Source organism: Typopeltis vanoorti, chromosome 16, assembly GCF_054136105.1.
Source record: "Typopeltis vanoorti isolate ZY-2024b chromosome 16, IOZ_Tvanoo_1.0, whole genome shotgun sequence".
Classification (NCBI taxonomy): Eukaryota; Metazoa; Arthropoda; class Arachnida; order Uropygi; family Thelyphonidae; genus Typopeltis; species Typopeltis vanoorti.
This window is the reverse complement of record NC_143564.1, coordinates 12,698,741-13,852,173: the sequence shown is the minus strand read 5'-3', so window position 1 is coordinate 13,852,173 and position 1,153,433 is coordinate 12,698,741. Positions and strand designations below refer to the sequence as shown.

At 35.9% G+C, this 1,153,433-nt stretch overlaps 5 protein-coding genes and 1 pseudogene across 14 annotated transcripts; 4 read left to right on the top strand and 2 right to left on the bottom strand.

Moving 5' to 3' along the window:
- The first annotated feature begins 21,405 nt into the window (after positions 1-21,405).
- LOC150097856 (uncharacterized) lies at positions 21,406-217,262 on the top strand. The gene is made up of 9 exons (XM_090406611.1): positions 21,406-21,523; positions 109,236-109,294; positions 112,203-112,304; positions 123,957-124,047; positions 146,434-146,536; positions 157,017-157,637; positions 174,295-174,349; positions 199,541-199,658; positions 217,207-217,262. Exons 1-9 carry the CDS (start codon positions 21,406-21,408, stop codon positions 217,260-217,262), a joined length of 1,323 nt encoding a protein of 440 aa, XP_090262737.1.
- A 1,415-nt stretch (positions 217,263-218,677) lies between these two features.
- Positions 218,678-408,511, top strand: LOC150097855 (inositol 1,4,5-triphosphate receptor associated 2-like). The gene is made up of 8 exons (XM_090406610.1): positions 218,678-218,836; positions 270,768-270,973; positions 297,750-297,780; positions 305,694-305,834; positions 328,137-328,268; positions 340,615-340,824; positions 400,574-400,752; positions 407,985-408,511. The coding sequence occupies exons 1-8, from the start codon at positions 218,678-218,680 to the stop codon at positions 408,184-408,186; spliced, it is 1,260 nt and encodes a 419-aa protein (XP_090262736.1). The 3' UTR covers positions 408,187-408,511.
- Positions 408,512-427,999: 19,488 nt separating this feature from the next.
- On the bottom strand, positions 428,000-630,107 carry LOC150097854 (T-complex protein 11-like protein 1). 2 transcript variants are annotated; one of them, XM_090406253.1, is made up of 11 exons: positions 629,750-630,107; positions 619,746-619,956; positions 605,332-605,464; positions 595,307-595,427; positions 579,763-579,983; positions 563,337-563,473; positions 538,663-538,847; positions 488,562-488,746; positions 465,561-465,733; positions 442,657-442,728; positions 428,000-428,120 (listed from the first exon to the last, which is right to left on the bottom strand). In XM_090406253.1, exons 2-11 carry the CDS (start codon positions 619,945-619,947, stop codon positions 428,068-428,070), a joined length of 1,482 nt encoding a protein of 493 aa, XP_090262379.1. In that variant the 5' UTR covers positions 619,948-619,956; positions 629,750-630,107; the 3' UTR covers positions 428,000-428,067. The 2 variants fall into 2 exon arrangements, with proteins under 2 accessions (XP_090262379.1, XP_090262377.1); XM_090406251.1 differs by lacking the exon at positions 428,000-428,120 and having other exon boundaries at positions 442,471-442,728.
- Positions 630,108-657,029: 26,922 nt separating this feature from the next.
- fmt (phosphatase 6 regulatory subunit 1-like protein fmt) lies at positions 657,030-1,107,981 on the top strand. Of its 4 annotated transcripts, none has more exons than XM_090406310.1 (24): positions 657,030-657,089; positions 672,062-672,129; positions 701,153-701,232; positions 703,226-703,312; positions 715,337-715,523; positions 727,415-727,552; positions 734,220-734,398; positions 749,714-749,827; positions 783,913-784,141; positions 791,848-792,000; positions 801,776-801,904; positions 818,980-819,044; positions 819,148-819,266; positions 841,402-841,487; positions 865,849-865,941; positions 886,850-886,947; positions 902,864-902,921; positions 926,938-927,068; positions 944,393-944,496; positions 980,156-980,315; positions 1,014,923-1,014,993; positions 1,048,917-1,049,007; positions 1,062,526-1,062,648; positions 1,106,466-1,107,981. In XM_090406310.1, the coding sequence occupies exons 2-24, from the start codon at positions 672,070-672,072 to the stop codon at positions 1,106,524-1,106,526; spliced, it is 2,616 nt and encodes an 871-aa protein (XP_090262436.1). In that variant the 5' UTR covers positions 657,030-657,089; positions 672,062-672,069; the 3' UTR covers positions 1,106,527-1,107,981. The 4 variants fall into 4 exon arrangements, with proteins under 4 accessions (XP_090262436.1, XP_090262434.1, XP_090262437.1 ...); XM_090406308.1 differs by lacking the exon at positions 657,030-657,089 and adding an exon at positions 657,322-657,456; XM_090406309.1 differs by lacking the exon at positions 657,030-657,089 and adding an exon at positions 657,647-657,713.
- LOC150097853 (U2 spliceosomal RNA) lies at positions 790,885-790,990 on the top strand (annotated as a pseudogene).
- On the bottom strand, positions 1,044,387-1,143,366 carry LOC150097851 (uncharacterized). 6 transcript variants are annotated; one of them, XM_090406314.1, is made up of 5 exons: positions 1,143,254-1,143,366; positions 1,135,807-1,135,940; positions 1,119,621-1,119,710; positions 1,116,969-1,117,072; positions 1,044,387-1,044,482 (listed from the first exon to the last, which is right to left on the bottom strand). In XM_090406314.1, the coding sequence occupies exons 2-5, from the start codon at positions 1,135,928-1,135,930 to the stop codon at positions 1,044,471-1,044,473; spliced, it is 330 nt and encodes a 109-aa protein (XP_090262440.1). In that variant the 5' UTR covers positions 1,135,931-1,135,940; positions 1,143,254-1,143,366; the 3' UTR covers positions 1,044,387-1,044,470. The 6 variants fall into 6 exon arrangements, 5 of the variants coding, with proteins under 5 accessions (XP_090262440.1, XP_090262438.1, XP_090262441.1 ...); XM_090406312.1 differs by lacking the exon at positions 1,044,387-1,044,482 and adding an exon at positions 1,115,658-1,116,643; XM_090406315.1 differs by lacking the exons at positions 1,044,387-1,044,482; positions 1,119,621-1,119,710 and adding an exon at positions 1,115,658-1,116,643.
- Between the last annotated feature and the right edge of the window lie 10,067 nt (positions 1,143,367-1,153,433).

Below are 1,153,433 nucleotides of genomic sequence, written 5' to 3'. Positions count from 1 at the left end.
GATAATGGTATTATTTTCTCCCAAATTTTAGGGAACACAGAGTTGTATGGTATATATTCATACATTTCTTACCATTTTCTATTCTTGTCCCTGGATATGCTTTATTACAAAAATAATTAGACTGATGATAAATGTTTTTGCTATTCACATTCATTTTTTAAAAATTTATAATTATTAAAAAATGGTTTTCATAATTTAGTTTATGCTTAAGCACTGTTAAATTGGCTGATCTCTGTGTGTGTGTGTGTGTGATATGATGTGAATTGATTGAAAATTATATATGACTTGGTCATGGTTAAATATTGAAACTCTTGGAAAGTACTTACTGAACTGTTCACCTTTTCTTTTTTCAAGTGATAGATAAATCTTCAGTTTTTCATAAAAACTGAATAAATATATACATAATAGTTAAACTTTTTAAGTTGAAGTGATCTCCACAATGACATCAGCCATTTCTAATCATAATTAGAACAAAATATTCATTTCAGCTTTTTAAAGATAATGAGAATTAGAATTTAAGATTATAACAATTTAGGCATGACATGAAGGTTTTAAGTTATTTTCTATTGTACAAATCAATTTTGCCAAAGGTCATTGCATTCTTTTTATTATACCTGTTGTTGTGTTTTCTTAGACAGGAAAGAGGTGCACAAAGAATATGATAAAGACAATTATACCTCATGACTCAATTTCCTTCTGGATTTTTCTGTAATTTGTTAGGCTAAATTGATCTTTCTTATTCACCTATAACTCAGTGAGACAACATTTAAAGAAATATTAAAATATAGCATTAGCAACAGAATACAAAACAAACTAATTTTTTTTTTTTTTAATTTTTTTAAAACTAATTTTTGTCCTTGGGGGAGACCACACTCCTACCAGGTGCATTCCCCGGGTGGCGGATGGGGGAAACCCAAATGGGTTGCTCTGAATAAAGAATAAAGAGCCATGGACCAAAGGATGCAGCAGAGGCATGGAAAACTGGCTACATTATTATGCCAGTAACTTTCATGAGCAGGAGAAGTCTACAAACCGAGAGAGTGCTACTGCGTACGGGACAACCGACGTGCCTACTCGAAGACCACATAGAGTAGGTGAGAAATCAGCAATGTGGTCAGCCAAGGATGTAAAACATGTAGCCACCCTCAACATAAGATCACTATACCGACCTGGAAAATTACAATTAGTCCAGGAAAATTTAAAAAGACTGAAATGGAGTATTTTAGGTTTATCAGAGACACATTGGTGTGGTGATGGATTTGGATTTACCAGAAGGAAGACTGTACTTCTCAGGAAGAAAAGATAACATACACAGAGAAGGAGTTGCATTATTAATTGAAAAGAAACTTACACACACTCAGTAATTGAAATAAACCCAGTGTCTCTTAGAATAATCACAGCCAAACTTAAAGCAAAAGAAAAAGGTCAAACAATTAAAATAATCCAAATATATGCACCAGACAGTAACCATTCAGAGGAAGAAATAGAAAATTTCTATGAACTACAACAGGAAATAGATAATTCTGAAAATAGAGAACTCATGATAGTGATGGGAGATTTTAATGCTAAAATAGGACAGTTCACAGCAGACAAAAAAGATGTGATGGGGAAATTTGGATACGGAGAGCTTAACGACAGAGGAGAACAATTACTCCACTTCTGTAAAGCAAATGATCTAATGATTACAAACACATTGTTCTATCAACGCCCTAATAATAAATATACATGGACATCCCTAGATGGTAACATAAAGAACTGCATAGACTATATCATCATAAACAAACAATGGAAAAGATCAGTAAATAATGTACGAACATTAAGAAGTTTTGATTTTGACACTGACCACGAAATATTAACTGTCAAAGTGAAGATAAAATTCAACAGGAAAAACAATATCAGAAAAGAAGAAAACATCAACCTATCAAAACTAAAAGATTGCTCAAGCAGAAGTCGATTTTTAGAACAGATGTGCTTGAAATTAAAACCCTCCATCTTCCAGAAAATACTGGGAAGAAGGAAAAGAAACAGTGTTATCAATTGCAAAAGACACTCTAGGTTCCAAACCCAAAATAAACAAACAGTGGATAACCCAAGAAATCATAGCTACCATAGAAGAGAAAAGAGAGGCCAAGATACTTGTAAACCAACAAAACAATGAAGAGAATAGAGAAAAATACAGAGCACTAAAAAATAAAGTTGATAACCTATGCAAAAAAGCCAAAGAAAAATGGCTAGAAGAAAAAGCTAAGAAATGCCAAGAAACATACCAACAAAACAACCTAAAAGTCTTCCATGATACTGTAAGAGAAATTACAAAGGAATTCTTAGCAAAAGCAGTAACAATGATAAACAACAAGATGACTGAAACCGGGAATATTGACTATATAAGAAAAATCTGGTCAAACCATTTTAAGACTATCTTCCACCAAGGAAACAAAACTACAATGCCAACAATAGAAGAAAATAATGATCACCCAAAAATTTTACAAGAAGAAGTTAGATACGCAATAAAACAGATGAAAAACAACAAAGCACCAGGCATTGATACTATCCCTACTGAACTGTGGTCATATGGAGGTAGCATATCAATAGAATATTTAACACCCCTGTTCAATAAAATACTACAAACAGGAGAGATGGAAAATCTCTCCAGTTCCCCAGATGACTGGAGAACTGGAAAGATCATCCCAGTATACAAATAAGGAGACAAAAGAGACTGCAGAAATTACAGACCAATCAATTTACTCCCTCACACCTATAAAATATTCATAAGAATTATACAAAATAGATTAAAAAAAACACCTAGGAAGAAATGATAGTCATAGAACAAGCTGGTTTCCGAGGAAACTATTCAACAATAGACCAAATTTTCACATTGCACCAACTAGCAGAGCTCAGCTGGGAAGACCATAAAGAACTATATTGTTGTTTTGTGGATTTTAAACAAGCTTTCGATAACATCAACAGAGCAATCCTTCTTAAAATTCTACTAGAAAAAGCAATAGACAAATATATAATACAGTTTCTGATAAAATATTACTCTAAGATAAATGCAATAATTTAAAAAGGACACACTCACAACAGAACCCATAGAGATCAAAAAGGAGTAATGCAAGGATGCCCATTCAACATATATCTAGAAGAAGTTGTAAAGAAGGCAATAGACAATGAGCCTGGAATCACTGTCAATGGTTTAAACATAAATAATATCAAATATGCAGATGATCTCATCCTTCTTGCAAGAACCCCCAAATGAACTACAAAAGTTGATCAACAAGCTAAACGAAACCTGTAAAACATATGACATGACAATAAATATATAAAAGACAAAAGTGATGAAAATAGGGAGGAACAGAACTACCATCTCAGCCACCCTAAACAGAGAACAAATAGAACAAGTAGACAACTTCATATACCTTGGATCAAAACTAACAGAAACAATAGATGAACTCAAAACAATGAAACACAGAATAGCGATAGGATGGCCCACCATGGGAAAATTGCAAAAAATCTGGAAAACAAACAAGATATCTAAGCAAGCCAAAATCAAATTATATGAAGCAATAATTATACCAACAGTCATCTATGGAGCAGAAGCGTGGACAATTAAAAAAAGAGAGGAGAAAAAACTGCTGGCATTTGAAATGAAATGCTTAAGAAATATAAATAGAACAAGTTGGATAGAAAAGAAAACAAACATCACAGTCAGACAAGAACTATTGTATAAAAAGACAATAATAGAAAAAATTAGAAAACAACAACTGAGATGATTTGGACACACTGTACGCATGGACGCAGACAGACTTCCTAACGTCCTAATCAATACTTTTCCAACTGAAAAAAGAAGACCCGGAAGACCAAGAATTACCTGGATGAAATTAATAAAGAACATCTCAGGATGCAGAACATATAAGGAACTTTTTCGAACAGCAAGGAATAGAGAAGACTGGAAGATCCTGCTCAAGAGAAGACTCAACCCGTCTTAGACAGAAGAGAAGAAGAATTTTTGTCAACCTCCAGAACAAAGATTCAGAAAAACTACAACCTCTATTGATCATATATATATATATATATATATATTATTAAAAAGACAAACAAATGCAAAAACCTTTGTCTTGCATTTCTTGATTTTGAAAAGGCATTTGATTCAGTCTCAACATTAGGTATTTTAGTTAATCAAATAATTGAAATAACTTATGTTGATATATTGAGTCATATATATAAAAATTTAGCTGCCTCTATAAAATGATGAATAAATATGAAATTTCCTACAAAAAAAAAGGGAGTTAGATAGTGATATATCATTTTACCTAAATTATTTATAGCAACCCTAGAAGAAATTACTAATGATAAAGAATTAAAGCAAGAATATAATTCAAGTTAAGGGATATTACATCCCATATTGTTTCATAGCCGAATAAGAAACTGAAAAAGTTTTCATGCCAAATATAGTGTTTCTTATTCGGCTATGAAATAATATGGCATATAATATCCCTTAACTTAAATAATTTCGTGTCGCCGAATTGAAGCCTTCATATAATTAGCAAGAATATAATTTATTTGCATCTTTAATTTATAGTATAACCAAGTGAAATATTTTCAACATCTATTTCTGATCTAGAATATTTTAATAATAAGGTGATACACCATTTTACTATTTGTATATTGGAAATATAATATTTCCGCATTACTTCAACCTTGGTATTACTTCTGGGTCTGGCACCCACTGATGGCATTGAATAATGTAGGTCTTTGAGTTTGCTTGTTTCCCAGGAAGTAGAGAGGTTATGATTGATTTTTGGCTGTCACTAAGTGGACCTGTTGCTGAGCTTCCAGTCCTGGAGTGATTGTGGTCAGGAGTGTTGAGTTTAGTAGTTAGCGATGCTGTAAGAATGCAGAGAGGGAAAGTGAAAGAGATGATTATTTTGGCTGGCAGATCCTTTAGGGTAATCTTGTAGATCACTTAGAATTTTTGGAGAGTTATCTTTGCAATTTAACATAATGAAGGTTGAAACTGTTCTAGTGGCCTCTCCCATACTGTATATTAGCATTATACATGACCAAAAGAGGGTATGCTTTGCATTATGGGATACTAAGACAATTGATGTGAAATTATTATTACTACCCCAAGACCATGGGGTAGTAATCAGACCCCATGGAGTCAAAGACTCATCTAGGAGGTTCTTTTGTCATACACACCACTCATCATACTGCCCCTTAAACACACTCAAATTCTCTGCAGATACCACGCTCTCGGGCAAGGCATTCCGATCATTCACAACTCTGCATGCATAAAACCTGCTTCTCACTCCCCTGCTTACACCCTCCTTATACTACTTCCAGAGATCATATTCCTCATACTCAACATTCCAGAGAACAGAAACTACCTTAGTAAGTCATCTCTGGACCCTTTCCAACATCTCTTCGTCCTTTTGAAAACCAGGTGACCAAATCTGTGCACAGAAGTCCACTTGTGGCCTAATCAAAGCCTTATACAATAGAACAAGTATCTCCTTACTTCTACAAGTCGGTGTCCTCCGCATCATTCCCAGAATTCTTTGTGTTGTCCTCACAGTTTTGGCAATGTATCCCCTAAATTTCAGATCCTTATCCACTATCACCCCAAGATCTCTTATTTCCTCTGCCTCCGGCAATATATCTTTGTTTTCCAGATTTTAAAACCTTACATTTTGCAACATTGAACTCATATCCCCATTTCTATGCCCATTCACTCAATTTATTCAAGTCTTCTTGTAAGGCCACAACATCTCCTCTGCTCTTCATAATTCATCCCCAACTTTGCATCGTATGCAAACAACTGAATATCCCCATCCAACTCTTTTCCCAATATCATTTAACATACAGGTTAAACAGCAATGGCCCTAAAATAGACCCCCGAGCCACACCACTAGTGACTTTCCTCTTCCAGGATATTTCTCCCCCATAAACAACTTGCTGATACCTACCAGATAGTCTGTCTCCAATCCACTGCACACTATATATTATATTATATAATTATATTATTAGCCTCTATATACAAGTAGCCCAGTTGTGAAGATACTTCATGTGCAAATTTGTTTACTTATACATGGATAAAGGATTAAACCTAGAATATAATTTATTGGCATCTTTAATTCTACTGTCACTCTGTTATAAAATGCGAGTAAATTACTAAGACAGGATCTATCTAACTTTTACAAAACCATGCTACCCGCTGTAGAGTGTCGTATTCCTATCCACTCATTCATGAATTTTACCTTTAACCAACTTATCCAATATTTTAACCACCACTCGTGAGATACTAATTGGTCTGTAATTTACTTCTTCTCTCTTAGAGCCAATTTTATGTAATGAAACTCTTACCCTCTTTCACTTTGAAACCTTTCTAGAGTTGAGACTTCTAGATGTGGCTCCCACTTCATTAGAGTAACTTGTAGTTTTCTTGCACATTCCTGTAGCCCATGGGCCAGCATGCTATCCAGTCCCAATGCTGTATTCACATTGATATTAATCAATATGCTGAGCACTTATTAAGTTGGGATGAACTATGAGTTAAAATACCTCAGTTCTCACAATCAGCAAGTGTAAAATCTCCACCTGGATGATACATCTTTGCAGAGTGATCACTTAGTAACTGAACTGTGTCTTTTACTTCTGTCATTTTCATGCTATCGATATTGAATTTACTTTGGCCTGCTTAGCTAATTTTCTATTATATTATGATTTTGTCTTCCTTGCTATGCTAGTCAACTTTCTTGCCTGTACTTTTTATTACTCATTAGCATGCTGAACACCTTTTTATATTCATTTCACAATGTTTTTTCCCAACTCCTGCTTTATATTGTTACTCATATACAAACCTTGACCACTTCCCATTTATAATGACATTCTTTCTTTCTAGCTTCTTACACCATGGCACTGAATTCTGCCTCTGAAATTTGTCATAATCACCACCTTTGTAGGTCCACATAACTCTTTTTGTGACTGAGAATTACACACACACACACACACACATATATACTTTTTGGAGGCTATTATTAAATTTTTTCCATATCTTCCTATGTGCCCATTGATTTATACAACAATCAACAATATGTTTTGTTTTATTGGCATCTACCTTATCCCAGATAGATAGCCTTAGCAGAGAGGAAGATATAGCTACAGGGATTCAGTGTAATTATATTGTAATTTCATGGAGGTGACAGTGATTGAATTCTCTCCTTTCTGAAAATACATATCAAGCATGAGATAGAGACCAGCAGGGCAAGATATATTGGTTGCTGCTATGAGCATAGGTTGCAAAAGAAGGAATTGAAGAAATCGACCTAATTCTGCTTCCATTTTCCTTTCAGTGAAAATCTCTTACTCAGTGACTTCAGTTTCCACAACTGTAATTCCTTTTTTAGACTGCAATAATCCAGTAGATGGAACTCCAGTGATCACACAGAAATGGTTCTCTTTTTGTTAATTGACTCCTACCTACAAAAGGTTACTGGAAACCTATTTGACATTTGTACTGTGAATGGGGTTGGATTTTTTATTTCTTCATTATCATCATCAAATTCCTGCCATGTACCCTCAAGGGGTGTACAGGATATGACAGTACTACATGAAAAAATTACATCATTACTAACTTCCTATCTACAATTTTCCTCCAAATCAGTCTGTTACTTGTCAAGACTCCAACATTATCAGATCTTATATTTCTATCGTCTAAGGCACTTTGTACTGTATCAATCCACCTATATCTTGGTCTTCCTCTGGGTTGTTTTGCTGCCAACCTGGCAGAGAACACTTGTTTTGCTAATCTTTCTTCGCCCATTCTGTTTAAGTGACCATACCACCTGAGATTAGCTCTGCTAACGCATTCCTGGATGCTGACAATGTCAAGTTTTTTCCTAATATCTTCATTTTTAATATGATATTGCCATTGATGCCATCTGTTCACGCCTCTAATCTTTCTCAGGACTCTCATATCTGCGGTCTCTAGTCTTTGGTCAAGTGTTTTACTTCTGACCCAGCTCTCAGATCCATAAGTTAAAACTGGTTTGAACACTGTCTTGTATACAGCTAATTTAGTGTTCCGACTAATTTCTCTTTAATTCCATATGAATTTATTCAATTGACTTCCCACCATACCAGCTTTGCTGATTCTGTTGTCTATTTCTATATTTAATTTACCATCTTCAGTAAAAATCGTGCCTAAGTAACTGAAGCGTTTTACTTGTTCCACAAGTTCTCCATTCACAACACAGTTGACATTTTCAATGATTCTGCCTATTTTCATTGTCTTTGTCTTTTTATTGCTAACCTTCATACCATATTGATTACAACAGTTATTCAATTTAGTCAGAGAATCTTGCAGACTTGTAGCGGATTTATTTAGAAGTATAACATGATCCGCATAAAGCAGAGAGCTGACATTAACATCTCCAATTTTGATATCAGGTTTAATACCACTTTCCTTCATAATGTGATCCATATAGATAATGAATAACAGAGGGGATAATGTACATCCTTGTCTCACACCAGATTTAACATTAAACCATCTTCCTGTACTTCCTTCAATTCTAACTGCTGACTTACAACTCAAATAAAGACTAAGTATTGCTTGATATAATGTCCCATTGACACCATATAGCTGTAGCGTATTGAATAGCTTCTCTCTTGGCACCTTGTCATATGCCTTTTCCAAATCGACAAAACTTAAATACAGATCTTTGTTATATTCCCATGCTTTCTCGACTATTTGTCATAAAGTGAAAATCTGATCCTGACAGCCTCTATTTGGCCTGAATTCAGCTTGTTCTTCACCAAGCTTTTCTTCCACAATTCTTCTCAACCGTTTCTCAATTATACTTGCATAGATCTTGCCAGGAACACTCAGTAGGGAAATACCTCTGTAATTCCCACATTCAGTTTTATTTCCCTTTTTTTATATGGGTACTATGAGAGCTCTACTTCAATCATCGGGAATTCGTCCCTCTGTCCAAACTTTCTGAATTATGCAGTGCAGCCATTGTAAGACTTTCATACCACCATACTTCAGCATTTCTGGTCGAATATCATCTACTCCTGCTGCCTTTCCACATTTCAAGCCTTTGATGGCTTTTTCTACTTCAAGTATGGATATGTATTCCTGACTGCATGCCTGGTCAGTGTTTTTTACCACTGTGCTATCACTGTTTGTTTCATTTAGCAATTTTTCGAAGTAATTACTCCATACTTCAAGGATATCCTTTTCTCCCATTTTCATGTCACCTTTATCATCCCTAACTCCTTTTACAGCATTCTTCCCTCCATTTCTAAGCTTCTTCAACAAGCTCAAGAATATTTTCCCACCTTCTTGATATTTATTTTCTATATTCTTGCCAACATTCTCCCATGACTTTTGTTTAGCTAGTTTTACACACTGTTTAGCTTTCTTACATTTGTCTCTGTATTCTGTAAGAGTAAAAGCTGACTTATTTGCCAGGAACTTTTGATATGCTTTCTTCTTTTCCTTCACTGCCTATTTAACTTCCTGTGTCCACCACGGAGTTCTGATTTTTCTATCCTTGCACACAACCTCACTACATGCCTCTGTGGCTGAATCAATCAGGGTTTTCTTCAAGGCTTGCCACTGAATCTCCAAGATTTGGTTCCTGTTCTCAAACTCTCATTTTTTCTTCAATGATCTTTGTGTATTTTTGTTTACAGTTCACATCTGAGAGCTGCTCAACTTTTATTCGCTTTAAAACTTTCTTACATGTTATTCTTTTCAATATGAAATTCAATTTTATCCTGCTCAAGACTAAAGAGTGATCACTTCCAATTTCAAATCCTCTGTACACTCTGGTGTCCTGCACCAGGGAGAAAACATCACTATCAACAATAACATAGTCAATGAGACTTTTCTTATTCCTAGCCTCTTCTCTCCATGTGAATTTGTGCACATTTTTATGTCGGAACAGGGTGTTAGTAATAACCAGTCCATGTCCTGAGCAGAAATCCAACAGATATTTGCCATTATTATTAGCTTTGCTGCTTTCTCCAGATTTTCCCAAAATATTTTTGTATGTCTCACAATCATTTCCTACTCTGCTATTTAGATCCCCAACAAGGACCAACTTTTCCTTTTTCATTGTGTCAGTTGCTTTTTCTAAAGCGTCAAAAAATTCCTCCACTTCTACCTTAGTAGAACCTTCTGTGGGGCCATAGGCACAAATAAGTCTCATTGTCCAGTTCCCCATTCTCATATTTGCCCACATGACTACTTGAGACCGACTGCCATTCAAGAAGATTAGCCTCGTATTTTGTGTTGAATACTAAGGCTACTTCTTCTTTTCTTTGATTGTCATTGCCTGAATATAACATTTTGTATTTATTGCTCAGCAAGATCTCACCAGTTTTTGTCTTTTTTGTTTCAGTCACCTCTATTATGTCGATCTGGTACTTATCTAATTCCTTGGCTAGCTCCATTTCTTTGCCATTCAGGCTTCTTACGTTGATAGTACTGATCTTTAACTCTGGTGATGTTGAGTTGGGGTTTTTTTCAGATTTGTTCCAGTAGCTGACTTTTCACTGTTCGCCCTGGTTCCCTAGCGAAAACAACGGGGGCCTTGTTTAACCGAGCGACGCCCCAGCCGGCATGAAATTTTGTCATGTTGTACCATCATTTTTTTATTTTGGTTTCACCAATAAGAATACAATTTGGTCGGCTAAATCCCAGATTGCGAGTCCATCCTCGTTCGTTATGTATCAAAGTAGATATCCAACAGGGTGCACCACGAGAAGGTGAGGATTGGACATTAGGTCAGAAGCCCTGGTCGGTTCTCCGCATTCCTTTAAAGGCTATGTGGAGGTCTCCTCTCAGTTATACAGCTTTGACCCTTAAACACCCCTTTTTTTATTTCTTTATTAATTTAATTATCTTTTGCATTTTTAATTATTAAATTGCATTTTGCAATTTAATTATTTTTTTTTGCGTGTGCACACACACACACACACACACACACACACACACACACACACACACACACATATGTATGATGAGTCATTGACTTGGTTGAAACATATATTGTGAAATGAGCAGATTTTTAGAAGTGGAGTGAACAAAGTTCTGATATTGTATTTTTTTAGAACCTGGGCTAATTTTTGTGAAACTGAACTTATGTAAGGAATAGATATATTGCCTTTAAATGTATTTATTTCTTCTATGTGATGACTAGGAGGATCTGCTCCTTAATAAGCCACCTAAAACCATGTCATCATCATCTTAAATTTCCTGGTGTGTACAAAATTTGGTGTGATTGTGATATTCCTTATTTTGGCCAGACAGACAAATCTATTGAATTATGCATGGAGGAACACATGAGGGACATTACTTAAAAGAGACAGCGAGCTATCAAGCCATATCCTTTTCTCGGCTAATCCTAATGATGAAACCCCAAGTCATACAGTCCACTGGGGCTGGGACAGATCTACTAACATCTTTCGTTGCCATGATGAATTGGAGAGAAAAATCGTAGAACCTAGGGAAATCATCTTCAACCCTGAACATCTAAATAATAACTTGAGCTACAACCTTCTAGATAGTCATTCAGCTGTAAATGTACTGGCGTTCATGTGATGCTGCAAGCATGCACTCTCCTAGCAATGCAACAAACGAAAGAACAGCTTTAAATACAACTACAATGTTTTCATGCTAATTATGTATAGAGACTCTCTATGTTGTTCATATTTTTTTAAACCTTCAGTGTTTAATGTTTTTTCTTTTATAATGTCACCTGATGAAGGCTGTTACAAGCCGAAACTAGTCGTGTTTTACTATTAAACCCCCTTTTACCTAACTCTCAGTTTGTCATTCAACTCATTTCACAATATATATATATATATATATATATATATATATATATATTCATATTTATATTTATATATATTGACTAGAACCGAGACTAGAATAACAATTAAATTTATTCAAAACGCAACATGTTTCATCGGATTGTCCGACTTCTTCAGGCGTGGGAGCATAGAAAGCAAATAAACACTATAAGAAACATCGTATCACTATAAAAACGACTATTATAAAATTCAGTTAGCTTTGAACTGTAGCTACAGTCGTGTTGAAGTTCTATTGTTAGGCAGCTACATGCATCTGATTTCATGAGTGTGCCAATGTCAGATAGCAGAGCTGAAAGAGTCCGGTAGATTATAACTAAGGTTATTATTTACGTGATGAGGGTCCATATCATTTTCCTTAGACTCGACTATGCGGCGCTCCACCTCTTCACAGCATATATGAAGGTTTGAAGTTGTTGTCCAGTTTCTGTTGATGGCCTTCATCATTTGTGTTTACTGAAAACAGTACATGGCTTCACAGGGCACTTGCTCTAGTTCTTTTGTAGGCAATGTCCCTGTGGTGTTCTTCCAGACATAGGAGGATGGATTTTTCAGTTTGGCCATAGTATTGCTTCCTGCAGCCACACGTGATTTTGTACACTCCTGGAAATTGTAGATGGTTGTGAGCTTGTTTGTATTTGCTTAAAATCGATCTTAATTTAGGAAGAGTAGAGAAGCAGGTTTTTATGTTGAACTTTTGTAAAATTCTTCTTAATTTCGTGGAAACTGAGCTGATGTATGGTAAGGAGATATAACCTTTGGGGTTGTTTTGATGGCGACGGTATAGATACTTATTAATAGTTTTCGACGAGTACCCATTACTTGTGAAGGTTCTATGTAGATGTTATAGTTCATTTTTTAGCTCTTCATCATCTGACAGTATAGATATGGCACGATGTGCTAGAGTTGAGATGATACTCACTTTCTATGCAGGATAGTGATGTGAGGACGCATGCAGGTATCTATTTGTGTGAGTAGATTTTCTAAAGATTGAGATTTTAATAGAATCAGATGTCTTAGTAAGTCTTACGTCCAGGAAGGGAAGAGATCCATTTTCTTCAACCTCCATTGTTAGTTTGATGAATTGGTGGAAGTTGTTTAAATGATTTAAAAAAGATTGAAGGTTATTGGTGCCATGTTCCCAGATAAGAAATATGATCAACAAATCTCAGCCAAATTTTTGGTTTAAGACTAGCTGAGGAGATTGCCTTTTGTTTGAAATCTTCAAAAAAGATGTTAGCTAATATAGGAGACAGGGGGCTGTCCATTGCCAATCCCTTTTTGTTTGTAGACTTTTTTCTCATATTGAAAGTAGCCAGAGTGAACGCAATGTGATAGCAAGGAAAACATCTTTTTTTTTTTAAATCTTGTTCTTTAAAATATCGAGAACCTCTTGAGTTGGAATGTTTGTAAAGAGAGCCACCACGTCAAAGCTCACCGTGATATCTGAAGGGTGGAGTTTTAAATTTTTGATTTTCGAGATGAAATTGTTGAATTTTTTATGTATGAAGAAGAATTTTCTGTAAAACCTTTTAAAGATGAAGCCAGAAACTTAGATAAGCTGTAGGTAGGCGAGTCAATACTATCTACAATTGGTCTCATTGGGCAGTTTTCCTTGTGTATCTTGGGATTCCGAGTTAATACTACAAATCGTTATATATATATATATATATATATATATATATGTATTGTGATTGTTTATTTTTACTTGGTAGAAAATAATATTATTAATTAGTTTAAATGACTGATACCGAGAGATAAAGAGGTGACATGGTTTATTTAAAAAAGATACTACTGGTTTACTATTTCATTGAATGGATCAACTTCTTCAGGTATCACAATCAAAGAAATATACAAAAAATAACAGAGACTTAAAAATTGCATTAATAGTACTAGCACAAAAGATAGTAGTACATTTTGAAAACAGTAATGCGAGCTTGAGTTCCAAATAAAAGTTGACTACGTGCTGTCACGAGTATGCCAGTATTGAACAGAGGCAATGTGTGCATCAGAGAGATTGAAACTTAGTCTGTTATTGATATGGGAAGAATCCAAGGAAATTTCTCTAGATTTGATAATCTTTCTTTCAAGTTCATCATAGCACACGTGGATATTAGAAGTTTGTGTCCGGTCCACAATGTGTTGGCGGCCTTCATCTGAGTTAACAGAAAAAATAATGTGGCTAGAGATAGCGCTGGCTCTAGTCCTGTTGTAGGAAATATCTCTATGGTATTCTTCCATATGTAGAAGGATAGATTTAGCAGTTTGGCCGTAGTATGGCTTTCCACAATCACATAAAATCTTGTAGACTCCTGGAAACTGAGTGGAAAGATCTTTCTCTTTAGGTTTACTAAGTATATATATATATATATATATATATATTTATATATTTATATACTTAGTAAACCTAAAGTATATATACTTAGTAAACCTATATATATACTTGCCTACCATAATGCCAGTTAATTCTAATAGATCAAACAGATCTATTATATAAGGATCCCTTCCTTACTATTAGTTGAATTCTAAATGTATTTGTAGATGTCTGAATAATTCAGATCACACAAGCTAGTATTGATTTCTTCTCCCATGGAGCACTCCATTCTCAGTCTAGTCTAGTGTAGTGTAGAATTATATGAATAAAAGCAGGATAATATTGGCAATTTCTGTTATTCATTTCCGTGATTAAATTGATTTCATTTGAAATATTTGCACTGAATCTGTTACTGAAATAGTTCTAACACGTATTCTCATTTCTGCTTGAAATCCTCATTCATTATCAAATCCTTAACCATTCTTTTTTCTCAGTTATTTTGAACTTATCTAAGGCTTCTTAATTCACTTATAACTATACCTCTTCTTCAATCCATTCACAGAGGATTCATTAGTCTTGCCAGCAGCTCATTTCATTCACTCAGCATGCACCATCATAAAAACCCAGTCCTCATACTACTCCCAACCATACTCTTACTCAGCTTTCATGTGATGACTTTTTGTTCTGTCTCCACCTGCCATGTAGTCATCATCCTTGCATCGTGTGGTTAAATCGGTTTGTCTGCTGAGTTTAAATCCCTTCTAGGATGCAAGGAATCTTTTTTTATGAATTTTTCAGCTGAAGGTTAATTTGGTCAGAGTACAGGAGTGGTAGGAATTTTCATCTTAGAAACTCCAGCTTTCTTCTAGCAAAATCGGCAATCTTCCAGAGAACACACACAGTCAGACACTATTAACATACATAATATACTGGCCTAATAGCCTTCATTGTTTATCACATTCTTTATCTATACTTATAATTAATATTCGATTGGTCTGATGTTTCTTGTTTTCCCAATTGTAAACTTTCTCCATACCCATTGTTTAGAAATGTAGGTGATCATATCACACCTGCTTTAACAAAAAAACCATGGTCTCTTCTGCAGAGAGTTATATCTCTGGCTACTCATTGCTTCATATAGATCTTAACCAATTTCTCCTATGATGGATTGTCAAAATATAGTATCCCTGGAGTGATGGATGAAGGTATTGAAAAAAGAGAGGAGACAACAATTGATTTTAAGTTTAAACTGTGAACTATGTTCTAGAACAGAGGTTGGCAACGCAGTGCCCGCAGGCACCATCGCACCCACAGCGAATTTTTAGTGCACCCTCAGAGAAATTATTGTAAACTGCCTTGGGGCTCGCAGCTGTAATTTTGTAGTGTAGATCGCAGTATATCTGAGAGATACATTCATTACTGGTATGTGCTAAAATGCAAGAAAACATAAAGAAAAAACACTGCAAATATATGATATATATTAAGTGAATATTGAATCCAACATTATTTCATAGCTGAATATAGAAAATACAAGAGTTTTGTGCCGAATATATAGAAACTAAAAGTTTTGTTGGATGCAAGCATAAGTAGTGCCTTATGGGCAACTGGTAGTAAAGGTGAAGCAAGCTCCAGACCTCTTTCCTTAGTATTTTCCATAAATGTAAAGCACATCTTGTAGAGGTCAGCAACCTTTTTAATATGATGAGTGCAATATAAAATGACTGACATTTTTTCTCTCATTTCAGGCTTAGAAATTCTATGATTAGTTGTTTTTAAGAAAAATGAGATTTCAAATTTTAACATTCTTTTATTTACCTCGCTCTTACAACATATTTTTGTCACATATGAGTGAATATAAAATACCAGAAAAAATGAATACAAAAAGAATATTCATGTTAACAATCAGCATGTATCTGTCAGATCACATGCAAGCACCTTGCTTTATTAATCATAATGGCAAATGTATTTTTTTATCATGTTTGATAAATGAAATTACAAGAGTTTTGTGCTGAATATATAGAAACTAAAAGTTTTGGCAGATGCAAGCATAACTAGTGCCTTATGGGCAACTGGTAGTAAAGGTGGAGCAAGCTCCAGACCTCTTTCCTTAGTATTTTCCATAAATGTAAAGCACATCTTGCAGAGGTCAGCAACCTTTTTAATACGAAGAGTTCAATATAAAATGACTGACATTTCAGGCTTAGAAATTCTATGGTTAGTTGTTTTTAAGAAAAATTAGATTTCAAATTTTAACATTCTTTTATTTACCTTGCTCTAAACGAATCCAAGAACATCAGTCCTCCATTCATCACAACAAACCTGAAAAATCTGGATTGGCTCAGCACCGGATTGAAACTAACCACAACATCCTTTGGTCAAAAACTCGCCTCTTACATAGATCCCGTTATAAATTTGAAAGTTTATTCAAAGAAAGCATAGAAGCCTTAATCCATCGTCCTAACCTGAATCGGAATGACTGTATATCTATATCAAAAATCTGGGAAAGTCTAATCAGGATAACTCATTAATTCATATTAATTTTATGTTATTTAATATTATTAATTAATATCTTTATTTCAATCATGTCTGCTTAAAATAATCCCTTTAATACTTAGTGATATAACATCATGCAGCTTGTTCTATTTTTAAATGATTTATTGTTAGTATTCCACCTTGTATTTTTTTTTTTTAAACTGTTCTTGTAGTGCCACTGAAGATGGGCTGCTATTTCCGACCGAAATATTTGATTAATTAAATATCTTTCTTGTGTTTATGTGCTTATATTATTCAGTCTTTATGTCACAAGTAGCCTTAAAACATCAAATTTTAATCCTTCATGGGGAAAATGCCACCAAAATAACTGGTAAATTAGGAAAACCTTCAGTTATACAAGGTAGGTTATGAGCAAAGATCAATTTTTTAAAAAAATGCTGCGACAACAAGATTATTCCCAATTTCGCTAAGATTAAAGAAACTATAAAATCTCCTGGAGCTCATAATATTTACCGGAACACCAGTTTATCGTTAATCCATAACCAACTTAAAGCTGCTAAACGTGATCTTGCTATTCACAGTCATCATATTTTTGATCTTCGCACCTATATTTCCACAAACTTGGATCCACATCTTTCACACATAGTTCTAAATGTGGCTAAACGTTATACTCAATGAGCATATAATAAACTAAGTCAACATCTAAACTGAAAATATGAAGCTCTTTCTTCTAAACAATTCAAGCCCTTCAAAACTCCAGATAATTGGATTGTCAATATATCCGGACGTCCTCTAACTGATAGCGAAACCCTCATCCTGTCAAAAGGACATGATTTTTTTATTGTTCCTAATAAGATACCATATCTAGATTTCCTAGTTAACATTGAATGGAATATCAGTCATCTAACTAGTGATAAAGTTAATGCTCTTTGCCTAGAAGTCGCTTCTTCTCTACTTAAGGCCAAACTTCTTCCTTCCAACATATCTCTTTCTGAAATGAAATCTTTACAGTCCTTGAGAAAAAACAATCACCTCATTATCACCAAAGCTGACAAGGGGAAAGCAACAGTAGTTATGGACTCAGCAAATTACAGAAGAAAACTTTCTCTTTTACTTTGAGATCGCTCCACATATCAAGAACTTGATTATAATCCAACCAACAGACAACTAAAGAAATTAAATTCTCTCTTAGATGAGATAGAGACACAATTGAAAGACTTAAAACTCATTTTGCAAGACCTCTTAGATTTTATGGTCTTCCTAAAAACATAAGATTGACTTTCCTCTTCATCCAATAGTAGATTGTATTGATTCTCCTACTTACTGTATAGCCAAATATCTGGCTAAATTATTGAAATCTCACATAATCAACTCTAGTTTCTTTCTGAAAAACTCCTCAGATTTCTTAGAAAAATTGAAAAATGCCTCATTGCAACCTACAGATCTATGGAGGGCTTTGATATAGAATCTTTATATACAAATGTACTTCTGAAGGAGACTTTAAAATTACTTGCTGACATCTTTCCAGAAGACATTATAAAACTATTCAATTTTGTAATACACTCTGGATATTTCTTATGTCAAAACAAATTTTACAGCAAAGTAGAAGGAATGGCCATGGGAAGTCCTCTCTCTCCTGCTTTAGCCAACTTTTATTTGAAACATTTAGAAAAAGTCCTCTTCTCATCTATTTTCCCTCACCCATCCTTTTGGGTAAGATATATAGATGACATCTTTACTTTATGGCCGCACAACAAAGACTCCTTACCGTCATTTTTAAACAGTATCAATTCCTTACATCGTCGTATAAAGTTTAATATGGAAATGGAAGAAAACAACCAGTTATCTTTTTAAGATGTTCTCCTCATCCGGTCACCTTCAAATACTCTTACAACTACAGTTTACAGGAAACCAATGTTCACAGGTCGTTATATTCTTAAAGAATCAGCCCATCATCCTTGTCAAAAAACAAGAATCATAAAATGTCTAATCAGAAGAGCCCAAACTAATTGTTCTACTTCTAATTTTCTACAGAAAGAACTTTCTACTATCTAACAACACATAAAACTCGATGGCTTTTCCGAAAAGAGTACTCAACATCTTCTCGATTCTTATAATCCACCACAAAACAAGAAAGATTCAATACGTCGAGTTCCAATTCCATACATCTCCGGGATTTCAGAACCTATCGCAAGAATTCTGAAGAAATATGAGTTAACAGCTACGTATTCACCTATTCACAAATTAACTTCCCATTTTCCTTCTCATAAAGACAAACTCTCAACTATGTCTCTTCCTGGAGTTTATCAAATTCTCTGCAACTGTGATCTCTCCTATTTTGGACAAACTGGATGTTCTCTTGAAAAATGAATCCAAGAACATCAATCCTACATTCATCACAACAAACCTGAAAAATCTGGATTGGCTCAGCACCGGATTGAAACTAACCACAACATCCTTTGGTCAAAAACTCGCCTCTTACATAGATCCCGTTATAAATTTGAAAGTTTATTCAAAGAAAGCATAGAAGCCTTACTCCATCGTCCTAACCTGAATCGGAATGACTGTATATCTATATCAAAAATCTGGGAAAGTCTAATCAGGATAACTCATTAATTCATATTAATTTTATGTTATTTAATATTATTAATTAATATCTTTATTTCAATCATGTCTCTGTTTAAAATAATCCCTTTAATACTTAGTGGTATAATATTACACGGCTTGTTCTATTTTTAAATGATCTATTGTTAGTATTCCACCTTGTATTTTTTTTTTTTAAACTTTTCTTGTAGTGCCACTGAAGATGGTCTGCTATTTCCAGACCGAAATATTTGGTTAATTAAATATCTTTCTTGTGTTTATGTGCTTATATTATTCAGTCTTTATGTCACAAGTATCCTTAAAACATCAAACTTATATTATTCATTTGTTTATTATGCAATAATAGTGTGGCTATTTCTGAAAAAAGTAACATAGAAAGACATTTCAAAACCATTCATGCCAATTGTAATTTTAAGTTTAATTATTTAAATCAGGAGGAGTCGGCAACACAGCACCCGCGGCATCATGGTGTAGGCAGTATTGCGCCCTTCATATTAAAAAGGTTGACGACTACCGTTCTAGAATACCAGAATGGCATGTTTTTTAAGCCACTTCAATCCTACGTATTAGAAAGATGGTGTTCTCATACATCTCCGTGAAAATCATTTTATGCCTAAAGACTCCATAAAGATCTGTTCCATATTGGGATTGAAACTCATAGTCTGTAGTTAGGAAGAAAGTGACACTGTTCATTTAGTTTGTAATTAGTTATATTTGTCCTACACATAGCTGCTACTGAATTAGAAACTTTTATGCAGATGTATTAAGATAATAAGGGAGATGTAATAACTTTATTGTAGTAACCAGTGGTGCTATGTGCGATTTAGGTTGGGCTGTCATGTGGCTTATGCAACCCACACTACAAAATTCACATCAATTTGATAGGATTGCATTTTTATTGATGTATGAAAGTTTTAAGAGTGCATAGTGCATCAGTGCTTATCGTAATTGGTCCAATGCAATTTATTGTGGGAAAACTTTGAATACTTTAATTTATCAACTAATATAATTTTAAATATGGAAAGCATAAAGGTCAAATGACCAATAGCTATGTGTCACATACACCGTTTATGTGAGAAGCACAAAGAGTTTACGCTTCGTGGTGAGATTAGATTATCATTGGAAAATACTAGAGTTCATAGTTAAGAATTTATGGAGACACAACACGTGTTGTGTCTCCGTAAATTCTTAAATATGAATGCTGACAACCATGTAACCTTTAAAGAAAGAAATACTAGAGTTATTTTTCTATATTGAACCAAAGAAAGCCTGAAATAACTCATTTTACTTACTTATTTATACATGTTTCATCCTCCTTCAGCTATAATCATACAATCCATGAACGCTCTGTCAGAAAACAGGCCATTCAGTACATTGGCAATATTGTTTCCCATTGTAAATATGGGCAAAAAAATTATTTATAGAAAATTCTAAATATATATTAAAAACTTGTCTATATTGGTGTCCTAAATAAGTCAGTTCGCACTTCATGCATGCAAAACAGAGGAAACTCAGAAAACAAAAACAGCGACAAATGACAACGTTCAATTGGATTGCTTTACACAATAACCAATCACAACCACTAACGACTTCTGGGTGCTCATTTTAGTAGGGAAGATGTTGTAAGGCCACAATATCTTTCCTACACTTCATGGTTCGTCCCAACTTTGCATCATCTGCAAACTACGAGGGTGGTCTCAGTGCACACCCTACCTCACCTTCTGGACATTTAAAACCACTGGAATGCTAAGAATTTGACACACTGCACCATCAGCACATCTGGTTAAAGGGCTCAATGGTGTCCGTATTTATAACCTTACACCGGGGCTGATATATCTCCTTTTCATGAGCATTACTGTATTGTGTTTAACTTTAGGAATCACACAAAACCATTAGAGAAGTCTTTAACAGGAATAAATGCAAAAATATAATATTCGTGAAATTGCTATTCTGTGGGTGTTTGCACACCTAGGACACATTGAATATACACCCCTGGTAGTAACTGTAGCAGAAGATGCAATAAGGGAAAGAACTGCATTACTTGTCTTAAAAATAAGGAGATCAAGTATGAAAGAAATGAAATGATGAAAATATGTGAAGACTTTTATATCAAGATGTATGAAGATATCTATCTTAGACCCTCTGAAAATGAAGAAACTGAGATGATACCAGAAATAATGGTGGAAGAAGTGGAGAAAGTAATTGCAGAAATGAAATTTAACAAAAGCCCAGGTAATGATGGAATATTGACTAAACATCTAAAGGCAGGAGAAGGACATTACAGAAGCAACTGAATTTGTTATTTAATGACATTATCAAACAAGGAAAAAACCTTGAACAGTGAAAAAATGCAATTATGGTACCAATCCACAAAAAAGGCAATAATGAAGAAATAAGTAATTACAGACAAAGAAGCCTATTATCACAAGTATATAAACGGTTTTCAAAAATATTGCTAAATACATTAATGATAAAGTTGGATGAAGCTCAACCAGTAGAGCATGCTGGTTTTTTAGAAAAATATTTTTACAATAGACATTATTCATACTACAAGGGTAGTATGAGCAGTTATTATTATCCAAGACCCCATGGAGTCAAAGACTCATCTGGGAGGTCCTTTTATCATACACACAGCTCATCATACCTTGCTTTAAACACACTCAAATTCTCTGTAGAACCACACTCTCAGGCAAGGCATTCCAATCATTCACAACTCTGCATGAAAAAAACCTACTTCTCACTCCCCTACTCACACCCTCTTTATACAGTTTCCAGGGATTGTCTCTGGTTCTCCCCTGATCTCCCACTGTTTTTTGTAGAAACTCTTCAGCATTGATCCTATAACAGCCCCTTACTAACTCCATCTTATGCCATCATATCTCTCCTATTCCTCCTGTCCACCAGACTGCAAGTTGAATCTTCTCAATGTTTCCTCATACTCGACATTCCAGAGGTTAAAAACTACCTTAGTGAGTTGCCTCTAGCCCCTTTTCCAGCATCTCTTCATCCTTCTAAAAACCAGGTGACCAAATCTGGGCACAATAGTCCATGTGTGGCCTAATCAAAGCCTTATACAATGGAACAAGAATCTCCCTACTTCTACAAGTCAGTGTCCTCTTTATCATTCCCAGAAGCCTTTGTGTTGTCTTCACAATTTTGGCTGTGTCCCCTAAATTTCAGATTTTTATCCACTACCACCCCCAGATCTCCTATTTCCTCTACCTCTGACCTCACTCTATCCTCACCAAGTATAAATTCTGCATCCCATTTTTGTTTTCCAAATTTTAAAATCTTACATTTTGCAACATTGAACTCACATCCCCATTCCTGTGCCAATCACTCAATTTATTCAAGTCTTCTTGTGAGGCCACAAAATCTTCCCTACTCTTCATGGTTCATCCCAACATTGCATCATCTGCAAACAACTGAATATCTCCATCCAAATCTTCACATGTATCATTAATATACAAGTTAAACAGCAATGGCCCCAAAACAGATCCCTGAGACACACCACTAGTAACTTTCCTTTTCCTGGATATCACTCCCCCATGCACAACTTGTTGATACCTATCAGATAGGAAGTCTCCAATCCAGTGCACCAATCTAATATCCAACCTCATCTGCTCTAGTTTGACCATCAACTTATCATGCGGTAATCTATCAAAAGCCTTTGCAAAATTTAAGTATATTACTGTGTATCCTTTTCCTCTGTCCATCCATGGAAGCAGTCACCTTACTGTAATAAGTAAGTAGATTACTAAAACATGACCTCCCTTTAGCAAATCTATGCTGTATATCAAAGATAATACCATTGTTGTCAACCTAATTCTGGATCCTAGTTCTCACCAGCTTCTCCAACAACCTAACTACAACACCTGACACACAGATAGGCCTATAGTTTGATGCTTGCGTTCTATCGCCTCCTTTATGGAATGGCACAGTGTTGCCCTCCTTCCACTCTTTAGGAACTTGACTCAGTGCAAGACTCGTATTAGAAAAATATGTCAAGGCAGATGTCAATTCCCTGGCACATTCCTTCAGAATACGTGGTGATATATTATCAAGTCCCACAGCCTTATTTACATCTAGTTTGCTCAACTTCCCATACACCTCTTGTTCACATACAGTCAGTCTCTCCTCCCCATCATCAACTGCTCTCAATCTCTCCATGAAGTCACATTCACAAGATTGAAAGACCTTTATGAACTGCTGATTAAGTATCTCCACCACACCTTCTGCAAAAGCTGTCTTTATACCATGTTCTCCAATCAGTGTCATCCTTCCATAATCATTCTTTCTTTTTCTGGCTACATATCGAAAGAACTCCTTAGGATTCTTTTTTGGCTTCATTAGCTAACTGCTGTTCATACCTCACTTTTAGCTACCCTCACCAACCAACTCACCCGCCTTGCCTGGTCTTTGTAGTCCTCATGGAATTGGTTATTTCCAATTCTCTTATGCTACCTCCATAATGCCCTTTTTCTCTGTATTGCATGCTTAATCTCTTTATTCATCCATTTCACACCTATCTTGTTTAACCTTCTCACCCTTGGAATACATTTAGACATTGCATGTACTAGATAGTTTTTGAAAATCTCCCAAGCTGCATTGATCTCTTTTCCAGCTAACTCCTCATTCCATGCAATGCCTGCAAGCTGTCTCCTGAGCTCTTCATAATCACTCCCCCACCCTTGTAGTTCCACGTATACTCTTTTCTTACAGAGTGACCATGAGGTGTTACACCCGGTAACATCTCATGGTCACTCTCACCAATTGGTGGGTCATTTGATACCTAATTTATAATTACATCCTCTGATGAGATGACCAAATTCAAGACCCTCAATCCTTTTGTCCCCTCTGTTACATACCATTTGAGATAGTTATCCCTCAAAAACTCAAGAAACTTATTTTCTATACTTCCATTTGCTATCTCATAATTCTAGTCTATATTGCCATAATTAAAAATTGCCCATAATGATCACTCTTTTCTTATTTGCTTGGCTAATTTGATTATACATTTCATAGCCACTACCATCCACATTACGTGGTCTATAACAACATCCAACCAAGTATTTCATTCCATTCACCTCTATCTCACACCATACTGCCTCAAAACCACTGGCACTATTTCGTTCTTGCATCTCTACTTTGTATGGACATAACTCTTTCTCTATCATCAATAGCACTCCCCCCTTCCTATTTATCCCTTCTATCCTCACGAAACACATCATACCCTTCCATCTCTATTCCTGTGGATGTCGTCCTCATCTAACCATGTCTCATTTATTCCAACAATTTTTGGGTGAACAGACTCAGTTAATGCAACCATTTCATCTGCCTTGTTTCTTACATTTCTAGCATTTGTATACACACACAACAGCTCATTCCTGGAACTACAGCTAATTCCACTGATACCACTCATTCGATGTGATCTCTCCATGCTTGACTGGGGCCATTTCCCTTTCTGCTTATTCATTTCAGAACCCTCTTCGATTCCAATTGTTTCCTCTTGATCCCAGGTCATCCCATTCCTTTCCTGTCTACACATGCTTTCACATCCTCTTGGTGCATCCATCTTTCTCACGTTATGTACCCCTGTCCACCCTGAGCCTGCCCGTTTCCCTGTTCATCTTGCATACCCATTCCCTCATTTTCCGTACTCCTGCCACTCACTTCCTCATTCATAACCACTTGTTCAGTTTCTCCTGTTACTCTTATGCTCTTCCACATCACTTCCTACTTGATCTGATTCATTCTCTGTACTCACTTCTCTATCTTCCAGCAGCATTCTCTCCATGTGACTCACACCATAACCACTCAAATGCAGTCCATCGTTCCCATACAGTTCACTTCATCCTTCAAACTCATTCCACACAGTAACAAATTGTACTCCCTTCTCCTCACACATTTCAGCTAACTTATCATTCATAATCCTTGCTCTCTGCCTCATCTCACCACAGTCATACCTAAGCAACACGCTTACTACCCTTCCTCTCACACTATTCTCTTTTATCCGTCTAAGCAGCCACCTGATATCCATTCTGACATGCTCTTTGTCCTCTGTCAAGTCATTCATACCTATTAAAGCCATCAACTACTTTGCTTGCTCCCTCCTCATATCCAATGCCTCAATCACTCTACTCATTTTACCACCTGGAAAACATACCTTGTGCATCCTCTCATCCAGCACACCTTTAATAGTGGAATCGCTATACAACGCCACTCGCTTGTCTTTCGTTAACTCTTTCATACTTACTCTATTTGTTTTAATCATTTTCACCCGAATTTTCTTAATTTCACTCTGCATCCATTTCATCTCTTGCCTCATCCAACCCAATTCGACTTTCGAATCTCGCGTCACATTCTCTCTATCATTCAATATTTCTAATTTTCGAACTCTTGACTCCCTCTTCACACTTTCACTCTCATTCATCCTTTTGAGTTTCCATACTTTCGGTCCATGCATCCAAGTTTTGCTATCATTCATTCTTTCAATTTTTCCCACTTTCAAACCTTGCTTCACACTATTTCTGGATTCATTCGTTCTTTCGATTTTTCCAACTTTCGAACATTTCCACATGCTATTTCCAGTTTCTTTCATTCTCTCAATTTTGTTGCTTTCTGCCACATTCACCTTGTGTTTGTTCTTTGTACCAGCCATTATGATTTTCAAATCACTCATCTTCTTTTTCAATGATTTTTTTAACAGTTTTTTGCCTTTCAAACCATGCTTCGCTTTCAAACAAGGCCTCATTCTTCCCACAACATTCTCACTACTAGCACTTTCTGTCATCAAATTCATGTTAACACTGATCAAATCCTCGTTTAACTCGCACTTCACACATACCCTCCTTCCATCAGCCTTAAATGTTTACAAATCATCTATGTAATCAAAAGAATATATGTAGCACACCTCGCACTTCACGAAATGACTGAAGTCCAAGTTAAAGTTATGTAATGACCAAGCTTCCACCAACTTTCCTCTGCTGGTTACTACTCTAAGGTCTAATAACAACGAACTTGTAATTAAGTTTGGGCAAAATATCCCACACACTAATAATACTAATAACGCACAACTTTAATAGCAGCTGTTACTCAAACAATCACTCATATGCAATTAATTATTTCAAGAATAACTTATTTGGAGCTCATCTTACACACTACTCTTAGGCAATGAGTTGCCTCTCGGCCTAACAATGAAAAAACGAATTTATAATTTCAAAATTATTTTTCTTTTTCAACATAATCTCCCGTAAGATTAATACATTTATTCCAGCGATGCTCCAGTGCCATTATCCTGTCCCTGTAGTTGTTCTCAGTACGATCTGCAAAATACCCTCTACAGCTGCAGTCACCTAGAGATAGAACTCAGAAGGAGCCAAATCTAGAGTGCAGGGTGGATGTTCCAACAATTCATAGTGCAGATCCCTTAATTTTTCCAATTGCCAAAACACCTTTTTGGACAGGTGCATTGTCCTCATGAAAGATAATTTCTTTCTTCTGCAAACCAGGTCTTTTCTCACAAATTTTTTCATCTAGTTTGGTTAAAACAGCAGAATAATATTCCCCAGTTATTGTTTTACCCTTTTCAAGATAATTAATAAACAAAATGCCTTTAGCATCCCAAAACACCAATGCCAATACCTTTCCTGCTGATGGAACCAACTTTGTCTTCTTTGGCGCTGAACAACCCTCTTCTGTCCATCCACTGTTTTGACTGCTGTTTGGATTCTGGTGTGTAATGGTGAATCCAGTTCTCATCCATAGTAATAAATCAACACACAAAATCGCTTTTATTCTTGTTAAAACGCTTCAAGCACTGTTCAGAGATTTTCATGCAAGTGTTTTTTGATCTGCTGTGAGCAAGCGCGGCACCCATCTTGCGCAAAGCTTTTTCATATGCAATTCTTCATTCAAAATATATCCTACACGTTTTTTTGAAATGCCTATAGTCTCAGCAATTTCACACACTTTGACTTGCCAGTCATCCAATACCATATCGTGCACTTGATCAATGATTTATGGTGTTGTTACACTTTTTGGACATCCTTCATGTGGATCATCAAGGCTGGTACGGCCATGTTTAAACTCGGCCACCCATTTCTTAATTGTCAAAAATGAAGGAGAAGAGTGCCCATAAACGTTTATGAACTTCGAATGAATTTCTTTTGGCATAAACCTTCTTTTACAAAGTATTTTATAATTGCATGAAATTTATCCATTTCAAGGGATACAGACAGCTGTATAAAACAAACTACTTCATAGAATAACTTGCAGTTTCACATGGATGCTTATGACAGATGTACTAACTTAGAAAAAATAATCTTGCCGATAGTGTTACCATCTGTGGTCGAGAACTTTTCAGACCACCCTCGTATAAACTAGTTAATTGAAATTAATACCAAATAGACCTTCATCTTTTGACTCCATATTTAAATATGAATTGATAGAAGCCTTGGAAAAACAGAATACAGTCATACCCCGACTTACGCGAATCTGGAGTTACGCGGTTTCTTATATGTACATATTCCCGTCCCGCTTCACGCCTCACCACTAGTCGTATCTTTCAGGCGCCGGCCGCATTCGCCAATGTCGCACGTGCTGTGAACAAGCACTGACGTGTTTCACGCAGTCTCCATTCATACACGATTTTTATAGTCTACAAACCTTGCGATTGTTTAATATTATGTTCTTAATAAAAATTTTATCACATAAAAAATAATGTCATCTAAAAGAAGCAAGTCCGATTCTTCTACAGCTAGCAAGAAAAGAAAAGCATTGACTTTGGGAACAAAACTCAACATTATTAAGGATTTTGAAGGCAGAATGAAAATTTGTGAGCTAGCAAAGAAGTTCTATCTACAGGAATCCACAGTAATAACAATCATAAAAGAAAGATTTACAGATTTTGGAGGACATAGATTCTAACGAGGAACGAATTGTAGCCGCAAGGCAAGGAATAAAAAAATCATTAGCTTGCTATGAAGAAATTTTGCGTCACAAGAAAAGACATTATGCCATCAGATGAATCTATTAGATTTTATGAAACCATCGACATTGAAATAACTTTCTTTTTTTATGTACGAAAAACTACAATTATGATTATATTTCTTAAAAAATATAGGTGTTTTTGTAAAGCTTTGGTCCCAATTGTATGTTTGTATATATAAATTGCAAAATTATACCCCAAGTTACGCGAATTCGACTTACATGCTTTTTGTTGGTCCCACCTATCACCTAACTTTGGGGTTTTACTGTATAGTAAAGAAATATATTAGGCTAATAAATAAACCATATGAAAAGCAACAGCAACAACGAAACTAGAAAACACAGGAAAACCATTCCGAATACAGATAGTAATAAGACGGAGATTCACTTTCACCCAGGCTATTCAGTGCAACATTGGAAGAAATATTTAAAAAACTAAATTGGGAAGCAAAAGAAATTAATATAAATGGGAAGAAGCACTTCAATCATCGTAAGATTTGCCAATGACATAGTACTCATTGCAAAGAGTGAAGAACTACAATGTATGACAAATGAACTGTGGTGGGAAAGCATAAAAATGGGACTTAAAATGAATATTGGAAAAAGCAAAGTATATGACAAAATAATATGAAGAGAACAAAATAACTTCTTCTTCTTCTGCAGCAGCAGCTTCTCCCACTTAAGTGGGGTCACTGTTGATGATGAGTCTCCTCCACATCCTCCTGTCTTGGGCTGTCACCACATCCAAGTTCTTTATCCTCAGCTCCCTCCATCTCTTCTTTGGCCGCCCACACTTCCTCCTTCCTTGCACATCCATCTGCATGACCCTTCTTCCCACATATTCGTTCTCCCTCCTCATCACATGACCAAACCATCTCAACCTTGCTTCCTGTATCTTCGCTCCTAAGTTCATAAATTTCACTGCTCCCCTCACATAGAACACAATTCTATGTGTTCTATAGAATAATTTCACAAAGAGAACAAAATAACTAGGCAGAAAAGAGCTAGATCAAGTAGATGAATATGTGATATTTACCTTGGATAAACAGTAAGTTTTAAAGAAAGACAAAATAAAAAAATCAACAGAAGAATCATTCAAGGTAATAGAGCCTTTAAAGAACATATAATAGGAGAACTACCTTTGTGTTTAAAAAGGAAAATATTCAACAACTGTGTGACACCAATGTTTACATATGGTAGTGAAACATGGAGCATAACAGAGAAACAATGTTAAGATCTGAGGATAGCACAGAGAAAATTGAAAAGAAGAATGCTGAAAATTACTAAATAGGATAAATTTAAGAATGAAGAAATAAGAAAACAAACAGGAGAATGAGATATGATAGAAGTGATAAAAAATGAAATGGAGATATGCTGGTCATATAGGAGGAATGAGATACGAAAGGTGGACAAGATTAATAATGGAATGGCAACTAAGAGAGGGGGAAAAGGAAGAGGGGGATAGCAGAGAAAAAGATGGAAAGATGATATCCAGATATGGAGGGGAGTGAAAGGGTGGCCAGAGACAAAAGAGGAGAAAAAATGGAAGAGGTTGGGAGAGACTTATGTCCTGCAGTGGATGAAAAAAGGGTAAGAAGAAGGTGCTGATGTACATTAACATCACTTGTGCAGCATATATGCAAAATATTTGGTCACATGCATCACCACATGTTCTAAGCAACTATTTAAGAATGTTGTTGGTTAGTTATCATTAATAGTGTTGACCACAATGGGAAAAACAAAAGATCTTTTGGAGTTCAATCAAGGCTTATTCTGTGTGCTTGTCTAGCTGGAGCCATGATCTTGAAAACAGCAGAGCTCATGGATTTCTCAGAAAGGTGAGAGATCCTGGGTGTTTATTCAGTGGAAAAACAATCCACGCTGCTTGTCTAAGAGGCATAACTGTGGTGCTGAGACAGTCTGTCATCAATGCTGTCATCCGAGAAAGCGGAGCTTCCTGTGTGCAGCAATGGACCAAAGCATTTAATGAAGGCTGTTCCTCTCACTGAACTATGTGCAGGAAGTTGAAGAGGATTGGTATTGGAAGTTGCATGCCTATATGAAAACCACTGATTTCTGCAAAGAATGGGAAAGTTCATCTCCAGTGGTTTCAGGAACACCAAAAGACTGGAAGAAAGTCATGTTATCTGACAAGTCACAGTACTCCTTGTTTTGTACAGATGGTAGGCAGAGAGTTTTGGCAGGAACCCCATGAAGCAGTGCTTTGAAAATACAACTCGAAGTTCTAAAGGTAATGTAATAGGATAGGTTATCTTCTGTTGGTACAGAATGAGGTACACGGATGGGCAGGTGTCCTCCAAGGAATATCTGAATATTGTTGCTGATCAAGTCCACCCTGCAATGTTTACTTTTTATCAAGCAGGTAATGGTTGTTTAATGGACCACAGTGATTCTCTCTGTTGCACAAGACTTGTTTAGCAGTGGTTCAGTGAGCACAATAGACTTTTGCCTTCTTCCCTGGCCACCACAAAGCCTGGATCTGAACCCCATTGAGAATGTATGGGATATGTTAGAAAAACAGATCTGGGAGCAAAGTCCTCTTCTGCCAAATCTGAGTCAGTTAAAGGACTATCTGGTGAATATGTGGTATGTTGTAGATATAGTATTATTAGTAGTATAATAATACTATATCTACTATACTATATTTGATATTGTAATGCAGTATTAAATAAAAATTTCTAATTTAGAGGTTGGTATACGTGTAGAAATCTCATCCAGCTTTAGGACTTGTCCCCAGTTGATGAGAGTAACCATGTCGTACTGACTTGGAGGAAGGAAGGAAGAGGGGTCATTAATGTATCGGAGATCATCGTCGTCATCATATGTTATGCTTTCACATTTTACCACGTAAGCTTCTGTAACCGATAATCCTGCATAATAGGTTGGTTGCTCCTTATTCCCAGTAGTATCCCATGTCTGTCAAAGTGTGTGTTCACGGGGGCCTGTTTGCCTGCTTTGTGGGAGAAAAACCCCAGGATAAACTGGGGGAAAACTCCTGCTGTCCACACCCAAGACTGGCTAACTTGGCTATGGCTGAGGAGTATCAGAGATACATAAGAAAAAATTGTTGACAGCAATGGCAGATTGTGCCTATGTTTACCTCAAGGGAAGAAGATAAAACAATTTACAGTCAAATGGATGACAAGAGAAATAAAAGTGGAATTGCAGGAAAAAAAAATAGATTATGGAAGACACACAAAGAGAAAGAGAGATATGGAACAATCGCATGAGGAATATAGGTCTAAATATAGGAATAAAGTGACTAGTATTGTAAGGAGAGAAAAATTAGAATATGAGAGGAGACTGGCATTACAAAGTTTGCATGCCTATCAGCCACAAACTTTGTTGCTTACACTTGGATAAAGGATTAAACTAAATTTATTATAGTCTAACCAAGTGATATAAACTTCCAACACCTTTTGGTAACTCGTATAGGTAAATATGACTTCTCCACTTCTGGGTCTGGCTCCTACTGACGAGACCTCAGTAAAGGTCGAAACCGGTTGGAAGCTTGGGTGATGAATGGCAATGCTGTCACCCAGGGCCTGAGTGTGTGTGTAGGGGGGGGGGGGGAGATAATGAATGGCAATTCTGTAGCCTGTGAATTTAACTGGGGCACGGCTGTTGCTGTTACCCCTCACATGTGTAAATGAGCGGCTCTGCTGGGTGGTGGGGGAGCTTGCCACGGTGTAGAGCCAACCGGTTTTCACAGTTCTTCTCAGTGGCAGGCTCACCCTGCCACTGAGAAGAACTCAATGTTATTGAGGGGAACAATGCTGAGTTTCTGAATTTTTGATCCTGCAGATCGCTCATTATTGGGTGATCCGAGGGATCTCACGAGTTTTTGGATAGGTTACCCTGCACTTAAACAGGGAAACCAGTCTGGATAGTGGCCCTTCCCTTAATGCATAGCATTATACATGTCTGCAAGGAGATGTGCTTTGCATTATGGAAGACACTGAGACAACGAGTGACGAGAGCTTGGTCCACCTTTATCACAAGTTGCCTTAGTCCTGAAGATATTTCAGGTGCAAACTTTGTTTGCTTACACTTGTATAAAGGATTAAACTAGATTTATTATACTATAGACCTGTTTGTATTGCTTCTGTAATTGTTAAAATTTTGGAGAAATTAGTAAGATATCATATACAGAACTGGGCAGGTGAAGGCAATATCATTTATGTAGAGGCATTTGACAGGGTGCCACATGACAAGTTGATTTTTAAGTTGCAATATATGAATTTGAATCTGGTTAGAGGATTAGTGATTGGCTGTCTGATAGATAGTTGTATATCTGGGAGTATTACGAAATAGGATGGTTACAAATAGAGTTTCATATAGTTTGGTACTGTGACATTACTGTTCAATCTTTGTCAATGATACTGTCACCAGACTCTTTGATACTCCTGCATGTCTATTAATCTTAATCTTTTAAGTCAAAACCACATAATCACTCTCTTCAGCTGGGGGGGAAGATGGGGGAGGGGCATAGATACCGTTTCAGTTATAATCAGTCCCTCAATAATTCCAGGAATTACACTATCTTACTACTACATGTAGTTTCTTCTCCCAATTTATACTGCTGTAGTTAAAATTTCCCATAACAATCATTCTTTTTGCACTCAAAGGTCTTCTTCTTCTTTTTCTTCTTAACATTGATATTAGGCCAAGTGGCCTGTTCCAGTCTCATGCCATCTCTTTCTTGGTCTTCTGATTCTTCTTTTTCCCTAAATTTTATATCTGTATAATATTTTCAGTAGTCTGCTGACACTCATCAAGCTCAACTGCCTAAACATCTCCTGCTCTTCACCTTCTATACTCCCTGGTTTATAGCAACACTTCAATAAATATTTCTATCATGTCGAAAAATGCTATGCCCTACTACTACATTCTTGTCTGTATATCATCTTCCATTAACCATGTCTTGGAGATCCCAATAATCTTTTAATAGCCTTATGCTATCAGCATCACTAATTCATCTCCCCTTTATTCTGGATACTCTTGGCATTAGTATAAAGAATCAAGGCAGTGTCACTATTTCTATATCTATCATTATCCTCTCCTCACTCAACTGGATTCAGCATTACATGATCTGTTCTTCCCTTCTCCCCAAGAGGCCATCTCTGCTACCATCCACCCCTGATAATTCTAATTTTCCTGTATTGACACAATGACTTGTTCAGAGATCAACATTCTCTCCAGATGCCTATGTCCTTCTTCATTCAAATGCAAGCATCTCTTGTGTACGGTTCCTTTCTGTCCACAAATGCCCTCCAATGATCTGTGTAATACAAGTCTCTCTTTCAACACATTCTGGCTATTATACTATTATTACTATTATTATGTGACACCTCCAGGGAGTTCAAAGACTCATTGAGAGAGAGTGTGCCAACAGCATCGAACGATTGATTCCCTTCCAACCACTAACCGCTATCATTATTGATGCTCTTCTCTATAGCTCTGCATTATCATACCTAGGCAAAATACTATCTTCCCTCTCTGTCTTTTCGTACACCCTCAAGCATGAGCCTCAAATCTTTTGCCATCCGATTCATACTGCCTCTCAAGCTGTTCATGCCACCATCACAATCATCTCATCCATCTTTTCACCTAACTTAATTGCCATAGTCACACTCTCTGTCATTCCTCTAGGCAAGCACTCCTCTGGCAGTCTTATCTTGTACATCCCAGATCACACCTTTTATCACTCTGTTTCTTTCTTGCTCTACATCCCTCTCTCTCTCTTAACACTTTCTTTCTTTGTTCCCCCACTTACCATTCATCCTCTCATTTCTCCCTTACCCTAGTTCCAGTATTGTCTCTCCTTTCTTTTTACTGGTTCTGGTATTCTGGTTCTCCTATTCTCTCTTCCCTTTGATCATTCCCATAACTCTTTGTCTCTCTTTCACTCCTACTCTGATTCACTTTACATCTAATCTTGTCTTTCACACTTCTCAACTTATTCATGATACATTCCACTTCTTCGTTCAGTGCATTTATCTCTCTTTGCAAGCTACCTACTCTTGCTCAACATTCGTCCTCCCAGTTAATACCATCTTCAAAAACCTCAATGTTTCAAATCCACTATAATGCCTACTTTTATTTTTTCATTCACATTCCTCTTGTTTTCCTCATCTTCGATCAAGCTACTCATCTCTCTCTCTCTCTCGTCACTATTCATGTAATGCTGCAGAGGTACGTTATTCTCATTTCAAAAATACGAAGTTCTTCCCATTTTCTACAGACATGCACTTTCTGATCTCTCACTTGCCACATTTCTAACTACCAGGATGTGTATATGCCCCAAGCATTGCATACCACAAAATCCTGTAGTATACCACGTAAAATATAATCCTTATAGTCCTCAAACTGTGCTGAGGCTGCCACCATTATTTAAACACTTCACAAAGAATACTAAAAACTATACTGAAATATTATATCATCATCATCAAATTCCTGACATGTATCCTCAAGGGGTGTACAGGATATGATAGTACTACATGAAAAATTGTAGATAGGAAGTTAGTCATTACTAACTTCCTATCTACAATTTTCCTCCAAATTAGTCTGTTACTTGTCAAGACTCCAACATTATCAGATCGTATATTTCTATCGTCTAAGGCACTTTGTACTGTATCAATCCACGTATATCTTGGTTTTCCTCTGGATCGTTTTCCTGGCAACCTGGCAGAGAACACTTGTTTTGCTAATCTTTCCTCGCCCATTCTGTTTAAGTGACCTGAGATTAGCTCTGCTAACACATTCCTGGATGCTAACAATGTCTAGTTCTTTCCTAATATCCTCGTTTTTAATATGATATTGCTACTGATGCCATCTGTTCATAACTCTGATCTTTCTCAGGACTCTCATATCTGTGGTCTCTAGTCTTTGGTCAAGTGTTTTACTTCTGACCCAGCTCTCAGATCCATAAGTTAAAACTGGTTTGAACACTGCCTTGTATACAGCTAATTTAGTGTTCCGACTAATTTCTCTCTTATTCCATATGAATTTATTCAATTGACTTCCTACCACACTAGCTTTGTTGATTCTGTTCTCTATTTCCATATTTAATTTACCATCTTCACTAAAAATTTGCCTAAGTAGCTGAAATGTTTTACTTGTTCCACAGGTTCTCAATTCACAACACAGTTGACATTTTCAACGATTCTACATATTTTCATTGTCTTTGTCTTTTTATTGCTGACCTTCATACCATATCGATTACAACAGTTACTCAATTTAGTCAGGGAATCTTGCAAACTTGTAGAGGATTTATTTAAAAGTATAACATCGTCTGCATAAAGCAAAGAGCTGACATTAACATCTCCAATTTTGATATCATGTTTTATACTACTTTCCTTCATAATGTGATCCATATAGATAATGAATAACAGAGGGGATAATGTACATCCTTGTCTCACACCAGATTTAACATTAAACCATCTTCCTGTACTTCCTTCAATTCTAACTGCTGACTTACAACTCAAATAAAGACTAAGTATGTATTGCTTGATATAATGCCCCATTGACACCATATAACTGCTGCGTATTGAATAGCTTCTCTCTTGGCACCTTGTCATATGCCTTTTCCAACTCGACAAAACTTAAATACAGATCTTTGTTATATTCCCATGCTTTCTCAACTAATTGTCGTAAAGTGAAGATCTGATCCTGACAGCCTCTATTTGGCCTGAATCCAGCTTGTTCTTCACCAAGCTTTTCTTCCACAATTCTTCTCAACCATTACTCAAGTATAGTTGCATAAATTTTACCAGCAACACTCAGTAAAGAAATACCTCTATAATTCTCACATTCAGGTTTATTTCTCTTTTTATATATGGGTACTATGAGAGCTCTACTCCAATCATCCAGAATTTGTGCCTTCTGAACTATGCAGTGCAGCCACTGTAAGACTTTTATACCTCCATACTTCAGCATTTCTAGTCGAATATCATCTACTCCTGCTGCCTTTCAACATTTCAAGCCTTTGATGGCTTTTTCTGCTTCAAGTATGGATATGTATTCCTGACTGTATGCCTGTTGAGTGTTTTTTACCACTGTTCTATCACTGCTTGTTTCATTTAGCAATTTTTCGAAGTAATTACTCCATACTTCAAGGATATCTTTTTCTCCTGTTTTCATGTCACCTTTATCATCTCTAATTCCTTTTACAGCATTCTTCCCTCCATTTCTAAGTTTCTTCAACAACCTCCAGAATATTTTGCCACCTTCTTGATATTTATTTTCTATGTTCTTGCCAAAGTCCTCCCATGACTTTTGTTTAGCTAGTTTTACACAGTGTTTAGCTTTCTTACATTTGTCTCTGTATTCTATAAGAGCACAAGCTGACTTATTTACTAGGAACTTTTGATATGCTTTCTTCTTTTCCTTCACTGCCTATTTAACTTCCTGTGTCCACCATGGAGTTCTGATTTTTCTATCCTTGCACACAACCTCACTACATGCCTCTCTGGCTGAATCAATCAGGGTTTTCTTCAAGGCTTGCCACTGAATCTCCAAGATTTGGTTTCTGTTCTCAAACTGTCATTTTTTCTTCAACGATCTTTGTGTATTTTTGTTTACAGTTCACATCTGAGAGCTGCTCAACTTTTATGCGCTTTAAAACTTTCTTACATGTTATTCTTCTTAATATGAAATTCAATTTTATCCTGCTCAAGACCAAATAGTGATCACTTCCAGTTTCAGATCCTCTGTACACTCTGGTGTCTTACACCAGGGAGAAAACATCACTATCAACTATAACATAGTCAATGAGACTTTTCTCATTCCTTGCATCTTCTCTCCATGCAAATTTGTGCACATTTTTATGTTGGAACATTGTGTTAGTAATAACCAGTCCATGTCCTGAGCAGAAATCCAACAGGTTTTTGCCATTATTATTAGCTTTGCTCTTTTCTCCAAATTTTCCCAATATATTTTTGTATGTCTGACAATCATTTCCTACTCTGCTATTTAGATCCCCTCAAGGACCAACTTTTCCTTTTTCATTGTGTCAGTTGCTTTCTCTAAAGCATCAAAAAATTCCTCCACTTCTACCTTAGTAGAACCTTCTGTGGGACCATAGGCACAAATAAGTCTCATTGTCCAATTCCCTATTCTGATATTTGCCCACATCACTCTACTTGAGACTGCCTGCCATTCAAGAAGATTAGTCTCATATTTTGTGTTGAATACTGTGGCTAATCCTTCTTTTCCTTGATTGTCATTGCCTGAGTATAGCATTTTGTATTTATTGCTCAGAAAGATCTCACCAGTTTTTGTCTTTTTTGTTTCAGTCACCCCTATTGTGCCCATCTGGTACTCATGAAATTCCTCAACTAGCTCCATTTCTTTGCCATTTGGGCTTCTTATGTTGATAGTACCAATCTTTAACTCTGGTGATATTGAGTTGGGGTGTGCTTTCAGATTTGTTCCAGTAGCTGACTTTTCGCTGTTCGTCCTGGTTCTCTGTCAAAAACAATGGGGACCTTGTTTAACCGGGCAACACCCCAGCTGGCATGAAATTTTGTCATGTTGTACCATCATTATACATTGTATCTATCTTAGATTACCTGTAATTTGAAGTAAAACTCTAATAAATAATAGCAAAAAACTTTTTTCACTGCTAACTTGTGACACATCTGACTATAATCTTGCCCTTTGTAAGACATCATTATAGTCCAACAGACTATAATGATGTTTCAGCCAATTAAATGTTGACTGAAACGTTTAACTCAATGATTATCATACATTTATTTACAACCTGAAGATGTCTAAGGACATCTAGCTAGGATTACAAATACCAAGACCATCTCAGCATGACATTATACACAAAAGTTTATATTTGCGTGCCTGCAAACTTCTCCAAAAGTGTTAGCTTCACCAACCATTAAACAAAAATATTAAATTTACTCTTTGTGTTTAATCACTTTGAGAAATACCAAAGTTATCTGAGACAGTTTTTTTAGAGATGAAGTGACCTTTTCATATAAGTAGTTAAGGGAAGGGGTGAGAGAAAAATAAAAGAAAGAAAGAAACACTCTTCTTCAGAGTTTTTCATAACTATAGTTGACCATAAATAGCAATGAATAACAATATTCTTACATTGTAGAAGTCATACATGATCACGAAGGCTTCTGTTTTTATCAGCCCCTTTATAGTATAATGAAAAACTTTTCTTTGGGAAAGATGTTTATGGCCATTTTTCTGGAAGAGTTGTTTAGGGACACTTCATGAGGAAGGCTTTTCCAGATGATAGAGGTGGATGGAATAAAAGAGGAATAGGAGAAGCAGTTGTACTAAGAAAGGTTATCGGACATCCCTTTTCAGTATAAGTTGCTGCTTTTGTTTTAATTAGCCCAACGAAAAGTGGAAGAATGAGTTACAAGTGCTGTGAATCAGTTCCTGTGGAAGTACTTGTAGAAAAAACACAGAGCTAAATAATGTATTTGTGAGATAGAAGTTGAAGTGAGTTAATCAGGAACGAAGTTATCTTATCTTTCAACTGAATTACTCTCCTTTGAACAGTAGCAAGAATTTTTAAGGAGGTTTTAGGCCCACTACGCCAAACACATGAACAGTATTCTAAGTATTGGTAAAACTGGAATTTGTATAGAGTTAGTAACTAGATGGATAAAAAATAACATCTTCAGTGATTCCATGTAAAGAACCTGCTCCTCATTCCCCTCCTTATACAGTTTCCAAGGATGGCCTCTTGTTCTATCCCTTCTCCCATTCTATGAAAAATCTCTTCCATGTCAACCTGATAACAACCCCTGACTAACTTATATTTCTAAATCATATTCCCCCTCCTCCTATTCATAAGACTTTCCAATTTACATTCTCTCAATCTCTCCTCATACTCCACATTTCAGAGGCCATTGATCACCTTTGTTAATCTTCTCTGGACCTTTTCTAAAATATCCTCATCACCATAAAAACCCAGTGACCAAATCTGTGCACAATAATCCATGTAAGGACTGATTAAGGCTTTATACAATGGTATTACAACCTCTTTATTTCTGCATGTTGGGTCCTCTGCATCCACCATTATCCAATGTGATGTCTTCAAAACTTGTGCAATGTTGCCCCTGAATTTCAGGTCCTTGTCCACCACCACTCTCAGATCTCTCATCTTCTCTACCTCCTTTTAAGTTTCCCCACCATGTGTATACTTTGCATCCTTTGGCTGCTTACTAATTTTCAAAACCTTACACTTTGCAACATTGAACTGATAGTTCCACTTACCTGCCCATTCATGCAATTTATTCTCTTCCTAGAATACCATAACACCTGCTTGACTCTGCATTGCTCTCCCCAATTTTTCATCATCTGCAAACAGCTGCATATCACCAGTTAAACTGATCTCAATATTATTAATATGCAAATTGATCAAGAATGGTTCCAAAACTGATCCCTGTAGCATACTACTAGTGACCTTCCTCTTTCAGGATACTTAGACCACCATATACAACTTTCTGGTATCAGAAAGACAGTCAATGATCCAAATCAGACGTCTGTTATTCAATCCCATCCATTTCAATTTATTGAACAGCTTGTCGTGTGGCAGTCTATCAAAAGGTTTCTCCAAAATCTGAGTATACCATTGTATATGCATCTTCCTTGTCTAAGACATTTGTCATCTTGTTATAGTACATAAGTAAGTTAGTAAAACATAATCTCCTTTAACAAACCCATGCTTACAACCACATAGAATATTGCTGTTATCAGTTCATTTATGTATCCTAGTTCTCACAATCTCTCTCTCTCTCTCTGTAGTACTTTGTAACAACTCCCAGATATAAAGATTGGCCTATAATTTGTAGCCACAGCCTTATCACCAACTTTATGCAGTGGAACAATTTTGCCTTCTTTCTATTCTCTTAGAATGAACCTGTACTGTTGTAAGAATGTTATTTAACAGGCATGTACTGTCAATTCACTGGAATATTACCTTAAGGATGCATGGTGTATGTTATGACATCCTGTCACCTTATTGATATCACCTTATTGAATGATTGTTATGGGAGATTTTAACTACAGTAGTATAAACTGGGGAAAGGAAGGTGCACGTAGCAATAAGGGAATGGAATTTCTAGAATTCTGGAGGGACAAATGACTTAGGCAACATTTAATAGATAGAACGAGAGGTTCAAGAGTTTTGGATTTGGTTATAGCATCAGAAGAGTTGACAATAACTGAGATGACATCTCTCCCACCAGTTGGAGAGAGTGACCATATGGTTTTGACTTGAAAAATGGATTGACATGCAGGAGTATCAAAGAGATGGGAACGTATGGGGAATTATAAGGCAGGTAATTATAATAGTCTTAGATGTCAACTTGGGGAAGTTTCATGGATGGAGGAATTGGAAGGCCGGGATATTAGTGCGTGGGAAATTATGAAAGAATATTTGTTAACAGCAATGGTAAGTTGTATACCACAAGTGAACAAGAGGACACAATTTTGAGTAAAGTGGATGACAAACAATATTAAACAGGAATTGCATGCAAAAAAGACGCTGTGGAAGAGATATAAAGAGACAGGAGAAGAGAAGATGCATGAAGAGTATAAGACACAGGCCAGAAAAGTGACTAGTATGGTAAGAAAGACAAAACTGGAATATGAGAGGAGATTAGCCCTAAGATCCAAAGAAAATCCTAGGGAATTTTTTAGCTATGTGGCCAGTAGGAGGAGAAATGACTGTGGAAGAATATTGTGGGATAAAAATGGGAATAGAGTGACTGATGCAGAGGACATAGTGCAGTTGTTCAATGAACACTTTATTGGAGCATTTCATCTTGGAGGAGTCAGTTTTAATGCTAGAGGGATAGGGCAGGTTCAAGGTTTAAAGGTACAGGAGGAGAGTGTGTTTCAAATACTGAGTACTCTGGATGTCAGTAAAGCTGGGGGACTGGATGGTATTTCGCCATGAGTTTTGAGAGAATGTGCTAGGAAACTGACAGTGCCTTTGACCTGGCTTTTCAATGAAAGTCTGGCTGCTGGAAAGGTGCCCATGGAATAGAAGTAATGTAAGATAGTGCCATTGCATAAGGGTGGTAGCAGACTGGAAGTGTCTAATTATAGACCAGTTTGTGTGTCATCAGTAGTTAGTAAGATCTTGGAGAAGGTCTCCAAGATCTTAGGATCAAAGTAGTGAAGGACCGTATATACCATTGGGCAGATGAGGGTAACATTATCTGTGAGAGTCAACATGGATTTGTGAAGAAGTGCTCTTGTTTTAGCAATATGCTAGCCTTTTATGATAAAGTTACAAGAGCATTAGACGAGGGAAAGGCATATACTGCCATTTTCTTAGACTTAGCGAAGGCATTTGACAGGGTGCCACATAATAAGCTGATATTTAAGTTGCAGCACATGGGTCTGGATGTCAGATTGGTCAACTGGATTCAGGATTTGTTTTCCGATAGGTATCGGAGAGTTGTGTATGGTGGGGCAGTTTCAAGGAAGCAGAGGGTTACAAGTGGGGTTGCACAGGGCTCAGTACTAGGACCTATATTGTTTAACCTTTATATCGGTGACATTGCCGGTGGATTGCAAGGGGATATTCAGTTGTTTGCAGATGATGCGAAGCTGCGAAGGATTATTAGTAATAGTGCAGATGCGGCAGCCCTGCAAGAGGATTTGAATAAGCTAGAATAATGGGCAAATGAATGGGGTGTCAGTTTAATGCGAGAGTTCTGGGGTTGATGATTGATAGAAAAATGAAATTTAGGCGACATATTGCAAAGGTAACACAGAGAATTGCTGCAATAATGAGAAGGTCACTGACCTGCAGAGATAAAACAGTTATCATTCCGTTGTATAAGACTCTGATCAGACCACACTTGGACTATTGTTTTCAGATTGGATCCCCAGGATTTGAAGGGGATAAATTAACTGTGGAAAGGGTACAAAGGCAGATAACAAAGATGGTTTCAGGACCGTACAATGATAGTTATGAGGATTGGCTGAGGGAATGTGGACTGCAGAGTTTGGTGGATAGAAGAAGGAGAGGTGATATGATTGAGACTTTTAAACTGTTGAGAGGTGGTTACAGGGTTGACACTGGGGAGTTCTTTCGCTTGGTTGAACAGCGGGAAGGAGTGATGACAAGAGGCCATCCCTGGAAGTTACTAAAGGAAACTGTGAGCAAGAAGGTGAGGAGTGGTTTCTTTGCGTGGAGGGTGATTGAGCCGTGGAATGCATTGCCTGATGGAGTGGTGAGGGTGAGAACGGTCAATGAGTTTAAGAAGTGGTATGATAGACTTTGTGTTTCTTAGGGGGAACCTTCCCTCGATGAGTCTTGACAGACTTTATGTTCATAGGAAGGACCTCCCACGATGAATCTTTTGACTCCATGGAGGCCTGAATAATCATAATAAAAAAATAATAATAATAATAATCAAGTTGACATATTTCGTCACTGCTCACTCACAGTTTAGTCATCCTGTCCTATGTCCTGTACACTTGAGTTTCTCATGATTTTACCCTGATCAGTAGGAAACACCCTTAGAAATTTATCGCTGTGTATCCACCAATACCTTCTGCAGCAGTTACCATTCTAACATTTTGATCCATTAAGATACTCTCGTCATAATTATTCTTCTTTCTCCTTGCCACATATCTAAAAAGTTCTCTAGGATTTTTCTTTGCCTGATTTGCTAATTTCTGCTCTTACATGTACTTTATATTCTTCATGTAACAGCATTACCATTATTCATATTGTACTGCCTGCACAAGTGTTTTTTTATTTCCAGATTTCATGCTTACACCCTTCATTCATCCATTTTACACTTACCTTATTCAGCCTCTTTTGATCTTCTTGACATTCACTCTTTTGACATTCACACATTGATTCTGTTATCTATTTCTTTATTTCCCAAGCATCATTTATTTTCTTACCACTCAACTCCTCATTCCATGCCAACCTGTCTCTTAAGCTTGTTATACTGATCACCCTTTTACTTTCACACATATTTTTTCTTCACAGAAATCTGCATATGGCCAGCCATAACCCAGGTGATCACTTCATGTTCACTCTCACCAACTGGAGGAAAGTGCAAAAACTCACTCACAACTACATCCTCTGTTGAAATGATGAGATCCAAAACTCTCAATCCTTTGTGTCTGTCTTTACATACTGCCTGAGACAGTTGCCTTGCCTTATTGAAGGATGGTATCGAGATCATTGTTTTAAGAGCAATGTTTGCAGGTGACCTTAAAGTTTGGGCTGTCTGAATACTGCTTAGTTTGTCAAATGAGTATGGTGAATGGAGTGTGCTCTCATCATCACAACTGTTGATAGGATTAGTGCTGACTGAGAATAAGTCATTTATGTATAGGAGAAAGAAGATAGGTGGTAGACCAAAGCCTTGAGGCACCCGTGCATTGTGGCAGGCTTGGGTAGTTCTCTATAATATAATAACTCACTTTCTTTGTTTCTTTGGTTATCCATGATAACACAGTTGAATGAACAGAAAGAAAGCTCGATACACAGAGAATGGCAAGTAGATTGAAGGATGGCAGTTTGCTTATCGAGCCTCAATGGCAAACACAATCAAAGGCCCTACAAATGCAAGACTTTAATCATTTCACAGATCAGCATAGGTTATGGTTGGGAAGAAAGGATTTCTCAAGGTATGTAATTGCTTGTTCTAGGAAGAACTCTGGAACATCTCCAGTGCATTAGTATGATTTTTTTTTATTTCCTGAACTACATATTTTTTCTTTTACTTCATTAAAAGTATTAATAAATGACAAATGTATGATTTGCTTTAATAATTGTCTTGTCATAGTAAACCATTGCCCTTATCCAACTGACTGAGCTAAATAAGGGATATGATATGATATTGCTGTACTTTGCTAAACATTTGATAGAATACTACAAATAAAGGATTTTCTATAAACTGTAGTGGCAGTGGTGTGAGGGGAAATAAGCTAATGGCATACATAAAAGGCTTATTTACTGACAGGCATCACAAAGTAGAGAATGGAAGGGACAGAATCAAAGATTGTGAGTCACCAGTAGAATACTGGAAGACTATGTTCTTGGCCCATTTCTTGTTTAGTTTATATATTAATATTATTAGGGCATATTTCTTTGTTTGCTAATACTATATTTGATAGAGTGTGATATTCATTGGATTTTACAAAATAGTGAACCATTATAACAGTTACTCACTATAATATACTACTCACCATATGTTTGCTATAGTGAGAGTCGATTGTATTATAGCATGAAATCCTTGTAAGAGGATTTTAGATGCTTTGAGCAAATAATAATGGGTGACAGTTAGTTCATTGTCATTAAATGGAATAGTAAACATTTTAGGCTGAAGAGATTCTAGACTTACATATATTAGTGGGATTTTGCTTCCAGAAACTAATGAGGCTATGAATCTTGTAGCAATGGCAGGCAAGAATTAAAAAATGATCCAGAGCTTGTATGATTTCTTCTAGATTTCCATGTTTAGAACTGGTTTCCACAGAATGAAAAAGTAATGGAAATGGTACTACAATGAGTAATCAAAATCACATCAGTACTGTAAATGTTTGGTATGAGCACAAATTAAAGGAATGTCAGCTAAATATCTTAGTGAGGAATAGCTGCTATGATATAAGCATACAGGCTAGTAAAATTATTCTTTGGGATGGATGTGTAGGTAAAATCTTTCACTGCATGCTAGAAAGAAAAGGAGATGAGAACACAGGTCATTCCTGGAAGCTGAAGAAGAAAAATGTAACTAGCAAGGTAGTATGCGAGCCATATTTTCTCCTGATGGTCATTATGGGAAATGATTTCTTAGCAGAAGTAGTGAGTACATTAGCTGTGAATAATTCTGGGTGGTCTACTTACTTCACACAGTATTTTCTATAATGTACTCATTGGGTGCAACAAGTTTATGTATCTATCTATATACATATATTAACCTCATGGTTATAAATGTACATTCCAGCCAGTTGGTATGGAATGGTTTCTAATACTAGCTGAAGATTGGCTAGAGTCCTGACTTATGCTGGATCTTATATATTAGGTAGGCTGAATGCATGCCATCCAGATCCTTAGAATTTTCATGCCATCTTTGTTGTTGATATTTGGGTGGTTTATCAGGATTTCACAGGCTTCCTTAATTTTCCTTTCATACCAGGTTTTTGTATGGTGTAAAGAGAGGGTGCTTTTCCGTTTGATTGTAGTGTAGTTTGTTGTCTATATATAGCTATATGCTCCAGAAGATGACCTTGACATGAAGGTTGAAACGTCGAATGTAGATTTTAGTTATATTAAACTAAAGTTTTTATTCAAACATGGTAGTTGCCTCCATAGTTAACAAAATTATCCTCAGTTGGACATCATAAATGTCATCAGACATTAATAGAGAAGTGTCATATTAAATGAGATGTTATTTAAATTCTTATATGTGAGTTTATCTATTTCTTGCTGTAGTAGAATTTGCCAAAGTCATACCAGAATTTGGGAAAAGACTGCTGTCCTTAGAGAGCAAAGGGGGGGGGCTTACAAGGAGAAACTGCTTGAGACACACTGTTTAGACATTTTAGAATTTTCTTTTCAAATGCCTAAAGTTGAGTATATTGCATTGTAATACATTTAAAATACATCATTCCCAATGTATAGTATGTATAACTTATAATAGATTTTATACTTCTTCTTTTGGTAGAATTCATATGAGTAGGTTTTTGTTGTTGTTTGTATTGTTATTATATGTTTCTGATTGAGTCTATTCTGAGAAATCATGTACATTTTAAGATTGTATAATTTAATTTGTTCTGTGATTTTGTAAAATATTTCACTGATATAAATTTTTCATTATTTGTTATTGTTGTCTGTTGGTATTTTATATGCATAAATACTTTATTTCTGCTAAACATATTCCTTAAGTACTTACAAGATATGATTACTCTAATAATTTGTGTTGCCTTTCAATATAAGCAAATATGTGCAAATCTCAGTTGGACAGTTTCAGTGGAAAATGAATTATAAAATTGATAAACTGCATCTCTGCTACAAAAACAATGTATTCTGAATCATTCTTTACCAAGAATGGGAAGCTGTGTATCACAGTGCTCTCGTCAAAATATCCAGCATCAAGCTGTCAGGTTGGATTGTATATTGATTTATATATTAATATTAATATAATACTTACACATATACTGTATAGTAATTTCTCAATCACTGTATCCAATTACAGTGGGAAATTATTTGCTGGTTGGTTATTTAAATTTAAAAAATTGAAATTGTTTCCAAATGTACTTGTATGGGTAGCACGCCAACCAGGTTTTCAGATTATTTGATGACTTGAGGAATGATAGATTACTGTTTGCATGCATGTGTGTGTGTGTGCATATACACTGCTGAAGTAAGTACTGGACACTGACTTCTCTTCCATATTACAGTGAAACATCATACCGAAGATTGATGCACTGAAGACTTTCTGCATCTTCTGTCAAGTGCCGGTGAGTGTACATAACTGGATGAATTCTGCCTATATACAGTCACTGACAATGGGTGATGACAGGAATACAGGCAGAGTTCATCCAGCTATGTACACTCACTGGCACTTGACAGAAGACTTCAAAAACAGTAATATCAGTAGCCTTTTCACTCATGACAGTGTTAACACTGGTGCCCACAATAAATTGTATGCTCCATTGTCAGCCAATGGAAATATGATGTTGCTTCCTCAGGAAGCTAACACTGTGGGACTGTAGGGTACTCAAACAGGTGGTATGGAAATCTCGACACTCCAATATGAAAATGATGAAATAGGGGTACAGAGAATCTACAACAGTGCATGTGTCTGTAGTAGGACTCTTTAATGTAGTCCTACTATAGCAGTATCATCTTGATATCTACAGAGGGGCAGTTGCAGTCACCCACAGTAATCAGCAATTCAGACCAACACCACTGTAAAGAACATCATTATTATTTATGATCAAGAAATAAACTGTTTGACTTTATTAAAACACACATACACAAAATTAAGTTTGTGTCCATTTAGATAGTTTTGGCTGGTGCATTCTCTTTCTTAAGATATTCATGGTCCATCTCATGATGGTAATTATCTTGTTGGCTTTCTCATGTAGCCAACAGTTACAGTAGCAGTATCAACGATGCTTCTAGGAAGTTAACAACCAAAGTATCATTATTTGCTGTAAAACACGTTATGTGAAGAAGATAATGTTGCTTCATGTTATTCATTAATATTCATGTTGTTTCATTAATCTTTCTAAGCAAGCCTTATTTAATTATAAATACATCAGCTGAAATTATCTCAGTATACTGATAATATAGTTTAACTTTCATGAATCCCTATTTATTTGCAAAATGTTATTAGCCTATAATACAATTTGCACTAATGGCAGAGGATTGGAATAAGAAATGCATTTGGAAGAATGTCAGTAAGTTGTGCCCTTAGATTGGAAAAGGCCTGATTTTGATTCTCGTCATGATGAGAGGAATCTTTATATGGGCTTTTTCAGATGAAGTTGAGTTAGCTGATCTCATATAGAGGTAGCAGGATATTTTCCTTCTGGAAACTCAAATTTTTCATCCCAAATACAGACAAATTGACCTTGAGAACACACAATTTACAAACAAAAAAAAATACTGATAGTGGGGGCTGTGGGCAGTAGATGATGGTAGTGGCAGTTTGATATGGTTAGCGGATTAAGTGGTGGAGACACAGAGTTGCAGGTGCCGTCCCTTGATGAGTCTTTGGACTCTTTGAAGTGTCACGTAATATAATATAATGAATTAGACAAGTGACAAATAGAAGAGATGATATTATTCAAGCCACTAATACAGAATTCCATTATTATTATTATCCTAACTTCCCAATGGAGTCACAGACTGATTTGGAGGTCCTTTTTGTCATACACACAACTCATCATACCAATGCAATTGTATTATAGGCTAATAACATGCCTTAAACACTATGTCGCTGAATTGAAGCCTTTGGCTCTTCATATAATTAGTAATTTATTAGGACACCTTCTTGGCAATTCTCATAGAAGGGATGTAAGTTCTGTTCGCTACAAACTTGGCATTAACTAGGTCTACTTACTCACTGATGAGACCTCGATAAAGGTTGAAACTGGTCTGGGTAGTGACCTCTCGTAACGTAGAACAGTAATACAGCTCCTAGGAGCTAAGTTTACATTATGGGTAAATACCAAGAATAGTGATCGGAGCTTGCTCCACCCTTGCTATGAGTTGCCTCAGCTTGCACTACCAAATGGGTCAGGTGCTGCACTATCCAGATATTTGTTTACGCTTCGAATCGCCGAACTTTATATAGTTTCTATATTCGGCATGAAACTCTTTGAGTTTCTTATTCGGCTAAGAAACAATATGGGATGTAATATCCCTTAACTTAAATAAATGCCTTAAACACATTCAAATTCTGAGCAAATGCCATTCTCTTAGCATTGCATTCCAATCATTCAAAACTCTCCATGCAAAAAAACCTGCTTCTCACTCTCTTGCTCAGGCCCTCCTTATACAGCTTTCAGGATGACCTCTTGATCTGCATCACCATTTTATGAAAATCCTCTTCAATGGTAATCCTATAACAACCCCTTACCAACTTCTCTATCATATCATCCCTCTTTCAACTATCCACTATGCTCTGCAAATTGCATCATCTCAAACTTTCTGCATCTTTAACATTCCAGAGATCAGAAACTATTTTGTTAATCGCCTCTGGACCATCATCAACATCTCTTCATCCTTTTGAAAACCATGTGACCAAATCTGTGCACCATAGTCCATGTATCCTAATTGGAGCCTTATACAATGGAACCAGAATCTCCATACTTCTATAAGTCAGTGTCCTCTACATTATTGTCAGATTTCATTGTGTTCTCCTCACAATTTTGGTAATATGTACTCTAAATTTCAGCTCGTTATCCACCATCACTCCACTAGCTCTTATTTCCTCCACCTTCAACAATATATTCCCACCAAGAGTAAATTCTACATCCTATCTTTGTTTTTCAAATTTTAAAACCTTATATTCCACAGTAGTGAAATGGTATCCCCACTCCTGTGCCTGTTTCACTCAGTCTATTCAAGTCTTCTCGTAAGGCCATAACACCTAATCTACTTCCAACTTTTTATCATCTGCAAACAACTGTATATTGCCATTCAAATCTTCACCAGTATCATTTGCATACAGGTTAAACATCAGTGGCACTAAAACAGACCCTTGAGGCACACCACTAGCGATTTTCTCTTCTGGGATATTGCTCCCCCATACACAGCTTATACCTATCAGACAGCTAATTATCAATCTAATGAACCAGTCTTATATCCAACCCCATCCACCCTAGTTTGACTATCAACTTATCATGCAATAATAATCAAACAAAATCCTTTGCAAAGTCTAAGTATACTACTGTGTTTTCATCTCTCATATCCAATGTTGCAGTCACTTTATTGTAATAAGTAAGTAGATTAGTTGTAATAAGTTGGAGATTGGTGTCGTGGCTAGCAGGTGAAAAGACATACTGTCTGAGAGCTCCTGAAAGATTTGTGATTTTTGTTGATTTATTAAGTGTTTTCTTATATTTAATTGTGTATTTTAGTATATTATTGTAGTTTTATTATGGTAATTATTGTACAAAAGCGTTTTATAACATAATTTCAGAAAAATTATTAGTTTTTAATTCTCTTAAAAATGATGCCAAAAACTTGCCGTAACAAGGCAGTGACTAAAGCTAAATTTACTACTGAGGAGAGCGTTTGTCCTAACCAAAAACACTGCTGCAGTGATGACACTACTTTAACTGAGGATATGCTGACATTAGAAAGAGCTCAGTTAAAAGAAATTATTAGGAAATCCACCAGGGAATTGGAAAACGTGGAAAAACGTTTGTTTAAACTTCGACAGGATAAGAAAAAGCATGGGAACAAGAACAGGCAGGAAAATACTGAACTTCGTAACCAAATATTAATAATAACAAGGTAAGTCAGTTGATATCTACGAAAAGTGAGGTAATATGGTATGGTGACTCACTTGACGACGAAGTCACCACTTCTACTTTCCCGGGAACGAAAATAAAAAATATGACAAACGCAATTGGAAACCAAAAAACGAAATGTAAAAGAAATGGTAATGTTGATAGGTATTAACAATTTAAGTGGAGAAAACATAGTATGAGAGAAGATATGAAATGTCTGTTGGAAGAAGCGAGAAAGAAATGTGAGAGAGTAAAATTGTAGGATTGCCAGCCAGATATGAGAGTACTGAGTTAAGAAGGAGGGCGATGACAGCAAATGATTTCATGGTCAGGCTATGTAGAAGATATGGATGTGAGTTTTTAGATATGTGGGGTGTGTTTCATGACAGAAAAGATTTGTATAAGAAATGATGGCCTGCACTTGAATTCATTTGGCATCAGAGGCCTGGAGAAATTACTTCTTGGTATCAGACTTAAAGCAGAGAGTCATGGAAACTAGATAACCAAAGGAGGAATGGGAAAAATATGTTTGAAAGTTCAGCTATGGTATACAAACGTGATAAAGATATAAATGCCTTTGAACATGGTTATGTATGGTGAAGAAGTGGAAAAATATGCTTTGGGTTCAGACCTTTTAAGTTTGTCTGGGCAGTGAAAAGAGAAAATTCTAGAACAAGACCAAATAGATTGCATATCTAAGTATAAGAATAGTCTAGGTCGTAATTTATTATTTCTATATACAAATGCCAGGAGCATTAGAATCAAAGGGGTTGAGTTTGTTGCTTTATTGAATACGATGTGGCCTAAAATATTTGGCTTTTGTGAAACCTAGCTATCAGAATCAGATATGGTAAGTGGGATCAAGTGTAACGGATATACTATTTTAGGAATGACAGAAGAGATAGGAGAGGAGGAGGAGTGCTAATAATAATATCAGATGACTTAAGTCCAGTTAGGGTATAAATAAAAGAAAACAATGATGGTAACAATGTCCCATGTAGCGATGAGTTTGAGTCTATTTGGTGTGAAGTGGAGTTTAACAGAATGAAAAAATATGGTGGAGGGTTGCTAGAGACCTGGCAGCTCAGTTGTAGGGGACGAAGAAATGCATCGCCAATTTAGCCTTATGGGTGCCAAGCGAGTGATCATTATGGGTGAGTTTAATTTTCTAAACATTAATTGGGTAGAAGAGAAATCTCATGATCACAAAGAACAGGAATTTGTTGAATTGTTGAGGGATAACTTTCTGAAGGAGCATGTGAAAGAAGGAACTCGAGGTGAAAGAGTGTTGGATTTGCTCATAGCATCCGAAGGGATCTCTGTCAAGAATATAGTTATTTTACTACCAATTGGTGACGGTGATCATGCTGATCTTTCTTCCGAAGTATCTACTTATATTGAAGCCCGAATAAAACAGGCTACATGCTGAACTACAAAGCTGGAAATTATCATCGACGTAGAAGAGTACTGTCTTTGGTCCCATAGTATTAGTTACTGAATGGAAAAATGCCAGCAATGCATGGGAATCTTTGAAAAAGTGCTTGATTGAGACAGTATCTGAATGTATCCCTATTGTACGAAGTAGAAATAGGTTGGGTGTGAAATGGATGTGCAGACTTATTAAGCTAGAAAGCCACAAGACGAAGATGATGTGGAAAGAGAATCATGAGAATAAGAGTGAGAGGAGTTATGAAATATATAAAGCTCAGGCCAGGAAAATAACGAGTATTGTGAGAAAAGCTAAAACGGAGTATGAAAAGAAGTTGGCCATGCAAGCTAAAGGCAATCCAAAAGAATTTTATCATTATGCCATAAGCAAAAGAAAGAATGCATGTTGAAGAATAACTTTATTGAATGCAGTTCGTACACAAGTGTCAGAAGCTAAGAAGATTGATCAGTTAATGAGTGCTCACTTTGCTAAGATATATCAACCAGGTGTATGTAGTGCTACTGCTACATTAGACGAAGAGCTAGAGTTTAATGAAAATGAAGTTGAAAAACTTTTGCATAACCTGGATAAGAATTTGTCAATAGCGAGAGATGGAATATCTTCCCGTTCGTTAAAGGAATGTTAAGCTGAAATGGCTAGGACTTCACACATTTGTATAACTTGAGTTTCAGCCCAGGAATGATACCACAGGAATGGAAGGAATGTAATATACTTCAATTGCACATGGGTGGTGCAAAAACTGATGTGTCTAATTACCGACCTATTAGTATTTCTGGAGTGGTAGTGAAGATTTTAGAGAAGTTAGTAAGAACTCTCATACAGAAATGGGTAGACAATCATTCTATACCCTGCAGGGAACAGCATTGATTTACAAAAATGGTCATGTTTTAGCAATTTACTCATATTTTATAACAATGTTACGGCCGAGTTGGATAAAGGGAATGGATACGCTATGATAATGTTGGATTTTTCTGAGGCATTTGATAGGATACCACCTGAGAGGCTGTTGCATAAACTGGAGAATATGGGATTGGAACATAACCTATTGACTTGGATCAGGGGATGGTTGATAGACAGATATCAAAAAGTGGTATCAGCAGGTGTAAATCTGCAAAATTTAAGGTAACCAGTGGTGTACCTCAGGGTCCTTGGGCCATTAATGTTCAATCTATACATTAATGACTTCAAGTAGAGTCTATCATTGGATTTGCAATTGTTTGCTGATGATGCAAAGATAGGCAGGGCAATCAAGGATGCTACTGATATTCAGCAATTACAAATTGATTTGAATAGACTGGAAATCTGCGCAAACGAAAATGGCTGCCAGTTTAATGTTAGTAAATGTAAACTTATGCAGTTTGGCGTGGTTAGAGTTCCAGCGGAATATTATATTAACGGGGTTATGCTACAAGAAACTGAAGAGGCAAGGGATCTTGGTGTATTGCTGGATTAGAATTTAAAGTTCAAAGGTCACATACCAAAAGTCGCAAATACAACTCAGAAGATAATTTCTATGCTGAAGCGATCCATGACATGTAAGGATAAGGAAATAATTTTGCCTGTTTCTAAGGCTTTGATAAGACCACACTTGGATTACTATGTGCAGATTTGGTCTCTCTGGTTCCAAGGGGATAAGGAAGCTGTGGAAATGGTGCAAAGACGAGTTACAAAGATTATATCCGGATTATGGGATTTAGATTATGAGGACATGAGGACAGATTGCGAGTATGTGGATTACAGACTCTGGTTAAGAGGAGAAAGAGGGTTGATATTATAGAGGTCTATAAACTTTAGAATGAGTGTTATAGCATTTCAAATGATGAAAGTTTTCTTTATATGGAAGGCAGGGAGAGAACACAAGGCATCCATGGAAGTTAAGGGTTGTTATCATTCAAGAAAGGGGTAAAAGCTAGGTTTTTCTTTCAGAGTGCAGTGAGTGAGTGGAATAATTTGCCCTAAGGGGTAGTGAGTGCATCTAGTGTAAATGAATTTAAGGGAAGGTATGATAGCTGGGTTGGGTAATTTACAGCCTCCCTCGATGAGTCCTTGACTCCCTGGAGGTCTCAGATAAAAATAATAATAATTACTAAAACATGACCTCCCTTTAGCAAATCCGTGCTGTGTTGTCAATCCAATTCTGGATCCTGATTCTCATGCCTTTCCAACACTTTAATTACATCACCTGATACACAGATTGGCCTATAATTTGATGCTTTAATTTTGTCACCTCCTTTATTCTTTAGTAACTTGACACTATGTATGACTTATATTAAACAAATATACTAGGGCAAATGTTAATTCCCTGGCACATTCTTTCAAAGTGATATATCTTATAGTGATATATCATCAGTTTCTGCAGCCTTATTAATATCAGGTGTCTTTAATTTCCTATATACCTCTTCCTCACTCACAGGCAGTCTCTCCTCCTCATCATACACTACTCTAAAAATCTCCATTATATCACATTCACAAGAATGTAAGCCCGTAATGAACTGCTCATTAAATAGCTCAACTATATCCTCTGCAGCACTTGCCATCCTAGCATATATATATATATATATATATACAGGGTGTTCGGGATAAATTTGACATATTTATAATTAATTATATTTTTCCGTAAGTTACATGTATTAACACACACTTCTCTTTATTTAAAAGTTTGGACCCTTCTTCATTCATATACAAGATGTCAGAAAGGATGGATAGCTGGAACCCACCTGAATCATGGAAGAGAATAACTTGTATCATGATGATTCGTGCCCGCCATCAAAATAAGGATATTACGACTGCTGCCCAATGCTCCCTGAATACAGTAAAAACAATCAGGCATGAACTAGAGACTTGCAATGGTGACTATGAGGATGTAGCAAGAAGAAAGATCCCTAGCAGACGATCTGATTGCGTTCGTACAGCAGAATTCCTCGCAAATCTGCAGGAACAGGTGTTGAAGAACCCTGGCATTGGAATTCGGGCTTTGTTCGTGGAGTTGCTAACTGTAGTCAAGCCCTGGATAACAAGGGTAGCCAATGGTAGGCCGTATGTATGGCAGCAGGATTCGGCCCCTTGCCACACCTCTGGGAAAAGTCAAAAATGGTTGTCTGAAAATTTCTACGACTTCACCAGTCCAAATGTTTGGCCTCCAAACTCCCCAGGCCTTAACCCCATGGATTATTTTGTATGGGGCGCAGTTGAAAAAGACACCAATCGCACTTCCAGTAATACAAAAGCCCAGTTAATGGATAAAATTAAAACAGTTTTTGCGGCCCTTCCCAAGGAGACTGTAGCATCAGCTTGTTCGAGGTTCCGAAGCAGAATTGAAGCTGTGATCGATGCTAATGGTGGTTATTTTGAGTAAATCTTGTTGATAGTATTGTAATTAACTCTGCCTGTAATGTTTTTTTGTCAGTTCATTAAATTTAATAGATACAAAGAAGATTTTCTTTTTCCTTACGAAACTGTCAAATTTATCCCGAACACCCTGTATATATATATATATATATATATTTTTTTTTTTTTTTTGCTTTAGTAGCTGACTGCTGCTCATATTGAACTTTTGCTACCCTTAATGAATAAGTCATCCTACTTGATGTTCTTCTTTGTATTCATGATGAAATTGATTATTACCACTCATCTTATATTGCCTCCATAATGCCTTTTTTTCTCTGTATTACATGCTTAATCTCTACATTCATCCATTTCATACCTACCTAATTTAACTTTCTGAATATAACTAGACATTGCTTCTACTAGATAGTTCTTGAATATCTTTAATCAAATGAAAAAAACCAAAGCAACTTTAATCTCCTTTCCACCTAAACTCCTCATTTCTTGCTACAGCTGCAAGCTTTTTCCAGATCCTCTCATAATCACTAGTCTTGTAGATCCACATATACCCTTTCCTCCCAGAAATCTTCACATAGTTAACAACCACCCACTTAATCACTTGATGGTTACTCTCACCAACTGCAATGAGAGTTGAACGCCTAATTTATAATAGCATCCTCTGATGAGATGATCAAATCCAAACCCTCAATCCTCATGTGCCCTCTGTTATTTAAAGGCTGAAGTGGTTATCCCTCAAAATCTCAAGAAACTAATTTTCTTTACTAATTGTTGCTATCTTGATAACCCACTCTATCTCGCCTTAATCAAAATCTCTCATTACAATCAAACTTTTCTGACTTGCTTATCTAATTTGCTTATACATTTCCTGGTCACTACCCTCCACATTACCAGGTCTATATCAACATCAAATGTAGTATTTCGTTCTGTTCACTTTTGTCTCACACCATACTGACTCAAAACTACTGCCACAATTTTCCCCTTACATCCTCTATGTCATATGAGCATAACTATTTTTCCTCTCATCAAAGCATGCCACTTAACTTTTTACCCTTTCTGTCTTCACAAAATACATCATATCCTTCCCTTTCTATTCCTGTCATGATATCTACCCCATTCAGTTATGTATCACTTATTCCAACAATTTTTGAGTTATCGAATTCAATCAGTTCAACCATTCTCATGTTTCTGATGTTCTAGTATTTGTATACAAACATAACAGCTCATTCCTGGATGTATAACAAGTTTCACGGATACCACTTGTTATACATGACTCCTACATAATTTTCTCTAGGCATTTCTTTTTTCCTTCAAATCCAACTGTTTGCCTACATCCCAAGTTACTCCTTCCTCTTTTATCTACAGATGCATTTATATCCTCTCGGTGCATCAACTTTTCTCACACTGTTGTACCTTGTCCACCTGAGTCTCTCATTTCCCTGTTTACCTTGCACATTTGTTCTCATTTTCTACACTCATGTACCCATTTCTTCATTTTTAAGCAACACTTCAATCTCTGCTTCCTTACTCTCCTGCTCTTTTGCATTGCTTCATACTTGCTCAGATACATTCTCTGCACTCATTCCCCTCCCTTCCAATTTTCTTTTGAAGTAATTTGAAGAGACTGCTCTTCAAATGACTCGCACCAAAACCATTCAAATGCATTCCACCACTCTTATACAGTTCAATTCTTCTTTTAAACTCATTCCACACATTAACAAACTGCACTCCTTTCTCTTTACACATTTCTGTTAGTATATCATAATTCTTGCTCTCTACCTCACCTCATCACTATCATACCGGCAACACACTAACTACCTTTCCTATCACACTAGTATATTTTATCCTTCTCAACAACCTCCTGATATCTAATCTTACATTCTCCTTGTTCCTAATCAAGTCATTTGTTCCTACTATCAATTCCTTTGCTCATTTACTCCTCAAATCCGAGGCCTCATTCCCTCTATTTTCATTTTACCTCCTGAAAACAAACCATGTGCATCTACTCGTTTAATAAACATCTAATAAATCGAATCACCTTACAATACTGCTTGCAGGTCTTCATTACCTTTTTCATATGACATCATTTGTTTTTGTCTTCTTCACTCTTCTCTATATATTTCCAGTTCTCTGCATTTCACTCTGTATCTGCTTCATCTTCACCAACTCAGCTTTCAATTCTTGATTCCTTTTTTTCGTTATCATTCCCTCTTGCTATTTTATCCCCAATTTCACACAGTTGTTTGCTGGTAACCCACTCACCACATTACCTTTAATTGCATTCTGTTTTTCAACATCATTATTGCCAGCTTTATTGTCAATCGAACTTTTTTCTTTGTAATCACTTCCACACACTCTGAACGTTTGAATATTTTCAACTTCCATGTCAGTTACATCTTCAAGTTCCATACTTTGTATTTAAACTTATATATAATCGCTGTAGTATCACTTTCTTTTTGACTCATTTGATCATAGCTAGAGCTGGCATTGAAGTTTTACGACCAGATGCCCTTCCTGACATCAACCATTGCCATTTATCCAGGCTTGGGACCGGCACCTATTGGGGCTAGCTTGCTCCCTTCGGTGGCTGCATAAGGTGAAATGACATAGCAAGATTGGAAAGAGTCATCCCTATCCCTCGAATACTCTATTAGCATTGGGGGTAAGGAGCAAGAAGAGAAGAAAGAAGGGAAGGACCAGTCTACAGATAATATAACAGATGTATATTACATGAAGTAAGGAGAAAAAGCGAGAAGCCAAGAGAGTGTTGCACAGGCAAAGGCCATGGCATATCAAGACCTTTATGATCAATTAGAAACAAAGGAAGGACAGAGAAAGCTTTATCAATTCTCAAAATGTAAAAATAAGGCATCAAAGGACGTCATACATGTGAGGCAGATCAAAGACTCTAGAGGAAGGGTATTATGGAGGGATGTGGATATAAGAAACAGATGGAAAATATACTTTGAAAGGCTTTTGAATGAAGAAAATGCAAGGACTCACAGGGAAGATGGGGAGCCTTATGAGGGGATAGTGCAGAACATTAGTAGAGTGGAAGTGAAGGAGACCATAAAGAGGATGAAGAATGGAAAATCCGTGGGCCCTGACAGGATCCCAGTGGAGGCATGAAAGGCACTGGGGGAAGAGAGAATTGACCTGCTGTGGGACCTGTTAATAAAAGTTTGTCAACAGGAAAATATACCCGAGGAATGGAGGGAAAGTACTCTTGTCCCCATCTACAAGAGTAAAGGGGATGCACAAGACTGTAAGAATTATAGAGGAATAAAGTTGATGTCCCATACAATGAAAATCCTAGAGAAGGTTCTTGATGGAAGACTGAGGAAGGAGGTGGAGATTGCAAAGGAGCGATTTGGCTTCATTCCTGGTTTATCGAAGACAGATGCTATCTTTGGGTTATGGCAAATGATGGAAAAGTTTCAAGAGAAGCAATGGGAGTACATTGCCTGCAGGACTTCTGTTGTCACTGGAATGGATTCAGATGGTTCTGTTTTAAAGATTACTTAGCATTGTTGTCTTTATAAGATGCTGAGATTGCTTGTATGATTTTTGAGGATAGACCGTTGAAGCTGAGTATTTTAAAATTGCTTCCCTATTAATGGAGTCAAAGGCTTTTTTGAAGTCTGTAAAGGTTAAAATGAGTGGTAAGTTTTTATCATGTGAACCTTCTATGATTCTTCTGATGTAATGTATCTCTTCTACTGTACATCATTTTTTTAGAAATCCAGCTTGGGTTTTTCTTAAAAGTGGTGTTAAGTAAGGTTCTATTCTATTGAGTATTGTAGATATGTACATGGCTTATAAATTATTTATCCCAAATGCATAACTTTACATTTCTCGATATTAAACTGACAACCATTAACTTTTGCCCATACTTATAGCCTAGTTAATTCGTCCTGCAAGCTCACAACACAGTAAGTTGCGAGTTGGGTAACCTTTAACGTTGATTACAGCCTTACAATGCCTTCCCATGGAGTGAACCAAGTTTTTAGTTCTGCAGCTGTTATAATGTGAAACCAAGATTGAATTATTGCTTCTATTAATTGGATTTTATTGGTGGGTTGCTTCTGACTAACAAGTTTCTTTAGTCGGCTCCATAGATTTTCGATTGGGTTAAGCTCTGGGCTATTCCCAGGCCATTCTACCAGTGGAATATGATTATCTTGAAACCACTTTTTGCACACAGCAGCAACATGACATGGAGCTGAATCCTGTTGAAATATAAATGCTTCATTATCTTGGAAAAGATCATGTGCGGAAGGCTTCAGTTTGGGCTCAAGTATTTCATTTATGTATTTTGGGGCATTTATATTCCCATTAATCATGCAAATTCTGCCCACACCTTTTAATGTCATACAACCCCAGATCATAACAATAAGTGGGTGTTTCATGGTAAGTGTAATCAGTGGTGAGTTATGGAAATTTTAACAAAGGAATTGCATCGTCAAGCAATTTATCGTTAATTTATCTTACATAAGAAAAACATTTTTTAATTATCAAAATATAATAAGAATAAAATCTTTTATAATCGCACATATGAAATAGTCCACATCTTTTATAAACAAAATAAATTTCTTTTGTTACGATAGAAGTTTTTATGATGACAAACAATCTATAAATAATAAATAAATATTATCTAAACATGATAATATTGAAGTACGTTATATTTCTCTTTTGTTTTTATACTTCAAGTGATAATCAACGGTACCAATCAAGGGGCGTTTTTTTATAGTCCTGTTTTTTTATATGCGATTACTAAAAGTGAATTCTTATTTGTAAAATGGTAGTAACAGTAACTATAATATTTTATTTAATAAAATCACTTTGTTAGGTTACCATATGAGTTTTTCACTTAATATATTTAAAAAAATTGTTTTTTTTTTTTTTTTGAATAACCAAGAAGAACAAGGGGTTTGCAAATTTGAGAAAAATTTAACAAAGTGCTCGGGCGAGACCCTTATAGCTCACCACTGGATGTAATGCAATCAGGATGCAAATCTTCTCCGATTCTTCTCCTTACGTATTTTATGCCATCACTACCAAACAGGAAGATTTTGATCTCATCACCCCAAATAACACTGTCCCATTGTTCCGCTGTCCAGATAACATGGGTTTTAGCCCAGTTTAATCTTTTCAAACCTTTGTTTGAGAGATAAAAATGGCTTTTTTTCATGGAATTCCAGCATTTAGACCAAATTCCTGCAGTCTGCACCAAACAGTCCTTGCACTCAACTTGACATTGTATTGCGCCATTTCATCTTGTATACACCCAGATGATTTCTACTGTCACGTAGGCACAGTCTCTCAATTCTTCTATCATCACTTGCTGTTGTGCACCTTTTCCTGCCTTTACCAGTCTGGTTTTAAGTGACTGAGTCTCCTTATACCTCTTCAAAAATTTAGAAATGCCACATTTTGTTAAGTTTCCACCAATTTTTCTTCTAATTTCTTCATAACCGTAGCCTTGTTCACTTAATAGTAGTGTTTTTACATCGCTTTCTGGATGACCAGTCAACTCTTTGCATCATTTCTTTAATTTTATTATATTTTACAAGCTCACTAAATGAAAGAACACAAAAAAAACCCAACCAACTTGATAGCAATCACATAACACACTGACAAATGTCCTCCTCTCAGCTTCAATACATGACATCAATAGCTGAATCCTACTGTGACCTTATTGGCTCTTTGCCAAAACAAGATGACACCTGATTGCTCTCTAAACACTCATGCTCATTGGCTACATTCAAATGAAGGAAAGCTACTTCATATCAACCCAAGCAAGTTGTGCTTCGTTTTTCTTTATTTGGCTATAACTTTTCATAGAATACAGCTAATTGAACAAACTTTGTTGCATTACATTCTTGACTAAATTAATTATCTTTCCATTGATATATAATTTTATGGTATTACACCAAAAAAAAAGGTGGTGTTATGAGCCATCAAACCTCAAAAATACACTTTTTCCAAAAGGTTTCCACAATTTTGGCTACCAATGTAGATAAACAACCAAAAGGCTAATTGAAACTAAAGCGCAATGTTGACTGATACCCAGGTAGTTAACTCCATCTGAGTTAACTGCTTTGAGTTGGCCTTCTCTGCCTGGGATTTCTCTCCCTACAATTGACTATAAGATCCTCGTTATTCAGTGTGGTCTTACAGAACAATTTAAAAAACCTCTCACAGCAAGAATATACAGAATTTTATCTCCACCTGGTGAATATTGCATAATGTGGGTGGTCTACACCATCATCATAAATTTGATGTCTCCTAGAATGCTTCTTTCGAAATACAAAAATCGTCTGACTGAACAATAATATTTCCACAGTACAATATTATAAAGCATTTGGATGTCATATTGCTGGTTTTCAAATTCATGTTTCTTTCTAACCTTCCATAAATGGTATTTTAATTCATTAATTATAAAAATCAAAATTCTCTTCCCATTGCTGACAGGTGGTGGATATTGCAAAAAATAACCTATTCTGTTGTAAGTAATGAAATGCCCAATACAATACATTTTCAGTCACCTGTCATCTTTGACATCTGTTACCAATTAGTAGCAGATGTCACAGATTAGATCTCCGATGTTGAAGTACCTCCATTTGATGATGTTGACTGGAAGGCAGTCATATGTAATTCTCCTAGCAAGATCCCTCCTGTTAGGGGTATCCTTGGAACTTCCACAAATTGTGAAACAAAGTATTGTTGTCAGTAGCCAACAGTGGAATTTCACAGCAAAAGAGATTAAGGATTTCTTTATATCAAATTTTACTTTTTCTTAATAGAAACAATGTCATTGCCAAAGTGTTTTAGCAGTCTTAAAGTTAAGCACAAAGTGTTGTAGCATTCAGGAACAATCTCAGCTTTTGGACCTTTATAATCATTAACTCCAATGATTAGTCTGCAGTGTTTTATGGATTTTTGAAACTGTATTACTTAAATAGCAGAATTTTAAAACTGAAAGCCCAAATCCTCCACGCCTCTTTGATAGTTGAAGAAATTGCTTTTTAACTTCTTGGTATCGGCTGAATCAAAAAAATTGCACATGCTTACTATATAATTTTTTTTTTATGTTGTGCCCATACATATAGGGATGAAGAAGAAGGAAAAGAAACTTTTTCTGTTTGTTTCTAGGTGTACTGTGAAGGGATGTCGAGAAGCAGCTGCACATCTTCAAACAAACTTAGTGCTGAGTGGAGGAATTATTGATGTTATTTCAGATGAGCATTTCCCATTGAACTATTTGTAGAATATACATACTGCAGAACCAAACATCTGTGCGAAAGTGGGGGTGAGAGTTGGTAAGAGATGAGGCATTAATAAGTCTGATTGCTCTCCTCTCTATTAAGTCGAGCATTTTGAGAGCACTTTTATGGGCGTCACCCCACATGTGGGAGCAGTATTCAATAGCTGGGCAGATTTGTGATTTGTATAATGTTAACAGCTGTTTAGGGGTGAAGTACCGTCTTGAGCGAAAGAGAAATCCTAGTTTTTTTGAAGCTGTGGATGCAATGGTTGTGATGTGTTTATGCCAGGACAGGTTTGATGTGAAGGTAATTCCAAGAATAGAAATCTCGAAATGTCTGGAAATTTGGATATCATCATAAAAGATACTGAGAAAAAAATGGTTCTTTTTTATGAGAAATAGGACAGAACTGGCTTTTATTTGCATTGAAATTGATGAGGTTATCCAAATCCTATTCCAGTGGAGTAATTGTTTTTCTTCAGCTTCTGTGATATCTGTAATATTTATTATTATTATTATTATTATTATTCAGGCCTCCAAGGAGTCAAAAGACTCGTCGAGGGAGGTCCTTCCTAAGACATAAAGTCTGTCAAGACTCATCAAGGGGAGGCCCCCCCCCCTGAGAAACACAAAGTCTATCATACCACTCTTTAAACTCACTGACCATTCTTGCTCCCACCACTCCATCAGGCAATTCATTCCATGGCTCAACCACCCTCCACACAAAGAAACCACTCCTTACCCTCTTGCTCACAGTTTCTTTTCGTAACTTCCAGGGATGGCCTCTTGTCATCACTCCTTCCCGCTATTCAACCAAGTGAAAGAACTCCCCAGTGTCAACCCTGTAACCACCTCTCAACAGTTTAAAAGTCAATCATATCACCTCTCCTCCTTCTATCCGCCAAACTCTGCAGTCCACATTCTCTCAGCCGATCCTCATAACTATCCTTGTACAGTCCTAAAACCATCTTTGTCATCCGTCTTTGTATCCTTTCCACAGTTAATTTATCCTCTTCAAATCCTGGGGACCAAATCTGAGAACAATAGTCCAAGTGTGGTCTGATCAGAGACTTATACAATGGAATGATAACCCTCTTATCTCTGCAGGTCAGTGTCCTTCTCATAATAGCAGCAATCCTCTGTGTTACCTTCACCACCTTTGCAATATGTCCCCTAAACTTCAGGTTTCTATCAATCATCAACCCCAGATCTCTTGTCTCCCCTACTTCCTCCAGTATAACTCTTCCCATAGAGTATGCAGCATCCCATCGATGTTTCCCAAACCTCAAGACCTTACATTTTGCTGCATTAAACTGATACGCCCATTCATTTGCCCATCTATCTAGCTTATTTAAATCCTCTTGCAGGGCTACCACATCTGCACTATTACTAATAATCCTTCCCAGCTTCGCATCATCTGCAAACAACTGAATATCCCCCTGCAATCCACTGGCTATGTCATTGATATAAAGGTTAAACAATATAGGTCCTAGTACTGAACCCTGAGGGACCCCACTTGTAACCCTCTGCCTCCTGGAAACTGCTCCACCATACACAACTCTCTGATACCTATCAGACAGCCAATCCTGAATCCAGTTGACCAATCTGACATCCAGACCCATGTGCTGCAATTTAAATATCAGCTTATCATGTGGCACCCTGTCAGATGCCTTCGCCAAGTCTAAGAAAATTGCAGTATGTGCCTTTCCCTCATCTAATGTTCTTGAAACTTTATTATAAAAGGCTAGCATATTGCTAAAACAAGAGCTTCCTTTCACAAATCCATGTTGATTCTCACAGATAACATTACCCTCATATGCCCAATGTTGTATACGGTCCCTCACTACTTTCTTCAAGATCTTAACAACTACTGATGACACACAGACTGGCCTATAATTAGACACTTCCAGTCTGTTACCACCCTTATGCAATGGCACTATCTTACCTTCCTTCCATTCCCTGGGCACCTTTGCCAAAGCCAGACTTTCATTGAAAAGCCACGTTAAAGGCACTGTCAATTCCCTAGCACGTTCTCTCAAAACTCGTGGTGAAATACCATCCAGTCCCGCAGCTTTACTGACATCCAGAGTACTCAGTATCTGAAACACACTCTCCTCCTGTACCTCCAGACCTCGAACCAGTCTTATCCCTCTAGCATTAAAACTGACTCCTCTAGGATGAAATACTCCAATAAATTGTTCATTGAACAATTCCACTATGTCCTCTGCATCAGTCACTCTATTCCCATTTTTATCCCACAATATCATTCTTCCACAGTTATTTCTCCTCCTACTGGCCACATAGCTAAAAAATTCCCTAGGATTTTCTTTGGATCTTAGGGCTAATCTCCTCTCATATTTCAGTTTTGTCTTTCTTACCATACTAGTCACTTTTCTGGCCTGTGTCTTATACTCTTCATGCATCTTCTCTTCTCCTGTCTCTTTATATCTCTTCCACAGCGTCTTTTTTGCATGCAATTCCTGTTTAATATTGTTTGTCATCCACTTTACTCCAAATTGCGTCCTCTTCTTCACTCGTGGTATACAACTTACCATTGCTGATAACAAATATTCTTTCACAATTTCCCACGCACTAGTGATATCCCGGCCTTCCAATTCCTGCCTCCATGAAACTTACTGAAGTTGACGTCTAAGACTATTATAATCACCTGCCTTATAATTCCACATAAGTTCCCGTCTCTTTGATACTCCTGCATGTCTATTCATTTTCCAAGTCAACACCATATGGTCACTCTCTCCAACTGGTGGGAGAGACATCAACTCAGTTATTATCAACTCTTCTGATGCTATAACCAAATCCAAAACTTTTGAACCTCTTGTTCCCTCTGTTACATGTTGCCTCAGACATTTGTCCCTCAAGAATTCTAGAAATTCCATTCCCCTATTGCTACATGCATCTTCCTCTCTCCAATTTATACTACTGAAGTTAAAATCTCCCATAACAATCATTCTTCTTGCTGTCTAAACATCTCCTGGTCCCCATCCTCTGTGCTCCTGGGTCTGTAGCAACACCCCACTAAATATCCTGTCTTGCCTACCTCTACCTCACACCATACGCTCTCAAAATCATTTGTTTCACTTCCTTCCAAATTCTCCACTCTTAGAGGACATAGGTCATCACTTATCATAAGCAGTACCCCACCACCACGCTTTCCCCTCCTATCCTGACGAAAAATGCTATACCCAGCAACTTCTATTCCTGTTGTTATATCCCCTTCTGTCAACCACGTCTCAGTGATCCCAATAATTTTTGGCCAGGCTGATGCTACCTGCGCCACCAATTTCTCTCCCTTATTCCGGATACTCCTGGCATTAGTATAAAGCATATAAATGCCATTGTTTCTATACCCAGCATTATCCCTTCTAGACTCCACTGGGCTCAGTGTTACCTGACATTGTCTCCCTTCTCCCAAGTATCCATTCCCACAAGAGGCCACCCCTGCTATCATCCTCCCTGGGTCACACTGACTCGTTCAGAACAGCAATCTCTCCAGATGCGTGCGTCCTTCCTCATTCAAATGTAAATAGTCTCTCGCATACAATTCCTCTCTTTCCTCAAACGCACTCCAAGCATCCACATATACCAGTCCTCTCTTGTCACACATTCTCGCTATTATGCCATTCAATATCACCGCTCTTCTGCTCAGTTCATCATTATCATACCTAGGCAACACGCACACTATTTTTCCTCTCTCTGTCTTCTTCCGTACAGTCTCGAGCAAAAATCTCATATCTCTCGCTGCCCGACTTCCATTACCACTCAAGTCATTCGTTCCTACCATCACAATCATCTCATCCACCCTTTCACCTCTCTTAATTGCCATAGCCACCCTTTCTATTGTTGCTACTTTCAAACACTCCTCACGCATCCTATCTTGAACACCACGGATCATTGAGTCGCCATACATTATACCTCTTACCATTCCCTCACTCCTATTGTTTCCATTCTCTCCTCTTCTTTCATTCCCATACCTCTCTCTTCTACTGTTTCCATTCTCTCCTCTTCTAGCACTCCCATACATCTCTCTCATTCCCTCTCTCCTACTGTTTCCATTTTCTCCACTTCTAGAAATTTCATATCCCTCTCTCATTCTGTCTGTCCTACTACTGTTTCCATCCTCTCGTCTTCTAGCATTCCCATACCTCTCTCTCTCATTCCATCTCTCCTACCGTTTTTATTCTCTCCTCTTCTAGCACTTCCATATCTCTCTCTCTCATTCAATCTCTCCTACTGTTTCCATCCTCTCGTCTGCTAGCATTCCCATACCTCTCTCTCATTCCCTCTCTTCTACTGTTTCCATTCTCTCCTCTTCTAGCACCCCCATACCTCTCACTCATACTCCCTAAATTCTCTCTCTCTCCTACTCTGATTCGCCTTGCATTTATCTCTTCCATTCTCCTAATCTTATCTTTCATACTTCTGCTCTCATTCACAAGACATTCTACCTCCTCTTTCGACTCATCTATCTCCCTCTGCAGGTCAGTCACTCTTAATCTAAATTCACTCTCCCAAACAAAACAATCTCCTAAACTTTCACAATCACTCACACCTTCCACACTATCAACTATTATTTTCTCATTCTCTCCTATCACACTACTTGTCTTCCTACATTCATTCCCCGTTCCTGGAGCAACAAAGTCGGATATCAATATATCTAATGTACTTATTTCCTCCAACCGCCTGCATTTTGCGCACATACGCTCTCCACTCTCTTTAACAAGCCACATATGTAATTCCCGAGACACATTCATGCCGCAAGTACTGCATGCCACAAAGTCCCTTATGATATTGCTAATAATTGAGTTCTTAAATGGCGGAGGACTTGGCGTTACGCCACTTGCGACTTCTGCTGAATCCACCAACATTCCTTACTGCCGAGTAGCATAATCTTTATTAATTATTCAATTAATAAATAAGAGGGGGGAAAAGTACAAAATGTGAACATTTAAGTACTAAATATAATTAAATAAAATGAAATATAACTAAATACAGTAACTTAGCTTCGTTTTGTCTTCCACCGTTACGCCTTCGATTCTGATGGTACCAAAATATATTATATCGCGACAGCAACTGACTTCCAAAAAACAACCAATGAAGTACACTCGTATTCAGAGAAACAATTTAGCACTCAAAAAAATGTACAACTGATGTTGTACATTTTTTTGAGTGCTAAATTGTTTCATCAGAAAAGATTATGGTTTTCAGTACCATGGCTTTAGAAGAAAAGGAAAGTGGCCTTATTTTCCAGTCTTCTTACATTTATAGATTCTTGTATATAAGTTCTTGGACTGGTAATATTGGGTGAGTGGAGAACGGAATTCCAAGTATAATGAGGGGGGTTCTCTCTTAGGGGTTAGTCCAAAAGAATGCCTCCAACTTCCCACTTTCCAAAAACTTTTAATTTTGTCTTGTCTGCATTGGTAGTTAATCCATTGATCTTGCTGAATTTTTCCAAAATACGAAAAAATATATATGTGGAATCATTATCCTTCAAAGTTTCCACTACATCATCAGCATATGCTAATACTTTATTTTCCTTCATAGTTGAAGGAACTGCTATTCTTCGCATAGCATGTGTATTGTCGACTTCTTGTCAGAAAGATTCAAGAACCAATGCAAAGAGCAGTGGACCAAGAGGGCAACCTTCTTTACTACTTCTTCTTCTGCAGCTTCTCCCACTTAAGTAGGGTCACTGTTGATAATGAGTCTCCTCCACACCTTCTTGTCTTGGGCTGTCATCACATCCATATTCTTCATCCTCAAGTCCTCTTCTACCAGCTCCCTCCATCTCTTCTTTGGCCACCCACGCTTCCGCCTTCCTTGCACATCCATCTGCATGACCCTTCTTCCCACATATTCGTCCTCCCTCCTTATCACATGACCAAACCATCTCAACCTTGCCTCCTGTATTTTTGCTCCTAAGTTCGTAACTTTCACTGTTCCCCTGACATAGTCATTTCTCAGACGATCCATTCTGGTCACACTGCACATCCACCTAAGCATTCTCATCTCTGCTACTTCCATCCTGCTGATGTTATTTTTCCTCAGGACCACAGTTTCTATAGCATACGTCATAGCTGGCCTCACTACTGTCATATAGATTTTGCCTTTCAGATTGATCGGCACCCTCTTATCACATAACACTCCAGCCATCTCCCTCCAGTTCCTCCAACCTGCTTGTATCCTGCATCCCACTTCCTTCTCAGCTCTTCCATCTTCTTCCACTGTTGAACCTATGTATCTAAAGTCTCTCACCTTCCGGATTACATTTCCTTCCAGCTCCAGATCTGTCTCCTGTCCGCTGCCCACTGTGCAACACATATACTCTGTCTTACTTCTGCTCAGTTTCATACCTCTCTCTTCCAGTACTTTTCTCCATCTTTCCAGTTTAGTTCCCGCTTCTCTTGAAAATGCACACAGCAAGATGTCATCTGCATACAGCATTGTCCAAGGCACATCTTCTCTCACCTCCTCTGTTACCACCTCCATCACAATATTAAATAGAAACGGACTTAATGCTGACCCTTGATGCAAGCCAACTGTTACTTGAAAACTTTCTGTCTGTCCCAGACAGGTCCGAACACTCGTCTTCACATTTCTGTACATTTCCCGCACCAACCTGACATATTTCTCCAACACCTTCTTCTCCCTCAGACACCTCTAGAATTCTTGCCTTGGCACTCTATCATATGCTTTCTCCAGATCAATAAATGCCAGATGTAGCTCCCTTTGTTTCTCTCGATACTTTTCCATCATCTGCCATAACCCAAAGATAGCATCTGTTGTTGATCTACCAAGCATGAAGCGAAATTGTTCCTTTGCAATCTCCACCTCCTTCCTCAATCTACCATCAAGAACCCTTTCTAGGATTTTCATTGTGTGGGACATCAACTTTATTCCTCTGTAATTTTTACAGTCTTGTGCATTCCCTTTACCCTTGTAGATGGGGACAAGAGTTCTTTCCCTCCATTCCTCGGGTATATTTTACTGTTGGCAAACTTTCATGAACAGCTCCCACAGCAGGTCAATTCCCTCTTCCTCCAGTGCCTTCCATGCCTCCACTGGAATTCTGTCGGGGCCCCACCGATTTTCCATCCTCTTCATGGCCTTGGTCACTTCCACTCTACTGATGTTCTGCACCATCGCCTCAGAAGGCTGCCCATCTTCTCTGTGAGTCCTTGCATTTTCCTCATTCAAATGTCCCTCAAAGTATATTTTCCATCTGTTTCTTATGTCCACATTCCATAATACTCTTTCTTCAGCGTCTTTGATCTGCCTCATATGTAAGATGTCCTTTGCTGCTTTATTTCTACATTTTGCTAGTTGGTAAATTTTTCTCTGTCCTTCCTTTGTTTCTAATTGATCATACAGATCTTGATATGCCATGGCTTTCGCCTGTAACCTTCTTTACTATTTTTGAATTTTCACTGGGTCTGACAGGAACCCATTAACTAGGAGGCGGGTAGTTGAAATTGCATAGGCTCTTTGGATAACAGATAGCAGCTTTTTACCTACACCAATTTGCTGGAGGATGGGGAATAGAAAAGGATGCCAGATATTATCAAATGCTTGAGTAAGGTCTATTGATAGCACTGCCATTGACTGCTTTTTCATGTTAACTAGGCGGATTAGAGATTATGTAGCAGAGATATATTAAATTCTACTGCTCGACCTGGTACTCCATACACCTGTGTGCTTTTAATTATGTATCTAATTCCCACTTTGAGCCTGTTATTGATACATCATCAAAAAAAATCTTGTAGTCAGTATTAGATAGCGAAATAGGTCTCCATCTACTGATTAAGGTGTGATCTCTATTAGGTTTTGGAATGAGGACAGTATGGCTTGCTACAGATTCACTTGGTATGTGTCCTGATGAGAGAAAGGAATTGAGTAGTATAACTAGAATTGAAAGAATAAAATTCCGGGCTTCATGATAATGTTCTATTCCTAGACCATCAGTTCCTGTGGATTTTCTTGTCTGGCATTCTTTATAGGTATGGTAATTTCAGATGCTGTAATGGGTCTGTCAAGCCCATCTTGGATATGAACAGGAAAGCCATTAATGTTCCAATAGTTATAATTTCCAACAGTATACTATTGTCTTCAAACAGATTTTTGTAGTGTTTTTGAAAGGAATCAAGGATGTCTTGAGTGGTGGACATGTCTTCTCCAAAGAAAGCAAAGAAAGGACTATCAATCAAATCTGTAGTAACAGATTTGATTGATAGTCCTTTCTTTGCTTTCTTTGCAATATCCGTAGTGAATTATCTATTGAAGAAGGCAGCTGAAGGGCTATCTGCTAGGTGCTGCTGTGGTCTTATCTTAAAATTTCTTTCTTCTACTTGTTTCTATCCACTTCTATCTCTATGTTAATGTTTCTAATGATATTGCTATATTCTATACCATTGTGTTGGTTTGTTACGAACCAGCTTCTCTCTTTATATGGGTCTTTCAACTTTTTCCTTTTGAGGAAAGCCTGTTCCTTTCCCCATTCTATCATATTCTCTTTTACTGCTTGTTTGAATTTTAACCACATATCCCAATTCCAGGTAACATTATTCTAATTGAACTAAGGATCTTGGAAAATTAGAGATAGATACTGAAAGTTTTTCTGCTTTGTTATAAATATATAAATTAAAGATGCCAAGAAATTATATTCTTGGTTTAATCATTTATCCAAGTGTAAGCAAACAAAGTTTGCATGTTACTATCCTTAGTATTCCATAATGCAAAGAACATATCCTTACAGACATGTATAATGCTATGCACTATGGGAAGTAACATGATTAGTAAAGAAGTCTTGATTTTAAACACTCAAGTAGAAAAGCATCGGGCCTTTATGTATGGAATGTTTTATATCTGGCACTTGGAAGAGATATTACAATCCTGATCTAAGGTTTCCATTCTGCAATAATGAAAAGTATTTAAATTGAGTGAAACCTTAGGCAGATCCAAGAACAACCTGAAGTTACACCAAACGTGATTGTCACGATATACATAGATCTTGAAATATGAATAATGCAATAATGAAAAGTATTTAAGTTGAGTGAAACATCAGGAAGATCCAAGAACAACCTGAAGTTACACCAAATGTGATTGTCATGATATACATAGATCTTGAAATATGAATGATAAAAAGCTGAGAAAAATTTTTAAAAGAGTATCTAATATACAAACTTATTAGTTATCCCTTTCCTAACCATAATTTGCCTAATTCTAGTAGCTAGGCTTATATGTTGGTAACACATGACTATTAAATTATTTCAGGAATTTACAAAGCATACTGGAATATAAATTAAAAGAAACTTTAATAAATACTTCCTATATTTTGGCAATGTCATATTGCCATCTTCATGGGAACATACAACTATGACACGTGCGTACTGGCACTACAAAAAGCAAATGAAGCAGAAGAGAGAAAACTAACGCTTTTCCTAGAGTCCTAAAGATGCCCCCTAGCAGGTTACATTGGGCTGTCTTGGCTGTTGGGCTGAAGTTCTCAAGATGCAAGCTTCTCAAATTTGCGGCAGTTTCATTCACCCAAATTTGTTGAGGTTTGGAAAGTTTTTTTAGAGCTGAGGCTGATTCTATGAACAATCTTTCGTATTTAACTTTGCTGCAGTGTAATAGTGTGGCTTTCTTCCAACATATTCTGTGACGAGTATCCAGAGCATTGTCTGCAAGCCCAGAGTGGCTGTATTGGTGAAACAGGATGTAGTCTTTGTGTTCTGATATCCTGACATGCCTGTTGCTGATTGCTGTCCTGCCTGTTTGGCTAAAATAGGACAGTTTACAGCTGCAAGGGATCTGGTGTACTCCAGGTAGGAGTATAGCAAGTTCTATTATTGCATCCATTCTGTTTTCTGCTGGCTCGATTAAATTTTTGCTTTGAACTGACTCTGGCCATATATTTTTCCAACAGGCATTTAACATTGTCGGTTTTATTTCTTTGATGGATGAAGTTATGAGATTAATACAGTCCAAAATTGTAAAAAGTTTCCATTCCTCCATGACTTCGATAGATTCGTCATTGACTTTATTCAAAACCCATTGCAACAATTTTCTGATGTAATTAGTTTTAAATGTAGCTATAATTGCCTGATCTAATGGTTGAAGTAATGAACTTGTTTTTGGTGGTAAGAAAATTATTTTGACATTTGGGTGATTTAAATCTTTCGGATGGCTGGATGCATTATCCAACATCAGTAGAACTTTAAAGTCTAGATTTTTCTGCTTTAAGTAGTTTTCCACACTTGTTACAAAACAGTTTAGAAACCATTTTTCAAATAAATCTGTAGTTACCCAAGCTTTCTTATTTGCCGTCCAATATACCGGTAAAGCACTCTTATTTAGGTTTTACACTGCACAAGGATTGAGGGATTTATAAACTAGCATGGGTTTTACAATGTGATTGCCTGAAGCATTACTGCACATAAGTAATGTTACATGGTCTTTTGATACTTTAAAACCTGGTGCAACTGTTTCATTTTTTGAAATAAATGTTCTCTTGGGCATTTTTTTCCAGCAATGGCTCATCTCGTCAGCATTAAAAACATGATGTGTTGTATATCCACTCTGTTCAATAATTTTTTTCAATTCCTTTGGATAAGTTTTGGCAGCTTCATTATCAGCTGACATGCTTTCCATTTGTATTTTTATGTTTGTAATGAAAAGCATTTTTTAAAATGGCTGAACCAACTTGGCTAGCAGCAAAGTCATGGTTAATAGCAGATTCTCCATTTTCTTTTAAGTGGTTGTAAATTTTTAAAACTTTATGTTTAATAACATTAGTGTCCAATCCATTTTTTTGAGTAGTCATCAACCTAAATACTAAGAGCTTTTGCCATTTTTTCAAGTATTGGTGCTCTGGGACGAGCTGTCATATTTGCGGAGATAGAACAACCTGTAGCAACAGAAGCTCTAATTTTCTGTTCATTTTTCTGTATGGTCTGGATTGTTACTTTATTTAAATCCAAGGTTTTTGCAACCTATGATACTTTTTCCTCCTTTTTAAGATGATCCAAAATCTGTATTTTTAATTCTAACGATTTGAAATGTCTTTCATCTCGTTAGAATTAAAGAGGTACTTTTTTACTTTCAGCAGACATTGTTCAGGGCTACAAATTAATTCACACAAAAGAAATATTTAACACTTCTTTAAAAAAGGTTCAATAATACATACAAAGAAGAAAACAGTGAAAGTCTTAAAATATGTTTAATGCTGCATGAACAAAATGAATTTAAAATTTTAATAACTTCTAAAATTCTGTATGCAAATCTGACATGACATACACACTCGAATGAAAAATATCGATTGAGATGGTGCTTGCTCTTATAAGCTCTCATCATGTCCCGTATTGTAAGTGGCTTCCCCAATTCTCGAACCGTGTTGTAGGAATGCTGTGTTATACTGGGGTTACCTGTATTTAATTTATTGTTCTAAGTATTGTGATCACTGCTTGAAAGAATTATTTACTACATTTGTATTCTTATAAATGTTTTTTTGTTACTCAATTTAAAATCATTTCTAAGATAAATATACTGTTTAAAAATTATTGTAATGTACAGGATAATATGAAAAGCTGAATTACAAGAATTGCTTTATGATTTCTTGGGCAGTTTTTTCTTAATAGAAATTTAATGGATTGTAACAACCATTAATTGTAAAAAATGTTTAGACTATTGTGAACTTTTGTTGCAACACATTTTACTGTATATATGTGCATTATAAAATGAATAGTTTGGAAATTATCTATTTTTCATGATGTTAGGTTATATCTGTATTTGTACTAATTCGTTTTTATAAGTGCTTTAGTATACAAAGGAATGAATAAGGACTGCCAATTAAAAAATATGGTAGTTCTGGCCTTTTTTTGTAAATGCGAAAAAATTTCTACAGAAATATTATTAAATACAATTACTAAAATAACATTTTACCTTTTTTTTTTTTTTTTTTTTTCCAGAATCACAGCCAAAGAAGAAAAGCCTGAAAAAACAGGTGTTTTTTTTTTCTCTGTTTATGTTATTAATTGTTGTTGTTTTGTGTGTGTCTTTTTGAATTAGTACATTTACATCTGTTAGAAATAACTGATCCACAAACTTATCATGTAGATTTTAGTCTTTGTGAACTTTGCAAAATTTTTTTAAGTGTTTCATTCCAAATTATCACCCCAGTCCAGCAGCTTAGTTAATGTCACAAACTGATCAGACAAAAGTTACCAGTTTGAATGATCTTTTTAATGTAAAGAAGATTACGATGAGTTAATTCTTAAAGTGGAAAAGTTAGTGTTTCAGGCTGGAAAATATTTTAAAAAATCAATCAAGCAATGACTACAGTACAATAAATAAATAGTGACTGGCAAATATCTAAAACTAAATTGCACAAACAAGATGTAGGTGAAAAATTAAAGCATTATTATTCAGGACTTCTAAGGAGTTGTAAGACTCATCACAGTAAGTCCATCTTAGACAACACAAGGACTGTCATAGTCCTTGTGTTGTTTAAGATGGACTTACTTTATGATATCATTTTATCATAAAATGATATCAAGTCATGATATCATAAAAGAGAAAATCATCCCTCTTTTATCTCTGTTGCTGAACATCCCTGTCCTCATCTGCTTCTTAGTATAGCTTCACTACTAGTACACCTCCGCTAGTAGAGCATGCAGCCCGCCATCACTGGATCATAGATTTCAGAACCTTATGTTTAATTACATTTTCCCATTTATTCATCCATCAGTGCAGCCTATCCAAATCCTCCTGAAGAACTACAATGTTGTCACTGTTATTAATAATCCTTCCATTCTTCTCATCTGCAAACAGCTTATTATCCCCTCTTCAATCCAGTCATAATTATTATTATTATTATTATTATTACGGGCAACTCCAGGGAGTCATTTGACTCATCGAGGGAGGCCCCAAATCATATTCATCACAACTATTTGACATTCATACAGAATCTATCATACCTCGCCTTAAACTCATTCACTGTCACAGCATCCACTACAGACTCAGGGAGCGCATTCCACTCATTCACTACTCTAAAAGTAAAGAACCCAGCTCTAACACCTTTACTAACCACACTTTTGCCCAGTTTCCATGGATGTCCCCTAGTCCTCCCACAACCAGCCCTGTTCTCAAAAATATCTTCTGAATTAATTTTATAGAAACCCTTCAGTAATTTGAATGTCTCAATCATATCTCCCCTCCTCCGCCTATCAACCAATTTTTGCAACCCACAAATCCTCAACCTGTTCTCATACAGTTCATTCCACAGACCTGCTATCATCTTGGTCACTCGCTTCTGGATCCTCTCCACCTCCTCCCCATCAAGAAGAAACCTAGGTGACCAAATCTGAGCACAGTAGTCTAGATGGGGTCTTATCAAGGCTCGATAGAGAGGAACAATAACCTGTTTGTCTCTGCTTGTCAACGTATTCTTCAGCAACCAAGTGATTTGATGAGCTGTTTTGGTCACTTTTGCAATGTGTCCCCTAAATTTCAATTCCTTATCCACCAACACTCCTAAATCTCGTGCCTCATCAATTTCCTGGAGCAGGGTTCCACCAATGCAGTACACTGCCGCCAATCTTTTCACCCCAAAATGCATAACCTTACATTTTGCCACATTAAACTGACATCCATTCTCCTTAGCCCAGACCTCCAATCTATCCAAATCATCCTGCAAAATTTTGACGTCATCTGCATTCACTATTGCCCTACCGAACTTCGCATCATCCGCAAACAAATGAATTGTTCCTCTCAGATCATTTCCTATATCATTTATGAACAAATTAAACAGCAGTGGTCCAAGAACAGATCCTTGTGGCACACCACTAGTCACAGGCCGTCTTGTGGACTCTACTCCCGAGTAAACCACTCTCTGATATCTCTCCGTCAACCACCCTCCTATCCATCTCACCAACCCTATGTCCATTCCCATATGCTGCAATTTACTCATTAGAATTCCATGTGGAATCCTGTCAAAGGCCTTGGCAAGGTCCAGTAGAATCACCGTAAACCCATTACCCTTATCCAGTTCAGCCGTCACTGTGTTATAATACGTGAGCAAGTTACTGAGGCATGACCTACCCTTCACAAAACCATGCTGTCCCCGATACAGTATCCCATTTTCTTCTATCCAATCTTGTATTTTCCTCTTGACTATTTTCTCTAAGACCTTGACAATGATTCCTGATATGCTAATCGGTCGGTAATTTACAACAGCAGTCTTGGAACCACCTTTATGCAGTGGAACTATTTTCCCCTCTTTCCACCCGCTCGGGACTAACCCAGACCCGAGACTCAAATTAAACAAAATGGTCAAGGGTACTGACAATTCTTTAGCTGCTTCTCGTACAACACAAGCTGGTATACCATCCAATCCCACAGATGTATTGACATTGAGGTTATGCAATAGACTACTCACCTCCACTTCATTAACCACAATTCCCGTATAATCTACTGGTTTATTCGTTTCTGCAATGTCACCACCTGGATGATATACTTTTGCAAAGTGCTCACTCAGTAACTCAACTATCTCAACTGATTCAGTTACCTCCCTACCATCGGCATTCTTTAAAATCAATCTGCCATGTACATTTTTCCTTTTACTTGCTACATATCTAAAAAACTGTTTAGGATTCTCTTTAGCCTGCATGGCCAATGTTCTTTCGTAATCCTTTTTTGCTTTTCTTACCACACTCTTCACCCTTCTGGCCTGCGCTTTATACCGTTCATGTGTCTGCCGGTCACCCTTATCCTTAAATTCCCTCCATAGTTGTTTCTTTTTTTGCAACTCAAGCTTAATGGTGTTATTCATCCATTTAACCCCTACTTGATTTATTATTCGGACTCTAGGTATACAGTCAGCCATTGCTTCATGCAAGCACTTCTTAACTACCTCCCATGCACTATCAACTTCTAGTCCTTGCAGTTGTACATGCCATGGCACTGAACCAATCAAACTCCTAAGCTTGTCATACTTTCCCGCCCGATAATTCCACATGTACCCTGTCTTAATTGAAAATTCTACACCTTTAGCCACCTCCCAAGTTAAGACCCTATGATCACTCTCACCAATTGGTGGCAATGTGGTCATATTTGTTACAGCCAAATCCTCAGATGTAATTACTAGGTCAAGCACTCTCTGACCCCTAGTATTTTCCATTACATGCTGTCGCAGATAGTTATCCCTTAATAACCGCATAAAATCCAGTTCCTTCCTCCCGTGTGTCCTCTCTTCACTCCAATCAATGCGACCATAGTTGAAATCTCCCATAATAATCACCCTCCTTCCACCCATTTCTTCTGTTTGCTTGTGCATACTGTCACCACCATCTTTTCCATCACCTGGTCTATAGCAGCACCCAATTGTATATTTAGTTCTGCTAGCCACAATGTCACACCAAATGGCCTCAAATGTGCTCTTTTCTCTATCCTGCAATTCAACTTCTATTCTCCTTGGCTGGAGCTCATCAGCTATAATCAACAATACTCCTCCCCCCATTTTATTCTCTCTGTCATTCCTGAACACACTATACCCATCACATTCAATCCCACTAGTTATATCATCTACAGTCAGCCATGTTTCACTAATACCTATAACCTTTGGTCTGGAAGTGCCAACCATGGCCAAAAACTCTTCCTTCTTGTTCCTAATACTCCTAGTATTAGTGTACATGAATTTAAGACCCCCGTTAGCCCCAACCCTACCTTGATACCTTATATTAATATCACTGACATAAAGATTAAACACAAAGGTTCCTATATTGGGCTATACTGTGACCACTGTTGTCCTTGCTACTACATCACTATCCAAAACTTACTTATGTCTATCAGCTAGTTTCCATTCCATTTCACTAACCTGATATCTAATTGGCAAGTACTGCAACTTAAATATCAATTTATCATATGACATGTAAAATGGCTTTGCAAAATCCAAAAAATGGCAGTATATGCCTTTCTGTAATCAACATTACTTTATTATAAAAGGCAAGCAGATTAAACAATAATGCCATTTAACAAATATACAAAATATTATTATTATCATTACGGGCAACTCCAGAGAGTCCTTAAACTCATCAAGGGAAGCCCTAAACATCATGTCAAGAACTATCCAACATTTGCAAAGAATCTATCATACTTTGCTTTGAGCTCATTCACAATCATGGCACTCACAACAGACTCTGGCAATGTATTCCACTCATTCATTACTCTCCAAGCAAAAAACTTAGTTCTAACACATTTGCTAATTACACTCATACCAACACAACTCCCACCAACACAGCAGTTCTGAAAAATTTCCTCTGAATTAATCTTGTAAAAACCACTCAGTAATTTGTATGTCACAATCATAACCCCTTTTCCACCTATCAACCAGTTTCTGTAACCCACAAATCTTCAACCTGTTGTAAGGTTCATTCCACAGACCCGCTACCATCTTGGTCACTCACTTCTGGATCCTCTCCACGAGCTCCTCATCACCAACAAACCCTGGTGTGCATATCTGTGTGCAGTAGTCAAGATGGGATCTTATCAATGCTCGATGAAGTGGAACAATAACCTGCTTGTCTCTGCTCGTTAAAGTATTCTTCCGTAACCAAGTGATCTGATCAGCTGCTTTAGCCACTTTTGCTATGTGCCCCCTAAACTTTAACTCCCTATCCACTAACACTCCCAAGTCTCTGGCTTTGTCAGTTTCCTGGAGTACAGTTCCACCAATATGGTATACAGCTGGTAACCTTTTCACCCCAAAATGCATAACCTTACACTTTGCCACATTAAACTAACATCCTTTGTCCAGTCTGCCAATCTATCCAAATCATCCTGCAAAATTTTGATATCATCTGTATTAACTATTGCTCTACCCAACTTTGCATCATCGGCAAATAACTGAACAGTTCCTCTCAGAGCCTTTCCTATATCGTTAATGAACAAATTAAACAGTAGCAGTCCAAGAATGGAATCCTGCGGCACAACACTAGTCACAGGCCTTCTTTTGAACTCTATTCCTTGATAAACTACTCTTAGATATCTCTCCATCGACCCTGCTATCCATCTCACCTGCCCTATATCCATGCCCATGTGCTGCAGTTTACTGATTAGAATTCCATGTGGTATCCTGTCAAAGGCCTTTGCCAAGTCCTACAGTATCACTGTAAACTCCCTCAGGACTAACCCATTATCTTTATCTAACTCTGCTGTCACTATATTATAAAACGTGAGCACGTTACTTTGGCATGACCTACCCTTCACAAAATCAGTCAAACTATACAATATCCCGTTGAAAGTTTATTTTTCACTTGGTTAGAGTATAATAAAATTAGTTTAATCCTTTATCCAAGTGTGAGCAAACAAAGTTTGCACCTGAAAGTATCTTCAGGACTGGGGTAAGGTGGTACAACACCAGGGCTACTCGTTGCAAAGGTGGAGAAAGCTACCAACACTCCTATCTCAGTATCTCCCATAATGCAAAACACATCTCCTTGCAGATATGTCTAATGTTATGCATTAAGGGAAGGGCCACTACCCAGACTAGTTTCGACCTTTATTGAGGTCTCTTTAGTGGGAGCCAGGCCCAAGTGGAGATACCAGGCAGAAGCATTAGCAGGTCATCTCTACCTATAGGAGTTGCCAAATGGTGTGCCATCCTTTTTTTAATAAATTACTCTGGATTTAGAGAAAGATGTTGAAAGTTTATTTTTCACTTGGTTAGAGTATAATAAAATTAGTTTAATCCTTTATCCAAGTGTGAGCAAACAAAGTTTGCACCTGAAAGTATCTTCAGGAAATCCAGAGTAATTTATTAAAAAAAGGGTGGCACACCATTTGGCAACTCCTATAGGTAGCGATGACCTGCTAATGCTTCCGCCTGGTATCTCCACTTGGGCCTGGCTCCCACTGAAGAGACCTCAATAAAGGTCGAAACTAGTCTGGGTAGTGGCCCTTCCCTTAATGCATAACATTAGACATATCTGCAAGGAGATGTGTTTTGCATTATGGGAGATACTGAGATAGGAATGTTGGTAGCTTTCTCCACCTTTGCAACGAGTTGTCCTGGTGTTGTACCACCTTACCCCAGTCCTGAAGATATTTTCAGGTGCAAACTTTGTTTGCTCACACTTGGATAAAGGATTAAACTAATTTTATCATACAATATCCCATTTCCATCTATCGATTCCTGTATTTTGTTCTTGACCAACTTCACCAATACTTTGACAACAACTCTTGATATGCTGATTGGCCAGTAATTCATTATATCAGTCTTGGAGCCTTCTTTATGCAATGGAGCTGTTTTCCCCTCTTTCCACTCCCTCAGGACTAACCCAGAGCTGAGACTTAGATTAAACAATATGGTCAAGGGCACTGAGAATTCTCTCACCACTTCACGTAACTCGAGCTGGTATATCCAATCCCACAGCTGTATTCACATTAAGGTTCTATAATATGCTGTGCACCTCCATTTCATTTACCTCAGTTCTCATAAGCCTTTGGCTCTCTCATTCCTGCAATGTCACCACCTGGATGATATACCTTACCTTTCCTATCCTCTTTGCTCCTTGCACAGCATAGGGCATTGACCTGGATGATATACTCTTGCAAATTGTTCCCTTAGTAATTATACTATTTCAACTGATTTAGTTACCTCCCTACACTCTGCATTTCTTAAAATCATTCTGCCATATACATACTTTCTTTTACTTGTAGCATATCAAAAGAACTGTTTGGGATTAGAAATGCTTTAGCCTGTATTTGTAACTTTCTTTCATAATTTACTTTTGCCTTTCTTACCACACTAGTTAACCTCCTGGCCTGTACTTTGTACTGTTCATGTGCCTGCAGGTCACCTTTCTCCTTAAATTCCCTCCACAATTGTTTCTTTTTTTGCAGCTCCTAGCTTGATGATGATGATGATATTCATCCAGTTTTGCATGCAATGGCACTGATCCAAGCAGTCTCCTAAGCTTGTAATACTTACTAGCCCTGTAATTGCACATGTACCCTGTCTTAACTGAAAATTTCACACATTTGGCCACCTTCCAGTCAAGACCATATGATCACTCTCACCAGTTGGTGCCAACATGATCATATTTGTTATAGATAAATTCTCAGATGCAGTTACTAGATCGAACACTCTCAAATCCCTAGTGTATTCCATTGCATGCTGTCTCAGGTAATTATCTCTTAGTAACTGAATAAAATCCATTTCCTCCTTCCTCCAATGTGTCCTCTCTTCCTTCAAATCTATTTTCCCATAGTTGAAATCCCCCATAATAATTTCCTGTAATCCATGCAGTGAGTCTATTTGTCAATGCATACACTCTCTATCTTCTTTTCATCCCCTGGTCTATAGCAGCATCCAACTGAATATTTTGTTCTGCTGGCCTCAATCTCACACCAGATAGCCTCAAGTGTGCTATTATCACTGTCATGCAGTTGAATGTCTACTCTCTTTGGTTACAGTTCATCAGCTGTCATCAGTAACACTCCTCCCACCATTCTATCCCACATTTTATCCCACAACCTATATCATCTTCTGTTAGCTGTGTCTCACCAATGCCAATAACTGATGGAAATTTTTTCACTTGGTTATGCTACCAATTATATATTTGGTTTAATCCTTTATCCAAGTGTAAGCAAACAAAGTTTGCGGCTGAAGTATTTTCAGGACTGGGGCAATTCGTGGTAAAGGTGGGGCAAGTTCTGATCACTTGCCTTAGTATCTCCCATAATTCAAAACATATCTCTTTGCACACATGTATAATGCTATGGATTAAGGGAAGGGCCACTACCCTGACCGGTTTCGACCTTTATTGAGGTCTCTATTTTGGCACCTGGTATATGGTAATATGACTTCTGCATTACTTCCACCTTAGTATCACCATCTCTGGGTCTGGCTCCCACTGATGGGACCTCAATAAATGCTGAAACCGGTCTGGGTAGTGGCCCTTCCCTTAATGCATAGCATTATACATGTCCGAAAGGAGATGTGCTTTGCATTATGGGAGATACTAAGGCAAGCAAGGGAACAAAACTTACTCCACCTTTACCACGAGTTGCCCCAGTCCTGAAAATACTTCAGGCATACACTTGGATAAAGGATTAAATTAAAATATATAATTGGTAGCATAACCAAGTGAAAAAACTTCCATCAACTATCTCTAATACAGAGAATTTTAATAATAAGGTGTTGACACCTTTTGGCAACTGGTATATGGACTTCTGCATTACTTCCACCTTAGTATCACCACCTCTGGTTCTGGCTCCCACTGAAGAGATCTTGGGTTTTGGCAAGATAAGTATACTTTGGTTTTCTTTTGTTTGTTTTTCATTTTAATTTATTTTACTGGTGCTAGTGTTGGTTTTGTCCCCACTAGCACTGCTTTTTTTTTTTTAATAAATATTAGGATTGCTGGTAGTGCAGTTAGTATCTGCATAATGGGATTACTTTTAGTGGTATCACGGTCGCCATTTATATAGTAGCTCAAACAAACATTTGCTGGTGGTGTAGAATTTATTCTAGTCTTATGACTGAAAGTTTTTTTTCCAATTAAATGCAGAGGTTATAGTCTTTTTCTCACTTGAGATAATGGTACCAATTCCTCCAAGGGTGTGAACTATAGGAATTGAAATTCCCAGATGTGAAGAAGCGAGATGGGTAACGTAACTAATGTTTTAAAAGAGATAGTTGGCGCAAACAAGATTTATTCTTTCACTCCTCACGGTGGAGGGAAATATTTAATTGTAGTCAAAGATGGGGAAACAAGGGACAAACTGTTACAGGGTTTTACTTTTGAAGGCAGCACAGTCATTCCTGTAATGGTTGGGAGTCAGGTAAAAACAGTAAAAATCGAAAGATTTCTGATGGAATATATAGAGAATAGTAATGAAATTCTTATACAGACATTTTCGAAATGGGGTAAGATTAGTAATATACGAAAGAGTTTGTCAAGTGAAGATCCAAATTGGTTTTCTGGTGATGTCACCTTCACAATGGATGCGAAGACGACCGTACCAAATTTTGTCGACATCGGTACAACCTGAGTTATGTTAAACTATCCCAGAGTACAACGTCAATGCTTGTGTTGTGGTTCATGTGATCACTTAGGTTTTAACTGTCCCAAATCTAAATGTTTTAACTTCATGGAGATCGGACATATCGCTAATCAGTGCCTCAAACCCTGTCAGAAATGTGAAGGTTCTGAACACCGCGTTAACACTTGTCCTTTTAGAACTTTCGCAGAAAGAATGGGAGTGCCTGTAGAACCATATATATCAGAGAGACATAATGAAGAGTTCCCGGATCTTTCAATTCAGTCTAGTAAAGATGGCGCTTTTAAGCAAACTACACTTGGTAAAATTACAAAAAGTGCTTGACCAAATCAGTTAGAAATTAGCCCCAAAATTCCAGATCTGCATGAGCAACTTTTCCAGTCAAATACTGATGGAAAATCAGTTGAAATTACCAATAATGAACCTAAAATAACAACTGAACAGGTACACAATGAAATGCAAAAACATTCAACTCTTCTACAAGGAGAGACTGGAGAAGAAACAGAAAAGCAAGTGCGACATCTGAAAGAACTTGATATGCAGACAAGATCATCAAAAAGGAAAGACAAATTAATAAGAAAAATTGAAGATAAACAAAAAAAATTGAAAAAAAAGAACTACAACTAAAAGAAAAAGAAGTAATAAAAAATGTAAAGATGAAGAAGGCTGTGGATCATCAAATGAAAACTCTTCAGGCTCAGAAGAGTTTATGGATTATGAAGAACCAACTCATGCTAATAAAGAGAAAGCAAGAGATACAATTAAAGAAAATATAATAAAGTTTGCTGATTCAAAGTTTTCTCAGTACAGTTATCATCATCATGAAAAGAAAATAACTAGCTTCCAAATCAAAAATGATAGCCATGAAATTGAAGTAATGGAAACCAACTGGAAAAAACTGGAAAACAGTTTACAAGAAGCAGGTTACACAATTGCTTCTTCACAAATTGAAGACCTCATCTGGTGCATCCAAAATTTAGAAGTTAAAGACTTACCAGTGACACTTCAATAATCATAGCATCTCCTTTCTGCATTACCTCATTAAATGTACGAGGATTCCATAGGAAAATTAAACAAGAAACTATATGGAAACTTATGCTATGCCATAATATCAGGTTTTTGTTTCTCCAAAAAACATACTTGTGCAGATATAAAAAGTTTAACAAATAGATATCCACTTCTTTCTTATTGGAGCTTTGGAAGATTTAACGGGGCTTGAGTAGGAGTTCTTATTCTTGCCCCACCTCCTTGGGTCATTTTGTAATATCCAAAGGGATGCAGAAGGGAGAATATTGACAATAGAGTGGAAATACTGTGAATGTGTAATAACGTTTATAAATGTTTATGCTCCATCCAATGGAACAGTTAGACAAAAATTCTTCCAGGAATTGGAACCATATTTATATGGTGCCCACTACATCATAGCAGTTGGAGACTGGAATTGTATTGAAAACCCCACTTAGACAAAATAGGAGGACATCCCAGGAATGGGTAAAAAAAAGGAGGGGGGGGGGATATGCAGTTAAAAACATGTCTTGACAATGCTCAACTAGTAGACATATGGAGGATTCGCAATCCTAATCTCCAGGCATACACATGAATCAAGGTATTGATCGAATTTATATTTATTCTTCCCTTATAAATAGAATAATTCAGATAAAACATCTTGACATCAACATGTCAGATCGTAATCCAGTTATACTTAAATTCCACTGCATGGAAAAAGTAGAGATCTCTTCTGGACCATGGAGACTTCCACCAAATTTCCCATTGATCTTTTCAACTAAATTCCAGACCCTTTGTTTAAATTGAAATAATGTTACCTGGAATTGGGATATGTGGTTAAAATTCAAACAAGCAGTAAAGCAAAATATGATAGAATGGGGAAAGGAACAGGCTTTTTTCAAAAGGAAAAAGTTGAAAGATCTGTATAAAGAGAGAATCTGGTTTGTAACAAACCAACGCAATGGTATAGATTGTAGCAACATTATTAGAAACATTAACATAGATATAGAACTGGAAAGGCAAAAAGTAGAAGAAAGAAATTTTAAGATAAGAATACAACAGCACTTAGCAGATAGCCCTTCAGCTGCATTCTTCAATAGACAATTTAAAAATTCGCCAAGAAAGGACTATCACTCAAATCTGTGTTGATGGAGAAGACCACTAAGGACATCCTTGACTTCTTTCAAAAACACTACAAGAATCTGTTTGAAGACAATAGTACTGTTGGAAATTATAACTTTTGGAACATTAATTGCTTTTCTGTTCATATCCAAGATGGGCTTGACAGACCCATTACAGCATCTGAAGTGACCACAACCTATAAATAATGCCAGACAAGAAAATCCCCAGGTCCTGATGGTCTAGGAATAGAACTTTATCGTGAAGCCTGGGATTTTATTTTTACCATTCTAGTTACACTATTTAATTCCTTTCTCTCATCAGGACACATACCAAGTGAATTTTTAGCAAGCCATACTGTCCTCATTCCAAAACCTAATAGAGATCACACCTTAATCAGCAGCTGGAGACCTATTTCGCTATCTAATACTGACTACAAGATATTTTTCTGATGATGTATCAATAACAGGTTCAAAGTGGGAATGAAATATATAATTAAAAACACACAAGTGTATGGAGTACCAGGTCGAGCAGTAGAATTTAATCTGTTTCTACTACGTGATCTAGTCTGCTTAGTTAACACAAAAAAGCAGTCGACAGCAGTACTATCAGTAGACCTTACTCAAGCATTTGATAATGTCTGGCATCCTTTATATTCCACATCCTCCAGCAAATTGGTGTAGGTAAAAAAATGCTATCTGTTATCTAAGGAGCCTATGCGAATTCAACCACCCACCTCCTAGTTAATGGGTTCTGTCAGACCCAGTAAAAATTCAAGAAGGAGTCCAGCAAGGTTACCCTCTCAGTCCACTGCTCTTTGCATTGGTTCTTGAACCTTTCTTACAACAAGTCAACAATACACATGCTGTGTGAGGAATAACAGTTCCTTCAACTAAAAAGAAAAATAAGGTATTGTCATATGCCGATGATGTAGTTGGAACTTTGATGGATAATCATTCCATGTATATATTTTTTGGTATTTTGGAAAAATTCAGCAAAAGCAGCAGATTAGTTATTAATGCAGACAAGACAAAATTAAAGGTTTATGGAAAGTGGGATCATGGAGGTATTTCTTTTGGACTAATCCCAAAGACAGAACTTTTCATTATACTTGGAATTCCCTTCTCCACTTATCCAATATTACCAGTCCAAGAACTTATATACACCAACTTGGAAATGTTAGAAGACTGGAAAATAGGGCCGCTCTCTTTTTCTTCCAAAACCATAGTACTCAAAACCATAATGTTTCCTGCTCATTTGTACATAATAAATATTAGAGATGTCACAGAAGCTGAAGAAAAGCAATTATATAGTAAACCTGTGCAATTTTTTTGGTCTAGCCAATACCAAGAAGTTCACAAGGAATTTCTTTAACTATCAATGAAGCATGGAGGATTTAAAATTCTGCTATTTTAGCAATACAGCTTCAGAAATCTATAAAATATTGCAAACTAATCACTCATGTGCAGACCTTCTCTGGTACTACTTAGTTTTCATCTTCCCCTGTTTGAAGTTAATGATTATAAAGGTCCAAAAGCTGAGATTGTTCCTGAATATTACAATACTCTGTGCTTAACTCTGCTAAAGACTGCTTAAGACTCCCAAAACACTCTGGAATTGACAATCTTTGCATTAAAAAATGTAAAATTTGGTATATAAAGAAATCTTTGATCTCTTTTGCTGCAAAGTTCCACAGTTGGGTACTGACAACAGTATTTTGTTTCATAACTTGATGAAGGTCCAAGGATTACCCTAACAGGAAGGATCTTGCTTGGAGAATTGCATATGGTCGCCTTCCAGTCAATGCCATCAAATGGGGGTACTTTAACACCGGAGATCCAATCTGTGACATCTGTTACTAATTGGAAACAGTAGAACATGCATTCTATAGCTGCCCTCTTGCTCTGCGTATTTGGAACAGATTATGTAATGTGTTGGGCATGCTACTATTTACAACAGAACAGGTTATTTTTTTACAATACCACCACCTGTCAGCAATGGGAAGAGAATTTTTATTTTTATAATTAATGAATTAAAATACCATTTATGGAAGGTTAGAAAAAACATAGATTTGAAAACCAGCAATATGACATCTAAATGCTTTATAATATTATATTGTGAAAGTTTTATTGTTCAGTCAGATGATTTTTGTACTTAGAAGCATTCCAGGAGATATTAAATTTTTGACTGAGTGGTGTAGACCACCCACATTATACAATATTCACCAGGTGGAGATAAAATTCTGTCTATTTTTGCTATTAGAGATTTTTAAATAGTTCCATCCTTAATTCAATGTAGTCTTATAGTCAATTTCAGGGATGACTGGAGAGCAATCCCAGGCAGAGAAGAACTCAAGGCGGGGCTAACCACCTCGGTAACAGTCATCTTTGCGCTTTAGTTTCAATTGGTTTTTTGGTTGTTCATCTATATGAGATTGGTGAAAAAGGAAAACTGATAGCCTTTGGCTATATCAAGATATAAAAGAGTTGAGGCCTTTTCTCTCTCTCTCTCATTCTATCTATCTGCCTTTTTTTCTCCTAATACTATCAGGCTCTCTTGCACCGCTATACTAACTTCTCTAGGCCTATGATGAGCAAACAACCCTTTACTTTTTCGCCTCAATAAAGGTTGAATACCAGTCTAGGTAGTGGCCCTTCCCTTAATGCATAGCATTATATACATGTCCGCAAGGAGATGTGCTTTGCATTATGTGAGATGCTAAGGCAAGTGATCAGAACTTACCCCATCTTTACCATGAGTTGCCCAGTCCTGAAAATACTTCAGGTGCAAACTTTGTTTGCTTACACTTGGATAAAGGATTAAACCAAATATATAATTAATGTCAATAGCCTTTGGCCATAATGAGGCAACCAATGCCATAAATTCTTCCTGCTCCTGGCATTAGTGTACATAAAATGCAAAAGCCTCTTAGGCCCACCACCATCCTGACACTTTATACTGACTATCCCATTCTGGTTTGTTACTAGTGGTACTAACATAGGCATATTATACACATTCTTAGACTCAACTGCCTCAGTGATGTCTGCATATCCACTCAACAGCCCCCCCCCCCCAAAGCTCTAGTTTCCCTGATTCTGCACGTCCACTTTCGCTTTATTCAGCAACACTTTTTCCAGTTTCCGAACACCAAATCCATTCAACTATCCTTCCTGTATTCCTGTCAGTACATCCTCTTCTGTAAACCGCATTTCACTTATTACAGTAATGAGCTGAGGCTATCATTACAACGAGTTTATTTACTTTATCACTGATACTCTTGGCATTTTAATAAAAATATAAAATAATAAAATAAATGCATCATCAGTATTTCTATACCTATTAATATTCCCACCAGACTCCATTTTCCCATCATCCAAGCAACTCTCCCACAAGCGACCACCCTTGCTACCATCCACCTAGGCAACTCTAGTTTTTTCCCTGCCCTAACACAATCACTTGCTCAGAAAAAAACAATCTCTCCAGATAAGCCTTACACCCTTCCTTGTCCAAATGCAGTCCATCTCCCATACTGTCCTATTTTATCTTCAAATGCACTTCAAGCATCCACATATTCTATCTTTCTTTGAATTATCACTGTCATGTCATTATTGTTGCTCTTTTCTTCAATTCTGTATTATGATATCTGTGCAATGCAATCACCGACTTTCTTCCCACATTTTTTCAATAATCACTATCATTTCATCCATATTCTGACCTTGCTTTATTGCCACTCCAGAGTGCACTCTTCTATCACTCTTATACATACCACAGATCATTGCTTCATCATCACTTCCCTAGCAGATCCATTAATGTTTTGCTCACCTGCATCTCTTTTATTCCCTTACTTTCTCTCACTTAACTGTATTCCTCTCATCTTTCTTGACTTTCCTTTATTTCTTCTGATTCCCTGATTCTCCTGTTGTCTCTCTCTTATTATCTCCCTTTCTTTCATTCCCATAACTTTTTGGCACTTCTACTCTTGTTAGATTCGCAATTAGCTTTTTAAGTATCATCATTCTCCCTTCATGTTCCTCAACTTATTTTTCATACCTTTCTTTTCCTTTCTTAGTACCTTACTCTCCAATCATTCTATGTAGATTCTGCAGTTACACTGCCTAACACTGAGTCCATTGCTGTCTCACACTCACCTTCTTTCTCCTTGATCATGTTATTCATCTCTCTCTCTCTCTCTCTCTGCTGACACTTACACATTTCTTTCGCACCATGTACAATCTGTGAAACTTAAGATACTGATATCGAAGTTACCTAACTCTTACCATTGCCTACATTTCACGTAAACATGCACTCTCCCAGCTCTTATCTGCCTAATTTTTAACAGAATGGAAGCATACATGCTGCAGGCCATAACATGCCACAAAATCTTATATGATATTGCACAAAATGTAATCTTTAAATAGTAGTGGAGATTTCCAACTGCTTGATTCAAAGTATTTCAATTTAAACTTTTAATGTACTGAGTTGGAAGCATGTGGATGAAAGATGATCGTGCTATCACCCACTTGATCCTAAAAGAGCTCAGTCGACACCTGCTGACACATTTCAATTAAAACTTCCCTTAGGTTTTTTTAGTTATAGAAAAGTTATTTATAGAACAGACCTTCAATTATCTGCGACATTGTGGTGACAAAAAATATAAAAATAAAAAAATACTCAAAATTAAAAAAAAAAAAAAAAAAAAGTGCCATGTACTGCATAAAGATCTTTTGCATACCCTCAAGGGTACACATACCACACTTTGGAAAACACTGTCCTAGATGAAACACTTGACTTCCTCTATCAAAGATGGCTTTAGCCTGCCTGGTTGGCCGAGTAGTTAGCTTATCTGCTCTCCAGCCAAAAGACTGCAGGTTCAAATCCCACCATGGGCATTGATGTTTGTGATTGTCTGTGAAAATACTAGTGGTGGTGGTCAGCAATAGATGGCATTAGTGTAGATGATGAAGATAGTTGCAGTTCATTGTAGTTAGTGGAGACCAGAGAGTTGTAGAGCAGGTGACTTCCATTGAGGAGTCTTTGGACTCCCTGGATGTATCATGTAATAATAAAGGCTTTCAAGTATTGTCCACCTATTTGACTTGGTTATTCACTCTGGCTGCTTTATATGCTTTCTCCAACACTTGCGTACTACTTCGTGAATGACTTGAACAATGGATACCGTTATTGATACTGAACAGGAGTTATTAACTAAGATCAACAGGTTTCGCCTTTGCATCCATTTCACTCTTGAGGCAGAAGAGGTTAATTGGATTGCCTTTTTAGATCTCCTTCAGCTTTGCCAATCAGATATTAGCCTTTATTTCTCTGTTTTTTAGAAAGAAAATCCATACTGGACTTTACATTCATGCTCTTTCACATCATCATCATGCTTTTCAAAAATCTGCTATCATTAAGACTGGTACATTGAGCTCATCCTCTCTCTCTCGCTCTGCTCTACTGAAAAATTATTCTCTCTAAGTGTTATGTTAACAAAATCATTGATAGTTATGTTTCCTTGATGGAATGTGACATGATAGACCAATCATGTCACCATTCTTTATGTTAAAGGTGTCTCTGAAGGTATAGCCAAACTACTGAGATCTGTTGGCCTACAACGGTCGTTTAACCCAATTTATAAGATTTCTACTTTTCTGGGGCTCTGCAAAAGATAAAGCAAAAGTTATCTTTTGCCTTTGGCCACCCTGGAGCCTATGAAATTTCTTGCCATTGTGGGTCATCATATTTTGAAAAACTAGTAATTGGCATCTGTAGATCATAATGAACATCTAGACAACATTAAATTCATTGAGCCTGAACAAACTCCCTCTCCAACAAATATATAATCCTTTGTAAGAAGATTAAGGTTTACATAAAAGTAATTATTTAAAGGAAAGAAAGTTGTGAAACCTTGCTATATCATTTGAATTCTAAACAAAGTGATGGACTGAAATTATCTCTTCTATTGGAAATGGTACTTCTCCTCACATCTTCCTCCCTTTTTGTTTTCAATTAATTAATGGTCTTTTGTTTGGTTTAAGTCCTTGTCACTTTATATTGTGTCAGACAATTTTATTGTTAAATCTTCCAGTTTCTGTTCTGTTTGTTTTTAGTTGGAAGTTGTACTGAATATGCTCTTGACAGTGGGGGGGGGGATTATTTACTTTCAAATACAATGATTTTATACAGTTTAAATCTTACTACTCCAGATGAAAAAATAAAGTGGAATACAACAATTATATATAGATTAACTTAATCTGTGATAATTCTTTATTGTACCAAGAACCTGTGCTCCAAAATTAATTTCTGACTTGTATCACCTTTAAAAGGTGTCCTGCTTTATTATTATTATCCTAAGACCCCCATGGAGTCAAAGACTCATCTAGGAGATTCCTTTGTCATCACACAGCTCATCATACCATGCATTAAACACTGGACTTATTCAAATTCTCTGCAGATGCCATACTCTCAGACAGTGCATTCCAATCATTGACAAACTCTCCATGCAAAAAATCTGTTTCTCACTCCCTTGCTCATACCCTCCTTATACAGCTTCCAGGGATGACCTCTTCTCCCCCAATCTTCCTCTGTTTTATTAAAAACATCTTCAACATTGATCCTATAACAATCCCTTACCAACTTCTATGTCTCTATCATATGACCCCTATTCCTCCTATCCACTACACTCTGTAAATTGCACTTCTCAACCTGTCTTCATATTCAACATTCCAGAAATCAGAAACTACTCTAGTCACTCACCTGTAGACCTTTTCCAACATCTCTTCATTCTTCTACCTCTTATTGCAATTTCTGACCAGCTTCAACAGTGCCTTTATAACTACTCCAAAGATATGAATTAGTCTATAATAGATTCATCCGTTTTAGCACTACTTTTTCTATACACAAGTACAATTTACAATACCTTCCAGGTATTGTAAATTGTACTTGTGTTGAAACACAAACTGATATGTTAGAGGTAATGTTAATTCTCCTACCAGACCCATATTGATATCCCATCCTAACCATTCTTGTTTGCATCAAACATTTTCAGTATCATTAATATCTCTACTTCAACCACTGCTATCTTTTTTTGTCTAGTTCCACCTTAACTTACACAGAACTGCTGGGTCTGTCTAGAATGTGTACCTTACTAAAGAGATTATTTAATACAGCTGATATTTTCTGTGCATTTGACTCCTTTTTACAATCTCTATTCACTAAATTATCCTTCCATGGTCATTCTGCCTTTCACTCTTGCCACACAGCAAAATAACTCTCTCTCTCTCTCTCTCTCTCTTTCTCTGATTTTGACTTCCTCACTACGACTAATCCTAGCCTATTGTTTATACTGTTCCTACTTGTGTGTCTACTTATCACTCTTTTCCTGATACTTGTACATTTACTTTTTATATAATGCTTGAGTTATTCGTCCATTTAACTTCCCTGTAATTTATTCTCCTAACTCTCAGGATACAGTCAGGTATGGTTTCCTTCAAACACCCCCTTGATCACTTTCCATGTACTACCAGGTAGTTTTTAACTTTATTATAATAATTTGCTTAATAGTTCCACACGTACAGAGTGGCCTATAAGTCATGAAGGGATTTAAACATTTAATTTTTTTTTATTTATTAATTATTTTTATTCTTTTTTTGTTATAATGAAATAGAGAATTTGAAGTTTTTTTTTTTCCTTTTTATTAATTATGGACTCATGTTATAAATGATTATTTTAATTTCCCAACATTTCGACCTTCGTATTAAGGTCATCATCTGGAGTATATACAGAGACAAGCTAAATTACATTTCACATAGTATGATAAAGAGACAATGATTTGATCAACAGTTATTCTACTGACCTGACCTCTAGTGAAAATAAAATTACAATAAATAAATAAATGAAATAAAATAAATTAAAAACAGCAAAGCTATATTCTATTTAAGACAACATTGGAGCAACGTTCTTTTATATAGGTAGTTTTGCATCATCAGCAAATAGCTGTATGTCACTTGTCAAATCCTTCCCAATATCATTGATGCATAGATCGAATAACAGTGGGCCAAGCACTGATCCCTGTGATACACCACTGGTTACCTTAAATCTTGCAGACTCACATCCCTCATCTACCACTTTTTTATATCTGACAATCAGCCATCCTCTTATTCATACTAATATTCTATAATCCAAACCCATATTCTCCAATTTATGCAACAGTCTGCCATGCCATATTCTGCAAAAACCTTAGCAAAATCCAAAAGTATCATGGTGTAGTATCATGTAGTTCAATGTTAACATTGTTATAGAATGTAAGCAAGTTGCTAAAACATGATCTTTCTTTAGTAAACCCATATTACTCACTGCAAAGTACAGATTCACTGTCAACCCATTTCTGAATGCAAGCCCTAACCAATTTTTCCAAAATCTTCACCAACAATCTTAAGATACTAATTGCTTAATAGTTGGATACATCGGTCTTTGCACCACCCTTGTGCAATGGAATTAACAAAAATTCTTTCCATTCCTGCAGAATCTTTCTTGTTCTGAGACTCATATTAAACAGCCTGGTCAAAGGAATTGCCAGTTCAGCTGAACACTCTTTTAGCACACGTGCTGATATCCATCAGTCCCTATTGCTGAAAGTATCTTCAGGACTGGGGTAAGGTGGTACAACACTGGGCAACTCATTGCAAAGGTGGAGCAAGCTAACATCACTCCTATCTCAGTATCTCCCATAATGCAAAACACATCTCCTTGCAGATATGTCTAATGTTATTTTGGGGGTGGGGTAGTGGCCCTTCCCTTAATGCATAACATTAGACATATCCACAAGGAGATGTGTTTTGCATTATGGGAGATACTGAGATAGGAGTAATGTTAGCTTGCTCCACCTTTGCAACGAGTTGCTTGGTGTTGTTCCACCTTATCCCAGTCCTGAAGATACTTTCAGGCACAAACTTTGTTTGCTCACACTAGGATAAAGGATTAAACTAAATTTATCTTATTCTGTTTGTGCAGCAGCTCTAACACCTCATCCTCATACACCTGAGTTTCTTCATCCAGTGAAGAAACTCAGGTGTATGAGGACGAGGTGTTAGAGCTGTTTTAGTAGTGAGCTCAGTGTCATGTACATCAGGTTGATAGCGTTTAACAAAATGGGCACTCATTAGTTGAACAACCTCTTCTGCTTCTATAACCCTCACTCCACCTGCATTTAGAAGAGTTATTCTTTCATATTCATTCTTTCTTTTACTTGCAGCATATCGATAGAATTCTTGTGGGATGGCTTTAGCACTCAAAGCGAGTTTCTTTTCATACTCAGACTTTGCTTTCTGTACAACAGTTGTGACTAATCTAGCCTGCTGCTTATAATTTTCATAATGCACATCATCCTTATGTACACAGTATTCCTTCTACATCATTCTTTTCTTTTGAATCTCTTGCTTAATAAGATTACACGTCCACTTGACTCCTACCCTATTTATTCTTTGAACTCTCTGGACACACTCTGATATCGCATCATTTAAGTGTTGTTTAAATGCTTCCCATACACTGTCTTCCCATCCATCAACCGATCCCATTCCACTGAACTGAGTATACTCCTCAGTTGGTCATAATTTCCTGCTTTGTACTTCAGCATGTAACTTTTTTTGAATGGAACATTCATAAACTTAGTCACTTCCCAAGTGAGTATCGCATGATCACTGTCACCAACCAGAGGCAGAATAGATACATATTTAACTGAAATGCCCTCTGACACTATAATCAAATCTAACACTCTTTGACCTTGAGTTCCTTCTGTCACATGCTGCTTGAGGAAGTTGTCCTGCAACAGCTCAATAGCATTTTCATTCTTTAATTATCCAATAAATATGTGGATAATTAAAGTCTCCCATTATGATTACTCTTTTCGCACTCATCTTGTCTATTTGAGGGTGCATTTCTTCACCATTAACAACCGATCCACCAGGTCTGTGACAACGCCCCACTATGTAATTGATCTTATTAAATTCCACCTCACACCAGATAACTTCAAAAACTCACTGCCACTTGAAATACTGTTAGTACTATAATCATAGGTCTCAACTCTAACTGGATCCAAATTATCCGATATCATTAGTAGCACTTCCCCCTCCTCTACCCTCTATGTCCTTCCTAAAAATAGGGTACCCTTTACACTCAATACCAGTTAGTATGTCTGATTCTGATAGCAGGTCTCACTAATTCCTACAGTCTGAGGTCCCAGTATATTGACTAAGGCAACAAACTCTACTGCTTTGTTTCTGATACTCTTAGCATTTGTGTACAGACATAATAATCTACCTGCATGTTCTTTTGTATACTCCTCTTTTCTGCAGTCTGCATGACACAGTTGGACAACTTGCAGATCTGTTTTCTTCTCTAGTGCCTTATACATGTAGAATCTTTATGAATGTTTGATGGGTCCAAACTGGACGAACACAAAGTCGAAATTGTTCTCTCCTCATCTATATTTCCATGACAGAGCCCATTCCCATCATTAACAGTTATATAACATCGCTCTTATACTCACATTCTCACCATTCCTCCCTTTATAATTTAGTTTCCTTGACTGTCTGTGTTAGGTCTCATACCAGTTATTAGTTTTCCTAGACTCCTGATACTATCTCTCATATGAGGAATGCAGCAGAGAGGTGCAAAATAGGACATGGTGGAGACACATGGTAGTCAATCTCCTGGAGGGAGAAGACACCTGACAGGACAGGAGACTCCCGATACCAAATTTGGCCTACACATTCAGGTGTGGGTCATCCCTATTATACAAATCTATTCTTCCCATTAAAATTCCTTTCCAGTAAAAATGCTCACAAACAATTTTCTGTGGCAGTAATTGGAATCCAATTGACACCATCCAATCTAAAAAATGGTCATTGGGTTGCTGCAGCCGTCTTTCTATGATCCTCGTGTTGCAAGAATGATGAAAGGTAATAAAGTCATCGACATAGAGAGCTCTACTTGTCGAGAGGAAGTTGGTGTATTATTGAGTTTTAAGAAATAATGTGAGAATACAGAATTTATGATACTCCCTCTTCTTGGAGAATGATTGAGAGATTTGATCTCGCATTAGAGTAAAACTTTAGTTAAACCAAAATAAACGCACAATGTTTCAACCTTCCCGTTAAGATCATCATCTGTAGTATATTTGTATATGTGTGTGTGTGTATACTCCAGATGATAACCTTAATGTGAAGGTCGAAATGTCGAGTTTATTTTGGTTTATATTAAACTAAAGTTTTACTCAAACGTGGTAGTTTACATAATTTTCATAATGTAATCTCCACTGGGATTTCATGATGTCTCCATATATCCCATCTATCCACAAGGATGGCAACTTCTCCATGGGCAGGTCATCTCCTCTCCTGTCCTTTCAAGTGATAGAGATATATCACAGTGTAGGATTCTCACCAAGTTTCAAACATCTCTTGCAGAAAGAAACACATCAGATTATATTTCTGTAAGAGGACCTTGATATCATCCATATTTTGGGGAATTCTGTGACCTTCCTATTATAGCAATTTGTTGGTTATTTATGTTTGGTGGATTTGTAAGGATATGCATTTATCAGTTTTTGATTTTTCCCTTTGTGGGGAATTTTGAATGGTCGGTATCCATCTCTTTCTGCTTTGGAGAGATATCCAAGACATCATCCATTTCTACTCCATCCAGGGTACTTGGTATTTATATTGTTTTATTTTCCTCTGCAGACAACACAGGTATCTATCCCATCTGTTAATGGATCTGGAGGCATATCTTTTATTCTTTGGTGGGGGTACTTGATCCATTATTTTTTGAACAAGGAGATTTAGATGTAATGGAACTCTTTTAGTGTATCTTCAGGAGTGAGGTCAAATTCATCTTTTTCTCTAATTCACTCTGTGGAGATTGCATATAATCACACTGATCAAGGATAATGAAATTGTGAGAAGGTTGGACAGACATACAAGTTGGTTTATGTTCTCTTCAACACTTTCTTTACTGTTGCCTTTTCAGCGTAAGGGTTTTCTACTAGATGTTGTAATGTTGTACTTTCTCCTTGCCCTCCTCACCTTCTGATACAGTATGTTGTACTCAGTCTTGATCCGTTACATCCTCCTATTTTTATCAGGAGTAAGTCAGATAATCTCCTCACAATTGGTGTACTCGAGTGTTTTGCACTTTATTCTCGTGTCCATTCTGCCACATTGAGCCCAGATAACAGACATCACTATCACAACCATGCTCATCGCAATACGGACATGGTTGAAATTTTAACATTTGAGGCATTCAACAGGGGGCTCTGTTAGGTTCTATATCTTAGAGCCTAACAGAGCAATTAAGATACCCTGCTTTCACTGATGTTGAGGATTTAGGGATGTTAAATGTAAGCATGATATTCCTGGCTGGGACTAGAATTAGAATACCATTTCTAATGTAGGAAATGGTATCTCATTTTAATCCTTTCTTTTAGAGTTGCACGAAATGGTATCTGCTTATGGACATTGCTTTTTGGTCCTTTAACTACGAGATCTACTCTTTAGGAATGTTGATGAACTCCCACTCTGATATTCCTTCTGAAGAAAAGTTCAGAGGTTTGTGGAAGTTTACCATGATTGGTATTTCCCTAAGTGATGTTTGCATGAAGGAGTTGCTCCAAATATTTATTTGAGGATTTTCTACAGTTGCCTCCTGAATGGAGTTTTTTTTTTTTTTTTTTTTTTTTTTTTTTGCTGATTTGGAGCAATATGTTCACCTTCCTGAGTTATCAGAAAGATGGTATATTTGTATATCTCTCTAATGTCTTTTGCTGTTTGTTTTTGCTATTAGATGATGTGCAAATGTTTTCTGAGCTTGGCTGAGGACACTGATAAATTTAAGGATGAAATACTCGTTCTCAGATGTAGGAAGAATTCAGTGCTAGGGCTCTCCCCTACCACTGAAATGACAACTAACCAGCAAGTAATGACTGTACTCAGAAGTAAAATGACAGGGATAATCTGGAAACCATACTGGCACCACAGCTAGCCTTGGGTCCTGTTCCTCAACCATGGAGAAGGAGATTTACTGGAGCACCATTTACTGTTTGCAGACAAGCCAACTAGCCAGTTGATGTTTGCCAGGCCATCCAGGATCATCTAAATTGTCAAAGCAGAAGCCAAGGTAATATGTCTTTCCAGATGTCCACAGGTTCATGCACTGCATAGCAAACACAGTGGCATGATGTTGGATCCAGTGATAGTGTATGGAAATTAAAACAGTTAAAAAAGACTCAAGAGAAGTAGTTTGAAGAATATGGGAAGGAAAAAAAAAGTAGACATAGATGAAAAAGGACTATTTTCATCAGTGAATTGTCTCTTCCACAAACAGGTTTCGCACATGGAGGGGTACTATAAGTCATCGAACTTACTTGTAGAGGATAAATACATACATATATAAAAAAGGAGTTTCTGAACCATCTGAACAATCAAAACTCAAGAATACAATTTTACCTTGGAATTGGAAGTTAATGTTTCTCTCCTGTTCTTGGATGTAAAACTTACTTATGTCAGAAAAACTGAAGATATCTATTTAAAGAAAACCCACACATACCAACAGATGGCTTCATTTCTACTTTGGGTAAATGTGCTTACTCCCTCCTCAGTGAAGAAGAGATCACTAGAGAACTACAGTTTCTTCTTACAGCCTTTCAGAAAAATGGCTAACCTAAACAGACAGTTCATAAGCTAGTTTTTAATCTACCTGCTCACCATACTGAAGATAGTACTGATGTAATAGGCTTTATATCTCTACTGTATATCAGCTCCATTTCACTAAAGTAAAATTCTCAAGAAATTTAAAATCCACACTTCTTTTACTCCTCTTTCCAAACTTCGTTCCTTACCCAGTACACCTGAACTGAAACATGATAGCCAAAGTATCCAGGAGTGTGTCATCTTTGGTTTAACTGCAATGTGACCTATTTTGGTCAAACAGAGAAATCCATTGAGTTGTGTATGGAAGAACATATGGGAGACATTATATATGGCAGAACTAGAGCCAGCACATTATCTAATCATGTTCTTAATTCTGCTTGCCATAACAAGGAAGACTCTGTCATTTATCCAGTAATCTGGAACAAATCAGAAAACATTTTTAGATTCTACGATAAACTAGAGAGAAAAATTGTGGAATCAATAGAAATTGTCCTCAATCCAATCCATCTTAATACTAACTTTAGCTATAACCTATCTGATTGTTTACTCTTCAGCTATCCAAGTTTGGTGTACATGAGATCATGCAGGCATAATCCCAAAACTACATTGCATTCTTGATGCAATAGTAGTCTTGGCTTCAAATATCAGCAAGATGCTTTTAAGTTAATTTTTAACTGCCTCTTGTAATGCATATATATTTTTTGCATTTCTCTTTTCATGTTATGCACCCGATGAAGTCTTCAAAGAAAAGGAAGCTAATTGTGTGCTCAAATAATAAATAGTATTCTTTTCTATTTTGATATCTCTCAGCTTCTAGTCATTAAATTTTTTAATCATGTCATATCTTAAATCTTGATAAGGTTTATCTTTTGTTTGATTTAGGGATTGTAATATGCTTGTATAAAATATAGATGAAAATAAGAAAATGTCCTGTTGAAGTTGATGAGAATCATTTTTTTCTCTATTTCTCTAGATAAGGAAGACAATCAGTTAAATCCAGTGAAGTCATCAGAGCCACAGGTACCAGTACAGTTTTTTGATTTCTTTAACAATTGTATGATGCCTATTTGCCATGCAAGTTCTATATTCCTGTTTTAAATATTAAAGCAATCAACATTTAAAACACATCAGAATATAATCTGCAAAACAAACATAATTTGTACTGCAGTTAAATACTGCAGTACTCCCTCCTCTATACAGACATACGAATGATTTTTATCATTATTATTAGCAAACCTCTATAGAGTCTGTAGACTCATTGTAGGAGATCTCACTCAACAAGCAGTATCTGTCATATCGAACTCGTTCACACTCTTTGTATTCATAACAGTGTATCGTGAATAACAAGTAGTATTATGAATGATACTACTCATCGGCTGTTATTCATGCAAAAAAACATATTTCTCACATGTACATGACTCCATAGGGCATTCCTGAAGACATCACGATGCTTGCCTTTCAGTTGAAGAGACCTGAGTTTGAATACCATACCTGAAGATGGATTAACTATCTCATAAGGATGTAGAAGGATTTTACTCCCAGAAAGTTTACTTTTTTATACTATAAATTAATAGGCAAATCACCCAGAGAACACACAATTAATAAAATTAGTTCACTGGCTTCTTAGCTGGTAAATCCAGCTAAGAAGCCAGTGAACTATGTGGACTTCTATACGTGCATATGGCTGTTTGGTGTTGAGCCAGTGACAAAATTTTGGAAGGATCCAGAGGATAGTGAATAAGGGTAGTACAGTCATCCCTCGACTTACGTCAGTTCGAGTTACCTCTGTTCAAAGATACGCCCGTTATCCCATAATGGAATAAATAACATTTTTGACTATACTTTTGAACAAGACGCAAGCGAGCGTAAAGTAAAAAGGTTTTTATTTAGTGACAATGCATGCAACAATGCAGTTGCAATAGCGCATTCAGCAGCAACCACTCTCAGGCAGTTGGCACATGGCTTCAACAGTTACTCTGTTGATTTTGTGTTTGAAAAATAGGTTATTTGTGTATTTATCATTAAATATTTCGTGATATTTTGTGCTACATGGCCATTACACACCCCATTCAATTAAAAAAAACCTAGTGAAGAATCACATAAAAAGAGGCGAGCAGTTGATCTTGAAACGAAGCTGCAAGTTCAACGATAGTGACGAAGCAACAATAAGGTCCTATCGTTGATTAGAAAAGGTACTTCTATCATGCATAGAGGACCTGAACCAAAAGTGCATACCTCTTAGCACTATGACCATAACTGCTAAGGCAAAGTGCACACCTAAAAAAGACCAAACTTCAATTGATAATAATAAATTTCGTTTAATCCTTTATCCACGTGTGTGCAAACAAAGTTTGCACCTGAAAGTATCTTCAGGACTGGGGTAAAGTGGTACAACACTGGGCGACTCCTTGCAAAGGTGGAGCAAGCTACCAACACTCCTATCTCAGTATCTCCCATAATGCAAAACACATCTCCTTGTGGATATGCATTAAGGGAAGGGCCACTACCCAGACTAGTTTCAACCTTTATCGAGGTCTCTTCAGTGGGAGCCAGGCCCAAGTGGAGATACCAAGGCAGAAGCATTAGCAAGGTCATCTCCTCCTATAGGAGCTGCCAAACGGTGTGCTACCTTTTTAGTAAATTACTCTGGATTTAGAGAAAGATGTTGAAAGTTTATTTTTCACTTGGTCAGACTATAATAAATTTAGTTTAATCCTTTATCCACGTGTGTGCAAACAAAGTTTGCGCTTGAAAGTATCTTCAGGACTGGGGTAAATGGTACAACACCTGGCGACTCCTTGCAAAGGTGGAGGAAGCTACCAGCTCTCATAGGAGGAGATGACCTTACTAATGCTTCTGCCATGGTATCTCCACTTGGGCCTGGCTACCAACATTCCTGAGATAGGAGTGTTGGTCGCTTGCTCCACCTTTGCAAGGAGTCGCCCGGTGTTGTACCACTTTACCCCAGTCCTGAAGATACTTTCAGGCACAAACTTTGTTTGCACACACTTGGATAAAGGATTAAACTAAATTTATTATAGTCTGACCAAGTGAAAAATAAACTTACAACATCATTCAATTGATAATATGAAATCATCACACATATTGCACAAAACTACATCTATATGGCAAGTCAGGGCTAGCAAACCATGCTATGGATATTCTTTCATATAGAATTAAATGGAAGAAAACAAATGTGCTGCATAGAAGTCACTATAGGTCTGACAGACTATTTTTTAGCATCATCAAGTCTTCAACAAGTATGTTGAAGACTTGAATGCTTATACAGCATCAGCCTGACTCCTCCAAAATAACTTCATTTTTTATCAAGGCCCTTAGGGCACCTTGCTACGACATTAGTTCCATTTCAGTAACAATTTGAATTGTTTCTGAAACCAGTTAATCAAATGCTCTGTGTTTACCTTAGTGTGTGTGCTGTGGTGATGCTGGTTAGGAAACCAGTGAAATATTAGTAAGTTCAATAATTTTTTTTTTATCTTGTTTATACCATGAAGCATTGTTAAAAATGTCCATCATCAATAAACATTAAGCCTTGAAAGATAGGACTATACAACAATATTTATTGTTGTATTGTCAAGAGCTGCAAGAAGGATAGACGGATAGCATCTCATAGGTATAAATGCAAATAATATAATGTTATTGAAAATAAAAAAATAAATAAATAATAAATATTTACAGTTATTAAGAATCAAAATCTCTTAAACTTTTGATTTGGTTGATTGTGATTCATTTTATCTTTAATATGCTATAATTCTTGTCTTAGAAAATGCTCCAAAGAGCTGATCAAATGCATTCTGTAAGGGAGCTTTTGAAATGATGCATGCAACCATGAAGAATATATCTTCCAGTGAAAGTAGATTTCCTAGAAGAGAAAGATCATTCGTTTTTTGCATTACAAGTGTATCAAGGAATGGAAGGATTCAATTATTTTCTTTTGTAAAGTTTAACTAAAATATATATCTAGTTCCTCAGTAGAATATGGACAAACACATATTCAACATAGCAAAATCAAATGGAGCAAGAAGTGATAATAGTAAAAAGATTCTTCAAAGTGTTCCATGATTTGCTTGTTTGTATTTTCACGAGAAGTAACCTGAATGAACTGTAAAGAAAAATAAATATAGGATGTCACTGGAAAGGCTCTAGAAAGTAACTAAAATGTTAACTCATAACTGCAATAGTGGATGTTTTTAAATTTAAACACAAAATCTAAAGTATAAATAGTGATTGATTGACTGCATGATTTTCCTGTTAATGTACTGTAGATAGGATAGTCAATGCATTGGGCACATTCCACTTGGTGCTGGAATGGTCATTGTTGTTTATGTATTTTTGGGATTCCATATATCCTAAATGCTCTTGCATGAAAAATCCTTAACCTCCTGTTGAGGTGGGATTATCAAGCAAGTGATAGAGGTGAGTCACTCTGATTTGGGATCTCTCATGATGGGTTTATAGGTAGAATGATCCCTAGAAGAGGTAAAATCTGACTGTTATGTTGTATACATCAAAGGCATCTCAGAACATGCTCTAGAATTCTAAAAATGCAGGCCAGTGAACAAGATCTCTTTTATACTTCCTTCCATATTAAAGCTAAGACTCTTCTTATCAGGTTTCTTGTTTCTGCAGTCTTTCCTATTTTGACCTCAACAATTGTACTATAAGCATCTGACATTTGGAAATATGCAGATTAAGGATAGTGAAGATATGTTTGCACTATCCTGTGAAGTCTAGTGTTGCAGACCATGGAGTTTCCACTAGCCACAGGATCCTTAGGGGATCCTGTGGCTAGTGGAAACAGGGAAGTGACATGCCAGCTGGGAAGTGACATGCCAGCTGCATTAATTCAGCATGATTCCTAATCAGGGGGTTCTGCTTATCCTAAGGGATAGATGGTTAAAGCAGAATAGCATTGTTTGGAAAATAAAACCAAAATTATTCATATTGTATCTTACAAATTTGAGAGATTTTAAGAGTCCTTTGTAATCAACCTAATTTGAACTGCAGTAATGGTTTAAATATTTCAAAATTTTGTAAACTGGTAACTTTGAACTGATGATGATAATCTTTTGATTTGATTAGTTTTTTTTAAATATATTATTATTATTTTATAATAATAATAATAATGAAGAACATGACATAATCGCAAACTATAGAAACTCTGTAGATCTCCATTTCTGATGAAATCAGAGTTTGCTGATTGAGATGGTGATGGCTTGGACATGTAGAAAGAATGGGTGAAGAGAGAATGGCTAAACAAGCATTCAAGATGAGACTTGATAAAAAGTGACCAAGGGAAATACTGCAGCAGAACTAGGAAAATAACATCCAAAAATACTTTGCTAAGACAGGGATCCTGGAATAATGTGAAAGAGCTCAAGACAGAAAGGAATGTAAGAAGTTGGGACTTGCAGCAGAGAACTTGAAGTTCAGAAAGCTAAGGAATAAGAAATGATAACAAAAAGAAATCGTCATCATCAACAATTTCCTGATAATTTACCATCAGGGATGTACAGGCTACTAAGACAGTACTATATGATTAATTTCACATAATTACCAATCCTCTATCAACAATTTTCCTCCAAAGTATGTTAGCACTCCAATAGTGCCATATCTAATATTTCACTCTTCTAAGGCACTTCTGGTTGAATCAATTCACCTGGATCTCGATCTTTTTCTTGGTCTTTTTCCTGCCATCTTAGCAGCAGGCAGCTGCTTTCCTAACCTTTCCTTTCCCATTCTGTTTAAGTGACTAAACTACTGAGAATAGCTCTACTCACACATTCTTAAATGCTAACAATTTCGCGATCCTTCGTAATATCTTCATTTGTAATATGATTCTGCCATTGGCCATCTGTTTGCTTCTCTAATCTTTCTCAGAACTGATATCTTTGGTCTCTAGCCTTTGATCAAGTGCTTTATTTCTAACCCATTTCTCAGATAACTTAAAACTTGTTGAACACTTTTGTATGCTGCTAGTTTAGTGATTTGGCTAACATTCTACACTCTGTTATTCCATATAAAACTTTGATTATTATTATTATTACACTCTCCATGGAGTTGATAGACTCATAGTGGGAGGTTCATTCAACTGACAACATATTTATCATATAGAATCTTAAAATCCTTAACACTGTCTGTATGTGGGATGTAAAAAACCTGAGTTTCTGGGTGAAAAAATCCTGCTACTGGCATATGAGATTGGCTAACTCATCTTCAGTTGAAAAAACCCATATAAGATTACGAGAATCAAACCCAGGTTTTTTCAATCAAAGGGTGCAATCTGCTGTTCTTTCAGTTGCACTATGGAAGCTACAATATATAGTAATATATAATTCTATATTCATTTTAGATGAAAACATACCAAAAAATCTCGAAACTGCTTATCACATATATTGATGCACCCTAGAGTGCACAGTAGGTGCAAAAATGTGTTAAATGAAAAATATGTTACCTGTATATGCTTATAGACTACTTTTTCTGTAAATGTTTTTAAACTTTTGACTGTTTTTCTGGAATAGAAAATGTTGCCGCTTCTCTTTATGAAACTTACCGTATATATTATCGCGTATAATGGGAAAAATTTATGGTAAAAATATACTACTTAAAGTTAGGGGTTCACATTATATGCAAATCCTAAAAAATATAACATCTTATTAGACTTGCACACACAATATATACTACCTAATGCCTATGCAACCAAATCTACTTGACCCACTCGCATTCAGCGACTGAGCGCGCATCGTATCTGCGCATGCGCTCTCCGTCGCCAAATGATAGAGCACAGTTAGGTATATCAGTTTAACCACAGTTCATTTTAAATGTTATTCGTTAAACAAACCTAGCCTGAAAATGAGCCAACAGAAACGTAAACATTCATCTTTTGAAGCAGGATTTAAATTGCATGTTGTGCAGTTTGCAGAAGAACATAATAACAGTGTTGCTATGAGAGAATTTGGTGTAGCAGAGAGTAATATTAGATTTTGGCATAAGCAAAAAGACAGTCTTGAAAAAATCTCCAAAACGAAACGTGCCCATCATGGAGATGTAGCATCCTTTCCAGAACTCAAAGAAGAGCTAAATGAATGGATTTTGATCCAACAACAAGATGGCATTATAGTAACAAGAAATGCAATTCGTTTTCGAGCTCTACAACTCGAGAATAGTAAATTCAAGGATACACCAGGTATTTCATCTTTTCTTGCCTCACCTGGGTGGTGCAACAGATTTATGGAACGCAAAGCATTAACATTACGACACCGAACAAAAATTGCGCAGAAGTTACCAAAGCAGCTTGAAAAAAAAGTGCAGTCCTTCCATAAATTTATCATAAAATTACGGAAGTGTGATGGATATAAACTTTCCCAAATTGGCAATATGGATGAGACGCCCATGTACTTTGATATGCCTGGAAATCGAACAGTAAACTCAGTTGGTGAAAACGGTGTCTTCATAAAAACAATGGGACATGAAAAAACGCATTTTACCGTGGTTCTAGCATGCATGGCAGATGGAACCAAATTAAAGCCAACAGTGATATTTAAAAGGAAGAAAATTCCGAAGCATATGAAATTTCCACCAGGTGTAATTGTTTGCACCAATCAGAAAGGTTGGATGGATGAAGAAGGTGTACAATTGTGGCTGGATCAAGTATAGAACATACATCCAGGTAGCTTGTTACGTCAACAAAGCATGCTAGTCTGGGATATGTTCCAGGCACATTTAACAGAGGCAAACAAAGAGAAAGCATGTGAGCTACGTACAGACATAGCAGTCATACCGGGTGGTCTAACTTCCATTTTGCAGCTGCTTGATGTCAGCTTGAATAAGCCATTTAAAGATCACTTACGTGAAAAATGGAGAGAATGCATGTCATCTGGTTTGGTGAAGATGACAAAGGGTGGGAATTTTCAGAAGCCTGAGATCACCCTAGTCACCAGCTGGGTTAAAAAAGCATGGGATTCGATACCATCTGAAATGATTCAATGCTCATTTCTTAAATGTGGAATAAGTAATTCAATGGATGGATCCAAAGATCACGTCATATACGAAAGTGAGGATGATGCACAACAAATTGGAGAGCATGAAGACGATGACGACAACTGCTACACTGATGACGCAATCCCTACAGATGAATTTATAAATGAAATGTTTGACGACTCAAAAGATGAAGAAGAATTTAAAGGATTTTGACATTTTGTTTTAAAATAAATATTTATTTCGTTAATTCGTATTGTATTTTGACATTTTGTTTTAAAATAAATATTTCTTTCGTTAATTCGTATTGTATTATTTATAATGTTATGGAACAAGATTAACAGATCGCATTATATGTGGACATGGCATTTTAGGGCTAGTTTTCAAACAAAATTTCTAGTTTGCATTATATGGATCGCATTATACGTGATAATATACAGTAATTCTGCTTGCTTACAATGTATGTTATATTTGATGAGAAATTGTATTCTTGTTTTAATCATATACCCAAGCTTAAGCATAAATGTGAGAAGTAACTTCATGATTAGTCTACTTGTGAGTAGAGGCTATTGACTTCATCAGTTGTCTTAGTATTTCATAATACAAAACATTACTGGACATAAAGTAATTATAATATCAAATATAATATACTTAATCCTGCTTGTCTAGAAAAATTTATTTTCTCATAGTGGATTAAAATTATCTTCCCTTTTCCAGCCAAGTGGCACATGACAAAATATTCAATCACAACATGTTCTGCATTTAAGTCTTCATAAAAACAGGTGCATATTGTTGTACTGACTAAATGTGACTTCAACCTAAAGAGCATTTAAATTTAAATCTCTTCTTTGCCTATATTGTGATTCATTTTTGTGGAAGATGAAGCCAGTCCTGATCCTCCTGTTACAGTACTCTTTCTGAACTCTAAAACTCCAGTGTTATGCTTGCATTACTACAGCACATTCCTAAAACAAGATATTTATAACAGAATGGATGGGTTTAAATTTTATATAGTCTATTATTACATCTCCAGTAATATCTTTGAATATCACATGTGATGATAATGAAAAATCTCTTAGAAAAGTTATAGCTGTTTTTAAAAATCCAAAAAGTCTCCATAATTTGATTTTAAACAAATTATGGAGACTACAACCATGTTAGAAACAATTACTGTAACTTCCTGACGTTTTGACTTTCATATTAAGGTCATTATCTGGGGTACACATACACACTCACTCACTCACACACACACACACACACACACACACACACACACACACACACACACACACACACACAGAGGCAAGCTATATTACATTTCAAACAGTATGCTAAAGAGATAATGATTTGATCAGCCGTTATTCTACTGTCCTAACCTCTAGTGATGGAAAAAAACTGCATCAAATATATATTCTGTTTATAACATCATCAGAGAACAACTTCATATAGATAGTTTTATTACAGCAAAAATGGTGTCCTAATTTAACATGAGAGCATTGTTATATTAGAGTTAAGATCCTGGATTACTTACAATCCTATTTATAATTAACTCTTAGACAAAAAGATTATGTGGTAGAATGTGTGCTTTCTATATTCTTGGGATTTTTAATTCATCATTAATGTTAAGATTAGAGTGGTTGATAAAAATTTCACAGATCTCCTTAAATGTACATTTATACCATGCTTTTGTGTGATGTAAACAACATGTGCCTTTCCATTCAATTCTATGTAGAGTATTCAGGTCATAATTATAAAAGCTTGATTTACCGTAATTATTAAATTTAATATGCCTTTAATATTTAATTTTATTTTCCTTTTTTGGGATAGAAATTGTGTGTCTTGTTTCACCTATATAGGACTAATTACAGGTGCAATGAATACAGTATACTCCAGGGTAGTATTTCTGTAGTATTCTGTTTATTTTATCTGATATCCCTTTAATATATGGAATGATTATAGTTTTATTGTAATCTAGTTTATTTTGTTTTTAAGGGGGTCTTGAGAATAATTTTGTTGATATTACAGCCAAAACTGTAGCCATTTTTAGGAAGGTATTGCTGATAACTTTTAATTCATCTTTAAATGCTTGTTCACTGGAGCAAATCTTCGAAGCCCTGTTTTTAGTGTGTTATTGACACCTAATTTTTGTGTTGGGTAGTGGTAAGAGTTTATATTGGCCAGTATGTGTAGGCTTCCAGTAAACAGTGAAAGAATAACTGCCAGAAAGAAGATGTATGTCAAGTATATATAGAAAAGGGAGTGTGCTCTGACTTGATTGTTGTAAATCAATCTCAATTGTGAATTCTATGCCTTTGTGTTGTTTGTTTAGCTGGCTGAGGAAAGTATCTAATGTCTGGTTGCCATAGGACCAGATAGTGAAAACATTGTCAATGTATCTCTGCCAAACTTTGGGTTTTCAAGTAAAGACATCCAGAGCATGTTGCTCAAACGTTTCCATATAAAAGTTAGCAATATAATGGTAAGCCCATGGCTGCGCCTTCTTTTTGTATGTAGAAAGTGTTTTACCAAACAAAATAGCCAGAGCATAGTACATGTGCAAAGAGTGCCATGATATTGGGTGGGAATTTGTCCTGTAAAAGAAGAATTTTGTCATTAATTAAGACATTTGTGAAAAGAGCAGAGATTAAAGGAAAGGATATGGATAAATTGGTTTTTCCAGTTTAGACCACAGCTCTGTCTGTCTTTCAATTACCTCAAACCTTTAAATTTTAGTCAAATAAGTATAGCAGTACTTTTCATAACACAGTTTCAAACAGTACATTGTAATTAGTATAAATTGCATTATAGTACACTTAAAATTTTGATAGAAAAGCAATTATACTGAATATATTTTACATTAATACAAAGGTAACATGTTTTTGGAATTGCAAAAAAAACAAAAAATAAATAAATAAAATAAAAATAAAAGCATTATCAAATGTTCTGCATTTCTGAGCATTACTAAAGGTTCTGAAATATTCATAATTTTGCTTTCAAGTATCTAGTCACAATACAGGATGGCAGCATTAGTGACATGGAGACTTGATAAACCTTTTTATGTTCAACTTATTATCCCTTTTTATATAATTATGAGTGAGAAAAGGAAAGGAGTTGAAGAACCTAAAAAATGTAAATGGTTCACAATGAAAGAAAAAACTTAAAATTGTAAATTGTCATAAATTGTTCATTTCATCAAATAATAACTCTTAAAGATCTGTCCAATCAGTTTTTTTGACAAATGTAATACTTCAAAGTTCATTACACTGAAAGCCAACATATTAATATTCCCCCAAAGCAGTTTCAGTTAGTACTAATATTTTTGACAAACATTAACCACACTATTTGAGTTAGTGTTATATATTTATTTATTCTTATGTTTGATATACTGGTGTCCAAAATCTAAGGATGAACTACATTTTTCCCTGTGTATGAAAAAATTTCATGTCTACAGCCAAATGTGGACATAAATTTATTGCCAGCATGCTAATAAATTACATTACACAAAAAATGTGTTATAAATTTTGTACAAATTAAATTGCAATACAATTTTGGCAAAAGTTACAAATTTCAACATAGTTAAGGAATTAATGTACAGTGCTTACAGAAAACTATGGAATATGTCCCCCCCAAAAAAAACTGAACTGTGATGCAGCTCTTTTATCATACCATGCTTAGCACCAAGTGATTCAGGAGTTCTTGAGACATACAGGCCCACTCCTCCTTTAGAGCAAGGATCAGTCCTTGTGTGTTTTTTTGGAGGAGAATTTCAAGCAGTAATGCATCTCTCTATTGTACCCCAAATGACGTCTATAGGGTTGAGATTTGGGGAGTGTCCAAAGTGAGGATACTTCTGGAGACCTCAGTCTCCAGAAGTATCCTCACTGCTATCCTCAGTCTACAGAAGTATCTACACTGTTAGTGCACAATGTGGTGTGGCATTGACATCCATAAAAAATGAATTCTTTGCCTACAGCATCATGGAACAATTAAACATGATTTTGAAGAACTTCATTGCAATATCATTCACCAGTCATAGTCCTTTTTTTCAGCTTGTAGCTCAGTGCATCCCTTAAGCATAATGCCTCCCCACACAATGACCCCATCTCCAGCATATCTATTCCTTTCAAAAACATACTTGTGATGTTCGGTAGAAGGACTAAAATGACTCTCATCTGTAAAGAGTATATTACTCCATTGGTATATCTAGTTTTTATGGATATAACACCACTGAAAATGTGCTGTACAATGAGCTGTGGATAAAGGCGTGCAGAATACGGGCTAGGGCATATAGGCCTATTGGTCACAGACGTCTTGCCACAGTTTGTGGCAAGATATCTGCATACCTGTGCTTGAATGGAGCAGACTTGTTAGCTGACCTGCTGTGTTGCATCAATTTAAGTTTTGCTGTTATAACCAAAATTCTGTTTTCATTCTCCATGGTAGAGCAAGAGTGACCTCTTAGCAAATGTCTGGAACACATAGCATTGGTTTGAAATTTGCTGTTCAGAGCCTGTATAAAATGCTATGTGAGATTTCACACTCTCATGTAATATCAGTAATTCTGCAACCTTCAAGTTTTCATGTAATTCTTCTCCACATGAAATCATCTAGGTGATATCTTTAAGACATTACAAGACATCCAAGTTTGCAACTTTATACTTCACAAAAAGAGTTTCCTTCAAACAATTTGTTTGCTGAGTGCAGCCTTTTGACTTTTATCCTATTGAGTGTTTTCACGTAATCCCCTTTGCATGCAATTTGAAAATTTGAATCTGTACCTACTTTCTACTTGAAATCATCAGTTACACAAATCGTCACAAGCTGATTCATCTGAATTTACTGTAGTAATCTTCAAAAATAGTGTTTGTCCTTAGGTTTTGGACACCATTGTATAAAGCCTTATGGCATTTTCATTAAACATTTAGATTTTCTTATGTCTCTTTGTGTTACCTCCTTAAGCTATTATATTTATCGCATAATGATGTGCGGGAGCAGATCTCAGTAGAGCTGCAAACCATAAAGGCACAGTTGGCCAAAAATGAAGCCTTATTAGGATATTTGGTGAGTAAAACATTTTGCATACTGCATATAGAATATGTGTTGGATTTTTTCATACTCTGGTAGTGTACCGTTAAGATTAATGCAGTGAACATTAATTTAATCCACCCATGAATCATGTTATGTTTAGTATTGGGTCTCCTGAAAGGAAATTTAGTGTATACACACTAAATTTCCTTTCAGGAGACCCAATTGAAAGGAAAGGAAGTTTGAAAGGAAAATCGTGGAGTCCAGGGAAATCCTCCTTAATCCTGAACATTTGAACAGCAATTTGAGTTACAACATCCCTGATAGCCATGCTGCAGTTGTTCAATACTGGCATTCACGAGAACTTGCAAGCTCACATTCAACAAACAATAGTGCGTTAGATAGAACAACTTGTAAAATACAACGTTTCTATGTCAATTATGTATTGCATTTTTTGCCTGTAATTCTTAGTTTTTTTGTAATTTCAATTTTTATTACTGTGTTCTACCTTTAGTGGATACCTGAAGAAGGCTGAAACTAGTTGTGTCATTTTCATTAAAACTTCATATTTTATCTCGGTTTAAGTCATTAAATATTTATTCTTTAATATATATATATATATATATATATTTTTTTTTTTTTTTGGTAGTAATCTTTTTTTGTTTCACCACTTCAAAAAAAAAAAAAATACCTCCTGATCATTCTTAACCTGTAGTAGTGTTAATATCTTATTAACAACTATGTACTGTGAAGTTATCACCAAATTAAAAATCCTAAAACCTTCATTCACATGCTACTTAAGATATTTATCTCTCAGAAATTAATCAAACTCACTCTCCTTGTTCTTGTAAACTACCTCCTTCTTCTATTCTACATTCCTTTAATTAAAGTCTCCCATTAGGATCACCTTCTTTTTACATCTACAACTAGTTTACCTAAACATTTCACAATTATTCTCTTCCTTCCCTGGTCTATAAAGCATATCAATACTTGCCTGTTAATTTCAACTTCACACCACACAGATTTGAAATCTTCGCATGTACCATCAATTTCCACACTTTGTGGGCACAATTCCTCTGCAATCATTAGCAGTTATACCCCCCCCCCCTCATCTTTTTATCTTCTTATTCTTTGAGAAAATTGTATATCCTTCCATTTCTTTTCTCAACATCATATTATCCTCAGAGAATCAAGTTTCACTTATACTGATTATCTTTATGCATACTGACTCAATTAATGCAAAAAACTCAGTTATCTTATTTACTACAATAAAGAGCCAAAAGATGTCACTTTGGCAATGCAAAATTATCTAAATTAAGAGGATATTAAATCCAACATCATTTCAGAGCCGAATACAGAAACTATAAAAGTTTCGTGCGAAAATTGACCAGAGAGCTAGCAGAATACAATGCCGCTGCCATACAAGTTGCCCTAGCCAAACTGTGCAGGTGATGATGACTGCTGTGAGCATCCATATATTCGCCTCCTTGGCTGCTTCAAACTGATTGGTTTTTGAGGAGCGGATGCAAAAAAACTCTCAGTACTAAGGAATTCGAAGCATTGGAGAGGTGTATTTTCCATAAGTGAACTCTCGGTCAGAGCGTAAAGTATTTGCTAAAATAAAGAGCCAAAAGGCTTCACTTTGGTGATGCAAAATTATCTAAATTAAGTGAATATTAAATCCAACATCATTTCAAAGCTGAATACAGAAACTATAAAAGTTTTGTGTAGAAACTATAAAAGTTTTGTGCGAAAATTGACCAGAGAGCTAGTGAGAGTAGACCGCTAGCTCTTTGGTTCTACACCTCTCGGAAAATACACCTCTCCAACGCTTCGCGTTTCTTAGTACTGAGAGTTTTTGCTCTCTAGGTTCCTGCCTAGTCTCTGTAAATTTTCACACGAAACTTTTATAGTTTCTGTATTCGGCTTTGATATGATATTGGATTTAATATCCACTTAATTTAGATAATTTTGCATCACTGCGTGATGCAAAATTATCTAAATTAAGTTAAATTAAATTAAGGCTCTTTATTTTAGTAAATACTTTATGCACTGACCAAGTTCACTTACGGAAAATATACCTCTCCAACACTTCGAGTTCCTTAGTACTGAAAGTTTTTGCTCTCTTGGGTTTCTGCCCAAGAGAATATTTTGAGTCTCTGGGGTGGGTGTTTTCTGGCATGGCCCGTGTGGGGCTTTGTTGGTGGATGATTTTCCTTGCAATCTGAGCAGTTCTGCTTGGTGGTAGGGTGAGCCTGTCACTGAGTGAACCAATGTTGAGTTGGACGATCTTTCTGTCACTCGTAGGGAGTGGTCTTGGGGATCGCCTAATTTTTAGAGAGACCTTTACTTAAACAGTGTCTCTGATGAAAACCAATGAGTTTGAAATACCTGTCAGGCTAGTGAAACCTTACATGAACCAATAGAAGGTGAATATATGGATGCTCACAGCGATCGTCGTCACCTGTACGGTTCAGCTAGGGCAACTCGTAGTATGGCAGTGGTGTATTCCCACTAGCTATCTGGTCAATTTTCGCATGAAACCTTTTATAGTTTCTGTATTTGGCTTTGAAATGATGTTGGATTTAATATTCACTTAATTTAGGTCAGTTCTCTTATTTTGAATACTCCTTGCATTTGTATACAAACATAATAATCCCCGTGACTTTGAGGCCATTCTACCAACATCAACATTTTCTACTCCATCTACTATACCACATCTCTCTTTTCAATGTGACTACTCCCATTTCCCTGATTCTGACTCTGAGCCATTCATACCTATCTCATCTTCACGTCTATGAATTCCATCACCTTGTATTGCTGTAATTACATCTTCAACATTCTATTAATCTTCTTGCCATATAACCCATTTGCTGTGTTATCCTGCTTCAAAAGTAACCTTTGATCATTAGCTACACTAACTTCTTGAATTCTGTGCCTTTTCAGCAAACAGTACCCTTTCTAAATCCTCAACACCAAACCCATTCAAATGTAGTCCATCAACTTTAAACCATTCCAACTCCTTCAGATTCACAAACTGAACTCTCTTTGCATCGCTCAACTCAGCCATCTTGCTATTCATTATCTCTGCTCCCCTTCTCAACTGACTATTTTCGTATCTGGACAACACACTAACAACCTTTCCGACAACACCATTATCTTTTAACTCCTGCAACAACTTCCTCAGTTTTATCAACATTCCTTTTTTTTTTTTTTTTACCAACCAAGTCATTTGTGCCCAACTATCACTAATTTGGGTGGTTGCTCTTTCCTTCTCTGCAAAGCATCAGTTATTTGTTTCATTATTCTACCAGAAAAGCATATTTTGTGTACTTTATTATTCATCACACATCTTATGAATGATTCCCCATTCAGTGATATACAATTATCCTTGGACTCTTTCTTTGTATTGCTAACTTTCTCATTCACATCAGCCAGTCTCTGCTTTTGATATTTAATCTTATCTTCCTGATGCTTCATGTCACTTTTAATTTTCGTCAATTCCTGCCTAAGCTCTTTCACTCTGTTCCCTTTGTTATTATGACCAACACTTCCATGTGATTTTTGTTTGCTGCTCCCATTTCAAAACATTCTAACCTATCAATAGACTTTTCACATACATTAACGCGGTCCTTCTTTTCATTCACTCTAAGCTGAAGCAGTAGGAACAAACATCAAAATGACAAATAAACAAAATTCCAACAAACACTCCTGAAGAACATTGTATCCATCATGAAAAAATTGAAGTACCTGTCAGCCATCAAGTATACGAAAAAATACCACAGTATACACTATTTTACAACACTTTTCTTTGCACAGTTCAAATATACTGCTATGTTCAGTCGCATCTCTTGCGCCACCTCCAAAATAATTATTGAACGTTTTATTATTATTATTATTATTCAGGACTCCCACAGAGTCACAAGTCTCATTGTGAGAAGCCCGTCTTAGCCAAAATGGTTTATCATACAACTCCTTTTCTCCACCTCATTACCTTCTCAGGTATTGTCAGGCAGTGAATTCCATGATCCTACTGATCTCCATAAAACACTGTTGACTTTCATGCTGACCACTTACTTTCACAGCTTCTATGGAGAGTGTTTTATTCCTTGTTCTACCATATGAAAATTCCCCCATATCAATCCAGTAATTAACTCAGTCATATCATCGCTATGTTTTGTCTGCTATTCACCAAACTTTTCAGGCTTATAACCAACATTCTGCAGTTCTGATATCAGTTTTGCTGTCTGTCTCCTTTGTGGTCTGTCATAAAGTTATTTCATCCCTTTCAAATCACTGTGATCACATCTGAACCCAGTAATACACATATGGTGTGAACAGAGCTTTATGCATTGGATGTATTGCAGAGATTGAGAAAACAACCCTGTTTCAGTAGGCAATCTCCCATTGAGAGATTTCAAATTTCAAGACCATACATTTAGTTCATTTAAAATTAGTCCACCTCATCTTTCTGGCTTCTTCAATTACTGAAGAACAGACATTGGCACCCTTGAACTTCACATCATCTGTAAACATTTTCTGCCCTCTTTTATTTCTCTCTCTCTCTCTCTCTCACACATACACACACACACAAAAAAAAAAAAAAAAAAAAACAGCACTAATGCAACATCACTTGAAGTCATAGTTGACTTTTGAGCATCATTTTTCTCATCCAACTCTGCATAGATGACCAATGAAAAATCTCTGCTAACTATACTTGGAACATTGCACAACATGTCTCCTTCACCTTCTGCCCAAAAGACATCAGAAGAATTTTGAACAACCTGGATGAAAGGCATCTGGTACTGATAATATTCCAACAGTTGTGCTTGAGAGATGTATACCTGAATGAACATATTTTCTTTATCATCACTACACTATATTTATACTAAACTACCATGGAAGTAAGGACATATTTCAGCTTATTTCAAAAAAAGGAGAGAAGTATCTGCCGTCAAGTTGGTGACCCATTGCATTTACCTCTCCTCATTGCTGCCTAAAGTAATGGAGAAGGTTATCAGCATTAGATTTCAAAACTTGGAGAACTGTCAACTAATTAGTGACTACCAATATGGATGCCACCAGTCAAGATCTATTGCAAATTTCACCTACATCATGGCACATATAATGGTTTCTTCAAACCATTTCATGGTTTATGGAATGGTTTTGCTCTGTTTTGGCAGCATTGAAGATGATAATGTTACCCAAACCTCATTGCAATTGGAATGCAATGTACTGTCATCAGCAAAACTGTGTACTGGATTGGCAGACAGCTAGAGTAGATTGTTTATGTATAGAAGGAAGAGCATGGACAAAAGAACAGAGCCTTGTGGGATGCCAGCATTAGTTGTACAGATAGAAGATAAAGAGACATCCACCATCACTTAAAGTGTCCTGCTAGAAAGCTGGCTACCCAATTACAGAAGTCATGGGGGGCCAACTTAATTATGAGAGTTTTGTTAATAGATCTTTGTGCCAAACTTAGTCTAAATCCTTGGAGATATCAAGGGCAACCACTTGAGAATCACCAAACCTTTCCATGATGTTTGTATAGAGATGGGTGATATAGGTTAGTAGATCCTCTGTTGATCAACAACAACAGAATCCATGCTGTCAGTCATTTATTAGATGTGAATCTTCAAGGTTGCACAGGAGTTGGTAGTTGATGGTTCTTTTCATTATTTTAGAAAGAATTGAGGTTAGAGAAATTGGATGGCAGTTTGAAGGTAAAGAGGTTCACCCTTCTTAGGAATAAGTTGTATATAGACTACTTTCTGGACTGCAGGATAATTAGCAGTAGAATAAGAAAGGGTGAAAAGATGGCATAAAGTGAGGATCAACTCTTTGGCACAGACCTTAGAATGATTGGAGGAACGCTATCAGGACCAGGAGACATTTTTACATCCAGTTTGTTTTTTCTCTATCTGGCAAAAGGTCAAATGCAGTGTTGAGTTTTTGGAATGGTTGATATATGTTTACCATAATCAGCTATTCAACAATTGGAGAAGTAGGAAGCCTGAAGGTTGACTTTTTCTGTGGGTGATGATGCAATAGTATTACCTGGGTGTAATAGTAGTGGGAGTAGTAGTGTTGGGCAGAATTTATGGCTAATAGCTTTGGCTGCCATATGGGCAGGATGCAAGCTTCCTGCTTTTAGCTTTCTCAAAATCAGTTTTTGAAGTGATGATAATTTTCTTGCATTTGTTCTAGGCTTTGGTGTAGACAGTATAGAAAGATGGAATTTCATTATTATTATTCTTACATATGTTTCAAGATGCATATTATTGACACCTTCCACAATGAGTCCAAGGACTCATTGTGGGAGGCACTCTACTCCACTCTGCTAGATACATCTCACCGTCTCTCCCACTACTTGTTTGGTCAAGTACACAATGGCACTACTACTGTCAACACCATCTACTGCCTAGCACCATCAACAACAGTATTTTTTATCTGTAAACTGTGTGTTATGGCCCATTTGCCTGTATGTGGGAGAAAAAAACCAGCTACTCCCATATGAGATTGGATAACTCACTTTCAATTGAAAAAAGCCCATATAAAGATTCCTCTCATGATGAGAATCAAATGTGGGTCTTTTCCAATTGAAGGGCGCAGTGTTCTGTTGTGCTTCCAATTCTGCTATGGAGGCCTGGATGCAAGCACTTGAGGTATGTCTGTCTTGTACAGCCTTGTCACACCTGTGGGGGAACCAAGGCTTAGATAATGGATGAAAATTTAGGGTAGAGTGGGGAATATATGTTTGTGAGTGGTTGTGTATGTGTTGCTCCATGGGGGAATAGAACTGCAGTACTTTGTGGTCTGAGCTGTTATTTTGTTTGCCAAGTCTGAATTTACCAAAAATATCTTCTTCCTCTTCATTTCCAACAACTGCATTTCAGACTTCCATCAAGATTAAGTTTTCTTGAAGATTTACTGTCATCAGTACTTCTTTAGTCTGCTCATATACTTCTTCTATTTCCTTGTCATGGTATCCTGTTGTTGACTTGTATTGATTCTGTATCCCTAAATGCTTTTAATATTTCATTTTAAAAATGTATGGAATTTACAACCGTGTTAAAAAAACTTTTTTATTATCCTGACGTTTCGATCTTCACATCAAGATCATCATCCAGAGCATACATCATATATAAAATATACAATATACAAAACAAGCTGAGTTACATTATTAACTGTAAGCTAAAGAAACAATGATTTGATCACATGTTATTCTACTGGCATGACCTCTAGTGGGGAAAAAAATTACATTAAGCTATATTCTATTTATGATGACATGAATAAACATTCTTTCAGATAGTTTTCTTTCAGAAACAATGATGTCCTATTTACAATTCTTATTTTTGCTTTTAAGATACTGGATTTTCTACAGTCCTGTTTATAGTTGTTCTTAGTGAGGAACATTCTATGGGTCGAATATATACCTTCCATATGTTTGGGATTTTTAGACCATCATTATTGTTCAGATTGGGGTGGTTGATAATAATATCACATGCTTCCTTAAATTTCTGTTAATACCATGTTTTAGTGCGATGTAGACAGCTGCCAGAAAGAACCTAGCTGCTACACAAAAACCAGCTACTAAAAGAAAAAACTGAACTTTCAAGCTATGTAAACGAAGATGTCTGGATGATCCTAGAAAAGATTACAGATAACACAGCAAACCACATCCTCCAAACGAAGAAAGGAAACCTAATTTCCAAATTCCAAAGACTAAGAGAACGACAAAACCAGCCACCATATTCAAAGTTCACCACAGTGAACAACAACAACCAACCAGAAGCAAGAAACAACAGGAGCCACCAATCACCCACAGGTATCGATAACATAGTCAACCTATCTAACCACGCTCTAAACAAACACGAAATCTCTATACTTAACAAAGGTTTAAATTTTGCTATAGCACCGAAATCGATAAACAAACGTGAATTTATGTGTAATATTGAAAGAGGACTAAGATTCATCCTTAATAACATAGCAGACAAAATACATTTAGAAACTGCCAACATTTTAAATCATAACAAAACAATAACAAGCAACATTACTAAACACGAATTAACAGCGATAAAATCACTTAAAACAAATTCGAACATAGTAATAACCAGAACCGATAAAGGAAATGCCACCGCTATGTTAAACCGTACCACTTATGTAGAAAAAATGAATCTACTGGTCTCTGACAATAACACATACAAATTAGTTAACTACAACCCAACCAACAGAAATAAAAACAAAACAGAGAAACTACTTAAGTCAATTACCACTTGGCCCGAAGATTCGGTCAAAAATCTATTTCCTCACTACGCGTGCTCCCCAATAATTTATGGGCTACCGAAAATTCACAAAGAAAACACACCGTTAAGACCTATAGTTGAAGGAATTGATAACCTGACGTATCACTTAGCCAAAAAATTAGTGGCAACACTCAAGGAGTTGGTAGGTCATTCCCCCTCCTATATCAAAATCACACAACACTTCATAAACACCATCAAAGACATTACATTAGAAAAAGATGATTTATTAGTCAGTTTTGACGTCTCTGCCCTCTTCACGAATGTCCCAATCAATGACACAATCCTTCTCCTACAGAACAAATTCCCTCCAGATATCACGGTGCTATTTGTGCATGTATTACGGTCGGGTTATTTTGTATGGCAAAACGCCTTCTACTTACAAAAAGAAGGCACAGCCATGGGCTCGCCATTATCCCCCCCCCATCCCATTGCTAACTTTTACATGGAACATTTTGAGCAACTTGCCTTAGGTTCCTCCTCTCTAAAACCCAAAGTCTGGCTTAGATAAATTGACGATGTTTTCGCAATCTGGTCCCATGGCTGCCAGACATTAGATACATTCCTTAGCCACCTATACAAACAACACAAACACATACAATTGAAATTGAAAAACAAGTGTATCCAGAAACTTCCATTTCTGGATACACTTGTCACACGTCTTCCCTCTGGCAATCTTTGCTTCACTGTTTACTGGAAACCGACACGTACGGGACAATATATGCACATAAACTACTACCACCACCCAACACAAAAACTAGATGTCATCAGCATGCTAAAAAACAGGGCTCAGACGATCTGTTCCAATGACCAGGCACTGAAAGACGAATATAAAATTATCATTAATACTTTACAAAAAAAACAGATATTGCCAAAACACTATTAACAAAATTCTCTACAAAACCTCAATAAAAAACAAAGACAAAGCAGACTACAGTAAAACTATAACCATTCCCTACATTAAAGGAACATCAGACAAAATAAACAGAGTACTACGAAAATACAACTTCAAAGCCATCTTTATACCTCCTGCAAAATTAAAAAGCTTACTCAACTCATCCAAAGACCCACTAGCCCACCCTGGACTATACCATATTTATTGTACTTGCAACATACCATATATAGGAGAAACAGGATGCACAATTCCTATCAGACAAAAAGAACATAAACGACACATTAAATATAATAGTTATGGTGAAGCTGGCCTTTCTGACCATGCCCTGAGTTCCTTACACAGAATTGACTGGAAAAGCACTAGCGGTCTATATCGCACTAAAACATGGTATGAACGGAAATTTAAAGAAGCATGTGTTGAAAGTGGCCCTTCCCTTAATGCATAACATTAGACATATCCGCAAGGAGATGTGTTTTGCATTATAGGAGATACTGAGACAGGAGTGTTGGTAGCTTGCTCCACCTTTGCAACGAGTTGCCCTGGTGTTGGTACCACCTTACCCCAGTCCTGAAGATACTTTCAGGCGCAAACTTTGTTTGCTCACACTTGGATAAAGGATTAAACTAAATTTATTATAGAAGCATGTGAGATCATTATCAACCAATCCCAAACCCAATCTGAACAATAATGATGGTCTAAAAATCCCCAAACAGGACTGTAGAAAATCCAATATCTTAAAAGCAAAAATAAGAATTGTAAATAGGACATCATTGTTTCTGAAAGAATGTTTATTCCTGTCACCGTAAATAGAATTTAGCTTGATGTAATTTTTTTTTTTTCACTAGCTGTCATGCCAGTAGAATAACATGTGATCAGATCATTGTTTCTTTAGCTTACAGTTAATAACATAACTCAGCTTGTCTTGTATATTGATGTATGCTCCAGATGATCTTCATGTGAAGATCGAAACGTCGGGATAATAAAAAAGTTTTTTTAACATGGTTGCAAATTCCATAAATTTTTAAAATGAATGCTGATCACTGTGTAATTCTAAAAGAAAAGCTTTTAAACTTTATGTTCCAATTTCTTATTTGCAAGGGATCCAACAACTGTTATTTCATTTGGGAAACCCAAACAGATTATTCTGTAATCTCTGCTCCAGAAATCTTAATTGTTTTGCCATCTTACCTCACTTACTAGAAGAATTATTGTGCATTGTTTCAGATAGATAGATATATAGATATAGCAGAATAATTCACAGGATAATGGGTTGAAGAGGAAGGAGAGATTAAACTGTGCTGAAGTCACGTGAGTCAGGAAGTGAAAAGATTATTTGATATAGCAGGTAGCAAATGGATAGAATGCATTGCTGCATGGATGGTGAACTCTCTGAATGTTTTTGAAACAATGTATGATAATCATGACCTGTGTGTTTAACTTCATGTGATTAGTCTTAAGATTTCATGGAGGCTTAAAAATAATACTAATACTAATCAAATTTTAAAAAAAAAAAAGTTTTGGTGTAGAGTAGGAATTCTCAACCTATGGTACGCATACCACTGGTGGTACGTGAGCCACTGCCTTACTGGTACATCTAATATCTTGAATTAAGTATAGTGGTATGCCACTGGAAAAGGTTGAGAGCCCCTGGTGTAGAGTATATCTTATTAATAGAGTTACTAATGTCTGCTTGTGTATTCCAATTTCTGAAAAACTAATAAATGAAAAGTGGCTGTTAATGAGATTATAATGTATTGTATTTTAACCTCAAAATTAAACAGATTAATACATAATGAACTTATAGTTTGCTAAAATCTGAAATGTAGAGTTACATATGCCAGTAATTGCTCTGTTAGATGTACTTATTTTATATGCTTTTATGTTTCTTTTTTCTGTGAATATTTTAAATATTGATAGTATAATAAATGAGTCACCGCTCATAAAACATGTTCAGTGAATGATTAGGATGTGATCACACCAATCGCACTCTAATTGGTTCTTTTTTCACATGGCATGACTTTCTGCAGCAGTTTTATTACACACATTTTTGTAATTTTAGGGAGTTAATTATAAAAAAAAACAGCAGAATCCAAAAGTTAAAAAAAAAATTGATAGTTTTTTCAAAGCAGGTTAGTTACCTAAACCAAGCACCTCAACATCTAACTTTAACTTCACATTAACTTATCTAAAAGTGTGTGTAAAACAATTTTTTTGTTATTACAGTGCTAATATTGATAAAATTGCAGTATAATGTTACAGATGTTTTTATTTTAAAAAAATTTGTGATTTACAGACTTTCCATTTAACAGACACCCCTTAGTCCCTATTAGTCTGTTAACTCAAGGGTTTACTGTATAGTTAAAATGTTGATTTAATATATATTTTTCTGAAGCAATTTCTATAATTATTATTTTAAATATATTAAAAAATGCAAAATTAATGAATGTTTTTTAGCTAACCAAATGTATTTCATTATCTTCTTTATAGAAAGAAGAAAACTATAAATTACCTTTAAAGAAAACTTTTCACTCTTCTCATAAACATCAAAGTTGGGAATTTTTGGATGCAGAAAACAAAGGTAGGCATTGCCTGTATTTAGGAGTTTGGATGAATGTGTGTAATATTAGGGAATTTTGGCAGAAAACTGTTTGAGTAAAAGTCTTCAATCAGATCCATTTTCATGGATCTGATTGAGGACCAGTTAAAGAGCTATTGCTGTTTGAGATTTTAAAAAATTATTATTATTGTATGGGCACTTCCATGGAATCCGAAGACTCATCATGGAAGACCCAAACACTCCACACAATCTGTCATACCTTTCCTTGAACCGAGTAACAGACAAAGCACTCACAGCTGACCCTGACAACCCATTCCACTCATTCACAATTCTCCAAGCTAAAAATGCAGGGGATTATCAAATTAATGAAAACACCTACAAATTTTTTGGAGAATTTTTTTATTAAGAAGCTGTAGACCCTCAGGCTGTTAGAACACCATGAATTCAACATGGAATAGATTGATACAAGTTAGGTACATAAGATAATGGAATTTGAACCCATTCTTCCTGCAAAATATGTCCCAACTGTACAAGTGATGTTGCAAGCAGAAAATGTGATCAAACCTTGGAGAACCAATTGGAGACAATGTCTTGTCCGTTTACATACTTTGTCAAGATGTTCAATACTGTGGCTCATGATACACCTATGATTTCTACCATTTTGGTTACAGCAGCTCCTTCAAGCTGCACTCAATGAGCATACCTTTTTGGAGGTCAATGAGGTCTGACATTTTGCACACTAACTGCACAACAACAACAATCACAGAGACAACATCATTGGCAATGTGACACTGCCGTATGATATTGACTATCAGCAGTACCATAGGCAATAGTGAATTAGCTGTTGTGCAGTTAATGTGCATAATATCAGACAGCAGTGACCTCCAAAAAGGTATGCTCATTGGAGTACAGCATGCAGGAGCTGCTGTAACCAAAACAGCAGAAACCATAGGTGTATCATGAGCCACAGTATTGAATGTCATAACAACATGTGGAAACAGACAAGACATTGTCTCCAATTGATTCTCCAAGGTTTGATCATATTTTGCAGGTAGAACGGTCCTAAATTCCATTATCTTATGTGCATGACGTGTATCAGTCTATTCCACGTCTAATTCAGGGTGTTCTAACAGCCTGAGGTGCGCTGACAACTTATTAATAAAAAAATAATAATAATAAAATTCTCCAAAAAATTTGCAAGTGTTTCCATTATTTTGATAACCTCCTGTATAGACCTCACACCCCTACTAACCACACCTTTATTCAACTTTCAGGGATGACATCTTGTTCTGGCCCCTCTAGCCAAATGCTGAAATATTTCCCCTGTATCAATCCTATAAAATCCTTTAAGAATTTAAATGTTTCTATCATATCCATATCCTAAAAAGATAGAAACATTCTATCAAATGTTTCTATCTTTTTCTCATACCAATCAACTTCTGCAATCCATACACCTCCAATCTGTCTTCATAGGGAACATTGCACAGTCTACTACTCACTTGGTTGCTTGCCTCTGAATCTTCTCCACTACTTCCTGATTTCCAAGAAACCCAAGAATCCAGACTTGGGCACTAATCCAGATGTGGATGTATCAAGGCCTTATCAAGTGGAATAACAACTTCCTTATCTCTACTTGTTGGTGTGGTCTTCAATTGCCAAGTAATCTTATTGGCTACATTGTTAACCTTAGCAATATATCCTCTAAACTTTAACTCTCTGCCTACTACCACCATCCAAAATCTCTAGCCTCATCCGTTTCCTGAAGTACAGTTCCATCAATGTGAACACAGCTTGTAATCTGTTTATTCCAAATTGCATAATTTTACATTTCTGCACATTAAACTGATACCCATTATCTTTTGTCCATACTGACAGCCTATTTAAATTGTCCTGAAATCTCTCCACATCTCCTTTATTAACTAATACTCTACCTAATTTCAAATCATTAGCGAACAACTGAATATTTCCTTTCAAATTATTTTTTATATCATTTAGAAATTAAAAAGTAGTGGTCCCAGCACTAAACCTTGCGCAGACGACTAGTGACCTGTTTTCTGCATTGATTCTGCCCCTCCATATACCACTTTTTGACATCTGTCCAAAGCCACCTTCTTATCTAGATAACCAGTGTCATGACCATCCCCATTTTTTCTAATTTGCATAACAGAGTTCAGTGTGGCATTTTGTCAAATGCCTTTGCAAAATTTTCCAGAAAAATCATCATGTGGCCATTTTCTTTATCCAACTCAGCTGTTATCTATCCTATATATATATATAAAATGATAAGCTTTTTATGTCACGTTTTTTGAAACGTTTTGAAACTCAGGGGCTACCCTGAGTGTCGAGTCTTCACAAAGAACCAGCCTACCAGTCCGCAACTCGGGGGATTGGGCGCTAGGAGGCAGAACCCCCTTTCGAGTCATCAGAATTCAAGGCTTGGGGAGTTGGGTGCTGGGGGGGGGGGGGCGGCTTTCGAGTCATCAGAATTCAAGGGAAATCGGCCTACCACTCCAGAACTCGGGTGGTTAGGTGTTAGGGGGGCAACCCCCTACCCCCTTTTGAGTCTTCAAAATTTGAATCGTCAGAATTCAAGGAGAACCAGCCTACCATTCCTTGTGTAGAGGCTTAAGTGCTGTGAGGACATTATGTTGGAGGTTTAATGGATTTTTTACAACACTCAAAAAGAATTAAAATAGAATTTAATACTTCCTATATTTCGTCCTAGTCACTAGGACATCTACGGGGATTACAAAGACAATTAATGTAACATGCACACAAAAACTTACAATACTAAGCCCAACCACGTGGGTGACAATAAAGTCCTATCTAGGTGGAGCGCCCTCTAAGGGCAGTTGTAGGTGGCCTGGAATGTAAGGTGGGACCTCTGGTGATGACTGTTTCCCAAATCTTCGGAAGCTTAATGCAACCGTATTTGTTAAGATTTGGTTGGTTTTTGAGAGCTGCTGCTGCTTCTAAGAAAAGTCTCTCTTTCTTGAATTTGCTGTGGTGGAGCATGGTGGTTTTCTTCCATGATACTCTGTGGGTAGTGTCCAAAACATGGTCAGCCAAGCCTGAATGGCCATAGTTGTGTTTAACGATATACGACTTGTGTTCCTCTAGGCAGATGGATGCTGATCTGCCTGTCTGTCCAAAGTACGCAAGCTTACAGGAACAGGGTACTTTGTAAACTCCAGGCAGAGAGAGAGGAGGGAGCTGATCTTTCGTAGAACGGATAAGGGTAGCCAGTTTGCGGTAGGGCTTATATGCTGTGTGTAGGTTATACTTTTTTAGTATCTTGGCTATTTTTTCCGAAGTGCCACGGATGTAGGGTATGGTGATGGCATTTTTAAATTCTTGTTGACGAGAGGGACGGGGAATGGGGGAGGAATTGATTATTTTTTTGATGCTGTGTTCGCTGTAGCCATTGGAGAGGAAAGTTCTGTGTATGTGGTTAAGCTCAGTAGCGAGGGCGGTTCCACTGGAACAAAGATTGTGTGCTCTCTTGGTAAGGGTTTTAATGATGCCATATTGTTGTGAGGGGTGGTGGTGGGAGAGTTTGTGAATGTATCTGCCTGTGTGTGTGGGTTTTCTGTATACAGTGAAGGCAAGTGTATCATTAGGCAGGCGCGTGACTAAGGTGTCTAGGAAGGGTAAACAATTGTTCTTTTCCTTTTCCATAGTAAACTGGATTCTTGGATGTAGGCTATTGAGATGACCAAGGAAGGAATCTAATGTGTCTGGGCCATGAGGCCAAATAGAGAACACATCATCTACATATCTTAGCCAGATAGAAGGTTTGAGTGGGGCTGAGTCTATGGCTCGTTTTTCGAAATCTTCCATATAGAAATTGGCAAGGGGGGGGTGAGAGGGGGGAGCCCATGGCGGTTCCCTCTATCTGCTTGTAGATTTTGTTATTCCAAGCGAAATACCCAGAGTTGATGGCAAAGGAAAAGAGATCTAAGAAGTCAGAGGGAAAAACGTTTTCTAAGAGAGATAAAGTGTCAGTTAAGGGGATATTGGTAAACAAGGAGGAGATATCAAAGCTTACTAATATGTCTGTATTATTCAAGGTTAAACTTTCTGTGAGGGCTTTAAAGTGGGTCGAGTTTTTTATATAGGAAGCTGAATTTCCGGTAAGGGGGGACAGAGAGTTGGCCAGCTGTTTAGACAGTCTGTAACAAGGTGCATTGGTGCACCTTGCTAGCCATTCCTCTCCAATGGCTACAGCGAACACAGCATCAAAAAAATAATCAATTCCTCCCCCATTCCCCGTCCCTCTCGTCAACAAGAATTTAAAAATGCCATCACCATACCCTACATCCGTGGCACTTCGGAAAAAATAGCCAAGATACTAAAAAAGTATAACCTACACACAGCATATAAGCCCCACCGCAAACTGGCTACCCTTATCCGTTCTACGAAAGATCAGCTCCCTCCTCTCTCTCTGCCTGGAGTTTACAAAGTACCCTGTTCCTGTAAGCTTGCGTACTTTGGACAGACAGGCAGATCAGCATCCATCCGCCTAGAGGAACACAAGTCGTATATCGTTAAACACAACTATGGCCATTCAGGCTTGGCTGACCATGTTTTGGACACTACCCACAGAGTATCATGGAAGAAAACCACCATGCTCCACCACAGCAAATTCAAGAAAGAGAGACTTTTCTTAGAAGCAGCAGCAGCTCTCAAAAACCAACCAAATCTTAACAAATACGGTTGCATTAAGCTTCCGAAGATTTGGGAAACAGTCATCACCAGAGGTCCCACCTTACATTCCAGGCCACCTACAACTGCCCTTAGACGGCGCTCCACCTAGATAGGACTTTATTGTCACCCACGTGGTTGGGCTTAGTATTGTAAGTTTTTGTGTGCATGTTACATTAATTGTCTTTGTAATCCCCGTAGATGTCCTAGTGACTAGGACGAAATATAGGAAGTATTAAATTCTATTTTAATTCTTTTTGAGTGTTGTAAAAAATCCATTAAACCTCCAACATAAAGCCTACCATTCCAGAACACAGGGGTTGGGCACTGTAGGCACCAGGAGGGGGTTTTATTCTATTATTAAATATATTTAATAATAGAATAAAATATTAAATATTATTAATAATAGAACTAACCCAGGGCGGGGGGTTAGTTCTATTATTAAAAGTTAGTTATTCACCTCTGTTCCCACATCAGCCTCTGTTACAGCAGTAACCTCACTGTTAGGTTCAATGGCCTGTCACTGCCAAGTAATTTGGCATATTTGAAATTTGATTAATGCTCTGAAAGAGAAGGTAATCCTATCTGCATAGTATAATTTAGACAGCATTTGTGTGTGTGTGTGTTCTTTTAGCTGGTTTACCTGTTATACAAGATGAAAAACTAGTTTCTTGGAGGAAAACAATTCCACCTCCTTCATTTGAAAAACCTCTGAATGTTTTTCACATCATAGACAGGTTTAAAACTCAGGTCTTTCCAATCAAAGGGCATATACATTCCTAACTGAGATACAGAGGTACTCATAGCTTTTCATTTTTGAGAAAATGACAACGTACACTAGAATATTAATTCAAAAACGTTAATCAATATTGTACTATATTCTGGCAATGTTACATTGCCATCATCGGGGATCACAAAAAAAAAAAAAATATATATATATATATATATAAATACATGCGTGTGTGTGTATGCAGCCAAAAGAATTTGAAGCTCTGCAGTAGATTAAAAGCACAACAGAATAATAATTACCAAAGCTGATAAGGGAAATGTTGCTGTTGTTTTAAATCAGTCAGATTAATTCAGGTAAGCTTGCTTCTTTACTTCTAGATTGTTTTATCTATCTCCCTATAGACTATGATTCCATCATTGCACAAATCAGAACATAGTCTTCTTAAAAAGGCTACCTCTTAACCTGTGGAAGTTACAAACAGACTAAATTTTTATAACTCTACAGCTCTGGATACATCTAAACTAATCCTGTGGCTTCCTCTTTGAGAGGCATACAGCTGATGAACCTGGATATATATGAATATATGGATTACCAAAAATCCATAAACATGTGCCATTATGCCATTGTAGGATAGCATTGATTCACCAACATACAAATTAGCCAAACATTTAGCCAAAGTGCTCATACAATATACTGACAATACACCTTCACACATCAAAAATTCAGCCCACTTTAAAGCTAGTATAGAAATCCTCACACTCCAACGCATGGATATAATGGTCAGTTTTGATATCTCCTCCTTATTCATCTAAGCCATATTTCCTCCTGACATCATAGCCCTATTTCAGTTCACCATGAACTCAGGCTATTTCGTTTGGCAAGGAAAATTCTACAGGAACAGCTATGGGTGCTCCACACTTGGCCAACTTCTTTATGGAGACTTTTGAAGAAAAAGCCATAAATTCTGTCCTACATAAACCCACTTCTGGCTGTCTACCCACCTGGATACACTCCACGATTTCTTAACACACACACACACATAACACACATAAACAATCAACACCTGGATCCATATCTTGGAAAAGGAAAACAACAACAGTCTCCCATTCCTAGATACTCTGATTACACGCCAGCCTGATGGACCCCTGGCATTCTCCATATTTAGAAAACCTACACGTATAGGTAGATAAGTTCACCGGCAGTCATCCCCCTTCCCACTAATATGGGATTATAAAAACCCATATTATAATTATAACAGGGATTATAATTATAATATGGGTTTTTTTTAAATTATTAATTTTAATTATAAAAAGGTAATTATAAAAATTATAATTATAAAATTTAATTATAAAAAGGTAATTATAAAAATTATAATTATAAAATTTAATTATAAAAAGGTAATTATAAAAATTATAATTATAAAATTTAATTATAAAAAGGTAATTATAAAAGGGATTATAACAGGTCAAAATTAATCAGTTTGGATAATAGTGCCCTAACTACTGAACTTGACCATATCCTCAACACTTTCTTCTTAGCCAATGGCTACAATCCCCACAAAAAAATATTAAACCATGTAACCCCAACTCCCCTCCCCTTTCAAAGCAGAGATTACTCCAAGTCTATAACCATTCTATATATATGGGGCATATCCAAAAAATTAACAAAAATTCTAAAGAAATACAACCTGACAACTAATTATAGACCAAATAAGAAATAGGTATCTCTTATTTACCAACCACATTCCCTACACCCACCAGGAGTATACCTGGTCTCTTGAAGTTGCAAGCTGTTCCACTATGGCCAAACAGGCAGGACAGCCAATATTAGGATATCCGAACACAAGGACTACATCTCATTCCACCAATTCAGCCACTCAGGACTAGATAACCATGCTTTAGACACCCACCAGAGGAGTGTAAGAAGGCCACTCTATTACACCACAACAAATACAAGTATGAAAGACTATTCATTGAATCTGCCTCAGTTCTGAAAAACTTTACAAATCTCAACAAATTTGAGTGCTTGAGACTGCCCTAAATTTGGGAAGCATACACTTCAAGATTGTCAGCCCAACAGCCAATACAACCAAATTTAGCCCACTGGGGGGCACCATTTTAGGACTCTAGGCCCGATTTCCGTTGCTTTTATTCAGCCTCATTTTCTCATTGTTAATGCCTGCTTGCACATATCATTGTTTTTGTGATCACTGATGATTGCAATATAACATCTCTATCCTACTCAGATGGCTCCATTGCATCATCACATACAGAAAAGGCGATCTCCTGGTTTCACACTTTGCTTCCAATTCACGCATATTTGGTAAAGGCAAATGTCCCCCAACCATTCCAGTTGCCCACTATATCCTTTTGCCAGAAAGAGATCTGCAAAATACTGTCCAAAAAAGACACAAAAAAAGTCTTCCTGCCCTGATGGCATTCCTCCAATTGTCTTGAAGGTTTGCGCACTACAACTATCTCCCATCCTATGTCGCTTATATATACTGTCTTACTCCACTGGTATCTATTCCACAGCCTGGAAATTGGCCTATGTTCAACCCATTCCCAAGAAGGGTGACAAGTCACTGCTGTCCAACTACCACCCCATCTCATTCACCTCAGTCCTGTCTAAATTAATGGAAAAAATCATCAATTTCTAATTCCTAAACTTGAAGTTACCCGTCTAATAAATGACTGCCAGTATGGATTCCATTGCTGCCGATCATCAGGGGATCTGCTTGCATATGTCACCTATCTCTGGACGAATGCCATGGAGAAGTTTGGCAAATCTCAAGCGGTTGGACTTGATATCTCCAAGGCATTTGACCAGGTCTGGCCCAAGGGCTTACTAAGCAAGCTGCCATTGTTTGGTCTATCTCAAGACCTCTGTAGTTGGATTGCCAGCTTTCTGTCTGGACACACTATGTGTGGTGGTGGAAGGCTCCTTATCCTCTCACCAACCCCCTTTTCCTACTATATATCAGTGACTTACTTCAGCTTACCTCCAACCCAACACACGGTTTTGCAGACGACAGCACATTGCACTCCTCCCTTTCTTTTGATAAACCTTACTCCACACAACTCACCTCAACCTAGTCAATTTCAATACAAATAAAACCCAGTACTGTCTCATTTCTCATAAAAAAACAACCATTTTCTCCCAGTATTATTTTTGACAACACCCAAATTTCCAGACAATCTGAGATTTCTCATCATCATCAAATTCCTGCCATGTACCCTCAAGGGGTGTACAGGATATGACAGTACTACATGAAAAAATTACATCATTACTAACTTCCTATCTACAATTTTCCTCCAAATCAGTCTGTTACATGTCAAGACTGCAACATTATCAGATCTTATATTTCTATCGTCTAAGGCACTTTGTACCGTATCAATCCACCTATATCTTGGTCTTCCTCTGGGTCGTTTTCCTGCCAACCTGGCAGAGAACACTTGTTTTGCTAATCTTTCCTCTCCCATTCTATTTAAGTGACCATACCACCTGAGATTAGCTCTGCTAACACATTCCTGGATGCTGAAAATGTCAAGTTCGTTCCTAATATTCTCGTTTTTAATATGATATTGCCATTGATGCCATCTGTTCACGCCTCTAATCTTTCTCAGCAGCACTCTCATATCTGCGGTCTCTAGTCTTTGGTCAAGTGTTTTACTTCTGACCCAGCTCTCAGATCCATAAGTTAAAACTGGTTTGAACACTGTCTTGTATACAGCTAATTTAGTGTTCCGACTAATTTCTTTCTTATTCCATATGAATTTATTCAATTGACTTCCCACCATACCAGCATTGCTGATTCTGTTGTCTATTTCTATATTTAATTTACCATCTTCAGTAAAAATCGTGCCTAAGTAGCTGAAATGTTTTACTTGTTCCACAGGTTCTCCATTCACAACACAGTTGACATTTTCAATTCATTCTGCCTATTTTCATTGTCTTTGTCTTTTTATTGCTGACCTTCATACCATATCTATTACAACAGCTATTCAATTTAGTCAGAGAATCTTGCAGACTTGTAGCGGATTTATTTAGAAGTATAACATCATCCGCATAAAGCAAAGAGCTGACATTAACATCTCCAATTTTGATATCAGGTTTAATACTACATTCCTTCATAATGTGATCCTTATAGATAATGAATAACAGTGGGGATAATGTACATCCTTGTCTCACACCAGATTTAACATTAAACCATGTACTTCTGTACCATGTACCATGTAATCCTGTACTTCCTTCAATTCTAACTGCTGACTTACAACTCAAATAAAGACTAAGTATTGCTTGATATAATGCCCCATTGACACCATATAACTGCTGTGTATTGAATAGCTTCTCTCTTGGCACCTTGTCGTATGCCTTTTCCAACTCGACAAAACTTAAATACAGATCTTTGTTATATTCCCATGCTTTCTCAACTATTTGTCGTAAAGTGAAGATCTGATCCTGACAGCCTCTATTTGGCCTGAATCCAGCTTGTTCTTCACCAAGCTTTTCTTCCACAATTCTTCTCAACCGTTTCTCAAGTATACTTGCATAGATCTTGCCAGGAACACTCAGTAGGGAAATACCTCTGTAATTCTCACATTCAGTTTTATTTCCCTTTTTATATATGGGTACTATGAGAGCTCTACTCCAATCATCGGGAATTCGTCCCTCTGTCCAGGCTTTCTGAACTATGTAGTGCAGCCACTGTAAGACTCTTATACCACCATACTTCAGCATTTCTGGTCGAATATCATCTACTCCTGCTGCCTTTCCACATTTCAAGCCTTTGATGGCTTTTTCTACTTCAAGTATGGATATGTATTCCTGACTGCATGCCTGGTCAGTGTTTTTTATCACTGTGCTGTCATCACTGCTTGTTTCATTTAGCAGTTTTTCAAAGTAATTACTCCATACTTCAAGGATATCTTTTTTCTCCTGTTTTCATGTCACCTTTATCATCTCTAATTCCTTTTACAGCACTCTTTCCTCCATTCCTAAGCTTCTTCAACAACCTCCAGAATATTTTGCCACCTTCTTGATATTTATTTTCTATATTCTTGCCAAAGTCCTCCCATGACTTTTGTTTAGCTAGTTTTACATAGTGTTTAGCTTTCTGACATTTGTCTCTGTATTCTGTAAGAGTAAAAGCTGACTTATTTGCCAGGAACTTTTGATATGCTTTCTTCTTTTCCTTCACTGCCTCTTTAACTTCCTGTGTCCACCAGGGAGTTCTGATTTTTTTATCCTTGCACACAACCTCACCACATGCCTCTCTGGCAGAATCAATCAATGTTTTCTTCAGAGTTTGCCACTGAATCTCCAAGGTTTGATTCCTGTTCTCAAACGCTTTCATTTTCTTTTCAATAATCTTTGTGTATTTTAGTCTACAGTTAACATCTGAGAGCTGCTCAACTTTTATTCGCTTTAAAACTTTCTTACATGTTATTCTTTTCAATATGAAATTCAATTTTATCCTGCTCAAGACTAAATAGTGATCACTTCCAATTTCAAATCCTCTGTACACTCTGGCATCCTGCACCATGGAGAAAACATCACTATCAACAATAACATAGTCAATGAGACTTTTCTTATTCCTAGCCTCTTCTCTCCATGTGAATTTGTGCACATTTTTATGTTGGAACATGGTGTTAGTAATAACCAGTCCATGTCCTGAGCACAAATCCAACAGATATTTGCCATTATTATTAGCTTTGCTCTTTTCTCCAAATTTTCCCAAAATATTTTTGTATGTCTCACAATCATTTCCTACTCTGCTATTTAGATCCCCAACAAGGACCAACTTTTCCTTTTTCATTGTGTCAGTTGCTTTTTCTAAAGCGTCAAAAAATTCCTCCACTTCTACCTTAGTAGAACCTTCTGTGGGACCATAGGCACAAATAAGTCTCATTGTCCAGTTCCCCATTCTCATATTTGCCCACATTACTCTACTTGAGACTGACTGCCATTCAAGAAGATTAGCCTCCTATTTTGTGTTGAATACTATGGCTACTCCTTCTTTTCCTTGATTGTCATTGCCTGAATATAACATTTTGTAATAATTGCTCAGAAAGATCTCACCAGTTTTGGTCTTTTTTGTTTCAGTCACCCCTATTATGTCAATCTGGTACTTATCTAATTCCTTAGCTAGCTCCATTTCTTTGCCATTCAGGCTTCTTACGTTGATAGTTCCGATCTTTAACTCTGGTGATGTTGAGTTGGGGTTTGTTTTCTGAGATTTCTCTATTCTTAGAATTACCCTGACATCAAGCCTCTCCTGGCATAAACACATAATAACCATTGCATCCTCAGCTTCTAGAAAACTAGGATTTCTCTTTTGCTCAAGACATTATTTCAACCCTGAACAGCTGTTAACCTTATATAAATCACAAATCCTCCCAACCATCGAATATTGCTCCCACATATGGGGTGGGGACCCCAAAAGCTCCCTCAAAATGCTCGACTCAATACAGAGGAGAGCAATCAAACTTATTAATGACCCATCTCTTACCATCTCACTCCTCCCACTTTCACACAGACAATTGTTGTCTGCACTATGTGTTTTCTACAAATATTTCCATGGAAAATGTTCATCCAAAATAGCATCAATAATTCCCCCACTTAGTACTAAGCTCGTTGGAACACTGCAACTGCTGCTCAACATCCCTACACAGTGCACCTTGAAACCCACAGAACAAGTTTCTTCTCCTCCTCTTTCATCCTCGCAACTGCAATACTGTGGAACAGTCTTCCCCTTGATTTGTTCCCTAAGGAATACAATATACAGTCATTCAAATCCAATGTGAACAAGTACCCTCTTTCCCAACCTATACACGGTACTAATATACTAGAGGTCGATCTACCAACCGCTCGTCTATGGACTCAACATAAAAAAAAAATATAAATAACATTGCTGAAATACAGGAAGGTATTGATTAAAGTTTTTTAATTAATATTCTAGTATACATTGAAATTTCCTGAAAAATTAAAAGCTATGTAGAACCAACGTATAAGCTCATCTACAAGAACTGAGGTTCTCATTTTGAGAATATACAATCATGTTTAGTCAATTCTCAAAATTACCATTCTAGGCATCAATACACAATGGAAATTATCTCTGTATGGTAGTGTAGGTCATTGTGTTCTTGTTATGATCTTAATGAAATGACGACAGCACAAGAAATGAAATGAATTAAACAGACATTTTAATAATTCCAATAATTCATCTCTTTTGCAAGTTATACAATATAAATATTGTAACAGTGCACACAGAAAATAAGTGGAGATTGGAATGAAAGCGAGAAGGCCTTAGAGAGGTGCTCTCTTTGGGTACAGGCATTCATAACTGTTAGGTGAGAGGTCTAAGAATTATTGTTTCCCATACTTGGGAATTTTCACACAGCCATATTTATTGAGGTTCATTGGATTTTTTTAGATGTGCTGATTCTATCAAAAGTCTTTTATGGTTGTATTCAATGTAGTAAAGCATTCTGTTTTTATATTCTATGCAGGGTGTTTAAGGTATAGTCTGTTAAACCTGACTGACCATAATTATAGTGGCAGATACTTCCAGTCTAGTATATACATGAAACTGAGAGAGGAGGAAAATTTTTTGATTACACTATTTTTAATGTAGTGTAATCTGTAACCTCCTTTCCACAGTGCTGTATGTTGACAGGAGCTGTGGAAAGGAGGGAGGGAAAAGTATTTTATTAATTATATTAATATTGCAGTTATTAGATATGAAGGTAGGTGCTGAAATATTCTAATGTCATGTTTTAGTGATCTATCTACTTATTGCAATAAGGTGACAGCAGCATTGGACATGGGAGATGGATACACAGTAGCATTACTCTTTTGCAAAGGCTTTTGATAAGTTGATAGTCAAACTAGAGCAGATGGGGGTTGGATATTAGATTAATGCATTGAATTGGAGATTGGCTTTATGATAGGTATCAACAGGTTGTGTATGGGAGAGCAATATCCCAGAAGAGGGAAGTCACTAGTGGTGTGCTGCCTCAGCAGTCTGTTTTAGGGACATTGCTGTTTAACCTGTATCTTAATGATATTGGAGAAGATTAATGAATGGGGATATACAGTTGATTGAAGAGGATGCAAAGTTGGGACGAACTATGAGGAGTAGAGCAGATGTTGTGCTTTATAAGAAGACTTAAATAGATGGAGTGAATGGGCATGGGAGTTGGGAGCCAGTTCAATGTTTAAATTTTTGGTTTTAAAATTTGGAAAACACAGATGGGATGTAGAATTTACTGTTGGTGGGGATATATTGGAGGTGGAGGAAATAAAATATCTTAGGATGATGGTGGTGGATAAGGATCTAAAATTTAATTGTTAGGACAACACAACAAATAGTGGATATGATGTGGAGGAGGACACTGACCTGTAGAAGTAAGGAGATTCTGGATATTGTGTAATGGGTTAGTAAAGATATTAGGAGTTGATTTTTTTGCTTGGAGGGTGTTGAATGGGTAGAATAGGTTGCCAGAGGTTGTTTTGAGTGCTTCATTAGTGAATGAGTTTATGGAGAGGTTTGATAGGGATTGTGAATGAAAGATGTGTATTGATATGTCATCAAATCTTATAGTCTTATTGACATCAAGGTTATTTATGTCCTCAAATACATCCTACTTACTCACAATTAAGCTATCCTCTCCTGTGCCGTCTACACTTAAGTTCCTCATGATTCCACCCTTATAGTAGAATGAAGCACCCTTATTAATTGATCACTGAATACCTCAACAATGTCTTCTATAGCAGTTACCATTCTACCATTTTCATCCATTAAGATCATCTTACCATTCTACTTGCCACATATCTAAAAAAAAAAAAAAACTCTCTACATTTTTTTTTCACCTGTTTTGCAATTTCTGTTCATACTTCACTTTTGTTGTTCTTTATAGTTTTCTTGTAACTGATTACCATTATTCAACTTGTACTGCCTCCAGAGTGCTTTCTTCTTCCAAATTTCACACTCAAGCCCCTCATGTATGCATTTTACACTTTCCTTATTCAACCATTTAACCTTTCAAATATATATTGATGCTGTTATGTATTTCTTTGTCAGTTCCCAAGCAACATTTATTTCCTTACTGCTCAACCCCTCATTCCATGCTATAGCTCCAAGCTGTCTCTTAAGCTTGTCATAATCACAGGCCTTGTACTTTCATATATATCCTTTCCTTATAGAAGTCCGCATATGGCTAGTCATAACCCAAGTGATCAATTGAACAACTGGAGGAAAGTGTGAAACCTCAATCACAATTACATCTTCTGATGAAATGAACAGATTTAAAACTTTCAATCCTCGCGTGTCCTCCTTTACATGCTACCCGAGATAGTTATCTCTCAAAAACTCAAGAAATTCGTTTTCCTTATTCCCAAATGCTATCTTTTCATTCCAGTCTGTACCACCACAATTAAAATCACCTATGATAATTACCTTTCCTTTGCTCACTCATCCAAGTTATTTATACATTTCTTCATCACCACTCTTAACATTCCCTGACCTATAACAAAATCCATCTAAATATATCACCACACTGCCTCATAACCATTGCCACTATTTATCTCTTTCATGTCTACCTACCTTATGTGGACATAATTCCCTTGCTATCATCAGCAGCACTTCCCCTCTCTTCTTGTTCTTACTATCCTCATGGAAAGAAATGTGTCCTTCCATTTCTATTCCTGTTAGGATTTCATCTTAATTCAACCATATTTCACTTATTCTACTGATTTATTTTTGAGATTGATAAACTCAATCAGTGATGCCATTTCTTCTCCCTTATGTCTGATGCTTCTGGCATTTGTAAACAAACACAGCAGTTCATTTTTAGGTCTATAACTAGTCCTATCCAAGTCACTCCCTGCCAACCTGCCCAATCACATTTTGTGATTAGGCAAGGGCAGGTGCGGTGGTGATAAATTTTATCACTGCTCACCATCACATATATCTGCTCAGTCTCAAATTCCCCACCCACTCTATTCCATTTCTATGCTGATAATCTACATCCATACATACATTCACTGCTACTTCTAGCATCTGATCTCCCTATACCATGTCTTCCTGTCCACCTGGACCCCCCCATTTCCCTGTTCCTCTTGCATTCCCTTTCTCTCTTCATTTCTCACACACTACTACTACTACTACTGTGTGATCTTTCACTTCATCTCTTACTTTGACCTCTTGCTTGCATCACAAACTGCACTTCCATCTAGCAACACTTTCTCCAGTGCACTCATTCAAAAGCCATTCAAATGCAATCATGACGCTTGTATAATTCCATTCTTCCCTCAAACACATGCTACACATCCACAAACTGTATTCCCATCTCCTTACACAGCTCCACTAGCATGCCAGTCATAATTCTGGCTCTCTGCCTAAACTCATCATTGTCATACCTTGGCAACACACTGACAACCTTTCACACTATACTGTTATCTTTCACTTTTTTCAATTGCCTCGTAATATTCACCCTTACATTCTCCTTATGTCCAGTTAAATCATTTTTCCCACAACCACCAGTAATTCTCTTGTTTATTTCCTCCGCATGTCTAAAGCCTGAATTGTCTTGCTCATTTTCCCTCCTGGATAACAGACCTTATGGACTCTCATTATCTAATCCTCTAGCAGTGGGATCTCCTTACACTGTTATCCTGGAAGCACTCGTCACCTTTTTTTACTCCTTTGTCTTTCATTATATTCTTTTGCACATTTTCATTAGTTCTCCTAAATGTCTAATAACACTCTGCATATTCCTCATTTCATTTTTAATTTTCAATAACCGTTTCATCAAATCTTGCATTCTAACAATTTCAATCTCTGTCACTCCCGTAGTCTTGCTCCCAACCAAACTTCACCTTACTTCAGTTTCCTCATTTATACTTCCTTTTTTCCCCTTATCACTACTAACTTTTGCTTCTACATTCTTGCATTCTTTCACTCCATCAGTTTCACTAGCTTTTGTTCCATTTCCGATTCTTTCATTTATGCCATATTTTATTTCTTCAGTCTGTTTTGCATTCATTAACTCATAGTCCAATAAAATATTGCATTTCCTACAAATCCATACTGTCTCTCATCTCCTGTTTATTCTCTTGTATTGAATTCATTTACACTACTTGTACTCAATGTTCTCCAAAGGCAAGCAATTCGAATCACATAGCACTCTTTGAGAGAAAAAAATAGCTCTCTAACCACTTTCTTGACTCGATTCATTTTCAATTTCTTTGCATGCCCTCATGTTCTGTCTCTATTTTCTCTCTCTCTCTCTCTCTCTCCATATTATCCATTTGTGTACTTTCAGAAGTTGGTAGGTCACTATTAGATTATTATCATTATTATAGAGGTATCTCCATAAAGTCAAAACACTGACTGCAGGAGATCCACGCTAACCATTATTCACACATAATACCTATCATACCTCTCATTAAACTTATTCACTGTGTTGGGACACTGACAACTACCTCTGGCAATCAATTGCACTCATTCACTACTCTCCAAGCAAAGATCCTATTCTCCACACCCTTGTTAACCACATTCTTACACATTTTCCAGGGGTAACACCTTTTTTCTATTCCAACTTCTGTACTTTTCAATACAGGAGTTGGGAGCACATAGGGATTATTTTACATACCTTTCACCAGCTTGATCGCTCATCTCCAAGAAACCCAGGTAACTGAATCGTAGCCTTATAAAGAGAAATAATAACTTATCTATCTTTTTTGTTAGCTGTATTTTTTCAGCATTCATGAAATCCTTTGAGATATTTTGCCAACTTTTGCAGTATGTCCTCTGAACTTTAAACCCTTACCTATCTACCATTACTCTCAAGATCACTAGCCTCACAATTTCCTGTAACAGTACTATCAGTATAATACAGAGTATGCAATCTTTACATCCTGAAGTGCATAAGCTTAAATTTGGGAACATTAAATTGATAACCATTGTCCTTTACCCACACTGTCAATTTATATAAATTATTCTGCAGAATATCAACATCACCTTTATCAACTATTGCAATCCCCGGTTTTTCATCATCAGAAAACAACTGAATATCCTTCCCATAAATGCCAGCCTGGTTGGCTGAGTGGTTAGAATATCCACTGTCCATCCAAAAGACTGCAGGTTCGAATCCTATCGTGGGCATGGTTGTTTGTGATTGTCTGGAAATACTAGTGGTGGTGATCGGCAGTAGATGGTGTAGTTGCGGTTAGTTGATTGAGTGGTGGAGATGGAGAGTTGTGGAGTGAGTGCCCTCCCTCACTGATTCTTTGGACTCCCTGGAGGTGTGACATAATAATAAATAATAATAATAAATCTCTGCTATATCATTAAAATAAAAATTAAAGAGTACTGGTCCTAGTACAGAGTGCTGGAGCACTCCACTGTTAGCCATCTCCATCCTTGCCAGCGCCGGCCTCATATACATTCCCATTTCTTCAACATACATGTTTTTTTATTTTTTTTTTTTTTTCATATGATGATACAATGGCCTTGAATCCTTTTACAGGGAGGTATAGCACCATCCCAGCTTCCCCCCACCCTCCATTTTTATCTAGGCTCAGGACCGGCATAGCCAACAAATCAGGCCTATGGCTGGGTCTTAAGTATTCCTGACTGTAATCCATGTGTGTGTGTTCATGGGGCCGATTTGCTTGTTCAGGGGGCGAAAAAAACCCAAATTTCCAAGTGACCCCCCCCCCTACACACCTCTGCATGAGACTAGTTAATTCAGCTTTCATTGAAAGAGACCAGATAAAGGTTCCTCACATCATAGATGGAGATCGAACCCAAGTCTTTCTAACCAAAGGGCTTCATTTATACCGACTGAGCTACAGAGGCTCTTAATATATATGTAATAGTTTTCCATGGGGTATTCTGTTAGATGGCTTTGCAAAGGCTGGTAATATCATAGTATACCATTTCCTTTATCCAAATCTACTGTCATCTTATTATAAAATCTGAATCAATTACTAAGGTAGGACCCACCTTTCACAAATCCATGCCACCCTCTGTAACATATCATATTCCTCTTTGCCCATTCCTGAATTTTACCTTTAACCAACTTTTCAGATACACCACTCGAGAGATACTAATTGGTCTATAATTTGCTACTTCTTTCATGGAGCAATCTTTATGTAGTGGAAATATCTTATCCTCTTTCCACTACCTTAGAACCTTGCCAGAGCTGAGACTTAGATTAAACAACTTCATCAGGGACACTGCAATTTCTCTTCCACATTCTCATAGCATGCAACCTGACATACCATCCAGTCACACTGCTGTCCTCTCATCGATATTTTCAATATATTGAGTACCTCCAGTTCACCTACCTCAGCCTCTGTCACATCAGTAACTGTGAGGTGTTTTCTCCACCTGAATGATATACCCTTGCAAAGGTATTGATGGTGCTATACTTAGAAAGTGGATGAAATTTGATAGGAGTGACAGTAGACTGAAGTTTAGAGGGCATGTTGCAAGTGGTCATACCAGATTTCATCACCTGGTTTTCATTGTGATGTGAAAACATGGGAGAGAGTCTAGAGACAAGTGTCTAAGACAATATTAGGACTCCAGAATGTTGGCTATGGAGAGAGGTTGAAGGAATGTGGACTACAGTGTTTATTGGTTAGGAGGAAAAGAGGTGATATAATAGAGACATTTAAGTTTTTGAAAGGATTTTATTGAATTGAACCAGAGGGCATTATAAAAAAGAGTAGAAGGCAGGAGAGAAAGAACCAGAGGCCATCACGAGAAGTTATATAAAAATGTGGCGAAGAAGGGTGTGAGGAGTAGATTTTTTACATGGAGAATTGTCAGTGAATGGAATGCGTTACTGGAATTGTGGAGAGTGTTATGGATTTTAAGATTCAGTATGATAAATGTAAATGGAGTGTGTAATAATAATTCTTTTTCTCACTTGTTATATAGCAAAAAAAAAACCTCTTTTGGATTCACTTTGGCCTGCTCTTAGCTTTCTCTCAATCTGATTTAGCCTTGCTTACCATACTAATTACTTTTTGCCTGCGCTTTGTATTGCTCATGAGCATGCTGATTCCTTTTTTGTTCATATTCCTTTCACAATGCTTTTTTGCAGTTTCTGCTTTATATCACTATAATCCACCTAATCCCTTCTCGGTTTATCCTCCTGATTCTAGGTATGCGGTCCAATACTGCCTCTCTCAAACATCCCTTACCACCTGCTTTGCAGTCTCACATAAACTCTTTCTTAACTGAGAGAATTCCACATGTTGAGCAACCTCCCAGAAAAAGACTTGCATGGTCACTTTCCTTATTTGGAGGTACCATTTGATAACAGCATCAGAAGACCTACCTATAACTACTGATGCTGTTATCAAATTGAACATGCTCAAACCCCTGCCAACTGCATTACATGCTGTTTCAGATAATTACATGTTAATAAGAATACGAATTCCATTTCTATTTCCATCTTGCCATGTAGCCTTTCCTCCTTCCAGTCTATATATACATAGTTGAAGTCTCTCATGATAATTACTCTGCCAGTGCATGGCATCTGTACCCTCAGGTTTATAACAGCAGCCTACAATATATTTTGCCCCATTGATCTCTGTCTCACACCAGACAGCCCTGAATGAATCATCTCCCCTCAGATATACAATCCTCCTTAATATCTGTTTTTGATGGTTGAGGTTCTTCTGCTGTTACTAATAATATCCCTCTCCTGTTTCCTATATCACCTCTAAAACTACTATATTCCTTACACTCTATCCTTCACTGATGCCAAAAATATTTGGCCAAGTCAAGCTGACAAATGTCAAAAACTGTTTTCCTTTATTTCTGATACTTCGGTATTCATGTACATGCATTTCCACATCCCCTTAGGCCCACAGTTTCCCTTGCTTAATGTCATTTCCAACCCATTCAGTTTCAAAACGTGGTTAACTGCCTAGCTGTTCAACTTCATTTTTACTTCTCACTCATTTATTCCATGGATAGCCATTTCTGCACTCACTCTTTTGTCTCAGGGGTGGCCAGACACATGCTTGATTGCATCCCCCTAATATTTTTAGTTTCCTTAATTTTGCATTTCCAAACTCTCACTCTCACTGAACAACAATTTCTTCAAACACTAACTCCGAAAATATTCAAATGCACTCTATCAGGCATATACAAGTCTTTTCACCCATCAGTTTCACTCCACACATCTATAAACGCACACCATTCCTCCTACGCAATCCTCTCATTTACTCATTAGAATCATGGCTCATCTCCTTTTCAGTTCTGACATATGATACCAAGGCAGCAGAATCACATTCTTTACTTTCTTACTATTCATATTTGCTTCTTTTAACATCTCCTTCATATCGTATCATCGTATATTTCTCACCTTTCCAGTCATTTGTGCCTGCCAAAACAATAAACTATTTCACTGCTTCCTTCTGCAAACTATCACCTAAACTAAAATCCTTGATCTTTGCACCTGGGAAATATGCTTTTGTCGCTTTCTCATTAAGTACACCTTTTATTAGTTAAAGATGCCAAAAAATTATTTTCTTCATTGAATCCTTTATCCGGTTGCTTGGGAAGTTTCTTCATGAAATAATCTTTAACTTATAGTTTAACCAAGTGAAAAAACTTTCTGCACCTCCTACCATTGAATTCCCATACAATACTCTTTACTGCCAGTTTCAAGTTTATTCCAGTTGCAAGGGATCTGCATAAAGGAGGCCATGAGCAGAGTTCCATAGTGGTTAATAAAACCTTTGCTATTCATCCATGATGTTAATGATATTATTAATGGACCTCAGGGAGTATGAAATTGTTTGCAGTGATGATGTGAAGCTGTGGAGAGTTATTAGTAATGGTGTCAATGTTGTGGCTCTTCAGCAGCATTTGAATAAACTGGATAGGTGAGTAAATGAATGGGGATTTGGTTTAATTCAACTAGATGTCTTGAAATTTGGGATCCTTTACTTCCTAAATTATAGTTTAGGAAGTTAAATCAGGTATGGAATTTTTGAGCAATGGTTAGATAGAAATTTGAAGTTCAGGGGACATATTATGGCGACGAAGGCACAGAGGATTGCTACAGAACTGGGGAGGACATTCATAAGCAGAGTGGTAGCTCCATTGTAAAGTCCTGGTCAGTCTATATCTAGATTACATGAAGAGTTTTATACTAGTCTTCAGGATATGAAAAGGGAAGGGGGAATGAAGTAACTTTGAGAAGGGTATGCAAAGGCAGATAACAAAATTGAAATCAGGACTGTGAGATTGGTTATGTAATCAAGATATATTAAGGGCATGCAAATTGCAGAGTTTGGTGGATAGCAGATGAAGTAGTGATATAATTGAGATTTTTAAACTGTTGAATTGACCCTGGTGAGATATTTCATATGGTAGAAATAAGTAGAAGGGATATGAGACCACTCCTTGAAGTTGCGAGAGGAAATGGTGAGTGAGAAAGTGTGAAGGAGCATTTTTTTTGCATGAAGAGTGGTCAGACAGTGGAATGTATTCCTGAGAGGTCATGGGAGTAACAGTGAACAAATGTTGAGTAGTATAGAAGGCTTCAACTTTTCTAAAGACCTACTGTAATGAGTGCTATTGACTCAGGAGCCCGAATAATAATGATAATGGTATATTTTTTCCAGTTTAGACCGTTTCTTATTGGCAAAAATTAGACAAAAATAATTTGAAGTGATAATAATTCTTCCTTGGCCATGATGTAATTTAATGAAGTTTAGTATTTAGGCCACTTAAACTGTTCCATCTTCAATTCTTATTATGATAATAAGTGTCGCTTTACAAAAATTACATTGTGAAATGTACCTTTCTTCTGCAGTTATATATATTCTTCCTATACACACATATGCTTTAATTTATAGTTATTCAGTAATTTATTTAGTTACTTTACTATTTATTATTTATTATACTTTATTAGTATTGTTTATTTTTCTTACTTTAGTTGATGAGCCACCTCATTTGTTTCATCAAGATAGTGGCCTTTTGTCTAAACAAAGCAGTTTGGAAAGACAAGCTTCAACATGTAATCCAAGTCAAACAACTAGGTACAGTTAATAATAGTGATACTTGCTGTTATATGGTAATAATTATTACTAGTAATAATAATAATAATGTGCATCTACTGTTTCATAATCCTTCATAGCACAGGCTTGCATTATTTTATGGTTTAAAGAAAGTATTATGAACATGGAAATAACATTAGTTTTTCTCTATTCAAATAGAAGTTCTTCATTGAAATATTATAGATTCTTTTATGTATTTAATCAAAATTTCTAATCTGTTTTTATTTCTATTCAACAAACTTATGAGCCATGTGTTATCAAAATACCTTGCATGTTTGCAGTGGAAAAACATTGTAGACTTAACAAGAAGTAAAAACCATCATTGTCATGATGAGTATATTAGTGGAGAAAAACATACCTAGGATATAAAAGTCTAAATACTAGATACTGTTCAACAGAGAGTAGCCAGATTGATTAACACCTGCTGTTTTATTGATTTGTTTCATCCATTATGGATGCTGAGTTACAAACTCATTAAAACCTTAGAACTCTAGACACCCTCTCCCAGGATATATGGACTACCAAAAATTCATAAACAGAATGTGCCATTATGTCCCATTATGGATGGCATTGATTCACCCACACACAAACTAGCCAAAGTGCTCACACAATATACTAGCAACACCCCTTCAAAGATAAAAAAAACTCAGCCCACTTTAAAGCCAGTATAGAAAATCTCACACTCCAATGTCCCACTCATAGATACCTTAGACCACATCCAAGCCATATTTCCTCCCAATATCTCAGTCCTATTTCAATTTACCATGAACTCAGGCTATTTTGTTTGGCAAGGAAAATTCTGCAAACAGATAGAGCCATGAGTCCTCCACTCTCACCACCCTTGTCCGACTTCTTTATGGAAACCATTGAAGAAAAAGCTTTAAACTCTGCCCCCAAAAAAACCTGCTGCCTAGCTATGCTACGTGGATGATGTGTACTCTATTTGGCCACATGCCCTGAATACACTCCACAATTTCTTAACACACCTAAACAATCAACACCCCCAGGATCCAGTTTACCTTGGAAAAGGAAAAATATCCTTAACACTTTCTTAGCCAATGGCTACAACTCCCAAAAAAATAATAAAACCATGTAACAGCATATCTCCCCCCTCCCCTTTCATAGCAGAGATTACTCAAAATCTATCACCATTCCATATATCCAGAGCACATCCAAAAATTTAACAAAATTCTAAGGAAATATAACCCTACAACCAGTTTCAGACCACATAAAAAATTGGCATCTCTTATCTGCTCTACCAAAGACCGGCCACATCCACTAGAACTACCAGGTCCCTTGCAGTTGTAAACTGTCCTACTACAGCCAAACAGGCAGGACAGCCAATATCAGGATATCTGAACACAAGGACTACATCTGGTTTCACAAGTACAGCCACTCAGGACTTGCTGACCATGCTTTGGATATCCACCACAGAATATCACTGGAAGAAGGCCACTCTATTACACCACAGCAAATACAAGTATGAAAGACTATTCATTGGATCTGCCTCAGCTCTCAAGAACTTTCTAAATCTTAACAAATTTAGGTGCACGAGACTGCCCTAAAATTGGGAAGCATACATTTTAAGATCATCAGCCCAACAGGCATGACAACCCGCTTTAGCCCGCTAGGATTCTAATGGGATTTTTAGCATTTTAGGATTCTAGGCCCGACTTCTGTTGCCTTTATTTAGCCTCATTTAGTCATGATTCTGGTAGTAAGACTTATACGTTGGTTAGACATAACTGGTAATTAGTTTACGGAAATAACAACGCATATAAAGTATATTAATTAAAGGTAACTTTAATGAATAACTTCTATATTTCGGCAATGTCACATTGCCATCTTGTGGAGTAGGCTACTGTTGTCAATATTTCCTGCCCACTATAATCTAAAGACTTGCAAAAACATAAATAAATAAATAAACAAATAAAAATAACTAAACTTGCTTCTAATTCTTTTTTCTTATTTCACAGAAGAATAGAGTAACAAATGATAGTGGTGTGAGGCAAGATAATTAAAGTGTTTCAGAGAATGTGGAAAGAGTGAATAATATGGCACAAAATATGAGTGAGAGTATGAAAGAAGTGAAACATGATTGTAGATGATAAAGATGTCATCTCACCATCCACATGATTGTGGATGATGAGATGATAGTGAGGAGTGAATTAGCAAGGAGACTCAAAATGAGCTAGTGCATCTGGGGAAATGATTGTCGTGTGATACATCAGATGAAAGAATGAAAGAAAAAGTGAATGAGAAAAGTATGAAAGTGTGAGAGAGACTAGGAGCCTCCTTACCCCAATCACTCACACTTTTATTGTATTCTATGGAGATTTAATTATAAGAAGTGTGCTTAATGAAAAGTGATGAAAGCTTGTTTCCTAGGTGTGAAGGTCAAGGCTGTTAGTGAAGCTTTTAGTTTGCAGAAGGGAAAACTGAAAGAATTGATTGTTTTGATTTGCAAAAATTATTTGAGAAATATGAAATGAGAGAAGATATGAAAGAGCTGCTGATAGAAGCAAAAAAAGAATGCTGGCTTGGTATGACAGGACTGAATTGAGAAAAAAAGGCCATGATTGCTTATAAGGGAAAGAGAAGATTATTGTGCATAAAGAATTGTGTGCTGTTTATAGATTTATGGAGTGAATTTGTTGTTCACTAAGAGGATAGAAGTGCAAAATCGGGGAAACAAGAATTATTGGGGGGGGGGGTAGTCAAGTGGAAGTTCAGCCACCCCTGAGACAAATGAGTGCATTTATAGGAGCGATTATCCTGTCAAGTGTCATCTCCATTCAGGTTTGCTATCATGGATCTCTATCCATTTCTTTCTTGGGTTACTCGCTTTGCTCTGTGCATAGTGTAAGCCCAGTCAGTCCTTTATATTTTAGAACCATGTGTCTTGCTGTCTTCCTTTCTTTTGCTCGTTTTAAATTCTTCCCTCTAATAAATCTTTTTGAAGACTTTCATGCCTCTCAATATGACCTCTATATGATTTTTTTCTTTTCTGTATGTTCTTTATTAGCACTAATTTTAGTTCATGTCTCCAAAACCTTTTCATTTCTCTTCTTCTGAATCCATGAGAACTTCATTGCTCTTCTGTATGTCCAAATCTCAAAAGCATAAATTCTTTTATTGTCTTCCTTGTTTATTATTGGTGTTTGGGTTCCATAGAGAAAAGTAGTCCAAATGAAGCTTTTAATCATTCTTAATCTAGTTTTTTTTTTTTTTGCTTATTTCGCTTTTGCTTGATGTTCCATGTTCTCCATTATGTTAAAGGTTGATTTTGTAATTTCTGTTCCTCTCCTAATTTCTTTCTTGTGCACCTCTCTGGGGGGGGGGGGGTGGGGGGGGGGGGGGGTGGGGGGGGGGGGGGGTGGGGGGGGGGGGGGGTGGGGGGGGGGGGGGGTGGGGGGGGGGGGGGGTGGGGGGGGGGGGGGGTGGGGGGGGGGGGGGGTGGGGGGGGGGGGGGGTGGGGGGGGGGGGGGGTGGGGGGGGGGGGGGGTGGGGGGGGGGGGGGGTGGGGGGGGGGGGGGGTGGGGGGGGGGGGGGGTGGGGGGGGGGGGGGGTGGGGGGGGGGGGGGGTGGGGGGGGGGGGGGGTGGGGGGGGGGGGGGGTGGGGGGGGGGGGGGGTGGGGGGGGGGGGGGGTGGGGGGGGGGGGGGGTGGGGGGGGGGGGGGGTGGGGGGGGGGGGGGGTGGGGGGGGGGGGGGGTGGGGGGGGGGGGGGGTGGGGGGGGGGGGGGGTGGGGGGGGGGGGGGGTGGGGGGGGGGGGGGGTGGGGGGGGGGGGGGGTGGGGGGGGGGGGGGGTGGGGGGGGGGGGGGGTGGGGGATTTACCTATTGATTAATGCCATAGTGCCATATGAACAAGCCAGGTGCAGAGACTCGCAGCTGTTGCAACCAAGTACTTGCCCTTACTGCACATATAGAAGCTGGTTTCTAAACGATGTCAAATGCAATAGACATAGATCTGTCTATTGCATTTGACATCATTTGGATGAATATACTGAAATTTGCAACTGTAATACAAGACCCAAAGATGATTGAGATTCTAAAGCACATGACATCAATGCTCAAATTTAAAGTTCAACTGAATGGTAAAAAAAAATAGCCCCTTTAAAGTACTAAAAAATGGACTACCACAGGACTCTGTGCTAGCTCTGCTATTCTTTAATTTATACATTACTGACATGCCACAAATCTCCTCTCAAAAGTTCGCATATGCAGACAATTTAGTGCTAGCTACTCAGACTTAACACCTGAAAGAGGCCAAGACTGTGCTCAGTTCTGACCTTGAAGTTCTGTAAAACTATTACACCAAATGCCATCTTTACCTTATTAAAACACATAAGGAATAGAACAACGTAGTTAAGGATATAAATTAAATTAAACTTTAATAAATATTTTCCGATATTTCAGCAACGTCATGTTGCCATCTTCTAAAGGAACTTACAAAAAAGTTATGTGCACGTAGGCACTACAACACAGAAACTGGGAATGAAGAGATGAAGCTATTGTTCTCCTAACAGTCCTGATGGTGCCCTCTAGCGGGCTAAGTAGGTGTTCTTGGCCATTGGGCTGAAGGTCTGCTGATGTAGGCCTCCCAAATTTGGGGCAGTCGCATACAACCAAATTTGTTGAGGTTTGGAGAATTTCTTAGGGCTGAGGCTGATTCCATAAAGAGTCTTTCAAATTTGTATTTGCTACGGTGTATCACTGTAGCTTTCTTCATCTGTATTCTGTGGCGTGTATCCAGAGCATGGTCCGCAAGCCCAGAATGACTGTATTTGTGAAAATGGATGTAGTCCTTGTGTTCCGAAATTCTGATATTCGCTGTCCTGCCTGTTTGGCCAAAGTAAGACAGTTTACAACTGCAAGGGACCAGGTAGGTCTAGGAGAAGTGGTTGGTCTTTAGTGGAGCGGATAAGGGATGCCAATTTTCTGTAAGGTTTGTAACAGGAGGTCAGGTCATGTTTTTTTAAGATTTTGGTAATCTTTTCCGAGGTGCCTCGGATGTAGGGAATGGTGATGGATTTAGAGTAATCCTTGTTGTGGGGGGGGGGGGATCTGTGGTTTGTAGGTTCTAATATTTTTTGGATTTTTTTGGGGGGGGGTAGCCATTGGCTGAGAAAGTGTTGAGGATGTGATTTAGTTCAGTGTTTAGGGCCAAGTCGTTTGAACAGATTAGTTTAGCCCTGTTGTATAGTGTTTTCACTACTCCATATTGTTGTGAGGGGGGGGGGGGATTGTTGGTGAATGTATCTGCCTGTATGGGTGGGTTTTCTGTAAACTGAGAAAACCAAGGATCCATTAGGCTGGCGGGTGACTAGTGTGTCTAGGAAAGGGAGGCTGTTGTTTTCCTCTTTTTCCAGAGTGAATTTGATTCTGGGGTGTTGGTTGTTTAAGTGTGTTAAGAAGGAGAGAAGTGTTTCAGAGCTATGTGGCCAAATAGCGAACACATCATCAACATAGTGAAGCCATATGGTTGGTTTTTGTGGGGCAGAGGCTAAGGCTTTTTCTTCAAAGGTCTCCATAAAGAAATTGGCCAAGGGTGGGGAGAGTGGTGAACCCATGGCTGTCCCCTCTATTTGTTTGTAGAATTTTCCCTGCCAAACGAAATAGCCTGAGTTCATTGTGAACTGAAATAAGGCTGAGATATTGGGAAAAAATTTAGCTTGGATTAGCTCTAAAGTTTCCTTGAGTGGGACATTTGTAAATAAAGAGGAGACATCAACGCTGACCATTATGTCAGTATGTTGGAGTGTAAGGTTTTCTATGCTGGCTTTGAAATGGGCTGAGTTTTTTATGTAACACAAAATCACACATAAAAAACTAGTTATAGCTTATAAAATTGCTTGGTATCTTTAACATAATATTTATCCAAGGTAAAAAACTTTCTACATATATATATATATATATATATACTAAAATGAAGAATTCACCTTGGATGAATGGCTTATGGGAAAATGAAAGACATATTCAGAAGTGACATCCTTATGAGTCTAAAAAGGAAAGCTTTTGACCAGTGCATACTTCCTGTCCAAACATACAGAGGAGAAACATGGACTTTAACAGAAGCTCTAAACAAAACGATGAGAATAACACAACATTGCATGGTGAGAGGTATGCTAAAAATAACATTAAGAGAAAGGAAGACAAATACCTGGATAAGATCTCAAACAGGTGTTATGGATATTGTAAAATACATTGAACAGGCTAAGTGGAAATGGACTAGCCATATTGCCAGATGCAGTGACGAGAGATGGACTAGAAAAGCAACAGTGGAGACCAATGGATGGAGCAAGACAAAGAGGAAGACTGAGAAGAAGGTGGAGGGATGAACTGGAACAAATTGCAGGAATGAGATGGATGGGAGAGGCAGAAAACCGAGTGGTCTGGAAAACCATGGGCAAGACCTTCATCCAGCAGTGGACAGAACCAAAAAGTTGAAGAAGAAGAAGATATATATTCACTTTTCTATTTTTATCTTTCTGTTTGCACAAACCCAACCTATATGAAATGCACGTAAGTATTTGAAAAGTTGGTTAAAGATCAAATCCAGCTGTAAGAGGATAGGAGCACAATATTCTCTAGTGGGTAGCATGGTTTATAAAAGGTAATTCCTGCCTTAGTAAATTACTCACATTTTATAATAGAGTGACAGCAGAATTTGCGAAGGGAAATGGCTACACCATTACACCATGATACTGTTGGGCTTTGCAGAGGCATTTGACAGAATACTGCATGAAAAATGGGAAAACTCTTACAAAACTTGGAGCAAATGGTAAGAATGAATATGAAGCTAGTAGCATTGATTGGGAGACACTCCATGATGTCTGTCAGCTAAATTGATATGTGGCTGACAGACACTATAGAGTAGTATGTTTCCAAATGTAAGCTTATGCACTTCGGGTTGAAAATATTTCATACTATGTATGAAACATTAAAACATTGCTGATGATAGATAAATTACAGCCAAAAAGAATATGAGATAGAAAGGAAGGTGGCTGCTCATTTGAAGCAGTCTATTGTGAGATTAAAGCCAATAATACAAAATATACAGTTGGTTGTTGCTATTGGTCAAGGGGGGGGGGCTCCACTGATGATCTTGAAGACATGCATTGTCATAGCACAATGAGTGCAGGTTGAGTATTTATTATGGGGGGGGGGGGGGCTCGACTATTGAGATATAGACTGGAAGGAAGAAAAATCGCATGGCAGGAAGGAAATGGAATTTACTTTTACCACAAAGGTGACCTTCATGGTAAAGAATGCAAAATCAGATTACGAGAAGAATCTAGTCAAGTAGACCAAAGGGAATCCCAAAGAATTCTTTCTTTGTGTGGCAAATAAGAGAAAGAATGGCTGTATAAGATTAACCTTCATGAGTGATGATGGCCACGAGTGACAGAAGCACATAAAGTAGTTTTTATTGTATGATCACTTTCCAAGGGTATATCATTGAAGCGAGGTTACTACTGTAACATATGTGACACTGATATGGGAACAGAGGTGGATGAATTGGAGGTTCTTAGGCTATTGCAGAATTTCAAAGTAAATACAGCTGTGAAATTAAATGGGATATCAGCTCATGTTTTGCAAGAATGCACAAGGAAACTGGCAATACTTCTAACTGTAGGCTCTTTAACTCTCAGCTGTGTTAGAGTTCCAAGGAGTGGAAAGAGGACAAAATAATTCCCTTGCATAAAGGAGGTTCTAAGATTGCAGTAACAAATTATAGACCAATCAGTATCTCAGCCATAGTGTTTTGTAAAAGTACTGGAAAAATTGGTCAAAAAGAGAATTCAAGAATGGGTGGATAAAAATATGATACTTTAAGTGGCAACATGGCTTGGTCATGCCTTAATAATTTACTAACTTTTTACAATAGAGTGACAGCTGGGGTGGATAAAGGAATTGGCTACATGATGATTCTGCAGAATTTTGCAAAAGCATTTGACAGATTTATTTATTTAGCGTATGACTCACACATGAAAAGTTACATTACATTAATCCTTAATATACCATATTTGCCGGCTTATAAGACACACACACACCCTTTTTTGTACACATTTTTTAGGGAAAAAACTTTATCACTGAATATTCTAAATGAATTTACAGTATTTCAAATATAAAGTAATAAGTTGGTCTGCTTTCAACAAATGCCCACTCTAACTAGGAAAGAGTACCCACCTTTTATTCTTCTTCGTCAAAACCCAGAAATTCATCTCCAGAGCTAAATGAATAGACACTTGAAACCTCTTCTAAATCGGAATCAGTCCTAATACAACACTATTGTCCTCTGTACCATTCAGTGCATTACTAATGCCACACTTCTTAAATGATTTAACCACTGTCTCAGTTTCACAGCATCCCATGAAGCTTTGACCCACTCACAAACTTGCAAAATTCCAGGTCTCTTCCTTCTTCCTGATGGCGTAACCTCAAAATCTGAAGACTGCATCCAGCAGTCTTCTGGATGCAGTTTCACTTCTCCATCATAAATCTCTTAAATGGTTTATTAATACAGATATCTAAAGATTGAAGCTGACTAGTTAGACCTCCTGGAATTACAGCTAACTGAGTTTTCAATTCCTTGAGTTTATTTTTAACATCTTCTGTTCTGTGAGAATGAAACTGATCCCATACTAGCAGGGCAGGCTTCTTCAATTAATTCTGCCAGAGCGCCTAGACCAAATGTAATTTATCCTTAACTGGAATACATAACATACTAGAAAGTACTTTAAAACTACTCAAAGCTCTTTTAATGAAGCAATTCTTATAACCATTAGATAGAAAGGAAGAAGTTATATATTGCAGTTCTTTCTGTAAAAGATCGTCTGAAGAACAAAAGGAGTGTGCCCGATCCTATCCCTTATGTACAAGGCATTAGTGAACGTATAGCAAAAGTTTTAAAACCACTGAATATTTTTGTTGCCTTTCGACCATTTAGAAAAATCTCCACCTTTTTCACTTCTCGTATGGACAAGCTTCCACACCTTAATTATCCAGGTGTCTACCAGATTCCGTACTCTTGTGGATTATCTTATTTCGGACAAACAGGAAGATCTGCCTCTATTCGGCTAGAAGAACGCCAATCTTATATTGAATACTTTAAACCCGAAAAGTCTGGACTTGCAGAATATGCCATCTTCACTAGACATAGAGTTCAGTGTAGAAAGACAAGAGTCCTTCATAAAAGTCGGTTCCTCATCGAACACCTTTATAATGAAACATGTGAAACTTTACTTCATTCTGCTAACTTAAACAGATCCGACGGCTTATGCCTATCCCCTTTATGGAAGATAGTACTTTATAAATCAGCTAATCTTTACTAACTTTTTATTGTATACATTTTTTTTTTTTTTTTAGGAAATTTATTGACCTTTTTAGTTATCTTACACCAGCTACTTAGGTGGTGCTTTTTGGAATTGTCAGTTATTGTTTAATTTGAGCTTAGTGAGCTTAGAATGTACTGAAAATGCCTGTGACACACGAGTGAAAATTATACTATTAAATAATCTTTGTATGTGAGTTTTCCATTATTCATTTTGTATCGAGCTTTTTTGCATGGAAAGATAATGAATGATTAAATTGCGTTGCTTGAGAGTGTGGGGTCTACAGAGAATTTAAATGATCTATTTGTCTTTGATATTCTTACCATTTTCTTTCCATAACATTTGTATAGCTGCAACTTTTGCACATAGCTTAGCTGGCCTACATTTTTTTTTTTTTCTGTACTGTCTCAGGAAATCTAACAACTTAATTGCTAAGGAACTTACTGTATGTTTTCTCTATTCCATGACTGCTTCTTTAGCTTGTATCTCTCACAGAATTCTGATTTCTGTATCCTTGCAAACAACTTCACCAACATGCCTCCCTAGTTCGATGTTTTCTTCAGAGTTTGCCACTAAGACTCCAAGGTTTGTTTTTTGTTTTCCAACTCATTATTTCCTGAATAGTATTCGTATAGTTGAGTCTCTAGTTCACCACTGAAATCTGCTTAATTTTAATTCTGTCTTTAATTCTAATTTTAACTTAAGATTCTTCTCCCACCCATTCTGCCAAATTCATTAAATTCATCTCTCATCAATATAAAATTTTGATCACACAATAAATGTATTAAGCTTTAGTGTATATGGCGAATGTCTTTAGGTGATAGATATATTTATGATGTATCTATATAGATATAGATACATCATTGCTGCCACCTTACTTATTATAATCCTGAAGTAGCTTGAAAAAAAAAAAAGTCCCGTGTTGATTTCTAGAGCAGGATTTATGCAAGTATTATCTAACTCTTATAAAAGTGCAATAATATGCTTCTTATTTTCAGGGCTATGTTTTAATGTCCTAACTGATAATTTTCAGAACCATATGTATAGTTATAGTTATGATCAGAAATATTTATGCATGTTGTGTTACATATTTGCTAATTCACACTAATTAATTGTTTTTCTAGGAGTAACAGCAGCTCAACAGATAGTCAAAAGACAACTCCTCTGCATAAATTACACCTTGCTCAGTCTTGTCCTGATCTTCAGAATGAATCTTCTGCAGTAACTCGTGCTACACAAACAGATCCTATTAGTGGCTTTAGCAAATTAATGTGTGATAATCAAAATGAAAAAGTTCTGTCTTCACTAATTGCAAAATCACATATGTGTGGTCTTATAAAATCCAGTACTATTAGCAATGACAATGCATTTCTTGTTGGAAGTGCCTGTGGAAATTCGTCTTTTATTGAAAAGAACACATTCTTAAAAGTACCTAATCCCCAGAAATTTTCTTGTTATGATAGACCAGAATCTCCAGTTTCACCAAGTTTTTCACGAAATCGTAGTTTCAGTTTTGTGACTGCTATAAAACAAGGAAATCCTAATTTGATTGAAATTGCAGAATCTCATAGTGCATCACATGGACTAAAGTTGAGCAGTACTTTTTCTGAAAGTGGTGGATATCTTATGGCCGAAAGTGTTTCATATTCATCTCACTTTCCTGAAATAAATAACTTACTCTCTCTTGATCACAATACATCAGTCTTCATGAAACAGATTGAGAATGAAAAACATTCTACCAATAAGTAAGATTTTTTAATTTATTTTAAGTTTATAAACTTTATATTATAAATGTTTACATTATTATTATTTCCAAACTTTCATAGTATACAAAACTGTGCCTTAAAGTCATTCACTATTTCTACACTTTCCACACTCTCAGACATATTCATCCAGAACTCCCACCTTCCTTTACCACTTATACCAAATTGCAAAACAACTACAAGAAAACTCTCAATGCATTGAAAACCAATTTTGCAAGTAATTGGTTTTGGATGTTTGATATGTTGAATAGTATGCAGCATTTATTATACTGTCATGTGTACAATAAGAATTTATTAACAAAAATAAATTATTACACTTAACATTTTGATCCCCAGCAGGGTGTCCAGTAAACTGTGAAATTCTCTAACTTCTAAGATAGACTTGCTATATAGTCACAAAAAATAATAAAGAGATTAAAATTGAGTTGAATATGACTCTTAAAATAGTAAATCAATTTAATAATCTAGAGTTCAGAATTAGTTGAAGAGCCATATTTTCAAATTAAAGATACCAAAAAATTATATACTTGTTTAATCCTTTATCCAAGTGTAAGCAAACGAAGTTTGTACCTGAAGTATTTTCAGAACTGGGACCACCTGGTAAAGGTGGTATGACATCACATCACTTACCTTGGTATCCCATAATGCAAAGCACATCTCCTTGTGGACATGTATAATGCTATGCATTATGGGACGGGCCACTGCCCAGACTAGTTACAATCTTTATTGATGTCTCATCAGTGGGACCCAGAGGTGATACTAAGGTTTAAGTAATGTAGAAGTCATATTTTTATATAAAGTTGCCAAAATATGTCACACCTTATTATTAAAATACTCTGGATTAGAGATAGGTAGTTGTTGAAAGTTTTTCCACTCGGTTATACTATAAATTAAAGATACCAAGAAATTATATACTTGGTTTAATCCTTTATCCAAGTGCAAGCAAACAAAGTTTGCACCTGATGTATTTTCAGGACTGGGGCAACTTGTGGTAAAGGTGGTATGACTTCACAGCCTTGGTATCCCATAATACAAAGTACATCTCCTTGCGGACATGTATAATGCTATGCATTATGGGAGGGGTCACTACCCAGACTGGTTTCCATCTTTATTGAGGTCTCATCAGTGGGACCCAGATCCACACCTCAATAAAGGTCGAAACCAGTCTGGGTAGTGATCCTCCCATAATGCATAGCATTATACATGTCCCCAAGGAGATGTATAATGCTTTGAATTATTGGGATACCAAGGCAAGTGATGTGAAGTCAATACAACCTTTACCACGAGTTGTCGCAGTCATGAAAATACATCAGGCACAAACTTTGTTTGCTTAAACTTCGATAAAGGATTAAACCAAGTGGGAAAAACTTTCAAAAACAACCATATTTTCAGTGGTTAGGGTCCAGGATATGTTCATGATGTTAAAACCTAGAGTTCTAGTTTTGTCAATGAATAAGAAGGAAATTGGGTCGTAAGTTGTGATCTTGGTAGAGAAGACTTTAGTGCTCAATTTCAGTGAATATTATTAACAAGCTGAACTGTCAGGAACAACGTTATTCCTGAATAACCTATTAATTAGCTGACGTATACAGTTAAAGATTACTTGTTATCCTGTTGCCATATCTTAGTTGAGTATATTGGACCTTACTTGAGTTGTCATGATGCAGTAGTTGAAGGATGAGATCAGACAGAAGCTTCCCACATTCTTGATATCACGAGGCCATCATTTATTTAGGTTTGGAAAACTGATAATGTTTTCCATTATCAGTTTGGTCTCACCAACTTTCTTAAACTTTTTTTTTTTTTCATGGCAAAATTTACCAGAATTTGGTGTGGTGGGAAGGATTTCTGGATTTCTTGTTAATCAGTCCTGTTTTTAGTATAAATGGCATAGTCTTGTAAGAGTTAATTTACTTGAGTGTAGGTTTGTAAAATTTTTGAATTCTTGCCTTACTAAGTTCCTGTTTTGCTGGTGGGGAATGAAATAGGTTCAACAGATTTTGTACCCACTTGAATGGGCTAATGGAGTAGAGGAAGATCTTCAGAACTGAAGAAGTTTCTTGGTTTTGAGAGAGGAGACTTGACTATGAGATTGTACTTTCTTAGTATTATTTTTATTTATTTTTTTGTTTATGTTGAGCCCATACACAGGAGGTTGGTTGGTCAACCTATAGTACATTAGTACCATGTATGGGTAGTGGGTTGGGAAAGGAGGAATTTGTTTACATTTGATTTGAATGACTTTAAATTGTATTCCTTGGGAAACACAGCAAGTGGGAGACTGTTCCACAGTGCAGCAGTTGCAGGGATGAAGGAAGAGGAAAAGAAACTTGTTTGTTTGTTTCTAGGTGTACTGTGTAGGGATGTTGTACAGCAGCTGCACATATTCCAATGTGCTTAGCACTGAGTGGAGGAATTATTGATGTTATTTCAGATGAGCATTTCCCATGGAAATATTTGTAGAATATACATACTGCAGAGACCATGCATCTGTATGAAAGTGGGGGGGAGAGAGAGAGTGTAAGGGATGAATCATTGTTAAGTCTAATTGCTCTCCTCTGTATTGAGTCGAGCATTTTGAGAGAGCTCTTGGGGGGGGGGTGCCACCCCATATGTGGGAGCAGTATTCAATAGCTATTGTCAAACTAATGTCAGTATTTCTTTTTGGCTAAATTGTTATGTAGGATTCTGTTGAATAGTGAATGCATTATATTCATTATTAATGAAGGTTGATTAGATGGACAAGATCTTCATTTATTTAAAGGTGCTAATTATACCCAGTTTGTGTATGTAGTGACAGAGTTTGCAATATCTGTATTGTTCTCTCTCTCTCTCTCGTGTGTGTTCATTTTAAAATACATGGGAAAAGAAAGAAAATCTAAAATAGAACACCTGTAATCATATTGTTGAGGAAAGGAAGAGAACCTTCTATATATGCTGTTTGTTTTCAAGTGGCTGAAGAAAATATCAATAGTTTGAATATCATATGTCAGGGTGATGAATACATTGTCTACATATGTGAAGCATACTTTGATTTTAAAAGGGTGGAGTGTAGAGCTGCTTGTTCAGAATACACTATGTAAAAATTTCCTGTATGGGAAGAAAGTAGAACACTCATAGCTTCATCTTTCTTCTGTAAGTAAAAATTACTTTTCCATACAAATTACCTGATTGTAGGATATGTGAGAAAAAAGTAGTAATATTTGGTGGGAGCCAGATATTCTACTACAGTAGAGTAAAATTATTCTGTAGTAGAATAATTTTTTTTGATGGGGAACATTAGTGAACCGGATAATGATTTCACTACTGCCCAAGATATTCTCTGCATTGAATGTGAGCTCTTTGTTAATTAATTAGAAAATTAAATTAAGTCCGTGTTAATTACATGCCATGCATTCTTAATGTGTGTGGGGAAAGGGGGAAACCATTGCCTGTTAGACTGTAGGTGCTAATTGTATCATCGTCATCATAACACTAAATACAGATATAGACATTATGATCTGTTCTTGACTCATTTTTAATTTCATGACACTTTTGAGGTGTATGGGGCCTATTCTTCTTTGTTTATATTTTATTATTTAGTATATACAGGTAACACTCGTATAATGCAGTACTTATACAACGCGGTTTAGATATAACGTGGTCTACAAATTGTAGTAACCCTTGTTCAACGCGGCTTCGATATAATGCGGTCTACAATTTCTAGTGACCCTTTATTTTATTTTTTCATATATTTTTCACCACGGGACTTAAAAATCAAATTTTATCTTCGTTAAATTTGTGTCTGCCTATATCGCCAACTTGTTATAAGTATCGAATTTAGTTTTATTGTATCCCTGAATAAGGTACTGTACAGAGGTTTTTGCAGTCTGTGTAATTCTCAACAAATAGTGAAACCTCTCACAGAAACTATGCTGTAGACTCAAGCAAAACCATGTGTTGCACTGAAACAGAGTATCTAACTAAAACTATTGTCCAATTATGAAATAAGTGTTTGTTTTATTGCATTTGAAATTCTCGATGTCATTATGACAGATCATAAAGGCTAACTTAAAATAAAATTCTACCAAGAATCGAAACATGCCATATAATGAGTGTGTGAGTTCACTTGGCACCTCAAATGCAAACAAGCCATAAAATTCAACCAAGGGTTGAAACTTTTGTGAGAGTTGAGCCAGTCAGTAAAGAGAAGTTCCGTCGTGACGATAAATGACACCCTGTTGTGAATGTGTTAAAACTAATAGTGAATGTTGTTATGACAGTTTCAGATGTTATGGAATTCGACTGAAGAGAATTATCATTTCATCTCAACACTTGTCAGTTGCCTTTGTCTTTGGGTGGTGTGATCTTTTGTTAATACCGCACCAATCATATGCACATCTTTATAGCTGCTCTCATTTTAAAATTTTATGGAATTTACAACTGTGTTAAAAAACTTTTTTATTATCCCGACGTTTCGATCTTCACATCAAGATCATCATCTGGAGCGTACATAAGTATACAGAACAAGCTGAGTTACATCACTAACTGTAAGCTAGAGAAATAATGATTTGATCACATGTTATTCTACTGGTGTGACCTCTGGTGGGAAAAAAAAATAATAATAATAAAAATAAAATAAATATAAATAAATAAAAAAAAATAAAAATAAAATAAAATAAAAAATTTTTTACATCAAGCTAAATTCTATTTTTACAATAACAGGAATAAACATTCTTTTAGATGGTTTTCTTTCAGAAACAATCTGTGTCCTATTTTTAGTATTACAATTCTTTTTTTTGATTTACAATACTGGATTTTCTACAGTCCTGTTTATAGTTGTTCTTGGTGAGGAAGGTCGAACATATACCTTCCATATGTTTGGGATTTTTAAACCATCATTGTTGTTCAGATTGGGGTGGTTGCTAATAATCTCGCAGGTTCCTTGAATTTCCGTTCATACCATGTTCTAGTGTGATGTAGACAGCTGGTGGTTTCCAGTCAATTCTGTGTAAGGTATTCAGGGCATGATCAGAAAGGCCAGCTTCACCATAATTATTATATAGAATAGTAGAATAACATGTGATCAAATCATTGTTTCTCTAGCTTACAGTTAATGATATAACTCAGCTTGTTCTATATACTTATATACGCTCCACATGATGATCTTGATGTGAAGATCGAAACGTCGGGATAATAAAAAAGTTTTTTAACACGGTTGTAAATTCCATAAAATTTTAAAATGAATGCTGATCACCGTGTAACCCTAAAAGAAAGGATTATAACTGCTCTCTTGTGTAAAACAAAATTCAGTTTGTACGTTTTGTAATAATTTAAAAAAAGTTGAATAATTTATAAGCATATAAAAGAATATCACCTGTAAATCATTGACGTGCCAGCAAAATTCTCAGACGTGCACCTCTGGCATGAGTGCCATATGTTCGCCATCTAGGGTTTACTGTATAAAGTGTTCATTGTTGAAAATTGTCTTCGTTTTCTGCCATGAATTACCTGAATTAAATAAAAATACAGTATTGTTTTTGTTGGATATGTCATTATTGTTTATATAATTTAAAAAAACAAAAACAAAAAATCGATTTCAGAACCTAACCCTACTTTTTCTATGTGATCTAAGTCTCGCATAATGCGATTTATATAACTCGCCATTTCTATGGAACATAACATCCGCATTATACGAGGGTTACCTGTAGTTTATTGTCTGCACAGTTAGCCTAGTGACTGTGCGCTTCGCAATCATATGCCTGGGGAAGGAGTGTCCTTGGTTCGGTTCCTGTCGGTGACATGAGGAACTCAAGGATCTTCATCAGCCATAGCCAAGTTAGGCACGGCTGTAGAGTTTTCCTCCAGTTTAGCTGGGGGTTTTACATCCTGCAAGTAGGCAAACGGGCCCCGTGAACACACACGGACTACAGTCATGAATACCTCCAATAGGGATGCAGCAGAGGAGTGGCGTACCCGCTGCATTATTTCGCTGTGACTGCTCATTAGCAGGAGACCCAACCTGTCTGTGATAGATATAGTTTATTATTTAGAGTGGTGAGAGGTGTGACATGGAGACTTGATGATCCATAGTATGCGAGATGCCTAAGGTGTGTGGAGAAATGATAGAAAATGTGACTGTCGCAATTAAGTGGGGTGAAAGGATGGATGAGAGGATTGTGATGGTGGGCATGAATGACTTGAGAGGCAGTGTGAATTGGGTGGCTAGAGATCTGAAATTCATGCTTGAGGTTGTACAAAAGAAAAAGCAGAGAGGAAAGCTTGCGTGTGTTATGCAGGTATGATAATGACAAGCTGAGTAGAAGAGCATTAATAATGAATAGCATGATAGCCAGAATGTGTCAAAAGAGAGGCTTGGAATATGTAGATGACTGGAGGGCATTTGAGGAAAGAAAAAACTGTATCCGAGAGACTGTTTGCATTTGAATGAGAAAGGATGTAGGCATCTGAAGAGATTTCTGTTCTATAGGAGTTGCCAAAAGGTGTGCCACCTTTTGGCAACTCCTATAGGTTAAGATGACCTCGCTATTGCTTCTGCCTGGTATCTCCACTTCTGGGCCTGGCTCCCACTGAAGAGACCAATAAAGGTCGAAACTAGTCTGGGTAGTGGCCCTTCCCTTAATACATAACATTATACATATCTGCAAGGAGATGTGTTTTGCATTATGGGAGATACTGAGATAGGAGTGATAGTAGCTTGATCCACCTTTGCTATGAGTTTCCCGGTGTTGTACTACCTTATCCCAGTTTTGAAGATATTTTCAGGCACAAACTTTGTTTGCTCACACTTGGATAAAGGATTAAACTAAATTTATTATAGAGAAATTAGCTGTATAACAGACAGTGTTCAAACCAATTTTAACTTATGGATTTTGAGAGCTGGATCAGAAGTAAAACACTTGACCAAAGATTAGAGACCACAGATACGAGAGATTAGGGGCATGAACGGATGGCATCAATGGCAATATCATATTAAAAATGCGGATATTAGGAAAGCACTTGACATTGTCAGCAACCAGGTATAGCTAATTTAGCAAAACAAGTGTTCTCTGCTAGGTTGGCAGGAAAAAGACCCAGAGGAAGACCAAGATATAGGTGGATTGATACAGTAAAAAGTGTCTTAGAAGGCAGAAATATGAGATCTGATAATATCGGAGTTTTGACGGGTAACAGACTGATTTGGAAGAAAATTGTAGATAGGAAGTTAATAATGTAAATTTTTCACATAGTACTATCATATCCTGTACACCCCCTTGAGGCTATGTACCAGGAATTTGATGATGATGATGCTCAATTATCCAAATTTAAGAACCCAGCCATGCTGAGTGAAAAATTGGCATGCCAGTCCCAAACCCGGTTAAATGGGGAGGGTTGAGCACAGAGATAGCAACGCAGTCTCAGAAAAAAAAAAATTGCTATGCAAACTGAAACCTTCTAAAATGTAATACCAGACGAAGAAAATAGAATACAACCTGCCACAAACATGAGGCACCTCTGTTAAAGCCCTTCTGGGGAATCAGAAGTGCAGAAGAAAGTGACAGACACCTTATCAAAACATAAACTTAGATTAGGATGTTGGGATGTTAGAACCATGTTTGAAACTGGGAAAACATACCAAGTCTCGAGTGTTCTAGAAATTAAGTGAAACGAGATGGATAGGAACTGGAAAAATCAAATTAAACTTAATCGTTACTTAATCTACTCTGCGAACCAAAATACGAATGACCACATAAAGGGAATTGCATTAATGATGACAAAGGAAGCTCACAGTGAACTAATGGAGTGGAACCCAATATCTAAAAGAATACTAAATTCTAATAAATTTTAAATAAGCTTTAAAGCTGGCAAGCAGAATATTACAATAACTGCATTATATGCACTAACCGCTATCCAGGAAGAAAAGGATAATTTCTGTAACATTCTACAGAGAAGTATAGAAACAACAAATAAAAAAGATATGCAACTTATAATTGGAGACTTTAACGCTAAGGTCGGAAATGATAATATTAATAAAAGAAACTGTTATGAGAAAGCATGCAGAAGGAGAAATAAATGAAAATGGAGAGTTATAGACTTTTGTATGTTTTCAACCAGCTTGTAATAGGAGGGAGTCTCTTCCAACATAAAAAAAAAAATACATAAGTGGACATGGATAGCACCAGATAAGAAGACAAAGAATCTAATAGACCATATATACTTATAACAAAGAATTGGAGGAAATCACTCCTGGATGTTAGAGTTAAAAAAGAAGCCGGGGCATATTCAGATCACTTTCTCCTAACAGATATAATAAAAGTAAAAATAAAAATTAAAAGTAAATATTTAAAAATAAACAAACAATGAACAATAGGAAGAGGTTTAGAACTGAAAAACTCAAAAACAAAGAGATTAGAAATAAATTTACAACAACTCTACAGGATAAATGGGATAAACTTGAAAAAAGAGGCGATAACGTAGAAGAAAAATGGACAAAGATTAAAAACATACTAATAAGCAAATCAAAAAAATATTGGCATTTCAAACTAATACAGACAAAGAATGGATATCAGAAAACAGTAAATTAAAAATAGAGGAGAGAGATAGAATAAAAGAAAAACTATTACAGACTGGCAAAGATGTTGAACAAGAACAAGCAGAAAGATATAGAACAATTAATAAAGAAATAAAAAGAAGTGCAAGAAATGATAAAAGAAAATACATAGAGAATCTAGCACAAGAGGCAGAGGATGCTGCATATACAAATGATTCTAGAAAGCTGTATGATATAACAAGGAAATTAAGTGGAAAAAGAAATAAATGGATAGTTCCTATATACTATTATCCATAAAGTAAAGAAGGAAAACTATTATTAAATGAAAAAGAAATAGATGGGTTGAATTCTTCTCAGAGAAATTTCAAGAAACAACTGATAGCAACCAGAGCCTAGAATTAAATGAACAAAATGCATCATTGGATATAAATTTGAACAAAATAACAAAAATAGACATTACAAAAGCAATACTCAAATCAAAACAGGTAAAGCACAAGGATCAGATAACATACTAGGCGATATACTAAAAGCATATCCAAAACTTATACCAGAGATATTATATCACTTACTAAATGAGATATGGCAGAAAGAAGAGTGGCCTAAGGAATGTAATACTGGATTACTGGTTAGATTACCCAAAAAATTCCCTTTCCCAAATGTTGAAAGGTTCGATGTGTGAAAATTAATGATACACAGATGCTATTAGGCGTTCTGGGTCTGATCTTTTCAACATATTCACGAATATTATTCTCCTCAGAATATTTCTACTATAAAATATTTATTCATGAAAAATGCTTAGAAAACTAAAATGACAAATTTCAGAACTTCTCGCAGAACATTAGTATTCTGCAGAACACAGTTTAAGAAAAACTGGACTAGGTGATGAGGAAAGTATCTCATGGAAATACAGGATTACAATGGTTACTTCAAAACTAACTGATCTAGATTTTGTAGATGATATCTGCTTACTTTCACAGAAGCACCAACATATAGAACATAAAACAACAACACTTGTAGAAACAGCCAAAAAAGTTGGTCTTAGGATAGATAAAGATAAAACAATGTTGATGGAAATAAATGCAAAGCTGAATAAACAAATAATAGAAGAAACCACTTAAAGAAGTAGAACAATTCATATACCTTGGTTCAATAGTATCAATAAAAGGAGGAACTACTGAAGATATAAATAGAAGGAAACAGCTGGCTTATTCTACTTTCAACCAACTTAGAAATATTTGGAAAAACAAGAATTTGTCTATAAAAACTAAAATGAGAATATTTAACTCAAATGTAAAGGCAGTACTAATGTATGAATCAGAAACTTGGATGTTAAACAAAAAGATAGTTAACAGTGCCCAGGTCTTCCTAAACAAGTATTTAAGAAATGATACTGGGAATATATTGGCCAAAACAAATATCAAACGAAGAACTATGGCAGAGAACAAACCAGAAACCCATGTTGCAACAGATACGTGAAAAGAAATGGAGATCGTTGGGGCATGTGTTGAGGAAAAAAGATAAAATAATAGTAAAACAGGCTCTAGATTGGAACCCAGGGTAAAAGAAGACAGGTAAGCAAGAGAAACATCGGAAAAGAACAATACTGAAAGAAATAGCAAATATTAATAAAAACTGGAACTAAATAAAAGCAGAAGCAAAAAACAGAGTCCGGTAGAAAATGGTGGTGGAAGATCTATGCTCCCAGATGGAGTGAAGTAATGTAAGTATCCAAATTTAAGCAAACAAAGTTTGCACATGATATGATATATAACCAGGTGAAAAAACTTTCAACTGGCTTTAATCCAGAGTATTTTAATAATAAAGTGCTTCACTTTTTCACTACTTGTATATGGAAAATATGACTTCTGCATTACTTCAACCTTGGTATCCCTTCTGGATGTGGCTCTTACTGGTGAGGCCTCTATAAAGATCAAAGTCCACCTGGATAGTGACCCTTCCCTTAAAGCGTAGCATTATAAACACCCAAAAGGATATGTGCTTTGCATTATGAGATATTAAGGCAATTAATGTGAAGTCATTATCCTCTGTGTACAAGCAGCTGAGTTGTGAAGATATTCATGCAAAAACTTTGTTTCCTTAAACTTGGATAATGAATTAAACAAGAATATAACTTCTTGGTATCTTGAATGTAATTATTACATGAGATTTGTTTATATGGTTTGTTCTTTCATAAGCAAACTTATCACTGAAGAAACCAAACTTATAGAGTTCCATGATGAGTAATTATGGTATTGTTGCATTTCTATTAGTTACTATAGCTTCAGAGAATGCATTCTGCAAAGAATGCATTTCAGAACATAATCAATGCATCACTTTTTGAAAAGAAGTTATCAGCTGAATACAGAATACAGTGAATAAAGAGTTATACAGGTGAACAAGAGGCCATTCAAGTTGTGTGAGATAATGGTCATTGCCTGGTGTGAGACTCCTGTCCTGCCTAATGCAGGCATTAAGTGTCTGAAGCAGAATCTCTGGATTATCAAACCTGACTGTAATATAAGTTTTCAATTTTTCATCTGTAGGACTGGCATTAAAAAATTAGAGGATACGAAATAGATATTTTATATGGACTGAAGTGGTTTGAGTTTAATAAATTTTCAGAGGACATAAGTGAAGAAACAGTAATTGAATTTAAGATACAGCATAGTAATATTTAGACTAGACATTTACCTTTTACATCCATGGAAGTAAATGTCCAATACAAATGTCATGATTTTAGATTTATTATTTGAATATAACAATAGTTATTTGAAAATTTGACTCTTGGCCCCTGTGTAGCTTTAAATTGGACTTGTGAAAAGAAAAAGAGCACTCTTTTATTTTATTTGTGAGAGATTTTTATTGTTTACACAACAAAACATTTTATTGTGTAAACAATAAAATGTTTTATTGTTACAGAATCCTGGGTCCTGGGGATGAAATTTGAGAACAATAGTCCAAGTGTGGTCTGATCAGGGTCTTATACAACAGAATGATAACTCTTTTATCTCTGCAAGTCGGCGTTCTTCTCAGTATCGCAGCAATCATCTGGGTTACCTTCACCACCTTTGCAGTATGCTCCCTGAATTTCAGTTTTCTAACAATCATCACCTCTAGATCTCTTGTCTCCCCTACTTCTCCAGTACAGCTCCTCCAATCAAGTATGCAGCCTCCCGTCAATGGATCCCAAACTTCAAGACTTTACATTTGCTGCATTAAACCGACAACCCCCATTCATTTGCCCATCTGTCTAGTTTATTCAAATCCTCTTGCAGGGTTGCCACATATCATGGATTAAGAAATTGGGTTGAAGGAGATCAGTCCTTTTTGGGCCTTTCTAAAGAACTATTTGACAAAGGCAATATCTAAATGCATTCCAAGGATCATGAGTTAAATAAGGTAGGTGTGAAATCAATGTGTTGAAGAGATTACTGCATACCTAATCATGTATGTAGGTATACAGTCTGGAAGAAAGCATTATGAAAGCAGCAGAAGTTAAGTGGTAATGATCAGTTGCATGAAGAATACAAAGAAGGCAAAGAGGGTGAAGGATTTACTCATTTGGTACAGATGGCAAAAGTGCATTATGAGCAGTCAGTTAATGAGACCAAAAAAAAAAAAGGAAGAAGTTCTTTAATGTTATTAGCAGAATAAAAATGATTATGGAGGGATGATATTGATTGGGAGAAATAGTGACAAGAGGAATCTTTATATGAGTTATTTCAATTTAAAGTGGGTAGCCGATCTCATTCTTCTGGAAACTCGGGTTTTTAATCCCATATACAGTCAAATCAGCTTGCAAACACATGCAATTTTTACAGACCAAAAATATCAGTGGTGGTAGTGGGCAGTAGATTGTGTTGTGTGTAGATGATGATGCTGGTAGTAGTGATTCTGTGTAGTTAGTGGATTAAATGGTGGAAACGGAGAGTTGTAGAGTGTGCTCCCTCGATGAATCCTTAGACTCCTTAAACAGTTCATAAAAGTATTTCCTCCTCATGAATGGCATCATGCAGAAGGGTAGAGGAGGGAGTAATGGAGAATAAGTAGAAGATATATGGGAAAATAAGTAAATATGATGTATGGCTCTAGGACTTGATGATATATCACTGTGTGTTTTGAGTGAATGTTCCAGGGCATGAACAACAGCCTTTACATGCTTGTTTAACATTAGTCTTAATTGTCCTTTGGAACTTTGTGCAGAAGAATGGAAAGAGGAGAAAATTGTTTCATTTCATAAGGGAGGTGATAAGACTAAGGCTTAAATTATAAGCCAATCTGTTTGTCTGGAGTTGTGATTAAAATGTTGAAGAGTGATAGTCAAGATGATTGAGAATTGAATTGACAGCAGCAGCATCCTCTATGCTAGACAGCATGCATTTGCTAAAGGGAAAATCATGTTTTAGCAACCTACTTACTTATGCCAAGATGGCAAATGTATTGGAAAAAAGAGAGATGCATATATTTAGATTTTCCAAAGGTCTTTGATAGATTGCCATATGACAAGCTGATAATTAAATTAGAATGGATGGAGTTAGATAGTAAATCACTGTGCTGGATTATGATTGGTTATCTGATAGGTATTAGCAAGTTCTGTGTGGCAGCACAACATCCCAAAAGAGGAAAATCAAGTGTTCCCCAAGGATCTGTTTTGGAGGTGTTGCTGTTTAACTTGTATGTTAATGATATTGAATGATGTGCTGTTGTTCATAGGTGAAGCAAAGTGAGAAGAGCTATGAAGGAAGTAGATTTTTGTGGCTTTTCAACAACACTGTGAATGACAAGTGAATAGAGTACAAGGTGTAAGGTTTTAAAATTTTGCAAGTAAAGTTGCAATGCAAAGAGTACAAGTGGTGGTGATATCTTAGAGGAAATGGAGGAGATAAAACAGACTACTTGGAGTGATGGTGGATAAGGACCTAAAATTTCAGGAACACATTGCTAAAATTGTGAGGACAACAATGGGTTATGATAATGAAGCAGAGGACACTGACATGTCCATTGTAGAAAATCTTGATATGGGTTATTGTGCATGGATTTGCATGCTTGGTTTTCAGAAGGATGAAGGGTTCTTGAAAAATGGTTTCTAGCTTCTGGAATGTTGCATATGAAGAAAGATTATTGAGGAAGTGTAATTTGATTCTAGTGGATGGGTGGAAGATGAGGAAATGATATGATAAATTAGCTAAAAGGGGTTATTATCACTTACTGTGAATGAGGTTTTTCAAAGAATGGGGGGGAGTGGATGGAAGAACAAGAATCATTCTCTGAAAGCTGTATAAGAATGGTGTGAGCAACAGTATGTTTTTTGTTTGGAGAGTAATAAGTATGAGTGAGCAGATTGCATTGCCTGAGAGAATAGTGAGTGCAAAAACAGAGAATGTGTTTAAGGCATGATACGATGAGCTAGGCATATGCAGTTGGACCTCCCATGGAGAGTCGTTTGACTCCATGGAGAGCTGATGGTAATGATAAGACACAGTTTAATTAATTTATTTTATGTGACACTCACTCACAAAAGGCTGTAAACCAATAGTACATTATTTTCGTGGGTGGGTAACATTTTTTTTCCTCTATTTTAATTAATTTTATATATTTTTTGTATTTTTATTTATTTATTTACATAATTCAGAAACTCTTCTCTAGAGTTCAAATGTGGAACTTTTTCAGGCTACTGCAGGTGTCCAATTAATGGGATGGTAGTCTCACATTGAGCAGTGAAATTCATCTCCTACCTGAAAACTCATTACAAAACATTCATGTCCACAGTAGTATTCAAACTCGCATCCAGTTGGTTGGACAGCAGATATGCAGATATTCTAACCACTCAGCAATCCAGGATGGTGGTCTGCTGTTAACTAGAGATCTGATAGCAAATTTGAGAAGGATTATGGAAAGAACAAGATAATTTCAGAAGGAAATATTCATCTGTTTTATCGATTATGAGAATGTTTTTGATTGTGTGGATCACAACAGACTGTGGAATGTGATGAGAGCTGCCTAATAGCCAAGAAGCTTTAGTAAATAACAGTCTTTGGAGAAAGAGATGTTGTTTGAATGGGAAAAGGGATGTGGCAGGATTGTATTCTGTTGCCCTATCTTTTTAATATTTATAGTGAATATATTATGGGAATGACAAATTTAAGCCAACTTATGTTATGAAAATTAATTTACATTGCCTTATAAGTTCAGATTTAGGAGTATATATGGAGGGATACGAGAATGGCCAACTTAAAGAACCAGCAGGAATTAAGATTTGTGGTAGAAAAATAAATAATTTAAGATACACATATGATACAACCCTCATAGTATAAACTAAGGAAGATCTGAAGCAGTTGATTTTGTTGGTCGAGAAGGAAAGGAAAAAAGCCAAACTTGATTTAAACATCAACAAAACAAAAGTGATAGCTTCTGTAAATTTGGATGAATTTAAGATTAAGATAAAATAGAAGTGGGTGAAAGTTATGATTTACTGGGGTCCAGAATAAGAACTGTTGGTCAATATAAAGATGAATGAGATGAGATGAGAAAAGGCCGAGTGAGATGAAGAACCTTTGTTCACAAGATCACCAAGAGTTGGAAATGACTGGATGGCACATCATAACAACAACAAATGCAAAAAAAAAAAAAAAAAAAAAAAAGAATTATAGCCAAGGAGAAAAGCTATGTTAAACCTTGCAAACATTATAAAAGATAGAGATCTTACGAACTTTAGAATTTCCAAAGCAATGGTATTTCAAGAAGTGATGTATGAATGTGAAAGCTGCATTATTTAGAAGAAAGACAGAAAGTGAATTGGTTAATTTGAATTATGGGTGTACAGGAGACTATTAAGAATCCCTGGACTGTAAGAATGACTAATAAGGTTTTAGAGAGTATAAAGACAGAATGTTCCTTGGAGGCAATACTAAACAAAATTTAATGTACTTGGGGCATATTATGCTAGCAGATGAATGATTGGAAAAGGCAGTTATGTTGGGAAAGATTGAGGGCTTGAGAAGCAGAGGAAGACTGTAAAACATTTGGATGAACAACATAAAGGAACTTGCCAACTTACAGTTGTTGAAAGAAAAGACAAGGCCGAGTGAGATGAAGAACCTTTGTTCACAAGATCACCAAGAGTTGGAAATGACTGGATGGCACATCATAACAACAACAAATGCAAAAAAAAAAAAAAAAAAAAAACGTTATATTAGATATGCTATCTCACTATTCATTTCCCAAGTTAAATTACACTGATTCAATGAACTTGTCCTCTCTTAGCAAGAAAAAAAAATTATCTGTTCTGGAAATGCATTAATAAAGAGTACTATAGTTAAAGGTGATCCTTTTCAGGACCTCTCTCCCAGCAAAGACCTATAGAGTCTACTGTATTTGATATCTCAATCTTGAAAGAATATTTTTCAGTTATAAGTACTCCTTTAGCAACTGGTGTCATTTGCTGTTATGATTGAAGCGGTATGTATAATTTCATACACAAATCTTTCCATATGTTACCTTGGTTATATATTAGTGTATATTAAGGGAGAGCTGAAATCTCTCTTATATAAACAGAATTTTATGGTTGTTGAAAGTTTTTTTACTTGGAACCATAAACAAGCTACCAATAAATTATATTATTGGTTTAATCCTTTATCCAAGTGTTGACAAAGTTTGCGTGTGAAGTATCTTTACAATTTGACTACTTGTATATAGAAGCTAATGACTTAACATCAGTTGACTCAGTATCTCATGATGCAAAGCACATCACCTTATGGAAATGTATAATGCTAAGCATTACGGGTAGTTGACCCTTTCCATAATACTTTGCATTATACATCTCCGAAAGGTGTGTGTGTGTGTGTGAGGGGGGGGGTGCTTTGCATTATGGGATACTAAGGCAATTGATGTGAAGCCATTAGCCTCTGTACACAAGTAGCCCAGTTATGAAGATACTTCACACCCAAACTTTGTTTGCTTACACTTAGATAAAGGACGAAACTAAGAATATAATTTCTTGGCATCTTTAATTTTAGAATTTTGAGATTTTTTTTTATTGTATAGCTATTTAGCATGTTTGGTCAGCACGATAAAAACACTAGTTCATATATATGTCAAATTTATTTTTAGGAATATTTTCAGAGTTGGAGAAAATGTGAAGGGTACTGTTTTTCCCCACAGAAAGGTGAGTTTGACTTCACATTAGTTTACTTACTTCAATAGCTATGCTTTAGAGTATTTAGAGAAAGAAAAGGACATTTTGCTCACATGGCTATTTCAGAATCACGGCATTTACAGTTTCAGGACATGAGATTTGCATCTCACATGGTCTCTTCTTTTTAATGCAAATACTGTTATTTTTGTTATAAAAGAAATTATTGATGTTTTCTCCCTGGTGCAGGACACCAGAGTCTACAGAGGATTTGAAATTGGAAGTGATATTCTATTTAGTCTTGAGCAGGATAAAATTGAATTTCATATTGAAAAGAATAACATGTAAGGAAGTTTTAAAGTGAATAAAAGTTGAGCAACTCTCAGATCTGAACTGTAAACTAAAATACACAAAGATTATTGAAGAAAAAATGAAAGAGTCTGAGAACAGGAACCAAACCTTGGAGATTCACTGGCAAGCCTTGAAGAAAACCCTGATTGATTCAGCTAGAGAGGCATGTGGTGAGATTGTCTGCAAGGATAGAAAAATCAGAACCCCCCATGGTGGACACAGGAAGTTAAAGAGGTAGTGAAGGAAAAAGAAGAAAGCATATCAAAAGTTCCTGGCAAATAAGTCAGCTTGTGCTCTTAGAGAATACAGAGACAAATGTAAGAAAGCTAAACACTATGTAAAACTAGCTAAACAAAAGTCATGGGAGGACTTTGGCAAGAACATAGAAAATAAATATCAAGAAGATGGCAAAATATTTTGGAGGTTGTTGAAGAAGCTTAGAAATGGAGGAAAGAGTGCTATAAAAGGAGTCAGAGATGATAAAGGTGATATGAAAACAGGAGAAAAAGATATCCTTGAAGTATGGAGTAATTACTTCGAAAAATTGCTAAATGAAACAAGCAGTGATAGCACAGTGGTGAAAAACACTAAACAGGCATACAGTCAGGAATACATATCCATACTTGAAGTAGAAAAAGCCATCAAAGGCTTGAAATGTTGAAAGGCAGCAGGAGTAGATGATATTCAACCAGAAATGCTGAAGTATGGTGGTATAAAAGTCCTACAGTAGCTGCACTGCATAGTTCAGAAGGTCTGGACAGATTTCTGATGATTGGAGTAGAGCTCATACTACCCATATATTAAAAAGGGAAATAAAACTGAATGTGAGAATTACAGAGGTATTTCCCTACTGAATGTTCCTGGTAAGATTTATGCAGGTATACTTGAGAAACAGTTGAGAAGAATTGTGGAAGAAAAGCTTGGTGAAGAACAAGCAGGATTCATGCCAAATAGAGGCTGTCAGGATCAGATCTTCACTTTACAACAAATAGTTGAGAAATCATGAGAATATAACAAAGCTCTGTATTTAAGTTTTGTCGATCTGGAAAAGGCATATGACAAGGTGCCAAGAGAAAAGCTATTCAAAACGCTACAGTTATATGGTGTCAATGGAGCATTATATCAACAGACGCTACAAGTCTGCAAGATTCCCTGACTAAATTGAATAACTGTTGTAATAGATATGGTGTGAAGGTCAGGAATAAACAGACAGAGACGATGAAAATAGGCAGAATCAATGAAAATGTCAACTGCATTGTGAACGGAAAACCTGCGGAACAAGTAAAACATTTCAGCTATTTAGGCACGATTTTTAGTGAAGATGGTAAATTAAATATGGAAATAGACAACAGACTCAACAAAACTGGTATGGTAGGAAGTCAATTGAATAAATTCATATGGAATAAGAGAGAAATTAGTCGGAACACTAAATCAGCTGTATACAAGACAGTGTTCAAACCAGTTTTAACTTATGGAGCTGAGAGTTGGGTCAGAAGTAAAATACTTGACCAGAGATTAGAGATCGCAGATATGAGAGTTCTGAGAAAGATTAGAGGCGTGAACAGATGGCATCAATGGCAACATCATATTAAAAAAGGATATTAGGAAAGAACTTGACATTGTCCGCATCCAGGAATGCATTAGTAAACAGAATGGGCAAGGAAAGATAGCAAAAACAAGTGTTCTCTGCCAGGTTGGCAGGAAAACGACTCAGAGTAAGTCCAAGATATAGGTGGATTGATATGGTACAAAGTGCCTTAGATGATAGAAATATAATATCTAATAATGTTGGAGTCTTGACAAGTAACAGACTGATTTGGAGGAAAATTGTAGATAGGAAGTTAGTGATGATGTAAATTTTTCATGTAGTACTATCTTATCCTGTACACCCTTTAGGGTACATGGCAGGAATTTGATGATGATGGTTATGATGAAGAAATTATTGTTACATTGAATGAAACAATTGTATACCTAGCATTAATTGTTGCTTAAATAGATGAAGCTACATTGAAATTTTTTGCTTTTTTATTAGAATAAAAAAAATTACAAATCTTTCTTCTTACATACTGTTCTTATTTCCATTCATATCAAGTATTACTTTTCTTCTTAAACAATATTCATAGCAGTGTTTGTGTGTTAATTAAACATGTTTCTTAACTGTTATTTTTGAGGAAATTACAACATATACTGAATATTAATTTGGATAACTTTAATTAATACTTCCAACATTTTGGCAAAGTCAAATTTTCATCATCGGGGAACTCAGAACAATGATATGTGCACACAGGCACTAACGTTAGGTGTATGAGGCTGAAGAATGGCAACAAGTCCTAAATAATGCTCCCCAGTGGGCTAAATTGGATGGTCTTTGCTGTTGAGATTTGGAAAGTTTCTGACGGCTGAGACAATCCAGGAATAGCTTCTCATATTTGTATTTGCTGTGGTGGAGTAGAGTTGCCTTCTTCCAGCATATAATGTGATGAGTGTTCAAAGCATAGTAAGCAACTTCAGAGTGGTCATAATGTAGAACCAGATGGAGACCATGTTCAGAAATTCTGATATTTGCTGTCCTGCCTGTTTGGTTGTATTAGGACCAGCTTGCAATGGCAGGGAACCTGGTAATTTGGCTTGTCTTTGTGGGAGCAGTAAGGAATGCCAATTTCACTATGTGGTAATTGGTTGTAAGGCTGTATTTCTTTAGCATATTTGTTAATTTTAAGATGTGTCCTAGATATATGGAATGGTGATAAATTTTGTTTAGTCTTTGTTCCTTAGTGGGGGAAGGGGGGTTGCAATTATGGGATTTTAATATTTTTCAGATTTGGTGGAATTGTAGGCAAGTAGATACTTTGTTTATAAGTTTGTATGCTGTTCTGATTCTGTGTTGTTTCAGGAGGAAACCCAGTTTATCTGTTGTACATTTAATGTAAGGTAAAGATATGGTGAATGTGTACTCTCGTTTGTGTGTGTGTGTGGGGGGGGGGTCTTCTTTTTAAAGAGTTGGGCAAGGTTTATTTTGTTGTATCCATTTGTTAGAATGATGTGCACGAATGATAAATTAATTTTAACATTCCAGTTTCTACCATAGCAACTGCTACTTAAATATTATTATTATTATTATATCCTCCGTGGAGTCCGCACACTCATTGTGGGAGGCTCATTCAACTGACAACATATAGAATCTTAAAATCCTTAGCACTCCTTGCATTAATAACACATTCTGGTAATGCATTCCATTCACTGACAATTCTCCATGTAAAAAATCTACCCTCACATACCTCTTCACCACACCTTTAATAATCGACATCTCTTCAACTTCTCTCCATTGCCAGCATTCCAAAGTCCTGATAGTCTTAGTCATTTTCCTCTGGACCCTCTCCAATGTCTCCACATCACATTGACAACCAGGTGATCTGATTTTAGTACAATAGTCCAAGTGTGGTCTGACCAGTGCTTTATACAGTGGCACAACCATTTCTTTATCCTTACGTGTTGAGTACTTATTATCATAGCAGGACTACGACATGCAGCCTTTTCAACACTAGCAATATGCCCTCTAAGCTTCTAATCTCATCAACTTCCTGTGGTATGGCACCACCAATATATTATTATTGTTCGTGACACCTTCAAGGAGTCCGAAGACTCGTCGCGGGAGGACACCCACTGTACAACTCCCCATACCGAACTTCTGCTACCAATCATCTACACCAACGCCATCTACCATCCACAACCACAGCTAGTATTTTTTGTCTGTAAATTGCGTGTGTTCTGAAGGGCCGATTTGTCTGTATGCAGGATGAAAAGCCCAAGTTTCCTGGAGGAAAAACCCTGCTACCTCCGTATGAGATCAGCGAACTCACCTTCAATTGAAAAAGTCCATATAAACATTCCTCCCATCATGACGGGAATCGAACTTAGGCCTTTTCTAATTGAATGGTGCAACATACCGTTGTTCTTCAAATTGCACTACACAGGTGCTTGTATAGAACACAGACTTACATATCTGCACTCCAAAATGCAACACCTTGCACTTATTAATATTAAAATTATAATCCAACTCCGTTGTCCGAGTAAAAAGTTCTTTCAAATCTTCCTGAAGGGAATAACATCAGTAGTGCTACTTATAATTCTTCCCAACTTTGTATCATCAGCAAACAGCTACAGATCCCCAGTCAGTCCACATGATATATTGTTTACAAACCACTTAAATATCAGGGGGCTCAATAAAAGAACCCTGAGGCATGCCACTGGACACTCCTTTGTTGTGATACTGCTCAATCATAGACAATCTGCTGGTATCATTCAGACAGCCAATCTCTGATCTCTAACCAATATACTATCTATTTCCATCCTCTGCAGCGTGTACACCGACTTATCAAGTGGTAAACTACCAAATGCTTTTGCTAAGTCTCCAAGAATATCATGTGTATGCTTCTCCTTTATTTAAACACTTGTAACCTTATCATAAAATGCAAGTAAGTTGCTAAGACAGGACCTACCCTTTACAAATCCATGCTAACCATCATAAAGAATGCGTGTCCATTAAACCAATCTTGTATTCTATTTCTTACCAATCTCTCCAACACCTTGACCACAACTGCAGTTATACAGACTGGTCTATAGTTGGAGACTGTCCTAGAACCATGCTTGTAGAGTCGTACTATTTTGCCTCTTTTCACTCCTTAGGAACCCTATCCACTGCAAGACTTTCATTAAATAAATGTATTTAATGAAATTTATTAAATAAATAAATTGGCTGCCTGAATGATACTAAATCAAGGACATAGCCAATTGTGGTGCACTTTCCTTAACATTACATGGTGATTTCATCCATTTTCACAGCCTTATTAATATCTAACCCAACCAACATCTGATTGTTGTTTGGGTTAGATATTCGCTGGTTAGATATTAGTATGATATACGTTGATAAATTGCTCATTCAATAATTCAACTATATCCTTTGCAGCTATTATTCTGCTGCCATGACTATCCACCAGTGTTAATCTGTCATAATTATTCTTTTTCTTTCTTGCCGGATGGCTCAGTCGGTAGAGCATTAGGCTTTGCCAGCCTGGCTGGCCGAGTGGTTAGCGTATCTACTCTCCAGCCAAATGGCTGCAGGTTCGAATCCCGCCATGGGCATGGATGTTTGTGATTGTCTGTGGAAACAGTAGTGATGGTGGTCGGCGGTAGATGCCGTTGGTGTAGTTGCGGTCAGTTGGTGGATTGTCTCCACCACTCAGGTGGAGACAAAGTTGTAGAGCAGGTGCCCTCCCTCGATGAGTCTTTGGACTCCCTAGAGATGTCAAATAATAATAATAATAATATAGCAGAAAAATTACCTTGAGTTAACCTTGGCCTGACCGGCCAGTCCATGTTTGTCACATTTCTAGCCTGCACTTTATACTCTTCATGAATCCAGTCACCACCAACTGTCTTGTACCTCCTACATAACATTTTCTTTTCCGGCACAGGTTGCTTAATTTCACTGTTCATCCATTTCACTCCTACTCTATTTACTCGCTTAACCCTTGATATGCAGTTATACATTGCTTTTGCCAGATACATCTTTTTCGCTCAGTTCATCTACCCAAAATACTGGTGCTGCCTGACTATGGAGCTTCCTATAATCACCTCTTTTATACTTGCAGTAACCTTTTCTTGTTTCATCACTTCCCAGACAAGTACCTTATGATCACTCACCAACTTGTGGCAGTGTCAACACCTCTTTACCAACTACATCTTGGGAAGTTATCACCAAATCCAAAACATTAAAGCCTCTGGTTGCTTCAGTCACATGCTGCTTAAGATATTATCTCTCAGAAATTCCACAAACTTACTCTCCTTGTTCCCATACACTATCCCCCTCCTTTCATTGAATATTCCAGTAATTGAAGTCTCCCATCACGATCACCTTCTTTTTACCTGCCCAGCTAATTTGTCTAAATATTTCATACTCAGTATTCTCTGTATTCCCTGGCTTATAACAGCATCCTATCAGATATACTAACTTGTTTATTTCAACTTCACACCACACAGATTCAAAATTTGTGCATTCACTATCAACTTTCATACTTTGTGGACACAATTCCTCTGCAGTCATCAACAGCACTCTTCCTCCTCTTTCTACATTTCCATCCTTCTGGAAAATTATATATCCTTCTATTTCTGACATCATGTCTTCCTCAGACAACCAAGTTTCACTTATTCCAGTTATCTTTGGAAGTTCTGACTCAATCAATGCAACAAAATTAGCTCTTGTTTCGTTTGTGTATGAACATAACAATCCCTGCATGTTTGAGGGCATTTTACCACCACCAACATTCTCTATTTTGGCTGCTATACCACATCTCTCTCTCTCTCTTTGGTCTACCACTCCCGTTTTCCTGATCCTGGGTCTGATTTCCATTCCCACCTGTCTCATCTTCACCTTTATGCATTCCATCATCTTGTGCTATCCTGCTTCACAAATAGACTATGATCATTTACTACATTAACTTCTTGATTATGTGACTCTAAGAAAACAATATGCATTCTAAATGCCCATTCTAAATGCCATTCAAATGTAATCTCTCAGCTTTAAACAATTTTAAGTTCCCTTCAAATGCGCTCCACGGGTTTACAAATTGTGAACCCCCTTTCCCTTACACCAGTGCTTCCCAAACTTCTGGATGTCAGGGCCCCCTTTGCAAAAATTAAAATATTTCATGGCTCCCCTCTGAAAAAAATTGTAATTGAGAGATATATTATTATAATATTTATTGTATTTATATTCAATACAAAACATACACAGCGAATATTGCAAATATCAAATGCATATATTACATTTTTTGCCTCTTACCATTTGGTTTTGAAGACGATGCAGGCTGTTCTGGTAAAATATGAAATACTGTCCTTTTTTTTTTGAGTCTGTTTCTGCTTCTTCTGATTGTTTGCAAGATTTTATTTTTATTTTTTTAACGTAGAATAGATCAAATAATATCACCACTTACCGATACTGGCACACCACAGACTAACAACATGAAATTAGTGAATATTACCTGTATATGGGAATCCCCAGACCAGGAACATTTTTCTCTTTTGTGACTCTTCTCCGTTTACGGTAATTAAGCCTAATGCGAAATAGACAGCAAAGGCAGGTTATTAAAACGTGCATATGATTGGTACGGTATTAACAAAAGATCATGCAACCAAAAGATAAAAGCTTAGCTGACAATTGAGTTGAAATGCTGACTCTCTTCAACCGAATTCCATATGTGAAACTGCCATAATATTCATTATATATATATATATTACTTAGTTTTAACACTTTTACGAATTTTAACACGTTCAGTTGAATTTTATTGCTGCCTTGGGAAATCGAACTCTCACACATCTTATTAATAACAATAGTTTTTAGTTAGATACTGTGTTTGCCCATGCAACATATGGTTTTGTTTTAGTCTATACAGCATAGTTTCTGTATGAGGGGACATGTGATTCATTAATTAGTGTGTTTTCCTAGTTGTCTCTAATTGCACTATTTGTTGAGAAATATATTACACAGACTCCTCATACCTTATTCACTGGCATAATAAAAGTACTTGTTTTTATTGCCTCTGCAGTATAGTAGCTGTTAGGGAGGGCGTGTTGTTTACCACTGCAAGCGAGTTACTCTCTCCCCACATGAACTTGTTTAAGCTTTTTTTCATGTGTGAAGTATATGCGAAACTTTTATTGGTAACAGAAAACTAGCTTGGATGACAGTTATAATATAAAACGAGTTTTGATATGTATATAAAGTCAATATCAACAGTCCCTGATTACGAACGCGTGATGAAAGGGACAGGAAGATTTGGAGCATCCCTGGAGAGCATTTGAAGTAAATGCAATTAACCACTGCTTTGAAATGAAACATATGAATAAGCAATATTTACTAATATTCATCAAGCGCTGAAATACGCAGGAAGCAAAGTTTTTGAATCAACACCAATGCGTGAATTTTTCCATTAAAATATAAATAATAACAAAAAAAAGAAATAATAAAAGTTAAATACGTTTCTTTTAAAATAAAAAAAATCTACTTAGTCTTAAAACATTTTAAATTTGTTTTCATTATTTCATGGCCCCCCCCTCAACAAAACCTATGGCCCCCAAGGGGACCGTAGCCCACAGTTTGGGAAGCGCTGCCTTACACAACTCAGCCATCTTACTTTTCATTATTTCTGCTCTCCTCCTCTATTCACTGTTATCATATCTGTGCAACATGCCTACAACTTTCCCAACAACACTATTCTTCTTTACCTGCTGCAACAACTTCGTCAAGTTTCTATCAACATTCTTCTTCTCCCCAATTCAATCATTTTGTACCCACAACTACCACTAATTTTGATGCCTGGTATTTCCTTTTCTGCAATGCATCAGTTATTTGCTTTATTGTTCCACCAGGAAAGCATGTTTTGTGTACTTTATTAGAAATCACACCTCTAATGATTGAGTCCCCATACACTGATATACAACTATCCTTTGATTCTTTCTTTATAACATTAACTTCCTCCTCCTCCTTATCATCAGGCAATCCCTTCTTTAATATCCTCTTCTAGATGTTTCGTTTCTCTTTTCTAAGTTTTACGGTCCCAATGTTTGCTCTCATTTCTAATTGCTCTAATCCAAGGTTTCTCAAACTTTTTCTACGACGGAACACTTCACAAATCCTGAAATGTTCACAGAACACCTTGGTTATTTTGTAATGTATTAATTAATAATTGGTAATTTAGCTTATTTTATTGTTAATCGGTAATTATTAATGATTGATAATAATTAATTAATTGAACATTGATTAAACCATCATTAAATTAATTTGTGCTGATTTCCATTGACATATCCCATTCTGATCACAAAAAATTTATAATATTATTATAAGTACTTACGAGTGAATGCAGACTTTTTCTCCTGTGTGCTGGTTTTGTAGGGTAGGTAAATATAAATAAAATAAATGAGTAAATCTAAGCGTTTAAGAAAAAACAATAATTTATTGTCAAATGTTAATTAGTAAAATCAAAACACATAAAAATAGTAAAACACGTATATTGCGAATTAAGTTCTTAATGACTACGATGTTTTTAGGTCTTTGAATTACAAATTCTTTTGATATCAGGCACAATATTAGAAAGTTGAATTCTCATATTTGGTGTAGCATCAAGTCTGTTCCTGGACTTTGATTTGGTTGCAGCATAATATGAAAATCCTGCCTCGCATAAATATGTCGTTGTAAAAGGAAGTAAAACAAGAATAGCTAGTTTTGACACGCTGTGGTACTCTTCTGTTAAATTTGTCCAGATATCATTTATTGGCAGTTCCTTGTATTTTTATTTTAAATCAGAGTCACTAATTAAGTCGATTAGATTTTCATAGTCACTTGCACTGAAGCCCTGGCTTAGCTGTCACTGTAAATGGATTCAGAACCCAGGAATTCCAAAATCCTCACTGGATTTTGGAAAATATTGCAAAAGGGTTGATTGCAAGTCATGCAGGTGTTCTAAAATTACGTTAGATACATCTTCATTTACTTTAGAAGTTATTTCAGCCAAAAATTCATGCAAGGTGGGAAAACAATCAAAATTAATCTCTTCAACTGTAGAAATACAGAATTGCAACTTCCTATCAAAAGATGCAATTTTATCTCTTGTATTGAAAATTGTAATATTCTTTCATTGTAATGATAAGTTAATTTCATTGCACTTTGTAAAAATATCTGCCAGATACGCAAGACTCATCAACCATGAAGAATTTCTTAATAATTCAATAAAATTTTGTCCTAAATTATGTGACATCAAGAAGACCATTAACTCACTATGAAGTTGAAAAAACCTTAATAATGCTTTTCCTCTGGATAGCCATCTCACTTCAGTATGTAATAAAAGCGCGTTATGTGCACTACCCATTTCATTGCACAAAATTTTAAATAATCTGGATTGAAGTGGTCGAGATTTTACATAGTTGATCATTTTTATGGCTTCATCCAAACACGTATCTTGCAAATAGCTTGTAGCTATTTGCAAGATACGTGTTACAACTCCTTCATCTTTCCTACCATTGCTTGAGCACCATCTGTACAAATATCAACACACTTTTCCCAACTGATTTCCTGTTTTGTAATATAATTATTAATACAGTTGAATATATCTTCTCCGGTAGTTTTTTCTTGTAGATATTCGCACACGAGTAAATCTTCTTCAATACTTTTATCAAATATGTAATGAACAAACACTAGTAATACAGCGAGTCCTGCAACATCTGTAGATTCATCCATTCGCAATGAATATTCACTGCAAAGTCTAAGTCGATGAATTAGCTCTTTCTCTATGTCAGCAGAAAGATCTTTGATGCGGCATGAAACACTATCATTTGATAATTGTACTGCATCTATTTTTTTAGCAACCTGCTCGTTTAACATGCAACTTTTACACAAGGCTTAAATAACATCTCACCAATTGTATGAGCTTCACCATGAAGTGCAATGCGGTAACTCATATGAAAGGACGCCTCTGTTGCATTTTCAGTTGTAGCAGTTGTAGCCATTTGAAGTTGATTTTTCTAGCGAGTCACATCATCTCTTAAAAAATTCATATATTTTCCTTTGTAATCAGTGTGTTTCATTTCGAAGTGCCTATGAAGTTTAGCTGGAGACAAAGAACTGTTTACTAGTATTTTATTACATAAAACACACATTGCATCAGGAGCATGTGTATTGCCAATACACGTAAATCCATAATTTAAATAACTTTCATGGTACTTCCGTTTTGATCTGTTCTTAGATGACTCTTGTTCTTTAATATTAGCTTTTGAAGAAACCACAGTTGCAATTTCATATCTTCTCCAATCATACAAGTAGATGTATCGGCAGAAGTACTTGCTCCTCTTACGTTAAAGTTCCTGTCTTTAAACAAGACTCCATGGGTACTTTTTCAATAATATTCAAATTCCAATATTTGTCAGAGCTATAATAACAAATAGAATTGTGTTGTAAAGGTAACTTTAGTATGAAAAATGATAAGATTATAAATAAGAAGTGTCGAATAATATAAAAGTAAATGAATAATGCAAAATAGTAAAAAAAAGACTGCAACACACAAAAGTAAATATGAATTGTAGCAATACTTGTAAGAAAAGTACTAAACCGTGTCAAATAATGTAAAAGCAATTGTTATAAGAATGATTTGATAAAATGTTCAGTAACAAAAATTAAACAGTTCGAAATAAATCAGATATTAATTATAAAATTAGTTAAAAGAGTAAGAAGAATTCTTTTTTTAAAAGCCACCTCGCCTACTCCCTATATACGGGAATAAAAAGGTTGTTAGCTGATTTTTTTTTGTGAGGGCCCAGTCCCAACAAATTTACTTGTAAATACCTTTCCAAAATTTTTTAAAGTCCATACATTAACATAAGTATTAATAATTAATTATGCTATAATCATAAAGAGTATTAGTACACTTATGTATACGGTGTGGCATGTTGACAAATATAAATTACATTTAAATTAGTTATCAATCACTGGACTAATGAAATCTTGTAGCATATCGTAGTTTCTTCAGGCAAACATCATTAAATTAATTTGTGCTAATTTTCATTGACATATCCCATTCTGATCACCAAATATATTTATAATATTATAAGTACTTACGAGAGCATGCAGACTTTTTCTCCTGTGTGCTGGTAATTTTCCCCTCCTTTTGTGCATCCTTTTGTAGATCTTTGTAGGCTTGAGGTGGATGACTTGCTATCTGTTCCATCACAAACGCCTTCAATAAGAGATTTCTGAATACCAAAATTAAACAAAGTGCCTTGTCTCTTATTCATATTAGATTTTAACTCTGTATTCCTATTACTTTTAAAAAAATCACGGCACTCCGGTTTCAGAACAAGCACTTACACATTGCAATACGAACTTGCGAAGAAAGTATTCAGTACTAATAGATTTGAGAACCAGATACAGACTATCTTGATCTTCAATTTCTTTATATTCCTTGATGATTGGTCACTGACATTTGCAACGCAGATGTTATTTCATTCAGTTTTTAGAACACGCTGCCTTGTTATAATCGGCTTGCAGGCAATTTTTATGATTGGTCATAAACGGCGGTATTCTCTTTCCCGATTGTTGAAAGATTTCGATGTGTGAAAATTAACGATACTTCATGAATATTTCCATGTTTAAAAATATGCTGCTTGGTCACTGACATTTGCTACACAGATGTCATTTCCTTCAGTTTTGAGAATGGAGGATTTGACACCAATTGTTGTAATGGGCTTGCAGGCAATTTTTATGACCCGTCATAAACAGTGTCATTCCCTTTCCCAAATGTTGAAAGGTTTCGATGTGTGAAAATTAACAATACACAGATATTATTAGGTGTTCTGGGTCTGAGCTTTTCGATTAATCCAAGAATATTATTCTCCTCAGAATATTTTTACTATAAAATATTTATTCATGAAAAATGCTCAGAAAACTAAAATGACAAATTCCAGAACTTCTCGCGGAACACCTATTCACCTTCCACGGAACACTAGTGTTCTGCGGAACACAGTTTGAGAAACCCTGCTCTAATCTATCAACACAGCTTTCACATATGTTAATGCTTTACTTCTTCTCTTTTACCCAAACTGTCCACAAATCTTTGACATTTTTCGGTGCATACATATAGCAATTTTCACAATGAATCCACTGCGAAAAATCCAAGGCAGTGCCAGATTTTCATACAGAAGCCTTCTGTGCTGCTCACATTTCTTTATGGACACCATTTTCAGAAGCAGAAGTAGGATGAACAAGCACGTAGCAACAAACAATATAACAACAAAAAATTTCAACAACAACAACACCATAGCCACCACTGAAAGACACTTTTATCCTAACTAAAAAAATGTAGCACAATTTATGATAAAAAGCCACACTATACACTAATTAAAAACTTTTCTTTAGCACAGCTCAAATCTGCTGCTATGTTCACTGTTATTAACTATTGTTCTCACCAGCTTTGCATCATCCAGATATTTTATCTCAAGTCGTTCAGTTTAATATGAAATACCTGTTTCATTCTATTATATAACTTGGGATTTTTGCTACCCAGTGTGTGCTGCGAAACAGCTTTTTTCTTCTCTGTTGTTTTCAACTTTGCTTATACGTTCTTTTAACTGATTTGAAAACTTCTCCCAGTTTGACCTACATACACCTTTTAGCAAGAGCAAGGAATCTTGCATACCTCAGGATGTTTGTAGAATAGAACGTTTTCTTATAATGACTAAACATACATTTAACCACAGTAATAAGATTTTTAATAAATAAATATTTCGTTCTAAGTATCATAGGATATCTTCAGTACAGTTAATTCAAACAATACTAGGAATTACATACAGTCAGGGTGCATGCTTACGATAGAATCCCTCTATGCATGCAGTAGCTTGTTATTGAATGACATTAAAATATATCTGGGGAAAAAAATACATTAAAATGAGATAACATATAAAATTATTTTGCACAATTTAGGATGACAATTTTCCAGATTTTGGAGATAGTAAGAACGTCATTATGGTTCAAATTAGGTCTGTGACATAGGGCTTCAGCACTTTCTTTATATAAACATTCATGTTTATATGAAAATATATGTAGAAGTTTGGTTTTCTTCCAATGGATCTTATGGTTTGGGTTTTCAATTCCATGTTGTACGAGGCCAGATTTCTGTGGTTTGATGAGACGGTTATGGTCTTGATGTTCTGAAATGCTTTTAATGGATCTACCTGTCTGTCCATATTAGGACAATTTACAGGAGCATGGGACCTCATACAACACACCAAGTAGCATAAGAGGTGAGAGTTTGTCTTTAGGAGAAGATAACCAATTGTGGATTTGGTTGATTGGTTTGTAGGTAGCAGCCAATGCTACTATGGACAGACAGGTAGATCCATTAATAAACACATTTCGGAACATCAAGATCATATCCGTCTTGTCAAACTGCAGAAATCTGGCCTCGCACAACCTGGAATTGAAAACCCAAACCATGGGATCCATTGGAAGAAAACCAAACTTCTACATAGATCTTCATGTAAACATGAACGTTTATATAAAGAAAGTGCTGAAGCTCTACATCACAGACATAATTTGAACCGTAATGACATTCTTTTACAATCCCTAAAGTCCAGGAAATTGTCATCCTAAATTGTGTAAAATAATTTTATATGTTATCTCATTTTAATGTTTTTTTTGTTTTTTTTTTTCAGATATATTTTAATGTAATTCTATAACACACTACTGCACACATAGAGGAATTCCATTATAAGCATGCCCCCCTTACTTACTTACTTAATCTTCTTCATTCCACCTGGGAGCATAGGTCTTCCATCACCATTTTCCACTGGACTCTGTTTTTTGCTTCTGCTTTTATTTGTTTCCGGTTTTTATTAATATTTGCTATTTCTTTCAGTATTGTTCTTTTCCATGTTTCTCTTGACCTTCCTCGTCTTCTTTTACCCTGTGGGTTCCAATCTAGAGCCTGTTTTACAATTATTTTATCTTCTTTCCTCAACACATGCCCGAACCATCTCCATTTCCTTTCGCGTATCTGTTGCAATGTGGGTTTCTGGTTTGTTCTCTACCATAGTTCTTCATTTGATATTTGTTTTGGCCAATATATTCCCAGTATCATTCTTAAACACTTATTTAGGAAGACCTGGGCACTGTTAACTATCTTTTTGTTTAACATCCAAGTTTCTGATCCATACATTAGTATTGCCTTTACATTTGAGTTAAATATTCTCATTTTAGATTTTATAGACACATTCTTGTTTTTCCAAATACTTCTAAGTTGGTTGAAAGTTGAATAAGCCATGTGTTTCCTTCTATTTATATCTTGAGTAGTGCCTCCTTTTATTGATACTATTGAACCAAGGTATATGAATTGTTCTACTTCTTTAAGCGGTGTTTCTTCTATTATTTGTTTATTTAGCTTTGCATTTATTTCCATCAACATTGTTTTATCTTTATCTCTCCTAAGACCAACTTTTTTGGCTATTTCTACAAGTGTTGTTGTTTTATGTTCTATGTTGGTGCTTCTGTGAAAGTAAGCAGATATCATCTGCAAAATCTAGATCGTGGAGTTAGTTTTGAAGTAACCATTGTAATCCTGTATTTCCATGAGATACTTTTCTCATCACCCAGTCTACTACAATTAAAAATATAGTATGGGAGAGTATACAATCTTGCCTTACTCCTGTCTTTGTTTTAAATGGTTCTGAGAGGATATTTCCATGTATTACTTTAATTTCAAAATCTTCATACTTTTTTTTTAATTATTCTTATTATTTTTTCTGGGGGTCCATAATTTCTAATAATTTCCATAGGGAAAATCTGTTTATACCGTCAAAAGCTTGTTCAAAATCAATAAAATTTAAATATAAGCTTGCTTATATTTAAATTTTATTGATTTTGAACAAGCATTTTGAACAACCATTCCAATGATTGTTCTATGATAATTCGTAAAGTATCAATGTGGTCGGTGCATGATCTATTGGCCCTAAATCCTGCCTGTTCTGGTCTTAGTTGTTTTTCTATTTCTATTTTGATTTGTTCTAGTATTATCCTTGCTAGTATTTTACTTATAACACTCAGCAATGTTATACCTTTCCAATTTTTGCATTCAGACGGGTTCCCTTTTTTGGGTAATCTAACCAGTAATCCAGTATTCCATTCCTTAGGCCACTCTTCTTTCTGTCATATCTCATTTAGTAATGGATATAATATCTCTGGTATAAGTTTTGGATATACTTTTAGTATATTGCCTAGTATGTTATCTGATCCTTGTGCTTTACCTGTTTTGATTTGAGTTATTGCTTTTGTAATTTCTATTTTTGTTATTTCATTCAAATTTATATCCAATAATGCATTTTGCTCATTTAATTCTAGGCTCTGGTTGCTATCAGTTGTTTCTTGAAATTTCTCTGAGAAGAATTCAACCCATCTATTTCTTTTTCATTTAATAATAGTTTTCCTTCTTTACTTTATGGATAATAGTATATAGGAACTATCCATTTATTTCTTTTTCCACTTAATTTCCTTGTTATATCATACAGCTTTCTAGAATCATTTCTTGCACTTCTTTTTATTTCTTTATTAATTGTTCTATATCTTTCTGCTTGTTCTTGTTCAACATCTTTGCCAGTCTGTAATAGTTTTTCTTTTATTCTCTCTCTCTCCTCTATTTTTAATTTACTGTTTTCTGATATCCATTCTTTGTCTAAGTTCAAAGCATTAGTTCGAAATGCCAATATTTTTTCTGATTTGCTTATTAGTATGTTTTTAATCTTTATCCATTTTTCTTCTATGTTATCGCCTCTTTTTTCAAATTTATCCCATTTATCCTGTAGAGTTTTTATAAATTTATTTCTAATCTTTTTTGTTTGTGAATTTTTCAATTCTAAACCTCTTCCTATTGTGCACAGTTTATTTATTTTTAAATATTTTTACTTTCAGCACCTTCGTAGTGCAATTGGAAGAACGACAGTACATTGCACCTTTTGATTGGAATAGGCCTAAGTCTATTCCTCTCGTCGCGACGGGAGGAATCTTTATCTGGACGATTTCAATCGAAGGTGAGTTAGCTGATCTCATACGGAGATAGCAGGGTTTTTCTCCCGGAAACTCGGGTTTTTCATCCCACATACAGACAAATCGGCCCTTAAGAACACACGCAATTTACAGACAAAAAATACTAATTGTGGTGGTGATGGAGGTAGGTTGTAGATGGCGTTGATGGAGATGATTCGTAGTAGAGGCTCAGTGTAGTGGTTGAGACAGTTGTAGGTGTCCTCCCACGATGAGTCCTCGGACTCCTTGGAGGTATCAGGAATAATAAATTCATGGCAGCTGTTAGGAGAAAGTGATCTGAATATGCCTCTGCTTCTCTTTTAACTCTGACTCCCAGGAGTGATTTTCTCCAATTTCTTGATATAAGTACATGGTCTATTTGGTTCTTTGGCTTTCTAACTTTCTATCCATGTCCACTTGTGTATTTTTTTATGTTGGAAGAGACTCCCTCCTATTACAATCTGATTGAACATACAAAAGTCTATAATTAACTCTCCATTTTCATTTATTTCTCCTTCTGCATACTTTCCCATAACAGTTTCTTTATTAGTATTATCATTTCCAACCTTAGCATTAAAGTCTCCAATTATAAGTTGCATATCTTTTTTATTTGTTGTTTCTATACTTCTCTGTAGCATGTTATAAAAATTATCCTTTTTCCTTTTCTTTCTGGATAGCACCCTTTGCTGTTGCATATATAGCAGTTATTGTGATGTTCTGCTTGCCGGCATTAAATCTAGTGTTTTGTGTTTTTTCAGATATTGGGTTCCGCTCCATTAGTGCACCATGAGCTTTCTTTGTCATCATTAGTGCAACTCCCTTTGTGTGGTCATTCATATTTTGGTTCCCAGAGTAGATTAAGTAGTGACCAGAGTTTAATTTGATTTTTCCAGTTCCTATCCATCTCGTTTTGCTTAATCCCATTATTTCTAGTATGTCTTTTACTAGAACTCTTGAGACTTGGTATGTCTTCCCAGTTTCGAACATGGTTCTAACATTCCAATATCCCAGGTCTAAGCTTGTCTTTTGGTAAGGTGTCTGTCACTTTCTTCTGCACCACTGCTTCTCTAGAAGGGCTTTCACAGAGGTGCCTCGTGTTCGTAGCAGTTCGTGTTCTATTTTCTTCATCCGGTATCACGTTCGTTTTGGAAGGTTTCAGTTTGCATAGCAAAGATTTTTTTCTGAGACTGGGTTGCTAGCCCTGCACTCAACCCTCCCCATTTATCCAGGCTTTGGACCAGCATGTCAAGTTTTCCTATGTCCTATGATATTTAGGACGAAATATTTACTTATTAAAAATCGTATTGCTGTGGTTACGTGTGTGTATGTTTAGTCATGAATGCTCCACAGGTTTCATTATACAACAAAGTTTTCTTATGATACCTATTTTTGTTGGCAGTGATGGAAACAAACCTAATCTACACACAAAACAATCTATAGATTCTTTTTGTGTGTAGATTGGGATTGTTTAGGTATTATCCGATCCTTAAAAAACAGAGCTTTAAATATATTCAAAAATAATGAAATTAAAAGAATTTCAAATCCTATTTGATTAGATTCTTCTAAATTGTCTATTTTAAAAATAAGTTACTAAAGAAGATTTTATTTTCTGATGACCTGTCCTGTATTAACCTGGAAATTAATTATGAGGCAGAGTCTCCTTACCATAAGTTAGCAGCACATCAAGAAAAATAGCCCAATTAATAAATCCATCAACATCAGAATAACTTAATGGTTTAGAGTACAAGGACATCCATAAATAAAATTACTTCACCTACAAATTATTAAGATGGACAATATTTAACCATTTATCAAGTTACAAAGTTTCCCATGTTCCTTTAAAGATAATATTACATTCTACAAACATCCTGGGGTACGCAATATTCCTTATTGCAGAAAGGTGTATTATTATTATTATTATTACATTGCACATCCAGGGAGTCCGACACTCATCGAGGGAGGAGATCTACTCTACAACTGTTATCTCACTACTCCACCAACCTTCATCATCTAACACCAATGCCGCCTACCACCACTAGTACTTTCACAGACAATCACAAACATCCATGCCCAAGGCAGGATTCAAACCCACAGCCTTTTGGCTGGAGAGCGGATATACTGGCCACTCAGCTGACCGGGCTGGCATGTTTTAGGTTATACTGATAGAAGTATGTAGGTCAAACTGGTAGAAGTTTTGAAATCAATTAGAAAAAAAAAATTAGACATTGGAAATGAATCCCAGACTAAAAGCAAACAAACAAACGTCTGTTTTCTTTGTCAGTTGTCCTTTCTAATGAAAATCCTCTGCTTCTTCACTTCAAGAACCTTCTTTGAAACCATTGACCAATTACCCATTTTGAAATCTACACTGTTATCGTGCACCATTTGTTTGATGTGTAATGATACAAATTTCTTGACCTGTTTCAAGCTGGCCTGAGTTGGTAAGCCTTAGATGGAGATAACAGGGATTTTCTCCCAATTGTTCAGCTTTTTCCACTTCCAAGAAAGAAACAACCTACTGTCACTGGGAAAACATGAAATTGGTAGCCCTGATGCAGATACCTCATTGCTTTGAAATGAGTTCTAAAGAACTCTGTTGCAGGAGAACACCAAATTATATAAATTTTGAGATGTTGTCTGTGGTATAGAGTTACATATAATATTGGTTTGTTTCAGGGAACAATAATGATCATAGTATGCTATCATTCTTGTCACTTTTATGTTCATCTGAAGAAATTAAGATATATACTGGTGTCCAAAACGCAATTTCTGAAGATTACAACTGAAAATTCAGATGAATCTGCACATGGCATTTTGTATAGCAAAGGCATTTGACAGGGTGCCACATGATAAGCTGATATTCAATTTGTAGCACATGGGTCTGGATGTCAGATTGGTCAACTGGAATCAGGATTGGCTGTCCAATAGGTATCAGAGAGTTGTGTATGGTGGAGCAATATCAAAGAGGCAGAAGGTTACAAGGGGATTTCACAGGGCTCAGTACTGGGACCTATGTTGTTTAACCTTTATATCAATGACATTGTCTGTGGATTGCAAGGGGATATTCAGTTGTTTGCAGATGATGTGAAGCTGGGAAGGGTTATTAGTAATAGTGCAGATGTGGTAGTCCTGCAAGAGGATTTGAATAAGCTAGACAGATGGGCAAATGAATGGGGTTTGTCGGGTTTAATGCAGCAAAATGTAAGGTCTTGAGGTTTGGGACACATCGATGGGACGCTGCATACTCTGTTGGAGGAGCTATACTGGAAGAAGTAGGGGAGACAAGAGATCTGAGGTTGACGATTGATAGAAATCTGAAATTCAAGGGACACATTGCAAAGGTGGTGAAGGTAACACAGAAGATTGCTGCAATAATGAGAAGGACACTGACCTGCAGAGATAAAAGGGTTATTCCATTGTATAAGACTCTGATCTGACCACACTTAGATTATTGTTCTCAGATCTGGTCCCCAGGATTTGAAGGGGATAAATTAACTGTGGAAAGGATACGAAGGCGGATAACAAAGATGGTGTCAGGACTGTACAATGTTAGTTATGAGAATCGCCTAAGGGAGTGTGGACTGCAGAGTTTGGTGGATAGAAGAAGGAGAGGTGATATGATTGAGACTTCGAAACTTTTGAGAGATGGTTACAGGGTTGACACTGGGGAGTTCTTTCACTTGGTTGAACAGCAGGAAGGAGTCATAACAAGGAGCCATCCCTGGAAGTTACAAAAGGAAACTGTGAGAAAGAGGGTGAGGAGTGGTTTCTTTGCATGGAGGGTGGTTGAACCATGGAATGCATTGCCTGATAGAGTGGTGAGAGCGAGAACGGTCAATTCGTTTAAGGAGTTGTATGATAGACTTTGTGTTTCATAGAGGGACCTCCCTCGATGAGTCTTGATAGACTTATGTTTTCTTAGAAAGGACCTCCCACGATGAGTCTTTTTGAAGGCCTGAATAATAATAATAATAATTGATGATTTCAAGTAGAAAGCAGGTATGTAATTAAAATTTCGAATTGCACACATAGGGGTCACATGGTAGCACTCAACAGGATAAAAGGCAAAAGGCTGCACTACGTGAATTGTGTTTGAAGAAATAAAGTTGTAAACATGGATGTCTTGTAATGTCTCAAAGACATCATCTAGGTGATTTCACTGGAAAGAATTATTGGAAAGCTTGAAGAAGGCAACAGAAATTCTGATATTTCCAGAGAATTTAGACTCTCACATAATATTTTATCTAGGCTCATGGCATCGATTCAAACTAATGGAATATGTTCCAGACATTTGATAAGAGGCCTTTCTCACTCTACCACAGAGCATGAAGACAGATTTTTGGTTATAACAGCAAAACGTAATTGATGCACCACAGCAAATCAGCTTGCAAGTCAGCTCCATTCCAGTCGTAGTAATCAGATATCTCAACAAACTGTGGAAAGAAGTCTGCAACAAATAGACTATACACCTGAAATTCTGTAGTCTGCATCCATTTATCCACAGCTAATTGTAGAGCATATTTTCAGTTGTGCTGTATCCATAAAAATTGGACAAAAGACCAATGGGCTAATGTTCTCTTTACAGATTCAATTCTAGAAGACACTTGATCTTCCGTGAAAGTGGTATGCTTACCATCATGAGACTGTTCTTGAAGGTGATAGATATTGTGCTGGGATGATGTTGTGGTTAGTATTATGCTTAATTGTTGGACTGAGCTACAAGTGCTGGAAAAAGGGACTATCACTGGTGAATGAAGTTCTTCAGCATCATGTATGATTGTTCCGTGATACTCTGGCAAACAATTAATCTTTATGGATGATAATGCCGCACAACATCATACATGAGCAATGGAAATACTTCTGAAGACTTGATCGAATTGAGTGACAGCATACTCCCTAGATCTGAACCCGATGGAACATGTTTGAGACTCAATAGGGAGATGCATTATTGTTTGAAATTCCCCTTCAGAAAACAAACAAGATCTTATCCTTGCTTTTTAAGAAGAAATGGGCCAATTTGCTTCAAGAACTCCTGAATTGCTTGGTTCTAAGCATGGTGCAACATTGTTAGAGCTATAAGCTGAATTGCAGTTCAGAGTGGACATATTTCATGCTGTGAATGTCTCACTGCATACTTTGCTGTAAGCACTGTACATTAATTCCTTAACTGGGTTCATCATAAAAATTTTGGAAACAACCACCGTGTTAGAGTAAAACTTAAGTTTAATATAAACTAAAATAATCACTCGACATTTTGACTCACATTAAGGTCATCATCTGGAGTATACACATATATACAAAGAAACAAGCTGCACTGCAATGATTGTAGATGATGTGGTATGCTAAAGCTACATTGATTTCGTCAACTGTTGGGCTGACCGCTGATGAAAAAAAAAAAAATTACCTTACTACATCAATGCTAGAGTCCTGTTATTATTATTATTATCCATTTCGTTACAAAAATAAATTAAGCTAGAGAGCAAAATGTTCACACAGAGTTACTTATATAAGTATACATATAAATTAAAACAAAACAGTATGGATGGTGGCTATTAAAACTGAAATAATTGCTTAGAGTCCTAAAGAACTAAGTGGGCTGAATGTGTGCCATCCAAATTCTTGGGATTTTTATATTATTAAGTTTAGGATGGTTAATCAAAATTTCATTTTTTTACACCAGAGGTCAGGCCAATAGTTTTAATGGCTGCGCAAGTCAATCTAACTTTAGCATACCATTTAGACTCTAGTGCAGCTTGTTTCTTTGTATATACGAGGGTAGTCTGAAAAATTCTCGGCTTCGACCAGAGATGGCAACACCATTGGCAAGATTTCCTTTTTCTAAGTTGGTACATCTGTCATAAGCATCCATGTGAAATTGCAAGTAATTCGATCAAGTAGTTTGTTTTATATGGCTGTCTAAAGCAAAAATGTTGTCTGTATCCCTTGAAATGGATAAAATTGAGTATTGTGCGGTTATAAAATTCTTTATAAAAAAAGATTTAACACCTTCTCCTTCGTTTTCGACAATTAAGAAATGGGCTGCCGAGTTTAAACATGGCCATACCAGTCTTGAAGATGATCCATGTGAAGGATGTTCAAAAAGTGTAACAACACCAGAAATCATTGATCAAGTGCACAATATGGTATTGGATGACTGGCGAGTCAAGGTGCGTTAAATTGCTGAGACTATAGGCATTTCAAAAGAACGTGTAGGATATATTTTACATGAAGAATTGCAAATGAGAAAGCTTTGCACAAGATGGGTGTCGTGCTTGCTCACAGCAGATCAAAAACACACTCGCATGAAAATCTCTGAACAGTGTTTGCAGCATTTTAATAAGAATAAAACTGATTTTGTGCATCACTTTATTACTATGGTTGAGACTTGGATTCACCATTACACACCAGAATCCAAACAGCAGTCAAAACAGTGGACAGAAGCCGGTTGTTCAGCAGGAAAGATCGTGGCATTGGTGTTTTGGAATGCTAGAGGCATTTTGTTTATTAATTATCTTGAAAAGGTAAAACAATAACCGGGGAATATTATTCTGATCTTTTAACCAGACTAGATGAACAAATTCATGAGAAAAGATACGGTTTGCAGAAGGGAAAAAATCATCTTTCATCAGGACACTGCACCTGCCCACAAAGGTGTTTTGTCGGCAATGGGAAAATTAAGTGATCTGCACTGTGAATTGTTGGAATATCCACCCTATTCCCCAGATTTGGCTTCCTCTGACTTCTATCTCTTCCAAAAACTAAAAATCTTCCTCGCTGATCAGCATTTTTCTTCGGATCAAGAGGTGATCGCAGCTGTAGAGGGGTATTTTGCATATCTTACTGAGAACTACTACAGGGACGGGATAATGGTGCTGGAACATCACTGGAATAAATGTATTACTCTTAAAGGAGATTATGTTGAAAAATAAAAATAATGTTGAAATTATAAATTCGTTTTTTCATTGTTAGGCCAAGAACTTTTCAGACCTCCCTCGTATATGTATACCAAAGATGATGACCTTAATGTGAAGGTCGAAACTTTTAGTGATTGTTTTGGTTTATATTAAACTGGTTTTACTCTAACATGGTAGTTGTTTCTATAATTTTTATGATGAATTCTGATCACTGTGTAATCATGAAGGAATTCTTAGGAAATGTGTAACTTTTGCCAGAAATGTATTGCAATTTAATTTGTATGAAATTTATAATACTTTTTTTGTGTAATATAACTTATTAGTATGCTGGCAATAAATTTATGTCCACAGTTGACTGTGATCACAAATTTTTTCATATACAGATAAAAATGTAGTTCATCCCTTAACACCAGTGCACTAAGGTATGTTAATAAGCATATATCATAAAATTGGCTCAGATGTTCCAAAACATTTTCAGCTATTACTTCTGTCTCTTCTATGATATTGTAAAATCATCAGTTTAATAAACTGATCATATCATACAGTATTCATTCCTCATAGCAGTTGCTGTTGCTGGCTTTTAAAAATGTTTGTGGGAATTACAGAATAGCAGACACTCTTCAGTTTTCTTTTCACTACTCTCACAAATTATCCATTGCTCTCCTCACTATTAATAAAACTGTCAGAAGGGGTGAAAAATATATGTATTATATACTGGTATTTCGGCAGCATCTCTGCTATAAAAATCTCCATGGCTCCAATGATTTCTTATTGATAATGCAAAATAGTGCCTTTAGAAAATCTATGAGAAGGAAACAACATATATGTTTTTTTAAAAAGTAGCTTGTATAAAAAAAAAGCTGCTGCTTGCTGACAATAGCTTTGAAGTCGTTAGTTTCAACCTCCCCCCCTCTTGTTTTGTTCATCTTCCTCTGTTCTTTGGTACTGTGTTCATCACACTTTTCCGTCAACCTAAGAATAAAACTCCAGTTGTTCATGTAGCATAACAAGACATCCTTCTCTTGAACCATTTACCTACCTACACACTCAGCACTCACATGCTATAGATATTATAACCTCCTGTGTTTGTGTGGATGAAGATTGATAGAAATAAATAAAATAAAATTGTTTTAGCATGATCTAAAACAGGTAACTAACGAGAAAAACACCATAAATATTCAAGAAATTGCTTTGAGAATATATGCCATATAGGAATGCAAAGTAGTGGTGTGTGTATATATATATATAATTAACAATACTATTTTATTTAAGTTTTTTTATAATGTAATTTTTTTGTTTTATGCTGCTTTATGATAAAGAATAATACCAAGATTTATATAGGAAAAGATTCTGAAGAGACAGAACAGCAATGATGTTAGCATTGAAGATAAAATTCAGGCTTCATGCAAACAGTCTCACAATTTGAAAGCCATTCACGGGTCAGAAAGTGCACAATCAGGTATTAAATCATTATATATATATGTGCCGATCATCTTTTACTCGGTTGTTATACATTTCAAAAAATAGATTTAATGACTCCAAGACCGAGATAACATATAAAGATTTTAATGATAAATACTACTAGTTTTAACAATTAAGAAATTAAGAAATTTCTTAATTGTTTTTTCAGAGTATCCATTTTGTTTAAAAATAAGAGTGAGGTGATTCATTTCTTTTTGTAGTTCATCTTGTTCATTTAAGAGAGAACGTGCTCTGTGTCCTAAGGTAGATATAATTCCAAGTTTTTGTGGTGGAAAATGATGAGAAAGATTATGCAGATATCTATTGGTATGCGTAGGTTTTCTGTACATAGAGATTTTTAATCTTTCAGAGCATCGTGTAAGCATAACATCCAAAAAAGGTAAAGAGTTATTATTTTCTATATCAGCAATAAATTTTATATTAGGATGTTGGATGTTTAGATGACGAAGAAAATCTGTGAGAGCTGTGTGCCCGTGATTCCAAATAATGAATATATCTACCTTAGGACACAGAGCACGTTCTCTCTTAAATGAACAAGATGAACTACAAAAAGAAATGAATCACCTCACTCTTATTTTTAAACAAAATGGATACTCTGAAAAAACAATTAAGAAATTTCTTCTGAACCCTCCTAAGCAGTGCACAACAGAGACTATTAATTTTAAAGGTAGCATCTCCATTCCATACATTAGCACAGTCTCTAAGAAAATAGCTAAAGTCCTTAAAAAATATAATATCAGGACCTTCTTCACCACACTTCCAAAAATCCGCTCTCTAATCAGCCATCCAAAACCTACTCATCACAACCTTAAGTACCCTGGAGTATATAAATTGTGGTGTGATTGCAATATCCCATACTTTGGTCAAACTAACAAATCTATTGAACAACGCATAGAAGAGCATAAGAGAGACATCTCATACAAAAGATCTCATGCAACTGCGTTATCCAGTCATGCTCTTTTTTCAAATAACCCTAATGATGACCAACAAAGCCACTCTGTATGCTGGAATAGATCAGAAAATATTTTTCGCTGTGAAGATGAGTTTGAAAGGAAAATCGTAGAATCAAGGGAAATCCTACTGAACCCAGTCCACTTAAATAATAATTTAAGTTATAACATCCCAGATAGCCATGCTGCAGTTATTCAATATTGGCGTTCACGTGAACTTGCACGCACAATTGCAACAAACAATGGCACGCCAGTTGGAACAACTTGAAAAATGCAACGTTTTTATGTATCGATTATGTGAGGCAATTTGTACCTGTAATTTCCAGTTTGTTTAAATAATTCAATGTTTATTAGTATTCCTTTCCTTTATAAATACCTGAAGAAGGCTGCTGTATGCCGAAACTAGTAGTATTTATCATTAAAATCTTTATATGTTATCTCGGTCTTGGAGTCATTAAATCTATTTTTTGAAATATATATATATATATATATGTGTGTGTGTGTGTGTGTGTGTGTGTAATGAGAAAGATTTTTTTTTAGTTTTGAAAATATTCATTTCTCTATTTCAATTACTTTGCATTTCAGAAAAAAAAAAAATTACCTTCATGGACCTGTGTTTCACTCAGGATTTCTCCATGAGTGCAGATCACAAATCTTCTCTCTCTCTCTCTTCATGTTATACTCATAGATTTCACTAGTGGATCTTCCCATCTTGTAAGTGGTCTTCCTGGTTTTCTCTTTATTCTTGGTTGCCAGTTGAGTATTCTGTATGTCCATCTTTTATCCTTGAGTCTGGCTATGTGACCTGCCCATCTCATCTTGCTTTTGTATACTGCAGTTACCACATCTTTTATGCCTGATCTCTTTCTTAGTTCCGTGTTTCTAACATGTTCCATTTTGCTGATGTTACAAATCCTACGTTCTATTGCAGGCTGAGTTATTCTGAGAGTCTCTTCTTCTTTTCTTGTTGTGTTCCATGTTTCTGATCCATATGTGAATGATGGAAGAATGTCACTATTAAATAATTTTGCCTTTGCAGAGATGTCAAGATTTCGATCAGTGTTTCTTTTAGTCTGTTTGATAGCCATGCAGCTTTCTTTCTTTTTGCTAGTTCTTCAGATAAATCGTTACTCATTTTTATTGTTTGTCTTAAGTAATTGTAAGAGTCAACTTGTTCTACAGGGTGGTTCAAAATTCCATGTACAAACTTTGAGGGGAGGTAGAGAACATCAAATTCAACCATATTCACATAGGAAAGCATGACCGGAAACGCCACCCGAAAATGATAGGTTCACCAGCACTACAGGTGAGCAATTGGGGCTTCCTCATTCAAGCTTTTGATGTTGTACGAAGAACGTGTCGTTTTACGAATGCAGAGATGGCAGACATGCACCTCGTTTATGGGCTAGCTGACGGTAATGGACGGGTCGCTGTACGAATGTATCGTGAAAGGTACCCAAACAGACATGTACTACATCACCAAATGTTTGTGCATTTGAATCTGAATTTGTGTGACTATGGATCATTCAGGGATCGCAGGCATGATAGTGGGTGGCCACATTCGATGCAAAATCCTGCCATGGAAGAGGAGGTGTTGCATGCCATGGACAATAATCCAGAGACAAGCACACATGCCATTGCCTCTTCTATAGGAGTATCTTGATCCAGTGTATTGCGTGTTTTGCACTCTGAGTCCTTACATCCATTTCATATGCAATGGGTCCAGTTACTGATGGCTGAAGATTATCCTCGACGTGTGGAATTTGCACAGTGGTTTCTGCAGAAAAGTGCCGTAGACCCAGATTTTCCAACTTGTATTTTGTTCATGGATGAAGCTTCATTTACCCGTGACGGGGTCTTCAATCACCACAATGCTCATGTGTGGGCCCATGAGAACCCACACGCTGTGCGATCACATGCTGCACAACAACGCTTCACCATTTATGTATGGGCAGGTATCGTCACTGACTGTTTAGTTGGCCCATACCTGTTACCACCCCAACTGGACTCCCAGAAGTATCCGACCTTTCTGGAAGAAATTCTGCCAGATTTACTGAACAATGTTCCAATGACTGTGCATTGGCAGATGTGGTTCCAACACGACAGGGCTCCAGTCCATTTTAGCATTTCAGTGTATCAGTAATTGGACAGGTCCTTTGGGGCCTGATGAATTGGGCATGGTGGACCCATCTCATGGCCCCACGCTCACCTGATTTATGGAGCATTAATTTCTTTCTGTGGGGACCCTTAAAGCCATGGTGTATGAAACGCCTGTTGCCTCTGACATGGACCTCGAGGCAAGAATCGGCATCGGCGCTGCTAATATCCGGGAAACTCCAGGTATTTTTGAAAATATACGGCAACCAATGCATCGTCGGTGTCAAGCATGCTTCACTGCTAATGGTCGTAACTTTGAGCACCTGATGTGAAACCATATTATGTATCCAACTACTATTCAGTTACGCCTAATAAAGTTTTTTACACTACTTATTGCCTTGTTTTATTTCTGTATCTTTGTGTGTCTGTTAGTACCTTGCAGTGGCATTTCCTGTCATGCTTTTCTATGTGAATATGATTGATTTTGATGTTCTCTACCTACCCTCAAAGTTTGTACGTGGAATTTTGAACCGCACTGTATAGGAATGTTGTTAATAATAGGTGACTGTCTTGTGTAGATGTTTTTGATCCATTTTGTTTTTTCTAGATTAATTTCTAAGCCTATCTTACTGCTGTTTGTGTATTTTTTTTCACCCATTTCTTTTAGATCTTTTGGATTGTGGGATATCAGTACTAGATCATCGGCAAACATAAGGATTTGTAGTTTTTCAGCATCTATGCTTATTCCTCCATTTAGGTCTATGTTTTTTCAGAGTGTATTCTAAAGTGCTGGTAAATAGATTAGGGGAGATCACATCGCGTTGGCAGACCTCTCTCTTTATATCTATATTTATTGGTTGATCAAATATGGTTATTTGTGTGGTCTGATTTTTGTTAATTTCTTTTATCATGTGGATGTAAGTTGGGTCCATGTTTATTTCCAGTAAGGCACAGATGACTGCATTGTGTTCTATGGTATGAAATGCTTTTGTTAAAATCAACAAAGAAGAAACAGAGGGATTCGGTATTCTGTGCATTTTCCTGTTAGTTGTGAAATGACCTGGATATGATCTATTGTGAAGCCTCTTCTGAATCCTGTCTGCTCTCTACTGGAGTTGTCTTCTAGAGTGTTTTGGATTCTGTTCAGTATTACTCTGTTCATGATTTTATATATGTGAAAGAGTAGACAGATTGGACAGTAATTTTTTATGTCTTCCTTGTTCCCTTTTTTGAATTGAAGTATTTTGAGGTCTTCCATTCCTTTGGGATATTTTGAAAATAATTAGTCCACCTTTTTGGATTTCTTCAGCCTTAACATAATCAAGTCCTGATGTTTTACCTTTATTCATTTTCTTAAGGGTGTGTTCTATTTCTTCTGGAAGTACATCTGGTATATTGTTTAGTTTTGGAATGATAGGTTCTGAAACTTGGCACTTAGTTGTATAAAGATCTTTATAAAAATTCTGCACAATTTCTTCTTTCCTTTTTCTATTAGTATGTTTTTCTCCATTTTGATCCTGTAAAGCAGATGGAATTGACTGTTTAAAATTTAATTCTTTCTCTATTTTTTTCAGACTGGTTTTTGCCTGCACTGCTTCTCTTAGTTTTTGTAGCCCGAAAGCTTTGTAGTCTTCTGGAATTCTTTTCCTTAGTAACTTACAGATAATTTTGTATTCTAGAAAATTTTCTTCAGATTTCTTCAGTTCTTTTCTCTTTTCAGTAGTTCTATAGTTTGAGGTGAGAGTCATTCTCTTTTCTTTAGTTTCACGGAAATTTCTGATTTTTTTCTTGCACTCGTTGAATTATTGAATTTATTTATTTATTATTATGCTTCACTACGTGTTATTCCTGCTTCCTATGCAGGATCCGCATGTTACTTAGATGCTACTACATGTTAGTACCGCTCCCAACCGACCTGTCGCCTGGTCTGCCGCTGGGGGGGGGATATGTTTTTTGGCTGTAGAGGCGTATGTTCACGGGCCAGTTTGCCTGCTTGCGGGATGAAGAATGCCAGATAAACTGGCAGAAAAAACCCTACTGCCCATGCCCAAGACCAGCTAACTTGGCTATGCCTGAGGAAGATCCTAAAATTCCTTACATCTTTGACCGGAATCGAACCCGGGACACTCCTTTCCCAGGCATATGGTTGCGAGGTGCAAAGCCACTAGGCTAACCGCATGGACTCATTGAATTTATTATTAAAATCAATATAATCATCATTTATGTAACAGTTCTTAATAGTCCATTTGGTCTCCTCTATGTACTTCCTGAACTTGTGGTAGTCTATTTGTTTGGGTTGTCTTTTGTGGGTTGATGTTGCCCTGATGTGTTGTTCTTTTTTGTGGTCTATTCTTATAATGGCTCTGAGGAGTCTGTGGTCAGAATCTGTGTTGAAGTATGTTTCCCCTATTGTGCCACCATTTTGTACCAGTTTTTTACAGTCTGTTAAAATGTAGTCAATTTCATTTTTTGTGTCTCCATTCGATGATTGCCAAATCCATCTTCTTCCTGGGTGTTTGTTGAAAAAAGTTCATGATAAAGAGTTGTTCAGCTGCAGCAAATTCAGCTAATCTCTCTCCTCTTCTATTTTTTTTCTCCTAGGACATGTGGTCCTATAAACTTTTCGTTTTCTTTTCCACATCCTATAATAATAATTAAATAAAAATAAGGTAGTAGTGATGAAAAAGAAGACAAAAAACTAGCAATGTAGGAATATCATTATTAATAATAATGATGGAATTGTGATGGAATCAAAGACTCATCACGAGAGGGCTTCCATCACACACATACACACAGTGCTCATCATACTATGAGTTGAATTCATTCACTGTCTCAACACTCACCACATTTCCAAGCAGTCATTCCAACCACCCACAAACTCTTCATGCAAGTTACCTACTCTTCACCCCCTCCTTCTACATCTTCTAGGGATGTCATCTTGTTCTTCCCCTGTCTCCATCTGTTCAATAAAAAAATCTGATCCATATTAATCTGGAATTTAACCCCTTACCAACTCATATGTTTTGAACATGCTGCCCCCCCCCCCTCCACTCTTCCTTATATCCACTAGACTCAGCAATTCCGTAAACTAATTACCAGTTAGACTCAGCAATCTGTCTTCATACTTGACATTCCAGACATCAGAAACCAACTTAGTTAATCACCTCTGAACATGTTTTGCATCTTTTTATTCTCTTGAAAACCCAGAGAATAAATCTGTCTTCATACTCAATATTTCATTAGTTAATCATCTTATTTCAGCATCTCTTTATCCTTTTCTTCAAATTAACATAAATAAACACAAGGGATGAGTAATGCTATTTATTTAAAGCTATGTATTTAGCCTGAATATTACAGGCCATCATCAGTAGCGATTTATTTATTTATTTACGCATATGGCTTTGTGAAACTGGCAAGTGAAATGTACAATCACAATATCCAGAAACAAATGATGATATTTTAACATGTAAAAGTTCATTACATACAAGGCACAAGCTGCTTTCCAAGTCTTCCTTTTTTAAAAAAAAAGCAAAAGAAATTACAACTACAGATCAATGTCCAGTCTGGAAAGCCAATCCAAGGCCTCATCCATCATCTTGTGGATGTCCTGTAGGCCACCACCATGAAATTGGCACCTTGGACAGTCGTACACAATATGAGTAATCGTCTGACCCAATGGAAAACAATCACAATAAGGGTGGTCTAACAGCCCTTATTTATGTAGTAGGTATCCACATCTGCCCTGGTTAGTTCTGATCCTGTTGATTGATGACCAAATCTTCCTAGAAAGAGCAAAATCAGGCTGCAGAGCACAAGGGTTCTTCTACCAGGAAGCCGTTTGTTGGGAGATTGTTGGACCAGTATTCTCTCCACATGTCAGGTGTTGATGACAGGGCAGCTGAAGAGAAGTTCATCCATGGACCAGAGTGGCTTTCTAGATTTTAGGCAAAGACCAGGTGGATTTATGAGAGTCTGGTGCAGGGGCAGGAGTGGGTTGCTCATTGCTTTATCAAATTCTTTAATCGAGGCTTGTCTTCTCCATATGTTTGATGGAGCAATGTTAGATAGGACAGGCAGCCAGGAGAGAGAAAGAGAGGCTTCTCACTGTCCCACTAATTGTGCACATGGTAAAGTTTAGCTGGGTGTCTATAATGTTAGTGTGTGCACTTCTCTTCCAGACAGGGGCACAATATTCTGCTGCAGAGAATGAGAGGGCTAGTGCAGATGACCGTAGGACTTCTGCGCCACAACCCCAGGTTGTTCCAGCAAGCCTTGAAATGATGTTGTTTCTCATTTTAATTTTGTTGGATAAGTTGATGATGTGCCTTTTATAAGTTAGGCTTCTGTCCAGGCTCACTCCAAGGTATTTCAGGTGAGGCTCGTGTTGTACCATTTTTCCACAGAAAGAAAGAAAGGTTGAGGTGTCGATTCGCCTCAGCATTGTTCAGGTGAAATACTGTGGACACAGTTTTTGTTGGATTTGGCTTCAAGTACCACTGCTTAAAGTACTCTTCCAGGACGTTCAGGTCTGTGTTCAAGGTTGATTCCGGGTTGGCAAAGGATGTAGATTCATGTAGGATCACTAGGACATCAGCGTACATATACTTGCTTGAGCTGGTATGTGGTAAGTCATACATAGATGTTAAAAAGTAAAGGGGATAACACAGAGCCCTGTGGGAGACCATTGTGAAGGAATCTGGGCCTGCTCTTTTTTCTGCCAATATAGACCCAGATCTTTCTGTTGGAGAGAATGGATTCAAAAAGCTGGAAAGTTTTTTGCACCTTATTCTATTTCCTAGCTTTAGGAAGAGGCCCCTGATCCAGACTGTCATAAGCTGAAGTTAAGTCAATGAAAGCAGCTCTAGATTTCAGTTTCTTCTGGAAGCCTGCTTCAATCTGTGTTGTCAGAGCCAGGACCTGGTCACAGCAACTTCTTCCTGTCCTGAAGCCAGCTTGTTCAATTGGGAGTGCTCTTTTGGTAATTGGTGAAATTCTTTTAAGGAGAATTCTTTCAAAGAGCTTAAAGGTGGAGCAAAGCAAGGAGATAGGTCATAGATTTTTCACATAATTTGGATCTTTCCCTGGTTTGGACATAGCAATTATTTTGGCTTCCTGCCACAGATTTGGTAGTTTACCAGTCATTATAATTTCTGAGAAAAAGGCAGCCAGCCATGTTTGGCCTTGTTGACCAGGATGTTTTAGAAACTCAGGGAGGATACCCATCCACTCTTGCAGCCTTGCCATTCTTGGTGAGTTTTAAGGCTACCTGTACCTCTTCCCGAGATTCTGGATGTACAAGTTCAGGAAGTTCTTGTCTCTTCTTCAGGACCCAGCTCTATACAAGATATGTCCCAGCTTTATCAGGAAAAATTGCTTAGCAATTTTTCCTGATAAAGCTGGGACATATCTTGGAGGTTTTCAATAAATGATTAGCCATTTGATCAGGAGTTATCTCTGTTGTTTTGTTTATTGTCGGTTCTGCCCCACCTAATTTTCTAAGAAGTGACCAGCTTTTCTGGCTAGATGTGGTGAAATCGAGTTCATGAATGGTTGAGATCCATCTTTCCTTTCTGTTTTTATCCAGGGTTGCTATGAGCTCCTTAGCAACAGTTAGGTGTTCAGTTTCCTCGTATTTGGCTAAACATTCTTCAGTTTCTCTACTCCGGCATGGGATATATATTGTTTTCTGTGGCCTCTAGGAATAGAGGCTTTGGCTGCAGTTTTGATTAATTTAACAATTCTAGGATAGCAATTTGGAGTGGGTGGAATTTCTCTAATGGTTTGCTTGATTTGTTTCTGAAATGCATTCCAGTTGGACCTGCGAAGGTTCCATCTAACGATTGGTGTTCCACTGATGACTGGGATCGATGTGCCTGTCTCTATTAATGTAGGACAATGTTGACTATTAAGGAATCTGTTGAGGATGGTTCTGGTTGTTGGCAGAGGGTGGTCTTCAGAGTCTTTAGTGACTATGCACAGATCTGGGGGTGTAGGTTCTGTTCCATCTGGCTGAGTGGAGAGTGTCCTCCTGCTCGGCATTGTAAATCAAATACAGGTTATATGTATCCATCCAGTTAATTAGATTATCATCATCCTGGTTGTTAGCCCCACATGGTGTGATAGGAGTTGAAGTCACCAACATAGATAGCAGGATGAGGTGGTGGCTGATCCATCTGATCAGGCCAGGATTGCGATGGTTGGTTTGTAGACCTTGCAGAAGATGGTATTTTGAACTTTAATACCTATGGAGTATTCTGTATTAAGTACATGTTGGGTTATGTCCTTGAGGCCAGGCCGGATGTAGGTTGCCAGGCCATGCTTGGGATGGCCGTTATGAGACATGAGAATTAGACCTGGGATCTTTAGTCTATTGAGGCTGTGTCAGGCACATGAGTTTCCTCCAGAGCCAAGACATCAATTACTTTGTCTTTGGCTATTTTGACGATGACTCCTGCTTTGGATTTAGATAGTCCTTCTATGTTTAGGGAACATATCTTGAGAAAGTGTTGTTTAGGGGACTGTAACTTATTTTTTGAAGCTTTCCCTCCTCCCAAACAAGCAACGCAATCCTTGTTATTCCTGGGGACAGTCGAGCCAGCTTGGAGCTTTTTAAGTTTTGTATTTATCATAGTTGTTGTAAGTGGTCCAGGAGGCTTGGCACCTTTGGATGGTTTGTTTGAGACATTAGCAATAGTAGTTAATTACAAAGTAGAATGTGAACAATGAATTGACCTGAAAAAGATGTGCATGATGTTATACATAAAGCAGTGCAATGGTATAACTGATAAATTGCATAAATTAGATAAATTTATGCAATTAGATAAATATTTCCTTGTCAACATTTAAATAGCTAATGAATTAAAGATAATTCATTAGCTATTTAAAAAAAATTATTGACGTGTAATTAAAATAAGATTTTCCCATGTCTTAGATAGAGACAAGCAGTTGTTCCGATTTTAGTTCAGATGGTAAGGCCTCAGCACTGTCTTTAAACAAGCATTCAAATTTATGCTGATATTGATGAAGTAAGCGTGTTTCAGCCCATAGGATGTTGTGCTAATGTAACATTGGCATTCTTGTATTCTCTTTTCTATAGAGCATCCAGTTTGTCCAAAGTAAGAATGATGACAGTCAACAAGGAACTTGATAAACATCAGGGAGAGCTAGAGGAGGCCGTTTATCTTTTGAAGATGGAAACCATGCTGATAATTTGTTGATAACCACTAAATTATATATCTTAAGAATTCTGGAAATGGGTTTCAAGATGCCAGACATGTAAGGAATTGGAACCAAACGTGCTATTTCATGCTTATTTGAGCTAGGATTATGGGAATTAAAAAGCTTTTGCATGGTCCTTTCTGAAAAGCCGTTGAGTTTCATATTTTATATTTAAGAGTTCCTGCTGTAATAATTGAGGTGTAGGATATGAGCACATCTCAATAAAGTTTTTATACTTCCTGTCTTCTGTAATGGTTTTTGAGCTGATTACTGTTGAATGTACTGTCCATTGAAAGTAGGCTTTCGATAAATGGAAGTAATTAATTCACCCGATGGTGATGGAGTACAACATCTTAAAAAGGACCATTTGTTGTCTTTTTCCATTTCCATGTTAAATTTAATTCATGGATATAGATTGTTTATATTAGATAAATAAAAAATAGATAATATGTTTTCATTATGGGTTCAGATAGCAAAAACGTCATCTATATAATGAACCCAAAACAAAGGCTGAAGGCGCATGGACGAGAAAAGGATGTCTTCTAGATGTTCTAAATAAAAGTTAGCAAGTGTGAGGGAGAGTGGACCTCCTGTTGTGGTTCCTTCAACTTGACTGTAAAACTGATTCTGAAAAATAAAATATCCAGAGTACATAACAAAGTTGAATTATGTCCTGTGGAAATGCTTCTGAAAATGGATGTAGTGTATCCTCAAGAGGAATATTTTTCAAGAGAGAGATTCTATATCACAACAAACCATTATATTAGTGAGTTGTAGGGAAACATTTTTTTTTTTTTTTTTACTTTATCTAGAAATTCAAAATTTTTATAAATGAGTGGGAGCTGTCAATCTGAACTTTCAATAGGTGTGCTAAAAATTTGGCTATTCAGTAAGTAGGTGAATTTTTGCAGTTTATGACTGGATGAAGAGAAATGTCTCACTTATGTATCTTATGTAAACCATAAAATTAGGTAGTAAATATCTCAGAATGCCCAGTAACCAAAAGTGACACCCTTATTCTTTCAAAGGGACACAATTTCTCCATAGTTCCTAAAAGGATATCTTACTATATTTCCTTGACAACATTGAATGGAACTTATTCACTCTATTTGGTAAGAATGCTAATAAGCTTCATTTGGTAATTTCATCCTATTGAAGTGAAACCTTTCATCAGCTGAAATGAAAGCATTACAACCTTTAAGATACAACAGTCATCTCATCATTACTAAGTTCGACAAATGGAATGCAACTGTTGTTATGGATTATATAAGAAAAGTCAGTCTTTTATTACAGAATCAATCAATGGACCTAGAATTGGATTACAATCCCACTAACAGACAACTCAGAAAACTGAACTCTTTACTAGATGAAGTTGTAACTCTCAATTGAGACACAATTGAGACACCATAGGAAAACTTAGAACTATGGTTAGTTCTAAGTTCTATGGTTTAGCCATAGAACTAAGTTCTATGGCTAAACCATAGAACTAAGAGGTTCTAGCAATATACATAAAGACATTCCTCTTCATCCAACAGTTCCTTGTGACTGTCATCATTCTTACTTTGGATAAACTGGATGCTTTGTAGAAAAGAGAATACAAGAACAACAGTCTTTTATAGGCAACAATAAATCTGAAAAATCTGGCATGGTACAACATGGAATAGATACAGACTGCAACATCCTATGTTGTAATACACACTTACTTCATTAATATTGGTATAAATTTGAATATTGTTTAAAGAAAGCATTGATCCCTTATTTCACCATCTATACTTAATTCAGGAAGACTGCCTCTCTCTGTCTAAGATATAGGAAAGTCTTATTTTAATCACATATCAATATCTTTTTTTTTAAATAACTAATTATTATTTATGTGGGCACTCCATGGTGTCAAAAGATTCATTGCGGTAGACCCTACCCTATCTATTAATATGCAATACCTGTCATACATCTTCATAAACCTATTCACTATTGGGGTACTCACAACCACCTCTGGCAACCCATTCCACTCGTTCACCACTCTTCAAGAAAAGAACCTAGTCTGCACACTCTTAAGACAGCTTCTAAGTGTGACCCCTTGTTTTCCCCCCACTCCCCTTGTATTGAAATATTACTTCTGATTCAATCTTATATGTCCCTTTAGTAAATCCCCTTTCCTCTACCCGCAAGCTAAACTCTGCAACCCACAGAGATGTCATCAGCTTGGTCACTTGTCTCTGAATCCTCTCCACTACCTCTCGATCCCCCAAAAAACACAGGTGACCAAATCTGTGCACAGTAGTCAACAAAAAGCCAAATCATAGCCTTATAAAGAGAGATAATAACTTTCATGTGCTCTTCAGCATCCAAGTAATCCTCTGAGCTATTTTACCAACTCTTAGAATATGTCCTCTGAATTTCAAATCTCTATCCACCATCATCCCCAGATCCCTAGCCTCATAAATTTTCTGTAAACTAGTACTATCAATATGATAAGAAGTGAATAATCTTTTCATCCCGAAATGCATTACTTTGAGGCGAATGACCAAGTACAGGATCTAGTCTCTCGAGCAAAAATATTGAATAAGGTAGTCAATTCAGGAAGTAAAGGTGGATGGAGGCCTAAAGGGATGCTGCAATTTCTATATTCTAATGCCAGAAGGATTATCAGCAACAAAAGGCAGGAGTTTTTGGCACTGGTTAGTGCAACCTTACCACAAGTTATAGGCATTAGTGACACTTTGTTAACAGCAGATGATGTAGTTACAGATATAAAATATGAAGGGTTTAGTATTTTCAGGGAAGATAAATAAGATAGGATGGGAGAGGGGTACTGATGATGATAGTGGATGAATTACTGCCAAAAAGCAGCAGTTTGGTATGAGATCAAAGCCGGTAAGACAAAATATACAGCTGGTCGTTGCTATAGACCAAGCAGTTCCATGTATGGTCCTGGAAGACCTGCATCAGCAAATTAGTAAAATGAGTACAGGTTGAGGGATTGTTATAGGGACTTCAACTTTGGAGATATAGATTGGAATGAAGAAAGATCACATGGCAGGAAGAAATGGAATTTATACACTTACTGTGAGATAATTACTTGAGGCAACATGAAATGAAGGGAACTAGGGGATTGAGAGTATTGGAATTGGTCATAGGATCAGAACAGCTATCCATAACCAATGTGGCCACATTGCCTCTGATTGGCAAAGGTGACCATGCAGTCTTGACATGGGAGATTATAAAACATGTGAAATATTCTGTCAAGAGCAGGTATATGTGAAACTATAAGGCAAGTGATTATGATGCACTAAGGAGGAAGCTTGAATTTGTGCATTGGCATAAAACTCTGTGAAGGAAGGATGTTAGTGGTGCACGGGATATAGATAGATAGAAAGGTCATCTAGACAAAGCAGTATTAAATAGCATACCTAAGGTAAGGAGGGTGCATCAAGTAGGAGTTAGATGGATGAGTAATATCATTAGGCAGGAGATACAGAAGAAGAAAATGCTGTGGAGGGTACATTAGGAGAAAGGTGACCAGAAAACTCCCAAACAGTACAATGATCAGGATGATAATGAATGATGATGGTCACGAGGTGACAGAATCTTATAAAATATTTGAGTTACTGAGTGACCACTTTGCAAGGATATATCATCCAAGTGGTCACTTAGCAACTCAACTATTTTATATGAATCTGTCACCTCGTGACCATCATCACTCATTAAGTTTAATCTTACATGGTCATTCTTCCTCTACTTGCAACATAATGAAAGAACTCTTTGGGATTTTCTTTGGCCTGCTCAGCTAGATTGTGAGGTTACTTGTTTAACATATGTGACAGACACTAATGTAGAAACAGAGGTCAATGAATTGGAGGTTCTTAGGATATTGCAAAATCTCAGTGAAAATACAACTGCGGGTTTAGATGGAATATTAGTTTGGGTTTTGTGAGAATGCACAAGGGAACTTGCAATACTTCTAACTAGGCACTTTGTCTCAGCTGTGGTAGAGTTCCAAGGGAGTTGAATGAGGACATAATAATAATTCCCTTGCATAAGGGAGGTTCTGAGACCTCAGTACCAAATTATAGATCAATCAGTATATCAGACTTGGTGTGAAAGTACTGGAAAAATTGGTCTAAAACAGAACTCAAGAATGGGTGGAAAGAAATATACTGTATGAGGGTTGACATGGCTTTGTGAAGGATAAGTCATGCTTTAGTAATTTACTAACTTTTTATAATAGAGTAACATGATAATTCTCCTTAGCATGCGGAGAATTGCATGCGGGTGGCAAAGGGTCTTTGCCACCCGCATGCAATTTCTATCTAAGCGCCTCCTGTAACGATCTGGGCGTGTGGTTCTTTCACGTTAATAAAAATTTAAATTATTTGAAATTTCTTAAATAATTGACAGAACAGCCACACGTTGGTTCGCTAAATGTAATGAACCAGGGATGTTGACTAGGCAGGATAATCGTTAAAAACTTGAATATTCAAAAAATTCTCAAAAGTTAAAGCAAATTTTGATAAAGCCACTTCACTTTAATCGTTGAATATAATGATACAGGGATTATAGCCTTCTCACCGACCCAAATTGCTAACAAAATTAAAATGAATTTTAATTAAAGTTAAAATTTATTTGAACTAAAGTTTAAAAATTCTTGCATTTTACAAGTTGCTAAATTCTTAGTAACTTGTAAAACTTTTTTAATAATTTTTATAAGTGGAACTATCTTTTAGGAAAATAAAAGAAACTCAAGATAGATGAGAAAATAAGAAAATAATTCAGAAATAATTAGAAGATTTAATGTATTCAAAAAAGAACATCTTTACAGAATAACAGAAAATAAATTAAATTACATAAATATACTTGAAATTTTTTATTAAAATTTTAGGGTTTTTGATTTCATGTTCACAAAATTAGAAATAACTGGTCTTGACGTCTAATTCCGCACATATATCATTTTCAATAGCTATTAACACCAAACTAACAAGCCTTTTTTGTGACATACTTGTTCTTAAGTGGGTTTTAATCAATTTCAACTTGGAAAAGGAACGTTCACCGCTCGTTACACTAACAGGTAAGGTTAATAGTATTCTTAAAGCAATTGAAAAGTTAGGGAAAGATAAATTATTGGATACAATAAAATTCAAGAATATCGAAAGAGTTTTGAATATTTAAATTATCCTTCCTAAAAATATCCCGGAAAGCACATAACTTGTCACATAGTTCTATTGCATTTACGTCTTTATTGTCGTCATCCTTCAAGAGAATCTCTATAAACGGCACAATTTTTTCATAAATCTTCATTATTAATTTGTAGTAATCTAAACAAGAAATTGAAATTATTATTATATAATTTTAGTTGTTCAAAACGTTCTATTAACGAACACATTGCAATGTCTAGAAGTGTATAAAACACATTCACTGTAAATTTATCTTCTGGCGATTGTGACGTTTCGTCATGATGCTCGTAGTCAAATTGTCATGTCTTCTGTTGTCGTCGAACTTCTGTACCAGTTTTAAATTCTTGTTCTCCATCCACCTCTTCACTCAGTTATTTTGCCGTTTTTAGAACTTCTTTAAAATTTGTATCTGATCAGTACTCTTGTAAGAATATTTTTAAGTTTTCAATAGATTCTAAAGCAAGTGTAATGTTCATATTTTTGTCTTGAAGCATTTTACTCACAGGGTTTATTCTGTTAAGTAAATCATGCCAAGTTATAAGAGAGCAAATAAATTTGTAATCCTTTATTTTAGCAAAAAATTTTTATTATTTATATTTTCAAAAAAGTGCATCGTAAATTTCTCCTAACTGATATCGTAGAGGGCGGATTGCATTAATTTTACTTTCCCATCGCGTTTCTGATGGTTGTTTCAATGTTAATTTTTTTATGAACTTTAAAAGGATTGCCCAACGTTTGTAAGAGAATGAAAAGAAATTGTATATTTCTTGAATAATTGCAAAACCTAAAATGTTTTCCCTGATCTTGACAATTCCTTTGTCACAGGAAACAAAGCGAATAATAATGGTCATTTGTTCTGTTTTACTTGCATCAGGTGTGCAGTCTAAAATTATGGAATAATATTTAGATTTTCGAATCGATAATAAAATTGTATTCCCGATTGCATTACTTAAAGTTTCCAATATTTCATTTTGACTGTCTTGACTCAAATAGTGTACTCTATTGTTTCATTGTAGGGCCCTTTCAACATGATTTTCCATAATGGATCAAACTTCACGAACAGTTCAACTAAATTTAAAAAATTGCCGTTATTCCTTTCATATAATTTATCAGATGATCCGCAAAAAGCTAAATTTTGGCTACCAAGGAATTTTATAATTTCAATCAAGCGTTCTAAAACACTCGTGCAATGTTTCTTTTCCATTTCATACATGCTTTGAGTCTGGCAATCAATAGTAGTTTTGTTTTTTAAATTTTTATCAAGTTCCTTCCATTTTAAGAAATTTTCATGCGAGTTAAACCAGTCTCATGTCTATGCAAAGTTGTACTTACATTTCTCCAATCGTTATAACCTTCTATAAGACTACTTGATTCAGTAGATGCGAAAAGTTTGCAACAAAAGCAAAAAAAAAGAATTTAAAGTTTTGGAATAAATGAGTCATGTTCTTGGCACGAGCTCCATGTTTTCCATTTTTCTATTATAATACATGTCACCAAATTTACGACCATATGTATCTCTGGGATATATTATATTTTTCTTTTGAACAGGCCCCATTTCAATTAAAACAACTCATAATTTTTCATCAATATTTCCCTATTCACCTGGATCTTCTAAATTTACAGAGACTAACAATGTGTTAGTTTTGTGGTCAACTACAACTAAATCTTTTCCTAACTGTTTTTTGCTTAAATCATGCATCTTGTTATCTTGTTCAATAGTTGCAATAGTACTTTCATGTAAACTGGATGATGTGCATGGTTCTTCAACTCTGATTTCTGATGTATCGAGTTGGTTACAATCTGCATCAGAATATTTTAATATTTTAACAAATTTATTAAGAGCCCATTATTCCAGTTCGTTTCTTAATATCTACTTCTTTCCCAGCATGACGCTTTTTAATATTTGATTCCATTTCTATTTTATACCCACAAGAAATTATTACACGACACAGAGATGAAATAATAGTCCACACTGTGCTACTGTCAGTAGCCTACTGAGATGTGTACCATATGACTGGTTAACTAGCAACAAATGTTTTGTACGAAAATTCATTTCTGCGCATAAAAACCGTTCACTGTTTCACTTTAGATAGACACAACATTTTGCAAGCAAGCATTTTGCCTGCTCTCGCTGCAAAATTGTAAACAGCTGGCTGATCAAAGAGGCGGCAATATACAATTTTTTTTTAATTTTTATTTGGTGTATCCGGCCTTATTTATTTTATTATTGATCATTCTAAGAATTTTTTGTTTTTATGATAAAAATTTTGTTTCTTAAAAATGAACTTATGAACTGTGCCTTGGCGGCGGTGCTCCCTCATAGCGGCGCCCACATGCTCTGCATGCCCACTTCTGCCGGCCCTGTGCAAAGGCATTTGACAAAATACCGCGTGGAACTCTTTTACACAAATTAAAACAAATCGAGATGGATATGACACTGTTATGGGGATATGATGTGGCTGCTGGACAGATATCAAAAATGATATGTGGACAAGTAGAATCAAGGCAAAAACTGACTAGTGGTGTACCACAAGTCCCTTGCTGGGACCACTACTGTTTAATTTGTTCATGAATGATATAGGACAGGGGTGGGGAACCCTTGGCATGCCAACGACTGTTTTCCTGCACACAACCCAGACCTCACCTTAAAAATAATTAAATAAATAAATACACATCCAATATCTTCTGATAGGTTTTCATTGCATCATACATGAGGAGACTTTATGTGCAAAAGCTGGCCTAAAGGAACTTCAAGAAGTGATGCAAACAGTGACCAAGGTTGTTAATTACATTTCTGCACTTGCTTTGATTAAAAGACAATGCCAGTATCTATTGAATGTGGTGGATTTGGTGTACAAAGGACTAATAATGTACAACAATGTTCATTGGCTTAGTCGAGGTCTTGTTATGAAACGATTTGTTGAATACCTGGATGAGATAAAACTTTTTTTTGACTAATCAACAAATGTCTTATAAAGAAATGTATATGACTGTAGATTTGTAAACTGATGTTTTTTTTGCAGATTTTTGCAAACATTTAAATGACTTGAACCTTAAACTACAGGGCTCTGGTAATACTCTTGATATTATATTTGATGACATGAAGCCATTTGAAATGAAACTAGGAGTTTTTAAGAGGGATATAGACATTGAGAGATTCTCATACACATTAGTTTCCCCTTCTCTTTAATGTTAACGGCGATTTCACAAAAAAGTTCAAATAATGTTACACACACAAAGTTTCTGCATGTTCGAAAACTTCTCTTAATCAAATAGGTTAGGATAAACTGGGTGGAATTTTGAGGGGAAAATTATATTCATGTAACCTTGGTGCAGATGTGTGATTTGAATCTTAGGATCTGCCTGTAAATGAAATTTAAGAAAAGTTGAAATACCTACTTGAGTTTTGATTTTGATTGTTACTGATACAGCAAGAATGAATATAATTTTCCCCTCTTTTATTTTATAAAAAATAAAATAAAAAAAGCAGCAGGTTACTGATTCAATTTCTTTTAATTATTTTTAATATTATCTGTTTTCTTTTCTTTCTCATTCTATATATGTATGGATATTTATATTTAAAATCTCATTGCTTTCCCTTACCCTTATATACCTGTTATCCAGAAAGAAGAGAAAATTCTTTATCTGTGTCAAGTAATCATCTCATCAAAAACCTTATTAATGAAGAGAATACTGACAAAGCCATCCAGGATCTGGGGGTATACATATATATTATCTTATTCAAATATTTCAAATTCAGTCTTTAATTTATATTAAATTGCTATTTTATTTTGATTTTCCCAAGAGTCTATTGCGCTGTTTTGCTTTATATAGATCAGTCTGTAGTAGGAAGGTTGTGTTATCAAAACAGGCTACGTAATCATAAGAATTTTTTTTTGTTTATATGTTCCAGTTGATATGATACAGTGCTCTATAAATATTTTCAATTTTTACTTAGTAGCTGTGTGACTTAGATCAAAATCGTGAATGTTTCAGCTTTTGGCTTACACACTTGAATACCTCAATAATGTAAGATCACAAAAACTAAAAAAAGCTGTATATTCACTTTTTATTAATAAATTAAAATTCCTCAGCTAGAACTGCTGCTTAAATATGTTTATTAAATAACTTAAGGAATTTACAACGTACAAAGGATATAAATTAAACTTTAATCTATATTTCCAATATTTCGGCAGTGTCATGTTGCCATCTTCACAGGAACTTAAAATAAAGACACGTGCATGCAGGCACTACACACAGTAAATGAGGACGAAGCAGGAAGCAATTGTTTCTCCTAAAAGTCCTGATGGTGTCCCCCTAGCCGGCTATGTAGGTATTCTTGGTCGTTGGGCTGAAGGTCTTCTGATGTAAGTCTCCCAAATTTGGGACAGTCTCATGCAAACAAATTTGTTGAGGTTTGGCACGTTTCTTATGGTTGAGGCTGATTCCATGAATAGCTTTTCAAATTTGAATTTACTACAGTGTATTACCGTGGCTTTCTTCCACCATATTCTGTGGCGTGTATCCAGAGCATGGTCTGCAAGACCAGAGTGGCTGTACTGGTTAAACCGGATGTAGTCCTTGTGTTCTGAAATTCTGATATTTGCTGTCCTGCCTGTTTGGCCAAAGTAGGACAGCTTACAACTGCAAGGCACCTGGTACACACCAGGTAGGTCTAGGGAAAGTGGTTGGGATTTAGTAAGCTGTCCTACTTTGGCCAAACAGGCAGGACAGCAAATATCAGAATTTCAGAACACAAGGACTACATCCGGTTTAACCAGTACAGCCACTCTGGTCTTGCAGACCATGCTCTGGATACATGCCACAGAATATGGTGGAAGAAAGCCACAGTAATACACTGTAGTAAATTCAAATTTGAAAGGCTATTCATGGAATCAGCCTCAACCCTAAGAAACGTGCCAAACCTCAACAAATTTGGTTGCATGAGACTGTCCCAAATTTGGGAGACTTACATCAGAAGACCTTCAGCCCAATGGCCAAGAATTCCTACATAGCTCGCTAGGGGGCACCATTAGGACTTTTAGGAGAAACAATAGCTTCCTGCTTCATCCTCATTTACTGTGTGTAGTGCCTGCATGTACGTGTCTTTATTTTAAGTTCCTGTGAAGATGGCAACATGACGTTGCCGAAATATTGGAAATATAGATTAAAGTTTAATTTAATTTATATCCTCTGTATGTTGTAAATTCCTTAAGTTATTTAATAAGCATGTTTAACCAACATCTAAGCCTTTCTACGAGAATTGCTGCTTAAATATAATATAACAATGTTTTCTTTTATTTGAGAGGGAGGGCGGTGATAGCTAATGAATCAATATGCAGGTTGCCAAAAGGAATAATGTACAGTTTGTGAACTTATTGCCTGAGTGTCATGGATAGAAAAATATGTACAATGCTGATAGACTGCACTTAAATGAATTCAGAGTTAGGTGCCTAGAGAGGGCTTTATTCACTGAGAGTGTGGAAGTGCAAAGTCAGGAAAACTAAAGAAATTAGGGTGAATGCAGGAGAATTTATGTGAAGCTAATGAGTGTGTGAATGAAACAAAAAATGCAGAATCTAGATTCTCGTGCAACAATATAGAATTGGGTAGTAAATCCAGGATGTAAAGGTGGTTGGAACCTAAGGGAATGATACACTTTCTATATACTAATGCCAGAAGCATCAAAAACAAGACAGAGGAGTTTCTGGCATTGGGTAGTGCAACTTTGCCAAAAATTACAGGCATAGTGAGTGCCTGTAATTTTTGGCTACCAGCAGATGACGTACGACATGGATAAAATATGATAGATGTATTATTATCAGGGAGGATTGAGTAAACAAGAAATAGAGGGGAGGATACTGCTGATGAGGGCAACTTGAGTAATTATTATGGGGGACTTCAACTTTGGAGACATGAATGGGAAAGATTAGATGGCAGGAAGGAAATGGAATTTATACACTTACTGAGATATAATTACTTGAAGCAGAATGTGATGGAGGGGACTTGGGATATGAGAGTGTTGGAGCTTGTTATAGGATCAGAAGACCTGTCCAGGGGTCATGTGAGGGTATCCCTCTATAATTTCTAAATTTGTTTGTTGTTGTTCTTCAGCTATCATCAGAAATACCCCACCTCTTGTTCTGTTCCCTCTATCCTACCTAAAAATACATTACTCTTTACATTTTATCCATGTAATTATATCATTTTTCTGTCAACCAGTTCTCACTGATGCTTATAAATTTTGGTCAAGTCAAGGACCAGTGCCAAAAATTCCTGTCCCTTATTTCTATTACTTCTGGAATTCTTGTAAGTGCATTTGAACATACTCTTGGACCCACCTATCTTTGAGTAACATTACCTACCCATTCAAATTGTATTCAGTATTGCATAATCATTTCTGTACACACTCATTTATTCCAGGGTTGGCTAGACATGCTTGATTGCATCTAATCGATTATCTCTAGTTTCCCTGGTTTTGCACTTTCAAATTCTAAATAAATGACACTTTCTCCAAAAACATCTTAACTCCCAAACTATTCAAATATAGTCCATTAGACGTATATAATATATAGTGTCATGAGTTGAACGTAATGATGGATTTGAGCTGTGCTAACAAAAAGTGTTTTTAATTAGTGTATAGTGTGGCTTTTTATTGCAAATTGTGCTGCATTTTTTCAGTTTGGATAGAAGTGTCCTTCAGTGGTGGTGTTGAAATTTTTTTTTGTATATATTGTGTTTTGCTACTTGTTTGTTCATACTTCTTATGCCACTGAAAATGGCATCCATAAAGAAACACAGAAGGCTTCTGTATGAAAATCTGGCACTGCCTTGGCTTTTTTGCAGTAGATGCGTTATGAAAATTGCTATATGTATGTACCGAAAAATGTGAAGGATTTGTGGACTATTTGGGTAAACGAGAAGGAAAGTGTTAACATATGTATATGAAAAGTATGTTGATAGATTAGAGCAATTAGAAATGAGAGCAAGCATTGGGACCATAATAGAAGAGCTTAGAGAGGAGTTAGTGAAAACGAAAAGCAAAATGAAATATCTGAAAGTGGATATTAAACATCTAAGGAAGAGACTGACTGATGATAATGAGAAGGAGGAAGTTAGTATTATGAAGAAAAGAGTCAAAGGATAATTGTATGGGGACTTGATCATTAGAGGTATAATTACAAATAAAGTGCACAAAACATGCTTTCCTGGTGGAACAATAAAGCAAATAACTGATGCATTGCAGAAAAGGAAAGACCAGGTCAAAATTAGTGGTAGTCGTGGGCAGAAATTACTTAGTTGGGGAAAAAAAGAATGTTGATAGAGACTTTGGGAAGTTGTTGCAGCAGGTAAAGAATAATGATGTTGTTGGAAAAGTCGTTACCATGTTGCCCAGATATCAGAATAGTGTATTGAGAAGGAGAGCAGAGATAATAAATACTAAGATGGCTTTCAATTGGATTCCATTTGTAAATATGTGGAGTGAATTTGAAGGGAAGTTAGAATCGTTTTAAATCAGATGGATTACATTTGAATGGGTTTGGTATTGGGCATGTAGGAAGAATATTGTTTTCTTAGCAGTCACAGAGTCAAGAAGTTAATGTAGTAAATGGATTGTATGACAATAAGAAGATGGATAAAAGGGTGAAGATGTCGTTGCAGCAGCACAGGATGACAGAATGCATAAAGGTGAGAATGAGATGGGTAGGAAAGGAAATCAAAGTCAGGATCAGGGAAACTGGAGTTGTCAGATTGAAAAAAGAGAGTAGTGTGGTATAGCAGCTAGAATAGAGAATATTGGTGCTAATAGAATGGCCTCAAACTCACAGGGATTGTTATGTTTGTACACAAATGTAAGGAGTATACAAAACAAGAGAGCTGAGTTTCTTGCACTAATTGAGTCAGTATGCCCAAAGATAATTGTAATAAGTGAAACTTGGTTGTCTGAGGAGGATGCGATGTTGGGAATAGAAATAGGAGGATATATAATTTTCCAGAAGGATAGAAATGTGAAAAGAGGAAGGGGAGTGCTGTTAATGATAGCAGAGGAATTGTGTCTGCAAAGTGTGGAAGTTGATAGTACATGCACAGATTTTGAATCTGTGTGGCGTGAAATTGAAATAAACAGGTTGGTGTATCTAACAGATAGCTATTATAGGCCAGGGAATGCAGAGAACAGTGATTGTGAAATATTCAAGCAAATTAGTTGGGCATGAAAAAAAATATGATCCTGATGGGAGACTTTAATGAGAGGAATATAGAATGGAAGGAGGTGATAGTGTATGGGAACAAGAACAGCTAATGTGTTGAATTGCTGAGGAATAAATATCTCAAGTAGCATGTGACAGAAGCAATTAGAGGCTTTAATGATTTGAATTTGGTGATAACTATACAAGATGTAGTTGTAAATGAGGTATTGACACTGCTGCCAGTTGGTGAGAGTGATAATGAGGTACTTGTTTGAGAAGTGATGAACCAAGAAGATGGTTACTACCAAAAATGATATATGTTGATATGAAGATTTTGAATCTGTGTGGCATGAAATTGAAATAAACAGGTTGGTGTATCTAACAGATAGCTATTATAGGCCAGGGAATGCAGAGAACAGTGATTGTGAAATATTCAAGCAAATTAGTTGGGCATGAAAAAAAATATGATCCTGATGGGAGACTTTAATGAGAGGAATATAGAATGGAAGGAGGTGATAGTGTATGGGAACAAGAACAGCTAATGTGTTGAATTGCTGAGGAATAAATATCTCAAGTAGCATGTGACAGAAGCAATTAGAGGCTTTAATGATTTGAATTTGGTGATATATTCAAGCAAATTAGTTGGGCATGAAAAAAAATATGAATTTTTTTTCAAAAATATGATACATGAATTTGAAATATTCAAGCAAATTAGTTGGGCATGAAAAAAAATATGATCCTGATGGGAGACTTTAATGAGAGGAATATAGAATGGAAGGAGGTGATAGTGTATGGGAACAAGAACAGCTAATGTGTTGAATTGCTGAGGAATAAATATCTCAAGTAGCATGTGACAGAAGCAATTAGAGGCTTTAATGATTTGAATTTGGTGATAACTATACAAGATGTAGTTGTAAATGAGGTATTGACACTGCTGCCAGTTGGTGAGAGTGATAATGAGGTACTTGTTTGAGAAGTGATGAACCAAGAAGATGGTTACTACCAAAAATGGATATATGTTGATGTATAAAGCAGATGATTATAGGAAGCTCTGTAATCAGTTATCATCAGACATTGGTAGGTGAACTGAGTAAAATCAAGCAAGCTGTGCTGGAAAAGAAAATGTTAATGAGCAGGTACAAGACAATTGGTGGTGATTGGAAACATGAAGAGTATAAAGAGCAGCCTAGAAAGGTGACAAGTATGGTAAAGAAAAAAAAAAAAGTGCAGTATGAGAGGAGATTGGCTGGTCAGGCCAAGGTTAACTCAACAGTATGTTTCTGTTATATGGCAAGCAAGAGAAAGAATAATTGTAGCAGGTTGACACTGGTGGATAGTCGTGGCAGCAGAATAACATTTGTGAAAGATATAGTGGAATTATTGAACAAGCACTTTATCAGTGTATATCATACTGATATAAATGATGTAGTGCAATATGTAGAAGAGAGGCAAGTATTAGGAAAATTGGAAGTGAAAGAATCAGAGGTGTAGCATATGTTGGTTGGGTTAGATGTTAATACAGCTGTAGAAATGGATGACATATTATTATTATTATTAACACCTCCAGGGAGTCCAAAGACTCATCGAGGGAGGGCACCTACTCTACAGCTCTGTCTCCACCACTCAATCCACCAACTACAACGAAGCACAACTACCATCACCATCTACCACCCATCATCACCACCACCAGTATTTTCACAGACAATCACAAACATCCATGCCCATGGCAGGATTCAAACCCGCAGCCTTTTGGCTGGAGAGCGGATATACTGACCACTCGGCCAACCAGGCCGTCATATCACCACAATGTGCACTGCAATTGGCTATGCAATGCACATTCCTGAACAATGGCAAAATAGTACCACTCCATAAACATGACTCTAGGACAGAAGTCTAAAACTACAGACGAGTCTGCATAACTGCAGTTGTGGTCAAAGTGTTGGAGAGATTGGTAAGGCATAGAATACAGCCAGGATTGGGTTGATGGATAGAGCATTCTTTATGATGGTCAGCATGAATTTGTAACTTGTCAATGCCATTTTAGTAATTAATTTGCATTTTATAATAATAAGGTGATGATGATGTGGTTAGATAAGGGAGAATCATATACAGTGATATTCTTTGACTTTGAAAGTGTTTGATAGATTTTTTATTTTAACAGCCTATTTTTCTACCCACTGCAGGGTGAAGGCCCCTCCCATTGTGGGAGATTTGAGTCTACTACTCCCATGGTGATCCAGTCCATATTGGGAGAAGACAATCACAAACATCCATACCTACATGAGATTTGAACCCGCAACCTCTTGGCTGGAAAGCGGATATGCTAACCACTCGGCCAACCAGGCTGGTGTTTGATAGATTACCATATTATAAATAGGTGTGCAAGCTGCATAGGATGGGAATAGATAGTATATTGGTTTAGATGGATTGGAAATTGCCTTTCTAAACGATACTAGCAGGTTGTGAATGATGGAGCGATGTCTGTAAAAAGGCAGGTAACCAGTGGGGTTTCCCAGTGTTCTGTTCTTGGGCCCCTGCTGTTTATCTTTTTTGTAAACAATATACCATGTGGACTGACTGGGGATCTTTAGTTGTTTGCTGATGATGTGAAGTTGAGAAGAATTATGAGTAACACTGCTGATATTAATTCCCTTCAGGAAAAGTTTAATAGACTTTTTACTTGGACAAGGGAATGGGGTCATAGTTTTAATATCAATAAGTGCAAGGTGTTGCATTTTGGAGTGCAGAAATATCAAAGGTGCTGTACTGCAGGAAGTGGATGAGATTAGAGATTTGGGGGTGATAATTGACAGGAGACTGAAGTGTGGAGGACATATTGCTAGTGTTTCAAAGGCTGCACATTGTGGTGCTGCTATGATAAGAGGTACTCTAAGATATAGGGATAAGGAAGTGGTTGTGCCACTGTGTGCAGCACTGGTGAGACCATCCTTTGATTATTGTGCACAGATTTATCACCTGGTTTTCACTGTGATGTGGAAACATTGGAGAAGGTTTGGAGATGAGTGGCTTAGACAATATCAGGATTTTGGAATGCTGGGTATGGAGAGAGGTGAGGTTGAAAAAATGTGGATTGCACAGTTTAGTGGATAGGAGGAAAAGAGGTGATATGATAGAGACTTTTAAGTTAATGAGAGAACTTTATCAGATTCATCGAGGTGAGATTATAAAAAGAGTAGACGGTGAGAGGGGAAGATCCAGAGATCATCCCTGGAAGTTATGTAAAAGTGTGGTGAAAGCAGGTAAGGAGTAGATTTTTTATATGGGGAATTGTCAGTGAATGGAACACATTACCAGAATGCATTGCTAATGCAAGGAGAGTTAAGGAGTTTAAGATTCTATATGATAAATATGTTGTCAGTTAAATGACCCTCCCACAATGAATCCTCTGACTCCATAGAGGATGTAATAATAATAATAAGTCCTTTTGTCCATAAAATTCACTCATTACATCTATAAACTGCACACTATTCCTTATTCATAATCTTTTCATTGACTCGTTAACAATCATGGCTCTTCTCAACTGAGAAGTGTCACCTGAGATTACCAGAGCTAATCTCAGGTGGTATGGTCACTTAAACAGAATGGGAAAGGAAAGATTAGCAAAACAAGTGTTGGAGAGATCTGATAATGTTGGAGTCTTGACGGGTAATAGATCGATTTGGAGGAAAATTGTAGATACGAAGTTAGTGATGATGTAAATTTTTCATGTAGTACTATCATATCTTGTACACCCCTTTAGAGTACATGTCAGGAATTTGATGATGATGATGAATCCCTTATATTTCTTGTATCTCTGAACCGAACATATTGGTAGAATTTTGAAGAAGTAGCACTTTATTCCCATATATATGCCTATCAACAAAATTTCTCATCTATTACCATCTACAAAAGACAAACTATCATTATCTGGTGTTTACCAGATACCTTGTGAATGTAATCTGACATACTTTGGACAGACAGGCCGTTCTGTGGAAAAAAGAATTAATGAACATCAGTATTATACTGAATACATGAAACTTCAAAAGTCTGGTCTGGCACAACATAGTATTGACACTAAATGCAGTATCTGGTGGGATTAAGCTCATCATCTCCATAGAAGCAGTTTTAAATATGAATACTTTTTCAAAGAAAGTTGCGAAGCCCTTTTACATCGGCCAAATCTGAATCAGAACAATTGCTTCTCTCTCCCAAAAGTTTACAGGTACCTTTAATGATTAGAGATTTTTATGGTAATTCCAAGTGGATTGAGATGGAAGCAGGATATCATCATGATGACCTCAAGCCATTTCACCTTTTCATAGTATTCCATTTTTTTTTTGTTTAATCAATTTTATTGATTGTTTACCCTTTTACCTGAAACACTGCATAAGCCACCCATTTTATCAGGTAAAAGTTTCAAGTGTTCTCTGCCAGGTTGGCAGGAAAAAGCCCCAGAGGAAGACCAAGATATATGTGTATTGATACAGTAAAAAGTCCCTGCCTCACTGGAGATCTCTCTCTTAATAATAATAATATTGATATTTTCTTTATATTTAAATATTGTGCACAAGAAATAAAAAACAATGTCATTTTTTACACTATATTTCTTACACTTCAAGTTTCTGTTCTAAATAACATAGTTGTCTCACTTAAATTAGTAAATATTGATTACCAAATTGATTATTGAGTAGTAATGTGTCACTAATAGAATTTCGCCAAACAGATTTGCATGTGCAGTTATCTGTTCTTGTATGTGAATAAGGAAAGATGGAGATTTTTATGAATAACTAATTACATGATAACTACGGTAATTAACTTTAATGAAATGAAAGTACAGAAATTTCGTACTGAAAGTAACAGTACATTATTAGTGTGTAGAAACAAGCAAATCAAAGTAATGGGAATAGAAGGTACATACAACAATCCCAATTAAAAACAGTTGCACATGCTAGAAATTAATATATTAATAAATAATATTAAAACTTATTTTGATGGTTACATAAAATGAGAATCGTCCAAACTTTTGGGAGAGAAAGGCAATCATTCTGATTCAGATTTGGCTGATGTAAAAGGGCTTTGCAACTTTCTTTGAAAAAGCATTCATATTTAAAACTGCTTCCATGAAGAAGATGAGCTTCATCAATCCAGATACTGTTAATTAATTATTTATAAAATGTCTTTTATAAAAATTAATTATAATTTTTATAAAAGACATAAATGGTGAGTATTAGTTAGGACTTACCTAAATTGAGAAAGTTTAATGCCAATGTAGTTAAAGATTTATGTGGCTTGCTAAACCAGATTTATCAGCCACTTTAAGTGAGTATCATTATTATTTCTTTATACTTTATAAGCATTCTTTATACAATCTTTCCAGAAGGAAAAAACTTTTGTGCAGGACTTTAGTGTAATGAGATTGGATAACAGACTAGTGAATTGGATCACTGACTGGCTGTCAGATAGGTATTAGAAATTTGTACTTAGCAGTGCAGTGTCCCGAAGGAGGAGGGTCATTAGTGGTGTGCCGCAGGGATCTGTGTTTTGGCTGTTGTTGTTCAATTTGTATATTAATGATATTGGAATTGGTTTAACTAGATATGCAGATGTTTGCAGTTGATGCAAAATTGGGGAGAGCAATGCATAGTCAAGCAGATCTTATGACCTTACAGGAGGACTTTAATTGATTGTATGAATGAGCAGGTAAATGGAAGTATCAGTTCAATATTGCAAAGTGTAAAATTTTAAAATTTGGTGAGCAGCAATGGGATGCTAAACATGCACTTGGTGGGGAAACTTTAAGGCAGGTATAGGAAATGAGAGATCTGGGAATAGTGGTGGACATGGACCTGAAATTTAGGGTGCCACAAGCAAGCTGTGAAGTTGTCACTTCGGATAATGGAAATGATGCAGAGAACCCTGACATACAGAAATGAAGAGGTTATGATTCCTTTATATATGTCCTCCTATGGATTATCGTGCACAGATTTTGTCACTGAGTTTTCATAGTGATTAGGATATATTACAAAGGGTCTAGAGAAGATTCACCAAGGTGATCAGTGGTATTTGGAATGTGGAGCATGAAAACAGATTGAAAGAATGTAAATTGCAAAGAGAGATATGATTGAGACATATAAGTTGGTCAGCAGTTGTTATCAGGTTGGCATAGAAGAAATTTTTCATAGAATCGGAGAGGGTAGAACCTGGAAGCTGTGTAAGAGGTGTGTGTGTGTGTGTGTGCAGAGGAATGATGAGAAATTTCTTTGCATGAAAGTAGTTGGTGAGAGGAATGCATTGCCTGAATATGTTGTGAATGTAGACACATTGAATCAGTTTAGCACGGTTGGATGATCTTTCTGTGTGATAGTGTGTATCTCTCTCTCGATGAGTCTCTTACCCTATGGAGGTCAGATGTTAACATAAATAATAACTCCACTGCATTCTGTGTTTTGTAGAGAGGGTGTACCTCACTAAATCAGATTTATCGAGCTCTTTATGTGAAATATATTCTTGATGTTCTTCAAAATGAATTTGTGTGGAATGGCCAATTTGTCCATAATAACATAGGTGGCAAGAACATTTGATCCTGCCCAGATGAGAGTGGAAGATTGTCTTTAAGAGAGAGATGAGGAAGGCATTAAATTTATTATCTGGATGGAAAGGGACTTTTAGGTTAGTCTGGTGAAGAAATCTTATTATATTTTTTTTTCTTCATATGAAAGACAAATCCTAGAAACTACTTTTTGAGGAGAATTAAGATGAAGCTCATAATTATTGATTATTTTATTGATAAATGTTGTCTTATCACCATTAGAGATGAGAGTAGCTCTGATACAGTTCATTGTTTGGAAAAAAATTAGTGGAAAACAAATTTTATGAGCTCTGTCAACTGAAGTTTTAACTACACCATATTTCTGACAGGGGTGATGATGTGAGTTAGCTTTAATGTATTTGCCTGTATGAGTTGGTTTTCTGTATACAGGTAACTGTGAACTGCCATTAGGTTGACACAAAATGAGTATATTGAGAAAAGGAAGACGGTTGTTATCTTTTACTTCTAATGTAAATTTGTTTCTTGGGTTTACTGAATTAATTTTCTCAAGAAATTCATGGAAATTGGAAGAAAAGTTCCATACTACAAAAACATCATCAACATATCTGTACCAAATTGATGGCTTAGGTGAACAAACTTGGAGAATATGTTGTTCAAAATGTTCCATCAAGTAATTTTATAGAGTAGGGAGAACCAATAGCTGTTCCTTGTTATCTGCTATATAATTTGGTTTGACAACTGAAGTATCCTGAATTAATGACAAAATCAAATAATTTTACAATATCAAATGGAAAATCATTATGTTGCAATTCAGTTGTATCTGTGAGAGGTATGTTTCTGAAAAGTGAGACACATGACAACTTATTACAAGATCTGTGGAGTGTATGTATGGTCTTGAAATCTATTGAATTGTTAATAAAAGATGCAGAGCTTCCTCTCAGACTTCATGGTCTTATTAAATTACATAAAGAAAATGTTCCATAGGACTCTAGTGAAATGCACAGGTTGTCCAACTTATAAATTCTCAAAATATCTATCTAATCTTCTCAATGCTTTTACAGTTTCTATGATTTTCTATGATAAAGCTTCTATGATTTTTCTTCCTAATGTTAAAGGACTATCAGATAAAATAGCAAGACTTCTTCACCAGATTGACCTTCAAGTCTCTGTTTCTCTCTCTCTTATCCAGAAGTTTGCAGAACCCCTTATTCTTGCAGCCTGTGTTATTATGGACAACCTGTTCGTTCCACACAAATTGGTCTTGAAGAACGTCAAGAATATCTCTCATTATGAGAGACATGTTGCTTGTTGAGTGTGCCCCCACAATGAGTCTGTTGACCCTGGAGGTTACCAAAATAATAATAATAATAATATATTTCACTTAAAGAGGTCAATAAATCTGGTTTAGCGAGTCATATTAAACTTTAACCACATTGGCATTAAGCTTTCTCAATTTAGGAAAGCTTTCCTAACTAATACTCTCCATTCATTTGTTTCTTAAAAATTGTAATTAATTATTTAAATTTAAAATATTTTATTCATTATTTTTTTTTATTATTATTATAGTGAATATAATATCACATGCTTTCAATTTAGCTGTTATTCATTTTTGTGTTTATCTCTTCTTACTGTAGTGTATTGAAAATAGCTGTGAAACATAACCAAAAATTCTACAGAAATTAATAATACATTTATGTGACTTTCATATTTATTATTATAATTAATAATAAACATTTTAATTAATTAATATTAAGTAACAAAAACAATATAATACATAAAATTCTCTGTAGAAAATTTTTATACAAACAACAAGCAGAACTCACAAGCACTTAGTTCAACTAGTTTCTGTCATTAGTCTCTCATGGCTGGTTTGGCATGAGAGACTAATGACAAAAACTAGTTGAACTTTGGGCAGATCATCACACAGGAATTGTATAGACGAAAAGTGCTCAGCTCAGGTTGTTCTTACTCAATAGTTAACAGATTATTCTTGAATGTTTCTGAGTACACAATTTGCAGTTTGGTTCTCAGATAAAATGAAAATGGGTAAATACCTGGTTCCATATGGTCAGATCTGTGCAGGGGAAAAAACAAACAAACAAAGGACTCAATATAATCCTGGTATATATAAGAATGATATATTATTATTATTGCACAGACACCTCCATGAAGTCCTAAGACTCATCATGGAAGACCCAAACACAATATCCATTAGACCTCTCTTGAAACCATTAACTGACAAAGTACTCTCAACTGACTCAGGCAACCCATTCCATTCATTCACCACTCTCCAAGTGAAAAATCTAGTCCTCATGCCCTTAGTTTGACCTCTTGTCCTGCCCCCTCTAGCCAAGTGCTGAATTCCCATACATTTCCCCTGCATCAATCCTATAAAATCATTTAAGTAACTTAAATGTTTCTATCATATCTCCCCTTTTTTTGCCTATCAAAAAAAATTTAAACCACGCTCCCTTCTGTTCACACATTTCTGCTAACATATCATTCATGATTCTTGCTCTCTGCCTCATCTCATTAACATCATACCTGGGCAACATGCTGACTACATTTTCTATCACATTCTTATCTTTTATCCTTTTCAACAACTTCCTGATATCCAGTCTTACATTTTCCTTTTTCCAAGTCAAGTTATTTATCCCTACTACTATCACTACCAACTCCTTTGCTTTTTACTCCTCATATCCAATGCCTCAAACACTCTATTCATTTTACCTCCAGGAACACAAACCTTGTGCATCTTCTTGTTTACCACACCTCTAATAATTGAATTCCCATACAGTGCCTCTTGTGGGTCTTTCATTAACTTTTTCATACTGACATCATTTGTTTTCATTTTGTTCACTCTTCCATACATATCTACAATTCTATTCATTTCACTTTGCATCCACCTCATCTCTTGCCTCTCTTTCACCAACTCAGCTTTCAAACCTTGCGTCCTTTTTTTCTCCTGTGTCCAAGGAAAGACACACTCACTGTCTTTCCTTGGATACATTTCTGCTGCACTATGCCTAACATCAACCTCAAATCTCATGCTACTTCTCAGATTATTCATCTGTGCAGTTAATGGCCATCAATCCTGCTCATCTTTTATCCTTTTTGTCTACATACACATTCAAATCCTCATGGATCATCAACCTTTGTCACACTCTGACAAAACTTACCATTAACTGCACTCTTTTTCAACACATTATTGCCCACCTTATCATTAATTTCATTCTGTTTTTTAACATTATTTAACTTTATTGTCATTTGACCTTTTTGTGCACTGTTATTTCCACAGACTCTCTGAACATTTGCACAATCTTGAACTGCCATGTTATTTACAATGCAATGTTCCCAATTCATATGTAAACTGTTTGAACTCATATTTAAGCAAGCCTCATGGTCCATCAGAATATTGCATTTTCAATATACCCACACTCATTCTTTTATTTTATACATCATCTCTACATAATTAACCTCAACATCTTCCCATGCATATATATTACATTCACGGCACTGTACCATTTTTGAGAAAATGCAGCAGCTACTTTGTATGTCCTTCATGCAGGCCTACACGATGATTTGTTTTTCACTGCCATGTTGTATCGTTGTGCTCACAAAAACAGTGAATTTACCAATTCACTGTTTATATTACCTAAGCAAATTATCCACTACTGCATTCCACACTCAAATATCTCACAATAATAAATAATCTACAATTTAGACAATATCAGCAAAGATTTAAATATAAAATTTACTTATCTTGTTGCAGCCCACCAATTTTTATTAATTAATTTTTAATTTTGAAGAAAGGAGACAGTACAAATCCATAGATATATAGAGAGGAATAAATCTGCTTTGCACAACATTAAAACTTTGCTCAGAATTAATTGAAAATATAATAAATTATTTGATTGATTTATCTGATGAGTAACAAGAATTTATAAAAAGTATTATACCACTCCTTAAAATCATCCACAGTCTGCACGTTCACCACCCTCTCTGGCAATGCATTCCATGCTCATACTACTCTCCATTCCATGCAAAAGTTTTTTGCATGGAATGGAGGGAAATTGAAAAGCAACACGCCTCTGCTTAGTTTCTCGAACCGATTTTCCTTCAGTACCTCCTTCAATTCCTTCAGAGCTGCTGTAACAGTTTCACCTTTATTGAGGTAAGGTAAGGATTACACCATCCATATCCTAAAAGACAATGACAAGAACTTTCCCTGCTGACTGATTGGTTCGAAATTTCTTTGGCCATGGAGAACCTTTGTGTCTCCACTCCATTGACTGTTGTTTGTTCTCTGGGCCATAGTGACGAAGCCATGTTTCATCAACGGTTAGAATATGAGCTAAAAAATTTCACGAGGATGAAATGTTCTTTTAACATCTCAACTATACCCGCCTCAGTGGATATCATTCACTGCAACCAGTAATCGTTGCAGTGAATGATATCTAGCATATTTAGGTATGCCACTCTCGTAATCGTCTCCTCATGGAAAAAATGACTCAACAATGCGATCATGCATGATCGCATTGTTGAGCCATATTTTTGAACCAACTCGAAAATTCCAAAACAGAAAAATCAACTTTAAGAAACATCTCATCTCTGGAAAATGGAAGACTATAAAAAAAAAGGCCTCCATCCTAAACTTATTTTCTACAAAACTGCAGAAACCGAGAAGAGAAAAATTCTACAGCTCATTTAATGAAACTGCTGAAAAGGACTTCAGCATCTTACATTTATCAAGGATGTCAAGCACCTTTATCAGGACGTTTAACCTGAAGGTGAGTTAGCCTGTCTCATACGAGGATGGAAGGTTTTTCCTCTCTGAAACTTGGTTTTTTTCTTGCCAAAAAACAACAAAAAACATTGGAAAAACATGCAGGAATTTAAGGCCAGTTGCTTCTTCCTTAATTCAAAACAACTCAACCCAATTCCAATTTCCTTTAGCACTGTGTTTTCTAACTGTGATCTGCCGACCACTAGCATCCTTCAAAAGTCGAATAAGACTTCCAACCGCTGCTTATCTAAATATAACACCAGATGAGTATGCTTCTAAAAGGTTTACCGGTTTGTTTTTTAAGACTCTTTATTCATCATTCCTTATTTTATTATTTTCCTTTCCTAGAGAATATTTTAACCTTTTATTTATTTTTTAACGAACTGCACCGATCACCTCCTCAAAAGTATTTTTACCTTGGGTATAAATATGTTAAAGATACCAAGCAATTTTAAACCTGATTTTACTCCATTTCCCAAGTAAGCAAACAGACTAAAAGTCAAGTTTGCGCCTGCAATTGATGCAAGTCTAACTGATCCCACAGGTAGTGCAGGACCAGGGCAACTCGTGGCAAAGGTGGAACAAGCTCCGATCACTAATCTTAATATTTACCCTTAATGCCAAAACACATCTCCAAGAAGGGGATGTATGATGTTTTTTATTAAAGGCAAGGGGCCACTACCCAGACCGGTTTCGACCTTTATTGAGGTCTCGTCAGTGGGAGCTAGGCTTAGAAATACCAAGATTTAGTAATACAGAGCTTGTATTTCGCCTGGGAAATGGAGTAAAACCAGGTTTAAAATTGCTTGGTATCTTTAACATATTTATACCCAAGGTAAAAATACTTTCTACATTTATATCTCCTCCAGAGATTTTTATTTAATAAGGTTAAAACACCTTATGGTAACTTGTTTTGGCGAAATACTTACAAGCTCTGTATTACTAAATCTTGGTATTTCTAAGCCTAGCTCCCACTGACGAGACCTCAATAAAGGTCGAAACCGGTCTGGGTAGTGGCCCCTTGCCTTTAATACAAAACATCATACATCCCCTTCTTGGAGATGTGTTTTGGCATTAAGGGTAAATAAATATTAAGATTAGTGATCGGAGCTTGTTCCACCTTTGCCACGAGTTGCCCTGGTCCTGCACTACCTGTGAGATCAGTTAGACTTGCATCAATTGCAGGCGCAAACTTGACTTTTAGTCTGTTTGCTTACTTGGGAAATGGAGTAAAACCAGGTTTAAAATTGCTTGGTATCTTTAACACACCTCCTCAAAACTCAGAAATATACCCACACATATACTCTTCAGTATTCTTAGCCTATTCCTCCCCTTATTAACTGCAATTACTTGCTTTTGAGGTTATTCCGGAGATAAGTGCATGTGGCACTCCTGTCGTTGAGGAATAACAGAAACAGGAGTAAATAAGCGAAACTTGATTGAAAAATCTTCAGGAATGAATTTTTTTCGAGTTTTCCAATATTTTTACTCTGAATTCCTGTATATTTTATTATTATATTGTGAAAAATATTTACATCAAAGAATCAATTTATTATTATTAGTAGTAGTAGTTGTAATATTAATGATTAATACTATTTTCCCTCATCCTCCTCAATATAATGATTGTTGGTATAGCAATGCTGCTTTACTAAGGAATAATTACAGAACAATATCAATTCTTATTGTTTTTCTTGTCTGATTTGCCTATTTCCAGGAGGAAAAGCCTGGTCATCTCAGTATTAGGCCTACTAACTTACGTTCAGTAAATTTATTTATTTGTTACATTTATTAATGAAAAAATTTTATTTGGATTCCGTATTTGAAACTTTTACAAAAAAATGTCGAACCCTTCCAGTTTTCAGTTCAGCTATATTCGGGGCTACAAAGAATAGTGTCGAAATTATGTATACAATAACTCGCAGACTTAACAGAATTCGCAGAAGTTTTCAGAACAAGAAGCCGAATGCACGGTTCAGTTTTAGTTCGTAATGGATCACTTGTATCATGACATTTCCGTAAAGAAGTTCCTAAATGATATTAGCAATTTCGCTCTGGCTGGATGAAATTTAATGAAATTTTTAATTTCAATCGACTAGACTTATTGTGACAAAATTTGGTAGAACGAATTTCTTAGCTTATTCCTCCCCTTATTAACTGTAATTACATGTTTTTGAGGTTATTCGGGAGATAAGTGCATGTGGTACTCCTGTCTTCTCTACAGATAAATCGCTAACTGTACAATGAAGCAGGATGTACACTTGCATTGAATGCTCTAAAATGCAAGAAAATAATTATTATGTTTCAATGACCACTTAAATATGTTGTCTGTATCATGAGTAATGTTCCGCATTGTTACTGAAGATTTTTAAACAATACTTTGCAAGAAAAATGACTTTTCGATGAATTATGAAAGAATTCATCGAAAAATTTTCGATCAATTGTTTTTTCGATGAATTGCATTTTCGACGAATTGCACATTCGATGAATTGTCATTCAAGGAATTGGTCATTCGATGAATTGCCTTTTCGGCAATTCGATAAATTGCCGAACGACAATTTAACAAATTGCCATTCGTTAAATTGTCATTCGGCGAATTGCTTTTTCGATGAATTGCTGTTCGATGAATTGCATTTCGATTAACTGTTTTTCGATGAATTTGCCTGTAACCAAATGTTGAGCAAATGTTGGTAGCTTGCAGAGAGATGTGCTAATATGGATCAGGAACAAGTTGAGAAATGTGAAAATGAGATTATATGACTGGAAACAACAAATGTGAAAAGTGAATCAGAGTAGGAGTGTGTGTGAGAGAGAGAGAGATGTGGAATTGAAAGCATTCGAGAGAATAGGAGAATCAGTAAAAGAGAGGATGTGAGAAAGTTGAGGCACTGTTGGAACCAGGTATGGAGAGATAATAGGACGACAGGTAAGTGGGGAGAACAAAGAAAGAAAGAAAGAAAGTGTTAGAGAAGAGAGAGAGAGAGTGAGGGTTGCAGGTGAGCAAGAAAGAAACAGAGTGGTAAAAGGTGTGATGTATAGAGACTCGATGATACATAGTGTGACTGCAGCAATTAAGTGAGGTGAAAGGATGGATGAGATGATTGTGATGGTAAGCACAAACAACTTAAGAGGTAGTGTGAATAGGATGGCAAGAAGTTCATGCTTGAGGTTGGATGGAAGAAGACTAAGAGAGAGGAAAGACACTGAGTGTGTTGCCCAGGTATGAGAATGCTGAGTTGCAGAGAAGAGCATCATGCTGAATAGTATAATAGCTAGAATGTATCAGAAAGGCTTGGATTACATAGATGCTTGAAGGACATTTGTGGACAAAAAGGAACTGTATAGGAGAAACGGCTTGCATTTTAATGCGGATGGGTGTAGGCATCTGGAGAGAATGTTGTTATCTCAAAAAGTCAGTGTGTCAATGCAGGGAAACTACAATTATTAGGTTGGATGGTAGCAGGGGCAGCCTCTTGTGGGAATAGGGCTTGGAAGAAGTGGGGAAGAAACATCAGGTAATGCTGAATCCAGTGGAGTCTGGATGGAATAATGATAGATATAGAAACAGTGACGATGCCTCGATTATTTATACTAATGCCAGGAGTATCTAGAATAAAGGAGATGAATTGGTGGCACTGATAGCATCAGCTTGTCCAAATTTATTGGGATCTCTCAGACATAGTTAACAGAAGATGATATACTGACATAAATAGAAGTAGTAGGGTATAGCATTTTCAAGGATAGGAAGGGCAATGCAGTAGTGGAGTACAGTTTATGATAAGTGATGAGTTATGTCCTCTCAAAGTGGACGATTTTTTCATAAATTGGGAAGAGAAAAATGCATGTAGTAGTAGTAGTAAGGGAATGGAATTTCTGGAATTCTTGAGGGACAAAGGTCTTAGACAACATGTAGTTGAAAGGAACATGAGTTGCAAGTCTTAGATTTGGTCAGAGCATCAGAAGATCTGTTTATAACTAAGATGGCATCTCTGCCCCCAGTTGAAGAGAGTGACCATGTGATTTTGACTTGAAATATGAATAGACATGCAGGAGTATCAAAGAGAAAGAAATGTATGTGAAATTATAAGGCAGGTGATTATAATAGTCACATAGATATCAGCTTGGAGCAGTTTCATAGATGGACGAATTGGAAGAGTGAGATATCATCTGTGCTTAGGAACTTGTGAAGGAATATTTATTTGCAGCAATAGCAAGTTGTATACCATGAGTGAAGAATATAATACGATTTGGTGTATAGTGGTGGATGACAAACAATTTCAAATGGGAAGTGCAGGTAAAAAAGAGGTTATGGAAGAGATATGAGAAGATGGGTGGAGAGCAGATTCATGAAGAATATAAGACTCAGGGCAGGAGAGTGACTAGTATGGTAAGGAAGGCAAAACTACAGTATGAGAATAGTTTGGTCCTGAGATGCAAAGAAAATCCTAAGGAATTTTTTCGTTATGTGGCCAGTAGAAGGAGAAATAATTGTGGAAGAATGACATTGTTGGATAAAAATGGGAAGAGTATGACAACTGATACAAAGGGCATAGTGGAGGTGTTCAATGAGCATTTTATTGAGGTATTACATCCTGGAGAAGTAGGTTTTATTACAAAAGGGGTTAGGGCAGGAAGTGCAAGAAGAGAGTGTATTTCAAATACTGAGTACTCTGGATGTTAATAAAGCAGTGTGACTGGATGGGATTTTGCCACTGGTTTTACGAGAGAGTGTACTAAAGAACTGCCAGTTCCCAAGGAGCAGAAGGAGGTGTCAACTGATGCCACCAATGTTTGTTTTGTCAATAGTTCATACAATTTTGGAAAAATTAGTGAGGGATTATTTACAGCATTGGGCAGATGGTAATGTTATCTGTGAGATTTGTTAAAGGGTGCTCTTGTTATAGTAACATGATTGCCTTTTATAAAAAAAAAGAGTGGCAAGAGTGGTTGATGAGGGAAAGGTATTTGGCAGGGTACCACATGATAAGCTGATATTTAAGTTGCAGCACATGGGTTTAGATTTCAGGTTAGTGAACTGGACTTGGGATTGGCTATCTGATAAGTATTAGACTTGTGTATGGGGGAGTAGTATCAAGTAAGCCGAAGGTTACAAGTATGTCCCACTGGGCTCTGTTGTTTAACTTGTATTGTGTAACCTTTATTATCAATGACATTGTCAATGTATTGCAGTTGGATATTCAGTTGTTTGCAGATGATGTGAAGCTGGAATGGGTTATTAGTAATAGTGCAGATGTGGTAGCCCTGCAAGAGGATTTGAATATAAATAAAAAAATCTTGATTTAATCCTTTATCCAAGTGTAAGCAAATAAAAATGTGCACATGAAGTAACATCAACTTAGCTACTTGTATATAGATGCTAATGACCTCACTTTAACTGCCTTAGTATCCTATAGTGCAATGCACATATCCTTATGGACATATATAATGCTATGTATTATGGGAAGGGCCCACTGCCTGCATTTCATGCACAGATACACATTACTGTCTTGCACCTGCCACATTCTTAAACAGTGGGTGTTGTGTATATACTGTATGTATAGCAAGCTACAAATTTATTGACTACATTACTTAATAACATATTTAAAAGGTTGGGGACTAGTACTAGAACTGGTAGCCAACATGTCTCCATGTGTAGCAATTATATTCAACAATACTGTGATCCTAACTATATATTTGTGTATAATCATGCAATTATACAAAAAAAAAAAAAATCATCAATTCAGATAGTGCACACTTAAAAACCAATACTGTCATGAAATTAAGACAGTAATATCTTTCCTTACTACTAATACTTATCTTTTTTTAACAGCTTGCATCACTTGTTTCATCTGTCTTTGTGTGCTAACAGCACCCTCCATTTAGGGCAGGATGAAAGAATAGAGAAGTTAACAAAATGGAAAAGTATGGAATGCAAATTAAAAATGAAAAATTAAGAATAATCGAATATTATTATTATTATTATTATTATTATTATGGGTGACTCCAAGGAGTCCTTAGACTCATAGAGGGAGGCCCTAAACATCATATCACAACTATTCGACATTCACACAGTATCTATCATACTTTGCCTTGAACTCATTCACTGTCATAGCACCCACAACAGACTCTGACAGCTTATTCCACTCATTCACCACTCTAAAAGTAAAAAACCCAGCTCTAACACCCTTACTAACCACGCTCTTGCCCAGCTTTCATGGATGGTCCCTAGTCCTCCCACCACCAGTCCTGTTCTCAAAAATATCCTCTGAATTAATCCTATAGAAACCCTTCAGTAATTTGAATGTCTCAATCACATCTCCCCTTTTTCGCCTATCGACCACAAATCTTCAACCTGTTTTCATAAGGTTCATTCCATAGACCTGCTATCATCTTATCATCTTGGTCACTCGCCTCTGGATCCTCTCAGCCTCCTCCCCATCAAGAAGAAACCTAGGTGATCATATCTGGGCACAGTAATCAAGATGGGGTCTTATCAAGAATCGATACAGAGGAACAATAACTTGCTTATCTCTGCTCATCAAAGTATTCTTTAGCATCCAAGTGATTTGATGAGCTGATTTAGCCACTTTTGCAATGTGCCCCCTAAACATAAACTCCTTATCCACCAGCATTCCCAAGTCCCTGGCCTCATCAATCTCCTGGAGTAGTTCCACCAATGTGATATACTGCTGCTAATCTTTTCACCCCAAAATGCATAACTTTACATTTTGCCACATTAAATTGACATCCATTCTCCTTAGCCCATACCTCTAATCTGTCTACATACTACATACTACAACATGGTAGAACTTCCTGATGTCCTTGACATAGCGATACCAGACAAGTGTTTCTTGTAGAGAGGCTTATACTGGTTCAACATGATAATTAATACTTAAGGAATTGACAGCGTACACTAGAAATATAAATTAAATCAACTTTAATATATACTTTCCGATATTTCGGCAACGTCATGTTGCCATTTTCATGGAAACTTAAGATAAAAACACGTGTACACAAGTACTACATAACAGCAAATGAGAAACGAAGCGAGGAAGCTACCGTTTTCCTAAAGCTTGATGGTGCCCCCTGGTGGGCTATATTAGGTATTCTTGGCCTTTGGGCTGAAGTTCTTCTGATGTATGTTTCCCAATTTGGGGCAGTCTCATGCATCCAAATTTGTTGAGGTTTGGCATGTTTCTAAGGGCTGAGGCTGATTCCATGAATAGTCTTTCATATTTGAACTTGCTGCGGTGTATTACTGTGGCTTTCTTCCACCTTATTCTGTGGCGAGTATCCAGAGATGGTCTGCAAGCCCAGAATCAAGTTTACCTTGGAAAAAGAGGAAAACAATAGCCTCCCCTTCCTAGACACAAACTAGTCACCTGCCAACCTGATGGTACCTTGGTTTTCTCAGTTTTTAGAAAACCCACCCATACAGGGATACATTCACCAACAATTTCCCCCCCCCCCTTACAACAATATGGAGTTATTAAGACACTATTCAACAGGGCTAAACTAATCTGTTCAAATGACCAAGCCCTAACCACTGAACTAAATCACATCCTTAACACTTTCTCAGCCAATGGCTACCCCCCCCCACCCCCAAAAAAAATCCAAAAAATACTAAAACCAGATATCCACAACCCACCTTCTCCCTTTCACAAAAAATCTCAATCCATCACCATTTCCTACATCCAAGGCACCTCAGAAAAAATCAACAAAATCCTAAAAAAAACATGACTTTACCACTTGTTACGGATCATATAGAAAATTGGCATCCCTTATTCGCTCCACTAAAGACCAACAGCTTCCCTTAGACCTACCTGGTGTATACCAGGTCCCTTGCAGCTGTAAATTGTCCTACTTTGGCTAAACAGGCAGGACAGCAAATATCAGAATCTCAGAACACAAGGCCTACATTCGATTTCACCAGTACAGCCACTCTGGGCTTGCAGACCATGCTCTGGATACTCACCACAGAATAAGGTGGAAGAAAGCCACAGTAATACACTGCAGCTAGTTCAAATATGAAAGACTATTCATAGAATCAGCCTCAGCCCTTAGGAACATGCCAACCTCAACAAATTTGGGAAACATACATCAGAAGAACTTCAGCCGAATGGTCAAGAACACCTAATATGACCCACCAGAGGGCACCATCAGGACTTTAGAAAAATGGTATCTTCCTTGCTTCGTTTCTCATTTGCTGTTATGTAGTACTTGTGTGCACGTGTCTTTATCTTATGTTCCCATGGAGATAGCAATGTGACTTTGCCAAAATATTGGAAAGTATATATTAAAGTTGATTTAATTTATATTTCTAGTGTACACTATCAATTCCTTAAGTATTAATTACCAGGTAGGTGTGTTGGATGACCTCAGCTTTGATCAGAGCCCAGTTTTACTCCAACTGGGCCTACAGCACAATCCCAGATGAGTCCAATCCATCAGTTGGGCAAACTAATGACTGCTCTGCATGAATCCATTGGCCCTGTTCTAATCATTCACTCAAAGGAAAAAATGAGTGACTTAATTTTGAACCTCGAAAACCATATAACAAGTGCATTAACAGCTGCCACCATCTATGTACCACACACAAACTTCAACTGACTTCTGGGCAAGAGGAAAAATTTTGTACATTAAAAGAACAGAGCTAGGTACTAATACCACAAAATACTGGCCCTAAGACACTTACACTCATTCAACAAGGGCTATGAAGAAAGTTTTATATATGCTTCAAAATTCTTGAAATCTACAGTGAGAGACAAAATGTCAATCCTTAAATGCAGAGGACCAAATGCTTTGGAAAATGATCAAAGCTCTAAATACAGACCATAAACTCCTCCCATCAATCCTCAGTTAACATGGTCTGGTTTACCGCAATACACAGACATGCTGCAGTTTTTGCCAATAGCCTAGACAAGCAGTGGAATCCAAATTTATCTATGCAGATCTAGACTTCATTAGTAAAGACATTTGGTTATGTACTGTTGAAAGTTTATTTTTCACTAGGTTAGACTATGGTAAATTTAGTTTAATCCTTTATAAAGATATTTTCAGGTGCATACTTTGTTTGCTCTCACTGGGATAAAGGATTAAACTAAATTTATCATGGTTATGTACTGTGTTAAAATGCACAGACTAGAAAACACTATTCAATAGGACCCCCCCTTCCCCAGCTGAGGTACATAAAATCATCACCAAACTTAAGAACAGGAAGGCACCAGAACCTGGGATTTCCAAGAAAATTGTGAAATGTCTTCTGCATAAAGCCATAATGCCATTGTTGCTACTCTTAATGTAATATTAAGATATCACTGCTTTTCAGCATGATGAAAATTAGCTAACATGATCTTAATCTCAAATCCAGGAAAACAGCATACTTCCCCATCACTCAATCAGTTTCTCTCCTGTCTAGGAAAAATAGCCAAGAGGATAATATTAATTTAGATTCCAGGAACATAACTCCATTTAATAACAAGTTCTCAGAGTTGTGGAAAACATCAACATAGGAAAGTAGCACACAGAGCCAATCTTTCTGCACTTTTCAGAAGAATTTGACAAAATGTGGTACAGTGGACTTCTTTTTAAACTCCTGTAGGCCAAATTCCTGCTAGGAATGTTCATATTTACCAAATCATACCTTATCAATTGCAAATTCCAAGGGAAAGCTGCAGGAAATCAGATCATCTGAATGAAAATCACAACCTGTGCCTTCCCCCTCACCCCAGGGCTCCCTGTTATTTCCTCTGCTTTTCACCATTTATATGGCTGCCACCATCTCCCTACAAGCAGATGATACTACAATAATGGATACACTCATCTTACCTAGATTAGCAATGAAAAACTGTAAAATGCAATCTCAAAACTGGAACAGTGGCTCAAAAAAGAGCAAATTCAGACAAGAGCATCACTGTGCTTTTCACAAGATGAGTATCCTTTGGGGACAGAATGGTAATGTTTGACACCTTTATTCATTCCATGGCAACCAATAGTCAAATATTTAGGGATACAACTAGATACAGGACTAGATCACACCTAATGTTGATCATGTCTGCTCAAAAGCAAATCAGGCAATAAGACATCTATACCTATTACTCACCCTACATAGCAAAGGCTAAGCATGGAACTTAAACTGCTTCTATTCAAGCTGCTGATCAGGCCAGTTGACAAATGACTCACTCATATAGAGTTACACAGTGGATTCAAACATTAACAAACTACAATTAACCTAAAACAAATGTTTATGAATGGTGTTTAACACACCATAGTTTGAAAGAAATGTACAAATTCACCAAGCAGCTGGGATTCCTAAGATCAAATCTTTTTATGGGAAAGGGCTGCAAAATTCTTTGCAAATATCACCACCCACCTTAACCCATTAATCCATCAAATGGATTAGTGAGTATGATTCTGAAAAAACACAAACATCCCCAAACCATACTGAACAGGTAATTTTTTTAAACATTGTCAGAAGCCCAAAGTGGGAAAGCCAAAGGCACAATAATATACCAAGTTTATTCTAGTCTACTACCTAGATCCATGTTCTTCAACCTGTGGTCTACGGACTGACACCGGTCCGCCAAAAATTTCTCCATCTCTCAGAAACAATGCTCCAGCCATGTATATCAAATTTTCTAACCTCTAAACAGCGGCAGATGTCACGCTAGCTAAAAATTGTAATTTTATAACATCGGATTTAATAAATAAAATACTCTCTACATTGGTTTATATTTCTGTCTTAGCCATCAGCCAGTCTGCAAAATACAGGGTGTTCGGGATAAATTTGACATATTTATAATTAATTATATTTTTCCGTAAGTTACATGTATTAACACACACTTCTCTTCATTTAAAAGTTTGGACCCTTCTTCATTCATATACAAGATGTCAGAAAGGATGGATAGCTGGAACCCACCTGAATCATGGAAGAGAATAACTTGTATCATGATGATTCGTGCCCGCCATCAAAATAAGGATATTACGACTGCTGCCCAATGCTCCCTGAATACAGTAAAAACAATCAGGCATGAACTAGAGACTTGCAATGGTGACTACGAGGATGTAGCAAGAAGAAAGATCCCTAGCAGACGATCTGATTGCGTTCGTACAGCAGAATTCCTCGCAAATCTGCAGGAACAGGTGTTGAAGAACCCTGGCATTGGAATTCGGGCTTTGTTCGTGGAGTTGCTAACTGTAGTCAAGCCCTGGATAACAAGGGTAGCCAATGGTAGGCCGTATGTATGGCAGCAGGATTCGGCCCCTTGCCACACCTCTGGGAAAGGTCAAAAATGGTTGTCTGAAAATTTCTACGACTTCACCAGTCCAAATGTTTGGCCTCCAAACTCCCCAGACCTTAACCCCATGGATTATTTTGTATGGGGCGCAGTTGAAAAAGACACCAATCGCACTTCCAGTAATACAAAAGCCCAGTTAATGGATAAAATTAAAACAGTTTTTGCGGCCCTTCCCAGGGAGACTGTAGCATCAGCTTGTTCGAGGTTCCGAAGCAGAATTGAAGCTGTGATCGATGCTAATGGTGGTTATTTTGAGTAAATCTTGTTGATAGTATTGTAATTAACTCTGCCTGTAATTTTTTTTTGTCAATTCATTAAATTTAATAGATACAAAGAAGATTTTCTTTTTCCTTACGAAACTGTCAAATTTATCCCGAACACCCTGTATTTCTCATATTTTCCTTGGTCCGCTATACCAGTCTATATAGTCTAGGTCAGCGTTCTTCAATGCTGACCTAGACTATGACAGACTATGGTAGACTTCTTGTTGTTATGTGCCATCCAGTCATTTTATTCTCTTGGTTAACTTGTACACAAAGATGCTCCATCCCACTTGGCCTCTTGTTCTTTCTTTCCTCAATTGTAGGTTCAAGTTGGTAAGTTCTTTTGTGTTGTTCATCCAGCTCTTTTGTGGTCTTCCTCTTCTTCTCATTCCCTCAATCTTCCCCAACATAACTGTCTTTCCCAATGATTTATCAGCTTGTATAATATGTCCAAAGTACATCAACTTCTGTTTAGTGATCATCACCTCCAAGGAGCATTCTGTCTTTATACTCTCTAAAATCTTCTTATTGCTCATTCTTGCAGTCCATGGGATTCTTAATAATCCAGTTTTCGCATCCATGCATCACTACTGGATCACCATTTCTTTGACAGTTCTAACTTGTAGCCTTACTCACATCTCTGCCTTTCATAATTTTTGTCAGGTTTTAACATAGCTTTTTTTTTCCTCCATGACTATCCTTCTTTTAATTTCATCTTCACATTTACCATTATTTCTGATTTTGGACTCCAATAAATCATAACTTTCAACCATTTCTATTTTATCTCCCTCTATTATAAATTCATTTAAATTGCCAGAAGCCATAACTTTGTTTTGTTCATATTTAAATTAATCCCAGCTTTGTTACTTTCCCTCTTAACCAATAGAATCAACCGCTCCAGATCTTCCTTAGTTTCTGCTGTGAGGGTTATATTGTCTGTGTATCTTAAATTATTTATTTTTCTGCCACCAATCTCAATTCCAGCTGAATATTTGTCTAAATTAGCCATTCTCATAATATATTCACTATAAATATTAAAAAGATAGGGTGACAGTATAGAACCCTGCCACACCCCTTTTTCCAGTCAAACACTGATTCTCCAAAGACTATTTACTAAAGCTTCTTGGTTTTCACACTGCTCTCTTATCAAGAGAATTAGATGTTTAGATATTCCCATTGATCTCATTACAATCCACAGTCTGTTGTGATCCATGTAATCAAAAGCATTCTTATAATCAATAAAACAGATGAATGACTACTTCCTTCTGAATTCTCTTATTCTTTCATAATCTATCTCAGTTTGCTATTTGGTCTACTTCTCCTAGAACTTGCCTGTTCTTGTGGTATTTCTCTATTCATATATGACTCCAGCCTTTGGTGGATCACTTTCAGCATAACTTTATTTGCATGCCAATTAAAGTGATGACTCTATAATTCTCACAATCTCTGTTTGTTTGTTTTTTTAATTGAAACGAATACTGATGTTTCCTAATCTGTAGACCAATATATTTTCTTCCAAACCTGTTGACAAATTTCAGTCAATATCTTTACAGCTGGGGATATGTAGTTCACTATTCAATATATCCCCAGCTGCTCTCAATAATTGCACTGACACTCTATCAGCTCTAGGAGCTTTTCCTTTTGGCAGTTGTTCCATTGCTGGTATCACTTCACTTTCATTATCATGGGTTCCTCAATGAATTCTCTCCTGTCAAATTCTCCTTCAATATTGTTATCGTTCTTGTCAAATCTTCTCGTACTCTTTCCCATCTTTGTTTTACTGCTTCTTCTTCCATCAGACATTTTCCTGAATTACTTTTTACAACTTCTAATCTAGGAATAAACTTCTCTAACATCATTTATTTTCCTAAACAGATCTCTTGTTCTACACATAATATTGCTTTCCTGAATTTCCTTGCAACTTTTGTTTATATGTTTTTCCTTATCTTGTCTAACCTTTCTTTGTTTCTCTGAACTTTCATTTTTCTTCCTTTCTCTGCTATTCTTCTTTTGACAATCATTTACAATCTTTCTTTCTTCTTGCTTTATTTAGTCTTCTTTGCTGCTTCTCGGACTGTACATTTAGTTTTTTTCCCATGGGTCGTCTAATTCTCTTCCTGTCTTCTCCAAACTTTTTAATTTCCTTCTGACTTCTACTTTAAATGCTTCATTTACATGATATGAATGAAATCTGATACTGTCCTTTTGTTCCTTCTTAGCCTTTAATTTCAATTTAACTTCAGCTATCAATAATTCATGATCTGTCCCACAGTCTGCACCAGGTAGTGTTTTTGTTAATTGGATAGCACTTCTCCACATTCTACTTGCAACAATATAATCTATCCGATTTCTTTATTTTTCATTGTCAAAAGCAAGGGTTTGCAATAAAGCAATAATGGTAGACTATGACAAACAAATATCTCAGGAAAAATATCACAAAAAACTGTGTCAAAAGGGTAAAGGTTATTTATTTTTTAAACTTACTGCCAACAGCCCACAAAGGGTGAGCCAAGTGCCCAATAATCACCGTTAAACCAACAGCTTCTTGCAGGTCTGACAAAGGTATAAGGAACATTTCATGCCAGAACTGTTATCATTTAACCCTAATCTCTTTGTAGCTATTCAAGCTTCCACTAATGAGATCTTGTTAAAGCTCAAAACTAGTCTAGGTATTGGCCCTTCCCATAATGCATAACAGTATACACATCGGAAAGGAAGCATGATTTGTATTAATGGTTACTGAGGTAATTGATGTGGTCAGCAACCTATATATATAAGTAGACTAGTCATGAAGATACTTCACACTCAAACTTTGTTTCCTTATACTTGGATAAAGATTAAAGCAAATATGTCAAGTATAATATTTTAAGAAGAAATCTGTTGAAATTTTTCTCAAAGAATTGGAGGTTGTAACTGGTATGGAACACACTTCATGAGGAAGGCTGTTCCCAATGACAGTGATGAATGGAATAAATGAGAAACAGGTGAAGCAAGATTTTTATTTTTGCAGTTGAACTGAAAAAGGATATTGGACACATTTTACCAGGCCCAGCAATAATAAAAACAAACAGAGAAATGAATGATTGCTAATAGGGTTTTTCAGATCCTAGTACCCAGTTTGAACTCACTCAGTCTTTAAATTTTTAGTATGCTAATAGTAAAAAAAAATTCTTCAATTTTTTTAAACATCTGCTTCTTGCTTACCTTTATCAATAATGCACTGTTTTATCATTATATTTACAAATCAATAGGTGATATTATTATTATTCTTCAGGCCTCCATGGAATCAAAAGACTCATCATGGGGAGGTCCTTTCTAGAAACAAGTCTATCAAGACTCATCGAGGGAGTTCACTCCTAGGAAACACAAAGTCTATCATACCACTCTCTAAATGCATTGACCGTTCACACCCTCACCACTCCATCAGGCAATTCATTCCATGGTTCAACCACCCTCCATGCAAAGAAAACACTCCTCACCCTCTTTCTCACAGTTTCCTTTCGTAACTTCCAGGAATGGGCCCCTTGTCATGCCTCCTTCCCACTGTTCAACCAAGCAAAAGAACTCCCCAGTGTCAACCCTGTAACCACCTCTCAACAGTTTAAAAGTCTCAATCATATCACCTCTCCTTCTTCTATCCACCAAACTCTGCAGTCCACACTCCCTCAGCCGATCCTCATAACTAACATTGTACAGTCCTGACACCATCTTTGTTATCTGCCTTTGTACCCTTTCCACAGTTAATTTATCCCCTTCAAATCCTGGTGACCAGATCTGAGAACAATAGTCTAAGTGTGGTCTGATCAGAGTCTTATACAACGGAATGATAACCATTTTATCTCTGCAGGTCAGTGTCCTTCTCATTATTGCAGCAATCCTCTGTGTTATCTTTGCAATATGTCCCCTAAATTTCATGTTTCTATCAATCATCAAGCCCAGATCTCTTGTCTCTCCTATTTTCTCCAGTTTAACTCCTCCCATAGAGTATGCAGCATCCCATCAATGTGTCCCAAACCTCAAGATCTTACATTTTGCTGCACTAAACCCGACAACCCCCATTCATTTGCCCATCTATCTAGCTTATTCAAATCCTCTTGCAGGGCTACCACATCTGCACTATTACTAATAACCCTTCCCAGCTTCGCATCATCTGCAAACCACTGAATTACCCTTGCAATCCACGGATAATGTCATTGATATAAAGGTTAAACAATATAGGTCCCAGTACTGAGCCCTGTGGAACCCCACTTGTAACCTCCTGCCTCTTTGATATTGCTCCACCATACACCACTCTCTGATACCTGTTGGACAGCCAATCCTGAATCCAGTTGACTAATCTGACATCCAGACCCATGAGCTGCAACTTGAATATCAGCTTATTATGTGGCACCCTGTCAAGGGTGCCAAATGTTTTCCATTTATGCCGAGATGTTTTCCAAATCTATATATCGAATATAGATTTGGAAAACATCTCATTTCACTTAATATTTTCACATGTCCATGATTTCCTCAGGACAGTTAATAAAATTAACATAATTTAAGGAATCTAAAATAAGAAAGAATGCTTAGTTGGCACCACTAAACAAACTAAATGTGTGGGCTCATTAGTTTGTTCTTTTGCATGACTGAAATACTTCTGAAGTGGTGTTAACAGAAGTAGAATTATCAGCAATAAATTTTACTCAGAGCTCCCACTGGCTACCAAGCATATGTCCCCTAGGTGGCAGATAGGAGGAAAACTGACTACCATCAATGGGATATCAGGGCAACTCTGAATATATTGAATAAAGAGCTGTGGATCATATTTTCACATGGGACTGGTGATCCCATGTGAAAATATTGCCATTCACCAATATGCAGTGGGCCAGTGTGGTGATAGCTATCAGACAGCCAATCCCTTCAATCCAGTTGACTAACCGGACAACTAAACCCATGTGCTGCAACTTAAATATCAGCTTATCATGTGGCACCCTGTCAAATGCTTTGCAAAATTCAAGAAAATGGCAGAATTTGCCTTTTCCCCTTATCAACTGCTCTTGTCACTTTATTATAAAAAGCAGTCATATTACTAAAGCGAGAGCACCCCTTAACAAATCCATGTTGACTCTCACAGATAACATTACCCTCATCTGCCCAATGCTGTATATGGTCCCTCACTAATTATCTAAGATCTTAACAACTACTGATGAAACACAAACTGGCCTATAGTTAGACACATCCAGTCTGCTATTGCATAAGGGCGGTAAGGAATATTGCATAAGGTACCCAAGGAATCGAAGGAAAGTAAGATAGTGGTACCTTTCCCGTAGCCAGACTTTCATTGAAAAGCCAGGTCAACGGCGATATCAGTTCTTTAGCACATTCTCTCAAAAATCTCTCAGTTGCCTAGGTATGATAGTGACAAGCTGAGCAGAAGAGCGGTGATATTGAATGGCATAATAGCGAGAATGTGTCAGAAGAGAGGATTGGAATATGTGGATGCTTGGAGTGCATCTGAGAGTGCATTTGAGAACAGAGAGGAATTGTATGTGAGAGACCATTTGCATTTGAATGAGGAAGGACGTAGGCATCTGGAGAGATTGCTGTTCTGAACAAGTCAGTGTGTCCCAGTGTGGATGGTAGCAGGGGTGGCCTCTTGTGGGAATGAGTACTTGCTAGAAGGGGGACGACATCAGGTAACGCTGAGCCCAGTGGATTCTAGAGGGGATAATGCTGGGAATAGAAACAGTGGCATTTTTATGCTTTATAATAATGCCAGGAGTATTCAGAATAAGGGAGAGGAATTGGTGGCACTGATAGCATCAGCCTGGCCAAAGATTATCGAGATCACCGAGACGTGATTGACAGAAGAGGATATAATAACAGGAATACAGGTTGCCGGGTACAGCATTTTTCTGCAGGATAGGAAGGGAAAGCGTGATGGTGGAGTACTGCTTATGATAAGTGATAAGCTATGCCCTCTAAGAGTGGAGACTTTGGATGGCTATGACGCTAATGATTTTGAAAGTATATGGTGTGAGGTGGAAGTGGGCAAGACAGAATATTTAGTGGGGTGTTGCTACAGACTAAGGAGCACAGAGGGTCGGGACCAGGAGATGTTGAGACAGTTGAGCATGGCAAGCGCAAGAATGATTGTTATGAGAGATTTTAACTATAGCATTATAAATTGGGGAGAGGAAGATGCATGTAGCAATAAGGGAATGGAATTTTCAGAATTCTTAAGGGACTAATCTTAGGCAACATGTAACAGAGGGAACAAGAGGTTCAAGAGTTTTGGATTTGGTTATAGCATCAAAAGAGTTGATAATAACTGAGATGACATCTCTCCCACCAGTTGGAGAGAGTGACCATATGGTTTTGACTTGGAAAATGAATAGACATGCAGGAGTATTAAAGAGACGGGAACATATATGGAATTATAAAGCAGGTGATTATAATAGTCTTAGATGTCAACTTGGAGAGGTTTCGTGGAGGGAGGAATTGGAAGGCCAGGATATCATTAGTGCTTGGGAAATTGCAAGGGAATATTTGTTAGCAGCAATGGTAAGCTGTATTCCACGAGTGAAGAAGAGGATGCAATTTGGAGTAAAGTGGATGACAAACAATATTAAACAGGAACTGCATGCAAAAAAGAGGCTATGGAAGAGATATAAGGAGACAGTTGAAGATGCATGAAGAATATAAGACACAGGCCAGGAGAGTGACTAGTATGGTAAGGAAGGTGAATCTGGAATATGAGATAAGATTGGCCCTTATCCAAGGAAAATCCTACGGAATTTTTTAGCTATGTGGCCTGTAGGAGGAGAAATGACTGTGGAAGAATGCCATCGTGGGATAAAAATGGAAATAGAGTGACCTATGCAAAGGACATAGTGGAATTGTTCAATGAACACTTTATTGGAGTATTTCATCCTGGAGGAGTCAATTTGAATACTAGAGGGGATAGGGCAGGTTCGAGGTTTAGAAGTGCAAGAGGACAGTGTGTTCCAAGTACTATGTAGTCTAGATGTCAGTAAAGCTGCAGGACTGGATGGTATTTCACCATGAGTTTTGAGAGAATGTGCTAAGCAACTGACAGTGCATTTGACCTAGTTTTTTGATGAAAGTCTGGATACGGGATAGGTGCCCATGGAATGGAAGAAAGGTAAAATAGAGCATTTGCATAAGGCGGTAGCAGACTGGAAGTGTCTAGTTATAAGCCAATTTGTGTGTCATCAGTAGTTAGTAAGATCTTGGAGAAAGTAGTGAGGGACCGTATACAGCATTGTGCAAATTAGGGTGATGTTATCTATGAGAGTCAACATGGATTTGTGAAGGGGCGCTCGTTTTAGCAATATGCTAGTCTTTTATGATAAAGTTACAAGAGCATTAGATGAGAGAAAGGCATATACTACCATTTTCGACTTAGCAAAGGCATTTGTCAGGGTGCTACATGATAAGCTGATATTCAAATTGCAGCACATGGGTCTGGATGTGAGATTGGTCAACTGGATTCAGTATTGGCTGTCCGATAGGTATCAGAGAGTTGTGTGTGATGGAGCAATATCAAAGAGGCAGAAGGTTACAAGTGGGGTTCCACAGAGCTCAGTACTGGGATCTATATTGTTTAACCTTTATATCAATGACATTGTCCGTGGATTGCAAGGGGATATTCAGTTGTTTGCAGATGATGCAAAGCTGGGAAGGGTTATTAGTAATAGTGCAGATGTGGTAACCCTGCAAGAGGATTTGAATAAGCTAGATAGATGGGCAAATGAATGGAGGTTGTCGGGTTTAATGCAGCAAAATGTAAGATCTTGAGGTTTGGGACACATCGATGGGATGCTGCATACTCTATGGGAGGAGTTATACTGGAGAAAGTAGGGGAGACAAGAGATCTGGGGTTGACGATTGATAGAAACCTGAAATTTAGGGGACATATTGCAAAGATAGTGAAGGTAACACAGAGGATTGCTGCAATAATGAGAAGGACACTGACCTGCAGAGATAAAATGGTTATCATTCCATTGTATAAGACTCTGATCAGACCACACTTACACTATTGTTCTCAGATCTGGTCACCAGGATTTGAAGGGGATAAATTAACTGTGGAAGGGGTACAAAGGCAGATAACAAAGATGGTGTCGGGACTGTACAATGTTAGTTACGAGGTTCGGCTGAGGGAGTGTGGACTGCAGAGTTTGGCAGATAGAAGAAGGAGGGGTGATATGATTGAGACTTTTAAACTGTTGAGAGGTGGTTACAGGGTTGACACTGGAGAGTTCTTTCGCTTGGTTGAATAGCAGGAAGGAGTCATGAGAAGGGGCCATCCCTGGAAGTTAGGAAAGGGAAACTGTGAGAAAGAGGGTGAGGAGTGGTTTCTTTGCATGAAGGGTGGTTGAACCATGGAATGCATTGCCTGGTGGAGTGGTGAGAGCAAAAATGGTCAATGCATTTAAGGAGTGGTATGATAGACTTTGTGTTTACTAGGAGGGATCTCCCTTGATCAGTCTTGATAGACTTGTTTCTTAGAAAGGCCCTCCCATGATGAGTCTTTTGACTCCATTGAGGCCTGAATAATAATAATAATAATAATAATAAAAACCACTGGCGAAATTCCATCCAGTCCCACTGCTTTATTGATGTCCAGAGTACCCAGTATTTGAAACACACTCTCCTCTTTCACGTCTTAAACCTCGAACCTGTTTAATTAATGGCCTACCCTTTCCCTCTAGTACAGGGTGGCCATTAATTAACTTTCCCTCTTTAGAGGTATCTGTAGCTAAAACTAATACATACACTGAATAAGACGATATTTTATATTGAGACTTTCAAAGGCATGGGCAGATGAATTCCGTGAAAAAAAGATTTTGTACCAAAAGTCGTGGATAGGGGAAATTTTGGTGCTGGCAGTGCCAAAAGCAGTCACATATTTGCAGTAAATGCAGGTAAAAAGGATTATGTAAATTTTACTGTGTGTACGTGGCAGCAGTACCACCAATTCCACTTAAAAAGTGATTGGGAACTTTCAGGCAGTTATTTGAATGACTAATGAATTGTGGTCAATATGCATCCTACTTTGCCTCAGCATGCTTTACTTGTTAAAGTGTTTTACCTTAAACAGTGCAATGCTGTAGCGGCCCTTCGAAAATTTAGAAGGCTTCATAACCTACGTACAGATCCTATGTCAGCTGTAGCACTGAGAGCTATGATTAAGAAGTTTGAAGAAACTGGATCACTAGGAGTTTGACCTGGAATAGGGCAGAAAGCAGTGCAATAAGAGACAGTAATAGACGTTGCTACTGTGGTGGTCAATGACACAGGGTCCAGTACGGGTCCAAGTGCCCGTGCCATAGCTCGCCAAATTGATATGGCTTATGGTAGTCTTGAAAATCTTACGGAAAATGCTTCACTTCTATCCGTATAAGTTCACTACTGTGCAAGCACTAACTACCACAGATTATGATAAGCGCATGATCTTCGCGCTAACATTTCTTGCCCGAATGGAGGACGGCAATGACTGTACTTGGAGAATATTGTAGGGTGATAAGGCTCATTTTTATCTGAATGGGTCGGTCAACACTCACAACTGCAGAATTTGGGCATCTGAACATTCTCAAGCTATCCAGCAAGTACCACTGCATTCTCCAAAAGTAACTATGTGGTGTGGCTTCACAGCCGATTTCATAATAGGACCATACTTTTTTAAGCGTATTATCCCTACAAGTCCTGTAACCTGCTGCATTACTGGAGAGATTTATCGACGAATGCTGGAATTTGTCATTCCTGCATTGCAGCAAAGAGAGTGTTTGGACTCCATAATTTTTATGCAGGATGGAGTACGGGCACACATTGAACGTTCAGTGCAGCACCTTTTACGCCAGCATTTCAGTAACGAGAGGGTTATCAGTCATTTCTTTCCGACAGCATGGCCGCCTCGATCCCTGGACATCACTCCATGTGACTTTTGGCTGTGGGGGTATTCAAAATCCGTTGTGTATATTGGTGGCATTCCCAACTTGCATGTCTTGAAAGAGAATATAAAACTGGCTGTTATGAACATCCAATCCGACTCCTTGTGCTCAGCTGTAGAGCAAGTCGCACACCAAATGCTATTTGTTGTACACAAGAAATGTCAGCACATTAAAAATCGTGTATGTTGTCCAGGGGACCCTGATTCTGATGAATAAAACATTATTTCCTGTGAGTTCAATCACTACATTAATTTCTGTCTCTCTCACAATTTGCTGTTTTAGTTTAATTATTCTTATTATCATTGTAACGCACCACATATACAGCTGGAATGTGTGATGCAGCTGTCACTTACACTGTCGAAATGTTATTATTCCATTTTATCTGCCTTTAATATAATTATCTGCTTGTTTTTGGCTACGTGAGTGCCAAAATTTCCCCTATCAGTGACTTTTGGTACTAAATCTTTTTTCTCAGAAATCATCTCCCCATGCCTTCAAAAGTCTCGATATAGAAGTTGATCTCATTCTGTTTATTGGTTTTAGCTACATATGCCATTGAACATCTGTTCATTGAACAACTCCACCTATGACCTCTGCATCAGTCACTCTATTCCCATTTTTATTCTACAATGTCATTCTTTCACAATCATTTCTCCTCCTACTGGCAACATAGCTAAGAAATTCCCTAGGATTTTCTTTGGATCTTAGTGTCAATCTCTTCTCATAATCCAGTTTTGTCTTCCTTACCATATTAGTCGCTCTCCTGGTCTGAGTCTTATATTCTTCATGCATCTGTTTTTCACCTCTCTCCTTATTTCTCTTCCATAACCTCTTTTTCACCTTCAGTTCCTGTTTGATATTGTTTGTCATCCACTTTACTCCAAATTGCATCCTCTTCTTCACTCGTGGAATACAGCTTACTATTACTGCTAACAAATATTCCTTCATAATTTCCCAAGCACTAATGATATCCCGGCCTTCCCATTCCGCCCTCCATGGAACTGCCTCGAGTCGATATCTAAGACTGTTATAATAACCTGCCTTATAATTCCACATACATTCCCTTTTCTTTGACACTCCTGCATGTCTATTCATCTTCCAAGTCAAAACCACATGGTCACTCTCTCCAACTGGGAGGAGAGATGTCATCTCAGTTATTATCAGCTCTTCTGATGCTATGACCAAATATAAAACTCTTGACCCTCTTATTACCTCTATTACATGTTGCCTAAGACATCTGTCCCTCAAGAATTCCAGAAATTTTATTCCCTTATTTCTACATACATTTCCTCTTCCCAACTTATACTTCTGTAGTTAAAATCTCCCATAACAATCATTCTTCTTGCACTTGCCAAGCTCAACTGCCTAAACATCTCGTGCTCCCTGGCTTGTAGCAACATCCCACTAAACATCCTGTTTTTCCCACCTCTACCTCACATCATATGCTTTCAAAACCATTAGCGTTACTGCCTTCCATATCCTCCACTCTTAGAGGACATAAGTTAGAATTTATCATAAGCAGTATGCTCCAATACTGTGTTTTCCGTTCCTACCCTGCTGAAAAATGCTGTAACCTGCAACTTCTGTTCCTGTTATTATATCATTTTCTGTTAAGAACGTATCGGTGATTCCAATAATCTTTGGCCAGGCTGATGCTATCAGCTTCACCAATTCATCTCCTTTATTCCGAATACTCTTGGTATTAGTATAAAGCATAAAAATGTCATTCCCACAAGAGGCCACCCCTGCTACCATCCAACCTGGAAATTCTAGTTTCCCTGCATTGATACACTGACTCGTTCAGAAAACAGCACTCTCTCCAGATGTCTACGTCCTTTCTCATTCAAATGCAAGCAGTCTCTCGCATTCAGTTCAAATTCTGTCCTCAATGCTCTCCAAGCATCCACATATTCCAGTTCTCTCTTTTGACACATTCTGGCTATTATGCTCTTCATTATTACTGCTCTTCTGCTCAGCTCATCATTATCATACCTGCATAACACACACAATCTTTCCTCGTTGCGTTTTCTTTTGTACAGCCTCAAGCTTGAATCTCAGATTTCTCGCCACTCGATTTACACTGCCTCTCAAGTCATTCGTGCCCATCACATCCACCCTTTCACCCTGCTTAATTGTCATAGTCACACTTTCTATCATTCCTCCAGGCAGACACTTCTCTGGCATCCTATCTTGCACACATGGATCATCGAGTCTCCATACATCATACCTCTTACCACTCTGTTCCTTGATTGCTCACCTGAATCCCTCAATCTCTCTCTCCTCTAACCCTTTCTCTCTGTGTTACCCTGCTTACCTACTGTCCTTGTATCACTCTATCCCTGGTTCCAGTACTCCCTTGCATTCTTCTTATTCCCTCTCTCCTCTTCTATCATTCCCATAATGCTCTCTTATTCTCTCTCTTCTACTGTTTCTATTTTCTCCTGTTTTATCATTCCCATAACTCTCTCTCATTTGTTGCCTTCTAATGTTTCTATTCCATCATTCTCATAACTCTCTCTCTCACTCCTACTCTGATTCGCCTTGCATTCATCTCTTCCATTCTTCTAATCTCATCTTTCATACTTCTCATCTCATTCCCGAGACATTCCACCTCCTCTTTCAGCTTATCTATCTCTCTACAAGTTAGCCACTCTTGCCCACCATTCATCCTCCCAATCAAGACAATCTCCGAAAAATTCACAATCATTCAAGCCTTCCACACTCCCCACTCTTGTTTTTCATTCATATTCCGCTCGTTATTCCCCCCCCCCCTCTATCACACTACTCGTCTCTGTAGGTTGAGATTCTCCCACCCCTGGCGCAGCAAGGCCGGTTATTGTAATATCTAACTCACTAAGTTCCTCCCATTGCCTACAAATTGCACATATATGCATTCCTCCTTCTCTCACCCGCTACATATCCAACTGCCGGGACGACTACTTACCACAAGCACTGCATGCCACAAAATCTTGTAGTATGTTATGCAAAATAGAGTCCTTAAATGGGGGAGGACTTGGTGACACGCCATTTGTAATTGGAGCTGCGGCTGCCACCATCATACAAATAGTGCCAAAGAACTACTACAACTAAATGCTAAATACTAAATGCTCTACTATACTATGTTATACACCCTACTGTAAGCTAATTTACTTACATGATATATAAATATAAACTATATTTAACTATACTAAATAAGTAAATAACGAAAACTTATCTTCTCCTCTTCCACTCCAGATGCGTCCAACTCTGAACTCACCTTCTCAGTAACCCAAAAATAACACAATATAAACAACTAAAAAAGCAGCGCCACTTGTATTACTGCAAAAAATGTAGCATAACTCACGACAGAAGTCACACTATACACTGCTTAAAAACACTTTTTTTTAAATCCACTGCCATGTTCTTCACTATTCACTATTATTTACTGTTAATTAACTAACATTAATTAATATTAACTATTATTAATTCTGACTGATTGTCCCACTGAGTCAGATTTAGTTCACTTTCTGGAGAAAATAAATTCTTTGTACTACTTCTGTACCAAGTTTATTATTGAATGTGAATCCAATAACCATCTGCCCTTTGTGGATTCTTTAATAATTTGAAATCATACAGGTCATCTTGAATTTTCAGTTTATCAGAAACCAACGTTCACTGGCAGATACATTTACTTTTCCTCCTCCCATCATTCATCACAGAAGATAGATATTATCAAAAATCTTATATATAGAGCTCATATGATCTGCTCTTCAGATCCTCTTTTGTTAGATGAATTGAATAAAATAAAAAGCAATCAGGTGTCTAATGGATACAATGAATCTACCATTCAAAAATTATTGATAATTATCATCCATCTATCAGACTGCAATCCAGTGTTAAAAGGATTTCAATACCATACTTTAAAGGAACCTCAGAACAAATAGCATTGATTCTTCACAAATTCAGTCTATACACTTCCTTCAAACCAGCTTGGAAACTGTCTCTCTTCTTTCTTCATTTCACACATTTTGCTTTGACTAGAATCCAAGAATGTCGAGACTTCTTTCTCATCCATCAGATGACCAGTTGAGTCCTCTGTGAACAAATCTTTGCCATCTGGTTCTGGCCATTTATGTCATGTCCCTGAAGCTCAATAATTGTCTCCTTTCCTTCCAAGAGTATGGCCAAGTTCTGTTTGGTCTGCCTCTCAGTTGTCTTCCTCCAATAATTCCATTCAAGACTATAGTTGTTAATCTTTGAAAGGGCATTCTCTTGAGGTGTCCAAATTATCTTAATTGCTATTTAAGAATTATAAGCTATGATATCTTCTCTGTAGTTTAATTCATGATTGACTTGTTCATTTGTTTTATGTTCTGACCAGTGAGTCTTATTTATTTTTCTTAAGCATTATATTTTGAATGCTCTGATTGTCTGTATTTCTTTCTGACTAAGTGTCCAAGTCTTGGCTCCATATGTTGCTGTAGGTATAATAATGGTTTAATAGAGTTTAGTAGAGTTCTAGTTTGAGGCTTTTTGAAATGCTGATATTTTTCCATATTTTGTTTAATTTATTCATGTTAGAACATCCTTTGTTAAGTGTGCATTTTATTGTTTCTCTGTTTTCGAGGTTGTGAGTAATGAGACTGCCAAGATATGACAATTGCTTCACTTGTTCAAGTATATGATTTTCTAAATTTATTGAATTTTTTTCCTCTTTTCATTGTTTTTGTTTTGCTTAGATTGATTTTCATTCCAAAAGTTTTGCACTCTTCATTTAAAATTTTTTATTGTTTTGTCCAGTTGTTTAGATTCTGCAAGAGTAATAATATCATCTGTATATTTAATGTGGTCAATATTCATAGCATTTCTGACACCTTTTTTCTACTTCGTTTTTGTTTTATTAAATTTGACAGTTTCTTTCGTATCTTTATAACAATTTTCTGGTAGTAAGACTTATACGTTGGTTAGACATAACTCGTAATTAGTTTACGGAATTAACAATGCATATAAAGTATATTAATTAAAGGTAACGTTAATGAATAACTTCTATATTTCGGCAATGTCACATTGCCATCTTCAGGAACATAAAGATATGGTATGTGCACTCAGGAACTAACACAAAGCAAATGAGGAAGAAAGCAAGAAACTAATATTGTTCCTAAAGTCCTAATGGTGCCCTCTTGTGGGCTAATTTGGTAGTCTTGGCAGTTGGGCTGAAGTTCTCATAATGAAAGTCTCCCAAATTTGGGGCAGTTTCATGCACCCAAATTTGTTGAGGTTAGGAACGTTTTTTAGAGCTGCTGAAGATTCTTTGAATAATCTTTCGTATTTAAACTTGCTGCGATGAATTATTTTTGTTTTCTTCCAACGAATTTTATGGTGGGTATCCAAGGCATGGTCTGCCAGCCCAGAGCAGCTGTACTGGTGAAACTGGATGTAGTCTTGGTGTTCTGAAATCCTGATATTTGTTGTTCTGCCTGTTTGGCCAAAGTAGGACAATTTGCAGCTGCAAGGGACCTGGTATACACCAGGTAGGTCTAGGGGAAGTAGTTGGTCTTTGGTAGAGCGGATAAGGGATGCCAACTTTTTATATGGTCTGTAACAGGAAGTAAGGTCATATTTTTTGAGGATATTGGTTATTTTCTCAAAGGTGCCCTGGATGTAGGGGATGCTGATAGACTTGGTGTAATCTTTATTGTGGAGGGGGGGAGGGGGTTGTGGTTTACAGGTTTTAGTATTTTTTGGGGTTATAGCCATTGGCTAAGAAAGTGTTTTGAGGATGTGGTTTAGTTCAATAGTCAGGGCCTTGTCATCTGAGCAGATTAATTTTGCCCTGTTATATAGTGTTTTTATCACCCCATATTGTTGTGAGGGGGGGGGGGGGATTGCTGGTGAATGTATCTGTCAGTGTGGGTGGGTTTTCTGTAAACAGAGAAAACCAAAGATCCATCAAGCTGGCGGGTGATTAAAGTGTCTAGGAAGGGGACGGTGTTGTTTTCCTCTTTTTCTAAGGTGAACTGGACTCTGGGGTGTTGGTTGTTTAAGTGTGCTAGGAAGGAGTGGAGTGTGTCTGAGCCATGTGGCCAAATAGCAAACACATCATCCACATAACGATGCCAAATAGTGGGTTTTTGTGGGGTGGAGGCTTTCTCTTCAAATGTCTCCATAAGGAAATTGGCCAAGGGTGGGGAAAGTGGTGAACCCATGGCTGTCCCCTCTTTAATTTTAACTATAAATTATTTATTTGCATTCCATTGCTGCATAGTGTACTGTTCCAGAAATTTTGACATGAATAATAGAAACAGCTATGGAAATTTAAACATGGAAATACAGTAAAGATTAAAAGAGAATTCAGTATCTGGAAAAATGTTTCCTCATGAAACATATTTTCTTCAAGGCATTATAGATGTATTTTTACATCAATAATCAAAGGATATTTCTATAAATGTCTTTCATTAATTTACAGGAAAGTCAGCTACTGATGTGTAGTTGTGAAAGTCATTTCTTTTTCCATGTTTGTAGATAGTGTAACTATCGTGGTTTTTAGTTGTTTGGGAATAGCACCAGAGTCAAATATCATGTTTACAAATTTTTGAGGTACAGGATTTAGTTGTTCAAAATGTGTTAGGAGGTCTGCGGTTCTGATTTTGTCAATTCCTTGACTCGTCTTTTGCTTTAATTGTGAGAGAGAGAGAGCATCTTTTGGTTCCAATCTGGATACAGGAGGAATGGTTTGCTGTTGAACTTCATAGTTTTGTGTAAGGCCTAATAGGAACCAACACCCCAGAGTCCAGTTCACCTTAGAAAAAGAGGAAAACAACACCCTCCCCTTCCTAGACACTTTAATCACCTGCCAGCTTTTCTAGACACTTTAATCACCCGCCAGCTTGATGGATCTTTGGTTTTCTCTGTTTACAGAAAACCCACCCACACTGGCAGATACATTCACCAGCAATCCCCCCCCCCTCACAACAATATGGGGTGATAAAAACACTATATAACAGGGCAAAATTAATCTGCTCAGATGACAAGGCCCTGACTATTGAACTAAACCACATCCTCAAAACACTTTCTTAGCCAATGGCTATAACCCCAAAAAATACTAAAACCTGTAAACCACAACCCCCTCCCCCCCTCCACAATAAAGATTACACCAAGTCTATCACCATCCCCTACATCCAGGGAACCTCTGAGAAAATAACCACTATCCTCAAAAAATATGACCGTACTTCCTGTTACAGACCATATAAAAAGTTGGCATCCCTTATCCGCTCTACCAAAGACCAACCACTTCCCCTAGACCTACCTGGTGTATACCAGGTCCCTTGCAGCTGCAAATTGTCCTACTTTGGCCAAACAGGCAGAACAACAAATATCAGGATTTCAGAACACCAAGACTACATCTGGTTTCACCAGTACAGCCGCTCTGGGCTGGCAGACCATGCCTTGGATACCCACCATAAAATCCGTTGGAAGAAAACAAAAATAATTCATCGCAGCAAGTTTAAATACGAAAGATTATTCAAAGAATCTTCAGCAGCTCTAAAAAACATTCCTAACCTCAACAAATTTGGGTGCATGAAACTGTCCCAAATTTGGGAGACTTTCATTATGAGAACTTCAGCCCAACTGCCAAGACTACCAAATTAGCCCACAAGAGGGCACCATTAGGACTTTAGGAACAATATTAGTTTCTTGCTTTCTTCCTCATTTGCTTTGTGTTAGTTCCTGAGTGCACATACCATATCTTTATGTTCCTGAAGATGGCAATGTGACATTGCCGAAATATAGAAGTTATTCATTAAAGTTACTTTTAATTAATATACTTTATATGCGTTGTTAATTCCGTAAACTAATTACCAGTTATTTATAACAATTTGTAATAAAGGTTTGAAGTTTCTGAATCTATTGTCTTTTCCTTTAGTGTTACATGGTGATCAACATTCATTTTACACAAATTATAGACTCTACAACAGTGTTATAAATAATTATTTTAATTTCCCGATGTTTCAACCTTCATATGAGGGTCAACATCACACACACACATATATATTTATATATATATTATACAGATACAAGCTAAATTACATTTCACATAGTATGCTGAAGAGACAATGATTTGATCAGTGGTTATTCTGCTGGCCTGACCTCTAATGAAAATAAAATAAAATTACAATAAATAAATGAAATAAAATTAATTAACTACATCAAAGCTATATTTTATTTATTTGCTGGGTTGTTTTTTCTGTTTTGTTGGCATAATATATTAGTTATTAGTTAATAATGACAGCAAAAACCAGGCAAAACAACATGACAACCAAAACAAACTTCCCAACACAAAAAATTATCAAACTGCCATACATCCAGAACACATACAAAGCCTACAAATACATTTTCAAGCACATTGACTATAAGCTGGTGTTCCCACAAATCAAAAATTGGCACCACTTCTAAAACCTACAAAATCTCGCACACACCACAACATTGGTTACAAATTTCCCCACCAAAAAGACTGTAATGTGACCTACACAGGTTCTATTATCAGGTCTTTATGGGCAAGACTACAAGAACACTTCCGTGACTGTAACATCCCTATTACAGAACATTTAAACAATAAAAAACGCAACAACAAAAAGAAAAACAGGATACAAAGGATAAAAACAAGATATAAACGCCTCTGTAGCACAATTGAAAGAACGACGGTACATTGCGCCCTTCGATTGGAATAGGATTAAGTTCGATTCTCGTCGCGACGGAAGGAATCTTTATCTGGATGATTTCAATCGAAGGTGAGTTAGCCGATCTCATACGGAAATTGCAGGGTTTTTTCTCCTGGAAACTCGGGTTTTTCATCTCATATACAGACAAATTGGCCCTTCAGAACACACGCAATTTACAGATTAAAAATGCTAGTTGTGGTGGTGGGGGAGGTGGGTGGTAGATGGCGTTGACAGAGATGATTCATAGTAGAGATTTGGTGTAGTGATTGAGACAGTTGTAGGTGTCCTCCTGCGATGAGTCTTCGGACTCCTTGGAGGTATCAGGAATAATAATAATAATAATAATAATAATACAAAGTACAGGAAAAACTGAAATAGCAGTCCATGCCCTTGAACAAAAACATACCCAGCAAATCGACAAAGCCGTAATATTAGACATACAAGACAACAAAACAGTGCTTAGAATATTGGAAACAATAGCCATAAAATGTGACGCAAACTCGATAAACTCCACCGACCACCTGCATAATCTCTGATAGTGGGAAGCTCCATAACATAAAAATTAGGTCAAGACTCCAACCAGTAGGAGACAACACAAAGACAGAAACATCTAGCCGACATGACATAGACTCCACTTCCCCCACGAGTTCCGAAGACAACGCCTGTTGAAATGGCTCACACCCTGTTACTCCCATCCCAACTTTTCCCCTTAAATCTCTCCTCTTCCCCGAAAGAAATTTCTATCTTCAGATCCTTCTCTCACACCCCTCCTCCCTAACACACTCTACCCACCCTTAATAATATTATACATATAAAAAAACCCAAGTTTTTTTCAAATAATTCTCCCACATTATAGTTCGCCCACCATTTCTAGATCCCTTCTTGGCTTTGTGCCAAGAATAGTCGATTCATGCTGAAGGGGAGAAAGAAATGAAGGATGTACGAATTGGTCGCCAACATGTGAAATCACGTGCTTTCTTGTCTGTCGCTGTACTAGTACTAGCTTGATTTTTGTTGTTCTCTTTTTGCATTATTTTTTTTATTATTAATTTGTATGATGGATCCAGTACAGTCAACAAGTTCTATTGTTACACGTTTTGGTAGCTCTTGCAAAAGAATATTGAATAATGTGCTGACATTCTGCGAAAAAGAATCGTCAGAAGGCCGTCTTCTTGTTCCCCTTTCTCAAGTCATTAAACGTGCAAAGGCGGGCGTATCGGGGTCGACTGATAAAAGAATTTGTAGGGAATCAAAAGGTGAAGGTAAGCCAAAATTTAAATCTGCTAAAAAAAAAGCGCCAGAGAAAGAAAACCATCGAAACCGTAGCTTTGAATGATTTTGATGTAGACGTTATAAGAAGAGCTATTCACGAATTTTACGTGGTCGAGAAAAGAGTGCCAACTGTTCCGAAATTGATTCCTGTGCTTAAAGAAAAGATTAATTTTCCTTGGAAAAGAGAAACTTTAAGGAAAATACTTCATGAAATCAGATTTTGTTTTAAAAAGTCTCAGAATAAAAGGAAACTTATCATGGAGCGAAGTGACATTGTTTTATGTAGAACGCAGTATTTGCACGTATTAACACTCTACGTACATTTTTCCAACTGTTATACAAGCAAAATAGTTACACTTTAAAAACAGCAATGTTCGTAAAAGAAAAGCTAAATTTTCCGACCTGTAATAATAAACAAACTCAGTTTGTTTATTATTACATCCCAGAAGACAGACTGATTACCCTATTATTGGAATGGATTCTCCTTTTTCTGACATGCGCAGTAGTTTCGAGGGACCTCAAATCGGTGGGCGAACTATACTTTACCTCCACTTTCCAAAAAACTCCCTTCCTTTAACAGCAGATAAAGGCACATCGCTGGGATAAGAAAACAGAAAACAACATCCAAAAAAAGGTATGTCCAAATTTTCCTCCTATATTATTCTTCATATATTAGTTTTATAACACTTCAGTAATGTCCTAAATTTTGGGTAAAGAGCTAATGACATTGTAAAAAAAAGGGACATTCCCAAACGAAAGTAGGCTATATTAGCCATTAAAATAATAGTTTATTTTAGACGAGTAACATGGGAATTTTCACAGAAATAATACCTATAATCAGGGGCACGCCAGCCATATGTGCAATGTGTGCGATGCACACAGGCACCAGGATAGTAAAGGCACCAAAGAGGAGGAAATACTTTTAAAAAAAACGTTTTTTAAAGTGATTTTTTTATTGGAGGGGGTGGGGGATAGAGGCGCCAACTAAAATTTTGCACACAGGCACCGTATACTACTAGCGCACGCCTGCCTATAATTTCATGCCTGAGTTCTATCACCTCCCTTATGAAGTGGCGCAATCTTGCTCTCCTTCCATTCCTTTGGAACTTGACCCAGTGCAAGACTCATATTAAAAAAATATGTCATGGCAGATGTCATTTACCTAGCACGTTCCTTCAGAATGCATGGTGATATATTATCAAGTCCCACAGCCTTATTAACATCAAGTTTGATCAATTCCCCATACAACTGCTATGAATCTCTCCATGAAGTCGCATTCAAAAGAATGAAAGACCTTTATGAACTGCTCATTAAGTATCTCCACTATATCTTCCACAGTAGTTGTCCTTATACCATTTTCTCCAATCAATGTCATTTTCCATAATAATTCTTTTTTTTTTTTTTTTTTTTGCTGGCTACATATTGAAAGAACTCCCACTCCCTAGGACTTTTTTTTTTTAGCTTCATTAGCTAACTGCTGCTCATACTTTACTTTTGCTACCCTTACCAACCAAGTCACCCTCCTTGCATGGTCTTTGTAATCCTCATAGAATTGGTTATTACTGCTTCACTTATGCTTCCTCTGTAATGCCTTTTTTCCGAACTTTCGAACCTTGCATCACACTTTCGTTGTCATTCATTTTTTTGAATTTTCGAACTTTTGAACCTTGCATCATACACGCTCATTTACAGGCAAAACACTCAAGCAGGAAATTGATGGCTGCTATGTCACCATATTTCCACAGTTCACTAGGAAGTTCATCATAACCAGGTGATGTAGATAAGTTCATTTGGTTTATTGCATTCAAAATTTTTTGTTTTATTGTGAATGGTGCTCTTTCTCTTTCTATCTCTTCATTTGTATTTTTCCAGTTTTCTTCCCTCTGGAAAAGCATCTGGTAATATTCTTTCCAAATTTTTTTAATCTCTTGAATCATTCCAGTTTCAATATTGCTTTTATCTTTCATTTTTAGTGGTCTGTTTTAGGGCAATTTTGTTAATTCTTTTATAAATTTGTGTACAGTCTTGCTATCATTCTTTTTGCTTCTTCACACATTTTTGCTTTTTCTTCTAACGAAGCATTTTTAATAGATCTACAGATTCTATTTATTTTGTTTTCCTGTCTTTTATAATGTTGCTTATCTTCCTCTGTATTTTCTCTGTTCAGAGTATTTTTTGCAGCCCTTCTAATGTTTTCAAAATTTCTGTAATTATCCACTCATTGTTTGCTCTAATTGTTGTATGCATCAGCATTTACCAAAACTGTTCTGCTCATTTTTCATGTATTTTCTACATTGTCAGTGGTTATTTTCTTTAAGTCTGCTTCTATTATGTTTCTGTAGTTATATCTTTCAGTTTTTTTTATATTAATAATGTTGCTTTGGTTCTATGGTTTGCTATTTTTAAATATAAACTTAATTTTTGCAACTAGTAATCTCATCAAGAGTATATTACATTTTTGGAATCTGGCAAGTCTGGCCTTGCTTCTCATGTTATTGATGCTAGGCACAGAGCTCTTTGGAACAGACAAAGATTCTTCATTGCAGCAGGTTTTCAGATTTGAGAAAAATGTGAAACACTACAAAAGCATTGAGATCTTTACCACTTGGACTTTCTAACAACTTCTTAGTTTTGGTAAGTGAGTACTATTAATTGTTCATGATGTTTTTTGTTAATTATTATTTTTTATGGCCAAGCTACAAAATTTCTTCATTACAGGATCCTCAAGTTAGACAACAATATCAAAAATGCACAAACTTAAAAACAGAAACCACACATGAATTAAGTGACATAGAAGATGAATGGGAAAATTTGAAACAAATTCTCACAAAACAAAAGCCTGTCTAGCTCAGTGGATGTGGCATTTGCACACCACTGCGGTTGGCCGCACGAAGGAAGACTTGGTTTCGAGTCTAGTCGGCAACTAGAAGAAATTTTTCTAAGCCTTTTTTTGACCGGTTCCCGAGTTAGTCGATCTCTGGCACAGGCAAGCAGGTTTTTCCTCCCGTAAACTCGGGTTTTTCGTCCCATAAACTTAAGAAAATCGACCGTAGAACCCACATTATTTCAGACATTAAATACATTGTGTTAGGGACCATGAGATGGTGGCGCATTTGAGCTGTCTCTCTTCACTGTGTACCACTTAATTAGTGATAGCCTTGGGCCATCTATCTCTGATTGGTACCAGTGGAGATTGAACTGCCCACTCAGTCTCCAAAAGTTAGATAGGGCTAAATGGCCTTGCCTACTCCCCATATATGGGAATAAAAAGGCATTAGCTGATTTTTTTTTTTTTTTACTTTAAAATTATTAATAGAAAAGAGAAGAGAATTTCAAAAAGAAACACAAGTGGCCTTTATTGATTATGAAAAAGCCTTTGACAAAATTAGTAGACAAAAATTGTTTAAAATATTAACCGATTTGAACATACCAAACCAACTTTTACAATCTATTCAAGAAATATATACAGGAAATAAAATAGTAGTTAAATTAGAACACATCTCAGGATGGAAAGATATATCAAGAGGAGTACGACAAGGATGTACCCTCTCACTTCTGCTTTTCAATACATATTAAATGAAATATTAACAATCTGGAAACAGCATAACCCATTTGGTATACAAATGACCCTGCAAATGAAGATAGATACACTACTATTTGCAGATGATCAAATAGTATTAGCTACATCAGAAGATGACTTACAAAGATCATTAAAATCATTAAATGATATCTCAAAGCAATATAATATGACAATATCGAAAGGAAAAACAAAAATAATGGCATTCAAAGGAGAAAACCCAATAAGAAGTAAAATAGTGATAGATAATAAAATACTAGAACAAGTAAACACTTTCAGATACTTGGGATGTGATCTATCATGCGAAGAAGAAAAAGACATATTCACTAAAATATCAAACTTTGTCAAAGTAAATGGCATAATAAATAGTATATTTAAGCCATCCCTAGTACAAAAACACACTAGAATCAGACTATGTAATGTCTTGTCAAAACCAACTGTACTATATGGAAGCGAAACATGGACCATGAAAAGGAAAGATGAAAAATGAATTCAAACAGCAGAAATGAAGTTCCTCAGAAAAACAGCTGGATATAACAAGTGGGACCACAAAACAAATGAAGAAATCTTACAATCCCTGAAAATAAAACTAATTAATTACTACATAAGACAGTATAAACAAAAATGGCTAGAATATTTAAATCGAATGGATTTAAATATTCTAGCCATTTGATTTAAAAATTTAAATCAAAAGCAGACTACCAAAAATATTATACAGATACAAAATAAGTGGAAAAAGAAGAATCAGAAGACCAAGAAAGAGATGGCATGAGACCGGAACAGGCCACTTGGCCTAAATTCCATGTTAGGAAGAAGAAGAGAAGATTATTTTTTATCTACACAACTTTTGTAACTGTTCCTTTGAACTCTAATAGTGTAATCATATCACCTCAACTGTGACCGAGACATGAGATAGTAGTCACATGCTTCATGAATCATTCTTATTATTCATGTTTTGAATTTAGTTATAAAATTCTATATATTTGACATGTATAAGTCATCAAAGATTCTATAAATATAATTTCTTGTCAAGTTTAATATATTTTATTGCTGTTTTCATTTTATAGGTTAAAAAAGAAACTATAATCGAAAACCAAGACTGTTCCCCTAATCAACAAATTATAAAAACTGAGGATTCTAAAGAAAGCAATACAGTAACAAGTACTGTAAATAAAGAAATCCCGTCTGATGTGTCAGAAGCAATATGTGCATATCCTGGCATACCTGATGCTATTCTTGAAAAATTAGGAATTCTTGAAAATTCATCATTTAGGTAACTATTTTAATATATGATTATATATTATATTATTAAATTCTATTTCAAACCTGTATTTAACTCTAGATTTAGATTTTTAAATATTTTAAAAAATACCCGATATTTAAATTAAAATTCACTTAATATATTATTTTTGATAGTGGGAGAGAGATGTGTGAAACACTTGACCAAAAAAAAAGTGATAAAATTTCTATGAGAAAATCTTTCCTTTATTAGTGTATTAATTGAAAATAAACTGCTTATGAAGAATTTTGGTTTATTACAGAATATCTATGCCATCATAAATCTGTATTTTTTTCTGAATAATGCTGCACAATAAGAAATAATGTGAGTTTGGTGACACAGTATCTCATTGCACTTTGAAAACAAATAGAACACCTGCACTATGTGTCATATGTGGTAAGCAGTGGTGAAGGTGATTGGACAAGGGCAGGTGTTGTGGGGAAATCAAAACCAATAAGTATCTTGTGTGGGACTGGTTATAGACTAAAAGTGAACTGCTGTGTTTATATACAAATGCCAGAAGTATCACAAATAAGGGGGATGAAATATTTTTACTAATTGAGTTTATTCACCAAAAAACACCAGAATGAGTTAAATATACTTGAATGAAGATAATATCCTAACGGGAATAGAAATGGAAGGACATTGCTTTCCTTGAGGATAGAAAGGACAAGAAGAGAGGGAGAGTGCTGATGATAGCAGGAGCATTATGGGGGGAGTCTGAAAGGTTCTGATAAACACTTAGAACAAAATGATATTAAAACAATTGTTATAACCACAAGAAAGAACATACTAGTAGCAGACTTGTGAAAGTAACTTATGTTCTTATATTCGCATATGTTCTTTCTTGTAGTTATATATCAGCTGTTTTAATATCATTTTTGTTCTAGGTGTTTATCAGAACTTTCCAACCCCCTGCCCTTGTATATCCACATAAGGTAGACATGAAAGAAGACAATAATGGAAATGGTTATGAGCCATATTTAGTTGGGTTTTGCTATAGGCTAGCAAATGTGGATTGTGGTGGTATTGACGAAATGTATAATCAACTTTGGTTAGTGAACAAAGAAAAGGTAATTATTAAGAGCAATTTTAATTATGGCAGTGTAGATTGAAATGAAGGGATAACATTTGGGAATAAGGAAAATCAATTTCTCGAGTTCTTGAGAGATAACTATCTCAGGTAGCATGTAAAGGACGTTGCATGAGGATTGAGAGTTTTAGATCTGATCATTTCATCAGAGGATGTAATTGTGAGTGGGATTTTGCACTTTAATCCAGTTGGGGAGAGTCATCATGAAGTGAACACCTGGGTTGTGGCTAGCCATATACATTATGGGGGGGGGGGGGGGGCAGGTAGTAGATCTACTAAGACTTCTATGAAGAAAGGATATATGTGGAATTATAAGACTGGTGATTATGACAAGCTGAGGAGACAGCTTGGAGCTATAGCATGGAAAGAGGAGTCGAGCAGTAAGGAAATAAATGCTGCTTGAGAACTGACAAAGAAATACATAACAGTCAATGTGTGAATGTATTCCAAATGCCAAAAGACTGAATAAGGTAGGTGTAAAATGGATGGATGAAGAACTTAAGCATGAAATCTGGATACTGGTAATAATAAGTTACATGAAGAGTATAAAGAACAAGTTAGGAGAGTGACTCAGTTAGTAAGGAAAACAAAAGTGCAGTATGAGCAGAAATTGGCAAATCGGGTAAAGAAAAACCTTAGATATGTGGGAAGTAGAAGGAAGAATGCTTATGGTAAGATGATGTTAATGGATGAAAATGATAGAATGATAACTGCTGCAGAAGACATTGTTAAACTATTCAGTGATCAATTTAGAATGGTCTTCATCCTGATCAGGTGGAATCATGAGGAATTTAAGTGTAGAGGAAATAGGAGAGGATGGCTAAATTGTGATTGAGCAGGAGGGATTTGAGGAAATAAATAACTTTGATATCAATAAGGTGATAGGATTTGATGACATATCAACACTCATCTTAAGGGAATGTTCCAGGGAATTGGCAGTAGCATTGGCATGCCTGTTTAATAAGAGTCCTACAACAGCACAGGTTCCAAGGGAGAGGAAAGAAAGTAAAATTGTTCCATTGCATAAAGGTGGTGATATGACTGTGGCTTCAAATTATAGGCCAATCTGTATATGTGGAGTTATGTTGAAGTACTGGAGAGAGAGAGAGAGAGAGAGATTGTGAGAAGTAGGATACAGAAATAGGTTGATAACAGCAGTATTCTCTGTGGTTATCAGCATGGGTTTGTTAAAACTAGATCATGTTTTACTACTTATGTACTACAATGAGGTGACAAATGTCTTGGATGAGGAAGATGCATATAGAGTATATACTTAGATTTTGAAAAAGCTTTTGAGAGACTGCCACACAACAAGGTGTTAAAGAAATTGAAATAGATAGGATTGAATAGCAGATTTCTCAGTTGTATCAGTGACTGTCTGTCAGATCGATATCAAAAGTTGTTCATGGGGGGGGGGGGGGGGCATTATCCCAAAAGAGGAAGGTCACTAGTGGTGTGCTGCAAGGTCAAGTTTTGAGAAAATTGTTGTTCAATTTGTATATTACTGATATTGGGGTGGGTTTAACTAGTGATATGCAGCTGTTTGCAGATGACGGGAAAATTGGAGAGAGCAATGCAGAGTCAAGCGGATGTTATGGCCCTACAGGAAGACTTGAATAGATTGCATAAATGGGCAGGTAAGTGGAACTGTCAGTTCAGTGTCGCAAAGTGTTATGTTTTGAGATTTGGCAAGCAATGATGGGATACAAAGTATACACTGGGTGGGGAAACTTTAAAGGAAGTAGAGGAGATGAGAGATCTAGTAGTGATGGTGGATATGTACCCGAGGGGCCACATTGCACAAGTTGTGAAGACGTCACATAGGATAATGGTAATGATGCAGAGCACCCTGACATGCAGAAATAGGAGGTTATGGTGCCATTGTAAAAGGCCTTGATCAAGTCTCATATGGATGTGCACAGAATTGGTCACCATGTTTTCATGGTGATGAGAATATGTTGGAAAGGGTCCAGAGAAGATTCACAAAAGTGGTCAGTGGTCTTTGAAATTTGGAGTATGAGGACAGATAGAAAGAATGTAAGTTACAAAGCCTTGTGTATAGGAGGAAGAGATAGGGGGGAATATGATAGAGACATATAAGCTAGTCAGGGGTTGTTATCAGGTTGACATGGAAAAGATTTTTCATAGAATGGGAAAGGGTGGTAGAACAAGAGGCTATCGCTGGAATCTGTATAAAGAGGGTGTGAACAGAGGAGTGAGGAGAAGTTTCTTTGCATGGAGAGTGGTTTGTGAGTGGAATGCATTACTTGAGTGTGTTGTGAATGTAGACACATTGAGTCAGTGTAAAGAATGGTTGGATGAGTATTGTGTGCAATAGTATGTACCTCACACAATGAGTCTCTGACTCCATGGAGGTCAGATGTTAATAATCATTTGATATGGTGACTCTATCATAAAACATGCTGTTGATGAGCAGGTTATAACATCAATTTTTCAGGAGCTAAAATTAAAAATATAGCACTTGCAATTCAAAAACAGAATTTAAAAGTAAATGAAATGGTATTTGTTGTAGGTATTAACGACTTAACTAGTGATAAGTTCAGTACGAAAGAGGACATGAAAGGGTTGTTAGAAGAGTGAGAAACTGAAAATATTAAGTATCTTACCTCGATATGATAAAAATGAATTAAGAAGAAGGACTGTGATGGCAAACGATTCAATGGGTAGGCTGTGGAAGGAATGGATTCAAGTTTTTGGATGTGTGGAGTGAGTTTGAGAGAAGATTAGATTTGTATAAGAGGGACTGCCTACACCTTAATGCATTTGGTGTCAGGAGTCTTGAAAAACTAATAACTGGTATGAGACCTAACAGAGAAAATCAGGGAAACTAAATTATAATGGAAGGAATGGTGAGAATATGAGTGTAATAGCAACAATGTTATATAATTGTGCTAATGACAGGAATGGGCATTATCATGGAAATGATTACAAGAAGAGAACAATTTCGATTTTGTGTTTGTCCAGGTCTCACTAATGCCCACAGTCCGAGGTCATAACATACTGACCAAGGCAACGAACTCTACCACTTTGTTTCTGATACACCTCACATTTATATGTGGATATAATAAACTACCTGCATGTTCCTTTGTATATGCTTGTCTGCAGTCTACATGACACAGTTGAACAACTTGCGTATCTCTAATCTTCTCTAGTGCCTTATGCATGTAGACATTTTTGCACATGTTTGATGGGTCTGAACTGAACACCACTAACCTGTATCAAGTGTAAAGGGAACAGTATTTTTAGGAAGGGTAGACAGGATTGGAGAATAGGGAGCATGCTGCTAATGATATTGGATGACTTGAATCCAGTTAGTGTTGAGAACAATGATTGTAGTACTAGTAACAGTATTTTATGTGGCAGTGAATTTAAAGTCATCTGGTGGGAGGTGGAATCTAACAAGATAACAAGATCAATTGTAGTCAGGTGTTGTTACAGACCTGGTGGATTAGTTGCTAGTCATGAAGAAATTCACCACCAAATAGAGATGATTGGCATGAAAAGAGTAATCATAAAGGGAGACTTAATTACCCAAATATTGATTGGGTGGCAGTAAAATTTCATGAGAAGTATGAAACTCAATTTATTGAGCTGTTGCATGACAACTTTCTCAAGCAGCATGTGACAGAAGAAACTCGAGGTCAAAGAGTTTTAGATTTGATTATAATGTTAGAGAGTATTTCAGTTAAAGACGTAACTATTCTGCCTCCAGTTGGTGACGGTGATCAAGTTCTATTCAGAAAAGGTTTGCATGCCAAACTACAAAGCAGGAAATTATGACCAACTGAGTGTATACCGAGTTCAGCAGAATGGTTTCGGTTGAGAAGAACATCAACAGTGTATGGGAAGTATTTAAAAAATACTTGAATGATGCAGTATCAAAATATCCTGCAAATCAGTCTATCAAAATGTGTCCCAAGAGCTCGAAGAATAAATAGAGTAGGAGTCAAATAGATGTATAATCTTATTAAGCAAGATATTCATAAGGAAAATGTGATGTGGAAGGAATACTGTCTGCATAAGGATAATGTCAATTATGAAAATTATAAGCAGCAGGCTAGAATAGTCACAACTGCTGTTTGGAAACTAAAGACAACCCTTAAGAATTTTGTCGATATGCCTGAATATGAAAGAATAACTCTTCTGAATGCAGATTGTGTGAGGGTGACAGATGCAGAAGAGATTGCTCAATTAATGAGCATGCATTTTGCTAAAAGCTATCAATCAGGTGTATGCAACAATAACCTCACTGCTATATAATATAATATAACCTTGACCAGGCTATATAATTTCAGTCTCAGACCAGGGAAGATTCTGCAAGAATCAAAAGAATTTATGGTAATCACATTGCATTAGGGTGGTGCAAAGACCGATGTATCCAACTATCAACCAATAAGTATCAGTATCTCAGAAGTGCTGGTGAAGATTTTGTAAAAATGGGTTAGGTTGCATTCAGAAATGGGTTGACAGTGAATCTCGGGTTTACTAAGGGAAGGTCATGTTTTAGCAACTGCTCACATTCTATAATAATGTTACCACTGAACTAGACAAAGGAAGGATATGCCATGATACTTGTGGATTTTGCAAAGGCTTTTGACAGAATACAGCATGGAAGACTGTTGCATAAATTGAAGAATATGGGTTTGGATTGTAAAATTAACTCGGTTAAGAGAATGACTGACTGACAGATATAAAAAAGTGGTATAAGGGTATATGAGTCTGCAAGATTTAAGGTAACTAGTGGTGTGTTGGTGTGTCATAAGGATCAGTCCTTGGTCCACTGTCATTCACTCTGAACATTAGTGATCTTGGGAAGGATTTGACAGGCAACATATAGCTATTTTCCAATGATGCAAAGATAGGTAGGGTAATCAGGAATGCTGCTGATATGCAGTGCTTGCAGAATGATTTGAGCAGGCTGGAATTGTGGTGACAGGAAAATGGATATCAGATTAATGTCATCATCAAATCATCAAATTCCTGACATGTACCCTCAAGGGGTGTACAGGATATGATATGATAGTACTACATGAAAAATTTACACCATTACTAACTTCCTATCTACAATTTTCCTGCAAATCAGTCTATTACTTCGTATTTGTTAAATTAGGGACACAAAACACGTGTTGAAAAGATTATTTTACTGATTAATAATAAAATAATAACTTTACGTTTCGACCCCTGTATTGAGGTCATCTTCAGAAGGATACATTCAGAAGTATAAGAACAAGCTACATGCTGTTGCACTCTATACTAGTAAATTACATCTACGTTGTTAACTAATCTTTGTTCTTAGCCAGCCCTCTAGTGGAAAAAAAAATAAAATAATAATAATAATTAAAAAATAAAAATAAAATAATAATAATAAATAAATAAATAAAAATAATAAATAAAATAAAATAAAATAAAAACTACAATAAACTCTGCTAAAGTCCTCACGTACTAGGATTCTTCTGGATTTGTACAGTACAGGTTGTTATTGAATGTTCAAAGGGAAAAAAAAAAAAAAAAACACTTCACTAGGTCTTGTATTGAGATTTTTCTTCGTGGTTGCTATGAAGGTTGTAGATGGGTCCTCCACATTCTTGGAATTGTTACACCATCATTTTTATTCAGATTCGGATCATGTTTGAGCATTTCACATGCTTCCTTGAATTTCCGCTCGAACCAGGTTTTGGTGCAGTGTAAGGACTCGGTACCTTTCCAGTCAATTCTGTGGTATGTTTGGAGTGCATGGTCAGAAAGGCCGGTTTTTCCAAAATGGAGGTATTTTATGTGACGTTTGTGTTCATCCTTTCTGATTGGGATGGTTCGCCCTGTTTCCCCTATGTATGGCATGTTACATGTGCAATCTATTTTGTAAACACCTGGGTGGGCTAAGTGTGGAAGAGGATCCTTGGAAGAACTGAGTAGGTGTCTTAATTTTGTCGGGGATTTAAAGGTGGTTTTGATGTTGTATTTGTGTAGTGTTCTGTCTGTTTTTTCTGAAATGCCTCTAACATATGGTATAGCAATAGCATTCTTGAAATCTTTTTTGTTATTAGTGGTATCTTTGTGGAGGATCTTGTGATCAAGATCTTTCCTAATATCCTCATTTTTAATCATCAATGGCAATATCATATTAAAAACAAGGATATTAGGAAAGAACTTGACATTGTCGGCATCCAGGAATGCTAACGCATTCCTGGATGCCGACAATGTCAAGAACACAGATATGAGTGTCCTGAGAAAGATTAGAGGCACGAACAGATGGTCTCTAGTCTTTGGTCAAGTGTTTTACTTCTGACCCAGCTCTCAGATCCATAAGTTAAAACTGGTTTGAACACTGTGTATGCAGCTAATTTAGTGTTGCAACTAATTTCTCTCTTATTCCATATGAATTTATTCAATTGACTTCCTACCATACCAGCTTTGTTGATTCTGTTGTCTATTTCCATATTTAATTTACCATCTTCACTAAAAATCGTGCCTAAGTAGCTGAAATGTTTTACTTGTTCCACAGGTTCCACGTTCACAACACAGTTGACAATTTCAAAAATTCTACCTATTTTCATTGTCTTTGTGTTTTTAATGCAGACCTTCATACCATATCTGTTACAACAGTTATTCAGTTTAGTCAGGGAATCTTGCAAACTTGTAGTGGATTTATTTAGAAGTATAACATCGTCCACATAAAGCAGAGAGCTGACATTAACATCTCCTATTCTGATATCATGATTAATACCACTTTCCTTCATAATGTGATCCATATAGATAATGAATAACAGAGGGGATAATGTACATCCTTGTCTCACACCAGATTTAACATTAAACCCATCTTCCTGTATTCCTTCAATTCTAACTGCTGACTTACAACTCAAATAAAGACTAAGTATTGCTTGATATTATGCCCCATTGACACCATATAACTGCAGTGTATTGAATAGCTTCTCTCTTGGCATCTTGTCATATGCCTTTTATTTCTTCTCAACCGTTTCTCAAGTATACTGCTCTCGATCGACAAAACTTAAATACAGATTTTGTTATATTCCGATGCTTTCTCGACTATTTGTCGTAAAGTGAAGATCTGATCCTGACAGCCTCTATTTGGCCTGAATCCAGCTTGTTCTTCACCAAGCTTTTCTTCCACAATTCTTCTCAACCGTTTCTCAAGTATACTTGCATAGATCTTACCAGGAACACTCAGTAGGGAAATACCTCTGTAACTCTCATATTCAGTTTTATTTCCCTTTTTATATATGGGTACTATGAGAGCTCTACTCCAATTATTGGGAATTTGTCCCTCTGTCCAGGCTTTCTGAACTATGCAATGCAGCCACTGCAAGACTTTTATACCACCATACTTCAGCATTTCTGGTCGAATATCATCTACTCCTGCTGCCTTTCCACATTTCAAGCCTTTGATGGCTTTTTCTTCTTCAAGTATGGATATGTATTCATGACTGTATGCCTGTTGAGTGTTTTTTACCACTGTGCTATCACTGCTTGTTTGATTTAGAATTTCTCAAAGTAATTACTCCATACTTCAAGGATATCTTTTTCTCCTGTTTTCATGTCACCTTTATCATCTCTAATTCCTTTTACAGCATTCTTCCCTCCATTTCTAAGTTTCTTCAACAACCTCCAGAATATTTTGCCACCTTCTTGATATTTATTTTCTATGTTCTTGCCAAAGTTCTCCCATGACTTTTGTTTAGCTAGTTTTACACAGTGTTTCGCTTTCTTACATTTGTCTCTGTATTCTCTAAGAGCAGAAGCTGACTTATTTGCCAGGAACTTTTGATATGATTTCTTCTTTTCCTTCACTGCCTCTGTAACTTCTGGTGTCCACCATGGAGGCCTGATTTTTCTATCCTTACAGACAACCTCACCACATGCCTCTCTGGCTGAATCAATCAGGGTTTTCTTCAAGGCTTGCCACTGAATCTCCAAGGTTTGGTTCCTGTTCTTAAACTCTTTCACTTTTTCTTCAATAATCTTTGTGTATTTTAGTCAACAGTCCATATCTGAAAGCTGCTCAACTTTTATTCGCTTTGAAACTTTCTTACATGTTATTCATTTCAATATGAAATTCAATTTTATCCTGCTCAAGACTAAATAGTGATCACTTCCAATTTCATATCATCTGTACACTCTGGTGTCCTGCACCAGGGAGAAAACATCACTATCAACAATAACATAGTCAGTGAGACTTTTCTTATTCCTTGCCTCTTCTCTCCATGTGAATTTGTGCACATTTTTATGTTGGAACGTGGTGTTAGTAATAACCAGTCCATGTCCTGAGCAGAAATCCAACAGGTATTTGCCATTATTATTAGCTTTGCTCTTTTCTCCAAATTTTCCCAAAATATTTTTGTTTGTCTCACAATCATTTCCTACTCCTATTCAGATCCTCAACAAGGACCAACTTTTCCTTTTTCATTGTGTCAATGATTTCTCTAAAGCATCAAAAAATTCCTCCACTTCTACCTTAGTAGAACCTTCTGTGGGACCATAGGCATAAATAAGTCTCATTGTTCAGTTCCCCATTCTCATATTTGTCCACATCACTCTACTTGAGACAGCCTGCCATTCAAGAAGATTAGCCTCGTATTTTGTGTTGAATACTATGGCTACTCCTTCTTTTCCTTGATTGTCATTGCCTGAGTATAACATTTTGTATTTATTGCTCAGAAAGATCTCACCAGTTTTTGTCTTTTTTGTTTCAGTCACCCCTATGATGTCGATCTAGTACTTATCTAATTCCTCAGCTAACTCGATTTCTTTGCCATTCATTCTTCTTATGTTGATAGTACCGATCTTTAACTCTGGTGATGTTGAGTTGGGGGTGTGTTTTCAGATTTGTTCCAGTAGCTGACTTTTCGCTGTTCTCCCTGGTTCCCTGGCAAAAACAACCTGGGCCTTGTTTAACTGGGCGATGCCCCAGCTGGCATGAAATTTTGTCACATTGTACAATCATCAGATTAATGTCAGTAAATGCGAACCATGCAGTTTGGTGTGATTAGATATCCAGTGTCGTATTATATTGGTGGGGTTATGCTAGAAGAAACTGATCAGGCCAGGGGTCTTGGAGTGTTAGTAGATAGGAAGTTGAAGTTCAGTGGCCATGTAGCAGTGATTACGAATACAACTCAGATAATTGCAATGCTGAAATGAACTTTAACATGTAAAGAAAAGGATGCCATTTTTCCTATTTACAAGACCTTGATAAAACCTCATTTGGACTCTTGTACATGTGCAGGTATGGTTTCCTGGTTTCTGTTATGATTCTGATATAGTGGAGTGAGTGCAAAGAATAGTGTTAAAAATGATATCAGGATTGTGGAATACTGATTAGGAAGACAGATTAAGAATTTGCAGACTGCAGACACTAGGAAACATGAGAAAGAGGGAGTTGTTATTGAGACTTACAAACTTCTGAAATGGTCATACAGGATTTCAGTTGATGGAATTTTTCATTTTATGGAGGGTGGTGAAAAGACCAGAGGACATCTTTGGAAACGGAGAATGAATGACGCTAAGAAGGGGATAAGGGCTGGATTTTTCTTTAATAGTGTGGTACGTGATTAGAATGGATTGCCATTGGATGTGGTATGTGAAAGCAGTGTGAATGAATTCAAGAATAATATGATAGCTGGTGCATGTAGTATGTGGCCTTCCTCGTTGAGTCCCTGACTCCCTAGAAGTCTCTCTTAATAATAATAATAACAATTGCTTTACTTATTTTATAAAAACGATAAAGCAAAGTAATAGATTTTGAATACCGTCAGTGAAATCTTACGTTATTTATAATTCAGTTCAAATAGCAAAAAGGGAAGGAGAAGTAAAATTAGAAATTTTCAAAATTATCATACATTTTGAATCAGTCTGTATAGAAAGTTTCACATATTTTCACCATATCTACAGTGGTTAAACACCGTATATTATAGGAATATGCATCCCACAAAAAAAAAGTAAAATATATATATATATATATATATATATATATATATATATCATCTTTTGCAGTTTCAAGCAGTAGGCAAATAAGTTCTTGCTGAAATATTGTTGACTATAAATTTTTGATATTAAAAAAAAATGTCTCACAGTCGCAATGCAAGTGATGCAATTTAACATCATTTGTTGTTCATAAAAACAGAAATGCTCATGTCTAAAACTGGAGTATTTTCCAGTGGGAGAAAACAAAATTTCATATTTTCAATAAATATTATTTTAAAAAATTATAAATATTTATCATAATGATTTTGAATGCAAGTATTTGAAAACTACTTGAAAATAATTTCTGCAACATTGTCATTAAAATGAAAGAACATAAGTTGTCTTCTTGTTCCATTGCACTAATATGAAGAACAATAGGCAGCAAATTTACTATTACTTAAGTAAATTCATGGCTGTTCTATCTTTGATTATTTCAGGATTAATTATTTATTTTTACATACGTGAAATTCGTTTTTATTTTTGGTAAAAGACATAATAAATAAATTTTGCAGCAAAAAGTTCAAATGTAAAATGCGCCGTACTCCTGGAAGTGGATGAGATTAGTGATTTGGGAGTGATGGTTGACAGTAAACTGAAGTTTAGAGGGCATATTGCTAGTGTTGCAAAGGCAGCACATCGTAATGCTGCTATTATAAGAAGTACTCTAACATATAGGGATAAGGAAGTGATTGTGCCACTGTATAACACACTGGTCAGATGACACTTGGACTATTGTGTTCAGATCTGGTCACCTGGTTTTCAATGTAATGTGGAAACATTGGAGATTGTCCAGAGGCGAGTGACTAAGACAATGTCAGAACTTTGGAATGCTGGCTGGAGAGAGCTTGAAGAGATGTGGACTACAAAGTTTGTTGGATAATAGAAAGAGAGGTGATATAATAGAAACATTAAAGCTAGTGAGAGGATTTTATAAGATTATTCCAGAGGAGATATTATAAAAAGAATAGAAGGTGAGAGAGAAAGAACCACCAGAGGTCATCCCTGGAAGTTATGTAAAGGTGTGGTGTAGAGAGTGTGAGGAGTAGATTTTTTACATGGAGAATTGTCAGTAAATGGAACACATTACCAGAATATGTTGTTAATGAAAGGAGTGTTAAGAATTTTAAGATTCTATATGATAAATATGTTGTTAGTTGAATGAACCTTCCTCGATGAGTCTGTTGATTCCATGGATGGTGTAGTAATAATAATAATTATAATAAAGGGTTTTCTCCACAAACTGTGCTAGCCTTCAAATCACTCTAACCCAGTGGCGTATTTAGGTATAGGCTGTATAGGCCCGGGCCTAGAGCGGCAAATTTTGAGGGACGGCGGAAATTTCTGGGTTCTCGTTTTTGTAATTATATTTATATTACAAATTTACGATATAAATAGGTTATGCGTGTAAATCAACATGTTCATTAAATATGTGGGGGGGCGGCACTCTCTACGGGTCCCTAGGCCCGCAGAAAGTGCCGCCTGCATACACAGAAAGTGGCGTATTTAGGGAAATACCTAAATACGCCACTGCTCTAACCTCAATGAGTAACCCAAAGGTTGTTATAACTAATTACATTCTATTTATCTCACAGTCTTATAGACACAGGCTCTCAAATAATCGACATGCACCTACCAAAGACCTGAGAACCAAGAATATGGGTTCACTCTTAAAAATATGCCAATTAAATATAGAAGGCATAAGTAGGGCTAAATGTGAAGTTCTTACTAAGATTCTGAACTACCACCAAATAGATGTAGTCGTAATACAAGAAACTCATACTAAGGACGAACTAGATTTACTAACAAGAGGGAAAATAGATATAATGTGATTAATAGTATAAACCATCCCAAATATAGTATGGCAACATATATAAAAAATATTTCAAATTATAAGATCTGTGAACCAAGTATCAGTAAGGACATATATAGTGTATCCATTATAATATCTGGTTAAAATATAACCAACCTGTATAAGCCTCCTTTAGTTAAATGGCCTGATCAAGTACTCTCCCAGCAACACCATCCAAGCATAATCTTGGGAGATTTTAATAACCATCACTTCCTTTGGGGCTATAGAGAGGATGACCTAAACTTCACTTTCTTAGCTAATTGAATGGAAAATCAGAACCTCTATATGATTTTTGATGCAAAAGATAAACCGAGTTTTCACTCTAGATGGGAAAGAGGATATAATCATGATTTGTGTTTCTGTACTGTGGACGATAATGGTGGCCACATCCCCATTTCTAGGAAAGTATTAGGTAATTTCCCAAATAGCCAACATTGACCCATAATCTGTAAAGTAGGCCTAAATATCACAATCATAAGAACAATATTAAAACCTAGGTGGAATTTTCTTAAAGCAGATTGGGAATCCTTTAACCTGGCATTAGTAAGGTGGGGATGTTACAGACCCCCAAACATATAGAAAGAAATAACTGTGACACGGCCACCTTACTAACGCTGGGTTAAGAAACAGGTTGATGCTGTTATAAGATTCATAAAGCCTGCTGTAAACAACTCCAATAAATTTGTCGGCATTATTATTGATGCTACCAAATGAACTATTCCAAGAGGTTTTAGGAGAGATTATATTCCAGGCTGGAATAGTGACAGTGAAAGTTGTACAAAGAATTCTCTATTAATAATAACCCCACAGTAGCCACTGAGCTACTGAAGTCTCTCATTAATGAAATGAAATGTGTTAATCTGTACAAAGAATTCTCTATTAATAATAACCCCACAGTAGCCACTGAGCTACTGAAGTCTCTCATTAATGAAATGAAATGTGTTAATCTGTACAAAGAATTCTCTATTAATAATAACCCCACAGCAGCCACTGAGCTACTGAAGTCACTCGTTAATACTAGGAAAGACAAAGGATCAAGACAATGAACAATTTTGATTTTACTCATTCCAGCTGAAAAGCTTGGTCCCTGATTAGGAAGCTTGACCCTAATACAAGGACTTCTGGTAAACTGCTTATCATAGACCCAAGATACATTGCAAAGCATGTGGTTTCAATGACTAAATGACCTCAAGATAAAGTAGCCGCGATAGAGGTGAAACAAAAACAAAAAAAAAACTTAAAACAGATCTTCCATCATCATCTCAGGCTTTTACTTCCCAGGAACTTATCCAGGCAATAAGTTCATTGAGGACCGGGAAGGCGGCTGGACTCGATAACATCTATCCTGAATTCATCAAGAACTGCGGTCCAAAAATTATTAAATGCTTTATTGCTATGTATAATAATATTCTAGACTCTGGTGTGCTCCCATCAATTTTTAAAAGATCTAAAATCATTGCTGTCTTAAAACCTGGCAAAGATCCCACAATTGCTTCCAACTATCGACCTATCGCCTTGCTAAGCATCTGTCTGAATCTTCTGGAAAGAATGATATATAACAGAATCTCCACAAATATACACAATAGAACTCCTCAGGAACAGGCTGGCTTCAAACCTGACAAATCTTGACAATCTTCATAGAAAATGGCTTTGAAAAACAATCGAAAACAATAGCGGTATTTTTGGACCTCTGCTGCCTATGACACAGTGTGGAGAGAGGGTCTCATTTTAAAATTCTTTGAAATTGTCCCATCACCAAAACTAACTAACCTACTTAACCAAATACTAGCAGACAGATGAATTCAAGTATCTCTCAATGAATCCATAAGTAAATTCTTTAAGATTAAAAATGGCCTACTTCAGGGGTCAGTTCTCACCCCATTGCTTTTTAACTTATATATTAGTGATCCCAGTGACGATATCAAGGAAATTCATGTATGCTGATGATATTGCTATTGCAATTCAACATTCCACATTTCAAAAAGCTGAAAACATCTTAACTGAAGATCTGGCTGCTTGATAAATATTTTAGACAATGCCGACTACAACCCAACCTGAACAAAACTGAAGTCGCATCCTTCCATTTAAGTAATATCCAGGCTAACTATATCCCAAAAGTTTACTTGAAATAAACTAGTGAAATTTAACAATCATGCAAAATACTTAGGAGTTACCCTAGACAGAAGTTTGACATTTAAATTTCATCTATGAAATATCGCTGAAAAATTAAAAACTCGTAATAATATAATGCATAAACTTGCTGGTACTTCTTGGGGTGCTGATGCCAACACACTGTGCACTACTGCACAGTCTTTAGTCTATTCTACAGCACAATATTGCACTCCCATGTGGTTGAACCATGCACATACTTCTCTTGTCGATGTCCAGCTGAATCAAACTATGAGGATAATCTCTGGTGCTCTAAGATCTACTCCTGGCTACTGGCTCCCAACTCTCAGCAATATAGCCCCTTCCTTGCTTTGCGGGACCCAAGCCTTAAGCAAATTATGGACAAAAAAAATTGGAAACAATTCCTTGTCTATCCACCAAGATATTTCCTTCCATACCTCACAAAGACTGGATCTCCAATCTTCAAATTCCTATTTCAAATCCAACATCTCATCTGGAGGACTTCAATCTCCCTAGACATCTATGGACCACTATAAATTGGGTCAGAAAAGGACATGGGAGATGTAAACATCTCCTGCATAAATGGAAATGGTCTGATACCCCAAACTGTGAATGCGAAGCAGGATTCAGACTATTAACCAGACTGTGCTTGAGTGCCCTATCTGCTCATTCTCAGGTGCTAAAGAGGACTTTTTTAAACTGACCCTGAATCCCTGGAGTGAATCTGGAATTTAAGGATTAATCTCTGATTCTTAATTTTAATTATTTTAACTTATTGTGCCCCTTTTAATATAATTTTTACAATTGTTTTTATGCTGTTTTTATGTAATATGTGTGTAATATCTTGAGACCTGTACATCATACACTAAATAAATAATCTCACAGTGGTTCTGCCAGACTAAATCTTCACCAATTAGATAAAGAATTAAACCAAGAATATAATTTCTTGGCATCTTTAATTTATTGTATGTAAATTATATATCATGCGGAATGATTTTGGATCTTGCCGATGCAAAGTAGGTATGAATTAGAAGTAGCATTGCTGCTGTTAATTCCCTTCAGGAAGATCGGAATAGACTTTTGGCTTGGACAAAGGAGTGGGGTGTTGTAGTTTTAATACTAACAAGTGTAAGGTGTTGCATTTTGAAGTGCAGAAATATAAGGTTGTATACTAGATTGACAGTGCTGTACTGAAGGACATGGATTAGATTTGATATCTGGGAGTAATAGCTGAAAGTAGATTGAAGTTTAGAGGGTATATTGCAAGTGTTGCAAACAGGGCTGGCGTTACCATTTAGGCAAACTAGGCAACCGCCTGGGACACAAGCCATGAAGGGGCACAAAACTTCAAGCTATTCTTTATTCATACTTTACTAAAATATCAAAATATCAGGAGAATTCTTGTTGCACTAAGAATTCTCCTGACACTTCCAGTTTCAGTAGCAAGTGGAGAATGTAGTTTCTCAAGGTTAAAACTTGTTAAAACATACTTGCGCTCAACAATGTCGGAAAACAGGTTAACAGATTTAGCAACAATTTCAATCGAACATGAGCTAGCTTCTACACTAGATTTAAAGGAAATGGTAGAAAATTTTGCAAAATTGAAGGCAAGAAAAATTAAAATTTGATTTTCATATATTATACATGTTGTATATTACTTTGTATATTATTAATAAAGTATGCCAAAATAATTTTTATTTTTTATATTTAAAATTTCATTTTAAAAAATATCCAACTTGTGAAATAAGGGGCACACTTGTAAACTTTGCCTAGGGCATAAAATAGCCTGGCACTGACAGTGGTTGCAAAGACTGTTCAACATAGTGCTGCTCTGATAAAAAGTACACTAACATGTGGGGATAAGGAATTGATTGTGCCACTTTATAAAGCATTGTGATGTGGAAACATTGGTGAGGGTCCAGATCCAAGTGTTAAAGACAATATTAGGGATCTGGAATACTGGCTGTGAAGAGAGGTTGAAGGGATATGGATTGCAGAGCTTGTTGGATAGGAGAAAACTAGGTGATATGATAGAGATGTTTAAGTTTGTGAGGCATTTTATCAGATTAATCCAGAGGGGATTTTAAAAAGAGCAGAAGGAGAGAAGGGATGAACCAGTGGTTACTGCTGGTAATTATGTAAGAATGTGGTGAAGAGGAGTATGAGGAATGGATGTTTTACATTGAGAATTGTGCATGATTCAAATGCATTACCTGAATATGTTATAGTCTGACCACATAAGCTAGAGCTCACTTTGGCAGACTGCCAAGAAGAGTCAATTCATGTTGAAGGGAAGAAAGAAATAAGGCGATGTACGAATTGGTCACAACACGCGAAATTATGTGCTTTACACGTAAAATTTTCCAACTGTTATACAAGCAAAATAATTACCACTTTAAAAACGACAATGATCATAAAAGAGAACTTAATTTTCCGACGTGTAATAATAAACAACAGTCATCCCACAATATGGACTGATTACCCTATTATCAGAATGGATTCTCCTTCTTTTGACATGCGCAGAAGTGTCGAAAGGTCTCGTATCTGTGGGCGTACTATATTAATGCAGGGACTGTTAAAGATTTTAAGATTTATTTCCTTCATGGTTACACAGTGATCAGAATTCATCATAAAAATTATTGGAACAACTACCATGTTATAGTAAAACTTCAGTTTAATATAAACCAAAATAAAAACTTGACGTTTCAACCTTAACATCAAGATCATCATCTGGAGTGTGTACATATATACAAAGAAACAAGCTGCACTACAATCTATATGGTATGATAAAGTTACATTGATCTTGTCAACCTATTTCAATGAGGCCTAACCTCTGGTGAAAAAAGAACACCTTGCTATATCAGTGTCCTGTTATTATTATTATCTATTGGTTCCAAAAATAAATTAAGCTATAGAGCAACATGTTAATACAAAATTAATCATATAAGTATATATATAATTTAATGTATGTTGTAATGGATATATACATTACAACAAAACGATATGGACAGTGGCCAAGAAAAGCTGAAATAATTGCTTAGAGTCCTAAACTGAGTTTGCCGGTTGCTGGAAAACTTGAAAAACTAAGTGGACAGAATGTGTGCCATCCAAATTCTTGGGATTTTTATGCCACCATTATTGTTAAGATTAGAATGGCTAATTAAAATTTCACAGGCTTCTTTAAATTTCCATTCATACCAAGTTTTTCTATTATGTAAAGAACGTGTACTTTTCCGATCAATTTGATATAGGGTGTTAAGCGCATGATTAGAGAGGCCTTCTTCACCAAATTTATTAAATTTAATGTGTCATTTGTGATCTGTTTTACAGATAGGGATTGTATGTCCAGTCTCGCCATTGTAAAGTAATTTACAGGTGCAATAGATACCATAAACTCCAGGGAGCTAATTTGAAGAGGTGATCCTTAGATGAGTTAAATATGCTTTTTAATTTTATAGGTAGTTTAAAAGTGGCATTAGGTGATTAAGATAATGGTGTAGAATTCTATTTATTTTTTCTGATAACCCTTTAATGTTTTAATGTATTGGATAGTTAATCTATTGGATAAATACAGTTTTACTGTATTTTTTGATGTTTTATGAAGAACTTTATTGATAGTATTTTTACTATAGCTATTATTTATAAATGTATTGCAAATAATTTGTAATTCTTGTTTAACAGCTGGTTCATTAGAGCAAATTGTTATAGCTCTGTTTCTGAGGGTGTTAATTGTTTATCGTATCTATTATACCTGTAACTTACCTTACATTCGTGAGACCGGACATACACCCTCTGTCCTAAAAGAAACCGAACTTTTGATACAAAATAAAACAGGCCAATTATAATTATTCAAATCATTTATTTCAATCAATATACTCTCACTCAGCTTCGATACAGCATTTGGCACAGTCAATTAATTTGTTAAATGAGTTTTTTATATCGGTTTTTGGGATGCTGTTCAGGGTCGTGGTTACTGCCGCTTGAACGTTTTCAGTGGTGTATTGCTTTCCTTTCATCAGCAAATGAAGTCGGGGGAAGAGAAAGAATTCACAAGGTGCTAAATCAGGCGAGTGATCCAACACACAAACTTGGTTTTTGCTCAAAAACTGTCTCACAATGTTCGAACGATGAGCTGGTGCATTATCGTGCAAAAGTGACCAGCTGCCTGCATCACGATTTTCATGCCATACGCGACGAATTCTCGCTATTAATCACTTCAAAACTTTGAGATAAAACTCACCATTGACCGTTTGGCCAGGCCAGATGAAATCTTTGTGGATAATGCCCTTGGAATCATAGAAACAAATCAGCATTGTCTTTACTTTTGACTTCTCCAAGCGACTTTTTTTTTTGGATGTCCTTCTGGCAGTCTACTCAGCACTCTGGTGCTTTGTTTCGGACTCATACTCAAAACACCATGTTTTGTCACCAGTAACGATCATTTCAAGGAAGTTTGAACTCAAATCGTGAATTCAATTTATGAAGGCCCAAACTCTCGGTCAAAATGTTGCACAGTTGATTTTGGAATCCCCAATTCATCTTCAATCAATCTCACGGACAATTTTGGGTTTATTTTGATGAAATCATGCACTTTTTGAATGTTAACTTCACTCAGTACAGTTTTTGGACTGCCCAGCATTTCATCGTCCTGCGTCTCACGACCACTTTGAAATCGCTTAAACCACTTGTAAACTTGAGTACGGGATAAGCATTCATCACCGTATGCTTTTTGAAGCATTTGATGCGTTTAAGTAAAACTTTTACCAAATTTAACACAAAAGTCAATCGCAGCTCTCTGTTTGAAACTCATTTTCCAACCGTTCATCAAAACACGCTGTCACTCATGGCACTGTTATTTGGCTTCTAATGAATCAAATGTCATAAACAATTGACACAACACTAATGAAGGTTGTCACTTTCAACAAAGTTCAGTTTCTTTTTGGACAGAGGGTGTACAATCCCTATCCATTAAAAAAAAAAAAAACCAGAAACGACACAAATTGATCAATTCTGGTGAATAAGGCCTCTCAGATCACAATTTTAACACCCTACACAAATTGATTAGAAAAATGCATGTTCTTTACATCATACAAAAACTTGGTATTAACAGAAATTTAAAGAAGCCTGTTAAATTTTATTATTATTATTATTATTATTACGTGACACCTACAAGGAGTCCAAAGACTCATCGAGGGAGGGCATTCCACTCCACAACTCCTCTCCATCTCCACCACTGAATCCACTAACTACAGCGAACCTCAACTGCTTTCATCATCATCTACACCTACACCATCTGCTGCCCACCACCACTAGTATTTTCACAGACAATCACAAACATCCATGCCTATGGCAAGATCTGATCCTGCAGCCTTTTGGCTGGAGAGCAGATATGCTAACCACTAGGCTGGCATTTTAATTAACCATTCTAATCTTAATAATGGTGGCATAAAAATCCCAAGAATTTGATGACACACGTTCATCCCACTTAGTTCTTCAAGTTTTCCAGCAAACCCTGACTTTAGGACTCTAAACGATTACATATAGACCACCATTCATACTGTTTTGTTGTGATTTATATGTATACTTAGATGAGTAACTTTGTGTGAACATATTACTCTCCAGATAGATAATAATAATAACAGGACTCTAGCATTGACAAGGACTTGACATCACCATCACCCCTTAAAAACTTTCCTCTAATAGATTATATCACACAAAAAATGTATTATAAATTTTGTACAAATTAAATTGCAATATGTTTTTTGGCAAACTTTACATATTTCTTAAGGACTTAGTTAATGAATTAATTTACAGTGCTTAGAGAAACTATGCAGAGAGACATTTCAGTATGGAATATGTCCATCCCATACTTCACTGCAGCTCTCACAACATCGTACCATGCTTAGCACCAAGTGATTCAGGAATTCTTGAGACAAATTGGCCCACTCTTCCTTCAGGGCGAGGATAAGGCCTTGTTTGTTTTCTGGAGGGGAATTTCAAGAAGCAATTCATATCCCTATTTTACTCATATGTGTTCTATGAGATTGAGATCTGGGAAGTGTGCTGCTGGCCACTTGATTTGATTAATATCCTCAGTCTCCAAAAGTATCTCTACTGCTTGTATATAATGTGGTAATGGCCTTGTCATTCATAAAAATGAAATCTTCACTGACTGCACCATGGAACAATTGAACATGATGTTAAAGAACTTCATTGCAATATTGTTCACCAGTCATAGTTCCTTTTTCTAGTACATATAGCTTGGTGCATCCATTAAGCATAATGCCTCCCCACACCATGACTTTAGTTTTTAACAGTATTAATAACATCAAACAATTTAATCAAAACATGTTTAATTAACTGCTTATATTTCACTGAATTTCAAATCAGCATCACCAGAGCACAACACACTTTTACACCCGACAGTAAGTAAAACAATAAAATTGCAGTGTACAAAAGATCTAAAGTCCTATTTATGGTGCCCTCTAATGTTGAAAAAAAAAAAAAAAAAATCATTACAGCTATGTGGGAGTTGCTCTTAGGATGACAGTCTCCCAAATGTTTGGCAAATGAATGCAACCATACTTGTTCAGGTTAGGAGAATTCTTCAAAGCCATTGCTGACTCAAAAATTAATCTTTCGGATCTGTAACAACTCCTAAATAGTACATTTGTTTTCTTCCATCTAATCCTGTATGAAGGAGTATCCAAAGCATGGTCTGCAAGTCCTGACTTGCCATAGTAATAGTAGCGAACGTATTTTTTATGTTCTTCCAGGCAGATTAACTGATCTTTTTGTTTGTCCATAGTAGGACAAGTGACACAGAACGTCATACACTCCTGGGTGTGCTAAAGGGTGAAGTTTATCCTTAGGCGAGCAGATGCTGTTAAAAACTTAAGTCATGAATAACCGTCAACACATAAGCTTATCTGTTAGATTAGCACTGTCATATCTATCTTCAAGAACATTCTTGCAATGTTCAGCAGTACCAATTACATGCCAGATTAAGTTTTAGAATCAGAGAAAAGACTAAAACCACTCTCACCTGTAAAGAGTATCTTATGTCATTGGTGTCTTGTCCAATTTTTATGGGTACAACACCACTGAAAACATGCTCTACAATGAGCCATGTATAAAAGGATGGATGCAGACTACAGGGCCTACTTGTCACAGACATCTGGTCACAGTTTGTCAAGATATCTGTGCTTGAATGGAGCCGACTTGCAAGCTGACCTGCCTTGGTGTATTGATTGTTTTGTTCTTATAACCAAAAATTTGTCTTCATGCTCCATGGTAGAGCGAGGGAAACCTCTTATCAAACATCGGGAACACATTTCATTGGTTTGAAATGCTGCCTAGAGCCTGGATACAACACTATGCGAGATTCTAAACTTTCTGGCGATACCAGCCTTCTTCAAGCTTTCCAGTAATTTTTTGCCATATGAAATTATGTAGGTGATGTGTTTGAGATATTACAAGCCATCCAAGTTCACAACTTTATTCCTTCATGAAAACAGCTTCCTTCAAACAAAATTCGCTTAGCACAGCCTTTTGTTTTATCCTGTTGAGTGTTACCATGTGACCTCTTCGCATGCAATTTGAAAATTTGAATGTGTACCTGCCTCTTACTTGAACACATCAGTTATATAAATTGCTACAAACCAATTCATCATAATATGCTGTTGTAACCTTTAGAAATATTGTTCACCCTTCAGTTTTGAATATGAGTGTATAATTAGACCATAATGTTCTACATCATGTATGTGTTTGCATGTGTCCTTGTTGAATAAACTGGTTTCTGTTCTTGTTGTTTAATTTGAATGTTATACTGAAGATGTACTTGATACTAGGCCAAAAATTTTATACTAATAAAAATATATATGTAAGTTAAATCCGTTCTTTGCTTAATTATTTCACTTTGTACTGTATTCATTCCATTAAATTATATTATGTATATCTCTATGGTTTGGCACAAAGGCCTATTGAGTTAGCTTCCCGCATGTGGTCTGGGTTAACAGCTTTCTCTTTGTATGCATGTTGCATGTAATAGTGGAGGAAATATTTATCATCAAACTTGGCAATTAATGTTGGTGTTTCACAAGATCTGTTCTACCACCTGCCATCTTCACACACACACACACACACACACACACACACACACACACACACACACACACACACACACACACACACACACACACACACAACTTATAATTCAGCACTGTTGTGCAATGGTACTATTTTGACTTCCTTTCACTATTTTTGGGATCCTTTCTTTTCAAAGAGTTTAACAGTGAGGCAAGTGCACACTCAAATGTTTTGCATATTTCCAAAACATTCATTTTATTACTCAGATCTCAGATCCTTGCTGAAATGGGTAGAAAGACTTCTGTGTTGGTAGTTTTTGTTACGTTTTTGATATAATCCATGATGAGTCTGTTGACTCCATGGAGATTACCAAATAATAATAATAACAGTTTTAATTTGCAACACTTGGGTTGTGAATTAAAACTAATATATAAAACTATTATATAAAACCTTCAGCAGACTCTTGCTAATAGTTATCCTGCTTAGCATCTCATTATACCTCTTCCCTATTCCATTCTAGTGCCTGTGTTGTATTTGTTCAGTGAGCTTTGCATAGCATTGTTCTTGATATAATGTTGGAGGTTTAATGGATTTTTTACAACACTCAGAAAGGATTAAAAAGAATTTAATACTTCCTATATTTCGTCCTAGTCACTAGGACATCTACAGGGATTACAAAAATAACTAATGTAACATAACACAAATATCATACAATACTAAGCCCAACCACGTGGGTGACACTAAAGTCCTATCTAGGCGGAGCGCCCTCTAATGGCGGTTGCAGGTGGCCTGGAATATAAAGTAGGATCTCTGGTGATGAGTGTTTCCCAAATTTTCGGAAGCTTAATGCAACCGTATTTATTAAGATTTGGTTGATTTCTAAGAGCTGCTGCTGCTTCTAAGAATAGTCTCTCTTTCTTGAATTTGCTGTGATGGAGCATGGTGGTTTTCTTCCATGATACTCTGTGGGTGGTGTCCAAGACATGGTCAGCCAAGCCTGAATGACCATAGTTGTGTTTACAGATGTAAGACTTGTGTTCCTCTAAGCGGATGGATGCTGATCTGCCTGTCTGTCCAAAGTACGCCAGCTTACAGGAACAGGGTACTTTGTAAACTCCAGGCAGAGAGAGAGGAGGGAGCTGATCTTTTGTAGAATGGATAAGGGTAGCAAGTTTGCAGTGGAGTTTATATGCTGTGTGTAGGTTGTACTTTTTTAGAATCTTGGCTATTTTTTCGGATGTGCCATGGATGTAGGGTATGGTGATGGCATTTTTAAATTCTTGTTGACGAGAAGGACCGGGAATGGGAGAGGAAGTAATTATTTTTTTGATACTGTGATTGCTGTAGCCATTGGAGAGGAAAGTGTTGTGTATGTAGTTAAGCTCAGTAGCGAGGGCGGTTCCACTGGAACAAAGATTGTGGGCTCTCTTGGTGAGAGTTTTAATAATGCCATATTGTTGAGAGGGGTGGTGGCCTGGAATATAAAGTAGGATCTCTGGTGATGAGTGTTTCCCAAATTTTCGGAAGCTTAATGCAACCGTATTTATTAAGATTTGGTTGATTTCTAAGAGCTGCTGCTGCTTCTAAGAATAGTCTCTCTTTCTTGAATTTGCTGTGATGGAGCATGGTGGTTTTCTTCCATGATACTCTGTGGGTGGTGTCCAAGACATGGTCAGCCAAGCCTGAATGACCATAGTTGTGTTTACAGATGTAAGACTTGTGTTCCTCTAAGCGGATGGATGCTGATCTGCCTGTCTGTCCAAAGTACGCCAGCTTACAGGAACAGGGTACTTTGTAAACTCCAGGCAGAGAGAGAGGAGGGAGCTGATCTTTTGTAGAATGGATAAGGGTAGCAAGTTTGCGGTGGAGTTTATATGCTGTGTGTAGGTTGTACTTTTTTAGAATCTTGGCTATTTTTTCGGATGTGCCATGGATGTAGGGTATGGTGATGGCATTTTTAAATTCTTGTTGACGAGAAGGACCGGGAATGGGAGAGGAAGTAATTATTTTTTTGATACTGTGATTGCTGTAGCCATTGGAGAGGAAAGTGTTGTGTATGTAGTTAAGCTCAGTAGCGAGGGCGGTTCCACTGGAACAAAGATTGTGGGCTCTCTTGGTGAGAGTTTTAATAATGCCATATTGTTGAGAGGGGTGGTGGTGTGAGAGTTTGTGAATGTATCTGCCTGTGTGTGTGGGTTTTCTGTATACAGTGAAGGCAAGTGTATCATTAGGCAGGCATGTGACTAAGGTGTCTAGGAAGGGTAAACAATTGTTCTTTTCCTTTTCCATAGTAAACTGGATTCTTGGATGTAGGCTATTGAGATGACTGAGGAAGGAGTCTAATGTGTCTGGGCCATGAGGCCAAATAGAGAACACATCATCTACATATCTTAGCCAGATAGAAGGTTTGAGTGGGGCTGAGTCTATGGCTCGTTTTTCAAAATCTTCCATATAGAAAGTGGCAAGGGGGGAAACCCATGGCAGTTCCCGCTATCTGCTTGTAGATTTTGTTCTTCCAAGAAAAATACCCAGAGTTAATGGCAAAGGAAAAGAGATCTAAGATGTCAGAAGGGAAAACTTTTTGTAAGAAAGATAAGGTCAGTTAAGGGAATATTAGTAAACAAAGAGGAGATATCAAAGCTTACCAATATGTCTGCTTTATTCAAGGTTAAATTTTCTATGAGGGCTTTAAAGTGGGTCGAATTTTTTATATAGGAAGTGGACCTTCCAGTGAGGGGATCAGAGAGTTGGCCAGCTGTTTAGACAGTCTGTAGCAAGGTGCATTGGTGGCATCTACTATAGGTCTGAGTGGGGAATTGGGTTTGTGGATTTTTGGTAAGCCATAAATTCGGGGGGGGGGAGCGGAAAGGTTTAAGTTTTTTCGTGATGTCAGGGGGCCAGGAAGATACTTTTTTAAGTAAGATTTTTTAACTTGTGTTTTTGTGGGGTCGTGCGGGATGTAGGTAGCGCGATCGTGGAAGATAATATTCATTTTGCGATTGTATTCGCTGGTATTAAGAATGACTGTGGCATTACCCTTATCCACTCTGGTGATGACGATACTTTTTTCTTTCCGTAATTTCAGGAGAGCTGTGCGTTGAGCATACGATAAATTACTTTTTGGAGGCGAAGAATGAGCAAGGATGTTGGCTACGTCAAGTCTGATGTTCTGATGAAGTATTAAATTCTTTTTAATCCTTTCTGAGTGTTGTAAAAAATCCATTAAACCTCCAACATGATGTCTTCACAGCACTTAAGCCTCTATACACGAATTGTTCTTGATAATGTGAAATGTCTTGACATAGTGCTCATTAAATAATTGCACTACATCCTCTGCAATGGTCATTTTCTAATCAAAAACAAAATATATGCTTTTCTAATGTTACATGTTGCAAATGGTTAGAAGAAAATTGAAAAAAATTGCAATGAAAATACTTTATGACATTACGTTATTTGAGGTATAAAAAAATTTCTTCCTCCCTCCTCACCATGCCCTAATTTCATATTTTTGAAAGATTTCTACTCCTGACTGTGATATTTTTTAAAGAATGATTCCTCCTGAATTAAATTAAATCTGTACAAAATAGTTTTATTTACTTCATATTTTCTAGGGTTGAAAGTCTCAGCGAGCAGGAAATTAAGGTTAGTACCAGATCGTATTTTTGTATATTCTTATCTTAAATAAACTAAGGATTACCTTGTCTGTTAAGGGAGCTGTCATAAATTAGAGAGCACACAATTAGCCTTACTCCTTTTAAATGTGTAAGCAGCTGTTAAATGATAACATTTTTGATTTAGCCAGTTTAAATTATTATTATTATTATTATGTGACACCTCCAGTGAGTCCAAAGACTTTTCGAGGGAGGGCATCTACTCTACAGTTCTCTGTCTCCACCACTCAATCCATCAACTACAACAAACCGCAACTACCATCATCTACACTACACTAGCACCATCTACTGCCCACCACCACCACTAGTTTTTTACAGACAATCACAAACATCCATGCCCATGGTGGGATTCAAACCTACAAAATTACTGAAGTACAACAATGATTAGATGTAATAAATTAAGGAATGATCCAGTCACAAAACTAGCAATTCACAGTTTATGAAGACTATTTCAAATAGGATATAAAATTCAACATTGATCCACTCAGGGTTAAATGCCAATATTATGACTGATCTTTAGTTAGAAGGAGTTAGCACTGTTTAAAGAAGTTGAGGGAATGGAAGTCAGTTTGGCTTGCTTAGGTGAGTGATTGGTGTATCTGCTGTCCAACCAAAAAAGACTGTGGCTTAAAATCCCACTGTGGACATAATTTGTGATTGTTTTAGATAAGAATTGTATTCCTTTGTTTTGTCTGGTCTCTGTGTTTCTGGTTTAAGTAAAAAATATATTTATCCTCATTATCACTTTCCTGAAATGTACCTTCAAAGGATATGCTGGATACTATGAAGATATAACATGAAAGTTCACATTATTATTATTATTATAGGGTATCTCCATGGACTCAAAAGACTCATTTCAGGAGACTCGCACTAACCATTATTCACACAATAACTATCATTCCTCTTCTTAAACTTATTCACTATTGGGGCATTCACAACTACCTCTGGCAATTTCTTTCACTCATTCACCACTTTCCAAGCAAAAAGCCTAGTCTGCACCTCCTTACTAACCATTTTCTTACACAACTTCCTGGGATGACCGCTTGTTCTCTTCCATCATGTAATTAAAAATTTTCTTTTGTTCAATCATATAAAATCCCTTTAGCAATTTATATTTTCTATCATGCCCCCTCTCTCTCAACTAAATTCTGAAAATCACATGCCTTCAATCTATCCTCATCATATAAAGCATTCCACAAATCTTTCACCAGCTTAGTCATTCATCGCTAACAAATTTCATCACCCCAAGAAAATCAAAATGAGACCAAATCTGCGCACACTAGTCAGGATGTGGCCAAATCATAGCCTTATAAAGAGGAACAATAACCTTCTCTGTCTTTACTTGTTAGTAAAGATAGGGAATGACTGTCAGCTATTTTGCCAACTTTTGTAATATAACCTCTGACATGTTGGTGCATGTGTTCTTTCCTCAACACATGCACCAACATCTCCTTTATCCAGTTCCACTGTCACTTAGAAAATGTGAATAAATTATAAAGTCATGACATACCTTTTGCAAATCCTTGCCACCCTACTTCTGTCTTTGAGTCGCTTCATGTAATGAAACTGTCTTACCCTCTTTGCACTTCCTTGGAACCTTACCAAAGGTGAGACTTAAACAACTTTGGCAGGGGTACTGAAAGTTCTCTTGCACATTCTCGCAGCACTATAGCTAAAATGCTCTTCAGTTCAACTGATATATTCATGTTGATAGTTTTCAATATGCTGAGCACCTCCAGTTTGTCTACTTCAGTTCTGACATCACTCTCTGCCATATCAGTAATTGCAAAGTCTCCACCTTGCAAAGTGTTTGGCCGACCAGACACTTTGCAAGGTGGAGACTTTGCAAAGTGTTTTTGGGTATATGCAAGCAGGCCAGCCTGCTTGCATATACCCAAAGTACATTAACTTCTGTTTAATGATAAGTGCATCAAAGGAGCATTCTCTATTTATTTTGTTTTCGTGGGTGTGAGCAACATGAATGTTGCCCTCACCCACAAAAGGTTATTTGCAAACCTATAGTACCGTTGGTATGCTAAGGATTTTTATTTCTATTTTTTTTTATCAATTTTATATATAGTATGTCCCATAGTTCCTAGATATTTCAATAATTCATAAAAATTAGAAAAAATGGTATATTAGAGTGCAGGTTGCATGAAAGTGAATCGCAAGGAGGGGGATTTTTTTTTGCCGGGGATAAAAAATTTACTTCAAATTTTCACCGATAGAGGGCACTGTACCACATACATCATTTGCAAATACATGCAAATGAGAGTTCTATAAAACGCAGGGTGTACTTGTGAATTCCCAGTCATTGGGGCAAACAAAATTATTTTTGTGAAAAGAAAAATTTGTTGCTGTGATGCTTACTTTGGTGGATAAGATATTGTTAGTGAAATTGTCTTATGTAAGTGGGGGAATCGGAATTCCCAGTCATTGGAATGAACAGAATTGTTTTTGTGATAAGACAAATTTGTTGCTGTAATGCTTACTTTGGTGGATAAGATATTGTTGGTGTAGTTGTCTTACGTAAGTGGGGAATTGGTAGCAGAGGTTTTATGAAAGTTTCGAACGCAGAAAAGAATGAAGAAAGGTCAAGGTCCTATCACTCCTGCCAGAATGTAGTCTCTAATATGACATTTCGAGAAAACTGGAAATTTTTCAGATCACCCACGAACATGCAGACCAGTATTATCCAAAGCCCGTACCAGCATTGTTGTATTGCAAATGAATGCCTTAGCAGCACAATCAACAAGCAGTGTAAGCAGTGCACTTAAAGCTGCAAGAATCGCTGGCATACCAAAAATGTCACTATTCTGCATCCTTCATGGTGTGTAATCATCACACCACCAAAGTAAGCATCACAGCAACAAATTTTTCTTTTCACAAAAACAGTTCTGTTCACCCCAATGACTGGGAATTTGCATGCATTCATTACGAGCTGTCAGCAGTACACCCTATGTTTTATAGAACTCTCATTTGCACTTATTTGCAATTGATGCGTGTGGTACAGCACCCTCTATCAGTGAAAATTTGTTTCTCTCTGCCAAAAAAAAAAATCCTCCTCCTTGTGATTCACTTTCGTGAAACCACACTCTAATATACCAATTTTTCTAATTTTTATGAATTATTGAAATATCTAGGAACTTATGGGACACCCTGTATATATTATTTGCACTTTTTTTTTTTTGTATGGAAGCATTGCTCTAGAGATGAAACATGGAACTTTTCAAGCCACTTCAGGTCTCCAATAAGTGGGTTGGTAGTCTCACACCAGATGTTGAGACTACCAATTCATCTCACACCTAAAGATAATCACAATCATCTCTTCCCATTGTGGGATTCGAACCCACACTCAGTTGGTTGGAGAGTTGGTATGCTAGCCACTTGGCCAACCATGCTGGTTTTATTTTCTTTTTTAAACCTTCTTATTAGTCATTCTTGCAGTCCATGGAATTTTTAAAAGTCTCTGCCATGTCCATCATTCAAATGAATCAATTCATTTTCTGTCTTTCATCTCAGTAAGGCAGTTTTTTTCATCCATACATCATATCTAGAAATACCATTGATAATTTTGACATTTCTAATTTTCATAACTCTACTGACATCTCTGCCTTTCATAATGTCAAGTTTAACATAGCTTTTTTCCCCATGGCTATCCTTTTAATTTCATCTGCACAATGACCATCATTTATTATTCTAAACCCTAATAAATCATTACTTTTAACCACTTCTATTTTTTCTCCTTCAATCTTAAATTCATCCAAATTGCCAGAAGCCATCACTTTTGTTTTGCTAATGTTCAAATCAAGTCTGGCTGGTTTTTTGCTTTCACTCTTAACCACCAGAATTAACTGCCCTTGATCTTCCTTAGTTCTACTATGAGGATTTTATTCGCTATGTATATTAAATTATTTATTTTTCTGTCACCAATCTTAATTCCTACTAGGTCTTTGTGTAAGTTGGCCATTCTCATATCCCTCCATATAAATTGCATATATACTCCTAAATATGACCTATAGACCAATGTAAATTAATTTTATTACAAATGGTAATGAGTATGAAAAGCATTGCATATCTCCACCTCTATTTCATTCTCCACCTGTATTATTCTCCTTCCCCATGTGTCTTATTAAGCACTTTTAAGCCTTTAACTCATATTCTCTCCATAAGGAAAGGGGAGGGGGGTATATCATAAATCTTATATCCTTTATGCCATACCCTTTATCAGGTCACACAGATTGAAACTGAGGAGCCCATTTAAATGTGTTATTTAAAAAAATAAAAAATAAAAAAAACCTCTAGATCCACATCAGCATTTTATTATGTGAGCATCTCATTGGAGTCTATAGAATCATTGCAATAAGTCCACACGAACTCTATTCGCAAAACACTATAATAACTCTTCTTGAACTTATTTATATACAGTTTCTGATGACATACTCTGGCAATCTTTTCTGTTCATTCACCACTCTTTACAAGTGAAACATCTAACCCTGACATCCTTACTTACCACGCTCTTAGTTCACCCTGAGTCCAGTACTGAAAAATTTCTATGCATGAATCCTATACAACCCTTTTAGTAATTTATACATTTTACCATATCTTCTTTTCTGAGACTATCATTCAACTTATGCAACTCAGAAATATTCAATCCATCTTGCATAGCGTATTCCACAGACAACTTATCATCTTGTTCACTCACCTCTTGATCCTCTCCCTCACTTTCTCATCCCAAGTGATGTGGTCTATGCACAGTGGCTACATGAAAGAGGTTTTTTTATTTAAGTGAGAATGCCTTTATACTATTAAGTGTTTACTAGTTCAATTAAACCCTTGATTTCATATTATTATTATTCAGGCCTCCATGGAGTCAAAATACTCATCGTGGGAGGTCCTTTCTAAGAAACACAAGTCTATCAAGACTCATCAAGGGAGGTCCCTCCTAGTAAACACAAAGTCTATCATACCACTCCTTAAATGCATTGACCATTCTTGCTCTCACCACTCCAACAGGCAGTGCATTCCATGGTTCAACCACCCTTCATGCAAAGAAACCACTCCTCACCCTCTTTCTCACAGTTTCCTTTCCTAACTTCCAGGGATGGCCCCTTCTCATGACTCCTTCCTGCTATTCAACCAAGCGAAAGAACTCCCCAGTGTCAACCCTGTAACCACCTCTCAACAGTTTAAAAGTCTCAATCATATCACCCCTCCTTCTTATATCCACCAAACTCTGCAGTCCACACTCTCTCAGCCGAACCTCATAACTAACATTGTACAGTCCCGACACCATCTTTGTTATCCGCCTTTGTACCCTTTCCACAGTTAATTTATCCCCTTCAAATCCTGGTGACCAGATCTGAGAACAATAGTGTAAGTGTGGTCTGATCAGAGTCTTATACAATGGAATGATAACCATTTTATCTCTGCAGGTCAGTGTCCTTCTCATTATTGCAGCAATTCTCTGTGTTACCTTCACTATCTTTGCAATATGTCCCCTAAATTTCAGGTTTCTATCAATCGTCAACCCCAGATCTCTTGTCTCCCCTACTTCCTCCAGTATAGCTCCTCCCATAGAGTATGCAGCATCCCATCGATGTGTCCCAAACCTCAAGATCTTACATTTTGCTGCATTAAACCCGACCACCCCCATTCATTTGCCCATCTATCTAGCTTATTCAAATCCTCTTGCAGGGCTACCACATCTGCACTATTACTAATAACCCTTCCCAGCTTTGCATCATCTGCAAACAACTGAATATCCCCTTGCAATCCACAGACAATGTCATTGATATAAAGGTTAAACAATATAGGTCCCAGTACTGAGCCCTGTGGAATCCCACTTGTAACCTTCTGCCAATTTGATATTGCTCCACCATACACGACTCTCTGATACCTATCGGACAGCCAATCCTGAATCCAGTTGACCAATCTGACATCGAGACCTAGGTGCTGCAACTTGAATATCTGCTTATCATGTGGCACCCTGTCAAATGCTTTTGCTAAGTCTAGGAAAATGGCAGTATATGCCTTTTCCTCATCTAATGCACTTGTAACTTTATCATAAAAGGCTAGCATATTGCTAAAACAAGAGCGTCCCTTTACAAATCCATGTTGACTCTCACTGATAACATTACCCTCATTTGCCCAATGCTGTATATACATCACTAACTACTGATGACACACAAACTGGCCTATAATTAGACACTTCCAGTCTGCTACCCCCCTTATGCAATTGCACTATCTTACCTTCCTTCCATTCCATGGGCACCTTTCCTGCAGCCAGACTTTCATTGAAAAGCCAGGTCAAGGGCACTGTCAGTTCCTTAGCACATTCTCTCAAAACTAGTGGTGAAATACCATCCAGTCCCACAGCTTTACTAACATCCAGAGTACTCAATATGTGGAATACACTCTCCTCCTGCACCTCTAAACCTCAAACCTGCTCTATTCTTCTAGTATTCAAATTTACTCTTCCAGGATGAAATGCTCCAATAAAGTGTTCATTGAACAATTCCACTATGTCCTCTGCATCAGTCAGTCATTTCTCCTCCTACTGGCCACATAGCTAAAAAATTCCCTAGGATTTTCCTTGGATCTAAGGGCCAATCTTTTCTCATATTCCAGTTTTGCTTTCCTTACCATACTAGTCACTCTTCTGGCCTGTGTCTTATATTCCTCATGCATCTTCTCTTCACCTGTCTCCTTATATCTCTTCTAGCCTCTTTTTTGCATGTAGCCCCTGTTTAATATTGTTTGTCATCCACCTTACTCCAAATTATGTCCTCTTCTTCACTTGTGGAATACAGCTTACGATTGCTGCTAACAAATATTCCTTCACAATTTCCCAAGCTCTAATGATATCTTGGCCTTCCAATTCCTCCCTCCATGAAACGTCCCCTAGTTGACGTCTAAAACTATTATAATCACCTGCTTTATAATTCCACATACGTTTCCATCTCTTTGATACTCCTACATGTCTATTCATTTTCCAAGTCAAAACCATATGGTCACTCTATCCAACTGTTATTATCAGATCTTCGGATGCTACAACCAAATCCAAAACTCTTGAACCTCATGTTCCCTCTGTTACATATTGCCTAAGACATTTGTCCCTTAAGAATTCTAGAAATTCCATTCCCTTATTACTACATGCATCTTCCTCTCCCCAATCTGTACTGCCGTAGTTAAAATCTTCCATAACAATCGTTCTTCTTGCACTTGCTATGCTCAACTGTCTCAACATCTCCTGGTCACCACCCTCTGTGCTCCTTGGTCTGTAGCAACACCCCACTAAATATCCTGTCTTGCCCACCTCCACCTCACACCATATACTTTCAAAATCATTAGTGTCACAGCCTTCCAAAGCCTCCACTCTTAGAGGACATAGGTCGTCACTTATCATAAGCAGTACACCACCACCATGCTTTCCTTCCTATCCTGCCGAAAAATGCTGTACCCAGCAACTTCTATTCCTGTTATTATATCCTCTTCTGTCAACCACATCTCTGTGATCCCAATAATCTTTGGCCAGGCTTAGAGGAATTGGTAGCACTGATGCTATGCCACCAATTCCTCTCCCTTATTCTGAATACTCCTGGCATTGGTATTATTATTTTATATTGTGCTTGTGTGCATGCACACATGCAATCACACATACACACACACAAACAGTGATCTCTTAATGTTATCTAATCTTCAAATGATTGAAACTTTAATTAATTTATTCTTAAATGCATTATTTGTACACCAACCCTTAAGTTACCTTACTAGAAAATTGATTTCCCACTGTGATTGGATGATTGAGGAAATACTGTACATGTAGCATTAATTCAGTGTTTCTGTCTTTGTTTTTATTCTTTCATGTTAATCAATCCTTAGGGAAAATTCAACATAATATCTGTGGCCTTTAAAGCAGATAAATCAACTTTAATGAGACGGATAGAAATATATCAAGCTCAAAGAGATAAGGCAGAAAAAAACGTTGATGATGAATTGAAATCTTTGAAAGAATCAGTTTCTGTAAGTATCCATCTACTTATAAATTAATGAATTTTTTTTTTTTCTTTAGTGCTAATTTAAAAGATGAATGACATATTGTAGAACAGTGGCATCACAGAGTTAAAACAAAAAGTAAGAAAACAATGCTGAATTAATGATTAAGAATAATCAACAAAAATTGAGGATTGGATCTAAATCATGACTGTCATCATACTGTTTTTTTTTTTAATACTCAAAAATAAATTTTGTTAAAATTACTCTTAAAAAATATATCGGTTTTTTTTTCCCATCTATTGTTAATTTTGCTATTTGCTTGTAAGTGCAACAATTTTTCTTATGTCATGTGTATACCTTATATGTTATAAAAATTATATCCTACTTGCATTCATCAGAAGATAGCATAATAAATGAAACAATTTAAATAGGACAGAAAAAATAAAAGAGAAGAGCAGATCATTACTGATGATCTCAAAGTTGTGTCAGGGACAAGGAAGCAATATTGATAGTAGAGGGGAAGCTGTTTGTAAGGTTGAAGCAAGCGGAAATTTTAATGTGTAGTGGTGTTGATATATGCTGCAAAAAAAAAGAGGTAATTCTGAAATGCACTATTCTGCATCTCTCTCTCTCTGGTGTCAGATTGATTCAGAATAAAACTTCTTTACACAACATGATGTGGAGGAAACAGATTGGGCATGAGTGTTGTATTTAATATAACATCTCATATAGTGATAACAGAAGTCATGATGTCACCAGTTGAAGAATGATTGTCTGTGAATGTGAGAATTTTAAGTAAATGTGATGTTAAAAGTCTGCAAGACTGGATGAGATGTTGCCAAGTATAGTAAGGAAATGGGCCAAGCAGGTAATAGTGCCCTTTAGTTAATCATTCACAATGAGCCTAGCAAACTCATGCTGAAGTCACACCTTCTTTTGGTCACACTTCCCTGAAGAAAGTGTGAACTGAATAGTTTGATGAAGGAAAAATGTCATTGCATCCGAGGGAGAATACAATTCAACAGTAACAGCTGTAGGCCAGTTTGTATATCAGATGTTGTGGTGAAGGTGTTGGATAGGCTGGTTATAGATACAATGTAATATAAAATTAGATTGATCCAATTAGGAATCTTTCCATAGAACAGCATGGATTTGCTAAGGAGATCCTGTTTGAGTTCAGTAATCTAATTGCATTATATAATAGCATGATAACTGTACGACAGAGGAGAAACCTATATAATTATTCTTTTAGGTTTTGCAAAAACCATTTGACAAAATACCACATGGCAAATTAATGTTCAGTTGGAGGGGAAGGATGATTAGTCATTTGGCAATCTAGATTCAGGGATGGTTGACTAATAAAAGCCAACATGTTTGCTCTCATGGAACAGTGTATTGAGAGAGAAAGAAGGGTGATGTGACATTAAGTTCTGGAACTGCTGTTTAATTTATATTGATATTTTTATGATACAACTCAGGGTGTGAGAGAAGATCCTCAGTTGTTTGCAGATAATACAAACAATTATCTTTTTCAACTGAAGGTGAGTTAACTGACCTCATATCCAGAGGTAGTAAGGTTTTCTTCCAGAATTTTTATTTTATTTTTATTAGCTTGTAAATCAGCCAAGAGAACACATGCAATTTACAGACAAAAATACTATTCTGTTGTAGATGGTAGTGGTGTAGTGTGTAGATGGTAGTAGTACCATTGTGTGTAGATGGGAGATTAAGTAGTTGAGATAGTTGTGTGGAGTTGAGCACCCTCCCATGATAAGTCCTTTGATTCCTTGGAGGCATCATGTAATAATGATAATGTTAAATTGGGGAAAGTAATAATGGCAGAAAGCTCTGGTCTGATGTTGCAGCAAGAGTATTTGAACAGTTTGGTACTTTGGATTTATGCCACTTCAGTATTCCCAAAGGTAAAATTCTGTACCTTGGCCAATAAATATGAGATTAGGTACTGTATGGTTTAAAATGAGTTATGATAGGTTGGTATGGTATGTAAAGAATGTTGGCCTCCTACAGGTGAATCTTGTGACTCTGTGGAGGTCTGCAAATAATACTATTAATCAGAAAACAATTTTGCTGAAAAAAAAAAAAACAGTGTAGGTATGTTATAGGCATAGAATGCCATCCACAATTCATTTGAATTTCAGTTCGAGACCCTCCCTCAAGTTGGATATTTGGTAACTTTGTTGAAAGGTGGTTAGACCCACAGCTTATATACCACAAGATTTTGTTTTCTCTGTGAAAGCACATAACAGTATCAATCATTTGTAGCATGTATGTGCAGATGAATGTGGAGGATGTGCTTGAATAGAGATTGAAAAAGGAAATTAAAAATGGAAAATAAAATTGATTTGAAAAAAGTGTGATATTTTAATGGATTGTGAGGTATTAGGTGTGATTAGTGAACAAAGAGTGAATGTTAGACAAAGAGCAGAAGGCTTTGAGGAGAATGGGATTGTGTATGGTATTAGAAAGATGAGAAATATAAAATATGAGCCAAGAATATGCTTGTAAGTACTAAAGGAACAAAAGGAAGTGTGATTGTGGGAATGCAACAGCACATGGGAAACAACGGAGTGCACAAATGACAGTGCAAAATCAAGAACAATTTCCAGTATAAAAGAGAGAAAATATAATTGCTGGGATGAAAGACTTGAAGAATGAGATTATCAAGATGAGAAACATGATTGGAATTTAATGAGGTTGGAAGATGAATGGTGTGATTGATACTTTGAATATGAGAAGTGAACAAGCAAGAGAGAGAGAGAGAGAGAGAGGGAGGGAGTTAGTGGCAGTTCTGGGATTAAATGATTTGCTTAGTTGTACAAAGAATATGAGAACAGATATCTGGAGATTATTGAGTAAACAAATGAGTGTGGTAAGGAAGGGTAGTTAGTGTGTTGCTGAAGTATGCCAGTGATAATCCCAGACCATGAGCAGAAATCACTAGTGGAGCTGTGTGAGAATAAAGAAATGTAGTTTGTTAATGTGTAGGATTCAGTTGAGGGATGGATGAATTGTATAAAAGTGATAGCTTGCATTTAAATAGATTTGGTGTGAATCAACTAGAGAAACTGTTGTTTTGAAGGGAGTGTAATAAGTAACATGAGTGAGAGATCAGAGGAACTAAGAGGTGATTTGAAAGATCAGGAGAGTAGAATTTTAGCAAGAAGTGTCAGTAGCATTTTATTCTCAAGTTAATAGAGAAAATTAGGTAAGTGGTAGAGCAAGTAAATCAGAAGAATTTTTTTTGATATGTAGTAAGTAAGAGGAAGAATGATTATGGATGACGAGGATGATTATAGAGCCTAAGCTTTAATCATTGCTGGTGGTAGAAAAGTGACAGAAGCAGAAGAAATAGTTGAGTTACTAAGTGATCACTTCACAAGGATGTATCATCTAGGTAAAGAAAGATGTTCAGTTGTCAATGTAACAAAGGCTGATGTGAGAACTAAGGTGGATAAACTAGAGGTGCTCAGCATGTTGTGTTCTTTGTGTTAATTTAAAAAAGATCTGGACCAGTATCGCAGGAGTGGTTGTTAAAGTATTGACAAAGTTGATTAAAATAAAAGTAAAATCTAAGAATGTGCAGATAGGAACATGCTATTGTATGGTGGGCAGCATAGTTATGTAAAAGATAGGTCCTGCCTTAATAATCTATACACATTTTATAATAAAGTAACAGTGAAATTCAATAAAGAAAATGGATATTACTGGACTTTGCTAAGGCATATGACAGAATACTATATGGAAATCTCTTATGTAAGTTGAAGGAAAGAAATGGGATTGGATATGAATCTGGCAGCATGAATAAGAGGATGGCTGACAGACAGATACCAGAGAATAGTATATGATGGAATGGAATCTAGGAGAATGAGGGTGACTACTATTTACTCGAAAATAACTCGCGCTTTTTTCCCAAAAATTATAAAGTTAAAAATTCATGGTGCAAGATATATATATATATATATACGGGAATGGGGTGCTTAAGGGTCAAAGCTGTATAACTGAGAGGAGACCTCCACATAGCCTTTAAAGGAATGTGGAGAACCGACCAGGGCTTCTGACCTAATGTCCAATCCTCACCTTCTCGTAGTGCACCCTGTTGGGTATCTACTTTGATACTGAACGAACGAGGATGGGCTGACAATTTGGGATTTAGCCGACCAAATTGTATTCTTATTGGTTAAACCAAAATAAAAAATGATGGTACAACATGACAAAATTTCATGCCGGCTGGGGCGTCGCCCGGTTAAACAAGGCCCCCGTTGTTTTCGCCAGGGAACCAGGGCGAACAGCGAAAAGTCAGCTACTGGAACAAATCTGAAAACAAACCCCAACTCAACATCACCAGAGTTAAAGATCGGTACTATCAACGTAAGAAGCCTGAATGGCAAAGAAATGGAGCTAGCTGAGGAATTAGATAAGTACCAGATCGACATAATAGGGGTGACTGAAACAAAAAAGACCAAAACTGGTGAGATCTTTCTGAGCAATAAATACAAAATGTTATATTCAGGCAATAACAATCAAGGAAAAGAAGGAGTAGCCATAGTATTCAACACAAAATACGAGGCTAATCTTCTTGAATGGCAGTCAGTCTCAAGTAGAGTAATGTGGGCAAATATGAGAATGGGGAACTGGACAATGAGACTTATCTGTGCCTATGGTCCCACAGAAGGTTCTACTAAGGTAGAAGTTGAGGAATTTTTTGAGGCTTTAGAAAAAGCAACTGACACAATGAAAAAGGAAAAGTTGGTCCTTGTTGGGGATCTAAATAGTAGAGTAGGAAATGATTGTGAGACATACAAAAATATTTTGGGAAAATTTGGAGAAAAGAGCAAAGCTAATAATAATGGCAAATATCTGTTGGATTTCTGCTCAGGACATGGACTGGTTATTACTAACACCATGTTCCAACATAAAAATGTGCACAAATTCACATGGAGAGAAGAGGCTAGGAATAAGAAAAGTCTCATTGACTATGTTATTGTTGATAGTGATGTTTTCTCCCTGGTGCAGGACACCAGAGTGTACAGAGGATTTGAAATTGGAAGTGATCACTATTTAGTCTTGAGCAGGATAAAATTGAATTTCATATTGAAAAGAATAACATGTAAGAAAGTTTTAAAGCGAATAAAAGTTGAGCAGCTCTCAGATGTAAACTGTAGACTAAAATACAGAAATATTATTGAAAAGAAAATGAAAGAGTTTGAGAACAGGAATCAAACCTTGGAGATTCAGTGGCAAACTCTGAAGGAAACATTGATTGATTCTGCCAGAGAGGCATGTGGTGAGGTTGTGTGCAAAGATAAAAAAATCAGAACTCCCTGGTGGACACAGGAAGTTAAAGAGGCAGTGAAGGAAAAGAAGAAAGCATATCAAAAGTTCCTGGCAAATAAGTCAGCTTTTACTCTTACAGAATACAGAGACAAATGTAAGAAAGCTAAACAGTGTGTAAAACTAGCTAAACAAAAGTCATGGGAGGACTTTGGCAAGAATATAGAAAATAAATATCAAGAAGGTGGCAAAATATTCTGGAGGTTGTTGAAGAAGCTTAGGAATGGAGGAAAGAGTGCTGTAAAAGGAATTAGTGATGATAAAGGTGAAATGAAAACAGGAGAAAAAGATATCCTTGAAGTATGGAGTAATTACTTTGAAAAACTGCTAAATGAAACAAGCAGTGATGACAGCACAGTGGTAAAAAACACTGACCAGGCATGCAGTCAGGAATACATATCCATACTTGAAGTAGAAAAAGCCATCAAAGGCTTGAAATGTGGAAAGGCAGCAGGAGTAGATAATATTCGACCAGAAATGCTGAAGTATGGTGGTATAAGAGTCTTACAGTGGCTGCACTGCATAGTTCAGAAAGCCTGGACAGAGGGACGAATTCCCGATGATTGGAGTAGAGCTCTCATAGTACCCATATATAAAAAGGGAAATAAAACTGAATGTGAGAATTACAGAGGTATTTCCCTACTGAGTGTTCCTGGCAAGATCTATGCAAGTATACTTGAGAAACGGTTGAGAAGAATTGTGGAAGAAAAGCTTGGTGAAGAACAAGCTGGATTCAGGCCAAATAGAGGCTGTCAGGATCAGATCTTCACTTTACGACAAATAGTCGAGAAAGCATGGGAATATAACAAAGATCTGTATTTAAGTTTTGTCGATTTGGAAAAGGCATATGACAAGGTGCCAAGAGAGAAGCTATTCAATACGCTGCAGTTATATGGTGTCAATGGGGCATTATATCAAGCAATACTTAGTCTTTATTTGAGTTGTGAGTCAGCAGTTAGAATTGAAGGAAGTACAGGAAGATGGTTTAATGTTAAATCTGGTGTGAGACAAGGATGTACATTATCCCCTCTGTTATTCATTATCTATATGGATCACATTATGAAGGAATGTGGTATTAAACCTGATATCAAAATTGGAGATGTTAATGTCAGCTCTTTGCTTTATGCGGATGATGTTATACTTCTAAATAAATCCGCTACAAGTCTGCAAGATTCTCTGACTAAATTGAATAGCTGTTGTAATAGATATGGTATGAAGGTCAGCAATAAAAAGACAAAGACAATGAAAATAGGCAGAATCATTGAAAATGTCAACTGTGTTGTGAATGGAGAACCTGTGGAACAAGTAAAACATTTCAGCTACTTAGGCACAATTTTTACTGAAGATGGTAAACTAAATATAGAAATAGACAACAGAATCAGCAAAGCTGGTATCGTGGGAAGTCAATTGAATAAATTCATATGGAATAAGAAAGAAATTAGTCAGAACACTAAATTAGCTGTATACAAGACTGTGTTCAAACCAATTTTAACTTATGGATCTGAGAGCTGGGTCAGAAGTAAAACACTTGACGAAAGACTAGAGACCGCAGATATGAGAGTCCTGAGAAAGATTAGAGGCGTGAACAGATGGCATCAATGGCAATATCATATTAAAAATGAGGATATTAGGAAAGAACTTGACATTGTCAGCATCCAGGAATGCGTTAGCAGAGCTAATCTCAGATGGTATGGTCACTTAAATAGAATGGGAGAGGAAAGATTAGCAAAACAAGTGTTCTCTGCCAGGTTGGCAGGAAAACGACCCAGAGGAAGACCAAGATATAGGTGGATTGATACGGTACAAAGTGCCTTAGACGATAGAAATATAAGATCTGATAATGTTGGAGTCTTGACAAGTAACAGACTGATTTGGAGGAAAATTGTAGATAGGAAGTTAGTAATGATGTAATTTTTTCATGTAGTACTGTCATATCCTGTACACCCCCTTGAGGGTACATGGCAGGAATTTGATGATGATGATGATGATGATGATATACGGGAATTTTCTGAAACTAAAATTTTTCAGGAAAAATTTAAATTCAGATTTATAATTAAATCCTCAGTATTCATTATAATTTTTAATTGCTCACATTATTTATAAAATGAATGCATTTAAATTTTAATTATGGACATTATTTACGCATTCAGCCACCTCACTTTCATCGCACAATATATGTGAATCTTTAGCAAAAATGCTTCTGTAATTAAATTAAAACAAATGTTTTTATTATTGCTTGTCCTTTTATCATTTTAGAATCATAAGATCACTGTGATTTAAAAAAAAAAACCCTGAAAATGGGTATGACTTACCAAGAATATACTAATTCTGGTATTGCATATGATTGGTGTGCAGCATTAACAAAAGCTTGCACAACTCAACAATAAAGGCAAGCTGATGATTGTTGAGTTAAAATGCTGATTCTCTTCAGCCGAATTCCAAAATATCTGAAATTGCCATAACAACATTCACTATTTATTTCTTAACGTTTTAAACTTTTTTTCATGTGCGAGGTATATACAAAACTTCTTTTTTCTTAAAGTAAAGATAGGGGTGCGAGATATACGAGGGCGAGTTATATTTGAGTAAATATGGTAGTGGAGTGCCTCAGAATTCTGTACTTGGGCCAATACTCTTTAATTTGTGTATGATACAGAGAATTATTTAAATTGGAAATATTCATTTGTTTTCTAATGATGCAAAACTTTGAAGAGTAGTGGTCAATAAAGGTGATTTAGACATCCTCTAGGATGATTTAAATAAATTGGTATTGTGGACAAAGGATAATGGTTGTCAATTTATCGTTGCAAAATGTCAAGTTATGCACTTTGGGATGAAAAGATTTAGACTGTATATTAAATTGATGGTGCTGGATATTGCAGGAAATTGTTGAGGCTAGGGATTTGGTGGTGATGGTGGATGTTAAGAGTTTAAGTTCAGATGGCATATTGCAAAATTAGCAAAATGGCTGAAAGTATTCTTAGATAGTGAAGAACACATTGACAAGTAAAGAAAGTGAGCTTATTATCCCTCTTTAGCTGCATTCAGCTGCATCTTGATTACTGTACACAGATTTGGTCACTTGGGTTTCTTGATGATTCGGATTTGATGGAAAGGATTCAAAGATGAGTGACCAAGATGGTGACAGATCTGTGGATTGTTCCCTGTGAGGATAGATTGAAGGTTTTGGGATTGTAGAGTTCAGTTGGAAGGTAGAAGAGAGAGGACATGATAGAACATAAGTTTCTAAAGTGGTTCAGTACAGTGGTTTTATAACAATCACAATCAATAAATTAATTACTTAAAGATTTTCAATTAATTGCCAAGAATATATTCATATATTCCTCTAATAAAGGCAGTTACCAAGAATGCATTAAGTTAAAAATTTGTGTGGTTGAATTCAAAGCAAGATTCTGCTTACATTCTAATAACGTTATCAAAAGTGCATCCATTCTTAGAAATAATTTTGCTTGAATGATCCAACCTGATGGATTCCCAACTCACATGCCCATTACTCCCACTATTCAATGTTTATGAAAAGACAAGGTGCACATTTACAAAGTGATTTTTTTTTTTCATCGTTATCTATTTATTGAACTTCTCAATCTACAATGTATGAAAGTGGTTCCATAAGTTTCTGGCCTGACTAACTTTTAGAGGTGATAGAAAGAAAACAACTGTGTTACTTTTAACGTCTTTGAATTAACATTTCTGTGCCCTTGAAAAAAAAAATGTACATTTGTCTGCAAAATGGCCTAAAACTGCATCTTTCACCAATTGCTCATCTGCAAATTTTCTTCCTCAAAGGTCTTTCTTCATTTCCAGAAGAGGTAGTAGTCACTGGATGCTAGATCCGAGCTGTAGGTTGGGTGTCAATCTCCTGAAAGCCACAGTCCTTCACTGCAGCCTTTGCAACAATAACTATATGAACTGGAGCATTTTCGTTAAGCAGGCAAACACCATGACCCCTCGTCTCTTCTTCTTTATGGTGGTGTGCAGTTTGCGCAGGAATGAAGCATAATATTCTGCATTCATGACGGTATTCCTTTCCTTGAAGTCAATCAACAGAATTCCCCGGCAATCCCAAAAGATTGTTACCATGATCTTCTTGGTGGACTGAGTGATCTTGGCTTTTCTCAGCAGTGCTTCGCCTGGTTTGCACCACTCCATGGATTCCTTTTTGGAAAGATCATAATAATGGAGCACAGTTTCATCCCTGGTGACAATAGATTCCAGCACTTCTTTCTAATACCCTTGGCAAAGTTCTAAAAACTTACGTGAAGAGGCCACATGATGCTCCTTCTGAATTGAAGAGAGAAGTCGGGGCACCATCTTGCACTAACCTTCATTCATCATGTGAAGCTTCTCGTGAATGATGTGATGTAAAAGACAGTTGTTATTGAAAGTCCCAACCTTGATTTCTTTGAGCTTCAGCTGTTTGTCATTGAGCAAATCCTCCTCAATCATCACTTCCATAGGCCGACCATCACAAGGATCATCCTCGATGCTTTCTCTTCTGGGCGAAACTGTTTAGACCATTCCTTCACAGTAGAGTATGAAGGAGTGGCTTCCCCATAAACACCATCTAATCGCTGTTTGATAGAACTTGGAGAAAGCCCTTCTTTGTTGAAAAACTTTATCGCAATGCGCTACTCAATTTTTAACATTACAGCCACTTAGTGTGCCACGTCAAACGAGTGCCTTCAACTGAGTTACGCAGGTATAGAGTTGAACTAGTATATTAAGCTCCCCCATAGATGGTGCTATCTGCCACACACAGAATTTTAAAATTGGCATGAATTTTGTATGTCAGACCAGAAAGTTTTAGAACCTACCTCATATATAAACTTCTTCTACCTGACTGGCCAAGTCCCACTTCCTCAGCCACCCATCCTCAGGGATTTCAACTCACACAGTTCATTATGAGTATACAATAATGATGACAATCCAGGCCTGTAACTGACAGACTGACGTTACCAATGGCCTCCACCTTTTCTGTGACAACAAGCAACCTGGAAAATTGGGATCAGAGACAACCCTTTATCATCACTGACACTGAAGAAACTTTTCTCACTAGAACTACTTCCTTTTTTCTCCATAACCAGCACATATCCTGCCTAATTACTGTATGACTTATTATAATACCCAGAATAAATAGCTTCCCAATACCCTGATGGAATCGCAGGAAAGCAAACTGGCCAAAATTCACAGAATTCATTGAAAACAACATTAACATAATTCCACTTACAATTTAAATCTATGAAAGATTTAATTCACTAAACTCCTTAGCATATGGCAAAAGACACATCCCAGAAGATACTGAGAAAGGCCTATTCACCATGCTAGTCAGCTGAAAGTAGAATTCTTCTTGCAGAATATGAATTAAAGAACCTTAACCTTCTAAACACTGTATTTGCCCTTAAGGTCCTTGGATGATGATAGAAGGTCTTGCTGACATGAAGAAAAGAACAACCTCAACTTTAGCAGATCAAGCGATCATGCTTGGTTGCTACTCCATCGACTGGTAGGCATTCACACTCCAAACAGAACTAAAAGAAAAGTAAACCCAAAACAATATTCTAAATATCTTACCACAGAAAGCTAAACCCAAAATTCCTACGGATACCAAAATAAGAGCTCCATTGTCTTGACAAAAAAGTTCTGTTATTATGTCCTACGTCTACAACAAACTCCAATCCAGTAACTTTAGATAAAATTGATGCAGCCTCAAACTAACTAAAACAGGAAAGCTCCTGACATTGATGTGGTCCTTCCAGAATTTCCTATTCATCTTGGCCTACTAAGAGCAAAATCCTGGCTATCTAATTTTATCTCTTTAGTAAGAAATGAAACAACTCCCAACTTTGGCATGAATCAAAGATAATAAATAGCTTTGCCAAAAACCCATGTTGACTGAGGATTCTACTGCCTTATAGCATTGCTCTGCACTCCATACAGACTTTTTGATAGGATTATCCTCTCTAGGATTTCTCCAAAAATAGAAGCCATCTTTATGTAAATGAAGGTTTCTGTGGGTAAGCAGTTCTGGAGATGGTTTTCTGTATTGAGACCACATGTTTATTAAACCATAAAAAATTAAAGAATAAAAAACACGACAAGTTTCGTTCACCATAAGACTTACATTATCAGGGATAATGGTGTATAAAAGTTTAACACAACAACCAAAGACTAATTGATAATTAATAGTCCATTAGATGTTTTTTTTTTTGACTTCATAACTATTCATTAATTGAGAACCCGAATACATAATGATACATTCGTTACTGCATGCTTGTTGGAACAATGCTAGTTGTTGCCACATTCTGTAACACACGTGAGCCACAGAACGTGGCAACAACTAGCATTGTTCCAACAAGCATGCAATAACGAATGTATCATTATGTATTCGGGTTCTCAATTAATGAATAGTTATGAAGTCAAAAAAACATCTAATGGACTATTAATTATCAATTAAGCTTTGGTTGTTGTGTTAAACTTTTATACACCATTACCCCTGATAATGTAAGTCTTATGGTGAATGAAACTTGTCGGGTTTTTTATTCTTTTATTTTTTATGGTTTAATAAACATGTGGTCTCAATACTGAAAACTATCTCCAGAAGCCATCTTACCCAATGAACGACTAGGTTTAGATCTGGCAAAAGCTGCTGTGACCAGGTCCTGGCCCTCACAACCCACGTAGAAACTGGATATCAAAAAGAGTTTTAAAACAGGTACTGCTTTCATAGACGTAACATCAGCTTACGACACTGAAGGAAGAAAGGCTTATTGTATAAAGCAGCCAAAATAATCAACTGCCAAAAAACTCTAAAACATCTTGAACAAATGCTCTTTCCAATAAGATATTAAAGGTTCATTTGAATTCATAAAAAAGCAAAAAACACACATTCTACATTGCTGCAAGGATCTGACCTTTCCCAGTTCTTTTCCACATGTACACAAGCGACATCCCTCCAGTAGCCAGGTAGAAAGTTTATCTATACTGATGATATAGCAATCACCGCCTTCCAAGGTCTTAAGGAAACACTAAGCAAACATCTGAGCTCAGATGTTTGCTTACATCTGAGCTCATTGCAAAACTGAAAGCTGGAGACTATCCACTTAATCCAGCAAAAAACTGCTGTGTCAGCTTTCCATCTAAATAACCATGAGGTTCATAGAGAACTTTTTTATTATTATTATTATTATTATTATTATTATTATGTGGCACCTCCAGGAAGTCCAAAGACTCATCGAGGGAGAGTGTGCCAACAGCATTGAACGATTGTTCCCCTTCCAACTACTAACGCTGCGCTCTTGCTCAACTTGCTTAACTTTTTATGAGCCATTAGTAGCAGAGGCTCTACCAATCAACCAACCTTTGAACTAAAAACAAACTTCTGCACTACGACTCTAATACCTGAAAGTAACCATTCTACTTTGGTGTTGCACTTGAATGTAGGCTCACTGACAACATTTGGAAAAAACTAAGTTAAATATATCTTCCAAGAACAACATTGTAGACAAGTACCTGATCACAGATCCAACTGTCAAACCTACAGGATTCACTCTACCGCAACACCACTGGAAACCTAAACAAAATTAAGACTAGAAAAGGTCACTATGCCCACATTACGATCTGTGGAGAATTTCACAGTCTTCCTTTTGTGTGTGTTGCACTGTCAAGACTATGTATCATATCACTGATGGTTGTCCCACACACACACACACACGCTCTTCCCTGGAGGCCTCAGGAACTGGCATTTACTCTAAGCTGGTGTCATCGATTGGTAAACAGAACTGTCAATCTATGTATAGCTTTGTTCATTAATTTCTTGTTTTTTATTTTTATTTATTTTTTACCCAAATGCTAAGTAATAAATAAATAGTAATTCTAATCTTTAAAGAGGATACCTTTAAAGATGCGGCATAACTATAAACAACAAATTATATGATAATCACAGTAATTAACTTTAATGAAAGTTATTTTCAGTATGAAATATCTGTACTTTCATTAAAGTTAATTACTGTTGATATCATGTAATTTGTTGTTTAAATAAATAGTAACAATGGAAGCCGAATGATTTAGATGAACACACAGCAACTTATGTTTTCTGTTTACCTATTAGCAAAGCACAGTGTGGCAAAGAAATTTGTACTCTAAATTTTATGTATCATAGACTATGTATCATATCACTGATGGTTGTCCCACACACACACACACGCTCTTCCCTGGAGGCCTCAGGAACTGGCATTTACTCTAAGCTGGTGTCATCGATTGGTAAACAGAACTGTCAATCTATGTATAGCTTTGTTCATTAATTTCTTGTTTTTTATTTTTATTTATTTTTTACCCAAATGCTAAGTAATAAATAAATAGTAATTCTAATCTTTAAAGAGGATACCTTTAAAGATGCGGCATAACTATAAACAACAAATTATATGATAATCACAGTAATTAACTTTAATGAAAGTTATTTTCAGTATGAAATATCTGTACTTTCATTAAAGTTAATTACTGTTGATATCATGTAATTTGTTGTTTAAATAAATAGTAACAATGGAAGCCGAATGATTTAGATGAACACACAGCAACTTATGTTTTCTGTTTACCTATTAGCAAAGCACAGTGTGGCAAAGAAATTTGTACTCTAAATTTTAGATCACTATCCACCATCACATCAGATCTCTTGTTTTCTCCACTTCCTCCAGTTTATCCCCATTAAGTGTATGCTCTAAAATCCCATCTTTGCTATCCAAATTTTAAAATCTTATACGATGCAACATTGAACTAGTCACCCTACTCCTGTACTCATTCACTCAAATTTTTCAAGTCCTCTTGTAAAGCCCGACATCTGCTCTACTTAAATCATCTCCAAACAACTCAATATCCCAATTCAAACATTTCCCAATATCATTAACATTCAAATTAAACAGCAATGACCATCAAAGAAATGAACATTTGCATTCATCCATTTCACCTACCAACCATTGAGGCATACCACTAATGACATTCTTCTGGAATATTGCTTTCCCATACACTTGCAGATGCCTATCAGAGAGCCAATCTCCAATATAATATCCATCTCCATCCATTCTGTCTATTCTATCAACTTATCATGTGGCAATCTATCAAAGCCTTTGTTAAATATAAGTACAGTCATACCCCGAAGTTACGTGGTAGGTGGGACCAATAAAATGCGTATAAGTCAAATTCTCGTAACTTGGGGTTTAATTTTGCATGTAATTTATATATACACATACAAAATATTAGTTAATTGGGACCAAAGATTTACAAAACACCTATATTTTTTAAGAAATATAATCAAAGTTTTTTTCGATGTTGATGGTTTCATAAAATCTAATAGATTCGTCTGATGGCATAATGTCTTTTTCTTGTCACGCAAAATTTCTTCATAGCAAGCTAATGATTTTTTTATTCTTTGCCTTGGGACTACAATTCATTCCTCGTTAGAATCTATGTCCTCCAAAATCTGCAAACCTTTCTTTTATGATTGTTCTTACTGTGGATTCCTGTAGATCAAACGTCTTTGCTAGCTCACAAATTTTCATTCCACCTTCAAAATCCTTAATAATGTTCAGTTTTGTTTCCATAGTCAATGTTTTTCTTTTTTTGGTAGCTGTAGAAGAAATCGGACTTGCTTCTTTTGGACGACATTATTATTTTTTATGTGATAAAATTTTTATCAAGAACATAACATTAAACAATCGCAAGGTTTGTAGACTATAAAAATTGTGTATGAATGGAGACCGCGCAGAACACGTCAGTGCTTATTCACAGCATGTGCAACATTGGCGAATGCGGGTGGCACCAGAAAGATATGACTAGTGGTAAGGCATGAAGCGGGATGGGAATATGTACATATAAGGAACTGCGTAACTCCGGATTTGCGTAAGTCGGGGATGACTGTATACCATGTGTATCCATCTCCCTTGTCCAATGCATGTGTCCCCTTATTGAAATAAGTAAGCAGATTACTAAAACAACCTTCATTTAGAAATCCATGCTATCCATCAGAGAGAGAGAATGCCACTTTTTTCAACCCAGTTCTAGACTCTGATTCTGACTAATCTCTCCAAAAATTAACCGCAACACCTGACATACAGATTGGACTATAATTTGAAGCTTCGGTTCTGTCACTTCCATTATGAATGGTTACACTCTTGCCCTCCTTCCACTCTTTTACAACTTAACCCAGTGTAATACTTATATTAAACAAGTATGCCAAGGCAGATGGCATCTCCCTACCACATTCCCTCGAAACACATGATGATATATCAAGTCATACAGCCTCATGGAATTGATTTTTACTGCTTATCTTATGTTAGCTTCATAATGCCTTCTACCTCTGTAGTGCATGCTTAATCCCTGCATTCATCCATTTCACCTAACTTATTTAACCTTCTGATCCTTGGAATGTATTTATTTCTACTAGATAATTCTTGAATATCACCCAAGCAGCATTGATCTCCTCTCCACCCATTGCCTTATTCCATACTACAACTGCAGCTGTCTTCTGAGCTTCTCATAAAGACCAGCCTTGTAGTTCCCCATATACCCTTTCTTCGCATAGCTGGCAACCACCCATGTAATCACTTCATGGTCACTCTCACTAACTGGAGTGAGATTTGACACCTCATTTATAATGACATCCTCTAATGAGATGATTAGATACAAGATCAGATTATTGGAAGCTGAAGGGTCCAATAACCAGAGAGATTGAGCCATTGAGAACAAAGAAATTAGATTGAGGTCAGAGTTCTGTCTTTGGTTAGTCGTCATTTTGTATAATAGAAACTGTAATGTCTTGTATATGAAGATTTACGATACACATCAAGAGTAACACTACTTTCTGGCTGTTTAGTGATGAGAACATCAATGAAAAGGAGTTTTCTATCTTTCTCAAGCTCTAGTGTATATTTGAAGAGTTAAACTTTTAAGAGTTAGAGAATGTAGACATTGTTTGTAGGCTTAGGAGGCCATGTTTCCAAATGAGGACAGTGTAGTCCATATATCTCTACCATAGTTCTGGTTTTATACTTGTTTCTGTTAGGAAAGTCTTTTCAAAATCCTCCATAAAAAAATCAGCTGCAGTAGGAGAGAGAGAGATGTTACCCATTGCAAGTCCAAAATCCGGCCTGGTTGGCTGAGTGGTTAGCTTATCTGCTCTCCAGCCAAAAGGCTGCAGATTTGAATCCTGCCGTGGGCATGGATGTTTGTCTGTGAAAATACTAGTGGTGGTGATCGGTGGTAGATGACTTTGGTGTAGATGATGAAGGTAGTTTCAGTTGGTGGGGACAGAGAGTTGTACAGTAGGTACCCTCCCTCGATGAGTCTTTGGACTCCCTGGAGGTGCTATGTAATAATAATAATAATAAAATTTTTGTTTATAGAACACAATGTTCCACCGAAAAGAAGAACTGGAAATTAGATAATGTTCAGATAAGTCAGTAACAGATGGTGGGAAAAGGTCCCTTAATATTTGATCAACAGCAGGAAAATCAGTGAAGACGGATATGCTGTCAAGACCTCCAAAGGTGTCAGTTCATTATGTCTAAACTGGATAGTTTTTGCACAAAATGAGAAGAATTTTTGATGTAAGATTCTGATATCCTTATGCATTGTCCTAATAGAGTTATCTAGATGCTAAGATAAGGTGTAGGTAGGAGAGTTTTATGTCATATACTATAAGTCTAAACAGGACATTAGGCTTGTGAATTTTTGTATCCTGTAAAGTTTTCGTGGAATTGAATTTAATGACTTGAGCTTTTGTAGCAATTCTACAACTCATGAGAAAATTTAGTTTTCTCATGAGTTGATGAAGTAGGGTCATAATCCAGAACAGAGTAGGTAAACGAGTTCAAAACACTGTTGTATTCCTTTTATCAGCTCTTAAGATTATGATATTTTTCTAGGTGATAGTAAAGCTATCCTTTCTGAGACAGAAATATTAGATCTTGGGGTAGATGGAGAAAAGAGCAGTGCAATGGTTTTAAGTCTAATAATATTGGCAGTTATTGGCAATTATTCATATTATTGATATGAATAATTTTGAGCATGGCATAAAATATCACCTTTTAGAACAAATTCTACAAATTCTAGAGTTAAAGTGTAATAAAAACCTTTGATAAGAATAGATTTCTTTGCACGTGATAAGCGATATTCTGACAGATTTAATAAGACTTTATCTGAAGGTAGAGACAGCTCTCTGTCTGAGGTCTGAGTAATGAATCAAATTTCCTCTTTATTCTTCTACTGGCAAAAGAAATTAAAAAAATATTGATAAGAGCTGTGGACCGTATTGCTGATATTGTTCCCAGAAAATGTATCATCTCGTTAATTAAAACAAAATATAATTCAAGACATAGAGAATGAATCTAATTTTTGATCTCATACCTTCTACAGCAAATACCAGTGAAGCTTTTCGATTAGTATGTCTTGCTTTAACTAACATCACTCATTCCTTAATACACACAAACACACAAATTACATTATTGTCTCTATATCTTTTAAGAAATATTAACCAGCTTATCAGCAAGGCCTTTTTGTATTTAGATTTTCTTAATGGCAGACTTCTTCATATTTTAATAAAAGAAAGCTTTATGACTAAAAACAATACCTAGAAAACAATAATTTATTAATCACTACCTAAATAAATAAATTACACCAACCAGTTTCACCACCTAAAAGAGAACTAGTGACGTCTTCAGGGCTAGACACATCAAAACAAATATAAACACAAAGGATACAAAGTTGATTACATGCTAAAAAAACTGTTACACAGATAGACAAGTTCATGCTAGACAGTAAACACTAAAAGATATGGTATGCATTACCTGTCTGCAGTTAGTGACAGAAGGTGATTAGCAAAATTGAAATCTCTAATGCTGAAAGATTTAATGAGAGATTGCCATATATCACTTAGTGTCAGTCCTTGATTTTTATTCAATGATCCTTGCAAATGGATGACTGCAACAGATCCCTTTGGAAGTCTGGAATGGTTGGCCGAGTGGTTAGCGTATCCACTCTCCAGCCAAAAGGCTGTGGGTTCGAATTCTGCTGTGGGCATGGATGTTTGTGATTGCCTGCGAAAATACTAGTGATGGTGGTGGATGGTAGATTGGTGTAGTTGGTGGAGACAGAGAGCTGTACTAGTAGGTGCCCTCCCTCGATGAGTCTTTGGACTCCTTGGAGGAAATAATAAAAGTTCTCTTCTAATTAAAGCATAGATGAAAGGTTCCAATCAACTGGATCGTTAGAAGTATGGCTGGCTAAACCAGATCTGTCTTTTCTTTTGTGATCAACATCTGCAGTATTTGTTCCCATTGCTTATTCCAAAAAAAAAAAAAATATTTGATAGGAGTTTATTGTCAACCCTTCAGCTCCTAATAACCAGAAATTCAAATACAGACACTCCATTATAGTACCATATTTGAAGTTTATCAGTTAAAATAGCATCTCTTTTCAAAGATCGATCACAACATCAGATTAACTTTTAAACCAATTCAAACTCTTCATAACCTTCCAAACTCTTCTAAAGCTAGCACACCTTTCCATAAATGCAGATATTTAGTTCTGTTGCATGCATTTGCTAAAAATATTTTATTATTATTATTATTACACCCTCCATGGATTCATCAAACTCATCATGGGAGGTTCATTCAACTGACAACATATTTATCACATAGAATCTTAAAGTCCTTAACACACTCCTTGCATTAACAACACATTCTGGTAATGCATTCTATTCACTGACAATTCTCCATGTAAAAAATCTACTCCTCATACCCTTCTTCACCACACTTTTAAATAACTTCCATGAATGACCTCTGGTTCTTCCCCTCTCACCTTCTACTCTTTTTATAATCCTCTCACTAACTTAAACATCTCTATCATGTCACCTCTCTTCCTCCTATCCACCAAACTCTGCAATTCACATCTCTTCAACTCTCTCCATAGCAGCATTCCAAACTCCTGATATTGTCAGAGTCACTCATCTCTGGACGCTCTCCAATATCTCCACATCACATTGAAAACCAGGTGACCGATCTGAGCACAGTAGTCCAAGTGTAGTCTGACGAGTGCTTTATACAGTGGACAACCACTTCCTTATCCTTACGTTAGAGTACTTCCTATCATAGCAGCACTACAATGTGCAACCTTTGCAACACTAGCAACATGCTCTCAAAACTTCAGTCTGCTATCAACCCTCACTCCCAAATCTCTATTTCATTCACTTCCTGCAGTATGGCACCATAGATATAGTACACAGCCTTATATTTCTGCATTCCAAAATGTAACACTTGCCCTTATTGTTATTAAAACTACAACTCCACCCTTTTGTCCAAGTAAAGAGTCTATTCAAATCTTCCTAAAGGGATTCAGCATCTGCAGTTCTACTTATAATTCTTCCCAATTTTGCATCATCAGCAAATAACTGAAGATCCCCAGTCAGTCCACCTGATATATCGTTTACAAACAAGTTAAACAGCAGGGACCCAAGAACAGAACCCTGAGGCAAGCCACTGGTTACCCTTTTTTTTTGAGACACTGCTCCATCAGAAAGTAAATCTCTGATGTAACCAATATATTGTTTATTCCCATCCTCTGCAGCATGTACACCAACTTATTGTGTGGTAAGCTTTCAAACGCTTTCACAAAGTCTAAGAATATCGCTGTATATGATTCTCCCTTATCTAACACACTTGTCACCTTATCATAAAATGCAAGAAATTACTGAAACAGAACCTACCCTTTACAGATCCATGCTGACCATCATAAAGAATGCCATGTCCATCAACCCAATTCTGTATGCTATTCCTTACCAATCTCTCCAACACCTTGACCACAACTGCAGTTATACAGACTATCCTATTGTTGAAGACTTCTGTCTTAGTATATTTCCATGGTAAATGTTCATGTGAACTACCAGTTAATAATTCCACCACTCTACTAAACCCATTGTAAAAGCAAGTAGTTGCTATAAGTTTTCCAAGTGCTTTTCATTGAGATATTGTCTGTCTTTTGACTTCTTATTCTTAAGTATTTGTAGCAGTTCACTTGTTCCATTTCTTTATTTCAGTAACTCCACTTAACCATTCAACATAACTTGGTATTTTTTTGAGGTGTAGCTTTGAGGTAGCAATTTTGCTAGCTGGATACAGTCTGGAGAAGTTCATCTGGACTTGAAGTAAAGATAATTATGTCATCTGCAAAGCTTTTTTGTAGCTCCCAATCACAAAAAATTTATTTGTAAACCTGTAGTACATTCATACCATGGGTAGACCAAGGATTTTTTTCTATTTTTATTGTCGACAAGAACCAAATTTAGGTTCCACAGAACTTGAAAATAAGGAGGAGGACAGTAACATGTAGCAAGGTTACAGTTTCAAGTAAACATTCAAGAATAGCTGTCATGTGTAGATTTGCTTGTTTTGTTTTTGAGAGTAATGAAGGTATTTTGGAAAGAGCAACTGAGGCGAAGTTGTTTTAAGGTTGATGGTTGGACAACTCAGAACATCAAAAATAGCTGACCCCACTTTATGTTTTTTCAACGTAAAGAAGATAACTGACTGACTGAGATCACACTAATTAAAATTAAAATCGAAAAGATGTGTACTCTTTTCGGAGTACACAACATCTTTTTGATTCTTACAATCCAACACAAAACAGCAAAGATTCAATACATCGAGTTCCAATTCCTTACATTTCCGGGATTTCAGAACCAATTTCAAGAATTCTGAAGAAATATGATATAACAGCCACTTATATACCTATTAACAAATTATCCACCCATTTTCCTTCTTCTAAAGATAAACGCTCAACTATGCCTCTACCTAGTGTGTATCACGTTCCATGTAACTGTAATCTTTCCTACTTTGGACAAACTGGACGCTCTATAGAAAAAAGAATTCAAGAGCATCAATCATCCATTCAACACAACAAACCCGAGAAATCTGGATTAGCTCAGCACGGAATAGAAACAAGCCACAACATCCTTTGGTCCAAGACTCTCCTCCTACACAGATGTTGCTATAAATTTGAACGTTTATTTAAAGAAAGTATGGAGGCCTTACTTCAGTGTCCTAACTTGAATCGTAGTGACTGTATATCTGTATCAAGAATTTGGGAAAGTTTAATCAGGATAACACATTGATTTTTTTTTTTAAATATTAGTCTGATGTTATTTAAGATTATTCATATAATAATCTGTAATATTCAGACTGAAATATTTGGCAAATTAAATAATATTCTTGTGTAAACGTGTATATATTTTATAATTCTGTTAATATTTGCCTCACTGTTCATTTATTGTCAGTTTAGTTTAAAATTATTTACAGTGCAGTACTATGTCCTCAAAAAAGGAAAAGTAAATTTGAAACATTAACATTATAAAAGCATGAAATTTTTTATCCTTTAGTAATCTGGAATGAAATACATGGAATTTGCTTCAAGTTTCACATCCCATCCTGTTCTATGATAAGCATCATCTTAAAGAAAGCACAAAAAAGTTTATATTATATGAATATTATATTATATTATAAAGTTCAAACACATTTGGAGGAATATAATCCCATATTGGCTGATTTGCTTGTATGTGGGATGAAAAACCAAAGTTTCTGGGAGAATAAACCCTGCTCCCTCCATATGAGATTAGCTAAATCACCTTCAATTGAAAAAACCATGTAAAGATTCCTTTCATCACAACAAGAATTGAACTTTCCCAATCAGAGGGCAGAATGCCTTGTTGTTCTTTCAGTTGCACAATGTAGGCAGTAGGCCATACCTGTACTGTGCACAGCTGTCAACTGTACTTTTGTAGCATATTGACACATCTCTTTTAACTGATTTGATTGACTTTTATGAGCCTTAAGAGTAGTAATGCATGTGAAACATATAATTTTTGTTTTGTAATCGTCGTTTGCTCACTTTTTTGAGATATTGCTTTTTTCATAGAACCTGGAATTCATATGTACAGATTCTGATATTCAAAATTTAATAACAAAAGTCCAGAATCAAGTAGATATAATTGAGCAACTAATGTCTCGCATGTCAGGTCGTGCAGAACTGTATGGTGCTGTCAAACAGGTAAGCCTCTTTTCATTATTTTTTATTTTTATTTATTTTTTACATAAAGTCCTTCAATTGGAGTTTATATTCCTATGGCTTGTAGTTTTCATAACTATGAAATCAATACTGGCAAAAAAAAAAAAAATTAATAAATCAATTACTAGTTTTACACAACTATATTATGTACTTCAGATTAATATAATAAAACACAAGTATAAAAGAGGTATTATTAAGATATTCTTTATTCATTATCATCATCACTGTTATCCTCTCCTGGGAAATACTCTCAGAAGGTGAACAAAATGTAATGATAATCCAACACAATGAAGATCTCATTATTGGTTTCCTAATCAACCATTTTCTTCCAGATTGTTCTGATATTTGCTGTCTTTAATTAGAACAGTTCTTACTGTTTTCAGTACTGAAGCAGCATTAACTATGTGCAGTATCCTACTGTGACATGGAGGTAGAGGTTTGTAAATATCTTAACTTAGTAGACTGTGTTTGTTGCTTGGGGTTATACCACCACCCTGGTTATTGAAATCCGAAATGTCCTGATAAAAGGCCTGAAAGGCTTGAAAAAAGTGAGATCAAAGGAATCAAATTATCCAACCCAGGATACTAGCATCATGTAGGTTTTTTCTGTCATTTTTATATGTGTTTTGCAAAATGTGGAAATACCTTATCAGATTTATTCTGTCCATTTAGTCAAGTGTTGCTACAGACCCAGGAGCACAGAGGATGTGGACCAGGAGATGTTTAGACAGCTAAGTTTGGCAAGTGCAAGAAGAATGATTGTTATGTGAGATTTTAATTACAGTAGTATAAATTGGAGAGAGGAAGATGCATGTAGCAATAGGGGAATGGAATTTCTAGAATTCTGGAGGGACAAATGTCTTAGGCAACATGTAACAGAGGGAACAAGAGGTTCAAAAGTTTTGGATTTGGTTATAGCATCAGAAGAGTTGATAATAACTGAGATGACATCTCTCCCACCAGTTGGAGAGAGTGACCATATGGTTTTGACTTGGAAAATGAATAGACATGCAGGAGTATCAAAGAGACGGGAACTTATGTGGAATTATAATGCAGGTGATTATAATAGTCTTAGACGTCAACTTCGGGAAGTTTCATGGAGGGAGGAATTGGAAGGCCGGGATATCATTAGTGCATGAGAAATTGTGAAAGAATATTTGTTAGCAGCAATGGTAAGTTGTATACCACGAGTGAAGAAGGGGACACAATTTGGATTAAAATGGATGACAAACAACATTAAACAGGAATTGCATGTGAAAAAGAGGCTATGGAAGAGATATAAGGAGACAGGTGAAGAGAGGATGCATGAAGAATATAAGAAACAGGCCAGAAGAGTGACTAGTATGGTAAGGAAAGCGAAACTGGAATATCAGAGGAGATTGGCCATAAGATCCAAAGAAAATCCTAAGGAATTTTTTAGCTATGTGGCCAGTAGGAGGCAAAAAATGACTGTGGAAGAATGATATTGTGGGATAAAAATGGGAATAGAGTGACTGATGCAGAGGACATAGTGGAATTGTTCAATGAACACTTTATTGGAGTATTTCATCCTAGAGGAGTCAGTTTTAATGCTAGAGTGATAGGGCAGGTTCAGAGGTACAGGAGGAGAGTGTGTTTCAGATACTGTGTACTCTGGATGTCAGTAAAGCTTTGGGACTGGATGGTATTTCACCACGAGTTTTGAGAGAATGTGCTAGGGAACTAACAGTTCCTTTAACCTGGCTTTTCAGTGAAAGTCTGGCTTCGGCAAAGGTGCCCAGGGAATGGAAGGGAGGTATGATAGTGCCATTGCAAAAGGGTGGTAACAGACTGGCCTATAATTAGACGCTGTCATCAGTAGTTGTTAAGATCTTGGAGAAAGTAGTGAGGGACCGTATACAGCATTGGGCAGATGAGGGTAATGTTATCTGTGATAGTCAACATGGATTTGTGAAAGGGCGCTCTTGTTTTAGCAATATGCTAGGCTTTTATAATAAAGTTACAAGAACATTAGATGAGGGAAAGGCATATACTGCAATTTTCTTAGACTTAGCAAAGGCATTTGACAGGGTGCCACATGATAAGCTGATATTTAGGTTGCAGCACATAGGTCTGGATGTCAGATTGGTCAACTGGATTCAGGATTGGCTGTCTGATGGGTATCAGAGAGTTGTGTATAGTGGAGCAGTTTCAAGGAGGCAGAGGGTTACAAGTGGGGTCCCACAGGGCTCAGTACTAGTACCTATATTGTTTAACCTTTATATCAATGACGTTGCCAGTGGATTTCAAGGGCATATTCAGTTGTTTGCGGATGATGCGAAGCTGGTAAGGATTATTAGTAATAGTGCAGATGTGGTAGCCCTGCAAGAGAATTTGAATAAGCTTGATAGATGGGCAAATGAATGGGGGTGTCAGTTTAATGCAGCAAAGTGTAGGGTCTTGAGGTTTGGGAAACATCGATGGGATGCTGCATACTCTATAGGAGGAGTTACTGGGGGAAGTAGGGGAGACGAGATCTGGTGTTGATTTTTGATGGAGACCTGAAGTTTAGGGGACATATTGCAGAGGTGGAAAGGGTGGCGCTGAGGATTGCTGCAATTGTGAGGGGGACACTGACCTGCGGAGATAAGAGGGTTATCGTTCCTTTGTATAAGTTTCTGATCGGACCACGCTTGGGTTTGGTCCCCAGGATTTGAGGGGGATAGATTAGCTGTGAAAAGGATGCAAAGACGGATGACAAAGATGGTTTCAGGACTGTACAAGGATAGTTATGAGGATCGCCCGGGGGAGTGTGGACTGCAGAGTTTGGTGGATGGAAGAGGGAAAGGTGATGTGATTGAGACTTTTAAACTGTTGAGAGGTGGTTGTGGGGTTGACACTGGGGAGTTCTTTTGCTTGGTCAAACAGCAGGAGGGAGTGATGACAAGAGGCCATCCCTGGAAGTTACGAAAGGAAACTGTGAGCAAGAGGGTGAGGAGTGGTTTCTTTGCATTGGAGGGTGGTTGAACCGCGGAATGCATTGCCTGATGGAGTGGTGGGGGCGGTCAATGAGTTTGGGGAGTGGTATGATAGACTTTGTGTTGGGGGGACCTCCCCTCGATGAGTCTTGACAGACTTTATGTTCTTAGGAAGGACCTCCCATGGTGAGTCTTTTGACTCCATGGAGGCCTGAATAATAATAATAATAAATCCATGCACAGGTTATTCCTGAACTCTCTGTAGAGAATTTTATTATAGTTCAGAGTGTAGAATCTGAAAAGTTTCCTACTCATTTCACTTTTTGTTTCATTCACATCATTTTTAGGGGTAAAATTATAAATAGCAGTAACTCGGCTCTGGATAATAGAATGAATAAAGTTTGGTATTTGTTTTGGTTTTAGTCAGATCATTTTAATTGCCAAAATTTGGTAAAACTTTTTGAACTGGTTGTAATTATTTAGTGGATAGAATTTAATGAACTTTGGTATTTATGCTCTTGTATGTTATTTGCTATCCATTATAAGTAATTAGTAGCGATGTTTCAAACACTCCTTTGTCACCAAAATGAATGCATTTCAGTCTGTGGCCAGCAACAAATTATCTACTGCAACAAAGAGCAGTGATAATCCATTGCCACCAACAATAGCCACCCACCTTGGCTCAGCAGGGATTGGTCAGTGGTCTCATGAAGCTCCAAGACACAGAAAAGATACCAGTCACAGCCCTGCCCAAAGCAATGGATATTAATTTTTATGGCAATATTGTAGCAAACAGCTCAGTGCAAATTTCTCCTCCTTGAGTGACTATTGCATGTACAAATAATGCACTTGCACCAGCATGGAACCACATTTCCCCAGACAATGGAGTAGTCATTTTTGTAATCAAAAATACTCTGCTAGAGCATTATTTAGATAAAGTGGTGCAACATATCTTATTCTCCCAAAATGATTCACATTTCAAGAGTTACTGGAACTAGGCAAATGTACTTCAACAACACATCTTAGTCCAAGACTAATCTATACACATTAGTATATTCCATTTGCCTCTGCTCATTATGGTAACAGTTTCATATGCTCCATTAGAAATAAGCCATCAAATGCTCTGTGGGTTAGTATTCAAATGTGGCACACTGACAGGCAAAATTCCACCATTACATGTCTCTACCACCACACCTGAGTTTCCCACATGAAAAGCTTTAGAAGACAAACAAGCTTTGATACACTTCTTTAAAAACACAAATGGCTTCATACCAAAATAATAAATGCAGAAATAAACAGAGCAGCTTAGTCCTTTCACATTACTATTGCTGCTAATATTTCTACTGCCACAAACTTGGCTATATAAGTAAATTGTTATTATTAATTTGTGACACCTCCAAGGACTCATCGTGGGAGGGCACTGAACTCTACTCTGTTACACACATCTTACCTACTACTTAACTACTTAATTTTTCACCTACACATAATGACACTAACATTGCCATGCCCATATATTCTCAAGAATGAGAAACCACAATAATGGCAAATTGGGGGGGGGGGGCATGAGATATTTTTTATTAAACAACAAACCTCTGAAGTGCAAAACATACTACCAAATACTGAGGATTCGGAATCAATTACCACTGATGAAATTTTGCCTGTGGTGGAAGAATACAACTTCTAAAAGCAACCCAGGAGAAATAGAAGTTCCAAACAGGAACAAGAAACAGAATGCACAAGGAATGCAGAAAAACAGTTATACAAACAGCCAAAACTGAACCATTGCAGCTGTATGAGAAAATGTCTCCTGCAGGTATGGGATCCTTCCCAGTAGCCTTCAGAGGGCAGAGAGGGGGGGGGGGTAATATCAAGCTTCCCAAGTTCTAAGTTGATGAAGAGGAAATAGAAAATGTAGGTCTTCCTCACTCAGAAGAATCACTAACAGCTGCATAACTTTAGATCTTCCTTAAAAAGAGTTTGAAACTCATCACATGACATCACTGGTCTTATCACTCAGCTAGAAGAACTGAGAAACCTTATAGCAGGAAAAAGGAAGAAAAACCATTAACCTAAAAATAAAAAAGAATACATTACTTGATCAAGAGACTTGAATTACAGCAGCAGCATAATCATCCATGACACAAATTGAGTATATATACCAAAATAACCCAGCATACTATGGATGTCCTAATAACCTTTTTAACATTAAATACTAGAGGTTTTGCTACACCACTTGTCCAAAACCAACTTGTCTTACATATCCTGGAACAATGCCCAGAAATAGTTATGCTAGAGGAAACTAACATACATACATACAAAAGCTCCATCCAGAGCCTTCAAATCAACTTGCTATGTTACTTAGTGCTGCTAAAAGTCTGAATGTTGAGATCTGTACAGAGGGTTCACATTGGGATACTTCCAATACTGATATTCAGGAGAAGAGTGAACATGACTCGAGTAACCAGGCCTTGTTGCTTGCTTGAGGTGCAACCAAAAAAACACAGCACAGAATTTCCACCATTAATTAAGAGGAAAAGAGGAAGACCCCCAGAGTAGATATCGTTGTAGTTCTAACACTAAAGGCATGAAGACCAGTGTGTCATCAAAAATAAATGAATTATACACACCAGAAGATACCAACAGGCCAATAAAGTCATTCACAAGTGAAGCATGGAACCTCATATATACCAGGTAGTAGCATAGGTGAAAGTTGGTCTTTAGGCGAGGGTAACAAGTTTTGGATCTGTTTGATGGGTTTGTAGGTGGCAGCAAGATTATATTTCTTCATAATTTTCGAGAGCCATTCAGAGATGCCTTTGATATAAGGTATGGGAATCCTATGGGGTTGTTCTTGTCTAGGTTGAATTGCAGAGAAATTGCTGATGATTTTTTGAGCTGTTTTGAGATTATAATCATTTGCAGTGGCTGTGTTTTTGATTATTTCCAATTCTTGTTTTAGAGAATCCTCGGAGGAGCATAATCTGTGTGCTCTGGTTACCAATGATTTAATGATGCCAAATTTTTGAGAGGGATGATGAGTTGAAGTATTGTGAATGTAGCGGCCTGAAAATGTCAGTTTGCGATTGACAGAGGTGGAAATGGAATGTCTTCTTTTCTTTGGATGTGTAAATCCAGAAAGGGATGCCTTGTTGGGGATTCTCTTTCTAATGTAAATGTGATGCGAGGATGAAGAAGGTTGATTTTTTCTAAAAACTGCAGTAGCTCTTGTTCAGAATGACTCCAGACTGCAAAGAGATCATCGACATATCGAAGCCAGAGTTTTGGTTTTTTTCTTCTAGATGTTCTATAAACAGATCTGCCAAGTTGTGTGACAAGGGAGACCCCATTGCTGTTGTCCCTCCTCTTGCTTGTAGATTTTTCCTTTCCATGTGAAGTAACCAGAAGTGATAACAAATTTGAACAGTTCAACAATGTCTGATGGAAATTTTTGATTTAATAGGTCTCCAGTTTCTTTATGGGGGATATTGGTGAAGAGAGAGACGATGTTGAAGCTAATTAGCATGTCTGTTGTCAGCAGTTTGATGTCTTTTATTTTGGTGTGAAAATCTGTGGAGTTTTTTATTGAAGAGGTTGACTGGCCTATGTGGGGACAGAGAAGGTTTGATAAAAATTTTGATAACTTATAAGTTGGGCTGCTAATTGAATCAATGACAGGTCTGAATGGGACGTTGTTTTTCTAAAAACTTGGGTGAACCGTATATTCTTGGAGGTCTAAAAAAAACTCAAAACATGGTATGTTTTGAGTTTTTTTTAAGTTTCTTCATCTAACGACGTTGCTTTATCGAGTAGCTTGTTCGGTTTCTTTAGCTGTCTTTTTTTTTGTAGGATCATAGTCCAGTTTTGCATAAGTATTTCAGTCTCAGAGTAGTAGATTCATTCTCCGGTCATTTGAAGTATTAAGAACCACTGTAGTATTTCCTTTGTCGGCTCTGGTGATGATGATGTTTTTATTAATATTAGCCTACAGAAAAAATACCTGAACCTGTTAAATCGATCTAAGAAAAATATCAATAAATTACCAACCGAAAAATGGGTGGTTAACTTGTTCAACCACTCACTAACAGAAGATGAATTAATTGTTCTAGCAAGAGGCCATAAATTTGCCATTCCCCCTAAATGTCTCCCATATCTAGATTTCATACACAACATTGAAAGAAACATCAAGCACCTCCCCAGTATTGAAGCCAACAAACTTCGTTTTGAAATAGCAAAAATAATTTTTGATACCAAACCTTCAAACCAACAAAGGAAATACTACAGTAAATAGAGATATTTCTACTGCAGTAGAAATACAGTAGAAATATCTCTATTTACTGTTTGGTTAGTGGTTGAGGTATGGTGGCCAGACCAAAGCTTTTTTTTTGTTTGTTTTATGCTCAATATCTCCAGCATGGTCTTTCTTTCTTTCTTACTTCAAATCCCAGACTTGTCTGCCCTCTATAGGCCAGACCACATGGGCATGGTATTCTATATACCCCCAGGTGTTTGTAAAAGGGAACAGTTTCAGTTGGCTTGAAAGTCACTGTGAAAGGAGAAGCAATCCTAATGAAAAGATTGCCAACGTATGGAATGGCAATCGAATATCTGTACTGAATGTTCTGGTTATGGAGATAGGGGATGGTTTGAAAATAAAATCTTTTGAACTGTTTTTTTAGAATAACCATTAAAAATAAATAAATTGGAGAGGACCTGATGTTCCATCTTAAGTTGGTATTCATTTTGTAAAATTATACATAATATGTTTTTGACAGTGTAGGTAGATGATACATAGCTTTTGGGTAGGATGGTGAAGGAATGAAGCATGAAAATAATGTCCTGTGTGAGTAGGCTTACAATACACCTCCAGTGGGGGGGGGGATACCATTATCTGATTTTTTAATGATGAGGACATGCAAAAATGGGAGTGTGGTGAACTTTTCTAGTTCTAATGTAAAATTAATTGTAGGTTTAAAAGAATTAAGAGAATGAAGAAATACTTGTAGACTTGGGAGATCATTGTTACCAAATAATGATGACATCATTGACATATCTCTACCAGATGCCTGATTTTCAGAGTAGTTTGAAGTAGGAAATCCTTTTCAAAACAGCCAGGAGTATAGAGAATACCTTTCTCATGCAGTATGGACTCCACAGGGCTGACAAAGCCTTGGATTTGAAGTGAGAAAGAAAGAACATGTTGCGGATGTTAAGCATAAAAAAAAAAAAAAAAAGTACTAAGAGAAATCTCCAGGGAATCAGGGACTCATCAAGAGATACCACATACTGCAAGCACCAGCGATCATACTTGTTCTTGAATTCATTCACACTGCTTGCACAAAATGTCAATCCATTCCAATCATGCACTACTCTGTGAGAGAAAAATCTAGATCTTCCCCTCCCTTCTTAGCAGCATTCATTCTCAGCTTCCAAGGATGCCTTCTTATTCCTTTCCTCACTCTTCATAAAATGAACAGTTTCACAACTGAAATCCTGTACGACCCTTTCAGAAGTCTCAATCATATCACTCCTTTTTCTCCTATTTCCTAGTATCTGTAGTGTCCAGGACATAGATGATACATAGATATGTAATTCTTACTCTACATTTCAAAGACTAGAAACTACTTCGGTCAATTTGCCTGTGAATCCTTTCCAATATCTCTTCATCCTTTTGAAAACCAGGTGGCCACAGCAGTTTATATGTGGCCTAATCAAGGCCTTATCCAATGGAACCAGCGTCTCTTTACTTCTACAAGTCAGTGTCATCCACATCGTTTGCAGAATTCATTGTGTTTCCCTCAAAATTTTTGCAGTTTGTCCTCTAAATTTTAGATTCTTATGCACCATCACCCCCAAGATCTCTTATTTCCTCCACCTCCAACAATATATCTCCACCACAAGTAAATTCTACATTCCATCTTTGTTTTTCCAAATTTTAAAACTTGACATTTTCAACATTGGATTGGCATCCCCTCCTGTGCTCATTCAGTCAGTTTAAAGTCTTGTTGTAAGGCCACAACATCTGCTCTTCTCATCACAGTTTTTTAAACTTTGTGTCGTCTGCAAAAAACTGAATATTCCTATATTTTCCCCAATATAATTAACATACAGGTTGAACAGCAATAGCTCTAAAACATATCTCTGAGGCACATCACTAGTGACTTTTCTCTTCTGGGATATTACCTCCCCCCCCTTGCCATATACACAGCTTATTTGTTGATCAGACAGCCAATCTCCAATCTAATGGACTAGTCTAATATCCAACCCCATCTACTCTAGTTTGACTATCAACTTATCATGTGATAATCTATCAAAGCCTTTGCAAAATCTAAGTATACGACTACGTATCCATCTCCCTTATCCAACATCCACTCTCGTTACAGATCATTGAATCTTTTCAGACACTCTCAGTGGAATGTGTTTGGCCTCTCAATACAGGATTTGTTCTAGAGGGTGGCACACAGGCAAGTTCTCTGCAAAGCGAAGCAAATACAATGAATATAACTCAGATGATACTGCCTTCTCAATTTGTACATGAGTACAAACAATCAGCCACTTATTTAACTTTTGTCCACTGCAAAATGTATCTGATGGTGTATCCACATGGAGATACACCATCTTGAACTACAGAAGAAATCATGTTCTGATAGTGCTCTCCAACAATCATTCAAACTGACAATATTTATAATAAACAAAATACCACATTTGGAGAATGTGTAAATATAGAGCAATAAACCTGGAAGCGAAACTATAACCTTTTACAGACCACTGTCTAAATTCCTTCCATTAGAATAAATCATTCTGGAGGAGGAGAGGTTAAAAGTTCTCCAACCTTATTCATTTCTTGTACTCTCTAGTTTAAGTAATGTTAGCATCAAAATGTGTTGGGTGCTGTCTTTTATTTATCTTTCGTATTTTTTTTACATCTAATTAGCACCTGGAGAAGTTGTTTTTCCAATATGAGTTATGCAGTATTAGTAAAAGAGGGGAAAATCTTATGTACATCAAGGCAGAACAGCCTCAAGAGGAGCCCTACCCAGGTATAGGCACACTTCTTTCTGTCATCTCGTGATTAGCTCCAGATGGTCAAGGTCAGGGTTCATCTGCTCCAAAAAAATAATAAAAATAATCATAATAATTCTAATAATCAACCTATAACTTGGAAACTGAAGTCTTGACTTAGAAGCCAGTGATCTATTGAACAAACTGATGAGCCTCATTAAAGGTCAAAATTTTTAGTGACTTTTCCCATACCTGCCTGGTTGACCGAGTGGTTAGCGTATTCGCTCTCCAGCCAAAAGACTGTGGGTTCGAATCCCACCATGAGCATGGATGTTTGTGATTGTCTGTGAAAATACTAGTAGTTGTGGCGGGCAGTAGATGACATTAGTGATTAGAGTAGGTGCCCTCCCTCGATGAGTCTTTGGACTCCCTGGAGGTGTCACGTAATAATAATAATAATGTATGACAATATACTCAAACAAAAGGAAGTGAACCGTACACAATGGGATATTAAAGCAATTTGATATGCTTGATATAATTTGAAGATACTTTACCTGCAAACTTCTGTTTGCTTACACCTGGGTAAAGAATTAAAACAAGGATGTAATTTCTTATCAGATATAACTTAACTTACTTATTGTTAGATCTTGAATGATGGCTCTATCAAGAATAGAACTGCTCCATTCAAGATTTAACAAGAGAACAATATCAAGCAAAAGCACACTTGTACTCTTGGCAAAGCAGACATAATATGTAAAGATGCAGATATTAACTTTGCTTAAAAAAGCGATGAGTAGGCATTCATGGAAGGCGCAAGAAATTCGCATTCCCCGAAAAAAGCAATGCGCATACAACAAGGAAGTGACGTCACTAGATGACAGCAAATGGGAGAACGTCGTAGACAAGTTTGGAGTGCTGAAAGAGGGCGCTAGAATGGGGTTTAAAACGGATTCACATTGTTGAGAGAGACTACTTTTAGCTTCCTTTTACATTTTCTCCTGGTTCCTGTGGTGTTCCCCGGTCGCATGTGCCCTCCCCATTGGTCTCCTGTCGAAGTTCCTGAGCGTATCAGCATGCCTGATATCCCACAAGACGTGTGAAGACGGCAAAAGTGGCAACGTGGTTCCCGTTGCTGAGTGACGCAAGTCAAAGAAAGTATAGCACGAGATGGTGGCAGTGTTCTAATTTTAGACCATCAGTGTGGTTCTAACTGATAAGAAAGCAGCAAAGGATTCCTTTGAAGGTAAATCATGTTAGAAACGGCAACGTGAAAAGTTCGTAAGCCCAGAAGAAACTGATGGCGAATTTGGGATGAGCACATGACTCCCACATGGTGGCTATCAATCGTACAGAGGGACAATCTATAACAAAGAACAGACGGAAGGATCGAGAAATCATCTAACAAGGTGGTAATGTACAAATCTTCCTCTTTATGTGTTATCTATTGGTGACGAAGGTGTAAATAAAGTGGACAGAGTTTACAAAAGAAGAGAGAGAGATTTTAGATTTTTGAGACAATTTCCTGTGTTATGTTAATCGAATTGGACTGGTAGTCTACGTTCATAAGTTGTCTAGACCAAGTTTAATGTGTATGGGTCGTTAGTAGCAGTAATCTAGTTTAATACTGACATCCATGTTTGTGATATAGATGAACATAAGATTCTGGTAAGTGTGTTTGAATAGCCTGTCTGTTTGATTATTATTACCCTGCTTTACTTGTATTTTAGTATTAACCTTGATTTGCTTGATTATATGTGTTTTTTAAATTGTAAAGTTCTTAGATAAATAATAAATGTGTTTTCCCATGTATACCTGAGTTTGTCTGAGTAAGAGATTGAATTTTACCACTCACAAAAATAGCGAATCTATGTTTACAGGAAAAGGGGGATTTATGATTTGTCAAGGCCATGACTGTATACCGAGACCTCAATCTACCTAACTGCTTAATCTATATAAGGTATTACTTGAATTCTGGGAAAGTTTCTTCAGATAAGAATTTCTATCCTAGAGTTCTGGCTGGTGCAGCATTAACAAATAAATTTCGTCAGCGCTCGAAGAGAGAAACGGCCCCAGAAAGTCGGTTTAGAAGCCAAATCTCAGTAGGCACAAGGAGAACGATAGAGGTAAAAATATATAAGGAAACAACGACGTAACATTATGTATTGGGTAAATGCACATATCTTTATCTGTGTATTGTTCTCTTATGATGGAAGAGTGACTTAGGCAAAATATATAAAATAATGAATAATCATAATTATTATTATAATGCATATTGTCATCTCTAAAAATAACAGTATGATGAATAATTAAGACAACTGTGTGTATATATTTTCTGCTTGAATATATCTTATCTCTATGTATTATATGTATTTATATATAATTTAATTGTTTAGGAAAACAGGTTAAATAGTGTTCTTGAAGTAATGTTGCTTTATGCGGAAAACTTAAAGAAGAAGTTTGAGAAAGAACATACTGAATTAGAGGAAGCACACGAGTTATTAGCTGAGACTTCTGTACTTCAGAAAAGCAAAGACAGTATCATGAATGATGATTTAAAGATGTCCTTAAAACCAGTAAATGATATTTGTGGATCAACTAAATCTGTAAGTAGTCTCCAACATGTGCATATTATGTGGTATTTAAAACAGAGACATCAGTTAAAGATATAAAGCTTATGTTCATCTACAGGTATTTCAAATTAAAGCACCCCCTATTCAGAGCAATATAGAGAGAACCAGGAAACAAAATACCTTCAAACTTGGTGAGTACCCTAACCAGATCATGTTGAAGAGATTTTGACAATTTAAAAATAAAATTGTTCAAAAATGAACAATTGAGGAAATGTGATGATGTGAGCGAGAAAAGATAGTGAATTTTCCATACCATGTGACCATAAGATAGTATAAACGAAGAAATGAGACTGACTCTATAGTCATTTAATGTGTAATGGGTGTTTCTTTGCCTGAACCTGCCTTGCTTGTAAAGTTCTTTTGTAGGAATGGGGAAATTTCTGTGGTAGTAGCACTTTGCAAGTACAGACACCTAAAGACTTTGCGAAAAGGCCCAGTGACACAAAATGTGATGTGAAGCATGGTTTGTTGATTTGCAGAGACAGGCAGTTTTTGAGAGTCCAACCAGGGAAGAGAGTGTAAATCTGAAATTTTGCAAATGACTGAAGATATTGCAGCTGCACTTATTGAGCAGTCAAATGAGAATGCTGTAGGTTCATGTAGTGCAAATGTCATAGCAAGACAATTAGATTTGCCATACATAATGATATCGAGAACTTTGCATAAAGCATTGTAGCGCTACCCATATAATCTCTATCACAGCCAAAAGTTGCAAATGAGAGATGGTAGTGTCCAAGAAACTTTTACGTTGTATTTCTGGCACATGTGGAGGTGGACAAGGATTGACCTTGGAACATCTTATGGAGTAATAAAGTGCATTTTCATGTTTGTGGAACAATAAACACTGAAAACTGCCCCATCTTGGCTATGGAGAATCCTTGTGCATTTCAACATGTTCCTTTACATTTGATAAAGGGCTCTGTATGGACAAGATTTATAATCAAGTTCATTATTAGACCATTTTTCTTCAAAGAAATCGTTCAAACTGGTCCTGTGACCTCCTCAGCCATCGCTGTGCATTATCAGGACATGTTAAACAGTTTATTCATCACACAACTGCTGCAAAAATGTTGCCTGAACACAGCAGTTTTGATGCAAGATGGAACACCTTCCCACATAGGATGTGAAGTTCAACAATTATTGCATTAACATTTCACAGAGGATAGAGTAATTATTCACTCATTTTTTTATCCTATGAATGGCCAGTGTTTGCCAGATCTTAATCCCTGTGACTTTTGGCTTTGGGCTTAGCTCAAAAGCATGGTATATTGGGGAAAAGTTCTTCACCTGGTAAATTTAAAAAGATGAAATCACACATCATATGTGAAACCTTTTGACAGATCATCTGTAGACAATGCTGTATGGCAGTACCAGCTATTGGTTCTGTACAAAGTCTAACACATTGAACCTCACCTTCACTGATCACACAGATCTTTCTGGATAGCTCCTTGTATGTCATTACTGTGTGATGTGTTTTTTGTATCATATTATTTTATGAAATGAGCAAAATAAACATCATCAAATACTTTATTTGTCATTGACTCAGAATCATTTCACAAACACATACCATCAGGGTTCATGTTAATGCAATTTTTTCAAATTCACAGTGTCATTTGCCCCCATTGATCATTTATGAACTAACTTTTTGATTGTCAGTCTCTTCCCTGTGATCTCGTCAGGGTAACCCACCAAGTTTGAAGGTATTTCGTCTACTGGTTCTCTCTACAGATTACTCTGAATAGGGATATTGAATTTGAAGCACCTTGTATGTAAAGATGCACTAAGAACTAAATATATTTGGCAAGTAGGATTTGAGTAGTCACACCTACCACTAAAAACTACATTTTACACAATAAACTTTCAGATGTTGGTCTAGTTAAATTATTCATCTAGTGGTGTGCTGACAGTGTACTATTAATGTTTAATAACAAGTGATTATAATAAATGTTCTGTTTTGCAGTTTGCAGAATTGTTTATTTATATTCTTTTCTTTTAAGCTTACACGGTGATCCAAATGCATTTTTGAAAATTATGGAGACAACTACTGTGTTTGAATAAAAACTTTAGTTTCTTCTTATTATTATTGTGCTATCGTCTATCGAAGGTCAGCGACCATCTTGGCGAACAAACTGCGGTCTTGTGCTAATCTGAGCAGTTGTGCACTGCTCTTTCCTGTCCACATCTTGATGTTGTCAAACCATGATATTCTTTTTCTTCCTCTAGTTCCTTTGCCATCAATTCTTCCTACCAAAATAGTTTGTAGAAGTTAGTATTTGCTGTTTCTCATGATGTGGCCAAGATATGATGTTTTTCGTTTCTTGATTATTTGTACAAGATGTTTAGCTTTGCCAATGGATTTTAAGACCTCTTCATTGGTAATTTTTTCTGTCCATGATATCTTTAGCATTCTTCTGTATAGCCACATCTCAAAGGCTTCAATTTTCTTGATGGTTGTCGCCTTCAATGTCCATGTTTCAACTCCATAGAGCAGAATAGACCACACGTAACATTTCAGCATTTGGCATCTGACTTCCATGTTTAGGTCTTTATTGCAGAATAGTGTTCTGATTTTCATGAAGGACTGCCGTGCAACTTCAATCCTTGTCTTTATATCTATTTCTGGATCCCACCGTTCATTAAGCCAACAACCAAGATATTTATATCTTGACACTTGATCAATATTTTTCCCATTGAGTGTCAGTTTCATTGATGAGGCTGGATGTTTGCTGATGATCATGTATTTTGTCTTGTTGATGTTTATATTTATTCCCATTCTTTGGCTTTCTATGTATACTCTGTCAATGAGTTTTTGGAGATCCATAATGTTATCTGCAATTAGCACGGTGTCATCTGCATATCGTAGGTTGTTAACAATCTTTCCATTTATTGTGATTCCCTCTGGGCATTCTTCCAATGCTTTTTTAAAGATTACCTCTGCGTATATGTTGAACAGGAGTGGTGAGAGCACACATCCTTGTCTCACTCCTCTTTTGATGTTAATATCACTGGTGGTAATGTTGTCTAATTGAATGGTAGCTGACTGATTCCAATACAGATTTGTTATTAGTCTTATGTCTTGTTCGTCTAGCTTTATTTGTTGAAGGACTTGTATTAAGTTAGTGTGTCTGACTTTGTCAAATGCTTTTTCAAAATCTATGAAACACATAAAGACAGATTTCTGTTTTTCTATGCATTTTTGTATCAATATTTGGGTATAGAAAAGGGCCTCTCTAGTACCAAAACCATTCCGAAAGCCGAATTGTGTTTCACTTAGAGTTTCTTCACTTTTTCTATAAATGCGATTCTGAATTACTTTCAAAAATATTTTTAATGTTTGGCTCATTAGACTAATAAGTCGGAAGTCACCACAGGAATTCGCTTTGGGTTAGTGATAAATGTAGATTTGAGCCAATCTGATGGAAATTCATCACTTTCATATATTTCATTAAATAGTTTTTCAAGAAGTTTGATGTTATCTGGTTTTATTAATTTTAAAAATTCTGTTTGCACACCATCTGGTCCGCTGGCTTTTCCTGTTTTACTTGTTTGTATAGCATTCTCTATTTCGCATTTCATGATTGCTGGTCCTTGAATGTTATCTTTTAAATTTATAGGCTTCTGTCTAGTATCATTGAAAAGTTCTGTTACATATTTTATCCAAATCTGTGCTTTATTCTCTTTTTCTAGAACTGTTTTTCCATTTTCGTCTCTTAGAAACACTATTTGCTTTTTCCTCAGTTTTCCGGAAATTTCGTTGATTTTCTTATATAGATTGAAATTATCATGTTTCTTCTGAAGCAGTTCAATTTCAGTACATAAATTTTTCATCCAATTTTCCTTGGCTTCTTTTATTTTTTTCTTGATGATGTTATGTGTTTCTGTATACCTGGCTAGGTCTTTGTTTTTGTACATTCTTCTTGTATCAATAAGAGAAAGAATCTCATCTGTCATCCATTCCTGTTGTTTTATATTATTCACATAACCTACTTCTTCAATACTTGTTGTTACGATGGCATTCTTTAAGCTATTCCAAAGAGATTCCACACTTTTATTTTCTTCTATGTTAATCTGTTGTAATCGCAGGTTAAGCTGTGTCTTGGCACTTTTATTTATGTTTGGGTCTTTCAGTTTTTCTACATCAATTTTCTTTTTCTTCTTTTGTGATTTTTTAGCTGATTTTAATCTAAGACGTACTTCTGCAACTATGGGATTGTGGTCTGATGAGATATCTGCTCCAGGATAAGTCTTTGCACTCTTTATACTACTGTGGAATCTTTTATTTATCAGTATATAATTAATTTGATTTCGGACAATGTTTTGTTGGTTATCTTGAGGCAATTTCCAAGTGTACAGTCTTCTGGGTGGAAGTTTAAACCAGGTATTTGCTATTGTTAGATCTTCTTCCTGACAGAACTGGACTAGGTGATCTCCTCTGTCATTTCTAGTGCCTAAGCCATGTTCACCAACAATTTTTTCCATCCCCTCTTCCTACTTTTGCATTGAAGTCACCCATCACTATGTTTATATCATGTTTCTTTGTTAGGTTTTTAATCTCTTTTAGGTGTTCATAAAACTCTTCAACATCTTCTTCACTTTTGTCAGCTGTGGGTGCATAAGCTTGGATGATATTTATGTTAACGGGGTTTCCCTTAAGTTGTAACAGCATTATCCTTTCAGAAAATGGAATCCAATTTAGTACTGATTTATTGATTGCTTCATCTACTATTACAGCTACATTTTTCTTTTCTTTTAAGCTTACACGGTGATCCGAATGCATTTTTGAAAATTATGGAGACAACTACTGTGTTTGAATAAAAACTTTAGTTTCTTCTTATTATTATTGTGCTATCTTCTATCGAAGGTCAGCAACCATCTTGGCGAACAAACTGCGGTCTTGTGCTAATTTGAGGTCACCCATCACTATGTTTATATCATGTTTCTTTGTTAGATTTTTAATCTCTTTTAGGTGTTCATAAAACTCTTCAACATCTTCTTCACTTTTGTCAGCTGTGGGTGCATAAGCATAAGCTGTGGGTGCATTAAACTAAAGTTATATTAAACTTTAGTTTAATATAACTAAAATCTACATTCAATGTTTCAACCTTTATGTCAAAGTCATCTTCTGGAGCATATAACTATACACAGAAAACAAGCTGCACTACAATCAAGCTGGTTTGTTAAAGACACTGACCAACCGCTACAACAATTGTTGGCCTGACCTCTGGTGGAAGAAGAAGGGAAAAAATTAATTTAAAAAAATAATAAATAAAAATAAAAAAATAAATAATTATACATCAACGCTAGAGTCCTATTATAGGTGTTATCTATTGGTTGTAGAAATACATTGGGCACAACAAGTATCTATCTATATACATATATTAACATCATGTACATTCCAGCCAGTTGATATGGAATGGTTTCTAATACTAGCTGTAGATTGGCTAGAGTCGTGATGTATGCTGGATCTTATATATTAGGTAGGCTGAATGTGTGCCATCCAGATCCTTGGAATTTTCATGCCATCTTTGTTGTTGATATTTGGGTGGTTTATCAGGATTTTGCAGGCTTCCTTAAATTTCCTTTCGTACCAGAACAAGAACTAAAAAGCATCAGCCGACACATTCATAAATAATGGCTATAACAAAAAGACTATTAATAAAATACTCCATAAAACAACAACAAAAACAAATCTAGATTACAGTAAAACCACAGCCATCCCATACATTAAAGGGTTATTGGAAAAAATCAACAGAACCTACAACATTATAACCTCAATGCCACCTTTAAACTACCCACTAAACTTAAAACCATATTCAACTCCTCTAAGGATCCTCTCCTCCCATTAGCACATCCTGGAGTCTAACGCATCAGCTGCACCAGTAACTTACCGTACATTGGTGAAACAGGACAGACAATCCCTATACGCAAGAAAGAACACATTAAATATAACCATTATGGTGAAGCAGGCCTCTTAGACCACGCCTTACACCAAATCAACTGGAAAAGCACCTGCTCTTTACTCCGCACAAAAACCTGGTACGAAAGGAAATTTAAGGAAGCCTGCAAAATCCTGATAAACCACCCAAATATCAACAACAAAGATGGCATGTAAATTACAGGAATCTGGATGGCACACATTCAGCCTACCTAATATATAAGATCCAGCATAAGTCAGGACTCTAGCCAATCTACAGTTAGTATTAGAAACCATTCCATACCAATCTTTTCTTTTAGGCTTACACGGTGATTCGAATGCATTTTTGAAAATTATGGAGACCACTACCATGTTTGAATAAAAACTTTAGTTTAATATAACTAAAATCTACATTCGGCGTTTCGACATTTATGTCAAGGTCATCTTCTGGAGCATACAACTATACACAGGAAACAAGCTATACTACAATCAAACTGGTTTGTTAAAGACACTGACCAACCGCTACAACAATTGTTGGCCTGACCTCTGGTGGAAAAAATAAAATAAAATAAAATTAAAAATTAAAAAATTATACATCAACGCTAGAGTCCTATTATTAGTGTTGTCTACTATATACATATATTAACATCATTCCAGCCAGTTGGTATGGGATGGTTTCTATTACTAGCTAAGGATTGGCTAGAGTACTGACTTATGTTGGATCTTTCATATTAGGTCAGCTGAAAGTGTGCCATCCAGATCCTTGGAATTTTCATGCCATCTTTGTTGTTGATGTTTGGGTGGTTTATCAGGATTTCGCAGGATTCCTTAAATTTCCTTTCATACCAGGTTTTTGTGCGGTGTAAGGAGCAGGTTCTTTTCCAGTTGATTAGGTGTAAGTTGTTGAGTGCGTGGTCTGAGAGGCCTGTTTCACCATAATGATTATATTTAATGTGTCTAATGTGTTCTTTCTTGCATATAGGGATTGTTCCATTCTGTTTCACCAATGTACGGTAAGTTACAGGTGCAGCAGATGCAATAGATTCCAGGATGTGCTAATGGGAGGAGAGGATCCTTAAAGGAGTTGAATATAGTTTTAAGTTTAGTGGGTGGTTTAAAGGTGGCATTGAGGTTATAATGTTGTAGGATTCTGTTGATTTTTTCCGATAACCCTTTAATGTATGGGATGGCTATGGTTTTATTGTAATCTAGATTCGTTTTTGTTGTAGTTTTATAGTAATTTTAATAAAATACTCTATAAAACTACAACAAAAACGTACATTGGTGAAACAGGACGGACAATCCCTATACGCAAGAAAGAACACATTAGACACATTAAATATAACCATTATGGTGAAGCAGGCCTCTCAGGCCAAGCACTCAACACCTTACACCAAATAAACTGGAAAAGCACCTGCTCCTTACACCGCACAAAAACCTGGTACGAAAGGAAATTTAAGGAATCCTGCGAAATCCTGATAAACCACCCAAATATCAACAACAAAGATGGCATGAAAATTCCAAGGATCTGGATGGCACACATTCAGCCGACCTAATATGAAAGATCCAACATAAGTCAGGACTCTAGCCAATCCTTAGCTAGTAATAGAAACCATCCCATACCAACTGGCTGGAATGATGTTAATATATGTATATAGTAGACAACACTAATAATAGGACTCTGGCATTGATGTATAATTTTTTAATTTTTTATTTTATTTTATTTTATTTTTTCCACCAGAGGTCAGGCCAACAATTGTTGTAGCGGTTGGTCAGTGTCTTTAACAAACCAGTTTGATTGTAGTATAGTTTGTTTCCTGTGTATAGTTGTATGCTCCAGAAGATGACCTTGACATAAAGGTCAAAACTCCGAATGTAGATTTTAGTTATATTAAACTAAAGTTTTTATTCAAACACGGTAGTTGTCTCCATAATTTTCAAAAATGCATTCCATACCAACTGGCTGGAATGTACATGATGTTAATATATGTATATAGATAGATACTTGTTGTATCTATCTATATACATATATTTGTGCCCACTGTATTTCTACAACCAATAGATAACACCAATAATGGGACTCTAGCGTTGATGTATAATTTTTTATCTTTTTATTTATTTATTTATTTATTTATTTATTTATAATTATTTTTTTTTCTTCCACCAGAGGTCAGGCCAACAATTGTTGTAGCAGTTGGTCAGTGTCTTTAACAAACCAGTTTAATTGTAGTGTAGCTTGTTTTCTGTGTATAGTTGTATGCTCCAGACGATGACCTTGACATAAAGGTCAAAACGTCGAATGTAGATTTTAGTTTAATATAACTAAAATTTTCAAAAATGTGTTTATTTATATTTTTGCCTAATTTGGATACCCTTTTTTAGATTCTGAACATTTCAAATGGTTTCAAGCCACATGAAATTCATCTCTTGCCTAATGACAGTCACAACTATCCATGCCCACTGTGGAATTGAAATCTATGGCCTGTTGGTTGGAGAATAGGTATGCTAACAACATTGCCAACCAGGATGTGACTTAGGCTGTCATTAAAATTTCAAGTTACATACGAGGATGGTCTGAAAGGTTCTCAGCCTAACAATGAAAAAAATAAATTTATAGTTTCAAAATTATTTTTATTTTTCAACATAATCTCTCTTAAGACTAATACATTTATTCCAGCAATGCTCCAGTGCCATTATCCCATCCCTGTAGTGGTTCTCAGTAAGATCTGCAAAATACCCTTCTACAGCTGCAATCACCTCTTGATTCGAAGAAAAATGCTAACCATCAAGGAAGAGTTTTAGTTTTGGGAAGAGTTAGAAGTCAAAGGGAGCCAAATCTGAGAAATAGGGTTGATGTTCCAACTATTCATAGTCCAGATCCCTTAATTTTCCCATTGCCAACATACCTTTGTGGGCAGGTGCATTGTCCTCATGAAAGATGATTTTTTTTCTTCTGCCAACTGAGCCTTTTCTCACGAATTTTTTCATCTGGTCTGGTTAAAAAGGCAGAATAATATTCCCACAGTTATTGTTTTACCCTTTTCAAGATAATTAATAAACAAAATACCTTTAACATCCCAAAACAACGATGCCATGACCTTTCCTGCTGGTGGAACCAACTTTGTCTTCTTTGGCACTGAACAACCGGCTTCTACCTACTGTTTTGACTGCTGTTTGGATTCTGGTGCATAATGGTGAATCCAAGTCTCATCCATAGTAATAAATCGATGCACAAAATCAGTTTTATTCTTGTTAAAACACTCCAAGCACTGTTCAGCGATTTTCATGCGAGTGCGTTTTTGATCTGTTGTGAGAAAGCATGGCACCCATCTTGCACAAAGCTTTTTCATTTGCAGTTCTTCATGCAAAATATATCCTACACGTTCTTTTGAAATGCCTATAGTCTCAGAATTTCACTCACTTTGACTTGCCAGTCATCCAAAACCATATTGTGCCAGTCATCCAATACTAAATGTGTAACAACAACATTCTGGTGTTGCTACTTTTTGGACGTCCTTCATGTGGATCATCTTCAAGGCTGGTACTACCACGTTTAAACTCAGCAGCCCATTTCTTAATTGTCAAAAATAAAGGATGTGACTTAGGCTGTCATTAAAATTCCAGTTAATGATAATTCTCATAAACTTTTATGAACTTCGAATGAATTTCTTTTGCCATTAAACCTTCTTTTACGAAGAATTTTATAACTGCACGATATTCAATTTTATCCATTTCAAGGGATACAGACAACACTTTTGCTTCAGACAGCTGTATAAAACAAACTACTTCATAGAATGACTTGCAATTTCACATGAATGCTTATGACAGATGTACCAACTTAGAAAAAAAAAATTTTGCCAATAGTGTTGCAATCTACGGTTGACGCTGAGAACTTTTCAGGCCACCCTCGTATTGTATGTAGTTGATTCCCACAACAGCAAACTCATAGAAAAAACATAGGTACAATTTACTATAATTGATATTTTGTATAGTGAATTTCTTTTAAACCACATGCTGCTTTAAGCAATTATTTCTTTAGCAAGTGTATAAATTCTGTTTTCTTCCTTCCAGTTTATATCTCCATAATTGAAATCCCCATAATAATCACTCAACCTGTACATATTTGTACTAATTTGGCGATGCATGTTCCAGATGATCTGTGGAACTCCCTGGTCTATAGCAACAACCAACCATATATTTTGTCTTACTGGCCTTAATCTCACACCAGATTGCTTCGAATGAACAGCCACCCTCCTGCCCGTCTCCTATTCTTTTTTGGTTGCACTTCATCTGCTATCATCAGCAATACCCCTTCCCCTATCCTATTTTATTTATCTTCCCTGAAAATACTAAACCCTTTACATTCAATCCCTGTAACTACATCATTTGCTGTTAGCCAAGTTCTCACTAATGCCTATAACTTTTGGCAGGGTTGCACTAATGATGCAACTAATGCCAGAAGATTTTTCCTAATCTTCTGGCATTAGTATATAGAAACTGCAGCATCCCTTTAGTCCACCACCCACCTTTACTTTCTGAATTGACTACCCTATTCACTATTTTTGCTTGAGAGACTAGATTCCTCACTTGGTCATTCTCACACTCACTTGCTTTATGAGTGTCTTCACACAAACTCACTTGCTTCCACCCTAATTGCTTAAGTTTCCCTGAATTTGCACTTCAGTATGTTTGGTGTATAAAGCTCTCTCCAGACACCTAACACCAAAACCATTCAGATGCAGTCCATTAGCATTGTACAAATCCTTCTTTCCATCAAACAGAGATCACAGATCCACAAATTCTACATCATTCCTTTTGCACAATCTATGTATGAGTCTTCATTGGCTATCAATGTCCTCCTCCTCAGTTCATCTCTAACATAGCGTGGTAGGAGACCTATTATCTTTACCTGCTTGCTCTTCAGTTTTGCTTCATTTAACAACTCCTTTACATCCGCCCTCATAGAATACTACTTGCCTCTCAAATCATTTGTACCAACCAAGAACAACAAAGGAAATGATTATTTCCTTTGACTTACCTTTTTGCATCCGGATGGCATGGCTAATATCATAATTTTTGCACCCAAGAAACACAGTTTTGTCAGGTACTTCCCTGATCACTGAGTCTCCATACATACTTTTCTCCTTAACTTTTTCTTGATTGTTGGGTTAGTGTTCATTATTCTTTCAGATCACCTGCTTTCTTTTTTCAGCCCTGCTTAACTTGCCGCTTCTGCAATTTTTCAATTTTGTGCCTTTGCCCTATGAATAATAACATTTAAGCATGCTATTTCTTTATTAATATCCATTTAATGGATATTAATAAAATTAATAACAATTAATAACATAATTTTTCATCTTACCATCAGTATTTGTTGCGTTCTCATCACCTAACAGACACGCACTTTTGAAACACTTAATACATTACATACTCTCTCTCTCTCTCTCTCTCCAATTTCCATTTCCTTCCTCATATTCTTTAATTTTCTCAATAAATACATTTCACACATGCTGCACTAAATAAAATCCCCCATATTCAAATCGCTGGAGAAAGTGGTCTTTGCCTGGAGGGGGGTTGAACCATGGAATGCATTGCCTGATGGAGTGGTGAGAGCGAGAACAGTCTGAGTTTAAGGAGTGGTATGATAGACTTTGTTTTTCTTAGGAAAGACCTCCCACGATGAGTCTTTTGACTCCATGGAGGCCTGAATAATAATAATAATTGCCATCATTGTTCGTTGCATTGGTGCCATGCTGAAAATATCACAATAAAAATGTTATAAAGATACTAAATACTCTGAAAACATGAAAATCTACACTACCACACTAATAATAATATATATTTGTATTACTTATATTAGCTCTCTATAGAGTTATATGAGTGATTTCCACTGAGTTACAGTGGAAATCACTCATTTCTCACTCACATACACACACATACTGATCATCAAATCAAGCCCATTAGACTCATTCACCATTACTGCACGCCATTACACTGGTATTAGGTGCATTCCACTCTCCAACTTCTCTCTTTGAAAAGAACCTTCCATTCACGCCCTTGCTTATACTTCTTATACAGTTTCCAGGAATAGTCTCTAATGCTGAATGTTGTGAAGGCAAGGTATGATAGTTATTGTGGTATGTGACAGTTCGACCTTCCACAATGAGTCTCTCAACTCCATGGAGGCTTGAAAGAAATACAAATACTATATATTCCTATCCCATTCATGTGCTATCCCATTCATGGTAGTCAACCTCTTATCCAAGGGGTTGACTACCATGATGCAACTCATGGTTAACAACATGTAGCAAGGACTCTACCTCTTCCACATATTGTTGTAAGTATTCGGTATTCATAGCTGTAAATTGGTGTGTGTTCATGGGACTGATTTGTCTGTTCTGTGGGACGAAAAACTCAGGTTTCCAGGTTGAAAAATGATATGGTAGAATATGGAGGAATTGAATCTAGGAGAGGCTAGGTGACTGGTGATATACACAGCAGGGCTCTATACTTGGGCTAATGCTGTTTAATTTTTACATTATTAATGATATAGGAAGTGATTTAAGGTGAAACATCCAGCTGTAGTCAATGAAGATGATATAGAAATACTGCAGGATGATTTACATAGACTGGTAGCATGGACAATGGATAAGGTTAATTGGATATTGAAGAACAGACTAACAAGGAGGGGTGCAGAGATTATTATTCCTCTTCACCATCTACTCATCCCTAAGGAATCTAGATCTGGGCACCTGAATTCCTTGAGGGATAGCAGATGGTAGAGAGGATTTAGAAACAGATGACTAAGATGTTCAGGACAGATTGAAGTTCTGTTGGATACAAAGGCTTACTAGTTAGGCAGAAGAGAGGATATAACAGAAATACATATGTTAATAAACAGGTTTTAATAGGTTGTAATGATGATGTTTTTCATGGCAGAATGTGAGAACAATAAATAATTATCATCAATTTCCTGATATTCAGGCTACTATGACAATAGATTAACTTTACATTATTATTAATCTCCTATCAACAATTTTCCTCCAAATTAGTCTGTTACTCCTCAGCTCTCTACTATGGTCATATCTAACATTTCATACTTCTAAAGCACTTCTGACTGAATTAATCCACCTAGACCTTGGTCTTCCTCTGGCTCTCTTTCCTGCCATCTTAGCATCAAACACCTGTTTTGCTAAATCTTTCCTCACCTATTCTACTTAAGTGGCCCACCTAAGTTAAGGTCTGCTCACACATTCTCGAACGTCAGCAATGTCAAGTTCCTTTCTAATATCTTTATTTTTAATATGATTCTGCCATTAATGCCATATATTCACTTGCATAAGTTTTTTTCAGAACTCTCATATCTGTGGTCTCTAGTGTTTGATAATTTCCAAAGGTGATTTCTTGTTCTTGATCAAAAAAAAAAAAAAAATCAACTTTGGAAATTATACAAGAGTGTGTTTAATGAGTGAGTACTAGAATTTTTGTTTGGAGGTTTGGTGGGTAGGATGAACTGCCAAAGGCAGTTATGAGTGCTTTGACAGGAGAGGTATGATGGGTATTTTTCAAGGAGAGGTATGATAGGTATTTTGTGAATAATGGTTAGTATGGGCCTCCCAAGATGAGTCTTGACTCTCTGTAGATGCCCAAGAAAATAATAATAATAATTGCTATCTCATCTGATTCATATGAAGAAGCCAGTCATATGAATGATCATGAGGTAATCACCTGAGTTGTGAGTAGCCATATGAGGACATAATTATTATTCTGATCGTCTTCTTGACTTCCATGGAGTCACAAGATCTCATCATAGAAGGTCATCATTAGTCAATACAAAGTCTATTGCACCACTCCTTAAACTCATCAACCATTTGCATTTTCATCACTCTCTCTCAGGCAATGTATTCCAGACAGACTTTTGCCACTCTTAATGCAAAAAAAATTACTGCTTACCCTTTTAATCACTTCTTCTTTTGTAACTTCCAGGGCCCCTTGTCCTTGTTCCTTTCCCTTGTTCTGTCTGTAGCTTGTAATTCCTCACTGCTTTGGGTAAAGGTGAAAGACATTCACAGACATCCATGCCCTAGGTGGGATTCGAACCTGCAGCCTCTTGGCTGGAGAGTAGATACACTAACCACTCGGCCAACCAGACCGGCTCCCATGTTCTACCATGTGAAAAATCTTCTTGATGTTAATATGATAATAACCCAACTGGATCTACTTCTCCCATGGTGACTCGCTCCATACATATTTGTCTGGATGAATGTATCATCCATGCCCTAGGTGGGATTCGAACCTGCAGCCTCTTGGCTGGAGAGTAGATACGCTAACCACTTGGCCAACCAGACCGGCTCCCATGTTCTACCATGTGAAAAATCTTCTTGATGTTAATATGATAATAACCCAACTGGATCTACTTCTCCCATGGTGACTTGCTCCATACATATTTGTCTGGATGAATGTATCATCCATGCCCTAGGTGGGATTCGAACCTGCATTAACACTGAGGAGATTTTCATATGGTAGAACAGGGAAAGGAACAAGGACAAGGGGGCCATCCCTGGAAGTTTTTGCCAGAAGAGTGGTGAATGTGCAGACTGTGGATGAGCTTAAGAAGTGGTATGACACTTTGTGTTGACCTCCTACGATGAGTCTTGTGAGTCCATGGAGGTCTGAAAAATAATAATAATAATGGCATAACTTAGGTTCACAAAAAAGCCAAGTTACTTTGCCATTGAGCCTGATATGTATAGAGAAGGTAGGAGATATGGTTACGTTATGTGTGTGTGTGTGTGTCTAAAAGATGACAATTTAAAATTCATCCATGTTATCAGAAACTGATTAGAGTAATTCAACTATGAAGGTTGGTATACAAAAAAACACAATATATGGTGAAGTTGTATGTTAAAGCCTTTGCAGCATTGCAATTTTACTGCAACAAGCCTTTAATAATAATAGAAAATGCTATCATGTTGTGATTAACCTGAAGATGCCATAAATCCCTTGAGAGACAAAACATTTCATATTTCAATATTCCAGCATTCATTAAGTAAGATGGTGGTCATATGTTGAATGATGAACATCATTTACTACCTGTCATCTATCATACTCCTCAACCAGCTAATGGTTTGAATCCCACCAATTTAACAGTTATTATGGATGTTTTTGTAATGTCTTTAGGTGGGTGATAAATTACCTGATGTTAGACCACTACGACAATGTTTACTGATCCCAAAGTGGCTTGAAAAGTTTCATGTGTGATCTCTACAGCATTGGAAAAGATGACCTAACCTGAAGTCCCATTCATGCTGTTCCATGAACTATAGGCTATCTGCCTTTTGTGGGTCAGACTCACATAAAAAAAAAAGAAAGAAAGAAAATTAGAATATGGCATCAATCCATCATTACATTCTAAACTATTTTGTCCTTACTATTAACATATACTATATATTTACATTAATCATATATTAACATTTTTATGTTTGATGTGTTTGATTTTGTAAAACAAAGTCAAAACAAGGTACATAATATAGAATAAAAAGAGAATAAGGTATAATTTAAGTCAAGCTTAGTCAGTACAAAATTTTATAAACTTGAAACATACCATATCACTGGTCTGATTGGCAAGTGGATAGCATCAGGATTACAAGTGGATTGCTAGCCTTGTTGGCTGAGAAGTTAACATACCTGCTGTCCAACCAACAGGCTGCAAGTTCCAATCTTGTCATAGCAAGTAGAAGGAAGAATGATCATGGATAAGATAATGTTAATGGATGAAAGTGTTAGAATGGTAACTGATGCAGAAGACATTGTTAAACTATTCAGTGATCAATTTAGAAGGGTTTCATCCTGATCAGGGTGGAATCGTGAGGAACTTAAGTGTAGAGGAAATAGGAGAGGATGGCTTAATTGTGAATGAGCAGAAGTATTTGAGGAAATAAAGAAACTTGATGTCAATAAGGCAATAGAATTTGATGATATATCACCACACATCTTAAGGGAATGTTCCAGGGGATTAGCAGTAGTTGGCATGCCTGTTTAATAAAAGTCTTGCAACAGCACAGGAGATTCCAAGGGAGTGGAAGGAAGGTAAAATTGTTTTGCTGCATAAGGGTGGTGATAAGGCTGTAGCGTCAAATTATAGGCCAATCTGCATATCTGGGGTTGTGAAGGTACTGGAGAGATTGGTGAGAGGTAGGATTCAGAAATTGGTTGATAACAGCAGTATTCTCTGTGGTTATCAGGATGGGTTTGTTAAGAGGAGATCATGTTTCACTAATTCACTTGTATACTCTAACAAGGTGACAAATATCTTGAGCCATTGTTGTTCAATTTGTATACTAATGATATTGGGTTGTGTTTAACTAGTGATATGCAGCTGTTTGCAGATGATGAAAAACTGGGGAGAGCAATGCAGAGTCAAGCAGATGTTATGGCCTTACACGAGGACTTGAAGAGATTGCATGAATGGGCAGGTAACTGGAACTGTCAGTTCAATGTTGCTAAGTGTTATGTTTTGAGATTTGGTAAGCAACAATGGGATGCAAAATATACACTTGGTGGGGAAACTTTAAAGAAAGTAGAGGAGATGAGAGGACTTGATTTCAGGACAAGGACCTGAAATTCAGGGGTCACATTGCACAAGTTGTGAAGACCTCACATCAGATAATGGCAATAATGCGGAGGACCCTGACATGCAGAAATAGAGGGGTTATGATGCTGTTATATAAGGCCTTGATCAGGCCTCATATGGATTATTGTGCACAGATTTGGTTGCCGGTTTTTGTGGTGAGAAGAATATTTTGAAAAGGGTCCAGAGAAGATTCGCAAAGGTGGTCAGTGGTCTTTGGAATGTGGAGTATGAGGACAGATTGAGAAAATGTAAGTTGCAGAGCCTCGTGATTAGGAGGAGGAAGGGGGGAGATATGATTGAGAAATATAAGCTAGTCAGGGGTTGTTATTGCGTTGACATGGAGGAGATTTTTCATAGAATAGGAGAGGGGGGCTAGGACAAGAGGCCATTGCTGGAAACTGTATAAGGAGGGCATAAGGAGTAGGTTCTTTGCATGGAGAATGGTTGGTGAGTGAAATGCATTGCCTGAGTGTGTTGTGAATGTAGACACATTGAATCAGTTTAAAGCATGAACATTGTGTGCAATAGTGTGCACCTCCCATGATGAGTTTCTGACTCCAGGGAGATCAGATGTTAATAATAATACCTCTATGATATCTGTCATATTTTGCCTAGAAATCATTCACCAACAAAGCACATGACACTGGCAGTCTGTTTTCACTCACTCACTCAGGGCCGGTTTTAGACTGTTAGATGCCTGCGTGCTAGAGATAATTGGCCACACTTGAGGGTAAGGCTACACTAGTGTTTTTTTTCAAACATGTACAGCAGTGAATGGAACATATGCAAGAATTTGGCGTTGAGTCTTCCTCCTGGCACAGTTCTGAATGAAATTCAAACTTTTCATTTGATTTTTCACATTCCACTTACTGCTCTTACTGTCTGGAAAAGGTTCTGAAGTGATTGATGTTGTTCAGTTATCTTCATCTAACTTTACACATTTCAGTATGGATCCTCGTAATTTTTTCTTTTCCTTATCACTTTCATTCTTTCTTTTGCGATAAAAAAACACCAGGCAGATTTAGTTTTCCTATCCAACATATCTAAATATATAATAAAAAACATTAATAATAATGGTAATAATAATAATAAGCGCAAATTATTTTTTCTCTTTTTGAATGAATAAATGTTGTAATGACCCAAACTCACTTAAGCATTTCTGTACAGATTCCGAAAAAACTCCGATCTGTCTGTCTGTCAGGTCCATCTGAAAGATGGTGGTATATTTTATAACAGGTACCAGAAAAAAAAAAAAAAATTGTAATTCCATTTTGCTACTAGTATTTTTAGTAGCAAAAAACTAGGAAAAACTATGGTTCGCTTGAATGAACATTCCTTGTTGACTGAGGTTTTTAAAGAGATAGAGAATGAAACCCAAAGAAGATATTTCGATGTTAGCACCGCAATAAATTTTAACAATATTACGTTCCTATTTCATTGCCAATATTTTAAAATTAACTATAGACTATATCATATTTATTCCATCGGCCGCCCTAGAGATTTGGCTGCCTACATGCACGCACACCCTGCACACCTATTAGAACTGGCCCTGCACTCACTACTCTCCAACCAAAAAATCTAATCTACACTCCCTTACTAATCACACTCTTGCTCAATTTCTATGGATAACCTCTAGTTTTCATCACATTATTCATGTACTGAAATATTTTATCCACAACAATCCTGTAAATCCCCTAAGCAACTTATATATCTCTGTCATATCCCCTCCCCTTATCTGCTGATCAACCAGCTTCTGGAACCCACAAATCTTCAATCTCTCTTTACATGGAGCATCACGCAGTCCTGCTGCCATCTTAGTTACTGTTCTCTGAATCTGCTCCATCTCATCTACATCTCCAAGAAACCCAGTCGACCAAATCCATGTGCAATAATCCAGATGAGGCCTTACTAAAAAACCTTATAAAGACTTTAAGTGGAATAATAATAATAACCTTCTTATCTCTGCATGTCAAGGTTATCCAGGTGATCCAATAACCAGATAAACCTATGAGCTGTTTTAGCCACTTTTGCAATATGCCCTCTGAATTTCAACTCTCTATCCACCAATACTCCCAAATCCCTAGCTTCATCAAGTTCATGGAGTACAATCCCATCAATATGTTACATAAATGGTAATTTTCTTGCTCCAAAATGCATTACCTTACACTTTGCCACATTAAATTGATATCCATTCTTCTTTGCCCCATACTGCTAGTCTGTTTAAATCTTCCTATAAGATATCAATATCATCCTTATTGACTATTGCTCTACTTAATTTTGCATCATCTGCAAACAACTGAACATTTCCCTTGATCATTTCCTATATGTTAATAAACAAACTAAATAGTAGTAACCCATTTGCAGAGTCCTTTGACATGCTACTAGTCACACGCCTTCTACAGGACTGTGTACATTCTTGTAAAAGGCCTGTGATGATCTACCCTTCACAAAGCCATTCTTCCCCCTATATAATAAATTTAGTTTAATCCTTTATCCAAGTGTGAGCAAACAAAGTTTGCACCTGAAAGTATCTTCAGGACTGGGGTAAGGTGGTACAACACTAGGGCACTCCTTGCAAAGGTGGAGCAAGACACCAACACTCCTATCTCAGTATCTCCCATAATGCAAAACACATCTCCTTGCGGCTATGTCTAATGTTATGCATTAAGGGACGGGCCACAACCCAGACTAGTTTCGACCTTTATTGAGGTAGAATGGGATTTCATGTCTCTCATCATTGGCCTTTGGAGAATAAAGCGTGCTAAGGGTCAGCAGACAGTAAGAAAGGAGTATGGTGTAAGATAGAGTAGGATAGTAGGAGGTAAAAGAGGCCTCAGTCAACCTGTTTAGCCGTATTAGGCTAATTGGTCTGTAACACATAATCTCCATTTATCTGTTCAGAAAAAAAAAAGGTTAAACATAGACTTTTGTCTAGGTTTCGCATATGATTTTATCCAAATTAATAATTTACTTAGAGGATCTTTTTGTGTTACTAAATATAATATCCTTATTTGTATTCCGGGTAATTAAATTTTACTGCTGTTATTGAGAAACTGAGGACTTATGGTCCGGGCTAAATATATGAATTGATCATAGAGGTCGAACTTAAGGGCTGGAGAGAAAAAATTAAAAAAAAAAGGATTTTTTTTTTTTTTTTTTTTGAATACATTTAAAATATAAATTTTATTATTTAAATTTAAAAAAATTAAAATAATAAAATAACAGGACTTAAGGTCTGGTGAGTTGAAATGAATAGGGACTTATAGACGTGGTACCATTGGGACTTAGAATGGGGTAGAGACTGGCCCGGGAGATGCCGCTTGCGAGGAGCGGCACCGCCTCACTGTAAGCTTTCGCAGCCCGGGTTCTCAGCTCTACCCCCTTATTTGGAGTAAAAGAAACCATGCCAGTGAAAGCTTTGTGGCTAGGGAAGACAGAGTGGTTATTCTTTTTCCTAGGGGGGGGGGGGTTTGTGGGTTCTAAAGAGATATACAGTGCTTGATGCGTCCCTGTATAAGAAAGCATATTGTCTGTGGTTTGCAGTATTGATTCACAAATTTAAAATCTCCTAGTAAGTGCCTTTCTTGTGCAAGAAATTTGGGTAGGTAGAAAAAGAAACCTTTCCTTATTCTTGCATACATTAAATTTGCGTCTCGTACCTGGGATTTTTTCCGTACCTTCCAAATGTGATATTTTAACGCGTTGATTAGGAAGATAGCGAACTTTTGGGTTTTTTGGACTGGTGGGGGGAATTGTAGCCGTACGACCTCTTCTACTGTCAGCATGGGGATTCCCAATGCTGTGCTGAGTCTCTGCCAGATGCTTTGGGCTGGTGGGCAAAAATAAAAGAAATGGTCCACTGTTTCCACGTCCCGGTAGACATCGCAGAAGGGGTTGCACGGGCTAGGTACATACCGTGATTTCACCTGTTTCACCGGGAGCTGCCCATAGGCTATTCTCCAGGCTAGATCTCGATGAAAAGGCTGTCCCCAGCTGTTTTTGATATTTCTGAAGAGAATTTCATTATTTGTCCTGAGATTGGGTGTATCACGCCTGGAAAATTGGAAGAAATCCCAGTATACTGCTTTGGGTTTGTGTGTGAGAATTGCTATTCCTCTGTCTCTGAGTGTTGTGATCGATTTAACTAATGTACGGTTCCACTTGGGCACCCCCCCCCCTTGAGCGGGGTCCAGCATAGTCCGTGATCCCAAAGAGGGGGAGGAAAAGTCCTATAAAGTATCTAATTAGCAGGCCAGAAATGTGGTTGGAGTTTAAGGCCTTCCGTACGGTTTTGAACGTGTTTGCTTGTAGCAAGCTTTTGTGATCGGGCAGAGCGCAACCCCCTTCTTCCTGTTTGAGTTGTAGGTATTCTTTCTTTACTTCGTGTTTTCTCCCATTCCAGAAGAAATCAATGAGTTCTTTTGATAATTTATTTTCTTGTGACAGTGTGATGCCTGTGATGTTGACAGTGTGCATCAGCATTGGGATGACGATTGTTCTTATTACTGTCGCTCTGCCATAAAAGGAGAAAAAGGTTGGTTTGAACAGCCTTATCCTGTCCCTGCTTGTCTCCTGCAATTATTGGATTGGTAGTGCTAGGGTGTCTGAAAAAGGCACGCCTAGTATTGTTAGGGGCTGTGTCTGTAGCGTTAAACCGTAGGGAAGTCCAGTGCTATGGAAATTTCCAAAACTTTTGATTTTAGTTTTTTGTGCGTTAACGCGAAGACCACTGACTATGCTGAACTTTTGCAGCATGTGCAGATAGATATAGATGGACTCAGAATCTCTGAGTGTGGCCACTACATCGTCTGCATATGCTACTATTTTGCATTATCTGGAGACTTGGGCAGTGGAATACCATTAATTGCGGGGTGTGTTATCAATTCTTTTGATTAGGGGTTCTAATACTAGGGAGAAGAGGAGGGGACTTAGCGGGCAGCCTTGCCTAACCCCTCTCTTTATGCAGATTGATTCTGTCAGAAACCCATTAATAGATAGTTGGGTCGTGGCTTCCGCGTACATGTTTTTAATTGTACGCCGAAGTCTCAGGCCCACGCCTGTTTTTTGGAGGATGTTCTGCAAGTACCTGTTGTTGACGCTGTCAAACGCTTTCTCCAGGTCGGTGGAGAGAAATGCCAGGGGGTATTTTTTTTCCTTAGCCAGTCTGATCAAGTCTCTTAACAAGAAGAGATTGAGTTCCATAAATCTACCAGGGATCCCGTCGACCTGTGAGCTTGTTATTATATTTTTGATACTGCCCTTAAGGCCTGTGCAGATAATTTTTGCAAAGATCTTATAGTCTAAATTGGTTAAGGAGATTGGACATCAGTTATTCGACAAAGTCCGATCTCGGTCTTTCTTGGGGATAAATATGGTATAGCTCTTAACGAATTCCTCAGGGATGTTTCCCGAAGTGAGGAATTCGTTAAAGATGTTTATTAATGCTGCCACTGCAAATTCCAAGATAGATCTATAGAATTCTATCCCCAGTCCGTCTGGCCCTGGGGTCTTCTTTGTTTTCATCGTTTTGCACGTAGCCTTTATTTCGGCTGCAGTTATCGGCCTGTCATGCAGGGCACTAAGATGATCGGGAAAACGTGTTGCGTCCCACTCACTGAGGTCATCTGTGCCCTTCTGGTCAGAGAAGATGCCGATATACTGCTGATGAAAGTGACGGAGTATTTCGTGGGTTGAGTGTAGAATCTGGCCCTTCTCTTCGATCTGGTAAATCGTTTTCTCGTCATTAGCCGCCACCCATTATTGCTTGTAGAATGCGGCGGAAGGTGTTTCCAAATTCTGAGATAGAGTCTCATTTGAAAATCGAGGTCCTTGACTCTACTCTGCCGCTCGTGCTGCAGCTCTATTTCTACTTGCCTGATAAGATGTCCACAGGGAACTCTGCTCCGTTCGTTTGTCCAGTACCAGCTGAGTTCCCTGTAGAGATCCCTCAGCCATTTGCGTTGTTGGTAGGCCCTTTCGTGCCCGCATTTTTGGAACAGTTTCCTAGCCTGCCACTTGAAGCTCGGTCAGTTTTCCCAGTCCCAGTTGGTGTTTGTCCATCTGTCACAGAGGTTCTGTAGCTGGTCGCTGAAAAGACTGGGAAAGGTGGGAGGAAGCCTCCAAGGACCTCTGGCTGTTTCCATAACCTCTGGGAGCGTGATTTTGAGTATGACCATTTTATGGTCGGTTGTCATGTTGTGCACTGAGGTGTGATATATCCTCTGAACATATTGTTCCAAGTTTTGGGACACGTACACCCTGTCTAGTCTTGTTGCTATCTGGCCGCAGCACCACGTAGTTTCTGCTTTGGAGGGGTTATTCCGCCTCCAGATATCGACGAGATCAAAATTTATACAGCATCGTTTTAAAGCGTCAATGCCACCAGTTCTGGTGTTTGCATTCCCACCAAATTTTGTCTAGACGTGTGTCTTCCACACAGTTCCAGTCTCCTGCAACTATTAGGTGTTCTGCTCCCAGGAGATAGTTTTCAAGGGCAGAGAAGAGACCAATTCTGTGGTATGGATTGTTCGGGGCGTAAACTGCAGCAAGTCGGATGGTACGGCCACCGTACTTCCAGTCCACCGTTACTATGCATCCTGTGGCGTCTTTTTGGATGTTGAAGAACCCCCCGCGATTGGGGGGCGAATTAGTATCCCCACCCCTCGCGAGTGAGCGTCCCCGAAGCACCAGTAGCTGGTGACCGGATAGCTTCTTGAGACGTTCTCCATGTCCCAGTGCTTATAGAAATGGGTTTCTTGTATCAGGAGGATATTGATTTTGTGTGTTAACATTAACCTCCAGACAGCGCTTTGCACAAAGGGGTTGCATAGTCCGTTAGTGTTTAAGGTTGTGATTTTAACTTCCATGTTGGTGTTAGTATGAGGGGGGGGCATTATCTGTTGGTTGTTCTATGCAGGCCAGTTCTGGTTCCTCGTCGGTGCTGGTTGCACATTCAGCACCCGAGTCAATGACGAGCCTGTTTGGGGAGTCCCTCTCCCCTTCGTCTTCAGAGTCCATTTCGTGGACTTCTGGTTCTGCCGGTTGATCCCTTACTGGGGGTAGGCTCTCTAGCATTGTTACATCATTGTTGAGGGGCTTTGTGCCTATTGTTTGACGTCGACCTGTAGTGTGGATATACTCTGTCTCGTTCTCCGATGACATCAGGCTGCTTTGTTTCGCTTTTTTCTTTTCTTTTGATTCCGTTTCTCTTGTGCACTTTGTTGGGGCGCTGGGTGTGACTTCTTCCTCTTTCCTGCGTGTTTCATGGTTTGCCACCTTGATGCTGGCGATGTTGTCCTGCGTGTGGCGGCTTGCCTTGGGTATCTTTTGGGTTTTTGTGGAGGTTGTGTTTTCCGTTGATGCTCCCTTTTCAGCCTGTTGGCAGAGCTCCGGAAAATCGCTCCTTGATACTGTCTCAGGCTTCCCGATGGGTGTAGCCCCAATCGGTGTTATGGTCCCTCCAATTGCTTCTGAGAGTGTCCTGTTTGGACATGTGTCCACTTTGTGGGTCAGATCCCCACACTTCAGACAAGGTTCTGTACAGCGTTCTATTTTATGTTTTCATGCTTTGCAATTTCTGCATTGTATTCGAGGGCAATCTGCCCCAAGGTGTTCCTCCGAGTTACATCTAAAGCACCTTCTTTTCACACCCGGGTAGTTGATCATTACCCTCGTTCCCCCGAAAAAACGAAGTTGGGGACTTCTTTTTTCATTTCAATCTCGACGTCTCCTGTTTTCCATCCTTTATAGTCTGCGTGCTCAATTGCTTTAATCTCGTGAATTTTCCCCCATTGACTAAAGAATTTCTTGACTTCAGGTTCGTTCTCTAGGTATTCTAGTGGAAACCTGGTTATTTTTAGCGTTTTGCGTAGGCTCCTTACTAGAAACGGTCTGATTGTTTGTCCACAACAAATGAAATCCTCTAATAATTTCTTTTTTGTTTGTTCGTTTTTGACCACTATTTGAAATCTATTGTTCCCGTAAGGTATAAAACCGTATATATTTTCAGCCCCTACTGTCTCGATTGGAGCTCTCGCTAACATCCGCTGATCTACAGGCTTCGTGCGCTCGATACTGAGCGTCCTAGTTCTAGGCAAAAAATGCGACATGGTTACAGAAATTCCTGACTATTGGCTGTAGAAATGGGATGTAAGGGAGGGCAAAATTGAGGAACGTTGGGCGTTCCTCGCTGCAAACAAAGCGATACCAGAATAGACGGATAAAACAGGCAATAAAAAGAAAAAAGGTCTTACCAAAGCTGGGGTACTACTGTGGAATCTGAACATGGAGCTCTCTTTTCAGGCCGTTGAAACTGGATCTTCTTGAGAGGTAGACGTCCGCCTTTGGCCGGAGCTTTCTCGGGGGTCCTTGGGAACTGTCGCTGGAATCCGCTGCGTTCTGCCGATGTCGATATTGAGGTCTCTTCAGTGGGAGCCAGGCCCAAGTGGAGATACCAGGCAGAGGCATTAGCAGGTCATCTCTACCTATAGGAGTTGCCAAATGGTGTGCCACCCTTTTTTAATGAATTACTCTGGATTTAGAGAAAGATGTTGAAAGTTTATTTTTCACTTGGTTAGAGTATAATAAATTTAGTTTAATCCTTTATCCAAGTGTGAGCAAACAAAGTTTGCGCTTGCTCCACATTTGCAAGGAGTGCCCTAGTGTTGTACCACCTTACTCCAGTCCTGAAGATACTTTCAAGCGCAAACTTTGTTTGCTCACACTTGGTACTCCCATAATACAAAACACATCTCCTTGCGGATATGTCTAATGTTATGCATTAAGTGAAAAATAAACTTTCAACATCTTTCTCTAAATCCAGAGTAATTCATTAAAAAAGGATGGCACACCATTTGGCAACTCCTATAGGTATAGATGACCTGCTAATGCTTCTGCCTGGTATCTCCACTTGGGCCTGGCTCCCACTGAAGAGACCTCAATAAAGGTCGAAACTAGTCTGGGTTGTGGCCCTTCCCTTAATGCATAATATTAGACATATCCGCAAGGAGATGTGTTTTGCATTATGGGAGATACTGAGATAGGAGTGTTGGTAGCTTGCTCCACCTTTGCAAGGAGTGCCCTGGTGTTGTACCACCTTACCCCAGTCCTGAAGATACTTTCAGGAGCAAACTTTGTTTGCTCACACTTGGATAAAGGATTAAACTAAATTTATTATACTCTAACCGAGTGAAAAATAAACTTTCAGCTTCCCCCTATATAATATCCCATTTCTATCTACCCACCGAATTCTGTCTTTAACCAACTTCTCCAATAATTTGACCACGACTCCTGAAACGCTAATTAGTCTCTAATTAGCTACATTGGTCTTGGAACCACCTCTATGCAGTGGAACTGTTTTTACCTCCAAATGTTTATAGACCTCTGTCATATCCCCTCTTTTTCCTGTTATGGAGAAAGAGGGGATATGACAGAGTCTGTAATTCACATACTCACAATCTGTCATCATAATCCAGATATAATCTTTGTAATTCTTCTTTGCACCCTTTCCATAGCTTCTTTATCCACTTAGAATCTGGGAGACCAAATCTGTGCACACTAATCCAGGTGAGGTCTTATCAAAGTCTTATAAAGAGGCAAAATGATTTCCTTATGATGTTAATGTTTGCTTCAACATTGCAATGGTCCTCTGAGTTGTATTTGCAACTTTTGCTATGTGATTTTTGTTTCATATTCCTATCCGCCAATATGCCAAGATCCCGTGCCTCCTCAGTTTGTTATAGCATAATCCCGCTAATATAATGTGATGCTTGGACTTTAATCATGCCAAAATGAATAACTTTACTTTAAACTGATAGCCATGGTTGTTTGCCCAAATTTCCAGCCTATTCAAATCATTTTGGAAGTGCTGAATATCAGTAGCATTCTTGATTGCCCTGCCTATCTTTGCACCATTGGCAAACAATTACACATCTCCTGTTAGATCCTTCCTAATGTCATTAATGTATAGACTGAACAATAATTGCCTAAAGACTGAATCCTGAGGTGCACCACTGGGCAGCTTAAATTTGGCAGATTCACACCCACCATGTATCATTTTTTGATATCTGTCTGTCAACCATCTACTGATCCATGTCAAGAGTTTATACTTCATTCCCATATTCTCCAGTTTATGCAACAGCCTTTTGTGTGGTATCCTATCAAATGCCTTAGAAAAATCCGACATTATCATGGTGTATCCATTCCCTTTATCCAGTTCAGCCATAGCATTGGCATAAAATATGAGCAAATTGCTAAGACATGACCTTCCTTTAGTAAACCCATGCTGCTCCTTGTAGAGTGTAGCTTGTTTGTCTACCCATTTCTGTATGCAATTTCTTACCAACTTCTCTAACATCTTGATTACCACACCAGAGATACTGATAGGTTAGTAGTTGGACATATCGGTTTTTGCACCACCCTTGTACAATGGAACTATCATTCATTCCTTCCATTCTTGTGATATCATTTCTGAGCTGAGACTCAAGTTATGCAAACATGTGAAAGGCCTTGCCATTTCAGCTGAACATTCCTTTAGCAAACAGGCTGATATTCCATCGGTCCCTATTGATCAATTCTTCTCGTAACTCTTAATACCATGAGGAGGTATGACTTTCTGATCAATGATTCCTTCTGATTCCACTTGCTTAATGCTGTAACTCATCCATTTACAGCATGGCAAACAGGTATTGGTTAGTGGAGATCAGTGGCAGCTCATGGTTTGCAATCGTGAAGGTGCTGCAACTTTCAAAATATACATACCCACTGTAAGTACAATGTATACATGTTTGGATAAAATATCAAAATTATTGTAAAAATAAAAATAAAAAATTAAACATGAAAAAATGTTGTTTATTATCGCTAAAATTATAGTTTGGTATAATTCAAAATTACTTAAAAATAAAATATATTCTTGTTTTGTTTCATGAAAAAATATTGTTTATTATCGATAAAATTATACAGTATAGTACAATTCAAAATTACTTAAATTACTATAACAAATGTTGTCTTTAATTGTAATGTCCAAATATTTAAAGAGACGGAGTAAACACGATAAGCACTATGAACACTCTACTACTGGTGCAAACTGCATATAAACAACAGTGGACCTGTGCGATGGACAGTGACACATTACACTAATAACTCGCATCTCATTATGACGTGCATATGCTTGTGCGCATAGCAATATGACACTGTGGAAAACACAGCGCCGCTAGCGTCCTTCACCTTCCTAAGTGCTACAAGATGGATTTTTATTATTTTTTTTTACAAAATAAGAGAATTGTATAGGGATTGTTGATGATAAAATTAAATATCACAAGCAAATATAAATAAATTACTAAATATATTTATATATCGAGAAAAATTGGGGGTGCTGCAGTTCCACAGTACCTATGCACGAGCCGCCCCTGGTGGAGATATTTAGGTCGCTGCTATTCAGCAGGAGATTCTTTGTTGATTTTCAAGGAAAAAAGAGCAGATTGCATATCCAGAAAAATGGTCTACCTCGCTATCTTCCCTCCTCTTCAATATATATACTAATGCCCAACCTATAAACCCACAGTCAAGAACCTTCATATATGCAGATGACTGGGTAATAGCTTATCAAGCAAAATCCTTTGATGACATTGAGAAGCAGCTCATACAAGCGCTAGAAACCCTTACAGTTTACTATAAAGAAAACCAACTGAAACCAAATCCCAGTAAAACCCAAATGTGCATTTTCCATCTCAATAATAGGGAGGCAAGGAGAGAGTTGAATATAGAATGGAATGGTGTGAAGCTGGTCAATTATCCAAATCCAACTTATCTAGGTGTTACACTAGATAGGACCCTAAATTATAAGCAACACATACAGAAGATAGCAGCTAAAACTCAAACACGTAATAATATTCTGTGCCAGTTAACATCATCTCGGTGGAGTGCAAATCCACAAGTACTGCGCACCTCTGCACTGCCACTCTTCATTTCGACAACCGAGTATGGTAGCCCTGTTTGGGAAAGATCATCACATATCAAAATTATTGATAAGGTTCTTAATGAAACATGTCAGCACATTATCGGCTGCCTTAAGCCTACAAAAATTAACCATCTATACTCACTGTCTGGTATTGCATCTCTCATCAGAAGGACTACACAGAGTAGATATGAGCAGAAACAATAACTAAATGATGAACGGCATCCTTTGTATGGACATGTTGCAGTACATAAGAGGCTAAGATCAAGGAAAAGTTTTATTCACTCAGTGGAACCATTGGTTGATTCCATAAAAGCTACAAGGTCAACAATATGGCAAGAACAATCTCCATAGGCTCTGAACTTAAACAAATCTCTTTCTTCTGGCTTACATCTTGACTTGCAAAGATGGAAGACATTAAATACACTTCATTCCAGAATGGGCAGATCAAAGCAGAATATGGCCAGATGGGGCTACACAGACAATGACAGCTGCTCATGTGGTGAAACACAAACTATGGATCATCTTCTGCAATGCTGCTTAATTTGCATTAATAATATATGTACCCAAGAGGATTTAATGCAGTATAATGAAACAGCTTTAAAGTATATTAGTCACTGGATGAGTGAAATTTGACATTTTATGTTTTTGCTTAATATTTTATGCAAGTGGAAATTTTGTCTTTTAATGTATACTTTTAATCCCTATTTTTTAATGTCTATTTCTTTCTTATTTAAATTAAACGTATACATCTCTTTAAATGTATACGTTTAATCATTTATATGTATGCTCTTACATTTTCTGTAGTTCACACATGAAATAAATAAATAAATAAACTAACATCTTTTCCCCGAAGTACAGGTATACCTCGGTTAATGTTACCTCTGGTATTGAAGCCTCAATATAACGAAGTCTGCAATTTCAAACCCCATTTTACATAAAAATATTAAAATTTTAAGGTCAATGCCCGGCAGTCGTCCAATTGGGGAACGACGCCAACTCGTCACATACTCCCAAGCTGTCAGTGTGTCTATTTTAACAGTTTCACATTAATTTACTCATTGCTTACACTTCGTATGGTGTGTTTCAGTGTGGTGCATTGCAATAAATGACATATGTTCTCTGATAGCATTATTGTAGATTTTGTAAATATTAATTGATATTTTGTTTTTCTACCCATTTAGTTAAAATATCAGAATCAAGGAAAAAGAAAAGCAATTTCTTTAGAAACTAAATTAAATATTGTAACGTGTTGAAAGGAGTGAAAGAAAATCCAACGTGGCACATTCTTTAGGATTAGGGCAATCAACTTTAACAATACTTGCATCCTCTTCATTAATCGAGGTATACCTGTATATCCTCCCATGGTACTGCTCCAAGCAATTTTCTAAGTTTTTCAATCAGAAAAAATAAAACACTCTACTCAGAATTTTACATATGTTACAGCAGCAAAATTAACTAGCTTAAAGGAGTCCAATTTTATCAAAAATGGAGAAAATGTTAAGTTTGTGGATAAATGACATGTCGCAATGTCATATGCCTTTAACTCAAATGGTTATTCAAGAAAAAGCATTATTTTTGTTTAATCACCTGAAATCTAAACAAACTGAAGAAATGCGGAAAATTTTGTGACTTTTCATAGTTGGTTTTTTATAAATTTAAAAAATGGGCCAGAATTCATAGTGAAAAATTATCAGGAGAAGCTGCGAATAAGTTTCCAGAAAAACTAAGAGAAATAATGAATATCAAAAATTTTCACCAAATTTGGTGTTCAATGTTGACGAAAGCAGTTTGTTCTGGAAACGGCTACCGTCAAAAAGCTTCATTTCTATTGAAGAAAAATCAGCAGTTGGGTTGAAAGCAGCCAAAGACCGTTTAACATTACTCTTTGAATCAAATGCCTCTGGCAATTTTAAATTAAAATTGTTATCAGTTTACCATTTGGAAAATCCAAGGGTGTTAAAAGGTAACATAAAAACAAATTTACGTGTAATATGGAAAGCTAATAGAAAAGTGCAGATTACCAAGGAGTTATTTACTGATTGGTTTGTTAACCATTTTTGTCCAGAAGTGAAACGGTATTTCCAAAGAAATAATTTTGAAGAAAAAGTTCTTTTGTTGTTGGACAATGCTCTGGGACATCCTACTGATCTTATCGCGTTAGACACATGCATTTCTGTCAAAGTTGTCTTTCTTCCAGCAAAGACAACTTCCCGGATTCAACTGATGGATCAGGGAGTATTAGCAACATTTAAAGCTTATTATCTGCATGGTGAATTAAGCAATTTAATTGAACTAGAAGATAAAGAGCAAATGTTAATTAAAACCTTTTGGAAAAACTACACCATTAAAGATGCAATTGAAAATATTAATAGTGCTCTTGGAAAGAAGTCACTCAGAAATCCTTAAATGGAGTTTGGTGCAAATTATGACCAGAAGTTGTACTAGAAGAAGAAAATAACATTCAAGAGATTAGAAATGAAGTTATCCAGATGTCTCAATCAATAGGTTTCGAAAATGTCGACGAAGAGGATGTAAGAAATTTATTAAATGCAGAAGATTATGGTTTTTCAGTGGAAGATTTAGAAAAACTTGTTAGCAATGAAGCAAAAGAAAATGAAAACGAAATTAACGAAGTTCCTACCGAAAAAGTGTCATCAACCAAAGATTTAAAAAGGTGCTTGAATGATATTGAAAACGTTTTACATTTTTTCAGTGAAAATGATCCTGATTGAGGAAGAAGTGTTATTGTTAAGCGATCAGTGTTAAATGCAATAAATCCATATAGGCAATTGTTAAATGAAAGAGAAAAAAAGCATAAACAGTCAACTTTAGATTCATATTTTAAAATGTCATGATTTTATCTTTGTTTGGTATGTAATATTGACTTTTTATTTAATAAAGCTTTTCTTTTTTCAAAAAAAAAGTCTTTCATTTTCTTTACGTACGAAGGTATTCCTATTATGGCCGTTGTATTTTTACCCCTGAGAATGAAGTTATTTCGTGGAACGTATCCTCTCCGTTAATCGAAGAGGATGCATTCCATGGTATATAATATATATACTGTATATATCCTCCCATGGTACTGCTCCAAGCAATTTTCTAAGTTTTTCATAGTTCCTAGCTTTGTAATTCCACATCAAACCCTTTTCTACTGAAAATTCCACATACTTAGCCATCTCCCAGTTCAAAACTGGATTTCCTTATCCATACTATTGTATGGATACTTGTAAACACGTGGTAGATGAACTTCATTGCATGCGGCAAGACCTTGCTTTCATTGTGCGATGTGTTTTTTTTAAAAAAATAGTTTTTTAATCTCTAGAGGAGCAGTTTGAGGTTATTTAATCCTGAGTCCATCTGTGGTATGTGTGATAGGTTAGGACATCTCATGAGTCGGATTATCATTAAAAATATGTAATAAAAATTCTAGAGGAAAAAGTTCTGCACATGAAGTACAAGTTTAGAGTATAAGCACAAGTTTGTTTATCACATGTTCTGCTTTGTAACCTTAAACCATAGAAGTATTGCAGTATTATGTTAAACAATAAATACTTTCTACTGAAATGACTGGTTTGTGATCTTCATTTTAATTTTTATTAGTAAAATCACATTATCTAAAATTTTTTGTTCTTGAATGCATAACCACATTTATTTTATAATTCTTTTTAAAGTGAAATTATAAAAACAAGAAAGAAGGTTGACCATAATAGAGATTTGAATTTTTTTTTTCATTCCCATGCTAGCATATGCAAAATCCCAGGATTGTTATAAGCTGAAGTAAGTATATATGTGTTACATGCTGTTATTATTATTACTTTATTCACATAATTGATATACACTCAAAACAAAATCTCATTCAAACAACAATTTGACTGGTTGATACAGAGCAATTAAGATCTTACCCAAGAATCTAAGAATAGTATGTAAAGTAGTATGTACTTGTCCATATGTAAAATATGGACAAGTAATACCGTTTTTAGTAGATCATATGTGTTGACTTTGTTGATGTTTAATTCTTGTAAATAGTTGGATAGCTTTTTGAAATTGCACTGATGACATTGGGATGACTATTAAATGTTGAAAAGGGTCCAGAGGCAATTGACCAAAATAGTTTCCGATCTCTGGAATGTGGAATATGATGCATTGAAATGATGCAAATTGCAGTCTAGTAAATAGGAAGAAGCGGGGGGGGGGATATGATAGAGATGTATAAGTTAGTAAGGGGTTGTTATAGGATCAACGTTGGAGAGATTCTACAGAAAACAGTGGGAGATCAGGGGAAAACCAGAGGTCATCTCTGGAAACTGTATAAAGAGAGTGTGAGCAGGGGAGTGAGAAGCAGGTTTTTGCATGCAGAGTTGTGAATGATTGGAATGCCCTGCCTTAGAGTGTGGTGTCTGCAGAGAATTTGAGTGTGTTTAAAGTCTGCCATGATGAGCTATGTGTATGATAAAAGGACTCTTGGAGTAATAATAATAATAAGAAGAATTTGATGCTTGAATTCTGTCACCTCCTTTATGAAGCTCTATAATCTTGCCTTCCTTCTACTCTAGAACTTGATCCAATGTAGGACTCATTAAACAAATATGTCAAGACAGATTCTTTTTCCTAATGGCTTGTTTTGATAATCTTTCTGTTTTCATTCCTTAAATGTGTTCCATCCATTTATGTTTATATATTTTTTAATTTTTTCTATTACTGGTTCTTGTTTTAATTCTTTCATAATTTCTTCATTTCTTTTGTGATCAAATAGGGTATACTTTGCACTTTTTCTCAAAAACTTCATTTCTGTTGTTATTAATCTTTGTTTGTTTTATTGTCCAGATTTTGCTTCCATACATTAAGACTGGTAAGGCTAATGTATTGTATACTTTTAGTCTGGTTTGTTTTTGAACTAACTTTGGTTTAAATATAGAGTTAATTACACCTGTTATTTTTAATTATTGTGCAATTTTTACATTTATATCTTTTTCATTTTCATATGTGATCATACATCCTAGGTAGTTAAATGAATTCACCTGTTCTAAGATCTTGTTATCTATTACTATTTTAGTTCTTGCTGGTTCTTGTCCTTTAAAGGCCATAGTTTTTGATTTTTCTGTTGATATTATCATACCATAATCTTTGGCTATCTCATTTAGATCTAAAATAGCTTTCTGTAAGTTATCTTCAGAATTTGTAATTATTATTTGGTTGTCGGCAAAAAGGAGGGTGTTTAAGTTCATTGTAGGAGAAAGTTTAATTCCTTGATGTATATTATTATTTCATTTAAGTAAATATTAAAAAGAGTTGCTGAGAGGGGGACATCCCTGTTGGACCCCTTGGTTTATCTCTCTCGTATACGACAGCTCGTGATTTAATCTTATTTGTATTTGATTATTTTCATATATACTTGTGATAGCTTTTAGGATATTATTTGGTATTTGTCTTTCTTTTAATATGTTAAATAATGTGTTTCTTTTAACTTTGTCGAATGCTTTTTCAATAAATGCAATGTGTGTTTCAAAATTGTATTCTCTATTATTAATTTTAGGCAATAAGGCCGGGTCTATACATGATCGTCCTTTTCTAAATCCATTCTGTACTTTTGGAATATTTCATTAGTTTGCTATTTAAGATTCTGCTATATATTTTGTAACAGGAATTTAGTATAATGATACCTCTGTAGTTTTTAGGGTCATCTCTATTACCTTATTTAAAGATAGGAATCGCAATTGCTTTTTTCCATTCTATTGTGGGGATAACAGTTGAATAAATTTTATTTAAAAATAATAAGAGTCTTTCTTTGAATCTTATTCCTGCGTATTTATATAGTTCTGAACCTAGCTTATCTTTTCCAGGTGATTTTCCATTTCTTGTTTCTTTCAGGCTGATTTCTAATTCTTCTTTAGTTATTTCCTTTTCATTTTTGTTAATTGTTTGCCAGTTGTCTTTTTTAAAATATTTGTCTGTTCACAATTCTGTGTAGTAATTTAGAAATTCTTCTAATTTCAATTCGGTGTTTAATTTTATGTTTTCTTTAGTATCTGCATTTAAGTGTTTCAAAATCTTATATACATTGGGTCTTATTTTATATAAATCATGTTCTGAATTAGAGACAAATTTGTTCCATGATTCTCTATGTCTTTTTCTAACTTCTCTTTTAGCTATGGCTTTTATTCTTTTATATTCTATTTCATCTTCTAATCTTTTACTGGTTAACCATTTGTGATAGGCTTCTTTTTTCTTTTTGATTATTTCTTTGGTTGTATCATACCAGATCTTCGGTTTTTTCTTTTTATTGAATTTTTTGGTCTTTCCTAAGCTTTCATTTGCTGTTGCATTTAGTATCATTTTTATATTAAGCCATTGTATTTCTATTTCTTCATTTTGTTTTATTTTATCTAGATATTAATTAATTCTTTGTTCATATAGCCATTGTACATTGGTGTCATTCAATAGTCTAGTTTTATAAACAAATGTTTAAATTTTTCTTTCTGTTCTTGTTACTTGTAGCCATTTAGGTGGTAATCTTAATTTTATTTTAACAAGGAAGTGGTCACTGCTTATTTCATATCCTCTGTGAACTCTAACATCTAGTGAAAATTTTGATGTCTTTTCATTTAATATAAAATAATCTAATATTGATTTCCATCCTCCTGCTGCCAAAGTATATATATGTATGTCTTTATGTTTATAGAAGGAATTCATTATTTTTAGGTTATTATAAACTACAAAGTCAATCAATTTTTTACCATTCTTGTTTAGAGTATGTTCACCATGTATTCCTATATTATTATTAATTTTCGTGTTTCTAATACTTGCATTTAAGTCTCCTGCTAAAATTACATAATCGTATTTATTTATTTTATTATATATGTTTTGTAGCTGATTATAAAAATCAGTATTATCCTGTTCTCTTCCTTCTTTTTTAATAAATTACTCTAAATCCAGAGTAATTTATTAAAAAAGGGTGGCACACCATTTGACAAATCCTATAGGTAGAGATGACCTGCTAATGCTTCTGCCTGGTATCTCCACTTGGGCCTGGCTCCCACTGAAGAGACCTCAATAAAGGTTGAAACTAGTCTGGGTTGTGGCCCTTCCCTTAATGCATAATATTAGACATATCCGCAAGGAGATGTGTTTTGCATTATGGGAGATACTGAGATAGGAGTGTTGGTAGCTTGCTCCACCTTTGCAAGGAGTGCCCTGATGTTGTACCACCTTACCCCAGTCCTGAAGATACTTTCAGGCGCAAACGTTGTTTGCTCACACTTGGATAAAGGATTAAACTAATTTTATTAAACCAATTATTGTTAAATAGCCTCTATCTATTTTTATTCTGGCTTCTATTATTCTTTCATTCCATAATTTATAATGTTTTAACTGTTTGAAAATGAGTTATGAATCCAAATCATGACTCCTGTTTTTGTGCTCTTTGGCTGTCGACTCCACTGTATATCACATTAAAATTTTTAGTTCTCATAGTTCCTTTTAATTTCAGTGATTACTAATATTTTAAAATTTCTTTCCTTTAATAATTGGTCTAATTCTATTTCTTTATATGCTATTCCTCTTACATTCCAGTTTGCTATGTGTATTATATTTTGTCTTTTTCATTTTTGTTTTACCTTTTCCATTCCAGGGTCGTTTCTCATAGATTCAATTTAATTATCTTTTTCTGTCAGCTTACAAGTAGAATTATGTTCTCCATGTTAGGGGACTAGCTGATGATGGAATAGTTCAGTGGTAGGGCTGCTACCTTAAGGCTTCTGAACTAGCCTTCTTCTAAATTTAAACCCATAGGAGGAATAGGGTATATTGAAGGGGGAAAGAGTAGATTATAGAAGAATTATAGTAAGGTTTATAGAGAGGGCATAGTTGTAAGGTAAGAAATGAAAAGACTCCATGGCCCTTGAGTACTCTAATAGCATGAGGTTCATAAAATAAGAGGAGTTGGCTGATAAGGCCTTATAGGAAAGATTAAAGTAAGTAGATCTTCCTCAAAGTAGAGGAAGAAGAGAATAGATCCAGCTAGGGGTCCATGCGAGTGCCACTTCCTTTACAATCAAGATGATTGCCCCTTATGACCCTGTTGGTCCACGAGTCCTTATTCAGTATATTCGGACCACCCCACCATACACACACACACACGTACACACAGACACACATGGTGGGCTCCCCTATCTGCCACCCAGGGGACATGCTCTCTATGGGTTACAGGGTCCCCCCGAGAGGATAGGATTTAATAATAATAATAATAATATTTAATCCTGTTAAATCTTTTTAGGAACTTGTACATTTCTATCATATCTCCTCTCAAGTAATGCATCAGATATGTCACTTATCACCTGGCCAAACTTTGTTAATACAAAGTTTGTATTAACAGATAGAAAGTTAGCATATAATCAAATGCCTGGTTAGGAAATCTGGCTTTGAATCATGTCTTGATGATGCAGAGAATTTTCAGTGGGCTTTTTTAACTGAAGGTGAGTTAACCAGTTCAAATATAGTAGTGCAGGGTTTTTCCTCCAAAAACATGGGTTTTTTTTGCCCTGTAAAACAGGCAAATTGATCAGAACAATACAGACGATTAATAGACATAAATACACTGACCTTATAGCCTTAGTTGCTTTGGCCATAAATCCAAAACAGCAAACACATTATTGGATAGCATCCTCCATTCTCAGTGTCATTAATATACAAGTTAAACAGCAGTGCTCCCTGTAATATCCCACTATGTTTTTTTTGCCTCAGCTCCTCCCACATTATTCACCTGATACCTGCTAGTCAGTTAGCCACTTTCTTATCCACATCACAAACTTGTTTTGCATATCCATCCCTTCAGGTTTGTATAATAACCTCCCAATGGAATCTTATCAAATGTCTTTGCAAAATCCAGAAATAAGGGGGATAGTATTTCCATTCTCCCTTATTTCTGGATTTCCTTAAAAATTTTCTTACCTCACTTTACAGCCTTCATTTGCAGCCTTTACCCACTCCCCTAACTCTGACAATCGTGCTGCCCTTTTTGACTGCCTATCACTAAATTTGATTTCTTACAACTTAATTACCCAAATTGTGAGATTATCCTATATTTTGGGGACTTTAATATCCATAACATAAACTGGCTCTCCTACTCCAACTTCACAGATCAAACTGGAAGGGAGTTGAATCATTTGCCATCAGTCATAACCTAACACAAATAGTTAATCTACCAACCAGAATACCAGATAATCCTCATTATTCTTCCAACAATCCAAACTTTTTCTTAACCAGCTTTCCTTCCAATTACACTATGGATGTCTGCAGATGTACCCTTTGGCAATTCTGACCACATTCTTATTCAAGTCTCTTCTACAGTTCATCCTCCTCCCAGCCAGTTGCAGCCTCAAATCCTATGGCACTATATTTGTGCTGACTGGGATGCCCTTCAGAATTTTTATGCCTCTTTTTGATGGTCAGATTACGTTTCTTTCTCTTAATCCAAACATCTGTACTGAATTAATACCTGAAATAATCCTCACTAGAATGAGAGCCTTCATTCCCCACTTCAATACATACCTTGAACCTATATCTAAGCCCCGATTCTTAAAAAAAAAAAGTGCCTCTACAGTCTGTGATAAAAATGCAGTTTATGTTCAGTGGCTTAAATTAAAAACTCCAGCTTCTCATTCAGCTTACACAATAGCCTGAAACAAGTGTAAAAAAAGTTATCAATGATTCCAAAGCAGACATTGCATTTCATAAGAATGAAGTGCAATAAACTTGCCTCCTACTCAACTGGCAGTCAAGCCTTCTAGTCCATTGCTAAGGTATTGGATATACCTTCTGGCCTTCTCCGTACCCACCTCTTGCTTCCTGATGGTACCATCTCACCAAAGGAAAAAGCAGACCTCTTGGCATCATCTTTTTCCTCCAACTCCTGCCTGGATGACCAAAAAAATCACCTCCTGCACTACCACAAACTGCCAAAAGGACATCAGGAAAACTCTGATTATTGATACTAATAAGGTTCCTGGGTCCTGATGTTATTCCTCTATTTGTGCTTCAAAATTGATATTCATCCTGTATTGTCTATATCTGGCCTGTACCCCAAAAAAAAGGGAGATAAAAGTCAGCCATCTAACTATCAACCCATTGCTCTCACCTCAGTACTTTCAAAAGTGATGAAGAAGGTTATCAACAACCAGCTTCTTCATTACCTGAAGATGCCACAGTTAATTAGTAATCACTAATAGAGTCCATCATTCTCATTCTACAGCTGACCTTCTAGCTATTCTCAGTCACTTTTGGATCCATGTTATTGCTCTTGATATTTCTAAGGCATTGAACAGCATCTGGCACTAAGGTCTCCTGAACAAGTTGCCATCTTATGGCCTCCCTCCTGAACTATGTGATTGGATGGACAGCTTCTTCACTGGTTGCTCATTGCATGTCATGGCCGATGGCTTCCTCTCATCTGATTTTGCCATTAATGCTGGAGTATTCCCAAGGTTCTGTACCCATGCTCTTCCTCCTTGACATCAATGACCTCCCTTCTCTGACACCAAATTCTATTGATAGCTCCACCAATAACAGCACTCTTCCTGTTCCTCATTCAAGAAACCCTGTAGTACTCTAATGTTAGACACCTCAAGATCTTCCATAACCAGTGATTTAAGCACTGACCCCACCCCCTCAACATCCTCAAATGGGGTAAAGACAACTTAGTAAATTCCTATGCCAATAAAACTCAAGGTTACTTTTTTTACCTGCAAGAAAAATCCTACCTCATCCAATCCTGTTTTTGATATAATGTTCCAGTTTCCTTTCAAGATTATCTTTCTCTTCTTGGGTTGAGTGTCACATCCAGTTCATCATAGACACATACAAAGCCTCCTTAGTCCCTAAAAAGCTTGCTGTGCTTTTCTGTTCTAAACATTACTTCCTCTCAACTCCTAACACTTTATAAGTCTCAGATCTGACCAACGTTGGAGTATTGTTCCCACATTTTGGGTGAAGCACCCAAGACCTCCCTAAGAATTCTTGATGATATTCAAAAGAGAGCAATCCACTTAATAATAGATGACCCTTCCCTCACAGATTCCCTTCAGTCACTTTATCATAGGCGTTCTATTTCTGCACTGTGCCTTTTCTGTAGGTAGTTTTATGGGCATTGCTCCTATGAATTGACTTCTACCATTCCTCCACTGGCTAACACCATATGCTGTCCAGTTCCAGACATACTGAACTAACTTCTCATCATCTTCCTTCATTCCATCCTACTCCAGAGATAAAGAATGATCTATAATTAGCTCCATTAGATCTAGCTTCACCTTTGCATATATTGTCCTCCTTTCACTCATTAGGAATTGTACTGATGGTGAAATTCAAAGAGCAGCTAGGCATTGCCAGTTCTCTTGCACATTACTTTATCATTTTATTAATATCCCATCCAATCCCATTTCTGTGTTTATATCAAGCAAACACTGCCGCATGCGGTATCTTATCTCTGTGTCACCCATTTTTATCTTTTTATCTAATTTTACATCATCCACAGAGCTCTGGGCTGTCTGCAATGCCTGTGATTACTTAATAACTTGGCTATTTCCTGTGCAATTCAACAATCCTACCATATGTATTCACTAAAATGTATTCAACAGTCACTTCTTTCTTTTTAACAGAAGAACTTACTTTCTTTGATTTGTGGTCTTTTTTTTTTACCCAGCTTCTTTATTTGTCCTTCTTCACCATAGCTGTGACTCTCTCTCCTGGTATATTCTTCACACCACTGATGTGCTGAGTTATCATGTTCCCAGTATTTGTTCCACATTTTCATTTTATGTAGCTCTTGCTTTAAAGTTTTCTTTATCCATTTAAGTCCTTTGTGATTTATTCTCCTCACTCTGGGAATGCAGGCTGTTACAGCTTTCTTCAGATATCATCTTGACCATTTCATAATATACTGCTGATTCATCTTATATGCAGTTTCTCAGGCACAGCTGCAGACTGCCTTCTCAGTTTATTGTAATCACCTACTTTATACTTCCATACATACTCCCCTTTTAAAGAAAACTCCCATATGATTTGTCACCTTCAAATTGCATAATCATTTTCTTCAAATAACTTATCTCATTTCCAAACAGATTCTCAGATATTCTTGCAACTTCCAAAATATACTACTTATAGAAGTCATCGGTAATTCTATAAATTTTCTTTCCCTTCTTCTTGCATTTCAATATTCCATAGTTGAAGTCATCCATAAATGATAATCCTTCTTTGTATCCATAAGGTTAGGCAGCATTTAGATATGTATTTTGACCTATTAATCTCATGCTCTCACTTCCATTCCCAAATCTCTACTCCATTTGTTAAAGGTGGGTCATCTTAGTAAAGCAAGACATGCCTATAACAAAGCTACACTAATTAACTAATTCCTCTGTAGAGGAATTAGTTACTTTTGGCCTAGTTCCAACCTTATATAATGGAATTGCCTTACCCTTCTTTCTCTCTTTAGTAATTCTGCTCATGTTGAGATTCAAGATAAATAACCAACTCAGGGTCACTGCTAATTCTCTTGCACATTCTCCTTCACTCCCTTGTATATATTTCATCTAGTTTCACTTCAGCATCCAAATAGCTAATGGATTTGTGTGGGGATGTATAGCATGCAAAAATATTACTTAGCGATTTCTAAAGCACCTGATACTATTCTACTCATTGCAACTAAGATTATTCTTCCATCTTTTTTTAAAATTTATTTGTTTATTATTATTTTTTATACTTGCAGCATAGTGAAAAATTCTCTTAAATTACTGTGTCAATAAATCTGCTTTTTATGCTTTAGTTCCTCATCATGGCTGTCAATCTTTGAGCCTGATTTTTATACTCCTCCTGAACTTGGTTGTCACCCTTTTCCCCTATAAAGCATCATATTCCTGTTCTTCCTGAATTTCACTTTTATGAACTTTTCCAGTACTTTAACCACCATTCCAGAGATGCTAATTGGTCTATTTTTGCTACTTCTGTCTTGGAGCTATCTTTATTTAATGGAACCATCTTATCCTCTTTTCACTTCCTTGGAACCTTGCAAGAGCTTAGATTAAACAACTTCTTGAGAGGCACTGTTAGTTCACTTGCACATTTTCGTAGCACATGAGCTGACATACCATCCATGCCTGCTGCTTCATTCACACTGATATTTTTCAATATACTGAGTACCTCCAGTTCTTCTACCTCAATTCTCACATCATTCTCTGCCATGTCAGTAACTGAGTCATACCTGGATTATGTAAAATTGCAAAGTGATCACTTAGTAACTGAAAAATTTCTTCTGCATTTGTCGCTTTCCTACCATCTTCTTCTTCTTCTCTCTTTCATCATCTATGTGGATGATGACGAGGCCGAATGAACTCTTTCCACTTCTGTCTGTCCCTGGAGAGTCCAAACAATTCTGTCCAGTTTGGTGTCACTTGTTGTGATTGGTTTTCAGGTCTTCTTTTATTTTGTTTGTCCATCTAATTTTGGGCCACCCTTTGGATCTTTTACCTTCCATCGTTGTATTCAGAGCTATAGCTGGTAGTCTTTCTGTTCCCATTCTGGTCACGTGACCAAACCATTGCAGTCTTCTTTCTTGGATTTTGTCTATTATTGTTATTTCTTGTTTTAGTCATTTCCTTATGTCTTTGTTTCTTAGTCTATCCAGCAGAGATACTCCAAATAATCTTCTTAGCCAACCCATTTCAGTAGTTAATAATTTTTTCTCTTCAGCCTTTTTGAGATTCCAGCATTCACTTCCATAGAGGAGTACTGGGAAGACCATTTTCATAGATTCTTACTTTTGTTACTTGTTTGATGTCTCTTGACTTCCATATTTTATTAAGTCGTCCAAAAGTTTGGGATGCTTGACTGATTCGTCTGTTTATATCTTTTGTAATTTCACCATTGTACTCAATAACTCCTCCAAGGTAGGTGAAGTTTTCTACCTGCTCTAGATTCTTACTATCAATTTCAATTTTCAGATTGGTGCTTCTTTTTCCTATTTACATAATCTTTGTTTTGTCTATATGTATGTTTAATCCAAATTTTATACATTCTTCCTTTATTTTATCAGAAATTCGATGTAGATTTTCTTCTTGCAAGTAATGCAGTGTTGTCTGCAAATTTAAGAGCCTGTGTAGCTCAGTAGAAGTGGCGTTTGCACTCTACAACGCTTGACCACACGACGAAAGGCGTTCGAATCTAGTCGCTGACTAGAGGAACTTTTTCTAAGCCTTTTCTCGATCGGTTCCAGAGTTAGTCGATCTCTGGCACAGGCTAGCGGGTTTTTCCTCCCATAAACTCAAGAAAATCAGCCGTCGAACCCACACTATTTTCAGACATTAAATATATTGTGTTAGGGACCATCAGATGACAGCACTTACTAGCCACCTTCTTCACTGCGTGCCGATTAATTAGTGATAGCCTTGGGCCAGCTATCTCTGATTGGCTACTAGTGGAGATTGAACTGCCCACTCAGTCTCCAAAAGTTAGATAGGGCTTCAAAACGGCCTCACCTACTCCCTATATGGGAACAAAAAGGTGTTAGCTGATTTTTTTTACATTTTTCCCATATATTTTGATTCCGGAGTCTTCATTTTTTAAGGCCTTACTGGTTGCTTTTTCCCATGTAAGATTGAACAGGTCTGGTGACAGATTGCATCCCTGTCTTACTCTGCTCTCTGTGTGGAACCAGTTGGGTAAGGTGTCCTCCATTTGTAATGCACTTTCAGATTTCTTGTACAGATTCTTTATTATTCTTATAGTTTTGTTGGGAATTCCAAATTCTTCCATAGTTCTCTTCTACGGATTGAATCAAATTCCTGATGAAAGTCTATGAAATTTATGTAGTACTCTAGTGTCTTTTCCTACCATCAGCACTGAGTAAAGTTATCTTTCCATAATCATTCTTTCTCTTACTTGCTATGTAGTGAAAAAATTCTTTTAGATTTGCTTTGGATCATTTAACTCATCACTCAGTGACTAGCCCACCCTACTATATAGCAGACCACCCATATCTGATGGAAAAGCACCCACTGGAGAGACCTGAACAAGGACTCAGTCCATCATTGGTTGATGGACTGAGTCCTTGACTCTTTATCCCTTCATCTGGATTTTAGTTTGTGGGTGATGAGATTGTGTGTAATTTACCCGCTCATTGTGAGCATTGAGGCTGTATCAGCTTTCTCTTACGATGGAGGATTTTGGTTTTTTATGTTTGAAATGATCTGAGGGTTTGTAGTCCACTGCTTGTTGAATTAGCTGATTATCCATGATTGTGAAGAATTTCTCTGCAATGCCTGTCATGTAGGTCTTAATATCTGGAAGATTGGCTTCTTGATGTAACTGGATGTTTCTGATGAACCATGGGGCATTAAATGCCATTCTTAGGCATTTATTCTGTATTATCTGAAGTCTGTTGATGTTGCTTTTAGTTGTGTGACTCCAGGTTGGAGAGGCATAAGTTAGTTGTGGTCTGATTACCGATTTGTAAAGGAGAATTTTGTTGCTTATGCTTAGGAAGCAGTTCCTATTCAAAAGTGGATTTGGGTGATTATCGGGTGACTATAGCTGTGCTGTGGTCTGACTTGCTTTAGTGGCGACACTATCTATATGTGACTGGAAGTTTAGACGTCTATCAAGATGAACTCCCAGATATTTGGTAGAATTGTGCCAAGGGATGATTTTACCAAACATTTGTATGCTTGTATTCGGTTCTGCTTTATGTCTGGTGAAAAGTACTACAAAGCTTTTGTTTGAATTGATTGCGATACACCATTTGGTGTACCAATCCTCCAATTCATTGATTGCTCTCTGCAGCTTGATTGTGGCCAGGTGTGGACGGAGGGATCTGGCTATAATGATTGTGTCATCGGTATATAGAGCGGTGATAGATGGGGACAGTTTGGGGAGATCTGCCATGTATATGGAGAAGAGTAGGGGAGATAGCAGAGAGCCTTGAGGGACTCCGGCCGTGATTCTCCTCTCTGTGGATCTGATACCTTTGAGTTTTATTTTAAATTTTCTGTTATTTAGATATGATTTGATAAGTAAAGAAATCCAATGTCAGCATAATGTATTTTTCGTAAGTGAACTCTCGGTGAGTATGTAAAAGTAATTAATAAAGAAAAAGCCATACAGCTTAATTTCAGTGACGTAAATTGCATAGAAATAGTGGATATTAAAGATCCAACATTATTTCAAAGTTGAATATTTGTAGAAACAAAGAAAGTTTCATAAATTTTACCTGAGAGCTTATGAGAATACAGCCCTCAGCATTGGAGTTGCCTTAGCTTACGCTTCTTAAAAGAACATGACCGCTGCCCAAGTGTCTGTATATTAGGCTTTATTTAATACATGTGATAAGGTTTCAGTGACCTGACAGCTGTTTTGAACCGGTTGATTCTCTTCAGAGATGAGAAACTTTATGAACCTTTCATAGTTTCTACAAACATTCGACTTTGAAATAATGCTGGTTCTTTAATATCCACTATTTCTATGTAATTTACATCACTGAACTGAAACCATATGAATTCTTATTAATTACTTTTATGCACTGACCAAGAGTTCACTTACGAAAAATATATTTCTCTGATATCGGATTTCTTTAGCACTGAATGGGAGTTTTTTTTCTCTTGAGGTTTCTGCCTGGTCTCTGAAGAGAACCAACCAGTTCAAAACAGCTTTTAAACAAGTGAAACATTATCAAATACACCAATAAAAGATGAATGTATGGACACTTAAGTAGCAGTTGTGTTCTTTTAATTAGTGCAAGCTAAGGTAACTCTGATGCCAAGAAGTTTTAAAAAGAATTAAAGTCAAGCAACTTTTAGAGGCTGTGAGATCCTAGTGGCAAATTCTGAAGATAACACTGGTTCAGCCAAGGAAGCATGTGGCAGAGTTGTTTGTAAAAAAAAAAATAATAATAAAAATAAAAAAAAAAATAATAATAAAAATAATAATACTGCAAGGCTCAAGAAGTGAGAGAAAGTGAAAAGCAGCTATGCTATATAAAGTTCTTGGGGAAGTAAGTCAGCATATGACCTCAGAAAATACAGATGTTATGAAGGTTTCAAAATGTTCTCTGGCTTTTGAAAAAATATCAGAAATAGAATCACAGGTACTGTAAAGTCATATAGAGAACAGTTTCTGTAGGAAGCAAAGAAATTGAAATTGCAGATGTTTTCCACATAGAATGATAACTGGTGGCTAATGAAAACCGAAAGAAAGTTGTGTAGTTAAAGAATTTTTTCATGTTGTTTGAGTTGTAATCTAAACACTATATTGGTGCTCACATAGTTAAGTAATTGATTTGGTGTATATTATATTTGTGTTTTTTTTTTTGTAAATTAAAGATTTTTATTTTGATTATGAAGTGTTTGAAGACTCATTCTCTTAATGGGTTAAATGAGCTTCAAAAGGTTCATTTAGAAGATAAGTTACATATGAGATATCCTGGGATATGAACCTGTGTTCAATGCTAATTAGGAGTGAGTTTTCTTTTTATTTTAAAATTAAGGTTTCAATTGTGGCGATAGTGGTTCTACTGAAATGAGTGTTTGCCAGGAAAGAGTTAAGAGTAGCATGTTCAAGGGAAAGGAAGCATGAAGGGGCAATGGACTGGAGATATGGAAACTTTGAAGGCGGTGTTGACTTTGTCATTGATCCTGTGTGAGAATAGGATGCTTGGAAAGGGAGATAGAGGTACTGAGAAAAGAAGTGGAAAGTATGAAAAATGGGTTGATTCATGTGTGAAGGGAGAATTAGAAGACTTGAAAGGGCTGATTGATGTGAGAAGAACAAGAAGTGGGAGAGAAAGTTGTGGGAATGAGAGGAGGGCGAATGGACAAATGGGAGAAAAAGAAGGATGAAAGAAATTTAACAGAGTACAGATACAAAGAATACAGAGATGGAAAGAAAGCAGATTATGTGTGAGAGAGCAAGGAAGGAGACTGTTGGAGGAAAGAGAGTGAGTGATGCAAGTAAGCAAGGAAAAAATAGATCTGGTATGCACAACAGAATGTTAAAGAAATGCTTGCCTGGGGGGGGGGGGGATGACATAGATGATACTTATAGTTGGCACAAATGATCTGAGAGATAGCATGAATTCAGTGGCAAGAAATTTGAGATTAATGTTAGGATATGTGCAGCAGAAAAGTATGAGAGGATAAGATAGCATTGTCAAGATATGTTAATACAGAATTAAGGAGGAGAGCAGCAGTAATGAATGACATGATAAGAGAATATATTACAAGGGAGATCTGGAATATGTAGATGCTTGGAGTGAATTTAAGGATAAAAGAGAGCTGTATACAAGAGAGGGACTGTCTTTGAACATGGAAGGGCACAGGCTTCTGGAGGGATTGTTGTTCTCTGGGCAAGTGAAAGTGTTAGAACAGAGAAACTAGAGTTGCCAGGGTAGATGGTAGTAGGGGTGGCCTCTTGAGAGAATTATCACTTGGGAGATGGGAGAATGTATGGTATATTGCAGAGTCAAATGTAATCTACAGTAAATAATAATAGGCATAGAAATGCTGATAATGCATTGATGTTTCTGTACACAAATGCCACTGATAGCCTCAGCAAGTCCACAGATTAATAGGATCATTGAAACATGGTTCACAGAAGATGATCCTGACAGTTATAGAAGTATAGCATATTTCAGCAGGATAGTAAGGACAAACAGGATGGTGGAGTGTTGCTTATGATAACTGATGAGTTATGCTCCCTCAGAGTGGAGAATTTGGAGGGAAGTGACATAATAGTTTTGAAAGTTTATAGTGTAAGATGGGTGTTACAAGATATTTAGTATGATGTTGCTAGAGCCCAGGGATCTATATAATGTAGCAAGTGATTATTATGAAAGATTTTAAATTAGGCAGAAGAAATAGCATACATACAGTTGTAAGGGAATGGAATTTCTGTAATTCTTAAGGACAAATGTCTCAGGCAACATAAGTAGAAGAAACACAAGGGGATCAAGAGTTTTGGATTTTGTCCTTGCATAAGAGAATCTGACTGTATCTTAGCATCAGACCCCCCCCCCATTGAAGAGAATGACCATGGCATGGTTTCTCTATCCCAAACTTTTGGGATAGAGAAACAATCATTCCTATTCAGGTTTGGTCAATGTGAAAGGACTTTGCAACTTTCTTTGAAAAGGTATTCATATTTAAAGCTGCTTCTATGGAGAAGATCTGGAGACTTAACAGACATCCAAAAGTATCAAGGAGGAAGGAATTTATATGGAATTATAAGAGGCAACTATAATAATAATAGAAATCAACTTGGGTTCAAGTTCCATGGATGGAAGAATTGCAATAGAGAGATATCAGCAGCGCATGGAGACTAGTGAAGAAATATTTATCAACAGTAACTATAAAAATAAAGTTTTTTAATTATCACTTTATTTGAGCATTTCATCCTGGAAAAGCAGATTTTATTTAGAAATGCACAAGGAGAATATGTTTCAAATATGAAGTATGCTGAAAGTCATAAAATAGTGGGACTACTTTATGAACAGGACCATTGACTTGACTGTTGTGTGAAAGTCTGGCTACTGGGAAAGTGTGCCCTATGAGTGGAAAGAAGATGAGATAGTCACCCATTGTACAAAGGGCGGTGCAATGAACCTGCATTGTACCTGGTTAATGCATGTGTCATATTATACATCAGTTTATATTTCTTCTGTAGTTGTTAAGATTCTGGAGAAATTATTGACAGATCATATACATAATTGGGCAGATGAGGGTAATATTATCTGTTAGGATCAATTCTTGTTTCTTCATTCTTGAAGACATTCTTCTTTCATCTTTAAAGGTACCTGTGGTATAACTATAAACAACAAATTACACAATAACCACAGTAATTAACTTTAATGAAATGAAAGTTCAGTTATTTCATACTGAAAATAACAGTACATCATCAGTGCGTAGAAACAAGCAAATCAAAGAAGCAGGAATACAAGGTACACACAACAATCAGTTTACCAATTAAAATGGTTGCTGCATGCTAAAAATTAATATATTAAAACTATTTTTTATGTTTACACAAAATGAGAATCTCCCAAACTTTTGGGATAGAGAAACAATCGTACCTATTCAAGTTTGGTCGATGTAAAGGGTTTCGCAGCTTTCTTTGAAAAGGCGTTCATATTTAAAACTGCTTCTATGGAGAAGACAAGCTTCATCCCCCCAGATACTGTGTTTAGTGTCAATACTATGTTTTACCAGACCAGACTTTTGAGGTTTCATGTATTTAATATAATATTGATATTCATTAATTCTTTTTTCCACAGAATGGCCTGTCTTCCCAAAGTATGTCAAATTATATTCACAAGGTATCTGGTAAACATCAGCTAATGATAGAGGTGGCAGTTTGTCTTTTGTAGATGGTAACAGATGAGAAATTTTATTGATAGGAAAATATGTGGGTGATACTTCTTTAAAATTCTACCAATAGGTTCAGAAATACCAGAAATATAAGTTATTGGAACCCTGCAGCCTGTTGAAGAATCCTTAGGTGTTGGAACATAGGAGTCAATTATCTGCTGGATTTGATGAGGGTTGTAACCATTAAATCCCATTAAAGTTTCAATAGTGAGAAGTTCTTGTTGTAAGCTTGAGGGAGAGGAGCATACTTTATGTTATCAAGTCTTTAATTAATAGAACACATAATATATGCTTCTTTGATTTGCTTAAAACTTTCTCAATTTTGGGAAGTTATATAAACCAATACTCACCATTCATGTGTTCCGTAAGTGTAATTAAATAATGTTTATAATATAAAACTAATTAACTAAATCAATTTATTGTAATTAATTTGGAATATCTATTAATGAAGATGGAACTATTTTCCTACAGCTGATATTGCACATAATATCATGCTTTCAATTAAATTGTTCTTTTTTGAGTTTTCCTATAACTGTGTTGACAATGGCTATGAAACTTAGTAGAAAATTTTACAATAAAAATATTAAATGTAAGGTTTCTGGTATTAATATTTTATAATGAATTCTTCCACTTGCATCTCAAATTTTCAATGAAGAAGAAAATTTTAAAGCTTTATATATGATATAATGAATTTACTTGGCTTAATTTATTAATAATGGAACACATGTAGACCACAGTAATAACTTTAATTAAATAAAAGGTACAAATATTTCGTACTGAAAGTAACAGTACATCCTCAGTGTAGAACAATAGTTAAAGAAATGGAATACAAAGTAAAGAACAGTCGGTGGATCACTAATTAAATTGTTGCCGCATGCCAGAAGATTATTACTAAAATATTATTAAATAATTCTTTAAAGATAATTATCCAGTGGGATAAAGCTTGTCTTCTTTACAGATGTAGGTTTAAATATGAATGCCTTTTTAAAGAAAGTTGCAAAGCCCTCTTACATCAGCCGAATTTAAATCGAAATGACTGTCTCTCTCTCTCTCTCTCTCCCAAAAGTTTGGGAGACTCTTATTTTATATAACCATCAATGAAATAATTATCTTTAAAGAATTATTTAATAATATTATAGTAATTAATCTTCTGGCACATGGCAACAATTTAATTGGTGATCCACCGACTGTTCTTTACTTTGTATTCCATTCCTTTAACTCAGTGTTTCTCAAACTTCAGATAGCCGTGTACCCCTTCTTAAATTTTCATTATTACCAAGTACCCCCTAATTAATTAATTAAAAAAAATAAATTCATTAATTTAAAATAAATTAATTAAAATTAATACATTAATTTAAAATATTAATTAAAATTAAATATCTATTTTATTTGAATTTATATGTTCATGTAAACAAAAAATATGATTTATTTTTAAATTTTGGTTCTCTAGAGATGTCAGATGACACACTCATCAATTTCATTTGATCCAGATGCAATATCAACATTTTCTTGTTGCTTACAGCTACTTGTATTTGCTATATTGCTCTCTTTTGGGGGTTTTATAAATCCAATCTTTAACCAATGATCCACACGTAAGAATTTGAAAGCTAAAAAAAATACTGTATTTACTCAAATATAACTAACTTTTTTCCCAAAATTAAAGCTAAAAAATCGGGTTGCGAGATATGTGTGGGAATATTTGGAAACTAAAGTTTTCAGAAAAACTGAAAATGGTGCGACTTACCAAGAAGCTCCTACTCGCTATCACTGCTTTTGGCATCGAGAACACTTTCTTTGTGTGCATCGTCAAAGTCATCTACCCCAAATAACGTCATCTTCTTTCCCATTATTTCAAGCAAAAATTACCAGTAATTTACAAGATTTTAGATACGTAGAGCAGCGAAGAACTGCATATGATTGGTGTGGTCTTAACAAAAGATCGCATGAACCAAAGACAAATTAGCATTTCAACAGTTGAGTTGAAATGCTAATTCCCTTCAACCAAATTCCATAATATCTGAAACACATTCATTATATATTTCTTAGTTTTAACACATTAACGACAGGGGTGGTGTCAAGCAAAACCATATGTTTTTACCGGCAACATATGGTTTTGCTTGGTCTATATAACAGCTTCTGTTGAAGAGGGGATGTGATTCATTAGTCAGTGCCATTTTATCCTGGTTGTCTCTAATTGCACTGTTTGTTGAAAAATATAATGACTCCTTTAATTATGCGTAGCCAAAAATTGCCACGTACCCCTGGGGGTACACGTACAACACTTTGAGAAACACTGCTTTAACTGTTGTTCTACACTGAGGATGTACTGTTACTTTCAGTATGAAATATTTGCACCTTTTATTTAATTAAAGTTATTACTGTGGTCTATATGTGTTCCATTGTTAATTATTATGCCACAGGTACCTCTAGAGATTTCGCTTAATCTACTTAAAATCAAGATCATCCAAAATATATGCTCCTACCTCATCCCACACTGATGAAGAGATAGAAACATTTTATGACCCACTGCAGCACACTCCAGACAAAAAAAGAAATAGCAATCAAAACTTTACTATAGTAATGGGTGATATTGATGCCAAAGTAGGTCATCCCATTCACCAAATAGACATAATAGAACCATATGTATATGGTACAAGCAGCAACTCAGGAATGGCAAAGTCCAAATGGAGAAATAAAAAATGAAATAGATTATATACTGTGTAATAATAAAGAAATAGTTCAAGATATCTCAGTATTAAATCAAGTAAAAACAGGAAGTGACCACCGACTGGTGAGAGCCAAAATTAAAATAAACCTCAAATTGGAAAGAATAAAATGGCTAAACAACAAAAAATCAAGAAGTTTTGACTTAAAACCTATTGAAAACAAGAAGAAAGAATACGAAGAAAAACTCAGTCAAAAACTAGACTTAATAAATATATTTGAAGAAGAAGACATAAATAAAATAAGCAGAAATCTAATGGAAGTAATAATCTCAACAGCCAATGAATTCAAAAACAACAAACAACAAAAAGACCATAAAGTTTCAGAGGAAACCCTACAACTACTAAAAAAGGAAAAAAGGTGAGAAATGAAATAAGATCTTATAAGACTAAAAAAATAAAAGAAACAATTGAAAAAAATAAAAATATGAAAATACTAAGAAAACATTTATCAGTTGGCAAAAGTCAAATAACTGCAAATGAAGATAAGAATGGAACTACCATAAGGAACCAAGAACAAATCCTAAGCAAGCTAGAAGAATTTTATAAAGAACTCTATAGTGATCCTTCAGTAGATAAATCAAATATAAATAACTCTTCTCCATCGCATATAGAATTCATCCTTCCATTCACTTCAGATGAAAAAAAACAAGCATTAAAGCAAATGAAAAATTTGAAAACGTCCTGGTGAAGACCTAATTCACATAGAATTAATTAAATGGGAAGGAATCAATATAATTCACCATGTCACAAACTTACTAAATCTATGCCTAGAAGAGAGGAAAATACCAGAAAACTGGAAAAATGCTACTTCGATACTGTTATTTAAAAAAGGAGGCAAAGAACTATAGATCAATTAGTATTCTCTCCAATCTGTACAAAATTCTCACAAAAGTAATAACAAACAGGTTAACCCTCTTCTAGACTCAAATCAACCAGTAGAACAAGCAGGATTCCGTAAAGGCTTTAACATAATTGATCATATTCATGCAGTAAAACAAATAAGAGAAAAAGCAGAAGAAAACCACTTGCCTCTCTGTTTAGCCTTCATTGATTATGAAAAAGCATTTGATTCCATCAAAACTAATGCAATAATCAAAGCACTCCAGAATCAGAGAGTTCCTGGAGAATATATGGACCTCTTCCAGGCAACATACCACACTGCAACAGCAACAATCCAACTTCACACAAGTAGCAATAAAATATCAGTTGAAAAAGGTATCCGACAAGGAGACTTTCTATCACCAAAAATCTTTACAGCAGTCCTTCAAGAAATATTTAATAATATAAACTGGACAAACCTTGGTATAAAAATTAATAACAGAAACTTAACACACCTAAGAAAGCAGAAGAAAACCACTTGCCTCTCTGTTTAGCCTTCATTGATTATGAAAAAGCATTTGATTCCATCAAAACTAATGCAATAATCAAAGCACTCCAGAATCAGGGAGTTCCTGGAGAATATATGGACCTCTTCCAGGCAACATACCACACTGCAACAGCAACAATCCAACTTCACACAAGTAGCAATAAAATATCAGTTGAAAAAGGTATCCGACAAGGAGACTTTCTATCACCAAAAATCTTTACAGCAGTCCTTCAAGAAATATTTAATAATATAAACTGGACAAACCTTGGTATAAAAATTAATAACAGAAACTTAACACACCTAAGATATGCAGATGATATAATTTTTGCAAACACTCCAGAAGACCTAAATATAATGATAGAAGACCTATATCATGAAAGCAGAAAAGTCGGTCTAAAGATAAACAGAGAAAAAACTAAAATCATGTTTAATCATTTTGTAACACCAAAAAACATAATAATAGAAAACAATTTCTTGGAAAGAGTCTCTTCAACTTGCCTGGGGTGCATTCAGAAATTGAAAAGCATTTTTCAAAACAATGATGTCCCACTCTGTTTAAAAAGGAAGACATTTAACCAGTGTATACTTCCAGTCATCATATATGGTTGTGAAACTTGGTCGCTAACAAAAGCACTAGCAAATAAACTAACAACAACTCAAAGAAAAATGGAGAGGTTGATGCTAGGCATCACATTAAAAGATAAGAAGCGAAACTCCTGGATAAGAAGCCAGGCTCACATCACTGGCATCATTCTTCACCATAAGCGACTAAAATGGAAATGGGCCAGACATCTATCCAGAAGAGAAGATGAGTGATGGACCACCATACTAACGAACTGGATTCCAAAAGAAGGGAAACGAGGCCAAGGACGTCCTAAAAGAAGGTGGAGTGATGAACTGTCAAAATTTGTTGGGAACAATTGGTCAATCATTGCCAAGAACAGAGAAAAGTGGGAAAAACTGGAGGAGGCCTTCGTCCAGCAGTGGACAGAAAATTGCTGAAAAGAAAAAGAAGGAAGAAGAATCTACTTCAAATATTCACATATTTGAAGTAGATTTAATTTTATTATTTATATAGCTATTTAGCCTATTTTTGTAGTAGTAGATTTAATGAATGGAATTTTTTTTTTTATTTAATCATAGTGCACAACTTGCTTCATCTTTTTAGAAGACTTTTGGGTCTTCTATCTAATAATCAGAATGATTACAACTGAAGTTAATGTTCAGATTGGGGATGATTTCGTTGGATTCCACAATTCTTCTCTCAAGTTTGTCAAAGCATCTGAAGATGTTCTCTGATTCGTTACAGATGACTGGTTGATAGAATTTTTATCATTAGGGTCAGTAGATGTAAGGATGCAGTTAGACAATTTTCCTGCTCTAGTTCTGCCATATATGATGTCTCACATATGCTCTTCCAGATGTAATTCAGTGGATATTGCAGTTGCACCAAAGATAATAAATGGCAGGATATTTTAAGCTGTTATGTTTTTGTTTAGGTATACTGAGTAAGGAATGGAGTTTGGGCAGAGGAGTGAAGGAAGTCTGAATTTTAAATTTTTTGAGAACTTTAGCCAATCTAAGAGAAACAGAGCTGATATATATGTAGAGATATGTAACCTTTTATATCATTCCTAACTTCAATACAATGAGGTGGATTAAATAGTAGGTTTCTAACTGTCTGTTTAGAATAACCATTTTTCTGAAAGGTTATAAGAAGAAACTCTAGTTCTTTGTTGATATCCTCTTTTTCACAGAGAAGGGACAAGCATGTTTACCTAATGTAGAGTAATGCCAAGTTTTTGAGTGGATAATGGGATTGTGCGTGAAGATATCTATTGGTGTGAGTGGGTTTCTATAAATGGAGATTTTTAATTTTTCAGATACATGAGTGAATTTGACATCTAGGAACAGGAGAGAACCATCAACTTCTAATTCTCTGAAGTAAATTGTATTTTCAGGTGCTGATTGTGAGATTTTCAATTTTGACTGTACTGCATTAGTGTAACTGCTGTTGCTATAAAAAGTGTGTGTGTGTGTGTGTGTGTGCGCGTGCACGCAGGTGATCAAGGAGAAAGAGGTACTACAGATATATTTCTTAAAGACTTGGAGGTTGCATTCAGGGGGGGGACAATATGGGGGGAGATGTACCAAAGAATAATCATAAAGTTTCCATACTGGTATCTTCGGTATACTACTTTTGCCACCAGGAGTGCTGTTGCTGATTTTATTTAAAAATGGCTTCAGTACAGGAAAAAGCCCAATGTGTTCTGTGGCTAGCAGAAACATAATCTCCAGTTACAGTGCAGCGAATGTTTAGGGCACAGTATGGAAAGAACCCACCTGATGTCAAGCTCATTAAGTTATGGAAGACAAAGTTTTTAGAAACAGGTTCAGTTCATAAGGGTACAAGCAGTGGCAGACCATCGGTTTCCGAGGAGACAGTTGAGGCAGTTCAAACTGTCTTCACCCGGTCACCACAGAAGTCAATCAGAAGCGCTTCACTAGAACTTCAGATGCCAAGGAATACAGTCCACAAAGTGGTATACAAACGTTTGAAATTGTTTGCGTACATAGTCCAAATTGTCCAGGAGATAAAGCCAGATGATCGTCCGAGGCGTGAAGAATTTGCTAACCTCATTTTGAACCTCATCGATGAGGATAATGATTTTTTGCAGCATGTTTGTTTCTCTGATTAGGCAACATTTCACGTGAATGGAGTAGTCAACAGACACAATGTAGGGATCTGAAAACTCACATGCCATAAGAGAACACATTCGAGCTAGTCCAGAACTCAATGTGTGGTTTGAACTAATGCATGATCGAGTGATTGGCCCTTTCTTCTTTCTTGAAAAAGAAATTAATGGAAATGTGTACTTAGACATGCTCAATAATTATGTCATTCCCTAGCTATAGGAGATGCAACCAAATGTTATCTTTCACAGGACGGAGCTCCCTCTCATTGTTCTCGTGATGTTCGCAATCGTCTTAATCGAGAATTCCCGATCACTGGATTGGCAGAGATGGTCCAATCCCGAGGTCACTGGACATTACACCCCTAGACTTTTTTCTTTGGAGATATGTTAAGGATCTTTTTTATGAAACGCCAGTTCCAGACCTTGTGACCGGGTAAAGGCAGTTTGAACTGCCTCAACTGTCTCCTCGGAAACCGATGGTCTGCCACTGCTTGTACCCTTATGAACTGAACCTGTTTCTAAAAACTTTGTCTTCCATGACTTAATAAGCTTGACATCAGGTGGATTCTTTCCATACTATGCCCTAAACATTCGCTGCACTGTAACTGGAGATTTTGTTTCTGTTAGCCACAGAACACATTGAGCATTTCCTGTACTGAAGCCATTTTTAAAGAAAATCCACAGCTGCACTCCTGGTGGCAAAAACAGTATACTGAAGATACCAGTATGGAAACTTTGAGTGCCCAAGTTTACCTGCAAAAATTTATTCAGTTAGTTTCATTGTTAAAATATTATAGCCAGTTGAAATCAGGGTAATAATTTGTGGACACCCTGTATTTCCAGAAATATATGTATACTATGAAATATGTATACTAAAATATTAATTATGAAAACTTTAATTAATACTTTCCTATATTGCTAGTGAGGTTGAAGAAAGACAACCAAAGTTGGGTGTAGAGTTCTAAATGGTGCCCCCCCACCCATAGTGGGCTAAATTGGGTAATCTTGGTTGTTGGGCTGAAGATCGGAGAATTACAGTTTTCCAAATTTGGGACAGTCTCGTAAACCCAAATTTGTTGAGGTTTGGAAAGTTTTTCAGGGCTGAGGTGGATTCAAGGAATAATCTTTCATACTTGTACTTGCTACAGTGTAATAGAGTTGCCTTTTTCCAGCATATCCTGTTTTGGGCATCCAAAGCTTGGTCAGCAAGTCCTAAGTGTATGTATTGGGAAGTGGATGTGGTCCTTGTGTTCAGAAATATTGGTTGTCTTGTCCATTTGGCAGTAATAGGATAGTTTGCAACTGCAAGGGAACTGGTAGGTCTAGGGAATATGGCTGGTCTTCAGTGGGGCAGATAACAGATGCCAATTTTTTATGTGGTCTGTATGTGATTGTAAGGTTGTATTTCTTTAGGATTTTTGCCTTTTTGGATGTGCCCCAGATATATGAAATGGGGATAGATCGTGAGTAATCTCTGCTCTTGAGGGGAAGGGGAGGGGTTTGCTGTTACAGGGTTTTAATATTGTTTGGATTTTATGGGGATTGTAGCCATTGGCTAAGAAAATGTTAAGAATATGATCAAGTTCATTAGGTAGGGCACTGTTATCAAGGAGATTGATAAGCAGAACCGATTAATTTTGCTCTGTTATATAGGGTTTTTATAATCCCATAACGTTGGGAGTGGTGGTGGGGGGGGGTGACTGCTGCTGAAAGTATCTACCTGTATGAGTAGGTTTTCTGTATGAGTAGGTTTTATTTGTTACCTCCCTGGAGGTAACAAATAAAAATAATAATGGGCAGAGTTTAAGGCTTTTTCTTTAAAGGTCTCTGTGAAGAAGTTGGCCAGGGGTGGCAAAAGTAGAGAACCAATGTCTGTCTTCTCTATCTGTTTGTAGAATTTTCCTTGCAAAACAAAATAGCCTGAGTTCATGGTGAACTGAAACAGGGCTGAGATATTGGGAGTAAATATGGATTGGATGAGGTCTAAGTTATCTTTTAGTGAGATATTAGTGAATAAATTGACATAATGGTCAGATATCAAAATTGACCATTATGTCAATTTATTGGAGTGGGCGGTTTTTAATGGAAGGTATGTTGTCAGTATATTGTGTGAGCACTTTAGCTAAATGTTTGGCTAATTTGTATGTGGGTGAAACAATGCCATCCACAATGGGATGTAATGACACATTTTGTTTATGGATTTTCAGTAGTCCATATATTGGGGGGGGGGGTCCTAGAATAGTAAGGTTTTTAATTCGTTTATGACTTCCACAGGCCAGGAAATAACCTTTTTAAGGAGCCTATGAAGTGTTCTGACTTGTATGCTGGTGGGATCATAGTTTATAGGATGGGGTAGAATGGTCTAGAAGTAAGGAGGCAAGCTTACCTGTGTAATCCAATTGGTTTAAAACCACAGTGGCATTTCCCCTATCAATGTCATTTGCCCAGTGTTAGTGCGAGCATGCACATATCAGTTTTTTGTGATCCCTGATGATGGCAATGGAATATTGCCAAAATATAGGAAAGTAGTAATTAAAGTTTTTGTAATTAATATTTTAGTATATAATATTTCCAAAAATAATTATGAGTAACCAATGTATAAGCCTATCTACCAGAGTTCCAAAAAATAGAAGTGAATGGAAGATGAGAAGTTTGTTCAATATGCTTGGAGTTAGCCAGGGACTGCTCTAGTCCAGTGGAGGAAAGGCAGTGGCCAATTCATATGAGCAATGTCCATTAACATACCCATAAAATAGGCACAGTACAGAAACAATGCACCTATAGGAAAGTAGGGTGAGAGTAGAGTTATCTGTTAAGCAGATTATCCTCTTCTGAATATGATAAAGAATTCTTAAAGAGGTCTTGGGTGTACCACCCCAAATGTGGGAACAATATTCCAAGATTGGTTGGATCTGAGACATAAAGTGCTAGAAGTTGAAAGAAAAAAAAAAAGGAGTAATATTGAATAGAAAAGAAAACCAAGTTTTTTAGAGGCTGAGGACGCTATGTATTAAAATGCTTGTCCCAGGATAAATTGGATATGGCAATCAACCTAAGAGGAGGAAAGCTAATTTTTAATGGAAAATGGAACATTATCAGTAACATCATTAACAGCAAGAGGGATTGAGGTAGGATCTTTCTTGCAGGTAATAAGACAGACCTGAGTTTTTATGCCATTGAACTTTACCTCATTTGAGTATGTTGAGATCATTGTTTAAATCATTGGTTATGAAAGATCTTGAGGCTTCTATCACTTGAGCACTGTAGGGTTTCTTAAATGAGGAAGAGGAATGAAGAGTACTGTCGTCATCAAAGCTGTAACTAAGATTTGAAGTCAGAAAGAGAAGATTGTTAATGTAAAGGAGGAAGAGAATGGATGAGAGTACAGAATTCTGGAGCACTCCAGCATTGATGAAGAAATCTGATGATAAGAAGTTGTCAATCCAATCACAGAGCAATAAGATGGTAGCTCATTCAGAAGGTCTTGATGCCAGACATAACTGAATGAATGTGCCTTTGAAATATCAAGAGCGACATGGGTTTCTCCAAATTTTTCAGTGGTCTATGTCCAAAGGTGGGTGAGATTAGGTAGTTCAGCTGTACAGTGAGAAAGACAGAATCCATATTGTGATCACTAATTAACTGACTACTCTCCAAGTAGTGAAGATGCTCATTGTTGATAAACTTCTCTATCACTTTTGAAAGTACTGAGGTGAGAGCAGTGGGACGATAGTTATATGGCTGACTTTTGTCTCTCTCTTTTTGCTACAGGTTGGATGAAGGCTTCATGCTAGTAGAATATGATATCTTATATAGCGATTAGTATAAAGATTAATCAGGGTTTATCTGATGTCCTTCTGGCAAAAGTTCAGAGGAGGCCTGCAGTGGGCAGATTGTGGTAGGTTTGCATTAGCCTGGATGTAAGTGAAAGCAAGAGCATAAATTGTCTGAAGCATCACATTATATTCATGCTGTATCTACTGTTATGTCATTATTAGTCTCTCAGTAACACATTCATTTTTTTGTAACATTTTTTAGGATTGTCCAGTTAGCTTTATAAAATTCCCAGTGAACAAAGGTAACATACTCCAGAGAGACATCTATTCTTATAGACAAGGTGATTTCAGAATTTCAGATTCATTACTTCTGATTAGTAGCAGTGAACAGCAGATTCATAGCAGGCAAACACAAAATAAAAGATCTCAGAAATGTTTTGGGTAAGTTGTTCCTGATATTCACATTAAAAAATAAAATAAAAATATTTAGTATTAGAATCACATTCAAACATAATGATCATTGCTATTCTCTTTTGTTTGTGTTCATTCAAAAAGTTATGATGAATGCATGTAATTCACATATTAATTATATATATTTAATATATTGAGAACTGCAAAACTCCAACTACTAAACTGCGAAACATTGCCCTTCATTTAGCTGAAATGTAAAAATTTTAGCAAAAGGCACAATGTGTTATCAGTATGAAGCAAGCAGGTCACGTGAAAAATATTTGCTTGGGACAATAGTTCCCACGATTGTGCCAATCTCCTTTGCATTTTCATTCACGAATGAGCAGTCATACTTTAATGATATATGAAAGTAGTTCCATGATTCTCAAATAAACTAATTGATACAAGTTCTTTCAAAACCATAACATTTCAGAAAATTATTAATTTATAACAGCAATATAATTTTTTCTTTTAAAAAATTCTGTCTTTACAAAATGTTTTCTTTTTTTTTTTTTTTACAAACAGCATCGTGTTTAATCAATGAGTTCCAAATCTAGAAAACACAAAGTTGAGGATGACAATTCATCAGTTTAATGAAAGACGGACATGCGACTATTTTTTTACTTGCATAAAAGACAATGCCATTTGCTTCATATGTTATGAATGCATGTAATTCACACAGATATCTTCTGTTCTCAACGAATATAACATCAAGAGTTATTATAAAACTAAACATTCTTCAAAATTTGACAGTTGCGCAAAGACAAAGTGAATCAACTGCAAAAAATCTTAAACGACAGCAAAATGTATTTAGAGCTGCTTCATTAACTGCAGATATTGCAGTTCATGCAAGCTACATTGTTCATCAAATTTTGGCAAAAAGAATGAAATCATTCTCTGATGGAGAAATAGTAAAAGAATGCTTACCAGCAGTAGCAGATGTCGCTTTCCCTGATAAAAAGACATTATTTCAAAAATCAGCTTGTCACGATTTACAATCGCAGGAAGGATTGACGTTCTTTCCCAAAGTATTGAGGAAATTTTGCAGGGACATATTTCTAAGTTAGAATGAATTTCTTTGGCTCTGGATGAAAGTTGTGATATTAATAATACATTACAACTTGCTGCCTTTTTTAGAAAAACAGATTCTAGTTTTAACATCATCAAAGAATTTGCATCTTTAGTTCCATTGAAAGTTACTACTACTACCAGAAAAGATATATATATATATATATAACTGAAAACTGTTCTTGATCAATAAATATCCCAATAGAAAAGATCGTTGGTATAGCACCACCACCCAACACAAAAACTAGGTGTCATTAATAATCTAAAAAACAGATCTGTTCCAATGAACAAGCACTGAAAGATGAATTTAAAGCTATCAGGAATATCTTCCTAAAAAATGGATACAGCCAAAATACTATCAACAAAATTCTTCACAAGACCTCACTTAAAAACAAAAATAAACTAGACTACAATAAAACTGTAACCATTCCATAGATTAAAGGGATATCAGATAAAATAAACAGAATACTACAGAAATACTACCTTAAAGCCAGTTTAAACCCTTTAAACTGCCTGCAAAATTAAAGAACTTACTCAACTCATTCAAGGATCCACTTCCTCTGCTAGCCCACCCTGGAGTACACCGTATTCATTGCACCTGTAATTTGCCCTATATAGGGGAAACAGGATGCACAATTCCTATCAGAAAAAAGGAACATAAATGGCACATTAGATTTAATAACTATGGTCAAGCCAGCCTTTCTGATCATGCCTTGAATACTTTACATAGAATTGACTGGAAAAACATCTATTGTTCACATCAGGGGTCAGTAGGCCGCATGCGGCCCAAACGTGCATTTTTGGCAGCCCATAAAAGTTTGACCATACTTACATGGCATGTGGCCCGTATGTTGAATTATTTAAATAATACATTTTATAATATGAATAATAAATTAAAAATAATTTTATACCTATACTTCATGATATCACCTGTGCAACTTGGAAATACAAACAAAAGGAAACTTTTGTTGGCATTATTGAAGATTTACAAATGGAAGTTTCAATGAGATTTGTTGATTTTCACAAAAATAGCATCGAAATGCGATTATTTTTGAACACTTTTAATGTCGACATTGATGATGTACCAAACCAACTACAGATGGAAGTTTGGAATTACACCACACAAGCCTTAAAGTACAAGCCATTAGGGAAAAGAAAACCAGGATGTCCTCTTAAACGATTCAACAATGACTTCTAAAGCCAGAACAGGCCATGCTAGGCCTAAATCCTTGATACGCATGATGATGACCACAATGAAATATTAAAGAACGCATTTTCGTTAGAAAATATCCAAAAATTTTATCGATGCTTACCAAAAAAATTGAAATATTAATCAGTTTCGCAAAGAAGATGATAGTAGCATTTGGAAGCACATACATTTGTGAATAAGCATTTTCTGCCGTGACTTTTAGAAAAAATAAATTTTCTTCTCGACCTGACTGATGAACTTTGCATGCTTCGATTCAAATTTGCACCTCAGGTTGTAAAGTGGATATAGATTAATTTGGCTAAGGGGAAACAATCACAAAAGTCACATTAAGCAAGGAGACACACATATTGTGATGCATAAACTATATTACTTTGTTTTTATGTGATAATAGTTTTTCATTTTCATGCTTGTTTCATATCTGGTACTTTAAATATTTCTGTGTTTTTTAAAATTGATAATTTAAGTATTTTTTCACTCACTATTTTTGCTTAATTAAACGCTTGCGGCCCGATTATTAAAAATAAAAGTTGAATGTGGCCCGAAGATCTAAAAAGGCTGCTGATCCCTGGTTTACATCACACCAAAATGTGTTATGAACGTAAATTTAAGAAGGCCTTGAAATTCTTATCAACTACCCTAATCTTAACAATAATGATGGTTTAAAAATCCCAAGAATATGGAAGGCACATATTCTACCCACATAACCTTTCTCCCTGAGTTAGTTATAAATAGGACTATAGGTAATCCAAGATCTTATATCTAATATAACAATTCTCATGTTAAATCGGGACATCACTTTTGCTGTAATAAAACTATCTATGTGGAAAATTTTTTTCTCTGATGTTGTCATAAACAGAATATAGCTTTGATGTATTTATTTTATTTTTATTTTTTCACTGGAGGTCAGGCCAGTAGAATTGATCAAATCATTGTCTCTTTAGCATACTATGTGAAATGTAATATAGCTTGTCTCTGTATATATGTGTATACTCCAGGTGATGACCTTAATATAAAGGTCTAAACGTCGGGAAATTAAAATAGTTATTTCTAACACAGTTGTAGTCTCCATAATTTGTCTGAAATGAATGCTGATCACCATGTAACACTAAAGGAAAAGAAAAATATTAAATCAGTTCTGCTTTATGCATCAGAAACATGGACAGCAACAAAAGCAATTGAGAAAAATTTTGCAAAGCATTGTATATAGATGTTTAAGAAGAAGAATTCTACAAATAAAATGACCAGAAAAGATATCCAATGAAGAATTATGGCAAAAAAAACTTAACAAAAACCAGTAATGTATGACATCAGTCAGAGAAAATGGAGATGAATATGGATAGGGCATGTACTAAGAAAACCTGAAAAAGACAAAGTCAGTAAGCATTAGAGTGGAATTTGCAAGGAAAGAGGAAGAGAGGTAGACCAAGAGGAGTAGAAGAAGAGCCCAGACAGATTGGAAAGTGCTGGACACAGGTGAAGAGAGAAGCACAAAACAGAGTCAGATGGAGATCTGTGGCCAAGCGCTATGCTTCCAGTGGAGCAAAGAGGAATAAGTAAGTAAAGATTTTTTAGGATTGCAGGGAATTGCTTCAGCACTTGCCTAGTGGGGGCAGAACAAGAGGGCATCCCTGGAAGGTGGGTAACAGTGTGCACAAGGGCTAGATTTTTCACTTGGAGAGTGATGAATGCTTTGTCTGTTAATCATTTCAGTTAGAGGTATGATGGGCATTGTGTTGATAGTTTGGGTCTCCCACGATGAGTCTTAGGACTGCCTGTGCAATAATAATAATAGTCTTCCCATGATTTCTGTTTAGCTACTTTTACGGGTTTTGGTTTTCTTACATTTTTTTTCTATATTTTTGCATGGCACTTGCTGATTTACTTGCTCAGAGCTTTTGCTGTTCTTCTTCTTTTCCTCCTCTTCATTCTATGTGATTCCACCATGAAGTTCAGATTTTTCTATCCTTGTAAGCAACCTCAGCACATGCCTCCCTCATCATGAATCAGTGTTTTCTTCAGAGTTTGTATTGAGTCTTCAGCGGCAGAAACTTCTTTTCAGACACTTTCATTGTTTCTCTAATATTTGTGAATTTGTTTCTACACTTTGCCTCTGAAGGCTACTCAGTTTCAGAGTACAGTAAACTAGTAACTGGTCCTTTCATACATACTTTTCTTTATAATGTGATATTTATTTTTATCCTTTTAAAAACAAAATGTTGATCCATAGGAATTTGTGTACATCTTTTATCTTGGAATATGCTATTAGTAATGACTAGTCAATATTCTGTATAGAAATCCAGAAGACATTTACACCATTATTGTTGATTTTGCCCTTTTCTCTCCTGTATTCCAAGGAAACAATATTCTAAGATTGGGCAGATTTGGGATTTATATGTGGTAGTTGAATGGAAAAGGACATGAAATGTTTTGTAGACTGAGATAACTATGGATATGGTGTTTGTGCCAGAAAAAGTATGAACACATAACATCCATATGTATTATTCTTCCAAGAATAAAAATATGATCATGTCTGGAGATCTGGATATTATCAGATTTCTTGCGAGAAATATGACAGGACTATGTTTTGGTAACACTGAAGTTCACAAGAGTTATCCATATCCCATGAATAGTGACTGGGAGATCAGAGTTTAAAATATTGCTTATGAAAGATCTTGAAGCAATCTTAGAATAAATGTGTGCAACATGGTATGCAAAAGGAATATAGTATATGGTCACACAAGACTATGGAGTGCACAAGGTCATCATTTATATACAAGCAGAAGAAAAGGTGGTTGAAAGTATACAACCCTGCCAATTTCCTTGGAAAAATCCAAGGAGTGAATCCATCCATCATGAACATAAAAAAAAAATAAATAAATAAAATGAACTACCAAGCAGAGAAAAAAACTGGTAACTTGATTTTAAAATATGAAAGACAGATCATAAGGTGATATGGCATGCAGACATCTGTGCCAGAATGCTCTGCAAATATCAACAGCAGCCAGTTGTTATTCCAATCCTTTCCATAGCCTTGACACTTCAGTAAGTGCAGTTGAAAAGAGAACAGAACAGTGCCCTGAATTCTGTCAAAAAAGACCAGAGTTCATTTCGCATCATGATGAGAGGAATCTTTATACAGACATTTTCAACTGAAGGCAAATTAGATGACAAGGATGTTTCTCCCAGAAACTCAAATGTCTTCTGATTTTCCAGTACAATTGTACAAAGACAGTACAAATGGTTGATTGTATGGTATACACAGGGTTTTGTGTGTAGAGCATCCTCCTGTGATAAGTCCTTTAACTCCTTGAAGTCTTGAAGGGTATCAAAATAATAATTATTATAAATTTATAATAAATAATAATGTTTCTGGTGGGTTGTGTGATATCTAGGATATCTGATGTGAATCAAGTGGGCTTGGTATAATGGAAATTAATTGGCCACAGAATCTGTTCCAAACTTGAAAGAGAAGAATGAAAATAAGAAATGGACCGTGTTTTTTGGAAGTTATAAATTTACCATACTGATGTGTGTGTGTGTGTGTGTGTGTGTGTGTGTGTGTGTGTGTGTGTGTGTGTGTGTGTGTGTGTGTGAGAGAGAGAAAGAGGACGGGAGAAGCAGGAAAGAGCAGAAGTTGTGTTGATAATAAGCTGTGAATGTGGAAGCGAGGTTGGTTGGTTATTGTCATGTCATCCAGATAGAGAGAGAAAATCCAACTAGAAAAAATTTTTAATGGTCATAAATAATACAGCAATTAATGAACCTACTAGTTTTTCCACTGAATCTTGTGGCTTCTTCTGGGTAAATATATAAAAATAAATGTAACGTTGACAAACATTCACTAAAACATTACTAAACAAAGCTATGTAGGAACCATTACAATATAAATCATAGAAACACACAGAATGTAGGAGATGGCATGAATTACATATGGTTCAGCATTGTTTGCAGATGGTTAAATGAAAAATTGAAGTCTGACATATGAAAAGATCTGATGAGCAATTTCCAAATATCACACAGGATCATTCCTTGGTTCCTATTAAACATACTATGTGAAAAGATGACCATAATGAATTGTTTTATGTTGCGAGCAATGAAGTTGTCTTCTAGATAAGGCATAGAGCTTTTATTCCATTCAGTGTTGTGGTGTGTGTGAGAAAAATGATAAGCTAAGTGTGAGTTGTCTTCTCTGTTGTTGATTTCTCCAATATGTTCTTTCTGTCTTGTTTCAAAACTTCTTGAAGCCTGCCTATGTATGAAAGGCCACAAAAGCATGGAATTTTGTATACTCTAGCAACAACAGGAAAGACAACTGAAGCTTGACTTATGATTTTTCCCACACACATAAAAAAAATTCTGCTGTGGTCATCCTTGGTAAAATCTTTCTGACCAAACTTTGAGATCAAATATGATGGTAATATCATATCCGATCTTATATTATCTATTGACTGGCCTGATGAACTGCTTTACTGCTTTTTAACCTTTTAATGGGGGGGGGGATGATTCTGTGTCCTTACATTATGTTTGCATGCACTTGAATTGAATGTTGCCACTATCTCAATGTGCCTACAGGAGGACAGGACAGAAATCATTCTGGAGCCCAGATTTCAGGACTAGTAAGCAAAATGGTGATTGAAGGTATTTGTCACCAAAAATGCATATTTTTAAATATGCATTTTTTGGTCACAAAATTTTTATGCCACCAAGAAAAATTTTGGTAGCATACTCACTAGGGTCCCATTTAGGGGAAACAGCTGCACTACAAGAGTGTAAGGTTGATATGGGTTGAAGAGAATGTGTTGTATAGCACCAACCATATTATGATGTTTGTATAATTTGTAAAATTACAAATAATGTAACTGGACTAATTGATTTTCTTATTGTAGATTAATGACTAATGTCAGTCTTGTTCTAAATAATCATATGTAATTAATTTATTTTACAGGCTGCAGGTAGTTGAAGTAGTGAAAAAGTCATGGCCAATATGCCTCATACTATTGTTTTATCTATTCCTAAATAGAATAAATGTTAACTTTAATGAGTGCAAATTTCATAAAAGTGAATCCATTTTATATTCATTAATGAACTGTCTACCCGAAATTTTTAATCAAGTTATTGAAGTGAAGTATAGCAATAAGTCATTTTAATGTTTTATATACCCATCAAGCAGTAAACAATAATTCAAAAATGCACTTCTGATGCCTTTACTTTAAATATTTCATCTTCTCCACTGCTACTAATCTGAGTGTCATTTTCTTCCATTATTCTTGTTATATCTGAATTGTTACAGGACTCTGTGATATGTACATTTATAGAATTAGTAATAATATATCAATCAGTATTTATATGTATTTTATGTAAGTTTTTGTATTAATGTTATTTCAGTTTAAAATTTATGTATGTAGCAGTGTTCTCACGAATTAAATCTCTATTCTTAAGAGAAAAGAAATAAAAACTAGGATCAAAGAATAATGCATTATCTTTTATATTTTTTTTTATATTTTATACATACTTTATTTTGTATGATTTTGTTAATATTTTAAACTACGCTTTTTATAACCAGGAAGAGAACATAAAGAACTTTTTTTTTCAGTTATTTTCAATTATTGCCATATCTCAGTCCTATCTAAAGTAATAGAGAGAACCATCAATTCCCAACAACTACATTACCTCAAAGGCACCCAGTTAATAAATGACCACCAGTATGGATTCTGTTGCTGCCGATCAACAGATCTACTCACATATGCCAGGTCGGCATATGTGAGTAGATCTGTTAGTAGGAGGGCAAGAGTGCACCATTAGGACTTTAGGAACAGAATTAGTTCATTACTTTCTTCCTCATTTGCTTTGTTAGTTCCTTAGTGCACATACCATATCTTTATGTTCCCGAAGATGGCAATGTGACATTGCCCAAATATAGAAGTGATTCATTAAAGTATCTTTAATTAATATACTTCATATGCGTTGTTAATTCCGTAAATTAATTACCAGTTATGTCTAACCAACGTATAAGTCTTACTACTAGAATCTAGATCTGTTAGTGTATCTGTTCCAAGCCGTTAGCGTATCCACTCTCCAGCCAAAAGGCTGCGGGTTCAAATCCCACCGTGGGCATGGATGTCTGTGGAGATACTAGTTGTGGTGGTAGGTGGTAGATGGCATTGGTGGATTGAGTGGTGGAGATAGAGAGATGTAGAGTAGGTGTCCTCTGTTACGTCACTGTTTCCTTATATATTTTTACCTCTTTCGTTCTCCTTGTGCCTACTGAGATCTGGCTTCTTAACTGACTTTCTGGGGCCGTTTCTCTCTTCGAGCTCTGACGAAATTTATTTGTTAATGCTGCACCAGCCAGAACTCTAGGATAGAAATTCTTATCTGAAGAAACTTTCCCAGAATTAAAGTAATACCTTATATAGATTAAGTAGTTAGGTAGATTGAGTTCTCGGTATACAGTCATGGCCTTGACAATCTTAAATTCCTCTTTTTTTCTCTAAACATAAGTTCGATATTTTCGTGAGTGGTAAAATTCAATTTCTTACTCAGACAAATGCAGGTATACATGGGAAAACACATTTATTATTTATCTAAGAACATTACAATTTAAACAACACATATAATCAAGCAAATCAAGGTTAATACTAAAATACAAGTAAAACAGGGTAATAATGATCAAACTGGTATCCGAGAGATACCAAAAGGAAACCTGGAAGACTAGCCTTAAGGCGGGAAGACCCAATGATTAAGAAAGTTGGAAAAAAATGGAGAAGAAAAGCTCAAGACAAGAATAGATGGACTCTTTACGACCTGCAGTCATGGAGAAATCCTGACTGAAACCACAGGTCCATCAAGGTAATGATCAAACAGATAGGCTATTCAAACATACTCGTGAGAATCTTATGTTCATCTATATCACAAACATGGATGTCGGTATTAAAGTAGATTACTGCTACTAATGACCCATTCACATTAAACTTTGCCTATACAACTTATGAACGTAGACTACCAGTCCAATTCGACTAACATAACACAGGAAACTGTCTCAAAATTCTCTCTTTCTTCATTTCTAAACTCTGTCCATTTTACACCTTTGTCACCAATAGATAACACATAAAAAAGAAGATTTGTACATTACTACCTTTTTAGATGATTTCTTGATCCTTCTGTCTGTTCTTTGTTATAGATTGTCTCTCTGTACGATGGATTTCCACCACGTGGGAGTCACGTGGTCGTCCTGAATTCGCCACTTGTTTCTTCTGGGCTTATGAACTTTTTTGCCTTGCCGCTTCTAACACGATTTACCTTCAAAGGAATCCTTTGCTGCTTTCTCATCAGTTAGAACCACACCGATGGTCTAAAACTCGAACACTGCCGTCATCTCGTGCTATATTTTCTTCGACGTGCATCGCTCAGCAACGGGAAATACGCTGCCGCTTTGCCGTCTTCACACGTCTTGTCAGGTATAAGGCATGCTGATCCGCTTGGGAACTTCGAGCAGGAGACCCACGGGGAGGGCACACATGACCGGGGAACACCACAGGAACCACGAGAAAAAATGTAAAAAGAATCAAAAAGTTCTCTCTCTCAACAATGTGAAATCCGTTGTAAACCCCATTATAGCGCCCTCTTTCCATACTCCAAACTTGTCTACGACACTCTTCCATTTCTGTCACCGAGTGATGTCACTTCCTTGCTGTACGCGCATTGCTTTTTTCAGGGAATGCGAGTTTCTTGCGCCTGCCGCGAATGCCTACTCATCGCTTGTTACGTCATCTTTGGTGGTCAAACTGCAACCTTTGAACTTTCGTTCTCACAAATGATACACGACTTTATACATGACATAGTTGAACATCAATTTTTTTTGACAAATTAAGTTACCATCTATTTTAGACAATAACCTTAAACATAGTACAATTTAATATTTATTTCCTCCTTTGATTTCATTTTAATTTACGATTCAACCTCTTCTTTTATATTTTAATTCCTTTTTAACAAAATTAATATCTGCATCTTCACATATTATGTCTGTTTTGCCAAGAGTACAAGTGTGCTTTTGCTTGATATTGTTATCTTGTTAAATCTTAAATGAAACAGTTCTATTCTTGATAGAGCCATCATTCAAGATATAACACCTCCCTTGATGAATCTTTTGGACTCCCTGGAGGTGTCACATAATAATAATAATAATATTTCACCCATCTCCAGACAAATATCATGGAGAAGTTTGGTGAATCTCAAATGGTTGCACTTGATATCTCCAGAATTTTTGACCGTATCTGGCACAAATGCTTACTAAGCAAACTCCCATCATTTGGTCTGTCTGGAAACACACACTCGTGTGATGGTAGATGGTTCCTTATCCTCTCGCAATTCAACTAATGCCAGTGTTCCACAAGGGTCTGCTCTTTCACCAACCCTCTTCCTTCTATATATATATATACATATCAATGACCTTCTTCAGTTGACCTCCAACCCAATACACAGTTTTACAGATGACAGCACATTGCACTCCTCCCTTTCATTTGATAAACCTTACTCCACACAATTCACCTCAACCTACAGAACATCAACTGCCACTGCCCTCAATTCGGATCTCCAAGCCATCCAATGGGGTTCAGATAACCTTGTCAATTTCAATGCTCTTAAAACCCAGTTCTGTCTTATTTCTCACACAAAAAAAAAACACATTTTCTCCTAATATTATTTTTGACAACACTCAAATTTCCAGACAAGATGAGATTTCTCTTCTTGTAATCATCCTGACATTAAACCTCTCTTGGAATAAAAACACATCACAACCATTGCATCCTCAGCTGCTAAAAAACTAGGATTTCTCTTTTGCTTGAGACATTACTTCACTTCTGAACAGCTGTTAACATAATTCAAATCACAAATCTGCTCAGCTATTGAATACTACTCTCACATTTGTAGTGGGGGGGGGCCCCTAAGAGCTTCTTCAAAATGCTTGACTCAATACAGAGGATGCCAAATAGATTGATTAATAACCCATCTCTTACCAACTTACTCCTCCCACTTTTGCACAGGCATTTAGTTTTTGCAATATGTATATTCTATACATATTTCCATGGCAAATGTTCATTTAAAATAGCATCAATAATTTCTCCACTCAGTACTATGTCTGTTGGAACACGTGTAACTGCTGCCCAATATCCCTTCACAGTACACCTTGAAACCCACTGAAAGTTTCTTGTCCCTCCTCCTCCATTTCTGCTACTGTGCTGTATTTTGTAACAGTCTTTCCCCCAATGTGTTTCCCAAGGAATACAATATACAGGCTTTTAAATCAAATGTAAATTAATTTCTCCTTTCCCAACCAGTACCCATGCATGGTACTAATATACTGTAGGTTGATTAACCAACCTTTTGTGTATGGGTGCAACATTTAAAAAAAAAAAAAAAAAAAGGCATCAGTGGCAGAATCATATTAAAAATTATGTTAGAAAGGAACTTGACATTGTTAGCATTCAAGCATGTGTAAATAGAGCTAATCTAAGGTGGTGGTATGGCCATTTAAACAGAACAGGTGTTTGATACAAGATGGCTGGAAAGAGATCCAGAGAAAGACCAAGGTCTAGGAGGATTGATTCAGTCAAAAGTACCTTAGAAGCAAGAAATATTAGACATGATAATATTGGAATGCTGATAAGTAATGGGAGATTAATAATGATGTAAATTTAATCGTGTAGTTCTGTCATAGTAGCCTGAACACCACTTAAGGGTACATAGTGGGAAATTGATGTTTTCTGATGCAGGTTGGAACAAGTGAGAGTTATATTATCTCACTTGTTCCAACAGACAAGTGATAGATAATACAAATGACTTATTATACAAATGATTATCCTAGAAGATAATACAAAGTCATTCTTATTATCTTCTAGGAGATTTTAATATTGAGTCAATGTATGGGACTGGGATCTAGAACCGAGCATGCTGATAAGTAATGGGAGATTAAAAAATAGAAAGGACTGCCTGAAAGAAAAATAACAGTTGATAATGAATTGTATTTTTTTTCTTATGGTCTTTAGCCATTGCTGATCATTGTGCCCTCTTTAACATGTTCGCTGCCAACTACGACTATACTCGTAGTTGGTAAACCAGCTACGAGTATACTCATAGGACGCTTACCGCTGGCAACGAGATTACTATAGTGACCTTGAAGAAGTAAAAATGTTTGGCTTGTGGAGCTAGCATCAAAACTGTGTATTCTCATAGACGGTATATGCTCTGCACAAGCCAACTACGAGTATACTCGTATGATGCTTACCGCCAGCAACGAGATTACTGTACTGACCTTGAAGAAACAAAATTGCTTGGCATAGGGGAACAGACTATGCTGAAGTAGCGTGGCAGCGAACGTGTTAAAATAGAAGTTCATACTGAAGTGATTACAGTGGAGCAGACAGAATGCACCTTATGAAGAAGGAAAGATCTTGAGAGTCCCAAGCTTTTGGGATAGATGATTTAATAATTTTGTGGATTTAATAATAGTATACTATTTAACATAGAACACAGCTTCCTTGTATAGAAGTACAGTTTACAGACTTTTGTAAGATATTTGTGTCATGGATTGTCATTCAGAAGATTATTAGTTTGGCAACCTCAATGGAGTCAATAGATTCATTGTAGGAGGCCCACTCAACCAGCAACATGTCTATCATAAGGAGCTTTGAAGTTATTTACACTACTTGCAATCACAATGCACTCAGGCAATACATTCCATTCACTAACAATTCTCCACATAAAAACTACTTCTCACACCACATTTTTATATAACTTGCAGGGATGGCCTCTCGTTCTTCCCATCTTAACATCCACTCTTTTTATAATTTCTCATATTAATCTGATAGAATCCCTTAACTAATTTGAAGGTCTATCATATCTCCTCTTTTCCTCCTATCCACATTCCCTCAAACGCTCTTCATAACCAACTGAGTCCTGATATTGATATCACTTTGGTCAATCGTCTTTGGATCCTCTCTAATGTTTCCAAATCACAATGAAAACTAGGTGATCAAATCTGATCAAAATAGTTCATATGTGGTATGACCAATGCCTTGTATAGAGGTACCACTACCTCCTTATCCCTACGTGCCAATGTACTTTTTTATCATAGCAGCAATACGATGTGCATTCTTTGAAACACTTGTGATGTGCCTTCAGAACCTCAGTCCACACTGGCTACATTACTGCAAGACCCAAATCTCATCCACTTCCTGAAATACAGCTCCATCAATACAGTACATAGCCTTATATCTCTGTATCCCAAAGTGTAACACCTTGGATTTATTAATATTAAAGCTGCAACCCCACTCATTTGTCCAAGCTAAGATTCTATTCAAATCTTCCTGTATAGAATTTATATCACTACTCCTGATAATTGTACTTAACTTTGCATCATCGACAAACATTTGAAGATCACCAGTCAATCCACATGAAATATCATTAACAAATAAGTTAATCAGTAGGGACCCAAGAACAGAACCCTGAGGCATGCCACTAGTCTCCTTCCGTTTCTGAGAGACTGATATCATTCAGAAAACTAATCTTCAATACATGTAATCAATCTTTTATCCAATTCCATTTTCTGCAGCTTATACACCAGTCTGACATGTTGTAATCTATCAAATGCCATGGCATAGTCCAAGAAAATCAATGTTATGTGAATCTCTCTCTCTCTCTTATCCAACACATATATCACCTTATCATAAAATGCAAGCAGATTGCTGAAATAAGATCAGCCTTTCACCAACCCATACAAACCACCATAGAGAATCTTATGTCCATCAATCCAATCCTGTATTCTATTTCTACCAATTTTTCCAAAACTGTAGATATATAGATGGGTCTATAATCGGAAATTTCCATTCTCAAACCATGCTTGTGGAAAGGTATTATTTTGCCCTTTTTTCCCACTCCTTCATAAATAACTAAGTCAAGGCATAGCCTCTTTTGCACATTCTTTAAAAATTCATGGCGATATGTCATCCATTTCCACAGTCTTCTTAACATCTAACCCAAGCAACATTAGATGTATCTCTTATTCTTTCACTTTTAATTCTCCTGATCCTTGCCTCCCTTCTACATGTTGCACAGCATCATTCACACCACTATGATATACACTGATGAAGTGTTCTTTAAATAATTTCACTGTATCATTTCAAGGCACGGTATGATGGGCTGTGTGTGTGTGTGTGTGTGATAAAAGGACCTCCCAGATGAGTATTTGACTCCATGGGAGGTCCTTTTATCTTGGGGTAATAATAATAATAATAATTTGTTATTGTTACTCTGCTATCATAATCCCCAGTGTCAACCTGCCATAATTATTTTTCCTCTTTCTTGCCAAATAGCAGAAAAATTCCCTTGGATCAGCTTTAAACTGACTGGCCAATTCCCCCCCCCCCTCATATTCTACTTTTTCTTTTTTAACCATGCTTGTCACTTTTCTGGCTTGCAGTTTGTATTCTTCATGCATCTGTTCACTGCAAATTGTCTTGTACTTCCTCCATTTCAACATCTTTTGTAACACTGCTTGCTTCATTTCACTGTTCATCCATCTCACTCCTACTGTATCTTATGTGCTTAACTCTTGGTATGCAGTTATGCATTGCTTGTGTTAGATACTGCCTTATCATTTCCCATGTACTGTCTACATCTTTTCTACACATTTTATCAATCCATTGTATTGATATTAGTTGACTATTGAGCTTCTCATAATCACCCACCTTATATTTCCGCATGTAGACTTTCTTGATAACAACTTTTTCCTGTTTGATTACCTTTCGTATCAATACCTCATGATCGCTTTTGCCAACAGGTGGTGTTGATACCTCAATTCACAGCCACATCATATGAGGATATCACCAAATTGAACACCAATAAACTTCATGTTGCTTCCATCACATGCAGCTTTAGATAGTTATTCTACAGAAACTCAACAAATTTATTCTCCTTGTTACCATATACTATCTCATCTTTCCAATCTGCATTCCTATAATTAAAATCTCCCATTGGGATCATCTTTTTACTTAGCCAACTAATTTGTTCTAATCATTTCAAAGCTTTCAACATTCCCTGGACTATAACAGCATCCTATTAGATATACTCTTCTGTTGATCTTAACTTCACACCAGACAGCTTCAAAATCTTCGCACGTACTATTATTTTCCACTTCCATGCTTGAAGAACACAATTTCTCTGCTATTATTAACAATACTCCCCCTCATCTCTTCACTTTCTTTTCCTTTGGGAAAATTCTACATCCTACCATTTCAAGTCCTGACAGTATATCATCCTCAGTCGACAAAGTTCACTTATGGCAATCAATAAATGCTACAAACTCAGCCCCTTTATTTCTAATATTGTGCACATTAGTATACAAGCATAACAATTCTCCACTCTTTGAGGCCATCCCATCAACGCAATCATTCTGTACTCTCTTTGTTATAGTATGTCTCTTTGTTCTGACCATCCCCATTTCACTGATCTCAAGTGAATTTTCATTCACATTCTTATATGAATCCCACTGTTTTGCACTGCATCACTCTGTCTTCCTATAATCATTTCCTCACCTTTTGTTTCCATCCTCTTCCTGTACTTCCACAACCTGCTCAACCTCTCTCTGTCTTTTAATGGTACTGATTTCATGAGTCCTATGTACTCTTAGTAAATAACAATCACTCCAAATGATCAACACCAAACCCATTCAAATGCATTTCATCAGCTTTAAACCATTCTAACTTCCCTTCGAATTCATTCCATACATTTACAAATTAAACATCCCTGCCTGACACAATTCAGCCATCTTGTCATTCAGTATCATTGCTCTCCTTCTTAGTTCACTACTGTCATATCTAGGCAATAAATGAATCACTTTTCCAGTGACACTATTATCCTTCACCTCCTGTAACAACTTCTTCAAATCCCTTTCCACATTTTTTTTCTAACTATCCAAGTCATTTGTGCCCACCACTAACATTACACTAATTGTGATGCCTTTCTTTCCCTCTATGAAAAGCATCTGATATTTGTTTTATTTACCACCAGAAAACGTCTTATGAACCTTATTTTTTACCATACCTTTAATGACTGAATCAACATATAAAGTAACCCTATCATCTTCAGATCTTGCTTCTTCCTCGTCAGTTACATCAGTTATTTTATGTTAACATTTTTCGAGCACCCAAACCTTTCTTTACACCTCTCACATACTATAATAAGTTCCTTTTTATCATTTAATCTAACATCCCATAAATTTTAACCTTTTTGGACACATGCATAAAACAGTTGTTGCATCGTATCAACCACGGAAAAACTACATCTCCTAGTTGAGACCTTCTGATGAATAGGTTGAACAACGTAGCTCCAATGAATAATACCCAGGAAATACTACTACCCGCCTTAAATCTGCTAGATTCACATCCACTATATACCACTTTCTGATACCTATTTGTCATCCACCCACTTATCCAAGTCAGTAATTTATATTCTAATTCAATATTCCCCAGTTTATGCAACAGCCTTTCATGTGGTATCCCATCAGATGCCTTAGCAAAGTCAAACAGTATCATTATTATTATTACTACCCCAAGCCCTCATGGAATCAAAGACTCATCTGGGAGGTCCTTTTATCACACACACACACACACACACAGCTCATCATACCGTGTTTTAAACACATTCAGACTCTTTGCAGACACCACATTCTCAAGCAAGGCATTCCAATCATTCACAAATCTGCACAAAAAAAACTTGCCTCTCACTCCCCTACTCACACCCTCTTTATACAGTTTCCAGGGATGACCTCTGGTTCTCCCTGATATCCCACTATTCTCTGTAAAACTTCTCCAGCACTGATCCTATAACAACCCCTTACCAACTTGTAGGTCTCTATCATATCTCCCCTCTTCCTCCTGTCCACCAGACTCTGCAAATGACATCTTCTCAATCTTTCCTCATACTCAACATTCCAGAAGTCAGAAACTACCTTAGTCAGTCTCCTTTGGACCCTTTCCAACATCTCTTCATCCTTATGAAAACCCAGTGACCAAATCTGGGCACAATAGTCCATCTGTGGCCTAATCAAAGCATTATACAACAGAATAAGAATCTCCCTACTTCTACACATCAGTGTCCTCCCAATCATTCCCAGAAGCCTTTGTGTTGTCTTCACAATTCTGGCGATGTGTCCCCTAAATTTTAGATCCTTATCCACTATCACCCCCAGATCTCTTATTTCCTCTACTTCCAACAATATATTCTCACCAAGCATAAATTCTGCATCCCATCTTTGTTTTCCAAATTTTAAAACCTTACATTTTGCAATATTGAATTCACATCCCCATTTCCATGCCCAATCACTCGATCTATTCAAGTCTTCCTGTAAGGCCACAACATCTCTGTAAAACTTCATGGTTCATCCCAACATTGCATCATCTGCAAACAACTGAATATCTCCATCCAAATCTTCACATATATCATTAATATGCAAGTTAAACAGTAACGGACCTAAAACAGACCCTTGAGGCACTCCACTAGTGACTTTCCTTTTCCTGGATATCGCTCCCCCATACACAACTTGTTGATACCTATCAGATAGCCAGTCTCCAATCCAATGCATCAATCTAATATCCAACCCCATCTGCTCTAGTTTGACTGTCAACCTATCATGAGGTACTCTACTCTATCAAAAGCCTTTGCGAAATCCAAGTATATTACTGTGTATCCTTTTCCTCTGTCCAAGGAAGCAGTCACTTTATTGTAATAAGTAAGTAGATTACTAAAACATGACCTCCCTTTAGCAAATCCATGCTGTCCATCAAAGATAATACCATTGTTATCAACCCAATTCTGGATCCTAGTTCTCACAAGCTTCTCCAACAACTTAATCACAACACCTGACACACAGATAGGCCTATAGTTTGATGCTTGAGTTCGATCACCTCCTTTATGAAGTGGCACAATCTTGCCTTCCTTCCTTCCACTCCTTAGGAACTTGACCGAGTGCAAGACTCATATTAAAAAAAATATGTCAAGGCAGGTGTCAACTCCCTGGCACATTCTTTCAGAATACATGGTGATATTTTATCAAGTCCCACAGCCTTATTAACATCTAGTTTGCTCAACTCCCCATACACCTCCTGCTCATTTACAGGCAGTTTCTTCCACCCATCATCAACTGCTCTCAATCCCTCCATGAAGTCACATTCACAAGATTGAAAGATCTTTTTGAACTGTTCATTAAGTATCTCCACCACACATTCTGCATCAGCTGTCTTTATACCATTTTCTCCAATCATTGTCATCCTTCCATAATTATTTTTTCTTTTGCTGGCTACATATCGAAAGAATTCCTTAGGATTCTTTTTGGCTTCATTAGCCAACTGCTGTTCATACCTCTCTTTAGCTACCCTCGCCAACCAAGTCACCCTCCTTGCTTGGTCTTTCTAGACTCATGGAATTGGTTATTTCCACTTCTCTTATGCTGCCTCCACAATGCCCTTTTTCTCTGTATCGCATGCTTAATCTCTTTATTCATCCATCTCACACTCACCCTTGGAATACATTTAGACATTGCATCTACTAAACAGTTTTTGAAAATCCCCCAAGCTGCATTAATCTCTTTTCCAGCTAACTCCTCATTCCATGTTACACAATCACAATATACCACGTATCACAATGTATCTAATCCCTTTATCCAACTCAGCCATAATATTATTATAAAATATGAGCAACTTATTAAAATTTGACCTCCCATTAGTAAACTCATGCTGTTATTTGAAAAGTATAGATTCTCTGTCAAACCTATTTCTGTATGCAAGTTCTTACCAACTCTCTCTAAAATCTTCACCACCACTCCAGAGATACTGACAGGTCAGAAGTTACACATACAGTTTTTGCACCAACCTTGTACAGCAGGGCCCTACCATATATTTTTTCCATTCCAGTGGAATCTTTCTAGATCTGGGGCCGGCCTGGTTGGTGAGTGGTTAGCATATCTGCTCTAATGCAAAGAGACTATGGGTTTGAATTGTACATCATCACAATCATCATGCATATCAAGGATTTAGGCCTAGCATGGCCTGTTCCAGTTAGACATCATCATTGAATCGTTTAAGAGGACGTCCTGGTTTCCTTTTTACTTTAAGGCTTGTTTTGGTAATCTTTCTGTTTTCATTCTTTGAACGTATTCTATCCATTTATGTTTATATATTTTTTAATTTTTTCTATTACTGGTTCTTGATTTAATTCTTTCATAATTTCTTCTTTTCTTTTGTGATCAAATAGGGTATACTTTGCAGTTTTTCTCATAAACTTCATTTCTGCTGCTGTTAATCTTTGTCTTTTTTTTATTGTCTAGATTTTGCTTCCATACATTAAGACTGGTAGAGCTAATGTATTGTATACTTTCAGTCTGGTTTGTTTTTGAACTAGGTTTGGTTTAAATATAGAGTTAATTACACCTGTTATTTTTAAATATTTTGCTTTTATGTTTATATCTTTTTAATTTTCATATGTGATCATACATCCTAGGTAGTTAAATGAATTCACCTGTTCTAAGATCTTGTTATCTATTACTATTTTAGTTCTTGCTGGATCTTGTCCTTTCAAGGCCATAGCTTTTGATTTTTCTGTTGATATTATCATACCATAATCTTTGGATATCTCATTTAGATCTAAAATAGCTTTCTGTAAGTTATCTTCAGAATTTGTAATTATTATTTGGTCATCGGCAAAGAGGAGAGTGTTTACGTTTACTGTAGGAGAAAGTTTAATTCCTTGATGTAAATTTTTATTCCATTTTATTATTATTTCATTTAAGTAGATATTAAAAAGAGTTGCTGAGAGGGGACATCCCTGTCGGACCCCTTGGTTTATCTCTCTCATATATGATAGCTAGTGATTTAATCTTATTTGTTATTTGACTTTCTTTTAATATGTTAAATAATATGTTTCTTTTAACTTTGTCAAATGCTTTTTCAAAGTCAATAAATGCAATATGTGTTTCTAAATTGTATTCTCTTCTTTTCTCTGTTATTAATTTTAGGCAAAAGGCTGGGTCTATACATGATTGTCCTTTTCTAAATCCATTCTGTACTTCTAAGATAAAGTTTTCAGAATATTTCATTAGTTTGCTATTCTGCTATAAAGATTCTGCTATATATTTTGTAACAGGAATTTAGTATACTGATACCTCTAGTTTTTAGCGTGATCTCTATTAACTTTTTTAAAGATGGGAATCACAATTCCTTTTTTTCCATTCTATTGGGGGGAATACCAGTTGAATAAATTTTATTTAAAAATAATAAGTCTTTCTTTGTATCTTATTCCTGCGTATTTATATAGTTCTGAACCTAGCTTATCTTCTCCAGGTGATTTTCCATTTCTTGTTTCTTTCAGGCCGATTTCTAATTCTTATTTAGTTATTTCCTTTTCATTTTTGTTAATTGTTTGCCAGTTGTCTTTTTTAAAATATTTGTCTGTTCACAATTCTGTGTAGTAATTTAGAAATTCTTCTAATTTCAATTCAATGTTTAATTTTATGTTTTCTTTAGTATCTGCATTTAAGTGTTTCAAAATCTTATATACATTGGGTCTTATTTTATATAAATCATGTTCTGAATTAGAGACAAATTTGTTCCATGATTCTCTATGTCTTTTTCTAACTTCTCTTTTAGCTATGGCTTTTATTCTTTTATATTCTATTTCATCTTCTAATCTTTTACTGATTAACCATTTGTGATAGGCATCTTTTTTCTTTTTGATTATTTCTTTGGTTGTATCATACCAGATCTTCGGTTTTTTCTTTTTATTGAATTTTTTGGTCTTTCCTAAGCTTTCATTTGCTGCTGCATTTAGTATCATTTTTATATTAAGTCATTGTATTTCTGTTTCTTCATTTTGTTTTATTTTATCTAGATATTGGTTAATTCTTTGTTCATATAGCCATTGTACATTTGTGTCATTCAATAGTCTAGTTTTATAAACAAATGTTTAAATTTTTCTTACTGTTCTTGTTACTTGTAGCCATTTAGGTGGTAATCTTAATTTTATTTTAACAAGGAAGTGGTCACTGCTTATTTCATATCCTCTGTGAACTCTAACATCTAGTGAAAATTTTGATGTCTTTTCATTTAATATAAAGTAATCTAATATTGATTTCCATCCTCTTGCTGCCCAAGTATATTTATGTATGTCTTTATGTTTATAGAAGGAATTCATTATTTTTAGGTTATTATAAACTACAAAGTCGATCAATTTTTTTACCATTCCTGTTTAGAGTATGTTCTCCATGTATTCCTATATTAGTATTGATTTTCGTGTTTCCAATTCTTGCATTTAAGTCTCCTGCTAAAATTACATAATCATTTTTATTTATTTTATTATATATGTTTTGTAGCTGATTATAAAAATCAGTATTATCCTGTTCTCTTCCTTCTTCTGGGGCATATAAACCAATTATTGTTAAATAGCCTCTATCTATTTTTATTCTGGCTTCTATTATTCTTTCATTCCATAATTTATAATGTTTTAACTGTTTTGAAAGGGAGTTATGAATTCAAATCATGACTCCTGCTTGTGCTCTTTGGTCTCTGTCAACTCCACTGTATATCAAATTAAAATTTTCAGTTTTCATAGTTCCTTTTAATTTCAGTGATTACTGCTATTTTGAAATTTCTTTCCTTTATTAATTGGTCTAATTCTATTTCTTTATATGCTGTTCCTCTTACATTCCAGTTTGCTATGTGTATCATATTTTGTCTTTTCCATTTTTGTTTTACCTTTTCCATTCCAGGGTCGTGTCCCATAGATTCAATCCAATTATCTTTTTCTGTCAGCTTACAAGTAGGATTATGTTCTCCATGTCAGGGGACTAGCCTGACGATGGAATAGTTCAGTGGTAGGGCTGCTACTTTAAGGCTTCTGAACTAGCCATCTTCCGAATTTAAGCCCATAGGAGGAATAGGGTATATTGAAGGGGGGGGGGGGTAGATTATAGAAGAATTATAGTAAAGATTATAGAGAGCATAGTTGTAAGGCCAGAAATGAAAAGATCCATGGCCCTCGAGTACTCTAATAGCATAAGGGTCATAAAATAAGGAGAGTTGGCTGATAAGGCCTTATAGGAAAGATTAAAGTAAGTGGATCTTCCTCAAATTAGAAGAAGGAGAGGATAGATCCAGCTAGGGGTCTATGGGAGTGCCACTTCCCTTACAATCAAGATGATTGGCCCTGTTGGTCCATGAGTCCTTATTCGAACCACCCCACCACACACACACACACACACACACACACACACGCGCGCGCATGGTGGGCTCCCCTATCCACCACCCAGAGGATGCGCTCTCTAGGGGTTACAGGTTCCCCCAAGAGTTTGAACTATACAAGTTATACAAACATGTGAAGGTTTTTGACATGTTTGTATAACTTGTGCTTTGTTCTTATGGGTTTTTGGTGCCATTTTAATATAACTTAAATTTAATAATATATATACATTTATATTGCTAAATGCGATAAATATAAATCCACTAAAAACTACAGCAATGTGTTAAAAAATACACCATTTAATTCATGAAACTGGGAATACTTCATGAAGGCTCTGTCCACATTCTACTGGATATACAGAATCTATTGTTTATCCAACCTTCAAAACAAAGACCCCCAATTATCCAACTACAGTAGAATCTCTCTTAACTGGTAACAATGGGACTTTGCTGATTGTGGATACGAGATTTTGCGGGATAATTGAACATATATTTCGAGAATTTACCTGTTCGTGTTTTGTGATGCTATTTGTAGAAATTGAATTGCAGCATGCGAAGTTCGTTGGTCATGTTTTTCGATCTGCCGGCATTATTAAATAAATAACATCAAAAATCGTGTGGATTTTTTAAAATTTAATACATACACATAATTTTATATTTCACAAAATCAAATTTAAACAGCATTTAAAAATTAAAATACATATTATCATAGGAAAGTTGTTGTGAATTTCTTAGTGTAACGACATATCATAACTTCGAATGTCTGCCTGATGACAAGATTGTCGCCCGAGCTTTAAAAATTCACTAAAGTCACAGCACGTGAAGTTTCATAACATCATGTGCTGACATAGATGAACATTGCTTGGCAAATCTTGCCAGAATGCAAGCCCATTGCATATTTTTCTATCTCATAGGCTTAAATTTTGGGTTTAAATTGAGACCTTTGAAAGTGCCGTTGTTTTGGTATTGCTGGTTAATTGGGTGCCAGTTACAAAAGATTTTACTGTATTATGCATGGCAACCTACTTCTCTAGAGCACCATGTGATAGTATATAAATTATCCAACCTGGCCATTCTGATAATTGAAGGGTTGGATAAACGGTGGAATACCATACTATTATTGGATGTCTGTTTATTAGCCATTCTCTCATCCATATCACCAGCTTCATATCTAATTTTGATTGATATAACAAATTCTGGTGGTATCCAGTAGAATGAATGCCCTTGTAACATCCAGCAGCAGCATCATGTAGTCATTCCATTTATCCATCCCTACTATTCATCCAACAGCGAAGATTGACATCTGACAGGCAAGCCTTCATCAAGCAAGAGAAAACATATCGTGCATTGTTTTTGAAGACAAGTGAGTGAACTCGAGTAAGTCTACCACTTACAAAATTGTTCTCAATGTCCCTGGCTTTCGAAAGGTGTGCTTCTGCTGGGTGCCCCAACAATTGTCAGAGGAGCACAAGGCAACACTCATGAGGATGTGTCTGGAGAATCTGTTGCAATACAGTAAAAGGCAATGATTTTTCAGTCACTCAGTTACAGGAGACGGAACATGGGTTCATTGCTTTATCCCAGAGAGCAAACAAGACTCCATGACCTGGAAACATCCACAATCTCCTGTGCACAAAAAATTCAAACCTGTTCCCACTGTCTGAAAAAGTTATGACCACAATATTTTGGGATCGCAAAGGTGTTCTGTTGGTGGACTTCTTGCCAAAGGGAGGAACAATCATTGCAGAACTTTGTTGTTGGACAAACTGAAAGCCACCATTCGACGTAAACGATCATGACTCCTGACAAGCAGCATGATTTTGGTGCATGACAATGCTACTTCACACACCACGAGTGGTGTGTGTGCAGTATGTGTGGAGGTTAGTCACTAATGTTGAGTGAGTGGCCTGGCTTGCAATCAGCATTCCTCATTCTAGTTGAGTCAGGGCTCTGTGCAGGCCAGTCAAATTCTACGACACTCATCTCAATGAACTATTCTGCACAGACGTCACTTTGTGGAGGGGGATTGTCTTGTTGATATGAAAGGAGGCATTCACTAAACTGTTGCCATAAAGTTGGAAGCACAGAATTGTCTAGAATGTCATTATAGGCTGCAGAATTAAGATTCCCCATCACTGGAAGTAGACCTGTTCTACTTCCAATGATGGGAGCCTGGCCCAAATCATGAAAATCAGCCCTAACCCATGATACCTCCTCCACCAAACTTCACAGTTGGCAAAATCCAGACTCGTCCCTCGGACTGCCAGATAGTGAAGTATGATTCATCACTCCAGAGAATGTGTTTCCATTACTCCTGAGTCCAACTGTGGCAAGCTTTATACCACTCCAAATGATGCTTGACATTGCCCTTGCTGTGATGTTAGACTTGTGTGCAGCCATGGAAACCCATATTCTTCAGCTCACAATGATTGTGATGTTGGAATTACTTCCACAAGAATTTTGAAACTCAGTAGTGAGTGTTTCAACCATGGAGTACAGACGTTTTTTTTTTGCACCATCAGCAGTCCAGCTCTATGATTTTATTTCCACTTCACGATAATATCACTTACAGTTGAATGGGACAGCTGCACCAGGGCAGAAATTTCCTGAACTGAGTTATTGCAAAGATTGCATTCTATGATAGTACCATGTCAAAAGTCACCAAACTCTTCAGAATTATTGATGTTTGTCTGTGAATATTGCAAGACTGTACTTCCATTATCATACCTGTATAACCCAGGATTATGATGTATATAGCTATATTCATAATGTATCTCTCATTGTCCCAGACACATTGATATGTTTTTAGTGCATTGAAACAGCTAGCATCCAAAATCACTTCACTATAAAAAAAAAATAAATAAAAATAAAAAAGAATCTTATAACTCTCCTGTTCCTAAATACTATGCTATCAAATGGTGCACTATAATTTGCTGTACAGAGAAAGCCAATGTATGCTGGAAAAGCTTATACAAGGGGGATGGGGGTTTGGAAAGTTCTGATAAACACCCAGAATAAAAATGATATTAAAGCAACTGATATAACAACAAGAAACAACATACTAGTAGTAGAGTTATGAAGGTAACTTATTTTGTTCTAGGTCTTTATCAGACTTTCCTACCCCCTCCATGCATAAGCAAAAAGAAAAACCCTCTAGTTACAAGAGTAAACAATCATGGGGGGGGGGGGGGGTAAAACTAATGTATCTAGATTTTCTGTGAAACACTAGCTGGAAGCTGAGGTTCTCTGCCTAGGATCACTTAAGATCAATGCTTCACACTTTACATCTTCCAGCACCCTGCTCCACCATCATAAAACATTGCAACTAATTCATGATGGACATTCTGCTTCCTGTGTGGATATTACACCATTATTATGACATCAGCACATTTATGAAGTTTGTTGGCAACTTCACAGAGATTTCAATTTTTTTTCTTCAAGAATGGAACCTAATTAGTCCCAGGCAAAATAATTCTGTGTTTAGAAGGACAAAGGAACAAAAAACTTAGGCCTCTTCTTGATCCCAAGAAAATATTTCTGATATTATTATATCTGATACTTCATTAAAGCATTGGAAACAAATGAAGGATTGCCAAAAATTCCTGGAGCTAAACTTAAAGGAATGTTGGACCTCAAATTAGAGATATAACATGAAGAATTCAAAAAGTCTCATTAAAATCGAACTAAAAACCTCAGAACTTTTCTGAGATATTGTTAAAGGAGTTTGTTTGAGTTAATATTAAAGTTGGAAATTATATAGAACCAGTTGGATTTATAAATGGGACAAGGATGTCACCAAGAGTTGAAAGAAGATTCATTATACTTATTCTCACCATTACTGACAATAAGTATATCATTGATATTTGTATTGATGACCTGCTGGTGAAAATGATGCAGAAGTGCTTTTTATTAAATGAAATTTGGGTGTTGAGTTTTTGGCATATTTTTATTTTATGGAATTTTGTATTGCAAAAAATGCATCAATGTTTCATGACCTAGATGTTAGTGAAATGAATGTGGAAGTGCTTTTTATTGGATGAAATGTTGGTGTTATTTTGGCTTTTTTCTGCAATTTTTGTTATACAAGTGAATAATACACAGCAAAAAGTAATACTAAATATTATGTTGTAAAAAATATCCTACAATTATTGTTCAAGTGGTAATAGAGATTAATTGTTTAAAAAAAAAAAAAAGACTTCGGAATAAAGAACAGAATATGGTATTAGACTAGAAGGAACTGTGCAGTGTGTATAACCAAGGGCCCTAGCCATATTGATTATTATAAAAAGATGGTGATAGTCACTAAAAAATTAAATTACTATCTATAGGGACACATACAAACAGAATATAACAGACAATCTGTAACATTTAGAGTAATATCCTACGATATGTGTTTAAAATAAAAGTCAACATTAGTCCCATGAAGTAGTCTCTCAGTTCTTTTCTAAAATCACAGTGTTGTCCATAGTCATGAAGGGGATTTAAACATCTAATAACTTTAATTTATTAATTATTTTTATTTTTTGTTATAATGAAATACAGAATCTGGAGATTTTTTTTTATTAGTTAAGAAAAACCACACCATATAAATGTCTTCCATTTTCAACTTCACAAAGATGGGCTCTTTCTATGGTATGTTCCATGACAGCTGTTAATGTTTCTGGCTGCAGCACCACTAATTTCTGCACAAATATTCTCCTTCAGCTGTTAGATTGTCAGGGGGCTTGATTACATACACCTTTTCCTTCAGGTAAGGTAACCGCATAGGAAGAAGTCAGGAGCCATCAGATCTAGAGAATCTAATGGCCAAATAATTGCAGATCTTCATGAAATTTGCTTAGAATAATCAAATGCTGATTTTCCAAATAAAATTGCACAATAAACAAAATCAAGAAATTAATAATTGAAAAAAAAAGTTATTTACATTTTAAACTCCTTTGTGACATACGGTCCACCCTGTATATTCTGATGTTACAGACTATTTTATTAGATAGTTTATTGTAGCTACTTGTTGCTAAGTTCACAAAAGATCTGTGAAAAATTTCTTTGTTTGCCTTGGGAACTACCAGCAAATTCTAGCCACAAGATAAATATTTTATTTATTTATCTTCTTATATCTGACCCACACACAAAAGATCTAGGGCATACCAGTGGTGTAGGTGGGGGGGACAAGATTAGAAGAAATGAGGTGATAAATTAATGAATAATATAAAAATATATGTACAAAGTTATAAGAAGATAAATGAGTAAATAAAATGTATATACAAAAGTTAGTATCTGCAATGCAGAATCTGGATATAAACAAATATCTTTGAATAAATTAATATTTTGTAAAAATTTAAAAATGTCATACAATTTGTCCAAACCTGATAACATCTGCTTCAGTGTATAGGACTTGGCCAGATAACTAAAAATGTCATATCTCTCTCGTGTGAAGTGTGAGCACTTCACACGAGAGAGAAACCAGAATATGACTAATGGTAAGACTGTCTTGTATTTCTCACACATAGGAAGGTCATCAGCCTACCTATGTAAATAAGAATGTGACATGACTGCAACCTATGCAGAGCCTAGCAAGAACAACTTCCTCTCTTCTGGTCCTACGTTGACTAGACTGCCCATGCTTAATCTTGTGTAATTTGTTCATCAGTTTCCTACCACTGGACAATTAATTTTGATTATATGACTTGTGTATAGTCGGTATAAGGGACCGTCAAACTGTATGAAAAACTGAGCTGATCTAGCTAGCTGCATCTGCAATGTCATTTCTCTTAATTCCCATGTGGCTGGGAATCCAACACAAATGAACATCAAAATTAAGGATCTCACCAAACATTGGATATAGAATATGCATCATAGAGGAGATATCCTGTAAAGAAATCAAAGACTCTGTATAAATTATACATTTTGGGTAGAAGTTTCTTTGATATGCACAAGTGTGAACTGAATAGCATGCAACTTTGCTGCATAGTTACTGCAGTCGAGTGGGATCTGGTTAGAGATTGTAATCCGATTTTGAACCATCAGCATAGATGGAAAAGAAATCAGAGTGGACTGTTCTGTGTGCATTGAACAATCGAAGGTAGAAACAGATGATGGTGTATGAGATGTCTGTAGTTGACTAAGTGAAAAGTCGAGAGGCATATTGATCGTTTTGGCAGTTAAATGACTCTTCAATGGTGAAAATCTTATCTATGAAGAGTATATCTCTGTGTCTGTTGTTCACATACTCCCAGAGAAGTGCATTTTAATTTTATCACCCTCTGCATTTGTGGTTGTGGTGTTAGGAAATGTTCAGTAGAATAACAATAGGCTTTCAACCCCAGGTCATCAGTACACATGACATCGTTCAGTGCAAAAAGTTCATCTCTTGCAAAATCACTTTCTGCATTCTCACAGAATTACAGCAGAGACATGCCTTCACAGTCCTCACAAGCTATTGTGTCCTAATCCAAAATGGTCGACCTGGTCTTTGGCAGTCAGATACGTCTTCGGTATTAGAATGATACCGATTAACGAGTTAATAGTCCAATACACAAACATCCTACTGATCCTGAGTGTTTTTAGTGTGTTGAAAATAACAAGTCGCTGCATTCAATCTTGTGAAATGCTGTTACAGCTAAACAGTTCTCATAATCTCCTCACTATATGTTATCCTGTAGAACTAGACAACTCTTCCTCTATTGATAAACATGTGAATGTCGGCTGCACACAGTGCCACTAATGGAACTGGGCTTGTGCAGTTCTGTGGGCAGCACAGGGTATATGTGGATATTGTAACAGTATTTATGGCAAGACTGTGTACATGCATAATTATGTTTTGTTGCATTCATGAACTAATATCTTGAACAGAAGAAATAAAAAATAAATCATTAATGTTGAATAATCCAGTATAAAAAGATATCATTACATTTTCAGAAACTATTTATTTTCAAATTGAGTAAAGTATATAATTTCACAGAAAAAAAAAAATTCAGTAATTAATGAATAAATTAATCTCTAGTTCAGTGATTCCCAAGAGTTCATATCATATCCTGATTGGTTAGCCAAAATATTTCTTCAACAATAGTACACCCCAAAAGTTCTCTTGCTATTAGTAATCGTCAGTTGTCATTACAATTATCAGCACTACTCTAGAGCATCAGTTCCCAACCGGTGGTATGCGTACCCACGAGAGTACACATTATTGACTTTAGACGTTATTAGTTCAGTTATTGACTGAGTATAAGTAAGTGTGTTACATTAAGATAGGCACTGAACAAAAGTGTCAGTATTTAAAATCAAGGGGTACAATTTATAGAAATAGGTTTAAAAGGGGTAAAAGTGGAAAAAGGTTGGGAACCACTACTCTAGAGGATAAATAACACCATCATCCACCAATATTTCTGGAGACCAAACACATTTTAGAGGCCAAAATGTGTTTGGTCTCCAAAACACATTTCTGCAGCATACTGCCATTAAGTAAGAGAACCAAGTACTGTAGCAGCAGAGAAATATTTGCTTTTATTAATTAAATAATTCTACTAATTATAAAACAAAGTTCTGCAATATAAGTCAGACATGACTTATACTATCTAGATGCTTAAAAAAAGCGTGTAATAAACATATTCTATTTTTATTAATGACTGACATACGTACAGAAAAATAAATTTATTAAACCAATTATCTTTCTTCTTACAAAGACATCAATAGAGAAGATCAGATGACAACCTTCAAGACATGAGTGATGTATTATGTGCTTACTTGCTCATGTCTTGCTCACAGCTAAGTAAACAGGAGAATCAACTATGAGAGTTCAGAAGGAAACATTGCTTTTGTAATTCAAATACAAGGTTATGTAACTTATTCATTATTACAAATAAATAAAGAAAAATTATGAACAGTTAATAGCAATTCTTTTAGAAGTGGATAGATATATACCAGTGAATCCAGAAAAGGTAAATGCCTAATCCTTGAAGAGAAGAACTTAGAGAAAGGTATGCAATCAGAGTGATTAAGATTTGGAAGATGTCATGAAGTTATACATATTTCAAGAAACAGATGATTCAGTTCAAACAGGCTGGAGTGAAGAATCTTGGTTTGATTCTAGTGTCAATTGGCATGGTAAGCAAGGCCAGATTTAAAATAGAATATTATTACAGTAACCTCCATGGAGTCAATACACTCATCATGGGAGGCACTCAACCAGCAACATGTCTATCATAATAACTTATACTAACTCACAACTCAAACTTAATTCTAATATTTATTGAACATGCACTTATCTATCAAAATAACATATTTACATATTATTTATCCATTAAAATACAAATGTCTGTTGCAGGAAGCTGTTCTAATATTTTAATGAACAGAAATATATGTGGACATTTTGAAGAAAACAATAAACACAGCATACAACAAACTGTTTATTATAATTTTGCTTAAACAATCAAGCACATCTCTTCACTATGAATAAATGAACACTGGTGCAAGCAAACATAACAGAAAAATTAAACAATGTAAATGTAAAGTTGAAATTCTGAACAGTATTATTAGGGAAATTAGCAATGTATATTACATATTAATTAGAAAAAAAAAAAAAGCTTTGAAATAATACTTCCAAAATTTAAGCAAAATCAAATTGTCATCTTCAAAGGAAGAAAGAAACTGATATGTGCACGCAGCACTATATAAGGTAATTATGATTAAAGCAGAAACAACAAAGATTTTCATAAAAAGCAATTCTAATGAAAAGGAGCTGTAGATCACTGAACTAAAATGATAGCCTCAATTTAAATTCTGTTAAGTCTTTGACTCTGAGCTTGATAAAGGATATAGAATATAGCTTCACTGATAATACATCTCTCTGCTAAATGATACCTGTTAAGTGTGTATATGATTTTAAATAGTTTTTCAATTTTTTTTTTAAACTCTTGAATACAATAAATGGAAAGAAATGTCAAAATGCTGAGCTGCTCATACTATTTTAATAAATAAATAATTATTCAATAATCATAGAAGATATAAGTCAATTTTTTTTGACTGAACACAAGTCTTATGTTAAATACCATGAGCTCTGGACTTGCAGAGCATAGAGACAAGGTTGGACCCTCTGCCTCTTGGCAACATTACAGAGAAGAAGAAGAGAAAGAAACTCAGGAACGTAAGATGGATACTATGAAAACAGCTCTATGACGAAGATACCTTAAATCCTCTAGGGTGGGTATCTTCTGATTCTTCACGTCTAAAAACCAAGAATCTTCTCTTAAGGCTTGCAACTTGGAATGTATGGACCTTATATGAAGCTGGGAAGTTAAATACTTCCTCATACAATGACTTTAAAAAGAAACATGAAACTTAACTGTCTATTTAAAAATCTGATGATCTATGCCCATACCTTTTGTAGGAGATAGTACTTTTTAAATCCGCTAATCTTTCCTAAATATATATTTATATTTTAAAAATAAGTTAGGAAATTTACTGACCTTTTTAGTTATCTTATATAGAATTATCTGTTAATGCTTAATTGCTATTTTGTGATCTTGTACTGACAATGCCCATGATACTTAGGCAAAAATTCTACACTAATAAAGTATTTTACGTGAGTTTTCATCCAAAAAGATGAATCCTCACCAACTTATGTGTCACAATTGTATCTCCTCCCTTTCTATTTACAAGGCTTTGCAACTTGCATTCCCTCATATTTCACATTCCATATTATTCAAATTTAGTCAGGAAATCATGTAGACTTGTACTGGATTTATTCAAAAGAATAACATCTGAAAGAAAACAGCTAAGACTAACATCACCAATTTTGATATCAGATTTAATAATGTGCACCCTTGTCACATAACTGATGTTACCTCAACCCATTTTCCTGTACCGCTCCTTCAAGTCTAGCTGCTGATTTACAGCTTAAATAGAGATTATGTATTGCTCAATATGTCCCATTTATACCTTATAATTATAGCAAATTGAAGAGCTTTCCTCTTAACACCTTGTCATATTCCTTTTCCAGATTTACAAAACTTAAATACAAATCCTTGTTATATTCTCAAATACGAGGCTAATCTTCTTGAATGGCAGGCAGTCGCAAGTAGAGTAATGTGGGAAAATATGAGAATGGGGAACTGGACAATGAGACTTATTTGTGCCTATGGTCCCACAGAAGGTTCTACTAAGGTAGAAGTGGAGGAATTTTTTGACGCTTTAGAAAAAGCAACTGACACAATGAAAAAGGAAAAGTTGGTCCTTGTTGGGGATCTAAATAGCAGAGTAGGAAATGATTGTGAGACATACAAAAATATTTTGGGAAAATTTGGAGAAAAGAGCAAAGCTAATAATAATGGCAAATATCTGTTGGATTTGTGCTCAGGACATGGACTGGTTATTACTAACACCATGTTCCAACATAAAAATGTGCACAAATTCACATGGAGAGAAGAGACAAGGAATAAGAAAAGTCTCATTGACTATGTTATTGTTGATAGTGATGTTTTCTCCCTGGTGCAGGACACCAGAGTGTACAGAGGATTTGAAACTGGAAGTGATCACTAATTAGTCTTGAGCAGGATAAAATTGAATTTCATATTGAAAAGAATAACATGTAAGAAAGTTTTAAAGCGAATAAAAGTTGAGCATCTCTCAGATGTGAACTGTAGACTAAAATACACGCAGATTATTGAAGAAAAAATGAAAGAGTTTGAGAACAGGAACCAAACCTTGGAGATTCAGTAGCAAGCCTTGAAGAAAACCCTGATTGATTCATCTAGAGATATGGTGAAGTTGTCTGCAAGGATAGAAAAATTAGAACTTCATGGTGGACACAGGAAGTTAAAGAAGCAGTGAAGGAAAAGAAGAAAGCATATCAAAAGTTCCTGGCAAATAAGTCAGCTTGTGCTCTAAGAGAATACAGAGACATGTAAGAAAACTAAACAGTGTGTAAAACTAGCTAAACAAAAGTTATGGGAGGACTTTGGCAAGAACATAGAAAATAAATATCAAGAAGGTGGCAAAATATTCTGGAGGTTTGAAGAAGCTTAGAAATGGAGAAAAGAGCGCTGTAAAGAAGTTAGAGATAAAGGTGACATGAAAACGGGAGAAAAAGATATCCTTGAAGTATGGAGTAATTACTTTGAAAAACTGCTAAATGAAACAAGCAGTGATGACAGCACAGTGATAAAAAAATACTGACCAGGCATGCAGTCAGGAATACATATCCATACTTGAAGTAGAAAAAGGCAGCAGGAGTAGATGATATTCGACCAGAAATGATGAAGTATGGTGGTATAAAAGTCTTACAGTGGCTGCACTGCATAGTTCAGAATGCCTGGACAGAGGGACAAATTCCTGATGATTGGAGTAGAGCTCTCATAGTACCCATATAAAAAGGGAAATAAAACTGAATATGAGAATTACAGAGGTATTTCCCTAATGAGTGTTCCTGGTAAGATATATGCAAGTATACTTGAGAAACGGTTGAGAAGAATTGTAGAAGAAAAGCATGGTGAAGAACAAGCTGGATTCAGGATCAGATCTTCACTTTACGACAAATAGTGGAGAAATCATGGGAATATAACAAAGATCTGTATTTAAGTTTTGTCGATTTGGAAAAGGCATATGACAAGGTGCCAAGAGAGAAGCTATTCAATACGCTACAGTTATATGGTGTTAATGGGGCATTATATCAAGCAATATTTAGTCTTTATTTGAGTTGTAAGTCAGCAGTTAGAATTGAAGTACAGGAAGATGGTTTAATGTTAAATCTGTTGTGAGACAAGGATGTACATTATCCCCTCTGTTATTCATTATCTATACGGATCACATTATGAAAGAAAGTGGTATTAAACATGATATCAAAATTGGAGATGTTAATGACAGCTCTTTGCTTTATGCGGATGATGTTATACTTCTAAATAAATCCGCTACAAGTTTGCAAGATTCCCTGACTAAATTTAATAACTGTTGTAAAAACGAAAGACGAGGACAATTAAAATAGGTAGAATTTTTTGAAAATGTCAACTGTGTTGTAAATGGAGAACCTATGGAACAAGTAAAACATTTCAGCTACTTAGGCATGATTTTTTAGTGAAGATGGTAAATTAAATATAGAAATAGATAACAGAATCAGCAAAGCTGGTATGGTAGGAAGTCAATTGAATAAGAGAGAAATTAGTTGTAACACTAAATTAGCTGTATACAAGACAGTGTTGAAACCAGTTTTAACTTATGGATCTGAGAGCTGGGTCACAGGTAAAACACTTGACCAAAGACTAGAGACCGCAAATATGAGAGTCCTGAGAAAGATTAGAGGCATGAACAGATGGCATAAATGGCAGTATCATATTAAAAAATGAGGATATTAGGAAAGAACTTGACATTGTCAACATTCAGGAAGCGTTAGCAGAGCTAATCTCAGGTCGTATGTTCACTTAAACAGAATGGGCGAGGAAAGATTAGTAAAACAAGTGTTCTCTGCCAAGTTGGCAGCAAAACGACCCAGAGGAAGACCAAGATATAGGTGGATTGATACGGTACAAAGTGCCTTGGATGATAGAAATATAAGATCTGATAATGTTTGAAGCTTGACAAGTAACAGACTGATTTGCAGGAAAATTGTAGATAGGAAGTTAGTAATGATGTAAATTTTTCATGTAGTACTATCATATCCTGTACACCCTTTGAGGGTACATGGCAGGAATTTGATGATGATGTTATATTCTCAAGATTTCTCAGTTATTTGTCTTAAAGTGAAAATCTGATCCTGACAACCTATATTTGGGGTGAATCCAGTTTGTTCTTCACCAAGCTTCCCTTCCACAATTTTTCTTAGTCATTTCTCAAGTATACTTTCATAAATCTTACCAGGAACACTCACTACAGAAATATTTCTGTAATTCTCATATTCAGTTTTATTTTCCTTTTTGTATATGGGTACTATGAGAGCTCTACTCCAATCATCTGGAATTTGTCACTCTGTCAAGACATTTTTAACTATGCAGTGCACCACTGTAAGACCTTTATACCTCCATACTTGAACATTTTCGGTCGAATATCATCTACTCCAGTTGCCTTTCCACATTTCAGGTTTTTGATTACTTTTTCTACTTCAAGTATGGATGTGTATTCCTGAATGCATTCCTGTTCGGAGTTTTCTACTATCAATAGGTGATCCACCAAATGTTTATTACTTGTATTCCATTCCAATAATTCTTTGTGACACTGAAGATGTACTATTAGTTTTAGTATAAAATATCTGTACCTTATTAATTAAAAGTTATTACTGTGGTCTTACGTGTTCCTTTAATAATTGATATTGTCTACCATTCAAGAAGATTATCCTCATATTTAGTGTTGAATACAATGGCTACTTCCTCTTTTCCTCTGATTGTTATTGTCTGAATATAACATTTTGTATTTGTCACTTAGAAAGATCTCACCTGTTTTTGTCTTCTTTGTTTCAGTCACAGCTATTATGTCGATCTGGTACTTATTAAATTTTTCTGCTAATTTCTTTTCTATTGATGCTTCTTATGTTAATAGTACCAATCTCAAACTCTGTTGATGTTGAGTTGGGATGTATTCTGGGATTTGTTCCATAGCTGACATTTTGCTGTGCATGCTGGTTCCTTGTTTAGCCAGGCAATGCCCTAGAAGGTGAAAATCTGTCATGTTGTACCATTATTTTACATTGTAGTTAAAGCCAATAAGGATACAGTTTATTCGGCTAAATCCCAAATTGCCAGCCCATCCTTGTTTGTCCAGTATCCAGGTAGATACCAGTGCCATCATGTGCCCATTTAGGTTGAATGTGCTATCATGTCAATTTGACCATATGATTGCATTTTTAAAGATGTATGAAAGTTTTAAAGCGTGCATAACATATCATGCTAATCTTAATTGGTCTAATGCAATTAATTGTCGGATAGCTTTTGAATACTTTAATTTATCGATTAATATAATTTTGAATATGGAAAACACAAAGGTTAAATGAACAATATGCTTCATGCACACTGTTCATGTGAGAAGCACAAAGGATTATGATTTGTGGTGAGATTAGATTATCACTGGCAAATACTAGAGTGAGACACAGATAATTCGAATTTTGATATGGTTTTAAATACAGCCATATAATATGGCTGTATTTAAAATCAGAAACTGGAAAAAGTAATCACTTCGAAAATTATTATTTTTCCAGACTGAAATAATTCATTTTACACAAGTTCCAACCTCCTTCGACTATAATCATACCGAGCTCTGGCAAGAAAATGAGTCATTCACCCAACACTGTTTCCCATTGTAAATTTGGGCAAAAAAGTTATAAATTATTTATAGAAAATTACTTGTCTATATCAGAGTCCTAAACACATCAGTTCACTTCACAATGCAAAACAGATGAAACTCAGAAAACAAAAACAGCAACTCATGACAAATGACAACGTTCAATTGAATTAATTGACACAATAACCAATCATAGCCACTGATTTCTGGATTCTGTTGTCTCAGTGCACACCCTGCCTTGCCTTCTGCATGGTTTAAAACTGCTGGAATGCTAAGAATTTGACCCACTGTGCCATCTGTATGTCTGTTCAAAGCTGATTGTATTTGTGACGACACACCCAGGCTATTAACGAAAATGCGATGCAATGTTTACACGTCCTCTTTTACAAGTGTTTACAAGTGTCCTCTTCATGAAGCAGTAGTATATTATGTTTACTTTTAAAAATTACAATAAGCCAGAAAACAAATAGGGGGAGTCTTTAGCAGGAATGAATGCACAAATATAATATTGGTGATAGTGTTTTTCTGTGGGCTTGCACCGCACACCCTGAATATACGCTCCTGGTAGATACCTAATAGGACGCACCACAAGAAGGTAAGGATTGGACATTCCCTCCCAGTTGTACAGCTTTGATCCTTAAGCACCCCTAGAGGAATGCAATATAAAGTGCATGTCATTACTTGAGATACCAAAATCCATCAAAAACTAAAATGTAAAAATTTGGGAATGGTTGATAGTGATATACAGTTGTTTAGAGAGGACCAAGTTGGGAAGAATTATAAGGAGTTAAACATATGTTGTACCCTTCCAAGTGGAAATGAACAAATTGCTGAATGAGTGGGGACCACCAGTTTAATGTAGCAAAATATATGATTTTAAAATTCAGTAAGAGTGTTGGGGATATTTTAAAGGAAATGGAGGAGATGAAAGATCAGGGAGTGATGGTGGATAGGGACCTAAAATTTTGGGGACATTTTGCTAAAATATTAAGGACACTTATTAGAAATTAACCTTTGAAGCTTGCAATATTTGTGAAAAACTGGCTGATTCTACACCTGTTTTTCCTGAATTTTTGGATTGTAGTTAGATCGAAGACAATCATTTATCACACAATGCAGAAAATATAGGACATTTTTTTTTTAATTTGCACATAACAGTGACATACTGTATATACAATTTAGGCTGTACAACTTACATTTTTTAGAATGTGCAGTATTCAAGGCACTTGTGTATAAGCTCAGCTTCTTTGCTAATGCTATCACCTTTCCTTTTGCTGTGTGTGTCTCCAGTAGTTTGGCCTGCATAGTTACTGTAGTTTTGTACTTTCTCCCCTCTCCCATACACATCCAGATGGAAATCATAAGAAATAAAATTGACTTTATCTAAAACATATTATTGCATATGTTGATTATTTCTCCAGAGATGCTACTTCAAAAAGTGCACAAATATAGGGATATTCGGATGGAGGAGCTTGGGATCAAGTATCTCCCCCCCCCAAAAAAAAAAAAATCACAGCTCAGCCAAAAATTATGTCTTTTGGCTGGAAAAACCTGGGTTTGAATCTTTGTCTAGAATGCAAAGTGCCTTCTTATTGGCTTTTCAATTGAAGGAAGATTCTTTGCATCCTAAATACATAGTGTTATGTCTGTCAACTGTGCATGTTTTCCAGGCAAGTTTTTTGCCTGTTTGTGGGATGAAAAACCAGTTTCTAGGAAGGACAAACCCTCCTACCTCCATAGGAAATGGACTAACATGGATTTTTTATCTCACAAACAGGCAAAAAAAATCTGCCGCATTAACTTCCCTATCAGAGCATTATTTATATGAAGCCAAGTTACTTCTCCATGATAAGCCATCAAGCCTAACATGTAATACGAAGTTGATGAGAAATTCATATAAAATGATAAAATATAAACGGCAGGATGAAAATTCAAATTGTTACTTAAATACTGAAGCTATTAGTTATGTAATAGAAAGTGTTATTTCTCAATACATTAAACCTTCTATTGAAAAATAAAAATTAGTTGTGCTCTCAGACAACTACTATACATGCTGTCTGAGAAGTAGCCTTATATTAATTTTATGATGGTACTTAAAATTGCTGGAATGGTCTGTTGTAGACGATTTTTAGATCGTTCTTTTCTTGTAAATGTCTTCACTAAGGAAGTGACAGGAAGTCAGTTATTTACAAGAAAAAAACGTTTTTGGCTATCATTTTCCAGATTCCTAGTTTCAACTTGGATTTTTCATACTGATTATGTTAAACAATTAAATGCTATTGCCAATTTTCAAATTGGGTAGTTCTGAAAGTTTTACTTTTATAAAACAATTTTTGTGTTATACAGCACCTTGGAATATACTTTATCATTTATATATACATATATAAAAGCATGAAATGCTGTCTCAAGGGTCTCGGAATGGATGAAAAAGTGGGCTTAATGCTAACTAGCATGATAAGGAAACCAAAATCAGATTATAAGAGAAAATTAGCAAAGCAGGCCAAAGGAAATCCAAAAGAGTTCATTTCCTACAGGATAAGAAAGAGGACAAGTGATTATGAAAGTGTGACTTTAGTGGGAAGTGACAGAAGCAAATGGAATAGTTGTTGAGTGATCACCTTGCAAGAGTATACTATAAAATAAAGATTTATTGTTACATAGACCATATATTTACAACGAACTTAAGCTCTTACAAATTGCCTGCCGGTTTTGCTAGTAACTGACCAGCTTTCTTAAGGCTTGCATAGTACAAAAAAAGAGGTAAATACAAAAAAGGTTTCAAAATACAAAGAACTGTTAGTACCTGTTAGGTAGCTAGGGTGACCCGTTCGTGTGACATAACTACTCAGCATCATGAACACACGTTACATGCAAACGCGTAATATGATTATTTGCATACTGTAGCTCTGTTGAACTGAGGGAGTTAATTAGATTTTTCCAGGTATCGTTCAGAATGGCCCCTTGATTTCTATTTAGGTTACTTCCCGTACGTAGTACAACTGCCGCTTCTTTAAATACTCGTATTTAAAGTATTTAAAGAAGCGGCAGTTGTACTATGTACGGGAAGTAACCTAAATAGAAATCAAGGGGCCATTCTGAACGATACCTGGAAAAATCTAATTAACTCCCTCAGTTCAACAGAGCTACAGTATGCAAATAATCATATTACGCGTTTGCATGTAACGCGTGTTCATGATGCTGAGTAGTTATGTCACACGAACGGGTCACCCTAGCTACCTAACAGGTACTAACGGTTCTTTGTATTTTGAAACCTTTTTTGCATTTACCTCTTTTTTGTACTATGCAAGCCTTGAGAAAGCTGGTCAGTTACTAGCGAAACCAGTAGGCAATTTGTAAGAGCTTAAGTACGTTGTAAATATATGGTCTATGTAACAATAAATCTTTATTTTGTAATACTTTATGACCAAAACATGTACAATTTAAAGAGTATACTATCTAGGTGAAGATACTGTAGCAATGCAATGCAATAGGAACTGATGAAAGAAGAGAAATGAAACAGAGGTGAGATGATATTTTTATGTTAAATGCAAATCTCAATACAAATATAGCCATGGCCGGTAGATTACAAGAATACCCATCTCCATGTTCTTTAATTTAAGTCTTAGCTGTGGTCAGTTCCGAAGGGAGGGAAAGATGACAAAATGATTTGTATAAAAGATGCTCTAAGACAGAGATAGAAAACTGACCAACTAGTATCTCAGGAATGGCAATTAAGATATTAAAGGCTTCACTATAGCCACCACATCTGAATACAGTGCACAAATTTCATTAGCTGTGGAGATGATCAAGATAATGATAGGTTCATATGGAATATGCTCACTATGAGTAAAGACAACCAGTTTTGCCTCCATGCAGCCACAACCTTTTTTCTAGGTATGCTACATGGAGATGACCCCCCCCCTTTTTTTTTTCCAATATAGCCTGCATCCTGAAGCTTATTGTCATTCTTAACCAAGATCAACAGTCTACATCCCTGAAATCACATTTACTATGGAAAAGGAAGGAAAAATTAGCTTCTCTGGACGTTCTCACGTTCTCCATTTGTTGTGCTAACATCTAATAAAAATAAATTTTTATTTTTAATAAAATAAAATAATCAAAATTTGGTCTTATCCTTAGTAATTGTAAACAATAATTTATTATTATTTTTTAAATTTTATTTATTTATTTTTGTATATGTATAAATTTCATATCTGCTGTACATGGTTCATTTTTCCTTATGACATCCATTATCGTTTATTCTATCTTTTGCACTGAAGATGATTTAGATTGAAATATTGATTATTCAGATTAGTACTTTCCTGTATCTATTGTGTATTTCAGGCCTCTTAAGACCTTTGAACTGCAGACATTTTATTGAGTTTAAAATAAAATTAGATGGAAATGATTTCACCTCACTTATTTCAAAAATTGTAAAACACAGTAAACAGCTGAATAATTAAATCTAATCAGATGAAAATCCTGCAAGCTGGAATGACAAGACTAAACAGACAAGCTCATAATGAAGGAATACAATAATACCTAGCAGTAGGACATGTTGCCAGCTACACACACGTGCTGTGACCAGTCTTCAATCTTTTGAGTAGCACTTCCTACATACTCATAATTCAGCTGTTTGTAATGCCCATTAATGAATGGCATTACAAAATGAATCAATTATTCCCATTCTAATTTTCTGTCTAAAAATAAGTTTAAAATGACACATATAATAATAGTGTAACATTGAAATTAAATTGGTTGTATTACAAAAGACCTACCTACTGACAGCTGTAATGAAGATTAATATTCAATAATTGCTCTTTTAATGAAGTACCAAGTAACCATTTTAAAATTCTTTTTACAACTTTATATATATTCTATAAATATAAATAAGTGCCCAAATTCACATTTATTAGATATAACTAAAAGGCTTAGTCTCATCATCATCATTATGTTCATGTCGTAATGTATTAATTATGTCAGCATAATACTCTCCAAACACAGCTCGGTTATGTCCAGTTAAACGCATAAATTGTCCTGTAGCATGAATTAATTCTTTCTGAAGAGCAGACAGACCTGGGGGTATCTTCATAGAATTGTTTGTAGGAGCAGCAGCTGCTTCTTCAATAAACTTCAGAATACGGCCTTCTGTAAAGGAATATTATTTTGAATTTTTAAAAAAAACAAAAAATCAATTTAGTAAAGTAAACTATACCAATCAAGAATATAAACAGAAAATTTTTAATGGGAGAGATTTGTTTCAGTTTAAAACATAGTCATATTATTACAACATTACTTTTTTTAATCACTATAATCTAACTGTTCTTCAAAAGAAAAATAACTAAAATTAAAATAAACTTAACTTTGTAACAAAAGCCAAGTATGATTCAAGTCTGCTGTTAAGCTTCAATGATCAACTGCAGAATAAGTTTGATTCTTTAGTGCATGCACACTTGCATCTAATAGTAGCATTTTCATTTTTTTTTTTGTATGCAAAAAGGTTAGCATAACTAAGTTATGAAATTTTCAATTTCATACTTCTGCAATTCAAACTCAATGAAATAATCAATTATGCTGTCTGAAATACGGGAGGATTCACAAAGCTTTCTACAAACTCTCTTAAAAATAGTGATAACTAATATTTTTGTGGTTTACCAAATCTTCATTTAATTTCCATTATGGAGACCATATGTTTCTAAACATAAATAGATTTATTAAAATAAACAATATAACCCAACAAGTCTTACAAGTGTCAGACTTACGAGACTCTCATCAGGAGTACAGACTTGTATTTAAAAAAAAAAAAAGACTAGAAAAAAATTAATTACATATAACAGATGTTACTATGCATTATGTAACAGCTGTTATATGTAATAACACTAAAAAAATAAAAGAAACAATTGAAAATAATACAAATATGAAAGTACTAAGAAAACATTTATCAGTTGGCAAAAGTCAAATAACTGCAATAAAAGATAACAATGGAACTACAATAAGGAACCAAGAACAAATCCTAAGCAGGCTAGAAGAATTCTATAGCGATCCTTCTATAGATAAATCAAATATAAATAACTCTTCTCCATCGCATATGGAATTCATTCCTCCATTCACTTCAGATGAAATAAAACAAGCATTAAAACAAATGAAAAATGGAAAATGTCCTGGTGAATACTTAAATCACATAGAATTAATTCAATGCAGAGGAAACAATATAATTCACCATGTCACAAACTTACTAAATCTATGCCTAGAAGAGGGGAAGATACCAGAAAATTGGAAAAATGCTACTCTGATACTGTTATTTAAAAAGGGGGACAAAGAAGTAAAGAACTATAGACCAATTAGTCTTCTTCTTTCACTACGCATTATTCCCGCTTCCTATGCAGGATCCACGTGTTACTTAGATGTGACTTCTTGTTAGTACCACTCCAAACTGACCTGTCACCTAGTCTGCTGCTGGGGGGGGGGGAGGGGATATATTTTTTTTGGCTGTAGAAGCGTATGTTCACGGGTTCATTTTTCATTTTTCCACAAGCAGTGAAAAATTAACATTTTTCATGGCTTGCAGAATGAAAAATGCCAGATAAACTGGTGGAAAAAACCCTACTGCCCGCACCCAAGACCGGCTAACTTGGCTATGCCTGAGGAAGATCCTCAAGTTCCTCATGTCTTCGATGGGAATTGAACCTGGGACACTCCTTCCCCAGGCATATGGTTGTGAAGCGCAAAGCCACTAGGCTAACTGCAGAGAAAACTATAGACCAATTAGTATTCTCTCTTAATTTGTACAAAATTCTCACAAAACTAATAACAAACAGGTTAACACCTCTTCTATACTCAAACCATCCAGTAGAACAAGCATAATTCCATAAAGGCTTTAACACAATTGATCATATTCATGCAGTAAAACAAATAAAAGAAAACCAATTGCCCCTGTTTAGCCTTCACTGATTATGAAAAAGCATTTGATACCATCAAAACTAATGCAATAATCAAAGCACTCCAGAATCAGGGAGTTCCTGGAGAATATATGAACCTCCTACAGGCAATATACCACACTGCAACAGCAACAATCCAACTTCACACGAGTAACAATAAAATATCAATTGAAAAAGGTGTCTGACAAGGAGACTCTCTATCACCAAAAATCTTTACAGCAGTCCTTCAAGAAATATTTAATAATATAAACTGGACAAACCTTGGTATAAAAATTAATAACAGAAACTTAACACACCTAAGATTTGCAGATGATATAATTTTTGCAAACACTCCAGAAGACCTTAATATAATGATAGAAGACCTATATCATGAAAGTAGAAAAGTCGGTCTAAAGATAAACAGAGAACAAACTAAAATCATGTTTAATCATTTTGTAACACCAAAAAAACATAATAATAGAAAACAATTTCTTGGAAAGAGTCTCTTCATATGCATACTTAGGTCATCTCATTGATCTAAACTGTGGACTCCGAACGGAAATAAATTGGAGAGTTCAACTTGCCTGAGGATCATTCAGAAAATTGAAAAGCATTTTTCAAAACAATGATGTCCCACTCTGTTTAAAAAGGAAGACATTTAACCAGTGTTTACTTCCAGTCATCTCATATGGTTGTGAAACTTGGTCACTAACAAAAGCGCTAGCAAATAAATTAACAACTCAAAGAAAAATGGAGAGGTTGATGCTAGGCATCACATTAAAAGATAAAAAGTGAAACACCTGGATAAAAAGCCAGACTCTCATCATTGACATCGTTCTTCACCAAAAGCGACTAAAATGAAAATGGGCTGGACATCTATCCAGAAGCGAAGATGAGTGATGGACCACCATACTAACGAACTGGATTCCTAAAGAAGGGAAACAAGGCCAAAGACGTCCTAAAAGAAGGTGGAGTGATGAATTGTAAAATTTTGTCGGGGAAAATTGGTCAACCATTGCCAAGAACAGAGAAAGTTGGAAAGAACTGGAGGAGACCTTCGTCCAGCAGTGGACAGAAAATGACTGAAAAGAAGAAGAGAAGAACAGATGTTATTAGAACTTGAAGAAACTAGTACATATAAAACAGAGTGATAAAAAAAAACATTGTATTAGCTAATGTGCAAGCAGTCAAATAATGCTAATTGTTGCTGTCATGTTCTGTGAAATTAAGCATGTCACATCCCAATTCCACAGTTGTTAGAACTTGATGAATACAGACCAAACTTGGTGTAGGATTCAACTTTTGTTTTTGTTAAGCTGCATTGGGGGTACAGAGCATTTCTGAGAACTCTTTAAATTTTCTTACAAACAACTGTGATCAATATACACAATTTCTGTTTTTTTTGCCAAACTACATGGTGGCCTGTATTTGTTTTGACGAAGGCTAATTCTGATCTGTGCTTTCTTTTTTTCTCAACATTCTTTACATATTCAGACATGCATATCTCTCCAGACTATTCCATCTGGCCTACACAACAAACGAAACAAGAGCAATGAATTTTGTATAATCCTGGGTTTTTTTTTATGGAAGGATGTGGTGGCTTTGGTAGATGCAAAAACCATGAAATCTTATACATTAGGAAAGAAGCCACTTTATTACAACTTTGTCTGTAACAATCTTCACATAAGGTAATTAAATTTCTGAAAGCTTGTTTATTTGAAGGAGCTATCAGGGGCATATCCAGAATTTTGTTCATCATCTTCAGTTCGTACTATTACAGGAGGAAGTATGACGAACGTAATGCAGTTCTTCTTTATGTTTTTCTGACATACAGGAAATATGTAGGCTCTGTCCATAATGTTTTATCATTTTTATCTTTTGTAATGGATGGTGGTGTGAAGTACCATATAAGACTCCTCCAGTTGTAGTTGGTTTTCTGTATAATGAAAAGATCAATCTTGTTTCTTCCTCAAACACTTCGAGAAGGATACCAGGGAACAGTAATTTTCTGTGATCCTCTTAGAGCACAGAAAACTACTGTTCCCTGATATCCAGTTCAATAGTGAATTTTATATTTGGGTGCAAGCTGTTTGGAATAATCTTTAAACTGCTTTAAGTCTTCTGAAATCTCATCAATATATCGCAACCAAGTTTTTGGTTTTTTATGGTATTTTTCAATAGCATTCTTTTTCAAAGTTTTCCCATAGAGATATTTGCTAGGATTGGCAATGGGAAGAGAGAAACCATGGCAAGGTTTTTTCCTGGTTTTTTCAAATATTTATCCTGAAATGAAGAACATGTTTTCTATGCAGTATTTGAGCAGCAACTAACATTGTTTGAATGCTTCGACATTAGTTAATATGCTTATTTTTTATTTATTTTTGATCATTCTATTTATATGTATTAGTTTACTAAAGTTCTTATAACATCTGTCATTAATTTTTTCTAATATAAGTCTTGTCCCCTGATAATGTAAGTACAACTATTTACGAAACATACTGGTTATATTAATTAGATTTATTTTAATAAATCTATTTATGTTTAGAAACATGCCATCTCCATAACAGAAATTAAATGAATATTTGCTAAAGCACAGAAATATTCATCATCATCTAGAAACTCACATTGAGTCTTTATGGTCTAAAGTGAGAAAGTTACAGGAATTATGCATCAACAACAGAACTTTATCAATATATTACTTCTCTAGTTCAAAGTAGGGTTAATGACAGTATACAAAAGTTCACTGATTAACTTTTCTAGTGCAATGTAGAGATAATGATATTATAAATTATACATTTTTTGTCGTTTTATAATAGAAATACAATTTTATTAATACAGACCAGTATTTTACAATAAAAACATTTATTCAAAACCTACCAGTTTCGCCAGCAAACTGTCTGGCTTTTTCAAGGCATTACGGAGATATGTCATTGTATAGATACAATGACAACTCCAGACAAGAAGAATCCCACCGTCAGCACATTTCTACTGTAGTGATACCTTTCATCAAGTCAATTTCTTATCAAATAGCAAGAATACTAAGAGCCCACAACATCAGAGTGGTCTTCAAACCAACCACCAACATCAGATAAGTTTTAGGATCTCCAAAAGATAAAGTTCCGTTCTACAAATATCCAGGAGTATATTACATTCCCTGCTCCTGTGGTCTTGCCTACATCGGACAAACTTCACGAAGTTTAGAAATTAGACAAAAAGAACATGTTGGTGACGTAAACCACAACAGAAGCATCTCTTCCGGCTTAGCACATCATTTCTGCACGTATACCCACACGATAGATTGGCAAAAACAGCTCCATGCCATATCTCGATGACGACTACAGACATCGTGTATTTAAGGAAGCCACAATAGTACTAATAACCGGCGGAAACCTCAACAGAAATCAGGGTGTAATTCTAAACAGTTCGTGGAAAAACTTGATTCTTCTCTTTCAATCAATCTGAACTACAGCTAGCCAGTAATCACATTACAAGTCTACAACAAACATGCATGCGTGATAATGAATAAGAAAAATAAGTCATCTCTGTCACGCGAAACGTGTAACCATAGATACTAGTTTGGTTTACAACGTTTTTTTATGTTCCTTTTAATTTGCATTTACTAACTTTCATATCTCCGTAATGCCTTGAAAAAGCCAGACAGTTTGCTGGCGAAACTGGTAGGTTTTGAATAAATGTTTTTATTGTAAAATACTGGTCTGTATTAATAAAATTGTATTTCTATAATGATATTATACCAAAGTTCACTAGGCTTAAATAGACATTCCATTCAGCCAAAGCAGAAAAGATCTATAAGAGAACAGAAATGGTACTTTTTTAAAGAAAGGATCATAGCCACTAGATCAAAACTTTCAAAAACTGATCAGGATACGTTCCATGCACGTGGAACTAGCAATGTTGCTACCAGTAAATTTATGCGAAACTGTAGATGCACTTGCATTCAATAAAACTTTTTTTTTTTTTCAATAGAAAGAAATATATATATATATATATATTTTTTTTTTTAATTCAGCAGGAAAAAGAAAAACACACAAACATCTAGACATTCAACGATCATAATTAATCCATCTTCTAAAAGTTTATCTTGTACAGAAAATAAGAAGTTTTACCTTATCTCCAGAGAATATCCCAAAAGTGGACATCATAGCACACATAGAGAAGGGATTATGCCATCTTCCAAGATCCTTATCTGAATTCCAACTTCAGCTATGTTGCTCAGACCTAAATTACTACTGATAAATATCCCCAAATCAGAATTAAGGGCTCTCAAAGAAATATGATGCAACAAAAACATTGTGATAACACTGGCCAACAAAAAAAAATTTTTTTTCTGCTGATTATGATCTAACACTTGTTTTTTTACTAATTTGGGTGCACTGATTTCAAATATCAAACCCATTTTTCTCTATCACATCAGGTTTTTCCTCTATGGCATTTTCTTTTTGCTAATTTGTAAGTTTTTGATAGTTTTAAGGAGGCAGTACTATTTAGAGGGTCAAAAAATCGATTTTTTAATATTATTTTCTGAAAGTATGTACTTTTAAAAATCTGTTCCTAACTTTTTATCAAGAAATTCGAAAAATTCCTGAAGATATAGCCTATTATTCAAAGAGGTGCACAGATCAGAATCGGAGCGCTTACCGCTCTCGCTTGTTAGTAAACGAATAAATGCGTAAGAACCTGCAACAGCATGTACTGGCGCTTTGAATGCGAGAGAGGACGATAACCGACCTAATACAGTTAGGTGATGAAAAGTAGGCGATGACAACTGCCTAAAACAAATGAATGCTATATGCATCATAGCAGAAAAAGAACGATCGAAATCAGTCAATCGTTAATCGATCGTGAAAGTATGATGAGCGCTTATAAATGTTTCAATAAAGTCACTGTTTTTTTTTTGTCTTGTTAATTGCATGTTAGTCGGCAGTGAAGAAAATACATCATGTCTACTACTCGAAATTGTGTCAATAGTGTAGATTCCTTCTGCTACATTTGTGGCAGCTTTACTGTTCCCAGTCAAAGGACAAATATCACTGATTTCATTAAGAAAGTATACTTACTTTGCATACTTTGACGTAAAAATTGCAGATCAGGACAAGTCATGGGTTCCAAATAAAGTGTGCAAGTCATGTGTAGAAAATTTACGACAGTGGAGCAAGGGAAAATGCCAAAAATTAGCTTTTGGCATTCCAATGATTTGGCATGAACCGAAAAATCACGTAGATGACTGCTATTTTTGTTTAATTCAGACTTCTGGTTATAATAAAAAGAATAAGAAAAAAATTGTGTGTCCAAATCTCGACTCAGCAATTCGGCCAGTTGCTCATTCCAATGAAATTGCCATGCCAATTTATAAAGGACTTCCTTTACTTGAGAACGAGCATGATCGGGATATGCCAGATGTTCTTGAGGAGCAAGACCCAGATGTTGATTTAGACAATGAAAATTTAATTTCTAGTTCTGGACCACAACGTTTTACTCGAGCAGAATTGAATGACTTAGTAAGAGATTTGGGCCTATCAAAGGAATCATCGGAATTGATAGCTTCAAGATTAAATGAAAAAAACTTACTGGAGCAAGATACGAAGATAACTTTTTATCGTAGCAGGGAAAGTAATCTTGTACAATATTTTAAACACGAGTGTGGGTTTATTTACTGTAACAATGTGTCAGGCTTACTTACTGAAATGAGTGTTGTACAATATCATCCAAATGAGTGGCATTTATTTATCGACAGTTCAAGCAGATGTCTTAAGTGTGTCTTACTACACAATGGGAATGTATATGGCTCAATTCCTATTGGCTATTCAGTCCACTTAAAGGAAACATATGAGGACATTAAAAAAGTTCTGAAGTTATTAAAATATACAGAACATAACTGGATCATCTGTGTGGATCTTAAAATGGTGAACTTTTTACTTGGCTTTCAAAGAGGATATACAAAGTTTCCGTGTTTTCTATGCTTCTGGGATAGTCGAGCTAGAAACCAACACTGGAGTCAGAAATATTGGCCTCTTAGAATATCCTTAAATGTTGGAGAACAGAATGTTATAAATAAACCTTTAATCGACAGAGAAAAAATCATTATTCCACCTCTACATATCAAACTAGATCTTATGAAGTAGTATGTTAAAGCTTTAGATTTACAAGGTGACTGTTTCCAATACATATGCGAAAAATTTCCACGACTTAGTTATGAAAAAATTAAAGCCGGTGTATTTGATGGACCGCAAATTAGAACTTTAATGAGAGACCCAAATTTCATCAACTCTATGAACGAAATTGAGAAAGAGGCCTGGACTTCGTTTACGATGGTTGCGAATAATTTTCTTGGAAACAAAAAAGCGTGCAATTACAAATATCTAGTGGAAACAATGCTTGAAATTTTCCAGTGCCTAGGTTGCAACATGAGCATAAAGCTTCATTTCCTATACAGTCATCTTGATAGATTTCCCAAGAATTTAGGTGCTGGAAGCGATGAACAAGGTGAAAGATTTCGTCAAGACTTAAAAACTATGGAAGATCGGTACCAAGGAAATTGGGATTCTCACATGATGGCCGACTACTTGGAGTATTCAAAGGGATTGCCAAAACAGAACACACAGCAGAAATTGCTACAAACAAAAATTTATTCCCTGAAACTCATGTATAAGTAAAATTGTTATGTTTTTATAAATATTTTTGTAATTTTTAATGAATATTGTTAAGTAGTTATGCATCTAATTATCAGCCTCTCTCGCATTCAAAGCGCCCGTGCGTGCCGTTGCAGGTTCTTACGCATTTATTTGTTTACTAACAAGCGAGAGCGCTCCGATTCTGATCTGCACGCCGCTTTGAATAATAGGCTATATCTTCGGGAATTTTTCGAATTTCTTGATAAAAAGTTAGGAACAGATTTTTAAAAGTACATACTTTCAGAAAATAATATTAAAAAATCGATTTTTTTGATCCTCTAAATAGTACTGCCTCCTTAAAACTATCAAAAACTTACAAATTAGCAAAAAGAAAATGCCATAGAGGAAAAACCTGACGTGATAGAGAAAAATGGGTTTGATATTTGACAAGTTTCATATAAAAGTCAGCAAAAATTGTGTTGGACTGTGTAATCAAAGCAGAAACAGGAAATGCAACAGTAGTGATGATGAACATGTCAACGCTCTTTCAGCATCGCAGTTATCCTTTGAGTTGTCTTTACACTCTTTGCTATGTGGCTTCTGAATTTCAATTTCCTATCTACTAAAACTTCAAGACCCCTAGCACGATCAGTTTCTTCTAGCACAATACTACAAACATAATATGCTAATAGCTATAACAACAGTTAAAGTTAAGCCTTACATCTGATCATATATATATATATAAAGGATATCCTTATTAATGCAGCCATGTTGATCTAGTTAACAAGCTGCTTTTTCATATCCCATTTCTGCTAGAGACTATCTAGAGAGAGAAAGAAGATTCCTGTTTTTATTTGAACATGGTGTCACTCAAAATAAAAGGTGCTCATGTAGTGTTTGAACAGCTCCAGTAACTCAAAAGAATTTTTGGATTACTAACTCTACAAGCACTACTTCCAAATATTTTTTTTTATATAGAAAAGAGCTCAGAAACTACATACTCATACCAGAAAAGTTATTCACGCTTGCCATGCAGCCCTCTAGTGCTAATTATATATTTTTGAAACATGCTGAGATTTTAATCTGTTAAAGTATATGGACAATGCGCACTTTTAATATGTTGGCTAAATATCTTGCAAACACACCTTTTTTATGTGAATCTCACTGATAAGAGATTTCAAACTTATAGAACATTAGTACCATGGGTATGCAAAAATAATTTTAATTTCTTATTATAGAGGTCAAACTTAGAAATGGTTTCACACTAGAAAAGGAAATTCATCTGCTACTAAACGTACACAAGTGAATCAATTTCATCACATTGCAATATAACATGCTGTGTTTGTGTACCTTAAACAGTGGATCAGTAGGTGTTTCAATGTTAATTGATCAATTAATTCTTCAAGCTAGATAAATAATATAAGGCAGTACAAAGCCATTAACACCATAGATCACGAAGTTGGAATGAGTACCCATTAAAAATCTAGGAAAAAACAAAAATATTGTGATAGTTGATGAAAGCAATATAAAGTATACAGCAGCAGAAGTAGTGAACATGAAAACATATCCAGTTGAAAGATTACAACCTATGAAGTCTTACATCTGATCATATACATAAAGGATATCCTGAAGATTTTAATCATCATCATGTGTCGTGTCATCTCCTGTGCAGGAGGTTGACTACCATGGTGTGACAAATAGTTGACTATGGTGTAAGGAATGTTGTGAGGACCCTATCTCTTCCACATTGTTATAGTATTCATGGCTGTAAATCGTGTGTGTTCACAGAGCTGGTTTGCCTGTTCTGAGGGACAAAAACCCAAGTTTCCGGGCAAAAAAAAAAAAAACCCTCTACTTCCATACGAGACCAGCTAACTTACCTTTAGTTGAAAGAGACCAGTTAAAGGTTCCTCAAAGGCTGTAAATCGTGTGTGTTCACAGAGCTGGTTTGCCTGTTCTGAGGGACAAAAAAACCCAAGTTTCCGGGCAAAAAAAAAAAAACCTGCTTCCGTATGAGACCAGCTAACTTACCTTTAGTTGAAAGAGACCAGATAAAGTCCTCACGTCATGGATGGGAATCGAACCCAGGTCTTTCCAACCAAAGGGCTTTGTCTATGCCAGCTAAGCTATGGAGGCTCGAAGAAGATTTTAACATGATTCCTCTATTTTTCTATTCCAGCATTTTAAAAATTTCTTCCATGGCTGCAGCAAATAATTTACGCTAAATGGAATCTCTCCCTGTCTATCTCCCTTTTTATAGGAAATTTGATTTTGATTTTTGATTTTATAGATGCAATTGAGTTTTATGTACATGACTTCGACATTTTTTTTTCAATTCCTTGATTTTTTAGGACTTCTAAAATAACTAACTTTGAGATTGAATCAGATGCCTTTTCAAAATTAATAAATGCTAAACCTAAGAATTTTTGGTATTCATTTGTTGTTTTAGTGATTTTTCTTATAAAATATATATATATAATCGTAGTGCTTATTTTTTTATTATTTTTTTTTACTTTTTATTTTTTTGAATCCTACTTATTCTGGAGATTTGCAAAAATATAATTTGTTTTTCATTCTGTTGAAAGGAGGCTGACTGGGGCAGCAATTTTTAATATCTTCTCTGTCTCCTTTTTTAAAAACTATAACAAAAATTAGAATAATTGTACAACTATAACGTTATTCCAACTCTGGTTTTCTCTTCTGTCTTAAGCATGATGTATAAATTTTACTTAGCACAGTCATGACTGGTTCGCCACCTGCTTTTGAAACTTCCATCGGTATCTCATCTTCGTCTGGTGCCTTTCTGCTACTCAGCTTCTCGTTGTATACTGAACTTCTTTGAAAACATCAAGGCATAATTCTTCATCTTCTGTGTGAAGTATTACATTTTTGTTTTCACACTGATTTAAGTTTTGGGAGTCATCATATAATTTGACATAGAAAGATTTTATTCTTTTTATGATCTGTTCTTTGTTTTTAATTAGTACTGCATTATCATCTTCAAGGGCCATTTTATTTATGGTCAACTCTCTTATCACTCCTTTTAGACTCATAATGTTTTCTATCATAATTCTAATTTTCCTTGTTCTGAAGTTTCTAATTTCTTGTCATCCTTTTCCTTATTGTTTTACATACCTCAGAGTATTGTATTCTACTTGTTTGTAATCTTATTATTGCCTTGTGTTGGATACTGCCTTATGAATTTCCATGCACTGTCAACATCTTTTCTGCACAGCTTGTCTACCCAACATACTGATGCTAGTTGACTACAGAGCTTCCCACAATCACCCACTTTATAATTCCACATTTTAATTTTCTAATTTATAATTCCACTTTATAATTCTCCATGGAGTCAAAAGACACATTGTGAGGAGACTCACACTAAATATTATTCACACAATACTTATTCACTGTTCCTTAAACTTATTCATTGCTGGGACACTCACAACTACCTCTGGCAATCCATTCCACTCATTCACCACTCTCCAAGCAAAGAATCTAGTCCGCATAAACTTACTAACCACACTCTTACACAACTTACAGGGGTGATCCCTTGTTCTCACCCTACTACTCATGTACTGAAAAATTCTTTTGTGTCAATCATATAAAATCTCTTTACTAACGCATAAGTTTCTATCATTCCCCCCCCCCTCTCCTCTGCCTGTCATCCAAACTGTGCAAACCTACATATCCTCAATTTATCCTCCTAGAGAGCATGCCACAGACCTGTCACCAACTTGGTCACTCATCTCTGAATCCTCCCCACCACCTCCTGAACTTTACATTTAACCAACTTTTCCAATACTTTAAGCACCACTCCAAAGATACCGACTCGTCTGTAATTTGCTAACATAATGTATAGATGTTGTTCAAGAGCACATCTCTTTAGCATAACTTGGGGGGTGGGGGGGAGGGCTTCCATCAAGACCAGAAGCCTTGTTGGTATCCAGATTTTTTCAAGATTCTTCTTCTGACTTTCTTGAACATGCAGTGCAATGTTCCAGGTAGAGAAAGAGGTGGTTCATCTTGGTCATTGGAGTCAGGTAAGAAGAATGACATCAGGAGATCAGCTTCATCATCAACAAATTCCTGATATATATACCCTCAAGAGGTGTACAGGATGTGATAGTACTACATGAAAAATTTACATCATTACTAACTTAATATTTACAATTTATCTCAAAATCAATCTGTTACCTGTCAACACTCCAATATTATCAGGTCTTATATTTCTGTTTCTAAGGCACTTTTTACTGTATCAGTCCACCTATATGGTCTTCCTCTGGGTCTTTTTCCTGACAACCTGTCAGAAAACACTTGTTTTGCTAACCTTTCCCTCCCATTCTGCTTAAGTGACCATACCACCTGAGAATAGCTCAGCTAATGCATTCCTGGATGCTGACAATATCAAATTCTTTCCTAATATGCTCGTTTTTAATATGATATTAAAAACTATTCATGCCCCTAATCTTTCTCAGGACTCTCATATCTGCTGTCTCTAGTCTTTGGTCAAGTGTTTTACTTCTAACCCAGCTCTCAAATCCATAAGTTAAAGTTTGTTTGAACACTGTCTTGTATACATCTAATTTAGTGTTTTGACTAATTTCTCTCTTATTCCATAAAAATTTATTCAGTTGACTTCCTAGCATACCAGCTTTGTTGATTCTGTTGTTCTATTTCCATATTTAACTTACCATCTTTGCTAAAAATCGTGCCAAAATGTTTTACTTGTTCTATAGGTTCTCCATTCACAATGCATTTGATATTTTCAATGTTTCTGTTTATTTTCATTGTCTTTGTTTTAATGCTGACCTTCATACCATATCTATTACAACAGTTATTAAATTTAGTCAGGGAATCTTGCAAACTTGTAGCGGATTTATTTAGAAGTATAACATCATCAGCATAAAGCAAAGAGCCTGAGATTAACACCTCCAATTTTGATATATCAGGTTTAATACCACTTTCCTTCATAATGTGATCCATATAGATAATGAATAACAGAGGGGATAATGTACATCCTTGTCTGACACCAGATTTAACATTAAACCACCTTCCTCTACTTCCTTCAATTCTAACTGTTGACTTACAATTCAAATAAAGACTAAGTATTGCTTGATATAATGCTCCATTAACACTGTATAACTGTAGCGTTTTGAACAGCTTCTCTCTTGCACCTTGTCATATGCCTTTTTTCTTAAATACAGATCTTTGTCATATTCCCATGATTTCTCAACTATTTGTCGTAACATGAAAATCTGATCCTGACAGCTCCATTTGGCCTGAATCCAGCTTGTTCTTCACCGAGCTTCTCGTCCACAATCCTTCTCAACTGTTTCTCAAGTATACTGGCATAAATCTTATCAGGAACACTCAGTAGAGAAATACTTCTGAAATTCTCACATTCAGTTTTATTTCCCTTTTTATATATGGGTACTATGAGAGCTCTACTCCAATCATCTGGAATTCGTTCCTCTGTCCAAGCCTTCTGAACTATGCAGTGTAGCCACTGTAAGACTTTTATACCTCCATACTTGACTTTTCTGGTTGAATATCATCTACTCCTGTTGCCTTTCCACATTTCAGGCTTTTGATGGCTTTTTCTACTCAAGTATGGATATGTATTCTTGAGATCAGCTTTATCTTCTTTATTTGCAATACTACCATTTAGGTGACAAAATTGACAGAAGGTATGAATGCCACTGACACATATGGTGAGTTTTTTATGGTTGAATATCATCTACTCCTGTTGCCTTTCCACATTTCAGGCTTTTGATGGCTTTTTCTACTCAAGTATGGATATGTATTCTTGAGATCAGCTTTATCTTCTTTATTTGCAATACTACCATTTAGGTGACAAAATTGACAGAAGGTATGAATGCCACTGACACATATGGTGAGTTTTTTACTTTTAGCACTTTCAAAGTCTGACTTAGCCATGTTAAAAATGGACTTGCAAATGCTTTAGGTGTAGGCTGTGAATCAGTTTTGTCTCAAGTCACAATATGCTGTTTTTGTTTCATGGACCATCCAAGGCACAATTTTTGGAAAACCATGAAGTAAGGAACAAAGGCCTTTATTCTAACCTGAATAACTGGACATCTTCTGTAACAAGACAAGTATCTAGATATGGAGAATGGAAACAATAGTCTAAACACAGAAAGACGAGTACAAATTTTCAGAAATCTTTCCACTTGGCACTGTGGTAATGTCAAAGTAGTTGTTTGCAGTCTTCCAACCCAAACATATGCACCGAACATATCACCAAAATAATCCCCACTGGCATGAAAACATATATTCCCCACACTTCTAGGAACTGCCATTCGCTATCTGAACCCTGGTTCTCCAAAAGATGTGCCAAGGCTGTACAAATGAAAAATCAGGCATATCACAGCTGGCTCAAATTAAGAACTCCATCCTCCTTCAGTGCCTATACCGAAGCCCAAAACAAATGCAAAAAAAATTATCAATGATTCCAAAACAGAATTTGAACGGGTAAAAAAGGCAAAAAAGCTAGGACAGGCTGCAAGGAAACTTGCAGCCTGTCCTAGCGGCAGCCATGCCTTTTGGTCTCTTGCCAAAGCAATTGGTCACAACTTTTGCCCTACGTTTTGCCCTACACTACTCCCACCCCTATCATACCCAGGTGGCTCAATATCTCCTGGCTTCACACTTTGCACGCATAACTGACAATGGCAAATGCCCTCCAGTCATTCCAACTGCTCAACATACAATGTCCCCTGTATCCTTTTGCCAGAAAGAGATTATAAACCTGTTGTCATAATTAGACACAAAAAACCTCCTGGACCTGATGGCATTCCTCCAATTGTCCTGAAGGTCTGTGCAGCAGAACTGACTCTCATCCTATGCCATCTGTACACACTCTCTTACTCCACTGGTATGTATCCCAAAGCCTGGAAACTGGCCTATATTCAACCCATTGCCAAAAAAAGGTGACAAATCACTGCCATCTAACTACCACCCTATCACCTCAATCCTATCTAAAGTGATGGAGAAAACCATCAATTATCAATTCCTACTCTACCTCGACAGTACCCAGCTATTAAGCAACCACCAGTATGGATTCTGTCAATTCCGATCAACAGGTGATTTGCTCTCATATATCACCCATCTCTGGACATATGCCATGGAAAAATTTGGCAAATCCCAAGTAGTTGCACTTGATATCTCTAAAACCTCTGACCAGGTCTGGCACAAAGGCTTACTGAGCAAACTTCCATCATTTGGACTGTCTCAGGACCTGCAGATGGCTCCCAATCCTCCCACCATCCAACTAATGCTGGGTTCCCACAAGATTCAGTTCTCTCACCGACCCTCTTCCTTCTGTACATCAGTCAACTGACCTGCTTCAGTTGACCTCCAACCCAATACACAGTTTTGCAGATGACAGCACATTGCACTCCTCCCTTTCATTTCATAAACCTTACCCTACACAACTCACTTCAATCCACAGAACATCAACCCCAACTTCCCTTAATTCGGACCTCCAAGACATCCTCCGATGGGGCTCAGATAACCTTGTTAACTTCAAAACTAGTAAAACCCAGTTCTGTCTTATTTCCCACAAACAAGAACCATTTTCCCCCCAGAATTATTTTTGATAACACTCAAATTCCTAGACAAGATGAAATCTCTCTTCTTGGAATTACCATGACATCTGGCCTTTCCTGGAATAAACACATCACGACCATTGCATCCTCAGCTTCCAAAAAACTAGGCTTTCTCTTTCACTCAAGACATTACTTCACTTCAAGACAGCTGTTAACCTTATACAAATCACAAATCCACCCAGCTATCGAATACTGTTCTCACATTATAAGGGCTCCTAAAAGCTCCCTCAAAATGCTTGACTCGATACAGAGGAGAGCAACTAGACTGATAAATGATCCATCTCTTACCAACTCACTCCCCCACTTTCACATAGATGTTTAGTCTCTGCAATTTGTATATTTTATAAATATTTTCATGGAAAATGCTCATCTGAAACAGCATCAATAATTCCTCCACTCTGTACTAAAGCCATTGGAACATGTACAGCAACCGCCCAACATCCCTTCGCAGTGCACCTTGAAACCCACAGAACAAGTTTTTTTTCCTCCTCCTTCATCCCTGCTACTGCTGAACTGTGGAACAGTCTCCCCCCGATGTACCGTATTTGCCGGCGTATAAGACGCACAGGCATATAGGATGCACCCTCTTTTTTGTGCACACTTTTTAGGAAAAAAAACTTTATCACTGAATATTATAATGAATTTACAGTATTTCAAATATAAAGTAATAAGTAGGTCTACTTTCAACAAATACCTAATCTAACTAGGAAAGAGTACCCGCCTTTTAATCATCAAAACCCAGAAATTCATCTCCAGAGCTAAATGAAGAGACACTTGAAACCTCTTCTAAATCAGAATCTGAGTCCTCATACAACAAATTTTCCTCTGTACCATCCAGTGCATTACTAATTCCACACTTCTGCATCCAGCTGTTCCACTTCTCCTTCATAAATCCCTTAAATGGTTTATTAATACAGACATCTAAAGGTTGAAGCTGACTAGTTAGACCTCCTGCAATTACAACTGACTGTGTTTTCAATTCTTTGAGTTTATTTGTAACATCATCTGTTCTGTGAGAACGAAACTGATCCCATACTAGCATGGCAAGCCTCTTCAACAGTCCACCAGGTCACCTAGACCAAATTTTATCTATCCATAACTTCATTCCTCCTCCATCCATCCAGCCTTTTATGTGAACATGTACAAACACTCTTTTAAGTAGTTTTTCTTTGGGTAGCGTCTTCCTTTTAAAAATCAATAGTGGCGGCAATTTTGTCCCATCAGCACAGCAGGATAAAACAACTGTGTACTGAGTTTTTTCGTGCTCCGAAGTTTTAACAGTAACACTTTTAGTGCCCTTTGAATCTACAGTTTTGTTTGAAGGCACATCAAAAGTCAGCGGAACCTCGTCCGTGTTTCCTATTTGGCAAGTTCTAAATTTTCTCGTTTCCTTGCGTTAATGACGAATCAATGAAATTCAATCATTTTTTCTTCATATTCAGCAGGCATCTTTTGTGATATTTTTGTTTTAGTCCGCATACATAGCTGGTTTCTCTTCATGAATCTTCAACACCATGATGTTGATACAGTAAAGTTAGCGATCCCTCTGTTAGTGGCTATCGCTTTCGCTTGATGAATAATCATTTTTGTAGACACTGAAAGGCCCGCTTTTCTGTGGTCTAAAATCCAAGTATTCAGTTCTGCCTCAAGTTCTGGCCATTTTGCAGTTCCACTTCATAGGTTATATTTACAGTGAGTTGCTTTTTTTAAATCCTCTTCCAGATTCCACCAAGTTCTTATCATTTTCTCAGTTGGGGGGTGGTCTGAAATGCCTCTCTGCAGCCCTGTTTCCATGTTCTTTAGCATATGCAAACACACGTAGCTTGTATGCAATATTGTAACAATGCCGACGTTTTTCAGCCATAATTTGCCAAGAAATTTAGAGAAAATTTAACGGCAGAAATTTATCACCATTTACAACTGCGAAAACAATTGGAAAGTTTAAACGAACAGGACATAGCTGTGATCTTCGATGACAGTGCATGTGCATCCGCTGAACTCTACGTCAATGTTTCTCAAAGTGTGGTAAGTTTACCCCTGGGGGTACATGAAAGGTATTCAGGGATCCGTGGCAATTTTCGGCTATGCATCATTAACACATAGAATAAAATTCAATGTATCCATGAAGTTCGAGATCGTAAAACACAGAGACATCTGCAGGCTGTGCAATATGTTTCTCCACAAACAGTGCAATTAGAGACAACTGGGATAAAAACGGCACTAACTAATGAATCGCATGTCCCCCTCCCACAGAAAATGCTGTATGACTCAAGCAAAACCATATGTTGCCAGTGGTTTTGTTTGAGTGAACGTGTTAAAACAAAGAAATATATAGTGATGTGTTTCAGATATTATATAAGGAATTCGGTTGAAGAGAATTAGCATTTCAACTCAACTATCGGCTTGTCTTTGTCATTTAGTAGCATGATCTTTTGTTAATACTGCACCAATCATATGAATGCGGATGTCTGAAGTTTGAGAAACACTGCTGTACGTAACTGGAATGCTCTCACACACACACACACACTGCAAGGAAGCAATAAAGAAATCGCGTAACTCGGAACAGAGAAAATTTCCACAAATGAAAATAATAAAAAACTGAGTATCGACATATAAGACGTACCCTGTTTTTCAGACCTATTTTCAAAGGAAAAAAGTGCGCAGTTTCACAGGCTGGCCTACTGTACCTTTCAAGATGGAGGCAGTTCTGGATTTCCATAATGTTTAGCATAATCTTCATGGATACTGCTTATACACATTGGTGGATTGGGGGGAACTGCTAATATGTTGCAATCTAGCTAATATATTGCCTAGATTAAACGCAAGTGTGTTGAACATAAAAGTAATCTGTAAAGCGGATTTTGATCTCTGCTACTGGACATACCATATTTTTCGGTGTATAAGATGCTCCTATGTATAAGACGCATCCAAGAAATTTAATACAATTTTCTGGAAAAAAACCTAAACTTTAAAGTATGATTTTAAAAAAAATGGATAAAATAATAGGTAATTTTTAATGTGTACGAATCATTTTTATTGAAATGGCAATGCCATTTTGCCGATTTTCTTGCACCCATTTCAAAACTTCGGTCTCTAGTTCTGGCCACTTCGCAATTTTTCCACGTTCCACACCCTTTTCATTATGCAAATTGTACAAAATCTCCTTCTGACCACACCAAGTTCTAATCATTTTTTCTGTAGGCGGAGGTCCAAAATGTCTTTCAGCTTCCCTATTCCCATGTTCTTCCGCATATTTTACAACCTGCAATTTGTAACTTGAAGTATATGAATGTTGCCTGTTTTTTTTTTCATCACTAAAATCTACGGGGAAATATCAAACTGAAACACAAAATATCTCAACACGTCAACTCAATACTGATAAACATCGGTAACTGATTACTCGGATAAGATATTATGAAACTTGAATAGGGACTCCCCGTTCTTAGCCAATGACGCGCTAGAAGTCACGTGAAGGTCACGCATCAATTTGATTGCACCATTACTGCCTACAAAGATCTTGGAACATAAAAGGGACTGCGTATAACTTTGAAAAGAGGAAACAATCTTTACCTTCATTATATAAGACGCACCCTATTTTTAAGATGAATTTTTAAGGTAAAAAAGTGCATCTTATACACCAGAAAATACGGTATATACTTGGAATGATCACAACTATATTCTCTCGGTAAAGAGGCAAGGCATGGTATCCTATCAAAATCTGTTTACAGAGTAGTTGGTTTTCAGCAGGCACTTGTCAATGGAGCTATGCTTTAAAACTTAAAATTATAATGTTAGTTCCCAATTTTATAAGTTAATGTGTTCCTAGGCATGCACTTATAAAGTGAAAACTCAAAGTAGGAATCTATTTCTCATAGTTGTAATATTAAGAAACAGGGATTACATTCCTAACAAAATCAACCATAGTAATGCTAAATAAAGGTCAACAAAAAAAGTTTAGGCTTAAACAATGATTTATTTATTCCAAAAAAAAAAAAAAGAAAACATAGCCTTGATCAAGCAAATCATAAGTTATTTTTCTTTATTCTTTAAAACTATATAGACAGAATGGCTTAGATAATATTTCACACAAGATCTTCAATGGTCATTCCAGCCTCATATTTTATTTCCAGTATTATACCTATTTGGTGTTTCACCAGCTTCCTCTCCAGTTCACTGTAGGTCATGGTGGATGGGTTCCTCTCAATGGACCTGTAGTACATAGATCACAAGACTATGCTCTACACACTTCATTCTATATGTCAATGATCTTGCTACAGTCAATCCTTTTCACAGTTTTGCTGATAACAGTACTTGCCATTCCTCTTCTTCATTTACAGAAAACCGTGTAGTGATCAGGTGATTCAGGCTTCAGGATCTTCTGTATACAATGCCTTAAACATTGCCTTACTTGCTATTCTGAAATAGGATGACAATGGTGGGTAATACCTCCAAAATGCTATCCTGTCTCATTTCCCAGAAGAAAGACCATGCTGCACTCTCCCTCACTTTTGAAGATATTCTGCTTGCCAAGTAGGATATGTTTTTGCTTTGTGGGTTGACTTTCATATTTAGCTTATCCTGGAACAAGCACATCATATCCATAGTCTCTTCAGGCTCCACAAAGGTTCTTCTCTTCTGCTCAACTCATGACACTTTATAAACCTTAAATCTTCCCAACCTTAGATTTTTTCTCACATTTGGGGTGGTGCACCTAAAACCTCCCTTGGATGTTTGATTGTATTCAGAAGATTTTACTTTTCAGCTATTTACTTAATAAATGACACCCCCACTCTCTCTCTCAATGACACCCCCTTTAATTGCTTTCCCATAAATGCTCAGTTGCTACATTATACCTTTTCTATAAGCATCTCCATGAATGCTGTTCTAATGAACTACCATCCTCCACTTTCCTCTAAGCATGTATGAACACAAGTGGCTACTGCTCAATACTCATATACTTTGTCTAGCCATAAATACTGTTACAACTTGAACAGCACGTAAACCTTTAATTTATCAGTAAATCATTTATATCTTTCAGCACATACAAACCACATGCATATAGCAGTACTCAATGTTCAAAATGTCTCCTTTTACATGACCAAAGTCTGTGAGGCCACATATCGATGGTAGCACACAAAAACCAATGGAAATGCTGCCACCACTCATTATAAATCCACCTTCAGGCTGGAAAAGCTGGGTGTCATTTCTTGCAGGCTACTCTCTCAAGCCAACCACAATTTAAAGTCCAATGGATTCAGATCAGGACTTTCAGATGGTCAATCAGATGGTGATACGTGGTCAGGCACATTCACCTCCAACCACTGTTGTGTGGTCCTTGCCTTGTGTGCAGGGGTGAGTCCTGTACAAAGGTCCATTGCCTATGGTGGAACAAGGGGGGCCATACAACAGGTTCCAGCATGGTGTCTTGATACATGACAGAGGTTTGATCCCTTTCTTGCAGAAATGCAACATGGATACCCCCCTCCCCGCCATCACTGACATGGGGTGATGCTCTCTGTATCCTGGGTGCTATGGCACATGCTGTACGACCATCCAGAGCATATACCCAATTGTTTTGGCAGTTAAACAACTCTTCAATGGTAAAAATCTTCTCATCTGTGTAGAGTATATCTCTGTGTCTATTATTTGTATACTGCTGGAGAAGTGCCTTTGATTTTATCACCCTCTGTGTTGTGGTTGTAGTGTTAGGAAGTGTCCAGTAGAACAATGATAGGCTCTCACCCCCAGGTCATCAGTACATATGACATCATTCTCTGTGCAAAGTTCATCTCTCACAAAATCACTTTCTTCATTCTCACAGGATTACGGCAGAGACATGCCGTAATCCTGTGTCCCTTCATCCTTCAGAGCCCTCAGAAGCTATTGCATCCTAACCCAGCATGGTCGATCTGTTCTTTGGCAGTCAGATACGTGTTCAGTATCATTATAACGGTTAATAGTTCAATACACAAACATCCTACTGATCCTGAGTATTTTACTGTGTTGAAAATAACAGATGGCTGCATTTGAACCTTGTGAAGTGCTATTATAGCTACATGATTCTTATAATCTCCCCACTGCATGTTAACCAGTACAGATAGACAACTCACTCTCTCTTCCTCTCTCTTTCTACTGATAAACATGCAAATTTGGTTGCATACAGCTCTACTAATGGAACTGGGCTCTCACAATTTTGGGGCAGCACGGGGGGGGGGGGTGAAGAAATTGTAATAGTATTCATGGCAAGACTGTGTACAGTTCAGCTCCAACTCACTGAACCAACTTTTCATCCTCCTCTTTCATTCCATATACTTCCTTGAAAAAGTCTTCCCCATTTGCTCTTTATGAAACACACCAGAAAACCTTCCCCCCCCTCCCTCCCCAGCCAATTGCTGATTTATAGCACTGTTGAGTCAATAGATCTTGAGATCCCTCATATATGGGACCGATATTAAAAAAACTAGTACTTATCCAATATGACCCACAGTTAGTGAGGCATCGGATTCTACATTTATAACAAGTGTTATGTAAAAACAAGTTTGCTTAATACAGCTTGTTTCATCTCATATGCGTTATCATTACTTTTCATACTACAGATCCTTTAAATTGGATAATAAATGCTCATCTTCCAAATCAAAATATAAAATACAGTAATATGTTAACTACTCATTATCATCTTACAGCTTACAGATTTTAAGAAGAGTACATTTTTGAACAGATTTTACATATAACAATTTTTTAAAATTAAGTAAATTTTCTTCAATCTTCAAATTGCTTTTTTACTATATATATTTACTTACTAATGAGTTTTCGTACACTTTGTTCTGGAGAAGCAATTTCTTTAACCTGTCTCTGAAGAATTTCTTGTTTTGTTTCCTCCAGAACAGGATAATCATGTTTCTGTAGGCATTCTTTTACTTCAAGTACAATCTGTAATCCCACATTTTCTAAACTGTTCTGCAATTCAGACACACTAACACAGAATATAAAAAAAAGTTTTAGGATCATTCATATATTATGCGACAAAAAATAAATAAAATAAATAAATAAAAATAAAATAAAATAACAAATATACAGTATAAAACAATAGGCCTGTATAGCCCTGTGGAAGTGCTGTTTGTGCCAAGTGCACTAGACTGCCAGAAGAAAGCTGTTCTCAGTTCAAATCTAGTTACCAACTAGAGGAACTTTTTCTAACCCTTTCCCTGACCAGTTCCCAAGTTAATCATCAGGCATGGGCAAGCAAGTGATTTTCTCCCAGAAACTTGGATTTTTCATCCCATAAACTCCAGAAAATCAACCATAGAACTCACACTATTTCAGATAAATAATATACTATGTTAGGGACCATGAGACGGTGGCACTTGTCTGCCTCTCTTCATTGGATGCCATTTATGATAATCTTCAAGTAGCTATTGCTGACTGGCAACTGGTAAGATAGGGATAAAATAATCTTGCCTACTCCTTATAGGGAATAAAAGTCACTATATATATATATATATATATAAATTAGTTTAAATGACTGATACCGAGAGATAAAGAGGTGACATGGTTTATTTAAAAAGATACTACTAGTTTACTAGTTTCATTGAATGGATCAACTTCTTCAGGTATCACAATCAAAGAAATATACAAAAAATAACAGAGACTTAAAAATTGCATTAACAGTACTAGTACAAAAGACAGTAGTAGTACATTTTGAAAACAGTAATGCAAGCTTGAGTTCCAAATAAAAGTTGACTACGTGCTGCCACGAGTGCACCAGTATTGAACAGAGGCAATGTGTGCATCAGAGAGATTGAAACTTAGATTCTTCCCATATCAACAACAGCCTAAGGTAATTTCTCTAGATTCGACAATCTTTCTTTCAAGTTCATCGTAGCACAAGTGGATATAAGAAGTTTGTGTCCAGTCCACAATGTATTGGTGGCCTTTATCTAAGTTAACAGAAAAACGAACGTGGCTAGAGAGAGTGCTGGCTCTAGTCCTGTTGTAGGAAATATCTCTACGGTGTTCTTCCATGCGTAAAAGGATGGATTTAGCAGTCTGGCCATACTGTGGCTTTCCAAATCACATAAAATCTTGTAGACTCCTGGAAACTGAGTGGGAAGATGTTTCTCTTTAGACTTACTAAGTATGGAGCAAAGTTTTGGGAGCATAGTGAAGTAAATTCTGAAGTTAAATTTCTTGAGAATTTTAGCCAGTTTTAGTTCATCATAATACACATATCCATGTGTGCTATGATGAACTTGAAAAAAAGACTGTCGAATCTAGAGAAATTACCTTAGATTCTTTCCATATCAACAACAGCCTAAGTTTCAATCTCTCTGATGCACACATTGCCTCTGTTCAATATTGGCGAACTCGTGACAGCACGTAGTCAACTTTTATTTGGAACTCAAGCTCGCATTACTGTTTTCAAAATGTACTACTGTCTTTTGTACTAGTACTGTTAATGCAATTTTTAAGTCTCTGTTATTTTTTGTATATTTCTTTGATTGTGATACCTGAAGAAGTTGACCCAGTCAACGAAACTAGTAAACTAGTAGTATCTTTTTAAATAAACCATGTCACCTCTTTATCTCTCAGTATCAGTCATTTAAACTAATTTATAATATTTTCTACTGAGTAAAAATGAACAATCACAATATATATATATATTATATATATATATATATATATATATATATATAAATAAATAACAAGATACGTGTATGTATGTATTGATATGTGTGTGCATGCATGGGGTAATTTTAGATTATTTTCAAATGTGTCTATAAATTAAATACACCCATACCTCGTTATATGGCCAAGATACGTTCATGAAAAGTCAGCCGCAAAGCGAAGTGCTGTATAACGAATCATTTATTTCCATATAAAGCCATATAAATTCGGTAAGATACATTCCAATTTTATAAAAAAATAGAAAATCATTGGGTTTCTGGTTGAAAATGCTTTTTTTTTTTCATTTAAAATATCGTTTACATTAGTTATTAATAAAAACAAAAATATAATTCTATAATACGTACTAATATAATAAAATGAAATAAAACACAAATAACAAATGAACAGGTTTTTTTTTTTTTAATTTTCGAATCAGTCTGATGACGAATTGCATGACATCATTTTGTTAATGTCACCATCTGTTGTTGTCTGAGGACCCAGTTTAAAAAATTTGTCCAACGTTTGTTGTATTGCGTCCCTTTTCTTTTCTTTTTGCAATTCTTTGTAGCAGTTAATAACTGTGTTAATGCTGCAAGAAACTTTGGCGCTGTGTTCTTCATTAGGATCGTTTTGAAGTAGGATGTTTATTCTTTGTTCAAAATGAGTAAGCGCATTCGATAAATCCTTTGAGGTTAATTGTTGGCAAACAACTGGCTCTTGTTGTTCCTCATCACATGTACGAATTATGTGCTATGCAAAGATTGCGCAACTTCAAGACAATGCAAGTAGCGTTCCTGTGCAGAGTGGTGCGGCTGGCCTAGAACACATGACAAAAGATGTACACAGGGAATTTCCCGACTTTTTGGAATTTTTTATATTAAAAAATTGTAGGCCGTAAATCAAAACTTAGCCATAATTACACAAGGCCGTTATAGCAAAACACCATATAAAGAGGGGCTGTATAGAGAGGTATGAGTGTATTTAGTTTAATCCTTTATCCAAGTGTAAGCAAACAAATTTTGTGCCTGAAGTATCTTCAGGACGGGGCAACTCATGGTAAAGGTGGACTAAGTTCACATCACTTTCCTTAGTACCCCTTCTCATGATGCATAGTATACATGTCTGCAAGGAGATGTGCTTTGCATGATGGGATACCAAGGAGAGTGATGTGAACTTAGTCCACCTTTGAAATGAGTTTCCCCAGTCCTCAAGATACTTCAAGCGCAAACTTTGTTTGCTTACACTTTGATAAAGGATTAAATTAAATATATAATTTATAGTCTAATCAAGTGAAAAAAACTTCCAACATCTTTCTCTAATCCAGAGTAATTTAATAATAAGGTGTGACACCTTTTGGCAACTGGCATATGGAAATATAAGTTCTGCATTGCTTCAACCTTGGTATCACCTCTGGGTCTGGCTCCCAATGAAGAGACCTCAATAAAGGTCGAACCGGTCTGGGTAGTGACCCTTCCCATAATGCATAGCATTATACATATCTGCAAGGAGATGTGTTTTGCATTATGGGATACTAAGGAAAGTGATGTGAACTTAGTCCACCTTTGCCTCGAGTTGCCCCAGTCCTGAAGATACTTTAGGCACAAACTTTGTTTGCTTACACTTGGATAAAGGATTAAACCTAAATATATAATTTATAGTCTAACCAAGTGAAAAAATCTTCCAACATCTTTCTCTATTTCAAATGTGTCCTTTGTTATGTATTTTTCTTAATGTTATGCTAAGTCTAACAACTTACTTAATGAAGCATACTGACAAAATGTGATCAAATGGAAATCATGCTCAAGTATTTACTCTCACAATATTCAAGTTCACAATATAATAATGTCCACAGTACACATCTCAAATATTCAACTTACAAGCTTGGTATAAGCCCTACTTTTTTTTTTTTTTTTTTTTTAGCTTTTTAAATCAACATTAAGGAGATTTAAAAGTATGAGAATTATATTACATCTTGAGAGAGTGACAGATATTTCAACAGAAATATTCAGCTAATTGCTTATGATGCAAAACTGGGTAGAGTAATAGGTAATCAAGGCAATGCATACAGCTTGCAGAATGATTTAAATAGACTAATAGTATGAGCAAAGGATAATGGATGCCAGTTTATTGGGAAAAGTATGCAAAGTATGCATTCTGGAATGAAAAGATTGCAAGCTGCTAGAGTGACAGAAATGTACTCCAGGAATTGACAAAACTACAAAATTTGGGGTGTTGGTGATGGACAGGGAATGAAAGTTCAGAAGAACATTGAAAAAGTGGCTAAGCTGCTCATGGGATTACTTAGTTATTGAAGAACATACTAATAAGTAGAGATAAGGAAGTTATCAGTAATTATAAGACTTTGATACTGACATAATCTAGACTGCTATGTACAGTTCTGATTACCTGAGTTTAGTGGGGATCAGGAAGTGATAGAGAGGATCCAGAAGTAAGTGACCAAGATAGTCTTGGTCACTTACACTGGCAGTAGCACTGGCATACCTTACAACAGGTGTAGCTTCAAATTATAGGCTAATCTGTATATCTGAAGTTGTGGTGAAGGTACTAGAGAGAGAGAGAGAGAGATTGGTGAGAAGTAGTATACAGAAATCGGTTGATAACAGCAGTATTCTCTGTGGTTATTAGCATGGGGTTTGTTAAAGGAAGATGTTTTACTAACTTACTTATGTATTATACCATGGATAGGGGAGATGTATACACAGTGGTGTACTTGGATTTTGCAAAAGCTTTTGATAGACTGCCAAAAGACAAACTGTTAAATAAATTGAAATACAGTGGTACCTACTGTTCCGCTCGACATACAAACTTTTTTCATATCCCATTTTGACCTCTAGATACGAACCTAGACTCGAGATACAAACCGTGATGCTTTTCTTTTCAAGTATACTTGAATTTTTGCAAAAGCTTTTGATAGACAGCCACACGACAAACTGTTAAATAAATTGAAATACATTGAAATACAAATAAATTGAACTGTGATGCTTTTCTTTTCAAATGAACTAAAGCCTGTTTTGCATTATACTTTTTTTTAACTTTTTGCCCTAGTACTAGAAACAGGCTTAATGCAGAGCACAGCACCAGCATATATGTGTGCACGTTTAGCTGAGCGTGCGCTGAACCATCTCTAGTGTAACGACTGTTGTTACTGTGTCATATTTCAGATAAATACAATGAACGCTGCACATATTTGCTTTTTGTGTATCTATTTTGATATTTGTGTAAACAAACAATACACTTCGTAAAGATTTTTTTAGGTTTTTATTTATTATGTGTACTGTATGTATTTCTTTTTATAAGTGACGTTTTATTGTAGCTTCACATTTATTTTCTGAATAATCTACCAGATAAGTCATTTCACTGATCAGCATATTATTTTCAACATAGGGCCAAAGAAAACTAAGAAAGAAAGAAGAAGAAAATCACAATATAAATTAAGAAAGAGATTGTGGAAAAATATTATTATTATTATTATTATTATTATTATTATTATTACGGGTATCTCCATGGAGTCAGTAGACTCATCGCGGGAGACCCAAACTAGCAAAACAATATCTGTCATATCTCTTCTTGAATTCATTTACAGACGAAGAGCTCACAACTAAGTCAGGCAATGAATTCCACTCATTCACCACCCTCCAGGCAAAAAACCTTGTTCTGACACCTTTGTTAACCACACTCTTCTTTAATTTCCAGAGATGACCTCTTGTTCTTCCATCACTATCACACAGCTGAAACATTTCCCCTGCATCAATCCTATAAAAACCTTTTAGTAATTTGAATGTTTCTATCATATCCCCTCTTCTTCGCCTATCAACCAATCTCTGCAATCCACAAGCTCTCAATCTATCAATGTAGGGAGCATTTTTTATATCACTCACCAACTTGGTCACTCTTCTCTGAACCCTCTCCACAGCCTCCTCATCTCCAAGGAATCCAGGTGACCAGACCTGAGCACAGTAATCCAAATGTGGAAGTATCAATGCTTTATAAAGGGGAATAATAACCTCTTTATCTCTGGATGTCAGTGTGTTCCTCAACAACCAAGTAATCTTATGTGCAATCTTGGACACCTTAGCAATGTGTCCTCTGAACTTCATCTCCCTATCTACCAATACCCCTAAGTCCCTAGCCTCATCAATCTCTTGGAGTACCTTTCCATCGATGTAGTACACAGCTGGTAATCTTTTAATCCCAAAATGCATGACTTTACACTTTTCCACATTGAACTGACATCCATTTTCTTTTGCCCATTTTACCAGCTTATTTAAATCCTCCTGCAAACTTTCAACATCAGCTTGATTTTTTATTGCACTACACAACTTTGCATCATCAGCAAACAATTGAATATCTCCCTTTAAGCCATTTCCTATATCATTTATATACAAATTAAACAACATTGGCCCAAGCACAGAGCCCTGAGGCACACCACTGGTCACCTGCCTCATTCTGGACTCGGCTCCTCCATACACCACCTTCTGGTATCTCTCCCTGAGCCATTCTCCTATCCATATCACCAATTTATTATCCATTCCCATCTGCTCCAATTTGAGTAACAGTGTTCTATGGGGTATCCTGTCAAAAGCCTTAGCAAAATCCAGTAGTACCAATCTGTGTAGCCAGTTCCTTTGTCCAACTCAGATGTTATTCTATTATGAATAGTTAATAGATTGCTAAGGCAGGATCTACCTTTAACAAAACCATGTTGGCCTCTATAGAGTATCATATCCTGATCCACCCATTCTTGAATTTTGTCTTTAACCAACTTTTCCAATACTTTTACCACTACTCCTGAGATGGTGATTGGTCTGTAATTCAATATACCGCAGTTTTAGAGCCACCCTTATGCAAAGGAACCACTTTGCCTAACTTCCACTCCCTAGGGACCATACCAGAGTTCAAACTTAAATTAAATATCCAGGTAAGAGGGGGTTGACAATTCATTTGCACATTCACGCAACACCCGAGCTGATATTCCATCTAAGCCTACCGCAGTGTTTGCATTTAAGTTTTGCAATATATTTAATACCTCTGATTCTTTAGCTTCAATTCTCACATTAGGTATTGCTATAGGTATAGAGATATCCTCACTTGGGTGATAGACTTTTGAAAAGTGATCACTCAGTAACTCGACTATTACATCTGATTTTGTCACCTCAATACCATCAGCACCCACTAAGGTTATCCTTCCGAAGTCATTCTTCCTCTTACTTGCCACATAGCGGAAGAACTCTTTGGGATTACCCTTGATCTCTTTGGCTAAGGTCTTCTCATAATCTGATTTAGCTTTTCTTACTATGCTGGTAACCTTCCTAGCTTGAGCCTTGTACTGCTCATGGGTGTCCTGATCGCCTTTCTCCTTGTAAATTCTCCATAACATTTTCTTTTTTTGCAGTTCAAGCTTGATATTACTGCTCATCCATCTAATGCCTGCCTTGTTTGACCTCCTGACCATGGGGACACAATCTGATATTGCTTTCCTCAGATACCCGCTGATTTTATCCCAAGCACTGCTAACATCTTTTCCTTGCAATATGTTCTGCCATGGGATGGCAGAACATATTGCAAAAAAAAATATGAGAAAGGAGTCGGGCAAAATGATCTGTGCAAGCAGTAGAACTTGTCCAAATCTACCATTGCTACAATTGTCTAGAAAGCAGATTTTCATAAGGAACTGGATGTGGCCAAAGGAGTATCCATCATGTCACCTCAAAGAAATAAAGTTATGGAAGAAATAGAAACTTTACTCATCTGGATTAATGACATGCAACTGAAAGGAAATGGTGTATCTCAAAACATGATCTGTTTACAAGCTCAAACTATTTACAAAGATCTTTCACAGACCATGCCATCCACTAGCAGTAGCAAAGACATTGGTGAAAAGTTTAAAGCTAGCAAAGGATGGTTTGAGAAATTCAAGAATAGAACCGGTATCCATAGTGTTGTTAGACATGGAGAAGGTGCTAGTGCTGACAAAAAAGCCACTGAAAGGTTCGTGAAGGAATTTCAGAAACTGATGGAGAAGGTTACAGACCAGAACAAGTTTTCAACTGTGATGAAACTGGGCTTTTCTGGAAGAAAATGTCTAAGAGAACATTCATCACTAAGGATGAAATGGCATTGCCAGGACACAAGCCAATGAAAGACAGAACTAACTTTGCTTTTTTTGTGCCAATGCTAGTGGTGACCTGAAGATAAAACTTCTGTTGGTTTACCACTCAGAAAATCCTAGTCTTTAAAAAGCAGAAAGTTAACAGGCACAAACTCAGCATTAGGTTGAGAGGTAACAGCAGAGCCTGGGTAACTGGGCAATCCTTCTGTGAGTGGATGACAGAGGTATTTGTTCCCACAGTGAAATGGTATCTACAAGAAAAGGGTCTACCTGAGAGGGTTCTTCTTATAATGGACAATGCTCCAGCACATGCACCAGTTGGAAGAAGATTTGGATGAAGAGTTTAATTTCATCAAAATTAAGTTCTTGCCTCCTAATACCACACCACTCCTACAACCAATGGATCAATATGTTATTTCCAACTTCAAAAAGCTTTATACCAAAGCTCTTCTCCAAAGATGTTTCGAAGTTATCACTGACACAGAATTAACCCTCAGGGAATTCTGGAAGAATCACTTCAATACTCAAGGTGGTGACATTGCAGGAATGAAAGAACCAACAGCTTATACGGGAATTGTGGTGAATGAAGTGGAGGTGAATAGTCTATTACAAAACCTCAATGTCAATACATCTGTGGGATTGGATGCTATACCAGCTCATGTCGTACATGAAGCAGCTAAAGAACTGTCAGTGCCCTTGACCATTTTGTTTAATTTGAATCAGTCCCAAGGGGGTGGAAAGAGGGGAAAATAGTTCCACTGCATAAAGGAGGTTCCAAGACTGCTGTTGTAAATTACCAAACCGATCAGCATATCAGGAATCGTTGTCAAGATCTTGGAGAAAATAGTCAAGAGGAAAATACAGGATTGGATAGATGAAAATGGGATAATGTATGGGGGGGACAGCATGGTTTTGTGAAGGGTAGATCATGCCTCAGTAACTTGCTCACGTTTTATAACACAATGACGGCTGAACTAGATAAGGGAAATGGGTTTACAGTGATTCTACTGGACCTTGCTAAGGCCTTTGACAGGATACCACATGGAATTCTAATTAATAAACTTCAGCATATGGGGATGGATATAGGGTTGGTGAGATGGATAGGAGGGTGGTTTATTCAGGAGCAGAGTCCAAAAGACAGCCTGTGACTAGTGGTGTGCCACAGGGTTCTGTTCTTGGACCACTACTGTTCAATTTGTTCATTAACGATATAGGAAAGGATCTGAGAGGAACTGTTCACTTGTTTGCTGATGATGATGCAAAGTTGGGTAGAACAATTGCGAGTGCACAGGATGTCAAAATTTTGCAGGGTGATTTGGATAGTTTGAAGGACTGGCTAAGGAGAATGGATGTCAATTTAATGTGGCAAAATGTAAGGTTATGCATTTTTGGGTGAAAAGATTAGCAACAGTATATCACATTGGTGGAACTGTACTCCAGGAGATTGACGAGGCCAGGAATTTGGGAGTGTTGGTAGATAGGGAGTTGAAGTTTAAGGGGCACATTGCAAAAGTGGCTAAAATAGCTCATCAAATCACTTGGTTACTGAAAATTACTTTAACAAGCAGAGACAAACAGGTTATTGTTCCTCTGTATCTAGCCTTGATAAGACCCCATCTAGACTGCTGTGCCCAGATATGGGCACCAGGGTTTCTTCCTGATGGGGAGGAGGTAGAGAGGATCCAGAGACGAGTAACCAAGATGATAGCAGTCTATGGAATGAACCTTATGAGAACAGGCTGAAGATTTGTGGGTTGCAGAAATTGGTTGATAGGCAGAAAAGGGGTGATATGATTGAGACATTCAAATTACTGAATGGTTTTTATAAGATTAATTCAGAAGATATTTTTGAGAATAGGACTGGTGGTGGGAGGACTAGGGGCAATACATGGAAGCTGGGCAAGAGCGTGGTTAGCAAGGGTGTTAGAGCTAGGTTTTTTACTTGGAGAGTGGTGAATGAGTGGAATAAGCTGCCAGAGTCTGTTGTGGGTGCCTTGACTGTAAATGTGTTCAAGGCGAAGTATGATAGATACTGTGTGAATGTCAAATAGTTGTTCTTGACATGATGTTAGGGCCTCCCTCGATGAGTCTATGGACTCCTTGGAGTTGCCCGTAATAATAATAATAATATTCTTCATTGTTTGCTTCTTATTAGTCAGGCATGGGAAGATGTTTCTGTGAGATCTCTAAAATCAGCCTGGAAGAAGTTATGGCCCAACTGTCTCAGAGGAACTGCATTGGAAGGACCTGAAAGCGAAATTGACATTGTAGATACAGTTGTCTCCCTGGGCAAGACCATGCATTTGGAAGCTGATGAAGCAGACATAGAGGAGCACAACATTGAGCTGACCACTGAAGAGCTACAGGAGTTAAGAAGAAAGCAGGAAAAAGAAAGGGATAAGGAGGAAAAGCAAATGTCTTCAGAGGACGAAAAAGAAGTAATGTAAAAAGAAGCACTGGGATGAATTGCAAGAATAGATTAACATATTTGCTGCCACACTCCTCGGGCATAGTTTTTACCGCACGCCAGGCACTTTTACTTTTTCATTCGTAGTTGGCTTGTGAGGCTCATATACCAACTACGAATATACTCGTAGTTGGAAGCACACATGTTAACAAGTGGCATCCAATTCAAGGTGTTGTTTCTAGAGCCACCAATATCTTCAATGACAATGTCATTAATCACTTTACAAGGGGTGTTAAGGAAATGACAGATTCAGTCAACATTGGATAGGTTTTTGAAACCTCTCTCACCTAAGAGTCAAAAAGAAGCAAACGATGACAACAAATCGAAAACTCCTGAACCACCAAACCCACAAGAAAATTGATTTTTTTTTTACAATTTAATGGAAGATGATTTTCATGCTAATCATGTAAAACCAAAGATTTCAGAAATAAAAATTAATATGTAATGGCATACAAAATGCATATTTATAGTGTAAAAATGCTCCTTCTCCATTTCTTTGCATTTTCTTCATTTAGTTGAGAATATTTTTTTATATTTTTTGGATTTTTTTTTCAATTTTTGAATCTGGGAACAGATTAATTGATTTCCCATAAGATATAATGGAAAATTGGATTTATATATTCCATTATATAATAACACATACTTTTCGAGATACGAACAGAAGTCAGGAACGAATTAAGTTCGTAAGTCGAAGTACCACTGTAGATGGGATTGGATAACAGAGTTCTGTGTTGAGAGTTTATTTTCCACTTGGTTTGACTATAATAAATTTAGTTTAATCCTTTATCCAAGTGTAAGCAAACAAAGCTTGTGCCTGAAGTATCTTCAGGACTGAGGCAAGACGTAGTAAAGGTGGACCAAACTCTCATCACTCCTTGTCTCATTATCTCCCATAATGCAAAACACATCTCCTTGCAGACATGTATAACGCTATGCATTAAGGGAAGGGCCACTACCCAGACCAGTTTCAACCTTTATTGAGGTCTTGTCAGTGGGAGCCAGACCCAGAAGTGTTGCATTATGGTAGATACTGAGACAAGGAGTGATAAGGGCTTGGTCCACCTTTACTACGAGTTGCCTCAGTCCTGAAGATAATTCAGGCGCAAACTTTGTTTGCTTACACTTGAATAAAGGATTAAACTAAATTTATTACAGTCTAATCAAGTGGAAAATAAACTCCCAACATCTTTCTCTAAATCCAGAGTAATTTAATAATAAGGTGATACACCTTTTGGCAACTCGTATAAGTAAATATGACCTCTCCATTGCTTCTGCCTTAGTATCACCACTTCTGGGTCTGGCTCCCACTGAAGAGACCTCAATAAAGGTTGAAACCGGTCTGGGTAGTGGCCCTTCCCTTAATGCATAACATTATACATGTCTGCAAGCAGATGTGTTTTGCATTATGGGAGATACTGAAAGTATCTTCAGGACTCGGGTAGGGTAGTACAACACCGTTGAAGAGACCTCAATAAAGGTCGAAACTAGTCTGGGTAGTGGCCCTTCCCTTAATGCATAACATTATACATATCTGCAAGGAGATGTGTTTTGCATTATGGGAGATACTGAGATAGCAGTGCTGTTATCTTGCTCCACCTTTGCAACGAGTTTCCCGGTGTTGTACCACCTTACCCCAGTCCTGAGGATACTTTCAGGTGCAAACTTTGTTTGCTCACACTTGGATAAAGGATTAAACTAAATTTATTATAGTCTAACAAAGTAAAAAATAAACTTTCAACATCTTTCTCTAAATCCAGAGTAATTTAATAGAACAGTGGCACACTGTTTGGCAACTCCTATAGGTAGAGATGACCTTGCTAATGCTTCTGCCTGGTATCTCCACTTGGGCCTGGCTCCCACTGAAGAGACCTCAATAAACATCGAAACTAATCTGGGTAGTGGCCCTTCACTTAATGCATAACATTATACATATCTGCAAGGAGATGTGTTTTGCATTATGGGAGATACTGAGATAGGAGTGATGTTAGCTTGCTCCACCTTTGCAACGAGTTTCCCGGTGTTGTACCACCTTACCCCAGTCCTGAGGATACTTTCAGGTGCAAACTTTGTTTGCTCACACTTGGATAAAGGATTAAACTAAATTTATTATAGTCTAACAAAGTAAAAAATAAACTTTCAACATCTTTCTCTAAATCCAGAGTAATTTAATAGAACGGTGGCACACTGTTTGGCAACTCCTATAGGTAGAGATGACCTTGCTAATGCTTCTGCCTGGTATCTCCACTTGGGCCTGGCTCCCACTGAAGAGACCTCAATAAACGTCGAAACTAATCTGGGTAGTGGCCCTTCCCTTAATGCATAACATTATACATATCTGCAAGGAGATGTGTTTTGCATTATGGGAGATACTGAGATAGGAGTGATGTTAGCTTGCTCCACCTTTGCAATGAGTTGCCCAGTGTTGTACCAGCTTACCCCAGTCCTGAAGATACTTTCAAGCGCAAACTTTGTTTGCTCACACTTGGATAAAGGATTAAACTAAATTTATTATAGTCTAACCAAGTGAAAAATAAACTTTCAACTCCTTTACTACAAGTTGCCTCAGTCCTGAAGATACTTCAGGTGCAAACTTTGTTTGCTTACACTTGGATAAAGGATTAAACTAAATTTATTAGACTTCTGTGTTTGATCAGTGACCTGGCTATCAGATAGGTATCAGAAAGTTGTATATGAGAGTGCAGTATCCCAAAAGAGGGTCACTAGTGGTGTACCACAGAGGGGTCAGGTTTTGGATCATTGTTGTTCAATTTGTATGTTAATGATATTGGGATGGGTTTAACTAGTGATATGCAGCTGTTTGCAGATGATTCAAAATTAGCGAGAGCAATGCAGAATCAAGGACTGCTTGACTCTGCATTGCTCTCCCCAAATCAAGTTAAGGAGGGATGTGGATATAAGAAACAGATGGAGAATACACTTTGAAGGGCTTATGAATGAGGAAAATGCGAGGACTTGCGGAGAAGATGGGCAGCCTTATGATGGGATGGTGCAGAACATCAGAAGAGTGGAGATCAAGCAGGCCATAAAGAGGATGAAGAATGAAAATCAGTGGGCCCAACAGGATCCGAGTGGAGGCATGGAAGATACTGGGGGAAGAGGGAATTGACCTGCTGTGGGACCTGTTCATAAAAGTTTGCCAACAGGAAAATATACCCAAGGAGTGGAAAGAAAGAAAGTACTCTTGTCCCCATCTACAAGATTAAAGGGGATGCACAAGACTGTAAGAATTACAAAGGAATAAAGTTGATGTCCCACACAATGAAAATCCTAGAAAGAATTCTTGATGGGAGACTGAGAAAGGAGGTGGAGATCGCAAAGGAGTTATTTCGCTTCGTGCCTGGTCGATTGATGAGATGCTATCTTTATTACAGCAGATGATGGAAAAGTTTTGCGAGAAACGATGGGAGCTACATCTGGTGTTTATTGATCTGGAGAAAGCATACGATAGAGTGCAAAGGCAAGAAGGAGATGTCTGGAGGTGTCTGAAGGAGAAGAAGGTACTGGAGAAATATGTCAGATTGGAGCAGGAGATGTACAGAAATGTGAAGACAAGAGTTCGAACCTGCCTCGGAGAGACAAAGTTTTCAAGTGACAGCTGGCTTACATCAAGGGTCAGCATTAAGTCCATTCCTGTGATGTAAATGGTGAGGGAAGAGATGAGAGAAGATGCACCTTGGACAATGTTGTATGTGGACGACATCGTGATGTGTGCAGAATCAAGAGAATAGGTGGCAGCTAAACTGGAAAACTGGAGGAAAGTACTGGAAGAGAGAGATGAGACTGAGCAGAAGTAAAACAGAGTATATGCATTGCAAAGTGGATGGCAGCCAGGAGACAGATCTGGAGCTGGAAGGAATGTCATCAGGAAGGTTAGGGACTTCTGATACCTAAGTGAAAGAGGATAGAAAGGCTGAGAAGGAAGTGGGATTCAGGATACAAACTAGATGGAGGAAATGGAGAGAAACGGCTGGAATGCTATGCAATAAGAGGGTGCCGATCAATCTAAAAAGCAAAATCTACAGGACAGTAGTGAGACCAGCTATGATGTATGCTATGGAAACTATGGCCCTGAGGAAAAATAACATCAGCAGGATGGAGGTAGCAGAGATGAGAATGCTTAGGTGGATGTGCGGTATGACCAAGAAAGGATCATCTAAGAAATGACTATGTAAGGGGAACAATGAAAGTTACGAACTTAGGAGCGAAGGTACAGAGGCAAGGTTGAGATGGTTTGGTCATATGAAGAGGAGGAGGATGAATACATGGGAAGAAAGGTCATGCAGATGGATGTGCAGGGGAGGAGGAAGTGTGGGTGGCCAAAGAAGAGATAGAGGGAGATGGTGGAGGAGGACTTGAGCATGAAGAAGTTGGATATGGTTACAGCCCAAGACTGGAGGAGACTCACTAAAAACAGCAACCCTACTTAAGTGAGACAAGCTGCAGAAGAAGAAGAATGCAGAATCAAGTAGATGTTATGGCCTTACATGAGGACTTGAATAGACTGCATGAATGGACAGGCAGTGGAACTATCAATTCAATGTTGCAAAGTGTAAGCTTTTGAGATTCGGTAAACAATGATGGGATACAACGTATACACTTGGTGAGGAAACTTTAAAGGAGATAGAGGAGATGAGCGATCTAGGAGTGATGGTAGACAAGGACCTGAAATTGACGGGCCACGTGCACAAGTTGTTAAGACATCACATCAGATAATGGCAATGATGCGGAGGATCCTAACATGCAGAAATGGAGAGGTTATGATGCTGTAAAATTTTAGGATTTTTATGTTGTACTTTAAAAGTTTGTACTTGTATATTCAATACTTCTTCTCATGCTTATTTACTTATTTAACTCACATATTTAACTTAACAGTTATAACTCCATTGTTGTTGTTGTAATCTCATTATGTAATCTTGTTGCTTGAAAAGACTAATACCTATATTCCTTTCAGTCTATCAATTTAACCCCCCCCTCTCAAGGTTGTGACTATGCTATTTCATGTGTTAGTATTTTAGAAATTAGGAATTGCCTCTGGCAGGAGCCAATTCCTTTGTCTAAAATGGCTGGCTTTTTCTCGTATTGATTTCTGAAAATTTATTTGTATTTTACAACTGCGCCATCAGAAATCATGTAGAGGAATTGTATATCTTTCCAATACATGCAAGAAAGCGCCCAGCACAACACGGAAATATCTCTAAAATTTATCTCTAAGTCAAGCAACGTTTAAATCTACTGTTCATCAGTCGTGGCTACTATTACTCTGAAGGTCACACAGGTTCTGTCTTTTTATGAGAAGTGCATTGGTCAGGCAGAATCATGCAAGTTATTTGACAAACAAAACAATTTATTCTTGCTAAATCAAAGTACATAAACAAAAAGTTTGCACTATACATACTAAATTAATCCAACTCAAATTCACTAATCAAAATTGACATGGAAAAAAACATAAAATTCACGTGTCTGGTTCTCTGCTAGATTACTTAACATTTCTTTCTTTAGCCTAATTACTAATGCAATTAAATGCGCTCGCATATAAGTCAGACACAGGAGCAGACTTGTACATACTTTACATTAATTTAACTCAAACGATATATCTTATTAGGCTTAACTAAAACTTTCACATACTATTCCTTCTTCAATATATAACATTATCTGGTTCCTCATAACTCTGCAAAGCTACTTCACAATTATTTTCAACAATTCGGCTTTCCGTCTTTGCTACTGTTCTTTATACTAACAAACAAAAAATTTCAACAATCTTTGCCAGTAATTTCACACCTAGGAAAGTTCTATACAAAAATCTTACTTGTTACTTTGTCATCCAGTTCATTGCACAAGATCCTTGAGATCGTTGACACCTTCTTCTACTTTCCAGTAAATTTCACACACGGGCACTTTTTACAACATCGATGACACACAAGGAAGTCGCCAAGGAATTTAGCAGTGGGAGCTCTGGAGTATTCCATCACTGCTATTACGAAACTTCTATCATCATCAGGCATCGGCTGGTGGGATGTGGGTCCCTCGTCCTTGGAATGGTAGGACACACTGGAAACTCCTCACAGCGAGAGCAGGAAAGGAAAACTGGAACTGGAAAGCCTAGCCTCCGAAAGGCTCACGCCAAGAAAATCCTAACGCTGAAATCGTTGTACCGAAAAACTCTTTTCCTGCGATTTGTCCCCCTTTTATTCTGCTCTCCCGACCTTGGAACTCTCACAGATTTAATCACCTGGATTTTCTTGAAGGGGTCTTCTCAGCCACCTGCCGGTCAAGTCGGGAAACCCCGTACTTCACTGACTTTCGCAAGTTGCGATCACCTCAGGTCTTACATACTAATCCCGTCTGAGTTAATTCTTTGTCTGTACAATTTCTTATTACAATTTATTCTAACTTTTTTTTAGGCTTATTACAGAAAAATTGAGTTAAGTATTAATCAAAATACAAGTATATTAAATTAATTTCATTTCCCAAGTAAAATCGGTATAGAAGAAATTTTATTCTAAAATCTTTCTAAACAAGATTTTACAATGCCAAGGAAATGTTGGAAAGGGTCCAGAGAAGATTCACAAAGGTGATCAGTGGTCTTTAGAATGTGGAGTACGAGGACAGATTGAGGGAAAGTAAGTTGCAAAGCCTCGTGAATGGGAGGAAGAGAGGGGAGGGATATGATTGAGACATAAGCTAGTCAGGGATTGTTGTCAGGTTGGCATGGAAGAGATTTTTCATAGAATGGGAGGGGGGGGGGGTAGAAGAAGCCACTGTTGGAAATTGTATAAAGAGGGTGTGAGCAGTGAGGAGCAGGTTCTTTGCATGGAGAGTGGTTGGTGAGTGGAATGCATTGCCTGAACGTGTTGTGAATGTAGACACAATGAATCGGTTTAACACAAGGTGGGATGAGCATCGTGTGCAATAGTGTGTACCTCTAAGATGAGTCTCTGACTCCATGGAGGTCAGAATACCGTAAAAAGAATCATAGATGATAAAGGTGACTGGAAAACTAAAATATAATACGAGGGCTGTTCAATAAGTAATAAGACTAATTTTACTGTCACGAAACCACTCATCACAAAATTAATTTCTGTGCAATAAAGAAATGTTGCTGTCTGTATTAACAAAAGAGGTTGATAGATGGCATATACGGGCTGATGTGCCAGTGTGTCAGGTGACTAAACGCAAGCTTGTTTCGGCACGCCAACGAGCCGCGACCAGTCGTCGAAATGGAAGCGTCCTTGGAACAGCATTATGCGATTAAATTTTGTGTGCGTTTGCAAAAATCGGCATCGGACACTTTTAACATGATACGCGAAGCTTTCCACGATGAAGCAATGTCGAGGGCAAGTGTTTTTCACTGGCATAAAACTTTTAAGGAAGGAAGGCAAAATGTGGAAGATCTTGAACGTGAGGGAAGACCTTCAACGTCCATCACAGAGACAATGACAACACAGCAGCGATTATCATCAAGGAGGATCGTAGAATTACAGAACGCCAGCTGCATGTTGTCCTGAATATTTCTGTGGGAAGTGTTCACTCAATCATGGCTGAACATTTGGGACTGAAACGTGTTTGCACCCGATGGATTCCCAAACTCTTGACATGGGAGCAAATGTAGCATCGAGTGGATGTGCACACAGAATGGAAAGAAAGACTGGAACAAGAAGGCGACAACTTCTTAAAACGCATCATTACAGCAGATGAAGCTTAGTTGTATCACTATGACCCTACAATGAAACAACAAAGCAGTGAATGGAAGCATCCATCTTCGCCTACCCCCAAGAAAGCAAAAACTGTAAAATTGGCTGGTAAAGTTATGACCATAATGTTTTTTGACTACGAAGGCATTGTTTACCAATACGCTGCAGAACCCGGGAATACTGTAAACGGCTCATACTATGCGGATGTTTTACGGACAATGGTACAGCACGTCAAAAGCGTCCATTGCTGAAGAATGGCTTCTTATTGCACCACGATAATGCAAGGCCACATATTGCTGGTTGTGTAGTGGACATGTTGCAGAAGAACAACATAGACCTACCACACCCTCCATACAGTCCTGATCTCGCACCGTGCGATTTCTGGCTGTTTCCTCAGCTCAAGAAACCACTAAGAGGCTGCCATTTCGAAAGCAACAAAGCATGTGTAAAAGCTGCGGAGGCGGTTTTGAAAGAACTCTCAAAAAACGGACTTTCACATGTGTTTAAGAAGTGGATGCAACGTTGGGACAAATGCATTGCGTCTCACGGTAGTTACTTCGAAAAAGACCATGTAAATGATGGCGATTAAAGGTAACCTGTTTTCTGTGTAAATATAGTCTTATAACTTATTGAACAGCCTCCGTATATCTAGATGTTTGTAGTTCTCCTCCTCTTATGTATATTAGGCCTAGTGGCCCGTTACGTGTGTGTCAGGCCATGCCTAACACACACGTAACACACACTGTTACGATTTGAAGATGTTTGAAGTAATTACTTGGAAAGATCTAAGTGAAACAATAACTGACAGAATAGTGGACAGAAAATACTGAAAAGAAATGCAAACCAGAGTGTATAAATATTTGAGGTAATAAAACCATCAAAATCCTGAAATGTGGAAAAGCAGCTAGTGTAGATACATTTTACAAGAATGCTCAGATATGACAAAATAAAAGTTTTATGGTGACTCCACAATTCAGAAGACTAGGCCCAAAGAACAAATTCTGTATAACTGGAGTGGATCCACATAGCACCTATCTATAAAAAAAAAGGGAAATAAAACTGAATGTGAGGATTAAATTACTGAGTATTTGAGGTAAGATTTATGCAAGCATACTTGAGAAGAGACTAAGAAAAACTTTGGAAGAAACTTGGAAAAGAACAAAGCAGGAGGATTTAGGTCCATATTTTCACCAGATCTTCACTTAAAAAAAAAAAAATCTTAGCCAATTTTGAAGTATGCTCATATAAATTAGAACATGCAGTATGAAAATCTCTCTATATTCTGACATCCAGTTATTACGTTTTGTCATCATCATGGTATTTATCTTCAATATTCTTACCCAAGTCTTCTGACATGGTTTTGCTACTTTTACATATGCACCTTTCTTTTTTTCTTTTTTTTGCTCCATACACTCTATATTATAATTCAGATTCCTCATAATAATGACGCCTGTTCATAACACGGGATACCTCTGCTATTATCAATAGGTTTCATTTATACCAGCAATTCATTCCATCCCAACTACCCCTGTTATTCATAAACTAACTAATTTTAACCCAGTCCCTTCTCATCATCATTGTTATCTTTTCTATAAAAAAAAAAAAAGATGGGTGAGAGCAGTGGTCGCCAAAGGGGTCGATATGACATTGTCAGGGGTCGACAGAAATATATAAGACATCATTGTATGGGTAATATTTAATTCAGTTAACTTGGATTACCTCCATGACAAATGACATGGAGGTAATGACAACGCAATTAAGAGTTAATCGTGGGATCAGTACCTCCATCTTACAGATCCATGAATAGGACCTGTAAGATGGAGTAAGGTTATGAAAATAGTTACTGAGGCCAATCAAGTAGGCCAAAATGACGTATTTACCAATAAACGGATGTTGGTGGTTCCTGCCAGCCGGCACAATGGGAGCGAGATTGCAACACGTGCGTGGCTCTTATTTACTGATACTTACAAGTATTCGATCCCAGTCTCATTTTTGCGCATCGACATATAAGTGAGCATTAATGTTCTAAAATTCATCAACATACATATTATAATTCAATCGTTATTCATTCATGAACTAAACTTCTCTGAGCAGTGCTGGTAGTAATAGCAGTGATATTAATACCAGTAGTTTATTAATATCACTAGTAATACCAGTGATATTACAAGTGATAGTAATAGTAGTAGTAATAGTAATATAATAATATATACTATATTATACATACAATAAACACTGTAACTATAAAATAAACAATCTAAAAACTCACATAAGCGTCCTTTTTTGCTCGTCCTATTATAATTACGTAATAGTAAAATATAGGGGGGGTCGATAAAAAGTCAAGAAACTCCTGAAGGGGTTGACGGGCAAATAACTTTGGCAACCCCTGGGTGAGAGAGTGATGATCCCAGATCCATTATTCTCCTTGCATCTCAGACCATCTCATAATTATTTTCCCCATTCTTGTTCACAAACTCACTACTGTTTCCAGCATCTATCTTCCTTGCAATGTTGCTACCTATTTATACTTTCCTGTCTATTTTCTGCTCTTATTCTCTTCTCTTACTCCTCCCAATGGACCCACAGTTCCTGCTTCACAGAAGGAACATTTGTTAAAGATAATGATACTCTTGAAAAATCACGAAGAAAAGAAAAATAAAAGGAATTAAATTAATGCTATGAATGTTTTGTATGAAGGTTATGGTCTAGTGTTAAATTGTGATAGATTGTGATTTTAGGAATTCCAATCTTATCAGGATTTAACATACATAACCCAATGAAAAGGAAAATAAATATATGTGTTTGTCTCTAGGTATTATAATATTGCTTTGTAAATATGTTAAATGTTTCAAATTTAAGAAAATAGGGTAGTTATCTAGTATTTCAACAAAAGACCACTCACTAGTTTGTAAATAACAGTGGAAATGTAAATATTTAATATTTGTTAGAGCCATAAGTATTAGGAGTTATTGAATGACTTCCACAAATTTCAAAAGGGGATGTAAATCCAAAGATCACGAAGCAGTAATGTGAGGGATGCAGTTTCCTCGGGCAATCTCGTACCGACGACGCTCGAGAAGGGTAGCGGAGAAAAGTGGACACTGTGACGTCGACCCACGTGAAAGCACTAGGTGGACATCGCAGAGTGCAAGAATTGCCGGGGACCGAGGCGAAATAAAAGGGTCAAGTTCCGCTCACACGAGGCTTTTTGTTCCTGATCTCCTGGTGTTTGTCTCTCGGTGTCGTGAACTGGAGAAGGGTTGCAGCGCCTCCACTCCGGAGGTTTTGATCGACAAAACCTCCGGAGTGGAGGTTTTGTCGATCAAAAATCGACAAAAACTCGGCAGAAACTCGGAGTCCGTAGTCCCGTGGAGTGAGTATAGGCCCAGAAAGCCAGAGAGGAACCTATGGAAATTTCGGTCAAGGAGAAACAGATTCCTGAAGATCGATTAATGTGATGAACGTTCAAGATAGATAAGTAGACTTTATTAAATTTGTTAGCTATGGATGAAAGGATTTGTGTTGCATTGTGATTCAGAGGAAAGAACATTAATAGTATTATAAAGAACTGAACTGTAGTGATCTTGAGATAAATAATGTAAATTTATGTCTCCTTATGGAATCGAATTATATTATGTATTTAAAGAGTGTTATGATAAAGTTCAGAGTAAAAAGTGATATTAATAACAAATTGTAAAAGACATTGATGCTATCTAGAGTGGCTTGGTTGTAACTGGATTGGAAAAATTATTGCTGTGAATATCATACCTAGTTAGACTGTTTGTTTGCTGATAAGATTTCTATTGCTAATATAAAAATAATCAGTTTGAGTGTTTTAATGTTAACCTAATTGTCAGGAACTCTCTCAGAATGAGAACTAAACTAACATGTACTGTATATATATATATATATATATATATATATATATATATATATATATATATATATATAATTATAGTGTTCAATAAATCTTGCTTTTGAATCCAATTAAGACTATCTGTAATTTGGAATCCGATGCACCTCTTATAAAACTTGATACGAACGTAGCCGGGAAATTAAAAAGAAGAGATTTTGGCCACGTCTGCAAGGTCAAGGTATCACTTAAGTACAATCTAGAGATTGCCTCTTGATTGATATAGTTTATTTAATCTAAAAGCCCTAAGTGATGCAGCAATAAAAATAAATTTCTTAGTGCTTTAGGAGAGGTTGATCTCAGATACTCTGATATTGGCTTGACCCTGAGGCAATTCCATTGTTATTCAGAGGTATCACGTGATACCTGAGAAAGAGTCTTACGAGTATTTGTATGATAGACTAAAAGGTACATATATTAGAAGGAAGTCGACACAACACTAGTCCTGGAATCACATTTGCATGTATGACAAGCAAATGTGATTCCAAACGTTTTCAAAATGCACTTTCAGTTGAATCTCATCAACAGAGTATGTTTCAATTCTTTCATTTAGTACAGAGGTGACTAAATTAATTTTTCCATTAATAAAGATATTGGAACTAGCCTGGGAAGATGAGATAGAACTAATTAGACTTAATAATAAATACTGTTGTGTTTTTCTTTACAGTTTTAATAGAAATTTCAGAGAACAAAAATTCCATGCATAGAATGATTACTGATTTGTGTTTTCTACTCCAAGCAATAATCCAAATTAGCAACTTCTTCACAAGAATTGATTTCTTTGATCATCGATAGTTTAAAAAGTCGGTAATACCTGACTTATATACCTGATTAAATGTAAAAAAAAAAAGCAAGCAAAACAAAATTATACTGCTTGTGCAGTGCAAAATCTTGTAAGTATCAGAAATAATTACATACCTCCATTTTGGAGCTTCATTCAGAAGTACAATTACATGTTCTTTTAAAGTTTCTTTAAATTTGCTTATGCTGTATAATGCTTCTCCAACAACACTATATGTAACAAGCAAAACACTTGCTACAATTGTTAGAAGAGTAAGTTGATCCCTCACAAGAAGGTATCTAGCTTTATCCATGACTAGGGTCTAAAAAAATATATAATGAAAGTAAAATTCAGCCACTCCTCTTGGTACACTCAGAATTAAACACATTGTAAAAGTAATCAAAATCAAAACACATTGTAAAAGTAATCAAAATCATAATGTGCTGGTTGACATATGAATAATGAATTATAAGTAGAGTTATAAAAAAAAAATGGAAAGAAAAATTTCACAAGTTTGTGCCATTGTCATATAACTGAAAGGCATTCTGTATCATGATATGTTGATAAATACAGTAGCAAACAAATTAATCTGAACACTTGCAATTTAAACAAAAATTTAAGTTTCCAAGAAAATAAGGGAAGCATACGGCCAACCACATTATCCTCGAGACAGTTGGAAGATTTAAAAAAAAATACTTCGATACTCTAAAAGGTAGAAGAGGAGGACTAAGAAAGAGAAATAAAGAAGAAAATAAGTAAAAAAATTAAACTCCAACTTTACCTAATAATTTATACATGCAATTCTACTCTTAACAAGTTTATTAATTCGCTTAGGCAAGGACTATACCAATGTACAACACATTTCTTATTTCTGCATCTAGAAACCATTCTTTTATAATGGATTGTATTAAGTTATCCTTTGAATCACAATTTAATTTTCCAAGTTCTCTTTTTCACTATTTGGTTAATGTCAGCAGAGTTACCTGGCCACTGAAGCAATTGGATGTGAATTTTGAGGAACTCTTTCACTTTTTTTGAAGTGTTGCATGGAGCAAGATCCTGTTAGAAGATGAGTTCTTTGTCTTTCTGGATCTGGAACCACTCTTTTCTCCAATATTTTTATGTATTGGTCACTTGTCATAATACTGTCAAGAGGCACAAGTGATCCTGGACCGTCATGTGAAAAACAACCCCGAACATCTTTTAGCTGGGTGTTTAGGAGCTTGTTGAAGGTTAATGGGAGAAGTCTTTTCAGTCGATGATTTGCAGACATTGGGTACTCGCTCTCCTTGGATAAAGAAATGATTCTCATCTGAGAATATGACCTTCTTCCACTTCTCAACAGTTCTGTCTTCTCAACATTTCTGCCTGCTGGAGCCTCTTTTTCTGCATAGCCTTCATCAACAGTTATTTCTTTTTTGGTCTGTGGGCAGTCTTCCTTGCTTTCAACAATCTTCTACAGACTGTCATATCAAAAACAGTAACCCCACCAGCTACCAAGTCTCTATTTAAGTCTACAGCAGACAGTCTTGTATTCATTTTGCTTTTCCTGACTAGTAAATGATCTTGAATAAGTGTAATTTTCCTTTTTCACCCATATTTCCTTATTCTTTCAGCAGAAAAGGCACTGTTCTGCCTAAACCTCTTTAAAATCACATTAACAGTACTCAAATCAGCACATACTCATTGGCAATTTGCCTTTTAAAGTCATGGATGTGTGCTGAGAGAGAGAGAGAGTGAGTACAAGTTTTTGAACACTTTCTTGGAGATGTATCCATTTTATAGCTACACAAAATGAATAAAACACTACAAATGTCAACTTGTTTACATACTATTAAAACCAAAACCAAAAATAGTAAATCCAAACCAAACCAAAATTACTGTGAAATGAAACAAAAGCCAAACCAAAATCATAAACTTGACAAAAATTTGGCTTGTTCAGATTAATTTGTTTGCTACTGTAGATACAAGTATAGTAAATTTATTAGCATTAATGTTTAAATCCTGGGGGAGACCTGACTCCTACCAGGCGCCTCCCTCGGGTGGCAGATGAGGGAAACCCCAATGGGTTGCTCTGAATAAAGAATAAGGAGTCGTGGACCAAAGGATGCAGCAGAGGAGTGGCAAGCCAGCTGCATTATTCTGCCATTCAACCCTATGAATCAGGAGTCTCCACTGTGTCAAGAGAATGTTACTGCGTCCAAGGAAACCGACGCGACTGATCCTGGATCACAGGGAGCAGTCAAGAAGTTTAGTATGTGGTCAGCCAATAGAATTTCACATCTCTTAACGTTAAATATAAGGACACTGTTAAAACCTGGGAAAATAAATTTGATGGAAAAAGAACTTGCTAGGATTAAATGGGACATATTAGGTTTGGCTGAAACCCATTGGACAGGAAAAGGAGTTATAAATCTAAATTCAGGAAAACTATTCTACTCGGGCAGAGAGGACAATATACATAGAGGAGTCGCCATTTTAGCGAATAATAGTCTACAAAATGCAGTCATGGCCATAGAACCACATGGCCCAAGAATGATCGCTATCAGATTAAAAGGTAAAGAAAAAAAAATGTTCACTTTACGATTATTCAAATCTACGCTCCAAACCAGTCACATGAAGATGAAGAAATCAATACCTTTTATGATAAGTTGCAAGATCTAATAGACAAGACCAATAAGAAAGATATATTAATAGTGATGGGAGATTTTAATGCCAAAATTGGGAAGTTCACCGCAGGCATGGAGGATGTTATTGGCAGGTTCGAAGTTGATAACAGAAATGAAAGAGGTGAAAGAATTTTAGAATTTTGTAAAGCAAATAATCTATTTATCTGTAACACCCTTTTTTTCCATAGACCTTCCCGCAAATACACATGGACTTCACTAGATGGTACAACAAAGAACTGTATTGATTACATTCTAATCAAATGCAATTGGAAATCATCAGTGCAAAATGTTAGAACTTTAAAAACTCCAGACTTTGACACTGACCATGAACTGCTAGCAGCAAAAATTAAACTAAAATTCAAGTATCGTAAATTACGAGCTTCTATCAACAAAGTGGACCTGTCAAAACTGAAAGAGAAATCTATGCAAAATAATTATCAGACACTAATAGGAAATGAGTTTAGAAGATTATCCTATGACAATATAGAAAATACATGGAATCAAGGTAAAAAAATTGTTACAAGTACTGCAAGAAACATACTTGGTACAACATCAAGACCAAATCATGAATGGATAATTCCTGAAATTCTAAATACTTTAGAAGAAAAAAGAACAGCAAAGCATATATTAAATATAAAAAATACAGAAGAAAATAAACAACATTATAAGAATCTTAAAAACAAAATTGATAAAATGTGCATATCTGCCAAAAATAACTGGTTGGAGGAAAAAGCAAAACTCTGTGAAGAAGCTAATAAAAGAAGTGATAATAAAACGGTATACAAAATTATTAAAGAATTAACTAAGATCTATAAAGATAAACCATTAGCAATGAAAGATAAAAACAATCTAGAAACTGGGTCAATACAAAATATTAAAATAATTTGGAAGGACTACTATCAAACATTATTTCAAAAAGAACAGGAGGAGGAAAATATAACAGAAAAGATGATATATGAAAAGGCACAACCCATAACCTCAGCAGAAATTATAAATGCAATAAACCAAATGAAACTTTCAAAAGCTACAGTTAAGATGAAATATCTATAGAACGATGGAAATATGGTGGCAAGGAAGCCATTAATTTCTTAATGAATTTATTTAATCAAATTCTTTATACTGGAGTAATTCCAACTGACTGGAAAACAGGAATTATTATACCAATTCACAAAAAAAGGAGACAAAAGAATATGTGAAAATTACAGACCCATAACACTCTTAAGTCATAGTTATAAACTATTCGTTCGAATTATACAAAAGAGAACACAGGTGCTTACAGAACAAATCATAGAGGAAAACCAAGCAGGATTCAGGCCACACAGATAACTATAGACCATATCTTCACCATTAATAATATAGCAGAAAAATATTGGGAATACAACATGACCATATACTGTTGTTTTATAGATTTTAAGCAAGCCTTTGATTCAGTTAATAGAAACAAATTGATTACTATCCTAAAAAACACAAAAATGGATTCTGATATTTTAACATTTATTATAAATTATTATGGAGACACCAAAGCTTTTGTTAAAACAAACAACATTAAAACCGAGAATTTCAGAGTCGAGAAAGGTGTAATGCAGGGATGCCCTCTCTCACCTCAACTCTTTATCCTCTTCCTAGAAGAAGTCTGTAAAACCATAGCCGATGAACCAGGTGTAAAAATCAATGGTACCAACATTAATCACATAAAATACGCAGATGATATAATTATTTTAGCAGATTCTAAACCACAGCTAGAAAAAACTATTAATATTTTAAATGACTCTTGTAAAACTTATGGTATGAAAATAAACTTAAAATTTTCTTCTTCTCTACCTATCTTCATAAAACAAAAATAATGAAGATAGGTAGAGAAGAAGAAAATATTTCTATAAATCTTGAAAATCACCTGGTGGAACAAGTTAATAAATATGTTTATCTTGGCAGTCTTATATCTAGTAACATCAACAATATGGAAACAGTAAAACACAGGCTAAACTTAGGTTGGACCAACATGAATAAAATAAACAAAATATGGAAAAATAAAAAAATCCCAATGAGTCTAAAATTGTTGAGAGTTTATTTTTCACTTGGTTAGACTGTAATCAGTTTAGTTTAATCCTTCATCCAAGTGTGAGCAAACAAAGCTTGCGCCTGAAAGTATCTTCAGGACTGGAGTAAGGTAGTACAACACAGGGCAACTTGTTGCAAACGTGGAGAAAGCTCTTTCATCACTAATATTTCAGTATCTCCCATAATGCAAAGCACATCTCCTTGCAGATGTGTGTAATGCTATGTATTAAGGCAAGGGCCACTACCCATACCAGTTTCGACCTTTATTGAGGTCTCGTCAGTGGGAGCCAGGCCCAGTTGTGGAGACACAAAGGCAGAAGCAATGAGAGGTCATCCTAACCTATAGGAGTTGCCAAGGGTGTACAACATTATTATTAAATTACTCTGAATTCAGAGAAAGATGTTGAGAGTTAATTTTTCACTTGGTTAGACTATAATAAGTTTAGTTTAATCCTTTATCCAAGTGTGAGCAAACAAAGTTTGCACCTGAAAGTATCTTCAGGACTGGAGTAAGGTAGTACAACACCGGGCAACTCGTTGCAAACATGGAGAAAGCTCTCATCACTCCTATCTCAGTATCTCCCATAATGCAAAGCACATCTCCTATCAAAGCAACTGGGCCTGACTCCCACTGACGAGACCTTAATAAAGGTCCAAACTGGTATAGGTAGTGGCCCCTGCCTTAATGCATAGCATTATACATATCCGCAAGGAGATGTGTTTTGCATTATGGGAGATACTGAGATAAGAGTGATGAGAGAGCTTTCTCCAACTTTGCAATGAGTTGCCTGGTGTTGTACTACCTTACTCCAGTCCTGAAGATACTTTCAGGCACAAACTCTGTTTGCTCACACTTGGATAAAGGATTAAACTAAACTTATTATAGTCTAACCAAGTGAAAAATAAACTCTCAACATCTTTCTCTGAATCCGGAGTAATTTAACAATAAGGTTGTACACCATTGGCAACTCCTATAGGTTAGGATGACCCCTCATTGCTTCTTCCTTTATGTCTCCATAACTGGGCCTGGCTCCCACTGACGAGACCTCAATAAAGGTCGAAACCGGTATGGGTAGTGGCCCTTGCCTTAATGCATAGTATTATACATATCCACAAGGAGATGTGCTTTGCATTATGGGAGATACTGAGATAGGAGTGATGAGAGAGCTTTCTCCACCCGGTGTTGTACTACCTTACTCCAGTCCTGAAGATACTTTCAGGTGCAAACTTTGTTTGCTCACACTTGGATAAAGGATTAAACTAAATTTATATTAGAGTCTAAAATTAAAATTATATAAAACAATTATTATCCCAATGGCTACTTATGCTTCAGAAGCCTGGAGATTAACTCAACAACCACTCAAGAAACTTCAAGCATTTGAAATGTCTCTGATATGATAGAAATGATATGATAGATATGAGAAATGCCTCAGAAAAATTAATAACACCCACTGGATGCAACACAAGACTAATGATCAAGTCAGAACAGATTTAGACTTCCCAGATAATATAACAGACACAATCATTAAGTATCAACTGAGATGGTTTGGTCATATTCAGAGAACAGCCCCCTCATAGACTCCCATATTTAGCTCTGAATGGATATATCGGAAGAAAAAGACCTAGAGGCAGACCAAGAAGTACTTGGATAAAATTGCTGAAAGAACATTCACATCTACCCAGCTATAGAGTCATGATTGAGATGGCTAAAGATCGCGATAAGTGGAGAACCTTTCTTCTTAGTGGACTCAACCCGTTACCAATCGGATGAGATGAGATGAGATGAGATGAGATGAATGTTTAAATTAACTCTTTGATAGATGTAAGTATATATGGATTTTGTAGGTGCTCTCAAACAGGTATGTTGCAGCATAGTAACATTATCTGGGCACTCATTTTCCAATTCATATTGCCATGTGATCATCTCTGCTGACCAGAAAATGATAGACTAGTATCTTCCACCTTATTGTCAGGAAACTAGTTGCAAAAATGATCAGTTTATAGCATGAGTCAGAACATGCATGATCAAATATCATGGGAATACAAAAACACATACATATGGAGAGTGAATACAGATCCAAGATTAAATGGTTAATTAGCTATAGGTTTTCAAATTTTAGAATATGAAGTTTTCTGTGGAATTTGCAATTCACATTTATAACATGCTCTCAAAAACAGTATGCACAAAATATGTCCCCTCCCAAAAAAAAAAAATAAATAAATAATAATAAATAAATAAATAAATATTTTTAATCAAATATCAAGTGAGAAGTCATCAAAATCCAAATGATCAAAAAAAAACCCATGCAATATCATTTAAGCAAAAATGCAATTCAGAACAGTAGCAAAGCAAAAAGGCAATTAGATCAATTTTTACACACTTCTTACAGCTTCACAGATACAGTAAGAAGCACTTTAGAAGCTCAAAAAATGAGATCTGATAACAATGAAGTCTGGACATATAAGATACCAATCTGGGGAGGCTGTTGATAGAAAGATAATAATAACGTTAACTTAATTATGCACTACTATCATAGCATCCTGTACAGTACTCGAGAGTACAAATCAGGAATTTGGTGATGATAACTTTAGAACATTACCTCAGGGACAAAGAAAATCTCAAAGATACAACTGAGTGATGCCATACCAGAAATCAATATAGAAGTACAGTTTTCTCTCTGCCTAGTCCACACATGCAGTAATTTTACTGCCCTGATTTTTTGTGTTTAAAATTCATAAATTTACTTACAAGTTTAAAATATATGAATTTTTATATATGTATATATTTTCATGCTGCTCTTTATGATGTGTATCAAATCCTGATCAAGTCTCCTTCATCAATAGGTTACTGGGTTGACTACAACTCTTCTGAATAAAAAAAAGTATTGATTTTTATTTAAATAACAAAACCTATAGTTTTAATTAGAACAGAAATAAAATAACACAAGAAATTATAAAAACTTCAAATATTCATCAATCATTTTTCTCCACTACTGAAACTAAAGTTTGAAACATTTCATATACACTATACAATTTAAAAATCAAAATTTTTTACAAGGCGGTGATGATGATGCTACAATTTCCCACAAATGTACTTTTATATGCATTACAGTATGATGAAATCAACTTTTTTGTAATTGCTGATTTATAAATTTATAAACGCAATCTACTGCTCATATAAAATTCAATTTGACTATGAATTCTGATTATGAAAAAAAAAACTATTGATAATTCTGCATTTTTGGAAATTATGGAGACAACTACCGTGTTTGAATAAAAACTTTAGTTTACTATTACTAAAATTTTACAATTCGATGTTTCGACCTTTATGTTAAGGTCATCTTCTGGAGCGTACAAATATACACAGGAAACAAGCTATACCACAATCATACTGGTTCGTTAAAGACACTGACTAACCGCTACCACAATTGTTGGCCTGACCTCTGGTGGGAGAAAAAAAAAAAAAATTATACATCAGCGCTAAAGTCCTATTATTTGTGTTGTCTACTATATACATATATTAACATTATATTAACATCATTCCAGCTAGTTGGAGTGGAATGGTTTCTAATAATGGCAGATTGGCTAGAGTCCTGACTTGTGTTGAATCTTTCAAATTAGGTTGGCTGAATGTGTGCCATCCAGATCCTTGGAAATTTCATACCATCTTTGTTGTTGATATTTGGGTGGTTTATCAGGATTTCGCAGGATTCTTTAAATTTTCTTTCGTACCATGTTTTTGTACGGTGTAAGGAGCAGGTGCTTTTCCAGTTGATTTGGTGTAAGGTGTTGAGTGCGTGGTCTGAGAGGCCTGCTTCACCATAATGGTTATATTTAATGTGTCTAATGTGTTCTTTTTTGCATATAGGGATTGTCCGTCCTGTTTCACCAATGTACGGTAAGTTACAGGTGCAGCGGATGCAATAGACTCCAGGATGTGCTAATGGGAGGAGAGGGTCCTTAGAGGAGCTGAATATAGTTTTAAGTTTAGTGGGTGGTTTAAAGGTGGCATTAAGGTTATAATGTTGTAGGATTCTGTTGATTTTTTCTGATAACCCTTTAATGTATGGGATGGCTATGGTTTTACTGTAGTCTAGATTCGTTTTTGTTGTGGTTTTATAGAGTATTTTATTGACAGTATTTTTGTTATAGCCATTGTTTATGAATGTGTCACTAATGATTTTTAGTTCTTGTTTCAGGGCCTGCTGGTTAGAGCAAATAGTTGTGGCTCTGTTTTTAAGGGTGTTTATGACTCCATATTTTTGTGCTGGGTGGTGATATGAATTCGCATGTATGTATTGGCCCGTGTGTGTAGGTTTTCGGTAGACCGTGAAGGATAGATTGCCTGAAGGAAGACGTGTAAGTAGTGTGTCTAGGAACGGGAGCGAATTTTGGTTTTCGATTTCGATGGTAAATTGTATGCGTTCGTGTTGTTTGTTTAGGTGGCTGAGGAATGTGTTTAGCGTTTGTCGACCGTGCGGCCAGATTGTCGGTCGAAGCGTGGCGGAATCAAGAGCCCTTTGCTCAAAGGTTTCCATGTAGAAGTTCGCGATTGGGGGGGATAATGGTGAGCCCATGGCCGTACCTTCCTTTTGTAGGTAGAATTTGTTTTGCCACACGAAGTAACCGGACTTTAGTACGTGGGCAAAGAGGGCCGTAATGTCGGGCGGAAATTTGTTTTGTAGTAGGAGAATTGTGTCATTGATGGGGACATTAGTGAAAAGGGCAGAAACGTCAAAACTGACTAATAAGTCATCTTTGTCGAGTGTTATGTTTTTGATTATGTTTATAAAGTGTTGTGTGTTTTTTACGTAGGAGGGGGAATGTCCTACCAACTCCTTGAGTGTTGCCGCTAATTTCTTGGCTAGGTGGTAATTGGGACTGTCTATTCCTTCCACTATTGGTCGAAGGGGCACATTTTGTTTGTGTATTTTCGGAACCCCATATATTCTGGGGGGGCGGGCGTAGTGGGGTTTGAGTTTTTTAACTGTGTCTGGTGGCCAAGAAGTGACAGACTTTAATAGTTTTTCTGTTTTGTCCTTTATCCTCTTTGTTGGGTTATAATTCACCATTTTATATGTGTTGTTATCGGCTACTAGTTGGTTCATTTGCAGTATGTATGTTGACCTGTCAAGGACAACAGTGGCACTGCCTTTATCAGCTTTCGTTATTATTATGTTTTGTTTGGCTTTTAACGATTTGATTGCTGCTAATTCTGTTTTAGTCAGGTTATTCTGTATGGTTTTCTTGGTATTTAGGACATTACTGGTTTCTAGTCGTATTTTGTCTGCTATGTTGTTAGGTAGGGATCTGATGCCTCTTTCAATGTGGTAGATAAAATCTAATTTGTTTACCTTTTTAGGCGCTATTGCGTAGTTCAGTCCTTTATTCAGCAGCGTGAGTTCGCCTTTGTTCAGGGTGTGGCTTGATAAGTTGATCACATGGTTCTTGCTTGTCGGTGGTTGGTCGCTCCTTGTCTCCGTTTTTTGTTCATTGTTGTTTCTCGGGGAGGAAGTCCTCTGATTGGCCGCCATATTTTGCCGTTGTTTCAACCAGTGGAATTTTTTCTCGAGTTTTTCTTTGTTCTTTTCCAGGGTATGCTTGGATCTATGACCGCACAGAAAAAGCAATGCTTAGGGAACAGATCCAAACAGCCCGCCGAAACCTAGCTACAACACAAAATCTAGTTTCTGAATTACAATTAGAACTATCGAACTATGTCAACCAAGACATTCTACAAACACTTGAAAGAATTACTGACAATTCAGCCAAGCATATCCTGGAAAAGAACAAAGAAAAACTCGAGAAAAAATTCCACTGGTTGAAACAACGGCAAAATATAGCGGCCAATCAGAGGACTTCCTCCCCGAGAAACAACAATGAACAAAAAACAAGGGAGACAAGGAGCGACCAACCACCGACAAGCAAGAACCATGTGATCAACTTATCAAGCCACACCCTGAACAACGGCGAACTCACGCTGCTGAATAAAGGACTGAACTACGCAATAGCGCCTAAAAAGGTAAACAAATTAGATTTTATCTACCACATTGAAAGAGGCATCAGATCCCTACCTAACAACATAGCAGACAAAATACGACTAGAAACCAGTAATGTCCTAAATACCAAGAAAACCATACAGAATAACCTGACTAAAACAGAATTAGCAGCAATCAAATAGTTAAAAGCCAAACAAAACATAATAATAACGAAAGCTGATAAAGGCAGTGCCACTGTTGTCCTTGACAGGTCAACATACATACTGCAAATGAACCAACTAGTAGCCGATAACAACACATATAAAATGGTGAATTATAACCCAACAAAGAGGATAAAGGACAAAACAGAAAAACTATTAAAGTCCGTCACTTCTTGGCCACCAGACACAGTTAAAAAACTCAAACCCCACTACGCCCGCCCCCCCAGAATATATGGGGTTCCGAAAATACACAAACAAAATGTGCCCCTTCGACCAATAGTGGAAGGAATAGACAGTCCCAATTACCACCTAGCCAAGAAATTAGCGGCAACACTCAAGGAGTTGGTAGGACATTCCCCCTCCTACGTAAAAAACACACAACACTTTATAAACATAATCAAAAACATAACACTCGACAAAGACGACTTATTAGTCAGTTTTGACGTTTCTGCCCTTTTCACTAATGTCCCCATCAATGACACAATTCTCCTACTACAAAACAAATTTCCGCCCGACATTACAGCCTTCTTTGCCCACGTACTAAAGTCCGGTTACTTCGTGTGGCAAAACAAATTCTACCTACAAAAGGAAGGTACGGCCATGGGCTCACCATTATCCCCCCCCAATCGCAAACTTCTACATGGAAACCTTTGAGCAAAGGGCTCTTGATTCCGCCACGCTTCGACCGACAATCTGGCTCAGATACGTGGACGACGTGTTCGCGATCTGGCCGCACGGTCGACAAACGCTAAACACATTCCTCAGCCACCTAAACAAACAACACGAACGCATACAATTTACCATCGAAATCGAAAACCAAAATTCGCTCCCGTTCCTAGACACACTAGTTACACGTCTTCCTTCAGGCAATCTATCCTTCACGGTCTACCGAAAACCTACACACACGGGCCAATACATACATGCGAATTCATATCACCACCCAGCACAAAAATATGGAGTCATAAACACCCTTAAAAACAGAGCCACAACTATTTGCTCTAACCAGCAGGCCCTGAAACAAGAACTAAAAATCATTAGTGACACATTCATAAACAATGGCTATAACAAAAATACTGTCAATAAAATACTCTATAAAACCACAACAAAAACGAATCTAGACTACAGTAAAACCATAGCCATCCCATACATTAAAGGGTTATCAGAAAAAATCAACAGAATACTACAACATTATAACCTTAATGCCACCTTTAAACCACCCACTAAACTTAAAACTATATTCAGCTCCTCTAAGGACCCTCTCCTCCCATTAGCACATCCTGGAGTCTATTGCATCCGCTGCACCTGTAACTTACCGTACATTGGTGAAACAGGACGGACAATCCCTATACGCAAAAAAGAACACATTAGACACATTAAATATAACCATTATGGTGAAGCAGGCCTCTCAGACCACGCACTCAACACCTTACACCAAATCAACTGGAAAAGCACCTGCTCCTTACACCGTACAAAAACATGGTACGAAAGAAAATTTAAAGAATCCTGCGAAATCCTGATAAACCACCCAAATATCAACAACAAAGATGGTATGAAAATTCCAAGGATCTGGATGGCACACATTCAGCCAACCTAATTTGAAAGATTCAACACAAGTCAGGACTCTAGCCAATCTGCCATTATTAGAAACCATTCCACTCCAACTAGCTGGAATGATGTTAATATAATGTTAATATGTGTATATAGTAGACAACACAAATAATAGGACTTTAGCGCTGATGTATAATTTTTTTTTTTTTTTTCTCCCACCAGAGGTCAGGCCAACAATTGTGGTAGCGGTTAGTCAGTGTCTTTAACGAACCAGTATGATTGTGGTATAGCTTGTTTCCTGTGTATATTTGTACTCTCCAGAAAATGACCTTAACATAAAGGTCGAAACGTCGAATTGTAAAATTTTAGTAATAGTAAACTAAAGTTTTTATTCAAACACGGTAGTTGTCTCCATAATTTCCAAAAATGCATTCGGATCACCGTGCAAGCCTAAAAGAAAGGATATTGATAATTCTGTTTCATTTTTCCCTTCCATTCAATTTTGTTTTTATATATTAATCCCATACATGAGAGGTCAAGGGATCTACAGGACAGAGGTGGACAGAATAAAAGAAGATGAATAGAAGCAGGTTTGGTGTGTTTGCAGTTGCACAATAAAGGGCTTTTGTATTAACAGGTGCAAAAGAAAGTGGAGGAAGATGGTTGCTAATTCACTGGAGCAGAGACCATGAAAGTACCTGTAGTACAGACACAGTACTGAAACACTGCAAGACACAGGTTGAAGTGAGTCTGTAAGAGAGGGATCATCTAGAGCCTAACTGCACACATCAGGATGGCATCAAGGATTTTAAGGGAAGCTTTACATGCAATATCACAAACATGTGAGCAGTATTCTAAACATGGATGGGTTTGAGATTTGTATATAGTGAAGAGTTATTCAGGTAAAACAGGCTCTTGAATGAAAAGAGAATGACAAGTTTCTTGGATGCTGAAGAGGCTACTGATATGATGAGTTTATGCCAGTAAATACAGGACATAAACGTCAGTCTAAACAAAGAGATCTGATCTTGTCTGGTGAGTTCTGTATTACTGAGGGCAAGAGTAGGTGAGCTGGGATCACTTTTGCATGAGAAAAGGCAAGACTGTGTTTGGGTGACACTGAACATAACAAGGTTGTCCCTGCCCCACTGGAGATAGTACGTAGATCACTGTTTAAGGCACTAGTTGTAGATGATCTTGTAGCCTGGGATTTCAGTGTACTGCATGGTTTGTCCAATGAGTAGGATGAGCGGAGAGCACTACTATCTGCAAAGCTGTGGATGGGATTAATGGTTATTGTGAGCAGGTCATTTATGTACAGGAGAAAGAGATTAGGTGATAGGACAGAGCCTTGAAGAACTCCAACAGTGGTGGTGAAGCTGGAAGAGAGAAAGCCATCTACCATGACTTGCCCAGACCAACCAGAGAGAAAGCTAGACAGCTACACAATTATAGAGGGTGGTAGGGAGACTGAAGGATAGCAATTTGTTTAGTAGGCCTTGATGCCACATATGGTCGAAAGCTTTGGAAATGTCAAGGAAGACAGCGCAAGTTTCTCTGAACCTTTCCATGGTACATGTCCAGTGGTGGCTGATGTAAGCTAAAAAGTAAACTGTGAATCTTGAATGGTGGAATTGATACTGGTGGTTGCTGATTAATTCATGAGCCTCTAAGTAGTGGAGGAGTTGGCTATTGATGACTTTCACCAATATTTTGGAGAAGACAGTGGTGATGGCAATTAGTCACTAGTTTGACAGTATACTTCTATTGCCCTTTTTTTGGAATAAGAGGGATATGAGATTGCTTCCATGTATCAAGATAAGTACCAGATATGTATAATAAATTATAGAGATGATGCTGGATGGGTGTTAACTCTGGAGCACAATGTTTGAGTACAACTGGGAAGATACTATCAGGACCAGAAGATCTTTATTATCAAAGTTATTTAGTAGTTTTGTAATGAGATCTTGTTGAAAAACTATAGTAGGCATATGTGGTGCTTGAAATCTGGTATGGTAGGAGGTGATTTCCGTTGGTCATCTATGCAGGAGTTTGAGGACAGAGTGATTTCAGAAGGTCAGCTTTATCTTTGGTGAAATAATAGTGATGCCATCAGGATGAGACAGAGGTGGAAGTGCAGAAGATACATCCAATAGCTTTAGCACGCAACCACAAAGCATGGCTAACATTGGGATAATATTCTGCTGGTGGCCTTTTATGAAATCAGATTTAGATCCACTGATGACTCATTTGCATATTGTTGCATGCTTTGATAGATAGAGTATGTAGCTGGAGTTCTTGATGTGAGCCAAATGGAATAAGCTGAATTTTTTTCTTTGACATATTTTCAGTTGAACCAGAGCTGCATTCATACCAGTGAGAATAATTTCTGTGACTCATTCACAGCAGGTGTTAGGGTCAGGTAAGTGGAAGCAATAGTCAAACCAAGGAAAGGAAGAGTGAAATTCTAGAGGTCATTCCAATTAGCTCCTTTGTAATGCCAGAGGATGCAAGGTCAGGAGTGGATGGAGGAGGGACATTCTGTGGGAGAGAAGACTTGTACAAGATTGTGATCTGAGGAAGAATAAAAAAATACAATAAGCAGTAAACATGAACTATTACAAATTTTCTTGTTCTTCTTAACCTAAAAGAAGCCACAAGCATATGTGGAGAAACTAGTCGTAACTATCTATATTATCATGACATAAATCAAGTGTTCGTTATCATTTGTCACAGCATTTTTTTGGTCAAAAAATCTACACACTCATCAGAGAGATTATCAATTAATTAGATTTCTCTCGTATATATAGCATCAAACAATTTAGAGAGGTTCTGGGTGCATCACCCCCCAGATGTGACTGTATTTCATGGTTCAACGGATTTGGGATTTATACAGGGTTAGAAGTTATAGAGGTTGTAGAGGTGAGATGCCTTGAGCAGAAAATTGAAAGTTATACCAAGTTTCCTGGAGGCTGAAGAATCCATGACAGATATTTTTTGACAGAAAAAGGCTAGAGGAGTAAATCAATCCAAGAAGAGAAATTTGATGGTGTCTGGAGCACTGATTATTATCAAAAGGAAGAAAGCAAACAAAATGATGCAGGATCTTTCCTGTGAGAAATTAGGCAGCAATGGATTTTGGTAACAGTGAAGTTCACCTAGTTACCTTTATCCCACTGGTCATCTATGATATCAGACTTTAGGATATTATATAGCATTTTGAGGCAGGCCTCTGATGATTGAACACTACAAGATTTGTCAAATGAGGAAGAGATAGCATGTACTATCATCAGCAAAGCTACACACAGAATTTCAAGCCATGTAGAGGTTTAATAGAATAAAAACAGCATAAGAAATGGTGTTTAATTCATTTCTTATGCTGTTTTCATTCTATGTACTATGCACAGTAGAGTCAAGTCTATCTAGATTACAAAGAGTGATCTCTAGATATCAATACAAAGTCTAAGGTGTAACTTGGAACACTTAATAATTATTGTTTCCATATTTTGGGAAGTTTTTTTTTTTTCCTATGTTCACTGGGCATCTACAGATGCCGTATGGTCACTCCGATGCTCGATGATGTTCCACACCAGGCCTTGCCATGTAGTCCTGTTTGCTTTTCTGGCAGCCTCAACTCTCTGAAGATCAGTCACTCCACACATGCCATCCATCCATCTCATTGATGGTCTACCCCTGCCTCTTTTTCCAGGAACTTTACCTTCTATTACTGTTCTAAGAAGTCCTCCTTCCATCCTTTCTATGTGTCCAAAATATTTTAATTTTCTTCTGTCAATATCCTTAAGGAGCCTTAAAGCTCTACTGATCTTTTCTAACATCCATTAGTATGCCTTTCAGTATATGATATCCTCAACAGCCTTAATATCTCAAAAGCAGATATCCGTTTTTTATCTGACTTCTTTAGGTTCCAAGTCTCACATCCATAAGTCACTGTTTGGAAAAACAACTGCATCCAAAATCCTCAACTTTGTTCCCATGGAGATTCCATCCTTCCAGATTTTAGACGGGTCTCTGACTGTTGTTTTAGCCATTCCTAACCTTTTTCTGACATCTTCTGAACAGCAATTCTTCACATTAATAATGGATCTCAGGTACTCAAACTTGTCGACTTCCTCAATTCTTTCTCCATTAAGGTACGCTTGTTTCTCAAGAGCTTCTCTGTTTGTTTTTCCTTTGAGAACCATGATCTTTGTCTTGCTAGGATTGAGTTGGGAAGTTTAACATAACCATATTTATTTAAATTAGGTTAGATTTTAAGGACAGCTGCAGATTCTTAAAAAAAAATTTTTTTTTTAAATAATAAAAAAAAAAACTCATATTGAACTTGCTATTGTTGTTTTTTCCCATTTGATTCTGTGGTCTAAGGTGTGCAAGACCTGATTTTCTACAGTCATGACTGCAGATGTATTGCTTAAGATCTAAGTGTCCGCTGGCTGATCTTCCAGTATACCCATACAGGCAAACTTGCAAGAATGACAAATTTTATATACAACTGAAACTAAGAGAGAGAGAGAAAGAGAGAGAGGGAGAGAGAGAGAGAGAGACAGGAAGGAGATAATTCTTTAGGTGAATGGATAAAGGTAACTGGTTTCAAGTGTTGTCTGAAGACAGTGTAGATTGTTTTTTTTTTTAAATTCTAGCTATTTTTTCTCAGATTCTTCAGTATGTAGAAAAGTATTTTTGCAAATTCTATTGGTACTGTAGCCATTAGGTAAAAAGATAGGCAAGCTAAGCTGTGAGGGATGCCTCACTGGAACAGATACTAATGGCCCCAATTAGCCAGAGTATTAATAATACCATATTCTGGGAGGAGAGTGAATGATGGATAGTTTGCAATATCTGTCCATAAGAAAGGTTACCATCTGGAAGATGCATTAAAGTATCTAAAAGGCTAGACATGGTAAAACAGATTCCTGGATGTTAATTGTCGATGTGAAGGAGGAAAGTGGCTAATGTGTCTAGGCCAAGAGGTCAAATTGAAAACATATCTTCGACTTATCTTAATGGAAGACTTATGTCTTCTATCTAGCTATATCTAGATAAATTGCATGATTTTCAAAACTCTAGTTCAAAACTGATGAGCAAAGGTGAGAGGAGAAAACTCACTGCAGTACCCTGTATTTGTTTGCGTATTTTGTTCTTTGAAGATATTTGGTTGGAAAAGCCTTGGTTCAAATCATGTTTGGGATACACAGAACCTTTATCAGGGCTTTTCAACTGAAGGTGAGTTAACTATCTCATGTGTGACAGAGTTTTTCCCTCCAGGAAACTTGGGGTTTTTCATCCCACAAAACAGGCAAACTAGCCATTAGAACACACACAATTAACAGACATAAGATACCAGTCATATTATCTGAGATGCTTTGGTCGTAAATCCAAAATAACATAACAAATAACATCTTCCAAGAGAAGTAGCCTGCATGGATGAAAAAAAGAGTAGAGATCTGTGATGTCAAGCAGAAAATATTCTTTAAAGTGCTGTCATACAAGCAGACATCTGTGAAGAGGAAAGTAATGTTAGAGCTGACCACAAAATCAGAATTATTTAAAATGAAATGTTTAGATTAATGTTTTAAAAATGTGTATAATTTTTAATGTATGAAAACATTTGCCAATGAGAGGAAAGTATGATATTTTGCTATTTGGAAATTCTGTGGGGGTGGGGGAGTTTCAGTAGCACTACTGTGGGTCTGAGAGGTTTGTGAATTTTTGGTAATACATATATCTGGGGTGAGGGAACTAAAGGTAATTTCAGGAGGCAAAGAAATAACTTTTTGGGGGGGTAATCCTCTTGGGAGACAGAACCTTTATCAGGACCTTTATTGTTTTAATTTGAGAGTTGCTAAGATCATAATCTAAAGGAATATAAATACGGTGATATCTGAGTATAATATCATTTTCCAGTTATATTCCCTGGTGTTGAAGGCTACAGGAGCATTACATATGTACATTCTAGTGATGACTATTTGTCTTTCCATAGACTCCTGAGAGCACAGAGTCAGCTGGAAGATAAAAGTACTTTTGGAGAAGAAGCTCATGGTGGGATGTCTGGAGCCAGATGCAGATGCTACATTCTGTGTGTGTAACATAAAATCTAATGACAGTACTTACCTAGTGCTACATCAAAAGTTGTAGCTAAGATTAAGGATGCTGATGGCTGCTTCATTTAGCCTCAGTGACGGTTAACAACAATGTGAAGAAACAGAACTTGAGGGTGGGATCTTGTATTAGAAAGATATATTTCATATTTTTCAAAATTCTCTTTATGTGTGAAAGCATCACAAATCTCCAAGAGGATGGTCAAACACTGGGAGATTGAAAAATGGCTGCAACTTCAGACTGTAGAGAGCTAATGGTTGTGTTAGTAGGAGCAGGACTAGCAGCTATCTGTTCCCATAACATAGCAAAGATTGTGTCCTTGTAGATGTGGAGAGCTTTTTTTGACTGAGACATGATTTTAAACTTAATGCGGGCTGATAACATTCTTGTAATCTACTTTTTTTTTTTAAAGATTACAATTTGTATGCTGCTTTGATCTCACCATGAATAATCAATAACAAGTGATTAGACACTTGTCACAGCTCATGTTAAATATTCAACAAAATTAAAACAGAACAAGGAGTGAATTAAACAACACAAATTGAGGCATTTTTTTTTTGCCAAGACATGATTTTGAACTTAATGCAGGCTGTAATATTCTTGTACTCTACGTTTTTTAAGGACAGATAGCCAATTTAACTGCCTACATAGTCAAAGTTTCCACTTACTGTATTGCACTGCTTTGTGTGCTTTGATCTTACAATGAATAATCAATAATCAGATCACAACTCATATTAGATATTAACAGAATGAAAACAGAACAAGGAGTGAATTAAACAACACATCAATGTTACCAATATTTTGTTTCTGTTACAAAGACATTTTCAGGAATACTGTGTAAATTTTATCAAACAGGCATGCAACACAAAGCAAAATGGAACTTTAGTTAACTAACTTTGAGAGTAAAAAAGAGTAAGAATGCCTCTGTGGAATATATGCACTAACAGGCACATATTCATTCTCCCAGCAATATGATTAATACTCTTACAGAGTCATCAATCTCTGTACCAGTACACAACACCTCACATCTGAACATAACCATACAATACATCATCTCTTCTTATCTAATGGCTATATTTCCAACAGAATTAGCATAACACTTAATCCTTCCTCCAATTCTCATTCTTTACATATATAATAATGCAATTGCTATTCCCAGATGTCTGGATATGTCAGGGAAAAAAAAAGAAAGAAAAAGAAAAAAACAGAATCTCTGCACTAGCTTCAAACCCCAGATCTGCCCTTATCCATTCCCCCTAAGAAACCAACTCTTTCCTCTCTAAGTTCATGGATCCAGGAGAGGATTCCTTGTTCCAGCAAGTTAACAGGAGCAAGAGCTACTAACTACGGATAGATTGTATTAAAGGAAGTTTCACAGCTTACGCATGTAACAAAAATTAATATAGAATTTATTCAAAAGTTCCAATATATTTCATCCAATGTTATGTGGACATATGCACTACTGACAATAGGCATTGACCGTGTGTTTAGCGTCAGTAGCATGACAAGTAAGGTCAGACTTGTTGGATTCCAAAAATATAGTCTTCATGTTCTTCAATTCTAATCAAAGTAGAATGGCCAGTATGTCCAAAGTGGGAAAGATGATATGAGCAGGGTACTTGATAGACACCTAGTAAGGAAAACAGGTAATAATTTATCCTTTGTTGATGGTAGAAAGGAAGACAGTTTCCGAGCTGGTTTGAAGGAAACATATAAATTGAATTTAAAAGAATCCTTGCTATTTGTTCTGAGGTTCCTTTAACGTAGGGAATACACATGTTGGAAGTTTATCCACTTGGTTATACTATTAATTAAAGATGCCAAAAAATTATATTTTGGTTTAATCCTTTATCCAAGAGTAAGCAAACAAAGTTTGCGCGTGAAGTGACCTCACAACCAGGCAACTCGTATATAAAGATTAACGACTTCGCATCACTTGCTTTAGTATCTCATAATGCAAAGCACATATCCTTATGGACACGTATAATGCTATGCATCATTGGAGGGGTTGGGGTCACTACCCAGACTGATTTCGAACCTATTAGTATAGGGGTGCAAGAGAGCCTGACAGTATTAGGAGAGAGAAAGAAAAGGCCTCAGTTTCTTTTATATCATCATACAGTCAAAGACTCAGTTTTCCTTTTTCACCAATCTTATATAGATGGACCAAAAGACCAATTGAAAAAAAAGCGCAAAAATGACTGATACACATGTTAGAAGTTTATTTTTCACTTGGTTAGAGTATAATAAATTTAGTTTAATCCTTTATCCAAGTGTGAGCAAACAAAGTTTGCACCTGAAAGTATCTTCAGGACTGGGGTAAGGTGGTACAACACCAGGGCTACTCGTTGCAAAGGTGGAGCAAGCTACCAACACACCTGTCTCAGTATCTCCTATAATGCAAAACACATCTCCTTATGGATATGTCTAATGTTATGCATTAAGGGAACGGCCACTACCCAGACTAGTTTCGACCTTTATTGAGGTCTCTTCAGTGGGAGCCAGGCCCAAGTTGAGATACCAGGCAGAAGCATTAGCAGGTCATCTATACCTATAGGAGTTGCCAAATGGTGTGCCACCCTTTGGTAGCTTGCTCCACCTTTGCAACGAGTTGCCCTGGTGTTGTACCACCTTACCCCAGACCTGAAGATACATTCAGGCGCAAACTTTGTTTGCTCACACTTGGATAAAGGATTAAACTAAATTTATTATACTCTAACCAATTGAAAAATAAACTTTCAACATCTTTCTCTAAATCCAGAGTTGTTTATTAAAAAAGGGTGGCACACCATTTGGCAACTCCTATAGGTATAGATGACCTGCTAAAGCGTCTGCCTGGTATCTCAACTTGGGCCTGGCTCCCACTGAAGAGACCTCAATAAAGGTCGAAACTAGTCTGGGTAGTGGCCGTTCTCTTTAACTATAATTAAATATTTCCCTCTGCCATATGGGGTGAAAGAATAAATGTTGTTTGAATAAAAATTGTTTCCCTTGTTTCCACATCTTTAACTACAATTAAATATTTCCCTCTGCCATACGGGGGTGAAAGAATAAATCTTGTTAGCACCAAGTATCTCTTTTAAAACCTTAGTCACACATCTCGCTTTGTCACATCCAGGAATTTCAATTCCTAGAGTTTGCACCCTTGGAGGAATTGGTACCATTATCTCAGTTAAGGAAAAGGACTAAAACCTCTACACTGATTGTAAGAGAGGGAAAAAAAACTTTCAGTCATAAGACTGAGAATTAAATAATCCCATGATATAGAAAAATTCCACACCATCAGCAAATGATCTGTTTGAGCTACTACTATAAAATGGATGCCATGATCCCACCAAAAGTATTCCCATAATGCAGATATTAACTGCATTACCAACAATCTTAATATTTATTTAATAAAAAGAAGAAACCAGTGCTAGTGAGGGAGAAACCAACATTAGCACCAGTAAAACAAAATCAAAGTGAAAAAAACAAAAGAAAACCAAAGTACTCATCATGCTGAAATCCAAAAAGTCATCAGTGGAAGTCAACTTTATTGAAGTCTCATCAATGGGAGCCAGACCCAGAGGCGGCACCAAGGTTGAAGTAATGCAGATGTCATATTTCCATATGCAAGTAGCCAAAAGGTGTCCATCTTATTTCTAAAATACTCTGGATTAGAGACAGATGTTGGAAGTTCCCCCCCCCCTTGGTTATACTATAAATTAAATATGCCAAGAAAATATATTCTTGGCTTAATCCTATATAGTGTAAGCAAACAAAGTTTGCATGTGAAATAACTTCACGACTGGGCAACTTGTACATAGAGGCTAATGATTTAACATCACTTGCCTTATTGATAGCAAATGATTTCATGCACAGGCTGTGTTAAAGAAATGCATGTGAGTTTTTTGATGTGTGGAGTGAGTTTGATGGTAGAAAAGACTTCTATAAGAGGAATGGCCTGCACTTGAATTCATCTGGCATCAGGAGCCTGGAAAAATAATTATTGGGATGAGACCTAATGCAGAGTCAGGGAAACTAGATTATCAAGGGAGGAATGGAAAAATGTGAGTGAAAGTTCAGCTATGGTATGCACACGTGATAAAGATATGTATGTTGTGAAGGGGTGGAAAAATATGCTTTGGATTCTGATGTTTTGAGTATGTCTCAGAAGGGAAAAGAGAAAATTGTATACCAAGACCAAATAGATTGCATATCTAATTATATCAATAGGCTAAGTGGTAACTTTTGTCCATACACAAATGTCAGGAGCATCAGAAACAAAGGAGTTCAGTATGTTGCTTTATTGAATATGATGTCACCTAAGATTGTTGGCATTATTATTATTATTATTATTCCTGATACCTCCAAGGAGTCCGAAGATTCATCGCGGGAGGACATCTTCAACTGTCTCTACACCTTACCTCTACTACGAATCAACGCCATCTACCGCCCACCTCCAACACCACCACCAGGTTTCACATTAGTGAAACTTGGCTATCAGAATCAGATATCGTAACTGGGATTGAGTGTAATGGGTATACTATTTTTAGAAATGACAGCAGAGATAAGAGAGGAAGAGTGTTACTAATGATATCAGATGCCTAAGGTCCAGTTAGGTTAGAAACACAAGAAAACAATAATGGTAACAATGTCCCATGTAGCAATCAGTTTGAGTTTATCTGGTGTGAAATGGAGAATAACAGAATGAAATATATGGTGGGGTGTTGCTACAGAACTGATGATTAAGCTGCAGGTAACGAAGAAATGCACTGCCAATTTAGCCTTACAGGTACAAAATGAGTGATCATTATGGGTGACTTTAATTTTCCAAACATTGATCGAGTAGATGAGAAATCTCATGATAAAAAAAGAAGAGGAATTTATTGAATTGTTGCGAGACAACTTTCTCAAGCAGTATGTGAAAAGAAGGAACTCAAGGTCAAAGAGTGTTGGATTTGCTCATAGCATTCAGAAGGGGGTCTCTCTGTTAAGAATATGACTATTTTGCCACCAGCTGGTGACAGTGATCATGCTGTGCTTTCTTGGGAAGTATTTAATTGTATTGATGATCCAATTAAAACAGGTTACATGCTGAACTACAAAACTGGAAATTATGATCAACTTAGGAGAATACTATCTTTGGTCCCATGGTATCAGTTACTGAATGGGAAAATATCAGCAATGCAAAGTGCTTAAATGAGGCGGTATCTGAATGCATCCCTAGTGTTCGAAGAATAAATAAGTTGGGAGTGAAATGGATGTGCAACCTTATTAAGCAAGAGATCCACAAGAAGATGATGATGTGGAAAGAGTATCATGAGAATAAGAGTGAGAGGTATTATTAAATATATAAAGCTCAAGCCAGAAAAGTAATCGGAGTATGAAAAGAAATTGGCCATGCAAGCTAAAGGCAATCCAAATTGTTACACTATGATAATATTGGATTTTTCTAAGGCATTTGACAGGATACTGCAATTCCTCATGGGCTCACTTTAGTGAGTACAGGCATGGCAAACCTGAGGTATCTGATGCTAGACCATGCCTTACTTCATGTAATATACATCTGTTATGTTATCTGTAGACTGGTCCTCTACCCTTCTTTCTTTTCTTCTTGCTCCTTATCCCCAATGCTATTAAAGTATTTGAGGGCTAGGGGTGAATCCATCCTATCTTGCTATATCATTTCGCCTATTGCAGCCACCGAAGGGGGCAAGCTAGCCCCAATAGGTGCCAGTCCCAAGCCCGGATAAATGGAGAGGGTTGACGTCAGGAAGGGCACCGGTCATAAAACTTCACTGCCAGTTCTAGATATGATTAAATGAGTCGAAAGAAAGTGATACAAGGTCTAGGGCATACACCTTAAGCAATGTGCAGCCACATCGCCCTACAGCTGCAAGAAGTGGACGAGGGCTACTGCATCAAGGGTAGGTGCAGTTAAAGAAGCGAGCCCAGCAAGTAGAGAGAATTTTGCGAGTGGGAGCATTGAATGTTGGAAGCAAGACTGGAGGGGGAAGAGAAGTGGCAGACATGATAAGGAAGAGGAAGTTGGTCATTTTATGTGTGCAGGAGGCAAGGTGGAAGGGGGAAAAGGCGAAGGAACTAAGAGACGGGTAAAAATTGTTCTACTCTGGAGCGAATAAAGAGGGAAGAAATGGTGTCGGAATTGTGCTGTGTGGCAGAATGAAGGGTGAAGTACTGGAAGTGGGTAGGAGAAACAACAGGATCATGCGAATGAAACTGGGTCTTGGAGAAGAGCAACTAGTCGTCTCATGTGTTGCTCTTCTCCATGTGTTGTTTCTTCTGCTATATGCCCCACAAGTTGGCTGTATAGCAGAAGAGCAAGATGAATTCTGGAATGTGCTAGATGAAGAAATGAGGGAACTGGAAGAAAACAAGATGGTGATTATTGGAGGAGACTTGAATGGACACATAGGGAGACAGAATAGGGACTGTGAAAGGGTGCATGGTGGCCATGGAGTGAAAATGATGAACCAAGAAGGAGAGAGGATTTTGGACATTGCAGTAACTTTTGATCTGGCAATTGTGAACTCCTTTTTCTGTAAGAAGGAAGAACATTTGATAACATTTAGAAGTGGAACAATAGTTCACAAATTGACTACATTTTGACTAGAAGAAAACATTTTAAGGCAGTAACAAATTGTAAAGTGATCCCAACAGATCAAGTGGCACAGCAACACCGGCTACTGTGCACAGACTTGGAAATAAAGTCAAAGATAAGAACCTTTGGAAGCCATGGGAGGAAGAAAATTAAGTGGTTTCACTTAAAAGAAGAGAGCGTGAAGAACCGTTTTAGGGAGGTGTTGGAGAGGATTTTGGATGGACTAGAAAGTGTACAAGACTGGTGGAGATATAATTCAAAAGTAATTCTAAGCTATACAATTGAGGTGCTTGGTGAAACATCCGGAAAGATTAGAGAGCAGAATCAGGGTTGGTGGTGGAATAATAATGTACAAGAAGCAGTGACGGCAAAGAGGAAGGCAAAGCAGAAGTGGGACGAGTCAAGAGTGGAAGAGGACAGAGAGGAATACAGAGAGAAAAAGCGAGAAGCCAAGAGAGTTGTTGCACAGGCGAAGGCCATGGCATATCAAGACCTTTATGATCAATTAGAAACAAAGGATGGACAGAGAAAGATTTATCGATTGGCAAAATGTAGAAATAAGGCATCAAAGGACATCGTACATGTGAGGCAGATCAAAGACTCTGGGGGAAGAGTATTAAGGAGGGATGTGGATATAAGAAACAGATGGAGAACATACTTTGAAGGGCTCTTGAATTACGAAAATGCAAGGACTCACAGAGAGGTTGGGGAGCCTTATGCGGGGATAGTGCAGAACATTAGTAGAGTGGAAGTGAAGGAAGCCATAAAGAGGATGAAGAATGGAAAATCGGTGGGCCCTGACAGGATCCCAGTCGAGGCATGGAAGGCGCTGGGGGGGAGAGGGAATTGACCTGCTGTGGGAGGTCAATTCCCTCTTCCTGTTGACAAACTTAATAAAAGTTTGTTAACAGGAAAATATACCTGATGAATGCAGGGAAAGTACTCTTATCCCCATCTACAAGAGTAAAAAGGATGCACAAGACTGTAAGAATTACAGAGGAATAAAGTTGTTGTCCCACACAATGAAAATCCTAGAGAGTGATCTTGATGGAAGACTGGGAAGGAGGTGAAGATTGCAAAGGAGCAATTAGGCTTCATGCCTGGTCGATCGACAACAGATGCTATCTTTAGGTTACGACAGATGATGGAAAAGTTTCGAGAGAAGTAACGGGAGCTACATCTGGTATTTAATGATCAGGAGAAAGCGTATGATAGAATGCCAAGGCGAGAAGTATGGAGGTGTCTGAGGGAGAAGAAGGTACCAGAGAAATATGTCAGGTTGGCACAGATGTACAGAAATGTGATGACAAGAGTTCGAACCTGCCTGGGAGAGACAGAAAGTTTTCCATTGACAGTTGGCTTGCATCAAGGGTCAGCATTAAGTCCGTTCCTGTTTAATATATTGTGATGGAGGAAAGTACTGGAAGAGAGAGTTATGAGACTGAGCAGAAGTAAGACTGAGTATGTGTTGCAAAGTGGATGGCAGCCAGGAGACAGATCTGGAGCTGGAAGGAAGTGTCATCAGGAAGGTCAGTGATTTTAGATACTTAGGTTCACCATCCTCTTTCATTATTGAACCTAAGTATCTAAAATCACTGACCTGAGAAGGAAGTGGGATGCAGGATACAAGCAGGATGGAGGAAATGGAGAGGGATGGCTGGAGTGCTATGCAATAAGAGGGTGCCAATCAATCTAAAAGGCAAAATCTACAGGACAGTACTGAGACCAGCTATGACGTATGCTATGGAAACTGTGGCCCTAAGGAAAAATAACATCAGCAGAATGGAGGTAGCGGAAATCAGAATGCTTAAGAAGAAGAAAAAGAAGATTTGATAGGATATAGTTCGCCCACCGATTTGAGGTCCCTCGACACTTCTGCGCATGTCAGAAAAAGGAGAATCCATTCCGATAATAGGGTAATCAGTCTGTCTTCTGGGATGTAATAATAAACAAACTGAGTTTGTTTATTAGTACATGTCGGAAAATTTAGCTTTTCTTTTACGAACGTTGCTGTTTTTAAAGTGTAACTATTTTGCTTGTATAACAGTTGGAATGTACGTAGAGTGTTAATACGTGCATATACTGCGTTCTACATAAAACAATGTCACTTCGCTCCATGATAAGTTTCCTTTTATTCTGGGACTTTTTAAAACAAAATCCGATTTCATGAAGTATTTTCCTTAAAGTTTCTCTTTTCCAAGGAAAATTAATTTTTTCTTTAAGCACAGGAATCAATTTCAGAACAGTTGGCACTCTTTTCTCGACCACGTAAAATTCGTGAATAGCTCTTCTTATAACGTCTACATCAAAATCATTCAAAGCTACGGTTTCGATGGTTTTCTTTCTCTGGCGCTTTTTTTAGGAGATTTAAATTTTGGCTTACCTTCACCTTTTGATTCCCTACGAATTCTTTTATCAGTCGACCCCGATACGCCCGCCCTTGCACGTTTAATGACTTGAGAAAGGAGAACAAGAAGACGGCCTTCTGACGATTATTTTTCACAGAATGTCAGCACATTATTCAATATTCTTTTGCAAGAGCTACTGAAACGTGTAACAATAGAACTTGTGGACTGTACTGGATCCATCATACAAATTAATAATAAAAAAATAATCCAAAAAGAGAACAACAAAAATCAAGCTAGTACTAGTACAGCGACAGACAAGAAAGCACGTGATTTCGCTGTTGGCGACCAATTCGTACATCCTTCATTTCTTTCTCCCCTTCAGCATGAATCGATCGACTGTTCTTGGCACCAAGCCAAGAAGGGATATAGAAATGGTGGGCGAACTATACTACATGAAAGGCTATTGCATAAACTGGAGAAAATGGGATTGAAATATGAACTCTTGATTTGGATCAGGGAATGGTTGACAGACATAAATATAAAAAAGTGGTATACAGTGGGTGTGAATCTGCCTGATTTAAGGTGACAAGTGGTGTATTCCTCAGGGTTCAGTCCTTGGGCCATTATTGTTCAAGCTATACATTAATGACATCATATAAGGTCTAACATCAGATGTGCAATTGTTTCCTGATGATGCAAAGATAGGCAAGGAAATTGGAGATGCTACTGATATTCAGCACTTACAAAATTATTTGAATAGGATGGAAATTTGGGCAAACGAAAAAATGGCTGCAGTTTAATGTTAGTAAGGGTAAAGTTATGCACTTTGGAATAATTAGATTTCCAGCAGCATATTATATTAGTAGAGTTATGCCACAAGAAACTGAGGAGGCAGAGGATCTTGGCATATTGGTGGATAGGAATTTGAAGTTCAAAGGTCACATAGAAAAAGTTGCAAATACATCTCCGAGAAAAATTGCAATGTTGAAGTGAACCTTGACATGTAAGAATAAGGAAGTCAATTTGCTTCTTCATAAAGCTTTGTGAATAATCCAGGTGTGGTCTTCTTCATAAGACCACACCTGGATTATTGTACCACATATTTGGTCTCCTGGATTCCAAGGGGATAAAAAAAAGCTGTGGAAAAGGTGCAAAGAAGAGTTACAGAGATTATATCTGGATTATGGGATTTACATTATGAGGACAGATTGTGAGTATGTGGATTGCAGACTATGGTTAACAGGAGAAAGAGGGGGTGATATGATAGAGGTCTATAAACTTCGAATGGGTATTATAAAATAGCATCTGATGATTTTTTTATTATATGGAAGGTGGAGAGAGAACATGGAGCATTCATGGAAGTTAAGTTTGATTAAAGTCAAGAAAGGGGTAAGAGCTAGGTTTTTCTCTCACAGAGCAGTGAGTGAATGAAATAGTTTGCCTTTAAGGATAGCGAGTGCCTCTACTATGAATGAATTTAAGGGAAGGTAAGAGAGCAGGTTCGGGTGATTTATAGCTTCCTTTGATGAATTCTTGACTCCCTGGAGGGCTCAGATAATTTTTTTTTATATTTTTTTTTTATCATCATCAAATTCCTGCCATACCCTCAAGGGGGTGTACAGGATATGATAGTACTACACGAAAAATTTACATCATTACTAACTTCCTATCTACAATTTTCCTCCAAATCAGTCTGTTACATGTCAAGACTCCAATATTATCAGATCATCATCATCATAAAATTCCTGACATGTACCCTCAAGGGGTGTACAGGATTTGATAGTACTACATGAAAAATTTACATCATTACTAACTTCCTATCTGCAATTTTCCTTCAAATCAGTCTATTACTTATCAAGACTCCAATATTATCATTATCAGATCTTATATTTCTATCGTCTAAGGCACATTGTACCATATCAATCCACTTATATCTTGGTCTTCTTCTGGTTCGTTTTCCTGCCAACCTAGAAGAGAAAACTTGTTTTGCTAATCTTTCCTCGCACATTCTGTTTAAGTGACCATACCACCTGAGGTTAGCGCTGCTAATGCATTCCTGGATGCCAACAATGTCAGGTTCTTTCCAAATATCCTCGTTTTTAATATGATATTGCCATTGATGCCATCTGTTCACGCCTCTAATCTTTCTCAGGACTCTCATATCTGCTGTCTCTAGTCTTTGGTCAAGTGTTTTCCTTCTGACCCAGCTCTCAGATCTGTAAGATAAAACTGGTTTGAACACTGTCTTGTATACAGCTAATTTAGTATTCCGATTAATTTCTCTCTTATTCCATATGAATTTATTCAATTGACTTCCTACCATACCAGCTTTGTTGATTCTGTTGTCTATTTCCATATTTAATTTACCATCTTCACTAAAAATCGTGCCTAAGTAGCTGAAATGTTTTACTTCTTCCACAGGTTCCCCATTCATAACACAATTGACATTTTCAACAATTCTACCTATTTTCATTGTCTTTGTCTTTTTAATGCTGACCTTCATATCATATCTATTACAACAGTTATTCAATTTAGTCAGGGACTCTTGCAAACTTGTAGCGGATTTATTTAGAAGTATAACATCGTCTGCATAAAGCAAAGAGCTGACATTAACATCTCCAATTCCGATATCATATTAATACCACTTTCCTTCATAATGTGATCCATATAGATAATGAATAACAGAGGGGATAATGTACATCCTTGTCTCACACCAGATTTTACATTAAACCATCTTCCTGTACTTCCTTCAATTCTAACTGCTGACTTATAACTCAAATCAAGACTAAGTATTGCTTGATATAATGCCCCATTGTCACCATATAACTGTCGCGTATTGAATAGCTTCTTTCTTGGCACCTTGTCATATGCCTTTTCCAGATCGACAAAACTTAAATACAGATCTTTGTTATATTTCCATGCTTTCTCAACTATTTGTCGTAAAGTGAAGATCTGATCCTGACAGCCTCTATTTGGCCTGAATCCAGCATATTCTTCACCAAGCTTTTCTTCCACATTTCTTCTCAACAGTTTCTCAAGTATACTTGCATAGATCTTGCCAGGAACACACAGTAGGGATATACCTCTAATTCTCACATTCAGTTTTATTTCCCTTTTTATATATGGGTACTATTAGAGCTCTATTCCAATCATCAGGAATTCATCCTTCTCTCCAGGCTTTCTGAACTGTGTAGTGCAGCCACTGTAAGACTTTTATACCACCATACTTCAGCATTCTTGGTCGAATATCATCTACTCCTGCTGCCTTTCCACATTTCAAGCCTTTGATGGCTTTTTCTACTTCAAGTATAAATATGTATTCCTGACTGTATGCCTGTTGAGTGTTTATTACCACTGTGCTATCACTGCTTGTTTCATTTAGCAATTTTTCAAAGTAATTACTCCATACTTCAAGGATATCTTTTTCAAGGATAGCTTCTTCAACAACCTCCAGAATATCTTACCACCTTCTTGATATTTATTTTCTATGTTCTTACCAAGGTCCTCCCATGACTTTTGTTTAGCTAGTTTTACATAGTGTTTAGCTTTCTTACATTTGTCTCTGTATTCTCTAAGAGCACAAGCTGACTTATTTGCCAGGAACTTTTGATATGCTTTCTTCTTTTCCTTCACTGCCTCTTTAACTTCCTGTGTCCACCATGGAGTTCTGATTTTCTTGCAGACAACCTCACCACATGCCTCTCTGGCTGAACCAATCAAAGTTTTCTTCAAGGCTTGCCATTGAATCTCCAAGGTGTGGTTCCTGTTCTCAAACTCTTTCGTGTTTTCTTCAATAATCTTTGTGTATGTAAAGCTAAACGGCTATTTTTTTTTTTCTGGCAAAGTTAATTAAATTAAGGGGATAAAAATCCCTTATTATTTTACAGCCAGTATGCGAAACTCTAAGATCGAAAACTATGATCTAAGAGTTTCATGCCGAAGAACTATCGGCGAATCCAAGTGTAAGTGACTACTTGGTAGTACAAAACTAAGGCAACTCGAAGTAAAGTTGGAGCAAGCTCCCTCACTATCCTTGATATTTTCTCATAATGCAAAAACACGGCTCCTAGGAGATGTAATACTGTCAATACATTATGTGGAGAGGTCACTACCCAAACCGGTTTCAACCTAGACCTCAAAAAAAAAGGTTAAAACCGGTCTGGATAGTGACCTCTCCTCATAATGTAATGACAGTATTATATCTCTTAGGAGCTGTGTTTTTATATTATAAGAAAATATCAAGGATAGTGAGGGAGCTTGCTCCACCTTTACTTCGAGTTGCCTTGGTGTTGTACTACCAAGTGGTCACTTACGCTTGGATTCGCTGATAGTTCTTCGGCAAGAAACTCCTAGATCGTAGTTTTCGATCTTAAAGTTTTGCATACTGGATGTAAAATAATAAGGGATTTTTATCCCCTTAATTAAACCTTTGTGTATTTTAGTCTACAGATCACATCTGAGAGCTGCTCGACTTTTATTCGCTTTAAAACTTTCTTACATGTTATTCTTTTCAATACAAAATTCAATTTTATTCTGCTCAAGACTAAATAGTGATCGCTTCTAATTTCAAATCCTCTGTACACTCTGGTGTCCTGCACCAGGGAGAAAATATCACTATCAACAATAACATAGTCGATGAGACTTTTCTTATTCCTTGCCTCTTCTCTCCATGTGAATTTGTGCACATTTTTATGTTGAAACATGGTGTTAGTGATAACCAGTCCATGTCCTGAGCAAATATCCAACAGGTATTTGCCATTATTATTAGCTTTGCTCTTTTCTCCAAATTTTCCCAAAATATTTTTGTATGTCTGACAATCATTTCCTACTCTGCTATTGGGATCCCCAACAAGGACCAACTTTTCATTTTTCATTGTGTCAGTTGCTTTCTCTAAAGCCTCAAAAATTCCTCCACTTCTACCTTAGTAGAACCTTCTGTGGGACCATAGGCACAAATAAGTCTCATTGTCCAGTTCCCCATTCTGATATTTGCCCACATCACTCTACTTGGGACTGCCTGCCGTTCAAGAAGTTAGCCTCGTATTTTGTGTTGGATACTATGGCTCCTCCTCCTTTTTCTTGATTGTCATTTTATGAATATAACATTTTGTATTTATTGTTCAGAAAGATCTCACCAGTTTTTGTCTTTTTTGTTTCAGTCACCTCCTATTATGCTGATCTGGTACTTATCTAATTCATCAGCTAGCTCCATTTCTTTGCCATTCAGGCTTCTTATGTTGATAGTACCGATCTTTAACTCTGGTGATGTTGAGTTGGTTTGTGCTTTCAGATTTGTTCCAGTAGCTGACTTTTCGCTGTCGCCCTGGTTCCCTGGCGAAAACAACAGGGGCCTTGTTTAATCGGGTGACGCCCCAGCTGGCATGAAATTTTGTCATGTTGTACCATCATTTTCTATATTGGTTTAAGCCAATGAGAATACAATTTGGTCGGCTAAATCCCAAATTGCCAGACCATCCTCTTTCGTTCAGTATCCAGGTAGATACCCAACAGGGTGCACGACGAGAAGGTGAGGAATGGACATTAGGTCAGAAGCCCTGGTCGGTTCTCCACATTCCTTTAAAGGCTATGTGGAGGTCTCCTCTCAGTTATACAGCTTCTTTGACCCTTAAGCACCCCGTTAGCAGATCTTATATTTCTATCATCTGAGGCACTTTGTACAGTATCAATCCACCTATAACTCGGTCTTCCTCTGGGTTGTTTTCCTGACAACCTGGCAGAGAACACTTGTTTTGCTAATCTTTCCTGGCTCATTCTTTTTAAGTGACCATAACACCTGAGATTAGCTCTGCTAACGCATTCCTGGATGCTGACAATGTCAAGTTCTTTCCTATATAATCGTTTTTAATATGATATTGCCATTGATGCCATCTGTTCACACCTCTAATCTTTCGCAGGACGCTCATAACTGCAGTCTCTAGTCTTTGGTCAAGTGTTTTACTTCTGACCCAGCTCTCAGATCCATAAGTTAAAACTGTATACATGTCTTGTATACAGCTAATTCTTATTCATATGGAATAAGAATTTATTCAATTGACTTCCTATCATACCAGCATTGTTGATTCTGTTGTCTATTTCCATATTTAATTTACCATCTTCACTAAAAATCGTGCCTAAGTAGCTGAAATGTTTTACTTGTTCCAGAGGTTCTCCTGTCACAAAGCAGTTGACATTTTCAATGATTCTGCGTATTGTCTTTGTCTTTTTATTGCTGACCTTCATACCATATCTATTACAACAATTATTCAATTTGGTCAGGGAATCTTGCAGACCTGTAGTGGATTTATTTAGAAGTATAACATTGTCTGCATAAAGCAAAGAGCTGACATTAACGTCTCCAATTTTGATATTTTGATACCATGAATAGATAACGAATAACAGAGGTGATAACATACATCCTTGTCTGACACCAGATTTAACATTAAACCATCCTCCTGTACTTCCTTCAATTCTAACTCCTGACTTACAACTCAAATAAAGATTGAGTATTACTTGAAAAAAAATAATTTTTCTTTATTGATCTCAAAAATATTTACATATATACAATTATCACCTTAAGTGACAATGCAATGTTATTTTTCAAAGTACTGCAGCTAAATGCTGCAAATAATGGTTTATTTTTCACATTAGATTTCTATAAAAGAAACAGAAAAAATCAATAATTTTTTTTTTTATTAAAAGGTGATTATATATGATGTTTATAAAATATATTGTTCCAATTTTTTTTAACAATGAATTTCAAACAAATTGTTCTCTTTTTTTTTTTTTTATAATGTATTAATAATAATTACTATAGATTATATAAATTAAAGATACCAAGAAATTATATGAATATGGATAAAGGATTAAACCAAATCCTTTATCCAAGTGTTCGCAAACAAGTTTGCACCTGAACTATTTTCAGGACTGGGGACTCGTATAAAGAAACTAATGACTTCACATCTCTTGCCTTAGTATCCCATAATGCAAAGCACATCTCCTTGCAGACATCTATAGTCCAACGCATTATCGGAAGATTCACTACCCAGACCAGTTTTGACCTTTATTAAGGTCTCATCAGTGGGAGCAAGACACAGAAGTGATAACTCTGAAAGCTGATGAGACTTCAAATTAACATAGCCAAATATGATATCAGATTTAATACAACTTTCTCTCATAATGTGATCCACATAGATAATGAATAATAGTGGAAATAATGTGCACCCTTGATTAACATCAAACCATCTTCCTGTACTTCCTTCAATTCTAACTGGTGACTTACTGTTTAAATAGAGACTATGTATTGCTCAATATGTCCCATTTGTGACATACAACTGTTGCATTTTGCAGCTGTTAAGAGCTTTCCTCTTAACAGCTACAAAACTTAAATACAAATCTTTGTTATATTCTGAAGATTTCTCAACTATTTGTCTTAAAGTGAAAATCTGATCCTTACAACCTTATTTGGACAGCTTGTTCTTCACCAACATTCCCTTCCACATTTTTCCTTAGCTGTTTCTCAAGTATACTTGCATAAATCTTACCAGGAACACTCAGGATGGAAATACTTCTGTAATTCTCATATTCAGTTTCATTCCAACCCCCTCTTTTTTTATAGATGGGTAAAATAAGAGCTCCACTGCAATGATCTGGAATTCAAACCTCTGACCAGGCCTTCTGATTTTTCAATAGCTTCCAGAATATTTTTCCACCTTCTGAATATTTATTTCCTATATTCTTACCAAAATCTTCTCATGACTGTTTTGTTTAGCTAGTTGTACACAGTCCTTTGCTTTCTTGCATTTTTCTCGGTATTCTCTAAGAACCCAAGCTGACTTACTTGCAAGGAAATTTTTATATGATTTCTTTCTTTCCTTGACTATCTCTTTAACTTCTTGAGTCCACCATAGAGTTCTGATTTTTATCCATACAGAAAACCTCACCACATGCCCCTCTCTGGTTGAATAAATTAATGTTTTCTTCAGGATTTTCCACCGAATCTCCAAGGTTTTGTTCTTTTTTTTTAAACTCTTTCATTTTTTCTTTAATGATGCTTGTGTATTTCAGTCTATAGTTCACCTCTCAAAGATTTTATCCTGCTCAAGACCAAATAGTGATCACTTCCTATTTCAAATCCTCTATATACTCTTGTGTTCTGAACCAGTGAGAAAACATCACTATCAACTATAACATAGTCAATGAGACTTTTCTTATTCCTTGCCTCTTCTCTCCATGTGAATTTGTGCACATTTTTATGTTGGAAAATTGTGTTAGTAATAACCAGTCCATTTCCTAAGCAGAAATCCAACAGGTATTTGCCATTATTATTAGTTTTGCTCTTTTCTCCAAATTTTCCCAAAAGATTTCTATGCATTTGGTAATCATTTCTCACTCTACTGTTCTCTGATCACCACCAAGAACCAACTATTCCTTTTTCATTATATCAACTGTCTTCTCTAATGCCTCAAAAAAATTCCACCATTCCTTCCTCAGTTGAACCATCTGTGTGATCATAGGTGCAGATAACTCTCATTATCCAGTTCCTCTTTCTGATATTTGCCCAGATCACTCTACTTCATATTGCCTGCCACTCAAGAAGATTATCCTCATACTTATTGTTGAATACTATAGCTAGTCCTTCTTTTCCTTGATTGTTTATATAATAATTATGCAATTCTAGTGTTCTGTAATCTTTCTAAACTTACACAGATGAGATTTTCTATAACTATGTAACTAACTAATAAGCTAAAAAAAAAAAAAAATACAATTTATTTAGAAGTATAACATCATCCTAGGGGGTGCTTAAGGGTCAAAGCTGTATAACTGAGAGGAGACCTCCACATAGCCTTTAAAGGAATGCGGAGAACCGACCAGGGCTTCTGACCTAATGTCCAATCCTCACCTTCTCGTGGTGCACCCTGTTGGGTATCTACTTTGATACTGAATGAACGAGGATGGGCTGGCAATTTGGGATTTAGCCGACCAAATTGTATTCTTATTGGTTATACCAAAATAAAAAATGATGGTACAACATGACAAAATTTCATGCCGGCTGGGGCGTCGCCCGGTTAAACAAGGCCCCCGTTGTTTTTGCCAGGGAACCAGGGCGAACAGCGAAAAGTCAGCTACTGGAACAAATCTGAAAACAAACCCCAACTCAACATCACCAGAGTTAAAGATCGGTACTATCAACGTAAGAAGCCTGAATGGCAAAGAAATGGAGCTAGCTGAGGAATTAGATAAGTACCAGATCGACATAATAGGGGTGACTGAAACAAAAAAGACCAAAACTGGTGAGATCTTTCTGAGCAATAAATACAAAATGTTATATTCAGGCAATGACAATCATGGAAAAGAAGGAGTAGCCATAGTATTCAACACAAAATACGAGGCTAATCTTCTTGAATGGCAGTCAGTCTCAAGTAGAGTAATGTGGGCAAATATGAGAATGGGGAACTGGACAATGAGACTTATTTGTGCCTATGGTCCCACAGAAGGTTCTACTAAGGTAGAAGTGGAGGAATTTTTTGAAGCTTTAGAAAAAGCAACTGACACAATGAAAAATGAAAAGTTGGTCCTTGTTGGGGATCTAAATAGTAGAGTAGGAAATGATTGTGAGACATACAAAAATATTTTGGGAAAATTTGGAGAAAAGAGCAAAGCTAATAATAATGGCAAATACCTGTTGGATTTCTGCTCAGGACATGGACTGGTTATTACTAACACCATGTTCCAACATAAAAATGTGCACAAATTCACATGGAGAGAAGTGGCAAGGAATAAGAAAAGTTTGACTCATTGACTATGTTATTGTTGATAGTGATGTTTTCTCCCTAGTGCAGGACACCAGAGTGTACAGAGGATTTGAAATTGGAAGTGATCACTATTTAGTCTTGAGCAGGATAAAATTGAATTTCATATTGAAAAGAATAACATGTAAGAAAGTTTTAAAGCGAATAAAAGTTGAGCAGTTCTCAGATGTGAACTGTAGACTAAAATACCCAAAGATTATTGAAGAAAAAATGAAAGAGTTTGAGAACAGGAATCAAACCTTGGAGATTCAGTGGCAAACTCTGAAGGAAACATTGATTGATTCTGCCAGAGAGGCATGTGGTGAGGTTGTGTGCAAGGATAAAAAAATCAGAACTCCCTGGTGGACACAGGAAGTTAAAGAGGCAGTGAAGGAAAAGAAGAAAGCATATCAAAAGTTCCTGGCAAATAAGTCAGCTTTTACTCTTACAGAATACAGAGACAAATGTAAGAAAGCTAAACAGTGTGTAAAACTAGCTAAACAAAAGTCATGGGAGGACTTTGGCAAGAATATAGAAAATAAATATCAAGAAGGTGGCAAAATATTCTGGAGGTTGTTGAAGAAGCTTAGGAATGGAGGAAAGAGTGCTGTAAAAGGAATTAGAGATGATAAAGGTGAAATGAAAACAGGAGAAAAAGATATCCTTGAAGTATGGAGTAATTACTTTGAAAAACTGCTAAATGAAACAAGCAGTGATGACAGCACAGTGATAAAAAACACTGACCAGGCATACAGTCAGGAATACATATCCATACTTGAAGTAGAAAAAGCCATCGAAGGCTTGAAATGTGGAAAGGCAGCAGGTGTAGATGATATTCGACCAGAAATGCTGAAGTATGGTGGTATAAGAGTCTTACAGTGGCTGCACTGCATAGTTCAGAAAGCCTGGACAGAGGGACGAATTCCCGATGATTGGAGTAGAGCTCTCATAGTACCCATATATAAAAAGGGAAATAAAACTGCATGTGAGAATTACAGAGGTATTTCCCTACTGAGTGTTCCTGGCAAGATCTATGCAAGTATACTTGAGAAACGGTTGAGAAGAATTGTGGAAGAAAAGCTTGGTGAAGAACAAGCTGGATTCAGGCCAAATAGAGGCTGTCAGGATCAGATCTTCACTTTACGACAAATAGTCGAGAAAGCATGGGAATATAACAAAGATCTGTATTTAAGTTTTGTCGATTTGGAAAAGGCATATGACAAGGTGCCAAGAGAGAAGCTATTCAATACGCTGCAGTTATATGGTGTCAATGGGGCATTATATCAAGCAATACTTAGTCTTTATTTGAGTTGTGAGTCAGCAGTTAGAATTGAAGGAAGTACAGGAAGATGGTTTAATGTTAAATCTGGTGTGAGACAAGGATGTACATTATCCCCTCTGTTATTCATTATCTATATGGATCACATTATGAAGGAATGTGGTATTAAACCTGATGTCAAAATTGGAGATGTTAATGTCAGCTCTTTGCTTTATGCGGATGATGTTATACTTCTAAATAAATCCGCTACAAGTCTGCAAGATTCTCTGACTAAATTGAATACCATATCTATTATGGTATGAAGGTCAGCAATAAAAAGACAAAGACAATGAAAATAGGCAGAATCATTGAAAATGTCAACTGTGTTGTGAATGGAGAACCTGTGGAACAAGTAAAACATTTCAGCTACTTAGGCACAATTTTTACTGAAGATGGTAAACTAAATATAGAAATAGACAACAGAATCAGCAGAGCTGGTATCGTGGGAAGTCAATTGAATAAATTCATATGGAATAAGAAAGAAATTAGTCGGAACACTAAATTAGCTGTATACAAGACTGTGTTCAAACCAATTTTAACTTATGGATCTGAGAGCTGGGTCAGAAGTAAAACACTTGACCAAAGACTAGAGACTGCAGATATGAGAGTCCTGAGAAAGATTAGAGGCGTGAACAGATGGCATCAATGGCAATATCATATTAAAAATGAGGATATTAGGAAAGAACTTGACATTGTCAGCATCCAGGAATGCGTTAGCAGAGCTAATCTCAGATGGTATGGTCACTTAAATAGAATGGGAGAGGAAAGATTAGCAAAACAAGTGTTCTCTGCCAGGTTGGCAGGAAAACGACCCAGAGGAAGACCAAGATATAGGTGGATTGATATGGTACAAAGTGCCTTAGACGATAGAAATATAAGATCTGATAATGTTGGAGTCTTGACAAGTAACAGACTGATTTGGAGGAAAATTGTAGATAGGAAGTTAGTGATGATGTAATTTTTTCATGTAGTACTGTCATATCCTGTACACCCCTTGAGGGTACATGGCAGGAATTTGATGATGATGATGACATCATCCTATAACATCACAAAGCAAAGAGCTGAGATTAGCATCCCAGATTTTGATATCATATTTAATACCATTTTCCTTCATAATGTGATCCATATAGATAATGAATAACAGAAGGAATAATGTACATCCTTGTCTGACAACGGATTTAACATTAAACCATCTTTCTGTACTTCCTTCAATTCTAACTGCTGACTTACAACTCAAATAAAGACTAAGTATTTTTTTATGTAATGCCCCATTGACACCATAGAACTGTAGTATTTTGAAAAGCTTCTCACTCTTGGCACCTTGTCACATGCCTTTTTCAGATCTACAAAACTTAAATACAGATCTTTGTTACATTCCTATGATTTGTCAACTATTTGTCATAAAGTGAAGCTCTGATCCTGACAGCCTCTATTTCGCCTGAATCCAGCTTGTTCTTCACCAAGCTTTTCTTCCACAATTGTTCTCAGCCGTTTCTCGAATATACTTGCATAAATTTTACCAGGAACACTCAGTATAAAATCGCATCTCTAATTTTCACATTCGGTGTCATTTCCCTTTTTATATGTGGCTACTATGAGAGCTCTACTCCAATCATCTGGAATTCGTCCCTCTGTCCAGAACTTCTGAACTATGCAGTGCAGCCACTGTAAGACTTTTATACCTCCATACTTCAGCATTTCTGGTCGAATATCATCTACTCCTGTTGCCTTTCCACATTTCAAGTGTTTGATGGCTTTTTCTACTTCAAGTATGGATATATATTTCTGATTTTATGCTTAGTCATTGTTTTTTCACCACTGTGCTATCACTACTTGTTTCATTTAGCAATTTTTCAAAGTAATTGCTCCATACATCAAGAATATCTTTTTCTTCAGTTTTCAAGTCACCTTTATCATCTCTAATTCCTTTTACAACACTCTTTCCTCTATTTCTGAGATTTTTCAAAAGCGTCCAGAATATTTTGCCTCTTTCTGATATTTAATTTCTATATTCTTGCCAAAGTCTTTTCATGAATTTTGTTGAGCTAATTTTACACAGTGTTTAGCTTTCTCACATTTGTCTCTGTATTCATTAAGAGCACAAGCTGACTTATTTGCTAGGAACGTTTGATATGTTTTCTTCTTTTCCCTCACTGCCTCTTTAACCTCCTGTGTCCACCATGGAGTTCTGATTTTTCTATCCTTGCAGACAACCTCAATACATGCCTCTCTGGCTGAATCAATCAATGTTTTCTTCAGAGTTTACCACTGAATTTCCAACATTTGGTTCCTGTTCTCAAACTCTTTCATTTTTTCTTGAATAATGTTTGTGTATTTTAGTCTACAGTTCACCTCTGAGAGCCGCTCAACTTTTATTTGCTTTAAAACTCTTACATGTTCTTCTTGTCAATATGGAATTCAATTTTATCCTGCTCAAGAACAAATGGTGATCACTTCCAATTTCAAATCCTCTGTACACTCTGGTGTCCTGCAACATGGAAAAAACATCACTATCAACAATAACATAGTCGATGAGACTTTTCTTATTCCTTGCCTTTTCTCTACATGTGAATTTGTGCATATTTTTACGTTGGAACATTGCGTTAGTAATAACCAGTCCATGTCTTGAGCAGAAATCCAACAGATATTTGTCATTATTATTAGTTCTGCTCTTTTCTCCAAATTTTACCAAAATATTTTTGTATGTCTGAAAATCATTTCCTACTCCACTATTTGGATACCCAACAAGGACCGACTTTTCATTTTTCATTTTGTCAGTTGATTTCTCTAAAGCCTCAAAACGATAACATTCTGTGGGACCATAGGCACAAATAAGTCTCATTGTCCAGTTCCCCATTCTGATATTTGCCCACATCACTCTACTTGATATGGCCTACCATTCAAGAAGATTAGCCTTGAATTTAGTATTGAATACTATGGCTACTCCTTCTTTTCCTTGATTGTTATTGCCTGAATATAATATTCTGTATTTATTGTTCAGAAAGATCTCACCAGTTTTTGTCTTTTTTGTTTCAGTCATCCCTATTATATGTCAATCTGGTACTTATCCAATTCCTCGGCTAGCTCCATTTCTTTGCCATTCAGGTTTCTTATGTTGATAGTACCGATCCTGAACTCTGGTGATGTTGAGTTGGGGTGTGTTTTCAGATTTGTTCCAGTAGCTGACTTTTTGCTGTTCACCCTGGTTATCTGGCAAAAATAATGGGGGCATTGTTTAACCGGGCGATGCCTCAACTGGCATGAAATTCTGTCATATTGTACCATCATTTTATTATTATTATTATAATTATTATTATTATTCGTGACACCTCCAAGGAGTCCGAAGACTCATCGCGGGAGGACACCCATTGTACAACTCTCCATCTCCACCACTACACCGGACTTCTACTACCAATCCTCTATATCAGTGTCATCTACTTCCCACCAGCACAGCTTAGTATTTTTTATCTGTAAATTGCGGTGTTCTGAAGGGGGCCGATTTGTCTGTATGTGGGATGAAAAACCCGAGTTTCCATGAAAAAAACCCTGCTACCTCCGTATGAGATCGGTTAACTCACCTTCAATTGAAAAAATCCATATAAAGATTCCTCCCATCATGATGAGAATTGAACCTAGGCCTGTTCCTAATCGAATGCCACAATGTACCGTCGTTCTTCCAATTGCACTATGGAGGCACTACTTTTTAACTAAATGTTATGCTAATAATAAATGACAACTAATGCCAATAAGATTATCACATTTTCTCCCACCATTTATGTTACAATAAGAGGCTTCAGAAGTAATGCTTAAAAGAAAGGTATAACCAAACTACAGTTTGGTTACCTTTCTTTTTAGTTAAGATGAATGAACCTAATTTTTACATGAATTCTTTTTTTTCCACTTTTTTTTGTATTTTCCTTTAACAAGAAAAATACAAAAATAAATGAAAATTAAAGTTTGAATTAATTTAATTTTAATTTCAATAAATTAAATAATTTAAAATAAAGTAATAATAAATGTCCCAAAAGTCACTGCATATTTTGGTGAAATAGAATAAATTTCAAACAAATGCATTAATGGAGTGACTAATTTTATTTGTGATTTAAGCCAATAAGAATACAATTTGGTCGGCTAAATCCCAAATTGCCAGCCCATCCTCGTTCTTTCAGTATCCAGATAGATACCTAACATGAAACACCACGAGAAGGTGAGGATTGGACATTAGGTCAGAAGGCCCGGTCGGTTCTCCACATTCCTTTAAAGGCATGTGGAGGTCTCCTCTGGTTTATACAGCTCTGATCCTTAAGCATCCCATCCCTTCATGGAGGTCTGTTAATAATAATATCTTTTCTACAGATATTCTAGAGGCTATGTTCAACCCACCATTTCTGCTACTTAACCCCCAGTTACACACTGCACCACTATCTACCATACACACAACAGCATCTACTGCCTACTAAGAATATTTTTGTCTTTAGGTTGCATGTGTACTCTGGCTAATCTGCCTATATACCAGATGAAAAACCCAAGTTTCCAGTAGGAAGAAACCCTGCTTCCTCCAAAATGAGAGACTATCTCATCGTCAACCATGAAGACATTTTAATATAATACAGTACCAATTTATTTAGAAAGGAGCCTTTTAGGCTCTTTTCTTCAACACATATCAGAAAAAAAAATAACAAAATTAATTCAAGTAATACATAATGCACTTGAATTCATTTGGCATCAGAAGCCTGGAGAAATTATTTCTTGATATGAGACATAATGCAGAGAGTCAGGGAAACTAGATCATCAAGGGAGGAATAAGGAAAATGTGTGTGAAAGTTCAACAATGGTATACAAACGAGATAAAGATATGAATGCCTTTGAACATAGTTATATATGTGGCAAAGGAGTGGAAAAATATGCTTTGGGTTCAGACCTTTTAAGTATGTCTAGGGAGAGAAAAGAGAAAATTCTAGAACAAGACCAAATACATTGCATATCTAATTATAAGAATAGGCTGGGTGTAATTTATTATGTCTATACACAAATGCTAAGAGCATTAGAAACAAAGGGGTTAAGTTTGCTGCTTTATTGAATATGATGTGGCCTATGATTGTTGGCATTAGTGAAACCTGGCTATCAGAATCAGATATGATAAGTGGGATTGAGTGTAATGGATATACTATTTTTAGGAATGACAGAAGAGATAGGAGAGGAGGAGGAGGAGTGCTACTAATGATATCAGATGACTTAAGTCCATTTAGGGTAGAAATACAAGAAAACAATGAGGGTAGCAATGTTCCATGTAGCGATGAGTTTGAGTCTATTTGGTGTGAAGTGGAGGTTAACAGAATGAAATATATGGTGGGGTGTTGCTACAGACCTGGCAGCTCAGTTGTAGGAGACGAGAAATGCATCACCAATTTAGCCTTATGGGTACCAAGCGAATAATCATTATGGGTGACTTTAATTTTCCAAACATTGATTGGGTAGAAGAGAAATCTCGTGATCAGAAAGAAATTTATTGAATTGTTGTGAGATAACTTTCTCAAGCAGCATGTGAAAGAAGGAACTCGAGGTCAAAGAGTGTTGGATTTGCTCATAGCATCAGAAGGGATCTCTGTTAAGAATATGGCTATTTTACCACCAATTGGTGACAGTGATCATGCTGTTCTTTCTTGGGAAGTATCTACTTGTATTGAAGCTCTGATTAAATCAGGCTACATGCTAAATTACAAAGCTGGAAATTATGAATCAACTTAGAAGAATACTATCTTTGGTCCCATGATATTAGTTACTGAATGGAAAAAATGTCAGCAATGCATGGTAATCTTTGAAAAAGTGCTTGAATGAGGCGGTATCTGAATGTATCCCTAGTGTTTGAAGAATAAATAGGTTGGGAGTGAAATGGACGTGCAGCCTTATTAAGCAAGAGATCCACAAGAAGAAGTTGATGTGGAAAGAATATCGTGAGAATAAGAGTGAGAGGAATTATGAAATATATAAAGCTCAGGCCAGAAAAGTAACGAGTATTGTGAGAAAAGCTAAAATGGAGTACGAAAAGAAATTGGCCATGCAAGTTAAAGGCAATCCAAAAGAATTTTATCATTATGTCTCAAGCAAAAGAAAGATTGAATGTGGAAGAATAATTTTATTGAATGCAAATGGTACACGAGTGTCAGAAGCTAAGGAGATTGTTCAGTTAATGAGTACTCACTTTGCTAAGATATATCAACCAGGTGTATGTAGCATGATGCAACTGCTATGTTAGATGAAGAGTTACGGGTTCATGAAAATGAGGTTGAAGAGCTCTTGCATAACCTGGATCAAAATTTGTCAATAGAAACAGATGGAATATCTGCCTGTTTGTTAAAGGAATGTTCAGCTGAACTGGCTAGGCCTTTCACACATTTGTATAACTTGACTCTCAGGTGCTTAAGGGTCAAAGCTGTATAATTGAGAGGAGACCTCAACATAGCCTTTAAAGGAATGCGGAGAACCGACCAGGGCTTCTGACCTAATGTCCAATCCTCACCTTCTCGTGGTCCACCCTGTTGGGTATCTACCTGGATATTGAACGAACGAGGATGAGCTGGCAATTTGGGATTTACCCAACCAAATTGTATTCTTATTGGCTTAAACCAATATAGAAAATGATGGTACAACATGACAAAATTTCATGCCAGCTGGGGCGTCACCCGATTAAACAAGGCCCATGTTGTTTTTGCCAGGGAACCAGGGCGACAGCGAAAAGTCAGCTACTGGAACAAATCTGAAAGCACAAAACAACTTAACATCACCATAGTTAAAGATCGGTACTATCAACATAAGAAACCTGAATGGCAAAGAAATGGAGCTAGCTGATGAATTAGATAAGTACCAGATCAACATAATAGGGGTGACTGAAACAAAAAAGACAAAAACTGGTGAGATCTTTCTGAACAATAAATACAAAATGTTATATTCAGGAAATGACAATCAAGATAAAGAAGGAGAAGCCATAGTATTCAACACAAAATACGAGGCTAATCTTCTTGAATGGCAGTCAGTCTCAAGTAGAGTGATGTGGACAAATATAAGAATGGGGAACTGAACAATGAGACTTATTTGTGCCTATGGTCCCAAAGAAGGTTCTACTAAGGTAGAAGTGGAGGAATTTTGTGAGGCTCTAGAGAAAGCTACTGACACAATGAAAAATGAAAAGTTGGTCCTTGTTGGGGATCTAAATAGCAGAGTAGGAAATGATTGTCAGACATACAAAAATATTTTGGGAAAATTTGGAGAAAAGAGCAAAGCTAATAATAATGGCAAATACTTGTTGGATATCTGCTCAGGACATGGACTGGTTATTACTAACACCATTTTTCAACATAAAAATGTGCACAAATTCACATGGAGAGAAGAGGCAAGGAATAAGAAAAGTTTGACTCATTGACTATGTTATTGTTGATAGTGATGTTTTCTCCTTGGTGAAGGACACCAGAGTGTACAGAGGATTTGAAATTGGAAGTGATCACTATTTAGTCTTGAGCAGGATAAAATTGAATTTCATATTGAAATGAATAACATGTAAGAAAGTCTTAAAGCAAATAAAAGTTGAGCAGCTCTCAGATGTGAACTGTAGACTAAAATACACAAAAATTATTGAAGAAAAAATGAAAGAGTTTGAGAACAGGAACCAAATTTTGGAGATTCAGTGTCAAGCCTTGAAGAAAACCCTGATTGATTCAGCCAGAGAGGCATGTGGTGAGATTGTCTGCAAGGATAGAAAAATCAGAACTCCATGGTGGACACAGGAAGTTAAAGAGGCAGTGAAGGAAAAGAAGAAAGCATAACAAAAGTTCCTGGCAAATAAGTCAACTTTTGTTCTTAGAGAATACAGACACAAATGTGAGAAAGTGAAACAATGTATAAAACTAGCTAAATAAAAGTCATGGGAGGACTTTGGCAAGAACATAGAAAATAAATATCAAGAAGATGGCAAAATATTTTGGAGGTTGTTGAAGAAGCTTAGAAATGGAGGAAAGAGTGCAGTAAAAGGAGTTAGGATGATAAAGGTTACATGAAAATTGAAGAAAAAGATATCTTTGAAGTATGGAGTAATTACTTTGAAAAATTGCTAAATGAAACAAGCAGTGATAGCACAGTGGTAATAAACACTCAACAGTCATACAGTCAGGAATACATATTTATACTTGAAGTAGAAAAAGCCATTAAAGGCTTGAAATGTGGAAAGGCAGCAGGAATAGATGATATTCGACCAGAAATGGTGAAGTATGGTAATATAAAAGTCTTACACTGAACAGTTCAGAAAGCCTGGAGAGAAGGACGAATTCCCGATGATTGGAATAGAGCTCTAATAGTACCCATATATAAAAAGGGAAATAAAACTGAATGTGAGAATTACAGAGGTATTTCCATACTGAGTATTCCTAGCAAGATCTATGCAAGTATACTTGAGAAACGGTTGAGAAGAATTGTGGAAGAAAAGCTTGGTGAAAAACAAGCTGGATTCAGGCCAAATAGAGGCTGTCAGGATCAGATCTTCACTTTACGACAAATAGTTGAGAAAGCATGGGAATATAACAAAGATCTGTATTTAAGTTTTGTCGATCTGGAAAAGGCATATGACAAGGTGCCAAGAGAGAAGCTATTCAATACACTACAGTTATATGGTGTCAATGGGACATTATATCAAGCAATACTTAGTCTTTATTTGAGTTGTAAGTCAGCAGTTAGAATTGAAGGAAGTACAGGAAGATGGTTTAATGTTAAATCTGGTGTCAGACAAGGATGTACATTATCCCCTCTGTTATTCATTATCTATATGGATCACATTATGAAGGAAAGTGGTATTAAACATGATATCAGAATTGGAGATGTTAATGTCAGCTCTTTGCTTTATGCGGATGATGTTATACTTCTAAATAAATCCGCTACAAGTTTGCAAGATTCTCTGACTAAATTGAATATCATATCTATTATGGTATGAAGGTCAGCAATAAAAAGACAAAGACAATGAAAATAAGCATATGACAAGGTGCCAAGAGAGAAGCTATTCAATACACTACAGTTATATGGTGTCAATGGGACATTATATCAAGCAATACTTAGTCTTTATTTGAGTTGTAAGTCAGCAGTTAGAATTGAAGGAAGTACAGGAAGATGGTTTAATGTTAAATCTGGTGTGAGACAAGGATGTACATTATCCCCTCTGTTATTCATTATCTATATGGATCACATTATGAAGGAAAGTGGTATTAAACATGATATCAGAATTGGAGATGTTAATGTCAGCTCTTTGCTTTATGCGGATGATGTTATACTTCTAAATAAATCCGCTACAAGTTTGCAAGATTCTCTGACTAAATTGAATACCATATCTATTATGGTATGAAGGTCAGCAATAAAAAGACAAAGACAACGAAAATAAGCAGAATCTTTGAAAATGTCAACTGTGTTGTGAATGGAGAACCTGTAGAACAAGTAAAACATTTCAGCTACTTAGGCACGATTTTTAGTGAAGATGGTAAATTAAATATGGAAATAGACAACAGAATCAGCAAAGCTGGTATGGTCGGAAATCAACTGAATAAATTCATATGGAATAAAAGAGAAATTAGTTGTAACACTAAATTAGCTGTATACAAGACAGTGTTCAAACCAGTTTTAACTTATGGATCTGAGAGCTGGGTCACAGGTAAAACACTTGACCAAAGACTAGAGACCGCAAATATTAGAGTCCTGAGAAAGATTAGAGGCATGAACAGATGGCATAAATGGCAGTATCATATTAAAAACGAGAATATTAGGAAAGAACTTGACATTGTCAACATTCAGGAATGCGTTAGCAGAGCTAATCTCAGGTCGTATGTTCACTTAAACAGAATGGGCGAGGAAAGATTAGTAAAACAAGTGTTCTCTGCCAGGTTGGCAGCAAAACGACCCAGAGGAAGACCAAGATATAGGTGCATTGATACAGTACAAAGTGCCTTGGATGATAGAAATATAAGATCTGATAATGTTGGAGGCTTGACAAGTAACAGACTGATTTGGAGGAAAATTGTAGATAGGAAGTTAGTAATGATGTAAATTTTTCATGTATTACTATCATATCCTGTACACCCCTTGAGAATTTGATGATGATGAGTCTCAGCTCAGGAATGATACCACAGGAATGGAAGGAATGTATGATAGTTCCATTTCACAAGGGTGGTGCAAAAACTGATGTGTCTAACTACTAACCTATTAGTATCTCTGTAATGGTAGTGAAGATTTCAGAGAAGTTGGTAAGAACTTGCATACAGAAATGGGTAGACAAGCATTCTATAGTATGCAGGGAACAGCATGGGTTTACTAAAGGAAGGTCATGTTTTAGCAATTTGCTCATATTTTATAACATTGGTATGGCCGAGTTGGATAAAGGGAATGGATACACTATGATAATGTTGGATTTTTGTAAGGCATTTGATAGGATACCACACGATAGGCTGTTGTGTAAACTGGGGAATATGGGACTAAAACATAACCTATTGACTTGGATCAGGGAATGATTGACAGACAGATATCAAAAAGTGGTATACAGTGGGTGTAAATCTGCCAGAATTAAGGTAACTAGTGGTGTACCTCTGGGTTCAGTCATTGGGCCATTATTGTTCAATCTGTACATTAATGACATCAAGCAGGATCTATCATCAGATCTGCAATTGTTTGCTGATGATGTGAAGATAGGCAGGGCAATCAGGGATGCTACTGATATTCAGAAATTACAAAATGATTTGAATAGACTGGAAATCTGGGCAAACGAAAATGGCTATCAGTTTAATGTTAGTAAGTGTAAAGTTATGCACTTTGAAGTGATTAGAGTTCCATTGGCATATTATATTAGCGTGGTTATGCTACAAGAAACTGAAGAGGCAAGGGATCTTGGTGTATTGATGGATAAGAATTTAAAGTTCAAAGGTCACGTAGCAAAAGTTGCAAATACAACTCAGAGGATAATTGCTATGTTGAAGCGAACCTTGACATATAAGGATAAAGAAGTAATTTTGCCTCTTTATAAGGCCTTGATAAGACCACACTTGGGTTACTGTGCACAGATTTGGTCTCCCGGGTTCCAAGGGGGATAAAGAAGCTGTGGAAAGGGTGCAAAGAAGAGTTATAAAAATTATATCCAGATTATGGGATTTAGATTATGAGGACAGATTGCGAGTACATGGATTACAGACTCTTGTTAACAGGAGAAAGAGGGGTGATATGATAGAGGTCTATAAACTTTTGAATGTGTGTTATAGCATTTCAGCTGATGAAATTTTTCGTTATGTGGAAGGCAGAGAGAGAGAGAACACGGTGGCATCCATGGAATGTTAAGGTTGTTCTCAGTCAAGAAAGGGTTAAAAGCTAGGTTTTTCTCCCAGAGAGCAGTGAGTGGGTGGAATAATTTGCTGTTACGGGTAGTGAGTGCATCTAGTGTGAATGAATTTAAGGGACGGTATGAGCTGGGTTGGGTAATTTACAGCCTCCCTCGATGAGTCCTTGACTCCCTGGAGGTCTTAGATAATAATAATAATAATAATAATAATAATAATAATAAAAATTAAATACCTCTGGGAAAACTGTAGATTCATCCCACTCAAGTACATTAATATAAGCTTTTATCAGCACATTTGAAAAAGAAAGTAGAGGAGAATTTACTTCTGCATCCGATGAAAGACTGCTGTTCACACCATCATAACTGTGCTTGAGCCACTGCCTTGTTAAATCCAATCCATCCATTTGTGGTGATAATTCTACACATTTTACAAACTGCCATCAATCGAAAGTTTATGCCGACTTTTTAAGTAAAAGTTATGCTAATCATAAATGACAACTAATGCCAATAAGATTATCACATTTTCTCTCACCATTTATGTTACAATAAGAGACTTCAGAAGTAATGCTTAAAAGAAAGGTAACCAAACTACAGTTCGGTTACCTTTCTTTTTAGTTAAGATGAATGAACCTAATTTTTATATGAATTCTTTTTTTCCACTGTTTTTTGTATTTGCCTTTAACAAGAAAAAGACAAAAATGAATGAAAATTAAAATTTTAATTTAAATTTAAATTTCAATAAATTAAATAATTTAAAATAAAGTCATAATAAATGTACCAAAAGCCACAGCATAAATTTTGGTGAAATACAATAAATTTCAAAAATGCATTAATGGTGTGACTATATGTATATTTTTATATAAAACACAATAAATTTAGAACTACATCTGTATATAACAAAGAGAGATTACACCAGTCAAGGACAGAACAAGAAATCACTGAAACTGGATCCATTTGCCAAGTCTTTGAAAAGGATCAGAAATTATTAGTTAGGAATGCATTCTTGGTGAAAACATACCCAAACAACAATTTGGGTATGTTCACTATGCACACACACTGCTGTGTGTGTGTGCATAGTGAACAAGAAATCACTGAAACCGGATCCATTTGCCAAGTCTTTGAAAAGGATCAGAAATTATTCGTTAGGAATGCATTCTTGGTGAAAACATACCCAAACAACAATTTGGGTATGTTCACTATGCACACACACACACACACACACACACACACTGCTGCTCACCTTGAATAATGTTCTTCGTATAAGTCATTTTTATTATTGTTATTATTATGGACACATCTATGGAGTTCATAGACTCCACAGAAATGTCTATAATAATAACAAGGAGGACCACTAACCTTCTGGAAACCAAATACTAACGCACTCACAAATGACTGGCAACCCATTCTACTCAGTAACCACTCTCCAAACAAAAAATCTAGCTCTCACTCCCTTGCTAACTAAACTCTTTCTTAATTTCCAGGAATGATCCCTAGTTATATACTTAAAAGTTTTATTACAAAACAATCTTTAAATAACTGTTGCAGAATGTGTGGTGGAGATACTTAATGAGCAGTTCATAAAGATCTTTCAATCTTGTGAATGTGACTTCATGGAGAGATTAAGAGCAGTTGATGATGGGGAGGAGAGACTGACTGTAAGTGAGCAAGAGGTGTTTGGGGAGTTGAGTAAACTAGATGTAAATAAGGCTGTGGGACTTGATAATATATCACCGCGTATTCTGAAGGAATGTGCCAGAGAGTTGACACCTGCCTTGACATATTTTTTTAATACGAGTCTTGCACTTGGTCAAGTCCCTAAAGAGTGGAAGGAGGGCAAGATTGTGCCACTTCATAAAGGAGGTGATCGAACTCAAGCATCAAATTATAGGCCTATCTGTGTGTCGGGTGTTGTGGTTAAGTTGTTGGAGAAGCTTGTGAGAGCTAGAATCCAGAGTTGGGTTGACAACAATGGTATAATCTTTGATGGACAGCATGGATTTGCTAAAGGGAGGTCGTGTTTTAGTAATCTACTTACTTATTACAATAAAGTGACTGCTTCCTTGGACAGAGGAGAAGGATACACAGTAATATACTTGGATTTCGCAAAAGCTTTTGATAGAGTGCCTCATGATAAGTTGACAGTCAAACTAGAGCAGATGGGGTTGGATATTAGATTAGTGCATTGGATTGGAGACTGGCTATCTGATAGGTATCAACAAGTTGTGTATGGGGGTGCAATATCCAGGAAAAGGAAAGTCACTAGTGGAGTGCCTCAGGGATCTGTTTTAGGGCCATTACTATTTAACTTGTATATTAATGATATTGGCGAAGATTTGGATGGAGATATTCAGTTGTTTGCAGATGATGCAAAGTTGGGAAGAACCATAAAGAGTAGTGAAGATGTTGTGGCCTTGCAAGAAGACTTGAATAAATTGAGTGATTGGGCAAGCAAATGGGGGTGTGAGTTCAATGTTGCAAAATGTAAGGTTTTAAAATTTGGAAAACAAAGATGGGATGCAGAATTTATGCTTGGTAAGAATATATTGTTGGAAGTAGAGGAAATAAGAGATCTGGGAGTGATAGTGGATAAGGATCTAAAATTTAGGGGTCACATCGCCAAAATTGTGAAGACAACACAAAGACTTCTGGGAATGATGAGGAGGACACTGACGTGTAGAAGTAGGGAGATTCTTGTTCCATTGTATAAGGCTTTGATTAGGCCACACATGGACTATTGTGCCCAGATTTGGTCACCTGGTTTTCAGAAGGATGAGGAGATGTTGGAAAGGGTCCAAAGGCGACTGACTAAGGTAGTTTCTGACCTCTGGAATGTCGAGTATGAGGAAAGATTGAAAAGATGTAATTTGCAGAGACTAGTGGAGAGAAGGAAGAGGGGAGATATGATAGAGACCTACAAGTTGGTAAGGGGTTGCTATAGGATCAATGGTGGAGAGGTTCTACAGCGAATAGTGGGAGATCAGGGGAGAACCAGAGGTCATCCCTGGAAACTGTATAAAGAGGGTGTGAGTAGGGGAGTGAGAGGCAGGTTTTTTTCGTGCAGAGTTGTGAATGATTGGAATGCCTTGCCTGAGAGTGTGGTGTCTGCAAGGAGTTTGAATGTGTTTAAGACCCGGTATGATGAGATGTGTGTGAGATAAAAGGACCTCCTAGATGAGTCTTTGACTCCATGAGGTCTTGTTTAATAATAATAATAATAATAATAATAACTAATCCACAAATCCTAAATCTATCCTCATAATGAGCATCCCACAGACCTGCCACCATCTTGGTCACCCGCCGCTGGATCTTTTCCATCTCTACTACCATCTCTGAGGAACCAAAGTAACCAAATCTGTCCACAATAGTCAAGAGGACTGTATCAATGCCTTATAAAGAGATATGATAACTTCCTTATCTTTGCTTGTTAGTGTACTCTTCAATAACCAAGTAATTCTATGAGTTATTTTAGTGACTTCTGCAATATGACCTCTGAACTTTAACTCACAGTCCACTAGCACTCCCAAATCCCTAGCCTCAGTAATTTCTTGCAGTTCAGTTCCATCAAATGTGGTATACAGCTGATAATCTTTTCATTCCAAAATGCATAACCTTATGCACTTTGCCATATTAAAATGACAGCCATTCTTCTTTGCCCATACTGTTAGTCTATACAAGTCATCCTGCAAGATCTTCACACCATCATTATTTGCTCTATTCACTTTTACCTCCTCCTCCTATCCTTCTCGTCCATCCTAGAATGGATTTGAGTCCCCTCCTAATGAAGGGTTAATGCCGTATTAATGCAGCCAGTTGTTCACGGGGCCGGTTTGCCTGCTTGTGGGATGAAAAACCCAAGATATACTGGAGGGAAAACCCTGATGTCCATGCCCATGACCAGCTAACTTGGCTATGGCTGAGGAAGATGCTTAAGCTCCTCACGTCATTAATGGGAATCAAACGTAGGACACTCCTTTCCCAGGCATATGGTTGCAAAGCACGTAGTCACTAGGCTAACTGCGTGGACCCAGTTTTACCACATTAACAAATAACCGAATATTTTCCCTCAGATCATATCCTATATTGTTAACATACAAGTCCATATCCTATACTGTTAACATACAAGTTAAATAGCAGTGGCCTGAGCACACAGCCCTGTAGCACATTGCTAGTCACACACCTTCTCCTGGACTCGACCCCTCCATAAACTACTCTGTGATGTCTATCCATTAGCCACCCTTTTATCCACCTCACCAGCTTCATATTCAAGCCCATTTGCTTCAGTTTATGTAACAAAATTCTGTGCAGTATCCTGTCAAAGGTATGACTTACCATTCACAAAACCATGCTACATAAAGTATCCAATGGCTATCCACCATTCTGAATCTCTTTTAACCAACTTCCCCAATGCCTTGGTTGACCACACCTGAGATGTTGATTATTCAATAACTTGTTACTTGAAGTCGACTTTATGCAACAAAATTATTTTGTCCTCTTTCCATTCCCTTGGAACTCTCCCAGAGCTCAGACTTAAACAATATGATCAAAAGCACCCCAGTACCAGAGCACATTCTCATAATATGCAAACAGATATCCAATCTAATCCCATATCTGTATTTATATCAAGGTTCTGTAAGATCAGTACTCCTCTGCTTCATCTAAATCTGTTCGATATCAGCCCTTGTCACATATGTTACTGCAACATCTCCACCAGGATGATACATCTTTGCAAAGTGATCACTCAGTAATTCAACTACTTCATCTGCTTTGATCACCTCCTTACCACCAGTATTCATCAAAATTAGTCTACCATGGTCATTCTTCATTTTACTTGCTACATACTGAAAGAACTCCTTGGATTACCTTCGGCTTGCTCCGTTAAATTCATCTTATACTCTTTTTTTTTTGCCTTCCTTACTATACTAGTCACTCTTCTGACGTGCACTTGAAACTGTTCATGAAACTGCTGATCGCCTTTCTCTTTAAATGTCCTCCACAAGGCTTTCTTTTTTAGCAACTCAAGCTCAATGATGTTACTCATCCACTTAATTCCTACTTTATTTATTATCCTGACACAAGGTATGTATTCTGCTATTCCCTCCTTTAAACACTCCTTGACCATTTCCCATGCTAACATCCTTCCCCTGCAGTATGTCATTCCATGGCAATTCTCCAAGCAGTCTCCTGACTTTGAATAATTACCAGCTCTGTAATTCCACATATAACCCTTCTTTAGTGAAAAATCTACACAATAAGCCACTGGTGGCAAAGTAGCTACCTTTTGTTACAAACAGATTCTTTAATGTAATCACAAGATCCAGCAACTCAATCCTCTAGTTGCATCCAACATATGCTGTCTTAAATAATTGTTCCTTAAAAGCTGCATAAATTTCATTTCCTTTCTCCCACGTGACCTTTTCTCCTTTCAATCTATGTCTCCATAGTTGAAGTCCAACAATCTGTCCTCTACTCAGTGAATTTATTTGCTGATCCATATCCATCACATCATCCTTTACATTACTTGGGCTATAACAGCAACCAACTATATGCTGTCATGTTAGCCTCTATCTCCCAAGCAATGGCCTCAAATGTACTGCTTTCCATTTCACTGATTGACTGCAGTTTATCAGCAATCATCAGTAATACCCCCTCCATGCTTGTTTTCTCTGTTTGCCCTGGTCCATAAGAGTAGAGAGAGAGAGCAAACAAGCCTTCAGGAAGAAGCTGAGTGTTTATTAATATGGTGAGTTAAATCAGTAATCTGATGTGATTCATTCATAGATTGAGTTTCATACATGCTCCAAGTTAAGCCTAATTAGCATGTGCTTCACGATTAGCATTGCACTGCCAATAAAGACATAATAATATATAAATAAGAAATCAGTTGTATTTTTCTAATTACTATTGGTTAACTTTAAAAAAGAAATTATCATTTAATTATAAAAATAGGAGCTTGGTAAATGTGTTTAAAAGCAATAATCATCATATTAATATAGCAACTGTTTTGGAATTTCTACCTTGAATTGCTGTTTGGAATGATCGATTTTATAGTTTATGATTTGTATTTAAGAAGAGCTGCTCATCATATATTTAAATGAATCTTTGACATTTAATAATAATCTAAAAGATGGAAAACCGCAAGATTGTTTTAAGTGGAATGGTTACTGAACCCATATATTAGCAGCATTCTGTCGGTTATTTGCAAATGAAGTCCTAGTGGATGTGACATTATCATGTGAGGAATTGAGCTTAAAGAGTCAAAAATGGTGCTATCGGCATGTAGTCTTGTCTTTCAGAATTAACTTATTGAACAATCTTGTAAACATAATACTGTTATCAACAATGACATGACATCACTGATCTGAAAGCAATTATAGACTTCGTGAACAGTGACTGTTATTCACTCGACTTCTGCTCACGGCATGGACTAGTCATTACTAACGCTATATTTCAACATAAAAATTTGCACAAGATCACTTGGAATGAACATGAGAAATAAGGAAAGCCTCATTAATTACATCATAGTTGATAATGATATCATCATGCTGGTTAAAGATACAAGAATCAACAGAGGATTTGAAATTGGAAGGAGGATAAACTAAGCAGGATAAAAATGGATATCACAATGAAAACAAGAGTGTCAAAGAAAGTTTTAAAAAATAATTAAAGTTGAGCAACTTTTAGAGGTAAATTGTAGAATTGACAATACAAACATTATTGAAAAAAAAATAAAACAAAAAAGAAAACAAGAACCAAACCTTGGAGTCTTAGTGGCAAAATCTGAAGAAGACATTGATTGATTCAGCTAGGGAAGTATGTGGTGAAGTTATCTGCAAGGATAGAAAAATAAGAACACCATGGTGGACACAAGAAGTTAAAGAAACAGTCCTGGAAAAGAAGAAAGCATATCAAAAGTTCCTGGCAAATAAATCAGCAGATGCCCTAAAAGAATAAAGAGAAAAATGTAAGAGAGCTCAGCTATGTGTAAAAGTAGCTAAACAAAAGTCATGCAAAGACTTTGGTAAGGGTATAGAAAATAAATATAAAGAAAGTGGCAAAATGTCTGAAGGCTATTGAAGAAGTTTAGCAATGGAGGAAAGAATGCTGTAAAAGAAATCAAAGATGATAACGATGACATGAAAACTGAAGATAAAGATATCCTAAATGTCTAGAGTAATTACTTTGAAAGATTGTTAAATGAACCAAACAATGACAGAACCATAGTTGAAAATTTTCAAGAGGAATGCAAAGAGGAGTACATATCAATACTTGAGATAGAAAAAGCTGTCAAAAACTTGAAATGTGGAAAGGCAGCTGGAGTAGATAATATTCGACCAGAAATGCCTAGGTATGGAGGTATAAAGGTTTTGCAGCATATACACTGTATAATTCAGAGGGAATGGACAGAAGTTAGAATTCCCAATGATTGGAGTAGAGCTGTCAGAATACCAAGCTATAAAAAAAAAGGGGCATAAAGCTGAATGTGACAATTACAGAGGAATTTCTCTACTCTGCGTAAGATTTATACAATGAAAAGAAATTGAGAAAGATTGTGGAAGAGAAACTTGGAGAACAACATGCTGGGTTCAGGACAAACAGAGGTTGTCAAGATCAGATTTTCACTTTAAGGCAAGCAGTTGAGAAATTGTGGGAATATGATAAGGATCTGTACTACTGCAGATATGAAAAAGGCATATGACAAGGTGCCCGGAGAAAAGCTTTTCAAAACAGTATAATTATGTGGGGTGAATGGAACATTATACAGAACAATACACAGTCTTTATTTAAGTTGTCAGCCAGCAGTCAGAATTCAAGGAAATACATGAAGATGGGTTTGATGTAAATTCAGAGGTAAAACCAGAATGCACATCATCTCCACTCTTATTAATCATCTATATGGATATCACATTATGAAAGAAAGTGGCATTAGGCCTGATATTAGAATTGGAAATGTCGAACTCAGCTCTTTGCTTTATGATGATGTACTCATAAACACATCTAGTGCAAGTCTCCAGGATTCTTTATCTAAATTGAATAATAGCTGTAACAAATTTGGCATGAAAATCAGCAATAAAAAGTAGACCAAAACTATAAAAATAGGCAGGAGCATAGAAAATTTCAGGTACATTCTGAATAGAGATCCTATAGAACAAGTGAAATATTTCAACTATTTAGGCACAATTTTTGTAAAGATGGCAAATTAAATCTGGATATATATATATATATATATATATATATATTCTTATTATTATCAGGGAGTCAGGAACTCATTGAGGGAGGCTATAAATCATCCCAACCAGCTCATGCCTTCCCTTAAATTCATTCACACTAGATGAACTCACAACCCTTAAAGGCAAACCATTTCACTCACTCACTGCTCTGTGAGAGAAAAACCTAGCTCTTACCCCTTTCTTGACTGTAAACAAACTTAACTTCCATGAATGCCCACCATGTTCTCTCCCCACCTTCCATATAATGAAAAATATTATCACACACTATTTTATAATACCCATTCAAAGTTTATAGACCTCTATCATATCACCCCTCTTCCTCCTGTTAACCACAGTCTGAAATCCACATACAATCTGTCCTCATAATCTAAATCCCATAATCCAGATATAATCTCTGTAACTCTTCTTTGCACCCTTTCCACAACTTTTTTTTATCCCCTTGGAATCTAGCAGACCAAATATGTGGCACAATAATCCAGGTGTGGTCTTATCAAAACTTTATAAAGAAGCAAAATGACTTCCTTATTCTTACATGTCAAGGTTCACTTCAACATTGCAATTATCCTCTGAGTTGTATTTGCAACTTTTGCTATGTGACCTTTGAACTTCAAATTCCTATCTACCAATATGCCAAGATCCCTTGCCTCCTCAATTCTTGTAGCATAACCCCACTAATATAATATGCTGCAGGAAATCTAATTATTCCAAAGTGCATAACTTTACCCTTACTAACATTAAACTGCAGTCATTTTCATTTGCCCAAATTTCCAGTCTATTCAAATCATTTTATAATTGCTAAATATCAGTAGCATCCCTGTTGCCCTGCCTATCTTCGCATCATCGGCAAACAATTGCACATCTGATGTTAGATCCTGTCTGATGTCATTAATGTATACTTGAACAATAATGGCCCAAGGATTGAACCCTGAGGTACACCACTGGTCATCTTAAATCTGGCAGATTCACACCCACTGTATACCACTTTTTGATATCTGTATGTCAAACATCCCCTAATCCAAGTCAAGAGTTTGTATTCTAATCCCATACCATATTCTGTAGTTTATGCAACAGTCTTTCATGTGGTATGCTATCCAATGCCTTAGAAAAACCCAACATTATCATAGTGTATCCATTCCTTTATCCAACTCAGCCATACCACTGTTATAAAATATGAGCAAATTGCTAAAACATGGAACTATCATACATTCTTTCCATTCCTGTAGTATCATTCCTGAGCTGAGACTCAAGTTATACAAACATGTGAAAGGCTAGCCAATTCAGCTGAATATCCCTTTAGAAAATGGGCTGATATTCCATCTGTCCCTATTGACAAATTATTATCCAGGTTATGCAACAGCTCTTCAACCTCATTTTTTTCATGAACCTCTAACTCCATCCAATGTAGCAGTAGTACTGTGCACCATGTTACATACACCTGGTTGATGTATCTTAGAAAAGTGAGCACTCATTAATTGAACAATCTCATTAGCTTCTGACAACACTAGCGTACCATCTGTATTCTACAAAGTTATTCTTTCACATTGTCATTCTTTTTCTTATAGCATAATGATAAAATTATTTTGGATAATCACTTTTTCAAAGATTCCCATGCCTTTAGAATGCATGAACAATTTTTTTTCATATTCCTATTTAGCTTTCTGCACAATATTCATTACTTTTCTGGCTTGAGCTTTATATATTTCATAACTTCTCTCACTCTTATTCTCATGATATTCTTTCAACATCATATTTTTCTTGTGGATATCTTGCTTAATAAGGTTGCACATCCATTTTGCTCCCAACCTATTTATTCTTCAAACACCAGGGATACATTCAGATACTACCTCTTTTAAGCACTTTTTCAAAGATTACTATACATTGCTGACAATTTTCCCATTCAGTAACTGATACTATGGGACCAAAGGTAGTATTCTCCTAAGATGATCATAATTTTCAGCTTTGTAGTTCAACATGTAACCTATTCTAATTGGAGCATCAATACAATTAGCTACTTCCCAAGAAAGCAAAGTATAATCACTGTCACCAACTGGTGGTAAAATAACCATATTCTTAACAGAGACCCCTTCTGATGCTATGAGCAAATCCAACACTCTCTTTGACCTAGAGTTCCTTCTTTCACATGCTACTGAGGTCAAAGAGTGTTGCTTTATCCAAGTTCCTTCTTTCAGATGCTACTTGAGAAAGTAGTCTCACAACAATTCAATAAATTCCTCTTCTTTCTTATCATGAGATTTCTCATCTACCCAATTAATGTTTGGAAAATAAAGCCACCCATAATGATCACTCATTTGGTAGCCATCATTGGTGATGCATTTCTTCATCCTCTGCAACTGAGTCGCCAGGTCTAACACCCACTATATATTTCATTTTGTTAGCTTCCACTTCACATCAGATAGACTCAAACTATCACTACATGGAACATTGTTTTCTTGTATTTTTACCCTAACTGAACTTAAGTCATCTGATATCATTAGTAGTACTCTTTCTCCACTCCTATCTCTTCTATCATTTCTTAAAATAGTATGCCCATTACACTCAATCCCAGTTACCATATCTGATTTAGATAGCCAGGTTTCACTAATGCCAATAGTCTTAGGTCATATCATATTCAATAAAGCAACAGAATATTCATATAGACAACAAAATAAGCAAAGCTGGTATGGTGGGCACCAAGCTGAATAAATTTATATGGAATAAGAAAGAAATTAGCCAAAACACCAAACTAGCAGTATGCAAGAGAGTGTTCAAACCAGTTTTAAGAGAGTTCTGAAGAAAAATTACAGTGAGCCAATGGCATCAATGGCAGAATCATACTACAAATAAAGACATTAGAAAGGAACTTGACACTATTAGCATTCAAGAATTGTAAGCAGAGCTAATCTAAGGTAGTTTGGCCACTTAAACAGAATGGGTAAGGAAAAGTTAGCAAAACAGGTGTTTGATGCCAAGATGACAGGAAAGAATCCTAGAGAAAGAGCAAGGTTTAGGTGGATTGATTCAGTCAGAAATGCCTTAGAAGCAAGAAATGTTAGATATGACAATATTGGAGTGCTCACAAGTAAAAATTTATTTGGAGGAAAAATTTTGATAGGAGATTAATAATAATGTAAATTTAATCATGTAGTGTCATAGTCACCTGAACACCCCTTGGAGGTACATATCAGGAAATTGATGATGATAATGTACAGTGGTGAAGTGAACATTTCAAAAAGCTAGCTTCCTGCACTGAAGAAGATATCACACAGATGAACAATGGGATGATTCAGATATTACACAACAGAAGTAATTCAGCAGATTTTAAGGGGGCATTGCCTCTTTGTAGAATGCATCAGTAAAGGTTATTAGCACCAGTGATGATTGCAGAAGAACTGCAACTGGGTATGAATACAAAATGTCAACTAGTGCCACCTAGGTTGATGGAACAGGTGACATCAACAGAAAATGTGCTGGTATATTCTGATGATCCATCTCAATGTCATATGTTTACTCCAGTTGCATATCAGCTATCAATTTCTGGTATTGTTAGGTTATTTGATGCTCAATCTCACCATACAGCATCAGAGCCTAGTGTCGATAATCAAGCATTAGTTTTTTGTTCTACAGTTATATCCCACAGGACTCAGTACAAGTTATTAAACCAGGTGCCCTGGTATCATTTGAAGAACTTCCCATATCACTTGTTGCTTGTTCTTCACATCAAATTAAAAATACTCAGTCTTATCAATGCTGGATCAGGCTACACATGCTCTCATCTTCAGGAAGAATGTGATCTTAGCTTTGGGGCACAGGCCTTGCCGTTTGCTGGAATAAAACAAAAACAAAAACAACATGGGGAAGAGTTGCTCCCGTTAAGAAGACAGAAAAGAGGAAGGCCTAAGAAAATATTTCCTTGTGACTCAAAAGGTAAATGTATAAAGGAAGAGGTGAAGACAAGACCCATAGACCTAATCACCACAGAGGTACTTCAGGATATTGAGGAGGCAGTGCTGATCACAAGAGAAAGAAGATCAAAGTTCTCTCTGCTTACTTCTCCATTACCTTAAGTATCCCCTCCTAATTCATGTATAAACACTGGTGTAACACAGAAATCATTTTCCAATGTTAGGTGTTGTGTAATGTTGGAAGGATCACGATCCAGAGAAGACACAGTAACTGATATAGAATTACCTCTATTATCACAGATGATGACAACAGATAATGTATCTTCTGATAGAATGCATTCAAGTATCACTTTAAATCTACATAATAAACAGCCCAGTCTTACCACTGATGAATCAATTTACATTCCAACATTCCACCTCATTTCCAAGTATAAAGGCTAAGTGAAGATAGTCAAGGTTTAGTTCATTGCTCTAACAACTTGAGTTTTCTACATCCACTCAGATTATTCATAATACTTTTGATAGTCATCTGCATCTTGATAATAATAATACTAGTTCCATGATGTATGAAAATACACCTGGGGTGCCTATTATCATTGAGTCAGAAATTCTTAAAGTGTCTTCTAGGGAGTTTCCTTCTGTGGATCCAGACATGAAAGCAGAGATAGTGATGATGAGGCAAGAGATTAAGTGTATACATGTTGAAATGAAGATAATTGCAGATATGTATGGAAGGATGAAGAATGAAAGGAAAGGTGGTCATTTGAAAGTGGTAATCAATGATTCAAGAGTAACCGTGTATGGAGATTCAGTTATTAGAGGTATAGTGAATGAGAAGATGCATAGATTTGTTTTCCTGGAGGCAGAATGGGTAGAGTGATTGAGACATTGGACAGGAGGAATAACAGAGCAAAAAGGGTTGGTGGTAGTAGTAGTAGGGATAAATGATTTGGATGGGGAACAAGAAGAATATCAGATATCAGACTGGATATAAGGAGGTTGTTGAGGAGAGTAAAGGATAACAGTGTGGTAGGAAAGGTAGTCAGTGTGTTGCTCAGGCATGACAGTGATGAGTTGAGGCAAAATTCATGAATGCTATATTAGCATAGCTATGTGAGAAGAAAGGTGCATTTTGTGAATCTGTAGGATGAACAGAACTGTATAAGGAAGACGGATTACATTTAAATGGCTTTGGTGTGAATCAGCTTCAGAGATTGTTGCTGGAAGGAAGGTGATGTGAAAGAGCAAGGAAAGAGTAAGAAAGCTTGTAAAGGGAGAAGTGAGTAGCAACAGTGAAGAAGATGAGAAGGTAGGAATGCAACAACGACATAGGAAATAGGGATATTCAGTGTGGACAGAGGATCACTGTATGAAAAACATGGTTGGTGGATTCAAAAGTAAATGTGTGAGTGGGCAAGAGAGGACAGAGATGGCCTAGGATGAGAGGGGAGCATTTGGGTTTGGGAAGAGTAGGATTGGTAGTTATATAGAAAAAGAGACGAAGGAGGGTATTGAGGAGACACATCTTCAAAGTGGTGTAAATAGAACTTGTTATAATGTCAGAAATAGTCTATTACGTTTTTACACCGAAGTGAGAAGTATCTGAAATAAGGGAAGTAAAATTGTTACATTGACCAGGTATATTTGCCCATAAATCATCAGAATAAGTGAAACTTAGTTTGATGATTTATTTATTTATTTAGAATATTTATTTAGAATTTAGTTGAATAAGGATGATATCCAAACAGGAATAGAGATGGAGGATTATGATATTTTTCATGAAGACAAGCAGAGAAAAAAGGGAGGAGGAGGAGGAGTGCTGCTAATGGTAGCAGAGGAGTTATGCCCATTTAAAGTAGAGATACAAGTGGCAAACAATGGGAGTAGTTTTGAGCAGGGGCAGCTCATGCATAGGCACTGCAGAACTGCAGCATCCCCAATTCTTCTTGATATATAAATATATTTATTAATTTATTTATATTTGCTTGTAATATTTAATTTTATCATCAACAATCCTATACAATTCTCTTATTTTGTATAAAAAATAATAAAAATCCATCTTAGGAGGGCGAAGGACACTAGCAGCACTGTGTTTACCACAGTGTCAAATTGTTACGTGCTCAAGCATATGCACATCATAGTGAGATGCAAGCTATTAGCGTAATGCGGCACTGTCCGTCATGCAGTTCCACTGTTATTTATATGCAGTTTGTGCCAATGGTAGTGTTCGTAGTGCTTATCGTGTTTACTCCGTCTAAATAATCTTTAAATATTTGGACATTACAATTAAAGACATAACATTTGTTATAGTTTTTATTTTAGAAGATTATTGGGGTTATCATAATGGATTTTATTTTTAAGTAATTTTGAATTATACCAAACTGTATAATTTTATCGATAATAAACAATATTTTTTCATGTTTATTTTTTTTTTTAATTTTTACCATAATTTTGATATTACACTGTACTTACAGTGTGCATGTATATTTTGAAAGTTACAGCACCCCCATGATTTCAAGCCACAAGCCGCCACTGGTTTTGAGGCACAGTATTGTGTGAGATAGAGGTGGACAGGATGAAATATTTAGCTGGATATTGCTGTAGACTTAGTAATATGGAAAGCAGTGAAAAGGAAATGTACTGGCAAATTTGCCTGGTAAATAAGAAAAGATTGCTCATTATGGGTGATTTCAATTATGATAATATAGATTGGAATTAAGAGATGGTGGCTAGGTGCAAAGAGAAGGAATTTTTGAGAGACAACTACCTAAGGCAGTATGCAATAGAGGATACAACAGAGGGGATCAAGGGTCTTGGATCTGATCTTGAAGACTTGACACCCCATTTATAACATCATCATCTCATCAGATGACGATGATATTATAAATGGGGTGTCAAGTCTTCCACCAGTTGGTGAGAGTGATAATGTGATCACTTGGAGGGTGGCTAACCATGTGAAGACTTCTGTTAGAAAAGGATATATATGGAATTATAAGGCTGGTGATTATGAGAAGCTTAGGAGAGAGCTTGCAGCAATAACATGAAATGAGGAACTGGATGGAAAGGATATCAATGCTGCTTGGACCTTACCCAAGAACTATCTAGTGGAGGCAATATCAAAGCACAGGTGTGAAATAGATGAATGAAGAGGTAAGGCGTGCAATCCAGAAGAAGAATGCATTTGGAAACAGCATATGATGAGTGGTAATAACCAGTTGCATGAAGTATATAAAGAGCAGGTGACAGATGCCTCTCTCACTTGGCAAGGATGGCCAAAGGGCATTATGAGCGATGGTTAGCTCACAAGGCTAAAAAGAATCCCAAAGTTTTTTCAATATGTACCCAATAGAATAATTATGGAAAGATGATACTAGTTATTGAAAATGGTAGAATGACAACAACTGCAGAGGATACAGTCGAGATGTTTAATAAGCATTTTGTACAGATATTTAATTCTTGTGAATATGATACCATGTAGAGGAATACAGTGGGAAGAATGGAGGTAGAGGTACTCATGTTGAGCAAACAGGAGGTATATGAGAAATCTAGTAAACTTGAGGTTAATAAGGTCAAAGAGCTTGACAATATATCACCACGTGTTTTGAAGGAATGTTACAGAGTTAACAACACTTTTGACATACCTTTTTAGCATGATCTTGCACTGGACCAAGTTTCAAAGGAGTAGAAAGAGAGTAAAGATGTTGATTCATAAAGGAGGCGATAAGATTAAACTTCAAATTATAGATCAATCTGTGTGTCTGGAGTTGTCGTTAAAGTATTGGAGAAGTTAGTCAGGACCAAGACTGGGTTGATAACAGCAGCATTCATTTTAATGCTGTGAGGCATATAAGAGATATACTAGTGGTGGTAGTGGTCGGCGGTCGATGCCATTTGGTGTAGTTGCGGTCAGTTGGTGGATTGAGTGGCGGAGACAGAGCTGTAGAGCATGTGACCTCCCTTAATGAGTCTTCGGACTCCTGGAAGTATCAAATAATAATCATCATCATGCGTATCAAGGATTTAGGCCTAGCATGGCCTGTTCTGGCCTTAGAAGTCATCGTTGAATCGTTTAAGAGGACGTCCTGGTTTTCTTTTTCCTAATGGCTTGTACTTTAAGGCTTGTTTTGGTAATCTTTCTGTTTTCATTCTTCAAACGTGTTCCATCCATTTATGTTTATATTTTTTTAATTTTTTCTATTACTGGTTCTTGGTTTAATACTTTCATAATTTCTTCGTTTCTTTTGTGATCAAATAGGGTATACTTTGCAATTTTTCCTCATAAACTTCATTTCTGCTGTTGTTAATCTTTGTTTTATTGTCCAGATTTCGCTTCCATACATTAAGACTGGTAGGGCTGGTATATTGTATACTTTTAGTCTGGTTTGTTTTTGAACTAGGTTTGGTTTAAATATAGAGTTAATTACACCTGTTATTTTTAAATATTTTGCAATTTTTATGTTTATATCTTTTTAATTTTCATATGTGATCATACATCCTAGGTAGTTAAATGAATTCACTTGTTCTAAGATCTTATTATCTATTACTATTTTAGTTCTTGCTGGATCTTGTCCTTTAAAGGCCATAGTTTTTGATTTTTCTGTTGATATTATCATACCATAATCTTTGGATATCTCATTTAGATCTAAAATAGCATTCTGTAAGTTATCTTCAGAATTTGTAATTATTATTTGGTCGTCAGCAAAGAGGAGTGTTTAAGTTTACTCTAGGAGAAAGTTTAATTCCTTGATGTAAATTTTTATTCTATTTTATTATTATTTCATTTAAGTAGATAATAAAAAGAGTTGCTGAGAGGAGACATCCCTGTCGGACCCCTTGGTTTATCTCTCTCGTATATGATAGCTCGTGATTTAATCTTATTTGTATTATTTTGTTAAATAACAATAATAATAATAACAACAAGGTGACCAATGCATTTGATAAAGGTGATGCATACACAGTGGCATATTTAGTTGTGAAGACCTTTGATAGACTACCATATGATAAGCTGATGATTAAATTGGAAAGCATGGAATTGGATAGTAGGTATGTTGGTATAAGGGATTGCTGTCTGATAGGCATCAGCAAGTTGTGTATGGAGGAGCGATATGCCAGAGGAGGAAAGTTACTAGTGGCCCTAAAAGTACCCCAAGGGTCTTTTAGGGCCAATGCTGTTCAACTTGTATGTTAATGATATTGGGAGGGGTCTGAATAGTGATATTCAGTTTGCAGATGATGCAAAGTTGAGGAGAACAATCAGAAATGAAGCCCATGTTGTGGAGGACTTCAATATGCTAGTTATATGGATAAGTAATTGGGGTTGCCAGTTCAATGTTTCAAGGTGTAAATTTTTAAATTTGTGAAGCAAAGATGGAATGCAGAGAATACAATTGGTGGCAATATCTTGGAGGAAGTGGTGGAGATAAGGGATCTGGGAGTGATTGTGAATAATGACCTAAAATTTCAGGAAAAAATTGCTAGAATCATGAAGACAGGACAATGGATTATGGCAATGAAGCAGAGGACACTAATGTGGAGAAGACAGGATGTTATGGTTTCACTATATAAGGCTTTGATTAGGCCATAATATATGGACCATTGTGCACAAATTTGGTCACCTGGTTTTCAAAAGGATGAGGAGATATTGGAAAAGGTCCAGAGATGATTGACTAAGGTGGTTTCTGATGACTGGAATGTCTCATATGAAGACAGGTGGAGGAAATGTATATTGCAGAGACTGGTGGATATGAGGACTAGAGTATGACTGAGACATATAATTTATGAAGGGGTTGTTACCAGATTAATGTAGCTGATGTTTTACACAGAATGGAAAAGAACAAACAGAAAACAAGAGGCCATTTGTGGAAGCTGTATAAAGAGGATGTGAACAAGGGGATGAGGAGCAGATTTTTTGAATGCAGAGTTGGAAGTGATTGGAATACATTGATTGAGTGTTATGAATGCAGAGATAGTGAATATATTTAAGGCATGGAATGATAAACTGTGTAGGTAATAGTGGGACCTCCCATGATGAGTTACTGGATTCCATGGAGGTCTGATGATAATAATAATAATAATAATAATAATAATAATTCTCCAGAAGAAATTGGTAGCTTTTCTCATGAAAAACTGAAGGTATACTAAGGTAAAAACTGGGTATTTTACATCCAGAAAGTAGCAGGATGTATTTTATGCTACATGCACCAAAAAATCTGCTAAGTCAAAGTCATATTTGAATTGGCCTATCATCTGTAATGAGACTTGTCTCATCAATGATGAACAGAAATGTCTTTTCAAATGAGAAAAGTATTCCTCTATAGTAGTCCTGAAACTACTATAAATTTGGGCAGAACTTAATAACTTAATCACTAGTTTGTTAAATGAGAAATTCCCTATATTAACGTTTGCAATTCAACTGCATTAACTATGTATCTCTATGAGGTCATAAAACTCACTGAAGGAGGTTCACTCACCCAGTGCCTAGCATTTTTTCTTTAAATTCATTCAGCATTAATGCAATCAATCATAACTTTGAGCAAAATATTTATATATTCAACTGCATAATATTAATAACAATACAAAATACTACTTCTCTAATGATACAGAAATGGTGATCAATTGATAGCAATCTTCTCCTCATGGTGTTACCTCTCCTTTTAATGACGTATAGCTGTTATGGCACAAAGCCAGCAAATACTGCTCTGTCCTATTTTGTTCTTAAAACATCATTTACATGCTTATTTCATTTAACTGTATATTTGATGGAAGGATGCCTACTTAGCACAGAAGCATTACACCACATCCATATATTTACCATCTTAAAACTAAACATTACATATAATATTAATCTTCTTCTTCTTCCTTTCCAGGCTTATAGGCCAAGTGGCCTGTTCCGGACTCAATTCCATCTTTTTAAGGGTCTTCCTCTGCATCGAGTACCTTTTGGGTGGTAATTTATAATTTGTTTAGGTATTCTGCTTCTATTCATTCTTAGTATGTGTTCTTTCCATTTTTCTCTATAGCAAATCAGTTTCATTTAGGGAGGTTGTAATTCCAAGTTTTTTTCTGATTTTGCTGCTTTTCATTTTGTCCATTATTGTGACTCCTTCAGTTCTGTGCAGAAATTTCATTTTGGATGATTCAATTCTTCTTTCATCTGCTTTTTTTATTGTCCATATCTCACTGCCATAAAGTAAGGTTGGTTTAGCAACTGTATTGTAGATTCTTATTCATGTGTGTTTTTGTACATAATTGGGTTTAAAAATTTTATTAATAATGCCTGTTACTTTTAAAAAGTTTGATATCGTTGGTTCTATATCAGCTTCATTTTCATATGACATTGTGCAACCTAAATATTTGAATGTATTTAATTGCTCTATTATTTTGTTGTTTATTACTATTTTGCTTCTTATTGGATTAGCACCTTTGAAGGCCATGACTTTTGTTTTGTCTGTTGATATGAATAGACATGCAGGAGTATCAAAGAGACGGGAACTTATGTGGAATTATAAGGCAGGTGATTATAATAGTCTTAGACGTCAACTTCGGGAAGTTTCATGGAGGGAGGAATTGGAAGGCAGGGATATCACCAGTGCGTGGGAAATTGTGAAAGAATATTTGTTATCAGCAATGTTAAGTTGTATACCACGAGTGAAGAAGAGGGCGCAATTTGGAGTAAAGTGGATGACAAACAATATTAAACAGGAATTGCATGCGAAAAAGAGGCTATGGAAGAGATATAAGGAGACAGGTGAAGAGATGCATGAGGAATATAAGACACAGGCCAGAAGAGTGACTCGTGTGGTAAGGAAAGCAAAACTGGAATATGAGAGGAGATTGGCCCTAAGATCCAAAGAAAATCCTAGGGAATTTTTTAGCTATGTGGCCAGTAGGAGGAGAAATGACTGTGGAAGAATGATATTGTGGGATAAAAATGGGAATAGAGTGACTGATGCAGAGGACATAGTGGAATTGTTCAATGAACACTTTATTGGAGTATTTCATCCTAGAGGAGTCAGTTTTAATGCTAGAGGGACAGGACTGGTACAAGGTCTGGAGGTACAGGAGGAGAGTGTGTTTCAGATACTGAGTACTCTGGATGTCAGTAAAGCTGTGGGACTGGATGGTATTTCGCCACGAGTTTTGAGAGAATGTGCTAGGGAATTGGCAATACCTTTAACGTGGCTTTTCAATGAAAGTCTGGCTTTGGCAAAGGTGCCCAGGGAATGGAAGGAAGGTAAGATAGTGCCATTGCATAAGGGTGGTAACAGACTGGAAGTGTCTAATTATAGGCCAGTCTGTGTGTCATCAGTAGTTGTTAAGATCTTGGAGAAAGTAGTGAGGGACCGTGTACAGCATTGGGCAGATGAGGGTAATGTTATCTGTGAGAATCAACATGGATTTGTGAAAGGACGCTCTTGTTTTAGCAATATGCTAGCCTTTTATAATAAAGTTACAAGAGCATTAGATGAGGGAAAGGCATATACTGCAATTTTCTTAGACTTGGCGAAGGCATTTGACAGGGTGCCACATGATAAGCTGATATTTAAGTTGCAGCACATGGGTCTGGATGTCAGATTGGTCAACTGGATTCAGGATTGGCTGTCTGATAGGTATCAGAGAGTTGTGTATGGTGGAGCAGTTTCCAGGAGGCAGAGGGTTACAAGTGGGGTCCCACAGGGCTCAGTACTAGGACCTATATTGTTTAACCTTTATATCAATGCCATAGCCAGTGGATTGCAGGGGGATATTCAGTTGTTTGCGGATGATGCGAAGCTTGGAAGCATTATTAGTAATAGTGCAGATGTGGTAGCCCTGCAAGAGGATTTAAATAAGCTAGATAGGTGGGCAAATGAATGGGGGTGTCAGTTTAATGCAGCAAAATGTAAGGTCTTGAGGTTTGGGAAACATCGATGGGATGCTGCATACTCTATGGGAGGAGTTATACTGGAGGAAGTAGGGGAGACAAGAGATCTGGGGTTGATGATTGATAGAAACCTGAAGTTTAGGGGACATATTGCAAAGGTGGTGAAGGTAACACAGAGGATTGCTGCTATTATGAGAAGGACACTGACCTGCAGAGATAAGAGGGTTATCATTCCGTTGTATAAGTCTCTGATCAGACCACACTTGGACTATTGTTCTCAGATTTGGTCCCCAGGATTTGAAGGGGATAAATTAACTGTGGAAAGGATACAAAGACGGATGACAAAGATGGTTTCAGGACTGTACAAGGATAGTTATGAGGATCGGCTGAGAGAATGTGGACTGCAGAGTTTGGTGGATAGAAGAAGGAGAGGTGATATGATTGAGACTTTTAAACTGTTGAGAGGTGGTTACAGGGTTGACACTGGGGAGTTCTTTCGCTTGGTTGATCAGCGGGAAGGAGTGATGACAAGAGGCCATCCCTGGAAGTTACGAAAGGAAACTGTGAGCAAGAGGGTAAGGAGTGGTTTCTTTGTGTGGAGGGTGGTTGAGCCGTGGAATGCATTGCCTGATGGAGTGGTGGGAGCGAGAATGGTCAGTGGGTTTAAGGAGTGGTATGATAAACTTTGTGTTTCTCAGGGGGGGACCTCCCCTCGATGAGTCTTGACAGACTTTATGTCTTAGAAAGGACCTCCCTCGATGAGTCTTTTGACCCCTTGGAGGCCTGAATAATAATAATAATAATAATAATAATATTTCCATACCATATGTTTTTATCAGATTATTTAGACTGCATAATGATTTTTGTAGTTCATCTTCATTATTTCCAAGGATTATTTGGTCATCAGCAAAAAGAAGAGTAGCTAATCTGGTGTTACGGTTTATCTTGAATCCTCCTTCATTAGTTATCTTCCATTCTTTTATGATTTTATCTATGTATATATTAAATAAAACCAGTGAGAGAGGGCAACCCTGACGTACTCCTCGATTTATTGGTTTCCAGCTTAATGTTGAATTATTGTACTTCACAGATATTATATTATCTTGATATATATTATATAAGGCTCTAAAGAATTGGTTTGGTATTTCATATTCTTCTAGGATTTCCCATAGTTTTTTCCTGATAATTTTATCAAATGCTTTGGTGTAATCTATAAAAGCTATGTGTGTTTCTATGTTCATTTCTCTGTGTTTTTCAATTAATAATTTTAACGTAAATGCATAGTCTATGCAAGACCTGCCTTTTCTGAATCCATTTTGCTCTTCTATTAATTTTAGGTCTACTATACGTTTAAGTTTACATGCTAAGATTTTTGCATATACTTTATAACAGGTACTAAGTAAGCTGATTCCACGATAATTGTTACAATCAGATTTGTGTCCTTTTTTGTAGATGGGAATAACTATTGCTTTGGTCCAATCTTGTGGGCATTTTCCTTCTTTCCAGATCATATTATAAAAGTTAAGTAACCTGAGTGAGAATTCAAGTCCTGCATATTTGATAAGTTCCAAGTTTATATTGTCTTCTCCTGGAGCCTTTCCTGTTTTTGCTTTGGTTGATGCTTCTGTTAATTCTACTAGAGTGATGTTTTCCAAGTTATCAGAGATGTTTACAAAGGGTAGTTTTCTGTTTTGAATGTTTTCATCATACCATAGATCTTGATATGATGAAAACATTCAAAACAGTAATTTTGCCATGTTTCTATTTTAATGGTATTAATATCTGCTTTTTGTCTGGTTTCATTGCTTAGATCTTTGAGGATTTTATATGCATTAGGTCTTTTGAGTGTACAGCCTCTCTCTAATTTTGTTACAAAATTGTTCCATCTGTTTCTGTTTATTCTCCTGCATGCTGCTTTTGCTTTTTTTCTGTTGTATTCGATTTTTGATTCTATTGTTTTTAGGTTGAGTCAGTTTTTATATGCTTTTTTCTTTTCTTCAATAATGCATTTAATTTCATCATCCCAGTCCCTAAGGCCTCTCTTTCTTTTCCACTTTTTCTTTGTTCCTAAACTTTCTTTTGCAGCTTTTGTCATTATGGTTTTTAGGTTTGACCATTCTTCTTCTATGTTCTGATTTTGTTTTATACTTGTCATCCAGTTCTTTATTCTTTTTTGGTACAAGTCTTTAATACTACTGTCATCCAAAAGTCTAACTTTGAAAGATTCAAAATTTCTACTTTCCTTGTGCTTTTTTGTTGTTTTCCATCTTGGTCCCCATTTTATTTTTCCAATTAAAAGGTAAAGATCCTCTGTATACTCTTGTATCTATTATCATTTCTGACATTTCGATATTGCTGATTATGTAATCAATAATGCTTCTTGTGTCTCTTGCTTCCCAGGTGTATCTGTGGATGTCTTTATGTTTGAAGAAGGTGTTCATTATTTTAAGGTTATTGCTTATAGTAAAATCTCTTAATCTATTTCCATTTCTATTACAGTTAAGTTCTCTGATAGGTCCTATGTTTGGTTTATATGGTTTATTGCCAATTCTTGCATTGAGATCTCCTATTACCAAAATGTGATCCTTAGGATTGGTCTTATTTAATATGTTCTGCATTAATATATATATAATATTAATAATATATATATAAGATACACCTGCACACGTACACAAAATAATGTATTAACATTTTCAAACAAAGACAGAGAATATAACTCAAATTTAATGCAAGAAAATCTGAAAGAGGAAAAAAAATTAGATTAACCACTTATAGTATTAAAAGTTTATCAAATGCAGTCACAGTCCTCAACTTACATTGTAGGCATACTTATGGAAACCATTCCATTAGCATGTTTACCAAACATCACCTCATTCCTATAACTCATGGACAAACTAATTACTACCTTCAAGACATTTATTTAAGAAATTCTTTGCTTAGGCTCTTACTACTACTTAGGGTGAGAAACCCCTCAAAGACTTTGGAAAGGAATATAATATCTTGCAATGTACACAAATGTATATGAAGTATGAAGTGAGGTAATAGCAAAGTGTGTGAAGGGTGTTTGGAAGAAGCTGCTAAAAATACATGTTCATACATTCACAGGATTCAACAAAGACAAGCCTTACAAGAGACTGGTGATCAGATAATACTGCCAGATAAACAGCTGCAGTTTGAGGTTGATGATGTACAGTAGTAAGTGGAAGGCATGGAAGAACAGCTATAAAATAAAGACCTTACAGAGCTAGATGCACAGTAAGTTGCAGAAAAAAAAAAAAAAAGAGAGAAAAAGCATAAGAACAGAAAGAAGAAGTCAACCCCCCCCCCTCCAAAAAAAAAAAAAAAGAAAAAAGTTGACACTAAAAAAATTGACAGATACACTCTGTTAATAAGGCAATTCAGTTGTTTGAGGAAATGGATTCCAACAAGGAATATTTAGCAAAAGAAACAGAATGAATGATGTGATCCACAATTGCTAGCCATAAAGAAATTTATCTGGAAAAGAAAAGGTAAACTGTGCCGTTGGGCATAATGTACATATTTTTAAAGAAATCCAATGCTACTGTTACTTCACTCCCAAAGATGGGCCTAAACTTTCTACAAATTATGCATGTGGCAAACCATCATCAGATGTTTTGTTGCAATTCCTGAATTTCTGATGAATCATCCAATTAATAAAACAAAGCAAGTGCTTTGAAGAATTACTGTCTTGCTCCATGTGTTTCTGACTGATTAATTTAATGGTAAAGTGCAGAAAAGCAGTGTACACTAAATGCTTCATTATTTATTACAGTACAGTACAGTACTCATGACTTTTTCGATACGCAACAGGATCACTGGAATTGGAATCCCATAGTAAGTAAAGGACTGACTGCAATTTAAAAACTGCTGCAATTAATTTACTAAAAACTTACTGGATTGGTTTTCTAAAAATTCTTGAAATTTTGTCCGTTCATATTCAATGGAATGATGTTGTATATAAGGACGGAACTGCTGGATGGTGAAATTAACTAAATCCAATTTCATAAGGCTTAGTGTTTCCAAAATTCCTCTGTCAATAAAATAAAAAAAAAATTTGCCACATAAATAACTAACCTCCTTAAATAGAGATGAAGAGAAATATATAAAAATAAATATGGATCTCAGATAAACTTAAAATGATTGATTGATTCATCTAAATTTTAAGAGACATTGACATGATAATTAAAGAGTTAAAAAAAACTATACGGGGTATTACTTAAGGAAATTAACAACATATAATATATATTAATTAGAAAAAACTTTTAATTACTTCTTCCAAAGTAAAATTGCCTTCATCATGGAACAATGAAGAAATGGATATTTGTATGCAGGCACTACATAGGTTATGTATGACTGATGCAAAAACAATAAAGGTAAGTTTCAAGTCCTAAATAGAGTCCTTTAGTGAGCTGGCATGGGTGTTCTTGGCTGTTGGAATAAAGTCCTAAGGATGAGGGATTTCCAGATTTGAGGCATTGATTATTAAAAAATTATGGAAACAACTACTGAAGTAAAACTTCAGTGTAATATAAACCAAAATAATCACCCAATGTTTCAACCTTCATATTGAGGTCATCATCTGGACAAAGTACAAATGTACAAAGAAACAAGCTATGTTATTATCTATGTAGTATGCTAAAGTCACACTAAGTTGGTCAACTGTTACTTTATTTTTAATGGTATTGATGAGAACACAGACTTATAAGAAAACAATTACTCTTTATTAATTTATTACTGATATTTCACTGGTATTATATCCAGCATCTTCAGAGAGTCTTTGTGTTGCAAGGCAACACAAAGACTAAAGTCCTAATTAGGCGCCATCTATGTTGGAAAAAAAAAAATAGTTGGTCAACTGTTAACGTTACTGGCCTTACCGCAGGTGAAAAAATCATTAAGAGATATATTAAGCTAGAGAGCAATGTGCTCTCACATAATTACTCACAGATAAATTAGAACAAAACAGTATTGTTGGTGGCCAATAAGGGCTGAAATTATTGCTTACAGTTGGAGAACTTTATGGGCTGAATGTGAGCAACTGAATTTTTATGCCACCATTACTATTTAGATTAGGATGGTTGATCAAAGTAGTGTGACTTTAGCAACCTATGTGGATTGTAACATAGCTTTATTCTTTGTATATACGTGTATACACCAGATGATGACCTTCATATGAAGAGTGAAATGCCGGGTAATTATTTCAGTTTATATTAAACTGGAGTTTTACTATAACACAGTAGTAGCTCACAAATTTTTTCAATAATGAATACTGATCAGTGTGTAATTATGAAAAAAAAAAAGAAACCAGATTTGAGAGTTTCATACAATCAAATTCATTGAGGCTCGGATAGTTCCTTAAGGCTGAGACACATTCCAGGAAAGCCGCTCTCATATTTGAATTTGCTCCTGTGGAGTAGAGTGGCCTTTTTCCATTGTATCTTGTGATGGATATCTAAGGCATGGTCAGCAAGCACCAAGTGGCTATGAAGGTGAAACTGGATGTAGTCTTTGTGTTTGTTGATTCTGATGTTGGCTGTCCTGCCTGTTTGGCCATAACAGGTCAGCTTACAATTGCAATGGAACCTGACAAACACATGGTAGGTCTAGGGACTGTGGCTGGTCTTTAGGGAGAGTGAATAAGGGATTCCAATTTTTTTATATGGGCTGTAAGCAGTTACAAGGTTGTATCTTTTTAGGATTTTTCTCTGTTTTTCAGATGTGCCTCAGATATACTGGATGGTAATAGATTTTTGGTGTAGTCTGTTCTGGAGGAAGAGAGGAAGAAAGGAAGAGTTGTTTTGGGGATTTTAATATTCTTTATATTTGGTGGGGGATTGTAACCATCGGCTAAGAAGGGGCTGTGGATGTGTTCAAGTTCAGCGGCAAGGCATTATTGTGTAGAGCTAATCAATTTTGTCCTATTGAACAGAGTTTCAATAAACCCATATTGTTGGAGAGGAGGAAGGAAGGACCTTTAGTGAATGAATATGCCTATGGGTTTCTGTAAACTGAGAATGCCAAGGATACCTCCCTCATCGAGGGAGGGCACCTGTAGGTGCCCTCCCTCGATGAGGGAGGTATCCTCGATGAGTCCTTGGGGAGGGCACCTGTAGGTGCCCTCCCCAAGGACTCATCGAGGGCACCTCCCTCGATGAGTCCTTGGATTCCCTGGAGATGTCACGTAATAATAATAATAATCCCTCAGGGATTATTATTACATTAAATTTTTTATAGTTTGCTATTTGCTGGCCTGGTTGGCCAAGTGCTTAGTGTAACCATTCTCCAATCGATAGGCCATGAGTTCGAAATCCACAGTGGAAATGGATGTTTGTGATTGAGGGAGAGTGCCTTTAGGTGGGAGTGAATATCATCGCCAGGTGTGAGACCACCCCCTGCTTATTGGAGGGCATAAAAAAGTTCCATGTGTGGTCTCTAAGTAGGTTTCTGGACTATGTAAAAAAAAATTAAAAATACCAAAAAAAATATATGAAAGTGATAAAAATAAAAATAAATCATTAGCTCACCCACAGTACAAATGTGCTATATGTTTGTAAATAACCTTTGTGGGTGGGAGCAACATAAAAAAAAAAGGCTGACATGTAATTAAGGTATTAAGGAAGGGGAGATTTTTTTTCCCAAGTTGAATTTGAATCTTGATGTGCTGGTTATTAAGATGTCTAGGAAAGTGTTAAGAGCCTCAAAGTCATCTGGCCAAATGGAGAACACATTATCAGCACAGTGTAGCCAAATTGTAGATCTGTGTGGGACAAAGGTTAAGGCTTTATCTTCAAAGGTTTCCATGAAGCAGTTTGCTGGGGGATAAGAAAGTGGACATCCCATGGCTGTCCCCTCTATTTGTTTGGAGAATTTTCTATGCAAATGAAACAGCCTGAGTTCATGGTGAACTTAAAGAAGGTTGAGATATTGGGAGGAAATAAACTGTTCTTTGATAAGGTCTACGGTGTCTTTCAGAGGAACATCAGCGAATAGAGCAGATACATCAAAACTGACCCATTATGTCAGGGCATGGTGTTGGAGTGTTAGGTTTTCTATACTGGCCTAAAAGTGGGCAGAACTTGTGATGTGTAAAAAGGTGTTGTAATTTGCCATGTATATTTTGGGTAAAAAATTTGACTCAAGTGTTTGGGTAGTTTGTGTGTAGATTTTAGGCAGGCCCATATATCTAGGGGTCTGGAATTGTATGGGTTAAGTTTATTTGCAATTTCCACAGGCCAGGTGGTAACCTTTTTAAAAAGCCTGTAGAGGGCTGTGATGTGTGTGTTGGTAGGATCATAGTCCAAAGGGTGGTAAGTGGAGTGATCTTTAAACAGAGAGGTAAGTTTGTGTGCATGTGTGTGTGTGTGTGTAATCATAGTGAATAAGAACTTACAGTGGCATTTCCCTTAGGAATTTTGCATTCTGTTTCACCTATACAGGGCAAATTACAAGTGCAATGAATATAGCATACTCCACCCATACAGTATACTGCACATGTAAGTTGCTCTATAGAAGTGAAACAGGACACACAATTCCTATCCAAAAAAAAAGGAACATAAACGGCACATCAAATTTAAAAACTATGGTAAATCTGGCACTAAAGGAAGAGAAGAAAGCATATCGAAAGTTTCAGGCTAATAAGTCAGCTTGAACTCTTAGAGAATACAGAGACAAATGTAACACAGGTAAACACTATGTAAAACTAGCTAAACAAAAGTCATGGGAAGATTTTGGCAAGAAGATAGAAAATAATATCAGGTAGGCGGCAAAATATTCTGGGGGCTGTTGAAAAAGCTCAGAAATGGAAGAAACATTGCTGTAAAAGGAATTAGAGATGAACAGGAACATCAGAACAAATAGCATGGATTCTTTGCAAATTCAATCTATATACTTCCTTCAAACCAGCTCAGAAACTGTCTTTCTTCCTTCGACTCGGGTGACCCTGTAACCCCAAGAGAGAGAGAGAACATCCCCTGGGTGGCGGATAGGGGAGCCCACCATGTGTGTGTGTGCACGCGCGTGTGTGTGTATATGGTGGGGTGGTCCAAATATACTGAATAAGGACTAGTAAAGCAACAGGGCAATAAGGGGCAATCATCTTGATTGTAAGGGAAGCAGCACTCCCAAGGACCCCAAGCTGGATCTATCCTCTCCTTCTTCTAATATGAGGAAGATCCACTTACTTTAATCTTTCCTATAAGGCCTTATCAGCCAACTCTTCTTATTTTATGATCCTTATGCTATTAGAGTACTCGAGGGCCATGGAGTATTTTCATTCATGGCCATACAACTATGACCTCTCTATAAACCTTACTATAATTCTTTTATAATCTACTCTTTCCCCCCCTTCAATATACCCCTTCCTCCTATGGGTTTAAATTCAGAAGAAGACTAGTTCAGAAATCTTAAGGTAGCAGCCCTACCACTGAACTATTCCATCATCAGGCTAGTCCCCTGACATGGAGAACATAATTCTGCTTGTAAGCTGACAGAAAATGATAATCGGATTGAATCTATGAGAAATGACCCTGGAATGGAAAAGGTAAAACATAAATGGAAACGACAAAATATAATACACATAGCAAACTGGAATGTAAGAGGAATAGCATATAAAGAAATAGAATTAGACCAATTATCATCATCATCATCAAATTCCTGCCATGTACCCTCAAGGGGTGTACAGGATATGATAGTACTACATGAAAAAATTACATCATTACTAACTTCCTATCTACAATTTTCCTCCAAATCAGTCTGTTACTTGTCAAGACGCCAACATTACCAGATCTTATATTTCTATCGTCTAAGGCACTTTGTACCGTATCAATCCACCTATATCTTGGTCTTCCTCTGGGTCGTTTTCCTGCCAACCTGGCAGAGAACACTTGTTTTGCTAATCTTTTCTCTCCCATTCTATTTAAGTGACCATACCACCTGAGATTAGCTCTACTAATGCATTCCTGGATGCTGACAATATCAAGTTCTTTCCTAATATCCTCGTTTTTAATATGATATTACCATTGATGCCATCTATTCACGCCTCTAATCTTTCTCAGGACTCTCATATCTGCAGTCTCCAGTCTTTGGTCAAGTGCTTTACTTCTGACCCAGCTCTCAGATCCATAAGTTAAAACTGGTTTGAACAATGTCTTGTATACAGCTAATTTAGTGTTCCGATTAATTTCTCTCTTATTCCATATGAATTTATTCAATTGACTTCCCACCATACCAGCTTTGCTGATTCTGTTGTCTATTTCTATATTAATTTACCATCTTCAGTAAAAATCGTGCCTAAGTAGCTGAAATGTTTTACTTGTTCCACAGGTTCTCCATTCACAACACAGTTGACATTTTCAATGATTCTGCCTATTTTCATTGTCTTTGTCTTTTTATTGCTGACCTTCATACCATATCTATTAAAACAGTTATTCAATTTAATCAGAGAATCTTGCAGACTTGTAGCAGATTTATTTAGAAGTATAACATCATCCGCATAAAGCAAAGAGCTGACATTAACATCTCCAATTCTGATATCATGTTTAATACCACTTTCCTTCATAATGTGATCCATATAGATAATGAATAACAGAGGGGATAATGTACATCCTTGTCTCACACCAGATTTAACATTAAACCATCTTCCTGTATTTCCTTCAATTCTAACTGCTGACTTACAACTCAAATAAAGACTAAGTATTGCTTGATATTATGCCCCATTGACACCATATAACTGCAGCGTATTGAATAGCTTCTCTCTTGGCACCTTGTCATATGCCTTTTCCAAATTGACAAAACTTAAGTACAGATCTTTGTTATATTCCCATGCTTTCTCGACAATTTGTCGTAAAGTGAAGATCTGATCCTGACAGCCTCTATTTGGCTTGAATCCACCAAGCTTGTTCTTCACCAAGCTTTTCTTCCACAATTCTTCTCAACCGTTTCTCAAGTATACTTGCATAGATCTTGCCAGGAACACTCAGTAGGGAAATAAATCTGTAATTCTCACATTCAGTTTTATTTCCCTTTTTATATATGGGTACTATGAGAGCTCTACTCCAATCATCGGGAATTCGTTCATAAGACTTTTATACCATCATACTTCAGCATTTCTGGTCGAATATCATCTACTCCTGCCATTCCACATTTCAAGCCTTTGATGGCTTTTTCTACTTCAAGTATGGAAAAGTATTCCTGACTGCATGCCTGGTCAGTGTTTTTTACCACTGTGCTGTCATCACTGCTTGTTTCATTTAGCAGTTTTTCAAAGTAATTACTCCATACTTCAAGGATATCTTTTTCTTCTGTTTTCATGTCACCTTTATCATCTCTAACTCCTTTTACAGCACTCTTTCCTCCATTCCTAAGCTTCTTCAACAACCTCCAGAATATTTTGCCACCTTCTTGATATTTATTTTCAATATTCTTGCCAAAGTCCTCCCATGACTTTTGTTTAGCTAGTTTTACACAGTGTTTAGTATTCTTGCATTTGTCTCTATATTCTCTAAGAGCACAAGCTGACTTATTTGACAGGAACTTTTGATATGCTTTCTTCTTTTCCTTCACTGCCTCTTTAACGTCCTGTGTCCACCAGGGAGTTCTGATTTTTTTATCCTTGCAGACAACCTCACCACATGCACTCATGGTAGAATCAGTCAATGTTTTCTTCAGAGTTTGCCACTGAATCTCCAAGGTTTGATTCCTGTTCTCAAACTCTTTCATTTTTTCTTCAATAATCTTTGTGTATTTTAGTCTACAGTTCACATCTGAGAGCTGCTCAACTTTTATTCGCTTTAAAACTTTCTTACATGTTATTCTTTTCAATATGAAATTCAATTTTATCCTCCTCAAGACTAAATAGTGATCACTTCCAATTTCAAATCCTCTGTACACTCTGGTGTCCTGCACCAGGGAGAAAAACATCACTATCAACAATAACATAGTCAATAAGACTTTTCTTATTCCTTGCCTCTTTTCTCCATGTGAATTTGTGCACATTTTTATGTTGGAACATGGTGTTAGTAATAACCAGTCCATGTCCTGAGCAGAAATCCAACAGGTATTTGCCATTATTATTAGCTTTGCTCTTTTCTCCAAATTTTCCCAAAATATTTTTGTATGTCTGACAATCATTTCCTACTCTACTATTCAGGTACCCAACAAGGACCGGCTTTTCCTTTTTCATTGTGTCAGTTGCTTTTTCTAAAGAATCAAAAAATTCCTCCACTTCTACCTTAGTAGAACCTTCTGTGGGACCATAGGCACAAATAAGTCTCATTGTCCAGTTCCCCATTCTCATATTTGCCCACATCACTCTACTCGAGACTGCCTGCCATTCAAGAAGATTAGCCTCATATTTTGTGTTGAATACTATGGCTACTCCTTATTTTCCTTGATTGTCATTGCCTGAATATAACATTTTGTATGTATTGCTCAGAAATATCTCACCAGTTTTTGTCTTTTTTGTTTCAGTCACCCCTATTATGTCGCTCTGGTACTTACCTAATTCCTCAGCTAGCTCCATTTCTTTGCCATTCAGGCTTCTAATGTTGATAGTACCGATCTTTAACTTTGGTGATGTTGAGTTGGGGTGTGTTTTCAGATTTGTTCCAGTAGCTGAGTTTTCACTGTTTGCCCTGGTTCCCTGGCGAAAACAACGTGCCCTTGTTTAACTGGGCAATGCCCGCATGAAATTTTGTCATGTTGTACCATCATTTTTTATTTTTTTTTTTAATTTTTAATTTTGTTTTTTTTTTAACCAATAAGAATACAATTTGGTCGGCCCCAAATTGCCAGCCCATCCTTGTTCGTTCAGTATCCTGATAGATACCAACAGGGTACACCACGAGAAGGTGAGGATTGGACATTAAGTCAGAAGCCCTGGTCGGTTCTCCGCATTCCTTTAGAGGTTATGTGGAGGTCTCCTCTCAGTTATACAGCTTTGACCCTTAAGCACCCCAAACTACTTCATCTCACACCAGACTACTTCAAATGAACAGCTATCCTGCTGCCTCTTCTCCTATTCTTTTTGGCTGCAATTTATCTGCTAATCATCAGCAGTACCCCTCCTGCCATCCTATCTTCCCTGAAAATGCTAAACTTTTCACATGCTATCCCTGTAACATCATCTGCTGTTAGCCAAGCCTCACTAATGCCTATAACGTTTGGCAAAGTGCACTAATCAATGCCAAAAACTGATTCCTCTTGTTACTGATAGTTCTGGTATTAGTATATAGAAACTGCAGTATCCCTTTAGATCCTCAACCACATTCACTTCCTGAATTTACTATCCTATTCAATATTTTAGCTTGATAGACTAGATTCTCCATTTGTTGGTCATTCTCACATTCACTTGCTTCATGGGTGCCTTCACACACACACACACATTCATCTGCATCTATCCTAATTGCTTAAGTTTTCCTGAATATGCACTTCAGCATGCTCAGTAAACAAAGCTCTCTCTACACCTAACACCAAAACTATTCAGATGCAGTACGTCAGCTTTATATAAATCCTTTTTTACATCAAACACATGCGATAGGTTTACAAACTCTACATCATTCCTTCTGCACACCTGTGTATTGATTCGTTTGCTATCAGTGCCCTCCTTTTCAATTCACCTCTATCTTAGCATGGCATGAGACAATATTTACTTTCTCGCTCTTCATATTTGCTTTGCCTAACAACTCCTTCGCATCTGCCCTCACTCATTACCTCTATCATTAGTGCCAACCTTTTGTGCCAGGGGAAACATGATTTTGTTCTACTTTCCAATTATTAAATGAAAGAAATTTTAAAATAGTAGTAATCACTGAAACAAAAAAGAAATTAAAAGGAACTATGAGAACCAAAAATTTTAATGTGATATACAGTGGAGTCGACAGAGACCAAAGAGCACAAGCAGGAGTCATGATTTGGATTCATAACTCCCTTTCAAAACAGTTAAAACATTATAAATTATGGAATGAAAGAATAATAGAAGCTAGAATAAAAATAGATAGAGGCTATTTAACAATAATTGGTTTATATGCCCCAGAAGAAGGAAGAGAACAGGATAATATTGATTTTTATAATCAGCTACAAAACATATATAATAAAATAAATAAAAATGATTACATAAGTTTAGCAGGAGACTTAAATGCAAGAATTGGAAACACGAAAATCAATAATAATATAGGAATACATGGAGAACATACTCTAAACAGGAATGGTAAAAAATTGATCGACTTTGTAGTTTATAATAACCTAAAAATAATGAATTCCTTCTATAAACATAAAGACATACATAAATATACTTGGTGTTAGATCCTAAATGGGCGATTTTTTGAGAAATTATTTATTCAGAATCTAACATAAGAATTTGGCTAACTCAGATAGTACCTGGTTGACAGCACACAGTTCTGAATTTTGTTGTAAAGGAATTTTTGTAATAACATGTAAAACGCACTAGAAAAATCTTGTAGTTGAAAGTTAAACTGAAGGATTATAGGATTAATGAATTTTGTTAAGGAAATTGTAGTATAATCTTGTCCCATTAAGCTGTCTTAAACTTAATAAGTCACCAAAGAAGTTAAGAGTATAAGTGCAAAGGTCGAGTTACATATGTTTGTATCGGCCATAATGCCGCCAGCTAGAACGTACGAGGAATATGACATAAGCGGGATTCCTGGAATACAGCACCTAACGGCAGCTAGGACTTGGAGGATCACTTTAGGGGCATGAAGACGAAGGGTCATATGGGAAAGAATGGACAAAATATAAGCAAATGCGCGCGATAATGCGGGGCTTTTTTCTGGTTGTTCCCGACTTCACTTCGAGGATTCCTGACTAGCGGACGGAGTAGGAACGAGAGAGAGGGATGTCCCACTCAAGTAGGAGCAGAAAATGCACTGTATCGAGGCAGTGAGAAGTTCGAGTCCAGGAAGAATGTAAAATGGACGGCATAGTCGTAAGCCTATTGCGGAAGCAACCGATCAAAGGAGGACCCGAAACTACACGTGACCGTTAACAGACCTTCGAAAGAAAAAGATTGGGTAACGTAGAGACCTTTACTGTATGTTTGAATGAGACAGAATTTAGTGTTAGATCATATTAAGTGGACAATTCATAGTGGACTACAATAAAGATTTTGAATTGAGATAGAGTAATTCTGATAAACAAAGGAATGTCAAGAGTGAAACTTTAGTTGCATGTAACTGAGATTATATGTGAATTTGAAATTTTGTAGATGATTTATATCAGAATAGTAACAGGTTGTGAGATGTAATTTAATGTAGCATGAAATAAGAGTTTGATTTTTGAGTAACATAATTAGCTAGTTTTAATGATTTATAGTTTGTGCATGGTTAGCAACTTGATCTGTGAGTGTTTTGTAAAATTAGCATTGAGTAACTAACTTAGCAAGAGATTTTGAAAAGCATCGTATCATATTCCAATTATAGCTGTAAAGTATAATTTGTTCAAATAAATATGTTTTGTTGTATATGCCTGATTGGTGCTTGATACGAGAATTCAAATTACCACTTGCAAAAATTTAGAACCATAGCAGGAGGGAATTTAATGAGAGCATCAGAGTAAAATAGATTATTGGCCACGACTGAAATTAGAACCAGTACTATTTAGTGTGTATTAGAATGAATGCCAATTAACCTATGAATATTCCCTGAATTTTGAATAAGCTCATATTATAGGACTCTGGCTGGCGCAGCAATAAAAAATAAATTTGCCAGTGTCCGAAAAGGAAGCATTCTTAGGTGGAGTTAAAGTAAGGCATTCTTAGGGAAGTATATTAGTATATTATATATCAATAACGAAAGTATAAAGTAAAAAGAAGATATAACATTGGGCAACAAGAGGATGGAAATCAATATTAGATTACTTTATATTAAATGAAAAGACATCAAAATTTTCACTAGATGTTAGAGTTCACAGAGGATATGAAATAAGCAGTGACCACTTCCTTGTTAAAATAAAATAAAGATTACCACCTAAATGGCTACAAGTAACAAGAACAGAAAGAAAAATTTAAACATTTGTTTATAAAAGTAGACTATTGAATGACACAAATGTATAATGGCTATATGAACAAAGAATTAACCAATATCTAGATAAAATAAAACAAAATGAAGAAATAGAAATAAAATGGCTTAATATAAAAATGATACTAAATGCAGCAGCAAATGAAAGCTTAGGAAAGACCAAAAAATTCAATAAAAAGAAAAAACTGAAGATCTGGGATAATACAATCAAAGAAATAATCAGAAAGAAAAAAGAAGCCTATCACAAATGGTTATTTTTATATTCTATTTCATCTTCTAAAAGATTAGAAGATGAAATAGAATATGAAAGAATAAGCGCCATAGCTGAAAGTCAGAAAAAGACAGAGAATCATGGAACAAATTTGTTTCTAATTTAGAACATGATTTATATAAAATAAGACCCAATGTATATCAGATTTTGAAACACTTAAATGCAGATACCAAAGAAAACATAAAATTAAACACTGAATTGAAATTAGAAGAATTTCTAAATTATACACAGAATTGTGGACAGACAAATATTTTAAAAATGACAACTGGCAAACAATTAATGAAAATGAAAAAGGAAATAACTAAAGAAGAATCAGAAATCAGCCTGAAAGAAACAAGAAACAGAAAATCACCTGGAGAAGATATGCTAGGTTCAGAACTATATAAATATGCAGAAACAAGATTCAAAAAAAGACTCTTATTATTTTTAAATAAAATTTATTCAACTGGTATCCCCCCCCCCAATAGAATGGAAAAAAGCAATTGTGATTCTTATTTTTCAAAAAAGGTAATAGAGACGACCCTAAAAACTATAGAGGTATCAGTATACAAAATTCCTGTTACAAAATATATAGCAGAATCTTAAATAGCAAACTAATGAAATATTCCGAAAACTTTATTTTAGAAGTACAGAATGGATTTAGAAAAGGACGACCCTGCCTTTTGCCTAAAATTAATAATAGAAAAAAAAAGAGAATACAATTCAGAAACACATATTGCATTTATTGACTTTGAAAAAGCATTTGACAGTTAAAAGAAACATATTATTTAACATATTAAAAGAAAGACAAATACCAAATAATATCCTAAAAGCTACCACAAGGATATATGAAAATAATCAAATACAAATAAGATTAAATCACGAGCTATCATATACGAGAGAGATAAACCAAGGGGTCCGACAGGGATGTCCCCTCTCAGCAACTCTTTTTAATATCTACTTAAATGAAATAATAATAAAATGGAATAAAAATTTACATCAAGGAATTAAACTTTCTCCTACAGTAAATGTAAACACTCTCCTCTTTGCCGATGACCAAATAATAATTACAAATTCTGAAGATAACTTACAGAAAGCTATTTTAGATCTAAATGAGATATCCAAAGATTATGGTATGATAATATCAACAGAAAAATCAAAAACTATGGCCTTTAAAGGACAAGATCCAGCAAGAACTAAAATAGTAATAGATAACAAGATCTTAGAACAGGTGAATTCATTTAACTGCCTAGGATGTATGATCACATATGAAAATTAAAAAGATATAAACGTAAAAATTGCAAAATATTTAAAAATAACAGGTGTAATTAACTCTATATTTAAACCAAACCTAGTTCAAAAACAAACCAGACTAAAAGTATACAATACATTAGCCCTACCAGTCTTAATGTATGGAAGGAAATCTGGACAATAAAACAAAAAGTCAAACAAAGATTAAGAACAGCACAAATGAAGTTTATAGGAAAAACTGCAAAGTATACCCTATTTGATCACAAAAGAAACAAAGAAATTATGAAAGAATTAAACCAAGAACCAGTAATAGAAAAAATTAAAAAATATAAACATAAAGGATGGAACACGTTCAAAGAATGAAAACAGAAAGATTACCAAAACAAGCCTTAAAGTAGAAGTCATTTGGAAAAAGAAAACCACGATGTCCTCTTAAACGATTCAAGATGACTTCTAATGCCGGAACAGACCATGCTAGGCCTAAATCATTGATACGCATGATGATGATGATGACTTAATTAGAATCGAAGAACATCAAGACAATATTACATTTTTGGAATTTGACACGTATGGCCTTGCTTCTCACACTATTGACACTAAGAGCAGTGTTCTTTGGAACCAAACAAAGATTCTTCATTCCTGCATATTCAAATTTCATTGTGTTTTCCTTGACACATGAAGTGCTATGAAATCATCCAAATCTATACCTTTTTGCATTCAGACTGCATCTAATATCTAAGTTTTGGGAAGTGATCACTATTAACTGTTTATAATTTTATTATTATTATTATTATTATTATTATTCAGGCTTTCATGGAGTCAAAAGACTCATCATGGGAGGTCCTTCCTAAGAAACACAAAGTCTATCAAGACTCATCGAGGGGAGGTTCCCCCCCCCCCACAAGAAACACAAAGTCTATCATACCACTCCTTGAACTCATTGACCGTTCTCACTCTCACCACTCCATCAGGCAATGCATTCCATGGTTCAACCACCCTCCATGCAAAGAAACCACTCCTCGCCCTCTTGCTCACAGTTTCCTTTCGTAACTTCCAGGGATGGCCTCTTGTCATCACTCCTTCCGGCTGTTCAACCAAGCAAAAGAACTTCCTAGTGTCACCCCTGTAATCACCTCTCAACAGTTTAAAAGTCTCAATCATATCACCTCTACTTCTTCTATCCACCAAACTCTGCCTGAAACTATCTTTGTTATCCACCTCCCTTTCCACAGTTAATTCATTCCCTTCAAATCCTACTTTAAATTCTTTTTTGTCTACACAACTTGTACAATTGTTCCTTTGAACTCTAATAGTGTAATCACATACTTCAGCTGTGACTGAAACACGAGCTGTAAATTAAAGGTACCAAGAAATTATATACTTGGTTTAATCCTTTATCCAAGTGTAAGCAAACAAAGTTTGCGCCTGAAGTATTTTCATTGTGAGAAGGGTCCCCTTTCCATAATGCATAGCATTATACATGTCTATAAGGATATGTGCTTTGCATTATGGGATACTAAGGGAAGTGATGTGAAGTCATTAGCCTCTATATACGAGTTGCCCTAATCCTGAAAATACTTCAGGTATAAACTTTGTTTGCTTACACTTGGGTAAAGGATTAAACCAAGTATATAATTTCTTGGTACCTTTAATTTATAGTATAACTAAGTGGAAAAACTTGAAACACAAGTTGGTATATGCACACTTTATGACTCTTTATCGTGATTCACGTTCTGAATGTAGTAACAGCCTGTCTCCCTGATCATGTCCACCTAACAGTGGATAAAATATATTAAAGTTTTTGAATAAAATTCTATATTTTTTTGTTACATGTGTAAGCGGTAAAAGTTGTTTAAAGTTTTTTTTCAGACAACAATTATTTGTTTTCTTTATACTCAATAAAATAACAATTTCTTTTGTATCAATTCCCATAATTTCTTTTATTTTTTTACAATTGCTTTTGTTCTAGTTCTAGTAATTTTCTTTGTTCTGTTTCCTGCAATTTTCTATATTACATTTTTTTTGCGATTTCTTTTATCACTCACAATTTGTTTTCTGTGATTTCTTTTGTTTCATGGGAATGGAATGCACAGTTGTTAGTATTTTATTTTAAATTCACTATAGTGAACCTTGTATTATAACAAACTATGTCTCTAGTCCCTAGGGATTCAGTACAGAGATTATCTACTGCATACAGTGTCATACAAATAAATAATAACTTAACACAATAACCACAGTAATTAACTTTAATGAAATAAAGGTACAAAAATTTCGTACTGAAATTAACAGTACATCATCAGTGTAGAACAAACAGCTAAAAGGAATGGAATACAAAGTACAGGACAGTCGGAGGATAACAATTAAAAATTGTTGCCACATGTTAGAAATTAATATTAATAAAATATTATTAAATAATTCTTTAAAACTATTTCTTTGATGGTTACATAAGATAAGAATCTCACAAAAATTGGGGGGGATCATTTCAATTCAGATTTGGCAATGTAAAAGGGCTCCAAACTTTTGGGAGATTCTTATCTTATGTAACCATCAAAGAAATAGTTTTTAAGAATTAGCACGTGGTAACAATTTTTAATTGGTAATCCACCGACTGTTCTGTACTTTGTATTCCATTCCTTTTAGCTGCTTGTTCTACACTGATGATGTACTGTTAATTTCAGTATGAAATATTTGTACCTTTATTTCATTAAAGTTAATTACTGTGGTTATTGTGTTAAGTTATTATTTATAATTATGCCATGGGTACCTTTAAAGATTAGTGTCATACAAGTTACGTCCTGCAATGTAGGCTCCAGGTAAGCAAGAATTGGACTTTTCCAATTCTTGAAGATTCTATCAGTGTTATCTTTGTGGGATTAATTATTATACCACAGGATGAGGCAAACATAATAAATCATATAAGAGAATTCATCAGTTACTTTTGGAAAGTATAGCATTTCTAAGAAGTATAATCCTTTGTAAGAACTATTTTCTAGATTTCTCTGTGTGAAGCACACTTCTTACATGCTTCTCCGTATAAAGCATATAAATTACACTTTTGTCCTTGCATTCTTTACAGAACACAAGCATTTCACTAAGATATGTTACAATATTTCACTGAATTAAAGCCTTGTTCTTAACATCAAGACATAGATCCGTCAGGAAGTTATAGTCAAGAAATTATTATGATTATTATGTGATACCTCCAAGGAGTCTAAGAACTCATCATTACAAGGCATGTCAATCCACACAACTCACTGTCTACACTACTCAATCTTCTATCGACATACAATGCCATTATTCATTATTCATCTATGTATAATGTCATCTAACGCACACTAATTTTTTTTTCTCTGTAAACTGTGTGTTCACTAGTTGATTTGCCCATATGCTGTACAATAAGGAACCTGTTGATGTGTTTCTTGGAGAAATGAAGGTTAGTCCTTATGGAAAAATGATTAAGTTTTCTGCTGTGCTGACAAGAGGCCATCCCTAGAAGATACAAAAGGAAAACTGTGAGCATGAGGGTGAGGAGTGGTTTCTTTGCATGGAGGGTGGTTGAACCATAGAATGCATTTGCCTGATGGAGTGGTGAGAGCAAGAACGGTCAATGAGTTTAAGGAGTGGTGAGAGCAAGAACGGTCAATGAGTTTAAGGAGTGGTATGATAGACTTTGTGTTTCTTGGGGGGGGAGGGACCTCCCCTCGATGTGTGAAAAGTATAACATCCATTTTAATACAGTCAATATAAGACAATGCAGATAAACACAGTAAACAAAAATAATCTTACTTAAACAAAAGAACAACATCTGTGATTTCCTTTAGCTCTGTGATTTTCTGGTCTCTTATGGGAGCACATGTTCTACTCATGACAGAAAGTATAAATTGAGCATAATGTTGAAAATCTAAGGCATTATGTTCAGCTTGCTGGCGTATTAAATCAATATCTAATACTTCGCAAATGTGAGTGCGAAGCCGTGTATTGTGAGGCAACAGAAGTGAAATGAGATTCTGAAACAAAATATAAAATAAAAATGTTTAAAAATGTATATTAATGATGATAATTGCTACAAAGTGATTGATAAATATAGTAAATACAGCATTCTTCAGTTCATTAAGTAACTCTAATGTATAATACTTTACAGGACACACTGTTATTTTGAGATCACTAAATGTCATTTTACAAGAAAACGTGAAATAATAACTTGCAATATTTTTGATTACCTCCAAAATGTAGTTACATTTTTTTTTCTTAAGGGGTGCTTAAGGGTCAGTGGTGCTTAAGGGTCAAAGCTGTATAACTGAGAGGAGACCTCCACATAGCCTTTAAAGGAATGCGGAGAACCGACCAGGGCTTCTGACCTAATGTCCAATCCTCACCTTCTCGTGGTGCACCCTGTTGGGTATCTACTTTGATACTGAACGAACGAGGATGGGCTGGCAATTTGGGATTTAGCCGACCAAATTGTATTCTTATTGGTTAAACCAAAATAAAAAATGATGGTAAACATGACAAAATTTCATGCCGGCTGGGGCGTCGCCCGGTTAAACAAGGCCCCCGTTGTTTTCGCCAGGGAACCAGGGCGAACAGCGAAAAGTCAGCTACTGGAACAAATCTGAAAACAAACCCCAACTCAACATCACCAGAGTTAAAGATCGGTACTATCAATGTAAGAAGCCTGAATGGCAAAGAAATGGAGCTAGCTGAGGAATTAGATAAGTACCAGATCGACATAATAGGGGTGACTGAAACAAAAAAGACCAAAACTGGTGAGATCTTTCTGAGCAATAAATACAAAATGTTATATTCAGGCAATCACAATCAAGGAAAAGAAGGAGTAGCCATAGTATTCAACACAAAATACGAGGCTAATCTTCTTGAATGGCAGTCAGTCTCAAGTAGAGTAATGTGGGCAAATATGAGAATGGGGAACTGGACAATGAGACTTATTTGTGCCTATGGTCCCACAGAAGGTTCTACTAAGGTAGAAGTGGAGGAATTTTTTGAGGCTTTAGAAAAAGCAACTGACACAATGAAAAAGGAAAAGTTGGTCCTTGTTGGGGATCTAAATAGTAGAGTAGGAAATGATTGTGAGACATACAAAAATATTTTGGGAAAATTTGGAGAAAAGAGCAAAGCTAATAATAATGGCAAATATCTGTTGGATTTCTGCTCAGGACATGGACTGGTTATTACTAACACCATGTTCCAACATAAAAATGTGCACAAATTCACATGGAGAGAAGAGGCTAGGAATAAGAAAAGTCTCATTGACTATGTTATTGTTGATAGTGATGTTTTCTCCCTGGTGCAGGACACCAGAGTGTACAGAGGATTTGAAATTGGAAGTGATCACTATTTAGTCTTGAGCAGGATAAAATTGAATTTCATATTGAAAAGAATAACATGTAAGAAAGTTTTAAAGCGAATAAAAGTTGAGCAGCTCTCAGATGTGAACTGTAGACTGAAATACAGAAATATTATTGAAAAGAAAATGAAAGAGTTTGAGAACAGGAATCAAGCCTTGGAGATTCAGTGGCAAACTCTGAAGGAAACATTGATTGATTCTGCCAGAGAGGCATGTGGTGAGGTTGTGTGCAAGGATAAAAAAAATCAGAACTCCCTGGTGGACACAGGAAGTTAAAGAGGCAGTGAAGGAAAAGAAGAAAGCATATCAAAAGTTCCTGGCAAATAAGTCAGCTTTTACTCTTACAGAATACAGAGACAAATGTAAGAAAGCTAAACAGTGTGTAAAACTAGCTAAACAAAAGTCATGGGAGGACTTTGGCAAGAATATAGAAAATAAATATCAAGAAGGTGGCAAAATATTCTGGAGGTTGTTGAAGAAGCTTAGGAATGGAGGAAAGAGTGCTGTAAAAGGAATTAGAGATGATAAAGGTGAAATGAAAACAGGAGAAAAAGATATCCTTGAAGTATGGAGTAATTACTTTGAAAAACTGCTAAATGAAACAAGTAGTGATGACAGCACAGTGATAAAAAACACTGACCAGGCATGCAGTCAGGAATACATATCCATACTTGAAGTAGAAAAAGCCATCAAAGGCTTGAAATGTGGAAAGGCAGCAGGAGTAGATGATATTCGACCAGAAATGCTGAAGTATGGTGGTATAAGAGTCTTACAGTGGCTGCACTGCATAGTTCAGAAAGCCTGGACAGAGGGACGAATTCCCGATGATTGGAGTAGAGCTCTCATAGTACCCATATATAAAAAGGGAAATAAAACTGAATGTGAGAATTACAGAGGTATTTCCCTACTGAGTGTTCCTGGCAAGATCTATGCAAGTATACTTGAGAAACGGTTGAGAAGAATTGTGGAAGAAAAGCTTGGTGAAGAACAAGCTGGATTCAGGCCAAATAGAGGCTGTCAGGATCAGATCTTCACTTTACGACAAATAGTCGAGAAAGCATGGGAATATAACAAAGATCTGTATTTAAGTTTTGTCGATTTGGAAAAGGCATATGACAAGGTGCCAAGAGAGAAGCTATTCAATACGCTGCAGTTATATGGTGTCAATGGGGCATTATATCAAGCAATACTTAGTCTTTATTTGAGTTGTGAGTCAGCAGTTAGAATTGAAGGAAGTACAGGAAGATGGTTTAATGTTAAATCTGGTGTGAGACAAGGATGTACATTATCCCCTCTGTTATTCATTATCTATATGGATCACATTATGAAGGAATGTGGTATTAAACCTGATATCAAAATTGGAGATGTTAATGTCAGCTCTTTGCTTTATGCGGATGATGTTATACTTCTAAATAAATCTGCTACAAGTCTGCAAGATTCTCTGACTAAATTGAATAGCTGTTGTAATAGATATGGTATGAAGGTCAGCAATAAAAAGACAAAGACAATGAAAATAGGCAGAATCATTGAAAATGTCAACTGTGTTGTGAATGGAGAACCGGTGGAACAAGTAAAACATTTCAGCTACTTAGGCACAATTTTTACTGAAGATGGTAAACTAAATATAGAAATAGACAACAGAATCAGCAAAGCTGGTATCGTGGGAAGTCAATTGAATAAATTTATATGGAATAAGAAAGAAATTAGTCGGAACACTAAATTAGCTGTATACAAGACTGTGTTCAAACCAATTTTAACTTATGGATCTGAGAGCTGGGTCAGAAGTAAAACACTTGACCAAAGACTAGAGACCGCAGATATGAGAGTCCTGAGAAAGATTAGAGGCGTGAACAGATGGCATCAATGGCAATATCATATTAAAAATGAGGATATTAGGAAAGAACTTGACATTGTAAGCATCCAGGAATGCGTTAGCAGAGCTAATCTCAGATGGTATGGTCACTTAAATAGAATGGGAGAGGAAAGATTAGTAAAACAAGTGTTCTCTGCCAGGTTGGCAGCAAAACGACCCAGAGGAAGACCAAGATATAGGTGCATTGATACAGTACAAAGTGCCTTGGATGATAGAAATATAAGATCTGATAATGTTGGAGTCTTGACAAGTAACAGACTGATTTGGAGGAAAATTGTAGATAGGAAGTTAGTGATGATGTAATTTTTTCATGTAGTACTGTCATATCCTGTACACCCCTTGAGGGTACATGGCAGGAATTTGATGATGATGATGATGATTTTTTTTTCTTCACTGACCCCCAATCTAAAGCAAGAGGAAATGAATTATACATAACTGTCTTTTCTATGGAGTCTCACAAAGCTCAGCCAGTACTGATGATGACTACTGGTTAGCAAGGGCTGGGTTCAAATCCCATCTGTGATTATTTGAGAACCTTAAAATGGACTTGAACTAGAGATGTGTTAGTCAGTCTCATACAAAAGTGGCAAGAGTTTTCATCTTGAGGGATGAAAAACTCAGGTTTTTCGTTCCTCAAGACAGACAAACTTGTCAAGAAATACACACAATTGACAAACATATTAGACTACAGATAGGATTAATCACCTTACCATAGCATGTCATGGCAAGCCAGGACTGTGTGAGGCCACCAAGCCTGAATTTTATATTAAGTGGAAGATGATGATGTATTTTCTAAATACATTATCTTCAGTTGCTATTTTAATGTAAAATTAAAAATATAAAGAATTAGAACTGGGTATGTTTCATTCATTTGTTGTTGATTATAACTACTTTCATAAACTACAACTAATTTCTACTGTAATTTGGAACTTAGGCATAAAGAATGCTAAAAGTACCAGTTTGATTCACCCAGTCTGTAGAACTTCAGTTTTTTAACTTACAGGATGTAAGTTTGAATCCTAATGCAAACACAAATGTTTGTGAATACCATCATATGGCAAATGAATCTCATCACTTAATTGAGACATCCATCACTCTGCTAATTGGAGACCAGAAGTGACTAAAAAATTCAATTTCATCTCTAGAGCAGAGTTTCCAGATTTTCCAGAATTCTTAGTTCAATCATGGTATTGAAGCATGATAGGTTTAAAACCTTTTAAGAATGGTATACATATAAAAAAATAAAATAAATAAAAAAGTAAAAAAAAAAAAAAAGCAAAAACTAATAAAATTCCCAAGACAATCTGGCAAAAGGAAAATCAACATCAAGTAGTGCAAATATTATTATTATTATTTGACACCTCCAGGGAGTCATCGAAGGAAGGCACTTGCATTACAAACTCTCTCTCCACCACTCAATCCAGCAACTAACTGCAACTATACCAACACCATCTACCGTCGACCACCACCACTAGTATTTCCACAGGCAATCACAAACATCCATGTCCACAGCGGGTTTGAATCCCACTGTGGGTCTTTTGGCTGGAGAGTAGATATGCTAACCACTCAGTCAGCCAGGCTGCCAATATAAATATATTATAAAGGCCACAAAAATCAAAATTCATCATCATATATAACAAATTAGCAACATTTATTGGTATAACAAATATTACTGTCATAAAATATTTTGACAATAACATCTTGCATAACAGAGTATTTCATGATAATTTCTGATCAACAACATTTTTTCCATATTGCTCTATTATTTGTCGGGTGAGGAGCACTTAGTTTTGATCTTTCTTCACAGCACTTAAGCCTCAACACACAGCTTCTAAAGACCTCCCACCTACCTCCCTGATGCATTCATATATGGAAAAAGCAGGATTTTTCATTTCACAAAGCAGGCACATAAACTGGAGGCCATACACAATTAACAGACAACAGGTAAGCCACATACAAGCATTACTAACTTCTAGGTCTTGTTTCAAACTTGTGTTGCTAATCTTTCATTCACCATTCTGTTTAAATGACTATACCATTTTAGATTAGCTCTACTTATGCATTCTTGAATATTAATAATGTTACATTCTTTTCTGACATCTTAATTTTTAATACAGACTAAACATTAGCACCATTTGTTAACTCCCTTAATTTTCCTATGAACACACCAGCACTAAATCCTGTTCATCTTCACTTTTTTTTTTTTTTTTTTTGCTGTTGTTAAGGTTTAAATAAACTGTTGGTGCTAAGTAATATAGATGCAAATAGAACTAATCAAAGGTGCTTACAAGGCAATAAATTGAGGTATACATTCTGTGGAATATGTCAAAACACATATTCTGTAGCTAGTTTGTCTGTTTTGCAGGATGAAAAACCTGAATTTCATCTTGCTTTTCATTAAGCACAAAATATTGTCACTAATATATGAAGACATCATACTGTCCTTCAATTATTAACTTCACAGTTCCTCGTTGGAAAGTAGCTGAAGATGCACATAGAAATTTTACCAAGATTAAAGAACTCAACATAGTGTGTTTTGTTTTCCTTTCTAGCTTCCTTGCCTACTATTTTGATGCCATTCTCTTTACCCAGAAACAGTTATTCTAAAAACTCAAAACTAATGCACATGATCATTACCGAGATTCAAAGCAAAACAAAAGTGACACATGGCTGCCATTACTTCAGAGCTTGCACATTGTAACAGCATATAGTACAAGAAAACTACTATAAACAAACATACAATAATATACATGCAATGTTATGTCTATGTAAATCCCTAAGCATTACAACATACAGTAAACAAGTTTACTAGTTAAATACAGGTAACCCTCACATAACACAGATGTTAGGTTCTGCGTTATATAACGTGTTATATAAATTGCATTATGCGAAACTCAGATCACAAAGAAAAAGTAGGGTTATGTTCTGAAATCTTTTTTTTTTAATTAAATAAACAACGACATATCCAACAAAAATATATTTTTATTTAATTCAAGTAATTCATGTAAGTTAAGAAAACAAATAAACTATGAAACAAATGCATTGTATAAAAGCATAAAAATTACAAATTGTAAATAAACTTCATTGCACATAATGCATAAATGTTTTAGAAAAAATAAAATAGTGCATATTTTAATCTTTCATAGCATGAGAATTTGAGGATCGGTTAATAAACATTGGTTTTGTCATGTAATCACCTGATGCATTACTACCAAACAGCAGGGTAATTCTATCTTTGGAAACTTTGAATACAGGAGCTGATCTTCCATTTTTCGAAATATAGGTACGTTTTTGCATTTTTTTTCCAATATAACCTGGATTCATCCACATTGAACACCTGGTTCACACTATAAATGTTTATAAACTTTGAGAGCTTTTTGTTTAATGAGATTTCCATCCAAAGGAATTTTCTTTTGAGGTGCAACTTCTAACCAAATCATTAGAGATTTCTCCATTTTTTCCATTAGAATATCGTGTACACGAGCAATGAGCTTTGCACTTATCGTTGATCCAGTAATAAACACTTTTTCAGATTTTATGTTCATTTTGTTTGATTGCTTGAATTGTTGATTCATTTAAATTCAAAGTCCTTGCAACAACTCCTGGTTTTTCTCCATTTTTTGACCAATCCAAGATTTTAATTTTTTTCTTCGAGAGAGATTAATTTTCTTTTCAATGTTGGTTTCCCCCTTTCATTGCAGTTTGTGGCCATTACTATAAAAATAATTTTTTTTAACATAAAAAAGCATTACATATTGTACGTAACTCACCAGAAAATAAAGTGCTCAGCTTGAGATTAACACATTTATGATTTTTAATGGGCTTTCCTACCAGAAAACGAAGACAATTTTCAACAATAAACACTTTATACGGTAAACAATTGATGAACATGCATGCTAAAGGGTATTTCCCCTAATATAAATTTGCTACTTATAACTACATGCGGCATATGGGCAGACAAATTTAACGAAGATAAAATTTGATTTTTAAGTTGTGAGGTGAAAAACATATGAAAAGATAAAAGGTTTACTACAATTTGTAGACCGTGTTTTTATCGAAACCGCGTTGTATAAGTACCGCACTGAACAAGGGTTACTACAATTTGTAGACCGCATTGTATAAGTACTGCATTATATGAGGGATACCTGTACATTTTAGTTTCGTTTTGTTATGCTACCACTTAACCACATGTAGTTCCAATAAAACTAAGCATACAATTTCATTATTAAATGTGAACAAATACATATATATTTTTTTAAAGATTACTTTAGCATATAACAAAATAAACCCATTTTATGAAATTTTCAATCATTACATATACTGTAAAAAGACTAACATAAGAAGCAAAACAATTATGTGCAAATTTTACAAAACCACATTCCCATAGAATTTCTTCATATGGAGAGCATGCACTATTGAAATAGAGGGATTTTTATTTCCCAAGTTAGAATCACAGCCTTCAAGCTTCAATAAATCTATAAACAAATGCCATTCATTATTATCATGTTTTCTCATGAGCATTTCCATTAATCTGCTAGCATCATTGCAAAACACAGTCACTGCCATTCAGAGGGGAAAAAAAATTCTAAATTTTGCTGATGTTTTTGAAATGAAGTCACGTCCATTTTTGAGAAGGTTCCACTCTTTCAAAATAGATCTTAAAATTTGAGCTTGTATTTTGTAAGATCTGTCCCAATATTATTCAACTCTGCTTGCATTATCATGGACAGCAGGGTTTCTATCCAGTTTATCTGGGGTTTTTTCCTCCCACAAGCAGCCAAACCGGCCCCATGAACACACGCAGCTGCAGCCATAGAATATACCGGGAGGTATAGGGCTAGTCACTTTATCCTCAGGACGGGTAAGACTTAGGACTTAAGATAGCCTTGCAACAGGCCAGCAGGCCTAACACATAGAAGGGAGAAGAAGTCATGCTTGCATTATCAAATGAGGTGGTCACATAGCAGCTGAAAATTTCAATCCCACTCACAAAAACTTGGTTCCATGGTACTACACTTCGAGTAGAGTTAACCTCTTACTAAGTCCATGAGAGCAAATAAAAATGAAAATAAAAAAATAAAGTATATTCAATAACTGAGATCAATCAAGATAAATGATCTGAAATAAAAAAATGTGAAATTGTAAAGCCATGGAACCTTAAAGTGCAATGATCAACTTTCCTTAACCTCCCTACTGGCTAGCACGTATATACTATACATCCAGCAAAACCTGGATATGATGCATAAAATCTGTTGGAAGAACATGGATAAGAAATGTAAATTCTCATATCCATTAGAAGGTGTGATAATCCCTCATGCTGAGAAGAACACTTAACTAGATTAACTTGCATTCAGAGCTATGTCTCTATGCATATAGCAAGAAACACAGTTCCTTGCTTGTTGTAATAGATTTAACGGTATTCATATGAACACAGATGGATAAGAAAATAACTATTTATTAACTTAAAAGCTAATATTTTGCTGGTATTATATCCAGCATCTTCAGAGTACACAATACAAAGTTTGTTACAAATGCAAGACAACCACAATCCGGTGTAACAGTGGGGCTAGTATAAGTAATTGCAATGTGCAACACAAGACTAAAGTCCTAATAGGGCACCATCTAGGTTAAATATTAGCTTTTAAGTTAATAAATAGTTATTTTCTTATCCATCTGTGTTCATATCAATACCGTTAAATCTATTACAACATGTCTGACGAACACATAAGCCTATCCACAGTTCCTTGCTGTATGTTGGATAACTGGAATCTTAGTTATATTAGATGGAATAAGTACCTACAAATTATTTTTATTTTATTTTTTCTACTTCTTTTGTAATATAATTGTAGTTTTTAATGCCAGGACAAAATAAGAGATCCTTTCATACCTTTATTCATTAAATATTGTACCACTTTGGAAAATCAATGTGATCATCAATTTTTTGTGCTAATTGTGTTTAATCCCTAAGTCGACAACACATTTAATTTGTTCTTGAAGAACTTGATTCAAGATAATTATTTGTCAAACAATTATTTTATAATTTAATTAAAACGCAGATCTTTCAAAAAATAATAATAAAAAAAACAGCCCCATATGTTCCAAAATGAAGCATTATTTATTTTTTATTTTTAATTCATATTCATGGTTCAAAGAATACAGGTTGTGTGAAGATCTGTACTTTTATGATTTTGTTTCTAGAGAACTATACAAAAATCTTTAATCATATCATGAAACGAATAATCTATATAACGTAATCTACAGTTCTTGCACTTTAACTTTTTGGGTTTCCCAGAATCACTCACTACAAATTAAAATAAACAGTTATGAAGTGAATTGTTATGTATATGTTTTCAGTTAGTTTAGATATCATTTGGCAATTTTGAAGTAGCAATACTTTTGCTGTAGTTTATCATTCAAAATATGTATATTACAGGTGTCAAAAGTGAATTCCAAATTTCTGCACAATAGAATTATTATTAGTAGTAGTAGTATTTTACTAAAAGTAGGATAAAGGGACTCTTTTAATGTACATAGCAATTTATACCAAAAAAAAAAAAAAATGAGTTATCATAATGTATTCTATAATAACAGTATAGTGATAATAACAATACTTATAATATTCTATTATTCTCGTTGACTAAGGAAGAGCGAATGAAAGTTCACTCTTCCTGAGAAGATTAACTATTACTGTTATTATCAAATTTCATTTCTAACGGAAAATAATGAAAACCATTTACTATTAGAACCTAGACTTTTCAGAGGAATTTCAAAATCCTAATGAGTATCTTCAACAGCAGATACTCATTAGGATTTTTTATTTTTTGAAACATTCTGTGTAACATAATCCTGCCTAATGCAACTGGTTTTTTTTTCAAATTTGCCTATTATAAGACTGTTTTTAGTAAATAAGAGTACAGTTTGCAGATTGTGAAACTTTGATTTTTAAATTTTCATAGCAGAGTGGGCTACAAATGACAAATTTTGAAAGTAACACTATGCTAATAATATTTTTATTAGAAAATAGCAAAGTAAAACAATCATGTTGTTATGGCATATTCAAAGAGAAAAAAATATTCTGCATAAACAGAAGAAATTATTTCATGCTGTTTAGCTTCCTTCTTTCCTTCCTCTTTTTAAGGACAGAAAAATAACATAACTTTCATATCTAACTTACATGACATAAAGATAAGAGAGAGACTTTTTAAGTACAGACAATAACAGGTAATCTATTTGTAAAAAATACAATCATGTGATGATTGTAATTCCCTAAACAACTGAATGCTGGGACTCTGAAAGAAAAGAAAGTAGTAGTTGGAATAATCAAATGGCAAATAAATAGTATAGATAAGAAAATAATTATTTCATTTCATTTCTCGACAGATGAAATGAAGTTAGAAATTTCGGATACTGAAATGTGAAATTACACACTGTGAAAAGTATGAAATACAAAATTATAAAAAAGTGGATATTTATAATTCAGTTACTGTGAGCTGACAAGTGGGGGGGGGCTGATTAGAATACTTCAAAACAAACAAAAAATTTAAATCAATTCCTCATAAGACATATTGTAAATAATTTTACCATATATTTTAAAATGGTTTAGAAACTGAATTATTATTAGTGAAATAAGCACTCTACAAATAACTGTCAATTTTTAGGGAAAGTCAACATATACTGTTATATTAATTAAAAAACTTTAATTAATACTTCCTATATTTTGGTAATGTTACATTACCATCTTCAGGGAACATAAAATTAATGATATGTGCATGCAGGCACTAACACTGAACAAATATGGCTGAAGACAACAAATGAAGTCGGTCCTAGAGTCCTAAAAGGTGCCACCTAGCAGGCTAAATTGGGTAGTAGTCTTGGCTGTTGGGCTGATGTTCTAAGAATGCGAGCTTCCCATATTTGGGGCAATCTCATGCATCAAAATTTGTTGAGGTTTGGGGAGTTTTTTAGAGCTGAGGCTGATTCCAGGAATAATCTCTCATATTTATACTTGCTGCGGTGTAGTAAGGTAGTTTTCTTCCAGCATATTTTGGCAGGTGTCCAAAGCATGGTCAGCAAGTTGTTGTTGTTGTTGTTCAGTTGTTGTCTTCAGCCATATTTGTTCAGTGTTAGTGCCTGCATGCACATATCATTAATTTTATGTTCCCTGAAGATGGTAATGTAACATTACCGTAATATTAATATAACAGTATACGTTGGCTTTCCCTAAAAATTGACAGTTATGTATCACCAACATATAAGTTTATCTACAAGAATTACAATACTCTACAAATAATAACAACAGCAACAACAATAATAATAATCTACTTTGTTTTTCAACTGCAAAGTCATATGAAATGCTACTGAATATAAATTTGTGATGTTTTAAAAATTAGCCTCAAAATAAGAATATAATGCAATTTAATATAATTCTCTCAGAAAAGTAGAAAGAGTTGTTCACAAACAACAACAGTGAATCTAAATCTGTAAGCATAATTGACATGACATGCATATTTCCATATATCAGAAAAGTGCAAGAAAAAAAAAGAATGTTCAAACCATATTTATTTCAATAAATGTTGCTTGACAGGATCTTTTTCTTCAGAATATTTGAAAATCATTTTTTAACACTAGCTTTGGAAATCAGAGTGAAAATAATTTCCACAATATTTTCAGTAATACATCTCAAAACGTGAATGAATATCTTGGAAACAATCAAAATGTTCTCCTTGGAATTTCCCAATAGAGGAAATTCTAGGTAAAACAGTTCACTCTCTTCAAGTCAAGAGGTCACAAATGTTTCCACTCCACTACAGTTAAGTTAATGTCATACTCATAATTTCCAATGTTCAGTTGGCAAAAATAGCAAGAAAATAATCCTGTGCACTTTCTTTTCAAAAACAATCGATAACATTATAGCATTTTGTTGTTCAAAACCTTGATGAAAAAGAGAATACGACATATTATTCTTATTATTATTTGGTACTTTCTTGTAGTACAAAAAAAAAAAAAAAAAAAAAAAAATCACTGCGCATTTGAAAAATACATTTAGTGCTAGTTTAGACAGATAGCATTTTTGAAGGAGCTATAGTTTTACTACTATTTTACACTAAAATGTATGAGCGTGTTCCACAAGTGAATTTATATTTGTAGCAACTGTCTTGCGAACAGTTTTGAAAATAAATTATCTGACATATTTGCAGGTTAAATGGGTAGGTAAACACCCACCCACCCCAAAAAAAAGTTGAGCCCTTATGTAAAATATATGCACCTTTTTTTTAAAAAAAAAAATTAAATGCTCTGTTTCCAAGAAAACTGTATCAGTATATAATTTTTTAATAATAAAAGTGAAACTGATTATCATAAATGAGGAAATAATTATTTTAACATGAATACTGTATCAGCCTGTAAAAGAAATATCTATTTCTGTTTATAATGTCTGCTAATCAACTGAAAACAAAACAGATTGCTGGTGCATTCTGACCTGCTGCTTGAGGGCTTTCTGGTGTGACCTACAGAGGTGTTCTAACTTGTCTTTCTCAATAGCAGTGAGAGTACCCTAAACTTTTAGCCTTTTCCTCCAGCTGAGGAGATTACTATGTAGTATTTCTAAGACAGCTTATCTCAGAAATGGCAACTAAGCACTAAGCAGCAGTAACACTACTGAACTTTCTTTTTTTTTTTTGTGGCATACATATAACGAGTGTTTATATGGTGAAAAATGCAGCATAGTATGTATAAAATTTAGAATAATGTCAGCAAACAGCTCAACAACTGATTATAGAGTATGAAGAAATAGTCTGGAATAAGAAGTACTTGCTTCAACAGATGCAACAATATTATTGCCTTATTTCTTTTGTCAAAACAGTAAAATAAAGTAATAGATTTTGAATACTGTCTGTGGTATTATAATTCAGTTCCAGGAGTGGAGAGGGAAGGGGGGGGGGTACATTTGAAACTCTTCTAAATGAGCATAAATTTTGAACTGGTCCATACAAGACATCTTTCATCTATTTTCATCACATCTACAATGGTTAAGTAATGGATATTATAGAAATGTGCACCAAAAAAAAAAAAAAAAAAATGGTCTGTTGCAATTTTAAGTGAAAGGAGAAGGTGAATGAGTTCATGCTGAAATATTATTAGATATTGTATGCCTACAGTTCACAGAACCCAGTCTGGAAGATTGCCAAGAATAGCCAATTCATGCTGAAGGTGAAAAATAAATAAAGGATGTATGAAATGGTCACCAACACATGAAACCATGTGCTTTATATGTTACATTTTGCAACTGTGATACAAGCAAAATAGTTATCGCTTTAAAAACTACAATGTTCATAAAAGAAAAGTAAATTTTCCAACATGTAATAATAAACAATTCATCCCACAAGATGGATTACCCTATTATCAGAATAGATTCTCCTTCTTCTGACATGCACAAGTGTCGAAGGGTCTCGCATCTGTGGATGTACAGTATACATTTTTGCAATTAAAGTTTCACAAACCAAAAGCAAATAAAGCAATTAACATTTTCTGTTGTTAATAACAATAGAAAAATTCATTTCTAAAACTGATGTGTTATGATCCATATAATAGTATTTTGCAAGGAAAGAAAACAAAAGTTTGATATTTATTTTAATAAATGATATTTTAAAAAACATAAATATTTAACGTAATGATTTGCAATGCAAGCATTTGAAAATTGTGCGAAAATAATTTCTGCAATATTGTCAGTAAAATGAAGAATATAAACTGTCTAGTTCTGCTGCACTGATTTGAAGAATAAGACAGCAAAATTACTACTGCTAAATAAATTCATTGCAAAGGCTGATCTGTGGTCATTTCAGGATTGATTATTTTTACGCATGTGAAATTGCACAGATTTGGTCTCGTGGGTTCCAAGAGTATACAGCAGCTGTAGAAGGATGCAAAGAAGAGTTTTACAAAGATTATACTAGATTATGGGATTTATATTATAATGAAGTTTGTGCATATATAGATTACAAACTCTGGTTAATAAGGGAAAGAGGGGTGATTATGATAGAGGTCTATAAACTTATGAATGGGTGTTATAGGATAACGTCTGATGAAATTTTTCGTTATATGGAAGGTGGGGAGAGATTATTGATTTTTACACGTGAAATTGCACAGATTTGGTCTCCTGGGTTCCAAGAGTATAAAGCAGCTGTAGAAGGATGCAAAGAAGAGTTTTACAAAGATTATACTAGATTATGGGATTTAGATTATAATGAAGTTTGTGCATATGTGGATTACAAACTCTGGTTAATAACAGAAAGAGGGGTGATTATGATAGAGGTCTATAAACTTCTGAATGGGTGTTATAGGATATCGTCTGATGAAATTTTTCATTATATGGAAGGTGGGGAAAGAACATGGAAGTTGTTTGTCCACAGTCAAGAAAGGGGTAAGATTTAGGTTTTTCTCTCACAGAGCAGTGAGTGAGTGTAATATTTTGCCTTAGGGGTAATGAATGTATCTAGTGTGAATGAATTTAAGGAAAAGTATGACAGCTGGTTTGGGTGATTTATGGCCTCTTTCAATGAGTTCTTGACTCCATGGAAGTCTCAGATAATAATATATTTTTTTTTTTTTAATAGTAATAGTAATTTATTGATTGCTAAAATATTTACACATACAATAGATATCTTGAGTGACATTGCAACTTATAATTTTACAGAATTCAGCTCTAAGTGCTACATTTTCTACATTGATTTCAACTAAAAATTTTTAATAGTATTTTTTCCCTCTATATTATGTATTTACAACACATGTTCTTCTAATGTTAACAATGAAGATTATTTGGAATTTTTTGTATAATAATTTTTTTTTGTTTGTTCATATAAATTTTTAATTATAAGAATAATTTATTACATTATTTTTTCGTGTTACATAAGGGTATTATTTTAATGATATTATCACATAATAATCAGTATCTTCTTTGGCTATAAGGACTACGTGTGGTTGAGAATTTTTTTTTTTTTTTAAATAAATAATAATAATATATACTATAAAAATGAAAGCCAAAAATCTCATCTCACAATTATGTAAGATTTTTGGCTAAGAAAAATATTCCTTACCTCTTTAATTTCATTCAGTAAGATCATAGCATTATCATACACAGGAGGCTCTGCACTAAGTTGCTCTTGTAAGATATCCCAAAATGCTTTATATGCAATACCTCTGATCTGATGCTCTATGCTAATAAAAAATAAAATAACTTTTATTATGTATGTGCACATACACTCATAAAAATTACAGAAGAGGAGAGAAGTTGAATTCTATGAAATACTGGAGCTAATTCTAAAAAAAATTCCATAAAATAATATAATTGTGCTGTCAGATTTCAATGCAAAAATTGGAAAGAAATAGATGTGCACTACAGCAATTACCACCATAACAAAATGATGTGCTATAACAAACAAGGGAAAAGTACTTTCTTTTAAGGTTACATGGTGGTCAGAATTCATAGTGAAGAACTTGTGGAGACAGAAATACACATGAATTACTTTACTTATAAAGAAAAGTAATCATATCACCTGAGATTAGCTCTGCTAATGCATTTCTGGATGCTGACAATGTCAAGTTATTTCCTAATATCCTCATTTTTAATATGATATTGCCATTGATGCCATCTGTTCATGCCTCTAATCTTTCTCAGGACTCTCATATCCACAGTCTCTAGTCTTCGGTCAAGTGTTTTACTTCTGACCCAGCTCTCAGATCCATAAGTTAAAACTGGTTTGAACACTGTGTTGTATACAGTTAATTTAGCATTACAACTAATTTCTCTCTTATTCCATATGAATTTATTCAATTGACTTCCTACCATACCAGCTTTTTTGATTCTGTTGTCTATTTCCACATTTAATTTACCATCTTCAGCAAAAATCGTGCCTAAGTAGCTGAAATGTTTTACTTGTTCCACAGGTTCTCTGTTCACAATGCAGTTGACATTTTCAATGATTCTGCCTATTTTCATTGTCTTTTTATTGCTGACCTTCATACCATATCTACTACAACAGTTATTCAATTTAGTCAGAGAATCTTGCAGTGGATTTATTTAAAAGTATAACATCATCTGCATAAAGCAAAGAGCTGACATTAGCATCTCCAATTTTGATATCATGTTTAACCCTTTCTGACCTGAATTTTTTTTTTTCCAAGTGAAAAAAAATTTTTTTTCTATTTATTTTGTATTTAGGTCTAAAAAAGCAAGAGTATCAATTATTATGATGAAAAATGCATTTCAGGATAGGAATTCTCATGTACTGATTCCATATGGAATCATTATATTCTGGTAGCAAATATTCAACTTCTGATCTTATACTCTATATTCCAATATATGCATATTATTCTACTAAGTCATAAAAACTGATATTGGTAAGATTTATATGTATAATACATACCTGTTATTATATTAAAGAAATGGAACTACGACATGCGATCCCAATTGGAATCATTCGCCACGTAATATGGGCAGAAAGGATTAATACCACTTTCCTTCATAATGTGATCCACATAGATAATGAATAACAAAGGGGATAATGTACATCCTTGTCTCACACCAGATTTAACATTAAACCATCTTCCTGTACTTCCAATTCTAACTGCTGACTTACAACTTAAATAAAGACTAAGTATTGCTTGATATAATGTCCCATTGACACCATATAACTGTAGCCTATTGAATAGCTTCTCTCTTGACACCTTGTCATATGCCTTTTCCAGATTAACAAAACTTAAATACAGATCTTTGTTATATTCGAATGATTTCTCAACTATTTGTCATAAAATGACGATCCGATCCTGACAGCCTCTATCTGGCCTGAATTCAGCTTGTTCTTCAAGCTTTTCTTCCACAATTCTTCTCAACCATTTCTGGAGTATACTTGCAGAAATCTTACCAGGAATACTCAGTAGGGAAATACCTCTGTAATTCTCACATTCAGTTTTATTTCCCTTTTTATATATGGTTACTATAAGAGCTCTACTCCAATCATCAGGAATCCGTCCTTCTGTCCAGGCATTCTGAACTATGCAGTGCAGTCACTGTAAGACTTTTATTCCACCATACTTCAGCATTTCTGGTCAAATATCATCTACACCTGCTGCCTTTCCACATTTCAAGCCCTTGATGGCTTTTCTACTTCAAGTATGGATATTTATTCCTGACTGTATTCTTGTTGAGTGTTTTTTACCACTTTGCTCTCACTGCTTGTTTCATTTAACAATTTTTCAAAGTAATTAGTCCATACTTCAAGGATATCTTTTCTCCATTTTCATGACACCTTTATCATCTCTCATTCCTTTTACAGCACTCTTTCCTCCATTTCTAAACTTCTTCAACAACCTCCGGAATATTTATTTTCGATACTCTTGCAAAAGTCCTCCCGTGACTTTTGTTTAGCTAGTTTTACACACTGTTTAGCTTTCTTACATTTGTCTCTATATTCTCTAAGAGCACAAGCTGACTTATTTGCCAGAAACTTTTGATATGTTTTCATCTTTTCCTTCACTGCCTCTTTAACTTCCTGTGTCCACCATGGAGTTCTGATTTTTCTATCCTTGCAGACAACCTCACCACATGCCTCTCTGGCTGAAACAATCAGTTTTCTTCAAGGCTTGCTACTGAATCTCCAAGGTTTGGTTCCTGTTCTCAAAATCTTTCATTTTTTCTTCAATAATCTTTGTGTATTTCAGTCTACAGTTCACATCTGAGAGCTGCTCAACTTTTATTCACTTTAAAACTTTCTTACATGTTATTCTTTTCAATATGAAATTCAATTTTATCCTGCTCAAGACTAAATAGTGATCACTTCCAATTTCAAATCCTCTGTACACTCTGATGTCCTGCACCAGGGAGAAAACATCACTATCAACAATAACATAGTCATGAGACTTTTCTTATTCCTTGCCTCTTCTCTACATGTGAATTTGTGCACGTTTTTATGTTGGAACATGGTGTTAGTAATAACCAGTCCATGTCCTGAGCAGAAATCCAACAAGTATTTGCCATTATTATTAGCTTTGCTCTTTTCTCCAAATTTTCCCAAAATATTTTTGTATGTCTGACAATCATTTTCTACTCTGCTATTTAGATCCCCAACAAGGACCAACTTTTCATTTTTCATTGTGTCAGTTGCTTTCTCTAACGCCTCAAAAAATTCCTTCACTTCTACCTTAGTAGAACCTTCTGTGGGACCATAGGCACAAATAAGTCTCATTGTCCAGTCCCCATTCTGATATTTGTCCACATCACTCCACTTGAGACTGCCTGCCATTCAAGAAGATTAGCCTCATATTTAGTGTTGAATTTTATTTCAACATTTTCAAATCCTTGTTTCATTTAACAATTTTTCAAATGGGTACTCATTCTTTTCCTTGATTGTCATTGCCTGAATATAACATTTTGTATTTATTGCTAAGATCTCACCAGTTTTTGTCTTTTTTTGTTTCAGTCACCCCTATCATGTTGATCTGGTACTTATCTAATTCCTCAGCTAGTTTAATTTCTTTGCCATTCAGGCTTCTTAGGTTGATAGTAATGATCTTTAACTCTGGTGATGTTGAGTTGGGGTGCGTTTTCAGATTTGCCTTAATATTGCATTTATATAGTGTTCGGTGTATTTTTTCTGATATGCCCCTAATATATGGTATGCCTATGGCATTTTTGTAATATTTTATGCTTTTAATGGTATTTTTTGTCAAGGATCTTGTAAACGTTTTTTTTATTGTAGCCATTTTTTTATAAACATTTGGGTAATAAGTTCATATTCTCTGTTCAGTACATGCTCACTGGTGCAAATTGCTAGGGTTGTATGTTTTAGGGTGCTGATGACCCCTAGTTTTGTGTTGGATGGTGGTATGAATTTTTATGTATGTATTGGCCCTGTGTGTGTGTGTGTGCAGTAGACAGTGAAAGAAAGGCAGTCTGAGGGAAGATGTGTGACAAGTGTGTGTCTAGAAAAGGAAGAGAGTTATTGTTTTCAATCTTGATGGTAAATTGGATACGTTTGTGTTGTTTGTTCAAGTGGCTAAGCAATGTATTTGATGTTTTGGAGCCATGGGGCCAAATGGCTAAAATATCATCAAACATATCTGACCCAGACTCTGGGCTTCAGTCTTACTGAATCTAGAGCTCATTGCTCGAAGTCTTCCATGTAAAAGTTAGCTATAGGGAGCAAAGTGGTGAGCCCATGGCTCTACCTTCTTTATGTAGGTAAAAATTATTTTGCCACACGAAATACCCAGAGCGAAGCAGGTGGGCAAAGAGGACTGTGATATTTTTACAGAATATCACAAATTAATATTTGTGATATTCTGTATGAGAAGAATAGTATCACTGATCAGGACATTAGTGAAAAGGGCAATTACGTCAAAGCTGACTAATAAATCTTCATTGTTGAGTGTCATGTTTCTAATTTTGTTTATGAAATGTTGTATATTTTTTCCATAGGAGGGGGGAATGACCTACCAACTCCTTGAGTGTAGCTGCTAGTTTCTTGGCTAAGTGATAATTTGGGCTGTTGATTCCTTCAACTATTGGTCATAGTGGTGTGCTTGTTTTGTGTATTTTAGGCAGGTCACAAATTCTGGGAATGCGGGCATAATGCAGTATTAGCTTTTTAATTGTTTCCTCCGGCTACGTGATCACTAACTTGATGAATTCTACTGTTTTCTTTTTGATGTGGTTTGCAGGTTGTAGTTAACCATTTGGTATGTGCTGTGGTCAGATACCAATTACTTCATTTTTTCAAGCTATGCTATCTAATCAAGGACGACAGTAGTATTGCCTTTATCTGCTTTGGCAATAATGATGTCATGGTTATTTCTTAAAACAGCTAATTTTTCTGCTTTGATTAAATTGAAACTCAGCTATGTATTGGAATTTAGAATGTAGGAGTCTGCGCAGTTAGCCTAGTGGCTATGCGCTTCGCAACGATATGCCTGGGGAAGGAGTGTCCTAGGTTTGATTCCCGTCGATGATGTGAGGAGCTTAAGGATCTTCCTCAGCCATAGCCAAGTTAGTCGGTCTTGGGCAGCAGGGTTCCCCCCACCCAGTTTATCTGGGGTTTTTCCTCCCGCAAGCAGGCAAACCGGCCCCGTGAACACACACAGATTACAGTCATGAATATCACCCTTAAGGGATGCAGCAGAGGAGTGGTGAACCGGCTGCATTAATACACCAGTAACCCCCTGATTAGGATGGGATGGGACTCAACCTGTCCTAGGATGGACGAGAAGGATAGGATAGGATAGTATGTAGGATGTTTCCATCTGTATTTTATCAGCTATATTGGAAGGGGGGGGTAGACCTGAAGGAAGTTTTTTTTTTCACCAGAGGTCAGGCTAGGATAAACATTTAACAGAGCATTTAGATTTATCTTACTTTTGTGTAGTGTCATGTAGCTTGTGTCCCATACATGTGTGTTTTCCTGATGATGACTTCGATACAAAGTTCGAAATGCTGTGTATTATTTTCTTAATTACAATAAATTAATTAATCCAACATGTTTTTGTCTCCTTAAGTTCTTCACTATGAATATCGAAAAACGTACTGGCCTAAGTCACATAAAAGCAATGGCATTTTAAGCTCACTATCCCAATCAGTAAAAACTCAAAACCTTCACATGCTGAATTTCCTGGCAATGATATCACAATCAGTAGACAAAGGAAATGATGAGAAATTGTATGTTTGCAACAGAACAATGTTTATGTATGACCAAGGCTTGAAAAAGTTTGTGCTAACACACCATTCAGGCAAATATCTCACTCATTAGACATTAGTTTGGGCGTATTCTATCATGGTTGCTTAATATATCATAGTCATGTGCTGATTCCTGGATCTGGTCAATTTTAAGCTTCTATATGCTGTAATTAATTTTAACCCTGTATATCCAGTGTTGATTGAAGAAGATATGTTAAGTACTTATGTATTAGTGTATTTGTGAAGTCAGTTATGATTTCGAGAATGTAATCACGCTGTACCACCACCACCACCGCTGATGATGTAAGTCTTACGACGTATGAAACTTGTTGAGTTTTAATTGCTTTTTTTTTTTTTTTTATTAAGCTCCTTATTTATATTATAATGTGATTTCAATAAAAACTTCCCACTGAAGCAAAGTTTGTTGGAGAAAAGATGAAGGAATGATATGACTGAGACATTTAAACTGTTGAGAGATATTTACAGAACTGAAACTGGGAGATTGTTCATATGATAGAACAAGGTGGAGGAACAAGGACAAAGAGCGGGACATCCCAGAAAGTTGAAAAGGGAAGCGATAAGTAAGTGGGTGTGAAAGGCTATTTTGCATGGAAAATAATTGGGCCATAGAATGTGGTTCTTGATAGAGTGATGAAAGTGCAGACAGCAAATGGGTTTAATGAATGGTATGAATGAGTTTGTGTTATCTCAAATGAATTTTCCACAACAAATCCTGTGACTCCATGTCTGCAATGAATAATAATAATAATTTTTCAAAGTAATTACTCCAGACGTCTGAAATATCTTTATCTTCAGTTTTTATTTTATCATCTCTGATCACTTTTACAGTACGCTTTCCTTCATATGCAAGCAATTTCAATAGCCTCCAGAACATTTCGTCACCTTCATGATATCTTCTGCATCATTACCAATCTTTCAATGTCTTTTGTTTAACAACTTTTATACATTGCTTTCTTACATTTTACTCTGTACTCTCTCTCAGAACTCATCACTTGCTGAGAACTTCTGTAACACTTTCTCCTTTTCTATAACTGTCTCTTTAACTTCCTTGAGTTCTGGACATTAGATCACAAGCCTCAGTTGATTCTACTAGACATCTTCTCAGTTATCTGGCTTTGCTTAAGCAATTCTGATCATTATTAGTGATTAATTTTACAATATTAGTAAGAAATGAGAATTTCTTCATTTGTACTTTTTTCTTTAGAAAAGGCAAACCTTTTGACTTTTTATATATACTACAAATATAATGATTATTTTTGTATATAATAAACTTTGTAAATAATGAGGAGAGCTATCTGCAATACCAAATAGCATCCAAAGTAAAAATTCAGTTGAATATATATATATATATATATATATATATATATAAACAATCTTAACTTAGTTATATTGGTTAGAAATATTTAACAAGATTAATATGCAAAACTGGAAAGGTTTGAGGCAGTAATTCTTATTTATGTCATCGTCATCAAATTCCAGCCATGTACCCTCAAGGGGCATACAGGATTCTTATTTATCTTAGGCTGACAAATCAGCACTTCACATTTTTCTTTATACAACTGGGTCTCTTAAAAAATGGCTTTTATATAACACTAAGTTTTTTTTTTCAGCGAACCTTGAGTGAAAGAATAGTATAATGCACAAGACTGATCCATGTAATCCTGCATTCTTCTAAATTCTTCTATGGTTAGGTGGGAAGATCTGTGATCGTATGCTTAGAAAAATATCAGGATTACATAAAATTCAGGGAGTCACGGGAAAAAAAAGAAAAAAAAAACAGCACATCATACTATGTCTTCCACATTTTTATAATTAAATAATCATCATCATAACACTAATTACGGGTATAGGCCATATTGGTCTGTTCTGGTCTCATTATCCGTCCAATATCTTTTTTTGAGGTCTATCCTGTCTTCTCTTTCCAATAATTAAATAATCAACAATAAAAATAATTTTCAGTTATTAGAACTCTGAATTCACTGGTTTTGTTTTGAGTATGAAAATTAGTAATTCTAAGAATATTACAAATAACAAAACTCAAAATTTTGTTACTTATTTATTTTTTATGATTTAAGAATGCCTAATGCAATAAGATAATTTGGTTAATTCATTATAAACACTATATCATATACATAAATACAGTATAAAGACTAACATCTCTTAGTATTGATACATATGAGACAGTTTTTAGACTATAGTTAACTCTCACTACAGCCCCAACCAAAGCTCCATAGGTACAATAAAGAAAATTCACTATAGCAAGCTATTCCCTACAAAACTATTGCTATAGTGAGAGTCAACTGTATTACCACATTTTGCATGACCTCCTCACACTAGGATAAGACTGAGCTCTAATTTGATCTCTCCAGGATAGTTCTAAACCTCGAAATGGCATATGGTTGCAGTCATCACCTGTAATTTTCAAAATGTAGTGAATTGTCCTTTCAGGCAAATCTCATATAATTAAAAATGAATGTATGGCTGTTCGGTAAGTGTATACAAAGTTGTACTACTAAACCTACTATCACCAAATTTTGCAAGATCTTCCCAGATTTGATAGTTTATCCATCAATACATCTGTCCATTTCATTCCATTTTTCTTTTTTGTTATCTTTTTCTTAACTGGAAAAAAAAAAAAAAAAAAAAATCACTTTGCACAGACAGATAGAAACTGTAAAATTTAGAAGGCAGTTGCAAGGAACTACTGGGGAACTTTAATGTCACATACACAAACACACAGACTGAAAGCCACAAGAAAAAAAAATTATAGTCATCATGGGAATGCAATTAGGATGTCTACACATTAGCAATAAGTGTGTTTTTATAATATATATTACATGTCAAATACTGAATGTAAGGTAACAATATCATCATTTAATATTTTTGGAAGAAGCCTATTTTATGCAAAGTAGTTCTGTAGTTCAAAATCAAGACTGAATGCCAAATTCAATGCCGATCAAGGCAAGCATAATTATCATCTGAGCAATTTTCAATAAAACTATCATTATCAATTGTGCTGGATTGTCTTACATAAAACACAAAGTTTAACTGCTATCTTCTTATTGCCATGGCCCCAGCTCGTATTTCACCACGCCATCATCACAATTTTGTGTGATGAATCGATTAACATCAAAAGAGGCTAACACAGCCAACAGACAACAATGAGAAACTTAAAATGGTCTGTAAAAGCATAATGCTACTGTCTTTTTTTTTTTTTGATTATTAATACTAATGTAATTCACAGACATGATGAACCTGCATACATGTAAATTACATAAAGAAGAATAAAGCATAAAAATACTCATATTTCATCTCATCTCATCACATCATCAGAGCAAACACACAAAAGAGAACTCACATGAAGTGAAAATGAAATGATAATAGACATTACTGAGTGCTATCATAATTTTCACAAAGTGTGACAAGCTAGAATCTGCACCCAAACAAAAGCAGGCAAGTTAGAATGGATTCTGATGTTATTAAGATAATGTCTTATAACTACAGAGGGCCTGATGTGAAAAAAAAGTACAACAAGCAAATCCTATCCTCTCTTTCTCATCCATCCCTTAGGATGGGTTGAGAAAGAGAGGATAGTCCCTCCTAATGAAGGGCTTATGATGAATTAATGTGCAGCGGTTCGTCACTCCTCTGCTGTATCCCCTAAGAGCAATATTCATAACTGGAATCTGTGTGTGTTCACGGGGGGCCGATTTGCCTGTTCTGGGGGATGAAAAACTCGAGTTTCCAGGTGAAAAAAAATCTCCCACCTCCGTACGAGACTGGCTAACTCACCTTCTGTCAAAAGAAACCAGTTTTTTTGTTTTTAAACCTGAAAATTTAACTGAAGCATTTGAATTTTACCTGGCCTTCATTGCCAAATTTTCCACTGCAATCTTACATGATTTTTATACACTGACATTTTAAACATTAATCTTTGATAATTTCTAGATATACTGTCAGAAAAGCAATCAGAAAAAATATCACTATATAATCTGGATAAGAACACAAGTACATGCATAATTAAAATAGTGCCATTTTATATTGATCAACTAAGTGAATGGATAACCTGAAAAATGAATGAAACCTTGTATTGGAACTAAGATTTCATCAAGCCCAACAAAGATAAGGTTTAAAATATTGAAACTGAAAGAAAACTGTTTTATTATAAGATGGATAAAGAGAAATTAATGGAAGATACAATGCAAACTGAATAAAGACTTTGCCAAAGGTGTGATAAGCAAATCTAAATACCATCAGTAAGAATACAACATATTCCTTTAAATCCATATCAATTCTCAATATGAAATAACTACTGAAGATCCAGTCTATCAAAATACAAAAGGTAGTGCTAACAATACATAAACAAATTCATACCTGTGTTCTGGGGGTTCTGTTTTGTTTAGCTTAAAGTCTTCATCCACAGCAATCTCATGCGCTAACACCATGTTAGTAACACCATTGGCTGCTTTAATAATGTCTTCCAAAGAAACAAAATTTGGAGGTGATGCTGTCATAAATAAAATTCATGAATTAACAAAAAACATTACTCTCTCTATCTCTCAAAAACTAAATTAATTAATTAAATAAATAAAATTAATTAATTAAACATAATATATTAGCGGTGTTATGCTACAAGAAACTGAAGAAGCAAGGGATCTTGGTGTATTGATGGATAAGAATTTAAAGTTCAAAGGTCACATAGCAAAAGTTGCAAATACAACTCAGAGGATAATTGCTATGTTGAAGCGAACCTTGACATATAAGGATAAAGAAGTAATTTTGCCTCTTTATAAGGCTTTGATAAGACCACACTTGGATTACTGTGCACAGATTTGGTCTCCTGGGTTCCAAGGGGATAAAGAAGCTGTGGAAAGGGTGCAAAGAAGAGTTATAAAGATTATATCCGGATTATGGGATTTAGATTATGAGGACAGATTGCGAGTATGTGGATTACAGACTCTGGTTAACAGGAGAAAGAGGGGGGTGATATGATAGAGGTCTATAAACTTTTGAATGGGTGTTATAGCATTTCAACTGATGAAATTTTTTGTTATGTGGAAGGCGGGAAGAGAACACGGGGACATCCATGGAAGTTAAGGTTGTTCTCAGTCAAGAAAGGGTTAAGAGCTAGGTTTTTCTCCCAGAGAGCAGTGAGTGAGTGAGTGAGTGAGTGGAATAATTTGCCCCTATGGGTAGTGAGTGCATCTAGTGTGAATGAATTCAAGGGTAGGTATGATAGCTGGGTTGGGTAATTTACAGCCTCCCTCGATGAGTCCTTGACTCCCTGGAGGTCTCAGATGATGATGATGATGATGATAATAATAATAATAATAATAATAATAATAATACAGGTTTTACTTATGTAATTTTTACCTGCATAGAATTGTCATCCTGATATCAAGGGTATCTTCAGTATATCTTTCAAATTACCATATTTTTCCGTGTATAAGACACACCCATGCATAAGAACCCTACTTTTTCGAACCCAAAATTAAGAAATCGATATTTTAAACATTTCCACTGTCTAATCATAACCTCAGTGGGAGGAGGGCCAAACTGTCTCTCTGAAGCTTTATTTCCATGTTCTTCTGCGTAACTGATGACTTTTGACTTGAATTTTGAAGAATATGACAATTGTTTTTTTTATTTTCGAACATTTTTATGGGCTAGTGCTCAAAATATTGTTAATGCATTAACTTACCCCGCCAATGAGTTGCAGACGTATGAATGCTTTCAGAGTTCTGATTGGTTTATTCAGAATCAGCCGTTAATGACGTCAATCGACAGAGTTAACAAAGGCTAGTGATTAGCAGAAGCCTGTTTGCGGAGACAAGGTACTGGCAGTTTTGCCACAACAACTGTGTGTCTCTCAACCAGTTATCCCCCCCCCCTCGTGTAAAAGACGATCCCCAATTTTCGGTCTAAAAATGTTAGAAAAAGTATCGTCTTATACACGGAAAAATACAATAAATAACTAAAACAGAAACTCACAGATACAACAATAAAAATACGTGAACGCATACATGGTATATAGTGACATAGTCTAAGTACATTAGGGTTCTAATAAAATAATTTTAACAAGAGATCGTTAATTTTTTTTTTTAAAATTACAATAATAATAATTCCAGAACTTGTGAAGAATAACTACTTCCCATAAAAGGAATAATTTTATCCCATCACTTCTATTTAAATTCTGACAATGTAGCAAAGTTTCACAACTTGTTTTATATAAACATTCCATTAGATAATTACTTTTAAGGAGAACCTTAATTTTCTTCCAAAGGATCTGATGTGGGTGCAGACAGCATGTTCCCATTGTTCTAGCTCATGGAATTTAATGTAGTCTAAATGTTCATCACAACCACCAATCCATCTGTCTGGCCAAAATATGATAATCTATTATTATTATTATTACTACGGGCTACTCCAGGGAGTCCTTAGACTCATCGAGGGAGGCCCTAAACATCATGTTCACACAACTGTTCAACATTCTCACAGTATCTATCATACCTTGCCTTGAACTTGCTCACTGTCATAGCACCCACAACAGACTCTGGCAGCTTATTCCACTCATTTACCACTCTAAAAGTAAAGAACCCAGCTCTAACACCCCTGCTAACCACGCTCTTGCCCAGCTTCCATGGGTGTCCCCTAGTTCTCCCACCACCAGTCCTGATCTCAAAAATATCCTCTGAATTAATCCTATAGAATCCTTTTAGCAATTTGAATGTCTCAATCATATCTCCCCTTTTCCGCCTATCAACTAGTTTCTGCAACCCACAAATCTTCAACCTGTTCTCATATGGTTCATTCCATAGACCTGCTATCATCTTAGTCACTCGCCTCTGGATCCTCTCCACCTCCTCCCCATCAAGAAGGAACCGAGGTGACCAAATCTGGGCACAGTAGTCGAGATGAGGTCTTATCAGGGTTCGGTACAGAAGTACAATAACTTGCTTGTCTCTGCTCGTCAAGGTATTTTTCAACAACCAAGTGAGGTGAGTTGATGAGCTGATTTAGCTACTTTCGCAATGTGCCCCCTAAACTTCATCTCCCTATCCACCAACACTCCCAAGTCCCTGGCCTCATCAATCTCTTGGAGTACAGTTCCACCAATGTGGTATACTGCTGCTAATCTTTTCACTCCGAAATGCATAACCTTACATTTTGTCACATTAAATTGACATCCATTCTCCTTAGTCCAGAACTCCAATCTATCTAATCATCTTGCAAGACTTTGACATCTTCTGCGTTCACTATCGCCCTACCCAACTTTGCATCATCAGCGAACAAATGAACTGTCCCACTTAGACCCTTCCCTATATCGTTAATGAACAGATTAAACAGCAGTGGTCCAAGAACAGAACCCTGTGGCACACCACTAGTCACAGGCCGTCTTTTGGACTCTACTCCTGAATAAACTACTCTTTGATATCTCTCCATCAACCACCCAGCTATCCATCTCACCAACCCTATATCCATTCCCATATGTTGTAGTTTACGGATTAGAATTCCATGTGGTATCCTGTCAAACACCTTTGCCAGGTCCAGCAGTATCACTGTAAACCCATTTCCCTTATCCAGTTCAGCCGTCACCTTGTTATAAAACTTGAGCAAGTTACTGAGGCATGATCTACCCTTCACAAAGCCATGCTGTCCTCTGTACAGTATCTCATTTTCATCAATCCATTCCTGTATTTTTCCCTTGACTACTTTCTCCAAGACCTTGACAACAACTCCTGATATGCTGATCGGTCGGTAATTTGCAACCATAGTCTTGGATCCTCCTTTATGCAGTGAAACTATTTTCCCCTCTTTCCACGCCTTCAGGACTAAGCCAGATCCGAGACTCAGATTAAACAACATGGTCAAGGGCACTGATAATTCCTTAGCCGCTTCATGCAAGACCCGTGCCGGTATACCATCCAATCCCACAGATGTATTCACATTAAGGTTCTGTAATAGACTATTCACCTCCACTTCATTCATCACAATTCCCGTATAAATTAATGGTTCCTTCATTTTTTCAACATCACCACCTGGATGATATACTTTTGCAAAGTGCGCGCTCAGTAACTCCACTATATCGACTGGTTCAGTGAACTCTTTACCATCGTCATTCCTTAAAATCATTTTGCCATGTACAGTTTTTTTCTTGCTTGCAGCATATTGAAAGAACTGTTTGGGATTCTCTTTTGCTTGCATAGCTAGTTCCCTTTCATAATCGGCTTTTGCTGTTTTTACCACACTCGTTACCCTTCTAGCCTGCACTTTATACCGTTCGTGTGCCTGCAGGTCACCCCTTTCTTTAAATTCCCTCCATAGTTGTTTCTTTTTTTGCAGCTCAAGCTTAATGGTGTTATTCATCCATTTAACCCCTACTTGTTTCACTATTCAGACCTTAGGTATACAATCAGCCATAACCTCCTGTAAATGCTCTTTGACCACTTCCCATGCTCTATCGACATCCAGCCCTTGCAGTTGTACATGCCATGGCACTGATCCAAGCAATCTCCTAAGCTTGTCATACTTGCCAGCACGGTAATTCCACATATACCCTGTCTTAATCACAAATTGCACACCTTTAGCCACCTCCCAGGTCAAGACCTTATGATCACTATACTGACAAGGAATTTGATACACTCCAAGATGGGCCAAAAGCAGAAGTTTGTCTTCTGCAGATCCTAGAAAAGTAGAAATCTTGTTGATTAGAGTGGAAGGAGAAATGCAGACCAACTGATTTAGGTAGTCTGGCTATACCTTCGAGAGACACCTTTAACATAAGGAATAGTACATGATGGACCTACCTCTGCATCATCATTGTGATGGTGACAAAGAAACTCTATAACTATCAATGATCTTGTTAACATAAGATTCAGTAAAGCCATTAGCAAGGATGGTGGACATGATGCATTTCATTTCCTGAGAGAGTGAGCTAGATATATCAGAGTCTTAACGGTGCCAGATTTTTGACAATCACAATGGCATGAAAGAGCAAGAATATAAAGCTCAGTATGTGTTTTCTTTCTAAAAATTGAGAAATTAAGATTACCATTAAGTTGACAAAGTAAAAGGAATTTTAAAAAGGCAATCCGATTGTTCTCTTCTAACTCAAGAGTGAACTGGATATGTTGGTGACAACTGCTGATCTTATTGATGAACTCTTGTAGATCTGTAAAGGAACCATGCCAAACAGTAAAAATATCATCTACATATCTGTGCCATTTATCTGGATGGTTTAGGAAAGACGCTATTCAGTATCCATTATTCAAATCGTTCTATGAAGTAGTTAGCAAGTAGAAAGAGGACTACCCATTGATATATCCTCAATTTGTTGGTAAAGTTTATTTATGTATGTGAAGTAGCCAGAGTGAATTATAAAATCAAATAGATAAACAATATCTGCTGTAAAGTATTGCTTAAGGAGGTCAAGTGTTTCATCTAAAGGAACATTTGTAAATAAAGATAAAATATCTAAGCTGAAAAGAAGATCACTTCGGCAAAGAAGAACCACGTCTTGATAAATGAAGAGGATTTTCCCATGAATGTTGAAAGCAATTTAGAAAGGTGTTTAGCAATTCTGTAGCAAGGAGAGCCAATGAATTCCACCAAAGGATGTAATGAACTATTTGCTTTGTGGACTTTTGGAAGTCCATACAAACAAGGAAAATGCCCATTGTAGCACTTAAGTTTCTTCTTGGTTTCTTCATCCTAGCAAGAGACATTATCAATAAGTGTATGTTTAATTCCCTAAGTATGCTCTGTAATACTCATTTTGATCTTTAGCTATTAATTCTTTCCCCTTATCTGCTTTAGTAATAATAAAATTATTGTTCTTCCAAAGAGTAGAGAGAGAGAGAGAGAGAGAGAGAGATTTGTCTTATCCTTTATTTCTGGGTAAAACAAATTTGGAAGAGGAGGAGGAGGCTTGGACTTAAAAAGAATTCACACCATTTGGAAACAAAGGGCAGTTAGTAACATCTGAAAGAAATATCATGTGGCACTTTGTCACCCACCAGATAAAAGTCCATTACCGAAATGACTTTTGGTACTATCGCAAAATCTGAACAGAAACATTAATAACTGTCTTCTGAGGATCTCCAGTAGATGAAAAAAAAGGCTGATGCCTACTGATAAGATGATTTAATTTTTGTATTGGGTTTTCTCATGTAGCAGCAAATATTCTGTCTGCAAAAACAGTAAAGATATGCTGCACTATTTCCAATAAATCAGGGGATAGAGTCACAACTAGTCTACCATGAACATAAATTTAATTTCACTGTTTAACAAGGTTAAAAATTTTTTGCCTCAGGCAGGTGTAAGATAAGAATCAATTTACTAAATTTTATATTTTATGAGCTTTGGGAAACCAAAAGGTTTCTTTTAACCAGCAACAGATAGGTATTACCTAACTGTTGCAGATAGGTAATTCCTACTTAGACATTGTCACTCAATATCGTGTATGTGTAGTTCATGCATTTTCATTGTTGAATCTATCAGTTTCTGTTCTAGATGTTTAATTTGAGAGTTATACTGAAGATGCCCTTAATGCTGGGGCAAAAATTTTAAGCTAATAAAAATTACGTAAGCAATATTTGTATTATGTTTAATTAGTTATCATATCTTATGTTCTGATTTGTCGAGAAAAAATCCCATTCATGACTACATTGAGCTTTTACTTTAAACAAAAAGCATAAAGTAAAAATAACAGCAATACATTATGCCAGTTATGGTGCACTTATATCCTTCAACATGAGGTGCTTAGTGTTGCAAGGGACTCACCTTTTTATAGTGCTTTTTATCTGAGTTCTACTGATGGACTGCCTTTCAACAAGTGATACCAAAGCCGTCTGCAGTTCTACCTGGTCCGTGAAGAGAACCAACTAGTATGAAACAGTATTGTTTGGTCCAGAGAACCTTAAAAATGCTAATAAAAAAAAACCGAATGCTCTGAGACAATAAATGCTATGTCATATTATTAGTATTATTTGACTACCGTGCATTATATCACTGATGATTGCCCCACACATTCCTTCTATGGAGGCTTCAGAACTTGCATTCACTCTCAAACAGTGCTACTGACTGGTTAACTTAACTGCCAATCTGTATATAGTTTTGCTCATTAATTTATTGTATTGTTATCCATATGCTAAATAAATAAATATTATTTTACTTTCATAATTTGAAGTAAAAGCTGCCTACATTAACAGATAATCACAGGACCTCAAATATAATATACAGTATTATGATTAATTATTCCAACATGAGCTTTCTTAAATGGGATATAAATAAAATACATCACGATGAAAATTATTTCCACTTTATAAAATATTTGCTTTAAATGCCATTAATTTTGAACTATCATCCTCTGAGTGCACAATAAAGGAACAAATTCCAATATAAGTCATTACATAAAAGCATTATACTTGAAATAGCTTCTCCCACTCTTGGACAAAAAAATGCATACATAAGAAACTAAACAGTATACAGAAATAAAACTTACATGTCTGCCTTTCTTAACCAATCATGTTAATCAAACCATGTCATGGACACTATGCACATAATCAAATGAAAAAAAAAAAAAACTATGTTTTTTCATAGTAAACACGATCATGAACAGATAGATTGAGGTGTAAAATCTCTCGTGATAAGTAACTTATCATGTTCGTTTTTACATGTTTTTCTAAGGAAATTGCACTTAAAGAAATGTCAGTTTTGTCTGTAATAATTTGTATTTTGTAATAACTTAATCATAGGCCTTCGTTAAAATAATGTACTGCATGATGTCATTATGTAACGCTGTAATATCTCCTACTGTCTGGTTCATTGTAAACGTATATTATTTTTTCTACCTATATATGTACTATCTCTTTATCATTACTCTATTCCTAATTCTTTATAGCTTTACTCTAATGCGCTTTTTCTCTCTTATCCTTTCTCATTTACTCTACTGCGTACTATGATTTTCCATCTATCGCATTTACTAGTCAAATGTCTGTGAATACTGAAATTTATTTTGTCAGACTGTGCCACCAATATGTCATTTCATTGGCATAAGACTAAATAAAACTTCCGGTAGATTTCCCTCTCTCTCACGAGTGAAGTTTCTTTCATCAATGTTTACTTTAACAGTCATGGTTCATAAGTAACTGAACTGCATTTTTATTGCAATTATTTCCTGCTCACAAGTCCGATTTATTTAAGAACAGTGCAGTTGTAAAATAAAAGATCAGTCAGCACTCTTTTAACAAATAATTAAAACATATTTATTTACAAATTATACATGAATTAAATAATAGGGAGATTGCTTTCTCTATATTTATAAAATCTTTAGCATAAATTATAACCTATTTACTTTAACACTAATTAACTTCTTTAACTCACAACCTTATTTACTCTCTGCTTACAAATTCAACTTATTAAACTTCTAGTTTACTTGCAAAGAGGTTAGCTAACTCTCTGTTAAGTTATCTTTACAATTTTTATATCAACTTCCAATATGCCAATCGAGTCTCTTAATGACACTTCTTACTACTATTGAACAATCTCTTAAAAGTCCATCTACAACCTACTATGAGAGGGAATATACAAAAGGTTTGAACTTACAAAAGACTCTGCATCGCACATTCAGTCAAAAGTCTTTCACTACAGTCTTATGGCATTTCTTTCATCTCAGATCTTGAGCTTCCTCAGGATGTCTGGCTTCAGTAATATCGCATCAGGAAAATAGTGGGCTGTGGACAGTGACCAGGAAAAGATTGTTCTCCCACGGTGAAAAAGAAAATCTTCCGAGAAAAGTTGCTTAGGGTAATTTACATTGCCTTATTTCCTCTGTTTGGGCTAGCCGAAAATGCCTGGATAACTGCGGTCTCCAATAGCTCACACTGCCATCTCCAAGAAACTGAAACTGCCGCCAATTCTCAACCAGAATCTTTCTCTCTGGCGTCTGGAAGCCTTTCCTTCTTTGGCAACGTCTGGAAACCCTCTCTCTGGCATCTGGAAGCCTTTCCTTCTTTGGCAACGTCTGGAAGTCCTCTCTCTAGCGACTGGAACTGGTAAGCCTCTTATGCTTGGCTCAGTCCCTTTTTATTCTGCGATCTCGGAACCTTGCACTAAGGGTAGTAAACTCCGAAGAATTCGGCATGACTCTTTTATCTTCTTTTAAGTTTAACCCGCTCTTTGTTCTCCTCCGAAACTTGTCTCTAAAACTAGCGGAACTCTTTAATACTTTGCTTCTCCTTTCGGGGACACGGAAACTTCTCTAAACCTAGCGGCACTCTTAGATACTATCTTTAAAGGTATTGCGCAGAACTCTTATATACAAAACTAGTAAACAACTTTTCCTGCACTCTTACACATAACTATATACATATACAAAGTTCCCCTGGGAAAGCATTGCCTTTGTTATTGACGTTAAAACAGTAAATACATTCACTTCCCACAGGGTTAGCTACATTAATATTTTGCAAAATATACATAGAAAGAAACAAGGTTATTTAAAGTTCTCATGGGACTTGACCTATGTAAAAAAAAAATCGATGTAAAGTGCTTTGATATTTTTAAGCTACATCGAATTTTTACAATGCTGTTAACCATTGTCCATATATGGCAATTTCAAAAGACGCACAAAGTATGACGTCATCATGTTCAGATGTCCATACATGATATGGAAGTTTTGAGAGATGCAAGCATACGTACAACGTAAGTCCAGACCTTTATAAGGCGAAACATCGAGAAGGACTTTGTCTTAGGTTTTTCAATCTTCTCTTACCTGGGTCTGTTGCCATATGAGGTCTGATGTCAGTAATCGAAAGAGAAGCATCATAGGTCTTAGGTTTCTCAATCTTCTCTTGCCTGGGTCCACTGCTACATGAGGTCCAATGTCAGTAATCAAAAGAGAAGCTTCATAGGTCTTAGGGTTCTCAATCTTCTCCTACCTGGATCCACCACTACAAGAAGTATTATGCCGATTGTTAGAATGTCTCGCCAGGAAAGAGCTGCACATTACTGCTATATTAAGGGTCCGAGAGGGCATAGAATAATCAAAGACTTGGACAAAGAAGAAAATTGACGGGAGATCAAAAACAATCTAGCAGAAAGAAAGAGAAAAGAAGCAGTTTCGTCTGAACGAAAGATTCGTGTAAAAAAAAAAAAGATAGTGCTGATCAAGAATTGTAAGTACAGTACTTAGATATGTGATATTTAAGAGAAAGAACGTGCATCTAGCAGGATAATCTAGATTGTCATTTAGCTTTAAAGAAAGAAATTTATAACTAAGTTTGAATTAAGAAGAATTGAAAATAACAAAGAATTGTAATGCAATTGTATATACAGTGATACCTTGAGATACGAGTTTAATTCATTCCATGACTGAGCTCGTAAGTCAAAATGCTTGTATCTCAAATCAATTTTCCCCATTGAAATTAATTAAAATGAGATTAATTCGTACCAGCCCCCAAAAAACCACTCCAATTATTTTATAATAATGTATTTATAATGAACAAATATTGTATACAAGCAAAATAAAACCAAATACTGTACATACATACATGTAAAAGAGAATCTAAAGAAATAAACAGATGTTGGCGGAGCCGATAAGCGTATGGTATTAATTTTTTCTTTCACTTCACTTTTGCTTAACTTAATTTTCTTCTTCACTAGTTTTTTTCTTTTTTGCCACGCTTTCATCACTTTCATCCACAGGGCATTTCAATAGAAACCTGTCCAAGGAGCTTTGTTTCTTCCTCCCTTTTAGAATGTTTCTGAAAAGAGTTAGGCAAGTGTCATTAAATAGCGCCGCTGCACGACCAGTTGCAACTTTTTCAGGGTGTTTCTTTTCAATAAAGTCCAAAACTTTTTCCCACATTGCCAACACTTTCTTTATCTCACTTGAAGTGATAACCTCCTCTGCGGTTGTACCAATCTCCAGCAGAACCTCCGTATGTTGCTTCATGTGTATTCCGTCAACTCCTCCATCATCAGTTCCTCGGAATGTGCGGTGACAAGGTCTTCGATGTCTCCCTCATCCACCTCCAGGTACATGGACTTTCCGAGGGACACAATCTCCTCCAGCACTTCCTGTTCAGGTCTAAATTCTTCAAAGTCCCTTTCAGCCACAGCCTCAGGCCACAGCTTTTTCCATGCAGAGGTCAAGGTCCTTTTTGTAACACCCTTCCAGGCCATATCAATAATTTTGAGGCATATGACAATGTTGTAGTGGTCCTTCCAGAACTCTCGAAGGGTGAGGTTTGTGCTCTCCGTAATCTCAAAGCAGCATCACAACATGTGTTTGGTAAAAGGTTTCTTGAAATTGGAGATCACCTATTGGTCCATGGGCTAGAGGATAAGGGTGGTGTTGGGTGGAAAGTAGAGAACCTTTATAAAGTTGAACTCTTCAAGGATGTCGTGCTCAAGGTTTGGTGGGTGGGCAAGAGCACTGTCAAGAATGAGAAGGGCTTGCAGGGGTAAGTCATTGACCTCGAGGTATTCCTTAATGGCAGTACCAAAGACCAAATTGACCCACTGCACAAAAAACTGCCAGGTGACCCACGCCTTTGGGTTTGCCCTCCACATAACCTGCAGTTTTTCTTTTAAAACCTTATGTGTCTTGAAGGCTCTGGGGTTTTCTGAGTGGTATACGAGCAGCGGCTTGATGTTGCAGTTGTCACTCACATTTACACACAGTGTGAGGGTCAACCTATCCTTCATGGGCTTGTGACCTGGCATCTTCATTTCTTCTGCCATTATGTAAGTTTTGCTTGGCATCTTCTTCCAGAAGAGCCCTGCCTCGTCACAGTTGAAAACTTGTTGGAGGGATGTATCCTTTGGCTTCAATCAATTCAGCAGAGGTTTTTACAAATTCCTCAGCTGCTTTAGAATCAGAGCTCACTGCCTCACCATGCCTGACAACAGAGTGAATGCTGGTCCTTTTTCGGAAATTTTAGAACCACCCACGACTGGCTTTAAACTGCTCTTGTGAAGCCTCCTGTGCTGAAGTATCTGGGGTCTGCTGAAGCAAATCTGTGTAAATGGCTCGTGCCTTCTCGCAAATTATAGTCTCTGTCACAGTGTCTCCTGCGAGCTGCTTCCCTGTCAACCAAAAAATCAGCAGGTTCTCCATCTTTTCATGGACAGAGTTGCGTAGCTTTGAAATAATTTTAACACCCTTAGCTGGAGTTGAAAGTTTATTTTTCACTTGGTTAGAGTATAATAAATTTAGTTTAATCCTTTATCCAAGTGTGAGCAAACAAAGTTTGCACCTGAAAGTATCTTCAGGACTGGGGTAAGGTGGTACAACACCAGGGCATGCCTTGCAAAGGTGGAGCAAGCTACCAACACTCCTATCTCAGTATCTACCATAATGCAAAACACATCTCCTTGCGGATATGTCTAATTGTTATGCATTCAGGGAAGGGCCACAACCCAGACTAGTTTTGACCTTTATTGAGGTCTCTTCAGTGGGAGCCAGGCCCAAGTGGAGATACCAGGCAGAAGCATTGCCACCCTTTTTTAATAAATTACTCTGGATTTAGAGAAAGATGTTGAAAGTTTATATTTCACCTGGTTAGAGTATAATAAATTTAGTTTAATCCTTTATCCAAGTGTGAGCAAACAAAGTTTACCCCAGTCCTGAAGATACTTTCAGGTGCAAACTTTGTTTGCTCACACTTGGATAAAGGATTAAACTAAATTTATTATACTTAGCTGGAGTTATAGCCTTTATCAAGTCCTTCTGTTTCAGAATAGTACATATCGTAGAAATAGTGTGATCGTACTGTGTTGCCAAGTCTATTACTCTTACGCCTTGCTCATGTTTGTCTATTATCTCACTCTTTAATTCCATGGATATCACCTTTTTCCTTTTCTCACCACTGTTCTTTACACTCACCTTCTTTGGACTCATGGTTATAAGAAAAAAATTAACTTTTACTGTACATACAAAAAAAAAACACAAAATTAAAACTTAACACGACAGAAATGCTTCTGCGGTGAGGTAAACATGTGAACTGAACAACGTGCAAGACTCAGGAATCTGAGCAGAGTGGTGGTTGTGACGTCACCGAAGCAGGCTCGTATCTCAAATTCTGGCTCATAACTCAAGGCAAAAAATTGACCTAGTGATGGCGGCTCATATCTCAAAAAACTCGTATGTTGAGGCGTGAATCAGGCGATGTAAATAATGCCTTTTGATTTAATTAAATGGTTTGTGAACAACGCATTGGACTGATTCTGTCAATGCACTATCCTGAAAATTTCAAACCTGCATAAAATTAAGTGATCAATAATCAAGCCACAACTAATTGAAGGTATAGATTAACATACGCGGGGAATACAAACAATATCTGCTTTGTCTTTAAGTTAAAAGTCTTATAATCTCACACTCAAATATATGGTCTAACTGATGACAAATAAATTTGTTACAGTAGAAATAGAAAAAGATACAGTAGAAATAGATGACTGGCAGCAGCTGATAATTAAGGAAGTTGACCATTCACAACAATTCACGAAGTTTTCAGTAAAGAACACAAAGACGAAGCAGGATTGTGAGAAATATACCAAAAACAAAAATAAAAAAGGCTGTATATATCAGTAATAAGCATGCAAGGGAGTTGGTGATTGTGACTGGGATGAATGATATGGCTTGGCATAGGAAGAAAGTGACATTGGATATCAGCAGATTACTGAGGAGAGTGAAAGAAAACAACATGGTAGGAAGTGTAGTTTGTGTTTTTCCAAAGTATGAAAATGATGAGTTGTGGCAGAGAGCACAGATCTTGAATGGAATGTTAGCAGAAATGTGTGAAAAGAAAGGTATGCATTTTTTGAATGGGCATGATGAATGGAACTGTACAAGAGTGATGGATTGCATCTGAATGGTTTTGGAGTGAGTCATTTGGAAAGGTTGTTGCTGGAGGAAGTGTAATGAATGATGCAAACAAAGTATCAGCAGAAGTCAAAGATGATTTGAATCGAGTTGGAACCTCATTAGTATCGAGACTTAAACAGCCTGCTCATGTTTGCTGCCAATTCTCTTGCACTTTTTCATAAACATAAATCATATCTCACCCATTCCTATGTTTTCATTGAGATTCCATTATTTTCTAAATAATTCTGAGGCCAGCATATTATATATGATAACTGTGTATGGTTGCTATTTACCTGTTTAACAAGATGAAAAAACACTCTAAGTTTCTAGGAGGAAAAACTCTGTAACCAAAATATGAGAGGAGACTGGATTGAAATGAAGAGTACGGATAATTTTATTTATCTGCATTTAGTGATAAGGAGTTATTAAATTCCAAGAACTTAACCTTATCATGGTTTGAAAACCCAATAACGTTTTAACTTTGGTGAATTTTCATGATTACTGCAAACTGTAGCAAAAAAAATCATAAAAAATCACATTATAAAAAAAAAAAAAAAAAAAAAAAAAAAAAAGCCTGTGTAGCTCAGTGGATGTGGCGTTTGCCAACCACGGCGCTTGGCCGCACGAAGGAAGACTTGGTTTCGAGTCTAGTCGGCGACTAAAGGAAAGGAAAATCACATTATTCAGACCTTAATTTCTACTTATGTGTCACTAAACTATCTTTTAATTTTGAGTGGTGTTAATAAATTAGGTCCCTTATTCATGAACAATTTTTAATATAGATATATAAAAAATAAATTTTCCAAGATTAAAAGTATAACTTATGTTTTCTGTATGTCAGGTATTGATTAAAAACTAAGATAAAAATAATGAAAAATTATAAAAAATAAATAAAAATAAGGAAAATAAATAGACAAGTTACCAGGTATATTAGCGAACATGAAACTAGTGACAGGAGATGATGGTACTTCCATATGTACATTTTCATCTTTGCTTATATCTTCACCAATGCCTGACTTTAAATCCAAATTAAAATCATCTTTCTGCTTTGATACGTTTCCTTCAGCTTCCTTCTGTCCTTGTTCCTTTGTTCCTTTTGATAAGCCATCTTGATTATCATCCATGGATGGTGGCTAGAAATAACAAAGCTTCATAAATCACTTTTAAAAAATTTGTAAATGTATTTGTATCTAAAAACAACAACATAAAAATATCTAGCAAATGTTGAAGACTATGGCACCACATCCTTTCGTAATAAAGTTCCTTATGATATTCTAACATTGTTGAGTTCTTACTTGAAATACACAGGATGATACTAAAATTTCCCATACATCATAAAAAACTTTGTAAAAAAAATACTAAGTGTTCAAAAAATCTAAATAATTTTCTGTGTGAATTTAAGCAACTAAATGTAGTAAGTAAAAATTTCAGAGTTAACAATTTGATAGCATTATTTATTTATTTTTGCAAAGTCTCTTATTTTGATTATCTAAACATGCTGTTTTTAAAAAAATTCTCATGTGCATATTTCATTACATGCCACTTAAATTCACATCAGTAATGATGAGGTTGAATAGCAGATTAGTGCACTGAATTGGCTGCCTGATAGGTATCAACAGGTTGTGTATAAGGGAATGATATCCCAAAAGAGGAAAGTCACCCCAGGGTCTGTTTTAGAGCCATTGTCGTTAAATTTGTATGCAAATGACATTGGAAATAACTTAAATGGTGATATACAGTTGTTTGCAGATGATGCAAAGTTGGGGAGAGTTATGAAAAGTAGAGAGTAGAGTAGATGTTGTAGGTTTGAAAGAGGACCTAAATAGACTATCTGAATGGGTGAGTGTGTGGGGATGTCAGTTTAATGTTGCAATTATTTTTAAAGCCTTACAGCTTTAAAATTGGGGAAGCAAAAATGGGAAGCAAAGTATAGATAGAATTGGAGGGAATATTTTGGAGAAGGCAGAGGAAATGAAGGATTTAGGGGTTGTGGTGGATAGAGACTTGAAATTTCATGGCCATTTTGTGAAAATTGTGAGGACAACACACTGGATTATGGGAATGATGCAGAGAACACTGACAATGACATGTAGAAGTAACAATGTTTTGATTCCATTGTATAAGAATTTGATCAGGCTACATATGGATTACTGTGCACAGATTTGGTCACCTGGTTTTCAAAAGGATAATGAGAAGTTAGAGAGGGTCCAGAAATGACTGACTAAGTCGGTTTCTGGCCTCTAGAATGTGGAATATGAGGAGAGAGAGAGAGAGAGAGGGAATGCAAATTACAAAGCCTAGTGGATAGAAGGAAGAGGGGAAACATGATCAAGATATATAAATTGGTAAGAGGTAATTACCAAATTAGTGTGGATGAGATTATTTATAGAATACCTGGAGACAGGTGGAGAACAAGAAGCCATTGCTGGAAACTGAATAAAGTGGGTGTGAGCAAGGGGAAGGGGGAATGAGAAGTAGATTTTTTGCATGGAAAGTGTTGGGTGATTGGAATGTATTGCCTGAGAGTGTGTTGACTCTATGGAGGTCTGTTGATAATAACCAGTAATCTTTTTAAGCAGGCAGCCTTTCAAACCACTCATTAACAACTTAGTTATATATACATATATATACATACATATATATATATATATATATATATCATTTTTATGTGACTCCCAACCACAAAAGGCTGTAAAAATGGCAGGCTACAAATTTTTTTTATATTAATATTATATTTTTATATAGTCCAGAAACTCTGCTCTAGAGACCAAAATTGAACCATTTCAAGCCACTTCAGACCTCCAATAAGCAGAGACCTCCTACCTAAAGACAATCACAAATATCCATAAACATTTAGCCATAGCCTGTTGGCAATGGTTAAATTCAGCCACGGTCCTCCAGGACCAGCCCCAGAACTTTTTTATGCACTGGGCTCAGACCCAGTGAATAAAAAAATTTGTAACTCAACTTGTTGGGTTGCATCAAGTTTTTGGGCTGTGAATTCTATTTGGAATAACTATGCATCATTGCACAGTTTCTTTGCACATGCAGCTCATCATGGAAATCAAGATAGTAAAGAAAGAGCGACATTTCAATGGCTAGCCAGTAAACTTGAAGAAACGTACTTCATAAACAATTTAGGAATAATGATGGATGTATTATCTAAGCTTTCCAGCCTCTCAGAATCTTCGCAAAAACAAACTGTGACATTACCTAGAGCAAACCAACTCCTGCACAGAACAAGAGAAGTATTTAAAGATCACAAAGAGAGAAGAGGTATTTACTGGAGGAAAGTTCAGAAAGTTATAGAAGCAAATCAATTCAAAGGAGTTCCCTTGAAAGTATTTGGGGGTAGGAACAACACAATGGAAATAAATAAAGGACAATTTTATGAGAGTATAATCACAAATTTGACAAGTCAGTGCATGACAGATAAGGACACAAAGTACTCAGAAATAATGAAAGTAGTTTTACCTGAGCATTGGCCAGATGATATTGCCATGGACTATGGTGAACAAGATCTGTACGATTTGTTTTCCTGTGTTATTGTGAGTTCATTCAATCATATAAGGATTTTAAGCACAGTGGAGGTAAGCATGTGTCAGACATCATGAAGAAACTTCTGAAGTGTGTTGAAACAATACCAGTGAGAAATGCAGAGTGCAGGCGTGGGTTCAACATTATGAACAATATTATGACACCAACAAGAAATGTGCTCATGGTTGAAAATGTCTCATCTTTGCTGACAGTAAATACCGTAGTTGTGGTCCACCAATTTCCCAGTGGGATCCTCTTCCATATGTTAAATGCTGGAAGTCCCACGGAAGAAACAGTGCCCTTGCATATTATAAAAAGAGATTTGATGCAGAGACAGACAAATCGAAGGAAGCCTTGTGGAAACTATTGTAGACCTCCTGCAACTGTTAACTAAGGATAAGAAGTCCCGATACTTTTTGTGCACTTTCCTGTACATTTCACTAGTTATTATTATTTATTATTATTATCACCCAAGACCCAATGGAGTCAAAGACTCATCTAGGAGGTCCTCTTATCATACACACAGCTCATCATACTGCACTTTAAACACACTCAAATTCTCTGCAGACACCACACTCTCAGGCAAGGCATTCCAATCATTCACAATTCTGCATGCAAAACACCTGCTTCTCACACCCTCTTTATACCATTTCCAGGGATGACTACCAGTTCTCCCCTGATCTCCCACTGTTTTCTGTAGAAACTCTCCAACATTGATCCTATAACAACCCCTTACTAACTTGTAGGTCTCTATCATATCTCCCCTCTTCCTACTATCCACTAGACTCTGTAAATTGCATCTTCTCAATCTTTCCTCATATTTGACATTCCAGAGGGCAGAAACTACCTTAGTCAGTTGCCTCTAGACCCTTTCCAACATCTCTTCATTCTTCTGAAAACCCGGTGACCAAATCTGGGCACAGTAGTCCATGTGTGGCCTAATGAAAGCCTTATACAATGGAACAAGAATCTTCCTACTTCTACAAGTCAGTGTCCTCCATATCATTGTGATATGGAGTCTTTGTGATGTCTTCACAATTTTGGCAATGTGTCCCCTAAATTTCAGATCCTTATCCACTATCACTCCAAGATCTCTTATTTCCTCTACCTCTGACAATATATCTCCACCAAGCATAAATTCTGCATCCCATCTTTGTTTTCCAAATTTTAAAACCTTACATTTTGCAACATTGAACTCGCATCCCCATTCCTGTGCCCAATCACTCAATTTATTCAAGTCTTCTTTTAGGACAACATCTTCTCTACTCTTCATAAGTGTTCTTCCCAACTTTGCATCATCTGCAAATAACTGAATATCTCCATCCAAATCTTCGCCAATATCATTAATATACAAGTTAAACAGTAGTGGCCTTAAAACAGACCCCCCGAGGCACACCACTAATGACCTTCCATTTCAAGGATATTATTCCCCCATACACAACTTGCTGATACCTATCAGATAGCCAGTCTCCAATCCAATGCACTAATCTCATTTTAGCACCTCTGTAGCGCAATTGGAAGAACAACGGTACATTGTGCCCTTCGATTGGAATAGGCCTAAGTTCGATTCTCGTCGTGACAGGAGGAATCTTTATCTGGACGATTTCAATTGAAGGTGAGTTAGCCGATCTCATACGGAGGTAGCAGGGTTTTTTCTCCCGGAAACTCGGGTTTTTCATCCCGCATACAGACAAATCGGCCCTTCAGAACACATGCAATTTACAGACAAAAAATACTAGTTGTGGTAGTGGTGGAGGTGGGCAGTAGATGGTGTTGATGGAGATGATTCGTAGTAGAGGTTTGGTGTAATGGTTGAGACAGTTGTAGGTGTCCTCCCACGATGAGTCTTTGGACTCCTTGGAGGTGTCATGAATAATAATAATAATAATCTAACATCCATCCACTCTAGTTTGACTACCAACTATCATGCAGTAATCTATCAAAAGCCTTTTGAAAAATCTAAGTATATTACTGTGTATCCCTCTCCTCTGTCCAAGGAAGCAGTCACCTTATTGTAATAAGTAGATTACTATGACATGACCTCCCTTTAGCAAATCCATGTTGTCCACCAAATATACCATCAGATAATACCATTGTTGTCAACCCAATTCTAGGTCATAGTTCTCACATGCTTCTCCAACAACTTAACCACAACACCTGACACACAGATAGGCCTATAATTTGATGCTCAAGTTCTATCACCTCCCTTATGAAGCAGCACAATTTTGCCCTACTTCCACTCCTTAGGAACTTGACCCAGTGCAAGACTCATATTTAAAAATATCAATTTTATTAATAAATAAAATATTAATAAAAGAATCATATTAATATCAATCTCATATTAATTAAAATCTCATATTAATTTATATAAAATCTCATATTAATATCAATTCTGATATGAGTAAATGCATATGTCTGTATGTAATATTTATTATTTTCTCTCCTAACGTCGTGATTTATGATCTTACAGGGTGTTCGGGATAAATTTGACAGTTTCGTAAGGAAAAAGAAAATCTTCTTTGTATCTATTAAATTTAATGAATTGACAAAAAAACATTACAGGCAGAGTTAATTACAATACTATCAACAAGATTTACTCAAAATAACCACCATTAGCATCGATCACAGCTTCAATTCTGCTTCGGAACCTCGAACAAGCTGATGCTACAGTCTCCCTGGGAAGGGCCGCAAAAACTGTTTTAATTTTATCCATTAACTGGGCTTTTGTATTACTGGAAGTGCGATTGGTGTCTTTTTCAACTGCGCCCCATACAAAATAATCCATGGGGTTAAGGTCTGGGGAGTTTGGAGGCCAAACATTTGGACTGGTGAAGTCGTAGAAATTTTCAGACAACCATTTTTGACTTTTCCCAGAGGTGTGGCAAGGGGCCGAATCCTGCTGCCATACATACGGCCTACCATTGGCTACCCTTGTTATCCAGGGCTTGACTACAGTTAGCAACTCCACGAACAAAGCCCGAATTCCAATGCCAGGGTTCTTCAACACCTGTTCCTGCAGATTTGCGAGGAATTCTGCTGTACGAACGCAATCAGATCGTCTGCTAGGGATCTTTCTTCTTGCTACATCCTCGTAGTCACCATTGCAAGTCTCTAGTTCATGCCTGATTGTTTTTACTGTATTCAGGGAGCATTGGGCAGCAGTCGTAATATCCTTATTTTGATGGCGGGCACGAATCATCATGATACAAGTTATTCTCTTCCATGATTCAGGTGGGTTCCAGCTATCCATCCTTTCTGACATCTTGTATATGAATGAAGAAGGGTCCAAACTTTTAAATGAAGAGAAGTGTGTGTTAATACATGTAACTTACGGAAAAATATAATTAATTATAAATATGTCAAATTTATCCCGAACACCCTGTAATCCTGACTTATTCCCTCATATAATTTTCTTAGCCTAATTTCAATAAAAGTTCTTTGCTCAATGCATCAAGTTAATATACTATAATTCCTATGCAGTCTCGATATTTAATCTGGGCCATTAAACTTTCTTAAGAGTAGTTCACGTGGATTGAAGACAAATGGATATACTGCGCCACCCTAAATCCTAGACTATTGAACAATGCAAAATCAAGGAACTAGAAATCAGTTTAGTATGCTGTCTAATATCTCTTAAGCACTGTCGTTAAATTCTAAATTCATCAAATAACTAAAATTCATTTCACAGTCGTAGCTTCCCTTGTATTTTACCTCCCACCTTGGTTCTAACTTAATAAGCGGTGCAATAGAAAGGAAATCAGGCAAGTCATCAATTAATACTAAAGAAAAACATTTAATTACAAAATCAGGCAATTTACACTCTATGAACAAACTCTGACATGGAATTGCACTAACTTTAGGGAATGAGTATACTCAGCTAAAATTTCTAATTCTCCCGTAATGTGTTAAAATATTATTTCAAGTAGGAAATTCTATCACAGGTCAATTTTCCATTTTTACACATTTCAATGCTAAAGGTCATTCATTTATCAATAACAGAGTTATCTCAACGAGCTTCCAAACAATTCCTCCATCCAAAACTTAAAGTTCCTCTACTTCCTTTAGCACAATCTCTAAAGTCCTTTCATTAATCGAAACATTATAAACCTAAAGTCCTTTTTACAATTACAGGTTGTTCCCCTCAATACAATTATATAACAGATCAAAATTCTACATTACCAAAGGCTGGGGAATTATTCGACCTTCACATACATCTCGACAGAACTTCGCGTTTCCTTGATTGTTCTCTTAATTGATTTCATCTGCACTATTTGCCTGATGGACTCGGACTAGACACATCTCCGCCAAAAGGTAAGACTGGATCGCCGCTCTCAGGTCGACTGGCTCGGCATGGCATATTGATCTCCGCAGTGATCGAGAACTCCGCTCTGCTGGGCTGCTCGTTGACCGACAAACTTGCCATAGACACTTCAGCGTGCTCCAACGACCTCTATCTCGATGACCACTCCAATTCAGGGGGAAGAGAAAAAAAAGACACAAACTAGCGCCGCTACGCTTTTTAAATCACATGCCCGATGTTTCCTCCCTACATCATCCTGCTCTCTCCCTTTTTCCACGACACCTTACTTTTTCCAGCACCTAGCACCACACTCTCCCCTGGCGTGCTTTACAGAGGGAACCCACCTGCGCGTCCTACTTGGTGCACGTGTTTAGTTTCAGGCCATCATTACCTAATCCGATTATCTTTCTCCCGGCAGTACATAAGTATTTGCACAAAATCCACATAGTTTAAACATTCGAAAATTTACAATAATTATTTAAATTAAGGGGATATTAAATCCCACATTGTTTTAAAACCAAATAAGAAACTCTAAGATGTTTATTTCGCCGAAATGAAGCCTATTGTCTCCTTATATTTAAGTTTACAATAATTATTTACAACATGATGCATAGACAAGTTTTACTTAAATTACTAATGCTGCTTATAATTTACAATTAGCTTTATTTCTTCTGATATACCAATATTGGCCCCGGGAATGTTATTGCATGTTAAATCTGAATGAAACATAAATGGATTTAATTTCAATTTCATTCAGAATTTAACACTGTCTAACTTTATCTTTAAAAAGTATAGTATTATTTTATAGCATATTCATTCAGATCAATAAGACAATGATTGTTCAATGTTTCTACAGTCTAAATAAGTTAAATTAGAAATTTACTAAGGAATTTGAGTTATTTCATCATTATTGCATTTCCATTTTTTTGCTTTTCTGCATTTACGTAACAAGCTGAATTTAATACTGTTTTTTCATCACTCATATAACCTAATGTTATCTTAAATGTAATTATCTTATCTTAACTTGAATTATCTTTTAATATGTTAGAAGTTTAATATGTTAGAAGGTGCCCTCCCTCGAGTCTGGACTCCCTGGAGGTGTCACATAATAATAATAATAATAATATGTTAGAAGTATTATATTAATTTGTAATTTTGTATTTCTATTTAATGTTTCTGGTGATGTGGAAAAGAAGGCCTGATGGCTTTAACTCCACCAGAATAAATAAATAACTAAAATTTTAAAAAATGTTGTGACAATATAGCAATAGCCTCACATTTATGATCCTTACTTTAGGAGCCCTGGAGCTTATTCATTTAGAATTTAACCACTGCTTGCTGGTTTATTCTCCAACCATTCAGCCAACAATGCCAGAATCCATGATAACATTCATGGGTTAGCAAGTTAGCAGCTAGGTCATCATCCAAACTAGTCATATCATTAATGCAGAGATGAATAGAAGTATGAGCCAACTACCAAGTTGCTAATGAGTGACCAAATATTCTGTGATTGCAAAGTGCAAGGTTTTAAAATTAGGAAGGCAAGGTTTCAATGCTGTGTATTCAATTAGCGTACTTCGTGAATGAAGGGAGTGGATGGGAAATAAGTCTTGGAAATAAGGAAATTAATTATTTGTTAATTATTATTTAATTGATTTAATTTATTTAATTAATTAATTATTATTTGACACCTCCAGGGAGTTCAAAGACTCATCAAGGGAGAGTGTGCCAACAGCACTGAATGATTGGTCCCCTTCCAACTACTAACTTAGGAACTATAGTGTAAGAATTCTGAATTCAACATAGTGGATCAGTAGCATACTCAGGATTTAATCTTGGTGTGTGTGGGGGGGGGGGTTTGAGTTGAGTAGATGATTTGAGAATACACACAATGCATTGCATAAGACCTATGACTGAGTTCTGCAATGATCGCTAATTCATAAGTAGCAAAGAAATAGAAGACATGACACAACATAAATAAATAAAAAAAAAAAGAATTTTAATTAGGAAAAAATTTTTGAAAATTTTCTAATGTTTTTTTCTTTCTCTTTGGGGGAAAGAGTCCTTCCCCCCCTCCTTTGGGTGCACCACTGTAGGGATTATCATGGTATAAAGGATACTGATCTGTAGATATAATAAAGCGGTTATAGTTCCATAACACAACCCTCATCAGGCCACATTTGGACTACTGTGTGCAGATTTCATGACCTGATTTTTGAAGTAATTATGAGATTTTGGAAATGGCCAACGATGTGTAACTAAGGTAGTATCAAATTGTGGAACATTGGATATGAGGAAAGACTAAAGGTATGTATACTATCTGAGGATGTGGAGAAATTTTTTCACCTACTAGAGGGAGACAGGAACAGAACAAGAGGCCAACCCTGAAAATTGTCTAAAATGGGATACACTCTTTTTCTATGTGAAAAAATAGTAAATAAGTTTATGGTATGATCAGGATGTATGGAAATAAGCACCTCATTGCTTTTTCGTATGTTTACTGGTAATACTGTGCTGTCGATAATATCATTGTATCTAGATTTCTTTATGGATAAAATTCATTACTTTCCATACATAGCGCCTTGTTTTTTCGAATGCATGTTTTAAATTATTTTATTTGCAAACTCTGCATCTTGTATTCCCGTTTTCTGTACCTATAACTAACATTCTCCAACTCTAATATTATCATGGTTGCCCGCCCATACCTTCTCCAATGTTTTAGCTTATTCTCTAACCTAGCTAGACGATTAATTCAGAGCACAGCAGTGCTCTGAATTAATAGACGATTAATTCAGAGCACTGCTGTGCTCTGAATTAATCGTCTAGCTAGGTTAGTCAACAAGTCGGCAACATTTGATTGCTGATATACGTGCCTACTTCTGTTTGACATTACGTGTTTCCGAAACCACGTGAACATATGACAACAAAGACTAAATAAATCCGATGCGTCACATGCAACAGTGTTACATTTTTCATAAGGAGCAAAACAACCACACAGCATTTGGTCATTCTGTAATACAGAAAACCTTTTTTTTCCACTACAAGTAACACATTATCTATCTTGAATGAAGGCTAAAAATTCAGCTTACCTCAATTATCTTATTTCCAAAACAGTCCTGCCGTATGCACAACAGTTAAAAAAACGTCAGTTCCGTGACGAAAGACTAAGTTTAAATCATGCAATACGAAAGCAGAGAACATAATGCAATTGCTCTTTGTAATACACCAAGGACAAAGCAAGAGGTTGGGAGAAAAAAAAAATGTTCGTCGTTATTGCAGAAAACAGCAATCTCGTATTTCAATGGGAGCAATAAAGCTAAGCATTTTATTTATTTATTTCCTAAGCAAAGAACTACATAAATATTTCCAAAACCGCGGGCTTGTAGTAAAAATGAACGACCATTGAAAAGCTGGTTGCCATGTAACTGTTATTACACAACTATATTATATTACACGTCTATTGCAAATATTTTCTTAAGAGAAAGGATGATAATGAATATCCATCGTTATGTTCAGTCAAGCTGCAAAAAATATGCTCTTTAAAACTTAAAATTTCGAAAGTGACTGAGGGTTCATGAGAATACGATATCATCATAAGAGAGCGAATTCGTAAAATAAGAACACGCGTAATAGCTTTTGATTGCGGGTTTCACTGCCAATTATAGGAACATCGGGATAGAATTAATTGCATATAGGACAAGACCAAAGCAACTAACGCCAAAATTGTATTCTCGAACTCAGCCAGAGCCTGTACATCAGTGCGTAACGACTATGTACGATGATAAGGGAAGTTTCAGTAGAAGGTGAGTTATCCAGTCGCGTATGGTGATTTGGTTTCACCCACAAAGCAGGCAAACCATCCAGATATAACAGACATGATATAATGGCCTTGACTTCAGTTGATTCAGTAATGTAATCTAACATGGGTCACGTTCGAAACATTTAAGTTTTACATTGATTTGATATTTGACTATGAAACACTAATGTATATATATACATAATGTATATATATATATACTCATCCTCCCAGATGAGTCTTTGACTCATCTTTACTGTCTTTACTCTGTCCTTAAACTCCTAGAAATTCGCAGTGTCTCTCCTGTATATGCTACGAGATTAAATTCTGATATTGGCCTTTTTTTTTTTTTCTGCAGGATCACTATAGGTAATATATCGCTTATGTGTAATGATTTACTTTCCTTAGTCAGAAAATTATTATTATTATTATAAAAAATCTCCATGGAGTCAAAGACTCGTTGTGGGAGGTCCGCTGTTATATACACAGTTTATCATACTGTGCCTTAAATATTTTCACTGTCTCTGCGCTTACACACTCTCAGCCAATGCATTCCAATCACTCATCACTCTCCATGCAAAAAACCTGCTTCTCACTTTCTTGCTCACACTCTCCTTATAGAGCTTCCAGGGATTACCTCGTTCTCTTCCTATCTTCACCCATTCTGTGCAAAACCTCCCCACATTAATCTGGTAATAACCTCTTAACAACTTATATGTCTTGATCATATCCCCTCTCCTCTTTCTATCCATTAATTACTGCAAATTGCATTTTCCAATCTGTCTTCATACTCAACATCCAGAGACCAGAAACCGTCTTAGTCAATCGTCTCTGAACTTTTTCGAAACCAGGTGACCAAATCTGTGCATAGTAATCCATGTGGCATGATCAAAGCCTTATACAAGGGAACCATAACATCCTTCTATAAGTCAGTGCCCACCACTTCATTCCCATTATCCGATGTGTTGTCCTCATAATTTTAGTAGCATGTCCCCGGAATATTAGGTCCTTGTCTACAATCACTCCTAGATCTCTCATCTCTTCTACCACTTCCAAGATATTTCGACCGATTATGTACTTAACATCCTATCTCTGCTTCCCGAATTTCAAAACCTTATAATTTTAACATTGAATTGACATCCGCACTCATTTATCCATTCAGCCAGTGTATTCAAGTCCTCTTGCAAAACTACAGCATCCGATCTATTCCTGATAGATCTTCCCAACTTTGCATCATCCACAAACAACTACATATCACCATTCAGGCCTCATCAAATATCATTTAGATACAAATTAAACAGCATTTGACCCAAAACAGAACCATGAGGTGCATCCCTAATAACTTTCCTCTTCTGGGATATTGCTCCTCCATAGACAACTCGCTGATACCTATCAGACAGTCAATCTTCAATCCAGCGAATTGATCTACTGTTCAGCCCCATCCATTCCAATTTAATTACCAGCTTGTCATGTGGCAATTTATCTAACGCCTTTGCAAAATCTAAATAAATATACCACTGTATATGCAACACCCTTATCCAACGCATTTGTCACTTTATTATAAAAAGTAAGCAGATTGCTAAAGCATGATCTTCCTTTAGTAAAGCCATGCTGGCCGCCAAAGAATATTTTTCTGTTGTCAACCAATTCTGAATCTTAGTCCTAATTAACTTCTCTAATACCTTAACCACATCTCCAAACGGGTCTATAATTCAAAGCCCTACTCATCACCTCCCTTATAAATTGCAACAATTTTACCATTTTTCCACTCCTTTGAAACTTGACCCAGTGTAAAACTCGTTGAAAAGATACCTAAAAGCCGTTGTTAACTCTCTGAATCATTCCATCAAAACGTAGTGAAATAGCATCAAGTCCCGCAGCCATATTTACATCAAGTCTATTCATTCCTCACATACTTCCTGTTCACTTACGAACAGTTCTTCCTCCTCCTTCTATCCGACTGCTTTCAAGTTCTGCATGATGTCACATTCATAAGAATGAAATATAAATTGCTCATTAAATATCTCAACTATATTATCCACAGAAAATGTTCAAGCAAACTTTTTTGTTCTTTTGCTATAGTGAAGTGCACCTACTCCACAAGATTTGAAGTAGTTTTTGCACTTTACAGCAACCTCTCTCTCTCTCTCTCTCTTCTATACCGTAAAATTTATTTAGGTATAAAAGAAGATGACTCATCCATCGACAGTTAGTGAAATAAGCGGGGAAAAAAGATATTTCCTGAAACTATGCCAAACTAAAATTGTAAATTCGCTAATGCCTTTTATTCCCTTATCGAAAGGAGGAGACGCTATGTTAGCACATTTAACTTTTAAAGAACTGAGAGGGAATTGAATCTCCACCAGTCGCTAATCAGAGATAACTTGCCCAACACTACCAATAATTATAAATGGCATCCGGCAAAGATGGCAACTGACATGTTTCCACTTCGTGGTCGCTAAACCTAACACAATATATTCATTGTCTGAAACAGTGTGAGTCCTACAGTCGATTCTCTTAAGTTTAAGCTACGAAATACCCAAGTTGACGAGAAAAAAAAAAAAAAAAAAAAAAAAAAAAAAAAAAAAAAAAACGGCTTTTTCGTTCCAGAAATTTAACTTCGGAACCAGTACAACAAATGCTTACAGAAAATTCTTCTAGTCGAAAAATAGAATTTAACTTAGGCCATTCTTCGGGTAGCTTATGGATGTGGATCCATACATCCCTTCCACTGATATACATAGGCTCTTTAATATTAAAAAGATACCATTTGAAGGTTAGCTCAGGCTATTGGCACTGTACAGCATAGTGACATTCAGTCCATAAACTTACTGTTCCTAAAAAAGAAAAAAAAATAATGATAATCACTATTTAAATTAAATAAGACATCTTTGGTCGTTTTATAATAGAAATACAATTTTATTAATACAGACCAGTATTTTACAATAAAAACATTTATTCGAACCTACCAGTTTCGCCAGCAAACTGTCTGGCTTTTTCAAGGCATTACGGAGATATGAAAGTTAGTAAATGCAAATTAAAATGAACATAAAAAAAACGTTGTAAACCAAACTAGTATCTATGGTTACACGTTTCGCGTGACAGAGATGACTTATTGTTCTTATTCATTATCACGCATGCGTGTTTGTTGTAGACTTGTAATGTGATTACTGGCTAGCTGTAGTTCAGATTGATTGAGAGAGAGGATCAAGTTTTTCCACGAACTGTTTAGAATGATAATCACTTTTCTTCCATGTACAATTGTTTTTACAAGTAACTACAAGAAACAGCCTCATAAGGGCCATTCGCAAAAGGCTTGAATAATATGATAATACTACAATCTCCCTTTTGAAGTATTTAACATCATTTTACATAGAATATTCTTAGGAACGTCACAAGACTAAAAGCCTATGCAAATCAAAATTTCAAATAACAAAATAGGCTATCACAGTGAAAGCCAATGGCGTCAAACCACACCAAAAAGAAGCAATAAACAGCATTACATAACCATGAGAACTACACAAGCTCAAAGGCGTAACCAATTTAACTAAAAACTTTTACCATCAATGCTTACACTTTCATCAGTAAATCCATACTATTCGATACAAGGCAGAAATTCTCTCAACCCAATTTGTATTGGATGTTTACCAACTTTTCAGTGATCTTCATTGCCACTCGTGGGATACTGATAGGTTCATACTGGGTATGAACCTGTCAGTATCTCTGGAGAGGGAGATAGAGAGAGAGAGAGAGAGAGATACTGACAGGTTCATACCTAGAAATTGACAGTTTGCATCACCATTATGAATTGAGATTATCATATAATGTATTATTTCCACTCCTGTGGAATCTCTTTGTGCTATGAGTCAAATTTATAAAGCCATGTGAAAAGCATTTCAGATGAACACACCTTTTGCATATGTGCTGATATTCAATCAGTATTATTGCCGAATGCTTATTGAGTTTATGCAACAGATGGTGTACCTCCTCCTCCTCATCTATCTGCACTTCTAAATCCAGTGAAGAGGCAACGTTGATTTCAGTGTTCAATAGATTGACATCTTAGCAAAATTGGCATTTGTTGAATAATGTCTTCATCATCTGTTATGTGTTAACCATCTGCATCTAGCATAGGCAGTGGTGTAGCTAGAGCTTTTACCGCCCGAGAAGGTCCCTGAGGTTCCCGCACCTCTCAGTACACACCAAAAATACTACAAAATATCAAACAACGTATACGGAAATAAATTAAAAGACTATATCTATTTTTGAAGTAAAACGTTAATTTCAACATTCTAAAATGTTATTTTTCTTGATTTTCTGTTAGCAAAATCGTCGATGATATTGACGAATTCTATTTCATAGATGCAGGTAATTCTTAATCAATTTTATTTAGAAAAACGTTTCTCACAACTAGCAACACTTACAGCAATTGAGGAAAATTCGCAGTAGTATTACAATATTTGGAACTGAGTCAAGAACTGTATTTTAGAATTAACTGCAAAAGTTCAAAAAGATTCAAAGTGCTGCCCGGGGCGGACCGCCCCCTCCCCCTCTAGCTATGCCATTGAGCATAGGCTGACCATACGTACCGTTTTGAACGGGACAGTACCGGTTTTTTTTTTTTAATATATTTTCCGGCCGTCCCGTCGTTTTAATAAAAATGTCAGTTTTGTCCCGATTTTAATAAAAACTATAAATATATTTTAATATTGGTCAATCATAAAGTATTATTCATAACCTATAATCGTATATCAATATCATGGATATCAGTAATTTGTATAACCATGAGGTCTTATTGTTCGATACTAAATATCGATATCTGCAGTGATTTATTCAAAGAAAATAAAAAATTCACGTTGTCAGCACTTGCGCCTCTCAGACGCGGAGTCTGTTCTGCTATAGCATTAGTTTTCCTTTTGTCCGTATGCTGACCGGTGGCTTTCTCATTCAATTGCGGTGGTTTAAATTCACATATTTTAAAGTTTAAGTCTTATTTTTTAAAACTTTAACTATCCATGCAATGTCAAAGAGGCGAAACTGTAGTTTTAATGATGATCTCCAGAAAGAATTCAAATTCATTAAACCCGACAAACTGTGTAGCGAAGTGGTATGCCAACATTGTAACGTCCAATTTTCCTTGCTCATGGTGGCAGAAGCGACATCAACCAACATCTATGTAGTCAGAAACATAAGGATGCTGAAAAGGCTGGCTTCAGTAAAAAAACATTAGCTCGTTTATGGTGAGGCGTGATGGTGATAGTGAAAGAGAAAAATTGCAGCAAGTGAAGTTCTTGTTACTTATCATACTGAGTCACGGCCAAAGTTTTCGCACAAATGACTGCTTGTCGACATTAATAAATAAAATTTATATACCCAAATTTTCTTTAGCACGTACCAGATCAGAAGCAATAATTACCAACGTTTTATCACCACACATATTGGGCGAAGTAATAGAGGATTTGAATAAAACAAAAAGCATTACAGTCAGTTTAGATGCATCAAACAAACAAAAAAAAAGACATCAAACTTTTTCCAATCGTCGTGCGTACTTTTTGCCAAATTTTGGTGTTCAAAACAAAATTATAGACTTTATTTCCTGACCTGGTGAAACATCCGACCTATAGTGTGCTATTGTGAAAGAAGTAATGACAAATTTGTCTTACAAAACAAAAGTGTTGCTTTGTGTGCAGATAACACGAACACCAATTTTGGTGGTTGCAAAAGACTTCGCAAAAATAATGTGTGGCAAAAACTTGAATCTGAACTGAAGAGACAGATTATTGGTATTTATTGTGGGGAAAACATTATACACAATTATCTCCAGGGTGCTGTCGAGTGTTTCCCAATTGATATTGAATGTTTTGCAGTGAAAGATACAAATACTTCGATATAGACAAAGCCAGAGTTGAAGAACTGGAAACCTTTTGTGACTTTACAGGAAACGATTACTCTAAATTGTTCGAGAATGGAAATACAAGATTTTGTCGTTGGGTCTATCAAATGACAGAATTTTAAGCATCTTTGATAGGCTTGTTATTTTCTTTCTCAAGAAAAATGCCCTGTTATGTTGCGAAAATTGTTTGAAGATCCCGGTTTGAAATTGTGGTCGTTATTTGCAAGAGATCAAGTGTCTACGTTCCAAACATACATTAGTTTAATTGATAAAGATAATATTTCAGCTACAGAAGTAGTCATAAATATTGAAAATCTTGTAGACAATTTAGAGTCCAGAAAAAGTGAAGTGTTTGTAACCGCTGATGTCAAAAACAACTGAAAATGTTAGTAGATTCAGGAGAAATTAATGAGGCTAAGTTTCTTGAGGTAGTTGAGAATTTATATGAAACCAACTTAGAATATGTCAATAAGAGGACCCTCATAAAATCTATAATTGTGAGGCAGTTGGATACATGAGATATTGAAAACATTCCTGTATCTGATAGGTGGGTAGATATTTTTTTCTGAAATGAGCAAAAAACGCCTAGACTTTCAAGACTTTTGTAATATTGCAGAGTTTATTATTTTTCTTCCAAGAAGTACAACACCTGTTAAGAGAATATTTTCTCTCGTGAACAGTATGTGGTCAAAGGAGATATCTAGATTAAGTGTTGAGACAATGAGGGCTATGTTAGTTGTAAGAAAAAATTGTTGGTGGAGTGTGAGACGTTTTATGATAACGTGTTGAAAGTCCGAAATTTGCGGCTTAAGATCACATCGTCGGAGAAATATTCATGATACGATCGTGGTGAAATACAATCCCCCTCTACGTATACCTAAGATTTTGTATGGGTTCTGTCACTGAAAAATAATGGTAAGCTCAATATGTTTATGTAATAAAACTTTTTTATAGTCTTACTTTTTCATTAATATAACATAGCCCCCAGGTCCCGTTCTTGCATCCCAATGTCCCGTTTTTGTCTCAAGGAAATATGGTCAGCCTAGTCTGGCAGCGTTATTCTTTCACATTCATTGTTTCTTTTACTAGCAGCATTATTTAGATATTTACATTAATGATAGAATTCTTATGGCAATTGCTGTGACCACTGGCTTGCGCCTTATAATTTTCATAACTAGCATCATCCTAATGTACATCTGATCCCTTCCACATCATCTATATCTTAAATTCACTTTCTTATTAACACTGCACATCCATTTCATTCCTTCATTATTTATTCTCTGAACTAGAGGTCGAAGAATCAATAGGATAAAGACATATCCTAATATTTAATCATTAAGATGTTTTAATACTCTTCATGTAATGCCAATGTATTTCACATTTAGTAAACAATACCAAAGCTAGTATTCTCCTCAGTTGATCGTAATTTCCAGTTTCTAGTAATTCAGCATGTTATCTTTACTGAACAGAAGATTTATTTACTTCTCCCATCAGTATAGCATGATCAGTATCAGCAAACAGAGGCAGAAACCCTTCTATAACTGACACCCGACTGGACATTATGACTAGGATATACACTCGTTGACCTTTAGTTTCTTCTGTCACATGAGTCTGGAAAAGTGCCAGCATGCTGAAAATTGTATATAGATCTGCCTGACAGTAATAAGGAAGTTTAAGAGACTATATGTGTTCTCGAGGTAGGCTGACCATGCGTACCGTTTTGAACGGGACAGTACCGTTTTTTTTTTTTTTTTCATATTTCCCGGCCGTCCCGTCGTTTTAATAAAAATATTAATTTTGTCCCGTTTTTAATAAAGACTATAAATATACTTTAATATTGGTCAATCATAAATTATTATTCATAACCTATAATCCTTTGTGGATCAGTGGAGCCTCATAAAATCTATAATTGAGAGGCAGTTGGTTACATGATGAAATAAAGAAAATATTCCTGTATCTGATAGATGGGTACTGTTTTTTGTTTCTGAAATGAGCAAAAAACGCCTAGACTTTCAAGATTTTTGCAATATTGTAGAGTTTATTCTTTATCTTCCAGGAAATACAGTACCTGTTGAGAGAATATTTTCTCTCAGGAACAGTATGTGGTCAAAGGAGAAATCTAGATTAAGTGTTGAGACAATGAGAACTATGTTAGTTGTAAGACAAAATTGTGTGATGTAGTGTAAGCAGTTTTCTGACAACATGTTGAAAGACTGAAATTTGCTGTGAAATTTGTAAGATCACTTCATCGGAGAAATATTCATGATACAATCTTGGCGAAATACAGTCCTCCCTCTACGTCTACCTAAATTTTTTTGGGGGGGGGTTCTGTCACGGAAGAATAGTGGTGAGCTGAATATGTTTATGAAATAGAACTTTTTTTTATCGTTCTACTTTTTCATGAATACGGAATATTATGTAACCCCCGTCCCTTTTTTTCCGATTTTGCCATCCTAATGTCCGGTTTTTGTCTCAAGGTAATATGGTCAACCTATTTTGAGAGGACACATCTTGCTGACAGATGTATACTAATAAAATTCTGGAAATAACATTTATTCCTAAAATATCTGATGCATGAATATCGTGGCTTCTGAACAATGTTTTACTGCTATGTTATGCCAAAGCAAAAAAGCGACTTCCTGACGCTTTCGAGTTGGGAACAGTCAGATTAAGAAGATAATCCTAACAGAAAACATCAGTCCTCGAGGATTTCTCGGGATTGGACACCAGGCTGACGACCACACTCTCGAAAAAATTACCTTGTCACCAAATTTGGGGAAATAATAACTGCTAGAAGGACTAAACGACACAAAATGGCAAATATTTTAATGATTTGAGAATTAGATCATGGAATATACTTCTCTCAATTCGGTCTGGAGCCCTAAGGATAGTGTTGGAGCAGTTGGATAAATACAACTTACATACTTCTGCTATACAAGAAATGGAAGAGATCATAAGAGAGGATTCATAGAAAATAATCATATTTCATTTCATAAATGTTAAAAGAAAGATAACATGTTTGGAACAGGCTTCTTTGTAAATAAGAGCATAACTTCAACACAAAATCACCTAGAATGTGTAGATTACGAATCAAAGAACGATTTTAAAGGAGTGTTTTAATGATGATTTAGAAAAATCTATGGGATATGTCCAAGAAGTATTATTAAAATTATTATGACAAATTGAATGCTAAAATAGGCAAAGAGTTATATACAGGCCAACCATTTGGAAATATAGCTTACACAATGAGTCCAATGATAATGGGAACAGAATTATCTAGATTGCTTCATAAAGAAACATGGTTATTTTTATTACAATGTTTATCCATAAAACCATTCATAAAATGACCTGAAAGTCTAACGATGGAAATACCTTCAACCAAATTGATCACAGTAGTTGTAAGACACGTCTCCAGCTTGATGGATATCAGACCCTACAGAGGTATATATTGACTCTGACCACTATCTACATATATCAAAGATTAGAAGCAGATCTCAGATGCAAAGTAGTTGTATGGATCCCATGAGAGAAAGTTTACTAATACAAAACTGAACGAAACAGAAGTCAAAGCCAGATATTGTTAAAAATTAATTAAAACCTATCTGCTCTAACTGATAGTGAGAGTATTACCTGATAAACTCTAAAGGATGTCATATCGACATCAGATATGGTACTAGGAAAAGGAGGTAGAGTTGAATATACAGTAGTGAACAAATTAATCCGAACACTCGCATTTTAAAGAAAAATTTTAATTTCGCAAGAGAATAAGTACAAAAATTAATCACCAAATTTATTTCTAATAATCTCTATAAGCTTCTCTGTTCCTAATAAGTTCACTAATCCATTTAGGCACGGACTCTACCAATGTACAACGCATTTTTGTTATTTATGCATCTCTAAAATACTTTTATAATGGATAGTATTTGGTTCTCCTTTATATATCAATTATAAAATAAATAAATAAATCAGCTAACGCCTTTTATTCCCTTGTAGGGAGTAGGTGAGACCTTTTAACCCTATCAAGCTTTTGGAGACCGAGTGGGCAGTTCAAACTCCACCGATAGCCAATCAGAGATAGTTGGCCAATGTCTATCACTAATTATAGCAGCAACTTCGCCATGGGATCCTTAGGGGTCTCATGCCAGTCCCAAGCCTGGATAAAGGAGGAGGGTCGGTCAGATGAGTGTCGATGCTCTGACCGTAAAGAAAAAACAAGATTGTTATCTGATGCCTATACAACCAACAGCTACAACATGCCGGCTCGGGCGTCGCCTGGATAAACAAGGCCCGCGATACCAATCGAGCGATCGGGGTTGGATCGAAAAGTGGAATACCAAAAGGAAACAGAAACTGAAACTAACAGAACTGTTATCAGTAGGAACATGGAATGTGCAGACACTCTGGATGTCAGGAAAATTAGAACTACTTCGTGAGGAAATGAAGAGATATCGGTGGGATATACTAGGATTGGCAGAGATGAGATGGACATCATCTGGAGAGATGAATGGATGCAAAGTAATATGGTCAGGACATGACACCATGCACAAAGCCGGAGTTGGCTTCCTTCTCAGCAAAAGAGCTCGAGAGGCACTGTTAGGCTACAAACCAGTAAATGAACGAATCATAGTAGCAAGATTTCAGGCAAAGCCATTCAACATATCAATAGTCTAGATATGTGCACCCACATCTAACAGCACAGATGAGGATATTGACTTATTCTACAAAGATCTGACAGAGACAATAGAAACAATACCAAAACTAGATGTACTAATTATTGAAGGAGATTGGAATGCCAAAGTTGGAATAGATAATGATGGTTGGGAAAAAGTCATGGGAAAATATGGTTTCGGAGAAAGAAATGAACGAGGTGAAAAATTGTTAGAATTTGCTGTGGACCACGAGATGATGATCTGTAACACAAGATTCCAACAAAAGGATTGTAGAAAATGTAGGTGGCGATCAAATGATAGGAAAACCAAAAACATGATTGATATGATTATGATTAAAAGAAAATGGATAACATCAGTACAGCAATGTCGAACTTTTCAAGGAGCAGATATAGACTCGGACCATAGTTTAGTGATTGCAAACATCAAGATGAAATTGAAAAAGAAATATAAACCCCAACATCCAAATAGAAGAGATATATCATGAATAAGTGAAGCAGAAATAGGAAGAAGGTACAGAACAGTGTTAGCAGAGAAACTTAAAAGTGTGGAGAAAGAAAAAAACTTGAATTTAAGAGTGAAAAGAGTAATGAAGGCGATAGAAGATGCAGTTGAAGAAACAGTACCAGAAGAAGAGAAGATCAAGAAGAAATGGATTACACAAGAAACACTGAAGTTAGTACAGAAGAAACAAATGCTGAAGATAAGAAGGGATACATCAGAAAAAATATAAGAGTAATATAGAAGAAAGTGTAATGAGGTGAAAAAAGCAGTCAGAATTGATAAAATGAAATGGTTAGAAGCCCAATGCAGCAATATAGAACAGTAGTACTATGGAGAGCATAAAACAAGAGAGGTATACAAAATGATCAGAACCATTAATAGAAAGTGGCAACCAAAACAGACCACAATTAAAGATGAAAAGGGCAAAGTATTGATGAATAAAGAAAAAATTGTACAGCGGTGGACAAGATACTGTAGTGAGTTATACGAAGAAAAACTAGATTCAGATAACATTGGGAAACTGAGTGAAGAATTGAAGCAGATATCACCACCAGGTAATGAGCATGATATGGGCATTTTAAGAGCAGAGGTAGAAAACGCAATAGGACGGCTAAAACAACAAGAGTCCTGGTAACGATAACATTACTGGAGAAATTATTAAATATGGTGGTGAAAGTATGGTTACAGAAATGCACCAGCTATGCAATATGGTATGGAAAGAAGGGAAAATGCCAGATGAGTGGGTGAAATCAATATTAGTAACATTATACAAGAAAGGAAATAAACTAGAATGTAAAAATTATAGAACAATTGCCTTGATAAGTCACCTTGGTAAAATGATGATGATCATAAATGAGGTTAATAGTAGAGAGAGCTAGGAGAAAAAACAAAACATATATACTTGCTTTGTTGACTTTCAGAAAGCATTTGACAGTATTGACCAGAAAGTGACATTAGCTGTTCTGGAATCCTATGGATTGATAAAAAACTAATAGCTATATTAAAAGATGCTTACCAGAATGCAGTTATTACAGCAGTTAGAATAGGTCATGATTTGGGGAAATGGTTTAAAACAGGCAGAGGTACTAGACAGGGAGATCCAATATGAAGCATTTTCATCGCACATTTAGAAAGAGCAATGGATAAAATGAAAGATGTAAAAGGAATATCTGTACACGGAATGAGAATCGACAATCTGAGATTTGCAGATGACATTGTTATTACTGAAGAAGACGAAAGAGAATTACAAAAAACACTGAAACTGTTAAATGAAGAAGGGAAGAGATTTGGACTTGTTATGAACTTTGAAAAAACAAAGACAATGATATTTGGTGAGAAGAACATGAAACAAAATATAGAAGTGGATGGAACTGATATAGAAAATGTAGAACAATTCACATATTTGGGAAGTAAACTGACATATGACTTGGACTGTAAAAAAGAAATAAAGATCAGGATTGCAAAGGGAAGAACAAATCTGAAGGCCATAGATAACATATGGAAAAGTAAAGTGATCAGTCTGCAAACAAAACTAAGAGTATTGGAAACATGCATCTTCAGCAGTGTACTGTATAGATCTGAAACGTGGGTAATAAATAAGGGATCAAGAAAAAGAATTTTGTCATTTGAAAGAACTTGTTACAGGAAGATTCTAAGAATAGGATGGGTACAGAAAATCACTAATGAAGGGCTCTATCAGAAGATACAACAAAAACAGAATCTAATGCAAAAGATTATAAAACGGAAGCTGCAATTATTTGGACACATCTGTAGAATGAATGAGGACCGGAAGAAAAAGACATTTATGTTTGGCATTTTGGATGGTTTAAACAGAAGAGGTAGACCATACAGAGAATGGATAGACGATTTTAGTAGGGGTGTGGGTTTGAACCAGATCAAGAGCAAGATAAGATAAGGAATCGTGACGTGATTGGTTGACGTCATTTGGGCGTGGCTTCATGGGTTTGGAATGTTAGGAATTTCCTGTGGGCATATGTGCCAATGGCTTCAGTTCTTGTGTTTTGGTTCGCGAACGGAATTGTGGGTGATTTTCTTGGTTCGCGTTTTGAATTGTGGGTGAAGGCAGAGATAAGGAATCGTGTTGTGATTGATGGGACACTTTGAACCAGATGAAGATCAAGATAAGATAAGGAATTGTGAAGTGAATGTTTGTTGTTATGAGATGTAGATAAGTGACATCATTTGTTATTTGTAAATCAAGATCAAGATAAGTTAAGAATCATGACGTGAATGTTTGTTGTTATAGAGTTTGGAATGTTTGGAAATTTCGCTGGGGCCCTCGTCTGTCGGGGACATCATGTGGTGTGTTTGGTGATATTTAGAGATAAGAATCGTGACGTTATGTGTTTGGAAATTTCTGGGGAACATATGTCTCTCTGTCATATCACATGGTGTTTTGGTTTGGCTATGGAATTGTGGGCAATGTATTTGAGATAGGATATCTTGGAATTTTCCCACGGTGACACACATCCGTCATGTTTTGCTTGGTTGTCTACAGATGACTGTACTAAATTCCAAAACATTATGGGGCATTTCTTTCCTGTTAAAGATTGGGAATTCTTAGAGTAGAGTCGTGATGACAGCAGTGTTTAGAATTTTCTGAATAATTTTATTATATGCTAATGTCACTTAAACATACAGTTTTTTTTTTCTATAGATGACTGCACTAATTTTCCAATACATTTTTGGGGTATTTCTTCACTATTAAAGCGTGGGAATTCGTAGAGTATGTCGTGATTGCGGGTGTGATTAGTTTTCTGAATAATTTAATTATAATGGTGTCCTTAATCACACACACACACACACACACACACACACACACACACACACACACACACACACACACACACACACACACACACACACACACACATACACACACACACACACACACACATTAGACATGAAAAGTCGCTAATGTATCCATGTTGATACTCTAATATGTACCCTATGAAATCAAAAAAAAATCAGCTAACGCCTTTTTATTCCCGTATATACGGGAGTAGGCGAGGCCATTTAGCCCTATCTAACTTTTGGAGACTGAGTGGGCAGTTCAATCTCCACTGGTACCCAATCAGAGACAGATGGCCCAAGGCTATCACTAATTAAGCGGTACGCAGTGAAGAGAGACGGCTCAAATGTGCCGCCATCTCGTGGTCTCTAACCCTAACACAATATATTTAATGTCTGAAATAATGTGGGTTCTACGGTCGATTTTCTTGAGTTTACAGGACGAAAAACCCGAGTTTCCGGGAGGAAAAACCTGCTTGCCCATGCCAGAGATCGACTAACTCGGGAACCGGTCGAAAAAAGGCTTAGAAGAATTTCCTCTAGTCGCCGACTAGACTCGAAACCAAGACTTCCTTCGTGCGGCCTAGCGCGGTGGTGTGCAAACGCCACATCCACTGAGCTACACAGGCTCCTGTACCCTATGATTATTCTTATATAAAAAAAAAAAACTATTCAGTGTTAGAATTACGCTTACCGAAATATACGAGCATAGATTATTGAAATTACAATTAGCAATTGTTATGTTTAAGTTAAAAAAAAAATTAACTTACATTTCTTTCCAGAATGAGAACAACTTGGTACTATGCTTTTTTGAATAATTTAATTAAATGGTACTGCCTCTACGGTATTTTTAAATAAATAAATTAAAATAAACGGACAGTTAAATGGATTACAAAACCTTTTGTATGTATTCTAGAAATTGAAATGATAATTTAAAATTACTTACAGCTTTCCAGAATGGCTCTTCTAAATACAAATATTCGACACAAAAAAAAAAAAATTCCAAAATAGTTGAATTTTATATCCACACCACAACACAAACACATAACCACAAAGAACGAAATTTCTGTAAATAGTGCAACCTGAAATAGATGAGTAGTTCTTCCTTTAGATTATAGACAGTAGATGCTACTTTATCGTCATCTCCAATATCCCCCAGCGAGCGGTTTTCTTCAAAGGGTATTTCATGAAGATGACATGAGTCACATCCGTAAATTGCAGTATTGTTCAAAAGGTAGCATTTTCTCAACTTTGGATATTTCTCAAATACTTACATATGACTAAGTGTTTAGCCTTGACATGTTTGCGATGACACATATCCTAAAATTATTTATTCTTCCTTACCATCGGTATTTATTGGTGTAGTAAATTAATGCTTACATTTCATTTTTAAAACCAATATTGACTATTAATTTTACCTGCGATTCCTTGTGCTCTTAACCTATTTCTGTAACTGAAATTTATTTATTTTATTTATTTTATTTATTTTTTTTCTTTGGCATTAGTAATTTTAAGTAACGGATATTTGAAACAATATTTCAATATTTGAAACAATATTTTAACGGATATTTCAAAACCTTGATAGGTTTTGAAATCGCCCTTGCGTATTCTTTTAGAAATTTCTTTTGCCAGCACAACAAATAAATAGTTATTTCTTATTATTTCAAATGAATATTAGCTCCTCTGTAATATATACTTTGTTAATTTCTATGTTATCTTTTATTTGACTGTAATATTATTAACAAATGGGTCTGTAAAATAGTCAAATTCTTACAGTATTGTAACTTTTCAGGTGAAATCTTCTCCACTAAAATTCTGACTATTAATTTAATACCCTATTATTCATTTTGCTTCCAAGATTTGACAGTTTCTTTAAATATTTGAGGCCTTGCATGAACAAATAAGACTTTTAATTCAATGAATAAAAAAAAAAATTCTCTGGTTACTTTGTGGCATGAAATTTCACAAGAAAAAAAAATGTTATTCTCCTTCTTAAATTTGTATAACACATCAACGACACCCAATTGTTCATTTAAATTTACACATTTTATTTGAATAAAATATTATTTACAAATTGTATTTACTGAATCTAACAATACAGAAAATAAATATATTGAAAAATACATCAAAGGTTCTTCCATGTTTGTGGAATTGCTATCATATAGTTTTTGACAATGTAACTCTCATCTGAAAGTTAATTTTTCATTTGGTGTTCGTTGGGAATTTATTATTGTAGTAAAATTAAGGGTTGTATATTTATATCTTTGAAACCAATACATAGACTTCTGAGAATTATTAAAAGCACAGAATCTTTCGTTATGTTTCCAAAAGCATTTAAAAGTACACGTTATGTTTTCACGTTTTGGGCATCCAATTTCATTTAAATCCAGAACAGGCCTCCCTATTAACCTTGTTAATATTTTTGATATTTCTCTTCTTTTGGCAAGTAATATATGATATTTCCCTGTTGATTCTATTATCCAATTTCTTAGTTTGTCCAAAGATAGTGAACCAATTTCCCACTTCAGCTGATGGTTATATTTTATTAACCAAGAATTTTGTTTTTTAACTCTTTCAGGTAATTCTTTCCAACTACAAAGTGATTTTGTCAATGCATATCTTACAGTAATTCCATCAGAAATACAAATTTCTTTAGGAAATAAATTTGAACTTTTATTCAAAAGAAATCGTGCATCAATTATAGCAATGATAACTGAAAATTCGTATTTTTCACCCAAATGTTGATTTTTCATTATCGTTTTCCTTCATTCTTCTTCTTATTATTCTTCATTCTTTCCTTCGTTCTTCATATTAGCTCTGATCGTATACTTTATGGTAACTTTCGTTTACAAATTCTAAACAATTAGAACTTTTCACAAAGAAACTTTCAAAGAATTTGTGGCTCACCCATTATTTTTACATTACCAAACACAAAACACCACAACACAAAGACCAGCTGCAGTGGATGAACGATTACCTTAAGTCCAAACTCACTCGACTCTATGGTATTTTCTTATAGTACTGTTTACACTTACCATGCCCTGACTGTTCCTTCAAAAATGAACCTTTTGCGCAGATGCCTCAACGACATGTTTTCACATGCTGCTGGTTATACTGTTGGTGTGTTTTTATCTTACTCTGTGTGGGGAAAGGTAAAATTTGTATATGTGTTATCTGGAGAATACAAACATTAACCCCTTAACATACGTAAACGTCTGTGACACGTCTTTTGTTTATTGCACCAAAATTGATTTTGAAATTTGGTTTCACATATAAATACAACCGGATGTAGACGCTAGACAATCTTTTGCCTATTTCCTTTCAGCCGAGAAAAGTTGCCAACGGCGTGAATCGGCTATTTCGTTTGCGTTTGCTCAAATTCATCACTATTTTTCAAATAATGATGAACCTGATCCAGCAAATCACCATCGCCCAAAAAATTGGCAGAAAAACGACCGCATTCTGATTTTTAATTGGTACGTTAAGGGGTTAATAATAAACGTCGTAGAGACAGTTAAAACAAGCAGCACTCAATGAATATAATGAACTAATACCAAAATGCCGGCCTGATTGGCCAAGAGGTTATCGTATCCATTCTTTAGTCAAAAGGCTGTGGGTTCGAATCCCGCGGTGGGCATGGATGTTTGTGATTGTCTGTGAAAATAGTGTGGTGGTGGACAGTAGATGGTGTTGGTGTAGGTGTTGTAGTTCATTGTAGTTGGTGGACTGAATGGAGAAGATCGATAGTTGTAGAGTAGGGACCAACCCTCGATGAGTTTTTGGACACCTTGGAGGTGTCACTTAATAAAAATGATAAGGAAAACCGAAACCAAAATCAAAATTATTGTGAATTGAAACAAAGCCAAAAACTTAACTAAAACACAGCTTGTTTGGATTAATTTGTTCGCTACTCTAACCACTGGTTCTATGTAGAATTTGAGAGTGTGACATTTACAAAAATTGAGACATATGGAGGAATGCAGCCTAGAAATCACACTCGTAAAGCTATAGAGGAATGGCCAGAAAGTATGAAAACCAAAAAAAAAAAAAAAGAGTGCATGGGAACTGAAAGAAGAAAGGCTATGAGTAAAAGCATAAGGAACGGGCACATCTGCGAAGTACATTGCATGTAACCTGAAAGCCGATGTTCTTGTACGCTAGATGAAAACACGACATTCCAGGAGAAAAAAAAACGGTATTTCATCCGTATTTTATTTATTTATTTTTTTTTTTTTTTTGGAGACTGAAAGAGCAGTTGAAGCTCCACTGATAACCAATCAGAGATATCACCAAGACTATTACTGATTATACACGACATCTGGTGAAGAGAGGCAACTGACAAGTGCAGTAATCTAATGGTCCCTAATTCTAGCATTATGATCAATTTTTGGAATGGTGTGGGTTCTGGGGTGAATTTTTTTCAGTATACAGGACTGAAAATCTCTCTCTCACGTTACCTGAACAAACATTCAAATCGTCTTCGGTGATGCAAAGAGCGTGTACAGTGAGACGTGAGGCCGGAAAACTGTGCTACGTAGCGTTCAATTACGATACATCCTCAACCGAGCAAAGGGAGGCATTAAGTTGTGTTTGACGATCGGTGAATTCCTGTTACCAGAGTACGTAACAGTAGTTATCAAATTCTGAGGTGGCGGTGTGGTGGTATGCTACTGTTTCACGTGATATGGTCTGTGACCTCTGTTTGTGCTGCAATGAATATTGAAATCTGAGAAGAATCTGAACATTCTGAACAATGCAAAATGTCACAAGGCTGCTGTAACTGCATGGCTTTTCCACCTGAAATTCGCCTTACGTGATTGACCTCCACTGCGCTCGAGCCGAACTCTGCTGAACATCTATATGAAGAACGGGACTATCGAGTGATGTCAAGGAATTTCAGCCCCAGAACATTCCCGTACCGCATTGCATGCCTATTATCCAAAACTCTAGTTGATATCTGTTCTACATCTTTTCGAAGGATACTCGTATGAGTATACTTCTTTTCGAAGATGTATATATGTTTCCGAGTACATATTCCTCTCTATGCGGGGCACCGTTTCGTGGCGGAGTGGCCCAGTGTTGGTACTGGCCCTTCCATTCTTCCTTTTTCTCTTTGCTTTCTCGTATTCTTCGCTCTTTTGCTATCTTTTTTCCATACCACCATCCCAGGGTTCCCATTTGGACCAAAGGTTTATGGTAGTGCTGAAATAGAGTACAGTGTAGCCCTGGCAGTCAACTTCCGAGCGCAGCGCGGTCATTACTTGCAGGATAGTGAGAGTCCATGTATAGCTCTGTGATGAATAGAGAACTTTGGAGCTGAACCAAAAGCTACTTGAGCATGAATTTTTCACTCTCAAATATTTTTCGAGCCCTGACCAACCAATCTGTGACTGTAGATATAGCAGTTGATAACAGAAGAAAGAAACAAAAGATATATGATACTAGTAAAAATGTAAAAATCGTTTTGACCATCCACTTAACAGGTGAAAGGCCAATAGGGAAAATGTCACCATTCTTTATTTAAAAGGGTTTAGAAGTACTGTCATGATCTCCAAAACTGTCAAGAAATTATATTCTGTTCATATCCTTGGGGAAACATTATCATTGTCAGTATATTTTTGAGAAACTGCTTTGAGCACCACTAATGGCTGAAATACCATTCACAGTAACAGCTCATAAATAAATTAATAATTAATCAGTTAATACATTTTATTTCCTTATAGGGTAGAGGCGAAGCTTTTTCTTAACCGTATCTCGCAATTTGGACACCTAGAAGGTAGTTCAGTCTCTACTGGTAGCCCATCTCAGATAGCAAGGCTAACTCAATAACTAATTTTATGTGACAACCGATGATGAGTCTGGAAAATTAGTGCTGCCATCTCTTAGTAGCTAATCCTAGAAGACAATGTGTTCTTATCTGAAATAATGTGGATTCCACTGTCGATTTTATTGAGTTTCAGGAGAATAAAACCGCTTGTCCATGCCAGAGATCGACTTGAACTTCCGAGGTCTATTACTTCTCTCCTTTACACCACCCATAGGCAGCTGTAGAGGTGGGGGCTCTTGCTATAACAGCTAATCATATGACGAGACGGACGTTGTCGTTAAAGAGACCTGATTCAGTGTCACTAGTTGTATTCGGACCAAATATAGTGGAATAAAAATCACCGATACGCTCTTAGAATAAGGATAATGCTGAGTAAATGACTCACATATTAGAATTAAAAAGAACCTGTACCAGTTATCAGTCGGTACTAGGTTCATTACATTATCTCTTTCGATTCGATTCGTCTGTTCATGTCCGAACACTGCGTTCAGCCTGTGTGTGGAAGGGGGTGGGTGTCATACCTTTTTTAAATCATAAAAATGAAATTAAATAATGAAACGAAAAGCAGAAGATGGCGCAAATTATTAAAATATAATGGACAGGGGCGACTCTTGCATAGGCACTGCAAAACAGCACCCCAAATTTTTCTCGATATATTAATATATTTATTAATTTATTTATATTTGCTTGTAATATTTAATTTTATCATCAGGAATCCTATACAATTCTCTTATTTTGTATAAAAAATAATAAAAATAATAAAAATCTATCCTGTAGCACTTAGGAGCGCAAAGGACGCTAGCAGCACTGTGTTTATCACAGTATCATATTGCCAGTATTTGCTACGCGCACAAGCATATGTACATAGTGAGATGCGAGCTATTAGCGTAATGTGGCACTTTCCGTCGCGCAGTTCCACTGTTGTTTATATGCACTTTGAGCCAGTAGTAGAGTGTTCTTAGTGCTTGTCCTGTTTACTCTGTCTCTTTAAATATTTTGACATTACAATTAAAGGATTTAATTGTTATGTCCCCGAATTCCCCAGTGCTTCTTTTAACATTTCTTGAGAATACATGTTAAACAAAATTGGTGACAGAGAAGGGCCTTGTCTTACTTCTCGTTCAATGATACTTGGTTCTGTTGTACCATATATATCTCTCACTATGGCAGTTTGTCCCATATATAGTGAAATAATTAGCCTTCTGTCTTTCCAATCTATACCAGTCTTTTCCATTACTTCCACCATCTTATCCATTTCACAAAGTCAAAAGCTTTCTCAAAATTTATATAACAGATATTCACTTTTAGACTTCTTTCTCTTACTATTCTTAATAGTCCAATCGCATCTCTTGTTCCCGTACCCTTTCTGAAACCAAACTGATATCCTCCAAGAATTCTTCCAACTTAGATGCAATTCTTCATGTTAAGATTCTCATAAGTATTTTTAAAGTATGGGAAATGAGGCTTATTGTTCTAAAATTCTTGCAGCTCACTGCATTACTTTTCTTTGGTATAGGTATAAATATTAAGGTCCTAAAATCTTTTGGTAATTCTCCTTTGTTATAAATTAAATTTATTATTTAGATTTTTAATAAAACCTATAAATATCTTTAATATTGGTCGATCGTAAATTATTATTCATAACCTATAATCATATATCAATATCATGGATACCAGTAATTGATATAACCATGGGGTCTTATTCTTCGATACTAAATATCGATATCTGCAGTGATTTATTCAGAGAAAAAAAAAAAAAAATTTAAAATTGCGTCTCAGACGCGGCGTCTGTTCTGTGGTAGCATTAGTTTTTGTTTTGTCTGTATGCTAACCGGTGGATTTGTTATGCAATGCCAGTGGTTTGAGTTTCATAATTTTTAAAGTTTTAAGTTTTATTTTTAAATCTTTAAGTCTATCCTTGCAATGTCAAAGAAGCGAAACTGCAGTTTTAATGACGATCTCCAGAAAGAATTCAAATTTATTAAAATAGACAAGCTGTGTAGTGATGGAACAAAAGTGGTATGCCAAACATTGTAATGTCCATTTTTCCGTTGCTCGTGGAGGCATAAGCGACATCTACATAGCCAGAAACATAAGGATGCTGAAAAGACTCTGGCTTCAGTTAAAAACATTAGCTCGTTTATGGTGAGACGTGATGGTGATAGCGAAAGTGATAAAATTGCAGCAAGTGAAGCTTTTGTTGCTTATCATACTATGGGTCCCGGCCAAAGTTTTCGCGCAAATGGATGCTTGTCGACATTGATCAATAAAATTTATGAACCAAAATTTTCTTCAGCACGTACAAATCAGAAGCAATAATTACCAACGTTTTATCACCATCCATATTGGGCAAAGTAAAATTTTCTTTATCATCTTACTTTTTCATGAATACAGAATATTATCTAACCCCGTCCCGTTTTTGCCGTCCCAATGTCTCGTTTTTGTCTCAAGGAAACAAGGTCAGCCCAATTATAATTCGGCTTCTAATGAAACAAATATCATAAACAGTTGGCACAACACTGATGAAGGTTGCTCTTTCGACAACAAATAGATACAATAAGTGACGCCACTAATTTCTTCTATTTTCGAAAAGTTCGGTTTCTTTTTGGACAGAGGGTGTATAATATATATATATAGTAAGTATGTAAAAGTCAGGAGTAGGAACTTCAACAACTTCAGGTATGCAGATGACAGTTCTTATAGGTGAATCTGAAGTTGATCTTCAAAACTTTTTCACAGAAAATTACAACAGAAGCTTAGATATGGGGTTAATTATTAACCTGAAGTAAACAAAGTGTATGATTATACCAAAAGAACCAATAAATAAGAAATTAAACATAACCGCTAACGAAAAGAAAATTGAACAGATTCAGTCTTTTATATATTTGGGACAAATGTTTACAGATGGAGGAAATTCCCTTAAAGAAATAATAAGAAGAATAGAGATAGCAAGAAAACCTTAATGATATGAAAACTGTTCTAATATCCAGAGACATTAACATACACCCAAGAAAAAGATTAATAGAATGCTATATATGGTCAAGTCTTCTCTACAACAGTGAAACATCAACTCTAAATAAAGAAGCAGAGAAAAAATTAGAAGCTTTCGAAATGTGGACTATCAGAAGAATGATGAAATTATCATGCACAGAAAAATGAAAAATGAAGATATTTTAAAGAAAGCAATAATGAAAAGAATATTAATGAAAACAATTAAAGAACAAAAACTTAAATATTTTGGGAATCTAACTAGATAAGAAGACATTCAGAAATTAATATTAAAAGGGGTAACTGGATGGAAAAAGAGGGAGATGTAGATCCAGGAGAAAGAGATTTGAAGACATTAACGATTGGATGGGCTTGAATTACCATAAATGTTCCAGAGCAGCAAAAGAAAGAAAAAAGTTCCGTGACATGGTTGCCAACAGCCTTCTAGGGGAGGAGATGACACTTGAAGAAGAAGTGGGAAATAAGAATCATACGACAGGATGAAAATCAAGCACCTAAAGACTTTCATGTCCATCAATACCACCCTAATACTGAGATCAGTAATTTGTTGGCTGGAGTCTGTTCAGCTGTATAACCAGGTAAGTTCAGTATAATAAAAAAAAAAATCACCTAACGCCTTTTTGTTCCTGTATAGGGAGTAGGCAAAGCCGTTTTTTAGCCCTATTTAACGTTTGGAGACTGAGTGGGCAGCTTAATCTCCACTGGTAGCCAATCATAGATAGCTGGCCCAAGGCTATCACTAATTAATCGACACGCATTGGAGAAGGCGGCTAGTAAGTGCCGCCATCTGGTGGTCCCTAACCCTAACAGAATATTTTTAATGTCTGAAAACAGTGTTGGTTCGACGGCCGAATTTCTTGAGTTTACGGGACGAAAAACCCGAGTTTCAGGGAAAAAAAATCCCGCTAGCCTGTGCCAGAGATGGACTAACTCTGTAACCAGTCGAAAAAAGGCTTAGAAAAAGTTCCTCTAGTCAGCGACTAGATTCGAACGCCTTTCGTCGTGCGGTTCAGTGCTACTACTACTACTACTACTACTACTACTATAATAATAATAATAATAATAATAAAATCAGCTAACGCCTATTTGTTCCCGTATAGGGAGTGGGCGGGGCCGTTTACCTTATCTAACTTTGGAGATGGAGTGGGCAGTTCAATCTCCACTGGTAGCCAATCAGAGAGATAGCTGATCCAAGGCTATCACTGATTCATCGGTACGCAGTGAAGAAGGCGGCAAGCTAGTGCCTCCCTTTCGTGGGCCCTAATCCTAACACAATATTTTTAATCTCTGAAAATAGAGTGGGTTCGACGGTCGATTTTCTTGAGTTTAAGAGACGAAAAACCCGAGTTTCCTGAGAAAAATACCCGATAGCTCGTGCTTCAGATCGAGTAACTCGGGAACCGGTCGAAGAAAGGATTAGAAAAATTTCCTCTAGTCGGCAACTAGATTTGAACCACCAAATCCTTTCTTTGTGCGGTCAAGCACCGTAGAATGCAAACGCCATTTCTACTGAGCTACACAGGTTCTTAGAATAATAATAATAATTATTATTATTATAAGGCATATCTATCTCATTAGAAACGACGTTTGCGCCCTCTGCGCTAGGCCGAAGACAGACTTGGTTTCAATTCTAGTTGTCGACTACAGAAACCTTTTCTGAGAGGTGTTTCGAACTTTTTCCGAGTTACTCGATCTCTGGCATGGTAAACGGATTTTTTTTCTCCCAGAAACTCGGGTTTTTCGTCGTGTAAACTCAAGAAACTCGACCGTAGAACCATACTATTTCAGTCAATAACATATCCTGTCACGGACAACGAATGGTTACATTTCCTCCCCAGTCTTTTCATCAATTGCCTTTTATAATTAGCAATTGTCTGAGGCCAGCTATTTCTGATTAGTTACCAGTCGAGATTGAATAGCCTACTCACTCTCCGAAATTAGAATGGCTTCGCCTACTCTTTATAATAATAATAATTATTATTATTATTATTATAAGGCATATCTATCTCATTAGAAACGCCGCTGCACTAGGCCGAAAACAGACTTGGTTTCAATTCTAGTTGTCGACTACAGACGACGAAAAACCCAGAAACTCGGGTTTTTCGTCGTCTAAACTCAACAAACTCGACCATAGAACCACACAATTTCAGGCAATAACATATCCTGTCAGGGACCACGAATGGTTACATTTCCTCTTCAGTCTTTTCATCAATTGCCCTTTATAATTAGCAATTGTCTGAAGCCAGCTATTTCTGATTGGTTACCAGTAGAGATTGAATAGCCTACTCACTCTCCAAAATTAGAACGGCTTCGCCTACTCTCTATAAGGGAATAAAAGAATATATATATATATATATAAAAGTCAGCTAATGCCATTTTATTCCATTATACGGGGAGTAGGCGAGGCCAGTTAGCCCTATCTAACTTTTGGAGACTGAGTGGGCAGTTCAATCTCCACTGGTACCAATCAGAGATAGATGACCCAAGGCTATCACTAATTAATCGGTACACAGTGAAGAGAGACGGTTCAAATGTGCTGCCATCTCGTGGTCCCTAACCCTAACACAATATATTTAATGTCTGATATAATGTGGGTTCTACGGTCGATTTTATTGAGTTTACAGGACGAAAAACCCGAGTTTCCTGGAGGAAAAACACGCTTGCCCGTGCCAGAGATCGACTAACTCGGGAACCGGTAGAAAAAAGGCTTAGAAAAATTTCCTCTATTCGCCGACTAGACTCGAAATCAAGTCTTCCTTCGTGCGGCCAAGCGCCGTGGTGTGCAAATCCCACATCCACGTACGTCTCTCTGGTACGTCTCGAGGAACACCAGAGAGACATTGCTTATAAGAGAACCAGAGCAACTGCCCTGTCAGGCCATGTCCTGTTTTCAATAAACACGAACAACGAAAGCCGCCAACATGAAGTAAATTGGACAACAACGTCAAACCTACACATTTGCCATGATGAGGTAGAACGCCGAATTGTGGAGTCAAAAGAAATCACCTTGGACCCTCTTCATATGAACAATAATCTCAGCTATAATTTGCCTGACTCTTTCAGCTCTACTATCAGATACTGGAGATCGCGTGGTTCCACACACGCACAAGTGTACAACAATAGAACTTTAACACGGACTATATCTCAAGTTCATAATAACTGTAATTTACAGTCGAATATCATAACTTTATAATTGCATAGCTTTAGAGTGTCTCAATGTTTATTTCAATGTCTTTTAATATCTTTCTATGTTCTTAACGCCTGATGAAGTCAATCTCGAAGAAACATGTTGCGTTTTCAAATAAATCTCAATTTGTTATAATTCTCTGGTTTTTAGTCAGTTTATATTAAAAATGAATATATATATATATATATATATATATATATATTTTATATATACATATATATATATATAAAATATATATATTTTATATATACATATATATATATTTTTTTTTGACATAAAATTATTGTATGAAATTATAATAAGAAAATTATTAAAAAGTTATTTCGTGATTACACAAGAATGAAAGCTAAAGATTCATTTAATGGTTTATGTAGCTGTATTCCTAGTTTGATTTTTAATCCACAATATTTGCTTTTGATCTTTCAAACTGTATCCTCTGTTAAATGTATATTATTATTATTATTTGACACCTCCATGGAGTCCAAAGACTCATCGAGGGAGGGTACCTGCTTTACAACTGTCTCCACGACTCAATTCACCAACTGACCACAGCTATACCTACGCTATTTACTGCCGACCACCACTAGTATTTCCAAAGACAATCACAAACATCCATGCCCACAGCGGGATTCGAAACCTCAGCCTTTTGGGTGGAGAGCAGATACGCAGACCACTCGGCCAGCCAGGCTGCACAGATCTAGTTTAATCTTTTGAAATGTCTTGCTGCTAGCTAATGTGATTGCATATCATGTTATTTATTTATTTGTTTATTTATTATTTATTTTTTTTATTACCCAAAAGTAGGAAAGAAATGCGAATGCATTGCTATCCCTTATATACACATTGTCATTTCGGTTGTATAGGTGGCATATATATATATATTTTTTAATTTCATTATTATTATTATTTTTTATCCATTACAAATATACATTATATTCATCGCTATTATAACATCGCCACTATAAAAGCGAAAATGGCTGCTGTTGTTCGTTGGTTTTTTGTGTTGTTAGGTTACCAATATGTATAGCAGTCGTTATTTTTGTTTATTTGTATCTAATATTTAACATTAAGTTATAGTGAACATTTGATGTCTTCGTAGCAGGTATGAGTTATTTTATATTACGCCATTACAAAATTTAAAAAAAACAAACATATAACGTGGGAGTGGTTTACACTTTCAGTTGATAATCATATCCATTTGATGAGCTGTTTATTTATTTATTTATTTTTAAATTAATTGTTACTAAATAGATTATAGGGGAATATGGGGAGACTTTCAGATGTATCATCCATTACAGTTGTTGCAATTATTTGTGTTATATATTTAATGCAAACGTTAAAGACGTTGCGTGTGCCTAGGTAAAATATATGAATCTCAAAGTAAATATTTTAGTAGTGATGTAGAATTATGTTATTTTCGAATCCCCCCCCCTCATTTTTTTGTTGTATGTTTATATTTCACTTTATATACTTAATTCACGTGGTGTGGGATCCTGAACTAAACAGCATGGACCTATGGTTCAGTAATGGAATATTCATAACTGCAGCAGTCGGTCTCGGTTTTAACTCTTTCCCTGCTGGGAATATATACATGTTAGTCAGATTGCCTTTGCCGGCTTATTTTCATTATTTAAATTAAAAAAAAAAAAGAAATCACATGCATGACTTTACTGTTTTTTTTTTATTTTAAAGTTGAAGTTTAACCAAAAGTGTGGCAAGTTTTATTGAAATCTTGCTCAGTATTTTTATACAGCACTGAAGCCAAGTTTAGCAGTTATATGATATTTTTCGAAATGAGCAGGTAAATATAGGGTCCCTAAAATTCGTCACACCTGCTCTCCATCTCTCTACTTTTCCTCCCTTCAAATGAGATGTTTGGACACACACATGGCAATTCCTTGTAAGATTTTTCTTAGGAGTGGGAAGAACAAGTGTTAGAAGGTGTCTTCTTTTCAATCTGAGGTGGCTGGTCACCAAGTGATGTGCACTTATATATTGTGTTTTTTCCTGTATTTACTTAGTACAGCATCTAAGAATTTAGAACTGTTATGTGGAGGAGGAAACAAAAATTTATATTCCACTTCAAGTCCAGAGGGGTGGGGGAAAACACAGTTCTTGCCTGACCTTCCAACTATTTGTGATGCAGTAAAGCTTTATTATTAGCTGATTCATCTAACTTTCTATTTCCTGAGATTTCATGCAGTTTTTTTGACATATGATCAGCATGCACACCTTGTAGTATTTTCACTGCCCATGGGAAGACACAACCATGTCACATTTGGAAATCAGCTGATAATTTCTTCTGTTATAGGCAAAAATGTAAATATTTTCCTGAGGACAGTGGATTGCTTCAGTTTAAATTATATTCACAATATATTTTTCCACATGCTCAAAAATATTCAAATGTGCTTAAAAGATACTTCATCAAAGATTTTTTTTTTTTAAATTCAAAAGTGTACTTGAGTATACTCATGCTTAGCAAGGATACCATTTTCAAGCTACTTGAGATAACTGAAGCTTAGCAGTGAAAAGATTAAGGATTTATGCAGAGTAGCTGCTTTGCAGTAACAGGGAAGTGAATAAAGATGTGTTGAAACAGTTCGAATTCAGATTTTTGTAGTTTTATTTTTTTTAGCATGTGTATTTCATCTATCATACAGCGCATTATTATTATCATGCCTACTTTAGCATAATCCTAAAACATATTTCCTCATCCTATTTTCATAAACAACATTTCTTTAATCTCTAGATAAATACAGGGATATAGTATAGGCAATTAGTACAAGGATTATTATTATTATCTAAGTAACTATATATATATATATATATATAATTCTAAGAACTCAGAACTCATTTTCAACTATTTCTAGAAAGTTGTTTTACTCTCCATGCAAATAGTCCATCTTCATTAATTACATTCTTGCCCCAGCTTCCATGCGAAACCCCCCCCCCCCAACACACACACACACACCCTTCTTTACTCCCCTCCATAGGATGGTAAGTGATAGTTGTTGCAGGAGTGCAATGTCTCATGGTGAAATCTGATAAGTCATGTGCTACATGTTTTGTTTCTAGGCCACAGTTTAATTTGTTTTTTGATGTACTTCAGAGTTTGATATGAGATATTCATTTGTATGCAGTTAATGCTAAATCAGGAAGACTGGTATCATAATTTTGATCGATGTTGTTACAAGGGGGATTTCAGTAGGTTGGTAGAGTGCATAGGTGAGTGGTAATTCCAGTTTAACATAGCTAAGTATATTGTTATATGCTTCAGTCAGAAGAAATGGTATGAGGTCTGTTATATTAGCAGAACTGTACTTCTGCTAATATAGCAGACCTCTTGAAGTGATTTAAAGATGAAGGGATTTAAAGATGGAAAGGAAACTTAGGGGAACACATTGCTGAAGTTGTAAAAGCCATATAAATAATTGCTGCTGTATCAAGACAAGTCGGTAAGTTGTGTTAGGGAAATGATAGTGCCATTGAATATTGCATTGATCACATCATCCAGATTACTGTATATGTAGGAAGAGCTTATTTCCAAAGTGACGCATCTCCACTTTTTAATTTTTTGAGCTGCTAAGATGCTGCTTTATGCTTTTGCCATTTTTTAAATTTCTGAAATGGTGTAAATCCCATTGAAAATGGAATGAAAAAGTTGATTTTATTTCCAATGTTGATTCATTTCATTGTTGTGTTTGTTTGCTGAAATTTTGTATTTGATGGAGATAAGTCATTTTGGAAATAAGCTCTTCATATATGGTCACTTAATATCTGGAATAGAAGAAGAAATAATGCTACCACATATGGGAGAGCCGATGTGCTTAACTCAAGTCCACATAGAGTCGGCAAGAAGACAGCTATGTGGAACACAAACTGTCTATATAATATTTCAACCATCAACATCAGAACGTTGTACAAACCTCGCAAATTAAAACTGATAGAGAACTTGAACTGTTTAAATGGGAAATAGTGGGAGTTGCAGAGACCCACTGGACAGGCGAGGGAAAAATCGCCATCAAAAACTTAAGCATATTTTACTGAGGAAGGAAAGATAACCATCACAGAGAAGGTGTAGCACTAATCATTAAAAATGGCTCCTAAACTCAATAGTTGATGTAAGACCAATTTCCTCTAGAATCATCTCAGTAAGATTCAAAGCAAAAGAAAAAGGAATATATATAAAAATAATAGAAGTTTGTGCCCCAAACCAATCACATGAAGAGGAGGAATATAGCCAAGAAGAAATCAGACAAACAAGTACAAGAGATATCCTGATTATTATGGGAGATTTTAATGCCGAGATCAGTTCAGTACTTTGAAGATAAAGCAGAAGTAATGGGAAAATTTGGTCATGGAGAGATGAATGAGAGAGGAGAGGACTTGATTAATTTTTGCAAAATAAATCAACTGTTAATCACAAATACCTTATTCTACCACAGGCCACAACACAAATACACCTGGACATCACCAAACAATGAAATCAAAAACTGTATAGACTATATAATCATTAATAAGAAATAGAAACATTCCTTCCAAAATGTTAAAACATTAAAAAAGATTGACATGGATATAGACATGAACTACTATCAGCCAAACTAAAAATCAGTTTCAAAAGAAAGAGAATAAACCACCAAAAACAAAAGAAGATAGACATCTGAAAACTCAATGACAGCTTGACAAGATCTAACTATCAGAGAACATTAAAAGAAAAATTAAATAATCTTGCTTTAGATACAGTCTCAGAGTCTTGGAAAAAAGGTAAAGAAATTATTAAAGAAACAGCAACAAAAGACCTGGGCCACCAGACAAGAGCAAACAAAGATTGGCTTACACTAGAGATTTTGGACTTATGGGAGAAAAAAAGAATATCTAAAACTAACCTCTCAAAAGAAGATAATGAAGAAAATAGAATATTGTACAAAAATTTGAAAAAAGAAAGATAAAAATGCAGATTAGCAAAAATCACATATTTAGAAGAAAAAGCAGGAATATGTGAAGAAGCATACAAAAAACATGACTCCAAGACCATTTATGAAATAGTTAAAGAGATAATTAGAACATACTCACCCAACCCAGTTTCAATATTGCAAAAAGATGGAACCACAACAAGTAGCTGTGAAACAATAAAAGAAATATGGACTAATCATTTTAAACAAACATGGAGCTGAAAAAAAACATAGATCAAGATGCCTTCAACCCAGAAGAAACTTCTGACACAAAAGACATACTAAATGAAGAAATACATAGAGCAATCAAACAAATGAAAAATAATAAAACACCAGGCATAGACAATATTTTGTCTATGCCTGGTGTTTATTGAGTCAAAAACAAGCTTTTGACTCAATAAACAGAAATTTTCTAGAAAACAGAGGGTTTGACAAATACCTATTAAATTATATCAAGAATTACTATTCAGAAACAAGCAATAGTGAATTACAAAAACATAGAAACAGATCAAATAGCAATTAAAAAGGAGTTATGGAAGGCTGTCCATTGTCACTATATTTATTCATCCTGTACCTAAAAGAAGTAGTAGACGAAGGACTACAGATGTTTGAAGGCATAATTATAAATGGAAGAAATATAACACATTTAAAGTATGCTGATGACATAGTTATCACTACAGACAGCCAAGAAAAATTAGAAAATATCCTGGCCAAGCTGCATCAATCAAGTAACAAATATGATATGAAAATCAATTTTAGTAAAACAAAACTAATGGTAATAGGAAGAAAAAGGGAAGCAATCCAAATTTATTTATTTATTTAGCATATGGCTCACACATGAAAAGTTACATTACATTAATCCTTAATATATATGGACATAGTAATAGACATGTACAATAAGAAGACATAATACAGTTATAAAAGAGACACTCAAGAATAGGCTACAACTGAATGTCTAGGTTGATTATCCAGTCGACTGCACTTGGTGTAGCATGGATGAAGTCTGACAGGTTTCCACTGTATGCATGTAGGACACATTCTGCTATAATATCATTGTCTGGTGGGGTGATCCACAGTCGCACCTGGGTAAGGCAGTCATGCCCCATTTGTAAAGGTGGTCTGCACATCTGCCATGGTTTGTGCAGATACGGTTAAGGGCAGACCAAGTTTTCCGAGGTAGGTCAAAACCTGAAAGTATCTGTGTTGGGTCCACTAATTCATGGAAGATCCCTGTTGAAGTGTTACACCAGGACTCTTTCCACTTCTCCTTCATCAGAAGTGAAGAAGAATAAGAATATCTGGAATATAAGGAAACACTGGAGTTCAGGAGTGAGCGACTTTGATTGTCTAGTCTTGCTGTGAATTGTTGGTTGTGAGATAAATTGAGGGGGGGGGATGATTTGCAGAGCTCAGCAGAAAAGATGCAGGGTTAATGGGATTGAGACAGTCTGATGAGGGAAGCCTGTTATAATATTTGGTGGTCTGTAGAGATCATGCACTGGGTAGTATGTGATGAGCAATTAAGATCAGTTCTTGGAGTTATGTGACAATCTTGTAACAGTGTGCACACAGTGATCCAGATCATTGATACTTTTAATTGATACTTGTAGAGTAAGAGTAAAGAAGATTCCTATGGTATTGAGAAGTGGTTTTCATAGCCAACTGTTCATTTGTCTTCTCAAGTATGGATGGAAAGTAAATGGAAACATTTACTTTCCATCTCTACTCTGCTGTGCAAACACAGTGATTGTATACTTGGGTTAAAAAGATCTGGTTCAGCTTTTCATGATGACTGTGCTACAGAGGTGCAGCTGATCAAAATGCTGGATCCAACACAGACCAAGCTGAATTCTGTATTTCAGACCATTCACCTGTTCTATTTGAGAATATAACAGTAATGCAGTCTATATCACAATACTGCAATCTGCTTTGCCAGACAATGCCTAGAGGGAGTTCTGGTAGTAGCATGTGAAGTGTATTGTTAAGATTAATATGCTGTCTCTATGATTGTCATGTTTAAGATTCACTGGCCATTGCATGCCATATTTATTCTCTTTTCCTAGCACCATGAAAAACTTACAAACAATATTAATTCTGTAAGCACAACTCCTCCTAAACATTATTATCAATTTCTTGATATGTACTCTGGAAGATACAGGATACTATGACACCTTGCATGATTAAGTTCATATTATTACTGATGTCCTGTCAATAATATCCCTTCAAATTAGACTTGCTTGTCAGCACTCCAGTACTGTCAGATTATATTTTTGTCTTCTAGGAACTTTTACTGCCTAGTTCACCTAGATCTTGGTCTTCCTATGTTTGTTTCACTAACCTTTCCTTTCCCATTTTTTTAAGTGACTATACCACCTTAGACTAGTTCTGCTCACACACATGCTCAAATGCTAACAGTGTCACATTCCTTCCTATGTTCATTTTTAATGTGATTCTATCACCCATGCCATCTGACCTCTCTTAGTTTTTCTCAGTACTCGCATATCTGTGTTCTCCAGTCTCTGATCAACTGTTTTATTTCTAATCCAACTCTCAGTTCCCTAAGTTAAAATTGATTTGAGAGCTGTCTTGTATACTGTTGGTTTAGTGTTTTGGCTAATTACTCTTATTCACCATCGCTTAGTCATTCAGGCCTTGCATCCAATTACTGAATGAACCTTGTCTGCAGGTATTACAAATGCTGCCTGTCTTAATTTTCTGAACTACCCTGTGCATTTTTTTTTAATCCTGCTCCCACTTCTGAAAAGATTTTGTTAACGTATGGTACAATTTGTATTGTGGGTGGACTGAGGATTATTTTTTCTTCCTAGTTTTTTATTTATTTTTTACACAATCCTGAAACCCTGCTCTAGAGACCAAACATGGAACTTCTTCAATCCACTTCAGGCCTCCAATAAATGGGACAACGGGTTCACAATGCGCGATGAGGTTCATCTCACACCTAAAGACAGTCACAGACATCAATGCCCATGGTAGGATTTGAACCTGTGGCCTGTTGGGCTGAGGTGCAGATATGCTAATGACTTTGGCAACTAGGTTGGTTGGTGTACGATTCTTTGGCTTCAACAGTTGTTTACACTACAGTGCAATACAATATTCTATGCCCAAGAATTGCATATCTAGAATATTCTCCTTTGCTGAAATTTTCTTTTTTGCTATCTCTGTAATTCTGCAAATTGCTGATAGTTTTTTCATCTTTTTATCTGTGCAGTCTGATCATTGCATTTTAACTATGCCAGCTCGGGTGAATCTTCTGTCACGACTTGATCCACATCTATGACTGACTTTGAATTCTACTGTTGAAGCTGCTTACTATGTAACAAGTGCAATTTATCAATATTTATTTTCACAGACAACTCAGAAGATCATGTCACCATGTTTGGCGAGGAGAGGAATAGAGACTAGAGCAAAGGCTCTAGTCTCTGTTTATCCCTTCTCACATGCATTGTGGATGACATTCTTCGGGGACATACCAGATACACCCTTCCCCATTCAGGAGTGCAGCAATAAAGCGTTCCACAGGCTGACTTCTAGCCAGTTAGAATATAGGACCAAACCTGATAGTAACAAATTGGGAAGCTTCCCAGTCAGCTAGTGAAAAATCCTACTGCTGTCAGTTCATACTTTGAAGGACCCCTTTGAAGTACAGGCATATGCAGAAGATTTGTCAAGGACAGGAGACTTGATTCTTTCTGTGTGGATAATGTTTGTAGGTCTTTCACCTCCCATTGTGTACCCCTGCCTTTAACTCAAATATAGTTTCATTGCAGAACGCAAAACCATAAATATCCAATCGGGGGGGGAATCATTTAGCAACATAAACATTATGTGCAACCACCTACAATCAGCCAAACCATACCTGTTTTTCCTAACAAGACTGGGCCACTAATGGGCAGGGTTGCGCAATATACAGCCTCTTCCTGTCAAGTCAGCCCTGCCTCCCTGCAGTGTGTTTCCATAAATGCAGCTCTGGTGTTTGCTGTGAGCATTCCTGCTGCAGAAGGATACCTTCATAGTTGAAGGAAATGCCAATTAGACATTAGGTGGTAGATGTTCTTCATTGCCCAGCGAAATACCACCACCCAGCTTATTTGGAGGTCTGAAGTGGCAAATGCCATGTTTGATCTCTAGAGTAGGGATTCTTGTTTGTGTTTCTTCCCCTGTCCCTTTTCTCCACTTAGTTTGAGTGATACTCTTTGAGGTTATGACAAACATATGTAGAGACAGATAACCTCTTTTATTTTGAGGGTACATTAATTAAAACGGTGGTGGCGGCGGCTCAGGGAAGCCACAAATTAATTCGCTGGCCCAAAACTGTCAGTAACAAGTCAAGATGCTTCCTGGTCAACTGGCATATAATCCTGCTGCCACATACTCTGATAGGTAATGCCTGGAGAGGGAGTCTGCATAGGGGGATGTGGGGGACACAGGTCACTCACTTACCACATCTCCCAGAAGCCAGTGTCTGGTGTGGAAACTGGTTTCTCTTTGTATGGAAGTTATGTCTGAGAGTCTGTTCTCTAATTGCATGTCCCCACTATATTTCCAGCTAATTGCAAATTATGAAGGCTCCTACACAATGACAGCAACACTGCCAAAAATGAATCTCCCTCATAAACCAATCCCATCAGAAAAAGTTGCATCACTAACAGACACAACATGCAAACCAACTTTCACTTTCATATCTGCTTTACTAACATCTGTGGTTAACACAAACTAATGATGTTCACCACCATTTGCAGTCTTCCATACCAGACATCCTATTCCTGACAGAAACCCAGATTCCAACTACATCTCCTACAGTCCGGATCCACTGTCCAAACTTTATACTTCACAATACTTTTTGCAACAAGGGTGGCATTTGTGCCTTTGTGAAATCTGACACAGCCTGCCAGAGAATGGCTAATTTAGAATTGCCTACTTTCACATTCTCTGGCTCAAGGTTTCCTTGCCCCATTTATTAATATTCATTTCTTGCATTTACTGATCTCGAAACACTGATTACCATCTTGCCCTTTTCACTTTCCTTTCCATGAAACTCAGCCATCTACAATCCAGCTATCGAAATAGTGAGGTCATCTTGCTAGGTGACCTCAATGTCCACAATTCCAACTGGCTCCCCTATTCCAACGCCAATGACCATGCAGGACAAGAAGCAGAAGTCTTTGCCATAAGTAATGACTTAACACAAATTGTACCTCTACCTACTTGAATTCCCAATAACCAGCTTCGTTCTCCAAGTACCCTCAATCTTTTTTTCATCAGCTCTTCCAGATACTCTGTTCAGGTCACCTTGCTTCTCGGATCACAATCTTGTTCAAGTTTCCTCTCTCACAGAATGCCCTGCCCCACCGCTCCCAAGTTTATCCTAGATAGCTCCTACAGAGGAGCTATCTAGGATAATATCCAGAATTTTGACTCCTCCTTTCCTTGGTTTGACTATTGTTTCTGCACATCTGATCCTAACACCTGCTGCGAATGAGTTACAGAAATTATTCTCACTAGCATGAAGACCTTCATCCCCAATTCAAGGCATAATCCTCATCAACTTTCCAAGCAAAGCGTACCCAAGTAGTCAAAGAAAATAAAATACAGCTTATTGCAAGTAGGCTTGCTTCAAGAATTCCTGCTTAACTCTGTCTACACCAAAGTGCACAACATATGCACATCAGTCATCAGCAGATACAAGTCTGATTTCATAAAAGCTAACAGCAAAAAAACTTTCTTCCTGTTCAAATGGAAGCCATGCTTTCTGGTCTCTTGCTAAGGCCATTGGATACACTTCCATCCCTCCTTCATCCTGATGCCACCATTGTAACTTCTTGCATTCTTATTCATGCATTTCAGCATACCTTTGTACCAACAATTACCCTTGTGTAATGTTATTACCAATCCATTTGAATCAGAAACTTGTGAAATTGCATTCAGCATTGCATAATTATTTCTGTACACATGCAAGGAGATGTGCTTTGCATTATGGGATATACTAAGACAAGGAGTGATGAGAGCTTTGTCCACCTTTACCACGAGTTGCCTCAGTCCTGAAGATACTTCAGGTGCAAACTTTGTTTGCTTACACTTGGATAAAGGATTAAACTAAATTTATTATAGTCTAACCAAGTGGGGAAAAACTTCCATCTTTCTCTAAATCAAGAGTAATTTAATAATAAGGTGAGACACCTTTTGACAACTCGTATAGGTAAATATGACTTCTCCATTGCTTCCACCTTGGTATCACCACCTCTGGGTCTGGCTCCCACTGACGAGACCTCAATATAGGTTGAAACCGGTCTGGGTTGTGGCCCCTTCCCTTAATGCATAGCGTTATACATGTCTGCAAGGAGATGTGCTTTGCATTATGGGAGATACTAAGACAAGGAATGATGAGAGCTTGGTCCACCTTTACCACGAGTTGCCTCAATCCTGAAGATACTTTAAGCGCAAACTTTGTTTGCTTACACTTGGATAAAGGATTAAACTAAATTTATTATAGTATATGGTGGGATGGAGTCTAGTAGAATGATGGTGACTAGTGTAGTGCCTCAAGGTTTAGTACTAGGGATACTACTCTTTAATTTGTATATCAATGACATAGGGAAAGATTTTAAGAGGGAATATTCAGTTGTTTGCTGATGATGCAAAGCTGGGGAGAGCAATAGTTGATAAAGGTGATGTATATGTTCTGCAGGATGATTTAAATAAATTGGCATTGTGGGCAAAGAATAATGATTGTCAATTTAATGTTGCAAAATGTAAGGTTATGCACTTCGGGTTGAAAAGGCTGCATGTGGTGTATCATATTGATGGTATTGGTTTGCAGGAAATTGATAAGGCTAGGGACTTGGGAATAATGGTGGACAAAGAGTTAAAGTTCAGAGGATATATTGTAAAATAGCTCAACAAATTTACTTGGATGAAAAATACTAACAAGTAAAGATAAGGAAGTTATTATCCCTCTTTATAAGGCTATGACTTAGCCATGTCGTGACTACTGTACACAAATTTGGTCACCTGGGTTTCCTGGGGACCAGCAAGTGGTCAAAAAGATTCAGAGATGAGTGACCAAGATGATGACAGGTCTGTGGAATACTCCGTACAACGATAGGTTGAAGGCTTGTGCGCTACAAAGTTGAGTTGATAGGCAGAAAAGGGAGGACATGATAGAAACTTTTAAGATATTAAAAGGGTTTTATAAAATTGATCCAAGCAAAATTTTTCAGTGAGAAATATTCAGAGAACTATGGGCCATCCGTGGAAGTTGTGTAAGAGTGTGGTTAGTAGGATGTGTGGACCAGATTTTTTGTATAGAGTGGTGAGTGAGTGGAGTGGAACGGAATGCCAGAATTGGTTGCGCGTTCCCTGATGACGAATTAATTCAAGGAGAGGATTTATGTGTATGATGGTTGATTTGGGTCTCCTGCGACGGGTCTCCAGACTCCATGCAGATTCATGATTCTTAATAATATTAACCTCCCTATTTTTACTTGTCAATGTGTTCTTCAATATCCAAGTAATCCTCTGAGCTATTTCACCAAACTCTTGCAATATGTCCTTTGAATTTCAGATCTCTACTATCACCCACAGATCCCTAGCCTCATCAATTTCCTGTAATCTGGTACCATCAATTTAATATGAGGTGCATTACCTTACTTTTTGCAACATTAAATGGTAAACACTGAATATCCCCCTCAAACCTTCTGCTATTTCATTAGTATACAAATTAAAGAGTAGTGGACTTAGTACAGAGCCCTGGAGCACCCCTGCTAATCATCCTATTCGTCTTTATTCCACTCTACCATACACCACCATCTGATGTATATCAGCCACCTCCCCATCAATGCCACCAGCCCCCATATCCATTCCCATTTGCTCCAACTTATGTAATAGTTTTCCATGTGGTATTGTGTATGGAAAATGCCTTTGCAAAGTCCAGCAGTAACATCATGTAGCCATTTACTTTATCCAATTGTCCTGTCACATTATTATAAAATGTGAATAAATTACTGAGGCAGGACTTCGCTTTTACAGAGCCATGTTGGTCCCCTATAGAGTATTATATTCCTATTCACCCATTCTTGAATTTTACTTTTAGCCAACTTTTCCAATACTTTACAATTGGTCTAATTTTCCATTTCTGTCTTGGAGCCACTTTTATGTAATGGAATTGCCTTACCCTCTTTTTACTCCCTTGAAACCTTGCCAAAGCATATCAGAAGCACTGTCAGTTTGCTTGCACATTCTTATACCACACAAGCTGACATACCATTCAGGCCTACCACTGTATTCACATTGATATTTTTCTGTACACTGAGTACTTCCAGTTCATTTACCTCAGTTCTCACATCAGTCTCTATCACACCCCAGCAACTGCAAAGTCACCTCCTAGTAACTGAACTTTCTTATACTTCTGTCACTTTCCTACCATCAGCACTGAGTAGAGTTATCTTTCCATAATCATTTTTTCTCTTAGATGCTACATAGCAAAAAAAAAATCTTATCAAGTTACTTTGGCCTGCTTAGTTAATTTTCTCTTAAAATATTATTTAACCTTCCTTACCATACTTCTTACCCTTCTTGCCTATGTTTTATATTGCTTGTGAGCATGCTGATCACCTTTTTTTTTTTTTATTTATATTCCTTCCACAATGCTTTTTTTTTTTTCCCAGCTCCTTTATATTGTTAGTCATCCACTTAATCCCTACTCAGTTCGTCCTCCTGATCCTGGGTATGCAGGCTTGTATACTGCCTTGCTCAAACAATCCATAAACAAGCCATGCATTAATGACATTCATTCCATTTAGCTTCTTATGCACTGTTCCAGGTTGCCTCCTGAGTTTTTCATAATTGCTAGCTTTATAGTTTCACATATACCTTTTGTTTACTAAAAATTCCACATGTTGAGCAACCTCACAGGACAAGATTGCATGGTCACTTTCCTGACCTTCAGATGCACTCTCCCAAATTTCTGAACATTATTCTAAGTAGGCCAAGTTTGGGTGTTGTTGCACTAGTGAGGTGTAGTGTCTCGTGAAAAAAATGACTTCTAGTCTAGAGGCAGAGGAGGACATTAATGTGATTGTCATGAAAGGCTCAAAGTGTGCAAATCCTAGAAGAAATTTGATTTTGCATTTTGATTTTCAGTATTTTGCTTTGGTCACTGAAGCATCCTTAGAATACAGAAATCATAATATGGTCATGCTCATGTAAACAAAGGTAGCCTACACATGCCTAATTTGCTGTAGATAGATTTTCTGATGTTCTTATCAGATCCAACATTCTCAAATCCTTGGTCCCCTCCATTATATGCTGTTTCAGGTAATTATCCCTGAGTAACCTGATAAATTCCATTTCAATTTTGCCATGTGCTCTTTCCACCTTCCAATCTATATCTCTATAGTTGAAGTCTCCCATGATAATTGCTTGACCTGCAAACTCATTGTGCTAATCTCTGATGCATGTCATCCACATCTTCTTGACTCCCAAGTCTATAGCAGCAAATCAACAATATATTTTGTCCTTTTGACCTCAAATGAATTTCCCTTAGATCTACAATCTTAAAACTTCTGTTTTTGTTGGTTGAAGTTCTTCATCTATCATTAATAACACCCCTCCTCCTGCCCTATTTCCTCTATCTTCTCTGAAAATACATTATTTATCACATTCTATCCTTGTAACTACATCATTCACTGATAACTAGGTTTGACTCATGCCACTAATTTTTGGAAAAGTTGAGCTGACCAATGTCAAAAACTACTCTCCTTTATTTGTGATACTTTGGACATTCATACATGCATTTCTACATCCCTATTGACCACAGTTACCCTTACATAATGTCATTACCTGCCTATTCAGATTCGAAACCTGAAGAATTACTTGCCAATATAGACTTCTTGTGGACAATCAGGAAGATCATTATATGTGAAGAAGTGAAAGAATTGACCATGTACTGAATAAGCTTTACCCAGAAATTGGAGAGAAAGAGCACATGGCAAAATTGAAAGACTCATCGAGTGAGGGAAGCTACTCTACAACTCTTATCTCCACCACTTAATTCACCAACTACAATGAACCGTAACTACACCACCACCATCTACCTCTAGTAAGAATTTCGCAGACAATCACAAACATCCATGTAATTTCTTGGCATCTTTAATTTATAAATCATCGAAGTTGTATAATTCATTTACCATCCAGTGATGTTTGCAATACTCAAGACATAAGGGAGTGGGAGTGCTATACCCTCTGCTTAAATTTGCTTAACTTCTAAATAAAATAATTTCTAAAATAAAATAAAGTTTCAAAGACTTTAAAAAGATTATTTTCAAAGAATTCTTGAGTATTCCAGTTTAAAAAAAAATTTACAAATTCACTTTAAAGGTTTTAAAACTACTTTTCTTAGCATTATAAATTAAACATACCAAGAAATTATATTCTTGGCTTTATCTTTAATCCAAGTGTAAGCAAACAATGTTTGCATATGAAGTTAACTTCACGACTGGGCTACTCGTATATAGAGACTAATGACTTCACATCACTTGCCTTAGTATCCCATAATGCAAAGCACATATCCTTACAGACTTTTATCATTAAACACCTTTAATGTCATAACATTATTTTAGGTTTTAATTATATTATGTTTTCAGTTTGACATTTCTAATAAGAACTAGTGATTCAAATAGATGTTTTAGATTATGATTTTATAACTTCATTTTTTTTTTTTTTTAATATTTGTTATAGATAGCATCATGTTTTGGAAATTTAATATGATATCTGCTTCTCATATAGAAACATTGTTAAATAAAGAGGTAAGGCTAATTTTATATTTTCTGCATGCCAGTATTTAATTTTATGTTGTAATGTTAGATTTTTTCATTTTAATAAACTGTAATATTAAATATTTTCAGTATGTCTAGATTTGAAGAATCTTTGGTGTAATCAGAAGATTGATCATTCTTTCTTTTAAGGTTACATGGTGGTCAGCATTCATAGTGAAGAATTTATGGAGACAAAACACGCGTTAGAATAATTACTTAACATTAGGAAAGTAACATTCAACATTTTGACCACTATATTGAGGCCATCATCAGGAAAAATACATATAAGATACATGCTACACGTCACTGCACTATACAAAGGTAACATGAATTTAGATGCTTGTTAATCTTTTAACCTAATCTGACCTCTTCTGGGGAAAAAATAAATAAATAAAATAAAAAATTAAAAACAGAACCACATTAAACATTTCTAAAGTACACTTGATTTAGAGAAAGATGTTGAAAGTTTTTTTCTCCACTTGATTAGACTATAATAAATTTAGTTTAATCTTTTATCCAAGTGTAAGTAAACAAAGTTTGCACCTGATGTATCTTCAGGACTGAGGAACTTGTGATAAAGGTGGACCAAGCTCTCATCACTCCTTGTCTTAGTATCTCCCATAATGCAAAGCACATCTCCTTGCAGACATGTGTAATACTATGCATTAAGGGAAGGGCCACTACCCAGACCGGTTTCAACCTATATTGAGGTCTCATCAGTGAGAGCCAGATCCAGAAATGGTGATACCAAGGTGGAAGCAATGGAGAAGTCATATTTACCTATACGAGTTACCAAAAGGTGTCTCACCTTATTATTAAATTACTCTTGATTTAGAGAAAGATGGAAGTTTTTCCCCACTTGGTTAGACTATAATAAATTTAGTTTAATCCTTTATCCAAGTGTAAGCAAACAAAGTTTGCACCTGAAGTATCTTCAGGACTGAGGCAATTCGTGGTAAAGGTGGACCAAGCTCTCATCACTCCTTGTCTTGGTATCTCCCATAATGCAAAGTACATCTCCTTACAGACATGTATAATGCTACGCATTGAGTGAAGGGCCACTACCCAGACCGGTTTTGACCTTTGTATAGGTGAAGTGGGCTCTAAAAATTAGGCGATCCCGAAAGATCGCACAACCCAGCATTGTTCCCCTCAGTGATAGGCTCACCCCGTCACCGAGAAGAACTTCTCAGCATTGGCTCTACCCAGTGGCAGGCTCACCCCACCACCAAGCAGAGCCATAATCTCAGTGGTGGCACCACTCAGAGCAGGCAGAAACCTACCCCCAAGCAGAACCTCTCAGAGCCAAGCTTCCAACTGGTTTTGACCTTTTTTGGGGTCTCGTCAGTGGAAGCCAGACCCAGAGGTGGTGATACTAAGGTGGAAGTAATGGAGAAGTCATATTTACCTATATGAGTTGCCAAAAGGTGTCTCATCAGTAGTTGCCTCAGTCCTGAAGATACTTCAGGCACAAACTTTGTTTGCTTACACTTGGATAAAGGATTAAACTAAATTTATTATAGTCTAACCAAGTGGAAAAAAACTTTCGACATCTTTCTCTAAATCCAGAGTAATTTAGTAATTGGCCCTTCCCTTAATGCATAGCAATTATACATGTCCGCAAGGAGATGTGCTTTGCATTATGGGAGATACTAAGACAAGGAGTGATGAGAGCTTGGACTATCTTTACCACGAGTTGCCTCAGTCCTGAAGATACTTCAGACACAAACTTTGTTTGCTTACACGTGGATAAAGGATTAAACTAAATTTATTATAGTCTAACCAAGTGGGAAAAAATTTCCATCTTTCTTTAAATCCAGAGTAATTTAATAATAAAGTGGTACACCTTTTGGCAACTCATATAGGTAAATATGACTTCTCCATTGCTTCTGCCTTAGTATCACCACCTCTGGGTCTGGCTCCCACTGATGAGACCTCAATAAAGGTCGAAACAAATCTGGGCAGTTGCCCTTCCCTTAATGCATAGCATTATACATGTCCGCAAGGAGATGTGCTTTGCATTATAGGAGATACTAAGACAAGGAGTGATGAGAGCTTGGTCCCCCCTTTACCAAGAGTTGCCTCAGTCCTGAAGATACTTCAGGCACAAACTTTGCTTACACTTGGATAAAGGATTAAACTAAATTTATTACTAAATTCCTCTCGTATTGAGATTTTCTTCTGGACTTCTGTTTGTTTATAAGGGTTGCAGATGGGTCCTCCATATTCTTGGAATGATTAATCCATCATTTTTATTCAGGTTTGGATAATGTTTTAGCATTTCATAAACTTCTTTGAATTTTCTCTCAAACCTGGTTTTGGTGCATTGTAGGGACTTGGTGCCTTTCCAATCTATTCTGTTGCATGTTTGGAGTGTGTGGTCTGTTAGGCCTGTCTTACCATAGTGGAGATATTTAATGTGACGTTTGTGTTTGTTTTTTCTGATTGGGATAGTGCGTCCTGTGTCCCCTATGTAAGTTAGGACAGGCACATTGGATTTTGTAAACCCCCCCTGGGTGGGTCAGGTATGGAAGAGCTAAGTAAATTTCTTAAATTTGTCATGGGTTTGAAAATAGTCTTAATGTTATATTTAAATGGTGTTCTGTCTATTTTTTTCCTGAAATGCCTCTAATATAGGGTATGGCTATGGCATTCTTGTAATCTTTTATGTTTTTAGTAATATTTTTACGGAAGTTCTTGTGAACCATTCTTTTATTGCAGCCATTTTTTACAAATGTTTGGTTAATGATGTTGAATTCTTGGTTTAGAGCTTATTCATTAGAGCAAATAGTTAGGGCTCTGTGTTTGAGGCTGCTGATGACTCCTAGTTTTTGTGTTGGATGGTGGTATGAATTTTTATGTATGTATTGGCCCGTGTGCGTAGGTTTGTGGTAGACTGTGAAGAAGAGACAGCCTGAGGGTAAAAGTGTGAAGAGTGTGTCTAGAAAAGGAAGAGAATTGATTTCGATGGTGAATTGGATACGTTTGTGTTGTTTGTTCAGGTGGCTTAGGAAAGTATTTAATGTTTTGCGGCTGTGGGGCCAAATGACGAAAATATGAACAACATATCTGAGCAAGACTTTGGGCTTTAAGACTGACTGAATCTAGAGCTCATTGCTCGAAGTCTTCCATGTAAAAGTTAGTTATTGGTGGAAAAAGTGGTGAGCGCATGGCTGTATGTTCTTTTTGTAGGTAAAAATTATTTTGCCACAAGAAATGCCCAGAGCATAGTACGTGGGCAGAGAGGGCCATGACGTCGAGCGGAAATATGCTCTGTAAGAGAATAATAGTATCATTGATAGGGACATTAGGGAAAAGGGAAGTTATGTCAAAGCTGACTAATAAATCTTTGTTGAGCGTGATGTTTCTAATCTTGTTTATGAAGTGTTGTGTATTTTTTTTTATGTAGGAAGGTTGTGACCTACCAACTTCTTCAGTGTGCCCACTAATTTCTTGGCTAAGTGATAATTAGGGCTGTATTTAGTTTGTGTATTTTCGGCAGGCCTTAAATTCTGGGAATGTGGGCATAATGCGGTATTAGTTGTTTGGTTGTTTCTTCTGGCTATGTGGTCACCGAAATTCTGTTTACTTTTTGATGCTGTTTGTAGGATTGTAGTTCACCATTTGGTACATGTTGTGGTCAGATACCATATGGTTCATTTTTTCTAGGTATGTTGTACGATCAAGGAGACTACGGTACCATTACTTTTATCTGCTTTTGTAATTACGATGTCCTGGTTATTTTTTAAGGATTTAATGGCCAAATTTTCTGCTTTTGTTAACAGCTAAGCAATTTAGTTGTTTGGTAAACAACTAAGTTGCAAGTAAGTTGACCTAATGGTAGGTCATTCCCCCTCTCCTACATAAAAATGGCTTGTATACAATACAAATGCCATAATGCTTGTATCTTATACGAGATACGAGTATTTTCTTAATGACCTCAATACAGAGGTTGAAACGTCGAATGTTACTTTCCTGATGTTAAATAAAGTAATTATTCTAACACGTGTGTTGTCTCCATAAATTCTTCACTATGGAAGAAAGAAGATTGATGATCCTTTTTTTTTTTTTTTTTCAGGAAGTCTGGGTTCAAATCCCATCTGGGATGTATGAATGACTGTTATATGACTTTTCAACTGAAAGTGAGGAAGCCCATCTCAAAGGGCAGTGGTAGAGTTTGTACTTCAGAAACTGTCACTGCTTGTTTTCAAATGGCTGTGAAAGGGAATCATGCATTTATGAAAGCCTACTGTAAATAGCCTAAACTCAAGTTATACATCATCATCATCAAATTCCTGCCATGTACCCTCAAGGGGTGTACAGATATGATAGTACTACATTCGTCTAGGAATTCGTCTCTCTGTCCAGGCATTCTGAACTATGCAGTGCAGCCACTGTGACTTTTATACACCATACAACATGCCTCTCTAGCTGAATCAATCAGGGTTTTCTTCAAGGCTTGCCACTAAATCTCCAAGGTTTGGTTCCTATTCTCAAACTCTTTCATTTTTCCTTCAATAATCTTTGTGTATTTTAGTCTAGAGTTCACATCTGAGAGCTGCTCAACTTTTATTTGCTTTAAAACTTTCTTACATGTTATTTTTTTCAATATGAAATTCAATTTTATCCTGCTCAAGACTAAATAGTGATCACTTCCAATTTACTCTGGTGCCCTGCACCAGGGAGAAAACATCAGTATCCACAATAACATAGTCAATGAGACTTTTCTTATTCCTTGCCTCTTCTCTCCATGTGAATTTGTGCACATTTTTATCTTGGAACATGGTGTTAGTAATAACCAGTCCATGTCCTGAGCAGAAATCCAACAGGTATTTGCCATTATTATTAGCTTATCTCTTTTCTCCAAATTTTCCCAAAACATTTTTGTATGTCTGACAATCACTTCCTACTCTGCTATTTAGATCCCAAACAAGGACCAACTTTTCCTTTTTCATTGTGTCAGTAGCTTTCTCTAGAACCTCAAAAAATTTCTCCACTTCTACCTTAGTAGAACCTTCTGTGGGACCATAGGCACAAATAAGTCTCATTATCCAGTTCCCCATTCTGATATTTGCACAAATCACTCTACTTGACACTGCCTGTCATTCAAGAAAGTGAGCCTCGTATTTTGTGTTGAATACTATTGCTACCCCTTCTTTTTCTTGATTGTCATTGCCTGAATATAACATTTTGTATTTATTGCTCAGAAAGATCTCACCAGTTGTCTTTTTTGTTTCAGTCACCCCTATTATGTCGATCTGGTACTAATCTAATTTCTCTGCTAGCTCCATTTCTTTGCCATTCGGGCTTCTAATGTTGATAATACCGATCTTTAACTCTGGTGATGTTGAGTTGGGGGTGTGTTTTCAGATTTGTTCCAGTAGCTGACTTTTCGCTATTCGCCCTGGTTCTCTGGCGAAAACAACAGGGGCCTTGTTTAACCGGGCCCTGTTGTTTGACCAGGCGACACCCCAGCCCGCATGAAATTTTGTCATGTTGTACCATCATTTTTTATTTCCTAAACCAATAAGAATACAATTTGGTCAGCTAAATCCCAAATTTCCAGCCCATCCTCGTTCGTTCAGTATCCAGGTAGATACCCAACAAGGTGCACCACGAGAAGGTGAGGATTGGACATTAGGTCAGAAGCCCTGGTCGGTTCTCTGCATTCCTTTAAAGGCTATGTGGATGTCTCCTCTCAGTTATACAGCTTTGACCCTTAAGCACCCCACTCAAGTTATAAGGGTCTTTTAAATTTAGTTACTTTTTTAAAAAAAAAAAAAACTCTGGAGAACATTACAAATAACAAATGTGGTGTATAGTAATCAGTTTATCTAGTATGCTGGGAAAATGATTATTTTGATCTTTATATGAAACACTAAAAAAATAAAATAAATAAAAGTTGCACAAATGAAGTGTTTAATAAATATGTTAAATTGTGAAAATATGATCACTGAAACTAATCTAATTTCTTCTGTTTTAAAAAAAAAAAAAAGCATTTTTTGTATAATAGCAAAAGCAAACAAAGATAAGTTACCAGCTTCTTCATAATATTGAACTTTTCTCATAATTAGTTCAGAGAGATGTAACAACAACTTGTGAACAGACATTCAAATTAGGTTTGTCTTTCTAATGGAAAGCTGATTTCTTCTTTTATGGTTTTTTCCCCTTCTGCAATTACCCAAATGAAAATTCTAAATGCTTGAAATTTTAAATATCTATTTTTGTAGCACTGACATAAGTTAATAGGCACTACTGCATACCATTGTTAGATCCTGAATGGACGAATTTTAGAAATTATTCATTCAGAATCTAACATAAGAATTTGACTAACTCAGATATACCTGGTTTACAGCACACAGTTCTGAATTTATGTTGTAAAGGAATTTGTATAATAACATGTAAATCGTACTAGAAAATTCTTGTAGTTGAAAGTTAAACTGAAGGATTATATGATTAGGGAAATTTTAATAAGGAAATTGTAGTATAATCTTGTCCCATTAAGCTGTCTTAAACTTAATAAGTCGCCAAAGAAGTTAAGAGTACGAATGCAAAGGTCGAGTTACATACGCACGTATCGGCCGTAATGCCGCTAGCTAGAATGTACGAGGAAGATTACGTAAGCGGGATTCCCGAGAATACTGCACCTAAATGGCAGCTAGGACTTGAGGATCACCTTAAGGGCATAAAAACGAAGGGTCATATGGGAAAGAAGGGACGAAATATAAGCGGAATGCGCGTGATAATGAGAGGTTTTTTTCTGGTTGTTCCTGACTTCACTTCGAGGATTCCTGAATAGCGGACTGAGTAGGTACAAGCGAGAGAGATGTCCCACTCGAGTAGGAGCAGAGAATGCGCTGTATCGAGGCAGTGAGAATTTCGAGTCCGGGAAGAATGTAAAACGGACGGCGTAGTCGTAAGCCCATTGCGGAAGCTACCGACGGAAGGAGGACCCGAAATACATGCGGCCGTTAACAGACCTTCGGAAGAAAAGGATTGGGTAACATAAAGACCTTTGTTGTATGTTTAAATGAGACAGCATTTAATGTTAGATCATATTAAGTGGACATTTCATAGTGGACTATAATAAGGATTTGAATTTTGAGATAGAGTAATTCTGCTAAACAAAGGAATGTCGGGAGTGAAATTTTAGCTGCATGTGACTGAGATTATATGTGAATTTGATATTTTGTAGATGATTTATATCAGAATAGTAACAGGTTGAGAATTGTATTTTAATGTAGCAAGAATTAAGAGTTTGATTTAAAATAACATAGTTAGCTTGTTTTAATGTTGCATAAAGTGTGCGTAATTGCCAAGTTGAACTATGAGTGCTTTCTTAAATTAGTAATGAGTAACTAACTTAGTAAGAGATTTTGTAAAGCTTAATATCCCATTTCAATTATAGTTGTAAAGTGAATTTGTTCCAATAAACATGTTTTATTGTATATGCCTGATTCGTGCTTGATTCGAGAATTCAAATTACCACTTGCAAAACTTTAGAACCATATCGGGAGGGAATTTAATGAGAGTGTTTGAGTAATAGATTTATTGGTCATGACTGCATTTAGAACCAGTATCTATTTAGTGCATATTAGAATGAATGCCAGTTAACCTAGGAATATTTCCCTGAATTTTGAATAAGCTCATATTATAGGACTCTGGCTGGCGCAGCAATAAAAAATAAATTTGCTAGTGTCCGAAAAGGAAGCATTCCTAGGTAGAGTTGAGTAGGGCATTATTAAGAAAGTAAGTTAGTATATTAAATAACAATAGCGAAAGAAGGAAAAAGAAGATATAACACCATTTTGTAAGTAAATACTGCTTATGAGCAGTATTTAGTGGAAATTTCACTAAACTCCTCCAAGTTGAAAGAAAATTTTCCTGTTTTTTTTAATGAAAAGACAGTAACCATCAATCAACCTCAACAATTAAGTGAGTAAAATGACAAGATAAATTACATTTGGGGGGAATCATAGGATTATTTTCAAGATAAGTTTAAACTGTCATTTGAAGAATCAAAGTTTAGCTTTTGTGTTGTTAAGTGCAAGCATCACTCTTAGTACTTTTGTTGCGAATCCCTCATAAGCAGTATTTTTGACGATGGCAAGTTGTTAGACATGAATATTAGGACAGTTTGAATAATACGGGGTGAAAATTCCTGTTGCTGTGCTTTAACCCATTTAGAAACACTGTATTTTTTCATAAACACAAGTGTTTATGAATGGAGATAAATGTTGTATTGAAATGAATTTTGTATATTTAGCATCTATAAAAAGTGCTTGCAGCAAAGCATGAAGACATCATGAACCATGAGATCTATCAAACCAATGGTTTTCATCAAAACATTAAAAATTTTATGTATTTTTATACTTATCTCATGTAATTTAAATATTAATTAATTTAGCTAAGCACAGTTTTTAATAAGTAAAAACAGAAATAAAATAAAGTACTGTTGGTTACTAAATTTTATATTGAAACAGCATAGACAGTTACCCTTTCTAAATATTTTAGTCTTGCATTAAAATTAAAATACAATATTTAATATTGTAATTAATATTGCAAGTTTATTACCTAGATATGATAGAAATGAAAGTAGAAGGGCTATGACAGCAAACTATTTGATGTGTAGGCTGTGTAGAAAGAAAGAATGGATGAAAGTTTTTGGATATGGCGAGTGAGTTTGGATTTGTATAAGAGGAATGGCCTACACCTGAATGTGTTTGGTATCAGGAGTCTGAAAATTTTTTAATTGGTATGAGACCTAACACAGAGTCAGGGAATCTAAATTATGATGGAAAGAATGATGAGAATCTGTATGTAAGAGTGACAGTGTTATGTAACTGCGTTAATGATGAGAATGGCGTTATCATGGATATCATTATGATGAAAGAATGATTTTTTGTTTGCCCAGTTCAAACCTATGAAGCATGTGCAGAGATGTCTGCACTACAGAAGAGCAGAGATCTGCAACTGTATCACAACTCCCACTGTATCACACAGACTACAGACAAGAGTATACAAAAAAGCATGCTAGTAACTTATGTCTTTACACAAATGCTAGGAGTATCAGAAACAAAGAGTTAGTTTATTGCCTTGGTCAATACATTCAAAATTCAGATTGTAGGCATTAGTGAGACCTGGCTATCAGAAACAGACATTCTAACTAGTATCAAGTGTAAAGGGTACAGTATTTTTAGGAAGGATTGACAGGAGAGGAGGAGGAGACGTGTGGCTAATAATATCAGATGAGTTGAGTCCAGTTAGAGATGAAACCTGTGAGGTGGAGTCTAACAAGATTAAGTACATAGTGGAGTGTTGTTATAGACCTGGTGGATTGATTGCTAGTGATAAAGAAATGCTTTGAAAATGAGAAATCATAATGGGGGGAACTTTAATTATCCAAACATTGATTGGGTAGCACTAAAATCTTGTAAGAAGAATGAAACTGAATTTATTGAGCTAGTGTGAGACAACTTCTTCAACAGCATGTGACAGAAGGAATTCAAGGTCAAAAGAGTGTTTAATTTGATTATAGTGTCAGAGGGTTTCAGTTGAAGATGTACCTATTCTGCCTTCATTTGGTGACAGTGATCATGTGGCTGGAGGTACTCACTTTGGAAGTAGCTAAGTTTATAAATGTTTCCATTCAAAAAAGGTTACATGTTGTGAACTACAGTATAAAGCAGGAAATTATGATCAATTATGTATACTGGGTTTTTGCACCATAGTATCAATTGTTGGATGGGAAGAATATAGACAGTGCATGGGAAGCATTTAAAAATACTTAAATGATGCAATATTGGAATATATCCCTAATTTTGAAGAATAAATAGAGTAGAACTGAAATAGATGTGTCATCTTATTAAGCAAGAGATTTGTATGAAAAGGATTATATGGAAGGGATAGTGTGTGCATTAGGATGATGTCAGTTATGAAAATTATAAGGAGCAGGCAGAAGAGTCATGACTGTTATATGGAAAGCTGATTCTAAGTATGAAAAGAAACAGGCTCTTCAAGCTAAAGACAACCTAAGACAATTCTATAGTTATGCTGAAAGTAAAAGAATGAATATGAAAGAATAACTACTGAATGCAGATGGTATGAGGATGACAGATGTAGAAGAGATTGTTCAACTAATGAGTTTTGCTACCATCTTCATTGGATGAAGAAACTCGTGTATGAGGAGAAGGTACTAAAGTAGTTGCATCAACTGAATAAGAATTCAGTAATAGGGACTGATGAGATATCAGTACTTGGAAGTTTTTCTTTTTCTGACGAGACCTCAATAAAGGTCGAAACCTTTGTTGAGGTTTGGGTAGTTGCCCTTCCCTTAATGCATAGCATCATACATGTCTGCAAGGAGATGTGCTTTGCATTATGGGAGATACTGAGACAAAGAGTGATGAGAGCTTGGTCCACCTTTACCACGAGTTGCCTCAGTCCTGAAGATACTTCAGGTGCAAACTTTGTTTACATTTGGATAAAGGATTAAACTAAATTCATTATAGATATCTGTATGAATGCTAACAGTGTGTTTAGCCAAACTGGCTGGAAATTCTTTTAACCATGCTATATAATTTGAATCTCAGAAGGAAGATTCCACTACACTAAATGTATGGAAGAATGTATGATAACTCTCATTGCACATGAGTGGTGCAAAGGCTGATGTATTCAACTATCAGTCTTTATCTCTGGAGTGGTGATGAAGATTTTTGGAAAAGTTGGTTACTGCTTGCATTCAGAAATGGGTTGACAGAGATTCTCTTCTTTGCAATGAACAGCATGGGTTTACTAAGGAAAGGTGATGTTTGAATAATTTTTTCTCAATGGTAACATCATTATACAATGTGAAAAAATTATTCAAACATCACCTTATCATCAAGGGGGAATGGATACATCATGATACTTTTGGATTTTGCTAATTCTATGCTATATTCTGTCAAAAGACTTGGCAAAATCGAAAGTATCATGGTGTATCAATTGTATAAATTGGAAAATACTGGATTGGATTATAAAATCTTGGCATGAATAGGAGGATGGCTGACTGACAGATATCAAAGTGGTATATGGGGGGGGGGCTGCAAGATTTATAAAGAAAAAATTGAAGAGTCCCTGGATAAACATTCTGATGTAATTCATTTAGTGTAGTTGATATCATCTGTTCCATAAGTAGTTAATTTTGTTGAGACATATTTCGGCTATGAGACATAAAGTAACCAAAAGGATGAGTCCTTGGTTCATAGTTATTCACTGTATATGTTAAATGACATTGGGAAGGATTTGACAGGTGACATACAATATTTGAGGATCATGCAAAGATAAGCAGGGTAATCAAGAATGTAGCTGATATGCAGTACTTGCAAAATGATTTGAATAGGCTGGAACTGTTGCAATGTGAAAATGGCTCTCAGTTCCATGCTAGTAAATGTGAAGGTATGTACATTTACTAACATTGAACCGATGTTAGTAAATGTGAAGTCATGCACTTCGGTGTGATTAGATTTCCAGTGTCATATTATATTGGTGGGATTATTCTAGAAGAAGCTGATCAGGCTAGAGATCTCGAATTTATAATAGATTTCAAGTTTAAGGGCCATATAGCAGAAATTACAAATACAACTCAAAGGGTAATTGCAATGCTGAAATGATCCTTGATATGTAAAAATAAGGAAGTCATTTGCCTCTTTACAAGGCCTTGATAAGACCTCACTGGGACTATTGTGCACTAGTCTGGTCTCTTGGTGTCCATGGTGATTCTGATAGTGGAGAGAGAGAGAGAGAGAGCTAAAAATGGTATCAGGATTGTGGAATGCTGATTATGAATATAGATTGAGAGTTTATAGACTGCAGATACTAGCAAAAAGTAGAAAGAGAGGTGGTATGATTGAGACTTACAAACTTCTGAAAGGATCATATAGGATATCAGTAGATGGAATTTTTCATTTTATGGAGGATGATGGGGAAAGGACAAGAGAACATCTTTGGAAGTTGAGAATGAATGCTGTCAAGAAATGGGCAAGAGCTAGAATTTTCACTCATAGAGTGGTGCATGATTGGAATGGATTGCCATTGGATGTTGTATGTCAAGTAGTGTGACTGAATTCAAGAACAAGTATGACAGTTAGTGTGGCCTCCCTCTAAGTCCCTTACTTCCTTAGGATCTCTCTTAATAATAATATATACTGAAATTAATGATTTCAGCAACCAGAGGGAAAAAAAAATTATAAGTTAGGAAGAGATTTTGTCAATGAACTACTGGTAAAACCAATTTAATTACTGTTGAATTCAAATTTATATCTCCATGTTTTTACTCCTTCCCATTTTGTCTTTCTGAAATATTGAATTGATATTTTAATTACTAAAATAGGTGTTTTTATCATAGTACTATAAAAAAAAATAATCCAAGCAACTGCTTTGTTTATTTTTGTTTCACTCTGTTTTCCTTGACAACCTTCATATTCTCCCAGATCTAACATTTTCAGTGTGAGCCAAATTCTAATTCTTCAGGAATTCACAAATTTATTCCTGGAGTGTCTCTTCAAAGGCATTATGATTTTGTAATATATATTTCTTAGATCTAACATTATTTCAATGTAGGAACTATGACATTTTCTTAAGGTAAGTTGACCAGAGAGCTTACAGGGATATATTCCCCAGCATTTACGAGTTGCCTTAGTATGGACCATATAGAAGACATAGATGCTGCCCAAGCAGCTATATATTTGCCTTTTATTGGTCCATTTTGATAAGGTTTCACTGACCTGACAGCTGTTTCGAACTAGTTGGTTCTCCTCAGAGATCAGGTAGAAACCTTAGGAGAGCAAAAACTCTTGTTCAGTACTAAAGAACTTGAAATGTCAGAGAGAGATGTATTTTTAGTAAGCAAACACTCGGTCTAATTACTAAAATAAAGAGCCAAAAGGCTTCAGTTCAGCAATGTAAAATTATATAAGTTAAGTGGATATTAGGTCCAACATTATTTCAAAGCCACATGTAGACACTATAACAAACCTTACTATGAAGAGATCCCTTGGTGACATAGGCGAAGTATTATTATAGTAATTATCGTCTTTTAGACTTTTTTTTCCTCCATTAAACTTAAACATGGATCTAGTATGAATGCTTTATGAAAAAGTACTCCTGAATTGCATAGATCAAAGGAATGAGAAATGGAGGTAGAAACAGGCTGTTATATAAACGTTCTCCTTTATTTCTTACCCTGCTTTATCTTTGCTTTCTTTATTTAATGTTCAGGAATGGTTGACTGCTGCCACATATATACTTCTGCTATATCCCATATCCTTGCACTCTATAATCTAACAAATTTATTTGTTTTGCAACTGCACCAATTAGACTATATATTGAGTGCGAAATTATAAGATCTTAAATCAATGACAAAGCAGATATTGTGTATTTTCCCAGCTTATATATATATCCTTACTTTAAATTAGTCGTAGCTTAATTATAAATCCCATAAACTTCTGTCTTATGCAGGTTCAAATTTTTTTGGATAGTGCATTGACAGAATCAGTCCAATGTGTTGTTCACAAAGCATTTAATTAAATCAAAAGGAAATATTTATAGAATTTTGGAGTTTCCTCCCTTTTTCTCCCCTGTCCCTATTGGGGCGAGTTGAGCCTCATGGGGGGGGAGGTTAAGTATTTATGGCTGTAGATCCGTGTGTGTTCACGGGGCTGGTTTGCCTGCTTGCGGGATGAAAAACGCCAGATAAACTGCCAGAAAAAACCCTACTGCCCGTGCCCAAGACCGGCTAACTTGGCTATGGCCGAGGAAGATCCTCAAATTCCTCACGAGTTCGATGGGAATTGAACCTGGAACACTCCTTCCCCAGTCATATGGTTGTGAAGCGCACAGCCACTAGGCTAACCGTGCGGACGCCATTACAATTCTCATGCTAGTCTCAATTCTTTCTAATCTAACCTTAGTTCTAAGATAATTCACAATCTAGCATAACATTAACTGAATATAAGGCATACCTTGTTTAAGCCTAATTCAATATTAATGTACGTTATCTCATAAACATAAACACTTGACACACGTTCTTGTTCAATATTATAACTACTTACAATTCTTATTCAGCAGGCTGTCTTTCACATTAACCTTTTGTTCACACGTAAGTCTTCTTCTTGTCTTTCCATCTGCTAGTTCGTTCCTGATTTTCCTGCTAAATTTTTTCCTCGTCTGAGTCTATTATTCCTTGCCATGTAGGATCCTTAACTTGGTGGCGATGTACAGCTCTTTCTTTTCGAGACGATCGACACTATACTTCTCACGTGGCGACGGACCCAGGTAGAAGAATCAGAACCCGTGACATTTCTCTTTAGATTTCCAAGAGCAAACCTAGTGTGACAGTGGACCCAGGTAAGAGAAGGTTTGAAAACCCTAAGACAAACTTCCTTCTCTCTCAGTTTCTGACAACAACAACCTTACATGACGGCAGACCCAGGTAAGAGAAGGCTTAGAAAACCCCAAGACAAATTTCCTCCTCGATCACCTGCCTGATTATACGCTGAGACTTCCCTTGTGTGCATGCGTACGTCTCTTGAAAATGATCACATATTGGCCTTCAGATATGCTGATGTCATTCTTTGTATGTCTTTGGAATTCTCTATGCATAGCAATTTCTTGGAATTCTTCACTATGGTCATGTATTGACCTTTGAACATGATGATGTCATTCTTCGCACATGTTTGGAAATTTCCATCTATGACAATTCCTGGAATTCTTCATTATTTTTATAATTACTTACTGATTTAAAATGAGTTAGTATCGTTACATGGTGACGTCATGAGTTACATTATTTAAACAAAGGCTCATTACAAAAATTAACATTCTCCTAAACAAAACATGTACAAACGAACATGGTAAGTTACAAAGTTATGAGAGATTTTAAAAGACTACCTGACCTACATTCATGAAAGGAGGAAGAAATTTTGATTTATGAAGCAAATTTTCCCAAGGACAAACAGATCATTTCAAAAGCATGTAAATTATACAAACATGTTCAGAATATTTGTTTAACCACACTGGCAGCCCTAATGGATTTTTCTATCATGAAAAACATGCAAAACAATTTCAACCAACTAAAGCTTGTATGAAAGCTTTAGATGGTTGAAAAGTTCATCCACAGTGGCTGGTTTTATGGTTAAATGTGAAGATCTTCTTGGAACATTATTTTTATTTATATTATCCGTTTTTTTTTTTTTTTTTTTTTTTTTTTTTTTTTTTTTTTTTTTTTTTTTTTATTGTTGGTTGATTACTGATCCAACTATAGAGAAATTTATATATTCCTGCGCCACCCTATATTCAGATTTGTCTATATAATATAGTGGAATCAATCATCAACTAACTTTTGCAATCTCATTTTTCTACAGGCTGAGGTTATTGTTATTTAAGGCTTCCGCAAGGTCCGATAAACTTTATGAGCGGTGCAATGAAAGAGAATCAGGCAAACACCAAATTGGAATCAATAAAACAAAAGATTTAATGCAGGGTTACATAACATAACAAGTATAACTTTGAAAACAAGATAATGCAAATCAACTTAGTTCAAATACTCATAACAAACATAAAACTTTAGGCATCTGACATCCAGCTGTCAATTTTACATTCTTCCGAATAATTAAAAATGGTTCACACAGTTCAATGTTACAGAATCTTACAGTAAATATTCTTAAAGTAGAATTCTCTAATTCTCTCTTAGTCAACAAACACTTAATTCAATTACGAGGCAGTTATCACTTCAAGGGGGAAACACTTTAAAGCTCCATACTTCGGCTAATTTTAGTAGAACGCCACAGTTAATGTTAAGATATATCGGCCGGAGCTAACTCTTATTTCTTCACGCTGAAATATAAAAACATGGACTGCTCTTACTGGGTTACATCCTTTGCACATTGGATTCACTATAGGCACACTTAAAACTGAAGTTAACTATCACTTTGAAGTAACACTATTCAAAAGGAATCTTCACTATATAACTGAAATATTAAACATGGAGCTTCACAAGTCTTGACGCACTCGTTTCAGGTAATCTACTTATTCCTTATTTTCTTCTGTGCATTAATTTCAGCTTTGCACTATTCTTCCTCAAAACAGTTGGAATTCGACGTAATTTTAGAATTCCATATAAATATTCCTAATTGTCTATTAATTTCCTGGTCCTTTCTTAATTTATTTATGGCATTTCCAAATTCCGTTTACTGCCACCCATTACTTCACTCCATGCTGTCCTCAATGCTTCTCTCCTGTTTTCTTTTGTTCTCCAATTAAATACGTTCATTCTTCCTGCCAAAATCTAGTTCTAGTTAGTTCAGCTTATATCAACTTCTTCTCCCTTCGAATACCACGTATGTGCTCACGCTCCACGTATGTGCTATCTAAAATTAACTCTGTTTCCTTGACAACAGCCAATCAAATCCAATCAGAAGAATTACATAAAATTACTTTCTCTTTCAGTAATGATAAATAAAAATAATATAATAGTTCGCATAGGGTACATTAAACTTACATATATACATTCTCTTTCAGAAATACAAATAAAGAAATAATCCATAGTTCATATAAATCACATTCAATCATAATAAACACATTATATAACATACATGCACAGCTTCTTATAATATTATTATATAATAATATAAATTAAAAGAATAATATTTTTATACGGAGCCTTTTTTATTACTATTACATTACTTAAGATTATATTATTAAATAATAAACAAAATTCAAGGCATTATATGAATAACACACTATAAGCAAGAGACAAACAATAAATAATATTTAAAAGTCTTGCCTTTGACATGGAGGATTATGTTGGATTCTGAAAGAAGTATTAACAATTTTCATTTCTCTTCATTTAGAATCCAGCACTGGCTTTGGTTTTTCCAAATATATCTATAATGGCATCATAATTAATCGAATCCATTACATTTGATTCAATGCATAATAACGACAGGTCACTTGTTTTATTTTGGTGCAAGTTGCTTCTTAAAAATTTTTTTATTCATTTCAACACTGAAAATGAGCGTTCAGCACTTGCATTTGAAATAGGCATCGTCAAAGATATTTTTAAAATTGTTTCTATATTTGGAAAGTAGACCCTAACCCATCATTTATAAATATTTATTTATCATTATTAAAAATTGCTTAACTTCATCAATAAATTTTTCTGAGTCAATATCAGTCCCATAAGTTGGTAAAATTTTCTTAATACTAGTCTTGTACTTGGCTTGATTTATATCTTTCTTCAAAAATTTTCAAACATATCTAATATGTAAATAGCTTTTTGCTTTATCATTAATTTCCAAAATTAGCTTATTGCAAATGATATTAAAAGTATTAACAATGAAATTTTCTTTCCCATGTAATATAATCTCATCGTTGGATTGTTGATTTCTGATTGTTGATTGTTGGATTCACTCTTTCCTTCTCATCTTTAAATTTTGTCTCATCTGTTATTAAATTTGCTTCTTCATTTAAAGCAGCCAAACTATTTCTTATATCTAAAATAAAACCAACTAACGACTAACAAATTATTATTAGCTAACAACAAATCCATATCGTGATCTTGTAGAGATTTACTAGTAGCATTTATTTGTTGTAAAATTTTGTCCCATACAACTTTTAAAATTGCTGTTTCTGAATTGGCAAAATGTTCAGCCAGTTATGAGCTCTCTAATTTAGAAATAAATTTTTCATGAGGAGAAACGGATAGTTCAAGTAATGCCTCTTTTTAATTTGTTTACATTCACGTTTCAAAGGCAATGTAGCTTCATCTCTTGCAAACCACCTCGTTTCACTTAGTCTTTTAACTCTTAAAGATTTTTTTTTTCTAAATGTTTAAGGAGTATACCTCATCTTTTTTTTTAGATGAAAAGTAATTATGTACATTTCGAATAAAACAGAAATATTGCACTGCTTCCAGACAAGATTCTGCAGCATAGTTGCCAATTAAATTTATGGTATATAATGTGCAGAGGGACTATGTTTTTTCAGCCTAGCTTGTAAACCTGTATAGACATCTTTCATATTGGCAACATTATCATAGCTTTGCCCTCTGCACATTTTTATCTCCAAATATAATTCTTCTAATTTTTTTTAATACAACCTCTTCTAAATATAAGGAATTATATTGTGTAATACTGATGAACCCAATAAATTTCTCTAATGTCAGAATTTGCAGTAACGTACCTAAATATAATAACTAGTTGGTCATTATGTGCAACATCTGGTGTTGAATCGAGTATTATTGCAAAATAAGCAGTTTCCTTAATTTCTGATATTAATATTCCTCTTGTTTTATTAGCTATTAACACTATGAATTCATCACAAGTATAGTAAGAAAGATAATTTGATCTTCCAGAACCAGTTGGCAGCATACATTTTCATGTGATGTTTTAAAAAATCATCAAATTCACTTAAATAATGTAAGCACGATAAATAATTTCTGCAAGAATCAGAAAAAATATCATTTGTATTGCCTCTAAATGTTAGCCCTAGTTTACTCAGTAACTTAATGGTAGCAATATTCTTTTTAAAACCTCTCTCCAGTAATTTTCTTCAGATTGTATTTGTTTCACCAATTCAGAATCAATTTGACTATTTACAAAACTTGATTTTGAGAGAGTTGCAACTGATTACTAGAAGATAATGATGCAAGGTGGTTTCCTGTTGCCTGCCTTGCTGTAAAGAATTTGACTGTAGCTGTGTGTGTGTGTTCACGGGACCGGTTTGCCTGTTTTGAGGGATGAAAAACCTGAGTTACTGGGAGAAAAAGCCTCCACCTCCCTATGAGACTGGTTAACTCACCTTTAGTCAAAAGAGACCAGATAAAGGTTCCTCACATCATGGATGGGAATTGAACCCAGGTCTTTCCGACCAAAGGGCTTTGTCCATACCGACTGAGCTATGGAGGTTTGTGTTAATGATAGGAATAGTTATTATTATGAAGAGAGAACATTCTGTGTTTGTCTGGTTCAGACTTAGCAAGCATGTTTAAAGATACCTATATAAATAATGAACTAGATAAGAACAGAGATCTGCGAGTTGTTGAACTATGTTATGCAGACTACAGACAAGAGTATACAAAAAAGCGTCCAGGTAACTTATATCTGTATGCGAAAGAAGGGAGTATCAGAAATGAAGGAGTTGAGTTTGTTGCTTTGGTTAATATATTGGTACCTCATATTGTAGGCATTAGTGAGATCTGAGTATCAGAAGCAGACATACTAACTTGTATCGAGTTTAAAGGGTACAGTATTTTTAGGAAAGATGGAGAGGATAGGAGAGGAAGGGGCTTGTTGCTAATGATATCAGATGAGGTGAATCCAGTTAGTGTTGAGACTTGTGACTGTAATACTAGTAATTTTTCATGTGGCAGTGAGGTTGAAGCCATCTGTTGTGAGGTAGAGTCTAAAAGATTAAATACATAATGGGATGTTGTTACAGACCTGGTGAATTGATTGCTAGTGATGACGAAATGTATCATCAAATAAATACAATGGGTGCAAAATGAGTAAATAATTGGGGGGACTTTAATTATCTGAACATTGATTGGGTAGCTGTGACATTGCAGGAGAAGAATGAAACTAAATTATTCAGCTCTTGTGGGGAAGTGGCTAAATTAATGAATGTTCCATTCTGAAAAGGTTACATGGTGAATTACAAAGCAAGAATTATGACCACCTGAGGAGTATGCCATGTTCTGCACTATTGCATCAGTTGCTGGATGGGAAGGATATCGACAGCATGTGGAAGTGTTTAAAAAATGCATAAATGTTGCAGTATCAGAATGTGTCCCTATAGTTTGAAGAATAAATAAATACACCACCTACTCGAAACTGTAATCAGACTTTCCCTGTGACACACTTTTCAGTAGTGGACATGAATACAGGATGGGTCCACCCTTTGCTTCCATGACAACTCTAACTCTGCTGGGGAGACTTTCTAACAGATGTTGGAACATCTGGAGGAATGGCACCCATTCTTCCGAAGAACTGTATCCAGAGCAGTTCGTGATCTGCGTCGTTGGGATCTGGAGCTTGGGAAGTTGGCATTCTAATCCATCCCAAAGGTGTTCTATGGGCTCTGGGCTGGCCAGTCCATTTCTGGAACATTATTGTCCACAAACCATTCTCTCACAGACCTTGCTTTATGGCAGGTAGCATTGTCATGCTGATATAGAGAATAGTCATCACCGAATTGATATTCTACTTTAGACAGTATGCAATGGGTCAAAATGCCCTTGTACCCTTCTGCATTTAGATTTCCATGTAGTGTTACGAGAGGGCCAAGTCCATTCCATGAACCCCCCCACACACACATACACTGTAATGCACCTCCTCCAAATTTCACTGTTGGCACTACACATGCTTGCAAGAATGGTTCTCCAGGCATTCGCAACGCCCAGACCCTCCCATCAGACTGCCACATGGAAAAGTGTGATTCATCACACTTTTCCATGTTTCAATGCTATAAGGTCCGTGTCTATCATTAAATGTGGCATACCCAACTGTGGTTTTGTTGTGGTTGTGCCTTCAAGTTTCTACTTCACAATCATGTCACCAACTGTTGACTTGGGCAACATGAGAAGGGTTGAAATGTCTCTGACAAATTTCTTAATGATCTGGCAATCAATAACTAGTGCACCATTCAGTCACTGAGCTGCCTTGACCTACCCATTCTGCTCATACTTATCACTGAACAACACACAGCTCCGTGCCTCCTTTTATACCAGTAAGTGAGGTTGTAGTGGCATTTAGACTGCAGTTTACAAATTACAGAGAGGGTGTCCGGATACTTTTGATCAGGCAGTGTATTAGGAATGAACTAATGAGTAGCCATTATGCTGAAAACTATCAACCTGGTATATGCAACATTGAATCCTCGTGGAAAGGCTTAGACGTTGGTTATTCATTTTTTACTAAATAATTTAAGGAAATTACAACGTCAACTAGGATATACATTAAAATAAATTTTAACATACTTCAGTATTTCGGCAACGTCATGTTGCTATTTTCAAGAAACCTAAGAACAAGACACGTGCACGCAGGCACAACAAACAGTAAGTGAGGAAGAAGCAGGAAGCTATTATTTCTCCTAAAGTCCTGATGGTTCCCCCTAGCAGGCAATGTTGGTATTCTTGGGTGATTGGGCTGAAGGTCTTCTGATATAGGTTTCCCAAATTTGAGGCAGTCTCATGCAGCCAAATTTGTTGAGGTTTGGATTGTTTCTTAGGGCTGAAGCTGATTCCATGAAAAGCCTTTCATATTTGTATTTACTACAGTGTATTATTGTGGCTTTCTTCCACCGTATTCTATGGCGGGTATCCAGCGCATGGTGGCTGTATTGGTGAAACTGGATGTTGTCCTTGTGTTCTGAAATTCTGATATTTGCTGTCCTACCTGTTTGGCCAAAGTAAGACAGCTTACAGCTGCAAGAGACCTGGTATATACCAGGTAGGTCTGGGGGAGAGGGAGAGTTTGGTCTTTAGTAGAGCGGATAAGGGATGCCAATTTTTTATATGGTCTGTAACAAGAAGTTAAGTCATGTTTTTTTAGGATTTTTGTAATTTTTTCCAAGGTGCCTCGGATATAGGGTGATGGATTTAGAGCAATCCTTGTTGTGAGGAGGGGAGGGGGATTGTGGTTTACTGGTTTCAATATTTTTTGGATTTTTTTTTTTTTGGGGGGGGGGAGCCTTTGGCTGAGAAAGTGTTGAGAATGTGGTATGGTTTAGTTCTGTGGTTAGGGCATTGTCATTTGAACAGATAAGCTTAGCCCTGCTGTGTAGTGTCTTAATGACTCCATATTGTTGCGAGGAGAGGTGGTGGTGAATCTATCTGCCTGTATGGGTGGGTTTTCTATAAACTGAGAAAACCAAGGTTCCATCATACTGGCGGGTGACTAGTGTGTCTAAGAAAAGAAGGCAGTTGTTTTTTTCTTCTTCCAGGGTGAATTTGATTCTGGGGTGTTGGTTGTTTAAGTGTGTTAGGAAGGAGAGGAGTGCATCGGAGCCATGTGGCCAAATAGCGAACACATCATCAACATAGTGAAGCCAAATGGTTGGTTTTTATGGGGCAGAGTTTAAGGCTTTCTCTTCAAAAATCTCCATGTAAAAGTTGGCCAAGGGTGGGGAGAGTGGAGAACCCATGGCTGTCCCCTCTATTTGTTTATAGAATTTTCCTTGCCAAACAAAATAGCCGAGTTCATTGTGAACTGAAATAGGGCTGTGATATCGGGAGGAAATTTAACTTGGATTAACTCTAAGGATTGAGTTGGACATTTGTGAATAAGGAGGAGACATCAAAACTGACCATTATGTCAGAGTTTGAGTGTAAGGTTTTCTATGCTGGCTTTGAAGTTGGCTGAGTTTTTTTATATGTGAAGGTGTGTTGCCAGTATAATGTGAGAGAGCTTTGGCCAAATGTTTAGCTAGTTTGTATGTGGGGGAATCAATGCCATCCACTATGGGACATAATGGCACATTTTCCTTATGTATTTTTGAGAGTCCATAAATACAGGTAGGTAATGGAGTTAAATGGTTTTAATTTGTTAGTGATTTCAACAGGCCAAGAAGTGACCTTCTTAAGGAGCCTGTGGAATTTTCTAATTTGTGAGTTGGTGGGATTGTACTCGATAGCGAGGTAAGTAGCCCGATCTAACAGTAGAGCTTTCAGCTTACTTGTGTAATCCTTTTTTTTTAAGCAATACTGTGGCGTTCCCTTTATCAGCTTTCGTGATTATTATTTTCTTGTTTTTCTTTAATTCTAGTAGAGATTTAATTTCCTTACTGAGCATGTTGGCTTTTGGTGGTTTAGCTTTGGTCAGAACACAAGCCACATCCAGTCTAATATCATTGGCGACGTGGTTTGGAAGGTGTCGTATCCTGCGTTCAGTTCGTATCATAACATCTTCAGCAGGTATTCTTCTGGGCGCAATGGCGAAGTTATGGCCACGTGCGAGAGGGCGTTAAGTGCTTCAGGTTTCACACTAAATGACGAAAGATTGACTACCATTTCAGTAGGAAGTTGTAGTTTCGAGATAGAGTTCTTTTTTAAATTTTCAAATTTTTTGATGTGTCGATCTCATACCTTTTTAAATTCTTTCTCCGCTGCAGTGCACGAGATGTTGTATAAAATAGACCAAATTTCGTGGCTTAAGGTGCTTGAAAGGTCATCTTCGAGTGCCTGGATAGCTAAGTTAGCATCATTCAGGAAACGGTGAGTCGTGGCGATTTGTTCCCTGAGCAAGGCTTGGCTGGCACGGTTATGAATACGAAGAGCCTTTTGCGAAAAGAAACGTTGCTTGAATTTCACATAGTTAGGAATTACCTGGTTATCCCTGCAGCGTTTTAGGAAGCCGAGACAATTCAGTTGTCTTGATAGCTTTAACTTCATTTTACCGTAATGGCATGCCTTTATGTACGACATTATCTCCGTGGATTATCATGATTCTCGTGGAAAGGCTTAGACATTGGTTATGCATTTTTTACTAAATAATTTAAGGAAATTACTATGTAAACTAGGATATACATTAAAATAAATTTTAATATACTTCAATATAACTCCCCTCCCACCCCTCACCACAAGGATTACTCTAAATCCATCACCATACCCTATATCCAAGGCACCTTGGAAAAAATTACAAAAATCCTAAAAAAACATGACTTAACTTCTTGTTACAGACCATATAAAAAATTGGCATCCCTTATCCGCTCTACTAAAGACCCCCCCCCCCCCCAGACCTACCTGTTATATACTAGGTCCCTTGCAGCTGTAAGCTGTCCTACTTTGGCCAAACAGGCAGGACAGCAAATATCAGAATTTCAGAACACAAGGACTACATCCAGTTTCACCAATACAACCACTCTGGTCTTACTGACCATGCGCTGGATACCTGCCATAGAATACGGTGGAAGAAAGCCACGATAATACACTGTAGTAAATACAAATATGAAAGGCTTGGAATCAGCTTCACCCCTAAGAAACAATCCGAACCTCAACAAATTTGGCTGCATGAGACTGCCTCAAATTTGGGAAACCTATATCAGAAGACCTTCAGCCCAATCGCCCAAGAATACCAACATTGCTCGCTAGGGGTCACCATCAGGACTTTAGGAGAAATAATAGCTTCCTCCTTCTTCCTTACTTACTGTTTGTTGTGCCTGCGTGCACGTGTCTTGTTCTTAAGTTTCTTGAAAATGGCAACGTGATGTTGCTGAAATATTGAAGTATGTTAAAATTTATTTTAATGTATATCCTAGTTAACGTTGTAATTTCCTTAAATTATTTAGTGAAAAATGCATAACCACCGTCTAAACCTTTCCACGAGAATTACGATAATCTACAGAGATGATATCGCACATAAAGCACGCCATTATAGTAAAACGAAGTTAAAGCTATCAAGACAACTGAATCATCTCGCCTTCCTAAAACGCTGCAGAGATAACCAGGTAATTCCTAACTGTGTGAAATTCAAGCACTGTTTCTTTTCGCAAAAGGCTCTTTGTATTCATAACCGTGCCAGCCAAGCCTTGCTCAGGGAACAAATCGCCACGACTCACCGTTTCCTGAATGATGCTAACTTAGCTATCCAGGCACTCGAAGATGACCTTTCAAGCACTTAAGCCACGAAATTTGGTCTATTTTATACAACATCTCGTGCACTGCAATGGAGAAAGAATTTTAAAAAGTACAAGATTGACACATAAAAAAAAAATTTAAAATTTAAAAAAGAACTCGATCTCGAAACCACAACTTCCTACCGAAACGGTAGTCAACCTTTCGTCATTTAATATGAAACCTGAAGCACTCGATGCCCTCGCACGTGGTTACAACTTCAGCATTGCACCCAGAAGAATACCTGCTGAAGATATTATGATACAAATTGAACGCGGGATACGACACCTTTTAACCCACATCGCCAACGATATTAGACTGGATGTGGCTTGTTCTGACCAAAGCTAAACCACCAAAAGCCAACATGCCCAGTAAGGAAATTAAGTCTCTACTAGAATTAAAGAAAAACAAGAAAATAATAATCACGAAAGCTGATAAAGGGAACGCCACAGTATTGCTTAACCAAAAGGATTACACAAGTAAGCTGAAAGCTCTATTGTTAGATCGGGCTACTTACCTCGCTATCGAGTACAATCCCACCAACTCACAAATTAGAAAACTCCAAAGGCTCACTTCTTGGCCTGTTGAAATCACTAACAAATTAAAACCATTTAACTCCATTACCCACCTGTATTTATGGACTCTCAAAAATACATAAGGAAAATGTGCCATTATGTCCCATAGTGGATGGCATTGATTCCCCCACATACAAACTAGCTACTAAACATTTGGCCAAAGCTCTCTCGCATTATACTGGCAACACACCTTCACACATAAAAAAAAACTCAGCCAACTTCAAAGCCAGCATAGAAAACCTTACACTCAAACACACTGACATAATGGTCAGTTTTGATGTCTCCTCCTTATTCACAAATGTCCCCTCCTTATTAACAAATGTCCCACTCAAAGAATCCTTCGAGCTAATCCAAGCTAAATTTCCTTCCAACATCACAGCCCTGTTTCAGTTCACAATGAACTCGGGCTATTTTGTTTGGCAAAGAAAATTCTACAAACAAATAGAGGGGACAGCCATGGGTTCTCCACTCTCCCCACCCTTGGCCAACTTTTACATGGAGACTTTTGAAGAGAAAGCCTTAAACTCTGCCCCACAAAAACCAACCATTTGGCTTCGCTATGTTGATGATGTGTTCGCTATTTGGCCACATGGCTCCGATGCACTCCTCTCCTTCCTAACACACTTAAACAACCAACACCCCAGAATCAAATTCACGCTGGAAGAAGAAAAAAACAACTGTCTTCCTTTCTTAGACACACTAGTCACCTGCCAGTCTGATGGAACCTTGGTTTTCTCAGTCTATAAAAAACCCACCCATACAGGCAGATACATTCACCAACAATCTCACGACTCCTCCTCGCAACAATATGGAGTCATTAAGCCACTACACAACAGGGCTAAACTTATCTGTTCAAATGACAATGCCCTAACCACAGAACTAAACCAAACCACATTCTCAACACTTTCTCAGCCAATGGCTACTCCCCCTCACAACAAGGATTACTCTAAATCCATCACCATACCCTATATCCGAGTCACCTTGGAAAAAATTACAAAAATCCTAAAAAAACATGACTTCTTGTTACAGACCATATAAAAAATTGGCATCCCTTATCCGCTCTACTAAAGACCAACCTCCCCCCTTAGACCTACCTGGTGTATACTAGGTCCCTTGCAGCTGTAAGCTGTCCTACTTTGACAAACAGGCAGGACAGCAAATATCAGAATTTCAGAACACAAGGACAACATCCAGTTTCACCAATACAGCCACTCTGGTCTTGCTGACCATGCGCTGGATACCTGCCATAGAATACAGTGGAAAAAAGCCACGATAATACACCGTAGTAAATACAAATATGAAAGTCTTTTCAAGGAATCAGCTTCAGACCTAAGAAACAATCCAAACCTCAACAGATTTGGCTGCATGAAACTGCCTCAAATTTGGGAAACCTACATCAGATGACCTTCAGCCCAGTCACCCAAGAATACCAACATTGCCCACTAGGGGGCACCATCAGGACTTTAGGAGAAATAATAGCTTCCTCCTTCTTCCTCACTTACTGTTTGTTGTGCCTGTGTGCACATGTCTTGTTCTTAAGTTTCTTGAAAATGGCAACGTGACGTTGTCGAAATATTGAAGTATATTAAAATTTATTTTTATGTATATCCCAGTTGACGTTGTAATTTCCTTAAGTTATTTAGTAAAAAAAAGCAACATTGAATCCACCGCTATCTCTTCACTCTATGAAGAAACTTATGTACGAGGAGGAAGTACAAGAGCAGTTAACAAACTGAATAAGAATTCTGCAATGGGAACTGATTAGATATCAACATGGATGTTAAACAAGTGTTCAGCTGAACTGTCTATCCTGTGAACAGGCTATATAATTTGAGTCTCAGAACAGTGAAGATTCCACAGGAGTGGGAAGAATGTCTTGTAATCCCATTGCACAAAAGGTTGCTAAGACCTATGTGTCCAACTATCAACCAATCAGTATCTCAGGAGTGGTAGTGAAGATTTTGGAAAAGTTGGTTAGGGCTTGCATTCAGAAATGGTTTGACAGAGAATATCTGCTTTGCACCGAACAGCATGGGTTTTTGCTTAAAAGAAGGCCATGTTTTATCAACTCTCACATTTTCTAATAATGTTACTATTGAATTAGATAAACGGGGAATCGATACACCATGATACTTTTGGATTTTACTAAGGCTTTTGACAGAATACAGCATGGAAGACTGTTTCATAAATTGAAGAATATGGGATTGGATAATAAACTATTGGCATGGATAAGAGGATGGTTGACTGATAGTCGTATCTTGGGGATGTGAATGTTCAAGATTCAAGGTAATCAGTGGTTTGCCTCAAGGATTAGTCCTTGGTCCACTGCTATTCAATCTCTACATTAATGACATTGGGAAGGATTTGACATTTAACATTATAGCTATTTGCTGATGCTGCAAAGATAGGTAAGGTAATCAGGAGTGCTGCTGATATGCAGTACTTGCAGAATGATTTGCATAGGCTGGAATTGATTACATGTGAAAACAGTTGTCATTTTAATGTTAATAAATGTAAGGTCATGCACTTTGGTGTGATTAGATATTCAGTGTTGTATTAAATTGATGAGGCTAGGAGATCTTGGAGTTTTACTAGACAGGAAGTTGAATTTCAAGGACATCATATAGTAAAAATTGTAAATACAGCTCTTAGAATAATGGCAATGCTAAAATGAACATATAAAGATAAGGAAGTCATTTTGCCTATTTTCTAGACGTTGATAAGACTTCACTTGGAATATTGTATGCAGGTCTGGTCTCTTTTTCCACAAAAACAAGGAGACCAGACCTGCATACAATATTCCAAGTGAAGTCTTATCAACGTCATATCAGGATTATGCTGTCAAGAAGGGGGGGAGGGCTAGATTTCTCTCTCTCTCTCATGGATAAGAATATTTTTTTATATATTTTATTAATGTTATACACTCACCAACCAGTAAATTTTGGTTAATTGGTCCACTGGTTAATCAGACAACCAGAAAGGAGACAATTCTATGGTTAATCTGATGCAGTGGAGGATGTGCAAAGGAGTTTGTCAAAAATGATATCAGGATTATGGAATACTGATTATGAAGACAGATTGAGAATTTGTAGGCTGCAGTCACTAGTAAACAGGAGAAAGAGGGTGATATGATCGAGAGTTACAAACTTCTGAAAGGGTTATACAGAATTTCAGTAAATGGAATTTTTCATTTTATGGGGTGGGGAATGGACATGAGGGCATCCCTAGAAGTTGAGAATGAATGCTGTCAAGAAGGGGGGGGGGAGGGCTAGATTTCTCTCTCTCTCTCATGGAGTGGTGTGTGATTGGAGTGGATTGCTGTTGGATGTTGTGTGTGCAAGTAGCATGATTGAAAAAGGGACATATATGGCAGCTGGTGAAAATAGTGAGGCCTCCCTCAATGAGTTCCTAACTTCCTGAAGGGCTCTCTTAATAATAATAATAATAGTTGCTCAATGATTTTAAAATTTTGTTTCTTTTCACCACTAACATTAATAGATTATTCCTCAAGCCTTTTAATATTTCTTAATTCATGAAATCAGCAACTTTTCATTAGTTTGGTAAGTTGTTGAATTTATAGACATGTATTTTTTGGTATCATTATTAATTATTTAAATTGTTAATGGAAAGTTATATATGAGCAAAGGCTTGATTGGATTAAACTAATTAGAGAAGATTGTGCTCTTTTTAATAAATACATCTGCCATTCTGTATGTCTGATCATGCACCATAAAGCATGTATATTTGTAGAATGTAAGCTCATAATATACCTGCAGAATTTGTTCTTTAACTTCAGAATGTTACGTTGAAAGAACTTATGGATGAAGATGACATTTTACAAGAATGCAAGGCACAAACAAAGAAACTTATTGATTTGTAAGTATATTTGTTTATGTAACATGTACAGTGACATTTGTGTTTGTATATTATTTATGTGTATATATGTGATATAATAACTCCATGAAAGTTTGGAAACGTAATCCATTAGTATAATAGATGGGATAAGGATCAGATACTCCAGCTCTAGTAATCCTGCTCTTCAGACCAAACCTTAGTTTTTCAAGCCACTTCAAGGTGCAAGGTCACCACATTATGTAATACATAACGTTGTGACCTTGCACCTAATGAAGAAAATATTCTGTTATCTAAAGACTTTAAAAAACATCCATGCCAAAGTAGGATTCAAACCCACAGGCTCTCATGCCAAGTGAGGTGTGAGGATGCTATCTACGTAGTGATCTTCTAGAGAGTGACAAATTATGTATTACCGAAGTACTATTTGTTATTAGTACTGAATCTATACAATTAGTAATCTAAAATTATTAATTAGTAAATTAGTAATCTATGCAAATAATTAACATGAAGTGTTCTGTTGCCTTCCTCACTTTTTGTCCCTCCCCCCACTTATGAAAAGTTGTTAGCCTATAAGCACATTAGTGCCATGAGTGGGATAAAGATATTTTTTTTATATTTTATTAATTTTTGTGTGTGTGTGCGTGTGTGCGCGCACACACAGTAGATGTTGGTTAATTAGTCCACTGGTTAATCAAGGCAACCAGTTTAATTGGAAAAGTCTGGAAGAACAAAAACAGAGAATATAACAAGAATTTGCTTCATTTGTTTCAAACACAAATGAAACAAATTCACATGAAGTTTTAGAAAAATTACTTAATCTTGATTCCAAAATTTGGTGCTGATAATGCTTGCATTACTGACAAAACAGGACTATTTTATCATGCAATGTTGAATGGTTTCCTGTGTTATAAACATGCCATGCAAAGCAATAGATCTTGTAATTTAAATTAAAAGATTTTAAGAAATTATATTCTTGGTTTAATCCTTTATCCAAGTGTAAGCAAACAATGTTTGCACTTGAAATATCTCCACGACTGAGCTACTTGTACATAGAGGCTAATGACTTCACATAAATTGCCTTAATAAGCTTAGAAAACTGTTAGTTATTGGAAAAAAGGGCCAAGCCTTGATGCTTTAAAGGGTTTAGAGTTTATCAGTTCAGTACCATGCGTTAGCTTTTGGACACCAGTGTATAACAAAAACTTTGTTAAATTATTGATTAGGCCACCAATTTTGCTGTATTAAAAGTATTTATATGAATTGGTTCTCTGATGATGTTATAAATAGGATATAGCTTTGATTTAGTGTTCTTCACTAGAGGTCAGGCTACTAGAATAACGATTGATCAAATCATTGTCACTTTAGCATACTATTTGAAATATAGTATATAGCTTGTCTTTGTGTGTGGTATATATATGTGTATGCTTCAGATGATGACTTTAATATGAAGAGTAAAGCATTGGGAAATTAAAGTAATTATTTCTAGCACAGTTGTAGTCTCCATAATTTACCAAAATGAAGTATGCATTTCATGCTGCTTAGTAGTGCTGGCTCTGAGATGCAGCCATCAATATGAGTTAATCTGGTTAAAAGTTCTCCTGGGTGTGAAAGATTATCGCACCTCTTAGCATTAGCACTTCTTATTCATGTTTCTCCCACTCTTTCATATGCTTTGCATCCTTGTTTTTGTGAACATATATGTATCAAGGCTGGTAGGGAGGTTAGCAGAGGTTTTTATGTTAGATTATTGGGCTTGATCTCACATTCTAATTACTTTATTCACAAGACACAGTCCTTGCATATCAGCTGTTATTTATGACTGAGAAACAAAGTACATTTCAATCTGTTGCTTCATGTCTCACATGGAAATGGATTTGAAAGTTTAACAACAGTGCATGTTTGAAATATCATTTTCATCCATTTAGCTTATGTTATTCCAAATAATCTAGTTTTAGCTTGATATTTTGAGGTATTTATTTATTTATTTTTGTTTTGTGAATGCTTTTCAATGTAGTCTCACTCGCCCAGAGATTATGGATGAGCTAGTGACATTAATAACACAAGAAGCAGATGAAGATATCGAAGAAAGAATACGCTATAAGTGAGTATTTTCTTATTAGTATATTCTTAAAGAAAAGTCTGTTTTAATTTTGAAATAAGTTATGATAATTCTTTTTAATAAATTATATAGAAATTAAATTGCTTAGGGGGTAATAAAATCATACTATAAGGTAATGCATATTTTTATTTCTTTTGAATGTTTTGACTTCAGAGGGATTGATCATATTTCATGAGATTTCTGGCATACCATTGATTGTACAAAAAAGACTCGGTACTTACAGAAACTAAAGAAACAGAATAATGCAGAAAAGGGATTGAAAATAAAAGTACAGTGACCCTACCCCTTCCAACACACACACACACACACACACACTTTGCAATATTAATCTGTTCAATAGCCCCACCATCATATCATGAAAATATAACACGAATTGCAAATTTAGTTCATTGTGTTTTGGTAATTCATTGTAACTAATTTATTTATCTTTCTAATATTTCTCAATCCAAAAGAATTTTATTGTTATGCCGCAAGTAAAAGAAAGAATGAATGTGGAAGAATAACTTTATTGAATGTAGACGGTACCCGAGTGTTCAAAACTAATGAGATTGTTCAATTAATGAGTGCTCACTTTGCTAAGATATATCAACCAGGTGTATGTAGCATGGTGCAAATGATGTTGAAGAGCTGTTGCATAACCTGGATAAGAATTTGTCTATAGGACAGATGGAATATCAGCCTGTTTGCTAAAGGAATGTTCAGCCAAATTGGCTTGGCCTTTCACATGTTTGTATAACTTAAGTCTCAGCTCAGGATTGATAAGAATGGAAGGAATATGTGATAGTTCCATTGTACAAGGGTGGTGGAGAAACTGATGTGTCTAACTACTGACCTATCAGTATCTCTGGTGTGGTAGTGAAGATTTTAGAGAAGTTGGTAAGAACCCGCATACAGCAATGGGTAGACAAACATGCTATACTCTGCAAGGAACAGCATGGGTTTACTAAAGGAAGGTCATGTTTTAGCAATTTGCTCATATTTTATAACATTGGTATGGCCGAATGGGATAAAGGGAATGGCTACACTATGATAATGTTTGATTTTTCTAAGGCATTTGATAGGATACCACACCAAAGGCTGTTGCATAAACTCAAGAATATGGAATTGGAGTATAAACTCTTGACTTGGATCAGGGGATGGTTAACAGACAGATATCAAAAAGTGTATACAGTGGGTGTGAATCTGTCAGATTTAATGTGACCAGCAGTGTACCTCAGGGTTCAATCCTTGGGCCATTATTGTTCAATCTATACATTAATGACACGAGGAAGGATCTAACATCAGATGTGCAGTTGTTTGCTGATGATGCAAAGATAGGCAGGGTAATCAGGGATGCTATTGATATTCAGCAATTACAAAATGATTTGAATAGACTGAAAATTTGGGCAAATGAAAATGGCTGTCAATTTAATGTTAGTAAGTGTAAAGTTATGCACTTTCGCGTGATTAGAGTTCCAGCGGCATATTATATTAGCGGGGTTATATTACAAGAAACTGAAGAGACAAGGGATCTTGGCATATTGGTGGATGGGAATTTAAAGTTTCAAAGGTCACATAGCAAGAGTTGCAAATACAACTCAGAGGATAATTGCTATGTTGAAGTGAGCCTTGACATGTAAGGATAAGGAAGTCATTTTGTCTCTATAAGGGTTTGATAAGACCACACCTGGATTATTGTGTGCAGATTTGGTCTCCTGGGTTCCAAGGGGATAAAGACGCTGTGGAAAGGGTGCAAAGAAGAGTTACAAAGATTATATCTGGATTATGGGATTTAGGTTATGAGGACAGATTGCAAGTATGTGGATTGCAGACTCTGGTTAAGGAGAAAAGAGGGGTGATATGATACAGGTCTATAAACTTTTGAATGGGTGTTATAGGATATCTACTGATGAAATTTTTCATTATATGGAAGGTGAGGAGAGAACAAGGGGAATCCATGGAAGTTAAATTTATATGCAGTCAAGAAAGGGGTAAGAGCTAGGTTTTCCTCCCTGTAAGCAGTGAATGTGTAGAATAATTTGCTCTTAGGGGTAGTGAGTGCATCTAGTGTGAATGAATTTAAGGGAAGGTATGATAGCTGGTTGGGTGATTTATAGCCTTCCTTGACTCCCTGGAGGTCTCGGGTAATAATAATAATAGGTGGGATTTAAAATACAAGTATGATTTCATTTAAATTAAAACAAAGAAACTTAAAAGAAATAGAAAAAAAGAAAGGAGCGATCTTTCTTTTTTTATTTATTCAGGCATAAGTTATAAACATCAAACGTAAATTATATATTCAATTTATTGTTGAACCGATGCTTAAAATCATTTGCAATGTAATGTAGTTGGTGGAAAATCTTAAAGATCTTGGTTTGTCCTTTTCTTTTTCGATAGTGAAGTTGATATGAAGATGCAGGTTGTTAATCTTGGTTAGGAAGCAAGTAGAGATGTTTTGGATTCTGTTGAAATGGCAAAAAGTGTGGTTGTATTATGGACATAGTCTTCAAGATGCTCTGAGTAGAAATTAGCTAAGGCAGGATAAAGTGAACTCACCATAACAGTATCTTCAATCTGATTACAGAATTTGTCATTCGCTCAGACTATTTCATAATAACCAATCTCTCCGGTGGGAACGCATGTGATAACAACTTGAAGTATGTCAACAATAATGGTGAATTTTTCATAGAAGATCATGAGTGACCTGTATGTGCACTTAAGAGATGAGCTAGGAATTTGGCTAGGTTGATAGGGTAGGAGAATGAACTATGGATCTGAGAGGAACACCTTTGTTGAGTTATGGTAAGACCAGAATTGGTCTTCAGTTTTCCATATCCTATCTGACTACTTTGAGTAGAGACTTCAGTTCGTTGATTTGTCGATTATGAAGGTAAATTTTTTCATTATGTTCAGAAGTGTCCTCAATCACTACTTCTTTTTCTTCATTTTCTTTTCTGATAAATGGTTCAAGGATTTGAGAACCTTAATTTTGACTGGAGACAAGTTTTTTTGGGAGTGGGTTAGCTTTGTTGCACAAAAGAAACGTTAAGATGGAATTTAATTAGTATCATCACTTGAGAGAGTGGATAAGTTCCTCTCAATGTTTTAAAGGAAATTCTCTACTGAATAAAGTGGTCATGTGGGACGAGGATACTATCAAAAAATTGAAGGCCCATTTTGGAAGAACCCCCCCATGTTTCTATGGCTTGCTAAAAATCCACAAAGGTGTTATCACAGGAGTTCCTTCCACATAGTCAAACTGTTTGACTTGGTTATTGACTCTGGCTACTTCATTTGCAACAACAAACTCTCCAAGCAAGTAGAAGGTACTGCAGTGGGTAATCCACTTTCTTCTGCCTTTGTCAATTTCTACTTGGAACATTTTGAAGACTGTTCTTCATGGTACACTATATGGATGATGTTTTTGCCATTTAGCCTGCATTTGCTCATCAACTTCACTATGAAAGAAGAAAATGATAAAATTAGCCTTAGACATCCTTCTCTACCTTATCTCCCATCTGGTGTACTAACAACTTTGGTTCATTCTTCTATCACAGGACATTACATACAAGATTCAGCTTATTGTCCTTCTCAGAAAATGGACATTATCAAATCCTTACTTCATAGAGCACATGTTGTTTGCAGAGACTTAGGATCTCAGACTAGAACTTGACATCATCTGAAGTATAATGCTACAAAATGGTTTCACCTTTAAGAAGAATCAAATCATCTGTGATATTGACAGGTCAGTTCCTAGGAATGTTGACCCTGTACAGCGACTCCCACTTCCATACATCGGGGAATCTAAATCATTCTTAAAAATCTTTAAAAGATATAATGTAGTTTCCACATTTTTTCTTGTTAATAAAATCGTTTCTTGGTTACCCCTTCCACAAAGGAAAAACAGGTCCCTTCCTCTCCCTTTTCCTGGTATTTACCAGGTTAAGCATGATAGTCTTCAGTTTTACTTTGGGGAAACAGGACATTCTGTTGGAAAACTGCTGCAGGAACACCAGTCTTATGTCATCCATAATAAGACTGAGAAATCTGGCCTGGCCCAGCATGAATTGGAAACTGACTACAACATCCTCTGGTCCAATATCTTGTTGTTACATCAGTGTCATTTTAAGTTTGATCCATTATTCAAACAGTGTAGAGATACTTTTATGCTATCCAAACCTAAATTAAAGTGACTGTCTTTACATAGCAAAAATATCGCTGTTTCATCCTGATAAACAAATAATAAAATGATAATCATTTTATTTATTTAGTTACTGCTATATCTCTTTGCAGCTTGTTTTATTGAAAGGGAGTACAGGACAGTCCATTCTGGCTGCTTCACCTTTTGAAATGATCTATTTTGATTCAGAATGAAATATCTGCATTATTAAATTATTATTATTTTCTTGTCTCTCTCTATGTTTCTATTAATCATTTACTGTTTCATTAGTAATGTTCCCTCTAATTTTTGCTGGCCCATGTGCACATGGAAAATATTTTGCACTCAAGTTTTCAGACTCAATATATGTGGTATTTCTCGTATTAATATTGCCATTTTTTCATCAAGTTGCAATCTGTGAAATTGCAGGAATTTTAAAATTAATTCTCTCAAATCCCCCTTAGTTACAAAAATCTGTTGCTAGATGCACGGGTTCAAGTGTAATTATACTGTCTTGACTCTAGACAGTTATTCACATTTAGCTTCAGTGGATGCTGTATGATTAGTCCCGTATACTTCATAGAATTTTGGGAGTGAAGTCCTCTGCTAGAAAAGATAAGGTTGTGAATGCACTTTCCACACAGAGTTAATAGGACAATCACAAACATTCACACCTGTGGCAGATTTGAACCTAAGCCTCTTGGCTAGAAAGCAGATACTCGAACCACTCAGCCAACCAGGCCAAATACTCTAGACCAGGGTTTCTCAAACTTTTCCTATGACAGAACACTTCACAAATCCTGAAATTTTAACAGAACACCTAGGTTAGAGTATCATCGGTCCCATATTCAATGTGTAAAGCTAAGTGCACACTATCACTGCAGCAGGCTGTATCTCATCGCAAAAATGTGACAACGGACGCTACAGGTGTGCCAGGCCACAGCACATCGCACTGACTTTGCTTGTGACCATACGTTTCCTAGAATAGATACCTCCATACATCACTTGTGCTCAGAGGTGTCGACAACTGCGGCGGCGGAGTCAAGGCCAGCGCGCACTGGCCTTCATAACACAATCAACATGCAAAGTGAGGAGCACCTGATTTTCAAACATGTTTGAACTTGTCACAGCATTTAAAACCATTCCAGGCTCATATTAATTTTAATAATTTTTCACGGAACACTTATTCACTTTCCACAGAACATAGTTTGGGAAACGCTGCTCTAGACAGTAGACATTCTAAACAAATATGTCTCTGCAACTTGCTGATGTCAGCATCAGTTGTGCACTTGTCACAGACTAAAAGTAACTAAGTGTGTTAAGTTTGAATGGGTTAGAGGAATATTGGAGTGGAGATGTTGTGGGAATTATTAAATAAAATAAATGACAAGTATAATTTATCATGTAATTCCTTTTTATAGTATTTTCAAAAATTGATTGTAAATCAATTTTTGAAATTCTGAAAGCAAACTATTCTTTTGTACTCCCTTTTTGGCCAGTGTGCATATACACATGCACACTGGTTATGTCATTATGATTGTGTCAGCTAAAACATGTGAGGTAGGTTACTAATCACATCATAAAGTGCATATTTTAATCCTACACTAAAACTTACTTTATTACATAGAGTCCTTCATAAAATAATTTGATCATACACCAAGCCAATAGTAAAGTGGGAGTTCACTGTATCTATTCATTGAAATTTCTTCTCGGGAATAAATATACTTGGAAATCTTTATTTCATTAAGAATAACCGTGGACCATCCCTGTAGCAAGCCTTAAGGTTTTTTTTTAATGGGTAATTCATATACTTGGGTGGCAAGTTGAGGAGAAAAGTGTTCCAGTTTACTAAAATTGAATTTGAGGATATTCATGTTGCATTGTTTGGAATAATCTTCTTATGCATTTATTAAAGGACAGCAGTAGAAGGAATGAATGATGAGGGAAAAAATTTGATTCTGAGTATTGAGTTAGGAACTCTGAGTGATAACTACTTGTTGCATGTGCTTTAACTTCTCTACTGGCTGAAATAGTGACCAAACTGCACTTCTTATTATGAAAGATATTAGGAAAGAACTTGACATTGTCATCATCCAAGAATGTGTTAGCAGAGCTAATCTCAGGTAGTATGGTCACTTACACAGAATAGGAGAGGAAAGATTAGCAAAACAAGGTTGGCAGGAAAAAGATCCAGAGGAAGATCAAGATATAGTTGGATTGATACAGTAAAAAGTGCCTTAGCAGATAGAAATATAAGATCTGATATGTTGGAGTTTTGACAGGTAACAGACTTATTTGGAGGAAAATTGTAGATAGGAAGTTAGTAATGATGTAATTTTTCATGTAGTACTATCATATCCTGTACACCCCTTGAGGGTATGTACCAGGAATTTGATGGTGATGATGAACTGCATTCTTATCCATATTATTCAATGGGTGTTACAGAATCGTATCCAGATTTAGCTGGACGTCTATAAACGTCATGGCCAGTTGGGCTGTTAATAGATCTATATAGGTGAGTGGAGAATTACTGAAGCCAATTCTGATGATGGTGGAAATTCCTATGGAAAATGAATATAGCAGAAATTAAGTGTTATGTGAAAGAGCGTGGAGTGAATCATTATTTACTTTAAATATCTTCAGGTGGTGTACAGGATACTGTGATAGTACTACAGAACTATGTTTCCATTATTACTAGCTGAAATAAATTTTTTACCAGTTTGTTATCAGGCCTTCAGTATGGAAACAGGCTGAAGAAGAAATAGGTTGAATGGTAAAAAGTAGCATTGAGTGAAAAGGATACTCAGTATGGGGCTGTTGATATATTTATGCCAGACTAGAGGTAAATGTCAGTTGAAAAAAGTTGCGAGCCTCTGGTAATTTGTGTATTATTTTAAGCTAAGGGATGGTGCACCTGTCAACCTTTTTGCAAGAAAAAAAAAAGGCAGGACTGTATTTTTTTGAATATCTTGAGAGGTGCAGTTTGCTCAGTCAGTATTGACATTGCCTTTTAGTTGGCAAGACTTGGGTTTGAATCCTCTTCAGTGAAGGCATTTATAAGAGTACATTATGAAACTTATGGATACAACTACTATGTTAGAGTAAAACTTTAGTTTAACATAAACCAGAATATACACTCGACGTTTCGACTTTCACATTAAGGTCATCTTCTGGAGTATATATACATATGTATATATACACACACAAAGAAACAAGCTGCACCACAATCTACATGGTATGCTAAAGTAACTGATCAACCGTTAAAATTATTTGCCTGAGCTCTGGTGCTATAAAAAAAATAAATAAATAAAAAATAATTATTAAAAAAACCTCCATTAAAGCTAGAGGTCTGTTATTATTATTATCTATTAGGTTGCAAAGTTAAATTAAGCTGGAGAGTAACATGTTTGTACAGAAAATAATAGATGAATAAATAAACAGAAAATAAAATTACTTATATAAGTATACATATAAATTGCAACTGGTATGGATAGTGACCAATAAAAAATGAAAAATTGCTTAGAGTCCTAAAATCAGGGTTTGCTGGAAACTAAGTGGGCTGTGAATATGTGCAATCCAAATTCTTGGGATTTTTAAGCCTTCTATTATTATTAAGATTAGGGTGGTTAATCACAATTTCACAGGCTTCTTTAAATTTTTTGTATGATGCAAAGAACAAGTATTTTTCTAATCAATTCGATATAGGGTGTTAAGAGTGGCCTGCTTCACCAAAATTATTATATTTAATGTGTCGTTTGTGTTCTTTTTTATGGATTAGGGTTGTACACCCAGTTTCTCCTAGTATAAGGTAAGTTACAGTTGTAATAGATGCAATAAACTCCAGGGTGTGCTAATGGGGGAAGAGGATCCTTAGAGGTGTTGAATATGTTTTTTAATTTTAAAGCTGGTTTAAAAGTGGCATTAAGATTATAATGATGTAGGAGTCTATTAATTTTTTTCTGATAACTCTTTAATGTATGGGAGTGTTATGGTTTTACTGTAATCTATATTACTTTTTGATGAAGTTTTATGAAGAATTTTATTAACAGTATTTTTGCTGTATCCGTTATTTATAAATGTATTGCCAATAATTTTTAATTCTTGTTTAAGAGCTTGTTCATTAGAGCAAATTGTTATAGTTCTGTTTTTGAGGGTGTTAATGACTCCAAATTTTTGCGAAGGGTGGTGTTATGAGTTGGCATGTATATATTGGCTGGTGTGTGTAGGCTTATGGTAAACAGTGAAGGATAGACTGCCTGAGGGAAGACGTGTGACTAGTGTATCCAGGAACGGGAGCGAGAAAATTGAAAATCAGAATTACTATTGAAATTCTGATTTTCAATTTCAATAGTAAATTGTATGCACTCATGTTGTTTGTTCAGGTGGGTAAGGAATGTGTTTAACATTTGGTGGCTGTGTGGCCAGATAACAAAAACATCGTCAACGTATCTAAGCCAAACTGTAGGTTTTAGAGTAAAGGAATCAAGAGTACATTGTTCAAAAGCTTCCATATAAAAATTAGCAATTGTGGGGGATAGTGGTCAGCCCATGGCCATACCTTCTTTTCGTAGGTAAAATTTATTTTGTCACACAAAGTAACTGGAACATAGTACTTGGACAAAGAGAGCCGTAATATTTTTTTTTAGCACCAGAGGTCAGTCAGCTTTAACGGTTGATCAGTAACTTTAGCATGCCATGTAGATTGTAGTGTAGCTTGTTTCTTTGTATATATACGTATACTCCAGAAGATGACCTTAATGTGAAGGTCGAAACATCGAGTGCATATTTTGGTTTATATTAAACTAAAGTTTTACTCTAACACAGTAGTTGTATCCATAAGTTTCATAATGTATTCTGATCACCTTGTAAGCATGAAAGAAAGGACATTTATAAGTGGTTTTTAACTGAAAGAAGTTAGTTGGTCTTATAAGTAGATGCCAGAGTTTTTCATCCTGCAAAACAAATTAGCAAGGAGAACACACCCATACACTATTAACAGGCATAATGCACTGACCTCTTGCATTAGGTCATAATCCCAAATAATAATAGCAGTAGAAGATTATGAAGGAAAATGTGTAATGAAAACTGACCAGAAGAAGCAACAAGTATTAGTGGCTAAACTAGTTGGTTTTCATTATATTTATTTATGTCCAAATATATCCAGTGTATTTTCTTTTATAATTTATACTCGTTGGTCAGAAGTCTAGATATACAATATAACAGTAGAAGATGTTGAAGCTTGGGAAGTTTGTGCACTTCAGAGCTTGTTAAATGAGTAAGAAGAATATGGTGGATAGGATTATTGGTCAGTGAGAGATCATTTATGTATAAGAGAAAGAAAATAAGCTTTAGAACAGAGCCCTAGGCACTCATTCATTAGTGGAGAAGCTTGAAGAGAGTAAGCCATCTACCATGATATGTTGTGATTGACCAGAGAGAAAACTGGCTATCCATTACAGAATGAAATAGTAATTTACTGAGCAGGCTTTAATGGCAGATTAATTGCTCTGGAAATTTCAAGAGCAACACTGCAGGTATCTTCAAACATTTATGTGCCATCTGGCCAGTAGTGGATAATGTTGGCTGTGGATCTGGAAAGGTGGAATTCATACTGATGGTCATTGATTAACTTGTGAGCCTCTAGATAGCAGAGTTGAATGGCATTGGAATATCACCAAACTACCTGCCCTTTTTTGAAATGGGCTGAATATAAGCATGTTTCTGCCTATTGCGATATGGTGCCAGCTGTGTATGAAAGAGCGTAGAGATGGTTTAGATGGGTGTTAGTTTGGAAATACATCTTTTGTGTACAGTCGGAAAAATATTGTCAGGATCAGAAGACTTACTGATGGCGAGAAAAAGGAAACTTTTATATTTCCCACAAAAAAGCAAACTGTGTCATTGTGTTCGTGATTTAAGAGTATGGGAGACCCTATATAACAGTGCTACCATAGGAAATATTTTTTTATCTGACACACAAATGAAAGGTTGCAAGACCTACAGGATCTTAGCGCTGAGTGTGGGGAAAGAATAAGAACCTAAGAAGAAATTTGTTGCTTTTTTTTTTTTGAATAGTTGAAGGCATAGTCTTTGAGAAAGACAGAGTAAGTGATTCAGTTCTGGAGGATAGGTAGATGGATGAAAGAGGAAGCAGAGAAGTTGGTTCAGTAAGTTTCAAGATGGATATTGACCAGCAGCTCTTCTTACACTTTTTGAAGAATGTAGAGAAATGATAGTGGCCAATTCAACAGAACAGTGACCATGAAAGCCTGTAAAAGAGACATCAGGCAGAAATTGAATATCTGTGATGGATGATTCATGGAAAATGTTTTGCCAACAATTTATCATGTGAAAATTCTTTGTGAGAAAATTAAAATAATATAATAACGATATATATGAAAACAAATGTAAAACAGGAAATATTTTAGAAAATGTAGTTTTATTCTGTATTATTTATTTAATTAGATTTTATTTAGCTCCTTGTACTATTTTTAAACTGTATAAAATTGAAAGTAACATTTTGAATTTTTCTGATTGGTGGTAACCATAATTTATTTTTCTTAAAATATTAATTCTTATCCTGCCTCTCCTTTACTTAGGTACTATAGGCTCTGTAGATGGGATATTAATTTAAAAAAAAAATTTTTTTTTAACAAAACTGATAAAGTGGTCAGGGAATAAGGGCACCAAATTTAGGTAGTTATTTAATTTCGTAACCTTGCACTATTTTTCTGTGCACTTAGATGAGGTGCTTTCAGTTGTTGGATAACCATGTATTTTGGAACTGACTCTGCTTTTCCTGCATAATAAAGAGATTTTGAAGTCTATTACTACTGTTTAACAGTAATAGCCTTCAAAAGGCTAGTTTAAGATCATGTGCACTCATGAGTAATTATATTAAAGAAAATGATGGTAAAATTATATAAATCCTTACATGATGTAAATTAGCTTAGGGAAAAGTTCCCATCTGCAGCTAAAATACTAGTCTTCACCTTATTTCCTAATACTAGTATATTATTAAGAAACGAAAGTATTTTATGAAGACATTTTAAAATTGATATTTGATAATATTTGTCTTCCTTACTGGGTGAAAGGAAGGAAAAAAATATAAATGTATATGACCAAAGTGAAATACATGATTATGTATTTCACTATAATCAAAGCTAAATAAAATCTGATTAAATAAATATTACAGAAAGAAACTATATTTTCTAAAATATGTCATGTTTTTCATATATGTGTATCATTACAACATTATTTCAATTTTTCCTGCAAAGAATGTTTCCGTGATGAGTTGTATAGACACGGTGAAAGAGGGACTGGAGTGATTCTGTGAAAAAAAGGGTCATCGATTAATCTAATCTCTCCTTCAACAAGCTTCAAGCAATGCAAGTGAGGCTTTGGAGGCACTAATCCAAAATGTTGTAGCAGTATTCCATATTTGGCAGATTTGGGATTTATACAGTGTTAGCAGCTATATAGGTGAAAAATTGTCTGGCATGGCTATGAGTTGAGATATATTTGTGCTAGGAAAGGCTGGATGTCCAGGAAAAGATATCTAATCATGTTTGGATATCTGAGTGTTCTTAAAAATAAGAGGAAGTGATGTGAGATCTTTCTTTGTAGGAAATATATAGCTTTGTTTTAATAGCATAGAAGTTCATGTGGTTATCCTCACCTCATTGAAGAAGAATGAGGAGATCAGCCATTTTAAATTGAGGTCAGAATCTCATTTGGCATAAATATTTCCAACTAACTTTTAAATTGTCTTGGACTGTTTGTATTTTAAGCATATAAAGGTTTTTTAACTTTTCTCTCGTAGCATATTAATAATTTTAATTAATATCATGTAACCCAACTTTTGGCAGGTATCCAAATATTGCTTGTGAGCTTTTAACATCAGATGTCATCCAGATCAATGATTCATTTGCTAATGATGAAGTTCTTTTAAACAAATTGTATAGTTTTCTAGACAGTGAAAAGCCTCTAAATCCTCTGTTAGCCAGCTTTTTTAGCAAAACTATGGGGCTGCTGGTTTCAAGGAAGACAGAAGTGGTAAGTAACTATTACATGTTGTGTTTTGAAATACTTAATTAACATTTTAAATAGTGTTACTGCTTGGTTTTTTTTTTGTCACATCAGTTTATATATCAAATTTTTGTTAAACTGTAGTATCCTGTAATCCAGAGTTTCTTATCCTCTGGCAGGGGCAAGCAGGTTTTTTCTCTCAGAATCTCAAATTTTTTGTCCTGTAAACTTGAAGAAAATCAACTGTAGAACCCACATTCTTTCAGATAATAAATGCATTGTGTTAGGGACCATGAAATGGCAGCACCTGTCAACCATTTATGATATGTATAATTAGTGATAGTCTTGGGACAGCTATTTCTGATTGGCTACCATTGGAGATTTAACTGCTCCCTCAGTCTCCAAAAGTTAGTTAGTGCTAAAATGGCCTTGCCTACTCCTTATAGGATAATAAAAGGCATTAGCAGATTTTTTTTTTTTTTTTTTCAGTTTTATTAATGTTTTTATGTTCACATATTGTTTCCTCAACCTTCAACTTTTTTTTCCAAATCTTCATTTTAAAATGCAAAAATTTTAATTCTTTAACAAACCCTAAAACACACCCCAACTCAATATCACCTGAGTTCAAGATTGGTACTATCAACATAAGAAGCCTGAATGGCAAAGAAATGGAGCTAGCTGAGGAATTAGATAAGTACCAGATCGACATAATAGGGGTTACTGAAACAAAAAAGACAAAAACTGGTGAGATCTTTCTGACAATAAATACAAAATGTTATATTCTGGCAATGACAATCAAGGAAAAGAAGGAGTAGCCATAGTATTCAACAACTAAATATGAGGCTAATCTTCATGAATGGCAGGCAGTCTCAAGTAGAGTGATGTGGGCAAATATGAAAATGGGGAACTGGACAATCAGACTTATTTCTGCCTATGGTCTCACAGAAGGCTCAACTAAGGTAGAAGTGGAGGAATTTTTTGAGACTCTAGAGAAAGCTACTGACAATGAAAAAGGAAAAGTTGGTCCTTGTTAGAGTAGGAAGTGGCAATCACTTGCTATTCTAAATAGCAGATTAGGAAGTAATTGTCAGACGTACAAAAATATTTTGGGAAAATTTGGAGAAAAGAGCAAAGCTAATAATAATGGCAAAAATCTGTTTGATTTCTGCCCAGGACATGGACTGGTTATTACTAACACCATGTTCCAACATAAAAATGTGCACAAATTCACATGGAGAGAACAGGCAAGAAATAAGAAAAGTCTCATTGACTATATTATTGTTGATAGCGATGTTTTCTCTCTGGTGCAGGACACTAGAGTGTACAGAGGATTTGAACTTAGAGGTGATCATCATTTAGTCTTAAGCAGGATAAAATTGAATTTCATATTCAAAAGAAGAACATGTAAGACAGTTCTAAAACGAATAAAAGTTGAGCAGCTCTCAGATGTGAACTGTAGACTAAATTATACAAACATTATCGAAGAAAAAACGAGTTTGAGAACAAGAACCAAACCTTGAAGAAAACCCTGATTGATTCTACTAGAGAAGCATGTGGTGAGGTTGTCTGCAAGGATAGAAAAATCAGAACTCTGTGGTGGACACAGGAAGTTAAAGAGGTAGTGAAGAAAAAGAAGGAAGCATATCAAAAGGTCCTGGCAAATAAGTCAGCTTGTGCTCTTGGAGAATACAGAGACAAATAAGAAAGCTAAAAACTGTGTAAAACTAGCTAAACAAAAGTCTTGGGAGGACTTTGGCAAGAATATAGAAAATAAATATCAAGAAGGTGGCAAGTTATTCTGGAGGTTGTTGAAGAAGCTCAGAAATAGAGATGTAAAAGTAAGCTGTAAAAGGAATTAGAGATGATAAAGGTGACATGAAAACTGGAGAAAAAGATGTCCTTGAAGTATGGAGTAATTACTTCGAAAAATTGCTAAATGAAACAAGCAGTGATGACAGCACAGTGATAAAAAACACTGACCAGGCATGCAGTCAGGAATACATATCCATACTTGAAGTAGAAAAAGCCATCAAAGGCTTGAAATGTGGAAAGGCAGCAGGAATAGATGATATTTGACCAGAAATGCTGAAGTATGGTGGTATAAAAGTCTTACAGTGACTGCACTGCATTGTTCAGAAAGCCTGGACAGAGGGATGAATTCCTGATGATTGAAGTAGAGCTCTCATTGTATATATAAAAAGGGAAATGAAACCGAATGTGAGAATTACAGGGGCATTTCATTACTGAGTGTTCCTGGTAAGATATGCAAGTATACTTGAGAAACGGTTGAGAAGAATTGTGGAAGATAAGCTTGGTGAAGAACAAGCTGGATTCAGGCCAAATAGAGGCTGTCAGAATCAGATCTTCACTTTACGACAAATAGTTGAGAAAGCATGGGAATATAACAAAGATCTGTATTTAAGTTTTGTCGATCTGGAAAAGGCATATGACAAGGTGCCAAGAGAGAAGCTATTCAATACGCTACAGTTATATGGTGACAATGGGGCATTATATCAAGCAATACTTAGTCTTTATTTGAGTTGTGAATCAGCAGTTAGAATTGATGGAAGTACAGGAAGATGTTTTAATGTTAAATCTGGTGTGAGACAAGGATGTACATTATCCCCTCTGTTATTCATTATCTATGTGGATCACATTATGAAGGAAAGCGGTATTAAACCTGATATAAAAATTGGAGATGTTAATGTCAGCTGTTTGCTTTGTAAAGACGATGTTATACTTCTAAATAAATCCGCTACAAGTTTGCAAGATTCCCTGACTAAATTGAATAATTGTTGTAATAGATATGGTATGAAGCTCAGCAATAAAAAGACAAAGACAATAGGCAGAATCGTTGAAAATGTCAACTGTGTTGTGAATGGAGAACCTGTGTAACAAGTAAAACATTTCAGCTACTTAGACACGATTTTTAGTAAAGATATTAAATTAAATATGGAAATAGACAACAGAATGAACAAAGCTGGTATGATAGGAAGTCAATGGAATAAATTCGTATGGAATAAGATAGAAATTAGTCAGAACACTAAATTAGCTATATACGAGACAGTGTTCAAACTAGTTTTAACTTATAGATCTGAGAGCTGGGTCAGAAGTAAAACATTTCACCAAAGACTAGAGACTGCAGATATGAGAGTCCTGAGAAAGATTAGGGACATGAACAGATAGCATTGTTGCGTCGACTTCCTTCTGATGTGCATACTTTTTATTTTGTCATAAAAATACTCTTAAGACTCTTTCTCAGGTATCACGTGGTTCCTCTGAATAATAATGGAATTGTCTCAGGGTCGAACCAATACCAGAGTATCTGAGATCAACCTCTCATAAAGCACTAAGATATTTATTTTTATTGCTGCATCACTTAGGGCTTTTAGATTAAATAAACTATATCAATCAAGAAGTGATTCTAGATTGTACTTAAGTGATACCTTGACCTTGCAGTCGTGGCCAAAATCTCTCCTTTCTAATATCTCGCCTAGGTTCGTATTAAGTTTTATAAGAGGTGCATCAGATTCCAAATTACAGACAGTCTTAATTGGATTCAAAAGCAAGGTTTATTGAACACTATAATTATATATATACAGTACATGTTATTTTAGTTCTTATTCTAAGAGAGTTCAATTAGGTTATCATTAAAACACTAACAACATACAGATACTCAAACTGATTATTTTTATATTAGCAATATCAATCTTATCAACCAACAAGCACTCTAACTAGGTATGATGTTCACAGCAATAATTATTCCAATCCAGTCACAACCAAACCACTCTAGATAGCATCAATGTCTTTTACAATTTGTTATTAATATCACTCTTCACTCTGAACTTTATCATAACACTCTATAAACACATATCATAATTCAATTCCGTAAGGAGACAGTAAATTTACGGTATTTATCTCAAGATCAGTTCATTCTTTATGATACTATTAATGTTCTCTGCTCTTAATCACAACGCGGCACAAATCCTTTTATCCATAGCTAACAAAATTAATAAATTCTACTCATCTATCTTGAACGTTCATCACATTAATTGATCTTCAGGAATCTGTTTCTCCTTGATCGAATTTTCCATAGATTCCTCTCTGGCTTTAAGCACGCATGTGGTTCTCCGTGCTATCGGTGAACTTTCACGATCTCTGCATAACGCGCATGTGACCCTTCCTTCTGGAGACAGCTGGGTAAATTCTTGCTCCACGGGACTACGGACTTAGAGTTTCCGTCGATGCCTCGATCAAAACCTCCGGAGTGGAGGTGCTGCCACCCTTCTCCAGCTCACGACACCGAGAGACCAACACCATTAGATCTGGAACAAAAAGCCACGTGTGTGTGTGTGTGGGGGTTCTTGACCCTTTTATTTCACCTTCTATTCGGTGATTCTCGCACTCCGTGATGTCCACCTAGCGCTTTCATGTGGCTCGACGTCACAGTGTCCACCTTTCTCCGTTATCCTTCTCGTGTGGCATCGGTACGCGATTGCCCAGGGAAACCGCTCCCCTCGCATTACTGCTTCATGACCTTTGGATTTATATCCCCTTTAGAAATTTGTGCAAGTCATTCAACAACTCCTAATACTTATGGCTCTAACAAATATTAAGTATTTACATTTCCACTGTTATTTACACAAACTAGGGAGTGGTGTTTTGTTGAAATACTAGATAACTATTTTTCCTTAAGTTTGAAACATTTAACATATTTACAAAGCTGTATACCTAGAGACAAACGCATGTATTTAATTTCCTTTTCATTGGGTTATACATGTTAAACCGTGATAAGATTGGAGTTCCTAAAATTACAATCTATCACAATTTAACAGCATGAATGGCAATATCATATTAAAAACTAGGATATTAGGAAAGAACTTGACATTGTGAGCATCCAGGAATGTGTTAGTAGACTAATCTGAGGTGTTATGGTCACTTAAACAGAATGGGAGAGGAAAGATTAGCAAAACATTTGTTTTGCTAATCTGTACGAGAAATGCCTGATGTTTTTGCCATTGTACGCCAATCACTACATCGAAGGTGTGAAGCCTGCATTAATGTTGGCGGTCGCTCTTTTGAGCAGTTTCTGTAATTTGTTCAATAAAATTCTTTAATTTATGTTCTGTAATTTCTGCAATTGTTTCAAATCTCCTCTGTCATTCTTGTGTTTCTTCATTTCCTGACACAGTAGTTGCTAACCCCTAGCGCTTCACCGCTTGAGTTCGGACCATGCATTGTATGTGTGTTCTATCATCCCTTAAAGTTTGGCCCAAGAGTTCTGAATCACCTTGTATACAACAGGGTGATTCAGACTAACTAACCTAACTGCTCATTAGGGAAACAGTATAATTTCAGATCATTGTCTTCACTTTATAGTATTTGACACTTTGCAACTTATTAACAGTCATTGCAAAACGTATACAGACAAGAAATTGGAGGCATTTAAATTCAAAGGGAGAGTTGATTAGAATTAAGAGATTGAAAACAAATTCTCCATTTCCAAAGCCAATCATTATCACTGCTTCCATATTCATTAAGCAGGACTTTTACTTGTAGCTGAGTACTGGTGCATAAAGTTGGTGCGTTCAGATTTCTCTTCAGTATGATTGGCCCACATATTTTCAGGCTGATTTTATGCATAGGTATTCCACCTGGTAAATAAATAATAATGACATAACTTGCATGATAGTTTCATTTATCATAAAATTTTTGCTGTGATATCAAGAGCATCCTCAGTATGAATCTTAAATTAGGCAGAAGGAACTGAAGACTAAGACTCAACAATTAAAATGCGATGACATGCAAATGACAGAGTGCCAGAGTCTAAAACACATTAAGATCTTAACTGCATAATTTTAAAACAAGATATACTATTATATCTTAAAAGCTATTGAACATGATAAGAATGTGAAGATCTGTTATGCGTAAGAAGGATAATTTCAGTCCATTTCAGTGGTGAAGCAAGGCTTCACAACTTTTTCTGTGTAAATAAAATTATTCCATACATGAGAGATGGAAGAATCTATAGCACATCACATTTTTGGGTAGGATTTGCAGGTAGGATGGAGAGCAAAGAAATCTTGAAGAGTTAAAGGTTGTAGGAGTTGGGAAACACTTAATATGGAAGGCTGTTCCAGAAGACAGAGGTAAATGGTATTAATGAGGAGTCCCTTTCTTTCAGTGTGATCAGCAATCATGAATGATTATGGAGATGCACTACCATGTTTAAGACTTATTTTAATTAAAATAAAATTTGCCATTTCTACTTCTATATCAAAGTCATCTTAAGAGGAATAGGTGTGTGTGCATGCACATGCACGCACAACAGTTCACAAGCTACATTGGTAAAAAAATACAGTGGGCTGAGAATAACTGCTTGGTCAGCCGTTGACCATAGTCTGCCCTCTGGTGAAAATAAATGCAAATTAAATTTAAAAAAACAACAACAAACTTAAAGATAATAATTAAAAAAATATAATAAAATAATTATATTAGTAAAAACTACATCAGCAGTTATTTGTTTCTTTAAGTCCTGCTACTTTTAATTTCTGTTGGCCGCTTGAGAGTTGGTGTGTTGGTATCGGATTCGTTGAGAGTTGGTGTGTTGGTATCGGACAAAGAAGAATTACCCATCTATTGATGGGTAATTCTTTGTCCAGATGTTATGGAGATCATATGTGACCATCCTGATCCTTAGAAGTTCCAGCCATCGTTTTTGTTGAAATTTGATTGATTGATTGATTGATTTGTACCATGCCAATGTAGTTTGTGATCCATTGTACATATATGTACAATGAATCACAAATGTACAATCAATTCCTGAAGATGACTTTGACATATAGGTTGAAACATAGAATTTTAATTTTAATGAAAGTAAGTTCTTAAACATGGTAGTTTGTCTCCATAATTATTCATAATGAAATAACGAACAGGTGAAGCAGATTCAGTTGGTTGCAGTTATGCTGAAACATTGTGTTGTGAGATAGAGTTTGAAGTAAGTCTTTGAAAAAGGGATCATTGAGGAGCTGAATAACTCTCCTCTGGACAGCATGAGAATTTTTAGGGAGGTTTAAGGAGCACCGTTCCCAAACATTTGAATAGTATTCTAAATATTGGTAAATTTGCGATTTGCATAGTATGTAAGTAGTTGCATGGGTAAAAAAAAAAATAGCATCATAAGTGGAAGAGTTGCCAATAATTTTAGAGGCAGAAGAAGTTGTTATAAGCTGTGTTTATATCTGGAGAAGATGGAGGTAAATGTCAATCCATGGAGTGAGAAAGATCTGATTTCTGTCTGGCAATTTGTGTATTACTGAGGATAAAGGAATGTAAGCTGAAATCCCTTTTGAAAGAGAAAAGACAGGATAGCATTTTGATGATATTGAAATGACTAGGTTACTTCTCTCTTACAGCTTGAGATGTCTAAGGTTTGTCTAAAGAGTAGGATGAATAGAGGTACTATCATCTGCAAAGCTGTGGATAGGATTAGTGGTGATTGAGGTCATTTATGTATAGAAGAAATATGTATAAAGGGTCTAAAACAGTTTTTATGAAGGACCTTAGTTGCTCTTCAAAGAACTCAATGTTCAGTGAAGATGGCATGTTTTGTAAGTCCAGCTTGTTCCTTCTCATAGGATTTAATACAGGGTAGTCCATAAGTCACAAAGAGGTTTAAACATTTAATAACTTCCATTATTAGTTATTTTATTATTTTTTTGTAATGAAATACAGAACGTCGAGATTTTTTTAGTTATGAAAAACCGTTTATTTTAAACTCTTTTGTAACTTATGGACCACCCTGTATAATCAAAATGTTCATCGTGACAAGCAGCTGTAGCTGTATAACCCACAATGGCAGGGAATTTGATAAATTCCAGGGTAGGCTAAAGGCAGAAGTCTATCTTTGCAGAGCCTAAAAAGGATGGAAAGCTTGTTAATAATGTGATTGGACACATGTAGGCCAACATATCTAAAGAATTTGGCTATTCTTTCAGAAGTGCCTTTTACCATGAGGAATGGTAATATGATGGACAACCTGGGTGATGAAAAAACCATATAGCTGTTAATAACCTTGTTGATATAGGGTTCAATAAAACTGTTAAGCAGGAAGGTGGTCTTAATATAATTTATTTCTTGTAATAGCAACACTTCAGTAGAGCACAAAGAGAGTGAGCCCAATGTCGTCGTCATCATAAAATTCCTGCCATGTACCCTCAACGGGTGTACAGGATATGATAGTACTACATGAAAAATTTACATCATTACTAACTTCCTATCTACAATTTTCCTCCAAATCAGTCTGTTACTTGTCAAGACTCCAACATTACTACTACTGCTATGTTCACTGAGCATCTATAGATGCCGTGTAGTCACTCTGATGTTCCACACTAGGCCATACCATTTAGTCCTGTTGTTTGCTTTTCTGGCATCCTCAATTCTCTGAAGATCAGTCACTCCACATACTCCATCCATCTCATTGATGGTCTACCCCTGCCCTTTATCTAGGAACTTTACCTTCTATTACTGTTCTGAGAAGTATTCCTTCCATCCTTTCTATGTGTCCAAAATATTTTAACTTTCTTCTGTCGATATCCTTAAGGAGACACTTAATGTGAAAAATTGCTGTTCAGAAGATGTCAGTAAAAGGTTAAGGCACTTTGTACAGTATCAATCCACCTATATCTTGGTCTTCCTCTGGGTTGTTTTCCTACCAACCTGGTAGAGATCACTTGTTTTGCTAATCTTTTCTCATCCATTCTATTTAAATAACCATAGCTCTGCTAACGCATTCCTGGATGCTGACAATGTCAAGTTCTTTCCTAATATCCTCGCTGTTAATATGATATTGCCATTGATGCCATCTGTTCACACCTCTAATCTTTCTCAGGACTCTCATATCTGCGGTCTCTAGTCTTTGGTCAAGTGTTTTATTTCTGACCCAGCCCTCAGATCCATAAATTAAAACTGGTTTGAACACTGTCTGTATACAGCTAATTTAGTGTTCTGACTAATTTCTCTCTTATTCCATATGAATTTATTCATTTGACTTCCTACCATACCAGCTTTGTTGATTCTGTTGTATATTTCCATATTTAATTTACCATCTTCACTAAAAATCGTGCCTAAGTAGCTGAAATGTTTTTCTTGTTCCACAGGTTCTCCATTCACAACACAGTTGACATTTTCAATGATTCTGCCTATTTTCATTGTCTTTGTCTTTTTATTGCTGACCTTCATACCATATATCTTATAACAGTTATTCAATTTAGTCATTAAAAAACACTCAACAGGCATACAGTCAGGAATACATATCCATACTTGAAGTAGAAAAAGCCATCGAAGGCTTGAAATGTGGAAAGGCAGCAGGTGTAGATGATATTCGACCAGAAATGCTGAAGTATGGTGGTATAAAAGTCTTACAGTGGCTGCACTGCATAGTTCAGAAAGCCTGGACAGAGGGACGAATTCCCAATGATTGGAGTGAGCCCAATGTTACAAGTCTTAGTAGTGCTGCATTTTTTTGACAAGGATGGTGATTTGAAAGAGCTGCATGAATATAAAGTCTGGTGTGGATTTTCTTTCTAAAAACAGAAATCTGGGCTACCATCTGGCTGCTAAAAAGACAATCGGGTAATTTTTTTTTGCCTACTTCAACAGTGAACTGAATGTGATTGTGAACTCTGTTAATATTTCATAATGAAATCTTTAAGTTCTGAATTGGGAACCTTACCAAATTGCAAAAATGCTTTTCACGTGTCTGAACCACAAGGAACGGGAGATATGTCATCTCTCCTTCAAACGTTATGCATGCTGCTTTTGTTTTCAAACTGTCAAAGAATATATTTTGTCTTCCTTATAATCTTCTTTCTATCTTATTACTGCTGTGCAACATATGTATGTCTTTTTTTTATTATTATTATTCTTGTCAGCAAATGTGTTTAATTCCAGTCACTTCAGCAGAAAAGTCTTCTGTGGTAGTGAATCATTTTCCTTGGAATGTTTCTTTCAAACTTATGTAGCCAATCGAGACCATGAAGAAGTGAGGAGGCACTTGTCAGCTGTACTTTTCCATAAGGTTAGATAATTTATGTGAAATATGTGACGTTACATTGTAATGCAAAATGAAGAGGGGCACTAGCTGCAAGCATGTTAGGTCTTTTGCCATGAATTTTCTGGCACAACATTTTGCAGCAACTTCCTGTAATAAGCTGCTGTCATAGTCAGCCCTGCAGTACTCTTTCTGTCAATATTACTTCATTCTTATTATTAGTCATTATCATTAATTTAACCATTGATTGTTGACACTGTATTTTTTGGACAAGGAGAGGTTGTTTTTTCCACAGTGATGATTAATTTTTCGGTTCTAGCCCAAAATCTAGTTTCCATGTTTCATCTGTGGAAGTTATAATGTTCAAAACTGTCCACCTTCAGACTCATAACAATTCAGCAATCCTCATGTAAACTGCTTGCTGTTTTTCTGTCAGCTGTTGGGACATGCTTGGCATCACTTTTTTTTTTTTTCTCTTTCCATTTGGGAAGGAAAAATTGGTTAGGTTATACTGTTAAAGCATATAGCAGTATATTGCTGTGATTCAGATATGAATTAAGAAATTTTTAACCATCTAATTTTTAGTCTGAAACACTTACTTTGTTTAGGTAGATATGGTTAAGTGCAGTAGATGTTTTCAAAACTCTTCATTGTACCATGCAGAAAGAGAGTATTTTAAGGAATAATATTTATTCTCTTTTTGTCTCTTCAAGGAAAAGGTAACATTTTAACAATGAATGAGAAAATAACTGCATTTCAAAAGAAAATGGTGCTGTGCAGAGAGAAATTTGAAAAGGGATGTTTAGAAATATTTCCATCTTTATCTGATTTTGTTACAGAAAATAATGATATTAAACAAAAAGTCTAATATCAGCTCATTTAAAAAGTTTAGAGACATATTTTTGTAACTTATTCACAGAGAAGAATTTCAATGGATTTTATACCCATTTGCAGAAAATGTAAAAATTGACCACCTTCTGATTATTTTTCAAGAGCAATTAATTGACATTAGATACAACACAACTTTGAAAAACGAATTTCAACAGAAATCTCTTCAATTGGTGGATGGGACCGAAGTCCGAGTATAGTAATTTAGTAAACACAGCAAATGATGCACTCTTACCGTTTGGTTCTACTTATTTATGTGAGGTATCATTTTCAATGAGGTATCAATGACAGGTATTAAAACCAAATATCGAAATAAATTAAACTTGTAAACAGACCTTCGTATCGCAGTATCAGAAGCCATCAAACCAGAATTTCAAGAAATTATGAAAGAAATGCAAGGTCATTGTTCACATTAAACATTGTAATAAATATGTTTGTAAGCTGTTAATAATAAAAATAATGTGTAAAAATATCTAGTGTTTTTAATTATATGATGATACAAGGCATATTTCCTCTTTATAATACTTATTACAATAGATTTTTGCTCAATCAATTGGGGTTATGCGCTATTTATTTTTTCTGTCTTGGGGGTACGCGATCAAAAAAGTTTGGAGACCACTGTTCTAGAGGAAAGAAAGGTTCAAATAGTAATATTTTATTTATATAAATTAAATATGATTGATATAATTTGTTAAAAGTAATACTTTTTTTTTAAATTCTTGTATACTATTGTGGGGAGGATATGTTATTAAGTGGCTAATGATTGACAAATTGGTTAGGTTATATCATTAAAACATACATAACTATATTATTATACATGAATTAGGAAATTTTTAACCATCTAATTGTTAGAATGAAACACCTTCTTTATGCAGATATAGTTAAGCACAGTAGATGTTTCTATCAAAAATTGTTCTAAAACCTGTTTTTTTTTCCTTTTTTTCTCATTCCTTCCTTTCTTCCCTGTCTTGCTCTTTAGATGTTTGATTTTTTAAAAACCAAAGAAGATTTTGTGTCATTGGTGCTAAATCACATCGAAACATCTGCAGTCATGGATCTGTTACTGCGTTTAGTGTCATGTATAGAAAATAATGAATTAAGATATGATGTGGCAGTGGTAAGTTGTTTTAAATATATTAAGTATTATTTTCTCATGCATGTGCTTCAATAAAGGCGTCATTTAATTTGCCTGATATTCACTGGGAATGCATCATCTGATGCATATAAAATTTGGGAAGTCTGAAAAATATATGTAAAAATTTAAGTTTCAGTCCAGCCAACAATTAAAAGAAAAACTACATTAAGCCAAACTGATTGTTTATAAACAGCCTCTATCAATCACTTGTATTATTCGTAAGTTGTTTCAGCTAACATTTCATTAGTTGTATAGAGATATATCATAGATTTATTTATGAATTCCTATCTTCATAAACTTGTCCATTATTACAAATTATCAATAAAATAACATCCTGATTCTCAGGGCACAACTTTTTTGATAGCTAAATTGTAAGCATGTTGTCTGTCACAGTCTTAGCCAATTTTATTCTTGAATATTTTCAAGATAATGCTCTGATCAATGGTTATGATTTTTGATCCCACAAAGCCCACCCAAGTTTGGTGGGCTTTGTGGGAGCTTGAATTGATGAAATGAAAATTTGTAGAAATAACACTCAGTTGCTGAGATAAAATTATCAGAAAAGAGATTTAGTAAAAGAATATAAGAAATACAAAACTCAAAATATAAAGAAATTATGCTCGTTAAAAGAGTGATATAAATGCATTTTGCAAAAAACACAGTATTATTCATCAACCTGGATTGGTGTGGGAGGGGAGGTATCCAGAAGCAGATAATATAGTTCTCAGTATTTATAAGGCCACAGCTAATATTTGATAATCTTCCAGAGCAGGGGTGGGCAACCTTTTTAAATGTGCGTGCCAAAATCACCAAATCTTTGATGCAAAATTTCCTCACCTGCCAACCGAAATTTTGGGGAACATATTATTATTTGATGTCTTTTAAGTATTGGGAGAATCTTTTCAAATAATCAAAAATCACACTAGAGCAGTAAAATCAAAGAATGTTGTAAGAATGATTACTGTAAGTCATGTAAGATTGAATGAATGTAAAAATTAGTGATGGAATTTTTACTTAAGTCCTTCTACCCTGTTGATAGCATGGATATTTTTATTTGCCTTTAAGTGTAATTCTAGCTGCCATATACAGTCACACAATTTTTAACATCAGCAAAAGAGTAAACAATAATTCTGAATTTTTTGTTTTTTATAAAGATCAATTGGACATAGGTTTTTCAAGTTTTTTTTTCAATATATTATAATGCACAATCTTGACTAAAGCACAATAAAAGAAAAGAAAATTAAAGATATTCTTTTATTAATTCTTAATCCTTTATGATTAATACATAAAATTACAGATAAAATAAAATCTTATTTTACCCACATAATATATTAAACAGAAGTTAATCTTTAATATTTTTTAACAGAAATCATCAAATCCAAACTAGAGAAATTTTTATGTTTTTATATAACGAAACCTGTGGTAAATTCATCACTAAAAAAAACACATGTACTAATCACAGTAATGACTATTTAATTCGTAAATATTTCATCCCAAGTATCTTGGGACATCATCAGTACACTAGTTCAAACAATACTAGGAATAACATATAGTTAGGGCGCATGATTACAATGGAATCTCAATATGTGTGCAGTAACGTGTTATAGAAGTAAATTAAATATAACTGAAAAAAAAAAAGTGTGTGTACACACACACACAGGTAACCCTCGTATAACGTGGATGTTAGGTTCCAAAGAAAATGCTGCGTTATATAAATCGCGTTATGCGAGACTCAGATCACATAGAAAAAGTAGGGTTAGGTTCTGAAATCGTTTTTTTTTTTTTTTCCCAAGATTATATAAACAATGACATATCCAACAAAAATATATTTGGAAATACTTTTATTGGGATTATATTGATCAAGTGCATATAATAACTAAGTTATACCAACTAGTTTCACAAACTAAGTCTGTTGGCATCTTCAGTGTACATAACTGATGTACGGCACTAAAAAGTAAAAAACTGTTACAAACTATAATCAACCGATTCCAATTATATTAAACAAAGAACAGAGCATGTACAATACATTCATAGAGCGTGGATGATATCACTTGTTGTTATTTAGGAACGGTCTATAGTTGGCATTATAATTCAGTTCTGGCGAGTTGAAGGATCTGATAAGGGTCTTCCAGATCACGGGCAAGATTAGTCCTTGGTTCCTGTTAAGGTTTTTTATACTGCGGACAACTGTTGTGGCCTCCTTATTCGAGAGCAGAAGTCCTCCTCCATGTAAGGAATTGTGCTTCTATCCCACTCTATGGTATGGTTCGTTCTTGAGAAATGAAAAGCTAACCCCGATTTTTCTTCTCTGTTATTATTGACGTCACCTGTGTGTTCTTTTTGCCTAATTTCAAGACTCCTCGAAGTTTGGCCGATGTAATTCAAGTCGCACGAGCATGGTATGTTATAAACTCCAGCATATTTGGAGAAAGGATGGCTATCTTTTGGAGATCTTAAGAATTGTCTAATCATTTCTGTGGGTTAAAGGCCACTCTTATTTTATGTGGTCTGAGGAGTCTAGCAATCTTATTGGAAACTGTCCCTAAGTATGGAATGACGATGGTAGAAATATAACATACATCATCTTGTTATCTTTGTCGGGGTTCAGAGAAAAGTATCTTGTGGACGAGTCTTCGAGGAAATCCATTCATGGTAAGGTTGGTGGATATCAGGGATAGTTCTTCCTGGAGGTCTTGTTGATCTGTTGTAAGGAGAGGCACGGTTCTTCAACATTAAATACCATACCATTTTTTTAACAAAAATATATTTTTTATTTAATTCAGGTAATTCATGTAAGTTAAGAAAACATAAACTATGAAACAAATACATAGTATAAAATTATAAAAAATTAAAAATTGTATGTAAACTTCATTGCATATAATGCATAAATGTTTTAGTCAAAATTAAATAAAGTGTATATTTTAATCGTCATCACTCTTTTCGAAACTAACATTTCATAGATGTTCTTTATTTACGAGTGGCCAGACGTCATCATCAGGGCCGACTCTACCCGACAGTGCAAGACGTGCATTTGCACAGGACGACAAGTTTTTTTGGGAGCGGCAAAGTTGGCATAAACTATACAAAAAATAAGGGAGAAGGGGCGGCAAAATATGCTACTGCACGGGGCAACTACATGAAAAATAAGGGAGGAGGGGCGGCAAAATTCCTAGGGGGGGGGGCCCTGGTCGTCATCACTTGAAATCTCTTAGGCATCATTCTCATTGCACACTTAAGCTGATTTAGTTATCAAGAAGTCAGTAATCAAACCTTGCTTACCACTATGCTGCAATTTTTTATTAAGTTCATAATACGGAGCTAAACAAATATCAAATTGTCTTGTGAATTTTCCGGAGCGCTCCATTGAGAGATCATTATCCATAAAATAACTTTCTTGTCAAGTTCAATCTTGCTAATTTCTTTAAACTGAATTCTTTAACGGATTCATCACAACCAGAATCTTCGGCAGAACTTTCCCTGCCATTTGGTTCGACGTCATCTATTACTTGTAGCAGAGTCTCCTAATTTAAATATATTTCCCCATCAATTAATTCACTAATTTCGTTTTCAAACATATTGCAAAAGCGCTCTAAGTGGCCATTCCAATAAAAATAAATTTTTTACATAAAAAAACGCATTGCATATTGTATGTAACTCAGGGCTGGTCCGAGAGTATCTGATGCCCCTAGGCAAAGAAAATTTAGGTGCCCCTATACATTGTCACTCTCTCTGTATATTTTGTCACACTTACACACATACACCTACACATGTGGATATTTATAAAAATAAATGATCGCACCTAAGCGATTGCCAAGGTTCGCCTAATGATGAAACCAGCCCTGATGAAACTTACCAAAAAATAAAGTGCTCATCTTGAGATTAACACACTTATGATTTTTAATACGCTTTCCTGGCAGAAAACGAAGACAATTTTCAACAATAACCACTTTATACGGTAAACAATTGACGTACATGTGTGCTAAAGGCTATTTCCCCTAATATAAATTCGCTGCTTATAACTTCATACGTGATACAGGCAGATGCAAATTTAACGAAGATAAAATTTGAATTTTAAGTCGTGCATTGAAAAATATATGAAAAGATAAAGGGTTACTACAGTTTGTAGACCGTCTGATATTGAACCCGCGTTGTATAAGTACCCGCGTTCAACAAGGGATACTACAATTTGTAGATCGCGTTATACGAGGGTTACCTGTATACTGTATATATATGTGTGTGTGTTAACGATACCAAGCTATTTTAAACGTGGTTTTACTCCATTTCCCAAGTAAGCAAACAGACAAATAAATCAAGTTTACGCCTGCAAGTGTTGCAAGTCTAGCCGACCCTGCACGTAGTGCAAGACCAAGTCAACTCATGGTAAAAGTAGAATAAGCTCTGATCACTAATCTTAATATTTACCCTTAATGCAAAGCACATCTCCTGGAGGAGATGTATGATGCTTTGTATTAAAAGCAAGGGGCCACTACCCAGACCAGTTTCGACCTTTATTGAGGTCCCATCAGTGGGAGCCAGGCTAGAAATACCAAGATTTTAGTAATACAGGGCTTATAAGTATTTTACCAGAACAAGTTACCATAAGGTGTTTTAACCTTATTAAATAAAAATCTCAGGAGGAGATATAAATGTAGAAAGTATTTTACCTTGGGTATAATAAATGTTAAAGATACCAAGCTATTTTAAACCTGGTTTTACTCCATTTCCCAAGTAAGCAAACAGACAAACAAGTCAAGTTTGCACCTGCAAGTGTTGCATGTCTAGCTGACCCTGCATGTAGTGCAAGACCAAGGTAACTTTACCAGGAGTTGCCTTGGTCTTGCTTGAACAGACCTACCTGTCTGACCAAATTACTTTGGTCAGACAGGTAGGTCTGTTCAGAAATGCATCTTGGAACATCAAGACCACATTCGTTATTTCAAATGCAGAAATCTGGTCTCTCCTAACACGGAGTTGGAAATCCGAACCATACGATCCATTGGGAGAAGTTGAAAACTTTTACACAGATCTTTATATAAATATGAACGTTATTCAAATTAAGGGGATATTAAATCCCCCATTGTTTTAAAACCGAATAAGAAACTCAAAGATTGGAATCAGAGAGTTTCATGCCGAATATAGTAAACTATAAAAGTATTGGCGGCCACTAGCTTGAGCTAATGCAAGTAGTAGTCCTCGTACGTAGTACAATATCAGGTAACTCGTTGCAAAGGTGGGGAAAGTTCTGATCGTTAATCTTGGTATTTTCCATAATGTAAAAACACATTTCCTAGGAAATGTATGCTGTTATTACATTATGGTGGGAGGTCACTACCCAGAACGGTTTCAGCCTTCTTTTTTGAGGCTTCATCAGTGAGTAGCTATACCAAATAGATACCAAAGGGTATAGCGAAAAGAACTTATATACTTTGCTATACGAGTTGTCAAACAGGTGCAACCATTAAGTTACTTAAATATAAAGAGCCAGTAGGCTTCATTTCGGCGATATAAACATTATTCAAATTAAGGGGATATTAAATCCCACATTGTTTCCAATCTTTGAGAGTCTTATTCGGTTTTAAAGCATGACTCTTTATATTTAAGTAACTTAATGGGTGCACCTGTAAAGAGAAGAATTTGTGGACTGCAGATATTAGCAAACAGGAAAAAAGAGCGGTGTGATATAATAGACCTACAAACTTTTGAGAGGGTCATACAGGATACTTGATGGAGGTGGGGAGAGGATTTCCATGGAAACTGAGAATGAATGTAGTCAAGACATGGGTGAAAGCTTTTTTTTTTTTTTTATTCCCCATAGAGAAGAATCTTTTACCCAACCTATTTTTCTCATTCTACTCCTTGTATGTATGGTGAATATCTAGAATGGACGCCAATCGACAGGATTTGAAAAATATGCTTACCCACTCACCTGTTGGCAAGTAAATTTTGCCAGCTGGTTAGTAGGTGCAGACTGAAAAAAATAGAATATTTCTTTAATTAAAACTAATTTTCTTAACAAAATCTTGAAGCAAACACAGAAGAATATGTATAACATGAAGGAGTATTCTATTAACAAAAATTAATGTATCAAATTATATTTTTCAAAAAAAAGTCAGTGTTTTTATTGTTCTTCCCATTGTTATTATTTATTGACTTCTTCTTGGAATTATTCTCATACAAAGGGAATGTTATGCAAAAAGTGGTACAGCATCCCCAGTCACTTTATGGAACTCCTATAGACTTGCTGGGGCATATCGTGAAAAAGTTTGGTGGTGGTGGTTGTGTGGTAAGGGAATCCATTTTGTGTGTGTGTGGTAAGGGAATCCATTTTGTGTGTGTGTGGATTTTTGGTACCAGGATGGCAACTAAATCCTCAGGATTTTGAAACTCTTGCTAGAAAATTACTGATGATCACTGGGTAGTTTATTGTAGTAGATAGTTTGCTTCAATGAATTTCTCTTAGAATAGCATTGTATTTGTGAGGTTATTGGTGATATTCAGTTTTTGTTACAGTGCATGAGTTTGTAATAATTATGTAATGGATCCCTCTATCCCCCCCCCCCCACACACACACTTAAGTGTATTTCTTTTTGTGATGTCATACCAATTTCATCAAAATACTTGTTGTAATCATTTTTCTGGATATTTGCAGTGGCTAAATGAACAGAAGATAATGGAAAGGCTAGTAGCACTTATTGATCCAGTGTATAATGAAGACTGTAATGGAAATGCATCCCAGGCTATCTGTGATATTATTAAAGTGAGTCGAGAGCATATGTCCTTGCTACAAGAGAAAGCAGAACCTGATCCCATGTTAGAAAGCATTGAATCGTGAGTTTATTAGTTTATTGTGGATAACACTGCACTTCAGTAACTTTGTGTTAAATGAAATTTTCAAATATTATTGTAATATATTTTAAAAAAGTTTGTCATCTGTGTGTTTAAAGAAACTACAATATAGAGTAATTCTTTGTGCTATTCTAAATGGCAAGAAACTATTCATGCAAGCTCAATGAAAATGACATTAAAGCCAACATATATCATTAGTGATGAAGCATAATATTGTCACTAGAAACTGCTGTAATGCCTTTCATTAAACTTTTTTTTTTAAAAAAAAATTCCACCTGAAGAATGAGGATATACTGAAGTACCATTCTGTTTACTCCAAAGTGGATTCCGTTTCTATGTTTTGGATAAATGACGTGAAAAGCATATAAAACTTTATTTTGGTTGCTTTTCAAGTCATTTATTTGACAATATTATCAGAGATCTCCAGGAAGTCAAGAACTCATCTAGGGAGTCTATACAAACTAGCCACAAACATTATTCACACCAGATGCCCATACCTTCTCTTAAATTCTTTCACACTAGATGTGCTTCTGCCTTTCATCATCAAAGTCCTGCCATGTACCCTCAAGGGGTGTACAGGATATGATAGTACTACATTACAAAAATTACATCATTACTACCTTCCTTTCTACAATTTTCCTACAAATCAGTCTGTTACTTGTCAAGACTCCAACATTATCAGATCTTATATTTCTATCGTCTAAGGCACTTTTGTACCGCATCAATCCAGCTAATATCTTGGCCTTCCTCTGGGTCGTTTTGCTGCCAGCCTGGCAGAGAACACTTGTTTTGCTAATCTTTCCTCGCCCATTCTGTTTAAGTGACCATACCACCTGAGATTAGCTCTGCTAATGCATTCCTGGATGTTAACAATGTCAAGTTCTTTCCTAATATCCTCGTTTTTAATATGATATTGCCATTGATGCCATCTGTTCATGCCTATAATCTTTCTCAGGACTCTCATATCTGCGGTCTCTAGTCTTTGGTCAAGTGTTTTACTTCTGACCCAGCTCTCGGATCCAAAAGTTAAAACTGGTTTGAACACTGTCTTGTATATATACAGCTAATTTAGTGTTCCGACTAATTTCTCTCTTATTCCATATGAATTTATTCAATTGACTTCCCACCATACCAGCTTTGCTGATGTGTTAGTAATAACCAGTCCATGTCCTGAGCAGAAATTCAACAGATATTTGCCATTATTTTTAGCTTTGCTCTTTTCTCCAAATTTTCCCAAAATTTTTTGTATGTCTCACAATCATTTCCTACTCTGCTATTTAGATCCCCAACAAGGACCAACTTTTCCTTTTTCATTGTGTCAGTTGCTTTTTCTAAAGCCTCAAAAAATTCCTCCACTTCTACCTTAGTAGAACCTTCTGTGGGACCATAGGCACAAATAAGTCTCATTGTTTTTTCCCCATTCTGATATTTGTCCACATCACTCTACTTGAGACTGACTGCCATTCAAGAAGATTAACCTCATATTTTGTGTTGAATACTATGGCTACTCCTTCTTTTCCTTGATTGTCATTGCCTGAATATAACATTTTGTATTTATTGCTCAGAGAGATCTCACCAGTTTTGGTCTTTTTTGTTTCAGTCACCCCTATTATGTCGATCTGGTACTTATCTAATTCCTCAGCTAGCTCCATTTCTTTGCCGTTCAGACTTCTTATGTTGACAGTACCGATCTTTAACTCTGGTGATGTTGAGTTGGGGTTTGTTTTCAGATTTGTTCCAGTAGCTGACTTTTCGCTGTTCGCCCTGGTTCCCTGGCGAAAACAACGGGGGCCTTGTTTAACCGGGCGACGCCCCAGCCGGCATGAAATTTTGTCATGTTGTACCATCATTTTTTTATTTTGGTGTAACCAATAAGAATACAATTTGGTCGGCTAAATCCCAAATTGCCAGCCCATCCTCGTTCGTTCAGTATCCAAGTAGATACCCAACAGGGTGCACCACGAGAAGGTAACGATTTGACATTAGGTCAGAAGCCCTGGTCGGTTTTCTGCATTCCTTTAAAGGCTATGTGGAGGTCTCCTCTCAGTTATACAGCTTTGACCCTTAAGCACCCCTTCCTTTTAGCAGGTAAATTGTTATATTATTATTATTAGTAGTAGTAGTATATTATTGTAAATAAACTCCACTCACTCATTACTCTGTGAGAGAAAAACCTAGCTCTTTCATCCGTTTCTTAGCTGCACACAAACTTAATTTTCATAGAGACTCCTCCCTTGTCCTCTACTCGCCTTCCATATAATGAAAAATTATCAACCGATATTATCTGACACCCTTTCAAAAGTTTATAGGCCTCTATAACATCGCCTCTCTCTTTCTGCTGGTTACTACAATCTGCAGTCCAAGTAATCTCAGTTCTTTAATCTACATTCCATAATCCTAATATCATCTTTTTAATTCTCTTTTTATACCCTTCTTCACAGCTTCCTTATCTGCTTGGAACCCAGGAGATCAAATCTGCACACAGTAGTTGTCCAAGTGTGGTTGTATCAAGGCCTTGTAAAGAGGCAAAATAGCTTCATCCTTATGTGTGGAGTGTTTGTTTCTGCATTGCAATTATCTTCTGAGTTACATCTACAGTTTTTGCTATTTGACTTTCTATCCACCAGTATAATATGCAGTTATGAATCTCATCTTGTCAAGGTGCATAACTTTATGCTTACTAATACTGAATTGACAACCATTATCATATTTAATTTTTAATACAAACTGCAGCCACTCCTCTTCTTTGTGAAGATTTTTGTTTTTTCTTTAAAAATATTTGCCCTCTCCAAGATTATCTCAAATGCATAACAGTACAACATTGAAATTTACCTTCAGTTAAAAGCAAGTGATTTTTACATAATTGCTGCATGCCAAAATGAAAGAACATTTCTTTTTCTTTGCAGAAGTCAAAAGTGTTGAGTTATATTCATACTACAACCATATTACATTTATGTGCTTTGCATTCTTGTTGTTCAACTCAGTAACATTACATTTTGGTATATTTGCTCATTTATTTGTATGGGAGAAACATTTTCCATTGTTATCTGCAGTTGCATAAAGTATCATAAGCAGATGTACAGTGCAGACTGGTTTCTTATGTGCGGCAAAGCGACCAGTGTGAGCTCATAGGGACCAGAGACAATAGTTTGTTACTGCGAATTAGGGAATTTAATGGCAAAAAATAGCAAAACTTATTATGTAATGGAAATACCCTGTATCTCTAATCAGAGACTAAGTTAAAGACTAATATAAAATTTTAATTTATACTAAAAGAATAATTAAAAGACATACCTGGATGTATATTTTAGGTGTGGATAATAAAATATTTGTAGCCAATACTTGATTGAGCATGAGAATGTTGTTGATAATGAGACATCAACAAAGCCAATAAACAAGGAAAATGATGAATCATATGGACTATAGTTGAAAATGAAAAATCTGAAAACTGAAATTTTGAAAATTACAAATTTAAAGACTAAAAAAAAAGGAATAAAAATTAGTGGAATATACATGGGACTAGCAATATGATAATCTGGCTGACCATATCGTAAGATTTGTTCAGATGATAAACCACACAATGCTGTGTGATTTATTAAAAATGTATTAGGAGGAGTTCAGTTGGTTTGAGAGTAACAGGGAGTTGGGGTGCTTCGAAATTATCCAATGTGAATTTTTTGGAACATTATGTTACTAATGACTAGTTCATATCCTGAAGAGAAATCCAGCAGGCACTTATTATTAGCTTTGCACGAGTTAAGGCTTAAAGTTAATTTCATACTTTTCCTTGTTTTGTGTCAGCTGCATTGTCTAATATCTCAAGAAATTCCTCTCTTGCTGCCTTCAAATTTTCTGTGGAACTGTATTGTCTAATTCTCCATTCTGCTATTTGCCCACGTCAGTCTACTTGCTATTACCTGCTATTCAAGAATATTAACTCCGTATTTAGTGTTGAACACTATAGGTACTCCCTTTCTTTGATCATTATTGTCTGAATATAGCAACTTGTGTTTGTTCTTCCTCTAAGGTTCTTTGCTCCATGTACCAACTTCTTCCATTTTGTTTTTCTAGTATCTCTTTAAGTATAAACATTTGGTCAACTATTGATCTATTTCTTCAGAATCCTGCTTGATATTCACAATTTTCTTCATAAGGTGTGATTCTTTTTAGTTGATGTTGTTGTCTTGTCCTTTGAAGAGTCTTAGATATTTCCATGTGCTCCTTAAACTGCTTTGGCTATGTCAATGATTTTGTATGTATAGAGCTGTTGTTCAGGATTAGGGTCTATTGATTGCAAGGCTGCTGTAATTTCTGGACAGGTAAAAATGTGAGTGGGTGTCAGTTCAGTACTAAGGCAGTTATTGCAGTTTCTATATCTTCTATATTGAAGAGTCTTAGATATTTCCATGTGCTCCTTAAACTGCTTTGGCTATGTCAATGATTTTGTATGTATAGAGCTGTTGTTCAGGATTAGGGTCTATTGCTTGCAAGGCTGCTGTAATTTCTGGACAGGTAAGAATGTGAGTGGGTGTCAGTTCAGTACTAAGGCAGTTATTGCAGTTTCTATATGTTCTTGTATCATTCGTATTGATCTTCATTTTCCTCTAAAATGTCTGTTCAGGGTCTTGCTATTATGGTGGAGGTCTTTCTGTCAACATTGATTTTGGGAATTTGGTGTTCTATCTCTGATTTTAGTGGAATTAGTTTAGATTTTGCTAGTGCATTAGTATCAGCAAGAGTTATCATGTCAGTTCCCTGGTTGGGTTCTCTGGCCTCTTTTACTAATTTATCCATTGTAAAATACAACTTTTTCCCAAACACTTTAGTTGGTTTAAGAGTTTATGGATGTCTTGTGTGAGCTTGGTATTGCCATTTTTGATTGCCTCCATAGCTGATCTTGAGTCACTGTAAATTATAATTCCTTCGGATTGTTGAGATGATGATAATTTTAAGTAGGCTTCGATAAATGCTTTATTTGTTGCAAAGAGTTCACTGGTAAAATTGGATGCAATTCTCCCAGATCCAACTTTTATTAAAAGTTCTTCACCTTTCAGGAATAGAAGGTGAGCACCAACATCTCCATTAATCATATTGGTGTCTGACGATCCATTGGTATAACAAATAACCTGTTTGGAGGATGAAAGAAGGTTGATAGTATTTAGGCCTTTTTCTTGGAGCGTTTCTTTTGATTCTTTTTTTTGTACAGAGTTTGGTAAGGTTTAGATTTATGGAAGTATTTGAAGGCAAAGGATTTGGAAAATAGAGGTTCTTTGCTTATTTCCTTCTTACCTATTTCTTTCCTTATAGTGTCATCATATTGTAATCTTGATGATCTGTGAAGTCTGCATTTTTGATTCCAGTGTTCATAAGTTTTTAGGGAGATATGATCGCTTTGGTAGCTTCTGATATTATTAATGAATTTTAATGGTGGCAAATTTCTGCCTGTCCTCCAGCAGGTCAAGCCCACATTCCTGTTGAGCTCTGATGTTATTAGTGGAGGAGACTGCACCAATGATAATCTTGGATGCTTTTTCTTGTACTTTGTCTAATTTTTCCTTTACCAATGAAGCCTGGTGCTGCATATTCCATTATTGGCCTTATTAGTGTAGTGTAAGTAGTTTTGAGAATTTTTGGCTGTGCACCCCAATTAGTTTTGCAAAGCCTTTTCAGTATATTTAGTTTTTTGATAGTCCTGTTGGAAGTGTCAGAGATGTGTTGTGCAAAATGTAATTCCTGATCAAGCATAATACCAAGGTATTTTGGATTTGCAACTTTTTCAGTTAGCCTGTTGTTGATCATGACTTTGAGATTGTAGGAATGTCTATTTTTCTTGTCTGTACTAAAGGTGCCTAGTTTTGTTTTATCTAGGTTGATTTTGAGTTTAAGATCATCTGACCATTTTTCTAATCCTCTCATGGATTTGTTTAGAATCTCTTCCGATTCTTTAATTTTATCACTAGTGTGCCAGATGGCTATATCGTCTGTGCAGCATGCTACTTTTGTGTCTTCTGTAAGGCAGGGATGAATGTTATTGACATATTAAAGGAATAGTAAGGGACTAAGTATTGCGCTGTGGGGAACACCAGCCCAGGTTCTCCGCTCTCTAAATATTGCTGCATTGATTCTAACCTTGATCTTTCTTCCTCTCATGAAATCAGCGATCCAGATTAAAGCATTTCCTCTAATTCTGATATCATGTACTATTTGTATTAATTTTTTTGATCCAAACATGATCAAAAGCAGCAGTCGTATCAAGGAATATGGCAGTTGTCTTTTTTGTTGGTTTTTCCTGAAATGAGTATTATTGTTTGGCAGAAGTAGAATAATTGATCTGTCGGTGAATGATGGTTTCTATAAGCAGTTTAGTAGTTAATTTTCTTATTTTTTGTGAGCCAGTGCATGAGTCTGGAGCGTATGATTCTTTCAGTAATTTTACAGAGTATACTAGTTAATGCAATAGGTCTATAGCGTTGAAATTCTGCGGCATTTTTGTAAGGTTTTAGGATGGGTACAATAACTAATTTTTTCCATTCTTCTGGTAGTTTGCCTGTTCGCCAAGAAGTATTAAGAATGTCCAGAAGTTGTTCTTTGGCGTTTTTGCCAAGGTGTTTGTTTGACGATATGACCAAAGATAAGATCATTACCAGGAGATTTATTAGGTGCAGTTTTCTCGATTGATGAATTTAGTTCACTTAGTGTAAATTCTTCAGAGAAGATGTCATTAGATTGGTATGTTCTTGCTTGTTTTAGTATCTTACTTGTGAGTTTATTGAGGGTCTTGTCCTCTCTGTTATACTGAAGTTTGGAGTTGTTTGAATAGTTTTTTGCCAGTGTGTTTGCCATTTCTTGATCTGTAATAGCTTTTTTCTCAGCATTTATGATGAAATTTGTTTTCTGTTGGTTCTCCTCTTTGATGTTGTTATCTAGGATTCTAATAATGTTCCAGTGTTGGCTGTCTTTTCTTGAATCCAGGTTATTGCAAACCTCTGCCCATTTCTCTTGCTTGCACTTCCAAATTTCCTGCTCTATTTTGTGTGTTATATCCATTAATTTCTTTCTGGATTCATCAGTTTTATTAATTCTAAATTGTTTGTTGATATTGTCTCTTTCTGTAATCATTCAATTGATATAGTGATCTTTCCAGTATGGTATCCAGGTATTTTTCCATTTGCCTCTTGGTATTGTTGCTTTCGCAGCTTTATTGATGTGTGAAGTAAGGATTTGTAATTTTCTATCAATATTTTTCCAGAGACAAGTTCATCTTGACAAAGGTTCTCCAAGATTTGAGTAAAACTTATCCAGTCAGCTTTTCTAAAGTTCCATCTCCTCCTGATTTGTTGTTCTTGATCAATTTTGAAGTTTAGTGTTGTTATTATGGATCTGTGGTCACTGATGGCATTTCCCAAAATTTTCCATTGTGCCCTTGATGCAATGCTGTAATTAATAGCTGTAAAGTTGATAGCAGATTCAGTTCCCATAGTTTTAGAGAGATAAGTACTCTGTCCGTTGTTAATTATTGTGAGTTCCAAATCTGTAAAGAGCTCTTCCAATTGTTGGCCTTTATGGTCTAAATCAGGGGAGCCCCACATTGGACTTTTTGCATTTAGGCCATCAAGTATGATGGTTGTATCAGTTGGAGCTTCGCTTAGTTTTTCAACGATGTCAGTGTCAATATTTGTATTATCAGGATGGTAGACGTTTGTAACTGAAATAGAATGATTTGGTAGGTGTATTTCAACAGCTTCTGCTTCCATTGAACTGTTATTATTTAAATATTGATTCAGAACGATTTCTGGGTTCTTCTAAAGGATAGCATTTTTAGTATTTAGATTCTTTTCAATATAATATTAGATAAAATTTTGTATCCTCCTTGACAGTAGTGATATTTCCCTGTAATTTTTGTATTTATTTTACTTTGAATTCCAATTAAGATTCCTGTTGTTACTTTTATGTTATTCTTGATATCATTGCAGATGTTTTCAATTCTTTTCGGTTCCATATTTTTCAATTTCTGTTTTAATTCACACTCATATTTTCTTCTCATCATCATCAAATTCCTGACATATATCCTCAAGGGGTGTTCAGGATATGACAATACTACTTGAAAAACTTGCATCATTACTACCTTCCTATCTACAATTTTCCTCAAAATCAGTTGGTTACCTGTGAAGACTCTAACATTATGAGATCTTATATTTCAAAGCACGTGAGATTAGCTCTGCTAATTCATTCCTCGATGATAACAATGTCAATTTCTTTTCTAATATCGTCGTTTTTAATATGATATTGCCACTGATACCATCTGTTCAATATGCTACAGTTATGTGGTGTCAATGGAGCATTATATCAAGCAATACTTAGTCTGTATTCAGCAGTTAGAATTGAAGGAAGTACAGGAAGATGGTTTAATGTTAAATCTGGTGTCAGACAAGGATGTACATTATCCCCTCTGTTATTCATTATCTATATGGATCACATTATGAAGGAAAGTGGTATTAAACATGATATCAAAATTGGAGATGTTAATGTCAGCTCTTTGCTTTATGCGGACGATGTTATACTTCTAAATAAATCCGCTACAAGTCTGCAAGATTCTCTGACTAAATTGAATAACTGTTGTAATAGATATGGTATGAAGGTCAACAATAAAAAGACAAAAACAATGAAAATAGGCAGAATCATTGAAAATGTCAACCTGTGGAACAAGTAAAACATTTCAGCTACTTAGGCACGATTTTTAGTGAAGATGGTAAATTAAATATAGAAATAGATGACAGAATCAACAAAGCTGGTATTGTAGGAAGTCAATTAAATAAATTCATATGGAAGAAGAGAGAAATTAATCGGAACACTAAATTAGCTGTATACAAGATAGTGTTCAAGCCAGTTTTAATTTCTGGATCTGTCACTTCTAATTTAAAACAATATACAAAAAATAACAACACTTATTGGGTGATAGAGCTACCCTAATCTAATTTAGCCTGCTAAATTAGATCTAACTAATATACAATTATTTTGGAGTTTATATTCTATGGCTTGTATTATTCTTAATTATTAAATTAATATTGAAAAAAACGTAAAAAAGAAAGTAAGCTAATGTAATAAATCATTGACTAGTTTCAATCAACAATATTGTAAATTTCTGATTGATGCAATAGAACACAAATTAACATGGAGATATTTAAATAACAAACTCTTTTTTTTTTTTTTTTTAATTCATTCAACACAAAACAGATGCTGGATGCAGGGCTGAGGTACTATGATCATCATCGTCAAATTCCTGCCATGTACTCTCAAGGTGGTGTATAGGATATGATAGTACTACATGAAAAATTTGCATCATTACTAACTTCCTACTACAATTTTCCTCCAAATCAGTCTGTTACTTGTCAAGACTCCAACATTACCAGATCTTATATTTCTATTATCTAAGACATTTTGTACCGTATCAATCCATCTATATCTTGGTCTTCTTCTGGATCGTTTTCCTGCAAACTTGGCAGAGAACACTTGTTTTGCTAATCTTTCCTCTCCCATTCTGTTGAAGTGACCATACCACCTGAGATAAGCTCTGCTAATGCATTCCTGGATGCTGACAATGACAAGTTCTTTCCTAATATCCTCACTTTTAATATGATATTGCCATTGATGCCATCTGTTCACACCTCTAATCTTTCTCAGGACTTTCATATCTGTGGTCTCTAGTCTTTGGTCAAGTGTTTTACTTCTGACCCAGCTCTCAGATCCATAAGTTAAAACTGGTTTGAACACTGTCTTGTCTACAGCTAATTTAGTGTTCCGACTAATTTCTCTCTTATTCCATATGAATTTATTTAGTTGACTTCCTACCATGCTAGTTTTGTTGATTCTGTTGTCTATTTCCATATTTAATTTACCATCTTCACTAAAAATCGTGCCTAAGTAGCTTAAATGTTTTACTTGTTCCACAGGTTCTCCATTCACAACACAGTTGACATTTTCAGTGATTCTGCCTATTTTCATTGTCTTTGTCTTTTTATTGCTGACCTTCATACCATATCTATTACAACAGTTATTCAATTTAGTCAGAGAATCTTGCAGACTTGTAGCAGATTTATTTAAAAGTATAACATCATCTGCATAAAGCAAAGAGCTGACATTAACATCTCCAATTTTGATATCATGTTTAATACCACTTTCCTTCATATGTGATCCATATAGATAATGAATAACAGAGGGGATAATGTACATCCTTGTCTCACACCAGATTTAATATTAAACCATCTTCCTGTACTTCCATCAATTCTAACTGCTGACTTACAACTCAAATAAAGACTAAGTATTGCTGATATAATGCCCCATTGACACCATATAACTGTAGCGTATTGAATAGCTTCTCTCTTGGTACCTTGTGATATGCCTTTTTCAAATCGACAAAACTTAAATACAGATCTATGTTATATTCCCATGATTTCTCCACTATTTGTCGTAAAGTGAAGATTCTGTTCCTGACAGCCTCTATTTGACCTGAATCCAGCTTGTTCTTCACCAAGCTTTTCTTCTGCAATTCTTCTCAACTGTTTCTCAAGTATTCTTGCATATATCTTACCAGGAACATTCAATAGGGATATACCTCTATAATTCTCACATTGTTTTATTTCCCTTTTTATATATGGGTACTACGAAAGCTCTACTACAATCAGCAGCAGTTTGTCCCCCTGTCCAGGCATTCTGAACTATGCAGTGCAGCCACTGTAAAACTTTTATACCACCATCCTTCAGCATTTCTGGTGGAATATCATCTACTGCTGCTACCTTTCAAGCCTTTGATGGCTTTTTCTACTTCAAGTATGGATGTGTATTCCTGACTGCATGCCTGTTGAGTGTTTTTTCCACCGTGTTATCACTGCTTGTTTCATTTAGCAATTTTTCAAAGTAATTACTCCATACTTCAAGCATATCTTTTTCTCCTGTTTTCATGTCACCTTTATCATCTCGAACTTCTTTTACAGTACTCTTTCCTCCATTTCTAAGCTTCTTCAACAAACTCCAGAATATCTTACCACCTTCTTGATGTTTATTTTCTATGTTCTTGCCAAAGTCCTCCCATGACTTTTGTTTAGCTAGTTATACACAGCGTTTAGCATTCTTGCATTTGTCTCTGTATTCTCTAAGAGCACAAGCTGACTTATTTGCCAGGAATTTTTGATATGCTTTCTTCTTTTCCTTCACTGCATCTTTAACTTCCTGTGTCCACCATGGAGTTCTAATTTTTCTATCCTTGCAGACAACTTCACCACATGCTTCTCTAGCTGAGTCAATCAACGTTTTCTTCAAGGTTTGTCACTGAATCTCCGAGGTTTGATTCCTTTTCTCAAACTCTTTCATTTTTTCTTCAATAATCTTTGTGTATTTTAGTCTACAGTTCACATCTGGGAGCTGCTCAACTTTTATTCGCATTAAAACTTTCTTACATGTCATTCTTTTCAATATGAAATTCAATTTTATCCTGTTCAAGACTAAATAGTGATCACTTCCAATTTCAAAACCTCTGTACACTCTGGTGTCTTGCACTAGGGAGAAAACATCGCTATCAACAATAACATAGTCAATGAGACTTTTCTTATTCCTTGCCTCTTCTCTCATGTAAATTTGTGCACAATTTTATGTTGGAACATGGTGTTAGTAATAACCAGTCCATGTCCTGAGCAGAAATCCAACAGATATTTGCCATTATTATTAGCTTTGTCTTTTCTCCAAATTTTCCCCAAACATTTTTGTATGTCTCACAATCAATTCCTACTCTGCTGTTTAGATCCCCAACAAGGACCAACATTTCCTTTTTCATTGTGTCAGTTGCTTTTTCTAAAGCCTCAAAAAATTTCTCCACTTCTACCTTAGTAGAACCTTCTGTGGGACCATATCCACAAATAAGTCTCTTTGTCCAGTTCCCCATTCTCATATTTTCCAACATTACTCTACTTGAGACTGACTGCCATTCAAGAAGATTAGCCTCGTATTTTGTGTTGAATACTATGGCTACTCCTTCTTTTCCTTGATTGTCATTGCCTGAATATAACATTTTGTATTTATTGCTCAGAGAGATCTCACCAGTTTTTGTCTTTTTTGTTTCAGTCACCCCTATTATGTCGATCTGGTACTTATCTAATTCCTCAGCTAGCTCCATTTCTTTGCCATTCAGACTTCTTACGTTGACAGTACCGATCTTTAACTCTGGTGATGTTGAGTTGGGGTTTGTTTCCAGATTTGTTCCAGTTGCTGACTTTTCGCTGTTCGCCCTGGTTCCCTGGCGAAAACAACGGTGGCCTTATTTAACCTGGCGACGCCCCAGCAGGAATGAAATTCTGGGTAGTGGCCCCTTGCCTTTAATACAAAGCATCATACATCTCCTCCAGGAGATGTGCTTTGCATTATGGGTAAATATTAAGATTAGTAATCAGAGCTTAATCTACTTTTACCATGAGTTGCCTTGGTCTTGCACTGCATGCAGGGTCAGCTAGACTTGCAACACTTGCAGGTGCAAACTTGACTTGTTTGTCTGTTTGCTTACTTGGGAAATGGAGTAAAACCAGGTTTAAAAATAGCTTGGTATCTTTAACATTTATTATACCCAAGGTAAAATACTTTCTACATATATGTAGTTACTTGTCTATTTTATTATTTACTATCCTAAAATATACACAGATCTATTATAAAAAGTTAAGATTTATCAAAACTTGCGCACACATTTACAGACCATACATGGCACCATTTACAGTCGAGAGAAATGTATACAAACACGTAAAGGTTCAATATTAAATCATCACTGTATAAAATTAATTGTTATTAATGTGTTAAATTAATGGTCCGCGCAGTTAGCTTAGTGGCTTTGCACTTCGCAACCATATGCCTGGGGAAGGAGTGTCCCAGGTTCGTTTCCCGTCAAAGACATGAGGAACGTGAGGATTTTCCTCAGGCATAGCCAAGTTAGCCAGTCTTGAGCGCGGGCAGTAGGGTTTTTTCCGCCATTTTATCTGGCATTTTTCATCCCACATGCAGGCAAACCGGCCCTGTGAACATATGCCTCTGCAGCCAAAAATATACCCCCCCCCCCCCCCAGCGGCAGACTAGGGGACAGGTCGGTTGGGATGGAGACTAACAAGAAGTCGCATCTAAGTAACACATGGACCCTGCATAGGTAGCAGGAATAATGCGTAGTGAAAGAAGAAGAATGCGTTAATTTAATAAATTAATTAATTAGAATAAAATAAAAATTTTATAATAATTCATTCATTAGTATATAGGCTAGGCTACCATAAAGTAATTCATATTGCTGCTTCTTCATTATCAATGCATGAAATGTTATACACCTGTAAATAAATATGAATTTCTTTTTCACATTATCTTTTCATTTTAGATATCTGGTGTTAGTAATACATAAAGCATCTACAATGTTTTGTATCATATTAGACAATATTGATGTAGGTACTGCAGACATATGATTCATCTTATAAACAGATGACCTGAACTTATGGTATTGATACAGTATAGTACTGTAAATTTTTTTTCTCTTCCTCATGATTTTCTTAAGATTTTTTTCTCTCTAGTTTTCTTTATCATAAGAATGCAGTATATAATACGTAACATACATAATATCTTGAATCGACTGTTTATGTTATTGGTAAGGCCGGCGAACAGTAGGTTATTAGTAGTTAAGTTTTTGGGGAGGCAAGAGTTATATGCAGATTTTCAAACAACGCGGGGTGTCGGCACCCCTAACCTTGACATTGTTCAAGGGTCGACTGTATATCCTTTATGAAAAGGATAAGTCGTGTTCATTTGTAAGATGTATAGGAGCATAATGCAATGTAAAATCAGCATGTTTAGGTCAAGGATGCATGCTGTCCTCACTGTTATTTGTGATCTGTTGGATAGCTTCATGCAAAAAGTGGCATTTGACCTGATATCAAAATAAGATGTTCAATTTGGTTTTTTACTGTATTTTGATGATCTTAATAAATTCAGTAGGTGTCCAAAACATTTCTACTGGATTTGAATAATTCCACTACAACTGTTTTGGACTTTTTACCTGAAAATTGAGTAAACTGCTGTAGCAAATTTGAAGTGAAAATTAGCAAAAAATACAAAATCATGAAATCAAAATTATGAAATTATGAAAGCTGGAATCAGCTGCATTCTTAATTACAATGGTGTTAAACATGTAAAGCAAGTAGTTCCAATCTTAAACATAATATTTGTGTATGAAAATAGATACTAAAACAAGTAATGGTGGTATGTTGGGAAGCCAGTTGAATTAAATTTATATGGAAAATTAGAATAAGTGGCAAAACATTAAGCTATAAAATAATATAGTAAATAATAATAAAACAATATCTACATAATAACCTTTAATAATAATAAAAAAAAAAAGAACAGATATTTCATAGTTAAGAAATAACAGTACATCATCAGTGTGTGGAAATAACAAACAGTTCAAAGAACAATTCAAGGTAAATACAACAGTCAGTTTACCAATTAAACAGTTTCTCTATAAACTTGGAAGTTTTCTTGAAAAATAATCTTTATAGAAAGTTCCTTGCTAAATGGAATAGCCCAAATTCATTATCAAGGGTATTAGATCACAGGTATCTTTAAATGTGATGTTCATAAATAACTAGGAGACTTAAAAGCTGACTGTTGTATGCTGCACTTAAAGTGGACTAAGTTTTTTTTTATATGTGAAGAGGTGTTACCGGTGATATGAGAGAGTACTTTGACCGAATGTTTGATTAGTTTGTAGGTGGGTGAGTATGTGGTTTACAGTAGAGCATAGTGGTACATTATCTTTAGAATGTACTTTGGATTCGGATGCTCATATATATGGTGAGATCTGGAATTGTAGTGCTATAATTTGTTGGCCATCTTTATCAGCCAGGTGACATTTTTCAGAAGTCTATGGTATGGATGGTTGGGATCTTTGTGTTGGTGGGGTCAGTTTAGTTGATGGTAGGTAGACAGTGTAACTGTGTGGACATTTAAAGAAACCACATAATAATTTTCTATGCCTTTCCAATACTTAACTTTTCTAGTAATTGAGCTGCTCTCATTTGTCAACCTTTAGGCTTAAATTTAATTATTTAAAATTCATAATTAAGATTATTTATTAATTAAAATATTTTGATATAGTTTCCATATACATTTAGATACAAGTACAAATGTATTATGTACATTAGTGCCCTAAGAGTAGTAATTTCAGTCAAGATCATAACATAACTGGATTATATATTGATGCTGATTTTTTATATATATATATGTTAGAGTGGAATTAATAAGTGACCTACTACAGCACATGTTGAAAGAAGAGAAGAGGGAAAGTGTTCTAGTCAGCGGCATATCTGTGTTGCTGTCATTATTAGAATTTAAAAAGCAAGGGTAAGTATGTATTTTTATTCCATTCATGCTATTGATATTCTAATTCATTATTTCCTTTCAGTCCTGCAGAATTATTTCAGCATTTCATAAGATACTGAGTAGCTAGATATTACTATGTACATATCTGTATAAAAGGTATATTATTTGTTGCATATGTGTCAGTGCTCACCTACTCATCTAGAAGATTATGCAGTTCGAAATTTTTATATTCAACTGCCATCCAGAAAAATTTAATTGGAATTTTAGGGATTTTGTAAAAATATGGGGGTTGGCAAATAAGTTCGTTCGGGTTTTCAGAGTGGAATGGAACACATTTTATTTAATATATATAATACATACTAGTCAGTTATATATTGACCCTCTTTATCAATGACCTCTTGCCATCTGTCCACCAACTTCATTATGCCGCGTTCATAAAACTCCTGAGGTTTACTGATGAAAAAACTAATCAAGGTTTCTTTTGACAGCCTCCTCATTAGCGAAGGTTTCCCATTCAGAGAATTCTGCAACGATCAGAATAAGGTGCCAGGTCCAGTGAATACGGAGGATGCGGCAAAACATCCCAGCCAAGATGTAACAATTTACTCTTGGTTGTTAACGATGTGTGTGGTCTGGTATTGTTGTGGTGAAAGACAACTCCTTTCCGATTTGCCAATTCAGGACGTTGTGCTAATTGCATGGGCCAGTTTGCGTTAACTGTGAGCAATAGACAGTTGAATCAATTGTTCTGCCTGATGGTAACACCTCGTAGTGGACAACACCTTTATTATCCCACCACACAGAGATCATGATCTTCTTTGGGTGCAATCCCTCTTTCGAGGTTGTTTGCGGCAGTTCGCTCTTGTGTCCTCATGATCTTTTATGTACCACGTTATCGTGCACAACCCATTTTTCATTTCCTGTAATCATCCGCTTCAAAAATGGGTCGTTTTCTTGGTGACGTCGCAGCAAATCACAGATGGATATGCGAGCAGTCATATTGGCCTCAGTCAATTCATGCGCCACCCAAACATTGAGTTTTGAAACATATCCCAGCTTGTGCAAATGTTTTTCAACACTTGTATGGGATATGCTCAGTACTGCAGCAATCCCCCGCACTGTTTGTGACGATTTTTGTCGACGATATCTTTCACAGCACTCAAATCAACCTCGGTCAGGTGACTGGTGCAAGGCACATCACTGTGGTTGAAATCTCCAGAACGGAATTTGCAAACCACTTTTGGCATATGTGTTCTGTTAAGGCACCACCCCCATATATGCTGCATATTTTTTTATGGGCCTCCGCTGCTCGTTTGCCTTTTTTGAAATAAAAAAGCAAAATATTCCGGTAATGTACGTTATTTCCTTCCATTTCTAAAAATATGTTATGCACACACAACTGAAGTAGGCTGAATGAAAATTCACTGAAAGGTTATGTGAAATGTCGCCTTTCAACTGTACAATAGCGTTGCATGTTAGCACAACAATAGCGACAGGTGAAGTGGCGTAAACTTGTACTAATGCATAAACTGAACAAACTTATTTGGCAACCCAATATTTTCTACAATTATTTAAAATTAAAATATCTGTTAATAGTTATATGCTTAAATAATTCAATTTATTAGAACTTCAGAGCTTAATATTAAGTAGAATTGTTCATCCTACTCTATAGTGCACAATACTTGTGCACACTAGGGTAAAAAAATCTCTTATGTGGAATTACCATTAAAAAAATTCTGTAGACCGAGGGCAATGAATTGGCCTTTGTAGAGGTTTGAAAATGCAAAGCTTGTGTAAAGATATCAGCTACATCAAGCATGATATTGTTGACACTGCATAGTACCAAGCTGTTAATGCTGCTATCTCTTTATATATGAGCCACAATCTTAAATTTCATCTATCTTCAGCTGTCACTGCATAGTTCTGCATACTGTGGGCATTCGTCTGTGTCATTATGCTTCCTAGAAGAAAATTATAACAAAGTGGTTAAATCTGTAGCTGTGTTATATACTTGATGATAGTAAATCACTACTCTTCCCACTCCCATTAGCACGTCAAATGTTCATTGCTTAAGTATGATAATAATGCAAAGTAATGTAATTTTATTACATTACATTAAATGTACACATGAAAATATGATTGGAGATTGGTCTGCTAGAGACTTATCAATGGAAATTATTAGGAAGGTTGTAATTATAAGAATTAATGCATTTACCACATTTAGATGGTTGAAGTAAATTGCAATATTTTATTTAAAATCTTGGCTAGTTTTGTGTGCATTTCTTAAATTGTAATACATTTCTTCAGAAGAATGAGATAACTTAAGTAAATGATTTACACTAAGCAAGCTAACAGCATCCTTAGTAATGAAGATTTAAAGCAACCACTGTTGCACTTGAATTCATGGTGTAAGATGTCATGCATTGTAATGGATACTATGCATCACAATGCTTTTGTTGTGTTTTTGATAAAGCAATATCAAAAAATTGTTGCATTGATTGGGATTTCTTAACATTTCCAGTGATTCCCCGAATTCAAGTTGATTTCATATATCTGGTTTTTTAAGTGAAGAAGAGGGAGATTTTGGAGGATGAAGGAGACTTTATCTTTCTTTGTTGCTCAAATATTTTTGATCTCTTGTCTCTGACTGATTTGCCAGCCTAGTTGGTTGTGCTTACCTACTTTCCAACAATAGGACGTGGGTGCAAATCTGGTTGTGAATGTGGATGTTTGTGATTGTCTTTAGGTGGCGGATGAATGTTATTACTGGTGCAAGACCACCGTCCTGCTTATTGGAGGCCTGAAGTGGCTTGAAAAAGTTCTGTGTTTGGTCTCTAGAGCATGGTTTCTTGACTATGTAAAAATAAACAAAATTACCAAAAAAAAAAGGGGGGGGGATCCTTAGCATACCCACAGTACAAAATGTACTGTAGGCTTTGGGCGTGAACTGCTTAAAAAAAAAAATACCACTTCTCTAGATAACTGTATCATGATATCAGTTTTTCTCAGAGCTATTTTATGATGTTCTTTACCAATTTTCAACTATAACCATTTTGGAAAGGATTTAACTTAGGTGTGTTACGTCCTGTTATGCATTGTTTTTATAATACTTATTTTCTGTAATGTGATAGTGGTGGGATGTTGCATGAAAGTCTCTCTCTCCTGTATGTGTGAGAGAGCGTGCGCGCACACACACACACACACACACACACCGTCTAGTTTATATAGACTGAATAGCTGAGTTTATTCTGTTTGGAAACCTCCAGGAGATTGTCTGAAAAGACAGGGATTTGTTTTCTAAGAAAGCGAGTTTTATATGGAGACAAATGTTGTTAAAGTCCTAGTTGCTCTGCTGAATTATGTCATATGATGAATAAGTTGTCCACATAGCATAGTGAAAGTGTTGGGTATAAACTGTAATCTTCTGAGGCCTGCTTTTCAAATGATTCCATGAACATATTGGCAAAAAAGCAAAGATAGTGATAAGCCCATTTCCGATCCTTTTTATCTTTGTAGTCTTTGTTTTGGAATTGGATGAAAGTGTTATTGCAGTGTACAAACAGAGTCCAGTGGAAATGGTTCTAGTAACAGTTCTATGGTTCTGCTTTGTTAGCATTAGCGAACAAATTCATGTTATCAAGATTTGTTTAGTAAAGCACAAGATTCATCCAACATGGAATTATTTGTGAAACATGGTTCTAGACAACTATAGTTTGATATAAACTTTGGCTATAGTTGTGTGGATGACATATTCATCATGTAGCCCAGCACAATAGAACAACTAAAGGACTTCATTAATTATTTAACTACATTCATCTTTGTATAAAGTTCACTATCAAATTAGAAAACAACAGATCCTTACCTTTCTTTTATATGCACTCCGGAGTCTCTGAACAAAATAATCTCCAATCCTACATCAGTATATGGTTCAGAGTATATGGATAGCTGATCTTCAACCCACTTAATATCTAGTGAGAAGATAATAAAAGAACAAGGTTTCTACAATTCCAACAATTCACAAAAGTGAAATACAAAAATAATCAGATATAGAATATTCTCGATTTAACGAGTTTTAGATTTAATGGACACAATTTGCTATTAGGCATTATTTGCATAGCTGCTGATATTTAAAAGTCTAATATGTTAATAATATGCCATAAAGGAATCTTAAAAATACATGACATACTTATAAACAAAAATCATGTATAAGTTGTTGTTACTTCTGCACTTTTCCATTAAATGTGTGTGTGAATGTGCAGCTGCCATTAGGCAGGATACAATAGTTGCAACACATGTATAGTGAATTTGTACATATGTAAATAGCATATTTAGTTTATTCTACATCATAATTTTTTTTTCAAAAATTAATCTATCATAGAAAAAAAAAATAGGAAATAACACATTTGACTGCAAAACAAGTTGGAATTAATTGCTAAATTAAAATCTGGAGTACCTATCATGCACATTTGTAAAGAATATAGTGTTAAAAACAGTCAGATATTCACAAATCTAAAGATTAATAAAATACTTAAAATTCAATATGTATGTATGTACATAAAATTTGCACATAAAAGAGTTACTCTGTGTTCTACAGAGTAACCCTTTTATGTGCAAATTTATAACACTGTATAATTTGTTAATTAACAGTGTTTTCGTGAAGAAGCTATTTCATGGATTTTTTTCATTTAATGGACTTTTTGATTTTATGGATATCCCTTCTTCCTCCAAGTAGTCCATTAAATCAAGACTGTACTGGATATAAAACAAAAATGTAGGCCAATAACCAATGTTGCTTAGACTCAAAATAACAACTCTAGGCTCCAGCCCATATAGCTGTTAATGTAAATCTGCTTATATTTGAGCTGTATTTTTATCTGTTTCTTATCAGATGCCAGACATGCTGTAGTGAGCTTGTGTGTGTGTGTGTGTGTGTGTGTGTGCGCGTGCACGCGCATGCATGCATGAGTGCACATATATGTGAATGATCTCATTGTAAAGGCCAAATGATCATGGTAATTGTCTCCATAATTTTTATATAATGCTGTTCATCAAGTAATGCTGAAAGAAAGGATTAATAATAATTGCTGGTCAAAAATATGGAGATGTAGCCTTTTATAAGTAACTAGCTTCATAAACAACTAATTAATGAATGTACTGAGAGGAGATAGTTATTCCTGCTGCGTATCTTGCTATGGGATCTTAAATGCATATATTCTCAGATCAGTTTGTTTTATTGTGTAGAATGGAAAGTGAATTAATTAGCTATCCTGTATATGAAACTCATCCACAGCTAAAAATCCCTTGAGTTCCTTTCCTTCTTGCTTACATGGTGATTAGAATACATTTTATTTATATCCCACATGCAATTTGAACCCATCTTTTCAACCATTCAACTAAGTAGTTAAAGTTACTGAAACTACTTAGTTCCATTACTCTAAGAATAAAACTTTCTGTGTGAAAAATAATACTTTGTCAGCATTTGGATTAGTCATCCACTTTGATTGCATACATTCCATTTCCTCTTCTCTTCTTTCTTCCTGCCTGTGTTAGGTAAAATAACACCCATTAAATACTGAGGGAGGGTACCTTACATTACAAGTGGATTTTAGGGTGTTGGCATATTTAAGTATGCTAAGAATGTATCCAATGTGTCTTGGCCATGTGGCCAAATAGCAAGCACATCATGAACATAGCATAGCTAAAACCTTGGTTTGAGAGTGGCTGTATTGATAGCCAGCTTTTCCATGTTCTATGTAGAAGTTGGCTGGAGGGAGGGGGTCCATAGCTGTCCTATCTCAGCGCTTCCCAAACTGTGGGCTGCGGCCCCTTGGGGCCGCAGCCCACAGTTTGGGAAGCGCTGAGATAATGAAATAATGAAATTTCACGTTATTTTTTATATTTTAATGGAAAAAATTAAACATTGGTGTTGGTTCACAAATTTTGCTTCCTGTGTATTTTGCCGCTTAATTAATATTAGTAAATATATGCTTGTTCATATAAGTTTCATTTCAAAGGTATTGATAAGAAGCACAAAAAAACTTATAAACGTAAAATCTTGAATATAAATTGTATCGAATATAAATACAATAAATATTATAATAATATATATCTGTATTATTACGATTTTTTTTTCCAATCGGGTGTGTGTGAAATATTTTAATTTTTCCAAAGGGGGCCTTTACATCCATAAGTTTGGGAAGCGCTGTCCTATCTAATTGTTTGTATATTTTTCCTTTCCATCTAGAATAACCTGCCTATACTGTGAATTTAAATAGTTGAAATATGTTAGCAGGAAATTGACTTTTGTAAATCAGGGTTTCAACTAATGGTACATTTGTGAATAGTGAAGTGATATCAAAACTCACCATTATGTCTGAACTTTTTAAGGTATGGTTTTCTAAAATACTTTTTTAGGTGGGTAAAATTTTTAACAAAAGAGGGAGAATTGTTTGTGAGAGTAGCTAATAGTTTGGCTGAATGTCTAGCAAGTTTATATGTGGGACCGTTCATTCTATCCACAATAGGGCATAAGGGTGTAGCTTGTTTTTGAATTTTTGGTTCTCCATATATCCTGGGTATTTTAACGTGGAAGGGCTTGAGTTTGTTAACTGTTTCTTTAGGCCTGGAAGTGACTTTGCTCAGTAATTTGCACACCTTATTCTTTTGCAAGTTGGTGGGATCCCGATCTGTAATTTGGTATGTTGACTGATCTTAGAGAAGTGTGTGCATTTTGCTTTCATATTCTGTTGAATCCATCACCTCAGTTGCATTCCCTTTGTCTGCTTTGGTTATGATAGTGTGGTTATTATTATGTAGCTCTTTTAGAGCAATGATTTCTTTATGTGGGATATTATTTTTGGGAGGCTTAGAATGGATTAGGATGTTGGCTAAATCTAACGAAATGTTATTGGCTGTTGCTGGAGGCAGGTTGTATATTCCCTGGTCAATGGAATACCAGTGAAATATCAGCAATAAGTTAATAAATAGTCATTTTCTTATCAGTCTGTGTTCTCATCTATACCGTTAAAATTAATCAACATGCACAACAAACACATAAGCCTTCCCACACGTTTGAGGATTCTTCATGGAGACAATATCGTACACAAGACATGACAATGCAGTAAGTAGAAGTTCAAATTGGTGCGGCATACTGAACAGGTTAGCCTTCTCTTCTCAAAAAAGTGCTCAGACACCAATTGAATACTGAACTGTGTAAAAATTAAAAACAAATTTCACTCAGGCAAAGCCCAGCGTATTTATAAACAAGTTTAGCACTATTACGGGAACAGATAAACGCCACTCACCTGGAGCTATCTAAAATAAATTCATCCATCAATGCCCTATGTGACAATCTATCTAGTATTTTAACCCCTGAACTGTGGTATGTCCTGGACAGCAACTCTGATGCAACAGCCAACAAAGAATGTGCCAAAGTTAAAAACCAGCACCAGAAAAAATTTGAAATCCTCCAACAACACAGTGCTATGCAGCGAATGCAATTACAAGATCGCGTCGTAGTGAGTTTATCATCATTAATCTTAACCAAAGAAGCCACTAGTGCATTAAGTTGGGGACACAATTTTGCTGTTACTCCCAAGCAAGTTCCAAAAGCCAAAATAATGGCTTCTGTGAATTTCTTTGTGAACTACTTCTTGGGTGTTAGTTATTTTGGTTAATTAAAGACATTTATGTTGTTTGGGCCATGGGCCCAAAAAAGCAAATTCACCATCTACATTGTTTAGATGCATCTTTGTTTGATGTAACTGGTGTTGAAGGTTTAGTGATGTTGAGCATAGTGCTTTCTGTTCATAATTTTTCCTTTATCTGGTGAAGGGGGAGGAAAGCTTATTTAACAAAAATATTTTAATAAATAGCAGCTATTCATTGAATCAGTCATAACTCTAATCAAGTACCTAACTTGAACTAATGATTGCCAGAAGCTGCAAAATCTTTATAAAACACTATTGTCGTGACGTATTCTCTTGACGTTTGAATCCACCATCTTGCTAAAAGTCACTTTCATAAAATAAAGGAAAACTAATTGTAAATTAATCACTGATCTAAGGGTAGAGAAATTTCTATTATACTGCGCCACTCTATCCTTAGATAAGTCTATATGAAGTAGTAGGATCAATGCAAAATTAGTTAGCAGTCTTTTCACTCATTCAGGCCGAAGTATTTATTTTCTCTCCTTGGGATTCCCGCTAGATTTGAATTTTTGTGAACGGTGCAGTAAAAAGAATTTCAGGCAAATACAACAGTTAGGTTAACAAATAAAGCATTTAATATAGGTCATATAACACTTACATAAATTTTACTTCTAATTTTAAACAATAGAAATAAGTCAAACATTAAGTCAAGTCAATTATATTAGCACAAACTTCCAAGTCTTCACATACACCTTCTTAGCTTCTGGGTTATAAAGTTTTTACACTTAAATGAATATAATAGAACATCCAATCTAATTAGTTTTCACACAATTTTCAGTCTTGCTATAAGTTCAAAATATTACAGGATCTAATAGCTGAAAATATCTTTCAAACAATTCCTATCTCCAACTCTCAATCACGAAGGGTTTCCACAGTTAAAATTAATAATTCACTATGATAGACCTTACTGGAAGTGGTTCCTAGAACATCTATTATGTTGTGAGCAAACTTCTGGAATTTACTTATCACACTTAAAGAATAAAAACACATCTACAAAACTTATCCGCAGTTATACTTAAAGCACTATCAATTACACTTCAGAATTCTTGACATCAATTAGGGCACTTCAACTATCCTTATTACCACTCATAAATTAATTAAAACACTGTGAGGTTCTCTTTAGGGCAAATCGGAAATAAGCTGCAATACTAGATCAGCTGGGTTTATTCAGAATTCTTCCTTGAATGTTCAGCTTTTTACTTTATCTGATTGTAGCTTTAATTTTCCTTCTATTATTACTGCTGATTTCAATTTCAGCTAACTATAAAATTCGTTACGTTCTTGCTCACTTATAAAAATTATCCACTTAACTTTTACCCTTAAGAACCTTTTATTTACTTCTGCTTCTTTATTTTATCACCCTGCTTCCTTTCACTTCCAAGTTTCCGTCCCAACTCTTTACATTTTATATAATTCCTCTCTTCTCTCCTCAGCCCACGCTCTGTTCCACTCGCGCTCGTTTATTTCACGCGTCTCCATGACAACAGACAAACATAAACATTCTCGCCAATGTTAGACAAGGTTATACTACTACATTGAGTCATTACATACGTTAAGCTTTATACACAAATAGGAATAATTAGAATATTTGCTTTTCAATAAATGCGTAGTTAATATTGCAAATATAAGTTTCTATAATATTGACATAACAATAAATAAAATAGCTTAATAATATTTAATACAGAATCTATTTACCATTAACACATTTCTTTGATTAAATAATTAAATAATTGATATAATTAAGGTATATATGATATCAAATTATATTTACGTTATTTACATTAAATAATATTTACAAACGCAGCCTTTGTGATGGAAAATCATGTTGAATTCTGATCAAATAACATTTATTCTATTTTCTACATAATTAGAATCCAACACTATTTTGACACCACAGCAGTATCCAACAAATAGCATCACCCAAAGGTGAAACAATTCAGGATCCTAATCATGCTCTCCTAATACAATGAAAGCTATAATTGTATATATCATATCATGTAGGGTGGGTACTTAATTTTTGATAAGAGTGTCGCTCTGATCTTAGATGTCCATAACTCAGACCAGAAGATATTGGTGTAGTGTAACCCATGTAACCACTGCCTTAAACTCTGATCACCTTGCATTCTAATGCAGGATGAGGATAACCTGGGGAGTTTTAATGCCACTAAAACACAATCCTGTCTCCTTTCACGGGAAGAAAGAACCATATTTTACTCTTCTCCACTTTTGGCCCATTCCGTTTATCGGCCAGGATCAGTTCTCTTCTTGAGTTGCATTTCTCATCTAGCCTATCCTGGCACAAACACATGCATATCCTGTTTAGCCTCCAGTAAAGCATAGTATTCTTATTTATTCTAAACAATACTTCTCGCCTACTTAACTCCTGATACTATCTAAATCTCAAATTCACACAACCTTAGAATAGTGTTCTCACATATGGTATAGTGCACCTAGGACCTCTCTCAGAATGCTTGATTGTATTCAGAAGAAAGGTATTTACTAAACTGATGACCCCCCCCCCCCCCCCATCTCTCTCTCTCTCTTGTTGACTTCCTCTAGTTGCTGCAATCATAAAACAACAGGAATTTATTACATTAAGTTAGATACACCTACTAGTTTTACCACCTAAAATAGAACCGAACCGGTGGCTTCATTAGGGTTGTTTCTTCTTCTTTTTTCAGTTCATGGATCATAAAGTTGATCAAATGCTGAAAAACTTTTGCCGTACATTTAGACAAATTCATGCTAAACAATAAATGTAAAAATGCATGTATTGGCTGTCTTCTTTGCCAACAACAACAGAAGGTTGTTGTTGGCAAACTCAAAATCTCTAATGTTGAAAGATTTAATAAGAGATTTCAATATGCTATTTAGTATCAGGCCTTGGTAATACTACTGTAACTGATCCCTTCAGAAGTCTGGAAATAAAAGTTCTTTTTTTATATAAGGCATAGTTGAGAAGTTCCAATGAACCTTTTTTTAGGGTCAACATCTGCAACCTGTTCTTTCTTTCTAACTTCAAATTCATAGTTTGTTTGTTGTATGTAGGCTAAATCACATGATGAGCATGAAATTCTATATACCTCTGGGTATATTTTGGGTATTTGTAAAAAGGTGTGCTAATCTTTAGAAGGCTATGAACAGTTTGAAATGGTTTAAAAGTTATTCTGATGTTGTGATTTTTAAAAAGAGATGCTATTTTAAATGCTAGACATCTAATCATGTTGGAGGTTTAATGGATTGCATACAGCACTCAGAAAGGATTAAAACATAATTTAATACTTCCAATATTTCGTCTGTCATTGAGACAGCAAATTCAAAAAAGAGAGACTATTCTTAGAATCAGCAGCAGCTCTCAGGAATCAACGAAATCTTAACAAATATGGTTGCATTAAGCTTCTTAAGATTTGGGAAACGCTTATCACCAGTGGTCCTACTTTACATTCCAGGCCACCTACAACCGCCCTTAGAGGGTGCTCCACCTAGATAGGACTTTAGTGTCACCCACGTGGTTGGGTTTAGTATTGTGTGTTATTTGTATATATGTTACATTAGTTTTTTATTATAATCCCTGAAGATGTCTCAGTGACTGAGACGAAATATAGGAAGTATTAAATTCTGTTTTAATCCTTTCTGAGTACAGTATACAATCCATTAAACCTCCAACATGATGTTCTCACAGTACTTAAGCCTCTACACACGGATAGACTTCTAATATATAGTATTGTGTTGGAGTCTTTGTATTGGATATTCTGGTTTACTGGGAGCAGTAGGGTTTGAAAATAAAATCCTACCAACTGTTTTCTTGGAATAGCCATCATCATCAAATTCTTGATATATACCCCCAAGGGGTGTACAGGATATGATAGTACTACATGAAAAATTTACATCATTACTAACTTCTATCTACAATTTTCCTCCAAATCAGTCTGTTACCTGTCAAGACTCCAACATTATCAGATCTTATATTTCTGTCTTCTAATGCACTTTTTACTGTATCAATCCTGTATACAGTTTACTGTATATATCTTGGTCTTCCTCTGGGTCTTTTTCCTGCCAACCTGCAGAGAACACTTGTTTTATTAATCTTTATTCTCCCATTCTGTTTAACTGGCCATACCATCTGAGATTAGATCTGCTAACGCATTCCTGGATGCTGATAATGTCAAGTTCTTTCCTAATATCCTCATTTTTAATATGATATTGCCATTGATGCCATCTGTTCATGCCCCTAATCTTTCTCAGGACTCTCATATCTGCAGTCTCTAGTCTTTGGTCAAGTGTTTTACTTCTGACCCAGCTCTCAGATCCATAAGTTCAAATTGGCTTTAATACTATCTTGTATATAGCTAATTTAGTGTTTTGGCTAATTTCTCTCTTATTCCATATAAATTTATTCAGTTGACTTCCTACCATACCAGCATTGTAGATTCTGTTGTCTATTTCCATATTTAATTTACCATCTTTACTAAAAATCATGCCTAGGTAACTGAAATGTTTTACTTGTTCTATAGGCGCTTCATTCACAATGCAGTTGATATTTTCAATGTTTCTGCCTATTTTCATTGTCTTTGCCTTTTTAATGCTGACCTTCATACAAATCTATTACAACAGTTATTCACTTTAGTCAGAGAATCTTGCAAACTTGTAGCGGATTTATTTAGAAGTATAACATCATCTTATAACATCACAAAGCAAAGTGCTAAGATTAACATCTCCAGTTTTGATATTATGTTTTTTTTTATTATTATTATTATTATGGGCAGCTCCAAGGAGTCCTTAGACTCATTGAGCGAGGCCCAACATCATGTCAAGAACAACTATTCAACATTCACACAGTATCTATCATACTTCACCTTGAACTCATTTACAGTCATGGCACCCACAACAGACTCTGGCAGCTTATTCCACTCATTTACCACTCTCCAAGTAAAAAACCTAGCTCTAACACCCTTGCTAACCACACTCTGACCAAGCTTCCATGGATGGCCCCTAGTCCTCACACTACCAGTCCTATTCTCAAAAATATCTTCTGAATTAATCTTATAGAAACCCTTCAGTAATTTGAATGTCTCAATCATATCACCCCTTTTCTGCCTATCAACCAATTTCTGCAGCCCACAAATCTTCAGCCTGTTCTCATAAGATTCATTCCATAGTCCTGCAATTATCTTGGTCACTCGTCTCTGGATCCTCTCCACCTCCTCCCCATCGAGAAGAAACCCCGGCGGCCATATCTGGGCACAGTAGTCTAGATGGGGTCTTATCAAGGCTCGATACAGAGGAACAATAACCTGTTTGTCTCTGCCCGTTAAAGTGTTTTTCAGCAACCATGTGATTTAATGAGCTGATTTTGCCACTTTTGCGATGTGTCTCCTAAACTTCAACTCCCTATCTACCAACACTCCCAAATCCCTGGCTTCGTCAATCTCCTGAAGTACAGTTTCACCAATATGATATACTGCTGCTAATCTTTTCATCCCAAAATGCAAAACCTTACATTTTTCCTTATTAAATCGACATCCATTCTCCTTAGCCCAGTCCTCCAAACTATCCAAATCATCTTGCAAAATTTTGACATCCTGAGCGTTCACTATTGCTCTACCTAACTTTGCATCATCCGCAAACAGATGCACAGTTCCTCTCAGATCCTTTCCTACATCGTTAATGAACAAATTAAATAGTAGTGGTCCAAGAACAGAACCCTGCGGCACACCACTAGTCACAGGCAGTCTTTTGGACTCTACTCCTGAATAAACCACTCTGATATCTCTCCATCAACCACCCTCCTATCCATCTCACCAACCCTGTATCCATTCTCATATGCTGCAGTTTACTGATTAGAATTCCATGTGGTATCCTATCAAAGGCTTTAGCAAGGTCCAGTAGAATCACTGTAAACCCGTTACCCTTATCCAGTTCAGCCGTCACTGTGTTATAGAACGTGAGCAAGTTACTGAGGCATGATCTACCCTTCACAAAACCATGCTGTCCCCCATACAGTATCCCATTTTCATCTATCAAATCTTGTATTTTCCTCTTGACTATTTTCTCCAAGACCTTGACAACAATTCCTGATATGCTGATCGGCCAATAATTTTCAACATCAGTCTTGGAACCTCCTTTATGCATTGGAACTATTTTCCCCTCTTTCCACTCCCTTGGGACTAACCCAGACCCGAGACTCAAATTAAACAAAATGGTCAAAGGCACTGACAATTCTTTAGCTGCTTTTCGTACAATACGAGCTGGTATACCATCCAATCCCACAGATGAATTCACATTCAGGTTTTGTAATAGACTATTCACCTCCACTTCATTCACCACAATTCCCATATAAGCTGTTGGTTCTTCCATTTCTGCAATGTCACCACCTGGATGATATATTCTTGCAAAGTGCTCACTCAGTAATTCTACTTTATCAACTGATTCAGTTACCTCCCTACCATCGGCATTCTTTAAAATCAATCTGCCGTATACATTTTTTCTTTTACTTGCAACATATCGAAAAAACTGTTTGGGATTCTCTTTAGACTGCATGGCTGATGTTCTTTCATAATCCGCTTTTGCTTTTCTTCCCACACTTGTTACCTTTCTGGTCTGGGCTTTATACCGTTCATGTGCCTGCAGGTCACCTTTCTCCTTAATTTCCCTCCACAGTTGTTTCTTTTTTTGCAGCTCAAGCTTAATGGTGTTATTCATCCATTTAATCATTACTTGATTTATTATTCGGGCTCTAGGTATACAGTCAGCCATTGCCTCCTGCAAACACTTCTTAACTGCTTCCCATGCACTATCAACATCCAGCCCTTACAGTTTTACATGCCATGGCACTGAACCAATCAAACTCCTAAGCTTGTCATACTTACCAGCCTGATAATTCCACATGTACCCTGTCTAAATTTCATAGGGGCTTGACTTGGGAGGTGGCTAAAGGTGTGGAATATGACCACAGTCAAATCCTCAGATGCATTTACTATGTCAAGCACTCTCTGATCCTTAGTATTTTCCATTACATGCTGTCGCAGATAGTTATCCCTTAATAACCACATAAAATCCAATTCCTTTTTCCCATGTGTCCTCTCCTCCCTCCAATCTATGCTACCATAGTTTGGAGTGAGGAGATTCCTCCCATAATAATTACCATCCTTCCACTCATTTCTTCTATTTGCTTACGCATACTATCTCCACCATCCCTTCCATCACCCGGTCTATAGCAGCACCCAATTGTATTTGTTCTGCTAGCCTCAATCTCACACCAAATGGCCTCAAATGTGCTCTTTTCTCTATCCTGCAATTCAACTTCTATTCTCCTTGGCTGCAGCTCATCAGCTATCATCAATAATACTCCTTCCCCCATTTTATTCTCCCCGTCATTCCTGAACACACTATACCCCTCACATTCAATCCCACTAGCTCTATCATCTTCAGTCAGCCATTTTTCATTAATGCCAATAACCTGTGGTCTGGAAGTTCCAAACAAGGCCAAAAATTCTTCCTTCTTGTTCCTAATACTCCTAGCATTAGTATACATGAATTGCAGACCCCCGTTAGTCCCATCCCTACCTTGATGCCTTATGCTAACTATCCCATTCTGATTTGTTATCCTTCTTATTCGCTCGGGCATATTATACTCATTCATACACTCAACTGCCTCCCTATGGTCTACATATCCACTCCCCACCCCCTTTAATAAATCTAGTTTCCCTGATTCTGCACATCCACTTCATTCAACAACACTTTTTCAAGTCTCCTTACACCGAATCCATTCAAATGTAAACTATCCATCTTATATAGATCCTTTCGCCCGTCGAACTCACTCCACACGTCCACAAATTCCACACCACTCATCCTGCATAACCCACGCATAAAGTCATTTGCAATTATGGCCCTCCTCCTAAACTCTTCACTGTCATACAGCAGAAAAAGACTAATCATCCTAACTCTCTCACTCTTCTCTTTTGCTACCTCAAACAATTCCTTCAGGTCCTCTATCATTTCCATTTTATTTTCTTTCAAATCATTCGTACCTGCCACCACTATCATTTCTTTCACCCTTTCCTTTTGTTCCTTAATGGTCGCACCAGGTTGGTACGATTTTGCCAAATTCTCTACTATCACACCTCGTACTAATGAATCTCCATACATCACTCTCTCCTTCATTTTGCTTACGTTCAAAATCATACTCTTATTTTTCCTATCATACTTTTTTTTATTGGCTGGTACACTCGGTAGACATTTGTACATATGCTCCAACTGCTGCTGTGCCCTATGTATCGCTCCGCTCAATCCCGCGATCTCGCTCATTGCATCTATCTCATATTTTTTATTATCTGTTAAACCATTGATTTGCTCTGTATTAATATTTTGATAAATGATAATGAGAGCAGAGAGGATAAAGTACATCCTTGTCTGACACCACATTTAACATTAACCACCTTCCTGTGCTTCCTTCACTTCTATCTGCTGACTTACAACTCAAATAAAGACTAAGTATATTCCTTATATAATGCCCCATTGACACCATATAACTGTAGCGCTTCGAATAGCTTCTCCCATGGCACCTTGTCATATGCCTTTTCCAGATCTACAAAATATTAATACAGATCTTTGTTATATTCCCATGAATTCTCAACTATCTATCGTAAAGCGAAAATTTGATCATGTCAGCCTCTATTTGCCGTGAATCCAGCTTGTTATTCAAGAAGTCTTCTCTTCCACAATCCTTCTCAACCGTTTCTCAAGCATACTTGCATATATATCTTACCAGGAACACTCAGTTGTGAAATATCTCTGTAATTCTGCAATTTTATTTCCATTTTTGAGAACAAATGGAATAGCCATTGAGAGCAAAAAAAAAAAAAAAAATTAGTGCATCTAAGTGTCTTGAGTCATTCATCATTTTGTGTAATAAAAACTGCTCTATTTTTTAGGGCATGGATTATGCTCAATTTATGGAAAAATGGTGAAGGGATGTTGCATGAAGAGAACATCCCATATGTGTAAGTTTACAATACACTTCAAGAGCAACACTACTTTCCAGCCTTGATGTTTTTCTAGTGATGAAAACATCAAGAAAAGGGAATTTCGATCATTTTCAAGCTCTAATGAAAATTTGATGGTATGTTTGTAGGAGTTAAGGGAATGAAGAGATTGTTGCAGGCTTGGGAGGCCATGTTTCCAAATAATAAAGATGCCAACCACACATCTCCATCATACTGCTGGTTTTTGAGTCGTTTCTAGTAGGAAAGTCTTCTTAAAATTCTTGACAAAAATGTCAGCTGAAGGAAGAGGGTGGGGCTGCCCATAGTCTCCAAAATGCATTGTTCCACTGAAAAACATTGGATCAGAGACAGTGTTGAAATAAGTCAGTAACGTAGAAGTCTGTAAGGAGTTCAACTCATCAACAGGAACATTAGTAAAGAGAGATATGATGTCAAGACTTGCAAGAATATTGATAGATGACGCATATAAACCAGATAGTTTCTGAATATGATGTTTCCAAATAATAAAGATGCCAACCACACATCTCCATCATACTGCTGGTTTTTGAGTCGTTTCTAGTAGGAAAGTCTTCTTAAAATTCTTGACAAAAATGTCAGCTGAAGGAAGAGGGTGGGGCTGCCCATAGTCTCCAAAATGCATTGTTCCACTGAAAAACATTGGATCAGAGACAGTGTTGAAATAAGTCAGTAACGTAGAAGTCTGTAAGGAGTTCAACTCATCAACAGGAACATTAGTAAAGAGAGATATGATGTCAAGACTTGCAAGAATATTGATAGATGACGCATATAAACCAGATAGTTTCTGAACAAAATGGGATGAATTTTTGATTTGCTGAAAATTCAGATGACCTTATATACTGTCCTGATAGATTAGCTAGATGTTTAGATATGGTGTAAGCTGGAGAGTTTAATGCATCTACTAGGTCTCATTGGGACATAAGGCTTGTAAATTTTTCGCATCCTGTAAAATCAGGGAAGAACAGAATGTACTGACTCGAACTTTCATAGTAATTCTGGAGGCATTTGGGATATTATTGAAATAAATCTTTTATTTTCTCATGAATTAAATAGAGTCATGATCCAGACCAGAGTAAGTGGGAAGAGTCAGAAAGCAGACTTGTAATTTTTTACATTTATAATCCTTGAATACAACAGTATTCAAAACTACTATTGTATTTCCTTTATCAGCTCTTCAGATTACGATGTTCCTGTATTTTCTAAGTGACAGTAAAGTTTTCCTTTCTGAGACAGAAATATCTTTCAAAAAGATATGAAATCCTTTTTCAAAGTTGTATAAAAAATTCACTTTTGGAAAATTCAGAGTTACAGCATAATTAAGACTTTTCAAGAATTGATTCCTCTGAACGTGTTAAGCAATGGTCTGACAAGTTTAATGCAGCTTTATCTGAAGGTAGAGTCAGTTCTCTGTTCATCTGAATCTAAGTAACAAATGAAATTTCCTCTTCATTCTATTTGTGCAAGAATTAAAAAAAATATATATATATATGTGTAAATAAGTTTTTTTACCTTGGGAATAATGTATATTAGGGTTACCAAGTAATTTTATAAACTTGGTTATTTTACTCCTAATCCCAAGTAAGCAAACAGTTAAGTTTGTGCCTGAACGTAGTTCAAGTCTAAAGATGGTACAACACCAGGGCAACTCATTGTAAAGGTGGGTAAAGCTCTGATCACTATTCTTAGTATTTTCCCATAATGTAAAGCACATCTCACTAGAAGATGTATACTGCAATACATTATGGGTGGGGTCACTACCCAGACCAGTTTCAATCTGGGTAGTGACCCCACCCATAATGTATTGCAGTATACATCTTCTAGTGAGATGTGCTTTACATTATGGAAAATACTCAGAATAGTGATCAGAGCTTTAGACTTGAACTATGTTCAGGCGCAAACTTAACTGTTTGCTTACTTGGGATTAGGAGTAAAATAACCAAGTTTATAAAATCACTTGGTAACCCTAATATACATTATTCCCAAGGTAAAAAAACTTATTTACATCTATATCCCCTCCAGAGATTCTTATTCAAAATAAAAACACCTTGTAGCAACTTATATAGGTAAAGTTGATAAGGCTCTGTATTACTAAAACCTTGGTATTTAGGGTCTAGCTACTCACTGAGGAGACCTCAAAAAAAGGTTGAAACCGGTCTGGGTAGTGACCCCACCCATAATGTATTGCAGTAGACATCTCTTAGTGTGATGTGCTTTACATTATGGAAAATACTAAGAATAGTGATCAGAGCTTTACTCACCTTTACAGTGAGTTGACCTGGTGTTGCACCACCTTTAGACTTCAACTATGTTCAGGCACAAACTTAACTGTTTGCTTACTTGGGATTAGGAGTAAAATAACCAAATTTACAAAATTACTTGGTAACCCTAATATATAAAATTACTTGGTAACGGTCAAAGCTGTATAACTGAGAGGAGAACTCCACATGACCTTCAAAGGAATGCGGAGAACAGACCAGGGCATCTGGCCTAATGTCCAATCCTCACCTTCTTGTGGTACACCCTGTGGGGTATCTACCCGTTCAGTAATTTGGGATTTAGAAGACCAAATTGTATTCTTATTGGCTTAAACCAAAACATAAATGATGGTACAACATGATAGAATTTCATGCCGGCTGGGACGTCCCCCGGTTAAAGAAGGTCCCTGTTGTCCCAGCAAACCAGGGCAAATAGCAAAAACTCAGCTACTGGAACAAATCCTAAAACTTACCCCAACTCAACATCACCAGAGTTCAAGATCGGTACTATCAACATAAGAAACCTGAATGGCAAAATAATGGAGATAGCTGAGGAATTGGATAAGTATCGACATAATAGGGGTGACTGAAACAAAAAACACAAAAACTGGTGAAATCTTTCTGAGCAATAAATACAAAATGTTATATTCAGGCAATGACAATAAAGGAAAAGAAGTAGTAGCCATATAGTATTCAACACTAAATATGAGGCTAATCTTCTTGAATGGCAGGCAGTCTCAAGTAGAGTGATTTGGGCAAATATCAGAATGAGGAACTGGACAATGAGACTTATTTGTGCCTATGGTCCCACAGAAGATTCTACCAAGGTAGAAGTGGAGGAATTTTTTGTGTCTTTAGAGAAAGCAACTGACACAATGAAAAAGGATAAGTTGGTCCTTGCTGGGGATCTAAATAGCAAAGTAGGAAATGATTGTCAGACATACAAAAATATTTTGGGAAAATTTGGAGAAAAGAGCAAAGCTAATAATAATGGCAAATGCCTTTTTGGATTTCTGCTCAATACATGGACTGGTTATTACTAACATCATGTTCCAACATAAAAATGTGCACAAATTCACATGGAGAGAAGAGGCAAGGAATAAGAAAAGTCTCATTGACTATGTTATTGTCGATAGTTATGTTTTATCCCTGGTGCTGGACACCAGAGTGTACAAAGGATTTGAAATTGGAAATGATCGTTATTTAGTTTTGAGCACGGTAAAATTGAATTTCATACCGAAAGAAGAACATGTAGAAAGTTTTAAAGCAAATAGAAGTTGAGCAGCTCTCAGATGTCAACTGTAGACTCAAAGACAAAAATACACAAAGATTATTGCAGAAAAAATGAAAGAGTTGGAGAACAAGAACCAAACCACAGAGATTCTTTGGCAAGCCTTGAAATAAACCTGATTTATTCACCCAGAGAGGCATGTGGTGAGGATGTCTGCAAGGATAGAAAAATCAGAACTCCATGGTGGACAGAGGAAGTTAAAGAGGCAGTGAAGGAAAAGAAGAAAGCATATCAAAAGTTAATGGCAAATAAGTCATCTTGTGTTCTTGTAAGAAAGCTAAACACTGTGTTAAACTAGCTAAACAAAAGTGATGAGAGGACTTTGGCAAGAACATAGAAAATAAATATCAAGAAGATAGCAAATTATTCTGGAGGTTGTTGAAGAAGCTTAGAAATGGAGAAAAGAGTGCTGTAAAAGGAGTTAGAGATGATAAAGGTGACATGATAACAGGAGAAAAAGATATCCTTGAAATATGGAGTAATTACTTTGAAAAATTGCTAAATGAAACAAGCAGTGATAGCACAGTGGTAAAAAAACACACAACAGGCATACAGTCAGTAATACATATCCATACTTGAAGTAGGAAAAGCAATCAAAGGCTTGAAATGTGGAAAGGCAGCAGGAGTAGATGATATATTCAACCAGAAATGCTGAAGTATGGTGCTATAAAAGTCTTACAGTAGCTGCACTGCATAGTTCAGAAGGCCTGGACAAAGGGACGAATTTCCGATGATTGGAGTAGAGCTCATACTACCCATATATAAAAAGGGAAATAAAACTGAATGTGAGAATTACAGAGGTATTTCCCTACTGAATGTTCCTGGTAAGATTTATGCATGTATACTTGAGAAACAGTTGAGAAGAATTGTGAAAGAAAAGTTTTGTGAAGAACAAGCTAGATTCAGGCAAAATAGAGGCTGTTAGGATCAGATCTTCTTCACTTTATGAAAAAATTGTTGAGAAATCATGGGAATATAACAAAGATCTGTATTTAAGTTTTGTAAATCTGGAAAAGGTATATGACACGGTGCCAAGAGAGAAGCTATTTAGTATGCTACAGTTACGTGGTGTCAATGGGGCATTACATCAAGGGCATTAAATTTTATATCTTTATTTGAGTTGTAAGTCAGCAGTTAGAATTGAAGGAAGTACAGGAAGTTGATTTAATGTTAAATCTGGTGTCAGACAAGGATCTACATTATCTCCTCTGTTATTCATTATCTATATGGATCACATTATAAAGGAAAGTGGTATTAAACCTGATATCAAAATTGGAGATGTTAATGTCAGCTCTATGCTTTATGTGAATGATGTTATACTTCTAAATAAATCCACTGCAAGTCTGCATGATTCCCTGACTAAATTGAGTTGCTCTTGTAATAGATATGGTATGAGTGTCAGCATTAAAAAGACAAAGACAATGAAAATAGGCAGAATCATTGAAAATGTCAACTATGTTGTGAATGGAGAACCCCTGTGGAATAAGTAAAACATTTCAACTACTTAGGCACGATTTTTAGTGAAGATGGTAAATTAAATATGGAAATAGACAACAGAATCAACAAAGCTGGTATGGTAGGAAGTCAATTGAATAAATTCATATAGAATAAAAGAGAAATTAGTCAGAACACTAAATTAACTGTATACAAGACAGTGTTCAAACCAGTTCTAACTTATGGATCTGAGAGCTGGGTCAGAAGTAAAACACTTGATCATAGACTAGAGACTGCAGATATGAGAGTTCTGAGAAAGATTAGGGTCATGAACAGATGGCATCAATGGCAATATCATATTAAAAACAAGGATATTAGGAAAGAACTTGGCATTGTCAGCATCTACGAATGCATTAGCAGAGCTAATACCAGGTAGTAGTATGGTCACTTAAACAGAATGGGCGAGGAAAGATTAGCAAAACAAGTGTTCTCTGCCAGGTTGGCAGGAAGACGAACCAGAGAGAGTAGTGAAGATGGTATCTTCACTCACTACAAGATATATCTGGATTGATACAGTAAAAAGTGTCTTACACAATAGAAATATGAAATCTGATAATGTTGTAGTCTTGACAAGTAGCAGACTGATTTGGAGGTAAATTGTAGATAGGAAGTTAGTAATGATGTAAAGTTTTCATGTAGTACTATCATATCCTGTACGCCCCTTGGTGGTACCTGGTAGGAATTTGATGATGAGATATATATATATATATATATATAGATGTTAGATAGATATTTTTGTTTATTTATTTATTTATTTTTTATATAACTTGGTAAAATATACATTGGAAGATAGATAATAAAAAACAGACTATTTACATATTATAAGAATGTATATTACAGGAAAAAAAAGGTTTTTCTTTTTAGATATACAATAGAACTGAAGGGGAAAAGGTACATTCATGGTATGCAGGATGTGTCTTTTCAATAAGATTCAATATTACAGTTCACCATCACTTTTAGTTATTCTTCAGCTGAAGTGTATTATCGTCGGCAATCCAGAACAGTGTTCCAGTTGGATTCCACTCCTCTATGAATTTTGTGACAGTTCCTGTTTCTTTGTAGTAATCAAATTCCAGTGAAAGCCTGCTTTGTAGTTTCCGCCGTAGGCTACACATGAGGGTTTTGTTCCGATTCAGTAATGGATGGGTGCTGGTTATTTCTTGTTTGCTTAAGGTAGAAATTGTAAATGACTGCCTTGGCACAGATGAAGAGGAAATTGCATGTTTTGTGTTTGTTCTCTTCTGTAAAGTCTAAATTCCAGTAGTCTTCTTGGCTGTGTGTGTAGTTACAGGTGCTAGAGGCTGTATTCTGGATGTAGGTGATCATCACTTTGTTTGCAGGACAGGTTAGATAAGTGTCTTCACAGAATAGACACTGATCCGATTGTCTTAGCTGAAATTTGTGGAGCTTAGTAGGAGTTGGCAAGATGTTTATGCCATAGCCTCCACTGTATGTCGGAATCTGGTTTGGCACACCTTGATTTATATGGAAGACCCACCGAAAACTGGGTGGCATGTGCAGCTTAGTAAATGAGAGGGTTAAGGATGAATATAAGAAGGGCAAAGTTGGAGGCACTGATATGAGGAAGTGTTTTTCTTGAAGATTTTCTTGTAGTTGGAGGAAATAATTGGAAGTGAGGCTTCAGATGATGCAAGATGAAAGGTAGGCTCCCTGCAGTTTCTAGAAGAAATACGGATTCCCTGAGGTGTAGCGATATCTGGATAGGCTTTTCTAATAGCAGCTTGCATCTGTTGGTATTGCTTTTCAGATTTTGGGTTCTTCATTGGTAAGCTTGTGAATGTTTTCCACTTTAGGGTCTGGGTCAGGAGGTCCCCTGTGATTCTTATTCCTGCCCAGTTCCATGTAGGGAAAAGAAAGGGCTGGCCAGTTGTGAGACTTGCTATGTTTCTGTTCGAAAAAAGTGGTTCTGCTAGTACAGCTGACTGTTGATCCTGTCAGTGTGTGATGAAGTTCTGTCTTTTTCCACCACTGTAGAGCATCTTTGTAAAAATGAGGTAGTTTAAGAGGAGATGGTGCAGAAATAGCCATTCGGAGGATTGTGGAAAGTGTAAGCCCTCAGGTGGATGATTTCATGATGTAATCGAAGGTGGTTAGGTAAGCTTGACTGGACTGAAGCGTCTTTAGGAGAAGGATTATCCTGAAGGATGTAATCTTATTTTCAAAGGAAATCAGGTCTTGACCTCCCTTATTGAGTGGCTTGCAGAGTTCAGAGTATGTCGTCCAGTTAGTATTGTTCCAGAGGAAACGTTTGATTTCCTTTTGAATGTGATGGATAAATTCTTCACGGGGTGTGAGTAATTTGAGGGTACGCCATAACACACTCGCAGCCATCTGGTTAACTATTAGTACTCTTCCTCTAAGTGAAGATATGGAACGAATGCAGTTCCGTTTACCTAGCACTTGTTTAAAACGGTTGTGCAGCTATGTCCAGTTCAGTGTGTTATATATTCTGCTGTTGCCAAGGTACACACCTAACTATCTTTGTCCTCCACTTGACCATTTACATTCTATCGGAGAATCATTTCTATCCTTCCATTTGCCTGACCACAAGCCAGTAGTTTTTGAAGAATTTAATTTGGCCCCTGAGGCTTGTGCATATTGTTTGTGTGCTTCCTTGGTTACTGCCATTTCTTCTTCATTTCGGATTATTACAGTGACGTCATTGGCATATGCTAATAGGGTTATTTTTTTATGTGAATTTGTTATGCTGGTTCGTTTGGAGTTGATGGTGTTGTGTACTCTTTTTAAGAAGGGTTCTATGGCCAGTGTATATAACTGTCCAGAGAGAGGACATCCTTGCTTGATCCCTCGAGATTATGACAAAGTGCGTGTGAGCCTGTTACTGATTTTTAAACAGAAGTCTGCATCTCTGTATAGCAATTGCACTGTTTCAATGATGAGTGGACCATAGCCGAATGCCTTTAATACTTCATAAAGGTACTCGTGCTCTACCCTGTCGAAAGCCTTCTCCTGATCAAGGCTAAGGAGTGCAAGGTTTTCGTGTTGGCTGTTTGCGATGTAGATGAGATCTCTTATTAAATGGAGGTTTTCATATATTGATCTTCCTGGGACAGAGTACGTTTGGTGTTGGCCAATAACTTCAGACAGTGTTGGCTTTATTTGGTTTGCTATAACTTTGGAAATGATTTTGCAATCGGTATTAATTAGGGAGATTGGACACCAGTTTCGGATATCCGTGTGGTCTCCCTTCTTTGGTATCAGTCGTGCTACTGAGGTCGTGACGGATTGTGGGAGCCCATTGAGGTAGGCTTCTTGCAGTGTTTTGAGGAGAAGTGGTCCGAGTTGATTCCAGAAGACTTGGAAAAATTCTGTAGTGAGACCATCAAGGTTGGGAGATTTGTTCTTTGGCAAGGATGTGTATGCAGTTTTCAATTCATCCAGCGTGATTTTGTTTTCTAAGTGGTTCCGATCTGTTGCAGAGATTTTTTTTGTTATTTTCAGTATTTCATTAATGGCATGTTGGGATGTTCCTGTAGAGCTGTATGCATTCTTGTAGTATTGCAAGATTTCAGAAGTGATTTTACTTGAATCTTCTGTAATGTGGCCATCTTGAAGTCTGATTGCAGAGATGGAGTTTGCAGCCTGGTATTTTTTTCCAAAGAGAAAAAATATTTTGTGGGGGCATCTGAAAGATTTATTTATATATGCCACGATCTAAGTAGGGCACCTTTTGCCGATAATTCTGCGTTTCTTTGCATGGCTTGGAAGGCAGAGTGATATTCAGGGCTTTCTTCTGGGACTTGAGTTGTTCTTCAAGTTGTCGGATTCTAATATTCCTCTGTTGATTTTTCTGGTGACTGTAGGTCTAGGATTTTATTCGTGATTTTAGGTGGGGCCACCATGTTTTCATTGTTTCTGTATCCATTTTCGAGTGATTGAGGTTGGTTATTAAGGCCTGAATGTTTATTATATGAGCTAGATCTTTCAACAGACTATTGTTGAAAGATCTAGCTTATATAATAAACATTGTTGAAGATCCAATAGGCATTTCCTGATTTTGATGCTTCCAATGATAATGAAAGTTGCAGCTTGATGAAGCAATGATCTGAAATGTCGGAAGGGATGTGTGAGATGTTTCTAACTAGAGGCAAGGTGTGTTTGGAAATGTAGTATCTGTCCAGTCGTGCTTGGTAGAGAGATCGATAGATATATGAGCTATGAACCATATTGTTGACAATACCAACCATGCCATTGATTATTGAAACTTTTCACCAACAACCACCCTCTGTTGCTGACTGCAGACACTATTGCATGCTAAGCATTTTTACATTCATTCTTTAGCATGAATTTACCTGTTTGAATTTACTTGTTTGTATTTTTTTAGTGTTTAATCAATTTTGTGATCCATGTGTTTATATTTTTTTTACAAGAAAAAAAAAAAGAAGCCATAATTTCTATTTTAGGTGGTGAAACTAATAGGTATATTTTACTTAATGCAATGATGACTAATAAATTCTTGTTGTTTTATAAATGTTTTAGCCATAAAACCTCACTATTTAAGTATGCCATTACAATGTAATTTCTATAGTTCCATGGAACACTGCTCAACTGGCCATTACCATTCTCCACTTATATGTGAACACAAGCAGTTGCTTCTGCTTGTGTTCACATATGATTTAAGTGGAGGAATACAGTTCAGCTTCAAACATCAAACCAACTTCTCACCCTCCTCCTTCATTCCCAAAATTCTACTCTATGGAACAGTTTTTCCCATTGAGGCACCCAGCTCTTTTCGAGAAATACAAAACTATAGAATAACATGTATGCCACAGTAAATAACATTATGTAATTATTTCATCTTATGTATCATAAGACATCATAGTACAACTAATGAACAATAATAGGAATTGAATTAAAAAAACAGTAGCACGCATGCTTAAATTGAAATTCCTCTATATTATACTATGTACACTTGTCATGTGTTCATGGATTAAAAACTACTGGGCTGAAATTAAAATTACTTAAATTAAAATATAGCAAATAAATTATTGAATACAATTGAGAATAACAATTTGCCATGCTTTTGGAATAGTGGGACAGTCATTTCGATTAAGAGTAGGTCTATGAAGTGCTTCAAAGTAAGGCTTCAGCACTTCATAGTAATGCCAGTTTATTTATAGATTTTCCTGTTTGTCCGTAGTAAGATAAGTTACATGAACATGGTACTTGGTATAAGCCAGGTAGCACCATTAGAGTTTGTTTTTGGAGAAGAATGTTGTGAATTTGGTTTATTGGTAGCAATGGGTTGATATTTTAAAGAAACAATAAAATTTCTGGGTTAACAAATCTATTGTTTCTTTGTGAAGGATATTGGTGAAGAGAGAGACTCTCTCTCTCTTCACTAATATCCCTCGCAAAGAAACAATAGAATTGTTAACTCAGAAATTTCCACCGGACAAGTGGAATTATTCAGATTTGTAATCACATCAGTTTACTTCACATAGAAAGATAAAAAATATAAACAATAGGAAGGAACAGCAATGGGCTCATCCTTATCTGGTAAGCTTAGCCAACTTCTTTCTTGAACACCTAGAAGAGAGAATTTTTGCTCTTGACCCAAAACCAACAATGTGACTATGCTATGTCGATGGCATCTTTGCAGTTCGGAGTCACATGGAACTTGAACTCTACTCATTTCTACAAAAAATCAACATCTTGCATCCTTGTATCAAGTCCACACTAGAAAAGGAAAAATCAACAGGTATTTCCTTTCTTGATGTGCATATCCAGCACAAACAAGATGGCTCCACCTCCATGTCCGTCTACCAAAAACCAACTTTTTCAGGTCATTATATCCATAATATATCAGCTCATCATCCATCTCAAAAATATTGCATCATAAAATCTTTAGTATCCAGAGCACACAAGATTTGTTCTGAAGAATCCCTAAAACAAAAATTGGAAATTATCAAAGAAACAGCCTTACTAAATGGATATAATCCAATAGCAACCATAAACCACTCTCCTACAAATCAATCCATACAAGAAGCTCTCAAGACTCCCATTCCATATATCAAAGGCATCATCTCTGAACGTGTGGCAAAAATTATGAAACAATATCAACTCATTGCTATCTACAGACCCATCAACCAAATTCACAACATTCTATCTTCTCCAAAAGACAAACTCTCAGTAATGATACTACCTGGCATATACCAAGTACTGTGTTCATATAACTTGTCTTACTATGGACAAACAGGAAAATCTATAAATTAACTTCTCTGTACATCAAGACCACATCTGCTTTATCAAACCTTACAAATCTGGCCTTGCACAACATGAAATCGAAAATGCTAACCACAGGATCCAGTGGCAAAATGCCAAATTACTACATAGATCCACATATAAATATGAATGGTTACATAAAGAAAGTGCTGAAGCCTTACTTCATAGACTAATCTTAATCGAAATGACTGTCTCACTATTCAAAAAGTGTGGGAAATTGTTATTCTGAATTGCATTCAATAATTAATCTGTTATATTTTAATTTAATTTCAGTAATTTTAATTACTGAAATTAAAATCAGCTCAGTAGTTTTTAATCCATGAACACATGCACTTTAAGCATGCACACTACTGTTTTTTATTTTTTGAATTCAATTCATATTGTTCGCTAATTGTACTGATGATGTCTTATGATAAGACAAAATATTTACAAAATAAAAAAAAAAGTTATTTACTGTGGTGTATGTGTTATTCTATAGTTTGGATATCCCACACGTTTCACTATATAAACAAGAGAAATAAAAAGAATTCCTTTTCTCTCTTTAACCACACATGGGACTTCTTGTATGTGTGGAAGAGGGATAATTAAGTGGCTTATTAATATTGTCTTCTGTTATAATGTTATGATGGCACAAAAAGGGCCTATGATTAATTAGACTATTCTAGAGTTAATTATAATGAAGTAAACAAAATGGCTGTGTGCATCTAGTTGATAAGAATTGAGTCTTCTTAAAATAAAGAGTTAATGTTTACCAGAGAACTGATTTTATAGGAAAACATTTTAAATATGGAGGATTTATATTCTGGTTAAACATTCTTTGCCTGCAAAAAATAAAAATTAAATGGAAAAGTGCATTTTTTATCCTCTGCTATCTTGAATTTCCAAATGAATTTGATTCTTTCTTTATTGATTAACGAACTCAAATGATTTGTAATGAATTTGGAAGAGTAGATGTTTATACTTCATACTGAATTATAAGATGTTGAAAGTTTTTTCACTTGGTTAGACTATAAATTATATATTTAGTTTAATCCTTCATCCAAGTGTAAGCAAAGTTTGTGCCTGAAATATCTTCAGGACTGGGACAACTCGTGACAAAGGTTGACCAAGTTCTCATCACTTTCCTTAGTATCCCATAATGCAAAGTATATCTCCTTGCAGACATGTGTAATACTATGCATTATGGGAAGGGTCACTACTCAGACCAGTTTTGACCTTTATTGAGGTCTCTTCAGTGGGAGCCAGACCCAGAGGTGATACCAAGGTTGAAGCAACTCAGAACTCATATTTCCATATGCCAGTTGCCAAAAAGTGTCACTCCTTATTATTAAATTACTCTGGATTAGAGAAAGATTGTGGAAGTTTTTTCACTTGGTTAGACTATAAATTATATGTTTAGTTTAATCCTTCATCTAAGTGTAAGCAAAGTTTGTGCCTGAAGTATCTTCATGACTGGGGCAACTCGTGGCAAAAGTGGACCAAGTTCTCATCACTTTCCTTAGTATCCCATAATGCAAAGCATATCTCCTTGCGGACATGTGTAATACTATGCATTATGGGAAGGGTCACTACCCAGAACAGTTTCAACCTTTATTGAGGTCTCTTCACTTCCTATATAGCTATGTTCCATTGATGACATCTTTATAATCTGGTCCCATATGGAGAGAGTGAGAATAACTTCAGTTCCTGAAAAAAATACACTTTTTCTATTCCTATTACTGTTAAGGACATTTATAGTCTAACCAAGTGAAAAAAACTTCCAGCATCTTTCTCTAATCCAGAGTAATTTAATAATAAGGTGTGACACCTTTTAGCAACTGGCATATGGAAATATGAGTTCTGCATTGCTTCAGCCTTGGTATCACCTCTGGGTCTGGCTCCCACTGAAAAGACCTCAATAAAGGTCGAACCCATTCTGGGTAGTGACCCTTCCCATAATGCATAGCATTATAAATGTCTGCAAGGAGATATGTTTTGCATTATGGGATACTAAGGAAAGTGATGAGAACTTAGTCCACCTTTGCTACAAGTTGTCCCAGTCCTGAAGATACTTAGGCGCAAACTTTGTTTGCTTACACTTGGATAAAGGATTAAATTAAATATATAATTTATAGAATTATAAAATCTTAAATAAAATAAATCTGCTAATATCTTTTATTTTCAATAGGGAGTATGCAAGACAGTTTTAACCTAAACCTAACCTAACCCAAGACTATCACTAATTTTAAATGGCATCTGTTGAAGAGAGAAACAAATGTGCATTCTCATGGTCCATAACATAGTATATCACTGTCTGAAAAACCTAATCTTCACTATAAAATTTTGTGTTGTGGAACCACCTTTCTAAATTTTAGTTGGGATATAGAAGGGAGTATTTGAAGATATTTGGATATGAAAATTTTGCTGTTCTTGTTTTTAAAATACTTTACATATACTGTGTTTGTAGCTTACATGAATGATTTACATAGAGTATAGTTTGGAATTGTTCAGAGATGAAATTTGATTGCTAATATTACCATTATTATTTTATTAATATCTCATCTCATCTTCTTTATACCCTCTTTTACCTTGTGGTGTTGAGGGTTTATTAATCATCAGACCTCAAACCGTTCACAGGATAAAGTGGTCAGCCCTATGCCCCTGTGTATCCAATCTCTGTAGGTTGAGTTCTCAAGCCCGGTTTGTCTGCTTTGTGGGATGAAAAACCCCATCTTTCTGGGGAAAAAACTCTACCGTCCACGCCCAAGACAGACTAACTTGGCTATGGCTGAGGAAGATCCTTCAGCTCCTCACGTCACCGATGGGAATCGAACCTAGGATACTCCTTCCCCAGGCATATGGTTGCGAAGTGCACAGCCATTAGGGTAACCGTGTGGACTTATTATTATTATTTGACACCTCCAGGAGGTCCATAGACTCATCGAGGGAGGGCACCTGCTCTACAACTCTGTCTCAACCAACTCAATTCCCCAACTACACCAACGCCATCTACTGCCGACCACCACTACTAGTATTTCCACAGACGATCACAAATGGCGGGATTTGAACCCTTGGCTGGAGAGCAGATACGCTAACCACTCAGCCAGCCAGGCTGGCCATTCAATATAGTTTTGAACTCTGAATTTTCAAACAGTTTCTGAGCTAGTTTAAAGGAAGAGTGTAGACTGAATTTACCTTATATGACCTCCTATATGACTTTGTTCCATTGATGATATCTTTATAGTCTGATCCCACATGGAGAGAGAATAACTTCAGTTCTTGGAAAAAATTTACTCTTTCTATTCCCATTACAATTAAGGACATCTTAATAATTCAGAATCCTACATATCACATTGAATTTTTGGTTTATCAAAAACCAACCTTTGTAGGTTGCATTCACTCATCTTCACACTATGTTTCTTTGCAGAAGATGGATTTTATTGAAAGTCATGTACATGCAGCTCATGTGATCTTCTCTTCTGATTCCCTTTTCTTAAATGAATTAATAAAATGAAATGCACTTTGACATTTAATCGTCACAACAAAATTAGCATTCAGAAAATTGATAGTTGTCATCTATTGACTAGACTACAATCCAGTGTGAAAAGAATTTCATTACCCTATCCTTAAAGGAACTAGCATGGAATATTTGCAAATTCAATCTGTGCACTTCTTTCAAACCAGCTAACAAACTGTCTTCTTTCTTGTCATACAAATGACACATTACCACCTCTCACTTTATCAGGTGTCTATCAAGTGCTCTGCTCGTGCCATATTAGTTACTTTGGACAGACTTGCCACTCTGATTTGAATAGAATCCAGGAACTTCATGACTCTATTGCATTTTTGGAATCTGACAAATTTGGCCTTTCTTTTCATGCTGTTGACACCAGACACAGTTCTCTGGAACCAGACAAAGATTCTTTATTTCAGCAGGTTCAAATTTTGATCCTCTTTCATCTTGAAAGATGTGAAACACTATGACATCTTCTGAACCTTAATCGCTCTGGCTGGATGCCAATCACAAAGTTTTGGGAAGTGATTACTATTAATTGTTTGTAATATAAATCTTTTTTTTTTTTTTTTTTGTTTAATTTAGGTAACTACAGAAACTTTTTTACAATTGTTCCATTTGAACTTATAGTGTAATCCTTAGGAGGGTTTAAAAATTTTGGTAAAAAATAAGTTAAACACATTTTTTTTGGAAAAAAATCATCTTTATTTCTCAACTTAGTCTCCATCAAGGTCTACACATTTGGTCCAGCTAGTTTCCAGTTTTTTCATCTCATCTAAAAAAAGTAGGATTTGTTAAATTGTGCAAAATAGTCATTGACAGCCTTGATTGCATCCTCGTTCAAAGAAATTTTTTCCCACCGAGTCAAATTTTTAAGTTTGGGAAAAAGAAGTCACACGGGGCCAAGTCCACAGAATGTGGTGGACGTGGAACCAATTAGAACCTCATTTCGTGTAATTTTTCCATTACAACGTCCAATGTGTGGGACAGTGTAGTCTCGATGAAAGAGCACTTTTTTGTGTGCCAATCTTGGCTGTTTTTCTTCAGTTCTTCTTTTAAACGGTTTAATGATTATGCATAATAGACTCATGTTATTGCCTTACCCTTTTCCAAATAGTCTATCATGATAATTCCTTTGGAATCCCAAAAAACAGTGGCCATCACCTTCCCAGCTGACAAAACGGTCTTTACATTTTTTGGTGCTCTTTCGCCAGGCATTGTCCACTGTTTTGACTGCTGCTTGGACTCAGGTGTGTAGGTGGATCCAAGTTTTATTTACAGTTACGAAGCGATGCAAAAAAAAAAATCCTATGAATTGCAATTAAACATCGCCAAACACTGTGTTGAAATGTCTTTTTGCATGCGTTTTTGATCGACAATCGTGGCACCCATCACACACACACACACACCTTTTTCACGTGTAATTTTTCGTGCAGGACATTATACACCCATTCAATTGAAATGCCTACAATCTCGGCAATCTCATGCACCTTCACTCAGTGGTCTTCCATAATGATACCATGGATTTTGTGAATCATTTCCTTCATAGTGACCTCATTCGGGTGTCTGGAGCACGCTTCATCGATGGACTTATGACCACATTTAAACTCATTTATCCAAAAACAAATAGTCTTATATGCTGGTACAGAATCCCCAGGAATTGCATCTAACTCGGTTTTGATCTGCACGGCCATCCTCTTCTTCAAATAAAAGTGTTTTTATCTCTGCACGAAACTCGTTTTTCTCCATTTTTATGAAAATGTGAACACGGTCGTTTTAAATGTTTGCCAAACGAGAACTATGCGTCGCACATGGCGAAAATTTTTCCAGGGGTCATGAAAAAGATGATATATGCCGACACTGGTATGAATGAACGAATTGTGTTGGCATCTATTGAAAATTTACTAAACCTTTTAAACAACCCTCTTAACTCAGTTGCAGCTGGATATGAGCTAGTAAGCACATACTGCATGACTCATTCTTATGATTCATATTTTGAATGTAGTTGCTAGGCTGTCTCTCTGATGATGTCAATGTTACATTTGGATGAAATATGGAGTTTTTTTGTTTTCTTTTTCAAAATAAAATCTATATTTTTCTACATGTGTAAGCTGCATAAGTATCTCGTAATATGTCTTGGAATATATGAAACGACTCATTGTTTCATATATTCAAACTACTATACCTAATCAAAAAAAATAAAATCTCTATTTTTTCTACCTGTGTAAGCTGCATAAGTGTCTTGTAACTTGTCTTAAAATATATGAATATATGAAATATGTCTTGTACAAATGTTCCCTTAAAATATAGGAATAGCAAACATTTGAGAATTGGTATGTAGGTAGCATAGCTAATAGCATATTGGCTACTCTATACTGTGAGAAAGATCTAATATATAGAAAAGACTATAGTAATGAAAAACATTGAACAAAATAAGAAATTATACTAATAAATAATACAAAAAAACAAACAAACAATGAAAACTAATAATTACTGACTTTTTTTTTTTTAAATCTTCTTTCTGTGTGTGACATGTTTTAATCATTATTATGATTATTTAATTTTAATTTACAGTCCTGCTGGACAGCAACAAGCACCACAAAATCCTATGTTAAATACACAATTGAATTGCCAGAATGAAAGTGCTCCACATAACTTTGCCTCGCTTTTCTATCGGAATGAAGTTTCTGAACAGATGACAGCCCTGGATGCTGATAGACTTGAAAAAGGAGTAAGTAATGTAGTGAAAGCTGTTATTCCACGTCTTGGTGACTTCCATCGTCTCTTACTTAATCCACCACCTGTAAGTACATGCACTTCTAAATTTTTAGATGTTGACTTTTCAATTATGAAACCATTTATTGTCATCTATTTGCTTTTCAATTACCTTCAGAAATTATTTGTTTATATGTGGAATATAAGTATTGCTTGATATAATGCCCAATTGACACCATATAACTGCAGCGTATTGAATAGCTTCTCTCTTGGCACCTTGTCATATGCCTTTTCCAAATCGACAAAACTTAAATAAAGATCTTTGTTATATTCCCATGCTTTCTCGACTATTTGTCGTAAAGTGAAGATCTGATCCTGACAGCCTCTATTTGGCCTGAATCCAGCTTGTTCTACACCAAGCTTTTCTTCCACAATTCTTCTCAACCGTTTCTCAAGTATACTTGCATAGATCTTGCCAGGAACACTCAGTAGGGAAATACCTCTATAATTCTCACATGCAGTTTTATTTCCCTTTTTATATATGGGTACTATGAGAGCTCTACTCCAATCATCGGGAATTCGTCCCTCTGTTCAAGCTTTCTGAACTATGCAGTGCAGCCACTGTAAGACTTTTATACCACCATACTTCAGCATATCTGGTCGAATATCATCTACTCCTGCTGCCTTTCCACATTTCAAGCCTTTGATGGCATTTTCTACTTCAAGTATGGATATGTATTCCTGACTGCATGCCTGGGCAGTGTTTTTTACCACTGTGCTGTCATCACTGCTTGTTTCATTTAGCAGTTTTTCAAAGTAATTACTCCATACTTCAAGGATATCTTTTTCTCCCATTTTCATGTCACCTTTATCATCTCTAACTCCTTTTACCGCACTCTTTCCTCCATTCCTAAGCTTCTTCAACAACCTCCAAAATATTTCGCCACCTTCTTGATATTTATTTGCTATATTCTTGCCAAAGTCTTCCCATGACTTTTGTTTAGCTAGTTTTACACAGTGTTTAGCATTCTTGCATTTGTCTCTGTATTCTCTAAGAGCACAAGCTGACTTATTTGACAGGAACTTTTGATATGCTTTCTTCTTTTCCTTCACTGCCTCTTTAACTTCCTGTGTCCACCAGGAAGTTCTGATTTTTTTATCCTTACAGACAACCTCACCACATACCTCTCTGGCAGAATCAATCAATGTTTTCTTCAGAGTTTGCCACTGAATCTCCAAGGTTTGATTCCTGTTCTCAAACTCTTTCATTTTTTCTTCAGTAATCTTAGTGTATTTTAGTCTACAGTGAAACATCTGAGAGCTGCTCAACTTTTATTCGCTTTAAAACTTTCTTACATGTTATTCTTTTCAATATGAAATTCAATTTTATCCTGCTCAAGACTAAATAGTGATGACTTTCAATTTCAAATCCTCTGTACACTCTGGTGTCCTGCACCAGGGAGAAAACATCACTATCAACAATAACATAGTCAATGAAACTTTTCTTATTCCTAGCCTCTTCTCTCCATGTGAATTTGTGCACATTTTTATGTTGGAACATGATGTTAGTAATAACCAGGCCATCTCCTGAGCAGAAATCCAAAAAGGCATTTGCCATTATTATTAGCTTTGCTCTTTTCTCCAAATTTTCCCAAAATATTTTTGTATGTCTCACAATCATTTCCTACTCTGCTGTTTAGATCCACAACAAGGACCAATTTTTCATTGTGTCAGTTGCTTTTTCTAAAGCCTCAAAAAATTCCTCCACTTCTACCTTAGTAGAACCTTCTGTGGGACCATAGGCACAAATAAGTCTCATTGTCCAGTTCCCCATTCTCATATTTGCCCACATTACTCTACTTGAGACTGACTGCCATTCAAGAAGCTTAGCTGCGTATTTTGTGTTGAATACTATGGCTACTCCTTCTTTTCCTTGATTGTCATTGCCTGAATATAACATTTTGTATTTATTGCTCAGAAAGATCTCACCAGTTTTGGTCTTTTTTGTTTCAGTCACCCCTATTATGTCGATCTGGTACTTATCTAATTCCTCAGCTAGCTCCATTTCTTTGCCATTCAGGCTTCTTACGTTGATAGTACTGATCTTTAACTCTGGTGATGTTGAGTTGGGGTTTGTTTTCAGATTTGTTCCATGTAGCTGACTTTTCGCTGTTCGCCCTGGTTCCCTGGCGAAAACAACGGGGGCCTTGTTTAACCAGGCGATGCCCCAGCCGGCATGAAATTTTGTCATGTTGTACCATCCTTTTTTATTTTGGTTCAACCAATAAGAATACAATTTGGTCGGCTAAATCCCAAATTGCCAGCCCATACTTGTTCGTTCAATATCCAAGTAGATACCCATCAGGGTGCACCACGAAAATGTGAGGATTGGACATTAGGTCAGAAGCCCTGGTCAGTTCTCTGCATTCCTTTAAAGGCTATGTGGAGGTCTCCTCTCAGTTATACAGCTTTGACCCTTAAGCACCCCACTGCTAGTTCATTTAGCAATTTTTTGAAGTAATTACTCCATACTTCAAGGATATCTTTTTCTCCAGTTTTCATATCACCTTTGTCATCTCTAATTCCTTTTACAGCACTCTTTCCTCCACTTCTGAGCTTCTTCAACAACCTCCAGAATATCTTGCCACCTTCTTGATATTTATTTTCTATGTTCTTACCAAAGTCTTCCCATGACTTAGCTAGTTTTACACACTATTTAGTTTTCTTACATTTGTCTCTGTATTCTCTAAGAGCACAAACTGACTTATTTGCCAGGAACTTTTGATATGCTTTCTTCTTTTCCTTCACTGCATCTTTAACTTCCTGTGTCCACCATGGAGTTCTGATTTGTCTATCCTTGCAGACAACCTCGCCACATGCCTCTCTGGCAGAATCAGTCAATGATTTCTTCAGAACTTGCCACTGAATCTCCAAGGTTTGATTACTGTTCCCAAACTCTTTCATTTTTTCTTCAATAATGTTTGTATATTTTAGTCTACAGTTCACATCTGAGAGCTGCTCAACTTTTATTCGTTTTAAAACTTTCTTACATGTTCTTCTTTTGAATATGAAATTCAATTTTATCCTGCTTAAGACTAAATGATGATCACTTCTAATTTCAAATCCTCTGTACACTCTAGTGTTCTGCACCAGAGAGAAAACATCGCTATCAACAATAACATAGTCAATGAGACTTTTCTTATTCCTTGCCTCTTCTCTCCATGTGAATTTGTGCTCATTTTTATGTTGGAACATGGTGTTAGTAATAACCAGTCCATGTCCTGAGCAGAGTGTTTAGTAATTACAGATTAATTACACTAGTGTAATTAAAGTCTAAAAATGCTTTGTAGTTAGCAATGTAAACAGAACAGGAAAGACACAAAGACTGCAGAAGCCCACACAAAAATGAAACTAGTTTTGTGTTAGTGTTACCACCAAAACAAGAACTGACTTCAATGAGCTACTCTGTTGTTTCTCTGAATGAATGTTATTTTACAATACAATAAGATATAATGGTATAGAACATCACTTCATAATCATCATGGAGCTATTTACATATCTGAAATTCTAATATCCCTGAAAGATGGTGGGCTCAGGTGATGAAATTCATCTCCCATCTAAAGATAATCACAAATATCCATGCCCACCTGTGGATTCAAACCTGGAGCCTGTTGGTTGGAGTGCAGATATGGTAACCACTTGGCCAACCAGGCCAGCTTTTAAACAGTTGTTTGTGATTGTTTTAGGTGGTAAATGAATTTCATCACCTAGTGGGAACACTGTTCTGTTTATTGGATGCTTGAAATGGCTTGAAAAAAATTCTGTTTGCTACTAGAGTAATTTTTTTCTTCTTCTTCTTCTTTACAGTTCAACCACAGCACTTGGTAGTGCGATTGGACTTGAACAAAATTTCAGGCTAAAACAAAGCTTGTGAATACTTAAAAGTATCAGTATATTAATTGTTAAAAGATCATATGTCCTTATGTTCTTAACATTTTTATCTCTTAATTTTATGGTAGGGTCTCAATCTAAATTATTTCATAACATTAAAATTTTTCCACTTCTCTCTCTCTCTCTCTCTCTCTGTGTGTGTGTGTGTGTGTCTGCGCTAACTTTCTCTAAGCTGTTATTTCCTAGTGTTTTTCTTTGCAAGTTGATATGCACTGTGTGCCATTATGTAGATATTGTCATTCAAATATAGGTTTTTTCCCCTCATATGCATTTACTCATACTATGCTTGCCAATGGCACTTATGACATATGGCTTTGTTGGAGGTAAATAATTTCTGATTACTTTACTAAAATATTATAGCCGGATTTCTTCGGTAGTTTCTTGTGCTTTCTCCAAAAATTCGTTTTATGCAACGAAGGAATTTATTTCTCATTTTGAAATCACTCTATGATGTAAGTAATGGTAAGAACACATACATTGCTCAAAATAATTACATTAAAATCACTCTGCATATAACATAATAGTGTCAAGTGGGTAGGTGATTAAGGAGAAAGAAATAATATGTTAATAATACTTAAATATAAAGAGCCAATAGGCCTTCATTTCAGCGATATAAACATTATTTAAATTAAGGGGATATTAAATCCCACATTTTTTTAAAACCGAATAAGAAACTCAAAGATTGGAATGTGAAACTCTCTGATTCCAATCTTTGAGTTTCTTATTCAGTTTTAAAAAAATGTGGGATTTAATATCCCCTTAATTTAAATAATGTTAATAATAGTTTCTTGAAAAGCTGAGAATTTTACTCATTGGGAAAAACAGTATGGGAAAGGCTGTTCCAAAGAATAGAGGTTAGATGAAATGAAGAATGATGAGACATGGATACAATATTTTTGGACTATGTACAGATGTACAGTGGCTGCTGTACTTTTTTGCATGATTAGAGGAAAGCCAAAAATAGCTGTATCCAGTTTATTGGAGGAATGCCCTTGAAGTACCTATTAAAGGCATACCAAAATAGCCTATGAAAAAATGATTGGAGGAAATCTGTAAGTTGGGTCATCTTTTAGGCAGATTGCCCTCTTCTGTATACAATTAATGGTTCTTGGGAGGTTTTGGGTGAATTATCCCAAATGTCAGAAGATTAAGTATTAGGGATTGAGTTTTGGAAGTAGTGTTTTGAATGAAAAAAGAATACTATTTTTTTTTTTTTTTGGAGGCCAAGAGACTATAGATGTAACATGTTTTACTTATTTTACTTGCCAGGATAAACTAGATGCAATAGTCAGCCCAGGAAGGGAAAGCTGATGTTGAAAGGATATTGAAACGTTATCAAGAGTAAGAGGGAGTGAAGTCGAATCGTTCTTGTGGGTAATAAGATAGGACTGTGTTTTAATGGCATTTAAATTTACAAAGTTGTTTTCATTCCTCTTGAGAATGGTGAGGAGCTCGGTGTTTAAGACATTGGTTATGGGAGATTGTGAAGTTTCAATTATTTCAGGAGTTACTGAAATGAACAGAACTGGTATCAGAAAAGACTTAATAAGATTTGAAGTTAGAAAGTAGACATAGAGAGTAGACTGTTCGATGAGCCACGGCATAAGAGTAGGCATTTTGGAGTGGTTTTCCATTTTGTGTCTAGAGAATGAGACAATTTGTGATAACAAAATTCTTGAATACAGCTGCAAGGTATCATTTAGCCAGTGAATTCAGGTGGTGAGCCATTGTAAGATTAGATGCCAGCCAGTCAGACAGAGGTGGCCAGATGGTTGCATGTGAACCATTCTCTGGTTAACATACTGGAACAAATTCCAACAATCAAAAATATTATCCCTTTAAGGAAACCTGTGGGCTAAAATCAATAGACAACTGATAGCTTTGATTACCTGTTCTCAGAAATAGGATTTGCTATCCCAAATCAGTTATGATCTGACTTCATATCATTTACAGGAACATTGGTATCTGCTTCCATTGTGTACAGAAGGCTTCACAAAAATAGTCTGTATGCTAGGCAAACAGTCTGCATGTCCCTATTCCCATGCTACAGGAGAGAACATTTGAAAATGGGCCATGCTCTACATCAACTGAACCCAATTCCAATGGGGGATCGGCATTGTTTACAGAGGAGTCTCTCTCTCTCTCTCTCACACACACACACACACCAGGCTAGTTTAAATATATTCAATTAAATTTTAATTATGAAATTAGTATTGTCTTAATGATGATGTTAGTGTCTTTGGAAGGGAAGTTGTTTAGCATTATGAAGAGTTGGGTTATTTTCATTCTAGATGTCTTCAGTTTGCAATAATCATCGCTACATATATTACATGGACTTTAATTATGTCCTTACTGTATTTAATAGCAATAAAGCTACTTGTTTTTCTTGCATTTGTAGATCGTATCTGTTGGGGAGTGAAAGATATTGTTAAACATTTGTCTACCAAAAGAATAGATGTAGTGTGCAGAGCTCTGTTTATGCCTACAAATAGAAATGCATAGTTCTGTGTTTTATGGCAAGCACATTCATGATGCTAAATAAAATATTTCCTAATTTCTGGATTTGTTGTTTATTTGATTTTTTTTAATATAAATGTTAATAAAATTCATGTTTGATATGAACTTTGTTACATTTTTGTTTTTAATTATTTGTACTAAGGACACGTATTGTTTTGTTAAACTTTTGTTTCAGTTTAGTGTTGTGTGTGTGTGTGTCTCTCTCCCTGATGGAGACAGCTGATCCTAGGTTGTGTAACTCGAAGCAAAGGTGGAATAAGCTACAAGCATTTTGCTGCATCCAAGAAGCAGTTAATATTTTTGGGGATGGTGAGGGCTGTGTTAGATATTAAACTAATGATGGCAAGATCAGGTACCATACTTTTTGCTTCTCAACCTTTTGGCTAAGATAAGAGTGTAGTATCTATTTTTATCAGCTTAATATCTGATATGGGCCAGAAGATAATTAGGAATTTTTACATTATTTCATTGATCAGTGCAGTGGATAATAAGAAATGAAATACTACCTTAATGGTGTTTAGTTTCTTCAATTTTTTGTTTTTAGATTATGATAATAAACTGGTTATTGTATGTGTGTTCTACAACAAAACAGCATTTAAAACATTTTTAATTATCCTATTGAGAGTATGGTTTTACATGCTGTCGAGCATTGTAATTTATCTATGCCTTTAAGTTGCTTAGCTGTAATTCCAGCCAGTCCCATTCCTAATATGTTAAGTTATATGAATATGGAAAATATCTATTTTTCAAACTTGGCAGTTTGTTGAGTAGTTATTATTTACTCAAGAATATCTGTATTTCTTGGTCAAATAAATCATATACACCTGCACTAAGAAACCTGAACTTTTAATAACAACAGCATTTTCTACATTTACTGTAAGTTTGGAGAGAACATTCACAACTTGCTTTGTGGCAACTTACGTATTGCTAGATCTGGAAATTACAGATCACAAAAAATGGTCTTTAAAAATTTAGTGACTGGTTGGGAGAGCTGCAAAGTAGCAAAATTAGTAGCACAATACAGTTAACTGTAGGAAATTTATCTTGGCCTACATGTCATGGAGCATGAAGAGATTTAGCAAGTAGTAAAACCCATTTGCTCTACCATTTAATCAGATGACGGTTTGCTTCTTGGTCAGTTGGTTGATCAATTGGGTTACAGATTTTTTGACTGAGGTTTTTTAAATTACAATAATCGATACATCCTGACTGCTCAAAGTTGCTAAAGAGCAGGTAATTCATTAGCCATATCTTGTTATATTTGTATGTCTACTGTAATTTAATAACATCTGAATCGCAGAATTTTTTTTGTTTTTTTTCCTATAGAAACCACCTGTTGTTACAACCGTTGATGTACTTGATCCTCCATTAGGCTGCACTCGTTTAGAAGTTGCTCATCTTTTAGCTGCTTTACTTTCCACAAATACGCATGCTATTAATGAACAGTTAACACGACTTGGGACAGTTTCTGTACTCATGGTAGGTGTCTGAATTTTCCCCTCCTTTATTTCTTAAACTTATTTTGTATTAGTTTTTATATCATATAATATAAATGCTTCAAAATGATATGAAATTATTGCCATCATATTCCTCAGATGTACCCTCAAGGAGTGTGCAGGATATTATGATAGTACCACAAAAAGGTTTGTCATTATTAACTCTAATATTGTCAGTTCTCATATTTCAGTCTTGTAATTCACTTTATCAATCTACTCCAGACTTTCTGCAGACCTCTATTGAATTTATTTTAGAGTATAATATTATCTGTAGAAAGTAAAATCCGATCTGAATATCTCTAATTTTGATATCAGGTATAATGCCACTTCATAATGTGATATATAGATATGATAGCCATATGTCCTTTATTTCACTGCTCTGTCCTTTAGATTTTTTTTCCCCTAAAATGGCCATTTTGTTCTCTATTTTGTGAATTGAAATAGTAAATTAAATATTGGTGCACAGCACACAGCCCATAGAAACTTGGAACTGTCATTTCACCAGCACTTGCTAGAGGCGTGGCATATATGGCTGCGTCATTGATGTGCATGTATACATGTTGTAAAATTATGTCACCAGTGAAAAGATTGAAGAATGACAAGTCCTGCCAATGTAGATGGGTTGAAATTTTTAAATATTTCACAGATAAACACGTATCTTTTTAAAACATTTTAAAAATCTTCGAATTTTGCTTGTTTACCTGGATCTAATGCCCCATTGAATGAGTATTTTCATTAGTGAACAATATGTGGACCAATGAAAAAACTCACTTAAAAATTGAAGCATTGAAGGCATGCATTTATACCAAACGCAACTTTGACATGAATTGTGTACAATTTTATGAATTTTTAAAACGCAAACCTGATTTATTAGAAGTTCATTCTTGTGAAAAGTATCAAAATTAAATTTTTTTTTAAGTAATAATATGATTGTTTAAAATGCTATGTATATGCTTTTATTTTATAATAAATGTTATAACATTTTTTAGTGAAACAAATAAACGCAACCTGCTTTTTTTTTAAGTAACAATTTCTGATTTGTCCTTTATTTTCTCCAAAAAAAATATGATCACACACATGAATAAGAGAGGATAATGTACATCCTTGTCTCATACCTAATTTAGCAACTTCACTTCATTCAATTCTAACTGCTGATTTATTAAAGTATTGACTCAATATAATATTCCTTTTTCATATAAAATGGAAGTGTTTTTAACATCTTTTATCTCGGTGCTTTTACATTATGTCTTTTATATACTAAGTAAAATATATACTAAGTTAAATAAAGATCTGTGTTCTATTCTCGTGATTTATTAACAATGTAATATGATCCTGATACCTTTATTTGGCCTAATCCAGCATTTCTTCTCCAAGTTCCCACTTCCACAACTTTTCTTACCCTCTTCTCACATATACTTGCATAAATTTTACCCAGAATACCCATTACTTAAATTTCTGTAATTGTTGCATTCAGTTCTGTATCCCATTTATTTAGTTTTTATTTCCCTTTAGAGCTCTCAAGGCACCCATCTTTTAGATGGATACTTTGAAAGTTCCATCTAATTAACTTGAATTTGTCTTTCTGACCAGGACTTTTGGATTATGCAGTGCAGCAAGTGTAGCTTTTATGCCTCCATATCTAAGGCATTTCTGGTCAAATATCTCTTTTACTGTATGCCCACAGATATGAGACCCTTCAACACTTCTGCACATGTCAGAAGAAGGAGAATCAATTCCGATAATAGGGTAATCAATCCATCTTGTGGGATGAATTGTTTATTATTACATGTCGGAAAATTAACTTTTCTTTTATGAACATTGTAGTTTTTAAAGTGGTAACGATTTTGCTTGTATAACAGTTAGAAAATTTTACGTATAAAGTACGTGGTTTTGCGTGTTGATGACAAATTTGTATATTGCCTTATTTCTTTCTCCACTTCAACATGAATTGACTTTTCTTGGCAAGTTGCCAAACTAGGCTCTCGTATCTGTGGTCGGACAGTATATAGATCCTACCCATGAAAGATTTTGTAAACCTATAGTGTGTTCATATACCATAAGTGACTGTGGATTTTTTTTTTTCTATTTTTATTAATTATTTTTGCAATTTTTTTACATAGTCTGGACACTTCGTGTCTAGAGACCAAGCATGGGACTTTTTTGGCCAATTCATGCCACCAAGAAGTGAGGTGGTGGGCTCACACTGAACAATGAAATTCATCTCTCACCTAAAGACCATTGCTAACATCCATGCCCATAGTGGGATTCGAACCTGCAGCATGCTGGTTGGAGAGTAATTACACTAATTGCTGCTAACCACTTGGCCAACCAAATTGGCACTCCAATTGCCTTTCCACATTCCAAGTTTTTTGATGGTGGCTTCTGCCTCTTCTGTTGAAGGGTCCTCCTGATTGCTTTATAATAGTTTCTGCTACTCTTATATCACTTCTTGTTTTATTTAGCAATCATTTCAATTATTTGAGACATCTAGAATATCTTTCTAACGTTTTTATGTCACCTTTATCATCTCTAATTCCTTTTACATTACTCTTCCCATTTCGAAGCATTTTCAGTGGCATTCAGAATTATCAAGTGAAACATGGCATGCACATCTATACACACACATATATACATAACTTTGTGTTCTTCCAGTTTGGACCCATCAAATTTGTGCAAAGATGTCTACGTGTCATTTGCCTTAGTAACTCATAACGATGGGGATTGGCAAGATGTAGCTCATAAGCCACATGCAGCTCTTTGAACATGTGATGATAGCTTTTTAACTTTTAGCCTACATGAATAACAAGCACATGCTGCAAGCAGTTTGAGGGAAGATTGGATTTGTATAAGAGGGGATGGCCTACACCAGAGTGCATTTGCTATCAGAAGTCTAGAAAAACTAATAACTGGTATGAAACCTAACACAGAGAATCATGAAAACTAAATTATAAAGGGAGGTAGATGGCGTTGGTAGTAGATGATTAAGGTAATTGTGGTTGGTGGAGACAGACAGTTGTAGGGTATGAGGGTGGTCTGAAAAGTTCTCAGCCTAACGATTAAAAAACAAATTTATCATTTCAAAATTATTTTTATTTTTCAACATAATTTCGCTTAAGGCTAATACATTTATTCCAGTGATGCTCTAGTGCATTATCCTGTCCCTGTAGTGGTTCTCAGTAAGATCTGAAAAATACCCCCCTACAGCTGCAATCAAATCTTGATTCAAAGAAAAACGCTGACCAGCGAGGAAGATTTTTGGTTTTGGTGAGAGATAGAAGTCAGCGGGAGCCAAATCTGGGGAATAGGGTGAATGTTCCAACAATTCATAGTGCAGATCTCTTAATTTTCCCATTGCCAAAACACGTTTGTTGTCAGGTGCATTTTTCTGATGAAAGATGATATTTTTCTTCTGCAAACCAGGTCTTTTCTCACAAATTTTTTCGTCTAGTCTGTTTAAAAGATCGGAATAACATTCCCGGTTATTGCTTTACCCTTTTTCAAGATAATTAATAAACAAAATGCCTTTAGCATCCCATAACACCGATGCTATGACCTTTCCTGCTGACGGAACTGACTTTACGCTGAACAACCGGCTTCTGTCCACTGTTTTTGACTGCTGTTTGGATTCTGGTGTGTAATGGTGAATCCAAGTCTCATCCATAGTAATAAATCGATGCACAAAATCAGTTTTATTCTTGTTAAAATGCTCCAAGCACTCCTCAGAGATATTCATGCGAGTGTTTTTGATCTGCTGTGAGCAAGCACAGCACCCATCTTGTGCCAAAGCTTTTTCAATTACTATTCTTCATGCAAAATATATTCTACACGTTCTTTTGAAATGCCTATAGTGTCAGCAATTTCATGCATTTTGACTCGCCGGTCATGCAATACCATACCGTGCACTTGATCAATGATTTCTGGTGTTGTTGCACTTTTTCGGACATCCTTCACGTGGATGATCATCAAGGCTGGTTGGCCATGTTTAAACCTGGCAGCCCATTTCTTAATTGTGGAAAATGAAGGAGAAGAGTGCCCATAAACTTCTATGAACCTCAAATGAATTTCTTTTGGCATTAAACCTTCTTTTACAAAGAATTTTATAACCGCATGATACTCAATTTTATCCATTTCAAAGGATACAGACAGCACTTTTGCTTTAGAGCTGTATAAAACAAACTACTTGATAGAATGACTTGCAATTTCACATGGATGCTTATGACAGGTGTACCAACTTAGAAAAAAAAATCTTGCCAATGGTGTTACCATCTATGGTCGAGGCCAAGAACTTTTCAGACCGCCATTGTAGCTGCCCTCCCTCAATGAGTCTTTGGACTCCCTGGAGATGTTACGTAATAATAAATTCACAATACTGGAATCTTGAAAGAGCTAGTGGCAGCATGCAATATGAACCCCCCCCCCCCCCAACTGTTGTTGGAGGATTTTTTTAAATCTTTCTTCATATTTTATTCTCATTATTTTGCTCAATATTTAGTCTATATTCTCTTATCTTTACCTCTTGATTATTCTTAATTATACTAAAACTTTGTCTTCAATCTTAATTCTCTTAACTTCAATAAATCTCTTGGCCGATCTATACTTACAAGAACGATGCTAGTGGTTTGTGGGACAAAGGAATTACTAATGGCGGACACCTATTCCTTTGTCTCACACTGTTCTAATTCCTTTTTCAGATTCAGGGAAAATTTATTTTTCACTGCGCCACCCCGAATCTTAGATTAACAGATAGTGTAGAATCGAGGAACCAGAACACAGTTTAGCTTACAATCTTACGTTACTAAGAGTTACGTTTGCAATCGTAGCCTCTCTATTTAATCTCCCGCTGTGGTCCATAATTTATGAGCAAGTGCAACAGAGAAGAAAATCATGCAAGTCATCAGTTAAACAAAAAGAACAAAACATTTAATTCAATTGAAACATCGTACATACTATGAATTCACTCTTAATATTTAATCTGCAATTGCTAATGAATGAGCACTAATTTACTTAGATTCTCAATATCTATCTTAGCATGCATGACAAAGAACTTCAGTTAATGCTTACAATTTTCACTTGAAAATTCACACTTATTCAATAATACTAAGGACAATTATTAGCTGAATTACTAAACTAGCTTCATGTGCTCTTATACAATTTCTTCTCACAAAATTCTCATAACCTTTTCTATCATTAAAAGACAATTTTAAGGCACCACGTGCTCTTAATTGATTTACTTAAAAAATACTCAAAATTCTCATTATTACTTTATCATTCAAAGAAAACTTTCTCTAAAGTCCTTCCTAAAGTTTACATACATTCTTCTAATACACATATATACATAATAAAGCATGGAGTGTACGTTACCAATTGCTGGGGAATTATCTGGCCACTTTACATATCTCGTCTGAACAATTACTTTCGACACCACGTTCCTTCTGCTTTCTCTGAGGTATTCGTCAAGGTTTCAATCTGCACTTACTTCTGCCGCCGAAAATAGGTAGACGTTGTTCCTTGGTGAACTCGTTCAACATCATAACGACATCTCCGTAAGCATAGATGAATACCTTCTGCTGGGCTGGTCGCCAGCCAGTAATTTGTTGGGAAATCTACGGCAAAGTTCCTCCGTCCTTGTCTCGAATCCGCAAGGAACGAGTGGACGCCACGAGGAGGCTACATACACATCAGCAAGACTGCCCGAAAACTCCGGAGCGCAACTCCACACAAGAGTAAGAGTAAAAACTCTGCCTAAAGAACCAGAAGCACAAGAGAGCTTCCTCGGCGCTGCACGACTTTTTAAATCGCGTGCCCTACGTTCACTCCATGTCATCGATTACTCCTCCCATTTTCTCAGCGTCACCTCACATCACCCAGTACTGCGCACCACACACGGAAATCTTAGCCTACTCTTCTGCACGTATGAGTTGGGGGGGGGGGGAATTAATTACTTACTAAAGGGTGCACCTGTACTCTTTGATGCACGTGTTTCGATTCCGGCCATTTCTATTTAATCGGATTCTCTTTTACCCAGCAATTTATAAGTACTTACACTTAAGCAGTTTAGCAATTCTCAATACTTTATAATATCACATATTAAATGAAGGATTCTCAGCTTAGTAACATTTTAGTGAAATGTTTACAAGAGTCTAGTACATTCTGGTACATCAATAATTGATTCAAAATTGCAAGCCCATGCTAAGTCTGAAGGAAACAAAAATTAATTTAATTTTTGATTAATTCAGAACTTAACAATTTCATATTGTTTCATGCGATGGCTTTTGACTTTTTGAAATTGTTATTTTGCTGCAGGTTCAGAAATGTTATAAAGGAGAGATCTCAGTGCATGCTTTTATATTTAAATGAGTTTTTCATGTAGAGTATTCGTTGGCTTTGTTTTGGTAAATGCCATGTGAGTACAGACTTGCTCTTGTAAGTGTTAAATTTGTCTATTTGTAAATCCAGGAGGATTTGACCAAATGCAACTTTGCTTGAATTTTACAAAGATAGTCAGAGAAGGCTAAGCCTTAAGCTCTTATACTAGTTGAAATTCCCATTTAGCAAATTGTTGTGCTTTGACTTGGATGGTGATCCCTGAGGAGGATCATCACTTATTAGCCTTATATTGACAGTTATTCATTCATTCATCTTATATTCAACTTCATTAAACACAAACACAAGAACAGATTACTTAAGATATTAAATTACCAATATTTTGCAAGATGTATACATAAACATGGCCATCATCTAGTCCAGTAGTATTGGCATAATTTAAACACTAACCCATAGAATTCAGCTATTTGTTCTGATGCCTCAACTAGCAGACCACTTTGGAACACCTCTTCACACGTATTATTTTAATGGCTAATATAGCCCATTTTCGTTTAGGAGCGCCCCCCCCCCCTTTTTTTTTCAATGTCATTGGCTCTTTACCCAAATCTTACTGCATTACTGAAGTGTTATAAAACTAATATGTGAAGAATAATATATGAGGAAAATTTGGACATACCTTTTTTGGATATTGTTTCCTGTCTCCTTGTCCTGGCAGATGTGCATTCATCTGCTGTTAAGCTGTTAAAGGAAGAGGAGAGGTTTGGGAAAGCGGCGGTAATGTGGGGGAATTATTTGAAAAAAGCTGGGTTTTTTATATGTATAATATTATTATTAAGGGTGGGTTGAGAGTGTTTGGGAGGAGAGGTGAGAGAAGGATCTGAAAATAGAAATTGTTTTTTTGGGGAAGAAGAGGGATTTATGAGAAAAAGTCAGGATTGGGAGCTGTTTTGACAGGTGTCGTCTTTGGAACTCATAGGGGAAGTGGAGGCTGTGTTATGCTGGCTAGGTGTTTCTGTCTTTGGTGTGCTTGTGTTGTCTCCTATTGGTTGGAGTCGTGACCTAATTTTTATGTTATGGCGCTTCCAACTCTTGGAGATTATGTAGGGTCGGTGGATGTTCATTGGGTTTTCGTCACAATTTATCACTATTGTTTCCGATATTCTAAGCATTGTTTCATTGTCTTGTATGTCTAATATTATGGCCTTGTCAATTTGTGGGGTACGTTTTTGTTCAAGGGCATGGACTGCTATTTCAGTTTTTCCTGTACTTTGTATCTTGTTTTTCTTTTTGTTGTTACATTTTTTATTGTTTAAATGTTCTGGAATAGGGATGTTACACAGACGTGTTCTTGTAGTCTTGCTCATTAAAATCTGATAGTAGAACCTGTGTTGGTGACATCACAGTCTTTTTGGCAGGGAAATTTGTAAACAACATTGTGGTGTTCTAATATTTCTTTGTGTGTGTGTGTGTGTGTGAGATGTTGTAGGTTTTAGAGGTGTTGCCAATTTTTGGTTTGTGGTGAACACCTGCTTATAGTAAGTGTGTTTGAAAAACATTTACAAATTTCCCTGCAAAAAAAAGACTGTGATGTCACCTACACAGGTTCTACTATCAGGTCTTTATGGGCAAGACTACAAGAACACTTCCGTGACTGTAACATCCCTATTCCAAAACATTTAAACAATAAAAAACAGGATACAAAGTACAGGAAAAACTGAAATAGCAGTCCATGCCCTTGAGCAAAAACATACCCTGCAAATCAAAGCCATAATATTAGACATACAAGACGATGCTTAGAATATCGGAAATGATTGCCATAAAATGTGACGAAAACTCAATAAACATCCTCTGACCCTACATACTCTCCGAGAGTTGGAAGCTCCATAACATAAGTTAGGTCATAACTCCGACCAATAGGAGACAACACAAATACACCAAAGACAGAAACACCTAGCCGACATGACAAAGCCTCCACTGCCCCCACGAGTTCCAAAGACGACGCCTATTGAAATGGCTCACACCCTGCTACTCCCACCCCTGACTTTTTCCCATAAATCCCTCCTCTTCTCCCCAAAAAAACAATTCCTATCTTCAGATCCTTCTCTCACCCCCTCCAAAATGCTCTCTACCCACCCTTAATAATAATAATATTATACATATAAAAAAACCTTTTTTTTTTTTTTTTTCAAATAATTCCCCCACATTACTTTACCCCCACTTTCTCCCAAAAAAACCCTTCCTTTAACAGCAGATGAATGCACATTGCTGGGACAAGGAGACAGGAAAGACCATCCAAAAAAGTATGTCCAAATTTTTCTCTTATATTATTCTTCATATATTAGTTTTATAACACTTCAGTAATGCCTTAAGATTTGGGTAAAGAGCCAAAAAAAAAAAAAAAAAAGGGGGACACTCCTAAACAAAATAGGCTATATTAGCCATTAAGTCAGGGATGACCATCAAAGAGTGTCACTTAGGGATTAGTAATAATGCCTAAGAGAAACTTTAGAGTCAGCAGCAGCAGTGAAGCTCTTCACTAACCTCAACAAGTATGCTTGCATGAATTTTCCAAAAATTTGGGAGCCAGTCATTTTAAGACTAACCAAACAACTGCAAACCAATTCCTTTTATGCAAACATTAGAGCATAAAGAAATAGAATTCTTTCTTTGTTGGATTTTTTTTTTTTTTTTTTTAAATTATTTAAAGGCTTATTTTTTTTAAAGCAAATTATCAACTGCAGAGTATAGCCCTAATAAACATGATTAATATGATGTTTAATTATGATCTAAACACCCACTAAACTGAGTTATGGTGGGTGTTTAGCTTGAAATCGTCTTAGTAATTCATACAATATTTTGATTTTTGGTTTGTGGTAATGTTGTTTTGGAACTACGTAATTTCATGCCATCTTACCTGTGTCTTTTTCTCCCCTTGGATGAACTGAACTGACTATAATTTAACCATATGGGTTAAATGCCACTATATAGATGGTTACAAAATCAAATGAGATTACAATTAAAGATAAAACCAATATTAGAATTATTTGAAATTCAAAAAGTAACAAGCTTTAGATAAATAAAATGATTGAATGAAACAGCATTATATTTAAAGAGGGGGGAGCACGCTATTGCCTCCCATTGCCGTTTATGAGGATGACTCTCCCAACCATCTATTTGTTACCTGCCAAAATTGTCATTTTGGCAGGTAACAAATAGATGGTTGGGAGAGTCATGGTGGGTTGAATGGTAGATGTTGCTTCCTTGGCCAGGTTTTTTTAAAAAAAGCCTATATATTATATATTTCATTTATTACTGTATTGATATAAATTATACACCATATATTATAATTAATTGGGTGTTAGTTTCTTAATATATTATAAATTTCTATTCTACTTTTCTATGTAATAATTATTACTACTACTTTGATATTTCAGGACCTCTTTTTTAAGTATACTTGGAATAACTTCCTTCATACACAGATTGAGCAGATGTTAGGACGCATAATTTCCAATGTACCTACCTTTGATGAAGAGGGCAATAAAATGCATCCATTGCTAGATCAGGTAATAATAAGATTTTCTTTAAAGTGCAAATGCATATTAGTGCAAGATGCTATACTTATAAGTTGCTAGTTCATAATTTTCAAATTTAATATGAAAGAAAAGTTTGAAGGAAATTAGAACATAAGTAATCATTCACATTAAAAATTGAAATATAAGTTCTTTGTCAAATCGTTTTTTTTTTTAACGTGGAAAGCACTGCATTTAATAATAGAAGTTACTGAATAAAATAATTTAAATCTGAATTCTCCTATAGGCATCTGATAGCTTCATTAGAGAAAAAGATGCATTAATTAAAGTGGAACCCTAAGCACTTGCTAAATAAGACAAACAGTCTGAGTGAGCACAACAGTTAAGTGAAGCTTTATACCCATTGAAGTATTCTTCAGGACAGCACATGACTTAGTTTCTCTCTCTCTCTCCCCTCCCCAGCTTTATATATTCCTTTGTTTGTTATTTGAATTGTATAAATAGCCTTAATCACACTGAGGAATATCTCCACAAGATGTTAAACTTCTGAATAATTTTTATTACATTTCATTGAATGAAACTAGCAAAAGTATCATCAAATTCTTGATAGCTATTCTTAGAGGGTGAGTTTTCAATGGCACCACTGACATGGTGATGATTATTAGACACATATATTCACAAGAATAAAGAATAATGATAATTTTTACTATTGCAAATATTTCAGGGAAGTTAACATGCATCAGCATAATCACAGGTGAAGCTAGAACAAAGAATGTTAATCCTATTTACATAGTTGAGCCACATGACAGAATACCATCATACAGATGGTTACAAAACTATCTGGTTAGGCGTACACTAAAAACGGTGCCTAATTTATTTATATTATATATAGATCCTATTCAGAAGAAGTCGAGATACCCACAGACACATCAGTGCCGTGTATGGGGTACAGATGAACTCTGAGATTGGTTTTTTTTTTTTTTTAATTAATTTTTATTTTTATTTATTTTTGAAGAGTTGCTGATTGTAGTTTGGGAATACTTCTTAAGGAAGGCTGTTCCAGAGGACAGGTATGGACGGAATAAAAGAGGATTAATAGTAGCATGTTTGCCGTTTTTGCAGTTGCTTAGTAAAGGGGATGGTGCAACTGAAAGTGGGGAAATAATGTGTTGCTAATAAATAGTTCAAATGTTTTACTTGTTCTGTAGATTTTTTATCTATTTAATGTTTTCTTTGTTCCTATTTTTTTTTTTTTTCCATATTAAATAATTGCTGCAGTTTTTCAGATGCTCTTTACTTATGCAGATAATGTGACATTAATCATATCATCTGCATAAATAAAGAGCTGAGTTAAATGCAATTTTCCTTCTTAATGTGTGGATGATGAAAAAGAGTAAAGATAGTGTGCACAATTGTTACTGCACTGTGTTTTATATCAAACCATTTTTTTGTACCTCTAGTTCTAAATGCTAACATAAATATAGACTATGTATTGATTTGTGTAAATGTTCCATTTACTCCATAAAAACAGTAGCAGTTTCAACAGATTTTCTTTTGATATTTTGTCACATGCCATTCCAAAGGTATATGAAAAAACTCAAATACGAATCCTTGTTATATTCCCAAGATTTCTTAACTTTGTGTCTTAACATGTTCACTTTGGGGTAACAGTAGATAACTTGCTACAAACTACCCATCTGGCAAAGTGAGCAAAATTACCAGCCATTTTGTTCCTGTGTTTGGTCGGATGTGTTGCTTTCCATTACGGTTTTTTCAGTTGTAACTAATCCTGCATTTTGTGGGTAGGTGAAAAGGAATGTTCTTTTCAGAATATATTAAAAAACAATAACTAAAGAGAATGATATATTTGATTATTAATTACTGTACTTGATTTTTTAAAATATGTAAAGAATAACAAATATAAGGAGGAGAAAGAAGAGACGTGAATAAAAGTACTTTCAGTGCCATAAAATGGATTACAAATGCAATCCTATAAACTCTAGACTTTCATATTTGCATTTATGAAGGGCATGATTTAAAAAAAAAAAAAACTTATGAATAGATGGAAAGGGATTTGTTCATGAAATATAAATCTCTAACAATAAGAAACAACAACTGTATACATTGCTAGCTCAGTAAATAACTATTGGAAGGAGCTGATCACATGATTCGTATGGGTGTACCAAGGAGCAAATAATCTTGTACAATTTATTGTACAAGATGATTTGTGCTTGTTATGTGTATTTCTTTCTTTTTTTATATATTTCACTTTAATTTCTGATAACTCTTTAATTTACTAATGATTAGTGTTTTTTTTTTTTTAAGGTACAGAGACATTTGCAGTCTGTGTAATATATAACTGGCATAGAAATGGTACTACCCAATGAAATACGTCCATTACCACAGAAACTGTACTGCGTAGACTTAAGTAAAACTGTTTGTTGTACCAAACACAGTATCTAACTATAAATAATTGTCCTAACATTTGTCCAAATTTTCAGTTATATGAATTAAGTATATGTGTTGCATCTGAAATTTTCAATGTCATTAAGACAGATCACAAATGCTAACTTCAAATAACATTCTACCAAAAGAGCTGCAACTAAACATACCATATAAACTTTGTCAATGAGTCTGCACACCAGCCCGATGTGGAACCAGCACACAAACAAGTGACAATAAAATTCTACTGAAAGATTTGCAACGCAGTTGAGCCTTCCCAACGTGGAAGTGGCACACAAACGGTAATGAGAAGTCTCGTCAGTACAATAAATGTGCAAAACACTTCCTGATGTGACTGTGTTAAAGTGAAAATCTGATCCTGACAAACCCCAATTTGTATAAGAAATATTAAACTCAGTTTTTCTTCTACAATTTTTCTTTGTCTCTGCTCATATATCCTTGCTTAAATCTTACCTCTGGAATAGTTAGTAGGGAAGTACCTCTAATTCTCACGTTTGGATTTACTTTTTAATGATGGGTTGAATGAGTACTGTTCTCTTGTCATTAGTCATTCTGATCAGTACTGATTTATGCATTGTAGCTACTGTAAAAGTTTTATACTTCCATGCTTGAGCATTTCTGGCTACTTTTCTACAGTTCAATTTTCTTATTTTATTTTTTTTTAACTTAAATTTTTTACCTCCACATTACCCCATGAAAATGCCAGGCATCTATATGATTCATTGCTCTTGTGGCATCAGTTATGTAAGTCAAGAGAGAGATCCGCATGTCTGAACACATAAGACGTTGAAAAAAGAAGAGAGCATAAATCAAGTATCTGGCCATCAAGTACTCTGGCAACAAACAAAAATGTCATATATTGATAATAAGAAAATGTAAAGAATCCTCACAAATACTTAGGATCACTACACAATGCAATAAAAATCAAGACTTAATTTTACATCAAGTATGGTCTGCTTTCATCAAATATTTAACTGCCACTGACCTAGGATATGACACACGTGATAGCAATAACTAGCAGTGTTCCAACATGCATACAATAATGAATTTATCATTTGTATTCTGGTTTATCAATTATTTAACAGTTGTGAAGTTATCAAAAAACATATATGTGTAATTAATTGTTAATAGGCTTTTGTTATGTAAAAACTTTAAGTATCATTATCCTAAGTTTTTATGTTGAGTTTTAATTGTTTATTTTTAATAAACTCCTTATATTACAATGTGGTCTCAATACCGAAAACTTCCTATGAAAGTTAGTGTTGTTCAAAAAGAGTACAAATACATCATGGGGACTAGGATTCAGAGGGCAGTTGATTTCAGGCAATCTTGTGCGAGATAAAAGCCATGACTAAATTTGTAATTAATTGCTACTATAATCCAGGTAGTAAGAATCTAAAGCAGGTAGAAAACTTCACCTACTTTGGAGCAGTAATTGAGTACAACAGTGAAATTACAAAAGACATAAACAGACGAATTAGCCAAACATCCCAAACTTTTGGATGACTAAATAAAATATAGAAGTCAAGAGACATCAAACAAGTAACAAAAGTAAGAATCTATGAGACAATGGTCCTCCTAATACTTCTCTATGGAAGCAAATGCTGGAATCTCAAAAAAGCTGAAGAGAAACAATTATTAACTACTGAAATTAGTTGGCTAAGATGATTACTTGGCGTATCTCTGCTGGATAGACTAAGAAACAAAGATGTAAGGAAAACTAAAACAAGAAATAACAATAATAGACAAAATCCAAGAAAGAAGACTGCAATGGTTTGGCCATATGACCAGAATGGGAACAGAAAGATTATCAACTAAAGCCCTGTATACATGTTATACCATCATTTTTTATTTTGGTTTAACCAATAAGAATACAATTTGGTCGGCTAAATCCCAAATTGCCAGCTCATCCTCGTTCGTCCAGTATCCAAGTAGATACCCAACAGGGTGCACCACGAGAAGGTGAGGATTGGACATTAGGTCAGAAGCCCTAGTCGGTTCTCCGCATTCCTTTAAAGGCCATGTGGAGGTCTCCTCTCAGTTATACAGCTTTGACCTTTATATATATTAGGGTTACCAAGTAATTTTATAAACTTGGTTATTTTACTCCTAATCCCAAATAAGCAAACAGTTAAGTTTGTGCCTGAACGTAATTGAAGTCTAAAGGTGGTGCAACACCAGGGCAACTCATTGTAAAGGTGGGCAAAGCTATGATCACTATTCTTAGTATTTTCCATAATGTGAAGCACATCTCACTAAGAGATGTATACTGCAATACATTATGGGTGGGGTCACTACCCAGACCGGTTTCAACCTTTTTTGAGGTCACCTCAGTGAGTAGCTAGACCCTAAATACCAAGGTTTTAGTAATACAGAGCCTTATCAACTTTACCTATACAAGTTGCTACAAGGTGTTTTTATTTTGGATAAGAATCTTTGGAGGAGATATAACGACTGTTTTATCATCGAACGAATAAAAATAAAAAACTTTACAGTTCACCTCTAAAGGCTGATAGTTTGATTTAAATGGGGGTGCCTAATCGTCAAAGCTGTATAACTGAGAGGAGACTTCCACATAGCCTTTAAAGGTTGGGGAGAACTGACCAGGGCATCTGCCCTAATGTCCAGTCCTCACTTTCTTGTAGTGAACCCTGTTAGGTATATACCTGGATACTGAACGAATGAGGATAGGCTGGCAATTTGGGATTTATTCGACCAAATTGTATTCTATTTGGCTTAAACCAAAATAAAAAATGATGGTAGAACATGACAGAATTTCATGCCAGCTAGGGCATCGCTCGGTTAAACAAGACCTCTGTTGTTTTCACCAGGGCAAACAGCGAAAAGTCAGCTACTGGAACAAATCTTAAAACACACTCCAACTCAACATCACTAGAGTTCAAGATCAGTAATATCAACATAAGAAGCCTGAATGGCAAAGAAATGGAGCTAGCTGAGGAATTAGATAAGTACCAGATCAACATAATAGAGGTGACTGAAACAAAATAGGCAAAAACTGGCGAGATCTTTCTGAGTAATAAATACAAAATGTTACATTCACACAATGACAATCAAGGAAAAGGAGTAGGAATAGTATCCAACACTAAATACGAAGCTAATCTTGAATGGCAAGTAGTCTCAGGTAGAATGATGTGGGTAAATATTAGAATGGGGAACTGGACAATGAGACTTATTTGTGCCTATGGTCCCACAGAAGGTTCTACTAAGGTAGAAGTGGAGAAATTTTTGGTCCTTGTTGGGGGATCTAAATAGCAGAGTAGGAAATGATTGTCAGACATACAAAAATATTTTGGGAAAATTTGGAGAAAAGAGCAAATCTACTAATAATGGCAAATACCTGTTGGATTTCTGCTCACGACATACGCTGGTTATTAATAACAGCACAATGTTCCAACATAAAAATGTGCACAAATTCACATGGAGAGAAGAGCCAAGGAATAAGAAAAATCCCATTGACTATGTTATTGTTGATAGTGATGTTTTCTCCATGGTGCAGGACACCAGAGTGTACAGAGGGTTTGAAATTAGAAGTGATCACCATTTAGGCTTGAGCAGGATAAAATTGAATTTAATATTGAATAGAAGAACATATAAGAAATGAACTGTAGACTAAAACACACAAACATTATTCAAGAAAAAATGAAAGCGTTTGAGAGCAGGAACCAAACCTTGGAGATTCAGTGGCAAGCCTTGAAGAAAACACTGATTCAGCCAGAGAGGCATGTTATGAGGTTGTCTGCAAGGATAGAAAAATCAGAACTCCATGTTGGACACAAGAAGTTAAAGAGTCAGTGAAAGAAAAGAAGAAAGCATATCCAAAATTCCTGCAAATATTCAGCTTGTGCTCTAGGGAATACAGAGACAAACATAAGAAAGCTAAACACGTAAAACTAGCTAAACAAAAGCCATGAGAAGACTTTGGTAAGAATATAGAAAATAAATATCAAGAAGATGGCACGATATTCTGGAGGTTGTTGAAACTCAGAAATTTAAGAAAGAGTGCTGTAAAAGGAATTAGACATGATAAACGTGACATGAAACTGTTGAAAAAGATATCCTTGAAGTATGGAGTAAATACTTCAAAACAATTGCTAAATGAAACAAGCTGTGACAGCACAGTGGTAAAAAAATACATGCAGTCAGGAATACATACCCATACTCGAAGCAGAAAAGCCATCAAAAACTTGAAATGTGGAAAGGCAGCAGGAGTTGATCAGAAATGCTCAAGTAATGAGGTATAAAAGTCTTACAGTGGCTGCACTATATAGTTCAGAAGGCCTGGACAGAGTTACGAATTCCAGATGATTGGAGTAAAGCTCTCATAGCAGCCATATATAAAAAGGGAAATGATACCGAATGTGAAAATTAGAGACGCTACTGAGTGTTTCTGGTAAGATTTATGCAAGTATACTTGAGAAACGGTTGAGAAGGATTTTGGAAGAAAAGCTTGGTGAAGAACAAGCTGGATTCAGGCCAAACAGAGGCTGTCAGGATCAGTTCTTCACTTTACGACAAATAGTTGACAAATCATAGGAATGTAATAAAGATCTGTATTTATGTTTTGTAGATCTGAAAAAGGCATGTGACAAGGTTCCATGAGTGAGAAGCTTTTCAAAATGCTACAGTTGTATGGTGTCAATGGATCATTATATCAAAAAATACTTAGTCTTTATTTGAGTTGTAAGTCAGCAGTTAGAATTGAAGGAAATACAGGAAGATAGTTTAATGATATCAAAATTGGAGATGTTAATGTCAGCTCTTTGCATTATGCAGACATGTTATACTTCTAAATAAATCTGCTACAAGTTTGCAAATTTCCCGAACTAAATTGAATAACTGTTGTAATAGATACGGTATGAAGGTCAGCAATAACAAGACAATTACAATCATTAGAAGCATTGAAAATATCAACTGCAAAGTGAATGGAGAACCTATAGAACAAGCAAAACATTCAGCTACTTGGGCATGATTTTTAGTGAAGATGATAGAATTAAATATGGAAATAGACAGCGGAATCAACAAAGCTGGTATGGTAGGAAGTCAACTGAATAAATTTATATGGAATAAGAGAGAAATTAGTCAAAACACTAAACACAGATGGCATCAATGGCAATATCATATTATAAATGAGGATATTAGGAAAGAACTTGATATTGTTAGCATTCAGGAATGCTAACAGCAGAGCTAATCTCAGGTGGTATGGTGACTTAAACAGAATGGGAGAGGAAAGATTAGTAAAACAAATGTTCTCTGCCAGGTTGTCAGGAAAAAGACTGAGAGGAAGACCAAGATATAGGTGGATTGATATACAGTAAAAAGTGCCTTAGAAGGTAGAAATATAAGAACTGACAAAGTTGGAGTCTAGACAGGTAACACATTGATTTGCAGGAAAATTGTAGATAGGAAGTTAGTAATGATGTAAATTTTTCATGTAGTACTATCATATCCTGTACACCCCTTACATGGGTACAAGACAGGAATTTGATGATGGTGATGATAAAGTAAACGTTTTCTATGTGTTTTTCTTTTCAGTAATGTTATCCTGTTCAAATCCCTGTATACTGTTGTATCTTGAACTAGTGTGAAATTGTTGCAATTGAAAAATATTTAAGATGGATTAATTGCAGATATTTCATTTCACTTATTGTAGATCATGGTCAGTGTAATACATTAGAAATCGAAAAATCAAACAACAATTGAAAGTATATGGAGGATGGACTATCTCCTTATATGCAGGCGCAAGACAGCCAGTTAACACTAGCCCTAGGATCCTTTGGAATAACACCAAATTACCACATAGATGTTCTCATAAATATGAGCGTTTCTTTAAAGAAAGTTCCAAAGTACTTTGGCATTACACAAAACTTAATAATGGATTCTCCATGCCTAACATCTGGAAAATTATTATTAAGAACTATACTGTTTAATTAACATCATCATCTAATTCCTGACATATACACTTTTGATATGCTTTCTTCTTTTCCTTCACTGCCTCTTTAACTTTCTGTGTCCACCATGGAGTTCTGATTTTTCTATCCTTGCAGACAACCTCACAACACACCTCTCTGGCTGAATTAATCAGTGTTTTCTTCAGTGCTTGCCACTGAATCTCCAAGGCTTGGTTCTTCTTCTCAAACTCTTTCATTTTTTCTTGAATATTGTTCGTGTATTTTAGTCTACAGTTCACATCTGAGAGCTGCTCAACTTTTATTTGCTATAAAACTTTCTTACATGTTATTCTTTTCAATATGAAATGCAGTTTTATCCTGCTCAAGCCTAAATGGCGATCACTTCTAATTTCAAACCCTCTGTACACTCTGGTGTTCTGCACCATGGAGATAACATCACTATCAACAATAACATAGTCAATGAGACTTTTCTTATTCCTTGCCTCTTCTCTCCATGTGAATTTGTGCACATTTTTATGTTGGAACATGGTGTTAGTAATAACCAGTCCATGTCCTGAAATCCAACAGGTATTTGCCATTATTATTAGCTTTGCTCTTTTCTCCAAATTTTCCCAAAATATTTTTGTATGTCTGACGATCATTTCCTACTCTGCTATTTAGATCCCCCAACAAGGACCACCTTTTCCTTTTTCGTTGTGTCAGTTGCTTTCTCTAAAATCTCAAAAAATTCCTCCACTTCTACTTTAGTAGAACCTTCTGTGGGACCATAGGCACAAATAAGTTTCATTGTCCAGTTCCCCATTCTCATATTTGCTCACATCACTCTACTTGAGACTGCCTGCCATTCAAAAAGATTAGCCTCATATATATATATATATATATATATATATATATATATATACTTAGCCTTGCTGGATTAGCTGTTTTGCCAGACCAACAGAGGTCACATAATAATAATTCACCAGTACACCTCTGACCCACCAATTTTACCTCTCTCATATCTCTAGAACATCACAGTTCTTCTTCTGCAGCTTTTCCAACTTAAGTAGGGAAAAGTCGCTGTTTATAGTAAGTCTCCTCCACAACCTCCTGTCTTGGGCTGTAGCCACATTCACATCTAAAACATCACGCACTACTAGAACTTAAATATTAAATGTGAATTATGTGATTGACTGAATTGCATTAGTACATTGGTTCCCAAATATTTTCAGTTCACGACGCCCTTAATGTATCAGGATTTTTCCATGGTGCACGAAGTCAGAACATAGTCTTACCTAACAGTTGCAGTGTGCAGTTGGTGTGGTTATTTCAGTGAAATTATTAGAATATTTCGTGGCACACAGTTTTATTATAGGATATAAGATACAGTGTAAGTGGATATCGACTTTTGGCCATATCCACTTACACTGTATCGCTACCACTGGAAACCAGAAACCATTCCTTGCTTAGAAGCCCTAGGGTTTGCTTGCATTCAACCAGTGGTGGGCGGTGAAAATTTTAAGTTGGGCTGCATATACAAAATATGAAAAATATTTCATTTTTTCCTAATCAATAACCAATTTATTAATAAGTTAATTTACATATTTTTATTAAAAATATTTCACCCACCCCACGAACACACGCACCAATAATAAAAGTTTCGTACACAGAATTAACCCGCACAAGCTTACAATTTATCTGTAGCAACACAGCTCAATGAGCAGTGTTGGTTTCAACATTCCGACACTGCGTTTGATCGCAGTGCATTTGTTTTGTATAACGATACTTTTTCATGTAACGATAATTGAAAAAATAGAATTATTTTCATATTTTCAACAGTGACACTCGTCATAATTTAGCCTTGTATCTATAATAAATAAATAATTATGTTATTTTAACAGAATAAAATAAGATTTACCAAAAATATTTCACCCTCACCACAAACACACACCAATAATAAAAGTTTAGTATCTCACAGAAATAATGCATGCAAGCATACAATTTATTTGTAATGCACTGCTTATTGAGCAGTGTCAGATTCACTTGTTACTTGCAGTGACAAGTGCAAATGAATATCGGCGAGTCTAGACAGAATTGACCTAACTTTGATAATTCCAGCACAATTCCAATTATTAACTATCAATCGATGTCAAAACCTAAGCTGTAACCCTTAACATGTTGTATTGCATTTATATAATGTTTTAAGCATTGTTATTATTTATAAACACAAACGAAATGTAATTTTTTCGTTTTTTCCTTGGGGTGCTGTAGTGCCACAGTGCTTATGTACAAGCTGCCACTGCATTCAAACCTAGCTAAGATTAAATGTAAGCAAAACAACTTAAGAATCACGAAAGATCAAGAGATCACCATCAAGTGCAGATGTACTTGGACATATACCTTTTAACTGTTTATGTGCAACTCTGTAATTGGGACAGCTGCTTAATTGGGCCATATTATACTATTCCCGATGTTGAACTAGTTATCTGGAATCCACTGTATATTAAAAGAATTAAAGCTAAAATCGTGAGAATTTTCCTACTTACTTAGTATTATAGGTACTAATGCAAGCACACTTAAGAAAAGGCTATATGCAGGGTGTCCCATAAGTTCTGAAATATTTCAATATTTCATAAAAATCAGAAAAATTGGTATATTAAAGTGCGGTTTGCATGAAAGTGAATTGCAAGGAGGGGGGTTTTCTTTCGCATGGTTCTGTGCCACATGCCTCATTTGCAAGTACGTGCAAATGAGAGTTCTATAAAATGCAGGGTGTACCGCTGTCAGCACATAATGAATGTGTGCAAATTCCAAGTCATTGGAGGCAAACAGAATTGTTTTTGTGAATAGAAAAATTTGTTGCTGTGATGCTTACTTTGGTGGATAGAGCATTGTTAGTGAAGTTGTTTTACGTAAGGGGGGGGGGGGGAGCAGTAGTGGAAGTTTTATGAAAGTTTTGAATGCAGAAAAGAATGACAAAAGGTCGAGGTCCTATGACTCCTGCCAGACTATGGTCTCTAATAAGATGTTTCAAGAAAACTGAAAATTTGTCAGATCGCCCTCAAACATGCAGACCAGTGTTATCCAAAGCTCATACCAGCGTTGTCGTATCGCAAATGAATTCTCTAGCGGCACAATCAACAAGCGGTGTAAGCAGTTGCATGGGAAGCTGCAAGAATCATAGGCATAGCGAAAACGTCCATATTCCACACCCTTCATGGTGCATAAGTATCACACCACCAATGTATGCATCAGAGCAACAAATTTTTCTTTTCACAAAAACAATTCTGTTCACCCCCAATGACTGGAAATTCGCACACATTCATTACCAGCTGCCAGCGGTACACCCTGCGTTTTATAGAACATGCACTTGCAAATGAGGCATGTGGTATAGCACATTCTGTTGGTGAAAATTCGAACTAATTTTTTTTTCCTTGCAAAAAAAAAAATCCCCCTCCTTGCGATTCACTTTTGTGCAAACCAGTTTTTCTGATTTTTATGAATTATTGAAATATTTTGATATTTCAATAATTCATAAAAATCAGAAAAACTGGTTTGCAAGAGAAGCTTCAAGATGAATGTGATGAGTTCAGACCAGAAAAGGATTATCAAAAAAAATGTGGGAATTATTATATGAGCAACTCCATACAGCGCGAAGCATAATTGTGTGATTCCTATACTAACCATTATTCACACATCAGGAATCTCTTTATTAACTTGTACATTTCTGGCACATCTCCACTTTTCCACATATCACTCAACTCCTGCAACCCATATACCTTCAGTCTGTCCTCTTAGGTAACATTCCAAAACTCTTCTTTACTTGCCTTTTAATCATGTACACTAGTTTGACCCTAAGAAACTCAGATAACCAAATCTATTTATAGTAATCCAGATAGGACCATCTCAGGACCTTAGAAAAAGGGATGATAACTTCCTTATCTTGGCTTGCTAGTGTGGCATATCAGTAGCCAAGTAATCCTATGATCTTCCTTGGCTAATTTTGAAGTATATCTCTGAAGTTCATCTCTATCTATCAGCATCCTCAAAATTTCTAGCTTCATCAATTTCCTGGAATCCAGCTCTGTCATTGTAGAATGCGGCTTGTAATTTGCATCTCAAAGTGCATAACTTTACCATATTAAACTAACATCGATTGTTGTCCATACTGTGACAGTGTTTAAATTATTCTGTAAGCTCTCTACTTTGTCTTGGTTAACTATTATTCTATCTAATTTTTCATCAGCAAACAACTAAATATTCTCCTTCAAATCATTTTATATATAATTAATGTACAAATTAAATAGCAGCAGTTAAGTACTGAGTCTAGGCACCTGTCTTTGCCTGAATTCTGCTCCTCCGTATATACTACTCTTAGGTATCTGTTCATCAGCCATCCTTTTATCCTTATTTGCTCCAGTTTATGTAAGAGTTCTGTTGTGTGCCTTTCAATATCCAGCAGTATAATTTGTTTTATCCAACTCAATTATCATGATTATAAAAAAATAAGTAAATTATTATAAATCATAACCTGTCATTCAGAAAACCATGTTGTCTTACCTCTTCCATATAAAGTATCATATTGTTATCCACCCATTCATGAATTTTGCCTTAGATAACTTCTCCATAACCTTTACCACCACTCTTGATTTTAATTTGCAGAGGCAAATTAAAGATGGGTCAGTATCTTGTTATTATCCTTCTAATCATCATCTATCATCTTAGTCACTAGCATCTGGATCCTCTCTACCTCCTCCCCATCAAGAAGAAACACTGGCACCCAGATCTGGGCACAGTAGTCAAGATGGGGTCTTATCAAGGCTCGATAAAGAGGAACAATAACCTGCTTGTCTCTGCTCGTCAAAGTATTCTTCAGTAACCAAGTGATCTGATGAGCTGATTTAGCCACTTTTGCTATATGCCCCTTAAACTTCAACTCCCTATCCACCAACACTCCCAAATCTCTGACTTTGTCAATTTCCTGGAGTTCAGTTTCATCAGTGTGGTATACTGCTGCTAATCTTTTCACCTCAAAATGCATAACCTTACACTTTGCAACATTAAATTGACATCCATTCTCCTTAGCCCAGTCTGCAAATCTATCCAAATCATCCTGCAAAATTTTGACATCATGTATATTCACTATTGCTCTACCTAACTTTGCATCATCAGCAAATAAATCAACAGTTCCTCTCAGATCCTATATCATTAATGAACAAATAGCAGCGCTCCAAGAACAGAACCTTGCAGCACACCGTTGGTCACAGACCTTCTTTTGGCTCTATACTCCTGAATAAAGTACTCTCTGATATCTCTCCATCAACCACCCTTCTATCCATCTCACCAACCCTATATCCATCCCCATGTGCTGCAGTTTACTGATTAGAATTCCATGTGGTATCTTGTCAAAGGCCTTAACAAAGTCCAGCAGTATCACTGTAAACCCATTCCTTATCCGGTTCAGCCGTCACTGTATTATAAAACGTGAGCAAGTTACTGAGGCATGATCTACCCCTCACAAAACCATGCTGCCCCCATACAGTATCGCATTTTCATCTATCCATTCCTGTATTTTGCTCTTGACCAACTTCTCCAATACTTTGACAACTTGATATGCTGATCGGTCAGTAATTTGACAGCAGTCTTGGAGCCTCCTTTATGCAATGGAACTATTTTCCCCTTTTTCCACCACCTTAGGACTAACCCAGAGCTGAGACTTAAATTAAACAATATGGTCAAGGGCACTGATTCCTTTTCAAGGGCACAATTCCTTTATTCCTTTCTGCTTCATGTAAGACTCGAGCTGGTAAACCATCTAATCCCACAGATGCATTCACATTAAGGTTCTGTGATATACTATTCACCTCCATTTCATTCACCTCAATTCCCATATAAGCCATTGGTTCCTTCATTCCTGCAAATATCATTGCCTGGATGATATACTCTTGCAAAGTGTTCACTTAGTAATTCTACTATTTCAATTGATTCAGTTAACTCCCTACCATCGGCATTCCTTAAAATCATTCTGCCATATACATTTTTTCTTTTACTTGCAGCATATCGAAAGAACTGTTTGGGATTTAGCTTTAGCTTGCATAGCTAATTTCCTTTCTTTTGCTTTTCTTACCACACTAGTTACCCTTCTGGCCTGTGCTTTGTACTGTTCGTGTGCTTGCAAGTCACCTTTCTCCTTAAATTCCCTCCACAATTGTTTCTTTTTTTGCAGCTCAAGTTTAATGTTGTTATTCATCCATTTAATTCCTACTTGATTTACTCTCCAGACTCTAGGTATGCAGTCAGCCATTACCTCCCTCAAATGCTCCTTTACCACTTCCCATGCACTATCAACATCCAGCCCTTGCAGTTTTACATGCCATGGTACTGATCCAAGCAGTCTCCTAAGCTTGTCATACTTACCAGCCTGGTAATTCCACATGTACCCTGTCTTAATTGGAAATTCCACACATTCAGCCACCTCCCAAGTCAAGACCTTTATGATCACTCTCACCAATTGGTGGCAATGTGGTCATATTCATTATAGTCAAATTCTCAGATGCAATTACTAGATCGAGCACTTTCGGACCTCTAGTATATTCCATTACATGCTGTCTGAGTTAGTTATCCCTTAGTAACTGCATAAAATCCATTTCCTTCCTTCCATGTGTCCTCTCCTCCTTCCAATCAATGATACCATAGTTGAAATCTCCCATAATAATTACCTGTCCTCCACTCATTGAGTCTGTTTGCCTATGCATACTACCTCCATCTATTCCATCACCTGGTCTATAGCAGCACCCAACTGTATATTTTGTTCTGCTGGCCTCAATCTCACACCAGATAACCTCAAATGTCCTATTTTCACTATCCTGCAGTTGACTTCTATTCTCTTTGGCTGTAGTTCATCAGCTATGATCAATAACACTCCTCCCCCTATTCTTTTCTCTCTCTTTCCTGAACACACTATACCCTTCACATTCTATACCACTAACTATATCATCTTCTGTTAGCCATGTCTCACTAATGCCAATAATCTGTGGCCAAGAAGACCCAACCAAGGCCAAAAATTCCTCCTCCTTGTTCCTAATATTCCTGGCATTAGTGTACATAAAGTGCAAAAGCTCCCTAGTCCCACCTGTATCTTGATGCCTTATACTAACTATCCCATTCTGGTTGGTTATCCTTTGTGCTAACTCAGGCATCCACTCAACAGCAACCCCCCCCCCCCTCCCTAAAAGATCTAGTTTCCCTGATTCTGCACATCCATTCAGCAACTTCATTCAGCAACACTTTTTCCAGTCCCTGAACACCAAATCCATTCAGATGCAAATCCTTTTGCCTATGAAACTCACTCCACACATCCACAAACTCCACACTACTCCTCTTGCATAACCTACGCATAGTCATTCGCAATTATGGCCTTCCTTCTCAACTCTGCTCTGTCATGCTGTGGCAACAGACTTCTATTGTAACTCTCTCACTCTTTTCTTTTACTACCTCTGGTAATTCTTTCAAGTCCTCTCTCATAGCAATTTTTTCACCTTTTAAATCATTCGTTCTGGCCACTACAATAATTTCTTTCACCCTATGCTTCTGTGCTCTAATAGCCTCCCTTACATCATTAATTATCGCACCTGGAAAGTGCGATTTTGTCAAATTCTCATCTATTACATCTTTTACTACTGAATCACCGTATAACACTTGCTCCTTAATTTTTCTTTTACTCCCAATCGTGTTCTCATTTTTCTTAGGATGCACTTGCTTCTTTTGTTAGCTATTCACTCAGTAGATATTTTTGTAATTGCTCCAGCTGCTGCTTCACCCTATGTTTCATTGTGCGCAACCGAGCTATCTCCCTCGTTGCAGCTAACTCTTCGTTTTTTATATTAGTCGAACCATTTCTCGCTCTGTACTTTTACTCTCACCTTCAACTGTATCACTTTTAAACTCTTTTTCAATGCTATCTGGCGACATCACAATTTTCTATCACATTCTGACTTTCATCCACTATATCAATCTCACACCATGAGATACACTTCAGATCCTCACTTTCATGACACTTTCAGCACTCTTTCCCACCACTATCGCTCTCAAACCAAACTCCAGTTGCTCTCGGCAAATCGTACATTCCGCAGACCTTACCCTCGATGAACTCCCTTTGGTTAAATCGTTTGAACAATGACAGCAATTTGGATGCCTTTGCCTTTCTTCACATTGGTGGCATGTGCTATGCTACGTATCTACCATATCTTATGAAAATACTAAATTAACACTAGTTAAACAAACTTTTTAAGCAAAACTAATTAACTCCGTAATATACTCTAATTCTAGCACAATTTTTAAACTAATAACGCTATTTTTTTAAAAAAACTCCTCTCTTTCGGAGCTCTTCGAATGCAGTCCCACCATCAATACGCCACCTGAGGTTGAGTTCAAAGTGTCTCCACAGTTCTAGTTTGTTAATATTAATCTACCGTATACACTACCAGTGAGAAGTTACAGGTTTGCTGTTTTTTGTAGTATTTCTAGTTGAATTTTTATTTATAGGTGTTGTCATGCTATAACACATATGTAAGGGATTAATTATGCATGCAGTTTATTATTAATATCTCGCTGTACTCATTTAAGAGGTTTATCTCAACATATTTCATACTGAATCATTAATTATTTATTGATAAGAGTTTGAAAATGTGTTTCCTAAGAAGTTTGTCATTTTTCTGTTCCCATGTTTTTCCTTAGATCCTAAGCCAGTGTCATGTAGTTCAAAGAATTCTAGACATTTGGGATGAAAATGAACAAGAGCAGTGAGTGTTTTTATTGAAAGCATAATCAGTATAAATTAATGTTAAGTTTTTAAAAAAATGACTTATTATAAGTAAAACCGTTTTAAAATTTAGATCTTTCTAGGTTGCAACCAGGCAAGCATAGAAGAGGATATATGGGCCACCTAACAAAAATTGCAAACCACATAGTTCAGAGTGCTGATAATGGTGCAAACAGTATTTTAATAACAGAGAAATTAAAAGGTAAGTTTTTAATAAAATGGAATTTTTTTTTGGATAAATTTCCTAAATGTTTGAAATAGTACAGCTAAAAAAATTCAAATATTTCTCTGTTTTCGTTAATCTGCTTATTTGTGCTTGCCTATTGTGATTTTTTTTTCCATTATATATATATATACAGATGTATTGTTTATATTTGATATTTAATGGCATTCATAGCATCTTTCATATTTGATTTAAAAAAAAAATACACACACGCACACACACTAAAGCCTCTATAAATTAAAGATACCAAGAAATTATATACTTGGTTTAATCCTTTATCCAAGTGTAAGCAAACAAAGTTTGCGCCTGAAGTATTTTCAGGACTGGGGCAACTCGTATAAGGAAGCTAACACTGCCTTAGTATCCCATAATGTTGTTATGTTATTAATCACCAAGACTCTTCATAGTTATTGTGTATTCTCTCCATGTGAATTTATGCATATTATTATGTTAGACCGTGGTGTAAATGTCCATGTTCTGAACAAGATGCCCTACAGATATTTAAAATACAGATATTAGTTTTCCTCTTTTTTTCCAGATTTTCCCAGAACATTTTCTTGTTTTAAATTAATTTCCTACCTTGCTGTTCAGGTTTTCAAAAAATAACTCGGATTTCTTTTATTTCTTTCCTACTAAAAATTGTGTGAGACCATAGACACAAATAAATCTTGCTCTCCAATTTGTCATTTTGAAATTTGCTCACAATCCTCTACTCAAAATTGCCTGTCATTCAAGAAGCTTGTTTTTGATATTGAATGCATAATCTATTCCTTCCTTCCTTAGCTGGTTTCCACTTCACTGTACCCAAAGGCCCTGTACCATTGGCTACTGTTTTCTTCCTTTACATAAATAATCATATTTCACTATCCTGAAATCCTTTAAGGGCACCAATGACCTCCGTTTTAAAATTTCTCATAACTAATATCTTAAACACAGATCTCCTTGCCAATTTGCAGTGGTCGAGGATAACCCGTTATACTTCACTAAAACTTGAAACACACTGTCATGTTGTATATCTTGTAAGAAAGATCACTTCCATTTACTTTGATAATACCCAATTCTCTAAGCAAGATCCTGTTCATCTTCATGCTCTGACTTTCGTACTTAGTAAATAGTCTTTCCTGGCTGAAATACATCATATCCTTTTCAGCCTCCAAAAACTTTATCTTCTGCTGATGAGATTTCCTCTTCACCTGGCAATCTACTTACTCTCTGTACAAATCCCAAATCATCCAACTACTGTTCTCAGTTGGTGCATCAACTTTCCTAAAATATTTGGTACTACCTGGAATAGGGCAATTTGGTAAAGTCTGTTAAACCTGTATTGTTGCATTTTAGCCAAAATTAGCAGTAATATCAAATAGATTAGAGAAAATACCATATATTGTGTGGTATTTGAAATACTGTAAAACCAGATCAAACATGCTACCATATTAGGTAGATATTATACAGTATGCAGATTTAAGAATGCTAAAAAAAATGGGACCTTGTATCAAAGTAAAACCAATAATATCTTTGAAATTAATTAGAAACTTATACTCTAAACCGCTGGATAAAAGAGCATAGCAACTACAGGAAAAAATTTATGAATTTTTTGAATGACTAATGAAATCCAAATGAACACTGGATATTGATAAGGCTGCCATGCATCTGCTGGCTCTTGTATATGTAGAAATACTAACAAAGTTAATCAGAAGCAAAAAAAAAAAAAAAATAATAATAAATTTACATATTCTTGATAGAAAGGGGGAAATAAAAATCGGTATATACACTGTGTTGACAAGAGTATTTGGACATCTTACTTGCCATGCAAATTTTGGATTCTACCGAAATATTCAGGGACTGCCTGTGTAAGTCTGATAATAAAAGGTGGGATGTGCTGCATGTTTTTCACTGCACTCGACATCAAGATGCCATGTTCAGCTGAACTGGCAGACTTCCAATGTGGGATGGAGTTTGTTGTTATGTCAGTGGTCTTTTTTTTGTCCATGATATTGCTATCCATCTCAGTATACTAAAATCCACCATTGCTTATGTCATTCATAGATGGAAAGTTGATGGGCCACTACAGCAGGAAAACATCCTGGGAGGTGACTGACAATCACTGACTGATATCGGCGAGCTTTGTCTTGAAATGTTCAAGCATTCTGCATGCCATCAGCTGCAGCCCTTGCAGTCAACCTGTTGCATGCCTTAGGTCACCAAGGCAGAGTTGCTGAGAACAGGCTACTCATCAATCTCGCTCTACACCAAATGACATTTGGACTGGTGTCTTTCTACTGTTCCTGGACTGTGGAGGATTGGAAAAGAATTCTGTGTAGTGATCAATCAGGTTTCCAAATGTTTCACTCTGATGGGCATATTTGGTTTGGAACTGGAGATTACACAGGGAATGGTTTCAGCAGGACTGCATCATTCCAACTGTCAAGTTTGGTGGAGACTCCATAATGATATTGGTGGGGGTCAGTTGGATAGGGCTTGGTCCATTGGTGGACATGCTCAAAACCATGATGTCTTATAGCTTCCTGGACAACTGCATGCTTTGAACACTGTGGAAGTACTTCAGCAGTGACCCTTGCATGTTTCGGCATGACAGTGGTGGACTGGCCAGCTCAGAGTCTAGACCTCAACCACATTGAACATCTTTGGAATGAATTAGAATGCTGAATTTGCTCCAGATGATGGCAGCTGTCATCAGCAATAGGGGTAACTTTGTGCAAGGAATGGAAGAATATTCCTGTTGCAACATATAAATTGGTTGAAAGCATGCACTAAAGGGTAATTGCTGTCATTCAGGTCAAAAATAGTCCCATTCAGTAATAGAAATGTAATTAAAACACTTTTTTAACTACAACTACGTGTCCAAATACTTTTGTCAACATTGTATTATATGCTGATGTTATATGGCACATTCCCAGGATGGACTGCAAAAGATGTTATTTCTCATGGACTAGGTTATTTATTCTTTAGATAGGTACTCCATGGAAACAGAAGTCTCATCGCGGCAGGTTGTAATCATAATCAAATGTATAGCTAGTGGAGAGTTGTGTGAAAATGCATCCTCATGCACAGAAAAAGCTGGTCTTTTCTTGGCTTGTTTTTCTTCAAATTTCTTTAGATCATTTCAAACACATGGCATTCAATGAATTCATCCTTTGATTTTTTACTAGAAAGAGATCAGATGAACCTTGTCCTAACCAAAATTCCAGAAAGTCTCCTTGTCCTGATCGCATGTCTCTGATTGTTCTGCTGAAGTTTTGTGCAGTAGGTTTTGCTCTTTACTATTCCACTGGTAATTGTACTGCAGCCCAGAAATTTTTCTGTCATCATCTAGGTTTTCATAACCTATTGAGAATACTTTGGACTTTTGGATGTTGATCTACAGACCAATAAGTTCTAGACTGTGCCTCTAGTAGACAGATGTTTTTGTGCATTTGTTGGTTCTGTATCAATAAGTACAACATTATCAGCAAAGCTAGGATCAGTTATTTGCATGGTGTGGGTGGATGTTCTAATGGTAAAACCACGATCTTCTGTGTTGATAGTCCAGAAAATATAATCCAAGCATACCAAGAACAAATAAGATGCTAGTACATCACCTTGCAGGATTCACTGGAAAGGATTCAGATGTTTCTGTTTTAAAGATTACTGTAGCATTGTGACAAAAAGAATGACAATATTTGTCATCTAATTACTATCCAGTTCCCATTTAAATTTTTTTTTTGAAGTGATAGAGTAAACTGTTAACACTGAACTTCTACATTGCCTTGAAGCCTTTCAATTTATAAATAACTACTTTGGATTTTGCCATGATCATTCAACACAAAATCTATGTCTTCCATTTTTAGACAAATGCTATGAAAAGTTTGGGGAATTCTCAAGTGGTTGCCTATCATATCTAAAGTATATAATTGGCTTTGACTCAAAGGCCTATTAAATAAGCTTCCATCATATGATTTTTCTAACATTCTGTAATGGTTACCAGATTTCTTTCGGGATGTAAATTTTTTATGTGGTTTCTGCTCACAAAAAGTTATTAGTAAACTGTAGTACATATGTATCGTGGGTGAGCTAAGGATTTTTTTTGTTATTATCAGTTATATATTTTGTAATTTTTTTATTTATTTTTACATAGTCTAGAAACCTCGGAAGAAACATGGAACTTTTTTCAAGCCACTTCAGGCCTCCAGTAAGCAGGGCAGTGGTCTCACACTTGGTGATGAAATTCATTTCCCACCTAAAGACAATTACAAACATCCATGCCCATAATGGGATTCAAATCCATGACCATTGTTTTGAAGAGTGGCTACGACAACCACGCTGATGTGATGGCGGAGCATTCTTTATCCTCGAACATTTGCAAATAATGCTGCTGTCCTACAAGAATGTGTTCCTTTACCTACTCTCTTCCTTCCTTCCTTATATCCATTCAACTGGAAATCCATCGACAGTTTTGTGACCTGCATTCCTCTTTCTTGTTTGAATTGCAATACTGAAATCAAATCTTTGAGGTGGAAGTCTTAAATTTTGATCGTTATATTCTTAAGTGGAGTTTTGATAACCTTTAATGTCATCACTTTTTTTTAAACAACACCCAAATTTCTAGTCAAGATGAGACTTCTCTTCTTTGTATTACTCTAACTTCATTTCTCATTCTTTCTCTTGGCATTTTTTAAACATGTTTAAAATTTTGCTTACTTATCATCCAAAAACAGGTTTTTCTCTTTTTTCTTAAGGAATTACTTTACTTCCAAACAGCTGTTAACTTCATACTGATCACAAATCCATCCATTCATGAATAGTATTATTTGTGAATGGATGGATTTTACCTCTAAGTGCTTCCTAAAATTACTTTAAACAGCATAGAAGAAAGAGCAGTTAGTTAATTAATGACCCTTCTGTCACAAGTTTGCTAACATTCTCTTTCATGTTCAGTTTCAGATATTTTCTACAAATATTTCCATGGTTGATGTTTATCAGAATTAGCATTGACAATTCTCCCTGCTATCCTTTAAATTTCTTAAAACATCCCAGTTCAACTTCAAAACTCATACAACAGTTTATTTATTATTTATTTATTTTTTTATGTATTAATTTTTAAAATTAATTTTAATTTTAATGACAATCCTTGCAGTTCTTTAAATGACATTCTTGTATATAACAATCTAACAGACATAAGTACTTTTAAGCACAATACATAATATCTGTATATATATTCATGTTAATAGAAACCACATCATCTTACATAAATATAGTTTTTAGTAGTTAAATGGCCATTTCCATTGGTTTATCATTAGTTATTTCATTGTATTGCATCATCTATCATTCTCAATGGTTTTTGTGTAATGTAATAGTTGCTATTGCATCAGAATTTTTTATGCTATAAATAGACAGCAAGAACTAGTTTTCACATTTTTGTGCTGAGATCTCCATGGCTGGTTACATGCAGTTAACACCATAGAAAAAACGTGATTCAAGCTTTGAATAGAGAAGGCTATTCCTCTCGTGAAATAGTTAAAGGATATCCTGTAGTCATTCTGCTGAAAGGAAAAAGGGGGGACAGCGGCTCTGACTCAAAAATCACATGTCATCCAGAGAAACAGGAGTTGTGGCAAGTTTAGTAACTGTCGGGAGACTATTCATTCGACAGGGACTGATAGCCAGTTGTCCTAAAAAGAAGTCCTTGAAAAATGAGATTGACTCAGTTAAATTGGCGCAAAGAACATGCAAAATAGATCTATGGAAAAGAGTAATTTTTTCTGACAAGAAAAAGTTTAACCTTCAGGGTGCTGATGGCAGACAGACAGTTCGAAGATGATCAGGGGAAAAATTTAACCCCAGTTGTCTGGTGTCAGCAGTAAAATTCTCAGCCAGTCAGATGATCTGGGGTTTCAGAATTTTTTTGAAATCTATTGGTTAAGACCAATAATTGAGAAATGGGAATATGACAAAGATCTGTACTTAAGTTTTGTAGATCTGAAAAAGGCATATGACAAGGAGCTCAGAGAAAAGCTTTTCAAAATACTACAATTATATGGGGTGAATGGAGCAGTACGTAGTCTATCCACATTTAAATTGTAAGTCAGCAGTTAGATTTGAAGGAAGTACAGAAAGGTGGTTTGATGTAAAATCAGGGGTAAGACATGGATGCATGTTATCTCCACTCCTATTTGTGATCTTTATGGATCACATTATGAAAAAAAGCGACAGCAGGCATAATATTAGAACTGGAGGTGTCAAACTTAGCTCGTTGCTTTATGCAGATGATGTTGTACTCCTAAACACATCTAGTGCAAGTCTCCAGGATTCACTAACTAGATTGAATAACAGCTGTAACAAATATGGCATGAAAATCAGCAATAAAAAGACCAAAACTATGAAAATAGGCAGCAGCTTTGAACATTAACTGCATTCTGAATGGAGAGTCTATAGAACAAGTAAATTTTTTTTAGCTATTTACACATAGTTTTTAGTGTATATGTCATACTAAGAGTGTACAAGAGAGTGTTCAAACCAGTATGGATCTGAGAGTCGGGTTAGAAATAAAGCACTTGATCGACGACTAAAGACCACAGATATGAGGGTTCTGAAAAAAAAATTAAGGAAGTGAACAGATAGCATCAGTGACAGAGTCATATTAAAAATGGAGATATTAGAAAGGAAATTGATGTTGTTAGCATTCAAGAATCTGTAAGCAGAGCTAATCTAAAGTGGCATGGTCACTTAAATAGAATGGGTGAGGAAAAGTTAGCATGTTTAATGCCAAGACAGCAGGAAAGAGAGCCAGAAGAAGAAGACCAAGATCTAGGCAGATTCATTGAGTTAAAAGTGCCTCAAAACCACGAATTGTTAGATATGAAAATATTGGAATGGTGACAAGTAATAAATTAATTTTGAGGAAAATTGTGGATAGGAGTTTAATAATAATGTAATCCTGAAGTGCTGTCATAGTAGCCTTGAACACCCCTTGAGGATACATGTTAGGAAACTGGTGATGAGTAATTCTTTATTGTACTTGACTTATGAATCACTGACATCACTCTTGATTAATGTCTTCTTGCCTCCACTCCCCAATCATGAAGCCACTTCGTATCTTCAAGCTTTAGGAGTGTCGGGTAGGAACATTCTGTTGTTAGTCAGTTTTGATATATGTTATTCTGCTTTAATGCTTCTTTAAACAAGCTGTGACTCATTCTCATATAAAATACAATTTTAATGCCTGAACATTTTCATAATTCTTAACTTTTGGATCTAAGGATGGTTTTCTACAAGCATGTAAATATGTGTTAGAGTTCAGAAGTATGGTTATCTTTTTAAAGAAACCACATTTTTGACAAAGGGTTTTAAGTCTGGTACTTATTTTCACTTTGAACTGCAACTAGACATCTATTTTTGGCCATATGAGGGTAGTAAATATGGTTTCACAAGGCATGCCACCATGAACAGCACAGTGATAACTGCAAGCTAGACTACTCAACAAGAAATCAGGTATGGAAATAATTCAAGACAATCATAAATTGGTTTTTAAATAGCAAACAGATTGTTATGTAGTAATATCCTCATGCTAATTAAACCTAGCTTCATTTTTGACTTATATACTAGCATTGTCACAGAATACAAAAATAGTGTCTTTTTTTTTTATTGCTTTGAACTATTTTACATCATCATCAAATTCCTGATATATATATATATATATATCCTAAAGGGGTGTACAGGATTGATTGTACAGCAATCCCGTGATCAGTGTGCCTAATGCGTTCTTTAAAACAGGCCATTAATCGAAAACTCACTAATCGTATAAAATAACCTATGGGAAAAAGTATAATTCGTTCCTCGAATTTCTTTCTTGAACCTTAATTTTTTTATAAAAGAATTAAGGTATGTCTCAGGGTCTAGTTAAAGGAAAACCATGAAGCTGAAAGACAATAAAACATATTCAGAATATAAATTTTATTATTCTACTTCGTTACAAAGAATTGAGCTAATGTAGTTTGGCAGGCATTTTGTTTCTTTTTTTCATACAACCTACAGTTTGGCCCTATTGCCTCTTCTACTCTTCTGAAAATTTTGCTGCTTACTCTCTTCATCAGGGTCAGCCTCAAAGCATTGCTGCTTAAAAACTTCGATTTTTTGAAAAATATTTTCGAATTGTTTCTATGAAATCTCTTTTGGATGACTATCAGTGGTTAAATTTTCTTCATATTCTTCGGGATCTTCCCGCTGTGCATCTAAATTTAGCAAGTCGGAATCACTCAGTTCTTCAGAATGAGATTTAATTAATTCTTGGACGTTATCATTGAAGAGGAGAAAGAAATGAAGGATGTACGAATTGGTCGCCAACTTGCGAAGTTACGTGCTTTCTAGATAAAATTTCCCAACTGTTATACATGCAAAATAGTTACCACTTTAAAAACTACAATAATCATAAAAGAGAAGTTAATTTTCTGACATGTAATAATAAACAACTCATCCCAGAAAACTGAATGATTACATTATTATCGGAATGGATTCTCCTTTTTGTGACATGCGCAGAAATGTTGAATGGTCTCGAATCTGTGGGCATACTATAGCAGACGACATAAATTTTGGTGGTAAAAATTTGGAACATAGTGTACGTGGAAGTAGTGTAGTATGCCATTAAAAATCATCATCATCAAATTCCTGCCATGTACCCTCAAGGGGTGTACAGGATATGACAGTACTACATGAAAAAATTACATCATTACTAACTTCCTATCTACAATTTTCCTCCAAATCAGTCTGTTACTTGTCAAGACTCCAACATTATCAGATCTTATATTTCTATCGTCTAAGGCACTTTGTACCGTATCAATCCACCTATATCTTGGTCTTCCTCGGGGTCGTTTTGCTGCCAACCTGGCAGAGAACATAAAAATAAGAGCATAAAAATAAGAGCCATTAAAAATAACTTTATAAAATGTTTTAAATCGGTAACTAAATTATTTCATACTGGTGAGTGATTTTTTAAAATAGTTAGCCATAAAAATGTATAGATAAAATATTTTTTAAAAATCTAACATTTATTTTTAAGATGTATATAGGCACACTAATCAAATTTGGGTATCGAAAAAAATGACACACTAATCGAAAATGCACTAATCGAGGGATTACTGTACTAAATGAAAAATTTACATTACTAACTTCCTATCTATAATGCTTAGTTCTTTTCCTTCACTGCATCTTTAACTTCCTGTGTCCACCATGGAGTTCTGATTTTTCTATCCTTGCAGACAACCTCACCACATGCCTCTCTGGCTGAATTAATCAGGGTTTTCTTCAAGGCTTGCCATTGAATCTCCAAGATTTGGTTTCTGTTCTCAACCTCTTTCATTTTTTTCTTCAATAATCTTTGTGTATTTTAGTCTACAGTTCACATCTGAGAGCTGCTCAACTTTTATTCGCTTTAAAACTTTCTTATGTGTTATTCTTTTCAATATGAAATTCAGTTTTATCCTGCTCAAGACTAAATAGTGATCACTTCCAAATCCTCTGTATACTCTCGTGTCCTGCACCAGTGAGAAAACATCACTATCAACAATAACATAGTCAATGAGACTTTTCTTATTCCTTGCCTCTTCTCTCCATATGAATTTGTGCACATTTTTATGTTGGAATATGGGGTTAGTAATAACTAGTCCATGTCCTGAGCAGAAATCCAACAGGTATTTGCCATTATTGTTAGCTTTGCTCTTTTCTCCAAATTTTCCCAAAATATTTTTGTATGTCTGACAATCATTTCCTGCTCTGCTATTTAGATCCCCAACAAATACCAACTTTTCCTTTTTCATTGTTTCAGTTGCTTTCTCTAAAAGCCTCAAAAAATTCCTCCACTTCTACCTCAGTAGAAGCTTCTATGGGACCATAGGCACAAATAAGTCTCATTGTCCAGTTCCCCATTGTGACATTTGCCCACATCACTCTACTTGAGACCGCCTGTCATTCAAGAAGATTAGCCTCGTATTTAGTGTTGAATACTATGGCTACTCCTTGTTTTCCTTGATTGTCATTGTGTGAATATGACATTTTGTATTTATTGCTCAGAAAGATCTCACCAGTTTTTGTCTTTTTTGTTTCAGTCACCCTTATTATGTCAATTTGGTACTTATCTAATTCCTTAGCTAGCTCCATTTCTTTGCCATTCAGGCTTCTTAAGTTGATGGTACCGATCTTTAACTCTGGTGATATTGAGTTGGGGTGTGTTTTCAGATTTCAGGACTATTTTACTTAACTAAGAAATGGTCAGATCTGAATTAATTTAGATGATTCAGCAAATTTTAGTGGAGATCCTTATTTGGATCAAATTTAATTAACTTCTATTCACAGAGCAGAGTTGTAAATTTGTAACATTTTAGTTTTTACTTGAAGCAGTTCAGTTTAAACCATAAATGGCATGCATGACAAATTTTAATAAAAATTCCAAATATGAGCCAGAAGTTTATATATTCAATGTACAGAATTAATCTAAAAGGCTTGCACATTTTGTGAAATGCACCTAAAACAATTACAGCATTGGAGTACTGTAAGGTTGTTGGATGTCAAATGCTTTATATATACATTTCATTTCATTTCATTTCTCCTCCTGATGAGAACAGTAAATGTGTGATCATCGAAATATATATAGGCTGTTAAGGTTTTTGTAGTTGCTTATAAATGAATTATGCAAAAACATAATTATTTGTGAAATAACTGTAGTGTCTTACTACTGTTACGGAAATGTCTTTATTATGATTATTCTCTGGCTTGCATCAGCACAAAAGAATGATCATTATTTTCTTTATCTCTATTGTGTATGTAAGAGCGATAAAGAAGTAAATAGTTCTTTATAATTAGTGTATATGCACACACATACACAATGCTTTTATGGAATGCTTTCTAAAATTTCATGTATAATTCATACTGCTTTATCATAATAATGGATACTTTGTTGTTATTTATTATTAGTTCACAGTTAATAGCTTACTTCCAAGTGCTTACGTATATATTTAAAACAAACAGATAACAGCCATGTAAATGTATCTCCATAAGTATACTTTAACCCATAATTTCATTTATTTTTAATTATTTTAGCAAAAGCTCTTTTCTTGTTGAATATTGTAGAAAATTCACAGATTTAAATTAAGAAGTGAAAATAACCATAACTGAATGATAAGCAACTGTTTTTTTCATCCATGAGCAGTGATGGGAAACAGAATTGATAAACCAATAAAATTGGATACTTTTTGAAAAACCCGAATCAAATTTTGGACTGGAACTAGGGGAAAAAAAATCCCTCTAATCTGAATTTAAACTGATTAAAAAATATAATTTTAAACCAAAATAGAGAAATAAGCCTGTAATTACTACATGGGAAAACTATGTCAACATTCCCTCTCCTCCCCAGATAAAATTAGTCACTATGACTAATGGTTGGGTGCTTTTTCAAGACATCAAAAAGTGAAATGTAATATTGCTTTCTAGCAGGTCAAAACTTATTATTCCTTCTAAAATGGATGCTGCTGGAATTAAATTATCTGACATAGCTTTATTCTCTTTCTTAGCATTTAAATAAAGCTGTCTCTCCTTAAATTTTGTCTTGAACAAAAATACTTCTAATTTCATATGATTTTCTCACATTTTTCTTTTATAGTTTTTGTAGCCTTTCAAAAATGAGCTGTCATAAAAGAAATCAAGTGTATTCTTCATATTTTTCTTCTAATGGTTCTGGTAAAAAAGCAAAGTCAACTTGCAAAGCAAGTGATTGTAAACTACAAATCTCAGCATCTTGAGACACACCATCAAAAACAATTCATTTGCTAATGATAAAAAAAAGAGATTTCTGTGAATAAAGATTATTCCTGCATGGTGATAAAGCAGAATAAAATTAGGGTTTTAATGAATAAATTTAATGCTCATTGTTTGCCCAACAATTAGCATTAAAATGTATTCAAAGACATTTACTGATGCTTTGATTGAAATGGTTACTGGAAACAGATTACCATTTTCTGCAGTAGAAGACCCTTTGCAAAATCAGAGATCCCATTACAAAGAATTCAACATTTCAAACAGACCAGAAGAACACTTCAAACTAAGGCAATGAAAAAGCTTTAAATATTGTGAAACTTTTTAGCAGAGAGTTGCAAGGCAGATGGACATCACATCCCATCTTGATAGATCTGTGCTTGGCATTAAAGTTCAGTTTTAACAGTGGTGACTCCCTACAAATAAGGACACTAGCTATTGAAGAATTTACTTGTGCTCATAGAATTCTATGAATAGATCTGATTAAGCATTAAATCATGTATATTCAATTACAACTGACAATGCAAGACGTGGCAAAAGTTGTCGATAATATATCAAGTGAAGAAAGTGAGTGTTAATGAATTAAAGGATAGTGATAAATTTGTTGAAATTATATGTTGAAATAGTCTAGCTTAATTTATTTTTGACCAAACAGATAATAATAAGAACAGCTCTAGTGTTACATGTAGTAAGTTTTTTTTTATCCACCAGAGGTCAGGCCAAAAGTTTTAATGGTTGTCCAAATCAATGTAACTTTATCATACCATGTAGATTGTAGTGCATCTTCTTTCTTGTATATACTCCAGATGATGACCTTAATTTGAAGGTCAAAATGTCAAGTGATTATTTTGGTTTATATTAAAAATAACTGAAGTTTTACTCTAACACGGTAGTTGTACAAGCCCAATGACTGGGTTTGTTGTCTTGTTGAAAGATGGCACTCCAGTCATGTTAGACTTCCTGCAGATATGGAAGGAGATGCTATGCTAACAGGTCCCTGAAGCATTTACCATTCAGTGTTTGTGAGATGATAACAAACGGAGGGTGTGCCAGGAAAAAGCTCTCCAGACTATAACACCACATCCACTGGACTGTTGAGCATCAACTGTGCAACCAAGGAATAGTGCTTCATGCTGTTTACACCAAATGAGAACCCAGCCATCAGCATGGTGCAGTAGGAAACGGGACTCATCACTCCAGGCGACTCTTCCATCTGGCGAGGGTCCATTGCCGACATTCCTTGGCCATCATTGTGGGTACCCTTGTCTATCTCCATCTGTGGAACCCCAGGCAAACCCAGTTACATGCATTGTGCATGTGGAAATGGGTCGAACTACCCTGCTGTTGTACTGGTGGGTGATTTGTGTAACTCTTGCATGTCATTGCTGAGATACCAGTCGCGACACCTGTTGTTCACCTCTAGGATCAACCACACATGGCTGACCAATGTGAGCCCTTCTGCTGGATGTCTGTTCATGGTTGATCCGGTCCTGGTACACCCTTGATACAGTAATATGGCAGCAACCAACAAATGCAACTGTTTCCGAAATACTGGCATCTGCCCTCCAGTCCAGAGCTAACTGCCCATGGTCAGATTGGTTTACGTCCCCATATTTGCCCATTACTGGCAAATGTTTACTGATTACGTACAGATAGGTGTTCCCATTTATAGTAGCTGCACATGATGTTGATATCATGTGGTACTTCGTTATCATGCTGAATAATCGTGGGGGGGTCTAATGTAAAGCTAATTCAGTGTATTATGTAGCTACCACTCAAAAGGTTTTTTGCTAACCTATAATACATTTGTACTGTAGATGTTCTAGGATTTTTTTTTAATATTTATTGATTTTCTATATTCTTTATATTTTTATTCATTTTATTCATACCCTGCTCTAGAACTTTTGTGGAACTTTTTAGGCAGTTGTTAAACCTGTTTAACAACTATGTTACTTTACAATTCATGCAAAACCAAATAATCATGTAACTTATTAATAGGTGGCAGAAATGGGAGGCCATTCACTACTTTGTTAAACCATAGATTTACATTCCCCTCCCACTTTTCATTAAGAATTTTATTTATTTATTTTATATTTTTAATACTCACTATCCCTAATCCATATAAAACATTAAGAATAAAATGTGTAATAGAGGTTTTTTTGCACATGTTTAATTTTTCATTCAAAAACACTTCAATTTTTGATGAATATGTAAATCTTCAAGCAGTAAAATCAGTTATAAGAAAGTACATTGGGTTTATTTCACAAAAATAACATAAAAAAAGAAGAAAAAAATCTACTAGTTTTACTGTAGTTACTTGTGGCTTCTTCTGGGTAAGGATTAAAAGATACAATAAAAGGCTTACCATAAGATTACTAAAATAAGAACATGTAGGAACTATGTTGCACATGAGTAATTTTCTTAATTCATTAATAATTAATGACAGTTATTTCATTTTATTTTGTTTATTTATTAAATAATTTAATGACTAAAAACTTAATTAAATAAATTAAACTGTTTAATTAAATAGTTTATTAATAATTTTAATAAACTTTAATGAACATATTTAGTTGCTCTACTGTTTTATTTCAAATGGAATGCAGAATGAATTCATAATAAATATCAGATTATATATATATATATATATATATATATAATCATCTCAATAATAAATTCATTAATTAATACTTATTATTGATATATTTCTCAAGAAATTAATATATTTATACACCATTAATATATACTTGCCAAGAATGAGTGGAAAATTATATATGAGACAACTGGAAATTTCCTGGAGATACACAAAAGCAGAGACTATACCTATGGGCAAGGCTCAACAAATATGCTTGCCCACTCTTCCATGGCTTGTTGATTTTGCTATCTGGCAAGTAGTTGCAGACTGAATAAAATAGAATATTTTTTATTTAATAAAAAATAACTTCTCCATCCATGGTGCAGCACTATTAATCATTTTGTGGAACTTCTATTTACCTGATGGGACATATTTTAAAAAATGCAAGAGTTTTGGACGAGTAAGTGAACTTGTTGAGCCCTGCTCATTGTATATTGAGTAGTGCTTGAGATGCAGTATTTTTGAAGTGTGATTGTCATAGTCATTCAAAATTTATTGCTGAAGAAAGTTGTCACTGCTAAACTTATTTGAACTGTTGGTAAACATAAATCTCATTTTAGGTACAGCTAGCACAATCAAGATTTCATGACTGAATACAAGGCTCATCCCTGCCATAGTCTGCAAATCACCTGGTAAGCAGACAATGTCTGCACTGCCATAATGGTACCCAGTTTGAGTTTCAAACTAGTGAGCTGTCTGAAGTCTGCCACTCTAACCAATGCAGTGAGGCAGATTTTCAACTGTTGGTGAAATAATACAAAAGAATTCAGTGAAACAGAATGAAGTGAAGAGACGTAAAGGTATAATTTCTGCCTTAGATAAGAGTTGCGTCTATTTGGACTTGAATGAACATATTTAGTAGCACTACTGTTTTATTTCAAATGGAATGCAGAATCAATTCATAATAAATATCAGATTACATATATATATAAAATCAGAAAAGGAGGCATAGGGCTTAACCACTTTATCCTCGATACAGTAGCGGTTAAATTTAGAAAAATCCTCAACACACAAGATAAAAGAGGAGGGAAGGAATAATAAGAAGAAAAATCAGAAAACTGGATTCAAAATTAGACTCAAATTGAAACCAACATGCATAAACTGAAATCGAAACTTGAATTGTTATTGTTTATCAATTTACAATTCCCTGTGCATGAGTATATGAAAAAATTTCCTATTTCAGCATTTAGATGCAAGGACAGTGTTGAATTTAGTAAATTATGTTTAATGATGCCATATGATTTATTATAAACATTTATGCATGTGTGGATTGAGTTTTGCTTAGGATTTTTAAATGTTACTGTTGACTGCATTAGGTTTATTACACATTAAAATTTTTTAAACATGTTGATTAGGAATTTATTATCATTGAATTAGATAGAGCTACTTACCTCCCCATTGAATACAATCCCACCAACTCGCAAATTAGAAAACTCCATAGGCTCCTTAATAAGGTCATTTCTTGGCATGTGGAGATTACTAACAGACTAAAACCCATATAACTCTAGACTCCCCCCCCGTATATATGGATTCCCAAAAATACATAAAGAAAATGTGCCATTACGTCCCGTAGTGGATGGCATTGATTTCCCCCACTTACAAACTAGCTAAATATTTAGCCAAAGAGCTCTCACACCATACTGGCAACACACCATCACGTAAAAAACTCGGCCCACTTCAAAACCAATATACCTTACACTCCAACATAATGACATAATGGTCAGTTTTAATGTCTCCTCCTTATTCACAAACGTCCCCCTCAAAAAAACCTTAGAACTAATCCAAGCTAAATTTCCTCCCATTATCTCAGCCCTATTTCAGTTCCCAATGAACTCAGGCTATTTCGGTTGGGAGGAAAAAATTCTACAAACGGGAGAGCCATGGGTTCATCACTTTTCCCATCCTTGGTCAACTTCTTTATGGAGACTTTTGAAGAGAAAGCCTTAAACTGCCCCACAAAAACCTACCATATGGCTTCGCTACATTGATGATGTGTTCGCTATTTGGCCACATGGCCTGGATACACTCCTCTCCTTCTTAACACACTTAAACAACCAACACCCTAGAATCAAGTTCATCCTGGAAAAAGAGGAAAACAATAGCCTCCCCTTCCTAGACACACTAGTCACCTGCCAACCTGATGATACCTTGGTTTTCTCAGTTTATAGAAAACCCACCCATACAGGCAGATACATTCACAAACAACCCTCCCCACCCTCCCTCCTCACAACAATATGGAGTTATTAAGACACTATTCAACAGGGCTAAACTAATCCTAATCTGTTCAAATGACCAAGCCCTAACCACTGAACTAAATCACATCCTTAACACTTTCTCAGCCAATGGCTCCCCCCCACACCAAAAAAAAACACAAAAACCAGTTATCCCCCCCCCCCCTTCACAAAAAAGATTACTCTAAATCCATCGCCATTCCCTACATCCGAGGCACCTCGGAAAAAATCAACAAAATCCTAAAAAAAACATGATTTGACCACTTGTTGCAGACCGTATAGAAAAGTGGTATCTCTTATCCACTCCACTAAAGACCAACCATTTCCCCTAGATCTACCTGGTGTATACCAGGTCCCTTGCAGCTGTAAATTGTCCTACTTTGGCCAAACAGGCAGGACAGCAAATCTCAGAACACAAGGACTACATCCGATTTCACCAGTACAGCCACTCTGGGCTTGCAGACTATGCTCTGGATACTTGCCACAGAATAAGGTGGAAGAAAGCCACAGTAATACACTGCAGTAAGTTCAAATATGAAAGACTATTCATGGAATCAGCCTCAGACCTTAGGAACATGCCAAACCTCAACAAATTTGGATGCATGAGACTGCCCCAAATTTGGGAAACATACATCAGAAGAACCAGCCCAAAGGCCAAGAACACCTAATATAGCCCACCAGGGAGCACCATCAGGAGTTTAGGAAAACAGTAGCTTTCTCACTTCGTTTCTCATTTGCTGTTATGTAGTACTTGCGTGCACGTGTCTTTATCTTAAGTTCCCATGAAGATTATTATTGTTCCGGGCAACTCCAAGGAGTCGACAGACTCATCGAGGGAGGCCCTAACATCATGTCAAGAACAACTATCCGACATTGACACAGTATCTATCATACCTTGCCTTGAACTCATTCACGGTCGTAGCACCCACAACAGACTCTGGAAGCTTATTCCACTCATTCACTATTCTCCAAGTAAAAAACCTAGCTCTAACACCCTTGTCAACCACACTCTTGCCCAGCTTCCATTCATGGCCCCTAGTCCTCACACCACCAGTCATATTTTCAAAAATATCTTCTGGATCAATCTTATAGAAACCCTTCAGTAATTTGAATGTCTCAATCATATCACCCCTCCTTCGCCTATCCAATTTTTGCAACCCACAAATCTTCAACCTATTCTCATAAGGTTCATTCCACAGACCTGCTATCATCTTGGTCACTCGTCTCTGGATCCTCTCCACTTTCTCCCCATCACGAAGAAACCCTGATGCCCATAACTGGGCACAGTAGTCCAGATGGGGTCTTATCAAGGCTCGATACAGAGGAATAACATCTTGTTTGTCTCTGCATGTTAAAGTATTTTTCAGAAGACAAGTGATTTGGTGAGCTGTTTTAGTCACTTTTGCAATGTACCCCCTAAACTTCAATTCCCTATCCACCAACACTCCCAAATCCCTGGTCTCATTAATCTCCTGGAGTACGGTTCCACCAATGTGATATACTGCTGCTATTCTTTTCACCCCAAAGTGCATAACTTTACACTTTGGCACATTAAATTGACATCCATTTTTCTTAGCCCAGTCCTCCAAACTATCCAAATCATCCTGTAAAATTTTGACATCCTGTGCACTCATAATTGCTCTACCCAAGTTTGCATCATCAGCAAACAAGTGAACACTTCCTCTCAAATCCTTTCCTATATCATTGATGAACAAATTGAAAAGCAGTGGTCCAAGAACTCTGGCCCTGCGGCACTCCACCAGTCACAAGACATCTTTTTGACTCCACTCCTGAATAAACCACTCTCTGGTATCTCTCCTTTAACCACCCTCCTATCCATCTCACCAACCCTATATCTTTCCCCATTTGCCCCAGTTTACTGATTAGGGTTCTATGTGGTATCCTGTCAAAAGCCTTAGCAAGGTCCAGTAGTATTACTGTAAACCCATTGTCCCTATCCAGTTCAGCGTTCACTGTGTTATAAACACAGTGAACGCTGAACAAGTTACTGAGGCATGATCTACCCTTCACAAAACCATGTTGTCCCCCATACAATATCCCATTTTCATCTATCCAATCCTGTATTCTTTTCTTGACTAATTTCTCTAAGACCTTGACAATGATTCCTGATATGCTAATCGGTTGGTAATTTACAACAGCAGTCTTGGAACCACCTTTATGCAGTGGAACTATTTTCCCCTCTTTCTACCCCCTCGGGACTAACCCAGACCCGAGACTCAAATTAAACAAAATGGTCAAGGATGCTGACAATTCTTTAGCTGCTTCTCGTGCAACACGAGCTGGTATAGTAGTATTACTGTAGTAGTAGTATTAGATGGTATAATATAGTAGTATTATACCATCTAATCCCACAGATGTATTGACATTGAGGTTATGCAATAGACTACTCACCTCCACTTCATTCACCACAATTCCCGTATAATCTACTGGTACATTCGTTTCTGCAATGTCACCACCTGGATGATATATTCTTGCAAAGTGCTCACTCAGTAACTCAACTATATCAACTGATTCAGTTACCTCCCTACCATCGGCATTCTTTAAAATCATTCTGCCATGTACATTTTTCCTTTTACTTGCTACATATCTAAAAACTGTTTAGGATTCTCTTTAGCCTGCATGGCCAATGTTCTTTCGTAATCCTTTTTTGCTTTTCTTACTACACTCGTTACCCTTCTGGCCTGCGCTTTATCCCGTTAGTGTGCCTGCCGGTCACCTTTCTCCTTAAATTCCCTCCATAGTTGTTTCTTTTTTTGCAGCTCAAGCTTAATGGTGTTATTCATCCATTTAACCCCTAATTGATTTATTATTCGGACTCTAGGTATACAGTCAGCCATTGCTTCATGCAAACACTTCTTAACTACCTCCCATGCACTATCGACTTTTAGTCCTTGCAGTTGTACATGCCATGGCACTGAACCAATCAAAATTCTAAGCTTGTCATACTTTCCAGCCCGATAATTCCACATGCACCCTGTCTTAATTGAAAATTCTACACCTTTAGCCACCTCCCAAGTCAAGACCCTATGATCACTCTCACCGATTGGTGGCAATGTGGTCATTTGTTACAGCCAAATCCTCAGATCAAGGTCAAGCACTCTAGGTCAATTACTAGGTCAAGCACTCTCTGACCCCTAGTATTTTCCATTACATGCTGTTGCAGATAGTTATCCCTTAATAACTGCACAAAATCCAATTCCTTCCTCCCGTGTGTCCTCTCCTCACGCCAATCAATGGGACCATAGTTGAAATCTCCCATAATAATCACCCTCCTTCCACTCATTTCTTCTATTTGCTTGTGCATACTGTCACCACCATCTTTTCCATCACCTGGTCTATAGCAGCACCCAATTGTATATTTAGTTGTGCTAGCCACAATCTCACACCAAATGGCCTCAAATGTGCTCTTTTCTCTATCCTGCAATTCAACTTCTATTCTCCTTGGCTGCAGCTCATCAGCTATCATCAACAATACTCCTCCTCCCATTTTATTCTCCCTGTCATTCCTGAACACACTATACCCATCACATTCAATCCCACTAGCTATATCGTCTACAGTCAGCCATGTTTCACTAATACCAATAACCTGTGGTCTGGAAGTGCCAACCATGGTCAAAAACTCTTCCTTCTTGTTCCTAATACTCCTAGCATTAGTGTACATGAATTTAAGACCCCCATTAGCCCCAACGCTACCTTGATGCCTTATATTAACTATCCCACTCTGATTTGTTGTCCTTATTTGCTCGGGCATATTATATTCATTCTTACATTCAACTGCCTCCCTAAGGACTGTATATCTACCCCCCCCTTAATAAATCTAGTTTCCCTGAATTTGCACATCCACCACATTCAGCAACACTTTCTCAAGTCTTCTTACACGTATCCATTCAAATGCAAGCCATCCATCTTATATAGATCCTTTCACCCATCGAACTCACTCCACACGTCCACAAATTCCACACCACTCGTCCTACATAACCCACGCATAAAGTCATTCGCAATTATGGCCCTCCTTTTAAACATTTCATTGTCATACCGTGGCAAAAGACTAATCATTCTAACTCTCACTCTTTTCTTTTGCTACCTCAAACAATTCATTCAGGTCTTCTATTATTTCCATTTTGTCTCCTTTCAAATCATTCATACCTGCCACAACAATCATTTCTTTCAACCTTTCCTTTTGCTCTCTAATAGACTCAGTTACATCCTTTATGGTCGTACCAGGTTGTACGATTTTGTCAAATCCTCTACTATCACACCTTGTGCTAACGAGTCTCCATACAGCACTCTATCCTTCAGTTTGTTCATGTTCACACTCATACATCTATTTTTCCTGTCATACTTTTTATTATTGGCTGGTTCATTTAGTCGACTTTTGCTCATATGCTCTAGTTGCTGTTTTTGCTCTTTGTATCGCACCATTCAACAACGCGATCTCACTCATCGTGTCTATCTCATCTTTTTTATTCTCAGTAAAACCATTAATACTATTATTCACACTTTTTACATTCATACTCTCACAATTGTCTGGTACAACCTCGCCGTTTCTTGTCATATCCCTATTTTCTTCATTCTGAAGTTTGACAAAAATATCACACTCACGATCCGAAATACTCTTCAATTTCTCATTCTCCCTACATTTTCTACACACATTCACTCCTTTATTATCATCTAACCGCACTCCGCAAAGCGTACATTTCGCAGCTAGTACACTGAATCATCTCTTTTATACTACCGTTCTTTGATAAAGATGGCGAACCATCATTACTGGCCATCATTTTTCTTCGTACTGGAGCCATACTTACTTGCAACATATTTTATCGAATTATAAATTATAACACGCCAAAAACACACAAAAAGATGCACTAAGAGACGCAAGGCAAACAAAACTACGCAATATTAAATAAATTTATCAACGATAACTGAAAATAATACTTATCTTATCCGGAGCTTTCACGAACACTACACACTACGAATCCCTCTAGCGGCGACAGTCCCAATAAAATATGTTATAAAGACACACAAAATACTCTAAAAACACGAAAATCGTTCTAATATACTTTAAAACCAGTTTTCTAAGGAAAAACACACACAAAAAACACCAAAAATCACCAATTTTACACCAGCGCTAAATTACACCGACCACTCGCCATATAACCTCGAACCCAAGTTCCTAAGATGGCAACGTAACGTTGCCGAAATATTGGAAAGTATATATTAAAGTTGATTTAATTTATATTTCTAAATTAAATCAACTTTATGCTGATTATTAAGTATTAATTATCATGTTTAATGATAATGCTGTCAATTATTCCTTAAATATTAATTATCAGCGTATAAGCCTTTCCACAAGAATTATTATCATTGAGTAATAAAAATAAATTTATATTACTTGGTAATAGTTGTTATACATACTTCTGTTATTACCTAGAACTACCAGAGGAATATACTAAACGGTGGGAAATCTTCACATCAGAAACTCTAACAGAAATAAATAAGAAGAATCAAACACCTTTAGTGAGTATAAGCAACTTTTTTTTTTGTCATTATGCTAATTATAATATCATTAATTGGACTCTGTCTGCACAAAATGTATCTACATTGCAACTTGCCATATAACCTCATAACAGGAATGCAACACGGATAGTGCCTGACACTGTTAGTAAAAATAACATCTTTTTGAAATAATATTTCTTTTAAATATGAGAAATTGAAATTAAAATTGTTATTTATGTTGGGATTAGTGTTAAGATTTTGAAAATTTTATTCATAGCAAAAGTGGTTAGGTCAGTATATAATTAAAATCTGGTTTGTAATTTACTTCCTTCTGCTTAATTTGCAAGTAAGAATACAGACTTATGATATAAATGGAAAAGTTTGTTTGTTTATTCATATTTTCTTTGTACTTTTATTTAGCATAGAAATTGTACTTCTCTCAAGTGATTTGTTTCCTTTGGTTTCTTAAAGACTTAAGACACTTCAAAACATGACAGCATGATATGCAACTTAATTTTTTCCTTCGGTACTTTTACCATAAGGCCCACCAAAAAGAAACAACCTTGTGAGCTGTATACAACTTGAGTCAGGATTTGGCCACTGCTGACATAAATGTCGTACAGCCACATTTCGAAATTATGTCTTTATGAGGGAATGAGCGGCCTAGAACTAATTCTCTCCTTACATACCCCAACACTTTCATCAATGTTCAGGTTGCTAAATCATTAAAATACGTCTGCAGTAGGAATCCCTCCCCTCAGTTGATCAGTCATCTTTTTCAGCTTATACATGTCTCACTTAGCCTGTTTTATTCTGATAACATATGGCTCAAAGGCAGCTGATTTCCAAGTTATTAAAATTGATCTAGATGCATAATTTGGCCAAAAATTGACATTGACAGGAATTGGGTGGGTTGATCAGTGATCTCCCGTTTGGCTTATTATTATTCATTTTTATTTCATTTTTTACATGGGCTATCATCAACAAAGAAAAAAACAAATATAATTCCTGAAATGTGGTGTTTGCCCATTTGCTTATTTTGAATTTTTAATGAACCTCTGCGTTTCTCATAACAGAATCAAGATAATTATTAATCTCTGCAGCAGTATTTTTAACAAGTTTATTTTTTAAAAACTGTTTGATGTAATCACTCTCAGCTGACTCTTCATTAACAGTAGTTATCACTGGTGAGACATTTACTTGATTAAAAGGAAATTGTTCCACAAAAATACTTTTTTTTTTTTCCAGATCCATTAAATCCTTTCTTGTTTTTTGATTGAGAACCTTCATTGAGCTAAACTTCATTTACTTTCCTCTGAATCATCTGAAATCAAAATATGATCATATTTTCAGTATAGTGGCTGAAGCTTTTGGTGGATAGCCATATATATATATATATATATATATATATATATAGTTATCCATGTATACATAGTTAACGAACTATATATACATGGATACTGTTTTGGGGAGTAATGATGTGTGTATACAAAATTATTCCTTGAATGGTTAAAAGGGATGTTAATATTCAGCTTTGCTGCCAAACTGGGGTTTCACATGTGCAACTTTTTTTATTAATGAAAATCAAAGCCAAATAATTGGGAAAAGACTTCCATGTCACTTTTAGGAATATGGAGAACTAAGTGAAGCTTCTGACCTAAGATTTAGTTATGACCTTCACACAGGTATCCACTGGATTCTGAAGTATGAGGATGGGATAGCAATTTGTCACTTATCCATTCTAAATTGTACTGTCGTATTTAATAGTACAATACGATGAGCTGGCTGGGGTGTCACCCAGGTAAACGATGAACCCTCCCCACCAGTGTTTTCATCAGGGTATCTTGAAAATTTTTGGCTGCTTCTTCATCTGCTGCTGCAACCTCGCCTGTGATCTTCACGTTATGAAGTGCATTCCTTTTTAAAAACCCAGTTAACCATCCTTTGCTAGCCAAAAATTCTTTATCAGCCTGGGAAACGGAAGTAGACGGCTCCAATTGCTTCATCTATTCATAAAACTGATGAAGAACTTTTTGTTTAATTAAATAACCACTTATAGGAATTCTTCTTTGAGTTAATTCTTCAATCCAAATTACAAGCGCTTGTTCCATTTTTTCTAATTGCTTTTATTTGGTGCTTTTTTTTTCTCCATTGGGACAAATCTTTAAAATAAAAATTAGCAAAATTTAGACTTTCGATAAGGAAAAGACAAACACTTATTCACATGCAAAATTAAACTTAACGGACACTCACTGCTTACACATTACTCACGTTATGCCAGAATGTTCTGAAACATGCTATTCATTATATACAATGGTCTTTTTTATACAAATCCGCATAAAAAGAGACCCGTGTGTGTATATATATCACGGTGTAAAAAGGAAGTGAGCTGCCACTACCACCACATCTGCCCTTAAATTCTCTTATGCTCAGAAGGTGAAAATTAAGAAAACATCAAAAGCATCTCAAATGTCTGTATTCCACCATACCTCAACTGATGCACTCACTGGAGTGCATCAGTCACACAAACTGTCTTCTCACTCACTGAAACAACTCTCAAAAAACAATCCCTTTCAATGACTCTCCCCCCCCCTTGTGAAACTTGGGAAGATAATTATGTCCATCATTGAAAGATAAATCACCAGACACCCCAACAGGAAAAATGGATACATCTGTCTTCTTCTTTATGTGCTATTTCCTAATGGAGATCTAAATGCTAATCCATTTATATACAGAAATGGATCAGCAACCATTTTGCAAATTTACTTCTGTCTTTAGTGACTCTGATTAAGAGTCACTAAAGTGTTCGGTTTAGTCCAGTTTTTTATGTTGTCTACCAGTGATATTTTTTTTCTTCCAGATTTTCTCTTTCCACTGATTTTACCTTCTAGTATTACCTCGAAAATGCTATATTTATGGTTTCTCATTAGATGTCCTAAGTAGGCAGTTTTTCTTTTCAAAATATCGATTAATTCTCGATTTTTATTTACTCTTTTCAGTACCTCTTTTGCTAACACTTGGTAAAAGGATTAAACCAAGAATATAATTTCTTGGCATCTTTAATTTATAGTATTATGAAGTCAAAAAAACTTTAAACTTTTTCAGTAACCTCCAGAATACTTTACCACCTTATACCTGATATTTATTTTCTGTGTTCTTACAGTCTTCCCAAGACTTTTGTTTAGCTAGTTTCGCACAGTCCTTTTCTCTGTATTCTCGAAAACCACAATTTGACTTACTTGCCCGGAACTTTTGATATGCTTTCTTCTTTTTGACTCCCTCTTTAACTTCCTAAGTCCACCATGGAGTTCTGATTTTTATATCCTTATTATCTCACCACAAGCCTCTCTAGTGAATCATTGTTTTCTTCAGAGTTTGCCAGTGAATCTTCAAACTCATTCATTTTGCATCCAAATATAAAATTCACTATAGAACTGGATAAACATAAAAAAATTATCTTTCCTTGATATCTTTATAGAAGTAAACGAAGAGGGAAAAAGGTTATCCTTTTCTGTATACAGAAAACTGCCTACAATAGGAAGATCTTTTAATGCTGCCTCACACCACCATCCATTGCAAAAATAGGCATAATTAAACCTTAAGAGACAGAGCATACAATATATCTAGCACACAGATGAAACGAAATGAAAAATTACACTACCTGATACAGAACCTCACATAATGGTTTTCAACCCAAGACAATCAAAAAAATCCTTAACACAGCTCCTACAACCCCCTTATCAAAACAGATTTCAAGAACACAGTCACACTGCCGTACATCAAGAATGTCACGGACAAATTGGCTACATTGTTCCACAAGTACAACATAAAAGTGGCTTTTCTTCCTTTATAAAAAATATCAAGATTCCTACATCCACCAAAACCTCTACATCATCCCATGAAAAAACCAGGCATCTATCAGATTCGCTGTTCTTGTGGCATCTGTTACATAGGCCAGACGGGAAGGTCAGGAGAAATCTGCATGGCTGAACACATAAAAGATATCGAAAAAAGAAGGGAACACAAATCAGGCTTAGCATTCTACACAACTACTACTGGCCATCAAGTACGCTGGCAACAGACAAACATGTCATATGTTGATAAGAACTGTTTCACAAGAAAATTTAAAGAAGCTGCAAAAATGCTTAGAATCCCTACATAGTGCAATAAAAATCAAGGCTTTATTTTACGCCTTCATTAAAAATGTAACTGTCTCAGACCTCGAATATAACACACATGAGCCACAGAATGTGGCAACAACTAGCATTGTTCCAACAAGCATACAGTAACGAATGTATCATTTTGTATTCGGATTCTCAATTAATGAACAGTTATGAAGTAAAAAAAAATCTAATGGACTATTAATTATCAATTAATCTTTGGTTGTTGTGTTAAACTTTTATACACCATTACCCCTGATGATGTAAGTCTTACAACAAACGAAATTTGCCGGGTGTTTTATTCTTTTATTTTTTATTGCTTAATAGTCATGTGGTCTCAATACTGAAAATTATCTCCAGATCCTTCTTTTCAATATGAAATTCAATTTTACTTGGATTAAAATTAATGGTCACCATTTAAAACCAAATGGTGACCATTTAAAACCAAATGGTGACCATTAATTTTAGTGAAATGAAACTTTCACTAGCTGCTATTTTTGGCACGTATGGTTAACTATCACTATAGAATAAAACATAACTCGCTTTACATGGCAACTTGTATAGTTCAGTGGAATAAGTGTTTCACATCCTCTGCAACATGATGCCTGAAGAATGACCTCTTCAGTTCTAGTTGCCAACTAGAGAAACTTTTTCTTAGCCTTTCTTCAACGAGTTCTTGTGTCAATTGATCTCTTGCATGGGCATGCACTGGTTTTCTCCCAGAAACTTGGGTTTTTCATCCCCAAAACTAGAAAATTGACTTCAGACAATAGCATACCGTGTTAGGGTTATGGACTAAGTGATGGTGACACTTGTTGGTCATCTCTTCATCACATAGTGCTTATAATTAGCAAGAGTCTTGGGCAAGCTATCCCTGAATGGCTACCAGTGGAGATTGAACTGAACTGAACCTTCAGTCTCCAAAGGATAGACAGGGCTAAAATGGCCTCGACTCCCCCCTATAAGGAAATTAAAGGCATTAGTTGATTTTAAAAAAAAATTTTTTTTTTTTTTGGTACTCACTCTACAGCCCAAATTCCTACTAGCACTACATAAGCAAAATACTATTCAAAAGGAAACATCTTATAATAATCTGCAGTCCTTATGAGTTTTCCACTGTACAAAAAGTTGACTATACATCGCAAATCAATAATGATATAATTAGTTCGTATTCCACAAACTAGTTCCAGAAAATGTGACTTCGATATTTGTAGATAATTGTTATTTCTTGTAGAACAGAGAAATTTAAATTTCAGAATTTTGATCTGTAACGAGAAAAAAATTCAGAACTCCATGATGGACTCATGAAGGTAAGGCAGTGAAGGGAAAGAAGAAAGCATATTGAAATTCCTGAGAATAATATGTAAGAAAGCAAAGTATGTAAATCTAGCTAAACAAAAGACATGGGAAGACTTTGGTAAGAACATAGAAACTTAATATCAGGAAGGTTGTAAAATATTCTAGAGATTATTGAAAAAGCTTAGAAATGCTGAAACAAAGTACTGAAAAGAAATCAAGGATGATAAAGGTTGATAGGAATGGAGATAAAGATATCCTTGATGTATAGAGTAATTATTTCAAAAGACTGCTAAATAAAACAGGATGTGAGAGCACAGTGGTAGAAAACACTCAACAGGTATGCAATCAGGAATGCATATATTTTAAATAGAAAAAGCCATAAAAAACCTGGAATGTGGAAAGGCAGCTGGAGTAGGTGACATTTGACCAGAAATGCTCGAGTGTGGAGGTATGAAAGTTACAGTGGCCACACTGCTTAATTCAAAAGGCTTGGATAGATGGTTAAATTTCAGATGATTGGAGTAGAGCTTTCAGAGTACTCATCTATAAAAAGGGAAATAAAATTAAATGTGAGAATTATAGAGGTATTTCTCTACTGAGTGTCTCATAAGATATATGCAAGCATATATCTTATAGAAACAGATAAGAAATTATGGGAATATAATAAGGATCTGAATTTAAGTTTCATAGGTCTGGAAAAGGCATATGACAATGTGCTAAGAGGAAAGCTATTCAAAATGCTACAGTTATATGGTCACTGGAACATTATATCAAGCAAGCCTTAGTCTTATTTGAATTGCAAGTCAGCAGTTAGAAATGAAGGAGGTACAGAAAGATGTTTTTTTGTGTCTCCTCACTGGTTGTCATTTTATACCGGAGTAGTATGTCTGAATTTGTTAACATTTTAGTTAATATCACATATTTGGATCCAGGATATTATTATAATAAGTTAACTTAAGAGATTGAGTGAGAGACAAAGAAAATACAAAAATAATACCTTTATTTACAAATAATTAATATTAGTGTAAATTTATGATATTGCTTTAAGTGTATAAAATGTCAATATTTCGCAAGCGCTATATACAACATTATAAATAAAAATTTATCTTAAGAGAAAAGAGCCCACAAACTTAATAACACAGTTAAAGAACATAAACAATAAGACTCAGTTTTTTAATGGAGTGAGAATATCATTGGAAAGTTCAATATTTTCTTCTCTCAAGTTTACATTACAGAAATAAACAACTAAATTAGAGGCTAGTCATTTTTACAAATCAATATCTCAATTAAACAGTTTGCAAAGGGCCCTGACTACATAGAGATTTCTCTTATATGTAACATTATATAAAGAAGGTGCAATTATGAGAAATAATTCATTTTCATTATACATTTAGGAAATGTTTCCATATAAAATAAAACTATAAGCTATACTTTCCTTTTTATTTATTTAATCAAAATTGGCTGCCACTAAAAATTAAAAAAAATAATAATGTAAGCTAATCGGATGTTAAATCAGGTGTGATACAAGGATGTACATTATCTCTGCTGTTATTCATCATCAATAGGGATCATATTATGAAGGAAAGTGATAATAAATCTGATATCAAAATTAGAGATGTACAGGAATGTGAGGAATTTGGTGATTACTTGAGATATCTGTGAAATAATATCATTTCACTCAGTGATCGTTTGCAAGTATAACCATACTTGCAAATGATCACTTTGTTTAAAACATGAGTTCTTTCTAAACAAAAAAAAATCTTTATAGTAACCTTGGAATTAAGTACTCTCTCAATAAATCAAAGAAACTTGGAAATTGCTTTAAATCCCCCCCCCCCAGCACATATTTTATTATGTGCACAAGTCGAGATCCACACAATTGAGTGACTGGCAATGAATGTGGAAGGAGATGATCACCCACATCTTAAATGAGAAGGTAGCTCCACAAAATGTTTGCAGTGATTGGCAACTAAAACATAGTGACGTCCTCCTTCCACATCCATTGGAGAGCTAGTAACAGAATTTAGTCCCAGTCCATACTGTTCAGGTAAAATTTGCAAGTATGGTTGCAGCTAAATGTAATTTCTCTTTTTTAAATGTGGCTTACATCGTGAATGTAATGGACTGATTATTATTTATTTTTTCATAATCCTGATCCTGCTCTAGAGATCAAACATGAAACTTCTTCCAGCTACTTAAAACCTCCAGTAAGCAGGTCATTGGTCTTATGTGAGGTGATGAAATTCATTTCCTACCTAAGGACATTTACCAACATCTATATCTACAGTAAACCAGCAACCTAGTAATTGGAGAGGAAGTATGCTATTCACTCAGCCAACCAAACTGGCAAATTCCTATGTTACTTTTAAGTTGCATAAGAATTAAAAGCGGTAACAGCAAGACGTGTATTGGGTTTAGCTCTTGCCATCAAGATAGAATTCACAACTTTTGTTTGTCCTCTGAATGTAAGTGCCAACCACACTTATATAACACATTCAGTTATTGCAAGAGGAAGCTGTCTATGAAATTCTGTGGTCCTAGCTTTTACCATTAACCTTTGACAGTCAAACTGTCATAGAAAAACTTACAATGGCCAAAGTAATGGTTTTCAGAGTGGAGAGCTGGATATATTTGAAATCTTCAATCATGTCATCCATTTTATAAAAATTTAGACAGAACTTTTTGGCAGCTTGTTATAGTCAGGGTTGACTAAAATAACCACATCTCCTATAATGAGAGATAACTATATACTACTTTTCAGGCATGCATATTGTCTTAACATTATTATGTTTTAAATGATATCATGAATTTATTAAAATGAATATTTCTCTAGTGTAACACTGGCATGATAAGAGTCTAAACAATGACTTTTGAAAATTGAAACAAATCAAATCATGTATATAAATTATGCTAGAACATATAGCGATCTAATTTTCCAATTTTCTAATGGCTTTTCATTTCCTAAAAGGGGTAAGTAGCACTCTTTTAACCCACTTTTCAAAATTGGTAGGTAGCTAGTCCCCACTTCTTGTATTTGTAAAGACTGAGTTGAAGCCATTATAACAGGTGAATGGGGTTTGCAGGATTAAAATCCCGCAAGCCCCAATCACCTTCAAGGAGGAAAAAACCCTATTTGCCTGTGTCAATGGTCAAAAATAAATAAATATGATTATAGAGGTGTTTGCAGGATTTTATTTTGTAGCAATTTATTGTTTCAAATTAAAAATTTTCAAATTTTGATAAACTGTGCTTGTGAATCAAAATTATGGATCAGTAACATTCAACTTGGAACAACAGGTTAAATTTGAGCTATGCTAATTATTGCAGAGTCCTTCTAGCTCAGTAGATATCGACCTGGAAAGAACTCGGTTCAAATTCCACCTAGGATGTGAAAAAACTTTTATCGAGTTGAATTTTTTCTTGACAATTATTCATAAGACTATTACACTTTTTTATAAAATCTTAAATAACCTAGTCTGTAACCTTCATTTTGTGCTTACTGATTTGTATTCCCTGAGGATGCCAATAGAAACAGATTGGCGAAACATGTAGGAGGATAAAAATAAAGCTACTTGATAAAGATTTTATAAAAAAAGTGTAATAGTCTTATAACTTTTATCAAGGTTTTATGAAGTGAACATGAGTCAGCTGGTTTCATACACACAGGTGTCAAGGTTCTCCCCTCCTTGAAATCTTGTGTTTTTAATCCCACAAAACAGGCAGATAATGCAGATAGGAGAATAAGTTCCTGTGAGGACAGTGCAAATAACAAAAAAATCATCACTCCCATATATGTTCTCTTTAATATCGCAGGGAAGCAGAAGGTAGGATATATTGAAGATAGGTGTTTGTAGGTAGGTGAGAAGGCTTTTGATAAGGCTGTTGGACCTTATCAAAAGGCTTTCTGAAATCAGTGAAACAAATTTAAAAGTCAGTTTGTTGTTCTCTGCATCTTTGTGCTAAGATACATGAGCAGAAAAGTGCCCTTGTTCCTAGGCTGTTTCTGAAACCAAACTGAGTTTCACAAATGAGATCATCACATTTTTGGTATATTCTGTTATGAATAATTTTTAGGAATATTTTGAGAGTCTGGCTCTTGTAGATTAATCAATCTAAAATAATCACAAGTTTTTGTATTAGAATGAAGATTGAGTTCAGCCAGCCAGAGGGTAATTTACCATTATCATAAATTCTGTTGAATAATTTTACAATTTTATCAATATTACTGTCATTGGATTAGTTTAATAATTTCTGATGGTAGTTCATCGAGTTAACGCTTTACCATTTCTTAATAATTTGGTCATCTTTACTACTTCAGACTTCAAGATAGATGGGCCTGTTACTATATTTCTTGAATTTGTTAAATCTTGTCTTTTATCAGAAATAAGTGCCTTAATGTATTCAGTAAAAAAAAATTCTTTTTTTTTTAGATGTTTCTAGGATTATCTTTCCTTCATTAGTCCTAAGTAGCATAGGATGTTGTTTTTTAATCAATTCTGAAAATTTTTACTTTTTTTTTTTGTGAAGATTGAAGTCTTTTTTTTTTGTGGATCTTCAATTTCATTACATTTTTCTTTCATCCAGTTTTCTTTGACTTCTTTTATTTAGATTTTATCTTGACCTGTATCTCTTTATATATTGTAGTATCTTTATGCAGTCTGCGTTGATCCATAAAGAACAAGATCTCAGCAATCATCCAATCCTTTTGCTTGTGAGATGTATAACCCAGTATTTCTGTACTTATTTTTAATAATTCTTCTTTTAGTTCCTTCCATAATTCATCACTTCTAGTTCGCCATCATTGGAGATCCAAGTAATATTTCTATTCAGTTCTAATTTAAGCTCTTTTTCTATTTTCATGTTCATTAAGTTTTTTAAATTTAGTTGTTTCATCTGTTTTGTTTTCTGGATTTTCTTTAGTCTCAAGTTGAGTTCTGCTACTAGTAGATTGTGCTCTGAACCAATGTCAGCACTACGGTAGGTCTTTACACTACTTCTACGACATTGATTGACTAAGATGTAATTAATTTGGTTTCTTACTATACTGTTGCTATTATCTTGTGGGGATTTCCATGCGTATAGTCTTCTGTTCGGAATCTCAAACCACGTATTTGCAATTATTAGGTCTTCTTCTTGACAAAATTGTATTAAGTGATCTCCTTTATCATTTCTTGTCCCAAGTCCAAACTCTCCTACTATGACTCCAGATGCGCCTTTTCCCTACTTTTGCATTAAAAAAATGACTACATTAACAACAATAAACCTGAAAAATCTGGCCTTGCTTAGCAGCAGTGGGCACTGACTGAATATCCTGTGTTTCAATACTCACCAATAAAATATCATTAGTGACAGGTATGGAGCATGTAGGGCTTGATAGGATGATCACCTGGTTCTGACCAGGAACATCATCCTTACTTTTGACACACCCAGATCTCCAACATTGATGATAGCAGGATATCCCAACTTTTTGTTCTGCTAGGCTCTATCCTTAATCCACTAAAAATGGATGCTTTAAATGTTATAAATTTGGGTATGCCCAAACTGAGTGTTGTGACTCTGTTATTTTTTTCAGTAGAAGAGCATAATAATAAATATTGCTCAACAAAGATACCTCTATGTGTTAATTGTGAAGAATGCCATCCATCCTTCTCCCATACATGCCAAAGATGGAAGGGTTAAAAAGAAATTCAAAACAAAAAAACTGAAAAAAATATCTCATATCAGGATGCAAAGATGAGGGTAGTCACCACATCTGTCCTGAAATCATCTTATACTGAGAAGGTTGCAGTTAAGAAAATATTAAAAGTAACATAAACATACACTCATGTTCATAAAAACCGCATCACCTGCTGTTTTTTTGGTAATCAAATTTGAATGCTTATTTGAAAAGGGATAATAATACAATAATTGTCACAAGGGTCAAAGCTGTATAACTGAGAGGAGACCTCCACATAGCCTTTAAAGGAATGCGGAGAACCGACCAGGGCTTCTGACCTAATGTCCAATCCTCACCTTCTCGTGGTGCACCCTGTTGGGTATCTACTTTGATACTGAACGAACGAGGATGGGCTGACAATTTGGGATTTAGCCGACCAAATTGTATTCTTATTGGTTAAACCACAATAAAAAAATGATGGTACAACATGACAAAATTTCATGCCGGCTGGGGCGTCTCCCGGTTAAACAAGGCCCCCGTTGTTTTTGCCAGGGAACCAGGGCGAACAGCGAAAAGTCAGCTACTGGAACAAATCTGAAAACAAACCCCAACTCAACATCACCAGAGTTAAAGATCGGTACTATCAACGTAAGAAGCCTGAATGGCAAAGAAATGGAGCTAGCTGAGGAATTAGATAAGTACCAGATCGACATAATAGGGGTGACTGAAACAAAAAAGACCAAAACTGGTGAGATCTTTCTGAGCAATAAATACAAAATGTTATATTCAGGCAATAACAATCAAGGAAAAGAAGGAGTAGCCATAGTATTCAACACAAAATACGAGGCTAATCTTCTTGAATGGCAGTCAGTCTCAAGTAGAGTAATGTGGGCAAATATGAGAATGGGGAACTGGACAATGAGACTTATTTGTGCCTATGGTCCCACAGAAGGCTCTACTAAGGTAGAAGTGGAGGAATTTTTTGAGGCTTTAGAAAAAGCAACTGACACAATGAAAAAGGAAAAGTTGGTCCTTGTTGGGGATCTAAATAGTAGAGTAGGAAATGATTGTGAGACATACAAAAATATTTTGGGAAAATTTGGAGAAAAGAGCAAAGCTAATAATAATGGCAAATATCTGTTGGATTTCTGCTCAGGACATGGACTGGTTATTACTAACACCATGTTCCAACATAAAAATGTGCACAAATTCACATGGAGAGAAGAGGCTAGGAATAAGAAAAGTCTCATTGACTATGTTATTGTTGATAGTGATGTTTTCTCCCTGGTGCAGGACACCAGAGTGTACAGAGGATTTGAAATTGGAAGTGATCACTATTTAGTCTTGAGCAGGATAAAATTGAATTTCATATTGAAAAGAAAAACATGTAAGAAAGTTTTACAGCGAATAAAAGTTGAGCATCTCTCAGATGTGAACTGTAGACTAAAATACAGAAATATTATTGAAAAGAAAATGAAAGAGTTTGAGAACAGGAATCAAACCTTGGAGATTCAGTGGCAAACTCTGAAGGAAACATTGATTGAGTCTGCCAGAGAGGCATGTGGTGAGGTTGTGTGCAAAGATAAAAAAATCAGAACTCCCTGGTGGACACAGGAAGTTAAAGAGGCAGTGAAGGAAAAGAAGAAAGCATATCAAAAGTTCCTGGCAAATAAGTCAGCTTTTACTCTTACAGAATACAGAGACAAATGTAAGAAAGCTAAACAGTGTGTAAAACTAGCTAAACAAAAGTCATGGGAGGACTTTGGCAAGAATATAGAAAATAAATATCAAGAAGGTGGCAAAATATTCTGGAGGTTGTTGAAGAAGCTTAGGAATGGAGGAAAGAGTGCTGTAAAAGGAATTAGAGATGATAAAGGTGAAATGAAAACAGGAGAAAAAGATATCCTTGAAGTATGGAGTAATTACTTTGAAAAACTGCTAAATGAAACAAGCAGTGATGACAGCACAGTGATAAAAAACACTGACCAGGCATGCAGTCAGGAATGCATATCCATACTTGAAGTAGAAAAAGCCATCAAAGGCTTGAAATGTGGAAAGGCAGCAGGAGTAGATGATATTCGACCAGAAATGCTGAAGTATGGTGGTATAAGAGTCTTACAGTGGCTGCACTGCATAGTTCAGAAAGCCTGGACAGAGGGACGAATTCCTGATGATTGGAGTAGAGCTCTCATAGTACCCATATATAAAAAGGGAAATAAAACTGAATGTGAGAATTACAGAGGTATTTCCCTACTGAGTGTTCCTGGCAAGATCTATGCAAGTATACTTGAGAAACGGCTGAGAAGAATTGTGGAAGAAAAGCTTGGTGAAGAACAAGCTGGATTCAGGCCAAATAGAGGCTGTCAGGATCAGATCTTCACTTTACGACAAATAGTCGAGAAAGCATGGGAATATAACAAAGATCTGTATTTAAGTTTTGTCGATCTGGAAAAAGCATATGACAAGGTGCCAAGAGAGAAGCTATTCAATACGCTGCAGTTATATGGTGTCAATGGGGCATTATATCAAGCAATACTTAGTCTGTATTTGAGTTGTGAGTCAGCAGTTAGAATTGAAGGAAGTACAGGAAGATGATTTAATGTTAAATCTGGTGTGAGACAAGGATGTACATTATCCCCTCTGTTATTCATTATCTATATGGATCACATTATGAAGGAATGTGGTATTAAACCTGATATCAAAATTGGAGATGTTAATGTCAGCTCTTTGCTTTATGCGGATGATGTTATACTTCTAAATAAATCCGCTACAAGTCTGCAAGATTCTCTGACTAAATTGAATAGCTGTTGTAATAGATATGGCATGAAGGTCAGCAATAAAAAGACAAAGACAATGAAAATAGGCAGAATCATTGAAAATGTCAACTGTGTTGTGAATGGAGAACCTGTGGAACAAGTAAAACATTTTAGCTACTTAGGCACAATTTTTACTGAAGATGGTAAACTAAATATAGAAATAGACAACAGAATCAGCAAAGCTGGTATCGTGGGAAGTCAATTGAATAAATTCATATGGAATAAGAAAGAAATTAGTCGGAACACTAAATTAGCTGTATACAAAACTGTGTTCAAACCAATTTTAACTTATGGATCTGAGAGCTGGGTCAGAAGGAAAACACTTGACCAAAGACTAGAGACCGCAGATATGAGAGTCCTGAGAAAGATTAGAGGCGTGAACAGATGGCATCAATGGCAATATCATATTAAAAATGAGGATATTAGGAAAGAACTTGACATTGTCAGCATCCAGGAATGCGTTAGCAGAGCTAATCTCAGATGGTATGGTCACTTAAATAGAATGGGAGAGGAAAGATTAGCAAAACAAGTGTTCTCTGCCAGGTTGGCAGGAAAACGACCCAGAGGAAGACCAAGATATAGGTGGATTGATACGGTACAAAGTGCCTTAGACGATAGAAATATAAGATCTGATAATGTTGGAGTCTTGACAAGTAACAGACTGATTTGGAGGAAAATTGTAGATAGGAAGTTAGTAATGATGTAATTTTTTCATGTAGTACTGTCATATCCTGTACACCCCTTGAGGGTACATGGCAGGAATTTGATGATGATGATTGTCACAAATAATGAAGAAGCTAATATAACATTTTTATTTTTGATTAATATTTGGTTCTTTTTAGTACAAGATGTGACATAATTAGGAAATGACAACAAATTTCCAAATATTTCAAAATGGAGTGGAGAGTGATGTTTTCACTGGAAAAAAACAAATACCAGTATCAAAATTTAGTCCATCGCCGAACTGAAGCCTTTTGGCTCTTTATTTTAGTAAATCACTTTTTACTGTTTAGTACTTCGTGGGTTCTCCTCTTGCTTTTATTACAGCTTTGCATTGGTGGGGGGCTTTGACAAAATCAATTTCCTGATGGATGCAACTGTCAATTCATGGTTCCATACCCTTGTAATGGCTTCTTAAAGCTCCCGAAGTTTTTGTTTTTTGTTTTTGGCTTCTTCTTGTGTATTTCAATCTCCATTTGGTACCACAAATTCTCAATGGGATTGAGATCTGGATTTTGTTTCCTGGCCACTGAATCGACTTATTTACCTGCAGCAAAAAACCTAAAGTTTTTTAAGTACTAAACTCAATTTGTATTGTATATTTTAGGGTTACAATAGCATTACTTACACTTTTTGTCTTATGACAAGGGGCAGAGTCATCCTGAAAGATGCAATTCATCGTTACGGTAAAGTGGTTTCTGACATTAGGTAGCAATTCTAAAATTTTCTGGTACGCTTGTACATTCAAACCTTTTATGAAATGCTAGCAACCAACACTATAATACGACATTCAGCCCCAGATCATCTGACTGGCTGAGAATTTGACTGTTGACACCAGACACGTCAGGGTTGAATTTTTTTCCTGATTGTCTTTGAACTGTCTGTCTGCCGTCATCACCCTGCAAGTTCATCAGGAAAAAAAACTTTTTCACTGCTCAGGGGTTTGTTTAACATGCTCTTCGCACCAATTTAACCAAGCCAGTCTCTCTTTTATTTTTTGATTAACAAGGGCTCCTTTTTTAGGGCACCTGGCTATTAGTCCCTGTCAAATGAGTCTTTTTCTGACAGCGCTTGTCACAACTCCCATTTGTTCTTCCCAGTCCTCAGTTCTCCAGACTATGCACAGCGATTTTTGAGGCAGAGCTTCTTTAGAACTCAATCTTGGCATGGTGCAAACAGTGGCTTTCTTTTCTTCCTTTTGAGCAGATCTGGTTTCTTTCACTTTCAACAGCAGCTGTACTACGGTAGATTGACTACAGGACAACCTTCTAGCTGTTTCATTAGAGGAATAGCTGAAAGAGGAATAACCAATGAAAATGGCCATTTAACTATTAAAAGCTCTATTTATTTAAGGTGATGTGGTTTCTTTCAACATGAGTGTATATCTACCATCTGATCAAAATTCTATATACCTGAACTTTATGATTATGAGTGCTTCTCTTTGGAGCACATACTCTTGAAAAGAAAAAAACTTCACACCTTACTTTAGTTACATTTCTCTGGAATGGCAAATATCTTTATCTCCTTAAAACCAGTATACTATTATTATTACAGCTATTTTTTTGCCTGTCTTCGTTTAGGAGTGTCCTTTATTTTAAATGCATTGGTTCTTTACTCAAGAATTCTTAGGGTATTATAAGTGTATTTTTTTAAAGGTAAATATATGCAGATTAATAGAGGAAGAAATTTTGCACATACCTTGTTTGGAAGTTGGAATGTCTTCTTTCTCCATACTTTTGCTGTTTGCTGTAAAAAAAAAAAAAAAAAAAAAAAAAAAGGGGGGGGGGTCGGAAACATGGAGGGTCTTCTCCCGTAATGTTCCAATGACGATGTAGGATTGAAACGGCTCGCACCCCGTTAACACTCTCCTCCGCCCCAGTTTCCCATATAACCCTTCCCCAAAAAGCGCCCTTAAATATAATAATGTATATATATTATTTTTAAAAAAAAAACAGGTTTTCTAATTTATCAAACACCCCCTCCACATTTCCAAGCACCGCCCTTTTTTTTTTTTTTAACAGCAAACAGCAGAGGTATGGAGAAAGAAGACATCCTAACCTCCAAACAAGGTATGTGCAAAATTTCTTCCTCTATTAATTTGCATATATTTACCTTTAAAATACACTTATAATACCCTAAGAATTCTTGAGTAAAGAGCCAATGTATTTAAAATAAGGGACATTCCTAAACGAAGACAGGCAAAAAAATAGCCGTAAAAATAATAGTTTTTAAGAGGAGTAACATGGGAATTTCCCAGAAATAATACCTACCAGTATACTATATTTATGCAAAATAATCCAAAGGTAGTCTGATCAATGCTTGTATGAAACTCTAACCCCTTTATTTCTACTTTCAATGTACATATCAATGCTGTAATCTGTTATGTAGTCTTTGGGAAACATAGATAGGGATCCCATACGTTTTATTACTTCTGTCCGGGCGTCCCGATATGTTTAGTTCGGGACGCTAAATGTCCCGGATTTTTTAGAATTTAAAAATATTAACATTTCAAATAAGAATAAATACAAGTCGTAATATTTTTGGGTGCTTTTAAAAATGTATGTTTACAAAACAAAAAGCAGAGACATATTTATTTTGTAGTTCAGTGAATTTCCAGAATGTTAGAATTTTGGGAAAATGATTTAGTTCCATACATTTCATTCAGCCGTAGAAAAGAATGTCAGAATGAGGGAGACAGTAGCCCAACTGTATGTTTAACTAATCGCAACCACGGCATCTATTTCGTTCGTCTGGTTGGCCATAAATGTTTAGCAATCTTTTGTCTTAAGCTTAGTTCTCATAGTGTACGATATCCGACGGTCCGAAATGTTTCTCATTGGCAAACATGTTTTTGAATATTAACGCCCACGATAGTTCATTTTCTTTGAAAATGAGAAGTATTTACCTAGTGAAGTGAAAATCGAAATGAAAAATCTTTGTGAAGAAGGTTTAATGACTGAATCATCATTTAGAGACATCTCCAATTTCTACTTCACTGCAATTCAATATATTCAAGAATGAACTCAAAATCAGTTTAGTGTATTTACTTAAATGGAATGGGCTTGCTTGAACACACCTGTATCTTGGGGAAATTTAATGGAATGTGTCAAAGAAATTAAGACCATCTTACCAAATTTCAACTTAAACGAAGAGAACTTATTTGATGAGTACAGCCATGTTAAAATGTATGCAACTGAGTATAAAATTAATGAATGGAATAATGCCAGTTGTAAACTTGAGGATAGGTGGAAAGAAATCTTTGGTCATTTTAAAAGGAACAAATTACTTACAGTGAAATAGCTTCAATTATAAGTTTTGACCTTACCAGGATCACATGCTTCTATTGAACGAATTTTTTCATTGATGAATTCGTTATGGACAAATGAAAGGAATCACTTGCAACTGGACACAGTTAAATCTATCATGCTTAAAATAAAAAAAATTTTATTGTTAAAAGACCAGAAGATAAATGATAAAATATACAAAAAGCCAACAAGTTTCACTAGCCACTGTCTAGCATTTTCAAGGCTGAAATGGTGTGAAAACAAATGCATTAAGTTACATGTAAAACATACACTTTAGTAACTGTTAGGCCGTTACATTTGATCATTCATGTTTGATGGCGTGCATGCGTTCGAATGCTTCAGTCAAAATCCTGTACATGACTACGTGTTGTGTAGTTTTTTGTATATTGTAGTTCTGTTGAACTGAGAGAGATGATGAGATTTTTCATATGTCTTTAAGAATAATACCTTGATTTCTATTTAAATTATTGCCTGTGCGTAGTACCACAGCTGCTTCTTTGAAAGTTCTATGTCTGTAGTCATTCTCGATGTAAGGCATAGAACTGTTTTTCCAATCTATAACGTTAATTTGATGTTGAGAAATGATGAGCTAAACCAGATATGATGATTCTGTTATGATTGACATCCCCCACATGTTCCTTCTGTCTTATTTCAAAACTTCTAGAAGTCTGACCAATGTAAGAAAGGCCACATGTGCATGGAATTTCATATACTCCAGGACATTTGAAGAAAGGTACCTCATCTTTGGGTGATCTTAAAATTTGTCTGATCATGGTAATTGGTTTAAAAACCACTCTGATGTTATGAGCTTTTAACATTCTCGCCAATTTTGTGGAAACTGAATTAATATATGAAATGACAGCTGTGGACACATATTGGGGCACCGTAACACGTTGGTGGTGGTTGTCTTTAAATAGCAATTTGTTTAAAATGTTAGAAGGGTATCCATTCAGAGATAGAGTGTTAGCTATTAGTGACAGTTCTCTCTGTACATCTGCTTCTTTTGAAATCAGACAAATCTTAAGATCACCCAAAGATGAGGTACCTTTCTTCAAATGTCCTGGAGTATATGAAATTCCATGCACGTGTGGCCTTTCTTACATTGGTCAGACTTCTAGAAGTTTTGAAATAAGACAGAAGGAACATGTGGGGGATGTCAATCATAACAGAATCATCACATCTGGTTTAGCTCATCATTTCTCGTTATAGATTGGAAAAACAGTTCTATGCCTTACATCGAGAATGACTACAGACACAGAACTTTCAAAGAAGCAGCTGTGGTACTACACACAGGCAATAATTTAAATAGAAATCAAGGTATTATTCTTAAAGACATATGGAAAAATCTCATCATCTCTCTCAGTTCAACAGAATTACAATATGCAAAAAACTACACAACATGTGGTCATGTACCGGATTCTGACTGAAACATTCGAACACATGCACGTCATCAAACACAAATGATCAAATGTAACGGCCTAACAGTTACTAAAGTGTATGTTTTATATGTAACTTAATGCATTTGTTTTCACACCAGTTCAGCCTTGAAAATGCTAGACAGTGGCTAGTGAAACTTGTTGGCTTTTTGTATATTTTATCATTTATCTTCTGGTCTTTTAACAATAAAAGTTCTTTATTTTAATACATCAGACCATATATGTACAATCTATCATGCTTGTTAAAACCCATTACAGAAACATGTCATGTTCAGAGTTTTTCGATATAGTATCTAAGAATCGACAACTCTTGCACAAAATCCATTCTTCAACCAAATATAATAATGATTCTGCAAGTAGCAGTAAAGTGGGACAGGCAATGACCAGCTGTAACGTACAAGAAGAGGCAGAATAAGGAATAGAGGAGGTATATATTACAAATTAATTATAAATTTGTTTTTATTTATTTTTAAATTTTTAAATTAAATTAATTTATTTTTCATATAATTTCAGATATTATGCATCTACACAATACGCATAAGGCTCGTGTTGTTTATATTTTATTGTATTTACATTGTAGTTCCCGTTTTATTGACATATTAACATTTTATATCTTTATTCTATGTCTTTATATTTCATATACTTATTAATGTTTGATTTGAGTGTTACGTGTTTAAGTATTGTCATTTGTGTTTAAGTGTTATTAGAATTCTATTTATATGACGTATGTATAAACATTTATGTTATCTACATTAATAATTCAAATTCAAATAAATATTTACTTTTTTTAATTTTAAAATACATAATGTTAACGAATAAAATTTATTTCTCTTAACCCTTAATTCTACAAAATTTATTGTGTCCCTGTTTTTTGTTTTCAAAAAATGGGATCCCTAAACATAGGATGCGATTAAATTTCAGTCATTTGCCTCTACCTTTTTACCTTTACTTCCTTCAGTATATCCCATCAATTGAATATACTCCAGATGGTCCCTGTCTTCCATAGTTCAAACCTTTTGCATTGTAGCAATGAATTGGTATCACCCACTCAACTCCCAGAGTCAGTTCAAATCATGCAGAGAAAGACATCACTTTTTGCCTCTCTCTCTCTCTCTGCAAACAGTATTCTAAGGTCAGGTAGAATTGAGATTTATAGTGTTGAGAAGACATTTTTATAAGACATTTTGGAGGCCGGCTGGAGAGTTTATGGACTTGTGTTTATGCTACGTTAGTCTAGATGTGAAGAATAAACCCAAGAAGAAAGAAAACAATGTTGATTGGAAAGCTAAATATTGTCAGAAATGAAGGAGAGTATTTGGCGGGGGGGGGGGATAAGGCAGAAATAGACTGAAAATAAAAGCTTGTGACCAAGCTTTCCTTTGAATAGGTATCAGATGAGTATGACAGCTTATAGAGGCAATGCAAGTTTTGTGTTAGTTCTGGAGAACAAGGTTTTAGTCCACCTGAAGTAATACCATTAGAGTTAAGACTTCTTAGTATCAAGGCTGTTGATTTTTTTTTTTTTTAATTCCTTCTGATGGAAAATCAGAGAGGTTTGTACTGTGGTGCTGGGATCAGAAGAGCAGAAGCAATAGTCAGAAATCCCAAAGGTCATCACATTTGACACCATGGCAGTGTATAAGATATGAGGTTGAAATTGACTGGGAGAAGCAGCTGTAGTAAAAAAAACATGGACAAGGTTATTGTCAACCTTGCCAAGAGGAGAGCTAACATCAGTGGTATGTTTGTAGGGAGAGCTGGTTAAAAAGAAATTTGCAATATTGGAAGAATGATGAGGGATTGGTGAACAACTTGTGTTAAATCATTTAACAACAGCAAACAGTTCAACTTCTCTTCCAGCCTGGTCTGTGAAGTTGGAGAAGGGAAGCTGCAAGTCTGAATTATGAATGTTGCTCCAAGGAGGATTATTTCCCTGTCAGGATAATTAGACTGTATGTATGTGACATTTCTCAATAAATAGGTCAATACAGTCATCAGAATTCAGGAATGTTGTAGTAGCTGGTGACAGCAAATGAAGGCAACAAAGCAAGGCAAGAGAATCTAGAGCTATTGCAGATCATATAAAGGAGATTCCCTGTCAGTAACCTTTAGCACACGGTATATCAGATGTGACAAATGTGCAAGTCCCATTCTTCTTGTGAAGGCATCATGGTATGTTAAACATGATGCCTTCACAACAAGAACATAATGTGGAAAGTTTAGATGAGCTATAATTGCAGATGATACCAGTCAAGATTCAGTAATGAATAACATTTGAATATCTATATGTGGTGGTGCATGCTATTGATGTTAGAATTGAGTTTGTGAATCTAGAAATACTATGTTATATATATATATATATATATATATATATATATATATATATATATATATAAAAAATATGCTTCTTACTTGTCTGATATGAAATCATATATATACGAGGTGCATCCAGAAAGCAAGATCTGGTCAAGAATTTTAAAAAATAAACTGGTAGAGAAGAAAAAAAAAGAGTTTTATTATATGTTAAAATACCTACATATATGCTTTATTTTTCCACATAGTCGCCATTGACTTCCAGGCATTTTTGGTGTCTTGGCACTAGTTCTTCCTTCATACTCCATCAAAAATTTCTGCAGCTAATGGGTTCAGCCACTGAGTCTGTAGAAACAAGCAGTAGTCACTGGGAGTGATGTTTAGGCTGTAGTATGTGCAGTCAAAAAGCTCCCATCCAAACTTCTGAATTTGCTGACTTGCTTCTCTGAGTTTCTTCAGCATTTCATAAAATGCATTAACATTAATTGTTGTTCCTTGCAAAAGAGAATCGATGACCAAGTTCGTTTTTTGGTCCCAGAAGACAGTGGCCATCTCTTTTTTTCTTTTTTTTTTTTCACTTACACAATGCCTGTTTGAATTTTTTTTTGCTTTCAGAGATGATGAATGGCACCACTGCATTGATTGTTGTTTTGACTCTACCTTTGTGTGCAAAATCCATCTTTTGTCACCAGTCATGATTCGAGAAAAAAGTTCCTCTCCTTAATTTTCGCAAAGCTTCAAAAATTTTTTTTTTTGAGCTGATTCCATTCATTGCTGTTTATGCACATCGGTCAGCATTTTTGGGATCTATCTGTCACACATTTTCTTATATCCCAGCTTTTCTGTCAAAATTTCATGAATGACTGAGTGTTAAACTTCCAGAAATTGAAAAGAAAGTTCTGTAATTGTGACACGATTCTCAAGAATTATCGTGTTCACTCTTTCCACCAAATCATCTATCACCACACTTAGCCAGCCACCATATTATTCATTGTGAATACTGTTATGTCTTTCTTTAAACAAACAAACATTGCCATTGCCTAACCTTACTATCACTCATTACATTAGGTCTGTAAACCTTACACAGTTGTTGGTGAATTTCTGGAGCAGTTGTTTTCAGTCAACAAAAACCATATCGCACCATGAATTTCTCAACTGGCAGGCTTTTTTGATCACAGCATTCAGTATAAATTATTTGTAGAAGACAACAAATAATAAGGCAGTGAAAGTAAAACGGTCAACAGCTAACTAATGAGTCACTATGCTACAATGTATTTGTGACCCCCCCCCCCTCCCCAATCTTATTTGGCAGTAAATTGTGAACTAACCTTACTTTCTGGATGTGACTTGTATTGCTAATGCATAAATGACAATTATCAGTACAAAGAATTGAACTTCAATGTCTGAAGCTATCTCGAGTATGTAAGTTGCACATCTGTAGACAGTTAATCTCTTACATCTCTCCTTTTAATTGAATTGTATTTACAATTGCATATATAGTGAGATTCACCATGAGGGTTATTAAATAAATTTATAGAATACTTAAAAATAATTTAATTCAAAATAAGTCGAATTACAAAAGATTTTTTGCTACTTGAAGTTGTGTATACAGCACTTCATTAAGTATCCTTATTTTGTAACAGATTTCATAGAATATTCCTGCTATCTAATCCTTCATTCTAGAGACTTACCTGTTCATTAATTTCTGTTGAGAATCAGAAGCTTTTAATAATCTGACAAGCATGCACATACACACATACGTACTGATAATAATCTTTCACTTGGCATTCTTAAATTGAAAATTCTGTCTCTGACATGAAAATACTTTGAAAAAGACAAAGCTATCTTTGTCTTTTTCAAAGCATCATTATGATTCATGATATATTACTCATCGCTTGCCAAATTTGGTACATTTATTTTTTATATATTGAGGAAAGAAAAAAGAACGCTTGTTTTAAAATGATTTCTGTTATGATCAACGAAATAATTTTTGCATATTAATTCTTTCTTTTAAGGTTACCCAGTTATCAGCATTCATAGTGAAGAATTTATGGAGACAAAAACACGTGTAGGAGTAATTACTTTATTTATAATTAAGAAAATAACACTCGACGTTTTGGCTTCTGTATCAAGATCATCATCAAGAAAACATACACATGCACAGGACACAAGCTACATGATGCTTCCAAGTGTAGTATCATGTAGCTTTTGATATGACACTACACTATCAAGTGTAGTGTCATGTATCTTGTGTCCTGTGCATATGTATGCTTTCCTGATGATGACCTCGATACTGAGGTCAATATCAAATGTTATTTTCTTAATTATAAATTAAGTAATTACTCTGACACGTGTGTTTTTGTCTCCATAAATTCTTTACTATGAATTTTCATATGTCAATTTCCACTGTTTGTCACATTGCATAATTAGTATTCAGAATGTCAAAAGTTAATTACAGTGTTGTGGTTGTTGGTTGCATTTGTTCAAAGCAAGAAAAAAAAGAAAAGAAAACAGAAAGAAAGAAAAAAATGGGTATTTTGATTCCTTCCATTGCCCAGATATTATATGTAATCATTCTTACATCTAAAAGAAAAATTGTATTGTAAAAATTTTTAAAAACCTGAAATATGAATATCCGTTAGTGGTACCAAAGACTATTTACTTTTTCTACATGTAGGTTGGTGGTATACCATTGCCATCAAGTTCAGAGGATGAAGAATGTGTAGATTTTAGGAACATTCCATTTTCACAAGACACAGCATTACAACAGGTGTGTGCATGTGCATGATACATACATGCATATGTATCAATGAAAATTTTTATTTTATTTTACTGATTCTTTGAATACATAAAACAGCTACACTTGCTTATTAATAAATGTACATAAACATAAATACATCTTGGGATATTAATTTATGTTTGGTTTTATTATTGTTTGTTTTATTTAAATAGATTTACAATACATATTCTCTGAACCCTATTTTACACTGTTATAGTATCATTATGAAAAAAAAAGAAAAGAAAAGAAATAAAAAATTCAAAGCCAAAATTCAAATTTCATTAGCTTAATTCTTAAAATTAAAAAGTTTGTTTTAAAGTATATGGCTGTTATAGTAGAATATAATTTAACCAAAAAATATAATTCTTTCTCATTCTATAATTATTTTATCCTTTTTCATGCATCTTCAGATCTGACCTTATATAATCTAATAAAACTTGGCAATATTTTAATATAGCATTCTCATCTACAAAAATGTTACTTGGTCAAAAGTCAGAATATTTCTAACTGTTAAAAATGCTGCATGGGATGTGCAATCTTAATCCTGTGGATAGAAATAACAGATGCACAAGAAAATGAGTTGTTTGAAAATTTGAACAAAGTTTAATTTATTCTTGAAGAGAATATTAGAATTATAAATGCAAGCTTAAATATATGCATGAAAATACTGGTCATAGAAGAACAACAGAAACTGTTCTTGTTAGAAAGTATGTTCATAATAGAGGGGATTAATCAGTCTGATAGCTCTATTTAACATCAGAACTTTTAGAAAAATTTTGTGTTTGAGATACTTGCTGATCTCAAAATAATAGAAAGTAAGCAGGTGAAAAGAATACTAATGTCTGGAGTAGAAGGATAAAGTTTTTTTAGAAACTTAGGTATAAATGCCACATGTTTGACAGAAACGCAACATTATTTGTACTTAGCAAATTTATCTTCTTTGTTTCATTCAAGTACATATGACCAAAAGTTTACATATGCTATATCTTCACAGGGGGGGGTGCTTAAGGGTCAAAGCTGTATAACTGAGAGGAGACCTCAACATAGCCTTTAAAGGAATGCAGAGAACCGACCAGGGCTTCTGACCTAATGTCCAATCCTCACCTTCTCGTGGCCCTGTTGGGTATCTATCTGGATACTTACTGAACAAACGAGGATGGGCTGTTGGGATTTAGCCGACCAAATTGTATTCTTATTGGCTTAAACCAATATAGAAAATGATGGTACAACATGACAAAATTTCATGCCAGCTGGGGCGTTGCCCGGTTAAACAAGGCCCCCGTTGTTTTTGCCAGGGAACCAGGGCGAACAGCGAAAAATCAGCTATTGAAACAAATCTGAAAGCACACCCCAACTCAACATCACCAGAGTTAAAGATCAGTACTATCAACATAAGAAGCCTGAATGGCAAAGAAATGGAGCTAGCTGAAGAATTAGATAAGACGATAGAAATATAAGATCTGATAATGTTTGAGTCTTGACAAGTAATAGACTGATTTGGAGGAAAATTGTAGATAGGAAGTTAGTAATGATGTAAATTTTTCATGTAGTACTATCATATCCTGTACACCCCTTGAGGGTACATGTCAGGAATTTGATGATATCTTCACAGCTAGCAAAAGTATTTCATGTGTAAATTTCTTGTTAAGTATAATTTACTCTCCTTCCCAAGGGGGGGGGGGGGGGGCTTGTTTTTGATTCAATGAAGACAAATGATGACTTTGGATACCTGTGTGATGTTAAAAGTGAACACTAGTGAAACATTTTCTTCTGTTTTCTTTTTATGAGCAGTGCTTTTTTAGATTTGAATATTATCTTTCTCCCTCATTGAAGAAGGATAAATCATTTAAGAATTGGACATTTCAGTAGATGATCTTAATATATCATTTGTATAATTCCAAAGTTATTGAGAGGTGGGAGAAAATGTAGAATATTATTCTCTGCAAACTATGAAGAGGGTCAAAGAAGAGGGTTGATGATATTACAGCTGGTCAAAGAAGAGGTTTGATGTACATTACAAAGAGTGATTGACCTTTTTGTATACTCCATTATTAATTCAGAAATTAATATATAAGATACTGTTAGCCACGCTTATTCTCATGATCTCATCCATTCCCTAGACAAGTGGTCTCCTGATTAAGGTTCATGGCATTTTAATGTATCAGTATGACATGCCTTTGCTGCATCCTCCTAAGGGTGAGTATTTTATGCCTGTAAATATGCATGTTCACTCACTGGGCCTCTTTGCCTGTTTTGAGAGATGAACTCCAGGTTTCCAGAAGGGGGAAAACCCTTCCACCTCTGTATAAGACTAACTAACACCTTCAGATGAAAAGTCCTAATAAAGATTCTTCACATTCCTTGATGAGATTTGAATTCAGGTTTTTCCAACAAGAGGACTTCATCAAAACCAACTCATCTACAGAAGCTCATTCACATTTGGTGCACATACAATTACAGACTGCATGAGGAAGTCCAAGATGGTATCTCCTGCTCAGGAGATCTTTAAATGCTAGGTACAATCAAATTCTCTGGAGATGTCTAAAATAACCCCCTAGATTTCTCCAAAACTCTTTTACTCTATTCAGAGGTGTCAGTGATGTAGAGCATGACCTTCTGTTTAACAGATATTGTGAAATTTAGGGAGTTGAGAGTAGCTATTTGGGATTCAACTGAACAAATTATACTCTCATTAGTTTTAACCAGAACAAAAGATGTTACAATGTGATAGCATTTCATGCCATCTGGATTGCTTCCCAATTTAAACAAGGTCCCTCATCTCACAATTTTCATTGCGGAATCAAACCCGACATCATCAGGATTGAAGATGGACATTGTAAGAAGTAATTGTTAAAAGAAAAGAGTAAATGCATTTAATGTTCCTATAGAAATTTTTTTATAAGGCAGAACCTGAGGAATTTTTTGAACTGTTAGAAAAGACAGCTAACATAAGGAAAAAGTTGATGCTTTGTAGAGATCTAAACAGCAGAGTAGAAAATGAATACCAGATATATGGAAATGTTTTGGAAAAATTTGGAGAAAAAAGAACCAAGCTAATAATGCTTAAGTACATGATGGATTTCTGTTCAGCAAATGTACTCACCATGGTTAAGATACCATATTATGCCATAAATGGAAACTAATGGATTAGTTTTGAGGAGGATTAAAATGCTTCGTACTGTAAAGAAAATTATATACAAAAGTGTTAAGAACAATCAAAGTCCATCAGGCTTCTGAAGTTGAATTTTGAACTGAAATATACAAATACTATTCCAGAAAAAATGAAAGAAAGGACTACTTTGGACTGCACACTCTGAAGAAAACAGATTGATTCAGTCAGGAAGACATGCAATGAAGTTGTTTTGCAGGAATTAAAAAAATACCAGTAAGTAAATAAATTAATTTATGGTGGATTCAGGAAATTAGAAAGCATACTCCAAGTTCTTGAGGTAAGTTAACTTGTGCTTTGAAAAAATAGAGGAAAATATAAGACATCTTAGCAATATGTAAAAGTATCTAGATGATATGTTCTTTAGGTTATTGAAAAGTTTAAAAATGAAAGAAAGGGTACCATAAAAGAAATTGGATGATAAAGCTGGCATGAAACATGAAGATAATTCAGACTGGACTAATTGCTTTCAAAGATTACTGCAAAACAAGAAGTGGCAGAAATTCAAGAATGCAATCAGGAGTGCATACAATGTAATTGGCCACTTGAGAGAGAAAAAATTCATCAAAAACCTGAAATGTTGAAGGGCAGTTGGTGTAGATGATGTTCCACCAATGAGGCTCAAATATAGAGGTGTAAAAATATCACAGTAGTCAGTAGATAGAAATTACAAATGATTGGAGTTATCACATAATGGTATCTACCACGAGTTGCCTCAGTCCTGAAGATACTTCAGGTACAAACTTTGTTTGCTTACACTTGGATAAAGGATTAAACTAAATTTATTATAGTCTAACCAAGCGGGAAAAAATTTCCATCTTTCTTTAAATCCAGAGTAATTTAATAATAAAGTGGTACACCTTTTGGCAACTCGTATAAGTAAATATGACTTCTCCATTGCTTCTGCCTTAGTATCACCACCTCTGGGTCTGGCTCCCACTGATGAGACCTCAATAAAGGTCGAAACAAGTCTGGGCAGTTGCCCTTCCCTTAATGCATAGCATTATACATGTCCACAAGGAGATGTGCTTTGCATTATAGGAGATACTAAGACAAGGAGTGATGAGAGCCTGCTCCACCTTTACCACGAGTTGCCTCAGTCCTGAAGATACTTCAGGCGCAAACTTTGTTTACTTACACTTGGATAAAGGATTAAACTAAATTTATTATAGTGGAAAAAAACTTCCAACAGCTCAGACATGAATGTATTAAGGTGCCAAGTAAGCGAATCGGTTCAGAAGACTCCTTGAACATCCTGGCAAAATGTTGTCACCTAAGTAAGGCACAGAGGCAGACTAACAATTCGTATCATCACGTTCAGAAGTGGCATGAGCAATTAAACCACTTTTCTTTCTTTCCATTTATATTCAATAATGCCTAAGTATACTTATGGATTTCCAAACTTCTTCTAGTCTGTAATTATGTAAACCTTGCCACATGAACATAGTATCTTATATACTCCAGAGTATATTTCATACAGAATGTGTTATCTTCTTTAGGCAAACAAGATGTTGACTGGTCTAAAGGCTGTTCTTATGTTGACACTTTTTTTTTTTTGGAGAACAACAATGTTTAGTAACCTTTTAGAATAGCCGTTTTGAAGGAAATGGTTCAACAGGAGTTTAAGTTTCTCTTTCTTTCTTTCTCTTTTTTTTTTTTTTTTTTTTTTTTTTGTCGTTTTTAATTAAGCCAGAAGTATGGTTTTTAAAGTTAAGATACTTAACTTTTGCTGAGGATAGTGAAAATGAGACGTAGGAATTTTTCCATGTGAGTTAAGAGTGGGGATCTGAAAATGTCTGTTAAACAAAAATGATAATAAAGCAACTGATATAACCACAAGAAAAAACAAACTAGGATATAAGATTATAAGTTCACTTCATAACTGTTCTTTTTTGTGGTTATATCAGTTTAGTTCTAGGTGTTATCAGAACTTTCAGACCCCCTCCCTCCCCAGTAGTTTCATGTAGACATCCACGTTATGCCTCCATTTATTTATTTGATAAGGTCTTTGTTCATTTGTCTTAAACGTCTTTAAAGAGTGCATTTTACACAATAAAAATATCGCTCGCATATTTCCACCATACATATGATTTTAAGGCAGCTTATGTCAAAACTTCATCCTTAAATTTTTCCATAAATATACTGGTGATGGGAGGTGATAGTGGGGAACCTGTTGCCAAACAAGTTTTTAGAAGTAAACTTTTCCTTTCCTCCATACCTTACTTAGAAGACAACATTTTTGCCAGGATGCTTATGGAATCTTCTGATGTGATTCAGTCACGTGGCAACTTGGACAGAAACCAGGGCCTTATGCTTCATAACATTTGAAATGTCTCCGATTTTTTTGTATACTCTACTATGCCAACAGCCATCGACAGACTTTACACAACGTCTAGATATCAATAGCTTTCATTTAAAAAACAATAGCTGTTGAAGTGTTCAGATCTTGTTGTGTGTGCTCTCTAATCCTTTTGTGATGATGCTGTCAGTGATGACAAAACATGTCAAAGTTCTGCTAAATTTCCTCATAAATCTACAAATTTTACCATATATTGTTAATTAGCTTATAGTCTTTGTAGCTATTGTTTCATGTAAGCCAGATAATGTGTATTATGATTATTTTGACACTTGGTGATTTGTGATGAGAGGCAGCTACAGGCCATATATATTACATCAGTCAACTGCATGTATTCTGGCACTGACTATTTTGTGGGAGGAGAATTCCAACTACTTCTTTAAGAGACTAACTCATCATTAGTTAAAAATTCCTTATAAAGATGCCTTACATAGTAGATGGGGCTTGAACCCAAGTCTTAATAGCCAAAGAGCACGTGTTGTTCCAACTACAGATATCTTTAAATAAATAAATCCTCTAATGCCATTTAGAGGATTTAGCCCTAACTAACTTTTTGAAGATATTCACTGAGGATGACTCAAGCTACTAGTGAACCAAAGCTTTTGGGAGAGTATGACAGACAACTGTTGTCATCTCATGGCCCTTAACTATAACATATATATATTAGTGTATGTAATACCTTTTTAGATATTTTTATCACATAACAATAATTAATTATAAAGATGGGAAAAAATTAAACTGAGCATATAATCTAACAGAATAATATTCTAAAAATAAATAAATAAGAATAACTGAGGCATAAAACAAAAGGATAAAATTAGTATAACGGTTCTTTCAAAAATTTAAAAACTTAAGGTAAATTTTATGGATAAAATCTGCCTAAAGAAGCAAGAACAGCCCCTGTGTGAATACCTTGCAGACTGGATCTGGAGTTTGATTACAGGCTTGTGTGTTACCTGCAGCCTTGCTTCTCTTAATCCTAATGAAGTTGTGGATCCAACACTGGCAAACATCCAGTTAGAGTGACCTAACTGACAAGACAGATGATGGATCTGAGGGAGCACAGGATGTGACTAGTATACCAGATTTCTTAGATCCAATGGAAAACTTCCATGTAAATCATGCATCTTTGATAGCATTTCAACTTTACAGAACATAAAACAAGGTCTGTAGCATGCACAGTTCAGCATTTCTGATTCTAAAAATAGTGTTTCAGACCTATAATGATTCAATGTAATACCAGTGTGCTCTTGAAGCCATCTAATCCTATGAAGGAGTATCCAGAGCATGGTTTGTCAATCCCATCTTGCTATACAAATGATCATGATTGTAATTTTTGTGCTTTTCAAGGCAAATGTTAACTGATCTACCAGGCTGTCCAAATTAGGCTAAACTGCAGGCACAACAAACTTTATACAGTTTAGGATGTGCAAAGCTGATCTTTAGGAGAATGGATGAGAGGTGGCAGTGGAGATCATATTTCCAGAGAACTTTGGCTATTTTTTTTTTATGTACCCTTAATATATGGGATTGGAATGGTTTTGCTCTGGTCGTGTGTGTAGTTGAACAAGGGATGGTGGTTGTATGCAGTATTTTATCTATTTTATAGAGGTGGTAGTATTGGCTAAAAGGGCATTGCAAAGGTACTACTCCTGTACCTTTGCAACGCCCAGTTCAGATTCAAGAGCGGTGTTATTTGAGCAAATAGCTTTGGCTTGATGAGTCAGCGTTTTGAGCATACCATATGGTTGGGAAGGGTGGTGGTATGATTGCTTATGTAAATTTTGGGGAAATCCATATATATCCAGGTGGTGTGACATAAGGTTTAAGCCTTTTTCAACATAGACGTACTTTTTTTTATTTTATTATACATTTTTCTTTTGAGATTACGTAGGATCCCAATTTATAATCTGATAAGTGTTGGAATTCTTAAAAATATTTGTTTTCTCTATGGTAATCCATTTAGTTCATGTAACAGTTGTATTTCCTTTATCTGCTTTTGTTACAATACACACACACTTTTGTTGTTGTTCCTATATAACTATTTAAGTGCTGATATTTCTTAGACGGAATGTTATTCTTGGGAGGTTTGGTTTTGTCAGAATACTGGCCACACCCAAATAAATGTTATTAGCCACTGTGCAAGATCATAGATACTACATTCCATTCTAGTCATTTCCAAAACTACTTTTTTTGTGTGTGTGTGTGTGTGGGGGGGGGGTGATGGTGAAATTATATCCTCGACTTAATGCTGATTGTATTTTCTGAGAGGCTGTGACTACAGCTTCACCACTATATTAACCAATGTAACCGGAACTTCTTATTGTAGTTCTGGCTACGAAGTACTTCATTGTTGAAGAGCTGCAATTTTTTTCAGATGGCAGTACTTAACATTTAAAAATTCTTTAAGAGCAGCATTTTCGGAGATAGCTAATTTACATAGGAGCAAATAAATTATTGTAAGAAAAGCAAGTAAAGGACCAAACTGAGTAGACCACGGTTTTGGATTAAGGATTTCCAAAAGCTCTTTTTGTAATGCAGTGGTGGTAGCACTGATTTTAGCTAATTCAATGTAAATGCTGCCAATCTGTTAATCTATGTAGGATTAATTAACATAGATTAAATGTGCTAATCTATGTAGGAGCAAACAAATGATTGTAAGAAAAGCAGGTAAAGGATCAAATAGATTACAACAGAAAAATCACTCCTCTCCTTAAGGCTGCTTAAATAATAATGAATCGCACAGAAAATGGCTGCTCCCACAGAAGTCATTTTCTACCAACTTAATAAATGATGTGAACAAGAATGTTGAACAAATTAAGTCAACTGCAATGAATGTTCAGAAAGGCATGTGGAAGAGAATGTTACTTCTGGTGTTTAGCAGGAAAAGATCCTTTTGATGTATTCCAGATAATAATGTGGCCAATTATATCCTCCATTATAAGTATAGAGGATGGCAAATGCAACATGACGTCATCAAAGTCATCCTACATAGCTGAACTGGATGGCAGATATACACAGTATACAATAATAAGAGGCACTTGTTATTGTATACCTGTAATAAATAGCAACTTCCTCCATGTTACCATTGAACTGGACCTCTTGGAATGGGATATAGTTGCCCACAAGGATAATTCTCGTAATTATCATATATGGAATTATGAGGTCTCGGCTGTGGGAGCCACTGACGAAATCTCAATAAAGGTTGAAACCGGTCTGGATAGTGGCCCTTCCCTTAATGCATAGCATTATACATGTCCGCAAGGAGATGTGTTTTGAAATATGGGAGATACTAAGACAAGGAGGGATGAGATCTTGGTCCACCTTTACCACGAGTTGCCTCAGTCCTGAAGATACGTCAGGTGCAAACTTTGTTGCTTACACTTGGATAAAGGATTAAACTAAATTTATTAATGCCTTAGCTGTGTTTTGCATGTATGCTGAATCTGGCATTAGTTCACTTGACCATGTAACATCCTCTCCACATGATGTGGACACACTTTTACACATTCATCTATATACATTGCTTGAAAAGAAGTCATCGGACACCATAGTGTGAGGAACAAATTGCCATGGCTACCTTAATAAGATTTAGGCCCTCCTTTTTCTGCGATTATGCAGCAATCATATGGGACATACTTTCCACAAGCATATGATAGTGATCAATTGGAATTTTGGGCCATTCTTCCTGTAGGCATGTAATATGCAGTCCTGGACATGACATGTATCATTCATACCATATGGGGAAGACATCCCTTGACCTCACCTGTTGCTCCAGTTCAGTAGGGTTGAAATCAGGGCTCTGTGGAGTGGAGGCCAGTCAAGTGTGGTGTCATTCATGTCCACAAACTATGAAAGAAATGATGGCCAGTTCTTTGGAAACGCCACAACGTAGGAAGCATTGCATTGTCCAGAACATTCCGATACATCTCTAAGTTCAGTGTTTGCAGCACTGCAAATAGAGGTACCAGGCTTCCGTATTCAATGTGGCAGCCAACGAATGGCAGTTTTAACATATTATCCTATTCCATGAAGATCTCACTTGCAGTTGACTCGCTGCTGACATCTCAGTATGGTATCATTTGTCAACAGTTTGCCGAACAGATAGGCCTATAACATGGCATCCTATCACAGTGTTTCTTTCAAACTCTGTCAGTAACCTTCTTGCAGCCATTTCACCCAGACGCAGTTGCATTGACTTGGGAGCATTATATTCCTCAAATTTATACAAGCTACAAACACGACTCATTGTATGGCATGATGCACCTTGCCCATAGGAGTGTCTGTTTTCTTTCCAAGCATGTGTATATATGACATGTCAGTTTCAAGTTTTTTCTATATAATTTTCATTTAAAACTAATATTTTTGAAAGATCTTCATGGTATACAGGAAATATCTCAAAAAGTAAATTTTTCACAAGTCTTGTTTTCAAGTTGTTATATATATATAACATTTAAAAATATCATGCATTACCTAAATGGGTTGGTTTCTGTACTATGTGAAATACATATGAATATCAAGTGATATTTCTGTTTTATGATTACACCATGGAGCATTATCTACAAAATCATCAATAGAAAAAAAAAAGAGAAAAAAAAAGCCAATCATTGTAATCACTATCTCCACTGTTCATCTCTAGGAATATTGAATTGCACTTTGATACTGTACATTAAAATGCTATGAGCTGTATTTTCTACAATTATTTTAATGTAACACATTCACATTGGGACATTTTAATAAAACATTGCTTTGAGAATGTGTGTTTAAACTAGAGATCAGTTCTCCTAACTTGCAATTATTTTATATACTAGTGTTTGCTGGGTATTTCTATTTTACATAATCAGTAGTTTCAATGTATAGTAGTCCCCCTTATCCGCAGGGGATATGATCCGAGATACCATGTGGATACCTGAAACCACAGATAGTACCGAACACTATATATATACAGGGTGTTCGGGATAAATTTGACAGTTTCGTAAGGAAAAAGAAAATCTTCTTTGTATCTATTAAATTTAATGAATTGACAAAAAAACATTACAGGCAGAGTTAATTACAATACTATCAACAAGATTTACTCAAAATAACCACCATTAGCATCGATCACAGCTTCAATTCTGCTTCGGAACCTCGAACAAGCTGATGCTACAGTCTCCCTGGGAAGGGCCACAAAAACTGTTTTAATTTTATCCATTAACTGGGCTTTTGTATTACTGGAAGTGCGATTGGTGTCTTTTTCAACTGTGCCCCATACAAAATAATCCATGGGGTTAAGGTCTGGGGAGTTTGGAGGCCAAACATTTGGACTGGTGAAGTCGTAGAAATTTTCAGACAACCATTTTTGACTTTTCCCAGAGGTGTAGCAAGGGCCGAATCCTGCTGCCATACATACGGCCTACCATTGGCTACCCTTGTTATCCAGGGCTTGACTACAGTTAGCAACTCCACGAACAAAGCCCGAATTCCAATGCCAGGGTTCTTCAACACCTGTTCCTGCAGATTTGCGAGGAATTCTACTGTACGAACGCAATCAGATCATCTGCTAGGGATCTTTCTTCTTGCTACATCCTCGTAGTCACCATTGCAAGTCTCTAGTTCATGCCTGATTGTTTTTACTGTATTCAGGGAGCATTGGGCAGCAGTCGTAATATCCTTATTTTGATGGCGGGCACGAATCATCATGATACAAGTTATTCTCTTCCATGATTCAGGTGGGTTCCAGCTATCCATCCTTTCTGACATCTTGTATATGAATGAAGAAGGGTCCAAACTTTTAAATGAAGAGAAGTGTGTGTTAATACATGTAACTTACGGAAAAATATAATTAATTATAAATATGTCAAATTTATCCCGAACACCCTGTATATATACGTACACTATGTTTTTTCTTATACATACATACCTATGATAGTTTAATTTATAAATTAGGCACAGTAAGAGATTAACAACAATAACTAATAATAAAATAGAACAGTTATAACAACATTCTGTAATTAAAGTTATGTGAATGGAATCTTGGCAACCTCAGCATATGTTTTTATTATTATTATTTATTTATTATTTTATGAAAGAACTTTCATTTTTTTAATTAAAAGGAAGCACTTTACAGCTTCTCTTTGGCATATTCAAATTGTCAGCATCACTACTCTTGCCCTTTTAGAGTTACTTGGACACAAGCACTGTGATACTGCAACTGTTGATTTGATAACCAATAACTACTCAAAATGGCATGCAATTTAAAACTTTTGTTTATTACTAAAAGAAAGAGCCATACGGCTTCATATCAGCAATGTAAAATTACATAGGCAAAGTGGATGTTACATCCAACATTATTTCAAAGCTAAATGTTTGTAGAAATTATGAAACTTTCATAAGTTGACCTGAAAGCTTACGAGAATACAATCCTCGGCATACTAGACTTGCCTTAACTTTCACTACTTGACTTAAGTAGCTAAGTGGTGAGAATTGTATTCTCGTAAGCTTTCAGGTCAACTTACGAAACTTTAATAATTCTACAAACATTTGGCTTTAAAATAATGTTCGATCTAATATCCACTTCGTTGGTGTAATTATAAATTGTTTATTTCTGGAATTTCATCATCATCAAATTCCCGACATGTACCCTCAAGGGGTGTACAGGATATGATAGTACTACATGAAAAATTTAGATCATAACTAATTTCCTATCTATAATTTTCCTCCAAATCAGTCTGTTACTTGTCAAGACTCGAACATTATCAGATCTTATATTTCTATCATCTAAGGTACTTTTTACTGTATCAATCCACCTATATCTTGGTCTTCCTCTGGGTCGTTTTCCTGCCAACCTGGCAGAGAACACTTGTTTTGCTAATCTTTCCTCGCCCATTCTGTTTAAGTGACCACACCACCTGAGATTAGCTCTGATATCGCATTCCTGGATGCTGACAATGTCAAGTTCTTTCCTAATATCCTCATTTTTAATATGATATTGCCATTGATGCCATCTGTTCACGCCTCTAATCTTTCTCAGGATTGTCATATCTGCGTTCTCTAGTCTTTGATCAAGTGTTTTACTTCTGACCCAGCTCTCAGATCCATAAGTTAAAACTGGTTTGAAAACTGTCTTGTATACAGCTAATTTAGTATTCTGACTAATTTCTCTCTTATTGCATATGAATTTATTCAATTTACTTCCTACCAAACCAGCTTTGCTGATTCTGTTGTCTATCTCCATATTTAATTTATCATCTTCAGTAAAAATTGTGCCTAAGTAGCTGAAATGTTTTACTTGTTCCACACGTTCTCCGTTCACAATGCAGTTGACTTTTTCAACAATTCTACTCATTTTCATTGTCTTTGTCTTTTTATTGCTGACCTTCATACCATATCTATTACAACAGTTATTCAATTTAGTCAGAGAATCTTGCAAATTTGTAGCGGATTTATTTAGAAGTATAACATCGTCCGCATAAAGCAAAGAGCTGATATTAACATCTTTAATTCTGATATCATGTTTAATACCACTTTCCTTCATAATGTGATCCATATAGATAATGAATAACAGAGGGGATAATGTACATCCTTGTCTCACACCAGATTTAACATTAAACCATCTTCATGTACTTCTTTCAATTCTAACTGCTGATTTACAACTCAAATAAAGACAAAGTATTGCTTGATATAATGCCCCATCGACACCATATAACTGTAGCGTATTGAATAGCTTCTCTCTTGGCACCTTGTCATATGCCTTTTCCAAATCGACAAAACTTAAATAAAGATCTTTGTTATATTCCCATGATTTCTCCACTATTTGTTGTAAAGTGAAGATCTGATCCTGACAGCCTCTATCTGACCTGAATCCAGCTTGTTCTTCATCAAGCTTTTCTTCCACAATTCTTCTCAACCGTTTCTCAAGTATACTTGCATAGATCTTGCCAGGAACACTCAGTAGGTAAATACCTCTGTAATTTTCACATTCAGATTTATTTCCCTTTTTATATATGGGTACTATGAGAGCTCTACTCCAATCATCGGGAATTCGTCCCTCTGTCCAGGCTTTCTGAACTATGCAGTGCAGCCACTGTAAGACTTTTATACCACCATACTTCAGCATTTCTGGTCGAATATCATCTACTCCTGCTGCCTTTCCACATTTCAAGCCTTTGATGGCTTTTTCTACTTCAAGTATGGATATGTATTCCTGACTGTATGCCTGTTGAGTGTTTTTTACTACTTTGCTATCACTGCTTGTTTCATTTAGCAATTTTTCGAAGTAATTACTCTATACTTCAAGGATATATTTTTCTCCTGTTTTCATGTCACATTTATCATCTCTAACTCCTTTTACAGCGCTCTTTCCTCCATTTCTAAGCTTCGTCAACAACCTCCAGAATATCTTACTACCTTCTTGATATTTATTTTCTATGTTCTTGCCAAAGTCCTCCCATGACTTTTGTTTAGCTAGTTTTACACAGTGTTTCGGTTTCTTACATTTTTTTCTGTATTCTCTAAGAGGACAAGCTGACTTATTTGCCAGGAACTTTTGATGTGCTTTCTACTTTTCCTTCACTGCCTCTTTAACTTCATGTGTCCACCGTGGAGTTCTGATTTTTCTATCCTTGCAGACAACATCAACACGTGCCTCTCTGGTTGAATCAATCAGGGTTTTCTTCAAGGCTTTCCACTGAATCTCCAAGGTTTGGTTACTGTTCTCAAACTCTTTCATTTTTTTTTTTCAATAAACTTTGTGTATTTTAGTCTACAGTTCACATCTGAGAGCTGCTCAACTTTTATTCGCTTTAAAACTTTCTTACATGTTATTCTTTTCAATATGAAATTCAGTTTTATCCTGCTCAAGACTAAATAGTGATCGCTTCCAATTTCAGATCCTCTGTACACTCTAGTGTCCTGCACCAGGGAGAAAACATCACTATCAACAATAATATAGTCAATGAGACTTTTCTTATTCCTTGCCTCTTCTCTCCATGTGAATTTATGCACAATTTTATGTTGGAACATGGTGTTAGTAATAACCAGTCCATGTCCTGAGCAGCAATCCAACAAGTATTTGCCATTATTATTAACTTTGCTCTTTTCTCCAAATTTTCCCAAAATATTTTTGTATGTCTCACAATCATTTCCTACTCTGCTGTTTAGATCTCCAACAAGGACCAACTTTTCCTTTTTCATTGTGTCAGTTGCTTTTCTAAAGCATCAAAAAATTCCTCCACTTCTACCTTAGTAGACCCTTCTGTGGGACCATAGGCACAAATAAGTCTCATTGTCCAATTCCTCATTCTGATATTTGCCCATATCACTCTACTTGAGACTGCCTACTATTCAAGAAGCTTAGCCTCATATTTTGTGTTGAATACTATGGCTACTCCTTCTTTTCCTTGATTGTCATTTCCTGAATATAACATTTTGTATTTATTGCTCAGAAAGATCTCACCAGTTTTTGTCTTTTTTGTTTCTATCACCCCTATTATGTCAATCTAGTACTTATCTAATTCCTCAGCTAGCTCCATTTCTTTACCATTCAGGCTTCTTAAGTTGATAGTACCAATCTTTAACTCTGGTGATGTTGAGTTGGGGTGTGCTTTCAGATTTGTTTCAGTAGCTGACTTTTTGCTGTTCGCCCTGGTTTCCTGGCGATAACACCTGTGGCCTTGTTTAACCGGGCGACGCCCCAGCCGGCATGAAATTTTGTCATGTTGTACCATCATTTTCTTTATTGGTTTAAGCCAATAAGAATACAATTTGATTGGCTAAATTCCAAATTGCCAGTCCATCCTCGTTCGTTCAGTATCCAGGTGGATACCCAACAAGGTGCACCCCGAGAAGGTGAGAATTAGACATTAGGTCAGAAGCCCTGGTCGGTTCTCTGCATTCCTTTAAAGGCTATGTAGAGGTCTCCTCTCAGTTATACAGCTTTGACCCTTATGCATCCCCTTTCTGGAATTTCCATTTCATATTTGTTTTCCGGGGTTAACTGAGGATAACTGAAACCACAGATAGTGATCCCATGGATATGGAGGGACTACAGTGTAGCACTGATTTCTCTAAGAAGCACATTAAAAATAAATGAAACACTAAACAGAACTTGTCATTACTTTTGTAAAATAATCAGATACTTTTTTATCATTTACCAAAGAACATTCATAATCCTGTGATGTAATATTTCTCAAGTATTTGTCTCAGATTTTGGACACAATGCCAGATTTAAAAATGCAGATTTTTGCATCAAGCTTCTCATCTCGCCTTTTTGCCCTGGATAATTTCCACAAAAATGATAAGCCTTGCTAATGTTTTAGGATTAATCAGGCTTTTCTTGAAATAAACTCTTTTCAAAAACTATACTTTTTTTTCACCTTGGAGTTAATGAACACAATAATTAGATGTGAGGGCATTGAAAATTCTTAGAAAAAAATTTTTTTTATCCATTATTTTGAAATTGGTCTTTAGGGTATCTGTATTTTCTGCCTGAACAAAGTGAAAGTAATAGTTTCACTTTGTTTTCTGTGTGTGTGTGCATCTAGGGTGTGCAGTCTTTTTTTGGGAGGCAAGGGAGGATTTATTCACAAATCTCCCTTTTTTAACTGGAGTGCTTCATAACTGCACACATGCATAACTAGAGTTTATAGGATGTCATATAAGTCATTCATTCCTTATCGTAACAGTTTATTGCACCACTCATAATATCACTAAATTGGATATTTATTTATCCATGATAGATCTCAATATATTTGCCTATTCTTTTCCTTAGACATGCTGCACATAAAGTTTCATACCTGATTAATGTAGGTTGAAATATAATTACATCTACCTCTTAGACATTTAAAAGTATACCAACCAATTATAGAAATTCTCTTAATTATCATCATTTTCTTCTTGACAGTACTACATAATTTAGTTTGTTATTATTAATCTATCAACAATTTTCCTCCAAATTAGTCTATTACTTGTGAGTTCTCCAATATTGTCACATCTAACATTTCTTTCTAAGTTACTTTTGACCAAATCAATCCATCTAGACCTTGATCTTCCACTGGGTCTCTTTCTCCCTGCCATCTTGGCATCAAACACCTGTTTTGCTAACCCTTCCTCAGCCATTCTGTTTAAGTGGCCATACCACCTTAGATTAGCTCTGCTCACACATCCTTGAATGCTAACAATGTCAAGGTCAAGTTCCTTTTTAATATCTTCATTTTTAATATGATTCTGCCATTGATGCCAACTGTTCACTCCCCTATTTTTTCTCAGAACTTTCATATCTGTGGTCTCTAGTCTTTGATCAAATGCTTTATTTCTAACCTAATTCTCAGATCAATAACTCAAAATTGGTTTGATCACATGTCTTGTATACATCTAGTTTAGTGTTTTGACTAATTTCTTTCTTATTCTATATAAATTTATTCAACTGGCTCCCCACCATACCACCTTTGCTTATTTTGTTGTCTATTTCCAAATTTAATGTGCCATCCTCATTAAAAGCTGTGCAAATATTTTACTTGTTCCATGGGTTCTCCATTCAGAATGCAGCTGAAGTTTTCTATTTTCCTGCCTATTTTCATAGTTTTGGTCTGTTTATTGCTGATTTTCATCCCAAATTTGTTATAGCCATCATTCAACTTAATTAATTATTAAAATAGTTATTTATAACACGGTTGTAAAGTCCATAATTTCTAAAATGAATGCTGATCATCGTGCAACACTAAAAGAAAGGATGGCTATGTGACATTGCCGAAATATAGGAAGTATTTATTAAAGTTTCTTTCGATTAATATACCAGTATACATTGTAAATTCCTGAAATAATTTAATAGTAATGTGTTACCAACATATGAGCCTATCTACAAGAATAAACTAGGTAATATATTTTGTAACCAATAAAAACAGTCTAGTTATAGTTAATAAAAAAAGATTTCATTATGAATCAAGTTGACAGGCTGTTATAATTATTGTGGTGCAGTGTGAATTGTTCAGACTTGAATTTTAATCGTCAGGTTTTAATATTTCAATGAGCCTCCTTAGCTCAGTATAGACGAAGCCCTGTGGTCGGAAAGACCTGGATTCAATTCCCATCCATGACATGAACTTTTATCTGGTCTCTTTCGGCTGAAGGTGAGTTAACCAGTGTCAGGTAGAAGATTTTTTCACCTGAAAACACAAATCTACAGTCATGAAATGCATACTTAATCAGGAGGGCTCAACCAGTCCTAAGGGATAGTGGAGGAATGAGTGGAACCTCAGATGAATAAATAAGTATTTCCATCATTATTTGCATAAGCAGACAACATAATGGGAAAACAGTCATGTATGAAAACATTAATATTTAATGCCTGCAGAAATTTCAGCTAGGTTTCCTAGCCACTGTCATTGAATAGAGATGAAAGGAGATAAACAAATTGGTACAACACTTAAAATATAAGTGCATGACATATATGCTATTCACTGCAGGGAATATCTCTGTCTACAACTATTAGAATTGAAATAAATAAATTCAAATAGTTATTAATTCGTGAAACACAGGATGAGGACTGTGGCTTAGGATGACTTCCCAAAATGATAAGTTTCATATAGTCAGTCTTGTTGAAGTTCAGCCTATGACGTGGACCTCACAGCTTTCTGTGTATAATCTTTCAAATAGAAAATAACTTCTGTGTAAGACTGTAGTTTCATTCCAGTGAACTGTATGTGTAGTGGATAAGACATCTAACTAAACCAGACTTCTCAGACACATTAAATAGAATCTTGATGTTCTACAAGTGAGATTTGAGCTAAATGGTCCCTCTACAGATAATAACAAAGGCCACAAGAACAAGGCATTCTGTAAACTCCAGTATTGGAAAGAGGATATTTGTCTTTCAAACTGGATGGAAAGATACTTCTATTTGGTAAAAAAGTCTCGCAGTTCTTTGTAACACTCCCTTTACATATGGAAGGGAATTTCTGGAAACTTCTTCAGGAGGAGGAGTTGGATGAAAGAGCCATAAGTATTAATAATTTTATTGATAATTTTAAATGAAGAATCGGATGCTCTGATTCTTTATTTAAAAGAGAACTAGTAGAACACGGTGAATCTGTTTCAATCCACCATATTTCTGAAAAGGATTTGGACTTGCATGTCAAAACAAACTTTCTAAACAGATAGAACTGCACTGAAGGCTCTTATTTGTCCAACTTTAGCAAATTATTATATGGAACAATAACGACATATACTTAGTCTTTTTCTTCTAAACCATCTTTCTGGTACAGACATGTAAATGATGGTTTTGCTGTCTGGAATTGCTTCCTTTTCATATCTTCGTGATTTTTTTGAAAAAAATTAATTCTATGAATCCAAGAATAACATTTACTCTAGAAATAGAAAACAACAATTGCCTACAATTTCTAGACATTCTCATTTTGTAACAACCTGATGGTAGTTTGCAGTTCTTAGTGCTGGTGTGGTTGGCTGCAGGTTCAAATCCCACCAAGGGCATGGATGTTGTGATTGTCCTACTAACTGTTTATCATATGTACTGCTTCAACCTGTGTCCTGGTGCAGCATGACCTTTGATGTCTTTGCACCATAAAAACAAACAAACAGTTCTTGGTTTGTAGAAAAACAACTGGAAGTATACTGGAAAATACATTAATGCTACATCACATTGTCATCATCATTTTCAGAAATGAGATGTGATTAAAATTTTGGTTCACTGTGCACATAAACTGTGCTCTACTGGTTCACTTGCCAAAATAAACAATAAAATTATTATTAATGGTTACATCCTTGATCCAAATCATCCACTTGAAGTTTTTAGAATTTCCATTGCATACATCAATGGAGTGTCAAAGTGAATTACAAGACTTCTTTGCCAAATTGACCTATAAATATCTTTCCATCCAATTCAAAATTAAGTTTCTTTTCAGACTTCAAGATCCTCTGTTTTCTTATCCTGAGTATACAGAATTCCTTGTTTGTGTGCTGTTTGTTATTATGTGTAGATGGGTCATTCAGCTCAGGTTCATCTCAGAACATCAAGATTACATTCTACTTCATGAGTCTCAAACGTCTAGTTTAGCTAGCTGTGCCTTATCCAGGATCGACCATAAGTCACAAAGGCATTTTAACATTTAATAATTTTTTATTTATTAATTATCTTTGTGTGCGTGTATAATGAAATACAGAACCTGGAGATTTTTTTTTTATTAGTTATGAAAAACCACATCATGTAAATGCCTATCATTTTTGGCTTCACAAAAACTAGGCCCTTTCTACATCGTGTTCCATGACAGGTGTTAATTGTTTTGGGATGCAGCACCCTAATTTCTGCATAAATGTTCAATTATCTGGAACTTGTTCACATTACACCTTTTCTTTCTTTCTTTCAGGTTACCCCACAGGAGGAAGTTGAGAGTTATCAGATCTGGAGAATGTGATGCTCAGTTAATTGCAGATCTTTGCGAAAAAAATAAAATTTGCACAATTTTGATGCATTATTAGGTTGTGAACTTTTCCATGATTAATTTTTCAAATTTTCTTTAGAATATCTGAAAAACAATAAAATGAATGACGTTTAAAAAGTTATTAACATTTTAAACCCCTTCATGACTTATGTGCCACTCTCTAAGAAAGTTATGATGCCCACATCCACGGACCAAACCCCAACAAGAATGGCTGTCTTAAACTTAAGACAATTTGGGGAAGTTCATCCTAAGCTACTCCTCATTCCTATGTTTCTTAAATTAATAATTATTTAAATTTATTTATTTATTTGAATTTCAATAGTTGTAGATAGAGCTATCCTCCTGCAGTATGAATATCATATACTGTCACACTTACATTTTAAGTGTTGTTCTAATTCATTTGTATGCAATTACAGTGGTTAGGAAACCTAGATTAATAAGTTTGTGATTTGTTTATGACATGTCAATTTTTTTATATGGTGACATTTCATTAACAAATTTAAAAAAATTCGAGTTCCTAAATAATACCAAATTTCTTTGAATTCCATCAAGCCAGTGTGGAATTAGTACTATCAGTTTGAATTATTTTGTCATAACTGAACATAACTGAACAAAATTGGATATATTCTAATATACACATTGAATTGCCACATTTTATCCAACCAGAGCAGAGTGATTGAAATAAAAGTTGACATGGGGTGATCCATTTTTGTAATGATTCTGGTTTTTTGAAATGTTTAGCTAATTAAAGATAAATCTAAATTCATAAACTGGAGCCAACTTAAATTTTGACTAGGTTTTATCTGCCTGACTTCTTTTGTCTTGCTTCATTTATTCATGTAAATATTTTATTTCTTTTTAATTATAAAATAATCAGTTTAATTTTTAAATAACTTAACTGTTACTATGTTATGAAAACTTTTAGTGTGATTTTCCTTACAGGTTTTTTCAGATTATCAAACGCAAAGAATGAGTAGCAACATCGATGATCACTTTGGTTTTAATGATGACGATTTTGTTGATCAGGATGAAAATCTGACGTAAGTTAAAGAAATTGTATCCCCACCCATGATAACTTCATGGATTTTTTTTAGGTCTTTTCTAAATAAAATTAGTAATAAACACAATTAAATCTCAGAGTGTACAATATTAACTGAACATATTTTGGAAGAATATAATCAAGTGTTTCAAGACTTTTTTTTAGTAGAAGTAGCAGATGCCTTCCATCTGCATTGGCCTAGTTGGATAAAGGGAATGGATACACTATGATAATGTTGGATTTTTCTAAGGCATTTGATAGGATACCACATGAAAGGCTGTTGCATAGACTGGAGAATATGGGATTGTAATATAAATGCTTGACTTGATCAGGGGATGGTTGACGGTCAGATATCAAAAATGGTATACAGTGGGTGTGAATCTGCTAGATTTAAGGTGACCAGTGGTGTACCCCAGGGTTCAGTCCTTGGACCAGTATTGTTCAATTTATACATTACCGACATCAGGCAGGGTCTAACATCAGATGTCAATTGTTTGCTGATGATGCAAAGATAGGCAGGGAAATCAGGGATGCTACTGATATTCAGCACTTACAAAATGATTTGAATAGGCTGGAAATTTGGGCAAACGAAAATGGTTATCAGTTTAATGTTAGTAAGTGTAAAGTTATGCACTTTGGCGTGATTAGAGTTTCAGCGTCATATTATATTAGCCGAGTTATGCTATGAGAAACTGAGGCGGCAAGGGATCATGGCATAGTGGTGGATAGGAATTTGAAGTTCAAAGGTCACATAGCAAAAGTTGCAAATACAGCTCAGAGGATTGCGATGTTGAAGCGAACCTTGACATGTAAGGATAAGGAAGTCATTTCGTCCCTTTACAAGGCCTTGATAAGACCACACCTGGATTATTATGTGCAGATTTGGTCTCCCGGGTTCCAAGGGGGATAAAGAAGCTGTGGAAAGGGTGCAAGGAAGAGTTACAAAGATTATATTTGGATTATGGGATTTAGAATTATGAGGAATATGAAGGTCTATAAACTTTTAAATGGGTGTTATAGGATATCATGCGATGAAATTTTTTTGTTATATAGAGAGTGGGGAGGGAACACGGGGGCGGATCCATGGAAGTTAAGCTCAGTCAAGAAAGGTGTAAGAGCTAGGGTTGTCTCTCACAGAGAAGTGAGTGAGTGGAATAGTTTGCTGTTAGGGATAGTGAGTACATCTAGTGTGAATAAATTTAAAGGAAGTTATTGACAGCTGGGGTTTGGGTGATTTATTATCTCCCTGGAGGTCTCAGGAAATAATAATAATATATTTACATCATGAATCTGTCACTAGTTACTTCTGTTTAATAGTTTGCAGGATATTGAATGAATTTTGTGAAGTAGAAGTCTTTACAAAAATAACATTTCATGACATCACTTCGATCCATATCATCTAAAACAATGTTTATGTGCAATGACCAATATCTTAAAACACTTGATTACATTTCTCTTTCCAAAATATGTTCAGTTAATATTGTGCATTCTGAAATTTAATCATGGTTGTTACTAATCTATTTGGTTATGCATTTGCGCATTAACATATGTATAAAAGATGCCTTTTTTCCCCCTACAGCTCTTAATGGTATTTATGACTGCTTCATGTGTATTATCACATTTATCACACCTGTTGTTTGATCAAATGTGTTCTGTTTACCAACACCAATGTAAACTTATTCAGTTATTCATTAACTTTTTTAGTCTTACAGGTTACTTTTTTTTTTTCTTCCAGTATTCAGTATGTCAATGATAGACCTATATTCACACATGAGTTTTGAAGAAATGTATTGAAATTGAATTTCTGATGTTATACTTCTAAATAAATCAGCTACAAGTCTGCAAGATTCTCTGACTAAATTGAATAACTGTTATAATAGATATGGTATGAAGGTCAGCAATAAAAAGATAAAGACAATGAAAATAGGCAGAATCATTGAAAATGTCAACTGTGTTGTGACTGGAGAACCTGTGGAACAAGTAAAACATTTCAGCTACTTAGGCATGATTTTTAGTGAAGATGGTAAATTAAATATAGAAATAGACAACAGAATCAGCAAAGCTGGTATGGTGGGAAGTCAATTGAATAAATTCATATGGAATAAGAGAGAAATTAGTCTGAACACTAAATTAGCTGTATACAAGACAGTGTTCAAACCAGTTTTAACTTATGGATCTGAGAGCTGGGTCAGAAGTAAAACACCTGACCAGAGACCGCAGATATGAGAGTCCTGAGAAAGATTATAGGCATGAACAGATGGCATCAATGGCAATATCATATTAAAAACGAGGATATTAGGAAAGAACTTGACATTGTCACCATCCAGGAATGCGTTAGCAGAGCTAATCTCAGGTGGTATGGTCACTTAAACAGAATGGGCGAAGAAAGATCAGCAAAACAAGTGTTCTCTGCCAGGTTGGCAGCAAAACGACCCATAGGAAGACCAAGATATAGGTGGATTGATACTGTACAAAGTGCCTTAGACGATAGAAATATAAGATCTGATAATGTTGGAGTCTTGACAAGTAACAGACTGATTTGGAGGAAAATTGTAGATAGGAAGTTAGTAATGATGTAATTTTTTTCATGTAGTACTATCATATCCTGTACACCCCTTGAGGGTACATGGCAGGAATTTGATGATGATGGTATAAAATCCAGTTATAAAATCCCCCCCCCCAAAAAAAAAAAAAAAACTACTTGAATTTTCAGTATTTGAATAGTTTTTGGAAGTTAGCTAAACTAATTCCCTTCTAAACTGCCAGACTAAAATGCATGGATTCCAGGATTTCACAGGGCAATGGCTGATTATGAACCAAAGTCTATAATTTCCTGTGCTGAAACCTAGCATGCACACAGGATTCATAAAGTGTGTATTCAACAGAGGTTAAAAGTGATGTTCACAGCATCAGTACAAAAGGATGAGTTATAGCTGTGGGTGGTCAAAACGTTCTTATTTGTGTGACTGTCTTTCATATATGAGTTGTTGATTTAGGAAACATAAAGAGCTGAGGTGAGGGACTTGTATGTATAACTTACAAGGAGTGTCCAGACTCTCTTCCATTGTGGCCTCGGACGGTGCCCCTGCATACCACTAACTCAGTCTCCCTCCAGGCATGACTTGGCAGAGTAAGCAGCAGTAGTAGGATTATTCACCAGCTGATTGGAAAGCCTCCAGCAGATGCGTTATCATTAGGTTCTGCCTTGTATCCTATCTGCAGCCAACCTGCAGAAAACTTTTGCATCTATACCCTCAAGTGGAGCAGGAACTGATTCTGCAGTTGAGTGAGAATAATGCCATATTAGAATGCCCAGCAAGCTCAAGACAAAAAAAGAAGGGGCAGTGAGAGAGAGAAGTCAGGGGCTCTAATTGAAACATGGCAGTAGCCACTTCACACCTTGGTGTGAAGACACTACTGCGATGGTGTTTCACAGGGCAACAAAAGACATCTACCACCTAGTATCCTGCATGGTAAAGTATGAGTTTACTCATAAGCATAAATCAGGATCATAGTATCCTCTAAATTCCTTGAGGGTAGATATCAGGATATAATGATTACAGTGAGTTTTACAAATCTTAATGGAAGTGAATTCAAGGTTGGTTTAATTTAGCTGCTATTATCTTATTCAATTGGCACATATAAATACCTGAATTTCTGATTATTATACCCACACTAAAAGTACTCCAACTATACTTTAATAAATTTCGTTTAATCCTTTATCCAAGTGTGAGCAAACAAAGTTTGCACTTGAAAATATCTTCAGAACTGAGGCAAGGTGGCAACTCATAGCAAAGGTGGACCAAGCTCTCATCACTCTTTGTCTCAGTATCTCCCACCATGCGCAGCACATCTCCTTGTGGACATGTATAATGCTATGCATTAAGGGAAGGGCCACTACCCAGACCGGTTTCGATCTTTATTGAGGTCTCATCAGTGGGAGGCAGACCCAGAGTGGTGACACTAAGGCAGAAGCAATGGAGAGGTCATATTTACCTATATGAGTTGCCAACCGATGTACCACCTTATTATTAAATTAATCTGGATTTAGAAAAAGTTGTTTGAAATTTATTTCCACTTGGTTAGACCATGATAAATTTAGTTTAATCCTTTACCCAAGTGTAAGCAACTCGTAGCAAAGGTGGTCCAAGCTCTCATCACTCCTTGTCTCAGTATCTCCCATAATGCAAAGCACATCTCCTTGCAGACATGTATAATGCTATGCATTAAGGGAAGGGCCACTACCTAGACCGGTTTCGACCTTTATTGAGGTCTCGTAAGTGGGAGGCAGAAGCAATGTAGAGGTCATATTTACCTATATGAGTTGCCAACCAATGTACCACCTTATTATTAAATTACTCTGGATTTAGTAAAAGATGTTGGAAATTTATTTTCCACTTGGTTAGACTATAATAAATTTAGTTTAATCCTTTACCCAAGTGTAGACGAACAAAGTTTGCGCCTGAAGTAGTTCAGGACTGAGGCAACTCGTAGCAAAGGTGGACCAAGATCTCATCACTCCTTGTCTCAGTATCTCCCATAATGCAAAGCACGTCTCCTTGTGGACATGTATAATGCTATGCATTAAGGGAAGGGCCACTACCCAGACCAGTTTCGACCTTTATTGAGGTCTTGTCAGTGGGAGGCAGACCCAGAGTGGTGACACTAAGGCAGAAGCAATGAAGAGGTCATATTTACCTATATGAGTTGGCAACCAGTGTACCACCTTATTATTAAATTACTCTGGATTTAGAGAAAGATGTTGGAACTCGTAGCCAACAGATGCACCACCTTGCCTCAGTCCTGAAGATAATTTCAGGTGCAAACTTTGTTTGCTCACACTTGGATAAAGGATTAAACTAAATTTATTATTTATTATCGTCTAGCCAAGCGTAAAATAAACTTCCAACATCTTTCTCTAAATCCAGAGTAATTTAATAATAAGGTGGTACACCAGTTGGCAACTCATATAGGTAAATATGACCTCTCCATTGCTTCTGCCTTAGTGTCACCACTCTGGGTCTGCCTCTCACTGACGAGACTTCAACAATGGTCGAAAATGGTCTGGGTAGTTAATGCATAGCATTATACATGTCCGCAAGGAGATGTGCTTTGCATTATGGGAGATACTGAAACAAGGAGTGATGAGAGCTTGTTCCACCTTTGCTATGAGTTGCCAACAGATGCAACACCTTACCTCAGTCCTGAAGATATTTTCAGGTGCAAACTTTGTTTGCTCACACTTGGATAAAGGATTAAACTAAATTTATTATAGTCTAACCAAGTGCAAAATAAGCTTCCAACTCCAACTATACTTCTTCCAATAGGCAGCTAACATCACTAGCTAATACTTTCTCCTACCCTTCACTGAATTAGCAATTCAGCCAGAAAAACACACACAAAATTTTGAATACACTTGCCTTATTAATTTAGTGTGGTAGTCATATTTCCTAACCACCCCTGTACTCTCCTCCACACATGTTACTTGCATTCATTCTTACATTGTGTTATTGTTTGGTATTATAGAAGTCCTGTCATGATGTTCACATTTTCTAATCTTCATTTCACTGGTTAATTTGTTGCTTCCAGATTCTGACATCAACAGATTCTTCTTGATGTATTACTGAAGTTATTTTTCTTGGCTTACCTTTATCCCATATTCTACATTGAATTCATCTTTTATCCGAACTGTGGTTCTTTTAATCATCGTTATCATCAATTTCCTCATATATACTCTCAAGGGATTTTCATGCTAATTTATGACAGCACTAAGTGATTAAGTTTATATTATTATTAATCTCCTATTAACAGTTTTCCTCCAGATTAGTCTGTTACTTATCAGATTCCAATATTGTCAAATCTAACATTTCATTCCTATAAGGCACTTCTAACTGAATCAATCTAACTAGATCTTGGTCTTCATCTGGGTCTCTTTCCTGCTAACTTGGCATCAAACACCTGTTTTGCCAACCTTTCCTCTCTCATTCTGTTTAAGTGGCCAATGTCACCTTAGATCAGCTCTGCTCACACATCTTTGTGTGAGCAGAGCTGACACAAAGATGCTCACATTGTCAAGTTCCTTTCTAATATATTCCTTTTTTTATGATACTGCGATGTTGCCATCTGTTCACTCTCCTAATTTTTCTCAGAACTCTTTTATGTGTGGTCTCTAATTTTTGATCAAGTGCTTTATTTCTAACCCAGCTCTCAAATCCATAATTTAAAACTGGTTTTAAATTATGGATTTGCATGGTTTTAACACTTGTCTTATACTGCTAGTTTAGTGTTTTGACCAATTGCTCTCTTATTCCATATAAATTTATTCAGCTGGCTCCCCAACATATCAGCTCTGCTTATTCTGTTATGTTTTCAAATTTAATTTGCCATCTTCACTAAAAGCTGAAATATTTTACTTGTTCTATAAAATTCCATTCAGAATGCAGCTAAAATTTTCTATTTTCCTACCTACTTCGTTAGTTTTTGTCTGTTTATTGCTGATTTTCATGCCAAATTTGTTAGAGATGTTATTCAATATAGTTAATGAATCCTGGAGACTTGTGCTGGATGCATTTAGGAGTACATCATCTGCATAAAACAAAGAGCTAAGTTTGATATCTCCAATTCTAATATAAGGTTCAATATCACTTTCTTTCACAATGCCATTCATATAGATGATGAATAAGAGTGGAGATAATGTGCATCTTGACTTAGTTCTGATTTTACATCTAACCATCTTTCTGTATTCCCTTCAAGTCTAACTACTGACTTATAGCTTAAATGTAGGTTCTGTATTGTTTTTATATAATTTCCCATTTAACTTATATAATTGTAGTGTTTTGAAAAGCTTTTTTCTATTTACCTTGTCATTTTCCCATGATTTCTCAACTACTTGAAAGCAGAAATCTCATCTTGACATCCTCTATTTAGTCTTGACCCAGCTCATCCCAGTTTTTCCAAGTTTCACTCCCACAACTTTTCTCAGCCTTTTTTCAAGAATGCTTGCATAAATCTTACCAAGAATACTTAGCATAGAAATTCTTCTTCTTCTGTAATTCTAACATTCAGCTTTATTCCTGTTTTTGTGCAGCATAGCCAGTACAAAACTTTTATACCTCCAAGTTTGAGCATTTCTGGTCGAATCTCATCTAGTCCCAGTTGTGTTTCCACATTTCAAGTTTTTGCTGGCATTTTCTAACTCAAGTGTTGATATGTATCTCCTGTTCACATACCTCTTCAAAATTTTCTGAGTGAATATCACTTAGAAAAGAAAATAATGTAAGCAACCATCACTTAAAACTAAGTGATGATTGCTTCCAATTTCAAATCTTCTGTATGCTCTTGTATTCTGCACCAGCATGAAGATATCCCTTTCAGCAGTAACATAGTCAATGAAACTTTTCAGGGTGCTTAAGGGTCAAAGCTATATAACTGAGAGGAGACCTCCAGATAGCTTTTAAAGGAATGCGGAGAACCGACCAGGGCTTCTGACCTAATGTCCAATCCTCACCTTCTTGTGGTGCACCCTGTTGGGTATCTATCTGGATACTAAATGAACGAGGATGGGCTGGCAATTTGGGATTTAGCCGACCAAATTGTATTCTTATTGGTTAAACCAAAATACAAAATGATGGTACAACATGACAAAATTTCATGCCGGCTGGGGTGTCGCCTGATTAAACAAGGCCCCTGTTGTTTTCACCAGGTAACCAGTTTGAACAGCAAAAAGTCAGCTACTGGAACAAATCTGAAAACACACCCCCAACTCAACATCACCAGAGTTAAAGATCGGTACTATCAACGTAAGAAGCCTGAATGGCAAAGAAATGGAGCAATCTGAGGAAATAGATAAGTACCAGATCGACATAATAGGGATGACTGAAACAAAAAAGACAAAAACTGGTAAGATCTTTCTGAGCAATAAATACAAAATGTTATATTCAGGAAATGACAATCAAGGAAAAGAAGGAGTAGCCATAGTATTCAACACTAAATATGAAGCTAATCTTCTTGAATGGCAGGCAGTCTCGAGTAGAGTGATGCGGGCAAATATCAGAATGGGGAAACTGGACAATGAGACTTATTTGTGATTATGGTCCCACAGAAGGTTCTACTGAGGTAGAAGTGGAGGAATTTTTTGATGCTTAAGAGAAAGCAGCTGACACAATGAAAAAGGAAGCGTTGGTCCTTGTTGGGGATCTAAATAGCAGAGTAGGAAATGATTGTCAGACATTCAAAAATATTTTGGGAAAATTTGGAGAAAAGAGCAAAGCTAATAATAATGGCAAATACCTGAGTCCTCAGCAGAAATTGGATTTCTGCTCAAGACATGGACTGGTTATTACTAACACCATGTTCCAACATAAAAATGTGCACAAATTCACATGGAGAGAAGAGACATGGAATAAGAAAAGTCTCATTGACTATGTTATTGTTGATAATGATGTCTTCTCCCTGGAACAGGACACCAGAGTGTACAGAGGATTTGAAATTGGAAGTGATCACTATTTAGTCTTGAGCAGGATAAAATTGAATTTCATATTGAAAAGAATAACATGTAAGAAAGTTTTAAAGCAAATAAAAGTTGAGCAGCTCTCAGATGTGAACTGTAGACTAAAATACACAATGATTATTGAAGAAAAAATGAAAGAGTTTGAAAACAGCAACCAAATCTTGGAGATTCAGTGGTAAGCCTTGAAGAAAACACTGATTGATTCAGCTAGAGAGGCATGTTGTGAGATTGTCTGCAAGGATAGAAAAATCAGAACTCCATGGTAGACACAGGAAGTTAAAGAGGCAGTGAAGGAAAAGAAGAAAGCATATCAAAGGTTCCTGGCAAATAAGTCAGCTTGTCCTCTTAGAGAATACAGAAAAAAATGTAAGAAAGCGAAACACTGTGTAAAACTAGCTAAACAAAAGTCATGGGAGGACTTTGGCAAGAACATAGAAAACAAATATCAAGAAGGTGGTAAGATATTTTGGAGGTTGTTGATGAAGCTTAGAAATGGAGGAAAGAGTGCTGTAAACGGAGTTAGAGATGATAAATGTGACATGAAAACATGAGAAAAAGATATCCTTGAAGTATAGAGTAATTACTTCGAAAAATTGCTAAATGAAACAAGCAGTGATAGTATAGAGGTAAAAAATACTCAACAGGCATACAGTTTGGAATACATATCCATACTCGAAGTAGAAAAAGCCATCAATGGCTTGAAATGTTGAAAGACAGCTGGAGTAGATGATATTTGAATAGAAATGCTGAAATATGGTGGTATATAAAAGTCTTACAGGGGCTGCACTGCATAGTTCATAAAGCCTGGACACAGGGATGAATTCCCGATGATTGGAGTAGAGCTCTCATAGTACCCATATATAAAAAGGGAAATGAAACTGAATGTGAGAATTACAGGGGCATTTCATTACTGAGTGTTCCTAGTAAGATCTATGCAGGTATATTTGAGAAACAGTTGCGAAGAATTGTGGAAGAAAAGCTTAGTGAAGAACAAGCTGGATTCAGGCCAAACAGAGGCTGTCAGGATCAGATCTTCACTTTACGACAAATAGTCGAGAAAGCATGGGAATATAACAAAGATCTTTATTTAAGTTTTGTCGATTTGGAAAAGGCATATGACAAGGTGCCAAGAGAGAAGCTATTCAATACACTACAGTTATATGGTGTCGATGGGGCATTATATCAAGCAATACTTAGTCTTTATTTAAGTTGTAAGTCAGCAGTTAGAATTGAAAGAAGTACAGGGAGATGGTTTAATGTTAAATCTGGTGTGAGACAAGGATGTACATTATCCCTCTGTTATTCATTATCTATATGGATCACATTATGAAGGAAAGTGGTATTAAACATGATATCAGAATTGGAGATGTTGATATCAGCTCTTTGCTCTATGCGGACGATGTTATATTTCTAAATAAATCTGCTACAAGTTTCCAAGATTCCCTGACTAAATTGAATAACTGTTGTAATAAATATGGTATGAAAGTCAGCATTAAAAAGATAAAGACAATGAAAATAGGTAGAATTGTTGAAAATGTCAACTGTGTTGTGAACGGGGAAACCTGTAGAACAAGTAAAACATTTCAGCTGCTTAGGCACGATTTTTACTGAAGATGATAAATTAAATATGGAGATAGACAACAGAATCAACAAAGCTGGTATGGTAGGAAGTGAATTGAATAAATTCATATGCAATAAGAGAGAAATTAGTCAGAATACTAAATTAGCTGTATATATACAAGACAGTGTTCAAACCAGTTTTAACTTATGGATCTGAGAGCTGGGTCAGAAGTAAAACACTTGATCAAAGACTAGAGACCGCAGATATGACAATCCTGAGAAAGATTAGAGGCGTGAACAGATGGCATCAATGGCAATATCATACTAAAAACGAGCATATTAAGAAAGAACTTGACATTGTGAACATCCGGGAATGTGTTAGCAGAGCTAATCTCAGGTGGTATGGTCACCTAAATAGAATGGGCAAGGAAAGATTAGCAAAGCAAGTGTTCTCTGCCAGGTTTGCAGGAAAACTACCCATAGGAAGACCAAGATATAGGTGGATTGATACTGTACAAAGTGCCTTAGACGATAGAAATATAAGATCTGATAATGTTGGAGTCTTGACAAGTAACAGACTGATTTGGAGGAAAATTGTAGATAGGAAGTTAGTAATGATGTTCATTTTTCATGTAGTACTATCATATCCTGTACACCCCTTGAGGGTACATGTCAGGAATTTGATGATGATTATGATGAAACTTTTCTTATTAGCTTGTGTGTTCTCTCCATGTGATGCTCATCTTTATGTTGGAACATGGTGTTAGTCATGACTAGTCTGCAATCCTGAGCAGAAATCTAGCAGATGCTTACCATTATTGTATTAGCCTTGCCCTTTTCTCCCAATTTTACCGAAGTATTTCTATATGCCTGGCAGGATTCATTTCCTACTATGCTGATCTTTTTCCTTTTCCCATTTTCCTTTTCATGTTGAACTTAAGGAATGTTATAGCTGAGTAACTTGGCATCTTTGACACCTAATTAATATCTGATGGGCATTTAATCCTAGCTGCATGTCTGTGAAATGTATGTGTTCTTCTGGTAAGTTTGCCTGTTTTGCATGATTAGATATGATTATTTCATAGAGGACAAACCATGTTACTTTCATGTAAGACGATCTAACTCAAAACTCGCTTTCATTTGAAAAGCCTTTTATATAAAGGTTCTTCTCATCCTAGAGTGAATTTAAGCCCATCTTTCCAGCCTTTCTTATCTTTGAAACAAACTGGGTTACAGAGGCTCATCATGTATGTGTTTGATTCAACATGAATTTTTTTCTTTCTATTTGTTTACTGCAGGATTTCCAAATTCTGCTGGAGTTTGTGAAAATTCAAAGCACACTGCAATTCATTGATATTTCTTTTGCAAAAGAGAAAAAAATCCCAATATTATTTATATCCACATGACATGGTATAAGGCCTAAAGCAATTAAAAGCTATTTATGGGCTATTCATAAAAGTAATAATAAAATCATTGTCAAATACGTAATTAGGCCATACTCCAATCCAGTTAAATTTGTGAATCTCGTTACATTCCCAGACCCAGAAGGTATCCCTTCTGGATCTGGTTCCCACTGATGAGACCTCAATAAAGGTCAAAATCTGTCTGGGTAGTGACCCTTCTCGTAATGCATAGGCATTATAATGTCCGTAAGGATATGCGCTTTGCTTTATGGGATACAAAGGCAATTTATGTGCAGTCAATAGCTTCTGTATACAAGTAGCTCTGTCATGAAGATACCTCATGAACAAAATTTGTTTCCTTACATGTGGATAAAGGATTTAATTAAGAATATAATTTCTTGGCATCTTTAATTTATAGTATAACTGTGTGGGAAGGCTTATGTGTTCATTTACATGTTGATTATTAATGGTATAAAGGAGAACACAGACTGATAAGAAAATAACTATTTATTAACTTATTGCTGATATTTTGCTGGTATTTTATCCAGCATCTTTAGAGCACAAAAACAGTTTGCCACAGTAAGCAAGACAACAACAATCCACTATAACAATGGGACTAGTTTGAACAATTATAACGTACAACACAAAAACTAAAGTCCTAATTAGGCACCATCTATGATGAGAAAAAAAAATGAAAGATAAAGCAGGTATTAATTTGGTCTTAAGATGACTGTCTCCCACATCTTTGGCAAATTTATACAGCCATACTTGTTGAAGTTTGGAGTATGTTTCAAGGCTTCTATTGATTCCAGGAACAACCCCTCTGACTTATAAAAGCTTCTGTGCAGCACTGTTTTTTTTTCTCCAATTGATCCTGTGTTCAGGGGTATCTAAAACATGGTCTGCTAGACCTGACTTGCCATAGCGATAGTGCTGGATGTATTTTTTATGTTCACTGAGGCAGATGTTCACAGTTTTTCCTGTCTGTCCATAGTAAGCTCAATCACACAAACGGGGTACTTCATAGGCTCCTTGATGTGATGAAGGAGAGATTCTTTCCTTGGGGTGAACGGATGAAAGGTGTCAATTTTATGTATGGTTTAAGTACAGTGCATAGTTGATGTTTATTAAGCACTCTAGATATCTTTTCAGGTGTGCTTTTAATGTATGGGATGGTAACAGTTTTGTTGTAGTCTAAATACTCCCCAGAAATCCCCCCCCCCCCTCACCAGTGGATTTCTGGGGAGTATTTTGTCTGTGTTATGGGGATTATAGCCATCGGCCAAGTAGGTATGATGTGAGTTCTGCAGTGAGAGCAGTGTCATTGGAACAGATTGCTCTAGCTCTGTGGGTTAGTATTTTTAGGATACCATATTGTTGAGATAGGTGATGGTGTGATTGTTTGTGTAAATGTCTCCCTTTATGTGCGAGTTGGCTATAAACCGAGAATAATAAGGAACCATCTGGAAGACGTGTGATTAGTGTATTAGCTTCCATTTCCATTGTAAAGTGGATTTTAGGGTGTTGGCTATTTAAATGCACTAAAAATGTATCCAATGTGTCTTGGCCATGTGGCCAAATAGCAAGCATATCATCAACATAGCGTAGCCAAAGCCTTGGTTTGAGAGTGGCTGTATTGATAGCTTCCAAGATTTCCAAGAGAAGTTGGCTAAGGTGGGAGAAAGGGAGGAGTCCATTGCTGTCCCATTTGATTGTTTGTATATTTTCCCTTTCCGTGTAAAATAACCTGCCTGTACTGTGAATTTAAATAGCTGAAATATATCGGGGAATGTGTGAGTTTAGTAAATCAAGGGCTTCAATTAACGGTACATTTGTGAAAAGTGAGGTGATATCAGAACTCACCATTATGTCTGAACTTTTTAAGGCATGGTTTTCTAAAATACTTTTTAGGTGGGCAAAAGCTTTTATAAGTCAGAGAGGTTGTTCCTGGAATCAACAGAAGCCTTGAAACATACTCCAAACCTCAACAAGTATGGCTGTATAAATTTGCCAAAGATTTGGGAGACAAGACCAAATTAATACCTGCTTTCTCTCTCTCTCTCTCTTATCTTCTCAACATAGATGATGCCTAATTCGGACTTTAGTCTTTGTGTTGTACATTATAATTGTTCAAATTAGCCCATTGTTATACTGGATTGTTGTTGTCTTGCGTACTGTGACAAACTGTTTTTGTGCTCTGAAGATGCTGGATAGAATACCATCAAAATATCAGCAATAATTTAATAAATAGTTATTTTCTTATCAGTCTGTGTTCTCATCTATACTGTTAAGATTAATCAAGTATAATTAAGTGAAAAAAACTTTAATGGAATTAGAATACTCATCATGGGAGATCCATTATTCACACACTACGTATCATATCATATTACACAATACCTCCTTAAATTCATTCACTGATAAAGTATCTACAGTCGCCACAGGCAACCCATTTACCACCTTTCAAGCAAAAAATCTAGTCCTAACACCCCAACCGGCCGTGATGTCTATAAGCGTTCAGCAAAATCTGGATACAATTCTGTGACAGCTATTGATTAACATGGATAACTGCACTCTTACACAACTTCTCTGTTCTCTTCCATCTTGCCATGTACTGAAAAAAAGCATTCAGCATCAGTCCTATAAAAATTCCTTTAATAACTTAAATGCATCTATCATGTCTCCACTTTTTTTGCCTGTCAGCTAATTTTTGATGCCTACAGACCTTCCATAAATCTTGTTCTGTGAAAGCCATTGATTTCGCACATGCAGCAGCGAACATAATCATGCATGCTAAAATTTCCCGCCATTGATTTGCTTTTCAGTGCCCATGATGCCCAATACGGTATGCAAGAATACAAATATTAAACCTTTGAAAATCAGAAAATAAGCTCACTATCCTTACAGTTAATCAAACAAACATTTATAAATATAATGATGCAAAAAGGATGACTTAATTGTCACTAAATACATCCAAAAATAGTTTATCTTTGGGCACCATAATTCACCACATAAGTATTTTCTGGCCTCTTCTTGCAATCATATACTGATGGCTATTACCTCATTTTACATCAAACCGTCTGCTTGTACCTCTTTCAGTTCTAATTCTTCATTCTCAACAGGGACTCATTAAATTGGTTAGCTCATTTCAATTTTGAATTTGAATTTGAATTTGATTCAGAAGAACACAGTGTAAGTATATATCCTTGTTACATTCCAGTGATTTCCCCATAATTCACCTTAAAGTGAAGGTCTGTTCCTGCTTTTTGTTTTCCAAGTTTCTCTTCCACAATTTTTCTTGGCCCCTTCTCATATTTGAGTTTTGCAGAGTTGGAAAAGGTATATAATAAGCAGTCAAGAGAAAAGTTTTCAAATCACTATTGTTATGAGAGATAAACCAGACATTATACTGAGCAATGCATAGTGACATTTATATTGCAATTCAGCAGTTAGAACTAGATGAGGTACAGGAAGACAGTTTGATGTAAAATGGGGTAATCAACATCAGTATATCATTGCTGTGAGAGGCCAGAAGATAGTTTGTGATGAATTATGGTGCCAAAAGATATGTTCTTTTTGGAAGTGTTTAGTGACAATTAAGTCATGCATAAGTCTTAGATTTCTAAACAAGGAAATTCCTCAAATTCTTCCATTGTTTCATTCTAACTTTTTATAAATCGGCACTATGAGCTCCACTTTAATCATCCAATATTTTACCTTCTGAATTATGTAGTTAGCAACCACTATAAAATTTCTATACTTCCTTATTTGAGCATTTCTGTCAAAGATCATCTATTCCATTTGCCTCCTCAAGGTGGAAAAGGAATTAGGTTTCTGATTGGTTTTTCTATTTCAAGTTTTTTAAATTATATTTTTCTCCAGTTTTAGCTCTGCTATTAGCCTATAGATCATTTGCTACAGTCTTGATAGTATATTTTTCCCAGTCTTCTTTTGACTTTTTTTGGCTAATTTTACACATTTCTTAACATTCTTAAATTTTTCTCTGTATACTCTCAGGACACATGCTAACTTAGTTGTCTATAACCTTCTAATACACTTTTTTTTCCACGACTCTGCCTCTTTGAGTCCACCAAGAAGTTCCTTTTTTCTTTTCTTTTTTTTTTTTTTTTTTTTTTTAAATCCTCACAACTTCAACACACAGGCAATTTACATGGTACCATGTAATTTGCTTGTATTTAAATTATTGAATACAAGCTTAAACTACACAATAGGGGGTAATGTATTTCACCAGCCATAATCTCATACAAAATATTGCTATGGTAGAAGTATCTTATCTTGTAAATGAATTTATTTCGATAAACAAAAAAAAGCAGTAACAAGCCCCCTTCCCCTTTGGTTCCTTATTTTTACTGTACTGTTTCTGTGCTCTTTTGCACACTTTTGTTGCATGAGTATATGATCATAGTCATTTCTTGATTCTTCAACAGGGGCTCATTAAATCGGTTGGCTCATTTCAATTTTGAATTTGATTCAGAAGAACACAGTGTAAGTATCTGATTTTATTATTTTTACTTCAACATTTAGTTAAATATATTAAAAATATGTTTTATCTTTGAGAGAAGATATTTATGTAGTTAGAAAATTTCCTATATTGACTGGTGAATAGACCTCCGTGTCACCTGAATTTTGAGATAACAAAGTGATTTTTGTAGGGAGCAGGCAACTTTTGCATGTTGTCGTTCATCAGTTCATTGCTGAATCCCAAATTGTGCTTTGCACAATGTCTTGCACTTCAAGTTATTATTTAAAACATTTTATTTATAATATTTCTTTTTTACTTTATTTTATTTTATTTTTCTTTTGTGGGGTAGGGGAAATTAGACCTCCTATCAGTGCATAAGCAGCATCTAATAGAATTGTTATGTTCATTTGTTTATCTTTATATACTTAAATTATCATTTAATTTCAAAGAAATTTTATTGGGATCTTCATTGAAGTTAATAAAGCTTTCTGTTGTTGTTGTTAAAGGCATTTCTTGTTTTGCTAACAGCAGAATGAAAGCCAGTAGTAAATTCTGCTTACTTGTAGCTGACAATTGCACATATGCAGCAAGGAGATCCATGGAAGATAGCTGAACTTGGAGAATATCAGTAACCAAGTGATGAGAAGAAATCAGGACATAGACCATCAAATTTGGTTTGAAAAAATTTGCTTAGACTTTGAGTGGAATGCATAACAAGATCTCTCTAAAAATGAATTTTTTAAGCAAAAGTGAACGGTATTATATCTAATGGATTGTACCAGAAAGGAACCAATTTATGAAGAGGAAAACACCCAGTAAGCTATTTCAGTGTTTAAAAAATGCTAAAAGGAAATTTCTAATCTCTTGTTGCATTTAACAGTTATGCATGTGCAGGAAGGGGATCTACAGAAGATTGTCAGCTGAACTCAAAGCTTCATTTACCAATTGTTGGGAAGAAATATGAATAGAGACCACTGATTCTATTTCTTTCAAGGTTACACATTGGTCAGCTTTCATTGTGAAGAATTTATGGAGACAAAAACACATGTATTGGAGTGTTAAATTTACTTATAATTAAGTAAATAACACTCGATGTTTTGACCTGTATGTTGACATCATGATCAGGATGCACATGATACACGCTATATGGCACTACACAAATGTAAGCTAAATCTAAATGCTGTGTTAATATTTCCACTAGCCTGACCTATGGTGGAAAAAAAAGTAATAAATTAAATTATAAATAAAATAAATAATAAAATGTTATAAAAATAAATCAAATTTTTTATACATCTTCTTCTTCTCTGCCGCATCAATCCAAAAATTGGTTAGTTATAGCAGTACATTATAACATCCTATCTTGCGACCTCCTTTTTATCTCTTCATAGCTCTCAGCGGCAATTAGCATCATTATGTTGTTTATATGTGAAATTCTTGGTCTGCCCCATGGCCTCCGTTATTTCTGTAATCATTACATTTTGAAAAATTATGAAGCAATTTCCGTGTTTGAGTAAAACTTTAGTTTAATATAAACCAAAATCCACATTCGACGTTTCGACCTTTATATCAAGGTCATCTTTTGGAGCATATATATTATATACAGAGAAACAAGCTGCACTACAATCTACATGGTTTGTTAAAGTTGCTGACCAACCATTACAACGATTATTGGCCTGACCTCTGTTGGGGGGAAAAAAAAAAAAAAAAAAAAAAAAAATTTTTTTTTTTTTTTTAGCATCATTATGTTGTTTATATGTGAAATTCTTGGTCTTCCCCATAGCCTCTTTCCTTCTATGGTCCCCTCCATTATTTCTGTAATCATTGAATTTTGGAAAATTATGGAGACAACTTCCGTGTTTGAGTAAAACTTTAGTTTAATATAAACCAAAATCCACATTCGACGTTTTGACTTTTATATCAAGGTCATCTTTTGGAGCATATATACTATATACAGAGAAACAAGCTGCACTACAATCTACATGGTTTGTTAAAGTTACTGACCAACCATTACAACAATTATTGGCCTGACCTCTGTTGAAAAAAAAAAAAAAAAAAAAACCTTACTACATCAACACTAAAGTCCTATTATTAATATTATCTATTGGTTGTAAAATTACATTGGGAGCAACAACAAGTCTATATGTATATATTAACATCATGATTATACATATAAATTCCAACCAGTTGGTATGGAATGGTTTCAAATACTAGCTGAAGGTTGCCTAGGGTCCTGAAGTATGCTGGATACTAAATATTAGGTAAGCTGAATGTGTGCCGTCCAGATTCTTGGAATTTTCATGCCACCATTATTGTTGATATTTGGGTAGTTTATCAGAATTTCGCAGGCTTCCTTAAATTTTCTTTCATACCAGGTTTTTGTATGGTAGTTTTACTCAAACATGGTAGTTGTCTCCATAATTTTCCAAAATGTATTAGGATCACCGTCTAAGCCTAAAAGAAAGGATTTCTGTAATCAGTCTCCCATGCCTCAGATTGTGTCCAATTAGGCTTTTTCTTTTCTTATTGATGTGGTTCATTAGTGACTGCTCTTCATGAACTATATTTTGAACTTCTTCATTACTTTTTCTTTCTGTTCAACTAATTTTCATAATCTTTCTTTAGCACCAAAGTTCAAATGTCTCCAACTTTTCGATGTCTTGTTTTGTTAGCGTCCAGGCCTCAGAATCATATAATGCAATGCTCCATATGTATGTTTTCACTAGCCTTTTTTTGAGCCGGATGCTAAGTCCTTTACTGGTGAAAATGTTCCTTCTATTGTAGAATGCCTTTTTGGCCAAGATTATTCGTGCTTTAATATCTGATTGGTTTCTTCCATCTTCCGTGATAAGACTTCCAAGATATTTGAAGTAGGATACCTGTTGTATTGGGTTATTATTTATTTCCAGGTTTATTTTCACTGGATTTGCTTTACTTGTAAATAATAGTCTTGTTTTCTTATTAATTTTTAGAAAACTGTCCTGCATTTTTTTTTTTAATTTGCTCCATCTTTCTCAGGGTGGATTTCAGTTTATCTTCGTTATCAGCTATAACTGCTATGTCATTTGCAAACCGTAGCCAGTTAATTTCAATTCCATTTATCTTAATTCCTGTTTCTATTAGTTCTTTCAATTTATTAATTCCATCTTCAATGTAGAGATTAAACAGTATGGGTGAAAGAGAGCAACCCTGTCTAACACCTCAGCGTATTCTTGCTATTGCAGTTTCTGTTTTATTGCTGGCTGTTTCTGTTACCGCTTCTTGGTGCTTGTAAAGATGAAATGTGAGCCTTCTATCTCTCCAATCTACCTTTATTGTTTTTTAGAAGCGAAACATTTGGTTCCAGTTAATACTATTGAAGGCTTTCTCCAAGTCAAGAAAGACTCAGAGTATTTTGATTCTTCTCAAATCTTCTTTCAATAACTGTTCTTTGAGCTAGGATTGCTTCTCTTGTTTCCTGTTGTTTCCTGAATCCAAAATGGTCTTTGCCAGTATACTCTTCAACCTTCTTTGTTAGTCTTTTTTGTATAATTTTTAGTATTATTTTCGAAGCATGTGATATTAAGTTTATTATTCAATGATTTTCACACTTGCTTGCATTATTTACTTTAGGAATGGGTATGATAGAGCATTGTGTAAAGTCTTTGGAATTATGCCTGTTTCATATATATCCTTCATGATCATGAGAAGGTATGACTTATGTTTCCTGAATACTTTATTAATTCTGAGGGGATATCAATGCCTGGTGCCTTGTTAGTGACAATTCATTTAGTGCCCAATCAGATTCATCTTTTAATATAGTTGGACCAATTTCTTCTACGTCAGGTTTTGTTTCATCTTCTATAGCCTTGGCAACTAGATCTTTTCCACTATATAGATCTAAGTGCTCCTTCCATCTTTCCCTAATTACTCCAGCTTATCTATAAGTATGTTCCCCAAGAAGCACAATTTTTGATAATTGCGCTTCTTGTCTTGTTTTGCAGGCTTATTCATTTTATAATGTTGCAAGCCTCATCGATTTTCCCAGTCTTTGTTAAATCTTCTCTTTCTTTACATTTCTCTATATACCATTGTTCTTTTGCTTCTTTTTGCTTAGGTGAATATTTATCATATTTTTTATATGTTTATATTTGTCTTTGTTTTTTTCATTTAGGGAAGTTTTGTGTTTTCTTCTTTCATCTGTTAGGTCTAGAATGTCCTGGATAACCTATGACTTCTTTATTTGCTTGTTCCTTAATCCTATGCAGTCATTGGCAGTCATGATATTGTATCCTTCAATTGAGTCCATTTTTTCTCTATGTTTTTGTTTTCACTCTCTCCAGTTTTAATGCTTTCATCAGTTTGCTGTTTATAGTTTCTATGGTTTTCCTCTATTTTCAGGTTATCTATGTTCCATTTAGGTTTTTTCCGTAGTTGTGACAGCTTTTTAATTTTCAGACTGCATTTCATTAAAACCAAATTGTGGTCACTGTCAGCATCAGCTCCTGGGTAACGTTTGCATGATTTTACTTTTTTTAAAAAATCTATTTCTTGTCATAATATAATCTGTTTGGTACCTTTCTATATCCCCTGGCATTTTCCAATTATACCTCCTTCTTTTTGGTACCTCATATCAGGTATTAGTAATGATCAGATTGAATTGGTGGCAGAACTCCAAAAGTCTATTTCCTCTTTCATTTCGGCATTCAAGTCCATACTTTCCCACCTCTCTATCATCTTTGCCTTCACCAGTGATCGCATTCCAATCACCCATGACAATAAATAACAAAAAGTTATAAAAAAAAAAATTAATTTTTTATACATCATAAGTATAATAATATGCATATGATAAAAAAATTATCAAACACATCTCTACAGTCCTCATTTCCTAAGATTTTCTTGTGTTGTACAACAAAAAAAACAGGTCATAAGATCCTCCACAATAATATCATGAAAAGCAAAAAAGATTACAAGAATCCTGTATGTTTTCTTAGAAAACATATACAAAAATATCAGAAAACCAATCTTTCCTAATATTCCATTAAGTAAATATCAGAAAAAATAGAACACTACATAAATACAACATTATAACAACCTTCAAACCTCCTGCAAAATTAAAAAGTATACTGACCTCAGAGATCCCCTTTCTTACCATGCCCACCTGGGGGTTTACAAAATTCTGTGCACCTACCCTACATAGGGGGATACAGGGCACACCATTCTAACAAGAAAAGACAACACAAATGCCACATTAAATTTCTTCCATATTGTAAAACAGGCCTGTCATACCATGCACTTCAAACATGTCAGAGAATCAACTGGAAAGGCACAAAGCCCCTAAACTGCATCAAAGCCTGGTATGAAAGAAAATTCAAGGAACCTTGTGAGATGCTGAAACATCATCCTAATCTTAATAAGGATGGTAGATTAATAATTCCAAGAATCTCGAGGACCCATCTGCAACCATATTGCATTCAGCACATGATGGCAGAACCCTAACACAAGGAAAACCTTAAGATAAGAAGCCTGTAGAGATATGTTTGATATAGTTCCACTATATCAAACATACCTCCTTCATCTCTATATAATTATACGAATTTTTTATCATCTCTATATAATTATACTAATGATGAATAAAAAAATTAATTTATTTCTTATATATTTTTATTTTATTTTATGATTTTTTTATTTATTTACTTTTTTTCACCAGGGGTCAGGCTAGTATAAACGATTAACAAAGCATTTAGATTTAGCTTACTTTTGCGTAGTGTCATGTAGCTTGTGTCCTGTGCATATGTATGTGTTACTGATGATGACCTTAATATAGAGGTTAAAACATCGAGTGTTATTTACTTATAAGTAAAGTAATTACTTATAAGCACATGTTTTTGTTGTCTCTATAAATTCTTCACAGTGGACCACTGAATCCACTTTAGAAAATTTATATAAGGCTTTGACTGGAATATGTTACAAGTTGCCTCTGAAAATGAATTTTTATGCAAAAGTGAATTGTATAGCTGATGGATTAATACTCTAATTAAATGGATTAAATAGTACTAGAAAAGAGCTGGTTTATGAGAAGAAAGGAAACACTTAGTAAGCTATTTCAGTGTTTTTGATAAACTCATAAGAAATTTGTCTAGTCTTGAGGATCTTAAATGATATATAACAGATTAAAGCAATATTATTCAGTGCAAGTAAGTATATGGTTAACCATATTAAACAATAAAGCACAGCAAGTGAAGACTAAAATATTTAGTATGCCTAATTTGTTTATGCATCTCAAGAAGAAATTTCATTGATAAGAGAGCTTGTGTTTCACATTTTCTAGTTTTGAGATTTCTTGAGATAAGGCAGCATTCATTTTCAGTATGAAAGAAATGTACATACCAAATCGGGGAACCCTATGTTATTTTGTGGAAACTGAAAATATACATTTGATGAAGATAAGCCTTCTAAAAAAATTCATCTAGAAAACATTTGTTTTTAAAAGTTTGCTGTAAGAATTAAGTTATTCAATCTAGTATACTGATAATGTAATAATATTCAGTTGTTTGTAAAACAACTCGGTAAGAGTGTAAATTTGTATGTGAGTGAGTGAGTAATCTTTCCTAATTTGCAATCTTTGTGTTGTACGTCTTTTTTTTTTTTTTAGTCACCTGTATACGAGGGTGGTCTGAAAAGTTCTCAGCCTCGACCAGAGATAGCAACACTATCGGCAAGATTTTTTTTTTTTTTCCTAAGTTGGTACATCTGACATTAGCATCCATATGAAATTGCAAGTCATTCTATCAAGTAGTTTGTTTTATACAGCTCTCTGAAGCAAAAGTGTTGTCTGTATCCCTTGAAATGGATAAAATTGAGTATCATGCGGTTATAAAATTCTTTGTAAAAGAAGGTTTAATGGCAAAAGAAATACATTCGAAGTTCATAAAAGTTCATGGGCACTCTTCTCCTTCGCTTTTGACAATTAAGAAATGGGCTGCCGAGCTTAAACTTGGCAGTACAAGCCTCGAAGGTGATCCACGTGAAGAATGTCCAAAAAATGTAACAACACCAGAAATCATTGATCAAGTGCAGGATATGGTATTGGATGACAGGCGAGTCAAAGTGCGTGAAATTGCTAGACTATAGGCATTTCAAAAGAACGTGTAGGATATATTTTGCATGAAGAATTGCAAATGAAAAAGCTTTGTGCAAGATGGGTGCCGCGCTTGCTCATAGTAGATAAAAAATGCACTCGGATGAAAATCTCTGAACAGTGCTTGGAGTGTTTTAACAAGAATAAAACTGATTTTGTGAGTCGATTTTATTACTATAGATGAGACTTGAATTCACCATTACACACCAGAATCCAAACAGCAGTCAAAACAGTGGACAGAAGAGCCGGTTGTTCAGTGCCAAAGAAGACAAAGTCAGTTCAATCAGCAGAAAAGGTCATGGCATTGGTGTTTTGGGATGCTAAAGGCATTTTGTTTATTAATTATCTTGAAAAGGGTAAAACAATAACCGGGAATATTATTCCGATCTTTTAACCAGACTAGACAAAAAAATTCATGAGAAAAGACCCGGTTTGAAGAAGAAAAAAAAAAAAATCTTTCATCAGGACAATGCATCTGCCCACAAAGGTGTTTTAGCAATGGGAAAATTAAGGGATCTGCACTATGAATTGTTGGAACATCCACCCTATTCTCCAGATTTGGCTCCCTCTGACTTCTGTCTCTTTCCAAAACTAAAACTCTTCCTTGCTGGTCAGTGTTTTTCTTCTTTGAATCAAGAGGTGATTGCAGCTGTAGAGGAGTGTTTTGCAGATCTTACTGAGAATTACTACAGGGACAGAATAATGGTGCTGGAGCATCGCTGGAATAAATGTATTAGTCTTAAGGGAGATTATGTTAAAAAATAAAAATAATTTTGAAATTATAAATTTGTTTTTTCATTGTTAGGCCGAGAACTTTTCAGACCACCCTCGTATCTTTATAATTTGGTCTTGAATTAATCATTTAAAAGAAGGATCTCACCCAGTGAAGTTCAATATTAAAAATAAATGGGTTATTTTAATGCTTGTAGTACAATATATAAATTAACCAACTAGTTTCACCACCAAAAATCTGTAGCTTTGTCAGTGTAAACGCAAAATATAAATGTATGGTTTAGCAACTGTAAACTAAAAAATTAACAAGCAAAGTTCATTTCCCTACTAATAATGAGACCATTATAACCATTACAGTAAGAATAATGGACCAAACCCCTGGATGTTTGTAGAATATACACTATGAATAATGGAAACATGGAGAATGCTGGAAGTGGTATGAGTCAACCACTATCCAGCATTATTTTCAAATAGTTTGTTGAAAAGTTGGACTCTGGCATCTCAAGGATCTAATTAAAGATTTTCAAATGTCACATAATATCAGCACTTGGGTCTTATTGAGGGTGCTGTGAGAAAAAATGACCATAGTTGATTCTTTTATTCAACAAGATGATTTTTTCTTCTAAGTAGGACTTAGAGCTCTTATTCTAGTAGATGTTATGTGTGTATGGGAAGAGTAACAAGCTAGACAAGAGCTGTCTTCTTTGTTAAGAGTAGCATCTCCAACATGTTCTGTTTTTCTAATCTCAAAACCTAGAATCTGATCTACATGTGAAAGGGCACATTAACAAAGAATTTTGTAAATCCCTGGATGTTTGTAGAAGATGCTGTTGTCTTTAGGAGAGCAGAGGAAACTCCATATAGTAAGAATAGGTTTGTAGTGTACTATGATATGGTGTCTATAGCACACATCAGGATTTTACTGTAGCTTTATTGACTTAGTTGGTGGAGCAGACATCATGGTTTTTCTAGTTATCTTTTCATCATTTTTTTAAGATGGAAATAGCAAGTTTTTTAAGCATATGAATGATTTTTTTTAAAGGTGATGCAGAGAAGATGAGGTGGAAGTCATAACTGATATGGGTTAGCTTGTGGTAGACATCAAGTGTAAAACTATTATCAGAATTTTTATGTCTTCTCTGTACCACCACAAAAGATTAGATTCATTCATATGCTTAAAAAACATAGTACTTCAGTCTTAAAAAAATTAGGAAAAGATAAATGAACTATGACTTCTGCTGCAATGAATATCCTAAGAAACTTGTCCAAAAATTACTTTTCTCTAATTCCACACTATAAAATCCTAATATGCACTACAGCAGCATTTCTCAACCTTTAAGCCCAAGGACCAGTAAAATGCCTAAAACAATTTTACAGAACACTAATAGCTGGGGGGGAGGGAGATCCGCCCAGGGCAGCACTTTTTTGGCTTTTAAGAAATCTTGCCATACTGTCTATAAAACAGCAACTGAGTAATGAAATAGACTTCGATAATGTCATCAACTTTGCAAACAGAAAAGCAAGAAAAATAACATTTTAGAATGCTGGAATTAAAGTTTTACTTCAAAAATAAACATAGTGTTTTTAATTTATTTCCCTATACATCGTTTTGACTTTTTGTAATTGTTTTTAAAAAACCTATGTAGGAATTACCAACATTTCGGAGGAAAAACTGTGCCATTTATAACATAATAAATCTAAAACATGTTTTGAATACATATGGAAGCATAATTAATTAAATTGGAAGTAAACAATTAAAAGTGTATCATCATTGAACGAAGTTTTAATTTTTATTAAACAAATAAGTAATATGTTGATTGGATTTTAACAGTATAGATGTGAACACAGATTGATAAGAAAATAACTATTTATGAACTTAAATGCTAATATTTCTCTGGTATTATATCCAGAATCTTCGGAGCATACAAACATACTCCAAACCTTAGCAAGTATGGCTGTATAAATCTACCAAAGATTTGGGAGACAGTCATCCTAAGACCAAATTAATATATATATATATATTTTTTTTTTAACTTAGATGATGCCTAATTAGGACTTTAGTCTTTGTGTTGCACGCTACAATTACTCATACTAGCCCCATTGTTACACCAGATTGTGGTTGTCACGCTACAGTAACAAACTTTGTATTCTCTGAAGATGCTGGATATAATACTAGTGAAATATTAGTATTTAATTTAATAAATAGTTATTTTCTTATCAATCTGTGTTCGCATCTATACCGTTAAAATCCATTCAACATGTGTGACGAACACATAAGCCTTTCCACATGGTTAAATAAATAATATGATATAATTATGTTACTACTTACTTTAATGAGATGGTTGAGCTTCTCGGTCCTTCCAGAGTTGCTGGATATCTGGCTTAATATTGGTCAACTTCAGTCGAAATTGGCACACACACACACTGAGACGATTTCTGTATTTTGTTTTTATTGGAAGGAGCAATGAAAATCCTTTCTCACAAAGATAGGTTGTAGAAAACTGCATGACGATTTTTAGTGCTGCTTCAGATAATTCGGGAAATTCACTTCTCGCTGCAGGCCATATCCAAGATCACGGAATTGCATTTTAAGTCCACTGTCACTTGAAAACTCAATTAACTGTTCTTTTTTTCGATAATGAAAGGTCGTTCTCATGACTGCTTGCCTGAAATGGATTGCAAACCCACAGAAATTTCTTATGAAAGTTATTCAGAAAATATGTTTCAAAATTCCGTTTCAGATTTTTGAGGTGGTCACAAACCCTTTCCAGAAACTCAGAATCAACAAAAATATCATTTTCCACTAAAAAGGATTCCAATGTTGGAAAAGGTGCAAATTGTTTGTCTTTTACATAATTAATCCATAAAACCAGTTTTTTCTTGAATGCCTTTATTTTGTCATAGGCATCAAGAACAGTTAGAGAATTTCCCTGAAGGGAGACATTTAGTTCATTTAATTTCGAAAAAATGTCTGAAAGATAGGGGATAGTGTTGATAACCATGCTTCGTCAACAAGGAGTGATGCAAAATCAGTATTAATTTCATTTACAAATAATAAAACTTCGTGCCTTAATTGAAATAATCTTGTTAGTATTGGGCTGGCAAATAAGTGTGTTCAGTTTATGCATTAGTATAAGTTTACACCACTTCATCTGTCACCATTGTTGTGCTACCACGCAATGCCATTGCGCAGTTGAAAGGCGACATTTCACATAACCTTTCATTGAATTTTTGTTCGGCCTATTTCAGTTGCGTGTGTGTAACATATTTTTAGAAATGGAAGGAAATAATGTACTTTACCGACATATTTTGCCTTTTTTATTTCAAAAAATGCAAATGAGCTGCTGAGGCCCATAAAAAATATGCAGCGTATATTGGGATGGTACCTTAACAGAACGCGTATGCCGAAAGTGGTTTCCCAAATTCCGTTCTGGAGATTTCGACTTCAGTGATGCGCCTCGCGCTGGTTGCCCGACTGAGGTTGATTCAAGTGTTGTGAAGGATATCGTCGACAAAAATCCGTCACAAACAGTGCTGTAGATTGCTGCAGTACTGAACATATCCCATACAAGCATCGAAAATCATTTGTGCAAACTGGGATATGTTTCAAAACTCGATGTTTGGGTGCCGCATGAATTGTTTAAGGCCAATATGACTGGTTGCATATCCATCTGTGATTCGCTGCAACATCGCCAAGAAAAACTACCAATTTTTGAAGCGGATGATTCCAGGAGATGAAAAATGGGTCATGTATGATAACGTGGTACATAAAAGATCATGGGGGCACAAGAGCGAACTGCGGCAAACAACCTCGAAAGCAGGATTGCACCCATAGAAGATCATGCGCTCTGTGTGGTGGGATTATAAAGGTGTTGTCAACTACAAGGTGTTACCATCAGGCAGAACGATTGATTCAACTGTCTATTGCTCATAGTTAATGCGACTGGCCCGTGCAATTAGCAGAAAACATCCTGAATTGGCAAATCGGAAAGGAGTTGTCTTTCACCATGACAACGCCAGACCCCACACATCGTTAACAACCTGGAGTAAATTGTTAAGTCTTGGCTGGGATGTTTTGCCGCATCCTCCATATTCACTGGACCTGGCACCCTCCGATTACCACTTATTCCGATCGTTGCAGAATTCTCTGAATGGGAAAACCTTTGCTAATGAGGAGACTGTCAAAAGACACCTGGATCAATTTTTCGCAAGTAAATCTCAGGAGTTTTATGAACACGGCATAATGAAGTTGTTGGACAGATTGCAAGAGGTCATTGATAAAGAGGGTCAATATATAACTGACAAGTATGTATCATCATCATCATTATCAAATTCCTGCCATGTACCCTCAAGGGGTGTACAGGATATGACAGTACTACATGAAAAAATTACATCATCACTAACTTCCTATCTACAATTTTCCTCCAAATCAGTCTGTTACTTGTCAAGACTCCAACCTTATCAGATCTTATATTTCTATCGTCTAAGGCACTTTGTACCGTATCAATCCACCTATATCTTGGTCTTCCTCTGGGTCGTTTTCCTGCCAACCTGGCAGAGAACACTTGTTTTGCTAATCTTTCCTCTCCCATTCTATTTAAGTGACCATACCATCTGAGATTAGCTCTGCTAACGCATTCCTGGATGCTGACAATGTCAAGTTCTTTCCTAATATCCTCATTTTTAATATGATATTGCCATTGATGCCATCTGTTCACGCCTCTAATCTTTCTCAGGACTCTCATATCTGCGGTCTCTAGTCTTTGGTCAAGTGTTTTACTTCTGACCCAGCTCTCAGATCCATAAGTTAAAATTGGTTTGAACACAGTCTTGTATACAGCTAATTTAGTGTTCCGACTAATTTCTTTCTTATTCCATATGAATTTATTCAATTGACTTCCCACGATACCAGCTTTGCTGATTCTGTTGTCTATTTCTATATTTAGTTTACCATCTTCAGTAAAAATTGTGCCTAAGTAGCTGAAATGTTTTACTTGTTCCACAGGTTCTCCATTCACAACACAGTTGACATTTTCAATGATTCTGCCTATTTTCATTGTCTTTGTCTTTTTATTGCTGACCTTCATACCATATATATTACAACAGCTATTCAATTTAGTCAGAGAATCTTGCAGACTTGTAGCGGATTTATTTAGAAGTATAACATCATCCGTATAAAGCAAAGAGCTGACATTAACATCTCCAATTTTGATATCAGGTTTAATACCACATTCCTTCATAATGTGATCCATATAGATAATGAATAGCAGAGGGGATAATGTACATCCTTGTCTCGCACCAGATTTAACATTAAACCATCTTCCTGTACTTCCTTCAATTCTAACTGCTGACTCACAACTCAAATAAAGACTAAGTATTGCTTGATATAATGCCCCATTGACACCATATAACTGGAGCGTATTGAATAGCTTCTCTCTTGGCACCTTTTCACATGCCTTTTCCAAATCGACAAAACTTAAATACAGATCTTTGTTATATTCCCATGCTTTCTCGACTATTTGTCGTAAAGTGAAGATCTGATCCTGACAGCCTCTATTTGGCCTGAATCCAGCTTGTTCTTCACCAAGCTTTTCTTCCACAATTCTTCTCAACCGTTTCTCAAGTATACTTGCATAGATCTTGCCAGGAACACTCAGTAGGAAAATACCTCTGTAATTCTCACATTCAGTTTTATTTCCCTTTTTATATATGGGTACTATGAGAGCTCTACTCCAATCATCGGGAATTCGTTCCTCTGTCCAGGCTCTCTGAACTATGCAGTGCAGCCACTGTAAGACTCTTATACCACCATACTTCAGCATTTCTGGTCGAATATCATCTACTCCTGCTGCCTTTCCACATTTCAAGCCTTTGATGGCTTTTTCTACTTCAAGTATGGATATGTATTCCTGACTGCATGCCTGGTCAGTGTTTTTTATCACTGTGCTGTCATCACTGCTTGTTTCATTTAGCAGTTTTTCAAAGTAATTACTCCATACTTCAAGGATATCTTTTTCTCCTGTTTTCATTTCACCTTTATCATCTCTAATTCCTTTTACAGCACTCTTTCCTCCATTCCTAAGCTTCTTCAACAACCTCCAGAATATTTTGCCACCTTCTTGATATTTATTTTCTATATTCTTGCCAAAGTCCTCCCATGACTTTTGTTTAGCTAGTTTTACACACTGTTTAGCTTTCTTACATTTGTCTCTGTATTCTGTAAGAGTAAAAGCTGACTTATTTGCCAGGAACTTTTGATATGCTTTCTTCTTTTCCTTCACTGCATCTTTAACTTCCTGTGTCCACCAGGGAGTTCTGATTTTTTTATCCTTGCACACAACCTCACCACATGCCTCTCTGGCAGAATCAATCAATTCTTCCTTCAGAGTTTGCCACTGAATCTCCAAGGTTTGATTCCTGTTCTCATACTCTTTCATTTTCTTTTCAATAATATTTCTGTATTTTAGTCCACAGTTCACATCTGAGAGCTGCTCAACTTTTATTCGCTTTAAAACTTTCTTACATGTTATTCTTTTCATTATGAAATTCAATTTTTATCCTGCTCAAGACTAAATAGTGATCACTTCCAATTTCAAATCCTCTGTACACTCTGGTGTCCTGCACCAGGGAGAAAACATCACTATCAACAATAACATAGTCAATGAGACTTTTCTTATTCCTAGCCTCTTCTCTCCATGTGAATTTGTGCACATTTTTATGTTGGAACATGGTGTTAGTAATAACCAGTCCATGTCCTGAGCAGAAATCCAACAGATATTTGACATTATTATTAGCTTTGCTCTTTTCTCCAAATTTTCCCAAAATATTTTTGTATGTCTCACAATCATTTCCTACTCTACTATTTAGATCCCCAAGAAGGACCAACTTTTCCTTTTTCATTGTGTCAGTTGCTTTTTCTAAAGCCTCAAAAAATTCCTCCACTTCTACCTTAGTAGAACCTTCTGTGGGACCATAGGCACAAATAAGTCTCATTGTCCAGTTCCCCATTCTCATATTTGCCCACATTACTCTACTTGAGACTGACTGCCATTCAAGAAGATTAGCCTCGTATTTTGTGTTGAATACTATGGCTACTCCTTCTTTTCCTTGATTGTCATTGCCTGAATATAACATTTTGTATTTATTGCTCAGAAAGATCTTACCAGTTTTTGTCTTTTTTGTTTCAGTCATCCCTATTATGTCGATCTGGTACTTATCTATTTCCTCAGATTGCTCCATTTCTTTGCCATTCAGGCTTCTTACGTTGATAGTACCGATCTTTAACTCTGGTGATGTTGAGTTGGGGTTTGTTTTCAGATTTGTTCCAGTAGCTGACTTTTCGCTGTTCACCCTGGTTCCCTGGCGAAAACAACGGGTGGCCGGGGCCTTGTTTAACCGGGCGACGCCCCAGCCGGCATTAAATTTTGTCATGTTGTACCATCATTTTTTATTTTGGTTTAACCAATAAGAATACAATTTGGTCGGCTAAATCCCAAATTGCCAGCCCATCCTCGTTCGTTCAGTATCAAAGTAGATACCCAACAGGGTGCACCACGAGAAGGTGAGGATTGGACATTAGGTCAGAAGCCCTGGTCGGTTCTCCGCATTCCTTTAAAGGCTATGTGGAGGTCTCCTCTCAGTTATACAGCTTTGACCCTTAAGCACCCCTGTATTATATATATTACAGTATTAATAAGCACCCCTGTATTATATATAACACAAAACATTGAGGTATGTATTCCCCATTCATGTTTGTATTATATATATTAAATAAAATGTGTTTCATTCCACTCTGAAAAACCGAACAAACTTATTTGCCAACCCAATACTTTTCCCCTGGAAAGCCAGCAAATTTCAGAATGAAGCAAAAGTTGTATATATTCTAGCTAAAATTAACTAGCTTTACAGTGTTGTATAGTAGCACAGTCTTAAATTCTGTTGGCATTCTTTTGGAGATTAACGCTTCTCTATGTAAGAAACAATGTACCCAATTCATATCCAGATCTACTTATTTGACCATAGAAACAATCCCACTATGCCTGCCTCTAAGGGTGCGAGCTCCATCCGAACAGAAGCCCATGCATTTTTCCCACTGGATCCCTTTTGTGTATTATGTAATTATTGAGAGTGTGAAATATTTCTTCTCCAGTTGTTCAGGATGGCAAAGTTCTACAAAACAGAATATCATCATGAATGTTGTTATCATGCGCATAGCTTACGTAGCATATTAACTGCGCATCATTTGTAACATCAGTTGTCTCGTCTATTTGTAATGCATAATAAGGGCTCTTCTTAACTCTTTCAATTAACTGAGATTCTGCGTCACCTGCCATATCATTAATTCTGCGACCAACAGTGTCATTTGAAAGAGGAATCAAATCAACATATTTTAGTAACTTGTTGCCAAACATAGTTTTTATCACATCTTTTATAGCTGGAAGTAGCAAATTTTCGCTGATAGAAAGTTTCCCTGTTTTTGGAAACTATATCTTTCCCATGATTTGATGTCCCTGAACGTTGCTGAAAAAATTCAGTTGGCTTATTTTTCACATCACAATGTTTAGTTTCTAAATATTGTTGGAGTTTCGCAGGTTTCATGCACTCATTCGACAACACTTGATAAATAACACAAAACATTGAGGTTTCTGGTCACTTTCATCTCCACACCAAGTAAACCCGAATTCCAAATATGATCTGTTACATTTCCTGTTGTATTTTTTCTTTGAATTGCTTGTTTCTTCTACTTTAATAGTATTAGATTTACTTGCCGTTGCAACACGTGTGTCACAATGAGGGTCAGCATCATCTGTTTCATTTGCTCTTCTTTTCAAAGTCCTAGTTCTAAGCCACTTTTCCATTATTAATAAACATTCCGAAAAATATATAAATACTGGGGTTAACTCACGACACACTTTGTCCAAGTATCACTTAGCACTTCTGAAGATATACTGAGCCTTGGTTGAAGGAGGGAAATCTTCAGTAATAAAAATCAATAAACAACAAGCAATTGGTTGAAATGTGGATAACACATGTTCACTTCAAATCTGACAAAACACAAGGGAAGGTGGAAGCAATAAAACCATATTAGTGTTCACTTCACCCCTCTTTTATTATTCGTCATTCTGTCGCTACAAATTTAGCGACAGAATGACGATGAATAATAAAAGAGCAGTGAAGTGAATAACAATATAGTTTTATTGCTTCCGGCTTTGAACATTTTGATGCTATTTGTTGTTTTTTTTTTTTTAAGTCTCCATTTGATTTCGATTATTTTTACTTACCTATTCAATTTTAATTTTTCTTTGGTGGAAAATTTAAAAATATATATTTATTTAATTAATTTAAGTCTGCCTGCGGACCACCTGTCCCATCGTCACGGACCACAGGTTGAGGAACACTGCACTACAGAAACACCCTGATATTACAGTAGCTTACAAACCTTTTCTTACTGTATGGAGTCTTCTCTGCTCTCCTAAAGACAATAAACCTTTCTATAAACATTCAGGGGTTTACAGAATTCCTTGTTCATGTGCCCTTTTATATATAGGTCAGACTTCTAGAAGTTTTGAGATTAAGTTAAAAAAAGAACACATTGCTTATAACAGAGCAGTGGCACTTTATCTGTAGTAGTGAGGAGTGATATCCAGACCTGTATTTTAAGCATCGCTTTGAAAGAGAAAATAAGGTATTATGGAAAGTATCAGTTGTATTTGAATAATAGTATTAATGTTCTCTGTAAATTTGACCCTATTTAAATAGTGCTGAAGATATAGTGTTAATTTTTGATGTTTAATCACGCTTCATTTGGTTGATTTCATGATTTATTTCTGTATCCAATCTCTCTCTCGTGGAAAAAAAGGTTACACAGTCGACTCTCACTATGGCAAATTCATAGGGACCACGGAAATAATTTGTTATAGTTGGGTAGTTTGCTAAAGTAAATTTCCTTTAGCATAGTCTTGTGGCTATGGCTACATTTGGAACTTTTCAGCAGTTTGCTCTCACCAAAACACTATCACAGCAGGCTACCAGATCTTCTAGATACTTCTCATATTTCTGTGGTTAAGTAAATGCTCATGTACCTTCTAGTATAGAGATTATGTTTATCAGTTAGTTATTATAGTAACAAAATCCAACAAGTTTCATGAGTCTTTGAACTCGTATTACACTGGTGTTGAAAACCTAAGAGGATGAACACTACTTCTAAAGATTTCAACTGCAAATTCAGACGAATCAGTTTGTGGCAATTTGTATAAGTGATGATTTTGAGTAGAAAGTGGATACACATTAAAATTTTCAAATTGCACAAAGGGGTCACGGGATAGCACTCAACAGGGCAAAAGGCCGCACTGAGCAAATTGTGTTTGAAGGAAGCTCTTTTCGTGAAAGACTGAGCTGCAGGTAACTGTTGATGCCAGGGGCTTGGGAATGATTGTGGACAGAGAGTTGAAGTTTAGAGGACATATTGCAAATGTGACCAAAACAGAATATCAGATTATGTGGTTGTTGAAGAACACACTAACAAGCAGGGATAGATAGGTTATTGTATACAAGGTGTGGCTATTAAATAACAAGACTGGTTGCAAAAATGTGGTTTATTATTACAATTGTGCAATGTAATTGTTATCCCCTTCAACATACTCCCCTCCTCTATCTATACACCGATGCATACAAATTTTCCTTGGAAACAGTGCTGCAAGTCATCAGGTGTTATCTGCTTCAGTAGCCCTGCCGTTTTTTTCTTTGACTCATTCACTGCAAGTCCAGCTGACAGAGGAGCCAAACTTGCAGGAGAAGATCATCACATGTGATGAGACATGGATTTTCCAGTACGATCCAGAAATGAAGAGACAATCGAGCCACTGGAAAATTCCCACATCACCGAGAATGAAAAAAGCAAGAATGAACAAGTCAAAACTGAAGGCAATGCTGATTTTTTTTTTTTTTTATATCAGTGGCATCATAATGGTTGAATGGGTACCAGAGGATCAGATAGTTAACTAACATTATTACCTTGAGATTCTGGCCAAGCTGAGAGAACGAGTGAGTAAGAAGAGACCCGATCTGTGGAAGAACAACGCTCCAGCCAAAGTGCACTGTCTGTAAAGCAGTATCTGGCTGATAAGAAGATCCCAGTGTTGGACCATCCACTTTACTTGCCAGAGTTAGCTCCATGTGACTTTTACCTTTTTCCAAAGTTGAAATCTGCATTGAAGGGCACTCATTTTCAGTCAGTGGATGAGGTAAAGGAGAAAATGGCAGCATTACTGAAGCAGATAACACCTGATGACTGCAGCACTGCTTCCACCAATGGAAAATTCGTATGCAACGGTGTATAGATAGAGAGGGGGGGAAGGGAGTATGTTGAAGGGAATGACAACTAAGTTGTACAATTGTAATAATAAACCACATTTTTGCAACCAGTCATTATTTAATAGCCACACCTCGTATACTATACTACTGTGCACAGATATGTCTTCCCAGATTCCGTGGGAATGAAGTAGTGAGCAACGACAAAGATTGTGGCAGATCTGTGGAAAGCTCACTATGAGAATAGATTGATGGTCTGTAGGCATCAAAAATTAGCTGATAGGCAAAAAAGTGGAGACATGATAGAAGCATTTAAGTTATTAGGGGAATTTTTATAGGATTGATGCTGAACACTTTTTTTTTCAGTACATGACAAGAAGGGAGAAAACAAGGAGTCACCAGTAGAAGTTGTGTAAGAGTGCAGTTAATAAGGGTGTTAGGACTAGATTTTTTGCTTGAAAGGTGGTAAATGGGTTTGCAAATGGTGGCTGTAGATACATCATCAGCGAATGAGTTTAAGGATGAATTGTGTGATATGATATGATAGATAGTTTGTGAATAATGGATCTCCTATGATGAGTCTTCTAATTCCATGAAAGTTTTTTTTCACTTAGTTATGCTATAAATTAAAGATACCAAGAAATTATATTCTTCGTTTAATCTTTTATCCACATGTAAGGATTTGTGTGCAAGAGGTATCTTCACAACAGGTAAGGGAGGGTCAGGTTTTTTTTTATCACAAAAGAAAGCACCAAAACACTATATTCAAGATATGTTTCAAAGTAGTTAATTTATGGGTCTGAGAGTTAATTATACTTGTAAGAAATTATATTCTTGTTTAATCCTTTATACAAGTGTAAACAAACAAAGTTTGCACTTGAAGTATCCTTGCAACTAGACTACTTATATATAGACGCTGATGACTTCACATCAGGTGCCTTAGTATCCTATAATACAAAGCGCACTTCCTTTAAGTATGATAATGCTATGCATTAAGGGAGGTCACTACCTACACCACATTCATCCTTTATTTGAGATCTCATCAGTAGAAGCCAGACCCAGGAAATTACCAAGATTGAATTAATGCAGAAGTCATGTTTTCCGATATATAAGTAGTAAAAAAAAAAAAATGTATAGCCTTATTGTTCAAATATTCCTGATTAGAGATAATGTAGAAAGTCTTGTTTTCACTTTGTTACAGAGTAAGTGATACTTTGCCAAGAAATCACATTCTTATTTAATAGTTTATCCAAGTATATGCAAATTTGTTTTGAATATCTTTCCACATGAATCTGAGAATTCTCAGGGAAAAAAAAAACAGGTGAGTGAACAAATGACATCAAGGGTAAAATTATATGAAATATCGAGGATATAAGGAAGGAATATATGACATTGTTAACATTGAATGTATGAGCAGATCTAATCTAAGAAGGTATGCTCACTTAAACAGAAGGGATGGCGGAGGGGGGAGATGATTAATTACCTGATTATGTGACTGTAAGAAAAAGATCCAGAGGACAACTAAGATCTAGGTAGATTGATTCTTTTAGCACAGCTTAGAAAACTGAAATATGATCTGGATATATTTAATTTCAACTCAACCCCCAACTCAACATCGCCAGAGTTAAAGATCGGTACTATCAACATAAGAAGATTGAATGGCAAAGAAATGGAACTAGCTGAGGAATTAGATAAGTACCAGATCGACATAATAGGGGTGACTGAAGCAAAAAGGACAAAAACTGGTGAGATCTTTCTGAACAAAAAATACAAAATGTTATATTCAGGCAATGACAATCAAGAAAAAGGAGTAGCCATAGTATTCAACACAAAATACGAGGCTAATCTTCTTGAATGGCAGGCAGTCTCAAGTAGAGTAATGTGGGCAAATATCACAATGGGGAATTGGATAATGAGACTTATTTGTGCCCATGGTCCCACAGAAGGTTCTACTAAGGTAGAAGTGGAGGAATTTTTTGATGCTTTAGAGAAAGCAGCTGACACAATGAAAAAGGAAAAGTTGGTCCGTGTTGGTGATCTAAATATCAGAGTAGGAAATGATTGTCAGGCATACAATAATATTTTTGGAAAGTTTGAAGAAAAGAGCAAATAGTAGACATGGACTGGTTATTTTTATGTTGGAACCATGTTCTAACATAAAAATGTGCACAAGTTCACATTGGAGAGAAGAGGCAAGGAATAAGAAAAGTCTCATTGACTATGTTATTGTTGATAGTGATGTTTTCTCCCTGGTGCAGGACACCAGAGTGTACAGAGGATTTGAAATTGGAAGTGATCACTATTTAGTCTTGAGCAGGATAAAATTGAATTTCATATTGAAAAGAAGAACATGTTAGAAAGTTTTAAAGTGAATTAAAGTTGAGCAGCTCTCAGATGTGAACTGTAGACTAAAATACACAAAGATTATTGAAGAAAAAATGAAAGAATTTGAGAACAGGAACCAAACCTTGGAGATTAAGTGGCAAGCCTTGAAGAAAACTGATTGATTCAGCCAGAGAGGCATTTGATGAGGTTGCTTGCAAGGATAGGAAAATCAGAACTCCATGGTGGACACAGGAAGTTAACGATGCAGTGAAGGAAAAGAAGAAAGAATATCAAAAGTTATTCCTGGTAAATAATCGCTAAGAAAGCTAAACACTGTGTAAAACTAGCTAAACAAAAGTCATGGGAGGACTTTGGCAAGAATATAAAAAATAAATATCAAGAAGAGTTGCAAAATATTCTGAAGGTTGTTGAAGAAGTTTAGAAATGGAGGAAAGAGTGCTGTAAAAGGAGTTAGAGATAAAGGTGACATGAAAACAGGAGAAAAAGATATCCTTGAAGTTTGGAGTAATTACTTCGAAAAATTGCTAAATGAAACAAGCAGTGATATCACAGTGGTAAAAAAACACTTACCAGGCATACAGTCAGGAATACATATCCGTACTTGAAGTATAAAAATCCATCAAAGGCTTGAAATGTGGAAAGGCAGCAGGAGTAGTTGATATTCAACCAGAAATGCTGAAGTATGGTGGTATAAAAAGTCTTACAGTGGCTGCACTGCATAGTTCAGAAGGCGTGGACTGAGGGACGAATTCCTGATGATTGGAGTAGAGCTCTTATAGTACCCATATATAAAAAGGGAAATAAAACTGCATGTGAGAATTATAGAGGTATTTCCCTACTGAGTGTTCCTGGCAAGATCTATGCAAGTATACTTGAGAAACGGTTGAGAAGAATTGTGGAAGAACAAGCTGGATTCAGTCCAAATAGAGGCTGTCAGGATCAGATCTTCACTTTAAGACAAATAGTTGAGAACTAATGGGAATATAACAAAGATCTGCATTTAAGTTTTGTCAATTTGGAAAAGGCATATGACAAGGTGCCAAGAGAGAAGCTATTCAATACGCTGCAGTTATATGGTGTCAATGGGGCATTATATCAAGCAATACTTAGTTTTTATTTGAGTTGTAAGTCAGCAGTTAGAATTGAAGGAAGTACAGGAAGATGGTTTAATGTTAAATTGTGTGAGACAAGGATGTACATTATCCCCTCTGTTATTCATTATCTATATGGATCACGTTATGAAAGAAAGTGGTATTAAACATGATATCAGAATTTGAGATGTTAATGTCAGCTCTTTGCTTTATGCGGAAGATGTTATACTTCTAAATAAATCAGCTACAAGTTTGCAAGATTCTCTGACTAAATTGAATAATTGTAATAGATATGGTATGAAGGTCAGCAATTAAAATACAAAGACAATGAAAATAGGTAGAATCGTTGAAAAATGTCAAGTGCGTTGTGAACGGAGAACCTGTGGAAAAAGTAAAACATTTCAGCTACTTAGGCAAGATTTTTAGTGAAGATGGTAAATTAAATATGGAAATAGACAACAGAATCAACAAAGCTGGTATGGTAGGAAGTCAATAAAATAAATTCATATGGAATAATAGAGAAATTAGTTGAAACACTAAATTAGCTGTATACAAGACAGTGTTCAGACCAGTTTTAACTTATGGATCTGAGAGCTGGGTCAGAAGTAAAACACTTGACCAAAGACTAGAGACCTCAGATATGACACTCCTGAGAAAGATTAGGGGTGGCATCAATGGCAATATCATATTAAAAACAAGGATATTAGGAATGAACTTGACATTGTCAGCATCCAAGAATGCATTAGCAGAACTAATCTGAGGTGGTATGGTCACTTAAACAGAATGGGTGAGGAAAGATTAGCAAACAAGTGTTCTCTGCCAGGTTGGCAGGAAATGATCCAGAGGAAGACCAAGATATAGATGGATTGATACTGCAGAAAGTGTCTTAGATGATAGAAATATAAGATCTGTTAATGTTGTCGTCTTGACAAGTAACAGACTGATTTGGAGGAAAATTGTAGATAGGAAGTTAGTAATGATGTAAATTTTTTATGTAGTACTATCATATCCTGCACAAGGCACGAATTTGATGATGATGATGATCTCAGGTGATATGGTCGCTTAAACAGAATGGGCGAGAAGGTTAGCAAAACAGGTGTTCTCTGCCAGGTTGGCAGGAAAATGACCCCGAGGAAGACCAAGGTATAGGTGGATTGATACGGTACAAAGTGCCTTAGACAATAGAAATATAAGATCTGATAATGTTGGAGTCTTGACAAGTAACAGACTGATTTGGAGGAAAATTGTAGATAGGAAGTTAGTAATGTAATTTTTTCATGTAGTACTATGATATCCTGTACACCCCTTTGAAGGTACATAGCAGGAATTTGATGGTGATGATGATAGTAAATTCTTTGGTAAATTATACGTTTTGTTTATTTTGTGTGTACTTTATTGTTTATCTACTTGATAACATGACTAACTTAGTTTATATATTTCTAGAAAAAGTTAGAATTGTTTGAACAGATATGTAGTGAGCATATTGCTTCGCTTGATGATTCAAACAGTGATGAAGTTTGGGAGGATAAAGATCATGTATCTTTTGCAGCAAGATCATCATCATCTCATCAAAGGTAATTAATTTAGTTATAAACTATTTCATTTCTATCCATCATGATGCAGGTTTAAGAACTTGGAATATCTTGCCTTATAACTTCTGACAAATGAATTAAGCAAATAGACACTGTATTACATTTAAAATATGCACTGCTTTTCAAAAAAAAAAGTATTGGGTTGGCAAATAAGTTCATTTGGTTTATGCGTTAATACAAGTTTGCTTTGCTTCGCCTGTCACCATTGTTCCTCTAAAGTGCAGTGCTATTGCACAGTTGAAAGGCGACATTTCACATAACCTTTCAGTGAATTTTCATTCAGCCGACTTCAGTTGTGTGTGTAACATATTTTTAGAAATGAAAGGAAATAACATACATTACCGGCATATTTTGCTTTTTTTATTTCAAAAACGGCAAATGAGCTGCAGAGGACCATAAAAAAATATGCAGTGTATATGGGGATGGCACCTTAACAGAATGAATATGGCAAAAGTGGTTTGCCAAATTCCGTTCTGGAAATTTCGACGTCAGTGATGTGCCTCGTACTGGTTGCTCGACCCAGGTTGATTCGAGTGTTGTGAAGGATATCGTCGACAAAAATCCGGCACAAATAGTGCAGGAGATTGCTGCAGTACTGCACATATCCCATACAAGCATTGAAAACCATTTGCACAAGCTGGAATATGTTTCAAAACTCAGTGTTTGGGTTCTTAATGAATTGACTGAGGCCAATGTGACTGCTCGCATATCCATCTGTGATTCGCTGCGTCGTCGCCAAGAAAACGACCCACTTTTGAAATGGATAATTACAGGAGATGAAAAATGGGTTGTGTACAATAACATGGTACATAAAAGATCATGGGGGGCACGAGTGCTGAATGATTACACCCAAAGAAGGTCTTGCTCTCTGTTTGGTGGGATTATAAAGGTGTTGTCCACTACGAGGTGTTACCATCAGGCAGAACGATTGATTCAACTGTCTATTGCTCCATAGTTAATGCAACTAGCCTGTGCAATTAGCACAGAACATCCTGAATTGGCAAATCGGAACGGAGTTGTCTATCACCACGACAACGCCAGACCCTACACATAGTTAACAACCAGGAGTAAATTGTTACATCTTGGCTGGGATGTTTTGCCACATTCTCCGTATTCACCAGACCTGGCACCTTCCGATTACCACTTATTCCGATCGTTGCAGAATTCTCTGAATGGGAAAACCTTTGCTAATGAGGAGGCTGTCAAAAGACACCTGAATCACTTTTTCACGAGTAAACCTCGGGAGTTTTATGAACACGGCATAATGAAGTTGGTGGACAGATTGCAGGAGTTCATTTATAAAGAGGGTCAATATATAACTGACTAGTATGTATTATATATATATTAAATAAAATGTGTTTCATTCCACTCTGAAAAACCAAACGAACTTGTTTGCCAACCCAATACAATTGAAATATACTTAATCAGAAAATTAACTATTAAATGTTAAACTATATATGCCTTACAGACAACATTTAAATGGTTTTGGAGTTAGATGTTTGGAAATAGTGATGGTAGTGAAAGTTTGGAAGTGCAAAACCACAGAAACTAGAGATATTAGAGTGGATGCAATCAAGCATGTGTCTGGCCACCCCTGTGATGAATGAATAGAAATTATTATGCACTGCTGAATGATTCAATTCCCGTCCATGACGTGAGGAACCTTTATCTGGACTCTTTCGACTAAAGGTGAGTTAGCCAGTCTCAAACTAAGGTAGAGGGTATTTTCACCCGGGAACTCGGGTTTTTCATCACTCAGAATAGGCAAATTGGCCCTGTGAACACATGGATTTATTTACAGACATAAATACATACTTAATCCCTCACTGGAAGGGCTCAACCAGTCCTAAGGGTCAGTTGATGAACGGGGGGAACCCCATACAAATAAATAAATTAATAATGACATTACACAAGCGTAATTGTGAGTACAAGGGGGTGTTGAAATGCATGTATGCTAATACAAGAAGTATAAGGGAGAGGCATTTTGTCATTGGTCAGCTCCACTTGGCCAAATTATAGCCATCAGTATGACCTGGTCAACAGAAAATAATATAGTTGAGGGATTTAATGTAAACATTTTGTATTTTCAGGGAGAATAGAGAGAATGGGACAGGAGGTGGGGTATTGCTAATGATAGCTGAAGAATTATCATCATCATAATAACACTAATTACTATAGACCAGGCAAACTGCGGCTCACGAGCCGCATGCTGCTCCCAAAGTTACTCTGTGCGGTTCCCGAGACAATACTGGTTTTCATTGCCATTTTTTCTAAACTTTTATATTAATAAACTATAGTAGTATAGTATGTATCAATATTAGCATTTAAAAATTAACTTCAAAGCATTTATTTCGTAAATGCTTCAGTAAAAAACATAATTTGAAACTTTACATTTTTAGCTTTTAAATGGTATCGGCCAAAAGAGTTGTTAATGTGGATTTTATTATCGTATTTGTTTGGTAAAAAGTGTTTTGACATTTTATGGCCTGTTTCGCTTCAGCCAAAATTTGTTCCAAAAGTGACTACTATGATCGCTGCATTACCCACCGCCTCTGTTACCTGAACTCTGCGTCATCACTCTTCATGCAGTACACACAAGTTTACTGAAGTTTACACAAGTACTTTTCTGATTAATAAATAATTAAGATTGATTTTAGTAAAAGTTATAAAACTCTTGTTTAAAATGACTGAACAACAGAAGAGTATAAAACGGAAATACGAACAAGAAATGAGTGTTTAACCAACAATGGGAGGATGATTTTAACTGAAACAATATGAAGGATTGTTTCAGTAAACTGAAACAATACGAAGGAAACTTAGAAACACTTTATAATGATTTTGAGAGTAGGTTTGAGAAACTAAAAAAGTTAAAGCCATGTTTTGAATTTCTTGTGAATCCTTTTGTGATTGATGTCATCAACGATGAATGTCCTGTTGTTGCACCTTTTACCGTGGATGTTGCTTCAATGGGGACAGAGCTTATTGAGCTGCAGGAAGATGTGGGTTTGAAGCTAGTACATAAAAGCTCATCTATAACTGACTTTTGGAAACAAATCCCAGAAGCAAAGTATCCCAGTCTTCAGAAAACTGGCTTCCGATTATTCTCTGTTTTTGGGACAACTTACTGCTGTGAATCTCTCTTCTCTGTAATGAAATTTGTCAAGTCTAAACATCGTGCTATCCTCACTAACAGCCACCTCACCGAGCTTCTTAGAACAGCTTTGACATCCTACCTGCCAGATTTTAAACTATTAACTGCACAAATGAAGAATCAATCAAAGCCTTCAATGAGTAGAGATTTAACATGTTCTTCTTTGGTGAGTTGGACTACTATGTAGTTGTATTTTTTTTATTATTTATAAATACAATTTTAAAATAATATTTACTGCAGCTCTTGAACATTCAAAAATGTATTATATGTGGCTCTTATTACTGAAGTACTTGCCCACCCCTGCTATAGATCATATTGGTTTGTTCCGGTCTCATTATCTATCTAATATCCTCTTTTGAGGTCTACCCGGCCTTCTTTTTCCAACTGGTTTATATTTTATTATTTGTTTAGAATATTGGGTGTTGGCCATTAGGTTTACATGTTCTATCCAATTTTGTTTGTAATTGTTTAGTTTTTCTTCTATTGATTTTATTTTTAGTTCTTTTAAAATATCTTAATTCTTTTTTTGGTCTAATAATATGTATTTTGCAGTTCTTCTCGTGAATCTCATTTTGCTTGTTTATCTTGTTTGTTTATTGCTCGAATTTCATTGCCATATAATAATGTGGGCACTGCTCAAGTATTGTTTATTTTTATATGTTCTATTATTTTATTATTAATAGCTATTTTACTTCTAACTGGAGTTTGTCCACAAAATGCCATTGTTTTTAAGTTTTATCAATGGATATTTTCATTCCAAACTGTTCTACTATAATGTTTAAATTATATATTGCTCTTTATAAATTATCTTCCTTATCTGATATTATTAGTTTTGTTATTCCAGGAAATTTCTATACCTGGATTGTTTAAGGTGTTCCACTGTATTTCATTAATATTTCATTAATATAAATATTGAAAAGTGTTGGAGACAGAGGGCATGCCTGTCTTACTCCTTAGTTTATAGATTTTTTTCAGACATTTTTATATTTATTTTTATTTTATTATCTTTGTATATATTCATATCTTTATATTTATTGTTATATTTATCTTTGTAAAATATTAGGTATATTTATTCTTTGTAATATATCAAGCAGTATTTATTTTTTTACTTTGTCAAGTGCTTTTTCATAATCTATAAATAAAAGATGAGTTTCTAAATTAAATCTGTCCTTTTTTTCTGTAAGTAGTTTTAAACAAAAAGCTGCATCCTTTTCCAAATCCATTTTGAGATTCTATTAATATTTTTTTACTGTATATTTTCAATTTTTCATTAAGTATTCTACTATATATTTTGTAGCATATATTCAATAAACTAATACCTCTGTAATCAGCAGGTTTTGTTTTATCTCCCTTTTCAAACATAGGTATTATACCTGTATTCTATTCTATTGGTATTTGTCCATTTATATATATTTAATTTAAAAATTTGACTAATATCTGATGTATTTTTTTCCAGCAAATTTTAGTTTAAAGTTTATTTCTCCCGTTTTCTGCAGATTTACCATTTTTTTATTTTTATTTTACTTAGGTTGTCCTCTAATTCTTTCATTGTTATTATATCATTTAAAGCATTTTGTAAGCTTTTGATGTTTTTTTTTTGCTGTTAGTATTATCTGTCCAAAAATTAAAATAATCCAAGAATTCTTTTAAATCTATTTTTCAATTTATATTTGCAGTTTCATTTATCTCTGCATTCATGTGCTTTAGTATTTTATACACATTAGGTCCTATTTTGTATATATCATTTTCTAGATATGATACAAATTTTTCCCAGCTTTCTCTGTCTCTTTCTGGTTTCTCTTTTGTCTATTGCTTGTCTTTTTTTATATTCAATTTCATCTTCTTGTTTTCTGCTAGTTAACCATCTTTTAAGGCCAGCTTTTAATTTTCAGTTATTGTTTTTATTTCATTATCCCATATATGTAATTTTTCATTTTTATGATGTTTTTTGTGTGTTCCTAGACTTTCATATCCTGCTGGTGTAATAATTTCTTTTATATCATTAGATTCTTTCTCAATTTCTTCATTTTCTTGTATTTTTACTAAGTAGTATTAATGCTTTGGCACCTCTGTAGCTCAGTCGTTATAGACGAAACTGTTTGGTCAGAAAGCCCTTGGTTCGATTCCCATCGGTGACATAGGAACCTTTATCTGGTCTCTTTCAATGAGAGGTGAGTTAGCTGGTCTCATACAGAGGTAGGGTTTTTTCCCACCTGGAAACTCAGGTTTTTCGTCCCTTAGAACAGACACACCAGGAGGCATAGGGCCAACCACCTTATTCTCAAGACGGTTACGATTGCAAGAATAAGAAACCTCAACACCATAAAAGGTAGAAGAGGATGATTAAGAAAGAAAGAAATTAAAGAAATATTAATGGTATAATTTCTTATACTAGAATTGTTTAGTAGTCTTACTTTGTAATTAGATTTTGTTTCTCTAGTCTATTTTTTGTAACCGATTTGGTGCAAACCTTAATTTTATTTTGCCTGCACTAAATAGTGATCTATGTCTATTTCTAGCCCTCTTCTGACTATAACATCTAGGAAGAGGTCTGCTGCTTTTTCATTTGCTATAAAGTAGTCACTTATTGATTTTTGTCCTCTTGCACACCATGTATATTTATGTATATTTTTATGTTTGTGGAATGTATTCATATTTTTAAATTACTACATATATAATCAGTGAGTTGCTTTTCATTTTCCATTTTTGTTTACTGTTGGTTCTCCAAATTTTTCTATATTGTTATTATTAATTTTTTCATTCCTGTTATGGCAATAAGATTTCCAGCTGTAATTAGATTGTTTGTAAAGGTCATCATTTTCTTCTTGTTGTCCTTCTTCAGGGGCATATGCTCCAACAACTGTTAAATTTGCTCTCTTTAATTTTAATCACACTTCTAATATTCTTTCATCCCACTATGCATAATAGGTTATGTTTGTTTTAATTTATGGATCCAAAATCATTAATTACACCAACTTATTTGTTTGTCCATTCCACTATACGTGATAATTAGTTATTTCTTTAATTTTCTTTTTTTTGTTTCTGCAAGAACTGCAATTTTTATATTTTCATATGAAACATGAAATGTGCTTCTAATATTTCGTGTGTTTTTTTTTTCCCAAAGTTTCTTAACCTTTTCCAATTTGCAGTCTTTTCCCTTTTTTTTTTTGTCCGGTTTAGATTTTGTTGTGACTTGAAAGTAATATGTGTTTCCCTGTGTCAAGTTACTAGCATGACGATAGGTAGCCTAGTGATGGGGATGCGACCTTGAAGCAACTAGGCTTGACTTTCTTTAGTAGATAGTGGAAACTACAGTTTGAGATGAAAAAGTCAGCCCTGAATTGGTCTAATAGCATGGGGGGGTAAGAAGGAGAGGAAAGAAGAGTAGAAGGCAAGTCTACAGTAAGATATACCAAGTTTATATTGTAGGAAGAAAGATCAGGTCTGATTCGGGTTTTTGCCATGCCCGTACTCACCAATTTGAGCCCCTGAGCCAATGAAGAATTACAACCAGCAAAATTAAAAGTTAAAGAGAATTTTAGGTTTGGGGGGAGATAGTTCATTTGAGGCTGTCTGTGTGAGATAAAGGCCAAGAGTACTAAATATGTTATTGGGTGCTGCTATAGACCAAGGGGTCTCACAAGAAGATGTAATGGCATGCATTGGCAGATTAGCACAATGAGTGCAGAGCAAGCAATTATTATAATGGACCTCAACTATGGGACATACATTTGATGGAGGAAAGGAGGGGGATGGAAAGATGGAAGTGGAATTTATACAATTGCTAAAGGATAATTACATGAAACAACATATTATAGATGGGACAAGGGGTTTGAGAGTGTTGGATCTGATAATAGCTTCAGAAGATATATCCATAACCAAGATAGACACTCTGCCTCCAATTGGGGAGAGTGACTGTGCAATCTTGTTCTGGGAAATTGCCAAACATGTGGAATTCTTTGTCAAGAAAGGGTTTGTTATAAAGCTGGTAATTATGACAGACTTTAGAGTTATCTTGGAGCAGTACCATGGCTTGAGAAGCTACAAAGAAAGAATGTCAGTACTGCATGGGAAGTGGTCAGAGATTGTTTGAGAGAAGTGATATCAGACTGCATACCCAAGGTCAGGAGGATAAACCAAGTGTGAATTGAGTAGATGGATAGAGATATAAAATAATTTAATCATGCCAAGAAATTATATTCTATATCCAAGTATAAACAAACAAGTTGGCACGTGAAGTAACTTCACGACTGGGCAGCTCGTGTATAAAGGCTAATGATCTTGGTATCACTTCCAGGTCTGGCTCCCACTGATGAGACCTCAATAATGTCAAAACTGGTCTGTGTAGTGACCCTTCCCATAATGCATAGCATTATACATGTCCATAAGGATATGTGCTTTGCATTGTAGGATACTAAGGCAAGTAATGTGAAGTCATTAGTCTGTATATGAGTTGCTCAGTCGTGAAGTTACTTCATGCACAAACTTCGTTTATTTGGATAAATGATTAAATCAAGAATATAATTTCTTGGTATCTATAATTTTATAGTATAACCAAGTGGAAAAACTTTCAACATCTATCTCTAATCCAAAGTATTTTAGTAATAAGGCATGACACCTTTTAGGCTACTTATATATGGAAATATGACTTCTGCATTACTTCAATCTTGATGGCACTTTCAAACTTGGTATCACTCTCATCAGTGGGTCTGGCTCCCACTGATGAGACCTCAATAAAGGTCAAAACTGGTCTGGGTAGTGACCCTTCCCATAATGCATAGCATTATACATGTCTGTAAGGATATGTGCTTTGCATTAGGGGATACCAAGGCAAGTGATGTGAAGTCGTTAGCCTCTATATACGAGTTTTCCAGCCATGAAGTTACTTCATGCGCAAACTTTGTTTGCTTACACTTGGATAAAAGATTAAACCAAGAATATAATTTCTTGGCAACATTAAATTATAGTATAACCAAGTGGGAAAACTTTCAAGAGAGATATATAATAATGAAAAAAAGAAAACACTGTAGAGGGAATATAACGAAAAGATAATCGGCATCCTCATGAATAGTACAAAGTGCAAGCAAGAAGGGTAACTAGTTTGGTAAGACCATATCAGAATATGAGAATAAATTAGCTAAGCAGACCAAAGGAAACCCAAAAGATTTTTTCATTATGTAACAAATATGAGGGTGGTCTGAAAAGTTCTTGGCCTAACAATGAAAAAACGAATTTATAATTTCAAAATTATTTTTATTTTTTACATAATCTCCCTTAAGACTAATACATTTATTCCAGCGATGCTCCAGTGCCATTATCCCGTCCTTGTAGTGGTTCTCACTAAGATCTGTAAAACACCCCTCTACAGCTGCAATCACCTCTTGATTCAAAGAAAAACGCTGACCAGCGAGGAGAGTTTCAGTTTTGGGAAGAGATAGAAATCAGATGGAGCCAAATCTGGGGAATAGGGTGGATGTTCCAACAATTCATAGTGCAGATCCCTTAATTTTCCCATTGCCAAAACACCTTTGTGGGCAGGTGCATTGTCCTGATGAAAGATGATTTTTTTCTTCTGCAAACCAGGTCTTTCTCACAAATTTTTTCGTCTAGTCCGGTTCAGAGATCAGAATAATATTCCCCAGTTATTGTTTTACCATTTTCAAGATAATTAATAAACAAAATGTCTTTAACATCCCAAAACACCGATGCCATGATCTTATCTTCTTTGGTGCTGAACAACCGGCTTCTGTCCACTGTTTTGACTGCTGTTTGGATTCTGGTGTATAATGGTGAATCCAAATCTCATCCATAATAATAAATCAATGCACAAAATCAGTTTTATTCTTGATAAAACGCTCCAAGCACTGTGCAGAGATTTTCATCGGAGTGCGTTTTTGATCTGCACAGCACCAATCTTGCACAAAGCTTTTTCATTTGCAATTCTTCATGCAGAATATATCCTACACGTTCTTTTGAAATGCCTATAGTCTCAGCAATTTCACACACTTTGACTTGCTGGTCATCCAATACCATATCATGCACTTGATCAGTGATTTCTGATGTTGTTACGCTTTTTGGACGTCCTTCACATGAATCATCTTCAAGGTTGGTATGGCCATATTTAAACTCACCAGCCCATTTCTTAATTGTCGAAAATGACGGCGAAGAGTGTCCGTAAACTTTTATGAACTTCGAATGAATTTCTTTTGGCTTTAAACTGTCTTTTACAAAGAATTTTATAACCACACGATACTCAATTTTATCCATTAAAAGGGATACAGACAACACTTTGACTTGCGACAGCTGTATAAAAAAAACTACTTGATAGAATGACTTGCATGTTCACATCAATTCTTATGAGAGATGTAGAAACCTAGGGAAAAAAAAATCTTGTCGATAGTATTGCCATCTATGGTTGAGGTAGAGAACTTTTCAGACCACCCAGGTCTGAAAAGTTCTAAATATATGGGGTACTTAAGGGTAAAAGCTGTATAACTGAAAGGAGACCTCCACATAGCTTTTAAAGGAATGCAGAGAGCCGACCAAGACTTCTGACTTAATGTCCAATCCTGACCTTCTCGTGGTGCACCCTGTCAGGTATCTACCGGGATACTGAACAAACAAGGATGTTCTAGCAATTTGGAATTTAACTGACCAAATTGTAATCTTATAGGCTTTAACCAAAATATAAAATGATAGTACAATATGACAGAATTTCATGCTGGCTGAGGCGTCAACCAGATAAACAAAGCCCCCCCCCCGTTGTTTTCGCCAAGGAACAGGGCAAATAGCGTAAAGTCAGCTGCTGGAACAAATCTGAAAACACACCCCAACTCAACATCACCAGGGTTGAAGATCAGTACTATCAACATAAGAATCTTGAATGCAAAGAAATGGAGCAAACTGGGGAATTGGATGATGTCGTGGCTGCATTGTATAGTTCAGAAGGCCTGGATAGAGGAATGAATTCCAGATAGAGTAGAGGTCTCATAGCACCCATATATAAAAAGGGAAATAAAACTGAATGTGAGGATTACAGAGGTATTTCTGTACTAATCTGGATAAGTACCAAATCGATATAATAGGGGTGACTGAAATAAAAAAGACAAAAACTGGTGAAGTCTTTCTGAGCAATAAATTCAAAATGTTATATTCAGGCAATGACAATTCAAGAAAAAGGAGCAGCCTTAGTATTCCAAGCCAATTATGCCAATTACATCCAATTCTTGAATGCAGGCAATTCCAAGTAGAGTGATGTGTGCAAATCAGAATGGGGAACTGGACAATGAGACTTAATTGTGCTTGTGGTCTCACAGAAGATTCTACTAAGGTAGAAGTGGAGGAATTTTTTGAGGTAGCAGAGTAGGAAATGATTGTCAGGCATGCAAATATATTTTGGAAAAATTTGGAGAAAACAACAAAACTAATAATAATGGCAAATACTGGTTGGATATCTGCTCAGGACATGGACTGTTTATTACTAACACCATGTTCCAACATAAATATGTGCACAAATTCACATGGAGAGAAGAGGCAAGAAATAAGAAAAGTCCCATTGACTATGTTATTGTTGATATTGATGATTTCTCCCTGGTGCAGGACACAAGAGTGTAGAGAGGATTTGAAATTGGAAGTGATCTCTATTTAGTTTTGAGCAGGATAAAATTGAATTTCATATTGAAAAGAAGAACATATAAGAAAGTTTTAAAGCAAATAAAAGTTGAGCAGCTCTCAGAGGTGCTCAACTTTTGATTAAATTTTATAGATTAAGATATACAGCATTGATAGAAAAATCAGAACTCCATGGTGAACACAGTAAGTTAAAGAGGCAGTGAAGGAAAAGAAAAAAGCATATCAAAAGTTCCTGGCAAATAAGTCAGCTTGTGCTCTTAAAGAATACAGAGACAAATGTGAGAAAGCTAAACAGTGTGTAAAGCTAGCTAAACAAAAGTGTTGGGAGGACTTTGGTAAGAACATAGAAAATAAATATCAACAAGTTGGCAAGATATTCTGGATGTTGGTGAAGAAGCTCAGAAATGGAGGAAAGAGTGCTGTAGAAGAAATTAGAGATGATAATGGTGACATGAAAACAGGAGAAAAAGATATCCTTAATGTATGAAGTAAATACTTAAAAAAAATTGCTAAATGAAACAAGCTGTGATGACAGCACAGTGGTAAAAAAATACTGACCAGGCATGCAGTCAGGAATACATCATACTTAAAGTATATAAACTCATCAAAGGCTTGAAATGTGGAAAGGCAGCTGCAGTAGATGATATTTGACCAGAAATGTTAAAGTATGGAGGTTTAAAAGTCTTACGGTGGCTGTGCTGCATAGTTCATAAGGGCTGGACAGAGGGACGAATTTCAGATAATTGGAGTACAGTTATCATAGTACCCATATATAAAAAGGAAAATAACACTGTATGAGAGAATTACAGAGGTATTGTATTTTTCTACTGAGTGTTCCTGGTAAGATTTATGCTAGTATACTTGAAACAGTTGAGAAGGATTGTGGAAGAGAAACTTTGTGAAGAACAAACTGGATTCAAACCAAATATAGGCTGTCAAGAGCAGATTTACAGTTTACGACAAATAGTTGAGACATCATGGGAATATAACAAAGATCTGTATTTAAGTTTTGTAGATCAAGAATATGACAAGGTGCCAAGAGAGAAGTTATTCAAAATGCTACAGTTGTATGGTGTTAATTGGGCATTATATCAAGGAATGATTAGTCTTTATTGAGTTGTAAGTCAGCAGTTAGAATTGAAGGAAGTACAGGAAGATGGTTTAATGTTAAATCTGGTGTGAGACAGGGATGTACATTATCTCCTCTGTTATTCATTATCTATATGGATCACCATTATGAAGGAAATTGGTATTAAACATGATATCAGAATTTGAGATGTTAATGTCAGCTCTTTGCTTTATGCGGAAGATGTTATACTTTTAAATAAATCTGCTACAAGTCTGCAAGATTCCCTGACTAAACTGAATAACTGTTGTAATAGATATGGTATGAAGGTCAGCAATAAAAAGACAAAGACAATGAAAATACACAGAAGTATTGAAAATATCAACTGCATTGTGTTGTGAATGGAGAACCTATAGAAGAAGTAAAATATTTCAGCTACTTACACACGATTTTTAATGAAGATGGTAAATTAAATAGACAACAGAATCAAGAAATCTGGTATGGTACGAAGTCAACTGAATAAATTTGTATGGAATAAGAGAGAAATTAGTCAAATCACTAAATTAGCTATATACAAGACAGTGTTCAAACCAATTTTAACTTATGGATCTGAGAGCTGGGTTAGAAGTAAAACACTTGACCAAAGATTAGAGACCGCAAATATGAAAGTCCTGAGAAAGATTAGGGTCGTGAACAGATGGCATCAATGGCAATATCATATTAAAACAAGGATATTAGGAAAGAACTTGACATTGTTAGCATCCAGGAATGCTTACAGCAGAGCTAATCTCAGGTGGTATGGTCACTTAAACAGAATGGGAGAGGAAAGATTAGCAAAACAACTGATCTCTGTCAGGTTGGCAGGAAAACGACCCAGAGGAAGACCAAGATATAGGTGAATTGACACACTAAAAAGTGCCTTAGAAGATAAATATAAGATTTGACGATGTTGGAGCCTTGACAGGTAGCAGATTAATTTGGTGGAAAATTGTAGATAGGAAGTTAGTAATGATGTAAATTTTTCATGTAGTACTATCATATCCTGTACTTTGAGGGAAATTGTCAGGAATTTGATGATGATAATGATATATATATATATATATATATATATATATGATGATAAATATATTATCAGCAAATAATAAATTATTTAACGATCATGTGGATTATTGAGTAGGAAAACTTCCAAAATTGGAAAAGCCCTGGACAGTAATTTCTTTCAAGTTTGGATAATGAATATGAGCTTAACAGCTCTATATCATCTTTTAAATTAAAAAAAAAAAAAATAGGTCATTATTATTTTCCTGATGAATTTCCCCAAGGTGTACAGGTTAGTATGACAGCACTTCATGATTACGTTTACATTATTAATCTCCTGTCAACAATTTTCTTCCAAATCAATCTATTACTTGTGAGCACTCCAATATTCTGCATCTAACATTTCATGCTTCTAAGGCACTTCTGACTGAATCAATCCACCTAGACCCTGGTCTTCCTGTAGATCTCTTTCTTGCCATCTTGGCATCAAGCATGTTTTGTTAACCTTTCATGTGTCAGCAAAGCTAATCTAAGGTGGTATGGCCACTTAAATAGAATGGGTAAAGAAAGGTTAGCAAAAAGTAGGTTTCTGTGTAAAACTATTCTTCCAACCAATCCTGTCTGGTGTGACTAAACCTCTTGGTTTTCTTCCAAATGTAGTTGAGCAGCAAACCTGACTGAGTATAATGTGAGTGACCACATAGCAAGAAATTCTGTCATCTTTTAAATAAGAAAAAAAAAAAAGAAGATATTTAACCTTTGGAGAGTGTAAGAATAAATTTAGTTGGTAAACTGGAAAGTAAGGTTAATTTGGCAAGTACTTCTCAGACATCTCTGATGTATAGAATGAAAACTCTGGAAATTTCCTTTAAGAAAAAATTAGAATGAAAGCCAAAATTATCAATAACTTTTGATGAGTTATAGTGATTAGAGATGAAAGTAGCTTCTAATAATAGACAGTTCTGCTTTCAGAAGAAAATCAGTGAAGCTTAATGAATGTGCATGTTGCACTCAAGTTTTGATAATGCCTGACTTCTGGATGGTTGATGATGAATTCCATCACTGTACCTTCCTCTACTTGTTTTTTCCTGCTTACTGAAAACTGAATGAAAACTATTAGTATGTCTTTGGATAAGACCATCCAGGAATGGCCGGTTGGGTACTGTTCCCTTCTTCAAGAATAAATTTAATTCTCTGATGGTAGGAACTTTTTAAAGAAAACAGCACTCAGATAAAGAAGAGTTCCAGATTAAGAAAGCTTGGGATAAAAAGTAAGTATATCATGTTCTAAATATTCCATTTAATATCATGTATTATAACACATGCTATAATTTTAAGTTGTTATTCTGTCTCATTAACTGCATATATTAGAATTGGTTTGAAACGAGACTGAAAATTATACTTGTGTGAAATAATTTCTCTCATCTCATCTCATTTTCCTTTTCCCTCTTTTACCTTGCAGTGCTGAGGGTTTATTAATCATCGGACCTCAAACCGTTGGCAGGATAGGTGATCAGCCCTATGCCCTGGTGTATCCTATGTCCTCAGTGGTATTGAGTTCTCAAAGCCATTTTGCCTGCTTTGCAGGATGAAAAACCCCAGATAAACTGGGAAGAAAAACCCTACTGTCCATACCCAAGACCGGCTAATTTGGCTGTGGCTGAGGAAGACCCTTCAGCTCCTCATGTGTCTGATGGGAATTGAACCTACGACACTCCTTCCCCAGGCATATGGTTGTGAAGTACACTGCCATTAGGCTAACTGCACTGACTGAAATAATTTATTTCCAGCATAAGCGAATTCTGTATCTTAATTTCTTGTATCCCATGTTCCACTTTCCTTCAAGTTCATAAACATGAGCAGCCACAAGTCAAGATCCAACCCCAATAGATATGAAATCAACTTCTCATCCTCCTCTTTATTTCCATATAACTCAGTGCTTTTGAAAGTGTCTTCCTTCACAGTCCATTCACAAAAACACATCCATGTTCCTTCTTTCTTTCATTTTGTCGACACACTGCCCTTGACATGCTGTAGGTTGTTCTTCAATATCTCGTGTGTGGGGTTGATGTTAAAAATGTATAAATGGAAGCTGCATTCTTGGGGATTCTCATTCTTGGACAGCTGTATACATAAATTGTGATAAAATATAATATTTTAAAAAAAAATAAGGTCATAAACATTAAACTTACCATGAAATTATATTCTTGTTTAATCCTTTATCCAAGTGTAAACAAATAAAGTTTGTGCATGAAGTACATTGACAACCAGGCTGCTTGTATATAGAGACCAGTACCTTCACATTAATTGTCTTTATATCCTATAATGCAAAGCACACATCCTTTCAGACATGCATAATACTATGCATTATGGGAAGAGGCCACTACTCAGACTGGTGCGATCTTTATTGAGGTCTTATCAGTGGGAGAAGACTCAGAAGAGATACCAAGGTTGAATTAATATACAAGTGATATATTTCTTGTGTGCAAGTAGCAAAAAGGTGTATTACCTTATTAAATATATCTGAGTTCTAAATTATTTCATCCTTGAAATCTCTTCTGGGTCTCGCACCAACCAATGAGACCTCAAAGGTTGAAACCAGTCTGGGTAGTGGCTTCTTCCCATAATGCATAGCATTATACACATCTGAAGGAGTATGTGCTTTGCATTATGGGAATAAAGTGGATTAATGCAAAGTTATTAGCCTCTGTATACAAGTAGCATAGTCATGAATTGCATTAATTTTGCATTAATCCTCTGGATACAAGTAGCATAGTCATGAATGTACTTCACATGCACACTTTGTTTGCTTACACTTGGATATAGGATAAAACAAGAATATAATTTCTTGGCAAGTTTAATTTAATTTATAAGGTTATAAATAAGTTTATAAACAATATACAGGAAATTTGTGTGTATGTGTGGCTATTCTGTCAAAATAGAAACAATTCATCACATATTAATTTTTTACTAATTTGCGCTGCCAACCGCAAATCTTTAAGCATAATCTTCTCCAGACTTAACCCATTTATATTATGTGAAATTTTATAAAAAAATATATAATTTTTTAAAAAAATAATAAATAGCCATTATTTATTTTTAGTCTAATAGCAAAACAAGGTTTCCTGTTGAGACTTAAAAATGATAATGGTTTGTTTGAAGATTTTACTTTCCTAAAAACTGTTTCAAACTAGAGTAGAGAATCATCAGACAGTAGATCTGATGATTCTCATCAGATCTACTGTCGTGGAGGACCTTAGAAATTCATGTTCATTTGCCATTATTTTACTGCTTTGCTATAAAACAATAATAGGTAATTATCCTTTCTTTTAACCACACTACTGGCCAGGACGTATATATGTTACCGCCAAAGCTCAAAAGCCGTTAATGTGCACATTACCTAGCTAATCTCAGATTAACTGATTTGCTCCGTTAACGGAATCAAAAGTTTTCCGCATTTTACCTAGGTAATGTGCACATTAACGGCTTCCGTATCGTTAAAGTTCAAAAGTTTGTTTCTCTCATTTCCTTTCCCTACTCCTTCCCCCCTCTCCCTCCACTTTTAGTTTGGTTTTGCCAGTGTCATATGTTTTGCAAATTCATTTCCTTAATTGTAATAATATTTTAAACCGTTTGATTCTTTGTATTATAGTTTTTTAATTGATTGATGATTGATTCTATCAACTAATTTGTTGATTGTTTGATTGTATTAACTTGGTTCTTTAGATATCGAAAAATAAATAAATAACATTATGTTAATTTAAGCGTACAGAAACGTTGCTGTTGTTCCAGCAAAGATCTTATTTTCACTTTAATGAGTGCCTAGTAGGTAATTTGCAGATTATCTAGGTAATTTGCAGATTACCTAGGTAATTTGAGAAATGAAACAATTTTCTGCACGTTAACAGATCACCCTAGTTAATCTGCACAATACCTAGATAATCTGTAGAATAACTGATTTCTGCACTTTAGCGGTAACATATATACGTCCACATTTCCATGGATGCAAAGTGCATATTAAAATTGTAATACCATTGATATTACATTGAAATTTATGATGGATACGAAGCTTTTGAGGGTGCGTATTTGATCTTTAATTGCCGGTAAGGTGGTTAATAGTGCTCATTGCTGAGGAGGAACTTCTGTACTGCTTTCCTCATAATCATAAAGTGCAGTAGCATTGTATTTTACCTAGTACTCAAATTCCTTTTCACACAAAAGAGATTAATGAAAATGAAGAGTGGTTGTCCATCTGTTTTTAAAAAGTTAGTTAGGGAATACAAGATTAGAGGGTTTATTTTATTTTTATATTTAAAAAAATGCAAAGCTAATGAAGTGATCATTATTCATCGGTATGAGAATATGAAGTTCCTTACCTCCATATTTCATGACATTAAAGGTGTATTCTTATTTATATAGTGAAGAAAACAGTAGTGACTCAGATGAAGAATCTAGTTCTCCTGCAGTACCTTCCAAAACTCTTCCTCCACCTATTGAAGGAACAAAAATGGATATTGAAGACTGTAAGTATTTCGAGTATTTTAAAATTCTATTAAACTTTGGGCATGCATAATTTTTAAATTAATACAACTATTGTTTTTACGTTTCTAAAGCAGTTTTTTTTTCAATGTGTAATTGGTTATGTAGAGTTAAGGAAGTGGTTTATATAAAGAAAATGCTATTCAAAAATCAACGAGTCAAGAAGAACTTTTTCAGACAAATTACATTTGTCCTTAAGAATAAAAAAAAAAAAGAAAGCTTCCTCTCTAATCCGTTCTTACATAAGAGATTAAAAGGAGCAAACTATAAAGTTATCTGATTCGATCACATATATTTACAAGATTTTTGATTAAATTATATATCGTCATTAAATCTATGCATAGTTTTTAGCTGTTTAATTTGTTATCTCAAAAAAAAATCTAAGTAAATTGCGTACTCACTACTGTTATTAATGATTTAAGGTGCTTGAATGTTCGAAGCTGGTTTTGCTATGCTAATTTCTAATTATTTGCTATTATTGAAAATATCTCTCATATAATAGATATAAAGAAATATATCAATACACAGACATGTGGCTCTTTCTTTCTCATATTCATATATATATATATATATATGAATATGAGAGAGAAGAGAGAATGAATATGAGAATTACGATAATCCACGGAGATGATATCGCACGTAAAGCACGCTATTACGGTAAAATGAAGTTAAAGCTATCTAGACAACTGAATCATCTCGCCTTCTTAAAACGCTGCCGGGATAACCAGATAATTCCTAACTGTGTGAAATTCAAGCACCGTTTCTCTTCACAAAAGGCTCTTCGTATTTATAACTGTGCCAGCCAAGCCTTACTCAGAGAACAAATTGCCTTGACTCGCCGTTTCCTGAATGATGCTAACTTAGCTATACAGGCACTTGAAGATGACCTTTCAAGCACCTTAAGCCATGAAATTTGGTCTATTTTATATGACATCTCGTGCGCTGCAGCGGAGAAAGAATTTAAAAAAGTACGAGATTGACACATCAAAAAATTTGAAAATTTAAAAAAAGAACTCGATCTCGAAACCACAACTTCCTACCGAAACGGTAGTCAACCTTTCATCATTTAGTGTAAAACCTGAAGCACTCGACGCCATTGTGCCCAGAAGAATACCTGCTAAAGATATTATGATAAGAATTGAACGCGGGATACAACACCTTCCAAACCACGTCGACAACGATATTAGACTGGATGTAGCTTGTGTTCTGACCAAAGCTAAACCACCAAAAGCCAACATGCCCAGTAAGGAAATTAAATCTCTACTGGAATTAAAGAAAAACAAGAAAATAATAATCGCCAAAGCTGATAAAGGGAACACCACAGTTCCCTTTATCACAGAAAGGGACCCTTTCGAGTTTTCAAAATTCGAGTCCTCAGAATCCAAGGAGAACTGGCCTACCAGTCCGGAACTCGGGGTGTGTGTGTGGGGGGGGATAAGCGCCGTAGGTGCCTAGGGGGGAGCAGAACCCCTTTTGAGTTTTCAAAATTCGAGTCATCAGAATTCAAGGAGAACCGGCCCACCAGTCTGGAACTGGGTGTGTGTGGGGGGGGGGGGGCACTAAGGTGTGTGGAACCCCCCCCCCCTTTCGAGTCATCAGAATTGAAGGAGAACCGGCCTACCAGTCCAGAACTTGTGGGGGGGAGTAGGTGTCAGGGGGGGAAGAGCCCCCTAGTATATGTATGTATGCACGCTGGTCGAAAAGCTAAGAACAAATTACATTTTTACCTGTATATGAAAAATTTTCATGAATACAACCAAATGTGAATATATATTTATTGCTAGCATACTAATAAATTATATTACACAAAAATGTGTTATAAATTTCATAAAAATTAAAAATTGCAATACGTTTTTAGCAAAAGTTACAACTTTCCTAATGAAGTAGTTATGGAATTGGTGTCCAGTGCTTACTGAAAAGTATGTGAAGAGACATTTCAGTATGGAATATGTCCACTCCTAACTGCTATGCAGCTTTCACAACATGATACCATACTTAGCACTTGATTCAGGAATTCTTGAGCTAAACTGGCCTCCTCCTCCTTCAGAGCAAGGATAAGGCCTTGTTTGTTTTCTAGAGGGGAATTTCAAGTAGCAGTGCATCTTCCTATTGCATCCCAAACGTGTTCTATGAGGTTGAGATCTGTGGAGCATGCTGGCCACTCAATTTGATTAATATCCTTGGCCCCCAGAAGTATGATCACTGCTTGTGTGCGATGTGATGTGGCATAGTCCATGTAAATGAATTCCTCACCTACAGCACCACATAACAATTGAACATGACATTGAAGAACTTTGTTGGAATATCATTCACCAGTCATAGTCCCTTTTTCTATCACTTGTAGCTCAGTGCATCCATTAATCATAATGCCTCCCCACACCATGATCCCCCTGTCAGTGGTGTATCTGTCCCTTTCAAGAATATTCTTGCGATGGTAAGCAGTACCAGTTTCACTGATTGTGTCATCTAGAATCGGAGAAAAGACTAAAACGACTCATCTGTAAAGAGTACATTAGCCCATTGTGTCTTGTCTAATTTTTATGGATACAACACCACTGAAAGCATGCTCTATGATGAGTGTGGATAAAGGGACAAAGACTATGGGCCTTTAGGCATATAGGCCTACTTATCGCAGCAAACGTATGGAATATGTTCCATTGGTTTGAAACACTTTCCAGAGCCTAGATACAACTCTATACGATATCACAAAAACTCTGCCAATATAAGTAATTTTGCAGCCTTCAAGCTTTCAAATAATTTTTCCCCATGTAAAATCATCCAGCGATGTCTTTGAGACATTATAAGACATCCACATTTGCAACTTTATTCCTTCACGAAAACATTTCCTTCAACAACATTATATGATATCCCAAATTTGGGAAAATATAAGCAATTCTGCAGCCTTCTTCAAGCTTGCCAATAATTCTTAACTTGGGAGGCTGCAGAAAATTTATAGAACGTTTCTAGTTTTTAAGATTTTGAAATCTCTTAAAATAATTCTTTTTTGCTCTTTATTTTACTTTGATTCAAACTTGTAACATTTATATTAGTAATCTGAATTATGTAGTTTAACACGTTCGCTGCCAACTACGAGTATACTCATAGTTCGTATATGAGCTTCACAAGCCAACTACGAGTATACTCGTATGTCGATTACCAACCTCGTATGCCAAACACGAGTTATCCCTTTGTATAATTACCTTAATTTGGACCCTTGGATTCTGAATGAAGCGGAGAGCATGTCTGGGGACTTGATAGAAGAGAAATAATTTCAACTAAAATATAGTATATTGTGTATATGCCTCAGATGCCAACTACAAGTATATTCGTAGTTCGTATATGAGCTTCACAAGCCAACTACGAGTATACTCGTATGTCGATTACCAACCTCTTATGCCAAGCGCTAGTTAATCTGTAGTATAACATCGTAATTTGTAAATCAATTTTAAACTCGGCTTTCCTCAATATTTTGTAAAGCATATAAATTGGTTTGTTCTACTAAAATTGTGAGAAAATCTTCAGAAAAGAAAAGTTCAACTAACCTTTTGATACTGAAAATTTCCAGTGTCAATTTTAAAACCTGCAGTTTCAAAAAAGTCAAATTGTGGGGGCTCTTCTTCTGAATTTTCCCAATAAGTTGATGTTGATGTATTTGGCTGGTTGCTAACTTCATCTTCAAAAGTTTCTTCATCATCGGAGTCACCGCTAGCGTCATCTGTAGGATCATCTTCGGAATCGGAACCAAATATTTCATGAAATTCATCATCGCTCATATTAGCATAAGCTTCTACTTCTATATCAGTAAGTTTTCTTTTACTGGTCATGGCGAAATTGAAGGTTCTTAGAGACTAGAAACTAAAACTGAACTAGACGCAATAAACACTGGCGTCAGCACATGTAATATATAGATGGAAGTGATACGAGATTACTCGTAGTTGGCATATGAAACAAAATTTGATCTGATAAGCCAGCTACGAGATTACTCATAGTTGGCTTATGAAACAAAATTCTGTCTGATAAGCCGGCTACGAGATTACTCGTAGTGACCTTGAAGATGTGAAAAGCGCTTGGCATGCGGGAACAAACTGACTGAGTAGCGTGGCAGCAAACGTGTTAATGCAGCACTTTCTTTTGTGGTGGTGCCAAGTCGACTTTTCATTGATGGCAACACCGCAGGTCGTGACATCTGCCTACTGGACGTGTGATAGAAGAGTGATTCTCTGAAGTTTTAATCAATACTAGTACGAATGCATGGAACTTAGCATTGTTAAGTGCTGTGTTATGCTCCATCAAGTCATTCCGACTCCTGGCAACTCCATGAACATACACTCTCCATTCTGATCTGACCCTGACCATGTCTTTCAGAACCTCCAAGCGCACACTCCAGTTGCTTCTTTAACTCCATCACCCATCTAATTCTTGGTCTTCCTCTTCTCCTGCTTCCATCAACTTTAGCAAGCGTCATCATCTTCTCCAGACTGTCATTTGCTCACATAATATGTCCGAAGTATGACAATATTTGCTTGATGATCATAGCTTCGAGGGAGCAATCTGGCTTTATTCTGTCTATCACTGATTTATTGGTTGCTTTGCAGTCTATGGTATTCTTAGTAAGCATCTCCAAACCCATAATTCAAATGTATCTATCTTCCTTCTTTCACTCTTTCTCAGAGTCCAACTTTCACATCCATACAGTACCACAGGGAATACCATTGCTTTCATGATTCTGATTTTTGTTGCAAGGCTAATATCTTTATCTTAAAGATCTTGCTTAAATTTGTCATTGCTTTCTTTCCGAGTAATAATCTTCCTCTAACTTCTTCAGTACAATAACCATCTCTATCAATTCGGGAGCACAAAATTGTTAACTGCTTCCATTTTCTCCCAGTCTACTTCGAAATCATTAAGTTCACATGTTGCCATAACTTTTGTCTTTTTAAGGTTAAGTTTAAGACCATATTTTGCACTTTCTTCTTTAACTTTCATAATAAGTTCCTCTAAATCTTCTTTGCATTCTGCTAGCAAGGTGGTATCATCTGCATACCTCAAATTATTAATATTTTTCCACCAATTTTAATTCCAACTGGAGACTCCTCCAGCCCTGCCATTCTTAAAATGTATTCGCTGTACAAGTTAAACAGGTATCGGAGATAAAATACATCCTTGTCGCACCCCTTTACCTATTGTAAAATACTCAGTTTCTCCAAGATCTGTTCGGACAGTAGCTTCTTGTTCATAATAAAGATTCCTCACAAGGATAATGAAATGCTCTTGTACTCCCATTGTTCTTACCACATTCCACAGTTTCTCATGATCTACAGAGTCAAAAGCCTTGCTATAGTCTAGGAAACAAAGGTAGACATTCTTGTGATATTCCTGTGCTAATTATCCATCTCATATTGGCGATTTGATCTCTTGTTCCTCTGCCTTTTCGAAATCCTGCCTGTTCATCTGGCATTTCTCTCTTCATGAATGGTTCCAGTATTTTATATTTATATTAGGTCATTCTGGAATCATGAATGGTTCCAGAATGACCTAAGTAAGACTTTATTTGCATGAGAAATCAGTGCTATAGTTCTGTAATTTTTGCACTCTCTTGCATTGCCTTTCTTCAATAAAGGTATATAAACTGATTTTTTCCATTCCCTAGGCCATGTAGTTGTGATCCAAATTCGCTGATATAGAGCTGTTAAAATTTTAACTGCCTCTTCTCCCAGGGCTTTGAGCAACTCAATAGGTATTCCATCTCTTCCTGGTGCTTTCTTACTAGATAGCTGTTGCAGTGCCCACCTCACTTTCACTCTCCAGTGGTACTGGCTCCTGTGTATAATTCTACTCTTCAAATTTCTCAGTAATTTTGGAGTCCTTTCTCTAAAGGGCTTCTGTATACTCTTTCCATCTTTCTTTGATGTCTGCAACTTCTGTAAGATATCCTTTGTGTTTAATTTTCAATGTTGTCACTTTGGCACTAAACTTCCCTGTTAGTTCTCTGATCTTTTTGAAAAAGATCTCTTATTTTTCCTTTCTTGTTTTGGTCTTCTGTTTGTTGGCATTCCTGGTTAAAGTATTTTTCCTTGTCTCTTCTGGTTTGCCTTTGAAACTGCATTCAAATGCCGTACTTCCTGCAAATTTCCCGTGGCCTTCATTTTCCTCCTTTCCTGAGCAGTTTTGATGGCATCTGATGACAGCTATTTGGACTTCTTCTTACAGACTGTTGGAATATTGTTCTTTGTTTCTGTTTTAATTATATCTTTAATCTCTTCCCATAGTTCATCTGGTTCTCTTTCACACAAATTGAGTGTGTTGAATCTGTTCTGTATGCTAATATTGTATTCAGCTGGTATGTTTCCAAGATCATATCTGATCGACATTTGTGTTGTTTTCAGTTTCCTTAGTTTCACATGTACCATAGCCACTAATAACAATAACTCATAGTCTGTTCCACAGTCTGCACCTGGAAAAGTCTTGACAGACTGAATTGCATTTCTCCATCTTCTTTGTCCAAGTATATAGTCAATTTGATTTCTGTATTGCCCATCAGATGATATCCATGTGTATACAATCTTCTTTTGTGCTGTTTAAAGCAGGTGTTAGCAACAAACAAAGAATTCTCTGCACAAAACTCAACTAGTCTCTTCCCTGCAGTGTTACAAATACCTAAACCAAAACGACCTGTTATTCCTTGTTCCTCGGTCTCTCCCACTTTTGCATTCCAATCTCCGATAAGTAGCCATAAGTAGTCATCTTGTAACTTGCCATAAAATTTTTCAATATCTTCTTCTGATGCCTCTGTAGTAGGTGCATAAACCTGAATAATGGTCATATTCATTGGATGTCCACTCACTCTGAGAGAAATGATTCTGTCACTCACTGGATTATAACCCAATACATACCTAGCCATCTTTTTCCTGAGTAAGAAAGATACTCCATTTTTTCGACTTATCTCATGTTCTGAGTAATACACCATATAGTCCCCTGACTGAAAATGGTCCGTTCCTGTCCATCTAAGTTCACTTATTTCCAATATATCCAGCTTCTTGTGCTCCATTTCCATCTTTATTATTTCCAGTTTACCTTGGTCATACTTCTAACATTCCAAGTTCCAATCCTGTGGTTTCTTGTGAAACAGGGAACCTCCCTTTTCAAACCAGCAACATACGCGACCAAGATTCCTTCTAGGTTTGACCTGGACACATCATAAAAACTAGTTCTACTTGTGGAAGCCCTCTGTTCTTCCCTAGTTAAGTGCTACTTGAGTCCAATTATTTTTTGAAACTTTCAGTGCTGTAATTCTGATTTGTTATTTCTTAAAATGTATCCCCTTAAAAAATGAGCAAACAAAGAACATTTGATTTCCTAAATATAAATACAATAAAGTTTTTACAGTAATATTTAAGTAAAGTTGATTTCTGTTTTCTGATTATTTTTGTCATTATAATCAGTAAATAAAAACTACTATTTTTTTAAAAAAGTTTAATTATTATCATTACTACAAACTAGGGGGCTGCAAAAACATTTTAGGATACTTAGGGGGGGCCGCAACTACTAAAAGGTTAAGATTGAAACATTATAAGACATCCACATTTGCAACTTTATTCCTTCACAAAAAAAAAAGCTTCCTTCAAACACAATTCACTTAGCACCTGCCTTTTTCCTTTTATCCTGTTGAGTGCTTTGACTCTTTTGCATGCAGTTCAAAATTTTGAATGTGTACTCGCTTTCAACAAAATTGTCAGTTATACAAATTTCCACATGCTGATTCATCTGAATTTATGATTATAATCTTGATAAATAGTGTTTGTCCTTAGGTTTTGGACACCAGTGTATATACTGTGTGTGTGTGTGTGTGTGTGTACACACTATTTAATTTTTTCTATATTGGCTGAGAGTATTTGTTGCCATTTGTGTAGTTAAGAATGCCTACTTAGAGCTGAAGGAGGAGAGTTTCTAGAAAATTTTATGTTCTCAGCCTGTATGCATTACTTTGTATTATACTTTTCAATTTGAAAAAAGAAAGAAAAAAAGCCTTTGCTGACCTAGTTTTTGGATATGTGTTTGAATACGACTATGGATATGGATGTTTGTGAATGTCTTTTAGTGAATGGGCTTCTTTTAAAATATCTACATTACATCCAACTTAGTCTGCACAGTGTGCTTTTTCTTTCTTGTATAAATTGCTTGCTACAGAGGATTCTGACCACATTGTTAAATTTCTCCATGTTGGGATCCATTTCCTCACACAACTGAATTGTCTTATTAACAGAGGTACTCTTCCAATTTTTTCATTATGCACTTTTTTAGGGTATTTAGCTTCTTGTCTTCTGCTTTGTTTCTCTTCTTTTTCTACTTCTAGCTTTGTAATTATGGTCATCCTGTGAAAGTTCTTTTTCCACAGCTTCTGCTAGTTACTCTACTTAATCTCCAGCTCAAACTCTTTATCTAACAATTACTGTCTTATCACCAAGACTTTGTTGTGGTCAAATCCTGTGAATTCAGGACCATGTTCAGCAGCTTCTTCCAAACATCATTCAAAGACATTGCTGTCACATCACTCCATACTGCATCCACATATTTTGTACAGTGCAAATTATATTTCTTCCAAAAGTCTCTGAGGGTTTTTTCATCCTCAGCAGCAGGAATAACCCAAGTAAAAGCATTTCAGTATTTCTTAAAACAAAATTCTTGATGGCAGCAGTAACAACTTTGACCTATGGATTGCAGTAGTGAGGTGATATTCAGTGAACATGTTAATGATGACCATCCTAAGTGTGAGTGTTTGTAAGTCACACACTTTGTAAATTGAGGGCTGTGACTATATTACTAATGTCCTGTTAACAGTTTTCCTCCAAATTAGTCTATCACTCAGTACGCAAATATTGTCCGATATATTTCTGTCTTCTGAACACTTATGACTGTATCAGTTTGCCTAGATGTTGGTTTTTCCTCATCTTGGCATCAAACACGTTTCAGTAACTTTCCATCCCTATTCTGTTTACATGATCAAACCATCTTAGATCAGCTCTGCTCATACATTCTTGAATGCCAAAAATGTCAAATTTCTTTCTGATAGAAAATCTTTTAATATGATTATCCTCTTACTGGCATCTGTTCCCTTCCCTAATTCTGTAGTCTCTTGACTTTAAGTATTTTATTTTGAACCCAATTCTCCTCTCAGATTCATTAGTTAAAATTGGTTTGAACACTGTCTTCTATACAGCTAGTTTAGTGTTTTGACTAAAACACTAAAATTTATAAAATTCTTTGTAAAAAGAAGGTTCAATGCCAAAAGAAATTCATTCAAAGTTCATAAAAGTTTATGGGCACTCTTTTCCTTCGTTTTCGACAATTAAGAAATGGGCTGCCGAGTTTAAACGCGGCTGTACCAGCCTTGAAGATGATCCATGTGAAGGATGTCCAAAAAATGTAACAACACCAGTAATCATGGTATTGGATGACCAGCGAATCGAAGTGTGTGAAATTGCTGAGACTATAGGCATTTCAAAAGAACGTATAGGATACATTTTGCATGAAGAATTGCAAATGAAAAAGCTTTACGCAAGATGGGTGTCACGCAGATCAAAAACGCATGCGCATGAAAATCTCTGAACAATGCTCGGAACGTTTTAACAATAATAAAGCTGATTTTGCATTTAGATTTATTACTATGGATGAGACTTGGATTCACCAGTACACACCAGAATCCAAACAGCAGTCAAAACAGTGGACAGAAGCTGGTTGTTCAGTACCAAAGAAGACAAGGTCATGGCATCGGTGTTTGGGGATGCTAAAGGCATTTTGTTTATTAATTATCTTGAAAAGGTAAAACAATAACCAGAGAATATTATTCTGATATTTTAACCAGACTAGACGAAAAAATTTCTGAGAAAAGAACCGGTTTGCAGAAGAAAAAAGTCATCATTCATCAGGGCAATGCACCTGCCCACAAAGGTGTTTTGGCAATGGGAAAATTTGGAACATTCACCCTATTCCCCAGATTTGGCTCTCTCTGACTTCTATCTCTTCCCAAAACTAAAAATCTTTCTTGCTGGTCACGTTTTTCTTCGAATGAAGAAGTGATTGCAGCTGTAAGGGGTGTTTTGCAGATCTTACCTGAGAACCACTACAGGGGTGGGGTAATGGCGCTGGAGCATCACTGAAATATATGTATTAGTCTTAAGGGAGATTATGTTGAAAAATAAAAATAATTTAATTTTGAAATTATAAATTTGTTTTTTCATTGTTAGGCCAAGAACTTTTCAGACTACCCACGTATTTAGTTTACAAATATTTTATCTTGCATATTGTGAGACATCGTCGGTGCAAGCGAAGAATTTGAATCCCTCTGTGCACATAGTTGCACATGCATTAAGGTAAAACTAATGGGCTAATAATGATAATTAAGTTAAATTATTTATAATTCAGTCTATTTAACACAATTAAATATACCAATTCCCAAACTTTTGGGATCGTAAGAGAGTCATTGCGATTAAGAGTTTAGTCGATGAAGTAGGGCTTGAGTACTTTCCCTGAGTACTTTTCCATTCACATCTGTATATAGATCTGTGCAATAGTTGGATGTTTTGTGATTAGATTGTATGGTTTATTTTCATTCCATGGTGTGTCGGGCAATATTTGTGCAGTTTGATGAGCCAGATGTCGTGGATGTTCAGAAATAAGTTTCTTAACCGATCTTCCTGTTTGCCTGTAGTATGACAGACTACATAAACACGTTACTTGGTATATTCCAGGTAACATCATTGTTAAGAGTTTGTCTTTTGGAGAGGGCAACAGAATTTGGCTAATATGTTTAAAGGTGAATTTGTGAATTTGGCTAATAGGTGGCAGTAAGTTAGTATTTTTTCATAATCATTGCTACTCATTCAGAGATGTCTCTGATGTAAGGTATGGGAGTCCTATTAAGTTCTACTTCTTCTCTTGGATGTTGTCTTGGGGTGGTGTTGACTATTTTTTGTGTTGTTCTTGGGTTGTGTCCTTTTACAGAATTCTATATTCACAATACTTCAGCACACCATCCACTCGTATATATGGCATCATAAAATCTTTAGTGACTAGAGTGCACAAAGTTTGTTCTTCGAAGAATTGCTCATACAGGAATTGGAAACCATCAACCAAACAGCTGTACGAATATAACACAAAGGATATTTAATGTGTGTGTGTGTGCGTGTGCGTGTGTGTGTGTGTGTGTGTGTGTGTGTGTGTGTGTGTGTGTGTGTGTGTGTGTGTGTGTGTGTGTTAATATAATTGAGGATAACAGTTTCTCAAACATGAAACAGAAAGGCAGTTGTTAAAATTTAAGTTGGATCAGTGGAGAAAGAAATTCAGCATGTAACTTCTAAACATAAAAATAATTGTTCTTAGAAGTTGTTAATTTCTTCAGCAGACATATAAAATTTCTATATTTTTGTCTATCCTTCTCTGTTTTCCAATTGACTACCCTGTTTCTTAAATTCTCCAGAATAATTCTCAAAAATGAAAGACACACAACTTGAATCTTCTGATGTTATGGTGAGGTTCAACATTGTATCTCCTTTTAAAATATTTCTCATTACTGATACAGTAGAATTATTATCCCAAGAAGTTGCATATTATATTATAGACATTGAAATTCGTGATCACTTTCAGATATTTCACCTGGAAAGAGAATTTCTGTATTACATTACAGACTTATTGAAATTTATGTCCACTTCTGGGTAACCCACCTGGAAAGATAAACTTTACATAAAGGTTGAAATAGATAAGTGCAATGGGATCACCTCTGTCACCAAATTTGGCTAATTATTATTTCAAATTCCCTGACGGTTAATAAACTTTTGTAGGTTGCTATATCCTTATCTTATCTGCACATAAAATTTGTTCCTCCAAAGTATCTTTTCAAATTGGAAACTCAAGCGAATGGTCCTATTAATAAAATGATTATAATCAAGAATTATCCATAAAATTATTGACAATTTTGCTCAGCATCCTCTTAGGGAAGAAAACATCTACAGAATTCCTATTTCTTATATTTAAAACATTTCTGCATGTTTATTAAAGATTATGAACAAATTCCAACTCACCACCACCACCATCTTTAAAAACCCATCAACTGTGAAATCCCCAATCTCTTACTTTCTCCAAAAGACAAAACGTCACCGTTGCCGCTACCTGCTGTTTACAACATTTCTGCAACTTCTCTTATTTTGGTTTGAGAAGTTAATTAAAAAATGTATTTCAGGGCACAGGGCCATATCCAACCTCACGAATTCAGTGGTATGTTATCAAACTTTTGCATAACTGTACTTGTGCAAATGTTCAAATTGCTGGAGCCCTTATCCCATCATCATAAATCATAATAGTTGCTCTTTTGTTCTGGAAATTTTGAAAATTGTTATCTGTATAATATGCATAGCTATAGAACCTTAAAAACGTGAATAAATACTTGTATTTTTAAGACTCTATTCCAGTGTATGCATGTCTCTATTCTTTGGTATTCAAATTTCTTGGATTTGAATACTTCACATTGATTTTACAATATGTAAAACAAAATCTTTGTGATTAATAAATAATAATTTCACTTTCATGTCGATATTTTATATAAATGTGGTAGTCTCACAGGCATCCATTATATACAAGAAGGAGCAGTTTTAGGCTGATTATTTAGCCTGCTGTTAATAGAGTAAATACATAGTTATTTTGCTTATATAGCACTGATTTTCCATGATATTTATCCTCTATATTATTACCAAAATCTTCTTATGGCATTCATTAGGTATACTTTTAAGTACACGTTCATGCTAGATTCTTATCAGGTGGTTCCTGTAACTTTTCTTTAGCCACTTTTAAACCTAGGTTTCTCTGTATTCTCTGAAGACACTTCTGAATTATTTGCTAGAAACTTTCAATATGATTTCCTTTTTTTACCATCACCATGACTTGAACTTTTGTGGGCCCTGTGAAGTTAAGTTTTTTCTATCCTTGCAAACAACTTCACCACATTCTTCATTATAAAATCAATCTGTGTTTTCTTCCGAGTTTATCGGAAGGGATAAATTCCAGGATAGCGACATATTTTCACTCATTCAGGATACAAGAGTATATATTAGATTTGACCCCTGCATCCTAAACCAATGTAAAGATATCACTATCAGCAATAAGGTAAGTCTTTACATTTCTTGTTTTTTATTTCTTGTTTTCTCTTCATGCAAATTTGTGCACACCTCTATGTAAACATGGTAATAATAACTAGTCCATGTTGTGAACAGAAATCCAACAAGTTACTACTTAACATTGTTATTCACATTGCTTTGTCTGCAAATGTTTCCAGAACATTTCTGTATGTCTGTAATTCATTACTAATCTACTGTTTAGATGTCCAGCCAGAACCAATCCCCCCCCCCCCCCATCAGCCACTTTCAATAACTTGGAAATTTTTACTTCATTTCTTCCATAGTAGACTCTTTCTCTCAATTCCCTATTTTGAAATTTGGCCTTGTCACTTTTCTTGAAACTACTTTATATTCAAGAAGTTTATCTTCATATTTAATGTTGAATACCATAGCTACTCCTTACTTTCCTTGAGCACTAATATTCAAGTATTTTATCTTTTTGTTATCATTTAGCAGAATTTTGCCTATTTTAGCTATTGTAACACTAATTAGTCCGCGCGGTTAGCCTAGTGGCTTTGCGCTTCGCAACCATATGCCTGGGGAAGGAGTGTCCTAGGTTCGATTCCCGTCCACGATGTGAGGAGCTTAAGGATCTTCCTCAGCCATAGCCAAGTTAGCCGGTCTTGGGCATGGGCAGCAGGGTTTTTTCCGCCAGTTTATCTGGGGTTTTTCATCCCGCAAGCAGGCAAACCGGCCCCGTGAACACACAGGTTACAGTCATAAATACTTACGGCAAGGAAGGCAACAGGAAACCACCTTGCTCATAATCATCTCTCCCTAGAATGGTAGCATTTAGCTACCCTCCCGCGGCCGTATGGCAGATGGGAACCAGAAACACTAATTATGTCTACATAGTATTTCTGTAATTCTGCTAATCTACTTACTTTCTCTTGATGCTGTTTACTTTGACAGTGCTTATCTTCATTTCTTCTGATGACAAGGTTGAGTTTGTTCCATTACCCAACTCTTTACTGTTCACTCTGGTTTCCTAAAAAAACAGGAAGTTGTTTAACCATGCTATACCCCTTACATCATGGCAATTTCATTCTGTTGATTGTACCATCATGATTTTCATTTAAGCCAATGCAGAGTAGTTTGATCAGTTAAGTCTCAAATTGCTAGCCCCTTCTCATCAGTGGATACCTACCAAATTTGTGCACTTGAGAAAGTGAGCATTGGACATTAGGTCAGAATCTCCACCAGTTTTCTTTGCATTTTTGAATATTACATGGAGGTCTCTAATTGTTTTTTTCTACCTGGTTAGGTGAGTGGTTAGAATCTGCAATCAACAGATTGCACGTTTGAATACTACCTTGAACGTGATTATATGATTATTAATTAATATACAAAAATAAATAATAAAAAAAATAGAACAATTAATAAAATCCTTAGACCACCTACAGTATTGATTTACTGCTTTAGGATTAAACCTTTCATGAGTAGGAGTTCACATTAAAAAAAAAAAAAGTTATCTAAGTTTCTCTTGTTAGTTTATGCTTTCATTCATTTCATTTAGAATTTTTCTGAACGTGAATGAGAATGTGAAAACTGTTTGTCCACTGATTACCTTAAACCACCAGATTTCATGGTTCAGTTGAGGCTATTAATTAAGAAACTTTCAAATCATTACTCACTAAGGAATTAGACTCCAGTCTCTGAAAGATTCAAGTACTGGTTTTATATATCTGGTTTTTTTTCACTGCTAGATAATGGACCCAACAAAATTTTCAAGAAAGGCAAACTAGTCATGCTTTTAGAAATAGTTTTTTCTATTTTATCATTTGGCTACATAATCTTATAAGTTAATTTCGAAAAATATCCAATAGCCGTGAAAACCTGTTCCATGAGATATATATACATATATGTATATATTTTATACTCCCATTCAGGAAAAATTTCCTGAATAGGAAAATGCACTATAAACTATAAGTGCATTATATGGACTATGAAAAAAAAAAAATAAATAAAATAAAAATGCAATTGTATACTATAAACTTATAGTGCATGTGGATTTTTTAATTCATTCATTTTTTTTTTATTTATTTATTTATTTTTTACATAGTTTGGAAACCTTACTTTAAAGACCAAACATTTTCAAGATATTTCAGGCTTTCATTAAATAGGGCAGTGGTCATACACTGGACATGGAAATTCATCTCTACTTAAAAATACAGTTTTAAATATAAATAAATTCTTTTTAACTATTCTGAAATTGTAAATTCCTAAATATTCTTCTTCTTTCTCTGAAAAAATACCACTGGAAATAAGATTCATTTATGGTGAATTATATATTATTATTATTTTTTTAATTAGGCAGTGAAAGAAGCCTAATCTAATAGTTTTTAAAAGAAGGAAATTCCAAGTAAACATGAGAAAATATCAGCATTCTTTTCATAACAGGAATACAAAGTTCTTTGGATGTAATGAAAGAAGTCACAGTTAAACACTATAAGGCTTTTTAATATTTTTGATTAAACTTTTATGATAAACGTACTTATCACAAATGAAAAATGAAAAGTTGGTCCTTGTCGAGGATGTAAATAGCAGAGTAGGAAATGATTGTCAGACATACAAAAATATTTTGGGAAAATTTGGAATAAAGAGCAAAGCTAATATTAATGGCAAATATCTGTTGGATTTCTGCTCAGGACATGGACTTGTTATTACTAACACCATGTTCCAACATAATGATGTGCACAAATTCACATGGAGAGCAAGGAATAAGAAAAGTCTCATTGATTATGTTATTGTTGATAGTGATGTTTCCTCCCTGGCGCAGGACACCAGAGTGTAGAGAGGATTTGAAATTGGAAGTGATCTCTATTTAGTCTTGAGCAGGATAAAATTGAATTTCATATTGAAAAGAAGAACATATAAGAAAGTTTTAAAGCAAATAAAAGTTGAGCAGCTCTCAGATGTGAACTGTAGAATAAAATACACAAATATGATTGAAGAAAAAAGTTTGAAAACAGGAACCAAACCTTGGAGATTCAGTGGCAAGCCTTGAAGAAAACCCTGATTGATTCAGCCAGAGAGGCATGTGGTGAGGTTGTCTGCAAGGATAGAAAAATCAGAACTCAATGGTGGACACAGAAAGTTAGAGGCAATGGATGAAAAGAAGAAATCATATCAAAAGGTCATTCTGGCAAATAAATCAGCTTGTGCTCTTAGAGAATACAGAGACAAATTTAAGAAAGATAAGAACTGTGTAAAATTACTAAACAGTGTCATAGGAAGACACTGTTTAGTAGTTTTTTATAAGAAGGTGACAAAATATTTTGGAGGTTGTTGAAGAAGCTCAGAAATGGGAAAGAGTGCTGTAAAAGGAATTAGAGATGATAAAAGTGACATGAAAACTGGAGAAAAAGATATCCTTGAAGTATGGAGTAATTACTTCGAAAAATTGCAAGCAGTGATAGCACAGTTGTAAAAAACACTCAACAAGCATGCAATAAGGAATACATATCCATACTTAAAGTAGAAAAAGCCATCAAAAGTCCGAAATGTGGAAAGGCAGCTGGAATAGATGATATTCGACCAGAAATGCTAAAGTATGGAGGGGGAAAATGTCAGTGGCTGTGTTGATTAGTTCAGAAGGCCTGGACAGAGGGACGAATTCCAGATGATTGGAATAGAGTTCTCATTGTACTTATTTATAAAAAGGGAAATAAAACTGAATGTGAGAATTAGAGTTATTTCTCTACTGAGTGTTCCTGATAAAATTTATGCAGGTATATTTGAGAAACAGTTGAGAAGGATTGTGGAAGGGAATCTTGGTGAAGAACAAGCTGGATTCAGGCCAAATAGAGGCTGTCAATATCAGATTTTCACTTTACGAGAAATAGTTGAGATACTATGGGAATATAACAAAGATCAATTACTGAGATAAGAGCCAGCATGATTCACTTCGCCAAAGTAAATTTATTCAAATTAAGTGGATATTGAATCCCACATTATTTCTTAGCCGAATAAGAAACTCAAAGGTAGGAAATCTAAGAGTTTCATGCCGAATATAGAAAACTATAAAAGTTCGGCGAGTCCAAACATAAAATGCTGGGGCAACTCATAGTAAAGGTGGAGTAAGCTCCGATCACTGTCCTTAGTATTTTCTCATAATATAAAACACAACTCCTAGGAGATGTATGCTGTTTTATGTTATGGGAGAAGGTCACTACCCAGACCGGTTTCGACCTTTTTTGAGGTCTCATTAGTGAGTAGGTAGACCCTGGATCTAAATACTGAGGTTGCAGTAGTGCAGAGCTTATTTCTTTACTGTACAAGTCGCAAAAAGGTGCACTAATACAATTAATGAGATAAGAGCCAACAGGCTTCACTTCGACAAAGTAAATTTATTCAAATTAAGTGGATATTGAATCCCACATTATTTCTTAGCCGAATAAGAAACTCAAAGATAGGAAATCTAAGAGTTTCATGCCGAATATAGAAAACTATAAAAGTTCAGCGAGTTCAAGCGTAAACCAACACCTAGTACATGGAGAAACTCATTGTAAAGGTGGAGTAAGCTCCGATCACTGTCCTTCGTATTTCCCATAATGTAAAACACAACTCCTAGGAGATGTACATTATGGGAGAAGGTCCTCCACCCAGACCATTTTCTACCTTTTTTGAGGTCTCCTCAGTGAGTAGGTAGACCCAGATGTAAATACTGAGGATCCAGTAGTGCAGAGCTTATTTCTCTACTGTATGAGTCGCCAAAAGGTGCAATACAATCCACCTTCACTACAAGTTGCCCCAGCATGTACTAGGTGTTGGTTTATGCTTGGACTTGCCGAAAAATTTTATAGTTTTCTATATTCGGCATGAAACTCTTAGATTTCCTATCTTTGAGTTTCTTATTTGGCTAAGAAATAATGTGGGATTCAATATACACTTAATTTGTATAACAAAGATCTGTAAGTTTTGTAGATCTGAAAAAGGCATATTACAAGGTGCCAAGAGAGAAGCTGTTCAATATACTACAGTTGTATGCTGTCAGTGGGACACTATATCAAGCAATACTTAGTCTTTATTTGAGTTGTAAGTCAGTAGTTATAATTGAAGGAAGTACAGGAAGACGGTTTGATGTTAAATCTGGTGTTAGACAAGGATGTACATTATCCCCTCTGTTATTCATTATCTGTATGGATCACATCATGAAAGAAATTGGTATTAAACCTGATATCAAAATTGGAGATGTTAATGTCATCTCTTTTTTTTGCTTTATGTGGATGATGGTATAGTTCTAAATAAATCTGCTACAAGCCTGCAAGATTCCCTGACTAAATTGAATAACTGTTGTAATAGATATGTGGTATGAAGGTATGGTATAATTACACACACACTACATATCAATAAACGTGTAAAGTTTCATCACGCAAACAGTCTTGATGGGAAATTAAAAAAAAGCTTTGGATTTGCTGACACTTATCATGTTCCAAAAAATTGACATTCTATGCAACATGGAAAGACCATTCATCATCTTCCACAGAATTTTTTAATGATACCAGATTCAGAGCTTCTTTTTTCATTTTCTCACACCAAACAGCATCAACACCGGTTGGAAATGAAAGCACTGTATAATTTAAGAAGGAACAGAAGCATCATAATCTTCATTACAGAGATGATGTAACAATTATTATGAACACTGCAGACCATGATTCAAAAATGTCTCTTGCTTTCACTCTTAAGCCTGTTCACTTATTCCTATCTGGGTCAACCTTCAAGAAACTAATATTCCAAGAACACTATCCAGAAAATAGTATTTCCTTATAGTCCTTTTTGTCAGAATCCTAATATTCAGCATATTAGGATTCTGATACTCTGTTTCAGAATAGCATAGTGACTCTGTTTCCATTCCATACATTGGAAATCTTTCCAATGTATGGGATGGAAACTTCTTCCAAGAGCCATGCTCCTGATGGCTCTTCTTCCAGGTCATAACATTGGGGTATCTTACAAACCTATCCAGGGTTTGTAAGATACCAAGGTGTGTCTGTTGCTTCTGTAGATCTCCAAAAGATCATATCTCCTTTAACATTTGAGTTTATAGAATTATATAAACATTTGAGTATTTATAGAATTCCATGTTCTTGGAGTCTGCCTTACATAGGTCAGGCAAGCAAAAGTTTTGAAAGAAGGAACATCTCAGCAACATGACATATAGCAGAAAATAAATATCTAAGCTTGAACACCATTGTTCTCTTGTCCGTGTGGTTAGCCTAGTGGCTGTGCACTTCTCAACCATATGACTGGGGAAGGAGTGTCCCAGGTTTGATTCCCGTTGAAGACGTGAGGAATTTGAGGATCTTCCTCAGCCATAGCCAAGTTAGCTGGTCTTGGGCGCAGGCAGTAGGGTTATTTCCACCAGTTTATCTGGCGTTTTTCATCCTGCAAGCAGGCAAACCGGCCCCGTAAACACACACGGATCTACAGCCATAAATACTTAACCCCCATGAGGGGGCTGAACTCGCCCCAATAGGGATGGGGGAGAAAAAGGGAGGAAACTCCATATGAATAAATAAATAAATTGTTCTTTTACAAATCATGCCTAATGGGATACAGCAACCATCTACAGGACATCTCCTTTCATGTCAAATCAAGCAATCCACTGTTGAAGTCACTAATTAGAACTCTTGACAAACTTGAATTCAAATTTTTAAGTAATCTTAAAAGACAGATGCATGCCACATATCGCTGGTGCCTTGGTTGCTTGTTACTATTACATTTTACATATAACATTTTTTGAGTTGTTTTTAATTTGTAATCCTTTCTTAATCTACCACTTTTAAGAATCCACTTATCCCTAGTGTACAACACTAATCAGTGTGTAATTTAATTGTATGTATTACCAACAAGTATTAAACTGATTTTACACACATGCACACACGTAAGTTGATTTTCCACTGTAGCGAAATAGTTCCAAACAGCATAAGCATGGAAACTGTTTTAAAACTTTAAATGTATTAGAAATTTCATGTTTGCAAAAACAGTGAGTCATTTCTACTTTTACTGAACTGATCCTATATAACAAAAACTAATTTTAAAACAATAACTATACTTAATGCAACCAAAACAAAACCTCTGAATCTGATGTATGTTTCAATGGCTGTCAACCTTGTTAAGCTGTATATGACACAGGAACATTTATGTCTGTTATGCAGGCTCCTCCAGGAGATCAAGGACATTTGGTGAGGAAAGGCTCTTCTATGTCACATATCCAAATATATATATTGGATCTTTAAAAAAAAAAAAAAAAAAAAAAAAATTCACTGAAGATGCACTCACAACATCCACTGATAGTTTATTCCACATCTGAGAACATAGATCTCCCATGCTTCCTTACCATGCTCTTCTTTACTTTTCTGGATGACCGTGAGTTATCTTATCCTCCACCTTCCATACATTGACAATGAAATCTCACTTGCTTATCAACTTATGTTTTTATCATATCACCTCTCTTTTGTTTACTACTCAATCTTTCAAGACTACATTCCCTCACATGCAAAATTTTGTAGGCCAAATATCATCTTGGGTACCATGGTTAGAGATTTTCAACTATCTCCTCATCTCTTCTGAATTCAGATGACTATACAGCTAGGTTGCAATTAATGCAAGTTAAAATAATGCGATATTCAAATGAGTGCTAATTGTAATTGTATACCATTAGGATTTTAGGCCCTGGTACTTCAGACTGCACGTTAGTTTCATGATTTGTTTTAATTGTTTTAAGAAGTACTCTAAAAAAAATGGACAGAAGGAAAGCTTCTGTCGATAAAAACACTATGAGTGTAAAAAAGAAGCTTGTTATTATATTAGAGCAAAAATTTGATGTGATTGAATGATATGAACGTGGGCATGGCAACTGTAAAATATGACGAGATGTCAAAACGCGCGAAGCAATGATGCGTTTTTTTTTTTTTTTTTTTTTTTTAGTACGCAGGAATATTTTAAAACATGAAATAAAAGAAAAAGGTCAAGTTGCTTCAGCATTTTGTGGTTTGCAAGCATCTACAAGGAATAGAAGTGTTACACTGATAGATAGAAAGAGAGCATCTTTTGATATGGTTTGAAGATTGCAGTTAAACACATTCCTCTTAGAAGAGCAGCCATTCAGACAAAAGCTTTAAATTTGTTTAAGAGAATGAAATCAAAAAATATTTAAGTAGAAGAAACGCTTAATGAAAATATTAGTAGGCTTGATTGAGTTCAGCTACATAATGTTAAAATTAATGTGAGGCAACAAATGAGGATACAGCATCTAAATATCCTGGTGTTTAGAAAGGGGGAAAAAAATTGAAGATGATGGATACATTGATCAATAAATATTTAACATGGTTGAAACTGGTTTATTCTGGAAAAGGATGCCTTTCAGAACTTACATTTCTAAGAAAGAGAAAAGAATTCAGTCTAGCTGCTGAAATATTTTGAAAGACAATAAAGATGTTTTTGTCAGTGTATGCATACCTTCAGGAATGGTGTTTCGAATTTTTTGTGCGTGTTTATTTTGCTTCTATAACTATTCTATGACTTTGTTAACAATAAATTTAAATTATAAATATATTCTTTTTATCCTTTACTATAATATTTTGTTAATAAACATATAAAAACTTATGTTTAAAATTTTTCATTGCCTATTTCCATCAAGCTGGAACCAATTATAATATTTCACATGTAATTATAAGTTTGAATAATGTGAATTCAAATAATGTGACAACTTCATGTGGATTCATTATCCACACTAATCAAGACCTACCTGTATTTGAGCACAATACTCAACTCAATATATAGTTCTTATACTGGATAAGGAAGTTATTCTTCCCCAATATAAAGCCTCGTACAGGACAAGAAAACTTTTTTATTCCTACAAGATAGTGTACAGCAATCCTTTGGATTAATATGCCTAATGCGTTCTTTAAAACAGGCGTATTAATCAAAAAAGCACTACTCAAATATAATTACCTATGGGGAAAAAGTATAATTCATTCCTCAAATTTCTTTTCTGACCTTAATTTTTTTTAATAAAAGAATTAGGATATGTCTCAGGGCCTAGTTAAAGGAAAACCATGAAGCTGAAAGACAAAAAAAAAAACATATTCAGAATATAAATTTATTATTCTACTTCTTAACAAAGAATTTAGCTAACGTAGTTTGGCAGGCATTCTGTATTTTTTTTTTTTCATACAACTGACAGTGTAGCCCTATTGCATTTTCTGCTAATACCACTGCTTCTCTCTCTCTCTCTCTTCATCAATATCACCCTCTAAGCATTGCTGCTTAAAAACTTTGATTGTATGAAAAATATTTTTTTTCATACAATCAAAAATCTCTTTTGGCTGACTGTCAGCGGTTACAATTTTTTCATGTTCTTCAGAATCTTCCCGCTGTGCATCTAAAATTAGCAGGTCGGAATCGCTTAATTCCTCAGAATGAGATTTAATTAACTCTTGGACGTTATCATTGTCAATCTCATCAAAACCCAGTTCATGTCTGATGTTGGCAATTCCTGCACTCCAAAAAACATCAAAATCTTCCTGAAGAGAATTAACATCATCAGCAAACAATTGAAGATCCCCAAGTCAGAACCAATGATATATCATTTACAAACATGTTAAACAATGAGGACCCAAGAACAGAACTCTGAGGTATACAACTGGTTACCTTCCTTTTTTTTTTTTTTGAGGCATTGCTCCATCTCACACACACAAAACTTGCTAGTATCATTCAGATGTTGCTTCTATTGCTTGTTTAAATGTTCTTCTCAGGTAGCATGCCTTAGAGATTGTGATAATCCCCTGGTCCATAGGTTGTATGAGAGAAGTTGTATTTGGTGGTAAAAATATCACTTTAATGTTCTCACACAATAAATCAAGAGAAGTAGAGTGACCAGGTGCTTTGTCTAAAATAAACAGAGCTTTAAAATGAAGATTGCAAAAATTATCAACTGTTAGACAAAAATAACTTGTGAACCATGTTTCGAATAAAGCTTAGTAATTATTTAAATTAAGGGGAGATTGAATCCCACATTATTTCAAAGCCGAATAAGAAACTCTAAGATAGGAATCAAAGAGTTTCATGCCGAATATAGTAAACTATAAAAGTTCGGCGAATCCAAGCGTAAGCTAACACCTGGTAGTACAAACTGGGGCAACTCATTGCAAAGGTGGAGCTTACTCCACCTTTGCAATAATGAAATAATGTGGGATTCAATATCCCCTTAATTTAAATAATTTCACATCGCCGGAATGAAGCCTTTTGACTCTTTATTTCAGTAAAGTTTAGTAATCTATGCTTTCTTGTTAGACTTCCAAATAACGAGGAGGGAAGCTTGATTAATGCCTTTGAGGGTCCTAGGCTTTTGTGCCCTATAAACTACCATGGGTTTTAACTTTAGATCACCTTCGGCATTGCCACCTAATAGAAGAGTCGTTCCATCCTTCGCAACTTTATAACCAGGCTGAGATTTCTCTGATTTGGCCAGAAAAGTCTTGGAAGGCATCTGCTTACAAAAATGGCCGGTTGCATCGACATTAAATATTTGTTAGTCACAATAGGCACTTACTTCCATAATTTTTGTCAAAATCTCTGTATAATTTGCAGCCACCTCCTTATCTGCACTTGCAGCTTTGCCTGTGATTTGAACATTATGTAGACTATTTCTTTTTTTGAAATGCTTAAACCACCGAGCTCTGCTGTGGTCTTCTTTTCCACCATTGATAGCCCTTTCTTTCAAGGCTGTAAAGAGACTTAATGCTTTTGATTTAATAAGGTCAGTGCTTAGCAGGATCCAGTTTTGGTTACAATCTTCAATCCATGTAGAAAGAAGTCTCTATGATTCAATCATTATAATACTTTGATTTCGAGTGGTCTGCATGCATGATAAACTTGAACCAGCCTTACCTTTCTCTTTGTATTCAGCAGTTTTGCTTAAAATTGCTTTTATAGTTGATTCACCCAGTTTGTATTCTTGTCCTATCTTTGGTCTGGATTCAGCTTGTTCGTTTTTCTTTATTATTTCAAGTTTTTCTTCCACTGAGATTAGCTTTTTGAATCTTTTTTGACACTTCCACTGTTTTGCTCACTAATTCTTCTATTCATGATTAAAGGTTGGGAAAATACTTTAAAATAAAAAAGTAAGGAAAACAATTGCAAAGGAAGCACGGGATGTGATCAGCAAAATGCTGTGCAATTAGCAGACGACATAATTTTTGGCGATAATAATTTTGTAAAATGTTTTAAATTGGTAACTAAATTATTTCATCCTGTTGAGTGATTTTTTAAAATAGCCATAAAAAATGAATAGATCGAAAATTTTTAGAATCTGTAACATTTATTTTTAAAGATGTATATAGGTGCGGTTAGCTGAGTGGCTGTGCTCTTCACAGCCATATGCCTGGGGAAGGAGTGTCCTAGGTTCGATTCCCGTCGACGACGTGAGGAGCTTAAGGATCTTCCTCAGCCATAGCCAAGTTAGCCTCTCTTGGGCGTGGACAGCAGGTTTTTTCCCTAGTTTATTCTGGGGTTTGTCCTCCCGCACAGCAGGCAACCTGACCCCGTGAACACATGCTTCAACAGACATGGGATACTACCTGAAATAAGGAGAAACCAACCTATTGTGCGGGATTATCAGTTAAGGAAGCTTGCACGGTAAAATGTGTAGGCCTGCGCGAAATCTTACATACATGACGATGATGATATAGGTGCGCCAATCGAATTTTAGAGGTGCATTAATTGCATTATAGAAAAAATGACACACTAATCGGAGATGCATTAATTGAGGGATTGCTGTACTTTTCAACATTCCAGTTATCCAGTGGGATGACTTAACCACCTTAGCAGTGTTACCTACCCTTGAACATTGTCTCTCATCATCCCCAGCTCTCTGGCTTCTTTGACTACTTGTAAAAAAATTACTATTAGTGTAATACTCTGCTGACAATCTCATCAGTCTAATATGCACAACCTTGCACTTGGCAACATTGATCTGATGTTCATTATCATTTGATTTAGAACCAGTTTCTTCAAGTCAGCCTGAAAGGATTTTGTATTGGAAATATTTTTTATCCCTTCCTAACCGCATCATCCTTAAATAATTTTATGTTATTATCTAAACCACCAGAATATCATTAAACAATAATGGTCCATGAAAAGAATCCTCTGCTACTCAACTGGTCACCGCCTTCTCTTCTTAGACAGCACCTCCATATGTTACTCTCTGATAACTGTAAGCCATCCATTCTCCTATCCATATCACAAATGTTTCATATTCCCAAACAAGCAACCTCCAGTTGGAATCCTGTCAAATGTCTTAGAAAATTTCGAACATTCATATTTTTCCAATGATTGGATCCAGAGGTAGCTCATGGTGTCTGCAATGCCATTTAATTAGAAGGATCTTGGTTTGAACTCTGTCTAGGACATAAAGAGCTGTTATAATGGCTAAATGTGAGTTAGCCAGTCTCATAGCAAACAGACCTGCCAGTAGAACACATGCAGTTAATAGATAACACATTATCCTTATAATCCATTGGATGTAATTCCAAATAACATCATCATCACACTGAATGCCAATACTCTTTGAATATATACAGAGTGTTTCACATAGCGATAGATGAACAATTTTTATTACTGTACAAATGTAGTGTAACACTTGAAGTTTCAACACAAACAGTTAGTTTGATATGACTAGCGCCAGTAATTCTGCATCTGTAATCAGTTTTCTGCCACATGCGGCAGAACACATCTGGCATAACTTCAGCAGTGGTATCAGTAATTCTGGAACTCAGCTCATTCAGATTGGTTGGTAGTGGTGGTGGTGCAAACACTTGATCTTTCAAAAAGCCCCACAAGAAAAAAACTAATGGTGTAAGATCAGGGGAATGTGGTGGCTATGCTACAAGTGCCCCCTCTACCAATCCATCTGCATGGAAAACGGGCATCAAGGTACGACCTAAATAACCATGATGCTCATAAAAAATTGAAAATAAACTTCTGCAACAGGACTCTAATTCACAAAATAACCCTTGTTACCTTTGTGTCACACTTGATTGTGGCTTCACATACTGACAAAATTTGCTGGCTCCAGAAGTGTCAAAGCCAAAGTCACCACAGAGCTGTTGTGAACACACATAGCTCAACATAACAGTGAGAAACATCTCCGGTACCTTAAGGTCTGCTCTTCTCCCATGGTCCTGTTCTTTCCCACATCACTCTTCTATGCTTCAGAAGAGAAGAAGCTACCATTAAATAAATAAATAAAATTAGAAATAATATCAACCTTCCCCTACATCAAGGTATTGCTTGCCCTCCAAATCTCCCGTCTAGCTTGTGGAAATGCCAGGACTGGTGGAGAAAACTCTGGAGTGAACCACAACTACCTGATTACAGATCCAACTGTCAAACCTCCAGGATTTAATCTACCTCAATACCTCTGGAGCCAGCTAAACAGATTTAGAACTGGACATAGCAGCAGTGCTCACTTACTACATCTGCGGAGAATTTTGCGTGTGTGATGTGCAGGCTTGGCATCATTTCACTAGTGACTTCCCCCACAGACTACTTTCCTGAAGGCCACAAGAAGTGCTCTTACTCCCAAGTAATGCCATTAATTGGTTAACTGAACTGTCAGTCTGTATATTGTTTTGCTCATTAATTTCTTGCGTTTTTATCTATATGATAAATAAATGCCATGGCACAGCTTTGAGCTTCCTCCCAAGATTGACGTAATCACATGCTTTGCATTTTCACGTTTTGCAACCTCCCATGTCAAGATCTTGATCACTCTCCCCATGAAAGTAATTTGATCCTATGACCAGATCTAACATACTCATACCCAGAGTCCCCTCCATCACATGCTGCTTCAAGTAATTATCTCTCAGCAGGTGTATAAATTCCATTTCCTTCCTGCCATATGATCTTTCTAAAGTACCATGGACCTAGAAAAAACTTCATATTTAATACAAATTAAATGTGATTTAAGTGATTAAATGGAATGCATTAGTATAAATGATGCAATAAAATTATTTCATTGTTTTTATCAGACTTCAGAACAAAGTCTAATTTTAGAGCCAGTATAGTGATGAGCAACTGGTGTTTTTCATCAATGTTCATCCACTTGGCTAGATTTGCTTCATTAAGATGACTTGCTATACTAAAGCAGGTCCTGTAACACTTGCACATACTCAAGCAACTAAAGAACTTCTTTCCTTTGATACATTCTATAAACTCATTACCAATATTTTCATTAAAATTATCAAACGTCAAGACAGGCCACAATTTATGCCAGCATTTCTTTAGTGCTGGCTTTTGTATGTTTTCTAGTCAGAAGTAATGAACTTCTTTCATGTTAAATTCTTCAATGAATGTCTATACAAACTTGCCAGCATTTATGACATCTAAGCAAATGTTTCATGAAAAATGAGCAATATTAGTGGCAAACGCACTCTGTAAACATTTTTCTTAGCTGTGAGGGTGAGCTAAAAATGCATTTGTTCAGAATGAGAATAATTTTGCAATCTTCTACTAGGCCTACAGATGTGCAGTGTGCTTACACTTCAGACACCCCCCCCACCCTCAAACCAGTCTAACATAATCTGAGTGTTAATCCAGCCATTTTTATTTTACTGTATATCAAGGCAAATGTTAATGCCTTTCAAGAACCTAGAGCATTTAGTTTTTCTTATATCACATCACCAGTAGTTGCACGTGCACATGTGTATTGCATTTGAGCACTAACCTAACCTGAGGATACAGTTAGGACACTAACTGTATCCTTATATTGTCTGAATCCTGTGGACCTTTCTTTGTCTTCCAATTTTCACTTTGAGAGAAATGTCATCACAAGAATTTGAAATGCGCTCTTGTAATTTTGTCAGGACTGAAGGAAGTGTTGGACCATCTGTCGCCAGAAAATCATTGGTGTACCTGTATTGTTCATTTTCACATGAGGGAAACACTATTTTATTACACTTTCATTAAGTACTCCTCTGATCATAGAATCTCTGTATAGAATTTTCTCCCCACTCCATTTCTCTCATTTACTCATATGATCTTATTTTAGACTTTTTTTCCAGCTCTCCAATCTATTGATTTCTCCAGTTTTGCAGTTTACACTGTGAAGGATTATGCATAAGTGCACTATTTCATTACTGAGATCCTCTTTGTTCTCTTGACCTTCTGGAACCTTAGCATGATTAACATTAATTCTGATGCTAACATTTTCTGGTCTGCTGTGATTACTGATTACTATCACGTGCTTTGTTTACTCTGCCCAGCTGGCACTCGCTCTCAAAACACTTGCTACTCACACACTCACTAGTTTAGCTCTCCTTCTATAAATCATTCAGCTTTCATGAAGAATACATCTCACACACATTGCACTGAACAAATTCAATCAAATTCAATTCACCCAACAAGAATATTATTACTGATTATATGAAGAGCCAAAGGCTTCAATTCGGTGACGTGAACTTATTTAAGTTAAGGGATATTACATCCCATATTGTTTCTTAGCCAAATAAGAAACTCGGAGAGTTTCATGCTGAATATAGAACCTATATAAAGTTTGGCGATTCCAAGCATAAGCAAATCCCTAGATAGTGCAGCACCTGACCCATTTGGTAGTGCAAAAGGCAACTCATAGTAAAGGTGGAGCAAGCTCTGATCACTATTCTTGGTATTTACCCATAATGTGAAATTAGCTCCTAGGAGATGTATTGCTGTTCTATATTATGAGAGAAGGTCACTACCCAGACTGGTTTCAACCTTTATTGAGGTCTCATCAGTGAGTAGGTAGACCTAGTTAATAACAAGTTTTTAGCAAACAGAACTTACATCCCTTCTATGAGAATTGCCAAGGTGTCCTAATAAATTACTAATTATATGAAGAGCCGCTTCAATTCAGTGATGTGAACTTATTTAAGTTAAGGGATATTACATCCCATATTGTTTCTGAGTTTCTTATTCAGCTAAGAAACAATATGGGATGTAATATCCCTTAACTTAAATAAGAATATTATTATTATTATTTTATGGCATCTCCATGGTGTCCAGAGACTCATCTTGGGAGACCCAAATTAACCATTATACATATAAATCCCATCATACTTCTCCTTGAACTTATTCATTCGCCGTCAGGGAACTGGCAACCAATTCTGGCATTCCATTCCACAGATGGCCCCTAGTTCTCTATTTGTCGTATATTGAAAATTTTCATTTGCATCAATTTTATAAAACTCCTTTAATATCTTAATAGAAACTTTTAAGTCCACTTTTTCACCTTTTTCACTTTTAAGTCTTATGCCCACTTTTTCACCTATCAATGAAACTTTGTAACACACAAACCTTCATCCTATCCTTGTCGGGAGGATAGGTTGAAATGAAAAGTGTAATGATATCTCAGCCACCACTGTTCTTCTACTCAGTGGCACCATACTGACAATATCTAAGTTAAACAAATATATAAGTTTTACTTAGACTAACTCAGTCTATCGTGCACACATAACAAACACTTCTTCTGCTTGATGAAAATGACATCTGTAAAGAAGCGCACATCTGGGGCATGAAAAGCTTTAGTAAGAAGATTTAGTACGAGTTCTTCTCTGGATTTTCTCAGTTGATGCATACATGAAGTATGCACTATGTACCAAAAAATGTGAAAGATTTGTGGACTTACTGTAACAGAGTGAATGAAAAGAAGATACGCATTAATGTGTGTGAAAAATGTAATGATAGGTTAGAGCATTCCAAAATGGGAGCTAGCATCACCAGTAATTGCATGGAAGTGTTAGTCATGATAATATAAAGGGGGGGGGGGGTGCTGAAAAGTTCTGATAAACACCTAGAACAAAAATAATATTAAAGCAGCTGATATAACCACAAGAAAGAACATACTAGTAGCAGAGTTATGAAGGTAACTTATGTTCTTATATCCTTATATGCTCTTTCTTGTGGTTATATCAGTTGCTTTAATGTCATTTTTGTTCTAGGTGTTTATCACAACTTTTTAACCCCTGCTCATAAGCAAATGGAGTGGAAGAGATTAGCAAGAGTTATTGAAAAAAGAAAAGTGAAATAAAGCATCTGGAAGATATTAAACATCTAAAGAGGATATTGACTAATTAGAAGGAGGAAGTCAGTGCTACAAAGAAAGCGTCAAAAGATAATGGTATATCATTGTATGGGGATTCGAACATTAGAGGTTATGATGAATAATAAAGTATACAAAACATGCTTTTCTGATGCTTTTCACAGAACTAAAGAGTGGACATCAGAATTAGTGGCATGAATGACTTAGTTGGTGAAAAGAGGAATCTTGATAGAGACTAGAGGGAGTTGTTCTTTCTATGGAATGAATTTGAAGGGAAGTTGGAATGGTTTAAAATTAATGGGTTGCATTTAGAAAAGCTGTTGTTTGTTGAGAATGCACAGAATCAAGAAGTCAGGGTAGTTAACAATCAAGGATGTTTGAGCATGATAGCATAGCCAAATGAGTTATATGGCAAGAAGAGACTATGGATACAAGTTGACGATGTGTCACAGGATGAGGTGAGACGAGCATGAATGACAGTCAGAGTGAGGATCAGGAAAACAGGAGTGATCAGGCCAAAGAAGTGAGGTATAGCAGCTAGAGTAGAGAATGTTAGTAGAATGGCCTTAGAGACAGGGGGGGGAGGTGCTATGTTCATTTAAAAAAGTAAGGAGTATTCAATAATTCCATATATATATATATATATATATATGGAATTATAAGGCAGGTGATTATGAGAAGCTGTAATCAACTGGCATCAATGCTTTGGGTAGATTAGCTGTGCGGAAAAGATGTTGATGGTGCGTGGAAATTCATAAGGAAGTATCTGACACAAGTGTATATTTCCATACCAAAAGTTAAGCAAGTAAATAGAGTAGGAGTGAAATGGATGAACAGTGAAATCAAGCAAGCTGTGTTGAAAACGTAAAAGCTATGGAAAAGGTACAAGACAATTGGTGGTGATCAGATCCATGAAGAGTATAAAGTGCTGGCCAGGAAGGTGATGAGCATGATAAAGAAAAGAGGTTACATTATGAGAGGAGATTGACTGATCAAGCTAAGGTTAATTCGAGGAAATTCTTCTGCTATATGGCAAGCAGGAGAAAACTAATTATAGCAGTTTGATACTGGTGGATAATCATGGCAGCAGAGTGACTGTTGCAAAGGATATAGTGGAATTATTGAAGGTGCACTTTATCAGTGTATATCATTCTGATGTAAATGATGCAGTGCAATATATAGAGGGAGGCAAGTACAGCAATTCCTCGATTGGTGTGCCTAATGTGTTCTTTTAAAACAGGCACATTAATCGAAAATGCACTAATCGAATATAATAACCTATGGGAAAATGTATAATTCGTTCCTCAGATTTCTTTTTTGATCCTTAATTTTTTTTATAAAAGAATTAAGGTATGTCTCAGGGTCTAGTTAAAGGAAAACCATGAAGCTGAAAGAATAAAACATTCAGACTATAAATTTATTATTCTACTTCTTAACAAAGAATTGAGCTAACGTTGTTTGGCAGGCATTTTGTTTCTTTTTTTCATACAACCGACAGTATGGCCCTATTGCCTCTTCTACTCTTCTGTAAATTTTACTGCTGCTCTCTTCATCAGGGTCAGTCTCTAAGCATTGCTGCTTAAAAACTTCGATTGTACGAAAAATATTTACAAATTGTTTCTGTGAAATCTCTTTTGGCTGACTATCAGTGGTTAAATTTTCTTCATATTCTTTGGGATCTTCCCGCTGTGCATCTAAATTTAGCAACTTGGAATCACTCAATTCTTCAGAATGAGATTTAATTAACTCTTGGACATTATCATTGAAGGGGAGAAAAAAATGAAGGACATACGAATTGGTCGTCAACACGCAAAATCACGTTCTTTATAGATAAAATTTGCCAACTGTTATACAAGAAATAGTTACCACTTTAAAAACTAGAATGATCATAAAAAAGAAGTTAATTTTCCGGCGTGTAATAATAAACAACTCATCCCAATGGATTGATTACCCTATTATCGGAATGAATTCTCCTTTTTTGTGATGTGCACAGAAGTGTCGAAGGGTCTCGAATCTGTGGGCATACTATAGTAGACGACATAAATTTTGGCATTAAAAATTTGGAATATAGTGTACATGGAAGTAGTGTAGTATGCCATTAAAAATAACTTTGTGAAATGTTTTAAATCGGTAACTAAATTATTTCATTTCTGGTGAGTGATTTTTTTAAATAGTTAGTCAAAAAAAAGATATAGATAGAAAATTTTTAAAATCTGTAACATTTATTTTAGATGTATATAGGCGCACTAATCAAATTTGGGTCTAAAAAAAATGACGCACTAATCGGGGTGGGTGCATTAATCGAGGGATTACTGTATTAGGAAAGTTGGAAGTGAAAAAAATCAGATGTATCGGTTGTTGATTGGGTTAGATGCTAATAAGGCTGTGGGAATGGATGGCATATCATCATGTATTCTTAAGGAATGTGCACAACATTTAGCTATGCCCTTGAATTTGTTGTTTAATTGAAAGTCTTACAGCAGGTAGGGTTTCTAAGGAGTGGAAACAAGGCAAAATTGCACCACTTCATAACCATGGATTTAGGACAGAAGTTTCAATTATAGACCAGTCTGTATAACTGCAGTTGTAATCAATGTGAAGAGATTGGTTAGGAATATAATACAAGGTTGGGTTGGTGGACATTGCAATCTTTATGATGGTCAGCATGGATTTGTAAAGGATAGGTCTTGTTTTAGCAATTTACTTGCATTTCATGATAATGTAATGAGTGTGTTAGATAAAGGAGAATCATATACAGTGATATTCTTTGACTTTGCAAAAGTGTTTGATAGATTACCACATGATACATTGATGTACAAGCTGCAGAGGATGTAAATGGATAGCATATTGATTAGATGGATTGGAAATTGACTCTCTGAATGATACTTACGCCTGGCTTACCTCAGGGTTCTCTTCTTCGGCCCTTGCTGTTTAAGATATTTGTAAGTGATATATCATGCGTCCTGACTGGAGATCTTCAGTTGTTTGCTGATGATGCAAAGTTGGGGAGAATTATAAGTAGCATTGTTGATGTTAATTCCCTTCAGGAAGATTTGAATAAACATTTGGCTTTGAAGGTGTTGCATTTTGGAGTGTAAGAATATAAGGTTTCATTTATAGATGTCACTATACTGCAGGAAGTAAGTGAGATTAGAGATTTTGGAGTGATGGTTGACAGTAGATTGAAGTTTAGAGGGCATATTGCAAGTGATGCAAAGACTGCACATCATAGTGCTGCTATGATAAGAAGTACACTATCATATAATGATAATGGGTAGTTGTGCCACTGTATGAAGCACTGCTCAGACCACATTTGGACTATTGTATTCAGATTTGGGCACCTGGTTTTCATTGTGATGCAGAAACATTGGAAAGGGTCCAGAGACAAGTATCTAAGATAATATTAGGGGTCTGGAATGTTGGCTATGGAGAGAACTTGAAGGAATATGGATTGGAGGAAAAGTGATATGATAGAGATGTGCAAGTTGGTGAGAGGATTTTATCAAATTAATCCAGAGGGGATTATAAAAAGATTAGAAGGCAAGAGGGAAATAACCAGAGGCCATCCCTGGAAGTCGTGTAAGAGTGTGGTGAGGGGTAGATTTTTTACATGGAGAACTGTGGGTAAAGGGAATGCATTGCCAGAATATGTTGTTAAAGAGTGTTAAGGATTCTAAGATTTAGCATGATAAATATGTCAGTTGATAAACCTTCCACGATGAGTCTGCTGATTCCATGGATGGTGTAAAAATAATAATATAAAAGAAAACTGAAGTGAATTAACTTATGAACTAAATTTTAAAAAAATGACATCTTCAGCAGTGGTAATGACAAGCTAACTATACATTGAATTTGGTGTGTCCAATGATGGAAGGTCAGTTGTCAGGCAAGCAGTTGTGCAAGTATACTATGTCTGTGCATTACACATGTACTCTGGCTGTTTCCTTGCCACTGCACAATGAAAACTCTAAATTTCCAACAGTGGAAACCTTCCTTTTTATGCAAATCACACCTATGATTGTAACCGTATTGTATGGGTATTATGAATGGAAGGAAACCCAGTTCTGAAGTCTAATATGGAACTTTTTCAAGCTGCTTCAGGCCTCAGAAAGCAGAATGGTTGTATTCCATTAGACAATCAAATTCACCTATCACTCGGAGAGCTGCCTGTTGTGAAATTCAAACCCACAATTTACTGATGGAAGAGCAGTAAACATCATCATTTTGGTAACCAGGCTATTAGATATGAGACCAATCAACTTGCCTTTAATTGAAAGTAATTATGAATGTTGCTTTAAACTAGAGTGAAAAACAGACCTAGGTCATTCCAATCAAAGGACACATGTAAACCACTGCGAAGATATTCATCACTTCAAGTTTGAATACAAATAATTCAAAGCCTTCTTTAAGAGGTGGAGCAATCTTCCTGACTTTGTGCAAAAGGATTTTTAGAAATTAAAATTTTAAAAGAGACGTCTTTTTTGTTTTACCTTTTAAATCCTTCAAGTTATATAGTGATGTGTCTTGTGTCCTGTTTTCAACAAATAAACTATGAAATCAGAATCCACAGAAAACTTGTCAGAAACACAGCATCAAAAGTATATTGTGATGAACAAGAACAAAAGTCTGTCAAATATCCTTGTTTCATTGAAAATAAGAAGTAAGATGGCTTACCAGCCAAAGGGACTTTTAGAATTAGTCTCCCATATTCATTAATGTAGTCATACTTGAGATCAGGAGAGTACTTTATTACTCCTCTCACCTCCAACAATACCTATTAGATTTGTGCCAGCTACTGCATATTCCATCTTATGTCTTTATGAAGGAGTGTCCTGGGATATAGTCTACCTGACCTGTCTTGCTATAATAATGTTAGCATATGTATCAGCTGACTTAATAAAGTCATAATTTATCATTTATTTTGGTTTGATATGGTGTCATGAACTGATAGTGTTTAAAAAAAAAAAAAACGCGAATTATACTCAGCAGAAGTATAATTACTGTTCTTTAATTTGTAACATACTGTTACAAATTTCATGCACAGTTAAAGAATTTTAACCTTGCATGGAATTTCAGGGAATAGAATATAAACAGAGGATTTAACATTGAAAAACAGCATTGAGTTGCCATCAGAGGTAAAGAAACCTTGTGGCTGAAGTGTAGAAATAAAATGGTGATAATGCTTCACGGCCAAAGTGTGGTTTGGATGTGGAGCATTATCGTTTGTTGATTCAATTCCCACAGGATTTATGTGATTTGAATCCATAATGATGCTCTCTCTCTCTGCAACCTTTTCCACCTTATTAACTGTTTTTAATACTAATTCTTGAACTTATTGATTATTGTTTGACTTTGTTAATATTTTGTTAATAAAATTTTCCAATTCTTTTCAAGCCTGGACAGCAACTTTTGAGACAGTCCCAATGGAAGTTACACCTGTTGCAATAAATAATAATCCATGGGAAAACACTGAACCACAGACTTCTGCTGAGGAACAAAACTGTTGGGCGGATTTTAGCAATTTTTCTAATTTCAGTTCCTCTGCTAATGAACCGTGAGTTTATATTATTTTAATCTCTTATGTGCTGTATGTTAAATAATTAGAGATGATGGTTTTTATGCATATGAAAAGTGTTTATGTTTACTGTTTTCTTTAACAGGTATTCGTTTTTCTGCTGAAAAAACCTTGTTGAAATATCACATGCTTTTTTCTCTGGTATTTAAATAAGGTGAAAATTTCATTTCATAAATGCCAACATTTAGTTGGCAGTAACATATTTGGTTTACATCATAGGTTGAGAAAATAAGTTCAGGTGGGCATGAACTACGATGAAATGAATTTTATTTATTTATGTATCTTATAGATGAAAATGCAAGAAATTAATCAGCAAAACTATATATAGATTATGGCAGTTCAGTTAATTAGTCAATAGCACTATTTGAAAATGAATGCAAGTTCCTGTGGCCTCCAGTGAAGAAGTGTGTGGAGAAATAATGAGTGATATTATTCATAAGCTGCACAGCCACCACACATGCAAAAGGATGACTGTGAAAAAATTCTCACAAATTTAGTAAGTGAGCATAGTGGTCTTACCCAGTTCTAAATCTGTTTAGCCAGATCCAGAGGTATTGAGGTAGATTAGGTACTGGAGGTTTGACAGTTGGATCTGTGATCAGGTACTTGTTTGTAGGATAACCCTTTCAAAAAGTTTGTAAGGAATCCATAGCAATACTTGTTAGATTTTGTGGGGCAATCTTTGATTCATGCCAAAGTTTCAGGTGTCATTTATCATTCATTATTGAAGAGAAGAAATTAGATAGCCAGATTTTTACTCTTTAGCCAAGATGAGTAAGAAAATCTGAAGGTACATCATCAATGCCAGGAGTCTTATTTAGTTTGAGGACTGCATCAATTTAAGTTACTGGGTTGGAGTTTACTGTAGATGTAGGACATGATAAGAAACTTTTTTTTTTTAAAGATGATTGATCTCTTCTGAGATCTATCATCTTTACAAAAATCTGAGAATTTTCAGTTTAGTTTTTTTTGTGTGTGTGCTAAGATTTTTGCAATACAGTTTGGGTTTACTTTTCCTTTTGTTCTGTTTGGAGTGTTGGTACCTCCTAGTTGGTTCCAGGTTGGTGGTTGTCAAAGATGAGGTTGTCTGTTAGCATCCAGTCTTTCAGTTGTTGGTTTGTCATCATTTATTATGTTCCTATAATGTACTGTGTAAGCTGAAATCTCTGAGGATGATGCCAGGATGGGCCAGTCAAATAGAGGAGGTTTATATGCATTGTAAATTGAGACGTTTTACAGGTGGATACTAATGAAAAAGTTATTTTATGATTATCCCAGAGAATCATGGATGCTTTCCAGATTTGCTTTTGTGTGTAGCCAGGAATGATAATATTTTCTTGTAAGACGTAGTGCAACTCTTGTAGAACAACAATGTCCATTTTGTGCCTGAGTTTGATCTGGTAAATCCTTCTGAGTCATGGAGCTGATTGCAACCATATAGCTCTATAGATGGAGAATAGCAGATTCCCAGAAATGGAGGGCAGTGGGATAAGCAAGGTAACCTGACATATAAGCAGACCAACAGCAGCATTACCATCAGCGATAGAGCAGCCTGTGACAAAGCATCTCAAACCAAAACTCCATGGAACCCTAAGCCGACAATGTGGTATGGTGCCCTTTTAAGCTGATTCTGAATTTGCAGTTGTCATCTTCGGAAATAGTGTTTGTCCTTAGGTTTTGGACACCAGTGTATAAGGAAAGAGTATAATGTGAGCTTCATAATATGAAATGTTTTTATTATTATTATTATTGAAACTATTATTGTTTGATGTCTGTACTAACAAAAATGATTATGATGTGGATGGATTATGTGAATCACCTCCATGTTATTGTTGGTAAAATTTGCTTGACACTTTGTTGTGATTGGCTTTAGTTTGTTCAAACAGAATTTCCTTTATTTAAGCTTAACATTAAAGATCCCAGACTTCCCGTAAAATACGGAATCGTCCCGTTTTTGGCTAATGTGTCCCGTTGTTCCGAGAAAACTCTTCAGGGCAGCTTTTTGTCCTGTATTTTAGAGTTCAAGACTGAATAACAAAATCGATGAGTTACAATTTCTATTCTGTTACAAACATCGCTCTCCGTCATTACAGGGAACTGTAGACACATTGTTATTTTCTCAAGGCAAGTGATGGCAACACTGCAACAATGATAAGTTCGTTAGAACAGTGCGTATGTGCATTGACATTTTGGCGTGTGCTGTGATATTGGCTCAGCTTTAAATAGCACAGAACGGTCCATTTGGCCCACGCCATTTTAGAAGTTGGCTCCGAGAGAAACAGGTTGGTGCTTGCAGAATATTAATTACTGTATGGCTGCTGTTAAAATGTATGGCTTTTCAGTTCTCCTGTGGCCCTGTTGAACATTGAAAATGCCATGTGGGCAAACAAAAAACACAAGCATTAATTGTAAATGTTTTGGCTACTTCTTGAGTTGCAAGAGGAAAGATTGATTAGTGAAAAGGCATTCCAATCTCATAAAATTGATTTCTACAACACATGTGTCATATATAAAAGAATGGTCACAGTATATGCTGAAATTAGTATGTCTTGGGTGAAACTGAGAACAGCATTATGTTGGGAAAATGTTCTTCAAACTATTAATCAGACCGCTGTCATATCAAACATTGTTGAATCTGATTTGTTTGATGAAGTAATGATAGTGAAAACAGCTCTGAAGTCCAAAGAAGATAGTGAAGTGAAGGACATTTTGAAATCCAAACATTTAGATGAAGTCTGGGTGGATCTCTTAAAAAATGTTGAATGAGAACTATCAAATTTAAAGAAAGTAGTGGAGTTCGTTATGTCTATCCCTGGAACAAATGCATGTGTTGAAAGATTATTTTCTCACATGAACGCACTGTGGACTGATGAGAAAAACAAATTGTCTGTAAAAATCAATGCTTATTGTAAAATCGTTCTTCAGTGAGGATTGTGCAGCTTTTCATGACCTGATTCTTAAAAACAAACAATTGTTAAGTGAAAAGTATTGCAAGAGTGAACGACTGATTGATTAATAAGAATATTGTCAGGTGGGAAGAGCATTACTGTATTAACAATCTATTTTGTATCTATAATAGTAAGTAAAAAACCATTTGAAGGCAACTTAAAGTGACGATGAAAATATGCAGCCTAACAATTGGATTTACTATTTTTTTACTTATACTTAGTATGGTGTGTAAGACTGGCATATGTGATGGATGTGCATGCTAAACTTTAACCCTCAGTCATAAGTGTCCCATATTTTTTTCCAATGTATCTGGGATCCCTATTTAACATAAATAAATTTACTGCAGAAGATGTGCACCAATATCTGATGCATAGGTTACTCCTCCTGCTTACCACTTTCATGGAGTTCAGGGACACAGGACAACAGCCCCCTTCATCAACTAATTCAGTAAATGAATTTTTTTCCTATTAACATTGACTTTTTTCACCTTCAGTTGAAAAGCCCTTATAAATGCCCTCATCTTTGACCAGGTTGAAATCAAGATATTTCCAACCTAAGGCGTTTTATTTATACAGTTCAATCATCTGCTCATTGGACATCATCATCAGATGCCATATTGTCACTCCTTTCCTTAGTAAAGTTCCATACCAGTTCTCACCATATGGTCCTGTCATATGCCTTTCTAAAGACATCAACTCTCTGAGGATCAGTCACTCCAGACACACCATCCATCTCATTGATTTTAGATGGTGTGTGTGTGTGTGTGAAAATGTGTTGAAAAAGAAAGACCCTAATCGTTACAAGAACAGCTGTATTTTAGCTCAAATTAGCTGTTACTTGGAATGTTAAATTCAAATGAATTAAAGGACGGATTTTTAATTGAATAAATGAATTGCACAAAACCGACACTACTAGTGGGTTCAATTTATGGAAAATATAAAGTGGAAAAGGTAAATCCTTGAGAAGTGACAGTTTTCTTAATATGTTGTCTGGAAAGTGGATAACAGTATAGTGTGCTGAACATATGTTGTAGTGGTTTTTGCTTATTTGGTTAACAGAAATAGAGGTTTGTATATATAGGATCGAATATTTTGGTGAGTATACAGTTTTTAATGTATCTCGGATGAGAGAAATAGTTCAGGTGCACTACGTCTTATTATTTTGTCCAATACTTGCATTGCATTGATTTTTTTTTTTTTTTTTTTTTTTTTTTTTTTTTTTTTTTTAAGAAAAGAATATAAGCATGTCATGAAGATATGAGAATGTGAATTGTCCAAGTAAAAATACTAATAACCTGATAGGAGGTCTGTTTCATTGTTTACTTGATTCATTTAGGAGTGTTTTTTTTTTAAGATTTCCCAGTTTTATTTTGAAAGATGAAGTAATATAGGGTCTCATGAAATCATGTTAGTTCCTATGAAAATAATAATATGCTTATTTATTTATTCTTTGAAAAGCCAATAGAAAAAGTAATATTCATTTCTAGTAAATCTTTTGAACTAATATTTATACTCTACAGGAAGTGTTACACCCTGATAACTTAAGAATGTGAAAATTTCAGTTATCATGATGTAACAGGAGAAGAAATAAAAACCCTGTATAGATAACTAAGTAAGCAAGCTTGTTCCTAAGCAGATATCGTTAAGAGCCTTTGAAAGTAACGAATACAAAAAATTAAAAGAAAGAAAATTATGCTTGCATCCAAGTGAAAAAAATAGCGGAAATTGTTTGTTGAACTAAAAAAAAAAAAGGAAGGAAATTTTATTACAGTTGTGATATGATAAAATAAGGTTAAGTAAAGCAAAGAAGATTATTCATAGGTTTTTGTATGTGAGAGGCTAGTTTTTACACTTGAAATAAGAGATTAAAGATTCGAGTTAATTCTTAGAAAATTTTGGAAAGGGAATTAATTTAGTATAGATGGCCTAGAGGTTAGCTTAAACAAAAACCAAAGCTCAAGGTCATAATTCCCGAATTGAACATCCGCCAAAACATCGTGCGGTCCATGTGCACGTGTCAGTCGCGTGCACATGGACCGCATGATGTTTTGGCAGAAAAATGCCACTCTAATTGGTCAGTGAAATTGACTCCAGTAAGATGGGAAGAAAAGAAATTGAAGAAGGTGCTGGTAGGGGTCATCATATAAAAGGGTTAGGAACCCCCTCACACACACACGAGGGCTTTTTCCCTCAGAGTTTTCTTCATGAGTCTTCGTATAGGTCTCGTGGTTTTCTTGAGTGACGGGTTAGGAGTTTTCTCCATCCAATTTCGATTCCGTGTTCCTATTGTAAGAAATGAGGGACGTCGTTTAGTTAAAAAGAAAGAAGATAATGTCAGTGTGTTTCATCATCCAGTGATCATAACGAGAGAAAGAAAATTCTATAAAGAGGTCAGTGCCCATGTGGTGAATTTCACAGCCATAGAATAGATGATCCTATGTATGTCCTTGATTGAAGAATGTAAGGTAAAGATTGTGAAAGCCCATCTTAGTGCCAAAAGAACTTAGAAGTGATAAGTTATAGAAGAGTTCGTCCTAGGAAGGTAAAAATCGGAAAAAGGTAGAGACCAGTGTAGAAGACCCAAGTCAAAAGGTACTGTAAAATCTCTTGTCAATTCAAATTATATGTAACTGTAATCATTGTTCAATTACTGAACAGTTGAAGGGATTAATGAGAATTATACTAGGACTTTAGTACATGTCAGACTAGAATGAAAATGAGCTTGTTACTATACATTAATAAGTATTCATGTGCCTAGAGATTTATGCATGTACATTGTATTTTATTTAAGAGAGTTTTAAGGGTCAAAAGTGTGTATTAGCTCAGTGAAAGGATAAATTTAATCCATATTGTCTTAGTAAGAAAATTAGAGTAACTGAATATATATGTCCTAGAAAATACAGAATTATAGCGTGATCAGATCAGTAAGGGGTTAGACAGAAGAGGTCAACTAGTTCTAGAATTATAGATGTTTGTATGTATAGAATCTGTTATGGCGATATGATCACAATTCTTATATAGGATCTTAACCTAATACTTGTGTTTAGCTAGTGTTAATTTATATTATATATTCTTAGTTTTATTTGATAAAGAATTAATTGTATCATGTTTAAGAGTTCAATAAACTTTTGTTCCTTGAAAATACAGTTGTTTGAGATTGCCGCTCAATGCACCACTTGTAACAATGTACGAACCTAATCATGTGGGTGGCGTGGAATTTTGTTAAGTTACGAGATAAAGGTCACGACTGTATATTAGTTTCCCACTCAGACATATTTTGGTAATTGCTCCTTGTTTTTGAATTTTATATCTTAAACTAAATGTCCTGAAAAGCGCAGTATAAAATAAATATTTAGGGACACTAAGGGAAGAAGAAGCTTGAATATTTGTATTTGGGTGATATCTCGTTTATAGATGAGATTTGGATAAAGACAAGTAGAGTTTCACATGTAAGGATACTTGAAATCCTAATAATCATAAATTGGGACACAACAGAAGCTTTTCACAAGCTATAGTAGTTCATTAGTTAAAAAAACAATAACTCAGAAGCAAAAACTGGTGACTTTATCATTGAACTCTTGTTGAGTTTAGTGATGTCAAAACATCATAGCAGAACTTAATATTTTCTATTCTATACCTACACTATGAGAAATGAAACATGCTTCATTCATATTAACTTATCACGTGGAATCGATTGAATAGACGTTGCTGAGTTACACATTGGAGCAACATCATGGAAATGTGTTACTTGAATAAATAGGGAGCCAAATGGTACAACAGAACATGTGGGACTTAAAATTTGATAATTTTAATTTGATTGATGATTTAAAAACATCAATTAAAAATAAGCTATTCAATGTATCTTCCCTTATTTCTTTGCTCGTTACCCCAGCTGACATATAGCATTTATTTACTTATAGGCCTGTGACCTCCCATTGTGTGGGAGTTATAAACTTTTTGGACGCCCTTCACGTGGATCATCTTCAAGGCTGGTATGGCCATGTTTAAACTCGGCAGCCCATTCCTTAATTGTCAAAAATGAAGGAGAAGAGTGCCCATAAACTTTTATGAACTTCAAATGAAGTTCTTTTGGCATTAAACCTTCTTTTATAAAGAATTTTATAACTCACAATACTCAATTTTATCCAAAAGAACGTGTAGGATATATTCAAGGGATACAGGCAACACTTTTACTTCAGACAGCTGTATGAAACAAACTACTTGATAGAATGACTTGCAATTTCACATGGATACTTATGACAGATGTACCAACTTAGAAAAAAAAAATCTTACTGATAGTGTTGCCATCTTTGGTCGATGTCGAGAACTTTTCAGACCACTCTCGTATAGCCATTGTGAATAAAAATTTGTTTTTACTTCCTGTTAAGGAAGGTGTTATAAGTAGAGATGGTGCCATTCACCAGGGTCTTGACTGCACCTTATTTCATTGCTTCTGTAGCCTGGTTGGTAGTGTGACGATATCCTTTTGAAAAGACCCAGATTCAAATTATCTCTGAACACAAGGACTTATGACCCAAATACAAAAATCTCTGCTACTCTCTTATGGAAAGAGTAAGATTTTCTCTCCTGTAAATTTTTGTTCTCTGGCAAAAAAACAGTAAAACTACCTGAGAGTACATGAACTGAACAGATGTAACAAACTCTGAGGTCTTAGTTATCCCATTTATAATTTCAGCCAAGTTTTGTTTTAGCTTATCTTTTGCTCAAGTATGAAAGATATGCTGCCTAGTACAAAGATTATGTACACTGAGAATATCCAAGATTGGTAGCTTGTAATTTACTTTTTATTATTATTATGTTATACTTCTATAGAGGAAGTCCAGGGATCATTGAGGGTGGGGCATTTTAATGGTTAATATATCATCATCAAATTCCTGTACCCTCATTGTTATACTACATAAAAAAGTTACATCATTGCTAACTTCCTTTCTTTCAAATTAATCTGTTATCTGTCCAGAAACCAATATTACCAGATCTTATATTTTTCTCTTCTATGGCACTTTTTTTATCAATCCACCTAGATCTTGGTCTTCCTCTGGGTCTTTCTCCTGCAATCCTGACAAAGAGCACTTATTTTGCTAACCTGTAATATCCCATTATGTTTAAGTCACCATAACACATTCTCAAATGATAAAAACGTCAAATTTTTTCCTAATATCCTCATTTTTTTAGTCTTTGATCTTTCTCTGGTCTATAAATTGATTTGAACACTGTCTTGTAAACACCTAATTTTGTGTTTAGGATAATTTCTCTCTTGTTCTATATACATTTATTGAGTTCACTTCCTACCGTACCATACCATCTTTGCTAATTCTGTTATCTATCTCCATTTTTAATTTCCATCTCCACTAAAAAAATTGTCTTAAATAACTGAAATATTTTACTTGTTCTGTCAGTTTATCATTCAGGATGCAGTTGATGTATTTGATACCGCTTCCTATTTTCATTGTCTTTGTCTTTTTATTGCTGATTTTCATATCAAATTTATTACAACAGTTAATCAGTTTAGAGTAATCCTACAAACTTGTACTGGATTTATTTAGAAGTATAACATCTGCATATAGTTATTCCAGTTTATTAAACTGGAATAACTGTATGCAGACCACATGTTTATTAAAGAAAACTGTATTTAAATTAAGAGGATATTAAATCCCACATTGTTTTAAAACCGAATAAGAAACTCAAAGATTGGAATCAGAGAGTTTCATGCCGAATATAGTATAATAAACTATAAAAGTATCGGTGATTACTAGCGTGAGCTAATGCAAGTAGTCCTAGTACGTAGTACAATCTCGGGCAACTCGCAGCAAAGGTGGTAATCAGAACTTTACCACTTTTGCTGCGAGTTGCCCGAGTTTGTACTACGTACTTGGACTACTTGCATTAGCTCATGCTAGTAGTCGCCGATACTTTTATAGTTTATTATACTATATTCGGCGTGAAACTCTCTGATTCCAATCTTTGAGATTCTTATTCGGTTTTAAAACAATGTGGGATTTATTATCCCCTTAATTTAAATAATGTTTATATCGCCGAAATGAAGCCTATTGGCTCTTTATATTTAAGTAACTTAATGGTTGCACCTTTTTGACAACTCGTATTGCAGAGTATATAAGTTCTTTTCGCTATACCCTTTGGTATTTATTTGGTCTAGCTACTCGCTGATGAAGCCTCAATAAAGGCTGAAACCGGTCTGGGTAGTGATCTCCCACCATAATGTAATAACAGCATACATTTCCTAGGAAATGTGTTTTTACATTATGGAAAATACCAAGAATAGCGATCGGAACTTGACCACCTTTGCTGCGAGTTGCCCGAGATTATACTACGTACTAGGACTACTTGCATTAGCTCACGCTAGTAATCGCCGATACTTTTATAATTTACTATATTCGGCATCAAACTCTCTGATTCCAATTATTATTATTGTTGTTGTTCCGGGCAACTCCAAGGAGTCGACAGACTCATCGAGGGAGGCCCTAACATCATGTCAAGAACAACTATTCGACATTCACATAGTATCTATCATACCTTGCCTTGAACTCATTCACGGTCATAGCACCCACAACAGACTCTGGAAGCTTATTCGACTCATTCACTACTCTCCAAGTAAAAAACCTAGCTCTAACACCTTTGTCAACTACGCTCTTGCCCAGCTTCCATTCATGGCCCCTAGTCCTCCCACCACCAGTCATATTTTCAAAAATATATTCTGGATCAATCTTATAGAAACCCTTCAGTAATTTGAATGTCTCAATCATATCACCCCTTCTTCGCCTATCGACCAATTTCTGCAACCCACAAATCTTCAACCTATTCTCATAAGGTTCATTCCACAGACCTGCTATCTTCTTGGTCACTCGTCTCTGGATCCTCTCCACTTCCTCCCCATCACGAAGAAACCCTGGTGCCCATAACTGGGCACATTAGTCCAGATGGGGTCTTATCAAGGCTCGATACAGAGGAATAACATCTTGTTTGTCTCTGCATGTTAAAGTATTTTTCAGAAGACAAGTGATTTGGTAAGTTGTTTTAGTCACTTTTGCAATGTGCCCCCTAAACTTCAATTCCCTATCCACCAACACTCCCAAATCCCTGGCCTCATTAATTTCCTGGAGTACGGTTCCACCAATGTGATATACTGCTGCTATTCTTTTCACCCCAAAGTGCATAACCTTAAACTTTGACACATTAAATTGACATCCATTTTTCTTAGCCCAGTCCTCCAAACTATCCAAATCATCCTGTAAAATTTTGACATCCTGTGCACTCATAATTGCTCTACCCAACTTTGCATCATCAGCAAACAAGTGAACACTTCCTCTCAAATCCTTTCCTATATCATTGATGAACAAATTGAAAAGCAGTGGTCCAAGAACAGAGCCCTGCGGCACTCCACTAGTCACAAGACATCTTTTTGACTCCACTCCTGAATAAACCACTCTCTGGTATCTCTCCTTCAACCACCCTCCTATCCATCTCACCAACCCTATATCTATCCCCATCTGCTCCAGTTTACTGATTGGGTTCTATGTGGTATCCTATCAAAAGCCTTGGCAAGGTCCAGTAGTATTACTGTAAACCCATTACCCCTATCCAGTTCAGCCGTCACTGTGTTATAAAACGTGAGCAAATTACTGAGGCATGATCTACCCTTCACAAAACCATGTTGTCTCCCATACAATATCCCATTTTCATCTGTCCAATCCTGTATTCTTTTCTTGACTAATTTCTCTAAGACCTTGACAATGATTCCTGATATGCTAATCGGTCGGTAATTTACAACAGCAGTCTTGGAACCACCTTTATGCAGTGGAACTATTTTCCCCTCTTTCCAACCCCTCGGGACTAACCCAGACCCGAGACTCAAATTAAACAAAATGGTCAAGGGTACTGACAATTCTTTAGCTGCTTCTCGTACAACACGAGCTGGTATACCATCCAATCCCGCAGATGTATTGACATTGAGGTTATGCAATAGACTACTCACCTCCACTTCATTCCCCACAATTCCCGTATAATCTACTGGTACATTCGTTTCTGCAGTGTCACCACCTGGATGATATATTCTTGCAAAGTGCTCACTCAGTAACTCAACTATATCAACTGATTCAGTTACCTCCCTACCATTGGCATTCTTTAAAATCATTCTGCCATGTACATTTTTCCTTTTACTTGCTACATATCTAAAAAACTGTTTAGGATTCTCTTTAGCCTGCATGGCCAATGGTCTTTCGTAATCCTTTTTTTGCTTTTCTTACTACGCTCGTTACCCTTCTGGCCTGCGCTTTATACCGTTCGTGTGCCTGCCGGTCACTTTGAGTTTCTTATTCCAATCTTTCCAATCTTTGAGTTTCTTATTCGGTTTTAAAACAATGTGGGATTTAATATTCCCTTAATTTAAATAATGTTTATATCACCGAAATGAAGCCTATTGGCTCTTTATATTTAAGTAAGAAAACTGTTTTTAAAACTAAAGTACTAAAAACAACACCCGACAATTTTCGTTAGTCATCAGAGTAACATCTTCAGGGGTAAAAAGAACTAAAAGTTTAAAGCACAAACTACTAGAAATTACAAAAATTAGTTGATTTGTTGGTATTGTGAACATCTAAACAGTTTGTTAAAAAAACCGAATAACAGATCTATTTGAACGTTAATGCGTGTTAGCTGGAGACAATGCTGTTTATTGTCGCTTTCTGTGGTTCATTCTCACTCTGTCCGAGGTCTGAAATTGGTAAATTTTTAATAAACAATGACCAAACTTGATTTAAAATCAAACCTTGGTTTTTGTTCCATTGCGTAGGAATTTAATCATATTTGCTGCCTCTTTGAATTTTCTTGTGAAATAATTCTTATCTATATAGGACATGTTTCTTCTATCCCAGAGTACATCATGACCAGTAGAGGTATGAAATGCCAATCCCGATTTATGTTCGCTCTTATTTTGTACGTCCTTTTGATGTTTGCTCATGTGGATTTCTCCCGATCTCTCTGTCTGGCCCACATAGCAGATGCCACAGGAACAGTGAATATAGTAAATAACTATAAAACCCTGGTTTTTTCATTGGGTAATGTGGAGTTTTCGGAAGATGAAGAGATCTTGATATTTTTTCAAGTAGCAGGAAAGTCACTTTTATGTTGTATTTGTAGAGAAGTTTGGCTAATTTATCTGTTACATTCTTGATATAAGGAAGGGTGACTGTGTTCTTAAAATCTTGTTTATTTAAGTTTCTTGTAGGTGCTGTATTGAGAATTTTCTTAATTAACTTAGTATTGAAACCATTCAGTTGTAGGATCTGTGTTAAGTATTGTATTTCTTCTGTACTGGGGATGTTGTATGCTTTATCCCTTAAGGTTTTTATTAGGCCTGTTTTTTGCTTGGGGTAGTGATGCGAAGTAACGTGCAGAAATTTTCTTGTGTTTGTTGGTTTTCTATAGATGGAGAACGATAATGTTTTTTTTTTTCATTTATTTCTATAAGAATTTCTAGGAAAGGAAGTTTTTTTTTTTCTTCTTCTAGTTCCAGAGTGAATTTTATGTGGATGTAAGTTATTAAGATAGTCTTGAAATGTAGTCAGTTCTAGTGCTGTTCCTGGCCAAATGATGAAGATATCATCCACATAGTAGAGCCATATTTTTGGTTTTTTGTGCCAGTTTTATAAAGCATTATCTGTAAAGTTTGTAAAGTATTGTTTTTAGTACTTGTTTAGTTTTAAAAACAGTTTTCTTTAATAAACATGTGGTCACAAAACCAGAATAACTATATTGAACTTCTTAACCACAGAAACCTCTGCAGGATAACATCTGCATATGATCTTTAAAGGTGCCTGTAGCATAACTATAATTACAAATTATATAATTATAATATATATATATAATTATGACCAAAATTACATAACCACAGTAATAAACTGTAATGAAAGTACAGATTGTCGTGACGTTCTATTTTCATGTTATGTTCTAAATCCGCCATCTTGGTTCAAGTCACTCTTATCAATATAACAACTAATTGCAAATTGATCACCGATCCAAAAGTAGGGAAATTTATAATTATACTGCGCCACCCTATTTTTTTAGATTAGTCTATATAAAATAGTAGGATCCATTCTTAATTAAGTTAGCAGTCTCTTCATTTATTTAGGCCGAATTATTTACTATTCCACTTGGGGTTCCTGCAAGATTCGAATATTTATGAACGGTGCAATAAAAGGGATTCAGGCAAACACAATATTTAGATTAACAAAATAAAACATTTAATATATGATATATATAACAAATACAAGAATTCTGCTTTAAAATGAAACAATACAATTAACTTTATACATCTTGCTAAGTCACTCATGCCAATTCAATGTTCTAAACTTTCACATACAATTCACAGCTTCAAAATCATAAGCTTTCTTAACTCAAGTTAATAAAATGAAACTTCCTATTTAATCAGTCTCCGCATATCCATCAGCTGTACTTAATGTTTAAATTCACAAGAAGCACTAATCAAGGTAGACAGTATTCCAAGCAATCTTATTTTGGACTTTGAACTTCCAAGATATGTTAATGTTAGAATAAACAGACAAATATGACTACTCTTACCAGATACAATCTTCAATACATCAAATAATTGTGAGCACACTTATGAATTAACTTAATTACGTTAGCGGAACACATTAATAAAAATTCTCCAACGATTTGACTGAACTGCTGTTAGTTGCGCTTCACTACTCAAAAAAAAACACATCAATAAGGCACTGATATCTTTCCTTGTTTACTTTTCTCAAACTAGTTAATTTCAATATGATTCTTCTCAGGGCAACATAGAATTAAGACGTAATCCTAGACTAACTGGAACTAATCAGAATTTTTCATTGAATGTCCAGTTCTTTATTTATCCGGATACGGCATTAATTTTCCTATACAACACAGCTGACTTCACTTGTAGCTAAGTATATGATTCACTATGTTTTGGCTCACTTCTAAGCACTATTCTCATGAATTTCTGCCCTATAGAACTTATAATTTTCTTCCACTTCCTTTGCTTGTATCCTACCTTCCTTTCCGCTCCGCAAAAACTTCCTCCCTTCTCTCTAATTAAAAATCTTCTATTATTTTTCTTCTCCTTTCAGTTCGAAGGTCACGCTCTTCTTCGACTCATGCTTGTTTATTTCCATGCGTCTCCATGACAACAAATGAACGCAAACATTTCGCTAATGTAATACAATGCTCTACTACTACATGAGTGATTACATAACGTTAAATTTTCACAAATAAGAAATAAACAGAATATTTGAGCTACTTAATCAGCTTTTTCATTACATATAAAATTAATTATAATAATACTTTTCGTTACATCTTATATATTTTAGTTATTATAAATTCTGCACATATTATTGCTTAATAAATTAATAGTAGGTTAAGTTTAGAATAAATATTTAAATAGTAATCCTAAATTAAGGAATAATAAATAATTTTTATACAAATCATGATTAATACATAATAAGCAATGTTAAATGTGAATGAAAAAAAAAATAAATTACACAACGTAGTTTCATTCACAATTTAACAAGATATTTTATACAGAAAATAACAATATATCATCATCTATAGATACAAGCAAATCAAAGAACAGGAATGCAAGGTATATACAACAATCAGCTTACCAGTTAAAAACAGTTGCTGAGCTAGAAATCAGAATTAATATTAATAAATAATAATAACACCGTTTTTGATGTTTACATGAAATAAGAATCTCCCAAACTTCTGGGAAAGAGAGAGAATCGTTCCAATTCATTAGGCCAATGTAAAAGGACTTCACAACTTTCTTTGAAAAGGCATTCATATTTAAAACTGCTTTTATGGAGAAGATGAGCTTCTTCCCATCGGATACTGTGTTTAGTGTCAATACTATGCTGTACCAGACTAGACTTTTGAGGTTTCTCGTATTCAAGGTAGTACTGATGTTCATTAATTCTTTTTACCGCAGGACGGTCATCTGCCCAAAGTGTGTCAAATTACATTCACAAGGAAGCTGGTAAATACCAGCTAAAGATAGAGGTGACCATATGTCTTTTGTAGATGGTAACAGATGAAAAATGTTGTTGATTTGATATTAGAATATATGGGAATAAGGGGATACTTCTTCAGAAGTCTACCAATAGGGTCAGAGATGCCAGAAATATAAGGGATTGGTACCCTGCAGTTTGTTAAAGAATCCTTCCCATGACTTTTGTGTAGCAGTTTTACACAATGCTTCACTTTCTTACATTTTTCTCTGTATTCTCTAAGAGCACAAGCTTATTGACTTGCCAGGAACTTTTGATATGCTTTCTTCTTTTCCTTCGCTGCCTTTTTAACTTTATGATTCCAACATGGAATTATGAATTTTCTTTCCTTGCAGACAACTTCACCACATGCCTCTTTGGCTGAATCAATCAATGTTTTCTTCAAGGTTTGCTACTAAATCTCCATTACTTTGTTCTTGTTTTCAAGCTCTTTCATTCTTTTTTTGATAATTTTTGTGTATTTGACTCTATATTTCACCTCTGAAAGCTGCTTCTTACACGCTGTTCTTTTCTATAAGAAATTCAGATTCATCCACCTCAAAATTAAATGGTAATCACTTTTAATTTCAAATCCTCTGTATATTCTTGTATCCTGAACCAATGGAAAAACATCCCTGTCGACAATCACATAGTCAACAAGCTTTTCTTATTTCTTGCGTCTTCTCTCCATGTGAATTTGCATACTTATTTAATAATAACTAGTCCATGTCTTGAACAAAAATCCATCAGGTACTTGTTATTGTTATTTATTACTTACTTATTATTTGCTTTGCTGTTTTCTTCAAATTTTTCCAAACCATTTTTGTATGTCTTGTAATCATTCCCTACTTTGCTTTTTAGATCTCTGACAAGGATCAACTTTTCCTTTTTCATAGTGTCAGCTGCCTTCTCTAATTCCTCAAAAAATTCCTGCACTTCTCCCTTATTAGAACCTTTTGTGGGACCCATAAACACAAATTAGTTTCTTTGTTTCAGTAACACCTATTATGTCATTCTGGTACTTATCCAATTCTTCTGCTAGTTCTGCTACTTCTCTGTTCATTGCGTGTTATGTTGATAGTGTCAATCTTGAACTCTGATGTTCAGTTGTGATTTGTTCCAGTAGCTTGCTTTTCTCTGTTTGCCCTTGACAAGAACAGAGGGGAGTGGGCTTTGTTTAACTGGGCATTGCCAAGCTGACATGAAATTCTGTTTTGTTTTATCATCATTTTGTATTATGGTTTAAGTTAATAAGAATACAATTAGGTTGACTAAATTCCAAATTGCTATCCTATCCTCATTCATTCACTATCCAGGTTGAATCCTAACATTAGAAGATTAGGATTGAACATTAAGTCAGATGCCCTGGTCAGTTCTCCTTAAAAAGCTACATGTTAGTCTCCTCCTGGTTATTCAGTTTGGACTCTTTAGCACCCTTGCTAATACATTAGATTCATATCAGGACTAGAACTTTTGGCCCAATTATGTGAAGTTTCATGTTAATAGTTAAAAAAGATATATATGAAAATACAAATTAATATTTCACTGAGCAACAATTCATTTATTTGTTCAAATTAATTATAACAGTAAAGCATGTACATAATTAAATTTTCATCATTGTCAATATCAATAGAGACAATGACCTGTTATTAAAGTTCTTCAATGTAATCCTATTTAAAATAATCATGATCTAGCTTCTTAGCTAGCTCCTATGACTTCTTTTTTAACATTAGACTGCTAAGGCACACTCCTGATCTAGTTATAATGGAGAACCAGTGATTTAGGATGTCCTCAACATCACGATCCTTACCTTCACATTTCTGTTTTTTGGATATTCCCTGTTTTTCATGGCCTGTCTTCTTCTTGCAGTTTATCTTACTATTGTATCATATATGCAATCATAGATTTCAGTACTTCAGTTATCTCCACCAGATGATGATGACTGATATTGGGCAATTGGCCTTTGATTTGCTCTATCATGGCAATTTTTTTTACTAGTGACAAATGTTTATGTGATATCTTGGTAAGAGGCTAAAATTTTATAAAATTAAAAACAAAATTTACCAAAAAATGAGCACTGAAAAAAATGTACACTTTTCAGATGTGTACATTTTTTTTTGCATAGGCTCAGCATGAAAGATAATAAGTGTACTCAACTGATGTTAGTAGCAACATTCCCCCCCCCCCCCCCAAACATACACACACTTAGAAAGTTATGCTTTAACACGAGTTGGTTATTGGAATGATGAGTCATTTACAAGATGTATTTTGGCACAGTATTATGGCCTTTGCTCTCCTAGTCCCAATAATCCTTAAACCACCAACCATTTATAAGCAATTATTTCAGAGGGATAATCTTGAGTGTTGCAGTTTCCTGACCCAAATAACCAAGAAAACTCTTGCAGTTTTCTCAGTTTGGTTTTGTTCTTTAAGATTTGTCCCAAATAAACAGCTACCCCAATTAACTGGGTTCTGTCATACCTCTCTCTCACACATTCACTGAAGATGGAAAGAATATGGATCCACGTGCTGCTTATTGACATTCTTAGCCAGTTCCCAAGGATGATCCTGACTCAATTCTACCTGCTCCTTTCATCCATCCATCTATCCATTCATTCCCCAAATTTTGAAGACCACATTTCCTCAATCTCTCTCTCTCCTCATATGCACAATTCCATAGGCCAGTTATCATCTTGGTTGCCTGCCTCTGGATCTTTGCAACTGTCTCCCCAAAACCTAGGTGACCAAATCTGCATACAGATATTTAGGCTGATGTAGAAATATTAATATTCTCCCATATTTTAACCTAATTGGTAGAACTGCAAACATTCATGTACACAAACACATAAACTCTACCTTCTTTCTAAGACCAGAGTTAATAACTGACCATACCATTCCAACCTTTCTCACAGAATTAATGCAGTATCTATAATTTTTGTTAATTATAATATGTTAATTGATTTAATGGATAAGCATTGATGACAAAAATTATTTGGTAATGTATTTTAACCTGAAATAATTTATGAATTAGAAATAAAACAGTTGATCATGAATATGATGTTCTGAGAAAAAGTAAAAGTGATCAGAATTGCATCAACAGCAGAATCAAATTAAAAATGAAAATATTAGAAAGGAGCCTGAAATCTAGAACCTGAACCTGCATTTAGGAAAGTGAATTTCTTAAGCAGAGCTGATCTAAGTGGGATGGTCACTTTAAACAGAATGAGAGAAGAAAGCTTATTAACATAAATATTTATATCAGGAGAAGGAACCGAATCTAGATAGATTGATACAGTGTGGCTTAAAAAAATAAATTGCAGACCTGACAGATAATAGGTTGATTTGGAAGAAAACTTCATGTTGCTGGTATCAGTCACCACTTGATTTTTCATTTAATTTTTCACTTATTATGTAATAACTGAAGTCAAACAAAACATTTTTTTCACCCCTTATCTTAACTGATAGTTGAAATACTGAGACTATTTCAGTATGCATACAATGAGTAGATTACATACAAAAAAAAAAAAAAAATGAGCAGATTAATAATTGATAAATGATTTTCATCTTAATAACATGTCCTACAAAGGTTCAGGCCTATCTCGTGTCTCCCCCCCCCCCCCCCCCATAGTACTTATATCATCATAGGCACAAAAGAACTTATAAAGTAAAAAATAAATTTAAAAAAAAAAATGCCATTATACAAAATCTTTATTTTGTATTATGGCATTTATTTATTTCTTACAACTCAACTCTTAGTACCTAAATTGTACAAAGTACCATTGTTCTGCCACCAGGAGAAAGGGAAAAAAAAGTTTATTCATAATAGTCAGAACATTTATACGTAAGCTTATTGCAAGCAATCTCTTTGTGATATTTGAAAAACTTACATAATTTTTATTAGTTGCAGAATTTTTGATCTAATATGGAAGCCATAGTCTGTGTAATGGTGAGCTATATTAAACATAGTGAGAAAGATGTTTTCATATTTGAATTTGCTATTGCAGAGCAAATTTAAATAAGATTTTTCCTGGAATCTGCCTCAGCCTTCACGAACTATCTGAGCCTGAGTAAATTTGGTGGTATGAAACTGTCTCAAATCTGGGAAGTTCTCATCCTGAGGACTTTAGTCCAACAGCTTAGACCACCCTGTTCAGTAGAAGGCACTATTTAGAACTTATATTTGCTTCTGTTTCAGTCATACTTATCCTATTATAGTGCCTGCATGCACATATCAGTTTATTCATTGCTCCCTAATGTTGGCAATTTGACTTTGCTCAAATAGTAGAAGTCTTAACTAAAAGTGTTCTAATTAATATATAGTATACATTGTTAATTTCCTTAAATAATGCTATTATAGATAACCAACATATAAGCTTTACCATCAGAATAACTTTTAGAACATTGTTCTTGTATTTGGGATGGTGCACCCAACAGCTGCCTAATTATAATAAATTTAGTTTAATCCTTTATCCAAGTGTGAGCAAACAAAGTTTGCGCCTGAAAATATCTTCAGGACTGGGGCAACTCGTTGCAAAGGTGGAGCAAGCTAACATCTCTCTTATCTCAGTATCTCCCACAATGCAAAACACATCTCCTTGTGGATATGTCTAATATTATACATTAAGGGAAGGGCCACTACCCAGACTAGTTTCGACCTTTATTGAGGTCTCTTCAGTGGGAGCCAGGCCCAAGTGGAGATACCAGGCAGAAGCATTAGCAAGATCATCTCTACCTATAGGAGTTGCCAAACGGTGTGCCACCTTTTTAATAAATTACTCTGGATTTAGAGAAAGATATTGAAAGTTTATTTTTCACTTGGTTAGACTATAATAAATTTAGTTTAATCCTTTATCCAAGTGTGAGCAAACAAAGTTTGCGCCTAAAAGTATCTTCAGGACAGGGGTAAGGTGGTACAACACCGGGAAACTCGTTGCAAAGGTGGAGCTAGCTAACATCACTCCTATCTCAGTATTTCCCATAATGCAAAACACATCTCCTTGTGGTAAACTTTCAACATCTTTCTCTAAATCCAGAGTAATTTATTACTAAGCGCCTCTGTAGCGCAATTGGAAGAACGACGGTAAATTGTGCCCTTCAATTGGAATAGGCCTAAGTTCGATTCTCGTCGCGACAGGAGGAATCTTTATCTGGTCGATTTCAATCGATGGTGAGTTAGCCGATCTCATACGGAAGTAGCAGGGTTTTTTCTCCCGGAAACTCGGGTTTTTCATCCCGCATACATACAAATCGGCCCTTCAGAACACACGCAATTTACAGACAAAAATTACTAGTTGTGGTGGTGTTGGAGGTGGGCGGTAGATGGCATTGATTCGTAGTAGAGGTAAGGTGTAGAGACAGTTGAAGATGTCCTCCCGCAATGAGTCTTCGGACACCTTGGAGGTATCAGGAATAATAATAAAAAGGTGGCACACCGTTTGGCAACTCCTATAGGTAGAGATGACCTTACTAATGCTTCTTCCTGGTATCTCCACTTGGGCCTGGCTCCCACTGAAGAGACCTCAATAAAGGTCGAAACTAGTCTGGGTAGTGGCCCTTCCCTTAATGCATAACATTAGACATATCTGCAAGGAGATGTGTTTTGCATTATGGGAGATACTGAGATAGGAGTGATGTTAGCTTGCTCCACCTTTGCAACGAGTTGCCCGGTGTTGTACCACCTTACCCCAGTCCTGAAAATACTTTCAGGTGCAAACTTTGTTTGCTCACACTTGGATAAAGGATTAAACTAAATTTATTATAGTCTAACCAAGTGAAAAATAAACTTTCAGCTGCCTAATTATAAAATGCAGTAGAAGGCAGTCAACCTCATATGTGATCCATCTCTCACAGATTCCCTTTAGTGACTTTCTCATGCACTCTATTTCTGTATTTTGCCTTTTTTTTATAGGTATTTTTATTGGGCATTGCTCCACTAAACTGGCCACTGCCATTTTTCTGCTTTCCATAAGATCAAACAGCTACTAGTCAACATCCATGCACATTTCATCAATTCAGATTCTCAACTTATTTCTTCAGTCAATCTGCCTCTGTTCTTTTGGAACAGCTTTCACCATACTGATTTCTCCGATTACTTCAGCTCCCCAGCTTGTTTAAGAAACTTGCTAATAGATGCTTTTCTCCTTAACTGCTTGCCTGTAGATGACATTGTTGTGCTTACAGATTTTGTGACTTCTCCTGTGTTATACAAAAAATAAAATAAAATAAAATAAATAATGAAATATATATTTAAAAATATAGCAGTGATGTTGGATGTTTAACAGAATTACTTTTCAAAATTTCTCAAAGTTGGTGATATTCATTCCTGTTTAAAATCTTTTCAGTTAAAAAAATAATGATGAATTTTTGTTCCATTGAACTCTGTGTCTGCAGAGATAGCATACTATGTATGATAAACTTTTCAGAACTTATGTGTTTAACATAATTTTATCATTCTTACAAGCAAATGAATGCCAACCTTTCTGTTTATCTGAAGTAAGAAAAGTCTTAAGAGCACAGCATAATACCTGCTTGAACATTGGACAGTGGTTCCAGCTTTACATATAAGAGAACTTAAGAAAGAAGATAATGAACAGTGAGGGCATAAGGAATAGGAATCGTACATGTCCCCCTCCCCATTCCTCTTTTCTTCTCATATTCTTTACTTGGATTTTTTTTTATTTTTATTTATTTTTTTTTTTTTACTTTCCTATCTTTCAGGCCTCCATTTGACACTATACATCACTTAAATAATCCAAACCATGTCATTGCCTACACGGATGGATCATCTGATGAAATACTCAACTAAGGAGGTTCAGGGGTTTTTCTAACTCTACTGGAGGCGAGGAAATACAAATCAAAAGTACTCTGCCACCATGTTTGCGTTATAGTGTGATTGCACTATTTGTCCCCTTTCCTTCAACAAAAAACTGTAATGCTGCAAGAGCCAGCAGCATTTAGTGTCTCCTTCCTTGCTCCAGGAACTACATGCAAAGCATGCTGTGATGCTAGTATGGCTCAGGGGGAAATCCTGCCAATCCAGAAGGGTTGACAGTGTTCCCAAAATTCATTAAGAGACATTTTACTCAAGGATCAGAAACATTCAAGCAACTTCTATGCAACATCAGTCAGGGGAATAATAATCACTTTAACCTCCACAAAACTAAACTTTTCCCAACGAATGATAGTAAAATGTCGGGGGGGGGGGGTTCCTGAATGTTGCTGATAAGGAGATTTGCTCTTAATTAAAATATCAAGGAGTAACACTTATAAGAATTACCATACATAGATATGCTAAACTGGTACCAACAAGGAATATCACCATTACATTTAACACCTTGAAACTTCCTACAGGGTATAATAAATTTAGTTTAATCCTTGACCCAAGTGTAAGCAAACAAAGTTGCACCTGAAGTTACTTCAGGACTGAGGCAGCTCATAGCAAAGGTGGACCAAGCTTTCATCACTCCTTGTCTTAGTATCTCCCTTAATGCAAAGCACATCTCCTTGTAGATAGTTGCCTCAGTCCTGAAGTAACTTCAGGTGCAAACTTTGTTTGCTTACACTTGGGTAAAGGATTAAACTAAATTTATTATTGTCTAACCAGGTGGAAGAAAAAAAAAACTTCCAGCGGGGTATCATGAAAGCAAGCCATCAAGTCATCTCCTACCTTGTTATACTGTACATACTGAATCCTTTGCTCCACTTCAGGTGTCAGAATAATGATAATCTGTTCAAATGTTCACCTGCTGTGGTCCTGCTATCTGTGCCTGATGGACTAAAGAGCATGAAATAAAGATTACCAAATGCACCAACTGTGAGGAAGAACATCCATCATACTCCAAGCATACCCTAGATGGAAGGATAAGGAAAGTCAAACGATCAAGACAATGCAGACAACAGAACATTGCCTATTATGAGACAAAGAAAAAGTAAACCACAAAGTCTAGTGGAACACTCTCTCACAATGAAAAGGTAACAGTATTTAAAAAAAGTATCTCTGGGAGACATTAATATTTGCATTGGCTCTCTAATCTTCTCCCAATTACATCATCCTTGAATGGTGTGATTTACTTGTAAAAAGTAATGGGAAGAGTACCTCAAAGAATCAAGGAAATTCATCAAGATTTTCTATTAGTGAGGAAGAGGAATTTCTCTTTCTCACTAATAAACATGGATATTCCTGTACCCACACAGAAAAATTAAACTGTTAAAATACCCAGAAGCTATCAATTAGGTGGCATTTTGGATTGTGTTGTATGGAAATTATGCTCTGATATTATATCACTTACCCAACTTTCTGCCCCAAAAAAAAGTAGAGCAATAATTCTCAAGGGACTGAAGAATGCTAAGCCAGCTATATGTATCCTGATCATTTCAAAAATAAGTTTTCCTGTATTTTAATATCAACCATAGCAAGTGCTAACAGACCAAATGTGGCCATGCCCACTGCACAAAGCAGAGATAGCAGCAACAAAGCCAATCGACAGCAGGGTGCTTTAAGTCTCACCACTGCAGACAGACACCTTGAAGTTGTACAATGCTAAAGCTGCAAAGTAGATATTTTGGAAAAGAAAAGAAGTTTTCAATTTAGTTTTTGTTTCCAGTAGACCAATTTTGCTAAAATTTATGAATCGTCATTCAAACTCCCAAGTAACCTCAGCCAGCCATTTCTCTCCCTCCCCACCATTAAACAGCTGCTAAACCTTGGCAAGTGCATGGACATCCTAGAACAGTGCATTTTCATGCTTAATGAAACCTTCTCCATGAAAATTAAGAATTGAAAAAAAAAAAAAAAAAGCTCAAAGCAATTCACAATCAGCATTTCAATTACCATTTTGAAACCAACACAACAGTAAAGGATGATATTTGCATGTTCGCTGAACAGTGAAACATTGACCCCCAAGAAAATTGTCAGGCATCACCATTTCAGGCTCACAATTACTGGGCAAAATGGAACAAACCTCCTGTGCTTAATAAAAGTGACCTGCAATAACTTGACGAGTAGATCTGCATTTGCAGATCAGCCATGAACTACAAGTCAAAGGAACCAGCCCCTTATCACATGTACATTCAGTGCAAACAAAGGCGATGTACAAAAAGAACTGGAAGAGAAACGTCAAAGTGGAGGACAAAGCATTAATTATAAAGAAGGAACATTAGTGAGAAAAACAAATTTTGCAAATAACCAGCATGGAAACCTGAAACTAAACACTGCACAGGGATAGTGTGGGACCCATGTAGTCAACAGTAAGTTTCACAGAACTTTCAAGATCCATTTCACAGATATTATTATTATGTGACACCTCCAGGGAGTGTGCCAACAGCATCGAACGATTGAACACCTTCCAACTACTAACCGCACTCAAACTTGCTTAACTTTTTTCGTGAGCCATTAGTAGCAGAGGCTCTACCAATCGACCAACCTTTGATATATGTGGTCTCATTTCTAACCACAATGATGTTCACTTCCAGCTCCAGGCAGCCAGATCTCACCTATTTTTCTTGGCAGATGGACTTTATGGATATATAATGTATATATCACATTATACACACACACACACACACACACACTTCTTTGATGGAGTTGAATTTGACAGTGTCTTGGATATTTTACTTGGGGTTCTCTTTCCAAGAAATATCCAAATTATTGTTAAATGATATGAAGGATGGCTACCCAGACTGGCTTCAACCTCTATTGTGGTTTCTATCAATGGAGGGTGAGGGTGTCAGACCCACGAAGATACACAAGTTAAATCAGTGCAGAAGCCATATTTTCTATATGTATTTAATAGAATATCATGATATTTTTAAATAATTTGGATCAGACATAGTTGTACACAGTTTTACCACAGGGTTATAAAGTATATTGTACTTGACAAAAAAATTATACTGTTTTAATCCTTTAATCAATCCAAGCGTAAGCAAACAAAGTCTGAATGTGAAGTATCTTCATGACTAGTCTACTTATATATAGAAGCTATTGAATTTACAGTAGTCTTAGTATCCCATTATGAGATACTGTAAAATGCTATAGTCAGAAATTTTAAATTAAATTCTGTCTATACTGATTTTAATTGGGAATTTAAATTAGATTGATTTGCTTGTAATTTTTGTAAATATCTGATTGCTGAATTACTGTACAATAACAAAGAAAATTACATATAAAAGAATTATAATAATAGAATGTTTAAGACAAAGAAATATCCCAGACGGATTAAAATAAGATCTAAGGCTATCACTCTTATGAAGGTCAATAATGTACGGGGTTTCCCACCTTAACGCAGCGACAAAAAAAAGGTGGCAGGTGCAGACACGTGTGAATCCCCAAGGGAATGAAAGGGTAGCAAATTCAAGGTTGATGGAGCAGCTTAAAAAGGGGAGACATAGAGACCAAAAAGGGCGTCAGTCGTCATCACTCGGAGGTCGAGTGGTACGTTTTCATCAGAGAAGGCCAGTCGATATAGCAGGAGTTCGTTGGGGGAAGGTCGGATATAGGTAGCCAATGGACCGCTAAAAGAGGATAGGCCGTTATCGATAGTTGTCGCTGGATAAGCACACTTTCGTCCAGGTTTATGTTCCGGCTCTCGGTTCATGTGTGTGTGTCCCGTCGATTCTACGTCAAGGGACCTGTTCTGCCAACAGATACCCGAAGTTGTTAGATGGGTCATTTAAGCAGTGAAAGAGGTGAGTTCTGGACTTCCAGCCACCAAGGTGCCTGCTGATTGCTGCCAATAGAAGTGTCCCATCGATGTCATAAAAAGGTTCCCATATGTGAAAAGAAATATTAGAATGAAATAGATGGTAACGATCTCAAGGATCTACCAACATGGACTAGATGATATATTACCAAGTAAGGTTTTCTATATATATGATTTTCCAAATGGATATGATTTTTTCTATATATATGATTTTCTAAATTTTCTATATGGTCACATTATGAAGGAAAGTGGTATTAAACATGATATCAGAATTGGAGATGTTAATGTCAGCTCTTAGCTTTATGCAGACGATGTTATACTTCTGAATAAATCCGCTGCAAGTTTGCAAGATTCCCTGACTAAATTGAATAACTGTTGTAATAGATATGGTATGAAGGTCAGCATTAAAAAGGCAAAGACAATGAAAATAGGTAGAATTGTTGAAAATGTCAACTGTGTTGTGAACGGGGAACCTGTGGAACAAGTAAAACATTTCAGCTACTTAGGCATGCTTTTTAGTGAAGATGGTAAATTAAATATGGAAATAGACAACAGAATCAACAAACCTGGTACGGTAGGAAATCAATTGAATAAATTCATATGGAATAAGAGAGAAATTAGTCGGAACACTAAATTAGCTGTATACATGGCAGTGTTCAAACCAGTTTTAACTTAAGGATCTGAGAGCTTGGTCAGAAGTAAAACACTTGACCAAAGACTACAGACCACAGATATGAGAGTCCTGAGAAAGATTAGAGGCGTGAACAGATGGCATCGATGGCAATATCATATTAAAAATCAGGATATTAGGAAAGAACTTGACATTGTCAGCATCCAGGAATGCGTTAGCAAAGCTAATCTCAGGTGGTATGGTCACTTAAACAGATTGGGCAAGGAAAGATTAGCAAAAAAGTGTTCTCTGCCACGTTGGCTGGAAAACGACCCAGAGGAAGACCAAGATATATGTGGATTGATATACAATGTGCCTTAGACAATAGAAATATAAGATCTGATAATGATAATATTGGAGTCTTGACAAGTAATAGACTGATTTGGAGGAAAATTGTAGATAGGAGGTTAGTAATTATGTAAATTTTTCATGTAGCACTATCATATCCTGTACGCCCCTTGAGGGTACATGTCAGGAATTTGATGATGATGATTTTCTAAAGGCAGGAATTATAGTAGAGATTGCTCTAGTGAAATTGTTTGTTAATATTACTTCAGGACTGAAGGGTATTAAATAAACATTGAGAATTTACCTGCTTAGTTGTGAGATAAACTAGTGTTTATTGTTAGAACTTTCCTGTTGTATAGCATAGTAGTTCATTTCTAATATATGAAATATGTATAGGCACAATTATTGCCACAGTCTATGTACGTAGTGAAAATTTGTTGAACTAGGTTGATTAGTTTAAGCTCCTAGCTAAAGTTAATGAGAAGTATAGAGTCAGAAATATTTTGTGTGCTTAATGTTAACCTTTAATGCAACTTGATTCATATGAATAAATTGTTTTCTTTGTCAAATAATTTGCCTGATTCCTGCATACCAATGCACTGCTCATAAAAATCGAACCTATGTGACCTAAGGGGATAGTTTACCACGACTGTAGAATAGTGTTGAGAGTTAGAAGTATTTCCGTGCTAAGTGAAGTTTTTTTTTCTTTAGGAGGGATATTTAAATCTTATCTGCAACTTCTGATGGGTCAGTCGGAAAAAAAAATTTTTTCAAAAGTCAATATCAAAGAAATACACTTGCTGTTATAACAAATGAATTCGACTCTAGCCCGAGGCAAGTTCTCAAATTATAAATTACGAGCACGTGAATAGGAGGGTCTTAAGAAAAAGGATTAAATATAAGTAACTAGATCAAGCAACGGATTATATACTCGGAGTTAAGACTGTATAACAAGTAAAGTATAATAAATAAAATTGATGAAGTAAAGTAAAATATTGAATATAAAATTTTTAACTTAAAGAACATAAAATAAAAATAATATCGATTTTATAATACCGAATTATTTATTATGGTCAGCAGCTTCTTTATGCTAATAGACTAGCCGTGAAGATGCTTCACATTCAAACCTTGTTTGCCTATTCTTGGGTAAAGGATTAAAACATTTATATATCTTGTCAAGTATAAAATGCATTGAGTTCCTCTAATTTGTTTCAAACCCTTAACAGGTAACCTCATCAGCACATAAAACATTTATTTCTTATATATTTACATTAATAATGAGTGTGTATAATAAAGATTGTTCAATAAAATAGTTTAAAGACAATGACACATTTCATGACCTTTCAGATCTCCCCTTCTCCAAATCGGTCTTTTTTATCATGTTGCTAATTTGGCTACTACATTTTGATTTTCTAAAACATACTTAATTGCATCAATCTGAATGTACCATGATTGTACTTGTATCATTTTCCCACTGTTTTCACCTCAAACAATTGAGGGAGACTAACTTTCACCTGTCACTGACGAGTATTTAGGCTTAGGTGATGGCTTATACTCATAACTAAGCTTAATGGAATGAATACAACACAGAAATAATTATACACAAGTTTAATAGTTGCTATATTTTGTGTTCCAGAGACATCAAAAGGGATACGATATTACAATTGTAACAACACTCATAAAAACACAATAATTGGAAGAAGCTTGAAGTCCTATGAAGGACACCCTCTGTGAAAGGCCTAAGAATTAGTTTCTCAAATTTTGGGAAGGTGGTGCTAGTGTCCTTGGTGAATGTGGCGGTTGTGTTTAGTTAGTCTAGAAAATGTGTTTTTAAATTTAAATATAGTGTGGCTTTTTGTCTCAAATTGTGCTGCAGTTGTGCATCGGTTAGATACAAGTGTCCTTCAGTGGTGTTATTGTTTGGAACTGTGTTGTATATATTGTGTTTTCACTGCTGTTTGTTTCACTACTTCAACGTGTAAAGATGGCATCCAACAAGAAACGTACATCAGCGGCGTGCAGGACTTCTACTTCTACATGAAAGGCTGGCTCAGCGTTAGATTTCTTGCAATGGATGCGTTGCGGAAACTGCTACATGTATCCACTGAAGAATGTGAAGGATCTGTGGTCGGTCTGGCTAAATGAGAAGAACAAAAATGTTGACGTATGTGAGAAGTGTCGGGATAGGCTTGAGCGTTTAGGAATGGAAGCTGACATTGGGACCGTAGCGGAATAACTTTGGTGGGAGTTCATGAAAATGAAAAATTACCTTCATCTTCTGCATGAGGAATTGGAAGTGCTCAGTAAGGAGATACTGGAAGTTAAAACTGAGTTTAATGTGTTAAACAGAGAAATTAGGACTATAAAGATTACTTTAGCTGAAGTAACTAGAACAGGATTACGTATGGGTGAGTCTTTGGTGAATGATGCAGTAATAAATAGTATGGGAGTGATTGGGAGTCAACAAAATAAAGCCACAAGTGGCCTAGAAGAAACGAGAGTGGGGAGGGTAAGTAATAGAGCATTGGGTAATGAAACTAGGAGAGTCATGCTGAATAGCGTCCATGAGTGATGCTTGTGTGGACTTGAATGAAGTTAAGAGTGGTAAGATATATGGTGATTCTATGATTAAGGGTATGGAGAGTGGTATGCATGAGGAGTGCTTCTCTGGTGGGACAATAGAAAGAGTGGCTTTAGCAATGAAGAGAGGGCATGAAGCAGACAAGATGATAGTTATGGTGGGTAGAAATACAATTCAAAAGCTAATTGCAATGCTGAAACGAACGTTCACATATAAAGATAAGGATGTTGTCTTTTTAAGATTTCTTCCCAACTGGTTTGCATTCTAAATTTGTCTTCTTGTGACAATGTGCCATTACGTCCCATAGTGAGTGGTATTAATTCCCCCACATTAAAGCCAGTATAGAAAACCTCTCACTCCAACATACTGACAATGATCAGTTTTGACGTCTCCTCCTTATTCACAAATGTCCCACTCAAGGAAACTTTAGAGCTAATCCAAGCTAAATTTCCTCCCGATCGGGTAGGAAAAGATTTAAGAACATTGTTAGATATTGTGAAAAGGAAAAGTGTCAATGGGAGGATAGTGTGTGCTGCCTCGTTTTGACAATTACGAGTTAAGTAGATGATAATGAATGATATGATTGCAAGAATGTGCAAAAAAAGAGATCTGGAATTTGTTGATATTTGGAGTGTGTTTGAAGGAAAAAGACAGTTGTATGCCACAGATGGACTGCATCTGAACATGGAAGGACATAAGCAAGTGAAGAAGTTACTGTTTTCTGAACAAGTTGAAGTAATTGGGCAGGGAAACTAATATTGAAAAGATTGAGTGTAAGAGAGAGAAACTTTAGCACTGATTGTATATTTATTGATCCTTATATGCAGAATAAATTGCAGAAGAGAGGGAATAAAAATTGGCACGGGACTACTGAAATTAGTGACTTATATATCAGTTCTAAAGCCGGTACAAGATCTAGAGGGAATCTGCAATTTTTGTATACCAATGCAAGAAGCATTCGAAATAAGAGAGAAGAATTTTTGTCATTAGTCAGTGCAATCTCACCAAAAGTTGTAGGCATTAGTGAAACTTGGCTGTCAGCAGAAGATGTGGTCACTGGAATTGAATGTGATGGGTACAGTATTTTCAAGGAGGATAGAGAAGATAGAACAGGGGGAGGAATACTGTTGATGATAGCTGATGTGTTGCAGCCAAAGAAAGTAGTATATCAAGATGATAGATATGTGAATGAGAGTTCATTTGAGGTCTGGTGCGAAATAGTGACTAATGCAACCAAATATGCAGTTGGATGCTACTATAGGCCAGGGAGTACAGGGGGAGATATTGAATTCATGCATTAGCAAATTAGTGCAATGAGTGCAGGTTTAGTGATTATTATGGGGGGATTTCAATTGGAAGGAGGAAATATCATGTAGCAAAAAGGAAATAGAGTTCATACATCTTCTACGGGATAATTACTTGAAACAGCACATAACTGAAGGGACACTTGGTGTGAGAGTGTTGGACCTGGTTATTGGCTTAGAGGTTATATGCATAAGTACGGTGTCCTCGTTACCTCCAGTTGGTGAAAGCGATCATGTGGTATTGACTTGGGAGGTTGCAAAATCTGTGGATTTTTCTGTTAAGAAGGGAGTATATATGAAACTACAGGTTAGGCAATTATAACAAGCTTCGGAGTGAGCTTGCAGCCATCCCATGGCAGAACATATTGCAGGGGAAAGATGTTAGCAGTGCATGGGATAAAATCAGCAGGTTTCTGAGGAAAGCAATATCAGATTGTGTCCCCATGTCCGGAAGTCAAACAAGGCAGGTGTTAGATGGATGAGCAGTAGTATCAAGCTTGATCTGCAAAAAAAAGAAAATGTTATGGAAAATTTACAAGGAGAAAGGCGATCAGTACACCCATGAGCAGTACAAGGCTCAAGCTGGGAAGGTTACCAGCATAGTAAGAAAAGCTAAATCAGATTATGAGAAGACCTTAGCCAAAGAGATCAAGGGTAATCCCAAAGAGTTCTTCCGCTATGTAGCAAGTAAAAGGAAGAATGACTTCGGAAGGATAACTTTAGTTGGTGCTGTTGGTATTGAGGTGACAAAATCAGATGTAATAGTAGAGTTACTGAGTGATCATCCAAGTGAGGATATCTCTGTACCTGTAGCAATAACTAATGTGAGAATTGAAGCTAAAGAACCAGAGGTATTTAATATATTGCAAAATTTAAATGCAAACACTGCTGTAGGCTTAGATGGAATATCAGCTCGGATGTTGCGTGAATGTGCAAATGAATTGTCAACCCCTCTTACTTGGATATTTAATTTAAGTTTGAACTCTGGTGTGGTCCCTAGGGAGTGGAAGTTAGGCAAAGTGGTTCCTTTGAATAAGGGTGGCTCTAAAACTGCGGTAGTTAATTACAGACCAATCACCATCTCAGGAGTAGTGGTAAAAGTATTGGAAAAGTTGGTTAAAGACAAAATTCAAGAATTGGTGGATCAGGATATGATACTCTATAGAGGTCAACATGGTTTTGTTAAAGGTAGATCCTGCCTTAGCAATCTATTAACTTTTCATAATAGAATGACATCTGAGTTGGACAAAGGAACTGGCTACTCAGTGGTACTTCTGGATTTTGCTAAGGCTTTTGACAGGATACCCCATGGAACACTGTTATGCAAATTGGAGCAGATGGGAATGGATACTAAATTGGTGATATGGATAGGAGAATGGCTCAGGGAGAGATACCAGAAGGTGGTGTATGGAGGAGCTGAGTCCAGGATGAGGCAGGTGACCAGTGGTGTGCCTCAGGGCTCTGTGCCTGGCCATTGTTGTTTAATTTGTATATAAATGATATAGGAAATGGCTTACAGGGAGATATTCAGTTGTTTGCTGATGATGCAAAGTTGGGTAGCGCAATAAAAAAATCAAGCTGATGTTGAAAGTTTGCAGGATGATTTAAATAAGCTGGTAGAATGGGCAAAAGATAATGGATGTCAGTTCAATGTGGAAAAGTGTAAAGTAATGCATTTTGGGATTAAAAGATTACCAGCTGTGTACTACATTGATGGAACAGTACTCCAAGAGATTGATGAGGCTAGGGACTTAGGGGTGTTGGTAGATAGGGAGATTAAGTTCAGAGGACACATTGCTAAGGTGTCCAAGATTGCACATAGGATTACTTGGTCGTTGAGGAACACACTGACATCCAGAGATAAAGAGGTATTATTCCCCTTTATAAAGCGTTGATACTTCCACATTTGGATTACTGTGCTCAGGTCTGGTCACCTGGATTCCTTGGAGATGAGGAGGCTGTGGAGAGGGTTCAGAGAAGAGTGACCAAGTTGGTGAGTGATAAAAAATGCTCCCTACATTGATAGATTGAGAGCTTGTGGATTGCAGAGGTTGGTTGATAGGCAGAGATGAGGGGATATGATAGAAACATTTAAATTACTGAAAGGTTTTTATAGGATTGATGCAGGGGAAATGTTTCAGCTGTGTGATAGTGATGGAAGAACAAGAGGTCATCCCTGGAAATTAAAGAAGAGTGTGGTTAACAAGGGTGTCAGAACAAGGTTTTTTGCCTGGAGGGTAGTGAATGAGTGGAATTCATTGCCTGACTTAGTTGTGAGCTCTTTGCCTGTAAATGAATTCAAGAAGAGATATGACAGATATTGTTTTGCTAGTTTGGGTCTCCCGCAGCGAGTCTATTGACTCCATGGAGATACCTGTAATAATATATTTTTAAATAATTATAGCTAATTACAACTTTGCCGGCCTGGTTGGCCGAAAGGGTTAGCATATCCGCTCTCCAGCCAAAAGGCTGCGGGTTCGAATCCCGCCATGGGCATGGGTGTTTGTGATTGTTTGTGGAAATATCAGTGGTAGACGGCATTGGTGGATTGAGTGGTGGAGTTAGAGAGGTATAGAGTAGGTGTCCTCCCTTGATGAGTCTTTGGACTCCCTAGAGGTGTCAAGTAATAATAATAATAATTCTAAAAAAAGTCTTTCTGTGGTGAAGCATTTCCATTTGATTACCAGCAAGGTATCCTATGCATGGTCTCCCTAGACCTGGCTGACCATAGCTATGGCTGTGAATGTATTTCCTGTGTTCTTCAAAGCAGATATTGGCAAATCTCCCAATTTGACCCTAATATGATAAGTTGCTAGTACAAAGAGCATTGCAAACACCTGGAACAAAGAGAGGAAGAATCCTTAGAAGAGCAGATAAGTCTTCCCAGTGGCACCCTTTCTTTCTCAGTTTAAGGAACCCCCACCTACCCACCCACCCATACAGGTAGATACATATGCAAACTTTCCCCATCCATCATCACCTTCCCTCAACAATATGGTGTTATTAAAATCCTTAATACAGCGTTCCTACCTCTGCATTAACCAGGCTTCCCTTATAGATGAACTTTCCTTTATTTGCCAGACTTTCCTATTCAGTGGCTAGTGCCAAAAAGATTAAAATAGTTGTTCTCTCATCTCTTCACATCACTCTAAAAATTTTATACCTCTTATATTTCAGCATCTCTGGTTGGATATCATCTACTCCAGATGTCTGTTACATTTCATGCTTCTGTTGGCTTTTTGTACCTTGAATATATACTCTAGATTGCATCTCTCTCTTTCTCTCTTGAATATTTTCTGTTGCTGCTTATCTCACTTAATCTTTTTTTTTTCCTTTTTTTTTTAAATAATTACTCGACATACAGGTTATTCTTAGTTCAGTTTTTGTCACCTTTATCATGTCTGATTTCTTTTGTAGTGCTATTTCCTTTGTTTTTCACCTGTATCATCCTCCATAACATTTGTCACCTTTGGGATATTTATTCATGAAGCTAGAACATTTTGTCATGTTCATGATATTTATTCTTCCCAAAGCCTTGATTGTGAAATTCCAGACTTTGGGAAGAAACAGAACTTCTACATAAAATTAGCTTTCTCGTATTTTCTTTGTATCTTTCTTTTTCTTCATATTTCTTACAAGTGGATTCTCACTATTGCTATGAATGTGATATGGTGATATAGAGCAGCATTGTACTTATGAGTTGTGGTGAAGAGTTTTTGGCTGTTTGTTTGTTATATCAGCGTTTGCTATAGGAAGAGTCGGCTAGATAGACTAACATTAATATTTTAATTTATGTTTAAATTCTCTAGAAAAAATCATTGACTATCAGATATAAAAATCGAGGATTCTGATTTTAATGCTTTTACAGTCGACTCCTGACATGACAAACACCATTATGGCAAACTTGTTCACTCTAATATGCTATTGAAAAGTCTGAACTAAAGGTCTATAGTACACCTGCTTTATTAATGGAAGTATCCCATACCTCTACCTTTTAACTGTCAATTATAAATGTACTTAAATTATTTATTTTTTTTAGGTCTCTTAGAATAACTGACAGTGCACCAGTGGATATGATAGAATCTGAAAGTAATTCATTATTAAAACCTGGTAAGCTTTCTCATAATCTTTCTATAATTCATTATGTTGCAGCATTACATTACATTATTAAATTTCTATTATGATAGATTTTAAATTTACAATAAATGCACATTCTCTTAATGGTCTTTTTAAATTACAATCAGAACATAATGATGCAAAACTCATTTGATAATATCAAGTTTAATAGCTTCATGAAGGTTGTTTTCTAGATCATAAATTAGTAAATAATAATATTTGGTTAACCGATCAAGTGTTGATCAATTTTATTAATTAACTGAACCAACTAGTTTCACCACACCTATCTGTTGGCTTCTTCAGGGCACTTACATATAGGTTTAAACACTCTCACAATTATGCTTATGCGTAACTGCAAACCGACAAGAATAAAAACTGACCAGAATAATTACAAATAAAATAGTATCGAACGTGAGTGAAACACGTATCGCATGTACAAGATCAGCTAGCTGTTGCTGAGGAACTTTCTGTAGTTTGTATTAAAGTTCATTTCTTCCGTTTTTAAGGATCTGATTAGGGTTTTCCATATCTCTGGGAGTATTAGGCCTTGATTTCTGTTAAGGTTCACAGTAGAACGGGCGACTGTGGCTGCTTCTTTGAACATTCTTGAATGGTAATCTTCCTCTAAGTATGGGGAACAGTTAACAGGCTTGGCAATGGGAAGCCTACTCTCACCTTCATGTGCTGACCTCTTTATGGAAGACTTAGAAAACAAAATCTTATCACAAATTTTTCCTAGACCTAAAATTTGGTTTAGATATGTAGACGATATCTTCATCATATGGAACAATAACAAAGATGACATATATGATTTTCTCAAAAAGATCAACGCTTTCCATCATTCTATTAAATTCACTCTGGAACTTGAAAGAGAAAAACAACTTCCGTTTTTAGACATCTTAATCAAAAAACAAACTGATGGCAGTATAAATCTATCAGTGTACAGAAAACCTACCAATACAGGTTGCTACCTGCATTTTAACTCCTCTCACCACATATCACATAAACTCAGCATTATACTCATGTTAAAGAAAAGAGCTATTTGCATCACAACGGACAACAAGACCCTTCAAGATGAGTTAAAATTTATTTCCAACAATCTGTACTTGAACGGCTATCCAAGAAGACTAGTCAATAAAATCCTTTTCTCTGAACCACCACAAAGAGAACAAGAAGAGATTCAATATATAAAAACGATTGCAATTCCGTATGTAAGTGGCATCTCCAACAAGCTCGCCAATCTCCTCAAACAACACAAAATAAGAGTAGCATTTAAACCTATAGATACTATTCGTAAACTACTAAGATCTCCAAAAGACAACCATCCTTTCTACAAATATGCTGGAGTCTATAATATTCCATGCTCATGTGGCTCTAATTACATCGGACAGACTTCGAGAAGCCTCGAAATCAGGCAAAAGGAGCACATTGGCTATGTCAAAAACAACAGACAGGACATCTCTGGCCTATCATCTCATTTCTCCACAACTAACCATGTCATCGAGTGGGACAAAAGCTGTTCCCCTTACTTAGAGGAAGATTACCATTCAAGAATGTTCAAAGAAGCAGCCACAGTCGCCCGTTCTACTGTGAACCTTAACAGAAATCAAGGCCTAATACTCCCAGAGATATGGAAAACCCTAATCAGATCCTTAAAAACGGAAGAAATGAACTTTAATACAAACTACAGAAAGTTCCTCAGCAACAGCTAGCTGATCTTGTACACGCGATACGTGTTTCACTCACGTTCGATACTATTTTATTTGTAATTATTCTAGTCAGTTTTTATTCTTGTCGGTTTGCAGTTACGCATAAGCATAATTGTGAGAGTGTTTAAACCTATATGTAAGTGCCCTGAAGACGCCAACAGATAGGTGTGGCGAAACTAGTTGGTTCAGTTAATTAATAAAATTGATCAACACTTGATCGGTTAACCAAATATTATTATTTACTAGTTTAATAGCTGTTGATATTCTTATTAAGTTGTGTTGCCCAAAACCTTATAAGTTAGAAATGCTCGTGGAACCGATTTCATCCCTTTGCAGCATAGGTTTATGAATTTTGTTGAAGTTTAATCTCTACTTAGACCATATCCTCTGCTTACAACTTGACATTTCTGGAGCCCTTGATATGTGTAACTTTATCAATTACTGCTTAACATGACAATAAAAAAAACATTAACAATATAAACTACAGAAAACCAAGTCATGGTGAAACAATGTTGCCATTAGCTTTCTTTTACACTGACCCACAAATGAAATATTACAAGAACTCTAACATACCATTGCTACGTGGCTAAGAGGATAAGAAGAAAAAAGACATTTCATGACATGTTTTTTGAATAATTGGAGGCTGTAATCTTTGGAGAAGATAGTGAGAAAGGCTGTTCCAGAGAACAGAGGTATGTGGAACGAAAGAGGAGAAGTTGGTTTGGAGGTGAATGGTAAGCAGATATTGACCACAACTGTACTTATTCTTGGAAGGAAGTGGAGCAATGATGGGAGTTAATTCAGCGGAATATTGACCTTTAAAGTACTCATAGAAGAAGCATAAGATAGAAACTGAACATCTGTGAAAGAGGGGTCAACAATTAATCTAATCATCCTCTTTTGAATAGCATTAGGCACTGCTGATGTGGGTGCACTATCCTAAATGTGTAAGCATTATTCAGTGTTTGGGTATATTTGGAATTATTATTATTATTAGGCTCTTACCCATGAAAGAGTTTTATGTAAACCTGTAGCGTATTAGAACCTTGGGTGGTGGTGTTTTATTTATTTATTTATTTATTTATTTATTTATTTATACAGTGTTAGCAGTTGGAAAGTTGAAAACTAGTGCCTTGTGCAGAAGAGTACACCAAGTGTTTTGGTGGCTGCAGAATCTATGACAGATGTGTTTGTGCCAGGAAAGACTGAGTTAGTCCATGATCATATTTTGATATCTGAGTGATATCACAAATGTGGGGAAGTGACATTTTTTTGTGAGGGTTATACAGTATTGTTGTAGGTGTAGGTTTCTGTGGTTTAGCAGTTCAAAAGAAAGATTCTGGTATTCCAACCACATGTTATTATTATTTATATTTATTTTTATTTATCTTAATAAACGTGGTCACAATACCGGAATTTTTCGTTTGAAATACAGTATTGTTATTTAGGAGCCTTGAAGTTCACAAGAGTATTTTCATTCCATTTAAGAACAGTTGAGATCAGAATTTAAGGCATTTACTTATGGAGGATTTTGAGAGTTCTGATGATTTGGACATAGATGGTTTGTCAAATGGGAGGAAGAGTAGGTCATTTATGTGCATTGGAAAGAATGGAGGTTTGTAGTGATGTGTGTGTGTGTGTGTGTGACTTATTTCTCGTTTCTGTTGTGAATAATGTCGTACAAGGTTCACTTTCCCTAAACAATGAAAATCTTTCTGTTGAAGCAGTTTTGCAGATAATTATTTTCTTAGTTTTTATATTTATTGTCACAATAAACCTAGTTATTTTAAAAAAGAAAATACTCTCACGGGACAATAAATCACAAAGGAAGAAACTATCTAGCAGTTGAATCACTGTAGGTTAAAGGGTTTGGAGTATTGATGACTTTGAAATGAAAATCTTCATCTTGAAGGTGGCATTTATATATATTTTCACTCTGATATCATATATCAGAGCATCTAACTTTGAGTTTCCTTTTTTTTTTTTTTTTTTAATATTTTTTGTCTCCTGTTGGTTCTCTTAATGCCATCAGCCACTCTGAACTTTGATTTTCTTCCCTAAATTCATCTTCTTTATCAAATTTAATGTTAACAACTACTATATTTCCCCTTTTCCAATTACACATCCAACAGGTAGAGATACCAAAGCATTTGATGTTACCAGTCATCCTCCACAGATTGTTACATACCTTCACAACCTAGTATTAATTTCTTCTTCCATGAAGCAGCACTCACAGCCCATTCATCCTTGTATATCTGGGATTATAAGAATGCGTGCCATATGGAATAATGGCCTTCATGATTTTTTGTTATTTCTCTGAGTGGGTTGTTCTTTCTGGTATTTTGATCTAAACGTTGCACCAACTGCATCTCTGAAACATTTCTTACAGGTATGGAAACAGTTATTCCCATTGTGCTTTAAATTTTCATCAGTTGGGAGTCTTGTTCTCTAAGAAGTGTGCCAAGGTTATTCATTAGAACAGTGTTTCTTAAACTGTGTTCTGCATACGTGGGGGTTCTGCAAAAACTTGGATTCCTTCATACAGTCCTGCATATTAGATATAATACTATAAATGCATTTCGTAGTTTCTGAAAAAGAGACCTTTAGGTGAATGGGTAAAATGCTATCCGGTGAAGGTATGTGGGGACAGTTTTTATCATTGTATAGGACATAGCTCACTAGTTATTATGACAAAGTTAAGACATTAATATCTGTAATTATTTCTAACATTTTATTTTCTGACTTGAGCAAACAGTATAAGTTAGGTTTCATTTTTCTGTAAAATGAAATAAGTTAGTGGAATTACTGCTAAAAGACATACAATGATGGGTTGTTTGTTTAGTGGTTTTATCTAATAGTACTATGATTCCATCAAAACCTTGCAATCATTTGGAAGCATTAAAAGAAAAGAGAATAACTTAAAATCTCAGGAAATACTGATATGATGTGGCTGTGGGTAATGAAAATGAGTTATCTCTTGAAGTGTTATTTTTTATATCACCTCACATTGGGGGAAAAATTGTCATAGAAGACTTGATTAACCTTGCATGTATTGATACATGCTATACAATGTTGAGAAAATAAAAACAATACTCCTTTCTAATGATGCCATTTCGAATCATGTAATTATGATGAATGATGGCATTCATCGACAACTTCAAAAAAAAAAAATTTTTTTTATAATAATAATAATAATAATAATAATAATAATTGACAAAGATTTATGCTCTTCAGCTAAATGAATTGACAGACATGCTGATAAAGCCTTGTTACTTATATGGATTTGCATCAAAATGAAATAACTAAAGAATGAAATGAAATGAAATTTTTGAACTGCTTCAAGTTTGAAGAGTCACAGTTGGCAGTAAAAAATTTTTGGCATAATTCGATTACTTCTTAAAGTGCTGATTTAAAAATGACAGGGTGCTTTTCAGTTTGCATTGGTGGTGTGGCTGATATACTTGGTATGCATACTGGATTAGTCACAAAAAAAATGAAACAAGCTACAAAATATAGAAATCACACATTGCATGATTCACTGAGCAATACTAGCAATTGAAATTCAAGTTCCTAGTTAAATTAGCTATTAAAAATAACAGATACTAAAACAGTAAATTTCAATAAGTTGATATCTCTTTTAAGAGAGACTTCAGTATTATGCTATGAAATGGGCTATTCTAATAAAACTTTTCTATTACATGAGTAAATTTGATGTCTATAATAAAGATCTGTTACTTAAATAGCTATATGAACTGAGAGAAAAAAATAATTATATTTTAATCACACAAAAATCATGACCTGGTGCAATTTTTTAAAACCATAGTTTGGAATATGAAATTATGTTATCTTGTAGATGCATTTCAACTTTTTTGGATGAGTCCAATTTAGATTTTCAAGGAACACAAAAACTATATTTGAATATTGTTTTTGTGTTGCTTGAATTTAAAAATAGAAGGACAAAAGAAAAAAATGAAACTTACTTTGGTTTTGAGTCTAAAGAATTGAAAGTAACTGCTTTGATTCTGGTCATCTCTTTAATGGACCTAATGAATAAGGTAAAAAAAGGGAGAATGAAGATTAAACCCACTTAAAACTGATCATGATCAATCACTTGAAAATGCTATTTAGATTTGCTGACAGTTCTCCTTCAAGTCAAGACCAAAGAGTCTTCTTTGTGGGTTTGAATCCATTCAGCTTCAACACTGAAACAAACATTCTATATATGAATGAAAAAGATAAGTCGGCAGGTCTTTCCTCCTGGGTTTCAGCATTCACTTTGACAACCTGGTTGGTTGAGTGGTTAGTGTATCTGCTCTCCAACCAACAGGTTATGGATTTGAATTCCACTTTCCACTGTGAGCATGGCTGTTTGCAATTATCTTTAGGTGGGAGATTTCATCACCTGGTGTGAGACCTGCCATGCTTATTGGAGGCCTGAAGTGGCTTGGAAAATTTCAATAACTCTTAAGGGAATACCGTGAGTAGACATATAAATATAAAATTAATGACGGAAAATCTCACGTAAAAAGATTTTTTTAATAGTATAATTTTTGCCTGGTCATAGGCATCTTCAGTACATGTTAAGCTCAAATTAAACAATAACTGACAATTCCAAAAAGTGCCACCTTAGTGGTTAGTGTAAAATAACTAAAAAGGTCAATAAAATTTCCTAACAAAAAAAAAAAAAAAAAAAAAAACCTATAAATACAATAAAAAGTTAAGAAAGATTAGCTGATTTGTAAAGTACTATCGCCAATAAAGGGGATAGACGTAAACCATCAGATCTGTTTAAGTTAAAAGAGTGGAGTAAAGTCAGCTTTTGCTCTTGGAGAATACAGAGACAAATGTAAGAAAGCGAAACACTGTGTTAAACTAGCAAAACAAAAGTCACGGGAGGACTGTGGCAAGAACATAGAACATAAATATCAAGAAGGTGGTAAGATATTCTGGAGGTTGTTGAAGGAGTTTAGAAATGGAGGAAAGAGTTCTGTAAAATGAGTTAGAGATGATAAAGGTGATATGAAAATGGGAGAAAAAGATATCCTTGAAGTATGGAGTAATTACTTCGAAAAATTGCTAAATGAAACAAGCAGTGATAGCACAGTGGTAAAAAACACACAACAGGCATACAGTCAGGAATACATATCCATACTTGAAGTAGAAAAAGCCATCAAAGGCTTGAAATGTGGAAAGGCTGCAGGAGTAGATGATATTCGATCAGAAATGCTGCTGAAGTATGGTGGTATAAGAGTCTTACATTGGCTGCACTGCATAGTTCAGAAAGCCTAGACAGAGGGGCGAATTCCTGATGATTGGAATAGAGCTCTCATAGTACCCATATATAAAAAAGGAAATAAAACTGAATGTGAGAATTACAGAGGTATTTCCCTACTGAGTGTTCCTGGCAAGGTTATGCAAGTATTCTTGAGAAACGGTTGAGAAGAATTGTGGAAGAAAAGCTTGGCAAAGAACAAGCTGGATTCAGGTCAAATAGAGGCTGTCAGGATCAGATCTTCACTTTACGACAAATAGTTGAGAAAGCATGGGAATATAACAAACATCTATATTTAAGTTTTGTTGATTTGGAAAAAGCATATCACAAGGTGCCAAGAGAGAAGCTATTCAATATGCTGCAGTTATATGGTGTCAGTGGGGCATTATATCAAGCAATACTTATTATTATTATTATTATTATTACCACGGGCTACTCCAGGAGTCCTTAGACTCATCGAGGGAGGCCCTAAACATCATGTTCACACAGCTGTTCAACATTCTCACAGTATCTATCATACCTTGCCTTGAACTCGCTCACTGTCATAGCACCCACAACAGACTCTGGCAGCTTATTCCACTCATTTACCACTCTAAAAGTAAAGAACCCAGCTCTAACACCCCTGCTAACCACGCTCTTGCCCAGCTTCCATGGGTGTCCCCTAGTTCTCCCACCACCAGTCCTGATCTCAAAAATATCATCTGAATTAATTCTATAGAATCCTTTTAGCAATTTGAATGTCTCAATCATATCTCCCCTTTTTCGCCTATCAACTAGATTCTGCAACCCACAAATCTTCAACCTGTTCTCATATGGTGCATTCCATAGACCTGCTATCATCTTAGTCACTCGCCTCTGGATCCTCTCAACCTCCTCCCCATCAAGAAGGAACCGAGGATCCAAATCTGGGCACAGTAGTTGAGATGAGGTCTTATCAGGGCTCGGTACAGAGGTACAATAACTTGTTTTGCTCTGCTCGTCAAGGTATTTTTCAACAACCAAGTGAGTTGATGAGCTGATTTAGCTACTTTCGCAATGTGCCCCCTAAACTTCATCTCCCTATCCACCAACACTCCCAAGTCTCTGGCCTCATCAATCTCTTGGAGTACAGTTCCACCCATGTGGTATACTGCTGCTAATCTTTTCACTCCGAAATGCATAACCTTACATTTTGTCACATTAAATTGACATCCATTCTCCTTAGTCCAGAACTCCAATCTATCTAAGTCATCTTGCAAGACTTTGACATCTTCTGCATTCACTATTGCCCTACCCAACTTTGCATCATCAGCGAACAAATGAACTGTCCCACTTAGACCATTCCCTATATCGTTAATGAACAGATTAAACAGCAGTGGTCCAAGAACAGAACCCTGTGGCACACCACTAGTCACAGGCCGTTTTTTGGACTCTACTCCTGAATAAACTACTCTTTGATATCTCTCCATCAACCATCCAGCTATCCATCTCACCAACCCTATATCCATTCCCATATGTTGTAGTTTACGGATTAGAATTCCATGTGGTATCCTGTCAAACGCCTTTGCCAGGTCCAGCAGTATCACTGTAAACCCATTTCCCTTATCCAGTTCAGCCGTCACCCTGTTATAAAACTTGAGCAAGTTACTGAGGCATGATCTACCCTTCACAAAGCCATGCTGTCCTCTGTACAGTATCTCGTTTTCATCAATCCATTCCTGTATTTTTCCCTTGACAACGACTCCTGATATGCTGATCGGTCGGTAATTTGCAACCATAGTCTTGGATCCTCCTTTATGCAGTGGAACTATTTTCCCCTCTTTCCACGCCTTCGGGACTAAGCCAGACCTGAGACTCAGATTAAACAACATGGTCAAGGGCACTGATAATTCATTAGCCGCTTCATGCAAGACCCGTGCCGGTATACCATCCAATCCCACAGATGTATTCACATTAAGGTTCTGTAATAGACTATTCACCTCCACTTCATTCATCACAATTCCCATATAAACTAATGGTTCCTTCATTTTTTCAACGTCACCACCTGGATGATATACTTTTGCAAAGTGCGCGCTCAGTAACTCCACTATATCGACTGGTTCAGTGAACTCTTTACCATCGTCATTCCTTAAAATCATTTTGCCATGTACAGTTTTTTTCTTGCTTGCAGCATATTGAAAGAACTGTTTGGGATTCTCTTTTGCTTGCATAGCTAGTTTCCTTTCATAATCAGCTTTTGCTGTTTTTACCACACTCGTTACCCTTCTAGCCTGTACTTTATACCGTTCGTGTGCCTGCAGGTCACCCCTTTCTTTAAATTCCCTCCATAGTTGTTTCTTTTTTTGCAGCTCAAGCTTAATGGTGTTATTCATCCATTTAACCCCTCCTTGTTTCACTATTCGGACCTTAGGTATACAATCAGCCATAACCTCTTGTAAATGCTCTTTGATCACTTCCCATGCTCTATCGACGTCCAGCCCTTGCAGTTGTACATGCCATGGCACTGATCCAAGCAATCTCCTAAGCTTGTCATACTTGCCAGCACGGTAATTCCACATATACCCTCTCTTAATCACAAATTTCACACCTTTAGCCACCTCCCAGGTCAAGACCTTATGATCAATCTCACCAATAGGTGGCAACATGGTCATATTCATTACAGTCAAAATTCTCAGATACTATTATTAGGTCAAGCACTCTCACACCCCTAGTATTTTCAATTACATGCTGTTTCAGATAGTTATCCCTTAATAACTGAATAAAATCCATTTCCTTCCTCACATGTGTCCTCTCCTCCTTCCAATCAATGTTACCATAGTTGAAATCCCCCATAATAATTACCCTCCTTCCACTCATTTCATCAATTTGTTTATGCATACCATCTCCACCATCTATTCCATCACCAGGTCTATAGCAGCACCCAACTGTATATTTTATTCTGCCAGTATCAATCTCACACCAAATAGCCTCAAATGAGCTCCTTTCACTATCCTGCAATACTTCAATTCTCCTTGGCTGCAGTTCATCAGCTATCATCAATAACACCCCTCCCCCAATTTTATTCTCTCTGTCCCTCCTAAACATACTATAACCTACACATTCTATCCCACTAACTATATCATCTTCCGTCAGCCATGTTTCACTAATGCCAATAACCTGTGGCCAGGAAGAGCCAATCAAGGCCAAAAATTCTTCCTTCTTGTTCCTAATACTCCTGGCATTAGTATACATGAATTGCAGTGTTCCCTTTGTCCCACCCCTATCTTGATGCGTTATTCTAAATATCCCATTCCCATTTTTTGTCCTTATTGCTGGCTCAGGTACATTATATACATTTTTACACTCAACTGTCTCACTGATGTCTGGATATCCACTTCCCCCCCCCTCCTTGGTAGTTCTAGTTTCCCTGGTTCTGCACATCCATTTTCACTTCATTCAGCAACACTTTTTCCAGTCTCCGCACACCAAGTCCATTCAAATGCAGTCCATCCATCTTGTATAAGTCCTTTCGCCCATCAAACTCATTCCACACGTCCACAAATTTCACACCACACCGTCCGCATAACCTGCGCATAATATCATTTGCGATTATGGCCCTCCTTCTAAACTCCTCTCTGTCATACCGCGGTAACAGACTCACCATTCTAACTCTGTCACTCTTTTCTTTCGCTACCTTTAACAATACTTTCAAGTCCTCTCTCATAAAAAAATTATCACCTTTCAATTCATTCGTACCAGCCACAATTGTTATTTCTTTCACCCTCTGTTTTTGCACTCTAATGCTCTCACTTACATCCTTAAATTTCGCACCCGGCAAGTACGATTTAGTTACACTCCAATTTATTACTCCTCTTAATAACGAGTCACCATACAATACTCTCTCCTTCATTTCGGAAACTCGCCCATGCTGTTTATTTCCGTTAGCCGAATCACTCTGGAAAGAGTTTTGCAGGTGCTCTAATTGCCGCTGCGCATCTTGTATCACTGCGCGCAGCCTAGCGATCTCACTTCCTACAAATAATTCCTCATTTTTTTTATCATTCAAACCATTTTCTCTTTCTGTATAATTGCTCTCACTCTTTCTTAGATCACCGCTCACATTGCCATCTTGTACACCGCAATTCCCTATCGAGCCACTATTTTCACTCGCATTCTGGCTTTCTTCAACCATAACTGTCTCACAACCTGACACATACTTCGACTCCTCACTTTGCATACACTTTCTACACATTCTCCCACCACTATCACTTTCAACCCATACTCCAGACTCATTCGGGAATGCATACATTCCACACACATTACACCGGACAAACTCTCTCACACTACAGTTTTTGAACAATGGCGTCGTATTTTTTGACGCCATTATCTTACATCGCATTGCCGCCATATTCAAATATATGAAACGTATCGTTAAAGACTAAATTAATTTACGGAATTAACACCAAAATCACACAGACACAACAAGCTACCAAATTTAGACAATATCACGTTATGATTTTTAACATTTATTCTAATTTCCATTCAAAATTGTACTTAGCTTTCGGGAGCTCCCTGAAAATACGACCGTTCCCCTGGCACTCTCGTTCTCAACGAGAGTGCCAGGGGAACTTAGTCTTTATTTGAGTTGTAAGTCAGCAGTTAGAATTGAAAGACGTACAGGAAGATGATTTAATGTTAAATATGGTGTGAGACAAGGATGTACATTATCCCCTCTGTTATTCATTATCTATATGGATCACATTATGAAGGAAAGTGGTATTAAATATGATATCAGAATTGGAGATGTTAATGTCAGCTCTTTGCTTTATGCAGACGATGTTATACTTCTAAATAAATCTGCTACAAGTTTCCAAGATTCCCTGACTAAATTGAATAACTGTTGTAATAGATATGGTATGAAGGTCAGCATTAAAAAGACAAAGATAACGAATAGGTAGAATTGTTGAAAATGTCAACTGTGTTGTGATCGGGGAACCTGTGGAACAAGTAAAACATTTCAGCTATTAGGCACGATTTTTACTGAAGATGATAAATTAAATATGGAGATAGACAACAGAATCAACAAAGCTGGTATAGCAAGAAGTCAGTTGAATAAATTCATATAGAATAAGAGAGAACTTAGTCGGATCACTAAATTAGCTGTATACAAGACAGTGTTCAAACCAGTTTTAACTTATGGATCTGAGAGTTGTGTCAGAAGTAAAACACTTGACCAAAGACTAGAGACCGCAGATATGAGAGTCCTGAGAAAGATTAGAGGTGTGAACAGATGGCATCAATGGCAATATCATATTAAAAATTAGGATATTAGGAAAGAACTTGACATTGTCAGCATCCAGGAATGCATTAGCAGAGCTAATCTCAGGTGATATGGTCACTTAAACAGAATGGGCAAGGAAAGATTAACAAAAAAGAGTGTTCTCTGCCACGTTGGCTGGAAAACGACCCAGAACAAGACCAAGATATAAGTGGTTTGATATGGTACAAAGTGACTTAGACGATAGAAATATAAGATCTGATAATGTTGGAGTCTTGACAAGCAACAGACTGATTTGGAGGAAAATTGTAGATAGGAAGTTAGCAATGATGTAAATTTTTCATGTAGTACTATCATATCCTGTACATCCTTTGAGGGTACATGTCAGGAATTTGATGATGATGAGTGGAGTAAATTTTCACATGTTTCTTTATAAAACTGTTCTATGAGGAACCAACTTTTGTGAAGGACTCTTGTCTTTTACTGATGAACTCTATGTCTGGTTAAGATGGCATGTTCTGCAAGTTCAGACTGTTCAGGTTTAAGGTACTGAATATAAGACTGGTGTTCTTCTAGTTGAATAGAGGCAGATCTTCCTGTTTGTCCGAAATAAGATAATCCACAAGAGCAAGGAATCTGGTAGACACACCTGAATAATTAAGATGTGGAAGCTTGTCCTTAGAAGTGAGAAAGGTGGAGATTTTTCTGACCAGTCGAAAGGCAACAAAAATATTCAATAGTTTTAAAACTTTTGCTATACGTTCACTAATGCCGTGTACATAAGGGATAGGAATGCACGTTATTTCTTCTGTATTTGAAGACATATTAAAACTACTCAAAGCTCTTTTGATGAAGGAATTCTTCTATCCATTAGATAGAAAGGAAGAAGTAATATATTGCAGTTCTTTCTGAAAGAGATCATCTGAAGAACAAAAGGAGTTGGCCCCATGAACCAGTGTTTTAATCGTTCCTGCCTTTTGACTGGGATGGTCTTGAGATTCAGCATGGATATAATGGCCAGTATGAGTCTTCTTTCTATAGACTGAGAAATGTAGGTTACCATCTGGTTGGCGAAGAATTAGAAGATCTAAAAAGGCTGACTGTTTATTTGATTCTATTTCAAGGGTAAACTGGATTCTTGGATGAAGTGCATTTAACTTAGTGAGAAACCGTTGAAGTTCATCAGAAGAGCCATTCCAAAAGCAAAAATGTCATCAACGAAGCTGAACCAATGAGTAGGTCTGGAAGAAATGTTGTCAAAGATATTTTTCAAAATGTTCAATAAAGAAGTTGGAGAAATCAGGAGAAAGAGGATTGCCCATTGCTGTTCCTTCATTTTGTTGATACAACTTATTTTTAGTGAAAAAATAACCAGAATGTATAACAAAATCAAATATTTTTACAATGTCTGAAGGAAATTTCTGTTGCAGTAATTTAATACTTTCAGATAAAGGAACATTTGTAAATAAAGATACAGCATCTAAACTGATCATGATATCAGAAACGTCCAAATGGAGTTCTGAAATTTTATTTTTGAAATCTAAAGTATTTTTTATATAACTATCAGTTCTTCTAGTTGAGGAAATGAGTAAATTTGATAAAAATTTTGAAATTTTGTAAGTGGGACAACCTATACAATCTACAACTGGCCTCAATGGAATGCCTGGTTTATGAACTTTCGGAAGACCATATAATCTAGGTGGACAACCGAAGAAGGTTCTAAGTTTTTTCTTTTGATGTTCATTCCAAGTCGATACATTATCTATAAGAGAATTAAGTCTATTCAATTGACTTCCGGTAGGATCCGATGTAAGAGGCCTATAAGTTGAATAGTCGTGGAGTAATAGGGACATTTTTTTTCTTATATTCCTTCCTATCTTGAATAACTACACCCTCCTTTTATCAGATTTCGTAATAATGAAGTTATTGTTATTCTTCAGTGATTTCAATGCTTTAAATTCAGAGTAAGAAAGATTAGGACGAGGAGGCTTGCCATTAAAGAGAATTTTTGCACATTCAAAACATAACCTGTTGGCTATTTTTAGGGATAAGTATCGAATACCTCTGTCTGTGTTGTGAAAAAAATCCATAAGGGGAACCTTATTAGGAGCAACGATGAAATCATAATCTTTTGATAAAACAAAACGTTCACTGTCTGTTAGAGGACGTCCGGAAACATTGATAACTACTTTATCTGTATCAATAACATTATTACTGGGTCTAGGTAGGCTGACCAGAGATTCAAACTTGCATTTTAACTTATCACGAGAATTATTAAAGACCTTTAGGTAAGAATTCGAAGATATATGTAATATAGTGGTAAAAAGTTCAACCATTAAAACAGATTCTAGAGCTTTCTTGATGTCCATAATTTCTCTATTTAAGAGGGCTAGAGACTTTTTAGCTTCATGTAGCTGATAATTTAAAAGAGACTTACTAGCTTTTACATAGATCCGATGAGCTTTTGGAGACCTGAAAACTTCTTTTATTTTACAGGTGGTAGGAATAACCTGAGCTATCTTACATCGCTTTAGGAAGATTATTCTGTTAATGCTGTGTAAAAGCTAGTAAGTCTCTTTAAAAAAAAACCTTCGGTCGTCCACCTAGATTGTATTGTCTTCCGAAAGTTCATAAACCAGAAGTTCATAAACCTTCTCGACTAGAAGAACTGATACTTATATAAAAAATACTTTAGATTTCAAAATTAAAATTTCAGATCTTCATTTGGACACTTCTGATATCATGATCAGTTTAGATGTTGTTTCTTTATTTACAAATGTTCCTTTATCTGAAAGTATTGAATTACTGCAACAGAAATTTCCTTCAGACATTGTAAAAATATTTGATTTTGTTATACATTCTGGCTATTTTTCCTTTAAAAATAAGTTGTATCAACAAATTGAAGGAACAGCAATGGTCAATCCTCTTTCTCCTGCTATCTCCAACTTCTTTATGGAACATTTTGAAAAATGTATCTTTGACAACGTTTCTTCCAGACCTACTCATTGGTTCAGATATGTCAATGACATTTTTGCTATTTGGAATGGCTCTTCTGATGAACTTCAACGGTTTCTCACTAAGTTAAATGCACTTCATCCAAGAATCCAGTTTACCCTTGAAATAGAATCAAATAAACAGTTAGCCTTTTTAGATCTTCTAATTCTTTGCCAACCAGATGGTAACCTACATTTCTCAGTTTATAGAAAGAAGACTCATACTGGCCATTATATCCATGCTGAATCTCATCACCATCCCAGTCAAAAGGCAGGAACGATTAAAACACTGGTTCATCAGGCCAACTCGTTTTGTTCTTCAGACGATCTCTTTCAGAAAGAACTGCAATATATTACTTCTTCCTTTCTATCTAATGGATAGAAGAATTCCTTCATCAAAAGAGCTTTGAGTAGTTTTAATATGTCTTCAAATACAGAAGAAATAACGTGTATTCTTATCCCTTATGTACACGTTCCTTATGTACATTAGTGAACGTATAGCAAAAGTTTTAAAACCATTGAATATTTTTGTTCCCTTTCGACTGGTCAGAAAAATCTCCACCTTTCTCACTTCTAAGGACAAGCTTCCACATCTTAATTATTCAGGTGTGTCTACCAGATTCCTTGCTCTTGTGGATTATCTTATTTCGGACAAACAGGAAGATCTGCCTCTATTCAACTAGAAGAACACCAGTCTTATATTCAGTACCTTAAACCTGAACAGTCTGAACTTGCAGAACATGCCATCTTAACCAGACATAGAGTTCATTGGAAAAAGACAAGAGTCCTTCACAAAAGTCGGTTCCTCATAGATCAGTTTTATAAAGAAACATGTGAAACTTTACTCCACTCTCCTAACTTAAACAGATCTGATGGTTTACGTCTCTCCCCTTTATGGGAGATAGTACTTTACAAATCAGCTAATCTTTCCTAACTTTTTATTGTATATATAGTTTTTTTTTTGTTGTTGTTGTTGTTAGGAAATTTTATTGTCCCTTGTAGTTATCTTACACTAGCTACATAGGTGTCAGCTATTGTTTAATTTGAGCTTAAAATGTGCTGAAGATGCCTGTGACACACAGGCGAAAATTATACCATTAAAAAAAAATCTTTTTACGTGAGATTTTCCGTCATTAAGTTTGTAAAATGTTTGGTGTCTAGTGCAGCGTTTCCAGACTTTGTATTAAATAAATTGAAAAATACTTACAGTACAAAATGTACTATAGGTTTGCAAATAACCTTTCAGGGATGGGAGCAACGTTTTAAAAAAAAAAAGGACATTGAAAAATTTGAAAAACATTTTATCGCTTAAAAATTTTTTTGGTGAAATTCATGGTGAATACAGACCTTTACATTAAACAGCATATAGGATCCTCTTCCATTATTTTTCAACATACCTGTGCTTTCACATTAGTATATTGAAGAAAACTGTGACAAGTGATGTGAAATCAGTAAGCCTCTACGTATATATATATCATCATCATCATCATCAAATTCCTGCCATGTACCCTCAAGGGGTGTACAGGATATGACAGTACTACATGAAAAAATTACATCATTACTAACTTCCTATCTACAATTTTCCTCCAAATCAGTCTGTTACTTGTCAAGACTCCAACATTATCAGATCTTATATTTCTATCGTCTAAGGCACTTTGTACCGTATCAATCCACCTATATCTTGGTCTTCCTCTGGGTCGTTTTCCTGCCAACCTGGCAGAGAACACTTGTTTTGCTAATCTTTCCTCTCCCATTCTGTTTAAGTGACCATACCATCTGAGATTAGCTCTGCTAACGCATTCCTGGATGCTGACAATGTCAAGTTCTTTCCTAATATCCTCATTTTTAATATGATATTGCCATTGATGCCATCTGTTCACGCCTCTAATCTTTCTCAGGACTCTCATATCTGCGGTCTCTAGTCTTTGGTCAAGTGTTTTACTTCTGACCCAGCTCTCAGATCCATAAGTTAAAATTGGTTTGAACACAGTCTTGTATACAGCTAATTTAGTGTTCCGACTAATTTCTTTCTTATTCCATATGAATTTATTCAATTGACTTCCCACGATACCAGCTTTGCTGATTCTGTTGTCTATTTCTATATTTAGTTTACCATCTTCAGTAAAAATTGTGCCTAAGTAGCTGAAATGTTTTACTTGTTCCACAGGTTCTCCATTCACAACACAGTTGACATTTTCAATGATTCTGCCTATTTTCATTGTCTTTGTCTTTTTATTGCTGACCTTCATACCATATCTATTACAACAGCTATTCAATTTAGTCAGAGAATCTTGCAGACTTGTAGCGGATTTATTTAGAAGTATAACATCATCCGCATAAAGCAAAGAGCTGACATTAACATCTCCAATTTTGATATCAGGTTTAATACCACATTCCTTCATAATGTGATCCATATAGATAATGAATAACAGAGAGGATAATGTACATCCTTGTCTCACACCAGATTTAACATTAAACCATCTTCCTGTACTTCCTTCAATTCTAACTGCTGACTCACAACTCAAATAAAGACTAAGTATTGCTTGATATAATGCCCCATTGACACCATATAACTGCAGCATATTGAATAGCTTCTCTCTTGGCACCTTGTCATATGCCTTTTCCAAATCGACAAAACTTAAATACAGATCTTTGTTATATTCCCATGCTTTCTCGACTATTTGTCGTAAAGTGAAGATCTGATCCTGACAGCCTCTATTTGGCCTGAATCCAGCTTGTTCTTCACCAAGCTTTTCTTCCACAATTCTTCTCAACCGTTTCTCAAGTATACTTGCATAAATCTTGCCAGGAACACTCAGTAGGGAAATACCTCTGTAATTCTCACATTCAGTTTTATTTCCCTTTTTATATATGGGTACTATGAGAGCTCTACTCCAATCATCGGGAATTCGTCCCTCTGTCCAGGCTTTCTGAACTATGCAGTGCAGCCACTGTAAGACTCTTATACCACCATACTTCAGCATTTCTGGTCGAATATCATCTACTCCTGCTGCCTTTCCACATTTCAAGCCTTTGACGGCTTTTTCTACTTCAAGTATGGATATGTATTCCTGACTGCATGCCTGGTCAGTGTTTTTTATCACTGTGCTGTCATCACTGCTTGTTTCATTTAGCAGTTTTTTAAAGTAATTACTCCATACTTCAAGGATATCTTTTTCTCCTGTTTTCATTTCACCTTTATCATCTCTAATTCCTTTTACAGCACTCGTTCCTCCATTCCTAAGCTTCTTCAACAACCTCCAGAATATTTTGCCACCTTCTTGATATTTATTTTCTATATTCTTGCCAAAGTCCTCCAATGACTTTTGTTTAGCTAGTTTTACACACTGTTTAGCTTTCTTACATTTGTCTCTGTATTCTGTAAGAGTAAAAGCTGACTTATTTGCCAGGAACTTTTGATATGCTTTCTTCTTTTCCTTCACTGCCTCTTTAACTTCCTGTGTCCACCAGGGAGTTCTGATTTTTTTATCTTTGCACACAACCTCACCACATGCCTCTCTGGCAGAATCAATCAATGTTTCCTTCAGAGTTTGCTACTGAATCTCCAAGGTTTGATTCCTGTTCTCAAACTCTTTCATTTTCTTTTCAATAATATTTCTGTATTTTAGTCTACAGTTTACATCTGAGAGCTGCTCAACTTTTATTCGCTTTAAAACTTTCTTACATGTTATTCTTTTCAATATGAAATTCAATTTTATCCTGCTCAAGACTAAATAGTGATCACTTCCAATTTCAAATCCTCTGTACACTCTGGTGTCCTGCACCAGGGAGAAAACATCACTATCAACAATAACATAGTCAATGAGACTTTTCTTATTCCTAGCCTCTTCTCTCCATGTGAATTTGTGCACATTTTTATGTTGGAACATGGTATTCGTAATAACCAGTCCATGTCCTGAGCAGAAATCCAACAGATATTTGCCATTATTATTAGCTTTGCTCTTTTCTCCAAATTTTCCCAAAATATTTTTGTATGTCTCACAATCATTTCCTACTCTACTATTTAGATCCCCAACAAGGACCAACTTTTCCTTTTTCATTGTGTCAGTTGCTTTTTCTAAAGCCTCAAAAAATTCCTCCACTTCTACCTTAGTAGAACCTTCTGTCGGACCATAGGCACAAATAAGTCTCATTGTCCAGTTCCCCATTCTCATATTTGCCCACATTACTCTACTTGAGACTGACTGCCATTCAAGAAGATTAGCCTCATATTTTGTGTTGAATACTATGGCTACTCCTTCTTTTCCTTGATTGTTATTGCCTGAATATAACATTTTGTATTTATTGCTCAGAAAGATCTCACCAGTTTTTGTCTTTTTTGTTTCAGTCACCCCTATTATGTCGATCTGGTACTTATCTAATTCCTCAGCTAGCTCCATTTCTTTGCCATTCAGGCTTCTTACGTTGATAGGACCGATCTTTAACTCTGGTGATGTTGAGTTGGGGTTTGTTTTCAGATTTGTTCCAGTAGCTGACTTTTCGCTGTTCGCCCTGGTTCCCTGGCGAAAACAACGGGGGCCTTGTTTAACCGGGCGACGCCCAGCCGGCATGAAATTTTGTCATGTTGTACCATCATTTTTTATTTTGGTTTAACCAATAAGAATACAATTTGGTCGGCTAAATCCCAAATTGTCAGCCCATCCTCGTTCGTTCAGTATCAAAGTAGATACCCAACAGGGTGCACCACGAGAAGGTGAGGATTGGACATTAGGTCAGAAGCCCTGGTCGGTTCTCCGCATTCCTTTAAAGGCTATGTGGAGGTCTCCTCTCAGTTATACAGCTTTGACCCTTAAGCACCCCTTATATATAAGCACCCCGTGTATATGTGTATATATATATATATATATGTATATATATATATATATATATATATGTATATATATATATATATATATATATATATACACACACACACAAGTAAATTAATTGTGAAGCATGCTTATGCTTGCATTTGGGTAGGATTAAAACAAGAATATAATTTGTCAGGCATAATATGCGTATAATACGTGGGGTGCTTAAGGGTCAAAGCTGTATAACTGAGAGGAGACCTCCACATAGCCTTTAAAGGAATGTGGAGAACCGACCAGGGCTTCTGGTCGGTTCTCCACCGAAAATGTCATCGAAAATGTCAACTGTGTTGTGAATGGAGAACCTGTGGAACAAGTAAAACATTTCAGCTATTTAGGCACGATTTTTACTGAAGATGGTAAATTAAATATAGAAATAGACAACAGAATCAGCAAAGCTGGTATGGTGTGAAGACAACTGAATAAATTCATATGGAATAAGAGAGAAATTAGTTGGAACACTAAATTAGCTGTATACAAGACAGTGTTCAAACCACTTTTAACTTATCGATCTGAGAGCTGGGTCAGAAGTAAAACACTTTACCAAAGACTAGTGACCTCAGATATGAGAGTCCTGAGAAAGATTATAGGCGTGAACAGATGGCATCAATGGCAATATCATATTAAAAACGAGGATATTAGGAAAGTACTTGACATTGTCAGCATCCAGGAATGCATTAGCAGAGCTAATCTCAAGTGGTATGGTCACTTAAACAGAATGGGCAAGGAAAGATTAGCAAAACAAGTGTTCTCCGCCAGGTTGGAAGCAAAACGACCCAGAGGAAGGCCAAGATATAGGTGGATTGATACGGTACAAAGTGCTTTAGACGATAGAAATATAAGATCTGATAATGTTGGAGTCTTGACAAGTAACAGACTGATTTGGAGGAAAATTGTAGATAGGAAATTAATAATGATGTAATTTTTTTCATGTAGTACTATCATATCCTGTACACCCCTTGAGGGTACATGGCAGGAATTTGATGATGATGATAATATGCGTTGTAACCAAGCAGAAAAACTTTCCACAACTGTCTCTCATCCAGAGTATTTAATAAGGTATGCACTTTTTTTTTTTCTCTCTACTTGTATATGGAAAAGATATGAATTCTGCATTAGTAGTTTAATCTTGGTATCTTGTTGGGTCTAGCTCCTACTGATGAAACCTCACTAAAGGTCAGAATTGGTCTGGGTATGACCATTCCCATAATCTTTCTGCATTATGGAATACTAAGGCAATTGATGTGAAGTTAACAGCTTCAGTATAGTAACCTAGTGAAGTAATCTCCAGTCTTGTGTTTGGGTATAAGATTAAAACAATATTATTTCTTGTCAAGTACACTGCCATATTTCTTATCATATACACTGTAGCCAAGTGGTAAAACTTTCTACAACTATGAAAATTCTGAATCATAGTAATATACTGTGAGCAGTAGTGGTCTTCTCTTGCTAGTTAATGTTCTCTTTATTATCATAGTTACTTGGGTTTTCCCTATTTCGAAACAATCTGACCATCTTTGAATAGATATGGTATTATTATTATGTCACACTCCGATGAATACTCCCAGGAGTCATTGCAGGAAGTCTCACTGCACTACACCATCCTGTACAGTATTTCTGTTTTACAAGAAGTAAAATGAAGTTTCCAGGATTTTAAAAATTCTGCTACCTATATATGATCCCATCTAACTGACCTTTCAATATGCAAGTGCCATATACAGATTCCTTGTATTATCATAATAAGAATCAAACCTGAATCTTTTCCACTTGAATGGCACATGAGCTATCATTCTTCCAGCTATGCTATGGAAACATGCAAATGTGTGCATACCATAAGATTTGAAAATTGGGAGTTTGCTGACATCATGATATCATTTACTAGGCAGATTTTTTAACACAAGAAACATGAATGCAGGTTATGCGTGATAATTTGTATCTCAGTATCTAATAAAAACATCTGTGGCAGATATTTTATTGCAAATGTAAATGTAGTGGAATTGTCCTCTATGGTGAAGTAGCATGTAAAGACTTCATGAAGTTAATCATTATGTTTTTAGCTTTTAGTGAACATTGAGCTGGAAGAAAATGCCACTCATTGTAATTTGGTGTAACAATTAGTAGAAAAGTATCCAGAATGGAATAAGTTGCAAGTCATATATTTTTTGACATCCTGAGCTTTGGATTGTAGCCTTCGTGTTAAGGTGTCATTTTGTAAATGTTCTACATACCCACCCACATCTATTTATTCTCCTAAAAGATAAGTATATTCTAAACTTGTTTCCTTAATTTCTGTTAAGATAATGAAAATTACTTCCATTAAATTGTAAAAAAACTATACATCATCATCATCAAATTCCTGACATTTACCCTCAAGGGATGTACAGGATATGATGATAGTACTACATAAAAATTTATGTAGTACTAACTTCTTATCTACAATTTTCCTTCAAATCAGTCTGTTACCTGTCAAGACTGCGACATTATGAGATCTTATATTTCTATCTTCTAAGGCACTTTTTACCATATCAATCCACCTATATATTGGTCTTCTTCTGGGTCTTTTTCCTGCCAACCTGGCAGAGAACCCTTGTTTTGCTAATCTCTCCCCGCCCATTCTGTTTAAGTGAGAATAACTCTGCTAACGCATTCCTGGATGATGACAATGTCAAGTACTTTCCTAATATCCTCGTTTTTAATATGATATTGCCATTGATGCCATCTGTTCATGGCCCTAATCTTTCTCAGGACTCTCATATCTGCGATCTCTAGTCTTTGGTCAAGTGTTTAACTTCTGACTCAGATCCATAACTTAAAACTGGTTTGAACACTGTCTCTTATACAGCTAATTTAGTGTGACAACTAATTTCTCTCTTATTCCATATGAATTTATTCAATTGACTTCCTACCATACCAGCTTTGTTGATTCTGTTGTCTATTTCCATATTTAATTTATCATCTTCACTAAAAATCGTGCCTAAGTAGCTGAACTGTTCCACAGGTTCTCCGTTCACAACACAGTTTGATATTTTCAATGCTTCTGCCTATTTTCATTGTCTTTGTCTTGTTATTGCTGACCTTCATACCATATGTATTACAACAGTTATTAAATTTAGTCAGGGAATCTAGCAGACTTGTAGCGGATTTATTTAGAAGTATAATATCATCCGCATAAAGCAAAGATTTTGCTCTATTTTGCATTATGGGAGATACTGGGATAGGAGTGATGTGAGCTTGCTCCACCTTTGCTATGAGTTGCCCGGTGTTGTTCTACCTTACCCCAGTCCTGAAGATATTTTCAGGTGCAAACTTTGTTTGCTCACACTTGGATAAAGGATTAAACTAAATTTATTATTAATAAAGCAAAGAGCTGACGTTGCCGGCCTGGTTGGCCAAGTGGATAGCGTATCCAGTCCAAAGTCTGCGGGTTTGAATCCCACCGTGGGCATGGATGTTTGTGATTGTCTGTGGAAATACCAGTTCTGGTCATCGGTAGATGGTGTTAGTGTACTTGCAGTCAGTTGGTGATTGAATGGTGGATAGAAAGTTGTGGTGTAGGTGCCCTCCCTCAATGAGTCTTTGGACTCCCTGGAGGTGTCAAATAATAATAAATAATAATAATAATAATTAACATCTCCAATTTTGATATCAGGTTTAATACCATTTTCTTTCATAACGTGATCCATATAGATAATGAATAAAAGAGGGGATAATGTACATCCTTCTCTGACACCAGATTTAACAGTAAACCATCTTCCTGTACTTACTTCAATTCTAACTGTTGACTTACAACTCAAATAAAGACTAAATATTGTTTGATATAATGCCCCATCGACACCGTATAACTGTACTGTTTGGAATGGCTTCTCTCTTGGCACCTTGTCATATGCCTTTTTCAGATCTACAAAACTTAAATACAGATCTTTGTTATATTCCCTTGATTTCTCAACTATCTGCCGTAAAATGAAAATCTGATCCTGACAGCTTCTATTTGGCCTGAATCCAGCTTGTTCTTCACCAAGCTTACCTTCCACAATCCTTCTCAGCCGTTTTTCTCAAGTCCACTTGCACAAATCTTACCAGGAACACTCAGTAGAGAAATACCTTTCAGTTTTATTTCCCTTTTTATATATGGGTACTATGAGAGCTCTGCTACAATCATCTGGAATTCACCTCTCTGTCCAGGCTTTCAGAACTGTGCAGTGCAGCCACTGTAAGATTTTTATACCACCATACTTCAGCATTTCTGATCGAATATCATCTACTCTTGCTGCCTTTCCATATTTCAAGCCTTTGATGGCTTTTTTTACTTCAAGTATGACTATATTATCTGACTGTATGCCTGTTGAGTGTTTTTTTTTACCACTGTGCTATCACTGCTTCTTTCATTTAGCAATTTTATAAAGTAATTACTCTATACTTGAAGGATATCTTTTTCTTCAGTTTTCATGTCACCTTTATCATCTCTAATTCCTTTTACAACACTCTTTTCTCCAGTTCTGAGCTTCTTCAACAACCTCCAGAATATTTTGCCACCTTCTTACCAAAGTCTTCCCATGACACTTGTTTAGCTAGTTTTACACAGCGTTTATCTTTCTTAAATTTGTCTCTGTATTCTCTAAGAGCACAAGCTGACTTACTTGCCAGGAATTTTTGATATGCTTTCTTCTTTTCCTCCACTGCCTCTTTAACTTCCTGTGTCTACCATGGAGTTCTGATTTTTCTATCCTTGCAGACAACCTCACCACATGCCTCTCTGGAAGAATCAATCAGGGCTTTCTTCAAGTCTTGCCACTGAATCTCCAAGGTTTGGTTCCTGTTCTCAAACTCTTTCATTTTTTTCTTCAATCCTGTTTGTGTATTTTATTCTATAGTTCACATCTGAGAGCTGCTCAACTTTTATTTGCTTTAAAACTTTCTGATATGTTCTTCTTTTCAATATGAAATTCAATTTTATCCTTCTCAAGACTAAATAGAGATTACTTCCAATTTCAAATCCTTTCTACATTCTGGTGTCCTGTACCAGGGAGAAGACATCACTTTCAACAATAGCATAGTCAATGAGACTTTTCTTATTCCTTGCCTATTCTCTCCATGTGAATTTGTGCACATTTTTATGTTGGAACATTGTGGTAGTAATAATCATTCCGTATCCTGAGCAGAAATCCAACAGGTATTTGCCATTATTATTAGATTTGCTCTTTATTCCAAATTTTCCCAAAATATTTTTGTCTGGTAATCATTTTCTACTATGCTATTTAGATCCCCAAAAGGATCAACTTTCCTTCTTTATTGTGTCAGTTGCTTTCTCTAAAGTCTCGGGAAATTCCTCCACTTCTATCTTAGTAGAACCTTTTGTGTGACCATAGGCACAAATACGTCTCATTGTCTAGTTCCCATTCTGATATTTGACCACATCACTCTACTTGAGACTGCCTGCCATTCAAGAAGATTAGCCTTATATTTAGTGTTGAATACTATGGTTGATTGTCATTGCCTGAATAAATTTGGAATTGTGGCTTAGAAAGATTTATTGCTCACCAGTTTTTGCCTTTTTTGTTTCAGTCACCTATATTATATCAATCTGGTACTTATCCAATTCCTCAGCTTGCTCCATTCTTTGCCATTCAGGCTTCTTATGGTTGATAGTACTAATTTTGAACTCTGGTGATATTGAATAGCAGTGTGTTTTCAGATTTGTTCCAGTAGCTGACTTTTCGCTGTTTGCCCTGGTTCTCTTGTGAAAACAACGGGGGCCCTTGTTTAACCGCGCGATGCCCCAGCTGGCATGAAATTCTGTCGTGTTGTAACATTATTTTATATTTTGGTTTAAGCCAATAAGAATACAATTTGGTCAGCTAAATTCAAAATTGTCAGCCCATCCTCGTTCAATCAGTATCCAAGTAGATACTTAACAGGTGCACCACGAGGAGGTGAGGATTGGACATTAGGTCAGAAGCCCTGGTCGGTTCTCCACATTCCTTTAAAGGCTATGTGGAGGTCTCCTCTCAGATATACAGCTTTGACCCTTAAGCACTCCCCCCCAAAAAAAGCCTATGTTAGTTTATCGTTCGCAAAATTCCAAGATCTAACATCAATGAAAAAACTATACTTATTTTCCAAATATCAATATATAAATCACCATATGTCAATAATACAGGAAACCTTGCTTAACTCAAATTCATTATGCACGATAATCAGTTAGTGCGATTGAATGAAATGATACTGTTTTCTACTTTAAGCAAGTGGTTAATCAGTTAACATGGTTTTTTTTTAATTATGCGACATTTTTTGTCACCAATCTGCAGCGAGCGGAAAAGCTGGGAGTCATTGAGAGACATGAAAGTGGCAGTACTAATACAGTGATTGTGCAAGACCTATGATAATACAGTGAGTCTACAGTTTGGACTATATTAAATAAGAGCTAAGAATAAAAAGAACATGGAAAAGTTGCTACATGCTTCTTTAAGCATGTAGATCACTCAAAATAGAAGGCATTTAATGATTGAGATGAAGTGTCTTTTATTGCTGTGGACAGAGGATTATAACCAAAAGAGAACACTTCTTTGTACAGGGAATATTCAGGCAAAAACTCTCAATATTATTACCTCACTGAAAGAGATCAAATTTCAAGAGGAATGTGAAAGCTTTACTGCAAGTTGAGGATGGTTTGACCGTTTTAAAAATCAAACTGGACTGCATAATGTAAGAATAACTAGGGAATTTGCTAGTGCTAATAAAGATTCTGCAGCCAGATTTCTTGAAGAATTGTAAAGTATAATTCGGGAGGGTGATTATTACGATCGGCAAATATTCAAAGTCGACAAAAGTGGTCTCTTTTGGAAGCATATGCAACAAAAACTTTCCTAGCTAAAACTGAAGCATCTCATCCAGGATGCAAAATATCTAAAGATCATCTTATGCTTTAATTAGGAGGCATTGAAGAAGGCGACTTTAAACTATTGTTAGTTTATCGTGCACAAAATTCCAAGATCTAACATCATTGAAGAAATCAGCACAATTGGAAAATAACTTGGATTTAATGAACTGGATAATGAAGATGTGAGAAACTTGCTCGATTCCCATTCAGATCATTTAAGTGAGAATGATCTCCTTCAAATAGAACAGCATGCATATGAAGAAGAAGATAAGGAGTGCAAACAAGAAGAGAATGTTACGACTAAGAAGCTAACTGCAAAAGAACTTGAACTAGTTTTCATTCGCATTGAGTATGCTAAGGAAATTTTGTTTGATGCTGATCCTGATATGGAATGAAGCTTCGAAGTCTGCCGAAATCTTGATAAAGTGATCGCCAGCTATCAGTTTTGTCACCTTTTCTTAATAACTTTGATATCTATGATCTTTACGTTTATTCGCCCCTTGGTGTCACATTTACTATCTAAGTACAAATGGAATTGCCCTGGAGTAGAGCCAAAATCCAAATGTAACAAAGCTTCTGAGGTTCTTCTTCTCTTAAAATCCTAAGACATTTATTTGTTTTCACCGCGCCACTTAGGAGAATTAGTTTAAAGAAAAAAAATCTTAAACAAGAAGTGAACACTCAGCTATACCTCAGTAACTAACACCCGTGCAATCGTGACCATAGACACGCTACTCAAATCTCCCGCTTAGGTTTGCATATTTAGCAAGTGGTACTATGGTACTATGTTAGATGATACTAACAAACGACTGAATCAGAGTAAGCAAAAGATTTATTTAACATTCTAACATATATATACAGTTCATGGAAGTCTGGGAAAGATCATTTCTAAACTACAAATTTATGTGCTATCATAATTATCAAATACGAACAGTAAATTCACATAACTCACATAGGATTAACAATAGAGCTGTTCTATATCACTTCACACATAAGATCCTCATAACTCTCTTAATTAGAACTTAGTAAACATACATTATCACCTTGTATTCACACATCTTAAGGTTATCACTCTTTAAGTTACACATGTCTACTTTCACAACTTATAATTTACTACAGTCCTAAGTTTTATCTTTGTTAAGTCCTTAGATCTTGATTCACATATCATTCATTTACACTATTTAACAATAAAATTTCACGGTACCTATTATAGTTATCTCCTGTGCTTGTTCCTCTCTTTACTCATCCTTTGACCCTCAAATTGCTTTCTTTATGCTGGGATTGGTACCTGGAATTCCTCAATTTTATGCTGGCCCATTCGTTTCAGTCGGTTATGCCTTCCTTTCAATAGGATTCTTAGGGCAAAGTCACTCTTTTGCACGTGTTGCCCTTTTACCTAGATTCTGAGGCCTCTTCGCAGACTAGCCTCTTCTTCTGGTTTAATGCGATTCACCTCGGACCTTACAATGCATAACCTTTCTCGTGTGGATACGCGGCATCTACCATTTCCGTCTGCCGGGCATCAGGGCAGAGATTTCCCCTCACGCTCTCGAACCGTCCCTCCACTCGCGAAGTCCACACACCAAAACCACACCAGGGAAAAAAGCCTCGTGGGGGGGGGGTGTTCCTAACTCTTTTATATCTCGGCACCTTCCGTAATCCCCCCCCCCCGACTCATCGATAGCACTCAACGTGCTATCTCTTGGTAGAGGATTTCTATTTTTCTGCCTACTTATCATGTGCTGTGTGCACACGATACGCTTGCAGCAATTTCCTTTAATCCAGTGCTTTTGGCCTTGGATTACGCTACAATTATTGTTAAAAACTGTGAGTCATTCATCTAAGCTTTGTCTATCTAATTCCTAGAAATAGTAGACTGCTTTAATCATACTATAACGTTCTTTTTCTCTAGAATTTTACCTCCAATATTTAACTAGCTTAAGTAATCTTTTTACATAATGGAATAACACTTCTTTCTTATGCATTTTCACAATTATTATCCTTTTGTTTAATATATACAATTTTGTTCACATGGTTGTAGTTTACACTCTTAGATGCAAGCAAATTTTCTGTTATAGGTTCTTTACTTGTTAAATTATGAAAGAATAAATTCTCTTAGGAATTTTATCAATCACAATTTAACATATCGCAAATTGCATGACAAGATGAAAAAGTCAAGCACAATTCAAACATCTTCACTTAATTTTTTTGTAAAAAAAAAGTAGCACAATCACATGTTTAGACATTAAATAAAAATTTAAGCAATTGATTTTTATTACCTTTGATGATTTTATCCTCTAAATATAGCTTTACTGTAATTTTTTTTTCTTTCAAATTTATGCTAACTGATGGATGAATTATAATTATTCCTATTGTTTATTGCATTTGCTTAACGCAATTTCACTTAGTGTGCATTAATTGATGGATTAATTGATCACGTTAAGCAAGGTTCTCCTGTACATATACAAGCTGAATTGTTGGCTATTTACCTTGTTGCATTCATGCATTGAATGAACTCATTGAATAATCTGCAAAAGAAATTTTACTGCTAAATGGACGTTTTCTTGTATTTAAACCATTTAATCACAAGTATCATTATGTTTCACTGATTGTTTAATTAAATATATGTAAACATTCTAAAAGATATATTCAGGTTATTCATATTACAGAATTTATTTAAATATATGAAGCACTAATTGTTATATCAGTATGATACTAGTATTTTCTCTCATTGATTTTCATTTCTTTCATTAAATGTTTATACTGATATAGGGGAGGCATTGTGAAAGTAATGTCTCTGCACATTGTTACACCTGATATCTTGAGAATATAGAATTCTCAGCTATCATGGTGTAACATGAAGAATAAATAAAATAAATTAAAAACCCTGCATAAAAGATAATAGTTGAATTAATTAAAAGAAAAAGAAAGATTCTTGCATCCAATAAAATATATAAAAAAATAAAGGTTTTTGTTAAACTTACTAACAAAAGAAAGAATATATTAATATTGTGATATGATTTAAATGAGAAAAGTTAAATAAGACAGAAAAGGATTAGTCATAAGAGATGGTATGTGAGAGGCTAGAGATTAAGTTATTAAGTAAATTCATAGAAAAATTTTGGAAGGGGGATTAAATTAGAGGCTAGCAAAAGAAAAACAACAGACAATCGCTTAGGGTCAATTCCCGGATTGAGACATCGTTATGGGCTCGCCGATCAAAGGACGTTTGGCAGAAAAACTCCACCCTAATTGGTTGGTGAAGTGAAAAGAAGTTAGAAAAAGTGCCGTTAGGAGAGCAGGTATAAAAGGGTTGGAACCCCCCCCCCCCCCAGGGCTCTTTTTTGGTTTTGGTTTTGATTCTGTTCCAGGAGAGCCCTTCGCGAGCTCTTTCGTAGGAATTTCACGGTGTTTTCCTGAGTGGCGAGATAGGGGTTATATCTCCACGTCACAACACGGAAACGAAAGTGAGTGGAATTTCGGTTCCGTATTTCCTATGTGAGAAGCGAAGAATGCCATATAGTTGAGGAAAAGAAAGCATATTCTTTGTGTTCCAACTTCAGTGACAACTACGAAAAACGGAGAGCTGTAAAGAAATAGATGTCCATGTCGCGAGTTGCACAGCCGATATATAGATGATTCAGAGTGTGTATAAGCATAGTTCAACTCTAAAAGGAACGTAGGAGTAGAGATTATTGGAGAGGTCACACCAAGATAGTTCAATCAGAAGAAGGTAAAGGCCCATATGAAAAACCCAAGAAAGAAAGGTACTGTAAAATATATCTAATGTTAACTAGAATTTGTCTGTGATAAGTATCATTATTCTAATACGGAACTGGACCAAGGAAAGTTTATACTAGGTCTTTAGTATCTGACAGAATATATTAAAAGTAAGCTGGCTAGTGTTAATGTTATGTGAAAAATTTAAGTGTCCTAAGAAATTTGCATGTCTATTGTAATGTATTGGAAAGTTAAAATGTCATAGTTGTGTGTTAGTGCAGAAAAAGGATTAGTTAATCTACTTAAGTTTGAATAGTTAAATAGTGTGAATTAATCTTATTTGTCCATGTCAAATGAATTTACATGTTGAATGTGTATGGCGGCATGATCGTAATACTAAATATGTGTTAGTGCAGTAAATGGTTTAGTTAATCTATTTAAGTTTGAATAGTTAAATAGTGTGAATTAATCTTATTTGTCCATGTCAAGTGATTTTATGTGTTGAGTTGTTATGGAAGCATGATCATAATACTCATTATAGGATCATAGCCTAATTACTTGTAATAAGCTAATGTTAGTTTGTAAGTATTTTGTTTAGCATTAAATTGAGTAATCACAAATAATTGAATTGTACCATGATAAGGAATTTAATAAACCTTTGTTTAATCATAAAAGAGTTGTCTGAAATTGCTGTCCAATGCACCACTTGAAAAAATACGAACCTAATCACGCGGGAAATTAATGTTAAGAATCGAGATAAAGTGTCACGACTGCAACATAGTTGCACTTTCAGACATATTTGAGTTCTTTCTCTTTGTTTTTGTATATAATATCTTAAACTAAATATCCCAAAAGGCGCAGTATAAATACAAATATTAGGGGTACTAAGGGGAGAAATAACTTAAGTATTAGTAAAAATTTTGGTGATATCTCGTGCGTAGATAATAGAAGAACATAGATAAGAGGAAATTGTTAGATAGAATAAAAATCGTAAAATGGGACACAACAACAGGTACACGCACACACAGCACAGTATGAGTAGGAGCCTTCAAATATGTTTAGTCTTAAAGATGCCAAGCTATTTTAAACTTGGTTATACTCCATTTTCCAAGTAAGCAAACAGACAAACAAGTCAAGTTTGCACCTGCACGTATTTTCAAGTCTAGCTGACCCTCAAAGTAGTGCAAGTCAAGGCAACTCATGGTAAAGGTAGAATAAGCTCTGATCACTATTCTTAATATTTACCCTTACCCAAGGTAAAATACTTTCTATGTTTAGTCTTATTTTCTTTCTTTTTTTTCCTCCACTACACTTTGGTATATACTGGTAAATGAACAAAATTGTATTGATTGTGCTATCATGTGCACAATGAATGAGTCTTTTACAAGGTTATTGAATCAATACAACAGCATAGAGTAATTTCTGTTATTGAAATTCACTGCCAATTGCAAAGTTTTTATGATTAGACATCTATAGATCTGAATATTGTTCATTGGCAGGACAAACAAGAAACAGTGAAGTGGACCATCAAAAATTGCAACTGATAATTCCGTCACAGTTTTTTTTTTGTACTGATTAACTGCCTGGCTTACTTTCTGCAATCCAGGCAGTTAATCAGTACAGAAAGGTAAAGTAAGTCTGAGGTTGCTGGCACATAAATTGAACATTAGCACAAATCATGACAAAATGTGGTTATAATAAAGTGTGTATGGATTTACCATCTCCCTTAAACTTAACTTATATTGCCAGTAAAATAGCCTTTTGGCTTGTTATAGTAGTAATAAAAATATATAAGTACACCATTTTAGCAATTCATTAGTAGAGGTATATGCAAGTTCGGTTTACTTAAAACCTTGATATTCTAGGTCTACCTACTCACTGATGAGACCTCAAAAAGGGTTGAAACCGGTCTGGGTAGTGACCTCTTCTCATAATGTAAAACAGCAATACATCGCCTAGGAGCTGCATTTTACATTATGAGAGAATATTAAGGACAGTGACAGAGCTTGCTCCACCTTTGCTCCGAGTTGCCCTGGTGTTGTACTACCCAAGTGATTACTTACACTTGGGCTCGCCGATAGTTTTTTCGGCATGAAACTCTAGGATTTCGATCTGAGTTTCGTACCCGGCTGTAGAATAATACGGGATTTGCCATCTCCCTTAAACTTAAAGTGTGTATGCATTGAGTACTGTGTCACTTAACTAGTAAAATGAAAAAGACAACACAGGTAGTTTGTTGCTACTTACTTCATGCCAAAGGGAGGGCACTGCTTTTCTTCACGAATATGTAACTGGGGATGAAATAGTGTGTACATCATATATGATTCTGATGAAATGAAAATTCAATCTGGAATATTACCACCCTGCCTCACATAGGACCAAAAAGGTTAAAAATGAAACCTGACAGAATGTGCACACTGACTTTGCAACACTACGTGATGACCTTGAATGTGTTGAAACAATAAAGTCTGTTTGTACCAAGGAACAGCCATTGCTTTGCAACATGACAACATAAGACTGTGTACAAGCCATTCACTTTGATGGCTATCGAGGAGATCAGATTTGAAGGTATGGAACATTCTTTCTACAGCCCAGACTTGGTTCCATTGAACTTCTGATTATTTCCTAAATTGAAAAATGTCTCTCTGTGGAAAAGGGCCGGGGGGGGGGGTATCCATTGATAATGACAAACTGGTCAAAGCAAAAGTGAAAAAATATTGTTGAAAATTTTTACACTTGGTTGTGCTTGGTTACACTTGGATACTAAAGCAACGATGTGAAGTCATTAGCCTCTATATACGAGTTGCCCCCATTAAGTTACTTCACGTGCAAACATTGTTTGCTTACACTTCGATAAAGTATTAAACCAAGAATATAATTTCTTGGTATCTTTAATTTATAGTGAGAAAACAGTTCCATAAAAAGAACCTAAAGAATTGCATTGTGACTTTGAAAAATATGTTACATTGCAAGAAAAGGAAGGAGATTATATTGAGAAATGGTGTATGAATATAGCATAGGAAACTTCAAATGATTTTTGCTTCATATTTCACTGACATATTTCTTTTGGTTGGGGAGCTGTACAGGGGAGGCATTACTTTTGGAATGCCCCCCCTCATGTATGCATATATGTATATATATATAGATATTGCTACCTTAGAATGGAAAGGAATTTCATATATATATATATATACACACACACACACTTTCTATTAAACATGTTTATGCATAAATATTTTTAGGTAGCAGTGCTAATGCGGATCCATCTACAGTGAATCAGGATAGCTCTAAACTTGACCAGGTAGTGACAACTGAACAGAGTCAGTCTCTTGAGTGAGTGAAATCAGATTTAATATTTTAAAGAATGTTAAACTTTAATAAGAGCTTGCTGGTGACATCATATATTTTTTTTCTTTCACTTCCCCACTGACTTATGACATTCAATTCTTTATTGCTTGCTGTTAGCTGATTTCTTTCTCAGACAGATGGAATCATAATAACTAATATATAACAGTGAAATATAATAAACTGTTATATTTCACTAGGCTTATGTAGATCTATATCTACATAAGCCTTCAACTAAAATTATAATGATGATTTTGCTATCTATACTCGGAATCCAAATTCTGTTGTTTGTGTATGTTGCATCATTCTAAATGGTTGGGATGTGATTATATTTTATCTAAATACTAAAATTTGCATTTTTGGTCTCTTGTGGAAGCATCCTTGCACCAAACTAGAAGTTTATAAAAACTCAATCAAAAACTAGACCTAATAAATATATTTGAAGAAGAAGACATAAATAAAATAAGCAGAAACCTAACACAAGTAATAATCTCAGCAGCCAATGTGAATTCAAAAGCAACAAACAACAAAAAGACCATAAACTTTCAGAGGAAACCTTACAACTATTAAAAAAAAAGACGAAATATGAAACAAGACAAGGAAAAAGATGAAATAAGATCTTGTAACACTAAAAAAAAATAAAAGAAACAATTGAAAACAATAAAAATATGAAAATACTAACATTTATCAGTTGCAAAAGTCAAACAACTGCAATAAAAGACAAGAATGGAACTATAATAAGGAACGAAGAACAAATCCTAAGCAGGCTAGAAGAATTTTATAAAGAACTCTATAGTGATCCTTCTATAGATATATCAAATATAAATAACTCTTCTCCATCATATATAGAATTCATCCCATCCCACCATTCACTTCAGATGAAATAATAAAACAAGCTTTAAAACAAATGAAATATGGAAAATATCCTGATGAAGACCTAATTCACACAGATTTAATTAAACGGGGAGGAAATAATATCATTCACCATGTCACAAACTTACTGAATCTATGCCTAGAAGAGGGGAAGATACCAGAAAACTGGAAAAATGCTACTCTGATACTGTTATTTAAAAAAAGGGGACAAAGAGCTATAGACCAATTAGTATTCTCTCCAATCTGTACAAAATTCTCACAAAAATAATAACAAACAGATTAACCCCCTCTTCTAGGCTCAAATCAACCAGTAGAATAAGCAGGATTCTGTAAAGGCTTTAACACAATTGATCATATTCATGCAATAAAACAAATAATAGAAAATTTCAGAAGAAAACCACTTGCTTCTCTGTTTAGCCTTTGATTATGAAAAAGCATTCGATTCCATCAAAACTAATGCAATAATCAAAGCACTCCAGAATCAGGGAGTTCCTGGAGAATATATGGACCTCCTCCAGGAAATATACCACACTGCAACAGCAACAATCCAACTTCACACAAGTAGCAATAAAATATTGAAAAAAGTGTCCGACAAGGAGACTCTCTATCACCCAAAATCTTTACAGCAGTCCTACAAGAAATATTTAATAATATAAACTGGACAAAGCTTGGTATAAAAATTAATAACAGAAACTTAACACACCCAAGATATGAAGATGATATAATTTTTGCAAACACTCCAGAAGACCTTAATATAATGATAGAAGACCTATATCATGAAAGCAAAAAAAGTCGGTCTAAAAATAAACAGAGAAAAAACTAAAATCATGTTTAATCATTTTGTAACACCAACAAACATAATAATAGACAACAATTTCTTGGAAAGAGTCTCTTCATATACATACTTAGGTCACCTCATTGATCTAAACTGTGGACTCCAAAAGGAAATAAATAGGAGAGTTCAATTTGCCTGGGGTGCATTCAGAAAATTGAAAAGCATTTTTCTAAACAATGATGTCCCACTCTGTTTCAAAAGGATGACATTTAACCAGTGTATACTTCCAGTCATCATATACGGTTGTGAAACTTGGTCACTAACAAAAGCACTGACAAATAAACTAACAACTCAAAGAAAAATTGGGAGGTTGATGCTAGGCATCATATCAAAAGATAAGAAGCGAAACACCTGGATAAGAAGCCAGACACACATCATTGACATCATTCTTCAACATAAGCAACTAAAATGGAAATGGGCTGGACATCTATCCAGGACAGAAGATGAGCGATGGACCACTATACTAACGAACTGGATTCCAAAAGAAGGGAAACGAGGCCAAAGATGTCCTAAAAGAAGGTGGAGTGATAAATTGTCAAAATTTGTTGAGAAAAATTGGTCAACCATTGCCAAGAACAAGAAAGGTGGAAAGAACTGGAGGAGGCCTTTGTCCAGCAGTGGACAGAAAATGGCTGAAGGTGCATTTTGCAACATACACTTAAAAATTGAATATTGAGTATTAATTTTATTGAGTATTTGGAATCCTTGTAAAATTTTTCAAGCCATCTCAGTTTTTGTTTCACTTAGGCTATTCACAGTGGGAAAAGGCAAAAAAATTTGAAATGATACATAACTATGCTTTGGCAGGATAAAATTTAATGAAATTTGCAATTATGCTAAATTACTTGGAATTATGCCACTCAAGTTGGTTTTAGTTTTAGCTGGACCATTTAATATCAGCAATATTTATTGAAATTGGGTATTTAGGATCTTGTCAAACTGTATTGTGTTTTATCATCATGTGATTATGGTATTAACCTGGGCTTAATTTCTGCTGCTTTATATTAATATTGCAATTCACATCTTTTTGAGTCTTAGAGTTAATGTGCACTGAAACCATGTTAATTTTTTAGCCAAGTCCTGTTAGCTTAGAAATTGGAAGTGTATAGAATTAGCAGGGGGGGGGAGTGCTCTTTGGCTCTCCTTATTGACCTTTAAAAAAGTTTGGAGCTTTTCTTGGCTTTGAGAAGAGTGACAATAGTCTTATGCCAGGAATCTGATACAAGCCACTTTTGTTTCTCTTATTCTTTCAGTATCAGAAATTCAGGAGGATATGAAGCTGCTTTGGATTCTGCAATTATGTATGCATCCATTATATTCCAAGATAGATTAATGGCATGTTCCATATCTACCCTTCATGTTCTAGATTTTATCCCATACCACTTTTTCATGATTGATAGATGTAAATTGGATCCAAGATTGTTTTTGGCTGACATCTTGTGCAACATTGTCCTGATCACATTTAAAAGCTGTAATGTAAAATTTTACGTGGTAGGATATCTGAAATATAATATAGCCTATATTCTGTGTTGATCTTTTTTTGCTGCTTGGCACTAAGTTTTCATCCTGGTTTTGGATAGAGTGGAAATTGAGAAGATGTGCTACTTGAACAATAGTCTGTTACTTGCATGACTACATTATTAATAAGTGTATTGTTGACTGTCTCAGGACTGAAAATTTCAAGATGCAAAATATTATTCCTGTCAGCATGGTCAATTTTTTACCTAGCTATTCAAAAGGGAAAATAGTTCCTGTGAGGATATACTGCAAAGTTCAAGTAAGTGATCACATCCATATACATTTTTTCAACAATCCACAAACAATGGAAGAATGGCAGGGATTGTAGAATTTGAGGGGATAATGATATAAAAGAAGATATTGCTTCCATTTTTGTCAAACATATGCTCAATAGTCTTGCAACTTCATTCATGTTGGCACTACCAGGCAGAAGGTTGAAATAGATCAATGCAGTATGCATTAACTCCGAATCCAATAGCAAATAAATGGAACATACTATTAGAATAATTTGGAAGCTATAGAAATCCCACTGTGAAGTGGATGTCCAGCTTCCAAAGTAGTGTTAAGTTCGACATACCATAAAAGGAGTATTTTCCCCACAAGGATAGTGACATCTCCTTGAGCAAGTCAATCACCAGTTTAGTTCTTTACAAATAACAGTGAAGCAGGAAACACTAAGTTCATCTTATAAATAGAATGCATTAGGATAGCCATTCTAGTTGACTTTCATTCTGAATGTATGATGTTGCTTATAGTGTATATATCATAAAAATGTATAGACATGTTTCTCAAAAACTATACATGATAGCAAAAAATTAAAAACATATTTGAAATGAGCATGAGAAATTGAGTAAGAATCACACACAGCTGGAAAGGAAACAAAAAAAAAAAGAAACCCTTGAAATTTGTTGGACAGTTGAACACTAATAGGAAATAGCACTGTTCTCTTGTTGCTTGCATCAGATCCATTTGAACATATTTTGATTTAATTCATTTAAGTCGGGCAGCTGGTGTCAGCAAATTTTCAATAATGCTGCTATGGAGTGTTTTTTTACATTAGAGGAATCATTATACATTGTTTGAACTAATTGATTGTTACAATCTTGGCTGTAACTTTGGCCACTAATATTAAATCCTCTAGAATTTCAAGTTTTTAAAAAACTCTGTTAAATTGTACTTTCTTTTCATCTTGTGTGTGTGTTTATTTCGATTTAAATGTGATTAAATGGCTCAGTTGCCCTCAAATTTTGTTAAACTTTGCAGGCAAAGTGTACATTCACCTTCAAATTCATTTGTTTAATTAACCAGTTGTACATTTTTAACCCTGCATCATTAAAAGAACAGCTTTTTTTTTTTTTTCTTCAGCATTGTATCTATAACTGTTGTTATTAATATTGCCTAATTTAAAAATTTTAATATGCATACATACACGATGCATGTACACAATACGGATCCTGAAGATACAGTCATGCTCTGAAATGCATGCAATACAGCATTAGTGAATAGGCATGTTGAAACACATGCCTACCCACATAAAATACAAATTTCACTTGATTTTAGTGCCAGTGTTATTAGCAAAGGATTTCAATATTTAAAAACAAAATTTTTAAATGAGTCAAAATTAATAGTTAATTTTTGTAAACTGTCAAATAATTCCAAGAGAGAGGCGTCTGTGCTTGGGAGATGGAAGAATGTTTGCATTTCTGGGATCCTCCCAGTCATTCTAAGAGGATTGTAAGTCCCAGTCACAGATGGTAGAGCCATAACAGGCACTTTGGCCATGCCTGTATTTCTAACAGTTAAAGCATCATAATTGATTAGGGATGTAGAGCTAACAAGGCAGTTGAGATATCTGTTTTTATATACAGTGGAGATTCAGGTGTCTTGGAAGTAAGGATGATGTTTCTAGTTGAAAGCAGGTCACCATCTCTACATATTTGTCACTCCTTGATCTGTAAGCTAAATTAGCTGTATACAAGACAGTGTTCAAACCAGTTTTAACTTATGGATCTGAGAGCTGGGTCAGAAGTAAAACACTTGACCAAAGACTAGAGACCGCAGATATGAGAGTCCTGAGAAAGATTAGAGGCGTGAACAGATGGCATCAATGGCAATATCATATTAAAAACGAGGATATTAGGAAAGCACTTGACATTGTCAGCATCCAGGAATGCTTTAGCAGAGCTAATCTCAGGTAGTATGGTCACTTAAATAGAATGGGAGAGAAAAGATTAGCAAAACAAGTGTTCTCTGCCAGGTTGGCAGGAAAACGACCCAGAGGAAGACCAAGATATAGGTGGATTGATACGGTACAAAGTGCCTTAGACGATAGAAATATAAGAACTGATAATGTTGGAGTCTTGACAAGTAACAGACTGATTTGGAGGAAAATTAGTAATGATGTAATTTTTTCATGTAGTACTATCATATCCTGTACACCCCTTGAGGGTACATGGCAGGAATTTGATGATGATGATGATCTGTAAGCTTCGAACATATCTCCTCATCTGGAATGTTGAATCTCGTTCTACAATAGCTGAGTATTTTATGATACATCACCATAATTGATATTTCCTCCATTGATGTTGCTGGGTGTTGTTATTGACATGTTTTCACAGGAATTCACCCAAACATAAGTTTTTAATTGCTTTGGGAGTTTATGCCAGTTCTAAATCCTTTTGAGTAAAGAATGACATTTTTCCTATTGGCCTTTCACTTGTTACACAGATGAGAATCAGTGGTGTGTGTGTGTCAGATATTTTTGGTTTCTTATTTCTGTTATTATATGATGTGTCTATAGTATCTGCTGTTTGAGAGCCTCTAAAAATTTGAGAATGAAAACATCATGGTCAAAGGGATTATTGGTTCATTGCTAGAGATCCACACCGACCATGCCACCATATGTGCACACCTGGACATTATAGAAGCACTACAGCAAGCCTTGAGCTCTGTTCCTGGACCATGGGGAAGGAGACTTACAACACTATTGACCTCTGCAGGCTATTCATCTTGTTGAGATAGGAATGAAAGCAGTTGAAGACTACTAGGACCTCCTTTCCAGATGTGCAAATGTTTCTCTGCATGACAAACATAGTGGTAAAGCATTGATATAGTCTGGAATATAGAGGAGTAAAAAAAAATAAAGAGAAGGAGAGCAAAGAATATAGGAAGAAAAGTATAGAAAAAATAATTAAAATGGTCAGTGTCATCACTGGGAATTCCCTCCATTAAAAATGGGTGTTCTGCATGTAGGGAATAGCTGCTGGGCTACATCTATTTACTTTCCAGCTTCAAACATACCAAATCAATTCATTCATTTCATTTCATATATATCTGTTCTTTGGAACAGATGTAAGATTAAGGATACTTTGGGCAGTAAAAGGCCTAAGGGTCGGTGATATGGATCAATATGCTATGTGTAAAGAATACATTGTCATCATCAAATTCCTGACATGTACCTCATTGGGGTGTGCAGGATATGATAATGCTACATGAAACTTACATCATTACTAACTTCCTATCACAATTTTCTTCCAAATCAATCTGTTATCTGTCAAGACTCCAACATTATCATATCTTATATTTCTGTCTTCTAATGCAATATTTACTGTAACAATCCACCTATATCTCGGTTTTCCTCTGGATCATTTTCCTGCCAACCTGGCAGAGAAAACTTGTTTTGTTAATATTACCTCTCCCATTATTTTTATTTTGCTTAAATAACCATACCACCTGAGATTAACTCTGCTAATGTATTCCTGGATGCTGACAATATCGAGTTCTTTCCTAATATCCTCATTTTTAATATGATGTTGCCATTGATGCCATCTGTTCATGCCCTTAATCTTTCTCAGGACTCGCATATTTATGGTCTCTAGTCTTTGGTCAAGTGTTTTACTTCTAACCCAGCTCTCAGATCCATAAGTTAAAATTGGTTTAAACACTGTCTTGTATACAGCTAATTTAGTTTGGTTAATTTCTCTCTTAATCCATATAAATTTATTCAGTTGACTTTCTACCAAAACACCTTTGTTAATTCTGTCTATTTCCGTATTTAATTTACCATCTTCATTAAAAATCATGATTAAGTAGCTGAAATGTTTTACTTCTTCTATAGGTTCTCCATTCACAATGCAGTTAATATTTTCAATGCTTCTGCCTATTTTCATTGTCTTTGTCTTGTTATTGCTGACCTTCATACCATATGTATTACAACAGTTATTAAATTTAGTCAGGGAATCTTCCAGCTTGTAGTTCATTATCCCCTCTTCAGGAAGAGGGGATAATGTATATCCTTGTCTGACACCAGATTTAACTTTAAACCATCTTCCTGAAATTCCTTCAATTTTAACTGCTGACTTACAACTCAAATAAAGACTAAGTATTGCTTGATATAATGCCCCATTGACACCATACAACTGTAGTGTTTTGAATAGCTTCTCTCTTGGCATCTTGTCATTGCCTTTTCCAGATCTACAAAACTTAAATACAGATCTTTGTTATATTCCTATGATTTCTCAACTATTTGTCGTAAAGTGAAAATCTGATCCTTACAGCCTTTATTTGGCCTGAATCCAGCTTGTTCTTTATCAAGCTTCCCTTCCACAATTCTTCTCAACCTTTTCTCAAGTATACATGCATAAATCTTACCAGGAACACTCAGTAGAGAAAAACCTGCGTAATTCTAACATTCAGTTTTATTTCCCTTTTTATGCATGGGTACTATGAGCTCTACTCCAATCATCTGGTATTCGTCCCTCTGTCCAGGCCTTCTGAACTATGCAGTGCAGCCACTGTAAGACTTTTATACTACCATACTTCAACATTTCTGGTCGAATATTATCTACTCCTGCTGCATTTCCACATTTCAAGCCTTTGATGGCTTTTTCTACTTCAAGTATGGATATGTATTGCTGACTGTATGCCTGTTGAGTGTTTTTTACCACTGTGCTATTACTGCTTGTGTTGTGTCCTTTATTTATGCAAATCACCATAATACTGTGTCTATCAAACATACTATACAATCGCTCTACGTGTTAGCCTGGATTTTTGGTCATATCTCCTTTTTAGACATAAGTGAATTTATATTTTTTATTGACTGTGCTCTATAATAATTTAATACACTATTCAGGGAGACATTTCCAATAATCCAATATATATTTATTCCCTCACTCTTTCAGACAGTTGTGGCCAAACCCCTCTACTAAACTTTATCCTCCCGCGACAAATTCGTAAATTTTAGAGTGGTGGGTTGATGCTCTTAGTCAGGCATGACTCAGTTTGAGGTAAACAATACATGTTTATTTACAACATTAAGTACAATACACAATTATATAAAATCACACTTACTAAAGGTTAAAATCATACGTAAGGTTAAGATAGGAACTTCGATTCACACAAGCACTGCCTGATGAGGCAAGAGTTAATATTTGGCAAAGTGCTAAATACAGACTTCATGAAAACAATTCATTCATCTGAAATCACCCTTTGTAATCTTGGGGACACTAAGTTAAATTAACCTCAATATATGGTTCTTAGTTTCTCTCTTTACAGTGCTATCAAAACCATATTTAAGTAATCTGGACATTTGACTACAACCTACTGCATTAGTCACTCAAGAGTTCACAGGTTAGAATTGTCTCCTGACATTATACACTTCTTGTATCTAAAGTTCTTCATACAAATAGGCTCTAAAATTTTAGTAACAAAAGTTTACATTACCTTCACTGTCATGGAATGGGTCTACTGGTTAATACTGCTTTAGTAGTTCCCGAGATTTGATTCCTTGCCTGGATCACGTGCGGCATCAGAGTCCTGCTATGTGGAACTCTGACGCCGCACGTGAGGAATATCCACGACATAGCACCCGCTTGCAATGAAAATGTTGGCTGCGTCGCGCTGGAACTCTGTCCGTAGCTTCATGGACTGCCTGATTCAAATTTCCTGCTGCCACTCATCCTCACCTGCTGCACGCCCTGGAAACCACTACCTCGATCGAACCTCCTCACAACCACGAATCCCGGGAAAAAAGCCTTCTCCCGGTAATCACTTCTATCTTTCATTGCATAGTGCCCCCTATTTTCTCCAGAAACCTCTGTGCTGTGCTATACTATTCTCGATCTCCGATGATGTCAGCATTTTTTTCTGTGGTAGGATTCACAGAACTGCTATTATGCACATCTCTTTCCTTTGTTGGATTCTGATTATGTAGAGATTAGAGTAATTATTATTTGCTTCAGAATCCAACATGATCTTCCATCACAAAGGCTAGACTTGTAAATATTATTTAATGTAAACAACTTATTTTACAATTTAATATTCATATAACTACTTTAATTTTGTCTAATATCTAATTATTTAATCAAAGGTATATGTATTAATAATGAAAAGATTGTATTTAAATATTATTAAGCTATTTTATTTATTACTATATTAATATTATAAGGATTTAAATTTGATAATTTAACAGCGCATTATTTGAAATGTAAATATTCTCTATTTATTTCTGTTTGTAGAAGTTAACGTTATGCAATACCTCAATTTTATTATATTTTGTTTGGTTGTCATGGAAACGTATGTAAGTGAACGAGCACGTTTTTGGAACAGAACGTGGGGAGAAAGCTGAAAGTTTACTAAAAAGGAATTAGTTAAAGCGATCACGAGAAGAATTTAGGCGGGAAAAATGGATATAAAAAGCGAGGAACGCTGGAAAAGAGAGAGCATTAGAGATTTATTAGAGAGGGATTGGCATTAAGTTGGAATCGGAGCATTCGGCATTCGAAAATCACAGTGCGATAATAGCGAGTCAGCAAGTCACTCAAGCAGCTAAATAAAGTCTACTAGTCGAGAAGCAGTTAGCTTATAAGTTTCGGAATAACAAATAAAGCTACGGAAGATAGCTAAGTGATATGGATAGACTAGCGATTACTTGAGTTGAGATTTAATTTCAGGGTCGACCTTTCAAGGACACACGGAAACTTGAAGCATAGCACGAAGTAACTAGAGAATAATTAGAGGCAACAGAGTCGTGTTTAATGATAGCGGTGTCAAGAATTATAGTACCTAAAGGATTAAATTGAATGCCGGAGGAATGAACAACTGTGCATATAAAACCTCAAGTTAAGGAATTATTGTATGTTGCCTTATTTCATGACTGATCAGTAGTACTTTATGCAACAACGTTTGTTTATGTGTGTAGTAACCGACGATTAATTCAGTTATTGCTTAGAAGATTTATTTTAACGAGTGCCGTATACTGTTTAAGTGTTTACAGTTATAAAAAGTGTTTGTGTGTAAGTTAAAGAAGAAAAAAGATTATCGGTAAGATCATTCCAACCTTTAATAATTCTATACGGAGAAGTGTATGAGTTTCATCCTAGAAATTCCCTATACTAACAGTAACTGTTGCGGAGAATTAACTGAAGTGTAAAATTAAAAGTGTTTGTTTGTAAAGAGGTGTTACTGAAATTTTTATTGTATTTAAAACTTAAAGAACTATGAGATATTGATGTGAATGATCATTAAGGAACTTTATTAAATAGCTAAAAGGAACTGTGAGAAGACTGTATTATAGATAACAGAATTACCATTGTCTGAGTTTGCATGACTTTATTATCAGAAAGGCTGAAGTGTTTATAATAACTTATTTAGTATTTTGATCTTAAGTGTATAATTTGTGATTTTAAAATTAAATGTTTGTTTTTGTTTATCTAAAGTTGTATTTTGCCTGAATCTCTTTTACTGCACCATTCGTAAAATATTCGAACCAAAGCGGGTGAATTAAGTTAGTTAAATATACTCGGCCAGTATATATTTTAAGGAGAGATAGTTGAAGGTTGATTTTTCTTCAATTCTTGAACTAATTCAGATATAGAGTGGCGCAGTCATTAAATATAAATTTTCTCTATATTTGAATTAGAAACCAACTAGCAACTATTTTTAGGTTAAGAACATCGTAGTAAATAACATGTCGGATCCAAGGTACAGATTAAGACGAAGTAGGATCCAACACCTTGTATTACGCAGCCTCGGGCGTTTATGCCAGCACGTATCAAACCTTTGAACCCACTTTTACAATTTGTTCAGTGGAATATTCAAGTTAACCTTAGCTGAATGGTATAATACAAAATTTTGATCTTCAATTCACTTAAATAAAATTTGAATAACACATTACATTACTACACAGTTATACTTCTTTACCATTTTATAATCTGATACATTCTTAGCATTATATTTCATTACCTTATATAATTTAACACATTTAATACATTCTAATTTTGGTTTTGACGAAATGCAAGTATTTTCTTCTTTTAAATATTTAGTTTGCTGTGTTATGCTTGTTGAATTCTGAATGATTTGCTGATACTATGAGACAGGACCATTCAGAGTTCAACACTTGTTTCATTTAGCAATTTTTCAAAGTAATTACTCCATACATCAAGTAAATCTTTTTCTCCAGTTTTCATGTCACGTTTATAATCTCTAATTCCTTTTACAGCACTCTTTCCATCATTTCTGAGTTTCTTCAACAACCTCCAAAATATTGTGCAACCTTCTTGATATTTATTTTCTATGTTCTTACTAAAGTCTTCCCATGACTTTTGTTTAGCTAGTTTTACACAGTGTTTAGCTTTCTTACATTTGTCTCTGTATTCTCTAAGAGCACAAGCTGACTTATTTGACAGGAACTTTTGATATGCTTTCTTCTTCTTTTCCTTCACTGCCTCTTTAACTTCCTGTGTCCACCATGGAGTTCTAATTTTACTATCCTTGCAGACAACTTCACATGCCTTTCTAGCTGAATCAATCAGGACTTTCTTCAAGGCTTGCCACTGAATCTCCAAGGTTTGGTTCCTATTCTCAAAATCTCACTTTTTCTTGAATAATGTTTGTATATCTTAGTCCACAGTTCACATCTGAGAGCTGCTCAACTTTTAATTGCTTTAAAACTTTCTTACATGTTCTTATTTTCAGTAAGAAATTCAATTTTATCCTACTCAAGACTAAATGGTGATCAATTTCAAATCCTCTGCAAACTTTAGTGTATTGCACCAAGGAGAAAACATCGCTATCGACAATAACATAGTCAGTGAGACTTTTCTTATTCCTTGCTTCTTCTCTCCATGTGAATTTGTGCACATTTTTATGTTGGAATATTGTGTTAGTAATAACCAGTGCATGCCTGACCAAAATCCACCAGGTAATTTGCCAGTACTATTAGCTTTGCTCTTTGCTCCAAATTTTCCCAAAACATCTTTGTATGTCTGACAATCATTTCCAACACTACTATTTTGATCCCCAACAAGGATCAATTTTTCATCGTGTCAGTTGCTTTCTCTAAAGTCCCAAAAAAAAAATCCGCCACTTCTACCCTCCTTCTGTGGTGCAAATAAGTCTCATTGTCCAGTTTTCCATTCTGATATTTGCCCACATCACTCTACTTGAAATTGCCTGCAATTCAAGAAGATTAACCTCGTATTTAGTGTTAAATACTACAGCTACTCCTTCTTTTCCTTTATTGTCATTGCCTGAATATAACATTTTGTATTTATTGCTCAGAAAGATCTCACCAGTTTTTGTCTTTTTTGTTTTAGTCATCCCTATTATGTCGATCTGGTACTTATCCAATTGCTCAGCTAGCTCCATTTCTTTGCTATTTAGGCTTCTTATGTTGATTAGTATCTATCTTGAACTCTGGTTATGTTGAGTTGGGGTGTGTTTTAGGATTTGTTCCAGTAGCTGACTTTTTGCTGTTTGCCTTGGTTCCCTGGCGAAAACAACTAGGGCATTGTTTAACCAGGCGACCCCCCCCCCATTCAGCATGAAATTCTGTCATGTTGTACCATCGTTTTATATTTTGGTTTAAGCCAATACGAATACAGTTTGGTCGGCTAAATCCCGAATTGTCAGCTCATCCTCATCCATTCAGTGTCCAGGTAGGTACCATACAAGGTGCACCACGAGAAGGTGAGGATTGGACATTAGGTCAGCAGCCCTGGTCGGCTCTCCGCATTCCTTTAAAGACTATATGGAAGTTTCCTCTCAGTTATACAGCATTGACCCTTAAGTACCCCATAAAAATACATTGTCTTACTTGTTTTATTTGATTTTTTTGGAGTAAATTATAGACACTTTTTTAACAAGAGAAAACAATGTTTTTTCTTTAAATTGTATGAAAATGTTTTCTATTTTGCAACTTGTATAAAAAAAAGTGCACATTTAATTATCAAAAATTATGATAATCGTTAATTACTTTATGAAAAATCGATTTTCTTTTATAGTTTATCATTGCATGAATCCCTAGTACTACAAAATGATAGTCATGAAAGAGCATCAGGTGATATGAGTTCATCTGGAAAAAGTAATAAAGCAGACTTGTTTGAGAAGATTACTGAAATCAATAAGTAAGTATGACACTGCTATATATAAAATTTATATGAAAAATACTGCCTGTGTAACCTTGTTGCAATGTTTTAGTATCATAATGGTAGTTGACTACCAGAAGAAAGACTATTATAGGTTTGATTCTAATTACAAACTAGATTGTACTTCATTTTTTAGACCTTTTTTCCCTCCTGGAAACTCGAGGTTTTTAATCCTGCAGCTCAAAAAATTCGAGTTTCAGACTATAGTACATTGTCTAAAATTCAGTTATTATTATTGATGCTCTGCAAAAGATAAATTAGGCTAATTAGTAATCTTTTTTTTTTTTTCATAGACTCAGTTCACCCACTACCTCATGGATCTGTTTCTGCCTGATCTTTTTCAGCATGTGCTTCAGTGAATACTGCACAACTGAGCTGGCATCCACTGAGTTACCCCTTACCACTATGCTTGTATCAACACAATCATCAACTGCCCAAAGTGTGTGTATAGAGCTTGAAAAATTTTGTGCTAGCTCACTAGTCATGCAAATATCTTACAAGTTACTTTTTTTAGCCTGGGTAGAGTACTGTTGTGTCCCAATTTATGATTATTATTCTATCTAGTGAAATTCTGCTTTTCGATATTCAACTTTTATCTATGTACGAGATATCACCCCAAAATACAAATATTTAAGCTATTTCTCCCCTTAGTGTCCCTAATATTTATATTATACTGCACCTTTTGGGACATTTAGTTTGAGATATTAAATACAAAAACAAGGAGCAATTACTAAAATATGTCTGAATGTGAAACAATATTGCAGTCGTGACACTTTATCTCATTTTTTAACACATTAATTTCCTGCGTGATTAGGTTCGTACATTTTTCAAGTGGTACATTGGGCAGCAATTTCAGACAACTTTTATCAATGAACAAAAGTTTATTAAACTCATTAGTATGGTACAATTCAATTCAATACTAAGAAAACATTTACAAAATAACATTAGCTAATCACAAGTATTTGGCTAAGATCTTATATGGGTATTACGATCATGCCGCCATAACAAATTCAACACATACAATCATATGTATAATCCCAGATCTAATTAACACGTTAGTTAGCCATATATTAGTCTGAATATGCTATATGCTGTAGCACATGGACATATGTGATCAATTCACTCTATTTAACTATCTAAAACTATGTAGATTAAAATATCCTTTCACTGTGCTAACACATAACTTTGACATTAAAAACTTTCCTATACATTACAACACACATGCATAAATCTCAGGACACATGAATACCTATATAATTAATATTAAACAAGCATACCTCAGTATAATCAGTCATGTACTAAAGTCCTAGTATATTTTCCTTAGTCTCTTCAACAGTTCAGTAATAAAATAATGATTACAATTACAGACGATTTCTAGTTAACACGAGATTTTCACAGTACCTTTTTCTCTTGAGTTTTCTATATTGGCCTCTACCTCTTTTCCGATTGAACTATCCTGGTATGATCACTCCTAAGTTCTTTTGGCATTAACTGTGCTTAAGCGATCTTTACTTTTCGTACTTGAATTAAGAACACACTTTAGAATCATCTATACCATGGCTGTGAAACTCACAAGGACACAGACTTCTTTACAGATTTCCTTTTTTTGTAGTTGTCACCGAATGATGAAACACATAGATAATACCTTCTTTCTTTTAGCTAAATGGCATTTCTCGTTTCTTACCATAGGAAATACGGAATTGAAATCCCGCTCACTATTGTTTCCTTGTTGTGACGACGGAGATTAACTCCAATCCCGCCACTCAGGAAAACCACGTGAAAACCTATATGAAGGAACTCGTGAAGAAACTATCTGGGAGAAAGCCTTCTTGGGGGGGGGTAACCCTTTTATACCTTGATCCCTGTCGGCACTTTCTTTAATTTCTTTTCTCTCTGCCCCTTACTGGATTCGACGTCACCAACCAATTAGGGAGGCGTTTTTCTGCCAAACATCCTAAGGTCGGCAAGCACGTGACGATGTCTCGATCCGGGAATTGACCCTGAGCGATAGTCTATTGTTCTTCTTTTGCTAGCCTCTAAATTAATCCCCCTTCCAAATTTTCTAAGAATTTACTTAATATTTTAATCTCCAGCCTCTCACATACAGTTCCTTATGACTAATCTTTTTTGTCTTAGCTAATTTTTTCCATATCACAACTGTAATATATTCCTTCTTTTATTATTTATTCAACAGTCACTTTTTTGGTATATATTTTACTTGGATGCAAGAATATTTTTCTTTCTTTAAGTAATTTATGTATTAGCTCTTATACAGGGGTTTTATTTTATTTTCTCTTCATGTTACACCATGATAACTGAAAATTTCACATAGTGAAGGTATCAGGGTGTAACAGTACCATGGTTGCTTATAATTATGTGACACCACCATGGAGTTTGACTCACTGCAGGGGGATACTCCACATTCACCCTGCCATGTACATTACATAATTCACAAAGTATTATATTCTTTTAACCTAATTTTAGAGGTTCTATCCCCAGTCCAATATATATTTGGTGTTTCACTATGCTAGATATTTGAAAACTAAAGTTTCATTCCATATTTTATTAATAAAATGTGTGTGTGTGCATATCACACGCAAGATATAGAATAAAATTGCATATTAAAAAATTAGTGATTCTTCTACTCACACACACAAATTTGTTTATGTTAAATATGTGTTAACTTCTGCAAAGGCAGAAGTTAATGTATTTCAATCAGAAACTTGGACATAGCAGAAAACTTGGTAAATTTTGTCTGGTAAATCAAAACACATCTTCTGCATTGATCAAGTATTTTAAGTTGGTGGAAACTCTTTAAGGGGAAACAGCAGCAATGAATTTCCTTTCATACAAGAAATTACTCTTCATACCTCGGTATCTTACTGCAAGTTGAATTCCCATTTCTTTTAAGGCAAGTATCAAAAATATTAACAGTTTACTACATAAGTTGCAATTATCCATTGGTAAAACAGAATACAACTATTTCAGAAAGTTCCTGTATTTTTACTTGATAACTTTAGTTCTATAAACATGGAGAATAGCTTTTTATCCATTCTTCAGTCAAAAACAAAAATCACAATTATTTTTGTAATGATACATTAACTTCCCAGCAGGAACTTAAACAAATAAGGAATCCACTGAAAATCAGCATTTGTTCCTTATTTTCTATATTTCTTAAGGGAATAATTTACAACTCTCCCTTTTCTTTTTTTCTCTCTGATCTGTTTGTTACGTCTATGTATTCTTTTTCTTGTGTCCACCAGCTGTTTACTTATATCACAGTAGAGCATATCTAAATATTTTTATATGTGTGTCTAGTTTTTTATTTAAATTATTAAATTCCTATTGATAACTAAATACTTAAGGAATTGAGAGCATACACTAGAAATATAAATTAAATCAACTTTAATATGTTTCAATTAAATCAACTTTAATAATTAAAAAATTAAATCAACTTTAATAACTTTAAATATTGGAAATACTTTCCAATATTTCGGCAACGTCACGTTGCCATCTTCATGGGAACTTAAGATAAAGACACATGCACGCAAGTACTACATAACAGCAAATGAGAAATGAAGCGAGGAAGCTACTGTTTTCCTAAACTCCTGATGGTGCTCCCTGGTGGGCTATATTAGGTGTTCTTGGCCTTTGGGCTGGTTCTTCTGATGTATGTTTCCCAAATTTGGGGCAGTCTCATGCATCCAAATTTGTTGAGGTTTGGCATGTTCCTAAGGTCTGAGGCTGATTCCATGAATAGTCTTTCATATTTGAACTTACTGCAGTGTATTACTGTGGCTTTCTTCCACCTTATTCTGTGGCAAGTATCCAGAGCATGGGCTGAAGTTCTGTTTTCTATAAACTGGGTTTTCTATAAACTGAGAAAACCAAGGTTCCATCAGGTTTGCGGGTTACTAGTGTGTCTAGGAAGGGGAAGCTATTGTTTTTTTCTTTTTCTCCAGATTTCACCAGTACAACCACTCTAGGCTTGCAGACCATGCTCTGGATATTCGCCACAGAATAAGGTGGAAGAAAGCCAGTAATACACCGCAGAAAGTTCAAATATGAAAGACTATTCATGGAATCAGCCTCAGCCCTTAGGAACATGCCAAACCTCAACAAATTTGGATGCATGAAACTGCCCGAAATTTGGGAAACATATATCAGAAGAACTTCAGCCCAAAGGCCAAGAACACCTAATATAGCCCGTCAGGGGGCACCATCAGGACTTTAGGGAAACGGTAGCTTCCTCGCTTCATTTCTCATTTGCTGTTATGTAGTACTTGCATGCACGTGTCTTTATCTTAAGTTCCCATGAAGATGGCAACATGACGTTGCCGAAATATCGGAAAGTATATATTAAAGTTGATTTAATTTATATTTCTAGTGTACGCTGTCAATTCCTTAAGTATTTAGTTATCATGTCTAACCAGCGTATAAGAATTTCTACAAGAATTAAATTCCTATTGACTGCACCATTAGTAAAATTAGTAAAATAATTTGATATCTTAAATCCCCCCCCCTTTTTTTTTTTTTTTTCTGCCTTGCCCTTTGTTCCTACTGCATGTAAAACAGACTAAGATTCTAGCTATTGCCGGCTATACGATTGTGGTATTTCTAATTGCTCACACTCTTCAGACTGACAAATTTATTTGATTTACAACTGTACCAGCCAGGCAGATTATTAGAGACTAAGAAATTAAAGAAATGGAATAAAGGAAAGATCTTAGCGAAAATCTTCTTAACCATTTAGCAAGTCGTGGCAATGATCAGATCAAATTGTTGTTTAAATAAAGTTTTATTCCAACTAAAAAAAATTATTATTATTATTATTATTACGGGCAACTCCAGGGAGTCATTAGACTCATCGAGGGAGCCCCCAAATCATTTTCATCACAACTATTCGACATTCATACAGTATCTATCATACCTCGCCTTAAACTCATTCACTGTCACAGCATCCACCACAGACTCAGGGAGCGCATTCCACTCATTCACTACTCTAAAAGTAAAGAACCCAGCTCTAACACCTTTACTAACCACACTTTTGCCCAGTTTCCATGGATGTCCCCTAGTCCTCCCACAACCAGCCCTGTTCTCAAAAATATCTTCTGAATTAATTTTATAGAAACCCTTCAGTAATTTGAATGTCTCAATCATATCTCCCCTCCTCCGCCTATCAACCAATTTTTGCAACCCACAAATCCTCAACCTGTTCTCATACGGTTCATTCCACAGACCTGCTATCATCTTGGTCACTCGCCTCTGGATCCTCTCCACCTCCTCCCCATCAAGAAGAAACCTAGGTGACCAAATCTGAGCACAGTAGTCGAGATGAGGTCTTATCAAGGCTCGATACAGAGGAACAATAACCTGCTTGTCTCTGCTTGTCAACGTATTCTTCAGCAACCAAGTGATTTGATGAGCTGATTTGGCCACTTTTGCAATGTGTCCCCTAAATTTCAATTCCTTATCCACCAACACTCCTAAATCTCGTGCCTCATCAATTTCCTGGAGCACGGTTCCACCAATGCAGTAAACTGCCTCCCATCTTTTCACCCCAAAATGCATAACCTTACATTTTGCCACATTAAATTGACATCCATTCTCCCTAGCCCAGACCTCCAATCTATCCAAATCATCCTGCAAAATTTTGACGTCATCTGCATTCACTATTGCCCTACCCAACTTTGCATCATCCGCAAACAAATGAACTGTTCCTCTCAGATCCTTTCCTATATCATTTATGAACAAATTAAACAGCAGTGGTCCAAGAACAGATCCTTGTGGTACACCACTAGTCACAGGCCGTCTTTTGGACTCTACTCCTGAGTAAACCACTCTCTGATATCTCTCCGTCAACCACCCTCCTATCCATCTCACCAACCCTATGTCCATTCCCATATGCTGCAATTTACTGATTAGAATTCCATGTGGTATCCTGTCAAAGGCCTTAGCAAGGTCCAGCAGAATCACTGTAAACCCATTACCCTTATCCAGTTCAGCCGTCACTGTGTTATAATACGTGAGCAAGTTACTGAGGCATGACCTACCCTTCACAAAACCATGCTGTCCCCGATACAGTATCCCATTTTCTTCTATCCAATCTTGTATTTTCCTCTTGACTATTTTCTCTAAGACCTTGATAATGATTCCTGTTATGCTGATTGGCCGGTAATTTTCAACAGCAGCCTTGGAACCACCTTTGTGCAGTGGAACTATTTTCCCCTCTTTCCACCCCCTTGGGACTGACCCAGTCCTGAGGCTCAAATTAAACATAATGGTCAAGGGCACTGACAATTCTTTTGCCGCTTCACGTACGACACGAGCTGGTATACCATCCAATCCTACAGATGTATTGACATTGAGGTTCTGTAACAGACTAGTTACCTCTACCTCATTCATCACAATTCCAGTATAAGCTGTTGGTTCCTCCATTTCCGCAAGGCCACCACCTGGATGATATACTCTTGCAAAGTGCTCGCTCAGTAATTCCACAACATCGACTGATTCAGTTACCTCCCTACCCTCAGCATTTTTTAAGATCATTCTACCATGAGCATTTTTCCTTTTACTTGCAACATATTGAAAAAACTGTTTGGGATTCTCTTTAGCCTGCATGGCCAATTTCCTTTCGTAATCTGCTTTTGCTTTTCTTACCACCCTTGTTACCATCCTGGCCTGAGCTTTATACTGTTCATGCACCTGATGGTCACCCTTCTCCTTAAATTCCCTCCACAATTGTTTCTTTTTTTGCAGCTCAAGCTTAATAGTGTTATTTATCCATTTAACCCCTACCTGATTTATTATTCGGACTCTTGGTATACTCAGATCGTCGCTAGGTGTCGCTTGAGGTTACAAACTAGACAAATACAGTTACATCCCGAGTTACTATACATGACTTAAGTAAATTCGCAGTTACGTAATAAATCTACTAGTGCATATGAACACATTTGCGGCTTTGCACAGGTACTTCTTTGACAGCCTTATTGCAGTACAGTAGGAGATGATTGGCACAGTTAGCTCAGTCGCTTGTTATTACTAGAAAGTAGTTTCGTTGTTTGTTTTTTTTACCCTTACAATCGAATGCAAACACAAAACCAATGCGCTGGTAATAAATCTAAAAAACAAAGGTCTGCAAATTACTTTAGAAGAAAGGGTGAAAATAATTCATATGTATGAAGGCGGGATATTCAATTTTTATAATTGATTTTTTTTAATCACTCTAAAAATGAAAAATATTAAAAATGGAAAATATCTGATTAATGGCAAAAAAATTTATGTAAGACAGCGGTATGATTAGCCATTGAACATTTTATTGTATGTATGTAATTTACAAATTAGAGTTACATACAGGTTTACGGAATGCATTACTTACATAACTCGGGATGTAACTGTAGTTGGGAATAACTGTTTCTTCCAGCATGGCTAACTCCAGTAATTTCATTACACAATTAAAACACCCACATTCTGTGTTTGCTCAACCCTAACATACTACTTGGTACTGTACAATACATTTTAGACAAATAGTGAGGAATAACTATTTCTCCCAGCATAGCTAACTTCAGAATTTTACCTTACACAAAAATAACATATATTTGTGTTACTTCACTACTTTAACACTATACTCTATTCTTTACAAAAATTTACCACAGGCACTTGCATAGCATATCATCATCATCAAATTCCTGCCATGTACCCTCGAGGGGTGTACAGGATATGATAGTACTACATGAAAAAAATTACATCATTACTAACTTCCTATCTACAATTTTCCTCCAAATCAGTCTGTTACTTGTCAAGACTCCAACTTTATCAGATCTTATATTTCTATCATCTAAGGCACTTTGTACCGTATCAATCCACCTATATCTTAGTCTTCCTCTGGATCGTTTTGCTGCCAACCTGGCAGAAAACACTTGTTTTGCTAATCTTTCTTCACCGATTCTGTTTAAGTGACCATACCACCTGAGGTTAGCTCTACTAACGCATTCCTGGATGTTGACAATGTCAAGTTCTTTCCTAATATTCTCGTTTTTAATATGATATTGCCATTGATGCCATCTGTTCACGCATATAATCTTTCTCAGGACTCTTATATCTGCGGTCTCTAGTCTTTGGTCAAGTGTTTTACTTCTAACGGAGCTCTCAGATCCATGTTAAACCTGGTTTGAACACTGTCTTGTATACAGCTAATTTAGTGTTCTGACTAATTTCTCTCTTATTCCATATAAATTTATTCAGTTGACTTCCTACCATGCCAGCTTTGCTGATTCTGTTGTCTATTTCTATATTTAATTTACCATCTTCAGTAAAAATCGTGCCTAAGTAGCTGAAATGTTTTACTTGTTCCACAGGTTCTCCATTCACAACACAGTTGACATTTTCAATGATTCTTCCTATTTTCATTGTCTTTGTCTTTTTATTGCTGACCTTCATACCATATCTATTACAACAGTTATTCAGTTTAGTCAGAGAATCTTGCAGACTTGTAGCGAATTTATTTAGAAGTATAACATCATCCGCATAAAGCAAAGAGCTGCCATTAACATCTCCAATTTTGATATCATGTTTAATACCACTTTCCTTCATAATGTGATCCATATAGATAATGAATAACAGAGGGGATAATGTACATCCTTGTCTCACACCAGATTTAACATTAAACCATCTTTCTGTAATTCCTTCAATTCTAACTGCTGACTTACAACTCAAATAAAGACTAAGTATTGCTTGATATAATGTCCCATTGACACCATATAACTGTAGTGTATTGAATAGCTTCTCTCTTGGCACCTTGTCATATGCCTTTTCCAAATCGACAAAACTTAAATACAGATCATTGTTATATTCCCATGCTTTCTCGACTATTTGTCATAAAGTGAAGATCTGATCCTGACAGCCTCTATTGGGCCTGAATCCAGCTTGTTCTTCACCAAGCTTTTCTTCTACAATTCTTCTCAACCGTTTCTATAGTATACTTGCATAAGTCTTGCCAGGAACACTCAGTAGGGAAATATCTCTGTAATTCTCACATTCAGTTTTATTTCCCTTTTTATATATGGGTACTGCGGTGCTTAAGGGTCAAAGCTGTATAACTGAGATTAGACCTCCACATAGCCTTTAAAGGAATGCGGAGAACCGACCAGGGCTTCTTCTGACCTAATGTCCAATCCTCACCTTCTCGTGGTGCACCCTGTTGGGTATCTACTTTGATACTGAACGAAAGAGGATGGGCTGGCAATTTGGGATATAGCCAACCAAATTGTATTCTTATTGGTTAAACCAAAATAAAAAATTATGGTACAACATGACAAAATTTCATGCCGGCTGGGGCGTCGCCCGGTTAAACAAGGCCCCCGTTGTTTTCACCAGGGCGAACAGCGAAAAGTCAGCTACTGGAACAAATCTGAAAACAAACCCCAACTCAACATCACCAGAGTTAAAGATCGGTACTATCAACATAAGAAGCCTGAATGGCAAAGAAATGGAGCTAGCTGAGGAATTAGATAAGTACCAGATCGACATAATAGGGGTGACTGAAACAAAAAAGACCAAAACTGGGGAGATCTTTCTGAGCAATAAATACAAAATGTTATATTCAGGCAATGACAATCAAGGAAAACAAGGAGTAGCCATAGTATTCAACACAAAATATGATGCTAATCTTCTTGAATGGCAGTCACTCTCAAGTAGAGTAATGCTGGCAAATATGAGAATGGGGAACTGGACAATGAGACTTATTTGTGCCTATGGTCCCACAGAAGGTTCTACTAAGGTAGAAGTGGAGGAATTTTTTGATGCTTTAGAAAAAGCAACTGACACAATGAAAAAGGAAAAGTTGGTCCTTGTTGGGTATCTAAATAGCAGAGTAGGAAATGATTGTGAGACATATAAAAATATTTTGGGAAAATTTGGAGAAAAGAGCAAAGCTAATAATAATGGCAAATATCTGTTGGATTTCTGCTCAGGACATGGACTGGTTATTACTAACACCATGTTCCAACATAAAAATGTGCACAAATTCACATGGAGAGAAGAGGCTAGGAATAAGAAACGTCTCATTGACTATATTATTCTTGATAGTGATGTTTTCTCCCTGGTGCCGGACACCAGAGTGTACAGAGGATTTGAAATTGGAAGCAATCACTATTTAGTCTTGTGCAGTATAAAATTGAATTTCATATTGAAAAGAATAACATGTAAGAAAGATTTAAAGCGAATAAAAGTTGAGCAGCTCTCAGATGTGAACTATAGACTAAAATACAGAAAGATTATTGAAAAGAAAATGAAAGAGTTTGAGAACAGGAATCAAACCTTGGAGATTCAGTGGCAAACTCTGAAGAAAACATTGATTGATTCTGCCAGAGAGGCATGTGGTGAGGTTGTGTGCAAGGATAAAAAAATCAGAACTCCCTGGTGGACACAGGAAGTTAAAGAGGCAGTGAAGGAAAAGAAGAAAGCATATCAAAAGTTCCTGTCAAATAAGTCAGCTTGTGTTCTTAAAGAATACAGAGACAAATGTAAGTAAGCTAAACAGTGTGTAAAACTAGCTAAACAAAAGTCATGGGAGGACTTGGGCGAGAATATAGAAAATAAATATCAAGAAGGTGGCAAAATATTCTGGAGGTTGTTGAAGAAGCTTAGGAATGGAGGAAAGAGTGCTGTAAAAGGAGTTAGAGATGATAAAGGTGACATGAAAATAGGAGAAAAAGATATCCTTGAAGTATGGAGTAATTACTTTGAAAAACTGCTAAATGAAACAAGCAGTGATGACAGCACAGTGGTAAACAATACTGAGCAGGCATGCAGTCAGGAATACATATCCATACTTGAAGTAGAAAAAGCCATCAAAGTCTTGAAATGTGGAAAGGCAGCAGGAGTATATGATATTTGACCAGAAATGCTGAAGTATGGTGGTATAAAAGTATTACAGTGGCTGCACTGCATAGTTCAGAAAGCCTGGACTGAGGGACGAATTCTAGATGATTGGAGTAGAGCTCTCATAGTACTCGTATATAAAAAGGGAAATGAAACTGAATGTGAGAATTACAGAGGTATTTCCCTACTGAGTGTTCCTGGCAAGATCTATGCAAGTATACTTGAGAAATGGTTGAGAAGAATTGTGGAAGAAAAGCTTGGTGAAGAACAAGCTGGATTCAGACCAAATAGAGGCTGTCAGGATCAGATCTTCATTTTACGACAAATAGTCGAGAAAGCATGGGAATATAACAAAGATCTGTATTTAAATTTTGTCGATTTGGAAAAGGCATATGACAAGGTGCCAAGAGAAAAGCTATTCAATACGCTGCAGTTATAGGTGTCGATGTTGCATTATATCAAGCAATACTTAGTCTTTATTTGAGTTGTAAGTCAGCAGTTAGAATTGAAGGAAGTACAGGAAGATGGTTTAATGTTAAATCTGGTGTGAGACAAGGATGTACATTATCCCCTCTGTTATTCATTATCTATATGGATCACATTATGAAGGAAAGTGGTATTAAACCTGATATCAAAATTGGAAATGTTAATGTCAGCTCTTTGCTTTATGCGGATGATGTTATACTTCTAAATAAATCCGCTACAAGTCTACAAGATTCCCTGATTAAATTGAATAACTGTTTTAATAGATATGGTATGAAGGTCAGCAATAAAAAGACAAAGACAATGAAAATAGGCAGAATCATTGAAAATGTCAACTGTGTTGTGAATGGAGAACCTGTGGAACAAGTAAAACATTTCAGTTCCTTAGGCACGATTTTTACTGAAGATGGTAAATTAAATATAGAAATAGACAACAGAATCAGCAAAGCTGGTATGGTGTGAAGACAACTGAATAAATTCATATGGAATAAGAGAGAAATTAGTCAGAACACTAAATTAGCTATACAAGACAGTGTTCAAACCAGTTTTAACTTATGGATCTGAGAGCTGGGTCAGAAGTAAAACACTTGACCAAAGACTAGAGACCGCAGATATGAGAGTCCTGAGAAAGATTAGAGGCGTGAACAGTGGCATCAATGACAATATCATATTAAAAATGAGGATATTAGGAAAGAACTTGACATTGTCAGCATCCAGGAATGCATTAGCAGAGCTAATCTCAGGTGGTATGGTCATTTAAATAGAATGCGAGAGGAAAGATTAGCAAAACAAGTTTTCTCTGCCAGGTTGGCAGGAAAACGACCCAGAGGAAGACCAAGATATAGGTGGATTGATACGGTACAAAGTGCCTTAGACGATAGAAATATAAGATCTCATAATGTTGGAGTCTTGACAAGTAACAGGCTGATTTGGAGGAAAATTGTAGATAGGAAGTTAGTAATGATGTAAATTTTTCATGTAGTGCTGTCATATCCTGTACACCCCTTGAGGGTACATGGCAGGAATTTGATTATGATGATGATGATATATGGGTACTATGAGAGCTCTACTCCAATCATCGGGAATTCGTCCCTCTGTCCAGGCTTTCTGAACTATGAAGTGCCGCCACCTGCAAGACTCTTATGCCACCATAATTGAGCATTTCTGGTCGAATATAGTCTACTCCTGCTGCCTTTCCACATTTCAAGCCTTTGATGGCTTTTTCTACTTCAAGTATGGATATGTATTGCTGACTGCATGCCTGGTTCTGTGTTTTTTACCACTGTGCTGTCATCACGGCTTGTTTCATTTAGCAGTTTTTCAAAGTAATTACTCCATACTTCAAGGATATCTTTTTATTCCCGTTTTCATGTCACCTTTATCATCTCTAACTCCTTTTACAGCACTCTTTCCTCCATTCCTAAGCTTCTTCAACAACCTCCAGAATATTTTTCCACCTTCTTGATATTTATTTTCTGTATTCTTGCCAAAGTCCTCCCAAGACTTTTGTTTAGCTAGTTTTACACAGTGTTTAGCATTCTGGCATTTGTCTCTGTATTCTTTAAGAACATAAGCTGACTTATTTGCCAGGAACTTTTGATATGCTTTCTTCTTTTCTTTAACTTCTTGTGTCCACCAGGGAGGTCTGATTTTTCTATCCTTGCAGAGATCCTCACCACATGCCTCTCTGGCAGAATCAATCAATGTTTTCTTCAGAGTTTGCCACTGAATCTCTAAAGTTTGGTTCCTGTTCTCAAAATCTCTCATTTTTTCTGCAATAATCTTTGTGTATTTTAGTCTACAGTTCACATCTGACAGCTGCTCGACTTTTATTCGCTTTAAAACTTTCTTACATGTTATTCTTTTCAATATGAAATTCAATTTTATCCTCCTCAAGACTAAATAGTGATCGCTTCCAATTTCATATCCTCTGTACACTCTGGTGTCCAGTACCAGGGAGAAGACATCACTATCAACAATAGCATAGTCAATGAGACTTTTCTTATTCCTAGCCTCTTCTCTCCATGTGAATTTGTGCACATTTTTATGTTGGAACATGGTGTTAGTAATAACCAGTCCATGTCCTGAGCAGAAATCCAACAAATATTTGCCATTATTATTAGCTTTGCTCTTTTCTCCAAATTTTCCCAATATATTTTTGTATGTCTGACAATCATTTTATACTCTGCTATTTAGATCCCCAACAAGGACCAACTTTTCCTTTTTCATTGTGTCAGTTGCTTTTTCTAAAGTCTCGAAAAATTCCTCCACTTCTACCTCAGTAGAACCTTCTATGGGACCATAGGCACAAATAAGTCTCATTGTCCAGTTCCCCATTCTCATATTCGCCCACATCACTCTACTTGAGACTGCCTGCCATTCAAGAAGATTAGCCTGATATTTAGTGTTGAATACTATGGCTACTCCTTCTTTTCCTTGATTGTCATTGCCTGAATATAACATTTTGTATTTATTGCTCAGAAAGATCAAATGATGAAAACAATGGGGTCCTTCTTTAACCAGGCGACATCCCAGCCGGCATGAAATTTTGTCATGTTGTACCATCATTTTGTAATTATGTTTAAGCCAATAAGAATTACAGTTTGGTCGGCTAAATCCGAAATTGTCAGCCCATCCTTGTTCATTCAGTATCCAGGTAGATACCCAACAGGGTGCACCACGAGAAGGTGAGGATTGGACATTAGGTCAGAAGCTCTGGTTCGTTCTCCGCATTCCTTTAAAGGCTATGTGGAAGTCTCCTCTCGGTTATACAGCTTTGAACCTTAAGCACTCCTATGTGTTTCTTATAAAGAGAAAAAGATGATGATCTATTTAAGAGTCATGTCTCTAGGAAGGGGAGACAATTGTTAGTTTCTTTTTCTATACTACTTAACTCCTCCATAAACTACTCTTTGATATCTGTCGATCAACCCCCCTGCAATAAACCAGCTTCATATCCATCTCCATTTGTTGCAGTTTATGCAACAGAATTCCACATGGAATCTTGTCAAATGCCTTTACCAAGTCTTTAAGTATCGCTGTGTAGCCATTTCCTTTATTGTACTCATATGTCACTTTATTATAAAAGTAAGCAAATTAAGGCAGGCCTACCTTTTACAAAACCTTGATGCCCCTTGAAGTATCATAGTTCTGTCACAGAGTCCTGAATTTCTGTCTTTTATCAACTGCTTCTGAACTACTGATTGTCCTGTAATATGATCCTCCTTTAAGCAGTTGGACATTATTATCCTGTTTTCACCCACTAGGTACCCTCCAAGACCTGAGACTTGAACAGCTTGATCAAAAGAGGCTGCCAATTTCCTTGTGCATTGTCATAATACACATTTGCATTCCTCTATCTATTCTCACATCAGTCAGTGTCCTCTGGTACTGCAGTATCTCTGCCTTGATGATAATATTCTTGCATAATGATTACTCAGTAACCCAATTATTTTGTTTACTTCAATTACCTCCCTACTATTAACACTTGTTAAAGTCATCCTTTTATTTCCCACATAATGAAATAACTCTTTTGGGTTTCTTACTATACAGGTCACCTTTCTTGCCTGTACTATGACATGCTGACACCGTTTTCTTTATATTCTTTCCTAAATTTTTCTTATTTTGCAACTCCTACTTAATAGTGCTATTCATCCACCTGACTCCTGCTTGATTTATCTGGCTATACAGTCTGATACTGCTTTCCTCAAACATCCCTTGACCATCTCCCATGCACTGTCAGCATCTCACCCTTCAAATTCTTCAGACACGGTACTGCTGCAAGCTGATCCCTCAGCTTGTCGCAGTCACCTGCTTTGTAATTTCCTTCTTAACAGAAAATTCTGGATGTCTGACATTCAGAATTCAGACATTCTCCCAGGTCTAGTCAACATGATCACTTTTCCTAGGTGGAACCATTATGGCTAGATTGGTTACAGCTAGATTGTTAATGATGCGATTAGATCCTGCACTCTCGACCGTGTCCTTTCCATTGCATGCTATCTCAGGTAATTATCTATTAGTAGCCGGATCAGTTCCATTTCCTTCCCTCCTTGTGACCATTCTCTTTCCAGTCTATGTCCCCTTAGTTGAAATCCCACATAATAATTACTTGACATGCACTCACATACTAATTTATTAATGAATGGCATCTACATTCTCCCTTATATAGCAGCAACCAACTTAACTTCTATATTTCATCTTGTTGATCTCTATCTCACCAGATAGCCTCAAATGAACTGTCCTCCTGATGTACATTTTTTTTTAATCAATTTTTTCTGCTATCATTAGCAAAATCTCTCCTCCTCCCATCCTGTTCCCTCTGTCATCTTCATTCTCATCAGTGGCTATTTTACTTCTGGATAACATGATCAAATCAATGCTAAATACTCCTCTCCCTTATTCTGAAATTTCTGGCATTAATATACATAAACTACGATATCCCTTTATCCCACAATCTCCATTACACCTTGTGTTAATTATCATTCTTGAGTTGTGAATCTGAAGAGCTACATACAGCATCACGTGATCATTCTCCCACTTATTCACTTCTAGATTCCCTGGACTGACATGCATCCATTTCCCCTAAACATTCTTGTTTCAATGACTGCACTTCGAAACACTCGCTGAACAATACTTTTTCAAATGCAGACCTTCTGCCTTATGTATCAGTCCTTCCTTCCATCAAACTCACTTAACATATCCACAAACTTCACACCATTCTGCCTGGACAACCTATACACTGACATCATTTGTAATCAGATACCTCTTTATTTCAGTTCACTTCTATCATATCCTGGCAGAAGACTTGCAACTCTTACTTTCTCATTATTCTTACCTGTACCAGCAACTCTTTTATATCTTCTCGCATACCATATTTCTCTCCTAGAACATTAGTACCAGTTAAACTAGTCACCTATTTCACCTTCACTTTCTGCACTCTTATAGCATCAGTAACATCCTTAAGAGATGTCTTGAATGACAGGCAATAATGATTAGAGTGATGTGGGCAATATCAGAATTAGGAACTGAACAATGAGACTTATTGTTGTGCATATCGTCCCACAGAAGGTTCCACTAAGATAGAGGTAGAAGAATTTTTTGAGGCTTTAGAGAAAGCCACTGACACAATGAAAAAGGAAAAGTTGGTCTTTGTTGGATATCTAAATAGCAGAATAGGAAATGATTGTCAGACAGAAATATTTTGAAAATATTTCTGTATTTTCTTTCAATAATTTGGAGAAAAGCTAATAATAATGGCAAATACCTGTTATATTTCTGCTCAGGACATGGACTAGTTATTACTAACACAATGTTCCAACATAAAAATGTGCACAAATTCACATGGAGAAGAGGTAAGGAATAAGAAAACTCATTGACTATGTTATTGTTGACAATGATGTTTTTTTCACTAGTGCAGGATAAAATTGAATTTCGTACTGTAAAGAACATGTAAGAAAGTTTTAAAGTGATTAAAAGTTGAGGAGCTCTCAAATGTGAACTGTAGACTAAAATACACAAATATTATTCAAGAAAAAATGAAAGAGTTTGAGAACAGGAACCCAACCTTGGACATTCAGTGGTAAACCCTGAAGAAAACGTTGATTGATTCAGCCAGAGAGGCATATGGTGAGGTTTTCTGCAAGGATAGAAAAATCAGAACTCCATGGTGGACACAGGAAGTTAAAGGCAGTGAAGGAAAAGAAGAAAGCATATTGAAAGTTTCTGGTGAATAAGTCAGCTTGTGCTCTTAAGGAATACAGAGACAAATGTAAGAAAATTAAACACCGTGGAAAACTAACTAAACAAAAGTCATGGGAAGACTGGTAAGAACATGGAAAATAAATATCATCATCATCATCAAATTCCTGACATGTACCCTCAAGCGGTGTACAGGGAAAAAAAATATATCAAGAAGGTGGAAATGGAGGAAAGAGTGCTGTAAAAAGGAATTAGAGATGATAAAGGTGGCATGAAAAGATAAAGATATCCTTGATGTATGGAGTAATTACTTCGAAAAATTGCTAATTGTAACAAGCAGTGACAGCATAGTGATTTATTTATTCGTATGGGGTTCCCCCATTCCTCAACCATCCCTTAGGACAGGTTGAGCCCTCCTAATGAGGGAATTAAGTATGTATTTTATGAATGTAAATCCTTGTGTGTTCATGGGCGATTTGCCTGTTTTGAGGGATGAAAAACCCTAGTTTTCAGGATAAAAAACCCTTCTACCTCCATATGAGACCAGCTAACTCGCTGTTAGTCGAAAGAGACCAGATAAAGGTTCCTCACATCATGGATGGGAATTGAACCCTGGTCTTTCTGACCAAAGGGCTTCGTCTAAGGTATGGAGACACTGTGGTAAAAGCAGTAAAAAAACACTTAGCAGGCATGCAATCAGCAATACATATCCATACTTTAAGTATTAAAAGCCATAAAAAACCTTTGGAAATGCAATAGGAATAGATGATATTCGACCAGAAATACTCAAGTATGGAGGTATAAAGTCTGGCAGTGGCTGCACTGCATAGTTCAGAAGGCCTTGGCAGTGGGATGAATTCCAGATGACTGAAGTATAGCTCTCATAGTACCAATATATATAAAAAGGGAAATAAAACTGAATGTGAGAATTACAGAGGTATTTCTCTGCTGAATGTTCCTGGTAAGATTTATACTAGAACCGTTTCTCAAGTATACTTGAAAAACGGGTTGAGAAGGTTTGTGGAAGAGAAGATTGTTGAAGAACAAGCTAGATTCAGGCCATATAGAGGCTGTCTGGATAAGATTCTGTTCCTGGTAAGATTTATGCCACAACCGTTTCTCAAGTATACTAGAAAAATGGGTTGAGAAGGATTGTGGAAGAGAAGATTGGTGAAGAACAAGCTAGATTCAGGCCATATAGAGGTTGTCTGGATCAGATTCACTTTTCAACAAATAGTTGAGAAATCTTGAGAATATAACAGAGATTTGTATTTAAGTTTTGTAGATCTGCAAAAGGCATATGACAAGGGATCAAGAGAAAAGTTACTCAAAACGCTACAGTGATATCGTATCAATGGGCATTATAACAAGCAATACTTAGTCTTTATTTGATTTGTAAGTCAGCAGTTAGAACTGAAGGAAGTACAGGAAGATGTCTTTATGTTAAATTTGGTGTCAGTCAAGGATATACATTATCCCCTCTGTTATTCATTATCTATATTGATCACATTATGAAGATAAGCGGTATTAAACCTGGTATCAGAATTGGAGATGTTAATCTCAGCTTTTTCCTTTATTGCAGATGATGTTATACTTAAAATAATCCAGTACAAGTCTGTAAGATTCCCTGAATAGACTGAATAACTGTTGTAATAAATTTGGTATGAAAATCAGCAACAACAAGACAAAGACGATGAAAATATGCAGAAACATTGAAAATACCTACTGATTGTAAATGGAGAACCTATAGAACAAGTAAAATTGCATCTAAGTAGCCTGAAGGCACAATTTTTAGTGAAGATCGTAAATTAAATAAGGAAATAGATAACAGAATCAACAAAGCTGTGGTATGGTAGGAAGTGAAATGAATAAATTTATATGGAAAAAGAGAGAAATTCGTCAAAACACTAAATTAGCTGTATACAAGACTGTTTAAACTAATTTTAACTTATGGATCTGAGAGCTGGGTTAGAAATAAAACACTTGACCAAATACTAGAGACAGCAGATATGAGAGTCCTGAGAAAGATTAGGGGTGTGAACAAATGGCATAACTGGCAATGTCATGGTTAAAGATGGATATTGGGAAAAAACTTGATATTTTTAGTAAAGATAATCTCGGATGATATGGTAACTTAAACAGAATGGAAGAAGAAAGATTAGCAAAACAAGTGTTCTCTGCCAGGCTGGCAAGAAAAAGGACCAAGATATAGGTGGATTGGTATAGTAAAACTGATAATGAGTTTTGACAGATAACAGATTGATTTGGAGGACAATTGTTGATATGAAGTTAGTAATGATGTAAGTTTTTCATGTAGTGCTATCATAATATCTTCTACACCCCTTGAAGGTACATGTCAGGAATTTGATGATGGTGATGGTTGTGATCTTGGCTCCATGGCAACACAATTTTGTAACAATCTCTTCAAGCATTCCTCTTGTCATGAAATCGCCATACAAAATTTGAACGTTTTTCTCCCTCTTTCGTTCTTTGTACTTTGATTTTTCCCATCATTATGTCTCCTGTTTTTGCTTCTGGGTCTTACCACCCAACATACATTTCTCCATCCATTTTTGTGTTTTGTTCTGTGGAGAACTTCATGGAAGAACACTACCTCTCATTATCACAAGATCATTCTCTTCAATTTTCATCATTTAATTCTTGTCATTCTTACTGCATTCAGTATCAACTTCACCATTCACAATCACAGTTTCTCACATTCCATTTTTCAACTTGCTGCCATCCTTGTTGCTCTTCCCACACTTCTGGTACTCATTCACTTTTCCAACACATGCTCCCTAGTTTTTCATTCTCTTTCCACAAATCTTTCATTCTACAAAACAAATACATTTTATTTATGTTACATTTCACACATGATCATAAAATTAATAATTCAAAAAAGGGGGTGCTTAAGGGTCAAAGCTGTATAACTGAGAGGAGACCTCCACATAGCCTTTAAAGGAATGCGGAGAACCGACCAGGGCTTCTTCTGACCTAATGTCCAATCCTCACCTTCTCGTGGTGCACCCTGTTGGGTATCTACTTTGATACTGAACGAACGAGGATGGGCTGGCAATTTGGGATTTAGCCGACCAAATTGTATTCTTATTGGTTAAACCAAAATAAAAAATGATGGTACAACATGACAAAATTTCATGCTGGATGGGGGGTCGGTCGCCTGGTTAAACAACGCCCCCGCTGTTTTTATCAGAGAACCAGGGCGGACAGCGAAAAGTCACCTACTGGAACAAATCTGAAAACGCACCCAAACTCAACATCACCAGAGTTAAAGATTGGTACTGTCAACATAAGAAGCCTGAATGGCAAAGAAATGGAGCTAGCTGAGGAATTAGATAAGTACCAGATCGACATAATAGGGGTGACTGAAACAAAAAAGACAAAAACTGGTGAGATCTTTCTGAGCAATAAATACAAAATGTTATATCTAGGCAATGACAATCAAGGAAAAGAAGGAGTAGCCATAGTATTCAATACAATATACGAGGCTAATCTTCTTGAATGGCAGTCGGTCTCAAGTAGAGTAATGTGGGCAAATATGAGAATGGGGAACTGGACAATGAGACGTATTTGTGCCTGTGGTCCCACAGAAGGTTCTACTAAGGTAGAAGTGGAGGAATTTTTTGAGGCTCTAGAAAAAGCAACTAACACAATGAAAAAGGAAAAGTTGGTACTTGTTTGGGATCTAAATAGCAGAGTAGGAAATGATTGTGAGACATACAAAAATATCTTGGGAAAATTTAGAGAAAAGAGCAAAACTAATAATAATGACAAATATCTGTTGGATTTCTGCTCAGGACATGGACTGGTTATTACTAATGCCATGTTCCAACATAAAAATGTGCAGAAATTCACATGGAGAGAAGAGGCAAGGAATAAGAAAAGTCTCATTGACTATGTTATTGTTGATATTGATGTTTTCTCTCTGGTGCAGGGCACCAGAGTGTACCGAGGATTTGAAATTGAAAGTGATCACTATTTAGTCTTGAGCAGGATAAAATTGAATTTCACATTGAAAAGAAGAATAACATGTAAGAAAGTTTTAAAGCGAAGAAAAGTTGAGCAGCTCTCAGATGTGAACTGTAGACTAAAATACACAAAGATTATTGAAGAAAAAATGAAAGAGTTTGAGAACAGGAATCAAACCTTGGAGATTCAGTGGCAAACTCTGAAGAAAACATTGATTGATTCTGCAGAGAGGCATGTGGTGAGGTTCTCTGCAAGTATAGAAAAATCAGAACTCCCTGGTGGACACAGGAAGTTAAAGAGGCAGTGAAGGAAAAGAAGAAAGCATATCAAAAGTTCCTGGCAAATAAGTCAGCTTGTGTTCTTAAAGAATACAGAGACAAATGCCAGAATGCTAAACACTGTGTAAAACTAGCTAAACAAAAGTCATGGGAGGACTTTGGCAAGAATATAGAAAATAAATATCAAGAAGGTGGTAATATATTCTGGAGGTTGTTGAAGAAGCTCAGAAATGGAGGAAAGAGTGCTGTAAAAGGAGTTAGAGATGATAAAGGTGACATGAAAATAGGAGAAAAAAGATATCCTTGAAGTATGGAGTAATTACTTCGAAAAATTGCTAAATGAAACAAGCAGTGATAGCACAGTGGTAAAAAAACACTCAACAGGCATACAGTCACGAATACATATCCATACTTGAATTAGAAAAAGCCATCAAAGACTTGAAATGTGGAAAGGCAACAGGAGTAGATGATATTCGACCAGAACTGCTGAAGTATGGTGGTATAAAAGTATTACAATGGCTGCACTGCATAGTTCAGAATGCCTGGACAGAGGGACGAATTCCAGACGACTGGAGTAGAGCTCTCATAGTACCAATATATAAAAAGGGAAATAAAACTGAATGTGAGAATTACAGAGGTATTTCCCTACTGAGTGTTCCTGGCTAGATCTATGCAAGTATATTTGAGAAACGTTTGGGAAGAATTGTGGAAGAAAAGCTTCGTGAAGAACAAGCTGGATTCCAGCCAAATAGAGGTTGTTAGGATCAGATCTTCACTTTACGACAAATAGTGGAGAAATCATGGGAATATAACAAAGATTTGTATTTAAGTTTTTTTTTATTTGGAAAAGGCATATGACAAGGTGCCAGGAGAGAAGCTAGTCAATACACTACAGTTATATGGTGTCAATGGGGCATTATATCAAGCAATACTTAGTCTTTATTTGTGTTGTAAGTCGGCAGTTAGAATTGAAGGAAGTACAGGAAGATGGTTTAATGTTAAATCTGGTGTGAGACAAGGATGTACATTATCCCCTCTGTTATTCATTATCTATATGGATCACATTATGAACGAAAGTAGTATTAAACATGATATCAAAATCGGAGATGTTAATGTCAGCTCTTTGCTTTATGCGGATGATGTTATACTTCTAAATAAATCTGCTACAGGTCTGCAAGATTCTCTGACTAAATTGAATAACTGTTGTAATAGAAATGGTATGAAGGTCAGCAATAAAAAGACAAAGACAATGAAAATAGGAAGAATCATTGAAAATGTCAACTGTGTTGTGAATGGAGAACCTGTGGAACAAGTAAAACATTTCAGTTACTTAGGCACGCTTTTTAGTGAAATAGACAACAGGATCAACAAAGCTGGTATGGTAGGAAGTCAATTGAATAAATTCATATGGAATAAGAGAGAAATTGGTCGGAACACTAAATTAGCTGTATACTAGATAGTTTTCAAACCAGTTTTAACTTATCGATCTGAGAACTGGGTCAGAAGTAAAACACTTGACCAAAGACTAGAGACCACAGATATGAGAGTCCTGAGAAAGATTAGAGACATGAACAGATGGGATCAATGGCAATATCATATTAAAAACGATTATATTAGGAAAGAACTTGACATTGTCAGCATCCAGGAATGCATTAGCAGAGCTAATCTCAGGTGGTATGGTCACTTAAAAGAATGGGCAAGGAAAGATTAGCAAAACAAGTGTTCTCCGCCAAGTTAGCAGGAAAACGACCCAGAGGAAGACCAAGATATAGGTGGATTGATACGCTACAAAGTGCCTTAGATGATAGAAATATAAGATCTGATAATGTTGGAGTCTTGACAAGTAACAGACTGATTTGGAGGAAAATTGTAGATAGGAAGTTAGTAATGATGTAAATTTTTCATGTAGTACTATCATATCCTGTACACCCCTTGAGGGTACATGGCAGGAATTTGATGATGATGACTAATGAATCCATAATATTATTTTCGATTGATATAATTGATAAATCCATTAGATGCTCTCCAGACATTGTTGACCGCAAATAATTTTTTGTTAATTTCAGTTTTGAAAAACTTCCTTCCCCTGATGTTACAGATATTGGTAATGTTAAATAAATACACATCACAATCGCAGTATTCGGAAACGTGTCAGTTAATTTATTTTCATATATATATAATTTAAAACATCCTGACGAGCCGACTCTTTTTTAATAAAACATTGCAAAAAGTTTTTAATTCCTCAAATAAAGTCATATCCTCAATATTGTGATTGTCAGAATCTTGATTGTCGCTCAGTTTTAATTGCAAATCTTTACAATGTTTCATTAAATCTTCATCGCTCCAATCTTTTAATTTGCTAATGTCTGTTATAACTTTAAAGTCCTCGCTATGTTGTTTTAAGAGTATGAATCTTTCCGTGACTGAAGTTATTGTCGTGTCTAAAATCGCAAAGAAAAAATTTATTTTAAAATTTTGTTTTGGATCATGCATTGTCTCATCTGATGCTTCGTAACCAAACATTTTTGCTTTTGTTCTTTTGCGAATGTCTGGAAAAATAGGATCAATATTAAGATGGTTTTCTACTTCTTTTGCAGTTCTAATAATATTTTCAAAATATTGGTCTGTTTGGCGAGTATTTAATTCTTGTATAACATAATCAAGATTTTCTGTAATTTTTCCTATATCAAATGTCAGATTCTGCAAATATCTTGCAACATTTACGAGACTTAAGATTTCGTACCATACATGAACAGAGCAAATAAATTTAAACGAGTAAATCTTTGAAATTAAGTTGTCTGCCTGAACTCTGGAATCAATATCTTTAGTTTCATCTTCCATAATATCAAAAAAAGAGCCTGGTAAATTTCCTTGATATTATTTTTAAGTTGCTTTATTGCTTCTACTCTACTTTCCCACCTAGTAGCTGAAAGTGGTTTCAAATTTAAAACACGAATGGTTTTTTTTGTTTTAATATAGCCTAACGCTTCATAGATATTGAAAAATAATTATATAATTCCTGTATTAGCCTAAAAAAATTTTCAGTTTCACAGGATATCTTAGCTGCATCATTAACTACCAAATTTAATGAATGAGCAGCACACAGAATAAAAAGAGCCCTTGAATTTATTTGAAGGATTTTATTCTGCACTCCATTATGTTTTCCTCGCATATTTCAACAGTTAAAATAAGCTTGGCCGCGTAAATTCGAAATGTTAATATTCAATGATTTTTTATAAATTGAAATAGTCCTTGCCCAGTGGTATCTTCTACAGATTGAAAACCCCAAAACTGTTCATGAATTTCTGCTATATTTGTATCTTTATTTTGATTAACAAATCTAATAACAATAGATAATTGTTCTGTGTGGCTTATATCCGGAGTAGTGTCAAGAATTAATGAATAACATTTCACCTCTTTAACCATTTCTAAACTTTTTTGTTTTATAGCTTCAGAAATTATACGGATGATTTCATTTTGTATTTTATCACCTAAATAGTGAGCAATGTTCCTTTTTTGTGATGTTTGGATGCGATGCAAGTGTTCTGCCATTGTCGAATCAAATTTAGCGAGAGTTTCAACTAACTTTAAAAAATTGCCATTATTATTTTCAAGAAGATTTTGTGAAGAACCTCTAAAAGCTATACACTGTCTTGATAAATATTGTATTATGTAGATTAACCATTGTATATCAGCCAATATTTTTTCTCAGTTTCGTGTAATCTTTGTTGTGTGCATTCAGTAATGCATTTCTTAATCAACGACATTTTAAGTTCACTGTATTTTAAACAGTTTTTAATGTGAGCGGAACTTGTCTCATGTATTTTTAGTATATGACTCAAATGTTGCCAATTGTTACAACCGTATTCGTTAGTAAGTTGGGAATTTTGACTACCAAATATTTTGCAATAATAACAGAAAACCGAATTTCGCGATCCTGAATAAACTAAATAACTTTGTAAAAGATTTTCTCCATTTGCTAAAGTTCGACAATAGTATGAATCGGAAAACTTGCTGCCAGATTCATCTTTGGGAAATTCTTTATTAACTACTTGACGCGGGCTAAACAATCTCTAACTTTGGTAGTTATATGATTCAGCCAAGTACCTGGATCATTAACATTAAAATTTGAAGTTTCGTGTTTCGCTGAATCGGAATCCAATATTTCTTCTGCTGCAACTTCTGTAGACAGTCCAGTCAGGCCAGTTTCATTTTTGCATGTAACATTTGTTTCTTCATAGTTATCTTGTGTCCTCTCTTTTTCTGTAGTAGAGTTACATGGAGTACTTGCTTCGTCAGAACTTTCTGTTCTTCGTTTTTTATGTGGTCCTGAAGTTAAAAAATTATTCAGCAATCCAGCCAATTTATGTTCCAGTTGTACTTGTTGCCATTGTCTTTTCCTGTTTTGTGTACCAGATAACTTCTTTGGCTTTTTTTCTGACATCTGGGGGTTAACATACTTGGTTAGACTTTAAAATAAGAAGAGTGTTAAAAGTTGTCCCAAAATAAATAATTGCTGAAATTTTCCCTTAAACTTATTTTTAACCCCTATTATTTTTAAGGTGAATGGCCCAAAATTGACTATTTTTTTTTTACTATAAAATTTGATTTTTCAGATGTTTTGAATGATAAATATGTTTACGTTTTAGGTTTTTTTTTTTTTGAAAATTAACATGTAGAGATATTAGCCACTGATTGATTTCTCAGTGATATTTATTTAATATTTTTTACATTTTGGTAATTGTTTAATTATTAAGAAATTTCCAGAATATTAAACTTATTTATTAAAGAAATTAGTAAAAGGACCCCAACCTCAATGTCTTCCAATCAGAACAAGAAAAAAAATATAAATCTCTTATTGAAAATTATTTATTTTCTAGATGTCTACCCAACATAAGATAAAAATCTTTTGTTTTCAAAATAAGATAATTAACTAAAATGAAACAATGAAACTGATTTTCAAACTTAGCAAAAATATAATAGATGTACTTACTTTACGTTAATAATAATCCAAATTCACAAAAACAAGTCAAAAATTGTCCAAAGTCACTTAAACACAGAATACACAATACACTCAATATGTTTCACATTCAAAATTGAAATGATGCTGAAAAAAATGTAAGAAGTGCATATTTGGATAGATGCTATTCGTCTATCCAAATTCGAAGCTGAATTTAAGAAAACGAACTATACACCTATGTTTCAGACTAAATATTTGGATAGATCAGTGTTTCTGAAACTTCAGATATCTTTGTACCCCTTCTTTAATTTTCATTATTACCAAGTACCTTTTCAAAATACCCTTATCAAAATAATAATAATAATAATAATAAATAAAAATAAAAATATATTTCATTGTAAATGTCTGTTTTATTTGAATTTAGATGTGCATTTAAACAAAAAAATATGATTTATTTTTAATAGAACAAAATTTATAAAGATGCTATACATTTTTGCTTAATATAAATAATTTATCATCAATGAGACAAGTGAAATTGCCTATTTCTATATCTGCTATATTGTTCCTTTTTGTGTGTTTTATAAATTCAGTCTTTAACCAATGATCCATACTCAAGAATTTGAAAGCTAAAAAAATTACCGTATTTATTCGAATATAACTTGCACTTCTTTCCCAAAATTAAAGCTAAAAATCGTGGTGCGAGATATATGTGGGGGTTTTTGGAAACTAAAGTTTTCAAAAAAAAAAAAAAAATTGAAAATGGGTATGACTTACCAAGAAGCTTCTATTCTCCATCACTTCTTCTGTCCTCAGAGCAGTTTCCTCGTGTGCAATCAAAGTTATCTACCTATATAGAGTCATCTTCTTTCCCATTATATCAAGCAAAAATTACCAGTAATTTAAGACTTGAAATACGTAATGAACAATCCTTGGCAAATTACTAATGAGAAGTGAAAGATGTGCACGATAGTAGGCGAGTAGAGAAAAAGCAACTATTAAGAAGTGCATATGATTGGTGCAGTGTTAACAAAAGATCGTGCGACCCAAACAAAACAAGCTGACAATTGAATTGAAATGCTAACTCTTAAATCGATTTCCATAATATCTGAAATGCATTTACTATATATTTTTTTAGTTTTAACACGTTCATGACGGGGTAGTGTCAAGCAAAACCATATGTTACACCTACAACATGTGGTTTGCTCCAGTCTCTACAGCAGAGGAGATGTGATTATTAGTTAGTGTTTATATATTCCCAGTTGTCTCTAATTGCACTATTTGTTGAGAAATATATTACACAGTCTGCAAATGTCTGTGAACCTTATTCAGTGACATGATAAAACTACAGTAATTGTTTTTCGTGTTTCTGCAGTATAGTTGCTGTTGTGGAGTGTGTACTGCAGGGAGTAAAATGTGAAAGTCGGGGGCGATAGTGATTCGCAATTTGAGTAGGAGAATTCATGCATAATATAATTTAATATATATATATATATATATATATATATGGACTATAAAAGTTTATGAAATTCACATTGTATGATACTTTATGGGTTGTTTCCTTAAGTATCTAATAAGTGGGTTCGAAAATGTTTAGTTTTAGTATGTATGACTGTAATTTTTTTATTAATAAAATATAATAAGCACATATTTAACTGTCAATGGGAACTGCCGCCTTTTTATTTGCTAAACTAAATGCTGTATTTTTGTAAAATATCATGTTGCCGTAATACGGCTGAATGAGCGCCCTTATTAAGCAGCGCCTTTAGGCAGGCTGCCTCCATGCTGCACCCTGTCGACAACATGAATTCACGGTCTGTCTTAAACTAATAATTTCCACTAAAAATATAATAAACAATCGAGAATATTTATACAATTTTCGCTGAGTCGATGCTTACTCTGTGAAATAAAATGTGGTAATATTGATAACTTTTCACTTCAAACAAATTATAAAAAACTGGTGATGTATTAAGTTAAAAATGTTGTTAGATTATATAGAATTCATAATAATTTGACTGATTTAAAATTTCATTTTTATTGCATTAACTGTAATTTTTAATTGTGATATTTATATAGTACGATATAATTCAAGAATGAAAATTTATATATATATATATATTTTATTATTTCCCGTTGTGAAATGCCGCCCCCTATCTTCAAGCGCCCTTGTGCGGTGCACAACCGCACGGCTCGGCGCTGTGTCCAACCACCCTTGTATCCATATAACAAATATCATATCCATCCCCATTTGTTCTAATTTGCTTAACAGAGTTCTGTGTAGTATTTGTTCAGCATCTTTGTAAAAATACAGCAGAATCATTATATAGCCATTTCTTCCCTTATCCAACTCAAGTGTCACTCTATAAAAAAGTCAGTAAATCACTAGAGCCTGAATGACCCTTCACAAAGCCTTATTTTGCCCTCTTTCCATTCCCTTGGAACTGTGTCATAGCTGAGACTTTAATTAAAGAACTTCTTTAGTTAGAGTCATTGCCAATTCCCTCGCACATTCTCATAAAATGTAAGCAGATATCCCATCTAATCCCACAGCCATATTTACATTGAGATTCTGCAATAACCTAAGAACCTCCAGTTCACCTACATTAGTCCCTGGCATATAATCTTGCAGCCACATACTCTGCTAAGTCATGCCTGGTGAGGGAGTCCAAGTGGTGGTATGAGGGAGGCACCATCCATCAAGGCCATGAAATGGCAAGAAAACAGTTGCTCTTTGTATGAGTATTTTGTTCAAAACTCTATCTCTTCCTCCTTCTGCATGCCCATGCTCTTTCCTTTCATCTAACAATAAACCAAAAATGAAACAGACAATAACAGCAGCACTGCAATCAAAACAAATCTCCCTTAACAACCAATTCATCCAAACAAATCAAACCAAACACAATGTTCAAAGATACCAGGATCCCTACCCCCTCCCCTCAAAAAAAAAAAAAATTATTCCCCCATCCATGCCTTAAATTCCAACATAAATGACTTTCATCACCACTTTCTGAGATCCAACAAAAATCAGACCACCTTATCTTTACAGAAGCCCAAATTGCAGCTGCATCAACCACAGTTCACCTCCAATGCCCAAATTATATTCTTTGTGATTCATTTTGGCATGAGGGTGGTCCCTATGTGTTTGTGTGTTCTGACAATGCCTACTAGAGAAATCCAAATTTAGAATCCTCTGCTTCTGACCTCTTCTGACTGAAGTTTCCTTATTCCACTTAATCACATTTATCTGTTGTATTTACCAGTTTCCAAAATCTGAAAACTACATAGACCTCTTCACCTCTCTCTCTCTCTCTCTCTCTCTCTCTATGAAGCTCAAACATCAATCCTGCTATCCAAACAGCAAAATCATCTTCTTAGGTGACCTAAATGTGCACAACTCTAGCTGGCTTCCCTTCTCCAACACTACCAGTCAAGCTGGACATGATTTTGGTAGTTTTTGCTATAAGCAGTAATCTAGTGCAAATCATACACTTACCTACCCAAATTCTCAATAATCCCCCCCCCCCCCGGATTTCTCAAAGCCCTTGATCTGTTTTTTAACTAGCAGTTTTCCTTTCAGACACATTACAGAGGTTACAACTCCTCTCGGCAACTCAGACTACAATCTTTTGGAATTTTCCACTCTCATAGAATGTTCCTCCTCTGACCACACCAAACCTCATGTCCTTTGGCCCTATAAAGATACTGGGTGGGATGATCTTCTCTGGAACTACTACTCTTCTTTTCCTTGCCATGACTATTGCTCCTGCTTTTCTGACCCAGGCACCTACACTGAGCAAGTCACAGAAATCATCCTCACTGGTATACGAAGGCATTCATCCCTCATTCCATCCAAAATCTATATTTCCATCCACTTTCTAAGCTCTAGTTCAACAGAAGATGTATGTAAGCAGTTGAAAACAAAATTCATCTTACCACAGGTGGCTTTCGTCAAGAACCCTAGTTTTATACTGACCTATGCAGAAGCACACAATAAATGTAAAAAAACTATCAGTAAATCCCAATCCATAAAGACAAGTTGCAGAAAACTAGCCTCTTGTTCTAACTGGAACTATGCTTGTTGGTCCCTCACAAAAGTTAGTGTTCCAAAAGAAGAAAGCTGACCTCTTGGCATCACTCTTTTACTCTAATTCCTGCATAGATAATGAAGGAAAATTACCTCCTTCCATGCCAGCAACTGAGCACTGTATGCCTCCTATGATCTTTTAACAAAAAAACAAGAATATTAGACAACCTGAACACTGCAAAGTCATCTGGTACCAACAGCATCTCTCCTATTGTACTCAAACATTGTGATTCAGATCTAACACCTGTCCTCTTGTCATCTTTTCAATCTTCTGTACTCAGCTAGCATCCCTACCATCTCATAGAAGAGAGCATATAATCCAACCCATTCCAAAAAAAAAAAACGGTGACAAAGGCCTGCCAACAATTATTATTGTTCCGGGCAACTCCAAGGAGTCGACAGACTCATCGAGGGAGGCCCTAACATCATGTCAAGAACAACTATTCGACATTCACACAGTATCTATCATACCTTGCCTTGAACTCATTCACGGTCGTAGCACCCACAACAGACTCTGAAAGCTTATTCCACTCATTCACTATTCTTCAAGTAAAAAACCTAGCTCTAACACCCTTGTCAACCAAGCTCTTGCCCAGCTTCCATTCATGGCCCCTAGTCCTCCCACCACCAGTCATATTTTCAAAAATATCTTCTGGATCAATCTTATAGAAACCCTTCAGTAATTTGAATGTCTCAATCATATCACCCCTCCTTCGCCTATCGACCAATTTCTGCAACCCACAAATCTTCAACCTATTCTCATAAGGTTCATTCCACAGACCTGCTATCATCTTGGTCACTCGTCTCTGGATCCTCTCCACTTCCTCCCCATCACGAAGAAACCCTGGTGCCCATAACTGGGCACAGTAGTCCAGATGGGGTCTTATCAAGGCTCGATACAGAGGAACAACAACTTGTTTGTCTCTGCATGTTAAAGTATTTTTCAGAAGACAAGTGATTTGGTGAGCTGTTTTAGTCACTTTTGCAATGTGCCCTCTAAACTTCAATTCCCTATCCACCAACACTCCCAAATCCCTGGCCTCATTAATTTCCTGGAGTACAGTTCCACCAATGCGATATACTGCTGCTATTCTTTTCACCCCAAAGTGCATAACCTTACACTTTGGCAAATTAAATTGACATCCATTTTTCCTAGCCCAGTCCTCCAAACTATCCAAATCATCTTGTAAAATTTTGACATCCTGTGCACTCATAATTGCTCTACCCAACTTTGCATCATCAGCAAACAAGTGAACACTTCCTTTCAAATCCTTTCCTGTATCATTGATGAACAAATTGAAAAGCAGTGGTCCAAGAACAGAGCCCTGTGGCACTCTACTAGTCACAAGCTGTCTTTTAGACTCCACTCCTGAATAAACCACTCTCTGGTATCTCTCCTTCAACCACCCTCCTATCCATCTCACCAATCCTATATCTATCCCCATCTGCTCCAGTTTACTGATTAGGGTTCTATGTGGTATCCTATCAAAAGCCTTGGCAAGGTCCAGTAGTATTACTGTAAACCCATTACCCCTATCCAGTTCAGCCGTCACTGTGTTATAAAACGTGAGCAAGTTACGGAGGCATGATCTACCTTTCACAAAACCATGTTGTTCCCCATACAATATCCCATTTTCATCTATCTATATTTCTCTAAGACCTTGATAATGATTCCTGATATGCTAATTTACAACAGCAGTCTTGGAACCACCTTTATGCAGTGGAACTATTTTCCCCTCATTCCACCCCTCGGGACTAACCCAGACCCGAGACTCAAACAAAATGGTCAAGGGTATGACAATTCTTTAGCTGCTTCTCATACAACACGAGCTGGTATACCATCCAATCCCACAGATGTATTGACATTGAGGTTATGCAATAGACTACTCACCTCCACTTCATTCACCACAATTCCCGTATAATCTACTGCTACATTCGTTTCTGCAATGTCACCACCTGGATGATATATTCTTGCAAAGTACTCACTCAGTAACTCAACTGTATCAACTAATTCAGTTACCTCCCTACCATTGGCATTTTTTAAAATCATTCTGCCATGTACATGTTTCCTTTTACTTGCTACATATCTAAAAAACTGTTTAGGATTCTCTTTAGTCTGCATGGCCAATGTTCTTTCGTAATCCTTTTTTGCTTTTCATACCACACTCTACCCTTCTGGCCTGCGCTTTATACCGTTCGTGTGCCTGTCGGTCACCTTTCTCCTTAAATTCCCTCCATAGTTGTTTCTTTTTTTGCAGCTCAAGCTTAATGGTGTTATTCATCCATTTAACCCCTAGTTGATTTATTATTCGGACTCTAGGTATACCGTCAGCCATTGCTTCATGCAAACACTTCTTAACTACCTCCCATGCACTATCGACTTTTAGTCCTTGCAGTTGTACATGCCATGGCACTGAACCAATCAAACTCCTAAGCTTGTCATACTTTCCAGCCCGATAATTCCACATGTACCCTGTCTTAATTGAAAATTCTACACCTTTAGCCACCTCCCAAGTCAAGACTCTATGATCACTCTCACCGATTGGTGGCAATGTGGTCATATTTGTTACAGCCAAATCCTCAGATGTAATTACTAGGTCAAGCACTCTCTGACCCCTAGTATTTTCCATTACATGCTGTCGCAGATAGTTATCCCTTAATAACTGCATAAAATCCAATTCCTTCCTCCCGTGTGTCCTCTCCTCACTTCAATCAGTGCGACCATAGTTGAAATCTCCCATAATAATCACCCTCCTTCCACTCATTTCTTCTATTTGCTTGTGCATACTGTCACCACCATCTTTTCCATCACCTGGTCTATAGCAGCACCCAATTGTATATTTAGTTGTGCTAGCCACAATCTCACACCAAATTGCCTCAAATGTGCTCTTTTCTCTATCCTGCAATTCAACTTCTATTCTCCTTGGCTGCAGCTCATCAGCTATCATCAACAATACTCCTCCTCCCATTTTATTCTCCCTGTCATTCCTGAACACACTATACCCATCACATTCAATCCCACTAGCTATATCATCTACAGTCAGGCCATGTTTCACTAATACCAATAACCTGTGGTCTGGAAGTGCCAACCATGGCCAAAAACTCTTCTTTCTTGTTCCTAATACTCCTAGCATTAGTGTACATGAATTTAAGACCCCAATTAGCCCCAACCCTACCTTGATGCCTTATATTAACTATCCCACTCTGATTTGTTGTCCTTATTTGCTCAGGCATATTATATTCATTCTTACATTCAACTGCCTCTCTAAGGACTGTATATCTACTCCCCCCCCTTAATAAATCTAGTTTCCCTGAATTTGCACATCCACCACATTCAGCAACACTTTCTCTAGACTTCTTGCTCCGTAACCATTCAAATGCAAGCCATCCATCTTATATAGATCCTTTCGCCCATCGAACTCACTCCACACGTCCACAAATTCCACACCACTCGTCATACGTAACCCACGCATAAAGTCATTCGCAATTATGGCCCTCCTTTTAAACATTTCACTGTCATACCGTGGCAAAAGACTAATCATTCTAACTCTCACTCTTTTCTTTTGCTACCTCAAACAATTCATTCAGGTCTTCTATTATTTCCATTTTGTCTCCTTTCAAATCATTCATACCTGCCACAACAATCATTTCTTTCACCCTTTCCTTTTGCTCTCTAATAGACTCAGTTACATCCTTTATGGTCGCACCAGGTTGGTACGATTATGTCAAATCCTCTACTATCACGCCTCGTACTAACGAGTCTCCATACAGCACTCTATCCTTCATTTTGTTCATGTTCACACTCATACGTCTATTTTTCCTGTCATACTTTTTATTATTGGCTGGTTCATTCAGTCGACTTTTGCTCATATGCTCTAGCTGCTGTTTTGCCCTTTGTATCACACCATTCAACAACGCGATATCACTCATTACGTCTATCTCATCTTTTTTATTCTCAGTAAAACCATTAATACTATCATTCACACTCTCACAATTCGCTGGTACAACCTCGCCGTTTCTTGTCATATCCCTATTTTCTTCATTCTGAAGTTTGACAAAAATATCACACTCACAATCCGAAATACTCTTCAATTTCTCATTCTCCCTACATTTTCTACACACATTCACTCCTTTATTATCATCTAACCACACTCCAACCGCACTCTGCAAAACGTACATTTCGCAGCTAGTACACTGAATCATCTCTTTTATACTACCGTTCTTTGATAAAGATGGCGAACCATCATTACTGGCCGGCATTTTCCTTCGTACTGGAGCCATACTTACTTGCAACGTATTTTATCAAAATATAAATTATAACACACCAAAAACACACAAAAAGATGCACTAAGAGACGCAAGGCAAACAAAACTTGAAAATGACCCAAACAGAGACACAATATTCCAAAAAATAAACAACATTATAAATAGCAAAATAATAGTAAAACCCAACATCACTCCCAACTTACAAAGTGCCCTTTTATCCTTAAAAAAGAACCCTGACATCATGATCACAAAAGCAGACAAAGGAGACACCGTTGTCATCATCAATAAAACTGATTACGACAACAAATAATGGCCGTCTTAAACGACCAACACACCTACCAAATAATCCACAATGATCCTACCCCCGACCTCATAAAACAGATAAACAGCACCTTACACACCTTAAAAAGTCAAACAAAATAGATAAAACCACAATGAGACACAACCCCCGCACTACACGCACCCCCTATATGTTCGGGAACATCAAAACCCACAAAGACGGTTATCCGATACGACCCATAGTCTCCTACAAGAACACCACCACAGCTCCTTTATCAAAATTTGTTGCCGAACTCATCAAACCACTACTAACAACGTCTATCTGTATGATCAAAAATACAGATGACATATTCTGGAAATTAAGCAACACTACTCCATCCCAGGATGACATCCTCTCCTCACTAGATGCAACTTCATTATACACCAACGTGGATGTTCCCAAAACTTTTCCCAAAAAATTTTTCCCATAACACACGCACAAAATTAACATCCAAATGACATCATTAGTTTGATTAAACTCACAATATCCGCCAACTTCTTTAAATTCAACAACTCCTTATATGTTCAAATTTTCGGTCTCCCAATGGGCCAAAACATCAGTGGAAAATTAGCGGAATTATTCCTGGCACACATTGAATCACTTCTACTCCCCCCCATCATCACCTTCTATGGCAGATACGTAGACAATATTCTATGCATTGGCAAACCCTCACACATCTCCACCTTACAAACATCCCTCAACGATTTTAGCAACAGACTACAATTCACCATGGAAACAGAACAGAACAAATCCATTAATTTCTTAAATCTTACATTAATCAGAAGCCATAACAGAATAGCCACGAAGATATTCCACAAACCCACACATGTTGGAAACTACCTCCATTTCAATTCATACCACCTGTATTCCGTTTAAAAATTGGTCATCCTATCACAATTTATCAATGCTTACAAATTCTCAACCAACAGCAATTTTCTTAACACAGGTTTTCAAAAATCGCAACTACCCCACACATCTAATAAATTACGCGAACTATACAGCAAAATCCCGTCTTAACAATAATACAACAAAAGCAGACTTCGCGACACGTATGGTCATCAAATTGCCATACATCCAAAACACATACAAGGCTTACAAATATATTTTCAAAAACACGGACTATAAGCTGGTATTCACCACAAATCAAAAATTAGCAATTCTCCTAAAACCTACTAAATATCTCACTCACAAAGAAATATTCGAACACCACAACGGGCTCTACAATTAGGTCTTTATGGACTAGGCTACAAGAGCACTTCAGGGATTGCAATATTCCCATTCCCGAATATCTGAACACAAAAAACATAGCAACATCATAAAGAAAAACAAAACACAGAATACGGGGAAGACAGAAATTGCAGCTCATGCCCTTGAACTAAAACACATCCCCCAAATTGACAAAGCCATAATCATTGACAAACAAGAAAACGAAACAATGCTTAGAATATCCGAAACTATTGCCATAAAATGCGATGGAAATTCTATCAACGTCCACCGCCCCTACCTAATTTCCGAATGTTGGACGTTCCAAAACTTACAAATTAAACCACGCCTCCGACCATTTAGCGACAACAAATGCCCAAATTTGGCAGATGCAAACTTGCAGCCTTGACATAGCCCTACAGTCATTCCCACAAAGTTCCGACGGTCAGACGAAGACCGAAACGGTCCACACCCCGTAAACCCTTGCTCCAGTTTCCACATAAGGATACCCTTCCCCTTCGTTTTTTCCCCCTCTCCCCACAACAAAATAATATATATATATATTTATATATATATTATTAATAGTAACCCAGGTTCCAAACTTATTTCCCGTGTCTCAAGCACATCCCCGTGTTCTTTGCCTCTCCCCCCCCGTTTACATACAACCTTTCAGCAAGAGCTTGGATTTAGAAGGCATCTTTAAACCAAAAACAAGGTATGTACAAAATTTTTCCACATTCTTTATTCTACCATAATTGCCTTCTATACTCGCCCATAATGCCCTAAAATATATATATACCCCTTTTTGAGTTATGTTAGCCAATGTATTAAATATAAGGGACACTCCTAAACAAAAACAGGCTAAAATAGCCATTAATTATATTAATAGTGTTTAAGAGGAGTAGCATGGGAATTTCCCAGAAACTATACTTAATTTTATAAATACTTTTTTTTTAACATACATTTGACATGCATAACAAACCGTATCTATCCTCCTCATCCATCCTAGGACGGATTGAGTCCCCTCCTAATAAAGGGTTACTAGTGTATTAATGCAGCCGGTTCGCCACTCCTCTGCTGCATCTCCCTAAGGAGGATTCATATTTATGAATTTAGGGACACAAAACACACGTGTTGAAATGATTATTTTACTTATTATTAATAAAATAACACTACACGTTTCGACCCCTATGTTGAGGTCATCATCAGAAAGATACACGTGTATAGGAAATCAAGCTACATGCTCTTGTACTCTATAAAGGTAAATTAAATCTACATTGTTAATTGATCCTTTTCTTAGCCTGACCTCTAGTGATAAAAAATAATAAATAAAATAAATAAAAAAAAACTACAATAAAGTCTGCTATTACTAGGATTCTTCTGGATTTGTACAGTTCAAGTTGCTATTGAATGTTAAGAGGGGAAAAAAAAAAACCACTTCAAGTCTTCTTGTATTGAGATTCTTTGGCTTGTTCTGGTTGCTATAAAGGTTGCAAATGGGTCCTGCACATTCTTGGAATGGTTAGACCATCATTTTTGTTCAGATTTGGATTATGTTTGAGCATTTCTCATGCTTCTTTAAATTTCCTCTTGAATCAGGTTTTGGTGCTGTGTAGAGACTTGGTACCTTTCCGATCAACACATTAAATACTTCCAAAATGGAAGTATTTAATATGTTGTTTGTGTTCGTCCTTCCTAATTGGGATGGTTCGTCCTGTTTCCCCTTTGTATGGTAGGTTACATGTGCATTGTATTTTGTAAACCCCTAGGTGGGCTAGGTGTGGAAGAGGATCTTTGGAAGAACTGAGTAGGTGTCTTAATTTTGTCAGGGGTTTAAAGGTGGTTTTGATGTTGTATTTGTGTAGTGTTCTGTCTATTTTTTTGGAACATAAGATATGGCAATAGCATTCTTGAAATCTTTTGTTTTTAGTGGTATCTCTGTGGAGGACCTTGTGAATAGTTTTTTTACTTTATCCATTTTTTATAAATGTATGGTTGATGATCTCATATTCCTGGTTTAGAGCTTGTTCATTTGAACAAATAGTTTGAGCTCTGTGTTTAAGGGTGCTTATGACTCCTAGTTTTTGTGTATGTACTAGCCTGTGTGTGTAGGTTTGCAGTAGACTGAGAAGGAGAGACAGCCTGAGGGAAGACGTGATGAGTGTGTCTAGGAACGGAAGAGTGTTGTTTTTCCTATTTCAGTGGTGAATTGGATTCATTTGTGTTGTTTGTTCAGGTGGCTAAGGAATGTATTTAGTGCTTTGCGGCCAAATGGCGAAAATATCGTCGACGTATCTGAGCCAAATTTTGGGCTTTAGGCATGCTGACTCTAGAGCTCGTTGCTCAGTCTTCCATATGAAAGTTAGCTATGGGGGGGTGAGCCCATGGCTGTACCCTCTTTTTGAAGGTAAAAATTGTTTTGCCACACAAAATATCCAAAGTGGAGTACTTGGGCAAAGAGGGCCGTGATCTCGTGTGGAAAGATCTTGTATACTAAATTCAAACAAAAAACTAAGCAGCAACCTAAACAAAACAGAAAAACTGACCCTCAAATCCCTAAAAAAAAAAAATAACCAGGACATTATAATCACAAAAGCAGATAAAGAAAATGCCACTGTTGTTTTAGATCGGACAACTTACATAGAAAAAAATGAACCATTTGGTATCAGACCACAACACCTACCAAATGGTAAACTACAACCCCCATGAAACGCATCAAAAAGAAAACAACTGAATTAATTAAATCTGTTAACACGTGGCCAGAAGAAACAACTAAAAAACTAATACCTCATTATATACCTGCGCGCCCAGGATTTATGGCCTGCCAAAAATACACAAAACAGACACCACTGTGTCCGATTGCTGAAGGAATGCCCCAATTACCACTCAGCCAAAAAATTAGCAGCCACACTCAAGGATTTGGTAGGTCATTCACCTTTCTACATAAAAAATACACATTTCATAAACAAAATTAAAAACATTACACTCAATGACCAAGATTTATTAGTCAGCTTTGACATAACTTCCCTTTTCACCAATGTCACAATCAATGATACTATCTTTGCTCCTACAGAACATATTTCCACACGACATCACGACCCTCTTTGCCCATGTACTCTGCTCCGGATATTTTGTGTGGCAAAACAATTTTTACCTTCACAAAGAGGGTACAGCCATGGGCTCACCCCCCCCCCCCCAAATAGCTAACTTTTATATGGAAGACTTTGAGCAACAACGAGCTCTATAGTCAGCATGCCTAAAGCCCAAAATTTGGCTCAGATATCTAGCCAAAAGGCTGCGGGTTCGAATCCCGCCATGGGCATGGATGTTTGTGATTGTTCTTGAAAATACTAGTGGTGGTGGGCAGCGGTAGATGGTGTTGGTGTAGTTGCGGTCAGTTGGTGATTTGAGTGGCGGAGACAGAGTTGTAGAGCAGGCGCCCTCCCTCGATGAGTCTTTGGACTCCCTGGAGGTGTCTAATAATAATATTTTCGTCATTTGGCACCCCACGGAAGCACTAAATACATTCCTTAGTCCCCTGAACAAACAACACAAGCATATCCAATTCACCATTGAAATATAAAAAAACAACACTCTTCTGTTCCTAGACACACACACAGGCCAGCACATACACAAAAATTCTTATCACCACCCAACACAAAACTAGGGGTCATAAGCACCCTTAAACACAGAGCTCAAACTATTTGTTCAAATGAACAAGCTCTAAACCAGGAATACGAGATCATCAACCATACATTTATAAAAAAATACTGTACACATTTGGACAGTAAAAAAAACTATTCACAAGATCCTCCACAGAGATACTACTAAAAACAAAAAAGATTTCAAGAATGCTATTGCCATACCCTATGTTAGAGGCATTTCCGAAAAAATAGAACACTACACAAATACAACATCGAAACCACCTATAAACCCCCGACAAAATTAAGACACCTACTGAGTTCTTCCAAAGATCCTCTTCCACAACTAGCCCACCCAGTAGTTTACAAAATACAATGCACATGTAACCTACCATACACAGGGGAAACAGGGCGAACCATCACAATTAGGAAGGATGAACACAAACAGCACATTAAATACCTCCATTTCGGAAAAACCGGCCTTTCTGACCACGCACTCCAAACATACCTTAGAATTGATTGAAAAGGGACCGAGTACCTACACCTCACCAAAACTTGATTCAAGAGGAAATTTAAAGCATGTGAAATGCTCAAACTTTATCACTTTATTTATTTATTCATTCATATGGAGTTTCCTCCCTTTTCTCCCCCGTCCCTATTGGGGTGAGTTGAACCCCCCCTCAAGGGGGGGGTAAGTATTTATGGCTGTAGATACGTGTTCACGGGGCCAGTTTTGCCTGCTTGCGGGATGAAAAACCCTGCTGTCCACACCCAAGACCGGCTAACTTGGTTATAGCTGAGGAAGATCCGTAAGCTCTTCACATCGTCAACGGGAATCGAACCTAGGACACTCCTTCCCCAGGCATATGGTTGTGAAGCGCATGGCCACTAGGCTAACTGCATAGACACAAACTATATAGATTGGATTAAAGTGCTCTATTATTATATTATTACATTATTAGGTTTATGTGAACATAACTTGCTTGAGCTTAACAGGCCGCTGAATCTAATATGTTAAGCAGATTGAGATCATAGATTGCATTATTATTTAGGAACTTCAAAAGTATTATGGAGGTTCTAAGACTATATCAGTTCAAATATACATGTATATATATATAGTACCATAACTAGCTTTTCATGGGCCCTGTGCAAGATTTTATTTTTGCTCCCTCCTTCCCTTCTCCTCCTTTTTTTTAGAAAAATAAAAAAGAAGAAAATACAGTAGAAATAGATCCATTAATTTTTAACTTTAACCAAAAACGTTATGGAATTGGCCCCTACAGTAGCAAAATTTGAAAATGAAAATATAATACTGATTTTTTTTTTTTTTTCAACTAATTAAAGCTACACTTTTGTTCAAAAGCTAAGGACGTACTACATTTTTACCTGCATATGAAAAAATGTCATAACTACAGTCAAATGTGGGCATAAATTTATTATGGCCTTGATACACCCACAAGTGGATTACTGAGCTCAGGTCTGGTCTCCTGGGTTTCTTGGGGATGAGGAAGCAGTGGAGAGGATTCAGAAGTGAGTGACCAAGATGATCACTGGTCTGTTGTTCCCTATGAGGAAAGATTGAACATGTGTGGATTGCAGAAGTTGGTTAATAGGAGAAAAAGAAGGGATATGACAGAAACATTTAAGTTGATTAAAGGTTTTATAGGATAGATGCAGGAGAAATGTTTCAGCACTTGGCTAGAGGGGTCAGAAGAAGGGGTCATCCTTGGATGTTGAATAAAGGTGTGGTTAGTAGGGATGTGTGAGGACTAGATTTTTTGTTTGAAAGTTGTGAATGAGTGGAATGGGTTGCCAGAGTCAGTTGTGAGTGCTTTGTCTATTAATGGGTTCAAGGAGAGGTATGATAGATTGTGTGAATAGATTGGATCTCCTGCGATAAGTCTTCAGACTCCATGGAGGTGCCAATATAATAATAAATTTAATTCTCAGATGCAGTAAAGTAATTTTATGAAGAAATACATAGAACTCTTCATTACTGAAGCTCTAAGTTGTGAAAATGTCAACATATGAAAGCCATACACTGGTTCATATGCTTCATCTAGTAGTTGGCCAAGGTGAAATGGATAGGTGAACTAGTTGAAGTTCCTTATTTGTTTGTTTATATAGTTTATTTTAGCTAGAAAAAATAACTGTTTACAGCAAATCAAATAATTTTATATCTGAGAAAAAAAATCACACAGTAACTCCCTGTAAGAGGGATATTTGTAAAGAGTGAAACCACATCAATTCTAATTAAAACATATTCTCATCCAAAGAGAACTTAATTGTAGTCCTCAGTTTTTAGTATATAGAAAGAAAACACATTCAGGAATGTACATTGATGTTTCTTTTCATCATCTCAGAAGTTAAGTACTATGAAACTTCAGAACAATATACATACCTTATATTCTAGAATTCCATCTAAAAATAGAACTGTTTTGTATTAGTTATTTTTATCTCTAATGTCTCTTCATTATCACAAAAGTAATAGATATTCCCTTCATCATAGTTTTTCTACAGAAGAAATTTCTCATCTAAATTCCATATGTCAGATGTCTTTCTGAAAAGCTCACCAGATTTCTGTGCTAATTCATAATTTTTTTTTTTTTCTTATGCTCATCTAGATATTTACAGAGTTTTTTGCTCAAATATATTTAGAAGACTATAATTATCCATTTCCATGATTCTTATAGATCAAATCCTGCCAGTCACATTATACCCACTATATCAAGGATTCATTGAAAGCTGATTTTTATTAGAAAGATTATATATATAAAGAAAGCCATGAAGCTCATATTTATCATCAGCTGAAGCTAAACAGAAATGATTGCCCAAAACTTTCCAGTTTTGGGGAGTAAACCTACTAATATCCCTCATGATACTACTGAATAACATAATACAATAATTTCAATGCCACTTTCTTTTATTTAGGGACTGAAAATATCATTAACCTGAATAACTAAGGTGCATTGATAGCCTAGGTAGAACAGCATGGAAATAGGACTGACACAGAAATATTTTCACCACCAACAGTTAATTGAAAAATCAAAAGGTGTAGGTAGATATATTCAGTTCAGATGTTTCAAAAGGGTGATATTTTAGTTCCTTCACTCTTCCTGACTTTTAAATCATCTCTCCACTCTAATATATAAATAGTGCATAAATCTCCAGATTTAAAATATCATAACATTGATGATGAGAAAACTGAAAAGAATTAACAAGTATTTAGAGCATTCTTGATTTTTTTATTCCTAGACATTATGTATTGGAAGTTTTTCCATTTGAAGATACCAAGAAATTATATACTTGGTTTAATCCTTTTTTCAAGTGTAAGCAAACAAAGTTTGCACCTGAAATATAATCAGGACTGGGGCAACTCGTATATAGAAGCTATATACGAGTTGAAGATACCAAGAAATTATATACTTGGTTTAATCCTTTTTTCAAGTGTAAGCAAACAAAGTTTGCACCTGAAATATAATCAGGACTGGGGCAACTCGTATATAGAAGCTAATGACTTCACATCACTTGCCTTAGTATCCCATAATGCAAAGCACATATCCTTGCAGACATGTATAATGCTATGCATTATGGAAAGGGTCACTACCCAGACCGGTTTCGACCTTTATTGAGGTCTCGTCAATGGGAGCCAAATCCAGAGGTGACACCAAGGTTGAAGTAATGCTGAAGTCATATTTTCATATACGAGTAGCCAAAAGATGTCACATCTTCTTATTAAAATACTCTGGATTAGAGATAGTTGTTGGAAAAAGTCATTAGCTTCTATGTATGAGTTGCCCCAGTCCTGATTATATTTCAGGTGCAAACTTTGTTTGCTTACACTTGAATAAAGGATTAAACCAAGTATATAATTTCTTGGTATCTTTAATTTATAGGCATTATGTATGTTTGTTCAAGAACTTTAAGCAAGCCATTTTTCATGCATATTCTTAAGCACCAGGAAACTTTAGAATTAATATATAAATAATCTTTTTTAGGCATCAAGGAGAGCAGTTACAAGCAGTTAAAGGAGAAAACCTTTTAAATGGTCCTGTTTGAAGCTGCAGTAGATGGTAGTGGCTATTTTAATGCTCCATTGGACTAGGTTTGTGTTATGCTTGTTGATGGAAACAAGCCACTCAGAAGTATTACAGCCATTAAACTCCTCCTCTTCTGTCAGTCCCTTATTCTAAACTCTAAGGGCTGTCGTGCATCAGATATCAGAGGTACAGATTATAATGTTAGTGGACATCATGGAAACAGTTTCAAAGAAAATACTTCTTAGAATATATGAATCTTGTAGTTCTATGTAAATTTCTTGTTATCTATACTCGGAATAAGGTATCAGAAACAAACAGCAATATTTGTAATTAAGAGATATAAGAAATATTCATAAACTGTACTGTTTGTTTTTGATATTGATTAAAATGAACAAAAAATAAGTGGCATGGTAAATTTTGCATTTGTGAAGAATTTGGGAAAAAGGTTTATAACACTTCCACAACCCACCTCTCTCTCTATACATCATATACACAACAGAAGCATACAGATATATTTTTGTGCCTGTATTAATATTTTTCTGAGGTATCTTCTCTTAAGTCTGGCATGCTGAATGTCAACGCAATAGATCTGATAAATTTTGGTTTGCTGTTTTATAAAATATTCTTTACTGTTAACATACACAATTCTGGTTAATTCTTATACTGATGTTGTATCATTGTTTATATATAGCGGTGATACAGAATCATATTGCATTGTCTTCAGCTACTTTGAATCTTAAATTTATTTATGAGGTGGAATTAAAATTTCACAGTTATCATATGTACATTTCTGATCACATGTCGAAACAAAGTAACTAATTTTTCATTTGTATATTGCAGGTCATGTTTTTTTTAAATATATATATATATATATTAAAATTTTATTCCTCTACAGAACTTTCTTAATTGTATAAATAAATGTAAACTTTAGTACTAACATTTTATTGTTTCCAGTGTAATTTTAAGTGATATCTCTATGTAATTTTTTCCCCTCCTCACCTCTTATAATCCTTTATGAAATGCTGTAAAGCATTTCATGGAGTTGTTTTATGATAGCTCATTTTTCTAAGTTATGTTTTTTTTTCCTTTGCAATACCGCACTTCATTGTAAATATGGTGCTTATTCTAGTTTCTAGTTTAGATTTTAATTAATGCTTGCTTTAAATTGGAATGTTTTTTTTTTTTAATTTAAAAGAAAAATCTAACAAATTTAAACATTTTCTGATGTTTAAATTTAACAATGATTTTTAAAATTGACACAAAATGAGAATGCTCATATATAAAAAGATAATGAATCAAATCAATGTGAAATGAATTTTTATTTGAGTATATTAAAATGTTGACGTATATACTACCAACACTTTGGTATGAATTTGTTATATGTAATTAAAATAACCATGCAAATGTGGCTTGTGGATGCATATGCAAGTGATGTTATTTTTTTTAACATGAAATAAATTGCATTACTTCTTGATTCTTACACTATTTTTATATGATTCAGCCTGTAAAATAAAAAGGAAAATGGCTAAAGTTAGCAATTAAAGATGAAATATCATGTTTACATAAAATATTGTATCGTGTGAAATCTTTAATACATACCAAAGTAATTCTTGAATAGAAATTAGAATTTGGTTTGCCACTTCAACTTTTGAGCTAATAATGCATTTATGACTTGGAAAATATCTAGCAAGTTATATAAAGACTATTCAACAATAGGTGCATTATTGAAGACAATTAGAATTGGTGAACTAAGTTTTTAAAGTAACATGAAGCCTCATCAGCAGTTTCATGTTATTTAAAAAAAAAATTAGAGATGAGAAAATTTTGTTTTTTTATGCAATATTTTCATCAATATGACAGTGTCATGTTTTCAAAATGCATGCTAACCATGAATCCTTAGGCACTTCGTCAATCTGGAAAAGTGGTGCCATTAACCTCCCTACCGGCAAGGCAGATGAAATATTGAGACCAAATTGCACTTCTTATCCATTTTATACAATGGGTGCTACAGAATCATATCCAGATTTAGCTGGACGTCTATAGATGTCATGGCCAGTTAGTGGGATTAAACACATTTCATGAGATGCATTCTAATAGGGCTCTCTACCAGAGAATGTCTGTCACATTTTTCTTGATCCAACCATATTATTTTTATTTATATATCAACACGTTTTTTGGGGAAAACCTTCCTCAAGGAAGTTTGCATTGTATAATAGTTCAACACATTTAAGATTTCATAACTGGTTTACTACCACCAACTTCCTTCTGCACTTGTTTAGCTTCCTTATCAGGTCCTCAATATGATCAGCATTGGCATTTCTGCCTTCTCAGACACCCCTAATTGCATACTCCCATCTGTTATCTTTATCTTTTCCTGTTATTTTTGCAAAAGAGTTTGAGAACAGGAACTAAACCTTGGAGATTCAGTGGCAAGCCTTGAAGAAAACCCTGATTGATTCAGCCAGAGAGGCATGTGGTGAGGTTTTCTGCAAGGATAGAAAAATCAGAACTCCATGGTGGACACAGGAAGTTAAGGAGGCAGTGAAGGAAAAGAAGAAAGCATATCAAAAGTTCCTGGCAAATAAGTCAGCTTTTGCTCTTACAGAATACAGAGACAAATGTAAGAAAGCGAAATACTTTGTAAAACTAGCTAAACAAAAGTCATGGGAGGACTTTGGCAAGAACATAGAAAATAAATATCAAGAAGGTGGTAAGATATTCTGGAGGTTGTTGAAGAAGCTCAGAAATGGAGGAAAGAGTGCTGTAAAAGGAGTTAGAGATGATAAAGGTGACATGAAAACAGGAGAAAAAGATATCCTTGAAGTATGGAGTAATTACTTTGAAAAACTGCTAAATGAAACAAGCAGTGATGACAGCACAGTGGTAAAAAACACTGAGCAGGCATGCAGTCAGGAATACATATCCATACTTGAAGTAGAAAAGGCCATCAAAGGCTTGAAATGTGGAAAGGCAGCAGGAGTAGACGATATTTGACAAGAAATGCTGAAGTATGGTAGTATAAGAGTCTTACAGGTGGCTGCACTTCATAGTTCAGAAAGCCTGGACAGAGGGACGAATTCCCGATGATTGGAGTAGAGCTCTCATAGTACCCATATATAAAAAGGGAAATAAAACTGAATGTGAGAATTAGAGATATTTCCCTACTGAGTGTTCCTGGTAAGATTTATGCTAGTATACTTGAAACAGTTGAGAAGGATTGTGGAAGAGAAACTTTGTGAAGAACAAACCGGATTCAAACCAAATATAGGCTGTCAAGAGCAGATTTACAGTTTACGACAAACAGTTGAGAAAGCATGGGAATATAACAAAGATCTGTATTTAAGTTTTGTCGATCTGGAAAAAGCATGTGACAAAGTGCCAAGAGAGAAGTTATTCAATATGCTACAATTATATGGTGTCAATGGGGCATTATATCAAGCAATACTTAGTCTTTATTTGAGTTGTAAGTCAGCAGTTAGAATTGAAGGAAGCACAGGAAGATGGTTTAATGTTAAATCTGGTGTGAGACAAGGATGTACATTATCCCCTCTGTTATTCATTATCTATATGGAACCTATTATGAACGAAAGTAGTATTAAACATGATATCAGAATTGGAGATGTTAATGGCAGCTCTTTGCTTTATGCGGATGATGTTATACTTGTAAATAAATCCGCTACAAGTTTGCAAGATTCCCTGACTAAATTGAATAACTGTTTTAATAGATATGGTATGAAGTTCAGCATTAAAAAGACAATGAGAATAGGTAGAATTGTTAAAATGTCAACTGTGTTGTGAATGGGGAACCTGTGGAACAAGTAAGACACTTCAGCTACTTAGGCACGATTTTTACTGAAGATGGTAAATTAAATATGGAAATAGCAGCAGAATCAACAAAGCTGGTATGGTGGTAGGCAGTCAATTGAATAAATTCATATGGAATAAGAGAGAAATTAGTCGGAACGCTAAATTAGTTGTATACAAGACAGTGTTCAAACCAGTTTTAACTTATGGATCTGAGAGCTGGGTCAGAAGTAAAACATTTGACCAAAAACTAGAAACTGCAGATATGAGAGTCCTGAGAAAGATTAGAGGCGTGAACAGATGGCATCAATGGTAATATCATATTAAAAACGAGGATATTAGGAAAGAACTTGCTCTGCTAACGCATCCAGGAATGCTTTAGCAGAGCTAATCTCAGGTGGTATGATCACTTAAACAGAATGGGCGAGGAAAGATTAGCAAAACAAGTGTTCTCTGCCAGGTTTGCAGGAAAATGACTCAGAGGAAGACCAAGATATAGGTGGATTGATACGGTGCAAAGTGCCTTTGACGGTAGAAATATAAGATCTGATAATGTTGGAGTCTTGACAAGTAACAGACTGATTTGGAGGAAAATTGTAGATAGGAAGTTAGTAATGATGTAAATTTTTCGTGTAGTACTATCATACCCTTGAGTACTGTCAGGAATTTGATGATGATGATGTTATTTTTGCTTATAAACACTTGTTTTGCTAATCACCTTCCATTCTGTTTAAGTAACTGTGCACACTCACTAAGTTATTTCTTAGATGGCGCATCTGTGGTTTCCAATTTTTGATTCATTGGTTTTGTTCTTAACCCAACTTTCAGGCCTCATCATCTATCACCATACTTGTGGGTACATATTCCTGATAAGTACCCTCAAGGGGTGTATAGGATACTATGATAGTGCAACATAAAAAATTTATATTTTATATATAACTTCTTGTTAACGATTTTCCTTCAGATTAGTGTGTTAATCTGTCAGGTCTTAGTTTTATTCAGAGTTGTTTTCCTATTATAAATCGTTAAACATTTGCTTTGCTAACTTTCCTCTCCCATTCTGTTTGAATGATATCATACTAACTGGGATTAGCTCTGTTCACACATTACTTAAGGTTAACAACATCAAGGTCCTTTCTAATATCTTTATCAGCCATCGATGCCATCTGTTCACTACCTAATTTTCTCAGACCTTTCATATCTGTAGTCTCTGTTATGCTTCTAACCCAGCTCTTTGGTTTCAATGCTATCTTGTATCTAGCTAGTTCTGTTTTGACTAATTTCTCTCTCATTGCACATAAATAGATTAATTTGTTTCCCTGCTGTACCAGCTTTGCTTATTCTGTTTATTTCCATATTTAATTTACCAACTTTACTTGTGCTCTAAACAGTAAACAAGTTTACTGTTCTATAGGTTCTTCATTCAGAATGAAACTGATGCTTTCCATTGTGGCCTATTTTCATAATCTATTACTTTTTATGTGCTGATTTTCATACTAGATTTGTTACAGCAGTAACAAATCTAATATGAAAATCAGCAAACATAAAGCTAACTTAACTATTAAGTTTAGTTAACAAATCCTGGATTTATTTAAAGAGTATAACATAATCTTCATAAAGAGCTACAATTAACATCTCCAATTTTGATATCAGGCAGCAGTAGAGATGGTGTGCACCCTTATCTCACATCAAGCCATCTCCTGTACCTTTCTTCATTCTGATTACTGGTCCTGATATCCTCATATGTGGCCTGAACTTATTCTTCTCAAAGTTTCCCTTCCACAACTAAACATAGCTTGGGTTGTTCCATATCTCTTGATTACATTATACAACTGTAACATTTTAAACAGTCTTTCATGCAATAATTATCTTTATCAGATCCAAACAAACAAATTTTTGTTATATCCCCCTCATCTCTTAAAATCTGATCTTGATATCTTTGTATCTGACCTGAACTTATTCTTCTCAAAGTTTCCCTTCCACTATTTTTCTTAGTATCTTTTGAAGTTAAGGAAATTGATTGATGTAAAATTTATACCAGCACATTTGAGAATTTCTGGGTCTAGGTGTCTTTCCAGATTGCAATCAGGAATTTTTGTTGTTATTGAATATTTTTAATCACTGTTATGTCACATTTATCATCTGATTCCTTTTATGGTACTCTTTTCTCTGTATCTGAGTTTCTTTCAGTAGCCTCCAGAACATTTTGCCACCTTCATGATATTTGTCTTCTGTATACTTTGCAAAATAATCTCATGAATTGTTAGTTATATTTACACACAACTTAGCTTTGTTACATTTTACTCTATATTCTCTCATGACACCTGCTGAACTTATTTGTTAAGAATAAAACATATTTCTTCTTTTCCAAGAGTGCCTTTTTGAATTCTTGAGTGCATCATGATTGGATTTTTCTATCATTGCAAACATTTTCACCACATGCCTCCCTGGCTGAATCAGTTTTCTTCAGTCTGCCACTGAATATTCAAGGTTTGATTGTTGTTTTTTAACTTTCATTTTTTTGTTGAATAATATTTGTATATTTTATTTTTCTTCTCAAATTTTATCTTGGTTAATACTCCCTGTTTCAAATCCTGTATATACTCTTTTGTCCTGAACCATTGTGAAGATATCTGTATCAGCAGTAATATAGCCCAAGAGACTTTATTTCTTGTCTTCTCTTATGTGAATTTGTACACATCTTTGTGGTGTTATTAATGCCTAGTCTATGTCTTGAACAAAAATCCAGCAGGTAGGTATTTATCATTATTATTTAGCTTTGCTGCTTACTCCAACTATTCTCAAAACATTTCTATATGTCTGGTATTTATTTCCTACTGTGCCATTTAGATCTCTAAGAAGAGTCAGATGCCTTCTCTGATAAATCAAGTTTCTCCCCTTCTTCTTTAATAGATCATTCTGTGAAACCATGGGCACAAATAAATCATTATTCAATTCCCATTTTGATGTTTATCTGCATTGTTATTTAAAATTGCTTCAAAATTATCCTCATATTTAGTGTTGAATACTGCAGTTATTCCTTCCTTTCCCTAGTCGTTATTGCTGGAATGTAACATATTATAGTTATTTAGAAAAATATCGCCTGTTTGTTTTGTTACACCAGTTGCGTTGATGTGGTTCTGCCATTCCATCCTCTTTTCTGTTTTAACTCAGCCCTGTTTATTAAAATTGACTTGAACACTCTCTTTTTTTTTTTTTTTTTTTTTTTTTTTTTTTTTTTTTTTTTTTCACAATCTGGAAATCTGAACATGAACTTTTAGCAAGCTATTTCAGATCTCTAAGAAAGAGTGCAATGAAATTCATCTCCCACCTAAGGACATTCACAAATATCCAATCAACATGCCTCTGTTGATTGGATATGGATATTTGCTATCCACTCTCAACTACACAAGCAATTTCCATACTCATTTCACAGAATAAAAAATAGCGCCTGAGCCAGGAAGAGAAAAACATTGATTTTTATTGAACATGCATCACATTAAATGTACTGTACCGACAAAAATTATAATAGAAAGAAATAAAAATGACATGAAACAACATTGCTTCACTGAGATTTAGCCAGCCAAGCTCATGAATGTGATTATAAAATAATTAATGTAAAATTACACTAACATTGTATTTCATTGAATATCTTGTTATATCTATAAAAGTATGTTAAGCTGCAGTTATACAGAATTAATGACTTATTATGACAAACATGGTATCTCACCATGTGCTTGAGAAGATTAAAATAAATCAAATTGCAATAAACAAAACATCCACTTTTAAGTAAACAGAGTGAATAGTGGTGTTTAACTGTGCATTTTAAATATTATTTGAAAAAATATATGTAAGAGAGATGGGAGTCCTGATTTTAATCCTGGTATTTCTTATTAAAGTGTGTTGACTAGAAACACCTTATGATAACTTGATTTGATGCCCCTTTATGTTTGGCTTTTTGAATTGATTTTTAAATAATTTTGTGTTAGCATGGTATTAATTTTATAAATAAATCCATGTTTTTTTAATCCTTCAAGAAAGTAGGGGAGGTCAGTGGCAAGTAGTCTTTTCCTTCATTACATCTTCAGCAGAAGATGGGAGTGATCGTTAGCAGTTGAATAGAGACAAAAGTAACAAGAATGCAGCAGACATCTGGTGCATTATACTTTCAATTTTTCAGAGTTGTGAGGATATAAAATGATATTTCTTCTAGAAGAAGAAAGTTTTCTTACTTGCTTCAAATATCGAATAATTCATTAATCAGCTCAGAAGGAAAATGATAGCTAGAATCAAACCCCTTTTGTATATATATACAGGGTGTTCGGGATAAATTTGACAGTTTCGTAAGGAAAAAGAAAATCTTCTTTGTATCTATTAAATTTAATGAATTGACAAAAAAAAATTACAGGCAGAGTTAATTACAATACTATCAACAAGATTTACTCAAAATAACCACCATTAGCATCGATCACAGCTTCAATTCTGCTTCGGAACCTCGAACAAGCTGATGCTACAGTCTCCCTGGGAAGGGCCGCAAAAACTGTTTTAATTTTATCCATTAACTGGGCTTTTGTATTACTGGAAGTGCGATTGGTGTCTTTTTCAACTGCGCCCCATACAAAATAATCCATGGGGTTAAGGTCTGGGGAGTTTGGAGGCCAAACATTTGGACTGGTGAAGTCGTAGAAATTTTCAGACAACCATTTTTGACTTTTCCCAGAGGTGTGGCAAGGGGCCGAATCCTGCTGCCATACATACGGCCTACCATTGCCTACCCTTGTTATCCAGGGCTTGACTACAGTTAGCAACTCCACGAACAAAGCCCGAATTCCAATGCCAGGGTTCTTCAACACCTGTTCCTGCAGATTTGCGAGGAATTCTGCTGTACGAACGCAATCAGATCGTCTGCTAGGGATCTTTCTTCTTGCTACATCCTCGTAGTCACCATTGCAAGTCTCTAGTTCATGCCTGATTGTTTTTACTGTATTCAGGGAGCATTGGGCAGCAGTCGTAATATCCTTATTTTGATGGCGGGCACGAATCATCATGATACAAGTTATTCTCTTCCATGATTCAGGTGGGTTCCAGCTATCCATCCTTTCTGACATCTTGTATATGAATGAAGAAGGGTCCAAACTTTTAAATGAAGAGAAGTGCGTGTTAATACATGTAACTTACGGAAAAATATAATTAATTATAAATATGTCAAATTTATCCCGAACACCCTGTATATAAATATATATATATGTATATGGAGATATATATATATATGTATATGGAGATGAAGTATACTTTTGCCATATGTCAAAACACAGATAATCAAGGGAACAATTAAGTCTTAGCTACTTCATAAGAAAGTAGGAAAAGCCACAGATCCTTGCAGCGAAATACAGTTTCTTGATATCAAGGAAAAGTATTGATATATTTCTCACTTTATCTTGTAATATAGTATGCATTTCAACTTGTTAAACCTGCATTATTATATGGATCAAAAGCTGACAAATTTAAACAGTAGATCACTATCGTGAAGATAATGTAATATTTACTTTCTGTTGAGCTTTGAAGCAGCTACTGTATTCACCTATGTATAATAGATATCCATAATTTAAAAGGTGAATCTTGGGGGTGGGGGAGATAAACTGTGAAAACATCTAAAAAAAAATTCAAGTTTTGAAGCAATGACATTTTAAGTGTCAGCAGTAAAACCAATACAGATCCAATATGTTTTATTTTTTGTACTGTTTTTTAGGACAATTCAATCAAGTAGAAAATTACAAATTTTTCAATGTAAAAATTATTAAATTGGGCCAAATCTTCCAAGCTCAGATTTCTTTATTTCATTCATTAACATTAAATGACATACCAATCAGTCTTTTTTTTTTTTTTCCTTAAGTTGCTACATGGGTTTTCTGATACTGACAGTGATTGTAATATTCATTCATTCGACTAAGGATGAATGATAGTTATGTTACTTACAAAATCCTGTTATTAGACAGTGTGTAGAAAATAGCCATTTGAGGAATTTTTACTAAACTTTTTTTGGCCAATTCCTGAGTTATTCAATCTCTGGCACAGGCAAGCGGGGTTTTTCCCCCACAAACTCAAGAAAATTGACCGCATAACCCACACTGTTTTTAGACAGTAAAAACATAGTGTTATGATTAGGGACCACAAGATGGTGGCACTTCTCAGCTGCCTCTCTTCACCAGATACCAGCAGTAATTAGTGATAGTCTTGGGCCAGCTATCTCGAATTGGCTACAGGTGGAGATATTGAACTGTTCTCCCCACTCTCCAAAAATTAGATAGGGCTGAAATGACCTTGCCTACTCCCTATAAATAAGTAAAAGGATTTAGTTTTTTTTTTTTGGGGGGGGGGGGGGTATAGCTATTTTAATGCAATTTCTGATTTAAACAGCTTTCCAATATCTCTTCCCCAAAAAATAAATGAGTTAAATCTGCAGTATTAATATATACTTTTAAAAGAAATTTAATAAAGTTGCACACATTTTGCTTCAAGATAAGAAATACACGTTTATTGCACTTGTTTATTTGGCATTGCAAAGTAGATTAGACATAATGAGAAAGACTATTTCCAGAACTTCCACCATTTTTTCTTTTCATTTTTACTTTTAAGTATCGTTTTATCCTCACTTACTGCTATATCGTCATCCACATTTTCGGATCCATACAGATTCTTTTCAGACCCATCAAGGATTCCCAAGTCTACATCAAAGACAAGTGTCTGAGTTTTTTTCTTATCTATAAGTGAATAAAATGAACCAAATCATAAAAAACATTTAAGAAGGCAATATTAAATGGCATTTCTTAGCTCAGAACTTAAACTAAACAAAAAATGTATGTAAATGTCACACAAAAAGCAATAGGAAATTGCCTGAAATTTTAATAGAGGCGGATTTCAGTAGTGTAGTACTGTTGTTGCTGTTTACTAAATGGACTCTAATCTCAAAGGGGAGTACGTTCAACATCAGCCAAGCAGCTGTCCTAAACCACAACGAACCTGCTTCCGTAATGGGCTTTTAATAACATGAGACTGAAATATCACTGATTTGTTTACATGAATTAAACGGGAGATTACATGAAATGTAATCTCCCTTCATTTTAGTCCAACGGAGCAGAATTTCTCAGAGGACCTTTAGCAACGCAACAACTGTATTCTGTATTTTGCTGAAATTGGTGGAACAATACAATAATGACTAAGGTCTCTGCAGAGCAGGAATGCAAGGAAGGAAACGTAATCACATTTTGGTGTAATTAAACCGATGAATAGATTGTCAAAAACCATTTAGACAGTATGACTTCAACATGCCTGCAGAGGAAGCAAACACTATAATGTAATCTCCCTTCATTTTAGTCCAACGGAGCAGAATTTCTCAGAGGACCTTTAGCAACGCAACAACTGTATTTTGCTGAAATTGGTGGAACAATACAATAATGACTAAGGTCTCTGCAGAGCAGGAATGCAAGGATGGAAACGTAATCACATTTTGGTGTAATTAACTGTAATTGAAGCTCAGTGGAAGTGGCGTTTGCATCCTCTGCACTAGGCTCCCTGAAGATAAACTTAAGCCTAGACACATAGTAGAGGATCCTTTTCTAAGCCTTTCTTTGACCTGTTCCCGAGTTAGTCGATCCCTGGCATGGGCAAATGGGTTTTCTTCCTAGAAACTTGGAATTTTTCATCCCGTAAACTTAAAACAGAACTCGTGTTTCAGACAAGATATCCTTTTGAGGTTAGGTGCCAAGCGATGGCAGCACTTTTTCACCAGTCTTATCAGTTGCCACTTGTAAAAGTGATCATAAATGTCATTTAATTGAAATCTGAAAACGTCTCCGTAGGAGGAATTAAATTTCAAATCATTTTGTCACAAAAAAAAGATCCAATTATAGCTAGAAAATAAACCAATCATTTCAGATTCGTTTCCAAATAAAATTGGAATTACAATGAAAAAAAATTAAGTAGTCTTGAACCTATGACTGGTTTTAAAACAAATATTGTGTAAGTGATTTCTGTTTTAATGCAGTTCTGCCAGGCATTAGGAGAATCTCTCACATAACTGTTAGCATATGACAACACTAACTGAAGTTCAGTGTAATTTTGATAATTAATTCTTATTAAGGCACTGCCATGGAGCCTTGAGACTCATCAGGTGATCTGTTTTGGACTTCACAGTCTTTCATACCAATCTTTCATTTAATGAGTGATTAAATGAATTCTTTTGGTTCTTTAATGCTTCAAATCTGGCAAATTGTCCTGTTCAATAACTATCAAATAAAAGTGAAATGGATAACTCAACTTAAATAGAAGTTATTACAGCCAGATGAAATTTGTAACAGAATTAGTCACATAACAGTATATGGTTTATGTATATAGTGACAGCAGTAACTGATATAGGTATTCATTATTTCCACATATTTTAAAGGGCATAAATAAGTCTCAAATGCTTCAATGGAGAGAAATATCAAAAAAAAAGCTCATATTTTAAAAATAAAATAAAATAATGGGAAGACCCGTTGCATATCCTGCGTAAAGAAAATCTAAAAGCTAGCTACTCACCTTACTAAAAATATTCATTTCTTCATACATCCCCACCTAAATTCTTAAGGATGTTTATGTAGTAAGTTAAACCAATGCAAACTTTTGGAAGTAGCAGCCATCTTATAACAGCTATGCCCACCACGTCTATTTTATTCTTGACAAATGCAGTCTACTGTGCCAAGTAAATGGCACCTATATTCGCCGGTGAAATACTTGGTCACATCCATTTTCTCTAAGAGATTTAATAGTGAACCTTGTTTTCAGTAATTATGAGCGGGTGCCGCAAAACATTATGGCCTACGTTTCAACGCCACATCAGCTGGCGAGATCTAACGTGCTCTTGATATATCAATGTCCGTTTGGTTTAACAAAAATGCCTCTTGGGGGGGGGGGGGGGGGGCGGCTCTGGGTCAAATTTAGAGTTCACTTCAACTTGCAGAGCATTTCCTACGAGGTAATAAATAGTTAACACGCAAAGTAGCATTCATTTTAGAGAATCCATGCAGTATTAAGTGTGTGCGTTAAGGTATTTAATGAATGGATAATTACTGGTCGATTTGTGTACTCATTTAGAAGAGAATATTAGTAATAAATGCCACTGCAATGTTGCAGAAAACTGGTATAAAGATTGGAATGAGATTTCAAATCGTATAAAGCATTTGTGACTATTTGCAAGTGTTTTTCTTCTGAAATAAATGTAGAATCCAAATGTAGGAAATCTTACTGGAAGTAAAGTAGAAAATTGCTCACCTTTGGCAAGTGCTTCAGCATTAAAAAGAGGTTCATTGGTGTAGGATTTTATACAATGAGGGCATGGAGGAGGAAGGAGATCTTTCCTTTCTATAAAAATAAATTAGGTTTTATTCATTAACCATGACAGCTTATAACACAAACTAATTTTATTCTCACTTTCCATTTCTTGTTTGGAAACCTGAGCTGAATTCCAGATATATAGAAGCAGTTTGGGGAAGAATGAATAAATGTCAAGTACCTCACCTCTAGGATTTAGAAGTCGTTACACTGTGTTACAAAATAAAAATGCACATCAATTCATGTAGAGCAGTGGTTCTCAAACTGGGTGCTGCGAAATTTTGAATCGTTTATTTGAAAAAAAGCAAAATATTCAATTGCCACAAATAACTAAATCAAAAACAAAAAATATATATATTTTGATTTTAATGGATGAAACGTATATAAAAGTTATCATTTTTTGTATCACTCTTATGGTAAAGTAGGGGGCGTTTTGCCTAGTGCTCATACATTTGATTCGCGATTCTGATATTTGATATAAAATGTGATTTAATGAACTCAACAAATATTTTTACTGACAGTGAATAGTCCTACTGGTATAGTCAACCGGTCTGGTTCTTGTATAGGCTCATAAAAACTAATTCAGTAGGTAAGTTAACCTTTTTTCCGAAGCAACGGCGATACGCTAGGCCTACTGCCATCAGCATCGCCATTGTTTCATTGCATCAGTTATTATTTTAGAAACTACTTATTATCACAATACGGTAGATAGAAATAGAAAGCATGTCCTGTTCTCCAGAACAAAACGTGGGTCCAACCACAGACCTGCCGTACGAGGAACTCACCTTCAAACAGCTCCTGGCTATTTTCAAGCATATTGGAAATCTGCTACACACAAAATGGCCAGGTAAGGTAGTAGTTCATGAAATCCAAGAAGTTGATACGGACGACGTTCAACTTCTTGAACTACTCCAAGACAACGCTACTGAAAAAAAAACAACGGGTGAAGATCATTCCCGTACTGACCACACTGATTTCCAGGAGGTTCGCGCAAGCAAAAAGCACAAAACTGTGACCTCCGAAACACCGATTATAGATGTCATGGAAGAAGATGGCTCTGCCCCAGACTCACCTACCTCTGCAAGGGAAAAGATCCCCCGATTATCCTGCGTGAGAAGAACAAATGGATGACTCTAAAGAGCATAATGAACAACCTAAAGATCTCATATAACAATGCAAAGAATATCACAGATGGTGTAAAAATTCACACTAAAACTGTCACAGACTATCGTAGGTTAACAGCAGAACTAAATTCCAGAGGAATTCAGTACCATACTTACTCACTCGGTTCGGAAAAAAATCTCAAGGTTGTGATTAGAGGCGTGCCTGAGGATGTCTCGACCGATGAAATCATCACAGACCTGCACTCAAGTGATTTACCACCAATCAAGGTCAGCAGGAGGGACAAGACTCCAATGCCATTAGTGCTGATCGAGATCAGTCAAACCTATAAACACATATATGACTTGACAACCATCTGTGGATTAAAAATCTCGGTAGAACCGTTAAGGAAGAGAGCTTCTACTGGGCAATGCCATAGATGTCAAAAGTTTGGGCATGCCCAGAAAATGTGTAGGGCCGAATTTAAATGTTTGAAGTGTGGGGTTGGTCACCCAACCAACACCTGTTCTAAATCAAAATCTACCCCGGCTAAATGTGCCAATTGTGGCGGTCCTCACACATCCAACTACAGAGGATGTTTGCACAATCCACGTAACAGGAAATCTGAAGAGGGACCATTCTCTCCTTCCATCAGCTCGCCTACATCTGCGGCTACATCACAGCCTCCTAAAGTACAGAATAAAAACTCAGAAGCCCATCTGTTGAAAACTGAGGTCCCTCAAAAAACGACTCTAAGCTGGCAGCCCAGGACATATGCAGATGTAACCCGCCCTAAACAGACATCCCTAGAACAGTAAACATCACGCCCAAATATGACAGCTATCATTACCGCGTCCCTGGCAAATATGCTATTAGATTTCAGCAGATCTAATCCTTCACAAAGTTCTACTAACAGATTTCTAAAAGATACTCAAGTCATCATTTCAGCGCTCACTAATGAACGGTAAAAAATTAAAACCAGAAGCCCTAGAGATAATAGCCTGGAATGCAAACGGCTTAAGAAATAAGATCCTAGAACTCCAAAATTTTGCCCACAGACATCAGCCAGATCTTCTACTAATAAATGAAACGCATCTAAGACCAGCAGACAATCCCAAAATCTATGGATATCAGTCGTATAGAACTGACAGATCAACCCACAGAGGTGGAGGCACGGCAATTTTCATCAAAATTTTTTTCTCTCATCACTCCATAAACATTCCTACTACCTCCAATCTTGAGATCACTGGCATCGAGATTCTCACGAGCTCAGTAGGCAAATTAAAAATTTTTGCAGCATACCATCCACCACAAAAAGCACTACTACCTTCTGATTTGAATGCCATATTTGACACTGGAGAGCCTACCATTGTGGCAGGTGATTTAAATGCCAAGCATTCTACCTGGAATAGCCACTCCACTAACAAAAATGGACAGATACTACAGAACTATGCTGATTTCAACAACCTTCACGTAATAGGCCCAGCTGATCCCACCCATCACAACAGCTATGGTAGGGCCGATGTATTGGACATAGCCATACTGCAGCACATCAGACTCCAATACAATCTAATAACAATCAATGATTTATCATCAGATCATAATCCAATAAGGTTAAAATTAGGAAATCTTGAAAAATCATCCCCACCCCCTCACTCATTTATTCCTTGGGAAAGGCTCTCCAAGATGCTCCCGAAATATATTGGACCTGTTCCCATCATTAAATCTAAAGAGGAAATTGACATAGCTGTCAAAAATCTAACAGAACAGATTACAGCAGCATGTACAGCAGTTACTACCCCTGCAACCACCCACAAGTCCAACCACCTGCCTGAAGATACTATGAATCTGATTAGGGAAAAAAATAAGGCTAGAAAAAGATACCATAACACTAGGGCACCACAAGATAAACGGATCTTAAATAGGTTAAATTCTGCAGTGAGAGATGCACTCGCAGCTCATAGAACTCAACTCTGGGAAGAAAAACTGACCTCAATCTCCGCTGACAGCCACTCTGTGTGGAATCTTATCCGAAAGATCAAGAACAAAAATAAACCTCTTCCCCCTCTGCAAACAGATTCAGGTCTCATCCACACCGATGCTGATAAAGCTGAGGCAATAGCGAATCATCTTGAAAATCAATGCAAACCCGCATACGGTCACCTTGACATTAGTCATATCTACAAGATACACCATAATGTCAGATATTCACTCAAGTCTGCTCCCACACATTCTACTCAAATCACACCCACCTCACCTGCTGAAATATATGCTATTATTCAGAAATTCAAAAATAAAAAGCCTCCTGGACCCGACGGCATCTCCAACAAAGTTATAAAACTTCTACCTCGCAAAGCTATTGTTCATTTGGCAAACATAATCAACTCCATACTTCACTACAAGTATTTCCCTTCCTACTGGAAATTGGCATACATTGTTCCAATTCATAAACCTGGAGAGCATCCCACTCTGCCACAGAATTACAGACCAATCAGTCTCATTTCTAATCTCGGAAAAATAGCTGAAAAGGTAATTCTTACTAGGCTTCAAGATTCTGTACTCCTGTTAAACATCCTGCCTGAGGAGCAGTTTGGTTTCAGACAGTTGCATAGTACCACACAACAAATACACAGATTGGTGGAACATATCATCACAGGTTTTAACTGGCGCCAATGCACTGGGGCTGTTTTCCTAGACTTAGCCAGTGCATTTGACAAGGTTTGGCATTATGGTTTACTATACAAGCTTATATCATCCGGTATCCCAATCGGAATCATTCAACTCTTAAAGACGTACCTCTGCGATAGGCGCATGCAAGTGAGACTAAGTGGAGTGATGTCCTCACAGAAACACATCTTGGCTGGAGTTCCACAAGGGTCCTTACTAGCACCAATCCTATTCTCCTTATACCTGCATGATATACCACACAACCCATTATCTTCAATTAAAGCTCTTTACGCTGATGACACAGCGATATTGGCCAGATCATTAAAGCCTCACTTAGCCATCAAGAAACTGCAAGAAAACCTACTGCAAATAGAGCAATATTTTGCCAAATGGCGTCTCCAGGTGAATCCTCAGAAGAGCGTAGCCGTCTTATTCTCTAGAAGATCAGTGCTTCCCAAAGAAGATATTCTCCTCTTTAACACAAAAATTCAGTGGAAAACAGAGATCAAGTACCTTGGTGTAGTAATGGACAGTAAACTGACTTTCAATTCCCATATCAAGACTCTCTGTGCAAACTCATCCAAAACCATAGCCCAGCTCTATCCGCTAATAAACAGAAACAGCAAACTGAGCACCAGAATCAAACTTCTCATATACAAACTGATGGTTCGTCCAATACTCACTTATGCCTCACCGGCCTGGAGCCATACTTCAAACGCAAATATCATTAAATTACAACGCATTCAGAACAAGTGTCTTAGAATGATCCTGGGCGCTCCATGGTTCATCCGAACTGTCCAACTGCACCGCGACACGGAGGTCCCCTATATTTACACCTTCATGCAGACTATAGCAACCAAATTCTTTTCAAAGGCAAGTGTTCATCCTAACAGACTGATCCAACTGGCCGCTGACTATGATGCAACGGACTATTCTAAGCACAAAAGACCTAAATCCATCCTAAATCCCCTCACTGAAGATTAATCTCCTAGCCCAATCAGGGCGAGCAATATAGCTCATAAACTCTTTCCACTCACAGTCTCTGTTAAGATAGCCGGGAATATGAAAAGCTTTTGCTTCACCCGTTAAGCCAGTAATGTTACTAGTATCACTCTTATATTATATATCCTGGGATTTCATTAGATTACCGCGTGTCGTAGTAATTAGATATGCGACGGCACATAAATACTGGGAAAAATGAACTAATGAATGGTTAGTTGTCCTGCTGTCTGTTTGAGTATTTCTCTGTTCAGTGTGACAAGTATTATACATATCGTTTCCCCTAAACAAAAATCATGAGTCTTTTGTCATCGGCGAGAATAAACGATGTACGATGTTAAATTCAGTGAGTACAGGTTTTTCTTATTGTTATAATAAATTTAGTTTAATCCTTTATCCAAGTGTGAGCAAACAAAGATTGCACCTGAAAGTATCATCAGGACTGGGGTAAGGTGGTACAACACCAGGGCAACTCATTGCAAAGGTGGAGAAAGCTACCAACACTCCTATCTCAGTATCTCCCATAATGCAAAACACATCTCCTTGCAGATATGTCTAATGTTATGCATTAAGGGAAGGGCCACAACCCAGACTAGTTTCAACCTTTATTGAGGTCTCTTCAGTGGGAGCCAGGCCCAAGTGGAGATACCAGGAAGAAGCATTAGCAGGTCATCTCTACCTATAGGAGTTGCCAAATGGTGTGCCACCCTTTTTTAATAAATTACTCTGGATTTAGAGAAAGATGTTGAAAGTTTATTTTTCACTTGGTTAGAGTATAATAAAATTAGTTTAATCCTTTATCCAAGTGTGAGCAAACAAAGTTTGCACCTGAAAGTATCTTCAGGACTGAGTTAAGGTGGTACAACACCAGGGCAACTCGTTGCAAAGGTGGAGCAAGCTACCAACACTCCTATCTCAGTATCTCCTATAATGCAAAACACATCTCCTTGCGGATATGTCTAATGGTGGTACACGAAGACAAAAGTTTGAGAACCACTGATGCAGAGAAACGTCAACCTGTTTCAACAATGTACAGGAGATTTCAAACAAGAACTGACTACCATCCAGTGTTTAGCATGGCATACTCGTTTATAATGTACAGGGTGGCCATAAAATAACTTTCCCTCTTTGGAGGCATCTGTAGCTAAAATCAATAAACGGAATGAGACCAAATTTTATATTGAGACTTTTGAAGGCATGGGGAGATGATTTCCGCGAAAAAAAGATTTAGTGCCAAAAGTCTTCGATAGGGGAAATTTTGGCGCTGGCGGATCGAAAGCAGTCAAATATTTGCAGTAAACGCAGGTAAAAAGGATTATGGAAATTTTACTGTGTGTAAGTGACAGCAGCGCCACTAATTCCACTTAAAAAGGGATTGGGAACATAAAGGCAGTTATTCGAATCATCACTGTCGGGTTATCAGTCAGTTCTTTCCGACGGCATCGATCCCCGGACATCACTCCATGTGACTTTTGGCTGTGGGGGTATTTGAAATCCGTTGTGTATGTTGGTGGCGTTCCCAACTTGCATGTCTTGAAAGAGAACATCCCATCCGACTCCTTACACTCAGCTGTAGAGCATGTCGCACACCAGATGCAATTTGTTGTACACAAGAAAGGTCAGCACATTGAAAATCGTTCATGTGGTGCAGGAGACCCTGATTCTGATGAATAAAACATTTCCTGTGAGTTCAATCACAGGAAATGTTTTATTCATTGCCGCGCAAGTTGTTGTCTTAGTTTATTATTATTCTTATTATCATTGTAACGCACCACATATCCAGCTGGAATGAGTCACGCGGCTGTCGCTTACACTGTCGAGATGTTATTATTCCATTTTATCTGCCTTTAATGTAATTATCCGCTTGTTTTCGGCTCCGTCAGCGCCAAAATTTCCCCTATCGGCGACTTTTTGTATTTTTTTTTTCGCGGAAATCATTTCCCCATGCCTTCAAAAGTCTCAATATAAAATTTGTTTTCATTCCATTTATTGGCTTTAGCTACAGATGCCTCCAAAGAGGGAAAGTTATTTTATGGTCACCCTGTATAAAAATGTGTACTACAGTTCTGAAAAAAAATCAGAAAAGCCAATCAACTCAAATATAAAAATATTAGATTGGGGAAGTGAAGGAATTTGAAAACCCTCAAACTGGCAAAATCTAAAGAAAACCCAGAATGACAGATGAAGCTATGTGCAAGGGTGACAAGAAAATCCATAGTGGATACTGGAAGTTAAAGAAGAAATCCATGAAGCGAAGACATAAACCATAAAAAAATGTAACTAGTGATTCAGCATGTGCTCTTAGAGAATATAGAGAAAACATGGAAATTTCAGTTATGGATACAACTAACAAAAAAAAAAAGTCGTAGGGAGATTTTGGATGGAGTACCATAAAAGCAGTATAAAAACTGGAAATACTGTTTTGGATGCTCAATAAATTTGAATACATATTAAAATGGAAGTAACAAATGTTTATATAGTAGAAAATATCCAAAATGACTACACAGGAGTACATATGCCAATAGTTGAATTAGAAAAGCAATTCTGAAGCAGATGATATTCTATCTGAAATATAACGTGGCATAAAAGTTGGTGTCTACACTGCATAATCCAGAAAGATTACAACGTCAAATCCGAGATAGTAGTAGGGGAGCCTCTTCTGACAAGATCAAGATCAAGATAAGATAAGGAATCGTGACGTGATTGGTTGATGACGTCATTGTGTGCATGGCTTCATGGGTCTGGAATGTTTGGAATTTCCGTGTGGGCAACTGTGTCACTGGCTTCAGCTCTTGTGTTTTGGTTCGCGTATGGGATTATGGGTGATGATAGATATAAGGATTCGTGTTGTGATTGGTGGTGCAATTCTGACAAGATGAAGATCAAGATAAGATAAGGAATGGTGACGTGGGTGTGTGTTGTTTTCAGATGTAGATAAGTGACGTCATTTGTTATTTGGGGGGGGGGGGTGGGGGGGGGGGGGGGTGGGGGGGGGGGGGGGTGGGGGGGGGGGGGGGTGGGGGGGGGGGGGGGTGGGGGGGGGGGGGGGTGGGGGGGGGGGGGGGTGGGGGGGGGGGGGGGTGGGGGGGGGGGGGGGTGGGGGGGGGGGGGGGTGGGGGGGGGGGGGGGTGGGGGGGGGGGGGGGTGGGGGGGGGGGGGGGTGGGGGGGGGGGGGGGTGGGGGGGGGGGGGGGTGGGGGGGGGGGGGGGTGGGGGGGGGGGGGGGTGGGGGGGGGGGGGGGTGGGGGGGGGGGGGGGTGGGGGGGGGGGGGGGTGGGGGGGGGGGGGGGTGGGGGGGGGGGGGGGTGGGGGGGGGGGGGGGTGGGGGGGGGGGGGGGTGGGGGGGGGGGGGGGTGGGGGGGGGGGGGGGTGGGGGGGGGGGGGGGTGGGGGGGGGGGGGGGTGGGGGGGGGGGGGGGTGGGGGGGGGGGGGGGTGGGGGGGGGGGGGGGTGGGGGGGTAGAAAATGACCTTTAAAAGTAAAATATAGAAAATAACCATTCAATTTGAAGAAAAATAATAATAATAAATAATAATAATAATTTCACTTGTCAGAATTCCATACTCTAACAACAATCGGAATTCGAAACCGGAAATAACACTTAACCTAAACAAAACGGCGCATAGACTTTCCCACCTAGCTTGGGCAACAGTGGGAAATAAATAATACAGACAACCAATCGGATAGTACTCTAAATTAAAATTAAATGTAAGCATTAAGTAATTACAACACCAATGAATTCCGACGGTAACGAAGAATGAATAATTTTAGGATATGTGTTATTCAAACATCTTGATACTAAGTCCTTAGTCATATGTAATTATTTGAGAAATATCCAAACTTGAGGAAATGCTACCTTTTGAACAATACCCCAATTTACGGATGTGACTCATGTCATCCCCTTTGAAGAAAACCGCTCACTATGGGACATTGCAAATGACGAAACCACGTCTGTAATCTAAAGGACGAAGTAACTAGTTCAGGTTACAGTATTTACAGAAATTTCATTCTTTGTGGTTTTTGTGTTTGTGTTGTGTTGTGGATATAAAATTCAACTATTTTGGAATATTCGTATTTAGAAGAGATCTGGAAAGCTGTAAGTACTTTTTTAACTTATACATAACAACTGCTCGTATGTTTTTTGGTAAGCGTAATTCTAATACTGAATAGTTTTTTTTTTTTTTCCCATAAGAATAATCATAGGATATATATTAGAGTATCAACATGGATACATTAGCGATTTTTTTATGTCTAATGTGTATGTGTTTGTGTGTGTTTAAGGACAGGTATTTTAAGTATATAATTAATTATTCAGAAAAGCTCGAAAGACTGCCGCCATCACGACTTACTCTAAGAATCCCACCGTTTAACAGGAAAGAAATACCTCAAAATGTATTGGAAAATTAGTACAACCATCTATAGAAGAAAAAAAAAAAACTGTATGTTTGAGTGACATAGCATATAATTAAATTATTCAGAAAACCTCGAAACTGTGAATTTCCAAACTCAATAACAACAAACATTCGCGTCACGATTCCTTATCTTATCTTGATCTTCATCTGGTCAGAAGTGTCCACCAATGACAACACGATTCCTTAACCACTAATATCATCCTTTCCATTCAAAACAATAACGTCACTTATTTACAAATAACAAATGACGACATTTATTTACAAATAACAAATGACGTCACTTATCTACATCTCATAACAACAAACATTCACGTCACGATTCCTTATCTTATCTTGATCTTCATCTTGTCACTAGTGCACCACCAATCACAACACGAATCCTTATCTCTACCATCACCCATAATCCCATACGCGAACCAAAACACAAGAGCTGAAGCCAGTGACACATATGCCCACAGGGAAATTCCAAACATTCCAGACCCATGAAGCCATGCACACAATGACGTCATCAACCAATCACGTCACGATTCCTTATCTTATCTTGATCTTGTCACTAGTGGCTCCCCTACTACTCGTCTAGAAGTCGTTGTGATTTTTTTTTTTATTTGATCACTCGTGAAATATGTAACATCAAGCTGAATTTAGAGGAGACTTGTCTTCAACTCCTAAGTGTTCCATCAATCCACACCAAAGGTACTTATGCATACCATAAAAATGTTCTAATACTATAAAATAACCTTTGACTAGAAAATTCCATTATTGCATCTCTGATCCTAAAAAGACTTGCTTGTTGCAACAGATTATCAAAGAAAGGAACATTAAGGAACATTAATATCGCTTAGGTACAGCCACTGTCATCCTGCAGCATGCAGTTTATGGGTCTTTGCAGTGCTGATCATCCGGATCCATGACCTCTCCTAGTAAAGGTAGTGGATAAGGAGTAGAAAGACTACATACATACAGAATGTGTTGGTACTTTATTTTCGAATCAAAAACACTTCAATTCTGAAGTAGAAAAGTTTGGTTAAAGTGAAGGCACTTGATTGGTTCACACCACATTACGGAAACTGCACCTTTTTTTCTTTCATTCTTCCCATTAGGTTTTACATAGCATAATTTTTTTAAAATTCTGATCTCCCTCCTCATAACCAAAATATAAACTGTCGAATTAAAGGCAAAACGGCAGACTATCTCATCTCATGAGGTAGTAAGCTTTGGAATGTCAATTTTACAGTATCTTGGTGGACGTTATAATTTAGTACATCCCATCACTGAGAGACCTAAAAAAGTCGACGATGAATTTCTTTTTGGCAAGAAAAATAAAATCTTGACATCCCCTGAAAGCTGTAATTAGAAAACTCAAGACGCTTCTATTGGATTTTATTATTTTGACATAATCCAATAACAAGCATGCATTTTGTTAAAGTAAACTAGCTGAATCAAGGTAGCTGTAATTAGAATTCATTAGCATGACCTCTCAGTGTGACAATTTGAATGATCAAAAACATTCAGAACCCAGAAATATGCAGGGGAAAGTGGGGGGGGGGACAACCAGTACCGTAATTAGCTTTTCATGGGCCCTGTGCAAGATTTTATTTTTGCCACCCGCTTTTTTTTGGGGGGGGGGGGACACACGATAGAAATAGATCGGTTAATTTTTAACTTTGACCAAACACGTTACGGAATCGGCCCCCACAGTGGCAAAATTTGAAAATAAAAAAAAAAAAACTATTTTTTGATACACCCATTTCAGGCCCCCTTCGTCATGGGCACTGGGGGAAAGGATTAGATGGGGTTTTTTTATGAGGTATCAACTACTAAATATTTTAAAATTGCAATTTTCGAAGCAGAATTTCTATACAAACCAATTTATCTTGAAATCTTTGAAATAAATGTATTTTATCATCGTATCGATGGGACTATTTTTCTTGTAACAAAAAACACGCTGAATGCGCGCGCACGCACGCGCATCTTTTGTGTGTATGTGCGCGCATTCACCGTACTAACCACAAATCTGATACTGCCACACTCAGCTTCTCAAGAAAATTTCTAAGTAGCTAGTAGTATATGTTTGCATTCTTTGTACACGATGTATTATTCCTTTTTTGGGATAGTATGACTGTACCTCCCCCATCTGTGATATGGGGACCGTTATCCGGGTGGTTTCATATCAAATGCCGGTCTAGTACGACGCTAGAGGTTTTTCTCCAGGACACGGAGGTTTTTCGTTTCTCAGAACAGGCAACCGGTCCCGTGAACACACAGATCCATAGCCATAATACTTGCCCTTAGGGGATGCGACAAATGAGTGACGTACCGGCTGCATTCATTCATCGTGAACATCAAGGGACTTTTATGGGTTAAAGAAGAAAATACCACAAGTGGAGAGAATGCATTGAAGCAGGTGCTTACAAAGGGGGGGGGGGTCTTCTGTGATGACTATTCCGATTAGAGAACCACTCACACGTAGTACTCAACGTCCCATTCTGGAATGCGTGTTGCAAACCTGTGGAAAGGAATTAAATTATTTTTTCCCAAAGTAATCTTAAGGATAATTAAACGGGTTAAGTATTAGTACAAAATAAAGTTCAAGGAAATTATACTTTCATCTTTATTTATTTATAAATAAAGTTTTTCCCAGTTTTTCAAAAACAAGTGTCTTTGAAAAACTGGGAGCTGTATTCATTGGATGAAAACGGTATCGGGAAGGTTATTCCAAAGAACACAGGAAGGTATGAAGAAGAACTATAAGTTGGTTCGATCAGGTTGAAGTTGAACTGTGTCTGATGTTGGCCAGCAACTGTTAAGAGAATCATTTTCTTCCGAATACAATCAAGTATTCTGAGAGAGGTTTTTGGCGCTCACCTCAAATGCGAAAGTAGTGTAAGGGTCGATTAAGTGTTGAGCAGAAGGGCACTACCATTTGGGATGAAAGATTTTTTTTTTTTTTTAAGGTGAAGGGGTACGCAATGTTTTTGTGCTCGTATAGACTAGATATGAAAGTCTAACCCAAGAAAACTGATCTTGACTAGCTAGCAGAATTGACGGATTAAATAAGATACACATCGTGCGATGTAGACTTCGGAGAAATTCCTTACGTATGACATTGTTTAAGGCATTTGCAAGACTGAATTTCTGTTCTTAAGGAGTATCAAAGATGCTCCTTAAGAACATAAATACTTGTGTTCACGGAGCCGGTTTGCCTGTTCTGGGGGACGAAAAACCCAAGTTTCCATGTGGAAAAAAAAAATCCTACTTCCACACTAATAATAAAACGTGAATATCCGCACTAACCAACAATCTTTGAGTTTGAATCCCGCAATAAGCATGGATGGTTTGTGAACACTTTTCATTAATACATGAATTTCATCGTCTGGTGTGAGGACAGCACCCAACTTATTAAAAGCCTAAAGTGTCCTGAAAAGTTCCGCATTAATCTCTAGAGCGGGATTTCTGGATTAACCCACACTACTAATATACTATTAAGGTAATACCAATAGCCTTTCGTGGCTGGCATTCGAGAATAATAAAAATAAAATAGATGCTGGATATAAAAATTTTAGTCAACTGTTCGATGTTGTACCAAACAATCTTATTTACATATACGGGAAATAGAGCAACAAGGGACTTGGACAGTAAAATGACAAAGGAAAGAAGGTAAAGTAGTATTGAATGGTCGAATCTACTATTAAGTTCTAGTGGGTAACTAACTAGTGAGATTCCTCGGGGTCTGATAATTAGTACGAAAAGTTTGGTGTTTAAATTCACACACACAAAAAAACAATTAAGAGTCAAGGCTATTGACGCAGGTAAAAACCGCATACTATATACCACTTTTAAACTAATAAGGATCGCTGTACGTTAGTCGATGTCATTTTCAAATTGCTTCGAATTTTACGAAGAAATATATTAAATTTTATGAAGAAATACAAGAATATTTAATTTACAATATTTTACTAGGGATCATCGAGAATAGCATTGGTGTTGTCAATCTTCGAAATAACTCGAGAAAATCTAAAAATTATGTTGTAATGAGAAGGTAAACGACATCATGAGGAAAAAATTAATGGAAGATGGGGATAAGAATCCACTAGCTCTGAATCTCAGCTCATGTAGTTTCGCTAGTAAGCAAACAATTATCCAATATTTAACATTAACAAAGATATCTTATTTACAGACAGTTTGTTCACAACATTTACTTTAGGGTAAGAATACAATACGCAAAATATTGACTATTTACAATAAAAATATATCAAATGTAATTTAAAAAAAAAAAAATAATAATAATAAGACGCCCAGGTCAGTAAAGACCGGCATTAGAAAACATAGGTGTAAAATGCTGAACAGGCCTTTGAGCAGGCTAAACATAAGCACGCATACCTCGCGAAATGGCAATAGCACGCCACGACTTTTTTTTTTTTTATTGAGGTAAAGTTTAACAGGTCCTACCTCAATTATAGTGGGCAAGTTCACTAGTGAAGTTAGCATGAAGTCGCAATGCATCAGTCAGATGGTATATTAAAAGATACGTATAAAATTTACTTAACGCTATACACATCTTACTATTGCCTCCCTTGATGAGTCTTGACTCCAGAAGGTGTTTCTACCATCATCATCATAAAATAAGAATAGTGTTATAACGTTATCACACAGGTAATCACTGATTACATATAAAAACAGATTATGTAAAAAAAATAATAATTTTAAAGGAAACAATTTGTACCTCAATCTATACTGTCTTGTAGTTCCATATATATCCCTTTTTAACTGGAATTTCCACACGTTTTGCTATCTCCTAAGTCCAGATCCCTTTCCCCAGTTAAAAGCAGTGTAGCCTCTAAAGACCTGTCTGCAACCTTGGTTATGGACAGGTCTTCTGATCCTTGAACAACAAACACTCTCGTTCCCTCCGTGATATTGTTTCAAGTAATTATCTCTTAGTAAGTGTATAACTTCCACTTCCTTCTTGCCATGTGATCTTTCCTCATTCCAATCTATGCCTCCAAAGTTGAAGTCCCCTATTATTGACGAATAGCAATAATACTACACGAGCAACATCAGTTAAACATAAACATAAAAAAAGAATATAACTGTATAAGAATATCAGAAAGAATCATTCATATGATAAAAGAGCATATAATAAATTTCATTTTATAGTCCTTAAAAGGGAAAAAAAAAAACAGAAATAAGTACACTTTACAGAGAATTAAAAGAAATCCAGATAAAATAAAAACCAATAGAAATGATCATTACAGATGGAAGTTTAAGTGCACGAATTTGGAACCAGTGCAAAATAAAAATGGAATCAAATTACTGCAGTTTCGTACAGACAACATATTGAGAATAAGACATTTTACCAACATAAAGAATACAGTAAAATAACAGAAATTTTAAACACCTATCCACAACCGACTATATAATGCCAAACAGAAAAATGCCATTTATACATAAGTATTTGTGCAGTGGAATGCACGCGAGTGGTGGTTTTCTCCTTTCAGTCCTTTCCAACCCTAGGTGATTTTCTAGACATTGCCCACAAAGTGTTCCTGGTGAGATTTTTTTTTTTACAGGGTAGTTCACCATTGCTTCCTTCATCCCTAATTTTATCCGGGCTCGGCATATGGCTGGGGCGTATTCATGACTGTAATCCATGTGTGTTCACGTGGCCGGTTTGCCTGTTCTAGGGTCGAAAAACCCGAGTTTCCGGACGAAAATACCCCTACCTCCGTATGAGACCGGCTAAATCACTTTTCCTCACTGACGGGAATCGAATTCAGGGCTTCGTCTATTCTGACTAAGCTACAGAGGCTTAGGGGAATGCATAAATACTTGTGTATTTAAGATATTCCATAAGTAGCCTGAAAGAGCCACTTACTGAATTATTGTGAATTTGTTCACATCTAAATTGCTTCATTAAAATTACAGTTGTTTTCATTTCCTTTAAGCGTGAGCATTCAAGTACGTTCGACATTAATTTTATAGCATTTTACGAATTCTTACCTCGTCAACCATGCAAAGCAGGAAATGTTGAGTTAAGGATATATTAACCGTCAGCATTGCTAGATCATACAGGAATATTTTGTGGAACACTGTAGTGTACACAACATAAAGAAAACAGTACAACACTTCAGAAACATAAACGCTCTCAACAAATAAAACGTTGTACGTGCGGCACGCATATTATATCATTGTATCACGCACAGTGATAACTTTATATAATTTTTAGAATTGTCGGTTAGTTTCCTAGTTTTTGTTACTTTCCATTGCTTACCAGTATATCTCTGAAAATGCTGACAGATATCAGTCAGTGAAACGTCGGATATTAAACTATTATCTACTTGACTAACATACAGAGTTAAGTCTTTAATTTATAAACTACCTGTTATTCAGGTTTTTTTTTTTTTTTGTTGTTGTTTTTTTTCTCGTCTGCTGCACTAAACGCTTTCAACCAAAGCGCGAAGTAACACCACCAATTTCACGTCAGTTATTATTAAATATTTGATTCGTAAAATAAAAGTATACATGGAAAATATAATTCGTTCGAATACACAACTTTTTGAAAAAAAAGTATGTATAAAATAAAATATAAAATTAGCAGTCAGTGTTACTTTATAACACCACATTTTAATGTGATATTTTATAAAATTAATAAAAATAATACGATGTACAATTTATTGCCAAAATAAGCAAGGCAGCAATAATGAATTCTCGGCAGGTGTTAAACTCCTTAACATTATGGTACTCACCTGAACAGCACTTTTTTTTTTTTAATAAAACCACCATGAAGCATTTGTTAATGGTATAAGACTCTCTCTCTCGATGAGTCTGACTCCAGGAGAATTAATGTAATAGTTTTCAGTAATTAAAGTTTAAAAGGCACCATTACATCAATTATTTAGAACAGTAGGGAAAAATAAAACCTTGAAATTTCAAATATGACAAAACTTACCCTTGTTTGGTGGCTTAAACCGTAAACTGAAGTGTCTCTTTCGTTTCTTTTTTACTTCTTGCTTTACGCCACAAGGAGCCGCATAAGTTTCAAATACACCAAGTTTCACATCATCATCTTCCATTGCAGTTTGTCTACAAGTATCAAAAGGACATCTTTGAAAGCTCACGACAATTAAAATAATAACTTGTAGGCCAATGTTCAAAAATTAAAGTTCGTCAATTTTAATGACAGCACAGATGAGAATGTTGACTTATTTTACAAAGATCTGACAGAGACAATAGAAACAATACCAAAGCAAGATCTGCTAATTATTGAAGGAGATTGGTAGGGCCGTCGCCAGATTAGATCGCACCCTGAGGCAAACAATTAAATATCGCTTCTGACGGATTATAAGACAAAAATATAAGAAAATCTCCAATTGCTATTTTGTTTTTATTACCAGAGAAACATCAATGCAAAACGATTACATAATAATATTAATTAAATGTTTGCTCTACGGGGATATCGCACAATAAAACTGTTTATGAGCTCTTTTAAATTTAAATTATAAGCTATGTCCTCCTCTGTTGATATAATTGCTAGACCAACCAATCTTTCTTGGGTCATTGCTGTTTGCAAATAATTTTTAATCATTTTAAGCTTGGAAAAACTTATTTCCGCAGCGTAGCGACGGTGCCTACCGCAATATGGCTGAACGAGCGCCCTTATTAAGCCGCGCCGTGAGGCAGGCTGCCTCTGAGCTATACCCTGTCGACGGCACTGGAGACTGGAGAATTCCAATCTCCAGAATTCCGAAATAGACAATGATGGTTGGGAAAGAGAAGTGGGAAAAGTTGGTTTCGGAGAAAGAAATGAACGAGGTGAAAAACTGTTAGAATTTGCTGTGGACCACGAGATGATGAACTGTATCACAAGATTCCAACAAAAGGAGAGTAGAAAATGGATGTAGCAATCAAATGATGGGAAAACCAAGAACATGATTGATATGATTACGATTAAAAGAAGATGGATAACATTAGTGCAGCAGTGTCGAACTTTTCAAGGAGCGGATATAGATTCGGACCATAGTTTAGTGATTGCAAACATCAAGTCGAAATTAAAAAAGAAATATAAACCCCAACATCAGAATAGAAGAGATACAGCAAGAATAAGTGAAGCAGAAATAGGAAGAAGGTACAGAACAGTGTTAGAAAAGAAACTTAAAAGTGTGGAGAAAGAAAAAAAAACTCGAATCTAAGAGTGAAAAGAGCAATGAAGGCGATAGAAGATGCAGTTGAAGAAACAGTACCAAATGAAGAGAAGATCAAGAAGAAATGGATTAGACAAGAAACACTGAAGTTAGTACAGGAGAAAGGAATGTTGAAGATAAGAAGAGATACATCAGAACAAATAGAAGAGCATAGAAGAAAGTGTAATGAGGTGAAAAAAGCAGTCAGAATGGATAAGATGAAATGGTTAGAAGCCCAATGCAACAATATAGAACAGTACTATAGAGAGCATAAAACACGGGAGGTATACAAAATGATCAGAACCATTAATAGAAAGTGGCAACCAAAACAGACCACAATTAAAGATGAAAAAGGCAAAGTATTGATGAATAAAGAAAAAATTGTACAGCGGTGGACAAGATACTGTAGCGAGTTATATGAAAAAAAACTAGATTCAGATAGCGTTGGGAAACTGACTGAAGAATTGAAGCAGATATCACCACCAGGTAATGAGCATGATATGGACATTTTAAGAGGAGAGGTAGAAAAAGTAATAGGACGGCTAAAACACAACAAGATTCCTGGTAACGATAACATCACTGGAGAAATGATTAAATATGGTGGTGAAAGTATGGTTACAGAAATGCACCAACTATGGTATGGAAAGAAGGGGAACATGCCTAAGTGGATGAAATCAATATTAGTGACATTATACAAGAAAGGAAATAAGTTAGAATGTAAAAATTATAGAACAATTGCCTAGACAAGTTGCCTTGGTAAAGTGATGATGATGAAATTAAACAGTGGTGGCAGGTGAAAATTTTTAAGTGGAGGTGCTGCATATACAAATAAAACATTTGTAAAAAAAATATTTTTTACCTAATCAGTAACCAATTTATTAATAAATAAATTGAGATATTAAAAAATTGCTTTATTAAAAATATTTCACTCTCACCACGAACAAACACCAATAATAAAAGTTTCGTATTTCACAGAAATAACGCGCGCAAGCATACGACACACTGCCTAAACGAGCAGTGTCGGAATGACTTGTAACGTGCCAGCGCAAACGAATATCAGAGAGTCTGACTGCGATTGGTCGAACGTGATAATTCCGACACTGCGTTAGATCGCAGTGTATTTGTTTAGTAATCTAAAGTGTTAATCGAACAATTCCAATTATTAACTATTCAATCAATGTCAAAACATAAGCTGTAACCTTTAACATGTTGTATTGCATTTATGTAATGTTGTAAGCATTGTTATTATTTATAAACACAAACGAAATTTAAATTTTTCATTTTTTCCTTGGGGGTGCTGCAGTGTTGCAGTGCTTATGTACTGGCCGCCACTGATATTGACAGAAAGATTGAGAACACAATTGGAAGCATACTTTGCAGACGAGCAAGCAGGATTTAGGAAGGATAGAACTACAATTCAACAGATTTTGACAATGAGGTTAATAGCAGAGAAAGCTAGGAGAAAAAACAAAAACACACACATATATATATATATATATATTTGCTTTGTTGATTTTCAGAAAGCGTTTGACAGTCTTGACCAGAAAGTGACATTAGCAGTTCTGGAATCCTATGGAATTGATAAAAAAACTTCAGATGTTTATCAGAATGTAGTTGCAGCAGTTAGAATAGGTGATGATTTGGGGAAATGGTTTAGAATAAGAAGAGGTACACTAGACAGGGGGGGACACAATATCACCATGCATTTTCATCGCACATTTTGAAAGAGCAATGGACAAAGTGGAAGATGTAAAAGGAATATCTGTACACGGAATGAGAATTAACAATCTGAAATTTGAAGATGACATTGTTATTATGGAAGAAGACGAAAGAGAACTAGAAAAAAAAAACTCTGAAACTGTTAAATGATGAAGGGAAGAGATTTGGACTTGTTATAAACTTGGAAAAAACCAAGACAATGATATTTGGTGAGAAGAACATGAAACAAAAGATACAAGTGGATGGAACTGGTATAGAAAATGTAGAACAATTCACATATTTGGGACATATGGTTTGGAGACTGTAAAAAAATAAATAAAGATCAGGATTGCAAATGGAAGAACAAATCTGAAGGCCGTGGATAACATCCGGAAAAGTAAAGTGATCAGCCTGCAAACAAAGCTAAGAGTGCCGGAAACATGCATCTTTAGAGGTGTACTGTATGGATCTGAAACGTGGGTGATAAATAAGGAATCGAGAAAAAGAACTTTGGCATTTGAAAGAACTTCTTACAGGAAGATTCTAAGAATAGGAGGGGTTCAGAAAATCACAAATGAAGAGCTTTATCGGAAGATACAACCAAAGAAGAATCTAATGCTGAAGATTATAAAACGGAAGCTGCAATTATTTGGACACATCTGCAGAATGAATGAGGTCTGGAAGATAAAGACATTTATGTTTGGCATTTTGGAAGGTTTAAACAGAAGACGTAGACCATACAGAGAATGGATAGACGATATAAAGGACTGTTGTAGAATGGGTGTACAGAAACTGCGACGCTGGACAAAGAAAGGGGGAAGAAGATAGTGAAGGAGGCATTGGATACCAACGGGCAGTGAGCCCATGGTTTGATGATGATGATGAATTTTATTCTGGCAAATCATCCCTTTATGAAGTTAGAATTCAAGAAAAGAGGGTTTTCGGGCATTGTTTAACAATTATGATAAAATGTATTGATTGTATCAAATTTGTGTTCGACCTCTAATACAGTAATACCCCCTTATCCGCGGGGGATAGGTTCCAAGACCTGAAACCGCGGATAGTACCGAACCCTATATACACTATGTTTTTTCCTACCGTGATAAAGTTTAATTTGTAAAGTAGGCACAGTAAGAGATTAACAACAATAACTAATAATAAAACAGAACAATTATAACAATATACTGCAAAAAAAATTATCTGAATGTGAATGGAATCTTAGCAATCTCAGCATACGCTTTTTATTATTATTTATTTATTTTGTGAAGTCGAGAACTTTCCTCTTTTCACTTAAAAGGAAGCATTTTATGGCTTTTCTTTGGCATATCCGAATTGTCAGCATCACTACCCTTTCGCTTTGGGGACATTACTAAGGAATGAGAGTTACTTGAATACAAGCACTGCGATAGTCGATCTGATAACCGAGAACTACTCAGATGGCGAGCAGTTTAAAACTTACGAAACGCCAATTTCTGGAATTTTCCATTTAATATTTTCGGAGACCAAGTTAATCGGCATGTCCGTGGGGATCTGAAGATTTCGCGCAAGCAAAATATGGGATCAAATCTCGTGAAAGAACGAGAGGATCATTTATTGAACCTTTTCAAGTTGAGGATAATTTAACTAATCTCCAATTAATTAAATTAATTAACAACAATTAATTATAAGAAATCAGTGTTCTTTAGCATATTTATTTATTGCGTGTAAATCTGGCAGATGATCTCACAGTGAATTGCACTTATTTAGCTCGAGGCAGAAAAGCGTGCATTTTGGGATCCTAAATCACAATAGGTGTCTGGGACCAAACATCGATTAACCCGGAAGGAGATGAAACTGGGATCTCAACTAAAATTTGTCACATCATTTCAATTACAGTTTAAAACTGGACTCTTTAAGTATCGCACAAATTTAAACAAATGCTTCGAAACAATACAATATTATGTTATAAATAACAACGGTCCGCGCGATTAGCCGAGTGGCTATGCGTTTCGCGACCATATGCCTGGGAAAGGAGTGTCCTGGGTTCGATTCCCGTCGGTGACGTGAGGAGCTTTCTCAGACATAGCCAAGTTAGCCGCCGGTCTTGGACGTGGACTGCAGGGTTTTTCTCCCCAGTTTATCTGGGGTTTTTCCTCCGGCAAGCAGGCAAACCGGCCCCGTGAACACGCGCATCTACAGACATGGGAGGCATAGGGACAGCCACCTTATCGCAGAGACAGATATGCCTTAGATGGGCTAAGGATAGCCCTGTAACAGTCCACTAGGCCTAATACGTGAAGGGAAGAAGACAAATAACAACAAAACTAACGAATGCTATCATAAATGATACTGAGAATATACTCTTTTGTTCGTCTCGCAAGGGATCCTTTCCCAAAGGCTGTGCATTTAGAAGGGAGGGGAGGCAGTTTTAAACTCATGCAGTATAATAAAAGGCAAATGCGATTCCGACCTCGGCATTCTTATCTAATTCTGAAAAGAAAAGTATTACTCATTATGACACAAGAACAGAAACCTCTTTCACCCTAATAAGTGTTTTGCCCAGTATAAGTTTCCCAAAAGACAGTCCGTTGGAAAAACATCATATGCTTTTAAATATATTTTTTCCTCACTTGTTAGTAGCACTCCCAACCGACCTGTCGCCTAGTCTGCCGCTGGGGGGAGAGATATATTTTTGGCTGTAGAAGGTTCACAGGGTCGGTTTGCCTGCTTGCGGGATGAAAAACGCCAGATAAACTGGCGGGAAAACCCTACTGCCCACGCCCAAGACCAGCTAACTTGGTTGTGCCTGAGGAAGATCCTCAAGTTCCTCACGTCTTCGACGGGAATCGAACCCTAGGCATAGGGTTGCGAAGCGCAAAGCCACTAGGCAAACCGCGGGGACCTATTGATGCTTCCTCACTAAAAACCATTTATATCGATATGCTGCAATTTTTATCATAAGCTTAACACTGCAGGAAAAAAATGCGTGTACAAAATTCTGACAGTATATTTATAAGAACTCATCGTGTGCGTAATTCATAAGAGAAGAAAGGTATTTTTCATTTTGTCGCATTGAGCATATCCAATGCATGAATCAGGATAAAGAAGTTGCAAATCTAATTAATCTTAATACAGAAACTACATAGTAATGAATGCATTAGCGAATTATTATATTATTATTAGTGAATGTATTAGAGTAATATATATATATATATATATATATATATATTCATTATTATCTTATATATGATACAAAAATCAAGAAATTATATTTTTCGCGTTAAAAGCCAGTATCTTAATAATTGTCGTTGACTTCCTGAGTGGACCTGTCTCCTAGCGCAAGAACAATGAAGGTAAGTTTGGAAGATGCCCACTTCTAAAGAATTTACCCAAAGACTGAAGAAAACTTAAATTTTTGGGAATCGTCCTTAATGATGACACTTATGAAAGACGATGGTTAGAAAATAGAAACATTATCTCAAATAAAGTCACAAAAATCAAGAAATTATATTTTACGCATTAGAAGCCAGTATCTTAATATTATTATTATTATTATTCGTGATACCTCCAAGGAGTTCGAAGACTCATCGCGGGAGGGCACCCACTATACAACTGTCTCCACCACTACATCGAATCTCTACCACCAATCATCTCCACCAACTGCCCATCACCACAACTAGTGTTTTCTGTCTGTAAACTGCGTGTGTTCGGAGGGGCCGATATGTCTGTATGCGGAAATGAAAAACCCGAGTTTCCGGGAGAAAAAAAACCCCTGCTACCTCCGTATGAGATCGGCTAACTCACCTTCGATTGAAAAAGTCCACATAAAGATTCCTCCCGTAATATATTTCAAAAATCGCTTAAAAACTAAGAAAAACTGTTAAAATGCGGAATTATGGTTTTAAAGTATACAGTGAAGATATTATGCCCCAAACAGAATGAAATGTTAACGGCAGAAAGGATACGTGTTTTTTTTGTTTTTTTTTTTTGTGATGTGCAATAGAATAACTGGAGTTCTGAATTCTTACATTTGCCATTGCGACTATGACACAGTATCCTTCCCCAAAGTAAGACAATTTAAGGAACGCTTTTAAACATTAATAAATGTTTATTCCTATTTTACACACACACACACACACACACACACACACACACAGTACCTTAAATGATAATACATGCAAGTGCGGCAAAGTAGGGAGATGAAATAATTTATATAATAAAATAATTATTTTATAGTAATGTTTTGATTTTGAAGAAATTATCTAAGAAAATAATGGTTATTTATTTCAATTCGAGGAGGCGCAAAATATAAACACACGCACACACACACACACACACACACACACGAGAAAATAAATAAAGTACATTACAGAGATATTCACAAATACCTTATGAATATAACGATACATTGCGAAACCTTGTTAAAGCATGAAGTTACTATTACCGAGCAGAAAGAATCAAAATACTTTAAACACGCCTTCAAAATTAACGTTTATCTTTAATGGAAGCTAATTTTCAGAAGTCAACACTTTTACTCACCAATCCATTAAGCACAGGACTATGGACTGGATGTAATCAGCTGCACACACACACACGCAGTGTGGGATAAACAAATATCAGAACTATAACGACTCCTTACTCTCTTTCTTAGATTTTTTGAATATTCTTGGAGTCGCCCGTCGTGTACTGTAATACATCATCACCCGTTGTCTCTAGCCACGCTGTGTGTATGTATGAGTTGCGAAATTCGGAGTTTATAACGTAGCGTACTGCATGCAGCTCGTGCTCCTTCCACCTCCGTGAACATACATATATAAAAAAAAACGGAAATGCGGTGACTAACGGTGTAGAATTCGTAATCTCTGAAATTCAAAAAATTTGAAACATTACTAAAACATCACAACTTTTCCCGAGAACGCGGTGATATTTTAGGAATACCTTCGAAGATTTTCGACGAATCGAATAAACTTGAAATTATTTCTATTAGTCACTATATCCGTTTTTACAATTTCTCAAATTACCACGACCCACTTTCCCGCACATATACCGTTCAAATTACCCGTGTTTATTATTTATTTATTTTTCCCGCTGGACTTCTAGAATGAGTTATTAATTAATACCCTATCCCCACGTTACTTGCTTTCCTCCTGTTCAACATTCAATATCTAGAATTGGCGTTTAGCCGATGTACTCTGAAAACCAATATTTAGTTAACGTATTTCCCCCAACGTGTGTGAAAAGCTAGAATTTAAGCTAATTGGGGCCTAATGCATTATACATAGAACTGCTGCAAATAAAATAATAATTCACTTTCTTAACTTCAGTTGACGTTCAAAATAAAAACAACTTACGTGAGAGACATTGTCCTCACAGTCTACGTATTTGAATTCATAATTTTGTATTATGAATCTAGTTAAACTGCATAATAATCAATTAAATGATCATTCGCTTTTCCTCTCCCGTGTATTTGAGAAGGCCAGTGTTTATTAATGATGTGATATCACACAATTGAGTGTCATTGTTACGCATGTGTTGAAAATAATTTATAGGTAAGAATGGGACGCGGAGTAACATAAAGGATTTGGAGGGAAAACAAATAATAGTTCGACACACTACTAGGTGAACTTTCTATAATTTCGGTGTCGTTTAAAAACTGAAGCGCGTTAATTAAATATAATTGAAAAATAAATACAACGACGAAAATTTTTAATAAATTAATTTAAGATAAGATAATAGTGTGTTGAACTGATTAAGTGCTAACAATTCTTTATTTTGAATAAATAAAATACATACGGGACTGAGCGAAAATTTTCTGTTAAAAGTGTGAAAGCCACTTATTTTGTATTCTCTATTGACACTGTATCAAGAAAGAAAGACTTACACAATATACATTCGATTATACTCACTGACAAGAGGAATATTTTCTAGGTGTTTTCTCCAGCATAAATTAATCCCTTAGCTCATCAAAACCGACCACACAACTCGCGCTGTTTTTATACAAAAATACCAGTTAGGTAGGGCTATAATTGTTTGCCATTTTTTTTAATGGAATCCCTTGGGGAGAGGGATAAAAGGCCTTCCATTATTTATTTCTTGTGTATAATATGAACGGAGATTAGGAATGAAAGAAATTGTTAGATACAGAAAAACGTCATTAGATGTTAGAAAGATTTCATTATTCAGGCGCGACTAGTGAATTTTTACTGAAACAAAGCTCCAATAAAGGTTCTGCGCGTTTTGAATTTAAGTCAAAACCAAGCGAATTGGAATCATCAATACCGAAAGGATACTAATTTTTTAGTACAACTTCTTTCGTTGTAATTCCTTTCACGTTGACTGGCAAATGCTTTTTTTTTTGGCCGCCATCTACCAGTTCGGTAGCTTCACTTTCGTTCTTAATCTACGGTGTGTCTAGATTGATATGGCATGACCGTCGAGACCTCTCCAACACGTTCATTACCAATCACGCGATATCGCGTGATGCGAGTTCTCACCCTTCGGCCGATCACGCGTTGTCGCGTGGACGTCGCTAACTAAATGAAAAAATAAAAAAAAAATTGGCCACCATACGAAGTTCCAATTTTCAGCTTGCCAATGAACGATAAGCGTGATGCGAGTTCTCACCAAACGGCCGATCACGTGTTATCGCGTGGACGTCGCTAACTAAATAAAAAAATATAAAAAATTTGGCCACCACACGAAATTCCAATTTTCAGCTTGGCAATGAAAGTGTTAAACAGTAGCTAATTTCCTTTTCATTCTTTCTTTTTAATCACTAATATGTACTTTTTTTTTTTTTTTTTGGAAAATAGGCGATGAATTCCAATAGCACATGTCAATCATTAATGGAAGATTCAAAGAATATCATTATATCCAAAATTAAAGAATGTTTTAATAAAATACTTCTTCAACATCGGAGATAAAGCCAATAAAAAAATTATCTCCGATTGTTGTTAACAAGTTGTTACTGAATGGTGTTGGATCATAATTTTCTATTCTGCAAACAATGACAAGGATCAAATTATTTTCCGGATGTTTTCATGAAGGAGATTGGGCGTGGTTGCTAACGTGCTAATGCATGAAGGCTTACATTGAAGATATTAAAGTTCAATGTGGTAATCTTTTGTCATTGCCCTCTTACAGCACCAACTGAGACATTAGAGAACTACACCTTTTAATTACTTAAACACCTTACTCAAGAATGGGGTCAAATTAAAATAGGATTATGGGAAATTTTATGAAACATACTTTCTATGGTATGCATTTATAAAATAAGTAAACTATATTCTGTTAAGAAATTTGATCTTATCGCATTTTTCCAGGGACGAATTCTCCATGCTTGTTATGCTTTCTGCGCAAGCTCATTTCTTGAGAAAGAAAGTAGTATTTATTTGTTAATAAATGCATGCATTTATAAGCATTCCATTTAGGCTTTCATTTTTGTAGACAAAAGACGTCTTAAGCTTGCGGGGCAATAATTGAGCTTTGCGTTGTATACCGATGGCCGATGCTTGCTCGTCTAGTCAAAGCTACCTTGGCTTGCTCGGTTGTGGGAGCCTGGAAGTCCTCCAGCAGCACTGTGATTTCATGCGCGCGCATAGCCATTTCACGTCGTCTCACTCTGTTGCTTAAACACAGGCCACACGCAGTCAACGTAGCTCTAGCCAGTGAGCTTCAGTCAGCCTTTACAAGTAGTGTGCGCGTTGCTTGGGAAAATGAAGTTACAACCAACTTTTTATGACGATGTTATTGACCAGTTCATAAAGAAGAACCGTAGGGTAGAATTTGTATTCAAGTAGCTAAATTGAAAACGAGAGAATATCATTTGTAAAATAAATGTTGTACTTGTATGATTAAATGTACATAAATTTCTAAATACATATATAGTTTTAAATGGTCAGTAATTCATTATTCCCCTAATTAGACTTCAATCACACCTCTCACTCCCTGAATGATAACAAGAGCAAGCGTGAATTTCAAGACCAGCATTAGCCCTTGCATATTTCAAAAATATTTTAAAGTTAATTTGTAATTATATTAGTGCACAAGTTGAATCAAACACTATTTATTAATAAAAACAGCAAATCTACCTCAAACAGGTTTAGCAGAAAAACATATCCAATGATGATGAACGAAAGAAAGAGAAGCAAATGTTCAAAATAACTATCTGGACATGTTTTGTGTGTTCATCAGAGAAAGAAATGTGCACGTCACCAGTGGTGTAGCTAGAGCTTTTGTCTCCCCGGGCGGTCCTTGAATTTTCTGCCCCTCTCAATACACACCAAAAATGCTACAAAAAGTCAAAACGACGTATAGGGAAATAAATTAAAACTCTATGTTTATTTTTGAAATAAAACTTTAATTCCAACATTCTAAAATGTTATTTTTCTTGCTTTTCTGTTAGCAAAATCGTCAATGACATCGGCGAAGTGTATTTCATAGTAATGCAGGTAATTCTTAATGGAATTTTATTTAGAAAAACTCCTCTCACAACTAGCGACACTTACAACAATTGTGAGGAAAATTCGCAGTAATATTACAATATTTGGAAATGAGTTCTCGAGACTGTATTTTAGAATTACCGTAACTGCGAAAGTTCAAAAAGGTTCAAAGTGCCGCCCGGGGCGGACCTTCCCCTCCGTTCCCCCCTAGTTACGCCTCTGCATGTAGAGTAGCATCAGAAAACGCTTTCGCACTAAGGGAGCCGATGTCATAAGGGAACTAGCGGAAGGATATTTTAGCAATTACAGAAATTGTCACACTGTTTATCACAATTAGCTACGAATTTGCAAGGGCGCTAAAAACCTAGCTACACTGCTATTGACATGCCCTACGAAATAACTTTTATTTGGAGACTTTAGAGCCAGAATATTTTATTAGTAATTTGTTGCTTCCCTCCTCATAAGCACTGTTTTATTATTTGAAATATATAAGTATTTCCATGTTGCAGTTAGAAGTGCTCTCAGTTTAAAAGGCATGAGTTCGAATCCTGTCAACAATAGGAATGTTGATAATGTCTTTTGTTACAGTAAACCCCTGTGAGATCCAAAAATTTGTGTGGAAATTATTAGAAACTTCTTGGGAAACGTAACAAAACTTAAAATCAAAATTCCTTTGCTTGTCACGAGGGATATATTCATGACAGAAACGTACACAACAAAAACCAAAAAAAAAAAAAATAAATAAATAAAAATAAAATAAAATAAAATAAAATCAGCTAACGCCTTTGCGTTCCCGCATAGGCGAGGCCGTTTTTAAGCCCTATCTCACTTTAACAAAAACCAATAAACATTAAATTAAACCATGCTTCTGTTATGCTCTTGCTTCTTTATGAATCTGGTGGACAACGGCTTTTCTATGCGGATCAATGTCGCCGAGTTTCGAGGTGGTATTTATGAATCCACATCTCATCACTTATAACATCAGCAAAAATCGTCATCATTTGATACTCAAAGAAAATCAGCAGCCACCGGGGAATTCCCCCCCGCTTGCTTCTCTTTTAGCAGAAATGCGCTTCACGTTCAGATCTGTTAAACGCAAGTCGCACGAGTTCATGGAAATTCCAATTTATTCGGTTATCTCTTACAGTTACCCTTCAATAATTTAAAATAGAATTGTATACTAAGAAAGATTCCGGTCATTGGACCATATGTTTATTAAGCTAAATGAAAATAAAAAACAAACAAATTCGACAAGTTTCTTAAATCGTTTGACTTACATCTTCAGGGGTCAAAGGTAACTAAAAGTTTAAAAACAAGAAATGAGAAATTACTCAAAGTAATTCATTATATACAGTTGTGGCCGTCTAGGAACATTCTCAATCCTTTACCTTCTCAATAAAATGTGCACTGTTCTTAATGAAAGATGAGGTTTTTCCTACGTGTGGTAAAATCATGTTGGTGAGATGTTTTGCCAGATTCGAGGCCGGAGAGTCTCTTCCATCTACTATCGATCTTAAAGGAATACTGACCTTGTGTATTTTTGGAACACCATATATTCTTGAAACTAATGGGTGTTTTGATTGTAGAGTTCTTTTTAGTTCTTCAATCCAATTGGGTATCTTTTTTTATTAGATCATTGGTTTTATTATGATTTTTATATGAGCTCGCCAGGTGGGATCTCTGTCTAAAGGTGTATAGGTATTAGTATCTTCAAGAAGAGTTTTCATTTTTTTGTTATAATCCTCTGAGTTCAAAACTACCGTCGCATTCCCTTTACCCGCCTTAATTATAACATATTTTTGTTAAAATATCGTTATAATTCCTAGAGATGAAACACTGAATCTCCTTGAGGACCTCTTTCCTCCAGACGTCGTAGAACTTTATAAATATTGCAAAAAAAATACTTTTTTCATGTATCAAAATAAATTTTGGGAACAAAAAGAAGGACTGGCTATGGGCTCCCCGACTTTAGCAAACCTATATATGGAACATTTTGAAAATAATGCTTTAAACAATTATCACAAAAAACCGAAAATTTGGCTACGCTATGTAGACGATATTTTCATCATATGGAAAAAGAAAAACAGAGGAACTAACTGCTTACAAAGATTACCTGAATAATTTATACACAACTACCTAAAATTTACTTTAGAACAAGAAGAACATAAAAAACTTCCATTTCTTGATATCCTAATAGAAGTGAATGAAAAAGATAATAAATTATCCTTCTCCATCTATGGAAAACCCACCAACATAGGAATATTTCTTAATGCAGCCTCACACCACCATCCCTCACAAAAAATAGGTTTAATTAAAACCTTGAGGGACAGAGCTTATAATATTTCCAGCACAGAAAAACAGAGAAATGAAGAATTTCAATATTTAACACAGTTCCTCAAAAAAAAAAAAAAGGTTATGGAGCTAAGACAATAAAAAGAACCCTCAACACACCTCCTACAAGCATCTCACAAAAGCAAGATTTCAAGAACGCAATCACGCTTTCATACATCAACAAAGATACAGACAAAATGGCCAAATTACTAAACAAACATAACATCAGATTGGCTTTTCTACAGCTGGAAAAAATTTCAAGATTTCTACATCTCCCAAAACCTCCACAGCATCCTTTAAAAAAAACCAGGTGTATATAAAATTCATTGTTCCTGTGGCATCTGCTATGTAGGCCAGACGGGAAGATCAGGGGAAATTCGAATGAATGAACACCAAAAAGACGTACAAAAAAGAAGAGAACACAAATCAGGCCTAGCATACCATACAACTTCCACCAGCCATAATGTACTCTAGCAAAAAAACAAACATGTTTTGCATTGAAAAAAAGTGTTACATAAGAAATTTAAGGAAGCTGCAAACATGCTTAGACTTCCAACGCAATGTAACAAAAACCAGGGCCTAATTCTATACCAAGTTTGGTCAGCATTGATAAAAAATATTCCCAAGTCAGACCTCGGACAATGTGAATGTGAACAGCAGAACGTGGCAGCATTCAGCATTATTGAAACTTAGCATTGCACTGAATCTACATTCGGATATTCAATTTAATAACAGTTAGACGGGCCACAACTGTATATAATGAATTATTTTGAGTAATTTCTCATTTCTTGTTTTTAAACTTTTAGTTACCTTTGACCCCTGAAGATGTAAGTCAAACGACTTACGAAACTTGTCGGGTTTGCTTTTTATTTTCATTTAGCTTAATAAACATGTTGTCCAATTACTGAAATCTTTCTTATGAATTGCTAAACTACAGAAACCTTCGCATACAGAATTGTATACTGCTTCCATGGTCTACCGTAATTTTTTTCTTCTACTTGACACATATCAAAGAACTCTTAGATTTTTCTTGTTACCTGACTAATTTCTGCTTACATTGTGTTTTGGCTGTCCTTTACCAGTGAGTTATCTTTCTGGTTTGTATTCTTCGTGCAATTGATTTTTACCAATATTGATCCCATGCTTCTTCCAGTGTACCTTCTGCTAGATTTCATGTTTGTTTTCTTCGTTTATCCATTTCCTACCCTACCTTATTCTGCCTTTTCACCTTAGGAATACACTTACACATTGATACTGTTAAATACTCTTGGTTATTGCCCAAGCAGCATTTATCTCTTTCCACGATACAACTCCAAGTTGGCCTTTGTTTTTCATAATCACTGGTTTGTAACTCATGGCTTGCAACCATCCAGATATTCATCTCATAATCACTTTTGCCAACTAGAGGGAAATGCAAGAATCCATTCACAATTACATCCTCTGATGATATGATGAGGTCTAAGACTCTCAATCCTCATGTACACTCCATTACATACTGCCGAAGATAGTTGTCTTTGAATAACTCAAGAAAATCATTTTACTTTTCCCTACATGCTATTCTTTATTCCAATTTACACTACCATAATTAAAATCATCCGTAATGATCACCATTCCATTGTTTATTAACCCAAGTTGCGTATACACTGCTTCATCACCAACCTCCACATTCTTTGTCCTATAGCGAGATCCAACTAAATCTTTGCCTGCCAACTTCCACCTCAGAGTATACTGACTCAAAATAACTACTAACTCTTTACCCCTTACATCTCCACCGTGTGTGGACATATTTCCTTCCCTCCATTTCTATTTGTCATCAGGATATTATCCTCATCCGACCATCTTTCACTTATTCCAACATTTTTTGGCAAATATACTCATGTCAGTGAGACAATTTTGCTTCCTTATTTCTGATAGTTTTAGCATTCATAAGTAAATGCAGAAATTCATTTTTAGGTCTATATAATCAGTCCTATCCTGCCCATGTCACCTCTCAGCTACAATTTTTCTACACCTGCCCAATCTCATCTATCCTTAATTTCCCCTTTTAGCTTCCTCAAACTCAACTGCTTTTTGACATCCCAGGCAATCCGTATGCCTACAATTTTAATCCACACTGCTTCTAACATCCACTCTTGTAATACCATGTCTTCCTGTCCACCCTGACCCTTCCATTCCCATGTCTACCTTGCATTCCTGTTCTCTTCCCTCATCTCTCTCTCATTACTACTGTTTCTCTGATGTCTTGTTTACACCACTCATTACACTTCTTTCTTGCAACAATCTCTCTCCAATTCACTCATGCTAAATCCACTTAAATTGTAATCCATTACTTCAATTCCATTCTTTCCTCATGGATGCTACATATTAAAAAAAAAACTTCACCCATTTTTATTTACATAGCTCTGCCAACTTACTATTCACGATTTTTGTCCTTTGTCACACACATTGATAGCATGTTTATACTGTTATCTTTCACTCTCCTAAATAACTTCATAATACCTATCTTCACATTCTACTGTTCAACAGAATCATTTGTTCCTACAACCATCACTCTTGCTTCGTTACTTCTCATGTCTAAAGCATCAATCAGCATGTTCATCCTCCCTCCTGGTAAACATTTGTGGACCTTGTTATTCACCACACCTTTAATAATGGAATCTCCATACATTGCAATTATAAATCAATCATCACTTATTTTTCTTTTCTTTACTTCAATTTGTCCCTTTGCACTCATTTGTTCCTATCCACCAAACCCCTAATATTGTTACACATATACAGTATCTCATCTCATTTCCCTTTCTGATAACTCGTTTTTAAAATTGTGCATCCCAGCAATCACAATTTCTTTCCATCATCTGTACTGTCTATCATTCTTACAATCATGCTCACTTTCACACACTTTTTTGTTTCATCATTCATGTTTTTGTTTGACATTGCTGGTTCTCTTTTGCACCAGCAATATCATGTTCAGCTTTGTTCTCTCAGTCTTTTTCGCAAACACGTTCATTCTTCTGGTTAATAACACCGACAATCTTGAACTCCTCACTACATTCTGCCCTTGGCTTCACATTCATTCCTTATTCTCAATTTCTCCTCCACTTGTTTACACCACTCATTACACTTCCTTCTTGCAATGAACTCTCCAGATAACTCATGCCAAATCCGCTTAAATGCAATCCATCACTTCAATTTCATCCTACTATCAAGCATGCTAGATTAAAAAACTCATTAAAAATTATGGAAAACAAGCAATTTTCAAGAAACATATGCCATTAAAGGACATTTGATTTTTGCTTGGAACAATGTGATGATCTTATGACCACCATTTCGTTATTCAACACAAGCTATAAATTTCACAAAACACATCACCAACAGCGCTCCACAGTTTTCTATGCAATTAGGCTAATGTTTTTAGGGCATTATGAATCTACTTATTTAATTCAGCAAACTGCATACACACATACATGCATATAGTTATGTGTGCAACACATTCATACATGTATGTGCACATAGTAGACTGCAAAATATTATGCTGAAAAAAGTTGTTCCCCAGCTAAATAAAGTTTTGAATAAATTTTATTATTTAATAAGTTAGCCGGTCTAGGGAGTGGACAGTAGGGTTTTTTCCATAGTTTTTCATCGCAAAGCAGGACATAGGGCTGACCACCTTATCCTGTGAACGGTTTGAGGTCCGATGATTAATAAACCCTCGAGACCGCAAGGTAAAAGAGGGTAAAAAGAAGATGAGATGAGATTATTTAGACGGGTATCTCCACAGAGTCAAAATACTCATTATGGGAAACCCACACTACCCATTATTCACACAATACCTATCATACATCTACTTAAAATTATTCACTGTTTGGGTGCTCACAACTGCCTCTGATAAGCCATTCCACTCATTCACGACTCTTCAAGTAAAGAACTTAATTCACGCACCCTTACTA

Excerpts from the sequence above, each read along its gene's own strand:
- LOC150097856 (XM_090406611.1), top strand. The coding sequence starts at position 21,406 with ATGTATGAAGATATCTATCTTAGACCCTCTGAAAATGAAGAAACTGAG. Across the intron at positions 21,524-109,235 it reads GAAATTTAACAAAAGCCCAG|GGGGTCTTGAGAATAATTTT; the intron begins GTAATGATGGAA and ends TTTGTTTTTAAG. Across the intron at positions 109,295-112,202 it reads CTGTAGCCATTTTTAGGAAG|CTATTATATTTATCGCATAA; the intron begins GTATTGCTGATA and ends TACCTCCTTAAG.
- LOC150097855 (XM_090406610.1), top strand. The coding sequence starts at position 218,678 with ATGTATGGATATTTATATTTAAAATCTCATTGCTTTCCCTTACCCTTA. Across the intron at positions 218,837-270,767 it reads AAGCCATCCAGGATCTGGGG|GTTAAAAAAGAAACTATAAT; the intron begins GTATACATATAT and ends TTCATTTTATAG. Across the intron at positions 400,753-407,984 it reads AGATCTCAGAAATGTTTTGG|GCTGCAGGTAGTTGAAGTAG; the intron begins GTAAGTTGTTCC and ends TTTATTTTACAG.
- LOC150097854 (XM_090406251.1), bottom strand. The coding sequence starts at position 619,947 with ATGGATGATAATCAAGATGGCTTATCAAAAGGAACAAAGGAACAAGGA. Across the intron at positions 488,747-538,662 it reads AATCTACAGTTTTCCCAGAG|ACCCTAGTCATGGATAAAGC; the intron begins GTATTTAATTTT and ends ATATTTTTTTAG. Across the intron at positions 442,729-465,560 it reads AAGTGTACGAAAACTCATTA|AAGGCCGTATTCTGAAGTTT; the intron begins GTAAGTAAATAT and ends ATTCCTTTACAG.
- fmt (XM_090406310.1), top strand. The coding sequence starts at position 672,070 with ATGTTTTGGAAATTTAATATGATATCTGCTTCTCATATAGAAACATTG. Across the intron at positions 865,942-886,849 it reads AAGACACAGCATTACAACAG|GTTTTTTCAGATTATCAAAC; the intron begins GTGTGTGCATGT and ends TTTTCCTTACAG. Across the intron at positions 1,014,994-1,048,916 it reads TAATTCATTATTAAAACCTG|GTAGCAGTGCTAATGCGGAT; the intron begins GTAAGCTTTCTC and ends AAATATTTTTAG.
- LOC150097851 (XM_090406312.1), bottom strand. The coding sequence starts at position 1,135,930 with ATGGAAGATGATGATGTGAAACTTGGTGTATTTGAAACTTATGCGGCT. Across the intron at positions 1,119,711-1,135,806 it reads GTTTAAGCCACCAAACAAGG|AAAGGAAAGATCTCCTTCCT; the intron begins GTAAGTTTTGTC and ends TTATTTTTATAG. Across the intron at positions 1,117,073-1,119,620 it reads TGCTGAAGCACTTGCCAAAG|ATAAGAAAAAAACTCAGACA; the intron begins GTGAGCAATTTT and ends ATTCACTTATAG.